Here is a 1,153,433-nt window from a genome sequence, read left to right on the forward strand (position 1 = left end):
TATGAATAAGAGGGAAGTGACGGAACATACGTATTAGACTTTCTTCAGTAAGTTGAGATACTTGCGACAATTAAGTTTTAACTTTCCTTTCCGAGGTCGTTACAGATGACAAATGAAAATTAAGATACTGTGTTCACTATTTTCTCTTATGTATAGTACCCAATAATGACATTCTTACAAATTCTCAAATATTTACATTCTGGATATTCAGTGCTTACTTTATGTTAATTCCACCTTCTGTTTTCCCAACACTGTCCATTTCAATTGATTCACAATTTAAGACTGAGAACGTTCTCTGCAACAACTCTTCCTACTGCCTCATATTGCGGGCTTTGACAACCTATCTTTTCTCTAGTTACGTGCTTAAGCTAGATGTTAAGAAAATGATGACATGAGCAACTATGAAATGCAACTGACTTATGATACGTCATCAAAAGTATCCGGAAACCCCAAAAGACATACGTGTTTCATATTAGGTGCATTGTGCTGCCACCTACTCCCAGCTAATCCATATCAGCGACCTCAATAGTTATTAGACAACGAGAGAGAGCAGATGGGGCGCTCCGTGGAACTCACGTACTTCGGACATGGGCATTATACGTCTGTATGCAAGATTTAAACTCTCTTAAACGTGCCTAGGTCCACAGTTTCCGATGTGATAGTGAAGTGGAAACGTGATGGGACACGTACAGAACCTCGTCTGTTGAATGACAGAGGCCGCCGACAGTTAAGGAGGGTCGTCATGTGTAATAGGTAGACATCTATCTAGACCATCACACAGGAATTCCAATCTGCGTCAGCATCCACTGAAAGTACTATGACCGTTAGCCAGGAGGTGAGAAAACTTGGATTTCATGGTCGATCGGCTGCTCATAAGCCACACATGACGGCGGTAAATGTCAAACGACGCCTCGCTTGATGTAAGGAGCGTAAACATAGGATGACTGAGCAGTGCAAAAGCGTTGTGTGGAATGACGAATCACGGTACACAATGTGGCGATCCGATGGCAGGTTATGGGTATGGGGAATACCCGGTGAACGTCATGTGCCTCCGTGTGTGGTGCCAACAGTAAAATTCGAAGGCAGTGGTGTTATGAAATGGTCATGTTTATCGTGGAGGGCGCTTGCACCCCTTATTGTTTTGGGTGGCAATATCACAGCACAGAGCTACATTGATGTTTTAAGCACCTTGTTGCTTCCTACTGTTGAAGGGCAATTCGGGGTTGCCGATTGCATCTCTCAACACGATCGAGCACCTGTTTGTATTGCACGGCTTATAGCGGAGTGGTTACACGGCAATAACATCCCTGTAATGGACTGGACTGTACAGAGTCCTGGCCCGAATCCTATAGAACAAGTTCGGGATGTTTTGGAACGTCGACTTCGTATGAGGCCTCACCGACACCTCTCCTCAGTGCAGCACTTCTTGAAGAATGGGGTGCCATTCCCCAAGAAACCTTCCAGTACCTCACTGAACGTATGCAAGCGAGAGTGGAAGCTGTCATCAAGGCTAAGGGTGAGCCAACACCATATTGAATTCCAGCATTATCTATGGGGGGCGCCACGAACTTGTAAGTCATTTTCAGCCAGTGGTCCGGATACTTTTGATCACATATTGTATTATCTACTTTCTACTATTCCATCATCCACAATACGTTTATCCGCTAATGTTTCTCTGTACAGATGCGTAAAAATTGTGTTATGAGACATATCTTGTCGACAAATTAAGAATCGTTGCAGGCATTTCAATAATAGTAAAACGTTTCAAACGAACAAAAGAAGGACATAGAGAGAGAGAGAGAGAGAGCGAAAGAAAGACCAATTGGAAGGGAGGTGCCTGTTACTTCCAAGAGTGACGTGCGATATCTGTAAAAAATTGTACAGGATGGTCAGTAACAGGTGTCACAGGGAAATAACTGGCAGGGGAAAAAATCGATTCTTTTGGATACGTTGCGCTTTCTTCAAGTTAATCAGCACTAAAGTAAGGCACGCGGGCCGTTGCGTGGGAAGATTCTAGCAGCCAGCCAGATACAATTAGTGCCAGTTGTTCTCATACTGTGACTGAGAGCGCACGAAACTGCTTAGTCTTTAACTGGGTTTCGATCCTTACTAGTTGCTACCATCATATGCCAAGCTCTGTGTCGCCCTCTAACGAAGAACACGTTTGGTAATACCATCTCTCGGGGCCACTTGAATCTGCACAAAGAACGGCCTGATTGACTAACTTCGATTATAATTAAATCGGAAATGCGCAACGTATCGAATTTTTTTGTCGTAACAGTAATTTCTCAGCACAACGTACCTAGCAACACCCGTACAAGCTTTTGAGACTGTTTCTGATGGCCTTCGATCAGAGATCGCCTATCGCTTGTTCTGGACGCACATCATTATGTTACGCCTCTAGTACTTGTATCAAGCCATTAATGTGATGGAAACACAGTATGAGAGCAGCTGGAGGAAAGGTGTATTATGTGAACCTACAGAAGTAACAAATGCAATCTTAAATTCTATAAGGAAAAAAGAAAACGGAAATATACATATTTTATGTATATCTTCTATGTAATTAAAAAGTTTTTTCATGTTTGAACATCAAATTAAACCTTTCCCCATATTTAAAAATTAAATTTTCGAACCATTTGTTTTGATATACGTTCTGACTGATAATGAAGTCACACTGTCACAAAACTGCGATTGAAAGTATATCCCAGTTATGATGATGATGATGATGATGTTTGTGGGGCGGTCAACTGTGCGATCATCAGCACCCATACAAAGTCCCAATCTTTACATAGTCCATAATTTCTTGCACGATCCAATCTAGCCACTGGCACGAATGATGATGATGACGAAATGATGAAGATAGCACGCACACCCAGCCCACTGGCAGAGAAAATCCCCAACCCGGTTGGAAGTCGAATCTGGGACCCTGTGATCCAGAGGCAGCAACCCTAGCCAGTAGACCGCGAGCTGTGGACGTAAGGCCGTTATGAAATCAGTGCCCAGAACACCGGAAAAATAAAAACCCAATAGAAAATATATATCCCTTTGCTGTATGAAATTAATATCAAACATCATAACAATAATCTATACAAGTTATAAAAACATATACGTGCTTGTTCCCCGTTAGTCCTAAACCACCAGACCGATTTCTACCAAACTTAGTATACATATCATTTAATGTCTGGAAAGAATGGGTATAATGACCACCTACTTTTCAAAGAGTGGGGGTCGGTGTGAAAAGACAGTGTAGCCCACAGCACTAGAATACCCGTACTTCTGTTATCCAATATGGGAATCTGAGGGCGCTTACAGGCTTGCAACAATTTTTACACATAATTTCAGACGTTTACAAAACTTCTTCTCGCTGACGGACCCCATAAAATTCGTGACACCTGTTGCAGACAGTATTCACATGTACCTTTCAATGTACCAGAAAAATTACATCACAGTATACTCTTAGTACAAGATATTCTACGTCATAAATACTGAATCGTTAAAAGCTACAGAATCATGCTAGACGTTTAAATTTATTACTTCATTGCTACCAAAGTCTATTAGCAACACTTCCGTCAGACAGTATCCGTATTTGCCACTAAATGTACCTTCAAAAACATATCGTTGCAGGACAAACAGTTCAGGAGATGTGCCGACCGTACTGGAGCACGAGAAAAAATTACCGTACCATGCATGACGTTTTAATTTACTATTTCTTTGCTACGTACTCTCTTCGCAATATGTCACAGACAGCGTCCACACATGCCACTGCATCTACGTAGAAATATGTATCACTGTACGACGCAAAGTTCGAGAAATATGACATCATAAACATTGAGATGCGCATCATACACGACTTCATTTTATTACGTTTTACTTCTAACTTTATTCACAACACATTTTGCAAACAGGAGGCACATACAGCACTGCATGTACCTCCATAATGTGCTGCACACTGATCAGTACAGGAGATACGAAACATTAAACTGCGTAAGAACAAATTTTAGCGCGAAATTTTCTAGACGCGGAGCTGAAATACGTCTAAAAACATGCGTGAAACACTTTAAATATGTGGGAAGTATATCTGACATTCGTGTATGCGAGAGAAACAACACGTAAAAAGTTCATCCTGTGCACCTGCAACGAAATGTGGTGCACATATTTGTCACACTCTGGGAAAAAATACGGTAGGTGTAAGAACCACCAACCTCCTGTTGGGGAGAGTGTGATAACGTGGAGAGAGAGGAGAAGTCGAGGATATGGACAGACTACGAGGGAAAACGAGGAGACGGGCACAGAAAGGTTGAGGAGGAGATGGACAAAAATAGGGGCAGGGGAAATGCACAGATTTAGTGACGTGCAGAAGATGAACAGTAAAGAGGTGGAGATGGACAGAACCAGGGGAACAAACACACAGATAGGAGAGGAAGAAATCAACCGAGAAAGGGAGGAATTTTAGATTGACAGAGAGAAAGGGGAGATGAGGAAATGGACACAGGAAGGAATGGGAGGCCAATGAGCAAGGGCAGGGAGAGGGGGATATAGAGACAGGGGGTAGGACTAAATAGACAGAGAGAGGGGGCGAACAGATGGAGTTACAGGTGGCATGAGGAGGTGGACAGAGGAACAGATGGACAGACGGAAAGAAGCAGATTGACAGAGAGGAGGAGATAGATGGAGAGGGAGAAGGAGGAGATGGACAGGGACAGAGGGGAAAGAAGGAGACAGAGAGTGGGCGAGAGGAAGAGATGGACAGAGATAGGAGCGAGGAGAAGATGGACTAATAGAAAACTGGCATATACAAGTACCTGGGCAAGGCTGGTTTTCCAAGCTATTAGGCAATATATATTTTCGAAAGACCGCAAATCACCAAAGACTACAATAAACTTTTGAGCTCTATTCTTAAGATCTGTCGCCATTCTGATGAGGAAATCTTGTAAGATTCTCATAGCTTTTCTGTTATTGTACGTAAATCACCTTTACTGTAATGGAACTAAGATGAATGAGCATACTGTAAGAGTAGCGAATAAGATCTTAGATTCTGTGTTTAGTTTTATCGGTCGTCTGCCTGTTTTGCAGCGCTGGGACATACTTATTTGAGGCACGGTAGCTTACTGTTGAATTTTTCTGAGAATGAGAGCTGTTACTGTGAACCTGGAAGAAGTCATTTGGAATACTTTAATTTAAGATGGAAATACATTTAATACTTTCTCGTTATTTCTTCTTCTTCTTCTTGCTTTACGGCCTTTGTAGGACCACGGTAGCCCCTTCGTGGACTGCATTTTCCTCTTCTTCTCCCAGAACCTCTTCATTCTTTCTCTTCTTCTCTCCCGTTCTTCTTCCCAGATCTTCAGTTTCCGTTTCTCCTGTCGGCTGCACTGGTGACGCTCTAATCTTTTCCTGCATTCTTCTCTGTCATTGATCTCCGGCATATTGGTCCGTGTATATATGTTCCTCCAATTTTCCTTTCCTTCGACCTTGATCCCCAATTGCAACCAGTCCTTCCGAAGTTCATCGAGCGTGGTGGCGCAATGGTTAGCACACTGGACTCGCATTCGGGAGGACGACGGTTCAATCCCGCGTCCGGCCATCGTGGTTTAGGTTTTCCGTGATTTCCCTAGATCACTCCAGGCAAATGCCGGGATGGTTCCTTTGAAAGGGCACGACCGCCTTCCTTCCCCATCCTTCCCTAATCCGAGCTTGTGCTCCGTCTCTAATGACCTCGTTGTCGACGAGACGTTAAACACCAATATCCTCCTCCTCCTTGCGAAGTTCAACAACCGACTTGGTCCCTGTCTTTCCCCTTGTAATGCCTGTTGTTTCCCACACTCTCTTCATCATTCTGTCCATACTCATCCTTACTACATGTCCAGCAAACCTTGCCCTTTTGAGTCTGATTTCCCCCGATATTGTTCTCATGTTCCGACACAATTCTTCCCTAGGTCTTTGCATCCACATCTCTCCACCTCTTTTGGGGCCTAGTATCTTTCTCTGTATTTTTCTCTCTCCTTTCTCTAGTTGTTCTGCCCAATTTCTCCCTAGTGTGATCGTCTCAGCAGCATATAATACTATATTCCTCACCGTTGCCTTGTAGTGGCTTATCTTTGCCTCTGTGGATATATTCTTTTTATTGTATATCTCTCTCGTCATGCAGAAGGCTTCCCTCATCTTTATCCTCTCTGTTATTCTCTCCTTGCTCCTGTTCCTTCCTGTTATAAATTCTCCGAGGTATTTAAATTTGTCCACGATTTGCACAGTGCCTTCCGGTTTTTCTCAGTCTGCAGTGGTATTTAATGTCTATATATTGTTATAGGCGATCCTCAGTCCCACCTTTCTGGCTACCTTACTTAAGTTGTCGAGTGGTGTCTTTGCTTCTTCCGTTCCACTTACTATTGCTATGTCATCTGCAAAGGCTAGGCAGTCCACTTGAGCCCTGTTGTCCTTTTTATCCCACATGTGGGTCTTTGGTATTCCCATTTCCTCGTTTATTGCTCTCCACTGCCTGATCACTTCGTCCAGTGCTGTATTGAACAACAATGGTGACAATCCATCTCCCTGTTTAACTCCAGTCTTGATCTCAAATTCTTCTGACAGTGCTCCTCTGAACCTCACCCTTGCTTTTGTGTCTGTCAGAATTTCTTTTATGAGTTCTTGTGTAGCTCCATCAAGACCTCTGTTCTTCAGGATCCTAACAAGAGTCTGTCTGCCGATGGAGTCATATACCTTTCTAAAGTCCACGAAGGTTATTACTGTCTTTTTGTTTTTAAGGCCCTATGTTCTATCAGTTGCTTTAGGATAAATATCTGTTCCAAACAACCTCTCCCCGTCCTGAATCCCGCTTGGTAGTCGCCAACTGTACTTTCTACCTGTTATTCTACTCTCTTGAGCAATAGTTTTGACAGCACCTTCTATCCGACCTCTAGTAGAGATATTCCTCGGTAGTTGTTTGCATCTCTCTTGTCCCCCTTCTCGTTATTTATAATAATAGGGAGGATTTTGAAAGAATTTTGAAGTTTCTAATTTATTGATAAAGAGAGAATTTTGTAATTGTTAGAGTCTTCTGTATTGTGCTGTATTTTCTCTCAGGAGTCAGAGTTTTATTTCTTACAAACGATTATCTTTAAAGAAAAACCTACCTCCACTAGTGATAGTAAAGTTTTGACTTTTCATGGTTTGTGTAAAGCACCTTACACCACTCGAAGCAACAGGCTGTTTGTGAAAAACAGAATTTAGAGTAGATTATTCATCGTTAGCCGCTGCATCTGCTGTTTCATATTTGATTTCGGGAACGTCACCTACTCCAGACACTGAAACAGCATTCTGAGCTGGAGGTAAGTCACTTTTATTTCAAGGCAAATCTCACCTAACATTCAACAGTCTGTAGCCAGGATTGTCATGTGTCGTGGTGACTGCAGACGCTGGATGGGAGAGGCGTCGCGTCTTGTGGTGCCACGGCTTGGAAGGGCAGCGCATCGACAGTAGGAGGGTCGTCATCCTGTGTACACATCCGATGGCGGGAGACATGAGAAGGGGTATGGCGATGTGTCTTCAGTTTCTTCCGCGGCCGTTGCTTGCTACCATGTTGCTCTGTGTCGGATAGCGGACGGCTGTCGTCCGACACTTGGCCAGGCGGCGGAAAATGGCTCTGAGCACTATGGGACTTAACGTCTATGGTCATCAGTCCCCTAGAACTTAGAACTACTTAAACCTAACTAACCTAAGGACAGCACACAACACCCAGCCATCACGAGGCAGAGAAAATCCCTGACCCCGCCGGGAATTGAACCCGGGAACCCGGGCGTGGGAAGCGAGAACGCTACCGCACGATCACGAGATGCGGGCCGAAGGCGGCGGAAAAGCGGAGGCCGGTACAGCTCAATGATCAACAACCATGGGATTGAGGATGGACGGCTTGCGTCTGCTGAGGGCCATCGGTACAGCTTCCGGTGGCAGTAAAGGAGAGACAGGCTAAACTTCAATCGCGTTATCGAAAGGAGTCGACGCCGGTAGCGACTGATTCAGAGGGCGCGCAGCAGGCAGCCCCGCCGCGGACGCGTAAGATGTAACACAGTGGACGCATCGGGAACAGTGACATTTCCGATCGGCGTACGATCCGCCCTACGTCGGAGACGTTTAGAACGGGCATGCCCTCCCCGGCCATGCCTAAACAGGTGCGCAGCTGGGCATCGTACATGACGACACCCGCGCAGCCCAGATAAAGAATTAAGAAGGCACGTGATGCCGCAGTTCAATTTTTATCTCACGGACGCCGTTGAAGACACAGTAGGTTTCGAACGTGTCCATGTTTCAGTAACGGGACTGAGGACGTTGCCACAAGGTTTAAAGGCGGCACCCGAAATGGGAAATCGAAAACACTCAACGTTCGGAGATCAAAACCAGCGTGACAAACCACGACGGGCCCTATATGGACGTTAGAGTATCGGAAATTGTGATCGTTAGCATGGCACCGCACAACGTCAACGCAAAGCTCTTCATTCGCCAGCTTCATGTGCACAGTGTTACTAGGAATCGAACAATGAATTCCGAGAACGTCTTGCGGCTGGGACGCATTTCGTCCCGTAAAAACCGTTCTACTTCATACGCTTTAGGTCGTTTCTGACCAAAGGAAAAGTCAATTTAATAGTGGCTTGCCGATAGGCAAACGCCATGACGTTCGATGAATTCGAACTCGAAGAGAAGCCGCTAAGCAGAACTAAACAAATGTGCGCTCACTCGTCAGTAGCACAACAGGCGAGACGAAAATGAGGTGTGCTCGCCTCAGCACTGCCAAAGGCGGACTGTACCTCAAGAAGATCTGCAGTGTATAGGCACTTGGTGCAAGGAGTGGCAACTGACCCTTAACAAAGACAAATATAATGTATTGGGAATACATAGAAAGAAGGATTCTTTATTGTATGAGTATATGATAGCGGAACAAACATTGGTAGCAGTTACTTCTGTAAAATACCCTGAAGTATGCGTACGGAACGATTTGAAGTGGAATGATAATATAAAATTAATTGTTGGTAAGGCGGGTGCCAGGTGAGATTCATTGGGAAAATCCTTAGAAAATGTAGTCCATCAACAAAATAGATGGCTTAGAAAACACTCGTTCGACCTATACTCGAGTATTGCTCATCAGTGTACGATCCGTACGAGGTCGGGTTGACAGGGGAGATAGAGAAGATCCAAAAAAGAACGGCGCGTTTGCTCACAGGGTTATCTGGTAAGCGTGATAGCCTTACGGAGATGTTTAGCAAACTCAAGTGGCAGACTCTGCAAGAGAGGCGCTCTGCATAGCGGTGTAGCTTGCTGTCTAGGTTTCGAGAAGGTGCGTTTCTGGATGAGGTATCGAATATAGTCCTTCCCCCTACTTATACCTCCCGAGGAGATCACGAATGTAAAATTAGAGAGATTCGAGCGCTCACGGAGGCTTTTCGGCAGTTGTTCTTCCAGCGAACCATATGAGACTGGAACAGGAATGGGAGGTAATGACAGTGGCACGTGAAGTGCACTCCTCCACACACCGTTGGGTGGCTTGCGGAGTATAAATGTAGATGTAGTGGATGTAGTTATGGAAGAGGACATCAGCGCCTCAAAGGAATAGGGAGAAATCCTCATGGCACACCGGCATTGAAGAACATGATTCGGAAGTTCGAATTAACTGATGATCTGAGAATTCTTCCTAGGAGAGGCCGACAACGAACCGCGCCAAAAAGTGCTGAAATGGTTAGTGCTGGATGTAATGAGTGATCTTCAAGCAGTGCACGAACTGAGTCGCGACAGTTAAACATTGCTTGGTCCACCGTTGTTTCGGGTAGCAGTGGAGCAACCTCTAGTGCGATTCGAGATGGCCGTCACATTGGACAACGTTTTGTTACCTGGAACCTAAATATGGTACGCAATTAACAAATGTTCCCCGGTAATGTAAAAATTAAAATATGTCTCTTTCAGTGGTTTATTCGTATTTTCTCTTCCGCGTATCCTTACAAATGTTTGCACAAAATTTCATTGTCCTGCGATCAGTCGTTTTTCAAGGGGGGCTGGGGGGAGGGGGGACTATCATGAAGGAGCGAAAGTTCCACCCTCTTCATTTGTACTCATAAAATTAGCGTGAGGTGCGTGACATTCTACCAGACAATAGAGTTTATTCGCTTTACATGCACGTATGGTGCTCGGGAATAATGACTATTTAAAAGTCTCTGTGCGTCTAATTGATGTGACCTTATCTTTGCTGTTCCTACAGGGGAGCTACGTAGAGGGCTGTTGCACATTCCTAGATCTCTCACATAATACTGGTTTTTGAAATTATGCAAATAGCCTTTGGCGGCACAGTTGACGTCGATCTTCGAGCGTCTGTCAGTCCACGTTTCTAAACGCTTTCGTGGCTCTTTTCCGTGAATCTAGATAGCCCATACCAATTAATAATACTGCCGTTATTGCATTTCACATTCCCAGAAACTGTTATAGCTAAGGTTCGCATCAGTTACCTAGTCCCAGTTACAGCTTACTAAATTGACAGTAAAAGTGTACTACGTTTTTGAATTTTCTAAATTGTACAATTTTACTTACATGGACATTTCAAGCAAGTTGCCTATCTCTTCAGCATTGTGTAGATCTGACTTGGTATTTTCGAAACTTTTTTATCAGATAGTACTTCTTAGTAGATAACTGCATCATCCATAAAATTCTGATAACCTATACGACTGATAAATTATGAAACTGATTAGTTGTGATGAAAGAACTTAACCAGCCTTGTAGTTAAAAATGCCTCTTCCGATGATGGTGACTACTACAGTCGCAGTAAGTCTCCATTCATTAATCCTTTAAGCTGACTCGGTAGGTCTACGAGTCGGAATAGTCGATTAAATGCGACACACATCTACAGATAAGCAACGTTCAAAATATTGCTTCATTTTAGTGTGTCACCAAAGTGAGTAATGGATGTTATTGATGTCGTTAGCGTGAAAGTAGCTTCACCAGTCATCCATGTTTATTGAATAAATCATCGATTAGGAATTACTCATCGGCTAGTTCCCAATAATCGAGCTTCAGGGTCTGCGAGACAGCACAGATTAAAGGGTTACGAGCAAGGTAAGCACATACTTCACCGTATTTTGGTACACAGAACAGAAACACAGTTTTAAATTACTTGTATTATGGAAGTTCCTTAACGAATAAATCTGTCTGCTGGACCGGGAATAGGAGACATGCCCTTGTCTTTGGCGATTAGTGACCTTGAGTTACATCAGTCGACTCTTCCTTTTGGCAATGTTATTTTTCTTATATAATACACGCATTCAAAATCCTTCATTTGGTTGTAGTGTGATTACCTTTCCACTGACTGAGTGGTTGGTATACGCCAGCAGTATTGTATTTAGGGTTCTCACTTTTTTTTTTTAATTTAGTACTGACACTGCCACACATGGTACTCTGAGATTAGAAAGCAGTCTTGATATGCACCAAAGGTATTCAGTTTCCACATTCCATCAATATATCGGCGAATTCATTACATACAAATACGTATCACATTTTCTTGACGTATAACGGCAGAAAGATTGAAACGATAGTCTCCTTCGATTTAGACAACGAAAACGACATACCTCGTCTCTGTGTGTGTCAATCCACAATAATTTTAACACATGTATGATATTCAAAACCCTTCCACATTTAAGAAATTTTAAATAGTCGGAAGACCGAATTAATTTCCATACCCCATATCACTGTAAGATGCATTGGACTCTTTCTTGAACGCATAGTCAGCCAGTGTTGGTGATATTCTCCTATCATTTAGAAATTTATAATTGTTTTTTGTGTGATATATATGTCTTGCTTCACTCAAGACTGAATAAATTTAGAGGAGTATCTTATGACAAAAGTTAGTCAAACATGTAAAAAAACGAGAATGTTTACTTATTTAGAAGCTCAGGTGTATGAAAGTTTTCAAAGGCAAGATAGATACGCAAAGGAATTTTTCGAGGACTACAAGTTTCATTACGTTTGGCTTGTAGCTGTCGTGAGATGGATTACCTGTATCGCTTTCTTAAGCTCAATAAAGTAAGGTGTGTCCTTACCGCTCGTAGCAGCACCTCGCCATGTACTCACTTGCTCCTTATTTAGCTGCTAACGAAAGCAAGGTGAAATAACACTCACATAGGCCCACACTTTTGCAGTCTTTTTTGATGATTCTGTTTATGATTGAAATGTCTAAGAGAAAAAAAAAAAGACTGGGCTACAATATTGTGAGTTCAGTTCACATTATCATCATGAAAAATTAAAATGTCTCGCACATACAAAGCGACAATGATATGTGAAGACACTTATTTTCAGATTCAAACAAATGGCTAAACTGGAAACCCCTACGCACTGGTCCACAAGGTGAAGCATTACGATTACTTCAGTTGTAATATTTATCATTGATCACATTTTCTGAACGATAATACGTGTAAAAATACCTACACTGGTCTTAGCTCTCAAAAGAACCAAAGAAGAAACTCCGTAATAGCTTTTACATAACGTACTCGATCAGCTAAGTAATAACAAAGGCTTCAGACGCAACAAAGGACAGTACCGCACAAACGTGGGTCTCCTGCGAGCTATAACGATACGGTCCTCTAGTAAAAGCTGTTAAAAATAAAGATTCAAGGTGCTCCTGTTTACGTGTCGGACTCTCTTGCGCTGAGGAGAGAGGAAAGCAGTTCATAGCGGTATAAGCTTACAGGTCAAAGCCAAAGCGCGTTTCCTCGGAAGCTGTCCTCAACAGACTGGTATATTTACTAATTTACGGCACGTCTCAGGAAGCCATTATCTCCGCTGGTATAATGAATGAAAAACACCAACTGGATCACTACATTTTTTTTTTTTTAACGATCATCTATTTCTGTCTGATACAAGCAGGGAAGAGGGAAAATCAGACGAGATAATATAGAATATTACGTAAATGTAACACTGTAAATTATATTGACAATGGTAATACAAATAAAATTAAATGTCATGAACTTATTCAATGTTCAGCTTGTCAGTAATGTAACATAAAGTTACGTAAAAATGTACAGAGGACGCAATCAGAAATTCTGCAGGTCAGTCACCTCACAGGGGCACAAGTTAGGGCCAGCACATTGATATAGAGTAAATGAAATTCTGAATAAAACCTCGGTGTACATGGAGCGTTACTTAGAATGAAACACGAGAAAGCTCTACCACTGTCTCCGCCATTGTCATCAGGAGTCAAAATCACTGCTGTTCCGTTTGTACAAGTCGTCCCAGAAGAAATCATCATCATTCATCGATATGACAGAAGCGATCATTCGAAACAGAATATGTCTAGTGAACATGGGATCTAACATAAGTACCTTAAGAAAGATAAGCACTTCTTTATCTTAGATACTGTGAAACAAATCCCTTTTGTTGTAAGCTCTTTACATTCAATCTTTTGGGAGGAGGTACCGGACGGTTACAAATAAAGTGCGACTACTCACACAGGTCCAGTGTGGACTGTAATTATTGTTTAGCAAAAAAACTTGGTAGATATGCTAATGCGCTAATGCAAAATCGAATTTCGAAGAAAAAAATTGGTTCCAAGTTAGACCACCAGGTGCAAATCTGGCGCTGTGAATGCAAGAAAGACGTATAGAAATGTTTCCATGAGTGATGGTTTAGGAATGGGACGTGGACAGAAAAGCTCAAATATGTGAGTTTATCATTAACCACTGCTTACATTATTTGTTCAGTATGAGCACAGGAGACATTGACGGTATACTGCAGCCTTAAAGGAACATAATCAACAGTTGCTCGTAGCAATGCTGGTGGAATCTGACCAACATGTTCCTGTCTACTGACCTTCAGACAGGTAGAGACGGAACGTCTTTCTGGTAAACATGTTCTTTTAGATATCTGCAGTGCCAAAAGTCACATGAATTCGTATCTGCAGATACCACGTTCTTGGGAGGTTCCGTTAAGCAGATCTTTCACAGGGTAGGCGACATGAGGCGTTGCCACATTTTGGATCAAATCAATGATTTCCACACTGCAGTGCTTTTCCGAAGCACGTGCTATGCAAAGAGGTCTCGATAACGTGCAGAGGTCACGGCACACGCGACAGGCTCTCTGGGTGTTTTTCTGCAAACAAGAACGGAATGAAAATTGTAGTGACGTAACAAGACTGTTACGCCACACGGTAGTAGCCAAAAGAAAGGCACGCTAGACTAATGCAGACGGGCGTGAAGTCTGGAACATGAGAACTTATAAATGAATACGAAGAAAAGTATGTAGATGCTTTTTACTTAACTTTTATTTATTCCTTGGAATACATCTCTCTTGAATACTCGTAAGCTATAGGCACTGATACAAATGGCTCCTTGCTAGTTCGTAGCCATTAACTTCTGATGGCTATTCTGTCTCTCGGCTAATGAGAGAGAAAGGCTTCGTACAAATGGGCGATAGCTAGGTTCTCGTACAACTGGGCGGTAGCTTGGTTCTCGTACAACTGGGGCCGAGTCCACTCTCGTATCACGAGACCTGCCTTGGTGGTGGCGCTAGGTCTGCGATCACAGTGGCGACACGCGGGTCCGACATGTACTACATGGACCGCGGCCGATTTAAACTACCACCTAGCAAGTGTGGTGTCTGGCGGTGACACCACATTCCTCCCCCGCAAATCGGCGAACGGTCGTGTAATAAGGCTTCCGCCCGCCGTGGGGAGGACCACATGTTGACGTATGCGATGAGGTGGGGAGCCTAACAACAGGCGAGGCTGTGCCACCCGCACCCGGCCATCCGGTCCGAGGGGAGCTAGGAAACGCCTGCAAAACTAGTCCAGGGTGCACGTCAACATGCGGTGTATGCGCCCGTAAAGAAACATGAGGGGCCGAAGTGTCGACCTCCATTGCGTCGGGGTAGCCGACGCGCGATGACGTCATGTGGTCCGGAGCGGTCGGGAGTTCCATGGCGGAGGACAGCTGGTCACGGGAAGCGATCGGCGGCGCGTGACCCTGGGAGGCGCTTGGCGGCTGCAACGAAGCGTCGAATGCGGGCGCCGGCGGCGGGAGAACAAGCGGCGGCGGCGGCGGCGGCGGCTGCTGCTGCTGCAGCGGTGGCGGCGGCGCGTCGCCATGGGGCAAAACGGAAGGCATCGTCGGTAACACCTGGGGATGAGGCGAGCCAGTAGATGGGTCCCCAGGGCGCTGACCGGACGGCACCGTCGCTGAAAGCAGACGGGGAGCGGCAGAACCCGAGCGACGACAGAGGCGCAGCTGATTGAGATGCCGACGCACCTCACCAGAGGCCCCCAAAACCAAATACATCGCGCGGCCGAGGCAGCGAAGAATGCGCCCTGCGAGCCAACGCCGTGAACCTCGATAGTTGCGATAAAATACAACGTCGCCTGGAGCAAAAGCAGGAGTCTGCCGCTGCACAGGAACCTGATGCGGCGGATGCAGCAAAGACATCAACGTGCGATGAGGACGACCGTGGAGCAACTCAGCCGGCGAGCGACCATCTCGGGGCTGAGAGCGATACGAAGACAAAAAGAGCAACAATGCGTCCTCCCGAGAATGCGACTCTTTCAATTTCAACATCTGCGACTTGAAAGTCCGGACCAATCGTTCAGCGGCACCGTTGGACTGAGGCGAAAACGGCGCGGATGTCAGATGTTGAATACCATTGGCCTGGCAGAATGACTGAAATTCTGCGGACATGAATTGTGGGCCATTGTCGGAAACAATAGTCTGCGGAAGACCTTCAATGCAAAAGATAGCAGACAACGCTTGGATGGTGGCGGAGGACGTCGTGGAAGACATCCGGACAACAAAAGGAAAATTACTGAAGGCGTCGACCAGAACCAACCATCGAGCATTCCAGAATGGACCAGCAAAATCAATGTGCAAGCGTTGCCAAGGGGAAGTGGCTTTTGGCCACGCAAAAACTTTCCGCGGCGGTGCGGACTGTTGTTCGGCACACGCCGGGCACGAAGAACACATATTCGTAATCGCAGCATCGATTCCGAACCAAGTACAGTGCTGACGAGCAAGTTGTTTCGTTCGCACTATACCCCAATGTCCTTGGTGAAGAAGCCGTAAAACAGAGGACTGTAACGAACGTGGGACCACGACTCTGGACTGATCATTATCAGAACGCAACAACAAAACACCACGTCGAACAAAAAGTCTCTCCTTGTGAGCAAAAAATCGGCGAACCAACGGATCCTCGATCCGAGACTTTGACAAAGGCCATTGCGTAGCAACAAAACGTAAAACAGTAGCAAGGACAGGGTCAGCAGCTGTGGCTGTAGCTACACGACGAAAATCAATCGGAAACGATTCGACCACTTCATCGGTTTCCGAATCAATGAACATGCAAGCAAGTTCGGAAGAATCGAATGCTTTATCCTCAGCAACAGGCAAACGGGACAACGCATCGGCGTTTCCGTGCTTAGCAGTGGACCGATACAAGATATCGTAGCGGTACTGCGAGAGGAAAATAGACCAGCGAATGAATTTCTGCGCTGTACGTGGAGGTACAGGCTTGTTCGGATGAAAAAGCGATGTCAAAGGTTTGTGGTCTGTGATGATGGTAAAGTGACGACCATACAAGAAATCATGGAACTTAGTAACACCAAACACGAGAGCCAAAGCTTCTTTCTCTATCTGTGAATAATTTCTTTGCGCAGACGAGAGCAATTTGGACGCAAAGGCAATAGGGCGATCATGTGAGCCAACTTTGTGCGCAAGCACAGCACCGATCCCGAAATCCGATGCATCTACCATCAACAAAAGGGGTTTCTGGGGATCGAATGGCGTAAGGCAAGTATTAGAAAGCAACGCCGATTGCAACTGGCGAAAGGCGCGTACGCATTCCGTCGTCCAGAGAAACGGAACACCTGTACGGCGTAAGCGATGAAGCGGAGCTGAAATGAAAGAGGCATTGCGCACATTCACTCACACCTTGTGATTCTACAGTGTTCAATGTTCTTGCGACCTCCTGACGCAATGCGTGGGGAACATTGCGCGCTCTGAAAAATTTCGGTTGCGCGTTGACCTTCAGTGCTAAATGTGTTTCATAGTTTGTAGCGCAACCTAAGCCCGGTGCAAAAATGTCTGCAAATTCGTCACACAGCCGAGAAACACTGTCTGTAGGCACAGTCTGGTTCACTGAGAGCACCTGATTTACAATAGACATGTTAAACAACTTAAATAAGTCTAGCCCAAACAAGTTCACTGCAGAAGAAGAACGAAGAACGTAAAATGACACAAGTTTTGTTTGTCCCTTGTATGTCGCAAGAAGGCTGCACCGTCCTAACACAGGAATTGTCTGTCCTGAATATGTAGTTAGCTTAACATTTGCGGCACGCAACGGAGGTGCGCCCAGTTGTTTGTATGTGTCGTGATTGAGCAATGAAACTGCAGCTCCGGTATCGAGCTGGAATGGTATCACTTTGCCTTCAAAGTCTAAGTCCACAAAAAGTTTATTGTCCTGCTGACGACAAGAGCGACTGTTTTGTGCAATTGGAACAGACACTGATACAGAATCACTGGCTAATTGACGTGATTTCCGGCGACGTCGACGCACAGTTTTTGTGGGACGATCACAGTTACTGTTAGAGAAAGTGTCACTGGACGAAGTGGAATTAACGACATGAATGTCCATAGGCGAAGGTCCACGAGCCTGAGTGTCCTTGGTTCGATTCCGGCGCGAAGCAAAGGGCCTGGAATGATTGTGATTGTCTGATCTGAGCTTTTTCTGGCAAACACTTTGAACATGTCCTTTCTTATTGCAGAAAAAGCAAATAGCTTGGCGTGACGGGCAATGTTCACGCGAATGTCTAGTAGCACACCGCGGGCATGATTTCACTGTATTTGTGTGCTGGCGCGGCACACCCGGCTTAGCACGCGGCGGTCGCTGTGCGTCCGTGCGCACGGCCCGGTTACCGGGCCGCGGAGCGCGTCCAGCGGGCCGGTTAATGTTACACACGGCTGGCGAAGTTTCAAAAGATTCCTGAGCACAGTCAAGTGTGTCCTGTCTATCCAATATGTCTATCACTTGTTGAAGGGAGGGATTAACTAGTTTCAAAATTTGCTCCCGTATGCGAACATCAGAAACGTTCTGTGCAATTGCATCACGCACCATTGTATCTGAATAAGAAAGACCACAGTCACATTCAAAGGCACAGTCCCTAGTAAGTCCTTGCAATGTTGCTACCCACTCCCTATTAGTTTGACCGGCCGTACGTTTTGTACGAAAAAACGTATACCGTTTTGCAACCACATTAACTGTTTCTTTGAAATAGGCATCTAATGCAGACAAAATTTCCTCGTAGGACAGAGTTGCTACGTCTCGTCGGGGAAACAATTTCACTATCACACGGTATGTGGACACACCGACACAAGAAAGCAAAAACGGCAGCCGCTCATTACCTTGAATTCTGTAGGCAGCAAGGTGGAATGCGAACTGACGAGACCACTCTTGCCAGGTCTCGTGGTTCGGGTCGTAGTGCCTAAAAGGCGGTGCAACGGCCGGTTGTGGCTGCGGTAGCGGTGAAGCGGCCGCGGCCGCATCGGTGTGCAGCGCACGTTGACCCTGGACGAGCTGTCCAAGGGCATCCAGTAACGCCTGCGTCTGCTGATTCTGCAAGCGATAAAATTCGGACAGTACATCTGGAGAATGTGGCGAAGCCATGACACAATTAAATGTAAGCAATCAGAAAGAAGTTTTTACTCGTCGCCAATCTGTAGTGACGTAACAAGACTGTTACGCCACACGGTAGTAGCCAAAAGAAAGGCACGCTAGACTAATGCAGACGGGCGTGAAGTCTGGAACATGAGAACTTATAAATGAATACGAAGAAAAGTATGTAGATGCTTTTTACTTAACTTTTATTTATTCCTTGGAATACATCTCTCTTGAATACTCGTAAGCTATAGGCACTGATACAAATGGCTCCTTGCTAGTTCGTAGCCATTAACTTCTGATGGCTATTCTGTCTCTCGGCTAATGAGAGAGAAAGGCTTCGTACAAATGGGCGATAGCTAGGTTCTCGTACAACTGGGCGGTAGCTTGGTTCTCGTACAACTGGGGCCGAGTCCACTCTCGTATCACGAGACCTGCCTTGGTGGTGGCGCTAGGTCTGCGATCACAGTGGCGACACGCGGGTCCGACATGTACTACATGGACCGCGGCCGATTTAAACTACCACCTAGCAAGTGTGGTGTCTGGCGGTGACACCACAAAAATAATGATCCTTGTGAATGCACACCACACAGTCGCATACGGTGAGTGCGATGCCTCTTCGTGCACAACAAGCAGTTTAACAGTAAGCTAGATTCGTCATTTCTGTGTATTCACTGCGCATATAATGTAAAATGTGCCATGTCATTCCACAAGTCATCAACTTCGTTCGGTGACAGAAACCGAAAAGTAAATTCAGAACGTTGCTGCCCAGAATGAGGTTTCAGGCGCTGTACCATCTGGCTCTTGTACGTGTTCCACTTATCACTATAAAACAGACCGTAAAACTTCCCTTATTGTTGACCATGATATCAACAATTCTCGTGACACTGAAGGACCAGTAGCACTATCTTGGGCTACTGCTGCAAGGTCAGTTGCAGCGTACAGCAGTCCCAGTTATACTTCCACTGGGATAGGACGCCTTCCTCCTCCATGTGCCACACCAAGCTCATTGTGTTTTCAAAATTCATTATGATCTTCTTTAAACCGTTCAGTGACAACGGGACTCTCCTCAGACCTCTCATTCGGTGATGATCTCTCAGTGCAGTTTCTCTCTCCTCGATAGGCATACGTTTCACTTAGATTAAGGCTTGTCAAATAACAGTGTTCTGCGCAAGATTTGTACCAGGTGGTTACAATTGAAACTGAAGTTTTTGCAGCATAAATTGGTACCCCATTAAAGCAGTCGCTTATCTACCAAGTTTCGCTGGCACACGATAATTACATTCCAGTCCATGCTTGGTGGACCTGTTTCTTGTTCTTGTCCATTTTACCACGTCGCAAATTACAGAAAGCAAAGCTCTTGCTGAAGAAGTGATTTGTTTCGTAGCATCGAGCCGCGCGGGATTAGCCGAGCGGTCTAGGGCGCTTGCAGTCATGGACTGTGCGGCGGAGGTTCGAGTCCTCTCTCGGGCATGGGTGTGTGTGTCTGTCCTTAGGATAATTTAGCTTAAGTAGTGTGTAAGCTTAGGGACTGATGACCTTCGCAGTTAAGTCCCATAAGATTTCACACGCATTTGAACTTTTTTTTTTCTTATCATCGAGGACAAAGAAGTTCCCAGCCCATAAGTTATGCATTTTGTAGCCCATGTTTACTATACTCTTTTGCTTCAAATGATAATTTCTGTTGAAGGGGCACATGCGTAGAAAGGCGAGTTGGGCATCTCGCAGCAACCTCGGCCCACTGCTGGACCGATGATATGAGGTGGTCACCATTGTACATAAAACGACGTCAAGCAAGTATCCGACTTTGCTTTCGCTCGATATGCAGACCACGCCCCCATGCCCCAAGAGTGTACCCCCGGGTCTCTGTTCTGGTTTATTTTAATCTCGGTCGCCTCATTTACATTGGATACAATATATGATGATAAAACTCCGCCCGAACAGGCCATGAAGACCCAAAGGTACAGACCCAGCCGCCGTGTCATCATCAGCCCATAGTTAGGCGTCATCGGATGTGGTCAGCACACCGCTCTCCCGGATGTATATGAGTTTCCGAGACCGGAGCTGCTACTTCTCAATCAAGTAGCTCCTCATATTGCCTCACAAGTGCTGAGTGCACCCCGCTTGCCAACAGCACTCGGCAGACTGGATGGTCACCCAACCAAGTGCTAACCCCGCCCGACAGCGCTTAACTTCGGTGATCTGAAGGAACCGGTATTACCACTGCGGCAAGGCCGTTGGCTACAATACAATGATGCATGTGTATTTTCATCTCTGTCGCCTCATTTACATTGGAAATACAATACGATGATGCACACGCCTTGGCTGACATCTTTCCAAATTTTATGTTGCGTTTTCTAGCCAATGCCCAACTGTGACTGACTTCTAAAGTTCCCTTTGTACAGTATGTCATTTGTGCTCAATACAATGCTCAACAATGGGGTGGAAAGATTGACCTGTATAGATACTGCCACATTCGTAGGAGATTACAAACACATGGGGCATTCGAAGAGATGTTGCGTCTTCAACGGTGTTAGCATATATCTTGTGTGTGTGTGGGGGGGGGGGGGGGGGGGGGAGGGCACACCGGAACACTGGTCTCAGTCCACATTTTTGCAGAAAACGCGCTAACTTTCTGCTCGTTGCCCCACGATATGGCAGGAATTCAGCTCGCTGATCCAAGAAGCGTTCCTTGGCGGCAGAACTTGAAAGTGTGTCTCAGGTTGCACTTACTGTAACCATTCTCTCTGAACACGCATATCAAATGCTGTAATTCCGACTGTAGGTGTTCGTCGTCAGAAATACACTGGTGTCCAAAATTAAAGCAACAAACCGCTATTCCCCCGCTTTCGTCTCATTCACTGTCAACAGAAGGCCGTATGATTGTGTTCTGCACGGAGGATGGCGTTCTGGTCATTGGATAACCACGCGAACGATGACGTCATGGCAAGTATCCCGTGTAGTCCCACATCCACAGTCACTGTGTACAAAGTTTCAGACGGTGCAGCATTGCACAGAGAAGACGTCTACCAGACTCTCTGCGGTGTAGAGCCATAGGAACAATGGAAGCAGGATAGTCTCAAACTGATGTGGCCCGGTGGCTTAATGTGAGTCGTTCTGTTGTTTCTCGGATGTGGCGACAGTTTATACAGACCGAAGGTGTATCCTGAAGACCAGGGCAGGGCTGAAAATGTGTGACATCAGAAATAGAGGACGGTTATTTGGATTTAAAGACACGACGGTACCGTATTAGTAGAGCACGGCAACAGGCACCCTACTTCGCAGAATCCACTGGACATAATCTATCGAGAGAAACGATGAACAGAAGGCTTCGGCAGAATTGCGTTTATTGTCGGAGACCTGCTGAATGTGTACGTCCTAAGCGTCTTCATAGAGAGAATGTCTAGAGTAGAGTCGTCAACATGCCACCTGGACGGCCGAATAGTGGGCCAATGTTAGGCTCCAAGAAGCTGTTACCAGGGCAGTTGAGATGCAAAAAGTATATAGATTACGAAATGTGGTGTGAGGTACCTGTGACAGATGTTAGATTCGGTACCATTCACGTGAGAAAGACCGCCTGCATAATGCTACTGCTCTGTGATTGGCTGCTGTGTTCGGAGCAAGGGCGCCGAAACGTTAAAGCATAGTCATTATTTTTAGTTAAACTACTCATTGGAATGACTTCACTTTTTAATAATAATATCTCTCAACAGCTATCAATCAGTCATTTTAGATTTATTAAAAACAATTTAAATCAAAAACAAAAGACCGACGAAATTGCAGACGAAGCACTTCTGAAGCGTTCTGGTCATGCCTTTTCTGGTATGGCGGGCTGTTCGTCACTCTGGATTACGCAGTCGAGAAGAACAGACATGTTGTCTGTAGTAGGATGTGTTTCCAATTTTCATTTAAGTTCCTGTTCATTACTCTGGATTAGGCAGTCGAGATGTACAGTCATCTTGTCTGTGGCACGACGTGTTTGCCAGTATTCAGTATTAAAATATTCACTCCGGTTGCCATGAGGCACAGACACGTGCCGCAAATAGTGTAAAGATACATTTTCGTAAACATTGTGTGTTGATCATGTACTACTTTGCTGTATCAGAAGGTGTTGTATTAAGATCATGTAGTCTTCTCGTGTGGCTATATTAAAATACGCTAGTGGCATCCCAAAGAAGTGATATACTATTTCAGAACAGAACTTCGCTAAAAGTCAGTTTCAGCCTCAAGATACAGAACCAACGACCTGCGTGCTGTTTTCTGCGTTGGGGACATCAACTTGAAGACAGCAGGTTAGTGAACTATCGCAGAAACTTTGTATTCCACACAGTGCAGTGGAAACAACTAGGCGCCTCACGTATACTGCATGCACAGACCAAATGCGCTCAGTGACACGTCATCTGCAGTAATGCAGAGGAGGTAAAGGAGGATGATCGTTATTATCACCAACAATCAGTTCATTCTTCCCTTCTTGCCGTACATGGCATCCCTTGGGGGGAAAGCTTCGATGTTTCAGTGCTTTGGAGATATGAGGCTTGATTATTAGCGAGAACTGTGAACTGTGAAAAATTTTAGCAAAAATTCATAACATCGAAAGTGACGAATTTGCTACTAAATTACGACAGAACTGTCTAGGAACTGTGTCAAATGTCTTCTAACTGTATTAGAACTCTCCTTTGAACTTTAATTGAACTGTAATTATTGATGCCAGAGACAAGTTTCTATTCACTAGAACATAACGTTTGTTGATAGTGAAACTGGATGTGTTGATGTGCAATAGTCAAAAAACCAAATACGTGTGCGCGGTCCATGGGATTACGTTTTTATTTCATCGAGAAGTTTTCGTCGTACTACTAGGCGACACAAAGCAACGCGGGGAGGCAACAGTAGAAGTGTGAGCGGGCGCAGTTCACCGCGGCAGATGCACGCCTTGGCAGCCAGCAGCAGCGCCGAGACACAGCTGTAGCAGCGTTGCTGAACTGCGTGTATCAGCAGTCCGGAAAGCAGTACGTCACGCCAGCTTCAGCAGCGGGAGCAGAGAAGGAACTTCTAGACGGCAGCGCACAGAATAGCATCTAATAATAAGTGTTACTCTGGCACAACAATTTAATCTATGTAACGGACAGTTCAATAGTTGTAAAATCTTAAAGTGTTGTCTAAAATTGACGCATTTAAAAATATTTGGCTAAAATTCATAAATTTTATAAAGTATAAAATGTCTGTCGAAAGGGAAAAGAGATATCTTCTTAGAACTAGGGAAAGAGATCAAGTAAATACTGGTGGCAATGCTCCTTCAGGTCACCCACAAGACTTGCAAATAAATAAAATTGTAGATGATTTAGCAGATCAGTTGCGAACTTCAGATAACAATGAGATTAATAATGTTTCTGAAAATGTTGATTCTATGTTAAACGATTTGCACTGAGAACGTAGATATTGTCGCTCCTGACCACAGTGATGTGGTAAATTTGGATGACGACGTCAGAGACACAGAATCTGACGTCGACATTACAGATGAGCCGACAGTGGAGTCAGGTAGATTAAGTCACAGAACTGATTCTGCTGACACCTTGAGAACTGAGAGTAACAGTCAGGATAAAGGAGTCGATCAAGATGAAAATAAATCTATAATGTCGATGTTGCAATCATTTATAGCAGAGCAAAAATTACTTTTAAAAGAACAAAAGAGGAAATTGTAGCAGGGAAAAAAGAAACTGAAAAGAAAATAGAGAGCGTGCAATCAGAGTTAAAATGCCCCATAGAAGTATTGGAGAGGAAAATAGATAATGGCCAAAAAGAAAGTAAAGAGGAATTAGGAAAGAAAACAGAGAAACCATATGCAGGAATAACTCAAATCAATATCAATTTCAAGGCTTTAGAACAAAAGGTATCAAAACTTGAAGCTAAAACTGAAACTTGTTCCAGTAAAATAGACAGGGAAACAAAATAATGGGGTAAAAAATTAGAATTATGTAATTATGTAAGCTTGAAATAAATCAGAAGTTTAATAGCAAAGTTAAAAAGCTTAGTGATGATTTGGAGGCTCAGGATTGTGTAATATCAACAATAAATAGTAATGTTAGTCAACTAATAAAGGAGCAAGTCAAGGCTGCTAAAGAATGTAGTGATAAACATGACCAGCAGTTAAGTTAGTTAGAAAACATCAAAGAAGGGCAGCAGGTACTTAGTCGTAAGGTTTCACAAATAGGTGCCACAGACGCGATTCAAGGTGAACTGAAAGAAATGAGGGAAGTAGTGATTCGACTTCCAGATAAAAGCAAGGATAAAGTGTGTGCGCATGTTAGTGATGTAACAAATCCTACTATTGTTTACCATCCTTTCTCAAATAGAGGTAACATACATCCATTTGATTTTACTAAACAGTTCGAAGGTACACTTCCAGAAAACCTAACAGAACAACAAAAAATAAAAGATGTGGCAGGCAGATTTTAAGAAGACGTAATATCATGGGAAACAAGGGTCAGTAACACATGTACTAAATACAAGGAATTTGTACAAGCATTCTTAAATCAATATTGGTCTACTAGCACACAAAACAGCGTCAGGAGTGAAATTTTTGAGGGAAGGAGGTTTGCTTGTTGTGGTTGTAATAGCTATAAATAGTTTTTTCAACACTGTTGGGAAAAGAAGCAACAATTAACTTGCCTGTTAAGAGAATCAGACCTTATAGAAATAATCATACTTAAATTTCCAATGTCTGTACCAGAGAAGTTAATCAATGTAAACAAAAGCGATATCAGTAACCTACTGCACGTCCTTGAGCAGTCTGATGCGTTGTCCGGCAATAAGCAAGTGCAGGAGGGCTGGAGAAGGAACAGGTGGCGAGCAGACTGCCGTAATGACCGTGAGTCAAGCCGGAGCAGAGGTACGGACAGAGGTAACGAGCATCGCAATCGAGAGGAAAATAGGCCACCACGTTACAGTCGTAGTCCTTCAAGAAGAGGGAGAGAGGGGTATGTACGGGGGAGGATATAATGCTAGAAATAGAGGATAATAATGGAAGGGATCATGCTCCTGACAGAGACAGGAATCAGGAGGACCCGGAAAACTAGTGGGTGGTTCGGACCTGGTCTAGTCGCGAACGGTAGAATGTAATGGACCATTAGTAAGATTCTTGGGCTATGACGAAAGAGAAGAGACAAAAAATGCACTCATGGACGAAGATTGGTAGGAAATAAAGGAGTTTTACTAACCAGCTATAGAAATTGAAATACTGAACATGAAAACAGTTGCGTTTTTAGATTCTGTTAGTGAGATCAGTGCTGCTTCAAGTAATTTGTATGAAAAGATAAAGAAAGATACTGATGTTCCAGAGTTATCAGTTCAAGTGGTCAAAGTAGTTACTGCGCATGGGTCTAGAAGTAAAGTTATAATGAAACAGATTTTATTAGAGTTTACAATGCAACGTAGGAAGTTTTAAGTGAGTGCAATGGTAGTTCCCAGGCTCTGTGTCAATTTAATTTTGGGAACAGATTGGTTAATTGCTACTAGGGTGATGCTAGATTTTTCAAAACGTGTAATGAGGATAAAAGAAGAACAGGAGGAACAAGAATTTAAGTTCGAGGGAAATGAGGCCACACTGAGTAACTGTAATGACGCTAGACTACAGATTATAAGGGAATATATATTGGAACATAGGACCAGAAGAGAGTATATGTTTGTTTGTGGGAGTGACATCAAATGAAGAGATAGACATAGAGGTCATAATCCGGGAAAAGGTCATAAATATCGAAGGGTTAAACGAAGAAGAGGCATATGAGCTGCAGGAAGTGTTGCTGCAACATCGAGAAGCTTTCTCAAAGAAACCTGGGGGCATGAAAGATTATGAATATGGTTCATAGGTAAAGCCACACTATCCATTCAGATTTAAGCCTTATTCCATTCCACTTGCAAAAAGGGAAGCAGTAGATAAAGAAATGAAGAAAATGTTAGAGTGGAGGATTATTGAGCGCTCTCAAAGTAATTATTGTAGCCCTCTCCTCATTGTCCCAAAGGAAGATAGATCGGTGCGCATAACATTAGATGCCAGAACACTAAATAAAGTTATTTTACCACAGATGGATAGGCCTGAGGTGCTAGAGGAGCTTATACAGAAGTTTTATGGCATCAAGATATTAACGAGCATTGACTTGACTGCCAGCTTTTGGCAGGTTCCACTAGTAGAAAATTGTAGAAAATACACTGCATTTGTTTATGGTTGACGAAGCTACCAATTTAGAGTGTTACCTTTTTGACTAAAAATATCTACTTCTGCTTTTATATGTATGTTAGACAAGGTTCTGGGTGAGCAGTTGTTTGACGAACTTACAGTATACATTGACGACATTTTGATTGCTTCAAAAAGTGGGAAGGAACACAATGACATTTTAAAACAGGTTCTATCGAAATCTGAGAGGAACAATGTAAGTGCAAACCTGTAGAAGTCCGAATTCGGAAAGCGAGAGATCAAAATTGTGGGGTATGTAATATCTGCTGTAGGCATCAAACCAGACCCAGAAAAGATAGAAGCCATCAGAAATTTCCCCAGACCTAAGAACAAGAAGCAAAAGAAAGCTTTTTTCGGTCTCACCGGACTGTATCGCAAATTTGCGAAGAATCAAGCACTTAATGCGAAGGCTCTACTAGAACTGACTAAGAAAAATACCACTTGGATTTGGACAAAAGAGTGTGAGCAAGAATTTAAAACAATCAAGGATGAGTTATGTAACGCTACTGTTTTGTCCCACCCAGATTTAAATGTACCTTTTTGTATTTTCACTGACAGCTCAGAATACGGGCTTGGGGCTCATCTTTGTCAGTTTGTATAAAGTGGGGACACTGTAGAAAGAAAGTCTGTTGGATTGGCTAGTCGTGTACTCAACAAATGGGAGAGAAGATATTCTGTAACGGAAGAAGAGACGCTAGCAGTAGTATGGGCGTTTAAGAAATTCAGATATTACTTCATGGGAAGGAAAGTTAAAGTGTTCACAGACCATAAGGCACTGTCATTTCTAATCAATTGTAGGCTAAGTCATAATCGGCTAACACGATGGAATTTAGCGCTACAAGAGTATGATTTTTCAATAGAATACCTACCAGGGGAAAATAATATGGTAGCAGATTCATAATCCAGATCACCATTGGGTGTAGATAAAGCAGATTTTAATGATTCAGGGCAGAAACAGGTTTCCATACTGTACTTAAAAAAGGCAAAGTATGAAGAAAAAATAAAGGATATTCAGAAAAATTTGATAAGTGAACAGAATAGGGATGACACAATAAAAATGATCAAAGCAGAGTGGAGTAAGAAAACTAATGACAAAGTGAGGAAATACTGATCATACACAAGGGAATATTATACCGTAGCGCTGATCCACAGAAACAACAGTGGAAAATCTGTTGGCCAGAGCATGAGATTGAGAGGCTTGCTTGGTTTATACATTTTGCGTATGCTCATTTTGGTGCTATAAAATGTGCAGACAGAATTAAGGAGAGTTGTTACTTTAATAACTTAGAAAAGGGGGTGTACAAAATTCTTAGATCCTGCAGTGTATGTCAGAAAACTAATGCACCAAATGCTAGTAACAAAACAGAGACGCTTAGTATGATCCCTACAGAGGTGTTAGAAAAGGTATGCGTCGATCTCTATGGAGCCCTCCCCACTTCAAAAGGAGGTTATAAATACTTGTTTGTTGTGTTGGACATGTTATCAAAACACGTAAAACTGTATACACTAAGAAGAGCAACAGGTAAGTCAGTCTCAGACAATATCAGGAATGAATATGTAATAAAGGTGGGAAAACCAGATAGGATAATTAGTGATAATGGCTCACAATTTACATGAGAGTGTTGGAAAAACTTGTTGCGTGATCTCGACATAAAGCCTATCTACATATTCAAATACCATCCCCAATCAAATACGAGTGAACAGATGATGAGGGAAATAAACAGACTGTTTAGAGCGCCAAAACGTTAAAGTATAGTTATTATTATTAGTTAAACTACTCATTGGAATGACTTCACTTTTTAATAATAATATCTCTCAACAGCTATCAATCAGTCATTTTAGAATTATTAAAAATAATTTGAATCAAAAACAAAAGACTGCCGAAATTGCAGACGAGGCACTTCGGAAGCGTTGGGGTCACGCCTTTTCTGGTATGGCGCGCGAAGTGTTTCGGGCTCTTCGTCTCTCTGGATTAGGCAGTCGAGAAGAACAGACATGTAGTCTATCGTACGATGTGTTTCCAGTTTTTATTTAAGTTCCTGTTCGTCACTCTGGATTAGGCAGTCGAGGTGTACAGTCATGTTGTCTGTGGCAGGATGTGTTTGCCAATATGCAGTATTAAAATATTCACTCCGGTAGTCGTGAGGCACAGACACATGCCACAAATAGTGTAAAGATACATTTTCGTAAACATTGTGTTTTATCTTGTACTTTGCTCTATCTGAGGGTGTTGTATTAAGATCATGTAGTCTTCTCGTGTGGCTATATTAAAATACGCTAGTGGCATCCCAAAGAAGTGATACATTATTTCAGAACAGAACTTCGCTGAAAGACAGTTTCAGCATCAAGATACAGAAATTACGACCTGCGTGCTGTTTTCTGCGCTGCGGACATCAAATTGAAGACAGCAGGTTAGTGAACTGTGACAGAAACTTTGTATTCCACACAGTGCAGTGGAAACAACTAGGCGCCTCACGCGTACTGAATGCACAGGAAAAATGTGCTCAGTGACACGTCATCTGCAGCAGTGCAGAGGAGGTAAAGGAGGATGATCGTTATTAACACAAACAATCAATTCATTCTTCCTTTCTAGCCGTAACCTCTTCATGAAATTGTACGGGTAAATCAGCAAGGTTTAACTGTTGTCAAGTAACGTTACGAGATCTTGGGAACTCATGTGCGATTGTTGTTAGGTGCTAGGGGCCCAGACTTTGTACTGATGGACGATAATGACGTTTTATAGCACGGATGGCTCATGTTTTCTTGGGAGCGGACGATACTGCACGCATAGCGTGGCCTGCTCCCTTCTCCGTTTTAAATCCCATATAGCATGTTCTAGGGAGACGGGTTACATCACGTCAGCAACCACCAACCACTCTCTAATTCTTGCGAGCAGATCTGCAGGAAGTATGGAGGTTATTGCCTCAATGTGGGTTTGATGAACTCATTCACAGCATGCCCCATCTTTGTTAGGCCTGTATTGCTGCCAGAGATGGTCACACCCCATACTGAGCACGCTTAAGGGGCTCCGGAACGCCCTATACTTGCAATGTTAAAATAACGCTTATAAATTACATCTTTCCTCACAAAGTATTTGAGGTAGGAAGTTGAACTTTTGACAGATTATTTATTGGAATATGGGCTACAACTTAACACAGAGATTTTACAAAATTTTAGTTCAGTTATTAAAGATCATTTTTTTCAATTGTAATGAAAATTCACAACATTTTTTTGTAATTTTTTATTTACATATTCAAAAATATACAGTTTTTTGGAAAAAGGCTGTGTTCAATTATGCAGAAGGTACTGTGTAACATTTACTGAAAGTGTGAAACAAATATGTTTGGAAGATCCTTAGAAAACATGTAATTAGTATGAGAAAATAAAAGTTTTGGGAATCGAGTGACAAAGATTGGATTAACTTTTTAGTTCATTCCAGGTCCATAGGATGGATTATCTTCATCCTCTGCAAACTCCTCCTCCAGCTTCCTCTTGTTCCTCCTCCTGTTTACTCTTGCTTGTATTTCTAGACTCTTTACAGCCCTGTCTGCAGCCCGAAGGCGTTCCTTGTCTAAAGCAAGCATCGCTCGTTGTTGTGTTCGTAGATTTTGCTACCATTTTCTTCAGTTGCAGTTACTGCAACACTGTTCCAAAAGGTGGTCATGTATGAACACTTATCACATTTCAGTTGTATTTCACTAGCAAGTCCTACGTGCTTTATTATGGAGAGTTCCAGACCAACTTCACTACAATGAATATATCTTACACAGTTTGAAAAATTCCTTTGAGAACCGACATATCAAATATTTCATTCACATCCGATTCGCCCATAAAACATTCATAGTTTTCACTCATTGAACCAAGCTTCTTCTGTGAAGTATTTTCTTTCCCACTTTGACTGCTATGGGCAGGTGTACTTGAGAGGTTAGGTTCACTCACTTGGTTATCGTCCTTATTGTTTACAGTAATAACACATACCTTTGGCTTTCCAAAATTTCTCCTTTTCTTAAAAGCCTTCAGAGGATTTCTAATAACTTTACTTTTACTCATTATGATACTTCAACAAAACAGAGACTCAAGAAACAGAATTAATTACGAATATTTTCGAGATAACGACAGAGTAAATAAACATGAAACTATCGACAATCACACCAGCGATATATATTAAACCATCACAGGTTAGCCACAACACATACTTTATCTCACATCACTAAAATGTACCTGATGAACACGGACGTTAATAATAACACCATTTGACAGCAGTTTAACAGCGCCACAGTGGGTCACGCCCATGTAGAACACATTTCAAAAAAAATTTAAAAATAGTTGTAGTCTTCGGAATTGAATAAATTATATATCTATTAAAAGGTAATAGTCTTCAGATTCAGAAAACGCAAAAAAGTAAAAATTGAACTTTTCATGATTTTGAGACTTTCCGGAGCCCCTTAACCAGTTGTGTGGGCAAATCCGTTAAGTTTGAAAAAAGGAAAAATATTTTTGTCTACCGTTAAGCACGTTGCATTTATTTATGTTTCTGTATTATTCACATTGTTTCTAATTTACTATCATCTGTTTATACCGATTTCTAGCAAAATAAACGCAACATTGGGAAATTTAGATTTGTTGCTTTAATCATGGACAGCAGTCGAATCGTGGATCTTTATACTAATCTCCTCAGGACCACTTTCTTGTGTCCAGGTTAGTGAGAACTACAGGCATTCAAGTAGAGATCAGTGTGCTTTGGTTTCCTAGCCAAGACAGTCTCCTGCCTTCCACTCAACTACAGAGGGAAGAAAAATTTTCTTGCCACCCCTCTTCATTTCGATAGTTAATTTAATGTTGGGAGCAACATTATTCATGTGATTGACGAACCGCTGCAGTGCATTTTTACCATGAAGCTGTATAGGCTGGTTTCATCAACATAATGTGGGAAGCGAGGTAGAAGTAATGTTGCGAAATTCAGAGCCTGCTCCTCGAAGTGTGCCTTGAAGAAGTTCACAATTCCGGAAACGTAAAAGGTCGACACTAACCACTACGTCATTTTGGTGTACCTTTATTTTCTTGAGTGTCTCAGCAAACGTTTTCGAATTAACAGCGTCATTTTCACAGAATGTCAATTCGAGTACTAACAACCCAGCCAGGTGTTTTGCCAGGGTGCAGGTGGACAGACTGACTGCACTAACGATGGACCTAAGAGGAACAGCTGTCTGGTGTAAACGAGGTCCCAATACAATATCAAATACAATGTTGTGAGGGAGAGTGACGAAAAGTAAGATTATGTCTGACGGTGACCATCTGCAGTCTGAAGTTCAGGGTTTGTGATGCTAGTTCAGACTGAATTATTACCTCAAAGGAGATGTTTTCGTGCCACTGATGAAAGTTGACGAGGCCAAGTCGGCTTCATTCCTGTCAGGCAACGAGGAGCGAGTTAGGACTGTTGCTTCAGAGACATGAACTGAGAGCAGTCTTACAGCCCGCCTCCAACATGATTCTACACCACATTAAAGACGACATAGCTCTTCGAGTGCCCATTGCGTATGATATCGCGTGCAGATACACTGGCATCTTTGCAGGTCAAACTATTCACAATACTGCAGCGCATTGCATTGGGAACGAGTGACATATTGAACAAAGGGAGCATGAGAAGTCGTAGATAACTGAGCATAGACGGGAAAAACGACATAAAATACAGTTTTGAAAGACGAGAATCTTGGCTCATGCCTCATCATATTGGGTTTCCAGTAAGAAGGAGAAGGCCGAGATTGAAAGAAACCGCACAACTTTGACCGAGACATCTACATCTGCGTGATTACTCTGCTATTGACAATAAAGTACCTGGCAGAGGGTTCAATAAACCACCTTCAAGCTGCCTCTCTACCGTTCCACTCTCGAACGGCAAGCGGAAAAAATGAGCACTTAAATTTTTCTGTGCGAGCCCTGATTTCTCTTATTTTATCGTGATGATCATTTCTCCCTATGAAGGTGGGTGCCAACAGAATGTTTTCGCAATCGGAGGAGAAAACTGGTGATTGAAATTTCATGAGAAGAACCTGTCGTAGCGAAATACGCCTTTGTTTTAATGCCTGCCACTCCAATTCACGTATCATGTCTGTGACACTATTTCCCTTATTTCGCGATAATACAAAACGAGCTGTCCTTCTTTGTACTTTTTTGATGACATCCGTCAATCCCACGTGATGCGGATCCCACACCGCACAGTGGGGCAAGCGTGGTGTAAGCAGTCTCTTTAGTAGACCTGTTGTACCCTATAAGTGTTCTTCCAATGAATGGCTGTCTTTGCTTTGCTCTACCCACAATACATCGTTCCAATTTAGGTTATTTGTAATTGTAATCCCTAAGTATTTTGTTGAATTTATAGCCTTCAGATTTGTGTGACTTATCGCGTAATCAAAGTTTAGCTGATTTCTTTTAGTACTCATGTGAATAACTTCACACTTTTCCTTATTCAGGGTCAATTGCCATTTTTCAGTCGTTTTGATCATCTGATGACTTTACAAGACGGTGAATGACAGTATCATCTGCAAATAATCTAAGAGGGCTACTCAGATTGTCTCCTATGTCGTTAATGTGGATCAGGAACAATAGAGGGCCTATAACACTTCCTTGGGGAACGTCGGATATTACTTCTGTTTTACTCGATGATTTTCCGTCTATTACTACGAACTGTGACCTTTCTGACAGGAAATCACGAATGCAGTCGCACAACTGAGCCGATACTCCGTAGGCACGCAGTTTGGTTAGAAGTCGCTTGTGAGGAACGGTGTCAAAAGCCTTCTGGATATCTAAAAATATGGAATCAATTTGACATCCCCTGTCGATAGCACTTATTACTTCATGAGTATAAAGAGCTAATTGTGTTTCACAAGAACGCTATTTTCTGAAGCCGTGGTGACTATGTGTCAATAAATTGTTTTCTTCGAGGTTCTTCATAATGTTCAAATACAGTATATGTTCCAAAACCCAACAGCAAATCGACGTTAGTGATATAGGCCTGTAATTCAGCGAACTACTCCTACTTCCGTTTTAGGGTACTGGTGTGACTTGAGCAATTTTCCAGTGTTTAGGTAACGTATCTTTCTGTGAACGACTGGGATATACACGTAGAAGGGCGTGGAGTCGGGTTTTAGATATCGAAGACGGTAAGACGGATGCTTGACACTTGATGAGGTGCAGGAACAGCAGTTGTCATTGTGCCTCGGGACCATTCCGCCACCTGACATCATCGGTCCTGCTGCAGGTCGGAGCTACTACGTGCAACCCAACCAGCCTTTCTGCGCCTAGGTCTGGATGGTTCCAGATTCTGCAGCATACGTATATTAATAGAACCGTCAGTTTTTATTCCTGAGGCAACCGTCGAAAGTTGTAATTTGTTGTCTGAAGTGGCGCTACTTGCAATCCGGGAATATTTTAATCCTGCATTAAACTCTGAGTAAACAAGATCCTGCGACTATAAAATAAAGAGTACCACTAAAATCAAAATACTGTAACCTAGTACCTTCACTGTGTATGATGTGTTCAAGTTAAAAGTAGCAGTAAAAATATCGGAAATAACCTCACAGTAAATGGCACATCACACATTTTCGTGTGTATTTCCACATTTTGTAACATACAATAGCATTATTTGAGTCTTCCATCTTTTGAAACACAAGTTGAAGAACTTCCACTCGCTTAAAAAAGAAAAAAGCTCCCAGTATTCTTAGTTTCACGCAAGATAAAAATGGTGAAAGCAATCTGGTTGCAAAAGCAGCTATAGCTCTTAGCAAATCGTGTCACCACATATTAACAAAAGAGTTGAAAATCAATAGTATGGGTGAACCGCGAATTTACTTTCAACTCTTTTTTTTCTTAAAGAATTTAACTTTATTTACTAGCGATTCATCAAAAATATTAACAAATTTAATCAGACTAGGTGAGCGTGGGAGTAGTTGCCAGGAAGTAACTGATGGAAAATGAAATTACTTTTAACAAATGTGAATTTTATTCCTAAAAGCTTTCTCAGAAACAGATTTAAAATTATAAGCAGAAAAGCACCCTCTAAATATCAAGTTACAATTTTATTTAGAGGCCGAAAGAACAATATTAACAGTAGGAGCCTTCGGGTTGAGAAGCTTGCCTGCTCCCTTTCAACACGGCCGTAGTCATGACCGCTCACAACAACCACTGAAAGAGTACACTGGTGCAAATCTTCAACACACCAGATTGCTTTGAACTAAGAAAGTAAACTATGCACCCCGTAAAAGAGATGGAAATGGTATAACACTCAATTATTTGCCACCGAAAGTGCAATTTGCTTTTTTGTTAAAGGACTCTTACGGTGGAAGGCTGGCAACCTTATAACCTAAAATGACTATTTAAAGAAAACCCTTAAAATGCAAACTTACATAAAATGTACAACATGCTCTACATTACACATATACCACCTCGCAACACGACCGGCAAGATGAAAACTTATTTCAAGAATTCGGCCTTTAAGCAGTAAATTCGTTAACACTGAATCCGACAAACATGACAGAGGCAGCTATTAACATATGGCAGATTGACAAGGGGGGGGGGGTTTACTAAACAACCCGAACCGCAGATTGCTCCAAACCTTCCGAATTCCACAAGGGAAAAACGGACCACCCAGTTCACAAATAAGCACCTTCCCGCGGGTGGGCAAACGTAGAAGAATGGTGGGACGACCCCAAAACAAAGCGGCTGGTGACCTCACCAAGAAAACAAGTAGAATTTAACAAGTAAATGAAACAACATATCTCCAATCAGTTAACTTCTAATAAACTGCGATTTCTGGCGAAGACTTGGCGCAGCATTCCCCAACGCTCTCCCGAACCGTCCGCTGCCGGCCGCTTCAACGGACGCGGGAAGGCGCGCCGATCTCCTGTCTCACGGCGTCGCAGCTCGCACAGGCCAGCCCGATGTCGTGGTTTCGCTCTTGTTGCTCTCGTCTGAACCGCGAAGCCACTACCCCTTTCTATACGGCGCTGCCCACTGGACTCACTTGGGGCCCTCACATTCGCCGACGCTCAAGGCGGACACGTCATCTCGTATCTCAGTGCGCGACTGCCCAACCGACCGATCCAATCGCCAATGACCGTTGCCCGAGCAACTCGAGCAGACTGGTGGCCTAACGAGCAGACTCAGATGCAGGAACTCAGCCCCGACCGGGCGAACGCTAGCTGAGTTCTGTTACTGGCGGAGCGGTAGGGCTCTCATTTTCTGGCTTTAAAGTTTGATCGAAACGACAGACATACTATCACTCCGACGACAGACAGACACTAACTGCCGCACAAAGACAAACGAGAGGCAGACCATCAACTGGTGACGCGAGACTGACCTAGCCTCACTCCGACTGACCAACTCACCAGACTCGTCGAGACTCACAGACTGCTCCATTGGCGAGCTTATAGCGCCCCTTAAATGCACGTCAACAGGCAACTTTTCCCCTTTTCCACCAGAGGGAGACACCAAAGCTGCGACTGCCACAGCGGCGCCACCGCCAGAAACGGAGGGCGACTGCTCCACACTACGCGCTGCAGCGCACTCTTCAAAACAGCAAATTTTGCTACGGCTCAGAGGGGAGACGTAAAGTGGCCGTTAGGTTTTGCCACATTCCACTGCAGGCTGAATGACAAGCGAGGCACTAGAGCAGGCTCATCCAAGAATTGAGCCCGAAGGTCGCCCTACGAGATGTTGAAATGCTGGAAAAATTGATTGAGAGTCCAGTTTGCCACGTTAACTTTCTTATTGTAGTCGCTCAGAGACTGGTACTGGCTTAGTACCATAGAGGTACATCCTCAGGGCTGTTTAAGGTCTATAGTCACATGTTTTCTCCTGGACTCATCGTGTGTGTGCAGTGAGGAGCCCGAAGTGACGCAACCAGCAACGGTAGTCAAATTCAATAAAGGCCACTGTCACTGACAATCTGCGTCCGGAGAGCGCCAGACGTCCATACATATTGATAGTGACTGGGCCAAATACATCACGAAACAAGCATCAAACGAAACAACTACAAAGAACGAAACTCATCTAGCTTGAAGGGGGAAACCAGATGGCACTATGTTTGGCGCTCTAGATGGCACTGGCATAGGTCAAACGGATATCAACTGCGTTTTTTTAAAATAGGAGTCCCCATATTTTTATTACATATTCGTGAAGTACACACAGAAATATGAATGTTTTAATTGTACCACTTTTTTCGCTTTGTGATAGATGGCGCTGTAATAGTCACAAACATATGGCTCCTAGATATTTCACCGTAGATACTGTTTCTAGCATTTTGTCATCAATAATATAGTTGTACAGTAGTGGACTTCCTTTCCTGTGTATATGCAATATGTTTCACGTCTTGATGTTCATGGTCAACTACCAGAGCTTGCAACTTTCATGAACCCTCTGCAAGTCGTTCTGCAAATCGTTATGGTCTTTTGGCGTTGCTACTTTCTTATAGACAATTCATCAACTGCGAAAAGTTTTAAAGAGCTTTCATCACTTTCTACTAGATCATTTATACGTACTAATTGCAGACAGTAACGGTCCTATCACACTTTCTTGGGGTGCTTCAGAAATTATCCTTATATCTGTCAATTATTTTTCGTTAAGAGCGACGTATTGAATTCAGTTGGTAAGGTCGTATTTTTTTCACCAAACGGCAGTGCGTGACCGTGTCAGATACCTTCCTGAAGGCAAGCTAAGGAGCAACAGCGAACGTTTGATTTTATCGTAATTCCGGATCCTAAGTACTAGTAAACAGCGATTCGACAACAAGTGTATCGGTCACTGCTCGTGAATACCATGGCATCACGTGTCCCCCGACTTCGACCACCTGAATATTTTATGTTCTGTTATTTAAACGTTTTGGTGTATTCCACCTCTGTTGATAGTGTCGATGAACTGAGGTAACGCATTGTGGATGGATGTCAATAGAGTCATAACACGCCGGGGATGTCTGTAAAAGGAGGTCCATATTGTCGCTCAAGTTGCCTTTCTCGCCTATCACGACCAAAAGGTGCTTTGACGCATCATGCACGTAACATGTGTCCTATCGTTGCTCGATTACCGAGAGATACTTAACGACTTCTCAAAAGTGGAGGTTATTATCGTTTTCAAGAAGGGTCTTAGGACAGATGAACGTTATAATAGGCCTATATTGTTAAAGTCAATCTGTTGCAGAATTATGGAAAATTTTTTATGCTCTGGAGTTATGACGTTCTTGTTCAACGTAAACCTCCTCTGCAAAAATCAAAATGGATTCCACAAACGGAGGTCCTGCGGTGCACCACTTTGCGCCGGAAACACCTGAGCGCATGAATACCTTCAATCCCCAAGAATCGAAATAGCAGGTATGCACTTGAGGAAAAGTACTTTTCAAGTGTTCCAAATGGCCACCATTCATGTGAAGGCAGATTTCAGCACACTTCCTCATCGACGCCTTTACGTATTCAAAAATCCCCGGCGTGTTATGACTTTATTGACATCCATCCACAATGCGTTACCTCAGTTCATCGACACTCTCAACAGAGATGGAATACACCAATACGTTTAAATAACAGAACATAAAATATTCAGGTTGTCGAAGTCGGGGGACACGTGATGCCATGGTATTCACGAGCAGTGACCGATACACTTGTTGTCGAATCACTGTTTACTAGTACTCAGGCATCCGGAATTACGATAAAATCAAACGATAACAGTTTATTCCATCTTAATTTTGCGCCTCACTTGAGATGGTTCGAAATACCGTAGCATTAGGCATTGAAAGTGTTGTAATATTGGCAAGAGAGCGCTTGTGCCTACATAGCAACGGGAAAACCACTATATTCCGCATCTATGCGATTTAGGATTATTTGCATGTTTCATTGTCCGCTATTCGCCCGTGTAGTTTGTCAAATAACCCGCATTTTCTGGCAGTAGACTTTTCTGCAGAGTTCTGTAGAGCACTGAGAAACAAATGTTTTGGGGCACATATTCACACTGGTTTGATGTTTCTTAACTGAAACAAATATCTTCGCAGCAATCGGACGTGGGTAAGGGATGGTTACGAGGGAACACACGCATCGTACGGAATCTGACCGTATTGCCTAAAGTGAAAACATCACCTTTCTTTACGAATAAAAACGTCTTCATTTTTAAGTGAAAAAGGTCGTTGTCAGTTCGTTGTTAGTTCGTTTGTTAAGTTCGTTAATAATGGATTTCCTAACAATGACTAGACCAAACAGTGCTCATAATGCCAGTTAAATTTAGTTCCACACAGCTTTAATAATGGATTTGTCTAATAAGATGATTAGTTCAGCTATGTGCAACCATTATTTCTCAGTGGCTTCTACAGGCTGTAAAACATCACCTCCTCAAAAAATGTAAATGTAGTTCCGCCTTTACACTGAAATTTTCCGTAGCTTTGTTGCTATTTCAAATTAAACTATAACGCTGTAACGGACCACTATAGCCACAATTGTTAAAATTAATCCCGGCAGTTGATGCCACTGATTAAGAAAGACAACACTTATTTGCCCAGTGAACGCGTCTGTACTCACGCGCTCACTTGGCTAATATGTAGATTAATCACTCACTGTTGTCCTACAATTCAACGGAAAACTTCCAAACCCCTTTTATCAACCATTCGATGCGAAAAATGAAAAATGATGCCCTTTTCGCAGAAGGGCACGTGACCGTTAGCGCTTGGACATTGTTGAATTGAAGTTCAAGATAATGCCACGTGCCTCGAAAGGGGCACATATCTCCGAATGTTGCTGAGAACCGAGGGTACAGCTGAGTACGTCACACCACTAACAATAGTAGTTCAGATTACAGATTAAATTACCGTTATTTATGTACTCACACCCTGAAGTACTACTCCTTGAGAAAAGTCTTCTGCGTTCTTGAGTCGATATAAATGCAATGATAATTTCTTGTCACTGCAGCAACTTGTACCATGCTATTATTCTGTGGTAGCTATATGTATTCTGTGAACTTTAAGATGTTAAAAAGTCATCTACGTAAAATGTTTGTCTTCAGCAGTCGACCAAGTGTTAGTGCTACGTAATTTAAAGTAGTTTATTATGATTTAAAGTAAGAGTATATTTATTTTCTAACTAAAAATGTGGTTATGTTCCCATTTTCATGTAACTGGTTATTACCGCGGTATATATGACGTCTCTGAAGACCAAGATGTGTCGAGTGTCAAGTCACGAGCCGCAGTTCGTCGAAGGCTATCTCTCCTCAGACAAGGGATCGCATGTTGATCTCGGAAGTTCTGTTCGCTATTGAAGCTTCATATCTGTTTTTTATTTTAACGAAGTTATATACTTTCTTGTTTGCTTGTAAATGCAGTTTGTAAAGTTATCGAGCGGATGTCGTGGAGTCATGAGATGTATAAAACTTGACGGTTGGTAACAGGCTGACGATACTTATTTCTGTGAAGCTGTAGATCATCTCAGACGTCGGACAATTTATTAATGTTACGCAGAGTAATTTTTAGAAATCATTTATTTTAATGTTCCATTCCCGCAATGTTAGAGGAAAACGAATACAGTACGTCAACTGTGAGTGATGTTTAACTTGGTGAAGAGTTTGATAATATTTCCACTTTGAGAAGGATATTGCTATAGTGAATATTCGGACGTTTTCAGATATTTACACGTTTTGCTGATCCCTTCTTTCCTCCAACCAGCATTTCTCTCTCATGTTGATGATACGTGGGATTTAGGGAAAGCAGGAAAAGATGTGAACTGGGCCTAATCAGTTACCGTTGGTTGAACAGAAAACACATACAATTTATTTAAGGAAATAATTTTTTAAACATCCATTTTAAAAAAACTGACTGTAACACAAGCTACACTGACGGCTTAAAGCCTTATTAAGAAAGAATTCAAAATTGTTTGTCGGCTGAAGGCCACAAGCAATACTTCAGAACGATTAGCGGCAGAAGGCCTGAATTACAAGTGAGGAAGACAACTACACGTTGAAAATACCAACATAATTTTTAAAACAATGATTTAAAAAAAACTGACTTTAACACAAGCTACACTGACAGCTGAAAGCCTTATTTAGAAAGAATTAAAAATTATTTATCGGATGAAGGCCACAAGCAATACTTCAGAACAATTAACGGTTGAAGGCCTGAATTACAATGAGCAAGACAATTACACATTAAAAATACCAAAATAATTATTTAAACCATCATTTAAAAAATTGACTTTAACACAAGCTACACTGACGGCTGAAGGCCTTATCAAGAACGAATTCAAATTATTTGTCAGCTGAAGGCCAGAAGCAATAGGAATAATTTAAAGAAATATTATTTGTAAACAATTGACACAATCCGACCAAATAAAGAAGGGGGTGCTCCACAGACAGTGCTCCAAGCATCGACCAGATAAAAGCTCCTACAGTTGCGTAAGTGGTGAGAAAGACAGCCAAGTGTTATGGTCACTTAACAGGATGGCAACTAGGGACAGCTTAAAGGCCGACCAGCACACTCGCAAATTCCATCTAAGATGTGATAACCAATACCACGACAGAATGTGGTGTCACCGCCAGACACCACACTTGCTAGGTGGCAGCCTTTAAATCGGCCGCAGTCCGTTAGTATACCTCGGACCCGCGTGTCGCCACTATCAGTGATTGCAGACCGAGCGCCGCCACACGGCAGGTCTAGTCTAGAGAGACTCCCTAGCAATCCTCCCAGATGCACAGCCGACTTTGCTAGCGTTGGCTCACTGACTACATACGCTCTCATTTGCAGAGACGACAGTTTAGCATAGCCTTCAGCTACGTCATTTGCTACGACCTAGCAAGGCGCCATATTCAGTTACTACTTCAAGAATGTATTCTGAACAGATAATATCGTGACTCATGTACCGTCAAGATCGACGTTCATCATTAATGGATTAAAGTTAAGTATCAAACTAATTACGTCCAGTTTCTGAATTCTAATTCCATGTCACGTTCCAGACCTCACGTCAGTATAGTTCTTCCCTCCTCACGCTAGCCTGCGTGAGCTAAGTCACGTGCATTTCGGCCTCCACAAGTAACACGGTGTTGGCTCTTCTGCCAACACAACACAAAATAACAGTTAACACCGTCAAATGACAAGCATTTAATTACCCGAGTTGGCTCCACCAAATCCTAGTACGCAGACAGGGTTAAGATCAAACTTGCTATTCAAAATCTGACTAGATGCACATAGAACCGCAAAAGACAATTCCATAAACAACTCAAACAATGCTAAAACAGTCACTATACAGCAACAAGACGAATTACACGTACACATGAACGTTAAGAAAACAGAAACGGTAGAAAAACCAGATACACGTCGTCCACTGAGACGACCGACCGAACGACCAACCACCGTTCGTTGCCAATCACGACAGGCAAGGGAAACGTCGGAGTATAAAACAGCCAACTGACAGCTTGATAACATGAGGGCACTTCGACGGACGGACACACACACAAGTGAAAGTTGCACTACTCGAATATAATGATCCATTCAACTTAAACTCGCTGAATCCCGACCTCGACGTGGCCGTGCACTCTCGCGACCACATCCTTCCATAGGGCAGTGCATACATCGCCAGCTCCCTCGGCGAGTACTGGTGCTGTCGGACCTCACTGCTGCTCCGTCCCCACTGAACTCCTGACACACGACAACCCAAAGATAGTACCACAGTACTCGCTATCGATAAACGCTCCAACTACCACTCACGGACAGACAAAGCGAGCAAACGTAGTGGCGCCAGTTAACGCACTAAGAAAACGATTGGTTGGTTGTTTGGGGGAGGAGACCAGACAGCGAGGTCATCGGTCTGATTGGATTAAGGAAGGACGGGGAAGGAAGTCGGCCGTGCCCTTTCAAAGGAACCATCCCGGCATTTGCCCGGAACGATTTAGGGAAATCACGGAAAGCCTAAATCAGGATGACCGGATGCGTGATTGAGCCGTCGACCTCGCGAATGCGAGTCCAGTGTACTAGCCACTGCGCCACCTCGCTCGGACACAAAGAAAACGGGAGGTCACAATCCGAATACACGATACCAACCAGTCAACGGCACAAGCGCTAGCCGGAGCGCGGTTCAGTTGATAAAAGAGCCTGCACCTGCATTTTAAAATGAATTCGTAAATCAGTGAAGATAAACGTGGTTTGATAGAAGCAGAGAGTGTGTACATTTGCTGTGCTGAATATCCTTGCTGAGGGAGATTTGCTTTACGTGGGCTAGAAAATACGATCGATCTAAATCCCGAATTAATATTCGACAGTTAAACAATTAAATGAGCGTAGAACGTGAATGTAGCTTCTTTTCGCTAAGTCAAGCCCCGAACAGTGAAAGTACAGTTGTACGGCGCCGTTACCACAGCCTATGCGTGTTGGGTGCACGCGGAAGAAAGTGCTTTATTTCTTAATGTGAAAACGGAGCGATTTATCTGACATTCAAACGAGTGTGACCATTGTCTCTGGAAACATTCCCATCAGTCACTTCTGAAACTTTCGCGGCATATTTCTTCTTCTAATAATTTCCGGATATACAGCCGGATCCCGTCGACATTCTGCTGTTTTAAAGCCTACGGTCTTCTGGCGGTACGTAGATTATACTTTTGTTGTATGGCCTCATGGTAGACAAAAAATGGCTCTGAGCACTATGGGACTCAACTGCTGAGGTTATTAGTCCCCTAGAACTTAGAACTAGTTAAACCGAACTAACCTAAGGACATCACAAACATCCATGCCCGTAGAGATCTTGCGGTTCCAGACTGCAGCGCCTTTAACCGCACGGCCACTTCGGCCGGCTCATGGTAGACAGGAACTGGAGAAATTCCTTCATCACTTAAACTCATTACATGAGAATATCAAATTCACGATGGATATTGAAAAAATGGCACTTTACCATTTCTAGACGTGCTAGTACGCCGTAAAAATGATGGGTCATTAGGACATTCTGTGTACAGGAAACCGACTCACACAGATCTGTATCTCCAGGCGTCAAGCTGCCATCACCCAGCACAAACAACCAGTGTTCTCAGTACCTTAATACATCGAGCGCATGTAATATCAGATGAAAATCTCCATGCAGAATTAGAACACTTGGAGAATGGCTACACTTCACGCCAAATAAGGAAGGCCATGCGCAGCTGTGATAACAAGAAGCAAGGCAGTCAGGACGCTGATGACGACTTTAAATCGACTGCGTTCCATCCATACGCCGGGAATGTGTCGTCGAAAATAGGCCGATTACTGAAGAAAAGTAAAATCAAGGTTATCTTCCGTCCACCAGCAAAGAACCGGGCCCTGGCTGGATCCGTTAAAGACGATTTACAACTGAAGAAAGCAGGCGTCTACAAAATTCCCTGTGAATGTGGCTCTGCATATATTGGCCAGACGACAAGAACTGTCCATGAACGATGTACAGAACATGAAAGATACACCCGTCTGCGGCAACCGTCAAAATCGGCAGTAGCAGAGCACTGTATTTCTTTGGGACATTCAATGGAATACATTGGAACAAAAATTTTAGCTCCGGTTTCCGGATTCCGTAATCAAAGAATCAGTGGAAATACGTCTTGCCGATAATCTTATAAATCGTGACAACGGCTTTCAGCTGGATAAAAATTGGAATCCTGTTATTGAAATTATACAATCACAGCGGAATCGACAGCGTCATTCTATACTCAATGACTAGATGATCTTTTACTTTCACCACTGAGGGCAGCACGTACAACTCGGCTTTGCCGCGCATGTCAACACCTGACGCATGCGCTGTAGGATGCCAGTACATTTCGCATGCGCGAGAATCGGCATAAATACCGCGACTGCACATGGGCTCTTCAGTAGTTGTGTACTCACCTGATGATGGCCGGACGTCTCTGGGCCGAAATGTCGTGACAGAATGTCGACGGGATCCCGCTGCATACCCGGAAATTATTAGAAGATTCCCATCAGTGTTGGGTAAGACATTTCTTAGCGGTATCCTTATCTGCACCTGGATAACTCAGGTGGTGTGGCCGGCCGCGGTTGCTAAGCGGTTCTAGGCGCTGCAGTCCGGAGCCGCGCTGCTGCTACGATCGCAGGTTCGAATCCTGCCTCGGGCATTGATGTGGGTGATGTCCTTAGGTTTAAGTACTTCTAAGTCTAGGGGACTGATGACCTAAGATGTTGAGTCCCATAGCGCTCAGAGCCATTTTTCAGGTGGTGTGACCATCAACAATGAAAGGCAAGCTTACACATAAGAGTCCTCGTTAGGCACAAAGTTTTCATCTCTGGAGATTTTCGCGACACGAACTATTTATAAAAGGAAGAAGGTTTTAGCCTTCTCCTCTACTGCTCCGTTTCTTTCTAGTATTCAAACAAAAAAAATAAAAATATTTCTCCATCGCAGCATTTAATTGAATCACTTCTGAAGAAATTTTCAGTTAACAATTTTTCCTGTTTGTGTTCACATGTGCAGACTTCTTCTTTGTCTAGGTCTTGTCTTGTAAAACCTATATAACATTTTCGGTAATAACAGCAAGCTGTAAAATAGCATTAAGAAGGTAGAAAATTAAAAAGCCTACTGTCATAACAAGAGTGAACGCGATGGGGGTAAGATACTTTCCGATGCAAGCTTACGCCGGGACAGTTTAAGCAAACGTCATGGTAATGAGGAGCAGCCAAATAGCCACTCTGACGAGATTCTCAAAAAGAATAGTTCTAAAGTGTAGTTGCTTGTGTAGGACTAAGCAAATACTTTCGTTAATCTTACTACTAATCACGTAGACACTTTCTGTAAACTCACTCGTTTCACATTACTTCGACAAAAGAATCCTTCGAATTATGTATGGAACGTATAATAAATTCTCAGTACTTAGCCAGCACAGAAGACCCGAATGGCCTTCCTGAGTTACTCATCAATTTCTGGAAGTTAGGTTAGTTAGGTTAGTGTTGTTTAACGTCCCGTCGACAACGAGGTCATTAGAGACGGAGCGCAAGCTCGGGTTAGGGAAGGATGGGGAAGGAAATCGGCCGTACCCTTTCAAAGGAACCATCCCGGCATTTGCCTGAAACGATTTAGGGAAATCACGGAAAACCTAAATCAGAATGGCTGGAGACGGGGTTGAACCGTCGTCCTCCCGAATGCGAGTCCAGTGTGCTAACCACTGCGCCACCTCGCTCGGTAATTTCTGGAAGTGCACAAGGTTTGGTATATAGCACATCTGCAAATGAGAGGTATGATTAATTAATTTAAAGAGATTTGCTTAAGCATTACTAATTATTTATTAAAACCATTTGAATACATAATTAATTACTACCAAAGCAGATGTGTTGAAATTAATTAGCTCTGGAAATGCCTCAACGATCGGCCTTTTATGTATTAGAACTTTTCAGTGTCCTGTAAAACCGAGAAGTTAAGACTCAAGTTCAACGTTGTTTGAAGAATTTATGTTTTAGGAAGTGGAAAAATTATAGCTTGGGGTCCTGTTAACGACGAAGTCATTAAAGACTGAGGACAATTTCGAATTAGCGGAAGGAAGAGGCAGCATTCTGCCGTCTTTTTTTAAAGGAGTTATCCTGTCTTTGCCTTGAACGGTTGAGAGAAACCACGGAGGTACCTCTGTTGTGTCCCTCTGGTGCAGTGGACCAAAAACTTTCACGTAGATGTGGTAGGACAAAATTTAATTAAAATAAATTTTGGTTCAAATGGTTCTGAGCACTATGGGACTTAACTACGGAGGTCATCAGTCTCCTAGAACGTAGAGATACTTAAACCAAACTAATCTAAGGACATCACACACATCCATGCCCGAGGCAGGATTCGAACCTGCGACCGTAGCTGTCGAGCGGCTCCAGACTGTAGCGCCTGGAACCACTCGGCCTCTCCGGCCGGCGGTACGGGTACAGAAATCTAAAAACATGTTCAAGGATTAGGCACCAAAAGTACCAGAAAGTGTTTACATGGATTAAGTATGGGCTGGAACATGCGGAACAGCGGAGGCACTTGTCAGAGGTAATCTGGTTGTACTCGTATTACTTTTTGAGAAAGGAGTAAACAGTAATAAAAAGAAAATATAATCTCAGGTAGTGAAACAGCAGTAATATTATTAGAGAGTGCACTTCTTGGAAGAATTAATAAATATCAGTGTTGTCTGAGAGCTGAAGGCCTTCAGGAAGAAAACAAATACTTTTAAGAAATATCTCAAACTGGTAGATACACAGTGCATTACACCAACCAAATTTCAAGTCCTGATGTGACAGTCCGAAGTTAATGTTGTGTACACTTAGTCACAATGTGGGTTAAAGTCGCAAAAGTGCTGTTCAGTTTCAAAGTTTCAGTATGATGAAGCATAGTCTCGTCAGGGGTAGAAACAAAGACATAAGAGTCTTAAAAGGTAACTAGCTAATCATCAACAAGAAAGAAGGTGTCAGCGTTGAGTGACTCCAATGTGAGTTCGTGACTGAAGGAATGCGACTGCAGTCGGCCCCTGGCCCAGGAAACCCACTGGAGGGTAACTGTTCATCGTGGCATGAGCGCCGACCTAAATACAGCCTGCGCACCAAAATTCCGTAGGCACTACTTCTAGTCACGTGGCCCACAGACGAGAATAGGTCCGTGGGGCCAGCAACTTCTATCAGTGCCTGGGATGCCATCTAGTGACCAGGCAGATCATAGCCGAGTTGTATGTCTCAGTGGGAATGTGTATTACGTAGATGCTTCACTGGGATGTAATGTTGATGGCTGGCTGGTTAGAAGTAAGGCCTCAAATTGCGTGTTCATCAGAACAGGAGCACCGTGTATTGGCCACTGTGCCATTCGGAATAAGCTAGAAACAACTGTGCTCAGAAGTATCTAACCATGCTATGGCTCCTTAACATCTCCGGTAGGCCAGAGAATAAAAGTTGGAAAAATTGTAACATCTGCAAGAATAACAGCAGTTTCATTTACTGTTAACTGAAGTATATCCACGTGACATCAGCACCATTGCCCTCCAATTCACATTTAAATGCGTGACAGAGGGGTCATCAATCCACTTTCAGACTGTTTCACAACCTCTCCACTCTCGAACAACTTGGGCGGAAAACCAATGCTTGGATCTCAATTTAGGTGGGTGTCAAAAAAATATTTTCGTATTCGCAGGAGGAAGTTGGAACCCGATATTTCGAGAAAAGATCTCGCAGGATCGAAATGATTTCCACTCTACTCGTGTGTCATATCCATGACGTCCTCTCCCCTACTTCGCGATAGTACAAAACGCGATACCCATATTTGAACTTATTCAACGTCTTCCGTCAACCCTACACGGTAAGGATCCCATATCAGACAGCAGTACTCTAACAGAGGACGGAGAAGCGTATTGCAGTCAATGTATTTAGGGGATTTATAAACTTGTTGTAACTGGGATTCATCTACTAAACCTTCTGCCAATAAAACGCATGCGATCTTTCCAATTTAACTTGTTCGTAGTTGTAATCCCTGGGTATTTAATTGAATTAACAGCCTTTAGATTTGTGTGATTTATCGAGTAACCGAAATTCAATTCATTTTAGCATTTATGTGGATTAATTCAAACTTATCATTATTCGGTTAATTGACACTTCTCACGCCACACATATATCTTGTCTAGGGCATTTAGCAACTGGTCACCTTCTGATGCCCTTACTAGACGGTAAATGGCAGTCCCATATGCAATCAATCTAAGAGTGATGCACAGATTGTCTCCTAAATCATTTATAAAGATTAATAACACCGGAGGGCCTGTAACACCTCGTTGGGGAACGGGAGATATCGCCTCGACTTCGATGACTTTCATTGAGTTAGTACGAACTCTGTGCTTTATGACAGGAAATCACGAATCTAGTCACACAACAGCGACGAAATTACATGGATATACAATTAGATTAGAAGCCTCCTGTGAGTAACAGTATCAAGTGATTTCGGGAAGTCGAGGAACAGGGAATGTACTTGAAAGCCCTGTCGATAACACTCATTACGGCACGAAAATAAATTACTGAAGTATAAATAACCAAAAGAATGAGGCAGTGTATTATGTACTTCCATCAGGCCGCTGGGCTGAGACGAAGCCACCTTCTGTTTGATATGGATCTATTCCGCATGCCCAAAAATCAGAAAACGTCAGCTCTAGGTGTCAGGCTCCATAATTAAGTGCATTTCTGTGTGTTTATGATGTAATGACGCATAAGTAACTAGTTCAAGTGCTCGGGTCACTTCCTGGTCAAATAAAGCGATGTGTCTATAAATGTGGTTCATACCAAAAGCTAGTCAGTGAAGTTCATCGGGCCGCCGTGATTACTAAAAAGCCCAAAGTTCTTTGTTAGAAGCCAGACAGATGAAACTGCTGACCCTTATGGGTTTATCTTAGCGATTTCCCACTTAATGTGGTAGGCTACGATTACCGTGAAGTCCATTTAGTAAGATAATCACACTAGGATGGTAGTAGTCAAAGTAGGAGGACGAAATACCGGTTGATCAAAAAGTCAGTATAAATTTGAAAACTGAACAAATCACGGAATAATGTAGATAGAGAGGTACAAATTGACACACATGCTTGGAATGTCATGGGGTTTTATTAGAACAAAAAAAAAAATACAAAAGTTCAAAAAATGTCCGACAGAGCCGGCAGGTGTGGCCGTGCTGTTCTAGGCGCTTCAGTCTGGAACCGCGTGACCGCTACGGTCGCAGGTTCGAATCCTGCCTCGGGCATGCATGTGTGTGATGTCCTTAGATTAGTTAGGTTTAAGTATTTCTAAGTTCTAGGGGACTGATGACCACAGATGTTAAGTCCCATAGTGCTCAGAGCCATTTGGACCATTTTTTGTCCGACAGATGGCGCTTCATCTGATCAGTATAGCAATAATTAGCATAAGAAAGTAAGACAAAGCAAAGATGATGTTCTTTACAGGAAATGCTCAATATGTCCACCATCATTCCTCAACAATAGCTGTAGTCAAGGAATAATGTTGTGGACAGCACTGTAAAGCATGTCCGGAGTTATGGTGAGGCATTGGCGTCGGATGTTGTCTTGCAGCATCCCTAGAGATGTCGGTTGATCACGATACACTTGAGACTTCAGGTAACCCCAAAGCCAATAATCGCACGGACTGAGGTCTGGGGACCTAAGAGGCCAAGCATGACGAAAGTGGCGGCTGAGCACATGATCATCACCAAACGACGAGCGTAAGAGATCTTTCACGCATCTAGCAATATGCGGTGGAGCGCCATCCTGCATAAACATCGTACGTTGCAGCAGGCGTTTATCATTCAGGCTGGAGATGATGCGATTCTGTATCATATCGGCGTACCTCTCACCCGCCACGGTAGCAGTTAGAAAAACAGAATCACGCATTTCCTCGAAGAAAAAAGGCCCGATAACGGTAGATGTGGAAAATCCAACCCATACCGTGACTTTCTCGTCGTGCAATGGAGTTTCCACGACAGTTCTAGGATTTTTGGTAGCCCACATTCTGCAGTTGTGTGCGTTGACAGACCCTCGGAGCGTGAAATGAGCTTCGTCGGTCCACAACACGTCACTCAACCAATCGTCATCTTCCGCCATCTTTTGAAACGCCCACACCGTAAATGCCCTCCGCTTCATTAAATCGCCAGGTAACATTTCATGATGCCGATGGATTTTGTACGGATAGCATTGGAGGGTACGCCTCAGTGCCAACCAAACAGTAGTGTATGAAATGCTGGTGCTGCGTCCGACTGCACGAGCGCTGATTTCCCCGTGCATAGACGAACCCGCTGTAGTCTCAATTTCTTCCTGAACCGTCTCAGCAGCACTGCGCATTGTGCTCGGTCGGCCATTACGGGGTCTATCGTCTAAACAACCCGTGGCTTCGAACTTCGAAATCATTCTCGCTACAGCTGTATTTGTCAACGGACCTCTACCCGTTCGAGTCCCCTTCCTATGGTGGTAGGATCGTAGCGCTGAACTAGCACATTCCCCATCTGAAAATACAGCTTCACTAAAAGCGCCTTTTCAGGTAATGTCAACATGCTGCGACTCCTGGTGCATCCCATTCTCTCTCTCATTACAGTTCCTTTTGTACACGATTGCCATGCGCAGTCACTGGCGTTTTGTTGTCCAGCGCCATCTGTCGGACATTTTGTGAACTTTGTTTTTTTTTATTGTCATAAAACATTATGTCATTCCAAGCATGTGTGTCATTTTTTACCTCCCTATCTACATTATTCCGTGGTTTATAAGGTCTTCAAAGTTATACTGACTTTTTGATCATCCGGTACATGTAACGGGGCACTTCGGATGAAAGTTGTGCGAGGAAATTTTTGTGTGGTGGCAGGTAGTAGACGTTCTTGGTTCAGAGGCTAGTACGAGTTGATAATAACTGGTGCTTTAAAATGTGATTTCGCTAATAGTTTATATCACTAGCTACTCGTTTGCTATGACACAAACTAGTGTTACCCTCTGGGGGATTTTGGGTTTTGACCGTATGTTTGTCTAACGGGAAAGGGGTATCAGAAAGTAATTTTGTATACGCATTGCAATTAGTAGAAAAACTAAACCACGTTTGACCCACGCGCCACCTTCCAGCCGGGATACAAAATAAATAATACTACATTTACACTTTCTTATACTCCCATTTAAAGAAATGTGTCAGATTTTTAAGTAACAATTACCTTTCTAATATGAGAAGAATATGGTGGAGGCTCATAAACTTATACCGTCTCACTAGGCAAAAACTATGATTATTTCAGAAGGAAAGTTCAATTCAACCTAAATTAATTCTTAGCTCCACTTGGAATAATTTATTTTTTCATGCTTTAAAGGAAATTACTCAACATTTAGATCGATTAACCTCAAAAGGAGGACAATATTACGGAAATGGAAGAGGATGTAGATGAAGATGAAATGGGAGATGCGATACTGCGTGAAGAGTTTGACAGAGCACAGAAAGACCTGAGTCGAAACAAGGCCCTGGGAGTAGACAACATGCCATTAGAACTACTGACAGCCTTGGGAGAGCCAGTCCTGACAAAACTCTACCATCTGGTGAGCAAGATGTATGAAACAGGCGAAATACACTTAGACTTCTAGAAGAATATAATAATTCCAATCCCAAAGAAAGCAGGTGTTGACAGATGTGAAAATTACCGAACTGTCAGTTTAATAAGTCACGGCTGCAAAATACTAACGCGGATTATTTACAGACGAATGGAAAATCTGGTAGAAGCCGACCTCGAGGAAGATCAGTTTGGATTCCGTAGAAATATTGGAAATGTGAGGCAATATTGACCTTACGATTAATCTTAGAAGAAATATTAAGCAAAGGCAAACCTACGTTTCTAGCATTTGTAGACTTAGAGAAAGCTTTTGACAATGTTAACTGGAATACTCTTTTGAAAATTATGAAGGTAGGAGGTGTAAAATACAGGGAGCGAAAGGCTATTTACAATTTGTACAGAAACCAGATGGCAGTTATAAGAGTCGACGTGTATGAAAAGGAACCAGAGGTTGGGAAGGGAGTGAGACAGGGTTGTAGCCTCTCCCCGATGCTATTCAATCTGTATATTGAGCAAGCGGTAAAGGAAATAAAAGAAAAATTTGGAGTAGGTATCAAAATCCATGGAGAAGAAGTAAAAACCTTGAAGTTCGCTGATGGCATTGTAATTCTGTCACAGACAGCCAAGGACTTGGAAGAGCAGTTGAACGGAATGGACAGTGTCTTGAAAGGAGGATATAAGATGAACATCAACTAAAGCAAAACGAGCATATTGAAATGTAATCGAATTGATTCGGGTGATGCTGAGGGAATTAGATTAGGAAATGAGACAGTTAAAGTAGTAAAGGAGTTTTGCTATTTGGGAAGGAAAATAACTGATGGTGGTCGAAGTAGAGAGGATATAAAATGTAGACTGGCAATGGCAAGGAAATCGTTTCTTATAAAGAGAAATTTGTTAACATAGAGTATAGATTTATGTGTTAGGAAGTCGTTTCCGAAAGTATTTGTATGGAGTGTAGCCATGTATGGAAGTGAAACATGGACGATAAATAACTTGGACAAGAAGAGAATAGAAGCTTTAGAAATGTGGTGCTACAGAAGAATGCTGAAGATTAGATGGGTAGATCACATAACTAATGAGGAGGTATTGAATAGAATTGAGGAGAAGAGCAGCTTGTGGCACAACTTGACAAGAAGGAGGGAACGATTGGTAGGACATGTTCTGAGGCATCAAGGGATCACAAATGTAGCATTGGAGGGCAGCGTGGAGGGTAAACATCGTAGACTGAGAACAAGAGATGAATACACTAAGCAGATTGAGAAGGATGTAGGTTGCAGTAGGTACTGGGATATGAAGAAGCTTACACAGAATAGAGTAGCATGGAGAGCTGCATCAAACCAGTCTCAGGACTGAAGACCACAACAACAACAACAACAACAACAACAACTATCTCAAAAAGTCATTCAAGATAGCAATCAAGGCTAAATTACGTTTCAAATGAGTTTAATTTATGTGCCTTTTTCATCACCTGTGAAGCAGGTATTTTAGACAGTAGCATTTACACACTCTGGCATTGAATTTTTGCACATTTAGCACACAGAAACAAATCACTAGTTGGTTAGAAAGATATTCGGTCTTCTGCACACTTAGGAGGGGATCATGCATTGGTCCATGATTAGGATAAAGTTAGGGTTCATAACACGGGATTATAGCACTTGGATTATTTTTGAACACACTCACACAAATTAACTGTTCCATGCTATAATCCACATCTGTGTGCGTGAAGTTGGTGGAGCAGTGGTGAAGTAGTGGTGGCAAGCGACGTGGCGGCTAACTGTACTCACCGCTCTTGATGCTGAATGATCTTTATAATTTCGTCTTGGCGACGGATTTGCATCGTTTAGAGCCATTCTTTATTGCCAAGAGCATCATGCAATAGCCAAATCCACATCCGAGGGAAAATTCCATACAAAACGGCTTCTAAATGCCTCCGTTGGCACCCTCGATGTATACTGTACAATGGCTAGCCAATGACTACGTACCGTTCCCACCAAGGAGCCACCCAGACCTACCGCTAAAACCACATTTTACGTGCGCCAAGCCACTTCCGTTGCGGAGGGGCTTCCCTACAGCTTTTACATTTCATAAGTTCCCTAAGCATAAACCACTTCCAATATACAATTTTTTCTTTATGAACATACATATATTACAAAATTTCATCATTTTTAAACATCATTTAACTTTTTACGTATACACATCACAGACTTTAACTTTCCTGTCACAAATCAATGACCTCAATTAACAAAGAACAAACACTTCATAATCATAGATACACATTTACATAGTATAAACTTAGTTCCAATCGATATTCACATAGTATACACTTAATTATAATCGATATTGGTGTTACAAGTTCTCTAAGAATTTGAAATAGTTTAAGTCAATATCGTAGAGATTACAGGTGCATCAGCTGGCTAATGTGGGACGTGCGTCTAAGGAATCGCACGTGATTTCTTTTAAGTACTTACTTTTCTTCCTTAAGCAACGTTTACAAATCATCAAATCCATGCAACAACTTCAGCCTCTTCCTGTATAGACAGAGCTCTTCCATTTCTATAGTAGGTCTTCTATGATTTCGTCCATCGTTCGCTTCACGGTTCTTCCAAGTAGACGACTTCCTTCTGGTCTTCTCACCAATTTTTTTTCGTTTATGAGAGCAACAGATGCTGTCCATCAGTTTTATTGTCATCATACTCTCGGGAGTGTTTTGTTGGACATCGGAAAGAGAAAATGTTAACATGATATTAGTAAACTGGCTACAACCATTAAAGTGAACGATAACATAACGCTAAAGTCGTATTGGAATGTAAAGGGTGCCCCTCGTAAGAGCCGTCAGTTATATTTTCTCTGGTGCTTCAGCAGACATCTGCAATTTCGTTTTTGTAGTGTGTAGCTGCTAGAGTCGCCACAAACAGGTACTGTTCATCATGTCTTTCATGCGACGCCCCGTATCGAGGCAAAGCATCGATTTGTTTCCCGTTACGAACAAATGATTTCAAAGCGTAGTTTCACGTGTCCATTCAATAGAGCAGTCTCAAATTAATCTAGTGTGATGTTCGTTTTATCGATACGCATTAACAGGGACTGGGTCAAAATACATTTCACTGTACATCACCAGCTTTATTCGGGAATACCGTGCGGAATGATGCGTTACGCCCGGTTTACTGCCAAACTGTGCGATGATACAGAACCTTTTGTGAATGTAAACCAAGTTTGTCTTTCTATAGACGCTTTAAATCAACCATGTGATTGTAAAAACGCGGCGTATATAACATGTGAAGAATGCCGAGAAAATTAATGCTTCCCCTGGTTTTACTATGGGAATCACCCCAGCACGAGCAAACAATCAACTATACAATAACAAATGTATCTCATTTTATAGATGGAGTTGTGTAGGCCATACAATCTCTCCATGGACAATTATTTTCAATCACAAATTTTGCTTTTCCCCTTCTTTTCACGGCATTTACAAAAATATGGATAAATTCAAAATTTGAGCTTCATTGTCTTTCGGCTGCAGTATAAATGAACTAAAAATCGAAAATAAAAAAAAAAAATTATTTCCGCATAGAAACTCGATCTAACAACCCTTTACTCACAGTTGTGTACACTTCTTGCTAAGCCAGCTGCTGCTTGAAAACTGGTTAACGAAAACTGCTCGTGTCTAGCCCAATTCACGCCGAAACGCTTGCAGCTCTCACTTCTGTCATATTCATATCTGGCCAAACCCTTCATCTATCCCAAAACTGGACGAAATCGGTGATGAGGAACAGGCGCGGTCCTCTTCTCAGTGCAAAATGCTGCCTACGTCTTGAACGAGCGCGCGGGATCCACCTACTAGTCTCCCATTACATGAACAACTTGTTTCATGGGACTCTGGTGCCAATATCAAACGCAATGAGGTGCAAGAAGCGCCGTTCAGAAAATATCACCACACATTTGTAACTGAAATGCGCGTGCTGAAACGGAGAACGCAAAACGACTCTTCTCGCTGTGTTATCGAGGTCAACACTTTTGCATATTGGGTAATGAAGGAGAGAGACAGGTAACTGCGTCAGCCACCAGATGAATCCGAGCGGTTCTAGGCGCTTCAGTCTGGAACCGCGCGACCGCTACGGTTGCAGGTTCAAAACCTGCCTTAGACATGGGTGTGTGTGATGCCCTTAGGTTAGTTAGGTTTAAGTAGTTCTAAGTTCTAGGCGACTGATGACCTCAGATGTTAAGTCCTATAGTGCTCAGAGCCATTTGAGCCAGATGAATCAGCATCCTAATACTGACCCTTAACTTATTCTGAGCTCCGCCGCTTAAGTTAAAGTGTACCCTAAGTTTCCGTCTTCCTTCATGTAGGTGTTACAGTCTTTTAAAATCTGAATAATCTCTTTCAGCCGGCCGCGGTGGTCTAGCGGTTCAGGTGCTCAGTCCGGAACCGCGCGACTACTACGGTCGCAGGTTCGAATCCTGCCTCGGGCATGGATGTGGATGATGTCCTTAGGTTAGTTAGGTTTAAGTAGTTCTAAGTTCTAGGGGACTGATGACCTCATATGTTAAGTTCCATAGTGCTCAGAGCCACTTGAACCATTTGATTTGAATCTCTTTCAGACACATGTTACACTCACCTGATCAAGATGAATGTAATAATGCTTAGCAACGGAACAGCATGCTGCTGCAATGGTGGAGACAATGATGAAAAATTAGTCAGAACTGCATGATGACGGCTCATCACAAACGTACGATTCTCCCGCTACAGCAGAAGCTTCAGTAGGTGGAGTATCAGAATACGCATTTCACGATAGCGCATCAGACGAAAATTTGTAAAATGTAAGCCAAAGAAGTCACTGACCTGTGCCTGCTGACACTGCAGCTGTGCTTAGTAACAGTGAAACGGCAGATGAAAGTATTTGTTGTTAAGAGTAAAAGAACTTGATCGTTTATCTGGTGCGGTTTGTAAGAGATATCCAAGATAACATTTACAAATCGACTCAGACTTCCAACACGGTACGCAAAAGAGATAATAATAATTACCTAAAATAATCTATTGATAAAACCAATGAAAATATTGAACATGCTAATCGAAAAACGGATGAACGGAAACAAAAAATTGGCGTAGAAACCTCAAATCTCAAACAATTCCTGATAAGGTATAATTTATTTAATAATGCTTTATCATATAGTCCAGCAACACAGGAACTTGGGAACTTATGAACTTAAAATTAATTGTTTATGATCTAATTCTGCCCAAGTGGAAAAAAAACGAACGCAAACAGATGAAGCTTGTAGTCCGAACCATAAGCAGAAGGAGTTAATGTTGAAGTGGTCCCGGAGTCATAAAATGAGCTGCATACTGCCGGCCGGAGTGGCCGAGCGGTTCTAGGCGCTACAGTCTGGATCCACGCGACTGCTACGGTCGCAGGTTCGAATCCTGCCTCGGGCATGGCTATGTGTGATGTCCTTAGGTTAGTTAGGTTTAAGTAGTTCTAAGTTTTAGGGGACTGATGACCACAGCAGTTAATTCCCATAGTGCTCAGACCATTTTGAGCTGCATACTGAATTAGCCCCAGTCAGGATCTAATGAAAACACCGGTGACATTTATATGTAATTGAAAGACATTCGCGAGAAATTCAAAAACAAATCAAAACTAATCTTCAGAAAGTAGCTAATTACGCGAATCACTTGAAATAGAAATTAAACAATATATTCAAGTTGGGCTTGCGCAGGAAAGGCACAAACGCAGCATCAGAAACCTGGAAATTCCTGATGATAAGTAATTAAGGGTTTGCGAATTTCACAGCTTCTCGACCAGTAGCAGTTTCGGAGCGTTGTGCAGGCGCAGTGCGACTTTGAGAAATGCATTGGTTCCTTAATAAGTAGACCAGAAAGAGGTAAGTTATAATGGGGGATGAGAACAGGCCCTCAATGTGCCACATAGGCTACTCCTTGAGTATGTCACCGCGACCTTAAATCAGTTCTGGTCGAGCAGTCCATACAACAGAGCGAGACGAAATATTTCAGAGTTCAGTGTTCGTTTTTCCCGTGCACTATTCGAGAGCGGAAAGGCAGACGTTTTCCGACGAACTCTACCAGGCACATAAGTGTAAACTGCAGGGTAGTTATGTCGATGTGTATGCAGATGTATACTAAGACACATCCATCACTAAAAGCCTCACAACGTTCGGATGAAGTCCAATCGTGAATGGACCAATAAAGCTAAATTGTCTAGGATACCGTCCAAGGTAATGTATCAGAGAGGCACTCATGCAGGTACAGGAATGAACAATCAAAAAGCGACCAGTCGAGACGGAGGCAGCGATAACTGAGGGGAACTTAACTACAGAAGTAGAGTCAGGACCGGACACCAGGACATGATCCCAAAACCCTATAACATCACCAAAGAAACAGGTGAAATCAATTACGCTAATCATTGGCTGTGGTGGTTAGTGTAAGCTGAGTTCAAAGCCAATGTTTTTAGACTTTGAATTGCAAGATATTAAGAATGCAGTCAGCGCAGAAGTATTAATCATTAAGTGAAGGAAGCTTTTTCCGAGGAATTTTTAGAAGTTATTTGCAAATGGGGAAGAAGCGTCAGTTTGCTTAACGGGATATACAGTCCCAGAAAAAACAAGCGCAGCGTGAAAATAAGACCTATGATAGGAAATTTTGCATTGGTGGTAGGGGAACGACTAACTCTTTTTAAGCAAAATAACCATTTACCAGCAGGAAAGTCCAAATAACTGAAGCAGTCGAGAAAACAAGTAGCAGTTGCTTGATATCGAGGGCTGGGACGAATAAGAAAAAAACTAATTACAAGAAGTCATAAGAAAAAACACTGATGAGTGAAACATTAAGACTACTTGCTTAAGAGCTTGTTTGTCCGTCTATGGGACGAAATACGTCACTGATTCTGAGTATCAGGGATCCGACAGTTTGTTGGTGGGTTTGTGGAGGTGTGTTGCATCAGATGACTACGCACAAGTCATGTAATTCGCGTAAATAACTGGCCGCTGATTTGCGTACGCGGTAATAACGCCAGATAGCGACCCAGTGGGATTCCATAGGATTTATATGAGGAGAATTTGGTCACCGATACATCAACGTGAGTTCGCTATAATGCCCCTCAAACCAATGTAGCATGGTTCTAGCTCCGAGAATTGTATATTTACACTACTAAAAGATCACATCGCCGTTGGGGAAGACATCTAGGGTGAAGGGAAGCAGGTTGTTCACAACTGTCAGCGTATCTTCGATTACTATCACAGGATCCACGCAAGCTTAGGAGAATGTACTCCGTATCGTAATACTCCTCCACCAGCCTGCGTCCGTGGCACGCTGCACGTTTCCAGCCGCTGTACACCCCGATTACGGAATTTGTTGAGACGACCATCGATCCCGTGTAGCAAAAATATGATTCACCGACACGTTTCCATTGATCGACAGTCGAATCCCGATGGTCGCGTGCCCATTGAAATCGTAACTGAAAATGTTACTTAGTCAACAAGTGAACACGTAGGGATGGTCTGCTGCGGAGCTCCGTGTTCAACAGTACCATGAACGGTATGGTCCGAAACACTGGTACATAGAGCAGCGTAGTGCTCTTTCAGTAGAGGTGTCACACGTCACCATCTGTCGTTCATTACAGAGCAGACAGCCCTCCGAACCCTAAGTTCTGTGAAGAGTCGTTGACGTCCAACCATTTAGCGCCTAACTTTAGTTTCACCTGTCCTTCTACCTCTTCCCGTAGATGGTGACGACATCAGCACGTGAACATTCGACCAGCTCCGCCATTCATTGGCTCTACGTAAAAATTTGCCACAAGACGTATTTAAAATACGCCGTTAGTCTAAAAAAAAGAACTGCGGTCGACAAAGCAATCAGAATAATGCGAGATTACGTTTTAAACGAGAGAGCTCAGTGTGACTATTCTAGCCTATTGTGAGCGCATTCAAGAAAGATGGCTCAGTATGGAAAACTTTAGACCCGTAGTATATCGATAGAATTATTATCTCCGTCAGTGAGAAAAAGATAGTACATGACATTTAAAGGGCAAATTATTGGTGAAAGTTTAAGGTAAGATAGCCATTCAAAAATTATTTATTAATAGTTGATGTAATTTTCACCTGTTGTCAGGGTAGTATTAATAGTATAGACTATTAATCTAGCAATGTGTGATAAGGTCGAGCAAAGGACGCGATTTATTGGAAGAGCATTTAGTAGTTGCAACAGGTTTACTAAGGAGACTGCGTGCACTTCGATTGTCAGTCCTCTTTTGTAATAGTGCTGCACGGTATGGGAATGTTTGGCATCAAAATTTCTATGGTTGCAGTTGACAAAGTTGAAGATACACAAATCCCACCCACTTCTAAACTAGTATTGTCAGATGTCACTTGCTCGTTTATAAATGTTCCTACTGGTGAACCCATAAACATATTAACAGCTCTTTTGCGTAAATCCAACGTAAATCCTGTAGAATTATATGACATAATTGATTCTAAACCAATGTCTGTAAAACATAATTACTTCCGGTTTCAAAATAAGTGTTTTAATCAGTGTGATGGTCTAGGTATGGATTCATATCTTAGTCTTATAGTGTCTGAAACTTTCTTGTACAATTTCCGACAAAGTTTCTTACAGAAAGAACCACTGAATTGTGAAATTAAATACTGGTTCAGATATATCGGCGATGTAATGTGTTGGTGGACCGATGCTACTAGACAGATTGCTACAATATATAAAACCATAACGTAAGAAAATTCAGTTTAAAAAGGAGCTAGTAGGCTCTTGATGAATTTATTGGAGCCGAATATAGACATTAACACAAGAAAATACGCCTTTACAATTTCCAGAAAAAACGTAGCTATTGATACAGTAGTCCTTGTAAGCTCCCAGCATCCATACAGCCTGAAGCACGTAGCTTTCCGCTCAGCGATGTGTCGCCTCACACCTGTTCCATTATCCAGATCTACATCTCAAACAGAAAAAAAAAACGAAAACAAACCGCGTCCAGCAATGATTATAGCTCTACCATGATTGTCAATATCCCACAAAAAAGTAAAATTATCAAAATTACACCACTTCTGCACACTGGTTTCAAAGCGTAGTCCAAGATTCAGTGTACTGACAACATTACAGACAATCTTGCAAAAGAGTTAAATTCTTGCAACTACAGACCTGCATTTTATAATACTAACAGGATATCAAAACTTTAATTCAATTGCAGGGACAAAACGCACACTTTTGGCACAGAGTGGTTTATGTAAAGTCACTTGCAAGCAGTGTGAAGAAATGTATGTTAGTCAGTCAGTCAGGCAGATCGCTGCAGTTAAGCTACCTGAACATAAGAGAATCTGGCGATTAAGGATGAACGATTCGACCTTTGCTGGTCATCTACAGCCGACGCCCAGAAAATCATCCTCATGATATAGAATGTGAATTTTTACATTCCGTCAAGAAAAGCAGAAAGATGACCGTACTGGAAATAGCGGAGATCTACACACAAGATAAAGAATACCAGCGTAGTATTAAATAATTAGACTTAATGTTCATTCCTTTCCCCTTTAGTTACAGATACTAGATTAGACTGTATATCCAATTTTATTTCTCGTCATTTTTTATATGTATCTCCACGTAAAAAACTTTATACAGTTTCACATTTAGTTAACGTAATTGATTTAATATTTTCCTATGTAAACACTATGACATTTTTGTATCTTTCGTGCAGACAATATCTGTTTATCGCGCATTATGTCTATCTCTGTGACATGCAGTTGTTATCTGAAGATGATCTGTGGAGCTAAAAGCTGGTTCGTGACCAAATAAGTATAATTTCGCAGAACATTAGGAAGTGTTTTTCCTGTTTAATATTATTACCACGTTCTGCCAAGCACTGACGAAAAATTCAGTGAAAGTTAAGAAATAGATAATGTCAAGAAATGTTGCACAATAAGCTAAGCAGCTCATGCATCCATGACGCTGACAACAGTAACATAGAGAAGAATGGGAAAGAAAACTGAGTTCTGTTAGATGACGATCAGTTTGGCTTTAAGAGAGGTAAAGGCACCAGAGGGACAGTACTGACGTTGTGGTTGATAATGGAAGCAGGAATGAAGAAAAATAAAAAAACGTTGATAGGATTTGTTGACCTGAAAAAAGCGTTCAACAATGTCAAAAGGTGCAAGATGTTCGAAACTCTGAGAGAAATAGAAGATAGACTGTTAATACAGAACACGCACAAGAACCAAGAGCAAAAGATAAGACTGGAAGACCATAAACTAAGTGTTCGGATTAAGAAGGAGGTAAGGCAGGTATGCAGGCTTTCACTCATACTGTTCAGTCATTATACAGAAATTTTTTTGTCATCACTCTTCTGACTGGTTTGATGTGTCCCGCCACCAATTCCTCTCCTGTGGTAATCTCTTCATCTCAGAGTAGCACTTGCAACCTACGTCCTCAATTATCTGCTGGATGTATTCCAATCTCTGTGTTACTCTACAGTTTTTGCCCTCTGCAGCTCCCTCTAGTACTCTGGCAGTCATTCCCTCATGTCTTAACAGATGTCCTACCATTCTCTCTCTTCTCATTATATATGCTTTCTATAAGTTCCTTTCCTCTCCGATTCTGCACACAACCTCCACAATCCTTACCTTATCAGTCCACCTAATTTTCAACATTCGTTTGTAGCACCACATCTCAAATGTTTCGATTCTCTTCCCCTCCGGGTTCCCCACAGCCCATGTTTCACTACCATACAATGCTGTACTCCAGATGTACATTCTCAGAAATTTCTATCTCAAATTAAGGCCGATATTCGATATCAGTAAATTTTTCTTGGCCAAGAATGCCCTTTTTGCGATTGTTGGTCTACTTTTAATGTCCTCCTTGCTCTGTCCCTCATTCGTTATTTTACTACCTAGGTAGCAGAATTCATTAACTCCATCTACTTCGTGACCGTGAATTCTGATGTTAAGTTTCTCTCTGTTCTCATTTCCACTTCTTCTCATTACCTTCATCTTTCTTTGATTTACTCTCAATCCATACTCTGTACTTATTAGACAGTTCATTCTGTTCAGCAGATCATGTAGTTCTTCTTCACTTTCAATCAAGATAGCAATCTCATAAGCGAAGCATATCATTGATATCCTTTCATCTTTAATTTTAATTCCACACCTGAACCTTTCTTCCATTCCCATCATTTTTTCAATGTACAGATTGAACAGTATAGGCGAAAGGCTAGATCCTTGTCTTAATCCTTTTTACTATAAGCACTTCGTTCTTGGTCGTTGACTCTGTAGCGGCACTACCGTTTGTCTGGAACCGCTCGACCACTACGGTTGCAGGTTTGAATCCTGCCTCCGGCATGGATGTGTGTGATGTCCTTAGGTTAGTTAGGTTTAAGTAGTTCTAAGTTCTAGGGGACTGATGTCCTTAGAAATTAAGTCCCATAGTGCTCAGAGCCATTTGAACCATTTTTGTCATTACCATTTGGGATAGGAAAAGTCAGTTTTGGTGCAATGTTTCTGAGTGCCCAACTTACAGCCAGGTGCGGGCCTGTTTACAGTGACTTGCTCTTACCAGCAGTTGCGAAGTAAAATAGAGGCCACAGGCGCCTAGAACCGCTGGAAAAAGTACACACAGCAGTTTACAAGCCGCAAGTCACAGGCAGAAGGGGCCCACTGGCCAACCTAAGTATGATGAGTACATGACACGGAGAGGTGCGTTTAGCAAAACAGAGGCGTACAGCCGCATATAAATAGGTGCCGGTTCAGTAACAAAGCATTCAAGTATGACAGCACTCCTGGTCGGTGGGGTGTGTCACACCATGGGCTACACGCAGCAGCAAATGGGGCAGACAGCAACAAGTGACATTATTTCAGTAGAAGCAGTTCATCAGTGGCACCTAGCAGTGTTGAACAGGTGCAGACAGCAACAAGTGACATCACTCAGCAGAAACTGTTCCATTAGTGGCACCCAGCATTGTTGAACAGGTGCAGACACCAACAAGTGACATCATTTCAGTAGAAGCAGTCAATCAGTGGCACCCAGTAATGTTGAGCAGGTACACACAGCAACAAGTAACATCACTCAGCAGAAACAGTTCCATTAGTGGCACCCAGCATTGTTGAACAGGTGCAGACACCAACAAGTGACATTATTTCAGTAGAAGCAGTTCCATCTGTGGCACCCAGCAATGTTGAGCAGGTGCAGACACCAACAAGTGACATTATTGAGTAGAATCAGTCCATCAGTGGCACCCAGCAATGTTGAACAGGTGCACACAGCAACAGTGACATTATTTCAGTAGAAGCAGTCCATCAGTTGCACCTAGCAATGATGAGCAGGTCCAGAGAGCAGTCCATAATATTCACTATCACGGATCACACTGTTCATCAGAGTTTATTAGCAGAAATTAAACATGTCCTAGTGGCACCAATCATGCAGAAAAAGTACAAGTAACAGTCCATAATATTCACTATCACTGACCACACTGCTCATCAGAGTTTATAAGCAGAAATTAAACATGTCCTCATGGCACCAATCATGTAGAAAAAGTACAAGTAACAGTCCATAATATTCACTATCACTGATCACACTGCTCATCAGAGTTTATAAGCAGAAATTAAACATGTCCTAGTGGTACCAATCATGTAGAAAAGTACAAGTAACAGTCCATAAAATTCACTATCACTGATCACACTGCTCATCAGAGTTTATAAGCAGAAATTAAACATGTCCTAGTGGCACCAATCATGTAGAAAAAGTACAAGTAACAGTCCATAATATTCACTATCACTAATCTCACAGTTCATCAGCAGAAATTAAACATTTCTAAGTGTCACACATCAATGTTGAACAAGTGCAGGTAACAGTTCATAATATTCACCATCACTAATCAGACAGTTCAGGCATGAACAATAGTTTGAATCCACATACAAATGCTTTTACACTAAACATACAAATCATAACAAACACACAAATGATGTCAGATAATTGTTATATTAACTATTACAAATCCACAAATATCAGTAAACCTATAATATTTATGGGTGTCAGTGCAAGCCACTACAAAGAAATAAAATAATATTTAGGAGATAGGTGGGTAGGATTAGGAAAGGAAAACACACAAAACACACTTACTCATCTTTCATCCACATTAAGTACTACTGTGTAATTGAATAGTGTTAACTGTGTAAATGCAATTCTGTCAAAATTTGATGTTCATCTTGTGTATCAAGTAGTAGTGGCAGCAATGTATAACGGTCAATAATAGTTAGTCAACGTCATAGTCATCATGTCAAGACCAATGTTTGCCAAGCCAGGTCAAAATGTACTGTTGCTGAACAACTGTCAGTGTGCCCAGATATGCAAATACTTCCTCTCTTCAAAAAAAAATATGTACTGCTTATTGACTTAACAAAGTGTGTGTAGACAATCTTCTTTCTACTTGAGTGTTCTAGTCTGCTATCTTCATCCTCCTTGTTCCATATAGACCAACAAAACAATATGCAACTCACTTACTTTACCTCTTATCCACCAAAACTCCAATAATCATCAGCATCACATAATCTCAATACTTCAATAATACCTCTTACGTCGATACATGTAAATCTTATCATTAATAGCATTTACCTTACCTCTTGTCCACCAAAACTCCAATAATCATCAACTTCATATAATCTCAATACCTCAATAATACCTCTTCAATACATCGACACATATAAACCTTATTACCAATATCATTTCACTTCCATAACAACTCTTTCCTCTAGTCAGTCTCCTCGAACAAGTACAGATAAAATCCTAGTGCAAACCTCATCATCCCATACAATCCGAAGACACACTGTCAACACACAACCTCTGCGTAATCCATCTGAGCCAAATCTTCTACTCATTATGAATTATTAACAAAAGAAATGCATACATGACCTCTAACAGACTTAGTTCGAATAACTTCCAGTAAGTAAGTACGATTACGGAGTGTGAATGATCATAATATTTCACAGTGTGTACACCACTTCAAGAATTATGGCAAACAGAAGCAAACATGTGGAGTATTTCTTGTGTCAAGTGTCACTTCCTATTTCAATCGCTCACGAAGAATGCAGTGTAAAAAGTGTCAATGGTCTAACCCTAGTGTTGGTATGTCATGTCGTTAGCTTCCTTCCTATTAGCATAAATTTCTACAGTTTCCATAAAACCTCAGCTCATGTGACTTCTATGAAGTTTCTTGTACTAATGTCGTTCGTCGAATTATAGCAGTTCATTTTCTTATCTTAAAATATAAGGCACTGAGCGTAAGTAAAACATGCAATAGCGAGTAAATATACCAGTAGAGAACGGAATGTCAACAAGTGGATGCAGCACAATTCTTACAACGAGGCTCTGCCAAGCGAACAATCTATAATTAATACAATAGTGTGACATAAACTCTATGTTTGTACACAGTATATCAGCATTTCTATATACCTAATTAAAGAGTAGTTATGACAACAAAACAGAAATGTGTAAATATGCTATCCATAAGCAAGGCAGCAAATATGTTATCTAACATAATAAACAGGTCATTAGCATCATATCAGCATAAGCAAATAAATGTTCATATGTAATCTTAATAAGTAAACATGAAGGCGCAAGCAGATAAATCACAAAGTGTAACCTACATACATAACCATAGTCAGCACAATCAATCAGGTGACAATTATAATTTAAATAAATGAGCACAGCTGGCACATAATAAAAAAATATGACATCAGTGAAAAAGCAGTGCAGCCAAGCGATGCATAATATACACAAGTTACAACCCTGTTCATTAATAATCATTGTCAAAATCAGTTAACGTACGCAAGCACGTCGCTTCACAAGTAATTTCATAGAACATGAAATTTAGCACAAAGTATGAACCACGTAACCGCGAGCAGCAAATTACGTCTAAAGTACGTACCTAAGTGGAAATATGTTACCTGAAAAACGAACTCAATTAATAGTTACCTTTTTTAGTTTATTAGTTTCTTCTTGGAAATAACATTCTTCCTGAAAATTTCTCGATAGCAAGTCGTCTTAACGTCGGAGACACAAAGAATTTAGCTGAAGTTCTTAAATATTTTATAGAACCGTATCCTGAAAAATACTGAATGTTAATAACATAATTCATCAAGTCACTATAGCTTTATACTGAATTTAGTCGGAGAAATTAGACTGTGTATTTGTTTACGGCTGTCAGTGCATTCGCACTGAGCGCTCGATCAGCTGTAGGCACGTGACGTAGGAAGTAATTGTTTGCGGTCAACGACTGCCTTGTGCGGAGCGCAGACTTGACTGTTGCTTTGAGTATGTGCCGCCGCCAAAACACAGCGCTGTATCCTTGTACTCTGCGCATGTTTACGTATAACTGTTGTTTTCTCACAAGTATGTCATTCCACAAAAATTTTAACGTTTGATATGTGATGTATTCCCTTAGAGCGTCGTGATTTAAGAGTTTCTACTTCAACAGTGTTATCATGAATGAATGATTTTGCGAACTCTATATGGACCGTTATAGAGCAGAAAAAATTTGCGACACAATCCCTTTCCTTTGTGAGACAAACGGTGGGACTTAATTAACACCTTCTGACCAACTGACAAGATTTTTAAACGACCAGGATGTTTAGCTGATTTCTCTCTTCTAGCAGCCGCAGATGCAATATTTTGTAGAGCCAGGTTGACAACTTCAGAATGCCGCAGTTTCCGTGAAGGTGGAAAAGGAACGATTTCAGATATGCGATTTGTCGGTGCTTTGTTTTTTAATATCAGTATAGGCGGTAACGAAGTTGAGTCATTAGGAAGTTCATTCAGAATGTTTTGAAGAATATGAAGATACTGATCCCAAGTTCTGTGATTCTGATGACAATAAAGACGACACAATTTATTGATTTCCTTCATCCATCTCTCTGAAGCGTTAGATTGAGGGTGAAAAAGTGAAATGAAAATTGGTTTAATCTTACGACGCCGTAGAGTACGAAGCCAAATTTTAGAACGAAACTGTGGTCCATTATCTGATATAACCTTATCAACATGACCAACTTCTTTAAGAAAATGGTTAATGAAAGCATTAGATATTGAACGAGCTGATACTTTGCGTAACGGTGTAAAAGACACATATTCTTATGTCAACTCCACTGCTACGAAAATGTACGCAAAACCATTAGTAGAACGAACCACTGGACCGAACAATCGACTGCAGCCATCTCCGTTAATTTCGCCGGAATGATAGGAAACAACGGTGCTCTGTGAGAAATTGTTGGCGGCTTAGCCTTTTGACATAATTTGCATTTGGCCAAAACAGATCGAATACGTTTTTCCATATTACTGAAGTAGCAATTTTCCCGTAATTTATGAAAGCATTTTCTGGGACCAAAGTGTGCATAACTGAAATGCGTATACCAAATCAGCTTATTAACACAATCATCAGGAATACAAACTAACCAAACAGAGTTGTCGACCGATTTTCATTTAAAAAGAACTTTCCAGATAGTTCGCAAAAACGAGGTGTTGCCAAATTGTCCAATCTAACAAAGCGTCTAAGAAAATTACAGACACCAAGGAAACTACGAACATCACGTTTTGTGGTAGGAACAGCATAGTTACGAATAGCGTCTAGTTTCTCTGGATCAGGAAGAATACCTTCTGTAGAAATAATGTGACCGAGAAATTGCACCTGAGAACGACCAAATTCAGATTTTTCCAAGTTCTCTGTAATGTCAACTCTTGCAATATACGTAATAATGAATCCAAAATTTTGTTATGCTCACTCCAAGAATGTTTAGCAATAAGAATATCGTCAACATATGAAGTAATATTGTCACGAAGATAAACAGGTAAAATTTCATTTAAGCTACGAATGAATGCTGCTGAAGGTACAGTAAGTCCAAACGGTAATTTCCGAAATCTCTTTTGGGTAAAATAGTCGTATCAGGCTATCGTTTACTTACTGTCTAGATAGATTGATAGTCGAAGAGTTGTTTTGACAGATGCAAAGAATAGGAAAAGAGTAGGCAGCGGTGCAGAAAACTAAAAGGGAAATAGCACCACTACAGCTCGGGGCCCTATGCACGCTACAGCACATATTCACTTAGAGTAGTGAATCCCCTGAGGACTTTAATAGCTGCACATAATTTCTAGTTTGTGACTCAGTGGCAAATTTGGCGGAAGTGCGTACATAAATTGATCTAGCCATGAACATGGATGTATGTCATTCTTAGAATTGCGGAAGATCCTAAATTTCCGAACAGTCAAAAAGTGTTTATAGTCGAATTTTCGCCTCGTGGCGACAAAGACCTACCGCGTCTGTCCCAGTCACAATGACGATTAATTTTAAATTCACGCCCCTAGCGCTCTCTTGTTGCATCCCGTAAATGAAACAAATTATTTTCTTCAAACCCCTCTGGTATCTGTGATTCTAAATTTCTTTTGCTGTCTTTTCCTACGATTTCGCCTTCAATTTGTTTGACTTGCTTTTTTAATGCCTCAAATTCCCTTTTCACGCGTTCCTTAAATTTTCCCTGAATTTCAACATGCTTATTTATGTTCTGGTACTCTTCGGTTTCTGCAAATGGTAATGGAGCTGTATCATCCGAATCTCTGTCCCCATGTAAACTAAGATTTGACAATTTATCTGAAATCTCCTCAACTCTTTCCGATAAGTCAACTATTTTTTCTTTCTGTTTATTTACGTCTTCCGTAAGTGTCGCGACTCGGGTTTCAGTATTAACACATTTAGTAGTTAACTGTTCATACTGTTGTGTTAGGTTATTTAATCTGTCATTTGGTACAGATTCCTCGATTCTCTCAAATATTTCTTCCTTATCTTTTGCACGTTGTAAATTTAACTCTGAAAATTTCTATACTATCACGCGATCTCTTTCTTCCTGTTCTCTATCCTGTTCCCTTTGTCTAATCTCTACTGCAACTAATCTATTATTGTGAGCATTCAAAATCGGTTGTACTTCTTCTCTGATTTCTTTCTTTAACTCATCTTTCATATTTGAAACATGTCCCTGTTCGTGAGCCTAACTGTATTTCCATTGTTCCCATATCAGTTTCTAATTCAGATCGTAACTGTGATCCCACTGCTTTCATCTCGGTTTTAATTGATCCTATTTGTGAGCATAACCGTGTTGTCATTGCTTTCATTTCTGTTTTAATTTCAGATCGTAACCGCTCCATTGTTCCCCTATATGTTTTTAATTCAGATCCCAAATTTAGTATAGCATCCGTCAACTACTCCATTTCTTCTGTCGTTAACCACGCAATCTGAGAATTTTTCGATTGTGAAAAATTTTGAACTGTTTCCGGACTATTTTCCCTACTTATTAAATTGTTTTCCACTACATTATTCATGACACTGTTTTTCTCTGTTGGCGAGTTCGCCATGTTAACAATTTCGTTATTCTGACAATTCATCATTTTTGCCTGTTTCATTGACCGCGTAATCATTTACAAAACATAAAAAATTCGTCACTGTACGAAAATTACACACAATGACTCCTCATCTTCAACAATACTATTCACACGAAATATTTCCCTCAGACACGATTAACGAACAATTGAAATTATTGCACTAAATTGTCAAACCCGTAGTCAAGAAAACAAAATGCAAATTTGAAAAATACCATTAGAAGAATGCCAATTACCAAATATACACATGCAATATAAACTACAAATTACTACAACAATACTACTGTCTACTATTTTTACAATCAGAAGAATTCCAAGGGACGATCCTAAGCAGCGGTCGCCACGTGCATGGGGGCTTCATTATTAAATTTGAAAATAATTTTTAATTTTGGTGGCTGTATTGTCCGATTACGCTGTGTCTCGTAAACGGTTGGCCCTGACTAGTATTATTACGCAATCTGACTGCATAGAACAACAACAAAGAATGAAATGAAAATGTTCGTTAACACAATTAATTAATTAAGTCCCCAGCAACTATAAAACCTACGAAGCCAACAAAGCACAAGTGTAGCTGTTCTGTGTGTGGAAGTGTGATTCAACGTACACATCTGGCACGGTTCTTCCTCACTAAGACAAGAAATTTTAAATATCATTTATACTGACATGATAAAAAAATTAGAAATACTATAATTGCGCAAGAAACCCAGAATTACACTCTAATACAAGAACACACGCCAGATGCTTTGTTGACTGAACCTGTAATGACGCATTATTTAAGACATTGAGATACTAAAAAGAAAAGGAATTTTTTTTTTTTACCTTCATATATTGACGAAAATCACTCTAATCATTACAATATATCTCCACACCGACTCTCTACTACCACATCTCAACAAGAACTTTTCAGTATCACATCTCAGCAAGCACTGCCTCCCACGAGTTCTCAACCGGCACTTTTCACTAGCACATCTCAACAAGCACTGACTACTACGAGTTCTCCCCAAGCACTGCCAGTGGAGGCGGCTGAATAATACTCTTTGGCGCAATCTCTGGCGCTGTGGCTCAGCGTAGCCACCTTTCAAACTCTATGCGCTCCTCCGCCCTCTTTGACAAGGCCGTTGGCAGAATGCCGGAAGTATTCAGCCGCCAATGCTGATTGTTAAACTATATTTAATCAGTGGCGGTAATCGAATCCGGGACCGCAGACATTTTTGTTATCAATCAAAGACGCTACCCCTAGAACACGGGTGTTCAGTCGCAGAATAAGCAACAATAAAAGGAAGGTTCAAGAGTGGGATCAAACTTCTGGGTGGAATGATGTAAACGATAAGATCCGCTGAGGACACTGCTGTCTCAGCGCGATGAATAATAATTACAAGATATGTTGGATTTAATGAATAGTCTAAAGAGTAGAGGAAATTGATTGAGAGTAGCTGAAGAAAGACGAAAGCAAAGAGAGGCAGCACATGTGAGAACAGCGACCAACTTTGCATCAAAATAACTAGCAGAGGCGAAAAGAGTATTCCTGTCCAAAGGAAATGTACTATTATCATACATGAGCGACAACCTGAGAAACAAAACATCTGAGCATGCACGTTTTTAGCACAGAAGTGTATGTTAGTGGATCATGGACTTTGGGAAAACGGAAGCAGAACAGAATCCAGGTGCTTGTAGTCAGGTGCTACAGTGGAGAGTTGAAACTTGGATGGAATAGTCAGGTAACAAATGAGGATTTGCTCCTCCGAATCAGTGAAGTAAGGAACATTCGGAAAACTTATGAAACGTCCCGTTAGAAAAATTAAGAATGGCAGTGCTGGTAAACCTCTTACGTTATTAAATTTTCAAACGGCTGAACAAAACTGAGCGTACTCAACCATTTCTCTCTTTACTTATTCTGATCATCACTAAACTGACACACAATATTTTGTTTTGTTTTTTAGCCCAACGCAATCTGACTTTCAATAATCCCTCCAAAAGAATGGCCCTGACTAACAATAACCTATACCTTTCATGAATCATTTACTTCGCAAAAATCTTCGCTACTCGAACTACTGCATTACAGCGAGCGCCAGTACTGTCAGCTAAATGAAAGATTCTAACTACTGAAGGCACTAACTACTGATAGGCATAGTTAGCAAATGAAAGATTTTGATAGAGACCAAACAATGTATTTACCTTAATAGTGTTCAAAAGTCATTATATATATATATATATATATATATATATATATATATATATATATATATATATATATATATCAGTTTATGACATCCAGTCTCACAAATTTCATTTTTCTGACAGACACACGTCCAGATCGTCCGCTCTCAAAACTCTGCCATCTGTCTCCTCACATCCACCACTGCTGGCGGCTCACCTCCAACTGCGCAACGCTACGAGCTGTTCACATCCAACTGCCCGACACTACAACAACTAATATTCCAACAATGCCAAACAGCCACAGACTGCACACAGCACAGTCAGTGATTTTCATACAGAACGCTACGTGGCGTTACCAACATAAAAACCTAAACAGCCTACTTACATAGTCGTAAAAACCTAAACAGCCTACTTACAAACTCTATCTAGAAAAAGAAAGGTCATGCGTTAAGACAACATTGTATTAGAGGGAGCTGTAGTTGGTAAAACTATAGAGAAAGAGAGATTCTTTAATGTATCCAACGAATTTACCTATGTTCGCAACTAGGATATTCAGCGGCCAGTAATTTAAAATTCGCCTGAAACTTATTTTGCATAATTCGCTACTAATTTTGGTGAATGACGAGAATACCTGGCATAAACTGCAGGAAAGTTATACCATAATTTGAGCACATGAAATTTGCTCTTTTAATTTACATCTGGCAGTGTGATACTACCTGTCGAGGTGGACTTGCTTCTTGATGAAAATTATCGAATACAGTTCTTATTGTGAGAATTTTTTACGTAATATGGTGGGCTGAAAAGAGCAAATTACTTTTGTTGTAATTATGGTATAACTCTCTGCCATTTATGGCGGCTGAGTTTGTGACGGTCATTGGCTAAAGTAATAGAGAATTGTGCAAAATAAATGTCACCTGAACGTTTCACCATTAATTTTAACAATTTTACAACAAATAATTGAGTACCTAGGGTGCAAGTGCTACTCTGAGATGAAGAGTTTAAAGTTCTTACTTTTGTTATGTCTATTATTTAATGAGCATTTTATTAATGTGATTTGGTGTTATTATTAACTTATTTTTATTCGTCCGCAGCTCGTGGTCGTGCGTTAGCGTTCTCGCTTCCCGCGCCCGGGTTCCCGGGTTCGATTCCCGGCGGGGTCAGGGATTTTCCCCACCTCCTGATGACTGGGTGTTGTTAGATGTCCTTAGGTTAGTTAGGTTTAAGTAGTTCTAAGTTCTAGGGGACTGATGACCTCAGGTATTAAGTCCTATAGTGCTCAGAGCCATTTGAACCATTTTTTTGTAAAACTACAGGTTCGCACGATCAATCCACACTACACTTCTGAACGACTTGCGTCTGTATAATCACTGAATATATCTTTTAAAATGATTAAGGGTCATGACCCCTACACACCCGATACTGCTTTCCAGTTTTTATATGTATTTATTTCCTTCAATACCATTAAACATAGATTATTGCCTTAATGGCGGCTTCCAACACACTCTTCTCAATCCGACATAGAACATCTCTCTTCCAGTGTCCAACATGGAATAATTATCTCTTTGCCGTAGCATAATACAGTCTGTATATCTTTGCTATCGAGTTTGCACGTTGATGCTTAAATTGCACAGAGTTTTTGTCTCTCGCGCAGGTATTTTACATTTACCACGGGATGCTACAGGGGTTACGCACGGGAGCGGAATTCGTTGATGGCCACATGAAACCTGTAAAGAAGACTGATGGCTCAGAGAAAAGAGCAGTCGTGAGTTCAAATAAGTAATTAGTACTTACTTAGAGAAACAGTATTCAGTTACAATAAGCCAGTTGTAAGGGACACCAAGCTGCTGCCGTCAGAAGCTTTCTGCAGTAACGATGAGTCAGGGGCAATACTGAGTCGAATGCCGTTGACCTGATTACCAACCGGGTGGCCATCTGCTAATTAGCTTCTAACTGCTGCAGACCACCGAACTTTGGGGACCATGGACCATGCCTGGGCGACCCAGATGTCCACCCACCATTGTGTATGTGGGCAACCATTTCTGATAGAATGACATTTTCACTCTACAGCGGAGTATGCACTGATATGAAACTTCCTGGTAGATTAAAACTGTGTGCCAGACCGAGCCTCGAACTCGGGAACTTTGCCTTCTGTGGGCTAGCGCTTTATCGACTGAGCTACCCAAGCGCGACTCACGACTCGTCCTCATAGCTGTACTTCCTCTAGTACATCGTATCTTTCCTTCCAACATCACTGAAGTTCTCCTGCGAACGTTGCAAGACTAGCAGTCCTGGAAGAAAGAAGCACTAGCTTGGGAAAGGCAAAGGACCCGGGTCCGGCACACAGTTCTAATCTTCCAGGAAACTTCAAACGTTTTTGCTGTACGCTACTGTTTGTGCGGCACCCGTCACCATTGTGAGCCATCACCATTCCCGCTGAGGTCAACAAATAGATTCGGCGTGCTCTGCTGCGTTTGGCACTGAGTTTCATACTTGCACGAACCAGTGCGGCTGCCTCCTCCAGCTACTTCATGCCACTCTGCCTCATGGCCTGAATCAGCGCCACACCGCCGGAGTGCTGACTACGCCACCAACATCCCGGGACGACGCTTCGACTGGTATTGACAAGAGGCCACTCGGTTCCTTTGAGGCCTATAGTCAGTGGGATGAACTCGCCGACTTACTTTTTAGCACGTCATTTATCTGGCAAACTGAGACATGTCGATGGTAAAACAATTACTTTTATAAAAGATTCGAAACATATTTAGAAATTATACGCACACTGAGGATATCTGCGGGTGACATTCTTATTAACTAACTCCCCAGTATCAGATACAATGGAGATCATAAGAGAGAATGTTCTTTCAGATGTTTGTAACTTAATTGAATTATGGTTTCGCTCGAGCTATTTTAAATACAATGGTCAATTCTATGAACAGGCTGACGGCCTTGCTATGGGTTCCCCATTTCGCCAGTTGCAGCTGACGTTTTTATGGAACATTTTGAGCAACCGGCGTTAAGTAGTGCTCCTTTGAAGCCTTCTTTCTGGCTCCGCTACGTGGACGATACATTTGTTATATGGCCACACGGCGAAGAAGAACTTCATGCGTTCCACAATTTCTTGAATGGAAATCACCGCAAAATGAAATTCACCTTGGAGATTGAGAGTGGGGTCGGTCTCCCGTTCCTAGATGTGTTGGTATACAGAAGATCTGAGAACACTCTAGGTCACAGAGTGTACAGAAAGCCGACTAACACAGACAGGTATTTAGATGCCACTTCGCACCACCACACAGCCCACACTCTGTCTTCACTTGCCTTCCGTATCAGCGACGACAACTTATAATCGGAGTTGAACTCTTTAAAGAGGACATTGAAGGCAAATGGGTATGATAGTTATTCAATCGACAGGGCTTTTAGGCGGAATAATTATTCCGCTAATAAGAATGACGAGGAACCGCCTTCTCACTCCGTCAGGTTAGTGTTCGTTTCTGGGGTTACTGACCGTATAAGCAGAAGTTTAGAGAAAAATGGTATTCACACATCTTTCCTTAGCCAAAACAAAATAAAAGACTTTTTCCGACGGAAACGGATGCACCTGATTACCTCCACAATGCAGGCGTCTATCAAGTGTCACGTGGCTGCGGCAAAGTGTATGTAGGTGAAACGGGAAGAACTGTTAAGGAACGCATTAAGAAACAAGAACGGCACATGCGGCTAAATCGAAGTGCAAAATCGGCAGTAAAGGAACATCACAAGAACTGTGGCTCTCACATCGATTTTAATAACGTACGTGTACTGGCTAAAGAAACAAATACTGATAGAAGAAAGGTCCGAGAAGCGGTTGAAATTTCTAAGAATTCATCTAATTTCAATAGAGAGGACGGCTATAGGCTTCCGGCATCGTGGCTCCCCGCCATCAAGGAATTAAATACGCGGCGGTGGTGTGTGAGCGACAACGCGGTGCAAGTCACCTCGGCTGACAATAATATTTTGGGTAAACATTCCCCCTCTCTTGCTCTGTCCGTTTCGAATCTAGCCACTGATGACGACCAACCAATAGCGGTAGCAGGCATTTCAACCAATAACCCTTCGCCAGCATAAGTGTGGAACAGTGCCTTTCTATCCAATGACGATGGCCGCCAATGGTATCCACAGTAGATGAACATCCAACGCCCCTTCTTCTGTATTAGCCTATGACTACGGCCCACCAATGGCAGCCACATGTATTTTAACCAATACTATCACTTCACCAGCACGAACGCCAGAAAATCCCCCCTTTACAAGTGGACGCAACACGCGTCTCTGACAGTGTTCTGGCAGTAGAGGACACCAAAAGATCCTGAGGAAGATCCCAGCTGAGGGGTCGAAACTTCAAAAATTTTAGAAGAAACATGACGCAGCCTAATAACCCAGAAGATTTTAACTTCAGTGACAATGGCCACGAGAGCCTGCAGACTTACATAAGAGGCCATTTCTGATCCAAGCACACTCACCATCTGAGTCCTGCCTGTGTGCTGGAAGCAATGTCCGCCGCCTAACACCATCGCAAATCATGTATTGTGGCATGGAATAGCGGATTATCTTTGCACTCTGTTTTCATAACTGGACATTGGTCATCCACCTGGTACCCACCTACAGCAGCGCTACAACCACGCCCAGGGTGGACAACTGCATGTTCTCCTGACCAGCACCAGACGAGCCCCACCACCCTCGATACAGCTCTCATTCACGCCCAACCTCTACATTTAAACTTCCTGACAAAATTAAACTATTTGCTGGAACCGAACACAAACTTGAGACATTTGCCTTTCTTGTTCAGATGCACTACTGACCGAGTCATCCAAGCAGTACTAACAACCCTGCCCCCTGTCACAACTGTACTGGAAACTAGCCGCGTCTATGCTATTCTGAGACCCTTAACTGACAATAATTTCGTGGGCAGAATCACGATGTTCTGCAACACCATCTTATAAACGCCTTGATATAAAACCTGTCACATAGCTTATTCATCACATTAATTGATCAAAGTTATCCTCCAAAAATGATATTGGAAAGGATTCTCTTGAGTGTGGCTGTTTAATACACTACTGGCCATTAAAATTGCTACACCAAGAAGAAATGCAGATGATAAACGGATATTCATTGGACAAATATAATATGCTAGAACTGACATGCGATTACATTTTCATGCAATTTGGTTGCATAGATCCTGAGAAATCAGTACCCAGAACAACCACCTCTGGCCGTATTATCGGCCTTGATACGCCTGGGCATTGAGTCAAACAGGGCTCACATGGCGTTTACAGGTACAGCTGCCAATGCAGCTTCAACAAGATATCACAGTTCATCAAGAGTAGTGACTGGCGTATTGTGACGAGCCAGTTGCTCGGCCACCATTGACCAGACGGTTTCAGTTGGTGAGAGAGATGCAGAATGTGCTGGCCTGGACAACAGTTGAACATTATCTGTATCCAAAAAGGCCCATACAGAACCAGCAACATGCGGTCGTGCATTTTCCAACTGAAATGTAACGTTTCGCGGGGATCAAATGAAGGGTACAGCCACGTTTCGTAACACAGCTGAAATGTAACGTCCACTGTTCAAAGTGCCGTCAATGCGAACAAGAGGTGATCGAGACGTGTAACCAAAGGCACCCTTACCATCACGCTGGGTGATACGCCAGTATGGCGATGACGAATACACGCTTCCAATGTGCGTTCACCGCGATGTCGCCAAACGCGGATGCGACCATCATGATGCTGTAAACAGAACCTGGATTCATCCGAAAAAATGACGTTTTGCCATTCGTGCACCCAGGTTCGTCGTTGACTACACCATCGCAGGGACTCCTGTCTGTGATGCAGCGTCAAGGGTAACCGCAGCCATGGTCTCCGAGCTGATAGTCCATGCTTTTGCAAACGTCGTCGAACTGTTCGTGCCGATGGTTGTTGTCTTGCAAACGTCCCCATCTGTTGACTCACCGATTCCATATTCTAGTAACAGTCACTGGATCTCGACCAACGCGAGCAGCAATGTCGCGATACGGTAAACCTCAATAGCGATAGGCTACAATCCGACCTATATCAAAGTGGAAACGTGATGGTACGCATTTCTCCTCCTTACACGAGGCATCACAAAAATATTTCACCAGGCAACGCCCGGTCAACTGCTGGTTGTGTATGAGAAATCGGTTGGAAACTTTCCTCATGTCAGCACGTTGTAGGTTCGCCACCGGCGCCAGCCTTGTGTGAATGCTCTGAAAACCGAATCATTTGCATATCACAGCATCTTCTTCCTGTATTACGCGTATGTAGCACGTCATATTCGTGGTATAGCAATTTTAATGGCCAGTAGTGTAGATATATGCCATCCTAAAAATTTACAATTACATTTACTTTCTTTAAGCAGAACACCAAATTAATCATGGGCTGGCACGAGGGACAATCATATACATACATCAAAAAACGTTTTGCGACACCCCGGTTCCCAGAACTCCTAAAGATAGACGTTAACTGTGGATATTGTATCGCATACACAGTCCATTTAACTGCTTAGCTCTTCACCACGAAACCCGCCCAAACGTGTAAACAACCATGCATGAGAAGTGGCTATTAGACGGTCCGACAGCCGATCAGTTCCAATCATTCCACCAGGTAGGAGGTACACGGCTCCTGCTGTCTGTAGTTCAACCATGCTTTGATGGTAAATACGCGGTTCCATCGCGTCCGCATTGTTAATTTGTACCAGGAAGTTCTCTCAACAAGGGAAGTCTCCAGGCGTCTCTGAGTGAACGAAAACGGTTTTGTTCGGACATGGAGGAGATACAGAGAGACAGGAAATGGTGATGACATGCCTCACTCAGTCTGCGCAAGGGCTGCTAGTGCAGTGGATAACCGCTACCTATGGATTATGGCTCGGAGGAGCGCGGACAGCATGGCCACCATGTTGAATAATGCATTTCGTGCAGCCACAGGACGTGCGCAATAGGCTGCATGATGCGCAACTTCAATCCCGACGTCCATGGCGAGGTCCACCTTTGCAACCACGACACCGCCCAGCGCTGTACAGATGGGCCCGACAAGATGCCGAATGGACCTCTCAGGATTGTCATCACGTTCTCTTCACCGATGAATGTCAAATATGCCTTCAACCAGACAATCGTCACAGACGTGTTTGGAGGCAACACGGTCAGGCTGAACGCCTTAGACACACTGTCCAGCGTGTGCAGCAAGGTGGAGGTTCCCTGCTGTTTTGGGTGGGATTATGTGGGGCCGACGTACGCCGCTGGTGGTCATGGAAGGCGCTGTACGATACGAGAGTGCCATCCTCCGACAGACAGTGCAACCTTATCGGCAGCATACTGACGAGGCATTCGTCTTCATAGAAGACAATTCGAGCCCCATCTTGCACACGTTGTGAATGACTTCCTTCAGGATAACGACATCGTTCGACTCGTGTGGCCAGCATGTTCTCCAGACATGAATCCTATCAAATATGGCTGGGATAGATTGAAAAGGGCTGTTTGTGTACGACGTGACCCACCGACCACTCTGAGGGATCTACGCCCAATCGCCGTTGAGGATTGGGACAATATGGACCAACATGCCTTGATGAACTTGTGGATAGTGTGTGTCGACGAATACAGGCAGGCATCAGTGCAAGAGGACGTGCTACTGGGTATTAGAGGTACCGGCGTGTACAGCTATCTGGAACACCACCTCTGAAAGTCTCGTTGAATGGTGGTACAACATGCATTGTGTTGTTTTCATGAGCAATAAAAAGGGCTAAAATGATGTTTATGTTGATCTCTGTACAATTTTCTGTTCAGGTTCCGGAACACTTGGAACCGAAATGATGCAAACCATTTTTTGATGTGTGTGTATTAACGTAAACCAAACGTGTAAATAGTCCTCATGCGACTGAAGTGTTGGCAAGAATCTAGTACAAAGGACACTGCGTGGAATCTACTATCAGAAGGGAGGAAAAGAGAATAGGTGAAATATATATGCAAAAAAGTGGTTAATTGTATGCAGTACCCCGATATTACGTAAGGAGACAAATTAGTTCTACAGACGCAACCGCTAAGTAACCTCTCTTCGAATTCTGGATGGCTGAAAAATCAACTGAATCCCTACAGGCCACAGAGCTGCGTATATGACCTCAAGTACGGCTCAGTGCTGCTACTAGTGGTTGGCTCCGCTGCATCGAGGTGGGCTCCCGCGTAGGAGACCGATCGAAGCGCGGGCGTGAAATAAACTAAGAGTTTCACTGGGTGGCCGGAAAGTAAAACTGAGAATAAAATTACTCTGCAGCCAGGGAGGAAAAGTTCTCGGCCGACTCCTGCGGTGGCCATGAACCAACTCCACCAATACTCGTCCCGCCGTGCCCGGAGAGCGACCATTCTGCTTGTGCCAGAAACTGGCCAATTGTTGCCGATAAACAAAGCTTTCATCAATTACAACCTTACAACCATCTACACTGTATCATACTCCATAAACCTAGGCGCCAACTTCATTTCATCCCGCCAATCCCCGGCGGTGTCTGCAAACGTGTACTGACGTAACAGTCGGGCAGCCTATCACAGCCTCTGCCTGGACACTTGCGCGGGAAGCTTTCTCGCGATGGGCGCCAATGGAATATAACTGGGGTGTTACGTGTGGCGTCGTTTGTCGGCTACCCGGGGAGCGGCAGTTTCTCCAAGGCTTTCCAAACAATGGTACAACCGTTGAGTCCGAACTGGCGCGTTCCTGCCCAAAACATGAGGCTTTCTGGAGAAAACTGCCTCCAGCCATTTTAAAAAATAGCTCAGTCCCCTGAGACCTAGCATCAAAGGAGACAGCCTCTAGCTACTGGCAGGTCGGAACTCTATCAGCAATTTCCAATGACGTGATGTTCTCTCCGCCTTCTGGCTGCTCGCTGGTATTGTGAGTAATTGACCTCCTTAGAGCCCAAAAGTTCCCGCTAGTCTCCAACGTGAAATGAACAGAATTACTATTATATGTGCATACATCCTACTCCCGATTGTGTACAAGCTAGTAAAAGGCATCAGATTACCTATTTTGCGTGACAGTGTAATACAGTGGCGGAATGGCATTGTTACTTGTACCTAAGTTCGGACTTTAGAAATGCAGCGTAGGCTGCTTTGATGGCTCTTAATAAGTGTATCAACAGAACAGAGAGCCTGTAGTCTTGCCCTACTTCTGAAGTACCTCGTCCCATCCTGCAAACTTCGCAGAGATTCTCCTGTATACCTCGTGAAACTAGCATTCCTGGAAGAAGGATGTGCTTCTTTGGCAAGATATGCAGCATAACTGTAAGACGTGGGAGAGGTACTGGCGGAAATGGGGGGGGGGGGGGGGGGGGCGTGGGGTACTTCCCCACCAATGACAAAGACGAAGGTTTAGAAAGTGTCAAATCAGTTCACACTCCACTATGCACTGACATTTCCTTTTCTATTAGATTAAGTGCTTGTTTTGGTTTTTACTTCAGACATTACTAATTACAATGACGAGTACCTAATAAAGGTTAATAACATGTGATTCTAATATTTTGTTAATAGAACCATGTAGGAAATGCTCCCATTCTGGGTTTTTTCAAGTGAGAACTCAGCTCGTGATTCATTCAGAATTGTAAATATCGAAATGAATGAGATACAGATCCACATAATTGCTTGCTACCTGTAGAGTCTCTCATCATTTTTTAAAATTATCCGATTACGTTAGACAACCACTCAGATTTGAAAATATTAAGCAGTGGGATGGCTGGGGGTGGGTGGGGGGAATCTTAAATTTCAGCGGTAATTAGCCAAAATAGTTTACTAGACCAGTCAAACTGTTTCGGTCGTAGACATCAAAACACAAGAGGTTCGGCGGTGGATTTAAAATATTAAAAAAAATCTCTCAGTCTAGCACGTACAAATTGTAGCAAAAAATCTGATATTGCCTCGTAAGGAAACAAGATTTTTCCTTATCACACATTTCACATTACTTTGAAAGGAAAATTCGGTGCCGATCACAGTGGCCGAGCGGTTCTAGGCGCTACAGTCTGGAACCGCGCGACCACTACGGTCGCAGGTTCGAATCCTGCCTCGGGCATGGATGTGTGAGGTGTCCTTAGGTTAGTTAGGTTTAAGTAGTTCAAAGTTCTAGGGGACTGATGACCTCGGATGTTAAATCCCATAGTGCTCAGAGCCATTTGAAACATTTGAAAATTCTGTTTTTCCTGAGTACTGATTAGCTGGGTCGGAAAAAGCACAGACTCCTGAGCAAACGAAACGCAAGCCACACTTCAAGGAAGGCAGTCATAGGATGTGGATATAATATACACGCTTGTGGATCTGGGGAGAATACAGATCATTGTAAACAGGAGTATTCATATTTTCTGTTACATTATTGCATAATTTTCTATGAAGTAATTAATTACACTTCTCAAATAACTCTTTGCACTGTTGGTGAATGGTTTTGGTCATTTCACCACAGGCATAAGCCACTGATACACTTTGTAAAAACAATGTTTTCCTTCTCATTGAGAAACCAATCTCACATATCATCTAGGCCATTCCTGAGTAGCGTTCAGTGTAGCTTGAGAGGTTAGTTAGTTACAAGTGCCATAGACCATATGAACGCTTCTTTTATCGAAATGATCTCGAACGAGTCAGTTTACAGGATGTTTATACACAATTTTTGTTAACAGTAATGAACATATATTTAGTCCTAATCATGCAACTAACGTGCTTTTTTTATGGCTACCAGTTTTTTTCTGGAAATTCGCCAGTGCAATACAAGGAAATGTCGAGGAGAAATGACCTTAAATTAGTTTTAAATCTTGCTTCGCTACCTATCAGACACTTTATGTTATTGGGCAAATGATCAAAAATTTGTTTTGCTACTTACTGATTTCCTTTCTGAGCAACTCACAGCTTTAACAATGTGCAATATAGGTCATTTTCCCTCTATTGTTGTAGGGACGGACATCTGTTCTTCTCAAACCGTGAGGGATGATTAATGAGGAATTTCATTAGCGACTATATGTTTTGTCACGGCACAGCAAAAATGCGTAGCAGCTTCAAGAGGTACCTACATGGTTTCCGTTGGTGTATAGGATATATTATTGTTATTGCTGGTTTTTAATTAGAAAGAAAGTACCGATTGTGCAAAAGCGAGAGGTAAGAGTAATATGTTGTGATCACCACGGGCGTCATGTAGGTACGTGTAAATGGTCTAACAACTTTTGGCACTGAACTCGATATTGGCATAAAAGCCGAAATCTAGATTCTACTGAAGAAAAATACAGTAATATACATCCAAATGGCAGCGAATTCTTCTTTTTTTCTGAATTCTTCTTTTCGTTTTGTTGTATTCATCCACAGTCACGTCGAGATATTTTAGTATTGGCGCTGAAGAAGAAAATATTAGGAGAAAAAAGGCATCAATCTAATAGGAAATTGTAGAATTAAGAAGTAATCTCTAATTGTAAATGATCAGTAATTCCACAATTGTTAACTAGTTACTTAGACAATCATCCGGTCTAACCTTAAGTTTGATTATTTCTTTGTGCTGCCCGTTACCTGGTTCCATTACATGAAAAAACATGAGTAGTGTGTAATTTCAGATCCATACTAAAAATTGTAAGCTGTGCCCCTAAATCCTCACATTTGACAAAAACGAAAAGAAAAACTAAAATATCTTCTACTCTTTAGTAAGAATGTATTACGTGGGTTGGAACTTTAATAGTGGCAACAATTTATTTACAGTTCGTACAAAATAGATACGTGTTTCAAGGTTTTTCTGACCTTCAAAGTAGTCACCAGCATTACGTCTAACCCGTTGCCAGCAATGTGGAAGTCGTAGGATACTCTTAGCAGTGCCAGGTGTGTTGACACTTCTAGCTGCGCGGTCTATTGCCCGAGTGGCCGAGCGGTTCTAGGCGCTTCAGTCTGGAACCGCGCGACTGCTACCGTCGCAGGTTCGAATCCTGCCTCGGGCATGGATGTGTGTGTTGTCCTTAGGTTAGTTAGGTTTAACTAGTTCTAAGTTCTAGGAGACTGATGACCTCAGATGTTACGTCCCATAGTGCTCAGAGCCATTTGAACCCTCTAGTGCCCGACGGATTCGTAGCAATTCTGAAGCGAGTGCCATGAAGTGTTTCCTTCAGTTTAGAAATCGAGTTGAGCTCAGGAGAGCATACATCAGGGGAGTGCAGTAGGTGGTATAGCACTTAGCAGCCCCATCAGTCAAACAAATCAGTAATAGCTTGCACTGTACGTGCTTGAGCATTGTCCTGCAAAATGATGGTCAGGTCCTGAAGAAAGTGTTATCACTTCAGTCTGTACGCTGTTCATTTTTGGAACGCAACCTACAACCAGCTTAGAGGCAGGCGAAAGATTCAGGAGATAGGTATGGTAAATGAAATACATGTACGTTGTCTTGACTGCAGAAAGTGAAGAGAGTCACTCATCGTCATACACACAGATATCAGAAAATCGCATTTTATTGTTGTGGTGATAACTCAGATTCATCAAGGGACATAAATATTTTCAAGCAGTAGATGGCTTTCCCCATTGAGCCTTCAGAGCACGAGAAATTGCCCCGAATCATGGTGCTCCACCAAGAAAATCTACAGTTATCTCTAACAAAATCCATGTAATTCCCTGTAGGTACGTGTTCCAGAAGAAACGTAAGAGGAACTTGAAGACTAGATGCTAGAGTTCATTGATATTTTCGTACTGAACTCCAGTTTATAATTTATTGACGTCAATAACAGGCCAAGTGCTTTGCGTGCGCTTATGACCTCGCTGTTGGGGGAAGGTAAGTTTCAAACACACACACACACACACACACACACACACACACACACACAGAGACACACAAGCACTTTGCCTTTTTGTAAACATTGCTACAGTCGCACCTTTAAGAAATATGTCTGTGTTGAATGTGCAAGATAAATACAAGTGGTCTTCGATAAGGTTTTGAATCAAAACAAACGCGTCTCGAAAATTTTCAGTATTTGATGCCGTTGTAGGAAAAACTAATGGACTGAAAATCAAATTTATGTAGAGGTTCATCCACAACTGTGGCCTGCTCTTTTCCATTGGCCAACCGCAATGCACTAATTCAAAAGAATCACAGAAACATTTTTTGCTGCATCGTCACTTGTCAGTGCTATTAGTAATTGACCCTCCCAATGAATTGTAGCACCCTGCAAATTCTTTTGCTTAAATCTGTTGTTGACATCAGCAAATTTTCTCGCGGAATTTCTCTCAAGGCTCGTGAGTGTACCTCCCGTCGATGGTAAAATGTCGATATCTTTATGTTGCGCTTCGACTGTTTCTACCAGGATGTGAACTGCTTCCATGTGACTGCTTTTACATTTATCAACGAGTTCGCTGTAAGTTCGGCAGTCGCTACTTTTTGATGTCCTCTTTTTTTACTTGTGGTGTCGAATTTTTCTAATAGTATTATCAGTCAGTGTCTCTGGACCTTCCTCGAACTCAAATGATTCTGAGTCGTCGCTAATTGAACTTCATGCCGCCAATTTGGCAATTTTGTCTGAGAAAAAATTAGAAGAAATATCTGAACGACAGAAAATTAGAAGATCGAAAATTAAGTAATATTACCAGCACTGAATGAGCAGTAGATGTTTAATTGTTTGTATTTTCCAATGTATTTATGCTTTAAGTTCATAAATAAATGACTTACTGAAATCTCATATTCGCTTCGCTCTGGCCTCTTCCCTCTTTCCCAAGAAGTTGGAGAGCGATTCCATGCATGATTCCTGGACATCCTTTCAACCATTTCTTTGTCAAAAACTTTTTTTCAAATTGTAATGAGATTAACATGTGCTGTGTCTAAATGACACTAAGATTTTGGAAAAAGTGTTTCTTTTTCCTGATGAACTTCCGACGATCTTTCAGCACTTTTTTTTTTAGTTGCCGCCATTGCTGATTCATAGCTAACTTTGGTATGAAGACTATGAGTTCATGTGTTGGCATTCTTGTTTTTCCCATAGTGTTGTACTTCTTTGACACACTGTTGATTTACGGAACCACAAATTCTTAAAAAAAAATAAATGCTGTCTTGCTTTGAAAATGAAAGACTAGTAGGTTCGTTCAGGTTGATCTTGGCGCGGTTCGCTTTACGCAGTTTCTGGCTATTTTGGAGTCACCGACGCGTCAGCTCACCAAACCAAAGCAATATGTGAAATGAATACACATTCAGCTAACAATACGGTGGTAACAAACTGCGTGTATTTTTTATAGAATTAATTTGTCCTGTATAAGAAATATTTTACGAATTTGATGGTTTTCCTTTTATGGATTTCGGATTTTTAATGTCCAGAGGCACCATTCGCCCTTAGGAAGTCCTAATTTCATACAGTTCGTTTCTACTTCGAATAGTATCAAACTGGAGATGAGCGAGAGAGGAAGGGTAAATAGTCCACGAAAATGTAAAAAAAAAAAGAAAAAATTAAAGTGCCGAATAAGAGATCTATAGTAATAAAATTTCTGTGACTTGTACTACAGTTGGATGTGTGTTTGGAATATAATAGCCAGCCGAAGTGGCCGTGCGGTCAAAGGCGCTGCAGTCTGGAACCGCAAGACCGCTACCGTCGCAGGTTCGAATCCTGCCTCGGGCATAGATGTTTGTGATGTCCTTAGGTTAGTTAGGTTTAACTAGTTCTAAGTTCTAGGGGACTAATGACCTCAGCAGGTGAGTCCCATAATGCTCAGAGCCATTTGAACCATTTTTTGGAATGTAATATCTTAACATGCGTTTGTCAATGAACCCTCAACAACGTATCGCACTTCATGTCCATCTATGAATAACAGAATGTCCGTGTGGCTACTTGAAATGGCCCCTTTGATAGGGAAATTTCTACGAAGGGAGAATCTTGAGGCTAAACAAGATTAAAAAATCCGAATAATTCATTGTTTCATTTCCGTTTTGGTTGTCTGCCGTCACTGTTCAGTGACTCTCGGCCGTGGTAGTTTCATTAAATTACTACACTGAAAAAGAAAGTAGAAATTTAGATATTCGCATTTCGATATTGACGAAGACGGATTCTTGCTCTATTAAGAGAACGATTAACGAAAGAGTCGAAATGAAGGTCCAAACGTCTGGTCATCGAACAGTCCGTATCTAACCTTTTGAAGTCGCCCTCTGAAAATCGTAAGTAATACATGTAATCCTAGGAATGTATTCCAGATAAGGCAATATTTCATGATAATCTGAAATGAAGTATAGCTACGAAATTTAATATTTCCTTATTATGCCATAAACAGTCAGTACACGAGACTTGAATGTAGCTTTTACCACGGTCACACGGTGAAAGATAAGTAAGAACACAAATGACAATTGAAGGTAAAACATGAGCTGGACAATTTGGGGATTGTTATAACTTTAAACATTGTGTCTGCAGAGAAACGTTCAGTCTCATTATTTCGTTTGTGATTAAAAAAGTAACACCGTACACAGTTTTCTCAGATAGAGGCAGCGTTCCAATCTGTTCTGACTTTTGATTTTAACTTCTTTGTTCTTTTTGGTTTCTTTTTCTTCCTATTACTTGCCACTATTCTCTTTACTTCACTGATTCTTTATTGTGGGGTTGAAGCCATCCGTGCACTCACTTGCAAAAATGTCGATGAACAGGCAGATCTCGTTTAATGTTATGTTCCGACCTAAGAGAAATAGTTCAGCTGCGAGTTTCGCCAACGAACAATGAGTCTCTCCGGAATTTGCGATCTTGTTCTTTCCTACCTTTCCACGTTCATTGTTAATATCTGAAAGAGCACATAGCTGCATCCGTCGTGCCCCGGAATCTCAATATTCATACTTCATCGCCACCAAAAGAATAAGAGCGACGCGCTACGAAGGAATTCCGTCCTTTAAAGTCGTTAATTGGATCTTAAAACAGAAATTTCCATGACGATTGTGGCTGCTGAATGTCTCTTCTCTTGTAACTCTGGTTTACATTATCGTCTTATTAAAAATTATTCTGGCGTGAATTAACAGAAACAAAATGATGCGTACAGATACAGAACTGATTTTATCTGTACACGCGTTGCACAAAACGAGTAGGACATCGAGCGCTGCATCGTGTGTATGCCGCGTGCATTCGCAGCTGCCTCTGCCGCGAAGGATAGAAGGTTATATTTAGCTCACGCGAACGTTACATACACCTGAATGTGTTACTGGCCCCTCACATTGAGATTTCAAACACACGTTGTTTGCATGTTCGCTGCAGCACAAACAGTGCATTGCACACTGACATTTCAGACGCAGGTTTCCTGCACGTAAACCACAGTTCTTACTGTCGCTTTCCCTCTGTGATATCAACAGCTTTTCAACACTGCCGGTCCGTGCACGTGCCAATACGTTACAAAAAGCCGGTCGCTAAAATATATTTTTCAAGGGGTCATATCTCAGGTGCTATTGATCCCAGAGTTCAGGGGTCATGCATTTTGTATAGCAAATGGCCTAGTGATCATTTTTATACCTACCGGAAGAATGGGCGTATTCTACTTATACTACATTACATGGTAAAAATTTAAACATTCATGGTAAAAATTTAAACATTTTACGCTTCTTCCAGCCCAAGAAAATTGAACAAATCGGTAGGTTCTTTCGCATTGGATGTGGTCTAGGGTAAGGCTTAGTCGGCTTATAAAAACACCATTTGCTCTTGTGCGGTTCCTGAGAAAATCCGAAAAATCGGTTTTTAGCTGCTTTTTGGACAATAGGTCGCAGTTATGTAAATAACTGACCGTAGCAAGTAGCTCAGATTTTAGCTTTGTGTTCTTCTGACATTTATCTAGAAACGCCATTTTTCCGTTTTCCAAAAGTTCGTCCGTTGTCACACATTCGACAAACAATGAATTTTTGGATCTGAAGAACCAGTTGTGGGTATGGCAACTCCCATCAATTCTATGCATGGCAAATCATCGAAATTTCCATCACATGTTCTTCAGATGATGTTCTCGGCGAACCTTGTAACTTTCTTCGATATTACTATCAGTCCCCGAGGTATATGGGTTTAAATACACGTTCGTAGATCGTGTTCCAAAAATGAACAACACAGAGACACAAGTGACCATCATTTTCCAGGACAATGCTCAAGCACGTACAGTGCAAGCTGTTACTGATTTGTTTCACTGATGGGGCAACAAAGTGCTGTACCACCTACCGCACGCCCCTGACTTAAGCTCTCAGGAGTTCAACGCGATTTCTGAACTGAAGGAAGTACTTCACGGCATTAGCTTCAGAACTGCTACAAATTCGTCGGGCAATAGACCGCTCAGCTCGAACTGTCAACACAACTGGCACTGCTAAAAGTATCCTACGACTTCCACATCGCTGGCAACGGTTTATACACAATGCTGGTGACTACTCTGAAGATCAGTAAAACTTTGAAACACGTACCTATTTTCTACAAGCTGCAAATAAATAGTTGCCACTATTAAAGCTCCAACTCTGTTATTAAACGTAGTGAACACACGGGAAAGGTTCTGGGATCATCGCAATGGTTCTGAGTGTGCTAAACTATATTTTCAGTCATAATTTTTTAATCGTAATTATAGGAGATATTCAAATATGCCCACAGCGATACCGGTATGATACAAAAGCGGCTTTTAACATTCGTGAAAATAACTTAAAATGACTGTCAAATATTTTGTAATACTGCAAAGACTGAAAATACTCCAAATTCAGTAAAATATTTTCGATAAAATTTTCTGTCTTTTAAGTTACAACTCTTAAGCCGGAAGTTTTCGATTAATTGCATACCGACGAGAAAAGTATCCAGAAAAAGTTCAACAGCTTTGTGTTAACCTCACATTATGAGTAGTTATTTGTTACTCATGTGTGTCAAAGTACATAAATGTCTCAAAGTATAAACTGTCGAAACTTTACTGACCTACATAATTGGTTTTATGTAATCAGTGCACCACGCTGTAGCAGGAAGAAGAAGACAACAAGAGGAAAAATGCTCCTCTCTATGCACGAAAAAAGCGTATATGTTCCTCTTTAAAAGACTCTCAGAGAAAAGTGGGGAACCACCTGTCCCAGTCTTCAGTCGGGCTTCCTCATCAAAAATTTTGTCATGCTTACTTATTCGCACTTTTTCGTGGTGAAAGAAAGTAGCAGAGAGACAGTGAGAGTGGAAGAGAGAAGGGACAGTGACAGTGGGAGAAAAGAGAGAGGAGACAATGATGGAGGCAGAGAGAAAATTCCAGTGAAACAGAAAGAGACATGGATGGAGGTAGTAGCAGTGGTATCAAAAGAGCAAGGAAATACTGAGATACTGTCAGTTAGTGGCAGTGGCAGCAAAAGAGATAGAACGGTGGATGCTGGTAGTAGCAGTCGCAGTAAAAGGGAGCGCTGGCAGTAGAAATGTAAATACAGATGAGTGGAGACCATACATAGGTTTGGGGTGCCTGGACCCTCCAAGTACGGCGTACTTTTATTACGTAGGTATAGGAAAGAGCACATTTTGGACCTAAATTTTAAACACGTAGATGTAGGGGATCCCAAGAGTTACTGAGGTGACGAGGTGTGGTGCACATAGTTGCAGTGGAAAAGAAAAACAAAAAGACAAAAAGAGGCGGTGTATGTGGGAGAGGAGAAATTAGCACTTGGATACACCGTAAATACAGAATACAGTGTAAATGGAAGATAGGAGTGTGTGACAGTGGGAGAGAAAGGTAGAAGGAGCCAATGTTGAAGGGGCCATCAAATGAAAATTGAACACTCGTAGTCGCAGCTGTGAAGACGTTATTTTACAGGGGAAACGAGGCAGTTAGTTCCTGTTTCGTAGAACACAGACGGCCACTAACAGATCCACAACCGCATTCACTCTTGCACTTCTTTGTCCGAGTAAAACCGACGTCCACCATGCATGACTTCCTGCAGATCGCCCAAGATACGAAAATTACGCAGTGAATATCCAGGCTTAATGGAGGACGTTGCAGTGCTCTGCGAACAAATTACTGAAACATAGGCTTCGTACGTTTGGCAGTGTGGAAGCAGGCATTATCATGCAACAGGATAATTTCATCCAACAGCTCTCTGACAGCCTAAGGACAAATGGAAAAGCCAACATGCCGCATCACTCCTGCCAAAGAAATCCGAAACTGTTCACACAGGTTCTTGTGAGATCATGATGACTTTCTTCTTCGACTGGAGAGGTCCTCTGCTTGTAGAGTTCCTTTAGTGTGGAGCCACAGTAAATGTGCAGCACTATTAACTCATTTTTCAGAAACTGCCACGCTCCATAAAGTTAAAACGCACAGGAATGCTGTCCGACTAGTCAGGGTGTTGCACTACAATGCCCGTTCCCACACCACCAATCGGCTGAGGGCTACATCATCTATGGAGCCGGGATCTTTCATCATGTGATTTCCACATTTTTGACGACTTGAAGAAAGGCATGCATAGATGTAAGGTACATTCGGGCAAGGAAGTGAAAAAGTGAATGTGGTTGTGCATCAGTCTGCGGTCGACTGCGTTACATGAAACGGGAATTGACGTCTCGTTTCCCAGTGGAATGGAAGAATTCTATGGTAACGTTTTGGCGGGTTTTCGATTTTTATTTGACTGGACTACGTCAGCGTCATGAGAGAAAAATAAAGAAGTGCGGAAAGTGGAAGCGAATAGTTCCTCGAAGTCCGACAGTGGCAATTTGGGGAAGGAGGGGTCTTTGTGAGTTACACCCTGTCGCCCCATATCCATGTGTTAAGAAATTGCCCAATTTTCCGTTCCCACACCCACGTGTAAAAGTTCCACGGTCTAGGCGTCAAAATCCCGAGCGAACTCTTCCCATGGAAATGTGTGGATAGAAGACGGCGTGGTTGATGAGATAGACAGCAATCTGTAAGCGAGGAAGAAAGAGACAGTGACAATAGAAGAAAACAGAATGAGACAAAGACAATGTCAGTGGTATAGAGAGACATGAAAAGTGTCACAGGAGGAGGCAGTGGAAAGGAAGTAGGAGAGAAAGGGACGACGACAGTGATACTGAGCAGCAGGGAGGGTGCCATGGAACCGACATTCGCCTACAGGTGTCGGCAACCCCTCAGACACTGAAGCATCACGGCACTGCATATGTATAAAGCTTTGATACCCTGGATTGCGTCGATCACAGCAAGGACGACAGACGGCAGGACAAGCGCCGCCAGAGACCCTCCGTGACAGGAACCCATTTCCTCCGCCGTGTCATGAGTGCGGAACTGGATCGGCACTAATACCTCCGCGCCCCGTCTATATAGGGCGGCGCAAGCCAACACGTCGGCAGTTCACTCCACCGAAATTCTGGGCCAATTCATCCTCCGGTCTTAGCAGGGTATCAGTCACAGCCCGATCGGTATCCAGCTCAGTGGGACCTACGACTTTCCAGCTAAATCCCGAGACGTACCTGTCGACCAACTACGCCGAACGCTCAACCTGCGTCTTAGGGATTATCAGTGGCATAGTCTTCATGTTCCACTACTTTCATACACTGTGTGTTCCGGTCGTAAATCAGTTAGTGCCTAAGAAGCTGTATTATTTTTTGGTGAGACGAGTTGCTCCTTTCTTATTAAATCTCTCTGCTGTGGTCGTAATAAACCATTATTCCTGTGTCTTATTATTGCTTATCAAGAGTCTCCCCGTGGGAGGTCTAGAAGATCTAGGAGATCATCATTTGTACCTCTGACCGTTCATTTCACCTATCTCAGTAAGCTTCCTGAAGTCTGTCTCCTTCAGTCCGTGTTAGTAGATATCGGTTTAGTGGACAAAAGCATCTTTGAAGAAAATTTGACTAGCTCCTACCATGCAGAGGTCGCACAACTCAAATACGGAAGCAGTACTGCAAGTTAGTAAAATATTGTATGGCGTGTGGGATTCTAAGTAACTTGCGTGAAATGCATCCAGTTCAATTAATTACGCTTTCTTGCTTCCAAAACAAGTGGTAAAGGATTGTAAAATCTGTATTTACTGCCGAAACTATTATCGGTTCAAGTTAATTGCTGTTTTTATCACAATATTTTAACACGACAGCAGCCAGAAATTCATCAGCCTGGTCCCAATTATTTTCAAGTCCTACACATTCGTAGCATTGAAGAAAGGGTTACTCGAGAGTATGGCCTTAGTAGTGGAATGAGAGAGGAGGAATGCTAATTGATCTCTACAATAAATTTCTGCTAGTAATAGAGGATACACTGTTCAAGACTCACAAGAGGAGGACATATATTTGGAAAAGGCTGACATATATGGGAAGATTTCAATTAGATTACATCACGATTAGGCAGCAACTCCGAAATCAGATATTGGACAGTAAGGTATATCCAGGAGCAGGTATAGACTCAGATCACAATTTAGTAATGATGAAGAGTAGGGTGAAATTTGAGACTATGCAGTAAGAATGAATGCGCAAAGACGTGGGTTACGGAAATGCTAATGAATGAAGAGACACATTTGAAATTCATGAAGGCTATAGAAACTGAGGTAGCGAATAGCTCAGCAGACAGTTAAGTTGAAGAGGAATGGACATCTCTAAAAAGAGCACTCACAAAAGTTGCAAAGAAGAACGTAGATACAAGATTGGTAACTGTGAGGAAAACATAGATAACAGAAGAACACATTAACTGGCCAACAAAAGAAGAAATTAAAACACGTTCAGGGAAATTCAGGAATGCAGAAACACGTGTCACATAGGAATGAATTAAACAGGAAGTCCGGGGAAGCTATGGCGAAAGGGCTGCGTAGAAAATGTGAGGAAATCGAAAGAGAAATAATTGCTGGAGAAACTAACTCAGTATATAGAAAAGTCAAACGCGGAAACATTAAGGTTGCAATGGAAATTTAATTGTCAAAGGCTCAGGAGAGAGAGCGGATGTATGGAAGGAGTACACTGCAGGCGTCTGTAAGATTAAGTGACAGAAGAATAAACGGGAATGGATAGGGAAGAGATAATGGGTGCAGTATTAGATTCTGAATAGGAAGACTTAAGGTTAAATGAGGCAGAAGGGATTATTAACATTCCTTCGAAATCTTTAAAATCATTAGGGGAAGTGGGAACAAAACGACTATTCACGTTGATGTGCAGAATGTATGAGACTGGTGATATACCACCACACTTCCGGAAAAATGCCATCCAGACAGTTCCCACGATAGCAATAGCCGACAACTGCGAGTGTTATCGCACAATCAGCTTAAAGTTCATGCATCGAAGTTGCTAACAGGAATAATATACAGCAAAATGGAGAACTGACGCTCTTCTAAATTACTATCAGCTTGGCTTTAAGAAAGGTAAAGACGGCGGAAAGGCAGGCTAGACTTTGCGGCTGACATAGAAACGAAAATAGAAGTAAAATCAAGAGAGGTCCATAGGATTTGTCGACCTGAAAAAATAGCATCAAACTAGTCAGAATACTGTCGACTCAAGAAAAAAGTATATCGCTGACACACAGGTATTCGCTACTTTTTCCATAAATTCATTCAGTGATCTTCGAAAGACGTGCTCGCCATAATGTTTTCAGATATTCACGGAACAACCGAGCTGAGTAGTCGCGCGTTCTAGGGGCCTTGGCACGGTCCGCGCGGCTCCTCCCCGTCGGAGGTTCCAGTCCTGCCTCGGGCATGACTGTTTATGTTGTCCTTAGCGTAAGTTAAAGTTAGATGAAGTAGTGCGTAAGCTTAGGGACCGATGACCTCAGTACTTTGGTCCCATAAGACCTTACCACAAATTTTCAAATATTCTCGAAACAAGCAACGCAGAGTTTTATGTACGACAGGTAAGTTCACAAGCCAATAACTTCCAAACTAAGGTACTTAACAGTTCCAAACGTTTAACTAAGATTGTACTCGCTTCGTAATTACGAAAAACAACCGACGGAGCGTAAGAGTATCCTCGTCTTGAAAAAAATTTGTGTGAGTGGTTCCACATCTACTTGTACCATAAGACAATACCCGAGCGACTTCTAGAGACACAAAAAACTATAGCACAAAACAATACACAATGCGCGCGATGTGCTTATTTCCTTTTGTCTGATCATTTAGGCAACCAGTCAGATATGCTACGGCACCCCAATAATCACGGTAATCAATAACCTATGCAACAGAATTCAGGACATAAATTTATAAAATAAATTCTGAATTTACGAACCCAAATAAACAAAATACGAATTATTCTCAGAAATCAGCTACTAATCGATTCTGCATATATCTTTCCTTCTGGCACCTTTTATACAAAAATTTGCAAATTGCGACGTATATCATACGATTGCTAAATGCAGAAGAACTTTCCCATCCATACATTTTACATACCTTTTAATCAAATAAAACATCCACCGTTTTCACGTGTCCTCTCCTCAACTTTCACGGTAGAAAACCATTCAATAATAATATTTTAAAAGCGGCTACTGTTACATCAGCAAGGTACTGTAATGAAAGAAAGGAAAATTCTAGAAAAAAACTTCTATGAACTGAAACTGTTTTGTTACAGTTTCAGCTGATATTAGAAGTGAATACGTAATAAGCTTTAGCTTTATTTTGTAATACCGGTAAAGTTATTATGATTTTCAGGTAAAACTTTATTTCCAAACCTACTGAAATTAATGAATTGACATTTTTAGGGTACAGGTATAATATCAAAACTAGACTGTATACGGAGTATGAAAAAGATCGAATAAAATTCTTAATTACTTCTTTAGATTCATACTGTGTGTGGTCAATTAATCCATCGGACGCGAGGCCTGCATCATATTGCCACAAAAGCCTCAGCGCGAGCTGCATGTATGTGAGGAGAAAAAATAGCCCATCTCTCTCTCTCTCTCTCTCTCTCTCTCTCTGTCTCTCTCTCCCTCCTCTCCCCTAGCTACATGAGCAGCAGGTTACAAGATCGCACACTTAATTGTAACCTGGGAAGACTCGGAGTAAATTTTTTGTGTACCACGGCTATTACGACACTCCTTTTTTTAACTGAACTAAACACACCCAATTAGACACGGATTATTAACAAAATTTTAGCTACCAAAACGCTTGTTGTAAATGAAATACTATCGAAACAGTACACTTGGTTTTAGTACTGCATCGAATTACTGCTTCGTTGGACTTCATAGCAATATATCGAAACTATTTTACAAAAGTGTTAAGAAAAATGTTTTTTGTACGAAGTTACCACTTTCAATTTCTTTTCAAAAAATGAATGTTCATTAGACAGAATAGAATGTAATTGTTTTTCCTAAGTTTCCTCCATCTTAAATGTCCTCTATTATGCTTCCCATCACAAAATTTCTATCCTACGGAAACATTTCCAGTTCCAAAAATTACATTGGTTTAGTAACATGAGCTATTCACTATACCGCTATGATGAGCATTCGTAATGATTAGAGAACAATACGTCAACTATAATATGAAGAGGCACTGTGGTTGGTTGGCGTCTCACTACTAATTAATACACTATTTACGTACATTAGCTTTCTATAAAAATCGCTACCGTCAGGGTCCATAAAAATCTGTACAACATATATTTTGCGACAAAATAATGTGGGATCCGTTTCTTTTTCTCACTGCTGCACTAAACGCACATTTCACAAAATTCGCTTAACTGTTCATCTATTAAAATTTTTACAACGTTATAACATCGGCTTTATCATGAAGCACACTAGGGATAATCTATTCTTCTCACACTTATACATTATTTACACAAAGGACATTTCATTTTTACACCCTTCAGTCATTTGCTCTCAATCAGGTAACAGTGAGCCTCGTATCGGGTTTACATGAAAGGATCGTACCCGCAAAATAAAGAACGTCAAGCCGAAGAATCACAACATTGCACCCAGTCAAGAAGAAAAGTTACGTTCCTTGTAATTACTCATACTTTTCTTTCCTGTCATACTTGGTATTTTTTCACAATGACAATTACATTTCTCTGAAATCTATTTCAGTAACACCCCAAAAATGTATTGTTCAATATTAATTATTCTTTACTAAAATGTGAATTAAAAGCCACTAATAAAAGGGAAACAGTACACTAGCTGGCACTACTACTACTTGAACCAGCGTCCAAAAAATAAATGCATAGCCATCAAACGTCCTTGAAACTCAAATTATTCTTTAGCAAGTTATAGCTGAAAGCATTCCTTATTTACAAACAATCAGTTTTACTTTTCAGGCACATTTCATCACCTTTTCTTTCAAAGCAAGCAAACACTTTCTTAACTGCAGTAGAATGTAATTCTTACAATTCCTGTTTCTTGCCCGATAACCTTTACTTAGCGTATACAAATCCACAACGATTGCAAGATGATGAAAACATTTACAACAGTTGTTGTTGTTTGCAACAAACATTTAATACTAAACCTTATTTCCCTCATCTCTTTCCCCCCTTTGGGTTTTTTGGCACTGTACATTGACAATCATAACATTATTGCAACTGTTCTTAAACTTACACATAATTATGCAATAGCACATTACTTATCATTACAGATTATCTTTTTTTTGCATTACTTTACAGACTTATTGCAAACCCATGACTCATATATTTGTTAGGAGCTATGATGATTTTTATATAATTACTTCCATAAGCCCTTACTCTCTTTATAGCTCCTGTTTTCGTTTTAATTTATCCACTAAGACCTTCCTGTGACTTATCTACTACCAACACTATATACACTATTGCTAAAAGATATTAAAGTTCTGGATGAAGTAATAGGACGACAATGCAAAAAGAAAACGAAATGATACTCTAACAACTAGAGTTGTTTGGTGTTTGTCAAACACCTCAAGTCATAAAGATCCTGAGTCGCCTCCGACCAGTTAGTTACCATTATCCCCACACACATTACACCAAGCTACGTCTTTTTATTTTGTACAGTATCGGATGGGTATGTCACATTGCGCCCCACTTTGCTTTTTTCCGACAAAAGTTATAGTTAGAAAATTTCCCATCTACTATCGTGACAATTCCGTTATTCCAAACTCCATCTTTGTGTTTTTGTAAAAGATACGCACCAGCAAATATTTCCGCTTGGAAGCTGAAGATGATAAGAAAACTGTGGTAGAGTTGTACAATTTGGGTTCTTTACAGGTAATATAATCTCATATGCAACTACTTTCTTACGTTTCATAACTAAAGCAATGTTTATCCAGGAAACAGGCGTACGAATCACCTCTTTTCAATTAAAGATAGCATCAACAAAATTCTTTGACACCATAAACATCTCCGGACCATCATCACGTGAAACGAGGGACATTTTCATCAAAAACTGCAACCTCAGTTACGGGTTGTAACGTTGTTTTTTCAATAATTTCCGGGCCTGGTTCATCTAATAAATCTTGCACTACTTCTCATCGTTTGAATTCCGTACCTTATTTGTGGCAGCCTCATTTAAACTGTCTATTAGTGATGAGTCGAAGAATTTCCAAAAATTCTCCTGCTCTTATCCTATCAGATTCTGTAACATTTTTTTATGTTATCAAAATTTTCACAATACCCCCAGCTTCCTCTACTTTCTTTACTTCATCTCTATCAGATGAGCTTTTATTTTATAGCTGTCATTGCTTCCTCACTATCTGACAACAATTTTTTTGAGTCATCAGTCTTCTGACTGGTTTGGTGTGATCTGTGTCAACTCTTCATCTCAGAGTAGCACTTGCTACCTATGTTCTCATTTACTTGCTGGCTGTATTCCAGTCTGTATGACTCAACAGTTTTCACCCTCTACAGCTCTCTCTAGTACCATGGAGAACCTCTGTGATAGCTTAAAATGTGTCTACCATCCTGCCTCTTCTGACGAAAATATATCCATCCCTTTTGTCTTATTCGATCATAGCCATCCAAAGACCTTCTAAATTCTGATTCTCATACTGATTCCCCTGTATCTTTTGTATCAACCCCGCTTTTCATCTATGCACTCTCTCCTCTGCATTTAATAGTGGAATTCCGCATGAAGTCCTAGTGTTACCGACGTGGCGTTTAAGTTCACCGATGATTGGTTAGACTTTTCTATATGCTAAATCAGTGCTTCTCATCTATTTCTCGATTTCTTCACATTTTTCAGGGAGTAATTACGCCTCAGCTTCTCTGCACGTGATGATTATTTCATTCCTAAGTGACTTTTCTGCCACCCATGGTCTAGCGGTTTTATTAATAATCATCACCGGCGGCCGAAGACTTCGGGCAGTAAAAGTTACCCTCATTCTGCCAACGGCCGTGTCGAAGAGGGGGAGGAGCTGACAGAGGTTCAGTGCACTCTTTGTCCTACGGGTGGGAAACTGCCCTTAATGGTGGAAGAATCAGCGATATTCAACGGACTGAGGATGCAGAAAGAATGCTAAACCACTGCATTAAAGATATATCATGTCTATTAATAGAACATGTAGCCAGTAATTGATAAAGTGTCATGATCACCTCTCCTTTGACAAAAGATTCCGAAATAGTCAGCCATTCAGATCTCCGGGAGATGGCTGTCAAGGAATAGGTCACTATGAGAAAATGACCGCATAACCAACAAAAGGAAAGTGTTCTACGAGCTGGTGGGTGGAATGTCAGAAGCTTGAACGTTGTAGGGATTCTAGAATATCTGAAAAGGGAAATGGAAACTCTCAATCTAGATATAATAGGGGTCAATGAAGTGAAATGGAAAGAAGACAATGATTTCTGGTCGATGAGTATAGAGTAATATCAACAGCGGTAGGAAATGGTACAATGGGCGTAAGATTAGTTACGAGTAGGAAGGTACTTGGAAAAGGCCTGGTGATAGTGGAAGATTTCAGTTAGACTACAACATGGTCAGACAGAGATTCCGAAATCACATACTGCCTTATAAGGCGTGGCGTACCCAGCAGAGGATATGGACTCCGATTACAATGTATTAGTCATAAAGAGTAGGCTACAGTTTAAGAGGTTAGTCTGGAAGAATCAGTACACAATGAAGTGGGATACGGAAGTACTAAGACGTTATTAGATACACTTGAAGTTCTGTGAGGCTATAGATAAAGCAATAATGAGCAGCTCAGTAGGCAATACAGTTGAAGAGGAATGGAAATCTCTAAAATGGGCCATCACAGAAGTTGGAAAGAAAAACATAGATGCAAAGCAGGCAACTGCGTAGAAACCTTGGGTAAGAGAAGAAATACTTCAGTTGATCGATGAAATAAGGAAGTACGAAATATTCTGGGAAATTCAGGATTAAAGAAATACAGGTGACTGAGGAATGAAATAAACAGAGAGTGCAGGAAAGCTTAGGCGAAATGGCTGCATGAAAACTGTGAACAAATCGAAAAGAAATGATTGTCGGAATGACTGAGTCAGCCAACAGGGAAAAAACAAAAAACAAAACAGGCTTCATTGAAATGAAAGCCAAGAGTAGTATCATTAAGAGCGCAACAGGAATGCCACTGTTAAATTCTGAGGAGGGAGCGGATAGATGAAAGGAATAAACTGAAGACCACTACGAGGGGGGAGATCTGTCTGTTGCGATAGCAGAAGAAACGGGATTCGATTTAGAAGAGATAGGGGATCCAGTATTAGAATCAGAATTTAAGATAACTTTGGAGGACTTAAGATCAAATAAGAGGGAACGGATGATAACACTCAATCAGAATTTCTAAGATTGTAGGGGAAGATGGCAACAAAATGACTTCTCACGTTGATGTGTAGGTTGTATGAGTCTGGCGACATGCCATTAGACTTTCGGAAAACTTTCATCCACAATATTCCGCAGACTGAAAGAGCTGACAAGGCCAAGAATCATTGCACTATCAGGTTAACAGCTCATGCGTCCAAGTTGCTGACAAGAATAATATATAAAAGAATGAGAAAGAAAATTGAGGTTGTGTTAGATGACGATCAGTTCGGCTTTAGGAAAGGTAAATACACCAGAGAGGCTATTCTGACGTTGCGGTTGATAACGGAAACAAGACTAAATAAAAATCAAGACACGTTCATAGGATTTGCGGACCTGAAAAAGCGTTCGACAATGACAAATGGTACAAAATGTTCGAAATTTCGAGAGTCATAGGGCTAAGACCGGTAATGTACAATATGTATAAGAGCCAAGAGGGTAAAAATGAGAGTGGACGACCAAGAATGAAATGCTCGGATTCAAAAGGATTTAAGACAGGTATGTAATCTTCCGCCACTACTGTTCAATCTGTACGTCGAACAAACAATGATGGAAATAAAAGAGAGGTTCAGGATTAGAATTAAAATTCAAGATGAAAGGACATCTATGATATGATTCCCTGATGACCTCGCTATCCTGAGTGAAAGTGAAGAAGAAATACATGATCTGTTTAATGGAGTCAACAGTGTAATGATTACAAAATACTGACTGAGAGTACATCGAAGAAAGATGAGAGTAATGCGAAGTATCGGAAAAGAGAACAGCGAGAAACTTAACATCAGAATTGATGGTCAAGATGTACATGAGGTTAATGCAGCAAAATACTCAACGTCGGACGGAGCAACGGCGACATCAGAAGCCGACTAGCATTGGCAGAAAGGGCGTTCCTGGCCAAGAGAAATCTAATAGTATCAAACATTGGGCTTAATTCGAGGAAGAAATTTCTGAGAATGTTCGTTTCGAGTACAGCATTGCATGCTAGTGAAACATGGACTGTGGAAAAACCGGATCAGGTGAGAATTGAAGCATTTGAGATGTGCTGGTAGAGACGAGTGTTGAAACTTAGGTGGACTCGTAAGGGAAGGAATTGGAAGGTTCTGGGCAGAAACGATGAGGAAAAGAATATGTGGAATGACAAAGAGAAGGGACAGGATTATAGGACATCTGTTAAGACATCCGTGAATGATAAGTATTGTACTAGAGGGTGCTGTGGGGAGAAAATACTGGAATACATCCAACAAATAACTGAGGACATAGTCGCTACTCTGAAATGAAGAGAATGGCACAGGAGAGAAAATTGTGGCGGCCCGCGTCAAACCAGCCAGAAAACTGATTTCCCAAAACAGAAAGAAGTGACTCGCATTTCCGTATTCCTGAATTTCCGTGAACATTATTATACTTTCTTCTTTTATAGATCAACTGAAGTATTTCTTCTAGTACTCATGTTTCTTCGCTGTTACCTTCCCTGTATCCAGTTTTACTTTCCATTTTCTTTGACAGCCCTTTTTAGAGAAGTCCATCCTTCAACTGAATTGCCTACTGAGCTATTACTTATTGCTGTGTCTATAGCCTTAGAGAACGTCAAGCATATCTCTTCATTTGTTAGAATTTTCGTATTCTACGTCTTTGTACCCTGAGTCTTCCTGACTTCAGCTTACTGTTCATCACTACGAAATTGTGGTCTAGGTCCGTATCTGTGGCTGGGTACACCTTACAATCCAGTATCTGATTTTGGAATCTCTGTCGGACCATGATGTAATCTAATTGATATCTTCCCGTATCATCCGGCGTTTTCCAATTATAACTCCTGCTCTAGAGATTCTTGAACAGAATATTCGCTATTACTTGCTGAAATTTATTGCCGAACTGTCATTCTCCTCTTTCCTTCACGCTACCAAACCGATATTTTCTCGTAACCCCCTTTTCTATTCGTTCCCCTACAACTGCATTCCAATACCCCATTACTATTAGAATTTCGTCTCCCTTTACGTACTGACTTACCAGTTCACTACTCTCATATACCTAACTCTTTATCTTAGGCTTGGAACGTCCGCATGTATGCCTGAACTTCCGTTGTCGGTGTTCATTTGCTTCGCTCCTCTTGGGAACAGTTATATCACTGAACGGTTCACAGTATTTCATTGTACCCTACCCTCCTATTCATAATTAAATCTACTCCCGCTATACCATTTTCAGCAGCTATTCCTATTGCCTTCTGATGTCTCGTCTGATGAGAAATCATTGTCTTCTTTTTATTTCACTACACTGACTTCCACTATATGTACTCTGAGGTTTAGCATTTTCCTTTTCAGATTTTGTAGCTTCCCTAGCACGTTCAAACTTCTGGCAATCCACAAACAGACTCTTGGAACATTATCCTTTCGTTGGTTATTCAATGTTTTACTCGTGGTCACCTCTTCCGTGGAAGTCCTCTCCCGGAAATCGGAATGGGGGCTAGTCCGGAATCTTATGCCAATGCAGAGGTCTTCAAGACACGTTTCCATTTACTGGTTACGTGTCCTGTTGATACACAACAATTTGTCATTACTGCAGTGGTTTCCAATGAATTTTGCATCATCATGCCGTTGATCACCTCTGATCCTTCTATTCTTTTTATTCTATAATTTTGTTTGCCAAACATGTATGGTCATCATTACCCCATTGTTCAACATTATTTATGTTTACACGTACTTTATTTATGTCAGCTCGTAGCTGTTTCCCCAGCTGATTGCTACCTTAAGCAAGTTTTCTTTATGAGATTAGTTATCTTACTTTTCACTGTTATGACAATACCATTAAATTGGTTTAGTTAGCCCGTTCAAGCTATAATTAAGTTGTGACACATCAATTTTCTTTGAATCTCTTAGTTTAGATGTTTTACAATCCATTTGCCTTTGTATTTCCTTTCCAAAACTCTTTAATTTGATATTAAATTCTGCTGACTGTTTAATAAACCATTGGTTAAACACAGAATCTAACCCATTCCTTTCACATCCATTCATTTCATTACCCAATCTATTTATATCAGAATCCACTTCATTCTTTTTAGAATCACTTTTGCCCGTTTGTTTCATAAGACTTTGTAACATAATTGCAGCACTGTCTTTCTACTCACAAGCCTCTGACACTGGCTCTCTTTTTGTTTTCTTCACAATAAATGGTGCAAACTTAACATCAGCTTCCACAATATCTTCTTTACTAAGCGATCCATAATTAGCAGACATTGAATTTGGACAGTAATTATTATTGACTTTTGATATTTCAAAACTAAATTCACCTTTCATACTATCATCGGCAGGTACTGACTCATCCAAATTTACCCCTATTTCTCATCACTTAATGCAAAACTCGTGTTGTTTCTTCATGTTCACAAATTTCTTTCCACACTCAACAAACAAAGCGAGGTTAAACGCTACCTAGATTTTTGTCCTCGTTGGCAGCACTGCATCCGTCCGCCAAGCTCCACCAGTTCCAGTATAGAATCTGGGTCTCCGCAGCGCCGTCCATGGTCGCCAACTGCCCCTGCTTCCAGTAAAGTACCCCTCGCCTCTGACAACTGATTCCGGTCTCCCGAGGTAATTCACTACCTCTGAGCCAGCTGAATCTTGACACGTCTCTAATATTGTTCCTCTGTACACGGTATGTGCACAGAGTTTAAATCCCTCACCTGTGTTTAAAGTTCGGAAATATCTGCACCGGTGTGGGTCACTCTTTTTCGTGTGTTTGCACTGATGCTTTTAAAGTTCAACTGACTTCAACTTTACGTTTCCTGGATGCTAAGTGCATCCTATGTGGCGACGCGGTTTTATTCTTTGTACCACTCATAATTCATTGCACCTACCACAGTATGCTTCTTAGTGTCTGTCCACTTCATTCTGCATTGATTCTGTCCAGCCGACAGAAGCAGCTCTGAAGGAAATAATAAATACCTTAGAAGAAAATGCCGCATAACACAAGCTTGGAAGCAGAAATGTTAATATCGGACGTGCAAGACTCTAATTAACTTGAACTGAATTAAGTTCAGTAAACTAGGCTTTATTAGCTCCAAACCACGAGGTAAACTGATATCAAGTACGCATTTACTGCCGAAACTTTTAGTGGTAGAAGTTAATTATTGTTTTTGCTACAAGTTTTTTCACACGAACGCAGTCAAAAGTTCAGCAGTGCCGCTAGAATGATTTTCACGTCCTATACAGTCACGGACCGACAGCTGTTTGTGAGTACCGCATCAACTCTTTCTGTAGTCTTCTTAGAAACACGTCTCGACATGTTTACGAAACACGCCACGAGGAATTCTACGTAAGACAAGAAATTTAACATGCAAATAACTTCCAAACTGAGTTACTTAGAAACTCCAAACTCTCACTAAAACGTTTAAAACTATAACTGCTTCATAATAACGATAAAATCCGGATATAACGTAAGATTTTCTTCACCTTAAGAAAATTTTTCGCGGCACCGTTCCAAATTGGCCTGTTGAGTAACACGGTTCCGGAGAGACTCCTAGAGGCAAAAACTTTAGCGCAAAGAGCTAAGCCAAGCGCGGGAATAAATTAATTCCTGTCGACTGAAGATTTACGCAGCCAATCAGGCAAGTTCGAGGACCACAATACTTACAGTAATCTGTAACTTATCCAACAGAATACCGTCATAAATTTAAAACAGAAATACTGGAATCACGAAACCAAATTTAGTTTAAATAAGACATAAATATGAATTATTCGTAGAAAACAGCTAATAATTGACTTGTGTTCAAAGTTTTCTTCCTGCTGTTTTTATACAATCGCAGGCACACTTGAAAATATGCCATGTGATTACAGATGGGGGAAGAAGTATCCCAGGCAAACATTTTACATAGTTTTTGAATTAAGCAAAATACCACATTTGGCGCATGTCCTCTATTCACTCTTTCAGTCTCTCTGCTCTCCATTCACACCATAAAACATAGTTACGAGGGTGAGTCAAATGAAAACCTTAAGTTTGTAGTAACAAATCGATATTTCGCGCCGTTATCCTGTAAGTTGGTAAGCGTGCTACAAACAGCGTGCACAATGGCCTGTAGGTGGCAGCATAGTATAGATACACACGTACCGTTGCAGTATCAGCATAAAGTTGGCCATCCCACTTGCGACTTGTACCAGGGATGAACAGCGTTCTTTTATTCGGTTTTGGGGTAGTCAAGGTGTGAAACCTATTGAAATTCATCGACGAATGAAGGTTCAGTATGGTGATGCATGCTTGTCACAGCAGCAAGTCTACGAATGGAGTAGGAAGTTCGCAAATGGGGTGACTTCAGTGGAAGATGCTCCTCGTCCAGGTCAGGTACAACGAGTTGTGGCTCCACAGAACATTGCAGCAGTTGAAGCCATAGTGAAGGAAAACCGCCGAGTGACACTGAATGACATTGCGGCATGTTTACAGATTAATCATGGGTCAGCACACCACATTGTGCATGATGTGCTCGAGTTTCACAAAGTGTCTGGAAGATGGGTGGCACGGCAGCTGACTCCTAAAAAGATAGAACGTGTTGATGCTTGCGAAGAACTTCTTCGGCGCTATAAACCAGAAGGTGATGGCTTCCTTGCAAGAATAGTTACAGGGGACGAAACCTGGGCTCACTTCCACCAGCCGGAAACGAAGAGAGCGAGCAAGGAATGGCGCCATTTCCCATCACTAAAATCAAAAAAGTTTCGAACAGAGCCATCAGCAGGGAAGGTTATGCTGCCTCTCTTTTGGGATGGAAAAGGCGTCATTTTGGAGCATTACATCCTAGAGGGACCAATCTCACCAGTGCATCATACCCAGGTCTCCTAAAACAATCATCTGCGGCCTACAAACAAATCAAAGCGACGTGGATTGCTGTCAGCAGGTGTCCTTTTGCAACGTGACAATGCAAGGCCCCACACTGCCCGTACAACAGTTGCAACAATCACAGACCTACATTTTGAGTGTATTTCTCATCCACCATACTCACCAGACCTTGCCCCAAGTGATTTCCATATGTTTGGACCACTGAAGGACGCAATGGGAGAAAAGAAGTTCCGTTCTGACAAAGAGGTACGCCACGCGGTGCATGAGTGGTTGTGCGGACAACAAAAAGAATTTTTTTTTTAATGCACTGGAGGACTTGCATTGGGCGTGAGGGAGAGTATGTTGAAAAGTGATACAGCTTTGTACCACCTCTGCACAATAAATAATATTTTAAAGAAAGTTTAAGGTTTTCATTTGACTCACCCTCATAAATAGTAATTTTCTAAAATTGGTTACTATTACACCAGCAGGCCAATATAAAAAAATTATGGAAAAAGCTAGAAAAACAAATCCTGTGAACTGAATCTTTTTAATTGTAGTTTCAACAGATATTTTAAATTAAGTCGTAATAGGCATTATCTGTCTTTTGTAATACCAGGAAAGTGAAAATGGATTTTGGGTAAAATTTTATATAATTTACACACGTTGTTGGAGCGATATAACGCTGTAATTTGTAATATACTGACGCAAAAAAACAAGACCAAGAAGGAGTTGTGCGATATAAACGAAAATTAGTAGGCTTGTTACTACATCTGAAAGATGATGACTATTCCAGTTTCGCACTGGTCGCATATGAGGAGCACTAGTAGTACCATTACAAGTACATAGATCAGATTTGCTTTAAATACATGTCACTCTACATGATTGTTGGTGGCTGTGGTCACAAGAAGACAGGGCTCCGGAACACCACGTGACACTACCCAATGGGGAGACCATCGTGTATGGCTCTGGCGCATAGTACTGCACCTGCAGGAGCAATTTGAGCAGCAACGGAGCGGCACAACAAACTGTTACATTCTCGTTCACTTACTTCAAGAACAGTTCCGAGCCAGTCGCCCTGTAGCATGTATTCCACTGACCCCAAACAACTGCCAACTTCAGTGGCGTCAAGCGAGGGCTCAGTGTCTGTTGTGGTCTGTTCTGGGTTCTGCTGAAAGCTACCTGTCTACGTCCTACACACATTGGACGTAGACGTTGAGTTACGCGGGGGAGGGGGGGGGGAAGATTTCGTATGGCAGCTGGAGCACTCCCATGGTTACCCCACGCACGCTGACTGCAAATTTTTTCGCCAGTTCTGTTGCGCTGTTACTCATGAATGGCATTCCAGGGTGATTCCAGGGTGTGTTTTCCAACACGATAACGCTCGCCCACATACTGCTGTAGGAACCCAGCATGTACAGAGAGTTAACATATTGCTTAGGTCTGCTCTATCTTCAAAACTGTCTTCCACCGAACACATATGTCACGTCATCGGCGACAACACCAGCGTCGTCCACAAAGAGCTTTTACTGTTCCTGTACGGACCGACGAAGTGCAACAGGCGTGGAACTGCATCCCACAAACTGACATCCGGCGCCGGTACAATACAATGCATGCATGTCTGCATGCTTGCATTCAACATTCTGACGATTATACCGGTTATTAACGAAGGAACATTTCACATTAACAATGGCTTGTATTACGCATAAATTAACCTGTAATCTTGCAGCGTTAATCACTAAAATGCTGCATGTTACCTGGACAAATGTATTCCCGAAATTTCATTACTCTACATTTATGATTTTTTTTTGTTGCGACTTTTTTCCGTCAGTGTAATAGAAGCCACGATCGCTTCATTTGTTATAGTGCATTTCATAACCTGTTGGACAGTAACTAATTATCATCCTCAGATACTCAGATTTCATAGAAATATAATTAGAGTTCTACTTCAGTCTCGTCGACATACTGAGAAAATGCTCCAAATATAATAACACAGCTCCACATTCGTTTCCAAATAAATAAAACTTGCTAAATAAAATGTTCACGCCAAAAATAAAGTGTATAGGAACTGAAGGGGGTACATTACGAAAGATGATGCGACGACGACAACTCAGGAAGACTGTTTCAGTCAAGCGATCTTGGCTTCTAACATTATAAATTAAAATTTTATATCCCCGAATGCACTGGATATAATGAACTAATTTTTTTACGGTGTGGTTGTATTATCAACACTAGTCTGTATATGGAGTATGAAAAAGACCGAACAAAATTCAGTACGACGTCTTTACACTCATAGGGAAAGTGTATAGAGCAAGGCTTCCCAACGTGTGGTCCGCGGACCCCTTAGGGGTCCGCCGGGTCTTTCTAGGGGGTCCGCGGCCACCTTTCACCAAATCGTGTAAAATAATGAGTAAAATTATTGAATAAAAATGTGAAAATCAGATTGATCACTTTTTTTGTGTGAAAAACTTGTGTACATTTACTTCTGGTCGTATTCCCAAACAGCCTTTGCGGTTCCTAAGTGAGAACGCATACACAGTTTAGTGCCGGAGAATGCGTCTTCTCTGATTGTTTCGCAACAATACGGGGGTCGTTTGTGCGCCGTTAGGACGAAATGCAAATCTGGAAAGACGCACGGTGGGGATGAATACAGTGTCACAATAACGTTGACTGGTGAGCATAGCGTGTTCAAAAATTTGGACGTCAGTACAGACTTGCAACATCGTACGTCCCCACGGTATAACACCTGCACCGCCAAACCGATGCTGGGTGTACCCTCACAAGCCCGGTGATGGAAACACATGACTGAACCACGAATATTGTTGAACACAGTTGCTTAGGTTGTCCTGGGAGGCATCATGTTGGATGTTTCCACTGACATCTAAATCTTTCATCACAGTACATCAACCGATCAACGTTCTTGTGATACTGGACTCCTTCTCAGTGTGACTCTTTCCACTGGTGGCTTCAGTTTTATGGATGAGAATGTGCGACAGCATCGGACAGCAAAGAGCACTTGGAGGAGGTTTTGGAACGAGAGGATATAAGGCGATTGGGTCTGGCTGCCTGTTCCTCTGACTTAAATCCCATGGACTGCGCGAGGGACGTTGAAGAGACGTATTGCAGCACTTCCGGATGCAGTAGCGAACATGCAGCAGCTGTAATTATAAGCTTTCTATAAAACTTTAAGGGAAAACTTAATATACAGATTTCGAAAACTTTCACATCACGTGACGTATACTTCAGATATCGTATTCAATTGCTGAGCAAAACTGACTCTTGTACAAATCTTTAACATAATACAGCGCTTCAGCAACCGTGAATTGTTCAGACATTAAGATACTCAGCCTTCAGTTTCAAGGTAAATTTTTTTTAGTTTACCTAGGTTTCGATGCCAATAATGGTATGTTCTTCAGAACCTGTTTTAAATATTTTATTCACTACGCCCAGCGTTGCATTATGTTAAGGATTTGTAAATTTGTACCTGCCGAGGCAAGTAAACAGCTAACACATATATGGACGCATTGCATAAAATACTTAAAACAGGTTCTGGAGAAGATACCATTATTGGCATCGTAAACTAGGTAAACTAAAAACTTTTACCTTACAACTGAAGGTTGTAATTCTTAATGTCTGAACAATTCACGATTGCTGAAGCGCTGCATTATGTTAAAGATTTGTAAATTTCTACCTGCCGAGGCAACTAAAACAGCTAACAGATGTATGGACGCAGGGTATAAAATACTTAAAACAGGTTCTGAAGAAGATATCATTATCGGCATCGAAACCTAGGTAGACTAAAAAATCTTACCTTGCAACTTAACGCTGAAAGTATTAATGTCTGAAAACTGATTCTATTGCGCATGTGAACAATGTGGTAACATAACAATTTGAAACTTCAAGAAAACCAACATTTGAAATAAAGAAAACGAATCTAATTGACTGCCAAAGGAAGTAACTGTGTGCTCAGTGAAAACTACATAACTAAAACTCATTACCGAAGCACATTGCGAACGCTGCGTTAAGTGCTACGTTAGACTAAGAATATCCACAAATATAAGTTATTGATCTACTAGGAAGAAGATAACTGTTTGAAATTACCAATACACTTCATTGAAAATTAATTTTTTTGGTAGTACAGTGCCTGAAAACCCTGGCTACGCACTATTTGTACAACAATGCACGGTTAGATCTGCCCAAAACAAAAGTCACTTTCTTCTTGCTCAGCATGATGTATTTGTATCTGCAGTACTGGTGTTCTCGAAAACAAATACCAATCAGCAGATGCAGGATCTGAAGGTAAATACCCTGGTGATTTTTCTTTTCTTATTATTATTTTTTTTTTTTTTTTTTTTTTTGTCAGAACAGTCTGTTCCTTCGTATGGCGTAAAGTGCAAACCCGCACAATAAAAATTCAAATCTTTACTATAAGCCATGGAGGCAGGTTTTACTTTAGACAAAATTTTTTGTAAGAAATCAGACTCTGCTCGTTGACATAGAAGGAGGTATAATACAGGAAGACTCTAACAATTACAAAATTCTGTCATTACCAAGAAATTGAAAACATACCTCTCAAATTCCTTCAAAATCCTCTCCAGCATTACAAATAACAAGAACATATTATAAATATTTGCGCCTCCATAGTAAAATATTCCAAACAGCTTCTCCCAGATTCACAGAAAACACACCTCATTCTCTGAAACTCTCAACTGCATGTAACTATGCCCCAGATAAGAATGTCCAGAGCTGCACAACAGACTAACTAACGAGTCATTCACAGATAAAATTACACACATAGTCAAGGATCTTATTCACCACCCCTACAGTGTGCTCATTCACCTTTTTCCCAGTACAATGAAGGCGAATTATTTACAATAGCAGAAAACATATGAGAACCTTACAACAGCATCGTTGGTGGAGGAATGGAACACACTATCACAAGAACTCCGTACCAGCATTTTGGACGGCATGGGAGCACGTTGCAGAGCACACAGTGCCTTCTGTGGTTACCACACTGACACAGAGAACTACAAGGAAGTTAGGAAATCTAAACAAAGTCAGAAACAAATCAATATGCAACACAGGAGAGAAAAGCGAGTGGTACAAGACCAGTTAGCACACATAATACAAGAACTACATATTTCAGAGGATACTAACCTTCCGGTACAGGAAGACGTATTTAGAAATGTGGAAAGGTTACAAAGCAATAATACATGGTATTTCTGAGATCTTAAAAGGAGTCGGCAGGATGCACCGAATCTTGAAATGGAACCGACGACACAACTTTAGGATGACAGATTTGCTACTCTGCGTCATGATGACTTTGACTATAAGCTGTTCATCACAACGCGTAAATTCAGATCATTCAAGAATTCTATTAATGATATACACCCACAGGCTTGGCTTCATCAATTTTCTTATTGCTTTCCTCGTAATTGGTTATTAGAGTACAAAAAAATAAACAAAGATTATACCGCTATTCTCGTCTCAAAACTTTTATTGAGAGGTAATTTGCTTTCTGACTTGGTTGTTGCTATCAAATTTTTCACTTTACGTTACTATTACGCTTTGTCTCATTTTGAACTTAACTATTTAATCAAGAACCTTTGAAATTTATTAAGACAGTAATTTTTATGAGTCCACTTTTATTGGGAACAGATTTCACAATACTTGGTTTGTTTGACAGCTACACGATTATACTGCGACGCTACTAACTAGTGACACAATTTTTGTTATTCCTTTTACGCTGTATCTGTTTTATGTCTACACAGTTTTTCTGCATTCTTCTGAGAAGTAAAACATGTTTTGGTAATGACTATTGTGGCATAGCTAAAATGAGACAGATATTTTTCGTAACACAACAATACATTACAGTATAGTACTCTGAAGGTCACTTTGTATATGACAAAGGTAAGTACACTGATTTTTGGAGAACTTTGCTTATGAACGGCGATAACTACGACACTTGGTACATTGTTTACCGTTAGCCAATGACAGAAATTATCTTACAGCAAGAAGCATAGTTTAGCATTAAAGGACTCGCATTTCAGTGGTTAATTTTTGTACTTGGAACATTTTTAGGATATATTTTTGAATTACTACGATACAGAGAAGGTTTTTGGCGATACATTTCATTCTGCAGTTTTAATCTGTAACATCTGAGGGTATAATTACATTATCCCTTATGGGGGTACGCCTACTTTGTGTACCATGCATGTGGCGTTCGCAAGGAGCCCTAGCTAATATGATATTTGCTTATGCAGTTTTACATATCGGTACCAAATTTCTCTAACACAGAATTACACAGCTCTCTGGTCATTGTAATGAGGGAAATGAACATTTACTACATCAGTGACACATGCCTACGTAATTACACAGTTCTATTTCTTTGCATTTAGGAAGTTGTACTTCGTATTTTGTGAATTGTTCACATATATTTTCGGCACCATTGTGATATTGTGAGAGCTTTGAGAGACTTATATTATATGGGATCTTCATTTTTGAAGTACGTTTGAGGTAGATGACACTATTGAATGGAGCAAGAGTATTTTTTTTTAAGGTTTTGAAATTACTGAAGGAAGCTACGACGATCTGAGGTTTCATTCATCTGTTGTTAAGATTTTATTACGACGACATTGTGTATTATGATGTTCAGATATGTTTGTGATCAATAAGGCGATGCTATACACAGAATATTATTATGCAACATGTTTATTATGATGAATTATTGAAGCAGTATTGACGTTTATGTATGTGAATAAGGAGTTGTGATTAGGGACTCTGACTGAGGACAAGATTGTTAGAAACCAAGAATCGTACTTTAATAATAATGAGATGTGAGTACATATGTGAATGTGAGTACCACAATGCTGACAAAAAATTTGGACACTGTTATTTATTTGATTTCATTTCTGTACGGTTCCAATGTAAATTTTCAGCCTGTGAAAATTTTTATTTGTCTCAGACTGTCAATGCAGCGGAAGCTGCTGTCATATGTGACCTTGACGTAATGCTGTACTGTGCTGGGCTGTGCATTAGCCGCTTTGAAATATACCCATTGTTTTAATGCCTTTCAACTTTACTGGTGCCGCCTCAGCCACTTTGAAGCTCGCCACATTCCTGAAAGCGCTTGCAAAGCTGTAGAAAAGAGAGGCTTTGACCTAGCTATTGACGTTTCTTTGGAAAATGCACCACAAACTCGACACACAATTTCTTGGAAACATATTATTACACTTTGCAGCTCGTACTTTGTGCTGTTTACTGAAATGCTTATGAACTGATGAGAAATATTCTTACGTATACACACCTGATTATGACAGGTGTCTTTCCATGAGAGTTGAGAGACTTTTTACTGACGTATGAAATGCCATATGTTTTTGTGCTTTGCTTTGTACGTATTTCCTTATTTGGTTTGGTATCTGGTTTCTAGCTCGGCTGTAGCACTGGTTTTATAAACTAAAAATTAATACATATGATAATGTGAATTTTCTGACAACAGATCCATTAAATAATAATGTTATGGTCCACATTCTTAAAATGGGCACTTGGAAAGGAAAGATCAATAAGAAAGAGCACTTGAAAGGACTAGTAACAGGAATTACATACATAATTTTCTTTTCAGGGACTTGGTAATTTTTTGATAGATTAAGTTGTTGTGGTGCACCACTTTTGTGATAAGATGTGAATAGACGGTTCCCTTATCTGCATTGCTCTCTTTAGTGTAATATTTCTTTTCTGCATGTGCTTTCTCATGTTTAGGTATAAAATACAGCATTTACTGCTGCTATCTGTCAGGCATTGTCTTACTGAATTTTACCTTGTATTACTCTGATAAGCCAGTTTTATCACTGGTTGATTTTTCTTGTTCGCTGCATACTGCCTTATATTAGTTGTAACGTTGCATTTCCTTTACTAATTCAGATATGCTGCTACTTGCTTTACTACTTTGCATTTTTTGTCATTGTGGTTTGTGTTAAATGTTTTGTGCTGCTGCATTGCCTCGTTCTCTAGTTTATGTATATCAGCTCAATAGACTTAAGTTAGTTTGAGAGGGGGAATGCTATATAAGAAAATGAGTTGTGATGAGTTGGGAAGAAATGAGTTGAGAAGCTATAAGAAAAATTTTTGGCCAGATAGTGTTGTGTAATGAGGAACAATTACTTTGTTAGGTACAATTTCTCGGAAACAAATTATGAGATAAGAAATATATGAAAGTATAAATACAGATAGACAGGATTTCTTTGGAAATATGTGTTGAAAAAAATATTAAAAAGAGGTATAAAATACTCATCACAAGTACTGCAGTACCAAATATCACACTGAAAACAGATCCCATCCTTTCCTGTTGTGTTATTCCCCTATATGTTTGTGTGTACCCTTGAGTGCCTGTGTTCTTCCTGTCTCTGAGTGTTTACCTGATAAGATAACTTTGTTATAAGTTTTTTTCTTCTTCTAGTACTAAGCTGCATTCACAATGATGGGGAATACTGTTATCCTCAAATCTAACCTGCATTCTTAATATATTCTTTATTTTGGGAAGATGTTTGGACATTATTTATTGTGTCATGTTTTCTTTAATGCTCATGTGTCAACTTAATAATTCAAAATTTATTCTTATTTTTCCTTTATTTACTTGTGTCATTCCTGTAATACTGATGTATATGTTTATTTCTGTTCCTTTTGTAAGGCCTGTAATACTACAAATGTTACCTGTATTATCATGTTCTTTGCTGTAATGATGTTTTCTTTACATTTGTTATTGAATTTGTATGCTGTAAAATTGAAATTGTATAGACACCAGTTCTCCAAGTTAAGTAAATAATAGGGAATTATTTAACTGCACACATTTTTGTCTGTTGGTTGTAGTATATGTATAAAATGTCAGAGGTTATACGACTGTGTTACTGCTTGCATGCGTGTTGATAATGCAGTAAGGGACTGGTTAACAGCACTGCTGCTTCTAAGGATATAGCACAGAAAACATTAGTGAGTGCACTAATGGTTGTTCATGGACTTGCTACATTGTCATCAAGACTCCTCAGTTGTGATTGTACATCGACACGATCGCAATGGCTATCTCTACAAGGACTACAGTGGGTCTGCACCTTTGGTGGCCCATTGCTACAATGATCTCCATAAGGAATACTGTGGGTCTGCTCTGTGGTGACCTTTCAATTCTGCTAATATTCCTCAAGACTTCGATCGTCCCTGCTGTGGGTCTGTTCTGTTGTGGCCCATTACCAATCTTCATCTTAAGAGTCAGCACTGTGTTTCAGTTGGGAGGACTACACTATGTGTGGGTACCGGTGTGTAGTATCCGTAAGTGGTTGTTCTTTGGAGGGCGACAATGCCCAGTGGAGCAGAGAGCCGCAAGAAGAGGCAATTGTTGAGAGCTGTGGAAGGTGTAGCCTGCGTGAGCCAAAGGCGGTTGTGTAGCGAAGGATTTATCTCTATGTTTAATAGAAGTGGCACACAGTTTCAATAATAGTGTGTTCATCTTGTGCAGTGTGATACAGGTAATAAATTAAATTTTACCACTTCTTAATGCGTCTCCAACAGTTAGTACCACACCATTGCATTTAACAATGAACGACGTCTCGATATACACAGTCAACAACAACAAGAGGATTGTAACATAATAATCATTAAAGAACCCATATAATCTCCAAAGGCGAAGGGAGCTTATAACTACTACATCGCGACTGCATGGAGGTCCACTACTTACATGTGCATTTTCTTTTATTGCTCACACTTTGTGCACAAAACAGTCATAGACTACTTTTCTAGTTAATGATTAAGACACTCTGTAGGAAAGGGGAGGACTATTCCTGGCATCTGATCTATTTGATATTATTAATATTAAATTTTTAACAAATCAGTCTTGGCCACTGCCCAGAACACTTTATAAAATTTTTTGAGAGGAGCAGGGGGCTATGTAAGTAGTCTGTTTACATGTTGGCAGCGCGATAGACTGTATTAATAACATTGACAGCGCTGTGGGCCCTCTGTAAGAGACTCTGTGGCTGGTTGGACTCGCAGTTGGGAGTTAATAGCCAGCAGTGATGGAGGTTGGAAGTTTATAGTCAGCAGAGATGGATGTTAGAGATCTGAAGTGTAAGCGCGAGCCGACAGTCTGGGAGTGTCCATCATTGAGATTTAAAATTATTGACGATTATATAATTTTTTGGAACTTTATGTCACGGTCAACTATATAATTTTTGAACTGGTTGTCACATGATTCAAGTAAAATCTGCTAAATACATTGTTTGCTCTGCAACAAAATCTTTCCTTTGCTAACCACATGCCTATTAGTAGTTAGAGCCTACAATAGTTATAATCTTTTATTTAGCTGGCTGTATTGGTGCTTGCTGTATTGCTGTAGTTCGTTTAATGAAGATTTTCTGTGAGCTAAGTGACTTACGAAATGTATGGGTTATTGTTAGGATTTCTCCTAATTCAGGGCCATTCTTTTTTGTTAACTATTTTCAGTCAGATTGCGTTGTACTTTCATATTATGGCTAACAAATGAATAGGTTTAGCTAGAATATTTCTTGTTAGTGAAAATTCTGTGGGTCAGTGCTAAAATGATAAAAATATAGGAAATTGATAGTATGTTCAATTTCACTCAGCACTTTAAGTAAAAATTTATTATATATGAAGATAGTAACTGGTCTCGAAAGAACAGATACCATTGATGACCGTACACCTTCTCTAGAATAAATGATAATTAATAGAAACCCTCAGCTGCCGACAAGTGTTGTTGATATACCTCGATGGGGACAGATGAAAATGTGTGTCCCCACCGGGAATCAAACCCGGGATCTCCTGCTTGCATGGCAAACGCTCATCTGAGACACCGAGGACACAGATGAATAGCGCGAGGGCACGGACTTATCCCTTGCACGCCTCCCGTGACACCCTCATTCCCAACTGTCCACAATCTACATACGTAAAGTTCCATAGTAAAGTAGACATTCTGCCCATCCACTCATTACTAGCGCACACTAATGTGACGGTTCCCGTAAGAGTTTGGGCAACCTGTGGACATTCGTACAGGCCTTGCTTTGTGATAATTTAGGAATAACAATATTGCAAAAGTTCCGTATGTGTAACGAGCCATGCAGTTTTGTGTGGTGCTAATGTAAAGCAAAGTAGCTGGCAATCAACAACATAAACCGCGACAGTGAGGCTACAATTTACCATCAGCCAAAGAGCGTCCAGTCTCTTCTGTTGCCGAAAATGAAATACAATTTTTAAATTATAGAGTGCAGTGATCAGTCGTCCTTTTTAAATTAAATTGTGCAGATCTAGATTTCGGCTAGAAGCTAGCCATTCACAATGCACTATTACTTTTCCTTTACGCATGTAATGCCTGTTGGTCGGGCTTCATGCATTGGGGAAAAATAATAGGATATGGCCTAAAACGGCTTTGCTAAAGCCTGCAATAACAGAAAAAACGTGTCAATTTGCAGTCTGTAGCACACTTTGATGAATCACTCTAGCAAAGCAAAACTGTGAGGTTCATCTACAATCCAATGCATCTATTTTCTTTATCATTAACGTGCTCGTGGTCTGCCAAAAGCATGGGTATGGCATCTATTCGAGCTCAGAGTTTTAATTTACCAGGAAATTTCGTAACATCCACGGAAAAGTGAAACGTTGTCTTCAAAGTATGTCAGCAGTATAACGTCAGAGGTGACTGGATGCACTGTAAAAGACTTTTGATGCTGCAGTGTTTCGTACTTGTAACGGGGGCAGTTCATTATGCGATCCAGACAAATGTGAAATGATTGTGTAACAACGCTTCTGCTGATTGTGAACCTCGTTGCGCTACTCTAAATGGCAGACGTTTCCAAACGTCTCTTTCTGGCACTCGTTAGTGACGCCTCTGTCACTCTAAGAGGAGAAATGGTATTAATCAGGCTGCTGGACACGAAGCAACTATTACCAGTTACTGCAGAAAACTCAACTGTCAGTACGAACTGCAAAAAATGTAAAATAACGTTTGTGGAAACTGAAGCATCAAGATGGATACATGTGGCTGACGTCTGTGTCATGCAACGGGTTTGTGTGCGACAGTAAAGAAGTTGTGAACATTACAGATATGCACAAACCCATAACTCTATACCTTCATTCCCCCACAAGGGCTATAACCAGAGCCTCTGAAACTTATACCTGCAAAGCTAACCGTATGGTCAGTCTGTCTTCCACACTAACAAACATATTTCGATTTAATTAAAATCAAATCTAGGCTTCAATTTTTGGGCTACTAATTCGCGTGGTTGCTATTTTATGCTAAAGTATTGTATTAATTTAGTGATCTCGTCACCAGTCTATTTACTATAAGGCAATTAAAATTTGCTATACTGTACCAACAATCCTGAAAGAGATATTAGGAACGTAGAGCATACATTTTGATTAACAGACAATGAAACATCAACACGGATAAGTGCGCGTATGGAATCACCACACAGAGACGTAGGCAACATTACAAAATCTAACAGTCAACTGAAAAACTGAGGCAAACCAGTGTTTAGTAGCTGCTCATCCTTCCAGCTGGTATTCACTAGAAGACGGTAACTGTATGGGATCAAAAATTCTTGGATTCACCGAAAAGAGGATTCAGAAAAGCTTGAGGTTTACCGTTCCCCAAAACAGATGATCCTCGTTGGTCGGTCTTCATATGGGCTCCCTTTACATGAGGAGGCGATACTAGTGTTAAATATGAAATACACTGTTCCTCCTAACATTCTACCAGTGAATCGAAGCATTCCGTTTGTTTCACTTACTACAAAGCCTACATTATTTGATCAAAAGTATCCGAATATGCCTGTCAACTGCGGAATGGACCGTGGGGTGTCAGAGAGGTGGACGCGCCGGTACAAAAGGAGGGAGAGTATCGTGTTGTCAGAAGAAAAGCAGGAACAGCGCAGTGTGTTGGACAGGAGAGGTCAGTGATTTCGAAACTTGATTAGTCTTAGGATGTCACCCGAGCGAAAGACCCACCAGGTACACTTCAACTCTTCCTGAGCTGCCCAAGCTGACTCATGGTGAGGAACTTCCACAGTTACACCAAGACTATGCAAGCTTCATGTAGCCTTCCTGACAGGCAACAACTTTCTTGAGTTGCAGAAGTCGTTTGTAAAAGAATCGTATGAAGTCAGAGGAAGGAAGCACTAATGAGTGAAAACGCGACGGTAGTCATATACGCGAGTTACTCGGCAGTCCTACAACAAGACTGGAAACCGTCAAACATCATTTCGCCATTACAGACAGCACTCACAACTGCCGATCCTTGGTTTGAAAGATTGCGTGTTGAAGTATACGCCGAGAAGTGCGAGGCTGCTCTGATTACACGCAAACCGAACCACCTGCACAAACACCAAAACTGTAGGCAAATAACACGTCACACACGCCCAATACGTTTCTGTAAGAGAGACGGATACCTCGATATCTGGTTGGGCCAGAGACGTAAATGGGGGAAATACAGAATACGTAACCAACGGAGCAAAAGCGATGCTCAAACAGCTTTACCCGATGCTCAACAGGCAAAGAACACTGAATAGCAGGATGTAGAGGTCCACGTACACAACACTAATTAGACCACTGATGATGCATACAGCTTCAGGTTGGGAATACGCAGCTGCTGCAGCCTTCGCCGCCTGCAGATCATACAGAACAAAGTGCTACGTCTCATAAGCAGCGCTACACGATAAACGAGCACCACGGACTATCGCCGAGAATACCGCCTTGAAACTCTCACAGAGGTATTAAACACATTGCCACACTAATGCACGAGAAAAGGAGACACTCTAACAATCCTTTCATCCTTAACCTGAGTAACTACACCACTGGCCATTAAAATTGCTACACCACGAAGATGACGCGCTACAGACGCGAAATTCAACCGTCAGGAAGAAGATGCTGTGATATGCAAATGATTAGCTTTTCAGAGCATTCACACAAAGTTGGCGCCGCTGGCGACACCTACAACGTGCTAACACGAGAAAGTTTCCAACCGATTTCTCATACCCAAACAGCAGTTGACCGGCGTTGCCTGGTGAAACGTTGTTGTGATGCCTCGTGTAAGGAAGAGAAATGCGTACAATCACGTTTCCGGCTTTGATAAAGGTCGGATTGTACTCTATTGCGATTGCGGTTTATCGTATCGGGACATTACTGCTCGCGTAGGTCGAGATGCAATGACTGTTAGCAGAATATGGATTCGGTGGTTTCTGGAGGGTAATACGGAACGCCGTGCTGGATCCCAACGGCCTCGTATCACTAGCAGTCGAGATGACAGGCATCCGAATGGCTGTAACGGAACGTGCAGCCACAACTCGATCCCTGATTCAACTGATGGGGACGTTTGCAAGGCAACAACCATCTGCGCGATCAGTTCGACGACGTTTGCAGCAGCATGGACTATCAGCTCGGAGACCATGGGTGCGGTTACCCTTGACGCTGCATCACAGACAGGAGCGCCTGCGATGGTGTACTCAACGAAGAACGTGGGTGTGCGAATGGCAAAACGTCATTTTTTCGGATGTATCCAGGTTCTGTTTACTGCATTATGATGGTCGCATCCTTGTTTGGCGACATCGCGGTGAACGGTCATAGGAAGCGTGTATTCGTGATCGCCATACTGGCGTGTCACCCGGCGTGATGGTATGGGGTGCCATTGGTTACACGTCTCGGTCACCTCTTTTTCGCACTGACGGCACTTTGAACAGTGGACTTTACATTTCAGATGTGTTACGACCCGTGACTCTACCCTTCATTCAATCCCTGTGAAACCCTACATTTCAGCATGATAATGTACGACCGCATGTTGCAGGTCCTGTACGGGCCTTTCTGGATACAAAACATGTTCGACTGCTGCCGTGGCCAGCACATTCTCCAGATCTGTCACCAATCGAAAACGTCTGGTCAATGGTGGCCGAGCAACTGGCTCGTCACAATACGCCAGTCACTACTGTTGATGAGCTGTGGTATCACACGCCGTCCAAGCTCTGTTTGACTCAATGCCCAGGCTTGTCAAGGCCGTTATTACGGCCAGAGGTGGTTGTTCTGGGTACTGATTTCTCAGGATCTATGCACCCAAACTGAGTGAAAATGTAATCACATGTCAGTTCTAGTATAATATATTCATCCAATGAATACCCGTTTATCATCTGCATTTCTTCTTGGTGTAGCAATTTTTCTGGCCAGTAGCGTACGATCGCAGCCGTAGGTGGAGAAACAACCGCCCAAAGACGCTGCTTCTTGTGGACAGCTTACTATCTCCGGATAACATCAAGACACAAATGTGACAATCGCTGATGAACCCCTGAAGCAAATAAAATTAACTGGCTCTGCCAGGTGTAAACTAGCCGACCAACCGGCAACGCAGGGAAGCCGTATTGCACACTAAAAGCAAACAAACCCAGTGATCGGTTAATGAACAATCAACCATTAATATGACAGTCTTGCCGTGTCACTGGTACAGACGGTGCAGCAGGCCCAGGAGACATTGCAGGTGACCAGCTCAGCAGTAAGGAAGGAATGACGCTCTTTGTGACGACGTAAGCTGTGACAACGGTGCTGAGCATTGCACGATACCCAAAACTAACAACGTCCTTACCCTTGCATGATCCGTCGCTGATGGCAAGAAAACAGCTACTGCTCTTACTACCCGAACAGAGTATCGTTGAGGTTTTCTTTCCTTGGCGCTTGCCTTGGCACTTTTTTCCCCTTTGCTCTTGAAACTGATAACCTTTCTTCGCTTTAAGTCCACTATGTGTTATCTCGATGAGACTGTGTTAGTGGGTAATCCTACTCAGACGCACTGACAGCATCGTGGCCTCACATCCTGTGGAGTCCTCTATTAAAATGGAAATTTGTGGTAAGGTTTTGTGGGACCAAACTGCTGAGGTCATTGGTCCCTAAGCTTACGCACTAGTTAATCCAACTTAAACTGACTTACACTAAGGACAACACACAGAACCATGTCCGAGGGAGGAATCGAACCTCCGACGGAGGCAGCCAGTCCCCTATTAATAACTAACAAATACCGGAAGTGACAAAAAATCTTTTGAGATGGTCACCACGTCGTTGTGGGTTTGGAGGGGCCCCACCCCTTATTTTACTAAGGAGCTCCAAAGTGCTATCAGCTGTCTCAGTAAGGAGTTAAAAAGAGTGGAGTGCAATGGTCAAGTAGCTTCTCATAAGCCACACATTTCTGTTGTCAGTGGTACGCGAGAAATTAACTGGCGTAAATAGCAATGCAATAGGACATTGCATTTCTGGAAACGAGATATTTGGAGTGATGCTTACCCTATACGCTGTGGAAGGACGTGGTGAATGGCTAGAGAACGTTATCTGGCATCATGTGTAGCACCCACAGTGAGGTATGGAGGAGGTGTTAACCTATGGGGGTATTTTTCATAATTACGGTGTGACCATCTTATTACACTTACGAAAATGATAAATGCGGAAGGATATGTGTATATTTTACAGCGTTCTGCACTGCGTACAGTAGAGGGATTATTCGGAGATAATTGTTTGTACCAGAATAACAATGCGCCCAGTCATAAAGCAGCATCTGTGAGGCAGTGGTTTGTGGAAAGCAACCTTGCTGGAGTGGACTGGCTAGAGTCCCTACCTGAAACCAATGGAACACCGTTGAGATGAATTAGAACGTCGGCGTTGGTCCAGACCACAGCTTCGAATATCCCTACCTTCCTTGATTTTGGCCCTTGAGGAAGAATGGACTGCCATTCCTCCACAGACATTCGGACACCTCACTGAAACTGTCTCCGGCAGAGTTCAAGCCACCACAAAGGCAAACGGTGGACACTACCCATACTGATATCCACTAATGGGTGTTCATATACTTCTGATCACACACTGCTTGTGGTATTCTAATTCGTATACATTCTATTGATTGCAACTACCAAATAAGAATAAAGAATATGTTTCCAAAATAAATTGTCTCCAAGAGACGGAAATGTTCAAGAATTACAAACTTTAAATTATTTACGTAACTTTCTCTCCTGTAACCCAGTATTTGGCACTTACCTCCATTTTTATGTTCTACTCGTAAATGCGGTTAAAACAGAGAGATAAATTCTCGTCTTAGGAAGTTGTACATAATGGTCCTGCAGCAAAGTCACCGAATATTTCTGTATATTGTCATAAAAACCGATATCGATAATATCTCTTTAATGTAAATAATCAAATACCTTTCATACCATGTGAAGCACTATTTAAATTATTCGCTTGATAAAAAAATATTTATACTAAGCAGAAAATGTAGGTAAGTGGTAACATTATTTATGATTCTATAATCATTAATAATTATTTCCAGGAACACCATTCAGTTACCCTGAAAAGAGAGTACTGTATTATAAAACGGCTCAGTACTATGTACAACACTTACCCTAACTTTCCTTAAATGCTGAGTCACACCATCCGACCTTTTCTGTTTAAATCTATTGTCGAGTGGCTTCATGCCTAGAGCAAGTGATGCCCATTTTTTGCGTCTTTTAAACCATTATGCTTACACATTGCAAGTAAATCAAAATAACATTCCTTACAAGACACTGATATCGATCTGACACGTGCCATTCTCACGTCAGATATCTTAGGATCCATCTTCGTCTTGTTGACGGACTTACCACGAAATTTGATTTGCAGTCAGCAACCGCCAGTCGAGACGAAGAATATGCACCTGCTTCACCTGTTTGAAACCTTGTGGTACCCCTCAAGTAAAACCAATAGTTCGTTTTTTTGTTACAATTTTTTCACAGTTCCAAAGACTGATTTTTTGGATAATTTCCATGATCATGCATGGGAAATCTGAATCACATGCTTTAGCATCACTGCAAGTGCCTAGGTGAACATCAAGAGCAATCCGTTCACAGAGATGCCTGTAGTGTTGGAAGATACCCAAATAAAATTCCCAAGGTTGACGAGATACAATGTTGATTCTTCATTATCTTGAAGGCAAGAAAAGCAGTATCGTCACATTACTGTGTACATGTGAAACGGCCGAAGTGTTTGGCTCTTTGTTAAATACACTAAAAGTTTATATCTGTTCTTCCTATCTTCATCGCTTTTCTCGCTTTTGCGGTGCTACATTCATTCCTCATAGAACCTATATATATTGCTAAATAGAGCTACAATGTCAAGGTGGAACTGTGTCGTAAAAGCGTAGTTAAGATGGTACTTGGACATGTCATCAGTTCCTCATCATCCTTAAAATATTAGAGAAACATCAATGACATGACTCTGTTGTTAGGCTTTCAGGGTAAGTACCTCCTGTATGCTGACAGAAAATGAACTTAAAATATAATGAACTTAAAATGCAATGTCCTACTGAAATAAAAAATTACCTTATGTGCTATGACTCAATCTAGGTGGAAAATATGTTATGCATTATAAAATATATTTCTATTACGCTCTTAAAAGACAGACATAATAATAGTAACAGCAGTAGTAATAATAATTACATTATTTCAGTAGTGATTCTCCAACACAAAGAGGTTACTACTCAATGGTCTGAAGATGACCACAGTAGAAGTCGAAACAGGTCACCTTGATAAATAAATCGTGATCAAGACTGTTTTTAATAGTAAATATTTATAAGACATTGATCACTGCTGTTCCCGTAATGCAATCAAAAGTAATAATTACATTAATCTGTACTACAATATCAAGACAAGTCGTTGTTATCGAGAACCTAAAAAGTTCTTGAATGATTTGCTTCAGACTTTTACATGATACCCTAATAAACATTTGGACAGATATATGCAATTTTTAACTACGTATGTATCACATAACAGGGAGACATTTAAGCAAAATGTTATTTACTTCAAATACTTACATGACACCCTAATAGATGTTCATAGCACCGACCATACACTCTTAAATATACGAGTATACACACAAAATAAAAAATTCTTGAAAATTTCTTGATGGATTTACGCAAGATATTTACACAATGCTCTAAGAAATGTTTGGAGAGATATACGGTACACAAATAATTGTATAATATTTAAAGGGGAATCTTTGTGAAAATCTCGAATATTTCTTGACTGCTTTGCTTCAGATATTTACAAGGTACAACAATAAACATATGTATACGTATAGAGGAGAAAATTATTTGGCTTAAGTCTCGGAAACTTCTTGACCGATTATCTTCAGATATTTACATGACAATGTAATAAATGTTCCGATGAACACGACCTAAAATTTTTTAATATTTGTGGTATACGAATGTGTAGAAGTACTTGAAGGGGAACGTTGTTAGAGTGTCAACAAGTTCTTGACTGACTTACTTCAAAATTTTACATGATACTGCAATAAACGTTCAAACTGTTCTAGGCTATATATTCTTGTAAACAAAAGTTCATATTTTTTTCTGTTAAACCAAACTGCAAGAAAAAATAATGTGCTGTGTTGTGGAAAGGCGTGGTTTCGTTTTCCTACTTGCAGTCTGTATTAACCGTGACAGCAGGGCATTTAAACTAACAGGCAAATTGACGCTCCCATATATATTATTATTAGGATTACTCTTATCACCCTTATTAGTTAGGCTTCCGCCTTCTGTGTGTTTGTATATTGTCTATACCAGTGTGTGTGTCTGTTTGGCTGAGTAGTCGTTTGGGGCATTGGTAAAGTTTATCGATGGTTGTACTGGCTACCTGTGAATTTTAGGCAATGGTTTCAGAGTGGGGGACCCCTCTCTGAAATTATTGCACAAATACGCAAACCTAAGATCCCTTACCAATGCACCAACTTATTATTTAGCCAAATAGACACGCACATTACTATGGCAATGTACAAACACACAGGAAATATAAGCCTGAAGTAGTCAAATAACTTAATAGAAAAAATAAGGAATGGAAACATACCAAACGCAGCAACATTAATTTTATTTGACGTCAACATAACAGGCAAAAGCACCAAAACGAAAATATTGGTGCAGATATGTAGGGGATATAATGTGCTTAACAGATGAATCGTACTCCATTACAAAATAACTTTATCCACCCACAAATACAGTACATCACTGAAACACAAATAGATGAAAAACTGAATCTCTTAGATGTCACCATACACAAGAGGAAAAACAAAGATGAGTTCACCATTTGTAGGAAACCTACAATCATTGGACCGATCCTTCATAACCAATCCAATCGCACTGTAACCCATCAAGCAGCCAGTTTCAAACATTTACTAGGCATACTGAACAGAAGACTTAGGAAGAAATGCGACTACACAGAAGAACTCAAAACAATAAAACAAACCGCACACGAAAATTGGGACAACACCAATACATTACCTAAAATAAACACCAGAATACATGAACAGGTAATCATTTAATCAGGGAACACACGTACACCGAGATAAAGCGCAAATCACAACAAATCAGCTCATAATGACTTACAGATAACAAAGTTACACTGAATGTGGGCAATATACTAAAGAGAATAGACCGAAACATAGCAAACAAAACTTACAAAAATGGTTCAAATGGCTCTGAGCACTATGGTACTTAACTTCTATGGTCATCAGTCCCCTAGAACTTAGACCTACTTAAATCTAACTAACCTAAGGACAGCACACAACATCCAGTCATCACGAGGCTGAGAAAATCCCTGAACCCGCCGGGAATCGAACCCGGGAACCCGGGCGTCGGAAACGAGAACGCTACCGCACGACCACGAGCTGCGGACACAAAACTTACAATACAATACAGTACAGATTAGTTAGATATATCAGCATCACAATTTTAGCGAGCCTAGAACATATCAATTAAATCGCAAATGCTGACAGTCTATATATGTAGGTCAAACAGGAATTTTAGAACCAGGTATTCAGAGCACTGAAAAGTAATGTGTCCCACTCGACACTGCTGATCACCTGGTAGCATAGAATCATCATCCAACTACCACAGAAATTAATTTTAAAGATCCTACAACTACAACGACCACAGAAACTGGTTTAAAAATTCCTGCAACTAATAAAAGCCTATACCAAATATTAAAAATAGAAGAAAGGACCAGACGAATACAGATAACTGTAAAATAAAACCCTCTATGCCATAGCAGAAGAACTATGTAAATAACCCCTCCCCAAAACAGCATGCTGTCACCTTCTAAAATTAAATTCCTTTCCCTATACTGCACACCGTTCACTATACTTGCCTATCCATAACTCCCTTTCTCCCTCCCTCCCTCCCTCTCTCTCTCTCTCTCTCTCTCTCTCTCTCTCTCTTTCTCTTCTTTCGGTCTCCTTCTCTGCTTCTGTCTCTGTCTCTGTCTCTCTCTCTCTCCTCTCTCTATCACTCTCTCTCTCTCTCTCTCCCTCTCCATATCTCGCGCGCGCGAGCACACACACACACACACACACACACACACACACACACATACCTAAGCGAGACATCACAAACGTCAACAGCATTTCCAATTCGCTCACCACATCCCAAACAAACATGCCACGAAATAAAATAACACCACACAGCCACAATAACACGTGAAATAGTGACAGAGACTGTGCCTGGCTAGCAGATAACACAAAATGCGTGTGTGACGACACAGCTGAAGAAATGGCGTGTTAACAGCACACAAGCAAGAGAAAAAAACACTACGACGTCAATAACCGTAAGTAACACGTCAAATAACCCGATATTTAGCGACTACCATTCGGAAATGAACAATAAACAGATAAGAAGCTGCTGACTGTACACTAGATTTAATGCTACCAGTACACACAGCTAATAGCTTCATGTGAAGTAATTAAATAAATGTATGTGTCCACATTATATCCAAACTTTTCATAAAACCAAAATATTTAGACACATCGCCAATGATCAACATGTAATGCTACAACTCAGTGATAAGTGTCTGAGCTCTGTACCGTACTGAAGCTATAGGAAAATATTTGACACATAACAATCGCCTCTTTGCAAATGTCCTAAATTAATGTAACCCTCACAAGACGTTAACATGTAAAACAATTTTTCGAAAAGAAAATGGATCAATAAACGTATTGAAGATATCACAAGAACTGCTGCATCTTGTCTGGGTGAAAACAAAACTATAAAACGGTGTATCGCATAAGGAGGAACTCCTCCACAGTTTAAGAAAGTATTGTAAGTTTTGGGATCAGATGGAGATAACATTCTAGGGAGATCAGTTATTCTTATTGATGATCTATTTTGATGTAGCAAATTTTAATACTTTCTGTATATCTAAATTAAGAGTTGGATGCCAGTATTAGTACCGCAGTGATATTTCGTCTCGCTCTTACTGCATATTACGAACATTTTTGACAGGTAGAAGTGCCTTCTGTATAGCTGCATCATAAGAAGTCCTGGTTACATATCCGACGGGAGCGCATTTTATTTAGCATGTATCAATGTGGTACGGAATGAAAGGCTCTGAAAGAAACACCCAGCTAACTTGATTTTCTCTGTCTATTGGCCGGATGGTATCGTGCGTGAGGGGCTTGAGTTAAGTGTCGCGTTATCGATGTTTCTACACCGCATGCTCATTTCCACGGATCGCATTTAGTTCCAGATAGGTCATAACGGTTAGCCTTAGAAAGGCAGCACTATGCATCACTTTCGATCACCAGGAACAATTCTCTATTTTACGATAAATTTAGCTCAAGACTGGAGATGAATTGCTCGAAAATTCGGAGTAAAACTTGACAAGAACTTCATCTGGCCCTGGCGCTTCATTGAGTGTTTCGATGTAAGTTATGTTTTAATTAAAATATGTATTTCCTATAAATAAAAATAATTGTGTAAGACCTTTTCGGTTAAATGCACATAGGTGGTAATGGCAATTATTGGTTTCAAAGTGTGACAGCTAGCGGTGGAATAAACAGTTACACAAACGAGATGGACCACAGTACGGTACTTTCTTTAAATTGCATGTTAATTGTGGGTGCTGTCATTTGGCGAAGTCGTACCCAGCGGCAGTGCACTCAAAGAGCAACTGCAGTCACGGCCATCGTCCTGAAATAAAGAAAGGAAGGAGCAGCATCGAATCCTAGGAGCAAAGGACATTATAGAAATTCGGCCACAGCAAACAGCATTTTTTATTTACAGAATATTTACAAAAGGAGATTTTACCAATACTGAAACGGGTCTCTGATTATTCTGCATCACAAGAATATGGTGAAACACACACACACGCACACACACACACACACACACACACACACACAGAAAACTATAGATCTATGAGCATAACGCCCGTAATGTTTCATAAATTAAAACAAAAAAAATGTTACGGGTCAGTCTGGCATAGGAAGGCTTTAGACGTGTGTATAGAACAAAACGATTTGGAAGTCGTCTACGGAACTCTAGAACGGTACAGATAATGTGAACTGGATGTCACAAACGTTGAAAAACCTTTTGGCACAGTTTCAGCTAAATTTATTTTGAATCTATGACAGCCCTTGAAAGATACGAAATTCGTTCAACTGTATCGGTATACTCACGAAAATGTACGTGAACTCTGAAGTTGCCATCAGGATAGTGAGATATTTAGAACTGGAGAATGAGTCAGGAAAGAAGATCACTTATAAACGTTTCGTCAACATGTACGCTTTTTCAAGCAGTCCTAGAGGAAGTTTTCAGATCGTTACACTGGGTTAGCGACGGAGACATAAGGATTATTAATCGAAAAGCATAAACAGATCAGCTGTCACTTGATAGGTGTGCATACAGTGGTTATTAATGGTTTGGGGCGATGTTAGGTCGCAGAACTGTAACTTCATACCCCGTAGGTAAGGAAGATGAAGCAGCAGATGCGTAAGTGCAGTTATCGTCACCATATGGCGTCGATTCACACACAAATGATGCTCGCTTCTTCCTTTGGAGTCACCGAGGGCGTACGCTGCAAGAAAACTGTCACACTTAAGAACTGAGCATACACATGAGAGCAAGTTATTAACCACAGTTTAAATGCAACGCCATTTGTAGTTCGATTAAATACAATTTATGTGGCTGTCTTTTCACACTTTAGTAGACAGTTATTGTTGTTAATCGTTGTTATGAGTCAATCTATGCAGGGCACTCTGTGGTGCTGTTGGTACTGCGTAATTTTGGAGAATGATATGAAACTCCAGATCTTTACTACGATTCATTGAAGAGCGACTCTACACAATTCAAGTCACTTTCCAGTAAACTTACAGTCTCTTGCAGCGCTAATACCACTATTTCAGCATAAATTCACTGCTCAGTCGATTGTTGAAGGTAGTCGAGTATGTACCATTTGTTTCTCCACTGAATTTCACCGTAATAAATTACTTACGCGTCACTCTCCGTGCACAAACATATTTAATATTTTATATTTTTTCTGCATATCACTAAAAGTAAAAACGGACGTATTAATCGACCGCCCACACGTTCTATCACAACGTTCGTTAGAAGCGGTCATTTCCATACTTGTTTGGGCATCAGCAATAGTAGTTGACTTAAGCCACAACAAAAGGCTACTTCTATTGCCAGCTCTCGACTCGCCAGAGGACAGAGAAGTATATGGAGCATGATGCAATAACAATTACAACAGAACTAATATAATACATAGAGGATAAATTGAAAAGAAAATAATACACATAAACAATCAAATCATAGTTTTATGCAGAGAGGAGGTGAAGTTGACGATTCATTGGACAGCGAAAGCAATACGAAGGCTATTCGGAAATTAAGGTGAGATTGGTCGCGAAACGGAAACCACTGTATAAATTCGATGAAGGTTGGCATAGGTACGTTGGAAAACGCCTCTAGTATCCCTGTCGATTGCGTCATGTCGCTCTTCTCCGTTGTGATCGCACAGTGAGCGCACAAAAATGCCTAGAAAATAGTGTCTCCGGCTAAGTATGGGGGCCAGTGAGAGATTTCGCCTGATTTCATGTATCCCATATAACTGTTATGCATTTCTTTGTAACAGTGCTCCTCGGCACACTGCAGGGGCAATGAGGACCTTCCTGCAGCTATTTCGATGTGAAGTGTTCGATCACCCTCCATACAGCCAGTCTTAGATCCCTCTGATTTTCGTGTGTGCTCAAGTGAACGGCTGACTTTGAAGACAACACTTTGGCACAGACGACAAGCTATAGATCAGCGTAGAGAATTGGCAGAAAGCACAGGCGGCTGCCTTCTATGCCGAGGAATTCGAAATCTGGTACAATGATGCCACATGTATCTCAATTCGAGAGGCGATTATGTAGCGCAACAGCTGGAAAGTGTAGCTAACTGTTGCAAATAAAATGCTTTCAATATTCACTGTGGTTTCCATTTCGCGACAGATTGAACCTTATTTTCCGAATAGCCCTCGCAAACAGAACAGTCAAAGTATTCTCGAGTGAATATGACAGAAAATTTAGTTTTCGAAACTAAGCTTTCCAAAAGGAAAATATATAGCTAGTGTGTGTGTGTGTGTGTGTGTGTGTGTGTGTGTGTGTGTTTGTGTGTGTTAGCAGTTTTGACTTCCGACAGTGAGACAGGGACGTTCAATTCAAAAACAAGTTAAAATTTAACGGTAGCATACCATTCAGAGGAGACATGCTTGCGGAAAATAACTGGGAGAAAAAGGGATGAAATTTGTTCTACGAATATACTGGAGTCTATAGTCCGAAAACTACTGTAACGTGCAGGGTAAAGGGTAATTCGATTATACCAAGTAATGGGCAATCCTCCAATTCATTTCGCGTACAGATCCTTGGAAAAGTGATTGCTGAAATGCCTATGTTGTCGCTGTCATTATTTTAATTTTTCCTTCGCGGATCGTAAGGGAACTACAGAAAAGAAGTTGCAATGAATTCCTAGATTCCACATTTCGTACCGGCTCTTGAAAATTTGCAAGAAATGTTTGGGTTGGATGTTGGTATCTTCATGTGTCTGACAGTTCAAGTTTTGCAGCATTTGCGTGACGTTATCATCGATCGAAGAAATCATTATCTATTACTGCTGTCCTTCTTCATATACGTTCAAAATCTATTTATCGTCTTCGTTATGGTTTGCACATAATGAAGAAACATTAGAGGATCTATCACATATGTGTATGTGTTTTGTAAGTAATGCTATTATCCCATCCTGCAGAAAATTTATTTTTGGAAAAAGAGCATGAGTCCGTCAATTATCATATATAAGGACTGAGAAGTTGATAGTATTTTGCAGCGAGTACATTCTTTCGCATTTCTTCCGCTCATTTCATCCATTCATACCCATTGGAGTGGCTGTTGCAATATTTTGAGCCAAAATTATTCATGTGAGTTTTTAGTGCCGGTTTGTTAATTTTCGTATTCATTATCATTGAGTACTTTAAATAAACAACGACAAAGATTTTTAAGATAAGATATAATAACAAGACATATGCCTTTCAGTAGGTTATTATTTGTCGTAAAAATAATCAGGTTGTTATTTAGTAAGCTTCTAAGTGAGTTTGTCTATTGTCATATGTACAGACTATCTACATAAAACAAACTATTTTTCATATTTTGTTCTCATAAACTTCACACAACATTCAATATTTCGTTCAAGATCTTATTTATGTCTGTTGCTATTTTGTGCACTGAGTTAAGTACTCGTATTTGTGGTTATTTTTCCTACTTTTACGTATACAGTCTCATGTGCATATGAAGAAAATGTGTGTAACTATTAAACAAAAATATAAAAAATAAAGAAATTTAAAAAATATAAAACAATATAATTAAAGTAATAATAAATGAAAAATATGAAAAAACAGTAAATAAAACAGTAAAAGTAGCAGAGGCATGTGACCTTGATGTGGTGGTGAGGCTTGCCGGACTAATGAGCTCAAGCAATGTGGTAAAAAACACGAAAAAAGAAATCTATACCAGGTCAATCAACAAAAAGTCAATTGTATTAAAGTTGGCACGGAACTGCAAGTTTATATCCACTGTCAATAGCAGTCGTGCGGTACCGGGTGGAGTACACGTTCTGAGCCACACCTCCATGAACCCTGTTCCAAGAGCACCCTCCGCTGCCGCTATATAAAAGGGCCAGCAGCAGTGAGATGACCCAGTCTTGCTCAGAGCCAGTTCGCAATGTGATGCTACGCAGACACCACGGCTTCATCATTCACTCTTTAGTATGGACAGAATTTTCCTTGTCAACATTGTGACAGCTGGATTCTGTTCTTATTCTGCACTGAGTGTTCGTAAATCTTTTGTATGTGTTACTCGTTCACTAATCGTTTCTGCTCCCATCCAACTTTCCTATGAGGACAGTTGCCACATCACTCTGTAGCCCACCTCTTCTTTCTGTTGTGTATGATGTCATACAGGACAGTGTCCTGTATTGCACTAGGGATGTGAAAGAAGACATCTAGCTCTTCCGTAGACCGAAAAATCATCCAAAGTTGCAAATTTCACTCACTTTATTCACTCTGTGACTAGTTTCGGGCTGGGACCGATTTTCTAATCATCGTAATAGATAGTCAAAATAATATTTCCGATAATGCAAAAACCATCTCAAAAATGCTTGCGTATTATGAAGCACAAACGAACAGATATACCGCTGTAACAATCCGTTTGCCAGTGTTTCGAATACGGAACGCAAAAATAAGAAGCAGTGGCGCTAAATTCCGAGCCATCATATCCTCTCACCAAATCGCTCGGTAAAATGCACATAGGCACATGGAGAATCCCTCAAAAACTTTGACTGTCATGTTTTCAGAAACGGTCTATTATCTACAGATAGGCTGAGACACGTGTTCGCTTATTTTGACCCCTTTTTCACTCGGCGAAGTTTATTGGAAATCGGGTTGTGGCACATGAAGTGTTCTCTCCGTGTGTTTCCAATTTCGCTGGTATTCCTTCAAGTGGCGGCATATAGCACTGTAGACAAATGTATAAGGAATTTTCCACAAGTATAGGTGATACTTTCTATTCCACTCCTTTCCAAAGCCTTACCATTTCGCAAACGTTGCCGGATTTAAGATTTCTGGCCACATACAGAGCGATTTTTCCTGACTATGAAATCTTGTACTCTCTTTAGGTGTTGGGTCGAGCACAAGTTAAAGAATAAATGACACCGGTTGTTTTGGTTTTTTTCCATTATTGAATCCACCATGGCAGGATTATAGGCATTGTTTGATGCTACTCGTATTTGTTTAACTTTACCTTCACGGTCTTTTCGCGAGGGTAATAAGTAATATAATTTTGAATCTTTTGGGAAGGTGCAGTCTAGGCATGTCAAAGTAAAACACGTCGTGATGCATACCGCCACTTTTGATCGGTCTGCCACTAGAATTGTAAGAGCATCTCCGCAACGCTTTCACTTTTACCAGAGGAATCTGTAATGAGACGGCTGATCTTATTTGGTTGTTTTCTATTTCCTCTATCAGTCCTGTCTGGTACGGATGCCCGAGTGGCGAGGAACATTCAAGTGTTATTAGAAAGAGGTGTTTATAAACTACATCCTTCGGGAGTGGACATCGCGAGGATTCTGCCAATTAATCGCTCCGTGCGTATACTTGCTTTCAGTAATAGTTCTACAATCGTGTAATCATATACCAGGGTGTGTTTCCTATGTTGAGGCAACGAAATATCTCAAAAATTTCGTGCCGGATTAAAAAAAGGAAAAAAATCCGTGCGCAATATTTTTAAAAATGCTATTCGGCAATGCCAATGATAACTCCCTGCGACACCCATGGGATTGGGCCGAGGATAACTTTGAAATATTGAATAGAACAATCCCATTTTCATTGTAGAATCGAGTTATACGAGAAAAAAAAAACGTAATTATATGTGTAACATTTTTGGCGTTGTGGGACAGATGGCGGTGCAATCGACATAGTTGGGTTCCAAATCGCTATTATCTTGAAAAAATTCATTAGATCAAAAACACAGAAACAGACTACTGTAGCAAACGACTCAATGTTTTGCAATTTCCTGCATGTGGGTCCTTTGGAAACATTCATTCAATCACTCACTCATTATTTGACTGATATTACGTGAACGTCGTTCCTCATTTCTTAAATATGTTCCCTCATAGCTTGACAGCCGTATTGGTTTGAAGGCAAGATATTTTGATGGAAGAGAAAATTAAAATGGGTTGTATTTATGGATATGTTGGCAGGGATATGGATAACGCATTACTCCTTTATGCTCAACGTTTTCCAATCAGGACGAGATCATGTGCTACTTTTTGTCGGGTTTTTCCACATTTCTTCACTGAAGGAACTGTACCACAACGAAAAATAAACCATCAAAAACCAGTTGCTGGAGAGGATAGTGAAACTGTGATATTAGCCGCAGAGAATCTTCCACGTTAGCACTCTGCAGTTAAGTAGTGAATCGGATTTAGACTTCACTTTAGCGAATTTTGAAACGTAGAAAACATAATTCGTTTCATATTTATGTCCCTCAGGAGCTTCACTGCAATGATTTCCACAACCGTGCAACACTTTGGCAGTGGTCTCTTCATGAAATACAGAAATACACCTATTTGTCTGCTAGGGCACTGTTCTCTCACGAGTCGACTTACACGAACCATCGCACAATCAAGCGACACGATATGCATTACTGGAATCTGAAAAACCCACATTGGTTAGAAGAATTTGAATGTCATCGACCGTGGAATGTGAATGTTTGGTGTGGAGTAAGCGGTGATTTTTTTCTTATTTACTGAACACGTCTTATCTTCTGGTTTCGATCATTTGCATTTTTCTCGAGATAAAAACATTTCGAACTCAAGTGGGTTATTCGTCGATTACAGCGCCATGTATCACGCAGCAACAAAAGTGTTACATAGAAACGTTACCAATTTTTCTCCCGTAGAATCAGGATCCACTACAAATATGGTAAGTTCTTCACTATAAGATATCAAAGTGGCTCTCCGCCTCACACAATCGGGTAGCGGGATGGGGTGGGCGGGGGGTGGAAGGGGGGTCAGCGTTGGTATCGCCAGATAGCACGATGCGTAGTTACTGAGATAATTCATTCTCTCAAGATAAAACAACTCACTCTGTATATATTGTGAAAGTTAATTGCCCTACAATATCCCTTAGGGTACGCTCGGAGTTAATTGTACGAGTGCATTTGTTCTGATCGTACACTTGAATTTTGTTCACTACGGGACATTGTGTAACTATATCGAGTTCATTCTGGAATTCAAGGAAACTGTTTGAACGTGGACGCCAGCACCTACTACCATCTAGGTCACGTTGCGAAGAGAGCCAACTGGGTTTCACATTACCTTTGTTTCCGATAACCGTACTGATTCTACAGAGAAGATCTTAGACCCTCAGCGCGGTGGGACTGGTTTCGGCCCTCTCCTTACTGTTATCACATTCACCCAGTTCAGTCCACCTACCTCGACAGGCTTCTTGTCTGCTCGTTATCGCTGCACACTGTGGCAATAGGTACTATCTAAATACCTATTAGATAGAGGCTGGAAACTCTAGTTAATAATCTGTTCCTGAAAGCTCCTGATAAATATCGAAGGTCCGGATACTGCCTTCTTCCAGCAAGATGTTTAAAGTTTTATTGACTATTTATTGCCAATAAGACCATGAAATGGCTATGAAGTCAGTATTTACGTCTGGACTAATACTGCCTCTGCAAATTTACAGTTATAAACACACATAGTCACACGAAAGGAGCCAGAATTTAGCAAGCCCGATCCGAGTATTACTCACAATCTAAACGTCAGTGGGCCACAACTTTATGCGAGTTAAACGTTTGGTCGATTCAGTGGTATTCCCTTACAGAAGTGCTCGCCATAATAATCCGTCACGAATCCGAAACATGCCACGTGGATTTTCCAAGTTCGACCATAATATTTCACGCGCGGTTATCTGTCACACAGAAGCACATAAAAGTACCAAACGTTCACCAAAATGCTTCTGACTCAAGTCGTTTTCTGTTGGCAATAACAGAGTCGAATTTGCGTCTCTAACGCTTCATTTTACTTACAATTCGTGAAAAGCTATCCAACATGATGTGTTCGACGCAGTTCTTCAGAAGCGATTCTGCTAGGTAGTTTCACAATATAGATAGCACATCTCCCCGCGTGGAATAGTCTCAATTCTGATTGGCTGTTAATCTGAATTGCAACATTCTTTTTCGATGATTCTCGCGGCAGAATCCTGTCTTATCCAACCACAATTTAAAAAGTAATTTTAAGTAAGAAACCTTCAATTCATTACATTACATTGGATTACAAAATAGATAAAGTACGAAATAAGTCCAAACTTAAATAACAAACATATTGCTTCACTAATTTCTTTTCTGGCTGTCTTTTAGAAAAGCATGCTCAATCAGACATATGTCACATGACTCGTGGTTCTCCCCAGAAATTTTTCTGACTGTTTCGGATTCATATAGATCTTTACAAAATAAAACATTCAAAATTTTCATATGTCCCTCATTAACACTCTCATCACTCCTACGCACTCACATAACAAAATATAACTAAACATTAATTTTAAAAGGTTATTATGTTACGTCAAATAAAAATTACAAATCTTATAATACGAAAGATTTTAGTTAGTCGATTTTTAGGAAATGAACTTTTCGGAATAGGTCCATATGATGTTGAAAGTTATTCTGTTGTCGTTACTGCATCAATTTTGAAATACCAAGAATGTTTTTTGTGATTTTTAAGTAAAAATTTTGTCTTAAAAACTGTGCCAAATAACGAAATGAAATTAGGACAGAATGGTTTTAGCAAAAACAACAATCAATGCGTAAAGTCGAACAAAATAGGTGAGTCAACTGCGTTCTAACTAAAGAAAGAAAAAACGGCTTCATAGTTTACTGCAACTATGATAACACAGAATAACTTGCCTACGTTGCACAAAGAATTTCTCAACAGGTGAGTGTAAAACGTATTTCAAAATTTTACATATTACTGACGCCAGCAACGTAGTCCCATAATTTCGTGTATCTGTTCAACGACGCTTCTTGTAAACAGACAAAGAGGTCACTACGTTTGTTGTTTTGCTATCTGCACTCCTACTTCTTTTACGTACTGAGATGTCATTCTCTGGAAACCCACTTTCGCCTTATACAATGGACTGTTTAGCGCATTATAGCTCTTCCGAACTGGGGAAGTCGCATTCCTATGCTTCAGTTACAATGTGTGCAATGTCATGCTAAGATGCGCAGAAATTTATTTTCTGAGCCTGCAAATTAATCTATTGCAGAAAATTTGGCATTACTGTACAGGTAGGATGCCTCGTTATATGGCTACCACATGTTTGCTACACGTAATACAAATGATTCAAATAGCTCTGAGCACAAAGGGACTTAACATCTGAGGCCATCAGTCCCCTAGGACTTAGAACTACTTAAACCTAACTAACCTAAGGACATCACACACAGCCATGCCCGAGGCAGGGTTCGAACCTGCGACCGAAGCGGTCACGCGGTTCCAGACTGAAGCGCGTAGAACCGCTCGGCCACAATGGCCGGTCTAAACTTAGTACTCTTCGTGTTAGTGATTTTGCAACAAACACGGCGGACCATGAGTGATGTAGAGAGCAAAAGAAACTTATATACAAGGAAACAGTAGAAGAACTCCTCACTCTCAGGGAACTCATCGTGCGTCAAGGAAAAAATAAGATTGCTAAGATGTTTCGGGAATTACTACAAACACTCTCTAACATCAACATGTGATCATGGTGGGAAGGAAATGGAAGTCAACGTAGTGTAGGAAGCGAAATAGCTCCAAAACCTGCAAAACATAATCATTCACGCGACTAAAAAACTGCCGAAGGAATTCCACCACGTACTAATGTCAACATGTATTATGATCAGAGGAGAGATTTTTTTTTAATTTTCTTCAAATTCTAATGGCTCCAAGCACTATGGGACTTAACATCTTAGGTCATCAGACCCCTAGACTTAGAACTTCTTAAACCGAAGGACATCACACACATCCATGCCCGAGGCAGGATTCGAACCTGCGGCCGTAGCAGCAGCGCGGTTCCGGACTGAAGCGCCGAGAACCGCTCGGCCACAGCGGCCACGGATGGGATTTGATGGGACAGGAATTCTAGTCCACTATATTTGGAAACAGTCAATAATATTAATAAATCCCAATCTGTAGAGGCATTCGCAGCCGAACAGTTATTCATTCTGCTAGGGGTTGATCGTGATGCAGTTAGATAGGAATTCCACAACATACTAATGTCAATATGCATTATGATCAGAGGAGGGGATTTGATGGGCCGGAATCCTAGTCACTATATCTGGAAACAGTTAATAACATTAATAATTCCAAATCTGTCGAGGCGTTCCCAGCCGTATGGGTATTCATTCTGCTTATGGGTTGAGCCTGATGCAGTAAGATAGGTGTAAAGTGGACGGCCTATAGATCCAGAGACAAGCAAGGAAATTCTCTACTCAGTGAGTTCAGAACTAATCGATCACCAGTCTCTCAACAGGAATTCCCAACTCAACTTCACGTGATGCTCAGTACTCCACAGAAACACAGTTTCAACCGGAATAGTCACACGCGAACCTGAATCACAGTTGTAATAATTAAAATCGAGACCTGAAATTACAGGTAATTCTCTGAAGACTATCTAAATCGAAAGACTTGAGAACTTCACGCAATGGTGAATCGGTAAAAATGCAGTTTACTAGCAAAAACAAAAAAAAACAAAAAAAATTACTCTGCACATTGGAAGTATGTGTCAAATAGTGATAGTTCTCAACACTTTACGTGTTCAGCATAATGCATCTGACATAACACTAACACCGAACACATTATTCTGAAAAACATTTAGTACATAAATGCAGCCATTTCGGAATACAACTCTTTATTAACTTGAGGAAAAGCGCGGTAGTTACCTACATTGCAAACGAATATTTAATTTACTGCCGACACCTAAAACACTCGATGCAAGGTGCTCTAAAGTTCACTAATATTCATGGTGGTGTCCAAAGGAAGGGCGCCCAGAAAATTTCTTAAACGGCAGACGTTAATGCCGCGACCTGCCTTTTTTATTGTCGTTACCGGAGTCAGACCACAATACCGGGATGATCGCACTAGCGTTGGCCGTCCAGAATTGTTTGGTGCCGGCCAGTGTGACCGAGCAGTTCTACGCGCTTCAGTCTGGAACCGCGCGTCCGCTACGGTCGCAGGTTGGAATGCTGCCTCGGGCATGGAGGTGTGTGATGTCCTTAGGTTAGTTAGGTTTAAGTAGTTCTAAGTTCTAGGGGACTGATGACCTCAGATGTTAAGTCCCATAGTGCTCAGAGCCATTTGAACCATTTGAATCGTTTGGTTTCGCGGCCGCACCGCGAGGTTCACTGACGCCAAGTGTCTTGGCAACATTTTCTCGTGGCGTATCTTTGGTGGAAAGTGAGTGCTATACCGGTACTCGAACTTGGCACGTATGCCTTTCACTAGCAAGTGCCTTGCGAACTGAGTGATCCGCGTACGACTCACGACCGTTCCTCATAGCTTTACTTCCACCAGTATCTCATCTCCTGCGTTGCAAACGTCAGAGAAATTGGCTTGCATGTTATGCAGGATTTTCACTCCCGTAAGAACGTATGTTGCGGAGACATGGCTTAGCCAGGGTTCTTCTTCCACAATGAATTTTCGCTCTGTAGTAGAGTGTCTGCTGATACGAAATCGTATGCTGGACCAGGACTAGGCGCTGGGACCTTTCTCTTTCGCGAGCAAGTATTGAAGGAAAACTCGTGTGATGTTTGGAAGGTATGAAATGAGGTGTTGATGGAGGTAAAGCTATGAGAAAGGGTCGTGACTCGTGGTCCGGTAGTTATGTTGGATGAGCGAAAGGCAACGTTCCGTGTTTCGAGTTCCGGCCTGGCATACAATTGTTCTATAGTGTTCTCTTGGCTTGTCAGGATAGTCAGGTTATGCTCGCACGCTATTGACGATTCTTTTGGTTTTGAGTTTGCTTTTCACCTCGATTTGCCCTTTCGGCTAAAGGCGCTGCAGTCTGGAACCGCAAGACCGCTACGGTCGCGGGTTCGAATCCTGCCTCGGGCATGGATGTTTGTGATGTCCTTAGGTTAGTTAGGTTTAACTAGTTCTAAGTTCTAGGGGACTGATGACCTCAGCAGTTGAGTCCCATAGTGCTCAGAGCCATTTGAACCATTTGCCCTTTCGGATCGGTGTTTGGCCTGCCATCGTCACCCGATACGTTTTTCTTTACCACTTTCCATTTTCCATGAAACTGTTTGGGTGCACTCAGCACCAGGCTAGTGCGATATTAAATCTTTACCAGCTGAGGCAAGGGTGTTCCAACCAAAGAACTGCTAAAAGAGCCCCCGGGTGCTTAGACCATCAAAAGACATTAATAAATGGCGGGATGACGCGTGCACTACACTACGCTAGGTTACAGGTCATGTTTTCACACGACTCATTGGCCGGCCGCGGTGGTCTCGCGGTTCTAGGCGCGCAGTCCGGAACCGCGCGACTGCTACGGTCGCAGGTTCGAATCCTGCCTCGGGCATGGATGTGTGTGATGTCCTTAGGTTAGTTAGGTTTAAGTAGTTCTGAGTTCTAGGGGACTGATGACCACAGCTGTTAAGTCTCATAGTGCTCAGAGCCATTTGAACGACTCATTGGAAAACTTCCACGGTATTTCAGAGAAAAGAAAGAAACTTCTGATGCACACTCATATATCCATACATTAAAAAACTCGTTACGATGAGGATTAGGAAAAAGAAAAGAGTTTGTTGTTGTGAGACACATATAAAACAAATTGCTGTCAGTAAGGTGGTGGACAAAAACATAGAGACACAAGAAATACGACACATTACCGTGCTTGATATGTTCTAGAAAACCGATGGCGTTCACAATAGTTTCCAGTCATCACGGAAATAATAAATACAGGTCCCGTATGATTTTTACCTGCAAAACAGTGACAAGTCCAGGCATAGATGATGGAGGTGGGTAGGGATCACTCATCCTCCTTTCTAAAGTTGACCACAAAGGCTCAATAATAGTGATTGCGGTGGCCATAGGAGATGAGAAAATTTAACCTCGTGCACACAAAATCAGGCCTGCTCGATGCGAACTATGTTAATAGAGTCTTTGTTGCCTTCAGACACAACATCGTCATTGACGAACAAACGTTGTACCATGGGATGAACATGATCAACCAAAACGATTACATACTTCTTGGGAGAACTACGAACTTGCAGAGAAGCAGGGTAACGAAAGGGTCCATGAATACCGCAATATGGCTGCCCAAATCATCACCAGACCCCAGCCATCTTTCAGTCTTTGGAGGTAAACTCAGACATAAGTTGGAAAAGAGTGTGAAACACGACACATTGGACCAAATGTCTTTCCTCCATCGCTCCATACTCCAGGTTTTAGGGCTTTGGCGTCACGTTTTCATGTTATAGGAACTTGCGTCACTAATTAATGGTTCTGGGTTCTCATGTCTCCCAACAAATCCATGCTATGGAAGGTCGCTTCATCTGCATCTACATCTACACATATACTCCGCAAGCCACCATAAGGTGCATGGCAGAGGATACCCTGTACCAATACTTGTCATTTCCCCCCCCAGTTCCACTCGCAAACAGAACAACGGAAACTGTCTGTACGCCTCCGTATGAGCCCTAATTTCTCGTATCTTATCTTCGTGGTCCTCACGCGCTATGCATAACTGCAGGAGCAGGATCAGTGGGCAGTCAGCCTCAAGTCCCAGTTATCTAAAATTTTCTCTGTAGTATTTTCCGAAAAGAACGCCGCCTTCCCTCCAGGGATTCCCATTTGATTCCCCGAAGCATCTCCGTTACACTTAAGTTTTGTTCTAACCCACCGGTAATTTAGCAGACCTCCTCTGAATTCCTTCGATGTCTTCCTTGAATCTGACATGTTACGGATCCCAGACACTCGAGCAGTACTCATGAACAGGTCGCACCAGCATCCTATGTGCAGTCTCCTTTACATGTGAATCACTCTTACCTAAAATTCTGCCAATAAACCGAAGTCGACCATTTGCCTTCCCTACCACAGTTTTCACATGCTCGTCCCAGCTCATATTGCTTTGCAACATTACACCCTGATATTTAAACGAGTATCAAGCTGGACAACAATAATACTGTATCCTAACATTACAAGTTTTCTCTTCCTACTCATCTGCATTAACTTACATTTTTCCACATTTAGGGCTAGCTGCCATTCACCAATTCAACTGGAAATGTTGTCTAACTTGTCTTGTATCTTCCTACACTCACTCAACATCGACACCTCACCGTACACCACAGCATCAGCAGCAAACAACCGCAGAGTGCTTCCCGCCCTGGCCACCAATCATTTATGTACGTAGAGAACAATAGCGCTCCTATCACACTTCGCTGGGGTACTCCTGACGATATTCTTGTGCTCTGGTGCTGACAGTGTTGACGAGTGCGACATTCAGTTCTACAGTGATTTTTGCAGCTGTTGTTCCCTTATTTTTCCTCACAATGTTCTTCAGTGACCGTCTATCATCATTACTCAACAGTCAGTTACGTTTATCTACTGACTTAGCAAATTACATTTTTGCGCTTCCCTCTTGAAACATAGTACACTTCTGCTACCTTGATTATGGAAGCACCCACCATACTTGTGGCAAGAATTTGTCCATATTGGAATGCAATGAGCTACGACTTGATGCATTCTCACCTACACGGAGCACTTGCAACGTACTGAGGACGTTGCCCAGGTGCCGTTCCTGTTGAGATGCAACAGTGGATTCTGCAGGCTTGGCTGCCGCCTGCTTTTACGTTCAAGCATTCATTTCTCGCCGTGTTTCCATAATTTGGCCGCCAGTACGGTGAAGGATAGCAGAAAACTAAGCTACTAGGCTGATTCCAAAGTAAACAAACTATAATAAATGACATTTATATTAAAGGGGGTTGAAACAGTCCTCTGAGCGTTTCTCCAGTCCCTGGGAATGCTTAGAATTTCTGGTGACGTACGATACCCTGCCGCTAGGTGAACCAGTTCTTTTGCATACTCTCTGCAGAACCGCAAAATGGTTCAAATGGCTCTGAGCACTATGGGACTTAACATCTATGGTCATCAGTCCCCTAGAACTTAGAACTAATTAAACCTAACTAACCTAAGGACAGCACACAACACCCAGCCATCACGAGGCAGAGAAAATCCCTGACCCCGCCGGGAATCGAACCCGGGAATCCGGGCGTGGGAAGCGAGAACGCTACCGCACGACCACGAGATGCGGGCGCAGAACCGCATAGGCATTCCACAAGGATCAGTTGTACTTAATCTGTCAATTTTTTAAAAGTCGATTCCCTATGCAGTGTTGCTAGTATAGTGCTAGAACAATTAGTCTCACTGAAACGGTTCTGGAAAGAGACGTTTAGTGTATTTGCTCTCCCTCTTTCACCCTCCGTTCCCACGCCGTTATGGTATGCACAGATTGCTTTGTCCATTTACTAATTTCACATAAGAAGGTCTTTATTTATCAGAACATATTCATTAAGGTGCTTGTGTTTAATTGCCTATTTCGAAAGTAATAGGATGTACCTAAGTCAAGAAAACTGTGTTTTCTCAAAATTATTTTAGAACTATGCATCACAATAGTCAAGGACTTTTTCCTTTTCTAAATCAGTTTTCTTTATTTTCACGTTCCTATGATGCATTCTTCTTTATTTTATCAGCTCAAAAAATGATTTATCTGCTTTCACTACACGCTCTCTGTCTATCGGATTCAAAGCTTTGACGCAGTTCACTTCGGGCTTAATTCCCATTTTCTCTAAAACATATTTCCTGCTTTGCACACTATCATTAAAACATGAAACTGCATTATAAACACCGACACCCAGTGCATTTCTGCCCACAAAATTGGTTTTTGGCAATCTTTGCCATACACATTTGTAAAAACTATCATTTGGGTTTTGGGTACCACCATGCAGACATTTCTTCAATATGTTTTAATTTGCAAGGTCCCTGAAAATAGGTTTGATGGCTTCCATTACGCATCTGGGAGAGAATTCCTGTGATGATACTCTTCACTTACGTATGACAAAAGAGTGCGTTGCAAATGAGTGTGGTGCTGCATCTTGGTGCACTTCAGACCAAATAACGTGCCTTATAATTTCTTTAATATATATGTTTCGTACTTCAAAGTATTCAGGAAGATGTGGGCTACAAAATAATCATATTTTTGAAAAATTGAATCTTTTTTAAAATTTTTGACGTCCTACTCCTCCCCCCCCTTCCTCCCCTTAAGTCGCCCAACCAGATTTCGAGGACGCCAGGCCGGTGATATAGAAAAGATGAAATAATGATATCCAACACAATTTAGCTCCGTGTTTCCTTGTTCTGAGATTCGCTAGTTTGCATGCATTGTCGTGTTTTACGGTAGGATTTCTTTTGGTATTCTTGATAGGTCAAACACTTTGGAAACGCTTCTTGAGATTATTCAGTCTTCTTAATTTATGGTTGACTTTTCTGGCTACTCATTCACGAGAATGTCGCCATCTCTATGCCAAACGACTGTCGTCATGACATCACCAGCGGAGAGAGCTGCCATGAATTATTTCCTAGTTAGAGCCTGAGGCTGGCACCCCTGCCTTACATCAGCTGTTCCATTAGTGTTCTGTGATTGTCTCTTATTGCTATCGTCAGGTCGTGCCTGTTAAGCATCGTGACCATGCTGTAAACGCGGATGATTATCGTAATGTACAGTTTCGGACTAGCCACTAAAAACTATAGTTTAGCAGTTAAAACTCAATGTTATAGTAAACTGAACTCTCTGTAAATGCTAACATTGTTTGCAGCTGTTTGAAAATTAATTATGCTATCGTTCTCCTTCCGTAGCGTTTAGTGGGAAAAATAGTTGGCCGTTGTGCCAAGAAACAAAGTCTACACTGTTTCCTAGTTTTTTTGTCCTGATAATTCATCTGTGTCACTAAATCGCAGCTATAGCATTCAGCACTGGACCACCAACGAGTGCCAGCTCATTTTGCGAGTTAACCCTGAAAATCATTTATTCTACATTCTAGCACCGGTAGCCAAGACCGGAAGGGATGAACTTGAAACTAGTGTTCGTCCAATTTAGAACAGATAATGATTTTACAATTCCAGCAATGTAATTATAGTTTTTCAACAGAATGAAACTAACAAAGTCTTAAATAACTTTCTTTTCGAACAGTACTAACTTTGCCAAGACAATAAGAAGTTAGTAATTGTCTCCAGACTGAAGAGATTTTAATCAAGAGACTTTTAGTAGTGAATGTAAAAAAAAAAAAACTAAATTTAAACAAGAACCGTAACAAAGCGACCAATCAGACTTCTGTGTTCCAAATTCTTACTTTAATAAACCACACAAACATGGCATTCACTTTTGTTTCTTTGCCATACGATTTTACGGCGAAACTGAAGCAAAGTAGTGTGAGGTACTTTGAATGTAATCTGCTTGAAACTGTTTGTCAGTATATTGACCGAAAAGCACTTTTCAATACAATCCGGGCCAAAGAGCCCGATTTTCCTGTAAAAGAATAATGAAGTTAAATCTCTGTAGCTTGCCTTGTTAGAAGCAGTTAAGTTAGTAATGTGGGGCTGAAATACTTCCCCAAGTCCTGCACCAAACTCCATAACATGTACCTTCGAGCAATATTTTTGAGCTAAGATTGAGCAATTATTGTAACACCATATTTTAATCTGGAGACGTGTTGTACCGTCGGCAACAATTTGCAAAAGATAAAATGCAGAAGAGCTAATAATCGGCTTCTTCCATAATTGGTGCCGATGTTAGCGTAACATTTAATGTCTCACAGTGCGCACCAAAATGTTACGTCACCCTCGCACTCCCAGCTTCTCCCCATACTTCAGTGTGACTGCAGTATACCTCGTAAACTTCGTGGTCTTCAGGTCTCATGGGCTCCTGATTTTTAGCAAATTTTTTGTACTCTGAATTATAATAATTCATAATGTTGTAAGAAATAAGGCAGACTTTACAAATTGGTTTGTTTAAAATATACAGATAGAACACCAAAAATAAATGTGCAGTACGTAATCGAACTACACTGTTGCATTTATATGTTCATACCACTGGCGATACAAGCAGCATTACATAAAAACTAATCAGTCAGTGCATATTTCTACAGCACACTACGGGAATGTAAACTAACTTTATCCCATTATACAGTGACTGCCTTTCTGTTTCTCGCTCAAAGTAATTCACCCACGTGTCGTCAGCTGCAGTGATCAAAGACAGACAGGCCTGTCCATTGGCTCAAAAGTGTTCAAACAGCTCCATTCAGAAAGCATGGCTTTTCTTTGAATATTTTTCTCTATTATGAACATTTTTGAACCCATCCTAAGCACTCTGTTGAATATCACAGGGTCTCACTCGTTGCAGTCGCACTTTCGGTGCTCCCCGATAGCTGCAGAATGCCCTTATCCCACTCCAAACTGTACTCCTATCAACTTATCACCATCATACACCGCACACAAACCTTTATGGATGTTCATAATTGTTTCCTTTTCCGCAATCAGGTCTTCAATTACAACACATTACTCGTAACCAATGTCTGCTTTGAATGCCATTATGATGGTTCAGTACGCGCCTGCCGTGAGTCGGAACTGTTAGAGACTTGGCACACGTTCAGGAGAAACGTCAAAATGGAAGCATCTAGCCGTAAACAGGAAAAAATCATGAAAAATTTTAAAAATTGGGGCATGATTTGTTGAACGACTCATTTATGATTTTAGCTAAATGTTTGATATTATAGACAGAATATTTTTCTTCACTGTCTGATCTTGTAGTTTTCACGTGATATTTGAACAATATTACGCTGAAGTTCAACAGTAAAACTTCAAGGTGTTGTGGAGGGAAGAAAAATTAAGAAATGAATCTCATAAAACACTACCTGTTCCATGGCTCGGATAGCAAACGAGGACAAAAGTGAAAAAAATGAACCAAACAGTGATGGCAAACATGAAATTCCTTACATCAGTTAAAGGATGTAAACTAGAAATTAGAATAAGAAACGAAGATATTAGAAATGAGCTTAAAATGTTTGCAATAAGAAAAAAAATCGACACATGTAAGCAGAAATGGAAGATACATGTACGCAGTATGCAACAACGAAGCTATCCTAAAAAATCTACAGTATATATCCAAAGTGGTAAGGTAAGTAGATCGGCCCACGACGCGATGGAGCTAAGACGCTGAAGCCTCGAATGTAATCTATGAATGTTGTCGACGATCAAATTTCGATGGCACTGATTTCTCTGCTTAGTATTTAACGTACCTACTGCACTATATGGCAAACAATCCAGATGTGAATAAACACCTCGATATTGCAAATACTAGGAAACACGGTATTAGAGATGAAGCAGCCCTTATCTAATTTAGTACAATAAGGGACTATGCTTTCATTTCCCATTTGTGTCAGAGACAACTAATACCCTTCACGCTATCACATGAACCATTCAGTAATCCTTATTGAATACTGTATTATTTTGTGAATTGGTATTTTGCAAGACTATGTGGAACATCAAAATTCTATGATAATTCGAAGTATTCCTACTCTCTATAAGGTTTTCCAAGCATCTTTTAACCATCGTTCACAAATCTAGTAGTTTCCATCAACTGGTTATTGAACTAAAAATTGCATTTAAGAGCGTAACCACTCTATTGCACCCTCAAAATCGACATCGTATCATTAGGAGTCTTACATCGTTCGCTACGGCACGTGGATCTATGTAGCGTTCGATAGTCGCTTACAGTCCTTAATATCTGGACCACACTGGCATAAAATATGTAAATTACTCATTATCAACTTGGTGTAGATTTGTTTGGACGTCAGATGGCATGAAGAACTTGTTGGTTTTGATTATGGATTAAAATCTACCACATATAGAAAATGGTAACTAAGCAGTACTATGGCGTCTGACAGCAAATCGAGAGCAAAACCCACCGTCATTGCTGATTACGGAGAAAGAGACGTGAAATACCTAATTTTTAACCAGACTCTGGTAGAAAGTCTGAAATTGAAGTCACATGACGAAAATGTTTGCGTTTGACATGGACTCCTACCCAGAAACAATTGTCACGGTTAAAGAACAACGAATAATGTTAAATATGATTTGCATCTCAAGTACCAAAGCGTGCGCATGTAAACACGTGAAGAGAAACGAGAACACAAGGAGAGACGTTAAAAATCAATGTAATTTTACCAGTAGTTTGCTGTGAGCATGCTACTGCTTGAAATGACATGAGTAGGATCTGAACTAAGGCTCACTCCTTTCCTGGAGACCTTCAGGATAACCGAGCGAGGTGGCGCAGTTGAGGACACTGGACTAGCATTCGGGAGGACGATCGTTCAAATCCGCTTCCGGCCATCCTGATTTAGGTTCTCCGTGATATCCCTAAATCGCTTCAGGCAAATGCCGGGATGGTTCCTTCCCTGTTCTTCCCTAATCCGAGCCTGTGCTCCGTCTCTAATGACCTCGTAGTCTACGGAACGTTAAACACGAAGCTCCTCCTTCTCCACCTTCCGGAGTAAGGAATGTTGGTGAAACAACGAAATGAACAAACTGTATCGTTCCGAAGGGGTGAACTCTCACGATATAGGAGATACGATTATTGTTTCCATTTCAGCACCATTTTCGACGTCGCAAGTTCAAATAAAATGAAAAACAAGTGCTTTACATTTTCATAGATCCCTAACGTAAGCGTCAGAAAGTTTACAGGCGACAGAGATTCTAATTATCGAGTTCGGAACTAGAAGTTTTCGACGAGACCGTATTGAGCTTATAAATTGTAAATTTATGTTTCATTATGTGAATGTGCCAACGAATCAATTTCAACATTATGTACATACAAAATATATTATATGTGTTTGTCTTAATAAATGTTATATACCTTGAGTGATAACATTCAAGAATGTTACACATACGTAGCAAAAGTACAGTGATGCTAAAATATCGCTTGTGCCTGTAAGAAGGGAGTAGAGTGTAAAAATAATCGTAAGCGAATGACATTTGTGTCATTACATAACGTTCATGTTCACAAGCTCGGCAGTCGAAGATTTTATGCTTTGTATTTCTTCAGTAAAGTATTAGGAACCTTCTAGAACAAGCTAAACATCGAACAACAAACGTTTCTCCTGCCTTTCAAAATGGTTCAAAAAAATTACTTGGAGCACTATGGGACTTAACTTCTGAGGTCATCAGCCCCCTAGAACTTAGAACTACTTAAACCGAACTAACGTAAGGACATCACACACATCCATGCCCGAGGCAGGATTCGAACCTGCGACCGTAGCGGTCACATGGTTCCAGACTGTAGCGTCTAGAACCAGTCGGCCACTTCGGCCGGCTCTCCTGCCTTTATGTTCTCCAAGAGAGGATACTAAGATTTTTGATTTTATTGAAGTTCTGTGATGAATTAATGTTACTGTGAACCTGTTGAAGATTTTACTGTGTGATACACGTACTCTTACTTTGCTGTGTAATTTACGGACTCTTCTAGATTTCTAAAAACATGAAAATGCAGTTACTTTAAAATTTACCCTGCAATGTCTTTTGTTTGGGTTTTAGTGTCTAATGGAAATCTATGATGAATAAGGGAGCAAGAAACTCAAAGTAATCCCAAGTTATATTACAAACAATTCTGTTGGAGTATCACCCGTAACTGAGGATTATACCAGAGGTAGAAAATACCGCTTCAGTTGTACTTTTATTATCACACGACCGGTTTCGGGCTCTTATACGCCCATCCTCAGGTGTAACCTGATGCTGTGGACCCTGAGCGCCGTGGTTGACGTGTGCAAGGCGCGGTGTGCTACCTACGAGCGCAGAACATGGAGTCGATTACATTACGAAATCAAATATTTTCAGGAAACTTTTCTGAGTCTATCCTAAGTATTGTTTGACGCAGCAGTTACCTGAATTATTTGGGCTGTATTTATAATGAACGATTCTTATCTGTTTATGAAATACAGAAGCAGGTTCAATTCAATCAAACGTTCTCCATTATATCAAGCGGCACGTAATTATAAACCAATTTACCTACTGTGTGTTTTACTAGTACCAACTACTTCATAACACGTGAACTCTCCAGCTGCATTCGGTTCTTCAATCTAAGTGGGTAACATAAATCTAATTTCCTATTTATTCGTATCTCAAAATAATGCCGTAAACGGATTTTATACCGTGTAAATTCCTTGATTTTTTTCGCTTTATTACAATTTTGTCTAAAAATATCATAAGCTGCAGTATATTTTGTTTTGAGTCGGGAAGATTCGAACTCACTGACACTGTGTAGAAGTCGTTGCAAAATATGCTGTTTGAAGACAGTAGATCATATGCACTTTTTATAGTTAGTATTGGTTCATGTTTGTTTATTATTAACCACTTCTCTACGAGCATCGCGTTTCTTTCTTCAGAACACAGAACTTTCACCGTTCTATAAAATAACTCTCTCTCATCTGAAATTTAATCAGAATAAAATTCTGATACATAGCGAGGACAGGTAGTTGATTGAAATTTTTTTGAGTTGCATTTCTTATCAAGGCTTCACCGATCTTATGCTGTTACGAGATGACAGCAGTTATTTCATGGAGATTCTCAAGATTACCTTCTACTTACTGACTTCACGCCATGAGCTACACGTATAGACGCAGAAAAATCCTCATTAGGAAGTCAGAGAGATAAACCAGAAGTGGTTTATGTTTATTCGGTCGTTTCTGTCATACAATGAAAAAATCAAAATGGTTTTTCATTTTCATCTCAGAAATTCAGTAAAAATAATTAAACCCTGCAAAACACAGAATATGAGTTATACAATTCGGAGACCGACGACGACTATGAAATTTCCTTAATTTATTCTGCGATTTCAACATAAATGGCTACGCCGGGCGGGCATTTTCTTCATTTATTGGGGCTCCTTTCGCCCCTTTTATTTCCTCTTTAAACACGCCATTATAACGCCTTCGTTGGTTCGAACCATTAGCTTACTTTTGAATGTTTCATCTCGGAAATGTTCCATATAGGCCGTTGCTGAGAAGTAAACCAGCCGAAAACGAATGTATTTTCTGAGGGAAGAAAAACTTGCTAAAGAACTGAAAAAAGCACATTTATTTCTTAATTAAAAATTCTTCTTACAATGAGTCTTTTAGAGAACGCTATAGGTTTATAACTTTTAACAGTCAATCACTGTAGAATACTTGTCGGCAGAAGCGATACATAACATTCCATTGCAATTTCTAAAATCATTGTAGGCCCGGGCCAACAAACTACTGTTCAAGTTGATGTGCACAGTCAATGTGACCAGCTCTCACAGGATTTTTCGACCGGGAAGAAGGCTCCACCATTCTAAAATACTGCAAGATATTCGAAATTATGAGGAAAATAGGAGTAAGCTATATGGAATGACGGTTCATCATCATCAGCCAATTCAGTCATTAAATGATGTGGCCTATTCGAGTCGTGGACTCAGGTAGGCTTTCAGCAGTTTTCTCAAAGTGGGACGGTCTTGGGCAGTTCTCTGCCAGGTGTTACCAGCGATCTTCTTTATGTCTTTGTCCCATCTGTCTGGTGGTCTTCCTCTAGGCCTCCGGTGCTCTCTCGAACTCCACTCCAGTACTAGCTTCGTCCATCTGTTGTCTTTTCTTCTTGCGACGTGGCCAGCCCCTTGCCATTTCAAGGAACCTACTGTCTCTAAGATGTCGTTAACCTTCGTCACAGACCGGATGTCATCTGCCCTTTTCCTATCCTTTCTTGTATATCCTAGCATTGATCTCTCAATGGCTCTCTGTGCTGTCCTAAGTTTCCCTTTTGTAAAGGAGTTCAGTGTCCATGTCTCGCAGCCATACGTCATCACAGGAAGAATGCATTGATTAAATACTGCTTCCTTCAGATTTACTGGCATTTTTGATCTGAATACTGTTGAATTCTTCCCAAATGCTTGCCAGCTAAGCTTGATGCGTCGATGAATTTCTGGTCTTATGTCTCCCTTCATATTTATAATCTGGCCAAGGTAGACATATTTACTGACCTCTTCTAATAGACTGTCCTTGACTTTCACATCTTCAGCTGGTACCCATTTGTTGGACATTACTTTTGTTTTGGAAAGGTTCATGTTCAAGCCAACCAACTGACATTCCGATGAAAAATCTGTAACTAAGTATTGGAGCTCTGCGAAGTCTTTGGCCAGTAAGGCAATATCATGAGCAAATCTCAAGTTGGTAAGCCTTCTTCCATTAATTCTAATTCCCTTACCTTCCCAGCTCAGCTTTGACATAGCCATTTCCAATACAGCAGAGAACAGTTTTGAGGAGATGGGATCGCATTGCTTGACACCCCTCATGATGCGGAATTCTTGAGTTGATTCGCCGATGTTAACATAAGAATTCTAGTAGATTTTCCTGAGCACTTTCAAGAAGGGTCATAAATCAGATGCGAATAATTATAGGCCTATTTCGCTTACGTCAATCTGTTGTAGAATAATGGAACATGTTTTGTGTTCTCGTATTATGACGTTCTTAGATAATACAAATCTCCTTCATCATAACCAACATGGATTCCGCAAACAGAGATCATGTGAAACTCAGCTCGCCCTATTTGCCCAAGAAATTCACAGTGCCGTAGACACTGGCGAGCAGATTGATGCCGTATTCCTGGACTTCAGGAAGGCATTTGATACGGTTCCGCACTTACGTTTAGTGAAAAAAATACGAGCTTACGGAATATTGGACCACGTTTGTGATTGGATTCAGGATTTCCTAGAAGAAAGAACACAACATGTCATTCTTAACGGTTCAAAATCTGCAGATGTAGAGGTAATTTCGGGAGTACCGCAGGGAAGCGTGATAGGACCCTTATTGTTTACAATATACATAAATGACTTAGTTGACAACATCGGTAGCTCCGTGAGGCTATTTGCAGATGACACGGTTGTCTACAAGAAAGTAGCAACATCAGAAGACTCGTACGTACTCCAGGAGGACCTGCAGAGGATTAATGCATGGTGCGACAGCTGGCAGCTTTCCCTAAACGTAGATAAATGTAATATAATGCGCATACATAGGGGCAGAAATCCATTCCAGTACGATTATGCCATAGGTGGTAAATCATTGGAAGCGGTAACGACCGTAAAATACTTAGGAGTTACTATCCGGAGCGATCTGAAGTGGAATGATCACATAAAACAAATAGTGGGAAAAGCAGGCGCCAGGTTGAGATTCATAGGAAGAATTCTAAGAAAATGTGACTCATCGACGAAAGAAGTAGCTTACAAAACGCTTGTTCGTCCGATTCTTGAGTATTGCTCATCAGTATGGGACCCTTACCAGGTTGGATTAATAGAAGAGATAGACATGATCCAGCGAAAAGCAGCGCGATTCGTCATGGGGACATTTAGTCAGCGCGAGAGCGTTACGGAGATGCTGAACAAGCTCCAGTGGCGGACACTTCAAGAAAGGCGTTACGCAATACGGAGAGGTTTATTATCGAAATTACGAGAGAGCACATTCCGGGAAGAGATGGGCAACATATTACTACCGCCCACATATATCTCGCGTAATGATCACAACGAAAAGATCCGAGAAATTAGAGCAAATACGGAGACTTACAAGCAGTCGTTCTTCCCACGCACAATTCGTGAATGGAACAGGGAAGGGGGGATCAGATAGTGGTACAATAAGTACCCTCCGCCACACACCGTAAGGTGGCTCGCGGAGTATAGATGTAGATGTAGATGCTGCTCCCACTCCTTGCTCACTCAAAACTTGGAGGACAGCTACATGGTTAACGGAGTCAAATGCCTTTTCAAAGTCAACAAAGGCAATGCAGAGAGGCAGTTGGTATTCATTCGCTCTGCTTATCACTTCACTAACGGTCAGAATGTGGTCAATAGTGCTAAAATTGCTTCGGAATCCTGCTTGTTCTATAGGTTGGGCTGAGTCTAGGGTGGAACTACTTCGGTTTTACAAGATCGTTGTGAAAAGTTTGTACAAGCTGATAGGACGGTAGTTTTTAATATTGTGAATTCTTCCTTTTTTGTGCATGAAAATAATCTTAGCCTTGTTCCACGATAGTGGGATTGAAGCATAGTGCAGATAGGAAGTAAATACTTTTGCCAAGTGATTTATTGTTACCTCTCCTGCCAGTTTGAGGGTGTCAACACTGAACTCATCATCACCCGGCACTGTTCCCTTCTTCATGCTATCCAGAGCACACTTGACTTCCGATGGGAGTATATCTGTAACACTAGGTACATCATTTAATTTAGACACACTCAACTTTTCCCTTGAATTGCTATACAAATTGCTATAAAAGTCTCCGATGAACTTCAAAACCTCCTACTTCTCAGTGATTCGACTGTCATTTCCATCGAGTGCGATAATCTGCTTTTTGCCGATTGTGAGTTTGCGTTTGGCTGACTTTAAACTTATCTTGTTCTCCAATACTGTTAATATACAATAAATACAAGAACCAAGAGGGAACAGTAAAACTGGAAGACCAAGAACGAAGGGCGCTGACTAAAAAAGGGGTAAAAAAGGGATGCAATATTTCGCCGCTACTGTTCACTCTGTACATCTAAGAAGCAACGACGAATACAAAAGGGAGGATTAAGAGTGTAATTAAATTTATTAAGGGTAAAAGGATGTCAATGAATGCTTATAACTTTTCTACCCTTGGGGAATTTGGAGAAGAATCGCAGGATGAACTGAATGGAATTAACACTATAATAAGTACAAAATATAGGTTGAGAGTGAACCAGAATAAGACAAAACCATGAGAAGAGCGGGAACCTGAACATCAAAATTGCTGACGACGAAGTAGAACAAGTTAAGGAATTCTGCTACCTTGGAGGCAAACTAGCACATGACGAAAGGAGGATATCAAAAGCAGACTAGCATTGGCAAAGAGGGCATAACTAACCAAGAGAAGTCTCAAATATGTTTCTTGATTTGAGAAAGAAGCTTATGAGTATATACCTTTTGGAGTGCAGCTCTGTATGATAGTGAATCATGGACAGCGAGAAAATCGGAACAGTAGACAGTCGAATTGTTTGAGATGTGATACTTCAGAAGACTGTTGAGAATTAGGCTTACTTATAGGTAAGGAATGTGGCGGTTCTTCCGAGAATCGACAAAGAAAGGAACATCTCCAAAACACTCCGTGGTATTAGTGGATGCCGTAAAGGGTGAAAATCATAGGGAAAGACAGAGACTGGAATATACGCAACAGGTAACTGAGAACGTGTGGTGCACGTGCGATGAAAATGTTAGGGCAGAAGATGGATTCGTGGTGGGCCGTATCATACCAGACAGAAGACTGTTCACTCAAAACGTACAGGAGTGTAAGATGTAGCGATCGCGCTGGCCGTGGGACACAACCTTCCCTTCCAATCCAACGATGAGGGCACGTTTTTCAGGTGCTCGTGGGCATTAATATTGAAGGAAGCCGGTTCACCATCGTCTTGAAGCCATATCCCTTGTCTCAAGGGGCACAGCCTCCAAGAATTGTGCCAGTGCATTTCGCTGGAACACCAGGTAACGTGTACTAACTAAATTGGGAAGCAGCGATCATATACGCAGACATAGAGTTGTTGCTGGTGGCCAGAGATATGGGTGGTGTGGGATTTGTCCGCACTCCAGACATGATTGTTGTGGCTCTTTAAAAAACTATCACGGGTGAATGAGGCTGCAGCAAGTACACCACTACAGCACTGCAGTGGATATCCCATTGATAGAAGTGTATGCTTGGCTCAGGACCCGTTCGCACACGTTCCTCATGAGAGTGGTGTAATACCGGTTCCTCCAGTACTCTCCATGCTGTTTCCTTGATGTGTACATTTCACAGGTAATTTCATGACTGCTCGGTAACACGCTCCAGCAGCATCTACTCAAAGTTTGGTTACAGACATATCTTTGGCGGGAACTATGGCCGGCTCTCTGTGGCATGAACGACTTCGTGTCTCCTAATCCATAAACATAAAACATCATCCTCTTAGGATGACGCCTTAACAGCGATCTCGTATGCATTGATTTTATGAAGTAGTGCATTGATAATGGCTAGTCACTAGCCGAAATCTAGATTTGCCCAATAAAAAATGCAAAAAAGGGCGAGAGATTGCTGTGCTCTATTATTTGTAAATCATTTCACAGTCGCTGAATGCACCCATGATTCTAATGGGAGGTAACCTGATACACATAATTTACTATAGACAGTAACACACCTTACCATGGATACATCACAAGATGTCTATGTAATGGACACCTGGTACCAGGGACAGTGGTGTGCACGTGGCACAGGTTAAAGTGCTGGTGCAACGCATGTGGTCGTCACTTGACATTCGTGGTGTGAGATAAGTTGTGTACAGTATGTGTGTTAGATTTTTAGTGGCGCGCGCTGTTTATCAACTGCTGTCTGTTCCACTATGCAAGACACTCAGGTTCTTTGCGACAGTGTGGGAGAGTTACATGGGCTGTTGCAATATATGCATTAAGACTCTGCCTTCATCTTATCAGTGTTTTGAGGATGTTCCTTTCTTCGGCGATTCTCGGAAGAACCTTCTCATTCCGTACCTATCAGTAAGCCGAATTCTCAACAGTCTTCTGAAGTATCACATCTCAAACGATTCGACTATCTTCTGTTCCAGTTTTCTCACTGTCCATGGTTCAAATGGTTCAAATGGCTCTGATCACTATGGGACTTAACATCTATGGTCATCAGTCCCCTAGAACTTAGAACTACTTAAACCTAACTAACCTAAGGACATCACACAACACCCAGCCATCACGAGGCAGAGAAAATCCCTGACCCCGCCGGGAATCGAACGCGGGAACCCGGGCGTGGGAAGCGAGAATGCTACCGCACGCCCACGAGATGCGGGCTCACTGTCTATGATTCCCTATCATACAGAGCTGCTCTCCAAAACATATATACTCAGAAATTTCGTTCTAAAATCAAGACACATCACCACGAACCAAATGACTACAAAGCTTGGTAAGAAGATTGATTTCACCTCCTCCTTCTTAATAGCTACGCCATTTCTACGTCCAGTCAAATACGCCCGGAGATTTGTAATTTTATGTAGAAAAGGTACTACACTAAAACGAAAAAGTCCAGTTTTAGTTGCCGGCCGCGGTGGTCTAGCGGTTCTAGGCGCGCAGTCCGGAACCGCGCGACTGCTACGGTCGCAGGTTCGAATCCTGCTTCGGGCATGGATGTGTGTGATGTCCTTAGGTTAGTTAGGTTTAAGTAGTTCTAAGTTCTAGGGGACTGATGACCACAGATGTTAAGTCCCATAGTACTCAGAGCCATTTGAACCATTTTGAACCCGTTTTAGCTCTCTAATTAACCTGTTCCATCCATTTATCAATTCTTTAATATCAGAACCTCATTTGTTTCGTTGCGGTTAAGCGTTGATACACATAATTGTTGGGTCCAAGGGTGAAGCGGTCTCATTAGTTATCTGCATGTCATATAGTGCCAGAGATAAGAAATGTGAATTTACTACATTTTGGTCCCCAACGTCGGACGATTTCATTGGTAATTTGCATGCGATGTCGTATCACAGACAGTTTTGAAGGACTCACTATAGTACGAATGAGGGAAGCGTAGATACAGTTGACAATCTGACAGACAAGAGGTACTGGCCGGAGTGGCCGTGCGGTTCTAGCCGATACAGTCTGGAGCCGCGTGACCGCTACGGTCGCAGGTTCGAATCCTGCCTCGGGCATGGATGTGTGTGATGTACTTAGGTTAGTTAGGTTTAAGTAGTTCTTTCTAGGGGCTGATGACCTCAGAAGTTAAGTCCCATAGTGCTCAGAGCCATTTGAACCAAGAAGGTAGTTATGATATGCTGAGAAGGGAGCTACGCCGATGATAATATACAATGCTTGAACCTCCCCTTGAATATGGAGTGGTCTCAGATAAGAACTGTGCTACTGAGTAGTTTGTACCACAGTCGTATGGAAAAGAGAGTGGAGAATGACTTAGCGTTGTGTATGACGAAGGTGATGTAGTTATCCGATGTGTCTTACGAAATGTTACACGCATGTAATTCGCAAACATTTGTGGCTACTATGTGTCTTCCAGAATCGTTAATAATTTGCGTTATGTAGTAAAAATTTGTCAACCATGAATTACCACTCACAACCTCTGTAGTAGTGCAAGAAAAATTAATCTTACATCCTACAAAAGTAATAGGCCCCCCACGTAGTTGATGTTGTGCTGTTGGCTTTGGTGTGACGTCAAAGGTGTCAACATTCTTGTAAACGGGTAATCTCATCCTCCTTCTGTATCTTCTGCTGCTGCTGCGGCAAGGCATGGCTGTGTGTACTGTGCGGCTGCGCGCTGATTGGCTGGCGGCGCTCTTACCAGCAGCCAGTGGTTCAAGACCACCTCGATCAAACGCCTGCCAGCAAATAGTTTGTTAGTACAATAAGGTTTAGTACTAAAATTCCACAAAAACAAATTTCCTGCACTATGCGTATTTGAAAACATTCAAGCATTACTAGCTTGGCCAGCAAGTCGCCGAATCTCTCTTGAGAAAGCGTTATGGGCAGGGTCCTCCGACCATCTCGGGATTTTGTCGAAATTCACAAGGTATCCTACAGAAGGACATCCAACAACTCCCTCAGTCAATACCAGCCGAATAACAGACTACCTAAGAGCCAGAGGTGGAGCAACGCGTTACTGATTTGCTCAAGTGATGAATCTATTTCTCTTGAATACATCATCCAATTTGTCTGAAACTGTAATTATTTCTTTGTGTATACATGTACTTCGCACCTACCAATCTGCGTCTCATTCGGATTATTTCTTTGTTCTGCATCGTGTAATTTTTTTCTTTGACTTAGAGAGTATGGTATACATCTTATCAAAAACCGGCGCTGGTGCGTAAATGTATTTAAAAAAAACTATGCTGGCTGCTGCGTTGATGGAGCATGTTTCCTAGTTTTGCTGTTCTTCTCTGCAATGTTTTAATTTAAGTTTTACTTTACGCTGTGTTTTTACCGTGAAGTTAATACTTCAAAAATGTATTAATAAATAATGTCGGAAGAATTTGTCGAAAAAAATTAAACTTGCCTAGCATTCTTTCGGTGAGTTTCACTCCAGATGCCCCCTCATGATCGAGAAATAACTGTGTTTTCACCTTTTGCTGAGTAATGTTGCAAACTCATTTAAAAATTATCTGCAATGAGGGCCAAGTGGCATTAGCAAGCATCGGTTTTCTCCTAGTCTTTTGACCTTGCAAAGTAGGGAACTCTTTTTTTGTATGTGATCTTACAACCTGAAAATTATGGGCCAAGGCAGACGGCCAAGCTTATTATTACTCTGGCAATGACGTTTTGTCGCATTATTCTGTACCAAACCTCTCATGCTTATTCCACAACTCAAATGCCGAATGAGATTTTGCTGACAGTAGTTCTTCGATCTGTGAGCAATGCTGCCTGATATAGTTCTGCTTTTTCCACAGTACAAGGAAATAAACTTGAAACGACGGACGTAGAGATGGCGGCCAAACCACCTCTTCGCCCTTAATTCGCATCATCCACTTCAGGGCAAATGAGTTCGTCTTCATTGCGAACTCGCAACACGTACTCGTTTCATCGCCTCTTTCTCTTGAAATTTCCGTTCGTTTGCAAAGTTCGGCAACTGTTCTTCCACACTGATCCAGTGTGCTAATATCGGCTTACTGCTTTGTTTTCGACCATCCTCTTTATTTTCTTAGCGGCCCTGGTAAGTCGTATGCGAGTGTCGTGTGTACGTATGTAGGCACTGGCACAAAATAAAACTCTGATAATACGTTTTTCTATTTTTTGTGTAGAGGATTGCAACGTATTTCTCTAGACATTTGTTCCGCACTGAGCTACTGGAGCACTATGGACTTGTAGACTTGTACCATACAACTTCCAGGAATGCGCCATACTTCACTGATGTGTTCCTGGATTCTTTCTCCCTTTTTTGTCTATTTCATTCCGTACCCTCAGGCCATGGCATAGTGTTGCAGTATTTGTGTGAAGTGAGCTTATACACAGCAACCTGTGAGTTTACTGTCGGCAACATCTGGAAGAGGATCTCAGTTCAAGGATCCGTCTAGTTAATAATAAAAATTTTTCGAAAACCTTGCTGGAAACTGCGGCATTTGAGGCATTTTTCATTTGGGTTCAGGAATAAATTTGCCTCGAGTGCAAGAATGGTCATCAATTTCTTGCCGCGCGGGGTAACAGTGGGGTCTGTGGCGTCTTGTCACGGTTAGCTTGGCTCCCCCCCCCCCCCCCCCCTTATCGGAGGTTCGAGTACTCCCTCGGGCATGGGGATGTGTGTTGTGTGTGTTGTCCTTAGCGTAAATTAGTCTAAGTAGTGCGTAAGCCTAGGGACCGAAGGCATCAGCACTTTGGTCCCATAGTCCTTACCACAAATTTCCAATTCAAATTCTTTGTATTGTGTCATGATCAATTTCAGGGTTAGCAGTCCCGTCTTCAGATGGTGTTTTTTTAACTTGAGACAACCAAATAACTCGAAAACGACGCGTTGTACGAAAAAAAATTATAGGTGTAAAGTTGAAACTGTGCTGCAACTGCTCACTTCATAAGAACACCTCCTGCGCTGGCGGTGTCATCTTCGTATTTTCAAATGGAAACTCCCCATTTTGCTGCATATTCGGATTCTACACCGAAAAAAAAACATCCGGTTTACCGAAACCACGTTTTCCATTCGCGGTAGATGGTACTGTAATTGGCAAACGTGACATATGCCTGGTTTCGCAATTAATAAAATGTCTCTGAGCACTATGGGACTTATCTTCTGAGGTCATCAGTCCCCTAGAACTTAGAACTACTTCAACATTACTAACCTAAGGACATTACACATACCCATGCCCGAGGCAGGAGTCGAACCTGCGACCGTAGCGGTCGCGCGGTTCCAGACTGTAGCGCCTAGAACCGCACGGCCAACCCCGGCCGGCGCAATTAATAAGCGACACATTTGAGTCTATATTTCGTTTACGATTTAAATAGAAACCTTCGTGTTGTAATGGTTGACGCTGATGTACAAATGTTACCTGAGCGTTGTAAATGTGATTGTACAGTAAAGATAATGTGGTTAGCCTTTAATATTTCTGAGAAATAAGCCACTTTTAAGGTAACGTAATTTTCTGCTCCCTACTGGGCTCGTTGTGGTGATTCCCTTAACCGTTGGAATGCTTAACTTCGGTGACGGCCCTCGAACCTTACTATCAGGGTGACTAAGCTTTCCGGAGTGGCCGGGCGGTTCTAGGCGCTACAGGCTGGAACCGCGCGACCGCTACGCTCGCAGGTTCGAATCCTGCCTCGGGCATGGATGTGTGTGATGTCCTTAGGTTAGTTAGGTTTAAGTAGTTCTAAGTTCTAGGGTGCTGAAACCCTCAAATGTTAAGTCCTATAGTGCTCAGAGCCATTTGAACCACCTGAACCAAGGGTGACTGATCCAACTGCCGTAACTCCTGCACTTGGCCACTGTGTGGCTGACGGCCCGACTGAGCACAAGCCATAACTATTGTAGTAACATAAAAAGCCATGAAGTAACAGTACCAGGCGCACCCCCCACGGATACTCACTGAAATCAAGCAACCTAACGGTGAAAGTTAAGGACACTCACCGAAATCAAGCATCCTGATCGGAAAGAAAACTATTACCTCCATGTCGTTGTTCCTGGATTATGCTGGAGGTATTTTCTTATCAGACAGTGTTACGGCTAACAATACTGTATCGCAAAATCAAATTTGCAACACTAAAGTAAATTTCGAACACAAATATCAACCGTTACAACACATTGGTTTATATGTACGTAGTAGAAAGTTCACAAGCAAATGCATCAAATCTTAATGGCAAAAACAGGCACACTTGACATTTGTCGATGAAGCACCATCTACCTCGAATGGGAAAACATTGGTTTGAGTAAACCATCCGTTTTTTTTTTTTTTTTGCTGTAATACAAATATGCAGTAAAAATGAGAAATTCCCATTTGAAAATACAAAGTCGACACTGACGATGCAGGAGGACTGGTAAGAAGGTGGCCATTTGTAGCACAAACAGATATCCAGTTTAGTATTATTAACTTTTCACTTATGAATTTTCTTCTCTTTATGTGGTGCTTTCGAAGTGTTTAGTTAATTCAAGTTGAAGCAAACATCTCGTATACACACCGTCCGTCCAAAGAGTTCCGTGATTGATCTTGTACCTCGCGTACGTTTCTAGAAAAAATCATCACAGTGGACCTGAATTGATGTTATCAATGCGAACCTACCACAAAAGTACTCGAGGAAATCGCTTGGCGTTTCAACGCTTTGACGACATAGCCGACAATGAAGCTAATCTGATGACTGAGTTGGACGACATTAGAAAGGAGGACTTTCTGACAGCTGCTCACGGTTATATGAACGTCCAGTATGTTGTACTCAAGCGGTGCGAAACTATCTAGAATACCTGAGGGATTAAAAATTACTCGTTAGCCTTTCTCTAATTTTTACTAATCCAGTACTGAAACTGTTTGGACTGATGGGGTACCATTAATCTATATGAATATGTAGTTCCTGCACAATGGCAAGTTTAAATGCATTTCATATACTTCTGGAAGAATGAAATAATATTTGAGAGAGACAGGGAAAGAGGGAGAATGACAGAGACAAAGAAAGATAATAAAACATGTTTTCTTTTTTGCGACATCTAGGGTTGCGTCTCTGGGATCTGACCCTTTACACAGATCAATCATTTTCAAACCACACGAGCTGCTAATGAAGCAAGGCGATGCAGAAGAGGTCATCCACATTAGAAAATTTTGAAACGCGTTTCCAATTTTGGGGTTTGCTTTCTACCAAGGGAAACCTCCCGGGACCATGCTGGGACTGCTGTGTACCTTCCAGAAAATATTCTATTTAAATTGTTCTTCGTTATCTCTCCCAATGGATATAACGGGCTTTCCTAGGTTTGGCTCATTTTAGAACCCAGATGGATGTATGTATATCTGTGTATACAGCACGTCCTCTCCCAAATCACTGGACTGATTTCAACCCAACGTTGTTCACATATCCCTTAGTGTCAGCCAACATTCTCTTTAGGGGTAAGAATCCCTACCTAGCATAGTTCAGGATATATAACGTCATAAACGAGATGCGTGAAAAATTGCAGCATCGTGCATGACGTTTAAGTTTACTTCTTCTGTGCTACGTGCCCCGTTCCCAATAAATTTCACAGTCAGTACTCGTAAATGCCACAAAACGCATCTACAAAGTTATAGCGTGGTATCACACATAGTTCGGGGAATATGAGGTCAAAAACACTGAGATTCATGAAAAACTGCCCTAGTTTTCATGACGTTTGAACTTGTTATTAACTCCATTCTCAACGAATTTTACAGACTGTATCCACATATGTCGCTGAATGTACCTATAAAATTATATCATTTTATGACACGTAGATCATTAGACACGATATCATAAACACTAAGATGGTTGAAAAACTGCCGCATCGTGCGTGGCGTTTAGGGTATTTATTACTTCTTTGGTACCAACTATATTCGCAACATATTTCGTAGGCAGTATCCACATATGCCGTTGAATGTAACTACAAACAATATATCATTCTACAACACATAGCTCGAGTGGTGTGACGCCATAAACACTGAGATGCGTTAAAAATGCCGCATCATGCATGAGGTTTTAATACGTTTATTCTGTAGTACTAGGACACTCCTACAGTCGAGTCAGCTTCAGGAAATACGACACCAGGCAGCGCTTTTGCGATGCGCAAAAGAGCTGTAGACGTAAACAATAGCCGTCTGTAGATATATGAAGGGCATTACCATAGAGACGTTTACAAAATCTCGTTGAATACAAATTAAGCAGCTGTGCCCAGCAAACAAAAACTGCCCGGGAAACTGCGCTTACACACTTGTAAATTATAAATATTTCTTTCTACGACTGTTTCATAATTTCAAAGGCGTTTTCACGAATCCACTACAAACACAGTTCATTTTTGTTTTCGCTTATAACAGAAAATTATCTAAATGAATACCTAAGCAACGCTGGATTTGTAAGCTAGTTTACTATAAGAATTCTCCTCAGACTACGAGGATGATATTTCTTCAAGCAAATTAAATGCCTGCTGTGACCGTTGAAGTTTCACAGCCGCAACTTGGGCTTACTTCTATCACAGACTGATATACCTACAGCTTAAACCCACTGCTGACGTTATGATTACGGAAAATACGAGAATTAAGCCAGGAAACTATAATGGCGGATTTGAGACGATGTTTAATTCCAGCATGGATGTTTACACTTGCTAACAGGCAACTACCGTGGTAGCGAAAATACACTCCTGGAAATGGAAAAAGGAACACATTGACACCGGTATGTCAGACCCACCATACTTGCTCCGGACACTGCGAGAGGGCTGTACAAGCAATGATCACACGCACGGCACAGCGGACACACCAGGAACCACGGTGTTGGCCGTCGAATGGCGCTAGCTGCGCAGCATTTGTGCACCGCCGCCGTCAGTGTCAGCCAGTTTGCCGTGGCATACGGAGCTCCATCGCAGTCTTTAACACTGGTAGCATGCCGCGACAGCGTGGACGTGAACCGAATGTGCAGTTGACGGACTTTGAGCGAGGGCGTATAGTGGGCATGTGGGAGGCCGGGTGGACGTACCGCCGAATTGCTCAACACGTGGGGCGTGAGGTCTCCACAGTACATCGATGTTGTCGCCAGTGGTCGGCGGAAGGTGCACGTGCCCGTCGACCTGGGACCGGACCGCAGCGACGCACGGATGCACGCCAAGACCGTAGGATCCTACGCAGTGCCGTAGGGCACCGCACCGCCAATTCCCAGCAAATTAGGGACACTGTTGCTCCTGGGGTATCGGCGAGGACCATTCGCAACCGTCTCCATGAAGCTGGGCTACGGTCCCGCACACAGTTAGGCCGTCTTCCGCTCACGCCCCAACATCGTGCAGCCCGCCTCCAGTCGTGTCGCGACAGGCGTGAATGGAGGGACGAATGGAAACGTGTCGTCTTCAGCGATGAGAGTCGCTTCTGCCTTGGTGCCAATGATGGTCGTATGCGTGTTTGGCGCCGTGCAGGTGAGCGCCACAATCAGGACTGCATACGACCGAGGCACACAGACAGGGCCAACATCCGGCATCGTGGTGTGGGGAGCGTTCTCCTACACTGGCCGTACACCACTGGTGATCGTCGAGGGGACACTGAATAGTGCACGGTACATCCAAACCGTCATCGAACCCATCGTTCTACCATTCCTAGACCGTCAAGGGAACTTGCTGTTCCGACAGGACAATGCACGTCCGCATGTATCCCGTGCCACCCAACGTGCTCTAGAAGGTGTAAGTCAACTACCCTGGCCAGCAAGATCTCCGGATCTGTCCCCCATTGAGCACGTTTGGGACTGGATGAAGCGTCATCTCACGCGGTCTGCACGTCCAGCACGAACGCTGGTCCAACTGAGGCGCCAGGTGGAAATGGCATGGCAAGCCGTTCCACAGGACTACATCCAGCATCTCTACGATCGTCTCCATGGGAGAATAGCAGCCTGCATTGCTGCGAAAGGTGGATATACACTGTACTAGTGCCGACATTGTGCATGCTCTGTTGCCTGTGTCTATGTGCCTGTGGTTCTGTCAGTGTGATCATGTGATGTATCTGACCCCAGGAATGTGTCAATAAAGTTTCCCCTTCCTGGGGCAATGAATTCACGGTGTTCTTATTTCAATTTCCAGTAGTGTATGTTCTGCTTTGCAGAATTTCGCCATTGATTGTGATGGCGGAAGAGATTGCTAGAATAATGGAAACAGATTAACACAGGCTAACCCTTTCATAAGCGTCGTCTAATAGATTCAGAATAATCAGCACATAATCTTCTGAGTTGGCCAAAAACACATTGTGATAAGCGTCCTTCAGTTTTACTAGTGTAAGATTTCTTTTCTTGGCCCATAGTCGTCTTAGGTCGAATAATCCTGCCACTTATGCGAATGCGTGAATCCGTACTGAAAGCAATGTGTGTGTCTATAAGCAGTTTCCGCTCTCCATTGCAGGAGAGACCTTTAATGGCATCATGCAGCATTCCAAGAATCTTAATCTATGTTTGTAGCTGGCCAATTTATTATAGTACTCTCCAGAATGTAGTTTGCTTAAGAGAGTCGAAGGATTTAAAACGTCTATTAATGCCATATACAATGGCCTGCTTTGTTCTCTGCACATCTGTAGCCCTTGTATGGGACTGAATGTCATGTCGATGGTTGTTTTGTTGCGTGTTAAACCGTACTGTGTTCGTTTATTAAGACTCTAGCGAGAATTTTGCCAGCAATTGAGAGCAAGAGAATTCGACAATAGTTTAATTTCGCTCATCATATTAGATGCTTCAGGAAAGACTGCAACTGTGTCAATCATTTTTACATAATGAAAATTTCACCAGTTACTTATGTTTTCATGCTCAGCACAACGAGTTTCGACAGCTTATTCTCATTCTCAAGAGCATTTATTTACATGAATATGTTTGTTGATGTTTTCATGTGTGATTTTTTGCCTTTCTTGCCTAACTAACAGCAAAAAGACACAAGAAAGGCAGAAAAATCTCACATTCAAACATCACCAGACATGTTCATGTAAACAAATGCGCAAATGCACTTGAAAATGAGAAATTCAAATGTCTCTGAGCACTACGGGACGTAACATCTGAGGTCATCAGTCCCATAGAACTTAGAACTACTTAAACCTAACTAACTAATGACATCACGCAAATCCATGCCCGAGGCAGGATTCGAACCTGCGACCGTAGCGGTCGCGCGGTTCCAGACCGAAGCTCCTTGAATGAAAATCAGAATAAATTCTCGACAAGCGTTGCGCAAAGCATTAAAACATAAGTAACTGGTACTCGTTTTCATTATTTAAATTAAATCGACAGTAGTTACCGCAACGGTATCCCCGTGCTGAAAGAAATCCTGCAGAGACATCCTCTTCAGGATAATGCATCTGTTCTGGACTCCGCCTTAAAGGCACTGCGGCGATCGTGGAGTCGCAAAAAAACCTGAATTGTGTAGTATGGAAGCTCCTAGTGATGAGGCAACTTGTTGGAAGTTTATTCACCTTTTACTAGAGGACTGGGCACAATGCAAATCGTGCGCTCGTGACTGAAAAGGCCCATTAAGGAGCCAGTCTTGCCGCAAAGAATGACGTGAGATTGTAAAAGGTGCCATTAATGTATTAAGTCCATTTTAATCAGACTGGTAGCTCGTGCCCGGAAGTTACACCATCTGCGGTTTAATTAAAAGAGAATGGATATTCTTATTTGGACCCTTCGTACTTTAGTGGACAGTGACACAAACACCCGACCTCAGAGAAGAATAGTAACTGTGACTAGCGAGCTGATGAAATTTTAATGTCTACGTAGCTACAGTGCATGAAACCAGGCGACCGGTGAAGGACAAATCAATGAGCACGTATCCCGGTATACTCGTAAATGGAGGTGGCTTCACTATTCAGAACGAATTAGTTCACACCCGATGTAATCCTTACAAGGGCCCTAAGGAGCGTCGATGATTGCTGGATCCTCATACAAGATCTGTGATGATACTTCATATACACCTGCAACGATGGAACACGGAAAAGACAAGGTTAGTATTAAAAGATTGAACGTCTTCAGGATGGCAGCGTCGAAAATATATTCCATGATATCTTAAAGAAACCGTCGAAGAGCACTGGTCAACTACATTAAACCGGTAGTTCCCGACCGCTATTGTGGTTGCCCTACACCTTTTCGTCGTTGCGAGTATCTATTTATATCTTATGGTTCATTACACTGTCTCTTCATTATTTTCATTTGCTCTACATCTGAGGCGATACTCAACAGCAATTTCATTATTTTATTTTGGCAATATCATAATATTCCTGATAAGAAAAATAACAAGAACTTGTTTTATCTTTTTCTTGTTACAAAAAACCATATTCATTACAAGCAAAGAAAACGCCTTTCTATGCTGGCCATTACGTAAGCGACATGAGAGACTCCTAACTGCCACGATGCTGTATTATGCACTATGTGATGAAAAGTATCAGGACACCCCCAAAAAAATACGTTTTTATATCAGGTGCATTGTGCTGCCACCTACTGCCAGGTACTAAATATCAGGGAACACAGTAGTCATTAGAGATCGTGAGAGAGCAGAATGAGGCGCTCCGCGGAATTCACGGACTTTGAACGTCTTCAGCGTGTTGGGTGTCACTTGTGTCATACATGTGTATTCGAGCTTTCCACACTCCTAAACATTCTTAGGTCCACTGTTTCTGATGTGATAGTGAAGTGGAAACGTGAAGGGACACGTACAGCACAAAAGCATACAGGCTGACCTTGTCTGTTGACTGACAGAGGCTGCTGACAGTTGAAGAGGTTCGTAATAACCAGACATCTGTCCAGACTAACACGCAGGAATTCCAAACGGCAGCAGGATCCACTGCAAGTACTATGAAAGTCAGGCGGGAGGTGAAAACCCTTGGATATCATGGTCGAGCTGCTGCTCATAAGCCACCCAACACACTAGTAAATGCCAAACGACGCCTCGCTTGGTGTAAGGAGCGTAAACATTGGACGATTGAACAGTAGAAAAACGTTATATGGGGTGACGAATCACAGTACAGAATGTGGCGATCCGGTGGCACGGTGTGGGTATGGCGAATGCCCAGTGAACGTCATCTGCCAGCGCGCGTAGTGCCAACAGTAAAATTCGGAGACAGAGGTGGTGTGGCCGTGTTTTTCATGGAGGGGGCTTGCACTCCTTTTTGTGTGGCACTATTACAGCACAGGCTTACATTGATGTTTTAAGCACTTTCTAGCTTTCCACTGTTGAAGAGAAATTCATGGTTGGCGATTGCATCTTTCAACTCGATAAAGCACCTGTTCATACTGCACGGCCTCTGGCGGAGTGGTTGCACGACAACAACATCCCTGTAATGGACTCGCTGCACAGAGTCCTGATCTGAATCCTATAGAACATGTCTGGTATGTTTTGGAACGCCGACTTCGTGCCAGGCCTCACCGACCGACATCGATATCTCTCCTCAGTACAGCAGTCTGTGAAGAATAGGCTCCCATTCCCCAAGAAACACCTGATTGGAGGTATGCCTGAGAGAGTCGAAGCTGTCATCAAGTCTAAGGGTGGGCCAACACCATATAGAATTCCAGCATTACCGATGAAGGACGCGACGAAGTTATAAGTCATTTTCCGCCTTGTGTCCGGGTACTTTTGGTCATATAGTGTAACTCAGAGAGATGTCGCTAAATGAAAAACGAAAATGTGCGTTTGGCGTCATTGGCCGGGAGGCCCATTACCGGGCAGGTCCGGCCGCTTTGGTGCAGGTCTCATTACATTCGACGCCACATTGAGCGACCTGCGCGCCGGATGGGGTTGAAATGATGATGAAGACAACACAACACCCAGTCCTTGAGCGGAGGAAATCCCCGACCCAGCCGGGAATCGAAACCGGGTCCCTTAGGATGGCAGCCCGCCACGCTGTCCATTGAACTATCGGGGCGGACACTCTAAAGGAAAATCACATCCGGTAGGCAGAATGATTTATAATAATAAATTCCTCACTAGGGATAAAATAAAGAAAGAGACATTAGTTTAAACGGTCCGGTCACATCAAAGTGAGCATACCCGACGCCAACGTGCAACAACCACTCACAGACGGCAGGTGGCAGCACCAGCCGTGGAGGACATGTAAATCGTGTCGGGGTGACACTGAAAACAGTGCAGTAGTTCTTTATTGCGGAAACAGTGTAATGTCAGACGTCGAAGAACCTGACAATTTGTTTTCGGGCCAAGGGTGGAGGCAAGTCCGAAACGGCTAAGCATTCAAACTGTTCGCGTGTCACCGGGGTTAAAATATGCCGTACATGGCACTATCCAAAAACGACACCGGTGCAAATGTTGTGCACCACAGGCCTTAGGTGAGAGTGTGAAAGATGGTTGCGAACATGTGTACGGGCGAGTATACGTGCAGCTGTTGAGCAACTGACCGCGCCGACGATTCAAGGGGCCGCAACGACCGTTCACCAAAAATTGCTGCACCTTATTCGTGCATCCGCGCTGCCCGCTGTTCTTCGTCAAGGAACGCTGGAATTTGCACTTCGATAACGCAACTGGATTCATACTGAGTGACGACTGATTGCCTTTTCAGATGAATCAAGTTTTATGCTCCATCTGACTGAACCCAAATATCCTGCAACAATCGTCGGAATGGTCCAGGCTGGAAGAGGGAGCATTACGGCCTCGGGAAAGTTGTCGTGGCATTCTCCGGGTCATCTCGTCGTTCAAGAAGGCAGAATGGATCAATATAAGTATGCGTCTGTCTTGGGAACCTTGTCCACCGCTACATGTAGCTTTTCTTGCATTTCTTTTCCACTTGAATTAACGTATGGTTTTTCCTTCAGATAAACTTCTTTTCTAACGTTTCTCCTCCATTTCCATTCTTCAATCGTTTGCTCGTTTGGTGAAACACAATCGTGAGACACAACCTCCCGAAGATATGAATGCAAAAGGACCGTAACAGCAGTTGCTATTATATTACACTGAAAATATTCAGAGCTTGTAGCTATAAAGTTAGGACGTGTTACTTCTGTGATTAATCAGTAAATGAAGCAGTAACGATTTTATATCAGAGACAAAACATTAGCTTTGCCAATGTATGGGCTTTGTAAATTCATATTTTGCCAAAGTGTAGTTACGATAACATTTCTCTAAACCGGCGATATTATTAGATTCTATTTCTTTCCGTATTTAACTTCCTTGATTTTTGGAAAAAAAGTATTTTGAGTTGTTTTTACAATTCCCACTAAACTTTCGGTGCTAAGTGTAACAATAACTATAGGATAAAGAAACCCACCATTACATTTGCACAAATAAATAGTATACATCTTTTCTAATCATGTCTTTTTTTTAGTTTTTCTTTTTTCGTTGCGATTTGCGTCCAAGACATTCAAAAATGCTAAGTACTGTAAACCGGTACTTTCCAATGGAGAGTTAATACAATATTACGACAGGTGTAGACCTGTGCGCTTAATAAGAGACAATCCGAAATTCTCATTCTCCCAAGAATGTCTGGTTCATTTCAACAGAACGATTTTTGTGGTGGAGGTAAGAACGAACTGGGCGCTTCTGTACCTATTAGTGTGCTTTTAAGCAAAACACAAAGGTATAAAGTGTCTTTGGCTTTGACCAGTTAAATTGATTTGTACTCTATGTGACTGAACCTATAAAATAATAGTACCTACATTATTCGTTTACGAGTGAAAGTCGATTCCATATTCCTCTTTTGTATCGTCTTGACCTTTTTCCTGGTAAGAAAACAAGACATGTGTCCTTTTTCCCATCTTTCTATATTCAAGTGACACCAAAAACTGTGTCCTTTGATTTCATTAAAAGCATTCCTAGAATATCTCTGCGTGGGGGTTCTATTATATCTCCACGCCAATTTGCATTCGGCAGTTTAGCGTCAGATATCACACGTTTTAGACGCTCGCGGTGATAGATTCCTACACATGGTGTAGCACAGTATAATGTGATGCAGTCACTCAACCTCCAAATCCGTACTGTATTCATATTGTAAAGAGTCAGTATAGCTTATTGCAAAGTAAATCATCCTGATGGTTTGATGAAAGTTATCAAGAAATGCTGAGTCAATAGACAACAAGAGAAGAGATTTGAGAATGAATTTTCGCCCTGCAGCGGAGTGAGCGTTGATCTGAATCTTCATGGTAGATATGAAGTGTATGCTGGACCCCGGACTACAACATGGGACCTCGGCCTCTGGCGAGCAAGTGCTCTTCAGAGTTTCTGTCCTTTCCTCTTGTTTCTTCGCCGTATCCCTTTTACATTTCTATGTAGATGTCGCGTAAGGCCTCCCGCAGAGTGTAGCCAGTCCCCTGACCGCGCACCCTGAGATATGTGCCGGCGCCAAGGACGATACCCAAGAGCGACTCACGACCCACCCTCCCAGCTACATCTCTGCCAGTACCTCATCTCCTACCTTCAAAATTTCACAGTGTACCCTCCACTGCAGAGTCGGCCGGAGTGGCAGAGCGGTTCTAGGCGCTACGGTCTGGAACCGCGCGACCGCTGCGGTCGTAGGTTCGAATCCTGTCACGGGCATGGCTGTGTGTGATGTCCTTAGGTTAGTTAGGTTTAAGTAGTTCTAAGTCCTAGGGGACTGATGGCCTCAGGTGTTGAGTCCCATAGTACTCAGAGCCATTTGAACCATTTTTGAAACGTTTCAGTTGTTTGTAAAACAAAATGTGTTTCACGAACACGTTTTATAACAAAAAGGTATAGCTACGTTCCACCTACCGGACAAGCTTGAACTGGAGAAGAACGGGGAACAAAATCGTCTCCGTCCTTGTGGAAGAAAATATCCCGGCGTTCGCCTCCAGGGGACACGAAAGCAATTTTTGTCCCTTTCGTGCCATTGCTATTTCACCCTTTGAAAGGATACACTTTTCAAAAGAACTATAACTAAAAACATTGAAACTTTTACTGAATTTATATATCATGTATATCTGCATCTACAAGTAAAATCAACAGAATTCCTCATATGGATTTGAAGAAAATTTTGTTTCTTTTTTCTTTCACTAATAAAATTTCACATTTTTAAATACATTAATTATTATAAAACAGTTCTGTTGCCTTAATACTTTTCAATTTCATTGTAATAACTTAGTACCACACAGAATACAAACTGACCAAATTTCATATTTCTAAGCCAATTAGTTTAGAAAATAATTATACCTGAAAGTCAAAAAATATAGTTTTGAGAAAAGTTAACTGTACAGTATTGCAATTTTCGTACGGCTATTAACGAGAATTACTTACCACTAATACTTTCCTGCACCATAATGAGCATCATCTTCTTTCCTTCTCTTGATCTTCTTTTCTGTCTAACATCTATTGTGCATTGGAAATTAGTTAAATTAGCAATATCGGTTTTGTGGGTTGTCTCTTATCTGTTTGCACCAAGGATTTTGCAGAATTTCCACAAGATATTAGGCCCACTACTTCCAAAACATCGAGTTTTCTCGTTACACCATCATAAACTCCAAATTTGAAACTGTAATCTGAACAAATACAGTTATTGGTAATCAGGTCCGGAAGACAGAACTCACACATTCATTTAAATTTTACGTTTTCCTATGAAGACATTTCTTAAGCAAAGTATCCCTTGTAAGTAGGCTGTTTATGTTTTCTCTATGTAAGTAGGCTGATTATGTTTTCTCTATGTAAGTAGGCTGTTTATGCTTTCTTATTGGCAACGTTATGTAGCGCTCAATATGAAAATCACTGTCTGTGCTGTGTGCAGTCTGTGGCTGCTTTGCATTGTTGTAATACTCGCCATTGTAGTGTTAGGCAGCTGGCTGTGAACAGCGCGTAGCGTTGCGCAGTTGGAGGTGAGCCACCAGCAGTGGTGGATGTGGGGAGAGAGATGGCGGAGTTTTGAAATTTGTCATGAACTGCTATATTTATATATGATGATATCAAGGTAAATACATTGTTTGTTCTCTATTAATATCTTTCATTTGCTAACTATCCCTATCAGTGGTTAGTGCCTTCCATAGTTTGAATCTTTTATTTAGCTGGCAGTAGTGGCGCTCGCTGTATTGCAGTAGCTTGAGCAGCGAAGATTTTTGTGAGGTAAGTGATTTGTGAAAGGTATAGTTTAATGTTAGTCAGGGCCATTCTTTTGTAGGGAATTTTGAAAGTCAGATTGCGTTACGCTAACAAAATATTGTGTGTCAGTTTAAGCACAGTCTTGTATAATTGTTCAAAGGGGACGTTTCATACGGCGACCCTGCCAGGATTCGAACCTGGAATCTTCTGATTTCGGAATCATTGTGATACTATGAGAGCTTTGAATGATGTATTTGGTATGGATTCATGATTTTTAAAGTACGTTTGAGGTAGATGACATTATTGAAATGAGCAGAGAATTTTTTTTAGGTTTTGAAATTATTGGAGGAAGCTACGATGATTTTGAGAATTGACTGAGATGTTATGATATTATTACGACGACGATGTGTACTATGCTGTTGAGATATGTTTATGATCAATAAGATGATGCTACCGTATATGAGGAATAAGAAGTATGTTGGAAACCAAGAATCGTGCTTTAAGAGTTATGAAATGTGCGTAAATGCGTGACTGTATCACAATGCTGACGAATATTTTATTTGGACACTTATATTTATAGGATTTTCTTTCTACAGATTTGCATCGCTAATTCTTGACCTGTGAAATATTTTTATGTGAGACTGTCACTGTAGCGGAAACTGCTGTCATAAATATTTCTGTAAGAAAGTTAAGTGACCACCTGCACGTAATGCGTCGCGGGCACCCACCTGGGCGACAGCCGCCCGAAAAAAAATCCATTAGCCTTTCAGAGGCACAGGTAGAAATAAAAAAGGGGGAGGCCATTATCCTCGCGTTTTTATGCTTTGGTTTGTGTAATTGCTTATTTCATTTGATACCTGTTTTTCAGCTGTGTTACAACATTAGTTTTATAAAATAAACTTAGATGCATTTGCTAATGTGAACACTTTCTGTCAACAGATCTATTAAATAATAATTTTGTGATCCACATTCTTCAAAAAAGGAGCACTTGGAAAGGAAAGAACAATAAGAAGGGACTAGTAACAGTAACTGCATACATAATATTCTTTTCAAGTACATGGTAATATTTCTTTTACAATAAGTTGTTGTGGTGCACCACTTTAATTACATAGACATTAAGATGTGAATATACATTTCCCTTATCTGCATTGTTGTTTTTACTGTAATATTTTTTCTGCTTGAGCTATGTCATGTTTAGATACAAGCTGCTGTTTGCCAGGCATAGTGCTACTGAACTTTAATTTGTGTTACTCTGCTAAGCCAGATTTATTTTTTTGTTTGCTGTGCATTGCCTCATATTAGTTGTAATGTTGAATTGCTTGGTAATTTAGATTTACTGTAGCTTGCCTTGCGATTTTCCATTTTTTTCATTGCTGTTTATATTAATTGTTTTATGTGCTGCTGCATTGCCTCGTCCCTTAGTTTAGCATCTGAGCTCAGTAAATTTAAGTTAGCTTAAGAGGGGGTAGCCTATAAGAGAATGAGTTGCGATGAATTTGAAGAAATGCACTGAGAGGCTATACGAGAAAAGTACGGGAAGGAGGTATAGATAGGACCTTTTGGGAATAATGATGAATGAAGGGAGATCTCCAAGAAGTAAAGGAAGTTTTGTTCACAAAACACTGCAGTAAAACAAACCCTGTCCTTTCCTTGTATTATTCCGCTATATGTTTGTGTACCCTTGGGTATTTATGTTTTTCCTGTATTTATATGTTTATCTGATAAGACTTATGTTGTAGAATTTTTCTAATACTAAGCTACATTCACTATGATGAGGAATACTGTTATCCTCAAACATAATTTGCATTTATAATATGTTATTTTCTTTGTAAAGATGTTTAGACATTATTTATTCTGTTTTGTTTTAATGCTCATGTTTGAAGTTGATGTTTCAAAAGTTATTCTGATCTTTTATATATTTACTTATATCATAATTCCTGTAACATTGATGTATATGTCTATTTCTATTCTTTTGTAAAGCCTGTTTTACTACAAATGTTATCTGTATTGTTATGTTCTTTAATGATGTATCCTGTACCTTTGTTATTGTATTCTCATGTTATAAAATTGTAATTGACACCAGTTTATCAAACTAAGTAACTTGTAAGCATTCATTTCACTGCACACATTTCCGTTGGTCATAGTATATGGACAATATGTGAGAAGTAGGGACTGATAGTGTTTGCATGTGTGTTAATGATTCATCAAGGGACTGGATAACAGCATTGCTGGATCTAAGGACAATTCCAGAAACTTTGTGAGCGCACAAGTGGTGGTTTATGGACTTGCTATATTGTCCGCAAGACTCTTCGATGGTGATTGTGTACCTGCACATTTGCAACAGATGGCTGCTGGCTATCTCTACAAGGACTACAGTGGGTCTACATCTTTGATGATCCATCAATACCACTTTCTACAAGGACTGCAGTTGGTCTGCACCTCTGGTGGCCCATCAATACCATACACTCTACCAGGACTACAGTGGGTCTGCTCTGTGATGACCTACCTACCAATCTTCTTCAAACCGTCGAATGACTCTGCTGTGGGTTTGCTCTGTTGTGGCCCATTACCTGTCAGCATGTCAAGAGTCAGCACTGTCTTTCCGTTGGAAGGACAACACTACTTCTTCAAGACTGCATGGAAATCCACTACTTCTGTGTGCATTTTCTTTTACTGCTCAGACTTTGAGATAAACACTGCAATTTTACGGTGACGAATGATGAGGACTGTCTTTATGGACTGTGAGAAAATTTTAGCTTTTGACCAACATTGTATCAATAAGTGTGTGCATTTGATTTCTTTGTTATTGTAATTATGAAAAATTTTATCAAATCATTATTGGCCACTGCCCAAAAAAAATTTGTAAAATTTTTTGTGGGGAGCATGGGGGCTATGTAAGTAGGCTGTTTATGTTTTCTCTATGTAAGTAGGCTGTTTATGTTTTCTCTATGTAAGTAGGCTGTTTATGTTTTCTTATTGGCAACGTTACGTAGCGCTCAATATGAAAATCACTGGCTGTGCTGTGTGCAGTCTGTGGCTGCTTTGCATTGTTGTAATACTTGCCATTGTAGTGTTAGGCAGCTGGCTGTGAACAGCGCGTAGCGTTGCGCAGTTGGAGGTGAGCCGCCAGCAGTGGGGAGAGAGATGGCGGAGTTTTGAAATTTGTCATGAACTGCTATATTTATATATGATGATATCAAGGTAAATACATTGTTTGTTCTCTATTAATATCTTTCATTTGCTAACTATCCCTATCAGTAGTTAGCGCCTTCCATAGTTTGAATCTTTTATTTAGCTGGCAGTAGTGGCGCTCGCTGTATTGCAGTAGCTTGAGCAGCGAAGATTTTTGTGAGGTAAGTGATTTGTGAAAGGTATAGTTTAATGTTAGTCAGGGCCATTCTTTTGTAGGGAATTTTGAAAGTCAGATTGCGTTACGCTAACAAAATATTGTGTGTCAGTTTAAGCACAGTCATGTATAACTGTTCAAAGGGGACGTTTCATACTCTACAAAGATCTCTTATATAGGTTTGATATCATTCATTACTGCTGCAAGTAAATAATATTTGCGGTCATATGTTGCACTTCTCTTGTACTTGTACCAGGTGCCAAGATCATTTGGACAAAGACAGTGGTGAGGATTTTCATGTGTGAAAAGCTTATAGAAAAACATAGACTATACACCTTTTTTCATGTTATCTTAAATTCCAACATTTCTTCTTACTGTCAAGCGATAATAATTCTGTAATCTATCTATATCAACATTTGTCAGACAAGCTTTACCTATCTTCTTATCGTCTTCCAGTACTATTTTTGACTCTTCCTTCGATAATTTTTTGAACCAGGAGCCTATTATTTCCTTGACGCGCCCAATGCATTGTAATAAAGAAACAGGACTAAGAAATAAGGTACAAGAAACAAAATAAACCTGTGCACTATCCCAGTGTGGAGCAAAAAGGAAGGCTTTGCATTTAAATGCCAGATCGCACAGAACGTTAGGAAACTATCGTAACTTACGAAAAAATTATAGTATTTATATGAAACGCAAACTGTTTTACGCAGGCAATAGCGGGAATATTAAATACGCAAAAATCTAAAAAATTGACTTTTTTGAGCCCCTTGCCTTCCGTTACTCTCAAGCAACTTGAGAAATCTAAAAATGGGTGACCTACAGGGTTTAGAACACCGTTTTCTAGAAATCGTCTCCGGTATCCTTTCAACGGTCACCTCGTTCGGTTCGTTTTCAAAAATCAGATTCAACTTCAGCTGCATAAACATTTATACACAAAAATTGGGCCTGCATATTTTTGTGCTAGCAAAAATAAAAAATTAAGCTGTCGATTGCTTTGAAATTTTGATACAACGTTGCTGGTAAATACGTGCGCGTCTTATGCACCTACCTTTTTTAAATATAAGGATTGTATATCGAAAAACATTTCATCAGTGTTTACGTCATTTTAAGATTAATGATTGTAGCCATTAGGATTCGTACTTTTTTGGGTTGGTTAGTACGTCCAAGTACATGTGGCAACAGCAAGCCATTGACGTTTATCTATTCCTGGGAAGTAGGAGAGTTGTAGAAGTGCGGACACAACATAGTTAGTCTATATTGACAGGTGCAGTTCACTTAGAGGTGCAGTACGATCATGCAGAAAACATCAGGGAGTAAAGTTTGTGCCGTGTTTGTGAGTAGACTCTTCGACGTAGAGAAGAAATAACCGACACGCAGATGAGTATACATACGAGGGTTGGAACTTTAATGGTGGCAACTATTTATTTACAGCTCGTACAAAATAGATTCGTGTTTCAAAGTTTTACTGACCTTCAAAGTAGTCACCAGCATTGTGTATACCAGCGATGTGGAATTCGTAGGATACTCTTAGCAGTGCGAGTTGTGTTGACAGTTCGAGCGGCGCGGTCTATTGCCCGACGAATTCGTAACAGTTCTGAAGCGAATGCCGTGAAGTGTTTCCTTCAGTTCTTCAGTTTAGAAATCGAGTTGAACTCATGAGGGCTTAAGTCCGGGGAGTGCAGTAGGTGGTATAGCACTTAGCTGCCCCATCGGTCAAACAGATCTGTAGCAGCTTGCATTGTACGTGATTGAGCATTGTCCTGCAAAATGATGGTCAGGTCCTGCAGAAATATTCATCACTTCTTTCTCTATGCTGTTCATTTTTTGAACACGATCTACGACCGGCTTGGAGACAGAAGCGATGACACGTTCCGCTGGACTTGATCATCATTTTGCAGGACAACAGCTACCAATAGAAACGACGTATGTTGTCATCGAAAACGTCGGCGAAGCCTTGCACACATGTGTTGGGCAGCGTCTCTAGTATGCACATAGATAACGTCACGTCGTTCTTCTCAATTCTGAGGGCACAATGGGGATGTAAATATGCCTAGAAAATAATGTCTACCGCTCAGTATGGTTACCTTCCGAAGAGATTTTACCAGATTTATTTCGTCCCCACCTAACGTAGCTGTTATGCAGTTCCTTCCTCACGATGATTCTCGACCGGACACCGCAGGGAAATGAGGATGCTCCTGCAGTGTTTTCGATAGGGAAGTGTTTGATCACGCAGCATACATCCTGGTCTTATCCCCCTCTCATTTGCATCTCTGTTCATAGGAACCGCTGGTAACGAAGGTAACATTTTGGCACAGACAACGAACTGCAATACAGCGCAGAAAATTGTCGGTGGCTGCCTTCTATGACGAGGATATTCGAAAGTTGGTACAATGCTACGACGGTTGTCTAAGTCGAAGCGGCGACTATCTAGAGGGTTAACTGAAAGAGTAGCTACCCATTGCAAACAAAAAAAATTTAGATTTTCACTGTGGTTTCCATTTCGCAACCGAATAGCCATCTTATAAGGCTGGGAGATTCATTAAGCAGTTACTTTGTGCTTGAAATTTTTTTTGTTATCAGTTGGTCTCTTTACATCACTGGGTGAGTTGTTAAGCTATTTCAAGGCTGGATACCTCACTCTCCTCTATTGACAATAAGGGTGAGTGATGAAAATGTAGTTTATTTCTCTTTCTGTTACGATATAAGTGAAATTTTCTATACGATTCAAACTGTGCTTTATTACAGTTCTAGCTCAAGTGTCACAGGCGACAAGGTGCGCCGATCAACAAGTACATTCATGATTTCCGAGTTCTCCATTTTTCTGTTTCTACTTCTACAGCCATATCCTTCCTCTACTTATTTAAATTACAGTGCTTTTGCCATGTCTTTTTCTCGTAAATAACAGAAACATCATTTAGGTTTCGAGGAGGAGAACAATAGCTGCGCAGGTTTTGGTGTCTGATGTGACCAGTAATAACGCGTCAAAAGTGCTGGAACATGCAAGGTATATTAGTCGGCCAAGGATATAGAATATGCGAGTAATACACTGTTGAGACAAACCATTATAACTATCTGCTTAATAGCTTGTTTGTCTGTCTCTCGAACGAAATACACCACTGATCCTGCGTATCAGGGATCCTACAATTTGTTGATAGATTTATGAGGATATGTATCACCCCATGTCCAAGCACAAGTGATTTAATACGCGTAAATAATGGGCCAATGATTTGTGTACGCGGTGAGAGCACCCGATAGTGCCGCATGGGAATTACATCAGGCGAATTTGGTCGTCGACACATCGACGTGAGTTCACTATAGTCAAGCATGAAGGGATGCAGGCGGTTTTCACCTGTCAGAGTGTCTTCGATTACTACCACAGGTCCCATGTAAACGCAGGAGAATGTCTCGCATAGCATAATACTGCTCTCACCATCCTGAGTCCGTAGCGCGCTGCACGCTTCGATCCACCGTTCACCACGATGAAGGCGTTTGTGGAGACAACCATCGACCTAGTGTAGCCAAAATGTGATTTGGACGAAGAGCCGACAGTGCAACCGTAACTGACGGTGTCGGTGTGTCAACATGTGAACATGTAGGTTTGGTCTGCCTCGCAGCTACATGTTCAACAGTGCAATATCAATCACAATTGTGCATGCACAGCTTTGTGCTCTTTCGGCAGAAACGCCACAGATCACCATTCATCCTGCCTTACGTAGCACAAATGCGTCTGAACCCCACGTTCTGTGAAGAGCCGTGAACGTCCAACCATTTAGTGCCTACTGATAGTTTCAGTGTCCTTCTACCTCTTTCCGTGGATGCTCACTACAGTGCAACGTGAAAAATTTAGCCTGCTGCGTCGTTTTCGAAATACTCTTTCACAGGCTCTGCTTTATAAAAACCTGCTCTTTGTCGAAGTCGCTTGGCCGGCCAGTGTGGCGGAGCGGTTCTAGGCGCTTCAGTCTGGAACTGCGCGACCGCTACGGTCGCAGGTTCGAATCCTGCCACGGGCATGGATGTGTGTGATGCCCTTAGCTTAGTTAGGTTTAACTAGTTCTAAGTTCGAGGGGACTGATCACCTCAGAAGTTGAGTCCCATAGTGCTCAGAGCCATTTGAATAATTTTTTGAAGTCGCTTGTCTCAATGGACTTACCCATTTGTAGTCCATACCTTCGCTAAAGTGATGTCCTGCCGTGTCTGCTACGATTACATACTTTTATTACCACGACACGTGCCCGCAAAACCACCTGGTGGTATCCAACGTCGCGATGGTCCGTGGCCTTAATGTTTTGCCTTAGCAGTGTATACGCTACACTGAAACACGACGACTGAAATTCCAGGTTGAGTAGAATAAACCAATTCGATACAGTTGTGTCTTTAACATAACTTACCTATCTTTCAGTTAGAAGTTAAACACCTTGCAATTGATATATTATATTGCCGCATCGGGTCTCGAAATCAAATGTCCAGTTAATAATTTATCATTTACTGCGATAGCTCTCCTTATGAATTTCAAGTTGTTACTTACATTATCGATAGTTAATGTTACAACAGTGCAATCGTACGGGCAGTAACTCAACTAATTTGCACATTTAGGGTGTACTGATGTTCAGTCAGTGTTAGGTGTTGAATGTGTGTGTGTGTGTGTGTGTGTGTGTGTGTGTGTCGGGAGTGAGAGAGAGAGAGAGAGAGAGAGAGAGGGTGGGAGGGAGGGAGGGCGGGAGAAACAGAGAGAGAGAGAAAGCGCGTGCGAGAGACAGAGAGAGAGAGAGAGAGAGAGAGAGAGAGAGAGAGAGAGAGAGAAAGAGAGAGAGAGAGAGAGAGAGAGAGAGGAAGAGAGTCGATACTCCTGCAAATCAGACTACTCTCAAATAATTCGTGCTATACAGGGCGTCGACATGCTGGGCGAATCGAGTCCGCTAGCGAAGTTTATCGCTGCTGTACTGCAGAAGTCGCTGGCAGAACGGAATCTTTTCTACGTCACGCATTACGTGGAAGTACTAGTGTGCACTTTAGTTTTATTACGCACCATTAATTTATCTATTTATTCATTAATTGTTGTAAAAGAGGACACATCTAAATTCTATGTCTATATTCCGTGAACAACCTAAAGAAGAATTTGGCGGGAGGTACTTCTGGTGACACAACCTTTGGCCCCTCACCTGTTCCATGCCTGAAAGGTGCGTGACACAAGGGGCTGATTTCTCTGAGTTTCTCGTTGTGGTCATTTCGCGAGACGCGTGGAGAAAGTAGCATATTCCTCAGTTCTTCTTGGAAGATTGTTCTCTCAGAATTGCAACAGTAAACTTCTCCCTGAAAAACAACTCCTGTCTTGGAGCGACTGTTATTGGATTTCGTCGAACATCTCCGTCGTTATATCTCGTCGACTAACCGTCCCCGTTACGAAATGCGCCGCTCATAATGAATCTTTTCTATCTCTCTATTAACTGGAACTGTTAAGGATCCCAGAATTTTGTGCAATACTCAAGAATCAAAGTTAGAAGTGTTTTGTAACCCATTTCTTTTTAGATGAATTAAATTTCCTTAAGATGTCCACTGAACCTCGATTTGGCATCAGTCATCGGTTCAAAGAATGGTTTGAAGCGGATCTTTATGCTATTCTACCCTGTGAAAGCCTCTTCATCTCCAAATAGATACTGCAACCAACGTCCTTTTGAATCTACTTACTTTATTCGTTTCTTCGTCTCCTTCTACAACTATAACCACCCTCCCATTACCCCCGCACGCACACACTCCCCTCCAATAGTAAATTTGAAATTCTTTGATGTCTTAGAATCTGTCCTGTCAACCGATTTCTTCTTTTATTTGAGTTGTGCTAAAAACATCTTTTTCCCCCAAATCCATTCAGTAGCTCCGCATTAGTTATTACACATCTACCCATCCAACATCTAAACTTCAGTATCCTTCTGTAGCATCACATTTCAAAAACTGCTGTTCTTTTCTTGTCGAAACTGTTTATCATGCACGTTTCACTTCCATACAAGGGTACTTACTAGGGAAATACCTCCAGAAAGGGCTTCCTATCACTTAAATCTATATTCGATATTAACAAATTTCTCTTCTTCAGGAATGCTTTCCTTCCCATTGCCTTATTACATTTTATATCCTTTATGTGCAATGCGTTATAAGGTGAAATACGTTATTTTTCTTTACCTTCAGGTCCAGTTGGCATTGCCTGCTAAAATCAACAATCCCACAGGTTTCTTGTGTTTTCCTACTGTCTTCTGGCCTTTTGTAAGTTTCTACAGATAACTGGATGGTCCGGGACTAACGTTATAGTTGAAATTTGGTGCTTTGTTTTATGTTTAATACTCAAATTTATACGCAGTTATTTGTAATGTGCTTCAGGAGAAAATGTGTACTGAAGAACGTTGTACCTGGAGGATAGTGTACCTAGGAACACCTAATGTTTACTGGTCGGTGTTCCAGTGTAGCACCCGATTTAAAAATGACGTGAAGTAATACGCACTAGAGATTGCTGTAAGCAGTTTCCAGCATCTTCTACAGTTTCTGTTGTTGTCACATACGAGATTGTGTTTTGTACAGCGTTTAAAAAAATTAAAAGTTCTACGTTCTGTAATTGTAAGAGGTCTGACCGCGATCCTAAGGTTGGTTATCGGACTTACTTCGGCCACGATCGCACAGAAAACTCAACTGTAACCTAACGGCACTTGGCGAAATTATTTATTAATAACAAAATTAACCATAAGAGCTCTCAAATGGTTGAAATGGCTCTGAGCATCATGGGACTTAACATCTTAGGTCATCAGTCCCCTAGAACTTAGAACTACTTAAACCTAACTAACCTAAGGACATCACACACATCCATGCCCGAGGCGGGATTCGAACCTGCGACCGTAGGAGTCCTGCGGTTCCGGACTGCAGCGCCTAGAACCGCACGGTAACCATAAGAGCTGCTCAGGTTCTTGTGAAATAGAAAATGGCGTCCTTTAACTTGTTTTATTCATCTTTAAACAATGGAAAACACGTCTTGCTGAACCACACTCATTCCTTTGACGATACTGACAAATTCATGCATTCCAAGAATACCACGAACGATCTTACACTTCCAACGAAACAGTTTCCTTGGTGCGCCACTAAACACTACATAATGCAGCTTTCAGCGTTTCTAGATTACGACTCTTTTATTACAAGTTCACTCGACCAAGTCTCTCGCACTACTGCCTCGTGTTCTCTGTACTGTCTGGCACTGTCGACGGAAAACGACAGTGTCCTGTCTGCCGGAAAAGGCGGGAGACTGCAGAAAGTTCCAGAAGCTAAGGATCGCCGACTACCACCTGCTGCTAAGGAATTTGCTGGCAAGGATATCTTCCGCGGTATCGACGATACTAAAGTGCGGTAATAAAGCTATTTTGAAGGTACTGTTAACACGTCACTAGAGAATTTTATAGTCACTACAATTCGGTATATTTTTTTTTAAACTGCTAGCATACTGCAACGTGTTGACAGTTAAGTCATACTTCATCAGTCGTGCACCTACTTGCACGACGAAATGGAACACATGATACCTGCAAGTTAACTGAGATTCTTTGCCTTAAAATTTTCCTTGTCTTCAGTCTTTAAATTTGTGTTGGTTGTCAATTTTTCCTTTTCAGAAACTACTGACCTTGTAACTCTAACTACGTATGCGTAATCTGATCTCATTTCCTAGTTATAATGTGTGAGAGAGTAGAGATGTAACACACAGACAAATACAGTACTGACAAGATTTTCTCAATTGTAACAATTTAAATTTTGGTGGATTACATGTTCCTAGGCTCATGCCCATTTGCACCACGAAATAATTTTCATCTTAGAGAAAACCGTACTTTACAGCAGTAATTTTGGTAATTTCTAGAAAAGACTGCAGCATTTAAAAAGTGAGTGATATCATTTCAAAATGGTGTAAGAAAGTCTATTATCCTAGTATTAGAGGGCTGGCTAGAGGCGAACGTCAGAAAATTGTTCCACTGTACAGTACTCTGCAGATTGACTGCACGTCTGAGGTGAAGTGGTATGGAACAGATTCTTACGTTGAAAGTTATTACGTGACTGTTTTACAGTAGGGATATCGATAGGTTGGGACAATTTTTCTACGCTCATCATATATCAGATGGAAAAAATGTCGATGTACCAACCCTCGATATATCCACTGAATAAAAGCTTAAAACAATTTAGAAAGTACAGCCGCTGATATTTAAAAAAATTTAATAAAGTGAAAAAGTGCAAAACTGTGGAGAATATTCCGACGTTTCTGTGTAAGTAATATCATATCCGAATTTTAGAATCGCTTTGAAATTTTATGATATACTGCTCATTAAAGACTTTAGTGTTCATAGAACTCGTAATTGGACGGACATTTTTCATTGCCATACATTAACTTTACATTACGTCAGCTCAAAATAATCAAAGCGTTTCTACAAAAGTATCGCTAGAGGTGTGTGTTTATTTCGCGCATAAAACGGTGTCGCACTACTTTAGACTGAAAGAAATACTGCATTTAAAATTAAAAAAATCCATACAGTGCCAACATTTCGATTGACTGTGTGAACTGATACAGATCTATAATTATAGTCAACTCTTCGACGACCTTTCTTTAAAACCGGGCTCCTTCGTTGCCGTAACGAACTGCGATAAACTGCTGAGTGGAGGGGAATAAATTCTTTCCTACAATAGCTGTAAGATCTTACAAGTATCTCATCCGGTCTGATGCCTTTCCTCTGTTGATGAGTTTTAGTTGATTTTCTATTCTACGATCACTAACCCCTAATGTCTGCTATTTCGACGTTCGTGACTGAAAGGCGGATCCGTATTGCGATCTTCCTTGGCGAAACATTCTCAGAAGACCGAATATACTAATTCGGCCTTGTCACTGTCATTACTGTTCCTATACCACTATCAACGCAGAGATGCTGAATAGATTATTCCGATTCACTAACTTTAACGGAGCAAGATGAACGACGATCTACAAGAGCAAGTCAATAAATGAAGACTATTTTATTTCCCGGCCCGTAAGTTGACAGGAAGTTGACAGGACTGTCTCAACAAAGATATGACTCAATCTCACTGTTATTCTTGTGCTGGTTCGGTGAAGTGTCTCATTGGTAGGGATTTCAGAGTGTTTTACTCGTAGTTTGATTGCCCAGTTCTCTTTACGTACCAAGGAACGAATGTGGGGACTGATTCGTTTACTTTATTTTGGAGGTACAGAATTTGCGGATATCATTCGCAGAATGCTACTGCAATATGGTCTTAATGAACGAAATATTGACTAGTGCATATCATTTGCAAAGTGGACGCGTGTGTATCTGCAACGAACAGCGTGCAGCTGGCGAACAATTTTTAAAACCGACAAGAACGTCTAGGCAGTTGTGCAAACGACACCTGATGATCGTCGGGTCAGGAATGATGATATTTTGCGTGATACCAATATTGACCACTATGCAATAACTGCAGTGTCTCAAAGTTTGTGCTTATTGAATGCCATGTCAGTTAAATGATAAACACAGACAAGAACGTTTGAAAATTTCGAAAATGGGCTACAGGCGCTGCGAAGAGGAAGGAGATACATTCTAAGTCGCATACTAACTGCTGATGAGACGTGGGCGAGTTACTACGAACTACAGAGTAAGTGGGAGACTACAACACAAAATCATTTATGCTAAGCTTCTGTAGAACTGTTTATGATGAGAAGTTTTGGGGTATCAAAGGACCACAGGCGATTCGTTGCCCTCCTAAACATCAAACAGGTAATACTGACGGCTTCTATGAGCTATTGCAAGATATGAAACCCAGAATCAAAACAAAGAGGAGGGAGAAGCTTTCTGGGTCTACTAAATTACCTTATGACGATACTCGCTGTCAATCCATTGGAAAAAGTATAAATTTCATTCAAAATGTTTTATTTCAGCCCCCCCCCTCCCCCAGGCCCGTCCCAGTACACTTACGACCTAGCTCCCATTGATTTTCGCCTTTTCTTTCCGTTGAAAGAATACCTACGTCAATCCAAGCTTTCTTCAGTTGACGAGGTATCGACATAGTACTAAATTAGACTCGCACAATGCCACAAAGCTTATCCGGGACTGAATTATGCTTGTCAAGAGATGGAGCAAGTGAACTAGGTTGAGAGAGATTACGTGGAGAAATAATATTACTTTTCAATATTCTCTTCCGAATAAAAAGTGTTTTCTAAAGGCCTTTACTTTTGCACTTACGTCGGTATTTTTCACAAACGTACGGTCATAATCTGCTCAAAACAGGTGGAGAAGAAAACAGATTACAACAGTCCTGGCTACATACGTGGAATCCACTTACGTCACTCATGGTTTGCAAGCGGCAAAGAGACCTCGCAGGCGTTACAAAGATAGGATATTCTTTGAAAACCATTTGCAGGCCAGAGGAAAGTAGCTTATCCTAGCTGACTGTGTTTTCTTCTTTCGTGCCCAGCGCGGATACAAAATATGCAAACGCGGCGCATGCCCGATTTCCCAGTACATTACTAGTTCTGGAAACGCTATGGTGTGGTTTCTATAGTCTCTGATAGGTCATTATTCATTTACTGTCGTGGTAGTCTTGTGCTTCGCTTGACGATATTCCGTGAAATTGACAAATAGCTCACATACCCAGTCCCAGGGAAGAGAATGAGACACGTCTTACGCACGCTGGTCCCAGGTGTTTCTTACACCGAACGTAGCACATACTCCTCCATATCAGGCGTGCGGACTGTGTGGGGCCTTCCAGTGTCTTTCTTCCGAGGTACAAGGGCTCCTGTGTCCGTCACACGCTGGAAATGTCTACGGCATTCTGCGCTATGGAGATTTTTCAGCGTAGAGGGTACAGGCTTGTCAGCTACGTCCATTTGCTTAACACGGTAGATATCATATCCGCCATTTCACTTCTCGAGTACTAGGCTCCCATTGCTATCAAGTGGCGGAAGAGAGAAAATTTAAATGTGCTACACCATTTGTACGTACAAACAGCGTAATACAGCAAACACAAAAGCGAATCAGCGATTGGAAGATGGTAAAACATTATGATACGTATCCAGATTTGACAGTACCGTACAATAAGGCACACGACGGAAACTAAAGAAGCCTACAACACGATTCGAACCACACAACTGACTGCAGACCATCTAATGGTAAGTAGAGTACTGTGAGTAAGACATCACAGTACCCTGCAGACACATATGGCGGATCGCCAATGCTACCGACTAATATCACCAACAAGCGTAGCGCAGCACTTCCTCTAAACGGGTGTTTATCTCGGAAAGTAAGCGTTTCTCTATGTTTATTGGACTTATTTTTCTTGTTTCGTTGAGTACTGCCAGCTCTCAAAGTATTCGACACTATTTTTAACCCCCTGTATACTTCATAGCACTATGAAATATGGCAGCATACGCTTCTTTCTTGTGAATTACAAAGCCCTAAAAACTGTACAAGTGTAGTGAAATGACTTGCATGTCAGGAATCACAACTGCGACATAAAGATAAGCAAGTGGCCTGCGCATGATTGAATGGCGCGCACACACACACACACTCACACACACACACACACACACACACACACACACACACACTTACACACACACACACACCAAACTTCTGCTCTGCACACACACCGTTTACAGTGTGAAGAAAAACGCTGCATTTGAAGATCGGCGTACGACTTCTTATCCAGATTCAAAACTAAATTAAACTAATCAAAATGAGATCGGGTGCATGTTGAAAACACATCTATAAACACGACGAGCTGGCAACCATGTAAGGTGATTGGTTTGGGGAGCGGAATAAACAGCGACGTCACAGGTCTCATGGGGTTAGGGAAGGATGAGAAAGGAAGTCAGCCGCGCCCTTTCAAACGAACCATCCTGGCATTTGCTGGAGCTATTTAGGGAAAACACGGGGGACGTAATTCAGGATTCGAACCGTCGTCCTCCCGAATGCGAGTCCATTGTGCTAACCACTGCGCCACCTCGCTCTGAAGCAACACTATCACCTCGAGCAGTGCATCAGAATTTACATAGGAACGTGTATCATCGCACCAGCCGTCGTAGATCGATGAGTAAGTTCCGCCTTGTGCGTCGAGCGAGCAGGTGGTCCTTATTTCCCCCTGTACCGCAGCTACGCAGTGGTGTCGGACTTCTGTTTACTCAGTCCCGTGTCTTCATCTGCCAGTGCTGCAACTTACTTGGCTAGCGTAGTTTGTTGTTCATCTGTTGTCAGGTGGCAACGTCTCTGCCCACACCGTAATGCCAGTCGATTCTCCCATGAATATTCATCGTTGGGTTGGTTCTCAAGTAATGATTACACATCGTGATGGTTCCGTTTGGCCAATACTTCTTGCAAATACAAGGACCGAGTATATTCCGGTTTGAATCCACCCGAAGTGAAAGATTCATTTCTTAAGGCGGCGTTACATCGTTTTGGAGTCGTTCGTTGTATACGGCGGGAACGCTGGTATGTGCAATATCGCTTGCAGTGTTACAGTGGTATCCGAACCTGAAAATATGTATTCACAACAATATTCCTTCACTCCGGAATGTTTGTGGTTACTAGATACATATTACGTGTGAAGGGCAAGAAAGAACCTAATTCCTTTGTAATGAAAGTGGCCATCTCATGCAGCAGTCCGCTTCGTGTTACAGCTTTAAAGTCATCCTATGAAAAACATTTTCCTCTGACATTAGCTGAATTAGTTTTCCCGCAATCTGCTGAAGGTACTTCTCCAGCTTTAGAGGACGTTGGGGAGGCATTTCCCCCCCCCCCCCCCCCTCACTTCTCGCTACTTTACGCAATTACCGGCACGGTCAGATACGGCCTCTGTTGCTGTTCAGGCGTCGACGCCGGTAGCACAATTAAAAGGCCGGCGGACTCCAGATGGTGCAGATTTTGAAGTCACCCCTTCCCATTCTCACCTCCCCGAGAAGGTTTTGACAGAGGGTGCTTCTTTCCGTGATGATGCTTCGTATACTGACTTTAACAGCGGTGGTTCTGTTGATGTTGGAATGTGTGTTGCATCTGCATCCTCTCCTCCACCCGTAGAAACTTCCATTCCGGTGGCTTCCGATGATTTAATGCAGATAAAGTCTGCTGTTATGCCTTTACAGTGTTCTGGTGCAGTACTATTTCTTCCTAATTGTGATACAGGGAAGCAACAGCTTACTACGGATTCTCTTCTGGGTAGTCAGATAATGCAGATAGCTTCAGATGCAGCATTGCAGTCTCTTTTTTGTCTGATGACGATGTTCATCGCTACCGGTTGTGTTTCTGGCATTGCGTTGAGTGAAATGGGGACGGCTCCAATCCCCTCCCCCTGCTCCCCCTCCCCTCCCTTCTCACAGCGGACCTTGATGACCCCTGTACCCTTTTCGCGTCTAGAAGTTATGTTGTCACTAAGTGGTGTGGAAACAATGTTCTCCACATGACCGTGCAATGGATGAGGAATCGCTTGCTGACCGTCAAGTGCGCCATTTCTGATGCACCCTCTATAGAAGAAAGGAACTAGAAGTATTCAGTATACAATAAAACAGGATGAGGAACAACAATGGAAAGAATGTATTAAACGAATAGTCAATAACCGAAATTCAAATATTTTGGCGAAGTATAAGCTAATAGGATGATGCAATGTAAGAGAAACCAGCACTGGGTGCAATTCAATTTCCCATGAAGATGAGCAGGCCCACAAGTCTAAAAAGTGATGACGAAGGTCAAGGTGGTGATAGCTTGTCTCCTCGATTCCTTCAAGGAAGAGGGTGAAGTAATTCAGTTTCCGGGTCTGACAAGTATGTCTCGCATTCTGCACTCATACGAGGACTACAAGAAACATGGAAGAGCACTTCTGCCAGCCGCGAGATAGCGCTGCCCTTGAGTTCGAGTGGGCCGTTGTAGTCGATTTTGGCAAACCTCACCCATTAACCACGATCCTCATAATCAGCTAGACACTTAATTTACACGAAACACCTGAGGCACAAATATTTCTTTTGTTGCAGTCTCCCCCCAATGCAGTCCAGCAATTGGTTCGTGTCTATAGTTCTCCCTCAAAAATCTATAATAAAAAATAAAATCAAACATTCTTTTCGGAAGTGACTATTCCCTGTCATGATATTAGTAAGCTAATAACCAGTAGATGCTAGTTCCGCTAGAGTTCGCCACCTGTCCCCTTTTAGCAGTTTGCCCGGCCTATGACGTCCGACATCTGTAATTGGGTGTGGCCGCCCAATACCACGACGTCTGGAAGTCACCTTGGTTTCGCCACATGTAGAAGACACTCACCACAGCACTCCTTGAACACCCCACAAGTCGTGCGGTTTCCGAAATGCTCGGGTAGAGGCTCCAGGCCACTACAACCCGCCGTCGGTCAAACTTAGATCGCCCGCCTACCTCATTCGATACACGGACAGCACTCTCACTCATATTGCCGCTCTTCACGAGTATTGACTCGTTTAAGAAATACGGAGAGATCCTCTTTCCGAATCGTGGTAGAACAGTACGATTCGGAAGTTCGAATTAACTGACGATTTGGGAATTGCTCCTGGAAGAGGCCGACGACCCACTGTGCCACAAATTCTTGAAGAAGTTACTGTTGCCATGGCTGAGAATACTGGACGTAATGAGTGATCTTCAGGCAGAGCACGGGCTGTGTCACGACAGCTGAACGTTCCATTGTCCACCACTGGAAATGTGCTGCGAACAATTGTGAAACGGTATCTCCAGTGCTGTTCCATGCTGTCGTGGATCTATATAGTCGTCACACCGAGCAACGTTTGTAAACTGGAGCGCAAATATCATACGTAATCAACAAATGTTACCCTGTCATGTGGAAATGAAAAGGTGTTTCGGTCAACAGTTTATTCGTGTTTTCTCTTCCGCATGTCCTCACAGACATGATTACTCGTTTTACAAGGGTGTCCTTGTGAAGTAACGGAAGTTTAATTACAACCATCGTGTACTAACCACGCCAAGCCATTCTGATAACACATATACAAACTTCTAGGACTTGTAGGAGGAAGTGAGCATATAATGTTTTGAATAAGAACCCATGTGCGGAAACGTAGCGTTTCCGTTCTAAGATGGTTTGAGTTCAAATAAGTAACGCACCCACGTCTGCTGAGAGAAATATGATTACAATGTTTGGTTTGTGCGGCGCTCAACGACACGGTTATCAGCGCCTGAAAAATTCTCAATATTAACGCTGTCCAGTCTTGCTCTCTTCCCGAATGTCAATGAAATGATGAGGAACAACACAAACACAGTCCCCAGGAGGACAAAACCCCCGGCCTGACCGGGAATTGAACGCGGGGCCTCGAAATCCAAAGATAGCAACGCTAACCGCTAGATCATGAGCTGCGGACGTGAGGAGAAAAGTCTCAGAGTTGCTAGGGTAGACCGGACAACGTGTACTATATCAAACGATCGCATATTTGAATGCATAAATACTGTTCTGTATGTAAAAATGTGCTGAATAGTTATTTGTTTTGAAATAATGCAAACATGTGATGGTGAAGTATTACTACAAACAAATTTGCTTAAGTGAAACATGCATGTTTCTTTACGTTTCGTTTCGAACTGTCATATGATAATTGTACTGCGTCATGCCTAATTCCTCAAGCAGAAGTGGATGAGTTAAAGATCTCAAATGAAACCGTCGTGGAATGGAGACTGTACATTTCCGGAAATAGGTTCCTATTCCACATATTTTGTACTCACTCCCCTCTACAAGTCCTAGAAGTTTGTAACGTGAATTTACGAACGCCCTGTATGCCAAACTGTAGTCCAAAAACACACTGCACCCAGGTTGACTGGCGTGGACAACGCGAACACTGCCTCTAATATTCATTAGTCAGCCGTCTCTATCGATCTTGTTATTCGAGGGGGTTTGGAATCCTTGACTGTGAGGCTCGTCGGCACAGCTAAAGGGCTTGCGCAGAGGCCCAGGTGTAATTAGCGAGTGTCCGAACCGCCGACACCAGGAAGTGAACAGAAATACGAAGAGCAAAAGTAACAAGCCGCGGTCAGTTTTTGCGGCGTGGCTGTGGGCGTGAATTTTAGGCCGTTGGCCGCCAGGGATCGTGTGCCGAGTCATCTGCATGGTTGTTGGGATGTAAGGTGCAGTCGGTTGAACGCCTTGTTCCTCATTCCATGGAATTTGATTTCAACTGCATTTACCGGGAATGTGAATGTATTAATTCATCTGAATATGTGTAAGACTAAATAATCGTTTGGTGAGCAGTGTTACTGCTTGTATAGAGTGGTCTTGCAGTTTTTACATACTTGCCGGCGTGTGTTCCAAGTTTATATTGACTGTAATATCTGCAGTAGAGGCTCGTTCCAATGTATGATAGGCAACACTACAATTACGAAGGTCATTCATCCCGCTCCTGACTGTGTTATTGCGGAAGTTGTCAGTGAGGGTGAATGCAACGCAAGACATATGAACAGTGGCCTTTGCGTGTTTGGTGTTTCCTAACTAGCCCCTGAGCGTCAACCTAGGCCAAATTGTTGAGCGAACGTTCTTAGTATTTCTGTTCAGGTTTCATTGTGCTTAAAAACAACAAGTAAAATATATTCTCTTGCATAATTGTGAAGAGCTAGGTGCTTTCGACCTTGATAACATTACACCTATGTATTATGTAACCCCTCATACTGGGCGAATTGATTACAACTCTTTCTTGGCCAGAAAGGTTTATGTGTTTCATAAGTTGTAAAACTGTTCTACAATCTGAACCACGCTGTGGAGTCATTACAATGGCTTGTGCAGGTGTTGAATTCCCGTGTCGTTAAGTAATTTAATTCACAAAAGGGAGATTCCAGTCAAGGGCTGTTAAACTGCCGTTTTTCTTTTGACTTCATTTTGAGTAAACAAGTATATATAAATTTTCTGCGTATCTGGCGGTTTCCGTTCTGATTTTTGAAAAAAAAAAAACCATGAGCAGGTATTTGATCTGAAGTTACCATTTTTTAAAATGTTTGTTATAGATTTTTATTAGCAATGCTGTAGAAACAGAAGGCTTCCTGGAAGCGTGTTGGAATTTTGTTTTCAAGACCATGAGTATTTCGAGGGTTGAATTATTTGTGACTGTTTATACTCAGCCAAGTTCAGTATACAAAGATTTTTTCGTATTTACGTTATCTTAAAAAAAATGGCTCGGAGCTCCATGGGACTTAACATCTGAGCTCATCAGTCCCCTAGAACTCAGAACTACTTAAACCTAACTAACCTAATGACATCACACACATCCATGAACGTGGAAGGATTCGAACCTGCGACCGTTGCGGTCGCGCGGTTCCAGTCTGAAGTGCCTAGAACCGCTCGGCCACACCCCCGGCTACGTTATCTTCCTACTGTGCCATGATTTAAGATTTTAAGATATTTTAGCATTTATTTTAAATAGAGAGGGGGAGTTTGTTGGGGCTACGTTTACTTTTAAAATGTAGTCCTAGGTTTTAGTCAGTTCTAGTAATTGATTTTAACTGCATTTTAACTGCCTTTCCATCCGTGCCTATGGGGCCTGCTGGGTGAGCTGTTATGGCGACGGAATCCTCCGGCTGTGAATCTCACCGGAGATGCCTGTCTAAAGATTCTAAGATTCTCGTTCAAAACTTCATTTCTTATAAATGGTTTGCAATCAACATTTAAGTACGAGGGTAGGAACTTTAATAGTGGCAACAGTGTATGTATAGCTCGTACAAAATAGACACGTGTTTCGAAGTTTTATTGACCTCCAGAGTAGACACCAGCATTGTGTATAAACCGTTGCCAGCGATGTGGAAGTCGTACGATACTCTTAGCAGTGCCAGTTGTGTTGACAGTTCGAGCGGCGTGGTCTATTGCCTGACGAATCTGTAACAGTTCTAAAGTGAATGCCGTGAAGTGTTCCTCCGAGCCATAATCCGTAGGTAACGGTCTTCCACATGGACGGCCTAAGCGGGGTATGTCATCGACAGTTCCTCTCTCTCTGTATCTCTTCCATGTCCGAACAACATTGCTTTGGTTCACTCCAAGACGCCTGGACACTTCCCTTGTTGAGAGCTCTTCCTGGCGGACGCGATCGGACCGCGGTACTGACCGTCTAGGCGTAACTGAACTACAGACAACAAGAGCCGTGTGCATCCTTCCTGGTGGAGTGACTGGAACTGGTCGGCTGTCGGACCCCCTCCGTCTAATAGGCGCTGCTCATGCATGGTTGTTTACATCTTTGGGTGGATGTAGTGAAATCTCTGAACAGTCAAAGGGACTGTGTCTGTGATACAGTATCCACAGTCAACGTCTGTCTTCAGGAGTTCTGTGTACCGGGTTGTGGCAAAACTTTTTTGATGTATGTACAAACGTCCCTCTCCCCGTCACTGCCCCAAAGTGACACACACACCTGTCGATTAGGTCTTGCTGTTTGTCTCCACTTCACGTCAGAGGCACTGACACGTAAGCGTCGCTTCGGAGCACACACACGTCACCTGCTATTTAATCATACAAAAAGCATGGCGGCACAGCATTCGTTTGAAGAACAACGAGATATGGTTTTTGTTTACGGACGAGCTGACGGTAATGCGCATGAAGCTAGACGGTTCTATGAGGAACGGTACCCAGCAAGATGCCACACACACCCGCAAACGATTACTCCAGAAATTCAATGGTGACTTTGAGAAACAGGCTCGGTAGCGTGATATCAGGGTGATGTTGGATGACCTAGAACACGACGGGATGCTGCATTCGAAGAGACATGTACTCGAGCGGTTGGACACGACATGATGGTCACTCCTTGGTTAGTCTGGAACGTTTTGAGGGATGACGGCCAGCGTCCATTTAGTTTCCACCCTGTCCAAGACCTAAATCCTATGGCGGACTGTGAACACAGACTGTATGAGGAACGGTACCCAGCAAGATGCCACCCACACCCGCAAACGATTATTACAGAAATCTAACGGTGACATTGCGAAACAGGCTCGGTAGCGTGATATCACGGTGATGCTGGAAGACCTAGAACACGACGGGATGTTGCATTCGAAGAGACAAGAACTCGAGCGGTTGGACACGACATTCTGGTCACTCCTTGGTTAGTCTGGAACGTTTTGAGGGATGACGGCCAGCGTCCGTTTGGTTTCCACCCCGTCCAAGAACTAAATCCTATGGCGGACTGCGAACTGAGGCTAGGGTTTTGGCGGTGGTTTCTGCGACGTGTTGCACAAGATCGCGACTTCCTCGCCACTGTGTTGTTTACTGACGAGTGAACCCTCCATCGGGATGACCTTTATAACACTCGAAACGTTCATTACTGGGCAAGGGGAAATCCTCCCGTCACGTGCGTGCGCGGACACCGTTTGGGCAGGCATTGTGTGTGACCATCTGATTGGGCCTGTTCGTCTACCTCCTCGAATTACCGGGGCAAATAACCTTCACGTTTTGCAAGAAACTCTACCCCTGCCGGCTACGCATGTGGTTACAGCCTGATGGGGCACCGACACGTAATAGTCGATATTTAAATGAAATTTTCGACGGCCGGTTTATTGGCAGAGGTGCTCTTAAGACATGGCCCCCGCGATCGCCAGACGTCACGACAGCGGACGTTTTCCTGTGGGTATTCTTCACGGTTCTAGTTCACCCAGCCGGACGCGAACTACCGAGAAACGAAAATTAATGGATCGCATACAATATGCCGCCAATTACATCAGGGCAATGCCAGGAATCTTTGAAAGAGTTCGGCCAAAGACAGTTCGACGTTATCAAGCTTGTGTCGCGTCAGGGTGTCGCCCGTTGGAGCACCTGCTTTAAGTAAACAATGTCCTAGCTACAGAAATGTCCATTTTCAGGGCCGACACAATTTGTAAAAGACTTTCTGTACGCGAACTAACAGCTGCTGGTGGGTTTTTTCCCGGTACGTCTTATCATGAAACTACAATGGATGTGTCGAGACCCTGCCGGATTCACCCCCGGCCCTCAGAATGGAAAGGTGGCGCGCTGCCATCGAGCCTGCAGCGCGCCATGGATACATCGCGATCTCCGGCAGGCGAAGCATTCGCGGTCATGGGTCGGCCAGAGCATCCAGCAACGAGGCCAATCGGAGTGCATGGCAGCTATCCAGGGTTAAAATTTCGTGACACATGACACAATTTTTCTCCAACCCAGGATAGCTGATGCCAATAGGAACCAAAATTACTAATGTTGTGTAGGTCGATAACGCACAATTTTTAAGCTATGGAAACTTGGCACCACGCTCTCCGATTGGCCACGGGATTGCCCTGTTTCCGCGCCCTGGACAATGCATCACCGCTAATGCTTTGCCTGCGGGAGATTGCGATGCATCCAAGGCGGCTCGCACTCAAGGTGTTTGCGCGCAGCCTTCCAATCTGGGGTCCTGGAGGCGAATCCGCCGTGGTCCCAACACATCCACTGTAGTTTCTTGATAATGCGTACCGGGAAAAAAACCATCAATATCTGTTAGCTCGCATACAGAAATATATCTCAAGCTACAGTGTAAAACAACGTACGTGTTTCTGTGTGTGTTGTTGTGGTCTTCAGCCCGAAGTCTGGTTTGGTGAGCTCACCATGCTACTCTATCCTGTACAAGCCTCCTAATCTCTGAATAATTATGCAGCTTACAGCCTTCTGAATCTGCTCATGTATTTAACTCTTGGTCTTTATGATTTGTGTCCTTCAATACCAAGTTGGTGATTCCTTGATGTCTCACAATGTGTCCTATCAACCGATCATTTCTTGGAGTCAGGTTGTGCCACTTACTTCTTTTCCCCATAGTTCTGTACAATACTTCCTCAGTAGCTACTTGATCTACAAATGTTCAAATGTGTGTGAAATCTTATGGGACTTAACTGCTAAGGTCATCAGTCCCTAAGCTTACACACTACTGAACCTAAATTATCCCAAGGACAAACACACATACCCATGCCCGAGGGAGGACTCGAACCTCCGCCGGGACCAGCCGCAAAGTCCATGACTGCAGCGCCTCAGACCGCTCGGCTAATCAGTGCTGTGTCAAGTTCTTCTCGCGGTATCATGTTTCACATCTCCTCTTCATCTACGTCCTCTTCCACTTCTATAATGTTGATCAAACCGTCCACGGCCATACTGCCGACTCATAGAGTCCAACGGACACAATATTTCGGCGGACAGGCATGTCACCATCGTCAGGTGCGCTGACGAGCTGAGCTCCTCAGGGTGCGTGGCCGACTAATATCGCCGGACGGGTGGCCGAGCGGTTCTAGGCGCTTCAGTCTGGAACCGCGCGACCGCTACGGTAGCAGGTTCGAATCCTGCCTCGGGCATGGATGTGTGTGATGTACTTAGGTTCAAATGGTTCAAATAGCTCTGAGCACTATGGGACTTAACTTCTAAAGTCATTAGTCCTCTAGAACTACTTAAGCCTAACTTAACCTAAGGACATCACACACATCCATGCCCGAGGCAGGATTCGAACCTGCGATCCGTAGCGGTCACGCGGTTCCTGACTGTAGCACCTAGAACTGCTCGGCCACCCCGGCCGGCCGATAGACTTAGGTCAGTTAGGTTTAAGTAGTTCTAAGTTCTAGGGGACTGACCACCTCAGATGCTAAGTACCATAGTGCTCAGAGCCATTTGAAACATTTTTTTTTTAACCGACTACTATCCGCTGCCCCCGCGAGCAGCTCCGGCAGCGGTCTACGCCAGTGGCCGAGCTTCGGCGTCAGCGGAGACGCTGGATTACGAGCGCACCAGGATCTTGACATACACTTCCAAACACTGGGACAGCGTCGTTAGAGAGGCATTAGACAATAGTACCAGGGAGATCACAATGAGCGAGATTGCGGCTATAATCTTATCAAGTAGTGGGAACCAGCACTGTGTTTAATGAAGCAGACACTCATCAAACACAACGATCTGACGACCAGAGTGGAGAAAGAACTTACGTCAATGCCATCTGAGTAACAGACGCTGGCGTCTCCGCAAACGCCAACGCCGAAGCGCGGCTGCGGGCGCAAGGGATATTAGTCGGCCAAGGGTCCTCGGGAGCTCAGTTCGTCAGCGCACCTGACGAAGTCGACAAGTATGATAGCTGAAATATTGTGCCTGTTGGACACTATGAACCGGCAGTACTGTCGTGGACTGTTCGATCAACAAGTACGCAGGGTGAAACTGATGAATCATATCTATAATTTTGCCTGCAAGAAAAACTCTCTTGTATCGACAGTCTATAAATTCTTTCTACCTTTCAGCTTTCCCTTCTTTGATTAGGACTGGAATATCAGACCATTTGTGTGATTGGATTGAAGGGTTCCTAGATAAGAGAACGCAGCATGTCATTCTCAATAGAAGTCTTCCGAAGTAAGAGTGATTTCAGGTGTGCCGCAGGGGAGTGTCGTAGGACCATTGCTATTCACAATATACATAAATGACCTTGTGGGCAACATCGGAAATTCACTGAGGCTATTTGCGGATGATGCTTAGATATACCGAGAGGTTGTAACAATGGAAAATTGTACCGAAATGCAGGAGGATCTGCAACGAATTGACGCATGGTGCAGGGAATGGCAATGAATCTCAATTTAGACAAGTGTAATATGCTGCGAGTACATAGAAAGAAAGATCCTTTATCATTTAGCTACAATATAGCAGGTCAGCAATCGGAAGCAAATTCCGTAAATTATCTGGGAGTAGGCATTAGGAGTGATTTAAAATGGAATGACCATATAAAATTAATCGTCGGTAAACCAGATGCTAGACTGAGATTCATTGGAAGAATCCTAAGGAAATGCAATCCGAAAACTGCTTGAATATTACTCACCAGTGTGGGATCCGTACCAGATAGGGTTGATAGAAGAGATAGAGAAGATCCAACGGAGAGCAGCGCGCTTCTTTACAGGGTCATTTACTAATCGCGAAATCGTTACGGAGATGATAGATAAACTCCAGTGGAAGACTCTGCAGGAGATACGCTCAGAAGCTCGGTACGGGCTTTTGTTGAAGTTTCGAGAAGATAGCCGGCCGGTGTGGACGAGCGATTCTAGGCACTTCAGCCTGGAAGCGCGTGACCGCTAAGGTCGCTGGTTCGAATCCTGCCTCGGGCATGGATGTGTGTAATGTCCTTAGGTTAGTTAGGTTTAAGTTCTAGGGGACTGATGACCTCAGATGTTAAGTCCCATAGTGATCAGTCCCATTTTTTCGAGAACATACCTTCACCGCGGGCTCAGTCAGTATATTGCTCCCTCCTACGTACACCTCGTGAAGAGACCATGAGGATGAAATCAGAGAGATTAGAGTCCACACAGAGGCATACCGACAATCTTTCTTTCCACGAACAATACGAGACTGGAATAGAATGGAGAACCGATAGAGGTACTCAAAGTACACTCCGCCGCACACCGTCAGGTGGCTTACGGAGTATCCTTTCATCAGTTAAATTCAGTATCTGCTGTGTTATCCAAGGATTTCTCCTAGACCTTGTCTTATTACATATTTTATCCTCTGCTGCCTTACTATTTTATCTTTCAAAGCTATCCATTCCTCTTTCCCCTGTTCTACCCTATAATTGCATAATGCTCCGTCTGAAACTCGCAACGCCCTTATGTTCTTTCATCTTACCCAGGGACCATCTCTTTAATTTCATACGTTTTTCCAATTTCTCTAGTTTTAATCTACGGCTCATAACCAGTAATTCATGGTCAAGTCCCCATCTGTATCTAGGTATATCTTACAATTCAAATCCAAAATATGTAATCAATCTGTTTTTCATTGATTTGTTTGCTTCGTTTGCTTTGCACTATATGAACAGTTGTGCAGGTTAAGGCTCAGATCGTTAGTAATAACAGATGGCAGCATTGAGTACGTTGCTGATGCTATGGTATTGGCGAGCATAATCTTACAGCTCTTTATGGTATGTGATCGATGGACTATCCGATGGGCTAGAATTATAAAAGGTGTGTAATTTATGTCCAATGAAAATATGTGTTCCACTGTTTTACATATTTTCATTTATGTAGCGTATAGAGAGAATCTACCCAGTGATCGATAGAAACTGACATTGATAAATAACGGATATAGGTCGTAGTTGAAAGACATGGAGTGATTTATTATTAATAATAATAATAATGTTGAAACAACTCAATTATCTCAATTATTTTTTTCCAAACCAATTATGAGTGCTAAATTGATTTCCTGATTGTTTATCTGACGGACAAAATTTCAAAGCGAGGTCTTGTACTAATCAGCAACAATATTCAGACTGGTGATGAAGCAAATATATTATTCTAATACGCTTAAAGAAATTCTGTGGTGTGGTTCTATGGAGATAACGAAACATTATCTGCTTGTAATAGTTAACTGAATCTTGCTATATCTAGCTTTGATGGGAAAAGTAAGTATTTTACTATTATATCGTCGTAGTTTTTACCAGACATAGCGATACCGATAATTAAACAATTTCTGCCTCTCCCCTTCGAAGTGCTAATTTATAAGCAAGTACGAAACCCAAACGCAGGCTACATTGTCTTGGCGTTCATAAGCTTTAGGGAGTGTTCTCCTTTCCCTGTAGCTTTTTCCACTTGTGAATAGCGAATCCATAGAGACGGAGGACAAATAATTGGCTACTAATGGAAATGTCAAAGGAAACAGTATTAACGAATTTCCTGGAAAAAGAAACTTTCTGTTTACGTCGATAGTCGCAGAGAAACGACAAAGGTAAAGACACCAGTGGGCGAGCTATTTTCACACGTCATGTTGTCCAGGAACAGCAAACCGTTCATTCACAGGGCAAATTCAATTCTAACTGCGATCGTTGTTAGAACATATTGAAGAAAAATTAAATTTTGCCGCATACTTGAGGCAATATGCCCATTGTGGGCTACTAAATGTGTCATACCTATTTTATATAAGATTACTTCTAGTGGTTTAGAGTGTTGTTTTCGACGCTTTGTGTTTGTGAACATTTGTGATTTAGGAAGTGATAGTGTATTCAGTGTTGTTGAAATGATGAAACTGGGAATGAAAGGGAAAATGGAAGTAGGGAATTTGCCAGACGCGCGTTCTCATGACGATATTAACGAAACCGATAATAATGAAATCGAACACATACCCTCAGTTATCATACCTTTAATATCTGGGCAAGTTGAACCCGAAAACATTGCATTCCGATTTACCTTCAACGTCAGATAATATTGCCGCGAAGGCAGACAGCATTGGAACAGTTATGATAGATATACCTGTAATTGATCCTTTTACGGTATTTCTGAAGAAGCTCGAAGAAAGAGATAAGGAAGTAGATAGAAAACGGGACGAACGTGATAAGAACAAGGATGAATGGAAGAAATAAATCAAAGCAGACCTACGTACTTACAATAGCTCATAAAGATTAACCTGAATCAGTTAATAAATTGAAAGCAAGCCTAAATCTACATGGATACTCTTCAAATCACTTTTAAGCGCCTAGTAAAGGGTTCATCGAACCACTTTCACAATTCCCTATTATTCCAATCTCATGTAACTCGCGGAAAGAAAGAACCCCTATACCTTTCCGTACGGGCTCTGATTTCCCTTATTTTATCATGGTGATCATTTCTGCCTATGTAGGTCTGCGTCAACAAAATATTTTCGCATTCGGAGGACAAAGTTGGTGATTGGAATTTCGTGACCAGATTCCTCCGCAACGGAAAACGCCTCTGTTTTAATTATGTCCATCCCAAATCCTGTATCATTTTAGTGATACTCTCTCTCCTATTCCACGATAATATAAAACGAGCTGCTCTGATCTGACCTTTTTCGATGTACACGCCAATCCTATCTTGTAAGGATTCCACACCGTGCGGCAGTATTCCAGAAGAGGACGGGCAAAGGTAGTGTACGCAGTCTCCTTCTAAGTTGTCCTGCCAATAAAACACAGTCTTTGGTTAGCCTTTCCCAAAACATTTTCTATGTCTTCCTTTCAATTTAAGTTGTTTGTAATTGTAATTCCTAGGTGTTTCGTTGAATTTACGGTCTTTAGATGTGACTGATTTATCGTGTAACCGACGTTTAACGGATATCTTTTAGCACTCACATGGATGACCTCACACTTTTAGTTATTTAGGGTCAATTACCAATTTTCACACCCTACAGATACAGTTCGTAAATAGCTTTGCAATTTTTTTGAACTTCTGATATCTTTTCTAGTCGATAAACGACAGCGACATCTGCAAAGCTCCGAAGACGGCTTCTCAGATTGTCTCCCAAATCGTTTAAATAGATAAGGAACAGCAAAGGGCCTATAACACTATCTTGGGCAACGCCATAATTTGCTACTGTTTTACTAGATGACTTTCCGTCAATTAGCACGAACTGTAATCTCTCTGACAGGAAATCACGAATTGAGTCATATAACTGAGACGCTATTCCATAAGCACGCAACCTCACTACAAGTCACTGTATGTGATTGTTAAGTATGGAACAATTGCGTCAGCATACTCTGAAAGGAACCTAGGTTACCAACTACTGTCTGGACTAGAAGATTTGCTTTTATTAAGAGATTTTAGTTGCTTTACTACTCTATGTTACTCATGTTGGTAGCTTGTCTTGATTCGAATTCTGGAATATTTACCTCTTTTCCTTTTGTGAAGGGATTTCGGAACGCTGTGTTTAGTAACTCTGCATGACAGCTCTATCTTCGGTAGTGTCTCCATTGGTATCACGCAGAGAAGACATTGATTGTGTTGCCGCTAGCATAATTCACATACGACCAGAATTTCTTTGGATTTTCTGCCACGTTTCGAGACAAGGGTTGATTGTGGAAACTATTATAAGCTTTTCGCATTGAATTCTGCGCTGAATTTCTAGTTTCTGTAAGAAATCGCCAATCTTGGAGATTATGCGTCTGTTTATATTTGGCAGGTTTTTTGCTTTGCTTCTGCAACAGTCTTCTGACCCGTTTTGTCTACCAATGAGGATTAGCTCCACCCTTTGTTAATTTATTTGGTACAAATCTCTCAGCTGCTGCCGATACTATTTCTTTGAATTCAAGCCACATCTGGTCTACACTTATATTGTTAATATGGAATGAGTAGAGATCGTCTCTCAGGGAGGCGTCAGGTGAATTTTTATGCTTTTTTAAAATAGATTTTCGTTTATTTTTGGAGGTTTTGGGAGTTACAATATTCAGTATCGCTACGAGAACCTAGTGTTCACTAATCCTTGTATCCGTTTTGATACTCGTTTTTAAGTCAGGATTATTTGTTCCTAAGAGGATTATTCTTTGCTATAACGTAGAAATGACACTAGAAACTTTAGTATTGGGCGTGTAGAAAATTATTACGCGTCTAAACAGTTTAGAAATAGAACAAAAGAATTATATAGACAAGCATTTTGTAACATAGGCGAGGAAAATGGAGGAGAATATCTATACGCGAACAGACTCAAAGGTTAAGCATTTTAACATGGCTGTCAATCGGCGACTGTTGTATAACAAAAAATTTTGAAAAACACAGCCCTCATTAATTTGTGACCTAGGTTTCGGTGTCGCATGGGACACCCTCTTCGGTCAAAATTAAAACTAAATATTACAGCATAACGTACCAAAAAATGCGAAAGCTGCAGTAATACCTGACATCGTCAGATAGTCAGAAATAAAGTAAAATGCAACAGAGGTGCAAGCCACTAGGCGCTGCCATGTGTCCTCTGCTACATTCAACACAAAACTGAAACATCATGTGACTTGAGCGCCACAGCAACTTCAAGACAATACCGCCATCTGGTGGCTAATTGGTAAAACAAGCTATTTTGTAGACATCTCTCGTATCTGCAGAGAGGAAAATAAATAAACACCTGAACGGTGTACATGAAGTAATTACAATAGCGGGATACTGCATAATATAAAATACAACTAATGAATGACTGGCTGCAGTACAGAAATTCCAGAACAAATGCATAAAGAAGTCATATACGAAATAATCCATCAAATGATATTACTGCTTGCTATAATATATTTGTTAAAAAAACCAATTTTGTTTTAAATTTACGTATATGAGCCGTAAAAAGTAGAAAGAAATGGTATCTCTGAATCTGCAAGAAGTAGTTGGCACATCAAAGTGTTAGATCTCGTCAAGCAGCGGCTTTATACCATTGAAATAACTTCTACCGCGCAACTGCATCTGCTCGTGAAGAAAAAGTCCGTCATTCGAAAGTAAATGCTTGATAATTTCAAGCTCCTCCAACATATCAAGTTTACGCCCTTTTTTTCAATATGCAAAATTTCCAATTTCTCAAGCCCTTTAGGAGAGTGCCCTGCGATTAACAGGTGATCTACAAAAGAAGAGTTAGGGGCACACGAACCGTTTTTCCTCAGAAAATGTACTTTACAGCGAATTGAAAAGGCTCGTCGTGTTTGACCAATATAATAGGCACCGCAAGTGTCACATGAAATCTTGTATACCCCAGAATTCTGCAGAGGACTAGTAATTGACTTTAAATTATGGATGACATTTTTTCTCAAGTTGTTATTACTAGAAAAGGCAATATTAAATTTCTATTTATTCCGAAGCAACCTTTGAATCTGGTATGACACTGGACCTAAAAATGGAATTGAGAATAATTTTTTCCCCGATTCTTCTTGGGCGCTTATGAAAGAACCAAGTGTAGTACCCTTCTTGCCAATCTTCTTTCTGAGGATATCATCTACTAACAGAGCTTCGAAACCATTATTGACCATCACAGTTTTAATAAGATTAATCTCATTATTAAAGTTTTCTTTCGAGAGGGGAATGGAAAGTGTTCTGTGACTAGCCGAGAAAAAGAAAGCATTGTTGTGAGAGGATGGATGTGTAGAGGAAGCTGGAACGATTTGATCAGTGAGTCTCTTTACGGAAAATGTTGAAGGAAATTCTAATTAATGACAAAGTAAGATCGAGGAAATTTAATTGACGATTTTCATTTTCTAGTTCACAAGTGAACTTAATATTATCATGAAGATCATTAAACAGATTGAAAATGTGGTTGATCCCATCAGGAGGACCTTTGTAGACTACTAATGTATCGTCAGCGTATCTACAGTAGGACAAAATGCCGAGATCTGTAGCTGAAAACAACGTAAAGAATTTCACCTCTAACGAATTGATAAAAATATCGGCAAGAATTCCGGTTAGCGGGTTCCCTATGGCTAGGCCCTCGTTGGAACAGTTGCTCATTGAAGTGAAAGCAATTATACTTAACTAGAACGGTGATCAAATTCATGAAATCTGTAATTTCTTCATCACAGATATCTTGCTTAAACCTAGGCAGATTTTCCTCCACAATCGTAAGGGTTTCTTGCACGGAAAAATTGGTGTAAAGGTTTTTTATGTCTAATGAAAACAATCTAGTAGCCCGGTCACAGTCTATAGCCTCTACTTTGCGAACTACGGCAGCACTATTTAAGTCAGAATAGCAGTGAGTGAAGACAAAAGACTTTTTCAGCCGATCATGTAAAAATCTAGCAAGTTCATGGTAAGCACTGTTCTGACTGTTCTAAATCGGCCGGATGGGATGGCCGAGCTTATTTATCTTAAATTGCGATCTTAATTTGGGACGTTGCAGATTCATATTAATAAGTGACTTTTTGAGAAATGCCTTAAGCAAGAAATTGGCGTTGTTAACAGCTGATCTGATTTATTTCTGGAGGGAGGGAGTAGGATCGACTTGCAGTTCAGAAATACCATTTTCTTCCAAAAAAGACATGGTTTTTCGAAATATATTCTTCATTATATGCAATTACTAATGAACAGCCCGTATCAGCTTTCGTTATAAGAGCATCATTATCTTTAAGTTTCTTATTAATATTTCTAATCATGGCCTTGTCATCACATGAGGCATTCGGGGAAGCAGCCTGACATTTACTAAAACTATTTCTTACATCGTAAGCAAACCTAGTTTGCACAGCACTATCCATTATTAAGCAAGCTAAGATTTTGTAGACTCAAAGGTAATGAAATTAACAATTGTGTTGATTCAGAACTTAAACCCTCAATTCAACGTGCCACTTCTGAGGCAGATTTTGGAAGTGGTGAATAATCTACTATGATAAAACTGAGTTTCGTGAGTTTCAGCAGATTAAAGGCAGAATAATGTTTGATTTTTCCCAGTGGTGTAATGAGTTGAACACTCGTTGTCGTAAATAGAAAATGAAATGTCTGTAGATAGGAGGTCAGGGCAGAACATTCCTCTTAGTGTGTCTAGGTTTAATAAAGAGCACACAATCCGATACAGAGCCTAGGTACAGAAAAGAATCATTAAATCTTAATACATACGTTGGTACATCGGATAATTCAATGGGGGGAGGGGAGTGTCTACATTAGCCCACTTAACTAAGCATCATCAATTTTAAACTTAAGATAGCACCATATCCTATAATTTTTATAAAACAGTTTAGATACTGGGATGAGTTCTTACCTGACAAAGACGTTGTCAGGATGTTAAAAGCGAAATTATCAACTCACACAAGATATCATTTAATTAATATGCCGGACACTTACTTAGAACACATCATGTCTGTGATAAATTCTTTGGACGTTATACAGGAAGACATAAGCAAACCAATGGTGATGGCAATGGACAACAATTTGTTGCATCAAACCATATCAATAATAACAATAATAGAGATAATTACAATGGTAGAATTTAGAATAATAACAAGAGTGATGGTCATTATTGTAACAGGTATAATGTTAATAGTTATAATGAGGGACAGTCCGCTTCTGAGCATAATAATGCTACATACAATGGAAGCAATAGTCAGAATTTTAATGGAAAGGGTCATTACGACAATCATTCCAGTTAAAATTATCAAAACGATTATAGGAATGCACAAAATAATTGGCAGAGTAATTATCAAGTGCAATGGCGTCCACATTCAGGAAACCCACAAACGCATCATTTAGCGCCGTAGTAGTCGAGCGGTCTGGGGGTTTGGAGTCATGGACTGTGCAGCTTGTCCCAGCGGAGGTTGGAGTCCTTCCTCGGGCACGTGTGTGTGTGTTTTTCCTTAGGATAATTTAGGTTAAGTAGGGTGTAAGCTTAGGGAGTGATGACCTTAGCAGTTAAGTCCCATAAGATTTCACACACATTTGAACATTTTGAAAAGCATGATTTACCTGATAATAACCCAAATAGTAGTCCATTTCAGAGTAATCACGAAGTAAATAATTGGCCACCACAAAATCATGCTGTGAGAATAGTTGAAGTAGGTGATGATAACTCGCCAAGTACTTAACAGCAGGCAAACTAAAAACGACCGCTCTAAGGTTTTCAGGGTCGATCACAGAAGGACAGAGCGAAGGTAGTTGTAGGCTAAAGATGAATACGCTACAGTGTTACGATTGGATCGGAATCAAACAGGAATTGTGTACCAAAGCTAGGCAACGCCAAATAATGTATACTTATCTCGTTCAAGCTGCAATTCAAGGAACTATGAAGAATATTCCTGTCAATATTTTTATTGATACTGGTGCTTCTGTTAATATTATGGGTCAGGATATCTTTGAAAGAATAATTCAAAAGAATAGAATTCTGCTGTTACAAGCACAAAACTGCACAATTACTGGCGCCATAGATGCCAAGTCTCAAAGTATTGGGAACCAGATATACGTGGATGTAACTGTTGGAAAGGAAGGAAAATTTGTGAGGCCAAACGTACTACGCATATCACATGAGGACCGTTTAATGAAGGTAGCCAGGGAATTTTAAATTTAATAGGTAATAAAGTAGCCGAATCGGGATCTTTGGATTTACAGCAACAAAAGAAACTGTCTCTTTTATTGAAGAAGTATATACATGTGCTTGGACAGCACCACATAAGACATTTCACGGAGCTCCATACTGTGCACCTTGAACAAAGAAAGAAGCAATAACAAAACAAAGTTTAAGGTTTGGATATGTATCAACGAATTTATATGAATGTGATAGTAGCTGTCAAGAATTCAATAGTGCAAGTTTTACTTCTATGTGCTTTATGTAGTTATAATAGCATCAACTAAAATACTTTGATGGACAATAGATAATTTTAGAATGAAAAAGAATTTTTGATCAAATAGTAAGAACTGTTGGAACTAAATAAGTGTGCATGATATTAAGGCATATGTGCTAAAGGCACTTTTCAGAGGCTCTAGTAACTGTTGGTAACTGCGTGAAAAAATCTGAGAACCCTATTGAGAATATGCACGATGGATTATCAGGAATCAAAGTTTTACGAAAGTACAAAGTAATAGGTCAGGCCAGAAAATATTGTTTTCTATACGGGATGTTGGTGCATGTGTTATGCAAAGTAAAATTTTGTAGTCAGGGACCGATGTTCGCACTTTTCTAATATGCGAGAACATACATTAGTGTGCACTAAGAATAAAATTAATTTCGTATGCTTGTGATTCCTGATGTGTACTGGAATTTTGAAAAATTAGGTAATAAACATTAATCATATGATCAACGGATGATGATAAACAAGTGTGTTGATGTTGTACGTAAAATCAGAAAGCGAATTAAGAATAGTGTTGCCGAAGCTACGCGATCTTGTCTTGTTCGTGCTGGAAACCTGAATTATGTTGACATGAACTTTGAATGTGAAGTGTGCTAACAGCTAATTACGTTAAATGCATGAAAACCACTAATACTTGAGTCAGCTGAAAATGAAGTGTACAATTCAGAACCTAATGAGTGTAGGAATCGTGTAAGAAAGTGATTCCCTAGGTATGGTGTTCAGAATTGTCACCATCAATGAGGGTATAAATTAAAAATAATGTTCAATAAAAAAAAACCGAAATGGAACGCGGAAAATATTGGGTTTTCTCGGGTTGTTAGAGGGGGGGGGGGGGGGGGGTTAAGAGACCACACTGCGAGGTCCTTGTTCTCATCGGGTTAAGGAAGGACGAGGAAGGATGTCGACCGTGCCCTTTCAAAAGGAACCATTCAGGCATTTGCCTGGAGCTATTTAGGGAAATGCCGGAAAACCTAAATCTGGATGGCCGGACGCGGGATTGAACCGTCGTCCTCCCGAATGCTAGTCCAAGAAAATATTGGTGAACTGTGAAAAACATCTGTGCCATTGTTCTGAGAAGTGCAATACACGCTTGGCCGAAACTCACCTGATTGGTTCTTTAAAAGAGAAGCGTCATTGATGTGGATTCGTGCAGAATACAAGTCAGTGCATGAAATGAATTGTGAAGCACAACCTCCTTGTCAAGGACTTGATGAATATGAAATTGTGAAGCGCACATTCGTAGTGGCAGAAACTACACAAAATGAGACAGTAAATTGCTCTTCTTTTACTGCTAACAAAGCACGTCTTTTGAGATCAGAGTAAACTACTTGTAAAATGACCAGATTATAAGATATTGATAATATGCTGTACGTGTTGCATATTCACATTTCTAATTATGAGGACAACACAAGCACCGACTCATCTCGAGGCAGGTGAAAATCCCTGACCCCGCCGGGAATCTAGCCCGGGACGCCGTGCTCGGGAAGCGAGAAAGCAACCGGGAGACCACGAGCTGTGGAGAAGTTTGATAGGAGCTGTATGTATTATGTGGAAATCTTCTTATTCTAGTATATTTGCCACTCTGTGTATTAATTTATGAGAGTAAGTCATTGTATACGATGAGCTTCTGTTCTCTTTGGTATCGGTACTGTGAACATATTTCAGATCACTGATAATGCCTTACAAACAGTAAACGTTAAACAAAAAAGGCACGTAAGATGTGTTTTACTCAGTTGTGGTCAGACAGTCTCAAAGTAAAAGTTGACGATGTACGATAATATTACACTGAAGTGACAAAGAAACTGGTAGAGACATCTTTATTCAAATACAGAGATTTGTAAACAGGCAGAATCGGCGCTGCCGTTGGCAACGCATGCATAAGACAGCAAGTGTCTGGCACAGTTCTCCGACGGTTACTGCTGCTACAATGGCAGTTTAGTTTAAACGTGGTGCTATAGACGGCGCACGAGAGATGGCGCACAGCATCTCCGAGGTAGTGATGAAGTGGGAATTCTCACGTATGACCGTTTCACGTGTGTACCTTGAATGTCAGGAATCCGGTAAAACATAAAATCTCCGACATCGTTGTGGCCGGAAGAGCATCCTGCAAGAACGGCACCAAAGACGACTGAAAAGAATCGTTCAACGTGACAGAACTGCAATTCCTCCGCAAACTGCTGCAGATTTCAATGCTGGGCCACCAACAAGTGTCAGCGTGCGAATTATTCAAGCAAATACCATCGATATGGGCTTTCAGAGCGGACGGCCCACTCGTGTACACTTGCAGACTATATGACACAAAGCTTTATGCCTCGCCTGGGCCCGTCGGCATCGACACTGGACTGTTAATGACTGGAAACATGTTGCCTGGTTGGACAAGTCTCATTTCAGATTGTATCGAAAGGACGGGCGTGTACGGTTGTGGAGACAGCCTCATGAATCCATGGGCCCTGCATGTCAGCAGGGGACTGTTGAAGTTGGTGGCGGCTCTGTAATGGTGCAGGGCGTGTGCAGGTGGAGTGATATGGGATCCCGGATACGTCTAGATACGACTCTGACATGTGACACGTACCTAGTCATGCTGTCTGATCAGCCGCATCCATTCATGTCCATTGTGCATTCCGACTGAGTTGAGCCATTCCAGCTGGGAAATCCGACACCTCACACGTCCAGAATTGTTATAGAGTGGCTCCAGGAACAGTCTTCTGAGTGTAAACACTTCCGCTGGCCACCAAACTCCCCAGTAATGAACATTATTGAACATAACTGGGATGCCTTGCAAGATGCTGTGCAGAAGAGATCTTCGTCCCCTCGTACTCTTTCTGATTTATGGACAGCACTACTTCAGACTTTAATCGAGTTCATGCCAAGCCGTGTTGTGGCACTTCTACGTGTTTGTGGGGTCGCTACGCGATGTTAGGTCGGTCATTCTGTTTCTTTGACTCTTCAGTGTATATGCAGACAGCTGAAGAGACAGGGCTACAGTTGTGTAAGATGTTAATAGAGGAACAGTTTGGAGTTGGTAACAATGTACCCAGATACCATACAGCATCCCAGTCAGGCATTGGTTTGGCGATATGAACAGTGGTGAAATTGAGTGGGCAGTCCAGATTCCCGTCCTGAAGCTAATGGAACTCTTTTGGGATGACTTAGAACGTCGACTTCACCCCAGGCCTGAGCGTCCAGTGTTACAACTGTCTCTGTTTTCTACTCTTGCGGAAGAAAGAACTGCTATCCTTCATATATGTTGTGACACGTCACTGAAAAGGTCCTCTACAGAGCTGAAGCCTTCAAAAAAGCGAAGGTTGGGGACTACCCATTAATAAGTGTCCAAATACTTTTTATTTTATTTGAGATGGCATGCAAATGTGGAGCATATGGTTCCACTTTTCACTACTTTTGGTTTTAAGAGTATCTAATTTCTAAGATTTATATGAGTCTATCAAACATATGCTGAATGTAAGTAACTGCAATTTAGTTTAAATATGCCTGTGGAGTCACATTTAGTTGATGTGTGCAGAGTGTTCCTAATCACTGTTCGAATTATTTCGGGTACGCAGTAAAACGTTTCATAAGCTGCGACATCGTCGCGAAAAAACACAGTGACCCGTATATGTAAAAAGTTTCCTTTAATTTACGTCTATGGTCACAATCTTTTCTGTTTAACAGAACCGCAAACGGTAATCTGTTAAACAGAAAAGAGTGTGACCATAGACGTAAATTAAAGGAAACTTTGTAAAACTTTTCGCTCTTCATCTCATATATTCGTAAATCATGTCTGATTGTGCCAGTAACTGAGAAAATAGTATACGGTAGTCACCACGTTCTTTTCGTTAGAGACACATACAGCTCATTCACACGCATTCGGCGTTGTTTTGATAGCAAAATCCACAGAGCAGTTGATACATTCATCCTGCTAAAACCTATCAGAGAAGATAGGACGCACTGTGACGAAGCTGTCAGCCGATATCAACGGGTGGCTCCTGGCATCGGCGCCTGACCGCCGTTGTTGGTGCCAGCGTGACCGAAGCCTCGCTGATGTCACTTCCTGCAGCAAAGCAATATGTCTAGGCCGCCAAAGATAACGGAGATGTCCTAATAATTTAATTTTGTAAGCTATACCATCGATATTCTCTGTTACTCTTTTGTGCATTCGGATCAGTGACACTCTTTTTGTACGATTCTATATCTAATTACATGTCATCTTCCTGTTTGAATGTACTATCTTCTTCTTCTGTCATGCTCGTTTTTTGTGGTTTCCCCATGGAACTCTCACCTTTTACCTCTAAAACTAAACTCCGTCCGGACACGTTTTAGAAGGCCAAACGGTAACGACCGGCCGCCGTGTCATCCTCAGCCCACAGGCGTCACTGGATGCGGATATGGAGGGGCATGCGGTAGGCACATCGCTCTTTCGGCCGTATGTCAGTTTACGATACCGGAGCCGCTACTTCTTTAGGAAGTAACTCCTCAGTTTACCTCAAAAGGCTGAGTGCACCCAGCTTCTCAACAGCGCTCGGCAGACCGGATGGTCACCCCTCCAAGTACTAGCCCAGCCCGAAGGCGCTTATCTTTGGTGATCCATCGGGAAACGGTGTTACCACTGCGGCAAGACCGTTGGCACATTTTACGACTATTAACTGGTTTATTTTATTGTATTTTTATTACATCTGAGATCCGATCAACGTCCTGTTTGCTGTTTCCGCTCCTGTTACTTCCAGTTCTGATCGTTGTCCCTTTTGTCTACCATTCTGAACTGGTCTTCTGTGCTTCTAAAAGGTCTTGCTGGTACGTTTTGTGCTGTCCATCACCGCGTACTGCACATCGACCCTTCTTTGTTTTGTCCTCATTACCCTGCGTTTCCGAGTAGTTTTCCTGCTACGTGTTTGTTTCTTCGGTTTTATCTTCCGCCTTCTAACTGGTCTTTGTTACTCTGGTTTCTTGCTCGCCCCGCACTCCTTGCTTCTCTCCCACTAGTTGCTTGTTTAATTCAGCTTACTTGCAAGGCTTGTAACTTTTCTGCGTTGTTGTAGACCCTTCGGTTCTGTTGTGACAGCGCTTATGTTTCATTTCTTGAACTGTTTTCTAGCTAGGGAGAGATCTACTTTCATTTCTGATGTGCTAAGGTGACCCCCGCAACATGGGGAGTAACCGTTGTTTTCGATTTACCTCCTGGTTCAAAATGGCTCTGAGCACTATGGGAATCAACTGCTGAGGTCATCATCCCCTAGAACTTAGAACTACTTAAACCTAACTATCCTAAGGACATCACACACATCCTTTCTCGAGGCAGGATTCGAACCAGCGAACGTAGCGGTCGCGCGGTTCCAGACTGTGGCACCTAGAACCGCTCGGCCACCCCGGCCGGTTTACTTCCTGATTCCCGATAGTGTCGATACTACCCGCGACTATTTTAGGGCATACCGCTTTGAGATAACTTGTTTTTGCACACGCTGCGCAAGTCCTCGGTTGCCAGCCGTAAGTCAATTCTTGAATCCCTGAATAAAAGCATGAGATTAAAAATGAGGCTTGAGATAAATTCTCGTGGCTAGCACTATACGCCACATTTAAATACAGCGTGTCCACATGAAAACTCCCTGATTAAAAAATGCAGTTGATAAAAACTGTGCTTGTACTATAGATACTTGTGGTTTGCACCATGATATAAAGCAAGTCTAAAAGTTTAGTATAGCTGTGTTCCAAACGTTTTCTTTTGTTTTGTTCCAAGTGCTCCATAATTAGCAGAAATGGTTCTACGTCAAGGGAGAGCCCTGCTTACAAAGTTAGAAACTCAAGAAGCATTGAGGGGAGCTACTTGCTCTTCTCCACGATTTGTATTTTGAGGTATTGGACCGGAACGAACAAAACCTCTACGCTTTAAGTGGTTTCGTCTATTCTGACACAGAATCCACTATGTAGGAATGTTTATGTTCACGACATTCGCAACTGGGTTTCGGAAATAAGTGAACATGTCAGAGACAGCGGAAAGGTAAATGTATGGTGCACGGTAATAAAAAACAGCATGGTTGGACGATTTTTCTTCGTGGAGCAAATTGTAACAGAAAGGGTTTTGACCAATTTGCTGTCGTTCATGATCATTCCCTCTAGCCATATGTGATCTTCCAACAGAATAGAGCACCATCGCACTCGAGTTTATATGTTCATAACTTCCGGACGTAACACTGACAAAGTAATGCTCGAACTAAATGGCCACAGCGATTGCTGGATATAAAGCTTCTGAGTGTCTTCGTGTAGAGTTATGTGAAAGGTCTCGTCTCTACCTGCCGTTGGTGATCCCCAGAGAATAACTGTGGATGAAATCGCCTCCATCACCCCACCATGCTTGTGCGCACGTGGTTGAAAGAGTGTCGTTTAGACATTTTACAGGTTACGAAAGCAGCTCATGTACAAATGAATTAATTACTTGTACAGAACTTTGGGTTACTTTAAACGATGCCGCGAAACATCTCACTGCTTTTTCCTTTTTGATTCCATCTAGAAAACAGGAAGGTTTCATGTGGACACCCTGTATCTCATCTTTTGTCAACATTCAGGTTGTTCACTGTGGATCGTCCCGTAATTCGCAAAGGGTCTCGTGATAGTGTCTTTAAAAATTTCACAAGGAAATTATAGAATATTGGCATTCCAAACACAATATCAGCTGCAGGAAACTTTAAGACTTCACCAATTTGTGTCGATAATTGTATTCACCTTTGCAATTCTATATGATCACATCTCAAGTTTCGATATTTCTTACTTCTACATACACAGCATAGATACAAAACTGTGCTTTAAGTACACCACATACTTGTCCCTACAAACCTATGTATATCGATTTCCTGGAATCTCGGTCTAGCTTGGCCTTACGAAAAACTGAACTTGATTATGTTGCTCCTGACGTTGAGATCCATGTTGGAGTTCTGCTTTCCAATCTTGGAAGCCAAACATCTCATGACCGTGTGTTGAAAAAATTTTCTACGACTAAAATAATTTATCCTATGACCCCTTTCAAATATCAAGATTGTATCAATCAAAACACGTGATATTTTATGTAGGAATTATCACCTGGAATTACTGGAGCCGCTAGGAATAGCCACGCGGTCTGGGGCGTCTTGTCACGTTTGGCGCGACTATCCCCGTCGGAGGTTCGCGTGCTGCTTCTAGCATGGGTGTGTGTTTTCTCCTTAGCGTAAGTTACTTTAAGTGAATTTAAGTAGGGTGTAAGCCTAGGGACCGATGACCTCAGCAGTTTGGTCCCATAGAACCTTAGCACAAATTTCCATATATTACTGGAGAATTTGGTGCCCCGACACTCAAAGTCTGTATACAACCGCTCAAGGAACTATGTTTTGCCGGTAACTACTCACTATAACTGCGCAACATATTACTACAATCACAGTATGCGTTATTGGGTATGCTATAAGTCTTCCCTCTTCACGAAATAGAGTTCTCTCGCCGAGTGTGATCACCGTGGTCTCAGGAAATTTTTTGTGGTAGCACATCGCTGACTGCACCCTCGGAGTGGCGATGTGGCAGCATCCAACAGCACATCCCAGTCAGACTCATAAGGGACGATATCTCCTAGAACGTCAATGGAAAACATGGTTCGGGATGACCGATCCCATCCCTCAATCATACGTACTTCTGTTACAAAGTATGTTGAGATGAGCCTACCAACCCACAGTTGTACATCTCTGTCTAACTATATTTTACAACAGTAAACAATATATGAACCCTGTGCTCCCATAAAATCTATCACCCTTTGGAGGGACTTACATAATTTAGACATTCACAGATGCTAGAGAAAACACTATGCATCCACAGTCTTGTACTTCTCGCGTATCGATCATGTGGCCATTCGACACTCAGCAACGTACCGGGCCGTAAAGTCGTGTTAGATTTCCTCCACTCAATTACAGACAAGCTCCTGGTTACTGCATTGCGATGTCTGTGGGGCGAAGTCCTAACGACCACAAGTGCAACGACAGGCGATGTACGAAAAGTGCCCATTCACCTGAGCTACATTCCTCAGCAATCTGATTGCGACAGGCCCACTTCATAATTTCGAGCCCTATACAATTGAAATGTGTGTGAATTCCTAAGGGACCAAGCTGCTGAGGTTATCGGTCCCTAGACTTACACACTACTTAAACTAACTTATGCTAAGAACGATACACATACCCAAGCCCGAGGGAGAAATCGAACCTCCGGCAGGAGGGACCGCGCAATCCAGGTCATTGCGCCTCGAACCGCGCCGTCACTCCGCACGGCCTTATACACTTGAGCTCCACGTGCGACCCCTGAAGGGACGCCTCAGTAACCTCGTTGTTGGCAGTGGCCTGGTGGCTCTCTGTTTGCAGCGGCGGGAGATAACAGCGCCCCCTAGGGACCGAACGAAGCTATTGAATACGGTGAAGCACTGCCCGCATGTATCGCTAACAGGGCACCTAATGAGACACGTGGCAGACCTCGTCACTTGTCCGAACGGCCACCGACAACTCGCGCGCGGGCGCGTGACATGTGGCAGTAAATTTCAGCCTTCTTCGGCCGGTCTGACTGTTTTTTCATCGCTGGTGAAACTTTTATTAAATAATCATTTCTTGTGCTTATTTCCCCTTAGCCTGTCTCTCTCCCAATCTAAGCTTATAACCTTTCCTTGTTTTAGAGTCAGCAGTTTATTGACTTTGTAGCTGTCTTCCATTTTTTCCGAGTTGGTTGGTTAGTTAGGTGCATGTTCCGTCGATTATTTAAACGATTCTTTTATCGAAATGACGAGGAAAGTTTTTTTAGTCCTAATCCTGCAACTATACTAGAAAAAAGGGTCTCATTTAATTGTTTTAATTTTATTTATTTTTTATTGTACCAGTTTTTAAACAGAATTTATCTGTGAAATAGAAGGAACTGTTCAGAAAAATGATTTTAAGTTAGATTTAAAACTTGCTATGAAACCTGTCATCCGTTTTACGATATTGGTAAAGAACGAGAAAAATCACAGCAGTGTGTTGAGTAAGTAACTCTCATGAAATTCAGTCATATGAATTTTTCACCCATTTCTCCATCTCAAATAAATTACTCATTGTCTCAAATATAAAAGCTTATTTGGTTTTGATAGTGTATGGAACAGAGTACTAAAGATTTGTGCTCGTATAATAAGCCAAGTCTTATCTGAAATATGTAATTAGTCACTAACTGAAAGAATTTTTTCAGAGACTGAAATATGCAGTTGTCAAACCCATATTTGAGAAAGGTTGTAGGAGGGATGACAATAACTACCGATCTGTTCCACGACTGACAGCATTTGACAAATTTTTTGAGGAGCTGATCTATTCTGGACCAGTACCTCTCCTTAGGAGCGATAATATCCTCAGAAGATCACAGTCTGGGTTTCAAAACAGTTGCTCTACAGAGAATGCCACTTACAAGTTTACTCACCAAATTTTACGTATATTAAATAACAAAACTGCGCCAGTTGGCATTTTCTGCAATCTGTCTGAGGCTTTCACTGTGTGATCACAGTATTCTCTTAGATGAATAGAAGTTTTATGAGACTGATATGTAATCAATGCATAATGTCATACCTAACCAAAAGAACACGGACAGTTGTACTTTGTAATTCAGCCAGTATAGTCTGGGGACGTAGTTATGACAGGGGAGAAATCAGTTATGGGGTTCCTGAAGCTCAGTTTTAGGTACACTCTTGTCCCTCACATATGTAAACGATATTCGATCTAATGTACAGTGAGCAGAATTAGTTCTGTTTGGAGATGCCTCTAGTATTATAAACAATTTCTAGCATACGTACCAAAACAGAAGAAATGGTAAGCAATTTTCTTAAAAGTATCATTGACTGCTTTCTACAAATGGTATCACTCTCTATTTTAAAACGACACAATATATTCAGTCCTGTACATCTAGAAGTACTACACCAATGGTATATATAACACATGATGAGGAAATGTTAAATACGCTGCTCACTTCGAAATTGTTAGGTGTTCATACTGATGAGAATTTGAACTGCAAAAAACATATTCTGTAATCTCTTAAAAATACATCTCAGCCACATTTTCAGTTAGAAGAACTGAAAATCTGGGGGAGGAGCAGATCAGTTGATTGACATACACTGAAGAGCAAAAGAGACTGGTACAGTCATGCGTATCCTAATACACAATTTGTAAACAGGCAGAACACGGCGCTGCGATCGGCAATGCCTATATAAGACAACAAGCGTCTGACGCAGTTGTTAGGTTGGTTACTGCTGCTACAATGGCAGGTTATCAAGATTTAAGTCAGTTTGAACGTCGTGTTATAGTCGGCGCACGAGCGATGGGACACATTATTTGCGAGGCAGCCATGAAGTGGGGATTTTTCCGTACTACCATTTCACGAGTGTACTGTGAATATCAGGAAACCTGTAAAACATCAAATCCCCGATATCGCTGATGCCGGAAAAATATCCTGCAAGAACAGGACCAACGACGACTGAAGAGAATTATTCAGTGTGACAGAAGTGCACGATTCCGACAATTGCTTCGGATTTCAATGCTAGGCCATTAACAAGTGCCAATTTGCGAAGAGTTCAACGAAACATCATGGATATGGACTTTCCGAGCCAAAGACCCAGTTGTGTATCATTGATAACTTCACGACAGAAAGCCTTACGCCTCGTTTGGGCCTGTCAGCACCGACATTAGACTGTTCATGGCTGGAAACATGTTGCTTGCTCGGACAAGTCTCGTTTCAAATTGTATCAAGCGGATGGACGTGTGCGGGTATGGAGACAGCCTCGGGAATCTATACACCCTGCATGTCAGCAGGGGAATATTCAAGCTGGTCGATGCTCTGTAATGATGTGGGGCGTGTGCAGTTGGAGTGATATGGGACCCCTGATACGTCTAGATACGTCTCTGACTGGTGACACGTACGTAACCATCCTGTCTGATCACCTGCATCCAATCGTGTCCATTGTGCACTCCGACGAACTTGGGCAGTTCCAGCAGGACAATGCGACGGCCACAGATCCGGAATTGCTGCAGAGTGGCTCCAGTATCACTCTGCTGAGTTTAAACACTTCCGCTGGGCACCAAACTCCCCAGACATGAACATTATTCAGCATATCTGGGATGCCTTCAACGAACTGTTCAGAAGAGAGCTCCACCGCTCTTGCTCTTACGAATTTTTGGACAGCCCTGCATGATTCATGGTGTCACCCTCCCTCCAGCACTACTTCAGGCATCAGTCAAGTCCATGCCACGTCGTGTTGCTGCACTTCGACGTGGTCTCTGGGCCGCTACACGATATTAGGCAGGTGTACCAGTTTATTTGGCTCTTCAGTGCATCTTACATATTTCCATTCAAAAATGTCATACGGAATAATGATCTGGGGATAACCCAACTTTATGACAGAAAGACTTATAAGCAGTCCGTTGTTTGTTTTAAGTAGTTTTCTAGGTATTTGTCGAAAGATTCCTCAAGAAATAAATTTAGTGACTAGGCGATAGATATTTAATCCAAACTCTCTATAGCCGATTCAGAATAAGGCACTAAACTTTCACTACATCAAGTGGAATTTTGTTCACTACTTGCTGTGGGCCATTACTTTTCTCTTATTCAGAGAGAAAGAATTTGATTTAACTATGAGCAGTTCCGTAATTGCAATAGTCGCAATGGGTCTGCCAGAACAAACTCGGTCCCAACAACGAAGTGCGCGAGATCCGCACGACCTTACGGAGACGGACTAAGCAACGCATTTATTGATTAGTTAATGTTCTGATGATAAGGGTTAACGGGGTGTTGCAAACTGCTCTTATGTAGGAGGCGAGTTTTACTGAATTGATGAATGCAGATAGACATTAGTATGACACAATCACTCCAAAAACTTACCCACCAGGGTAGCCGAGATCGCTAATGCACTGCTTCCTAAACTCGGGTAGGCGCGCCGGCCCGGATGGAATACTCCCAGCGGATTGCCGATGAGGGCTGGCATGACAGACAGCCTGGTTGGGCTTTTTAGGCCGTTTTCCACATCCAACTAGGTGAATGCTGTGCTGTTACACGACTCGCAGACTTTTTAAAACGTTCGCACTGTTTCATGGCTTACACCAGACACAGACTGCTGTGGTACACTACATACATCCTGGGGGTTTCGGGATGGCGGAAAGGAGGGCATCCTGCTAATCTCTGCAACTAACACAGCCAAATCCGCAATAACACGGCCGACAAACGATATCTAGTATAAATGCAGAGAAAATGAGGTCATTATTTCCGCTCATTCAAGCACTATTTGAGCCGTGCATGGCTTTCGTTTATCCCATTTATTGTATGTCATCTTCTATTACGGTACTGCCGCCTCGTTTTCTTATTCCATTTACTGGTGTCACTAACTTCCTGCCTAACTCGCCCGTGAGCGGCAGCAGCAGCGCGTATCGATAAGTGCACTGTTGTACGATCTCTGGAGCGACCGGTAGTATTTCCGGGTCATGGTGTGTCTGGTAGTCAGTTGGACCAGCAATGCAGTCGGGACGCAGCAGCAATGAAGTCGGGGACGTAGCGCCGATGAGACGCCGACAGCCAGTGCTCGCCGACCGCTGGCGACACACATGACTGTCCAACGGAGGGAGATTGGAGCAGGACGACCGTTGGTTGGCCGTTCGGTTGGCCGTCTCATCGGCCGACGTATACTTGGTCCTCTCACCGTTTTCGGGCCTGGGCAGTCGATCAATTGGCGTTGAGAAGCAAGGAATTCTCCGCGGGATGTACAGGGTGGCGCACGAAATGTGTTACCAATTGTTTCTTTCACAATTTACGACGCACATTAGATATCCCGCTGCGGTCTCTACAGCAGTACCAGCAGAGCTAGGAAAAACAAATGAGTTACGAAATGACGTGTAATTCACGATACTACCGTTAGGAGACTAGTAAGCAGCAATGACTGACAATGGGAGACTGACGACACAGCAACGATCGGCAATTGTGTTACTTTTTCATGAAACGAAAAGCCTTGTTGTGACTCAGAGGCGTTTTCGACAACAGTTTAACACACGTTTGGTCCTTTGCAAGAAGACCATCCACAGGTTGTACGATAAATTTGCACAGGAAGGAACAGTATTGGAAACGAAGCGACCTCGGCCTAAGTCTGTTTGTTCGCCGGATAATATTGAAGCGGTACGAGTTGCTGTACAGAGAAGTCCCGGGAAATCGTGTAGAACGGCAGTGCAACTGGAATATCCAGACGCTCCGTTCATTCTTAAAAGTGACCTCCATATGTACTCATACAAGATGACCTGTGCACAGAAGCTCACTGAAGAACACAAGAAGCAGAGACTACTGTTTGCTCAGTGGGCGGATGATAGGGAAGAAACTCTCAACAATGTTTGGTTTTCAGACGAGGCGCATTTTCATTTAGACGGTTTGGTTAATAAACAAAATGTACGCTTTTGGGTCACTGAAAACCCACAAGTGCTTAATGAATGACAACATTATGCTCCGAGGATTACAGCGTGGGCAGCAGTTTCCAGTCACGGACTTATTGAACCCTTTTTATTTGAAGGAACTGTGAACAGCGTGCGTTATTTGAGCTTGCTTCGCAGTAGCATCATTCCGCAGCTTCTTGCTACTGCCTTGCCCTTCAACGCACAGTGGTTCATGCAAGATGGAGCAAGGCCACATTCTGCAAACACTGTGTTGGAGTTTTTACAGGAGCATTTCGACATGTGGATCATTTCACTCAGGTTTCCATGTCGCTTCAATGACGGACAAAATTGGCCCCCCAGTAGTCCAGACCTCAATCCATGTGACTTTCTCCTTTGGGGGTACCTAAAGGAAAAAATTTTCCCGAAACGTCCACGTGATTTAATGGAGCTCAGAAGCTTGCAGTGAAATTACGGAAGACATGTGCCGTTGGGTAATCACTCACTGCAGTGTTCGTTTGAAGGAAGCTGGAAACGAAATGCAAATGGTGGACATATTGTGCATGTGCTGAGCTAGAACAAATCTCCATGGACGGCTCTTCATAGTAGTATATGTTCCTTTCAGATTGTATTGACAATAAAGTTTATATTCAAAAACAAAATGGTAACACAGTTCATGCGCCATCCTGTAGTTTGGCCGGGGCCGCTGAGGATCTCCACGGGGGTCGGAGTGTGTGAGGCTATTCCGATTGCTACGAGGTCCGTGGCTCACCGATGCTGAACACTAAAGTTGAGTTTTGATCTAATCTACCAGCAAGTCAAGACTGTTCACATTGTGTCGTATGGAGTTTGTTGTCGGCTGTTGCGCGAGCAACAATATGGTTTTCAAGTTCTAAAATTCTAGCCACCCTCTGGTGGAGTTTCACTGAATTTGGTTATTTGAATTGAATCTCCTGCCTTTGTGGCCGGTTACGTTCCGGTTAGCTGCTCTGGCCGTTGACGTAAATTTCAGTCAGTGTAGTTTCCATCGTGTTGTTGCTCTCCAGCACGATGTGTAGTTTTACAGCTCCATATATGGCTGATTGTGGGCGCCAATATCTCCTACGCTGTTCCATTGAACTCCCTGTTGTGCCCTGGTCGGGTGAAGTGGAAGTTATCTTGTCGGTGGGTCCGTTGACTGTCGGTCAGTTGGGTTGTCGTTGGAGCGTGAATGGTTGGCCCGACTACCTGTCTCACCTAAGCGAGCGTTAGTGTTTGAATTCCAGGCAGACCCTCTAACATCTGAGCGCCCTTCGGTGTACTGTCTTTTTTCAAATTGTTCTTGTTTGTACTTGTACGGCTTCTAACCGTTTTTTTTTAAATTAAGGTTATTTTGCCCTGAAGGCGTAAGGTTCTATAGGCCTTCAGCCTAATTTAAAGAACTGTTTTAAGTAATACCTTTGACATTATAAAGGTTTTAATGTTGTAGTATTTTATGTGTTGGGCCATCAGCCGATCTTGAGTTTGAGTTGTTTTGCTCTCAAGGCCTTCGGCCTAAATTAAAGAACTCTTTCGGGTAATGCCTTTTGTGTTAAAAAAAGATAATGTTATGGAGTTTTAACTGTTAGTCCTTCAGCCGATTTGAATTTAACTTATTTGATCTTAAAGTGTCCGATTCTTTGGGCCTTCAGCCTAAATAAAGAACTGTTGTAAGATAAGGCTTGCCTCTTAAATTTCTGATTATGCTTGCGTTTTAAGTTATTGGCCATCAGCCGTTATTTAATTAAAGTGGCTTTCAGCCGGTAATTAAGTGCCAAAGATTAAAGCTGTGTGTTTAATAAATAATAGTTTTGGGGGTTCATTTAATGTTTGGTCAAATAATAAAGTTCTATGATTGAGTGTGACTGACGGCCACTTGTTTTGGCCCCTTTCCACAACTAAACTACCTGTCATGTCCTGCAGGTTTAGCAGGGCGCCTCGCTATTGAACATAACTTTGTGGGAGGAAATAAAGATTGATTCAGCAGTCTGCCTTCTCCACGGTGGCGAAGAACAAAAGGAGTGGTGGGAAGAAGAATAATGGATCTGATCATTGGAACTATGTGCTTACACTACCATTTTTATTTTTTTTTTACAAGAGAATGGAATTACCATCATGCACTGGCCACCCGTAGACTAAGCAGAGTAAGTGATAAAATTCAGGATAAGGAAGTGCCAAACTGGCCTCTCCATCGAAAATCAAGTAACGCACGTCAATATCCGTCATAGCAACACCAGTTTAAGCGAAGAAACAAATCACTGCAAAAGTAAGAAGGTGTTACGGAATTAATAGCATGCAAGACCAACCACTCGTCACGTGGTCGCGTGTTCTAGCACATAGGAACATGAGTCCATATCGCGAAGTTTCGATCTAGAAACTTAACTCTACCCGCGTATCACAAGAAGAAGACTATAAAGAAAAGATGCTGAACGCGATATTGCAGCTTTGAGAAAAAGAATCTTTACCCTGATACGACCCTTAGCTGATCTCGCACTCGAAACGGACAAAGGTCCGTCGCCAAGTGTAACAGTACTCACGAATCATCGAATTTACGAAACAAAATTTATGAGAAACGAAAAGAAAATATTCTCACTGACAAATCTCTACCTCTGTATGTGCATAATAACCAACTAAGCTTGCATTCACTGTGTACACAGATGCTTACCGATATGTCAGCATCGCTAACTCACGCCTCCACCAGCGAGCAGGAAGAGAACTGAACTGACCGAGGTTACACGTCACCAGAGGGTAGCTGGGAACGTTGAGTTGCGAGAATCGGCACGCCTCTAAAAGGCCAATCAAAGGACACGGTATGGGCGCGGAAACACGATGCCATTCGTGCCAGCCGGAAGACGGTCAGAGTTTCGTCAGGGAGGCTACTTTGCAGTGTTAATAGAGAGTGAGAAGCTTCGGGGTTGGAACTACAACTTGTGAAACTAGGAAGGGGGACAACTTTGGCCACTACATAGCATTCAAACTGGTCCCACATGCCCTCTACGGCAACATTCAACGATGGGAGAAGAAGTCATTATGGGCACTCCGGGGAGATAGCTAAATTGGGTTCACAAACAACGAAAAAATGTCCTGCGCCCATCCTCTCTCACTGATCAGTGTAAAACTACCATAGAAAATTGTCTAACCACATAGGCGACCCACTACAACTGTAAAATGATGAAAGAATTGGAAAAAGAGTAAGATATGGAAGCTGTGCATAGTGAATGAGAATGAAATGCACGTCTTTCAGTCTTCATTTCTCAAGAACGTGCTGTAAGAATACTAGGTGGTGCTCACCCGCGATCATATTGTAGACATCTGTTTAAGAAGTTAGGTATTCTAAATATGCTTCACAGTATATTTATTCCCTTATGAGGTTTGTTTTAAATAATCCAGTACATTGGAAAAGGGTCAATAATCTACGTAATTACAATACAGGAATGAAAAATGGCATTCATTACACCACACTGCAGTAGTCTTTAGCGGGAAATGGGTGCAAAATGCTGCAACTAAAATTTTTGATCAATTAGTGATATAAACTGTCTGACAGACAGAAAAGTAAAATTTGAAAACAAAGTGAAGAAGTTTCTCCTTGCCACTCCTTCTGTTCTGTAGAAGAAATTGTATTATTGTAATGTAACACGTGGTGGGTAAGAATTAGTAACACACATTTGTGTATTTGAAGAAAAATAATAAGTTCCTTTAGGATGTATCCATATTTACAGTTTAATTTTTTATGTAAATGTAAACTAACTCGTTCCACATAACAATGATTTTTTGTGTAAAATTTTTGATTGATGAATTACCGAAATAATTATTCCATAAGACGAAATTGAATAGAAATATGCTAAATAATCGTTCCTTCCTAAGATTAGCAATCATATGAAGGACAAAAGTAGCTGCACTTAATTGATTGAAAAGTTCATTAATACTCATCTTCCAGTTCCAGTTTTCATCAATATGTACACACAAAAATTAGGAGAATTTTACCTTATTTACTGACTCCTATTCATGTGCTACTTCAGTTGTTGGTAAGACTCAATTTTTTGTCCAGAACTGAAAATAGTGTGATTTTTCAATGTTTGGGAAGATTCCTTTTTCTAAGAACCACTCTAAAATTCTTTGGAAAATGTGTTTCACAGTTTCTACTTTTGCTTTCTATCTAATGGGATTCATTACGGAAATAGTACTGTCTGCAGAAAATACCAATTATGCTTGTGGGATGTTAAGTAGAAGGTCATTCAGATGTGTGAGAGATAGGAGTGGACACAAAATTCAAACCTGTGGGACTCCCATTCTCATTTCTCTCCAGTCACTAATATCTTAAGCTAACATTCTTTTCTCTACGAAAATAATAAAACCTAATTTTACAAGAAATGACATAGTCTCAACTGGAAGCTTGCGACCTAATAAAATGTTTATAAAATAGTTTAACAATATGAAGAGCACCTAATTCGTTCAGGCCCTCTATTTGAAAAGTACTGTATAAAGAACCGACAGAATTATTTTAGTTTTCAGTTTGTTTTACAATGTAACTGCATGGTGCATATTTAATTATCGTTACACTATTTTCAAAATGTTGAGTTAACAAATAACTAGAATTCACAAAGCGTGACGAAACTGTTTGTAGATTACCTATCACATATGAAGTTGGTAATGCTGTGCTGTAGCCAGTAAATGTGAATCTCTGAAGTAGTTTGCAACCTTGATGCAATAAATTAATATGCTGGCTATTTAGAAAACATGTCACCTATTTCTATAATAGGTAATATTGGCCAAAAGAAAGAGAAAAAAATCCGGTAATGTTATTTCCGAAAACCTATAACTGTTAAGATAGGTGGTCAATCTGTCCTTTCATTTATACTTGTTACGTAGGTGTAGCCACTACAGGCAGCGTGGTATGATGTAATGACCTACACTTTCTGACACATCCTGCAGCCCTTCTTCACAGTGAATCAGACACTCCTTCAATTGCACCTGGCTTCATTCGGACTGCGTCACATGCACGGGTCACGAGCTCCTGTAGCGTCTACTCATTGTCGATGGATTTGGATCAATAGCCTTAAGTGGACCCAAAGCGGGAATTCTAATGGATTCAGGACCTGTGAACGAAAAGATCATGCCACCGGGCCTGCTTGACCAGTTCAATGCCAGTGGAACATTCCAATGAATTGTTGTTGGCGATCCGTAGAAAAGGTAGTTGCTTACCGTCATGCATAAACGACAATCATTGTCTTTCTGTAAGGTTAAAGTTGTCCACTAGCGCTCGCAATTCAGGGCTCAGAAACTGGTGATAGATAATACCTCCTAATCTGCTCGGTACGGTGTATAGCACTATGAGAATGTCACCGTAAATTCCTGCCCATACACTGGTGTAGAAATGAAGCTGGTACCTCACCTGCTCGAAAGTACGAGGGATTTATTCTACCAACTTGTCCGTATTGTCGTAATTTACTATGGCATCTCTTGTGAATAATGCCTACTACACCACATACAACACATCTCAACTAAAATGATGCATATCCCACCATTATTGGTTTCTGCATCAAGAATTATAGAAGTTATTCTTGTAGTTCTGACCAATATTACTTCTTGTAGGAATATGGAACACCTTCCATTAAACACCCTATAGATTGTTTCTACACATTTTAGTCTTTGTCTGTCAAGCTGTTTTTCCCAGGGACTGCTCTTCCCAGCACCAACTTAACAATTCTGCATCTACATCTACATTAATATAGATACTCCGTAAGCCACCGAACGGTGCATGGCGGAGGTTACTCTGTACCACTACCAATCATTTCCTTTCCTGTTCCAATTGCAAACAGAGCGAGGGGGAAAAGACTGTCTGTATGCTTCCGTATGATCTCGCGTCTTATTTTCGTGGCCCTTACGCGCAATGTGTGTCGGCGACAGTAGAATCGTTCGAAGTCAGCTTCAGATGCCGGTTCATAAGACCTCTCTTATTCTCATAAGGACCTTACACAGATCTCTCTCCACGACTGTTACTATTTTATGTACTTGCTCATTTCATAATAATTTAGATGTTCACAGAATGTTAACACTTTCGCTAACACATTACTGGTTCCTGAATGTCGGCAATTAGGCTTTCAGGAGACAGTTGGCATGTATCTTCAGTCGTCAGCCAGTTCAGCCGGTTCAGGAATTTACTAGTACTCTACTCTTTGACCATTCACGTCACCCTTCTTTGTACACATTCAGTAACCACTGTTTGTCTTATTTGGTATATGACTCAGACGCTTGACCAATATCCTAGAATGAACCCCATGAGAGTTTTGTAAGGAATATGCTCTGCAGGCTACTTTTTGTCAGTATCCTTCCAATGGATTGAAGTATGACAGCTCCTTTACACACGACTGAGCCTATGCGATCATTCTGTTTTGTATCCCCTAAAACTGCTGCACACAGGCATCAGTACGAATGCATTTGTGGTAACTGACTTTGTAATCATAGGATACTGAGGATTTTATTCTTGTGAAGTGAACAGTTTTACTTTGCTGAAAATCTAAAAAAGTTTCCATTCTTTGCACCACTCAGAAATCAATACAAGATCTGTATGAATGCAGAGTCTCGCGTGGATAACATTGAATAAAATGTTCTTGGATTTACAACCGCGTCAATTGCTTAAAACTACACCAGCTTTCGGCCAAGCACTCCTTGGCCATCGTCAAGTGATATGACTGAGAGTGGGATGTTGGTGCGCCCTTATATACGCTAGCTGCCGACTCAAAACATGCCCATATATGGCAATGTCACAGGCACCAGTGACGTCACAGCCGGCAGCTAGCGTATATAAGGGCGCACCAACAGCCCACTGGCAGTCATATCACTTGTCAATGGCGAAGGAGTGCTTGGCCGAAATCTCGTGTAGTTTTAAGCAATTGACGGGGTTGGAAGCCCGAGAACATTTTATTCAATACAAGATCTGTCTGCATATCATCGCAACTTTTGCTAGACAATACTTCGGTATAAAGCAGTTTCATCTGTCAGAAGTTTCGGATTACTGTCATTAACATTTACCTTCAAGTCTTCGGAGTGTTTTCTTTATTGTTCTGAACAGATAGGAGTAGACAGTGGTGCTATTTTCCAAATTAGTCTCATAGTGTTCAAAACTAAAGTACTGCTGCTTGTAGATGTCGTCATAAAGTCGGCGTTAGCTGTTCTAGGAAAATATGTAACGTACCGTTTTCCAAGGGTGGCACGATTTTGTTTTGGCAACAAGGTTATCACCAATCCGGTCCATTTAGTCGCTGAGCAGATATGGTATTTGCTCCCTCTGGCGGAATCGGTGGTATCTCGCGAGCCTGGGCAGTGGCAAGGGACTTGCCGTGAGGGGTGGAGAGTGTTGTTGACGACAGAGAGCGGCAACGGGAAGCAGCAGTAGAGGGCAACCAGCTATCCCATTGGTTGGAGTACACACATGATGTCTCGGAACGTGTGGCTAGCTGGTTGGCTGATTTTTCTGACATTTTGGACTTTTATTGGTAGCCCGCAAGGACATGGGTCAGATGTTCTATGAAAGATCGATTTTAGACTAGGCACTGTAAGCTTGTATCTGCTAATTCTGCCCTCGGCTACCTGGAATAACTGAACTGTTCCTGGTAATCGCTTGTTACATGAACTGGCTGTTACATGCTGCAGTTAATGGGAATTTTGTTGCATGTTAAGGGGGTGCTATATTAAATCAGTTCCTAGCAGTCTGTCAGGACCGACTTGCCTTATTACATGCAGCTATTAACAGTACTTCTTGGCAACAGGTTTCTGATCTGTTAATGCTGTTTGGTGTCCCCAGAGAGGTGCATGTTAAATTGATGTTAACCTTTTGTTGTGTTCTGTGTCTAATGCTGAACGGTTTCAAGAAGCTTTGTGATATGGATGACTGATTGTTGGGTCAAAGTTATGATACATGTGTACTGAAACCAGGTAAAAGTTTAAAAGCAGTCAACTAGTACAAGATCTGCTGGAACCTAATCTCGGAAACACTGAACTCCTGGAAGCTGCTTGTTTTGTCAGCTTCTGTAATGATTTTCATGTTCACTGTATGCATTTATTTTACAACTATTAAGCTGCATTTTTAAAAGCTTTGGTTTTTGCAAATTGTTTACAAGTTCATAAGTTTCTTTTGTACACTCTAGTGGTTTAAGTAAATTATCTGTAAGCCTTGTTTTAAATGTAGAGTTTTAAGATATTGATACTGGAACTGAAGATACAAATTTTACAAGTTTTCTTCTTAATTCAATAAATATGTAAAATTTGTAACTTGTAACTCAACCAAGCGGTTCTAACGTTCCAGCCTTCCATGCAGTTCCACCCCACCATTCAAAGAGTTTAATGTTTCGAAATTACGATGATTTGTAGCGACTTGGAAGTACCTGGCCACAGGAGTGGCAATCAAAGCAACGAACAAGTGTTTTCCCTTCCGTTTGCCTGATCTGAGAGTCTCTCAGAACTCATAAAAGACTACCAGCCAAACGAGAATGCCGAATGTTTTAGTAAATCGTATTCGTGTGTGTGGACAGTATAAAATTTCTGTGAGTTCGATCAGATAAAAATTAAACAATAAAATATGTAGGGCAATGTAACGTGGCACAATCTTGAAAGTTCCCGATACGAAGCTCCGACACAAAATAAAAGTTACGCTTACACTTTCTTTTATATCCTTTATTAATTTTTTTATATACAGATAGAACATCAGAGAAGAAATACGGCATCAGCGTCTCATAAATTTGTGGATACGAGTTCGATGAGATAAAAATCAAACAATAAACGAGGTGGGGCAATGTAACATAGCTCAAACTTGAAAGTTCCCGATACGAAGTTCAAACACAAAATAAAATTTACGCTTACACTTCCTTTTATATCCTTTATTAATTCTTTTATATACAGGTAGAACATCAGAGAATTAAGGCGGCATCAGCGCCTCACAAACTTGTGGATACGAGTGCTTCTTTCGTTTACTTTGAAAGGTGGCTACACTGAGTCACAGCGCCAGAGATTGCGCCAAAGAGTTTTATTCCGCCGCCTTCACTGGCAGTGCTTGTTGAGAAGTTCCCGTGGGCAGTGCTTGCGGAGAGGATGTTGATAGCTGTACTATTTGAGGCCATGTCGTGTGCAGTTGTTTTGATGGGCTAGACAGCAGATGTTGTTCAAATGGGGATGTTGTAATGATCAGAGTGTATTTTTCGTCAATATATGAAGGTAAAAAAAACATTTTTTTATTTATTTTTTATTTCCTAACTAACAATGGCTCTTGGTCACATGTTCAGTCAACAAAGCATCTGGCTTGTGTTAATGTATTAGAATGTAATTCTGGTTCCTATGTGCAATCATAGTATTTCTGTTTTTTTAATTACTTCATTGTAAATGGCGTTTAAAGCATCTTGTCGTATTGAGGAAGAACCGTGCAAGATGTGTACGTTGAATCACACTTCCACACACAGAACAGCTACACTTGTGCCTTGTTGTTTCGTAGCTTTCATAGTTGCTGGGGACTTAATTAATTAATTGTGTTAACGGAAATTTCGTTTCATTTTTTGTTGTTATTCTATGCAGTCAGAGTGCGTACTAATGCTAGTCAGGGCCAACCGTTTACGACACTGCGTAACCGGACAGACAGCGACTAAAACTAAAAATATTTGCATTATATTTAATTAAGCCACCATGCACGTGGCGACCGAGCTTCGGATCGTCGCTTGGAATTCTTTTGATAGTAAAAATAGCAGACAGTAGTATTGTTGTAGTAATTTGTAGTTTAGTAATTGTAGTCTATATTGCATGTGTAGATTTGGTAATTGAACATTTGTAGTAGTCTTGTCATTCTTCTAATGGTAGTTTTGCAGAATTTAATTTTTGATGTCTTGTGTAGGGGCTTGACAATTTTGTGCAATTATGAAGATTTCAGTTGTTCGTTAATCGTGTTTGTCGGGAAGCATTTCGTGTGAATGGTATTGTTGGTGATAAAGTGTCATATTGTGTGTAATTTTCGTATAGTGACGAGTTTTGTATGTATTGTAAATGATTACGCGATCGATGAAAAAGGCAAAAATGATGGATAGGGAGAATGACGAAAATTTTAACATGGCGAACTCGCCAACACAGGAGAACAGTATGATGAATAATGAAGTAGAAAACAATTTAGTAAGTCGGGAAAGTAGTCCGGAACCAGTTCAAAATTTTTCACAATGAAAAAATTTTCAGAATACGAGATTAACGACAGAAGATTATGGAATAGTATCGACCACAGATAGCTTTACGGCTATGACGAAGGAAGTTAGTTTTATGGGAAATGTTAGGGGCGAAAAGAATTTTGAACCAGTTAATATGGAGCAGTTGATGGGTGCTATATTAAATTTGGGATCACAGATGGGAACTTTGGCAACACGGTTAGAAACTGATATGGGAACAATGGAAACACGGTTAGACTCACTGGGATCACCGTTAGGATCTGAATTAAAAACAGTGGCAACACAGCTAGACTCACAAATAGGAACAGTTAAAACAGAGATGGAAACAATGGAAACACGGTTAGACTCACTGGGATCACAGTTAGGATCTGAATTAAAAACAGTGGCAACACGGTTAGAAACTGATATGGGAACAATGGAAACACGGTTAGACTCACGAATAGGGACATGTTTCAAAAAGATGAAAGATGAATTAAAGAAAGAAATTAGAGAAGAAGTACAACCGATTTTGAATTCTCACAATAATAGATTAATTGCAATAGAAATTAGACAAAAGGAACAGGATAGAGTACAGGAAGAAAGAGATCGCGTGATAGTACAAAAATTTTCAGAGTTAAATTTACAACGTGCACACGATAAAGAAGAAATATTTGAGAGAATCGAGGAATCTGTACCAAATGATAGAATAAATAACCTAACACAACAATATGAACAGTTAATTACTAAATGTGTCAATACTGAAACACGAGTCGCGACACTTACGGAAGACGTAAATAAACAGAAAGAAAAAAAAGGTGACTTATCGGAAAGAGTTGAGGAGATTTCCGATAAATTGACAAATCTTAGTTTACATGGGGACAGAGATTCAGATGATACAGCTACATTGCCATTTGCAGAAACAGAAGAGTACTAGTGCATAAATAAACATGTTGAAAATCAGGGAAAATTTAATGAACGCGTTAAAAGGGAATTTGAGGCATTACGAAAGCAAGTCAAACAAATTGAAGGCGAAATCGTAAGAAAAGACAGCAGAAGAAATTTAGAATCACAGATAGCAGAGGGCTATGAGGAAAATAATTTCTTTCATTTACGAGATACAAGAAGAGAGCGCCAGGCGCGCGAACTTGACAATAATCGACATTCGGACTGGGACAGACGCGGTAGGTCTTTGTCGCCACGAGGCGAAAACTTTGACTATTGTAATAATTTAAATGATTTTTATCATGCATTTCTATCGGCATATTGGTCCGAAAACAGGCAAGACAGAGTCAAACACAGTCTTATTATGCAGCGTAATTTTAAACAGTCTGAGTTCCGCACGCCAGCAGAATACTTTGAAGACTGATTCGAAAGAATCATTTCCTTTCCAACCCTTATAGCCCGACTGAATTAATTCGCATTTGTTTAACTAAGCTGCTACAATCCATAAGACAAATTGCTTTAGCCGGAAGATGTAAAGACGACATTGAGACTTTTAAGACTTTGCTACAAGAACTTGAGTATGACAACGAAGACGGGACTTCTTGTAATTTTTTCAGTGACGGTAATCACAATAGATTTTCAGAGAGAAGGGATAATGATCGGAACGGACGTTATATGGGTAATTTTGAGAATGACAGACGAAACAGACAGCACAATAGATACCAGCCTTATGACAATAACAGACGTTCTAACAGAAATTACACAGACAATTATAATAACGGAAATTCCTACCGGAATGATCAATCATACGGAAACAGTAATCGGTATCATCAAGACAGAAATTATTCATACAATAATAGAAATTCTTCCTACAGAAATAACCAGGGTAGTAGATATAACAATAATTTCAGAAGTGACAGTCGAAATTACACAAGAAGTAGTCAGGCAGAGAGACAGGAAAATAGAAATTTTAATAACAGACACAATCAAGAATTTACGTCTAACAGACAGGAGGGACCTAATTGGCATCCTCCGCGTGACAAAAATTCCGAGAGACAAGTGCAAATCGTAGAAATTGATCCGCAAACTGACGCGAATAATCAAAGACGTGACGCAAACAATCGACAATGACTTGTAACTTCGGCTTCTGGCAGCCATATAGACGGTTCAGAAAGTAATGACACTACGACTTTACACTACGTACGCCTGGAAGACATGAGAGACATTTTGCTAGACGAAAAGGAAAATAATGTAGACGCATTTTTACATCCTGTTATTGAAGTACGTGTGGGTAAGAATAAGTTCACTGCGGTTTTAGATTCTGGGAGCCCATTGAATGTTATTAGTGAATCAGTTTTTCGTATATGTGTAAGAACTATTGCTTGTCCTGTGTTACCTGTTTCTAAAACTACAATTCGAGGAGCTATTTCTGGAAAAAGTGTGGAAGTCAAACAACAGACCAACCTAAATTTCATTTGTCAAAGATACGAATTTTCTGCTAATTTCATTATTGTTCCATTAATCAGTGCACAAATTATGTTAGGTATGGAGTTTCTTAACACACATAAGGCAATTTTAAACTTTAAAGAAGAAAGTGTGAACTTGACTGTTGCCGGAATGCCGAGATGTTTGAAATTTTTCGAGTGTCTTCAAGAAATCTGAATCGGAGACAAAATGTTTAAGGTTTCTTACTTCTGATGTTTTCGCTGAGTATTATGACGACAATGTGTTCATTCATGACAACAATAGATACAGAGACGGGATGGATGATATAATTAATAGCGAAGAATTAATTAATGAAAAGGTTAAGAAAGCTGAAGTGCCAGATGACTTTGCAAGAGAAGAACTGCACCAAATTTTGACTTCACATGCTACAGTATTTAGTCATCACACAGGGACTATACAAGGCTTACAATATTTATTTAAAGTAAAAGAACACACACAATTTCGAGGAAAAACGTACGCTATTCCTTTGGCTTACAGAGACAAGGTTAAGAGTGAACTTCAATGCATGTTAGATCAAGGCATTATTGAGCCAGCAGTCAGTCCTTATACCAGCCCATTACACGTCGTTCTTAAAAAAAATGGGTCAATTCGTTTGGTTCTGGATTCCAGACAGATAAATAATATCATCATTCCTGAAACTGACCGTCCACAAAATTTAGATGAACTTCTTCAACATTTCTATGGAATGAAAGTTTTATCCACGATTGATATGCACGCAGGTTTTTGGCAAATAGAACTCCACCCTGATTGTAGAAAATACACTGCCTTTTTAACCTTTGGTAACTGTTATCAGTTTCGGAAATTACCATTTGGACTTACTATATCTTCTGCAGCATTCATTAGTAGTTTAAACGAAATTTTACCTGTTAATCTTCGTGACACTATTACTTCATATGTTGAAGATATTCTTATTGCTAAACGTTCTTGGAGCGAGCATTACAAAATTTTTGATTCATTATTACGTATTTTTGCAAGAGTAGGCATTACAGTGAACTTGGAAATATCTGAATTTGGTCGTTCTCAGGTGAAATTTCTTGGTCACATTATTTCTATAGAAGGTATTTTTCCTGATCCAGAGAAATTAGACGCTATTCGTAATTATGCTGTTCCTACTACAAAACGTGATGTTCGTAGTTTCCTTGGTGTATGTAATTTTCTTAGACGCTTTGTTAGATTGAACAATTTGGGCACACCTCGTTTGTGTGAACTATGTGGAAAGAATTATAATTGGTGTTGGGATGAGGAAGCTCAATCAGAATTTGAACAACTTCGTGATGCTTTAGTTGCTGCTCCACTTCTTTCACATCCGGATTTATCTAAAGATTTTTGTTTGGCGACGGACTCATACAAAGGCCTAGGTGCACACTTATTTCAAGAGATAGAAGAAAACGGCGTTGTAGTACAGAAAACTATTGCATTTGGAAGTCGTGCTCTCTCTAAATCAGAAAAGAATTATTCGATTACGGAACTTGAAGCCTTGGCTGTTGTTTGGGTTTTCACAAAATTTCGGACATTTTTGTATGGGAGACATACTAAGGTTTACACCGATCATCGAGCTCTGGAATTTCTTATATCAACAAAATTAACACATGGAAGATTGTCACGATGGGCGCTGTATCTACAGGAATTTGACTTCAGTATTGTTTACATACAGGGTTCTTCAAATATTGTTGCTGATGCTTTATCACGTGCACCTATGGGTTTGAAACAAAGTGCTGAGGAGGACTGCAAAGAAAACAATTATTGTTTGATGTATATTCAAGGTGTTGCGTTTGAAAATTTTATTTCGTCTTCGCTCCAGGAAGTCGCTAAGGAGCAAAACAAGGATCCAATCTGGAAGGACGTTAAGGAGAAGTGGAGGAGAAAGGAAAGCGTAGCGAATAGACAGTCTTATTTAGTTCGCAATGATATTCTTTTTAAACGAAAATCGGTCGACAACTCTGTTTGGTTGGTTTGTATTCCTGATGAGTGGGTTAATAAATTGATTTAGTATACACATTTCAGTTATGCACACTTTGGTCCCAGAAAATGCTTTCATAAACTGCGAGAAAATTGCTACTTCAGTAATATGGAAAAACGTATTCGATCTGTTCTTGTCAAATGCAAATAATGTCAAAAGGCTAGGCCGCCAACTATTTCTCACAGAGCACAGTTGTTTCCTATCATTCCAGCGAAATTAAAGGAGGTGGCTGCAGTTGATTTGTTCGGTCCAGTGGTTCGTTCTGCTAATGGTTTTGCGTACATTTTGGTAGCAGTGGAATTGACTTCAAAATATGTGTGTTTTACACCTTTACGCAAAGCAACAGCTCGTTCAGTATCTAATGCTTTCATCAAACATTTTCTTAAAGAAGTGGGTCATGTTGATAAGGTTATATCAGATAATGGATCACAGTTTCGCTCTAAAATTTGGCTTCGTACTCTACGGCGTCGTAAGATTAAACCAATTTTCATTTCACTTTTCACCCTCAATCTAACGCTTCAGAGAGATGGATGAAGGAAATCAATAAATTGTGTCGACTTTATTGTCATCAGAATCACAGAACGTGGGATCAGTATCTTCATGTTTTTCAAAACATTCTGAATGAACTCCCTAATGATTCAACTTCTTTATCGCCTATATTGATATTGAAAAACAAAGCACCGACAAATCGCATTTCTGAGATCGTTCCTTTTCCGCCTTCACGCAAACTGCGGCATTCTGAAGTTGTCAACCTGGCTCTAAAAAATATTGCGTCTGCGGCTGCTAGAAGAGAGAAATCAGCTAAGCGTCCTGGTCGTTTAAAAACCTTGTCAGTTGGTCAAAAGGTGTTAATTAAGTCTCACCGTTTGTCTCACAAAGGAAAAGGCTTGTGTCCCAAATTTTTTCTGCTTTACAACGGTCCATATAGGGTTCGCAAAAACATTCATGATAACACTGTCGAAGTAGAAACTCTTAAATCTCGACGCTCTAAGGGAATACATCATATATCGAACGTTATATTTTTTGTGGAATGACATACTTTTGAGAAACTAACAGTTTTACTTAAATTCACGGAGAATGCAAGGATACCGCGCCGTGTTCCGGCGGCGGCACATACTCAAAGCAACAGTCAAGTCTGCGCGCCACACAAGGCAGTCGTTGACCGCAAACAATTACTTCCTACGTCACGCGTACCTACAGCTGATCGAGCGCTCAGTGCCAATGCACTGACAGCCGTAAACAAATACACAGTCTAATTTCTCTGATTCAATTAAGTATAAACCTATAGTGACTTGATAAATTATGTTATTAACGTTCAGTATTTTTCAGAATACGGTTGTATAAAATATTTAAGAACTTCAGGTAAATTCTGTGTGTGTCAGACGTTAAGACGACTTGCTATCGAGAAAATTTCAGGAAGAATGTAATTTCGAAGAAGAAACTAATAAACTAAAAAGGTAACTATTACTTGAGTTTATTTTTCAGGTAACATATTTTCACTTAGGTACGTACTTTAGACGTAATTTGCTGCTCGCGATTACGTGATTCATACTTTGTGCTAAATTTCATGTTCTATGGATTTACTTGTGAAGCGACGTGCTTGCGTACATTAACTGATTTTGACAATGATTGATTAATGAACAGGGTTGTTATTTGTGTATATTATGCATTGCATGGCTGCTATGCTTTTTCACTGATGTCACATATTTTTTTTTATTAAGTACCTGCTGTGCTTATTTATTTAAATTATAATTGTCACCTGATTAATTGTGCGGACTGTGGTTATGTATGTAAGTTATACTTTGTGATTTATCTGCTTGCGCCTTCATGTTTACTTAGTAAGATTACATGTGAACATTTATTTGCTTATGCTGATATGATGCGAATGACCTGTTTATTATGTAAGATACATATTTGCTGCTTTGCGTATGGATTGCATATTTATACATTTCTGTTTGTTGTCATAACTACTCTTTAATTTGGTATATGGAAATGCTGATATGTGGTGTATGAACATGGAGTTTAGGTCACACTATGGTATTAATTATAGATTTGTTCGCTTGGCAGAGCCTCGTTATAGGGATTGTGGTACATCCACTTGCTGACATTCAGTTATCTACTGGTACATTTACTCGCAATTGCATGTTTTGCTTACGCTCAGTGCCTTATATTTTAAGATAAGAAAATGAACTGCTATAATTCTACGAACGACATTGGTACAAGAAACTTCATTCAAGTCACATGAGCTGGAGGCTTTATGGAAGCTATATAAATTTATGCTAATAGGAAGGAAGCTATCGACATGACATACCAACACTAGGTTTAGACCATTGACAGTTATTACACTCCACTCTTCGTGAGCAATTGAAGTAGCAAGTGACACTTGACACAAAAAATACTCCACATGTTTGCTTCTGTTTTGCCATGATTCTTAAAGTGGCGTACACACTGTGAATTATTACTATCATTCATTCCCCGTACTTGTACTTACTTACTGAAAGTTATTCGAACTAAAGGCTGTTAGAACTCATGTATGCATTTCTTTTATTTAATGATGCACAAGGTAACTAAAATGTATTTTATAATTCATATTGAGTAGAAGATTTGGGTCAGATGGATTACACAGAGGTTGTGTGTGGACATTGTGTCTTCGGATTGTATGGGATGATGAATTAAAGTTTGCACTAGAATTTTATCTGTACCTGTTCGAGGAGACTGACTAGAAGAAAGAGTTGTTATGGAAGTGAAATGATATTGGTGATAAGGTTTATATGTATCGACGTATTGAAGAGGTATTATTGAGGTATTGAGATTGTGTGAAGTTGATGATTATTGGAGTTTGAGTGGACAAGAAGTAAGGTAAATGATATTGATGATAAGGTTTATATGTATCGACGTAAGAGGTATTACTGAAGTATTAAGATTATGTGATGCTGATGATTATTGGAGTTTTGGTGGATAAGAGGTAAAGTAAGTGAGGAGCATATTTTTTTTGTTGGTTTATATGGAACAAGGAGGATGAAGGTGGCAGACTAGAACACTCAAGTGGAAGGAAGATTGTCTACACACACACTTTGTTAAATCAATAAGCAGTACATACTTTTTTTGGAGAGAGGAAGCATTTGCATATCTTGGCACACTGACAGTTGTTCAGCAACTGTACATTTTGATCTGGCTTGGCAAAAGTTGGTCTTGACATGATGACCATGACGCTGACTAACTATTGTTGACTGTTATACACTGCTGCCACTACTAATTGATACACATGTCGAACATCAAATCTTTGACAGAATTGCATTTACACAGTTAACACTATTCAATTACACAGTACTACTTAATGTGGATGAAAGGTGAGTGAGTGTGTTTTCTGTGTTTTCCTTTCCTAATCCCAAATTATTGGTAGCGACCTATCTCCTAAATATTATTTTACTTGTTTGTTGTGGCTTGCACTGACACCCATAAATATTATAGGATTACTGTTATTTGTGTATTGTAATAGTTAATATGACAATTATCTGACATCATTTGTGTGTTTGTTATAATTTGTATGTTTAGTGTAAGAACATTGAGAATAATTTTGTAAAAGCAATTGTGTGTGCATTCAAACTGTTGTTCATGCCTGCACCTGTTCAACATTACTGGGTGCCACTGACGGAACTGCTTCTACTGACATAATGTCACTTGTTGGTGTCTGCACCTGTTCAACATTACTGGGTGCCACTGATGGAACTGCTTCTACCGAAATAATGTCACTTGTTGCTGTCTGCACCTACTCCACATTGCTGGGTGCCACTGTTGGAACTGCTCAACCAGTGATGAGATGTCACTTGTTGCTGTCTGCACCTGCTCAACATTACTGGGTGTCACTAATGGAACTGCTTCTACTGAAATGATGTTACTTGTTGCTGTTTGCACCGGCTCAACATTGCTGGGTGCCACTGTTGGAAATGTTCAACCAGTGATGAGATGTCACTTGTTGCTGTCTGCACCTGTCAACATTACTGGGTGTCACTAATGGAACTGATTCTACTGAAATGATGTCACTTGTTGCTGTCTGCTCCTGTTCAACATTGCTGGGTGCCATTGATGGAATCGCTTCTCCTGAAATGATGTCACTAGTTAGTGTCTGCACCTGTTCAACATTGCTAGGTGCCACTGTTGGAAATGCTTCTACTGAAATAATGTCACTTGCTGTCTGCACCTGTTCAACATTGCTGGATGCCACTGTTGGAGCTGTTTAAATACTGCTGATGAAATGTTATGAGACTGCTATTTGCACCTGTTGACCATTGCTGGGTGCTACTGTTGGAGCTGTGAACTACTCTGAGGAGTGCTACTTGTTTATTGAACTGTTGAAAGGATTTTATGTGAATATTTCTATAAACTGATTTTTTTGTGTATTTACTGTTTATGAAATGTTATGAGACTCTTACCTACACCTATTCGTCATTGCTGGTGCCATTGATTGAATGATACTTGTGTAAACTATTCTGTAAAATCACATGTATGAAAGCATTTGTATTCCGTATTGTACTTTATATTAGGTTATTGAAGGGTCAGTGCAAAGCCAAAATTTATCTAGTTATGTGATATTTAGTTAACATTATCTTTTATCTTAATATTATCTTTTATTTTTGTCTGTATTTTTTTTACGAATTTGGTGGTATTTTCACCACCAATGCTGGCAAAAATACCATCAAATTCTAGTCCGTGGAGGAGCGGCATACGAAAGGTGGCTACACTGAGTCACAGCGCCAGAGATTGCGCCAAAGAGTTTTATTCTGCCGCCTTCACTGGCAGTGCTTGTTGAGAAGTTCCCGTGGGCAGTGCTTGCGGAGAGGATGTTGATAGCTGTACTATTTGAGGCCATGTCGTGTGCAGTTGTTTTGATGGGCTAAACAGCAGATGTTGTTCGAATGGGGATGTCGTAATGATCAGAGTGTACTTTTCGTCAATATATGAAGGTAAAAAAAACATTTTTTTATTTATTTTTTATTTCCTAACTAACAATGGCTCTTGGTCACATGTTCGGTCAACAAAGCATCTGGCTTGTGTTAATGTACAGGGTGGCCCAAAAAGGATGGTCACATTTTAAATAAATATAACTCCATCAGTTTTACAAATTAATTTTATTCAATTACGTAAGTAAATGCTCCCAGGCACCCAATTACAAGAACTAACCACAAAAAATCATGTACGGAAAATGACTTCCGGAAGATGGTGTCCTTCCTCGGTGATGCATTCCACAAGTCTTTCCTCGAAATTTTCCATCACTTTCACTACTGTTTCTTCTTGAATTGCCATAATTTCCGCACTGATTGCCTCCTTCAGATCAATTAAGTTTCGGGGCTTCTGTACGTAGACTTTTGACTTTAGGTATCCCCAAAGAAAAAAATCACAGGCTGAGAGGTCAGGTGATCTCGCGGGCCAGTGGACATCTCCAAAACGCGAGATGATGTGGTGGGGGAACATCCGCCTTAAAATACACATGGAGTCATTGGCTGTGTGGGCCGTGGCCCTGTCCTGTTGAAACCAAATTCGATCTCGATTTACATGTAACTCTCGCAGTTTCGGCACCAAAAAGCTACGTAGCATGTTAACGTAACGTTTCGAGTTCACTGTGACTGTAGCGTTGTTCTCCTCAAAAAAATAAGGACCAACAATCCCCAATCTTGAAATTCCACACCAGACTGTTACCTTAGCACTATGAAGAGGCTTTTGGTGCAATTCTCTGGGATTATCTGCTGCCCAATACCTGCAGTTTTGTTTATTGACATAGCCGTCTAAATGGAAATGGGCTCCATCTGACATAAGAAGCACAACATCATTATTAGAGTACAAAATGTCAAGCATTGATTCACAAAATCGTCTTCGCTGCTCAAAATCACGATCATACAGCTTTTGCATGATCATAATTTTGTATGGGTGAAACTGTAACTCACGGCTTAAAATACGCTGCAACGAACTACGGCTGAGGCCTAAAGTTTGAGCACGACGCCTAGTGGAACGACGCGGGCTTTGCAGCACTGACGCTCTAACATCATCAATGTTCTGTGGAGTAACTGCCGTACGTGTACGCCCTGTAGATTTACCACTTTTGACAGATCCTGTTGTCCGGAATGCAGTCACCCAACGTGATATGGATCTGCAATCTGGAATGGGTCCATCACGTGCTACACCAAAACGTTGTCGAAACAATCGTTGCACAGTAATAAACGATTCATCATTTCTGAAAAACTGTTCCACAGCAAAAACACGATGCTCGACCGTCCACTGCGCCATCTCGTGGCAAACTGGGTGTAATGGCCGACTTGCAGACGGCCGGCAGTGGTCCCCCCTCCTCACCTTTCAATGGTACTACGCAGTTCAAATCCGACCATCCTTTTTGGGCCACCCAGTATTAGAGTGTAATTCTGATTTCTATGTGCAATCACAGTATTTCTGTTGTTTTTTTTTTAATTACTTCATTGTAAATGGCGTTTAAAGCATCTTGTCGTATTGAGGAAGAACCGTGCCAGATGTGTACGTTGAATCACACTTCCACACACAGAACAGCTACACTTGTGCCTTGTTGTTTCGTAGCTTTCATAGTTGCTGGGTACTTAATTAATTAATTGTGTTAACGGAAATATCGTTTCATTCTTTGTAGTTATTCTATGCAGTCAGATTGCGTACTAATACTAGTCAGGGTCAACCGTTTACGAGACTGCGTAACCGGACAGACAGCGACTAAAACTAAAAATATTTGCATTATATTTAATTAAGCCCCCATGCAACTTCCATTCTTTTAGAGCTTTCTTCCCTCCTGTATCTATTGTATATTAACCGTCATCTTCAATGTGTATAACGATTTTTCTGAGAATTTTAAACATCTTCAGCCACAATAAACTGTCTGCCGCTTTTCCTAAATTGGAATTGGTTAAAATAACCAAAGCTAGAATCTATGACTAGCCTCCATATAGGTAATATGCACTAAACGTGTCTGGGTCATTCAGTTAAAAGTGCGTTAAAATGTGACTTCATCTCGGGAAACGTTAGCACCCAATCTGGGACTGCCTCTCAGATTGTGAACATATGTAGATTACCAGGGACACATTTTCGTCAGGAAAATGCTTGAAGTCTTATTTTGAATAGTGTGACAATTTAAATGAAAGAAACGTGGAAACAAACACAGCGTATTGCTTTGATAACATTATGGTTCTGGAAAGACTATGTCAGACTCCACTATCGCACTGCGACAAATAAGTCCGAGCTGTTTGTTTGTGAAGAAGAATTTTAATATTTTTGTTTTGAATAACTTAATTAGGTGGGACCCCATTTATTGACCTGATTTTAACATTGCAGTAGTATTCCTGAAAGCCACTCCATAAAATAAACTGTCTTTAGAACCAATATTAGCAACCACTACCTATCAACAAGAATCTGCAATGGCGGCATCAACATAGCTTCAGAAGACATGAGGTACGCCTTCTCCCACCAGATTATCTAGGGAAGAATCAAGTGCAGTTTCCTAGAACTTGCTTCAACAGTTCTTCTATTGTAGTTCTCCACATGTAACCCTTCTGCATTTTACAACTCGTGTTGTTAGTAAATACGACGTCGTTGCCTGTAGCAATTTCAAAAATTTGCATCGGTACTCTTGGTATCCCTGATGGAGAAACTCCCATTAGACAGTGATTAATCGGCATGGTACACAAAGGAAACAACAGGGTTAGACAGTAACTAATGGATTTAGTAAATAAATATTTTAAAAAGATATTAGCTATGTAACAATAGTATGTATTTCAAAAGGAAATTAAAGGCGTGAACACTTTCTTATGAAGAATTACTATGAAAAATTCCTATGAATGGCAAATGTGAATAGTATAGCATTTTTGAAGTGGATTAATGACAAAAAAATGGGATCTGTGATGGGTTGAAGAGCAGCATGAACGCTATGTGATTCGACTGATCAATGCTGTAGACAACATACTTCCGACTTAGGCAGGTTTTGTTGACCATCACGCTATTGATGTGATGACGATCTGATGAACTACTGATGACATGTGTATTAGACGGAGCATAACGGCACAGAGTGCACGCATTGGAGGACGCATTCTACTGCCACTGTGGTGCGATTATATTGGAAAATGAACTTGGAATGTTTGGCTTCAGCTCCATGGCAATAAAGGCGTCAACATGGGATTCTGAACGCATTGACTGACGGAGAAGGCGAACCAGCAATCGGACAGCGTCCAGCCAGTTGATCAACTTTTGGTAAGTGTGGCATGACCCTTATGGCAGTGTGTGGCTTGTGCATGACTTCTTAAGAATCTAATGTAAGTGGCACTTACAACATTGTTTAAGAAAAGTACTCTTGCTGTAGTTTTGTGAGATGTAGTCTTGCAGTTTTAGGATTTATGTTTTATGTGCACTATTGCTGCAGGTAATAAGACAAATTCTAACAATGAGAACATGAGGGATGAGATTATAACTCAAGTAAATATTGTTAGTAAGAAAGACAATATTAATGGTTTACTTAACAACGAAGTGACTCTTGACGTTATGAGAAGCACTTGATGGAATTAAGGTGTAGTTATGTGATTGTCATGATGTAAATTATAAAGACTCTTGAGGTAAATGGGGCACAAGACCTAAATGATGGTCTGAGTCATGTTTATAATCTGAAATATCAAGTAGTAATGATGAGATTGGTGGCAGTGCTGCCAAAAATTGATTGTAAGTTGTTATTACACACGATGAAACATATGTCGAAAGGTTTGGTTAGGCAAATTGGAAAACCTAAGGAAAATCTATCAAAATAAGTTTCATAGGCACTTGAAACAGACCAGTAAACAAGCAAAATTAGAAATATATATTAACACGTTTCCATTAGCATCAGAGTATTTGCATACGGAATTCGAACAAACCAGTAAACAAACTAATAATAAGACTGAACAGATCATTAATAGAATCAGTGAGTAAATTGGTAAGGTGATCAGACCTATTTAGTATAGAATAGAGAAATCGAAAATCAATTTGAACTCTGGACAGGGTATTGCAAAGAAACATACTAGACAGGGGCGCATTCGGCTTCTTCGGCAATAGGGTAGGCCCATAAAGCACTCCTCCCTCAAAGCCCACAGCTCTATGCCTTGTTTTCAAGCCACGTTCACGAGTGACATGTGGGCTGTGTTCTAACCAATAATGGCTGTTGTGGAGGTTTAAAATATTTTCACGAGCAAAGCTAGATTCGTCAGTCCATATCAAGTTATTTATACAGTATTCTACTGGGTGCAAAACCTGTCTACAAAAATGTAATCATCAAATTCAGTCTTCTTGCTGCTGGTGTTAATGTGTAATAATGTAGATCGGATAGTTTGCCGAGGTGGTTGGTGAACGTTTTCAAGAATCACGTCGTCTTAAAGCTATCCGATCCTTAAAATTTCAGTATATTCTAACTGTACATTTATCCACTCAGTTCCTTCTACAAAACCTAGATGTCCATAATAGGAACTGCAAAATTTCCTATGCTTTTTAATACATTGCTGTCGGGTTCCACGCCGATTCAATTGGTTATCAGCCTATGAACTCAGCAGTATTGTTTCTGGACACTGTGTGGACTCGTTTTCCCACTGGGTAATCACGCTGTATCTTTCTCTCCAGCTTGTACACCTCCACCTAGGAGGTCAAGAAAACTCTCCAGGAGATTAAATTCTCATTCAGAGTGTTATATGATCTCTTGACTTGCCCTCGTATACTGGACAATACGAGACAGACACTTTCTAACGACTGAACTCTTCTTTTATTTGGACGTTGCGCTTAGCACTGAAAGGAAAAATCAACAAGATGCAAGAGCCGTTCATAGGACACATAGAAAAAACGTTAAGTAGTCTAAAATAGTGCCAGACGACCTAAATACTAAGAAAAGTACGAGTTGGCTGTAGAGAAAGTGACGTAACCGACAACATGTAGAAGAACCAAGACGTGACAATGAGAACGGAAGAGCAAGCACGAACAGTTCGGATTGAAAAGGGAGTAAGACAAAGACCTTACCTATTTTATGTTATCAGTGGTGACGTTCCCCGATGGTTTGCTGTCCTCAGAGAAAGTTAGAAAGAAACGCCGTGCATGCTGAATGGAATGAACTTTCTACTGAGCCCAGAATATAAACTTCGAGTAAAAAAATGAAGAAAGTTGTCGTGTCCTGTCCATTCGTCTAATATAGGGTGCCTAGGAAGCTGTTTTCTCGTACAGCTAAACAACATTCAAGCAAATCTTATTAATGCTGTTTATTACAGTAAATTAAACTAAAAATACTTTGCGTGTTTATAAAGATGGGTCCCAAGCAAATGGCGACATGCAAATGATCAGTGTCCTTCGATATATGCAATTTCCATGCAAGTAATTAATACATATCACAAGTCACGGCTAAAGTGTTTTGATCACAGGTCGCCTTCCAGTGCGGCCCTATTCGTACAGGGATTGCTTCTGTCGTGGTGTCGTCCTAGTCAGCGTACTATTGGCTGACGTCGTTCCACAGCCCTCTCTATTTTAACGTTCCAGGTCGCCTTGCCGCCGCTTTATGTTACGCCGAAACAAAAGTATTGAGGAAATGAGATTATTGGGAAATTTATCATTACAATTGGGGACCAAAGTGAGGGAATTCTGCTTTGACAGACGAAGCAAGGAGGCCATAATATGCCGACCAGCACAGGCATACAAGGTATAACCGCCCACAAGAAGCCTACTAGTATCACAATTACAACCCTGATTCTGTAAGAAATCAAAAAAATGGTTCAAATGGCTCTGAGCACTATGGGACTCAACTTCTGAGGTCATTAGTCCCCTAGAACTTAGAACTAGTTAAACCTAACTAACCTAAGGACATCACACACATCCATGCCCGAGGCAGGATTCGAACCTGCGACCGTAGCGGTCTTGCGGTTCCAGACTGCAGCGCCTTTAACCGCACGGCCACTTCGGCCAGTGTAAGGAATCGTTTTTACATATTTAAAAAAGCTTCAGAGTTATGATTGTTTTACAAATGAGCTAGTGTGTTACAAATTTGATGTTAAGCATGCAAGCGAGAAAAAAATTTAGAAAAGATTTAAAATTGCGTTTATAGTTGGTCAAAAGTCCCGAAGTGGTGTTACTGTCAAACACTGGATGAGTATATTTTGGGTAATTAGTGCTACTTTAATATCATTGTTTATAGCGTCATTTCTCCTCAACCATGAGTCATACAACGGTAGTTTTGGGCACGTACATTCAGTGCTTTATGCACAAAATTTGTTGCAAATACAGTTAGTAGTAAATGTTATAACCAGGCAACACTGAGTCCCTCTGGCCACAACTGTTGGGTTCTCTGACTGCTCTGTGAAAAGGCACATCAGCAAAGAACATATGAAAAACTAGTTCACTTTATTAAATAAGTGAACAAAAGATTTACTTTACTTTGACATACATTTTGCCACAGAAGTAGTGGATAATTTACAACTGCCATTGGCTTAGGTAGCATCGCCTGAGGCACTAAGTAAGAAACTGTTCTCTTGAGGCACAATGTTTGCATTTACAAAGTACAAGTTCATCTGAAATTTTGTCACTGTCCGCCACTATAATGTTGACTGCTACAGCTGACACGAACAGGCGCATAAATCTTCCATACTCGACACAATGTTGACATCAGTGCGAGAGTGCTGCAGAGCTCGATCAGTGGGAGGGGGAACTGGGGGGGGGGGGCGGTGCTTCAGGCGAGATGACGCTTGTGTCTGTGGTATCGATTACCGACCACGGTCAGGAAGTAACAATTTGAAATGTAATCTTTGATGCAGCAGTTTTACTTCATGAACAGCGAAAATGTAGTTCGCGATAAACTTTTTCCTTTCATCATTTTGTGGGTGGTTTCGGTGAGAAAATGTTTCCCAAAGATCTGAAATCATCTGTGAAGTTCGTTGTCGTTATTCTAAAAGACTAGACAAGTATAGTCCGAGTATTTGCGCGATGTGGGCTCCACTGCCTGAAGACGTATATACAGTTTGTAACAGTAATACTTCTGTTACAGAGTATGTTAAGTCAGCATTTTAAATTTTTAAATTCGGACAGTGTTTGTATGAAATATCGAACATAAAATGTTTGTTGTCCCGTAAGCCATTCGACAGGTAACTTGCTGCTTTGTTCAGATTCGTACATCCACGGATGAAATTGAGGACAGTGGGACGTTAGCTGGTATAAATTTATATTAAAAGTGAAGAAATTCCTCGAGCTCTATTTAAGGTGTCGATATTATTTTGCCCAAAATAAAATCGTCACCTTAAATACAGCTGGAGGAATTTCTTCATTTTTATTATAAATATAATAATATGAATCTTCGGCCACTGAGCAAGAAACACCTAAGAATTTACGTTTGGGGCACAGCAGTGTATGATAGTGAATCATGGACTGTTGCAAAACTAGAAACGGAGACGAATGATGTACTTGGCCTCCCATGATAAAGAAAACAGTCGGAAAGTAGGTGGTCCGAGAAGGAGATTCTCCGGAGCATGCATATGCAAAGAAAGGTTACAGTGGAAGAAAGCAAGAGGGAGATTTAACCAGAACGGAGAATAATCTTTCTGTCATTTCATGGGCAGCAGAGAGTGCCCGGCAGGTAGCAGCACCGACCAAGCGGATAGATCTCCCTCTCCCACACACAGTCGGAATGAACGGAGCATTCTTTACCGACTTTGCTGCACCAGATAGCTGATGCACTACACTGCAGAAATGGCAGTGCGCGACATTGGTTGCTCCTTAAACTTTAACAAATTATTTTAAAGGAACTATTTGGTAAACTACTAGTATGGTTCTTCTTATTCGAAGTTTGATGGTAAGTAGCCTGTCTCTCCATTAATCACTATAGTTCAACGAAATTCACTGAGGTCTACGAGCGTTGGTTTGGTGCAGGTTAGCTCATTCGTTACTGCAAGTGAAATATAGCTAACATTGTAGTTTTCTTTAAACTTGGGTGGAGATCTGTATCTGCCTCCAATATCTATAAATTGGGTTGTATACAGGACATTCCGTTCAGCCCTCGCGTACTCTGAGAGATAACGATATTTTCGAAATATCCATTACATCTCATAAGCAGTTCAAGATATCGAAATGAGTTCTTGGGAAATTATAGCCCACAGAGAGGATGGTACTGCACAGTATGGTTAACATGCCGACTTTCTTATATACTGTGATACAAGAATAAATATAAATACAAATCTCTTCGGTGAAGTAATATAATATTTTAATACTCATCAACAGCTTATAAAATTCACTGGTTACGTTACTGAGGAGATGCCTTCGATTTTTACCATGCTGGACCGCATATAAGCACAACGTAACAGAAGATACACGCCGCTTCGACAGTAACTGGGACATGAGAAATTTGCCCTGGTGCCCAATACGGGCTTGTGGAAAAATAAGATTTTGAGAGTGCTACGTAGAACACGCAATTGTTGGGGATAGTCTTTGGGTGATGCAGGAGTGAGGGATGTGTATGTGTTTGTATGCGGGTAAGAGGAGCGGGGGCGGAGTACTGCAATTGCTCTCTTTCCGTTAGGTGTCATGGAAGAATCTCACTTAGATCGAATGAAATTACCGAAAATCAAACATGACACGACTCTAACTCTAAACATTCTGCTTCCAAAGCTGTTGACAATGGGACAAAACGTGTGACGACAAATGGTCTTTCCGTGGTTTGTCCTGGGACAATTGCCTGAATTGAATTAGGTTGACAGAACGTGTTAACTTTCCCAGAATCCCCCTTCCCCTGTTACTCAATTTGCTCCCGATATCATGCTTGCAGCAGTGGAGAGTGAAGAAACGGAGTGGGTCATCAATTCTTAAATCTGCAGCTGATTATCTTATCACTTATCGAACATTAGCTTGATACTGCGAGAAAATTCTCCAGGATGAAATTGACGATAAAAAGATAGTTGCGTCCTTAAACGCCTCCGGTAAACTTCAAAATAAATTTTTGTTTCCAGTGACGACGTGAAAGAATTAAACCGATACGTTATTGAACCTGCTGATTTTTAGTACGGTAAAATGACCTAAAAAATCAAAACTTTGGAATGTGAAATGTACGTGGTAAATTTTGTTAAAGATCCTAAGACCCAGCAACGTGTGCAAGTCAGGGTTCTGGGTTTTCTGCCGAGCAGTTTTTTTTTTCAGTTGTGCATAAAATTAGGACGACGTCCCAGACGTCTCCTTCAGGTGCTGAATTGGATCTCAATAAATTTCGTTCAGTACTATTGCTGGTCTCGATCGCTATTTATAACCGAGTTCGATTTCCAGCACCCACAACGCCATTTGATGCTCTTTTGTTTGACAGAGCTCGCACTGATATTCCGCGAAACGGAATATTGTCAGCGTTTTCCAACCCTGGTGGACGTGTTGGCGGGCGTGAATTTAATAAAATGAGTGCTGCATTCCAAACGTTATTCAATCCACCCGTGTTTATTACATTTTTCCCTCATATTTATTTCGGCAGGATCCAAAATTTGGTTGTCCCAGAAACTTGGCGTTTTCAGTGTGGTTTCATCCTATTTCGTTTCGTGATATATTCGAGCCAGTGCTTGGTGACAGCTCATTTACTCGGTGGTATTAATCCAATGTGTCGCAAACGTTCCTTGCCTATTATATTATGCCAACTTAAATCGACTTTCCCTCATCAGGCTATCTAATAAGACGTATATTTTATAGAATATAATGTATAGATTAACAAACATACCAGGATTGCCGTCCCATATAACTGTATAGCTATGTGTAACTCAAAACTACTGAATGAAATTTTTCAGTACACACTCTCCTGCAGATTCTTATGAAATTTAGCACCAATTAATAGTAAAAGACGTAAATAAAACGCCAAAGTAAGTTTGCCTACTTTTTTCCAGATAACAATGGAAGACTGATAGCCCCAAATACATTGCCACGATTTTCTTTATACGTTAGTGACGACTGAGCCACGTAGCCGCCCACATCTCAAACTGCAGCCCCCTCTCAATATTCTTGATGCCATTAAAATTTTCGTCAATGCATTTAATTGTAGTACGGATAAAAATGTTTGATTTAGGATTTCTACTGGTAAAGCAGTGTTTTCAGATGTAACTGATTTCCTGCTTACTGTTAAGTCAGTGGAAAACGAACGAAAGTTAACTTTCATCTTTGAATGTAATTATGTTAGCAAAAGATCTGTGAAACCGATATCATGAAACAAATTTCTTAATTTCGCACGACAGTGCACCTCCACCGTGCGGGGTGAATACAGATAAACAAGCAGTGCTATAAATGGAACGAGATATCTTTGGTCAGCTGCTTGCTATAGCTTTGAAAACAAAAGTAGAACGCTAAACTTTCACTAGCACCAACACCGCCTGCTCGTATCTGGCGTTCCGGTGGAATGTTAAAAACAGACAGGTCCACATTAGCTGAGACAATGAACCTCAAGTCTACATGGTGTAGGCATCACAAATCGACGTTTAAATAGTAGATGTATTTTACTTCTTCATCCTATTGGTTTCTCTTTGGCACAAACTTTTGACGAAGTTGCTGAATTGGATCTCAATAAATTTCGTTCAATAATGCTGTAGAGGCACTATTATATTTAATAGCTATTTAACGTCTTCAAAAAAGACTCTGAAAGACAAATCGGTATTAGTTTGACAATCCCTGTAAACTTTCATGACCTCTACAACTTAGAATATCCGATTTTTTGAGAATGATCGTTTTAAGGTTTCGGTACAGTTTTATGTAATTACTCGGTGAATGGAAATTGTTTTCAGTTTTGCAAACGAAGAAAGTCTTTATAACCTTTAGGAATAGTGCTACTATTATCGAATACAAACATTTTAGTAAAAGCTTCTTATACTGATATTTTAATAATTTCGCTGGTCAATGTCCATAATGTTTTTGAATCTGAAATTTTGTTGGCAGGTTCATAAATTAAGACAAGAAATAATAAATACCTTAACATCATCAAATGCGTAGAAGCAGCATTGAAGTTAGAATTATCATTACGTCTAAGTTTATAACAATTCCACGCACTTACAGCTTGAAATTAGGATGCTGCCTTCTATAATAAAGAAAAAGTTTATCTTTTCTTTTTTTCAAGAAACGGAACCTATAAAAGAAATTTTGCGTCACAAACACATGATGCCGACCTCTCCATTGACGAAAAGAGTGTGGTGGTTCAAGATTTTACTCCTGTGTATATGGCATAATGCAGTGTACAAGTGTTAGTGACACAAGATTGCACATTTTCCAAACGAATGGCTTATCCCAGAAATAAAATGAGCAGTTTACGAAAAAGATCAGAAGCTTAACTTCAGATATGATTCCATCATCGTTACAACAAAAACTTTATGCTCTATAAAGGCAATTTCAATGAACTTGATTCCACTGATCATTATTATGTAAAACTACGTTCTGAACCTAGCGGATATTAGATGGATGGTTACTTGATGAAATGTTACATGTTACAGGCAAGGAAAATAATGGTGACGATACTTCAGTACAGCATTTCGATATCGCCATCTGCATAACTATAGCATTTGAACTCTTTGTATTTTAAATTGTGTGATAAAATTGAACTGTTTCTATGACAACTAACATATTAATCTGTTTTTAAATTATCGATTTATTATCCTTTATTTACATTCGTTAACATCGTTTTGTAAATAAAATAAGTAAAATTGGAAAAGTAGGTGACTATTATGAATACTTAGGTATGTATGATTACTAGCTTAGGGCCCACTGCTTCGCTTGTGTAGAATATGTGGCCTGGAGGGAGTTTTATTGTATTTATTTAGTCGAACTTTTATATTGGTCACAAAATGCAACATCTTCTCAGCTTTCCACGATAATTAAGGCCACATAAGCATGGTTTTTTCCCAATGTAAGTCGGACCAAAAAGGGATTCTGGCAGCTGGAGTAGACGGATGTTGTTAATTGTACCTTTGCGTTCTTTCATCTCCTAAAAAACATTTCTTTGTATCTAACCGAGAAGCGAAACATCAATTTTCATAAGTTTAGCTTTCAGATTTTTTAATGTAACGTAATATTTTCTTAAAAATTTTCCTTACCTGCTGCACTCCCTTAGGGGTTCAATTTCCAGAAACACTGAAAAATATATTTTTTCTAATTTCTAACCGAGAATTCATATACCAGCTGTCATAGATGTAGCCTTAAAAATCCTTTAGTACATCTCTAGCAATTATTTATTTTCAAAAAAATCTTTCACCTGATATTTTACCCTCTTAGCGGCTGAATTTCCTAAAATGCTGAAATCCGCATTTTTTATTTTCTGATTGATAAATCAAATACTAGTTTTCGTAGTTCTAGCTTCAAAATTGCATTAATGGCGATACTTTTCCAAAAAAAAAAAACCTTCACCTCCTATTTAACCCCCTTAGGGCTGGAATTTCGAATTTTTTTTTCTGAAACAACGCCTAAAATATAAGCTCCACACCTTTTCCAGACTTCACGTTTCTGCCCTTTGCGATTTGGCTGAGCAATGGTGAGCCAGTCAGTGAGTCAGTCAGGACATTGTCTTTCATATATGTGGAGATTATTCTCCTCATATATACAGTGTCACTTATTACATGCTCCAAAACACGAAACACTGAGTTTAGACTTCAAACGCCACAAAACCATTTCTATTTGTATCAATATTCTTCTTCTTCTGCGGTTCGGCGAACTAGGGATCAACTCTATTCAGTTGTCTTTTTCCAAGCTTCAACTGCAACCCAGTGCTCCTGCATTCGTTTGCGCTATTGTTCTTTTCTCTCTTGGGTCCACGCCTTCCATGTCTTCAGATTTCAGTTTCCTGGAAACCTCAGTGTGTTTGTCACTTTTTCGTAAGTGTATCACGCTCCTGGATACGTTTTAGAAGAAATTTCTTGTTCTCGCAAGTCTTTTTGGACTTCTGTGAACCATGACCCTTTGGTTTTCCTATCTTGAAAATAGGTTGATATCCTTTTACATATCTCTCCCAGACTCATTCGTGTCATGGGCCCAAAAAGAGAAACGTTCCTTTTTCGAAACGTTTCACTTATCTTCTACAAGTGTTTTTATATTTCATTGTTGTGACCCTGACTGTGTTCAGTTTCCTTTGAAGGACCATAGATTTTTAACAAAATCATTCTTTCTTTGGTCTAAGTGTCTCCATTAGACCTTTCTTGTTCATTGTAGCAGTCCCTGCCCCATAAAGGGCTTGCAGTTTAATAACTATGCAGTAGCTCCAATTTTCGCGTTTAAGGATAGCGAACTCGTATTGTAGACCCCTTTGGTTAGTTGAGAGGCCATTTCCATTTGATACGAAGACTTCTTCCGTGCAGAGATGATGTTCTATCGAGTCTCCTACGTATTTACATTTACATTTCCGTTTAATTTTTCTTTATTTGACCTTACGTTCCCATGATGCTGATGTTATGTTTATCATAAAGTGCATCTTCTTAAAGGAGCAGCATTCGTTGTCTGTGTTTTCAGTTGGATACGTTGTTTCGCTGCTTTATTTATTAAGTCTGAAAACATCACTAGATCAACCGCAATGACTTAACAGTTGTTAAAACTTTTATTCTGTGGGGTTCCACAGCCTCTAAGTGCTTAATAAAAGAAAACATGGTCCACATGAGGCTATGATGTAAATGATCTTTATTTAAATCGCACAATTAGCCGACTTCGACAACTTACCATTTTTAAGCAACTGTAAGATAAACGTGGAACAGCGTAACGTTATCTGCATACATCTCCATACATCGCCATGTATACATAACACGTTACACAACTCAGAGTAACATATCAGCTTCGCTTGCCTTATTACTACTTATATGTGTGATATTACACATCGTAAGAATAAAATAATTTTTTACTAAGGGGCACAAAAATTAAGCGCTGTATTCCATCCTTATATTCCATTCTGAATCGATCCAGATCAATGTAACAACCTTAAACGTCATATTGGCCACTTGGGGGTGAAGCTGATTCCTGCACGTGGTGCCCCAGCGTAGGTACTTGGAATAGTTTTTCCACTACTGAACCGAGCATCAGCATTCCAGAAGTACAAGCAAAAGATGTCATCTGTTGTACATAGGCCTTTCTTAAGGCCACAGTTAACTATACCGACTTTTAATGTAAAAGGATTGTCATTTCCCAAACAAGAGTTTTTGGGTGAACTCTGCCAAACTAACTGCTGCGAAGTTCTGTGCCTACTAGGAACCCACAGAGATGATCAAATGTGTAGCCCCAAAACATCTGGAATGAGACTTGTTGCTGAAAGACCTAATAAACAATATAGAAATGCATTATTAGTACGAACAGATCTCCACATTATGTCTACATCCACCGCTGAACACAGTGATACTGAAATACTCACAGTAGAACTTAATAACTGCATCGTATCGTCTATCTGCAAACCACCTAATGTAAAGTTCTCTTTTGTAACCCCTGAGTACTTCAACAAACACCAAATCAAGTTTGTAATTGGAGACTTCAACAGCCATAGTACAGTTTGGGAATACTCACAAGATAATGATAACGAGGAAGAAGTGTTGAAATGGTCTGACGTCTTCCAACGAACTCTCATCCACGATAGCAAACTCCCCGCATCTTTCAACACTGGACATTGGAAACGTGGGTCTAACCCAGATCTGTTGTTGTTGTTGTCGTTGTGATCCTCAGTCATGAGACTGGTTTGATGCAGCTCTCCATGCATACAGTAAAGCTGCATGCCCTCGGGAAAAATTACGGACGTAGTTTCCCCTTGCTTTCAGCCGTTCGCAGTACCAGCACAGCAAGGCCATTTTGGTTATTGTTACAAGGCCAGATCAGTCAATCATCCAGACTGTTGCCCTTGCAACTACTGAAAAGGCTGCTGCCCCTCTTCAGGAACCACACGTTTGTCTGGCCTCTCAACAGATACCCCTCCGTTGTGCTTGTACCTACGGTACGGCTATCTGTATCGCTGAGGCACGCAAGCCTCCCCACCAACGGCAAGGTCCATGGTTCATGGGGGGAACCCAGATCTAATCTTCGCAAGTGAGCACGTAGGCCAACAGTGTGCTAAGACAGTTTGCCACCCTGTACCCAATTCTCAAGGCCGCCCTCTGATGTGCCAAGTTACTGCAGTATCCCAACCGATAACCATTCCATTCCGCAGGAGATACAACTTCTGTAAAGCTAACTGGGAGATTTTTAGTTCCAACCTGGATAAAATTGTAACTGATCTCCAGGCAACACCAGAAAACTACGATAAGTTTATGGATGGAGTGAAGAAGGTATCATGGTCATCTATGCCACGGGGCTGCAGAACACAACACCTCTATTGATTAACAACCCAGTCGGCAGCCCTAATGAATAAATACCTGTCGCTGTTTGAACAAGATCCATTCAATGAGCAACCCATCTTAGCTGGTCAAGAACTAATGTCTTCAATAGCAGAAAACAAAAGAGAAAGATGGATTAAACAAATGGAGGAAACAGATCTTTCAATTAGTAGCCAGAAGGCTTGGAAACTGCTAAGAAAACTAAATAACAATCCAACCAAACATGCCATCACGCTTACATCACTCCAAATGAAATGGCTACACAGATTCTTAATAATGCAAAACCAAGATCTCCTATCAAAAAAACGGACTTCAAATTAGAGTATAAGGAACAATCTCAGAATAAAACCTGACTAGACCATTCAGCCTAGGTGAATTAGAAGAAGCAATTCACAAAAGCAAAAATGGCAAGGCAGCAGGATTAGACGACATTTCTGTAGAGCAAATTAAACATTTTGGCACCGCAACCAAAAACTGACTCTAAAACCTGTTTCCCACTGTTTGACTTTTTTCAAGATCCCGAAATTATGGAGCTAGGCAGGCATGTTTGGGATACTAAAACCTGGAAAGTCACCAACGAATCCGAACAACCTCAGACCAATACCTCTTCTTTGCCATCTCTATAAGATCCTAGAGAGAATGATTCACCACTTAACTGCTATAGTTGATCCACTTCTTATCTCGCAGCAAGCTGGCTTTAGACCAGGCACGAACTGCACCTCACAAATGCTTCATCTTTTTCAGTTCATAGAAGACGACTTTAAGCAGAGAAAGATAACAGGTTTACAAGATTTTAAACATGGCTGCAGCAGCAACTGTTAAAATTCTTCACAATAAAGGATGGCAGCCAAAAACAGTTGCAGAATAGAAATTTTTTATTAAAATTCTTGACCAAGGTTTCGGTACATATAAATATACCTTCATCAGAAGTAAAACTTCCTGAATAGAAAGACACATTCATTAGAAAAGCCATATCAACGAAAGTTTTTTTTTTTTTTTTTTTTTTTTTTTTTTTTTTTTTTTTCTTTATTGAATTTCAATTCCCCCCGAAGGGGGCGGGCTGGCAGCAGCTTAGGACGCCGCTCTGCAGCCTACAGGTTTTCTGACAAAGAGCAGGAGAATAAATAATAATAAAAAACAGGCGATAAAATCGGGGACTCATTGAGTAACAAGGTGAAAAGAAAATGGGGAAATGAAAACAAACAACAGAGGGATGATGAAGCGAATAAAAATACATACGGAGCAGACAGGGGAAACAATAGACAATTAAAAAAAAAAAAAACACGACGACAGTCTGGATTCTGTTCGCAAAGTATATAAAACGCACACCCAGCGACAGCATGGTTTCTGTTCGCAACACAACACTGAATAGTCACTAGAACACAGCACGAAAAAGTCGGCAAAGGTGACACCACAGTCGAGAGCAGGTGGGGGGAAACTGAACAGGAGATGGGAAAACAAAAAGGGGGGGAAAGGAGAGTAAAAGCGAAGGGGGGGGGAACCGGGAAAGGAGCTGATGGAGGAGGAGGACCCATAAGAGGGGTGGGGGGCAGACGCGACAGGGAGGGGGGTAGGCAGAGGAGGGGAATACAAAAGGACTGGGGGGGAGAAGGGAGGTAGGGAGAGGTGTAGTGGGGAGGAAACAGGACGGAAGGGGGGGGGGAAGAGGGAGCCCAGGGAAAGGACAGAGGAAAGGAGGGGGAGGGAGGATCAGAGTTGATAGGAAGGATAAATGGAGGGAGAGAGGGCATCATCCGGGAGGGGGAGTTGACGGAAGCCACCTTGGGAAAGGAGATGGAGGGTGTAGAGATGGAGGGTAGGGGGGACACAACGGTGAAGACGGGGCAGGGGGCGAGGATGGGAGAGGAGAGGAGCAACCAGGGGGTGAGGGGGTTCAAGACGGCGGGAGGTGTAGAGGATGCGGATATGTTCGAGGAAGAGGAGCAGATGGGGGAAAGGAATGAGATCATAGAGGAGCCGTGTGGGGGACGGGAGGCGGATACGGAAGGCGAGGCGGAGTGCATGACGCTCAAGGATCTGGAGGGACTGATAGAATTTGGGGGGGGCAGATATCCAGGCAGGACTGGCATAACAGAGGATGGGACGGATTAAGGATTTGTAGGTGTGGAGGATGGTAGAGGGGTGCAACCCCCATGTCCGGCCAGAGAGGAGTTTGAGGAGGCGGAGGCGGTTGTGGGCTTTGGATTGGATGGATCGGAGATGAGGGGTCCAGGTGAGGTGACGGTCAATGGTGAGGCCAAGGTAGGTGAGGGTGGGGGTGAGACGGACAGGACGTGCGCAGACAGTAAGGGAGAAATCCAGGAGCCGGAAGGAGCGAGTGATACGACCTACGATGATTGCCTGGGTCTTGGAAGGATTGAGTTTCAGGAGCCATTGGTTACACCATGCAGCAAAAAGGTCAAGGTGATTCTGGAGAAGGCGTTGGGACCGTTGGAGGGTAGGAGCGAGGGCGAGGAATGCGGTGTCATCAGCATATTGCAAGAGGTGCACTGGAGGGGGGGGTTGGGGCATATCTGCTGTGTACAGGAGGTAGAGGAGAGGGGAGAGGACAGAGCCCTGGGGCACACCGGCAGAGGGGTAGAAGGTGCGGGAATTGGCATGATGGATGGTAACGTAGGAGGGGCGGCGGGAGAGGAAGGAGGCCACCAGACGGATGTAGTTGATAGGAAGGGCGTAGGTTTGGAGTTTAAACAGGAGACCGGGATGCCAGACACGGTCGTAGGCCTTTTCAAGGTCAAGTGAGACAAAAATGGCGGAGCGACGGGAGTTAAGCTGGAGGGAGAGGAGATGAGTGAGGCGGAGGAGTTGGTCATCAGCAGAGAAGGAAGGTCGAAAGCCACATTGGGTGTTTGGGAGGAGGTGGTTTTGGTGGAGGTGGAGATGGATGCGCCGGGAAAGGATGGATTCCAAGAGCTTGCTGAACACCGACGTGAGACAGATAGGACGATAGGAAGAGGCATCAGATGGAGGCTTATTGGGTTTGGAGAACATCAGGATACGGGAGGTTTTCCACAGGTCGGGATAGAAGCCAGTGGCAAGGATGACATTGTAGAGGGCGGCAAGGAGGGAAAGGAAGGAGGGAGGGCAGTGTTTGAGGTGGCGGTAGGTAACGCAGTCGTGGCCGGGAGCAGTGTTGCGTTTAGTGCGGAGTGTGAGGCTGATGTCCTGTGTAGTGATGGGAGTGTTAAGTGCAGATGGTGGGGTGTGGCCCAAGTACTGGAAGCTAGGAGCAAGGGGAGGAACAGAGGTATTCGTACGGTCCATGACATCAGGGAAGAGGGAATAATCAAAGTGGGGATCATCTGGGATGGAAAAAACATCAGAGAGGTGGGAGGCAAAGTGGTTGGCCTTACTGAGGTTGTCAGGAAAGGGACGGTCATTAAGGAGGAGAGGGTACTGGGGGGTGGGGCGGTTCCCAGTAAGGCGGTGGAAAGCAGACCAATACTTGGAAGAGTTGATGGGGAGCGTGGTGTTGAGGTGGGTACATGTCTGGCGCCAGGCTCGGCGTTTCTTCGCAACAAGCAGGTTGCGGATGTGTCGCTGTAATTGCCGGTGGCGGGTAAGTGTATCCCGGTCACGAGTGCGGAGAAAAGAGCGGTAGAGGCGGCGGGACTCCCGAAGGAGAAGGATGGCCTGTGGAGGCAGGGCGGGGCGGTGAGGGTGGACGGCTTTGGTGTGGATATGTGTGGCGACGGCGGCAGACAAGGTCTGGTGCAGGAAGGCAGCAGTGCGAGAGATGTCATCAGGAGACTGGAGGGTAAGGTCGTGGCTGTCAACCTGGGTGTGAATGGAATCCCGGTAGGCATCCCAGTTGGCACGGGAGTAATCATGGACAAGTTTAGGAGGGACGTCAGGGCGAGGAGCGTGGCGGGGATGGCGACCGTTAGAGATAGTGAGGAGGACAGGAGCATGGTCACTGCCAATGAGGTCAAGGACATCCGCGGTGATGCGCCCAAGGAGGTTGGGAGAGGCAAGGACTACATCAGGAGTGGTGTTGGATTCGGGCCGGGTGTGCTGGGGCAGGGGAACCAGGTCTCCCTGGAGAGTGGTGAGAAACTGATGCCACCGCCGGAGGTCGGCAGGATCGCGGCTGTGGATATTGAGGTCGGCGGCAATCACGTAGGTGGAGAAGGTGCGGTCAATGTGGGCCAGGAAATCATACGGGATGGGGGTGCGAGGGCGGACATAAATGGTGGCACAGGTGATGGTAAGGGCGGGGAAGAAGAGGCTGAGGGTGAGATGCTCGGCAGGATTGTTAAGGAGAGGTTGGGGCCGGACAGGGAAGTGCTTGAGGTGGCCTATAGCAACTCCGCCACGTGCCAGAGGGTACGGGTTATCGGTGCGATGTAGGGTGTAAGGGGCAGTGGAGACGGAGAGACGGGGCTGAAGGAAGGTTTCATTGAGGACGAAGGCATCCACGCGGTGCTGACGTAGGGTGTGGAGGAAGAGGAGTTTGTGGGTGGGCAGGGAGCGAATGTTGTGGTACAGGATACGGTACGGTTGTTGTACCATGGGAGTGGAGAGTTAGACGAGGGTGGTGAGGGGGGTGAAGGTGAAGTGGGCCTGGTTGTGGGAGTAAGTGGCATAGGTGGTAAGATGGAAGATGGAACGGGCAGCGAGGGCGATTTGGGAAAGAGTGTGGGAGCGCTGGAAGGGGTGGATGTTTTGGAGCACAATGGTGGTGAAACGGATGATGTCCTCAGCAGTAGGGGGAGGGCGGAGCGAGTTGTTGGGGTGGATGGGGTCATCAACAGGACGGACAGGGACGGTGAGCTCAGGGGTTACTGGTGGAGGTTTCGCTTTACACTTCGAGGAGTAGGTAGGATGTGGTTCATTACAAGTGTTGCAGGAGGGGGGAGAGGTGAGGTTGGGGCAATGCTTGAGGAAGTGGGAGGCTTTGCAGTGGGGACAAGTAGGGGGGTTCTTGCAGGCAGAGGTAACGTGGTCATTGTAGGTGAGACAGCGTTGGCAGCGGTAGGATTGGACAGGGGAACGGGAGGGGTCCACCTTATGGCGCTGATTGTAGATGAGGGCTCCCTCGGTGAGGAGGCGGTCAATGGAGGAGGAGGATTCAGTGAATATCCGCATGAGAAAAGTCGGCCCGGCATCATTGAAGATGCGACGGGCCGAGCGGATTTCGATGTCGGGCCGGGAGTTGAGTTCCGCCAACACCTCAGCCTCCGTGATCACGGGGCTAAGCTTCGTGATCACAGCGGTGAAGGTCGGCGGACGTCGGGGAGGTTGAGGCTGACGGGGAGAGGACGGGGTGTGGTAGGGGGTGAGGGTTGCACGTTGGCCAAATTGGATACGAGGGATGCGGGAGAGGAGGTCGGTGTGGAAGGAAGCATTGGGGGATTTTATGAGGACCGAGTCCTTGCGAGGAATCAGTTGGGAGATGGGAGCATTGGGGCAGTATTTCCGGATGGCGAGAGTGAGGGAGCGGGCATCAAGGAATTGAGGGTCAGGATTGGAGAGGACAAAGGTGTGGGTGGCAGGCGTGGCGGGGGTGGGGGTCGGGACCGCGTCCATGGGAGTGGGTGGGTCACGGGGATTGGGGGTTTTTTTGGAGGAGACTTCGGGGGAAGGGTCAGCATTCGGGCGCTTGGAAGGTTTCGTGGACACCACTGGGTGGGGAGGGGGCAGGGGGACGGGTTGCAGGGGGAGATGGCGGGGGGCAGGACCACCCTGAGCAGCGGAAGAAGCAGACGGTGGGGGCGTGGGTGTCACTGAGACAGTGGAACGTCGAGCAGAGATCCGTGCTGGCTTGAAGCCTGTCGGAGGCGGTGCGGGGAGCGGCGGAAAGTCAGTAGCTGTCGATGAGGCGACAGTGATAGGGGAAGAGGAGTTGGGGGTGGGTACAGCCGAAAGTGGCGCAGGGGTGGGGTGGACAGGGAGAGAAGGAAGGACGGGAAGTGGGGTGGAGGATCAGCTCCATGTGATGGTGGTTGGAGCAGCGGAGGGAGAGGTGAAAATGATAGTGGTAGTGGTGGTGGGTTGGGACATGGTGGCGGCGCGCGAGAAGGGCGGCGGCGGCGGCGACCAGACGGCGGCGGCGGCGACCAGGCGGCGGCGGCGGTGACCAGGCGGCGGCAGGCGGCGGCGGCAGGCGGCAGGCGGCGAGCACCGGCAGGCGGCGACCAGGCGGCGGCGGCGGCGACCAAACGGCGGCGGCGGTGAGGACCGGCAGGCGGCAACCAAACGGCGGCGGCGGCGGCGGCGGCGAGCACCGGCAGGCGGCGACCAGGCGGCGGCGTCGGCGAGCAGTACTGACGACGAGCAGACGGCAAGGCAAGGGTGGGGATCTTCCACGTCGAGGGTGCACCCTGAGAGTAGCCCAGGCAGTGAAACTCTTCGACGAAGAAGTGAGGGAATCCAACCCTCGAATGATCAACGAAAGTTTTTTTTTTTTTTTTTTCTTTATTGTATTTCAATTCCCCATCGGGGCGGGCTGGCAGCAGCATATGCGCTGCGCTTCAGCCGAAAGACATAGAACAAAACAATAGAAGACATTTAAAAACAGCAAAGGAGAGAAGAAGGCGAACATAGATATACAAAAGGGAGAACATCATGGAAGGCAATATACAAAAAAACGGGGTGACTGTAAAATGGAGATAAAAAAAAAAAAACTGTTTAAAAGTAGCACACACAAAAAGCCACACTCTGCGACGATTAAAAGAACACAAGGCACAGTATGACTGGAGCATGAAGGTGTTGACGGATGGCATAGCACACTGACGGCGAACCTCAAGGCAGCACACAATTAAAATCACACCTCTGGACGCACACGAGAAATAGCACGAAACACAACACTGACGTGGCACACTGATGATGATCAATACAGAGGATCTGCCAGGTTCAAGGAGATGAGGGAGACCTGAAGAAGGGAGGGAGGGGAAGAGATGGGGGAGGGGAATGGGGGTCGCTCGGAAGAGGGCCAGGTAGGGAGGGATGTGGGAAGGAGAGAGGCAAGTATGGGGTGCAGGGTCTCAGGGGAGGGGGGGATGGAGGAGAATCCGCTCTGGGGGAAGGAGGAAAGAGGAGAAGGGGGCCCTGGGGAGGGGGGGGGGAACAAGGCCGGGTTATAGTTGGAAGGAAGGGTAGATGTCACGGCGAAGTTCGTCATCTGGGAGGGGGAGGCGTTGGAAATTGCCCTGATGAAGGAGAAGGAGGGTGTGGAGGTGGAGAGAGGGAGGGATACAGCGATAGAGGCGCGGCAACGGGCGAGGGGTGGAGAGGAAGGAGGAAACCAGAGGGTGGGGGGGATCAAGCCTGCGAACAATGTAAAGGATGCGGAGATGTTGGAGGAACAAGAGGAGGTGGGGGAAGGGGATCAGTTCATACAGGAGCCGTGTGGGGGAAGGAAGGCGGATACGGAAGGCAAGGCGGAGCGCATGGCGTTCAAGGATTTGGAGAGCCTTGTAAAAGCGGGTGGGGGCGGAGATCCAGGCGACGCTGGCATAACAGAGGATAGGACGGATGAGGGATTTGTAGGTGTGGAGGATGGTAGAAGGATGCAATCCCCATGTCCGGCCGGACAGGAGTTTCAGCAGGCGGAGGCGGGAATGGGCTTTCTGCTGGATGGTCAGGAGATGAGGGGTCCAGGTGAGGTGTCGGTCAAGGGTGAGGCCAAGGTATTTCAGGGTGGGGGTGAGTTGGATAGGACGACCATAAAGGGTGAGGTAGAAATCTTGGAGGCGAAAGGAGCGAGTGGTACGGCCTATGATGATTGCCTGGGTTTTGGAGGGGTTCAGACGGAGGAGCCACTGGTTACACCAAGTGGTGAACTGGTTAAGGTGGGTTTGGAGGGTACGTTGAGACCGTTGAAGGGTAGGATAGAGAGCCAGGAAGGCGGTGTCATCAGCATATTGGAGAAGGTGAACTGGTGGGGGTGGCTTGGGCATATCAGCTGTATACAAGAGATAAAGGAGAGGGGAGAGGACAGAACCCTGGGGGACGCCAGCCGTGGGATAAAAGAGACGGGAGTTGGTGTTGTGGAGGGTGACATAGGAAGGACGGTGCGAGAGGAAGGAAGCGACCAGACGGACAAAATTGATAGGCAGGGCGTAGGTTTGGAGTTTAAAGAGGAGACCGGGATGCCATACACGGTCATAGGCATTTTGGAGGTCAAGGGAAACAAAAATGGCGGAGCGACGGGAGTTGAGCTGGAGGGACAGAAGGTGAACAAGGTTGAGGAGTTGGTCGTCAGCAGAGAAGGAGGGTCGGAAGCCACACTGGGTAAGGGGGAGGAGGTGGTGTTGAGCAAGGTGCCGATGGATACGGTGGGAGAGGATGGATTCAAGGACCTTACTGAAGACGGAGGTGAGGCAGATGGGACGATAGGAAGAGGCGGCAGAAGGGGGTTTGTTGGGTTTGAGGAAGAGGAGGACGCGGGAGGTCTTCCACAGGTCAGGGTAGAAGCCAGTAGAGAGGATGACATTATAGAGATGGGCGAGGACAGTTAGGAAGGAATAGGGGCTTTCTCGAAGGTGACGGTAGGTGACACAGTCGTGACCAGGGGCCGTGTTGCGTTTGGACTGGAGGAGAAGCTTAATGTCTTGTGCTGTGATGGGAGTGTTGACGTCGGAGGGGGGCAACTGCCCCAAGTACTGGAGACTAGGAGCAAGTGGAGCGACTGAGGTATCAGCACGTTCCATGACGGTGGGGAAAAGAGAATAATCAAAGTGGGGATCATCGGGGATGGAGAAGACCTCGGAAAGGTGGGAAGCGAAGTGGTTGGCCTTACTGAGGTTGTCTGGAAGGGGGCGATCATCATGGAGAAGGGGGTAGTGGGGAGCGGAAAGGGAACCAGTAAGACGATGGAAGGCAGACCAGTACTTGGAGGAGTTGATAGGGAGGGTGGCATTGAGTCGTGTGCAGGTCTGGCGCCAGTCCCGGCGTTTCGTTGCTGTAATAAGGTTCCGTACGTGTCGCTGTATTTGCCGGTGGCGTTGGAGTGTATCCCTGTCACGAGTGCGGAGGAAGGAGCGATAGAGGCGACGGGATTCACGGAGGAGGAGGACAGCCCGCGGAGGGAGAGTGGGACGGTGTGGGTGGATGGTTTTAGTAGGAACATGGGCCTCCACGGCGTCAGTAATTACCGTCTGAAGGAAGGACGAGGCGCGGATGATGTCGTCAGGATGGCGATAGGTAAGAGGGTGGCTTTCGACCTGGGTGGAGATGGAGTCCCGGTAGGCATCCCAGTTGGCACGGCGATAGTCATGGACGACCTTGGGAGGGGGTGCAGGTTGCGGAGCTGGAGGGGGGCGGTTTGCAGACGTTATGGTGAGAAGGACAGGGAGGTGATCGCTACCTGTGGGGTCAAGGACGGCGACAGTGATACGCCCAAGGAGGTTGGCGGAGGCAATGACAACATCGGGGGTGGTGTTACTTTCGGGTCGGGTGTGCTGGGGAATGGGAACAAGGTCACCCTGGATTGTGGAGAGGAACTGATGCCACCGCCGAAGGGCAGCAGGAGTGCGGCTATGGACGTTGAGGTCGGCGGCAATCACATAGGTGGAGAAGGTGTGGTCAATGTGTGAGATGAAGTCATAAGGAAGAGGAGCAGTGGAGCGGACATAGATGGTGGCACAGGTAATGGTGAGGGAGGGGAAGAAGACGCTAAGTATAAGGTGTTCAGTGGGGTCATTGAGGAGAGGTTGTGGCCGGACGGGGATATGCTTAAGGTGGCCAATCGCGACTCCACCCTGCGCACGAGGACCAGGAGCATCAGTGTGGTGGAGGATATAGGGGGAGGTGCGGATAGAATGGTGGGGCTGGAGAAAGGTTTCGTTCAAGAGGAAGGTGTCGACCTGGTGGTGGGAGAGGGTGTGCATGAGGAGGTATTTGTTGGAGCGGAAGGAGCGAATGTTCTGGAAGAGGATGCGAGACTCGTGCCGCGCCATGACGGGAAGGAGGGGGGGGAAGAGAGGGAAGGGAAGAGACTTAAAGTAGGGTGTCGAGGCGGGTGAAGGTGAAGTGGGCTTGGTTGTGGGAGTAAGTGGCGAAGGTGTTCAGGTGGAAAACAGAGCGAGCAGCAAGGGATATTTGTTGGAAGGTGTGCGGGCGCTGGAAAGGGTGAATGTTTTGGAGTACAACGGTAATGAACCGGATGATGTCCTCGGCCGTGGGGGGTGGACGGAGGGAATTGTTAGGATGGACAGGAGGATCGACGGGACGAACTGGGACTGTAAGTTCAGGGGTGGCTGGAGGGGGTTTAGCTTTACACTTGTGGGAGTATGTGGGATGGGGGCCATTGCAGGTATTACAGGAAGGAGGAGCAGCGAGGTTGGGGCAGTTCTTGAGAAAGTGGGAGGCCTTGCAATGGGGACAGGTGGGGGGGTTTTTGCAGTCGGGAGTCAGGTGGTCATTGTACATCAGGCACCGTTGGCAACGGTAGGATTGGGGAGGGGATTTGGAGGATTCAACAGGGTGGCGACGGTGGTATATCAGGGCACCCTGGGTGAGGAGATGGTCTATGGACGGGGCGGACTCTGAGAATACCCGCATGAGGTAGGTGGGACCAGAGGCATTGTGGATACGGCGAGCAGAGCGGATTTCCAAGTCCGGGTGGGAGTTCAGTTCTACCAACACTTCATCCTCTGTGATCACCGGGCTGAGCTTGATGATCACAGCGGTGTAGGTGGGGGGGCGACGGGGAGGCTGGGGCTGACGAGGAGTGGAAGCGGAAAGGAAGGGTGTCAGAGAGGCGTGGGGGCCAAACATAACTCGTGGGAGTTTTCGCAGGAGGTCTGTGTGAAATGATGGGGACGGGGACTTGATAAGGACTGAGTCCCTGCGGGGAATGAGCTGGGAGATGGGAGCACCAGGTAAGTACTTTCGTATTTCCTTGGTGAGGGTACGAGCGTCGAGGAACTTAGGATCGGGAGTGGACAGGACAAAGGTGTGGAGGGTAGGGGCCAAGGTAGGGGTGGCAGGAGGAGGGGTGGTGTCCATGGTGACGGCAGGGGGAGGGGGAGGTGGCGTCGATTTTTTGTGGGAAGTGGCGGGAGCAGAGTCGGTAAGGACGTGCTTTTGGGGTTTTTTGGAGACTGGAGGCTGGGAGGAGGGGAGAGGGACGGGGAGGAGAGGGAGGTGGTGGGTGGCAGATCCCTGTGGCGTAGTGGAGGCACCGGGAGAAGCAGCTGGTTCAGTGGTGGCGATGGTGGCTCGGCGCAACGTGATGCGTGCGGGAGATGCAGAAGACGAAGCGATGGGGTCGGTGAGAGAGGGGAAGCCAACCACCTGAGGGGCGGCAGCAGAGGCGGCAACAGAGGCGTACGTGAGGGCGGGGGTAGTAGTGGGAGCTGTTGAGGGTGTGGAGGCAGGAGGAAGGGTGTAGAGGTGTGGGTATACAGCAGGGGAGGAGATAGGGGGGTGGGTAAGTGGAGGAAGGGAAGGGGAGGTGGAAGGAGGGAGGCCAGAGGCGGCACTCCAGGAAGTGACTGTGGGAGAGGGGGAGGGGGAGGTGTAGATGACGGTGGAGGTGGGAGTACTCATTGCAGACGAACGGCGACGGAGAGACGGACGTGCAGCAGGCGGCGTCGGCGTCGGCGATGGGCAGCGGCGAACAGCAGGCGGCGTCGGCGTCGGCGTCGGCGTCGGCGTCGGCGGCGAACAGACGGACGAACAGCAGGCGGCGGCGGCGGCGGCGGCGGCGGCGGCGGCGGCGGCAGCGGTGACGACGACGGCGATGGACAGCCAGCAGGCGGACGGACGGACGGACGGACGGACGAACGAACAGCGACAGCAGCGGGCAGACAGACAGACAGACACACACAATCTTCGAAGACGGAGATTCCACCCTGAGAGTAGCCCAGGCTTTGCAATCAGACGCATTCGAAGGAGGGGATCCAACCCTCTAGATGCCTCAACGAAAGTGAGAAACAGAAGCTTAAATAACGGTGAAATTGCTAAAGTAATACAGGCACACAATCTTTAGTACTTACTAAAATTACATCATGCACTGGAGAATAATAAAACAATTATGCCAAAAGGCGTCATCAGTAATTAAAATATCATCTCCATTTGTACAACATGTGTAATGGGCACAGGATCAAAGCGAACAGTTTAACAATGTTACTTCGCCTATGAACTGTTGAGACACGAGTGTGAAGGCACTAAGGCAGATTGTTTCGCCGAGAGAGGGCACTTGCATGTGCCAGACTCGCGCATATTACAATCCATAAATACATACATAAACGCAACAAAAATTATTAAAGGTTGTGTTAATTCAAATTTTGTCTTAATAAATAAAGCGTATGACACCAATTAAAGACATTTATGTAAACTAGAAATATAGAACCAAATTTACCTGTGTCCTAGTGTCAAACGGATAAGCTTGCGCTTGGAACATCTAACGAGAGAGGGCACTACTGTAATGCGCGAGAGTCTCGCGTAACGTAGGCAGTGAAATACATACTAGCGAAACAACCAAAATGTTATAACAAAACGAAACCATCTGTCTGTATGAATAAAACATAGTAGTCATTTAACCACACATACACATTGAAATTCATAATTAACAAACATCACATTATGTAGATCCCAACAAGACAGGAAAAGCGCATTTCACCGGCATCAACAAGCAAGAAAATAACTCCTAGTCAGCCAGACTATATTACATTAAGGCAATGAGGGGTTTGAAACTGTCTAAAAAATTTTTGTTTCGAAGTTGCACCTGTTCATTAAGAACAAAACCATCTTTTAGAGACAGATGCTTGAAAATCTCTAATTCTTCGAGCAAGTCTAGTTTGTCACCTTTATCAGCTTCATGAAGCAGCTCTACGTCGTCCAGTTCACTTGGCGTGTGCTGTAAGAGCCATAGATGTTCAGCAAAGGTGGAATTATATACGTTTTCCCCATTTTTACTTAACCTGTGTTCTTTATACCTAACTTTAATGGGTCTACCTGTCTGCCCTATGTAATAGTTTGGGCAGTCGTTACAAGTAATTTTGTATACACCGGACTTAGTGCTGAGTTCTTCTCGTGCTCCAATATTATGAATTACTCTACGTTTGAGGCTATTATTTACGGGAAAAACAACTCTATAACCGTATTGTTTCTGTAAAAGTCTTATAATCTTATATGAAACGTTCCCTAAAAAGGGAATAGAAATAAAGTTATTACTCTCATAGTTTTTTGCCCTGTTATCTCCTAAAGTAGAAACAGTGATTTAAAACAGAGAGGTGGTAACATTATTACTAGTATTAACCGTAAATTAAAAAATAATGAGGCTCTCATCACTAAATCAGACAAAGGAAAATCGCTTGTTGTAGCCTATAAAAGTGAATACATTGCTAAAACTTTGGCTTTTTTCGAAGAAACTGGTATATTTGAAATTGAGCAAGATCATACCCCTACGTTACAAAAGCAAATTAGAGATACGTTAAGAAGAAGTAAACATCTTATGAAAGAGTTTCAAAAGAAAACCTTAATTAACATGAACCCTAGAGCACCTACGCTTAGAAGTCAGTTTAAGGTACACAAAAGTCAACACCCAGTTCGTCCCATTGTTAATGGAATAAAGAGCCCACATCACAAATTAGCGAGATTTTTACACACTAAAATTAAAGAAGCCTTTGTTTTTGAAAACAATTACTCTGTTAAAAGTAGTGCTGAGGGAATAAACAAGCTAAAATCAATAGAGATCACTTCTTCCTCTCGTTTGGTTTCTTTTGACGTCGTACGTTTATACACTAATGTTCCAGTGGATATCACTCTTAAGATTATTGAAGGTAACATTCGACAACATAAAACTTTAAGTGAGCTACAGTTGTCGGAACTTATGTCACTACTGCAGATTGTACTAGATTACAATTACTTTCAGTTTAATGGCAAAATGTATGAGCAACCATTCGGCTTAGCCATGGGTTCCCCGTTAGCTGGCATCTTTGCTGACATCTTTATGAATGCACTACAAGAAAATTTCTTCAAAAACAACCCTACGTTAGGCAATAAGATTTCTTTTTATGCTCGTTATGTTGATGATATACTCATACTATTTCAAGGTTGTGACCAAGATCTACAACAACTGTTTCATGTTTTCAACAGTTTCCACGAGAAAATGAAATTTACAAAAGAGATACAAAATAACGAGAGAGAACTCAATTTTCTTGATTTGAAACTTAAGTTATCGGGTAACACTATTAGCTTCGACATTTTCCGTAAAGAAACTTTTTCTGATAATATTATTCCAGCAGATTCCTGTCATCCTCAAACTCACAAGATCGCCTTTTTTCATTCTGCAGTTCATCGCGCTGTGAGCACACCTTTAGCACAGAATTGTTTTGAAAATGAAATATTTTTATTAAAATCAATAGTTACTAACAATGGATAAGACCCTAAATTAATTGACCAAATTGCTAAGGAAAAAAAAACACAGCTGTAAAATTTTCTACTTTAGGAGATAACAGGGCAAAAAACTATGAGAGTAATAACTTTATTTCTATTCCATTATTAGGGAACGTTTCATATAAGATTATAAGACTTTTACAGAAACAATACGGTTATAGAGTTGCTTTTTCCGTAAATAATAGCCTCAAACGTAGAGTAATTCATAATACTGGAGCACGAGAAGAACTCAGCACTAAGTCCGGTGTATACAAAATTACTTGTAACGACTGCCCAAACTATTACATAGGGCAGACAGGTAGACCCATTAAAGTTAGGTATAAAGAACACAGGTTAAGTAAAAATGGGGAAAACGTATATAATTCCACCTTTGCTGAACATCTATGGCTCTTACAGCACACGCCAAGAGAACTGGACGACGTAGAGCTGCTTCATGAAGCTGATAAAGGTGACAAACTAGACTTGCTCGAAGAATTAGAGATTTTCAAGCATCTGTCTCTAAAAGATGGTTTTGTTCTTAATGAACAGGTGCAGCTTCGAAACAAAAATTTTTTAGACAGTTTCAAACCCCTCATTGCCTTAATGTAATATAGTCTGGCTGACTAGGAGTTATTTTCTTGCTTGTTGGTGCCGGTGAAATGCGCTTTTCCTGTCTTGTTGGGATCTACATAATGTGATGTTTGTTAATTATGAATTTCAATGTGTATGTGTGGTTAAATGACTACTATGTTTTATTCATACAGACAGATGGTTTCGTTTTGTTATAACATTTTGGTTGTTTCGCTAGTATGTATTTCACTGCCTACGTTACGCGAGACTCTCGCGCATTACAGTAGTGCCCTCTCTCGTTAGATGTTCCAAGCGCAAGCTTATCCGTTTGACACTAGGACACAGGTAAATTTGGTTCTATATTTCTAGTTCACATAAATGTCTTTAATTGGCGTGATACGCTTTATTTATTAAGACAAAGTTTGAATTAACACAACCTTTAATAATTTTTGATGCGTTTATGTATGTATTTATGGATTGTAATATGCGCGAGTCTGGCACATGCAAGTGCCCTCTCTCGGCGAAACAATCTGCCTTAGTGCCTTCACACTCGTGTCTCTACAGTTCATAGGCGAAGTAACATTGTTAAACTGTTCGCTTTGATCCTGTGCCCATTACACATGTTGTACAAATGGAGATGATATTTTAATTACTGATGACGCCTTTTGGCATAATTGTTTTATTATTCTCCAGTGCATGATGTAATTTTAGTAAGTACTAAAGATTGTGTGCCTGTATTACTTTAGCAATTTCACCGTTATTTAAGCTTCTGTTTCTCACTTTCGTTGATATGGCTTTTCCAATGAATGTGTCTTTCTATTCAGGAAGTTTTATTTCTGATGAAGGTATGTTTATATGTACCGAAACCTTGGTCAAGAATTTTAATAAAAAAATTCTATCCTGCAACTGTTTTTGGCTGCCATCCTTTATTGTGAATAACAGGTTTAGCTTCTGTTGACCTTTCGGTCGCCTTTGACGCCGTAAAGTACAGAGTGTTGGTTCTTCGGAACCTGGCGGAATCGACCTGTGTACAAATCTAAAAACATTAAGAACAACAGCGCTTGCCTTACGCTTTCTGCAGGAGAGTGTGCTAGCCCAGAGTGGTGCAATTCAGTACATGCAAAGCAGGTTGATGTAACTTAAAGTGACAGCTGTAGGATTGTTGCAGGCTGCCTAAGGCCAATCCTCATGGACAAAGTTCAATGTCTCGCTGGGATTGCTCCATGTGACATCAGAAGAGAGGTCGCCGCTGACGTCGAGAGGTCGAGAGGTATAAATCAAATACAGTGACCTGACATCCATTCTTTGGACATCAACCTCCCAAGCCAAGACTGAAGTCCAGGAAGAGTATCCTAACTTCACAGCCCTTAGAAGGATCAGCTGCGGCTACCCGACTCTCCAAGTGGAATGAAAGATGCCAGAACCGGTCAAACTGGATGAAACCACAAGAATCCCTGCCACCTGGACACATGGGGATGTGAGTCATCTGGAAGTCCTTGAACAGACTACGGACCGGAATCGCAAGATTTTGGGACAAACTCCTTACATGGAACTTCCAACTGCCAACTGCCAACACAACACTCTGCGAATGCGGTGAATTGCAGACAACCCGGCATCTATTCAAGTGTAACTCATGCCCAAACATCTGTAGCATGAACGACTTAACGTCTGCCGCACCCAATGCTACCAAAGTTGCCCAATACTGTATAGTATTTTTTGTGTATATTGTATGTGTTCATTTTAGTGTACCTCTGGCACGAATAAAGAAAAGAAAGATTGGTAACTTTGCTCTTAGTACTACAGCCTTGACAACTAACAGCAGCTTACACGACGTTGTCAAAGATATGCATATATCCCAAGACTGTAGAACTATCGATACCAAATGTCAGAGACACATTATATAAACTTCTGGAGTGCCAGACTTTGTTGATGTGTTGTATATCAGACAATCAGCGACCCTACTACTTACGGGTATACAAAAAGATGAAATAAAATACCTTATACTGAATTTTAAAAATAACGTACGAATTATATTTAAATATCACAAAATATTGGGAGATCTATTAACAGCTTGAGTGCCAGACTTGACGACTGTATTATATCGCAGGTAATCAGTGCCTGAAATCAACTTATAGATCACAGAAACTAACCTACTGACTTTCTTTGACACATGAGAAGTCAACAGACACACAATTTTCATAATATTTTTTAAGAATTGTGTTAGTGCTGAACCTGCGGAATTCTATGTGAGTTGTCCAGAAAATAAGTTCAGAGCGGTCGCGAAATGGAAACCACTAGAAAAATCCAGTAAAGCTTTGCACAGATGTGTTGGGCAGTGTCTCTAGTATGCCCGTCGTTTGTGTGGCGTCGCTCTTTTCAGTTCTGAGTGAGCAGTGAGCACGTAAAGATGCACAGGGAATAGCGTCTCCCGCCAAGTATAAGGGCCTGGTCAGAGATTTCGCCTGTGTCATGCAGCCCACATAACTCAACTGTCGAGCATTTCCTTCTTCATGCCAATTGTCGGCCGCACATTGCGGGAGCAATGAAGACGCTCCTGCAGCGTTTCCGATGAGAAGTGTTTGATCATCCACAATACAGTCCGTAATTAGGTCCCCCTGACATTCATCTCTGCTCACAAGAACCGCTGGCTATGATGACAAAATTTTCCACAGACAACGAGGTGCAGACCACTGCAGATAACTAGCTGAAAGCACAGATGGCTGCTTTCTATGACGAGGATATTGGAAAGTTGATACAACACTACGACAACACTCGAAGTTGGAGTGGCGACTACGTAGAGAAGTAGGTGGAAGTTGTACCTAACTGTTGCAAATAAAACGTTTGTGGTTTTCACTGTGGTTCCCATTAAGCGACCGATCGGAACTTATTTCTGGACAACCCTGGTATTGCCGGCCCGTGTGGCCGAGCGGTTCTAGGCGCTTCAGTCTGGAACCGCGTGACCGCTACCGCCGCAGGTTCGAATTTTGCCTCGGTCCTGGATGTGCGTGATGTCCTTAGGAGTAGTTAAGTTTAAGTAGTTCTAAGTTCTAGGGGACTAATGACCTCAGATGTTAAGTTCCATAGTGCTCAGAGCCATTTGAACAACCCTGGTATTATAGACAAGAAATTATACACATACAAATTAGTCTTTATGTTCCCTATACATTTCGCTAAAATGGGTATGTAGTGATAGCAGGCAACAGTAACGAAAAGGTTCCGTACATGATCGGCACTTATTTCCGTGTGCAGCTCATTGGACATATGAGGATGCCAAAATGATCCTCTCAAAAACATGTATATCATTCTTACGTGAAACAAATACATGGTAACCCATGACATTATTTTAGAGCACCAAGTACTGAAGATAAGAGACCTTACGTAGAAATTATTGCATGACGCACATAAGATAAAAAATAGGAGCTGTTACAGATTCATTACTAAAAGAAAGTAAGTGTTTAAGTGGCGTTCGTTAACTTTTTTAGAAAATACATAGAGCAAACCAGAGATAAGTAAATCTGTGTATCTGTTAATCAACATGCAATACATCAACATCTACATGGATACTCTGCAAATTACATTTAAGCACCTGGCACAGGTAGGACGGCAAACAAGGGCATCTGTGATGAAAATGTAGAAGCTAATATTGGGTACATCATGAAATTCATGATTTACGGTATTAGGTTCTATCACTGTCACATACTTAGAAAATGCAATGGAGAACAACCAGAAACAATAGGTTTTCCTGGAGACTACTCGGAGTACATAGGAGACACCACAGGACGGATTGGGTGTTCGCCGGCAGTGTTACTTGGACTCATGATTTATCACGTAAGCTCATGTGGAGAGACTGTGAGGTTCGGTAAGACACTGATGGGGACCATATATGGTCAGGTGTGTCCCCAAAGGGCAGTGGCCAGAAGCGTCAACGTGGAAGGTTCGATGTGACGTACTACACAGATACTCGTAAAAGGGAGGGGGGGCATAGACCGGAGGATAATTCAGTACAGACAGTGCTCGAGGAGGGAAGCCAGTGTATTCTACGCTCGCGGACTGGACTTCTCTTATCTGTGTTCGGTTATTTCCTGTTAAAGTTCCATACCTCTTTCAAACCTCCAGTTAGCTATCTGCATGTTAGCTGACAGGTCGGGCCCTCTCCAGTCTCATCGAGAATCCAGATCGCTCGCTGGGCACGACAAAGAGAATTAATTTGGTGCTAGGTGTGGGGTTAGGTCATGGAATTAGCATGCATTTATCACGTCACTAGTTATAGGAATGTGTCACCTTTCTTTGGAGTATCGAACGTGCACGCTCGCGGACTGGACTTCTCTTATCTGTGTTCGGTTATTTCCTGTTAAAGTTCCATACCTCTTTCAAACCTCCAGTTAGCTATCTGCATGTTAGCTGACAGGTCGGGCCCTCTCCAGTCTCATCGAGAATCCAGATCGCTCGCTGGGCACGACAAAGAGAATTAATTTGGTGCTAGGTGTGGGGTTAGGTCATGGAATTAGCATGCATTTATCACGTCACTAGTTATAGGAATGTGTCACCTTTCTTTGGAGTATCGAACGTGCACAGCCGACGTCAAATAAAACGAAGCAACGTGTTTGAGAACCCCTTTCGCATTACGTGAATAACTTATACACAGTCCACCTGGCTGGAGGAGGAAAGGAAATTACTAGTAGTGGTACAGGGTACCCTCCTCCAAGCACCATGCGATGGCCTATGGAGTATCTATGTTGATGTAGATCTAGATGTAGAAGCGCTTCACGTGTTGGAAGCCAGGCCATACGTAGCGAGAGAGTCGTGCAGATAAAAGAATAAGGAAGGTGGTGCCAGTTGTATCAAGGAAAGGCACGGAAACTGACCAGTCACGAGTAATGAAGTCCTCACAATGTAATTCGCCAAGTCATAGAGGCCAATGTGTACATCTGAAGTCTCTAATGTGTTTTAAATGCAAACGAAATGGTCATTACACAAGAGGCCGTCCGGAAAGCGTTTACCATGTACAAAACGAGCATAAGAGAAGTAAGAGCCAGGAAAACTAAGATACAGCGTAAGAAAGTGGCTGCCTTACACCTTGCTTGGAAGGATATTACTAGTCAGCTGCGAAAATAAAATTGAGTTTATACAAGTAGAGTGTCAGGAGGGCATTACTAATTCCCTGAAGTTAACCGTGGATAGCAGTGCACAGATAAGTCTAGGTAAGAGAAGAAGTTTGAGAAATGGCAGGGGTGAGAGATTCTTAGGCGCAAAGCGAGAAATATTTGGAAAGGCGAGAGCTAACCGTGATAAACTCATTAACTGCCTGAACGCAACAGAGGCAGGCAACAGGTAATGCTGGAGAGAAGCAAAAAGAGCGCAAACAGTTTGTTTCAGCATTAAAATTAGAACCACGAAAGGAACGTGTACGTCGAATAAAACAGAGGCGAATGGAATGAGAGACGCTATCATTCCGAAACAGGGTGTATATTTACCTGAGGCGTTATTAAAAGCAGAATGAGGAGGATGCCTAATGAGTGAGCTGAACACTACAGATGAGAGTGTGTCAGTAGACTTTCCACGGGTGGTAGCAGAAGCAGAGTCCGGAGCGGACGCCGTTGCGGCAATCGTTCAATGTGAAGCGTATCAGTAAAAATAAGCCAGAGCTGAAATCAAGATTAAAAGTGCACTAAAGGAGATCATCTGCACGAGTCATTTGAATGCGGAAGAAGAGACAGCAAACATAAAGTTGTGCATGTTGTTAGGAAGAATTCCGCTCACAGGTGGTAAAATTGTTGTTTATTAGAACGCGACAGGTTTCGCGGATTTAAACCGCATCGTCAGGTGAACCTACGTAGTAAAAAGCAAAGTAGTGTCAGCACTTTTTTCGGATATTAAAATTAGTAAAGGAATATCTAAAACATACTCACACTGTTAAAAGATCATAGGCATACCCATCGCTCCTAGTCAAAACTTATTATTCAGAGAAGGTCTTCAATGTTATGCCGAGCGAAAGGTAAAGAGTGTCCCATTCATTAAAATTTTCCTGCATCTAAAAAGAGAAATATTTTATAGTGAGCGGACGATACATTTTTTAAAAAAGAGGCCGGATTGGCCATAAAGAATTGTCACTGCTAACATAATTATTTGTGGCACACGCAAATTACAGTCTGGAAAGAATCAGGTGGTAGTGTCTCACCAGTATGACAGCAGGGCAGCGCAGTGCAGGGCAAGCCAAAAGAGAGACTAGCTGGCTGCTGGAACGGAAGCTATCTTTGTGGACAGTGTAACGTCGTATACTAATGAGTAGGAGCCCTGCGTCCCTACCTTTACAGGGAACAATAGCACAGAATTTTATTATCTACTAACATCTGATCATACAAACAATCAAAATTAGCCAGAATGCTATGGTGCTTTAATTCCAACTGGTTATTCAACGTTCACGTTACCATAATCCTATTACACGACCTGATTCAAACTCAATGATTTGCTGATAATGGCGTGTTTACCACCTTAAAGGCATTCTTGACTAACATCAACTCACCAGATCTAATTCCGAAGGTAACTAACGCTCATGACCATTACAGACTCCATTTAAAGCGTACCTGATCTGCAGCCTCATAGTGGCGCTACTAACGCCTCTCTTATACGACTGCCACGAAATGTGAATAGACATCATCTTTCAGATGCACAAACACGCGTGCCAACTTTCGCTTATGTCGTACAGCTCCTTCTTGGTATTGTGAATTTTTCCCGTCTGTCGATAATTATTTAAGAATCTACTCACACATCCTTACCTGCTTCCAACCGGAAACCTTTCATTATTGCCTGGAAAAAGATAGTCAACTGCATATTGCCGTTTTATTAGCAAATTTTTGGTTCTTGCTCGGTGTTAATTTTTTTAAGAAACTGCAAAAGAAAAAGTATCAAGAAATTTTCATTAAATAATTTTCAATTAAAAATAGCTGTGGAGCGCTGTGAGTCGACAACCTTGGCATGTTTTGTTCATTTCTATATTACATTGTAAAAAATATACCTTTTATTAGGAAACTCGGCGAGGGAAATTTGTTTTAGTTCGTGATCTCAGACACACGTAAGACATGCTACATTCGAAATGAATGCGATACGCACCCGGAGACCTAGATCATCTTAAACATTATAAAGAATACTTCTCAACTTAGTTTCTGTAGGAGTCTATCGGTCTTTCCCGATATTGGATCAGCAAAGGGAGATAAGCAACTTTAGGGTTCTCTTCCTCGATCTCATTCACAATCTTTCTCACATTCGTACTTGATTCTGACGCCATGGCCCATTCGATTTTGTCGACCAAAACATCGAGTAGATTTGGAAAACGCCGAGGAAACTTGCGCTTCTCCAAAAATCATTGCGAGTTATGAAACAAAAAAGAGCATCAAATATGTAGTGACGGTCTGGAATCTAATTCAGTTGTAAATAGCGCCACGAGATCAATAACAGCTCGCCGTCTGGTTGGTGTCGAGGCAGCGAGTACACGTAACAGCTGAACTCGCAGCTCCTGAAGAAGACGGATGGATCGGTCGTCAAAGTACGGTGCGTAAACTGAAAAGAGAGTTCGGCAGAACACGGAGAAGTACGTCATTAATTAAATAATTTTTTTTTTTTTTTTGCTATGTAAATAACCTGTTACAAGCGACCCCAATGTCTGTGACAGCCAACAAGGAGTCGAGAATACGATATCGCACTGCCTGTGTTACTTTGAATTACAATGCAAAGTTCTTGGTGGGCATGAATAGATATTCATAGTAACAGGCACTGCGATTGCAAATATGAACAACCATCAGCTGCAGAGTGGATTGACGACAGTGAATTTTTTTGCCGAAGCAGAACTCGAACCCGAATTCCAGCTCATCGCACGTGTCTGCCTTACCTTGCTATTTTTTGTTCTTCTCCTTCATTCTGTTTGTTGGATTTGGTTGTGACGGTGCCACATGACACCTGTTTAAATTTATTGTTGATCACTTCACTCTTTTTTTTTATGACAGAGAGCAGGTAGCCCTCTGACCAAACATACTGGGCTATCGTCCCAGGGGAACATACGGCTATCGCTGCAGGGCTCATGGACAGACTAAAACTTCCGTATGTCATCAGCCACCCATCTACAACCTGTGCTCGTACATCCATTATGTACATTACTGTACAGGAAGACATTTTACTTGGGCCTTGTTAGGAGACCTTGTTCCTAATATGGCCCATAGCCACATCTTGTTCATATTAACATTCCGGGGCATGTAAATTGCAGGAAAACTGTCTGAATACACTGCAAGAGTTGTACTGTAATTTTATTTTAGAAGTAAGTGGAGTAAGATGATGCATAGACTTTTATAAGTACTTGTTTTTATAAACGCTTCAACACAACTGTTGGTAATTACTGCTTATTAACTCTTCAGATTATTAAATTTAATCAGCAATCAAAATTCTTCTGACATATGTAAGTTTCCTTATCGTAACAGGTAGATTAATTCTAATCATTACATTTTCAATTAACGCATGAATAATGATTCGAAAAACTGGTTTGGATCGTTTAAATAACTTTTTTGCAGGTGGGGGCACAGGAAATTTCGCATTTTGTCTTTGGGTGTCAAACCTAATACACATGTTTCATACTTTTTTGCAAAGTCTCATGTTAAATATTCTGTCTTCACAGCACAGGTGACAAAACTAGACAACCTTTCGCAACACTTTCTTAGAGGTGGAGCTGCTGCTTGCTTCAGCGGAGTCTTTATTTTTGCATTTTTTCTTCTGAATATTCTTTGCTGACAGTGAATTTATTTGCGACATGTATATTCCTTAAGCCCAGTGCTTTCGTTGGTACCGTTTTTCTTTTGATGCTGCGTGAACAGTGCCTTATATACTACTTGCGCCTTGTAATTTAATGCCTTCTTCCATTGTGTTCGATTTTTTATCTTCAGCTTCGGGGTTTGCAGAATTTCCGAGAAAGAACAATCGAAATCTTCAGCTGCGTCACTTTCTTCAAGACTGAAGTCACTTGAACTATCCTTTATATGCCTTGCTTTCTGATGAACTGGAATCAATGGAATGGCGTCTCTTTTTACGGGAAGCCTTTGGGACTGATTGAGTTTCTGTCAGTATCTCTGTTTCAGAGGCAATTGTTATGTCCTGTTTTGGGACAGAAGGCTCTGATACGCAAGAGGGAGCATATGCAGTCTCTGGAATCGTTTCTGGGTCAATAGGTTAAATACCTGTTGCATGGAACCCAAGCATGACATTTACTGGGAATGCTGCTTTTGGCGACACATTGCTGAAGATTTTTCCAAGCACACGTCTATTAACTGCTCTGTTTTCTTCCGTTTCATGTGTAGACCAGTACAGCTGAACTCCGTCATCCCATTAAGACTCAAACGGCTTGAATACTGAGTTATCCATGGGTTGCAGCTCATGTGTTGTGTTGCTGGGCAAACAGTAAATTCTGATATTGTGCTCTTCAGCAACGTCGCAAATTTCAGGTGACTATGCTCCATCAAATATCAAAGTAACATCTTTTGCAGGCTTGTATTTGGCAAAATGATGTATCCATTTTATGAATGTTGCTGTATTCATTGAGCCCTTATCTGCCATTTCTACTGCTGTCCCAGGTGGCAAATATTCTTCCCATTCCGGCTTACGTCGCTCTCCTTTGAAAAGTATGATAGGAGGAAAATCCTGTCCAATTGCATTCCCACATGAGACAATGGTAACATTTTCTCCCAGTTCTGGGGTAACAAAGTGCAAGCGTTTCACATCTTTCTTCGCTAAAACTTCAGGAGACTTGTGGAGTGAGAGGCGACATCTCTTTTCATCCATATTGTAGATAAGGTGGAGTTTGTCAAATAACTCCAGTTCGGATAAGACCATTTTCAGTTTCTGAAAATGATCATTTACAATAATTTTGTTTAGCTTTGCAGCTCTTCCTGGATTCATGTGTTATGCTTTCCTTCTTGCAATGTCTGGGTGTCTTTGTAGGAAGCCACTTGCGTCCAGCGAATCTCTTCGTCTTATTTTAAGGACGTCCGGCCCCGGTAGCTGAGTGGCCAGCGTGACGGAATGTCAATCCTAAGGTCCCGGGTTCGATTCCCAGCTGGGTTGGAGGTTTTCTCCACTCAGGGACTGGGTTTTGTGTTGTCCTAATCATCATCATTTCATCCCCATCGACGCGCAGGTCGCCAAAGTGGCGTCGACTTGAAAGACCTGCGCCAGGCGAACGGTCTACTCAACGGGAGGCCCTAGCCACACGACATTTCAGTTTTCATTAAAAGGATTCTGCACACCATTCTTTTCAATATATATAAATACACATTTTCTAAGCACTTTTGCTGTAATTGGATAGCTAGTCGAAAAATTCTTTGGCAAAGTTCTCTTTCCTGAGCTAAGTCCAAACAAGTTTTTCGTCCCAAACTTCTGGTTGTTAGTCCAGAACTTACGTGGTTGCGTAACGTACGTCGAGGAATCCAGTTTATTTACGAAGCGGCTCTGACAGGCATCCCTTCAGCAACAGCTTCCATAGCTCGTTTTAAATTATCTGCATCCCATGCTGCTCTTTTTTTCTGTGGCTCCATCTAAACACAAACATTTGCAGTAAGCCTGACGTTCCTGAATTAGGGCTGTAAACCTGTGATTATATATATTTTTAAAGTACTGCTACTTCGATTACAGCTACTAAAAATTATTGATCTAAATGCAGAACGCTCTGTCTCAAAGATTACCAAAAAGCATTTTGAAATGTTTTCTTTTGACATTTCTTGCAATTACCATCTACTAACTCAGTAATAGCGTAAAAAATTGCTTAGATTTAATTTAGAGATAGGAAATTCGTGTTACATGAGGTTTCCCATGATATTCTATGAGTAAATATTCATTGTCGTTTTGTACAGCTCTATACAGCAAGGTGCCTAATGCCCGCCCGGGCGTTGTTTGGAGCGCCACGTATGGGTCTTATTGGGAACAACCAGTTTAAAAAGCGTGTGCGTTTTTTGTTAAAAAAGAAACTTATTATTAGTAAGATAATGCAACTATCTCAATACAGCATAATTTTCTGCCCATAAATGCATATTCACTAGTAAATATGTTCCATAATCGAAATTTGGCCGGCACGGGAGCGGGTGCGGAAATAGTTGTTGCCTTGGCCACTAGATGTCACAAGCTATCACTACCGAAGACATTTAGCGCCATTTTCAAACTTTCTATGCTACAAAACGAGAGTGGGCTTTATTTAGAATTGAGCCTTATTTGGTTACATGTACATTATGAGTTTTTCTATGCGCGAGTCATGCACGAATAGACAAATGGTAAGGCGATAGCTCGTGATAAGCGGGAAATCCGAGTTCGAGTTCCGGTCTGGCACAGATTCATTTCTGTCATTCCATTCTGCAGCTGAGGGTTGCCCATATTCGCAATTGCGAATACATGAAATGGACTCGAGAAGGTAGTCATAATAACTTACTCGCACAAAACTGCTTCTATGGCTGCAAATTTCTGGATGGTATAGCCAAGGGTACATCTTACGACATACACGAGTGATGGAAAAGGTGTGCTGCCGATACTCAAATGGTTCAAATGGCTCTGAGCACTATGGGGCTTAACTGCTGAAGTCACCAGCCCCCTAGACTTTAGAACTACTTAAACCTAACTAACCTAAGGACATCACACACATCCATGCCCGAGGCAGAATTCGAACCTGCGACCGTAGCGGTCGCGCTGTTCGAGACTGTAGTGCCTAGAACCGCTCGGCCACCCTGGCCGGCGCTGTCGATACTGCCCATTCACAAGTTACGACAATCTAATCCGAACTCCCCTAGTTAATTACATGGTACGAGTATTAATACAGTACATTTTCTTCTGTAGGCAGCTAAAATGACGGTCATAAAACCTAACATAGAACACCTTCACCGCCGCCTCCCAACGCCCCACTCCCGGCGCAACGCCCCTGGATCACCTTTGCCGTTCCACCCCCCACCTGAGAAACGAAAACGCCCCCAAGGGGCGATGAAACCTAGTTTGCTAGCCACTGGTCTATATGGGAAGTATCGTCTATGGACAGACTTGGTATAATGAATGAGAATTATCTTAATGTGTAAGTGTGTGTGTTGGCGACAACTGTGAAATCTGGCATTGCATGGAGTCCTTAATCAACATACAGAATACCAAAAAACATTAGGCAGGGTATGAAATGCATCTTAAGTAAAATTTATGTTGTTCCTGCACATGTTGATATTCGTTCTCCATTTAGAAGCTGATTGTGTGTTTCAAAAACTGTGTCAAAAACGTTTTAAGGATAGAGTGACCTGTTCACTTGCAATTAATTAATTTTTTCTTTTTTGCCAGATACCAGAAGAGGAACATCGTACGCTTTTTGAGGTTCGCAAGGGCAGAGACGTGACAGTTCCGACAGAACGTATTTGTAATGTTTGTCCAAGAGCATTAGACGTTCGTAAATGACAGAGATGGTTCAAATCCAGTAAACGTGATCTTTTCAATCCGTTAGAATCAGGAAGAACAACAACTTTAGACAAAGACATAGTAAGGATGCTATTGCGGGTTTGGTGGATGATTCGCTGTCTCGTTCATTTTGAAGTACTGAAACGCGAATAAACTGTGAAAGCAAACCTTTACTGTGAGCTACTAATTGAAAAGTGCCCAGCGGTAGTCAACAGATATGCAAGAACGTAATGCACACTGAAAGAAATTAACGAACTGCTGTGGGAGGTGTATCCTCCCCAGTCATATTTGCCCGATATTCCGATATCAGATTTCCATTTATTCCAACGCAACAACAATTTCGATCCTGTAAAAAATTTGACAACTGCATGATGTTCAAAATACTATCTTCAGATTTTTGCTCAAAAACCAATTGATTTTCATCGATCCGGTATTGAAAATTTGCGCACTAGATGACTAAAATTTGTTGACAGTAAAAGCGATTAAGTCATTCATTAAAAATAAAAACTTGTTAACAGTTTACCTATTTGAATATAATGAAAACAACGACATTACTTTCCGGTCTTCCTAAATACTTTTCCCAGGCGTTTAATTTAATGCCGATCACGTTTAAAGCAAAATACGAAAAAAATAATTTAAATATTTTTATTTTTTGTAAGAATCTCAGACATAAATCTGGTAACAGTTTCAGTCCCTTTTGGTTCGAGTTCAGTTGTGTCAGAATGTCAATTTCATTAAAATGAAGAATTCACTTGATGATTGTGAAAATATTGTGGTTGATGATGTGCAAATGCAATGAAGCAAAGACCCTACAGAGGGATGCAGACCATGAGGAATAATTCTTCATGAAAGGGTATTTTTATAAGAGACGTCACTATAAGGAAATAATAAGGGTCGTAAATACGGTTAAGAATGTGACAAAGAAGTACCTTGTCATTGTTGATATCCAAAGTATATAAAAATTGGAAGTTTGGATTCAGTTATTGTTTATCATACACTACTAATAATTGTTAACAAACTGCTTTTCAGTTGTTTGTTAGATATATGTAATCGTCAAAAAGTACTTCAAGGTAAGCCAGATTTTAATCACCCATAACCGTTATAATATTCATACATACTTTAACTTTATTAAATATGGAAATTTCTAGTTTGAACGTGTTACTTGCTTCTAATTTGGTGCTTTGTCTGGGTCAATTTTCCAGTTCTAAAATACCTAGACGTTTCACACATTCCCTAGGGAAGGCATTAAACTAAAATTAAATGAAGCAACTCCCATAAAAGTTCTAAATATTCTACATATTTTCTAGGTATTCTGCAACATGCCTTGATTTTACACTTTGCTTGTAACATATACAAAATAATTTCGAGTCTGAAAATAATACCTGTACAATTTTTTCTATAACATTTAGCACTCCCTCAAAATCGTTTCGTGAGTGGTACTCAGGAGTCCTTGTAAACTTTTCACTTGAGTAAACACTATGAAAACTTATGACGGAATGATATTGCATGTTGTACATATTAAGGTGGCTTGCGGATTATAAATGTAGAGCGCTCCAGTTGCGTATATTGGTGAGTGGAGAATGAAAGCCCTCGAAAGCCTAATGGAGTCGGACAAGCACCAATGGCATGCGTGGCGGTTGAATTAGCACAAGTTGTGGTTTTCAGCTAGTAAACAGCTGTCCGCGTGTAAGCAGCAAACACGATGAAATGATGGCTCTCGAATATACAAATCTATATGGAGAGTTTGTCTTAGAGAGCTTTCATCAATGGAAGTGAATTCCTGTAATTAACAAAATAAGTGAAACTGCGAGTTCCATTGAGCTGAAATGTAATGCCTCTCATCCGGGCTCTGATGTCTCACGAGTTCGAGGAAATGTAATTATAAACAGGATAGCGTAACAGGTACATCTCAACCGCCACTGTGCGCGTTGTTCCCATGACTGGTTGGTGGCTGGTGACGGACAGAAACCCTTCTTCAGTCGAAATATTTTACAGTAACAAAATACAAAAAAACGAAATGACGCATGTGGCTTTAAAACTACGAATGGAGAACCTGTTTATACTTTTAAATAAGAGAGAGGCTATTTGGTAAAGCAACTAATAACATAAAGAGATATTAATGGGGATGCTGCGATATACAGAGAAGTGTATGAAAACGGCTATGCTAACGATTAAGAAGAGAGCATGGTTGCTATACTGGAACCCTAATGGTACTATATTTGACGGCGGCTGTTGGGTAGGGACCGAAGAAACGAGGGGATGGCTTAAGAAGATATTACTGACTGTCGCTGGCGCGAGGGAAGTACGTCACCATAGATTTTATGATTGGAATAAGGTACGATAATTCGATCATATGCCGTAAAATATCAAACTGAAGCTTTCTCTTAGTAAGTAATATTCCCCTTACCTAGAAGTGCAGTAAAATCAGTTTCTGTCACTTTCTTGTTCGGTAAGGAAATATAACTGATTAAGTGGAGCGTTGAATAAAGAAAAAAAATTATGACTTTTTCTTTGACCTGTTACTGATGAATTGGCAGCTTGAAATATCTTTGGTGGCGGCGTATACTGGAATGTCCTGGGCCATGTAGTGGGGAAAATTACATACAGTCATACGAGGTAGAATCTCTACGTGAGCGTCCGCCTGCTTAGCTGGGTGGTACCGTGCTTGCCTCCCGTGCAGCGAGCTTGGGTTCGATGCCCGGCCGGTTTGGAGATTTTCTCCGCTCGTTGACTGGGTGTTGTGATCTCATCACTTCATCCTCATCACCGGCACGCAAGTCGCCAAGTGCGGCGTCGACTGAAATAAGACTAGCTCTCGGCGGCCGAACATCCCCGGATGTGACCTCCCAGCCAACAATGCCATACGCTCATTTCATATATGTGAGCTGCTCTTTGTGTAAACTTCAGAATAGCTATCACGTTTTGTCGGTATGTAAATATCTTAGAGGTAGTTCTGAGGGAAAACCGTAAAACGTATACACAGTTATCTTTCGTAAATAATGGGAACGGAAACGATGCACCCTTCCGCCGCTGGAAGCTGAAGAGATATAAGACACATTGCTGTAAAACTCCTCAAATGTTCCACACAAACGAATGTTGTAGTCTTAAATGGTACAATTAAGAAGTATCAAGAAAATAATGCTTATATTTAATAACTATAGGTAAGTACACCGTCCAGTCGCATAAATGTGACCACCGCCAACGTTCGATGTCACAGTAGAACAACCACTCACGAAATGCCGGTGGTACCACTAGCGGTGGAGGTTATATGCTGAAGTGCCAAAGAAACTGGTACACCTGCCCCACAACACGACATGGCACGGACTCGACTAATGTCTGAAGTAGTGCTGGAGGGAACTGACACCGAGAATCCTGAAGGGCTGTCCAAAAACCCGTAAGAGTACGAGGGGGCGGAGATCTCTTCTGAACAGCACGTCGCAAGTTATCTCATATACTCTCAACATTGTTCATATCTGGGGAGTCTGGTGGCCAGCGGTGGTGTTTAAACTCAGGAGAGTGTTCTTGGAGCCACTCTGTAACAATTCTGGACGTGTGTCACATTGTCCTACTGGAATTGGTCAAGTCCGTCGGAATGTACAATGGTCGTGAATGGATGCAGGTGATCAGACACGATGCTTACGTAAGTGTTATCTATCAGAGTAGTATCTGAACGTATCAGGGCTCCCACATTACCCCATTAGCACACGCCCCAGACCATTAAAGAGAATCCACCAGCTTGAAAAGTCCCCTGCTGACATACAGGGTCCATGGATTCATGAGATTGTCTCCATACCTGTACTATTTGAAAGGAGACTCGTCCAACCAGGCAACATGTTTCCAGTCATCAGCAGTCCAATGTCGGTGTTGAAGGGACTAAGCGAGGCATAAAGCTTTATATCGTTCAGTCGTCAAGGGTACACGAGTGGGCCTTCGCCTACGAAAGCCCATATCGACGATGTTTCGTTGGATGGTTCTCACGCTGCCGCTTAATGATGGCATTGAAATCTGCTGCAATTTTTGGAAAGGCAGCATTTCTGTCACCTTGAACGATTCTCTTCAGTCGTCATTGGTTTTGTTCTTCGCAGGATCTTTTTCCGGCCGCAGATCTAATGTTTTACGGGTTTTCTGATATTCATGGTACACTCGTAAAACAGATGATGAGTCCATCGCTCGTGCACCGATTATAACACCACGTTCAAACACATTACATCTTGATAACTTGTCATTGTAGCACCAGTAACCGATCTAATAACTGCGCTAGACACTTGTCTTATATAGGTCTAGCCGATGGCAGGGCCCTATTCTGCCTGTTTACATCCCTCTACAGTTCAGTACTCATACCTATACCAGTTTCTTTGGCGCTTAATGGTCTTGGAGAACTCACAACTATATTCAGTACTCTGCAATAGACAATACTGCTAAATGAAGAATTTTCTCTTACAGCGAAACTCGCGTGCGGTATGTACCGCTACTCTTGTGTTTATCCGGCAACAATAGTGTTTTCAAACAGAATTAACTTGTTGAGTCCCATTCATTTACATTTTACATTTACATACATACTCCGCAATCCACCATACGGTGCGTGGAGGAGGGTACATATTACCACAGCTAACATCTTCTCTCCCTGTTCCACTCCCAAAGAGAACGAGGGAAAAATGACTTCCTATATGCCTCTGTACGAGCCCTAATCTCTCTTATCTTATCTTTGTGGTCTTTCCGCGACATATAAGTTGGCTCAGTAAAATTGTGCTGTTGTCCGCCTCAAATGTTGGTACTCTAAATTTCTTCACTAGCGATTCACGAAAAGAACGCCTCCTTTCCTGCAGAGATTCCCACCCGAGTTCCTGAAGCATTTCCGTAAAACTCGCGTGATGATCAAACCTACCAGTAACAAATCTAGCAGCCCGCCTCTGAATTGCTTCTCTGTCCTCCCTTAATCCGACCTGATAGGGATCCCAAACGCTCGAGCAGTACTCAAGAATAGGTCGTATTAGTGTTTTGTAAGCGGTCTCCTTTACAGATGAACCACATTTTCCCAAAATTCTACCAATGAACCGAAGACGACTATCCGCCTTCCCCACAACTCCATTACATGCTTGTCCCACTTCATATCGCTCTGCAATGTTACGCCCAAATATTTAATCGACATGACTGTGTCAAGCGCTACACTACTAATGGAGTATTCAAACATTACGTGATTCTTTTTCCTATTCATCTGCATTAATTTACATTTATCTATATTTAGAGTTAGCTGCCATTCCTTACACCAATCACAAATCCTGTCCAAGTCATCTTCTATCCTCCTACAGTCACTCAACGACAACGCCTTCCCGTACACCACAGCATCATCAGCAAACAGCCGCACATTGCTATCCACCCTATCCAAAATATCATTTATGTAGATAGAAAACAACAGCGGACCTACCACACTTCGCTGGGGCACTCCAGATGATACCCTTACCTCCGAAGAACTCACACCATCGAGGACAACGTACTGGGTTCTATTACTTAAGAAGTCTTCGAGCCACTCACATATTTGGGAACCAATCCCATATCTTCGTATTTTAGTTAGGAGTCTGCAGTGGGGCAGCGAGTCAAACGCTTTCAGGAAGTCAAGGAATATGGCATCCGTCTGATAGATTTCATCCATGGTGTCTTAAGATATCATGTGAAAAAAGGGCGAGTTGCGTTTCGCAGGAGCGATGCATTCTAAAGCCGTGCTGATGCAGGGACAGCAACTCCTCTGTCTCAAGGAAATTCATTATATTCGAACTGAGAATATGTTCGAGAATGCTGCAACAAACCGATGTTAAGGATATTGGTCAATAATTTCGAGGATCCGTCCTTCTACCCTTCTTATATACAGGCGTCACCTGCGCTTTTTTCCAGTCGCTCGGGACATTACGTTGGTCCAAAAATGGCTCTGAGCACAATGGGACTTAACTTCTGAGGTCATCAGTTCCCTAGAACTCAGAACTACTTAAACCTAACTAACCTAAGGACATCACACACATCCATTCCCGAGGCTGGATTCGAACCTGCGACCGTAGTGGTCGTGGGGTTCCAGACTGTAGCGCCTAGAACCGCTCGGCCACCTCGGCCGGCCTTTACGTTGGGCAAGAGATTCGCGTTAAATGTAAGCTAAGTAAGGGGCCAGTGCAGTAGAGTACTCTGCGTAAAACCAAATTGGAATCCCATCAGGACCTAGTGATTTACTTATTTTCAACCCATTCAGCTGCTTCACAACCCCAGGGATGTCTGTCACTATGTCCTTCGTAAGGGAATCTGTACGAGACCCAAACGGCTGTATGTTTGTACGAACCTCCTGCGTGAAAGATTTCTCAAATGCTAAATTTAAAATTTCAGCTTTCGTTTTGCTGTCTTCCGTTGCCAGGCCAGACTGATCAGTGAGTGACTGGATGGAAGCCTTCGACCCGCTTACCGATTTTACGTAAGACCAGAATTTCCTTGGGTTTTCAGCAAGATCTTTAGCTAAGGTATGACGGTGGTAGTGGTTGAATGATTCGCGCATCGCACTTTTTACAGCAGCACGGATCTCTACTAACTTTTGCCTGTCCTCATTCTCCCGATCTTTCTTGTACCGCGAGTGCAACTGCCTTTGCTTCCTGAACATTCTCCAAATGGCGCTGTTAAACCACGATGGGTCTTTTCCGTCCGTAACCCACTTTTTCGACACATACTTCTCCAATGAGTAATTTACAATGTGTTTAAAATTTGCCCATAATTCTTCCACGTCCATAGTACCGGAAGTAAATGAAGTCGATTCATTTACTAAGTGGGATGCTAACAACTACTTATATGCCCTTTCTCGTAAGAATACTCTCCTAGTTTTCTTGACCGACTTTTTAACTTTCATAACCATAGTCGTAATGACAACATCATGATCGCTTATCCCTGTCTCAACACTGACACCATGAGGTCTGGTCCGTTCGTGGCTACCAGATCTAAAATATTTCCATTACGCGTTGGCTGTCGATTTAGCTGCTCAAGACAGTTTTCGGATAATGTGTTTGAAAGTAATTCACGCGAGGGCTTGTCTGTACCACCTCTAATGAATCCATAGACATCCCAGTCTATACTAGATAGGTTAAAGCCTCCGACTAATATAGCATGATCCGGGTACTTCTGCAATACAGAGTGTAGACTCCCTTTGAATGATTCTAGAACTGTCACGGTGGAACCGAGTGGCCGGTAATAACACCCAACAATTAACGTTATTTCTCATAGCCCTGTTAAACGTGTCCAGATAACTTCACAATCACACTCTACTTCGACCTCTGTAGACACAATATTTTTGTCAACTGCAATGAAGACACCATCTCCTACGATGTCTAATCTGTCTTTCCGATACACGTTCCAACCCTCTCTGCCGGCCGGAGTGGCCGAGCGGTTAAAAGCGCTACAGTCTGGAACCGCACGACCGCTACGGTCGCAGGTTCGAATCCTGCCTCGGGCATGGATGTGTGCGATGTCCTTAGGTTAGTTAGGTGTAAGTAGTTCTAAGTTCTGGGGGACTGATGACCTCAGATGTTAAGTCTCATAGTGCTCAGAGCCATTTGAACCAAGCCAATAATTTGCGCGCCACACGCTTCCTGGAGGGCAGTAAATTAAGGAACTGTATTCCGAACACTCTGAAAATTTACTGCTAATATCTTGATAGCTGAAGTGTCTTTACACTGAGCGCGTCATGGTTTCCCTGCCTGCACGTCAACTGATCAGTGTTCATCAAGACACCTCGCACCACTGCCTAGCCTAAAAAAAAACCATGTGCACGCCACAAGTACTCTGCTACCCGAGTAGCCGCTTCCTTTGTGTAGTGCACCCCTGACCTATCTAGGGGCGTCCTACAATTCCACACCCAATAGCGCAAGTCTAGAAATCTGCAACCAAGACCGTCACAGAGTCGACGAAGCCTCTGGTTGAGACCCTCCACTCGGCTCCAAACCAAAGGACCCCGATCCTCTCTGGGAACGATGCTGCAAATAGAGAGCTCTGCTTGCACCCCGCGTGCGGGGCCAGCGGTCTTCACCAAATCCGCCAGCCGCCTGTACGAACTGATGATCGCCTCAGAACCCAAGCGACAGGCATCATTGGTGCCGACGTGAGCAACTACTTGCAGACGACTGCACCCCGTACGCTCGATAGCCGCTGGCAAGGCCGCCTCCACATCTTGGATGAGGCCCTCCGGCAGACAAACCTAGTGCACGTTGGAATTCTTTCCAGCCCTGTACGCTGTTTCCCTAAGGGGCTCCATCACCCGCCTAACTAACCCGTCCTCAACTAACTTCAGCGCCATAGGCCGCTCTGCTATCAAGCCATGTCAGAATGTGTGTTATTAGATCCTGTTTGATGAAGGAAGACTAAATGAACTGCTGCCATAGCTGCATAGTTCTGATTGATCAGGCATGTGACAGTGGCTCCTACAATACAATAATCTGTGTAGATCACTAGGGGTTAAAAGTCTGGAATCGTTTTCGGGAGGACAGTATAGACCCTCTATATACTCCTTCCACCTTTCTGCTTTCCCTTCTTTGCTTAGTACTGGGTTTCCATCTGTACTCTTGATATTCATGCAAGTCGTCCTCTTTTCTCCAAAGGTCTCTTGAATTTTACTGTGGGCAGTATCTATCTTACCCTTTGCGATATGTGTCTCTACATTCTTACATTTGTCCACTAGCCATCCCTGTTCAGCCATTTTGCACTTCCTGTCGATCTCATTTTTGAGTCGTTTGTATTCCTTTTTCCCTGCTTCATTTACTGCATTTTTGTATTTTCTCCTTCCTCCAATTCAATTCAATATCTGTTCTGTTACCCAAGGATTTCTATTAGCCCTCGTCCTTTTACCTACTTGATCCTCTGCTACCTTCACTATTTTATCCCTCAAAGTTACCCATTCTTCTTCTACTGTATTTCTTTCCCCCATTCTTGTCAACCTTTCCCTAATGCTTTCCCTAAAGCTCTCTAGATAGACGTAGATATTCGAACTGATTATCGAACGAGACAGGAACATACGATTAAAAGTGTCGTGCTACTGATTCAATTTCTTTCTTATATACGAGAATATATGAGAGGCGTTCAGTAAGTAATGCAACACATTTTTTTCTCGGCCAGTTTCGGTTCAAAAAACCTGGCATTTGTTGTGAGACATCGTGGAATATTCTCACTTCAGCCTTTACAGTTCATTAAGTTACTTTACGTGGAGCCGTACGTAGCCTTCAACTCAATTAGTTTGTAGAAGGGTTTGGTTGGGTTGATTTGGTGGAAGAGAGCAAATAACGAGGTCATAGATCTCATCGGATTAGGGAAGGGAGTTGGCCGTGCCCTTTCAAGGGAAGTGATTTAGGAAAATCACGGCAAACCTAAACTACGATGGCGGGAGGCGGGGTTGAACCGTCGCCCTCGCATATGGGAGTCCAGTGTGCTAACCACTGCGCCACCTCGCTCGGTGCAGCCTTCAAAATGGCATCTGTAACGGAGATAGAAAACCAGAGCAGTGCAGATATTCATAGACGCTTGCAGAATTTCTATGGAGACCTAGCAGTGAACAAAAACACGGTGAGTCGTTGGGCGAGGCGTCTGTCATCATTGCAACAAGGTCGCGTTCCGCCCGCTTGGTTCCTCGGTGCTTAACAGATGACCATGAAGAACAACAGATGACCATCTGTGCGGAATTTGTTGTGCGTTACGCAGCTGATCCTGACAATTTGCTGTCGAACATCGTCCCAGGCGATGAAATATGGGTTCATCACTTTGAACCGGAAACAAAGCGCCAATCTGTGCAGTGGCACCACTCCACCTCCTCTCCGAAGACAAAGTTCACAGCCGCACCCAAAGCTGGTAAAGCCATGCCGACGGCCTCATACATTTCTGAAGGGGTTGTTCTGTTTGGCATCCTCCATGATGGTGCAGCGATCAAGTCTGAAGTGTACTGCGCTAGCTTCAGGAAAATTGAAGAAACGACTTCAGCTTGTTCCTTGCCACAAACATGGAAAGGAACCTCTTCTTCTCCATGACAACGCAAGGCCTGACACAAATCTGCACTTCCGAGAGGAAATCGCAAAACTTCATTGGATTGTTCTTGCTTATCCACCGTACATGCCGACATCCAACGAAGCGTGCACTCCACGGAAAGCTGTATGTGGATAATGGGAAAGTTATTCATACAGGAAGACGTTGGTTCCGAAGTCGACCAATAGAGTGGTACCCTGCGAGCACACATGCCCTCCAGTAAGGTGCGTATGTATGTATTGAACTGGGGACCTAGAAACGACGGAGAGGCTTCTTCCCTGCCAGAGCCCTCAGTGGTACGCAACCCCCCACAACAGGCTACAGCAGTTAATTCAACGCCGCGCGGAGTGGCCGCGCGGTTTGAGGCGTCCTGTCACAGACTGTCAGAGTCCTCCCTCCTTCGGGCATGTGTGTCTGTGTTGTTCTTAGGATAATTTAGTTCCAGTCAGTTTAAGTAGTGTGTAAATCTAGGGACCGATGACCTATGAAGTTTGGTCCCTTAGGAATTCACACACATTTTTTTTAGTTCACTCACCCCACCGCCGCCCCACACCGAACCCAGGGTTATTGTGCGGTTCGCCTCCCACCCCCAACCCTTTCCCACCCCCCACAACCCCCAGTGGACAGTAGGTACCACAGTATGGCTACGTGGGGGTGACGTGACACCCTTTAGTCAAACATTTGCGGTCGTCCTCTGTTTACGCGTACTGGAAGGTTGTCTGTGCCAAGCAGAAGTATCACAGTAGGCAATGTAGATCTGTCAGACGAGTTCTTCTGTAACCTCATAAATGCTGCGAATCAGCCGCGTTGCACTGACCATCAAAAATGGCTCTGAGCACTATGGGACTCAACTGCTGAGGTCATTAGTCCCCTAGAACTTAGAACTAGTTAAACCTAACTAACCTAAGGACATCACAAACATCCATGCCCGAGGCAGGATTCGAACCTGCGACCGTAGCGGTCTTGCGGTTCCAGACTGCAGCGCCTTTAACCGCACGGCCACTTCGGCCGGCCACTGACCATCAATCGACGTTCAAAGTAGGTTAAATTCGCGACCTGCTGTTATCTTCACAACACATCGATCTCCAACAGGTTGCTCGTATATCGTTCTCTACACTCGCGCAACATGTCTCGTCCGGCTGCGGGAGACGTTCATATTAGGCAATACTTCCCAGTGTTTTTGGTTATACGCTCAACATATTTTGAAAACAATCTTTGCAAATGTACGTACTCGATGGATCGGATCGAGGAATAAAATGATCCTCTTTCGAAAATCATGCGAATAACATCTCTCGTAGTTTTGTATTCAACTAATTTACTGTTCTAGTATCACAAATCATTAATGTAGTATATTTTTAAAGTTCAAGGAAAGAGACACCATTTACTAAAACGTCCGCTGAATAATAATGCAAACAAAATGAGTGATGGTTTTATAAAATATTCCTGTGAACGTAAGACCCAGGCACAAAGTGACGTCGCCTGTTACTAGGTTATTCTTCACTTTCCACAGGATGATCATAGAAGTTTTGTAATGCCAATATAGCCTCATGATGATGTACCACCTCGAAACATGTGACTAAATACGTAATTTAGCTGTTAACAAAGTTTGTGATTGATACCGGTATTTGAAAACTTTTTCATATTTTTTAAACAATTACAGTCAATTAATTGTCAATATGGTTTTACACGAAAGACATGCCGCAGTAGCGCAGAAAAAAACTAATGCATATACTGACTGCCAACTGATCATCTGGGATATATCAAGTTCCATATATTAAAACATAAATTCTAATATGTTCTAGAAAATGTATCCTTCTAATTAAGGGGTGGTTTACTATCTTTGGCCCGAAAAAAGCATGGTATTTGAGAATTTTTTTCTCGGAATATGTTATAGATATCAATGTTAAATTTGGTCAAAATGTTTACTGATATTTCCTCTACAAACTGGAATTTTTTTTCGACCGGAAACGTCGAAGAGAAAGGGCGTAAGTGGCTTCGGAACGAAACAAAATTTCGATCTAGACCTCCACGTGCGGTATGTCACAGGTCAGCCGGCTCGTCTGACACCAAAATTGAATTGACGTTAGCGAAGTATATAAGATTCTTTAGGAGTTGTACCTCGCTTAAGTTATTTGGATCATAGGAAACAACATGGCGACCATTTGAAAAAAAAGATTTTTTTATCGATTTTTCGACTTATTCGGCCAAGTAAAAATATTTATAATTGATGGATCGGAATAAAAGTGGTACAACTCCTGGACAATATAGTTAGTTTCGTGGGTAACAATCATGCCAATCGGTTCAGTAGATATGAAGATACCTTACCGCGCGATAAAAACGTCATTTCGAGAAAAACGCGTTTGAAGTTTTGACTACATATAAATGCAATATTATGCAACGTACGTTCAATCTGCTATTCCGGGTCCATAAACTAGTCCTTCCTCTTCCTCATAGAGTGCGTTATAGTCGATCTCGGCCATCCTGCGCTGCTCCAGAGCCGCTCGTACGCCCGGTGACAAGCGGTTTTCAACCGCTTGAATCCGGTGGTCGTCCGAATGCTAAGCGGACTGCGTCGAATGGAGTCCCAGGGTGACGGCCATCGTTGTCATGTTCTTCAGATTTGCTGAATATCCTTCGTTGAAACTGCTCACTGTCAGGAAAGTCGCAATCTCCACAGACTTCGCACCACAATGCAAATGCTTGGGGGCTAACTTCCAAACACACGTGTTCAAACTTTCATTTGAATTTAGTGTGTTTCCTCCCAAGCGCAGGTACAGTAATTGGTCCTCCGAAAGAAAAAAAAACTGGTGCTTTGAAAGGGCCGATTTCAGGCATTATTTGTTCAACGGCGAATAACAAACATTTTCGTTCCGTATTCGGGAAACCCGATTCAAGTGTGGATTCTAAAAACTTTTGTGGATCCCAAAATACAATTTAAAAAAATCGATTTTTCAACCAAAAGATAGTGAACCTCCCCTTTATGATTATAACGACACTCGGCTTTTATAGTATTAACTATTTTATGTAGAGTTCCCTCTATTCACTCTTGAAAAAATCAAACGAATATATTAACAGTAAAAGATATTTTGCAAAACTGCAAAAAAGAAATTTTGGGATTCCAAAATATACCATGGTTGAAAGACATTAAGAATTAAGTTTTCACAAAATGGGGGTTGATGCTGCTTCACGTCCGTGGGTGTAAACCTGAAATTTGCCCCACACGTGACCCCTGGATGGTGCTAAGAAGGCAACAAAACTGGTTGCCAGACAGTCTTTCTAGATCTCCTGGCTATTCGAAAAGTACGTAACCGAGCGGAATGACTCATACTCACACAAAAGCCTTTCTCAGGGCCAAGCACATGGGGATCTTGGAAGATGCGTTAAAATATGCCAATTGAACATTGAGAGCATTAGTAAAACCAAATGCCAAATTCTTCGAAAGTTATTGACTAAGCACAACACTGACGTGGTTGCTCTACAGCAAACCCACGCAGATAACGAAGATCTACTATGCTCTAGAGGAAAAATACCATTATACGATATCATTGATACAACATAGCACCATGCCTATGGAGTAGCGACATACGTCAAAAACAAAACAGAGAACGCTCACCTGCTGTCCACTTCCACAAATGACAATATCCACTCTGTGATAATCAAAATAGGTGGACTGGTCATAAGTAACATTTACAAACCACCATGATCCGCATGGCCAGCAGATGTTCTCCAGTCACACCGCCATCCCGCGGTCTTTGTAGGGAACTTACACAGCCACCACACGCAATGCCGATGCAGAACAACAGATGCAAATGGTGAAGCCTTAGCAAACCGGGCAGAAGAAAACAACATCCACCTCATTTTCGATGCTAAAGATCGTAGTTCGTTCAGATCAGTAGCTTGGAAACGAGAGTATGACCCAGACCTAAGCTTTGTCACAGCTGATGAAAATCACCAGCTGGTCAACACAACCCGAAATGTTTTGCCAGATTTCCCTCACAATCAACACCGTCATGTGCTAGCAGAAATCTGCACAAGTATTCCATTGATGACCTCAGCTCCTCGACCCAGATGGAACCTACAAAAAATCGGTTTGGAAAGCTTACTCGGAAGACCTCGATAATTGCCTGGGATAGATCTGTCCTTCTGATGATAGCTATAAATGATTTGTGGGAGCAGTCATCAGCACAGAAAAAAAGCACATACCTAGAGGATACGCAAAGCATACATTCCAGGCTGGGACGATAAATGTGAGGAACTGTTTAACGACTACCAAAGCAGCGGTGGCAGACAAATAGCAGTTGAACTCATACACAGCGTAGATACTGCACGACTACAGAAGTGGATGGAAACTACTGAGGCTATGGACTTTAAAGTATCCAGCAGAAAAGCATGGTCCCTGCTTCGAAAACTAGGAGCAGCCAGCCTATCACTCGAGAAGAAAACCCCACAACGCCCAACAAAATTGCATGGCACATTGTTAAAACGTCTAAAGAGCTACCTACACCAATGAGAGACAACAATAAGCATTTAACTTAGAAAGCTAAAAGCAACAGCCAGTGTTGACACTAAATATTCATGCGACATCACTCCCGAAAGCTAAAAGCAACAGCCAGTGTTGACATTATATATTCATGCGACATTACTCCCGAAGAGATCTCGACAGCAATAAAGGTCACAAAACTAGGTACAGCCCCCGGCTAAGAAGACATCCTCCCAGAGTTTCTTATCAAGTCCGGCAAATATACGAAAATATGGTTAGCAAATTTATTCACATCACTCCTGCAGACAGGAAACATACCCCAAGAACTTAAAAATACCAAGATAATTGCCCTCCTAAAGCTAGGTAAACCGGGAAATATTCCGCAAAAATACTGGCCCATAGCAATGCTTAGCAAGGTGTACAAACTTCTGGAACGAGTACTATTTATCACGATTGGTCAGACAATACTTACGGCCATCCCAGTAGAAAAAGCTGGCTTTCGTCCCAACCGAAGCTGTGCAGACCAAGTCCTGGCCCTTACAACACATATTGAACCGAGATTCCAAAAGAAATTAAAAACAACTATGGCCTTCATTGACTTGTCAGCAGCCCTTGATACCGTGTGGAGACAAGGCCTACTCTATAAAATAATGAAAATAATTCCCTGTCGAAAAGTGACAAAGCTTATTGGTAATATGACTGGTAACAGAGGATTCCAGGTCGTCATGGAAAACAGTCAGTAGCCAGAAATTCCTTCAAAATGACTTACCTCTAGGCTCGGTATTAGCCCCACTGCTTTTCAGTGTGTACATTGCTGACATACCACAAACAGTTTGTACGAAATTTGGCTACGCTGATGACTGGGCCATTGCAAAGAGACACACCGATTTTGATACAGTGGAAGAAACACTGACATCCGATATGTCTGCCATGACATCGTACTTCCGTAAATGGAGGCTTGGGCCTAACGTCACAAAGACAGAAGTTACTTGCTTCCACCTCAGTAACAGAGAAGCCGACAGAGTTCTGGAAGTATAACATGATGACACACGCCTCAATCACAACAAGGAGCCAACTTACCTGGGGATCACATTAAACAGAACCTTGTCATTTAAATCACGCCTTACAAAAGCAGCTGCCAAGGTGAGAACAAGAAACAACCTCATACACAAACTCTGCGGAACCACCTGGGGATCAACGGCAACAACTCTGAGAACGTCTGCGCTGAGCCTGGTATACTCTGTGGCTGAGTGCAGTATGGCTAAACAGTAGTCATGTGAACAAAATCGACGTCGAACTTAACAACAACATGCGCATTATCTCACGAACCGTTAGGTCTACACCTAACATATGACTACCTGTCCTGAGTCATATACCACCCCCAAAAATACGACGAGAAGCAGCCTTGGTCAGGGAATACTAAAAGATCGAAGCAAGCCCTGAATTACCGGTACAAATTGATATACCAGATCTGAGTATCAAGAGGCTTCGTTCAAGACGTCCTCTTCTTGCTCTCAACAGCGTCACTGGAGCCGACATCAACTCTTGGAGAAGAGAATGGCTCCAAAATACCCCAACAACTTGCCACCCAATGACTTGTATTACTGAGGCAGTTCCTGGGTTTGATCACTCCCTCAAGATCTGGTCAACTCTGAACCGACTAAGAACTGGGCATGGAAAATGTGCTGACTGACTCTTCAAATGGGGACTTCTCTCTTCGCCAGCATGTGACTGCGGCGCTCCTAAGCAGACCATTCAAAACATCAGAGAAGAATGCAGCGCCAGAGCGTTCAGTGGGGATTTTGCATTCCTCATGGCGTCCCAAAATTCCATTGAATATATACATGGCTAGATGTTTGTCTGTGAATATATGTAATGTTATGTGATGTAGAATAACGTGACCCAATACTGAAATGTACTTAAATGCAATGAGCGAAATAAATACAAATTTAATAAAATATTTAATTAATTACGAAAAAGTTGGGTGTGGCTTTAGAGCATAATAATAGTTTTTTGTTTAGTGAACAATAAAGTTGCATAAAATATTACGTAAATTAAACTTCCCAAAATATTTGAACCATGTTGAATTTGTCACTAATGTAAAGTAAAACCTACAGGATAATTTTTCTGACCAGAAACCTTTACATTGAAAGATACAAATAAAGTTTCAATATGTTTCCATGTAATTTGGAGAAGTACAGAATTTGAGGCAGTTCCTGGGTTTGATCACTCCCTCAAGATCTGGTCAACTCTGAACCGACTAAGAACTGGGCATGGAAAATGTGCTGTCTGACTCTTCAAATGGGGACTTCTCTCTTCGCCAACATGTGACTGCGGCGCGCCTAAGCAGACCATTCAAAACATCAGAGAAGAATGCAGCGCCAGAGCGTTCAGTGGGGACTTTGAATTCCTCATGGCATCCCAAAATTCCATTGAATATATACATGGCTAGATGTTTGTCTGTGAATATATGTAATGTTATGTAATGTAGAATAACGTGACCCAATACTGAAATGTACTTAAATGCAATGAGCGAAATAAATACAAATTTCATAAAATATTTAATTAATTACGAAAAAGTTGTGTGTGATTTTACAGCATAATAATAGTTTTTTGTTTAGTGAACAATAAAGTTGCATAAAATTTTACGTAAATTATACTTCCCAAAATATTTGAACCATGTTGAATTTGTCACTAATGTAAAGTGAAACCCACAGGATAATTTATCTGACCAGAAACCTTTACATTGAAAGATACAAATAAAGTTTCAATATGTTTCCATGTAATTTGGAGAAGTACAGAATTTTCTAAAATAATTTTATATAATGTGATACTCCAACAGACATGAATCCCGGGCTTTATTAATGCATTTGGAATCAACTTTGCTGAGGAAAGAAATAGGGTCACGCTTCTTGATAAACTGACTATGGCATTGCTAACTACATTTGACATAGACATACTGTCAGCTTGGTTTGTTCCAGAAGGGGTGGATTTAAAGTGAAACTAATGTTGTTCTTTTTTTTTTTTGTTTTTTACTCTTTGGTAAAATTTTAATTTTGGACATAACTGAAGGAAAATATTACTTTCAAACTATAGGAGAAAGGAAGCAAGTTGGAAGAAATCCTTTTTATTAGTGATTTGTGGAAAAAATTTTTACTTTTCGTAGTCAGAGAAATTAGGAGCAGTCTTTAAGCTTAGAGTTGTGGAAATGCAGAGCCAGATTACTGGGGTGAGAATAGTGTACGCGCCGGACAATTATATAAGAAAGACAGCATACACAATCAGATGTTTTCGCGAAAAGAAAAGAGACCAATGGAACTGTGTATTCGTTCGTTTTAGGACTGTATCCATTTTTTACGTAGCGACAATGTACTTCCGGTTGAATATGGCGTTTTAAAATATGGGTTTTTGTAATTCTATGAGGTGCAATACTGTACTGTTATTTACAGAATATATTCAGCTAGGTAAATACCTGGCGTTTCCCAGATATTTATTTATTTCAGATTTTTGTTTGTCTATGTTCTTCTTCCTCTTTTCATTGTCCATCTCCTCCTCCTGCCCCCCACTCTCTCTCCATCTGCTCCTCTCTACTCTCTCTGTGCACCTACTTCTTCCCCTTTCTCAATTCATCTGCTGCTTCCCCTTCTGTCCATCTCATCTTTAACCTCAATCTTATTCTCCCGCCTCTGCATCTTGTTCAACCCCCTAGATCCATCATTTATTCCCCTGTTCCTTTATCCATCTCTTCCTTGCCCCTTTGCCGATCCATCTACACTCCTCTATCTTTCCATCTCCTCCTCCTCCTTCTCCGCCTCCTCCTCCTCCTTATCCCCCTTTTCCCGTCCATCTCCTGCTCATACCATTCTATTTCCCCCTCCCCTCTCTGTCCATCTTCTCTTCCCCTTCTTTCCATCTCCCCCACCATCTCCCTCCATACATCTCCTACCCTTCCCCTTGTCTGTCCATTTCTTCCTCTGTCCATCTCTTCCTTCTTCCTCTCTCTGTCCTTCAATGCCTCTGCTTGTCTCCTCCTCCTCCTGTCTCTGTCCTTCTCCTGTCTCCTCTCCCTGTTCATATTCTCGTCTTTCCTTTATCTGTCCATATCCTCTTCTCCCTGCGTCTGTTCTTCTCCTCTTACTCTTACCTTCATCTGCCCACACTTCTTCTCCACCCCCCACCCCCTTCTTTTTGTCCGTCTGCTCCTCCAATTTGTCTGTAGCTATCTTCTCCTTCTCATTCTCTGTCAATCCATCTTCCCCCTTCTCTCTTCTGATTATCACCCCCAGGCTAATAGAAGGTTGTTCGTTCTTTCCCTGCAGTATTTATTTCCACACAGTGAGTAGTATGTATACAAGTACCAAGTTTGGTTGAAATCGGCCATTGGTTTGGGTGGAGATTTTTACCTGCAAATTTTACCAAGTACGCACTTTACAATCATATTTCACATATATTTAACATACTTCCCTCACCTTTGTATATTTCACCCAGATTTCTAGTGAATTCCGCCCTGCAGTTTCGTTTTCAGACAGCTCAGAATTTATGACATGATATCCCCTGAACTATATGTTGTACAATGATACAATTTTGCCGGCACTTTCAGTGATTTACGTGGATACTGTCTGTGAAATGTGTTGCGAATAGAGTTAGTAGTAAGGAAGTATTAACTAATGCTGCAGTTTTACTATGTGAGCAGCGAAAATACAGTAGGCTAAGCGATAAACGTTTCTCCTTGAGCATATAGTGGGAGGGGGCGGGGGGGGGTGTTAACAGCAAGAAGTTTTCTGCATGTCACTAAGTGCTTTCATTCTCCAAAATTTAGGTGGATATAATTCCCGTATATGAGCGTCGTGAGCTAAGCCCTTTTTTCATCCCACTTCTACCGATTTGAGTAGTATGTGGTTTTTATAACCACAACGGTTCCTTGAAGAGAGTAAATAATGTGTACCAAGTTTTGTTTAAAACGACCCAGTAGCTTCGGAAGAGGTGTAGAACATACATACACATATTTTTGTAATAGGTATGGATTTTCGGATCAGACATCAGTCGCTTCCTTTATTCACGGAAGTAAATCACAAATATTCTAATTTCATTTCCAGTGCAGCGTGAAGCTGGACCCATTATTTACTGTCAATTTTGCTACTTCATATTACTTGGAGCTTAGTAAGGTCCAGAGCCGCGGTACATCACTAACTAAAGTCAGATGCCTATTTCAAGGCCCTAGCCAGGATTTTATGCCGGTGAAAATACGACGAGGTTTTACACAAACGTTTTGGTCAGTGACTCTAGTATGCCCGTCGACCGCATCAAGAGCTCTTTTCAGTTGTGAGCTCACAGTGAGCGAGTACCGCTGCCTAGAACAATTATTTCTCGGCTAATTAGGAGGACCCTCTGAGAGGCTTCGCCTTAATGAATTCAGACCACCTAACACAACTGCCACGCACTTCCTTCAACATGGCAATTTTCAGCCGACTCTGCAGGGGTAGTGAAGATGCTCCTGCAGACGTTTCGATGGGAAGTGTTCGACCAGCACAACACAACACTAATTGGCTCGTCCTGAGTATTATTTCTGTTCACATGAAACGCTGGATACGAAGACAACATTTGGGCGCAAGCTAAGAGCTATAGACCAGCGTAGAGAATTATCGGAAAGCCCGGGTGGCTGCCTTCTATGACGATGGTGTTGGAAATTTGGTATAACGCACCGACAATTGTCGAGGCCGGAGCTGTGACCATGTTGAGAAGTACCTGGAAGGTGTAGCTAAATCTGCAAAGAAAACAGTTTTGATTTTCAATGTGGTTTCCATTTCGTGACCGATCGTTCCTTACTTTCCGAACAACCCTCGTACTCCGAAAGTTGTTCGATCTCGCCTAGTAATACCTACTTGTCATCGTAATTAGGAAAACCAAAAGCTGCAGCGGACCTGGGGATATTGTCGATGCCTCCGGTACTAAAGGATTTTGGAGGAACGAAAATGGCATCCCTTTAAGTTGCAACTCCACTAACAGCTACATGGATACGATTTTCGTTCTGCAGACGTTGGTATATAAAGTAGGCGTAAATCCAGATTTTGCAGGCAGATTTTATGGGAGACGAATGCTGTTCTCCAACGACGCCACAATTTACATTAAAGGGCCCCTGCAAATCTTCACTGCTTCCGACCACATCACATGCAAGCGCACTCCGGTTTTATCGTTTGGTGCGGCGTTCTACGCGACCACATCATTGGACCACTTTGTTTGGCTGCAGGGCGTTCTGATCGGGTGTGTTCGCAGTTCCTGTAGAATGAGCTGAATCTTTGAATCTCTTAGAAGGCATCCCACTTCATTTAGCTGTGATGCACTGGTATCAGCACGATGGTGCACCACTTCATTGTTGTAGAGGGGTTACGGAATATCTCAACAATATGTATGCTGAACGGTGGATAGGTCGTGGTGGTTGCTTTCGACGACCAGTGAGATCGTCTGATTTAACGCCCTTAGCTTTTTTCTTATGTTGACATATATCAAAGACAGCCTTTACGAATCGAAATTGGAAAATGCAGATGTGTTAAAAGAACGTATATGTCACGCTTGCGATTCAGTACCTGCAGAAATGTCAGGAGGTATCCATACTAATACCGAGTGGTTCTTACATAAATGCATCCAACAAGGCATTTGAACATTTGTACTATGAACAATACCATTATAAATATATGTCAGTCTATAACATAGGTTTAAAGGAATTTCATTTGCGATATTATTTATATTCTTTATTGCTTATTGCACTCAACGATATGACAGCATTTATGTAACACTACCAATAGTGATGCATTAATTAATTGGTTCGTTATGTGTTGTTGATGAATTAGCTGTCATATGTTGACATGTCTTGAAACAGGTAATTAATATGCTTTGACCCTTTTGCGTATTGCTTTGGTCAGAGACACACTTTCTTCTACAAAGATGCCTTTCTCGAGCTCAGGAATCGAGCCCGGCACCCCGCCTACAGGAAGCAAGTTTTCTAGCGAGGATCTACAAGACCAGTTACCGCTGTAAAATGTTTGTTTTCAAGCGTTGGTCTTGTGTTTAGCAGGGTGGAGCCGCTTTACTGTTCTGCTTAGGCAAACCTTTCAGCTTCTGTCGTAGCCGGCCGGCAGGAACTAACGTCAACGGAGGGCCGCGTGCGTAGTCCACTTGATGCACACACACACACACACACACACACACACACACACACACACACACACACACATACACACACATGGCCACCTAAACGTCATAGAATCGTTTTCAGACTAACATATGATATATGGGACGTATCCTGTTGGTCTGCAATGGTTTTGACAAATCCGATCACTGGTATACTTGCGGTAGACGAAGTGGTATTTATAGCGTATCAGATTGCTTAATGAGTGTATGGCTCTGAATGGCTCTGAGCACTATGCGACTCAACTTCTGAGGTCATCAGTCGCCTAGAACTTAGAACTAATTAAACCTAACTAACCTAAGGACATCACACACATCCATGCCCGAGGCAGGATTCGAACCTGCGACCGTAGCGGTCACGCGGTTCCAGACTGAAGCGCCTTTAACCGCACGGCCACACCGGCCGAATGAGTGTATGCTCCTTCCTCTAAGATAACGAGAGATATCCACTACCACTAGTTTTAAAGTCACATCAGCAAACAAAAACCAGAAACAATGCAGTAAATCCACATCTAAATTCAACAATATGCTTCACATACATATAATTGTTGAAATGTTTGCATTCATTCACACTAAAAGCTTTCTTTCTCTATGTTTTGTTACATAGTAGTTATTGTTCACAGTTAATAAGAAAATAATCTACGATAAAATTACAACTTCTTTATTGGGTAGATATTCTGATCAATTTTCAACTCTACTGTACGTCTGGGCAATCTGATCTAAGGCGAGCTGGCGAGCTATGCACCGAAGAGTCAAAACATTATGTCCATTGCCTGTCGCGAGGCTGACTGGTATCTGGTGGCGTTGTGGCTATATGAAAGTGTGTAAAAAGAACAGTGAGAAGTGAGAATTTGTTCCCGAGTTGATTCAGGCTGCAATTGGGGAAATCCATTGACATAAACGACTTAGAGATTGTTGTCACCCAAGGCTTGTAAACGAACATTTCGGATACAGCTGCTCGTGTGCTAGTGTTCAGAGATTTAGTGGAAAGTGGTTGAAGAACGGTGGAAACAAAACTGGGTGGGAAGATGTTAGATGTGCGTGTCTCATTACAGAACTTGGAGGTCGCAGGCTTGCCTGCTCTGTTGAACAGTGTGAACAGCGTCTATCTGTGGAAGATCTGAGGACAGAGCACCATGTTACTGGAGGAATAATTGTTTTGGAGCAAACTGTTCAACATAGATTATTGAACATGGAGCTCTGCATTAGTGGCTGTATGAGTTCCCACAATGGCACAACTACATTGTCAATTATTATTGCAGCTGGCTTGGGATTATCAAGATTAGACGTTGGATCAATGAAAACACCTCTTGTTAAACCAGGTCGATCGTTGTGTCCAGCAGCCCAAAATGAGCACTGAGCCACACATGAAAGCCTGTGGAGGCATTATTATTCTACGTGGGACACTCACGAAGGCTACAACTGAAGATGTGGTACTAATCAAAAGCCCTGTTACAGCAGTGGACTTTGGGAGCATTATAGTGGATTGTATGCATCCCTTTTCTTTTGATGTCTTCCCCAACAGTAATGACATTTTCCCCCAAGTCACAAGATTAGTCTCCTGCTATAGTAGATTTAGGAACATGATACTGAGCTCACACTAATTTTCCTGATCTGACAACAGTGGAACACACCTGTGCACCATTTCTGCACCCACAAACCCTCGGATCATATTATAAGGGAATTGAATGACTTCGTGCAAAATATGGCTGGAAACATACCTTACAGGATTAGTGATGAAGCAACATACTATTAAACAGGTGGTCATAATATTTCGTCTGATCGTTACATGTAATTTGAAAATCACTTCACATAGTATTTGTAATGAACTGTTGGCAGCATCATCTGTCACATACATAAAGTAGAGAGCATATATGTATGCCAGTGGTCTCTTCCCAAACCCCAGACAGATTTAAACCAAATTTGGCACAGAAATAGCAAGCCTTTGTATGCCAGTGGTCTCTTCCCAAACCCCAGACAGATTTAAACCAAATTTGGCACAGAAATAGCAAGCATCACGAATATCAGCATTCTGGAGTAACCTCCTGTCCTCAATAAGAGCGAAGATATTGTCAAAAATGTGTTAATTGCAGCCCCTGACGTATAGGCTGCCATGCTCGATAGGCATGTTGTGTGTGGACGTACCAGATTGCAAAATCAAACTGATTGGCAAGGCAGACTACATTTAAGGGGCTAGAAACTGTTTTCCAGGCCCTAACATTTAGGCTTCCCTGCATGAAAGGCTCATTATGGGTGTAGTGTCACACTACTTTATTGAACTGTTATGCGGGGTCTATGTATGCTAATGCACATGGCTGGGAACAGTTTGAGATGGATAGTAGAGCGTATGGGAAGAATGAGGAAAATGAGTAAATGGAGGGGGAGATGCATGAGGCAGTTGCAACGTGTAGAGGAGTACTGAGCAAGTGAAAAAAGAAGAGTTGGGGGTAGAGGTGGAAAGTGAGAAAGAAATGTGGATATGGTCAGAGGACAAGAGGAAATTGTAAGAGAGAGAGCTGGTGGAAATGGACAAAGAGAGTAAGTTAGGAGCAGCAGATAGACAGACGTGTCATCGGTTTGTTCAGAAATTCGTATCACATTAGTGAATATCTTTCTCTTTAGAGCACTGGAGAAATTTTAGCAAGGAATTACGTCATATTTTTCTATGTTGAATTGATTATTGTCCTCCAGTTGGTTAGTCACAAACGCGACTAGTCCTCAATTCCGAGATAATACAATAGACTTACTTAGCTGTGGAAAGGGACAGCAACAAAAAAAAATCTTACAGATATGGACCCTATACCGCAACTAGTCATTTCCTTTCCTGTTCCACGCGCAAATAGAGTGAGGGAATAACAACCATCTACCCTCCATATGAGCCCTAACTCCTCTCGTCTTATATTTATGGCCCTTACGAGAAATTCATGTTGGCGGCAGTAGAATCGTCCTGCAATCAGCTTCAAATGTCGGTCCTCTAAGTTTTTACTTACATTTTTCTACATTTAGAGCCTGTACCAACAAAAAATTTTGTCTAAGTTTTCGTACATCGAACTACAGTCACTCACTGACGGCACATTCCTGTACATCACAGCATCATCAGCTAACAAACGCAGACTGCTGCCTACTCTGTCGGCCAGATCATTTATGTATATGGAAAAGAGCACCGGTCCTATCACACTTCACTGGGACACTACTGACAATACCTTTGCCTCTAATGAACACTCGTCGTCGAGGACAACGTACTAGGTTCTAATTCTAGAGCCACTCATATATCCGGGTACCTATTCCGTATTCCGTATGCTCCTACCATCGTTAACAGTCTGCAGTGGGTCACCATGTCAAACGCTTATCGATGACTCAATTATGTCGTGCCTATGTTGTAGAGTAGTCATGGTAAAACCGATTTGGGATTCCATCCGGACCGTTCCCCTTGTTTCTCCACTCCAGGGATGCCTATTACCATCTCTTTGATGCTCAGTCCAGAAACTCTGAAGAGGTTGCACTAATTGCAAGAGAGTCTCAACTGTGCAGTACTCCAGCAGCAATATATCAAAAAGGAATATCACCGTGCGACAATTGTGTTCCCTAATAAAAGAACCACGAAACCTAGAACATAATAACTTGTATGATATTAAATGCAGTGTTTGACTGTCTGAAGCTGTCAGGTATAGAATACAGGTAGGAAAACGTTACTACCTGCACAAAAAACCTTTTGTAATTGTAAGGGTCCAAGGATATGAAGGAGCAGTAGCAATTGTGTAAAGGACAGTTATAAATAACAGTCTAATTAAAATGAGACATGTGGAAAAAAGTAAGGAAATTATTCGTTATTTCGCTAGTAATCGCCATTGTTGTTAATACATTCATCCAACTATGAGACAAGGTGATTGTGTCCTCATGGAGAAACGTTCGCGGTTGCCTACAGAACCATCGTTACAGCCAGGGGTGCACCTCTTCGTCCTAAGCGAGTCGAAGGTCACGAATGTCTTTGTACAGGGCTCCAAAAAATGGAAATCCCGTAAAGAGAAATCAGGATTGTATGGAGGATGTGTAACTGATTCCCAGCGAAGACTCTGCAGCGTAGTCGAAACAGTCTTGGCAACATGTGGGCGGCCATTATCCTGCAACAGAATGATGCACTCCGCCAACAATCGTGAGCATTTGGACTTGACGATCCGCTTCAATTTTTACAGAATGTCCACGTAGTGCTGTGCATTAAATGTGACGCCGTGTTCCAGAAAGTCAATCAGCAGTAGGCTCTTGCAGTCATCATGACTTTCCTGGAGTCGGAGTGTCTGTTGTTCCGACTATGCTGCAATACAACCCTTACACTTCCTCCATATAGTCCCGACGTCTCCCCATGCAATTTCTATAATTTTGGAGCTCTGAAGAAAGACATATTTGGCCGTCAATTTCCTTGGGAAGAATAGGTGCATCCCTGGGTACAATCATGGTTCCATAGGCAACGGCAAACATTTTATTATTGAAGTACTGTCCGGATTGTTTCACAATGGGATTAATATGTTACTAATTTTGCCGACTAATTTTGAAATAATGAACAGCTTACTTACTTTTTTCCCCATTTATCTCGTTTTCGTTTGACTAATTCTTACACACAGAAAAAGTAGTAACGGAAACCAGGGGGAGGGGAGGGGGTGGGGGAAATTTGGGGGACGAGATTAATTTCATGGGATAAGAAATAATTTTCTTAAGTTGCTGCAATGACTTTGTAATTGTATAACTAAGACCATCTAAGCGGATGTGAAAGTGTCTTGAAATGAGGTTATAAGACGAAAATCAATAACACGAAAGATTGTACAGAGTAAAGATGACTTCAGTCAGGTGATACTGAGATACATTAGTAAATGGAACACTAAAATAATCGTATGAGTTTTGCTATTTGGGCAGTAAAATAATCGACGTTTAGCGGAAGTAGAGAGGATAAACTATGCACTCTGTCAACAACTAGAAAACAGTTACTCAATAAGAGAAATTTGTTAACAGCGGGTCTATATTTATGAAAATGTTCGCAAATTATTTCTGAAGATCTTTTTGTCTGGAGTGTAACCTTGTCCAGAAGTTGAACGTGGCTATAAACACTTCAGACAAGAAGATAATAGGAACTTCGAATTGAGATTTTACAGAATAATGCCAAAGATTAGATAGATAGGTGGGACAGCTGACGAGATCGTGAAGCAAAGAAATGTGTCCGTAACTCGAATGAAAGGTAGGATCGGTGTTGACAGGATGAATCCTGAGCCATTGTCAATTGGGCAATAATCGCAGAGGTTGTAGGTGGCTCGCTACAGTTAAATGATTCAAGTTGATGAAGGTTACTGTAAATATGCAAGCATGAGGAGACTTAGAGGTGTATGTAGTTAGGGATTTTATTTTGTACCGTGACGCGTCAGTTAGAAATTTGGTAACTAGAGAGCATTTATTGTATTAATGATCTAATAGTGTAGGGCTTCACGATGTACAATTATTGCGTAAGTATTCGAAATTCTTTTGCTTGAATTCGTGTAGTATTGAGATAGGGGAGATTTTTTTTAAATTTTCTGATATGTTATGGATACTGTTACCACGTTTGGCGGACATGACGTTGTCTCAGCAACTAAAGATTCCTCAGACACCAACGGCGAAAATGTTAAACAAAGTTTTGTCGTTCGCCCTCCAAGTTCATCTTCAATGGCACTCAATGCCATGCTGACAGCATTACACGCAAAAATTGACAGGACATACAAAAAGGCGTAGAAGCAATAGAAAAAGGCGGATTAGCATGAAGAGGAACAAAGGGTTAGACCGATGCATCAAAACGGAAATGAGCGCTACAAGGCCGCTGACATAAATTTCACAAAGGCAGATGAAAACTTTGAAAAGTTATAAACAATTTTCAAGAAGCGGGGCGGGGGAGAAGTCAAAAAAGAAGGAAGAGACAACGGAATTAGTCAGTGTAGGACTTATCAATAACTGCAAAAAGAAGTCAGTCACGGTAATACAAGAAGTGGGGGAAACAATCATTGAACTAGAATTGCTAGAAATAAGATAAGATGAAACGGAGAAACAGGTAGCTTATGTTAACAAAATAAAGAGGTGTTTGACATGATGAGATGCCACAAAAATCTATAGGTGATTCGTGCACTGGAAGTACAATAAGAGAGTAAAGTAACTGCAAAGAACGGTGTGATGGAGACAGGTATCAAATGAGAAAGTATTAGTGAGAACAAGGAGCAGATCACGAATAGGCAGTTATATCAGCCATACCGAGTCAGGAAAATGATCCACGAAAACATTATGGAAACTGAGGCCACTAGAAGGTGAAAGCGTAAAGGTAGACGACACATTTCGCACCTTAAATTTATTTTCTGTAAATAACCATGTTTATAGCCGTGGAGTAAACTCAGAAGAAGAGAGTAATTACGATGTGGACGACTTTCTGGCGAGGTGTGCGCCCTTGAGATAGCATTGAAATGATCGCCGTAATGATTGCACTGGAAGAGAAGCTGGATTTATTTGCCCGATAAGGAAACCTTGCGTGTTACTATTGATGTTTAAAGCCAGTAGTGGGATACACTGAGTGGTTATCAACAGTAGCCAGACATCATCACAAAAGTTTTCTTGCAGGACACAGAAAAGCGCAGAGCTTCTACATGCGAGTAGCTCCTAGTGTTTAGTAGGGAACAGTAGTTGTGTAACACGTCTCGTCACGTAAAGGTACATGTGTCCAAGGACTCAGGCAATGTATGAAAGTCTATGTGTTGTTTCAATGCGCCATTTGCAGCGGCAGCGGCTACCGTCTGACGGAAGTCAATTTATTAAGGGGGCCCGTACATCAAAGCTAGCAAAATTGGCGACACTTTTTCATTGGCTGTTCACTTACTCAGGGAACTGACATTTCAATTCCTGAATATTACGTTCCATTTCCCTTGCTAAGTGTGATAAAATTAATAACAGCCAAAGGCTTTCACGGGCCCACTCCCCTCTTTTGTTCTGTACATCATCGCTCTATTTACTCCTGCAGCGTTTTCTTTCAGTTCTTTCTTCAGATGCAGCTCATCAAACGGCTGTGGAATAAAATTACAGCCACTGATTTAGTATTATCTGATTATGGTAATTGTTTACAAGTGGTTGAAAAGGTGTAAAGTTTACAAGAGTTGTGTGTAGGTCCATTATTAGAATCTACTGCATACCTCGCTCCAGCAAAATATAATTACTGCACTTCAATAATCTTGGCAGATTACGAACTGTAAAGAGGCTATGATTTCATCCAGGAACTATCATTCTGTCGATGTTGAAGGAAGTCGATTACAGGAGAACTTTTGCAGCCACATTATAGCTACTCAGTTTGAAAATTAGATTAGCCAGAGAAGACAAGCAAAGAAAAGAACGCTTGAGAATAAAGAGGAGTATGCATATGGTTTGCACTACTTCATCCACAGAAGGTAAGTCATTATACACTCCTGGAAATTGAAATAAGAACACCGTGAATTCATTGTCCCAGGAAGGGGAAACTTTATTGACACATTCCTGGGGTCAGATACATCACATGATCACACTGACAGAACCACAGGCACATAGACACAGGCAACAGAGCATGCACAATGTCGGCACTAGTACAGTGTATATCCACCTTTCGCAGCAATGCAGGCTGCTATTCTCCCATGGAGACGATCGTAGAGATGCTGGATGTAGTCCTGTGGAACGGCTTGCCATGCCATTTCCACCTGGCGCCTCAGTTGGACCAGTGTTCGTGCTGGACGTGCAGACCGCGTGAGACGACGCTTCATCCAGTCTCAAACATGCTCAATGGGGGACAGATCCGGAGATCTTGCTGGCCAGGGTAGTTGACTTACACCTTCTAGAGCACGTTGGGTGGCATGGGATACATGCGGACGTGCATTGTCCTGTTGGAACAGCAAGTTCCCTTGCCGGTCTAGGAATGGAAGAACAATGGGTTCGATGACGGTTTGGATGTACCGTGCACTATTCAGTGTCCCCTCGACGATCACCAGTGGTGTACGGCCAGTGTAGGAGATCGCTCCCCACACCATGATGCCGGGTGTTGGCCCTGTGTGCCTCGGTCGTATGCAGTCCTGATTGTGGCGCTCACCTGCACGGCGCCAAACACACATACGACCATCATTGGCACCAAGGCAGAAGCGACTCTCATCGCTGAAGACGACACGTCTCCATTCGTCCCTCCATTCACGCCTGTCGCGACACCACTGGAGGCGGGCTGCACGATGTTGGGGCGTGAGCGGAAGACGGCCTAACGATGTGCGGGACCGTAGCCCAGCTTCATGGAGACGGTTGCGAATGGTCCTCGCCGATACCCCAGGAGCAACAGTGTCCCTAATTTGCTGGGAAGTGGCGGTGCGGTCCCCTACGGCACTGCGTAGGCTCCTACGGTCTTGGCGTGCATCCGTGCGTCGCTGCGGTCCGGTCCCAGGTCGACGGGCACGTGCACCTTCCGCCGACCACTGGCGACAACATCGATGTACTGTGGAGACCTCACGCCCCACATGTTGAGCAATTCGGCGGTACGTCCACCCGGCCTCCCGCATGCCCACTATACGCCCTCGCTCAAAGTCCGTCAACTGCACATACGGTTCACGTCCACGCTGTCGCAGCATGCTACCAGTGTTAAAGACTGCGATGGAGCTCCGTATGCCACGGCAAAGTGGCTGACACTGACGGCGGCGGTGCACAAATGCTGCGCAGCTAGCGCCATTCGACGGCCAACACCGCGGTTCCTGGTGTGTCCGCTGTGCCGTGCGTGTGATCATTGCTTGTACAGCCCTCTCGCAGTGTCCGGAGCAAGTATGGTGGGTCTGACACACCGGTGTCAATGTGTTCTTTTTTCCATTTCCAGGAGTGTACAAACACTGTCAAATAGTAGATTTGGGTCTCTCACAACTTACATTTTGGAAACTTTATGTACCTGTCTCTTAAAAACCACTGACGTTATAGTACTTAATTCTGGCATGCAACTAGTGGTAAAGTATTTTATGGAAGGAATTTTCGTTTAATACAACAGTAACGTACGTATATAAGAGAAAATCCCTAAAATTGGGTGTATTTTTTTGACAGATATTTGGCGAGCTGTAAAAATCAAGCGAATGAAGATATCAAAATTGTATTCCAAAGATATTTCTAATAATGGTAAACCAAGTTTTGTACAAAAGTACATCAATTTCATTGTGATAAGTTTTTCAAAAAAGACAGATTTGTACTCACCTTGTTAAAAATGTTTCAATAGTTTGTAATCAAAAACATATTGCGGCAATAAGCATGGAAACTTATATGCTTATGTATATAACTTTTCTTAACATAACTGTGCCAAATGTAGTTACATTGTATTGAGAAATTTTGACTTTATAAGCCTCCTTTTTCAAATTATTGCAGTTTCGTATATGTACACCGTTGAATCATTTTTAAAGCAATAATACTGTTGTGCACGGCTTTGTACACAGTGGTAAGGAGAGGTGGGCTTCAGAATGATGCAGCAGCTGCTGTCTTAGGAGAGCTGCGCGAGAGCAGATATGATTAGCGAAGAAGTTAACAAGCAGGAGATTTACTTGACTTGTATTTCTCCAAGCAACCGAAGACTCATTACAAATGTTGGAGCCATCACAATGTCAACAAGCATGAAGCTCGCTGTACTATGCATAAACCATGGTGTCGGTGCAACGAGACTCAAAGAGGTAGTGGAGCTGGTGGCTATCACCAGCTGTCCTGTACTGCGGTGGCAGAGGGCGTTCATGGCACAGAGTCGCTGGAGCTCTGTCTTTGCAGGCGTGTACCATTGTGTCTGCCAGATACTGCAGCTTTGGACAGTACAATTAGAAAAAATTATGCTTAGTGGCGTAACTGAACGTATACGTTCGCGAATATTGTACAAACAATGTCTGATTAAAAATGGAATATTTTAAATTCGGAAACAAAGGGAAAAATGAGAGAAAATGTGAGGTGATGACCAACCATGTAATTCAGTAACGATAATCCCATCACCTTCACAGTTACAGATCATAAGGCGCGCAAATAACTGTACAATGAAACTGCATGCTGTTCACCACTATTTGCTGTCCACAAATGGTGACTGTCGCTGCTCATGCATGATTTTATTCTCAAGTCACATTTATACACAATTGAAATAATGTTATATTTAATGGCCTAAGACCCTCAGTTTATAAAATATTGACAATTTTTGAGGACGCAGAGCTGTTAATTGGACTGCATTTCCAAATTTGTTTATGATTAGTAGCTTTTGCAGCGCTCATGAGGCCACGACCCTGCTGTATGCGTTTTGTAAATTGGTAGACGGTTCATAGACAAAAGAGCAAAGGCAACCAGAAAGGTTCAATGCCACAGTACTTGTCCATTGCTTACTTTTGTACGTTTTGTGGACACGGAGCCGTAATTACCGCTGTTGTGTCACACATTCGAATAGAATTGTCTTTCTTGTATGTTTCTTCAAATGAAAAATTCATTATAGGTTAAAGGACAATCACTAGCACTACTGCCACATATTTTGTTTATTAGGATTATCTTTTATTGCGGGAATATCGTTGTACTGCACAATGGTTTTATGTAACATTTCGGCACTATATATCTAATGGTACAACTGTTCAAAGGCAATTACATCCATTATGAGATAAATGAGCACACAAAGAGTAGAGGCTAGAGTTGGGACCTGCAACAGCTGACCCAAATGGCGGCAAGGAATCCTTGAGTCCATGGCACAGGCGGAGACATCCCACTGAGAACCTAGTGTGCAGGGACTCTACATCTGCATGCAGTCGCTCCATGTCCAACAGATTGGGGAGACACATTCTTCTACACATGCCCCAACGAACTAGGCCCTGGTGTGTGTCATGGAGACATCCCAATCTGAGCCTTCTGTATGAGGCTCCCTGTCGACACGCCACCACTCTGTGTCCAGCAGACAGATGATTTACATTTATGTACACATGTGTGTGTGTGAAAGTTCCTGGCATGAGCAGTGGAGATATCTCACTCTGATAGTGCTCTGTAGGAACTCCATGGGTGCATGCTGCCGCTTCACGGCCAACAGATATGGAGAAACATTTTTCTGCTCATGGAGCTGCTCAATCTACAGATCCAGGCCCAAAGGGACAACCCATTCCACTTGAGTCTACACGGCACTCCAAGGAATGAATGGCAATTGGTGCACACTTTGGTTCTACAAAAAAATGGTTCGAATGGCTCTGAGCACTATGGGACTCAACTGCTGTGGTCATCAGTCCCCTAGAACTTAGAACTACTTAAACCTAACTAACCTAAGGACATCACACACATCCATGCCCGAGGCAGGATTCGAACCTGCGACCGTAGCAGTCGCACTCGGTTCTACAAACTGTGAGACAATGCTACAGAGGTCATCAAACTATTAGGTGGGCTTTTAGTTGATCTGATGCATGTAAATATCCAGAGAAACTCTCCATAAACATTGAAGCACCACAAGGTCACACTACACATGTAGTTGTCACGAGAATGTCGATGAATTTGAACTCTCTTGTGTACTTGCATGATGAGTCACGGGAATGAGAGACATGTAGTACACCGCTGTTAACGTCGACATCTTTTTCCGCATGCTTGTGGTGGAGCCAACGTTCTTATATGACACTGACCAAACCATTTTTGAGTCATGGAGACTTTTCCTACTGCTCACGTAACCTATCAAGGATGGTCACATCTTAGATCTAACAGCTCTGAACCCTATGTTGCTCCATTTGTGAGCTAAGAGGACATAGACTAATTATATAAGGACCAGGTTATGGGCTACAATTCTATGCTAATCAGCACATAAACTATACACAATGCTTGTTGAAACATGGGGAACAGACTTTGAAGCTGGAACTCATGTTGCAGGTCCGTGAGTTGATTAGACAGTAACTACGGATATCCAAAAATTTGTTTACCTGTCACGTGTCGAAGGAGTGCAGATACAATCCATTAGATTAACTGGTAGGACCGAGGAACAGTGATGTGATTTTAGCCTTGTGTTTTGTATTTTTCGGTCATGTATACTCAGCACAACTTGTAAAAGGTTGTCTGACTGGCCTTTTAAAAAAATGAGTGAACATATTTTTTCACAAACATACATTATTATCTAATGTTAAAAGTATTCCATCAGCGAAGCAGTATATTACTTATTGCAGATGTTCTATTTTTATTATTAATTCAGTCCTCAAGTGACATTTTTTGTCACACATCATTAGTGACGCCACAATTACTTTTGCGGTCATCATATGTACTCGTATGTACCTTAACCATATACACAATTTTCACAATATTACTTTTGCCTTCTCTCATAATTATTCATATACTAACGTGAACGTCACGCTACACATACAGCTACACAAGCGTTTGCTAATGAGTTGTTGTCGAAAGTAAATTGATTTTCAATTTGTTCTGTGTTTGATTTTTGCTTATTTATTTGTACTTCTACACGAATATACAGTAACACAAGAGTCATAAGAATAATTTTGACATATGCTTTAATAGATCTGAAAATGTTTTCACTAATTGTTATTCGATGGTTTACTATGCATCTGTTTTACTGTCTATTATGCTCTGATCAATGTGCCTCATTACTTGATTACCATTTAACGTAATTCAGTTCATGTTCTCCTGTAAAATCAATCTTTCGTGTGACATTGTGTATTATGTTGTAGGCTACTGTTTAGACTGAATGATTGAGATGAATGTGTAAAGTAGAGGTTTGAATGAGATCATTTAATACAAAATGCATAGAGTAGCTGCGAACGTTGATAAAATGCCATTTCAGTAAATGGTTCAAATGGTTCAAATGGCCCTGAGCACTATGGGACTTAACTGCTGTGGTCATCAGTCCCCTAGAACTTAGAACTACTTAAATCTAACTAACCTAAGGACATGACACACATCCATGCCCGAGGCAGGATTCGAACCTGCGACCGTAGCGGTCGCTCGGTTCCAGACTGTAGCGCTTAGAACCGCTCGGCCACTCCGCCCGGCTTCTGTAAATGCGAGTGTGAATCTCTTATGTCGTTGCCATCAAACAAGAACGTAGTACAAACATCGAGTTGCCAATGTACAATATTACAATTGCTCATGTTCTCTTCTCATTACATGTTCCCCGAAATAAAATCCATTACACCAGTAAATGTATGATTGTGTGTGTGATGGTCTCCATATAAGAATGTTAAAGGAAGGATGTTCCTCTATGCACAAGGTTTAATTGTCACACATGACACAATGGCACATCCCTCATCTAATAAACAACCTGTGGAGGAAAAAAATATAAATAAAAAAGACCTCCCAAACCAGTCTTTGATGAAATTCTTATACGTACGTGTTTTAGCACAATTTCATCTACATCCATTTTGCTTCGCAACAGGGATGTGATGTAACGTGTCCATCTCTCTCTGAAACTGTTCAGTGACATATTTCAGGAGTTGACATGCAAGTTCCGTTAATGAAGTTGTCATTCAGTTACACTGCTTTCTAATTTTAGATCTACTATAGTATTGTAATGGCTATTTTATATTCATACTGCTTTTTCTGCTTCCCTGTATAGTTTGTCGAAAGAAACATGGAATTCTTGGAAAGCTTTTCAGCGAGATAAGAGATCTCTAGGCAGGTTTGGCTCTCCTCAGGTCACGTGGATCTTCGTTACAGCATCTCAGCATAACGTTCAGCTTAAGCTGTCAGAACCTAGCTTTCTGACTCTGTCATATGGTTAATTACGGGAGCAGACACGCTTTTTCGCTGTGCCTATGTGCATAGCGATGGATAGGCTCGTTAAAGAAATGTATCACGGAGTGGGAGAGAATTTCTGCCTTCCTGGACTCCTAACAGCTCTACTAGTTCGGTATAAAGAAAATACACGAGAGAGGGAGACCGTTTAACACCTTCCCTTGAGTTTCACCACTCGCAACCTTTGCCAACATCACTGCTCTGACGAAGAACTACAAAATTCAGAGCGGCCTACAGGAAGACACCTCTTTTTAGGCTTTTGAAGACTAATGATAATGACTTCTATGTAGGCTTGCAGAGAGTTAAGACTTCAGGTTAAAGACAGGAGAGATGACAGATGAGAAGAACCATACTGCCAGTAGAAGGACTATACTGAAGCACTAAGTAGAAAGAGAGGGCGTAACACACATTCTCCAGCTGCTGCTGCCGCTTGCTACGTTACTCATACTCCGCGTGATGTAGTAAGGTGGCCACTCGTCTGCCTGCTTTTGTTGCTCAGACTTCAGGAGCCGATTACGCTATTTCAGAGTCAAGCATACTGCTTGTTGCTCTCATTGTGCATTTTGCCAACCTTACGGTGTTCACTCCCTTCTTTTTGCATATTTATTACTTTTAGCTAACAACATACGTTTTCATTGGTCATGTCTGTGAATCATTAACATAACTGTGTTTTATCCTCCTCACCCATTTATACTTATATGCATTATGCTGTAGAATTATAATCCTTTATCTACCTGTAAATGTTTCTTTATCAATGTCAGTGGGCAGTTTTTTTCTTTACACAGTAAATCTATTTGTTATACAGGCCATTTGTTTCCATTCCTATCTAGAAGGCGCCTTTTGCCATAAACACGTCATGTGAGAGATGTGATACCCATTTTTTCGTGCTTAATTGGGCCGCCCCTATTAATATTCATTTAAATAAGACTTTTCTGTTCTGTGACAGTATTCTTGCTTCAAATTAATTTACGTTGTCGTTTGGGGTGGTTCGCCATTAGGATTAAGTATTGTGCATGCCTGGAATATGCTCCAACCCCAACCCACACCGCACAGTGCGATAGACTAATATAGTGAGCTGTGTCAAATCAGTCATTTGACTGAAGATGTAAACACAGTAGAGCGTTTAGGAAAGCTTTTATAGAACACAGCCAAAATTTAACATCCATGCAATAACATTGTTTGCGGTTAAGGCTGTTGTTTTCGTTTATACAGTTTTCAGAATGTAGTAATTACGATAACGATGGTGTTACTAGATGTTGTTAATCATTGAATTACTATAATATATTCGGAAAATATATTGTTGGAGAGGACGAAAGAAGAAGGACTGAAGGATTCGAAATGTGGTGTCTGCGAAGGATGTTAAAAATTCCATGGACGGCCAGGATGACAAATGAAGAAGTCCTGCAGAGAGCGGAGGAAGTTCCAGTTCTTTGGAAGACGGTCAAGAAGAGGAGAGATATATGGATGGGACACATTCTGAGACACGAAAGTCTTCTCCACACTATAACGGAAGGCCTTGTGGAGGGAAAAAGGGCAAGAGGCAGACCTAGAAGAAAGTACATAAGCCAGATAATGCAGGACCTAGGATGCGGAAGTTTCACGGAATTGAAGAGGCTGGCCGACAATCGCACTGAATGGAGAGCTGCTGCAAATCAATCTTAGGATTGGCAACTTAAGAAGATGATTCGGAAAATCTGTACCTAGGCATTATATTGTTAGCACCATAATTTCTTACATTTTGAGAAGAGAAGGTATTGTTAACAGTTTAAGTTAAATATTTGAAAATTTTTTTACCTTATTTTCTCTTACTGCTACTGAAATGGTTTCCGTCAGGATTAGCTCTCACCTTTGTCAGAGTGGCTACTGAGGTGTATTTTAATTATTTGGATTCCTAACCTTATCGAGTGATATTCATTATGCTGTGTATGAAATCACTAACTTTGGAAGAATGTAACGATTTAACGAACACACTGTATATGCAGATGAAATACAAATATTATATTATGAACTCAACTGCCATGAATGTATGGAATTATTTCAACATTACATAACTTGAAAGTGGATGAATGCCTACCGTTCACCATCGCACTTCCTTTCCCTAGTTGCAGTAAAGGATCACTCTTTCATTTACAAACGTAATGTGAGTGTTGCATTTAGGTACCGAAATATGAAGACATTAGTTACGCTATCATCCACCGTTGGAAAATCATTTATCATCACATTGATCAGCAATAGGCCTTGTTATGTTGTAGCAGTTCCACCGACGTCACACCTTTATAGTTAATACAGAAACTGAATTACCTTTATTCGTGAAAAGATGACATTTCTTGTATTTCAGAACATTTATTAGACTTTTATTCATACAACATTTAGTTATTGATTTACAAAAATACACAGTATATTTACACATTTGTCCCATTTCACATGTCCGAACACTCTGTGAGTTATGTAATACTCATGACATCCTTTGCCTGGAAAGCCAAATCTACGCCACCAATACCACATTGCCTACTTTTTTCTGGAACAGCAGGGCTTGAGAAAGAGTGTGACCCAGAAAGAGGCACAGCAGTGTGTAAACTGTTTGTCCAGTCTTATAGCAATCACAAAATGAGCAATCATTCAATAAACATCCAAGATGACTACATACACTCAAAACAGTCTTGAGATTAATAATAAAACAACAAGGATTTGGTACTTGTAACCAATCACACTGGAATTATTACTCTGGGACGATTTATCAGACTTGAACCGAATGCATAGCAACTGCTTCTATAAAAACATCAAAAATGTATCACATCAATCATCTCAAAGATACATAAATTTGAAGTAGTATTGGGAATTCCCCAAAACATAGCTAGCACTCACATTATGATTAACAACAGCAATTATCCTCTGAGGCGTACTACACACAGCCGTAAATACTTCCTGAAATTCCTAGGAAATAAATTAATGATTCCATTCATATAGAATGCCATTGATTTTGTAGATTTCCTTATGGGTGAAATTTTTAGTACTTAACACTGGTTACAACTGAAAAATTGTAAATTTTCTATTATTCCAAAACGAATATATATATATATATATATATATATATATATATATATATATATATATATATATATATATATCACACATTCATTAATTAATTACACATACAGATGCCTTTTTTTGAAGAGGAACTCAAAATGATCTCACTGAAATTTGGTAGATGTTTGCAAGAAGAGACACTGAGATGACAGAACTATGAATTTGGTGTCAAGTGTATAACATGACTGATGTATTAATCAACTGATTATTTTCTCTTAAGATACCAAACAATTATCAAACGTTTGGACGGTTTTGTGAGAACCTACTAAAGTTGAAGAAATGGCATAAGAACAGTTACAGACAGTAATGAAACCACAAATTTTCTTTCTGAAGTATTCAATATCTCATCTAAGGGCAATGTACAAGAAGTGAAAGTATATTATACTGTCTAAACCACATATATATTTCTTTTCGAAATAAAGAGAGAATACATAATATAAAACTACTGTAAACGCCATTGAGCGTAATAGTCTCTGAAAGAAATCTGTTGTGCTAGAATTAGGAAAACTGTCATGCAGATATTTGATAAGAAACATATTTAGTGTGAATTAGCAACACTGTTTAGGTTTGGGCCAACGGAAAATGTGACTTCTGATATGTTCTACAGTTTCTGTGAATGTATTATGAACAAAATTATACATCACGATTGTAAATATAAAGAGTTCCAAAGAATAATGAAGCAGCGTCGTATTAATTCACCTGTTGCTATACACGTCTGAGAAAACGTAAGAATATGAACCTGTTAACGAAAATAAATATGACATTGAATTAAAAAGCGCCTCACCATCTTGCAATGAGGAAAACACTTGCCCAACGTGTCTTGTGATTGTAGAATTATCACACAGCTACAGAAAATAATAAAAAATGAAACAGTTGGTAAAAAAATTGCTGCTACCTTTTGTTTAATATATGTCATGCTTAATTTTTTTTATTTTAATATCAAATGAGTAAATCAGTGAACCAGCCATAATCATGATCTTTCTGAAATTGCAGGAAGTTTTGTTAACATGTTGAAGGGCTTGTGTTCTTTGTAATTAGAGCTGTAGTTTCTATACAAGTAGGCTATTACTCCATATGAATATTTCTGATGTTTGAAAAAGGCTTCAGGAATTATATAAAATACTTAAGTCACAGTTTTAAAGAAAATATATATTATCGTTATTAGAAACTGTCTGTCGCCTTACAGTCAGTAGTATGTGAAGATGGAGATGCTTGTGTAGACCGTAAGAACCGTTTAATCACTCAGAAAATATGTTATGCATACCAGTACCATGACATTGCAGAATGACTAAAAGGGGGATGCGAATAACCGACATTATTGAATTTCCTGCAGTAAACATCAACACCAACATATATAAATGCTAGTCTTGACACATTCATTGCTGCAGTGTGACTTCAAAGTGAGAAATGAACTGCAGGCCTTAAGAAACTGCGAAAGATGCAAATCAAAATACCACACGATAAACTCTATGATCGTTCTGGAGAGATAAATATGCCTTTCATATGTTTACTAAACACCCAACAATAACACAGATTCTCACAGCTGTTGAACAGCTTACTACGTGATTAATTCTTATCTTTAAGTGTCAGCAGAGAAATTACAGCTATGTACACATAATTATAATCAGCACACAACACGTCAGGTACATCTCAAACACAGCTCTATGAATATGACAACATATGTTCAACTATACACATAAGAATACTTGAGGTAGTACCTACAATGATCCCAGTCTGTGGTAGGTTTTTCTGTCCACAATAGTTTCATTTACCATTAGAATAACTGTTATGTGAATCTATTTAGCCAATAAGCTAGAGCATTACGAAACATACAACTTCTTCTTTCTTTCTTGATGATACATCGTTAAGAAGAGAGACACATCGATACGCCTATCATTTAAAACGAGGAGGAACATGATATTTGAATAAAATTAAATTAAAGAACATTTCCACTGCATGCCACACTCAGGCTAATGATGACGTCTTTGGGAGTGGGTTAGAGTAGATATTGCTTCTGTACATCGTCTTGTAAGTATCAAGGTATTCCTCTGACTGACTGCAGAATCGTTATTTACAGTTTCCAGTAAATGAACTTATCTAAACCAGTCTTTTTCTTTAGAACAAAACACCTATGAGGTAGTGACACACGTCAAAGGTGAATCTGTACGTTAGGATATCCAAGACTTTCCCTTGTCAGTTTGTAACAACCAGTTGCCTAGGCAAACATTTTGTACCCTCGAGCCGAAGTAAACCATTTCCGTCTTTCGTAATGTCATTTTAGGATCCACTCTGTAGGTTATGAGACCCTTAGCATTAATTATAGTGATGTTCATCAATAACAAATTTACCATAGCTTTCATTTTTGTCCCACAGTTTTTTCAGAGAAATGGTCGGGAATAGCAGGAAATGTGCTATTAACCTACATTAAGCTCATGATTTCGTCGAACGTGGTCAATAATAGGGGCTGTACAGTAACAGGAGTCGAGTCTCTTTCACTACACGTCTCGTTGCACACGCTAGCAGTCATTCAAAAGACAACAGCCCTCACAGAAGGGTAGTGTGTCACATTCAGCATCTATCCATTGACAACAGCAGCTTCTCCAATAGCAACATCCGCTACTACTGGAAGCTCAGTAGTAGTGGATAGTTCTCCAATGACAGTTACAGTTTCACCAAATGTAGTGTCCACTTGTAATGATCGTTCCATGGTACAAGCCACGAAACCAATGACATCTGAAGTACCTTTACTGGGGAATTCTGATGGAACTGGGATATCTCCAGAATTCGATGCCTCTCCTCTGACACCTGGAGGATCTCTATGGACACTGTCGACAGCAGTTGGAATGACTCCCAAGTTTGACTCCTCTCCATTGAAGCCCACGGAATTTCCAAAGCACTCAGTAGCCATGGCGCAATTCTCAGTTGAATGCCGACTAGTGCTGTCGTCTGGGGGTGGGGAGATTTCCTCCTGCGCGCCTACTTGGGCCGGACCCTGGCTGTCTGGGCTGTGGTGGCTGTGTTGCTGCTGGAGGTGGTGGTGATGGTGGCGGTGGCGCCGGCGACGGTGCTGCCGTGCGGCGGCCGCCGCCGCGTACTCCAACTCTCAGCAGCGCTCTCGCCGGTTCAGCTCCTCCATATAGGCCGACAGCTCGTCCTCCAGAGCGCCGTGCTCCACGTCACGCAGGCTACTGTTGCTCACATTGTTGCTGTTGTTGCTCAGGCTCACCTGCAAAGTATACATATTTTTTCAGGAATATATCTGTGTGAAATGTACAGGATGTTTAACAATTGCTGTTACAGGCTTCTATGCTTCTGTGGGTTATCGATGGTGCTTAGTATATGGAAGTTTGAGAAGTAACCCATGACTGGAAATATGCCCAGCCGTGCCATTTCCTATAAGTAGCCATTCTTTAGAAGTTATCTATGCTGGATGCCCAGCAGTGTGTTTGGGAGCATCTCCCAAGAGGACAGAACCTGTCGGCCTGTGAAGCTTGAAGGCACTAGCAATCCCCATTTTCGGCCTCACATCTGGAAGAGTCATCCATGGGTGAGCGTGGTGTTTTGTGTCGGTGCCTACCTAAAAGAGAAAGTGGCCGTGTTGTCTGGAGGGTTTCCACCTGTAACATGGGATGGGTTAAGTAGCACGACCGGTCGCAAGCTGTAGTTGGATGCACTGGTACACTGGTAGCGGACCCGTACAGGGCCCACCTAGATTAACCCTGGCCAATGTAAGAAGCGAGTGGATTTGGTGACACCCTTGGGAACATCTGGCCACAACGTTTGTGTGTTCTAGGAAACACGAATGTGAACGCACGAGATTTTATGTCTCCGTCTTCACTTAAAACTTCCGGGCTGATAGGCCGTGGTCGATGTATAAAACTCACTCCTGGCGTTTGTCTCCGACTGCGGGAGACATCCTACAAGGTAAAGCGGCGAACTGCGAAGAGAACTCGAGGAAGCGCTGATTATACAGGCAGTGCAAAGGGCACCACTGTCCATCGCGTGGGGCCGGCTATAAGATTGTCTTTGGTAATGCCAACATTCTCCACTGAAAGTAATCGATCGTCACGCTTGTGGTACAACGCTAACATCCAATTTTATCCAATTTAACACATTCGTCTTTCCTGTTAAAACTATTACGGTGATTAACAATCTTGATAGCCTCTCTATACATGCGTGCATAAAAATGCGAGGTTTCAGATATGACGCTCGTCTCGCTGAATTTTATTTCATGATAACCTTCCTACCGGCAGGTATGGCGGAGCAGTTCTAGCCCCTTCAGTCTCGAAGCGCGCGACCACTGCGGTCGCAGGTTCGAATTCTGCCTCGGGCATGGATGTGTATAATGTCCTTAGGTTAGTTAGGTTTAGTAGTTCTAAGGTCTAGGGGACTGATAACCTCAGGTGTTAAGTCCCGTAGTGCTCAGACCCATTTGAACCATTTGAACCATCACCTTCCTGGTAAATATGTTCCGCTACGGCCGATTTATCCGTGTGACCCAGGCGGCAATTCCTCTTATCTCACATCTCTTTGTGGTACCGGTATAAACCTGTACACAACAACAAGGAATTTTATATATTCCCGGTGTAGCCAAAGGATACCTTGCATCTTTCGCCGATCTTAAATATCCTTTTATTTTCCTGGTGGTTCTGAAAAGTTTCCATCCTGTACTTGCTTAAAACTTTCCCAATGAACGGAAGAAAAGCCTTGCCGTTTGGCGACTGTTGTTCGTCGTTTCTCCTGATTCTCTACCTACAGCGAAGTGCTCGATCTATATCCTTGCTAGCATAGCCATTTTTCACGAAAGTTGACCGTAGATGTTCAATCTCATCATTTAAATAAACAGGTTCACAATTTTTGTAAACCTGTCTACCAAGGTTTGCATTGCACCTCTCTTTTGTCTAGGGTGATGGTTTGAATCTTTATGCAGATAACGATCAGTATGCGTGGCCTTTCTATACGCCTTATGGCCCATCGTTCCGTCCCGTCGTTTAATCACAGACACATCCAGGAAATTCAGTTGTTCATTACTCTCTGTTTCCATACTAAGGTGGATTTTCGGATTAATGCTGTTTAAATGTCTCAGGAAGGTATGCAACTCATCAGCTCCGTGTGTCCATACTATGAACGTGTCATCGACATAGCGATACCATCTGGCTGGTCTCTTACTGGCAGTCTGCTAAACCCGTTGTTCAAAAGTCTCCATAAACGAGTTAGCCACAGCAGGACTAAGAGGATTGCCCATAGCCACCCCGTTAATCTGTTCATAAAAGTCACTATTGTATTGAAAGTAGATTGCGGTTTGGCAGTGTCGGAATAATGCCACAATATCGGTAGGAAAAATATCCGCTATGCGTAAGATAGCTTCGTTTACCTGAATCATGATAAGTAACGACACAATATCACAAGTGACGAGGATATTATCCGGGCCGACGCTCATTTCTTTTTACATGTCAATGAAATGAGCTGAATTTTTAATATGACTGTGGGTCCCACCAACATAAGATTGCAGCAATGAGGCATGGTGTCTAGCTAACTCGTGTGTAGGTTCGCCTATAACCTATCAGGCCGGAAGTTTTAAGCGAAGACAATACCGGACGTGAAAGCCTACACTGAATGATTTTTGGCTTAGCGTTTCAACACGTTTAGACTAGAATTTCCCAGATATTCTTGGCCATCCTTGTGTAACAGCGGAGGTCTGAGAACTGGAAATTTCTGTCGCCTTGTAGGCAGTTAAAATGTTTTAGGAAATAAATTATTTATATCATGCGTAAAGACGAGTTTTAATTTGTTCTTCTTTTATAGGGGATTCTTGTGACTAAGATTTTCGGGTTCGTACCAAAGAGTTAAAGATTATTGTCGCTACTGAAATTCTGAGTTCTGACGGTCTTCGGTAGCCAATTCTTCTTTGTGGCATTCAGAAAGTTCTTGGATCATAACAGGCAATTAACTGCCCTACTTTAACTGTAGATTACTATTTTATTCTTTTTTTAGCCTACATTAAACTCATTTGCTTCCTTATTGGCGTAATTATCACACTGTACAATTCTTTGTGCTACCAGTGTTTCTGGCTGTTTTCATTTTGTCAATCATTTGGGCTCAAGAGTCACCAGAGATATTGCCTGGTAGACACATAACCAGAACCAGTGACCGCGCGAGGACTTAGGCGGAAATTGCGTGGGACGGCACCTCCAGTGCTTGTGGACAGCGCCGACCTGCTGTGCAGTGCCAGCATATTGTAAGGGATCTGGCTGGTTCTTTCAGCGCCTTTGTTTTACTGCATATTTTTGGCTGACATTGGTGTCACTTGGACGTGCCATTAAACCACTGCAGTCCTGGCCTAAGTAAATAAAGGTGAATGATGTTCATTTTACCGCCTGGCATTTCGACTCCTAGCTCTTCCCGACATTCCTTTCGGTACCGTTTGGATGCAAAATAAGTTTCAAAATTGCATTAGTTTCATATCTCTCGCTACACAGTGCAAACAAGTGAGAGACAATCAGCTCTGACTTGTTTCCTCTACAGGAGTCTGCACCATGGGCAACGTTTCGAGCATCCATCGTTGGGTTCTCTTTCACGTGACGTCTTCAAATTCGTCAGTGCGACGCGTTCACCGAGCACCAAGTTCAAACATCCTAGCCGTGAACGTACCAGTTTCTCGCAGCCATTCTTCTACTCTGACGAAAAATAGTACGTGATGTCATAATTATAACAGGGATTAACGACGACGCCCGCTTTTCAGTTGTTGTGCCTACTGCAGCGTCCGCCCCTACAACCTTCGCCATTGGCATCCCGCATGATGAAATAGAAATGCGGGATGCCTTCATCACAGCGAGTGAAACCAAAGCCGATGTTTACGGTGCGACCGAGGACGTTGCCGGAGACCATATCACAGCCTCGTGTCTCAGTAAACGGCCACCTGCGTCCGAGCACCGAGGATCGACCGCAGCGCCAAAGATCACGAGCAACAAGCGAATTATTGCCCTACTCACGTGGTCGAAAATAGTCCCAGAAGATACATCGGTCAACCGGCCTCATAAGCCTGTGCATCTACGATGCCGGCCGCAAAACCTACGCGCTCCTAATGCTGGTAGACCCGGATCTGCAGTAGTAGTAGATTCGCATTGTGACTCAAGAGGGTCGTGTAACGGTGGTCTGGGCTCCCTGGACCGTTCTGTGGCAATATTGTGTCGACCATTCTCTAGCAGTTTTGTTTCTGTCAATCCTTTTGCAGAGTTTCTCGAGCGACAGATTTGTGAGGAAAATATTGTATTTTGTTATTCTTCTGTTGTAATATCCGAAGAGGAACCCATACTTTATTTCTTGCTTGGATCGCGTTTTATTTCGACTACTGTGTTCACATCATCAGTTTTCTTGTATATTCGTTCCTTCCAATGAAAAAGGGTTGAGGAATATCGTTTCGCCCTTTGTCCCTGTAACCACACATATAGCACCTATCGTGACGGGGGAGATTTCAAAGTGATCCATGATAAAACATATTTTGTATCCAGAGGGTACATTTTCTTATCAGAAGTTGATCTACTAAGTCCTCTCCTCAACCACTGGCTGCCTGATATATGAACTGTGAAACACGCTGTATAACAGAAGCTTGTAACACTGTTATGAGGGAATGACAATAATGTACGGTGTATATGCAGCGAAGAAACATACTAGGCTTGTGGAGCAATACATTTCCATCCGTAACATTTATGTATACTGTCGCTGAAATATCATGAATTCAAAGTTATTAACATAATCATCTCATTGAAGAAGAGTACATTTACAGTCTATTAATTCCTACTTTCGGAACCACTGCTCCACGAAAGCTTTTGACATCTAACATTTGTAAAGGATCTTCCAGTTCCTACACTGCTATCCTTTGTCACTGCTTCTTCATGTACAGATAGCACAGTGGGGGAAATTAGGGAAAGATCAGTGTGGATAATTTCTCTTTTGGCTTATCAGTAGTCGGATTTTATGTGAGCCATAACGCATTTGTCTCCTGCGCCAACCTCTTCATCTCGGGATAGTACTTAGTAAGATCCCCTCCTGTGCTAACTTCATCATCTCAGAGTATCATTTAGTAAGATTCTCTACGGACATTGCTATGCTCAGTGAAAGTTGTATTAAAATAGATCAAGCAAATGCGAAAGTAATGAGCAGTAGCAGAAAACTTCAAAATTAGAGACTATGTAGTAACCTAACCGCATGAATTTTGTTCACTTGCAACTAAAGTCAATGGTAAATGGTGGTGTGTTACCCATTTTCGTGGGGGGAGGGAGTAAGAGGGAGAACTGTAGAATGGGGAAACAGAACTTTCAAGGGAACTGACAGCATGGAGGACGCTGGTATCATGTAAGAAAACAAAGCAAGTACATGAAGGCTAAATAAACCCTATAAATTCCTATTAGTTGTATCGAAATTACATGTAATTACACGTACCTTTTTCAAGACCTGCTGCAGTCGCATCATAACATTTAAGATGTCAGATATGTATTAAGCTCGTAAAAGCTATCAGACGTATTTTCTCCGATATTTCAGCAGCTATTTGCTATTTCGTTTCCATTGTACTGTATCCCTATTGCATTATATTCACACTCAGATAATTGAATAATCGTACTTGTGGTAATGTATCTAGAATGAAATTTTCACTCTACAGCGGAGTATGCGCTGATATGAAACTTCCCGGCAGATTAAAACTATGTGCCGGACCGAGACTCGAACTGGAGACCTTTGCCTTTCGCGGGCAAGTGCTCTATCGACTGAGCTACCCAAGCACAACTCACGCCCCGTGGTAATGTGTTTAACGTGTACCCGAAACACTATTCTTTAATGGCCATTTCCTACTTAAAATATGTACAGGACCATATTTTGTTACGTGGTATTTGTCGTGCGCAACGCAAAGGACTTGGAACACCAGCTGAACGATAAAGAGTTTATTGAAAAGAGTCTGTAAAATGATTTGTAAAATGAACACCAATAGTTGTAAGGTAAGAGTAACGGAGAGCAGTAAATTAAAGTCATGTGATTCAGAAGACATTAGACTAGGAAATGAGACACTAAAATTGTAGAACGATTTTGCTGTTTGGGTAACAAAATCACTATCAAAAGCCAAAAGAGAGAGGATACGTAATGCAGGTTGACGATGGGGTAGGAAGGAGTTTTATTAATCGAGAAATATTTAAACGTCCAACCGACGTTTATGTGTCGAAAAGTCTTTCCTTAAACCTTTGTACGGAATGCAGCCTTTTATGGACTTGGCGATAGTTACTGCGGACAAAGAACAGAAAGATTTGACATTTGATACTAAAAATAAATGCTGAAAATCAGATGGGTAGATCGAATAACTAACGATGGGATACAAAATCCAACTGAGGAGAAAGGGAATTACTGGCACAACTCCACTGAAAGATAGGATTGACAGATAGGACATGTTTCGCCACTTTTATGCCATCTTTAGTGCTTACTTTTATTCTGGTCTGTAAAACGAATTATGATTTAGAAATAAATAGTAGAACAGAAAATAGGCCTAAAAATGTTTTTTCTGTTATGACTTATTTCTTTGTTTTATTGAATGTCATGTATTGTACAACCTTCACAACGTTATTAAATAGCAAGCCGTTTTGCAAGTACACGGCACGATCATAAACGTTGTATTTTGTAACGTTCTAAAGTTTATTGGACTCCCTTCCCACATTCTGTGTCATCCCGCGTCATTGGTTGGTGATTAGGAGCAGCTGGACTAAGCAAATGCAGTCCCAAGTGCAGGCTGCTATTAACACAAAAGTACTAACACTGCCTTTGAATTTTTGCCATGATCTGTAAGTATGGACGGCTGATGAATGGCTTCACATTGTGTTCCGCGATGGTTTGCGTTTCTGCACTAGCCCGTAAAACCATAATGGGTTCGAATGCAGGCAACCAGGCGTTAGGTCCTGTTCATCCAATATGTTGGTGAGACAAAGCGGTGTTACCGCTGGCATCATGGTGTGGCAAGACATTGGATTGACCTCTGGTCATAATGGTAATGATTCAGGGAGGTTTGACGGCTCTGCTTTACATCACAAACGTAATGTGCTCCTCTTATGGAACAGTATTGTGGGGCCATTTTTAACAGGATAATGTTCCTCCACATATGGCACATGTCTCTATGATCTGCATGTGCTATGTTGAGGTTCTCCCACGACCAACTAGATCCCTAGATCCTCGATAGAATATGCGTTTGACCAGTTCAGATGTCAAGTATGCCCAGTGCCAATATCTAGGATATCAAGGACAGCTGTGCAAGAGTTGTGCACCAGTTTCCCTTAGGACGGATACAAGTTTTTTCGATCTCATTCCCTATCGAACCGGTGCATGCATCCAAGCCAGAACGGGTGAATACCATACTGATAATTGGGTCCATACTGCCAAGTTCTGTGTAAATTTAAATCAATTTTTTAATCACCAAAATAACATTACACACTTCATCAACCCATGAAGTTTCATTTAGTTTCATCATCCCCTTCTGGGTGCTTCACTTTTTTTAGGACAGTGTAGAATAAATCACGCTTTGAAGCAAAAATCTGCGAATATTTCTTCATTATGTGTAGCTGCATTAACATTAATGAGGGTGGTGCGAACTGACAGCTATTTCATTATCAGTTTTGGGTGATGCATGGTACTGCTCAAGTAGGTAAGTACGTGACTAGTGTAGGAAGCAGCAGCCGGCTGGTGGAGTCTCTTACCGGCAGCATGGTGATGGCCTCTCCATTTGGGCGGCGTGGGCAGACCTGCTCCTTGGACGACTCTGCGGTGATGGGTTCCGGCAGGTAGCAAGTCGGCAGCTGCTCCAGGGACTGCTCTGAGGAAGTGGACAGGCAACGCAGCAGCCGCCAGGGGTCCCGGGACCGCTTTCCTGCACACAACAGCCACACCACACTCACTCACCAGCTCTCTGCAGTATACCGCCATACGGCGAGCTGAGCAGACCCACTGGCAGCCGTAACAGAGCAGCAGTTGTTCAAAAATTGTTCAAATGGCTCTGAGTACTATGGGACCTAACTTCTAAGGTCATCAGTCCCCTATAACGTAGAACTACTTAAACCTAACTAACCTAAGGACATCACACACATCCATGCCCGAGGCAGGATTCGAACCTGCGACCGTAGCGGTCGCGAGTTTCCAGACTGTAGCGCCTAGAACCGCTCGGCTACCCCAGCCGGCAGCAGCAGTTGTCCAGTACAAAGTAGTTTAGTTTAGTTTCTGCTTTTTTTTTCTTTTTCTTTCCCACGTGCTTCTCCAAGGAAGTTGACCATACCTGTATATTTTACTGTATAGAAAATAACTGTAAGTTTTTGTTTTTGCGTAAATATTAGTGCATATCCTTTTGCAAAGTGGCTTCCTAGTGTAATTTTCCCGCCCGCAGACCGCCATGTCACGCAAGTTTAAATATCGTACTGGTACACAGCATACAGTTTAGATCAGTGCATATATAGATTTACAGAAGGCTTTCGACACCGTTCCTCACAAGTGTCTTCTAACCAAACTGCGTGCCTACGCAGTAGTTGTGCGACTGTGCGACTGGATTCGTGATTTCTTGTCAGAAAGGTCACAGTTCGTAGTAATAGACGAAATCTCATCGAGTAAAACAGAAGTAACATCTGGCGTTCCCGAGGGATGTGTTATAGGCCCTCTATTCTTCCTGATCTATAGTAAGGACGTAGGATACAATCTGAGTAGCCGTCTTACATTGTTTACAGACAATGGTGTCGTTAACCGTCTTGCAAAATGATTTAGATAAGATATCTGTATGGTGCGAAAAGTGGCAATTGATCCTGAATAAAGAAAAGTGTGAAGTTTTTCACATGAGTACTAAAAGAAATCAACTAAATTTCGATTACGCGATAAATTCAGCTAAATACTTAGGGATTACAATTACAAATAACATAAATCAGAACGATCACATAGATAATATTGTGGTTAGAGCAAACCAAAGACTGCCATTCATTGGCAGAACACTTAGAAGGTGCAACAGGTCTACTAAAGAGACTGCTTACACCACGCTTGTCCGCCCTATTTTGGAGTATTTCTGTACGGTGTGGGATCCGAATCGGGTAGGACTGGCGGATGACATCGAGAAAGTACAAAGAAGGGCAGTTTGTTTTGTATTATCGCGAAATAGGGGAGATAGTGTCACAGACATGATACACGAATTGGAGTCGCAATCATTAAAACAAAGGCGTTTTTCGTTGCGACGGGATCTTCTCATGAAATTTCAATCTTCAGTTTTCTCCTCCGATTGCGAAAACATTCTGTTGGCACTCACCTACATAGGGAGAAATGATCATCACGATAAAATAAGAGACATCAGTGCTCGCACAGATAAATTTAAGTGCTCGTTTTTCCCGCTCGCTGTTCGAGAGTGGATCGGTAGAGAGACTTCTTGAAGGTGGTTCATTGAATCATCTGCCAGGCACTTTATTCTGAATAGCAGAGTAATCTCGTAGATTTTGATGGAGATGTAGATGTCTAGCCATCTTCAGGTAAGTGTCCGCCAATGGAGACTGCTAGTTTATGGTGTCGGCTTTATAGCAAAAAATGGCGCAGAAACGTATCCGCATTAGCGGCCGGCACAGGAGCGTCCTCTATCGGAAACCACGGTCTCTGCCAATACCGATCCATCTGTGGCGCGAAAGTACACGTGTGAAGGTGAAACTACATGTCAGCCACCGGTCGGAATGCGTGCTCGCGTCGCTAACCACAAACGTCAGACGTCGCCAGACATTCATTAAGAATAAAATGCTTTGTCTCGGAAGACATTAAAGACATCAATGGGTTCCAAGACTTGTCCATTTAAAGTCGCCATCATGATTTATAAGATCTTGCGCTAGACGTATTTCCACAGGTTTTTTAATTAGTGAATCCCAAAAGGATCTCGCCAGGGGCAAGATTTTTGTGGCAGAATAATCCATAGAGTGTGCTGTGGCAATACAATGCTCAGTTACGACCCACTTACTGTGGTCTATGCACCTTTCGTGTACTGTGCATGTCGTCTGAGCTACGTAAGCTTTGCCACAATGGCAAGAAATTTTGTAAATACCGGCCTTCCGCAGAGTCAGATCGTTCTTTACCGAACCGAGAAGGGCTCTAGTATTCGCCGGTGGGCGGAATATTACGTTAACTTGATGTTTTTTGATTCTGGCTACTTTAGACGAAAGCTTTCCGGCGTATGATAGGAAAGCCCTGGACTTGAACAGCTCATTATATTCTTGATGTTGTGGATGGTCACGTGTCTACTCCTTAGCCCTGTAGTAATGTGATGTGGAGAGTAACCATTACCTTTGAGCACCGACTGTAGATGTTTTTGCTTCTTTGTAAGGTTATCTCAAGCAGAAACAATGCACCAACGTTGATATCAGAGGGCAGATAGGACTGCCCATGGCAACACCGTCAGTCTGCTCAAAATATTCGTTGTTAAATACAAATTAGGTTGAGAAAAGCACATGATGGAAAAGTGCTATTGCATCGGCCGTTAACTTATTGCTGGGGAGTGAGAAACTTTGATGCTGAACGAACTCCACCAGCTGACGTTACAAGAGTGGCGTTGTGCATCACCGAGTGATTTACTATTGAAATTTCGAGACAGCACTTTTGAGGATGATTCGGACAGCATACTGCTTTCCCCCAAGTACATCTTTCGTATTGGCCACGAGGAGAAAATTCAAGAGATTAGTCAATACAGAGACTTATCGACAATCACGCACTATTCGCGAGTGGAACATGGCTGGAGGGGCTCAGAGAGTGGTACCGAAAGTGCCCTCCACCACACACCATTAAATGGCTTGCGGAGTATGATGTAGATGTAGATGTAGATGGTGAGGTTTGAGTGTGACTCAGACCCAGCAAGCCATGAAAACAAGTTGTCAACAAGGCACTGTACAAACTGTTGGTCTGTATGGACGTGGAGTGGACTGATCATTGTCTGGAAATGGCTATGTTCGGATACTTGGAGACTATTTAAATGTAATTAATTGACTTGATGTTACCAAACAACGACGGGATTTTTATGGATGGTAATGTGCCATGTCTCTGGGCCACAACTGTTCGCAAATGGTTTGAAGAAAAATCTGGACAATTAGAGCGAATTTGTACACAGTCATCGTTGACACCTCCTAGAAGAGCGCTAAGACAGTGCCATGGAAACCGGACATACATCCCGAAGTAGCATATTACTTACAAAATCTAAAACTCCTCTGTTGAGCATACATATCACTGTAGTATTTGTATGTAGGCTCTTTTAACTCTAAGGGTACATCTACATCTACATCTGCGTGATTACTCAGCTATTCACAATAAAGTGCCTGGCAGAGGGTTCAATGAACCACCTTCAAGCTGTCTCTCTACCGTTCCACTCTCGAACGGCGAGCGGGAAAAACGAGCACTTAAATTTTTCTGTGCGAGCCGTAATTTCTCTTATTTTATCGTGATGATCATGTCTCCCCATGTAGGTTGGTTCCAACAGAAAGTTTTCGCAAACGGAGGAGAAAACTGGTGATTAAAGTTTCATGAGAAGATCACGTCGCAGCGAAAAAGCCTATGTTTTAATGATTACCACTCCAATTCACGTATCATGTCTGTGGCACTATCTCCCGTATTTCGCGATAGTACAAAACGAGCCACCCATCTTTGAACTTTTTCGAAGTCATCCGTCAGTCCCACCTCATGCGGATGTCACACCGCACAGAAATATTTAGCCGAGCGGTCTAGGCGCTGCAGTCATGGACTGTGCGACTGGTCCCGGCGGAGGTTCGAGTCCTCCCTCGGGCATGGGTGTGTGTGTTTGTCCTTAGGATAGTTTAGGTTCAGTAGTGTGTAAACTTAGGGACTGATGACCTTAGCAGTTAAGTGCCATAAGATTTAACACACATTTGAACATTTGAACAGAAATACTCCAGAAAATAGGACGAACAAGCGTGGTGTAAGCAGTGTCTTTAGTAGACCTGTTGCACCTTCTAAGTCTTCTGCCAATGAATCGCAGTCTTTGGTTTGGCTCTGAGCACTATGGGACTCAACTGCCGAGGTCATTAGTCCCCTAGAACTTAGAACTAGTTAAACCTAACTAACCTAAGGACATCACACACATCCATGCCAGAGGCAGGATTCGAACCTGCGACCGTAGCGGTCTCGCGGTTCCAGACTGCAGCGCCAGAACCGCGCGGCCACTTCGGCCGACTAGTCTTTGGTTTGTTCTACCCTCAACATTATCTATGTAATCTTTCCAATTTAGATTATTTGTAATTGTAATCTCTAAGTAAGAGTACGTCTACATTAAACGACAGGAAGGCTAATGTACATTATGAAAATTGTATAAGTTGTGGTGTCACCGCCAGACACCACACTTGCTAGGTGGTAGTTTAAATCGGCCGCGGTCCATGTAGTACATGTCGGACCCGCGTGTCGCCACTGTGATCGCAGACCTAGCGCCACCACCAAGGCAGGTCTCGTGATACGAGAGTGGACTCGACCCCAGTTGTACGAGAACCAAGCTACCGCCCAGTTGTACGCGAACCTAGCTATCGCCCAGTTGTACGAAGCCTTTCTCTCTCATTAGCCGAGAGACAGAATAGCCATCAGCAAAGTTAATGGCTACGAACTAGCACGGAGCCATTTGTATCAGTGCCTATAGCTTACGAGTAATCAAGAGAGATGTATTCCAAGGAATTATTAAAAGTTAAGTAAAAAGCATCTACATACTTTTCTTCTTATTCATTCATAAGTTTTTATGTTCCAGACTTCACGCCCGTATGCTTATTGCCGAGCGTGCACTATCGGCTACAGCTTTAGTTTAGCATTCCTTTTCAGCAATCCACATCACGGTGTCGGTCCAGCTACCGACACTACATAAGTAACACGTACTGTTACCATTCTTAACATCTCTAAGGTGAATCGCACCAAAGCGCTTCTCCTGTATAGAGTTTCCCTGAAAACTGACGTAGCTGGCGGGTAATGACGGTCACAGGACGTATTTTCTCTCTCTCGTCAGAGCTGGAACATTCCAGTGGAAACGTTTGTCATGAGAGTACGTATTAGAGTACGTCTGATATTAACAGTGGTTAAATGATATATATTTTATTACATTAGCCTCGCTTTCATTTAATGTAGACGTAATATTACAGTGAAATAAACCAAAGTACAAATATGACTATGAAATGTACGCATGTCAGAGGATATTTAGAATGTGACGTGTGCTATGTACGGCATGATATTATTGCCATTCTATGAATAATAAAATTTTAATTCCTTGCAACACTGTTTGAATTATTCAGCACAGGTCTCCACGTTGTGTTCCTTAAATATGAGTCAAACCAGTGGTTTGGAAAGCTATTAATTTCATAAAACGTATGTTTTTCTAAGAGTACGTGAACCATGTTGCGGTTTAGATAGTTGTCAATGTAGATAACGTCATCTAAAGTGAACCGAACGACTTCTAGTCCGAGCTGTGGAATATCATTTTAAAGTTTGGTGACAGACATTTCATCTGCGTGGCCTCTACACTTCGGATGTTTACGTACAATGGTATCAACGTAGTTCCAAAAGCCTAACAAAAACAGATTGCTGCAATGTGTATAACTCACGATTGTAGCTAGCAAAGGAAGAGCTGACTGGGACATCGCGCAAAGGAAATAAAATTGTACTTCCATTTGCATTCAGTTACTACGCACAATGCTGCTTTTGAACAACAAACTCCAGATTACCAAACGAGTAGGATATGATGCCCTGATAATACAGTTGCGTGTTCCATTATTTCTGTCAGTTATTTGAGGGGGAGCAAACAAATGCTTGGAAACAATAATAACATTTTAGGGAACAAATCAGAGATCTGTGTACCCATTTTCCAAGTTTCACGGAACGTAGATTGGTAATAACTTTGGAATATGAAAGAGGAAATGTCGTTACACCGAAATATTTGGAAATAGTTGCCAGAAAAAATGCACTTGAAGCTGATTGGCCTGTTCGAATTGCCCACTATAATAACAAGCCCCTCGGCAATATGTACATATCACACACAACAATATCTCCGGCAAAAAAAAAAAAAAAAAAAAAAAAAAAAAAAAAAAAACGGCAACGGAACTCAGTAATAAACGATATCGTGAGAACACCATCCACTATAAGACACTGAGCCGGCTGTGTGACCGAGCGGTTCTAGGCGCTTCAGTCCGGAACGGCGTTGCTGCTACTGTCGCAGGTTCGAATCCTGCCTCGAGCATGGATGTGTGTGATGTCCTTAGGTTAGTTACTTTTAAGTAGTTCTAAGTCTAGTGGACTGATGATCTCAGATGTTAAGTCCCATAGTCCTTAGGGCCATTTTTTTACAAGACACTGAGTAGATAGGTCATTACTTCAGAATCAGTTAGCGGAGCTGAGATACACCTTACTTATGTACTAGTTCTAGCAGAATATTAGGCACTGAACGAAAGGAAATGAGTGATAGACAGTGCATATGGGAGAGCACCGAGAAAGCTTAAATTATACATGAATCAAAAAACGACGAAGCACCTGAGTTACAGCGTAATACTGGCGGTCACCAACAGTCTCTGAGAACCGATCTTTTTTATTAAGAAATAAGTTATTTTTAACCGACAGTTTGACATTTATGACCAGAAACCGGACCTTTAAGCTTTATAAATCACGCAAAACGGCATTTTCGATAGCTATAATAATTATTAAAAGGCAATCCAGTAAAACATTAGATTTCTTATTTATTACTACCTGTTTATTACTTACTATTTTTACTGTTATTACCATTATTAATATTATTTATTACTTAATATGTTTTACTACTTATTTACTGCATCACACTACTCAGACATTCACATAATCAGCGTATTAAAGTTAACATCGCGTTGTATCATACTTTTAAAGGAACTTAAACGTTTAAAGCATAATGGTAACTGTACTTCCCAGAAAAATGAAAAGACTTCTTCAAAGTGTGCGATTACAGTGCCAGCCGGCCAGGGTGGCCGAGCGGTTCTAGGCGCTACAGTCTGTAACTGCGCGACCACTACGGTCGCAAGTTCGAATCCTGCCTCGGGCATGGATGTGTGCGATGTCCTTAGGTTAGTTAGGTTTAAGTAGTTCTAAGTTCTAGGGGACTGATGACATCAGAAGTTAAGTCCCATAGTGCTCAGAGCCATTTGAACCATTACAGAGCCTTATCGGTTTATTAGTTACACATGACAACCACGTGCTATTTTTTACATTTTTACATTTTTTACATTTACATTTTTTACATTTTTTCTTACAGTTATGTTAAATCTCCAGTCAGATAATACGTTTCTCATGTGATAAAATTCTCTCCATGTCAACAGAAGTAAATGAAGCACATGTAAAACACTTAACTGTTTTAAGGTTCATTCCTCTACTGTAATTGAACTATCACGTTGTAGAAGTTTGAATGTTTCTAAGTTTGGCAGAATCAGGGTTTTTCGAAAACACCATTTTACACTTTCCCCTCTCTAATGGATTCCATTTGCCCGTCACTCCCTCTACTCTTTGCAGTGCATCATCCACAATTTTCACTTAATTCGTCAAAAGTAGCCCTGTTTTTTTGAAGCTGGTAGGTCACTTGTGGCAGGAAATCGAACTGTATCACAATGAAAGTTAAGTCAATTCTTGCTTTCGAAGATTTTTCTGCTGTAGTTGAAGGTGCTTCATCATATAGAGCGATGTCCACATTAGTAATACTCGGGATATTTCAAACGTAGTAAATTGTAGCTGAAATCCGCGTCTACCATCTCGTTATGATTGGTTGATGGGGCAGAGTTCTGTCTAGTGCAATGGCTTTAAATATCTGAATCACTGACAGGGCTTCCACAACGATCTACTTAATAATGGATCTACTTAATAATGGAAATCAATTTTTCGGTATCCGGAATAAGCTTCGTGCCTCTTCTGACACCCTGTGAAAGACGCGGACTACGCAGGTCAAGTGACACATGCTTAGAAATGCCACTTTTAACGTTGTCCTAGCCTTTCCCATATACGGTGGAGTGTCTTTAACCGGAAGTAATACACACTGTAGTATTTGATTTCTTCCGATCTTGGTAACTGTAATTAATTGGTAAATAACTACTACACAGATAAATTTAACTTTTTCCCGACACCTTTTTTTAAGCAAGAATGTTTTTATTGATTCATTTTCTGAAGGATCTAACGGTCAAACAACGATTTTGGCAACAAAACGACACGTGGGCTCAGTTGAATTGTCGTTTTAAATCCAGATTTTTAATTACGTTCTTCATCTTTCATGAATTTCATTGAAGAAGCACCAGAACATTGTAGAAAGGGAATATGTTTCCGTATCAATGGGACAGTAGGGCAGAGAGTGAGCTATTACGAACATCTCAGTGGTAGGATTGTTGTAAGTATACATGCCGACGTGGCAAGCAGAAGATGAACAGATGGAGAAATTATATAAGGATTTGGAAAGGGTAATTCAGCATATAAAGGGAGATTGGAACGCGGTTATAGGGAAAGGAACAGAAGGAAGTGCCACACAAGAACATGTGCTTGAAGGTAGGAATGAAAGAGGAGAAGGCTAACTGAGTTCTACAATACATTTCAACTAGGAATAGCTAATTGTTCAAGAATCACAATAGGAGGAGGTATACTAGGTAAAGACCCAGACAAACAGGAAGATTCCAGATGTATTACATCACGGCCAGACAGATATTCCGAAATCGTATGTCGGGTAGTAAGGCGTCCTCAGGTGCAGGTATAAACCCTGATTAAGAGGAAACTAAGAAAATAGTCCGGAAGAATCTATGTGAAAAGAAATGAGACGGTGAAGTACTGAGGAATGATATGACGGGGTTGATGTTCGCTAAGTATGTGGATATTGCGATAGGGGATACCGGAGTAGGCAGTTCAGTTGAAGGGGAGTGGACGTCTCGAAAAAGGGCAATCACAGATCGAGAGGGAACATAGGTGCCATAGATACAAGGAAGGAAATTTTGAAGATATCTCGGGTAAAAGGAGAAAGCCTTCAATTGATCAATGAAAGAACAAAGTACAAAAATGTTCACGGATGGCAGGAATACAGCAATGTGAATTCATTGTTGTTGTTTTGTTGTGATCTTCAGTCCTGAGACTGGTTTCATGCAGCTCTCCATGCTACTCTATCCCGTGTACGCTTCTTCATCTCCCAGTGCCTACTGCAACCTACATCCTTCTGAATCTGCTTAGTGTATTCATCTCTTGGCCTCCCTATACGATTTTTACCCTCCACGTTTCCCTCCAACTCGAAATTGGTGATCCCTTGATGACTCAGAACATGTCCTACCAACGGATCCCTTCTTCTAGTCAAGTTGTGCCACAAACTCCTCTTCTCCCCAATTCTATTCAATACATCCTCATTAGTTATGTGTTCTACCCATCTAATCTTCAGCATTCTTCTGTAGCACTACATTTACCGAGCGAGGTGGCGCAGTGGTTAGCACACTGGACTCGCATTCGGGAGGACGACGGTTCAATCCCGTCTCCGGCCATCCTGATTTAGGTTTTCCGTGATTTCCCTAAATCGTTTCAGGCAAATGCCGGGATGGTTCCTTTGAAAGGGCACGGCCGATTTCCTTCCCAATCCTTCCCTAACCCGAGCTTGCGCTCCGTCTCTAATGACCTCGTTGTCGACGGGACGTTAAACACTAACCACCACCACCAGCACTACATTTAGAAAGCTTCTATTCTCCTCTTGTCCAAACTATTTATCGTCCATGTTTCACTTCAACGCATGGATACACTCCATACAAATACTTTCAGAAACGACTTCCTGACACTTAAATCTACACTCGATGTTAACAAATTTCTCTTGTTCAGAAACCCTTTCCTTGCCATTGCCAGTCTACTTTTTATATCCTCTCTACTTAGACCATCATCAGTTATTTTGCTCCCCAAATAGCAAAAGTCCTTTACTACTTTAAGTGTCTCATTTCCTAATCTAATTCCCTCAGCATCACCCGAATTAATTCGACTACATTCCATTATTCTTGTTTTGCTTTTGTTGATGATCATCTTATATCCACCTTTCAAGACACTGTCCATTCCGTTCAACTGCTCTTCCAAGTCCTTTGCTGTATCTGACAGAATTACAATGTCATCGGCGCACTTCACAGTTTTTTCTTCTCCGTGGATTTTACTACCTACTCCGAATTTTTCTTTTGTTTCCTTTACTGCTTGCTCAATTTCAGATTGAATAACATCGGGGATAAGCTACAACCCTGTCCCACTCCCTTCCCAACCACTGCTTCCCTTTCATGTCCTTCGACTCTTATAACTGCCATCTGGTTTCCGTGCAAATTGTAAACAGCCAATCGCTCCCTATATTTTCGAATTCTGAAGGTAGCAGGGATAAAATACAGGGAGGGAAAGGCCATTACCCCCGCCAGCTTCAGAATTTGAAAGAGAGTATTCCAGTCAACATTGTCAAAAGCTTTCTGTAAGTCTACAAATGCTAGAAACGTAGGTCTGCCTTTCCTTAATCTATCTTCTAAGATAAATCGCGTTGCAACATTTCAAAACTGATCTTCCCCGAGGTCGGCTTCTACCAGTTTTTACATTCGTCTGTAAATAATTTGCGTTAGTATTTTGCACCCTTGACTTATCAAACTAATAGTTTGGTAGTTTTCACATCTGTCAGCACCAGCTTTCTTTGGGACTGGAATTTCGCCTGTCTCATACATCTTGCTCACCAGATGGTAGAGTTTTGTCAGGAATGGCTCTCCCAAGGCTGTCAGTAGTTCTAATGGAATGTTGTCTACTCTCGGGGCCTTGTTTCGACTTAGGTCTTTCAGTGCCAGGAATCAAATAAATAGTGAGTACAGAGCAGCCAAGGTGAAATGGCTGCAGGGAATATGCGGAGAAATGTATTAAGAAATGATTGTAGGCAGGAATTACCCAGCACATAGAAAATCCAAAACAAAAGAAAGTGTGGCAACATTGTAGGTGCAATGTGACTTCCACTGTTAAAAGAGGAGGAGAGGCCAGATGGGTGAAACGAGTACACTCACGGCCCATTGAAGGAGAGGACTGGTCTGTGACATGATAGAAAAAATAAATTGGTGTCAATATGGAAGATATAGTGGATCCAGTATAGGACTGATTATTTAAAAGAGCTCTGGAAGACTTGAGATCAAATAAGGCAGATCAGTTGATAACGTTTCATGGAAATTTCTTAAATCAGTGGGGGAAGTGGCAGTCTATACCATCAGGTTTGCAGAAGAGCATTATCCACACAATTTCAAAGACAGCAATGGAAGGTCAGTTTGATAACTATCGAACAATCAGCTTAACAGCTCGTGCATGCAAGCTGCTGAGAATGATAATTTTCAGAACAATGGAAAGGAAAACTGGGAATCTGTTAGATGACGATCAGATTGGCTTTAGGAATCGTTTCGCTCGGTAATGCAAACAAGACCGGTCAAGCCACTTTCATAGGAGCTGTCGACCTAGAAAAACAGGACAAATGAAGCCACTCTCATAGGTTTTGTCGGCATAGAAAAAGTATTAGATAATCTAAAACGGTGCAAGATGTTCGAAACGCTCAGAAAAATAGAAGTAAACAAGGGGGAAATACGGGAAATACACAATAAATACACGAACAAGAAGAGAATAGTAATATTGGAAAACCAAGAACGAAGTGCTCGAATTAAACAGCATGTAAGAAACGGATGCAGTCTTTTGCCCCTATTGAACATCCAAAGGGAAATGACAGAATTAAAGGAAAAGTTCAGAGCGAAAGGCTGTCAGTGATACGATTCGCTGATGGCGTTGATACGCTTAGTGAAAGCTCTGTTCAGTGGAATGCTCTAATGATTGCAGAACTCGTATTGAGAGTAAACTGTAAAATGACAAAAATAATGAGAAGCAGCAGAAATGAGAATAGCGAGAAGTTTAATACCAAAACTGGTGTAAACTAATATGGCTATAATAGTAGATAAGTTTAAGAAAATATTTCTAACACATGACGGACGAAGCAAGGACAACATAACAATTAGAGCAGCGCAAGTAATGAGGGCACTCCTGGCCAAGAGAAGTCTACTGGTATCAAATATAGGCCTTAAACTCAGAATGAGGTTTCTGAGAATGAACGTTTGGAACAGCACATTGCGTAGTAATAAATCACGAATAGTGGGGAAACCAGAAGAGATGAGAATCGAAGCGTTTGAGATGTGGTGTTGCAGAAGAATGTTGAAAATTGAGTGGACTGATAAGATAAAGAATGAGGAGGTTCTCCGTAGTATCGGCGAAGAAAGGATCAGATGGAAAAGGTTGACGAGAAGAAGGGGCCAAGATGACAGGGTATGTGTTAAGGCAGCAGGAGAAGACACAGATCGGAAAACCGCGAACAAATATTTGATGACGCAGCGTCCGAGTGCTACTTTTGAGATGAAGAGGTCGTGCACAGGTCACATCAAAGCTGTCATAAGACTGGAAAAAAGACATAGAAAGGGAGAGGGGAGAGGGGAGAGAGAGAGAGAGAGAGAGAGAGAGAGAGAGAGAGAGAACAAGATCAAGAGAGGCACCTCTAACTTACCACTTGAGAATGGAAATAGGGCCTAAGACACGTTCATAATATTTGTCAATCTTGGGAAAGCTTATGACAGTGTTAAATGGTGCACATTATTCAGAATCCTCGGAAAAACAGATGAGAGTCGTAGGGAGATATGGGTATTATGAGATGCTTACAAATTAGTCATGCTGAAATAAATTGTAATTGTGTAAAGGACAAATAATTAACAGCAACGATATTGCAGTTCCGTTGTTATACTGATGACGATGCATTATGGTGGCCACAGCCGTTACTAAACACATCAGACGGATTTGCAATTGCGAATAATTACTTCGATCAGGTGTAGAATGGAATGACGACAGTGAAACTTTGTGCCGGACGGGGACTCGTATCCGGAGTTCTTGTTCATCGCGAGCGGTGGCCTCACCATTTTTTATCATACTAATTTATTTATTTTTATTTTTATATTTGTCGAGGTCACATAGGACGCCCTCCAGGCCAAAAATAATGGTGTGTAATTACCATCAACAACAAAATAAAAAGGGAATTATAGAATTTAATGAAAACGCCCTCCTGGCAGAACAGACAAAATGGCATCCGCGTCCCGCCTGCTTGTGGAAAGACGCACAAAGAATCCCAGGGCAGTCAAGCATGTTCCAGGCACGTCTTCACGAAGAATATTGCATTTGCCGGTACATTGGATGTAGTTCTGGTATTACACAATCTCACTGAAATCAACTTGTCATACCTGGGAAGCCCCAGCTGCAGGGGGGATCGAAGAAGGCACTACCCAAAAAGTTGGCATAGTACTGACGGTATCGCGGATGGTGCACGAGGAAAGTAAATCGATCTTGCAGAAACATCCAAAAATCAAGAACACTCATATTACCTTCATGGAACAAATAAGAGATCGAGAGGGCTTTTATCCAGATCACAGCATTGGTCTTCGTACATGGGAAATATGTCTCACCTGGGAACAGAAGTGGTTTCAGTGTAATGGCATGGGGAACCCTACGTAGAATAAAGGGAAGCATCTTCTCAATCAGCTGCCACACCTCTGCAGACGATCCACACATCAATCGATGTTTATCCGTATCAAGCGAGTGACAATGAGGACACAGGAACGAATCTGTCATTTTTATGGCATATAGACGAAGTTGTGTCATGTATTTTCCATTAACGACCAGATACCAGGTCGCACGAGCGCTCGTGTCGAGGACATGGTGCACAGAACGCCAAACCAGGGGCCATGCGATCGTAGGATATCAGCTTTCCACAACATTCCAAGTATGATTTCTCGTCATTAGGCGGTAAACATCACGTGCCGTAGGGTTCCTGGTACTTGGGAAGTCGTCATGGACATAACTGTATTCGATGAAAAAGGTCCTGACTAGTGGGAGCGAGGAAGAAATATGGGCTTCTGCAACAGGTCCACTGGAGATGGAGGGGCCAGTTCGTCAATCAGGCTTCCTGATAATCCGGCTCGGCGGCGGGTCCACGATTCAACCATCGTACTTACATAAAGGGCAGCTGCCCTCGCTTGGACGTTGACAATGCCGAGGCCGCCATCTGGAGGAGGAAGTGTCAGCGTGTCGTAGCGGACTTTGAACATAAGACCCGCGCTTACAAGTCTGTACGTCATTGCCTTTGGCATCAGTAAAATCCGTGCTAAATAGGGTAGTCGCGAGACTAGATGAGTGTTAACAAAATCAACCCTTTGTAACATGTCCAATGCTCTCAGGAGGTAGCCATGAACGTTCGTGAGGTTAGGTTGAAGCAGGCTTTTATAGTTAAATGAGATCGTACGCTGCACATCAAGAGTGATGGTGACCCCAACCATTCGAGCTTGTCCACTGATGGCAGTGGAGCGAAACTCCCTGCTGGAAGACCTCTAGCAACGAACATAGCACTAGATCTCTTCAGGTTCACGCGGCTGCCCCCAGCAGTACCATACTGGTTGATACATGCTAATACCTCTCGTACTTCATCCTCCGATAGAACCAAGAACACCACGTCAACTGCATAGCCGCGGCAGATGAAAGCATTCCTCGTCACTGTTATCCGTGTCAGCCGGCTCCTCAAACCGTGTAACAGTGGCTCCAGGGCGATGGTGAAAAGGAGCATCGACAAACGGACGTCCTTGACGGACCGACCGCATGACATTAACATGGCCCGCCACACGGCCATTAACCAGCACTCGCGACGTGGCAACTCGGAGGAGCCGCAAGACGATGTGTATAAACCCGTGGGGAAAGGTCATCCGACGGAGTACGTTTTCTATAAAGTCACGACTCACTCTATCAAAGGTGTTGTCGAAGTTCACTGTCACTAAGGCACCGCCACTGCGGTAATTCGTGGCCAGGGCTATGACGTCACGGTAACCGCTGAGTGCCGTCTGAATGTTACTGTCACCACCAAAGCACGTTTGATCCAGAGAGATGACTTGAAGGGTGACGCGCCGAAGGCGAGCGGCAAGATTTTGAAGTCGCAATTTAACTTGGCCAACGGCCGTTAACGTCCAACTCCCCGACCTCCCGATGGCTTGGAGACCGGGATAAGCAAGCCTTCTACGAATTCGGGTGTGACGGGAAGGTCAAGGTTCATCAGTTCTTCATACACAACAGTCCAGCGTGAGCCCATGATGTTGTTGAATGTGCAGTAAAACACCAGCGGCAGCCCGTCTGGACCCCGCACCCTTATGAAGAGCATGGGCGACGTAATTGTCGCTGTGAGAATCTCCGCAGTAGCCTCGTCCAGGGTACCTGTCAAGGTACGGAGGACATCAGTCGTTACCGCTATGTTCAGGTCCTCCGCTGCATAGAACTGGTTGTAGTGATGCACAAAGGCTTTTACGATGTCATTCTGCGACGCCAGTCGACGACCATCTGGTTTGTCGAGGGCATTGACCAGCTTTTTCCGACACCGCTGCTTCTCTCTGATAATATGATGCATAGACGGGGGCTCTCCTAGTACACAATCGTGACATTTTGCGCGTACTATTGTGCCTTCAGGGCGGTGACGCATAAGAGAAATTATCTTCGCCTTAATCCGCTCAATTTCAACCTGTCGTCGAACAGAGGGGGCATGGTTTGAGAGTCCCCGGAGAATTGTGAAATTGTATTCCACTGTATGTCGTTGCCATAGCATTTTGTCGCGACCGTAATTCATCATCGAACGGCGTAAGTCAGGCTTGGTGCAGTCGATCCACCACCGGAGTGTTGAAGGATACGCTGGAAGGTGTCTCACACAGTTGTTCCACGTCGTTTTTACGACCTACCTGCATTCCGGATCCTTGAGATTGGCGACATTCAGCTTCCACAGGCCTCGAGCGCGCCACAGCTTCTGCCTCTGGAGAGAAACAGTGCAAATGTAGGCTATATGGTCGGAAAAGGCGCTAGGCCGTAACTCATCGTCAAACGTGGCAGTTACCATTCCTTTGGAAACGTAGACACGGTCAAGACGACTTGCTGAATGGCTGGTGATGTACGTATATCCAGGTAGATCACCATGCACGCGGTCCCATGTATCGGTGATGTTCAGTTCATGCTCGAGCAGCTTGAGTTCCTGGCTTGTGGTTAAATGGGGATGTTGGTCCTTCTGGAATAACATACCATTGAAGTCGCCGTCAAGAATGATATGGTCGTAGCGGCCTACAAACAAAGGAGCGACCTGTTCTGAGTAGAATCGCGACCGTTCCCGTCGCTTGGCCCTGTTCGAGGAAGCGTAAACATTGACGATTCGGACACCGTGGAAAGTCACAGCAATGCCCCTAGCCGATGTTAGGTACATCACGTGGTCTACCACAATGCCTTCTTTTAAAAGAATGGCTGTCCCACTGCAACCGTCAGCACTCGGCGTGAGGTAGGAAACAAAGCCATAGATATTAGGAAGCGTCGCCAGGTGAACTTCCTGCAAAAGTGCAACATCGAGGTCCGACGCCCTCAATATTTCACGGAGAAATTGTAGTTTGACAGGGGTGCCAATGGTGTTGACACTGATGGAGCCAATCCTGTAAACTTGTCCTGCAACTGGGACTACTGGGGCGCTCATGGAGACACGAAGAGCAGCAGCAAACAGAAACGTTGTCCCACTAGGCTGCACATCACCATCTGGTAACCCTGACGATTAGCAGTTCGTGGTTTGGTGCAGCAGCATTCGCTGCACTCTCAACGGTGGATGTTTCGTCGTATACATCGCCAGACCACGCAAACGTGCGTGGATGGTGTGCGTCCTGAGGAGTACCTGTGGAGTCCGAAGGCGGCGTGACATCGGCGGTGGAAGAGTGGTGCTGCCTCAGCTGCTGTTCAACGTCCATAGGTACAGCGCCTGGTGCATGCAAAGATGGTTGTAACTCCGACGGGGAGCAGAATGGTGCTTCCACCACGGAATCGTCCATCGGGGAACACCTTGATAGTTGTGATCCTCATCGTATTGAGACTGCGTCCTGCAGGTGTCAGACGGAGTGATCCGCCGTTTCCGACGTCTCTTTGGCGGCCCTTCTTTGCTCATGTGATCTTCAGTGTCCGAAGGCGCCTTTTCTGGCACAAGAGCATTGGTAGGCACAACTATGGAGTCAAGGGCCATCCCCTGTCCTAGAGATTGCTCACCACTGCACATATCTGGAGGAGGAGGCAAGGGCATCGGTCCGTCCGCAACAGCCTGAGGCATTACCGGAGACGACGATGTGACAGTAGTAGGAGCCAGTGGTGATCGCGGTCGGGGGTCGTTGTAGAGAAAGTGACAAACGTCAGCTGTAGCGCCGTCGGAGTGGTCGTGGCCGGCGGGTCCCCAGACGGTAACTGTGTGATTTTGCGTTGCAGACAGCTGGAACGGACGTGTCCTTCTTTGCAACATCCCGAGCATGTCTTCGGCTGGACATCATAAATAACAACTGCACGCAGCCATCAGTACATAAGTAGAACGGCACATGTTTGGTTAGCTCTATCGGATCTGTCGTACTCCAATGAGAGCCGGGTATGTAGTGAACTGAACCCACTTTTCAGCTGTATGACTAATCACCGTTCCATATGAGTGGAACGCAGATACCACGTCCTTTGAAGGCCCCTCGAAAGGGAGTTCAAATACACGTATCGTCAGCAGTCCAAGTCCCGCATGTTCCACAGTTACGTCACCGATGTGTCCATCAGAGTGACGGAACCTAAGACCACTTCGAGTTGCACTTAGAATTTTGTCACTTATGTCTTCGTTAACCAATTTCACGTATACCACACTGCTCACTATACACAGGTGGATGCCAAGAAGATCGTTGCAATATATCTTGACTTTGATAAACTGTTCGATTTCCAGTGCTTTTGGTCGGTCATATTCAGGTGCAAAAGCTAATCTTCAGTGTCGATTATCTGTGGGCATAAGCCATTCTCTGTCCAAGGAAATGTAGCGCGCTAAGACGGCAGGATCACGTAAACATCTCCGCCAGCGAGCAACGCGGCGAGGATGTAAACAAGACGTCCGTGCCGCTAGCGTGCCGCTAGCGTGCCGTAAGCTGACTGCACCATTTGGCTATCGGTGTACGACTGACGGCCACCCACAAACTTCCATATGTCGTCAACCATACATCTACGATCTGTGTTAGCACATCCATTATGTGTATCCCCGTACGGATCAGACGTTGTGCTTGGAAGTGGCATGCCCGGTATCGGAAGATAAATACGACTTTACAGTGCCGCTGTTATTACAGCGTAGACGTATGGTTGACGACATATCGAAGTCTGGGTCTCGCCGTGAGCCGTGCAAGGATAGCCAAATGGTAAGGCGACCGCTCGCGACAATCGGGAAATCCGGGTTCGAGGCCCGGTCACACACAAATTTTCATTGTGGTTATTCGATTCTACAGTAGTCTTTATTCGCAATTGCGAATTCTGCTGATGAACTTATAGAAATGTTTCATATAGCACCGAACACCGTATATGGCTATGTTTTAATCCCGCCTAACACTATCCGTTCCCGACGTTCCCTGTAGGTGTCACGCGCGAATGTGATATTACAACAGTCGTCATGGTGTCATGTAATGGTGCTGAGTATGTGCGGTGCTGTTTACGGATGAATCCAAATCCGCTACTACAGTTCAGAGACAATTCAGGCTAAATATCTCAAGCAAGCCACCATCTCAATGACAATTTTTATAAATTGGTACAGTCGTTTCACCGAAAGTAGCTCTGTACCAAATAGGACACCAGGCCAGTTTCTGACATCAGTCTGTGGCGCAACAATTGAACAGATTCGGCAGTCTGGGTAAATCAACGACTCGTGCCAGATTAGGATGTGCGTAATGTTACAGTGTGGTAGGTAAGACTGCCGAGCTTGTTCAGTTTCTGCATCCGACATTGCTTGTCGATCTTGACCAATGCGATATGCAGCCAGTTTCAGTGAAACGATTGTACCAATTAATAACAGTTTCATTAGCAGTTTCACTCTGAGATGGTGGCTTGCGACATTTAGGGGGAAAGTTTTGTACTATTACCCAAAAGAGAGAAGTGTGTAATATGACTGTTGGAAAGTGAGCTTTCAGCCAGCAGGGCCCTTGCCGAAAATAGACATCACGCACACAAAAATAGACACTCACTCACACACACACACACACACACACACACACACACACACAAACATACATACATACATACAAACATACATGCAAAAGCAACTCACACACACATGGCCACACTCTCTGACAGCTGAAGCCAGACTCAATTATTCTCGCAGTCTGACTTCAGCTGCCAGACACAACGGTCACGTATCTGTGAGTTGCGTGAATTTGTGTGTGTGTTTTCGACAAAGGCCCCGTCGGTCGAAAGTTCACTTCCCGACAGTCGTTCTGTTGTGCCTATCTGCGACTCACCATCTCCGCTATATGCTGAGTAGCAATTACCCTTCTAATAATATTATTACATTCCATCTTGGATTTTCCATTGTTTGAAGTGTGGTACTACATATATCAAAGTCTCTCACTGATCTCTCGAAAAGACCTGCATTTTCAAAAGAATTAAATGTGAGGAATACGTACAGTGCAGCCTTAATACTTCAATAAGGTAGTTACAGGAGGACTTTCCAGGCGGCTACCAAGACAATACAACGAAAGTACTCAACATGAGAGTTTCAACGTGCCGCACAACTGCGATTTGACGCAGTGTGAATGCACGTGTTCTAACTGCAAACTGTTTCTACGGAAGGAAGAAACCTCCTCAAGGCTTTTGTTCCTCTCCACTAGCTAATGGGGTAACCGTTGAGACTAGTGGTGCCACATATTCTTCTTGCTGCTCTCTTCCCCTCCGAATCGAGTCAAATTTAGCCACTTCGTTTTGTTAATTGAGGGCTCTGTAATTACCGCTCTTATGCATAGTGATTCCCAGTTATCGCCTCAACTGCAACTGCGATTTCGGCACTTTCTTTAAATGACAAAGGAAAGAGGGAGCTTTAGAGCCAAACGCCGGCAGCGATGTTATTAGAGACGTACCGCTAGCTCGTCTGGAGAATAATGGGCAAAGGAAACGGCCGCTGTCTGTGTGCGGAAAATTCTTGATATTCATCTTTACTGATTTAAGGAATAAACCAAGACGTAAGGTGTAGGCTACAGGGAGATGCGGGTAATACACAATATGTAAAAGAATCAAGAGGGAATAATAAGAATGGACGACTAAGAACGAAGTGCTTGAATTAAAAGGTGGGCAAGAAGAGGCTGCAGTCTTTCGCCCCTACTGCTCAATCTGTATGTCGAACGCGCAAGGATGGAAATAAAAGAAAGGTTCAGGTGTGGAATTAAAATTCAAGGTGAAAGGATATCAGTGATACAATTCGCTGATGACGCTGCTTTCCTGAGTGAAAGAGAAGAAAAATTACATGATCCATTGAATGAAATGGACAGCATAGTGAGTACAGAATATAGACTGCTAGTAAATCGAACATAGATGAAAGTAATGAGAAGTAGTAGAAATGAGAACAGCGAGAAACTTTCAACCTTTTAACAAGAGCATTGATGGTCAAGAAGTAGATAAAGTTAAGGAATTCCACTACCTAGGCAGCAAAATAACCAGTGACGGACGAAGCAAAGAGGACAAGAAAAGGACAGTAGCACTGGCAAAAAAGGCATTAGTGACCAAGAGAAGTCAACTACTATAAAACATACGCCTTAATTTGAAGAACATTGCACAGCTTTGTAAGTAGTGAAACATGGACTGTGGAGAAACTGGAAGAGAAGAGCATTAAAGCATCTGAGATGTGGCGCCACAGACCGATGTTGAAAATTATGTGGAATGATAGGGGAAGGAATGAGGAAGTTCTGAGCAAAATAGGAGAGGAAAGGCATATGTGGAAAACACACACACATATATATATACTTGAGGAAAGAGAATATAAATGAAAAGTGAACATAGTGGTAAGATGACGGATGTACCTCGGAAACTGAGCCACTGTCTCCGATAATCTTGTTCCCTTATTTCCCTAATGATAGTTGGATTAGTTGGATATCAGGAGCGCAAAAAAAAAAAAAAAAAAAAAAAAAAAAAAAGAATGCGGATTAGAGGCTAACGAATTAAAATTCCTCAGGAAAATAAAAGGAGACACAAAGTTAGATTATAAAAGATATACGGATATTAGGAAGGAATAGAAAACATTTTGTATAAACGAGAAAGATTTAGGACAATAGGCAAAATTCGATATCCCAGAGAGTCAAGATTACCACTACATATTAGTCAATATACTACGCAAGGTAACACATGCATTGGCAGACCAGAAAAATGATTTTAGTGCCAAATGTAGCTGCAACTGGCCAAGCAAGGCCTAGTGTCACCAAATTCCGCGAACTCTTACTCAAAGATAAGACGGGCTGGCAACTGGCAGACATATGAAGAATATTGCAATCCTGTCATGTTTACATTGCTAAAGATCAAACATCCTGTGATGCTGTGCCCGCTGTGTCGAAGTATCGTCTTGGCGTTATTGCTACTATACGCAGGAAATTTGGCCTAAAACAGTGAAAAAGTTTACCTGTCCTTACAGCAATATCTTTTTTAAAGTATCAGTGTTTTGGCTGGCTTATGCTGCCCATCTTCCACTATTTTCTGGTAATAATTCCATACTTACGTACTTACTACACTTAACACCCTGAACAATTCGCTTTACACCGCCTGATCTTTGTCTTTCTATAGTATTTGGCCCACTGAATGCTCCTTCCAGCGTTATCTCTGTTTAATTACCATAGCAGGTGGGATACTAACCTGTCCTTTCCTTTGTTACGAGCCATCCGTTCGCTTTACAAGTGTCTATTAAATTTTTCACATTCTTTCATAGTATCTCGTTTCAAATGCTTCCCGGTTTTTAATCGGAATTCTAATGGGTTATTTTTCGCGTCAGTTCAGTGCTCTGCACCAGCATTAACTTCCATGAAATTTTTCTTCCTTTTCATGTTAAAACGTTATACGGACGGATGACTTATCAAAAAAAAATTTGCGTTTGGAAACTGTCTCGACCACATTTGTTATTTTTCACACCAATTTTCTTCTCCGGATTCGAAAATATTTTGCTGACGCCGATCTACGTAGGAAGAGTCGATCATCGTAATAAAATAGGAGAAATCAGAGCTCGCACGGAAAGATATAGGCATATTTTTTTGTTTCTTTGTGTTTTTTTTTCGTTGCGCTCTCTTCGCGAATGGTATAATAGAGATTTATTGTGAAAATTGTTCTATGAGTCCTACGCTAGGGACTTAAATGTGATTTGCAAGAGTATCCATGTAGATGTAGATAAAGGCACTAACATTTTTTTATACTAGTCAGATCACACCCGATGCTGACTTAATACGCAGACAACCGACTGGTAATAAATAAAATAAATAGGCGGATGAAAATGCAAAAAAAAAAAAGGTCAAATGGCTCTGAGCAATATGGGACTTAACATCTGAGGTCATCAGTCCCCTAGAACTTAGTACTGCTTAAACCTAACTAACCTATGGACAACACACACATCCATGTCCGAGGCAGGATTCGAACCTGGGACCGTAGCGGTTGCGCGGTTCCAGACTGAAGCACCTAGAACCGCTCGGCCAAACCGTCCGGCCCATGAAAATGCAGTTTCTTTGCATTTAAAACTTAAACATACAACTGTTCTACCGAAAATTGACAGAAGAAAGTATTAATATGGGTTCAATGTCAGTGCTCTTTTATAACTGAAAGTCAGTTTATGGTATAGTCTACGCTGCTGAAAATTTGGTCTGCGTGTGGCCTGTTTCAGGTGATCCGAGAATTTTACCCTCAAACACGGGGTACGCAAGGTGCCAGGTTGGCAATATTTTCTTAACTTCATCAACAGAACACACTTTTCTCACAACGTAACTGCAAATGTAATTGAGACATTATCGGTCTAATACATTTGCTCACCGTAATCGTTGGATGACACGCCTATTGAAAGAAGGGAATGCAGTTTTATCTAGACGAAGTGGACATTTCTGCTTCCAAGAGAAAATATTTTAGAGCCTTACAGTAGCGTTATTCTCTACGAAATCCTGTGATTTGGAAATTATTAACCATCCCCTTTGTCAGAGAAGCAACAGACTGTCGTCTCGTCGAAATAATGGAATCAAATAGATATAAATGATGAAACAGTACCCACTGAGGCGAATTAAAATAGTTCCAAACCCTCAGTTCGACCAAGGTTTTCGTCATCAGGAGTGTTCCGAAACTGACAATCCCTCCCACACACTGCAGTTTGAGATTTTTCCTGCTTCACTCCCAGAGCGATTCCGTTAATTATGTTAAAGTGGTTTACATACATTTTATGTTCCACGCTCTCTTTAGAGACTGGGAACAGGAAATGAGGAGAATAATCTGAAAGTGTATATAGGAAACACTAAAAGTTGGATGGAAGTGAGTGTGCATTATCAGAAATCTGGAGTAGAAGAAACTGGAAGAATTCGAGGTGTGGGGCTAACGAAGAATATCGAAAATTGAATGATTAACTGAAGTTCTCAATGAAGTACTAAAAGGAATAAGAGGGGAAAGAAATATACGGAAACCAATTCCGGCATAAGTGACAGTTAAATGTCACATCTGCTACGACTTACAGGAACAGTTACGTTGAGTCTAGTAGGTACAATTCTAGGTAAGTGTTGCAGCGACAGGCAACGACTACAGTACGAAAAACGGATAATGGAGGATGATGCGTGTATTGATTTCGTAGAGATAAAAAGATTGGCAGAATATAGGAAAAGGTGGACGACAAGTGGAACACTGATAACAAAAAAAAATGATATAGGAATCCATGTAAGAGGACTAGTAGAACTTATATTACTACAGCGTCTGTTTCATTTCATGACGATTGATGTCGTTCCTCCGGTGGGATTCTGGTGTACTGGATGGTCGCGATTGTGATGCAGATGTTCTCGAGAACGTTCCCGGTGGGCGAGACCGCGCACGAGCTGTCGTCGCAAGTAGAGGTCTTTCACTACAAGCGAGCCGAGAAATGTCTGCCCTCACCGTCGACAATGGACGGAAATCTTAAAGCAGCCCTGCTGGAATATAAGCGAATACTCGCGTGGACACGTAGACCACATAAGATAACATGTACACGTGGTTTGCTGTATGAGAAACATAATTTTGCTGAACAAACACGGGTGTAAGAAGGTTTGCTGTATGAGAAACATAATTTTGTTCAACAAAAACGTGTGTAAGAAGATAGGTGAGGCTTTTACTCTAGTTTAGGCGGTGTGTATAGTAAACAAGACAGAAAATAGTTTTCCTTTCGAAGTTTCAAAATTATGCGAAAAATTGGCAAGCAACCGATTATTCAAGTTAGTGTGTAAAATCTATGAGTCTGGGGGTAAACCATCGGACTTTCGTAAAACTACCATTTAAACTTTTAAGAGGATAGCAAGGTCAAGGTAAATACGAAATCCATCATACAATCTGCGTGACAAGTCATGTATCTAAGTTCGAAGGTAATAATACACCGAAGAATGAAAAGGCATCTGAACATATACACTGAAGCGCCAAGGAAACTGGTATAGGCAAGCGTATGGAAACACAGAGAGACGTAAACTGGCAGAATACGCGCTGCGGTCGGCAACGCCTTTACAGAACAAGTGTCTGGCCAGTTGTTAGATCGATTACTGCTGCTACAATAGCAGGTTATCAGGATTTAAGTGAGTTTGAATTTGGTGTTAAAGTCAGCGCACGAGTGATGCGACACAGCATTCATTTCAAGAGTGTACCATGAATATTAGGAATCGGGTAAAATATCAAATCTCCGACATCGTTGCGGCCGGAACCTGCAAGAACGGGACCATCGACGACTTAAGCGAATCGTTCAACGTGACAGAAGCGCAACCCTTCCGAAAATTGCTTCATATTTCAGCGCTGGGCCATCAAAAAGTGTCGTCGTGCGAAACATTCAACGAAACGTCATCCATGTGGGCATTCGGAGCCGAAGGCCCAATCGTGTAACCTTGATGACTCCGCGACACAAGGCTTTACGGGGCCCGTCAGCACTAACGATTGTTGACGATTCGAAACATGTTGCCTGATCGGACAAATCTCGTAGCAAATTGTATCGAGCCCTATGGTGGACGTGTACGGGTATGGAGACCACCTCGTCAATCCATGGACCCAGCATATCAGCAGGGGACTGTTCAAGCTGGTGGACGCTCTGTAAAGGTGTGGGGCGTGTGCAGTTGGAGTGATATGGTTCCCCTGACACATCTAGATACGACTCTGATAGGTGACACGTACGTAAGCATCCTGTCTGATCAACGGCATCCATTCATGTCCCTTCCGACGGACTGGGGAAATACCTGCACGACAATGCAACAACCGACACGTCCAGATGTGCAACGGAATGGCTCTGGGAAACTCTTTTAAGTTAAAACACCTCCGCTGGCCACCAAACTCCCCAGACACGAACATTATTGAGCATATCTGGGACGCATTGCAATGTACTGTTCAGATGATACCTCCACCCCTTCGCACTTTTACGGATTCATGACAGTGCTACAGGGTTCAAAAATGGTTCAAAAGGCTCTGAGCACTATGGTACCGAACTTCTGAGGTCATCAGTCCCCTAGAACTTAGAACTACTTAAACCTAACTAATCTTACGACATCACACACATCCATGCCCGAGGCAGGATTCGAACCTGCGACCGTAGCGGTCGCTCGGTTCCAGATTGTAGCGCCTAGAACCGCTCGGCCACTCTGGTCGGCTACAGGGTTCATGGTGTTAATTCCCTCCACTAATACTTTAGACCTTAGTCAAGTCCACGCCACGTCATGTTGCCTCTTCAGGGTATTAGGTGGTGTTCTGTTTGGTTTACGAAATTTTATGACACTAGACAGACAGTTCTGACATTACGCTAAAGCCTCTATCCCATGGGATTTATACAGCTATCATCACATCCCGTATACATGTCGCCATCAGTTTCTATCTTTCCATGGTTCTTCGTCTCCTATTCTGTATTTCTCATGCCCGCCTGTATCCCATTTAACCAGGACACCTTCGCTCTTCCTCTTCTCCTTCTTTCCGGAGGACGATTGGTCAAGATATTCTTTGGTCACCTGTATCTGTCATTCACACAGAACGTCCACATCAGAAGGACTGTCATTATTCTTTTTTTTATCAGTGATGATTTCTTGGGTCTGAGACGCTCCCTAATAATTGTATATCCTCGCCCAGATATTCTACACGATCTCCTGAGAGAGTCCCTTCCTACAACTCGCAATTGGTTATTATTTTTTTCAGTAATCTCCAAGTACTCACATCCAACGGTGGTTATAGCCTCTACGATAATTCTATAGAGCATCTTCTTCTTTACTTTCCAGCTTTTCTTAGAGGACTAAGATTTATAGCTTTGGGATTGCAGCTTTCCCCTGGGCTACGCGTTTCCGTATTTCACATTAGTTGTTCCACTCTTCTATATTTTTTACATGCTTTGATGTGGTGGCCATTGACTACTATGCTTCCTACCTTCTCTCCACCGCGTAAGTATTCAGTATTTTGAAAACTGACTTTCGATCCCCATTTATCATACCGTTCTAATAATATTCTCAGTACAAAGCAAGTATCACCCTTTTCATTGGCTACCACTACGTAATCAACTACGAAAAACAAGGTGTACAAAAATTGATACTTTGTTATCTAAATGATCATTTCTGTACATATGCTATACCGCAGGAAGTCTATGCATTTTGGATAATATTTTCAACAATGTAGCAGACAAGGAGCATCCTAGTGTTAATCGTTTGTAATTTTTAAAGGCTGCGATGAAATTTTGTTCTCCAGTATGATTACACGTTGTTCAAACTCGTATAGATTAAATATAATCGTAATGTAGGTCTTTTCAAGGTCACCCCCTTCCCCCTCAGAACTTCAAGCAGTTTCTTCATGAGCACTGTGTGGCACCCTTCTCAAGATATGTGAATAATTGCCTACTCAGATTACTTTTCTGTCTCTTGCCATTAGTCTTATAAAAGTGAAAATATTGTTATTGTGAAATCAGTCTTTCCGGAATAAACTTCGCTCTGCAATGTCCATCAACATTTTCTCTGTTTCCAGAACTTTGCGTTGCGTTGCGTTGTTTGGAGGAAGAGACCAAACAGCGAGGTCATCGGCTTCATCGGATTCGGGAAGGACAGGGAAGGAATTCGGCCGTACCCTCTCAAAGGAACTATCCCGGCATTTGCCTGGAGCGATTCAGGGAAATCACGGAAAACCTAAATCAGGATGGCCGGAAGCGGGATTGAACCGTCGTCCTCCCGAATGCGAGTCCAGTGCTCTAACCACTGCGCCACATCGCTCGGTCGAAACTTCAGTTTGTTCATGGGAACTGTGTCATAGGGCTTCTCGAGATATGTGTATAAACGGCTACTCAAATTTTTTTCATTACTCTTCTTAACGTGAAAATGTTATTACTACAAAAAGAACTCCCGAATCCACTTTTCTCTTCAACGTCCATCAACGTACCCTCTATCCTGGTTTTAGGAACCGTACGATTTTATGAAACTGCCAATAGAGTGTGTAGCACTGATTCGACGATAAGTTTCACATACATTCTCGACACCTTTCTTATAAACCGGACATAGATATTCCACATTACATTCCTTAGGCATTTCTTCTCCCTGCAACATACATGCATTAAACGACTTGTTCTGACAATCCCGTAACGCAATTGGGCCATACTTCACTAATCTTGTTCGTATGTTTTCTTGTGCATGAGATTTTCCACTTTCCACTTTCCATTTCCTTCACAGATCTTGCAACTTCTACTATACAGTGCTTCCACTTCCCACATATAATTTATTCACGAAATCCAGCTGTACCACCTTGTATCAAGCAGTGTCTTGAAATTATGACTAAGACCTGAGCGTTCACCGCTCATAAGGGCCGTGGAACAACTAATGTCTTCGGGCGCAGTCTCCAAACTAACTCGCACAATAAGTGCTTGTGCTAATAAATTAGAGCACGTTACCCGATGCAGCCCCCTCCTCCACCCCCCCCCCCCCCCCCCACACATTCACACACACTCTTCCAGCTCTTAACACCATTTTATAGTAACGGTACCTCGGGGAAGTAATTAATCTCCCCAGATAAACTGTTGGCAGCCCCTCTAATTACGTGACTTCAATATTTTAATAATACTAAAGAAACAGCAATACACAATATAAATGCTGATACTAAAAGGATTTTGTGTGTAGTGAGAATGTACAACAGAAACATTGAAATAAGCCAAATGGTTTAGAAGCAACTGCAACTGTCCCTCAGCGCCGTACCTATGAACTTACTGGAATTGCTCGGATAATTTTGATCAGTGACATCTCTAGAGAAGCGTGCAGGCAGTCGTTTTCGCGCTCTCGATTCTTGAATGGGACTGGAAGAAACCTTAAAATATGGCACAATAAAAGTCATTCTCTGCCAGACAGTTCTCACGGATACAAATTATTATAATTTTTTTGTTTAGTCGACTTTGGATACACAATTTTCAGTCATAGATACCTACAAAAAGAGTACTAATCTACGCACGCAATTTCCAAACCTTTAATACCCATTACAGTTTATTATCGACTTTTAAGTCTAGATATTTGCATCATATAAAAATTCGATTATAATGCTATAGGTTTTTATACTGTTTTTATTTAGCAGAGACTTTTCTGACATTGATTGTGGTACTGTATCATTGATGAGAGACGTTCGAAACCTGCTATTCGCTTCCTGATATTTTGGGCACTGTTGTAGGGTATGGTTGTATCTCCCCGAATGGTACCACTACAGCCACAGGCAGGAGTTTGGTTGATATGCAGTCGATATAAGCGATCTGGAAATGTCCTAACGGCCATTTCTATTGTACTTCATGTATATGTCGCTAGTCGCGGTCCATTAACTGTCTCAAACCTAGGTATTTTCGAAATTATTGGTTGTATTCCACATAGTCCCACCCTTTGTGTAGACAGTTCTGCATCTATTCGTATTGCCAGGTGTTGAGTGAAAGAATTGTCGAAATTCCATGTACGGAATCCTGTAATTTCTAGTGGCGTCCCGTTGCTTGCAAGCTCCGTCGCCCATTCATCTTATTTTCACCCGAATAAATGTGATTTGCTTCAACCTTCTTAGACATTCAAAGTACCCAAAACGAATACAGAGTACACAATCCTTCGTGATTTTTGAGACTTTTATACAAGATATAGCTTGCAGCACACAGAGTCTGATAATTTCACAAAAGATGAATACTTATGATTCATGCAACAATGCATCGCCTTTAAGGCTGCAAAGCCTCAGCCAGTAAGAGGTATTTATTTGTAACTTAATTTTTTCCGCGATTTGCAGTTGTGGACTGAATATACCACTTTTTGTTTTGTTTCTCTCAGCTCTGTTGAACCGTCTCCGTATTTGTAAGTTTTCATTTACTCCAATTGTCTTTGCAATGATGTGTACGTCTCCAAGAAATCATATTTTCTTTCTATCGTTTGGAGTGAAGTGTGATCCTTGAGGATGAAATAGTCGTAATGGTAGATCGGCCATTGTATGTTCGAGGTATTACCTCTGCACACACTTGCCAAATAATTATATGTCTAAAGGATATTCATACACCTTTTCCCCCAATCTCCTGGGGGTGGGGGTTAAGGCACAGTCATAGAAACGGATGTACTGGAATTTGTAAACATAATGTTTCCCTGGCAATAGCCGTTCCATGAGCATTTTCCTCCTTATATGAAGGGGAAAATTAAGAATTAATTTACATTCACAGACACCTTACTTCGCAGACGCTATCTTACGGCATTTTTCCTTATTCAGTTCATTCATGGTCGCCTTACAATAATATTATACCATAGTATCCTGTTCCGTCACATTCTCAGTATTCAATCTCTGTCTTGCATTCCCCTTGTGATAAATCAACAAAAAATGTTGCCTGGTACCGTGAAATCAGGTCTAACCTCTTCCTCCACTCATACTACAACATAACAGTACACAACGTTATGTATTTGAGCGGATCTTTATCAAGTTACGCTACAAAATTTATTTCCTGTAACATTGGGACCACACATGGCTTTGTCGAATAATACAAGTAGGCAAATTGATGGTAAAACAGAGAGAGGATAGAGCTTGATACAAATGTTCCTCAGTTCCCATTTTCTGGATTTTCAGAAGTGTTAATGTTGTTATTCTGTTTCCATGGTATTTCTACCACATTCTTTGTTGTCCTTCGTGTGATGTCTAGCTCATATTTCGTTGTTTGATTTTTGGCAAGTGAATTGTCCATGAGTCAGGCAAATATTTAAAAAAGACGCACAGAAATTTACACGGCGTAATCAAACTGAGCGCCAGACCACACGCTTTGAGTACACTACAGCCTCTGTGCCCGCTAAGTAAATTGTCCGCTGTTCTAATTAAGATTGCCTCCTTCATTACACTGTCCCAGAAGCTCTTCGCCTGCACTACGATGCTGATTGCTTCGTATTTCGTTTCGTGCTCACAGCTTAGGCAGCGTTCGACTACAGTTGATTAAATTGGCTGCTTCCGCCGGGTATAAGGCTTCTGCTCTTTACACTCTTGCTCAACAGTTCTGAGTTTGCTGTTCACCCCACTTTCTCTAACGTCGGAATCAAATAGTTACTGTTGCACATTAATTATCGAACAACCAAACCGATGTAACTAAGAAAGGTTTTCGATCATAATTCAACAGATTTTTATCTCATTTCTATCCTTGACTGTTGCAGAAGGTGACTAATTGATATTCTGGCTGTACATCAGTAACAAGGTGTACAGGATGAGTAACAACGTGACGTACAACATTCGTATGGTACTCGAATTCACTCAGTCACAAGCTCAGAACCTTTGATATTATAATTGATAAGATTAATACAATTAGCAATGGAATTCAGTCTGATGACTGGCTTTGTGCAGCGAAAGTCTCTTCCTCTCTGCATCAAAACTGCAACCTATGTTCATTTCTGTAACTGAATCCTGGCCATCTTCTACAATTCCTAAAACGTACACTTCACTTCATTACTTAACAAACGATTCATTGATGCCGCAGAATGTGTCAGTCCCTTCTTGTAGTCAGTTTGTGCCATTAATGTCCAGTACTTTTCTGCAGTACTACAATACAAATGTTTCTATTGTCTTCCTGTCCTTAAGGTTTGCAATCCACTTTTCGCTTCCGCACAATACCTGCAGAAGACACTTCCTAACATGTAAATCCCTACATCGGATATCATCAGCTATTTTGCTGCCGAAATGGACCAAATTCATTCGCTACCTCCAATTTCACATTCCTTTATCCGATCCAGCATCAGCAAAACTCAAATGTTCTGTTTCTTCTTGCTGAACTTCAGTCCTCTTTCCCAATTTATGCTTGCTTTACGTCACAACTTGCTCAATGCATAGTTCGATTAGCACAACTCTGTCTCACTCCTTTCTCAACTACTGCTTCTTTATCCTTCGACTCTTATATCTGCAGCCAGGTTTCTATACCTGTTGTAAAAAACATTTCGGTCTCTATATATCCGCTACCTTCGTAATTTCGACAAGTGTAGTCCAGTCAATATCGCCAAATATTTTTTTCTAAATCATTAAGTGCTATAAACATAGGCCTCCATTTCTGTAACCTGTCTTCTAAGATGACTTGTAGGATCAGAATTCTCTCACATGTCCCACATTTCTCTCAACCCAAAAAGATCTTCCCTGAGGTCGGTTTCTGCCTATTTCTCTTGTCTTCTGTAAATAATTCGTATCAGTGTTTTGACTTATTAAATTGATCATTCAATAGTATTCACAACTACCAGCACCTGCCTTGTTACCAATTGTAATTATTACATTCCTTTTGAAATTAGAAAATCTTTCGCCTGTCTAAAACATAGGGCACATCACACATGTCTCGCCCAAAGATCTCGAGAATTCTGGGGGAACGCCCACTGTCCCTGTGACTTTTTTCGAACAGGTCTTTCAGTTTTCTGTCTAATTCTTCTTGTAATGTCGCATCTCTTATCTTATCTTCAACTACTCTCCCTTCGGTTTCTGCAATACCGTCTTCAAGCTTGTTTCTCTTCTGTAGTAGGTTCTACACAGGGTGTCCCACGACGAATTGTCAACATTCAGGAATATGACAGGAACTATCATTCGAAGCGAAAAAGTCTAGCAAACATGGCCTCTAAAGTTCTTACCGTAAGAGCTGAAAGCACTTTCTCATCTTTACTAATCCGACACATGTAATTCTATTGAAGAAGTGCTCATAGCTCTTAAAGTAAGCCTTTTTTCTTGTATCCATCTATACTGTCTCCTCCCACAGTATGGAAAGGAAAGAGCTTACAATACACGAGTTTGCTTCTCAATACAGGAGACGAAAAAGTGCTCATAGCACTTAAGTTTTGCAATTTAGAGCGAATGTCTATTTCGAATGATCATTCGTGGGATATGCCTCAATTCTGACGATTCCCCCTGATACTCCCTACACCTATCAGTCTTCCTTTCCTTGATGAGACATGGATTGGTGCGTCGCCTCGGAATGCTTTAAGAGGGCCTCTCTTTTACCCAAAGCCGTCTTTAATTTTGCTGTAGGCAGGACCTGTTTCTTCCTACTCATGCATGCTATTTAACTGCTTCGCGTTCCTCGTTCAGTCATTGGCACTTTACCATTTTACATTTTCTGTCGAACGCAATTTTAGTTGTCTGTACTCCATTTCGTCTGCTTTATTTGCTGCATTTTCCTTTATTTTTTTATATATTTTTTAGATTCAGTATCTCATGTGTTAATAGATTTCTGATAGTCCTTGTCTTTTTGCCCTTTTATCCTCTGCTGCATTCGCTATTCCGGCTCTCCATGCTACTCATTAGTCTCTTGTTGCACTCTTTTACCCATTTTCTGTCAGTTGTTGCCAAATGTTCCCCTGAAGCTCTCTACAGCCAGTCAGTCATTCAATTTGTATGACACCCATCTTCTCAATTTCCTAGCCTTCCTTAAATTAATCAGTTTTAATATGCAGGTTATAACCAACAACTTGCGGTCAGCGTCCGCGTCTATTGCTGGAATGGTTTTGCAGTTTAAAATTTAATTTCGGAACATCAGTGTTACCAGTATACACCCTAGCTACAATTTTCCCTGTTTCCACGTCTCCTCCACCTAAAAATATTCTTTCATGATTGTTAAACCAAGATTTGCTAAAAGTTTTTGAAATAATAAATTATAAATAAACGAAGTTAACAACACAATAGACGGTTAACAATAATAAACTACTTCTATAGATAATCATTCTTTTGCTAAGAAATATCAGTGGTCTAAAACAAAGCAGTAGGTGACTGTATGTTAACTGATGACAAAATGGTGAGAAACTTTACAGACAGCAAGGTAGTATCGAGAGAGTCCTTATATAAAAACGAATAGAAGTTAGTATTAAACGTCAGGTACTGAAGGAGAGAAAATCAGTAGAAAAGAAAGAAAGGCGATGTAAACAACAAAAATCAGAAGAAAGAAAAATATAAAATTCTACTGGGTTAGGTGTAAACTGTGGAACAAGAATGGAGAAGTTTTAAGAGCAATCTTGTCTAAGCATCAGAGGAGGCGTGTTGAAAAACTGGTAAAAGGAAGGGGTATAAGGAGAAAATTTGGTTATAGAAGCATTTTTGAGGTACTCAAAGTAAGGTTTCAACAAACGATGAAGGGAAGGAAATAAAGTGAGATACAAGGAGGTTCAAGAAGTTGTTGTAAAGGAAAATGGACAGTGAATGGAAAAGTGGATCTCGGTCAAGAAATAGGCTTGTAAAGAAAATCATCAAAAATGAAAACAGTATAGAATGATCAGAAAATGATGAAGAAAAACGATGTAGAATTTCCAGAAATCCGACGGAGCAATGGAGGTATACATATAGAGGATGTAGATAATGAACCGGAAATTAAAAGCATCTAATATTCTTATAATCTGAAGAGACGCTGTTGATCGTGAAAGGAGAAAAGACAGTGCACTTTAATGAAGTAAGTATGGAAATGATCAGATCAGAAAAAAAGATGGGGACTCAGTTGTTACATTACAGCTACGAAGATCTCTTTTCCTTATTTTTCTTGGGCCTATCCTGTATCTCTAAGGTATTGGCATTGTTATATGGATTCTGGCAATGTTAATGTCAGTTGGTGGCCGGATGCTCTTCCTAATGCCACCACTGTCTGACACAGGGACAGAGTCTGTGAATCCCATCTGTCTGCATCTACAGTAAGTCTCACATAGTGCTAGATTTCACGTATCAAAGTATAAAATGGATGGCAAGAGACCGAAGGGAAGGCAAAAGGATTGATGGCTAAAAGGAGTGGAAGAAAGCATTCGAAAGACAGAAGAAGACTGGTGTAACTTTTCGACCGTAGTCTACGCTTTCGCTCTGGGGAATTTGCAACAGCTGTTTTTTATTGTTTCATTGATATAAGTAGTCTTTGACGTAATCGAGAGAGTTACTTACAGCCACGTATAAAACGTGATGCTGAAACCGGTGAGCCGTTAATTAGCCAATAAGAGAATGCTGGAGTGGCAGGTGGCTGGCATTGAAAAATGGGTTGGCAGAAGCACGCGTGAAACGTTACAGTACAGCCATCACCTCTTCCAAACGGAAACTTGTATGACCATAATAATATCAAGTAGTGTTTTACAGTTATGAGCACACTGTAACGCAAGCATCCGTGAATGTACACAAAGGTGCACGAAGATAAAAGCAAAGCAGCAGGAACGTTACGGATCTTGGAGTCAGTCGAGTAATGGCGCACTTCTGAGATGGACGCAATGGAGTCGAAGGTCAAAACTCAATTGGTACTGACGTCCAACGCCGGGTATTAGTATTGATCAAAATGAGCAACTTTATCGGCGAGGAATTTCATGTTCGAACACGTGAAGTCAGGCAAAGAGTCTTGATGAGTGTTCGAGTGCTAAGTAATACTGCGATTTGCGTAATTCGTGAAATGTAGTGTGATTTATCAAGGAGATTGACTGTCATCAGCACAGGATGCAATTTACAGTGAAGGTGTGGAACAAAGTAGCGCACCCGCCTATCAGCAAAAGTCATCAATTATTCTTATATGAGGAAGATAAAAGGTCTTGTAACAGTGAAACAGACGGTGCACAGTCAGTGGCAAGAAGTATACAAAGTAATGATACCAGTAAAGCATGTCAGAAGGTATTTCTCTACTGTTCCACCCGTCATCTAGTGCAGGACAATTAGCATGTACTCATTAACGGGCACTGAATTCAGGAATAAAAGAAGCAAGAGTTTATGAAATCATGCTAGACATCTCCATCATACCACTTAGTTAATTGGTCACTGCACCAGTTAGCTTACACTTGGCAACACATAAGAGTAATCAAAAGTTACCAGTCACCTTATATTGAACCAGATGAGTAACAGAGAAGTGGTGGGAAGGCTGGAAAAGTCTGAGAGACATGCGTTGCAACCTGACCTGCCAGTGGCGAGAAGATCTACAAGATGATGGTAACGATGGAGGCGATGATTTCGCTGAGAAAACGTGGAACACAGTAGAAACTTATGCCTCACAATACAGCTAAGAGAAGTTTCGTCCTTGCGAATGATTGTTTTATTTGTTCCTACCAAACCTTGTCTCGCCTATCATTCTCAGACATCATGAGTGGTATACAATAGAAAGAAAATTATTTAACTATACATACTTTTTAGGAGATGCCAACGGCCTTGCCACAGTGGTAACACCGGTTCCCGTCAGACCGCCGAAGTTCAGCGCTGTCGGACTGGGCTAGCACTTGGATGGGTGACCATCCAGTCTGCCGAGGGCTGTTGGCGAGCGGGGTGCTCTCAGCCCTTGTGAGGTAAACTGAGGAGTTACTTCATTGAGAAGTAGTGGCTCCGGTATCGACAACTGACATACAGACGGGAGAGCGGTGTGCTCACCACATGTCCCAACATAATTGCATACCGTCACGCCTGTTGGCTGAGGAAGACACGGCGGCCGGTCGATACCGTTCAGCCTTCCAAGGCTTTTTAGGACGGAGTTAAGTTTGTTACGAGATTTATAGTGATTCATGACAGCTCCATTAAATTATCTATCTACTTACGAACATATGCTTGTCTTTCCTTTACATTTAAATTGATTTTCATAGTTTTTTTTATGTATCGGTGTCTTCTTTTGTATATTTATGTGCCCGTAGTACAGCTTTCCTAGTGACGTGTCATAGTCAAACATTTCAGTGCACATCACCTATCTTGTTACACGCTCAACATGACCTTGCTCGTAGCGACAATGGGAGCCGTTGAGGATGAAAATGGATTGGGTAACTGGGGTTAGAATGGACAGACATGGTTCTGACGGGTAAACAATAAAAGAAAGCAAATACTGAAGCTACAGGAAGAGGTGTAAAAATATAGTCAAAGGGTAAGGCGTCCTACTTTTAAATAAGCAGTGAATTAAGGGTGCGAATTGCGATGGTTAATCTGAGGGAAGGTGAAATTCGCGCTCTATAATTTTCATCATATTTCAGAATGCGTATATCCACATCATTGAGAGGAGAATGAAAGGCTAAGGAAGAGTGACCCAGTTGGCAGATGATCCCACAACCTTTCAGTTTCCAGCCGCACCCTCTACTGCTAGATCAACACACCGCTTGCGGCGTTCTGGAGGCACTGCTGCTGTTTCGAGTTACGGTGGCTGTTCGCTAGGTGGCTCACATAATGCAGAGAATTTGTGCGACATATTTATGAAATATGTAGACCAACCTTCCTCGTGAATTAGAGTTTCTATCAGTCAAGACGGGATCAAAGTCCCTGCAGCAGTTGCTGGCATCACTCAGCATATCCACGAAGATATGCAAATATTTTAATACGTTATTCTACAAGTGAAACTGAAGAAATTTTTTTATATAAACGTAGGTTAATGAAGATTTGGCCTGAAATTTAGCAATCCTCGATAATATGAAGCAATGCCATACGAGGTTAAAGTAAAGCACGATTTCATGTTGTTGTTATTGATCCTGTGAATCTAATAAAACATGTCCCAGACGAGTATCTGCAGTAGTTTTCCAAAACATTCAGAGAAGCAAAGAAGTAATTTCGCAAAATTTTTAATTGTTTAACTAGTTGACCTAATTTATTTTTTTTAAATTCCGGACAATCGTACAAGTATGCAATAGAAGTTGTAGAGAATTTAATTTTGGACAATTGATGGTAATAACGTTAGCTGACAGGACCTGTGGTCTAGGGGTAGCGTCTTTGATTCATAATCAAAACGTCTTCGATCCCCGCCGCCGCCTAAATTTTGATAAATAATCAGCATTGGTGGCCGAAGAGTTCCGGCAAAAGAAGTCAGCCTCATTCTGCCAACGGCCTTGTCAAAGAGGGCGGAGGAGCGGATAGAGGTTCTGGACACTCTCTTGTCCTAGGGGTGGGAAATTGCCCCTAAAGGCGGAAGAATCAGCAATGATCAACGACATGAGGATGCAGAAGGCAATGGAAACCACTGCGTTAAAGACACGTAACGTGTAACCACAGGACATGTGGCCTGTAATTGAAGAAGTGTCATGATGATCTCTCCATTGGCAAAAAATTCCGGAATAGTCCCCCATTCGGATCTCCGGGAGGGGACTGCCAAGGAGGAGATTACCATGAGAAAAAGATTGAATAATCAACGAAAGGATAACGTTCTACGAGTCGGGGCGTGGAATGTCAGAAGCTTGAACGGGGTAGGGAAACTAGAAAATCTGAAAAGGCAAATTCAAAGACTCAATCTAGATATAGTAGGGGTCAGTGAAGTGAAGTGGAAGGAAGACAAGGATTTCTGGTCAGATGAGTATCGGGTAATATCAACAGCAGCAGAAAATGGTATAACAGGTGTAGAATTCGTTATGAATAGGAAGGTAGGGCAGAGGGTGTGTTACTGTGAACAGTTCAGTGACCGGGTTGTTCTAATCAGAATCGACAGCAGACCAACACCGACAACGATAGTTGAGGTATACATGCCGACGTCGCAAGCTGAAGATGAACAGATAGAGAAAGTGTATGAGGATATTGAAAGGGTAATGCAGTATGTAAAGGGAGACGAAAATCTAATAGTCATGGGCGACTGGAATGCAGTTGTAGGGGAGGGAGAAGAAGAAAAGGTTACAGGAGAATATGGGCTTGGGACAAGGAATGAAAGAGGAGAAAGACTAATTGAGTTCTGTAACAAGTTTCAGCTAGTAATAGCGAATTCCCTGTTCAAGAATCACAAGAGGAGGAGGTATACTTGGAAAGGGCCGGGAGGTACGGGAAGATTTCAATTAGATTACATCATGGTCAGACAGAGATTCCGAAATCAGATACTGGGTTGTAAGGCGTAATCAGGAGCAGATATAGACTCAGATCACAATATAGTAGTGATGAAGAGTAGGCTGAAGTTCAAGACATTAGTCAGGAAGAATCAAACGCAAAGAAGTGGGATACGGAAGTACTAAGGAATGACGAGATACGTTTAAATTTCTCTAACGCTATAGATACAGCAATAAGGAATAGCGCAGTAGGCAGTACAGTTGATGAGGAATGAACATCTCTAAAAAGGGCCATCACAGAAGTTGGGAAGGAAAACATAGGTACAAAGAAGGTAGCTGCGAAGAAACCATGGGTAACAGAAGAAAGACTTCAGTTGATTGATGAAAGGAGGAAGTACAAACATGTTCCGGGAAAATCAGGAATACAGAAATTCAAGTCGCTGAGGAATGGAATAAATAGGAAGTGCAGGGAAGCTAAGACGAAATGGCTGCAGGAAAAATGTGAAGACATCGAAAAAGATATGATTGTCGGAAGGACAGACTCAGCATACAGGAAAGTCAAAACAACCTTTGGTGACATTAAAAGCAACGGTGGTAACATTAAGAGTTCAACGGGAATTCCACTGTTAAATGCAGAGGAGAGAGCAGATAGGAGGAAAGAATACATTGAAAGCCTCTATAAGGGTGAAGATTTGTCTGATGTGATAGAAGAAGAAACAGGAGTCGATTTAGAAGAGATAGGGGATCCAGTTTGGAATCGGAATTCTAAAGAGCTTTGGAGGACTTACGGTCAAATAAGGCAGAAGGGATAGACAACATTCCATCAGAATTTCTAAAATCATTGGGGGGAGTGGCAACAAAACGACTATTCACGTTGGTGTGTAGAATATATGAGTCTGGCGATATACCATCAGACTTTCGGAAAAGCATCATCCACACAATTCCGAAGACGGCAAGAGCTGACAAGTGCGAGAATTATCGCACAATCAGCTTAACAGCTCATGCATCGAAGCTGCTTACAAGAATAATATACAGAAGAATGGAAAAGAAAATTGAGAATGCGCTGGTGACGATCAATTTGGCTTTAGGAAAAGTAAAGGGACGAGAGAGGCAATTCTGACGTTACAGCTAACAATGGAAGCAAGACTAAAGAAAAATCAAGACACTTTCATAGGATTTGTCGACCTGGAAAAAGCGTTCGACAATATAAAATGGTACAAGTTGTTTGAGATTCTGAAAAAAGTAGGGGTAAGCTATAGGGAGAGACGGGTCATATACAATATGTACAACAACCAAGAGGGAATAATAAGAGTGGACGATCAAGAACGAAGTGCTCGTATTAAGAAGGGTGTAAGACAAGGCTGTAGCCTTTCGCCTCTACTCTTCAATCTGTACATCGAGGAAGCAATGATGGAAATAAAAGAAAGGCTCAGGGGTGGAATTAAAATACAAGGTGAAAGGATATCAATGATACGATTCGCTGATGACATTGCTATCCTGACTGAAAGTGAAGAAGAATTAAATGATCTGCTGAACGGAATGAACAGTCTAATGAGTACACAGTATGGTCTGAGAGTAAATCGGAGAAAGACGAAGGTAATGAGAAGTAGTAGAAATGAGAACAGCGAGAAACTTAACATCAGCATTGATGGTCACGAAGTGAATGCAGTTAAGGAATTCTGCTACCTAGGCAGTAAAATAACCAATGACGGACGGAGCAAGGAGGACATCAAAGCAGACTCGCTATGGCAAAAAAGGCATTTCTGGCCAAGAGAAGTCTACTAATATCAAATACCGGCCGTAATTTGAGGAAGAAATTTCTGAGGATGTACGTCTGGAGTACAGCATTGTATGGTAGTGAAACATGGACTGTGGGAAAACCGGAACAGAAGAGAATCGAAGCATTTGAGATGTGGTGCTATAGACGAATATTGAAAATTAGGTGGACTCATAAGATAAGGAATGAGGAGGTTCTATGCGGAATCGGACAGGAAAGGAATATGTGGAATATACTGATAAGGAGAAGGGACAGGATGATAGGACATCTGCTAAGACATGAGGGAATGACTTCCATGGAACTACAGGGAGCTGTAGAGGGCAAAAACTGTAGAGGAAGACAGAGATTGGAATACATCAAGCAAATAATTGAGGACGTAGGTTGCAAGTGCTACTCTGAGATGAAGAGGTTAGCACAGGAAATTCGTGGCGGGCCGCATCAAACCAGTCAGTAGACTGATGACCAAAAAAAAAAGTTAATTGAAACTGTATGAATGTGTCAGATATTCTGCTTTCATTAATACCATAGCACACGTGAATTCATGTTGAACCGGGAAAGAGAAAGCTCAGTGGTAAGGAAGCTGTACAGTGTACATACAATTTCACAAAACATTCACAAGAAATATTCAAAAATGTCTCCACCGAGTAAAACGCATTTGGTTGCACGCGTGCTCTTAATTTCGTCTAGTGCATTTATAATGCGAGCGAGTAATGCCTCACGTGTATTGGCTTTGTCCTCATAAGCTATGTATTTCATCCATCCCCATACACAAAAATCCATTGGTGTTAAATCGCGTGATCTGGTTGGCCACAGACGTTTAGCACCACGACCAATCCATATCTTGGGAAAATTTTCATTCAATTGTGTAGTAACGGCGTTGGTAAAATGTGGGCCACAACATCATGTTGAAAATACATTCGCAATCGCGTAGCAAGTGGAACATCTTCGAGCAGGCGGGGAATTTCTTCTTGAAGGAATTGTAAGTACGTCTTGCCAGTTAGACGTCCTGGGCAGGTGAATGGTCCAATAAAGTGTGAGTTGATAAACCCACACCACATATTTATGCTAAATCGCTGTCAGTAATTGCGTTGCACTGTTGCATGTGTCTTCAGACAATATGTGGCTCGTTATGTAAATTATTTATGACATCTCGAGTAAACTTCGCCTCATCAGTAAATAAAACCTATTTGTGTAACTGTCGATCAGTATTTAACCAGCTGCACAACTCCAAGTGAATGGCAGGGTCTCCCGGATGTAAATGATGCACTTTTTGTTTATGGCACTGATAGAGATTATTGTACGCCATACCTTAAATTGTGAAATGCCTAATCGTTGAGAAATACGTCGTGTACTGGTACCCGGGCTACTTTCAACAGCGTCCATAAAATCCTCGTCATCGTCTTCACCTATCGAGCGCTCGTACTGTTTACGAATGTTATGTACAGATATTGTCTCCCGTAATATTCGAAATACTCCGCTAACAACTCGTGCATTCGGAATCCTTCGAGTTGGATAACGTACGCGATATCCGTTAACTGCAGCCGTAGCATTACCATCACATTTGCCGTAAATAAACCCTATATCGGCGTATTCCTCTGTCGTAAATTTGAAAGGCATCCGTATTTCATAAATAATCCTGAAACTACAACAGTTACTATGTGGTTTTAATTAAATACACTTTTGTTATTATGTTCTGTCATTGAACAATACAGAAAACTAACTCATTTCAAGATTAGGATACGACTGAAACAACTCACTAAGTGTTGCCAACAATGACATAAACGTAACTACATTCTTAATGGAAAGTAAACAAATTTACTTGTATAATAATCTTTGCTTCTCTGGATGTTCTGGGAAACTACTGCAGATACACGTCTGGGACATGTTTTATTAGACTGAAGAGACCAATAACAAGGAAAGAAATGGAAATCGTGCTTTACTTCAAACTCGTACAGTTTTGCGACGCCTTCATATTAGCGAAGTTGCTAAATTTCAGGCAAAATCTTTTATTATCAGTTACTGTGTAACAAAAGACTTGCTGGCCTGTGTTTATACGAACATTTTTCTATATATTTACTTGTAGAATAACATATTAAAATATTCGGATATCGTCGTGAATCACCCTGTATAGACGGATGTGAGAAAACGACTTCAATCTATACATGATATTAACGCAGAAGTAACTCTGTTACGTTTTCACAACAAACCCGCTGACCTAAATTCGATGGAGTATAGTATGGAGACAGCCTGAACTATGAGGAAGAACATAGACGAGTTTACAGTGTGGAGTACTAGATACTTATTGATATGAAGAATGTTACGTTAATCAGTGAAAATTATTTACTCTTTGAAAAAGCTAGTTACTCCTTTAACTTGGATGTTTATCATGTTTGTGAAATTGTTTTTTGTTGTTGATATGTTTCAAAGTGATAAATCAATGGTTTTACATCTTCAGTGTGTTATAGTGTCCCTCGCGGCTTCGCCTTCGACGCCGCCAACCTGCAACGCATCTACACTTAGCAGGTTATCGCCGCTCGGCGCCTGTATTCAGGCTGGTTTCCGCAGTACCGAGCTCAGCGTCCAGAGGGTCTCCCGGTAACTACCCAGAGGGTGCGGAACATAACAACGGGTGTCGCTACCAACATGCACCTATTGCTGCCTTCTTCGCAAGGCGATAACCAATAGAAAATTTGTAACCATCAGCCATCCGAGCAATTCGGCGCTGAGCCGGCTAGAGCCAGTTCCGTCTTCGCCAGCCAGCAACTGATGTATCATCACCGTTTAGACATCGCCCCGGACCTGACGTCGCCTTGGCCACCCGGACGGCTGCGTTCTCGCGATCTGTGCTCCTCGTGAGACAGAATTTTGCATCAGAAACAGCAGACTGCATCCGAAGTTTACTTGTTCAAGTAAACAAAGTATAATCATCCCTAATTGTGACCTTGTGGAAGTATTCTGAGTGAGGAACACTTCATATTTAACTCCTACTTCCACAGCACTTTTTGCACAATGTACGTGTTGTATAATATATGACTGCTTCAATAGCACTGCGCGTAGATGCATACTCCTGCCCATGCCCTTATGTCTACTCTGCTTGGCAGTGATGCTGCACATACCATTGCATTATACAATGAAGCAGCTTGGGAAGGGGGAGAGCGTAATGCACACCATGAGCTATGCTTAATCCAACAGGCAGACAAGTGGGAGCAGCTGAAACCGCTGCACGTACAGTTGGTTACTTCCTTACTATCACCCATAAAAAAACAAAAAAACCTGAATTTCTAGTGGAGCTGCGGATGATACAGGGGAGGAAAACAAGCACACTTCGTAAAGCAACCATGTGTCGGAAGCCCATACTGCATGAGCACTGAGCGTGTGTTGATAACCCATGAGTGGAGCACATAAGACATTGTATCTAAGAGTGTTACGCCACATGTTCATTTAAGATATGTAGTTTGTTGTGATGTCATATTCTTGGATACCAAATCAGGAAAAAGTGGTTATCACTAGTGCTTGTATGATTTTTGACAGTCAGTGGATTCGCTGTGGAGGACCTGCACGTTGGCCTGCAAGCACCCAGCACCTCACCCCACTACTCTTTCTCTGAAGCTACGTGAAAGCCGAGGTATGTCCTACTCCTGTCGAATCAGAGGTGGAACTGGTGGCAAGAATTCTTGCAGCAGCCAACACACCATTGGTTTCCCCCCAAACATGGGACTCCCTATCACGTCGACACCGGCTCTGCACACAAGTCAGTTGTGCTTATTTTGAGTATTTATTGTAATGTAATACTGATCAGAACAATAGTGCAGTGAAAAACTTTTGACTCAGTGTTATTGTCAATCCTCTTGGGGCTGAAGCTCTTTTCTCCGTGTTTGCTTTAACAATACGTATGTTTTTGGATAGAAAATACATTGTGTGTTGCTAAAGGTGGACCCTATCCAACAACATTTGTGTTATTCTCAATTACACACTACAACGTCCTCCATATAGAGTTCTCCAGCAATATGCGTTTCCGACGCATAGTTGCTTGGCAAAATTTATTTGTTTTTGCCTCCTGTATCAACCCTGTTAGCTTGGGCACTGAATTTGAGAATGAGAGGTGATGCTCACCGTTCCGGTGACTCCTGCGGCGGCCGCTGGCGACGGGCATCGGCGGCGGGGAGGTGGGCAGCGCGGCGGAGGAGCCGCTGGAGAGGAAGGGCCGGCTGCTGGCGCGCGTCGACTGCCGGCTGAGCGCGGGCACCACCACCGCCTCGTAGCCGCCGTGGTGTCGCGCGCTCGCGCTCACCACCACCGAGTAGCCGCCGCAGCTGCCCGAGCCGGACGCCGAGGCCGAGCCGGAGGCGGCGTCGCTGCGCAGCTGCTCGCTGTTGCCCGAGCAGTCGGTGGCCGTCGCGGACTCGCCGCACCGCGCGACGCCTCCGGCGGCGCCGCCGCCGCCTCCGAGGCCGCCCCCGGCGCCGCCCCCGCGCCCTCCGGCTGCCGCCGCAGCGTGCGCTGCCGACGCGTGTCGGGGCGCCGACCGCGACAGGATGGAGTACGCTCTCCGTGCTCGCTGTCCGCGCAGCCCGCAACACCTGCCCAGTGTGTCCTGCAAAGCACCGCCTAGTTTACTTTGTACTTGCACCCGCACTGCTGCACAACATAATCAGCGCGCTCCGTACACCATGAGCACTACTGAATAGTCTGTGCTTGTTTAATTACTTACTATTCTCCAACAAAGTCAGTGTCTTTACAGCGTACATAACTAATAGTGGCGATCAAAAACTTTCCACTTGAGTCAGTGTTGCAGCGTATATGCACAGTAACTCGATTCCGATGCTTGTATACAGGGTGCTGCGCTTAAATCCGGAAAAATGAAACTGTTTTAAAAGCAAATTTGCTTGCTTGCTTTCTCAGGCCTTTGTCCCGCTCCAAAGCGGGGTCGGCTTTGTTATGACGGATTTGGTAGTGTAAATGGCAGAGGGTGGCCAGGTGCCCTTCCTGCCGCCACCCCGAACCTCCCGGGACGGAAGTAGTGTACCCCAGCCGTCTGCGACTAGTGTAAGTCAAGAAATAGTGCGAACGTTTTCAAATGTCTGTGAGTCGTGTAAGTGAGGCGGAACTTGGGGACCAGCCCGGTATTCACCTATCGGGATGTGGAAAACCGCCTAAAAATCACATCAAGGCTGGCCGGCATACTGTCCCTCGTCGTTAATCCGCCGGGCAGATTCGATCCGATGCCGGCGCGCCTACTCTAGTCCAGGAAGCAGCGCATTAGCCCTCGACTACCCTGGCGGGTCTTTTAAAAGCAAATTTATTATAATGAAAATCCTTTTACTTGTTAGCACTAGTATCTTTCAAGAGTAGCGTTTTCGATGTAACCACCGCTATGACCACATCCAATCTTGTCCTGAACCAATCGCACGCACTATTTATAGCAGCTCTGTCGGTATTCGCGAATGCTGCTTCGATAGCTGTGTGTAGAGATTGGACTTCAGGTGCTTCGTCTTCTTGGTCACTCTTTCGACTACGCTCCAAACATAGTACTCGAGGGAGCCAGAACTCCTATGACCAGAACATGTTATCTGAGAGCTAGTTTTGGACTGAATGACTCGTACGAGGACATATTGTCTGTTGAAAGACATATTGTCTCTCTGAGGCCACAGTTACCATCCACAGTTTCACGACATCTGTCAGAACTTGCTGATAAACTTCTAACTGATAAACACCTACGAGTTGAACCCCGACTTTTCCGAAGCATTATACTTGGCCACAGTATCGTAAACACCTGATCTCGGGTACCCGAAGAATCGAACTAAACAGTGGGCGAGCGCCCAGTGCGAAGACTCTATATAACCGCTGCTCTTCGTTTATACTCCGCAATTGAATGTAACATCTCGCCAATTTTGAGGCTCTGGCTATTTACTAGTTGCCTACAGATTTGAAGAGCGCCATTCGCGACCTCCGGCTGAACTGCGACATGACGGGAAATTCAAACAGAAATATTCCTTATTTAAGCGCCGCACCCTGTACATGCACCAACATGTTGGGAAGCGATTAGTCTGGCATTCATATCTTTCCGTCAAGCGTGTGGTAAGTGCGGAAAAACTATGGCTACAGTACTACCAAATGCATCCAAACACGAAAAACCCCGTGTTTTTCTTAGCTGCCGAAGGATAAACACCGGTAGACATCCATCAAAGAATTAACGATATGTGTGGGGCAGCATGGTTTTTCTAATCATGGCTGCGGTATGGTCCGTATGGTCCGCCGAGATCCGTGTTGGCCGCGCTTCGACACGAGACGCCGGTCGATCTGGGATGTCAGTCTCGCCCATTACGGGCCAACTGAAGTAGGAGACACTCGAGCACCCGCCCAGTAGCCCTGATCTCTCCCCAAGCCAATATCATGCCCTCGGCTCCTCAAGAAGGGCCTTGAAGGGTTGACGATTCCTGTCGGAACAGGATGTTCAGCAGGCACTTACGGACTTCCTCACGCTACAGCACTCAGTGTTTTACCAACTGGTATCTTCAACCTGGAGCGTCGATGGGATGATTGCGTCAATGGTGACAGCGACTTTTTCTGACTGGCATATCGATTCTGCCCTGTGTGGCCTTCGAATAGAAACTGTTCGATCGCCCATTATACAACACCAGTACCACATTATGATCTACCTGTATACGCTATCAAAACTACACTACTGACCGTTAACATTGCCACACCACGAAGATGACGTGCTACAGACGCGAAATTTAACCGGCAGGAAAAAGATGCTGTGAAATGCAAATGATTAGCTTCTCAGAGCATTCACACGTGCTGAGATGAGGAAAGTTTCCACCCGATTTCTCATACACAAACAGCAGTTAACCGGCGTTGCCTGGTAAAACGTTGTTGTGATGCTACGTGTAAGAAGGAGAAATGCGTACCATCACGTTTGCGACTTTGATAAAGGTCGGATTGCAGCCCATCGCGAATGCGGTTTATCGTATCCCGACATTGCTGCTCGCATTGGTCGAGATCCAACGACTTTTAGCAGAATATGGAATCGGTGGGCTCAGGAGGGTAATACGGAACGCCGTGCTGGATCCCAACGGCCTCGTATCACTAGCAGTCGAGATGACAGGCATCTTATCCGCATGGCTGTAAAGGATCGTGCAGACACGTCTCGATCCCTGAGTCAACAGATGGGAACGTTTGAAAGACAACAACCATTGCTCGAACAGTTCGACGACGTTTGCAGCAGCATTGACTATCAGCTCGGAGACCATGGCTGCGGTTACCCTTGACGCAGCATCGCAGACAGGAGCACCTGCGATGGTGTACTCATTGACGAACCTGGGTGCACGAATGGTAAAACGTCAGTGTTTCGGATGAATCCAGATTCTGTTTCCAGAGTCATGATGGTCGGATCCGTGTTTGGCGACATCGCGTTGCACGCACATTGGACGCGTGTATTCGTCATCGCCATACTGGCGTATCTCCCGGCGTGATGGTATGGGGTGCCATTGGTTAGGCGTCTCGGTCACCTCTTGTTGGCACTGACAGCACTTTGAACAGTGCACGTTACATTTTAGATGTGTTAAGACCTGTGGCTCTACCCTTCATTCGGTCCCTGCGAAACCCTACATTTCAGCAGGATAAAGCACGACCACATGTTGCAGGTCCTGTACGGGCCTTTCTGGATACAGAAAATGTTCGACTGCTGCCCTGGACAGCACATTTTCCAGATCTCTCACCAATTGAAAACGTTTCGTCAATGTTGGCCGAGCAACTGGCTCGTACAATACGCCAGTCACTACTCTTGATGAACTGTGGTATCGCGTTGAAACTGCATGGGCAGTTGTACCTGTACACACCACCCAAGCTCTGTTTGACTCAATGCCCAGGAGTATCAAGGCCGTTATTACGGCCAGAGGTGGTTGTTCTTGGTACTGATTTATCAGGATCTATGCACCCAAATTGCATGAAAATGTAATCACATATCAGTTCTAGTATATTATATTTCTCCAATAAATACCGGTTTATCATCTGCATTTCTTCTTGGTGGCGCAGTTTTAATGGCGTGTATCTGGATAACCCATTGTAACACAGAGTTAACCACTGGACGTCATGAGAGGTGAGCTCGCAATGAAGAAAGTGCGTGCTGAAAGCTGTGTTGTCATTACAGAAGCGTCCGCCCAGTTAGCTGAATGGTCATCGTGACGGACTGCCGGCCTAAGGGGCCCGGGTTCGATTCCCGACTGGATCGGGGATTTTCTCCGCTCAGGGACTGGGTTTGTCTTCATCATCATTTCATCTCCATCCGGCGCACAGGTCGCCCAATGTGGCCCGCCGTAAGGGGCCTCCCGGCCAATGACGCCAAACGCTCATTTCATTTCATTTCATTACAGACGTAGTAACAGCAGAACGAATCGTTCAACACACGTCAATGACTTACAATGTGTACTAATAATTCGATTTCACCTGAGTAACAAATCCTTCAAGGTTATTTCAACCCCAAGTCGACTGTTGCTGATGTGACAGTGAAGTGGAAGCGCGAAGGAACAACCACTGCCAAACCAAGATCAGGCATGCCTCATGTACTGAACAACAGGGATCATCAAGGGCTACTGATGATGTGTTAAAAGTCGCACGAAATCAGAGGAAGGAATCATTAGTGAGTTTCAAAGTGCTACCATCTGTTCAGGTAGCACAATGACTGTGCTTATAGAGTTGGAAAGAATAAAGTGCAATGGTCGATCAACTCTTCATAAGTCGTAAATTTCTGTAGCCAGTCTAAGCGACGCTTGATGTGGATTGGGTTTCGCAAACATAACCTGCCATATCGTGTAGTGCGAAAAGTAAAGTACGGAGGAGGTGGTGTTGTTTTCGTCGTTAGAATCTGATCGACATGGTGCGCAGAAGAAAACGCAATATATGCAAGATACGAATTCATTTTACACCATTGGGTACTACGTTAAAGTGGAGGAACAGTTCATGGACTATGATTGTGTCAACATGACAATGCTTGTGATATAGCAATATCAGTGAGGCAGAGGTTTGAGGACAATATTATTCTGAAAAGGGTCCCAAATAGCACCACATGAGACATCTTGGGGATAAGTTAAAGCTTATATTTCACTCCAGACTCCTGCGTCCAAGATCACTACCTTCTCCAGTTTCTGCTCCTGAGAAACAGGCGGGTGCCTTTCCACAACGAACATTTAGATACCTCACTGGAAGTGCACCCAGCAGACTTCAAGCCGTCGAAAGGGCGAAGGATGGATCTTTCCGGAAGTAATGTCCGCTAATAGGTGTCCAGATATCATATTGTGTAAAGCCGTGCCACTAGATGCCTGTTGTCAGAGAGGCAACGGACACAGTAAAAGAACAGGGCCCCATGTAATAGCGCTACGTGAGTAGCCATGTCATTGCAACAAATAGTGGCCGTCACATTGCTTGTGTGGTGATGGGCGAATGTTGGCACTTCTGACTATAGCGTCGGCGCCAGGTGACATGCCTGTACGCTATTGTCAACATCCGAACGAGGACTCGGGTGTCGAGACATTACAAAGCGATTGTCGTGCCACAACAAGCTGGAGCCGTAAATATACTATGTGATGAAAAATATCCGGACACCTGCCTGAATATGACTTACAAGTTCAAGGCGCCCACCATCAGTAATGCTGTAATTCAGTATCGTGCAGGACCACCCTTAGCCTTGTTGACAGTTTCCGCTCTCGCAGGCATGCAGGCATACTTTAGTCAGGTACTGGAAGGTTTCTTGGGGAACAGCAGCCCATTCTTAGCGGAGTGCTGCACTGAGGAGAGGTATCGATGTCGGTCGGTGAAGCCTGGCACGAAGTCGGCGTTCCAAAATATTCCAGAGGTGTTCTATAGGATTCCGATCAGGACTCTGTGTAGGCCAGTCCAGTACAGGGATGTTATTGTCGTGTAACCATTCCGCCACAGGCCGTGCACTGTGAACAGGTGCTGGATCGTGTTGAAAGATGCAGTCGCCATCCCCGAATTGCTCTTCAACAGCGGGAAGCAAGAAGGTGCTTAAAAATCAATATAGGCCAGAGCTGTGATAGTGCCACCCAAAACAAAAAAGGAGTGCAAGCTCCCTCCCTGACAAACACGACCGCGCTATAACACCACTGCCTCCGAATTTTACCGTTGGCACTACACACGCGGGCAGGTGACACTCACCGTGTGTTCACCATATCCACACCCTGCCATCGGATCGGCATATTGTGTCCTTTCAACTGCTAATTGTTTTATTTTCAAGTTTCATGTCAGATTACAAATGACAAAAGAAATATTTTTTCGTTGTGTTATAGTTACAAATTACCAATTTGCGTATCTTTTCTTTTACTTGTAATTTGAAACCATACATACTGCCAAATTTCATGCCTGTAGAGCAACGAAAAGTACCCTATATGTTTTGATGAGTGATTTTGCGAGTATCAAAATATGTGACATACACTCCTGGAAATTGAAATAAGAACACCGTGAATTCATTGTCCCAGGAAAGGGAAACTTTATTGACACATTCCTGGGGTCAGATACATCACATGATCACACTGACAGAACCACAGGCACATAGACACAGGCAACAGAGCATGCACAATGTCGGCACTAGTACAGTGTATATCCACCTTTCGCAGCAATGCAGGCTGCTATTCTCCCATGGAGACGATCGTAGAGATGCTGGATGTAGTCCTGTGGAACGGCTTGCCATGCCATTTCCACCTGGCGCCTCAGTTGGACCAGCGTTCGTGCTGGACGTGCAGACCGCGTGAGACGACGCTTCATCCAGTCCCAAACATGCTCAATGGGGGACAGATCCGGAGATCTTGCTGGCCAGGGTAGTTGACTTACACCTTCTAGAGCACGTTGGGTGGCACGGGATACATGCGGACGTGCATTGTCCTGTTGGAACAGCAAGTTCCCTTGCCGGTCTAGGAATGGTAGAACGATGGGTTCGATGACGGTTTGGATGTACCGTGCACTATTCAGTGTCCCCTCGACGATCACCAGTGGTGTACGGCCAGTGTAGGAGATCGCTCCCCACACCTTGATGCCGGGTGTTGGCCCTGTGTGCCTCGGTCGTATGCAGTCCTGATTGTGGCGCTCACCTGCACGGCGCCAAACACGCATACGACCATCATTGGCACCAAGGCAGAAGCGACTCTCATCGCTGAAGACGACACGTCTCCATTCGTCCCTCCATTCACGCCTGTCGCGACACCACTGGAGGCGGGCTGCACAATGTTGGGGCGTGAGCGGAAGATGGCCTAACGGTATGCGGGACCGTAGCCCAGCTTCATGGAGACGGTTACGAATGGTCCTCGCCGATACCCCAGGAGCAACAGTGTCCCTAATTTGCTGGGAAGTGGCGGTGCGGTCCCCTACGGCACTGCGTAGGATCCTACGGTCTTGGCGTGCATCCGTGCGTCGCTGCGGTCCGGTCCCAGGTCGACGGGCACGTGCACCTTCCGCCAACCACTGGCGACAACATCGATGTACTGTGGAGACCTCACGCCCCACGTGTTGAGCAATTCGGCGGTACGTCCACCCGGCCTCCCGCATGCCCACTATACGCCCTCGCTCAAAGTCCGTCAACTGCACATACGGTTCACGTCCACGCTGTCGCGGCATGCTACCAGTGTTAAAGACTGCGATGGAGCTTCGTATGCCACGGCAAACTGGCTGACACTGACGGCGGCGGTGCACAAATGCTGCGCAGCTAGCGCCATTCGACGGCCAACACCGCGGTTCCTGGTGTGTCCGCTGTGCCGTGCGTGTGATCATTGCTTGTACAGCCCTCTCGCAGTGTCCGGAGCAAGTATGGTGGGTCTGACACACCGGTGTGAATGTGTTCTTTTTTCCATTTCCAGGAGTGTACATGGACGTACCGTCGGTCACGTTGACTTAGAAGCTAACTCTTATTGCACCGAGAAGGGACAACAGACTTTGGTACGTGACATAAATTTCAGGTTTATATGTCTTCCCGTTCTCAAGAAAATGAGGTCTTAACAGACGGACGAACAGAGAAGGAGTCTGATAAGAAAGGAGAAAAAAAATTTTCGTGAGACATACGTAAAAAGTTACAGTTATCGTACTTTTTCCTCCGGTTATACTTTGAAACCTTCATTTCCGCCAAATATCATGATTCTAGGCCAACAGGAACTACCCCAAAGATTTCGATGAGTGAGTTTGCTCGTATTAAAATATTTGACATAACGAGTGTTATCTTTTGATTGAAATGACTTAGAAGCTTCAGCTTTTTACATCAACAAGGAACGTTACATCTCATTGTGTGATATAAACTTGATACGTCTATCCGTTCCAGAGAAAAATGGTTTTTAACAGTAGGACAAACGAATAGACAGATGGACAACAAATCGATACTATAAGGGTTCCGTTCATACCGATTGTGGCACGGAACCCTAAAAATTTTAGATTTTAAGAACTCACACTATCGAATTTCTTGATGCCAATACGTATAAAATCGCGCTTCGAGGTGAAACCAAACGCACAGATTAACCGCTGTTGTTCCGGCTCCACATAGCTGGACGCGGTAACATTGCAATGTGGCTGACCACAATCACGAGCTGTGGTCGGGTGCGCCGGGAAAAGACCAGGCAGCAGCTTTTCGGCCAGCTCTATATTACATGCGCAGCTGGCCATAGATTGCGCAACAGTAAAAAATAAGTTTTCATAGGAAGCAAGGACGACAATTGATGAAGGTTTCTCGGGTCTCCAGCCGGGTGGTAGCGTTGATATCTCGCGACGTGTCGGGAAGTCTCATACTACCCATCTTCTGGCGAAGTGTCGAGATTCGCAGAGAGCTGGCTATTTATATGGGCGGTCACCCCCCTCCACTAGACCTCGGGTGGCTGCGGCGGACCAGCGGCGTACGCGCGGTGGTGGGGATGGCGGTCGCCCCAGCGGCCGCGGTAGTTTCTCGGTGTAAGCATTCGGTCTGTGTCGGCGGCGGAGGACGTTGACGGGCGCGCTCCCGACGGATTGCCGCTATTGCAGGGTTCCATGCTGCGCTGAGTTGGTATCCCTCATCTCTGGTCAGATTGTCGTGAATCCTTATTTCTATGGATTCTTTGATAACGCTTTCCCAGAAGCTAGATGCTTGGCACAGTACCTTCGTGTTTTCGAAGTTGAAAGTGTGTTCTTCATTTATGCCGTATTCTGCTATGGCTGATTTTTCTGTGTGACCTAGTCGCACACATCTGATATGTTCTTCGCAGCGTTTAGACACGCAGCGCTGTGTTTGCCCAATGTATTGTTTTCCACATTCCTGGTGTGTTAAGATTCAGCGCATCTTTGGCAGAACCTAGGAGCTCCCTCGTGTTAGGTGGTGGTCGGAGAATGGTTTTGATATTAGATTTGCCCAGAAATCGTGCAATTTTGGCCGAGAGCGGACCCACGTACGGAAGGAATGCGAGTCGTTTGTCTTCTTCTTCTTTTCCATCATCTTCTTCTGGGGTTCTCACTGCTTCCTTCTTCCTTTTAAGCGCCCTGTTGATCTGCGTTTCGCTGTACCCATTTTGGTGGAAGACTTTCCTCAGGTTTTGCAGCTCCGATGGTAGGCTGTCCTTGGCGCAGCCGTCGTGTGCCCTATGTACCAGGGTGGTCAGTACTGTTTGTCTTTGTGCTGGATGGTGGCAGCTTGTTGCATGAAGGTATAGGTCTGTGTGTGTCTTCTTCCTAAGTACTGCATGGCCTAGTGAACCATCTGCCTTCCTCTTCATTAAAACATCAAAGAAGGGGAGGCATCCATTTTCCTCCATTTCCATTGTAAATTTGATGTCCGCATGGATGCTGTTGAGGTGTTCAAGAAACTCATCTAGCGCCTGTTTGCCATAACCTTACACGACAAAAGTATCGTCGACATAGCGGAAGAAGTGCTTTGGTTTCTGTCTGGCAGTTTGAAGGGCCACCTCCACCTACAGTCACATAAGGACGACAATGCTTAGCAGAGACAGAACACACGCATGGATCGGGCGAGGAAATCACCAGTATGCTTCGAAAGGACTCGGCATTTGCCGTAAGGCCAGGTCGTCATTCAAAATGGTCGAAAATTCGATTTTACTGCATTTCTTGAAAGCTATGTATGTCTAGAATGTTGGGAGGAAAAGGTTTTTTAATCCGTGCGTTATAAAAGTTTCTAAAGCCCACTGTTGGAAGCAGTGTCACGGCCGCCGTCGGACGCCCTAGGGCGGAGACGCCCAGCTCAGGTGGAAAACTTGCCGATCCCTTACGCACGTTCACAAAATGATTTATATAGCAGTATGGATGCAAAAATATTCGCCGAAAAAACTACCGAACAACGTGTGCGGGCTGCCGATGGTAGCATATCCAGCTTAGCCAGACCCGTTTTTCTCGCCAAAAAGAACGAGGAAATTGCTTGCCAGGAACAATTCGAGTTAGTGGGAGGTCTGGTATACGGTCCTTGAATTGCAGACTAAACTTAAGTAACGAAAACACTTTTTTTGGTCAAACTTTGGTGAAAATCGGTCAAAACATAATTTTTGGTCTGCTATATAGGAGTAGCCATTTTGAATATTGAAAATGTAACTTCAGAATTGTGTTCAGAGACATCAAAATACATAATAACACGTCATTTTTAAGCAGGGCCTCGATGGGTAGCCGTGTGGTCTAGGGAGTATTGCCACTGTTCGCGCGGCTTCACCCGTCAGAACTTTTGAGTCCTCCCTTGGGCATGGGTGTGTATGTTGTCCTTAGCGTAAGTTAGTTTAAGTTAGATTAAGTATCGTGTAAGCCTAGGGGCCGATGACCTGAGCAGTTTGGTCCCATACAACTTACCACAAATTTCCAATTTCCTTTAAAGATATTTTTCTCGAGAAATGACTTTTCAAAACTGCTTGCAACATAAAACAAACCAGTTCCACCTAGTAACCTTCGCATTTGACCCCCCAAAAAGTAATCACATTTCTTGGGAGCTTATACCTACAATATATGAAATTTTTTAAATTACCTATAATGACGTTCAGAAAAAACAGATCATCTTGAACGACTAGCGATAGGACGTTCATATTCACTTGACATGTACATTAGTATGTTCTGCAGAAATGATTAACATCTGAACCATGTCGGCCCGTGGGTTCAAGATCAACATCGTTACCGCTGCGTAACACCACCGACCGGTAAAATATGCCTGTGGCTCTCGTTGTAGTTATAAACCGAAGATAATGAATCAGTGTGACTTGAGCAGACCTGCAGGTTCCTTGCGGATGTATGCGCGAATCGTAAGGTCAAATCAGAGAGTTTCAAAGAGGGCGCATTATTGGCATAAGAAAATGTAAACTGTCCATCCAAGAAATTGCTACTCGTGTGGGAACAAATATTTCGGCAGTACAAGGGGTGTGTGACGAATGATTCACGGAAGGTCGTAGAACACAACGCGATGGGTCAGGTCGCACCATCCAGACCACCACCCGGAAAGATCGACACCTCACATGAATGACATTACAGGACAGATAAGATCGACACCTCACATGAATGACATTACAGGACAGATAAGATCGACACCTCACATGAATGACATTACAGGACAGATAAGATCGACACCTCACATGAATGACATTACAGGACAGATAAGATCGACACCTCACATGAATGACATTACAGGACAGATAAGATCGACACCTCACATGAATGACATTACAGGACAGATAAGATCGACACCTCACATGAATGACATTACAGGACAGATAAGATCGACACCTCACATGAATGACATTACAGGACAGATAAGATCGACACCTCACATGAATGACATTACAGGACAGATAAGATCGACACCTCACATGAATGACATTACAGGACAGATAAGATCGACACCTCACATGAATGACATTACAGGACAGATAAGATCGACACCTCACATGAATGACATTACAGGACAGATAAGATCGACACCTCACATGAATGACATTACAGGACAGATAAGATCGACACCTCACATGAATGACATTACAGGACATAAGATCGACACCTCACATGAATGACATTACAGGACAGATAAGATCGACACCTCACATGAATGACATTACAGGACAGATAAGATCGACACCTCACATGAATGACATTACAGGACAGATAAGATCGACACCTCACATGAATGACATTACAGGACAGATAAGATCGACACCTCACATGAATGACATTACAGGACAGATAAGATCGACACCTCACATGAATGACATTACAGGACAGATAAGATCGACACCTCACATGAATGACATTACAGGACAGATAAGATCGACACCTCACATGAATGACATTACAGGACAGATAAGATCGACACCTCACATGAATGACATTACAGGACAGATAAGATCGACACCTCACATGAATGACATTACAGGACAGATAAGATCGACACCTCACATGAATGACATTACAGGACAGATAGGTGTCCTCATCTGCTCTGGCGCAACAGTGGAACAGTGGAACACATCGTACACTATTAGGGGTGACAGTCCATCGCCGTTACGTGCACGTCGTCCACTTCTCCGCCTACCTTTGGCGAATGTGCAGAAACATAACTTTAAATTTCAGAGCAAAACCCATGGGAACTGAAACTTTCTTAATGCTAGTGTCATGGTCCCAATGACCCCCTTCCTCCCCCCCCCCCCCCCCCCCCCGAAGTATCAATAGTCTTTGGTTTAGAACTGGGGGTGGGAATGGCATGAGAGAGTTTTTGGACGAATCCAGGTTTTCCTTGTTTGAAAATCATGACCGAATTTTGGTTCCCCAGAGACGGAGGGAGTCACATCACAGTGATTCCATTCGCACAACACATACAGCGTCAACTAAAGGCCTTATGGTGTGGAGTGCTACTGGGACAATAACAAATCACATTTTGTGTGTGTCCAGTTTGCTGTGGCCACTGTGACCTACATGAATGACAGCCTGAGATCCGTAGCCATTCCCTTTGTGCACAACACCCCAGATGCCATTTTTCAGCAAGACAATGCACGACCACATGTTGCTGCACAAACACGTGTCTTCTCGGTGACACAGAACACCGAGACGGATCTGGCCCGCCAGATGACCAAGCTTGTCACAAATCGAAAATATGTGGGATATGGTGAAACTACAGGTGCAGCGCTGAGACCCCAATGCCAACCACTACGGATGAACTTTGGAATCAGGTGAATACAGCGTGGATTGCTATACCACCGGACGCCATTCGCGCCTTATACACGTCGATCCCATAAGGCATGGAACAAGATATCAGGGCCGTAGCGGAATCAGTGCCTACTAGGCAACAGGACACGTGCTGAACCGAGGTGACTGAAATGCTAATAATTTCTGCAGAACATACTAATGTACATATGCTGGGAATATGAACATCCTGTCTCGAGTCTTTCAAGGCGATCTGTTTTTTTCTGAACGTGAGTGTATGTTTCGTAAAGCTATAAAGAGTAAAAAACAACCTAATATCGAACTCAAAGTTCGAGTTAGCGCCATAACGCTATATTTATTTCATTGCGTTTATGTATAAGCTCACATAAATTACTGACTGACTAATGTTATCCATTTTTGAAATCAGTTAACTCCTGAGAGGCTACACTGCATGGAATCTGCGTACTTAAAACTCGTAGGCCCTTCCAGAATGAGATTTTCACTCTCCAGCGGAGTGTGCCGTGATATGAAACATTCTGGCAGATCAAAACTGTGTGCTGGACCGAAACTCGAACTCGGTACCTTTGCCTTTCGCTGGCAAGTGCTCACCATCTGAGCTACCCATGCACGACTCACGCCCCGTCCTCGCAGCTTTACTTCCGCCTGTACCTCGTCTCCTACTTTCCAAACTTCACAGAAGCTTTTCTGTGAACCTTCCAGAACTGCCAATATCGGTGCACAATCCGCAGAAGAGTAAAACTTTCATTCTGTAATCATCCCCCAGGCTGTGCCAAGCCTTGTCTCGGCAATATCCTTTCTTCCAGGAGTGCTAGTTCTGCAGCATCGCAGGAGAGTTTCTGCGAAGTTTGGAAAGTAGGAGACGAGGTACTGGCGGAAGTAAAGGTGTGAAGATGGGGAGTGAGTCGTGCTAGGGTAGCTCAGATAGTAGAGCACTTGCCCGCGAAAGGTAAAGGTCCCGAGTTCGAGTCTCGGTCCGGCACACAGTTTTGATCTACCAGAAAGTTTCGTAGGCCCTTGATCAAACCACAATTATGTACACCATTATTTTCTTGTACTGAAAATCTAAAATAAAGTTAAAAGGATGATCAATCATAATCTCCATACATGTCCTTTGTAAGTCTTATCATTGTCTCAAAAGCAAATTTCGAAAGTTTCCCTATCTTTTGCTCATTTGAATGAGAACCTGGCCTTAAGTGATTTACGAAAAATACGCATAAACTTAAATCTTGATCCTTTGATGGAGATTTCTATCGCCGCCCTCACGAATTCGGATCCAGAGGGTTATCGCTAAGCTACCCCTCTCATTAAATGTGTTTCGCAATGGATTGATGGTACTGTTGTTGAGATATTTGACGGTTCACGAAAATGTCAGGAAATTTGAAGCCATCAACCATTCGGTACATCTAGTTCCGACCATGTCGCTCGCTAGAAGCTGGGACTTTGTAACTGGTGCGTCCTTAGTGACATTTCTGGTCATACTTCCACTTTATATTTAGCCGGGGTAGCTATTTTTGTGGTCTAGATCCCGAGCCGTGTTGGACAGAGGACTTTGAAACTCCACTGGGACAGGCCATTTGTCACCTGAGATATGAGGAACTCGCGCGCGAGAAAAGCAACCTGGCTAATGGCGTAGTAAATTAAGTTGGATTTATTTGTTTTGTATTTTACAAAAAATGATAGCGGATTACGAACACCGAAGAAAAATTCCAACTCAAGAAAATTAATCTCTAAGTAACTGAAATAAATCACACGAAGTGACGCGGCTTAAAAAGGAGAAGATTGTACTGAAGCATGGCACCGTAACAGACTCCAAGCACACATAATCGGTACGCATATAACAGCATGTTTACCTAATATGTTCCAAAATGTCAAGGATCAAAACGGGATTTTCCAGTGCCAATACGTCGTGCTCTGTTGGTGATAAAAGGGTATGGTCAAGTGTTTTGGATAGCGTTAGTGTCATTATCCTACAATATAGGAGGACTCATACACATTTCCTTCTCCTTGAGCCAAAGGAGTAAATCAGTGGATTCTTTTTGCATTTGATGTTTTGATATGGTCCACAGTGGGTTTGATGGAACTTATGGAGGCACCATTAGTTCGTCGGCTATTTTTCGTAATCCCCCAAAAAACTTTTTTTTTACTGTACTTTAACCGTCACAGTCGATCCAAAACCCAGCCGAGGAATCTAAGACGACCATGAACAGTAAATGACTGAAATTTTTACGATATATTCCTAAGATCCCGATCTCGAACAACCTTGTAAATTTTCTTTGAATCTTTACTTTTATACGTAAAATCCGGTATGAGGCGAAATCTAAATAATAAATAAGCACAGCAAATTGCTCAGATTTTCATGGAATATTCTCTGGGCATTTATCCAGAAGATCTATCTCCCTGTTTTCAAAAATCTTTATCCGTTATCGAGAAGCACCACAAAAACCTTTTATTTTGGGGGAGGGGGGGGGGGGGGTACCAAAGCCCAGACGCGGACTGTGAGACGGCTACGCACATAAAATGCCTGTAATTTTAACGATGTGTTGCTATGATCCCGATCTCGAACAGCCTTGGAAATTATCCTCATTCCTACATCCGTTTCCTTGACACAGAGGTTCAAAGTTACCCCACCTGTACAGCTAAAACACTCGTAAAATCCGGTGTGAGACGAAATCTTTCATTTATAAAGTGGCATATCACAGAGAACATGCTGTAAAGAGACTCCGTTGTCATCTGGGAACCCCTTTTGCGTTATTTATGTTTCACTGAAGCAAACTATCTAACTTTTACTGACCAATAATTTCTTTTTATATGCAGCAGGGACAAGTAGAAAACCAGCGGAAAAATTCTCCTATAGGAGCAGAAAAAAATGCGAATATATTCCTGTTTATTTAAACGAATCTGACTGAATACTGAGATACGAGATGCCTCATTGTACCTTCCTTCAAGAGAAAGAGAGTAACACACTGGCAGTGGAACATACCTGAGACCAACAGAATAGTACTACTAAAAGAGAGTAGGATACATTGTCAGGACGGAGGAGGACGGTGGAGAGAATAAGGAGAAAGAGAAAGTGGAGGTGGGAGTTGGTGACAGGCAGCGATAATGAGAGAGTATATGACAACTATAGCGAGGAACAGAGAGATATAACGATAGAGAGAAGAGACACCAGCAGTAGGAAGGAAGAAATGAGATGTTAGCAATAAGAGAGAGCAAGAGGGAGACGCTGACAGTGAGAGCAAACTGTTGTAGTAGGGCCGAACGAAGGGGACTGTGGCCGTGACATTGGAGGCAATGACAAAGAGACACAGACAACGATAATGAGAATCAGTTGAGCTGCATGAACTACTCATAAAGGGTACCTGGGAGTGGATGGGTATGAGCGACTTACAGCGATGGACTAGTTCGTGTGAGTTACAGTTAAGGGAGGTTGTGAGATTCTGAGGTGAGTTGCATGTTAGAAAGAGCGTGAATATATTACTATGGCAACATTTTTGGAGAAATTTTTAAAGGTTCTGCCGAATGAAGAATGTGGTCCAATTTTCAGTAAGAGTCTTTTAAATAAATGGGAACCTGTTCATGTTTCTTGTGCTGAGATGGGAGCATTTTCCGCTTGTTGAAATAATTCTGCAGCCTTATAAAATTACTCGCAGACACTGTCCTGGCTGTAGTTCGACACTGGAACTCGAGTCGAGCAGACAGTCGGAACGAAGTTACCACATAGATGAAATGGGGGATTTACAACCAATTCGAACCAAGGGAGTTTCTCCACGCTGCAGAGCTGACTTACTAATAATGCGTGTCACTGATTGAGAGCGATGATATTAATAAATCACTAAATGACATTCATGACTTTTCGCTTCGTGAATAAGTGAGACCCGCTGTGCACGACTATCCTTCGGTTCCTAAACATAATTCCGCTTTCAATTTCAGGAACGAAAACCAATATAAAGAGTGAATAAGTGGTGACAGCGACTTGTCCAATAATAGGCCAAGGGTAAGACACACAAGCATGAGTTACCATCATGCGATGCGAATCTGCTTAGGCTGGTGCAGTATTCTGTATTCCGCGAGGAACAATTCTGCAGCGAGAGTCTTGTACCCTGTCTGCGCCGACGATGAGGCACCAGGAAATGAGACGCTCATGCCACTGCATCGATCCCCATCGTCCAAGTGGTACAAATAATTGAGAGTGGAATGAGCCCGTAAACGTTTCCACTGCGGGGATGAACGACACATTGTAGCTATTTCCGAGGAGTCGATAGCCAACGTGTCCTACTGTGACGGCAGCTTATGAGTTAGACGCTGTCGTGGTGACTACAATCGCGCAAACTGCCCCGTACATTGAAATACAGGGTAGTTATAATTAAAATTTCGCAATTCGAGAGGGCCTCCCGAGAAAAACGAGTGAGCGAAGGACAAACAAAGTTTGCGGTAACATCTGTAGAGACATTCGGAAGAGAAATAACAAGTAAACCAATCAAAAAATACATTTTAATTTTCACATGAGAGGGTAGCATTTGTTAATTGCGTACCTTGTTTAGGTTCCAGGTTGCAAATGTTGCTCAATGTGACGACCATCTGCATCCACAATAGTCTAGAACGCACTAGAGATCGCACTCCTGCTGCCCGACATACCTCAGATGGGATGTTGGCTACCTCTCCCGCTAGGATCATCCTCAAACATATGTTAAGTGTCCTCCTGATAAATTCTGTGCTCCAGGCAACTTCCACAACCAGCAAACTCAAGGGCTAAAAATAGTGATCCTTATGGTCACATGGCTTGGAACGACTGGCCAATGATTCGGTTTCCTCCAAATGTGTTTCGGAATAACCGGGTGACCTCATGAGCAGAGTCAGGCGTAGCTCCATAGTGCGTCAGAACAGCTGAGACTAAGGTATCTCTCTGCCGTAGAGCATGGCCCACATCTTGGTGAAACAGATTAAAATAGCATCTACCGTTCACGCTACATGTCCTTGCTTCTTGGTATCCGAGTTCCGTACCAGTACGGCAAGTCATTACACTAACACTACTGACCCCCAACGCAAATACTGCACCGCACAGTCTGAAAATCATTCCTATAAAGTTGGGCACCTATAAGGTAAATAGTTTTCCGTTTACGCTGGATGAAGTAGGGAAAGCCTAATTACAATAACCCAGTAGAGCAACGCCATCGGGCGCTACTGCGTATTCGACTTCTCTTTCTGCGGATATACGGCACTCAGAACGTATGCTATTACAAAAGGGTGGTTTCAGTGCCTACGGTACTGACCTTTCTTCAAGCAATTCCACGCGCCATATTTCAACGAGGCAATATCTGGCCGTCCCGACGCCATATTGCAACAAAACAATTTACGACCATATGTGGGCAGGAACGTGCTAGGCTTCGCTGGCCTGCACATTTATCTGACTTGAAACCCAATGAAAGTATCTCAAATACGTCTTGTAGAAAACATGTTCATGACGATCCTCCAGCGACAACTGAAAAAGTTTTAAGGACTCGCTAACACTCTGCTTGCCGGACGATTCTACAGGAAAATATCCAGGTCAGCACTGTTCCGAAACTGTTACGTTCGGAGCTTGTGATTATACAAGGTTCCGGAGTTCTTACAACACTAGATTACTGAAATCATGGGTAATGTATAGCTCCTTCATATTATTAATTCATGTATTGCCCCCTAAGCCTACGGACAGAATTCATGTTATCTGGTCAACTTTCTCTAACGTCAGCTTAGGTACTGAATATAATAACTGCTGACGTTAAATATACTTCCCTTATGGCATTGCTCATTGACAAGCTTAGATTACCATCTACACAATATTTGTGAAAAGACCATGCGGGACCTCAGTCAGATTCTTTAAAATGGCATATAGGCCCCCGTGTCTTATCAAGTGAAATTTAATCTGCACAGATGAGAATATCCATAGCATTGCTAATTATGATGATGTAATCGTACCGCCCACGACCACGCTTAACAGGCCAAAACAGTGTACATTTTCTTTCCACCGATGGTTGACTTTAGACAGCCGCACGGCTATTCGGTGCTAATCTGCATTTTGTCGTTGCGTGCGACAAAGTGGGAATCAAGAATTTGAAGTATCGCTAAGTATTACCGACTGATCTAGTGCCGATGAATATAATTATTTTTTAAATTTTGATTTAAGAGGCTCAACTTAATTAAAATCATCTTCGAACTTTACCCCTGTAAACACAATAACGTGTTTGTTGACCAAGCCTCCGGACATTTACAACAAAAATAAGTGAACACAACTGATTTACTTTGCACTACGAACCGCCGCAATTTAGGTTTGAGAGAAATAACAAATCCGTCTCTGGTAATGGACCCGCGACCTTGCCGAGGTTAGGTAGCTTGTGTGCCTCTACGGCACAGATAGCCGTACCGCAGATGTAAGTACACCGTAGGGTATGAGGACGCCAAACTTGTGGTTCCTGAAGACGGGTAGGCAGCCTTTTCAGTAGTGGTAAAGGCAACAGTCTATATGATTCGTGGTATCGCTGTGTAACAAAGGCAACAGGACATAAATATGTTGGTACAGCGAACGACTGAAAGGAAAGGGAAACTGGAACATAATTCTACTTTAGGGCTTGCGATATGGCATCGTCTTGGGGAAAATATACCGGAGTTCAAATAGCCCCCCACTAGGAACTCCGGGTGGAGACTACTGCGGAGGATGTTTCCATCAGAGCAAACAAAATAGGCGTTTACGCGTCGCAACATGTAATGTATCATCCCTCAACGGCTAGTTGGGTTAGAAGATTTAAAAGAAGAGATGCCTGAAGTTAAATGTGGAGGCAATTAGTGAACTGAGGTGGTAGGAAGAACCAGAATTCTGGTGCGTGTAGTGTTATCAACATAAAATCAAATAGGAGTAACGCAAAAGCTGGAATTGACCCAGTAATGAATAAGAAAACAGAAAGTGACTAACCTGCTATTTACACATAATGAACGCATTAGCTTAGCCATGACTGCTAAAAAGTCAGCATCCACTACAATGGTACAAGTTCATACGCCGACTAGCTCTTCAAAGATTGAATGAACGTATGAAGAAATTAACTAAATTACTCATAAACATAATGGAGACGAAAATTTAATTGTGGTGGAAGACTGAAATTCGACTGTAGAAAGGGGTCGAGAAGGAAAGTAGGATCACATGGACTAGGGCAAAGGAAAGAAAGGGAGAGCGGCATAGTAGAATTTTGCGCAGAGCACAACTTAATCTGCGCTAAAGCGTGGTTCAAAAATCAGAAAATAAAGATATATATGGAACGTTTGAGTTTGATTATATGATGGAAGTAACACATTTCCAAAAGCCGACTGGAAACCGCAAAACCTTTCCAGATACAACCATGATTTATTGCCTATGAACTTCAGATAAAAACTGAAGAGATTGCAGAAAGGTTAGCAATTGAAGAGATGTAAGCAACTTTTTTCTGAGAGGAATAATTAAATACTAATTAACTGAGTTCGGTGAATATTCTAAGTTCAAAAGTTCCTCCAGCTTACAGCATATAGTTAATAAAAAATTAAGCATAATCATAACTGTTAGGGCACAAGACCATTGTCGGAAACAAATACGCTATTAGTCACATAGATGCTTAAATTTTCATGAACTGTATTAGCAAATACAGGCAGGGAACTTAGTGTGCTACCCTATGATTGTGATCACAATATAATGTGCGACAATATTCGACCGCCCTGGTTATTCGGGTGGGCCATCGAGTTTTATATATCAGAGGGTTTCCCCAAATCGTCCAAGGTAAATATAGGGTTAGTTCCTTTGAAAAGGACACGCGCGATTTCGCGTCACGTCTTCCCCCAAAGCAAGTTCCTGCTCCGCTATGAATGACATCGACTTCGACGGGACGTATAAAGCCCAATCGCCCTTTACTTCCTTAAAATTATGCCCACCAAGTGGATGAATATTTTCTATAGAAAATAGTGCAGCTGATAAGAGTGTCCGCTCGTTCTCACAAACGAAATCCCTTTCTCCTTGGAGGTGTTTTGCTGTTTGCATTTCTCCTTGACACATTCTTGCGCGATAGAAGTAGTTTACGTCAATAAAAGCCTCTACTTAGCGCTTAAGAACCGCCATTTACAACATTGCGCACAGCGGTATGTGTTGAAACGCTGCAGAACGCAATCAATCAACATTAGTGAACTTCATCAGACTGACGAATCGAATTTTTGCATTTCAAACTTCTTATATATTCCAAGATTAATTTTATTCTTGCACTTACACTAGCAAGTATTACCTGTGCTTGGTAACGTGTTCTTGACTTCTCCCAGGCTTCGTCTCCATCTGCACGGAATCTTTTGTGTTCTTGCATTTTTGTGTTTTTGAATCCCCTTGGTTTGCGGACACAAGTACATATAGCTTCCAGTTGATTTGCGTCTTGTAAGAAGGGATCTTCGGCCTATCGCTCACTGGACAACTCACGGCGTTCAGCATTGACCCTTACTCTACAATGTCAAGTGTGTAATTTGTTTCTATGTTATACAGTTCCCTTTATGTAAAATTTTAAAGTATGTTCATTATTTTTTAATAACACAACTTCCCAACCAAGCTAATGTGGAAGTTACGAGTTTGCTGTAGTAGGAGTGCCTTCCAAGAACAATATTCATTGCTGAAACACGAGGGTTGTCCGGAAGTAAGGAACGATCGGTCGCGAAATGGAAACCACAGTGAAAATCAAAACTGTTTTCTTTGTACAATTAGCTACACCATCCAGGTACTTCCCTACATAGTCGCCGCTCCGACTTCGACATTTGTCGAAGCGTTATACCAAATTTCCAACACCATAGTCATAGAAGGCAGCCGCTTTTGCTTTCCGATAATTCTCTACGCTGGTCTATAGAGCGTAACCTGCGCCCAAGTGTTGTCTTCGTATCTAGTGTTTCTTGTGAACAGAGATGATACTCAGGACGAGCTAACTAAGACTGTGTTGTGGGTGATCGAACACTTCCCATCGAAAAGGCGGCAGGAGCGTCTTCACTGCCCCTTCAGAGTGCGCCTGAGAATTGCCATGAAGAAGGAAGTGCGTGGCAGTTTTGTTAGGTGGGCTGCATTGATTAAGGCGAAGTCTCTCAGCGGGCCCTCTTACTAGGCAGAAGGCATTGTTGTTCTAGGCACCTTTACTCGCTCACAGTGCGCTCACTGCTGAAAAGAGCGTCTTGATGCGATCGACGGGTATACTAGAGACACTGCCCAAAACGTCTGTGAACGTCCTCGTCGGATTTCGCGACCGATCGTTCCTCACTTTCCGAATAGCCCTCATAAAAATTTGGAACCTGAATCTATTCTGCACACTAATTATCTGAAACGCAGGTGCAGTTTTCTACACACGCTTGCAGCAAAAGAATTCGAATACATCGGTCACTTTTTCATAGTTTAAAGATATTTCAAAAGTGCTCTGCTAACCGAGTTGTTATGCTTCGTACTTTTGAACATCTGTACGCATTTGGAGCTACACCCTCCTGTAGGAACGTACTTATAGCGTCAATTTGAATAATTAGAGGTTATGACAGTGAGAAACGGAAATCAGGTATGAATGGCGTGCTCAAAGATACAGCACATAAATAGTTGCCATCTAAATGAAGTTTATCTCTCATTTGATTAACAACGCCGAAATTTGAAGAACTAGGTAGGAGTTCGCTCCTATTTTAAATCCACCATTTTATTACAAGTTCCCTCCTATTTTAAGTCCACCATTTTATTACAAACTCTTCAATGCAGACAACACAATGATTCACACAATGTTTGGTCACGAACCGGCTTTCGGTTTCTCAGACCATCTTCAGGTGACGACTGAATGTCGCAAAAACAGATAAACATTAAGTGTGACTTAAACAGATTTTATTTTTACAGCAGATACAAAAATGGCAGTGTGTTTACTTAGGGGAACATGAAATTCCTTTGTAACATAGTAATGACTACACTAACTACGCATTTTCGTTTTTCGTAGTAATTACCAAACGGGACAGAACTATGGCTATTGCTGGAAGCGTAAGTTTGATGTCTTTAGTTCCGTTTGAAAGGCTGCTTCAGATAACGGAACGGATATGAGGCGACTCACTGTGAAATGAAAAGCTGGATTTAAACAGTAAAATCATATAATTTGTTATTAGTTATTAAATGTACCTCTACATTTCCACCCCTGTTTTTTTAGTTATTGTAATTATTTCTATGTGACACAAAATGTAATGTTTTCTATGTAAACAATCTGTCATTTTTGTATATTATGTGCAAATAATATCTGTGTAAGTCGCACATCGTGTTTATCTCTGTTGGCGACATTTGGTCGCCACCTAAAGATGGCCTGAAGATTTGAAAGTCGGTTCGTGTGACCAAATAAATATAATTCTGCAGAATATTATGAAGCGTTTTCCTTTTTAATATTATCAGTTTCGGCCAAAAACCGATGGGAAATTTAGTTAATCGAAAATACTGCGATGTATATTAAGGCTGAAGGTCACTCAAATAAAATCCTACAATATCTACCTCAACAATGCGAAAGTACTGTGCCAAGTGAAAGAACTGACCGTATTTTTAAATACTATTCACAGGAAAGGTATGTAAACACATATGATTAAGGATGTTTTACCCGTTTTCTTTTTTAGGCCGTCTACTTTTAGAAAGTGTTGGTATCGCTTGCATCTCTCCCTGTCTTAAGGCAAATCTTTTAACTTTATATGACTAACACTCACAAAGTCTCCTCTGTCTATTATTCTCGTCTGTCTGTTCCTCCAAATTCATATTTTAGCACTATTTCCAGCGCCTGATACTGTTGCACCGTGCTTATGTACATTCCTTGCACCTTTTTACTTTTGATGTTTCTCTACCACTGCGCTTCTGCGTTACCGCGCTTCATAAACAGGAATATTTTCGAGTTATTGTTTTCCCGCGTGTTTGCTATATCCAAAGTTTCGAAAGTCCCTGTTCTCCATCCGAATACTCGCCATCTTTTCGTTTTTGCTTAGTTTATTCTTAATCCTATTACGATAGGAAGTAGAACACAAAAGCGGCAATTAGAGCAATGAGCGACTGGAATGTCATCTTGGGAGAAGGAACGGAGGGAACAATAGTAGCTAGTCATGGAAGGAGAAACGAGGAGGAGAACGGCTTGTTGACTTCATGAGGAGGATCTATACTTGGAAGTGACCTGTGTATAATTACAGAAAGGAAATTGATTTTTAATGTGGGAAGAAAGTTATGGCATGAAGTCAAGAAAGTGGTGAAAGTACCAATTGCAGATATTAACAGTGACCGCAGTTTGCTTATGGGAGAAACAGAAATAACGAGAAAGCTGAAGAAATTTGACATAAGAGGATAAGATCAAGGAGAGGTAGCACATCAGAAATGCTATCAAATGACCTGATAAACGCATTGCGAAAGGAAGGATCACCAATTCGGTAAACGTGTATTGCAGTATACTGAAAGAAGGACATATGAAAGCATAGTAGGAAGGTACGGAATTCGTAAAAAAGAAAAGGAAGCGAAACTCATGTGTTGCACAGGAAATGTTTTCCTAGATGGAATAGAGATGAAAATTCTAATGCAAGAAAAATTAAAATGCAAGAAAGCTGAACCCATGGCTGAATAAAAAACTGGATATAAAACAGAGAAAACTATGAAAAAGGCTGAAAGACGAATGTGATGAAACTGAGGAACTGGAGGGTTCAAAAATGGTTCAAATGGCTCTGAGCACTATGGGACTCAACTGCTGTGGTCATCAGTCCCCTAGAATTTAGAACTACTTAAACCTAACTAACCTAAGGACATCACACACATCCATGCCCGAGGCAGGATTCGAACCTGCGACCGTAGCAGTCGCACCGTTCCGGACTGCGCGCCTAGAACCGCGAGACCACCGCGGCCGGCCAACTGGAGGGGAAGAGAAGATTTACTGTACAAGAGACAAAAGAGTTTAATGTGCCATCATACTAGTTTTAAAAGTGCTGCAATGAGAATGTATGAAGACGGGAATCTAGAGTACAAAGATCGCGAGTGTGTCAGTCTGACTGGAAAGAACTATATGACACATATTACAAACATACAAAGTGCGATCACGTGGATAATGACGAGAGAGGATGACATATCATGAAGGAAGAGGTAACGACTGGAACAGTTACAATGAAACAATGGAAAGCAGCAACTACAGATACGATACGACGAGAAATAAAATGTTTGAATGAAAAAAAGAATAAGAGAATTACTGAGATTGTGCAACTAAATGTACTGGGTGTACCAGAAACGTTGCGACACACTTCTAGAGGAGATGGGGTACATCATAAGAACTGAGAATTGCATACCAACTCATGTCCGCATATGTTGCCGTGGGCCGATAGGTGGTGTTGTACACGAGAGTACTGGAGTGGACCATAAGGATTTCCTTATTCGAGCAATAATCAGGATACGAGGAGCATGTAACGTCATACGAGCTCGCAGATACGGGATTAATGTATTGAACAGCTGCGTGCAACAAACGTACAGCTGGACGCATTTATCGAGAATGATTCCCAGAGAGACTTCAACTGCACCACAGTTTACTTGCACCTTTGCATCGAAACGTGTGCGGGTACGCGTCATTAAGAAGTGGAAGGGCTAGTGATGGCAGGTCACAATCGGCGCTTTCGGTCGTTAGGGACGAAAGTGTGTCGGATGCCGTAGGGACTAAACTAAGCACCAGCATACATGCCGTTGCCTCGGACTTAAGAACGGCCCGTAGCAGTGCCCAGCGTGTTTTGAACGACGACTACTTACACACCTGTCATGTCCAAAGTGTGCAGCTATTGCAAGAGTGCGTTTTTCACGGCCGTTTCTGGTACAAAGTGGCCAAGACGTTCATTTCCCCGCCTACGAGTATGTGTTTTTCGTCCTGAGTCCACATTTACTGGGAATGGCGTATTCAGTTACCACTATGACCATTCGTGGACACCAGAAACACTAAACGGTGTGCGGCACCGTGTGTCACAACATCTCTTCACAGTTAATGTGTGGCCTGGTTTGATCGGCAACTCCTTAGTTAGGCAGTACCTGTCACCATCCTACTTGATCCTTGCGAATTATCAGACCTTTCTGCAACAGGCTCTTCCCGGATTGCATGAAGATGTTCCGTCAAATGTGTGGCGCAGCATGTAGTTCCAACATGATGGGGCGCCTGATCATTTTGGGCTGGCTTTTCGTAGGTATCTGAATGGGTCATTCCAACATCGATGGACTGGGCGTGGTGGACCGGTTCACCAGCCCCCACGCTCACTGTATTTATCGAGATTTGATTTCGGTCTGTGGGGAACCATGGAATTTCTCGTGTATCTTGATTCTGCGGAGTCCGAAATGGATCTCATGACAAAAATCGTTTGCGCAGCTGCTAAAATCAAAAAAATTCCTAATGTGTTCGTGCGTATCCAACATCAATAATCCGTTGATGTCAGACATGTTTGATATCTGGTGGTGCATACTTCAAATGGTTCAAATGGCACTATGGGACTTAACATCTGAGGTCGTCAGTGCCCTAGACGTAGAACTACTTAAACCTAAGGAAATCACACACATCCATGCCCGAGACAGGATTCAAACATGCAACCGTGGCAGCAGCGCGGATCCTGACTGAAGGTGCATACTTCGAGCGTCATGTCGTACGCCACGTGTACTCATTTTGTCGAATAAATGTTTTAAGTGAAACAATATCTTGTTTCCGTTTCACTTACCCTTGACCTTTGCGGTCATGGGATGTTACGCAATTCTCATTCCACCTCCCCTAGACGTGTGTCGCGACATTTGTGGGAGAACCTTGCCGATCTTCGATCTGTGCTACCACTTAGCCCTGACTTTTGCGGTCATGGGTTGTTATGAAATTTTGATGCTTTATGAAGTGCTCCGCCTCCACTAGAGATACGTCACAACTTTACTGGGAGACCCTCTGTAACAGTGGCGAATAGCCAAGGGGTGTTTTGACAATGGTAATGATCCTAATAACAAAGAAACATTTAATCAGGAAATGAAGTGACCACAGGACTATGAGACACATGCAGCCCAAGGTATGTTTAGAACAATGGACGAAAAAGGTAATACAACAGAATCTCGTTTACGTAAAGTTTGGTTTTAGACGGAATACAGGCCCCAGATACAATAGGACTCTCTGATTTTGGGAGAAATGTTTTAAATCTGTAAGAAAAAACTCTAAACTGGTATTTAAGAGTACCTTGGGATAAGTTTACAACTACAAAAAAAGACCGGAAAAGCAGGAAATTTATACACTCATCTTTCGGTCAAAAAGTGGCTGTGAGAATCATAGAAAAAAGAAAAACCAGAACTCAGTTAGGAAGAGCAGTAGGACAAAGTTGTTGCCTCCTACCATTTTTAATCTATTCTTAGATAACATCTTTGGGCACTACCTACTAGATGAGAAGGAGAAAGAAATTAGACTGAGAAGAATAAGTTGTTAAAGGTTTACAGAGGACATGTTCCTTCAAGCAACGGATGGAAATGATTTGCAGAAAAAAGTGGAGGTCATTGAAACAAAGGGAAAGAGCTACGAGATAAAAAGCAATACAGTGAAATGAAAAGTATTAATAGTAGCAGGAAATAGAAGGAAAAAGATAACACTGAATGAACAAACATAACAGCAAGTGCAAAATCCATGGACACTTAGGATGCTGAGCAGAAAATAGCAGGAAGTGCAGCACAGAAAGTAAAATCACCACAGCAATAGTGAAAAAGGCATTTTGCAACAAATGTGGACAACGGTCTGAAAAAAAGAGTGATAAAAATTTTTCGTACGGATTGCCCATTTGTACGGTGCTGAAACTTTGACAGCAAGGAAGAAATGTAGGACAAGGCAGGGGGTTTCCGACATGTGGAAAAGGCTCAGGAGTGAAAGAATAAATTACGTGGAGAAGCTGAAAAATGAGGAGATACTAAAAAGACCAGGAGAGCTGAAACAATTATTGTGCGTTGTAATGTGGAGGAAGAATATCTGTGTTAGGACCTATATTAATAAATAAGGAGAGGATAATAAAAACAATCTTAGAGGCGAGGGAGGAAGAGATTACAGATCCTGGACTATTGGACGATGTACTTGACAGTAGCACATATAATAACATTAGGAACGAAGTGATGGGAAGCCGGAAATGCAGATCCAGAGAACTTGATAACACAGCAGAAGACTGATGACAATGATTCTTAACCCATAACCCATGCTGAATATACTCTCAGTTCACTTAATAGTTTTACGTCCTACTCACATTTTACAAAGTATGCAACCATGAACTTTTACACTGGTATCAATTCTCCTTTTTGCTTTCATTCTTGTTGGAGAATTTTCGTTGTTACTTTAACACATGGACCAGAGACAAGCTTAGATCGTTATCTTCTCTACGCCTTGCTAGTTTTTACAAAATTGGTCCCAACTGTTTAAAGATATGTTACTCGTATTAAGCGTTTAGATGCATGGAGGTACTTCATTTACCAGCACTTTTACAATTTTTATGTTGCAGCTTGATCCTCAACATGATATTCCCATGCTAGCGCACTATGACGCTGATCATAACGTTCCCGGGTTCGATTCCCGGCGGGATCAGGGATTTTCTCTGCCTCGAGATGACTGGGCGTTGTGTGATGTCCTTAGGTTAGTTCGGTTTAAGTAGTTCTAAGTTCTAGGGGACTGATGACCATAGATGTTAAGTTCCATAGTGCTCAGAGCCATTTGAACCATTTGATCATAACGAGATGTTGTTCCCCGTATGATAATGTGCTCTTCCCCTCCACCTTGTCCGTAACACAGTAAGTACCAAGCACGCCCCAATATGAAGAAAATATGCGGAGTTAAAACATGGCGTGTTTACATGTCCGCGTGAAGTTGGGCTGTTTCTGGCCAGAGCGGTCCTAACACGGACGTGTAAACTCACTGCTAATTGGAACCGCGAGAGAGAAGCAGTTGTTTTAACAGGCATGCTGCAAGGGTAACGACCGCGTACCATTTCACACAATGCCCAAATTTTTTATTTTTTCTGTTTCGTTCAAAATGAAAAATACCAGACGAAAAAGTTAAGGAGGTTATCTCTGTGAAAACGTCCAATGAGCTACGCTTCAAATTACGAGGTTGCTGAAGAACTGAATTAAATTTGGTGTACAAAGTGTGGAGAAACATACAACTGAGTATGTACACATTGACTGACGCTCATGAAATTTAACTAGCTATCGAAACTGGTTCAGGGCTTTGTGTTAATTCTGACTGCTTAAAACTTCTAGAACAAATTCGGGGACAGATATAGATTAAATAACTACTGTTCTCTAGAGTGTGGTGTTCTGAAACTTCCTGGTTGACTAAAACCGTTTCTCGTAGACTCTGTGAACCGAGACGTCGCCTTTCTCTTTGATTGGTACGACTGATAACCCAGTCTCGTGCCATCACTTCTCCCTGTACCCCTGAAAACTTCACAGAAGCCGACTTTGCATTTCGTTTGTGAGTCATATTCAATGATCAGTTTACGTCTGCTGTCATGTTGCGTACAGACTGAAGTTGGATTACTCCCATTCACACTTGTTCCATTGTTGTCTAAGTAATGGCAGCCTCGTAAATGTAAGTGTACTCAAATTCGTAAATCCTTCGGTCTGTGTTATTAAAGACAACGCTGTCCTCTCAGTTGATAAGCGCTGATGCAGAGCCTTTCTCTGTGGGTTATTAATCTGATAAAGTGTTTCGTAACAATATTACATAAAGTATTCATATCGTTACATTGCAAATTTAATAGATTCCTTATACTCTGAAGTAACATTTATCTGAGACTCATTGTGTCAGACACCTCTTGAATATGAATAACTGAAACATCTCACTTTACTAACTTAGAACTCAGATATATTTGGTCTGTCGACTGTTTCATTTCTCTTTTCGTACTGCATCAACTTTCATTTTACAACTCAATTGCATCTAATAAAATTAAAAGCAATTTATACTATCATTTGCTGTCATTAATACTTCCATACAAAACACACATTCGTATTATGTCCAATGTAAGTTGTTTAGTCCTATGCAAAAGATGTGCTAAGGTCACTAATCATGTCGGGCAAAGAAATCGAGGAAATAAACTATACATATCTTGAGGTCTATCTCATACAAAAAGGTGCGGCCAGACTTTCAGGAAACATTCCTCACACATAAATAAAGAAAAGATGTTATGTGGACGTGTGTCCGGAAACGCTTAATTTCCATGTTAGAGCTCATTTTAGTTTCGTCCACCTACGCTCAATGGAGCACGTTATCATGATTTCATACGTGATACTCTACCTGTACTGCTAGAACATGTGCCTTTACAAGTACGACACAACATGTGGTTCATGCACGATGGAGCTCCTGCATATTTCAGTCGAAGTGTTCGTGCGCTTCTCAACAACAGATTCGGTGACCGATGGATTGGTAGAGGCGGACCAATTCCATGGCCTCCACGCTCTCCTGACCGCAACCCTCTTGACTTTCATTTATGGGGGCATTTGAAAGCTCTTGTCTACGCAACCCCAGTACCAAATGTAGAGACTCTTCGCGCTAGTATTGTGGACGGATGTAATACAATACGCCATTCTCCAGGGCTGCATCAGCGCATCAGGGATTCCACGCGACGGAGGGTGGATGCATGTATCCTCGCTAACGGAGGACATTTTGAACATTTCCTGTAACAATGTGTTTCAAGTCGCGCTGGTACGTTCTGTTGCTGTGTGTTTCCATTCCATGATGAATGTGATTTGAAGAGAAGTAATAAAATGAGCTCTAACATGGAAAGTAAGCGTTTCCGGACATATGTCCACATAACATATTTTCGATCTTTGCGTGTGAGGAATGTTTGCTGAAAGTTTGGCCGTACCTTTTTGTAACACCCTGTATAAATCTTAGTTTTCGTAAACGTTTCACATGAGCAAATGGCCGAAGACATTTGTTGCGGTACAAGCAATTCAGTATCACATTGGTGGTTTGTACGTTGGAAGGATGATTGTCGATAACACTCCGTATGAGCTCTAGTGCGCCTCCCTAGTAGCCTCTGCCACTGGAGGATCTCCGTAACGCTGTCACGTATAATAAACAAACCTGTTACGAAACGCTCCGCTTTTTGTGGGGTCACATGTACCTCTTTTATTAACCCAAACTGACAAGGGTCCTACACTGACAAGTAATACACAGTAATCGGCCGTATCACAGATTTGCATGTTGCTTTCTCCGGAGATAGTTAATATTTGCTTGAGATACTTTTAGTGAATCTCAGCCTGGCATCTGCATTCCTCTTTAGGTCACTCAGAATGGGTACTCTTACATAATTTGCGACTTTTACTGTACCCAGTAATCCACAATCAATGGCGTAACCAAACATTAATGGATCTATTCGCCTATTTATACGCAGTATCTCCCTATTTTTAATTAGAGAGCCAACTTCCTTATACAAAACGTACTGCATTTCACCACACTCTTCTGGAGTTGAAGCCAAACTATTGTGAAAGGCATCGTCAGCAAAATGCCTCTCCGATCTTCGAGCATTATCAGCAATATCAGTTATATGATATAAATAGGAAAGCCTTTAGTTAACCTTAAGATCATTTGAGGCACTGAGAACGATAAGGGCCTCAAAATCAGACACAAATGTTGAAAAACATAGATGTTTGTGAAAATCAAATTGGTAGACAAACCACCACTCTCACAGTTCTGACTTGTTTTTTAAACCATGTCTCAATATCCTACATTTTCTATGAAGAAATAATGTACAAACTTTACTTACGTAATATTAATTAATTCTTACGATAACATTATTAATGTTAAATCACAAAATATCCATATACAGGCTGGTAACAATATTGTCTTTTGTCAGTTGTAAAGCTTATAATTGACGTGAAACTACAATCAGAACATGCAGGACAGATACTAAACGCACAACACACACAGTTATGACCTATTACAACACTTCATGGTCCTCATTTTCATCACTATCATTAAGTACATTCTGTGGCTCGAGGTTCAGACAAAACTGCTGATATACCCCTGATTGCGAAGTACTAGTACTACGGACCTGATGTGGACACTAAATTATATTGCCAACCCTAAATGACAACTGAGCAGTGCATAGAAACAATATTAACCATTGTGTTCTGGGCCCATGTGGAAATGAATATCCCAAAATTAGGTGAGACAGTTTTTATTGAAATTTCATATATAGCGTGTGGGCCTAAAGATACAGACATAGCAGATTCAGCTTAAAGTCAACAGATGGCAGGAGAGTGCGCACATGCTACAATCTCAAAATCGATGAACTTGTGCTTTAGGCCCTTACGGTTCTTGGCGCCTCATTTGCAGGAACATTTATTATGTAAACAGGAAGCCCCTTGGTGTACACCCTAAATGTCTCTCACAACCGTCTGTTGCGCCTCTTTAAGAGTTACGTGTTTATTTGTGTCTTGCAGGACGTCCAGGATCGTGTTACTGGTCTCCACTGATTTCTGCTACAGTGAATCGTCAGCTAGTGTGAACGCAAAACTAAATGCATTGTTCCCCAGACATTCGATACCTTGTAGCACCTTCTGATGTAGCTTACACACAAAAGGGCCTGTCGTCAGTTTATTTTATTACAAACACACGTCTTTGACCACAAACACATGTCTTTGAAGCTCCATAGAGTATTATAATCGATATTTGAGTGTTATCTTATATTAAGCTTGATGGTACTCTACCAAAATTGATTCACAAGGATGAAGTGAACGTTTTCTCCACAATGAAATATGTTATAATGCGCGCAGAAGCACTTGGACCATTGAGATTTTTTATCAATACAGTGGAATTTATCTCAGACTCATTTTCCAATGTACGTGCTTTATTATTGCTCTAATTCTCCTCCACTCAACATAGAGCTCTATTTCACTGTTTGTACCAGCCAAATACGTTACAACCAGCTACACGATCATTTTAAATTCTTTAGCTTCAATTTTGAATTCATAGTCATTAACGTAAAATGCCTCTGACCCGTAGGTTGTTTTGAACACAACAGTGTATCACTAGGCGTGATTCTAAGGAGATATACGCCGTAGCCTTCCTCCGACCTCTGAACGAACTTCATCAGCCCGTTTGAAGGAAATCTAGAGGTTGATGGGAGCCATAATGAATTTGGGCATTTCTCTGACGTACAAATCAATTTATGAGGTGAAAAAGGCAATAACTGACGAAAAAATCATAGTATTGACTAATTACGACGATTTAATACCGAAATTTCAGATATGTGCTTAAAAACTTTCTCACTATTTCTGGTGAATAGGTACCGCCATTATACTGAAAATATGTAACACCAATAGATCGAGTACAATAATTAACATAAGTGACGTGCATTAGAACGTAATAAAGATTACCTCGTACACAATAGCTTATCGCACATGAAACATTTAATTTGATCAGAGGAAATTAACGCCACATACGATCTGAAACCAAATTTTCTACTAGATTTAACAAAGAAAACAAAATTAGCTGCTAAGGCAATTTTTTGTAAGTTTCTCGTTGCATTTAAGAGAAAAAATTATGTCGCGTTAAGAACAAATGGACAAAGACATTTAGAGGCTGCAATTAAGTTACGATAAAATATTGCAGTCAATTTAGACTTAAACGCCGCTTAATGAAAATACGTAACGGAACTTTATTCAGTAGTTAGGAAGATGGTGAAATGCACAAAGCTTTTCTTCGTTGAAGAAATTAGTCTTTCCGTATTTTCAGCAGGATGATAGTGTCTGACTAGCAAAAGTTTCGTTGACGTACCTCGTCGATATCATCAGGTGCTCCTCTATAGTGACAGCAGTTCAGCGTCGAAGTGCAGACGTAACTATAGGTCTATTATCCACGTAAATGATTTAGGAGATAATCTGAGCAAAGCTTTTAGAGTTTTCGCAGGTGATGGTATCATCTACCGTCCGTTAAAGTCATCAGAAGATCAAAAACAATAACACACATATTTAGACAAGGTATCTGTGTATTGTGAAAAGCGGCGATTCACTCTAAACAATAAAAGTGTGAGATCTTTCACATGAAAATGGTTCAAATGGCTCTGAGCACTATGGGACTTAACTACTGAGGTCGTCAGTCCCCTAGAACTTAGAACTACTTAAACCTAACTAACCTAAGGACATCACACACATCCATGCCCGAGGCAGGATTCGAACCTGCGACCGTAGCGGTCACGCGGTTCCAAACTGACGCGCTTAGAACCGCACGGCCACACCGGCCGGCTCACATGAAAAGGAATCCGTTAAATCTCGGTTACACAATCAATCACCAAAATATTTAGGGATTACAATAACGAACAACTTAAATTTGAGTCATCACACAAAAAATTCTGTGGGGAAGGCGAAACATAGACTGCGCTTTATTAACAGAACACTTAGAAGATGCCACAAATCTACTAATACTGCTTATACTACAAGTGTCGCGTCCTGGCTTTACACGGAACAGGAAAGCCAACACTGATTTGACGAAGTACCAGACCGCCGTCTGTGTTATTCACATACGTTGTACCCTGTTGGAGAATCCCGCCTTATGTTCATGCCTGACATGTTTTGCATTACGAATGAGATTTTCACTCTGCAGCGGAGTGTGCGCTGATATGAAACTTCGTGGCAGATTAAAACTGTGTGCCGGACCGAGACTCGAACTCGGGACCTTTGCCTTTCGCTGGCAAGCACTCTAGGAAGGTAGGACACGAGGTACTGTCAGAAGTTAAGCTGTGAGGACGAGGTGTGAGTCGTGCTTGGGTAGCTTAGTTGGTAGAGCACTTGCCCGCGAAAGGCAAAGGTCCCGAGTTTGAGTCTCGGTCCAGCATACAGTTTTAATCTGCCAGAAAGTTTCATGTTTCACATTGACTCCGCGTAGCGAGAGGACTGGACGTCAAATTCTAACTTGGCTTGTGGACTGTGCGTCACACGACACCCTATTGCGTGCCAGGATATTTCATTTCCACCGCTTATGGTTACCGTCTCCGTTGCAGGGCGTAATACATCTCTTTCGCTATCACCAACGCTGGAGCCGGGAAAGGGTCGCTTTTGTGACTTAGTTTCAAGTAGAAAGGCTCATGGTAGATGAACGGTGCCGGGATGTTTTGTAACGACGGCGCAAGTGCTTTCAGCAGCAAGCTCGTTAGTCTCGTGGGCGGGGATGCTGTAATCGTAAATGTGAACTAACATGCGAGGCCACCACACTATCCTAAAAGTTTACTAGCTCTAGTTCTCCTCTGTCCTTGTGGAGGGCGAGAGATTCATATCGAACTTTGAAAAATGTTCTTGTGCTAAGCCGAGAGTCACCATAAGCTGCACGCCATCGGGTTCTTAACGGGAAGTGTCTGCGCGACGTGTGGGACGTACGACGCCATGTAGTCATTGATGTACCGCAATGAGATTTTCACTCTGCAGTGGTGTGTGCGCTGATATGAAACTTCCTGGCACACTGAAAGTGTGTGCCAGACGGAGACTCAAACTCGGGACCTTTGCCTTTCGCGAGCGTGTGCTCCACTGGCTGCGCTACCAAGTACGTCCTCACAGCTTTACTTCCACCCGTACCTCGTCCCTTCCTTCCTAACTTCACAGAAGCTCTTCTGCGAACGTCGCAGAGGTACTGGCGGAAGTAAAGCTGTGAAGTCGGGTTGTGAGTCGTGCTTGGTTAGCTCAGTCGATAGGGCACTCACCCGCGATCGGCAAAGGTCCTACGTTCGAGTCTCATTCCGGCATGCAGTTTTAATCTGTTAGGAAGTTTCATTGATGTACTGTGCCCTCCGGAGGAGTTCCCAGGCAATAATTTGCCATCTCTGATCTCTAATTTGGTCTAGGAGTGAGGCAGGAACCTGTGATTATGACTCATCATAAGGGATATGTCGTTCGTGAAGTATAAACTGCAGTATTTCATCTGCTTGCTGACCTGTAATGGGGTTAAGTTTTCACTTGGAAATGCCGTTCCGATATGCATGGAAACTAACTTTTTGAGGTTAATGTGTCTACCGAGGCTGCCCCTTACGTCGTGATCCATTTCATGATGTGTCCCACGTCGTGACTGCCATGCAGGAACAGTATCAAGTCGTCCATATGCAGGGTGCATCATAAGGTGGTGGTCAGTCAGTCTACGGCATAGACCTCATATTCAAGATTCTAAGGCCATGGTTTTTAAAATCGTTGGTGATGAGAAACCTTGGAACACTGAGCGGTGAGTGTAGATAGGCGCCATTAACGAGCACACTCGATGATAAAGCTGGCCGTGTATCACATTCTCCGGAGAACTGAATTCAAGAATGAGCGGGCGACTCGGTCAAGCCGGGAATGCCAGTGCACCTGGCATGTGCTGAAGCTTCACCAGCATTACCGTGTCCCTATATCAGCACGGACCTTTGCGTATGTTGTGAGAACCTCCCCGACGAAGCTTGATCCTTGCAATTTACTTACTGTATCATACTTCTGGAATGTCTAGGCATCAATCTGGTGAAGAATCTCATGTCACTATTCAGCCGTGTCAGGAGTCGTTAATCAAGGATATGGGACCCACCATTTGGCGTATGAATAGGCGCTACCAGTCCTTCTCTGAAGGTTATGGGGAATGGAACATCTAAAAACATGAGTTCTTGGCATATCTCTGTCCAACATGGCATCAAGAGCTGCTGGATGACACAGTAAAATTGCAAAGGTGGTCCCGTGTAGACACGTGGCTTTCTTAGCCATTCCTCTGTCAATGGCATTGGACACCTAGTCTTCTGTCATGGCCCCTCGAATCTATGGAGCCATTGATAGTCCAGAGACGTACATACGACTGCCGCCGCCATGTACCGTCGAGCATAATGTATTCCATGGTTCGCTGAGGTGTCTGTTGTCCTCCGTGTCGTTAAAGTGGACCATTGCCTGTAGGCTACATTCTGTGCTCTATGGGTAAGTGATATGCTGAAGACACATCTGTGGGCAGGCTGTCTTGTACGCGTGCATATACTACAGGTATTTCCTAATGGATGTTCGTGAGAGAAGCAATCTTTACTTCGGCGTAGTTGGTTGATGCCTGTCTGTCTGGTACGGGGTGGCTGATCAGAACACTCTCTAAGTCCATTGTATGTCCTGTACCACGCAGCTGCTTCTCTACCATTTGCCAAGAAGATTCTCACCAGTTTTCCACAATCAGTTCATCATTTTAGGGCCGAGGTGTAAAAACCACAACTGCGAACAGACTTATTCCACGTACCTTCCACAGTTACTATGCAGACTGTGGATGTCAAGTGGGCAGTACTGGGCTTCCAATAACTTCGCCGTACCCTGATCGGACTAAGAGCTATGGCATAGATGCAGGCTAAGTGATCCGAAAAGGTTGTAGCCCATATCTCCACATCAGATATCGCCATATTCAGTGAGCAAGCTGAGTCAACTGGGCGGGTGACTGGTGAGGTGAGTATAGTCATGTCAGTCAAAGCAAATGTGGAACCATGTGTCCATCATTTGAAGATGACGGAGGAGTATGTCAGGCTCAGTGCATGAGGAATGGTGCGGGAGCTGCTCCGAAGATGCTTGTGTTTAGTTGAAGTTCCTTCCAATCATCAGGCTATCTAGTCCACCCTGTCAGAGCAGCGCAACATCCTGTGCAAAAATGGCTGGAGCGTTCCCTTCCCTACCCACACATGTTGATGATTCAGACTCACTTCATCAGGAAAACAATGGTCCATACTTTACAGAGAAATCGAACAACATCGGCTAACACGCCAGGTAGGATGGCGACACGTCATATTTGCCTCTCCGGTGCCCTTACCTTTCCTAAAGCCAAACTGATCGTCATCTAACATCTCCTCAGTTTCCTTTTTCATTCTTTTGTATATTATTCTTGTAAGTAACTTTGATGCGTGAGCTGTTGAGCTGATGGTGCGATAATTGTCGCACTTCTCAGCTCTTGCAGTCTTCGGAATTGTGTCGATGATATTTTCCCGAAAGTCAGATGGTATGTCCCCAGATCATACATTCTACACACCGACGTGAATAGTCGCTCTTTGGCCACTTCCCCCAAAGATTTTAGAAATTCTTGTGGAAAGTTATCCATCCCTTGTGCCTTATTTGATCTTAAGCCCTCGAAACCTCTCTTAAATTTAGATTCGAGTACTGGATCCCCTTTCTCTTCTAAATTGACTCCTGTCTCTTCTTCTATCACATCAAACAAATCATCCCCCTGATAGAGGCTTTCAACGCACTCTTTCTACCTATCCGCTCTCTCCTCTTCATTTTACAGTGGTATTCCCATTGCACTCTTAATGTTACCAGCCTTGCTTTCAATTTCACCGAAGGTTGGTTTGACTTTCCAATATTCTGACTCAGTCCTTCCGGCAGCTTCCCTGTCCCATTTATTTCATTCCTCAGCGACTTGTATTTCTGTATTCCTGAATTTCCCTTAACATTTTTGTACGTCCTTCTTTCGTTGGCCAACTGCAGTTTTTCTTGTGTTACCTATGGTTTCTTCGCAGCTACCGTCTTTGTACCTATGTTTTTCTTTGCACCTTCTGAGATTGCCCTTCTAAAATAAATACATTCCTCGTCATCCTCTTCAGTTGTACTGTCTACTGAGCTATTCCTTATTGCTGTATCTATAACCTTTGAGAACTTCAAGCCTATGTCGTCATTCCCTACTACTTCCGTTTCCCATTTCTTTGGGTAGTGATTCTTCCCAACCAATCTCGTAAACTTTAGCTATTCTTCTTCACTACGCCTTACAATGCAGTATCTGATTTCTGGATCTCTACCTGGTCATGACGTAATCTAAATGAAATCTTCCTGTATCACATCCTCTTCTCGTGATTTGTGAACAGAGCGTTCGCTGAAATGTATTAGAGAACTCAATTAGTCTTTTGCTCTCTCATTCCTAGAACTTTGAAAATCGATGGATGATTTATAGCAGCTCTGTAATTCGATTGCTACAAAGCATTTATTAGTGACATGGCAATAGTGACAATTTGAACCCTACTTCCCAGGTGAAAGCGAGGGCTGCGGCCGTTCTTTAAGGTCATTTTATAATGTAACATGTAATAGTAAAGTTACATACGGTTTTTTATTCTTCGCTAAAATACATAACTCACCAAAAGTTTGGAATATCATATAGTTCACTAAAATTAGTTCTTATAGTACACCCACTGAAGTTCCTAGAGTACATTATTAACAAAATCATTTCAAAGCAAAGCAGGATTTCTTCTAAGTGTACATCTTGAAAATAAAAACAGTGAAAATCTTTATCTCAAGATGATAATGGTCAGTATTTAGTAGTGAGTACGTCCTTCCTATATACGAATCATATCTTCCACTCAGCGAGGCATGCTCTGGATGATACCGTAAAGTATATTTTGGAGTATGAGTTCCCAATCCTCAATGGAAGCTACAGAGAGTTTCTGAAAATTATCAGATGGATTCAGATGCTGTGCAATAGCCACCTTCAAAAGAACGCAAGAATGCTCAATTGGAACCGTGTCTGGGGACTGTGCTCGCTTATGCCTTTGGTTGACGTTACACCTTTGAGGATACTGAGACTCTGCTAGAGTACACTGCAACTTGCATTGTCATCGACTAGGATGAAGTTGTCACTGTCTTCACGTCTGTACGGCTTTGCAATGGTTTGTAGGACCTCCTGGACGCATCGGGGAACACTCTTTTGCCGTATATGGGAATTAGGGAGGTCCACCGTCCCATCATTATTGCCGCACAGAACATTACACTTCGACCTGCAAACGGATGGACTTTCCGAACGTATCGGCATTCCTGATGTCGTCTAGCGCTCCTCCAAAGCCTAATGCGACTTGTGCCTGGTCGCAAACCTGTCCTAGTCTCGTCAGCAAACATCACATTACTCCATTCGGCAATGGTCCAATATTGATGTGCAAGAGCTGAGTTCCTTCGATTTTGTCGGTTGCGTTGGTTCATTGCAAAACTTGTCATTCGTCTTCTGGAATGAAGACCACCATAACGCAATCTTTTGCCCTCTGTTTGGCCTAAGATAGGAATCCCTGTTGCCCGGAAGAAATCATTTTCGGTATTTCTGGCAACTGATGTTGGGAGCCTGCGAGCCGACAGTTGGAGGAAACGATATTGCATTGGTGGTGTCATAAGAGAAATACCACTGCGAAGACTGTCGCTCACTTTTCCTGTCTCTCTTTTCTGTCTCCACACCTTAGAGACACCATTTTGAGAGAATTGAAACGAACTGTTAACATCTTGCCCTGTACGACCTGCTAAAAGTAAAGCCACTACGAGTACGTTACTGCAATGCTGAACACAAACAGAATGAAGCTGTTGTTGATACTGGACTCCTCGATGTGTGCCGCTGCAGCAGCGGTATGTTTACATGACTGGGAAACGACCTCAAAGCATCCAGTAGTAAACAACTTATAGAATATGTGCTATAACTAGATAATGCAAGAAGTGTCTAGGTCAGTGAGACCTCTAGTATCGAAGACAACATTTTACAACAATATTCCAAACTTCTGTTGACCATTGAGTTATATCAAAAGTTAGATTATTAAATTCGATAGTCAGCTGATGCTGGCTGATGGGACAACGATGACAAAATGGGAAAAAAAGTTATTTTATTAATATTGTAGCTAACTTTAATGCTTTTATACAATCCGAGGAAGCTTGATAATGCGAAGTGTAGTTCCTTCAATTTTATTTGATACATTTATTTTAATTCAGTAGTGCATGGTTTAATTTACACAATGAATTCACATGAAAGAGTGGTTAGATATTTACGATATGTTTTCGTAGTGCGTACCCAAGACAAACTTCTGCTCCCTGATGTATGGTCGGAGTTACGAGAAGCACCTGTAGCCGCGGAACATTACTGAATGCAGTAGCCCGCTTACTCCCTGCGTCTGCAGAAGCTGGCAAGGTGTGGGCGCCACGCTAGAAGGTTTATAAGCAATGAACATTGTTATAAGCCTTCTAGAGTGACGCCTGCTTCTCGCCAGCTTCAGCAGTACGATGCGAATTATAGGACCTCCCAATACAGATTTCCGTGGATTCTTTTTCTTCCAAGGTGCCTTCTTGCTACGGTTCATCAGAGACAAAACAAATTATTTGAAATATGATATTCTGGATTCGAGGGAAAACTCAATTTTAAATTAGATCAAAGCCTCATTTTTGTGAAATGGATACGCCACTAGCAGCGCAGAATATTACGCCAGGTACACCAATAAGAGTTTCCGAGTAAATGCTCGGAGCAATCCACCGCGTAATAAATACCCATTTCGCTAATAGTGCGTGCAATATGGCGCGTCGCGTGGCGCTACGGAAGCTTCGAGCACGAGTTGGAAGGAAAATTTCAACAGCACACCTGTTTTTTCACCACTAGACCCAGAAGTAGGTCATTTCAGCCCTGGCCGCAACGTCGGATTTGCTCATCATGCGAGAGTTATTTTGTAACATGTTACGGTTCCATACACAGAAAACTTTGTTTATTTAAAATTTTTGGGACATTTTATCTTGTTTCTATTGAAAGTAAGCGGTTCTGCTAATTTTTTATATAATAAAATAGTCCTAACCGCATAAAGATGTTTATTCGTTTACTGGTGACCGGTTTCGACTACTTTTCTGGTCCTCATCAGACCGCTTACTCCCTGGGCGTTTGCTGAAGCTGGCAAGGAGTGGGCGCCACGCTAGAAGGTTTATAAGCAATGAACACTGTTATAAGCCTTCTAGAGTGACGCCTGCTTCTCGCCAGCTTCAGCAGACGCCCATGGAGTAAGCGGTATGATGATGACGAAAACAGTGGTCGAAACCGGGCACAAGTAAACAAATAAACATCTTTATGCGGTTAGGGCTGTTACATAAAAGAATGTTAATTTACTTGATATCTCTTATGATAACTGTACCAATGAAAACAAATACACTGCTGGCCATTACAATTGCTACACCAAGAAGAATTTCACATGATAAACGGGTATTATTTGGACAAATATATTACACTAGAACTGACATGTGATTACATTTTCACGCAATTTGGGTGCATAGATCCTGAGTAATCTGTACCCAGAACAACTATCTCTGGCCGTAATAACGTCTTGGATACGCCTGGGCATTGAGCCAAACACAGCTTGGAAGGTGTGTACAGGTACAGCTGACCATGCAGCTTCAACACGATATCACAGTTCATCAAGTGTAGTGACTAGCGTATTGTGACGAACCAGTTGCTCGGCCACCATTGACCAAACGTTTTCAGTTGGTGAGAGATCTGGAGAATGTGCTGGCCAGGGCAGCAGTCGAACATTTTCTGTTTCCAGAAAGGCTCGTACAGGACCTGCAACATGCAGTCGTGCATTATCCTGCTGAATTGTAGGGTTTCACAGGGATCCAATAGAGGGATGAGCCACGAGTCGTAACACATCTGAAATGTAACGTCCACTGTTCAAAGTGACGTCAAGGCGAACAAGAGGTGACCGAGACGTGTAACCAATGGCACCCCATACCATAACGCCAGGTGATACGCCAGGTTCGTCGTTGAGTACACCATCGCAGGCGATCCTGTCTGTGATGCAGCGTCAAGGGTAACCGCAGCCATGGTCACCGAGCTGAATGTCAATGCTGCTGCAAACGTCGTCGAACTGTTCGTGCAGATGGTTGTTGTCTTGCAAGCGTCCCCATCTGTTGACTCAGGGATCGAGACGTGGCTGCACGATCCGTTACAGCCATGCGGATAAGATGCCTGTCATCTCGACTGCTAGTGATAAAACGAGGCCGTTGGGATCCAGCACGGGGTTCCGTATTACCCTCCTGAACCCACCGATCCCATATTCTGCTAACAATAATTGGATCTCGACCAACGCGAGCATCAATGTTGCGATACGATAAACCGCAATCACAATAGGCTACAATCAGACCTTTATCAAAGTCGGAAACGTGATGGTACACATTTCTCCTCCTTACACGGGGCATCACAACAACGTTTCACCAGGCAACGCCAGTCAACTGCTGTTTGTGTATGAGAAATAGGTTGGAAACTTTCCTCATGTCCGCAAGTTGTAGGAATCGCCAACCCTGTGTGAATGCTCTGAAAAGCTAATCATTTGCATATCACAGCATCTTCTTCCTGTCTGTTAAATTTCGCTCCTGTAGCACGTCATCTTCGTGGTGTAGCAATTTTTATGGCCAGTAGTGTATTTCAAACAGGTAATGAGAAAGTATTTAATTCGAAATGGTTAATAAGTAACTACATTTACACTTTTGACGACGTAGACAACAGAGGGTAGACGCTGGGTGCTGCTGGAGGCGAAATATAAGATTTAATCAAATGTATCCAGACAACGCTACGTATCGCGGTATTGACCACTACTTGTGACGAGTGGTGGGCCATAAAAGGAGGCGAGGAGTATTGTGTTTCAGTAGAGAAGCAGTGACGACAGAAATGGTCGGATAGTTCAGTGACTTCGGACATGGGCCTGTCAGTGGATGTTACCTATGTATCAGATCCATCGTGGAGATTTCAACCTTTCTAAAGCTGCCCGGTTCGAATATCGGTGACGCGATTGCCATGTTGAAACGAGAAGGAACAGCCACAGCCAAACCAAAATCAAGGCAGGCCTCATATACTGGCGGACGGGTACTGCCGAGCACTGCGAAGGATGGATGTCAAAAAATCGCACGAATTCAGCGGTAAAAACCACACGTTTGCTACCCTCAGTCCACTGAGCACAGTGGTTGCGCGTAGGGAGTTAAGAACAATGGGCACAACGGTCGAGTATCTCCTCATAAAGCACACATTTCTGTGGTCAGTGCTAAAGGACACTTCATGTGGTGTAAAGTGCCGCCACACCGAACTGTGGATGACTGGAAACGTCGCCGTATGACGCTTAAGATACTGTGAAATGCAGAAGAGTACGAAAATATTTTACGGCTTTCTGTACTGCGTGCAGGAAAGAGTTCGGAGAGCACGACAGTGAACCTACCATACGGCAGTATAAAGGGTGTAATGGGTACACAGGCAAATATTCTTTATGTGGTACCTTAATATGTACAACCATCAGTATGTTGGCTTATCCACAAACAAGCCACATAATATATTACCTCGAGTTTTTTGAACTGTCATAACTGCAAGTGCACTTGATCATACAATGTAAGCTTTCACGGCCGGTATTGTCTTCACTTAAAACTTCCGGGCTGATAGGCCGTGGTCGAAGTATAAAAGGGCAAAGTTTTTCTTCCGGTCATTAGTAAGGTCACAGACCGCATTGGGAAAGTTTTAGGTAAGTATGGGGTGGAAAGTATTTTCAGACCCACCTGAAAAATAAAAGAATTTTTAAAGTCGGCAAAAGATGCACGAGACCCTTTGGCTACACTGGGGGTATATAAAATTCCTTGTAGTTGTGGACAGGTTTACATCGGTACCACAAAGAGAAGTGTGAACACCCGTCTTGTTGAACATAAGAGGAATCGCCGCCTGGGTCACACGGATAAATCGGCCGTAGCGGAACATGTTTACCAGGAAGGTGATCATGAAATAAAATTCAGCGAGACGAGCGTCATATCAAAAAACCTCGTATTATTATGCACGCTTGTATAGAGAGGCTATCGAGATTGATAAACATCGTAATATTTTTAACAGGAAAGACGAAGGTGTTAAACTGGATAAAATTTGGATGTCAGCGTTGCACCGCAAGCGTGACGATCGATTACTATGAATCGAGAATGTTGGCATCACCAGAGACAATCTCATAGCCGACACCACGTGATCGACTGTGGCGCCCTCTGTACTGCCTATATAATCAGCGCTTCGTCGAGTTCTCTTCGCAGTTCGCCGCTTTACCTCCGAGGATATCTCCCGCAGTCGGAGACGAAACGTCAGGAAAGAGTTTTATACTTCGACCACGGCCTATCAGCCCGGAAGTTTTAAGTGAAGAAGTGCAAGTACACTATTCCTTCACTACAGATTAACCATTTCGCGTCCACACTTCAACACGTGACCTGCTGCCCGGGAAACCTAAAAGTATTCGACATGTATAACTATAATTATGAGTCTGCATGTGAAGTACATACTGACCTCGAAGAGAACGGTCTATTGACACACAGTCAACATGGGTTTAGAAAACATCTTTGTTGTGAAACACAACTAGCTCTATATTCACATGAAGTGCTGAGTGCTGTTGACAAGGGATTTCAAATCGATTCCGTATTTCTGGATTTCCGGAAGGCTTTTGACACTGTACCACACAAGCGGCTCGTAGTGAAATTGCGTGCTTATGGAATATCGTCTCAGTTATGTGACTGGATTTGCGATTTCCTGTCAGACACGTCACAGTTCGTAGTAATTGACGGACAGTCATCGAGTGGAACAGAAGCTATTTCTGGCGTTGCCCAAGGTAGTGTTATAGGCCCTTTGCTTTTCCTTATCTATATTAACGATTTGAGAGACAATGTGAGCAGCCGTCTTCGGTTGTTTGCAGATGACGCTGTCGTTTATCAACTAATAAAGTCATCAGACGACCAAAACAAACTGCAAAACGAGTTAGAGGATACAGCCGAATTGTGCGAAGAGTGGCAGTTGACCTTAAATAACGAAAAGTGTTACATCATCCACATGAGTGCTAAAAGGAACTCGTTAAACCTCGGTTACACGATAAATCAGTCTAATCTAAAAGCCGTAAATTCAACTAAATACCTAGGTATTACAATTACAAACAACTTAAATTGGAAGGAACACATAGAAAATGTTGTGGGGAGGCTAACCAAAGGCTGTGTTTTATTGGCAGGACACTTAGAAAATGTAACAGACCTACTACGGAGACTGCCTACACTACGCTTGTCCGTCCTCTTTTAGAATACTGTTGCGCGGTGTGGGCTCCTTACCAGATAGGACTGACTGAGTACATCGAAAAAGTTCAAAGATAGGCAGCACGTTTTGTATTAACGCGAAATGTCACAGAAATGATACAGGATTTGTGATGGACATCATTAAAAGAAAGGCATTTTTCATGGCGACGGAATCTACTCACAAAATTCCAATCACCAACTTTCTTCTCCGAATGCGAAAATATTTTGTTGACATCGACTTACACAGACAGGAAAGATCACCCAGATAAAATAAGGGAAATCAGAGCTCGTACGGAAAGATATAGGTGTTCACTCTTCCTGCGCGCTATACGAGATTGGAATAATAGAGAATTGTGAAGGTGGTTCGATTAACCCTCTGACAGCCACTTAAATGTGATTTGCAGAGTATCCATGTAGATGTAGATGTAGATGAATGCTGTCCAGCACATTGTCCTCAATCAACAGTAGAAATATCTGAACTTATACCCATGTACCCATTGAATCCTCTGTATGAGGCAACCGTTTATGGACAATAACATTCCTGAACTAGATTAGCCTCTCCAGCGTTGCAGCTTGAACCCAACGGAACACCTTTAGGATGAGTCCAACATCACTACCTTCTCTGCTTCCCTCACAAGAAAGAATTGGCTACTGGCTGCCATTTCTCCAGAGACATTCAGACACTTCATCGGAAATGGCCACAATGGGGGGGGGGGGGCGGGGGGGGGAGGGCGACACACCTCTTATTAATTTCCGCTAACAAGTGTCCGTGTACTTAAGATCAGATAATGCAGGTACGTAGCTCCCGGCGCCGCCAAAATTGTGACACAGTATGCAGACATGGCTGTCTCTCCCTGACTGATGACCCAACCTTCTCATGGCTGCTTCGCAGAACCTTCTGCTCTGTGTAAATGGAACGGTGAGACGGCCGTCTAGCTAAACAGTCTCGGGCAACTGATGATACTCTTCTCGGGCGTGCAGCCGAATAATGTAATCTTGACAAAGTATTTAAACAGACCAACTGGCCGCCATCTTCAGGTGAGTATGCTGATGCACAGTCTCGTCAGAACTGAGTCTCCAACATAGTTGGCGGCTCCTGTGTAGACTGTGGTCGGCCCATCGCGCTTGCGCAAGCTGCAGCTCTGTGAACAAGTAGCCCACGGGTGGAGAAATAGACAAAACGATGCATCCAGAATGAAATTTTCACTCTGCAGCGGAGTGTGCGCTGATATGAAACTTCCTGGCAGGTTAAAATTGTGTGCCAGACCGAGACTCGAACTCAGGGTCTTTGCCAGAGACGAGCTACTAGCGGAAGTAAAGCTGTGAGGACGGGTCGTGAGTCGTACTTTGGAAGCTCAGTTGGTAGAGCACTTGCCCGCGAAACCTGAAGGTCCCGAGTTTGAACCTCGGTCAGCCATACAGTGTTAACCAGCCAGGAAGTTTCAAAACGGTGCGTCACTAGCAGAACACTTACTAACAGAATGCGCCTGTCGATACAGGGACCGTTGTTGTTTAATTTCAGAAATATCCGCATCCATATATTAAATGAAGAGACAAACGCATCCCTATTAATGATACTATCAGCTAAACGAATCTCAATCAATTCCTTTAGAACACATTTCCAGGAGCGGTAATTTGCGTCCTGTTACGCACCATCCTGCGTCCCTCGTTAAGATAGTGTTCTGTCACTGCATATTTGTCAGGAGCGAACGAGTGCGGCGATGGTGTTCCGCACATCGGACTTCATCCACACCCACATCTTTATCTACATCAACAGTCCGTAAGCCACGGTACGGTGCTAGGCGGCCGGTACCCTGTACCACTACTAGCCATTTCCTTTCCTGTTCCACTAATAAATAGAGCGAGGGAAAGCGCCTGTCTATATGCCTCTGTATGAGCCCTACTTTCTCGAATCTTATCTTTGTGGCCCCTACGCACGATGTGTGTTTGCGGCAGTAGAATAGTTCGGCAGTCAGCTTCAGATGCCGGTTCACTAAATTTTCTCAAGCGTATCTAGAAAATAACGTCGGCTTACCTGCATGGTTCCCCAGTTGAGTTCCCGAAGCGTCTCTGTAACACTTAGGTGTTTCCCGAATCTCCCGGTAGCAAATCTAGCAGCCCGCCTCGGAATTGCTTCGACGTCTTCCTTCAATCCGACCTGGTACAGATCCCAAACACTCGAACAGTACTCAAGAATAGGTTCACTAGCGTCCTACATGCGGTCCCCTCTAGAGAGGAACCACTCTTTCCTAAAATTTTGCCGATAAACCGAAATCCGCCATTCGCCTTCGCTACCTCAGTTCTCACATGCTCGTTCCATTCCTAATATGGATAGTTCGGCCAGTATAAGCCATCCAACAATGAGAAGGAATTTTGTATGCTCTAAGTACGCACATCCGAGAAGAGAATCATCAGTCATTAAGCCGTAAAAGTCTACATAACCACAGTTTCGGGTAACTGTTTGGTGATTCATGTCCCGTGTAGTGCGAGCGCACCCTAAGCCAGCGATTTTTTACAGATGCGTACAGTAAAAAAATGGAAACGAGCGTATGGCATCATTGGCCTGGAGGCCCCATGCGGGGAAGTTCGGCTGGCAAGTGCAAGTCTTATTTCCGTCGACCCACAGTGGGCGATTTGCGCGCCGCTGATGAGGATGAAATGATGATGAGGACAACACAAGACCCAGTCCCTGATCGGAGAAAATCTCTAACCCACCAGGGAATTGAACCCTGGCCCGCTTGCATGGGAGGCGAGCACGTAACCATCCAGCTAAGCAGCCGCACTTCTTACAGTAGAAGGTGCGGAACGAGCTTGTACCTACCTTGAAGGCTTCGCGGAACTTGTGCGACATGATCTGGTAGAGTATGGGGTTGATGGTGGTGGAGACGTAGTAGAGGATGCCCGACGTGTAGGTGACGATGGCGTAGATGAGCTCAGACGGTCCGCGCTCGCGCTGCGCGTCCGCCGTCACGTACATGGCGACCAGCCGCTGCGCGTGGAACGGCGCCCAGCAGATGAAGAACGCCACCACCACCGCCACTGCAACACCACCACAAAGGCACCTGGCTCAGACACAGGCACAGCACAGAAACGGCTGCGCCACAGGCGCGACCAGCAGCCGCTGCAATGTGGCCACATAACAGTGTCAACGCGCTGTTACAGCAGCAGTTTTTCAAGCATCGTTAAATACATAGGTAACTTACAGGTAATTCTGCAGTGCATTGTCACCCATGAATCATTTATCACTAGTCTACGTATGTCAAATTAATAACCTTTCCACAGTCTAGTTTCCCACCTTATTTTATTTGGCTATTATTTAGCTACCAGTGTCAGCGTTTTACTACACCATCTTCAGGCAACTGACCGACGTGTAGGAAGATTCTACCTGATCAAAACGGGGGTTAGCAATACTGGTATTGGTAGATTTTTGGTACAGTGGTCAGTTCAACCCATGATGGCAATAGCAAAAGAGATCACTGTAGCAAAAATATACCAATACCATTATTTATGGCCCCTGGTTTGATCAGAACCGAGGTGGAATCTTCCTACACGTTCGCTCATGAAACGAAGACATGACGACTCGTCTTCATGTTTCGAGCGCCCAAGGTCATTTACCCACCGGGGCCCCCGGGGTCAGCATGGCAGCGGTCCCTGTCCCACTGAGATAATTTGTCCTTTTAGGACAATTATCTGAGAAAGCACCCACACCAGCAAAAGGTTGGCACGTGTAAAAGTTTTCGTTTTGGAGTGACAGACATATGAGTATTGATAACTGCAGTTGGTTAGCAATCACTCCAGTATATAAGGGGCATGCTAGTGTCGTCTGTACATTATGTCTTCTGAATCGACTCCGAGAACTTCTATTGTCGCTAACGAGCTGCCAGAAATAGTAAGTACACTTCTATTACAATGGAAACTTTGTACAAACTTGCACGAGTTGCTGTTTGCGGAAGACTGTAAAATGCGTTGGATGTTTTTCGATTAGATTTAGTACAAACTATACGGGAAGATATTCTGTTGGAATTTCGTGTTTCGAAATTTAATTTCATGTTAAATTCGTATAGGTTGCCAGAATGTTATATATTTACAAAAAGTGAGAATGTTCCAATGATTTGTGAGATCGTAAATGATGCATTAGAAGCTTGTGCAAAAATAAGAGCAGGAATTCCAGTTCCATGGGAAACACTTGGTTTAATCACAATGTCTTCTTTTGACATTTGTACATTCTGGTAAAGTAGATTCAAAATTAAAGAATTTTTTTACGAAGTAACTTACAAGCGTTTTGTATATACGATTTGTGAGAACTGTTTATATAAATTATCCGATTCATGGCAAAACGTGCTATTGCAACAACTTCTTATTGAAATGGAAATTAATATGGTAACTAAGACACCATCATTTTCATATGGGGTAACTTGTCCACCACATATTAAACAATATAGTCATTGGTGCATGTTTTGTGCAAATACTCCATTGTTCAGAAGTGTACGTTGTGGTGGCTCGTTAAGCAGTGTATCGGATTCAGAGGAAGATGACGCTGATATATCTGATTTGTTGTTTGCTGATTTGTAATGGAGAATCTGTTGGAAGCCGTCCAGACGATCTTCACTCTTTTGGAAGCAGAAATACCAACACCGTTCTTGAAGGCAATGATATACTTAATGACGAGATTGAATTGCAAGCTGGCACAGGGAGATGGACTCTTAGGCGAATACATCTTTACCATTTTGAACTATTTGACGCAATTCGAAAGTTCTTCATTAGTCTCGTCCTTTGGTTTCCAGAGCTTCTCCGAATATCTGAGATCTCTGAATTATGGTATTACACAGACGTTATTGTCCTCAGAGGAGAGAACGAAGTTGATGTATTCTGTAGACGAATTAATATCATTGCACAAACCTACCCTGGCCAGATTATCATGTGGAAACATGATGGGGACCACATCCACCTCACACACGACTGTATCTACTCATCAAGACGGTGCCGCTGTAGGTTTCGAACTGACGGATTTATTGTCAGTCGAATTAAGAAAACAATAAGACGCACTAGAGCAATCGCAGCCATGTCAGACATCGACTGGCTCAATTTTCTTTTATATCTCTACTTGTAAAAACGGCCAAGTACGGGACAAGTTCGGCTTAGAGGAACCGATAAGCGATTGCCTGGTGAGCTTGAAATTATACAATGGAACAGTTTCGTCGAGCAATCCCTCACAGTATTGGAGGGGCAAGACACTGGAAATGTTAATCAATGTGGAAGCGAACTCGCCAGTGATGCAGCATATAAATGGCCTCATAGCAAGCGCACGCCAATCGTTACAGGGAAAGGGTGCAATGCTGAAAAAACAGCGAAAATGGTACTATCCCTTTTTTTAAGTTATAATTGTATCCCTCCAGAAAATTTAGTCAATGTAATATCATCTGCTCATCCATATTTTATTAATTTGATTGACCCTAAATTCAAACCATTTTTTGATATTGGCTTAGAATTGTATAAAAAAACAATAAAAGAATTGGATTTACGTGGTACAGAAAATTTATTGTGCTCTGGTTCTGAAGATAATATTTTTTATTCTCATTCGACAAATATTTGGGAATATTATTATACTCTTCAAGATTCTCTTTCTTGGCTAAGTAAAATTTTATTATTTCAATGTGAAGATGATACTGACGAGGCTACGAAATTTTTAACAAATCTTGTATCTGTAATTAATAAGAAAGGATTGTATCAATGGCAAGGATTTGAAGGTAAAAATATATATGTACCAAATAAAAAGTTAAACACATTATGTATTATTGGTCCACCAAATAGTGGCAAAAATTGGTTTTTTGATTGTATAATTTCACTTGGTTTAAATGTTGGCCACATTGGACGTTGTAATGATAGAACGAATCAGTTTGCATTGCAAGATGCTGTTAACAGACGTGTCATTGTTGGAAATGAAATTTCTTTAGAGGAGGGTGCAATTGAGGATTTTAAAAAAAGTGTGTGAAGGAATTGCATGTAACATCAGAGTGAAGTACAAAGGAGACGCTATATTAAGACGTACTCCATTACTGTTAATTTCAAATTCACAACCAGTTATTTGTTCTCACCCAGATTTTAAAGATATTTGTGTACATACAATTAGGTGGAGAAAGTTTGACGAATTAAAAAATGTTTGTAAAAAGCCGTATCCTCTGGCTTTCTTTCAATTACTTCACATGTATAATATTGATTATTGAAATGAAACACTGTTCTAATGTAATAATTCATTTATTTACAATTTTGTACACTACAAATGTTTTTTACAATAAACACAAGATATTATATTCAAGCTTGTTTAATTTCATATTGTCCCTTGTACACTGATGATTCCTGATTCCTTTTCACATTTGACGTATAAATCATATCAGATTCCTGAACATTGATACATTTGCTCTGGGATAATGAGTTTCCAAACCATCTGAATAAACAGAACATTCAGCAATAACTTCAAACAACATTTGAGTATCAGTATATTTAACAATATCATTATTTAAACTGCCAGTGCTTAAAGCATATGTAGGGTTTATGCCTACATGAAGACTAGGTTGGACGTTTGTATCATGGAGTCTAATATCGTACCCAGCAGAAGCAATATCTGCCTTTTCTATTAGATCATCATATCCAGAGAAATCATCATTCGTTACTGGAGTAATAGCTTGTACTAATTGTTCCTGAATTTGAGCTGGTTCCAAAGGTGTTTTTGAAAAATTGTCACATGCCATTAACGGATAACAGTGCTTGTCACCAGTAATTGTATACCGTTGAGGTACTCCTTGTGCGGTAGCTGTAATGGGGAATATATCAACATTTGCAACTTTTGGTATTTTGACAAAACCTAATGTTGGTTTATAGTCATAGCTAACAATAACACTGCCAGTACGAGAATCTGCATCTACCTCAGAAACGCCCATTCCATTAGCAGAGGGAGCTGCTGTGCCAGGAAGTGTTTTTCTAGCCTTCTTTGCACCCTTTGCTTCTTGGGTTGGTTGGTTGTTTCGGGGAAGGAGACCAGACAGCGAGGTCATCGGTCTCATAGGATTAGGGAAGGACGGGGAAGGAAGTCGGCCGTGCCCTTTGAAAGGAACCATCCCGGCATTTGCCTTGAGCGATTGAGGGAAATCACGGAAAACCTAAATCAGGATGGCCGGTCGCGGGATTGAACCGTCGTCCTCCCGAATGCGAGTCCAGTGTCTAACGACTGCGCCACCTCGCTCGGTGCTTCTTGGGTCGATGCTGTACGTTTAGCTGTTTCTTCGTTCATAGCACTATTTTCTGTGTCAGAGTCAGAATAAGGAACTAATGGTTGAGCGGGGTTTGGATCCTCTCCGTTGTCGTAAGAATCTTCTACGTCCTCTTCCGAGTCGATTTCAGGAACACTTTCTGAGCTCGGTGCTAATGATGTACCGCCAGATGTTGATGGACGTTCGTGATCTATGGGCAAACCACGACGTACACGTGACGTTAGCCACTGTTCATATGCATAACGTTTCTGGCCTTCATGCATTTCATTCCAATTTGGGCGTTCCCAAGGAGGCCAATCGTACTTCTGCTGAAGGCGAGAAACGTTATTATTAACATTGACATATAATTTATAATCAGTTATTGAATATTCATATGCACGTAAATATACACACCTTCTGGTTTGGCATTTGGTTTTACTGGATATAAAACTTTTCCAATTTTTTTCTTCAACAAACGATTTTAATTTTAGTCCGTATTTTCCTGCAAACGAATGCCAATTGCGTGTATGGCTCCAATCTATGGCAAAGTCTATAATAGCTTTAGCATCCAACTTTTGAACTCGTTCTCGGAATTCTTTTTCAGTAAATGCACGTTCTCTAGCTTCTTTTAACAGGCGATCGTACCCGACGTCGTGTTCCTTGGCAATTGCATCTGCTGCACTTCGCGGTGCGTCTGTATTTATAGGGTTTCCAGGCCCAACATAATCGCTACCTAGCAACGTCAATCCTTTGTTACTTATTCCATCAACTAATTTTTTTGTACCATACGCTATTCCAGCATCGGCCAAAGCAGTGACACCAGCAGCTCCAGCAATTTGCGCTGTTGGTAAAGTCGCGGCAGTTGCGGTACCAGTTCCAGATAACACTGTGGTCAAGGTTGCGCCGTCCACTGCTGTTTCAGCCGTTCCAGATAAAAGCGGTTTATTTTCGTCTGTATCTACATCTATTGCAGTGTGACCTTCCTCGCCGTACTGATATGGATGACGCTGGCGCTGTCCAGTATTAACTTCTTCTGATGGCATTGGCTCCAACTCAATTTCGACGACTTCTTCGTCTGAATCATCATATGCTGGATTTTCTCCGTACCTAATTTCATCTGCGGCATCTTGTCGAAACATTGTCCGTATACTATTATCTATATTAACAATAAAGGTGTTTCCCTGTTCCGCCATTTCAATATCGTCCACTGGTCCTGGATATAAAGTTCCTCTGTCGTACTGAATGCAACTATGTGATCCTGTGCTTAAATACTGATTTAACCACGACATTGTGCTGACTGAATAAAATATAGAAGATTCTGTATTTATATACATATTGAACAAAAAGGGGGCACTGCATGACGCTCGAAAACGAAAACTTTTACACGTGCCAACCTTTTGCTGGCGTGGGTGCTTGCTCAGATAATTGTCCTAAAAGGACAAATTATCTCAGCGGGACAGGGACCGCCGCCATGCTGACCCCGGGGGCCCCGGTGGGTAAATGACCTTGGGCGCTCATGAAACGAAGACATGACGACTCGTCTTCATGTTTCGAGCGCCCAAGGGCCTGAAGATGGCGTAGTTAATTGCCGAAACTGGTAGCCAAATAAAATAAGTTTGGAATCTACACGGCTGAAAGGTATTCAATTTGACGTTATCACTAGACATTGCGAAAACATGTCGGTATATCTGAAATATCGGTACTTTCAAATGGTTCAAATGACTCTGAGCAGTACAGGACTTAACTTCGAAGGTCATCAGCCACCTAGGGCTTAGAACTACTTAAGTCTAACTAACCTAAGGACATCACACACATCCATGCCCGAGGCAGGATTCGAACCTGCGACCGTAGCCGTCGCACGGTTCCAGACTGTAGCGCCTAGAGCCGCTCGGCCACCCCGGCCGGCTAAGCACTTTCAATCAGGCAATGTTCATATTTATACAAAAATACGAGGGGCATTTAATAAGCAATGCAACACGTTGTGTCCGAAAGCACGTTGGTTTTACTCAGGATTCCAATACATCATGTCGTCCCCCATTCTTCTGGATACAAATCCGTATTTCTCAACATCGTCTCAGTTCAGTGCGACTTCCTTATGACATTTTTTTTGGAGGGCCTACTTACGCCATCTTTTTGTGAGGACCGGTACGATGGCATGATGCCTCTCTGCTGATCGAATTCTTCTTGCATCAATAATCTCCCCGTCATCCACGTACTACTTCGCGCAGAATGTATCCTCCACTGAAATAAACAGATGGAAGTCGGAAGGTGCGATATCCAGCTGTAGCCTGCATGAGGAAGAACAGCCCACCGAAGTTTTGTGAGCTCCTGTCGGGTGAGCAGACTTGTGCAAGGCCTTGTGTTCCTTGCAGACGGGAAGTCGATTACATTATTGTGGTGAGGAACAAGCTGAAGTCGTTTCTTCAATTCCCTGAAGAGTACCACAATCCCCTTCGAGATGATCGTGGCATAATGGGAGACGACATTAAACATAATTTCTCTTTTGTTCACTGCCTGGTCTCCGTACACGGTGGCCAAGCGCATACGAATGTCTGCTATGCTCTGACTGTTCGCGAAAGGAATTCAATGGCAGCTCTGAGCTTGGAACCCACCTTCACTACATTCGCTATTTTGAAGGGTACGTATAGCATCTCCGGCAATCAAACTTCATATAACTGTATAATCTGAAGCGGGAGTATTCCACGATTTTCCATAACAAATTCCTCATTTTCCCAACTGAAAGCTATCCCTGAAAAGAAAAAAAAGTGTTGCATTACTTACTGAAGGCCCCTCGTGTTATGATGCCGACATTTCTAAAACACGGTCAAACAAATTTACCAGATAGAATACTCAGTGTGACCACCGCCAATGTTGAACGTCGACTTTCAATAACCACTCACAGACACCAGGTGACTAGTATTGTAGGGTAACTAAAGCGCGTACAAGGAGAAGGGGGCGCGGCAAGGAGAGCAGTCGGCGTAATGAGGAAACGGGGCAATTTATCTGACATTCAAAAGGTCATAATAATAAACATTTGCCGGACGGCTATGTTTGTAAACTGTTCACTTGTTGGTCGCAAAACTGCGCTACCCTAAATCGGCGCCGAAGCAGTTGTGGTGCACCACGGACCATAAATGGCAGCAACAGACGATAGCTCCTTATAAGCACACAATGTGATCAAAAGCTTCCGGACACCTGCCTGAACATAACTTAGAAGTTAATGGCGTCCTCCATTGGTAAAGACGGAATTCAGTGCGGTGTTGGCCCACCCTTAGCCTTGATGACAGCTTACACTCTCGCAGGCATACATTCAATCAGGTGCTGGAAGGTTTCTTGGGGAATGGCAGCCAAAGTTTCTCCGAGTGCTGCACTGACGAGAGGTATCGAAGTCGGTCGGTGACGCCTGGCACGAAGTCGGCGTTCCAAAACATCCCACAGGTGGTCTGTGGGATTGACGTCAGGGCTCTGTGCAGGCCAGTCCATTGCAGGGATGTTATTGTAGTTCAACCACTCCGCCACAGCCGGTGCATTATGAACAGGTGTTCGACCGTGTTGAAAGATACAATCGCCATCATGGAATTGCTCTTCAACAGTGGGAAGCAAGAAGGTGCTTGTAACATCAATATAGGTCTGTACTGTGTTAGTGTTACGCAATACATAAAGGGTGCAAGCCCCCTCCCTGAAAAACGCGACGACGCCATAACACCAACGCCTCCAAATTTTACTGTTGGCACTACACAAGGTGGTGGGTAACGTTCACCGGTAATTCACCATACCCACACCCTACCATTGGATCGCGACATAGTGTACCGTGTTTCGTCACTCACACAACATTTTTCCACTGTTCAGTCGTACAATGTTTACGCTCCTCACACCAAGCGAGACGTCGTTTGGCATTTACCGGCGTGATGCGTGGCTTAAGAGCTGCCGCTCGACCATGAAATCCACGTTATCTCACTCCCGCCTAACTCCCATAGTACTTGCAGTTGATCCAGATCCAGTTTGGAATTCCCGTGTAGTGGTTCAAATGGCTCTAAGCACTATGGGACTTAACATCTGAGGTCATCAGTCCCCTAGCCTTATAACTACTTAAACCTGACTAACCTGAGGACATCACACACATCCATGGCCGAGCAGAATTCGAATCTGCTACTGTAGCAGCAGCGCAGTTCCGGATTGAATCGCTTAGAACTGCTTGGCCGCAGCGGCCGGCCCTGTGTAGTGGTCTGGATAGATGTCTGCCTATTACACATTACGACGCTCTTGAACTGTCGTCGGTCTCTGTCAATCAAGTGACGAGGTCGGCCTGCACGCTTTTGTACTGAACGTGTCCCTTCATGTTTCCACTTCACTATCACATCGGAAACAGTGGACCTAGGGATGTTTAGGAGCACGGAAATCTCGCGTGCAGACGTATGACACAAGTGATACCCAATCACCTGACCACAGCCGATGTCAGCGAGTTCCGCGGTGCGCCCCATTCTGCTCTCTCACGATGTCTAATGACTACCGATGTCGCCGGTATGGAGTACTTGGCAGAAGGTGGCAGCACAAGGCACCTAATATGGAAAACGTATGTTTTTGGGGGTGTCCGGATACTTTTAATCAGATAATGTATCTTCAACCACCCTTGACCGAATGTTGCTGCGAATGGGGCTCCATAGCAGGCGTATATTTTATACCGATGCTGACTGCTGTGCATCGACGACAAAGGGTGGACTTGGCACGCCGATATTGCAAAGAGACGCTACAGATCAATCTTGTTTTATGCCCCATCGGACAGATGGCCTTTGGCGTGTACGGCGTTAAATATCTGAAAGCTAGCAATCTGCAACAATCGGTGGAAGAATCCACGCCGGAGGAAGGTGCACTATGGTCTAGGGCTTGTCTTCACGGCATTCCCTAAGTGATCTCGTCGTTCTGGAAGGCACAAAGGATGAACACACGGCACAATGACATCTACCAGCAGGACAATGTTACGTGTGACGCTGCTCGCAGTGGACATGCGTCGTTCGAAGAGCATCAGGATGAGTTTTCCGGGCTCGCCTGCCCACCAGACTCCGAAAATTTAAACTCACTAGAGGATCCGTGCGAGCACCTGCATCGGGCTCCTCGTGTCACGGAATCTCATCCGAGAAATCTAACGCCGCTGGCTACGGCACTGGATTCGGTATGGGTCCACATTCACGTCGGTACTTTTCAGAAGCTCACTGATACGCTTTCTGCACGTCTCGTAGCAGTTCGTGATGCAAAAGGTGGTTTTTCAGGTTTTTAACGCGTGGTCACATTAACGTGGACGGACAGTGTATAACTTTACCAATTACATTCTTTTACTGGGTGTTCCACGTATATAATGACTGTTCTTCTAATACTTCCTGCCAAATATACTTAAGGAAACTGAATTCCATTATTAAGCGTTACTGGCATCAAACCGAAAAATGACACGTACTAACGAAGATCACAGACAGTGCTAGATTCATAAATCGCCGAGTGAGTATCAGTCCTCGTTTGAGATAACGACAAAAAGTGAGAGGAGTACCCGAAGCAGATACATTGAAAATTAATCTCAACGTGACAAGTCGCAGGAATTTCACATTGTACACGATGGAAACGTTTACAATTTCGCGTAACAGTGTCAGCAACATTTCCATTCTTCACTCTCCAATCGTGGGAAGTATGAACGAGGCACTACTAAAGAACGGATTTTCCATAACTAGTGAGTTTTGCTACAGAATTTCATCACAGCAAATGTGGCAATTCCACTACCAGACTGTCTCCTCCAGTCAGAATTTGCATTATCTCAAATATTAAGTTTGATCACCAGCTTGAAAGCTACTTTTCTTATAGAATCTCACAGAAAGTTTACAGACAGAGAGAATTATCCGGACTGAAGCGCCTAGAACCGCTTGGCCACCGCGGCCGGCAATTTCAGGTAAAAAACATAATCAGAAACAAACCTAAGACAATAATGAAAACATAACCAGATATCTGCGCATCAAGTACTTCTAGTGCTAAATATGTGAACATGTAACATCGCTGATCCACATTCATCCAAGCTGTCAAGAGATGCACATAAACTAACTAATCCAAATTTAAAAATCACATACGTCTTCAAAGAAATTCCAAGTAGCGTCTAAACACAGATTCTTCCAAGCCAGAGAATGGCAGCATCGATAATACACAAAAGGTAAAAACACCAATCGAATGTATAAAACCTTTCTTATTGTAGTTACAGCTTACAATATCAAGACTATCACCTGTTAACGTATTTACAGAAAACCTGACGTTGACAATATGCTAAAATGAGCTCACTCTGATATATGCAACAAAACCCATACAAAGATCGGTGTAACTCGTACGTTGTTTCCATAACAAGGTAAAGTGTTTCTTCATTTGGCGAACCGCCGAAATATATTTGAACGGTGTGTCTGCTTATGCAATGTTATAGGTCATAGACACAGGTACATGCACCCGCACATTTTCTTTCATAGAATGAGTAGAAGAGTACACTTTCGTTTACGACTAATGTTGGTCAGAATCCGCATTTTTGCTGATCCGTGATCAGATTTAGTAAGTCAGTATTTAATTCATCAGGAGGTTTCGCATCCTACATGTTTTTCAAATACGCTTTATGGAGCAGGTATGTATATGACTCTGATAAGGACACTACGTGAATCATGTGACGTTAATCTGATTATTCTGTGTAGAATCCTTGTGCTTTCCGAATGAAATAACAGTTTCAAAGAAAATCTCATGGTTTTTATTGCTGTTTCGTTGCTATCAAGAGTATAATTAAAAATTATTAAATTACTTTTGCAGGACAGTGAGGCTTGCACTAACGTCATCTGCAGAGATAATTACAGCACTAGGATAATGTTTTACTTGCATCGATAGTTCAACTGGAACCACTTCTGCTTCGAGCAGTTTATTCAAATATCAAGCATCTTTCAGCACCAAAAACTTAGTTTCAGACCACGGAAGGCAAGTTTGACTCGAGAGTTGCAAGAAAAAGCTGTTTCGTCGTACGCTTACTATATTCTCTTACAACGTTACATTACTATATCACCATAATCAGTAGTATTTCAATCGTGACACCAAGAGAATCTCTGTTGCGTTATGTATGATGGATTGTTCCTGAGGATAGTCAGATCGCGTAATAATATTGTATCACATTTGTTAAGATGATATCTTTAATCAGAGCGATTTCCAGTGGAACTTAAATGTTTATTGGTGCTAACGAAATCACATATAGTTTAACAGAAACCATGCATCGCCTCCATATATACCATACCTCGCTCGTCTCTTCTAAGTCTTATATATGAGGGCAATTCTGAAAGAAAGGACCGATGAAGCTATGCACTGCTGTGTTGGGCAGTGTATCTAGAATGCCAGTCGACCACATCGCGTGTTTCTTTTCAGTTCAGAGAGCTCAGTAAGCACATGAAGATGCCTAGAAAATAATATCTTCCGCCATGAATGAGGGTCTGCTGGGAGATTCTGCCACTACGCGGGATTAGCCGCGCGGTCTAGGGAGCTGCAGTCATGGACTGTGCGGCTGGTCCCGGCGGAGTTTCGAGTCCTCCCTCGGGCATGGGTGTGTGTGTTTGTCCTTAGGATAATTCAGCTTAAGTAGTGTGTCAGCTTAGGGACTGATGACCTTAGCAGTTAAGTCCCATAAGATTTCACACACATCTGAACACATTTGAGATTCCACCTGATGCCACGCAGCCCTCATAATACAACCGCCAGGCGTTTCCTTCCTCATGACAATTCTCGGCCGCACTCGGCAGGTTTAAATGGTTCAAATGGCTCTGAGGACTATGGCACTTAACTTCTGAGGTCATCAGTCCCCTAGAACTTAGAACTACTTAAGGACATCACACAAATCCATGACCGAGGCAGGATTCGAACCTACTAGCGTAGCGGTCGCGCGGTTCCAGACCGTAGCGCCTAGAACCGCTCGGCCACCCTGGCCGGCCACTCGGCAGGGCCTATGATGATGAAACTGCAGCGTTTTCGATGGGAACTGTTTGATCACCCATAATGCACCCCATAATTGGCTTCCCCTGAGTTCTAGCTCTGCTCACGTGAGCCTCTGGCTATGAAGACAACATTCTGGCACAGAGAACGAGCTACAGACCGAGGTAGAGTACTGGCGGCTATTTCTATGATGAGGGTGATGGAAAGATGGCACAACACTATCTCTAAATCGGAGCGGCGACAATGTACAGAAGAAGCTGGGAGGTATACCTAACCGCTACAGTTAAAGCGTTTTTGATTTTTGAGGTGGTTTTAATTCGCTACCGAGCACTTCTTAGTTTCCGAGTAGCCCTCACATAAAACATTATTTCGTCTTATAAATGAACTCAGATACAAGCAACTACGGTAACAAACCGTAATGTTCTCTATTTAACAGCGCTCGGTGTGGTGTCACCACCAGACACCACACTTGCTAGGTGGTAGCCTTTAAATCGGACCGCGTGTCGCTACTATCAGTGATTGCAGGCCGAGCGCCGCCACACGGCAGGTCTAGAGAGACTTCCTAGCACTCGCCCCAGTTGTGCAGCCGACTTTGCTAGCGATGGTTCACTGATAAAATTACGCTCTCATTTGCCGAGACGATAGTTAGCATAGCCTTCAGCTACGTCATTTGCTACGACCTAGCAAGGCGACAAAATTACGCTCTCATTTGCCGAGACGATAGTTAGCATAGCCTTCAGCTACGTCATTTGCTACGACCTAGCAAGGCGCCATTATCATTTGCTATTTATCTTGTGATGCATGTACCATCAGACCGATGTTCACCAATTATGGATTAAAGTTAAGTATTCCAACAGCTACGACCTTTTTTGCTAAAGTCTAACTTCCTTAAATGTTCCAGACCTCACGCCAGCCTGCGTGAGCTTAACGCGTGCCTTTCGGCTACCAATCATAGTGGCTTGGCTGTCTTGCCAAGTCACAACACTCGGATACACAGTAATCTTAAAAAATGTTTTTCTTTCCAATTTTTTTGTGGATGAGCAGTGGGTGCCATTCAGTAAGGTCCCTTTGTAAGTGTTATCGCGAAATAAAGGCAAGGCAAAACGTCTCTGGCAGTGTTCTGCTGCCGATGAACCGGAACTTGGGGAAAAAAAACTGTATGTTCGTCCTCGGAGCCGTTAGAAGAGTGGAGTGCTGCCGAAGCGGCGTCTACTGCGAAGTCTCGGAGCTGTGGGAGGATTGTTTTGAGGGGTGAAAGGAGGCGAGATTGCCTGTGCAGGGCTCCCCTGCCTCCGATGCCTGGGGAGCGTAATTTTGGCTGACCAAGTACGTGTGTGTGTGTGTGTGTGTTGTGTGTGTGTGTGTGTGTGTGTGTGTGTGTGTGTGTGGCTGTGCGCGTGCGCCAGCGTAGGACGTTATTTGTGGGATCTCTAAGTCTTCTGCTTTTCGACGAAACAGCATCAATTCTTTTCAGCGCTTTGACGATGTGCGCAAAAAATATACTGTTCTATCTGCCAAGATCTCTAAACGGCATTCGTCATCGTCTATCCTAGAGCTCCTACATAACAGGCTGAAACATCCGCCATGTTTTCTCCGTCTCTCACGATTCAACTGTGTTTTCCTTGTGGTTGGTTAACCTGTTCACGCAACTTTTTACGGTATTTCTAATAAAATATTTGATGTTGCATGTATGAAGCGAACGAAACATTTATTAATGATTATAGAGACATTTAGATGTCCTTTTCATATAACCGAAAAATTGAAATTTAAAACTACACGGCTATGGAAACGTAGGCTCGCAACTTGTATAATAGTTTGTAAATATTAAATGTAATGAGTTAAGAACTAGGAACCAGTGTCTTCGCTGGCCGCAGTGGCCGTGCACTTCTAGGCGCTGCAGTCTGGAACCGAGCGACCGCTACGGTCGCAGGTTCGAATCGTGCCTCGGGCATGGAAGTGTGTGATGTCCTTGAGTTAGTTGGGTTTAATTAGTTCTAAGTTCTAGGCGACTGATGACCTCAGAAGGTAAGTCCCATAGTGCTCAGAGCCATTTGAACCAGTGTCTTCAAATATGGCTGTTAAGACCGGTTCCCATTACGGCGCGGGAGGGTGGAGTGCGGCAACGGCAGCGCTAGCGTTTTCCAATTTGATGTTGTAAGTAGGCTGTTTAGGTTTTCTTATTGGTAACGCCACTTAGCGCTCTGTGTGAGAATCACTGGCTGTGCTGTGTGAAGTCTGTGGCTAGTTTGTATTGTTGTCTGCCATTGTAGTGTTGGGCAGCGGCAGCTGGATGTGAACGGCGCGTAGCGTTGCGCATGTCGACCCTTTAGCCGAGGATACCTCACTGGAATCTTCTGATTTTTTTCTTGTAGTTTGTGTAATTAGTGTAGCTATTGTTTATTGCTAGCGCGCAATTGTAGAGAGAATCTCCTTTATAGTTGCAGCCTTTCATTGTTGTACAGTAAAATAGTTGTGGCATGCATGTAGATTTGCACCAAGTATTTCGCTGCTGCGCTTGCAATTAACTATTATTTTCAGTGCTATGTTAATGTGTTCTCTTATTTTTGCTCTTCAAATTGTGCTTTTCTGTGTTATCGTGTGAAATATTGTGACAATAATGGCGTGTGAGAAACGCAACACTAGGCCCCAAAGTAAACTGAGAAATAATAGTGACGACGAGTGTAGCTGACCAGCACCGCTGTGTAATGAATTAACAAACATTCAAAGTAGTAATTTGGTAACTGTGCATAGGGAAATGGAGCGGGCGTCAAATAATGGTGTAGACAGTGAAACAGGTAGTGAACAGGGAAGCATTATCGATCGATCGGTCGGCAACAGCTCGTCTCAGGAAACGGGAAGGACAGAACACAATATTGCAAATACTGCAGACTCAGGTTTTGGGTTCTCACCGTTTTCTCAAATGAGTCAAGACACATTTTCCGCTTGTCAAAATGTGAATGTTGGCGGTGCAACTTCACTGCCGAAAAGCACTATGGAACATGTTTCAGACACCAGTGCATTGTTATTACAGTTAATGCAACAAATGGGACAAAGGCTACAAAAATTAGACACAATGGAACAAAATCTTCAAAAATTAGACACAATGGAACAAAATCTTCAAAGGTTAGACACAATGGAACAAAATCTTCAAAAGATAGACACAATGGAACAAAATCAGAGACAAACACAGCAACAGTCAGACACAATGGAACAAAATCAGAGACAAACACAGCAACAGCTTCAAAAGTTAGACTCATTGGAACAAACTCTTGAACAAACACGTGACGATTTAACTACTGAGTTACGTAATATTGAATCGAAATGTCAAAAAGTCTGTAATGACGTAAAAACTCAAATTTGTGAGCATTTTCAACCTATTTTTTCGCGGCATGAAAATGCATTACAGAATCACGAAGCAGCCATAAAAGAACTGCAAACTATTGTTCATGAAAATCATGAGACCTTGCAAGCTAAATTTGACTCAGTTGCATCTACCGATTTGGTTACGCAACTTGCAAAAACTCAGGAAAACTTAAAGGACACAGTAGATACTCTGAAACTTGGTTCAGAAAAACACACTGAGGAAATAAGTACACTATCGGAGAAAGTAGCCGAACTTTAGGATCAATTAACTAATTTATCTACGAAGGTAGATGATAATCTGAATGACACAAAACCGGTAGTCTTTAATGACACAGAAGAGTGCGAACAAATTAGGAAATTCAATCAAAATCAAATCAATATACGGTACAAAAGAGAAATCCGGGAAGTACAAGATCAGTTGGCACAAGTAATACAAAAATTACAAATTTCAGAGGACACTCGCGCTCCAACACGGGAAGAGGGACTTAGAAATACGGAAAAGCCGCAAAATAATAACACAGGGCATTTCGGAAGAAATTGGCAATGTGCATCGAATTTTGAGATGGAACGGCCGACACGACTTAACAATGACCGATATGCGACTCGCCGACATGATGATTTCGACTATAAGCTGTTCATTACTACACGTAAATTCAAAACAGTTAAGAATTCTGGCAACGACATTCATCTACAAGCATGGCTCCATCAATTCTCTCATTGTTTTCCTCCCAACTGGTCGTTAGAACACAGACTAGTATTTATGTGTGGCTACTTAGAGAATGAACCAGCTGTAAGAATGCGATCGGTCATTCACAATTGCCACAGTGAAGGAGAATTTTACCATGCCTTCCTCTCAGCATATTGGTCTCAAGCCACACAAGACTGAGTAAAACATGGCATCATAATGACGAAACATTTCGAACAATCTGAATTCTCCAGTCTTGTGAAATATTTTGAAGACATGTTGCACAAGAATCAGTACCTGTCAAACCCATACAGCCCCTCAAAACTCATCCGCATTTGCTTAATCAAACTGCCTGAACATTTACGACATATTATTTTAGCAGGACGTTGCAAAGACGACATTGAAGCTTTTCAGGGACTGTTACAAGAACTGGAAATTGACACTGACAACCGCGGAACGCGAAAACAGGAGTGCAACAATTACAGGTCACATCTGTCACAATTCCGCGATGACAGAAATAATAAATGGACACGACAAGGCTATTCTTACAATGTAAATCGTGACCAAAACAGACACCACCCGTATGAGAACCGTTGGCAGAGTAGTAATAATTACAGGGAAAGATCACCTCTCTGCGGTAATGACTATCACAGAGACAATCAGAGAAACAGACAATATGGGAACAAAAACGATTATTATCAAGGGAGACAGAATAACTTCAGACGCAACGGTCCAGCGCACAGTTACGATTCAGGGAGAAATTCTCCATCACTTAACCGACAAGAAAGAAACTACAGGAACTACCGACATGACGACAGACGATGTGATCGTAACGACAGACCTGAATTGCATCAGAACTGGCGGGATTCAAACAGAGCAGGGCCCTCTCGTCACGGTGAATTTGTAGAAGTTAGGTCTCCAAATCCCAATAACGACGCGCGCCAACAAAGAGACAATAGGCGATGACTCACACCGCTGGCAGCCACAAAACATACTTATGAAACTGACGACGCCACTGCTGTAGCTAGTAATTACGTAAAAATGGAAGACATTAGGGACATCTTACTCCAGGAACACGACGTAAAACTTAACAACATTGCATATCCTGTGATTCACATTACTGTAAATGACGTAAAATTTACGGCAGTACTTGACTCTGGCAGTCCCATTTCAGTAATTAGTGAAACAGCTTTTAGCAAATGCAACAAATCGAACTATTGCCCCACTCTTCCGTTACGTAAGATTAAATTACAAGGTGCAATCTTTGGAAAAAGTGTAGATGTACGCCAACAAACCAATTTAGAATTATTTTGCCAAAGCCACAGCTTCTCTATGAACTCTCTTATTGTTCCATTATTGTCGACGAAAATTATATTGGGAGTAGACTTTTTGAATGAATACAAGGCAATCTTAAACTTTCACGATGCGGAAATAAGTTTAGAGAAGGAAGGTAAGTCAATAGCTTTGAAATTTGAAGATTGGCTCTCAAACCATGACGAGGAAATTAATCGGCTTTACCTTCTGTTAGACAACAGTTCGGAATTTTCTACAGAACGAGACACTAATAATCACTCTGCAAGTACTGACAGGGATGATATCAACGGCATATTTGAAATTAATGAGTTAAATCAGAATAAAATTCAAACAATTGAGAATTGTAATGACACTGATAGGCAGGACCTTTTTGAGATTTTACAAGCACATTCCACAGATTTTTCTCATAAAACAGGAACGATCAAGGGATTTCAATACCAATTTCGTGTTCGTGAGCATACAAAATTTTGTGTTAGACCATATGTAATTCTAGCACATTATAGGGACCGTGTTAGAACAGAAATACAATCTATGCTTGACGAGGGCATTATTGAGCCTGCAGTAAGCTCATACAACAATCCATTACATGTTGTTGAGAAGAAAAATGGATCGATCAGGCTTGTCTTAGATTCGAGACAAATCAATACTATCATTATTCCTGAAACAGACAGGCCGCAAACGTTGAAAGAACTTCTCCAAAATTTTAATGGTGTAAAAGTGTTGTCTTCCATTGATCTCAGATCCAGCTTTTATCAGATCGAACTTCATCCAGAATGTAGAAAATACACAGCTTTCCTTTGTTTTGGCGATTGTTATCAGTTTCGGAAACTTCCCTTTGGTTTGAACATTTCTTTAGCCGCATTCATTCGCGGGCTTAAAACGTCACATCACCTTATATGTGGACGATATTATAATAGCAGAAGCTTCATGGGAACAACATAATCGCATCCTCAACAGTTTGTTACGTATTCTTGTAGAATCTGGAATTACAGTTAACTTGGAAAAGTCTGAATTCGGTAGGTCAATGGTGAGGTTTATGGGACATATTATTTCTTCTGAAGGCATTCAGCCGGATCCTGAAAAGTTAGAAGCAATCAGAGCCATTCCAGTTCCATCCACAAAAAAACAAGTCCGCAGTTTTCTAGGTCTCGTAAATTTTTACCGTCGTTTCCTGAATATGCAACTTCTTGTTACACAAAAACTTTGTTCTCTCACTGGAAAAAATACTATTTGGAACTGGGACGAACAAGCACAGTTGGAATTCTATTCTTTGAAAGAATCGCTACTTAACGCGCCAATACTAGCTCATCCAGATCTGTCACAAGATTTCTGCCTTAGCACGGATTCTTCTAAAGTCGGTCTTGGTGCCCATTTATTTCAAGAAGCCACAGAAAATGACACTACTGTTCGGTAAACCATTGCTTTTGCTAGCCGAGTGCTAACAAAATCTGAAAAAAAATTATTCCGTTACTGAATTAGAAGCTTTAGCAATCGTTTGGGCATTTAACAAATTCCGTTTCTTTCTTTCTGGTAAGCACGTAAAAGTATACAGTGATCATCATGCATTACAATTTCTTATGTCTTCAAAATTAAATCATGACCGGTTAAAACGTTGGGCATTGTTTCTGCAAGAATTCCACTTCACAATAGTCTACATTCCCGACAAGGAGAACATTGTTGCGGACGCACTGTCACGCGCACCGGCTGGGCTTGAGAAAAGTAACACAGAAGGCAACCTCGAGAAAAATTTCAGTATTCTTTACATTCAGAAAGTCGCCTTTGAAAACTTCATCACCACATCTTTAAAGAACATTGCTCATGAACAAGATAAAGATCCAATTTGGAAAGACATCTAAAGTAAATGGCATGAAAATACACACACACAGATTCGGCATTATTATCTGGTTAGAAACAAGATACTGTTCAAACGGTGCACTGTTGATGACAAGCTATGGGTACATTGCATTCCTGACGATTTTGTTAATAAGCTCATTTGGTACATTCATTTCAGCTATGCACATTTTGGCCCACGAAAATGTTATCACATTCTTCGAACGACTTGTTATTTTAACAATATGGAAAAGAGAATTCGAAGAGTCTTGTCTATTTGTAAACTTTGTCAAAAGGCGAAACCATCTACTATCTCCCATCGTGCTCCGCTGTTTCCTATCATTCCTTCTAAATTAAAAGAATTTGCTGCTGTTGATCTCTTGGGACCGCTTGTCAGAACATCTAATGGATTTTCGTACGTTCTAGTCACTGTTGAACTTACTTCAAAATTTGTTTCTTTCACACCGTTGCGTAAAGCCACTGGACGGTCTGTATCCAACGCCTTTGTTAAAAATTCCTTACGTGAAGTTGGACACGTTAGCAAAGTCATTTCTGATAACGGACCTCAATTCAGATCTGCTGTTTGGTCATGCATGCTTCGGAATCATAAAATCAAACCTGTTTTTATTTCATTGTACTCACCACATTGTAACCCGTCTGAACGGATTATGAAAGAAATCAATAAGCTTTGCAGACTTTACTGTCACAGAAAGCATCAGCATTGGGACAGATATTTACACTTATTTCAAAATGTGCTGAATGAAATGCCTCATGATTCCACTGCTTTACCACCCACTCTTGTACTAAAGAATGAAGAACCACCGAACAGAATCAGAGAGCTTGTACCTTTCGCGAATACACGTAAACTTCGACACAAAGACATAATTGATTTGGCTCTTAAAAATATAAAATCTGCAGTAGACAAAAGGAGAAAACTACACGGTAAAGCAAATGCAAAGAAATTGTATATTGGTCAGAAAGTCCTCATTAAAGCTCATTCATTGTCACATAAGAAGAAACACTTGAGTCACAAATTCTTTCTAGTTTAAAATGGACCTTATAGAATCCAACATATACCACATGATAATTGCGTTGAAGTTGAAACTCTGCATACTAGGAAGAGTAAAGGTTTACACCACATTTCACATGTAAAACCGTTTATTGAAAGATAATCTGCTTTTTAACTTTGTATTTGCCATATAACTTTTCACTTTCCATTGCTAGTATGCTTTGTCAGACTTAGAATCTCTTAACATACAACAATGTTTGAAGTTAAATATCCAATCAAGAACCTAGGGAACATTTTTAAACAGAAATTACGAATGCATTGTTATAGTGAACAGACGACACACTGTTGTATTTGTACATTCTTGCTTGTTAGTTGCACGATTACATAACGACTATAAGGCTCACATACTTAGAAGATTTACCAGTACTGCTAATGAGATTTTAATGCAACACTTTGGTTTACTTGAAAATACATTCTGAATTAAAGTACTTTCTGTGAGATACCAGATGACACAGTGGTTAGTTTATGTGACAGCTACACGATTTTATCACGACGCTACTAATGAGTGACAATTTACAATGTTGCTTTTGCGGTGTTTCTGTTTTATATCTACACAGTTTTTCTGAATTATTCTGGAAAGTAAAACATGTTTTAGTAATAACTTTTGTGCTACAGCTACAAGGAGACAGCTTTTTCCGTAGGACAACAATATGTTACAGCACAGTACTTTCCTCATCACGGCAATAAGCGTAATAACTAAGATATCTATACGCAAAGCATTTCACTTTTGTTTATCATGAGGTAAGTACATTGACTTCTGCAGAACTTGGCTTTTGGAGGACAATAACTACGACACTTCCACAGAGATTATCTCACAACAAGACGCACAGTTTAGCGCTACAGTACACGTATTTGTGTGATTAATTTTATACTTAAAACATTTATTTTTAAAGATATTTGAAGTACAATGATACAAAGGTTTTCCGTGATACATTTCATTCCATTGCTGTAATCTGTAACACCTGAGGGTATAATTACATTAATCCTCAGGGGAGTACAGGCTTACTTTGTGTACCATGTGTTTGGCAAGCACAAGGAGCCCTAGCTAATATGGTATTTGCTTATACAACTTTACACATCGGTACCATATTTCTCTAACACATAATTACACAGCTATCTGATCATTTAACTGAGAGAGACAAATATTTATTTTATTACATCAGTGACAGATGTTTACGCAATTACACAGTTGGATAACTTCAGACTTATGAAACTTTATTTTGTCTGTACTTTGTCAACTGTTCATATTTTTTTGGAACCATTGTGATACTACAAGAGCTTTGAATGATGTATTTGGTATGGGATCATGATTTTTAGAGTACGTTTGAGGTAGATGACACTATTGAAATGAGCAGAGAGTTTTTTTTTAGGTTTTGAAATTATTGGTGGAAGCTACGACGATTTTGAGAGTTGACTGAGGTGTTATGATGTTATTATTACGATGACTATGAGTATTATACTGTTGCGGTATGTTTATGATCAGTAAGCTGATGCTATATGAGTTATTTGATTATGCTACATATCTGTAATGATGAAATATTGAAGAAGTGTCGACGAATAAGGTAAGGAATAATGAGTAGTGGTTAGGGACTCTGGTTTGTGAAAAAGCTTGTTGGAAGCCAAGAATCGTACTTTAAGAGTTATGAAATGTGTGTATATGTGTGAATGTATCACAATGCTGGCGAAAATTTTTGGACGCTTTTATATTTATAGGATTTTGTTTCTACAGATTTGTAACCCAAATTCTTGACCTGTGAAATATTTTTATATGAGACTGTCACTGTAGCGGAAACTGGTGTCGTAAATATTTCGGTAAGAAAGTTAAGTGACCATCTGCACCTAATGCGTCGTGGGCACCCAGCTGGGCGACAGTCGCCTTAAAAAAAGCCATTAGCCTGTGCCTTCCAGAGGCACAGGTGGAAAAAAAATGGAGGCCATTATCCTCACTATTGGCGTTCCTTTGTAGAAAGCATCGGAAAAACGACACGGTCGAACTTGATAACATATGATTACACTGTGGAGCTCTTAATTTATGATATTTACTGAAATGCCTAATGAAATGACGAGAAATATTTTTATGTCTATACACCTGATTATGACTACTGTCTCTCTAGTTGAGAGATTTTTCTACTAACTTATGAAATGCCTCATGACTACTGAATGATGTTCTTATGCATTACTTTGTACATAGTTGCTTATTTCATTTGATATCTGGTTTCCAGCTGTCTTGCAGCATTGGTTTCATAAAATAAAATTAAATGCATTTACTAATGTGAACACTTTCTGTCAACAGATCTATCAAATAATTATTTTATGACCTACATTCTTCGAAAAAGGAGCTCTTGGAATGGAAAGAACAATAAGAAGGGACTAATAACAGTAACTGCATATATCATTTTCTTTTCAAGTACTTGGTAATTTCTTTTGTGGAAATAGTTGTGGTGCACCACTTTAATTACATAGACATTAAGATGTGAATATACATTTCCCTTGTCTGCATTGTTGTCTTTAGTGTAATATTTTTTTCTGCTTGAGCTTTGTCATGTTTAGATATAATTTATTACCTTTGCTTCTGCTGTTTGCCAGGCATAGTGCTACTGAATTTTAATTTGTGTTACTCTGCTAAGTCAGTTTACTACTGATTTATTTTTCTTGTTTGCTGCTCATTGCCTTATATTAGTTGTAATTTATGCTGTTTGCTTCGCCATTTGTATTTTTCATCATTGCTGTTAGTGTTAATTGTTTTGTGCTGCTGCATTGCCTCGTCCCTTAGTTTAACATCTGAGCTCAGTAGATTTAAGTTAGCTTAAGAAGGGTAGACTATATAAGAAACTGACTATGGAGAATAGGTAAAGAATGCATTGCGAAGTTATATGAAAAAGATTTGGGCCAAAATGAGTATTGTACACTGAGAAATAATTATATTGAAAGAAATATGAATAGAATACAGAAACCAGGTATAGATAGGACTTTTTGGGAATAATGATGAATGAAGGGAGATCTCCAAGAAGTAAAGGAAGTTTTGTTTGCAAAAAACTGCAGTAAAACAAACCCTGTCCTTTCCTTTTGTATTATTCCGCTATATGTGTGTGTACTCTTCTGTATTTGTGTTTTTCCTGTCTTTATGTGTTTAGCTAATACGATTTATGTTGTAGAATTTTTCTAGTACTAAGCTATATTCACTATGAGGAGGAATACTGTTAACCTCAAATGTAAGTTGCATTAATAATATGTTATTTTCTTTGTCAAGTTGTTTACAATTCTGTTCTGTTTCAATGTTCATGTGTGAAATTAATGTATCGAATACTGTTCTCATTATTTTATATATTTACTTATGTCATAATTCCTGTAACACTAATGTATATGTTAGTTCGATTCTGTTGTAAAGCCTGTACTACAAATGTTATCTGTATTGTTATGTTCTTTAATGATGTATTTTGTACCTTTGTAATTGTATTCTTATGTTATAAAATTGTAATTGACACCAGTTCATCATATTATTAACTTGTAAGTTACATTTCACTGCACACATTTCTGTTGGTCATAGTATATGGACAATATGTGAAAAGTAGGGACTGATAGTGTTTGCACGTATGTTAATAATTCAGCAAGGGACTGGATAACAGCATTGCTGGTTCTAAGGACATTTCAAAAAAAATTTTCTGTGCGTGCACAAGTGGTGGTTTATGGACTTGCTATCTTCTCTGCAAGACTCTTCGATGGTGATTGTGCACCTGCACAGTCGCAATAGAGGCTGCTGGCCATCTATACAAAGACTATAATGGGTCTGCATCTTTCATGGCCCACCAATACCATTATTTCTACAAGGACTGTAGTGGGACTGCACCTCTGGTGGCCCACCAATACCGTAGTCTCTACCTGGACTACAGTGGGTCTGCACTGTGATGACCTACCTACCAATATTCTTCAAAACGTCGAATGACTCTGCTGTGGGTTTGCTCTGTTGTAGCCCATTACCTGTGTGCATGTCAAGAGTCAGCACTGTGTTTCCGTTGGAAGGACAACAATACTTCTTCAAGACTGCATGGAAATCCACTACTTCTGTGTGCATTTTCTTCTACTACTCAGACTTTGAGAAAAACACTGCTATTTTACTGTGACGAATGATGAGGACTGTCTTTATGGACTGTGAGAAAATTTTAGCTTTTGACCAACATTGTATCTATAAGTGTGTGCATTTGATTTCTTTGTTATTGTAATTACGATTATGAAAAATTTTAACAAATATGTATTGCCCAGTGCCCAAAACAATTTGTAAAATTTTTTGTGGGGAGCATGGGGGCTATGTAAGTAGGCTGTTTAGGTTTTCTTATTGGTAACGCCACGTGGCGCTCTGTGTGAGAATCACTGGCTGTGCTGTGTGAAGTCTGTGGCTAGTTTGCATTGTTGTCTGCCATTGTAGTGTAAGGCAGCGGCTGCTGGATGTGAACGGCGCGTAGCGTTGCGCAGTTGGAGGTGAGCCGCCAGCAGTGGTGGATGTGGGGAGAGACATGGCGGAGTTTTGTAATTTGTCATGAACTGCTATATATATTATGACTATTAAGGTAAATACATTGTTTGTTCTCTATTAATATCTTTCATATGCTAACTATCCCTATCAGTAGTTAGTGCCCTCCGTAGTTTGAATCTTTTATTTAGCTGGCAGTAGCGGCGCTCGCTGTACTGCAGTAGTTCGAGTAATGAAGATTTTTGTGAGGTAAGTGTTTTCTGAAAGGTATAGTTTAATGTTACTCAGGGTTGCAGGGATCTTTGATAGTCAGATTGCGTTGCGCTAAAAATATTGTGTGTCAGTTTAAGCACAGGCTTGTATAATTGTTCGAAGGGGACGTTTCAATGTGGCGGCTCGCGTAATGGGCGTTCCCTTCAGGAAGCGGCAGACGCCAGGGGTGGCCAATGACTGACCACCACTGGCGTACGGTTTGCGACCCACTGAACCGGCCGGCGTGTTTGATTAACTACATCGTGCACCTACATGATGGAAAGACGAAGTTGGGTGAAGACATACCAATTTTTCATTTTCTGTACAGTGTACTCTTTCACATATTTCATTATTCATGTTTTCTCATTTCACCATAAGCAAATTTCATTACTACCGTTCATGATTTTACTCTGTCTCATAACACATTGAAACAATGTACGATAAAAGAGATTGTTCAGATAGTTAAGAGAGACAAAAATTTAAAATGTGATACGGTAGCAAGTACAGGAAGAGAAAACAATAAGAACACAAAGGCTTTGGGGAAGGAATGAAAGGGAAAGCCACCTCATAGAATTTCGCACAGAGCGTAATGTAATCATCGTCAATACCTTGCTTAAGAATCATGAAAGAGTAATACATATTTGGAATAGAGACATTTGGAATAGAGATTTTGAAACCAGACTAAGTTGTAAGACACTTCCCGGTGCAGATGCAAATCAACAATAATTTATTAGTTACAAGCTGCAGTTTACAACTAAATAGACAGTAAACGGTAGAAAATTAAGGAGATGGAACTTGAATAACTCAAAGCCAACAGTTTTTGATAATCTTAAAGGTACCGTAATTCAACGAAAGACCGAAACAGCGGAAGGAATCGACTACAATACGAATGGATATCTTTGAGAGAAGAAATGGAGAATGTAGCAGAGGACGTGAATGGGAAAAAGGTACCGTAGAAATCGTTCGAAAAAAAGTTGTATATTAAATTTAATGGACAATTGGGGAAAATATAAAAATGCAGCAAATAAAGTAGGCCATGTGGAATAGAAATGTCTAAGACTGACGTTGACAGGGAGCCAAAAATCGCAATGCGATTTTGCACTTGGAAAACATAGGAGAATAAAAATGAAAAAGGAGAAAGAAAACTTTGCTCAGAGGAGAAGCAGCTGTCAAGAGCTGATGTGACAAGCCATACTTAAGCAAATAAGAGAAGGCTAGAAGGTGGAAGGAATATGTAGAGAGGAGAGGGGGAAAGGTTATACAAACCAACATGAGCACAATATTAGATTCCTGTGAAAGGTCTGAGCACGCAAGATAATACTGATCCTGCTACATAGCTAAGTAGACAGACTGAAGAACGGCAAAACTGTGTTTATATCATTTGCATGTTAGAGAAAGGTTTTAACAATCTTAATTGAGAAACATTCTTTGAAGCTCTGGAGAAAAGAAACAAACAAACGTTAATTTTCAGCATATAATTCTTTAGGTTGACAAGATGTACATAAGCAAACGAAACAGGATGAGACATGAGATGAACAAACTGCGATTACGACTTTAAATCAGAGGTTTCGGTAAAATGTCTATCGCTAGCGACAGAAGAAAAATAATACTAGAACAGCTAAATGAAGCAAGAAAGCAGAAATGGATGGACGTGACGTCTAGTTTACATTTCACCCATTCTAGCAGAAAGGTATGGGGATTACTAAGAAAACTTGGCACTGCAAACAACGTCTGCAATCAGCAACCGAAGATTAAGCCATCAGAACTGGCACCACACATAAAATCAAGAGCTGAGAAACTTCCTGTAGACACAACCATAAAAGAAAATGTACCTCTATTTAGTTGTTTGCCTCAAACAATTACACCTGAGTTAATGAGATTCTTAAGTATTTAGGTTAGATTTATTTTGGTCTTCCGAAGTCATGCAATTCGATTCGAAATTGTGTCGTAGTGAAACGGAGTTGATGTTGCAACGACTCTTTCGCCACTCCATTGCGGTGAGCCGATTAAATGTACTCCACTGAAGAAATTGTGCTTTCACACATGTACGTAAACCTGAAAAAAGATTTTATTTTAAGACTGACGTCTGTGATTTTTGGGTACTGATCTTCAGGAATAATTATGAAACTTTGGATTTTTTTTTCTATTTTGGATAGCATCAATGGATCATTTTGTAATATGCAGACTTTTTCTCAATCCTTAAAACAACTATGAAACTCATTACAGATTTCACCAACAGTGGAAGTAAAACTCGAAAATTTTACTTTCGTTTATTCTTGTTTCACTTTGCAGCAACTGGGAAAATAACATAAAAATCCCTTGTTTAGTTGTAATTTAAACAACCTAAGTTTACAACAGAATCTGTTAATTACTTGAACATATCATAAATAGCGTGGCCCCTTCCTTGCAAACGTAAATTCATATTATGTATATGATTTGTAAAATCTGTTAGAAATGTTGATTCTGTTAAAGAAAAAGGAATCATTCAACTCGTCTTCAAATTCAATATTATCTGATTTCACTTCTCAATTCAAAAATTTGAAAAATTATATTCTAAGTATAAAAAAATAGTTAAACCTTTTTCTTGCACCCAGCCAACGAATTTTGGAATGAAGATCTATGTCTCCGTATACCACATTGAGTTCTTCTAAAAACTGTTTAAATTTTCGCTGACGCCTAATGAGTAAAGCAATGAAAAATTGAATTATTCCGTCTGACAAGCGACACCATTTTCGATACCGACGGCAGGTTGTACACCATCGGTACAAACTACGGAGGACTGTTTAGAAACAATTTTGTCAACTCACCTTTTAACTGCATTAAAATATGCAAACCGTTGTTCTGAGAGCATGTAAAATTTCATATAGAAAAAAGGCGGCCTATATTACGCTACAAAAATTAGTAGCTGACTAAGATCCGTTCGATCAGTACTCCCGTCCACACACGAGAAATAGCAATTAAACTGTTCCTTTTTTATGTTATGTATCATATGATGAATTCACAGTGTTAACGTGTCAAAGGAGCTGTTTGATGTAATGTACAGTAGCATCATCTAAACCAAACGTTTTTGCCATTCCTACTGCAGATTACTTCACGAGTAAGCCGTAGCTGACGCATTTCTGAGCTTTATCTAATTTTCATCGTGCGGCATGCATGAGTAAGCCGTAGCTGACACATTTCTGAGCTTTATCTAATTTTCATCGTGCGACAATGCAGTAAAACTCTTTTGTTTAACATTCGATGGTTCGGGCAACTCTTGTACCTCTTTCTATAAGTTATCGACAGAAGGGCATTTTTCGTGATGAGAGTAACGCCTGTGAATTGATTCGTGGAGCGAAGAGAAAGACAAGCAAAATTGTTACCCTTATGTAGATTTATAAATTTCTTAGATATTAAATACGTGTTAAACACTGAGGTTTTTCATCGGAACTGTGTACACAAAAAGTACTTAAGCTTTCACTCCCCAACAAAAACATAGGCACGGTTATAGAAAAGTAATCTCAGAAATAACCAGAATCGAAAATAGGATGATAGCCACATTAATAAACACAATGAACACTTGAGCGCTGGCGCAATATTAAGGAGAGTAAATCTGAACAAAATCACTAGAGAAAGGGGTCTAACGAAACGATGCCTCTTCCATGTCGAAGACGGAGTGGCCGAGGGGTTCTAGGCGCTACAGTCTGGAGCCGCGCGACCGCTACGGTCGCAGGTTCGAATCCTGCCTCGGGCATGGATGTGAGTGTGATGTCCTTAGGTTAGTTAGGTTTAAGTAGTTCTAAGTTCTAGGGGACTGATGACCTGAGAAGTTAAGTACCATAGTGTTCAGAGCAATTTGAATAAAGCGGTTGTGATGATGTACATACCTCTGCTCCAAGATGGCTTTGTGACAAAAACAGACGCGCGGTGTGAGGTGCCATGTCAAGGATTGCACGCCCCCCCCCCCCCCCCCCGTCCGGCGTGAGGTTCGAGTCCTCCCTCGGGCATTTGTGTGTGTGTGTGTGTGTGTGTGTGTGTGTGTGTGGTGTGTGTGTTGTTCTTAGCATAAGCTAGTTTAAGTTAGTTTAACATGTGTGTAGGTCTAGAGACCGATGACCTCAGCAGTTTGGCCCCTTAGGAATTCACACACTTGTGAACATTTGTGACAGAAACCGCTGAAAAAGGTGGTGGCTTAAAATCATCACTTGCAGTTTTTATTCCAGTAATTATTTTGTGAGTAGCAACAACTACTATAACGTCTGTATGGTGCTTTCGTTGGTGGGAAACTACGAAAATTCATTCTCAAAAGTAAATTGCTTAGAAAATACTTAAGAAACACATGCTAGAATATGGTTCACAAGTATTGGAACCACACCAAATATTCTGAGCGAGGTTGCGCAGTGGTTGGCACAATGGACTCGCATTCTGGAGGACGACAGTTCAAACCCGCGTCCGGCGATCGTGATTTAGGTTTTCCGTGATTTCCCTAAATCGCTTCACGCAAATGTCGAGAGGGTTCCTTCGAAACGGCACGGTCGACTTCCTTCCCCACCCATCCCTATTCCGACGAGATCAATGACATCGCCAAATCAATCATCCAACCAATCTTACCAAATAGAACTACCGAACTATTCAAATAAGGGCGCCATGATGGTCACAGGTTTTCTTTATCCACGGGACAGCACGACGGAATTGTGGAAAAACTGAGCTACATGGTTGTGGAGAAAGCAGCAGCCATTAGTATGATTAATCAATAATTCAAGGTCTTAATCGCATTTATTAATGTTGTAATGGCGCCAACCGATGTGAACCCGACGTAGGGGTCATCGTCTGGGCGTTTACACCATTGGTCGACTATAGTTTCCTGCCGTTATGTAGACAGGAGTGACACCACCAGCAGTCGACCATTGGTGTAAACGCCCAGAAGATGATCCCTACGTCGGGTTGAAACCGGTTGGCGGTATTATAACAATAATAAATGCGATTAAGACTGTTCTTGAGTTATTGATAAAACTGATGAACCGGTAATAAAACAAATACGCCACAAAGACTGAAATGCTACGAGGATAATTCAATAATGAAAGAGACAAGTTGGTCTGGGGGAAACTGAGCTAGCCGATCCTCGAAGATTGACATTAAGTGGAGACAGTTTATGAAAGAAGAACGAAGCACTAACTGTGGATGTAAAAACAAAGGTCGAATGTAGATCCGGAGCTATATGCCTCCCCCCTTCCCCCAAATACTTTTTAAGTACGTACTCAAAAAACTTATGACATGAACTTCTCAGGGTCGCCGCATTTAGGGCCACAGCTGGTATTCCCGTGTAATGGCTAATCGTGCTGTCTCTGTAACCGGCGCGGAATTACTTCGTTATCACCCTCTCCGAACGAAGTGGCCAAGAAACGGAAAGACCACTTGCATGTACGCTCTCAAACAATCAGGAGCGTATAATTCCAGCGTGTCTGGGCGCTCCGCCGCGCACTGTAGTAGTGATGGGGAGCTCGCGAATGAGTCATTCAAATGAACGCTTTACTCCAGTGAAGTGTGAACTAACCACTCAATTTCAATGAACTGGTACTTCAAACTCTTCACAGGTAGCACACTCCACACTTTTTTGTAGTTCACTCACTCTCTTCCCCTCTCCCTCTCCCACTACTTCGGCGCTACTGCTTGTCGACGAATCGCGCGGTGTTTGTGGGGAACGATAGGTTTACGAGGGGTTTGCGGAGTGAGGGGCGAGGGGATTGCAGCGTCAGTTGCTTCCTGCAGTGCTGACATCATTACCCGTGACTATTTGTGCAGTTAAACTTCGCGTCTACGGGTAGCCTACCGTTGGCAGCGCTTGCAGACAAATGAATATTAAAGATACAAACGAAGAGGCTAGCTGTGTGTGCACGCACAGCCAACATGAAAATAAAAGGTTTGTTAATAACACTGAAAGAGGGATTTTACCTGAAATCGTACCAATGACTACAGGTGACAGTTTACGTTTTGAATCTGGAGGATTATTATTCTCAACAAAAATAAAATCTACGGGAAAACTTCTGAATAATTACTTAACGTAGGTATATAGGCTTTGTGACAGTGGTAAACATACTCATTATATTTTGGATTAAATTTTAAAAGGAACATAAAATTGGACTGTTTTTCGTTGGTAGCCCTAGTTTTCAGTCCATGAATACAACAAATAATGTTTCATTTGGCAGATAAAGACTTTTTTGGGCGCATCATGAGAAAATGTCGAGCAAGATTAAATGTAATACCTTCTTTATATGTGACAGGCTCCTCTGTTTATCTTTCCTTTGTCCTCTTCGACCGTGCTCTATTTAAGTTAACTCAGACACAGTTAAGAGCGTAAAACGTTGCGTGCACGTTACTGTATAGTTCGGCCATCTGTTGGTAAAATTATGAAGTATTACGAAGTCTTATTGTACGAGCGAGGCGAAGCGAGCGTAGCCGCGGCTGAGCGGCGAACTGGGCAACTTCGCCAGGCTTCCGTACTTCACGAATGAACTACTTCATTTGAACGCTTCACGGCAAAGAGTGAAATGAATGAAGTAGTTCACGGGAATGAACGAGTTCGACCCATCTCTACACTGTAGTATTCCGGAGCGTGAGAGCGTTCGCGTGTTCGCACGGCGGCGACACGACCGTTTCGTCGATGATGGCAGGGCGCAGACGCGCGTCTGTTCTGTCCGGCTTTGAACTGTGTAAACAACGCCGCTGGTGGGCAGCGGGCAGCGCGCCGAGTGCGCATCCTGCCGCGTCTGCCGCCCGAAGCCACTAACTCGCGCCACAACGCGCGCCTTTGTCCGCCGACTACTTTTCTGACACCGCGGCGACGCGCGCCCCTCGCCGCTGCATGCGTACATCACTCCCGGCTGCCAGGCATCACGATTTAGGCGGGGTTCTACCGATACACCAGTTGAAAACGCTCTTACCGATTACACCTTAAGCCGAAACGGGTAAGATTTCGCGAGAAGACTTGTTAGATAATACTCGTCCTTGCCGTGAGACTTCAAGTGAAAGGCTTGATTTGTCTCGGGAACTAATATATAGGGTGTTAGAAACAAGTGTCGGAGGTTTTAAGAGGTGGCAGCGCTCATCGAAGCAAGAAAAATAAGTCCAATAAACATGGATCGGAAAGGCATACTTTCTGAGATAAGTCCTGTATACTTGGGGCTGGAAATGCATGTTGCCGGCCGAAGTGGCCGTGCGGTTAAAGGCGCTGCAGTCTGGAACCGCAAGACCGCTACGGTCGCAGGTTCGAATCCTGCCTCGGGCATGGGTGTTTGTGATGTCCTTAGGTTAGTTAGGTTTAACTAGTTCTAAGTTCTAGGGGACTAATGACCTCAGAAGTTGAGTCCCATAGTGCCCAGAGCCATTCGAACCATTTGAAATGCATGTTGTTGTTGTTGTTGTGGTCTTCAGTCCTGAGACTGGTTTGATGCAGCTCTCCATGCTACTCTATCCTGTACAAGCCTCTTCATCTCCCAGTACCTACCGCAACCTACATACTTCTGAATATGATAGTGTATTCATCTCTTGGTCTCCCTCTACGATTTTTACCCTCCACGCTGCCCTCCAATACTAAATTGCTGATCCCTTGATGCCTCAGAATATGTCCTACCAACCGATCCCTTCCTCGAGTCAAGTTGCGCCACAAACTTCTCTTCTCCCCAATCCTATTCAATACTTCCTCACTAGTTATGTGATCTACCCATCTAATCTTCAGCATTCTTCTATGGCACCACATTTCAAAGGCTTCTATTCTCTTCTTGTCCAAACTACACTCCTAGAAATTGAAATAAGAACACCGTGAATTCATTGTCCCAGGAAGGGGAAACTTTATTGACACATTCCTGGGGTCAGATACATCACATGATCACACTGACAGAACCACAGGCACATAGACACAGGCAACAGAGCATGCACAATGTCGGCACTAGTACAGTGTATATCCACCTTTCGCAGCTATGCAGGCTGCTACTCTCCCATGGAGACGATCGTAGAGATGCTGGATGTAGTCCTGTGGAACGGCTTGCCATGCCATTTCCACCTGGCGCCTCAGTTGGACCAGCGTTCGTGCTGGACGTGCAGACCGCGTGAGACGACGCTTCATCCAGTCCCAAACATGCTCAATGGGGGACAGATCCGGAGATCTTGCTGGCCTGGGTAGTTGACTTACACCTTCTAGAGCACGGGATACATGCGGACGTGCATTGTCCTGTTGGAACAGCAAGTTCCCTTGCCGGTCTAGGAATGGTAGAACGATGGGTTCGATGACGGTTTGGATGTACCGTGCACTATTCAGTGACCCCTCGACGATCACCAGTGGTGTACGGCCAGTGTAGGAGATCGCTCCCCACACCATGATGCCGGGTGTTGGCCCTGTGTGCCTCGGTCGTATGCAGTCCTGATTGTGGCGCTCACCTGCACGGCGCCAAACACGCATACGACCATCATTGGCACCAAGGCAGAAGCGACTCTCATCGCTGAAGACGACACGTCTCCATTCGTCCCTCCATTCACGCCTGTCGCGACACCACTGGAGGCGGGCTGCACGATGTTGGGGCGTGAGCGGAAGACGGCCTAACGGTGTGCGGGACCGTAGCCCAGCTTCATGGAGACGGTTGCGAATGGTCCTCGCCGATACCCCAGGAGCAACAGTGTCCCTAATTTGCTGGGAAGTGGCGGTGCGGTCCCCTACGGCACTGCGTAGGATCCTACGGTCTTGGCGTGCATCCGTGCGTCGCTGCGGTCCGGTCCCAGGTCGACGGGCACGTGCACCTTCCGCCGACCACTGGCGACAACATCGATGTACTGTGGAGACCTCACGCCCCACGTGTTGAGCAATTCGGCGGTACGTCCACCCGGCCTCCCGCATGCCCACTATACGCCCTCGCTCAAAGTCCGTCAACTACACATACGGTTCACGTCCACGCTGTCGCGGCATGCTACCAGTGTTAAAGACTGCGATGGAGCTCCGTATGCCACGGCAAACTGGCTGACACTGACGGCGGCGGTGCACAAATGCTGTGCAGCTAGCGCCATTCGACGGCCAACACCGCTTTTCCTGGTGTGTCCGCTGTGCCGTGCGTGTGATCATTGCTTGTACAGCCCTCTCGCAGTGTCCGGAGCAAGTATGGTGGGTCTGACACACCGGTGTCAATGTGTTCTTTTTTCCATTTCCAGGAGTGTATTTATCGTCCATATTTCACTTCCATACATGGCTACACTCCATACCAATACTTTCAAAAATGACTTCCTTACACTTAATTCTATACTCGATGTAAACAAATTTCTCTTCTTCAGAAACGCTTTCCTTGCCTTTGCTAGTCTACGTTTCATATCCTCTCTACTTCGACCATCATCAGTTATTTTGCTCCACAAATAGCAAAATTCCTTTACTAATTTAAGTGTCTCATTTCCTAATCTAATTCCCTCAGCATCACCAGACTTAATTCGACTACATTCCATTGTCCTCTTTTTGCTTTTGTTGATGTTCATCTTATATCCTCCTTTCAAGACACTATCCATTCCTGGAAATGCTTAAACACGTGTTAACAGGTGGTTCAATTGGCTCTGAGCACTATGGGACTTAACATATGAGGTCATCAGTCCCCTAGACTTAGAACGACTTAAACCGTACTGTCACCTCGTACACAAAGTAAGAGCCTACGGAATATCAGACCAGCTGTGTGGCTGGACTGAAGTGTTTTTAGCAAACAGAACACAGCATGTTGTTCTCAATGGAGAGACGTCTGCAGGCGTTAAAGTAACAAATGGTTCAAATGGCTCTGAGCACTATGGGACTCAACTGCTGAGGTCATTAGTCCCCTAGAACTTAGAACTAGTTAAACCTAACTAACCTAAGGACATCGCAAACATCCATGCCCGAGGCAGGATTCGAACCTGCGACCGTAGCGGTCCTGCGGTTCCAGACTGCAGCGCCTTTAACCGCACGGCCACTTCGGCCGGCGTTAAAGTAACCTCTGGCGTGCCACATGGAAGTGTTATGGGACCATTGCTTTTCACAATATATATAAATGACCTAGTAGATAGTGTCGTAAGTTCCATGCGGCTTTTCGAGGATGATGCTGTAGTATACAGAGAAGTTGCAGCATTAGAAAATTGCAGCGAAATGCTAGAAGATATGCAGCGGATTCGTACTTGGTGCAGGGAGTGGCAACTGACCCTTAACATAGACAAATGTAATGTATTGCGAATACACAGAAAGAAGAATCCTTTATTGCATGATTATGTGATAGCGGAACAAACACTGGTAGCAGTTACTTCTGTAAAATATCTGGGAGAATGCGTGCGAAATGATTTGAAGTGGAATGATCATATAAAAGTAATTGTTGGTGAGGTGGGTGCCAGGTTCAGATTCATTGGGAGAGTCCTTAGAAAATGTAGTCTATCAGCAAAGGAGGTGGCTTACAACCCTCGTTCTTCAGTGTGGGATCCGCACGAGGTCGGGTTGACAGAGGAGATAGAGAAGATCCAAAGAAGAGCGGAGCGTTTCGTTACAGGGTTATGTGGTAAGCGTGATGGCGTTACGGAGATGTATAGCAAGCTCAAGTGGCAGACTCTGCAAGAGAGGCGCTCTGCATCTTGGTGTAGCTTGCTGTCCAGGTTTCGAGAGAGTGCGTTTCTGGATGAGGTATCGAATATATTGTTTCCCCCTACTTATATCTCCCGAGGAGTTCACGAATGAAAAATTAGAGAGATTCCAGCGCGCATGGAGGCTTTCCGGCAGTCGTTCTTCCCGAGAACCATACGCGACTGGAACAGGAAAGGGAGGTAATGATAGTGGAACGTAAAGTGCCCACCGCCACACACCATTGGGTGGCTTGCGGAGTATAAATGTAGATGCAGATGTAGAAACTAAGGACATCCATGCCCGAGGCAGGATTCAAACCTGCGACCGTAGCAGCAGCGCGGTTCCTGACTGAAGCACCTAGAAATACACGGCCACAGCGGCCGGCTTTTACAGGTGCTCTTCAATCTGGCATCCATTCATGACAATGCATCCCTCTGCACTCCGGAAGAAGGAATGACGCACATTTTGAACGATACCGGTCTGTCGATGTACTTGCTGGCATGCATTGAAGACACGTCTCCATAGCGTGTGCACGTCGTTGTTTGGCGTGAAGTAGACCAGTTCCTTCCAATGTCCCCAGAACCTGACGTCCAGTGGACTGACGCCTACGTAAGGAGCAGGCCAAGATGTGCCCCCACCCCTCGCCGACCAATCCAATGGTCCTGAAATGTCTGCATCAGGTCTTGGTGCACATTGTTACGAAAGTATGTTGGTGCGCTGTCATGCCTGAACCACATTTGTCTTCGTTGCTGCAATGGCTCAGCCTCCAGCAAGGTAGGCAATACTTTAATGAGAAAGTCTAGGTAATTCGTCCCAGCTAGCCTTTTTGTGGGCCTATTAATCTATCTTCAAGTACGCCTGCCCATACGTTGATAGAGAATCGGTGTTGAGGCCCTCCTTCCTGAATTGCTTGGGGATTTACATCTACCCGTACATACCGGTTATGGAAATTCACAACGCCATCTCTTGTGAACCCTTCGTCATCGGTTAACAAAATCTCGTTTGTGAACAGAGTATCTGCGGCACTCTTCTGCGACAGTCATTGACAGAACCGCCGTATGCCATGATGATCCTGTAGCGGTAGATGATATGGGTACGGCAACTGTTCACAAAGTACCCCCGGATAAGAGAATGAGACACGGCTTCTGCTGCTGCTAATCGTCGCACAGTGGTCCCGGGTATTTCTTCCACCGAACGTAGAACGTAGCACGCGCTCTTCCATGGAAGGTGTGCAGACTGTGTGAGGCCCTCCACTATCAGTCTTCCGAGGTGCAAGGGCACCTGTGACCCACAGAGGCTGGAAAAATCTGTCGAACAGCTTATTAGAGGTCACTCTGCGTTGTTGATGTTTTTCAGCATGGAGTGTACGGGCTCGCAGCAGGGTACCATATCCACCATTTCCTTGTCAAATAGTAAGCTTACACTGCTAACTGGCCGGCCTGTGTGGCCGAGCGGTTCTAGGCACTTTACTTTGGAACCTCGAGACCGCTACGGTCGCAGGTTCGAATCCTGCCTCGGGCATGGATGTGTGTGATGTCCTTAGGTTAGTTAGGTTTAAGTAGTTCTAAGTTCAAGGGGACTGATGACCACAGCTGTTAAGTCCCATAGTGCTCAGAGCCATTTGAACCATTTTTGACTGGAGCAACGACTGTGCTAATATCCGCAACCAAGCCTCGCGAACTCCTTCCTGTAAACACGTGTTTATCTCGGAAAGTATGCTTTCCCGCAACGATGTTTTTCCTTGCCCTTATTTTTCTAGCTTCGGTGAGTATTACCACGTCTCAATATATTCGACACTATTTTTTAACACCCTCTATATTTCCTGTCAGGATATATCGCCCCTAATAAGATACGTTCAGATTTTTTTTAATGTCGAAGAAAGTACAGCATGTTTATAAACTGATGTCCATAAGTGTAAGGATCTTTTCTCCTGTCATTAAAACATTACTAAGTGTCTGTATGACGATGCAACTGAAAGTTTTTCGTTAGGATGTGCCATGAGTTAATTACACTTAATAATTTACATTTACGAAAAGATTTTCGATACTTGCCCTGAGCCTACGTTCCATTCTTGGCCGTACTCCAGAATTGCTGGAGTGTCTCACATTTGGTCAAATCCGTTTTGAATACAGTTTCCCAGAACATCGAAATTAGGTACAGCTGTTGAACACATCAGGTATTTTAAATGTTCCCAGAGGCAAAACATCCATCGGAATTAAATCTGACGATGCCGCAACCCATGCAATGGATCCCTTTCGACAACTGTATTATCTATAAATTGGTTAAATTGATACCGGCGAACGCTTAAGGAGAGATAGAGCACTAACGCACATAAGCCATGTCCGTTCGTTGATGTCTACAGACACATTATCAAGTAACAAAAGCAGCTGATTTATGAGAAACGTAGGTACTTTTCTCCAATAAGGCGTCGTGGGGAAAAATAGGAAACAACTGGTTGATCATTCAACACACTGAAGCTGAACAAAAGACAGTCAGGCAAAACAAATAAGCCAAGATCACATGCAAGAAAAAACGTACATCTAACTTTCAATGCATAATCAGGAGTCACTAAGAGGAATTCTTTTCGTAACTTGCTAGCGAAAGATTTTTGATTGCATGTTCATACTGACGTTTTGTAATATCTTGGTTGTACTAAGAGATCACTAAATTTATGGAAACCGGCTTACTAATATGCTGTGCAGTTTATTCAGTATGCAAATGTTTGCATTAAGAGGTAGTTTTGTAAATGTAAGTTACAATAAAAATTCCATTTTTACTGTGAAGAGATCTAAGATGGCAAATCTATATTTAATAGCCGATCGGTTGTTGTTGCTATGCATATCATAGTTCATGAAGGATTTTTACAAATGCATTCGTCGTGAGGCAACGGAACTAATGAAGTGCTAATGCCAAAATAGAAGCAGAAGTTGAAACTGAAAATTACTTTTAATATTTAACGATTGCAGTGCTCGCTGTAATGTGTGCCTTTCTCATTTTGTGTGCCTCACGGAGACGAAACTGACGTTAAAAGGCACACAGTCACCTCAGCATGCAGGACATCCATTCATCAGCCGGCCTCGGAAACACAAATGAATGTAGCTTTGATTCAGCTCTCATGGACGAGCGGACCATGCTTTTCCCACCAACGTCTTCTCGCCATCGTGTGAAAACAAAATCGAAAGAGAACGTCCTATTCACTCTGTATCATCCTAAAGGGCCACCATCCACGCAGTAGAGTCACAGTCGGTGGTGTTTCTGGTGTGCTGTCTAAGGATGTTATCAGCACTCAGAGTCTACGCTTCTGCACGCCCAGAAAAGCCGATAGAATTTCTCTGAAATCCCTCGCGTCACTGTGCAACTTTTGCTCGTTAACCTGAGGGCTCTTTGTACGGCCCGCTCGTTAGACTTGGGGATGGACAGTGGGGTTGTGTTTTCAGCACTGCGACTGTGTCCCTGTGTATTGTCCTTTGTCCTGGGGGTCAGCAGTTTAACGCCAACCCGGCAACTGCCCGGCTGTCTGCACGAAACCCTGCTCTTCTGATCCCCCTTGGCCGTGGGTTCAGTGTCCAGCTTGTAAACATACCGCCGCCTGTGTCCCAGTGGAATGATACCAGTAGGGCACTCGATATCCCTAGCGCTTACTTGCCCCTGATGGCACCTTACCTCCCTTCATATCATGCCATCAGAACATGAAAGCACAGCGAGTTAGTACCTCTGCAGCAATCACTTCCATCTCCCTTCTTAAGGTTCAAAGTGCCATTGGCCTCTTTATTGTTAATAGCACATTAATCCATTCCATCACCGCTTACATGGGTGAGATGTGTAATACAGAACGGTTAACCTCTTCGGAACACGTTTGACTGTAATTTATAGCGTAAACTTTTGGTTGTTAGTCCGCTGACGTCTTTCAGATATTGGTAAGCAGCGAAACGGCAAAATTACAAGCAACCAGAGCCCATTAATTAATTCCTTCTGGTAAGTTCATGAGGTCAGAGAATCTAATTGTTTAAGAATGATATTTGTAATTATTCCCGCCATTGCAAATGGTTCAAATGGCTCTGAGCACTATGGGACTTAACTTCTGAGGTCATCAGTCCCCTAGAACTTAGAAGTACTTAAACCTAACTAACCTAAAGACATCACACACACCCATGCCCGAGGCAGGATTCGAACCTGCGACCGTAGCGGTCGTGCGGTTCCAGACTGTAGCGCCTAGAAACGCTCGGCCACCCCGGCCGGCCCTGCCATTGCACTCCTGCAACAGAACAGTTAATTTGAGACAATATTCGAACAATTGAGTGCTGTCAATTTGTTGCAGATGATAAAATCTTTAATTGTCGAAGTATAGGCAGAAATGAGTGTATTACTTTTCAGTCCATTACTCATAATGACATTTCTGTGGTTATTTTGTGCCGACTCACTGGTACTGTGACGCAGAAAATCCTTGTGTGCCCGGCGGGATTAGCCGAGTGGTCTTAGGCGTTGCACCCATGGACTATGCGGCTGGTCCCGGCGGAGATTCGAGTCCTCTCTCGGGCATGGCTGTGTGTGTTTGATCTTAGGATAATTTAGTTAAGTAGTGTGTAAGCTTAGGGACTGATGATCTTAGCAGTTAAGTCCCTTAAGATTTCACACACATTTGAACAATTTTTTTTTTTTTTTTTTTTGAAATCCTTGTGCCCCTAGGCACACTATACAGCGAGTGAGGACCTCATTGGATAGAAGGTATCAATGAAAGCAGAAATTCTTGTCTATCGACACTCAGTCGTGTATGCACTTTAGTCTCGTTATGTGAAAAAGCGAGTGGCATACAGTGAATGCTCTGTGCGGTATATGCAGTACAGAGCGGTCATTGAATACCGCAATTCACGCATGGAGCGTGGATTCATTTGTTTGGATATCCTAGTTTCCAAATCATGTGCACATGTGCGTCAGTACGCTCTGCTGCTGAGTTTAATTTGCCGTCAGTGTTGGCAACCAAGTAACTGCTGTTAAACGTGATTGTTTGGAATTGCCACGAAGTGAATTAGTCTATACCAGCGGTTCCCAACAAAATTTTCTCGAGGACCCCCTTATCGAGCATGATTGGTACCTTGTCATATCACAGTATCAAGTAACTGAAAAAGCCAAATTAAGAGTCTTTTTATACGTTTTCTATTTTTGGTACTTAGAAAAACTTTTTCAATTTAGCCATCATTTTTATTGTTAAATTTTTGATTATTGCTCAAAATCTTTGTCTTCAAATCTGGATATTTAGTATAACAAACTCCTTAAAAAAATAAAAATGAAGTATGAACCGAAAATGACATGAAAAAATTAAAATTGAGTGTATTGGTCTTTCAAGTTTACTACGCTTGAGATTGCATTGAGTAGACATGTGTGAAAAGTGAGAAAACAGTAATTCCATAGAAGATATTATTTATTTGAAAAAAATACAGTTACAACAGAGTACTTCATCAGTAGACAGTTAGTTTTAATTTTCAGTTCTTAATGAGATGAGTTCAATCTGACCTTTGAGTCCATTATCTGCCTTTATATAATTCTTGTTTTGCGCTAGTGTGTGCTAGTGTCAGTTGGCTCTAGGAAGACGCTAGACGCAGAAGTTAGCGTTCGCTAAAGCTCTGCTCATGCAGGAAGCGGCCAAAACAAAAAAAATCTGTTGTTATACGAAATATATTTAATATATTTTTTATTCCAATAGCATCTTGCGGACCCCTCTGGCATAGCTCGCGGACCCCTAGGGGTCCGCGGACCACCTGTTGGGAACCACTGGTCTATACAGTGGGATACATTTGTGGTGCGTAAACTGATCTAAAGTTACTAAACAGAGCAACAAATAACGAGCTAAATAGTGACTTTTTATGCTACAAGCAATCCCACAGAAATCAGAACGGATCTCATAGTAGGTAACTCATTACCATATGTTATGTTTATGAATATCTAGAATATCTTTCAACTTCTTCACGTAAAACCTGATGTGAGCTGATGCTGGAGGAGGTAACATACTACATCTCCACGCTTACTCTCTTTGGCTAGCGGCGTTTTGTGCTTGGAACAAAGCCACTCACGTCTGTGCCGATATCGAGATAGTGGTACCTCTGGCGCCTCCCGCGTGTGCGTTGGTGTCCACTTTCTGATAAGAGAAACAGTCTGTTGGATTTTTCTGGACACAGTCGAGGGCAGTCTTGTATCGGATGAACAGTTAACTCGGGGGCGAAACGTGCGAGTTTAGACCGGTATTCACTTACATTTATGGCTGGTCATTCAGTGGCAAGTAAAGCTATTTGATGTTGTAACTACTCTTAGCGCTGTTGACCTTAAGACCTTAGGAACATAGTGGTAATTGCTTGGCTCAGAATACATCTAGTTGCGAAGATAATTTTCAGAATAGCGACATTTGATTATTAGCCTTATATTGTCATTCATATCGAAAATAGTAACTCCTCAGCAACGTAGAATTAAAGAGCACAGCACACAAAGAAATGGTTCAAATGGCTCTGAGCACTATCCGACTTAACTTCTGAGGTCATCAGTCTCCTAGAACTTAGAAATAATTAAACCTAACTAACGTAAGGACATCACACACATCCATGCCCGAGGCAGGATTCGAACCTGCGACCGTAGCGGTCGCTCGGTTCCAGACTGTAGCGCCTAGAACCGCACGGCCATCCGGCAGGCCACAAAGTAATAACAGTAAAAGATGTACCAGAAAGATGATGATAAATATACAAAAATAAAATAACTATATTATACATCTCTGGTCACAGTTAATCGCAGAACAAACAGTGCAATCTACTTATTAACGGTGAATTTAAAGCATACCAAGCTTTTGTGACTGCAGTTATGTTCTTCTGCAAAATTACTTTTTGATGAATCCAGTGGAATGTGTTTGTATATGGACAGAACTAGAGGCGGACTGTATATTGAAATACAGCGTTTGTGGCACGTAGCGTTTGGGTCTGCTTCGTTCGCGACTCGGTGGCGCCAAGTGGCCATTGTATGCTAATAAAGATACGCAACGCATGCGACTGAGGTGTCACTAGTCTTCATTTGACACAACATTTCATCCTAAGGATAAGTGTCGAGTAAACCCTGCGTGCCATCAACCACATCGATTAATCGAGTCAAAGTGTTCAGCGTCCGGTAACTTCGAAATTACCTGCGTCAAACAGCTTGATGGGAGATCGTTGCAAAAGTGGTATTTTCACTCATACGTGTTTAGCTTCTGGGAGACCGCTGGTCAAGTAATTTCTCGATATTAGCTTGGATTAATTTAGAGAAACCATCGAAATATAAATCAGGTTCGCTGGATCGTATTAGAACCTCCTTTCTCCCGAATAAAAGGCAAGGTTTTTAGCAACAACGGAACCTAATGCTGCTTATCCCTTGTGTACAATACGCTTTCGTTTGTACATTCTGTATAAAAGTTAGTCTACTAAATGTGTTTTGCAGCTGATACCATAATTCTCGGAATTACTTGAAGAAACATATATGCTTTGCACAGGGTGGTCAGAAACAGTCTGAAAAAGTAGTAGGGCCACTCCAGGGTAAGTAGTGCTGAGAAATAACTGTCAAAATCAAGTCGATGCGTTACACCTTTTCCGAGTTAATTAGCGTTGAAGTTATCCAATGAGGCAGTGGTTCTTCTAACACAGACGACAGTGCAAAAGACTGCTTAGCCTTTGGCTCGGGTTCGATACTTACTAACGTGCCACTTGCAAGTTTCTTATCGCTCTCTTGCTCGATTTGGAGACACCGTCTCCGGGGGGCCGCTTGAATTTGCGTTTGCAACGGCCTGATTGGCTAACTTCAATGCTAATTAACTCGGAAACGGCGCAACGCATCGATTTTTCTTTCTTAACAGTTATTTCCCAGCACAATCTACCCTGTAACACCAGTATAAGCTGTTCAGACTGTTTCTGATCATCCTATATATGTAAAACCCAACCAGACCTGCTGATAAAATAAGCCTTTATTCACTCACAGGTGTGGTTAACGAATCATCAGTAGGTATCATAAAATAAGTGACATCAGCCTCCGTGGTGCACTCCACACACATAAACGGATCGTGAATGTGGACAGTAAAATATTATTTAAATTTATTAATGCATTTTGATGTTGACTGTCATGGATCCTGAGAAACTAGTACCCAGAACAACCACCTCTGGCCATAATAACGGCGTTGATACGCCTGGGAATTGAGTCAAACAGAGCTTGGATGGCGTGTACAGGTACAGCTGTCCACGCAGCTTCAACTCGATACCATAGTTTATCAAGTGTAGTGACTGGCGTATTGTGACGAGCCAGTTGATCGGCCACCATTGACCAGACGATTTCAATACGTGAGAGATCTGTAGAATGTGCTGGCCAGGGGAGCAGTCGAACATTTTCCGTATCCAGAATGGCCCGTACAGGACCTGCAACATGCGGTCGTGCATTATCCTGCTGAAATGCAGGGTTTCTCAGGGATCGAATGAAGGGTAGAGCTACGGGTCGTAACACATCCGAAATGTAACGTCCACTGTTAAAAGTGCCGTCAGTGCGAACAAGAGGTGACCGAGGCCTGTAACCAAAGGCACCCCATACCATCACGCCGGGTGATACGCCAGTATGGGAATGACGAATACACGCTTCCAATGTGCGTTCACCGTGATGCCGCCAAACACTGATGCGACCATCATGATGCTGTAAACAGAACCTGGATTCATCCGAAAAAATGACGTTTTGCCATTCGTGTACGCAGCTTCGTCGTTGAGTGCACCATCGCTGGCATTCTTGTCTGTGAGGCAGCGTCAAGGGTAACAGCAGCCATGGTTTCCGAGCTGATAGTCCATGCTGCTGCAAACGTCGTCGAACTGTTCATGCAGATTGTTGTTGTCTTGCAAACGTCCCCATCTGTTGACTCAGGGATCGAGACGTGGCTGCACGATCCATTACAGCCATGCGGATAAGATGCCTGTCATCTGGACTGCTAGTGATACGAGGCCGTTGGAATCCAGCACGGCGTTCCGTATTATCCTCCTGAACCCACGGATCGCATATTCTGCTAACAGTCATTTGATCTCGACCAACGGGAGCAGCAATGTCGCGATATGATAAACCGCAATCGCGATAGGCTACAATCCGACCTTTATCGGAAACGTGATGGTACGCATTTCTCCTCCTTACACGAAGCACCACAACAAAGTTTCACCAAGCAACGCCGGTCAACCGCTGTTTGTGTATGAGAAATCGGTTGGAAACTTTCCTCATGTCAGCATGTTGAATGCTTTGAAAAGCTAATCATTTGCATATCACACCTTCTACTTCCTGTTGGTTAAATTTCGCGTCTGTGGCACGTCATTTCGTGTTGTAGCAATGTTAATGACCAGTAGTGTATAAAAGCTTACGGAAAGGCGCACTTTACCCGGCTCACAAAGTACAGCCGTTGCACTCCATGCGGCTGACACGGCGAACGCAACGGCCACCGCCAAGAGCAAAAGATTCTCATCGTCGCTCAGATGTGCCTACAATCGGAACAACCGGAAATGAAAATGCTTACTGTGGTACGGAACTTAGAGCCTTAGACCTGCGTTCCATACCAGTGTGAGTCAGGCGAGTAGCGAGCGCGGCAATAAAGAACGCTGGCGCGGGGAAACCAGGCGAAGTGGCAGTACGAGGGGCACTCCTGGCTCAAGGCCTCCTGTGTTTCCCTGCGTTGCAGCGAGTTTAGTAGCTGCAAAACACGCACGGGCGGGAGGAAATGTGGGAACGGGAAGTTCCACAGAGCCGTCCGGCGGGCGTTTAGGGAAACCCGCGTAGGCAGTCGTCAGCGAGTTCCAGAAGCGCAGAGAGGCCGACCCGCGGTCACGGCGGCCGTTAAGGCGGCCTGCAGCCTCTGAGGTTCAGGTTCTCGGCCGTCCACGCCCACCGGCGTCGGTGGTCTAGCGGCGGGCGGCAGCTCGTAACAGCGGCTGCTCCGCGGCGTCGCGCCGGCTTCTGGAGCCGCAGCGTCCTTCAGACCCGGCAGCCGCGGCGGCAGTCTTGTGGCCATCAGAGGCAGCTGGGTCCACTTCTGTACGCAGTGCACATATTAATACTACTCTTTACATCACTTTTGCTGCTATCTCGATTCTCTTGAGTCTATCTCGCAGTACCTGCATGACTAGAAACTTACCCGTATTCGTCATGAAAATGATCGTCATCATGAGCAACAGCAGCAGTCATCTGTTTTCCTCTGATAGACCAGAGGTTCCCAACTTGGGGGTACCGTGATACGGCTCTAAAGATTGTAACTCTTTGGACGTTAACTTGATGACATTGTGAAATAAGTCTCATCCGACAAGAAATTAATAAAGAGTTAACTAAAAGCACATGAACAAAGATTTAAAGTGGAGAAAGAAAGAATGATAGGAAGAAAAATGCGGACAAATGAAGAAGTTGACAATATGACAAAGGAATGGAATTAAAAAATTACATTTAAGTCAATTAATTGAATAAAAATGATTATTAAAGTCTTTTCGAAAAAAATTTAAAAATAAAAAGAAATTCATGGCACCTGACGGAATACCAACCCACAACCTCCTGCATGTCAAGCTGTCGTTCTGCCCTTTACACCACGCAAGTAAACTACGTACTGAAACTTTTAACTATATTGAGTGTAACACATAATTCGGATCTTTCTTTTCATCAATTACTCGTGAATCAGGGCCGACCAGGGGGAATGGCTGCAGTGTGTGATGCAAGGGATATTAACCTACATCGAGGCGGATATCGTGTACGGACAGAGACCGTCTGCCTAGAGGTTCAACTGAGTACTGTTAGTTTGGAACTGTCCTTCGAATAGTACATCAACACACACGATTAGTTTTCTTCCGACTTTAGTTCAGAGAACATTATTTAGTTTGTGTTCATGGAATACAGGACTGATAGGCTAATCTTGTATTCTACAGTTGCTGTAAACAGCGTTACCAAATCTGAATAATATATTTTACCATTAGCTATTCTGTGTTACTTTCATTGTGTGTGTCCCGTCATAGATTCCACGTATCTGTCATACCAGGGCACCTTTATTGGTCATTCTCAGCGGTAGGGAGATTCTCATCAAAGTGAGTCCCCCTAGTGCACAAATGATCAAATGTGTGTCAAATCTTATGGGACTTAACTGCTAAGGTCATCAGTCCCTAAGCTTACACACTACTTAACCTAAATTATCCTAAGGGCAAACACACACACACACATGCCCAAGGGAGGACTCGAACCTCCGCCGGGACCAGCCGCACAGCCCCTAGTGCACAACATAAAGAGAGAGGTGAGCCGTTCGTGGCTCCTGTTCGTGTCGTATCTCATTTGACATTCTGTTTTCACTGTACTACCACCACTTTATGTTAATTCCAATTACTGGTGTCACTGAGTTGCCGTCTGGTCTGCCCGTGAGCGGCAGCAGCGGCGCTTATCGATATAATCCCTGGCATAATATCTTTGCTGGCTGCTATTACTTCCCGGTTGTCGTGTGTCATGAGTTAGTTCTGATCTGCCAGTCAGTTGGAACGCACTAGCAGTGGAGTTCGGACTTGGCAGTGTTTGAGTTAGGACGCAGCAGAAGTTCAGTCGGGGCGCGGCTGCAGTGAGGTCCGGTCAGCCATGACTCGCCCGACGGTGGCCGATACATATCACTTGAGTGCAGACCACCTTGGTTGGACGTCGGTCGGTCGTCTGGTCGGACGACTTCTGTGTTGGCCGGCGATCGCTTATGGGCTGGCTGCGTATGCTGACTCGTGATTCGTCCTTGTTATTGCACTGTTACTGCCGTTAGTATTGTCCCGTTCTTCGTGCAAGTGTTCGCGAGACTGTGTGTAGTTTGTATGATTTCGATTGACAAGTTATTTCAAATACTGTCGGCGTGCTATTGTATAGCGAGTCGGTCGGCTGGCGTGGAGCGGCGAGGAAATCTGCGTGGGGTGTGGTTTGGCCAGGCCCGCTGGCGGTCTCTATGCGGTGTCGGAGTGTGTGGGGCTGTTCCCATTGTTATGAGGTCTGTGGCTCACCGACCCTGGACGCGAAAGTTGAGTTTGGATTTAATTTATCAGCAAGTCAAAACTGTTCATATTGTGCAACCTGGTTCTCGTTGGTGGCTGTTGGGACATTTCTGCCTGCAACAACGTGTGTGTTCGAGTTGGCGAAGGTTTAGCCACCATTCGGTGGAGGCGGCGTCCTTTCCTCACCGTGTTGTCGTTGTCTAGCATGGTGTGTAGTTCGACAGCTTAATGTTTGCTTGGTTGTGGGCGTCATGCCTTTTATGTTTGCATTGAACTACCGGTTGTGTGCTGGTCGAGTGGAGCGCAAGTTACCTTGTCGGTGAGTCCCTTGACTGTCCCTTGGTTAGGCTATCGTAGGATCGAGAGTGGTTGGGCCGACTGCCTATCTCACCTAAGGGTTGGGCTGGGTTGTTTGGGGGAGGACACCAGACTCGCTGTCTGTCTCATCGGATTAGGGAAGTACAGGGAAGGACGTCGGCCGTGCCCTTTCAAAGGAACCATCCCGGCATTTGCCTGGAGAGATTTAGGGAAGTCACGGAAAACCCAAATCAGGATGGTCGGAGGCGGGATTGAACCATCGTCCTCCAGAATGCGAGTCCAGTGTGCTAACCACTGCGCCACTTCGCTCGGTGTGTCTCACCTAAGTAAACGTTAGTATTTCAAGTGCTGGCCGACCGCCGAATCCACTGATCGCCGTTAGCTGCATTGCCTTTTCTTATTTTCTGTTGTGTGTATTTGTATGGCCCATAGCTGATGGTTTTGAATTAAGGTTGAGTTGTTTTTAGAGGTGTATTAAGTCGTGGGCCTTAAGGAACTTTAAAATTAAAGTTCCTTGCTTTTCAAGTGTTACATTGATTGGGCCATCAGCCTGATTAATATAATGTTTAAAGATAAAGCCTTAGGTCTTCTGTCTAATAAAAGTTATTTATGTTTTTAAATCAAGGGCCTTCAGCCATTTTAAAATTAAAGTACCTTGCTTGTCAAGTGTTCGGGGCCTTCAGCCTAATTTTAAATAAGGCTTTGTTGTTTTAACTTATTTTACCATGAGTTTTAAGTCATGGGGCCTTCAGCAGTTTTTAAATTAAGAATCTTTGTCTTTCGAGCATCAGACTGTTTGGGGCCTTCAGCCTAATTGAAGGTAAGGCCTCCTGCCCTGTGATTTTTATTTAATTTTACCTTCAGTCTTAAATTATCGGCCTTCAGCCGTCTTTAAATTAAGGTTGTTGTTTTTCAAGTGTTAGACTTTTGGGCCTTCAGCCAATTTATAGAACTTACTTAATGTGAGGCCTTCTGCCTTCTAAATATTCCTTTTGGGGTCTGAATTTTTAGTTAATGGCTTTCAGCCGTTTTTTTCTAAATTAAAGTGGTTGTGCCCTTAAGGCATAAGACAGTGTGGCGTATTCAGCCGAAGACTAAGTTCAAGAATTTGTAATGTAATGTTTAGTCAAATAAATAAACTTATATGTGTTCGAGTGTAACTGATAGCCGCTCGTTTTGGCCCCTTTCCACAATTACAACTACCTGTCCTGTCCTGCGTGTTTAGCAGGGCCTCTCAAGGGAACCCAAGACATTACTGTTGTAGGGCAATAAGAGAACGCATTTCATAGCACTAGCTCCTCATATGGTTAAGACGGAATGAACAGTTAGCGGTAGGGAGCACCAAGAAAACTGCGAGCAGGTAATCCATTTTATGATCATACGAGTAGCCTTCCATTAGGAATGTGGATGCACTCAATGTCTGTGGAACAGTATGATTTTCAAAACGATGGAGCACAGCAATCAGTCGTCCTTTCCTTTCGGGTTTTATTAAGCAGACCTAGATTTCGTCTAGTACCTAGCAATTATCAATGCTAAAAAATACATGCAGTACGTAATCAGGAGATAGTATAAAAAGTTACATTAGATTGCATACCACTATTTCATAGTATCAATGCATGTCCTACTACATCACTCCCCTATTGTTCGGGCTTCTCCGCAAAGCCTAGTTTCATTATACAGAAGTCTTGAAGAAACTGAACTGTGACAGAAGCCCGAACAGCAGAAGACTGACGTACATGCAGTGATACCATGAAATAGTGGCATGTAATCTAGAGTATAAGCGATACAGGTTATGGAACGAGATGTAGCTTTTAATACTATCGCCTATGTACTTCTTGCATTTTTTACCATTGATAATGGCTAGGCACTAAACGAAATCTAGATTTGCTTAATAAAACCTGAAAGGAAAGCACGACTGATTGCCGTGACCAATCATTTTGAAAGTCACACGAGCGCTAGCCAGAGAAAGTAATATCTATAAATGGAAAGTTCATGACGCATTTGAAATAAGAAAAAATTAGTCAATTTTCAACAGGGATAACGGATGTGTGCTTCCGTCATCGCGGCTAACCGCTGTCACTGAAATAAACATACAGGCACTGCGAGCGAGCAACAGTAACCGTTACCAGGAAACAACCGAAGCGCCACAACAACAATAATATTTCGCATTCCCTGCATCTTTCAGTATCTGATTTCAATGTTTACCCAATGACGACGACTGATTGTTCTTACTCTGTAACTCCAGTTGTCGGGAAAAGCGTGAGGAAATGCCCTTTTATAAGTCAAAGCGACGCTGTCTTTCCTGTGTTCAGTTACTGAGTAGAGTAATGAAGCTCACAGAAGAGAGATTCAAACACTAAGCACTGAAGGAGACTGAAGATAAACATTATGCGGTCTGACGTCTCAGAAGTACTACCCACCTCCGAAAGACCTGCATCATGATGATTTCTTACTTCTTAGAGGTAATCTACTATACATTCGCTTCACTAACAACGTTTTTCATCCTTTCGTTGTTGTAGTCACCTACAGTGCTAAACCTAACAAAAGATATGCGTAATCATCGTTTAGTTTTGAACCTCCGACGGCAGCCGAATTTCAAGATACAATTACGGGAATTCAGGTGCGACTATTATACCAGCAACTTCCCATTTTTGTTCAGAAAAATGGTTCAAATGGTTCTGAGCACTTTGGGACTTAACATCTATGGTCATCAGTCCCATAGAACTTAGAACTACTTAAACCTAACTACCCTAAGGACATCACACAACACCCAGTCATCACGAGGCAGAGGAAATCCCTGACCCCGCCGGGAATCGGACCCGGGAACCCGGGCTCTCATTTTTGTTCCGAAACATGTTTCAGTACTTTGATGCCAACATCAGTGGTATTTTTATTCAGTTTCTTTACTTTAAAATAGTGTTCTATAGAAGCATATCGTATAGTTCCATAGCTTTCCATAGTTACGTTTCTTGTCTTCATCTCCGTGCTCAACAGTTGCAGGTAGTTCACAGTTGTGGCGAGCACGTGTGGCCAAGAAAAAAATTTTGCCATGTTTGTGAATGTTTTGCTACAACAGATGGGCTTGCAGCTAAGGACATATGTACCACAATATTAGATTTGACAAGCTGTACTATAAAAGAAAACATATCCCTAACGACCTAAACTCCAAAAGTATTAGACCTCAATAAAAGACTCCACTGATAATGGCACAAAAGCGCTGAAACATGTTTAGGCATGAAAATAAATGGATTGTGTGCGTAGCAGGTGGACCAAATATCCCACAAAATATTTCCATCTCCTTAGGCTCACTATTTCTGCTTACTGCTGTCAACAGCATTTCTCATGGACGAATAGAAATGAGACTTTCGTTCAACGGCTGTAGTTACACCTGTAACAGTGCTGTTAAATGTTACTAAAACAGAAAATGCCCAATCACCTAGGGGTGATCTTTCCTTATCTGCATCTCGAACGCACGCCTGCCCTGCTAGAGAAAGCACAGTGTATCTCGACTGGGAAGGCTGTATTAGGAAGAATCGCACTATCCGTGTCTAAAGGGTGGAACAAATATTTTATAGTTTCAGGATGACTGACGTTTTAAACGATACATAGTTTGTGAGTGAAAACGTCGATATGTTGTCACTTGTTTGATACAAAACACTGCCAAATCGGTGATAATATTAAGTTACAGTTCCGGGACCCACACGCAATCACGGTCACTCGCAATAGCCTGCGTTTGGTATCAAACCGAAACCAATAACAAAATGGATTACACAACGTATTATCTGGGACAAAATGCTAGCTCAGATAGAATTCAACTCGATCCCTTTGAACGCTCATTTCTCGGTCCGAATTTCACTCTACGCCACGCTGATTAGTTAATTAAAAAGTCCCAGTTTACACATAAAAACCAGAATTTCAAGCGTTCGTCTTTCACACACATCCGCGTTCAGTTGTCGCCATTCCAGGGTCAAGTTTAACTCATAATTCCACAAAACTAAGAAAATGGCTCTGAGCACTATGGGACTTAACATCTATGGTCATCAGTCCCCTAGAACTTAGAACTACTTAAACCTAACTAGCCTAAGGACAGCACACAACACCCAGCCATCACGCGACAGAGAAAATGCCTGACCCCGCCGGGACACAAAACTAAGACTCCTAATACACGCGTCGGAACATGATGATATCTGAGTTGCGTCCGGCCGGTGTGGACGAGCGGTTCTAGGCGCTTCAGTCTGGAATCGCGCGACCGCTACGGTCGCAGGTTCGAATCATGCCTCGGGCATGGATGTGTGTCATGTCCTTAGGTTAGTTCGGTTTAAGTAGTTCTAAGTTCTAGGGGACTGATGACCTCAGATGTTAATTCCCATAGTGCTCAGAGCCATTTGAATCATCTGAGTTGCTCTCTTAGACTATATAAAGCAATTCTCTTAGTCCACAAAACAAGCGTGAAACTGCTATCGTCCGATGGGCTGATACAGAATATAGTAAATCCGATATTGGTATTGAACCGCGCCATCCCGCGTTTTTTACATTTGATCAATCAGAACCTAACACGTTTTATGAGCAATTTATTAAGTCAATAAATTTATAAAACCTACAAATATCAAAATAACTACATCTTTAACTAACATAATTAGAGTGAAATGTTTCTTGTTTCCCAGTACCATAAACTGGCTACAGTCACTTCACAAATTTCCTCAGGGAGGATGATTCACTTTTCCTGTACAGCCACAGTTCTAGCGCTAACGTACTAAACACAATAATACACTCCTGGAAATGGAAAAAAGAACACATTGACACCGGTGTGTCAGACCCACCATACTTGCTCCGGACACTGCGAGAGGGCTGTACAAGCAATGATCACACGCACGGCACAGCGGACACACCAGGAACCGCGGTGTTGGCCGTCGAATGGTGCTAGCTGAGCAGCATTTGTGCACCGCCGCCGTCAGTGTCAGCCAGTTTGCCGTGGCATACGGAGCTCCATCGCAGTCTTTAACACTGGTAGCATGCCGCGACAGCGTGGACGTGAACCGTATGTGCAGTTGACGGACTTTGAGCCATGGCGTATAGTGGGCATGCGGGAGGCCGGGTGGACGTACCGCCGAATTGCTCAACACGTGGGGCGTGAGGTCTCCACAGTACATCGATGTTGTCGCCAGTGGTCGGCGGAAGGTGCACGTGCCCGTCGACCTGGGACCGGACCGCAGCGACGCACGGATGCACGCCAAGACCGTAGGATCCTACGCAGTGCCATAGGGGATCGCACCGCCACTTCCCAGCAAATTAGGGACACTGTTGCTCCTGGGGTATCAGCGAGGACCATTCGCAACCGTCTCCATGAAGCTGGGCTACGGTCCCGCACCGTTAGGCCGTCTTCCGCTCACGCCCCAACATCGTGCAGCCCGCCTCCAGTGGTGTCGCGACAGGCGTGAATGGAGGGACGAATGGAGACGTGTCGTCTTCAGCGATGAGAGTCGCTTCTGCCTTGGTGCCAATGATGGTCATATGCGTGTTTGGCGCCGTGCAGGTGAGCGCCACAAGCAGGACTGTATACGACCGAGGCACACAGGGCCAACACCTGGCATCATGGTGTGGGGAGCGATCTCCTACACTGGCCGTACACCACTGGTGATCGTCGAGGGGACACTGAATAGTGCACGGTACATCCAAACCGTCATCGAACCCATCGTTCTACCATTCCTAGACCGGCAAGGGAACTTGCTGTTCCAACAGGACAATGCACGTCCCCATGTATCCCGTGCCACCCAACGTGCTCTAGAAGGTGTAAGTCAACTACCCTGGCCAGCAAGATCTCCGGATCTGTCCCCCATTGAGCATGTTTGGGACTGGATGAAGCGTCGTCTCACGCGGTTTGCACGTCCAGCACGAACGCTGGTCCAACTGAGGCGCCAGGTGGAAATGGCATGGCAAGCCATTCCACAGGACTACATCCAGCATCTCTACGATCGTCTCCATGGGAGAATAGCAGCCTGCATTGCTGCGAAAGGTGGATATACACTGTACTAGTGCCGACATTGTGCATGCTCTGTTGCCTGTGTCTATGTGCCTGTGGTTCTGTCAGTGTGATCATGTGATGTATCTGACCCCAGGAATGTGTCAATAAAGTTTCCCCTTCCTGGAACAATGAATTCACGGTGTTCTTATTTCAATTTCCAGGAGTGCATTCATTCATTGTATTACTCCACATTCAAGCCTCCTTTCACACTACTAACTAATCATATTGAATCGACATAATTAATAAGAGACATAATATTCACGTAAGGTACAGTTTTATTTTCAAAATAAACTGTTTTGACTAAGAATTTCATGGCGTGCAAGATTTCAATCACAGTCGTCACTGTTAAGAACTACTTATGTCACGGTAGAGGCATGACTCATTGTATGAAGCTACCTACTCGCTACCAGCTGACTTACATAGGAGCGATACAAGGTGCCACGGATAACAGTGAAGTGACTGTGATGTATAATAGGCCCATAACTTTATAAAGGTCGGGATATAATGTGACCACCACTGACAGAAATGCATGCTTTCCAACGTGCCTCCAAGCCAGGGAGAAGGATGGTAAGAAGATCTTTTGGAAGGGAATTCCGTTACTCCAAAAGTGTGGTTGACAGCTACTGGATGGTCACTGGTGTATGTGAACATGCTCTAATTCATCTACCCAACGCATTCCACACGTGCTCGACGGGATTTAAATTGAGAGAACGGGTAAGTCAGTCCATTTGGCGAATATCCTCTCGTTCCAAGAGCACCTAAACCTCTGCTGTTCGACGATATGGGGAAGGACTACGATGTGACATTAATTTTGGCCTCTGAGTGTACAGTGTTAAAAAATTTTGAGATCAATATGCCCACGTTACGTTATGCCTGCTGACACCATAGCACCTGGACCACCGAAACAATGTTCGACAATGTTTCTGGGTGAATTGCGAGATCCCACCTCTCGAGTTATGAAGGCGCGGCCACAATTAAATCCAGAGGTATAGATCTAACTCTTTACCGAAGTATTGTTATAATTATTATAAAAAATAACCGAGGGAGGAGGGCCCAATAAAATTGTTAGAAGGAAAGTACTTGCTAATTTAAATCATCAACTATACTAAAAAATGGATATTCTGCACTAATACATTAATTAGGCAGTACTATGCTACCAGGAGAGAAATAATACAGTTGCAAAAGAACACTATTGAAGGCACAATTGTACAGGATCTAAGATGGTAAATTACATCCGAGAGATAGCACCGGACTTATTTGCGGACAGCGAATGTACAGCGGTTGATAATGGAAGAAAGACTAAAGCAAAATGGAGACACGTTCTAGGATTTTCCGACCTGGAAAAAAGCATTCAGCAACGTCAGATGGTGAAAAATGTTCGAAATCCTGACGAATATCGGGGTAAGCTCTAGGGAAGGACGGGTAATAAACAATACGTACAAAGCCAAGAGGGAAGAATAAGAGTGGGAGATTAAAAACGAAGTAATTGGATTAAAAATCGTTTAAGACAGGGATGCAGTCATTCGCCGCTACTGTTCAGTCTATGTATGCATCGAATGAGCTATGATGGAAATAAAAGAAAAGTTCAAGAGTGAAACTAAAATCCAAGGTGAAAGGATATCAATGGTAAGGTTCGTTGATCGCATTGCTATCCTCAGTGAAAGTGAAGAGAATTACAGTCTGCTGAATGGAATGAACAGTCTAATGAGTGTAGAATGTGGATTGAGAGTCAATCGAAAGAACACGAAAGTAATGAGAAGTACTAGAAATGGGAACAGCGAGAAACATGACATCAGGGTTAGTATCATGAAGTTAAGGAATTCTGCTACATAGGGAGCAACATAACGCTTGAGGGACGGAGCAAGAACGACATGAAAAGCAGATTAGCACTCACAAAAGAGCATTCTTGGTGAAGAGGAGAGTACTAAGATCAAACATATGCCCTAATTTTAGGAAGAAATTTCTGAGAAATTACGTTGTTTGGTATTGAAACATGGAATTTGGAAAAATCGGAACAGAAATGAATCGAAGCATTTGAAATGTGGCGCTACAGAAGACTGTTGAAAATTATATGGACTTACAAGGCAAGGGGAATGAGGATGTTCCCCAGAGAATCGGCGAGGAAAACTGACAAGAAGAAGGGGCAGTATCGTCGGGACGTCTGTTAAGATATCACAGAATAACTTCTATGGTACTAAAGAGAGCTGTAGAGTATAAAAACCTGTAGAGGAAGACAGAGATTGGAATACATCCGACCAATAATTGAGAACGTAGGCAGTGAATGCTAAAGATACACAGTGTGATTTTGCTAAATTGTGGCAAACTGCAGGAAACGTTCCATGAGAGAATCAAGAGCAAAAAATATCATGCAGGCATACGGCCTAAAGTGCCTTCCAATCGAGGTACACCCACTGGAAGTTGGGGATCACAGATCTTTGACAGTTTAGATTTCAGTTATTGAAAGCGGAAGTCAGAACACACCATGGGTGCAAGAATGCTGTCTTTACTAGCGTTTTAGTTCCACCCGCATAGTAATGTTGTCCATGACGGCACCGTTGCTGGCACATCAGTACTGTGGGATATTCCATTCAGTGATGTTGCCGACGCACCCTCCTGTGGACGTGTGTTTTGTAGCGCAGCGCAGCGGCAACCGGACAGACAAATACGGTAGCACCGAGCGGGAGGCGGTACGACTGTAGCGGAAAAAGTACTCCATCGCCGCCGGCAGCAGCGACAAAATAAACTCCTTGAAACAGTGTTTCGTCGTATGTGTGAGACAGGCTGGTCGGGTCGTTTTGTACGTATGGTGGCCTTGGAGGAAGAGGTGTTGAGAATACTGTACAGTATGGCCCCAGTATCAGCGGCGGGTGGGTGTCCTGCCAGCAGGGGGAAAACCAGGCGATTGTGTGGAACATACCAATGACAACTGCCTCTAAATTTATCACTTACAAAAATAGCGAGAGAATATAACGTTTAGTATTACTGAGACACGTGTAGCGTCCAGTAATGCTTGCCCTGTTATCGCATCGATTAGTGCTATAGCCATTAATTGGACCTACCACAGAGTAAGTCTTTTACTTTTTCATACGGGTCTCTGCACTTAAATTCTGTAATTTAGAAACACCGTAAACAATTGGGACGGATCTTCTTCACTTACCGGGATCGTAATCCCGTCCTGTCTCGATAAGTGTGATAAGAACACTCTCACTTTTGTGTCTGCCGTTTACATCCTTCTAAAAAGTATTTTGGTGCTTAAAATTATTTCTTTGTGTGATTCTAAGAGCGGCTGTCCTAAGTTCTCTCAGTGCCGGCACTGAAACCGGATAGTGAGCCACTGTTTGCAACAGGCTGCTATTTATATTCGAATTCGTCTCCTGACGCTGTCTTCGTCCTTTCATGTATTTCAGTCCCGCCACCAAAGAAGATACGTCTGTTGCGTCATGCTAAAGGAGAACTAAGTAAAGCGAGTGTAAAGCTATTCGTCGTTTTAACAGGACCAGTTGTATGTGAAACAGCCTATTACAAATGCTCACCAGAACAATCGAAGAGAATTAATGAGCCTTTCGACTAAGCAACTGTTTCCGAACAACGTTGCACTGGAATTAAGTGATGTACGACGACACCACTACTGCAGAAAGTGCTTGGTTTATGAGTCCATCGCCGGCCGGGGTGGTCGAGCGGTTCTAGGCGCTACAGTCTGGAACCGCGCCACCGCTACGGTCGCAGGCTCGAATCCAGCCTCGGGCATGGATGTGTGTGACATCCTTAGGTTAGTTAGGTATAAGTAGTTCTTAGTTCTAGGGGACTGATGACCTTAGAAGTTAAGCCCCATAGTACTCAGAGTCGTTTTTATGAGTCCATCGAAGTACGTTTTCTGAAGAAACAGGAGTAGCATGTTGGTACTTTCAAAAGTGATGCTGTGGCCTGCGACTCCTCTCGGCGGACGTTAATATTTTGATGCGCCAAATATAGGTTTCGACCAGGACGTGGAGAACCGCGAAGAGAGTATGATGCGTGAAGCTACCTGGGATGTGAGGGGGGAGGGAAAAACCTGCGTTTTCCACATTCACTTAATACATTTAGTGTCATATCATTTCAACAAACAGATAAGGCATCAAAACAATAACAAGATATATCAAAATCCAGTTTTTTTATTTACACGTATTTTCTTGTTAAACAACATACAACAAATTTTTTAAAATTTTCGTAATTAGACTTAGGCGATTTATGTACATTTTTGTACAGAGAAAATGTCCCTTTTACGTCACAAGAAGTGATAGATGCACGTTTAAGTGAAGAAATTTCGGACAAAGTGAGATAAAGTTGAACGTCTTTTACATTTCGGTCACAAAATACTCTTTTGGCAGCATCAAAGACTCAAAACACTGCGGCCACAAAATACTCGTTGGCAGCATCATAGAGTTCATATTAGCTTTTACATTTCTCCGTAGGAAGATTGCAAAGATTTTGTCAAACATTCCAGTAATCGCCAGAGATTCCACCAGTTACCTGTCGCTTCCAATACCCTTCCTGCCTGTTTCACTGTAAATCAGGACTTGCTTGAAATCTTGCTTGAATACCACAACCGGCTCTTTAATGCAAGCTGAATTAAAGGCCTCGGAAGTCGAAAGTAGAAGAAAAAAGAAAAATTAGGTGGCAGTAACTTAAGCCATTTCAGTAGAGTGAAGAAAACAGATATTAACTTTTTTATATGGGGGGGGGGGGGATTTTACGGCCTCCTAACGATTTCATCAAAATAATCACAGTACAAGATGGCAGCGCATGTTATGATGCTCCACCTGGTTAAAATAGGTTGTAGTAATTGTAGTAATAAAGCTAAATCTGGAAGTATACCTCCAAATGCGGTAATACGAACCGGTGCTTTCAAGAACACTTTCGATAGGAATTAAAATCAAACCTTTGTATTTTGTGCATCTGTTTATGAAGGATTTCAGCATATTCACATTGTGATATTTTAGACGTAACTGCATCGCCTTACACGTTGGTTACTCTGTACTATCGCAGCAGTGTTTGGTGTGGTGCTAGTTAACTGTTGATTTCTTTTTATGACTAAGAGAGTGTGTGGGATGTGGGTTGTCTTTAAGTGCTATGAAGGAGGGTATACAAACCATCAATAAATGTCTATAAGGAACTCAGCTAATAAGCACCAAATATTTTAGTGTAATTTTTCCCCTTTTTATTTTGGGCTATCTGTCCAGTATCAATCTGAGTCTAAATCCCAACGATGAAAACGCTTTAATTTAATGGAAACTCTGACACAAAGGGTCGAACTTACCAAGGAAAGTTCAAGTATTTAAAAATCTGAGTGGTCATGCAACACATCAATTCTTTCAATGTCAGGAGGAAGTAGGTGATTAGGTCTGCGGTAAAGCTCTGTATGGGAAAGTACGGCCAGCAGCGCAGTGGGCCCAAAATGGCGGCCATTGGCAAGTTGGTCGTACTTCGGACCACAGAGGCGAGTGGTGTAATACAAACGCGTACCAGATGTGTGGACAGTACTCTCAACACCACTGTGGCTAAAGTGCACGTTCGTTTACCTGATTGTGAACGTGTTCAGGCAACGAGTACGTCTGGTACAACACTAATGAGCCAAAACAGTACGGCCAGCTTCTTAGTAGCGCGATGGTCCACCTTTTGAAGGTCATATAGCAGCGATTTTGCGTGATAAAGAATCGACATGTTCTGCGTAGGTTTCCGAACGTATACTGGACTAGGTATCTACGTAATTACCGTAAATTATGGGCCAGTTGTGTGAGTGGGCGTGAAGCTGACGCCCGTTGACGTCCCAGATGTCTTCCATCCGGTTCATATCAGGCTAATTTGAGACGACATTTGTTCGGCATTATCCTCAATAACCACAGTGGCTCGATTCTAGCCCTATGACATGGTAACTGTCCTGCTGGAAGATGGCATCGCCATCTGGAAAGACATCAAACATTCAGGGATGGAAGTCGCTCGTACAAATGTTTATGTATTCCATAGCTGTCATGGTGCCTTCGACTACTACCACACGTCCCACTGAAGCTCAGGTGAATGTCCCTCACAGCACAATACTTCTTTGACAGGCCTGTGTCCGGTGTGAGAGCAGCTGTTCGCCTGTGTAATCGCGTACCCTGACACAACCATTGACGTGATGTAACAACTAACGTAATTTATCCGACCAGCCGACAATTTTCCATTGACGCAGGATCGATGATCCCGAGCCAACTGTAATCGTAACTGACGATGTACTTGGGCGGGCATGAAAACACTTAGGGGTAGCCTGCTGCGGAACCTCATGTCCGACAGTTTTAGCTGAACTGTGTGCTCCGAAAAAACTCTGGCTGCACTATTAGCTATTAACTCTGTCTTCAGACGTGCAAAAGATCGCCGCCTTAGGGATGGGAAAAACGCACCGTTTAAAAGCGATACCGGGATTTCAGTTCTCAATAACCTGTATTTTTCAGTATATGTTTGGTCTCGGTTATCACAAATTTATTTTTTTGCACAGATAACCGAGTAAAAAAAATTTTTGGTTATCCATACAACAATGATACAATTTTTCTTTTTTAAATAAAACTTTTTGGCACAGCACTGCTTACACAATAACTTTTTGCCGTGTGACGGTAGCTTAAGGTACGTCTGTAGTGTACTGTGCACTACTTGCAGCCATCTGATCTACACGTTACTTTCTCGTTGTTGTCATAGGACACAACCCTAATACAGAAATATTTTTACGAAGTGACGTAGTAGCGAAGAAAAATGTTTCATTTGACTTAAAAAATTTAAAGATTTGTCTGCCATTTCTATAAAATAGTAAAATAAGAAGGGAATTATAGTAACAGTAAGAAATTAAAAACTTACCAGTAATTCATTTATAGTATACAATAAAAACAGAAAGTAACTGTTCTGTGGCCTGTGTCAACGTAATATGCACATATCTGCTTGTAGCCGTAGAAAAAACACAAATTAACACAGAATGCTTCAACGTCAGTTTTCACCCTTTAACATTGACTTTCGTAATCGCCAAACAGCGGTATGATCTCTGATTACGACATGATTTCCTACCAAAGGTTCAAAAAAGTAGAATCAATACGAGAATATTAGTAATTCTTCCTAGCCTTCAGACATTCATCACTTTTCGAGAATAGCAGCTAACGGTGAACCAACTTTCTTTTCGGTATTATGCCGCATCATTGCTAAAATCTAACAACAATAATAAGCTAAAACCGACGTTTCGGCCGAATTGCAACGGCCTTCCTCAGGGCACGACTGGTTTTGCATGGGTATAGGTGCTTCTATTTTTTACAGACTATCGAAGTCTGTCGTCACTGTTGTAAAACTTTTAATTGGCCCTCTAATATGATTGGCTAGTCATGACGTAAGGGAAGATGGATGTGCATGCAGTCAACGATTTGCAGCTGTCCGTCAATCAGCGTTCGGCTTCTGGTCGGAAAGCTTTTCCCCTGGTGTGCGCGGAAGTGGACTGACAGTTGCTCCGAGTGGACTGAGCAACTGTCAGTCCACTTCCGCGCACACCAGGAGGAGAGATGAACAATGTTCGGCATTCAAAATATGCTTTCCTCTCAGCAAATCTTCAGCTGAGGCCACCCAAAAGTTACATGAGGCCTTATGGGGAGTCTGGTCTTCCCTACAGTACGGCTCGTAGATGGTTTACATTTCTTACAGAGGGGAGAAACCCAGTTTCAAAGGAATGTAGACCCATCGCTCCAGTTACTCATCTTATGGAAAAAAATATCTACATCGCTGGTGTCATTGTGAGAGAAGAGCGGCGAATAACATTACTAATACTTTCTCCATTTCATTGGGTGCCATCCACACGTTGGTGACAGGAACTTTGCACATGAGACGTGTTTGTGCACGGGGAAGGAGGGAAAGGGAGTTTCAAGACAGTTGAGAGAAAAAAAAAAAGAGGGCTTTCGCTTGCAGGTCTACATGCAGTTGAAGTCGATGTCGGCGGAAGATCCGGAGTGTCTCTCGAAGTTAATTACGGTTGATGACGCTTGAGTACTTCATTTCGATCCTGACAGCAAACAGTAAAATTCGGTAAGTCGTTGCTTCGGCTAGGGAAGTTGTCATCTCATTTTTTGATATTCATTGATAGATTTATCAGCATGTACTGTCTGCACACACACACACACACACACACACACACACACACACACACACACACACACACCAACAACTAGACAGGATCGCCCTGAAAACTCTCACCCTTCCTATTGCCCAGGCATAGCCTGGTGTGACATTTTTCCATTCCACGACCTGAAGAAAAACGTTTTTGGGAGACGTTTTCCTTCACCATGAGCAGTAGGGAAGGCTGCAGAGGCGATTCTGAAGGATATTTTAAAAAATAACCATTTTGCATGTTTTCGCAAACTGGCAGAAAAGCTGAGACAAATGCATAGTATCCAAAGGCTATTTTGAGAAATATCATCAAAATTATAACGCTGAGTAAAGGTATGTTGCTAAGAAAGTTATCGTTATTTATCTATTTTAGAATTTTTATGAACTCGTTTCGTGTTCCAGGGTCGGTCAAAGTAAAAAAAAAAACCAGAGACAATTACTGAAATGAGTGTAATTAGCGTTACGGCACGAGCTTGTTAGCTCACTTTAGTGCTCTTTGGACCTGATATTTCTGTCGTTTAGAGCAAGCACGATCGACTGAGCTGCTGACAAAATAACGCAACACCTCTATCACCAGAATCTTTGAGAATCTGCCATTTGACCCGAAAATGCGTGAATAAGTGGTACTTTTATACTGTATGTTATCTCTGTTGACTGCTATAAAGTTCCTCTAGTGACAGGAAAACGCTGGGACTGAATTCCTTTGTCTTGAAGGTAAGACGACGCGGAAAGTAATAGAAGCTGGGTTCCAGATCGCACCCAACTGCAGTTGTGTAAAGTATTAGCGCAAGACGTAAATCTGGACGCACGGAGCAGGAGTCCCGCCATAATTCTCCTCCATTCTATTTCTCGTTACTGTATACGTGTCATAGCTTTTTTCTTACTGGCGCGTTTCAGGTGCAAAGCGCTGCGTCTTTTTGTCGTCGATTTGTATTTGTGTCGCTACAGGTATTTGCTTTTTGCAGCATACCGTTCACTGTAAAACCAAAGAACGTTTCAGGTGCTCTCTCTCTTTTCTTTCTTCCCCCTTCCCTCCTCTCTCTCTCTCTCCCTCTCTTTTCTCTCTCTCTCTCTCTCTCTCTCTCTCTCTCTCTCTCTCTCTCTCTCTCTCCAAATCCTTACTTTTTATTTTTACTTAGTTTCACACGTTGCACGTAATTTTTCATTTAAGGCAATGTTTCAGACCCTTACCTACAGGCCTTACTTCTGTTGTTCGTGAAATTCAGAAACAAAGAGTGAAACAGAAAGGGTATTCAGAAACGCTATATAGGGTGAGTCAGGAGAAAACGTACATGCTTTGAGGGGTAATAGTATTAGTAATTCTGAACAAAATACTTCATATGGACTTATGTCCTACTCCGAATGGTTTCTAAAATAAAACACATTGAATATCACTTTTGTACGTTTTCCTTTTTTTTTTATAACTCGAAACTCCAACTCTTGAGCGAAAGTGTCGCAGTAGTAAATCAAACAACATTTAATTTCCTACAAGATAGGTTCTATTCATTTTTTTCTGTAGAATTAATAATTTGCTCGAAGAGAGCTCGAGAATATTGAAAATCCCGCATGAAGCCCTTGCGTCATAGCTGAGGCAGTTCTTAAAGGTCAACCTGAGGTAGATTCCAAACTCTTCATAGGCCACAAGTGTCCAATATCAAACTGTTCGATTCTACTTCCTCTACACTACTGGGTTGCGTTGTAAACAATAATAGTGTTTTAATAACACAGAAAATAAGTTACGATCTACATTGCATGTGTTCTCTCTCGGAAACCATTCGAAACAGAAGCTTTTTTGTTCAGAATCGCTAATACTGTTACCCCTCATAGCGTGTATCTTTCCTCCTGAGTCAGCCTGTCGTCTGAGCACTTGTTTCGAGAGAGCCAAAATACATGATGATGTCATAATAAAAAAAAGACTTTGTAGTTGATTGTAAAAGTATGGCTGAAATATCGAAACAGTGTAATACGCCTCATGTAGGATACTGCAATAATGTTTTGCTGCTCAGTTTTTTCGCTAAATAAGGCCCTTAGACGAATACATACACATGAGATCAGTGCTCTTGATATTTGTGCTTATTGAATTACGTTATGGTCACTTTATATTCTTACGAATTGGCAAAATACAGAAAGGTTTCTGTCGCGTAGTAATTACTAACCATAACTGCGTCCACCTGCATATTCAAATACAACGTGTTAAGAAGCAATTTAATTGTGAATTATTTACTTCGACAATGACTGATTTACTTCGACAGTGATCAATCGAAAAGTGAACCGAATCAGTAAGCAATATACTCTGAAGATAACATGGTGAAACACGTAACTTTTACAAATACATAAATTTCGAAAGTGTCAACTTTCGATAATTCATACCTTTGTGAAAAGTTTAGAGAAGAGGATACGCACATTGCGTTTTGGATTATACACTCCTGGAAATGGAAAAAAGAACACATTGACACCGGTGTGTCAGACCCACCATACTTGCTCCGGACACTTCGAGAGGGCTGTACAAGCAATGATCACACGCACGACACAGCGGACACACCAGGAACCACGGTGTTGGCCGTCGAATGGCGTTGGCTGCGCAGCATTTGTGCACCGCCGCCGTCAGTGTCAGCAAGTTTGCCGTGGCATACGGGGTTCCATCGCAGTCTTTAACACTGGTAGCATGCCGCGACAGCGTGGACGTGAACCGTATGTGCAGTTGACGGACTTTGAGCGATGGCGTATAGTGGGCATGCGGGAGGCCGGGTGGACGTACCGCCGAATTGCTCAACACGTGGGGCGTGAGGTCTCCACAGTACATCGATGTTGTCGCCAGTGGTCGGCGGAAGGTGCACGTGCCCGTCGACCTGGGACCGGACCGCAGCGACGCACGGATGCACGCCAAGACCGTAGGATCCTACGCAGTGCCGTAGGGGACCGCACCGCCACTTTCCAGCAAATTAGGGACACTGTTGCTCCTGGGGTATCGGCGAGGACCATTCGCAACCGTCTCCATGAAGCTGGGCTACGGTCCCGCACACCGTTAGGCCGTCTTCCGCTCACGCCCCAACATCGTGCAGCCCGCCTCCAGTGGTGTCGCGACAGGCGTGAATGGAGGGACGAATGGAGACGTGTCGTCTTCAGCGATGAGAGTCGCTTCTGCCTTGGTGCCAATGATGGTCGTATGCGTGTTTGGCGCCGTGCAGGTGAGCGCCACAATCAGGACTGCATACGACCGAGGCACACATGGCCAACACCCTGCATCATGGTGTGGGGAGCGATCTCCTACACTGGCCGTACACCACTGGTGATCGTCGAGGGGACACTGAATAGTGCACGGTACATCCAAACCGTCATCGAACCCATCGTTCTACCTTTCCTAGACCGGCAAGGGAACTTGCTGTTCCAACAGGACAATGCACGTCCGCATGTATCCCGTGCCACCCAACGTGCTCTAGAAGGTGTAAGTCAACTACCCTGGCCAGTAAGATCTCCGGATCTGTCCCCCATTAAGCATGTTTGGGACTGGATGAAGCGTCGTCTCACGCGGTCTGCACGTCCAGCACGAACGCTGGTCCAACTGAGGCGCCAGGTGGAAATGGCATGGCAAGCCGTTCCACAGGACTACATCCAGCATCTCTACGATCGTCTCCATGGGAGAATAGCAGCCTGCATTGCTGCGAAAGGTGGATATACACTGTACTAGTGCCGACATTGTGCATGCTCTGTTGCCTGTGTCTATGTGCCTGTGGTACTGTCAGTGTGATCATGTGATGTATCTGACCCCAGGAATGTGTCAATAAAGTTTCCCCTTCCTGGGACAATGAATTCACGGTGTTCTTATTTCAATTTCCAGGAGTGTATAAAAACAGTTTAGACTGGATGAAATTGAATAGTAAATACGTAAATTGCATCTCAGACCGAATTTTAACCTCTCAATCACACAAAGTACTGGAAAAACTTCAATGTTAGAGTCCGCAGCTCGTGGTCGTGGGGTAGCGTTCTTGCTTCCCACGCCCGGGTTTCCGGGTTCGATTTCCGGCGGGGTCGGGGATTTTCCCTACCTCGTGATTGCTGGGTGTTGTGTGATGTCCTTAGGTTAGTTAAGTTTAAGTAGTTCTAAGTTCTAGGGGACTGATGACCATAGCTGTTAAGTCCCATAGTGCTCAGAGCCATTTGAACCATTTTTCAGTTTTAGATTTTTGTATGGCTCAAAATATATTTAAAACTCGCAGGATCATATCGAGAAAAAAGACAACATCACAATTTAATATTTTCTTTAAGCAGATGATCTACAAAAACGACTCTGAACTATTGGAGATGTAAATGCTGAATTCTATTTATGCAGAAAGTGATTATCGCAAGGAAGTAGTGACATTAATTTAAAGTTATCAACAGTTGTTCGTTAATTAGATTACATTAAAATAAGTATCAGTGACCTGCATTAATAAAGCCAGATACTTTGGAAAAGATGTACGGTATTTTGCACTGAAAAACTGAGAAGACAGCAGCTTTCCGGCCGTTTTCCGAGAAGGTTGTAATTGTTTACTCTGGCGGGCTAGCTCCCATATTGGAACTATAATGTACATGCAGCATAACTGGAGTAAGACGTATCAGTAACCAATAAAGCTACACTTTACTGAGACTGACGACCTCCAATGATTAATACGATTCATTCCACAAAACTTATCGTGTAATGTTTCTGCAGAGATTCTTAGATGAACCTGGACATACAATTTAGCTATTTCCTACTTCACTGAGATGATCGAGAAGATGGATAAGTGCTTGTCGCCAGGCATGACGTCACGTGAAAATTCTGCCGAGATTTCAAAGGACGGTCACAACATTATCGTTTACCACTGAATGATTTAAAAGCCGTCAGTAACGTTTGCCATAAGGCCCATTCTGCACACTGTCATGGAATTGGTCAGTGTGGAGAATCCTACACAGATAAGTTCAAAACACGATCCAGTGACATCTATTTGTAATTCTCCATCTACTATAATTCTGATGTTTTAAGTTATCAATTTCACTGTGTAGCTTGTTCTGCACAAAAATTTGACGGTATTTGTAAAACAAATACGTAACTGTGATAGAAATTCTTTGGATGTAAATAGATGTTGTTTAACATCACTGTACTGCGACTTCTTCTTCCTTTGTACTTCCTGTCGAGTTAGTAGTGGTTGTTGGAGGACGTCTGGAGTGAGTTGTTGTTCTGTCAAGCTGCGTAATGGTAACTGAAGAAATACACTGTTAGCAGTGAGAGTTTGTGAAAATATGAAAGTCCGACACATAAAATGAAGAGATGTAAAATACCAGTTGGAAGAAGCAAAAACCATCAGCGTTCAAACTGAACGACATAATGTTTCAGAGAGCCATGATTTTCAACTAGCCACAGACGCAACATGGAGCAACAAGAAGCAGATATTGAGCGACTTTCGTTCTCGCCTGTTTATTAGCCGCACAAACCTAGCGATGTAAGCTAGAAAAGTATCCTTGCTCTGAACTTTTTTTTTCGATTGTTTTGCACAACAATAAAAATGCTCAGATGAAGAAAATTTTAGTTCTGACGCTCATCATCATCACCAGTCACAACAACATCGTAATCTTCCTGAAAAGAATCAGCTTGGAATTGACCTGCTGTCTGTAATATGAAGGAAATACGCACCTTAAGTTACACAGTGGCCAGAATGGTATTTGAATAATGCTGATCCTGATTACGAAGTCAAAGTCTTAGACGCGCACTTTATCCCTCGGTCACGAAATTCTGTTGTAACACAAAGCACCGGAGAGCTGTTAAAATATCATGCCCGACTTCCTGTGCCGGCGTGGTAGGAATTAAAGAGAATCCGCCTTTGCATTGTTTGTCGAAAACTACCTTGGCTCGTTCTGCCGAGAAGGCTAATGGCTTTCATCTCTATAATCTCGTTAAGACAGGCGGCCTAAAGAAAAGAAGTACCGTGGAAAGGAAGGCAACCGCCGAGAGATAAGACGTCTTGTAAATTTCAGAGTTTATGCCAGTAAAATATGTTCGCCTTCAGCTAAATAAATTTAGAGAAAAATATCAACGAAAGAGGTTAGCTTTGTAAATTTGAAAACATTTCAGCTGTACAGTTTCACCTTCATAGCAATCCACTACTAAGTTAATACTTCAATACATGAGATGATTTGTTACAAAGCAAAATTTAGGCAAGATACCTGTGTGGTGCGAAAAGTGGCAAGTAACATTACGTGTAAGTTGTATTCCAACACAAATATGTAGTGCATTCATTTGGTTACACATATAGAATCATGAATTACTGTTTATCCCAAGGCAGCTCACAGGCGACCAATGTACAATTTGTTTTGATGAAACCATGTAAAAACCGTCTGACGATGAACTGTGAAACATTCGAAACCGGTTACAGTTCTTTTTGAATAAAGTAACCTAAAAGCAATGAATGGCTGGCTGCTGTACAACATCAACAGTTTATTACAAATATAAAGGTGTACATTAATTAAAGACTATAGATAATTATTCCGATCAATTTATACGGAAACAATCACAAAGAAAATGTTGTGGGCAGGCTTACCAGACACGCCGCTTCTTGGCACATGACTTACGAGTATGTAACAAATCTAAATAGACAGCCTATGCTACGCTTGTCCTCCCTTTCCTTGAGCACTAGTGAGCGTTATGGGATCCCAACAAGACAGTATTGACGGAGGACATCGAAAAAGTACATAGAAAGGCACTTGGTTTTTTTATTGTCCCTAAATAGGACAGAAAACATGACGGACATGTCAAGCGACCTGTGATGGCAATCGTTAAATCAAATGCGTTTTTTGACGCAGCGAGATCTTTCCACGAAGCTTCTATCACTAACGTTCCTCTCAGAACGCCCTGTCTGCCAAAAAATTGTGAAGCATGGGCGGATGTCAACGTAACTTACACGAAAACACCATCGGTGGGCATGTAAATGATTACAGAGCTGCACGTCTCTGTAACGGCTACCAGAGGATACTAATACTGTTCATGTTGAGTGCTACTACCAGTTCTGGTAGGTTAGGTTAGGTTGTGAACAGTTATAGATGTTGAGTTATCGCTGTGAAGGACACGCAGATGCGACGTACACGTGCGAGACAACGTGCGAGACAGCGTTATCAGCTCCTGCAGAGCTTGAAAGGTGTCCCATTGTTGGTCTCCGTTTGACCGCCTACTGTAATCGTGAAATATCCAGACTTGTGGTGCATTCAGATGTGACTGTGGCCCGATATAGGCCTACAGTACTTGTCGTGAAGGTTACGGTCGACCAGACCTGATCACGACAAGCGATAATCAATGTACTGTGCACAGCGTAATCCCTTCACATATGCGACTGCCAGCCGGGAGAAGTAATGGACTTCCTACAACATTTGGTGTCATGTCGCACCATTGGTCGGAGACTAGCAACAACCGGACTAGCGAAATACCGTCTGATTCACAGACTAGCATTAACACCACGACACAAACGGCTGCGTGAGGAGCGATTCCATGGTCGGCAAGCACGGACTGCTGCATGTGGGGCGTCGCATATTGTTCAGAGATGAACTGCGGCTCTGTACTGCCACAGATGAACTTCGTCGAATAGTACTGTGGTGACCCTGGGAAATGTCCCATTCTTCCAATGCTTTCGAAAGGCATGGCGATGTTACTCCTGGCGTATGGTCTGGGGAGCCATCTCGAATAACTTCGTGTCGCGGCTGGCAGTTTCTGAGGGAACTCTGACAACACTACTGTTGGTTACTGACACCGTGCGTCCTATGTGTTATCTCCCACGTGTCAGTATTGTGGTGCCATTTTCAACAGAACAGTGCTCGACAGCATATGAGACGTGCCTCTGTGACGTATCTGCGTGATGCTGAGCTACACCCCTGGACAGCAGCAAGATCCCTGATTCTGTCCCGAATAGGACATGTATGAAATCACTTCAGACGTCAACTACGATCCAGTGCCAATATTCAGGTTATGAAGGACCAGTGAAACCAACTCTGGGCCAGCTCGTTTCAGGAGAGGACACAATGGCCTCAGGACGTCCTCCCCAACCGAATCAGTGCATGAATCGTAGCCAGAAGTGGATGCAACGACATAGCGATGAGCGGGCTCTTATTGACAAGTTCTTTGTAAATTTGACTCTATTTTGTAATGGCAAAAATAACATCATACACCCTCTGATGTGTCATTTAGTTCCCTCCTTCCCCTCTGGATGTTTACCTGTTTTGAATCCGACCTGTATAGCAGAAAAGACCATCGTTATAACATAAGAGACATCAGACCTAGACGAAAATAACGTTATTCATTTGTCCCACGTGCTATTCGAGAGCGGAATAGTTGAGAAAAAGTCAGGAAAAGGTTCTATAGGCACTCTACCAAGCACTCAAGTATCAACTGGAGAGTAATCACGAACAAGTAGAGTTACAAGTAGAAGTAACTACTTCATGCTGTAATGCGTTGCAAGCTATCAGCCGTTATTGCGGTTCGTACCCTGAATCATTTTCCACTACGTCTCGTCCTATAACAGGAACGATCTTTTGTGTAAATTTGACTCTGACGGTGGAAATATTCCTCCATTTTCAGAAATACCAGTCGGCAGTACATATTGCGTTTATGGTGATATCGGTGAATCATGATACCTATTACATGGCAAAGCGTATTGGAGACCTGGCCACGGTGGCACCACTGTCGTATTCACAGCCGCGAAACGGGAAGGGTAGGCACTAAAATGCGAACATTCCAGTATTCTTAGAAGTGGAGCGTTGTCATATGCGACACGCCTATATGTCAATCTCCTACATATCACAATAACTAAATTTTGATGTGCACACTGATTTGACAATATCATCACAAACTGTAAATCTGACCACATTTATTGAAAATGGAATCTGTTTAAATCCATGTGTCCTTTGAATAAACCATTGGCCAGTTTAAATTCGATCCTTCATTTTTTTTTCGTAAAAACATACTGCAGCACGTCCTTCTTTAAACTATGTTGTCTTGTTCGCATTCATGTCGACTCGTTTAATCTGTCACTTGAAATCAAATACCACAGCCAGAATAATTTTTCTCGTAAATTAAGTGCTAGCATTGAGGCCTAGCGCTTGCTTACGATACTCGTCAAATTCACGCAATTTAATCATTGTTATCGTAGAAAATCGTTGAATATCGAATTTATCCACATAACTTATAGAATATTCACTGAGTGTAAATTTATACTTTTTCTTAGGGTGAATACATGCACATATCATACCCGTGGTAGTTTCCACATTTTCGAATTACCCATCTTCAACATTTTTCTGGTACATTTACTCACCATTCCCGTCAGCACTGTCAAATCTTCCTCCTTCTCACCTTCGTCTCAAGAACTGAATGGGAAGGGAAGCCCTAATAATTTGTAAAATGGGAGGAATCTTTTGCCATGCACTTAACAATGAGTAGAAGAGTTTGGATGTAGACGTAGACATGTGTAAAATGAAAAGCGAAGTACAGATCAAATAATTTTATGATTCTAACCTTCCCATATGTGCTTCCAGTTTAGTAGTTAGGGTAAAGTATTTTATTTCGAATGAACTGATGGAGGTGCTGCTAGAATCGTAACAGATAGTCCATACGTAAGTATAACAGAAGTGAACGAATAAATTTAGAGCCGGCCTGTGTGATGTGTGTAATGTCCTTAGGTTAGTTAGGTTTAAGTAGTTCTAAGTTCTAGGGGACTAATGACCTCAGATGTTAAGTCCCATAGTGCTCAGAGCCATTTTTTGAATAAATTTAGAGAACCTGCATCCAACGAAGGCTGTGCGACCATTTATACTGAGAACCTCATATATTTTGAGTAGGGATAATGACAGCAACGTTGAGAGGGATAAGAGTGAGTACATAGGAAAACAGGAAGTCATTATTTACAGTAAGCGAATAGGGCAGGAAATCGCTGATACAAAGCATCCCCCACCATGCAACATACAGTGGCCTGCAGAGAACACAGGATGTACCGTAAGTAATGGTGTAAAAGCATATAGCTGAAAGTACACGATAGTATACAAGTAAGTCAGTAAATGTGGGTCCGCAAACAAACCGCTTGCGAGATAATTGCGACTTCGTCGTTAGCAGCCACTAATGACGTGATTCTGTGTAAACACGGCATACCGGTCCGTGGTGTGATCTCTGTTTAAATTCTCGAGACTTGGAGTTGTAAACGGAATGGATACGACGGTTCGGTAAACAGTCAGAGTGACATTCATTTCAGTTGTCTGAAGAGCATCAGCTGTGTGGTATTAGTGTCGGTGGTATCACGGAACTTTAAAGTCAGGGGGAATAAGTAGATATTCATTTCATGAATGGTAGTGCTAACGGCAATGTAGGGGAGGGTAAATACTTGTACCAGAAAGAATACCCTGCCCGAAGGCACCTGGAGTCGAACCCATACAAGGGTGCATCAACGCCTCCCAGATACTGGGAGCTTTGCACGTGCTGCGAGAGCGGGTAGGCCTTCACTAATTACACCTTTGCTTGAAGATGTGGCACTGGAAACAGTCGAACACTCTCCAGGAATCTCGGCAAGGAGACATGCCGCATATATTCTTGCAATGAGCCACATTAGTGGTTGGGGAACAATGCATCAAATGCAGTGTACCTGCAACACCTCCAACGTGGTCAGCGTCTTGGTGAGGCTAACTCAGGTCTTAGACTGTTGTCAGTGGATGCAAAAACAAGCTGTATGCCATCCTACACTTGACAATAATACTTTATTTACAGATGAAACAGGATTCATTCGTGATGATATGTTTAATTACAACACTTCTCACTCACGTTTGGAGTCATCTAGGCCCCAACCCACATACTGTGTATGAGTCCCAACATCAGAAACGTTTCTCTTTGAAAGTGTGATTAGGGGTACTAGCTGATCGTCTTACTGGAATGTACCTGTTGTCAAACAAATACATTGGATGGAATTACATTCGGCTTGTGCAACATCATCTTGCAGGATTAAATGAGTACCTTCCTGTAGAACAACGCAAGAGAACATGGTACATGAATGATGGAGCACCGGCACGATTCGCTGCTCTTGTGAGGCGACATCTAAAGCGCCTACGTGGCAAAAGACGGACTGAGCGAGGAAGACCTGTGCTGTTGCTTCTAAATCATCTGATTATGATACCTACGAATTTCTGCATCTGGGGACACCATAAAGGTGTAGTGTACGCCACTCCAGTTACCACGGTTGAATAATTGGAGAATAGACTTTTCAGTTTCTGTCAAGAATTTCGAAATTATCCAGGTATGTTGAAAGGATTGGAAACGCATTGCGCGGCGATTACAGGCCTGCAGCCGGGCAAAATGTCGATGCTTCGAACACACACGAGTACAGTCATATAACCGTCGCTATGTTCATTCTAAACACCTGTACTTCTACCCAAGCACCTCTAATAACTTTTCTTTATATTGTACGGTAGTGGTACCTTTTCCTAACTGGGATGATGTTTACACAGGATGAAGTCAGTGGTGGCTGGAAAACACAAAGTCGTATTTATCTCACAACCGGTTCTTTTGCAGTCTTAGGTTACTGAAACTTTTTTTTGCTTCAATTTGAATAGCCTACTACTGTAAGGAATTAACTGTGCAGAAATCCGTGACGCATATTGTAGAATTAGTGCTCCGGAGCTATTCAAACGAATAAGCGCAACAGAGAGCTCGTCTCCGACAAAGTCACGGATGTTCTAGAGTATTATTATACTTAATTGACTAATTTCCGATTTACAAGGGTATCATCAGACTGTGACTATCATCGTAAAAGGGGATACAGTACTAGTGAACAACGATGAAAAAGGAGAATGAATAAAGTAAATCTAATCTGTGACAGTATAGCCCTAAAATAATTGCAATGGTTAAGCGTAAGCAATGCAGCAAATAAATGCAAAAGGAACATCGAGATAAAACTGTGTGTGTGTGTGTGTGTGTGTGTGTGTGTGTGTATGTGTGTGTGTGTGTGTGTGTGTGCGTGTGTCTGTAGGTTTGTGTGTTTATCCAAGAACGAGATAGGAGAAGAGGAAGAGAACATGAACATGTGCTAATAATCATACTCAACGGAACAAAAGATGTACATTTGATAAAACAACACCATAGCTTACACAACAACTTAAATATAAGTGGCAAAATTTGAGGCTTGATTGAATAGGTATTACTTTTGGAATGTGTGTTTTCAGCATTGAACACGATGAGAAATACGTAAGCTAAACTGCATATTTGTGAGTATGAAGAATTGCACTAATTAAGCGAAAGATGTATAGAGGGCGACCCACTTAAACATTTCAGCGCTAATATCTGTGGAACGACTACAGATATTGAAAATGGGCTTTCAGGGGTATGAACGTAAGGCAGGACCTCGCGTAAGTAAATACTATGAGAATTCAACACAAACTTATGTTTTTTTAGACACCCAGTATTATTTCATACGCAGTCAGTAACATAAAAAATGCCAAAAAGGAATGGCGCTGACAGCATCGCAATACGTTAATTACATCCTGAAAAACTGCAAAGCGAATATGATGCTTGAAATAAACCAAACCCACCATTATTGCACATCCCGAGATTCCAGTGCGAACCCCGTGTTGCTCAAAATCATGATCTAAAGAAACGCTGCACTTATTGCTGTTTACACTGTTATTAAAAGGATTAGAAACAACACAGATGTCCAGTCACACACAATGAAAGATAAGGAATGGGTTTACTCGTTCGTGCTTTATTGATCTTTGCTACAGTACTCGAAAAGACATAGCGGTAACGAAAAACCGAATATCACCTGCCACATAATTAATTGCTAACCAAGTATCTAACAGATGGGTAAATGGTAGTTGTACGTAGCTGTGTGACGAGACGTCTGTATTGTTTCTAGCCCACTTAATAACAGTGTAAATATCAATGACCACAGCGTTTGTTGCGACGTAGTACGTCAATAACATAGTCTTTACGTACAACTTGGGGTTCATACTTACATCTCGAGATGTGAAATAGCAGCGCGTTTCGTTTATTGGAAGCGTCAAATATGCTTTGCACTTTTCCGGAATATAATTGACATGTTGAGATGCAACCAGTGTTCTTTTTTTGATTTGTCATATTATTGGTTGGGTAAGGAATAATATTGGGTGTGTTTTTTTTTTTTTTTTTTGGTCATCAGTCTACTGACTGGTTTGATGCAGCCCGCCACGAAATCCTTTCCTGTGCTAACCTCCTCATCTCAGAGTAGCACTTGCAACATACGTCCTCAATTATTTGTTTGACGTATTCCAATATCTGTCTTCCTCTACAGTTTTTGCCCTCTGCAGCTCCCTCTAGTTCCATGGAAGTCATTTCCTCATGTCTTAGCAGATGTCCTATCATCCTGTCCCTTCTCCTTATCAGTGTTTTCCATATATTCCTTTCCTCTCCGATTCTGCGTAGAACCTCCTCATTCCTTACCTTATCAGTCCACCTAATTTTCATCATACTCGTGCGAGTCGTTCTTCAATATGTGTTGCTGTTCCACAGATATTTGTGCTGATAGATTGATGTGGACCACTCTGTGTACCATAAAACAACAGAGCATACATCAATTTGGAATATAATGGTAAATGTATAAATAAATACAAGGCTTAATGGAGGAATACAATAGAAAAATTGTAGAAATGTGGGGCTTAAGTGAAGTTTAGGAGAGGGGCAATATCTAGATGACAGTGATTATTTAACATTAGTTGATGACTGTTTGTCAGATGCTTACTGAGCTGCGAAGGTTACATAAGACTCAGCTTTCTGCCTAGATACTCTGGCGAGTAGCTTTATTGTTTTTCATTAACAAATATTAAGCTGCTCTATCAAACTAAACAGTAAACATCATCTAAGACACTTCTGGCAGCTTATAATTTTTTATGCAGTAATAATATCTCTGCAACATGGCGAATGTCCTGTCCGGCTGCATTGTTTACCACGCACTCCGAGAAAACTTGTCGTTTCAAGGAGAAAAATGAACTTCCAGATGTGAAACAGGAAAGACAACCTTGCGTTAGGGTCGTAAAGAGTTCAACGAGCATGAAAAGAAGACGTCATGCACCAAGACTCGCGTTATCGGAAGTGGTAATCATCAAGGCGCACACAAATCCCGCGCAGCAGCTTTTGAGAAACGTACAACGACCTAGAGAGACAACATTGACGAATCTCCTAGGCCAGCCGTCAGACTGCATTTGCTGACGACCGTGCTGTTGAGTCTACACATACTGCAAATTAATGTCCTCTACCGCATTTTTCTGTCTGTAGGTTAAAGCCGTAGAAACCTTTTGATACGGTTGTCATTGATGGATAGACTGACATGAAGGGTTTGTGTGTGTGACTTTTTTTTCGCCACGACAGAGAAGTCGTAGGACTGTAAAGAGAACCCTTTCGAATCCATGGTCGGTTGCAAGCCGTAACATAAATTAAGGAAGGTTCAGATGCACACCTGAAACGACGCAAATGTGAAAGGAGTACAGTATCAGGATATAGTTGAGCAGTGACTATATTGTGATCAAAGATTTGGATTTCAGTACATCCATGAAACATTATACTTCTCTACACCATAACAACTGGACCACCGTAACGATCAAGTGCGATAGTGCGCGTATGTGCATTATGTATCCTCTTAAAGGGAGAGGTGTGAACACATAATGCAGCCAGGAACACCGTCAGACATGATCGTTTTCGTGATCCAGATATTGTGATTTGGGGACGCACAGTGTTGAACGGGCATACTGACCTCCAAATCTCTGAATGTAGTATGCTCAACGTTTCTCTGACACTGTACTGCTTCGTCGTGCACATCTTTTGAGGGATACACTCTGCCCAGACTTCATTTTTGCGGATGGCAGTGCTCGACCGAATCGGACAGCGCAGGCGGAAGAACTCTTGGAACGAGAGGATATTCAGTGAGTGGACTGGCATGCCCCCTACTTTATTCCCGTGGAGCACTTGTGGGATACAGCTGGGAGACATACTGCAACACTTCAGAGCTAGTGGGGGAATGGAACGCCCTACTACATTCCCTTCTCACCAACCTTGTGACCTGCGTAGAAGCACGTTGCAAAGCGTATGCTTTCGTCCATGGCGATCACACACCGTATTAAGAACCATGACCCGTCTTTTGTAGTGTCCAGTGAAGCATCATAAATCTCGGTTGCCTCACTGTAATCCTTTTGTCTTTGAATAAAAGTGTCATTTCTATTCGTCTCATTGCGTATTTCTTTGCGTAGTACCTTCTGTACTATACTGTAGCAGTTCTTCCTGTGTATGGTCCATGATTTTTCCAGTGATGTTACTTGGAACTGACACATCATGCGGAAGCTAGTTTCGCCCTTATGCTTTGCACACCAGTGTGGTAATTAAATCAGTGGCTCTCTATGGAACCGAATAAATAAAGATACCGGAAGAACTGGATAAAAAGAGGGAAGAAAATATTCAATAAATTTTGGGACCAAGAACAAAAAGCAGCGGGATGACGTGGAAGAACGAAGATTTAGGCAGAGAAGTAACAGAAAAATACAGACACAATTACGTAAAGAAGCGTGAAATTTTTCAGACATATTCACAGGATGAACGATAACACATAGACTGACATCACCGAAAAAAACGGAAAAAAACAGTTAAATAGTCACATGGACCAATGCAAAAATCAAGTACACCAAACATAAAGAAGACCATCGTCAAAACAAGCTGGAATTCAAATCTCATCTTTGAGGCCATCGTGCAAGTGGGCTAAGAACTTGCGCTCCTACCCCCGCTCCTTCACTGTCTTTTACCAAAATTCGCTCAACATTTTCGTGGGCAATAGTTTTAACAACGAAAGGAGACCCTGGCAGCAGCAGCTAGTATAATAGACGATCACAGCTATGACAAAGCAGCGTTATTACCGTTGGTAGTAATTTACACTCCATATTTCATATAATCGTGACAGTTATGGCGAACATGGTAATTTCCTAATACAGAAACTGTCGGTGTTTATCGGTTATATGTACAGGCTGTACAAAAGTATATAGTCTACACCATCTTTTAGTATTTAGAGGTGATAGAAACTCTTGTCTATGTAATAAAAATGTCACAGGTGCACCGTGTCCCTGCTGGAGGCCCATGGAGATTTTAATTCTAGTGAAGTTCAGAGACGTACAAACTGCCACATGATGAATATTGTTTTATAGGTATTGCTGAAAACTTTGTCTCTTTACATTAACGTAACCTGGCATCATCTTTGTGTGTTAATGATTGTGTAACATGTTTAAAACTACAAGGTAGGTATTCCACAAACAACGGCTGCAGCTTCATCCATACGGCCAACCAGTTATTCTGAGTAATTATCGGTGTATGGTAGACCAAACGCGTCATCTCCGTCCCCCTCCTACAAAACAAGACCAGAGTCCAATACTTCATGGAGCCCCAGTCGGGGAAAAGCGCACGTGTGATATTTTTGTCTCATAAAAAAGGGTTTATTTTTATTTCCTCTAAAGAGTCAAAATTTTGTGTGCGTAGTCTTTTTACACTCCATATGGAGACGTACTGAATGCTACTACGCTTCGTTGAACACTCAACTCTTCAGTGTATAGTGGAAAAAAACTAGCTTAACCGGAATAAGTAACTAGTTATTGACCATTTGCAGATATCGGAAGAACCTGTATCTTTATTCGGCCGCTATTTTAATTTCAGCATTAATGCACGCCATCTGTTCACTTAAGTGCATACTTTAATCTTCCATCAATATATACACGACGACAATTTATTGTCCTTCACGGAAATAAATAGAAATTTTCATTCAGCTACAAATACTGGATTCCTGTATTCATAGCTCAGCTCTGTACGAGGTGCATTCTAGTTCTAAGGCCTCCGATTTTTTTTTCTAATTAACTACTCACCCGAAATCGATGAAAATGGCATTACTTCTCGACGTAATCGCCCTGCAGACGTACACATTTTTCACAACGCTGACGTCATGATTCCATGGCAGCGGCGAAGGCTTCTTTAGGAGTCTGTTTTGACCACTGGAAAATCGCTGAGGCAATAGCAGCACGGCTAGTGAAAGTGCGGCCACGGAGAGTGTCTTTAATTGTTGGAAAAAACCAAAAGTCACTAGGAGCCAGGTCAGGTGAGTAGGGAGCATGAGGAATCACTTCAAAGTTGTTATCACGAAAAAACTGTTGCGTAACGTTAGCTCGATGTGCGGGTGCGTTGTCTCGGTGAAACAGCACACGCGCAGCCCTTCCCGGACGTTTTTGTTGCAGTGCAGGAATGAATTTGTTCTTCAGAACATTTTCGTAGGATGCACCTGTTACCTTAGTGCCCTTTGGAACGCAATGGGTAAGGATTACGCCCTCGCTGTCCCAGAACATGGACACCATCATTTTTTCAGCACTGGCGGTTACCCGAAATTTTTTTGGTGGCGGTGAATCTGTGGGCTTTCATTGAGCTGACTGGCGCTTTGTTTCTGGATTGAAAAATGGCATCCACGTCTCATCCATTGTCACAACCGACGAAAAGAAAGTCCCATTCATGCTGTCGTTGCGCGTCAACATTGCTCGACAACATGCCACACGGGCAGCCGTGTGGTCGTCAGCATTCGTGGCACCCACATGGATGACACTTTTCACATTTTCAGGTCGTCATGCAGGATTGTGTGCACAGAACCCACAGAAATACCAACTCTGGAGGCGAGCTGTTCAACAGTCATTCGGCGATCCCCCAAAACAGTTCTCTCCACTTTCTCGATCATGTCATCAGACCGGCTTGTGCGAGCCCGAGGTTGTTTCGGTTTGTTGTCACAATGTTCTGCCTTCATTAAACTGTCACACCCATGAACGCACTTTCGACACATCCATAACTCCATCACCACATGTCTCCTTCAACTGTCAATGAATTTCAATTGGTTTCACACCACGCAAATTCAGAAAACGAATGATTGCACGCTGTTCAAGTAAGGAAAACGTCGCCATTTTAAGTATTTAAAACAGTTCTCATTCTCGCCGCTGGCGGTAAAATTCCATCTGCCAGACGGTGCTGCCATCTCTGGGACGTATTGACAATGAACGCGGCCTCATTTTAAAACAATGTGCTTGTTTCTATCTCTTTCCAGTCTGGAGAAAAAAAATCGGAGGCCTTAGAACTTGAATGCACCTCGTAATAATCCACTAACCTGCGTTTACTCTCATGTCTCATCTACGTGGAATGAATCGCTAATCCATTTCGAAATGATCAAAGTTCGGTGATATTGTCGCTGAAGATGAGCATTCATTCCATGCTAAATTGTTATCAAATGGAGGAAAAAATGAGTCTGCTAACATGTTACCTCCATTACTTGCAGAATATATGATATCACAGTGAACCACATCTATCTCAGTAATTTTACAACAGCGGAAAACCTCGAATTTTGAGTATAATTTCTGGATCATCTATTAATTCAAACTCATAAGCGCACTTCTATATAATTTTTAATTTCATATTAATGTGACAGTCTTTCTGTTCTTTTGAAGCATCTTACCACATCTTGGAAATTGAAGTTGTACATTACTTTCGGATAGAAACCACACAAAGAACGTAGACAGTTATTATTATTATTATTATTATCGTATGCATCAATTATAACAACAAATTCAGTACACCTTTAAACGAATCTAAAGAGACATGTGCAACCACAATGCTCACAACAATTAGAGGCAAAAGTATTTGATCTAGCATATAATGTGCGTAGGCCATGATTAAGATGTACACTGCTGCTGTAAGTCCTCCGGTGTGTTTTAATAATGAGTACAATAATCACCATTACTTTTGAAAGCCTTGACTTACTGGCAGTAATCATACAATATGCGGTCAAAAGTATGAGGACCGCCATACGTCTGTAATTCTGGAAATCAGTATGATGTAGGCCCACCCTTAGCGTTGATGACATCTTCCACTCTCGCAGGCATACGTCCAGACAGATGTAAGAGGTATGCGATGTATGCGCTGCCTGCAATAGGCAAGGCATAGGAGTGTATCTGACCAGAGAGCAGTATGTAGTTAGTTGTTCCTTGTCGCTAGTCGGCAGTAGTCTTGAGTAGTCTGCGTGAGTCGGCAGTCTGCCCTGGTCGGGACTGTGGACGATGAGTATTATTGTAGAAGGTAAAGAAGCAGCCTTCCGCATATCTAGTAATGTATGTTAACTGTCATCCAATTTCTTTTTAAGAAATGCCCCAATAATAATTTTTATAATATAAAGTAATTTTCTTTAAAAAAAGGCATTCATTTCAATTTAAAGATTTTATCCAATGTATAATTATTCCTTTCACGAATCACAAAGCATAGGCCAGCATTGCACGAAGATGTGCCGAAATTTTTTTGCGTAAGAGCAGATATATTCGCAGTTTTTATTGAGGTAAGAATTTTTGCTTGTTTATTCAGAATACAGGGCCAAGGCGCAGCGTTGCTGTCGTCGTAAAATTTACCAGGTTACTGAATTTTTTATTTTATTTTTGGTGTTTAAGAATTGAATTTTGTGAGTACATCAAAGGTGAATGCATTTCTGCATTATAAATGGGAACCAATTTTGTTCAGAGGTTACAATATTTAAAATTCATTTAATTAATATTTTTGTGGGGAGGCTACACTTGGCTCATTTTTATAATATTTTTGTTGGGAGGTTACACTTGGCGACATCCGGCCAGGATCGTATTTCTTTGTGAATCTTCTGTTAAGTAGCCATATACCTGCTCTTATTTTCTTAAATGTAGTTTGCATCTGGCGCAACTCATTTACTAATTTGTCACTCTTGCCTTCACAGATCATTGGCAATTTGTTACTCTTTGTTGTAATTGTATTTGTTGCATTTTTGAATTGTCCTTTTTTCATTTGTGCTTAATTTTGTTTTGTGAAAAATGCCGCGAAAAACTGTTAACAGTACATCGCGATATGCAATGAGTGAAATAGCCGACTCGAATAATTTGTCTGATAATATTTGCGACACTCAGTGTAATGATGACAATCCTCCATTTACAGATAGTCAGTGCGTACAGACCACTAGTAATGATTTTGATTCTAATGATGAACAAAAAAATACAATTGTGTCCTCTGTTAATTTAACGACAATTGATGACGCGGGACGTTCTGTTGCAATGAACGCTGCCCAGTTTGACACCCGATTTGCAAAATTTGAATTGTACAGATAATTTTTTCTAACGAAAATGAACACTGTACTCAAAGTACGAAAGATTTATTTGATTCCGAGGTAGTGACTAACAGTGCACATCCGTTTGGCAAGCCCTTTCAAGAATTACAGAATGACCAAATGGTTACAGAAAACGTGACAAATGCACATACACCGTCACACAGCACAGAGAATACAGTAGCTAATTTTGGCATGGATCGAGTCACAGCATTAATGATACAACTTAACGAGAATCTCAAACAACAATTTGGTGAAAATGTTAAACAACTACTTAATGAAAATTCCAAACAACAGAATGAAAGACAAGACAACAATCACAAACAACTTAATGAAAAACTAGACAACAATTACAAACAGTTGAATGAAAAACAAGGGAACCTTAATGAAAAACTAGACAACAATTCCAAACAGTTGAATGAAAAATTAGACAACAATTCCAGACAGCTTAGTGAACAGATTACAGCCGTTGCCGCGCAATGTCATGATACTAAAGAACAATTACGTGAGGAAATTAAGGTTTGTGCTAGGAAAAGTAGTGAAGAAATTAGATCTGTTGCTCAAGAATTAAGGAATACGCAAGCAGCTACAACAGAATCACTTAGATACGAAATTAGTGCAGTCGGTAAACAATGCCCTGAAAACGCAACACAGTTACGCGACGAGTTTAAATTAATGTCAGCAGAACTTTCGCGCACACTGGATGCAAAAGTAGACGCGAAATTTGACCAACAGAACAGTCAAATTGACGAACGTTTTAATCACCACCTACAAAACAGTGAAACGCCTTATCGTAAATTCATACAGGAACAGAATAAAGTAAAGCGACAAGTCATATAACCAATTACCGCACAGAGACAGGAAGATAAACGTAAATTGTTTACGAAAGCAAAAACATACGTAGACAACAATGTTGCTACAGTATCAGACGAAATTAATAGTATCAAACAGTTGTACACCGAATTGCGTGATGAAATTTCCGATCTTAAATCAAAAACAGATACACACACAGTAGACTTTCAGACAGTGACCGACAGACTTGAACAATTAGAACTAATACAGGATTCCGATGTCATCAAAGCAGACGTTAAAAAATTGAACGAAACCACACGTAAAATACAAAAACAAATTAATGCTTGTGACACTAAAAACGATGATCAGGTAAAAACACTGACTGAAAAATATGATGAATTGGCCAGTCGTATTGATGTTATTGAAAGTAATAATGACACCAAATCAGACGACACTTCACCGATTTCGTTTAATCAAACACCTGAATTCCAAAATTTACAGCAGACGATCAGTGAGATTGATTCGTCCAATAATACATTACGTAGAAAATTGTCGACTTTACAGCAAGAGGTGACAGAGATAAAAAATATTTCAGTCAATAACGCGTCACAGCATACGGCACATTCCGAACATTTGTCACACTCACACAGCCAGTGTAACTTAGGTAATTTACAGAGACTACGTGGCTTAGAATACGAAGTGACACAGACAAACAGATTCTCACACAAACCTGAACCTGTTCACTAATTCAGAGACGATAACGTTGATTACAAGCATTTTCTATCCGTAAGAAAATTTAAAGTATTTCAAAATGACAGAGCACAGGTACACGCTTTGAACTGGATACGTCAATTTGTTTTTGTACTTTCAACAGCATTGTCTGTAATGCAGAAACTAAAATTAGCATGGGTACAACATTTTGCTTTTGAATTTTCACCGGCATTGCCTGTAACGCAGAAGCTAACATTTATTTGTAGCGCGTAATGACATCAGGGGATTCATTACGCTTTAATGAATATGTGCCGTAGCGTGCACAGGGCCCCGAGCCGTAGTGGTGCTGTTTCATCTTTAGTTTTCTGCACTGCTGCCTTCTCTTCTACTATCCTTTATATCTATCAAAACAGCTCTTTAACTATCGCTCCATCTAGGATTAAGAATGAGTAAAGAAAACCTGATAAGACAAGTTTTACTGAAAGTGACATTTATCTTTATACGCTCCAGAAATGACAACAACGAGAGCTTTAATACCAGACAGTAATTTAATCATCAGAATGTGTAAAATTATCAGAAACAGCGACCACATTTTTGTAACAATAGAGGTTTTTCCCATCAACAGCAACAAAACCAACCGGCTAGCATACCTAACCAACAACGTAATGTACAAGGTCAACCAAGCTTTACTGTTTAGCCGCCTACACGTATAGCGTCAGCCCCAACAAATAGTAATGCACAGGAACAAAGGAATCAGTACATACAGAAAACACACCATTTCAATTCCTATCGCAATGCACCGTATAGAAATGACTATCATGACAGACGTGAAAGTAATGAGCACAATTTTCAGTGTACGTTTAATAACAGTCGGTCTTATCTGCAACAAAATCATCCGCAGCAACATATTATCATGAATGAACCAGACAGTAGATACCATCCCGAACGTAATACGTCAGGAAGAAATAACAGAACAGTTCAAATAGTCGAAATGCCCCAGCATCCTCCCGCAGATAATAGCACGTCAGATAGAATTTGACTAGATACAGTACAGGTTGCATCTTCCAGCAACGTAAGCAATACTTCAGATACACAGAATCTTGTTCACGAAAATGTCATTTGAAACATGCTTTGTTGAATGCACAACTTTTATCACATCCAGATCTTACTAGAAATTTTTCCATTGCCACCGACACTTCTAACACCGCTTTAGGTGTACACATTTTTCAGGAAATTGAAGAAGATGGCACTACAGTAATTAAAAACATCACCTTTGCAAGTCGCATTCTGTCACCTGCTGAACACAATTATTCTGTTACAGGACTGGAAACATTATGTGTTGTATGGGCATTTACGAGATTTCGGCATTTTCTTTATGGAAGACATACGACCGCTTACACAGATCATAGAGCTATACAGTTTTTACTTTCCGCTAAATTTACACACGACAGATTAAGCAGATGGAAACTTTATTTACAGGAATTTAATTTTACATTTGTTCACATTCCCGGTACACAAAATATTGTAGCAGACGCTCTATCCCGTTCTCTCAGCAACAATCAACAAGACGTCGCAACCAACTTCTGCAAAGCAAATTTCAGCTTCATGTACATTCAACAAGTTGCTTTTGAAAATTTCATTTCGTCGTCATTACAAGACATAGCACAAGAGCAGAGTAAAGACAACGTATGGAAAGAAATTAAACACCTTTGGCAAGATAGGAATAATGTTACCATTAGAAACCATTACACTGTACGCAATAACATTCTGTTTCACCGCTCTCACCCTGACAGCAACAATTGGTTATTGTGCATTCCTGACGAACTTGTTAACAAATTAATCTGCTATACTCATTTAAGTTACGCACATTATGGAGCCAGAAAATATTTTCTTATACTGAGACAGAACTGTTATTTTACCAACATGGAGAAACGTATTCGACGAGTTTTAGCGTCGTGTAAAATCTGCCAGAAAGCTAAGTCAGATACGATTCACATATTCCTCCATTACATCCCATTGTACCTGTTAAATTGAGACACATGGCCGCTGTAGACATTTTTGGTCCGATTCCCAGAACTAACAGAGGTTTTTGCTACATCTTTGTCGCTGTTGAACTCACTTCAAAATTTGTTACCTTCACTCCGTTACGCAAAAGCTACTGCTAAAACTGTTTCTAAACCATTTGTAAAACATTTTCTATTTCATGTAGGGCTTGTATTGTAAGTAATTTCCGACAATGGATCACAGTTTTGATCTGCTATATGGACACGTATGTTACGAGGTAGAAACATTTCTCCGATCTATATATCCAGGTACCATGCTTCTTCGAACCCTTGTGAACGACTAAAGAGATAAATTGGTAAACTGTGCAGAATATACTGCCATAAAAAACATATTGATTGGGACACACACATACTCTCATTCCAGGATGTAATTAATTCCATACCAAATGAATCTACTATGCTATCTCCGTCTGTTATACTGAAAAATGTTGAACCACCTAACAAAATTAAAGAATTAGTAATCTTTCCTACATCTCGTCGACTAAGACACCATGAAATAATTGACATTGCGCTGAACAACATCAAACGTGCCGCAGAGCGCTGGAGAAGACAGCAAAACAGGTTTGTACACGCCGTGACTTTCACATTGGACAGAAGAAATTAGTACACACACATTATTTATCTAATAGAGGAAAAAGTAGATGTAGTAAATTTGAGCTTTTATACGCAGGTCCATATCGAACTCGCAGCATTCCTCACCCCAATGTAGTACACGTCGGAACCCTGAGAACCAGAAAAACGAAAGGGAATCACCATATCTCCACCATCAAACCCTTTATTGAATGAACATACTTTTTGATTTATCACACTGTGATACCATTTCCTGATTTTTGTTATATAACCAATTATGCAATTATATTCACATGAACACTTACTGATCATTATCGTATTTTTTCGTAGCAAGTGCCCGGCAAGGTAAGGTTAGCAGGTCGCTCTTCTTGTCGTTACACATCAGACCGTGCATATTTTACCAGATGAACTTACAATTTTTATGACCACTTATGCAACTATATTTATGTGACTACTTACTGATGATTATCGTATTTTTTGTTGGCAAGTGCCCGGCAAGGTAAGGTTAGCAGGTCGCTTTTCTTGTCGTTACACATCAGACCGTGCACATTTTTCCAGCTAAACTTACACATTTTATGACTCCTTATGCAATTATATTCACATGAACACTTACTGATGATTATCGTATTTTTCTTGGCAAGTGCCCGGCAAGGTAAGGTTAGCAGGTCGCTTTTCTTGACGTTACATATCAGACCGTGCACATTTTTCATGTATGTATGATTGTTTTCCTGTTTTGTTTGTATGCACTATGCAATATTTAAGACATAACAAACACCAGTTGACTTTGACATTTTGCCTTATGATATCTCAACATCGTGACTATTTTACATTTTTTTTTTTTTGCTGCTACATTGTGATACTCTGTGTACTTTTTTGCACATGCACACTGTCTATGTTTTTGACATATTACGTCTTCTGTCATGCTATGCTGTATGCTCAATTATATCACTATAAACCAGCTTTTATTTAATGGGTATATGATTTAAATGCAAGACATTAATCATTGTTCATCATTTTCAGAAAGAAATAACGTGTAAAAGAAATAAATTATGGGAATTTCACCTTCGCAATAAACGGAAGAAGATGCAATACCTCGTCACGAAGAGTAAATGGATCAGAATTAACAAGCATTAACAAGAATATACTATACACATCGTATAATAGCAGTCTTCACTAATTTTTTCTTTCAGAATACGAGGCGATTGGAGCAGGCTGTCAGACAGAGCTACACATTTTAGTTTTAGTGATGAAATATGCTAGAAATAAGGAACCCTATACTATGAATAGTTGTATGATGAAGTGTCTTTTTGCAGATGATAATGAATGGTGATGAATAATGATGAAGAATATAGTGATATGGATAATGAAGTTTTTCTTTGCAGGTGATGATAGTAATGATAATGAAGTTTTTCTTTGCAGATGAGGATAATGTTGAAGTTTATGTATTTATGCTATGTAGTCATTTAAGTATTTGTTGAAGTTCGTCTTGGCAGTATGTCTTATGTCGCATGGTATGATGACTGAAGGTTTTGGAAAGGACAGCTAGAGAACTTATATATTTTATACACATTTCATTACCTGGTAATTCGAAGTTCACTACTTTTCAGCACAATATGCGTTTCTTCTTTCAGCTTAATAATCCATTTTGTATTTTTTGCAGGAGAAATTATTCATGAAATTAATGTGCTATAAGCAGTTGTTCATTAAACCTGTGTCATTCATGAATGTGATCACATATACTCTATTTGTTTCATAACCTTGCTACAGCTGACTCATGACGAATGACGTTACACATCTTCATTTGCAGCAATAAGTCAAATGCAAATATTGTTATGCCCCAGCAATTAATTATCGATCCCAACGCAATGCATTGCTAGCACCAAAAAAAAAATGTATTACCAGTCCCAAATAATACTACCAGTTTAAAGTCCGCCCCCGGTAGCTGAGTGGTCAGCGTAACAGACTGTCAATCCTAAGGGCCCGGGTTCGATTCCCGGCTGAGCCGGAGATTTTCTCCATTCATGGACTGGGTGTTGTGTTGTCCTAATCATCATCATTTCATCCCCATCGACGCGCAGGTCGCCGAAGTGGCGTCAAATCGAAAGAGCTGCACCAGGCGAACGGTCTACCCAAAGGGAGGCCCTAGCCACACGACATTTCCATTTCCACCAGTTTAAAAGAGTTGTGAGTAATACTGAATGATGTTTTCTAATCATAAACTTTGAGTAATAGTTACAGAGTTTTACATTTTTAAATATGTCATATGTCACTTGAATGATGAATTCTGAGTAATAGTGAATGATATTATGTTATAATGCACGCATGCTCTACACTCTTTAACTCCTGTTTTGACTGATGACTTCTGATGATTTGTAACTGGCCAATGAGTGCCAATAATTATTTTTTAAATATGTCATATGTCACTTGAATGATGAAAAATGTTTTGTAATATTCAATACTTTCTGGCCAACGAATGCCACTGTTTCTTATATTTTTGTATTATGTCACTTTGATGCTATATATATGAATACCAGTAGCTTGATGCTACACTCATTAGCTCCTGTTTTGACTGATGACTTCTGATGATTTGTAACTGACCAATGAGTGCCAATAATTATTTTTAAATATGTCATATGTCACTTGAATGATGAAAATCGTTTTGTAATATTCAATAATTGCTGACCAATGAATCCCACTGTTTCTTATATTTTAAATTTGTATTATGTGACTTTCATGCTATATATATGAATAACAGTAGCTTGATGCTACACACATTAGCTCCTGTTTTGACTGATGACTTCTGATGTTTTGTATCTGGCCAATGAGTGCCAATAATTATTTTTAAATATGACATATGTCACTTGAATGATGAAAAATGTTTTGTAATATTCAATACTTGTTAGCCAATGAATGCCACTGTTTCTTATATTTTAAAATTATATTATGTCACTTACATGCTATATATATATGAATACCAGTAGCTTGATGCTACACTCATTAGCTCCTGTTCTGACTGACAACGTCTGATGATTTGTAACTGGTCAATGAGTGCCAATGTTCTCTGTAAACAGATTACTTATGAACATTATTCTGTAATACTTCATACATGGTACAGAAATGTTCAGTAACTGGCGATGAGTGCGACGAATTACTCAAATCAGTTGATAGACTAGTGAAATTATCAATGATGACTAGAATAAGACTTAATGTCCTTCACCTTCTGACCTAATTACCAGAAATTACTACAATATCCGTTTGTCCCGTCTATCCTCAAGATCATGGAGCACTATATTTGTTTTTTGCACTAATTCTACGTTGGTGTACCTTACAAGAACGTGGTGTTGACACGACATGCTGTCCACCACCTTGAGCGATGGAGATGTTATTATGGTCCCATGGTGTACCTAATGTACTACCAAAATGATAACATAGAATATTACTACGACATTTCTGTGTCTTGGCTACACTGATTAATACTTCAGGGAAAAGAACTTCAGATTGTCTCACTTGGTTTTGTGCTTCTGTAGAAAGATATGGACTTTCAGAGCAGCTGCGTGCAACCTAATGTGCTACAGCCATGATATAGTCCTTCCCTTTCCTATCCTAGTTCTTGTAAAATAGTAAAAAAAACTACAGTGCGTGTGCACTTTTGTCATTTGTTAATATGTTTTGTACTCATTGCGTATACATTTTATTATTGCTTGATATGTTCTGTACTCAGTGCATGTGCACTATATTTTATTTCATGATCTGCACTTATATATATGTATATATTCTGTGATTGAAAACTTAGTTAATTAAGAAAAATTTGTTGCTCATGGCAAGTCCAATTGACTCACCATCGCCGCCGAATTTTTGCCCCCCCCCCCCCCCCCCCCCCAGTGGAGGGTTATGTAAGAGGTATGCGATGTATGCGCTGCCTGCAATAGGCAAGGCGTAGGAGAGTCTCTGACCAGAGAGCAGCATGTAGTTAGTTGTTGCTTGTCGCTAGTCGGCAGTAGTCTTGAATAGTCTGCGTGAGTCGGCAGTAGTCGGCTGTAGTCTGCGCGTCTGCGCGTGTCGGCAGTCTGCCCTGGTCAGGACTGTGGACGATGAGTATTATTGTAGAAGGTAAAGAAGCAGCCTTCCGCATATCTAGTAATGTATGTTAACTGTCATCCAATTTCTTTTAAAAAATGCCCCAATAATAATTTTTATAATATAAAGTTATTTTCTTTAAAAAAAGCATTCATTTCAATTTAAAGATTTTATCCAATGTATAATTATTCCTTTCACGAATCACAAAGCATAGGCCAGCATTGCACGAAGCTGTGCCGAAAATTTTTTAGGTAAGAGCAGATATATTCGCAGTTTTTATTGAGGTAAGAATTTTTGCTTGTTTATTCAGAATACAGGGCCGAGGCGCAGCGTTGCTGTCGTCGTAAAATTTACCAGGTTACTGAATTTTTTAAATTATTTTTGGCGTTTAGGAATTGAATTTTGTGAGTACATCAAATGTGAATGCATTTCTGCACGGAGATTATAAATGGAAACCAATTTTGTTCAGAGGTTACAATATTTAAAATTAATTTAATTAATATTTTTGTGGGGAGGTTACACTTGGTTCATTTTAATATTTCTGTGGGGAGGTTACACAGGTGCTGGAAGGTTTTGGGGAATGACAGCCCATTCTTAACGGAGTGCTGCATTGAAGAGAGGTATCGATGTTGGGCGGTGAGGCCAGGCACGAAGTCGACGTCCCAAAACATCCCAAAGGTGTTCTGTAAGATTCAGGTCAGAACTCTGTGCAGGCCAGTCCATTACAGGGATGTTTTTGTCGTGTAACCACTGCGCCAAAGGCCATGCATTATGAACAGGTGCTCGATCGTGTCGAAAAATGGTGTCGCCATCCCCGAATTGCTCTTCAACAATGGGAAGCAATAAGGTGCTTAAAACATCAATGTAGGCCTGCGCTGTGATAGTGCCACACAAAACAAGGGGTGCAAGCCCCCTCCATGAGAAAAAAGGCCACAACATGACACCACCACCTCCGAATTTTACGGTTGGCACTACACACGCTGGCAGCTGACGTTCACCGGACATCCGTCATACCCACACCCTGCCATCGGATCACCACATTATGTTCCGTGATTCGTCACTCCGCACAACGTTTTCCCACTCTTCAATCGTCCAATGTTTACGTTCCTTGCACCAAGTGAGGCGTCGTTTGGCGTTTACCGGCATGATGCGTGGCTTACGTGCAGCTACTCGACCAAGAGATCCAAGTTTTCTCACCTCCCGCCTAATTGTCATAGTAATTGCAGTGGATCCTGATGCAGTTTGGAATTCCTGTGTAATGGTCTGTATAGTCGTCTGTCGCCGTTGGATAAGCAGCTGCAGCAGCAAGTCGTATATTCCTAGCTCACTCATTTGTTACATAGTTTAATTTTAAATTTCTTTGCGTGTTTTTGGTACTTGCATTGTTTAATTCATAAATTTCGGGCGTAATATAGTATTTGAGTGTTGTAGCATCGCGTTTTAGTACCTGAATAGTGTAAATTCGCGTAGTCTCCTTCCGCCGTCGAGCAGTGTGTCAGCAGTGCGCAAGTAGCAGCATTACTGCTTTTACTAGGCGATCTTGTATTTTAATAACCGTTTAAATTTTGTGTCGATTTGTTTGCGCTCTCTGTTGATTAGTTCAGACGTTCTTTGCACAACAGTTTTTAGCATGGATAGGGACTGCAACTGCTGTGTTCGGATGCAGGCTGAGTTGGCATCCCTTCGCTCCCAGGTTCAGGCAGTGTTGGCTTCGGTCACACAGCTTGAGGCTGTTGCCAATGGGCATCACTGTGGGGGTCCAGATGGGGTTTGTCGGGGATGGCCAGCTCGTCCCACGCATCCCCCGATCGGACTACGACTGTGGTTGCCCGGGATACTGCCCGCATTGAGGTTGATCCCTCACCTGTGGTAGAGTGGGAGGTCGTCTCAAGGTGTGGCAGGGCGCGAAAGACATTCCGGGGGGCTGAACGGAAGGCCTCTCCAGTTTGTCTGACGAACCGGTTTCAGGCTCTGTCTCAGGCTGATACTGATCTTCGGCCTGACATGACTGCTTGTCCTGTTCCACAGGTTGCCCCTCAGTCTGCAAGATCTGGGCGGTCGCAGAGGGTGGGCTTACTGGTAGTTGGGAGCTCCAACGTCAGGCGCGTAATGGGGCCCCTTAGGGAAATGGCAGCAAGAGAGGGGAAGAAAACCAATGTGCACTGCGTGTGCATACCGGGGGGAGTCATTCCAGATGTGGAAAGGGTCCTCCCGGATGCCATGAAGGGTACAGGGTGCACCCATCTACAGGTGGTCGCTCATGTCGGCACCAATGATGTGTGTCGCTCTGGATCGGAGGAAATCCTCTCTGGCTTCCGGCGGCTATCTGATTTGGTGAAGACTGCCAGTCTCGCTAGCGGGATGAAAGCAGAGCTCACCATCTGCAGCATCGTCGACAGGACTGACTGCGGACCTTTGGTACAGAGCCAAGTGGAGGGTCTGAATCAGAGGCTGAGACGGTTCTGCGACCGTGTGGGCTGAAGATTCCTCGACTTGCGCCGTAGGGTGGTGGGGTTTCGGGTTCCGCTGGATAGGTCAGGAGTCCACTACACGCAACAAGCGGCTACACGGGTAGCAAGGGTTGTGTGGCGTGGGCTGGGCGGTTTTTTAGGTTAGATGGCCTTGGGAAAGTACAGAAAGGGCAACAGCCTCAACGGGTGCGGGGCAAAGTCAGGACATGCGGGGACCAAGCAGCAATCGGTATTGTAATTGTCAACTGTCGAAGCTGCGTTGTTAAAGTACCGGAACTTCAAGCGCTGATAGAAAGCACCGAAGCTTAAATCGTTATAGGTACAGAAAGCTGGCTGAAGCCATAGATAAATTCTGCCGAAATTTTTACAAAGGTACAGACGGTATTTAGAAAGGATAGATTGCATGCAACCGGTGATGGAGTGTTCGTCGCTGTTAGTAGTAGTTTATCCTGCAGTGAAGTAGAAGTGGATAGTTCCTGTGAATTATTATGGGTGGAGGTTACACTCAACAACCGAGCTAGGTTAATAATTGGCTCCATTTACCGACCTCCCGACTCAGCAGCATTAGTGGCAGAACAACAGAGAAAATTTGGAATACATTTCACATAAATTTTCTCAGCATGTTATAGTCTTAGGTGGAGATTTCAATTTACCAGATATAGACTGGGACACTCAGATGTTTAGGACGGGTGGTAGGGACAGAGCATCGAGTGACATTGTACTGAGTGCACTATCCGAATGTTACCTCGAGCAATTAAACAGAGAACCGACTCGTGGAGATAACATCTTGGACCTACTGATAACAAACAGACCCGAACTTTTCGACTCTGTATGTGCAGAACAGGGAATCAGTGATCATAAGGCCGTTGCAGCATCCCTGAATATGGAAGTTAATAGGAATATAAAAAAAGGGAGGAAGGTTTATCTGATTAGCAAGAGTAATAGAAGGTAGATTTCAGACTACCTAACAGATCAAAACGATACTTTCTGTTCCGACACTGACAATGTTGACTGTTTATGGAAAATGTTCAAGGCAATCGTAAAATGCGTTTTAGACAGGTACGTGCCGAGTAAAACTGTGAGGGACGGGAAAAACCCACCGTGGTACAACAACAAAGTTAGGAAACTACTGCGAAAGCAAAGAGAGCTTCACACCAACTTTAAACGCAGCCAAAACCTCTCAGACAAACAGAAGCTAAACGATGTCAAAGTTAGCGTAAGGAGGACTATGTGTGAAGCGTTCAGTGAATTCGAAAGTAAAATTCTATGTACCGACTTGACAGAAAATCCTAGGAAGTTCTGGTCTTACGTTAAATCAGTAAGTGGCTCGAAACAGCATAACGAGACACTCCGGGATGATGATGGCATTGAAACAGAGGATGACACGCGTAAAGCTGAAATACTAAACACCTTTTACCAAAGCTGTTTCACAAAGGAAGACCGCACTGCAGTTCCTTCTCTAAATCCTCGCACAAACGAAAAAAATGGCTGACATCGAAATAAGTGTCCAAGGAATAGAAAAGCAACTGGAATCACTCAACTGAGGAAAGTCCACTGGACCTGACGGAATACCAATTCAATTCTACACAGAGTACGCGAAAGAACTTGCCCCCCTTCTGTCAGCCGTGTACCGCAAGTCTCTAGAGGAACGGAGGGTTCCAAATGATTGGAAAAGGGCACAGGTAGTCCCGGTCTTCAAGAAGTGTCGTCGAGCAGATGCGCAAAACTATAGACCTATATCTCTGACGTCGATCTGTTGTAGAATTTTAGAACATGTTTCTTGCTCGAGTATCATGTCGTTTTTGGAAATTAAGAATCTACTATGTAGGAATCAACATGGATTCCGGAAACAGCGATCGTGTGAGACCCAACTCGCTTTATTTGTTCATGAGATCCAGAAAATATTAGATACAGGCTCCCAGGTAGATACTATTTTTCTTGACTTCCGGAAGGCGTTCGATACAGTTCCGCACTGTCGCCTGATAAACAAAGTAAGAGCCTACGGAATATCAGGCCAGCTGTGTGGCTGGATTGAAGAGTTTTTAGCAAACAGAACACAGCATGTTGTTATCAATGGAGAGACGTCTACAGACGTTAAAGTAACCTCTGGCGTGCCACAGGGGAGTGTTATGGGACCATTGCTTTTCACAATATATATAAATGACCTAGTAGATAGTGTCGGAAGTCCCATGCGGCTTTTCGCGGATGATGCTGTAGTATACAGAGAAGTTGCAGCATTAGAAAATTGTAGCGAAATGCAGGAAGATCTGCAGTAGATAGGCACTTGGTGCAGGGAGTGGCAACTGACCCTTAACATAGACAAATGTAATGTATTGCCAATACATAGAAAGAAGGATCCTTTATTGTATGATTATATGATAGCGGAACAAACACTGGTAGCAGTTACTTCTGTAAAATATCTGGGAGTATGCGTGCGGAACGATTTGAAGTGGAATGATCATATAAAATTAATTGTTGGTAAGGCGGGTACCAAGTTGAGATACCATGGGAGAGTGCTTAGAAAATGTAGTCCATCAACAAAGGAGGTGGCTTACAAAACACTCGTTCGACCCATACTTGAGTATTGCTCATCAGTGTGGGATCCGTACCAGATCGGGTTGAAGGAGGAGATAGAGAAGATCCAAAGAAGAGCGGCGCGTTTCGTCACAGGGTTATTTGGTAACCGTGATAGCGTTACGGAGATGTTTAATAAACTCAAGTGGCAGAATCTGCAAGAGAGGCGCTCTGCATCGCGGTGTAGCTTGCTCGCCAGGTTTCGAGAGGGTGCGTTTCTGGATGAGGTATCGAATATATTGCTTCCCCCTACTTATACCTCCCGAGGAGATCACGAATGTAAAATTAGAGAGATTCGAGCGCGCACGGAGGCTTTCAGACAGTCGTTCTTCCCGCGAACCATACGCGACTGGAACAGGAAAGGGAGGTAATCACAGGGCACGTAAAGTGCCCTCCGCCAAACACCGTTGGGTGGCTTGCGGAGTATAAATTTAGATGTAGATGTACGACCCGCTTCAACTGTCGGCGGTCTCTGTCAGTCAACAGACGAGGCTGGCCTCTACTATTTTGTGTTGCACGTGTCACTTCACGTTTCCACTTCTCTGTTACAGTGGAAACAGATGACCTAGGGATGTTTAGAAGTGTGGAGACTTCGCGTACAGATATATGACACAAGTGACACCCAATCACCTGACCACGTTCGAAGTCCGTGAGCTCCGCGGAGCGCCTCATTCTGCTCTCTCACGACGTCTAATGAGTACCACACCTTCATAGTATGATGAATGTCTGGAACTTAACAGATAGGTCGTTAATAAGTAAGTGGTTCCTGTCCTTCTTGGCTTGCCGTTCATATTTCCATTTAGCGTCTTGGTTGAACCCATTGGGGAGCTTTTGTCTTTCTTATACTGAAATTCTACATTTGAGACGTTTGCTAGACAGCAGCAGTAGACCTTCATGAGGAGGAATTGATTCCGTTCTAGAAATTTGCAGGCGTGGGTTGTAGAAAATTGTCTTTCGACGAAAGTGAGCTGGACACGGGTTCGATAGTATTGACAACAGCTATCGACTTTACCGTACCACTAATGATTCTAATAACTGCATTCAAATGAACGTCAACTTTCTTCCCATTAGAGCTGCGAAGCCTAAATGGTAATTTGGCTTATCGTAGTTGACACTGCCAAGAGGGCAAAACAGTGGACTCATCGTTGCTGATGCTAGACAGAGAGATTGAAATGACGTACTTCCGTTTTGGAAGCATCAGATATAAGCCGCGTGGTCTTCAAAATGTGCAAAGAGTTTAGTGAGGCTGTTTGTTAGTTGTTCTTTATATTCAAAAATTTCTTCATTCTGATACGAAATTGTAAGATCATGTGAAAACTGGAGTTCCTTGCAGATCAAGTTCAATTACTCTGCTTCGTAGAGACTGAGTAACATTGGAGCATGAACAGAACGTTGAGGTAAGCTATTGTTAAGGACATGCTATCTGCTCTTGTTTACACCATGATGAACTTTAAACCGCCGATTGCTCTACAAGTTGTTAAGAGCTTTCAAAGGTTTTATAAAGTCCTGTTTACATAGATCAAAGTATTAGACCTTCGCGCCACACCGTGACATACGCTGCCCCTAGGTCAATGAAAACTAATCCAGTATTGAGTTTCTTCCAGAAGCCAATTTCGGTATGAGTAGTCAACGAGAACACTTACTCACGGTAGCTTTTATGAGGTCGAAGTCCAGCTTGTTCGGATGGTACCTGCCGCGCGGGATTAGCCGAGCTGTTAAAGGCGCTGCAGTCATGGACTGTGCGGCTGGTCCCGGCGGAGGTTCGAGTCCTGCCTCGGGCACGGGTGTGTGTGTTCGTCCTTAGGATAATTTAGGTGAATTATTGTGTAAGCTTAGGGACTGATGACCTTAGCAGTTAAGTCCCATAAGATTTCACACACATTTCGGATGGTACCACAGAATTAATTTGGTCTTTTATCGGGTTTTAAATGGTCCGAATGGCTCTGAGCACTATGGGACTTAACTTCCCAGGTCATCAGTCCCCTAGAACGTAGAACTACTTAAACCTAACTAACCTAAGGACATCACACACATCCATGCCCGAGGCAGGATTCGAACCTACGACTGTAGCGGTCGCGCGGTTCCAGACTGAAGCGCCTATAGCCACCCAGCCACACTGGACGGCTTATTGAGTTTAAGATCATTTTTTACAAGAGCTTGTAAGCATAGGTAAGCAGAGATATTGGGCGGAAGTGTCCAAATACACAACTGAAGCACCAGTAAAAAGGTTCTGTATAATTTAAAAGTTAGCGTCGTAGCATTTCTCAGCAGATATTCTCGTTAGTTATTTGTACGTCTGAAGATTACTGCATACCAACACAATCCGTCATTGTAACGATGTATTAGATAATAACTGATGACATCCTTGGTAACAGCCAAAAAGGAAAGATACATGAAAAAAGTCCACAGCTCTAAATTACATCGCTAAATAATCCATTAACCTACTTCTGTCTCTGCTGTTTCACCTCTTTTTTCCGTGATAGATGATATTATTGGCCCATAAACGTAACATCGACAACAATGGATCTCGTGCTACAATGAATCGCTCCGAAAAATCGGTCTGGAATGCCATAAGTACAAAATTACGTGTCAAAGTAGTACGGACAAGACTAGCAGCAGAGGCAAAGAACCTGTCGTTACTGTGACTGTGTGTCTTACATGGTGGCTGGCATGAAATTCCAGTGAACTGGCACCAGCTTCTAGATTCAACTGCATAAGCTTCCGTACGGAAGAAATGCAGTTCCTCGAACGGATTATATAAAGTAGTTATGAGTGCCTCATGATGTCATGTAATTCTTCTCTCTGTGCAAGGGTTGTATTATTTAATATGAAAGGTAATTTAACGGTTATTCAGAGTAACTGCAAATTACATCCTGCAAAGCAGCTATGTAATGACGCCTCAAGCAAGTTATTTGTGATGAATTTTCTTTTCTTTTTTTCTACAGCCTCTATATGCTACGAGTATTTGGCCGGAGAAACCTTTTTTAATTGCGTTTTACTAGCTGCCATGTGAATACAGGGTCGCTAATGCGCACAAATTTTCTTATTCAGCTGTTCACTCTATTAAACTATAAAAAGTAGACCTGTCGCTTCATTATAACATATAGAAAATGTCCCGATGCTTCGATTATTTTTTCGCAGATGGTGTTTAGCGGCTTGATAATGTAGCAATGGCAGGTGACTCCAAGAACTACTGAACAATCAGCTTAACAGCTCATTCACCCAAGTTGCTGCCAGCATTACTATACAAACTAATGGGAAATTCGATTTAGGATTTGTTAGTTGACGAACACCTCGGCTTGAGGGAAGATCAGAGAGACATTGTGCCATTGCACTTGATGATAGGGACAAGACTTTAGAAAAATCAAGGCTCTCAAATGATATGTCGACCTAGAAATACATTCGAGGATGTTAAATCGTTTATGGTGTTTCAAACGTCTAGAAAAATAACTGTAAGCTATAGATTAAAAACGGTGTAAGTCAGGGACATATGCTTTCTTCCTTGCCATACAACTGTACATCGAAATAAAGGAATGGTTCACGACTGGGATTGAAATTCAGTATTAAAGGATAATGATTAGGTCCGATGATGACTTTGGTCTCGTCAACAAAAGTGAGGAATGATTACAGAACCTGTTGAGCGGAATGTAGTATCTGTTAAAAATATTGATTAAAAGTGAACTAAAGTATGTGACTATTTAAGTCAATTTAGGGCAACTACGTTTAACAAATTAGAAAGTAAAACGCTGCAACCAATTTTTGAGCAGTGCCAGGAAACGGTAGATATAGACACAAACTACAAACACATTTTAAGAAAGTGTATACAGAAGCCGATGGTGTAGTTACATAAATATGACTTATACGTTAAACGTACCATACAGAGACCTGTTACTGGGTATTAAGAAGAGATGTGCCTACCCTCCGCCTTTATAATGGTTTGAACTCTGCTTGGGACACTTTCAGTGAGGTGTCTCATTGTCTGTGGAGGCAAGTCAGTCCATTCTTCATCAAGAGATGGAACTAGAGAAGGTAGTGATTTCCAACGCTGAGGTGTGGAGAGAAGAAGACATTCTAATTCATCCCAAAGGTGTTCCATCGGCTAGAGGTCGGTGCTGTGGGAAAGTCAGCACATGCCAGGCACGTTATTGCCGACAATCCATTTCCTCGTAGATAACCTTTCGTAATAAGGGGCATTGTCATGGAGATACGAAAAATCATTGCCCTTGAACTGTTACTCTACTGTAACTAGTACACGAGGCTGTAAAATGTGTTCATAACTTTCCGAATTCAGGTTTTTCTTAAGTGGACACACTAACCAAGAAGAAAAACCGTACCGTAAAATCACCTCCCTTGCACTTCACTGTTGGCATTCTCCCAACCCAAACCCTTCGATCAGATTGCGACATGGTATGGTGTGATTCATCGCTCCCAATCATGCACAGGCCACAGGCGTCGCTCTTTACACCTCCTTAAGTATCGCCTAGCATTGAGTACAGAAATGAGTGAGTCATGTGGAGCTGCTCAAGGATTGTACGCTAATCTTTTTGACGCCCTGCGCACAATCGTTGTGCTATCTGAACTGCTGGTACTTCTTATGCCCGTCAGTATACGAGATCTGCCTGTTCTTAATTAGAATTACATATTAATACCTTCAGCTGCTGATGGCCGTTGATATTTATAAACGGGGACAGGTGAAAATGTGTCCCCTACCGGGACTCGAACCCGGGATATCCTGCTTACATGCTAGACGCTCTATCCAGCTGAGCCACCCAGGGCACAGAAGAAAGTGCTACTACATGGTATATCTCGCGCACGCCTCCCGCGAGACCCACATTCTCACCTTATATGTCCACATACTACATACGTAGTGTCCCTACCCAACACACTCATTACTCGTGGAAGACATTCTTAACAAGTCCCGTAAGAGTTCAGATAATATGTGTGGATCCGTACAGAAGAAGTAGGTCATGGCCATATACTTATATGGATATGGAATCTGTTCGTTTGGACATGTCCTAAAGAACAGACACCAATTATAATCTGCAGCCGTCTAGAACGAAATTAGAACTATATATTAATACTTTCAGCTGCTGACATATTACCCGAACTCTTACGGGATTTGGTAAGAATGTCTTCCACGAGTAATGTGTGTGTTGGGTAGGGGCACTACGTGTGTAGTGTGTGGACGTATAAGGTGAGAATGGGGGTCTCGCGGGAGGCGTACGCGAGATATACCCTGTAGTAGCACTTTCCTCTGTGCCCTCGGTGGCTCAGCTGGATAGAGCGTCTGTCATGTAAGCAGGAGATCCCGGTTTCGAGTCCCAGTAGGGGCACACAATTTCACCTGTCCCCGTTGATATATATCAACGCCCGTCAGCAGCTGAAGGTATTAATATGTCATTCTAATTTCGTTCTAGACGGCTGCAGGTCATCAATGGTGTCTGTTCTTTCGGATATGTCCGAAAGAATAGACACCATATCCTTAGAAATACCTGTTCTTTGTCACCTGCGATTGTTTCTTCACGTTCCCACTTCACAATCACACAGAAAACTGTCAACATGGATATCTTTAGAAATGTTCAAATGTCCCTGATGCATTAGTTATTGAGTTAACATCCAGTCACTGATCCACGTTTGAAGTCACTGTGGCCTACTGACAGAATCATTCTGTCGTTATTGCCCCTCTCCTGAGAACACAATACTCCTCGCCTCCTTTTATACGAGTGGGTCCACCTCTCGTGATGTCTACTGGTCAATTCCGCATTACACAGAGGTGTCGCGGTACTTTAGTGTATTACTGCTGTGGGGGATCACACTGCGAAAATATTAAATTTTAATGTGGAATCCGAAGCGTGATACAAATCTGTTTTCTTTACTTTAACAAACATTGCAGATGCAGAGGAAAGGATAATTTAATGAAGTGATAAGTGACTGATGGAAATCCTAGGACTGACCAGGCATCACAGTCGTGTGCTTCCGCATTTTGGCTGTTAACCGTCGTGCCAGAGAACAACACTACACTTTTTCATTGTATATTTTACGCACACTGTGGTTGCAAAATACGGTATGGAATCGAACACTTGAATTGATAAACAAGGAAGCTGACCGCCACTCACGTCTGTCTTGTAAGGACTGGAATGCACTAGTCAGGTTTCTGTCGGCGCCACAGCGTCACACCATGGCCGCGTGATCGCGCGTGGCAATATTTTGTGGCTTGCGGTCGGCCGACAAACAACGGACCGTTGCCATTTAGGACCGGCGACGACGCCGTGACCTCGCGCTGGGGCCCGCCTAAACTTGGAAATAACGCGGCGACGACCGGCAAGCGGTCACCGGGCATGAGCCTGTCTCTCCACCCATGTTACGACTTCATTAGGGGCTATTAACGAGCGGTAGAGCCGAAGGCCATTGGGGAGGTAGCATCTATTTTTGGATTTTACGTTACCTCTTCAGCTCTGCAATTGTTTTATTTTATTTCTCGGGTTCATCAGCTACATCTTAAGTGACTAGAGTAGCGCAAAGTAATAAATTGTATCCATCTTCAAGTAGTAAGCCGGTTAATTGTATTTGGAGTAATCTTTAACGTACAGATTTACAGAACAGCCATGCTTAGGTACTTAAATCATATAACAAGAGATACGAATAAAATGAGAAGTTGTGTAGCTCTAAGTAGAGAACAGGGCAATATCTTGTGACAAACAGAACATTGCAGAATGACAAATCAAACTCTTTTCAGCCGTCTAAATTTCCGAACTGTTATTTTATTGGGCGACCATCTTCGGTGATATATTATGACGTCTTCAGGCCCCCTGACCAACATGTAGGAAGATTCCAACCTCGGTCCGGCCAAAATAGGGACCACCATCCAAAGGTTGTAAGTAGGCTGTTTAGGTTTTTATGTTGGCGACGCCATGTAGCGCTCAGTATTAAAATAGCTGACTGCGCTGTTTGCAGTCTGTGGTTGGTTGGACTCATTGTTGGATTACTCGTTTAGTGTAGTGTTGTGCAGTTGGATGTGAACAGCGCGTAGCGTTGGGCAGTTGGAGGTGAGACGCCAGCTGTGGTGGATGTGGGGCGAGAGATGCCAGAGTTTTGAGATGTTAATATGAGCGTACGATCTGGATGCGTGTCAGTCAGAAAAACGAAATTTGTCAAAATAGATATAAAGAATATATATAATGACTTCTGAACACTATTAAAGTAAATACATTGCTTGTTCTTTATCAAAATCTTTCAATTGCTAACTATATGCCTATCAGTAGTTAGTGCCTTCAGTAGTTAGAATGTTTTATTTAGCTGGCAGTATTAACGCTCACTGTATTGCACTAGTTCGAGTAACGAAGATTTTGTGAGGCAAGTGATTCATGAAGGGTACAGGTTATTGTTAGTCAGGGCTATTCTTTTGTAGGGATTATTAAAAGTCAGATTGCGTTTCCCTAATATATTGTGTCTCAGTTTAGAAATGATCAGAATAAGTAAAGAGAAAACTGTCAGTACGTTCAGTTTTAGGATGCTGGCCACTGTTTTGACCGCAACCGAGGTTGGAATCTTCCTACACTTCGGTGAAGGGGCCTGAAGATGGCATAATATATCGCCTAAACTGTTTGTCCAATAAAATAAGAGTTTGAAAATTTGGACGGCTGAAAGGCGTTTGGTTTGACATTCTTTACTGAAGAACCTAGGTCCTGCAGCCATCTCTGAAAAGATGAACATGTAGAGAACATCGTGTCACACAGGGACTCAGACTTCCATCTCTATATCACGAGCAGTCGCCTCAGCCATTAACGCAGCCTGCAATCTGACGTCGATACAGCAGAGACATAAACTACCAAACTTTTCCGGTCGCGAATACCTCGACAGGAGAAACGGCTATCATAAATATCAATCACATGTCTTACAAGACAAAACACAGCTTCTCATTCTGAAAGGAAAGAAACCACAATACTTAGCGTAGCTTCAGGTGGAGCCAGATGGTGTGCTGTACAAAAATGGGCATTGCTTTGACAACAGAAAACCACTGAAACCTGCCACTCCATTAAACATCAGGAAGTAGGCACACCGAGCGGTTTAAGGTGGAACGGCCTCTTAGAACTTATCATAGAAAAGGCTTCTTTCAGCGTCAGATTCGTTGGAAGAATACTCAGCCACTGTAGTAAAGCCGCGAAGAACGTTTCTTACAAGACTCTCGTTTGATTGGTACTTGAGTATAACTAATCAGTCTAGGATCCTTATGCCTGGTAGACGAAATATACATGACCCAAATAAGAACATATTGGCTCTTCGCATATTCATTTAACGAGCCCGAAAACGTCTGGGAAATTTCATCAAGCTCTGGAGCCAGACGCCTCAGGAGAGCCGTTGTCTGGTTTACTGTTAAAATTCCGAGAGCGTAAAGTCCTACATGAAGCAACTAACATACTGCTTTATGTTTTATATATCTCGCGAAGTAGCCATCAAGGCAAAATTGGAGAGATTCGACATCACACAGAGGCTTATCAACAACTGCTCTTCCGGTACACCATTCGAGACAGGTCCAAGAAAGAGAGAGACGTAACCTTCGACACACTACACAAATTGCCTTGTGGAATATAAATGTAGATGCCAATATGTTTCGATTTAATCGCCACCGTTCCGATTCTTTTTATTTAAGTGGCTTCCATTTAGTCTATAGGCTAATAACAAAAGCTCAGAAATGCTGTGTCTGTATGTTTGTTTGATTGAACACAATAATCTGCACATCTACAAGATGAATTTTTATTGGATTATCTCGTGTGACTTCAGAGTAGCTTAGGGCGACAGAGAGGCTTTATTTCATCAAAATTCGATGACGGAATAAAAAGGAAACGTAATTTAAAATTTAACAAAAAACCGTTGTGTCTGTATGTTTATCTGTTTGAACACGCTAATCTCCTAAACTACCAGACGAATTTTCATGTGGTTATCAAAGATATCTTCAGCGTAGCTTGGGACAACAACCAGGCTCTATTCATTAAAATAGGAACACAGAAAGAATACCGATATTCAAATTTTTATCTAAAATCGTCTGGTGATCTTAGTAGTTCAGATGTTTAATCAGCAAGGTGTAATGAATTTCATTGGTAGGATACACGTATTTACTTATTTCACTTTCATATCGAAAACGTAATGACATCGGTCTGCTTCTTTTGATAATTTTAATTTACATTCTTTGGTAGGAAAATTGAGCTTATTAAATTCGCTTTCTGACTTTGATTCCAACGCATTACGCGTTGATTTCGTTTCTTTCACAATTAGAAGTTCCTAGAAAATAGTCTCCCTTCCTCAATGATACGTTGACCTTCGATGAACTGGACGACGCGTTTTCAGACATTTACATGATGCCCTAATAAGCATTCTGATGGCCGAATGATAATTAGTTAAGTCTGTACACATAATTTCAAAAAATTGAATATTTTTACTGTTGGTGGTGCCGATGAAAACAAGATAAATTAGTCCAATAACGTGCATTTGGAGACACATAAAGTTTGAGATCTCGCTGATCATTGGATAAACAGAAAGAAGTTCAGTTGTGTACATGAACTGTTCGTTGTATTCATTTTCAGTGAACGGAGTGTTTTGATGTGTTTCCATATCACAGTCCCGTCGGTGCACGTAAGTATGAGCATTAGATAGTCAACATCTACATCCGTACTCCGCAAGCCAACTGACGGTGTGTGGCGGAGGGTACTTAGAGTACCTCTGAAGGTTCTCCCTTCTATTCCAGTCTCGTATTGTTCGTGGAAAGAAAGATTGTCGGTATGCCTCTGTGTGGGCTCTAATCTCTCTGATTTTATCCTCATGGTCTCTTCGCAAGATATACGTAGGAGGGAGCAATATACTGCTTGACTCCTCGGTGAAGGTATGTTCTCTAAACTTTAACAAAAGCCCGTACCGACTTACTGAGCGTCTCTCTTGCAGAGTCTTCCACTGGAGTTTATCTATCATCTACGTAACGCTTACGCGATTACTAAATGGTCCTGTAACGAAGCGCGCTGCTGTCCTTTGGATCTTCTCTATCTCTTCTATCAACCCTATCTGGTACGGATCCCACACCGGTGAGCAGTATTCAAGCAGTGGGCGAACAAGTGTACTGTAACCTACTTCCTTTGTTTTGGGATTGCATTTCCTTAGGATTCTTCCAATGAATCTCAGTCTGGCATCTGCTTTACCGACGATTAATTTTTACATATTCATTCCATTTTAAATCACTCCCAATGCCTACTCACAGATCATTTATGGTATTAACTCCTTCCAGTTGCTGACATGCTATATTGTAGCTAAATGACAAAGGATTTTTCTTTCAATGTATTCGCAGCACATTACACTTGTCTACATAGAGATTCAATTGTCATTCCCTGCGCCATGCGTCAATTCGTTGCAGATCCTCCTGCAATTCAGTACAATTTTCCATTGTTACAACCTCTCGATATCCTACAGCATCATCCACAAAAGCCTCAGTGAACTTCCGATATTATCCACAAGGTCATTTATATATATTGTGAATAGCAACGGTCCTACGACACTCCCCTGCGGCACACCTGAAATCACTCTTACTTCGGAAGACTTCTCTCCATTGAGAATGAAATGCTGCGTTCTGTTGTCTAGGAACTCTTCAATCCAATCACATAATTGGTATGATAGTCTATATGCTCTTACTTTGTTCATTAAACGACCTTGGGGAACTGTATTAAACGCCTTGCGGAAGTCAAGAAACACGGCATCTACCTGGAAACCAGTGTTAAATGGTGGACGAATAGCGCGAGCTGGGTTTCACACGATCGTCTTTTTCGAAACCCATGCTGATTCCTACAGAGTAGCTTTCTAGTCTCTGGAAAAGTCATTATACTCGAACATAATACGTGTTAGAAAATTCGACAACTGATCGACGTTAGAGATATAGGTCTATAGTTCTGCACATCTGTTCGACGTCCCTTATTGAAAACGGGGATGGCCTGTGCCCTTTACCAATCATTTGGAACGCTACGTTCTTCTAGAGACCTACGGTACACCGCTGCAAGTTCCTTCGCGTACTCTGTGTAAAGTCGAACTGGTATCCCATCAGGTCCAGCGGCGTTTCCTCTTTTGAGCGTTTTTAATTGTTTTTGTCTGAAGTTGGTTGCTTGGTTTGGGCTATGTGATACCGCAAATTGAGTAGTGTTAGTATGTGTCATTTTAGGGACATCTACTTACAGCCCTGGATCTGTATCTTTTTGCTGTCCAGACTTACACTAATGACTTCACTGTGGTCGTTATTGTTACTGTGCTGCTTTCAAAATATTTGTTTTGTCAGTATCTTTATTACTCTGTGCCGTAAGTAATATGTTGGATTCGATTTTCTGCTATGACTGAATAAACTGAAGTGGTCTGTGAGTACGTGCCGTCTACGCAGAAAAATATTCAAATCGAAGATTACAACCTAAGTCGCTGTTTGTCTGACTTTTATAGCGTCTTAGAGACATGTATACACACAGCGTGTTCCAAGGGGACTCGTCATTATTCAGGGATATGATAAGGACGATTATTCGAAGCAAAAACGTCTATTAATCATCGGCTCTAAAATTTATACCTTACGAGCTTTGAGCACTTCTTTCTCTTCGATGCGGTGAAATAAGTCATTTCTATTGCAGGGTCTTTGCTTTCAACATTTTGACAGTTGGTAGTATGGATCATAACAAGAGAATGGTGTTTAGTAAACAAGGGCTCTAAAGTACATGCCTTATGAGCTATGAGCACTTGTTCATCTTCACTAATGTGAAACACATCTCTTCTATTGAACAAATGCTCATAGCTCCTACGGTACGCATGATTATCGGACAAATTTCACTTGTTTTGGTTCACACGAGTTCCCCCCCAAAACATAGAAAACAATGACCTTGTACTAGAAGAGATTTGTTTCACAGCCTCGAATATGAAGCAGTGCTCATAACTCATAACGTAGCCTATGCCTTTTAGTGCCCATGTGTACTGGACATTTTGGTTCGAATATTCATTCCTCCTGAGACACCCTGTATGCATCGAAACGATCGACTGTAAGCTTGAAAGAAGAGTTTTAGACGTCGTTTTGCTGAATAGTAAATGTCCCACTGACATTTATGTCTACAGCGGCTGAATTCCGCGTAAACTTCTGGCGTTATTTACAGACGAAAAGAACAACCCTGAAGATGTAATTGTGAAAGCCATTCCTCTATGTATTGAGACACTCCGTAAAATAAGTAACTGTGCAACGCGAGGTATTGTATGGTCTTCCATAATTTCATAATATTACGGACACGTATTGAATATAGTATCGATAAGCACTCAGGTATACACGTCGCGACAAAATTATTTGGCCATCTGCTACTACAGAATATTCTGTGGTGAAAGTCCTGTGACCTTCTGTAAGTTTTTATCAGAGACGGCAGGTAATCTGTGCAAGTGGCTGCCGCTTTACAAGTGCTGCTGGAGCGAACACGTCTTCAGAGGGAAATCCGGGCGCGCCTCGCAGCCACTTGCTGGCGTAACGCGTGGCACAGGCGGACTGGTTGCCGGGAAACTCCTGCTGCTGGAGGCCGCTGCATACAGACACCTGTTGCGTCCATCAGACGAGGACGAGTCGGGTTGCGGAATGTCTTCCCTCTCAACCGGTTCCACCGCAGCTCCGGAGTTCCCTGGCTACTTGCTGTGGCGGCGGTCGCTGCACCTAGGCCACTAGTGAGGAAGGCGCTTGGAGATGCAAGGTGCTACTCTCACTTACAAGAAGGGGTCCCCAGCAGTGCGATTGTCTTTTCGAAACTATCAATACGGCGATACGAGTTAAGATGCCAAGTATCACACACTGCAACCATTCACCCCCTAGGGCCTGTGGCGAAATGCATAGGATAACAGCATTACCTACGGGAGATTTTGGATTCGAATCTTATCATGTGCATTAAGCCTTTTTTGTCTTTACATCATTATCGAAATGACTTTGATCATCATTGTTATTCAGTTAATTAATATAAAATGTAATTTTTAAATTATATTCCTTTGTCACAAAATTTTAGTAACAATATCAACTTCTTCATTTGCTCTCATTTTTCTTCCTACCATTCTTTCTCGACTTGAAGTCTTTTTTTATGTGTTTTTAATTAATATACATATTAGTTACGATTTAATTTATTTTGTTTTATCACCCAGTTTTTTCGTCCATACAGTTGCATCCATTGAATCTACTTATCATTTTGCTTGAATTTAATTTTACTTATAAACCTGTTTTTCATTTAAATTTTCATCTGTTATTTTGTCCCTCGTGCAATACATATTTAGGTTATATTTTAAATATTTACACGACAATTACTGTGCAAACAAAATTATACATCTGATAAGAAAAATACATTTTTCAGACCTTTGCACAAACATAGATTATTTCGTCTTTTATTTTTAAACAGATAGATTGGAATATTCAAATAACTGAATATCGTAATAGATAAATATATTTAAATTCATATCCACAAAAATTCTCATTGGTAAAGGAATGATATAAAGAAGAAATGAAACAAATGATAAATTTCATATGGTGATTATAATTATGTGACAAATGAACAGAAATAAAAAATTACATTTGAAACAATTAATTGATTAAAAACAATGATCGAAGTCATTTCGATACAGATTAAATTTTTTTAAAAATCTTACTACCCCTGAAGCGATTCGAATCCACAGTCCACTGCATGTGAAACTGTTATGTCATCTGTTACACCACGCAGCCCGTTTATGCACAATGATCTAATTTTATTCAGTGTCACACAAAATTCGGATCATTTTCATCGTCAATCACTCGTAAAAAGGGCCCACCAGGGTGAGTGGCTGCAGTTTGTGATACCTGGGATCTTAATAATCATCACCGTATAGACAGTTTCAACAACTCGATCGCACCAGTGGGAACCTCTCCTTGTTAGTCAAATTACACCTAAAGCGTTTTTAGAAATTGGATAAGACTATATATCGGGAATCACCTAATCAGTTGTTACTATAACGTACAGTATTTGCAACTTTAATGCACCTATACTTGTTTCTGTAATGTAAGTATATTGATGAGCTATCAACCAAAGAAGAGGCACATATCACGAAAAGACTCCAGTAAGAATGCTGAAACGGTGGACAGTCTTGCGTTGCGAGGATGCCTCGTGTTTTTGTTGCTGGAGAGCTGCACCACACGACGAAATAAAACGATTGTCTTCTTATTATCAATATTCCTACAACGTGATTGAGCTGTCGAGAGGAGAGACGAAGGGAAATTGTTGGTGGAACTTGAAAAGAAGATATGTGAAGAATTGGGAGTGTGATTTGGTGTGTTTTGTATAACCATTTGGCGTCAAGTGTTGTTATGTTTTTAGAAGGAAATCAACTGATTACATATTTAATTTGTGAAGAGAAAAAATTGTCATCAAATTTATGCACGTTAAACAGTAAAAAAAACACAAATGAAAATATTGTGGATGGTGGCAGTTAGGCAGGTTTTCCTGTTTGGAAATAATTGTGATCTTTGCTATTAAAAATAAAGCGGTAATTAACATAACAGTTAACGAGACTTATATTACTTTAATTTTTGCAGATACCTATTATTATCTAAATGAAATTCCTTTACATTATTGATAACATGGAGATAATAATTTCCGATTCTGAAGTTCATGTCCAGGAACATATTGAAAACTATAAACCTACTTAATATTTTTATCATTCACCCAAAGGAAGTATCAATTGAAGAAAATTGGATGATACAAGAATATCAAATTTTTGGGTAGTTGATGTGTGTTGGTTATCAGTTATATTTGCACGTACTATAATGAGTAATTTTTGGTAGTTTTAAACATAAGTTTGACTGAATGAAGTTAGTACACACTTCAGAAAATGCACAGTCACTTACACAAGGCATAATATTTTTTGTGTGGAACGCATATTTCAGAATGGCATACAAAATTGTTATCATCCCCAGGTTGTGTATTAGGGAGATTTACTTTGTTTCTAAGACATGTGCTCGAATTAGACATCCCGTCCCAAATATTCACAATTGGGATTCCTTCTTCCCCACTACCAGTTCGCTCCGCCTTTAAAGACGGAATGAAACGTAGAAAAAATAAAAAATGTAATAGCTCAGTTGTTAAGATTAACTAACAAGGACTAAAAAATGCACTATGCCACTTATAAAGCGCAGTAGCGTTGCCAGTCTCACTAATTCCAGCCATTTGTTCAGAAACATTGCTGGATAACTGTCTGGCAATGCTTACAACTATACGCTTCCTGGTCAGTCCCGAAGTAGATGGAAGTGAGGAAGTGGAAAAGACGTGGCTCTCTTGCATTCTACAGGAAAACATTTTGACAAGAAAAATTCAGATATGTCTTCGTGGTATCGTTTGTTTTAAGCGAAGAAACTCATATCAAAATTTTGATTATTGAGCTTACATACTCACGTACTTATTCCACAATGGTGAAACACTAATCTGAATATGTCATTAAGAGCAATTCGTCCGAAAATTGGTAAGACCAACAGCGGTATGAAAAACTGTATATTAGTTATGATGAGACTTATGACCACTGTAAAATTTTTGGATATGGATGTCACATACAGAAGAATGATTTACATGGTTAAAGTGCATTCTTTACCAATATGCCCTTTGGTAGAAGACGTTAACAACATTTTGGTGGAAGCGTTCAGTGAATTCATTACAGCAGTTCGTAATAACAAAACACTGCTTATGCTGATTCGTTGCTGTTGTTCGCCAGCACCGTGATATATATGTAACTTCCATAGATGCGCTACATGTACGACAAGAATTATGGGAAGTGAAAAGAATGAATGCAAAGATAGTAATGAAAAGGTAACTGGCAAGATGCTGTCCCAGAACACGGTAATGCATGTGATGAAGCTTCAAAAAAGATTAGAAGTCTTAAGAAATTATTTAGAATAAAATTAGGACTTTCTAACGGAGATCTTCAAACACGACTGTAGCAGGTAAAATGTACTTTTTCAGATTATTTAGCATCACATCTTCTGTGTTCCATAGCTCTCGTTGTAGATGTATATATCACATTCATTGTTGTCACGTTTCCCCACTTCTTCATTCCTTTATACAACAAATATCGAACTGAAATGACGTAACACCGTTTCAGCGCTCAGGTTACGTTCAAATGGCTCTGTGCACTATGGGACTTAACTTCTAAGGTCGTCAGTCCCCTAGAACTTAGAACTACTTAAACCTAACTAACCTAAGGACATAACAAACATCCATGCCCGAGGCAGGATCCGAACCTGCGAACGTAGCGGTCGGGCGGTTCAAGACTGTAGCGCCTACAACCGCTTGGCCACCCCGGCCGGATCAGGTTACGTGTCAAGGCACTGGTGGCTGTCGGCGAGATGGAGAGGCAGCAAGGTTGACAGTGGAGGATGCAGAGAGGAGGGGCGTGGGGTCAGCACACCGCTCTCCCGGCCGTTATGATGGTATTGTTGACCGAAGCCGCTACTATTCAGTCGAGTAGCTCCTCAATTGATGTCACGAGGCTGAGTGCACCCCGAAAAATGGCAACAGCGCATGGCGGCCTGGATGGTCACCCATCCAAGTGTCGACCACTCCCGACAGTGCTTAACTTCGGTGATCTCACGGGAACCGGTGTAACCACAGCGGCAAGGCCGTTGCCTATTTGTATGTAGTATTGTGTAATTTTCAAGTAGTCTAATCGTTGTTGTAGTGGCACTTAGAATTGATTTGGACACTGTGCATGAGATCAGTCTGCAGTAACTTTCCGGTAGTCATCTAAGCATTCCCCAGCCGCCTCAATCTTTTGGAATCGAAAGCGTGGGCTTTTCATTCACTGCAGAATACAAACGCATTTCTAGAAATGATTGCCTGTGGTTCTACTAAACTGTATGGTTAGTCCCTTCGGGCATCACATTAGCATGGGAAACTTAATTTCTGTTTGGTTCGTCCTCATAATATTTGCCATATGTTATGTAGTTTGCGTCAGCGGATACTTCACCCACGTTCTACAGCCAAACCAAATATAAGTTTTTGTCGAAAAGTCTTCAAAGTGTTAGGTGTCCCTCGCAGAAAAGGCTGATGGCAGCGACCTTCAGTAGCAACGCACGCCACGCTAGAAAGTAACGAGCGGTTAACAGTAGTAGATAAGAAAAATGAATTTTCCTATTTTCTTGCCGTAAAAAATCCTATATGTAAATAGAAGAAAGTTGCATCTGTCCTGGCGGTAGTTTTTCGGTAAATGGTTCGATTTTTCTTTAAAATTTAAAAAGACTTGTTTCGGATTTGTGTATTTGATTCACTGTATGAGGAGAGTTCAGTAATGCAACACATTTTTGTTCTCACCCAAATTCGATTTAAAAATTGAGGAATTTGTTGCGAGGCATCGTCAAATATTTCCTCCTCAGTTTTATGAAGTTCCAATAGATGTTGGCACAACACGTAGCTTCAAAACTGCGTCTGTAACGGAGGTAAGTTCCAAACAGAGAGTTTCTTTTACTGGAAAACCAGAGCATCGCAGTTATTTATAGGCTCTTGCACGATGTCTACGGACTCATGGCAGTGAACAGAACCACGGTGATTCGATATTCCACGTGCCGGCGGCCTCACACACCTGTAACCCCCGCAGTTTTGGAACGTGTGGACACTCTCTTTCCAGGTGTTCGGCGGATCACAATCAATCATCTCGCTGTTCGTCCCTGTTGCTAGTGTTGTCACACTCGTCTACCAGTAGGGGTACTCAAGGGTGTGTGGCCGCCTAACACACGATCATAAAGAGCAACGAGGGACCACCTGCGCGGAATCTCGTGCGCAAGGCTGATGGTGATAAATTTTTGTTGAAAATCGTGACAGGCAATGTAACAAAGATTATTCACTCAGAACCGGAAACAAAGCGGCAATCCACACGGTGGCACCACACCACCTGTCCTCCGATGAGAAAGTTCAGAGCCACAGCTCAGCTGGTAAAGTAATGGTGACGGTATTCTGGGACTCTCACGGGGCAATTGTGTTTGATGTCCTCCCTCGTGGTGCAACGAGCAACTCTAAAGTGTTTTGCGCTACCGCCAGGAAACTGAAGAGACAACTTCAACGTGTTGGTCGCCACAAGGTGTACACCGGAGAGGAGCTCCACAAAACTTCATTGGACCACTCTTCGTCATTCACCGTACAGCCCGGATCTCGCACCTTCCGACATCCATCTGTTTGGTCCAATGAAGGACGCCCTCTGTAGGAAGCATTACGTGGATAATGGAGCTGTTATTGATGCAGCAAGATGTTGCCAAATTAAGGATGCGCTCTGCAAGAAGCAGTACGTGGATTATGGACAGGCTGCTGATGGAGCAAGATGTTTGCTCCGACGTCGACCAACAGGCCGGCGTACAGGCCCTCCCAGAAGGTAGCGTAAGGCAGTTGCTTCGGACGGAGATTACTTTGAAAAATGGAGTTTTGTAGCCAGAAGAGGGGGGAGGGAGGGGGAAATAACATGGTATACTGGACTCTGAATACGAGCAATCTGCTTTTATAAAAATGTGTTGCATTACTTATTGACACCCCTCGTGTAATACTTTTCACTGCATTCTATGGAAAGTACACACACAAAATTGACTTTTTCCGTATACTGTAGTTTCATATCACAGCTTGATGATGATGGGTCTGTTTTCCATTCCATGAACTGTGGATGAAACCCGACCAACAAGCATTCTATGCACTGAGCGAAAATAATGGTAAATTCAGAATGGCTAGCTTCTAGCTGAAATCTAGATCTGCCAATAAAATTTAAAAAGGACGACTGATCGATGCCATCTATAATTTACAAAACTTAAGTTCCAAGTCAGCAGCAGCATCACATTTGAAGGGTTTGTAGTGAAATATGCAGTCGCTGACTATTTCATGTTTGATTCACTTTAGGTGATACAGTGCTGCATACCAACTATAGATATTGTATCGAAAATGTCTTAAAAGTTAGAACAAACCATGTGTTACTACAATGTGAAGGAAACATTATTCAAAGTATTGTATTTTAGTGTGCTGGAGCCATGTGCAATTTGCCGGAGATCAGTCATGAATAGTTTGTTGAAATGGACGGACGTTTTTCAAATTAGTACTCTTGGTTTATTATTGTTCTTACTACTAGAAAAAATAAGATGATGTAGAAGACACTCTACAACAACAGTAACGAAATACTGTTTAGGCCATGGCTTAACAAAAGATTATTTCCGACACTTATCGGTCATCATTTATTGAACAAAGATAAAGTTTCGAGAGTTCTTCACTTAATATTGCACAGTTTAAGCAAGCGGAAAAAACTGGGGTATGGAATATTTTTAATATCCTGGAAGACGAAAGGCGACTTGTTATACCCATAAAAAATTTCCAGTTCCAACCCTTTTAACACCTAGTAATGCTGGTTTTAAGTCATTTTCTTGAAAAAAAAGAAAAAAATTGACTACACTACATTTTTTCCTATCCCTGAAAGCCTGGTGGGGGGGTTGGGGGCGGCAGCCCTCCCTTGCCCACCGGTATGAACGCCCACGTAAGTTACGTAATATGTGTGAGGCCATTCCTCTCACCAGATTTATTAATTTTCCCCTGCAAGCGGCCTTGAATAACCGTGTTGCAGGAAAACACCATTTCCATAGACAATGGATGGCACTTTTCAATTAAAGATTGATTTATTCGATCCAGTTGTTCACAGTAAAGGTCTGCATACACAGTTTGTTCAAGTTTCCGTACTTAAAAAAAAAAAAACCGAAAAAATTCCACCAAAGCTCTTTTTTGTGGTGTAACCCTGGCTTAGCTTTACTTTTTGGCATTTCTTTCGGAGAAACCCACCGCCTTTTGAGTTTTAGATTATCACACATGACACATTTTTCATCTCCTGTGACCAACCGATCAAAAAACACATCTGTATTGTGCCGCTGAAGCAATAAGTTCCATTCGTGGTGTGGTCAACTTTGTTTTCTTCGGACAAATTATGCTGCAATTGTTCCTGTATGATCAACCAAGGTTGGTTAAGAGTATCTGACAGCTCCTCAGTTGTCTGACACATATTCGCTTCTACTTTCGCCCTTACCATGTCATTGTCTTCCTGGTCTACACATGTCAAAAAGATCACAATCACCGGATTTGAACAAAGAAAACCACCTTTAGCATTTACGAACGTATAATTCACTTGGATAAACATCGCAAATCTTTTTGGTAGCAACTATTGTGTTACTGCCCTTGTGAAACTCAAAAAGCATACAATGTTGGATGTCTTCCGGTTTTGGGCAGGTCATTTCACCGTAAACAGCAAAAACAAAAATTAACCATTTATTTACGAGTAAACAAGTTATTCTAACCTTAAAATATCTTTGGCACGACTTTGAAGTACTAAGTGATCTGATAAATAACAAACTAATATCGACATGCGCAGGAACAATATTACTTTCCCGCTCGCTAACAACTAGTGGAATAACATCTTGTTTGTGTTAGAAGCAAGCATGGAAATAACTTCAAAATGGTTCAAATGGGGGTCATCAGTCCCGTAGACTTAGAACTACTTAACACTAACTAACCTAAGTACATCACACACATCCATGCCTGAGGCAGGATTCGAACCTGCGAATGTAGCAGCAGCGCGGTTCCAGACTGCGGCACGTAGAACCGCTCGGCCACAGTGGCCGGCTGTAAATAACTAATTTCCACATCAGGAACACCCCGTGGGGCTAGACAGTCTATTTTTGTTGAAATGAGACACTTAAGTGGCTTACATGAAGTCTAATTTCTACAAACGTGACGGTTCTTTGTCTCTCCTTCGTGTTGTTTTCCGTTTTGATCATACTGTTGCTTATGTACTTGCTATATATTTCCAAACGCTTAAAGTTGTGGTATACACTAGTTAATTTCCAGTACTTAACACTGGAATATAATTCAAAATATGTTATGTAATACATGACATGTGTGAAAACTGAAATTTTTGCCATAATATTTACCATTTTGATCTAGGTTAGGACCTACATCCTTCCACGCATCGGCCTTCGTCTGAATATTCCTATAAGACGCGTCGCTCATATCGTGCAGTAAGTTTTACTTCCTAACCGCTGGTATAAGTTTTTTTTCCTTTTCCACTATTCCCACTGCGAGGGCTACGCGCTCACTGATACCACAAATATGCCTCCCGCCGCTGCTGCTTCTGCCGTCATTGTGATAACAAAGCGTTAGATGCGTCGGCAGGCGCCCACAGTGGTCGGCTGCGGCGGCTAGTCCGTCATTTTACTCTGTGGTACAGCGTGGCGCTAGCTGCGGCCGTAGGCCGTTGGCCCCTGCTCTCTTTCTGACCAATACGATGCAGTAGCAATCAAATGCTACCGTTCTACAAAGTGTTCACTTCGTTGGAATCCAGCACACGCTACGAAGCATAGGACTATTCAAAAGAAAGGAACGGATTTTGAACATTTATTGCTTCCAGACTACAAAGGGGGAAACACAATACCAACATTACTGCAAAGAGAAATGTTCAGAGTTTAATACATTCAATGTCAGGACCATGCTTTACACGCCAAATATCAAAACCGTGGCTCAGTTTCTGCCACATACGATGCAGCTGGGCTCTCATTATCGAATTAACAGCTTCATCAATGCAATGAGAGGCATAGAGGGGATAAAAAATCGGGGTCTTTCACGTAACCCCACAGATGAAGGTCACAGGGTGTGAGGTCAGGAGACATGGGAGGCCACCGGCGATGAAGTCCATCCTGTGATCCTCCCCTTCCAATCCAACGTCCTGGAATGATGTCATTCGTCGGATGTGCTTGGATAATCCACCCTATGCCTGACGCTGTCGAAAGTCTGCGACATCGCATTACTGAAGCTGTGAATACGATAACGAAAGCGCAGCTGTTTCGTGTGCGGCAGGAAATGAACCACCGTTTTGATGTTTGTCCTGTTATTTGACCTGAAACACATGGTGCTCACAGTGAATGCATTAACATTTGAACCTTTCTATTTCCAAGGATTTTAGAACTGTGTTTCTTTCCTTTGTAGTTTGGAAGCAATACATGTTTAAAATTTATTCTTTCTTTTTGAATAGCCCTGAACTGAAAGATATGGTTTCATTCTGCCCCATCAAAATTAGAAAATTTATATATCAGCCCTTAGAGATACGAAATACATCAGTTTATGATGCAGCAATTTTGGATCAGGAGCTGTTGCAGAACGCCCTTAACCGTAGATCACTAAACTCTCGCAAAACTTACGATTCCAATTTGTACTAATTCACGATTTCCGCCAATCTGCTATTCTGCTATTGTCAGTGCAGAGTGTAAACCAGGACATTTTGTACGTATCTTGTATGTGACGTACCGTTGCAGACCTTATAAATGTAATTAACTAGTGCATAAACTACACATTAGGATTTCCTTTGCCGGCCGCTGTGGCTGAGCGGTTCTAGGCGCTTCTGTCCGAAACTGCAGATTCGAATCGTGCCTCAGGCATGGATGTGTGTACCTCCTTAGGTTAGTTGGGTTTAAGTAGTTCTAAGTCAAAGGGGACTGATGACCTCAGATGTTAAGTTGGGGTTGGGTTGTTTGAGGAAGGAGATCAGACAGCGAGGTCATCGGTCTCATCGGATTACGGAAGGATGGGGAAGGAAGTTGGCCGCGCTCTTTGAAAGGAACCATCCCGGCATTTGCCTGGAGCGATTTAGGGAAATCACGGAAAACCTAAATCAGGATGGCCGGACGTGGGATTGAGCCGTCGCCCTCCCGAAACCGAGTCCAGTGTCTAACCACTGCACCACCTCGCTCGGTCTAAGCCCCTTAGTGCTTAGAGCCATTTGAACCATTCGAACAACTTCCTTTGAGCAAGATGTAGAGTAGTAATATTACAAAGAGTTAGTTGCTACGTAACATTTTCTCCCCTTCAGTGTTCTGTGGTTAAGCAATGCGATACACGCTGTTTATTATTGCCAGTATCTGAACCATTTTCGAACATAAATTTCATTACGTTCACAACTTTTCGATTTTACTTTGTCAAAACAGTTTGCATTTCTGACGAGTTCAGTAAATATTGTTTCATGCTTTCTTTTTGGCAGTTTTACCAAGTTTGCCGATAAGCTGAATTTGAAGCTGTTGCCGTCATTGGTTCTATGAATTACTTCGGTTTTAAATAAAAATGAAATAATATTTTTCTTATCTGCCAAGGGCACTCTACGATAGTTTGTGGTGGTGGTGGGGGGGGGGGGTGAGGGGCGGGAGGGGCGGGGGGGAGACGGCAAGACGTGGGGCTACGGAGTACGAAGACGAAAGGCGACTTGAATTACCCATACAAAAATTCCAATCCCAACCCTGCTAATACCTGCTTAATGACGACTTTTAAATTACTTTGTTGAAGGAAAAATACCTGACTACACGATATTTTTTCCTTTTCCTGATAGCTGGGTGACGAAGGGGGCCAACCATCCCTTGCCATGGGTACGGGCGCACGAAGTTACGTAAACCTGCATGTTAAGGAATTCGGCTTCTAATTACTGTGTTTGGATGATGTCAGACACTAAAATGTAGTTACCAATAGACGTTGCCTAGATGCACAGAGCACTTCAAGTAATCAGGAACACACATGAACTTTTTATGTGAATTTAAGTCTGTTCTTTTGAACGTTGCTGAACTGGAAAATTAGTGAAGTACTGTTCTGTGGACTAAGCGAGAAAATTGTACATTATCTTAGGAAATGTGTAACAAGTCTCTTTTAATTCAACTTCATTTCCTAAGTAAAAGACACTAGTATTAGTTTTTCTCTCGACAAAGACTCATTATCTGTAAATTTAAAACATCGTATTTGGATGATATTACACGTGTGAGTGTATGAATTCAAAAAAAGCAGAGATACAAATTTCTTGGAAAATGAGATGGGTTTCCTGTCATTCACTCTCATCATATTTCCATTAGTTTTCTTTTAATATTGTTTTACTTATCATACTTTAACGTTATCCACACAACCCACACTTGTGACAAAGTCTGACTAATTCTAGATAAGCGGTATTACTGTTCTCTGGTGAGAGCTACACAATTAAGTATTCGAATATGCCCGTTTAATGTATTTCAGGTGCACTCCCGTTTACACAGGGTTTCTTATGACTTTTATTGTGCAGTGATGCTGTTAACCAGTCTTGGTGTTCGAAAGATGTCACAGAATTATCTGCAAGACATTAAAATAAATGCACACCTATACATTCTTAGAGCACCAATAGAACCATTGTCTCTATCATAGTAATTGCCATCTCTCGTACTATACGTACATTCCGGCTAGGTGTATTCAACATAACTCCATCTGCTGAACTTCGTGCTGGGCGGGGAAGAAGCACAGAACACGAATAATGTAATTTCGGGGCAGCAATTGCATCTAAGGAGGAACATTCATCAGAGTGACATCAAGTAACTCTGTGGCAGCAAAACCGTTTGTACCCAAACATCTGAGCGTCCTTTCTACAGAATACCATTACATGAGCAATACAATTAACTACCGGTAATTGATCGTCTAATTTCTCCACACTCCGTCCATGATTCCAACTAGGCAATGTGAATGATAGGTATCATTCAACATTTGTTATCTTCTAAGAAAGAGTGAGTTTTTCTGCCTGACAAACTGATGTAAGTATACAGCACTGCACTTCTCATCTATAAATTACGTAGTTAATCTATATTTATTAGTGAACATAGTTTCAGTGTTCGCAATTTCACTGTATTGAATACAAAGGTAAGTTACACAGTTTTAAGGTAATTCGTGCGACATTATTAAGAAATATTAAATATATACTTTCGTTCGTTTAAACTCCGTGACTTATTTTACCGGACTGTGTGTGAGCATGAAAGTACTAGTATTTCTTTTTCGCTCAGTAACTTGTTTCAAGCCAATCAGGCGCATTTGCATACAGACCAGCTTGACCTATGATTACTGCGTTATTATTGCCGTAATAGATTAAGGAGACCCTTCTCAGGGTGAGCCTAACTAGCTTAAAACCTGTTATAGAGCCGGAGCAATACAAAAATCTAAACATGGCCAATACGGATTTGCTCGTAGCCACATTTTTAAAAAAAGAAAAGAAAGAAATCTGATGTCAAGCAACCATTCGAAAACTGAACATATTAAATTCGATGAAATTGGAGTACCGGACACACACTACGCATTGAGCCCATGACACGTAAAGATGTAAACAACATGATTGCTGTTACGTTAATTTCTTACAGTGATATTGGAATTGACAACGAAACCGTTTTTTCAAGTTCACACCGTAATGTGTATTGAACCAGTTCAGAAATTCATTTTGTAGCACCGCTTAATACAGGATAAGGCATGTCGTGAGTCTAATTCACTCTGCGGAGTTTTGAAACGTAAACCCGTTCTTGACAGGTTGGCTGCCTGACGCATGCGAAGAAGGACTTCTTGGAAGAAATCCAAGGAGATGGTGCAGCGTTAGATACAACTGACTCCCTGTTGGGAGCAGGTTCGTCCAGATCACCAATCGATCATTCACATTTACATTTTCCATGGTTTTATTAAGTCACTAAAACAAATGCTGTGATGGTTCCTGTATAATGAGAATGGCCGATTTACATTCCGCGTTCTCGTCCAGTTAGAGTTTACTGACTGTCTTTGGTAGCCAAGAATTGAACTCTGTTGTACGAAGTATTACGACGAATTGTGGAAGCATCAACTGTAGTTTTGTATGAGACTGAAACGTCAAACCTGAGAAAAACAGATAAGAGGTAACTAGAAACAACACCGGTGATAAGTGGACACAGAATGTACGAAATAGGTAAACAGTAAAACAATAAAGCGGAAAAAAGTCTTACGAAAATATGAGAAACATTAACGAATCGTGTTCAAAGCAACTGGAAATAGTTAAATTGGCCCTAGAAGGAGCTGAAAAAGGGAGAATTTCAGAAATATTACCATATGAGAAATGAATTATCGTGATTTTGGGGTCTGATAAATGTGTGGTCAGACAAATTGCATTTACGGAGACTGAAGGTAATAAAAACAATCTGTATCTCAAAAAAAGGTCCGCATCTCAGGGAGTTCCTACAATTATTCCTGACGTACACAAAATTTACCTCCTAGCCTATAGCCTCAAGAATTCTTGTACTTGTACATTAACTGACATACAGAGGCTTCTGATATTGTTATAAATTCTATCTCTAATGCACTTTGCATCACTGAAATGGAAGTCCCACGTGGCTAGGGCCTCCCGGCGGGTAGACCTTTTGTCTGGTGCAAGTCTTTAGAGTTGACGTCATTTCGGTGACTTGTGTGTCGATGTGGATGAAATTATGGTGACAAAGACAACACAAAACCCAATCCCAGAGCGGAGAAAATCTCCGACCCAGCCGGGAATGAAACCCGGGCCGGTAGGTATGATTTCCGTCGCGCTGACCACTCACCTACCAGGGGCGGACTTTGCACCACTGTAAACATTGTTGTGCGTATAGTAACGTACACTTCGTTTAATGCGCTGTATATCACCCGTGAAATTCAAGGACAAAAATGTTTCGAGAGATGACTTCCAGATGGAAAATTTGTGGCCGTGATTTACAACGATGCATGTCTGTTTATATTGACAGAAACGTCTCGACAGATCACTTGCAGATGCTTTCCAAAGTCTGTCGGTTGGACTTCACCTCACGTGGACCCCATATATCAATGTTAAAGTTTTGCATGGGCGAGTGACCTTAAAGTAATCACTGACTTGTCGCTGTACGTTGCGTCTTCCATGTCGTTTTCTTGTTTTGTGCTTGTGCTTTAATATACCGTTTCGTAATTTCACAAAGGCGTGAGAACTTAGCGGAGACATTTAGCGTGGGGGCATTAACAATTGCTGACATATAAAATTAAGTCGTCAGATTTAAACTTTGTGTCTGACCTTGAGAATGAAGATGTGAGCTCGTCAATAAAAACGATGTAAACAGCAGAAGAAAAAGAGCCTGAAGAGGCCGTATTCAACTGGTTTTTGCGTCCGCGACCACTGCGAAACCTCTCTTTCAGGGCAATTTATTTGCGAAAAAGCAAATACTTTAGCCGAGAGAATGGACAGTTTGTGTTCATTTAAAGCGCGTTATGGCAGACCATGGAATTCAAGGTAAGGCACGGTATTGGTGAGTTGGATTTAAGTGGTGAATAACTGTCAGTAGACGCAAAATCAGTGGAAAATTCTATTGAAAAATTCAGAAATGGATCTTATGACCTTGAATTTTTATTCGTCGCACATGAGACAGGTCTTATTTGGAAGGCTTTGCTCTAACCAACGTTAGCTTCTAGAAGGGAAACAAGTGTTACCGGCCAAGAGGCTAGTAAACATTCTGAGCTGTACTAACTCTAAGGGAAACCACTAAGTTCCAGGAATTAGCCAAAGGCCTTTATGGCAACTACTTTGTTTTTCGAATGGTCGGATTCAAAATTCATACCTAAAATAGAAAAATACGAAAAGGCCATAGGAAAAATAGGCAGTAAGGTGATGTTAATTCTGGACATTGCACCCAAATACCCCACAGAAAGCCTTCTTCATAGAGAATATGGACGTCTCAAATTACTCTTCCTGCAGCCAAACGTAACGAGTATGTAGTAACCAATGGGTCAGTAGGTCGTCGAAACTATTGAGCTACATTACAGATAAGACGACTGTTGAGGAAGCTTTTTATAGAAGATGGAAAGAAGAATATATTGCGCTCATCACAAAAAAATGAATTTAAAACACTGCTCTTCCATGATGGCGGAAATATGGAAACTGGTGAAAACTACCACATTAAATAGTCCCTGTAATAAATTGAAAGACATTTCAACCAAAGACGGCGTACAGAGTGTTAAAGATGAAAAGAAGAACCGTGAAAAGAAATAAGACGTAAGGAAAGTGGAAGAAGACGTAATATCATTTGAGAACGTAAGAAATTCCTTTTAAAATTCGTGAACATTCTGACTTCGATGCAGAGCATATAGGCCAGTGGCTACTGGGTTCCAAATTCTCAGTGTTGATGAAATAATTCATCGTATGTGAGAAGAAAATGATGGCTAGGTGTGCAACATTGTCATTGAAACAGATGGGGGACCGTCTTGACACTTGCACTAACGTTGATGGAGTGGCAGTCTGAGTGTGACCGTATACAGCTGATCAGCGGCAGGAGAGACTTGGGGCCGGCCGGAGTGGCCAAGCGGTTCTAGGCGCTACAGTCCGGAACCGCGCGACCGCTACGGTCGCGGGTTCGAATCCTGCCTCGGGCATGGATGTGTGTGATGTCCTTAGATTAGTTAGGTTTAAGTAGTTCTAAGTTCTAGGAGACTTATGACCTCAGCAGTTGAGTCCCATTGTGCTCAGAGCCATTTGAACCATTTGAGAGACTTGGATTCACGAAAATGGTAAAAGACAGCAAAACAAATAAATCTGGCCGATATGTTCAATAAGTGATACTGTACCTAAGTACATTGCTGTACAAAATCTAAAGAACATAATTTTTTGCCATTGAATTAATATTGTGACACTATGTGTACACAAATTTTGCTTTCTTTTTCTTTAAAAATGACCTGTTTTCATTATTAATCCGATTATTCGCATATTTGATTATTGAGATTGGACTCGGTCCAGAGTCATCGGAACAACTGGAGTTCCTGTAGTTACGATATCCTCATAGCTACTGAACGTGATGTCTGCCACTTCCCCAAACTCATTCGGTTGGTTTCGGCGCCCTGTTAGCACACACACTACTTCTTTTGGTGAAATTTATCTTTTGTGTTCTGTTTATTACGATTGTGATTGGTACACTTTCCCGTGGATACGCAGGGTCGGTATGGTTAATTGGATGTGGCAATGTTAGTTGAAGGGGTTGCCGGATGCCCTTCCTGCCGCTACCCCGGGAAGGAATTAGTGTTCCCCAACCGCCTGCGACTAGTGTAATCCATGGAATAGTGCGAGTGTGTTCAGATGTCTGCGAGCCGTGTAACTGAGGCGGGACGTGGAGACCAGCCCGGTATTTACCTAGGGGGATGTGGAAAACCGCCTAAAAACCACATCCAGGCTGGCCGGCACACTGGCCCTCTTCGTTAGTCCGCCGGGCGGATTCGATCCTGGGCCGGAGCGCCTACCCGAGTCCTGGAAGCACGTTCGGCTAACGTGGCGGGTACTGTGATTGGTATACCTGTCTGCAAATAGTGCAGGACCTTACAGTGTACATGGAGGAGGGTATTTTTGAGTAATTTGTGAGTTTATTTATTTTTTTCCCTCTAAACATACCTCTGATCGCACGTTTCCCAATTTGGGTAGCACAGCGCAAGGGTTAATAACAAACGCTCCCGTATACTGCGACAGAGGCGTTACTCTTTCTCAGCGCTGCGTATATTTTCTTCAGTACGTGATGGTTTTTAAAAGGTGTCTGTCGACTGTTTACCGAAACAAGTAATGGTATTTCGCTTACTTTTGTATTACGACTATTATTTGTTGTTAAACAGACTAGAGCCAGGTGTAAAGGTACCATTCATGTTATCGTTGAAAAAAGGGTGACTTGCAAATAACTGTATCTACTATGATAAAGTTCAGAGACATGCGAATGGTTTCTAAATTCATGTTTTTGATTTACTCACAGGCTGGTAGCGTAGAAAAAATAAGTCTGGATTGAAGGTACAACGGTTCTGGAAGTTGCTGGAATGCAGAGCCATCTGATATTTTCAGTTGCAAAAAGATCGGCGAATGCCGATATAATTTTCATTGTTGACAACCATAGGTTGCCAATACACTTGCTGAGAGCTCACGTCGATTACAGGTTCTCGAAACTGGTGCTGAATTGATTCACATGGCTGTCTGGCAAAGTGAGATATAGGTTCGGACTGCAAAGACCTTTAGTTTTCTTCTGGTTGTTGGAGAGAGGGTGGGGGAGAACCCTGACAGATTGCTTCACCTGCTCAACACTAGTGGTGTCCTTGCGAGACGTTTTAAGTCCCACCCTCGGAGTATTCCAGTCGACAATGCCATACGCGCCTTTCTCTGTCTGTCTGCCTCTCCCTCTCCCTCTCACTCTCCCTCTCGCTCTCTCTCTCTCTCTCTCTCTCTCTCTCTTTCTTGCTTTCTCGCTTCGGCAGCGCAGACCTGTATGCTTACTGATTTTCGAGTATTTCGGTGCGGCAGTTTTGCGCCACTTGGCCGGCTATTACGTTTCTCCTATAAACGGCAGTTTTAAAAATCCTTGTTTAATTAATTGGGAGTGTACAAGGTGCATCACATTTCCAATCGCCAATCGACGACAGAGGTCCTTCTTACCACAGAGACCTAACAGATTCCCTTTGGGGTATAATCGCTTTGCTTTAGAGGTAGGTATTGATGATGGTGTACCTAGGACCTCTGATGATTACTGACTGGTTGGTGTTTCAAACCAGAAATTAATTTTACAGTCAGATGAAGGAATGGGCACTAGGTTCCGCCATAATCTGTTTCCAGCATTTTCTATTGGTTTTGCTGTTGTGAGACGTGAGGTTATGTTTTGTGCAGTATTTGTAAACTAGCTTTTAGTTACATACATTTAAATGCGTTGGAAATACTAGCTGAGTACCCCCGACATTGCACAGGTAAGTATTTATTTCAGTCTTCTACCAGTCCATCTCCACCACCCCCACTCTATGTCCAACTCCTGCACATACCCCCCCCCCCCCCACACACACACAAACTCTCTGTCCATACCCTCCTTGCCCTCTCTCTGTCCAGTTCCTGAACCCCCCTCTCTGTCTGCCAGTCTCCTCCTTGCCCTCTGCCCATCTACTCCTCTTCCCTTTCTCAGTCCACTTTCTCCTCCCAGTCATAATCCCCCCCCCTTTGTCTCAGCCCATCTCCTCCTCTTTCCTTTCTCTCTCTGTGTCCTCCTCTTGCATCTCTCTGCCCATTTCCCTACCTCCTAACTCTGTTGGTGTTCTTCTTTTCCTGTCTGTGCCTATCTTTTCCTTTCACCTCGTCTTCTGTCCATCGCCTCGACCTCCATTATCTCTTCACGGCAACACGCCCACCACAAAAGGAAGCTGGTGGTTGTTACTCCTACAGTATTTCTTTAGAGACTGTAACTAATGCGTGCCATTGAAAACATTGCATGTGTTCAGGATGCGCTTTTTAAACGTGGAAATTTTTTGGAAATTAGCGGCAAGTGCCTATGGGACCAAGCTGCTGCGGTAATCTGTCACGTTTCATGCGGAAGTTTTACTGCACGAACAGCGAAAATGTGGTAAGCGACAAACTTTTTCTTTCATCATTTTCTGGGGTTTTCAGCGAGAAAGTTTGAAAAGTTTGAAATTATACGTGAATTTTGTTGCAAATGCTGGATGAATAACTTCAAATGCATCATGGGCTACGCTGGTGTTTCACCCTAACCCCCACCCTCGTAATATGTATGTGATTCTTATCCCCACAAGGATTCTTTCCAGAGTAAGTGATACGTGTATCAAGTTCGGCTGGAATCAGTCAAGTGATTTAGGAGGAGCTGTGGAACATACACACATACATACATACACACATACATTATATATTCATGTATCCATTATTATAATATGCATGGATATGAAAGTCAACGACGGTTAATGACTGCCCATTGCGTAATTGTTCAGTATCTCATCTTACTTCGTGCAGGGATGCCCATGAAACATTAGGTGTCGACGCGATAAGTGACTGTACATGTAATCGCGAGGACGGCGGTTGAAATCCCCGTGTGCCTATTCAGATTTAGCGTTTTCTTGATTTCCTTACATCACTTAAGGTAAAAGTGGAGGTAGTCCCTTTGAAGTGGATACAGCCGAGATCCATCCACGTCTCTCCAGAGGCCAAGCATGCGCTCAGTCCCAAATGACCTCTTCGTCGACGGAATTTTTTTGTGTTAAGGTCTCTTCGTCGAACGATTCTCGGCCATCGTTGCCCTGCACTCCATGTGATTTACAAAAGAACACTACATTTAAAAATTATAATATGCGGAATGAGTGGGGCATACGCGCTGTCCACTAACAAGCAAATGATTGGTACGGTTTGAACAAGACATATTCCATAAGTAGAACACTTTAGTGAGCTCATAGGTAAAGGTAACGGTGACAGAAGCAATAGTAAGGAAAGCGATCTTCATTCGACAAACGTTTCAGGTCATAATGTTTACCGTCAAAATGATCTGCGAATCGTTATATATGGACGTATTAAAGAAATTAATTCTACAATTTCTAAACTTGTCGCTATCACGCACAGTTGTCCAACACAGGCGAACTCACCACCAATGAAGTGACATAGCTCCGTAAAACACCACAGTTTTAGTTCGTGGATCAGTGGGCAAGAGTCCGTTTTGAAACCGACACGTCACAAGTTCGAACCCCAGACTCTCTCAGCATTTTTTCCGTCGTTCACTAAACTGGTGGTTAGATCAGTTGAAAGATCGGAGGAAGGCAGTCCAATAGGATCAGGCTTAGTGAAGCACCTTCCGGGTTGAGAAGAGCGTTTCTCATCGTTCGAAGGGCCACTAGCAACAGAATCTAATAACTATTGTACGTAACTCAATGCAGACGAAGGTCTTCGCTGAAGAGGTGAACGATGCTTTCAGCCTGAATTTGATTTCCTCCTAGCACACTCTCGACGAGAGATGAACAGTATATAGTCATCACTTATGTGGTACTCCAGGAAAAGTGACAGTTTAGTGTGCTTCATTTAGGGAAAGATGTGGAACTTTGTAGGCTGTTTTCTGTGAACGAAGGGAGTAGATCTCTTATCCAACATAACTTCGTAAAGCGCACAAATAAAGAGTATTTTATTTTGTTTGAGCTGACACACACTGATCACGACTGAATTCGTTCATCACGTCTCCATACTTTCCAATATCTCTTCACTCTCTTGGTTCTACTGGTTCTCCCTGATTCTGGTACTTTAACGTCGATCCTGACACCTGTGTACCTAAGATTTATCACCGTTTTCTTGTAGCTGGATGTATCCTACAATGGTTAGTATGGATTTTTATTCCTTATTCAAATTACGTTACAGTCCTCCACGACTTCTTTCATCTAATTGTTCCCTGTTAAGGGTCTTACATTCCCTAAGTTCTTAGTCAACATTCCGCCGTCCAGCATGCAAAAATTTCAATCGTCTCTTCTGTACCTTGCTCCAATTACGTCCTACAGTCTCATACTACTCATTCCTTAATTTATGCGAATAAACTTTGTTTTTCGTTGTCTAAACGACTCAGAATCTTTCGTTTCTCCATTTTCTACCACATATAGGCTCTTTTGTTCAAGGCAATCGTCTCCGTTGCACATAACACGATATTTCGTGTGCTGACTTTGTAGTGTTGCAATGTGATGTTCTTTGAAATGCTCCACTGCCTGCCGGTTATCTCCTTAATTTATCAATTCTTTATAATGAAAATGTAGCAAGATAAGGTTACGTTTAGCAGAATAACGAAACGGAGCTGTTATTACGTTCGTGTAAGAGGGTTATTTATGAAGGAGAATTTTCAGCACATTGATTTACATCATAATAGTGTCCAACGACTGTACAAGCCTGCAGTGCTTTGTTGGTCGCTGGGAAGGTTCTATAAATCCCTGGGATCGGACCTACGGAGGCTCAGAGTGATGGATGCAGCGAGAGCGGTGAGGGGCGATTCTTCGTGAGATTCTCAGCGCGTCACAAGTGATCGATGACCTGACCAGCAAAAAGAAGTTCCTCTCACCCTGTCACCCAAAGAGCGGACATCTGGGACCGGGCTCAAACACTTATGACTACGCGACTTTTAGATTTTCGGCATTACTTGACTAAATTTGCAAGTCTCAGCGAGACCAACAGCTCCGTGAATTCTTTTTCAACTTGACCCCAGCACCATACGTTGCACTGTTTATTTAAACTAAAAAACGTCATTGTTTTATGTCAGAAATAACGCTGCAGGACTAACCAAACACAATAAGGGCGACTTCAGAGGGCTAATTTCATTATATAAGGTCTAATTCATTGCTTTGATACTTCTAGCCCAAGAGTTTCATCAGTTCCAAAGTTAATTAATATGGAGTAATTGGATGAAATATTGCTATAATCATTTGACCATTTTGCAATTTATGACTCATATTTACGTAGACTCAATTCACTATTTACTAACCATCTGATCTATGATTGTTTTACGTAAACTGTTTCATGCATTCGATGTAATTTTGCTTCATTCTTTTGGTTTATGACTAAAGCAGAAACACAAACTTTACAAACGTGTAACGACCAGAATGGCTATAAACACGGAATTTACTTTTTATACTTTTCTTTGATAGACCGAGGCACAAGCTGTTTAATTTTCTTGGAATATGTCTTGTAAATCTTGGCAAAACATTTATTACAGTTATGGACGTGTTTCAGACATTTTAATTCACATAAGACGACAGTGATAATGTTTCCTTTACAGTCATAAATTGAATGCTAGCAATATGCCTATTGCTAGGCATGTTCAAATTTCGAACAAAAAGCAAATGATTCCAAAAGTTGATACTGAAAACGAGAAAACGTTAGCTTCGGAAGAAGATGATAGCTTCTCGTTGAAAGAGAATAATTTAATACGAGTTTATGCCACAGAAGGAACCGTTACAGCGACTTGCACAAATAACTGTAGAGCCATTTGTTGCGAACTGACTGACTCTTTACTGACCTTAAAGCGTTCTCGTTTCCATGCAAGCAGAACTCGTAACAGGTTAAACGTTACGGAATAACTTGCAGTACTGAAATGGTGTGTTTTTCTCGGACGGACGAGGCTTATAGGAGAAAACATGTGATGTTCATCAGTCACTAGTCCGAAAGTGCATTTGCAGAGAACAAAGTAGTTACTTCAAAATTTCTTTCGTGGAAGGAATAAGTGCGGTGCCATGCTAAATTTAGTACCGTAGCTGCCAATGCAGTGATCCAAAATCGAAGGTAAAATATTATGTTTTATGCATAACTCTCGTTATGAGTACGGATTCAAGAGCTACTGCTTTACATAATCCCTCGGGTCTCAGTGGACCAAAAATGGTACCTGTCAGTGGCACTATCTGAGACCATTACAGCGCATATAATTCATCTCGCCCTGTGACCGCTATGAAATGAGCACTCCATGTTCTCCCCTGCAATGCCTCCAGACTTACACAATTTGGCTCATCTGACTGTTCTGACTGGTTTGACGCTGCCGGCGACGATATCCTCTCCTGTGCCAACCTTTTCGTCTCACGTTAGCATTCACACCCAATATTCTCAATTATTTGATAAATATACTCAAATTTCTATTTTCTGCTAGAATTCTGCTGCCTAACGGTTCGATATAGTATTAAGGAAGTTATTCCCTGATATTTTTACAGAAATCCTTTGGTTAAAAAGCATTCAAAAGGTAAAATCGCACAAAATAGTTTTTTTTTTCAAGAAAACCGGTTTCAAGAGGCTTATCTGTCATCCTCATGTATTGAACACGAAGAAGATGAAGATGACAGCTAAGACTATTGAAACCGGTTGCCTTAAATAAAAAAAAATATTTTGTGGCTTTTGAATGGTTTTTAGCAATTACAACAGATCGCCTTTCAGTATTGTCATAATGAGACAATTCAAAGAAATCCTATTATCCTGTCCCTTCTTATATCTAGTGTGTCCCACATATTCCATCTTCCGCACTTTTCCTGTGAACAACAGCGTCACGTTTCATCATATCACTCCACTAAATTTTCAGCATCCCCCTTTAACACCAAAGCTCATCCGTGCTATTTCTCTTCTGACCTTGTTATGCATGATTCACTTCAGACGTACATTTCGAAAAGCGTTTTTCTGAAATCGATGCTAGTGTTCAATATTAATAGTTATATTGTATCTTCGCCTTTGCTAGTCTGCTACTTACGTCCTGATTGCTTTCTCAGTCAAGTTTTTCATTGTCCCAAAGGTGGCATAATTGATGAAGTTCGTCTACTGCAAATCACAAGGTAGTTGTGTAGCTAATCCCATTCGAAATGATTCCCTTAATTTGCATGATTCTGTGGTTTATTCTTACATATGTGCTGAGTAGACTGTTCATTTCGTTCAACATGTTTCCTAATTCTGCCTCTCTTTTACAGAAATTAGCAAGTGCAACAGCGAATTTCATCATCGGTATCCTTCCACCGCGAATTTTAATTCCACTCATGGGCTTTCTTTGATTGCTTCTTAGATGTACAAGTTTAACACCTATTACGAGCACTTCCGTTTTGCTTTTCTATTCTTATTATTTCTTCTTCATGTTTGTGCAAATGGCATATTACTCATCTTACCTTACGGAGTACACCTTATGTGAAGATTTGAACCATTTTCACCACGTATCTCGACGATCAGACGACCTGGAAATCTGTCAGGAAGCAGTTCCTATCGTCAAGTCACTTGGTCATTCATTACGATTTTGTGGAAGCAGAGAGTACCTCACGATGCCTTTGGAAGCCTCGCGACGCCTTTGGAAGCCTCTGGACCGAAGTTACATAAAAATTTCAATTATCCAAACTAGTAGGACCTCCGGTTAATCTTGGTGTGCAGATAAAGGTTGACAGTAGCATCTGGATCTCTGAAATAGACCATATTGACAGTATTTCATAGAGCAGTAGCATCGTTTAGTAGAGTTCCTGTCACCATGAAGTTCCATAAACAGTGAATCCTATCAAGACCTCTTATGACATCGAACCAACGATTTCTCTAGGATCTGTTCGGCTTTCTCAACTTGTTTCTCATCTTCCCGACAAGGTACCTGCTACTTTAGCAGTAGAATACCTCCATTTCATTCTGTAAAGCAAATACTAACCTTGTGCCGTACATTTGGTTTACCCATATGCTTTCCGAAACTGAAAATTAGCCTAATGAGTTCACAATTCGAATCTGAAGAGCGGAACCGTAATGCTGTGACCACCAAACATTAAGTAAATTACTACAGAAAATTTCTCTGAAGTCATGAAGACATCGAAAAATCGCCAAGCATATCGTCACATTTATCCTTGTTCGAGTAAATCTACAAACAATTACTCCTTTGTCTTAGATTTCTTTCAGCATCTTAATCCCGGAATTTCGGGGCCTCAATGTGCGTGCTTGGAATGAGCAGTACATCTCTAAAGGAAACAGTACGTAAGGTGCTATTTCGAGAAGTATATCTCCAACAGTTAGCGTTCTTTCTAACAAGGGAACCTCCCCATCGCACCCCCATCAGATTAAGTTATAAGTTGGCACAGTGGATAGGCCTTGAAAAACTGAACACAGATCAATTGAGAAAACAGGAAGAAGTTGTGTGGAACTATGAAAAAATAGGCAAAATATACAAACTGAGTAGTTCATGGGAAGATAGGCAACATCTAGGACAGTAGGAACGCAGAAGCGCCGTGGTCTGGTGATAAAGTGAGGAGCTGCAACAAAAGGTCCTTGGTTCAAATCCTCCATCGAGTGAAAAGTTTAATTTTTTATTTTCAGTTTATGTGACAAACTCTTACGTTTTCATCACTTTTTTGGGAGTGATTATCACATCCACAAGAAAATCTAAATCGGGCAAGGTAGAAGAATCTTTTTACCCATTCGCCAAGTGTACAAGTTAGGTGGGTCGACAACATATTCCTGTCATGTGACGCACATGCCGTCACCAGTGTCGTATAGAATATATCAGATGTGTTTTCCTGTGGAGGAATCGGTTGATCTATGACCTTGCGATCAAATGTTTTCGGTTCCTATTGGAGAGGCACGTCCTTTCGTCTACTAATCGCACGGTTTTGCGATGCGGTCGCAAAACACAGACACTAAACTTATTACAGTGAACAGAGACGTCAATGAACTAACGGACAGATAGTAACTATGCAAAAATTAAGAAAGTAAAATTTTCACCCAGGGGAAGACTTGAACCAAGGACCTCTATTTCTACGGCTGCTCACGCTACCACGGGACCACAGCACTCCTGCGCTGACGTCCTCCTTGCTGTTGCTTATGTCACCCATGGACTACTCAGTTTGTATATTTTGCTTATTTTTTCGCAGTTCCACACAACTTCTTCCTGTTTTCTCAATTGATCTGTGTTCAGTTTATCAATGCCTATCAAATGTGCCAAGTTATAACTAAATCTGAGGGGGGTGCGTTGGGGAGGTTCCCTTGTATGTAGACATGACAGCAGATACCGAAGCAACTCAATGATACGCTGCTAATATCGTAACAAGTAGGGCGGGGGGTACTAAATTGTGACAGTTGCTTAAGATAAAATGATTCAAATGGCTCTGAGTACTATGGGACTTAACTTCTGACGTCATCAGTCCCCTAGAATTAGGAACTACTTAAACCAAACTAAGGGCATCACACACATCCATGCCCGAGGCAGGACTCGAACCTGCTACCGTAGCGGTCGCGCGGTTCCGGACTGTAGCACCCAGAACCGCTCGGCCACTCCGGCTGGCTGCTTAAGATACCTGGACGCGATATTTGTTGGGTGAATTTGGAAAAGCGGAAATGAAGAGAGAGTGTGACAATTCTGCGGCGATCCTCATAAATCTCGTGGAGGGATTTTGAAAATACCGTATGACAAATCAGAGTCACTGCAGTGGCATACTGAGTAGGTATCCCAGAAGATTGCCTGCGCGTGGTCGGTAACAGTCGTTCCCCTGTCTGCCTTTCGCCCCGCAGCAACCTGGTCTCTGATACTGGCCGTCCGAGAAACTGTGTCTTGCTAATACTCAAATACTTTGGGTATAATGCCACTTTCCGGGCGCTAAGGAGATGAAATGCCAGTCGCTCTTCGCATTTCAGCAGACATAACAGTCTCACCCGCTAATCTTCTGTTCCCTGAGCTGTGGACAAACCAGTTTCCTTCACCTGCTGCTGGGAATTTTACTGCCTAGAGAAATGACCAATACAATGAAGGGAAAGGGAGGAACTACAGACCACTAACAAGCGCTGAGTTGAAATTAAAGCGAATGTGTTCTAGATATAAACATATAAATGGAGGCACTCACGTTACAATGAATGGCATTTAGTCAGCTCGTAGCTCTGGATCATATGGCGAGTCGCCAGCATGCTGTAGGACAACCTAAATGAACACAAAAAGTATGAAGAATCAGAAGAAAAACGATTACTCTTCCAGTTCCTAGACAGAGTTACAATCAGAAAAAATCTAGATGTATCTTGGTAATTGCGAATAACGAACGAAAACAGTTAGCCACTAGCAGCCGCGTAATACGCAGGCAGTGGCAGCACGCCAAGGCCTACCGCTGTAGTATCGGTGGAGCCATAGCGCTGGTTGCTCGCGATGCAAATCGCGTATCTGCATTTAATGTTGGGCGAAGATGCCACTAGTAATTTGCAGCAAAACATTTGCATTAAATGTACACATGACTGCTTCCAATATGATGAAAGTCAACACACGTATCATGAAATGGTGGAAACTGCAACACTACTCCTAGTCAGGAAGCGAAGCCGACAAAGAACTGCTACGTAATGGGCCCGAGAGAGGCTCACAGCTCACAACAGTGTGCCTCCTCTGGCAGAGAAAGGTCCCTGTAATAAAGCTGAGTAGCAAATCAAATGGTTCCTGCTGCTTTCGGCCGACGGGACAACTGGACCTCTCGCCGGTCAGCTTGATAACGCTGTGGTGTGAGTTCTCAGAATGCATGCAGGATTTGCGTCGTCCTGTGTCCTCACGGTTGCAGCTTGAATTTCAATGTAACCGCTCAGAAATTCTAAGTATTTTCACCATTCCTTTCATTTTCTGAATTAATTAACAGGCAAACATGAAAAATACTTCTCACCTGCCATTCGACAGTCCTCCAATGTGACTGATGGATATAATTGATCTTTTAATTTGATCATTCATATACTCATGATGACAGACTAAAGGCCGAAATACTAAATGTTTTTTTCCAAAGCTCTTTCACAGAGGAAGACTGCACTGTAATTCCTTTTCTAGATTGTCTCACAGATGACAAAATGGTAGGTATCGAAATAGATGACAGAGGGATAGAAAAATAAATAAAATCGCTCAAAAGAGGAAAGGCCTTTGGACCTGATGAGATACGAGTTCGATTCCACACAGAGTACGCGAAGGAACTTGCCCCCTTTTTGCAGCGGTGTACCGTAGGTCCCTAGAAGAGCGTAGCGTTCCAAAGGATTGGAAAAGGGCACAGGTCATCCCCGTTTTGGAGAAGCGATGTCGAACAGATGTGCAGAACTATAGACCTATATCTCTGACGTCGATCAGTTGTAGAGTTTTGGAACACGTATTATTTTCGAGTACAATGACTTTTCTGGAGACTAGAAATCTATTCTGTAGGAATCAGCATGGGTTTCGAAAAAGACGATCGTGTGAAATCCAGCTCGCGCTATTCGTCCACGAGACTCAGAGGACCATTGACACTAGTTCCCAGGTAGATGCCGTGTTTCTTGACTTCTGCAAGGCGTTTGATACAGTTCCCCACAGTCGTTTAATGAACAAAGTAAGAGCATATGGACTATCAGACCAATTGTGAGATTGGATTGAAGAGTTCCTAGATAACGGAACGCAGCATGTCATTCTCAATGGAGAGATGTCTTCCGAAGTAAGAGTGATTTCAGGTGTGCCGCAGGGGAGTGTCGTAGGACCGTTGCTATTCACAGTATACATAAATGACCTTGTGAATAACATCGGAAGTTGACTGAGGCTTTTTGCTGATGATGCTGTAGAATATCGAGTTATTGAAACAATGGAAAATTGTACTGAAATGCTGGAGGATCTGCAACGAATTGGCGCATGGTGCAGGGAATGGTAAATGAATCTCAATGCAGACAAGTGTAATGTGCTGCGAATATATAGAAAGAAAGATCCCTTATCATTTAGCTTCAATATAGCAGGTCAGCAACTGGAAGCAGTTAATTCCATAAATTATCTGCGAGTAGTCATTAGGAGTGATTTAAAATGGAATGACCATATAAAATTAATCTTCGGTAAAGCAGATACCAGACTGAGATTAATTGGAAGAATCCTACGGAAATGCAATCCGAAAACAAAGGAAGTAGGTTACAGTACACTTGTTCGCCCACTGCTTGAGTACTGCTCACCGGAGTGGGATCCGTACCAGATGGGTTTGATAGAAGAGGTAAAGAAGATCCAACGGAGAGCAGCGCGCTTCGTTACAGGACCATTTAATAATCGCGAAAGCGTTACGGAGATGATAGATAAACTCCAGTGGAAGACTCTGCAAGAGAGGCGCTCAGTAACTCGGTACGCGATTTTGTTTCGAGAACATACCTTCACTAAGAAGTCAAGCGGTATATTACTACCTCCTACGTATATCTCACGAAGAGACTACGAGGATAAAATAAGAGAGATTAGAGCCCGCACAGAGGCATACCGACAGTCTTCCTTTCCACGAACAATACGAGACTGGAATAGAAGGGAGAACCGGTATAGGTACTCAAAGTACCCTCCGCCACACACCGTCAGGTGGTTTGTGGAGTATGGATGTAGATGTAGATACCTGCTGTCATGTCTACTACTAGATGTACATGATTTGTATCAGTGAACTCATGGGCACCTAAGCAGTATGAATCTGTTATTAGGACTATGATTTTAGTTTAAATCATCTCTCTTTCTTTGTAATGAGGACTGCACTGGAACGGAAGGTCTCTAGGTTACATGTAGACTTCATTGTCAGCTTTGTTGCGTTGTATTTCGTTGTTCGCATTCAATTAGTGTAGGTATTTAATGGCGGTACACTGACTGATATCAAAACTTTATTCAAAGAAATAACAGTGTATGAAACTTCTTTTTCAGAGGCAATATTGAGAAAATTTAAACCGGCATTTGAGGCTGACAGCATGGTGATTCTGCTGCCGCCGAAGTATATTTCGTGTAAGAGCCACAAGATAAGACAAGAGAAAGCACTCGTACAGAGACACAGAGACAATCGTCTTTCCTCCTCTCCATCTAAGAGTGAAACAGGAACTGAAATGACCAGCAGTGGTACAGAGTACCCTCCGCCTTGCAGCATGTGGTGGCTTTCGGAGTATGTATGTAGATGTAGATGTAAATATGTTTTCTTTTCATCAATCCCGTTTTATCTTATGCACTTACGACTTGTCAGTGGAAGCCTTTCTGTTTCTCATTTACAGCTGCAGATATCGCTTGCTTCTACCCGCCAGGTTAGCCGACAGCGATAACGCGCTGCTTCCTGGACTCGGGTAGGCGCGCCGACCCCGGATCGAATACGCCCGGCGGATTAACGACGGCGGCCGGTGCGCCGGCTAGCCTGGATGTGGTTTTTAGGCGGTTTTCCACATTCCCCTAGGTGAATACTGGGATGGTCCCCTCGTCTCGCCTCAGTTAAACGGCTCGCAGACATCTGAAAACTTTCGCACTATTCCATGGATTACACTGGTCGCAGAATGTTGGGGTACACTAATTCTGTCCCAGGGAGTACGGGGTGGCGGTAGGTAGGTTTCTGGCCACCCCTATCACTAACATTGCCACATCCGATTAACCATGCCAACCCTTCATATCTGCGGGAAGCAAGGCACAAGCAAAAGAAAGAAAGATGTCGCTTGCTTCTACATTTCACAGGAATTTTTCCTTTAACATTGGTTTGTCTTGCTGCATATAGTTTACAGCATTGGGGGAAAACAGTGAAAATACTTGTGAAAAGTGCATACAGTCAGCATATGCTCATTATAAGCAAGAAATAGGCGAGAAGAAACTCCAGTCCCGATGTTTTTACTGAATAAGTAGAAGAGAGAGTCATTACACAGAAAAGTGTATTAGCAACTTTATGCACAATGCCAACATTAAGAAACTATTTGTCTCCCAGCTACTGACACCATGACCACACGAATGAAGAACTGGACACTTACCATTCTCAAAGTATCAGTATACTGGAAAAGTGCTGTGATCTAATATACTCACGATAGTTTCACTTAAACAAGTCAGTCACATTATCTTGAAAGCCGAGAAGACACCGCAGTTTCGATGTTTTAAGTGAATATGTAGAAATGTATGTCGTTATACAAGAAAGTGTATCAGCAGCTGCAAGCACAATGGCAAAATTAAGAAGCTATTTGTCTGGTAGCATCCAACACCATGACTACAGAAATGAAGAATTGGAATGTTATTCTGAAAGGATCAGTACACTGGAAGGGTGTGGTGATTTAATATATTCACGTTGTCTTCATATAAAAAAGACAATTATGCAACGGTGATGCAATAATATTAACAATAATGTTTTCAGACGTGTACTGTTCTGATCCAGAGTACGTCACAATGCACATCCAGCTCGCCACTTTCCTTTTGCTCCCACCTTTCTCATCAATGGAGAGTAAACATTCGTCTTTTACGTAATGCGTGAATAAAATAGGACAGAAACTCAGTATCTTGAATGAATTTCCATCACCCATATGCTGTAAAGTGACTTGTGTAGTGATTGTGTAGATGAAGATGTTTCTAGTTAAGCGTGTACCAAATTAGGTACACTACTTTCTAAATATTCTACCCGTATATAACACTAGCCTGCCGTGAAACAAGCTAACACCCTTTGAGAGGATTTTGAATTTTGACCGCGCCTGTGTCTAATGGATTAAAATGTATCGGACTATAATTTTGAATATGCTCAAATTAACAGAAAAACTAAACGAACTTTAACCCTGTGAGTTAATGAAAGCCGTACAATTCATATTTGACTGAAAAAATGAACGATCGCCAGCCCAATTAGGCACATTAATTTGGAAATATGTGTTTAGGAAAAGTTACTTTCATTAATACCTCCGTTTCAGTAGAACACAGGGTACAAACTGAAACTGGGCGCTCTGAGCTCTGTGCAGCAACAGTTACCAATAACGCTCGCACCAGTAATCAAAGAAAGCAAAGTTGTGCCAAGCTCATACTAATAACAGCTACACTCAAGATCATCACTTAAACCAATACTGAAATAAATTTGGACGTGAGGGGCTTCTATCTTAAGTGACATGTAAAAACACAAACAAAGACCATTACACTGTTTATACTCCTCTCGCAGTAGTAGTTCAATTATCTTTCTAATATGTGAAGAATGTGATGGCGAGACATAAACTAGTATAGTGACATTACTCAAATTTATTTCAGGAAAAAAAACCAATTGAGACAAAACTAATTCCTCCCTTCACTTGGAATGGTTCACATTTCACTAAAAATATGGTCAATAATGAGCTTAATTAACTTCAAAAAAGGAATCATTCTTATAAAAATCAAGACTATATTATGTTTAAAATGTGCTTATTTGCCTTTTTTATCACCTGTGAAGCAGATATTTTACACAGTAACATTTATACCATCTGGCACTGTATTCTTGCATAACTATACTTTGCAATAAACTGAGAGTACTTAACAAAATCCTATCTGACTTCACTTTTGCGGTTTTAGCTTTGACTTTTGCGACTACTTTCACATTCGACAAACAAAAAAGAAACCACTTTGAAGCACTTGAAAGCAATAATTGTTCATTTAAAACAGGTTACTTGTCCTATTAACATTACGACCCTCTTCAACTGTCGGCGGTCTCTTCAGTCAACAGATGAGGTCGGCCTGTACGCTTTTGTGCAGTATGTCTCCCTACACGTTTCCACTTCTCTATCACATCGGAAACTGTGGACCTAGGAATGTTTAGGAGTGTGGAAATCTCGCGTACAGTCGTAAGACTCAAGTGACGCACATTCACCTGACCACATTCGAAGCCCGTGAGTCCCGGGGAGCTCCCTATTCTGCTCTCACACGATGTCTAAAGACTAATGAGGTCGGTGATACGGAGTATCTGGCAGCAGGTGGCAGCACAATGCACCTAATACGAAAAACGTATGTTTTTGGGGGTGTCCGGATACTCTTGATCACATAGTGTATCGCATCAGTCCACCAAATTTTCAACATCTTTCCATGGCACCACGTCTCAAATGCTTCAATTCTCTTATTTTCAAGTTTTCCCAGAGATCATGATTCACTACCATGAAATGTCGAGCTCCATACTTACAATCTCTAAAATTTCTTATTCAGATTATGGCCAATGTTTGACATTGGCAGACGTCTACTGACCAGGAATGTCCTCTTTGCCTCTGATAATCTGCTTCATATGTCTTCCTTGCATCGTGTGACAAGTGTCATTATGCTTAGAAGATAGAAGAATTTCATAAGTCTTCTTCGTGGTTTTGAATTTTGATGCTGAATTTATGGATGATCTTACTTCACTACCCCCTCCTCTTCCCTATTACCCTAGTCTTTCACGGTTTATTCTCAGTCACAGGTGGCAGGTGCCTTAAATGAGTGGGGGTTCACTACTATTTTACCTTATCATATAGTTAAATTTTCTAAATTACTTAAAATATTTCTGTAGCTCGAAATTACATAATGAGTGAGTCAACGTTCATGGGGCTGAATCTCTTGTGGAGGTATATTTATAGAGGAAGTCCATCCTCCATTCCTCTTTCGTGAGGAATCTGACCATGACTTTCTCGTTGAAATCTGCAAGGTTCTGGGTTATATCCTTTTCAATAGATAGCATGGCACGAGCAGACAGTCTATCACCATCTGTGGTCCTTCTAAGAAGCGTTTTGATCTACAACAAAGTGCTTCACACGTTGTTGAGATAGTGGCTACCAATTTTAGCGATTTCATAATGTCACTAAAAAGTTCCTGCAGGCTATTTTCAATTAAAACCTTCTGAAGGGCAATTGTGGTTTTTATTCCTTGAAAAATCATTCCAGAATAAAAGATCTGCAGTTCTGTTTTAACGTACCTTTATTTAAAAATGGAGATGACTGCACAAAAGCAGAAAATTTTTTTCAGGAGTTTACTTTTCAGTGAACACTAGAAGTGCCAATCAAATAGATTAGAAGCCAGTAAGTGGATGGAGAATTTTTTTCTCTGCTGGATTATTATGTCACATACTTCTGTTGCCGCTACATTTCTTCTTTTATACATGTCGTTCCATCTTGTATTAGATACAGTTGCTTATTCATCGATGCTGATATTATCAACGTAGTCTATAATTTTCAAAATTTAATTTTCGAATGATGCTTTGAGACTGGAGCAATGGTGCTCTTTTCGAATGTGCTATAGAGGATATTCACGTATTTGAAAACATATCTCTACCCCAAAGGAAAGTTTTAACTGTTGGAGTTTCAACCTCATATCACGTAAGTGATTCACAGCTGTTGTCTACTTGCTAGTTTCTTCAGTGAGTTAAGGGCCTCTTTATTCTGATGAAACGGTAAGGACGGTTATCGTTTTAAAGTTCCATCTAGAGGTTGATCCATAAGGGACTCTTCGTTTTACTGTTACGTGTAGAACAGCCACTCCGTGAAGAGGAAGAGAGAAAAATGTTCGAACCTCTACAGTTTTAGTGAAAAACAGTTTTACTTGTTTATTTTGACTTGTAGATTGGGCAATAATTACGCTCAGCTGGTGTGCGTAACAGTGCACATAATACGCGAAATGATAATCTTCACTTCTTCACTTATCGGTTGTTTAAACCACGTCATGGTGGCCATGCATAATGCAAGCACAATTACAATTTTGAAATTTTCTTCCTTCTGGTCTTGGACAACATCGGTGAGGGCGTTTTTAATGCAAGCTGCTCAGGTTGTAGCATCATTACCAGATGAATTTGAAAGTGTCCAAAAATTTTCAACATGCTCTCCACTAGATAGTAATATCGAAATACCACAACCAACTGAAATTTAGAAGGTACATCACGAGATTCATCTGCGATCACAGACAGAAAATCTGTCTTAGCTATTGCTGCATTAATTTCCTCATGAGCACACGCGTAACATGCGCTGTAGTAAATCATTTTGTCTACCCTTGAATGTACCACTAAATACAGTAATATAATCCTTGTACTCTTTAATCGTTGCATTTAAATCTGAATTGAGCTTTATTAGCACTCTGAATATTCCAAGATTGTTAAATCACGCTGTTTCATCCACGCAAGGCAAGGTCAAACTCACCGCAAAACTTAATGTGGTCAATTATTTTGGAAAGAGCTTATCGATTTTTTCCATTCGACGTCATTGTGCCTTTCTTTCATCGTGTCTAAAGCAAAGCTAAGCTGTTGCTTAATTTCAGCTTTTCAAAGGACTGATATATCTAAATAACCACTCTTCTGTAGTTTCATTGCTTCCTAATCTTCGGTGTTGGATGACTTAGATGTGGCACGCCAATCTGCGTCCAGCTTATACTTTGAGCCTCAGAAAACAGCAAACATTGAAAACAAAATAGTTTATCTGTAGAAATGCAGCCGCTAATCAATTACTTCGTTTATATCTACTAACAATAAAAGACCTGAAATATGTCTTACCTCGGCTTATTTGAGCTTTTTTAATTCGAGCTGAATCTTCGGCCTACGAAGCTTCTTTCTTTCTAACTCGTCTCCGTTTCGGAAATGCTTCCACCCATGGTTCGAACGTCAATAATCAATCCCTTTTGGACATCAGTTATATAGCTCTCTTTCCCCATTACGACAACAGCTGCACTATTTTCAGCGTCCCCCGTGACACGCTTTATACACCCTCCACTGCTAGTGCTGCCACCTGACGCATGTGAGTGGTTATTGCACGTTTGCGTCGACCATAGGCCGTGGTCACATTAATGTTGATGCACCGTCTACATATTAATGATCTACCAAATAACGGCGGGGGTTCCATGAGCCTTTTCGCAGCTGTTGTAGGCCTATACAGAGAAATCGCGCGGGAAGACCTGCAGAGCAGACACTTGGTGCAGGCAGTGGCAACTGATTGCCAAGATAGACAGGTGTAACATATAGCGAATACACAGACCAAAATATCCGTTACTGTATGAGTACACGATTGCAGAACTATCATTGGAAGCAGTCACTTCCGTAAAATATCTGAGAGTAAGCATACAGGGAAATTTGAAGTGAAATGGTCAGAGAAAATTATTTGCGGGTAAGGCAGATGCCATAGAGATTCATTGGAAGTATCTTTAGGAAATGTTGTCCATAAACAAACAAAGTAGCATACAAACACTCATTCGACCAGTTCATGAATATTGCTCATCAGTATGGGATCCGTACCATGGAACAGATATACGAAATAGAGAAGATCCGAAGAAGAGCAGCGCGTTTCGTAACGAATTCATTTATCAGCACAAAAGCGTCAGAGAGATGATCGACGGAGTCCTGTGGCAGACGGCGTAAGAGTTGCGTTATGCATCAAGTTATTATTTAATCTTAAAATGCCGAAAGAGTACGTTCCTACAAGAGTCAACAAATTCACTGAAAAACCAAGGAAATTGGTTCGCCTGTCTAATATCGTGTAGGGCCCCCGCGATCACGCAGAAGTGCCGCAACACTAATTGGCATGGACTCTACTAATGTCTGAAGTAGTGCTGGAGGGAATTAACACTATGAATCATGCAGGCTGTCCATAAATCCGTATCATTTCGAAGGGATGGAGATCTCTTCTGAATAGCACGTTGCAAGGCATCCCAGAAATGCTCAATAACGTTCATGTCTGGGGACTTCAGTAGCCAGCAGTGTGTTCCTGGAGCCACTCTGTAGTAATTCTAGACGTGTGGGGTGTCGCTTTGTCATGCTGGAATTGCCCAGGGGCGTCATAATGTGCAATTGACATGAATGGATGTAGGTGATCAGACAGAATGCTTACGTACTTGTCAGCTGTCAGGGTCGTATCTAAGCGCATCAGCGGTCCCATATCACTACAACTGCACACATCTCATACCATTATAGAGTCTCCACAACCTTGAAAAGTCCACTGCTAATATGCTGAGTCCATGGATTCATGAGGTTGTCTCCATATCCGTACAAGTCTATCCACTCGATACAATTTGAAACGAGACTCGTCCGACCAGGCAACATATTTCCATCATCAACAGTCCAATGTCGGCGTTGAAGGGCCCAGGCGAGGCTTACACAGTCACACTCGTCCGACCTGGCAACATGTTTTCGTCATCAGCAGTCCTATGTCGGTGTTGACGGGCCCAGGGGAGGATTACACATTCCTTAAGAGTAAACGAGTGGGCCTTCGTTCCGAATGCCCATGTCGACGATGTATAGTTGAAAGGTTCGCACTCTGACACTTGTTGATGGCCCATCGTTGAAACGTGCAGCATTTGCGAAAGGTTTGCTCTTCTGTCACGCTGAACGATTCTCTTCAGTCGTCGTTGGTCCCGTACTTGCAGGACCATTTTCCGGGCGCAGCGATGTCGGATATTTGATGGTTCACTCAATTGCTGGTATTCACGGAACACTCGTAAAGTGGTCGTACGGCAAAGTCCCCACTTCATCGCTACGCTACCTCGGAGGTGCAGAGTCACTACGCTTGTGCGCCAACTATAACACCACGTTCAAACTTACTTAAATCTTGATAACCTGCCATTAAAGCAGCAATAACCGACCTGACGATTGCGCCTGACACTTGCTGTAAAGGCGTCGCCGCCCGCAACGCCATATTCTGCCCGTTTACATATCTCTGTATTTTAATACGCATGCATATGCCAGTGTCTTTGGCGCTTCAGTGTATACTGCTTCCTCCAACGTATATGTCTCGAAAAGACAGCTAAGGTAAAATTAGAGAGATTCGGGTTGACACGGAGGGCAACCGCAATCATTCTTCCCTAAAACTATTCGCTACTGGACAGGAAGATGGGTGGGGGAGGCGCGAGGAAGTAATTGGAGTACACAAAGTATTATCCACCACTCACCGCAATGTGGCCTGCAAAGTATACAGTGGGTCCCAGAAATATTGCACCAAACTTCGATGGTTTGAGCAGGGTGTCTTGAGGATGGGAAACCATGTCCAAGAACATCATGAAATGGTGCTACAGAACGTCGAAGTTATAGGTGTCGGCACTTGCCACCCTTTCGGTAGTAAACGTGACTTTGACGGATCGTAGTCGGAACCTCTCGCATGTAGTTTGTTATTCAGTGGAAATGAGCGTTTGGCGTCATTGACCGGAAGGCGCCTTGCGGGGCAGGTCCGGTCGCCTTGGTGCAGGTCTCATTACATTCGACGCCACATTTGGCGATCTGCGCACCGGATGGGGGTGAAATGATGATGAAGACCACACAATACCCAGTCCCTGAGCGGAGAAAATCTCCAACCCAGCCGGGAATGGAACCCGGGCCCGTAGGACGGCAATCCGTCACGCTGACCACCTTTTTTTTTTTATCGTTGGGTGGTTGGTCGTTGCGGACGTCACATGACATCAGTTAAAGTTCGTTTGTTGATCGTTCCACTCAGTTTTTTATTACAGAGGCCAACCCGCTCTCTGACCGAACACGCTGAGCTACCGTGCCTGCATCCACTCGGCTATCGGGACGGACTGTTAGTCAGTGATCACGACCGATTGCAAGAGTCGCCAGTTGAGAAGAAGGACGTAGGCCCTGGGTAGTTAGAGTACGTGTCATATGAATGCGATTTTCTGTTGCGTCAGTGGATGACTGTTTCAGACACAGACTTCTATCCTAGATTTGTTCCTCTACAACCCCTCGAAGTTTCATGCAAACATATCTGTGACACCCTGTACTTGTAGAAGTAATTTAAATTTTGAAACTCTCCTTCCTACTTGCATCAAATACAACCAGAGAAGTGAGTTTCAGTGTACATAACCGCTGTACTGTGGGACGCTCTGTCAGTGGAAACTTGAGGCTGTCGGTGTATACTGTCAGATTAATGCGTGACCTCTGACAAACGCACAACTTCCTCTGCCCCGTCCTCTCCAGTAATACGCCACGCTGCGAGCTCGTCCCACCCCTTAGTACGACGGCAGCTGGTCTGCGAAATTAACTGGCAGCGCCGCAGTGGACGTCTTAGCAGTAATTAACAGGAAATGGCGGCTGCTCCGGCAACATTCATCCCTTTCCGCGGAGACGGATGAACAGCTCCGCCGTGTGGTCAGAAGACGCGCCTCGCTGGTCGGACCGTAACCACCCTGGCAATCGCGAATCTCCGGCAGCGTTCGGAGTTGCAGGCCGCAGATGTCGCGATTCGGTGAATGCTAGACATAACGGAATTAATTTCGCAAGTTGCTGTCCCAGCCAATCTTGTACAAGTGGTTTTCATGATATATATATACCCATATATATATATATATACACCCATATATATATATATATATATATAGGCCATTAAAATTGCTACTCCACGAAGATGAAATGCTACAGACCGACAGGAAGAAGATGTTGTGATATGCAAATGATTAGCTTTGCAGAGAATCCACACAACGCGACACATACAACTTGCTGACATGAGGAAAGTTTCCAACCGATTTCTCTTACACAAACAGCAGTTGACCGGCGTTGCCTGGTGAAACGTTGTTGTGATGCCTCGTGTAAGGAGAAGAAATGCGTGCCATCACGTTTCCGACTTCGATAATGGTCGGATTGTAGACTATCGCGATTGCAGTTTATCGTATCGTGACATTGCTGCTCGTGTTGGTTGAGATCCAATGACTGTTTGCAGAATATGACATCGGTGGGTTCAGGAGGGTAATACGGAACGCCTTGCTGGTTCCCAGCGGCCTCGTATCAGTAGCAGTCGAGATGACAGGCATCCGCATGGCTGTAACGGATCGTACAGCCACGTCTCGATCCCTGAGCCAACAGATGGGGACGTTTGCAGGAACAGTTCGACGACGTTTGCAGCAGCATGGACTATCAGCTCGAAGATCATGGCTGCGGTTACCCTTGACGCTGCATCACAGACAGGAGCGCCTGAAATGGTGTACTCAACGACGAACCTGGGTGCACGAATGGCAAAACGTCATTTTTTCGGATGAATCCAGGTTCCGTTTACAGCATCATGATGGTCGCATCCGTGTTTGGCGACATCGCGGTGAACGCACATTGGAAGCGTGTATTCGTCATCGCCATACTGGGGTATCACCCGGCGTAAAGGTATGGGGTGCCATTGCTTACACATCTCGGTCATCTATTGTTCGCATTGACGGCACTTTGAACAGTGGACGTTACATTTCAGATGTGTTACGACCCGTGACTCTACCCTTCATTCGATCCCTACGAAACCCTATATTTCAGCAGGATAATGCACGACCGCATGTTGCAGGTCCTGTACGGGCCTAAAATGTTCGACTGCTACCCTGGCCAGCACTTTCTCCAGATCTCTCTACAACTGAAAACGTCGAGTCAACTGGCAACTGGCTTGTCACAATAGCCCAGTCACTACACCTGATGAACTGTGGTATCTTGTTGAAGCTGCATGGGCAGCTGTACCTGTACCTAACATCCAAGCTCTGTCTGACTCAATGCCCAGGAGTATCAAGGCCGTTATTACGGCCAGAGGTGGTTGTTTTGGGTACTGATTTCTCAGGATCTATGCACCAAAACTGCATGAAAATGTAATCACATGTCAGTTCTAGTATATTTTTCCAATGCATTACTTCTTGGTGTAGCAATTGTAATGGCTAGTAGTATTTATATATAGGATGGCAATTATTGAACAGTATGAAATAAAATCGTCATAACTTCTGAACGGCTTGCGTTAGGACTTTCAAACTGTATGGCTCGCCGAGGGGCATGATGGGAATTAGTATATAAAAAAAATGGCTCTGAGCACTATGGGACTCAACTGCTGAGGTCATTAGTCCCCTAGAACTTAGAACTAGTTAAACCTAACTAACCTAAGGACATCACAAACATCCATGCCCGAGGCACGATTCGAACCTGCGACCGTAGCGGTCTCGCGGTTCCAGACTGCAGCGCCTTTAACCGCACGGCCACTTCGGCCGGCTTAGTATATAAAAATTGTTTGGTTTAGTGAGGAATCACTCTCATTTTGATGAGTTCATCAGTAAGCAAAATTGGCGCGTTTTATTGACTTCGCATTTCGCGATCCAGAAGTTTCTTCAGCCTCAACGTCTGATGATGATGATGATGTCTGGTTTGTGGGGCGCTCAACTGAGCGGTTATAAGCTCCCGTATTATCCCAGTTTTTATACAGACCACTTTTTGCACAATCCAATCTAGCCACTGTCACGAATGATAATGATGATGACGAAATGTTGAGGACAACACAAACACCCAGTCCCCGGCCAGAAAAAAACCCCAACACTGCCGGGAATCGAACCTAGGACCCCATGATCCGGAGCCAGTAACACTCGCCACAAAACCACAAGCTGTTGACTCAACGGATTATTGTGTGGTGTCCATTCACGGAATAATCGGTGTGATATTCGTTGATGACACTGTGGCTACCGAACGGTACGTGAAAGTTTTGATAGATTATTTCATCCTCATTGTACAAAGTTGCTCTGATTTCGACAAGATGTGGTCCATGCAAGATGTAATTCTGCTCCATCGAAGCAGGAGAGTGTTTGATGTCCTGGACGAGCACTTTGGGGACCGCATTCTTGCTCTGGCGTACGCAGAGGCCACTGGCATGAACCTCGATTGTCCACAATATTCTGCGGATATGAACAAATGCGATTCCTTTCTGTGGGGCTATATGAAAGACTAGGTGTACAGGAATAACCCCAAAACAATTTCTGAGCTGAAAACATCCACTGAGAAGGTTATCTGCAGCATCGATGTTCCGACACTTCGGCGGGTCATCCATAATTTCCCTTTTCGTCTGCGCCACATCATCGCTAATGATGGTAGGCACATCGAGCCTGTCACAACCTAGCTCCAAATATCTGTAGTTACGTTTAAACTATGAATACAGTATAAGCACGGCGTAGTTTGTAGCTAATTTGTTTTTTCATATAGTTCAATAACTGTCACCTTGTATGTTGAACATCTCCTCGTAGCTATTGGACCGGTTTGAATCAGACTTCGTAAACTTATCACTTACTATCTGGAAAGAATCGCTGTACGGGGGGCGGGGCTAATAACCGTCTACCTATAGAAGTGCTCAGTTTGGTTTTGGGGGTGTAAAAGAAGTGAAGCCCATGACAAGCGAAAGTCCTGGCTTTATTAATCCAATATTTGAGAATGAGAGCACTTAGTGGTCTGAAACAAACTTTCTACATGATTTCAAACATTTATGAAACTTTATCTGACTGACAAACTCCACAGTATGAGGCAAAAAAAAAACCGTTTGTCACTTACGACATTTTCGTTATTCATACTGAAAACTGCACGAAGTTTTAGTATATCACTTGTTTACTATAAACTGTATTGGACACGCATTATGCAGTCAGTATTTACATACACTACTGAATGTGCCTGCAAAATTGAATCATTTTATGACACAAAGGTTCAGGAGATATGAGGATATAAATACTGAGACGTGTGAAAACGAATTTGCACGGTGAAATTCGCTAGCGAAGTAGGTGAAATATGTGTAAACATATGTAAGAAATATATTAAATGTGAGTGAAACATATGTAACATGTGTGTAGGTGGACAAAGCCGTAGGTAAAAAAACTCCTTTTAAGCCCATGGATAGATTTCAACCAAAAGTCGTACACATATTACTATCGGGAAAGAATCAGCATTCTCCTACTGGGTGGAAGGGGGAGGGTGATAATGTGAAGAGAGATTGGGGGAGAAAGAGATGGACAGAGGGGGTTAGGAGGACATGGACACAGACATCAGAATGAAGGAGACGGACAGTTAGAGGGGAGGTGAAATGGACAGAAGAAGGGAAAAGTAGGAGACAGAAGGGAAGAGGAGGAGACAGAAAGCGGGCTAGGAGGAAATGGAAGGACGAAGGGGACGAAATGGACAGTGAAAGGAGAAGGAGAATATAGACTGAGAGAGTAAGAAGAGGGGAGAGAAATGGAGTAGCAGATGGACAGACAGAGGGGAAGTAGCAGATGGACAGGGGGAGGAGCAGAAAGAGTTGGGCAGAGAGAGTGGAGGGGAGAAGGAGCTGGGTCGAGTGGATGGTGGAGGAGATGGAAAGAGAGAAAGAGGAAAGGAAATGAAGGAACTGCGTTGGAATAAATACATAGCCTGTCATCGTCGGGTGCTCAAGTTAGTTCTATAAATACATATGTCTGAACACAACTCTCTGCGAAACCGGGTGCTGATGAGATGTTTCGAACGACTTGCAATATGCTACGTTATGCAGACTGTGAAATAAAAATTCAGGATTCTCCATTCGCGAAGATTTGTTTTGGGCAGAGTGACTTTAATTCGTATAAATTTCGGAGTCAGGTTCTAATAGGGAGCCAATAAACAATTTAAAAGAAAATAACTGGTTGCTCACAAACAGACCAAAATGTGTAGAGAAAGGAAAAAATTATGCGATCAAAAATGAGAGCCGAGAAAGCAACTGTAACGTAACTCTTCCTATCCGGTTACTTCTGAGCAGGATTTGGAAATTCGTTCCCAGACGGAGTGTATTCTAATATAATGAAAGCCGAGTGCTCTATCTTTCTATCTCCATCCTAGCGGAGAAACTTAACTGAATAATTTCTGAGAAGCAACTAATTCGTTTAAAATAGTTCCAGCGGGATAATCTGACTGGAATATTAACTTCTGTATGTTCCTTCAGCCCTGCTTCCTCCACAGCCGCTTCAGAAATTAGGACGAGCAATAAACTCCCTCCCAGGAAATCAACATCGAAATCTCGTGGCACGGAAAAGTCTGCTCGCGTGCATATCGTTTGGAGGAGTTGCCGGATTGTTTTAGCGTCATAAAAGGTCATGAACAACCACAGAACCAGATCACTGACAATGTATGATTAGTGAACAGTTGCCGGCCAAAGTGGCCGTGCGGTTCTAGGCGCTGCAGTCTGGAACCGCGAGGCCGCTACGGTCGCGGGTTCGAATCCTGCCTCGGGCATGGATGTGTGTGATGTCCTTAGGTTAGTTAGGTTTAACTAGTTCTAAGTTCTAGGGGACTAATGACCTCAGAAGTTGAGTCCCATAGTGCTCAGAGCCTTTTGAACCATTTGAAGTGAATAGTTATACAGCAATCAACCTGTGGTCGCCTTAACATATTCATTCTATGAAGATATGGGATTATACTCAAGTGAGGAGGAAATGATCGTTCGTATGGGAAAGGACAATGGGGCAGGCACACCCGAGAGTGATTCTTCTGTGATAACTAGCGACTAGTATTTCAGATGCTGGTGACAGAGTGAGAAAGGAATGCCTCGCGGCAGGAACTGACATTAGGTAATGCTTTTCTTGGTGCCAACGTCATGTAAGACGTATGAATATCCCAACCGTATCGATGTTTTAACTACAAAACTGGTGCTGAAAACTCAAAAGCGACATAAAGCGACCTAATATGGCATTTTCGAGAATATCAGGAGACTTTATCCATTCGTGAAGGCGCACTCACCGCAGTCGTCTGCCTCACAATTCAGCTTCCTAGCCTTTTTTCAGAAAACGGAGCATGGCCGCATGTAGAGGGGTAAGAGCTGACCGGTGGATATAAAGCACACCAACCGAGAGTCGTGTAGGAAACGCGTTTTTTCTGTCTCACTCCCATGCTGCCTTCCTCTCTCAAGTCAAAAACTGGCTCTTTCCACATAGTGATGGGGAGGAATTTTCTTTATAATTCGGACGCGTCAATGGTGGTCACAGGTTTTGTCATCTACCGCGTCAAAAGGCTTCTCTTCTTTAAAGTAACTCAGGTGGTTGGGAGAGGTTTTCGTTAAAGTTTCCCATCTTCCTCATGCAAGACATGTCTTCGTCTCACACAGAAAAACTTAAGGTTTTAAGTGGGAATAATTTCCGTTACAATTCGATAGTCAAACGGTCCTTCCCAGTCTCACTATAATTTTCCCTGCCACCATGATGCGTTAAATTATACTTACCGATACTATCATCGCGTATTATACTCTTTCCGTACAACAGATATCAACGTCGTTCCCACAAACAACGACCATGTGAAAACCAGACCGCTTTGTTCCTCCACGAGACACAGAAGGCACTAAATAATGGCGCTCTAGTTGATGACATGTTCCATGACCTGCGAGACTTTTCGAATGCTCTCCCAAACTGTTGTCTGGTGAGGGAAATATGGGCATACAGAAAACCTAACCAACTCTGTGATTGTATTGAATATAACCTAGCCAACTGAGTTTTGTATGACATTCTTCACAGAGATACATCGTCAGGTATACAGCTAGCTTCAGCTGTACTCAAAAGATCTGATGTAGGACCACTACTGTCTCGGCGAAATTCACTGATCAAATCTTATCGAGATGTGAGCTGATGGCAGTGTCGTCTTGTAACAACATTTCGCTTAGTATACTTCTTGTTATCCTTAGGCGAAGATGAGAGTTGTAATGTTGTACTGTATTGGAACTGAATAGGTCGCTTCAACAAAGTGATACAGCCGATGAAAGATGACTTTATTGCTCAAAATGGTCACTTGGCGCGTTTCGGACTTATTTCCATTAACAGATATATAAAAAGTAAGAGTAGAAAAATTAATATATTAACTATGAAAAAATACAAAATGCGATTCGTAAAAATCCACCCAACTGCTGAGAGGGTCACAGGGTACGATCGTTACTAGATGTATATGTAACGTAAGATGACAGACTACTAGCTGTCGCAGGGAGACGGAGGGGGACAATGCAACCAGAGAGCAGGGGTTACATGGTTGCGCCATGGGCACAACAGCTGACGTTTCGTATACAGCAATGTCAGCCTATTTTCACGGAGGTAACAGAGTGTAGTCTGTAGTAAGTAGAAAATGTACAAATATCAACTGATAAATTCTCGACTGATAAGGTGTATTTCGACTGATAAGGTGTATATTATCGTACACAACCGTCATGTATAGATGCTAGGCTCCATAGACCAAATATGGAGGCGGCGTACAGACGTATCGTATGCAGAAAAAAGTATAGCTTCACATATGTCAAAGACAGCTGTGATTAATTACTAAGTGATACCTCTAAACCCTGCAAGGTAGCTGCTTTACAAAAGTACACGAAAGAGACACATTTTTAGTAACAATGCTTAAATTATGGTTACGTGGCCAGCACATCTGGTATGGATAGAATAACAAAGACAAAATATAATCCACTGAAACGGAACAGCCCGACTAAAAATAGTCTGTGAGAAGTGAAGGTAACAGGGGTCAAAAAAAGACGAATCCTTATACTAATACACCCGTTGCCGAAGCTGTTGGTATCATAAAAGCTAATGTGATCGGGCACAACATGAAAAATCAAGAAGAAATTTCTTATTTTATTGAATTATTTGAGAACCCGCTTCCCTTCGGTCCATTTTAATTTAATGGAAAAATATATTTTCAGCGAGATGCAAATACATTCGTAAATTGCATAGGAACACAGTTCTCTAATAAATAATTATTATAAAAGATACGTCGATGATACTCTTATAATACGCAATGCATATAGAGATGAAATCGATTCAAATAATATGCATAAAAAACTTTTGTTTACTTTTGAACACGAAATCCAAAACAGTATCAGTTTCCTAGGCATTACAACTACAAATTACAATGGCAAACACAAATCTGCAATTTACAGGAAGCCTACAACGACCGACGCAGTTATTAATTCTGATTCATCTCATCCCCTGAAATATAAGGCAACATTATTTCAGAATACAATTCATAGAATTTTGAGCTGCAGTTAGAACCAGGAACGATCCAGAAAGAGGTTAATCTTCTTAATCATATAGCGAAAGTCAATAATTATAAAGCTGACGACATTGATCGATTATTCATAAAGTTACATACATCGTATCAGAATTCACTTCCAGCTAATATTAACAATAACTAGAAACTTAGTAAAATGATATACTTAGATACCTTATCATAATATAAAAAATAATTTAAGAACACATAACAAATTATAGATTTCACAGCAAAAAATGCCTTGCAGTATAGACTCTGACACACCATTGATAACCATTACAATACGCACACAAACTCTGGGGTCTATAAAAAAATCTACGATAAATCTGACAACATCTATTTTAGACAAACAGAATTTTTCAATTAGATTCTGTGAACATACTACAAAGGTGGAAAGCTGTAAATTTGTCTTTGGTCAATAGACATTGAGTAGAATCTGTTTCAAGTAACCTAACACTTCTTCATAATGCCCGCAAGGGCCCTCTCTCAGCACTTTAGAAGAATTAGAAATTTATGTTCTTCATAAAATAAAATCACTATCTTTGCTTAACGAACAGTTAGGTTTCAGAGAAAAATTCTTCTTCGATCTCTTTGGCGACTTACTCTAGGACTCGTTGCCCGTCTATTTTATTCGTTCACAGGTTTGCTACATTACTATGGCAAAAGCTTACTCTGAATATATCCCGGTTTCATCTGATGGTGCTTTTATTAGAGAACATCTGAATCACTTTCTTCACTGACCATTTTTATAACACAAGAATGACGTATATTTAATAAATAACTTTATCACATCAAGGAGTATTATCAGTAACAGACCACTTTTATTACTGCATATTCGCATTTTTGATCTGTAGCTAATTACTGTGTGGATTCAAGTCAAAGTTTTAAAGACTGACAATGCTTATTTATTGTCTGAATATTGACTGGAATATTTAAATACCTTTGGTTACCAATCTTAGCACATGTTTCGCACTGAGGGCGCTGTATATTTCGGAACACTGGTTTCGACAGAATCGACAGAAAGGACAAGATTACTCCTTTTATATTCGATGTAACACTACTTATTTACTCCTTTTATATATTATGTAACACTACTTATATTCATTTTACAAATTAACCAGGACAGAATATCAGGTCATCATTTACTGTAAAATGAGGATACACTAATGTTTCTGTTATTACCACAGTACCATTGCCGCATTATCCTAATCACAGTTACCTTACGTTTGTTTAGGTTCCCTTTGTGGACATTTGATGTTAATGTCAAAGGTTTATTTAAATTTATTTTTATATTTTTCCACTGAGGTTCTTTAATGTTTTAAACGTAATTGTAAACCCTGTGGATAATGAATGGCTCACATCCCATTTTGTACATAGTATTAAGAATAGGAATACATCGACACATCGATATCCATACGATTACCGTGATTACAGGTAATACGTTTCTCGCCATCTATACCTGAGATATGCTACGCACAATGGAAGGGAACTATTGTCTTCTATCTTACAATTTTTGCTCGTATCTCTTTTCAGTGACCAAAGTCCATGTTATTTTTTAATGTAATTGTAACATAAATAATTCCCAATGTATAATAACTACTCAGTTCTCTGATTGGTAGTAGAAGCATATCGATCTTGCTGATAGTACTGTGATTACTAGCGAACCACAGATTGTAACCCAATACTGACGTATCTTTGACGATCTTCAGAACGTTACCACGATTACTGGTAGCGTCCCTGCCGAATATATTTGCCTCATGTTTGTTACACAGAGGTCCCTATAGAAAGCGCCATGTGCATTCCTACACGTTAACAGCTTAATTTCTTTCTTTCTGAACAATTTTAAGTTTTATATTACGGTTTGATAAAGCTTATTTTGATTTTTGATATACATATGGTCTGGACTTAAATACTGTACACAAATAATTGTATTTAGCCTTTATTTAACGTGTTTTACAGCCTTGAATGACACTGACATAATGCCCGATACACAACAAAATTAGTATAAGGTTAGTATCCGATACTATCAAAACAGAAGTTGTTCAGTATCAGCATTATTGTAGTTCTTACACTAAGTTTGAAACACTAGAAAGAAATAAGTTAATCTATAAATTCCCTTGTTCTTTCCAGAAAACAGAGTCAGTGGGAAGATTAAGATGAAGTGATAAACAATACAGCCAGGCGTGATACTTCGTAGATTTTATCACACAGAATAACGCAAGAAATAATCCTTCATTCCTTCTTCCGAACGTCTTTCTTAATGTGTCAGATAGCATAGACGAATAGACGACACAGAACGCAACAGTCAACAAAGGTTTATCTCTGGCTTGGTTGCTGCGAGGTGTCGCTGCACGAAATTCTATAGTACCTGACAGTGGTAAATGGATTGGCTGTATCTACACTTGTACTGTACCGAATGCCGGCCGCGGTGGTCTCGTGGTTCTAGGCGCGCAGTCCGGAACCGTGCGACTGCTACGGTCGCAGGTTCGAATCCTGCCTCGGGCATGGATGTGTGTGATGTCCTTAGGTTAGTTAGGTTTAAGTAGTTCTAAGTTCTAGGGGACTGATGGCCACAGCAGTTGAGTCCCATAGTGCTCAGAGCCATTTGAACCATTTGAACTGCACCGAATACCATGGCTAAAATCTCCAAACCGGATAATGTGGTAAACCATATTACAATGACGTTGTCAACTAATACCTAACTAGTACTTTCTTCTTGTAGTTAGCTTTTATTTACTTTATTCGAAGTCAGACCAGTCACAGACTGCCAATGAAAATGTCTGTAACGCAAAATATACGTAGTTGACAGGTTAAACATTGTTAAGTGTTAATATATACTGTTTTTATTTTGATGTGTATAATCATTGGTTGTTTTGTAATTTGCATTCTAATCATGTTTTTCTGGTCTGTACTACCCAACCTCGATACTACTGTAAATGGCTTCCCATGGCCGTCATTGGAAACACGCGGTGACGTTACTGTGAACAAATGAGTGGTGAGTAACGAAAACTCATAGCATCGTCATTGCTTCCAGGTTGATTCTGAAGTGGTTTGGTGTGTCCTCGTGAAACGTCATCCGTAGTGCAGGTCATTTTTGTTCCTAATCACGGATACCTTTGTGAGTGGAAAACGGAGGAAGAAGATGCGGCGAAAGTGGACACATTCAGGGGAAAAACAGTTTGTATTCAGTGTTGTACAGTTTTGCTAGGAAGAAAAACAGCAGAACCAGGTAACGGCACCGTGCAGAAAACAAACTCCGGGCGACCAATATGATAGGCAAGTTAGAAAGAACAGAAAATAAATTCTGAAAGATTTTAAGAAAATGTAAGAAATCAGGAAAAAATTAAAACTCCTAGAAAACAAAAGGCGCTCTAGAAAACCAGTCTATATAGACAACTGCGATGAAACATTACGGTAAAATACTATGAGGAGAAAAAAAATATCCCAACACTGAGAAAGCTGCTTATATTTTCAAAAACTGACATAACTTTTCGGAGGGGAAGGGAAACATACGGGAAAGTTTATCAAGAGATGTAAGTTTAACTTAAAAAATGTAAAAGTAAGAGAACCATTAAAATCCAACATTCCGATATTGTTCCAAAGCTCGTGGAATACTTGACAGCAATCAGAAATAATTAAAAGGGGACAAATACACCAGTGGAACTCACGGACAAAACGTGGGATCATTCGCATTATACCACGAAAAAGCGCTGGCAGCATGAAGAAATTCCGGACGTAACGACTAATAGCTGTCTAGGACAAAGAGTTACTGTTGTCCTTGCTGGAGGAGCAATGGGTGCCATTCAAGGGACCGAGTCAGTTTTCCATTCGGAATCTAAATTCAAATATTATCACGATGGTATGTATAGGGATAATACGACAAATGGTTATTGCTGTTTTTGATAGCATGCCGTATCATACTATACGGAGAATAAAGGCCCCCACTATTGCAATTCGCAAAAAAAAGGAATAACTAAATGGCTTATTCAAAACAAATTCAGTTTGAATCGAACTGTTACAAATATTGTGTGCTATTATAAACCAAAAACTGTTTTTAAGAAGATGCCGTTTTAAAGTGTAAGTGACAACATGTTCTGAGATTCCCTGAACCGTGCAGGGTAAACTGAAATACAATGAAACAAAAAATAGCAGGAAAACATTTCTTCCGTTAATTTAATGACAGCACCCTAAAACAAACAACTAAAGAATATTTAACTCACATTAGTCAACATGATTGCTTAAAAGCTTCCGAACATGTGAAAAGAATCGAAAATGAACACTGGCGCAGAGATGAATTAATGGAGGAAGTAACAGAGAATATAATAATCAGTGCTGATCGGGAGGGTCAGACGAATATGGAACATTTCACGGAAACTGACACCGCGGATGACATTGGAACCGGCAACAGTGCAACACATAACGCAGATGTAGAACTTGGAGTACACCCTCTTCATGACGTTTATCCACTTCATAACTCTAATCGTCAAGGTTAGTACAGCTGTGGTTGTACTTGCTCCCATCCTCAACCCAGATTTCGAACAGATTCGCGAAAAGTCGACTGAAGCACCCGCCGTCCAATGGTTGGTTGGTTGGTTGGTTGGCTTGGGGCAGGGGACCAAACAGGGATGTCATCGGTCTCGTGGGATTAGGGAAGGATGGGGAAGGAAGTCGGCCGTGCACCTTCAAAGGAACCATCCCGGCAGTTGCCTGAATTAGGGAAATCACGGAAAATCTAAATCTTATTGCCCACATGCGGGTTTGAACCGTCGCCCTCCAGAATGCGAGTCCAGTGTACTAACCACTATGCCATCTCGCTCGGTGCAGTCCCTTGTTAAATACTGTTGTGGTCGACTAGTACACAGGTACATATGAATGGCTACAAAGCTGTAACACCGAAGTACACAAATTAAAAGCAAAATGGGAAATGAATGACAGCCGATGCAGGAAACTGTTTTCTTTCAACACGTTTATCACGGCGTTGATTTTATTGGAGCTACGTACGCCATTATTCGCGCTTTATTTTCAGTTCCCGCACTGATACGCACTGCAGCATTTATACGACCACGTATCGACTGATAGAGAATTCTTGTTTTTGGCTGAACAGTTTCAATAATTCTGATTTTTCAGCATTATTGGAGTAAATTCAGTATATTTATCTGCTCACACATCATATTCACACAAGCACAACATATGAACAGATTTTTCACATGAGTGCTAGGTCGTGTCCTGCTCTTCACACTTTTTTCAGTTCTAGTATTAGGTCATTAGCGCGGGTTAACGCTAGTGCATAAATACAGTAGCGCAGACGACAGGTGACTGCGCTTGTTTTTCACACATGCGTATTACGTGTTACCACTTCGCACTGCGCTATTCAACGCAGCATGTGTGAATTTGCGCAGCTGTGTGTATTATGTCAGCGGGTTCATCAACTCTGCTTAACTGTTTTAATTGGTATTCGCTCCACTGTGCATACGTCAGGTAACGTGTATATGACTTTTTTTTTATTTATTTATTCATCAGTGGTTTCATATGACCCGTCACGCCGTCACGAATTTCTGTCCTGTGCCAAGCTCTTCAGCTCAGAGTACAGAGTAGCACCTGCACCACGCGACCTCCATTATTTGCTGGATATATCTCGATATCTGCCTTTCTCTACATTTTTTTCCCACTGCAGCTCCCTCCTGTACCATGGAAGTCATTCCTTGCTGTCTTAAAAATGTCCTAGCATCCTGTCGCTTCCTCCTGTCGTTGTTTTCCATCCTTTCCTGTCTTCGGCGATTGTAAGAAGAACCTCCTCATTTGCTATCAGGACAAATAATTTTAACAATCTTCTGTAGTACCACGCCTGAACCGCTTCGATTCTCTTCTGTGTCCGGTTTTCTCATTGTCTATGAATCACTACCACAGAGTGCTGTGCGCAGCAAGTACATCCTCAGAAATTTAATCCTCAAATTATGCACAGGAATGTCTTCTTTGTCTGTCTAGTCTATCCTTATTGCTCCTTCCGTCATGAGTTACTTTGCTTCCACGGTACCAAAATTCTCCCACTTCTTCTAGTTCGTGACCAATTTTGATTTAAGTTTCTCACTACAATCATTTCTGATATTTCTCACTTTTGGCTATTTCAGTTAACTTTCAATTCGCATTGGTTACTGATTAGAGTTTTCATTCCATCTACATCTACACCTACATCAACGTAAATACTCTGCAAGCCACGGTACGGTGCATGGCGGAGGGTATCCTGTACCATTACTTGTCGTTTCCCCTCTTAATCCACTCGAAACTAGAGCGAGGGAAAACAATTCCGTATGACACCTAATTTCTCGTGTCTTATCATCCTGGTCGTTGCGCGCGCTGTATGTTGGCGGCAGTAGAAACGTTCGGATCAGCTTCCAACGCCAGTTCTATAATTTTTATCAGGAATGTTTCTCAAAAAGAAAGTCGCCTTCTCTCGAGGAATTACCATTTGAGTTCCCGAAGCATGTCTGTAAAACTTGCGTGTTGTTCGCATCCACCGGTAACAAATCTAGCCGCCCGTCTCTGAACTGCTTCGATGTCTTCCTTCAATCCGACATGGTACGGATCCCAAACACTGGAACAGTACTCAAGAATAGGTCGCACCAGCGTCTTATACGCTGTCTCTGTTAGACGTGAACCACCCTTTCCTAAAATTCCATTCAGCAGGTAATGTAATTCCTCACCTTACTGGGGACAGCGATGTCTTCAGTATATATTATCATGGATATCCTCTCATTCTAAATATTAATCTCACTCTCGAACATTCCGTTTATTTCGGTCACAGCTTATTTCTTCCGTCTTGCTTGCACTATCAAGGGCAATATCTGGACTGCCTCTCCTACCTTTACCTTTCCTAAGTCCAAACTGATCCTCAATAAATCCTCCATTTTCTTTTTCGCTCATCTGTGTAAAACTCTTTTCAGCAGATTGGATGCACGAGCTATTAAGCTAATTGTACTTCTCATTGTGCGCTGTCAATCAGAGAGAGTCTACGCACCAGCCTGAATTGTCGTTTGGTTGTCATTACCTCCAGGTAATGTCTTCCAAAGCACTTTTAAATGCCGACTCTAGCGCTGGATCCCACTTTTCTTTCACATAGATTCCATTTTCTTCTACTATCACATCATCAGACAAGTTCCTTCAGTGTACTTTTTCTACGTATCAGCTCTCTCCTCTGCATTTAACAGTGGAGTTCCCCACCGTTGTCTCAATGTCGCAGCCTTGCTTTCACCGGAGTCAGTATGCTGGATCAGTCCTTCCGACGACCAATTCTTTTTGACTTCATTCTCCGACTCACAAAGTTTTATCCGTTCGTTGATCATTTCATCTTTTTCTCATGATCAACTCCTCATTGTCAGTCCGTCCGAATATACGAATGGGGGCTGGTCTGGTATCTTTTGTTAATGGAGAGATGATCACGACACTTTTTCAGTTACAGGCCACATGCCATGTGGATACACGCTAGCTGTCTTTAAAACAGTGGTTGCCATTGACATCTGCATTCCAATGTCGTTAATCACTGCTGATTCTTCCGCCTTTTAGTGGCAGTTTCCCACCCTAAGGAGAAGAGAGTACCCTGAACTTCTATCCGCACTTCCGCCCTTTTTGACCGGCCGTTGGCACGCCGAGGTTGACTTGATACGCTAAAAAATATTCGGCCGTCTTTGCTGATAATATTTTATTCAAAATTTAAGGAGTGGGGCGCGTCGGACCAAGCACCCAGTACGGTTAGATTACTAATCGAAGACTCTACCACTTGAGTACGGGTTCAACAAAAATTACAAAGTTACAGACCAATAAAGAAATGATGCTTGTGTTACTAATAATTGCATGTCTGACGCAGTATATGACTTGATGTTGATTAGCATTATCGCCAAATAGGCTATTAAAAGTGAGTTGAAGAGGCAGTCATTAAAACATAGTTATTTTTGTCAGACCTTAGTTTCTCCCAGTGTATATAACGCTCAAAAATCTTATGGGAATGCAGCCGAGTAACATCGTCGACAAATTCCAACATTTAAACAGGTGCATAACATGTCATTTTCAAGCCAAAGCTGCACAAAGTAAGCGTTGCGGAACATATATGTATTTACTGTATACGTTAGCACCCTCACAAACCAAAAATGGTGACGTCAGAAGTTACGGGTAGTGAAAATTGATAATCATCGGGTGAGGTAGCATTAAATAATTCCCTGTGTTTTATGACAAGCGAAAGAAAGCACGATTCGCCGCAGAATACAAAGAAAAACCTTCATACCTCAAAAATGGCTCCGAGCACTATGGGACTTAACTTCTCAGGTCATCAGTCCCGTATAACTTAGAACTACTTAAACCAAACTAACCTAAGGACATCACACACATCCATGCCCAAGGCAGGATTCGAACCTGCGACCGTAGCGGTCGCGCGGTTCCAGGCTGTAGTGCCTAGAACCGCTCGGCCTTCATATTTAATTATAAGGTTACTTGCTAGTTTAAATTCAACTGCTTCCTTAAGAACACCATCCTACAGCTGGATGTGCTTGTCAGGAACTCGGTGTTGTTGTGTTCCATAGGATGACCGGTGCCAAGACAATGTTCAGTAATAGCAAATTCGCTCAACTGTTCTAGGCGTATCTGACTCCTATGCTTAGTACTCCAGCCCTCCACAGTCCTCGTAGTCTGACAAATATAAGCCGGCTGGAGTGGCCGTGCGGTTCTAGGCGCTAGAGTCTGGAACAGCGTGACCGCTACGGTCGCAGGTTCGAATCCTGCCTCGAGCATGGATGTGTGTGCTGTCCTTAGTTAGGTTTAATTAGTTCTAAGTTCTAGGGGGCTGATGACCTCAGACGTTAAGTCGCATAGTGCTCAGAGCCATTTGAACCATTTGACCAATATATGACACTCCACAACTGCAAGGGGTACGGTAGACACTCTCCTTATGCAAACCAGCGACAATCCTTTACGGAAGATAAGAGGAAACTAATCTTAGGTGACGGATGAGAAACGTGTTTCACACGTTATTTCCGTAAAACAGACCAATCCCATTGGAAATTCTCCCTTCTTAAGGGAAAAAGGCCGTAGACCTTGGTACCACGTCGGTATTATCACCATTTACCCAACTGCACGATTAATCGATAGGGCAATGCAGGTCTGATCTGTCCTCTGCTATAGCCGCTCTCTCATGGTCCGAGATGCCATGCGTCTTATGTACCAAGGTATGTAGTACCTCTTCGTTCTAAGTTGGATGGTGATAATTAATACTGGTTAAAAACAGTCTTGGTTGCAATTTTAGTATTTTATTTTTTTAACAACGGGTTTTGCCTATTTTAGGCATCTTCATGTTATCTTAATTTGGTGTTTCTTAGAAGACTCCTTTAGTCAGTGTAGCCAAAGGGCATCGTCGAATAGATCAGGCCAGCAGCGCCTTCGTTAAACACAGTAAAAACATTTCTAGATGGACGCGAGTGGACGATAGTTTTTACTGAGTTTAACGAAGGCGATGTTGGCCTGATATATTCGAGGATGCCCTTTGGCTACACTGGCTAAAGGATTGTTCTAAGAAATGACAAATAAATATATCCTGAAGATGCCTAAAAAAGGCGAAACGCGTAGTTAAAAAAAAAACTAAAATTGCAACCAAGACTCTTTTTAACCAGTACTATTAAGCACTGGTTTGCTGTATCCCACATATGGATTGGAAGAATTTCTATGGTGATAATTATTAGCCCATTGTCTACAACATCTCCCGGCTGTATCCCCATAAGTTATTAGAACAAAGGTATTTTTTGTTGTTGCGAGATGTTTTCACGAACTTGCAATCACCAAAATTCTCCTCTGAATGCTAAACTATTTTGTTGAGTCCCTTCCGAGAAATGACCTTCACACTAAAATAAGAGAAATCTCAGTTGGAACCGAAAAATTTAGGTTTTCATTTTGCTCGCGTGGTACTCGAGATGTAGAAACTTTGCGAAATAATCTATAAGAGGCTCTGTGAGCCCTTTCCCAAGCACTTAAGTACGCACTGCAGACTAGTCTTCTTTTAGATGTACAACGTGTTAAGTAAGATCATTGTCGGGTTAACTAGTAGAAAAAATAAACCAAGTCTTCTGTGGAAGAGACCTTGAAGGGTGTCCTATTTGCTTTCCCAGCTGTTTCACAGTGTTTTTCCTTGCAACTTCTTTTTGATGTAAGACCACACATCTTCGATAGGATTGGCGTCAGGTGACTGTGAGGGCCAATCAACCACCTTCACCCCTTTCTCCTTTTTCCAGTCACTGCAAATCAAGCTGTGGAATTTCGGATCATTTTCATACTACAGTATCCAATCTCCATTTCTGCCGATGAACCAACGTTTGACAGTCAGCACGAGACATCTTCGACAAACGCGACGTTTAAGCTGCAACTCACGTCTCTTCTTGTGTATTTCGGTTATGAATTCAAACTAAACTAATGCTTTATGGACATTGCATGAAGGGCACAGGTTCCATCTGTTGTGTTGCGAAAGAAGTAAGACGATATCTTTTACCATGTGTGTTTAACTCCGACCACGCTCTTACTTAGCAGGTTGTACATGTGGGCCCGTGCTCTCGCTCTTTACAGTGAGATGATATTAGCTTTACTTTTATTTTCTCAGTTAATTTATCAATACTATTTTAAAGGAGATACTTTTAAGACTTCAGATTTGTTCCTGATTCACGTTATTTGTGTGAATCATACCACTTAACGGAGGGCTCTGCTAAGGATTTGTGCTCTCACGTGCTTCACGCCACTTTGCAGAAGCACATCCGTAAGCACTCTGCTATTTTTGGCCCAAGGGGTCGTTTCCGAAATGGCTACCTGGAGAACATCGACACACTCTATGCGAGCGCAGAGTGCGTCCGGCAAGCAGATAGCTGCCATTACACACACACCGGCCGCAAACTGTTTCCTATCCTGCAGCTAGGCACGAAGCTACTTCAGGAGACTAGGGAAAACGCGATTTGTACACGAAAACCACTTTCTCCGCACTACAGAAAGTAACTTGGAAATGTAGGTCCAAAACCTGACGCAGTGTTCTTTGAATTAGCACTCAGTCAGTAAGGTGGACTCATTTTAATCCATTATATGGCTTACAATCAAGAAATTTTTAACGTCATTCGTTTTTCTATCTATTGCTATGATACCATTCCACAGCCTAAAACAAATTTTCTCTCTACCTGCTTTTATTACTCAATAACCTCGTCGAAGGCTGTCTAATACAACTAGTAACGTAAATGGTACCGATGTCGTAACACCCGTCCAGCTTTCTTGTATCTTCTTCTCGTAATGCTTTTTTTCACAAGCTTATTTGCTGGCTATTAAATGTATTCGCAGCTGCGAATATGGACAACCATCAGCTGTGTAATGGAGTGACGACAACGATAATTTGTGCCGGACCAGCACTCAGCCTGGATTTCCCGCTTACCTTTTTGGCTATTCGAGCACTGTTCACAGCTAGACCCAAATTTCCATACATCGTCAACCGCATGCCCACAACCTGTGCTCGTACGTCCATTATGTAAATTACCGTAGAGGGCAGGCATTTTTCTTGAGTCACTAGCTCCGTGTCCGCGGATAAATACGATATTGCAGTGCCTGTGTTATTCCGAATTACGATGCAGAATCCTTTTAGAACTACATGCGTGCATGCATGCATGTCCAAAGGAACATTGCATCGTATTTCTCAGTATCACAGGCACTTCAGTATCGTATTTGCTGGTCCACCTACCACCTGTTTATTTCCTACTTATTCTTTACACTTATATTTCAACATATTTCTATAGCACTTCTTTCTTATAAAGACCACGTTCCATTTCTGTGCCTTTAGTGGGGAATTTTACACCCAGTTCACCCTCAAATACCATTGTTTGCTCCAGGTACAGACCCTCTGCTGAGGAACATATTCGCCTGTGCTAATCTACTTCTAAACACTTACAATATATACATCTATAATCAGTACTGCGTTTCTAGTGTGACTACCACCCTCCACTCTCCAGTTCTTGTCCAGAACAGTGCAAGACAAAAAAACTGTATGAACCTTACTTAATCTTATATTCACATCGTCATCCCTTAGCGAAATATATGTGGGAGGGCGTGACGTGCTGGATGGCTCCTCTTCGAACGTAAGCTGTTATAATTTAAGCAGTGAAACTCTCCTGTACGCACTACGCTCCCTTTGCAGCGTCCGCCACTGGTGTCTGATTAGCACCAAATGGCGCTCTCGCGCTTGCTAATAAATCCTTGCTGGAAACTGCTTTGTGTCTATAACATCTATTAATTTCAAATCAACCATCTTATCTCGAAAACTGGGCGAAGCAGTACTTGCAGGCCATTTCTTTCGCGGATGAATTACGTTTTCTTGCCTTCATCAACTTTTTGTCACTTCACAGTTCTGCCTTGTAGCCGAGAATTCTGGCCTTCCAGTTTTACTTTTCTCATACGGACGAAGTTGAAGACCATTCCACTATCTCACATTTTTTACTTAACCTGGTTTACCGAAGTTTTTATCTCTATATGCTTACTGCTATAATGAAGGTGTACTCATTCTTATTCCTTTTACTAAGCCACAATATTTATTTCTTATGAGACCAGACACACTCATGAAGATTTACCGATTTCTACGTGAGAGAAACACTTAAACACGGTGAATGTGAAATTTCAGCAAAACATCAGTTTCTAACCAAAAACTGAATTAGGTGTACTTTGACACCCACACTTGTTTATTCAGCCATTATTAGTTAAGTAATCGCTGAATAAACGTCTTCAACAGGTGTGGGTGTGAAAGTACGTCTAATTCATTTCTTGGTTATAAACTGATGTTTTGCAGAAATTTCATATTGGTATTAAATTCACGGTGTTTACTTGTTTCTCCCAAGTACAAGTCAGGAAATCTTAATGAGTGTGTCTGGTGTCATAAGCAATCAGCGATGTTCCAGGTTTTCAAATGCTGACTAGAGTCATATATACAATAGCAGCCCATCCAATTCGGTAGAAGAAACTCACCAACATATGAGCATGAATGCACAACAGCATGTAAACATTACAAGCATGTGCATATGAGCAGTCTTATCATATGTGACTCAGTGCCATATAGTCAAATGAGAATTTCAATACGTAAGATAAGGAAGGAAACTGATAGCAAGCTGTTGTAGTTTCGTCATGTTAAAAGGCTTTCACCAAGCACGAATCCATAATCAGTTCATTTCTGTTTCATTAAATTTATTGACAGTTAATATTCCTCCCGTAAAAATAATTTTCAGAGGAGTCTGACCTCAAGGCAGCGAGTTCCACAGGTGGAAAATTAAGTACGTACCTCTGAACCAGCAGTGCCAAAGGGATCTTTCATTTTGCTAATGAGGGCAGTGTCTACCGAAAGTGTTTCCAGCTGGAGCCTAAATTCCTTCCTGTAATTAAAGACAGGTACACTGTTTATTTTTGCAAGTCGATACGTCTAAAGCGTGTCTAATGTCTTTGACCTCGAAGGCTCAGGACACCTTCAAATTTCCTTGTCTAATTTTAAGCCCCCTCCCTAATGGAGTAATTATACAAAGCAGCTCAGATCAAAGGCATTGAGATGGTTGCTCTGTTAAGACCTCATTTCTGAGAGGCCAGTAACCTCTTCAGAGGAAACCGATTTACTCGGAATCTTCTAAAAATATGTGGCAGACTACTGAAAATGTGGCGTCTTAAAAACGTAAATGGAGCAAAAGACCAGGAATAGAAAGTTCGTTTGAACTGGCTGCATGGGATGTTTGAGGTTGCTCTGTATATGCATAAATGATATGACAGCAGGTTGACTGGCTATCTGTTTCTAGTTGCTGATGACGCTGTGGTGTTTGCGAAGGTGTAGTCGTTGAGTGAATGTATAAGGATATCAGATGACACAGGTAACGTTTCCACTTAGTGGTCTGGATGGCAGCTTGATCTAAATGCATCAAACTGTAAGTTAATGCAGACAAGTAGGAAAAACACTTCCACAATGTTGGAATACAGCGTTAGTAGTGTATGATTGTCACAGACAGATCGGTTAACCCTTTCAGACTTGAATTTATTCTGGCGGAAGGAAATTTTTTCTTTATGTGGTAATACCCTTGGGTATACAAAAATATGTACCCTTTGTCAAAACATACTTCTTGCACATGGCTCCCTTTTCTGGACTGAAATAATTAATTACGAAATATTCTCTATTGTAACAAACAGTCAAATAATCATTCAGTAATCACTACGCAGGATAACTATAACAACATTCAATTAAACAGTGGAATACAGTGAACCAACAACAACTCCGTACTCTGGTGGTCAAAATATGCTGCGCTTGCTGTAGTGACTTGTTGATGTTTTCATAGTAATGTCCAGCAGTTGGCAGCGCTTGAGCAGGATGAAAAGGTGGAACATTCACAAATGTGTACCTCAGGTTTCCAGTGGCAGAGAAATACTTCTGTAATAGCTAAGACACAGTAGGAGTTAATGTACACAATTCTAGCCTGAGGCTCTAAAAGGGTTAAGTGCCTAGGTGTGACGTCGCAAAGCGATATGAAATTGAACGAGCCCGTAAGAGCGGTAGTTGGGAAGGTGAATGGTCGACTTCGATTTATGGGAAAACTTTGAGAAAGTGTAGGTCTTCTATAAAGAAGTAAAGGAGACCACGTACAAAACACTAGTGCAACCCTTTCTTTACTACTGAACGAGTGTTTCGTATAAAAAAATTTACTAAATTATCAAAACTTATATCAGGAAGGCATCGAAGGCGTGATGCTAGATTCGTTACCTGTAGGTTCTATCAACACGCAAGTATTCCGGAGATGCTTCGTAATCTCAAATGGGAACCCGAGGGGGAAATACGATGTTCTTTTCGTGAAACACTGTTGAGAAAATTCAGAGAACCGGTATTTGATGGTGTCTGCCGCCCACGTACATTACGCTTAAGGACTACGAAGATAACATAACAGAAATTATGGGTCGTACGGAAGAATATTGACAGTTGTCTACTTGTCACTGTCTTTACGGGTGAAAAGGATAGGAAATGACTACTAGTGGTACGAGGTACTCTCCTATATGCGCAATGTGGTAGCTTGCTGAGTATGTACAGAGTGAAAATTATCGAAGTATAAAAAAAAAAAAACTACGGCGTGCACACACTTTATTGAACATGTCAACGTTAGTGCAGGTATTAAGATTTGCGTTGTGACATGTTCTATACGCATGCCGTCATTGGCAATGATGTGGCGCAGACAAATAGTGAAATTCTGCATGTCCCGCTGAACTGTCGGAACATCGATGCTGTCGATGGCCTCCTTAATGGGTTTTTTAGCTCGACAATGGTTTTGGGGTTGCTGTACACCTTGGCTTTAATATGTACCCACAAAAAGTAGTCGCATGTGTTCAGATCCGGCGAATACGGTGGCCAATCGAGGCCCTTGTCAGTGGCCTCAGGGTACCACAGAGCCAGAATGCGGTCACCTAAGTGCTCCTCCAGGACATCAATCACTTTCCTGCTTCGATGGGGTCGAGCTCCCTCTTGCATGAACCAAATCTTGTCGAAATCAGCGCCACTGTGGATAATGAGGATGAAATCATCTTCTAAAACCTTCACGTACCGTCCTGTATTGTGCCAGCAAGGAATATCGCACCGATTATTCCACGACTGGACGTTGCACACCAAACAGTCACCCGTTGAGGATGAAGAGAATTCTCGATCACGAAATGCGTACTGTTGGTCCCCCAAATGCCCCAATTTTGCTTGTTGACGAACGCAACCAAATGAAAGTGCGCTTTGTCGACAAACTAAACAATATTCACATCGTTGTTCTGTTCGTCAGTTCTGTGGACAACGCTGTTGCCGAAACACCACCACTGTCCCATGGCACTGGCTGATGGATTTGAATTTTGTATAGGGTTGCAGGCTTTCATCAATAATTTGTCGCAGTGCCTCCCCTTTGATTCCCACGTGTCGTGCGGCTCGTCTGATGCATTTCCTGGAGCTGTTTTGATGCACATGTTTTAAGGCGTTTTTACCCTTTTTGGACGACCAACATTGCCAACACTGTCATCACGAACATCTCTCAAACCTGCGTATCAAATTCTTGATTGCTAGCACACGTGGAACGATTATCTTCAGCTTGAACTCGGTCGCAAACTTCCTTTGAGCCGTCGTTGGGCTCTTATTTCTCGCAGAGCAGGCCTTTAAAAACGCTATAGGATCAGTTATGCTGTACCATGACATTTTCACGTGCTAATCGCCAACAACAGCAAGGCGCGTGCGGGTGCGCATGCTAATTCCCATTATGCACTGCGAAAACCGTGCAATTTGAACGTCCTAACGCAAACCGTTCAGATGTTATGACGATTTTATTTCATATAGTTCTATAATTGTCATCCTGTATGTAGATGCAGATGTAGATGTAGATGTAGTTACGTAAAGGAGAACTGTAAGAAGCAGTTAGGTGAAAATGAGACAGAAAAAAGTAAGTAAACTGTTAATTATTTCAAAATTAATAGCCATAACTGTTAACACAGTCATCTCTGTGAGAAATGGCTGTCAATACCTTCAGGGACAAACGTTTGCAGGTGACAGGAAACCGTGATCGAACATAGGCGTGCAGCATTTCGACTGTAGCTAATCGACAGCTATGAATATCTTTTCAGGGTTCCAAAAAATGTGGAAATCGAATAGGGTGTGATCGGCACTGGAGGGAGAATACGTAAGGGGTTCCTAGTGAAACTTCTGCAGATTACTTGAAATAACCTTGACAACGTGTCGGTGGACGAAGAGCAAGTGACGAGTATCTGGGTAGGATCATGATTCCGTAGGCAATCGCAAACATTTTTCCTTGAAGGCATTGACCGTCTTAGCTCACTGTGGCATAAATGTATTAACATGTATGGCGATTAATTTTGAAATAATAAACAATAAATTTATTTTTTCTGTGTGTTTCGTGTTAATTTGATTGCCGCTTATAAGAAATTTACTAAATTATCAAAACTTATATCAGTTTTTCAAACGTAAACTGAGCAGAAATGTTAAGAATCCACAGAACTCAACAAATGCACCTTAACTTGTACTACCGTCCCCACAGTGAAACAGGCTTGCGCCGGTCTTGCTATTATGCTGAGTAAAATAACAAAGGACAAAAGATACATTTATTTATGAGAGGCCCACAAGATTGACTAAACGACTGTGTAGAAGACCAGCCCAGATATCTGCGAATGTTACAACGCCGCTTCTGGGACGGGGAGGTGCACCGCCATGGATCGAATCGGCTCAGCGGATTAACTTCCAGAGTCAGTGTGCTGGCCAGCCAGGACGTGACATTTTGGCGGTTTCCCACACCCGACTACAATACTGGGTTAGTACCCACGCGTAAGTTACACATTCACATACATTTAAGGAACTTTCGCTCGGTTTTACGCTAATAATTCTACACTTAGACATATCCCATCCTGACCCTGCGCCGATGCAGAACAACGGTACAAGGTGAAGAAGAAGAATAAGAAGAAGAAGAAGCAGAAGGAGAAGCAGGTGGCAGATATATTTTGTAGTAGGGGATATAGATTAAAACGTTTCTTATTGCGTAATGAACTGAATATAAAAAGTATGTTTTTCAAATAAAGCCACATCCACAAGAAAGCCTGAGTATAGAGATATTTTACAATAAATGATTACAGTACAACAAATAAAAGAACGTAACTCAGTGCTGAATTTAGAGGAACCCCTGAATTTACAGAAACCCTAATATATCAGCATATGAATATCATTAGGAATGTCTAAAATCGAAAGTTTATGCCAATCGAAAAAACTGCCAAAGAAATATATAATAATTAATACCCATAATATAAAACATATCTATTTAAATAAGAAAGTAGTTTAATATACTATAAATGAATAAAATACAAGGTGATTCAGCTATCCCTACCTTTAGATTTTATGCAGCCCAAAAATCCTTCAAAAACCACGCATGAGATTTTCATATTGTCCCGTTTGCTATACACAAACTGTTATTCCTGCAGAAAGAATTCCTGTTCATTTTGTCTGCACAACTATTGGACTGCACATACAGAGTGTGAGAAAATGAAAATCTTGCGTATGGTATCTGAAGGCACTGCGAGATGCATAAAATCCTTAGGTTGGGTATTTGAATCACCTTGTATATCGCTGAAATCCTATCATAACATAAATGAAAGATTAAAAGGCATAGATCGTAGCAACATGAAACATATACAACATACGGAGACATTCTTTTGAAAAAAGAAGACTACTATTATGCACTATTGTTCTTGCACCCTATGATAAATTTTTAATTGGACAGTTTAAAGCACCTTGATATTAACAAAAATGTTAAGCAGGGTTTTAAATTTTGACAGAAAGTTTGGTCTGAGCACTTAAGAATGTGATTAAGAACTGCGATTAATGAAATAAACTGCAAATTCTTTACTGTGTGCTTGCACTGCCTCGTTCTATGAACAATAGTATCATTATAATCAGGTAAGAACACACATCTACCCATCTACGAAAACTGGAACTACGAAAAATTGTACACACCTAGGAAGCATTTCATTAATAAGATACAGGTTGCACAGATGGAAAAAAGCATGTCGAACAAGAACACGTAAGAATAGACTATATACTGAGACTATATACTGAAAGATTCTGTAGGTAAATTGCCAGTTGCCGTGTCTATAAGAAAGTTCTTAAGTTACAGAAATGGCTGCAAAAGATGTAGCTATTGAGATATTTCCTGCTTTAATCAGTGTAAAGGACCAGTTGTCTACGAAAAGGGTCATCCAAAGTAAACCAAAAGTAAATACGAGTGTGTTCCACGTGGCAAATGGATATAAGTGTACTGATTAAACACTTGCGCATCTGTCTTACTATAGCCGACCTATCAGTCTACAGAATCTGCTGATGTTTAGCCAGTGCTGACATTTTGAAGTGAAATTCTACAAACCAGATTAGGTGGAGTCTCCGCCTGTATAGCCGTTCTCGAAATATTTACTAACAGTTACATAAAGAATGTTGTGGAATGTTAGCAATTTGAGGACGTCTCGCGGTGCAAGAGCGCTGTGTGTGTGTGTGTGTGTGTGTGTGTGTGTGTGTGTGTTTGTGCGTGTGCGTGTGTGTTGGAGACAGAGAGAGAGAGAGAGGGAGAGAGAGAGAGAGAGAGTGCACCAAAGTGAAAATTGTGGAAGTCAGACACTGCATGTCGTCTCGAGCTAAAGACGAAAACTTTGTTCCTCGTTTTACTTGTCACAATAACTCTTTTACTCACCAATTACAAGGCGTTGACTGCAAAATAACGAACACATTATGCTAGTGTCAAAGCAGAGGAGACGAGAGATGCTTAAATTAAAATATTTTAGTCTGAAAGAAGAGGCCTCTTCCTTTTTTTCTCATAATATTCGCGACAGTTGCGAAACAGCGTAGAAAGCTACTCTCCAAAGATATGAAATTAATTAGCAGTCTAATTAAAAACGCAGTGGGGGTTCATAAAAAGTAATTTATTCCAAAACAGTATAGACTTTACCACAATATCCTTCTACCAGCCTGCTTCAGAAAGCTCACCTAACGCAGGAAATATTAATAACGCCACGGTCGAGGATCCGTAAAGAGGGCCCATCAAGAATTTACTTTCTTTATCTGAGGATCTGCAGCCGAGACAGAACCGCAACAGTCTGGCTAGAGGATAGTTAATTGGTTTCATGATGTGACTATACATTGCTCGAAACATTTTAAAGAAACAGTGTAAGTGTTGGCCCCCTACCGACTATGAATTCCATTTCGATGTGTAACACTGGAGATGTACTTAGGCATTATTTTGATGAGTCAGCTGCACCTACAGTGTCTAGTTCTTCTCAAACGAATGAATTTAAATACCTTTAGAAAATTAAGTTTAGCACAAGGGTGGTAGATACCGACCGCTTATTTTATAACGTGCTGTATTTTGAATTAGCCTCAATGTTAATTTTTAAATACTTACTTGTGCAACGGATTTTTATATCTGTTCATATTATATGTTAGTGGGACAATCTGTGACTTTCAAACGTTAATCCTGAACGTTGTGATAACAGAGACGTTATCCTGAAACAGTGTTCTGATGCACAGTCTCCTTCGAAGATAAACTCTGCCACAAATGGATATCCTATTCTCTGTGTTACCTTGAAGATGGTGGTGAGCACCGCATGTATGCGTCGATCTTTTCTTGGCATTTATTCGTAGATAAATCGTGGAATGGAGTAACAAACGTACGATAGTTATTTTTTTGGATTTCTAGCATATTATTCACTCTTGGTTTAAGTCAGCAACTAAAAATGGCTCTGAGCACTATGGGTCTTATCATCTGAGGTCGTCACTCCCGCTGTCCTCGGTGGCCGAGCGGTTCTAGGCGCTTGAGTCTGAAACCGCACGACTGCTACGGTCGCAGGTTCGAATCCTGCCTCAGGCTTGGATGTGTCTGATGTCTTTAGGTTAGTTAGGTTTAAGTAGTTCTAAGTTCTAGGGGACTGATGACCTCAGGTGTTAAGTCCCATAGTGCTCAGAGCCATTTGAACCAATTTATTTTCATCAGTCCCCTAGAACTTAGAACTACTTAAACCTAACTAACCTAAGGACAACACACACATCCATGCCCGAAGGAGGATTTGAACTTGCGACCGTAGCAGTAGCGCGGTTCCGGACTGAAGCGCCTAGAACCGCTCGGCCACCACGGCCGGCTAAGTTACCAACTGTTATCATGCAATAATGCTACTGAGTGCACCATATTTTTCACTATATTTAACAGTTTGTTGTTAATAATAATAATAATAATAATAATAATAACAGTTTTCATATTCAATTCTCACACCTACCTTGTGTTCTCAGTATTCTTTCAAAAAATTTTAATTATCTCAGTTTCCACAGCACTCCCACATCATTCGCCGTCGCTCACCGTTACGTCCCCCGCTCTAAGTGTCCTGGGTCGCTGTGTTGTGAAGCTACGAAGCTATATTAATGTCTCGTCCAGTGGCTTAGCATCCGTACTTCTCACGTCACGCTTTTTTATGATTTCACCATAATGTCTGAAGCCATCTGCCGAAGACTTCGGTAGTCTTCCAAACATTTCCCTCAACTTACTGGTGCTCGTATTTATCACCAAACATAAAATGGGGCTGAATTCAGGATGAAATTAATTATTCATTTATCTAACAAGAATTCTTTTCAATTATTTGTCCCTTAGTAACATGTGCGATGACATCGAAGGCTTCACAGTAAACCACAGAGTATTCATATTCACTGCGTTATAGACTTATCATATATAACTTGAGTTTCATGCCATTTTTAATAACGAATGCTTATTAAATGGTTCAAATGGCTCTGAGCACTATAGGACTTAACTTCTGAGGTCATCAGTCCCTTAGAACTTAGAACTACTTAAACCTAACTAACCTAAGGACATCACACACATCCATGCCCGAAGCAGAATTCGAACCTGCGACCGTAGCGGTCGCGCAGTTCCAGACTGTAGCGCCTAGAACCGCTCGGCCACTCCGGCCGGCTGAATGCTTATTAAGTAACACCCAAATACATCCACTGACTTTTAAATCGTTTACTTGTAGTGATGGATTAATGATAGATTTTTGTATGGCAAAGACGAGGTCAATCGAAGCGAAACATTTGTGGAAGATTGAGAAAGGAGTAAGCTGGCCCTCTCTGATGAACAGTCGCGGCATTTACCTTAAGCCGATTACACGGGGGCGAGTGGAAGCGAACACAGGTGGTCAAGAATTTGCAGACTTTACTTAAAAAAATAAATAGACATAATGCTCGATATATTGTATTTATTATGTTTTTATAAAGGTATGAAAGGGAAGATGAATGAAAATTTGGTGGATGAGTTCGGGGCAAAATACAGTGTCGTCGTTAATACTTAATCAAATCTGGGAAACATCCAACCTTGTATAAAAATTTTTGGCTGGTATCACGAAGTCCTATGTGCAAGAGAACACATTTCTTCCGTTAATAGACTCGTGTGGAGAAGAAACAAATCCACAGTTTTACAAAGAGATTTTTCAAGACCCGGAAGGATTCCCATCACGTAGTATTAAAGAGATTTGCTCTTCCCCAATACAAATACTCTCGCTAGTGCAATACCATAACTTCAAAAAAAGAATTCGATCTTAAAGCTTTGGAACTGTTCTTATCTCATCAAAAGAGTTAATGAAATAGCATTCAAAAAAGACTGCGTTACGCGTGATTTGCTTCCACACTGTGCCTTGGGTTAATCTATCTATATTCGTTTCTCTAAAAAAACTTTAAAATCACCATGTAATTGTAAAAATGTGACGTTTACAACGTGTGCAAGATGCCAAGAAAATTACTTCTTTTCCTGTTTTTACGATCAGTATCAACCCGATATGCATACATTATCAACTGTAAAAAGGAGCTATCCAATTTTATAAACGAAGTTCTCATGTACGTCTAACAATCCAATCCTGGAAATTTATTTGAACTCCCAAATTTTCATCGACCTTTCCCTTTCATGCCTTTTATAAAAATGTTAAGAAATACAATATAATGAGTATTATTGCGGTTTATCTGCAGTGTGAGTACCGTAAAAATTGTAAATAAAGGAAGGTTTCTCTATACAGGCTCCACTATACGACCCTTGGATTTCCGTTCCATTCTCTTTCTGCTGCTCAAACTGTTGCCTGGAAACTACGCTAACGTATTAGTGTTATGTCGCCCTATACAGAATGTTGTTGTTGTTGTGGTCTTCAGTCCTGAGACTGGTTTGATGCAGCTCTCCATGCTACTCTATCCTGTGCAAGCTTTTTCATCTCCCAGTAACTACTGCAACCTACATCCTTCTGAATCTGCTTAGTGTATTCATCTCTTGGTCTCCCTCTACGATTTTTACCCTCCACGCTGCCCTCCAATACTAAATTGGTGATCCCTTGACGCCTCAGAACACGTCCTACCAACCGATCCCTTCTTCTGGTCAAGTTGTGCCACAAACTTCTCTTCTCCCCAATCCTATTCAATACCTGCTGATTGGTTACATGATCTACCCATCTAATCTTCAGTATTCTTCTGCTATACAGAATACGAACGCCATTTTTTCCTAAACGCTTGGCATCAGGAGCTCCCACGTACATCATTTCCATTTGTGGTTGCTTGTTTGCTTGATTCGAGGGAGGGGATCAAGCAGCGAGGTCATCGGTCCCATCGGATTAGGAAAAGGATGGGGAAGGAAGTCGGCCGTGTCCTTTCAGAGAATTCATTGCGGCATTTGCCTGAAGTAATTTACGGAAATCACGGGAAACCTAAATCAGGATGGCCGGACGCTGGTTTGAACCGTTGTTCTTCCGAATGCGAGACCAGTGTGCTAACAACTGCGGCAACTCGCTCGGTTTTAATATGTGGCCAAGCTTTCGATGTACTATAAATCTGAACAAAAAAGGCGCGGTCCCCTTGTAAGGAGGCAGGTTACTCAGAGTACAAGGGTTCATTAACAGCACCCAGCTACGAAGGTGAAAATCATAAAAATTAACAATTAAGAAACACACCCTTAAACTATATGAGAGCGGCTTCAAGTTTCCTAATGGCAAGCAATACGAGAGGCAAATGTATGAAGATTACAGAGAGACTGCAATAAATGTCAGCGGATGATGGATTAAGGACTTCATTCCTTTCCACAGTGGTAGCTGGCCACAACCACGCTATTACGATATTATTCTGGGCGCAATGTAATCTCTTTTAATGTACACTTTGTCCTCTGCTTGTAATTTTCCCACCTTTCTCGGCACAAATAATTGAGTGCACAATGAGGCTTGGATGCTCAGTGGCACTAAGTGCTTTCAAGGCCGGTGGTCAGTCTCCTAGTGAAGGAAAAAGTAGTCATCAAGCAGATGTGTGGAGGAATAGGCCATTTGTGAGCAAGTCGCAACATTGCAGCTATCGATCGCTAATAGTACGGAAATCCCATAGCCTGCATTTGACGTGTGACAGTATTCCTGCGTAACTGCGACTCGTTTGCCTTGTTATTGAGCGTGGTTGTGTAGTTTTCAGTTTTGCTTCGCTCACATCTAGTAAGAATTCTACATTATATTTTACAGTTATTCAGGGAGCGCGAAACAGCCTGAGGGGTGAAGCTGAGGCCAGAGTTGCCGCTTGAAATAGTACTAACATAAAAGCACTGTCACGGTAAGATTTTGCAGTAATTAGCATTTTAAACTTGTGCGGTACCATTGGAATTAAAGGAAAGTTCATAATGAGTCACGACAACTGGGCTCTATGTGGAGATTTTAAGTTATTTATGAAACAACCACACGCATTATAGAAGTTTTAACTTATAAACAGAATGACATACTGTAATATTGAGATGATGTTTTAGTTAAAATGCCTACGGCAAACACATTATAGAGCTATATCAAGTCCCTTGTCCTTTCGTAAAACATAACTCTCGCACATGCAGTTTACACTGAGGTGACGAAAATCATGAGACAACCATATGCACGCATGTAGATGGTGATAGTATCACGTACGCAAGATACCAAAGATCAGTGCACTCGTGCAGCGCCATTAGCTCTTAGTTGTTACAAATTAAATGTTTTCGACGTGCTAATGGCCGCACGAAGGGAGTTAACAGACTTTGAACGCGCAATGCTAGCTGAAGCAAGACGCATGGGACATTTCATTTCGGAAATCATTAGGGAATTTAATATTCTGCGATCCACAGTGTCAAGGGCGTGCCTGATTTAAACCATTACCTCTCACCACGCTCAACGCAGTGGCCGACAGCCTTCACTTAACGACCGAGAGCAGCGGCGTTTGCGTAGATTTGTCAGTGCTAACAGACAAGCAACAATACGTGAAATAACAGCAGAAATCGATATGGGACGTACGACTTTCTGAGTCGAATCCACGTCCAGTTGCTTCACTGCGCCAGGCAAAAGGAAGTCGGACACGATATTAGGAGATATCCCATGACTTTGGTCACCTTGGTGTGTAACTAGAGCCATGGAAATCAGCAGCACTGCTACTGACAACATTTCTAAATACACATCAGAATTAGAAATGCATTGTATAAATTCGTGCAGTTAAGCTATAACACCAGTAAATGAAAAAGGAATTGAGGACTAGTAAATGAAAAATGAATTTTATGAGCACACATGAATGATGTACGCTGCCCACTTGGCGTCAACGAGAAATGTACATACACTTCCCAAGAAAAGCGTTTCAAAGCTAGTTCTATAAACATTGGTTCCTTTTTAGTAATTTTTGGCAATTATTCATAAATATAAGGAGATAAACTGGTCGAAACGTAGCAAAAATTCTCGACTCACAGGAGATCCTATTAGTAGTTGAAATTCACAGACGGATCGATCGCGTGTGGCGGTGTTGAAGCGACACACCAATTGCAAGCGATGTCGCTTCTTGTGGGGTTCTTACGTGGTTATCTGAACGAAAATCACGAAAAAATGTTTTACTTGTTTATGTGACTAAGGATTAAGCGTTAAGCTAAGAATTTGGTTTCCGCAACAGGCATGCAGATCAAATCGTCCATAACGGCCCTAGTTGACAATTGTTTTTCTCTAAGTTAAACACTAAAGTATATTCGTTGGTTTCATAATTCACACGAATAAGCATAGAGTCTTAACTAAACAGGGCCGGTTCTAGCCTTCAACAAGCTAGCACTCTATCACGAAGAAGACGACGAAAGTAGAGTGTATGTCGAGAACTTTAATATCTTTCATTCAAGCATCTGAGTAAGATTATAGGCTACGCGTTTCCACAGCTCTTTACAACCAGTTAAAAGACGTCCAGGAAATTAATATGCTACCGTTTCATAGTTGGCGTCAAAGCTATCTCGTGTGGCATCGAGCATCTCATCATCAATTACATCTCAGTTGTTTCATTACTTCATCGACAGTCAGTTTCTTTCCTGTCGAAGATAATTATGGATATTAGGGAAACCTCTGATTGTCAACGCGGCGACTGAACAGAGAACAGCCAGTACAACAAACATGTAACGAAAGACTGTGCGACTATTTCAGTTCACGGTGGTCACTTGCTGGAGTTGCTGAAATGTGAACGGCTACTTGTGGACAAATTGACGCAATTTTGTACATGTTAGAAGTGAGCAATTTTATTTTGCTGGTACAAATATCCTATCGTAATGTACGAAAAGTAGGGTGTTGGAACATAAGAAAGACGAGCACGGTGGTGGATTATTTGCGTTATCCGAAATTGCTGAAGGGAACTTCAGGTATGGTTCATTTCCACAAATTAGTTCAAAAATGTTCAAATGTATACGAAATCTTATAGGACTTAGCTGCTAAGGTCATCAGTCCGTAAGCTTACACACTACTTAACCTAAATTATCCTAAGGACAAACACACACACCTATGCGCGAGGGAGGACTCGAACCTCCGCCGGGACCAGCCGTACAGTCCACGACTGCAGCCCCTAAGACCACTCGGCTAATCCTGCGCGGCCACAAATTAGTACTCATGTGGAAGCTTGTTGGCAGTCTCTCTTTCTACTCACGGTTCACCAAATGAAGTCAGAAAGTGTAGTACCAGAGAATCCTCCGCCACGCATCATAAGGTGACATGTGGGGTATAGACGTGGTTGTGGATGGGTAGGGTACGATCGCTTTCCTTCCTCGTTGTTGTCGTATCTCCCCATTTCGCCAGAGAAAAAGTGGGAAAGAAATGTACCGAGTGGATGTCGCTTTCCAATAATAAACGGTGTAAGTGCACCGAACATTGACTCAGGACGAAAACTGCGCTGCGTCTGTGATTAATGGTAGTTAGCATCGCTTCAGTACTTAATAAATGTTTTCCATTTCGTGTTTAGCAAAATCTTAGCCTGCACTGGATCTGCTCCTAGACGCTAATAGCCTTGCTGTCCGACAATCCCATTAAAATTTACGATAGTATACAATAATGTTTTTTCTCCCTGCATGTATAGCTTTTAATTTACTGACGCTTATAAATATCCCTATTTATGTATTGCCGTTCTAATTTTGCAATGAAAGTGGTTTTAAGCTGCTCGTAGAGAGTAATCTAAAGCCCTGCACCTCTGAAAATGATGATAAAAATTGAGAATTCTTCAGTTTGAAGTGGAATAATATCCCAGTAATTTATAACGATCGGCGGTAGTGGAATAATGATGGCAGGAACCGTTAAGCCGTTAACAAAGACAATATGACAGTAGAGAAAAGAGGCTCGAAAAAGCTGTGCACAGGAAACGTTAAGTGGTCAAGACACAGGATAACCACACTTAAGTACAACCAAGAAAAGAGGCAAAAAAAGCAGAAGAGGTGGACTATCAATTGCTAATTATCGTGACGATTTACATAAAATTCGTATGTTTCCATTTGCAGAGGAACACTCTAATTACTAAATGTAAGAGCCAAATAAATCCAAAAGCCGTACGTTATTTCTGATTCTAAATTTCAAACGGTACAAGCAATAGCATCTTTCTGAAATACAAATAAAAATAGAAACTATTGAAGTATTCTTACTATTTAAAGGCGTGATCCCAGGATCACACTTTTCATAGTTATTTCTGGCCCTATAGTGTCTACATTTTGAAAATCTACGTTTCCATAAATCTATAACTTCTCTGTAAATCTGTCCAGCCACAGGGTTTTGAAGAAAACGGCATTTTATTCTAATGATAATCGACGATGGCGGGGCCGGCCGGTGTGGCCGAGCGGTTCTAGGCGCTGAAGTCTGGAACCGCGCGACCGCTACGGTCGCAAGTTCGAATCCTGCCTCGGGCATGGATGTGTGTTGTGTCCTTAGGTTAGTTAGGTTTAAGTAGTTCTAAGTTCTAGGGGACTGATGACCTCAGGAGCTAAGTCCCATAGTGCTCAGTGCTATTTTTTTGAACGATGGCCGAGACAAATGACAATTAAATGCTACTGTGGAATCGTCAAGCATTTACACGTCTACACAATGCATGCTACTGGTAGAGTGTTTCGTTAATGTTAGTGAGTCATAATTAATGTACCGTTATTTGTTTAATAGACCGCTTGTGTTGCTTGCTTCAAGTATACTGGCGGATATCTGTACCCAAAGGACGGTGAAATTTGGCGCGGCTTGAGTGGTACACACGTCACCAGACGTATACAAACCGTAGATGGTCGACAGCCATAAACCGCAAGAACAAGCCAAAGCGACACCAAATCCACTGTGACCATCGTGATTTGTCAATATTAAAAATGAACTGTTACCGAACTTATGTATGATTCCAAAATTATTGTATTCAGTCTCGTTTCGAGTGATGTACTGTTCTGTCATTTATTTTGTGAATTCTGCTCTTGTCAGTTTAGTAGTTCGCAGTTCGTTTCAATTCACAACGAACCCAAATATGCACATACAAATTACGGGGAATAAATAGTGTTCAGGAGTTTTATTGAATACTGAATAGCTGGTTTATGTCATTTTATTCCCATTCCTGAAAAACAACAAGTTTTATTTGGTATGATCAATTGGAGAATGATATTTGCTCCATCACCAAATTAACTATTTCTTGATGCCTCAAAATGTTTCGCATGTACTTACAAGTTCTCATCAGCAGTGAACTCGTTTCTCGTGGATTAGATACAGCACTTCATATACTTCTATTCTCTTCATGCCCTTAACGTTTGTCGTCAGAGTTTCACTTTCGTACAAGCCTACACTTCAGACAGTTTCGTAAATATAAGTCTTGGTTCAGACGTCTAACAGCGATGTTGCCTCTACAGTATACAAGGTTCAATTAATAAAGCGTTCCGGGCTATTTTCCCGTGGTCGAATGGATTTCACATTTAAACCCAACGTTTCGTCCCCGTCTACGGAGGACATTTTCAAGACGATCCGTTTCACACTTTGGGTGTTATCGTCCGCTTTTGCTACCACCCCATTGTGGAAGCCTAGTACACAAATTCTTCAGCACCACTATCCAAATGTTAATCAAATCCACGCCATCCTCCTTCCTACTGAAATTCCAAAGGTAATTTACAGTCGCTATGGCCTCTCCATATTGCCTTTCAAGGTATCCTCTTGTGGCTGTGAATACTTAAGTCCTACAAAAATGACTGTAGTGGTCTCCTGGCTGCAAACCACACTCACCATCAGGTGATCTATGTCCTCCCTCTTCTACAACTGCACTCGTGCTCTTCTAGTCGCTTCTTGACAGCCTTTTTGTAGTATCCACATGCACCTTCCCACATCTACAGGGAATCCTACAAATTATAGCTTTTTGCAAAAGTTTGCAAGTATCCTCTGCCAATTTCAGGCCATCCTATATCTTCCGGGTGGGTTTATAGATTACAATGGTGTTCTATTTTTCCAAAATTTTTCCTAAGCGGTCAGTAACGTCCTTAATGAAAGGCAGGAAAACTTTCGATTTCACAGGTGGCTGGGCATCACGCGGTTACTCCGCGGACGTCTTAGCACTCTTTTTAGCTCAACGGACGAACAACCAACCTTGAGCAATGCATGTCTAAATTCTGATGAAGGCACACATAGAAATGTTGAAGACTGGTTAATAAGACTAAAAAATTTTGAGTGAGGGCTCATTTGTTTCAATTTCAATTTATAAACGGTCACTGAATCAAGTAGCCATGTTCTATACTTGAGAAATGAATTGGTGAGGTGTTTCAAATCCGCGTCAAGTATCTCTGGTTCGCAGATGATCCTTGCTGCATTCCCCAACGTTTTTATGATGCCTAGCTTTTGTTGTATGTGGTGGTTCGAATCCCTGTGTAGGTAATTGTCTGCGTTGGTTTTCGGCAAACTGTGTGGCCTAAACCACCATCTCCTTCTTAACAACTAGTAACATCAAGAAAATTTAATCTTCTGCCAGCCATTTTCTCTACGGTAAGTTGAATCTTCGGATGAATCCCGTTACGGTTCTTATGAAAATCTACCTGCTCTCTGCCACATCGCCACAAAACAAACGTATCATCCACATAGCGGAACAAATTCTCTGTTTTTTGCTGGCTATTTCTTATGCCTGCTTCTTGAACTTTTCCATAAAGGAATTCGCTAAGGATTCCCCTTAGCCACGCCATCCGTATGTTCATACACCCCATCGTTCAGTTTGAAATAAGTGGTCTGAGGTAATATTTAAATAGCTCTGCAACACTGCCGAATTGGTGCAGCTTGTTCCACGACGAACCTGGGTGCACGAAAGGCAAAACATAATTTTTTCGGATGAATCCAGATTCTATTTACAGCATCATGATGGTCGCATCCGTGTTTGGCGACATCGCTGTGAACGCACATTGGAAGCGTCTATTCGTCATCGCCATACTAGCGTATCACTCGGCGTGATGGTATGGGGTGCCATTGGTTACACGTCTCGGTCACCTCTTGTTCGCATTGACGGCACTTTGAACAGTGGACGTTACGTTTCAGCTGTGTTACGACCCGTGTCTCTACCCTTCATTCGATCCCTGCGAAACCCTACATTTCAGCAGGATAATGCACGACCGCATGTTGCAGGTTCTGTACGGGCCTTTCTGGTTACAGAAAGTTTTCGACTGCTGCACTGGCCAGCACACTCTCCAGATCTCTCACCAATGGGGACTGATGACCTTAGAAGTTACGTCCCATAGTGCTCAGAGCCATTTGAGCCTCTCACCAATTGAAAACGTCTGGTCAATGGTGACCGAGCAACTGGCTCGTCACAATACGCCAGTCACAACTCTTGATGAACTATGGTATCGTGTTGAAGCTGCATGGGCAGCTGTACCTGTACACGCCATCCAAGCTCTGTTGGACTCAATGCTCATGCGTATAAGGCCGTTATTACGGGCAGAGGTGGTTGTTAAGGGTACTGATTTCTCAGGATCTACGCACCCAAATTGCGTGAAAATGTATTCACATGTCAGTTCTAGTATAATATATTTGTCCAATTAATACCAGTTTATCATCTTAATTTCTTCTTGGTGTAACAATTCTAATGGCCAGTAGTGCATGTACGAGTTGCATTCAGTAAGGGAAGCAACACCATATCTTTATCAAAAAAATGTCTCTGAGCACTATGCGACTTAACTTATGAGGTCATCAGTCGCCTAGAATATAGAACTAATTAAACCTAACTAACGTAAGGACATCATGCACATCCATGCCCGTGGCTGGATTCGAACCTGAGACCGTAGCGGTCGGTCGGTTCCAGAGTGTAGATCCTAGTACCGCACGGCCAATCCGGAAGGCTTTTTCTTTTTTTCTTTTTTTTTTTTTGCTTCAACCAGTTTAGGTTGAAAAGGCGGAATTCGTTGTTGAACAATGTGGACTAAACCCGCTTCAGCCCTTGTAATTTCATGGAGTTTCGACTGGTAGCGGCGCTATACGTGGAATGGCGTCTGAAACGGAGGTGCGTTCCAAGCAGAGCGCTGTGAGTAAATTTCTTTTAGCGGAAAGTGAGAGCATCGAAGATATTCACAGGTGCTTGCGGAATGTCCACGGAGACTTGGGAGGGAATAAATCCGCAGTGAATTGTTGGCGAGGCATCTGACCTCATCGCAACAAGGTCTCACAGACCTGTCCCATTTCCCGCTGTCGGCCGAACGCACATTTCTGTAAATCCTACAGTGTTGGAACGCACGGACACACTTATTTGAGATGATCTATGGATCACAGTCAAACATCTCGCTTCGCAACTATACTTCTCTGTTGGTATTGTTGACACTTACGGTCGCAGGTTCGAATCCTGCCTCGGGCATGGATGTGTGTGATGTCTTTAGGTTAGTTAGGTTTACGTAGTTCTAAGTTCTAGGGGACTGATGACCACAGAAGTTAAGTCCCATAGTGCTCAGAGCCATTTGAACCATTTTTGACACACTCGTCCATCGCTTGGAGTACTCAAAGGTGTGTACCAACTGGTTTCCTCGCCGTCTGACAGAACACTGTAAAGAGCAACGAAGGACCGTCTGTGAGGAACTGCCTGTGCGTTACGAGGCTGATCCTGATAATTTTTTGTGGAGTATCGACAGAGGCGATGAAACATGGGTTCATCACTAGACTCGGAAATAAAACGGCAATCCATGGAGTGGCGCCACACGACCTCTTCTCCGTATGAAAAGTTCAAAGTCACACGCTCAGCCGGGACGGTCTCCTGAGGCTCCGGACGTGTGTTTCATTTGATTCAACGATCAACTCAGAAGTGCATGGCGCTTCCCTTAGGAAACTGAACAAACGACTTCAACGTGTCCGTCGCCACAAAAATCCAAAGGAAGTACGAAATTTTTCTCTATGACAATGCAAGGCTTCGCACAATACGCAACGGGGAGGAGTTCATAAAACTTCATTCGACTGTTCTTCCTCATCCATCCTACAGCCCGGATCTCGCACATTCCCACTTCCATCTGTTTGGCCCAATGAAGGCTGCACTCCGCGGGGAGCAGTATGTGTGTGATGGGGAGGCTACCGATGCAGCAAGACGCTGGCTCCGACGTAGAACGCCACGCGGGGTAGCCGCGCGGTCTAAGGCGTCTTGCCAGGGTTCGCGCGGCTCTCCCCGTCGGAGGCTCGAGTTCTCCTTCCGGCCTGGGTGTGTGTGTGTTGTCATTAGCGAAAGTTAGTTTCAGTAGTGCGCAAACATAGGGATCGATGACCTCAGCAGTTTGGTCCCATAGTAACTTACAACAAATGTTTCAAATGGCTCTGAGCACTATGGAACTTAACATCTACGGTCATCAGTCCCCTAGAACTTAGAACTACTTAAACCTAACTAACCTAAGGATATCACACAACACCCAGTCATGACGAGGCAGAGAAAATCCCTGACCCCGCCGGGAATCGAACCCGGGAACCCGGGCAACCTACAACAAATTTCTAATTTCCGACGAAGTCCACTTGAGTGGTACTATGCGGACACACAGGCCCTCCCGATAAGGTGGCGGAAGACTGTCAGATTGAACGGATATTTTTTTGAAAAGTAGGGCTTTGTAGCCAGTGGGGAATAATAAAGTCTATTGGAATCACGAATAAATCTTACCCGCTTCCAGAAAAAATGTGCTGCATATACCACACCTCTTACAATACTGATGCAGTGGATGCTCCAGACAATCGCTGCTTTTCGATGTATTGACTTCTGTAGCCCAGGTCGTTATGTACAGGGCGATGGAATGTCACGTACGCATCCAAAGAAATATGTAACTCAGAAATTGTTTGTGCTGAAGATAATTAGCAAAAAAATGATACAGAAGGCAATGATAAATTTATTTGTAACAGATGATGGTGGTAAAGCATGGTTATAAGTAAGCGTTGTAACATCTAAATTTACATTCGACGTTGACATAGGCTATTTTTCTTTTTCATAAAGTTCTTCCTTGTAACTGCTTTTCGGCACTCTGTATCCTCCTTTCTTTGCCAGTAGTCAGCTATTTTGCTGTCCAATCAGCAGCACTCGTCTTCATATTTACAGTTTAATTCCCTCACCATCACCTGACATAATTGGACTATACTTCATAACCATGGTCTTAGTTTTACTAACTTCCATCACATGACCTCTTTTCAGAATACTTCATATTTCGTTCAAACGACGTTCCAGGGTCAACGGGAAATCCTTAGTTTTCTATTTCTGCTTTGAATCTTTTTTCAAATGTTTCATTCATTCCCTACAACACCTGCTCTACACCCCCACCGACTAACGAGGGGGAGTCGACTCGCTGCTCTCCACTTACCGTCTCTCATTCATGTACATTGACTGTCATAGCTACAGTCTGGTTTGTGTACAAGCTGTAGATACTTTCCGCAATTTGTACTATATCTCTCGTACACAGCACAGATAGTCCCAGTCTTCAAGAAGGGTCGTCGAGCAGATGCGCAAAACTATAGACCTATATCTCTTACGTCGATCTCTTGTAGAATTTTAGAACATGTTTTTTGCTCGCGTATCATGTCATTTCTGGAAACCCAGAATCTACTATGTAGGAATCAACATTGATTCCGGAAACAGCGATCGTGTGAGACCCAACTCGCCCTATTTGTTCATGAGACCCAGAAAATATTAGATACAGGCTCCCAGGTAGATGCTATTTTTCTTGACTTCCGGAAGGCGTTCGATACAGTTCCGCACTGTCGCCTGATAAACAAAGTAAGAGCCTACGGAATATCAGACCAGCTGTGTGGCTGGATTGAAGAGTTTTTAGCAAACAGAACACAGCATGTTGTTATCAATGGAGAGACGTCTACAGACGTTAAAGTAACCTCTGGCGTGCCACAGGGGAGTGTTATGGGACTATTGCTTTTCGCAATATATATATAAATGACTTAGTAGATAGTGTCGGAAGTTCCATGCGGCTTTTCGCGGATGATGCTGTAGTATACAGAGAAGTTGCAGCATTAGAAAATTGTAGCGAAATGCAGGAAGATCTGCAGCGGATAGGCACTTGGTGCAGGGAGTGGCAACTGACCCTTAACATAGACAAATGTAATGTATTGTGAATACATAGAAAGAAGGATCCTTTATTGTATGATTATATGATAGCGGAACAAACACTGGTAGCAGTTACTTCTGTAAAATATCTGGGAGTATGCGTGCGGAACGATTTGAAGTGGAATGATCATATAAAATTAATTGTTGGTAAGGCGGGTACCAGGTTGAGATTCATTGGGAGAGTGCTTAGAAAAGGTAGTCCATCAACAAAGGAGGTGGCTTACAAAACACTCGTTCGACCTATACTTGAGTATTGCTCATCAGTGTGGGATCCGTACCAGGTCGGGTTGACGGAAGAGATAGAGAAGATCCAAAGAAGAGCGGCGCGTTTCGTTACCGGGTTATTTGGTAACCGTGATAGCGTTACGGAGATGTTTAATAAACTCAAGTGGCAGACTCTGCAAGAGAGGCGCTCTGCATCGCGGTGTAACTTGCTCGCCAGGTTTCGAGAGGGTGCGTTTCTGGATGAGGTATCGAATATATTGCTTCCCCCTACTTATACCTCCCGAGGAGATCACGAATGTAAAATTAGAGAGATTAGAGCGCGCACGGAGGCTTTCAGACAGTCGTTCTTCCCGCGAACCATACGCGACTGGAACAGGAAAGGGAGGTAATGACAGTGGCACGTAAAGTGCCCTCCGCCACACACCGTTGGGTGGCTTGCGGAGTGTCAATGTAGATGTAGATGTAGATATAATAGATTTCCTGTAGAAATGATTGCACCTAACTTTGACAACAAACGGTGGTGATTCTCAAAGACGAATAATGCTAATGATGTCCAGGTTAAATAGTTAGTGCTGAAAAGCTTGTCCAGAAGACGACACCGCAGCTGTGGAAACTTCCATTGACCATGACCGAAAGCGTATCCACGGGTGCGTGACTCGCTACACAGTTTAACCACCGAGGAACTGCTTAGAGGTAGCCCTGCGTAACGTTTGCATGTCGTAGTGGATAACGATGTACGCATTACGCCACGCTGAATAACGGCATTATAGTTTCAGCGGGAGGCGGCACAGGTTCACAGAGCCAGGTCGCATGAAATTGCGTGGAGGCACCAACTAAGAAGTACCTGGAATGAGGTAGTTCTATAAATACAGCAGCGACAAGACAACTGGCGAATGGGATGCGGAAGTTAGTAAAAATAAGGCGAAATGTTACTAAGGCGAAATGTTCCAAGGAAACGGGGGTAGGATGGAATATTAAAAAATGCTGAGTTAAGCAAATCCAGTCTTGGGGAGTATGTGAAGAATGAAAGGAAGACAACAATAAAGACGAGACAGTAGGACTAGAGATTTCCTGTGAAAAGCAATAAATGAAGAACATCGTCAGCGGGCCTGATTGGATGATAGTTACCATAGGAAGATTGGGACCGTCAAGAAGTGTTACTAACCTCGTTAAAATACTGCAACATAACGACCCAGTCAAAGAACGGACAGGGCATACTAACTGACTAAACTCATCTGTAACAGGAAGATCATTAGTACAGGGACAATGTTGTAATATCAGCCGGTCTGTATACTTTGGAGGCACTGCCCGTGAATCGCAAAAGGACGACGCGGCTAGTAACTTAAAGTATAACGCACGACACTACGAAATATCTTTGGCAGCAGTTGAGTTGAAGGACAGGTACGTCTGAAATACAGACAAAATGTATACAGCAGAATGGAACCAATAACAACAATGTGGTGTCACCGCCAGACACCACACTTGCTAGGTGGTAGCTTTAAATCGGCCGCGGTCCATTAGTACATGTCGGACCCGCGTGTCGCCACTGTGTGATCGCAGACCGAGCGCCACCACAAGGCAGGTCTCGAGATACGGAATAGCACTCGCCCCAGTTGTACGGGCGACGTAGCTAGCGATTACACTGACGAAGCCTCGCTCCTTTGCCGAGCCAATATTTAGAATAGCCTTCAGCTAAGTCAATGGCTACGACCAAGCAAGGCGCCATTAGTAACATTGCATGTATCTAAAGAGTCTCACTTGTATCGCCACCATCTCCAGATGTACCAAAAGAATGGATTAAAGTTAAGTATTCCAGAAGCTACGTACATTTCTTTATATCATTCATTACTTCTCCTGTTTCAGACCTCATGCATCCAGCTTTAGCTTAGCGCGTGCTTTTCGGCTTCCTCTCATTGTGTCTAGGCTGTATTGTCTAGACACAACAAACAACATGTTCTGTGGACAAATCTCCATGTATGGATATCGGCCATCTCACGAAGATAATGTGGAATTTTCTAGAACTGAGCTCTTCTTAATTACGGTGTCTGCAAGAGGGTGAGAGAGATCCACGAGATCGCGGAAGATTGCCGGAGATCAAATGTGTGAGAGGGATAGTTTTAGAATAATAGTGAAAGCTAACAAGTTGTGTAAATGAAATTCCAGTAAATCATGCGCGAAATATGCCCCGGGAACATGCAGCCAAGATTTTTTCATAATGCGGGACAACAGTCATAATGTATTTCTTTAAAGTCAGTACCGCCATTGGACTGTTGTTTGTTTGCAGTGTTACATTTACACTTACACGATCATGATTTCGGCTTCAAAGTGCCATTATCATTGGCACTTTGAAGCCGAAATCATGATGCAGCCAAGAGTGTAAAACCTTTCGGCAGTAACATTCCGTCCTTTGCGGCACATCACACACAGAGACGATTATGCCTAAGTCCCACACTGCCATCACCACACCCCTCCCCATATCCCGTCCACAGTAAATACTGGGTGTCACCCATCCGACACGTAGCACACTGCCCCATCGCCGAGTCGCCATCAGCACTAGACAGCAACTCACAGGTCGTGCCGTCGCTAAATTTTCTTCCTCGCCGCTTCGCTTGCCCCCTATCAGGACGTCGCGTAATCCGTCACGTAGCGACACAGTTAGCAAGATCTCTGGCCGCAATCGCAGCTCATCGATACTAGCCGGTACACGGCTCCCGTCAGTAGCAAAAATCAAATGTTGAAATGTGTGTGAAATCTTATGGGACTGCCGGCCGAAGTGGCCGTGCGGTTAAAGGCGCTGCAGTCTGGAACCGCAAGACCGCTAGGGTCGCAGGTTCGAATCCTGCCTCGGGCATGGATGTTTGTGATGTCCTTAGGTTAGTTAGGTTTAACTGGTTCTAAGTTCAAGGGACTAATGACCTCAGCAGTTGAGTCCCATAGTGCTCAGAGCCATTTGAACCATTTTTTCTTATTGGACTTAACTGCTAAGGTCATCAGTCCCTAAGATTACACACTACTTAACCCAAATTATCCAAAGGACAACCACACACACCCATGCCTGAGGGAGGACTCGAACCTCCGCCGGAACCAGCAGCACAGTCCATGACTGCAGCTCCTGAGACCGCTCGGCTAATTCCGCGCGGCCACGTCAGTAGCCTCTTTTGCGACTGTAATATTAATCTTGTTTAGCCTATAAGCGTCTCACTACATTGTAAAACATCTTCAGTGTTCACTATAACAATATCGTTTCCCTTATAAATCTGTTTGCCTATATTGTAAAAAATCATCTTGTTTTAAATTACCACTATTATTCAGTAATAAATTAGGAGAGATGTTTAATAAGTAACGAAACAGCTTTTCCTCGGCAAGTTTCGGTCGAAAAATGAGGAAATTGTTTTGTGACATAGTGCAATATTCGTTCTTCAGCCCTGATAGTTTGATGAAGTTCCGATACTTGTGTGTGTAGCCTTCAAAATGACGTCTGTAACGGAGCTGCGTTCCAAGCAGAGAGCTCTCATTAAGTTTCATTTAGCGGGAAACAAGAGCATGCAGGTTTTCATAGACACTTGCAGCTTCTCTACAAACGCACTGTGAGTCGCTGGGCGAGGTGTATACCATCATCGCAACAAGGTCGCTCAAACCTGTTTGAGCCGGCCGTTGTGGCCGTGCGGTTCTAGGCGCTTCAGCCCGGAACCGCGCTTCTGCTACGGTCGCAGGTTCGAATCCTGCATCAGGCATGGATGTGTATGCTGTCCTTAGGTTAGTTGGGTTCTAAGTTTAGTTGACCGATGACTCCAGATGTTAAGTCCCATAGTGCTCAGAGCCAAACCTGTTCGAACTCACACGTGCCGGCCGGCCACATACATTTGTGACTCCTACAGTGTTGAAGCGTCAGGACACTCTCATTCAAGGAGATCGACGGATCACTGTCAAATGCATTGCTGCCCAAGGGGACGTCTCTGTTGATAGCGCACACTCATCCACCTGTTGCGGTGGTAGAAGGCGTGTACGCGCTAGGTTCTAGGTTCCTCGCTTTCTTACGGAAGACCACAAAGGACAACGAAGGACCATCTGTGCAGAGCTGTTTGCTCTTTATGAGGCTGAGCGTGTCATTTTTTTTTATCGAACATGGTCACAGGTGGTGAAACATGCGTTCATCACTACGAACCAGAAATACAATGGCAATCAATGAAGTGACGTCGTACCACCACTTCTCCAAATAAAATGTTCAAAGCCTTACCCTCAGCTGGTAAAGTCATAAGAACAATTCTGGGTCTCTGAAGGGGCTATTCTGTATGATGTCCTCCCTCACGGTGCTACGATCACTCAGAAGTGTATTGTGCTACCCTCAGGTAACTGAAGAAACAACTTCAGCGTTCGACCAATAGAGGGGTACCATGCTGGCGTACAGACACTTCCAGTAAGGTGGAATAAAGGCAGTTGCGTTGAACGGAGATTATGTTGGAAAATGGAGTTCTGCAGCCGAAAGAGAGAAGGATAAGATACTGAATAGGAATCTGCTTAAAAAAAAAGTTTTGCATTGATGAATGAGCGTCCCTCGTAAAACTGTAACGATATTTTGTTTTCTTTTTCATTCCTAATATTCTTATGCAGGTATATGTTAGCAGAACATCAGAAATAGAGTAGGAAACAAAAACCGTAAGCAACAATTGTAATTTGTTACTGTTTAATAGTAGTAATTTAAAACATGGGAAGCGTTACCGCCTTGGCAAACATAACGGGTGTTCTCCACAATTTGTCCGACTGTCAGTACCTCCACGTCTCAGTAACCCGCAGCACTTTTACAATAATCTCACTTCTTCAAGATGTGGCAAAATCTCTCTTGTCTCACTCGCGTGCGATTGAGTCTAGACCAATAGTAAGGTGGAAGATCAGCCCTTGCACCATTCATCGTTGGGTTTCGAACTAGAGAGGCGTTCTGGGGCAGATGGTAACTGCAGCGTCCTTCCAACTTCTCGGTGACATTGAAAGCGTCTGTGACCCTGCAGATCGACCCGAGGTGGCTTGTCTATCTTCAGACGTGTAGCTGCTGAATCCTGGAAAGCGCTAAATGGAAATGAGTTCCAGTATGGCTCTATATTCTTGAGAATTTGCACCTTGCCAGCTTTCCTTCTGAGACTGGGAGTGGAAATATTTGGCAGAACAGGTAACCAATGAATGGGGGAAGATCTGATAGTGCCAGTAATGGTCTTATGGCCTCATTGAGGGAAACATCTTTCTTAGTTATGTGTCCGTCGATAACTAAAGCAAGTACAGAACATTCAGCAGATGAGTGAAATTTCAGCACTGCGTAGCTAATCTGCTTTTACAACCCGGCTGTTTCCAGCAACTTGTGGAGTACATTTAGCCTTAAGTTGAACTTCTTTGAAATGTTCGTGCTGTTCTGCTTAAATGACAGTGTTCGATCGAGAGGGACGCCCAGATGTTAAGGATGTATTTATATGAAACTTGGACCCTGCCAAATATTACGCGTGATTCCAGTGCGCCTCTTTACTATGGTGCTGGAGCTGAGTGACATATCTCATAACTGAATTTGGTTGTGGTCTCCAATTGCAAAAATACTCATTTAGTGTGATGAGGTCACTTAAGATCATACATTCCCAACGTCTGATATCTTTATTCTAAATACACTACTGGCCATTAAAATTCCTACACCAAAATGAAATGCAGATGATAAACGGGTATTCATTGGACAAATATATAATAGTAGAACTGACATGTTATTACATTTTCACGCAATTTGGGTGCATAGATCCTGAGAAATCAGTACCCAGAACAATCGCCTCTGGCCGTGATACGCCTGGGCATTGAGTCAAACAGAGCTTGGATGGCGTGTACAGGTACAGGTGCCAATGCAACTTCAACACGATACCACAGTTCATCAAGAGTAGTGACTGGCGTATTGTGACGAGCCAGTTGCTCGGCCACTACCCAACAAACGTTTTCAATTGGTGAGAGATCTGGAGAATGTGCTGGCCAGGGCAACAGTCGAACATTTTCTGTATCCAGAAAGACCGCTACAGGACCTGCAACATGCGGCCGTGCGTTATCCTGCTGATATGTGGGGTTTCGCAGGGATCGAATGAAGGGTAGAGACACGGGTCTTAATACATCTGAAATGTAACGTCTACTGTTCAAAGTGCAGTCAATGCGAACAAGAGGTGACCGACACGTGTAACCAATGGCACACCACACCATCACGCCGGGTGATACGCCAGTATGACGATGACGAATACACGCTTCCAATGTGCGTTCACCACAATGTCGCCAAAAACGGATGCGACCATCATGATGTTGTAAACAGAACCTGGCTTCGTCCGAAAAACTGACGTTTTGCTATTCGTGCACCCAGGTTCGTCGTTGAGTACACCATCTCAGGCGCTCCTGTCTGTGATGCAGCGTCAAGGGTAACCGCAGCCGTGGTCTCCGGGCTTGATAGTCCATGCTGCTGCACACGTCGTCGAACTGTTCATGAAGATTGTTGTTGTCCTGCTAACGACACCATCTGTTGACTCAGGGATCGAGGCGTGGCTGCACGATCCGTTACAGCCATGCGGATAAGATGCCTGTCATCTCGACTGCTAGCGATACGAGGCCGATGGGATCCAGCACGGCGTTCCGTATTACCCTGCTGAACCCACCGACTCCATATTCTGCTAACAGTCATCGGATATCGACCAATGCGAGCAGCAATGTCGCGAAACGATAAACCGCAATCGCGATAGGCTACAATCCGACCTTTATCAAAGTCGGATACGTGATGGTATGCATTTCTCCTCATTACACGAGGCATCGCAACAACGTTTCACCAGGCAACGACGGTCAACTGCTGTTTATGTATGAGAAATCGGTTGGAAAATTTCCTCATGTCAGCACTTTGTAGGTGTCGCCACCGGCGCCAGCGGAGTGTGAATGCTCTGAAAAGCTAGTCATTTGCATATGACAGCATCTTCTTCCTGTCCGTTAAATTTCGCGTCTGTAGCACATCATCTTCGTGGTGTAGCAATTTTAATGGCCAATAGTGTATTAAAGCGAGGTCATGTGCATACTGAATTTCCTTATAGTTAATAGTCGGATATTCCGTTACCTGCAATACTAGAGCAAACGAAAGAATAGCTAGGTATTACTTCGTTTGATACGTAAAAGCTGCAGCAACTGTATTCCAGAATCAGCCCTCCCCACCTACCATGGTCCGATCCTACAAACGCTAAACAAAGAAATTCTAGCTAGCGCGGACTGACTAAGAGACAACAATATTAACTCTGCAATTAAAAAGAGTCTCATCTACGCATCTGCCTCTGGAAACACGCTCTCTGTAGATAATATTACAAAAAAACTGTCACCTCTCATCATATAGATACATTACAACATTCCTGATAATTTCCTAGCACTCAATATTTCATTGAAGAGTTATGGAGGCATTGTTTCGTTCGGGGGGCCTACAGCTTTGAAGAACTCCGAATCACTCCACAAAGTCCAACCGTTTTAGTAGTACTCAAAGAGCCCAGAGCTAAGTTGAGTTCTCGCATGCGAAATTCAGGCGTCTGCTATAGGTTAGGTTCCAAGGAATAGTAGTTTGCTTGTAGCAATTACTTCTTAATCGTTTTATACGTCTGAACTGTTATTACTCCGTCATTATTTGTACTCCCGTTTACGAGTGCGTTTCTTCTTGGTATATATGGGTCTGTTCCAGGATTTATGGCTGTTAAATTCATTCCGTCAGTGGTCTTGTGGCCTTTGCCTCTTCTGTCATGATCGAAAATCTTCAGTAGGTATTCATCTTTTATGTCACCATGTGGTTGCTGATACCGTGTGTTCAATTTGTCACATTCTCTCGTCCATCTAGGTACGTGCAAAAAGTCAAAATCCAGGTCACATTATGTTTTAAAGCACCTATAAATCTGTCTAATTGCGTGAGGTTGGAGAGGTACACTGAACTGTGTCACCAACTCCATTCTTAAACTGATCCCAGTCGTCAAGTTGTAAGTTCAAGTGAAGTTGCAGGACTGAGGAAACAAATGGATTTTTCGTATGGTACTGGTTGGTGAATGGTGTGACTTGAGAATTTCCCTTTGTGACAAACTTTCTTTGTCGGATATTAGTGAGGATAAAGTAATGAGTTTAGGAAAATAGTCCTTTTGCCATCTGCCAAATCTAAATGTACTTGGATCGTTAGCCCTGTATATATGGTAGACGTTCTCCGCTACCGGTTCCTGACAGCGGCTCTCCATCTTTCCGCTTTGGCTTTTAAAATCCTCAACGCATGCTAGAGACTAACTGAACGAGCGTATTGGGGTGGAGGGGAACTATCAGACTCTTACGCGTTCTGTAGACATCAACCACCATGAAGTTGGAAAGCTGCACTGCTAAGACAAATGTACCTACTGATTTGACTGCATGAGTTGAATTTACATCGGTATGCTGTGACTTGATACAATAGCTTTTCTATAATGCTCATTATTAATTTACACAGTAACTGTATAACTATATATTATATTCTCTCCTGTACATATTTGCATCGTTCCTAGCGTCTCTCTTTTGTATTTCTATTGCACCTACACCTGGTAAGGAGGTGAAATGCTTTCACTTGTCGATGGGAGACTTACAAGCTACTGAGACACACATCGGCTAGGTCTTTTTTACTAGTTCACTAAATGTTCATATATACTAAATTTCATATCACCTATTTGCTGCACGAATGTCGATATATTTCGTTAAGGGAATAAATCGTAGAGTACCAGTACTATGATATATTGGTGGTCACTGAAATTAAATTTTTCGCGGGAGGTGAAATAAATAAAATGCGCCCAACTTCAACAGCGATACTCATTAATGCGCGTGTGCAACACGTGGAAACATTTTCGATTAACTGTTGAAGAACTTATGACAAAAATTTTAATTTTTACGTCGAAGCACATAACTGCATTTGAAGAAAGTGAATGTAGTTTCCTGAAATTTAGAGCCTGATAGTTTCCGATTATATAGTACGTCGATTCTTCTTTACAGTGTCATTAATTGAAAGCGAGCGACTGCCTTCGCATCCATTAAAGTGTCGCAGATGCGGGTAGAGCTCTTAATTAACGAGATTAGAATACTCAACGATGTACAGTACTTAAACTTCGCAGACAATCGCTGTTCTTTCTCTTTTAACTGAAAATAGATCCAGTAATAGGTTTTTCTTCAATTATTGCAGTTCCCGTTGGCCAAATGACAAAAATTATAATCTAAAAAAATACCTGAAGAAAAACGACCAAATGTTTTGTAAAATGATGTTTCTGAATGTAAGTAATAAGACAGATTAGAGAAACGTATGATACGCCTTTGAATAGTACTCGAAATACTGTACAGCAGCTGAGATGCTCATACGTGCAATTCCACCAGACAAATATCCTCCAGTATTATTTAAAATTCTATGTTAAACTTTGGACTTTAATTTTTCAAACGGCGTCTCATTTGCTGTATATGATTTCGAGCCTCATTCAAAGGCGCGTCAAATGTTCCTGTACTATATTTTATTCCTTATAAAAGCACAAATCATTTCATAAAACACGTCACTGTTCTTTCAGCTTTTATTTTGTTTTCAGGTTTTGTTCAGAAAGCATGAAATACTTAAAATATTTATCGGTATTACTTTATTATGAGTAACAGATCAAGAGAAGAGAGAGTAGTTTCAGTTTATGCTGGGATTTGATATTTTTTGACATTTCATTTATATACCTAGCAGCAGTTGTCAGAAAAATATTTCAACTTTCTCTTAAACAACTAATTAATTTTTTAATGCCCTAATCATTTTCAAGTAACTAAATCTGTTTTGCAAAACTAGGCCCCATTTGTCCACTTTCTTGTGTCCATTTGGTTATAAAAATTCGAGCAAAAATCCACTGTGTAATTTCAAGGTCATCTTGTTCAAATATTTGATCAAAAATAGTCGTATAGAAAGGGCCAAAGCTTTCATTAACGACAACGATGAGGTTAGGAGATCAAGGGTTAAGACGAAAAATGAACGTTTTCTTGTCATCTGTGGTACACCTTTTATAACAATGTTAATGTTAAATAGCTACAGATGTGTACTACTTACGTTAAAAATTGTACAACGACTTTTAAATTTCACTCTTTAAACGCCAAACGATGTTATAGTGTCTCATCATAGCTGAGAAGTGTAGTCTGCCAAGGAGCGTGTTATTAATCAAATACCGTAAAAATCCGAAAATAGCAGACACCTGTGTGACGAATACATTTTTGTTTTCTTTCTACATAAGTTACTGAAATGAAATCAAGAATACCAGTAACGGTTTTAATACAGTATTTGTACTGCAGGAAAGGAAGAATTGTGGACATTACGTGTTACGTAAAATTGGAAATATTTATTTGAGTTGCTTTTTTACTGTGTATCTATAATGTCTCACTGTCTGCGTACAAATATCCTAAAGCGACTTACCAACAAAGTTAAATGAGTAGCTTGCCGAGAAACGGAGTATTCAGTCTGTTAAGGGGAAGGTGACTGTGGAAGAAATTGTAGTGTTGCTCTCGCTAATTACCTAACGATTTCCTTGTACCTCATTAACCTGTATCACTTTCAGTCCTGTAACCTACGATTTAATGGCGCCTGAAGTGATTCTACTGTTTCTTAGTCCGCGAAATTCGTTCTAACACGACATTTTGTAACTTGTAACTAGTTACCAATCGCTACGGAGCCATCTAATTTCGTGTCTACCAATTAATTTCCAAAGGCATGAATATCCTCTGTCAGCTATTAGCGGTGAGATGAACATCGATAAATGATTCAGGATAAAGAAGAACAGATACTCTACGTAACAAATAGGTTTCTGTGTAACAGTTTCTTGGTAGCAGTACTGCAAACTTTTACAAACTTTTTGCAGGATTGCGCAAGCAAGGAAGACTGTCCATATGAAAATATGTACTAAAATCTTTAATACTGCTTCTTGTACGGTTATTCGTAGCTCAATGGTCGGCCTGTATGGCTGCTGCGCGGGCGACACAGTTTCGAATCCCACTGGTGCCAGGCATTTTTCTTCGGTAGGGCCGGCCGGAGTGGCCGTGCGGTTCTAGGCGCTACAGTCTGGAACCGCGAGACCGCTACGGTCGCAGGTTCGAATCCTGCCTCGGGCAAGGATGTGTGTGATGTCCTTAGGTTAGTTAGGTTTAAGTAGTTCAAAGTTCTAGGGGACTTCTGACCTCAGGAGTTGAGTCCCATAGTGCTCAGAGCCAATTGAACCATCTTCGGTGGGAGGACTGGAAGGGGGTGCATTCAGCCATTTCAAGGTCAAGGAAGCCGACAAGGCATGGAGAGCGGTTTGTTGACACCACGTACTTTCGTACCGCATCCAATGACCCGGTCTCTGAGGACGACATGGCGGTCGGTCGGTCCCATCTGACACATCAAGGCCAGAACGCGGAGCTTTGCTTGGTTGCTCGCTCGCAAATAAGAAAAGCGTAATATTCTCCAATAGATCTTCTACTGGCCTCTGCACACGTGTTCACTTGTTACAGTAAGGAGTGAAAAGAAGTGATGTCTGTATTGGCTATAAAATTGTTTGTGTCTTTCCTTCGTAGCCGAGTACGGCAACGCACGCCTGTGCGATGGTGCTCGATTTGGAGGTAAGCCGGGTCAGATCCATGTGGTAGCTAAATTTTTTACTGCGTTTGACCGGTAACGGGAGGAGACGTGGTGGCGTAAGGTTCATCATTATCAGTCTTTGCTCTGCTGTTCTGAATTCCAAACTGCGCAGCAGTGTCTCATGAAGTGAGGGGTGTAATCCCACTTCTTCGGACGAGAAATAAAAAAATCAAAATTAGCTCCCAATAGCCCAAAGATTTTCCCCAAGTCCCAAATTCCCAGGAAAGTGAATAAGCGAACGAAGTTCCATTTATCACTATTATTAGGACAATAACAAGTAATTAAATCAGGAATCTAAGACTTGACAATTTAGCAATCTACGAAAGAAAGATTAAATTTCAGTAAAAATAAAATTAAAATCATAATAAATCGCAAAATTACCATAAATTAACATTCGCAAAATAGAACCAACGATTCCAAAGATTACTCCTTGTGAGTACTCTTTGGGAATCGTGAGTAATGACTAAGTATAATTCAATGCATTGTCACTACGTTACGAGAGTTAGCCGAAGCAGGTCATATACTTGAATGGTCGTACGTGTAGACGCGCTTAGATTGTTTTTGAGATTGAATAATTGCGATCTATTATGACGCAGTAATACGATCTTCTGACTTCAAATATCACGGCATTAGAATTGGAACGGAGGACTTTTACTTACTTGAATAAAGTGAACTTTTAACTAGATAATTGACCTAAACATTGCTTAGACAGTGATTTAGGCAATGAACACTGATAAATTTCATTCATAATAGCCAGTGGTTTATGTAACTTCAGTGATAGGTCCGAAGCATATAATTAAAATCCCCCAAACACCTGGGAAAGTTTTCTTCTCAAGGCTCGGTTAGGAAGTGACTGATAAACACCTTCACGTGCCAAGTCGTGCATTTGTGATTTAAAATTCTATCAAATTATTGACATGGAACTCCCGAGTAATAATTACGCTCAGCGATAATATTGGACTGTAGCTCTCGGCGCTTGTGTAGAATCTTTGACTCAAATAACAAGCCCACTGTTACGATTTCTTAGATACTGGAAATTACGACCAGCTTGTAGGGAATTTGTTGTGGATGTGACTGTATTGGTTTTATCATTAATATTTCATCATTAATCAGTTAAACATCGATTACGAACGATTAATTACGATTCTTAGTTAAGTAAATATCTCACGCACGTCGACTTTTCGGTTCAGTACTGTTATTTTGTGTAACGTCGTCTTCGTAACTTGATAACGGTCTCAACACTCTACCGACTGTCGCCGAGTGTTAGCCGAGGCCAAGTTCAAATCACACCAAATCATCAAGAATAAGAGCCGTTATAGCGGGTGTAACACTGTTCATGGTCATGCGTCCGGCGGACGGATACGTTAAGCTCGGTGGCCCCATTGGTGCTGTTTGAGAGAAATAGGCTGTGCGCGGTCACAGAGTTTCTCCCTCTCCCTTCTCTCATAGTCGTCGTCGTCGTCGTCGTCCTCGTTGTCATCATCATCGTCATCATCATCATCATCATGGGCATCATACAACACAAACGTGGCACTACACTATACAAACACTCATTAAACTCAGCTATACTGTACAAATTCACATACGACACATCCGCAAGGAAAGAGGTCATTGTGGGTGGAGGAAGAACACCTTCTCCGACAGGCAGCTGTAACCACACCTTAAGATTTTGCTGTGTCGTCCGAACAAGACACAGTCAGGGCTAAAACCACCACAGGCGCAAAGATACGAGCTGGTGCCAGTGTCATAGAGACTCGCTACTTGCGCGAGTTCCACCTGCGCCACGGGCAGCGCTGAGGACGAAAATATAGGATTCACCTCGACCAATTTCCGGCCGAGTACAATCCGCCAATGATCTGACGACAACGGACAGAATCCTGCTCGGAAGATAGAAGAGCAGCTCTCACCCACTTGGTTATACATCATCGTCCAGGGCTGACAGAGAGGGAACGTTGTTTGTTGACGTTTTAGAAGCGAACATACAACTGTTTTAAACTGTGTTTGTTATGTACACCGAAGTTTCCCTACGATTATTTCCACTTAGCGATTGAGGGCCTTTTTTGAGTTACATTACATGTTGTGTTGCAGACTTAATCATTCAACAAGACGCAAATATAAGTAAAACTGCTCAAATAACTTACAGGTTTGCTGCCGGGTGACGTCGTCGAACACCGCCGATATTTCGACAGGAGCACAGCCACACTGACTTGTATCTGCGAGCTGATAGTTGTCACCATCCAGTTCAGCGTGAAGGAGTACTTCGCACCTTGGTTCACAGGGCCCACGTTATCTCAGTCCCTGAAAGTTTGGCAGCTGAGCTAGCACATCTCGAAGTCACCTTCCGTCAAAATGGTTATAGTGAGAGGCAGATCGAACGTGCGTTGCGCCATCGGCCTTCTGTGCAACGGGTGAGTGACGATAGCAACGAAGTGGCACCTAAGTCTACGGCCTTTTTGCCTTACGCAGGAAGCATTTCCAACAGCATTGGCTGTATTTTGCGGATATATGATGTGAAATGTGTTTTTCGACTACCTTCTAAGATTAAGGCCCTGTTGGCGTCCGTAAAAGTTTATCTTGGTTTGCGTAAGTCTGGCGTCTATCGTATTCCTTGCAGTTGTGGCATGTCATATATTGGTCAGACAATCAGGATTGTGGAAGACCGGTGTATTGAACATAAGCGTCACACACGCTTACAACAGCCGAGCAAATCCGCTATTGCAGAACATTGCCTTGACACCGGTCATCCTATGGAATACAACAACACAGAGATTCTGGCTTGCACGTCCAGCTATTGGGATAGTGTTATTAAGTAAGCTGTTGAAATCAGACTATCAAGCAACCTTATTAACAGAGATGGTGGATTTTGTTTAAATGCTGCTTGGAATCCAGCTCTGTCTCTCATCAAAAAACAGAGGGACAGAATTAGTGCTACCTCACCTGTTGATTAATAGTAACCATCGATATTTCTGGTGTTGGTTATCGTTGGTTGTGTTGACATTTGTTTTGTGTGTGGTGTCTTCTCCTCTGTGAACCGAGGCATTAAATTTGCCTGCACATTTTTTCTTCCTTGCATTTGTGCCTTGAGAATGGCAGGGTGTGCTTCTGTCGAAATATTGGCGGTGTTCGATGACGTCATCCGGCAGCAAACCCGTAAGTTATTTGAACATTCGATTCGCCGGGAAAAGTTAAGGTCTCGTAAGTAAACCTTTTTCACTCGTTTGTTACTAATTTGTTGGAGTGTTGTAGAACCTTCGTTCTCGCAATCTGTTACCTGACCCTGGGGCGTAGCTGTGTAGTAGTGGCAGGAAGAAACACTTAGCGGTGCACTGCACCAGAAGCCGTTTCGCGATCTCACGAGCTCGTCCTCCTGTACAGTGGCAACTCGACCTCCACAACAGTAGCGACGAGACCTTTACAAAACTGGGGACGAGACTTCACAAAAGATATCCCAAGTAAAAATGCCTTTTTTGTGCAATGAAACAGCCAACAGCATTTGTACCGGCTGTCTGGAAATCAGAATGTCACCAGCGTGTTGTCAATGCTTACGAGCGTAGAGCTAGTATTATTTCATTCTGATTTGGAAATAAATACCAAATGTTGCGTGCACGAGTAATTGTACTGTTCTACAAAGATACTGACACGTGATATAAAGTTCATTTCAATCAAATAAATCCTGTTTCCTTATTGCCGTACATATTCTGAATAAATAGCAGCATGACTCTTGCTGTGTTGTTTAAGAAACACGTGAAAGTCTATCGAGCAATATGCTACGTTTCCAGACTCAGTACTTTAATACAATTTTTAAAAATATGAAGAGGTGTCACTCCTACCACCTGTCAAGATCTTTTACCTGTAAAACGTTGGCCGGCCTCGGTGGCCGAGCGGTTCTAGGCGCTTCAGTCCAGAACCGCGCGACAGCTACGGTCACCGGTTCGAATCCTGCCTCGGGCATGGATGTGTGTGTTGTCCTTAGGTTAGTTAGGTTTTGTAGTTCTAAGTACTGAGCAAAGAAGCCACTTGATAGGAACGGTCTCACAATAGTTGTAAATGAAACAGTATTTGGAAAAAAGAACATTTTCGAGAAATAGTATATGATAACACATGCATTACTTACAGAGTCCTATTTCCCACAACAGAATTGTTCTGTTGTCTGTTTTTCCATCTTCCCCCCACCGAAGTGCTAATTTGGAGTATCAGTGATATGTTTGTAACACAGTAAAGTGGCACAATCTGCACACTTGGCATGTGGAGTATATGGTCATGGCACATTCTCAGGTATCCGCACTGCACATGTTGGCTGAATATCTAAAGCGACAGCGATGTGAAACTAATATCAGCATCATAACAACATCTCTGCGATGCCTTTATTATCCCAGCTCAATAACTCTTTGCAGAAAGATGCTTTTAGACCGACTGAAAAGATAATATAAAACATGGACCACATGACGCTACCTAAGGTTTGCGGATTTGCAAGTGCATAATTTCAACAGGACTGTGCCACAGGCTGTGTAAGCTCTAAAAATACATTCGGCAGTATTTAGTTGCTTAAATACCTGTAGCTCTGACGGTATATCGTTTTTGTAAAAACAGTCAAACATTGGTTTCACACTAATGGAGAGTTTTACATCAAAAACCAAAGCGGTACTGGTTATTCATTGTACGCTGATTAGCCCGAATTACAGGGAGTCCCTACCTTCTCTAACCCCAAATTGGACAAATATAAACTTGTCTCCTTCCCCAAAGAGTCTCATATTAATAACAGATGAAAATCTAAATGGGATGGAGCGCTTAAGTGCATTGTTCAAGAAGGCATCAGCATGTCTCCATGCCCTACAAAAATACAAAAACCTATTCCCTCTTGACTTGAAAAAGGAACTTGTACAAACACTTATAATTCTAGCTATTTTTCTCTGCCTCGTGATGACTGGGTGTTGTGTGATGTCCTTAGGTTAGTTAGGTTTAAGTAGTTCTAAGTTCTAGGGGACTGATGACCATAGATGTTAAGTCCCATAGTGCTCAGAGCCATTTGAACCATTTTGAACTTCTAGTTATTGATTACAGGGATGTTATGCTGCAAGGCTTTTCTCAAAAAAGTTTACGGCGCCTGGACCTGATTGAGTGATTGTGTTCGTCATATTTGTTATGTTAGACTGCTTAATGATGTTTCCCCCTAATATGCACAGATATCCTGGCTAGCAGTGAGTGCAGACAAGCGCAGAGTTTTCCATACCGTCTGTCTTTTCAACTGTCTTCACAACATACGCTCTAACTCATATCTCTCCACGAACTTGACGCTCTTCTCTGAAGAACGCGGCAGAAACACCCCATGATAGCAAAGTCCTTTCTGTCCCACTCCACTGTTCAGCTATTTTCTTGAAGCCCTTTACATTAGCAGGAACCTCCCGCAGGGTGTCAGAGAACGAATTAACATCTCCAGCTTCAGAAGACAGTTAGTGGTATATCTACTAAAGCAATAATAGTGATTACCATTGAATCAGTACGGACCCCTTATCCTTGTGCATCCTTCTTTCCAACCAGATCTTCCTCTTTTCCCAGTATTCTTCACTGGTGCTGCTTCCCCCCGGGTCCGCCTTCTTAGCTGAGTGGTAACGTGTTGCCTACCATGCAGCGTTCCCGGGTTCGATTCCAGGCAGAGGGGGAGATTTTCTCCGCTCTTTGACTGGGTGTTGTTAGTATCATCACTTTATCATTACCGACGCTCAAGTCGTCCAGGGTGGTGTCACTTCAAATAAGACTAGCAACACGGCGGCCGAACTTTCCCGCCGACAATACTACACGATCATTTCATTTTTGTTCCTTTCCCTGTATCATTACACATCCATTTTCGACACCTATAAATTCTTTTTACGTCTGCCATTATCATTATTGTTATAATTATTATGATAATTATCACTATTAGTGGCAGAAGCAGCAGCGAAGTACAAGTACTGAGAATATTAACTTCATTAGATCATAGCATTAACTTTCTTAGTACATAGTCAGTATTATTTACTCACATTGTCATTGCAGACGCTGAAATCATTTTAATACTATTTACCATATTAAAATTGTAATTTATTAGATAACTGCGATGTTAAGAAGGTACTGTATATGTGAAACCCTGGTCCGATGTAAGAGAGGATCTGATGGCCACAGACAGTTCACGTTATATAAACAAAAAAAACATAATTTGTAAAACAGATTCAGCAGCTATTTACCTTGTTAACGAACATGATCTCCGAAGTTTCGTAACACAATTTTCAACGACGATAACTCAAAAAATAATGCTAACAGATATGTCATTGCGGCGAACACGAGACTGGCCTTTCCCTTATATCCTCCTTCCGTCGGAGGACGCATCAGTTCAGACGGTCCAGTTACATAAATATTATTCCACCGAGGTTGTTGATCTTGTAGTGCAGCATTCCAAAATGGCAAAGGTGTCACTGTGCATAACAGGATTCAAGGTAACTTACATGAGTACACAACGTTATGTAAGATAAGGCCATGGTTTTGTGTTTTGTTTACGTTGTGGCCGTCTCGCTTCTCGGTGAACAAGTGGAATTAATTAGTATAATAGTGTATGTGAGACAAGAATGTTAATCTGATTCCGTGACTTCCGCGGACATTGTGTTACATCTCTGCATTACCGGAGCTAGCATATTACCAGATCATGAGTAATAACTAACAGCTCTGTCAACGCTTGTTATCAATTTCTCTCGGTATAAGAACCTGTTCGCATGGAGCTAATGTCACAAACATATTGGTCTGTGAAGGATTGCATTAATTAGTTACTGAATAGTAACTTGCCTGCACATTCAAAGCTACGACTTATGAAAATCACCTACGATTACAAAATTACTGTTGGCTCCGTGACACTTGACATATGTTCTCTGATACCTACCTTTAGCACTTTGCAAGGCATTTTGTATGCAGATATCATACTTAAAATCCACCAAAGATGAATGTCAGTAGTTCTGGAAATGCCAGGAGATTTGTTACTCCTCTCACTTAAAAGTAACTGCTCACACCGATATGTACTTCACAACATGGATTTGATTTCGTATGCGAATTTTCTGGTACTTTCAAACGTGGCTGGTAAATACTTGTAATATACACAGCTCATCCACTTCAAAGAAATTTGCTATTACATTGGAATCGCCGAGATCTCAATTATATCCACTTTTATTTGAGCATGCTCTCATTCAATATCCGTTAAAAAAAAAATCTGAAAGACAAAGAGATAATGCTTCCTAAGTTTTAAAATCTACAAATTTTGTTTCAGATTCAGTTCTCAGACTTACGCAGCTCATTAACACCAACAGTTGTGCTTCAACTCGAACTGTTCATACTGCACACTGGAAAGTGCATCAGTTCATCTTTCTTCAAATGCCGTCTCAAAGACTACTGAACTGGCTCACAGATGTTTGTAAGAATAAATGTTTTTCTATAAATGTAAATACTTAAACTGAAGGCGAAACCAGCAATTCTTTGCGCAGTGGTATTTGCAAACAAATAGATTATCTAAAAACCTATACATTCACAGTAAAAATAATCTTTGAAATTTTAATTACGTATTACTTCGAAAGTTTAACTGTCAACTTGTACGACACATAGCTGGCACACACCGCTCCATAACTGTCTTTTGAAAGATCAGTCAACAAGAATCTCCCCGACTTCCGGTATTTCCATTTTTCTTGTCTCATTTATCTTTCGTGCTTGTGACATTTTGATTTGTGTTTTTCTTGGTGAGGGTTAATGTTACATAATTTCGGCTGAAAACCGGTGCTGGCACATTGTCTACTACTCTCGTATGGCAGTAAGCGGACTCTGAGCCTAATATGCCCATTCCCCGGACGGATTATCACTAATGGCGTCACATCCCCTTACTGTGTAGAAGTTGGGAATTAAATTCAGCATATAGATGAAATTACTTGTGATCAGGAACTGCACTCCACCACCTCTGCCGTCCACTGTGGCCAAGCGGTTCTAGGCGCTTCAGTCCGGAACCGCGCAGCTGCTACGGTCGCAGATTCGAATCCTGCCTCGGGCATGGATGTGTGTGCTGTACTTAGGTTGGTTAGGTTCAAGTAGTTCTAAGTTCTAGGGGACTGATGACCTCAGCAGTTAAGTCCCGTAGTGCTCAGAGTCATTTGTGGGAACGGCTGCGACGACTTGAATGAAATACACTGTCCAGTGATATTAATATGGCCACCAGTAGGATGTCTGAATACGGGCCTTTGGGAGACGTGCAGGAAGAGAGTATATAAGGTTTTGGAAGATACAGAGAGTCCTGTAGAGCCATGACGACTCCAGTGACGTAGCCAGCTGCGCTACGTTTCTCGGTTGAGGATCCATGACACGAACAGCCGGATCGATGTGGTTTCACAGATTCTCGACTGGTTTTACATACGGGGGTTCTGCTGAGCACAGGAATGCGTGACATGTTGCATTGTCCTGCTGGCAGATGCCATCGTGCCGAGGCAATAACAGACTACGTGTAGGAGTGGACATGGTTCCCAAGAAAAGATGCGTATTTGTATTGATCCATTGTACCATTCAGTATGACGAGATCACGCAGGGAATGACACGAAAACACTTCCCAGACCACAAAGATCCCTCTCTGACCTGGACCCCTTGGACGATTGTCACAGGACTGTACAAGCCAAGGACCCCGTGTCAGATGGAGCACAAGCGTGATTCATCTTGAGAGGCCTCCTTTCGCCACTAGGCAGATGTCCAGTTGCTGTATTGGAGGGTTATTTCCAGCTTTCGTCGCCGACGAACAGCAGTTAGGATGGGTACGTGAACCAGACCAGCTGCGGAGGCCCACACGCAGCAACGTTCGCTAAATAGTCGTTGAGGAAAGACAGTTGGTCGCTCCTTGGTTCATATGGGTGTTCAGATGCTGAACAGCTGAACATCTATTCGCCCCTACACATCTCCTCATCCGTCGTTCACCCCTAAGGCCCGTCGGGCGCCACAGTTGCCTCGACGCCAGTCTTCGATAGAACCATTTAGCTATGGACGATGTACTTTAACTATGGCGAAAATGAACCGTGTTCAAAACGCAGACTTTTCTTCTGGAAAAATTCGCAATGGGTGACGATAACGGGGTTGTCAACACGAAGCTACCATGAAACGACAAACAGCGGAAATACACATGAAACCATAATGCTCTGATGACACAGTCGACATTAAGGACAATGTGAGACGCGAATGATGCTTGGGGGTGCAGGGATGAGCGGTTCTTCTGCGGGGTGGCGGGGGGGGGGGGGGAGGGAGGGGTTCTATCGTTGGACATCTGAAGCATTAAAACCATAATCTTAGCGCTTATTTAATTTATGAGCAAAGTATCGAAATATGTTGGACTGACAGGGTATGTTCCCAACACTCTCTTCTTCCAAGATGGCAACAGCAGTGTATACAGAACTACGCGCTTACTGCACTACTGGCCGTTAAAATTGCTACACCAAGAGGAAATGTAGAAGATAAACGGGTATTCATTGGACAAATATATTATACTAGAAGTGACATGTGATTACATTTTCACGCAATTTGGGTGCGTAGATCCTGAGAAATCAGTACCCAGAACAACAACCTCTGGCCGTAATAACGGCCTTGATACGCTTGGGTATTGAGTCAAACAGAGCTTGGATGGTGTGTACAGGTACAGCTGCCCATGGAGCTTCAACACGATACCACTGTTCATCAAGAGTAGTAACTGGCTTATTGTTCCGAGCCAGTTGCTCGGCCACCACTGACCAGACGTTTTCAATTGCTGAGAGAACTGGAGAATGTGCTGGCCAGGGCAGCAGTCGAACATTTTCTGTATCCAGAAAGGCCCGTACAGGACCTACACATGCGGTCGTGCATTATCCTGCTGAAATATACGGTTTCGCAGAGATCGAATGAAGGGTAGAGCCACGGGTCGTAACACATCTGAAATGTAACGTCCACTGTTCAAAGTGCCGTCAATGGGAACAAGAGGTGACCGAGACGTGTAACCAATGGTACCCCATACCATCACGCCAGGTGATACGCCAGTATGGCGATGACGAATACACGCTTCCAATGTGCGTTCACCGCTATGTCGCCAAACACGGATGCGACCATCATGATGCTGTAAACAGAACTTGGATTCATCCGAAAATATGACGTTTTGCCATTCGTGCACGCAGATTCGTCGTTAAGTACACCATCGCAGGCGCTCCTGTCTGTGATGTAGCGTCAAGAGTAAGCCCAGCCATGGTCTCTGAGCTGAAAGTGCATGCTGCTGCTAACATCGTCGAACTGTTCGTGCAGATGGTTGTTGTCTTGGAAACGCGTCCATCTGTTGACTCAGGGATCGAGACTAGGCTGCGCGAACCGTTACAGCCATGCGAATAAGATGCCTGTCATCGCGACTGCTAGTGATACGAGGCCGTTGGGAACCAGCACGGCGTTCCGTATAACCCTCCTGAACCCACCGATTCCATATCCTGCTAACAGTCATTGGATCTCGACGAACGCGAGCAGCATTCTCGCTATACGATAAACCTCAATCGCCATAGGCTAGAATCCGACCTTTATCAAAGCCGGAAACGTGATGGTACGCATTTCTCCTCCTTACACGAGGCATCACAACAACGTTTCACCAGTCAACGCTGGCCAACTGCTGTTTGTGTATGAGAAATCGGTTTGAAACTTTCCTCATGTCAGTACGTTGTAGGTGACGCCACCGGCGCCAACCTTGCATGAATGCTCTGAAGAGTTATTCATTTGCATATGACAGCACCTTCTTCCTGTCGGTCAAATTTCGCGTCTGTAGCACGTGATCTTCGTGGTGTAGCAGTTTTAATGGCCAGTAGAGTATTTTGAACTGATGAACACTCATCCTTGCACATCTCGGGTGGCGCGCTCAATCAATCGATGTTCACCACACAGAAAAGTCTAGTATTGTTTTGAACAGCGGGAGAAACATTGGAAACAGCTTCTAGGTAACTTGATAGCTCTACGGGATGTAATTATCAGAAGGTGGCTTCAGCTAGTTATACCAAACCCCCATCCTCTCCGAAACGGGACTACACACGATGTTACATGGTACTAACGTGAAATTACTTATAGGTGACTATTTTCGTCCAGTGTGATGACATGATTTTTTGAGTAAATACCAAAGACTAGTTTTCGATAAGCTAAAATAGCCTGCGCGTGTCATGCATTGGCTGTAGTTTTGACATAATCTTCGATTAATATTACACCGCTGTGACTATTTATTTACACTGGCTGGATGAACTTTGGAAGTGCGGTGAAGGACGGAAAAATCCCAGGGCACCCACGTCTCTGTCAAGCGAGCGGGCTTTAACGAAGCGAGACAGTGTGGCACTGTCGCATCTCGTTTCGCTCTGGCCCGCCATTAATCACTCGAAGGGAGGAGGGAGGGAGTGGGTGGAAGAAGTCGTGAGCAATACACAATTTCACCACCACTGCACCCGCCGCACCCAATGGCCCAGAGCAGCAAACATCCCAGTCCGTCTGTCGAGAAAAACAGACCAAAGCATCGGTTATCTGTCAGTGTCCGCTTATTCGCAAAACCATGCAGTCGCCAACATCACTGGTGATCAGCAGACATGATGCTTCATATTTGGCTTTCGGGCGGTTAACTGAAGTACATTACAAACCAACTGGTTCCATATCTGACATTGCTGTATTGTTATTGTTGTAATCTCGAGGTCAAAGATTGCTTTGAAGAAATTCTCCATGCAAGTCTGTCCTGTGGTTGTGTCTTAGTTTTTAAGTGACTAACGTTCACTAAATGCAACAGAAACTGGTGAGTTTAGTTTCAATCGTCTGCCTCTGCCATGTTTATGCCCCATATAAATTGTACTATTCTTTGACACCTCAAGCCGTGTGCTCTCAGTGAGACCCGATGTTTTAGCAAATTGCGCCGTTAAATTTGTTTCTCCCAGATTAGATTCCGTACCTCCTCATTATCCATGCAGGGAATTCTGAAATAAAGTTATGCATATTATGCAACAACGGCGGTTTCATACAGACATTTCTGCTGCGGTACGGATAGCAGGTGCACCACAGCGTGCGGTCGAAATGGCGTGGCATATGGAAACTTACTCGAAAGTCAAAGGGTGCGAGACAGTACGATTCATGCGGACAGTCGTCTAAATTACACACAGATTCACCGTGAAATTCAGGCTGAGTACTGACCAAACGAAGTGTCGTGATCAGCCGTAGCGAAATGGTGACAACAATTTGACCGCAGGCGCACAGGCGTGAGTGACGTTGATCGGTAATTTCAGATCTTGCACTGTCTGATTTCAATCTTTATGACAAAATGAGAGAACACCTTGGAGAAAGTTATTTTCCAACTCAGAGGTCGTTCACACAGCGGTTCTTGAATGACGGATTTCTGTCGTCGAAGAATTGAACCACTGGTAGGACGCTCCTGCTGTTTGTTGTCTATAGACACTTGGCAACTATGCAAGAAAGTAGTGTCTTGCAACCGTATCACTTCGACGTATAGTGAAGCATTCAATAAAAGTTACTTGGCGTGCCTTAGTAATGCGTAACTTACTTTTTGAAGTCCTGTCGTACGTACCCAACTAATCTTCAGTATCTTTCCAAAAGCTTGTTTTCTATACTTAACTGTACCGGTATATGCTTAACTGTACCGGTACGCATGTTGCACTTCCAAGTAGGGATAGCCTCCAGGCACTTACTGTCGGAAAAGAATTTTTAACACGTTTAATTGTCATAGTAATAATTTTCCATCGCTTCCTGGTAGAACAACATAATAACAAATAAAAAGCACTATAATGCGTATATTCTACAAGATTAATTCATTCAGGTTAACCGGTTTTAGGCTTAGAAGGCCGCCATCAGACGTTAACTGGCAACGCCGTGTGAAAGGAGTTACAATGTTTTAAACAATGATACTCATATAGACCTAGGCAGAAACACATGAATGTTATCATTGGCATTGCAATCATAATACAGTTTAAAAGGTGAAACGTAGACCAGTAAAGAAATATCAAGGGAGCGAACCAGGAGAAAGAATAACACTAAACGCTAAAAGCACTGCTTACATAACACTTTACATTAAATAAACAAATTCAGTAATAGAAAACAAAACTACTACTTGACAAGAATATTGCAGGAGGTATTACACATGGAAAGTGCTACAGAAACCAAATAAAGGAAAGAATTTACAATTGTAACAACAGAGTATATGGGAAACACAAGCAATCACAAAGTAAAAAACAGAAAAAAGGAAACGAATACATATCAAAGAATAGAGGAATTTGAAGGAAATGATAGGATTATGTGAAGTTTAGAAGATGAAAGTATTAAGCTGTGTTCTGTCACTTGATATTAAATTGTCATGATGGCTTTTGATTTTTACGGCTGTGGCTGTTAGTTGTGTCTGTCACTCAGTACGTTCTCCACAGATGTGGAGTCATAATTCTGCACCTTCCAGCTGCGTTCATTTGCTGTGTCTTTGCCTGATCAATAGCACGATGAGTTTTCTGTACCATACTGCTAGCTAGTAACTGGGTCACATCTTTCCTATTGAAACTACGCTGGACAGTAGTTTAATAGGGAAACCCATAGTGAAATCCTATAGTGGCATTATTTCAGTGTTTTTGCTACACTGTGTCGTAGCTGTCCTATCTGAAAACAGTGGAAGCGACAGCAGATGGAACGTTGAGGGGCGTGGAGAGGGGGGGGGGGATAACTTTCAGTTTTTTTCTTCTATGCAAGATGTGCACAATCAGGTCAAAAACACCACAGCCCAGTATATTGCATTGCTTTTCGTTTTCTTTTATGTATATTCAATGATACATATTTTTTCTTCTTCCTAAAATATTTTCTTGCTATTGCCGGTGTAAATTTAGCAATCTTCTTCGCTTCGCCCATCTTCAGTTATTTTTCTACCCAAATAGCAAAACACGTAGACTAAGATTAGCATATCATTTCCTATAGTACTTCCATAAGCATTACCTGAATTTATTGGACTACACATCTTTTCCTGTTATTGGTGTAATACTCTTGAAGAGATTATCCACTTCGTTCCGCTGCTCTCCCAGTGTTTACTCTCCACGTCTTTTGACGGAATTAACTCCGAACGGCCAGACATTATGGGACGATACTGTGGTACGAGTCACTCGCCGGCTGCTGATGTCCAGTCGCTGTACAGTACTGGTAGAAATTGTATCGTGAGGCTACTCGTTCAAATCGGCGGCGATTTCAGTCGAAGTAAACCACCGATCGCCTAGAATTTCTCTATAGGAGAAGGAAGACTGGAGGTTAACGTCACGCCGACGTCATGGTCGTTAGAGCCGAGGCGACGTCCACTCGTGACACACTTGAGGTCGTCCTCTGCGGTCGTTTCCGCTTGTGGAAACGCCTCTTCCGTAGTACAGACTGTTGGCCTCGGAAATCCGAACTCCCGTTTCTTTTTTTCTTTTTTTTTTTAAAAAAAAAATCTTATGGGATTTAATTGCTAAGGTCATCAGTCCCTAAGCTTACACACTACTTAACCTAAATTATCCTAAGAAGAAACATACACACCCGTGCCCGAGGGAGGACTCGAACCTCCGCCAGGACCAGCCGCACAGTCCATGACTGCAGCGCCCCTGACCGCTCGGCTAATCCCGCGCGGCCCCGAATTCCTGTGTGATCTCAGATATGATATGAAGCATGCGTGTAGCACAGTTTATAATCCCACCCTCAGTCCGTTAACTCATGACCTCCTGCAACGTTCACAGCACATCTGTTCGTAGCAGACTGTCCAAATAATAGTGTCTATACCGCGATATACGCCACATCTAACCTTGACATTCGGGCATAGTTCACGCCATATCTTTCATATCTTTAAATGAGAAAGAAATTTATCCGACGTTTAGTCATTTAGTTTATATCACTATCAAACCAAAAAATTTTATATCTTCGCTCTGAATTTACGTTCTGGATTCTTCCTTACTCTAGGTCTTATAACTGTTTAGTATTACCTGTCCGCTTTCGCTCAGCCGGGTCAGAAATCAGGCATGGACTCCTGCTCGTCTGCCTTTTGCCCACCCCTGTCAATCTTTGCCCGGGCTACAAGCAACCCACCGGCGAGTAGACGAGTTGAAGTAACCTCTATCTATAGTGTTCACATGTAACATTAGGGGGTAAAGATGAATAACATTATATACACACAGACAGGGTGCTTCTTTTATTGTTTACTAGGCTTTCCCAGCGGCTTTGCCCGTGTATGTGTTCGATACTTACATTAAACATACCTCCTCCTCCACCTCTCAGTGCCTACCTCTTCCTTGCCTTCCTCGCTCTTTCTGTCTTCCTCCCACATCTAACAGTCTCTACCATCCTTCCCACTCTTTCTCTCCGTCACCTTCTATCCCTCTCTTTGCCCATTCGTCCACTACATATCTCTGATCATATCTTTCTCCCCATGCCTCAGACCATATTCTCGTCCCCCCTCTCTCTCTCCATCTTCATCTCCCATTCTTCCTTTTCCACCTGCATGTCACCCCCCCCCCCTCCCCCTACATCGTCCTATACCTAGCTCCGGCAATACTGGTAAATAAAGCAGACTCCACAACGTGCCTGTCATGCAGTGCAGGATCGCTCAAGATGGTCATATACCCCAATATTGATCATGTGTAGGTAGTAAAGCAAGTAGGCTTGTCTTTGTATATATGCAGTGTGTCTCAGGAGGAATATTCAGTGATGTAACAAGATGCTCATTTGAAGCAAAAGACATCATGAGTATATGCCATATTCCGAATGGTTCGAGAGAGTGTTGAAAAGTAATGCATCCGATTTTTTTTTCTGTTAAAACTCTTAAGGGTTCATAAATAAAACATTCTACATCTTTATCCTTCACGTATTTGCAACCATTTGCGTGTAACGTGGCGCGATGTAACTATGTTGGTGCGTAAGAGACAGCGTGCTGTAATCGAGTTCCGAATTTGATGGCTCCGTCCACACGAAGGACACTCTCTCCTTCAAAGTGAAAATACCACACCACATATGACATTTGTAACTGTCCTTGACCTCATTGTCATCGACATGCCCCCTCCTCCCTCCCCCCCCCCCTAGGTTTTAACCGATTCCAAAACTTAAAGCACACCTTCGAGATTTTCAGTCTGTTAGTGATGAAGTCGTGCAAGTAGAGCTGAGGTCGTAGCTCCATCAAAAAGTCAGACGTTCTACAGTGACGGTCTCAATGAAATGGCCTCTCGTTTGGAGAGATGTGTTCGTCGCTAGGGTAACTGTTGAGAACAAAATTTTTACACATGAAAAGTAATGATACAGAATGTTAATGAGGTTTGTTTTATTTAAAAAGCTTTAAGAGTTTTCGTATAAAAAATACAGTCATTACTTTTCATTACGCCCCCGTACGTGTATGTAACATTTCAGATGTCATTTTCGGCAAGCTTACAGCTTTCAAAGACCACTTACCCAAAATGTTCTTGGTACTTCATCGACCTTACGCCGTTACATGTTTGTTTATCCGGTAGGATGAAGTCTGGGCTGTTCAAACGAAACATAAAATTAACTGCTTTGTCGCATCATGGACGCCCTGCCGTCAGGGAATGTGCAGCGACACGCAGACAGGCAACACAACATGTTTTCCCCAGAATTTACACATACGCTGAAGTTGACTGTGGGATATTCGAACATCTAATTTGAACCCTACAACAGCTGTAATTTGTCAAATACGATGATGCTTACAGATGAGTGTGTTAAAAACACTCCTTTTTCAACTGATACATTGTTGAACGAATGTGTAATGTTGTCATGTTTAATAAATGATGCATATGTATACATGTGTAAATCTAAGAATGTACTGAACGATACTGAAAATAAATACCACTATACATTAAATGTGTTCTATCTCGGAAACCATTCTGAGCAGGTCATACGTCGATATGAAGTTTCCTGGTTCAAGTGATGGTTCCTGTCATACCCCTGAATATTGACCAATGCTCCCGAAACACCCTGCTTATACGCCATGTCATTCATTATCTTCATGCACGCTGCAGGTAACCGTGACTACAAGATAAAGGTTTGCTCCAGGAGAAGAAATCCAGGACACAGAAGAATCATAGCATCCGTGTTTTTGGTGGCGGATGGTGGGATCCTAGTTGATTTCCTTGGACGTGGAAAAACAGTCACTTCAGTTCAATATAAACAGTGTAGGAAATTTTGCTATAGTGACTAACAATGTTACAAAACGAAATGTGTAATATTTTCGTGTAGGATGACAATAGCAGGCCACATCTCACTGGCTAACACTGAAGAACTTCAGAGACTGGAACTGTTAACATACAAATTTCAAACGATGACGTATTACTTTCCATTCAGCCCTCGAACGTGACCTGTCCGGTAAATTTCTGACAACTTTTAGCAGCGTCGTATTTCAGACATAGGCAGCACCTTGTAATTTGTCAGTTACTTAACGTTACCCGCCACGGCAAAGTTCCTGGTTCTCGTTTGAGTGCGATTCAAGTTTAACGTTCCCAGGGACGTTCGCCTTAGAGTGTGTTCCACTGCTGTGAATGTTTCACTCCATTAATGAATGGCCCACGTCAAAAATTTTGCGCCACGTCTCTTATCAATAAGTGTCGCTCGACTGAAACGAATTACTGTATGTCACAGTTTCATCTGGTCATTTACTGTTAACGAAACGCCGAAGCATTTCTAACAGCAGTATGAACATCGCAAGCTCGTAATTTCACTTACATAAAAAATCGACTTTCTTGCTGTATAAAAATTCCACTTTGTTGTTCTAACAAGTATATTAATTAACATATTCACTACTACAAAACTTAATGTCTCAGTGAATACGAGTGTAATGAAATTCCATTAAGGTTTAGTTTCTCGCAGAAATATCTTGCTATATTTGACCTCTGTTAAATAGTTTCTGATGGGAATATTCAGCTTTGTTCCCTCTATGTTGTCATCGTTTTTCAAATCCACAAAATACCAAATTTAGAGTCCAGTACGAGTCTCTTGAAGATTCTCTGCATATCAACTAAACATCAGCATTAGGTTGGGTCTGCAGTTTGTTCCTATTCAATCAAAATCTTACGGAGAAACCCTACATTATAGAAATATTTTTTACCTCTACATGTCCATCACAAGCATTATTCACTGTAATATTTTATAAATACTATCAACTTGGTTTGCAAATGTAATTTTTCCCTCATTGGTCCTTCTGTTAGTGAATCAATTACCGCTGAGTGAACCAGATGAACCAGTTGCAGCCCCATAAACTATTCCTTCTGCTCGTGCACATTTTTCCTATATCTATTTACCACTTTATTCTCCCCAGTATTTTGTCCTTTTGTGATTTATCTCTGCAACGTCCTTACGTAGTATCACATTTCTGATGCGTCTGTGTTCTACATGCTGGCGGTCCATTTACATAGTGTTCCCAACAGAAATATCTCACTCAACTGCCCTTGGCTACGCCAATGTGCTTCTTTTGTCTCTCTTATTGGCCTTGGTAAAATTAATTTATCATTCCTCCCACTCTGCCTTTACCAAAATACGGTGTTCAGAAATTCGTTACTCAATATAATTCTTTTTTCTTAGCCTAGATCGCAAATTTATGCAATGATATGAGATGCTAAGATTCTGCTGGAAATCATCTTCATATCGTAAAATATCCTAACGTGTGCGATTAGTCACATGTAAAATGAAGTACTCAGTCGGTAAGTTTTGATGGAACAAGAATCCTGCCACACACCCATTTCAAAATGAATTCGACTGTCATTATTTCGGACCTATATACATCAGGAAAAATTTTCCGTGGTTTCTGGCATCTTGTTTCTGTTTACGTAGAAGATTTCATTCACCCACAAAACATCCTTATAAGTGACCACCACGTTAAGAAGTTCAAATATTTGTAGCTTTGTACAGCTAATAACCTTTCATGCACTTTTTCTACGTCTTCGTCCCATTACCTCAAGATGGCCGACGTTATCTGTCCGTCCCTTTAACACCATCCGACGCATCTGAATACAACGTGGGCATCAGATATGAAGTTCGTTTCACTGCAAAACAGCAGATTTTACACAGCCATGAATGTCACCTACAGCTTCAGTAGCGTAAGCTGTATGAAAAGATAGTGTTCGCTAAAAAAGTTTCTTTGCTCTTTTGTGCGTCCTTTGAAAGAACACATCCCACTAGTTCCTGCCTCAACATTCACACTCCCGCAAAACATACAGACTCACTCCACATAAATGCCTCTGACGACAGAAATGCTTTCCAAAAATGTTATTATTTTTTCTGTAAAGTAACCTGTTCTCAGCGTACATGAATACAATCGAAACATCGACATACGTACTGTTAACTACCAAAATCAACTGTCTTCAACAAGAATACGTGTATTACATATGTACTCATGCAAATTTTTCACCTTTAGTACCTACAAATTAAGATTAATAAATAATTATTATACTCGTGCGAGTGAAATCCTTTCGTCCACAGTTTTCAGTAGTATGTCCATGTTTCTAGGGAAATTTTAATCTTGTAGCCTCATTTGTTTCACACTTTTTTTTCACAATATAAAAAAAAAATTATGTGTTTTCATTGCATGTAGTTTCCAAACAGAATCAGTAGCTGTACTACAACATATATTCCCCTTGCTATGCGTCTAAATCTATCATTTAGGCTGACGATGATGATTATGATAACAATTATGACGAAGATGATGATAATGGTTGAGACATATTTGTCAGTTAATTATAGGCCGGTAGTATTATAGTCTCAAGTTTAACACGAAATCACTAATTTCTGTGTGGAACGATTTTCCGTAGGAAAACAACATGAAAATACTAGCGAAGGTTACATGATAACTATGCAGATGCAGAGAAAGGGCAGTACGATTCAGAAGTTTGCAGACTTAACTGAGGTTTCTTTTACGTATCAATGCTCGTGCTCTCACGACCGATGTCAATGATACGAATGATGAATTCAGTCAGCGATGTATTCTAGAGACGATAAGATAAAATTTTCGCAGGTTGCTTTGCTACAAAACTCTTTTCAGCTCCGAACCGTCAACAACTGTTTCATGAATTTTGAACGCTTTTTGGTACCCTTTATAGTAAGCTACGGATGATAAACCTGCAATTACTCATTTTCTTCTCATGTCTCTCCAACAAATATTTATCCGGCCTCAGCGTCTATAGAAGGATTGAACCACCGGTTATCAAGCTTTTGATAAACATCCGCAACACCCCAGATCTCGTTTTGCGGAAGCAGAAGTTACGTTTGCCTACGCAAAATAATGCTATCGGACCGTCAGTTTTCCAAACCTTTATGGACTTTCTGCAAGTTGATCTAAAAACAGATCAGTTGATAAGACAAAACGAAAATTGCTCTGCCAAGAAGATGACGTCAATATCAATGAAATCTCGTTTCAGTTGTTGTGATAAATTTCAGCACTAATTGAAGTAAAGTGTATGTTTTCTCTACAGACTACTGTCGTCCTTACTGAATTCTGATGCAGTTGTGTTGTTCGTGTATCGGAAAACTGGAAGGGAGTGCCGTCAAATATTGCCTTTCCTGGACCACTTACCTCTAATGCAAATGCATACAGATCAGATGAAGTTTTATTAAGTTTTTACTCCATTAATTTCGTAAAGTTTAGCTGAATTAAACTTGGCAAAATGTAATTTTACAGTCATCATATACTGAGCTGACAAACGCCGTGGGGTGGCGATATGTACATATACAAATGGTGGTGTGTCGTGTACACAATGTCTAAAAGGGCAGTACACTGGCCGAGGTGTCATTTGCAATCAGGTGATTTGAAAAGGTTTCAGACGCGATGATGTCCGCACGACAGGAAGTAAATACTTTTAACGCGGAATGATGGCTCGAGCTAGACACATGGGACATTCCATTTCGGAAATCGTTAGGGAATTTAATATTGCGGGATCCACAGTGTCAAGAGTGTGCCGAGAATACAAAATTTTACGCATTATCTCTAACCACGGACAACGCAGTGACCCAAAGCTTTCACTTAATGACCAACTGCAGCGGCGTTTGCGTGGCCACTGCCAACAGAGAAGCAGAACTGATTCAAATAAGCGTAGAAATCAATGTGGGACGCACGACGAACTATTCGTTAGAACAGTGCAGTGAAATTTGGGGTTAATGCGCTACGGAAGCAGACGACCGATGCGAGCGCCTTTGCTAACAGCACGACGTTGGCTGCAGTGCCTCTGCTGGGCTCATTATCGTATAGGTTGGATCCTAGACGACTGGAAATAAGTGGCCTTTCTAGATGAGTCACGATTTCAGTTTGTAGGAAGTGATGGTAGGGTTCGAGTGTGACACAAACCCCACGAAACCAAGTACAGAAGTTGTCAACAAGGCATTCTGCAAGCTGGTGGTGACTCCATGATGGTGTGAACTGTTTACGCAGAATGGATTGAGTCCTCTGGTCAAATTTAACCCATCATTGGCCGTAAGTGGTTATGGTTCAAATGGTTCAAATGGTTCAAATGGCGCTGAGCACTATGGGACTTAACTGCTACGGTCATCAGTCCCCTAGAACTTAGAACTACTTAAACCTAACTAACCTAAGGACAGCACACAACACCCAGCCATCACGAGGCAGAGAAAATCCCTGACCCCGCCGGGAATCGAACCCGGGAACCCGGGCGTGGGAAGCGAGAACGCTACCGCACGACCACGAGATGCGGGCGTAAGTGGTTATGTTTAGCTACTTGTGTGTATGTGTGTGTGTGTGTGTGTGTGTGTGTGTGTGTGTGTTTGAGAGGAGAGAGAGAGAGAGAGAGAGAGAGAGAGAGAGAGAGAGAGAGAGAGAGAAGGAGAGAGCTCCTTTAGCTTTTTGTGTTGCCTTTTCTGTAAAGTTGCTTTAATGTTTCAAATAGTGAAACTTCGGGGAGTGTAGTGTTTTTATTTAAACTTGTTTGCCCTCTGCTATTGCCTTCCGTATGTGGAAGTTCTCTGGTTTTGTCAGTTTGTCGTAGAGAATGTGGCTCGAATTCAGTATTTTTAAATCTGTAGCTATTTTGATTGGATGGTAGCTATGGGCTATTTGGTGGTCGACATATATGCTATGGGTGCTGTTACTTTTTACTGCTGTGAGGTGTTCCCGTATGTTTGTCACATGTATGTTACTGACAAGTGTTGCATGTCAGTTTATATATTCCTGATCTGTTCAATTTTTCTGTGGGTGTCTGCTGTGTTGTGAGTATTTTCTGTGTTGTGTTGGCAGTCCTGCATCCTGTTTGCAGTACCTGTTTCTCCAATATGTTGCCTATTCTGTGGACAATTTCGTTAGTTGAGGTGAGTAATTGCCAGTTTGTCTTGGTGTGTGGTGTTATTGTAATGTTCTATCTTGCATGTGGTCACTGTTTATATGTTGTGTTGATATGTATTGTGTAAGGTTTTGTGTGTGTGTTGTGCTTTCGTTCGTTTTGTGTTTACAGTTTCGTTGGTTTAATTTCTCTATCACGTGGGGTTTGTGACCATTTTCCTCTGCTATCTGTTTTATTGTGTGTATTTCTGTTTGTTTACAGGTGTTCTGTTCAATACGTGGAACACGAATCTGAAGGTTGTGTGCCGCCGGGTGGTTTGACAGATTGTGAATGGTCGTGCTCGTGGTTGTCGGTTTCCTGCATATTGTGAAATCATTGGTGTGGTTCGTTTTTCGTATGGCGAGGTCCAGCAAATTTAGTGTGTTTTTATTCATTTTCAATCGTGACGTCAATTTTTGTATGAAAGTTTTTTATTTGTGTGTGTGTGTGTGTGTGTGTGTGTGTGTGTGTGTGTGTGTGTGTGTGTGTGTGGGTGGGTGGGTGGGTGGGTGGTGGTGGGGGGGTTGTAGTTCGTCAATCAGGCATATTAATTCATCGACGTTTTTGTCTTTGTATTTTTTTGGTGTTATTATGTGTGTGATGATCATGTTTTCTAGATTGTTCATGACTTTGTTGGCTAGGAGGACACTAATAGGTGATGCCATTGGCTGACCTTCATGGTGGGAATAAAATTGTTTGTTGAATGTAAAGTAATTTTGTGCTGGTATAGTCTTGAGTATGGTTGCTGTTTCATTAATGTGTGAGACTGGCGCCGTTCCTTGTTGTTTTAGTTTTTCTATGGTGGGTGCTTTTTGTTTCATTTAATGGAATACCAGTGTACGTTGATGTGACATCAAATGATATGAGGTTTGCTGTATCTATTATGTCTATGTTCTTTTTGAATCTCTCTACTAGCTGCATTGAGTTTTCTGAGTTTCTGTAGCTTTCAAAAGTGTGTGTGTTCTACAGTAATGTGTATGTGTATGTTGGGTTAGGTGGTATGATGTCTGGCTTGAAAGGGGGTATGTTCTCTGTGCACCTTTGGTTGGGATTTTACAGTGGGTGCCTTTGGAGTTTTTCGTGTCATTGGTTTCATCTGGTTGTCTCTCTGATATTTTCCTGTTGGGTCACTGGTCAGTTTGGTGATGTTGTAGGCCTTCAGAAACACAAATGTTTTATTGTAGCTTGTTGGCTGTGGTTTGTTCTGGTGTTTAAATTTAAATTCGATATTTCTCTATTTCAAAAATGATTTTCTTGACATTGCAGTGTTTGTTACGTGTAACTTGAAAATGAAAGTGAAATATTTTTGATCATAGGAAATCGATATCTTGCCATGCGGATTACCGTTTTGTACATTTTCCGCTGTGCCGACCGCTGCCTTCTTCCCCAAACATAAAACACGCATTCCTTGCCCGAATCACGTGGAAAATGCTACTTATTTTGGAACGCTTGATCATCTGTTGCTCTCGCTTTTGTCACTTTGATATCTGGCAAACCCTGCGTGTACTATAAATATGGACGGAACTGGTGATGACGAGTAGTTTCGGTATCCTTGTAAGTATACAAGCACATTACCCACCACGTTAGACAATACCAGATTATCTGTCAGCTAATAAATAGAACTGACAGCATCTTCACAACATAGAGAAAGAAACAAGTTGGATACGATTATATTAGAGATGAACATCTGGAACATGACATATCATATAAAATTTTAGAGGTATGTCTAAGATCAATAAAATTTAAATTCGTTAGTTGGTAATTCGAATGAAAGACTTATCTGTTAGAAGGGTTCTGGGAAAGTGAGGTGCGTCTGTAAAAGAGATCACTGCGAGAAACTCATTCGATCAATTCTAGAGAACTGTTCCAGCGCTTGTGTCTCTTAACAAGTGGAAATTACTGCAAAAAAATCTAGCGAATCAGTGTTGCATTGGCAGGGTCAGTATAGCCTCTAAGAACACACAACAGGTGCGTTGGAGAGATTGTGGCGTGCGTGTAAGCATATAGCAATACGCGATTGTAATAGGTCCAGAACCGTACTGGACAAAGCACCTTCCGCAACAGTGGTTTCAGGGCTATGTATGCAGATGTATAGGCAGAATATCCTAATCGGGTCTGCAGTTATTTTCACATTGGTTTCTTTTAGATTACCGGTGATCATAGTGGAATCATTTCCACTGCACAAAGGCAGCCCGTAAAAGCGCTACGTTTACGGAACTGTAGAGTCTTCAGAGAACATCAACACAACCACTCTCACGCGATAAAAGTGTCACAGGTCTACCGTTTTCCCGGTAGGGTTCCGTGACGTTTTTGACGCAAGTGATGTTTAGGTACGGCCTTCGAACTGCTGTGTGCTGAATACTGCTTTAGAGATATTTTTTTTTTTTTTTTTTTTGCTTCCTATGTGAGGCGGCGTAGACGGCGGGTTTGGCTGAAGACGCAGCGATTATTCGTTGTATACCTTGTTGCACACTGCTAAACTGATGTCAGTTGTACTTTAATGCAGAAAGACGATATTTTCCGCAACATCTCGAAACCTATATTCATCACACGGTAATTCCATCACCGTCTCTGAACATCACTTACGTCAAAACTTTCGTGAACACGAGCGCGCAAATGGTGCACCTGAGAATTCTGGTGACATAAAAAAGGGTTTCTTCTTATCTCATCTAAACATTCAAAAATTTTATATTTGGTTTTATTACCGTCGGCACAAGCAGTCTTCAGACAAGCCATTTCGACATAGTTCGATGTACAGTGTAGGAAGGCGGACATGGTGTTCAAGCTACGTACAAGACGCGTTGCTGGAACGGAAATAATGGTCTTCGAGCAACACACGTGACATCTCCTGGAACAGAAACCATGAGAGAATTTGTTCTTGAACTTTTATAATGATAGCTGCTGTTGTACGAGGGTCGTAAGGTTCTCCCATCTTCCTTATTTCTTTGGTAGCGAACCCGTTGACCGGGCACCTTCTGCTTGTCTGTCGCTAAGCACCAAGCGATCGTAAATCTCCTGTGGACCACAGTTCAGCGCTCTGAGCGATGTAGCAAGGACCGACTGAACTCGGACGCTCGCTACACCGAGAAGGGTGAATACACGGCCATTTCACAGTACTTGTACATAGACGAGGCCATCAGTCATTTCCTCATATTAGGCAATGAGAAACAGATCAACAGAAGTGGTCAGAGGAGGAAGTACCCCCCCCCCCCCCCCCCCAAAGCTATCGCACTCCACAAAGCTGTTAAGTGTCTTTCCTAAAGCTAATAGAGTTGTGGCACTCGTTTCTAGATCGCAGGTCTTCGTAAAGGGAAACAGGCAAGAGAAACAAGCCTCCCCCAGGGAACAGCACCACATGGAAGAGAACAAGAGCATCACCACGCACTCAGTTGCTGATGGTATTTACTACCCGTTGCACTGGACAGTGTTCTCTTTTCTGCAACGTAATTAGAACTGTTTTTGCACTGAATTTACACATTACTACTTCAATCTCTCCAAAACTCAGGCTGCAATTAAAGGAGGAACAACACGCACCTTACGCCTCCATGACTCCTACTCCTCATTTGCAATGGTCCCATCCCGTTAACTAATAAACTAAAATATCTTGGATTAATCCATGAGCGGCAGCTAACATACAGAGATCACCTACTATCAGTCCCTCCAAATCCTTGAACGTCATCCACTCCACCTTGCTTTATGCATCCGTTTACTTTATCACACGTGCATCCTCTACTATCTCATCCAATTACCATTCCTTCTCACCAGTACTGAACAGCTCCACATTTCGCACACTGTTCGCAATTTGCAATTCAATAATCTCACTGTTTACCCTCTGATCATCAATCCTAGTATGCTGTCGGACTTTTACCAAGGGATCCCAAAAACTCCAGCAGTACTCAAGAATACGTCGCACCAGCGTCCTATATGCGGCATCCTTCACAGGTGAATCACTTTTTTAAATAATTCTCCCAAAAAGCCGGAGTCGACCATCCATCTTCCCTACCAAATTTCTCGCATACCCGTTCCATTTCATACCGCTTTGCAACGTTACGCCCAGACATTTAAATGATTTGACTGAGTCAAACAGGATACTAGTAATACTGAATCAGAACACTGCAGGTTTGTTCTCCCTACTCATCCGCGCTAACTTCATTTCTCTTCACTTACACCTACCTGCCATTCATCACACCGACTAGAAATTTTGTCTAGGTCGTCCTGAATCTTCCTACAGTACCTCAACTTCAACACCTTGCCATACACTGCAGCATCATCAGCAAACAACCCCAGATTGCTGCCCACCCATCCGCAAAATCATTTATGTATACAGAGAACAACAGTGGTCCTATCACACTCCCTGGCGCACTCTGGAAATGGCTCTGAACACTATGGGACTTAACATCAATGGTCATCAGTCCCCTAGAACTTAGAACTACTTAAATCTAACTAACCTAAGGACATCACACAACACCCAGTCATCACGAGGCAGAGAAAATCCCAGACCCCACCGGGAATCGAACCCGGGAACCTGGGCGTGGGAAGCGAGAACGCTACCGCACGACCACGAGCTGCGGACGGCGCACTCTGACTATACCCCTCTATGTGATGAACACCCGCCGTCGAGGATAACGTATTGTGTTCTATAACTTAAAAAGACTGCGGGTCACTCACACATCTCTGAACTTTCGCCATAGGCTCGTAACTTCGTTGACAATCTGCAAAGGGGCAGCCGGCCGGAGTGGCCGAGCGGTTCTAGGGGCTGCAGTCTGAAGCCGCGCGACCGCTACGGTACGCTTTTAAAAGTGTACTTGTGAACTAAATGACAATAAATTACAATTGTGAAACGAATCCGAAAGCAACTCCCTTAGCAATTTCCACAATCCTAATAACTTGTTATCCCTGGGTGGTTCAGCGGGCCTTTCACTGGTATTGTCGGATTTTTCTTGAGACTGTGGATCTCGGAATATTGAATTCCCTAACGATTTCCGAAATGGAACGTCCCATATGCCTAGCTCCAACTACCATTTCTCGTTCAAAGTCTGTGAATTCTCGTCGTGCAGTCATAATCACGTCGGAAACACTTTCACATGACTCACCTGAGTACAAATGACAGCTTCGCCAACGTACTGTCTATACCTCGTGTACGCTGCACTATCGCCATTTGTACGTATATGGACATATCGGTATCCCATGACTTTTGTCACCTTAGTGTATTTCTTAACTGATAACAACGATTCGGCTACTGCCATCACCACGTCAAAACTTAGAAGCTGAAATCCAATGTTCACTGTCATTTGTATTGTATTGTATGATAACCGGCGGCCTAGAAACGACGGAGAGCCTCCGTCCCCGCCGCAGCCGCAGAGGTCCCCATCCCCACGACGACTACCGCAGTCCACTTCACCCCCTCGCCGTCCCACACCGAACCACTCTTTCTCGGTTATTGTGCATTTCGGCCCCCGGTGAACCCCCCTCCAGGGAATGTCTCACACCAGACGAGTGTAACCCCTATGTTTCCGTTGAGAGTAATGGTGGTGTACGCGTACGTGGAGAACTTAACTGCGCAGCAATCGCCGACATAGTGTAGCTGAGACGGAATAAGGGGAACCAGCCCGCATTCTCCGTGGCAGATGGAAAACCGCCTAAAAACCATCCACAGACTGGCCGGCTCACCGGACCTCGACACAAGTCCGCCGGGAGGATTAGTGCCGGGAACGAGGCGCTTCTTCCCAATCTAGAAAGCAGCGCGTTAGATCGACGGCTAACCGGGCGGTCTTCAGAGTAAATTACTTCGATAAAACTTATGCACATGCGGGATGTTGACACACTCGCAAGAGGATGGATAACAGTTTGACTATTGCTCGGATATTGCTCGTGAGTACGTTTGATCGTTTGTGATAGGTAATGAGAACTTAGATCCAGAACGTTATTGTGAGTGTATACATATAAAATATAAGGGGCGATCAAAAAATTCTCGTTTGGGAACGTTGCGAATATGTAATGTAGTTCGACTCCGATGAGATTATACGAGCACTGACATATAGACAAGGGATCAGTGTGGCCTTCGATTATTTCTGACGACCGTGCGGTGAATGTGGAATCGTAAACTATGGCGATGTTACTGCCAAATACGTCTAAACAGGACGGTCGTGCTGTTATTATTTTCTTAACTACCGAAGAACAAACCCCAGTACACATCCACTGGGGAAAGAAGAATGTGCGTTTGGCAGCGTGTCTTTTGAGAACCACCGCTGTGGACAAGGGGTGATGCTGCGTCTTGAAAACGCACGTTCCCTTATCGCAAATGTCATAGCGCAAACGTTACGGCAACTCAAGCAGGAGACACTAGAGCAACCGCGTTACAGTCTTGATATCTTCTCATGTGTTTTTCACGCTTTCGGTCCCTTAAAAAAAAACCTTGAATGGTCGATGTTATGCGTCGGACCAGGACTTGCAGCAGACACTTACGGACTTGTGTCCTGGGAGTCTTTCGCAACAGCATACATCAATAAAACGTTCTCGGTTTTCAAGCCGCGTCGATTCGAATAAAATCCTCGAGCTTTCGATGACCATCTCCACCATCGTCGTCAGGAGTTCACTGACTGCCGGGACTGGTACGGTTTCTCACATATATAGGATATTGGATGTTTTGATTGAGCGGAAGGCAGGAGGCCAGCTTGGTCATTCCATGTACCAGAAACCCACACACACTAATCGGTACCTGAACGCCAATAGTTTCCACCACCCTGTATACAAGAAAGCGGTCCTGAACACGTTGGTTCATAGAGCCAAGATTATCTCTGAGGACGACCACCTACAGTCTGAATTGCAGAACTTAAAACATGTTTTCGGGGAAAATGGATATAGCAAAAAAGACATGGCAAACGCTGTCAAGGGCCGCCGACGAAAGGCACCTGGTGAATCAGTAGAAGAGGCCCAACGGACTACGTTCCTGCCATACTGTGGAGCAACTAGAAGCTAGTTAGGACGTCTGCTGCAGAAACATGGGCTATGACTGGTGATCCGGCCCGCTCCCAAGATACGAGATATGTTGCGCCCTGTAGAAGACGACATTGCTCTTCGAGTGTCCGGTGTGTATGGTGTACCCTGTGAATGTGGCAGCATGTACATCGAACAAACAATTCGCACGGTTGCGGAGCGTTGTACTGAGCACAAGCGCCATATAAAACAAAGGGAGCTTTACAAGTCGGCCGTAGCGGAGCATAAAATACAGTTCGAAAATACAGAAGTGTGGGCTCATGCTTCAACATACTGGTACCCCGTTATAAAGGAACCGGCAGAGATTCGTTTAAACAACAACAATTTCAACAAACACCAGAGGTACACACTCAGCAGGGCATGAGGGCGGGCGTTGGACATCTAAAGCAATTAAAGACAGATGCGCAATAGCGCGCGACACATCGGGTCTATCTGATTGGCTGCTGATGGTGTCATCATGCCTATATACGCGAGAAACCGTAGCAGCCCCTGCAGTCAGTGAACTGACGACGACGGTGGAGATGGTCATCGAAAGCTCAAGAAATTTATTCGAAATGACTCGGCTTGAAAACCGAGAACGTTTTGTTCACTAACGGACTACTTCACGCAGCAGTACCCCATGATTTACCAGGCGGGCAAATTCAACCTGGTGCTTCGGTGGGATGATTAACTCAACGCTCACGGCGATCTTGTATGATTGGCCATCGAATGAAAACTTTTTGATGGCCCCTTGTAAAATCAAGCCTTTCTTTTGAAAATAAAAGCTTCATAATCCTATTCGTAAGCCGAAATTCATACGAAGTTTCTGTCGTCATTTATGAAGAAACACCTTCTGCAAAGAACAGAAACAGAGGGAGATACAGTGGGGATTATGACGCAGGATGAGTCAGGAGGAAAGTATTAGTGATTCTGACAAAATAAAATCATGTGAACGTATGTTCTAAACACCAGCGTCAGCTGCAATGCGTTTTGAAGCTATCTACAACAGCTGCAACGTGCATTGCCCTTTATTTGAGCACTCGGATGTAAAATACGATCGAGAAGTTCCTTCTTTGCGTCCACTCTGCTCTTGTAGACTTTGCTCTTAAGCCAGCATCACAAACTGTAATCTAATGGAGTAAGGACGGATGACACCGGTGGCCAAGATGTTACCCCTCGGCGCCCATTTCAGCGCGCAAGATACGTTTCAGTGAGGTAATGTGTCACTGGCCGTACGCAATGTGCAGGAGCCCCCTCGTACTGAAAGTAAATACTACGTTGTGTTCCCAAAGGATTATCCTCGAAGTATTCTCGTAACACATTTTGAAGGAATTCAAAACTCCTAATTACTTTAAGGCGGTTATCTAAAACAACTGGACCGATGAGTTGGTCATCAATATTAACGCACCACACATTCACTGAGAAGCATGCGGAAAAATTGTTTCCAAGGTAGAGTGTACATTTTCATCTGCCCAGTCTTAAACGTTGACTCATTAGTGAATAAAATACGTCGAATACAGCGCTGACTGGCAATGATCCATTGCCAGAATGGCTTTTATTTGGTATCATCTCCTACATGCAGATGTTGCACGCTATGCCGATGATACAGACGCAGATTTGCTCGCGTACTGCACACATCACTCGTGTTTGTGCAATGTCGAGTTGTGCGGCAGTTCTTTTAGAGTTGGCAGGTGGGCTTAGTTCTACCGCATCAAGAATAAAATTGAAGTCTTTTGTTTCAGATCACCAATTCTATTACGTGTCAAAGCAGGTACCTGTCCTGACTCATCCTGTATGTCGGAGGAACGTACTGGCAGTTGTCATAACTGAGACTACCTCAACCTACAACTTCCGGTAAAAAGTCCTTCAGTCTCTTCAACGGTCATTAAAACAGCATGTTGCAACATAATTCCTGTTTTAGGTCAAAACTGCTGCTACTTAGGACACAAAGGAAGGCTGTTTCTCATATAGGGACACATTTATAGGCGTTTCGTAATTTAAGGACGACTTACAAAAAATATAATTACGAAACTTCCTGGCAGATTAAAACTGTGTGCCCGACCGAGACTCGAACTCGGGACCTTTGCCTTTCGCGGGCAAGTGCTCTACCATCTGAGCTACCGAAGCACGACTCACGCCCGGTACTCACAGCTTTAATTCTGCCAGTACCTCGTCTCCTACTTTCCAAACTTTACAGAAGCTCTCCTGCGAACCTTGCAGAACTAGCACTCCTGAAAGAAAGGAGAGCTTCTGTAAAGTTTGGAAGGTAGGAGACGAAGTACTGGCAGAATTAAAGCTGTGAGTACCGGGCGTGAGTCGTGCTTCGGTAGCTCAGATGGTAGAGCACTTGCCCGCGAAAGGCAAAGGTCCCGAGTTTGAGTCTCGGTCGGGCACACAGTTTTAATCTGCCAGGAAGTTTCATATCAGCGCACACTCCGCTGCTGAGTGAAAATCTCATTCTGAATATAATTACGGTTTGCAATAAAATCATATTCCTCCTCAACGTTGTCGCAAGAAAGCAATGTAGGTGGCTGCGGTGGCCGAGCGTTTCTAGGTGCGCCAGTCCGAAACCGCGCCACTGCTGCTTAACCCTGCGCGCACGATCACGTTGAATATCTTGTGCTACTGATACTTTATAGGGCCTTAGCCCAAGCAGCTTAGCACCTCTTTCTAGGAGGTTCACAATATTTGTGTTTGCTGCGAAAGACGTTTAAGACACTTCTTAGGGGAATTTTCCAGGCGGTATGCAATGTCATCCCGCCTTGGGCAGGGATGTGTGTGATGTCCTTAGGTTAGTTAGGTTTAAGTATTTCTAAGTTCTAGGGGACTGTTGATCTCAGACGTTAAGTCCCATAGTGCTCACAGCCATTTGAACCATTTGAACCAACCAAAGCAATAACCCCAACGTAAGTACTAAACAATAATAGATCTGTACCCAATAAACATGTATTATAGCTGTTGTAAAAGTTAAGAAGAATTTTTTAATGCTTTCAAAGACCTACGTCTGTATTCTTCTACAAAATTAAAATTACGAACAAAATATGAATCGTACCAAAGAGACTGCTTTCTATAAACCTTCCGAGATTTTATCAGTTTTGCACCGAAAATATAAGTTCTTCAGTTTCCTATACATACACTCTACAGACAAAAAAGCAACGCACCACAAAGTAATTATCCGAATAGGGCAGAAATCGGTAGATGTAAAGTACACGTACAGACAAACTAATGATAACCATTTCAGAAAATATGTACGATTTATACAAGAGAAAGAGCTTCATAAATCGAGCGAATTAATAACACGTTGATCCACCTCTGGTCCTTATGCAAGCAGTTACTCGGCTTGGCGCTGATTAATAGAGATGCTGGATGTCCTCCTGAGAGACATCGTGCCATATTCTGTTTAATGGCGCGTTGGATCGTCAAAATCCCAATCTGGCTGGAGGGCACTGCTCATAATGGTCGGGCTATCCTGATTTAGGTTTTCCGTGATTTCCCTAAATCACTCCAGGCAAATACCAGGATGGTTCCTTTGAAAGGGGACGGCCGACTTCCTTCCCCATCCTTCCCTAATCCGATGAGACTGGTGTGTCTGGCCTCCTCCCCCAGACTACACAACCTAACCCATAGTGGTCAATATATTCTCAACTTGGGAGAGATCTGACGACTTGGCTGGCTAAGGTAGGGTTTGACAAAGACATGCAGCAGAAACTCTTACCGCATGCTGAGGGCATTATCTTGTTGAAATGTGAGTCCAGGGTGGTTTGCCATGAATAGAAACAAAATTCGGCGAAATATCTTCAACATACAACAAATGCAGCCTAACGGATGAAAAATGGCGTCGCTCGCATTACCATGACCCCATATATTTCGCATGGTCGATAGCGAATTTTCCGCATCATTACGTCCTCTGGCAGCTATAAATCAAATGCTGATCAAATCTTAAGCCAGGCGGAATTTGTTATTGCCACACTCATTCTAACGGAACAGTTGACGCTACTATGCATCCGAGAATTAAATAGTACCGCTAATCGTCTTTCGCATGCCATCTTCCTCTAATATTGAACTGTAACACATAATTCTGCAATACTTGCTATGTAATTAAGCAATTAAGCAAAAGGAAAAATTGTTCCTTCAACTGTTTCGATTAGATTCATTTCCTCAACGAGTCATTTTACAAAAGAACGACAAGAGTGTATTACCGATCATGCTGCCCTCTACTGCAAAACGGGAGTCACGTGCATATAATGTAGAAAAGAATGTAAACACAAAACGAAAGGAAAGAATCAAAAGACACTCTTACTGTCCTAAAATGTTTTATTGTCTTTTCTTTCATAAATTTTGCGTGGAGAGATGATGTATCTGAAGAAAAACCACTCAGTTTTCCATCAAAGTGTAAGTCTTATTGTCACGTGCTTCCCGAAAGGACTGGTGTTCCTAATACACAACGCGTATCAGATTCAAGGCAGGTGTAAAAGCGACTTGTGACGTGCATCTGAACGAGCTTTTGAATAGCTCGCCATATATGCCAGACGTGAACTAAAATGAAGCCAGAGACTCCTGTGCACCATGTGGAATAGCAATAGAGGAAGGACAAAGGCTGGATCATAAAACGTATCCTAGAGGGAGAAAGGCTGATTAGCATTTACACACGTGGTTCGCCCTTTGCTACCGGGCAACGCCAGTGATTGACTTACAGCTTCATTAACGCACTGTATTTGGGACAACAGTCACGGGCAACGCTGCCTAACATAGCGATCCCTTACGCTGCTCTTCCTGCGTCATTATTCAATTCATAAAGCGGTCACGTTTATAGCTCCATTCCTACATTATATTTTATACTTCACACGTAGCAGAGGTTGACGAACTGGATTTGTGGAGGATTATTTAAAGAGTTTATGGCATAAGATGAAGTGTTTTGCACTGTGGCAAAAGACGGCCTTAAAGTCTACGATTACGTCAGCATAAATACAGCGAAACGGTGATATACGGAAATCAGCATTTGTCGAACATGAAATGAACAAGAGCGATACTGAATGGATAAGATGGAATGAACTGCGCAGATACGCTTCTCAGGAAATCACCGCACTTCGTAAGCTATCCCATTGCTCAATAATAACTTCTCTCAGACAATCTACGTTGGTTTACGGAAATAACTTCGTGATGAGAATGTGAAAGATAACTGTTCTATTTGCTATGATAATTCATGCCATGGGCCACAAATATGACTTAATTTGTAAGTTTAATATATGTGCTTAGTTCTTGTAATATTGCTTTAACATTATCTTTATAGCTATACTCTTTGGAACTACGTTCGAGACCAGAAATGTTGGTCAGAGAGGTTAGCTTTACTTCGTCAGAGTGAAGTCAGAGTGTGCTTATAGAAGCAACTGTTTAGTAATGTGCTTGATCTGAAATGGACGGAAGCTGGCCTGCCATGGAATGGAGGTAGCATTATTTGGAGCAATTTTCTGTAATATGTTTAAAGAGAGGTATTAAGCAGAAGGGTTGTAATGCTCTATGATTGAGAAAAGTTAACATTTAAAGGTGAAGTGATTTGTTATATTTGTAATAATTTTGTATGCCAATTCTTATGACTCTGTTTATGGTTTAGATTTTCTGTGAGGTTTTTTGTAATGAAGTTATATTGTTCTGTCTTTCCCTGCAGTGCCGGCCGGAGTGGCCGAGCGGTTAAAGGCGCTACGGTCTGGAACCGCACGACCACTACGGTCGCATGTTCGAATCCTGCCTCGGGCATGGATGTGTGTGATGTCCTTAGGTTAGTTAGGTTTAAGTAGTTCTAAGTTCTAGGGGACTTGTGACCACAGCAGTTGAGTCCCATAGTGCTCAGAGCCATTTGAACCATTTTTTTCCCTGCAGTGATGAATGCTAAAGAGGCACTCTGCATTTTGCCACTAAGTCCATGTGTGAGAAGTGTGAAAAGTTGTATTGTTACTATGACAATGAACCTCAGTTAAAACTTAAAGTGCCGACTCAGCTGTTTCTTTGTCGATGGGATTAGTACTCAGTTTTTCATCTGAATTCATGTTTTATTTGACTGCTCACTCGCGCTGTACATCGCGAGTAAGGTGAATGAAACAGAATTTTGATACTCAGATAATCGTATATAAAATAGGGTTGCAGAGCAGTTGAGCTGTCCCCTGTGACAGGTAAGCCATAAATTTCATTATCATTGTAGTCCACAGTCAGAGTCAGGCACAGTGATTGCTGGAGTTGTTTACAAGAATAACGTCATTATAAGTTCAAGGCTTTCTTGGGAGAGAAATATTTTATGAAAATGATATATTGAGATCTAAACAAGATTTAACAGATAAAGTCAGACGCGATTTATTCAGTGATCATTTGTTGTGTAAATAAGATAATAGCTCTGGTACAGCAATGGTTTCAGTCACAAACTTCAGGCTAACATTTAACATAGAGTCATTTTATCACAGAGTCATATAGCGTACGCATATTTTATTGAGAACAGATTTCATTGTTACAGTCGTATGCTTGGTCGACTGCGTACTCTGGATGTCATATAGACTATGTGATCAAAAGTATCCGGCCTCCTGGCTGAAAATGACTTACAAGTTCGTGGCGCCACCCATCAGTGATGCTGGAATTCAATATGGTGTTGGCCCACCCTTAGCCTTGATGACAGATTATACTCTCGAAGGCATACGTTCCTTCAGGTGCTGGAAGGTTTCTCGGGGAACGGCAGCCTATTCTTCACGGAGTGCTGCACTGAGGAGAGATATCGATGTCGGTCGGTGAGGCCTCGCGCGAAGACGGCGTTCCAAAACATCCCAGAAGTGTTCTGGATTCAGTTCAGGACGCAGTGCAGGCCAGTCCATTACCGGGATGTTATTGTCGTGTAAACACTCGGCCACAGGCCGTGCATCATGATCATGCTCGATCTTGTAGAAAGATGCAATCGCCATCCCCAAATTACTCTTCATCACTGGGAAGCCAGAAGGTGCTTAAAACATCAATGTAGGCCTGTGCTGTGATAGTGGCTCACAAAACAATAAGGAGTGCAAGCCCCCTCCACGAAAAACATGACCACACCATAAAACCACCGCCTCCGAACTTTACTGCTGGCACTACATACGCTGGCAGATGACGATCACCGGGCATTCGCCATACCACACCATGCCATCGGACCACTACATTGTGTACCGTGATTCGTCACTCCACACAACGTTTTTTCATTGTTCAATCGTCCAATGTTTACGCTCCTTACACCAAGCAAGGCGTCGTTTGGCATTTACCGGCGTGATGTGTGGCTTATGAGAAGCCGCTCGACTATGAAATCTAAGTTTTATCACCTCCCGCCTAACTGTTGTAGCACTTGCAGTGGATTTGACGCAGTTTGCAATTCCTGTGTGACGGTCTGGATCGATGTCTGCCAATTACACATTACGACTTTCAACTGTCGGTGGTCTCTGTCAGTCAACAGACGAGGTCGGGCTGTACGCTTTTGTGCTGTACGTGTCCCTTCACAATTCCACTTCACTATCACATCGGAAACAGTGGACCTATGGATGTTTAGAGGTGTGAAAATCTCATGTACAGACGTATGACACAAGTAGACACCCAATTGCCTGACCACTTTCGAAGTCCGTTAGTTCAGCGGAGCGCCCCATTCTGCTTTCTCACGATGTCTAATGACTACTGATGTCGCTGATATGAAGTATCTGGCAGTGGGTGGCAGTGTAATGCACCTAGTATGAAAAACGTATGTTTTTGTGGGTGTCCGAATACTTTTGACTATATAGTGTAGTGTAGCGTGGAGATTCACCTGTTTTCATCCCAAATAAGCTTCAGAATTTTCAGTCAACATTTCTGAATTACTTAGCTTTGCATATTTTACTATCTGATTTTGCAGTTATGTGGGTATAAAATCATTTTAGAGATCGTCTGATTTCACAGCTATACGAGTATAAAAACATGTTAGAAGATACTTTGAAACTAAGTGTCGCTTAATAACTAACAAGACCATAGCATTCCTGGTACGTGAAGTTCAGAACTCAGATATCATTCTTCCAAGGCCGGTCGATGGAAATTCGAAAACTTCTTGAGAACGTTGACTTTGAAGTTTTCATAGCGTCTGTAATACCACAAAACCAAAGCGACTATTCGTAAGAGTCTTCTTGACTCTGTGATAGAGTGTTCGTTTGCTACCTATGAGACTACGTTTCATTTCCCAGTGATGATAAACGTTTAAACAAAAATGCGTGTTCTACATGCATTTCTGTGAACTGCCCTTCATTAAAGATTAGTAATTACGACTTTATACATGCGTTCAGAATTGGATTTTTGTATGTGAGGTGTAATTACAATAAAAAGACGTCCATATTTCACAAAACTGACAAATAGATATGTGGTAATTAGCATACATTTGTTCAATTTTATACTTAAATGACGTAGTGTTTGAACTGAAAGGAAAACACCAAAAAATAATTGAAATGAGGTAGGACCGAGCGCTCCATAGATTACGAAGTTTTCCTCATCTTTATGTATGTTGCATTTAACCGAAACGCTCGTAGAGCATCCACCTATGTTTAAAAAATTGCATCGTACGGAAATGAAGCCGCGACCACTGGCGCAGAAGCTGAGCATTCTAACAAAGAACGACCGCGACTGTCGAAAAATCTACCATATTTCAGGGTATTATAAAGTTCAAAGTCGATTTTCTTGAGACTTTTTGAGAGATCACGCGAACTACTTTGGGCGGCTAATTTTGGAGTTCTGAACATCACGTATCATAAATATAACAAGATGCAAAAATCCGATTGTGGTCTCCTCATAACATATGATCATAAGGAGTGGCATCAAATGTAAAGGGTGTTTCAAAAAACTGGAACATCACGGCCAATACATTGACCTGCAAATCGGTCACTGATAAAATCCCCGACGTCAGCTAGGTAGTGGGGTGGTGCACCATCTTACACGAAGTAAATATTTCGTTCTTGGTTATCCTCATCGATCTGTGGTATCGAAAATTGTTTTAACATATCCAGATACACTATCCCGTTGATGGTTCTCCCACAGAAAAAAGGGTCCATACACTTTGTTCTTCCTCAATGCACAAAAAACGTTCAGTTTAGGGATATCACGAACGTGTTACAATGTTTGATGTGGAATTTCACTGCCTCAAGACCTACAGTTATGTGTGTTAACCTTGCCACTTTAGTGAAAAGTTGACTGGTCAGACAAGATGATTTCGTCCAAGAAATATTCATCGATTTAACGTATCCGCACAGAAGTTCTTGCGAGCAGTTTTATCAGTGTCTTTTAATGCTTGTACGATCGTATGTCTGTACGGTTTCAAATACAAACGGTTTTTCAACACTCGCCAAACGGTCCTGTGTGGGATTTGAAGTTCGCGAGTTGCACGCAGGGTTAATTTCGTAGGGCTGTTGACAAAATGTTGTCTCACTCGCTCAGTGACGTCGTCAGATGTGCTTGGATGACTTGATGATTTCCCATGTCTTACTGTGTACCCTCTTTTCACAAAACATCTATGCCACTCATAAACTGTAGGCCTACTAAGAGGATCTTTTGCGTACTTGGTACGGAATTTACGCTGAATTGTTGTCGACGACTTCGATTCTTCAAACCAAAACATAGCTAGCACGCTCGGGTCCAGTGAAGGCAGCCATCATTAACGGAACTGCCACTAGCGCTCATTCCGGGGTGATTCGGCACTAGCGAGCTACGAGAGACAAATCGTGATGTATTTCCCTACAAATTGATACTACAATCACCTCTGTAGGTACTATGAATTAATTAATATGAATTTTCAAAGTCGTAATGTCCTTTTTGAAACATCCTGTGTATGACGCGAACAATGTGTGGCAAATGGAACCCATTTCGTTACTGTGGACAACGAATCATATTAGTATTTGTTGTGGTATCTTTATCTTGTAGGATCGGTAGTTCACATCATATTCGCCATGGACTGTCCTGTTTATTACATTTTTCCAAAACGTTTTACGAGAATGTGATCCCACAGCAAAGGCAGTTGTGAAAAGTAGCACCCAACCCAGTGTGGGATACATGCTACAGTAGCAAAAGAAGAAAAATTAACTGCTTAAGGCAGTAACTGAGTAACTAACAAGAAAATGTACGAATACAGGCAAACAAACCATAAAAAAATGAAGACAATAAGATGCGGAAAGCAAAGAAAGCTAAAATGTCTAAGGGTAGAAACGCATATTGAATTAACTGTGTTGTTCTAATGGTAACATTCTGTCACCCTGACTGGCATTGAAATAGTTAGTATATAAAACCAAGGGAAATGTTTGATTGTATCATGCGTTTATTGCATGTCAAACCTTTGTGTTTCATTTAACAGGTCAACTGACAACGGTAATATCAATTACAAATTACTTTTTGCATAGATATTCACCAATAAGAGTTACACAGAAACCCAAAATTTCGATCGTTGCGCAAGTGAAGTTAATCAGAAGCCTGTGCATCTTTTTTAAATCAACATCTTCCACAACAGTGGGCCTGTAGTACGAGATATGGCGACTCTGTGTTCTGCTTTTGGAAATTTTGATCTCCAGACCTGCCACCAACTGATTTCCTTTTATGAGATTATGTGAAAAACTGTGTGTAAGTGCCTCCTTTCTCGAAAACATTTCAAGACGCATGTGTCCAATACGCTCGCGATGGTGACCCCCACATATGCTCGGAAAATGTCGAGGGAAATTGGCTATCGCTTAAATATTGATCTTGTGACCAAGGGGAGTAAAATAGAGAAAAGAAAGTTCGAACGTTCTTTAAAATCCTATTTATTATTTAGCGATGTAGTGCTATACATTAGTCATAGCCCTATGTAGCCGCTATATTCCATTTAAAATGTTCTGCATTTCATACAAGATCAACTACATTCCATTTACCCCTATGTAATTCGATAAATCCTTTATATTTTCACTCTGATGTTTTGTAATTTGTAACTCCTATTTTTTATGCATTTCATGATCAACAAATTTCTTGTTAGTACTTTGTATTTTAGCTTTATTACAACTGAAATTGCCCAGCAGTGAGTGCAATATAAAGGGACATTTTAATCCATACAAGGACACCCAGCGTAAAAGAATGTTACAATTCAAAGAATTTACAGTGGGTGTTGACCTCATGAAAACTAAAACACTGCAGACTGCATGATTGTTCTGGAACTGATATTGCACGCAGGAGGTCTAGAAGTATTTCCGGGCAGGAGTTCTCGACGTGAGTCAATATCAGGCAGGAGGGCAGATGGGACGCAGCTAACGAGCACAGATCAAAGGGCGCACGCAAAGGGAGAGCTTATATTGGACAGCTGTGTGTGAGGAGGGTATTACCTAGCAACGAGACGGAAACTGGTAAAAGTGAGGGGCGGAAACTGCTATTCCGCGAGACTGTACGGCGAGTGAAAGAAGAGAACTGTGGATTAAAATTACCGTTGTGACGAGGAGGTGTCCCAGAGGTAATCGGCTTATAAGACACTGTCGTTCTAGGTGAAATTAGACTTGAAGAAGTACAGTAATGGTTACGCAGAGCGAATGTTCTACATCCCTCATGACGTAGGGATTTTTTTTTTCAGTCAGCAGTCATTCCTACCCTTTGATAATATTTTCAGCCCTACATAAATATTATATCCACCATCCTCTACAGTCTGTTTTCCATATTCTTGTATTGGCAGTCTCAGTTACGCTATTTAGCACTCTTTCATTTACTTTTTAATATTCTTCGATGATACCAAGTGTCAAATGTCCCTGATTCCTCTAACTTTCCGACGTCCCTCGCTTCATGCCCACACAGTGCTCTGCTCCAGATTTACACTTTCAGGAATCTGTTCCTCAGTTGATATTTCGTTCCGATATATATCCATTTCAGCATTCAACTTCAGTTTGTAGACGCAGCACATTACTCGTCTGCCACTGCACAACAGAATCACAGTTCTAAGGATTGTTAACATTGCATTCAAAACGTTAAGTAAAATTCCATTTTCCACCGTCTGTCATATAATCACTGTTATTTACACTGCAATCAGCTGATTTCGGTCGTCAGCCAATTTAAGATGCGTACTCCTATATAAGTATGCGTGAGATCGCCGTATTATATGCTCGTGCACGCTTTAAGGGGGTTACATAACAAATTTCTTCTTTTCTACTCCTTATAGTCTTAAGAACGCGCGATAAAAAGTATTCGGTCGGGAAATTTCTTTATACCTGACGATCACGTTTCATTAGAAGCGGCCACTCTTGCCGCTATCGGATTTCACTTCCCTATAGTGCAATGAAGTGCCGCGTGTCTTGTGCACGAGCGTAGTTTTGTTTACGTCAAGGCTGTCAGTTGGCTTTCCGTGCCAGCCGTCAGGGGCGCTGCAATCTCCATTGAATATTTCACAGCCGCCACGGAGCGTCCATGTTGTTTTGAGATATAATGGTTCTGTTGTTGTTTCTTGTCAATTATTATTTCTTGTAGTTACGCGTAGTAAAAGTAACGTTCTTCTCGGAGATAAATTTACCTATGTGTGATTGTGTATTTATCCGGTCTGTATTCGCTAATTCTTTTGCGCCGCCTGATTCCTTCGGCACACGCAAAGAAAGTTCCGTTCTGCAAGTCCACAGTGATAACTTCTTGCGCCCTCAGACCATTGACAAACCGGTCGTCGTTAATACCTCAGTAGCGGCAAAAGGCCGTTCGCGACTCTGATCGATGTCTCTTTCTCTGTAAAGTTATTGTAACATGCTAGGTCGAAGAAAATATCGATGAAGTTGAAGTATGTTCCCTCCAGATGTCCAAAGTATGAACTTCCGACGGCAGTGAGATGAAAAGTCGGTTATGGCGTCACTTTATCCCAGGAGTTCAAAGAATGTCAATCCGCAGTACGATTACTGTTCTGAAAGTTGATGTGAATGGGAGCAAGCTGATATGAACGGGACACTGGATGATTTTGATCATAAACCATCACTGAAAGTTACAAATGTCTGTTTTATAAAATTCAGAGAGGCATCCAGTTGTATAGAGCAGATTTCGTAATCATACGAAGCAGTTTACAAAACGTTGTCTCGCGAAATACATATTTAATGTTTTGTGTTCGATTTTCGCGTGGATAGCCTTAAAACTTTTCAGCTTACCATTAATCTGATAGTCCTGGGCCATACAGTATCTTCCTCTTCTTGGGAGGTCTCATTTTGTAAATTGCGAATCTCTCCAGACGCAATTCTAGCTTCGACGCTGCTCTGGAGCGAGCGCCGGGTCGAACACTTGAGGAGTTTTTGTCCCTTTTCGTGGCAAATGAGCAAGACTGTGGTGCTGATAACGACACCCATGACTTTCATGTTATGCAACACAACCTCAGAACTGTAGTCAAAAATGGCACACGCCCAAATGTGAGCAATCTGGACAACTTTTAGACTTGTAAACACGTGTTTTGGAGCAGAAATCCAAATTTATGAAATCCGTGGTTCATTGTTGTTCTGCGTGTAGACTCCGAGGCTCCCTCGAGCACACTTTCGTCGGTCAGATGTTCGCACAGGTGTACTTAAAAAAAACAGATATTCCCTAATGTTTGTTATTTATAAACATTTAAAGGCAAAAAAGGCAGGTCGATTTTCAGTACCTACGTTATCTAGTGGCCGCAATTTGGAATGCACCCCAGGAAATTTGATTTTTGAGTTTCACGCCATGGGAAATCTAATTCTGATAATGTACATATGTTTAGTTTTAATTGCAGACTGCACTTCCTCAATCGTGCGAAACGTTTAGTTGCGCTATCAGAGCAGAGGTGTAAGTTCACCATTTTGTGCTGCATACGCTCATCAGTTTACCGGACGAAAATTATCTACGTAGTATTTAAGATGTGCGCTGTTGTTTGTTAATAAAGATTTGAATGAAGGAATAATTATTTCCAAAGAAGTTGAAGATGAGCATAAAATAACGCTCAGTAACTGGAAAGCCCCATTAAAATAACTGCTACCGTAGAGGAATACAGACATGAAAATGAAACTCATCCCACTACCCACACAAAACATTGTCCTACACGATTTGATTCGGCACTGTTCAGTTTATGTTAAACTGTTGTTCAAACATGAACGACAAATAGCCACCATCGGTCGATATGTGACGAGAAAATGATGCCTCATTATCCTTTGTCACCGTGTTTAAAATTATTATTATATGCGTATTCCATCATGCACACATAAACATGTAAGTGCGTGGGTCATGTTATATACAAGGTGACAGTTATTGAACTATATGAAATAAATCGTCAAAACTGCGTTAGGACGTTGAAACTGCACGGCTGGCCAGGAGGGGGGGGGGGGGGGGGGGATGGGCTGATGGGAATTAGCATGCGCATGCATCGTTTGGTTTAGCGACCAAGACCACTTTCATCTGGATGGGTTCGTCAACAAGCAAAATTGGCGCATCTGAAGGACTGAGAATCTGTATTTCGTGGTCGAAATGTCTCTTCACGCTCAATGCAGTACTTTGTGGTGTGTGTCCAGTCGGTGCGATATTCCTTTATGGCACGGTACTACGAAATGGTTCGTGAGGATTTTGGAAGATGATTTCATCCCCATTATCCAAAGTAACCCTGATTTCGACAAGATGTGGTTCATGCAAGACGGAGATCGACCCCATAGAAGCAGGAGAGTTGTTGCTGTCCTGGAATAGCACTTTGGAGCCCCCTTCTGGGGTACCCAGAGCTCGGTGGCATAGGCCTTGATTAGTCGGCATATTCTCCGGATCTGATCACCTGTGATTCCTTCTCGTGGGTCTATATTAGAGACACAGCGACAGCAATAACCACAAAACCACTGCTGAGCTAAAAACAGCCATTCCGGAGGTCATCGACAGCATTGATGTTCCGACACTTCAGCGGGTTCAGCAGCATTTCGCTGTTCGTCTGCGCCTCATCATTGGTAATGGTGGCAGGTATATCGAACATATCATAACCTAAATCCGAATATCTGTAGTGACGTTTACATGTTGAATAAAGTGTGTGCACGCCGTAGTTTGTAACTACTTTACGTTTTTCTTTCCCATGGTTCAATAATTGTTACCTTGTAAGTCACTCTATAAATTATGAAGGGATCCAGAAATTTAGTTTATAGGCGACTGCCCATTAGGAGTGCTGTTTCAAGGCAAAGAATGTTTACTTTTGACATATGCAGCTCTCGTCAAGATACGAATGACAGGAGTCCGCATATGTACATTCGGAGCAAAGTCACGAATGAAGGTGAAACGTGAATAGATATAAACGTTGGACAAACAACGGAAATATTCTGAAAAGCGTTCCTGCAAAAGAACGGTAAACCTAAATGGTACTTATAAAGTGCTTTGTTGAAGTATAGTTGGCATACAACTCTCGTGTTTGGGCTAGGATATCCAGCATTAACTATGTGAAACATGAAGATATCAACACAAAGAAAGACAAGAAAATTAATCATTATTAAAAATTATGGATAACATAGTGCACAGGATTCACGCTGAGATGAAAAGTTTCGCGTTGGATAAGAAGAAATTGTTTATTATGTTATACTGCCCTACTTGTAGGAGAATACAATGGAGATATTAAATAGCGGTCAACGAAAAATTAAAGAAAACAAATTACTAGTACTTTGCATGGAGACGTAATTTAAGATTTACGTCTCCACATGAAATACCCTAGAACTTGATGTCTGCAGCGGCACTTCGCAGTGAAAAGTGAACAAATTTACAAATTTCTCTAATCTTTACGTCGATTCTTGATCTGCCGAATAAGACGTCTGGCCTAGAAGGTACTAAAGACTTAACCATCGTTTATTAGAGACATCTCAATTAAATACCCAGTGCCAGACAACATGAATTAACCCTTTTCCTAATTTCAGAACGTAGCTTTCAGACTGAGTGTCCTACATTAACTTTAAATATTCCTAATAGCCTACCCAACGAATTTCAGCTTTAAATTTTTCAAAGAAAATCTTATGAGAAAATTCGTTGAAGTGATTGCCTAGAAAAACATCTTAACTACACAAGAAGAGAAAGATACCGAGAGCTTCCACATAATCCAGCAGCGCTAGCTAGAATGAATGGAATTTTCCACTGTAAGATACAGTGTTACGTATTAATAAATTAATTTAACAGCTATATTTCAAACAGATACACAGAACAGACACGTAAAATTAAATAAATACTGGATTTGCAAACTACTCGTTTTAATTTCGGATACAAGCAAAGTATGTGAAACACAGCAAATAGAATTTTTGTCAATGATATAAAATGAAATTTATTAAATGCAAATGAATGAAAAAAGTGATTTGTAACAGCTGAATTTAATAACTGTGATTTTAATTACATTTCTACCAGACCTTTTAACGGATTCATGCAAAAACAGATAACGAAACCTTTGCCAGTTTATTACGCTTGTGGAAACATAACAGCAGCTGTTATGTAGCCTTATATGATATTTGCCTTCACATCCGCATCTGTATCACCTACATCATCCTCCGCAAGCTAGTTAACGGTATGGCGGACGGTACCAGTGGTACCACTAACTGATTTGCCCCCCCTCCCCCATCCTCCTCCTCCTCCTCTACCCTGTTCCACTCGTAAATTGAAACTGGCGCAAGTGAAGAATGATTCACGGTAAGCCTCTCTGTTAGCACTAATTTGTCAAATTCTCGTCGCGGTCATTTCACGAGATGTATGTCAGAGGAATCAATTTGTTGTCAGACTCTTCCAGGGAAATGCTCTCTCGAAATTCAAAAATTAATTTCTCTGGGATTCCCAATGCCTCTCCTATAACATGCTGTGCATCTCCGTGACGGTCAGATTCAGACTAAAAGATCCCATGGCAAAACACGCCACTCTTAACTACATCTTCTCTGTTTGTATGTCCTATCTTGTAAGCATCTCGTAATCATGAACAATAAACAGGTATCGATCGAACAGGCGACCAATATGCGAATTCCTTCGTGGTTCTTCAGATTCTTCCTATGAATTATAGTCTGGAAACTATTTTTCCTAGCATCTACACTCCTGGAAATGGAAAAAAGAACACATTGACACCGGTGTGTCAGACCCACCATACTTGCTCCGGACACTGCGAGAGGGCTGTACAAGCAATGATCACACGCACGGCACAGCGGACACACCAGGAACCGCGGTGTTGGCCGTCGAATGGCGCTAGCTGCGCAGCATTTGTGCACCGCCGCCGTCAGTGTCAGCCAGTTTGCCGTGGCATACGGAGCTCCATCGCAGTCTTTAACACTGGTAGCATGCCGCGACAGCGTGGACGTGAACCGTATGTGCAGTTGACGGACTTTGAGCGAGGGCGTATAGTGGGCATGCGGGAGGCCGGGTGGACGTACCGCCGAATTGCTCAACACGTGGGGCGTGAGGTCTCCACAGTACATCGATGTTGTCGCCAGTGGTCGGCGGAAGGTGCACGTGCCCGTCGACCTGGGACCGGACCGCAGCGACGCACGGATGCACACCAAGACCGTAGGATCCTACGCAGTGCCGCAGGTGACCGCACCGCCACTTCCCAGCAAATTAGGGACACTGTTGCTCCTGGGGTATCGGCGAGGACCATTCGCAACCGTCTCCATGAAGCTGGGCTACGGTCCCGCACACCGTTAGGCCGTCTTCCGCTCACGCCCCAACATCGTGCAGCCCGCCTCCAGTGGTGTCGCGACAGGCGTGAATGGAGGGACGAATGGAGACGTGTCGTCTTCAGCGATGAGAGTCGCTTCTGCCTTGGTGCCAATGATGGTCGTATGCGTGTTTGGCGCCGTGCAGGTGAGCGCCACAATCAGGACTGCATACGACCGAGGCACACAGGGCCAACACCCGGCATCATGGTGTGGGGAGCGATCTCCTACACAGGCTGTACACCACTGGTGATCGTCGAGGGGACACTGAATAGTGCATGGTACATCCAAACCGTCATCGAACCCATCGTTCTACCATTCCTAGACCGGCAAGGGAACTTGCTGTTCCAACAGGACAATGCACGTCCGCATGTATCCCGTGCCACCCAACGTGCTCTAGAAGGTGTAAGTCAACTACCCTGGCCAGCAAGATCTCCGGATCTGTCCCCCATTGAGCATGTTTGGGACTGGATGAAGCGTCGTCTCACGCGGTCTGCACGTCCAGCACGAACGCTGGTCCAACTGAGGCGCCAGGTGGAAATGGCATGGCAAGCCGTTCCACAGGACTACATCCAGCATCTCTACGATCGTCTCCATGGGAGAATAGCAGCCTGCATTGCTGCGAAAGGTGGATATACACTGTACTAGTGCCGACATTGTGCATGCTCTGTTGCCTGTGTCTATGTGCCTGTGGTTCTGTCAGTGTGATCATGTGATGTATCTGACCCCAGGAATGTGTCAATAAAGTTTCCCCTTCCTGGGACAATGAATTCACGGTGTTCTTATTTCAATTTCCAGGAGTGTATTTTATGTGGTCATCCCTTTTAAGGTCACTCTGGCTAGTTATTCCTAGATATTTTACGGGATACTGTTTCCAGCATTTTTTCATCAATAATATAGTTTAATCGCTGATTGCTGAAACAACACTTGTCCAATTATTGGTTAAATTGAGTTAAGAGCTTATTTCCATGTTATGGCGCTCCCTCTACCGAATGAATGCAGAAACAACATTTGTCCATAATTCTTAATGGGACAAACAAGATCCCGACGTTATGAGTGGGAGGAGAAAGAACACTTGTGTTGTGTAATATCATCTCTGTGTTCGCACGGTTTTTCTTTGTGAAGCACAGCAATGTTGAACAGGGAAGGTATGAATGTACATGATGATGGTGAAAGTAGAAAGAGGAAAAAAGGTGTAAAGAATGTGGAGTATATGCGTGAAATCATAAAAAGGTCGCAAATTAAATGTTTAGAGTACAGAAACTACAGGGGAAAGTTAGTTTCGAAGAAAAGCATTGGTGTGGACTGCAAGTAAGTAATGTTCTAATACGGTAGGTTATACGTCAGTAAAATAGTAAACTAATGATTTATTGCGTGACTGAAACATCTGTGTAATTTTGTAGATGTCGTAGAAACTGCTTTGGAAGAATTCCTGAAGGGGAAAGAAAATAAGTATTTTCACTTTTCTACAACATGACATCAAAGGACGCACAAGATTCTTATCTCCAAGGGCTGATTACTGTAGGTAATATTTCCAGAAGACGAAGAAGAGAACCAGAAGGAGGTAACTGCAAAGTTTTTTCAGTATTTTATTAATTCCAGCATGGACAATCAGATGTATGCAAGAAAGCTTTCTTAAGTATCCCTGGTGTCACAAACGAAAGGGTAAGGAGGATAAGCAATCTGCTTGCTTGTGGAACGTCGCCTAGTGACCAGAGGGGTAAAAATGCACCGGGAAAACAATGAACAGCAAAGTGCTCACAAGGAATGAGAAACAATCCTTCACCGTTTCAGAATTCATGGAATTTGAATATAACAGTGAGTGTAGTGGGAACGTCGTTGCAGAACCATACATTGGGAGCGTGGTGACGCACACTTTTCGTTTACTTCTTGATTTAAAAACAACAGTAACACTACCGACGGCTGCAGCATACGAAAAATGTGTACCACTACGTGAGAAGAAAATAGCTGACCTCAAGAAATTGGAGCCGTACATCCCTGAAGAGCACCTATCCTTTTACAGATCTCTCTACAACTGGCCTTCAGTAGACAGCAGAGGGCCTGACAGTGAATAATAGACACGGGTACAAGCAATATGTCACTAAGCTTGCTATTTATCTGATTGTAATTTGTAGTTAAAAGTAGTTGTTCAGAATCTGTTATGTACACATAAAATAAGAATTTTGGTAATGCGAAATAATACAGCTGACCTTCAGAAACTGTAATGTGGCCTAATGATAACAATTTTTGTGTTGAACATAGCAAATTTACAAGTAACTGCTGAATAACACAGACTTACATTTCTGGCAACCAACTGATTTCAGGAACAGCACATATCTACGAACTTTCCGTATTTAAATCATTATATAATCTAATCATTACATCACTAAAAACAGTGTCAGGACATCACCAGAAACTGTGCCGTTCAAAGTAAAATAGAGCTGTAAAAGAAAATAGAATACTCAGGTACGCAAACTTATTTTTCCGTTTTTCTCAAAATCAACATACAAGGACTAATGCTGATTCTGCAATCAGTGATTTAGTTGTACGATTGTGGATTTATTTTACTATCTATGCGCAATATGCTACATTTATTGACATTCTGGGTCAACTGCCTGCACCATTCATCAATCCATTGCGGGTCATTTTGCAAAATTTTCTAGAGTTGCTACTTTCTTATGTTCAAACGCATCAGCTTCGAACAGTCTTAAGGAGATTCCGATGCTTTCTAGCACATCATTTATGTACAGTGTGAACAGTAACACTTCTGTCACGTTTCCTTGGGATATTAGGGAAATTAGGTTTACATCTGTCGAATTTGTTCCGCAAGAGCGACGTGATGAGTTCTGACTGCAAGGAAATCTTGAAATAAGTCGCAGATCTGGTCCAGTACTCGATAAGATCGTATTCTTTTCCACTAACCGACTTTCCCTGATGGTGTCAAATATCTGAGCGCTATTTTATACAGCGCTATGTACCTCGCGGAGAAACAGTGTGAGCTGAATTTCGCAAGATCTCTGTCTGCGGAATCCGTGTTGATTTTCGCAGAGGAGATTTTCGTTGTCCAAAAACGTCATAATTCTTGAGCACAAAACATGTTCCATATTTCTACAGGTAACTGACGTCAGTGATATGAGCCTATAACACTGTACATCAGTCCTGCGGATCTGCTTAAAAACGGGAATAACCTTCAGTCTTTTTCAGTCATTAGGTACACTTCGTTTCTCCAGCGGTCTACGATAAACTGCTGTTAGACAGGGAGCAAGATCATTTGCATAGGCCACTACTTCACAGTAAGAACGATTATAGTCCACAATGTCTAAGGTTAAATACATTACGCTAATGCTGTTTGCAATTTTATTTTGCTTTAAATACACAAATACAGTGGTCGATATCCTTCTGCACTTCAGGAGTTAAGAAGCTGTCAATTCCTGGTTCATTCTCCAACACCATGCCGTTTCTTTGTATTCCACTCAGGTACTAGATGATGTTGCATCATTTTCTATTCTTCTTCTTCTTTTTCTCCTCCTTCTTCTTCCACGCAAAAGACTTGGAGAAGTGACCCATCAAAGTAAAAAAGAGGAACTGTTTTCTCCACTTCATTTGATTGATCATCCCATTTTCCTGATAGGTGATCAGAATGCTTGCACCAGCTGCCTCTCATCAGGCAGTCTTAATTAGAATCATGTACTTCACTACTCTCATATTCTGCTAGAGTACTTGCTGAACTAAGTGGTTCACAAATGTCAACACTGATAGCCAGCTCTTAAATTTACACCTAATACAAATTTATTCCGCGCTTTTCATCTATCACTTTTGCATTTTTAACACGAATATTTGTAATGTTAGAATTGACTTTCTTTATTTTTACGCCGTATTATCTTTTTATGCAGCAGTTTATTCTGTTTCTCTTTTGTGAGTTTTTCTCTAAAATACTCGTGTCGTAGTTCCAGATACATGAAGGAGTTTTCTTTTTCTACTATGTAGTCATTCGTAACAATCTTAGCTCTTTTATTGTGTTTTCCTTCTAAGTTCGATGTTTTATTTTATGGAAGTTCCATATTGTAACTTTCAATACTCTTTTTTCTTAGTTTTGTTTCATATTCTTTTAGATCCTCTTCTGATGCACACAGTAGTTGCTTACCTATCATTTCACTGTTCACTTCCAGTAGATCTGCATCTGTAGTGTTTTATTTCGTAACTTTCGTTACTTTCTTTATCAAGTTCGTGTTGCATAGTGTCACGGCCGTGTCGCCCTGTAGAGTGCAATACACCACTTGTTTTCACATTTTCATTCGTACTCAGCTCTCGTATCCGTGCAGTACTGCCGCCATTGCTAAGCTCTATAGAATGTTACCACTGTGACCTTTACGGATTCCTTCATTAGTCTACACTTTTTGTACCACGTTTCTACTAAACTTGCGTTATAGTCGCGATGCACGCTTACGTCCTACACCACAGGGCATAGATGGCAGTGGTGCAAGACGCCTGGGGATGTTAGTGGCGAAAGGACGTACGTCTGCTGAGCAACGATTTCAGCGCCAGTTTCAGTGAACGTTGCTGCATATGGCCCTGGCTCACGCATCCATGCTGCCAACTGATCATCGGCCACGATGGCTGGAATTTGCACGCCATTACCGCAACTGGAAGTCCACTGACGGCAGCAGCATTTCCAGATGAATTACGTTTCGTGCTCTATCGAGTGTGAAGCGTCTGAATACAAACACCCTCCAACAACGGTCGGAAGGGGCCAGGTCGGAAGAGGGGGCAGTACGGTCTGCGGAGTGTTTTTGTGGAATTTCTTAGGCGACACCGTACTCCTCTGACCACCACACTCTTCACGTTTAATAACAACCAAGAATCTGTGTGACAGCCTCGATCGCACTGTTCGTGCCATGAATCCTTAACCCAGAAACCTATCGCAGCTGGCCACAACACTGGTATCGGCATGGCCCCACTTCCACTTCGGTACCTTCCAGAATCTCATTTACTGTCTTCCTGCACGTCTGGCAGAGGTCGAGCTGCGAAAGGTGATTATTGAGGCTTCTGACAGGTGGAGGCTTCTGACAAGTCGTCACATTAATGTGACGGGACACTGTATAAGCTTAGCGACGGACAATCACCGAGGAGGACGGAGACAAGAAATGAGAGGACGACAGCTACAAAAGTTACCGTAGAGCCTAAAGTCACACTCGCCCGAACTCTGTAACAACCAAAACGTAGGTGAAGGGAGCTTCAGAAGCTAGAAATCTCGTGGCGAGCTGGAATTCCAAAACCACTCGTCAGTAATGCAAATGTTCGTAACAGTTAAACGTCGTTCGTAAGCCATAACACTTGGCTTACGAAGAAACAGAAGAATGTCATTTCGTCGGATTATTAATGTATCACACAGCTTCCAACTTTCGGCAGGGCTTACGTGCCAAGAAGCCGGCCGCAGTGGCCGAGCGGTTCTAGGCGTTTCAGTCCGAAACCGAGCGACTGCTACGGATGTAGGTTCGAATCCTGCCTCGGGCATGGATGTGCGTGATGTCCTTAGGCTAGTTAGGTTTGAAGTAGTTCTAAGTTCTAGGGGACTGATGACCTTAGATTTTAAGTTCCGTGGTGCTCAGAGCCATTTGCACCATTTTTTGAACTTGCCAAGAGAGAAACATGGCGGGAGCTTCAGAGATGATTTGGGCACCGATATCGTCGTATTCCTTGGGCCCCACGAGTACTCTGTAATTTGTATTGCTACGAATATTATGTGACCATTTTGGCTGGTCAGGTTCATCCCATGCTACAAAGTTTGTTGCAAAATGATGGAGCTGTGTTCCAAGATGATGTGGCCTCTGCTTACACAGATATAATCATCCAGGGCTGATATTGTGAGCACGAGGATGAATTATCGCATCGCTACAGTCATCAGATCTCAATATTGTTGAGACTTTGGGGTCTACTTTAGAGAACAGGGTGCGTGAACCCTATTCACCTCCAGCATTGTTGCCTGAAATTGCCACTATTTTGCAGGAAGGATTGTATAGGATTCTCTTGAAAAACATTCCTAGGGGACTGAAAGATAATTTGAATGCCAATGTCAAGGACTGCTACCGCGTTGTGTTTTAGGTGTTTCCATATTTCTCGTCCCACCATATTCATACCTTTATCCACCCCTTGTACAATGTAATGTGGTTAGCCAGGAGATGTCGGGTCGAGTGGAAAAGGTGGCCATAGAGGTCAAAATTGCTGTTGGGATTTTGGGTGCTATAAGGTGTTGGGATGGTGCTTGAAATGCTTTAACTAATTTTCCTTGGAGGGGCAAGTCACAAGACGAAATCTGACCTACTTGTTGTGCCGCTCCGCAGAGTTGTAACTTTTCTTTTTGTTTTTTTTTTTTATTTTGGTTATCCTGATGTTAGGGGTCAGTTTCTCTAACCCTTGGATAACGCGTTGTGGTTAGACAGGAGATGTTTGGAAGAGCCGGGAAAAGTGGCTATTGGAGTCCTTGGGGTTGTATGATGTTGGCATGGTGTGGGGAATGCTTTAACTAATTCTCTATCGAGGGACCAGTCACCCCATGAAGTGTAACTTGCTTGCTGTGCCGCTCTTCAGTGTTATAACAAATTTTGTGGAATTTAGTTTTCTGATGTGAGTGGTCAGTTTGTGTATTTATTGTGAAGAGGGCATGTGTCGTGTTTTTAATTACATTTTATTGAAATTGTCGTATCTTGAATCCATAATCCTAATTTATTTATTGAAATTTCGATATTTGTATTAAAGAGTATACAGCAGTAGTGACGTCAATGCAGGCAATGTGAGCATCTCAGCGGTGGATTCTGGGCACTTTATTTATTTATGAATTTATTTTACCTGGCAAGATTAGGGCCTTCAGGCACTCTCTTACACCTAACCAGTCATACTCAGATTGAACAAATTTCAGTTTGTACAGAACATTATGGACATTCCACGTGTTTTACAGTATTAATGTTAAAGAAAAAAATAGAGATTAAAACAGTAGTACAAGGATAATTATAACAATAAAAAATAATTATAACAATCACGAATAATAATAATAATAATAATAATAATAGTAATGGCTATGTATATGAAAGTAAACATATTTTTCTTTTACAAATATCAATCCTATTGCTAGTTGGGAATTTTCTCATTATGTTTTTGCAGCTTGTGAGTTATTCACATCGAGCAGAGACATAAGACGATAGAATGGGGTGAAAGAGATGTAGAAGTTGTAGCTAGGTTAGAAGAAGATAAATAGAATGGTAAAATTCGAAGCTATGATGGAGAGGAGAAAGAAAGAGAGGGGCACAACAATGGTGACGATACCATCCCTAATATGTAAGTTTTGAGTTCCCTCTTGAATGTTGAGTGGTTCTGGATAAGACGCAGATCACAGGGCAGCGCGTTACACTGTCGTGTGGCTGAGATGGAGAATGACACGTAGAAATATTTTGTGTTATGTAAAGGTACAGCCAAGATGCTAGACGTATCCGATCTGGTATTGGGGTTGTGGAATGATGATAGGCGTTTAGTGTGAGAAGATAAGTATTGGGCGCACCAGTGACTAAGAAATCGATGACGTAAGCACTTCGTGTGGAGATCGCGTACCTTATGTGGGCGTATCCAATCTAGCTGGGAGTATGAAGGACTGATACGATCATACAACCGTATATTGCACACGTATCTAACGCAAGCATTCATCACTGGCTCGAGGCATCTCGAATTTTCACTATTTGTGCCGTGTTGAACTACATCACAGTAGTAAAGATTAGGCAAGACTAGTGTTTGGAATAATTTTAGATTAAAATGGGTTGGAAATATTTTTCTGAATTTTTGGATTGCATGTAGGGAGGAGAGCGATTTCTGGCAAGCGGTGACTGTTTGTTCTCCCCAGTTTAGGTGTTCAACCAAGATTATTCCAAGGTCTTTTACTGTTTTTTTGTATGGTAGTTGGGTACCATTGAGGAGTGTTTGAGGGACTGTTTCGCGAAAGTACCCGCTAATTAACTTTGGATGAGATATAAGAATGACCTGGGATTTCTTGGGGTTTAGTTTCAGACCTAGGTTCTGTGCCCATCGAGAAACACAGCAAAGATCTGCGTTCATACTCGCTAGTGCGTGAGCAATGTTCTTGGGGCTTGTACAGTTGGATGTCGTCGGCATATAGATGGTAGCTGCAGGAGTGAACCACTGAAGAAATATCATTAATGTACAGTGAGAAGAGTAACGGACCAATGACGGAGCCTTGGGGAACTCCAGAGCACACGTTTTCCCATGATGACTTCTCCGACCCACAAATGACTTGTTGTCTTCTGTTTTTGAGGTAGTTGTCGAACCAGTGTATTGCACTGTTTGAGAAATTCAGCCGTTTCATTTTAATTAGTAATATGTCAAAGTCAACTGTATCAAAAGCCGTGCTAAAGTCAAGCAGTGTTAGAATGGTAGCTCCACATCTGTCCACAGCATGTTTAATCTCATCAGTTACTTTGATTACTGCAGTTGCTTTACTATGGTGCTTTCGGAAGCCTGACTGATATTTATCGTGGGTGTTATGGAAGGAAAAAGTATCAGCAGCGGTCGAAAGAGTGGCTCCGTGGCGATACTTAAATCCAGACTTGAGTCATTAGAAGAGGCATACAAAGAGAAGAAACAGTAAGTAAAAAAGGAGAAAAAACCGGAAGCATCCGCTACGGTCGCAGGTTCGAATCCTGCCTTATCTTAGTTAGGTTTAAGTAGTTCTAAGTTCTAGGGGACTGATGACCTCAGCAGTTAAGTCCCATAAAGCTGAGAGCCATTTTTGAACCGGAAGCATCTGAAGAGTAGAAGGGAGAATCCATAAGAGTGCAAAGATCTGTAAACCCAACCCTAAAAGAGCTCTTTCTGACGAGACCGATGAGACGCGACAAGAACAGTGGATTTAGTGTTGATTCTTCTCCATCTGAGCATACGACCTCTATTCAGGAGTTGAGGAAGAAAGTTTGAATTTTATTTGTGAAACGTTTTCCGGTCGCTGTGGCCGTGCGGTTCTAGGCGCTTCAGCCCGGAACTGCACTGCTGCTACGGTCACGGGTTCGAATCCTGCCTCGGGCATGGATGTTTCTGATGTCCTTAGGTTAGTTAGGTTTAAGTAGTTCTAAGTCCTAGGGGGCTGATGACCTCAGATGTTAAGTCTCATAGTGCGTAGAGCCATTTGAACGATTTGTGAAAAGTTTAATTAATTTATTTCGAATCGGGTTTTACCAGAAAATATGTTTAGTTCCTTGCTAAAAATATTTTTATCCCTTGCTATTGAGGTTAAAATTAAGTGACCACATTGCCCGCTTATGCCGGGCAAAATGGCCATTTTGTCACTTTGTGAAAATTGAATAATGTAACCCACTTAATCTGGTCCTGGGATATTTAAACAATTCAGTATTTTAGTTCAGTAATTGTACACTATCCACACCATTTTCTGCCTCAGCTTACAAAGTAGGAATACCTTAGCGTGGCCACCTTGCCCGGCTGACCCCAGCTGAGGAAACCGTTACCACAAGCAGATGGGGCATAAAAAATTCCCAGTTTTCAATTATTTATACAATAGAAAGAATCCAGAATAAAACTGTCTCTCCATAGTGGAATAAGTACTTTTTTGAAACTTCTTCGCAGATTAGAAAGATTCGTCGTGTCGGGACTCGAACCTGGAATCCTGCCTAAAGTGGGTACCGCTCTTATCGACTGAACTAGCGAGCCACGACTCTGGATCCGCCGTCGCACTTTACGCCTGTCGGTAGTAGTAAACTAAAGTATGCTATCTGGAGCGTGTTCGTGGTTTCAATGAACAAATGCAACAGGTATGAATAATTTATCTATCCTGCAATTCGGGTGTAAAATACCCACGACACTGCTGCTCAAAATATACATACAGTAAGGGTGAGTTGTAAGTCGTTTCGAAGTAATGACTTGTTTCATTGCTTCACAATGATGACGTGTTGCTGCAGAAGGTATGGCTGGCTGGCTCTGAGAACTATGGGACTCAACTGCTGAGGTCATTAGTCCCCTAGAACTTAGAACTAGTTAAACCTAACTAACCTAAGGACATCACAAACATCCATGCCCGAGGCAGGATTCGAACCTGCGACCTTAGCGGTCTTGCGGTTCCAGACTGCAGCGCCTTTAACCGCACGGCCGCTTCGGCCGGCGAAGGTATGGCATCTACATCGTACGTGATGGGGAAATATGAGCAGAGGGAGCTGTGTCCGTGATGGATACCACGCTTGGAAGCCGAAGATAGCAGCAGGCCGTTTTGTGGGTGGTCAAGGGTAGGGCATAAAGCAGCACGCAGGAGCCGTTTATCAAAACTCCTGACGGCCTGTTTAGCTTCGCGCCAGCCGCTGTTTGGAAGGGCCTGCGAAATGTTCTCTGCTGTCTCGAAGCAATAAAGGCGCTCCCACACAGCATTTATTTTGCAGTCTCGCTGTTGAGCGTAGTCATCTCTCTCAAAATGGTTCAAATGGCTCTGAGCACTATTGGACTTAACTGCTATGGACATGAGTCCCCTAGAACTTAGAACTACTTAAACCTAACTAACCTAAGGACATTACACACATCCATGCCCGAGGCAGGATTCGAACCTGCGACCGTAGCGGTCACGCGGTTCCAGACTGAAGCGCCTTTAACCGCACGGCCACACCGGCCGGCATCTCTCTCATAAGTCAGGCTTTTCGCCCTCTTAAAATCTCCACACCTAGTTAATCGTACTATATATTTGCCCACAACAATTATCTTAAGTGAGCTTCATGTCCAGATGGAAGGCGTCTCAGGTGTAATATGCAAACATTTAAATCGAGGGAAGACTTGTCAGCCAGTGAGGCAATTCATTCGAGTAGATACCTGATAGCCAAATTTCAAAGCGTTTAGAAGACCCTAACAATGACTGAGAAGTTATGTACAACATGCACAGAAACTTTACTGCCGTTGCAAGAGTCAGCGTATATAACAGTAAAGCCATTGTTGTTAAGGGAGTGACGCAGGACTGTACATTATCCCCAGTGTTATTCAGTCTGTACATTCCTGGGCAAGACAAGTCTAGTGGTATCACACACAGGCCTTAATCAGGGGAAGAAATTTTTAAGAAAGTACGTTTGCAGCGTAACAATGTTTCGTAGTGAAGCCGGACTGTGAGAAAACGAGAACAGAAGAAAATAAAAGTATTTCAGATGGGGTGCTCAAACATGTTGCACATCGGGTGAACTGGAAAGGCAAGGCAAGAGGAAGGAACAGGATGATAGGATATCTGTTAAGACATCAGAGATTCTCTTCCGGAGGAAGGTCTGGAGAAAGACAGAGATAGAGAAACGTCCAGCACATAACGGAGGAAGAAGACGGAAAAAAATCGATCAAGCTGCGAAAGAAACCAGTTAGAAAACAGGATGAAGAAGTAAACATCAGAAAGCAAAAATTTTAAACCTCGAGCTCTCCAGATTACGTTCTAACCCCATCGCAAAGCTCAAAAAGACTTGGTAGAGCACGATACGATATTGCAGTGCCTATGTTGTTAAGAACTAGGATACAATGTTCCTTCGGACATGAATGCGTATCTCAGGCAACGTTTCCTCGTACTTCTTAACAACATAGACACTGCAGTATCGTATTTGTCCCGTCACACCATGCAGCGACTTTAAGTGTCCTCCCCTGTACGGGAATTACGTAATGTGAACAAGTGCAGGTCACGACGCATGAACGACGACATACGGAAATTTGAGTCAGCCGTAAGTCGTGCACAGATACGCAAAGCGGGAAATTCGGGTTCGAGTCGCGATCGGGCACAAATGTCCATTTCCTTACTTCCATTACACAACTGATGGTTGTCTCTATTCTCAGCTGCGAATACCTTTCATGTACTTGGAAGATCAGTTGAATGGAATGGATAGCATCTTGAAAATACATTATAAGCTGAACGTCAACAATAGTGGAATAGGGTTAAATGGCATGAAACCAAATGCGTGTTGCTGAGTAATTAGTTAGGATTATATCTAAAATTCTCGTGTCACGGTGTTTATTGCCATACTCCTCCAAAACGGCTCGAACGATTCTGATGAAATTTTGCATGTATATTCGATACGTCTCAGAATCGGTCGTAATCTATTTTTCATACCCCTAAGTGACAAGAGTGGTCCACCACAGAAATTTTTTTCTTATTTTTTGGAAACAACTTTTAATTTTTATTTCTTATGATGTGGCATTACAAAATACTCTAAATTTTCACCCTATTTTTAATAGCGATTTTAGTCATTGAATAATTTTCAACTCCGGTCGATAACTGATCAATTGCCACTTGATCAGTTGTCCCCGCCAGGTGTCTACCGGTGATAGTCTTTCACTGTTCGATAGATAGGTAACTGAAGAAATCGTACCAAAAGCAATGACTCGAATATCCCTCTCTGAATCGACGTAACTTGACCGGCCATCGCAACTTTTCTCCCTCTGTGTTCGTGTCGGTGCTGCTTCCCGAAATAGCCGACACAACAATATCTATTTAATAAAGCAGTTAAAATTCCCTTGACACCCTCTTAAGAGACAGTCTTCACTTCTCCCAGTCTGACTATATAGGTGTAGACCAGACAACGTTTAAACTCAAAAAAATTGTACCGACGGCAAATGAAAGATGTATACCAAATTCACTAATGACAGAAAGTACCGATTCCTCCAGCAAATGGCTTTGCCGCAGTGATAACATTGGTTTCTATCACCGAGCTTGAGCGCTGTCGGCCTTTACCACTTGAATTGTTCCGCTGAGCACTGTTGGCAAGTGGGGTGCACTTAGCTCTTGTGAGGCAGATTGAGGAGCTACCTGGTTCAAAAATAGCAGCTTAGGTCACGGAAGGTGACAACGGCCGGGAAAGCGGTCTGCTGACCATATTCTCTCCATATCCGTATCCAGCGACGCCTATCGACTGAGAATGGCACGGCGGTCGATCAGTACCGTTTAGGCCCCCGAGGCCTATTGGGACAGAGTTTAGTTTAGATTAGGTACTGCTGCCCCAATAGTAAAAAAAACAGGTCAGAACACTGTTTCAGAAGAAATTTTAAAAGTACGTAAAATTTAAAGAATGCAAGATCTTTAAGACTGACATACACTCCTGGAAATGGAAAAAAGAACACATTGACACCGGTGTGTCAGACCCACCATACTTGCTCCGGACACTGCGAGAGGGCTGTACAAGCAATGATCACACGCACGGCACAGCGGACACACCAGGAACCGCGGTGTTGGCCGTCGAATGGCGCTAGCTGCGCAGCATTTGTGCACCGCCGCCGTCAGTGTCAGCCAGTTTGCCGTGGCATACGGAGCTCCATCGCAGTCTTTAACACTGGTAGCATGCCGCGACAGCGTGGACGTGAACCGTATGTGCAGTTGACGGACTTTGAGCGAGGGCGTATAGTGGGCATGCGGGAGGCCGGGTGGACGTACCGCCGAATTGCTCAACACGTGGGGCGTGAGGTCTCCACAGTACATCGATGTTGTCGCCAGTGGTCGGCGGAAGGTGCACGTGCCCGTCGACCTGGGACCGGACCGCAGCGACGCACGGATGCACGCCAAGACCGTAGGATCCTACGCAGTGCCGTAGGGGACCGCACCGCCACTTCCCAGCAAATTAGGGACACTGTTGCTCCTGGGGTATCGGCGAGGACCATTCGCAACCGTCTCCATGAAGCTGGGCTACGGTCCCGCACACCGTTAGGCCGTCTTCCGCTCACGCCCCAACATCGTGCAGCCCGCCTCCAGTGGTGTCGCGACAGGCGTGAAAGGAGGGACGAATGGAGACGTGTCGTCTTCAGCGATGAGAGTCGCTTCTGCCTTGGTGCCAATGATGGTCGTACGCGTGTTTGGCGCCGTGCAGGTGAGCCCCACAATCAGGACTGCATACGACCGAAGCCAACACCCGGCATCATGGTGTGGGGAGCGATCTCCTACACTGGCTGTACACCACTGGTGATCGTCGAGGGGACACTGAATAGTGCACGGTACATCCAAACCGTCATCGAACCCATCGTTCTACCATTCCTAGACCGGCAAGGGAACTTGCTGTTCCAACAGGACAATGCACGTCCGCATGTATCCCGTGCCACCCAACATGCTCTAGAAGGTGTAAGTCAACTACCCTGGCCAGCAAGATCTCCGGATCTGTCCCCCATTGAGCATGTTTGGGACTGGATGAAGCGTCGTCTCACGCGGTCTGCACGTCCAGCACGAACGCTGGTCCAACTGAGGCGCCAGGTGGAAATGGCATGGCAAGCCGTTCCACAGGACTACATCCAGCATCTCTACGATCGTCTCCATGGGAGAATAGCAGCCTCCATTGCTGCGAACGGTGGATATACACTGTACTAGTGCCGACATTGTGCATGCTCTGTTGCCTGTGTCTATGTGCCTGTGGTTCTGTCGGTGTGATCATGTGATGTATCTGACCCCAGGAATGTGTCAATAAAGTTTCCCCTTCCTGGGACAATGAATTCACGGTGTTCTTATTTCAATTTCCAGGAGTGTAGTTCTAAAAAACGTTCGACATATAGACGGATCTCCATTACTAGATGCTCTTAATTGTTTCCACAACGAGACTCTGCCTAAATCTGGCAGAAAATGCAAAGACTTACTGGTCATATGCAAAATACACCAGAGACAAGCAATCAATACCTTCACTGCACAATGGCAATGGTAATGGTACAGGTAATAGAGCCACAAAAGAAGAGTTAGTAAATTCGGTTTCTCTTAACCAGAAAAAAAAAGTTCAAATGTGTGTGAAATCTTATGGGACTTAACTGCTAAGGTTTTCAGTCCCTAAGCTTACACACTACTTAACCTAAATTATCCTAAACACAAACACACACACCCATGCCCAAGGGAGGACTCGAACCTCCGCCGGGGCCAGCGGCACAGCCTTCACCAAAGAAGACGAACTATATATTCCATAATTCGAATGAGGAACACATTCCAACATGAGTAACTTAGACGTAGTTATTCTCGGTGTAGCGAAGCAGCTTAATAAAGGTAAGTCTTCGGTTCCAGACTGTATACTCAGTGGGTTGCGTTCAGAGTATGTTGACACAACATCTCAGTACTGCGCAATTATATACAACCGTTCGCTCGTCGTCTAGTAAGACTGGAAAGTTGCACTGGTCACACCAATACTCAAGGTAGGAAATAGCAGTAATCCGCCGAGTACAGGCCCCTATCACCAACGTCGATCTGAATTACGATTCTGGAACATATACTGAGTTCGAACTTTTTAAATTATGTCGAAAAAACTTATTTGTCGACAAATACCCGCAAGGATTCAGAAAATTTGCTCTTGTGAAACACAACAAGCACTTTATTCTGACGAGGTAATGAGTGTTACCGAAACAGCATGTCAAATTAATTCTACATTTTTAGATTTTTTCCGTACCTCACAACCGATTTCTAATCAAATCGAGTACTCAACTGTGGGACTGAATTCTTGATTTCCTGCCGGAAAGGTCACAGTTCATAGTAATTAACGGACAAGTCGTCGAATAGTACTGTTTACCGTTCCCCAAGGAAGTTTTATAAGCTCTCTGCACGATTTAGTAGACAACACGAGCAGCCTTCTTCGGTTGATTGCAGATATTGCTGTCATTTACCACCTTGCAAGGTCATCAGATGATCAATTGCCAAATTATTCAGACAAGGTATTTGTGTTCTACGAAAAATGCGGACTGACTCTGAATAATGATAGTATGAAGAAAGACATACATTAAAATTCGGTTACAAAACAAATCACACGAATGTAATGGCTATGAATTCAACTAAGCACTTACGGATTACAATTATCAATAAATTACATTGGAATGATGTTTTAGATAATGTTGTGAAAGGTAAGTATAGAATGCGATTTATTTGCAGCACACTTAGATAAGGAAAGAGATCCACTAAAAAGACTGTTTACACTACGCTTTACCCTTATTTTCTGAGGTACTGGTGCGCGCTATGGGATCCCCATCAAAAGGAATTGACGGAGGACATCGAAAAAATTCAAAGTAGGGCAGCTCGTTTTTCATTATCGCGAAATAAGTGAGACTGTGCCACGCATATGATACGCGAATTGGGTTCAAATGGTTCAAATAGCTCTGAGCACTATGAGACTTAACATCTCAGGTCATCAGTCCCCTAGAACGTAGAACTACTTAAACCTAACTAACCTAAGGACATCACACACATCCGTGCCCGAGGCAGGATTCGAACCTGCGACCGTAGCGGTCGCGCTGTTCCAGACTGAAGCGCCTAGAACCGTGAATTGGGGTAGTAATCATCGAAACTAAGGCGTATTTCGTTGCGACAGAATCTTCTCGTGAAATTTCCGTCTTTCTCCTTGAAACGTCAACATATTTTTTTGGCGCCCACCTGTACAGGGGGAAATGATCATCGTAATGAATCAAGAGAAATCAGAGCACTCAACGATAGACGTAAGTGTTCGTTTTACTAGCGCGCTCTTCGAGGTTGGCTTTAAGGTGGTTCTATGAACCCTCTGCCAGGCACTAAAGGGTGAACTGCAGAGTAATCATGTAGATGTAGATGTAGATGAGGCTGTTCGCTTCCATGTGAGTATTCGTGCCCGTGGTGATAATCTATCCCACCGGTGTTGCTGTCGGGTGTAGGCTCCGAGTGGTACGAAAATTCAATTATTTAATACCCGTTATGTGATGAAGATACCCACAAACTTTGATACGTATGGCACTGGTGCTTCATCGGTAACACACTTCATCTCCGTCAGCGTAATTATGAGAATTAAAACTAAATGGGGATGGGCGAAATATGCAGCAAAAAAATGGTTCAAATGGCTCTGAGCACTATGGGACTCAACTGCTGTGGTCATAAGTCCCCTAGAACTTAGAACTACTTAAACCTAACTAACCTAAGGACATCACACACATCCATGCCCGAGGCAGGATTCGAACCTGCGACCGTAATGGTCGTGCGGTTGCAGACTGTAGCGCCTTTAACCGCTCGGCCACTCCGGCCGGCCGAAATATGCAGCCACACAAATGAAATGTAGATGGAGCAAACAAGTTCTTTTTTCAGAGTCGTACGAAATGAACATTGGTTAGAAATGCTTGCACAACATCAACATTCACGATGCCGACTTTTTCCACCCTTGAGGGGAAATGTGGCTGTCACTCGCAGCACTGTCCCCACAGAATTTTTAAGTCGTTCTTTGCTTTCTCCGTGCGAAGCAAATTACTAATTAGTGAGTTTCAACTAAAATTGTAAACACTGCAAATATTCGTGTGTTCTTCTTGTTTTCATAATTACTTAGTACTGGGGTACACAGGCTATATGACATTATTAAGCGCCGCCATTTTTCGTTTATTAGGGTGTATTTGTTATACTATAGGTCATACATCTGACCTTATTTTTTCAGCCGATATCACCACTTTCAAGTTATTCTACGGAAATATTTACTGATAACAAGCCGACATACAAATTTTTGTTGATATTGTTGTAACATCACTCGATAATTATAGACTTTTTATAAATAACGACTAATGAAAGGAAAACTAACGTTAGTTAATAGCTTTATTTTAATAATTTACTATTTTTGATCTATTGTAATTACTTGGAGTAATGGAAGAATTTCTGTTGCGATACTGAAACCGTTAACCTTGAGTAGCCCTGTGACATTTGATGCATTAATAAAAACTTTCATGGGTACAATATGAACAAAGAAGACATGAGACCATCGTTGTAGCTCCAGTTCAGCTGTAATGTGACTGAGAAAAAATACGCTCCACTAAATGAAAAATTATGAGATTTTCGCAAAATGAAGCTTCTACTTCCACTAGACAGCAAGGAAGGATATCATTTTGAACGAAGCGATAGGAGCAAAGTTTTCAAGGATTTATGAACATATAACGATGTGCTCTGCGTTGCCGTGATTCTAACAATCTGAGCTGAAAATACATAGAGAGAAACAGAGAATTCATATGAGCCCAAATTGTTTTCTTAGAGGGGCCATTTAATTAAAACATCGACCGGTTTTTTCAGTAATCATATATCTTGTGTATTAATAAATGTTAGCGATGGAAATTCCGAGAAACGAGTGAATTTGCCTGTTTAATAAGTAATCCTGTATCGTATGAAAACCTGACTTTGCTCTTAGAATTCTGGATTATCCGCACGAACCAGTGCTTGATACTGAAAATGCAACACCAAGCTTTGCTGCACTACGTTTTAAATTACAATCAAAGCTATTTATAACTGTGGTGATGCGAAACATGTAATAGAATCCAATATGAATTTATCTACCGGCAACCGTACCACCGATAAAACGCACAGGAAGAGTTGCGTTTTAATAGTGTGGTTCTTAACTTGGAACTTTGTAAATTAACAGTGATCGACTGTCTTTGCATATAAAAATAGTTAAACGTGTTAGGGTTGAAAAGGAATTGTGGTATCCGTTTTGTAAGGGTTTCCGTTAAGTGCGCTTCGCACCATAGCATGCTAGCAGTGGCTAGTCTATCTGCTGTTTCATTCTGCTATAGCGACGCGTAGCCTCTGAGTTTATTTATTATACCTTTCACAATATATTTAGTGATGCGGGATGGAAGTCAATTTTTGCGCGGCTCAACGGAAATCTGCACGGCTAGCTGAGCCCAGGATGGTCGCTATCAGACAAGGAAACTGGATGCTGAACACTTTCCTTTGAACTGCTGCTACAAAGGAAGTCAGTTGGTTTCGTCTAAAGTGAAGTTCCAGTTAATTTCTTCTGAGAGCTTGGGGAAATGTTTCACAATACATTATTATTAATTTTCTTGCGTTAATTCGCATGGGAAATGCAGTATTATGTGGTGATCTTTTTCTGCATTTCCCATTTACCTTCACACTGCTTCAACATGTATTCTGTATCAAAATTTTCTTCTTATCGACTTGATATCTGATGCATTCTGCATTTGACATCCCTTAAGAAATCAACATTAGCTTTCGCCAGCCTCTCACTAGCTGTGGAACGTGCCACCCTAATAATACATTCTGCGGCCTTGCACGTATCTACTGAACCCACAAGCCTTCGTTGTGATTACTGATATTCTCCGCTAGGTGGCAACGGTATTCGATGAGTGCTAAATACTTTCGCATATGAGACATTCGGTATGGTCTCATCTATGGAGCCAAAGACGAGGAGCTTAAGGTTTCATTTTGAGAGTTTTGGCTAAAGACGGAATCTTTGGCAACTTATGAACTACAGAACTCACTTCCCCAAATCAATTTAAACGGCAGACAACAGCTCGAAGAAAGACGAATTAACTATGTAGCTCAAAAAAATCCTCAAACAAACAGTTCAACAATTAACCGAAAATTAACCACGGTTAGCGAAATAAAACCAATCTTTCGCCGCCTTGGAATACATAAAGTGCCACAACCGGAAAAAACCACCAACCAAAAATTTCAGAAAATACGGTGCAAGACATTGGTCTTCTTAATCCGTTTATACAGCCATGTATACAATAGTTTCCTTCTAAATGTATATTTTCCACAACAGATCGTCTAGCAGAAATTATTGTTCCAAACCCTGACAAAGATCAATCAGGACAAGAAAACTACCTATCGATTAAGTTTTTGAGGACACTGGGTAAAGTCTTCGAACGTATCATCGTGTGCAGAACCGAAGAAGTTCTACCCACAGGCAACGCCATTAGGCCTGGGCAAACGGGATTCCAAAAGAAATTATCTGCCGAAATACAAGTGCAATGAGTCATTGACCACATCACCAGAAACTTCATCGTTTCAAAATCTACTGTAGCAGTATTCCTTAATATTAAAAAAGCTTTCTGAAAAGTTTGGAGAGAGAACTTCAAGCTAAGTTCCCAAACTATACTTCCAGACTGTTAGATTAATCTAATCGCTTTATATCTCTAATATCGAAGAATACGAGTTAAAAATAGACAGACAAAGATCAGCTACAGCCGACCGGTGTGGCCGAGCGGTTCTGGGCGCTACAGTCTGGAACCGCGCGACCGCTACGGTCGCAGGTTCGAATCCTGCCTCGGGCATGGATGTAAGTGATGTCCTTAGGTTAGTTAGGTTTAAGTAGTTCTAAGTTCTAGAGGACTGATGACCTCAGCAGTTAGGTCCCATAGTGCTCAGAGCCATTTGAACCATCAGCTACAAAAACAACTTCACGAATCCAACGAGATTCTGTGTTGCCTCCTTCTATTCAACATATAAGTGAACGACATGCCGACTGAAAAACACATTGCAACGGCATATTATGCCTATCATACTGTTTCCTCATGAGCGGAACATACAACAACGTAAACAAAAATCCAGAGTTCACAGAAACGACTCAAGGTGATGGAGATTAAGTGCATAACCATTAACTCGCAACTAAGTGCGCAGAAGTGCGCAGCTGTCTATTTCTTTCCAAAACATCCGAACCCTCCGATTCATGTATACCTCCATGGGCACCTCAACACGTAATCCCAAACCCTTAATTATCTCGCCATCATTTATGACAAAAATTTAACGTTCAGAGAGCACTTACGACGGAAGTGGATAAAATGAGGAAGAGTGACAAAATCTCTTATTCCCTTCTTGCTGAGGCAGGAATTAGGCTCGAGTACCAGGGTATGCATATGTAAATCCACTGTTTCATCGATTATCTTATACCGCTACTCGTTGGAGTCACGAACGATGGCGGTTGAATTTAGCTTGTTCCGTGTACCTACGTGACATATTCTCCGACAGCCAGTGAGCGCTCAGCAGTGTACGGAGCACTCTGCTGCGAATCCTGTGGCTAAAGCGAGCATTAAATGTGATTGTAGCGACTTGTTTATTCATTTTCGATTCCATTTGTTGCGAGTTTCATCGTTGATCGTGGTGGCGACTGCTAAATTCTACATAACCACTTGAGAGACATAATTTGCAGGATATACGCTTTGTTCAAGCGGAGAGCACGCGCATGCGCGTATCGCAACTGTAGACTGGGACCTTCAGCATTGCAATCCTAGTCCGTGCCTCGATATGGGCGAACCGCCATCGTTCGTGCATCGGACTATAGTGAGCAACCGCCTCCACCAACGAGTCCATGTTGTGTTAAACAGATGTTTACGAAGGATAAGTAGAGCACTAAGACATACAAGAAATATCAAAAAATATGAACATCCGCAATCAACTGCAGAAAAAGCCACTATTCGATGAAGTTAGACGAAGATCCAGGAAACATCACGAAAAGTTAGACAATGTGGATCACACTTCAAGACGGTCAACGATGATAACATTAAAATTCGTCACCCAGGACAAAATCATAATGTACCTGATTCAGTATTCAACTAAAACAATAAAATCTCTACCCAGGTCATTATACTAGATAAAGAGACCAGTAGTAGACCAATAATGATGACGTAAGCTTGAAAAAGACGCAGTTGTAACTGGGACACAAAAATACAACAATGAAAAACAAAGAAAAGCAAAGTAACAACTGTCTACGTAATAATTAATGGCGCGACACTGCATTGAGGATAAAAGAATGAAAACAATTGATATTAAACATTAACGTCATTCCAGCTAGATTCAGCATTTCCATAATCAACACTTGGTTTTTAAAAAAATTCCCACTATGACAAAGAAGTTGCTGTAATATGTTTGGACATTAAAGAAGAACAGCTGTCGTTGTGGCAAGCGGACCTGAAATTCCCTCAGTCAGTAATTCAATTTTTCAAATAGCAGACTGTAATTATAAATTTTACGAACGTTTATTTCAAATAAAATTCTTCTGTAAATAGCGTTAAAAACGATAGTATTAAATAACGTTATTGGCTAATAGGTTTCCGCCTAAGCTTCATATTAATGAGACCGTAGTATCTTCGTAACTTCGACGTCTTAACACGTTGTAGTCAATACTAAACGATGCCAGAACATTGAGCCAGTTTTCCAACATGGAGGCTCGATCCTGTTTCCAAGCTACTGTAATTCCCAAAATAGCTTTTCCCGCTGCTGCTTGTCATCGTAAAAGACACGTTTAGAGCGACCTAGAGATTAGTAAAACAGCCTTTGAAGCTTCATCCTCCCCGATGAGATTTGGAAAAAGCAGCCAAAATGCGTGCACCTACTCTTTGAAAGGTTGAAGTAGTTTTACCAACTGAAGTGTCAAGATTTTGAGTGGATGCCACTGGGAATTTGATGCTAGGCATTGCGACGTGAATACAGGCACAGTTTTTATTACCTATTCACTGAAAAATTCAGATCATTAAGCACATATAAAATAATTATGTCTAGGTATTTTACGTTATATTGGGGCTCGCTCCACGGCATTAAGATGCAGATATTACTTTGCTTTAAATTTTTGTGCAACAGATTTCTTTGTGGTGCGTGTCCCTAGTCACAACCTAGATAGTTCGCGCATAGTAAATGTAACCTGCTACTTGATGACGCCAATATAATGTTCAATGTGAGCTAACACAAGGTAAGTAGAAATATTATATTTTCCACTTGTCGTTTAGTTTGTTCCGGCATTGCATTGATAACAATGAAATAGTGCTAAGCTAAACGCATTATTGTTGTGAATGATGGCCCTCTGGGCAGTACGTTGCCCCACTTTCCAATTGTACCAATAAAATGTATTGTTGAAATGTGCACCTATTACCAATGTCATTAGTTAATCTTGTTGTAGTACTGACAGAGAGTCATTCTAAAATCATTTTAACAGAAACTGACCTACACTTCTTCCAATAATAATAATTTTGGTAGTTAAAAATGCAATTATTTTAATAGTAAGTATGAAAATTGTACTTAATTTTGTGTGATAGTATATACACTACATATCAAAAGTATCCCGACACCCCTGTATAATAATTCGGAATTGACCATCAGATGAACTAGGGGAGGTCCCACCATCACAAAACCAGGTGTCTTGTGTTGTCAGTACAGAAGCAGCAACAGCAGAATGGTCCATTACGAGAGATCAGTGGTTTTGAACGTGGACTAGTCACTGACTGTCACCCGAATAACAGATCAGATCCACCAGGTACATTTCAACCCTTCTAAAGCTTCCCATGTAAATTCTGCGATGTCAATAATTGAATACTCAAAGGAACAGCCTCAGCTAAACTGAGACCAGAGAGACCTCATGCACTGACGTACATGGGCCTTAGAGCATTGTGAAATGTGGCTATAAAAATTCTCATGGAATCACAAGATGGAATCACTCTCCAGGTCCCAAGTTCTACCAGCCATCCAGCTAGGACAATAAGTGTGCGTAGAGACTTAACCTTACCTCACGATGTGACTCTTCAGTAACGAGATGGGTTTTCTAGTACCCAAATGTTGATATGAATATTTAAGTCGGAAATGGTTTTCAGTTTCCAGTTTATATTGTATGACATTTACAATTATTTAAATAATTATTTTAAATGTTCCTTGTTTATTTTATTGTATTAAATAAAGCCTACAGTATTTTACTATTTACCACACAAAATCACATACACTACCGGCCATTAAAATTGCTACACCAAGAAGAAATGTAGATGATAAACGGGTATTCATGGGACAAATATATTATACTAGAACTGACATGTGATTACATTTTCACGCAATTTGGGTGAATAGATCCTGAGAAATCAGTACCCAGAACAACGGCCTCTGGCCGTAATAACGGCCTGATACGACTGGGCACTGAGTCAAACAGAGCTTGGATGGCGTGTACAGGTACAGCTGCCCATGCAGCTTCAACACGATACCACAGTTCGTCAATAGTAGTGACTAGCTTATTGTGACGAGCCAGTTGCTCGGCCACCATTGACCAGATGTTTTCAATTGGTGAGAGATATGGAGATTCTGCTGACCAGGGCAGCAGTTGAACATTATCTGTATCCAGAAAGTCCCGTACAGGACTTGTAACATGCGGTCGTGCATTATCCAGCTGAAATGTAGGGTTTCGCAGAGATCGAATGAAGGGTAGAGCCACGGGTCGTAACACATCGTAAATGTAACGTCCACTGTTCAAAGTGCCGTCAGTGCGAACAAGAGGTGACCGACACGTGTAACCAATGGCACCCCATACCATCACGCCGGGTGATACGCCAGTATGGTGATGACGAATACACGCTTCCAATGTGGTTCACCGAGATGTCGCCAAACACGGATGCGGCCATTATGATGCTGTAAACAGAACCTGGATTCATCCGAAGAAAATGACGTTTTGCCATTCGTGCACCCAAATTCGTCGTTTAGTACACCATCGCAGGCGCTCCTGTCTGTGATGCAGCGTCAAGGGTAACCACAGCCATGGACTCAGAGCTGATAGTCCATGCTGGTACAAACGTCGTCGAACTGTTCGTGCAGATCGTTTTTGTCTTGCAAATGTCCCCGTCCGATGATTCAGAGATCGAGAAGTGGCTGCACGTTCCGTTACAGCCATGCGGATAAGATGCCTATCATCTCGACTGCTAGTGATACGAGGCCGTTGGAATCCAGCACGGCGTTCCGTATTACCCTCCTGAACCCACCGATTCCATATTCTGCTAACAGTCATTGGATCTCGACCAACGCGAGCAGCAATGTCGCGATACGATAAACCGCAATCGGTGTAGGCTACAATCCGACCTTTATGAAAATCGGAAACGTGATGCTACACATTTCTCCTCCTTACACGAGGCATCACAACAACGTTTCACCAGGCAACGCCGGTGAACTGCTGTTTGTGTATGAGAAATCGGTTGGAAACGTTCCTCATGTCGGCACATTGTATGTGTCACCACCGGCGCCAACCTTGTGTGAATGCTCTGAAAAGCTAATCATTTGCATATCACAGCATCTTCTTCCTATCGATTAAATTTCGCGTCTGTAGCACGTCATCTTCGTGGTGTAGCAATTGTAATGGCCAGTAGTGTACTTTTGTGTGGTATTTGGAATAGTCTATGTAAATGGACCGTTAAAGAACAGAATCTCAGAAAAATTATACTATCTGTATGGAGTTAAATTTTCGCGTGATACTAAATTCCAGGATTAAAATTGCGCATAAAAATTCCACTCGAAGGGCGGAAAAATTGACATTCATTGCTGCGGTCTATTTTCTTATCACCATTCAGAATATTTTAGATTTATAACCAACAGTTTAAGTATGTAATTGGCGAAACAGACAGATATCCATCACAACTATCCTGCAGTTCTTCCTCTGAATGATGCTCTTGTTTGATAGCATATCTGTGATCCCTGGCAAATGTAAAATTGTCATGTTGTTCGTCTACTTCTTGATCTATATCACTGACCCTTTACTCCATCCAGCGATTAACAATTTCATCAAAGTTGGGAAAGCTAAAAGTGGCACCTTCCTGTGAACACGTTTTGTACCACACGGTACCATACTGAAGAAAACAGGTACGTAGTTCACAAGACACGCGTCCAGGTGACCCTAACACTTGTCATTAACAAGTGTTGACAACAAATAAAGAAGGCGATAAGGGAACCGACAGCAAAAGATTGTAGGGTTGGCAGTTTAACGAGAGTACGGCGAGTATAGATGCATTCCGCCACAACTGACCTTGGAGTGCGATTTCGGAAATTATCGCGAGGTCTAAGAGATCGCAAGTTAACGGCTAATTGGCTACATTGGCCAAGCAGCTCCTCATTTCTGTAGCCATTGCTACCTGACGCATGAGGGGCGTAAAGAGCGACGCCAGTGTAACGTGGATCTACATCTACATCTACATCACTCCGCAAGCCAGCTAATGGTGGGTGGCGGAGGGTACTTTCAGTACCACTATCTGATCCCTCCAACCCTGTTCCACTGGCGAACAGAGAGTGGAAAGAATGACTGTCTGTAAGCCGCTGTATTGGCTCTAATTTCTCGTCGTCAGTACGTGAGATGTATGTGGGGGGAAGTAATAGGTTGTCCGTCTCCTCCTGAAAAGTGCTGTCCAGAAATTTCATCAGTAAATCTCTCCTAAATGCACAACGCCTCGCTTGTAACGTCTGGCAGTGGAGTGTGTTTAGCATCTCCGTTACGCTCTCTCGCCAGCTAAACGATCCCGCGACGAAACGCGCCGCTCTTCGTTGCATCTTCTCCTCAATCAGTCCTACCTGATAGGGCGAACTAGCGCCTCATAATCCACTCCTCTGGTGGTTGAGTTACATTTACTTAAGATTCTCCTGATGAATCTGAGTGTGGTGCCTGCTTTTCCTACTATCTTTTATGTGGTCATTCCACTTAAGGTTACGCCTAGATATTTTACGGCAGGCACTGTCTCTAGCTGTTTGTCACCAACAGTGTAGCTGTACAGTAGTGAATTTTTTTACCTACGTATGCGCAATATGTACAATTCCTTTACCTTCAGGGTCAATTACCAGAGACTGCACTATTCATCAATTCTCTGCAGATCGTTCTGCAAATTCCTTTTGGTATGCAAAAACTGAATCCACGCAACCTACACGAACGTGTACTACATATATTGAACTGGTAAAATTTTTTATTAATTTTACAAAGTAAAACCTCGAAGTCCACATGTGTGTACTCACAGACTGAAGAGGTTGTAGACTGCGGCTGCGTCGGCGTCATTGCTTGATATTTCTCAGCGTGTTGGGCTTCTCTTGTAGCGCGAACGTCCATAACGCTGTAACTGGCGGCTGAAGACAGCACACGCCTTGGGCCGTTTCGGCACTGCCCATCGACACACGATTTCAGTTACCATTCGCTCGGTACCATCCGGCTCGCCATCACATCGCATCGCACTGCGCTCAGTGTAAATGTAATCTGATTTTCGCCAATCTCCCACTTAAAAAACAGTTCTGCGGCGTTTTCCAATGGCTATAGCTGCACATCTTGCTTAAGACTGATTCATCATTCATGTTTTTGGTTAAGGCAGTAGTAATCTTCATGTGCAGAGCAGAAGTAAACTAATAAAAGTATAGAAGCAAGGTATCAGTGCTTTGGAAGCAATTACTTTCGGCTTAGGAAGAGAAATACAACAAAGCAGCTTTGTGCAAAGCCTCTTAGGAAGACGACATTTTCCGCTGTTATCACAGAACAAATTATAATTAAAAGTTATGAGAAAAGTTTGTGTGCTGCCATCTTCCAGATTTACGCATCTTGTTGCCTGCTTGCCGAACTCCCATCAGTAAGAGAATCCTCAACTTTTGACGGTATATTTATGAACTGGAAATGTGCCTCCGCGGTCCGTACTACTCCCATTTCTTCTTCAGTCGCGCTCTTGGTAAAGCAAACTGTTGTTGTCCTACGTAAAAAAAACAATGATTTATAATCTAAAGCATGTAATGGTCAATTAAAAGTAAATTTCATTACGCATATAGTCTGATTGAAGCTTTTTGTTTAGCCATATATGTGATAATTCTCTGAATGTTACTGAAGCGGTGGGCAATCATTTCCGGAACATCTCCCACTTTCATTCAAGACCTACATCCCCAGCTTGGAATGATTTGCTTTTTCGTTGGTTTGTATACTTCACACAGAGTACATTGCTATAGTGTATAGGGCACACGTAGTTTCTAGAAACATAGAGCAATACACGGCCATTAGTCTTTTCTTTCGATTAGTTTTAAAAGTGATATTGCACAACTACTTTACCATTGTTGAGGTCATCAACGCTAAAACTGGTCTGATGCAGTTCTGCATTACCGTCGCGACCCTGCGATCTCGTGAATTACGTGTCACAGGCATAGTGCTCAGAGCCAATTAAGTGTCACATAATGAACTGAGTGAAACGTTTCTTTTTTTTCCTCTCGTGTATCAACCTCTTCATTTTAGAATAGCACAATTTCGGCCTGTGGGCGATTTTCAGGTGGTACTGCAAAGATTTTCCTTCAGTACGTGCCAAACATTTTCCATCGGCACACGTGTATATGGAATCGTCAGAGCTGGGCCTTGACGATGACATGTCTACATATCGAAGGATTTTAAAGTCTGACATGGGCTGAAGCAAAATCTTTTGCAGTGATATTTGAAAATGTCCCAAAGGCCGAAACTGGAGTTATGAAATAAATATTTCTACAGTCAACGGCGAATATGATGTCCTTTAAAAAATCTACATTACTGTGAAACCCGACCATAAGACGTTAATTATTTGTTGGATGTATTCCAATCCCGTACTTCAAAGCTTTTACCCCCTACAGCTCCGACGAATACCATGGAAGTTTATTCTTGGTAATTTAACACATGTCCAATCATACTGTCCTTCCTTCTTTTCAGCGTGTGCCAAATGTTCCTCCTCTCACCTATTCTGCAGAGAACTTCCTCAGTTCTTATGTTATCTGTCCACCTAAATTTTCAGCATCTTTGTCTAGCATAAAATCTCAGTCGCGTCGATTATCTTCTTTACCAGTCTTCCAATAGTACATAATTCTCTATCGTAAGACACTGTGCTCCGAACGTGCATACTATAGTAAGTAAATACTATGACACCATATTTATGCCAGATATTCTCTTTAAAAACCATTTTCATTGCATTGTCATTCATAACAAAAATTGTCTTATGAAAAATATGCTGCCATACCTCTTCTTGTATACGCATCTACGCTTGCACCATCAGCTTTGTTCCTTTAGTGACGGTGTTTCATGCTATGATCATCACTAAATTTTCATTTAGAATGTGCTACTAGTAAATCTCTAGCACTTCAGTAACACCATGCCCGAGTTCGGTGTCGCCTGCATTCCAGAACTGGCTTTACTGTCAAACATAAGCCACAAAAGAGACGTGGACAACCCAGACTCTATAATGACACAAATAACTGAAACAAATAGTGGATTGTTTTAAATGTATATGTTGATAGCTGACTAGAGGAGATAAAATCCAAAGCGTGATAGTACAGACCCACATTTCTGGACAATACTACGAATGCGGATCAAATTCAGGACACTTATATAAACTTCTGGACCGTATAAACTCCCCCATACATTCCGGAAAGAATATGGAGAGGGATTGAGAAATCAAACGTAATTATCTGGAAACTCACGCATGTAACAATGGGATGCTTTGTCGTCGAACAAATATTCTTTCTTGTGTAATCATCATCATTCCCTAATTATGAAACTCTTGTGAGTACAGTTCGAACGTTACGATAATCTGATATGCGTTACATTCGGACTAGAGACCTTGTAATCCAGTGGCAGCCGCATATTAAAACTATAGGCCTTATTTTGGCATGCTCACGCAATAAATACATAATATTTTAGAACTTTGAATAGCGGTCGTTGATCACAGAGAAGCGTAGAGAGCTAATTCTGTTTTCTCAAAGTGATCCATTACAGTGCCGAGCCTGATAACCAGATACAATCACTTTGGCACACAGCTTTCAGTCGAAAATAATGCCATTTAGGAATACGGGGGTAGGGGGGGAGAGGGGGGGTAGGGGGGGGGGAAGTAAAACGGTTACTCGATGCAGAATTGTGGGAAGGTCGAGGAAGTATGGCAAAAGTGCATCAGATTGTTATTTGACTGTTACTTGTGACGTTCAGTCGTCATGCCACTGTAGTTCGGGTAAGGAAGAAACAGTTAACATTGTATCTATGCATTTTAGACTGCACGCTACCGACAATCTACAGATAAATGACTCACATCACAAAATGTACATGTGTGTCTTCACCTACGTGCGTACTCCTAAAGACAGCTTATGTTGCAAGGTCGTGGGTGCTTTTTACTACCGCTAGTCATACCCTTTGCTGTTCAACTCGTAATGAGAGCACAGGGAAAGAAACTGCTACTTCTTTTTCGCGGCTCGTAAGCGAGATGAATGTTGGTGGCAGAGGAAGGTTCTGCAGTCTTGTGCATATACCGGTTATCTAAACGTTCTCAGTAGTGTTTCGCGAAAAGAACGAGCTGTACCCTCCAAGGATTTCCATTTGAGCTCATGTAGCATTTCCATAACACTTGTGCGTTAATCGGAACTACCGGTAACAAAACCAGCGCGTGAATTGCTTCGATGTCTTCCTCTAATTTGAACTTACAGAGAACCGAAACACTCAAATAGTACTCAAGAATAGATCGCGCAAGTGTTTTGTACCAGATCTCCTTTATAGATGAGCTACACATTCCTAGAATTACCTCAATAAATAGGTTTGATGTGTTTGTACCGTTTCATGTCACTTTGCAACGTTACGCCTGGACGTTTAATCGACATGAATATGTCAAGCAGCACACCACTATACTCGAATAATAAAAGATTAGTTCTCTTACTCATCTGAATTAATTCACACTTTTCCACATTTAGAAGGCTCTGCCGCTCTCCACATTAAATAAAAATTCTGTCCAACTGATCCTATATCCTCCTGCAGTCATTCAAATATAAAAATTTCGCGTAGACTACAGCGTCGTCACAAATCGCTGCTCACCCCGCCCGTCATTTCGCTCTTGTACTCGTATATAATGAACAAGATGGGTCATGTCATACATCCCTGGGGCATTCCTAGCGATATCTGTCTCTCAAAAACTTTCGCTACTCAGGACAGCGTACTGAGATCTATTTTCCGAAAACAATCACATATCTGAGGCCCGTTCAGCTAATACGAATATGCATTCGCTGCTGTGTAATCTTTTTTCTACAAATGTCTCAAATGTTATGCGCATATAGCAAATACTTTAACAGATTAGGAGAGTAAGTAAAACTTATTATCGTAATCTACAAATGTTTTTTATCCCAAAAGCATAGTGGCTCAAGTTAGAACCAAACAAAAAGCTGAGATAGCACAGCGCCATATTCAGGACGGCTTTTAAATATCACAAATAAACATATTGTAATGTGCATAAATAGCCCATATCACCCGACGAACTGTAGTTTGTGCGATCGGCTGCAAGTAAAAGCGATCAAAGATGTAGAAGTATTTATTCGTGAAATTCAGCTGTAAACACACACAGAAATCTAGCCGTGGCGAAGGCAGTTACAGTTTTAACTCACACATGCAAAAGGTCGATTAGAAAACCTTGATTTGAGCGTCTCTCGAATTACTCTGGGACCACTGTCAAATTGGAGAAGTAGAAGAGACAGAACAGATTCAAAGAAGAATTGCACGTGTCATGACGGTTTCGTTTAGTCATCGTTGAGGGTGTCACATGAATGTTATAGCTATAAGGAACGTGTTGTACGTCTCCAAGAGCCTTACTCACCTCTTAGAGCTTAAGTTCCACATTTATTTAAGAAACATACAGTTTCCACCTATTTACATCTCGCGAAATGACCCCGACCGTAAAATCAGAGATATTCGGAATTATGACTTTGGGTCACAGGGTCTCGTGCAAGTACAGAAATGGCTTGAGTTTCAAAGAGAGTAGGACACACATACGACGAAGATAGACCTACTGTTGTTGTAAGTGGTCCTAGCTGTGTTTGGAAAGAACCAGATCACCAAGCATTTATCGAAATCTTAGAAGCTAATACTGGTGTAGGTGCTGATAGCTGACTAAAGCCGGAGATAAGGTCAGCCGAAATTTTTATAAACGACCTAATGGTGTTCAGAATGGATAGATTAAATGCAGTTAGTGGTAACGTGTTGGTTACTGTTAGTAGTAGTTTATCATGTAATTAATGTAAAGTAGATACTCCCTGTGAGTTAGAATGCATGGAGATTATACTTGATACATGGAAAAAATTAATAACTGGTTCCTTTCACCGAAATCCCGACTCGCATGATACAGCTGGAAAACAGTTCAAAGAAAACTGGAATATCATCTCAAATAGGCACCAATGCTTACAGTTATAGTTGGTGAAATTACTTGTTCATAGCCGGTGGTGGTATAAACATCGTCAGAAATTATACTAAACGCTTTCTCGCAAAATTATTTTGAGCAATGATTTCAGGAGCTCACTTTACGTGTAAAAGATTACGGAAACTTACTTGACATCTTACCAACAAACAGTCCAAAGCAATCAAGACAGATAAAGGAATTAATGCCCATAAGATCGTTGTAGAGGGATGAATATCGTAACATCCAAATCTACGAAACATAAATACAAGTTATATCTGTTTAAAAAATAAGGTTAAAAATTAGCTTGACGGCGTCCTAAGAGACACTCTGCTCTTCTTCCCAACTACGTAAGCCTAGTCTTTATGTGCCTGTAATTGAAAGACATAGTATTGACGGCAGTTGAGAGATTTATACAAAAGAATTAACTAAAGTTGGAAATGACCCTATTGGTACACAAAAAAGTTCAGAAAACTGTAAAGACGCAACACAAAAGCATGCTAGATCAAAACAACGCTAAATCTGCAAGTTTGGTGACGCTTTACAGCAGCTCGAAACTTAGTACGGACCATAGTGCGAGATGCTTTTAATAGGTTCCACAATGAAACTGTTTCGAAATCTGGCAGAAAATACGTTGAGATTGTGGAAAGTACAGCAGTAGCTAGACGCAAACAATATCTCCACTGCAAGGTAGAAAAGGTATTGTTACCGATGAATGTGCCACTAAAATAGAGATACTAAACATGGTTTCCCGAAATTCCTTCACCAATGAACACGAAATAAGTATTCCAGCATTCGAATGTGGAATAGCTGCAAACATGAGTAACTTACAAGTGTAGCGAAGTGGCGTAAATCACACAATAAAGCCAAAGGTTTTGGTCCAGTCTGTATACCAGGTGGGTTCCTTTCACAGTACTCTTATACAATAACTCCTTGCTTATCAGTCAGATACAATCGCTCTCTCGACGGAAGAGTCATACCTAAAGACTGGAAAGTAGTACAGGTCACTCCCGTAATCAAGAAAGTAGCTAGGAGTAATCACCTGAAATACAGGTTCATTTCACTAACGTCGATTTGCAGTTGTATCTTGGAACGTACATTGTGTTTCAATATCATGATTTACCTCGAAGAAAACGATCCATTGACAAACAACACGGATTCAGGAAATATCGTTCCTGTTAAATACAACTAGCTTTCTATTGAACACAAGGTAATGAGTGCTATCGACAGGGGATCTCAAACTGACTCCATATTTCTAGATTTACAGAAACCTTTTGACCTTCAAAAGCGACTTCTCTTCACAGTGCAGTTGTGTGACTGAACTCATGATTTCCTTTCAGAAACATCAAATTTCACAGCAACTGACGGAAGGTCATCGAGCAAAAAAGAAATATCTGGCGTTCCTCACGGAAGTGTTACAGGTCCTCGTTTCTCCTAATCTGTATAAACCTTTTATAAGACAATCTGAACATCCCTCTTACATTTTTTGCTGATGATACTGTTATTTAGCGTCTAGTAAAGTCATCAGAGTATCAAAACCAGTTACACAAGAATACAAAAAGATATCTCTACGGTGAGAGAAGTGGTAACTGAATCTAAATCATGAAAAACGTGAGGTCATCTTGATGAATACTGAAAGGTATCCGTTATATTTTGGTTGCAAGTGGAAACATATAGTTTCAAAGCCTGTCACTCCAGTTAAATATCTACGGATAACAACTAGGGACCAACTTCAGCTGCAAAGCTCCCGCCCTGAAATAACGCCGGGAAGCGATCCAAAGTATGTGATTTATTGCCAGGTCATTTAGGAGAAGCAACAGGCCCACTAAAGAGACTGCGTACAATACGCTTGCCCGTCCTCTAATAGAGTAATGCTGTGCGATGTGGGGTCCTTAACAGATAGCATTGACAGAGCACATCGAAAAATTCAAAGAAGGGCAGCACGTTTCGTACTAGTATTATCGCGAAATAGAGGAGAAAGTGTCACAATTGGGATGGCAATCATTAAAACACAAGGAGTATGTCGTTGCAGCGACGTCTTTCCATGTAGTTTTAATCAAAAACTCTCTCCCTCGAAGGCAAATTTATGTTGTTGACGTCCACAGGTATTGGAAGAAATGACTATAATAATAAAACAAGAGAAATGATAGCTAGCACTGAAAGATTTATGTGTTTTTTTCCCATAGGCTGTTAGAGAGAGGAGCAGTATTTTCATCTAACTCTTAGTTTGCGTGCTACGACGTTTCGGCTGAGCAGCAATTCTCAAGTGCCTGCGTGCATAGCAGAGAAACGTAATCACAACACAAATCACAAAACAATGGTTACATGCAGCAGAACAAAAGCGAAATAAAAAGAGCACATACGACGTTGAACTCATTATCTATGTATCTTCAGGGATTACAGTCATTCTCATCCACATTTCATGACCTGATGTGCAATAAATTACATAGATTTTAAATATCATGTAAGTATAAATAACAGTATTAAGTAGACAATACTTCAGTGTGCCAAATAACAAAATTGTTAATTACATTGTCGGGCTAGAAAGCTATAGCTATGGTACTGGGTAAAGCACGCAAACAGGTGCTCAAGCAGCACACCATGGTTAGCCTAGACACAGAAGAACCCAAACTCGGATGTATGACGCAACAAAACGTAGATACCACTCCAGAAAAAAAATCTTTCTAGAAAGTAAGCAACACACTAAGTAAGGAAATACATAATGTGACTGAGACCTAGAGAGAAATAACATTAGTTGTAATATAGTATAAAGCTGAACATCAACAAGCTTATGAGCGTTCCTGGGAAGCTTTCAGAATCATTCATAATAACCAATTCTTGACAGCTATTATTATTTACGAGGAGGAGGATGCACTTAATTTCTACTGACAATTAAAGAACAATAATTAAGTTTGCATATTATGAAGTCAGTGCAGTGTCAGATTAATAAACTACTGTATCCACGCTTTGCAATCAAGAGCATTAGCGATACGCACGAAAGGTTAATGCTAGCAAAAGATGTAAGTACCCACACAAGACTCTCGCAAACAGGTGTGAGTGTGTGTGGGTACAATGTACACTCACGAAGAGAAGGTAGAAATGCCACTCACCTATGGAATATAATGAATGTTCATCTGAAAACAGTTGAATCCCCAGTGCTCATTTTCCTTGTGTTTGTTCATTGTCAACCGTAGCAAGTGGAAGAGTTACGTTACGCCGGATAAGTGTAGCGTGTGCTAATACAGAACAGTAAACGCCATTTTTGTGTCGGGTTTTCATAACGTCATGTTTACGTGAACGGTACGCCGTGATATGTCTTTCCACTGGTCGTGAGAGGAGACAGCAGATGACCGGATAAGAAATATGAGATTTTTAAAAACTACTGCTGTTAATAGCATGGCAAAGAACAAAGTCACAAGGCTGGTTGACGTTCCCCTGGTGACTAAACATTTGCGTAATATATTTTTTGTTTTCCTTCTGGTAGAGATAAATGTGAAACGTCGAATGCTAGATAGATTTCGCCGGCAGAATCTCTACGAGAAATTTAACATTCTGTTTACTTCTACACTGTAACATGAGTTTTCGACCCTCTTCTGTGAACGTATGACCCACGTGATATCTACGAATATAAGCCGAGGAGTCATATGACCTCACTTATTAGCACACTTCAGAGTCGCCCTCAGATTCTTACGCTTATCGCCACTCACCCCCTCTGCCCCCTTTCCGTAAGACCTTCTTTCCTCTAAATCAAGCCCGCATCTCGTGGTCGTGCGGTAGCGTTCTCGCTTCCCACGCCCGGGTTCCCGGGTTCGATTCCCGGCGGGGTCAGGGATTTTCTCTGCCTCGTGATGGCTGGGTGTTGTGTGCTGTCCTTAGGTTAGTTAGGTTTAAGTAGTTCTGAGTTCTAGGGGACTGATGACCATAGATGTTAAGTCCCGTAGTGCTCAGAGCCATTTGAACCATTTTTTTTCCTCTAAATCAAAAGCACGTCCCGATTTTTGAGGCTCAAATGGCTCTGAGCACTATGGGACTCAACTGCTGAGGTCATTAGTCCCCTAGAACTTAGAACTAGTTAAACCTAACTAACCTAAGGACATCACAAACATCCATGCCCGAGGCAGGATTCGAACCTGCGACCGTAGCGGTATTGCGGTTCCAGACTGCAGCGCCTTTAACCGCACGGCCACTTCGGCCGGCTCGATTTTTGAGGGTTAAGGCGCCTTCCGAGTAGGCAGCCACCCATGAGCGCCGTAACGACGTGCCATCATTTTGATCTGCGGCCATCACAGACGATGTTTTGCGGCACGTACTTCATTCCTGAAACCACGTCTAGAAGGGCTTGTGCAATTCTATTTTATTTTCTTCGATAATCGAAATTGTCTTTCGCTTTTTTCATAACAGGCTACTTCCCTCTCCTTCTCTGATGGTTTTCCTCGGCAGAATGCACTGCAGTACATTTTTCGTATGTGTTCCCTTGTAAGTTACCTTACGTAGCTTCTTAACATGAGTTTCTGCATTCCCCTTTTTTTCTTCTTCTCGTTGTTAACAAAACACTCACAGATGTGACCAACACTGTGTTTTGCCATCAGAACGCATTGCACGGCAGTCTCTGGGATACGCATAAAGCTCGATAAAATGTCGTCAGAAAGAGATGAGTTGCAGAACTGTAGAAACGCTTAAAGTAAGAGAAAAAATCACACTGACTATAATGGCTAACACAAAATGCCCTATACTGATGTCAGAAGACTGCGTTTTATTGTCAGAACACTCGAAAGAGGTCTAAAAATGGAAGTTCGTTTTTTACTATAATAACATAGAGGGAAGTGTGTCACGGATATGATAAACGAGTTGTGGTGGCAAACATGAAACCGAAGCGTTTTCCGCTGCCATGAGATGTTTTCCCGCAATGTCAATCTCCAATTTTCAGGTCCGAATGCGACAATATTTTGTTCACGCCCATCTACATAAGGAGAAATTGTCCTCGTAGTAAAATAAGAGACTTCAGAGATCGCACGGCGATATTTAAGCCTTCGCTTTTTCCGCCCTGTGTTCGAGAGTGGAACGGTACTGGAATAGTGTGAAAGTGGTTCCCTACTCCTCTACCAAGCACTTACGTGTGATCTAAATAGTAGTCATGTGGATGTTGATGTATACCACCAGCAAGCTAAAACAGTGTTGGTATATCTACGACATCTACGACATTGTTCGTTGTAGGAGGCGTAAGTCCATATCTGGGCATGTACTGGATATTCAACAGATTGATGCTGAGACTGCTGCAATATGATACCAGTGGGCAGTTTTCTTGCTGGTGCGGAGGCCATCAGGCCTGAAAGGATACCATTCGGCATAAATAACAATGAAAATCTATTTGTAGTTATCTGAAACGGTTATTACTTCTTTAGCAGAGTTTTCCGTGTTTGTTCCAAATCTGGAAACCATTTTGCTCTGTTGCGTTTGCTTTTCTACATACCGTAAAAGTATCCTTTTGATCGAACCATTCATCGTAACCTTTTTATACTGGCTTTCATTATTTTGCATTCAAAGCCGCAAATTAGTCCACCCTCTCCGAACACCAGTTACGTCGAACTATGCGATTTTAAAACACGTTGAAATATTTTGCAAATGGTATTACCGTCAACCGGTAAAATATTGCCGACAAATGTAGCTGTGCTCACTCGTTACGGAGATTTGACTGCCAACAACAGTAACTAAAATGACCGCGAGGGTCGTTGTAATATCGCCAGCGGAACTTTTTCTTTGGTTCAAATGGCTCTGAGCACTATGGGACTGAACATGTGAGGTCATCGGTCCCCAAGAACTTAGAACTACTTAAACCTAACTAACCTAAGGACATCACACACATCCATTCCCGAGGCAGGATTCGAACCTGCAACCGTAGCAGTCGCGCGGTTCTGGACTGAGCGCCTAGAACCGCTACACCACCGCGGCCGGCGAACTTTTTTTTTGATATTGGCCTACTAATCTGAAGGTAACGTCAGAGAGCATGTCGCCACGTCTTGAAAATATACGAAATCGCACAAACAGTTTGCGTGTATTTAATGATACAGAAGTCTTGAAAATTCGTACCGATTAATCCTACATCCAACTGTTATTGTTTACTTACGAGCGGCATTGCAGTGATAGATACGCTGAAGCGCCAAAGGAACTGGTATAGGCACGCGTACTCAAATAGAGAGATATGTAATCAGGCAGAATACGGCGCTGCGGTCGTCAACACCTATCTAAGACAACAAGTGTCTGGTGCAGTTGTTAGATTGGTTACTGCTGCTAGAATTGCAGGTTATCAAGATGTAAGTAAGTTTGAACGTGGTGTTATATTCGGCGCACAAGCGATGAGACACAACAACTCCGAGGCAGCGATGAAGTGGGGATTTTCCCGCACGACCACTTCACTACTGTACCGTGAATATCAGGAATCCGGTAAAATCCTGCAAGAACGGGATCAACGACGACTGAAGAGAATCGTTCAACGAGACAGAAATGAAACCCTTCCGCAAATTGCTGCAGATTTCAATGCTGGGCCATGAACAAGTGTCAGAGTGTGAACCGCTCAACGAAAATCGGTATGGGGTTTCGGAGCCGAAGGTCTACTTGTGTATCCTTGATGACTGCAAGACATACAGCTTTACGTCTCGCCTGGGCCCGTCAACACCGACATTTGACTATTGATTATTGGAAACGTGTTGCCTGGTCGGACGAGTCTCGTTTCAAATTGTACCGAACGGAAGGACTTGCACGGGTGTGGAGACATCCTCATGAATCCATGGACCCTGAATGGCAGCAGGGGACCGTTCAAGTTGGTGGAGGTTCTGTAACGGTGAGAGTTGAAAAATGGTTAAAATGGCTCTGAGCACTATGGGACTTAACATCTGAGGTCATCTGTCCCCTAGACTTAGAACGACATAAACCTAACTAACCTAATGACATCGCACACATCCGTGCCCGAGGCAGAATTCGAACCTGCGACCGTAGCCGCAGCGCGGTTCCGCATTGGAGCGCCTAGAACCGCTCGGTCACAACGGCCGGCAACGGTGAGGGAATTGTGTAGTTGGAGTGATATGGAACCCTTGACACGTCTAGATATAACTCTGACAGGTGACATGTACGTAAGCATCCTGCCTGATTACCTGCATTCATTCATGTACATTGTGCATTGTGACGGACTTGGGCAATTCCAGCACTACAATGCGACACCCCACACGTCCATAATTGCTGCATAATGGCTTGAGGAATACTCTCCTGAGTTTAAACACTTCCGCTGTTCAACAAACTCCCCAGACATGAAGATTATTGAGAATATCTGGGATGCCTTACAACGTGCTGTTCAGAAGAGGCCTCCACCCCCTCGTCCTCTTACGGATTTATGGTCAGCCCTTCAGAATTATGGTGTCAATTCCCTCCAGCACTACTTCATACAATATTCGAGTCCATGCCATGTCGTATTGCGGCACTTCTGCATACTAGCGGGGGCCCTACACGATATTAGGCAGGTGTACCAGTTTCTTTGGCTTTACAGTGTTGTGTCACTACACAATGAAGAAACAGTGGGTCAGAGATACATTGTAGGCAGCTAGTATAAACGTCGATCGTGTGCCTCACGTTGACTCAACGACGTTATGACACCAACACTTCTTATAAATCTATCGCTCATGAAGAATGTAGTAGAGGCGTTAGATAAAGACTGGTAAGTAGATACCTATGCAACGAGTTTCCGGAGTGGAGTTATACTAAACTGAAAAAAGGTGTGTTTGTACATCCATATAAAAAGGCAGATGATTGCTGTCAGCCATCACCTAGTCCTCGTATCAAGTATCTGCAGTTACCATCATGACTGCTTACTCCAGGCGAGTACTTTCGGTTCTTCAGCCTTCCAGTTGTGGTTTCCCTACCACCATTGTAATCTCTGCGTACTGTGACCATTATTGAGCAGACGTATTCAAATACACCAGAGTTAGAAGATGCTTCTGGAATGTACAGCTGCTCTCTAGTTTTCGCTGTCAATCACTGAAAATAAGTAAATGACTGATGCGATGAGCAAGTGCAAATTGTGCTGTGTCTAAAATTATTTATTTGTGCACAAGTATTATAGTATTTATGATAAGGATCATTACATGATTGTATCCCAACATGCGTGCGGAAATTAAAAAAAAACATTACTTGCATAGTCTTTATTTCTTTAATGTTCCCTTTCCCACAAATGAAGTGCGATGAAATTTTTGGAGTCTTGCCTCGAAAACGCAGAATTTTAAGCATATGGTCAGAGAAAGCAATGGTGCTAACTGTTGTGACTTGAATGTTGGTTATCATCGTAAACAACATCAGGGAGTAAACCCTCCTTGACTTGTTCCGCCCTCAACTAGTTTTCTCTGTATATCCTTTCTTCGGCCCCCTTCTGTTATTCTTAGCTATTTTTGACTTATCCTTCAGAACTGACATTGGTGTTCTGTTTCTTTGTGGTCTTGTTTCATGATCTTTCAAATCTTCCTGAATTTCCCTCTTTCTTCATTGAAATTTAATATGTACACTTCTTTCCAGCTGTCTTCCTGTCAGCTAGCCAGACACTGCTCTCAAAGATCTCAACTCGTTTTCTGTCTTTCGGTTTAATGTCTAGAAAGAAGCCAACGTTCGGATCTACAAAACAACGCTGGTAGTGCCACAACTTTATAATGTTTATTTATTGATTGATTTAAGCATTTACGTAACCTGGCAAGATTAGGGCCTTCATGGTCTCTCTTATATCTAACTATACATCCTTAGTTAGTCACCATTTCAAAATTCATACTACAGGGTGTTTTTAATTCCGCTGCTTGAGAGGTCCCTTATGAAAAACGAGTGATCGCAGCACAATGAAGCTTTGTGGAAACATTTGCAAGGACATGCGGAAGAGAAAGAACGAACAGACCGTTGAAAGAAACACATTGTAATTTCAACATTAGTTACTGCGTATCATATTTATGTTCCAGGTTACAAACCACGAAAGCCGTAACCATACTAGAGATTGCTCTACTGGTGCCCGAAAAATCTTGGGTGCCATATTGGCTACCTGTCTCGCTATGCACATCTTCAACCACCAACGTGTGTTAAATGTCACGCTGGTAAATCATGTACTTCAGGTAACCCTCAACTAGAAATCACATCGGTTAAAAATCTTGTGAGCTTGGTGGCCACGTAGTTTGGAACCATCAGCCTGTGATTCAGTTTCAAAATGGTTCAAATGGCTCTGAGCACTATGGGACTTAACTACTGTGGTCATCAGTCCCCTAGAACTTAGAACTACTTAAACCTAACGAACCTAAGGATATCACACATATCCGTGCCCGAGGCAGGATTCGAACCTGCGACCGTAGCAGTCGCGCGGTTCCGGACTGCGCGCCTAGAACCGCTAGACCACCGCGGCCGGCGTGATTCCGTTTCTGCAGTTGTGTGACTGAGTACACGAGTGACCTCAAAAGCAATGTGAAATGGAGCGCCATCGTACATCAAGACAGTTGTGTCCAAAGCTCCTCTCTCCCGTAGACCAGATCCCATGTTGACGAAGCAGATCACAGTGGCCCGCGGCTGTGGCCGAGCGGTTCCAGGCGCATCAGTCCGGAACCGCGCTGCTACTACGGTCCCAGGTTCGAATCTTGCCTCGGGCATGGATGTGTGTGATGTCGTTAGGTTAGTTAGGTTTAAGTAGTTCTCAGTCTAGGGGACTGATGACCTCAGATGTTAAGTCCCATAGTGCTTAGAGCCATTTGAACCATTTGAAGATCACAGTGACATGCGCCGTTCACGCTGCATGTCCTTACTCCTTAGGGTCTGAGTTCCTCCTCCGTTGCCGTACCAGTATCTGTAGGTCATGACGCTGATACTACAGAAAACGCAAATCTTGTAGTGCACTGCCTGAAAATCAGCCCTATTAACATGTTGTGAACCCATGCGGTTAATAGTCTTTCGTCTATATCGGCTCAGTTAGCGAAAGATAATGATAACCACCTTATACATGAGCAGCACATCATGAAAGTAGAAATGCAATAATAATAATAACAATGAACACATGAAATTTACGAAATGTCGCTCATACGATGTTAAGAAATTTCCTCATTACATTCTTGTCTAGTGTGAGTAACTAAATCTAACAAAAATACATGAAACCAGTAAATAACGAATCAAATGTGGAGAAGATGGCTTATAAGAGGAAGAATCAGAAATACTAGGCAGGATTAGCACACGAGGTGGAAATAAGAAAGAAATGGTTACGAATGTGAAACTCTTGGACAGTGTTTACAAAGTGACAGAGATTCTGGTTCGTTGTTGGACAGAAGAAGAGTAGCTGTGATATGCTAAGGGAGAAGCTACTCACAGTGATAACAGATCGAGCTTAATCAGCTCTTGGATGCAAAGTAGTTTTGGGTAAGACACAGGTTGGAGCGTAGTTCCTTCCAGAGTTGTACACGCAATATGAAGAACAGGATGGAGAAAGATTTAATGTTATGCATTGTAGCAGCCACGTTGTATCCGATATGGTAGTGCTGTTACGGAATGATGTTAGATATTTGATACGTAAGGAGGAATATTGAGGACTCCAGCGACTACGAAACTGACAATGAAAGAAGGCATATGCAATACACATTGCTCAACCTGTAGCATGTACTAAAATCGAATGTAGGGAAGGCTGACGTGATCACAGAACCAAACGATGTAAAATGTAGACTTTCACGGACGGAAATGTCACAATTAATAAAATGTTCCGAGCTATTATGTCGTGGTCGAATGCATTTCACCTTAAACCCCAACGTTTCGTCCCCATCTACGGAGGACATTTTGAAGGGGGATTGTTGCTTGTTTGAAGGTCCGATTCACACCCTGGCTCGCTACTGACTACATAAAAATTCCGCTACCACTCCCTCCCGCGCAGTGGCGTGACGTCGCATGTTTTGAATAAGCGATAGAAATTGGCTGTTGTTGACTGCGGTCGTCCGATGTTGCTATCATCGCATGGTGCAAGACCGGTACACAGCTTCTTCTACACCGTAATCCAAATGTCATTCAGTTTTGCCCCCTCCTCTTTGCTACTGAAATCCCTCACGTTTTACAATCTCTATGGCGTCTCTGTTTAGCCTTTCATGGTATCCGTTTGTGGCTGCCCTGTCAAAATGAATGTGGTGGTCTCCTGGCTCCAAAGCATGTTCCGCCTACAGATGATCTGTCAGTATCCCCTCTTCTAAAATTTCTCTTGTGCTTCTGTAGTACCCACGTACACCTTCCCACAACTACACGGTATCCCGTAAATTCCCACTTTTTCCAGTGGTTGATGAGCATCCCTAGCCAGTTTTAGGTGATCTTGTGTCATCAGTCGGTGTGTGTAGATTATCGCAATGTTCCGCTTCCTCAAGATTTTTCCTATGCGGTCAGTAACGTCCATAATGAATGGCATGAAAACTTTCGATTTCACTGGCGCCTGTGCTCCCTCGGATTTCTACGCGGTGGTCTTAAGGCTCCTTTCACCTCAGCGAACGAATAACTATTCTAGAGCAATCCATTGATGAGATGTTTTAATTTGCAGTTTCTCCTTGCTCTGTCTGGCAACTTTTCTGCGTTGGCTTTTGTTGTGGGTGGTGGTTTGATTTTCGGTGTAAGTAATGGCATGGGTGCATGGGTTTTCGGTAAACCGTGTGACACAAGCTACCATCTCCTTTCTTGAAAACTAACACACCAAGAAAATTTAATCTTCTGCATTCCACGTCCTCCATGATAAACTCTACGTTAAATCCCGGAGGCTAGCCAGTGGAACACAGGGAAACTCTTCTAGTACACTCGAGTGCAAAATTTCTACGTAATTCTACAGAGAGCAAAAGACAAAGTGGGAGGGAGAGAGCGGCAACGAAACAGAGAGGAGCTGAATTTCTGACATCCCTTCTCACTAAACTCGAGTGGAAAATTTCTATGTAAGGCTGCAGAGAGCAAAACAGGAAGTACGAGGGAGACAGAGCGTGTTTGCGCAACCAGGTCCCTGACACCGGTCTGGCTGAGAATTTTAGAACCTTTCAGAAAATATTCTATTGTTAGGCTTGTGTCGGAACCCACAAAGAATTTCTCCCTTTCATTATTTGACCCAACACCCGAGCTGGTAATAAGAAGAGTTATTCGTTCTGCCTGCCCTCCTCTACAGGCACCAGAGAATTACGCAGCGTCTATTGTTAGAGCATAGCGAGGGGCTTAACTTCACATCAGGCGTCCCGCCATGGTGACACTAGCCAGCTAGCCCTTCCCCGCTCCCGCCCCCAACTAAAGTAATTCTCTCTGTACCTCCTACATAGGACGCGCCCTTTCGGTTATTGTCATGGAGAGACTTCCGTGGAGCGTCACAGCCGGAACGGTTTACAGATCTTCGCGTAGGCAGGAAAGCGTCTTGTGTGACGAACGGGTTCGCCCTACATCGAGTGGCTCACCACCTGTTTCCTAACTCTGGGGTGAGGCCACGAACTGAACTTACGTTACTGGTTAAGAATTTAATGTCTTATACTAGTCGATAAGAACTGCTCATACTCTGCCAATATTACGAGAGTCCGCATCTCGTTGTCTAGTGGCTGACGTTGCTGCTTGTGGCTCACTGGATCCCGGGTTCGATTCACGGTCGTGTTGGGGATTTTCTCTGCCTGAGAACTGGGTTTATGTATTGCCCTCATAATCATCATCATCATTCGTGACAGTGGCTAGATTGGACTGTGTAAAAATTGGTACTTTGTACGAGTGCTGATGACGGCGTAGTTGAGCGCCCCACAAACCAAACATTATCAGTACTACAAGATGTAATGTGCTTTACAATTGTAAGTTGAGATAGAGGATTTCCTACTTACTACTCTTTGGCAGTTGCTTTTTGGTATAGGTTAATGCCTTGCTCACTCGCATTCTAGGCTAATAGAGGAGGTCGAAATCAAGTAATCGGCGCAGGTAGACATTGACAGTAAGCAAACACTCCAACCAACAATTGGCGGAGACCGTTTCGACAACACAACACAAACAACGTAACAACACCTCCGCCGGTATTCAGTTTCAGCATTACATATCGGATTCCACAGGGTATAGCGTTATTCATTGAACATGTAGTACTGGTACTTTTCGCAGATGACACCAGTGATATAATAAACTCCATCAGAGAAAAAGCAACGGAAGAGTGGCAAATGATATTTTCCAAAAGATTATGAATTGGTTCCCTAAAAATCGACTCTTCCTGAATTTTGGAAAACACACACCGCTTTCAGTTCAGTACAACAAGTAGAGTCATACCAACAACGGACGTAGCGCATGGGCGGGAGTAAGTAAATAGCGTAGAATGCTCCAAATCTTTGAGTATACATATTGATGAAAACTTGAACTGGATGAAGTGTATTACTGAGCTTTTCAAACAGTACGTTCACGTACTATTGCTGTGCGTGAAACTGCTAATCTTGGAAACGAACATATCAACCTCTTGACATATATTGCATATTTACACTCGATAATGCCGTACGGAATATGTTTCTGGAGCATCCCATCACTTAGAAAGAAAGTACACATTGTACAAAAGCGAGCAATAAAAATGATATGTGGTGTTCACCGATGGACATCATGTAGGTATCTCTTCAAGGAGGTAGCATTTTAACTGTGTTGTCACAGTACATACATTTACTCGTGAAATTCATCGTAAAGAACACATCACAATTTGGGAAAAACAGTGACATATACACCCACAACATTAGAAGGAAAAATGACATGTATTTCCCATTGTTAAGGCTGTCAGTGGCTCAGAAAGGGGTTGGAAATGCAGCACCGAAACATTTGATCATTTTTCCTATAACATAAAATGTCTGACAGGTAGCCAACCACGTGTTAAATATAATGTAAAACATTTATCCTGGACATCTCCTATTCCATTGACGAATTTCTGCTTGAAAACTGGTAGCTAGTAACACAAAAATGTGTAGTGGTTCGAGTTTTTCTAGAAATAATAGTGTGTTCATTAATGTTAACACTAATCATGTGTACATATCCTATCAACTGACTCATTCCACACCATTTCTATTAAAGAATCGTTCAAATGAGCTATGGAACATGTAACTAACTAACTAGCTTATCTCTCCAAGTCATTCGTTTTCAGTCATCTACTGTCCAGAGACGTTTCTCTTTACGTCGACTCTAGCGTCACTTAGCAGTGACTACAGAAATATGTCACCTATGTGTGTCTGCCGCACCACTGTACGTCATTATTTCTTACTCCCTACGCACAGTCATTGTGACTGATGTACTGCTGATGGCACTTTGAAACTCACGACTGATTCTTCCCGCTGATATCATGCGATCATTTGCAATCACCATCAGCAGTGCTAGATCGCCCCTTTCCGTCAGTACATTATGTGTGGCTGGACTTGGTTTAGCTGCAGCTGTTCCTTCGCGTTTCCACTTCACACTCACATCTCGATAGCTTTAGAATGGTTGAAATATCACTGAGGGATTTGTTACACAGGTGAGACCCAATGACTATCCCATGATCCATATCACTGAGCTCTCCTGCCCGACTCATTCTGCTCTCACTGCTTCTCTGCTGACTATCATGATGAAAAGACTGCTTTAGCTCCATGATAAATATTTATTTATGACCCAGCTAGTTTCATGGCGTCAGAGCAACATCTTCAGGGTTGCATCTGTATACAATCAATAGCAAAACGTATGCAGATGGTGTTTCGGTTATGGCTGATGTATGCTTTGTGGGGCTCTCAACTGCGCGGACATCAGCGCCCATACAAAGTCCCAATTTTTACCCAATCCAATTTTTTTTACTCAGTCCAACGTAGCCACTGTCACGAGTGATGATAATGATTATGATGATGAAATAATGAGGACAACACAAACACCCAGTCTCGGGGCAGAGAAAATCCCCAAGCCGGCCGGGAATCGAATCCGGGACGCCGTGATCCACAGGCAGCAACGTCAGTCACTACACCACTAGCTGCGGACCCTATTCCGGTTAAAATGTATTTGCATTGAATACGAAACTATATGAGAAAACTACGTACTGACATTTATTTCGTAACTTAGTTCAAGCGATAACAAGTAGGCGATCCAACATTCTCTATCCAGCTGTATTAAAAATGTTCATCATCAGGAGGCCGGTTGTCAAGTTACAGTGCGGCAGAATGCAGGGAACATCTTTCCGACGAAGGGAACGTAGAATAAGGTTAAAGCACTATACCCGATGGATATAGAAGCTTAAAACAAATTATATGTGTGGTGAAGAAAACCTATGTTAACCTTCAGGATAAAACAGGCCTTAAAAACAGAGCTTGCGTAAGTGTCCAATAGGTAAAGAAGGTCAAGCTCTGTTTTTGAGATCTATTGTATCTTTTCAGGTTAACGCCTGATTTCATGGCCTACACATATCATTTCTTTTATACTTCTACGTCTAGTTCGTCTACCGTTTTTTCCTTATACTGTGTTTCCTTCACCGGAATAATGATCCCGGCATTTTGCCGTATTTCAACTTGACTGTCGTCTTTTTGAAGGTTGAACATTTTTATTGCAACTGCCGGTCGGAGTGCCTGAGCGGTTCTAGGCGCTTCAGTCTGGAACCGCGCAACCGCTACGGTCGCAGGTTCGAATCCTGCCCCGGGCACGGATGTGTGTGATGTCATTAGATTAGTTAGGTTTAAGTGGGTCTAAGTTTTAGGGGACTGATGACCTCCGCTGTTAAGTCCCATAGTGCTCAGAGCCATTTTATTGCAACTGCGTCGTCTGCTGGTTATCGCTTCAAAACAGCTGCGCACTAAATGATGTTTGAGCATATGATATTCTTTTATAGCTTCATCTGCAGTTCAACAACACCAGTACCTTTACACATTTTACTTTTGTTTGTATACAAATGCCTGAAGATGTGACTCTGGCGCTATGAAACTAAATTGTTCAGAAATAAACCTTATCACACAATTGAAGCAGTCTTTTTCATCACAATGCGGATGCCCGCAACACAAAATTTTCTGCATCCTCTACTGACAATCAGTACTCCCCACCTTCTTTTACACTAACAGGACCTCCTCTAGTGTCATCTATTGGTCAATTCCGCGTTACGTAGGCCTGCCTGTGTACTTTTTAGTACAGAGTGTGTAGAGTATTGCATGTGTCGCATTAGAGCAGACTACACCTGAACCTCCACTACCGGCAGGACGTAAATGTTACCACCCATTAAGTGGTCCGCGGCTTCTGATGGGTAGCGTGTAAACTCAGCGGTTGCTACCAGCGGTTTTCCCGGGCTAGTGCCTGTTGCAATGGAGTATGTGGCATAAAGGAGCCGATATGACTGAAAATCAAAGCCCATTCATTATTTAACGACCGTCGATTGAGTACTACTAAAGTTGCATAATAGTGAAAGGTGGCTACACTGAGCCACTGCGCCAGAGATTGCGCCAAAGAGTATTATTAAGCCGCCTCCACAGTGCTTGTCGAGAGCTCGTGGAAGTCAGTGCGACGGCAGAGCTCGTAGAAGTCAGTGCTTGTCGAGAGCTCGTAGTAGTCAGTGCGTGGGCAGAGCTCATAGAAGACAGTTCGTGTTGAGATGTGCGAGTGGGCAAGGCTTGTCGAGATGTTGTAGTTAGGAGTGCTTGTTCCATGTTTTATCCAGTTATTTGATAGGAGAGATAGCAGATGTTATTCTAATGAAGATATTGTAACGATCAGAGTGCTTTTCGTCAATATATATAAAGGTAAAATATTGCGTGTTTTTTCATTATTTCCATGTTTTAAATAATGCGTCATGACAGGTTCAGTCAACAAAGCATCTGGCTTGTGTTCTTGTATTAGAGTGTAATTCTGGTTTTCTTGCGTAATTATGGTATTTTTATTTCCTTTAGTTACTTCAGTATAAATGGTATTTAAAATTTCTTGTCTTGTTGAAGAAGAACCGTGCCAGATGTGTACGTTGAGTCACACTCCCACACACAGAACCGTTACTCTTGTGCTTATTGGTTTCGTAGGTTTTATAGTTGCTGGGGACTTAACTAATTAATTGTGTTAACGAAAATTTTCATTTCATTCTTTGTTGTTGTTCTTTGCAGTCAGATAGCGTAATAATACTAGTCAGGGCCAACCGTTTAAGAGAGTTGCGTAATCGGACATACAGCTACTAAAAACTAAAAAAATATTTCAATCATATTTAATTAAGCCCCCATGCACGTGGCGACCGCTGCTTCGGATCGTCCCTTGGAATTTTTCTGATTGTAAAAATAGTAGACAGTAGTATTGTTGTAGTAATTTGTAGTCTAGTAATTGTAGTCTATATTGCATGTGTAGATTTGGTAATTGTCATTCTTCTAATGGTATTTTTTTCTCAGAATTTGATTTGTTGTCTTGTTTACGCGTTTGACAATCTAGTGCAATTATGTCAATTGTTTGTTAATCTTGTTTGAGGGAAACATTTCATGTGAATGGTGTTGTTGGAGATAAGGAGTCCTTGTGTGTAATTTTCGTACAGTGACAAATTTTTTGTATGTTTTGTAAATGATTACACGATCAATGAAAAAGGCAAAAATGATGAATAGTGAGAATGACGAAATTGTTAACATGGCGAACTCGCCAACAGAGGAAAACAGTGCGATGAATAATGAAGTGGAAAACAATGTAATAAGTCGGGAAAATAGTCCGGAACCATTTCAAAATTTTTCTCAATCAGAAAATTCACAGAATACGAGATTAACGATAGAAGATTCTGAAATAGTATAGAACACAGATAGCTTTACAGCTATGACGAAGGAAACTGGTTTTGCGGGAAATGTTAGGGGCGAAAGGAGTTTCGAATCAGTTACTATGGGGCAGTTGATGAGTGCTATATTAAAAATGGAAACGCGGTTTGGATCTGAATTAAAAACACAGATGGGAACAATGGAAACACGGATGGGAACAATGGAATCACGGTTAGACTCATTGGGATCACAGTTAGGATCTGAATGAAAAACAGAGATAGGGACAATTAAAACTGAGATGGGAACAATGGAAACACGGTTAGACTCACGAATAGGGCCATGTTTCAGACACATGAAAGATGAATTAAAGAAAGAAATCAGAGAAGAAATACAACCAATTTTGAATGCTCACAATAATAGATTAATTGCAGTAGAAATCAGACAAAGGGAACAGGATAGAGAACAGGAAGAAAGAGATCGCGTGATAGTACAGAAATTTTCAGAGTTTAATTTACAATGTGCAAAAGATAAGGAAGAAATATTTGAGAGAATCGAAGAATCCGTACCAAATGACAGATTAAGTAATCTAACACAACAATATGAACAGTTAACTACCAAATGTGTCAATACTGAAAGCCGAGTCGCGACACTTACAGAAGACGTATATAAACAGAAAGAACAAATAGGTGACTTATCGGAAAGAGTTGAGGAGATTTCAGATAAATTGACAAATCTTAGTTTACATGGGGACAGAGATTCAGATGATACAGCACCATTGCCATTTGCAGAAACCGAAGAGTATCAGAACATAAATAAGCATGTTGAAAATCAGGGAAAATTTAATGAACGCTTTAAAAGGGAAGTTGAGGCATTACGAAAGCAAGTCAAACAGATCGAAGGCGAAATTGTAGGAAAAGACAGCAAAAGAAATTTGGAATCACAGATATCAGAGGGGTTTGAAGAAAATAATTTGTTTCATTTACGGGATGCGACAAGAGAGCGCCAGGCGCGCGAACTTGACAATAATCGTCATTAGGACTGGGACAGACGCGGTAGGTCTTTGTCGCCACGAGGCGAAAACTTCGACTATAAACACTTTTTGACTGTTCGGAAATTTAAGATCTTCCGCAATTCTAAGAATGACATACATCCATGTTCATGGCTAGATCAATTAATGTACTCACTTCCGCCAAAGTTGCCATTAAGTCACAAGCTGGAAATTATGTGCGGCTATTAAAGTCCTCAGGGGATTCACTACTCTTAAGTGAATATGTGCCGTAGCGAACATAGGGCCCCGAGCTGTAGTGGTGCTATTTCTCTTTTAGTTTTCTGTACCGCTGCCTACTCTTTTACTATTCTTTGCATCTGTCAAAACAACTCTTCTACTATCAATCTATCTAGAGAGTAAGTAAACAATAACCGGATTTGACTAATTTACCCAAAAGTGATTTCGGAAATTATCATTTGGACTTACTGTACCTTCAGCAGCATTCATTCCTAGCTTAAACGAAATTTTACCTGTTTATCTTCGTAACAATATCACTTCATATGTTGCCGATATTCTTATTGCTAAACGTTCTTGGAGTGAGCAAAACAAAATTTTGGATTCATTATTACGTATCTTTGTGAGAGTTGGCATTACAGAGAATTTGGAAAAATCTGAATTTGGTCGTTCACAGGTGAAATTTCTCGGTCACATTATTTCTACAGAAGGTATTCTTCCTGATCCCAAAAAAATTAGACGCTATTCGTAATTATGCTGTTCCTACCACAAAACGTGATGTTCGTAGTGTTCTTGGTGTCTGTAATTTTCTTAAACGCTTTGTTAGATTGGACGATTTGGCCACACCTCGTTTTTGCGATCTATCTGGAAAGTTCTTTTTAAACGAAAATCGCTCGACAACTGTGTTGGTTAGTTTGTATTCCTGATGAGTGGGTTAATAAGCTGATTTGGTATACGCATTTCAGCTATGCACACTTTGGTCCCAGAAAATGCTTTCATAAATTACGGGAAAATTGCTACTTCAGTAATATGGAAAAACGTATTCGATCTGTTCTGGCCAAATGCAAATTATGTTAAAAGGCTAAGCCGCCAACAGTTTCTCACACAGCACCGTTGTTTCCTATCATTCCAGCGAAATTAAAGGAGATGGCTGCAGTCGATTTGTTCGGTCCAGTGGTTCGTTCTACTAATGGTTTTGCGTACATTTTCGTAGCAGTGGAGTTGACGTCAAAATATGTGTGTTTTACACCTTTACGCAAAGCAACAGCTCGTTCAGTATCTAACGCTTTTATCAAACATTTTCTTAAAGAAGTTGGTCATGTTGATAAGGTTATATCAGATAATGGATCACAGTTTCGTTCTAAAATTTGGCTTCGTACTCTACAGCGTCGTAAAATTAAACCAATTTTCATTTTACTTTTTCACCCTCAATCTAACGCTTCAGAGAGATGGATGAAGGAAATCAATAAATTGTGTCGACTTTATTGTCATCAGAATCACAGAACGTGGGATCAGTATCTTCATATTTTTCAAAACATTCTGAATGAACTCTCTAATGATTCAACTTCTTTACCGCCTATACTGGTATTAAAAAATAAAGCACCGACAAATCGCATATCTGAAATCGTTCCTTTTCCGCCTTCACGGGAACTGCGGCATTCTGAAGTTGTCAACCTGGCTCTGCAAAATATTGCATCTGCGGCTGCTAGAAGAGAGAAATCAGCTAAACGTCCTGGTCGTTTAAAAATCTTGTCAGTTGGTCAGAAGGTGTTAATTAAGTCTCATCGCTTATCGCACAAAGGAAAAGGCTTGTGTCGCAAATTTTTTCTGCTTTATAACGGTCCATATAGAATTCGTAAAATTATACATGATAACACTGTCGAAGTAGAAACTCTTAAATCTCGACGCTCTAAAGGAATACATCATATCTAACGTAAAAATTTTTGTGGAATGATATACTTTTAAAAAAATTTTGTGGAATGACATACTTGTGAAAAACTAACAGCTACATGTAAACACGCAGAGAATACAAGGATACCGCGCTTTGTTTTGGCGGCGGCACATGCTCAAAGCAACAGTGAAGTCTGCGCGCCGCACAAGGCAGTCGTTGACCGCGAACAATTGCTTCCTACGTCACGCGCCTACAGCTGATCGAGCGCTCAGTGCGAATGCACTGACAGCCGTAAACAAATACACAGTTTAATTTCTCCGACTAAATTCAGTATAAAGCTATAGTGACTTGATGAATTATGTTATTAACATTCAGTATTTTTCAGGATACGGTTGTATAAAATATTTAAGAACTTCAGGTAAATTCTGTGTGTCTCCGACGTTAAGAGGACTTGCTATCGAGAAATTTTCAGAAAGAATGTAATTTCGAAGAAGAAACTGATAAACTAAGAAAAGGTAACTATTAATTGAGTTCATTTTTCAGGTAACATATTTCCACTTAGGTACGTACCTTAGACGTGGTTTGCTGCTCGCGATTACGTGATTCATACTTTGTGCTAAATTTTATGTTCTATGAAATTACTTGTGAAGCGACGTGCTTGCGTACGTTAACTGATTTTGACAATGATTATTAATGAACTGGGTTGTAACTTGTATATATTATGTATCGCTTAGCTGCACTGCTTTTCCACTGATGTCATACGTTTTAATTATGTGCCTGCTGTGCTTATTTATTTAAATTATAATTGTAACCTGATTAATTGTGCTGACTGTGATTATGTATGTAAGTTATACTTTGTGATTTATCTGCTTGCGCCTTCATGTTTACTTATTAAGGTTACATATGAACATTTATTTGCTTATGCTGATATGATGCTAATGACCTGTTTATTACGTAAGAGATGTTTTCTGCTTTGCGTATGGATTGCATATTTATACATATCTGTTGTTGTCATAACTACTCTTTAATTTGGTGTATAGAAATGTTGATATAAGGTGTACAAACATAGAGTTTAGGTCACACTATTGCATTAATTATAGATTGTTCGGTTGGCAGAGCCTCGTTGTAGGAATTGTGCTGCATCCACTTGTTGACATTCTGTTCTCTACTGGTATATTTACTCGCTATTGCTTGTTTTGCTTACGCTCAGTGCCTTATATTTTTAAGATAAGAAAATGAACTGCTATAATTTGACGAACGACATTAGTACAAGAAACTTCATAGAAGTCACATGAGCTGAGGTTTTATGGAAGCTATATAACTTTATGCTAATAGGAAGGAAGCTAACGACATGACATACCAACACTAGGTTTAGACCATTGACAGTTATTACACTGCATTTTTCGTGAGCAATTGAAATAGTAAGTGACACTTGACACAAGAAATACTCCACATGTTTGCTTCTGTCATAATTCTTGAAGTGATGTACACACTGTGAAATATTATGATCATTCACATTCCGTAATCGTACTTAATTACTGGGAGTTATTCGAACTAAGTCTGTTAGAGGTCATGTATGCATTTCTTTTGTTTATAATTCATAATGAGCAGAAGATTTGGCTCAGATGGATTACACAGAGGTTGTGTGTTGACAATGTGTCTTCGGATTGTATGGGATGATGAGGTTTGCATTAGGATTTTATCTGTACTTGTTCGAGGAGACTGACTAGAGGAAAGAGTTGTTATGGAAGTGAAATGATATTGATAATAAGGTTTATATGTATCGACGCATTGAAGAGGTATTATTGAGATTGTGTGAAGTTGATATTGGCAATAAGGTTTATATGTATCGACGTATTGAAGAGGTATTATTGAGGTATTATTGAGATTATGTGATGCTGATGTTTATTGGAGTTTTGGTGGATAAGAGGTAAAGTAAGTGAGATGCATATTTTTTTTGTTGGTCTTATGGAACAAGGAGGATGAAGATAGCAGACTAGAACACTAAAGTAGAAGGAAGATAGTCTATACACACACTTTGTTAAATCACTAAGCAGTATATACTTTTTTTGAAGAGAGGAAGTATTTGCATATCTTGGCTCACTGACAGTTGTTCAACAACAGTACATTTGATCTGGCTTGGCAAACATTGGTCTTGACATGATGACTATGACGTTGACCTAACTATTATTGACTGTTATACATTGCTGCCACTACTACTTGATACACATGATGAACATCAGATTTTGACAGAATTACATTTACGCAGTTAACACTATTCAGTTACACAGTAGTACTTAATGTGGATGAAAGATGAATGAGTGTGTTTTGTGTGTTTTCCTTTCCTAATCCTACCCACCTATCTCCTGAATATTGTTTTATTTGTTTGTAGTGGCTTGCACTGACACCCATAAATATTATAGGTTTACTGATATTTGAGTATTTGTAATAGTTAATATGACAATTATCTGACATCCTTTGTGTGTTTATTAGAATTTGTATGTTTAGTGTAAGAGCATTGTAAAAGCATTTGTATGTGTATTCAAACTATTGTTCATGCCTGAACTGTCTGATTAGTGAAGGTAAATATTATGGACTGTTACCTGCACTTTTGAACGTAATGTGTGACACTTAGGAATGATTAATTTCTGCTGATGAACTGTGTGATCAGTGATAGTGAATATTATGGACTGTTGTACTTTTTGTACATGATTGGTGCCACTAGGACATGTTTAATTTCTGCTGATGAACTGTGTGATCAGTGATAGTGAATATCATGGACTGCTCTCTGGACCTGCTCATCATTGCTAGGTGCAACTGGTGGACTACTTGTATGGAAATGAAGTCACTTGTTGCTGTCTGCACCTGATCAACATTACTGGGTGCACAGATGAAGCTACTTCTTTGGAAATGATGTTACTTGTTGGTGTCTGCACCTACTCAACATTGCTGGGTCCAACTGATGGACTGCTTCTACTGAAATGATGTCACTTGTTGCTGTCTGCACCTGCTCAACATTACTGGGTGCACAGATGAAGCTACTTCTTTGGAAATGAAGTCACTTGTTGGTGTCTGCACCTGCCCAACTTTACTGGGTGCCACTGATGGACTGCTTCTACTGAACTAATGTGACTTGTTGCTGTGTGTACCTCTTCAACATTGTTAAGTGCTACTGATGAACTGTTTCTACTGAAGTGAAGTCACTTGTTGCTGTCTGCACCTACTCAACATTACTGGCTGCCTCTGATGGATTGCTTCTACTCAACTAATGTGACTTGTTGCTGGGTGTACCTGCTAAACATTACTGGGTGCCACTGATGGACTGCTTCTACTGAAAAGATGTTACCTGTTGGTGTCTCTTTTTTGTATAAACTAATCATTGAAAGCATTTTATGTGAACATTTGTATAAACTGATTTTTTGTCTATTGTGTAAACTATTATGTAAAGCCACATGTATGAAAGAATTTGTATTGCTTACTGTATTATATGTATTAGGTTATTGAAAGGTCAGTGCAAAGCCAAAATTTTAACTAATTATGTGATATTTAGGTATTAATATTATCTTTTATTTTTGTCTGTATGTTTCTGGACGAATTCGGTGGTATTTTCACCACCAATGCTGGCAAAAATACCATCAAATTCTGGCCTGTGGAGGAGGGGCATATGATTCTTCAGTGCTTGTCGAGAGCTCGTAGTAGTCAGTGCGAGGGCAGAGCTCGTAGAAGACAGTTCGTGTTGAGATGTGCGAGTGGGCAAGGCTTGTCGAGATGTTGTAGTTAGGAGTGCTTGTTCCATGTTTTATCCAGTTATTTGATGAGAAAGATAGCAGATGTTATTCTAATGAAGATATTGTAACGATCAGAGTGCTTTTCGTTAATATATATGAAGGTAAAATATTGCGTGTTTTTTCATTATTTCCATGTTTTAAATAATGCGTCATGACAGGTTCAGTCGACCAAGCATCTGGCTTGTGTTCTTTTATTAGAGTGTAATTCTGGTTTTCTTGAGTAAATATGGTATTTTTATTTCCTTTAGTTACTTCAGTATAAATGGTATTTAAAATATCTTGTCTTGTTGAAGATGAACCGTGCCAGATGTGTACGTTGAGTCACACTCCCACACACAGAACAGTTACTCTTGTGCTTATTGGTTTCGTAGGTTTTATAGTTGCTGGGGACTTAATTAATTGTGTTAACGAAAATTTTCATTTCATTCTTTGTTGTTCTTTGCAGTCAGATAGCGTAATAATACTGGTCAGGGCCAACCGTTTACGAGAGTTGCGTAATCGGACATACAGCTACTAAAAACTAAAAAAATATTTCAATAATATTTAATTAAGCCCCCATGCAATAGGCAGTGGCACCGTACGAAAGAGAAAAACGAGACGCAGATGCCCATTTAAGGTCGAACACTTCAGCTGGATACTATGGACGACGAAGATGCACGAATTAAAAATTTGTAGCACCAAAGCTCCTTAAGTGATAAAAACAACCAAAGTGTCCACTGACAGCGCTTGAACAGCATTATCGGTATTACGTTTGCTACAAAAACAGTAAAATGCTTTAGAGCGTAAAGAAATTGAAAAACAATAAATACTGTGACAATATGGGGTAATAAATCAGAATCCCTTAACTATTTGCAGGTGTATAATTCTCCTGAACCTTAAACAGTTAATAATGAATAATTGCTAATTTGATTATGATGAGATGCAAATAACTCACAAACTAAGCAAGTGAAAAGAAGTTATCAATTTGAATCTGGTTACACCCTAACAACATTACATTTGTTTCACTTATCAAAACCAGTCTAGATGGAGTATTTCAATACGTCAAAGGTATCAGCCTGAAGAATTGTTAATAAGTACAAAAAAAAATTGCTCTGAGCACTATGGGACTTAGCACCGGAGGTCATCAGTCCTCTATAACTTAGAACTACTTAAAACTAACTAAACTAAGGATATCACACACATCCATGGTCGAGGCAGGCTTCGAACCTGCGACCGTAGCACTCGCGCGGTTCCGGACTGAAGCGCCTAGAACCTAGTAAGTACAGTTTTAACAAGAACGTGTATAGTACATTCAATTGTGTGAGTTTTAGAACGACAGATGGAAGGCTGCCATAGTGCTCAGTGTCGGGTAGGTTGTACGATCTAGTAGAGCCAAGACATGTGCCGATGTGCGGTAACCAGAAGCTGTTGAATTTTTCATGAGACTGGCCAACGAACTTGAAAAATTTCTGCATAGGTTTGTGGATTTAGAAAAGTATCCCACAGCCGTTTTGGTGTACCTTTATTCTAAAGAGAAGCGTTGTTGAAAGGATTTGTCAAATTTTTGTACAGGAGCGTGGAAAAGTTTTCCACGAAACATGTTTTTTAGGCTTCATAACAGCAGCGTGGTGTTCAAGGCTGGGTGAATTCTTAAGATAGCTCATGGATGACTCTGTCCTTGCACTAACACCGTTGAAGTATTGTGAAACAGACGTATTTAGTTGCTAAATGTTACTCACTGTAGGTTGGGGACGTTTTACTGCGGCAACCACATCCTGCCCGCACTTTTAGTATGTTGTCTGGAAGTTATCCGGCAGTGTGTTTGGTGTGTGGCCATATCTGACACTCCTACGTATCTAAAAAGGCTTTATACTGATTGCATACTTAATTAAGCCCTTTTACCCAAATTTGGAAAGGAAACAGAGACAGAATTATAAGGTCACACTTACTACGTCAAGCTCGTTGCACATGAAAAAATATGTGTTTACACCAGTGCACATACTGACTGGCATAACGAAGCAGTGTATGAGAGTCTTGCTGAAACATGGAGAATGTTTGTAACAGTTGTGCCTATATCAGAAGCGAAATCGTTTTCTGTTCCTACCATTCGAGAAATGATGTTTGATTTAAACACTGAATAAAAACTTTAAAGGCGTCTGATGTTGATGACTTTCATGTCACGCATTCGTAAGTGTGTTGCTAAGCTCCAGTATGACTCCAAGTCCCTCTACTGAATATTTCTGTCTGCTAGCGTAGTCGTATCTTTGATTGGGAAATGCAAGGGATGTCTCTAGCCACAAATTCCAACTCTGAGTCTGCGTCAATAACCGTATTGGTTGGCGCGTAAGCTGGAGCCTGTTAAGGCTGCGTGCACTGCTGCACAATAACACTCTCTGATCTTTCGCCAGCAGCCGCGAACACCCCTCTTCACTTTCTGCCGTGACTGTACTGACTTCTAAACTGCAGATGCTCTGTCTTGCAATATTGAGATGAGCACTTGAAGATGGTTACTGGATCGTGCTGCAGGTGCATAACTACACTCCTGGAAATTGAAATAAGAACTCCGTGAATTCATTGTCCCAGGAAGGGGAAACTTTATTGACACATTCCTGGGGTCAGATACATCACATGATCACACTGACAGAACCACAGGCACATAGACACAGGCAACAGAGCATGCACAATGTCGGCACTAGTACAGTGTATATCCACCTTTCGCAGCAATGCAGGCTGCTAGTCTCTCATGGAGACGATCGTAGAGATGCTGGATGTAGTCCTGTGGAACGGCTTGCCAAGCCATTTCCACCTGGCGCCTCAGTTGGACCAGCGTTCGTGCTGGACGTGCAGACCGCGTGAGACGACGCTTCATCCAGTCCCAAACATGCGCAATGGGGGACAGATCCGGAGATCTTGCTGGCCAGGGTAGTTGACTTACACCTTCTAGAGCACGTTGGGTGGCACGGGATACATGCGGACGTGCATTGTCCTGTTGGAACAGCAAGTTCCCTTGCCGGTCTAGGAATGGTAGAACGATGGGTTCGATGACGGTTTGGATGTACCGTGCGCTATTCAGTGTCCCCTCGACCAGTGGTGTACGGCCAGTGTAGGAGATCGCTCCCCATACCATGATGCCGGGTGTTGGCCCTGTGTGCCTCGGTCGTATGCAGTCCTGATTGTGGCGCTCACCTGCACGGCGCCAAACACGCATACGACCATCATTGGCACTAAGGCAGAAGCGACTCTCATCGCTGAAGACGACACGTCTCCATTCGTCCCTCCATTCACGCCTGTCGCGACACCACTGGAGGCGGGCTGCACGATGTTGGGGCGTGAGCGGAAGACGGCCTAACGGTGTGCGGGACCGTAGCCCAGCTTCATGGAGACGGTTGCGAATGGTCCTCGCCGATACCCCAGGAGCAACAGTGTCCCTAATTTGCTGGGAAGTGGCGGTGCGGTCCCCTACGGCACTGCGTAGGATCCTACGGTCTTGGCGTGCATCCGTGCGTCGCTGCGGTTCGGTCCCAGGTCGACGGGCACGTGCACCTTCCGCCGACCACTGGCGACAACATCGATGTACTGTGGAGACCTCACGCCCCACGTGTTGAGCAATTCGGCGGTACGTCCACCCGGCCTCCCGCATGCCCACTATACGCCCTCGCTCAAACTCCGTCAACTGCACATACGGTTCACGTCCACGCTGTCGTGGCATGCTACCAGTGTTAAAGACTGCGATGGAGCTCCGTATGCCACGGCAAACTGGCTGACACTGACGGCGGCGGTGCACAAATGCTGCGCAGCTAGCGCCATTCGACGGCGAACACCGCGGTTCCTGGTGTGTCTGCTGTGCCGTGCGTGTGATCATTGCTTGTACAGCCCTCTCGCAGTGTCCGGAGCAAGTATGGTGGGTCTGACACACCGGTATCAATGTGTTCTCTTTTCCATTTCCAGGAGTGTATATGCTACTTGGTTTCTCAGGTTTACTTGCGTGAAGTATTTTGCAGTTCTATTTGATGTGAGCAATGCTAGTTAGTTGTTCGAACTGGCGTTCCAGTTAGAAAATGTGGGGCTGATACTAATTTTTCTTTATCATCCTAGTATATAACTCCCTTATCTTATTATCTTTCCACTCATTAAATAATCTGCATAACTGTATCAGTATGGTATTGTGTTTCTCTGCTTTGTAAATTTATGGGTGTGTAAGGAAACGTGGTCGGTTTGAAGAACATTTGTATGTACTATTCTTGAGCCTTTTCCACTTCCGGTACAATACGGTAAAGTTACCGTACTTTCGTCTTAGTTTCAACTGGTCTGTTGCATCATTTGTTGTACGAGGGTTGCCCAGAAAGTAATGTTTGATGAACATAATGAGATTGTTGAACATAATGAGAATTAGACAAACGAAAGAATGGTTTTATCTACGCACCCCATTTTTCCACTTAACCTCCATCCCGTTCTATGGCCTTCCTCCAGTGCGAAAGAAAGGCGTGTATGCCCTTTCGGTATCAATCCTTCTCCTGGTGGCGGAGCCAGTGCTTCACTGTGTGAATCACCTCCTCATGGTCCTGAAAATCTCTTGCACGAGTGGCATCCTTTGATGGTCCAAACAGGTCGGAGGGTGCTAGGTCAGGTGTGACAACCATGGGTGATCTCCCCGACCGCTGCAAATCGTGGAGCTCCGCCGAACCACCATCTGATGACCTCACCTTCCGTGCCAGTGACTAAGTGTAGTTCTGTCAGCAGCAGATGCTCCATAGACTTTGGACAGGTGTTTGTGAATATTTCCCACAGTTTCTTTTTCTGCAGCCAGAAATTGAATGACGGCACGTTGCTTGTAGCGTACGTCACCAACAGACGCCATTTTGAAACTGTCTTGCAGCTACGCTATCTGTCGGGAGCGGCGGAAACTTGGCTGGCTCACTCAGGAGACTTCAAATAATACATACGTAACGTTTCGCATTCGTAGCATTGTTTTCGGCTGAGAAAAAAATGCGCTACATTACTTTCTAACAACCATCGTTAATCTTTTGATCCTAATGTCTGATCTTTATGCTTATTCATTCATGAAAGAACAATGCTCAAATGCAGTACGTTCAGTCATCTGAGACATGAACTGCCGACAGAAGAAACACCATTTCTTATTTTTAAATGAACTGTTCAGCTAAATAATGTGAGTGTGAGTTGCGTTTAACCTCCAAGAAATAAATTCTAGAACGAGAAAGGCTTCCAGACTTTGTCTTTAAGTGAGTCATTTTCAATTGGTTATGTGTTATGGAATACAACGCGCAAGTCCACCTGCTATACATGTATTATAGGAATAATAACCCTATGGTGCGCGTGCCCACTGCAGTGAAAAGCTGTTAATAGTCGCTTCTTTCGCGTTTCAAATCAGTCTTGATGCTTCTAATGGAAGAAGGGCACAGCACTGATAGGGTATATCCACTGGAGTGCTCTGTGAGCATTTACAGATTATTGGAAATGCCAAAGAAGCGACCGTTAACAGCTGTCTACTGCAGTGAGCATGTGCGCAACACGCATAAAAAGTGAAATACCAGCAATGATACCTTGCGTTAGATGAGTTGAAGATTTTGATTGCACTTTATCTGCACAGTTTATTATTTCGTTGCGCTATGAGACAGTTAGCTCACTGCAGCATATTCATTCCTAATAGTCAGATCGCGTTATTCTTCATTTATAGGTAAAACTTAATTCAAAGTGAAATGTTTTCATTGCATTGAAAACGGAGTTATAACGTGGTACTCAGAGGTTGATGTCCAAATGTTCAATAAGTAATACAGCACATTTTTATTTTTGGAATCAGTGTGGTTTCATTCAGGGTACCAATTCACTGTACTATTCGCCACTCTTTCGACTAAAAAACACTATTTTTCAACATAATCCCCATTCTATGCGACGGCTTTACGCGACCTTACTTGGAGGGCCTGCAGGCGCGCATGGTATCGCACTACAGGTCGACGTCGGAACCAAAGTCTTGCTCCGTCAATAACCTCCCCAGCATCCACCTACTCCTTGCCGCGATGTGAATCCTTTATTAGGCCAAACAGATGGAAGTCAGAAGGTGCGAGATCCGGGTTGTAGAGTTCACGAGGAAGAACAGTCCATTGAAGTTTTGTGGGCTCCTTTCAAGTGCGCAGACTTGTGGTAAGCCTTGCGTTTTCATGGAGAAGGGGAAGTTCGTCTTAATTTACGGCGACGAACACGCTGATGTCGTTACTTCAGTTTCCTGAGGGTAGCCCAATACAGTTCAGAGTTGAAACTTCCTGGCAGATTAAAACTATGTGACGGACCGAGACTCGAGCTCGGGACCTTTGCTTTTCGCGGGCAAGTGCTTTACCATCTGAGCTACTCACGGACGACTCGCGCTCCGTCCTCACAGCTTTACTTCTGCCAGCACCTCGTCTCCTACCTTCCAAACTTTAGAGAAGCTCTCCTGCGGACCTTGCAGAACTCATTCTGGAAACAACCCCCAGACTGTGGCTAAGCCATGTCTCCTCAATAGCCTTTCTTTCAGGAGTGCTAGTTCTTCAAGGTTCGGAGGAGAGCTTCTGTAAAGTTTGGAAAGTAGGAGACGAGGTACTGGCAGAAATAAAGTTGTGAGAACGGAGCGTATGTCGTGCTTGGGTAGCTCAGATGGTAAAGCACTTGCCGGTGAAAGGCAAATGTCCCGAATTCGAGTCTCGGTCCGGTACACAGTTTTAATCTGCCAGGAAGTTTCATATCAGCGCACATTCTGCTGCAGAGTGAAAATCTCATTCTGGAAACAGTTTAAAGTTGATCGATGCAGCTTCAAACAGAATAACTCCTTCAGAGTCCCTGAAGACCGTCACCATTACTTTACCGGCTGCGGGTGCGTCTTTGAAGGTCTTCGCAGGAGAGGTGGTGTAGCGCCTGTCCATGGATTGCCGTTTTGTTCCCGGTTCGAAGTGATGGACCCATGTCTCATCGCCTGTAACGATGTTTGGCACAAAATTGTCAGGATCAGTCTCGTAAGGCGCAAACAGTTCGTCAAAGACAGTCATCCTTTTCTCTTTACGCTCTTATGTTAGGCGGCGATGAACCCCGCGGGCACACACCTTTCATTACCACGACTAGTAGATGAGTGTGTCAACACTACCAACAGAGATCTTTGATTTTCATCCGTCAATCATCTCGAATGAGAGAGTGCGCACGTTCCAACATTGCAGCCGTGTGTGGACGGCTGGTATGTAGTAGATGGGACAGGTTTACATGACCTTGTTGCGATGATGGCAGACGCCTCGCCCAACGACTCAACTGCCACGTCCTCGCAGACATTCTAGAAGCGCCTGGGTTTCCACCGAAAAAATCGCAGTGACAGCCCTCTGCTTGGAACACACCTCCGTTACAGACTCCATTTTGAAGGCTACGTATTTCGCCACCACCCACTGGTACATCATGACATTAAGGAGCAAGAAGCGGGAATATTCCAGTGATGTTCGACAACAAATTTCGCTTTCTTAAACTGAAGCTGACCCACAAAAAATGTGCAGCATTATTTACTGAACGCCCCTTGTATTAACGGTTTTTTTCCGAAGTGACCAATGAGGTTTTTACTGATTTCTTAGAGAAACAATAGGACACACGTTACATTTCTGTTGTAACCTACATACCAGCGAAGTTCAAGGAATTTTTTTCACTAAAAGCTTTGGTGTTCTCAATGAGGAACAAAGTAAGTGTGTTCTTCAAGGCATTCAAGACATGAAGAAACTGTCATGGCCGCTGGAATATCATGGCCGCATGGATACCCTCATGTTGGTGACATGATCGAGAAGAAAAATAATAATACTTCAGTATAATACTTCAAGGGCAACAAGGGCAGAAAATAAAATGAATGGCTACGTAATTTCTATGTAACGCAGATGTGATTTCATGTTTATGCTTCAATAAAATGTTCGTACCGACAGGGAAATTATATTACTTTTCATTTCGGTTCATGTGTTTTGATACTTCACTTGCTTATAACGATGTTAGAGTGTGACAAAACAAAGTGATAGGAAAAAAGTACTTCAGATTTGGTCCGGAGCAGAACAAAACAGTCCCAACCAAAAAGAATCAAACATATTTTTCCGTTATCCTGCGTTATTCTTGGATTTCAGATGGCTGGGATAGAGATACTGAAATGGCAGATACGTTCATGTAAAAATAGCCGACCAACAAATGACGCAGTTTCTCTGTCTTACAAAGGTAATGCATGCTAATTCAGTTCACATGATGTAAAAGATTTAATTGCGCTTCAGCCACGACATCCCAGCAGCCGTTATTTGCTGCAAGGTCATACTTATCTGCACAGATTTCATGAAACTCCCGCGTGTTTACTCACACGAATGTGTCCTATATTGTTTACCTGAAAAGCAAAATGTACGTCGAGAAACTACGACTATTTACAATCTAGTTTCAATGTAATTTCTTGGTAGACTTCCATTATCGAGAGAAGCGTGCAGCACTAGCAATATTATTTATTGCTGAAGTATGATCTGTTCATGCTGTTTTGCATTAGCCGTCGCTGAGTACCGAGTGTGGGTCACTGAGAAGCAGGGGGAATTTCCACTGCAATTGTTTACCGTCGCGCAGATTAATGCGGTGCATAACATCCTCATTAGGTGTGACGTGTTGCATTCGCCTTTCTGAGTATGCCATAACGAACTGTCATTAATGTACGCACTGATATTTCTGTCCTCCTATATTGCGCAATTAGTGTTAGCTAAACAAAGCGCGAAGTTAATGAGGTTCTTGATGTTTCGAAGACTAATTGCAGATTTCAAAACTTAAATTTCATAAAGTAAGGCAGTGCAGCAGGCATCACACGCAGATAACATTGTTTGCGACTACGGGATAAAATTTTTCCGGTAGATGAGCAATATTTGTTTTTCTTCTCCCTTAAAAAAAGCGTTATACTGACATTGGCAGCGAATTGTCGAACGGATAGCAGAAAAATTCACTTAAATTTCGTGTTTCCTCTCTTCCGTTATTAAATAAATACAAAGAATAACAACGAAGTAGTGAAGGCGGCAGGCAAAACTCGCTTCTGACCTACTATAGATGAATGATTTGCAAAGAAGCTGTTCGGCTTACACAAAACACAAGACTTTCACTCCATAAGATGGCGTAGTGAAACACATGTTTGGAAATCATAGCTTGTTTCCGCTGGATTGCATAGCCTTCGGCAAATCTTGCACATGATGAAACTAGTTCTTGTCCTAACTACATTGCCTTATTGTTAAGTTAGTCAATTAGTTTGTCTCAACTCGTCTAGGCCATTTTGAAATGGCACCTACAAAATAACATATACGAATTATAAAATACATATTAGTAGCAATTTATACTACACAGAACTGCATCGAAAATAAAAAAGTGAAAATTCTGCTGGTAGTCTAGACTCCAACCACAAAGGCTGCAGCTAGCACAAGTTACTGTTTCACATGCATGCCAGCAATTATATATGTCATCCATCGTGGGAATCGAGAATCTCAACGATATTTGCCTGTTCTCAGTACAGATTCTGGTAAGATATCGGATTCGGGAATTCCAAGACTATTTCAAAATCTCTACGGCAGTTTCTCAGACTAGCCGGGACATACAAAAAGAAGTGAACAGGAGACTTCATTTTCTGTATGTAGATATAGAAAATTAAAATGAGATATTTCTATTTGTTTAGTAAAACATGACTGCAACTTACATGCTACATTTGCATGCAGTAATGTTTGTCTATGATGCTTTTGTGGGATGATGAATTCAATGTATATTATAATGGCAAAGTATCTTCTTTACGTAATACAATAACAGCTTAACAATTTTGCAGCTATTTTTCCTTACACGTACGGTGAAATCTTGCTTCTTGCCAAATTTCATGATCCTAAGTCAACGGTAAGTACCCCATACATTACATGTGTGAGTTTTCGAGTATCAAAATATGTGACACAACTGCCCGTATCTTTTGATTCCATTGAATTTGAAACTTAACATTTTTACACCGGCTAGGGACCATAGCCCATAGCAAATGATATAAATTTGAATTTTATACACCAACCCGTTCCCGAAGAAAAAGGTGGCTTAACACCGGACAGAAAAGACTTCCTGACACTTAAATCTACACTCGATGTTAACAAATTTCTCTTCTTCAGAAACGCTTTCCTTGCCATTGCCAGTGTGCATAGTATATCCTCGCTGCTTCGACCATCATCAGTTATTTTGCTTCACAAACAGCAAAGCTCATTTACTACCTTAAGTGTCTGATTTCCTAATCTAGTTCCCCAGCATCACCTGATTTAATTTAACTACACTCCATTATCATCGTTTTGCTGTTGTTGATGTTCATCTTATATCCTTCTTTCAAGACACTGTCCGTTACGTTCAACTGCTCTTCTAGGTCATTCGCTGTCTCCAAAATAATTACAATGTCATCGGCAAACCGCAGAGTTTTTATTTCTTATCCATGGGTTTTAATTCCTACTCCAAATATTTCTTTTGTTTCCATTAGTGCTTGATCAGCATACAGATCGAATAACATCGGGGATAGGCTACAACCCTGTCTCACACCCTTCCCAACCACTGCTTCCCTTTCATGCCCCTTGACTCTTATAACTGCCATACATATTTTACAGAATGCCTTGATAGTAATCAATTCATTCTGATAGTGAAGTTGATCCAAAAACATGCCCCAGAACGCTTTTTTCTCCCGAACTCGATGCCATACCCCTTTCCTTTACTTAGTTATCTTATCTACCCAACTGATTTTCAACATACTTCTGTAGACTCACATTTGCTTCTATTCTCTTTACGTCTGAAATGTTCACTTCCTTATACGTAGGGCCGGTTCTAGAGCGCTTTTCCACACAAGGCGCTTATTATTTAGTGCCCCCCATCCCCAACTTTCCCCTCGTACACTTTCTCTCTGCGACAATGTTCGCTACTAATTTCGATACGCTCTTGTATAAATGTTGCCCGTGGTCGACCCTCCCAGTTAAGAAGTCAAAGCAGCAGTTACTAATTCTGATACGCACTGTACTGAAATCTTAAGGTTTTGGGCCTCTAGCACTCCGCTTGGCGCCCCAAGCGGTGACTTGTGTCCCTTGGGTCTTAAACCGGCCTTACATACAGGGTATAAAAAAAGTGTATGGTACAAACTGCAGGACACATTTCTCACATGTCGAAGAAGAAATTATGTTACATGTACATAAGTCTGTAAACCCTTTGTTCCCATATTACAACACACCAGCATAGCCACGTGCAACTCTTTCTCACAGGAGAAATTCAAAATGCTCCCCGTGGGCACTGGTACATGCATCAACCCGCCGTCACAGTGAATTTCGGATGCGCTGATGAATTTCTGGAGTATCGTTTTTGGTTTAATATCCTTCCATAATAGGGGCACGGAGACTCTGAACATCATGTCCTGGGATTCCACACACAAGAGCTTTCAAATTCCACACTCTGTATAGGGCTACACTCTAGACAAATACCCTCACGAAAGGCTGTCTAACACACTGACTGAAGTGTTCGGCGGAACTCAGTGATAACCCTCAGTTTAGTAAGGATCTGTTTCATCCAGTTGTTTCTTGTGTTTTCGTATACACCATAACACGTTCTACGCGTGCCGCTAGAAACCACTGTCTACCATATTAAATGCTCATTCTTATTGTGTCGGTAGCCTTGTCATTAAATTTAGTCAAATACACTGCGGAATAGGATTAATGCTTCACTTGTTCGAAAGCGTGAGATTTCCCCCACTGCGACGCATAGGTGTGAAACTGGGCGAGAAAGCGCCTATAACATTCTTCCGTAATGGTGAAAATCGTGACTACTGTGACGTAACTCTCCGGCTCGACGACGTTTCAAATAGTTAGGTGTCAACACGTGCGAGAAAAACGCAAGCGGCCGGCATTCGGCCCTTGTGAGGCAAATTGAGGAGCTACTTGATTGAGAAGTAGCGGCTCCGGTCTCGTAAACTGACATACGGCTGAGAGAGCGGTGTGCTGACCACATGCCCCTCCATATCCGCATCCAGTGACGCCTGTAGGCTGAGGATGACACGACGGCCGGTCGGTACCGTTGGGCCTTCCAAGGCCTGTGCGAACGGATTTTAGTTTGGTTTTTATCACAATCATACCCAACGCCACGTGTCACACGATGGGAACATCATCACACCTCCTCTTACCTACATTTCACCCCTTGTTTCAAGGCCTCTGCGATGGAGGTCAAACCGCGATTCGCGACACAGAAATCACGAGATTTTCTTGTGGGTGGAAGAGGGAAAACAATCCAGACACACCACCGTTCAAAGTGAAAACGAAAAGTCATCAGAGGGTGACATAAAGGGCTCCAATGAAACCACCCCTTCCCTGACACCATGCCTTTGCGAGTATCTGGCGGTCAGACACGACAATTGAAAGTTGGCATTCCTTACAACTTTGGCTGTACCTCCTGGACGATTCACTACTGTGGTGCTGTAATTACACTGTACGTCATTAGACCCCATTAGAGTATAGCGCGACTGCAACTTTTGCTCTGGTATTCAAAGTGGAGCGCTAAGGACCATTCAGAACCAATCCACGAAATTTGAAGGTGATCTCAAGCAGCAAAGTGTTTTTATGCTTCATCTGTCATCCTCTTTTGCGCCATTCTGTTAAGTGATCATAGGGAGGGGTAGCACTGACGTCCCACTAAGATTCCTCCACAGTTCAGCAAAACTGTCAGCGCTACCCACGCTTTAAAAATGTATCTTACAGATACAAATGTCGATCGATTCCTGCAGGCCGGCAAACGAAATCCTACACCTTGGTGGAATTACACTGCTGCTCTAGCGACCGCTTGCGAGCACGAAGTATCTGATGGTGCTGAAGAAGTTCCTTGCCCATAGGCGCTTAGGAATCGGTCAAGGGTTGTCTGTGAACAGGTACATTCTCAAACCGCTCAGTAAACTTTCTTGGGTGACACAGAGGGTGTTGCTGGACTTTAGCGACGTAAAGGGACCTTTGCCATTTTATTCATGCACATGTTAATGTCGCACCTCACGATCATCACATCGCAGGAAAGCGTGAAACAGGAGGTCTAAAAAGGCAGGAACACCCTCTGCTGCTTCGGACCACCTTCATATTTCGTCGAATGGCTCTGAACAGTCCCTAGAGGTTCCACACAGTACACCAGAGCAAACTTGGTGTTTGCATCAGACTCAGGGGGTTGCAGTCCAACGATGCCCGTAGACAAGTGCTGAAAAGTTCGGGGTGGGTCATGAATGTCGAATGTTTTCAAGAAAGCAGTCCTGTAGCGCATCGCACTGTAAACAGTCGTTTTCAACCGAGAAATGAGTGGTAATCTACCCATCAAGGGCAGGATTTGTTTCATTGACGTCCTTTATACCATTTCCTTTCGTGTTGATTCTGAGCGTCGGTGTATTTGAAATATTTTCTTCGGCGACCCATAAGAAAAATACGTGACTTCATCGCTGACAGTTGCGAATCTGAGCTCTACCACCGTGGCGTCACATAAAGGGGTGAAATGTAATTGGCGGTGTCACGTTCTTCCCATCAAGTGACACGTCAGAGGTACCTCTGAGCACTACTGGGATAAAACTAGTTGACAATGTCACATCATTAATCCACCACACAGCTCATATGAACATCTGAACTTTGGACTTTTTTTTCACATGTGATTACATTCTGCTATTAGAAACATCGTGGAACTCGAGGATGAGGTTTCAGGGCTCCATGATTTTGCACCATTACAAGGGGAGGTTGTAGGAAAGTGTAAGACAAATTTCTAACTTCGTCGCATCAAGGAAAATATGACGGGGCTTCCGAAAAGTAGTATTTTAATTCATTTGCACGGTGTAGTTTGGTGGGTTTGTTGCTTTGGGAGAGGGAACCAAACAGCGAACTCATCGATCCCATCAAATTAAGGAAGGATGGGGAAGGAAGTCAGCCGTGCCCTTTCAAAGGAACCGTTCTGGCATTTGCCTGAAGCGATTTAGGGAACTCATGATAAACCTAAATCGGGACGGCGGGTTTAAACCGACGTCCTCCCGAGTGCGAGTCTAGCGTGCTAACCACTGCGCCACCTCGCTCGGTCGGTGTACTTAAAATGCAGCAACACAAAGTATGGTCTTTTGGGTTAGATCTTTTTGCGCCGACAGCTACAGTTTCTATTAAATGTTAACCAATTTCTAATTTTTCATACAGCTGCGAGTCTATTTTATATCCTGTCTTATTCGATTATTTCTTGGTGCCGAAATAGCAGCATTCGTCGTCTATTTTTAGTGTTTCATTTCGAAAATTAATTTTCTGATTGTCGCCTGACTTAAATTTACTGCTTCCATTTATCCTTGTTTTACTCAGCAGTAAGCCGTAATTATTTTACTTCTTGTCCTGGAACAAAACTACCGTACATGTACATAGTTGTTGTATGTTAAAAACAAATATATTAATAGATTGCTTATATTAAGAGAATATCGCCCACATCTCCTGTGGGACATTTTCAATATTCGAGCCCCACTAGATCTCTCGTTTTCGAAGATATGCACTATCGTCATGATGGTACTGGAAGAGTCCTCCGTGTTTCTTTCATACCGTACATCAGACCCATCGCTATAAAGAGGAACAGAGGAGGAGACTGTGCTACCTTTGCTACCAGTTCCTCATATATTGCAAGTGTAAATCACACTCAAGATGATGGCACTCGACTGATAGTAAGTCATACCATTTATATACAGAGACACACACATCGGGCCCAGTAGTCAATCAGATCTTTAATAAAAGTCGAGTTCTAACATAGAACTTGATGCGACCTAAATACAAAGAATCTTGTGTCCCCAGGATAGCTAGAAAACACAACGATGCAGTCTGCCGAAGTATGGAACCAGGAGAAAACGAAGTTTCAAAGCAGCACATATTGTTCTACCCAAAAACAGCAAGAGGCCTTGCGCTTTCCAAATGAGTATGCAGCACATTCTAAAAGCATTTGTATAAAATTAGAGTCGAAATCAAACAAAATCTCCATCGTGTTCATTAGATAGCATACGAAACGGAAAGTATTGTTCAGCACTTTGACTTTCACGTGACGTAAATTATTATCTCTGCGGCGTAGTTGATGGTAAGCTGATTAAACCTTCCTGGCATCAACGAGAGCTTAGTGGGAAAAAAGCGCAGCCAGAATTACGGCGTGGATCCTACCGTTAGCCGTAGAATAATAGGTACATTTTTTACTGGGCTGTGAAATATAATGGCTGATAATTCTGTCCTTAGCATCACGGTAAAAACAAAAAGCTTCGTTCAGACCGTATTAAATCAGGCCTCACACAGGTAATCTCTCAGATTTTCTAAATGAAAAATTTGACATAAAAAAAACTGATAGCCTGATAATTTAATGCAAGGGCAGATTTAGCGCACATCTGTACTGACAACACAGTTTCTTACATTCAAAGCTCGCCTAAATAGTTCTTTCAACCTACCGCTCTCGACTGGATAGTCATTCTCTATAATTCTATAGTAATTAATACAGAACTGTATATTAAATACACACAGTTTGTTACATTCAAAGCTCGCCTAGGTAATTGTTTTAACCTAACGCTCTCGACTGGACAGACATTATCTATATACAAATAAAAATTAATATAGACCTGTATAACAAACACACACAGGATCGTATTTCATAGATACAATACGCAAATGCGTTACTGCAGAACAGGATTCTTCATTTTTTGTGACCATATTCTCCGCAGTTGCTTATAATTATTGACGGTAATTTAAGTCGGTTTCTCCAGCTACTTTCAGGTGCAAACACGAACTTAAAATAGTGTCCACAAGTGCAGGACTTTTGAAAAGGAAACATTAATCCTATTTCATAAGTCTACATCTTATATACGAGTGCTTATAGGAGCTTGGAATGAATTTCACTTGCCCGTCGAAGGTAAAAGCTTACCTAGGTACCAGTTGTGAGTTTCTCACTCATATTGTTGCCGGTTCATTCGTTAATTTTTTGCTCCAGCAGTCTTCTGACTGGTGTGATGCGGCCCATCACTAAGTTCTTTCCTGTCACAACCTCTTCATGTCAGAGCAGCGGTTTCAGCCCAAGTCTTCAACTATTTGCTCGATGTATTCCAGTCTCTGTCTTCCTCTACAGTTTTTACACTCAACAGCTCCATCTAGTACGTTAGTAGTTATTCCCTGATGTCTTAACAGGTGTCCTATCAACCTGTCCCTTCTTCTTGTCAGTGTTTTCCTCACCGTTCCTATGCAGAATCTCCTCGTTATTTACTTTATCAGTACACTTAATTTTCAACATTCGCCTGTAGCACCACATCTGAAATGCTTCGATTCTCTTCTATTCAGATTGTCCCACAATCCATGTTTCACTACCATACAATGCTTCCTCCAATTAAGGCCTATGCTTGATGCTAGTAGACTTCTCTTGGCCAGGAATGCCATTTTTGGCAGTGCTACTCTGCTTTTTATGCCATCCCTGCTCCATCCGTCATGAATTATTTTGAAACCTAGATAGCACAATTCTTTGACTTCGTCTACTTCGTGATTCCTTATTCTGATGTTAAGTTTCTCGCCGTTTTCGCTTCTGCTACTTCTCATTAATTTCGTTTTTCTTCGGTTCACTCTCATTACATATTTTGCACTCATTAGATAGTTCAGTGAATCCAACAGTTCCATAATACTTCTTGACTTTCACTGAGGATAACGAATTCTGTCATTGATACCCTTTCAACCTGAATTTTAATCTGACATTACTTTTATCCATCAAAATGGTTGGTAAAAGTCTGTAACAACAATTATCTCTTAAAGAAAATAACTTATTCTGCTACGAGTTACGATTTTTTTAAATTTTGTTTTGCACTATTCGTTTCGGGTATTGAATCCAGTTTTGAAGTACAGTTTTCGTGTATTAAGCTATTTATTCGTGAGGTGCTGCACTGTTCTCTTGGATTTACTGTAATACACAGGGGGACGAGAACTCAATCAACAAACTTTCAGACTTGGTAGTACGGATCAAACCAAAAGAAAATGTCGGAACATGGACTTTAAAATACATACCTCAATAGCTAAGAGCACTTGTTCATCTTCGCTGCTGGGAAACACATCTGTGCGTTCCACATTTTGCAGCAGGGCAGTATGGGCAAAAGGAAGGAAAAAAAGTACAATAAACATGGGCTCTGAAAAGCATATCTCAGGAGCTGTGAGCACTTGTTGTTCTTCGCTGCTGTGAAACACATATCTTCCACTGCAGGCTCTTTGCTTTTCATATTTTGCAGAAAGTTAGTATGGACAAAACGAAGGAAAAAATACCGTAAACACGCGCTCTAAAATGCGTATCTTAAGAGATATGAACACTTCTTCATCTTAGGTTCTGCGGAACACCTGTCTTCTGCTGCAAGTTGTTTGCTTTCCATAGTTTTGGAGGAGGTATTATGAACAACAAGAAAAAAAGTCCAGTACACATGGACTCTACAGAGCACACCTGAAGGGCCATGAGAACTTATAGAAGAGCAGCGAAGATGAGGAAGTGCTCAAATTCGACGAATGTTTCTCCTGACATATGATCGTGCTTCGCTCAGCGTCTCTGCACACCGACTAAGGAAAAATGTAACAGCATGATATCGATTTTCAGGGCTGAAACCCGTTATCATAAAAATAAAGTATTTAAAAATATTTCTGAGATCACGACTGATTGTTTTATGTTGTACATCAGTGTCGTACTTTTCACAAAGCAAAACCAAAGTATATATTTTGATGCACATTATTTTATTAAATTATTGTTCTTGTTTCTCATGTGTTTTCACATTTACTCTGTTTCAGATACATTTCCGTGTGATACGACAATGGTAAGGGTGCATTTAGGCTACTACCCTATAGCCACGCGACTCTGTAACTGGAGGTTTAATTACTGTTACATTTATGTTGGGCACCCAGTACGATAGGACTTGCCAAAACCATTGAGGCTTAACACACTTTATGCAGAAGACGTAGTATCAAACTTGAGCACCTTTTGTTGCTTAAGTAGTGATGATATCCTTGACTGATTCCCTAGTCTCCCTCCAACTCAAAGTCATCTTTTACTCAAATATGGAATAGAAAATCATTTTTCAGTTCTCAGGTCCAACAAGCACGTCTACTTTGGATCTCACATTGATGAAGAATAACAAATAAAGCCAGCGTTAGATGTAATATTCACCACTATGAGCCAGTTACTTCCACTAACACTGCCCATGATGCCGCGAATGCAAGGACCCAGACCACATTTTCAAGAAGTAATATTGTTGTCAATCCTAGTGTCGTTGATATAAAATGACTTCCGGTCATGTTCTCTTAATTTCCTTACTTATATCAAGTATTTGAATGACCAGTCAATTACATCAGTCCGCTCTACCGAAATATTTCTTTTATTTATAGATCCCTTCAATGGATAACGCAATTAACGCAATGTCTTGCGCATAACAACTTTCTGCCAAGGAAAACGTTTTATTCTTATTATTGTTAGAGTAAGTAATTTGTAATTTACTTAATTTTAACACTATTTTCTGAGTGATTAAAAATTATTCCGTAGTCAGCCGAATTACCGATTTTTTTAACTTTCTGCAAGGATGGGGTTTCCTCGCTCTTTCTTGGCGATTGGAGTAAACCATGTGGTTCATTTTCGCGTTCCTCTCTGACGTGACCTAACTGTGCCAAGGCTGGCTCCTGTATAAAATGCAGCCCTTTGTTTTGAACTTGCAACATCAGCCAACACTTCTTTTGTCTTTGAATTCTATGACGCAACCTGAATTTACGTTACAAAAGACAGAACGCACTTTACTTCGAAAATACCTGTTCTTCGTAGTGAGTACATTTCCTTTCAGTATAGTAGGCACATACATCACTTCTGAATAACTAATTACGTCACAAAATATACAAACTGAATTGATTTCTGCTATGAACTAAAATGGCATAAACAGTGTGGTGTCACCGCCAGACACCACACTTGCTAGATGGTAGCCTTTAAATCGGCCGCGGTCCGTTAGTATACGTCGGACCCGCGTGTCGCCACTGTCAGTGATTGCAGACCGAGCGCCGCCACACAGCAGGTCTAGAGAGACTTCCTAGCACTCGCCCCAGTTGTACAGCGGACTTTGCTAGCGATGGTTCACTGACAAATTACGCTCTCATTTGCCGAGACGATAGTTAGCATAGCCTTCAGCTACGTCATTTGCTACGACCTAGCAACATTTGTTATTTATCTTGTGATGCATGTACCGTCAGACCGATGTTCACCAATTATGAATTAAAGTTAAGTATTCCAATAGTTACTTACGTTCTTTGCTACTATAAATTCCCTTAACTGTTCCAGACCTCACGCCAGCCTGCGTGAGCTTAAACGCGTGCCTTTCGGCTACCTCCCAGTGGCTTGGCTGTCTGGCCAAGTCACAACAAACAGAATCAACGTAAATCGCTGATGCGCAACACTTACTAGCAGGAAACGGGAAATTGATTGTGGGTGTGCCTGTAGGGCAGTTCCAGGGTTCTTCTGTTACAAATATTCACTGTGTATCTGGACACTTATTCCATAACTCTGAATTGCTCGACAGATATAATGTACTCTGAGACTGCTGATACTACTAACTCCCCATCAAAGGCTTTCTTTAATTTGTAAGTAGTTCTTGGGAATAATAATAAGGTTTCTGTATATATCTGAGTTTCATTTGACATACTGATACATAAATATCAGCTTTTTGGACATAACTTACGATGTAAACGCTGGAGAATCCGTAATGACCAAACGTTGACGTTCGTCCGCACTAGCGCAACAATTCGAACTCGCGAAGCTAATCACTACATTTTTGGATCATTAACCTAATAAATTACCCCCAGGGAAACTTCAAAACAAAAAGGTCAAAGTTTCCGAATTCTTATAATACGGGACGCAATTGTTATTATATAGTACAAATAAGCGATGATGTATAACTTTTGTTTAAGAATTCGATAAGGAAATACTGAAGTTTCTACACTACCTAATTAAACGTCACCTTTAACTCCTAATGACCTTTTGTGCCTCAGAAACGGGTGAGCGTACGCAACTGACCATCGCCTAATGATGTTAACCTTTGTTATACAGGGTGTTACAAAAAGGTACGGCCAAACTTTCAGGAAACATTCCTCACACACAAATAAAGAAAAGATGTTATGTGGACATGTGTCCGGAAACGCTTGATTTCCATGCTAGAGCTCATTTTAGTTTCGTCAGTATGTACTGTACTTCCTCGATTCACCGCCAGTTGGCCCAATTGAAGGAAGGTAATGTTGACTTCGGTGCTTGTGTTGACATGCGACTCATTTCTGTGGACGTTTGGGCAGGCATTGTTGGTGATGCCTTGATTGGGCCCCATGTTCTTCTACCTACGCTCAATGGAGCACGTTATCATGATATCATACTTGCTGCTGCTAGAACATGTGCCTTTACAAGTACGACACAATATGTGGTTCATGCACGACGGAGCTCCTGCACATTTCAGTCGAAGTGTTCGTACGTTTCTCAACAACAGATTCGGTGACCGATGGATTGGTAGAGGTGGACCAATTCCATGGCCTCCACGCTCTCCTGACCTCAACCCTCTTGACTTTCATTTATGGGGGCATTTGAAAGCTCTTGTCTACGCAACCCCGGTACCAAATGTAGAGACTCTTCGTGCTCGTATTGTGGACGGCTGTGATACAATACGCCATTCTCCAGGGCTGCATCAGCGCATCAGGGATTCCATGCGACAGAGGGTGGATGCATGTATCCTCGCTAACGGAGGACATTTTGAACATTTCCTGTAACAAAGAATTTGAAGTCATGCTGGTACGTTCTATTGCTGTGTGTTTCCATTCCATGATTAATGTGATGTGAGGAGAAGTAATAAAATGAGCTCTAAAATGGAAAATAAGCGTTTCCGGACACATGTCCACATAACATATTTTCTTTATTTTTGTGTGAGGAATGTTTCCTGGAAGTTTGGCCGTACCTTTTTGTAACACCCTGTATATTGATACGTAACATCATATATATATACACTCCTGGAAATGGAAAAAAGAACACATTGACACCGGTGTGTCAGACCCACCATACTTGCTCCGGACACTGCGAGAGGGCTGTACAAGCAATGATCACACGCACGGCACAGCGGACACACCAGGAACCGCGGTGTTGGCCGTCGAATGGCGCTAGCTGCGCAGCATTTGTGCACCGCCGCCGTCAGTGTCAGCCAGTTTGCCGTGGCATACGGAGCTCCATCGCAGTCTTTAACACTGGTAGCATGCCACGACAGCGTGGACGTGAACCGTATGTGCAGTTGACGGACTTTGAGCGAGGGCGTATAGTAGGCATGCGGGAGGCCGGGTGGACGTACCGCCGAATTGCTCAACACGTGGGGCGTGAGGTCTCCACAGTACATCGATATTGTCGCCAGTGGTCGGCGGAAGGTGCACGTGCCCGTCGACCTGGGACCGGACCGCAGCGACGCACGGATGCACGCCAAGGCCGTAGGATCCTACGCAGTGCCGTAGGGGACCGCACCGCCACTTCCCAGCAAATTAGGGACACTGTTGCCCCTGGGGTATCGGCGAGGACCATTCGCAACCGTCTCCATGAAGCTGGGCTACGGTCCCGCACACCGTTAGGCCGTCTTCCGCTCACGCCCCAACATCGTGCAGCCCGCCTCCAGTGGTGTCGCGACAGGCGTGAATGGAGGGACGAATGGAGACGTGTCGTCTTCAGCGATGAGAGTCGCTTCTGCCTTGGTGCCAATGATGGTCGTATGCGTGTTTGGCGCCGTGCAGGTGAGCGCCACAATCAGGACTGCATACGACCGAGGCACACAGGGCCAACACCCGGCATCATGGTGTGGGGAGTGATCTCCTACACTGGCCGTACACCACTGGTGATCATCGAGGGGACACTAAATAGTGCACGATACACCCAAACCGTCATCGAACCCATCGTTCTACCATTCCTAGACCGGCAAGGGAACTTGCTGTTCCAACAGGACAATGCACGTCCGCATGTATCCCGTGCCACCCAACGTGCTCTAGAAGGTGTAAGTCAACTACCCTGGCCAGCAAGATCTCCGGATCTGTCCCCCATTGAGCATGTTTGGGACTGGATGAAGCGTCGTCTCACGCGGTCTACACGTCCAGCACGAACGCTGGTCCAACTGAGGCGCCAGGTGGAAATGGCATGGCAAGCCGTTCCACAGGACTACATCCAGCATCTCTACGATCGTCTCCATGGGAGAATAGCAGCCTGCATTGCTGCGAAAGGTGGATATACACTGTACTAGTGCCGACATTGTGCATGCTCTGTTGCCTGTGTCTATGTGCCTTTGGTTCTGTCAGTGTGATCATGTGATGTATCTGACCCCAGGAATGTGTCAATAAAGTTTCCCCTTCCTGGGACAATGAATTCACGGTGTTCTTATTTCAATTTCCAGGAGTGTATATATATATATATATATATATATATATATATATATATATATATATATATATGTGTGTGTGTGTGTGTGTGTGTGTGTGTGTGTGTGTGTGTGTGTGTGTGCTTCTGATTGGTTGACACATTCGGGTGTTAGGCCCCAAAATGCCTAATTTCTGTTATTAAATACTTATGTACTTTTCATTGTATTTACCCAGTTTTCAGTATGACCATCTTTCATGGTTACCCTACGAGTGTACCGTTTTTGTTTATTAAATATCACTAGTTAAGAACAACATAAGAGTAATGATATCACATGAAGTGCTTCGGACACCTTCGGGCCGCTTTGGCGCGCCTGGAGTACTTCGACTGCGCTAGTCATTGTGTTTCGGGTGTTCTTCTCAGCCGGACGTGTATCTCTGTTTCTGACGGACATGTCGTACTGTATATCGGAAGTTGTCAGAAAAGTAATCATACTAAAGCTATGTCGAGTGTTGACAGTGTAAAAAGTGATATTTTAAAATGTGAACAAACAGGACACGTTAATGAGAGGTGTCGCCTACCATCATTGTCAGTACTACAGATCTTGCCCTCCGTAGATACAGAGACTAACCTGGGCAAGTGGCTTCCCACAAAAAAGCACAGACACAGGTTCAAGTTCGAGATGACAGCACAGCAGCCTCCGCTGAAGAAGATCCCACTACCGATGAGTTGTCCTCTGCGCTGGGGACACTACTTTAGAAGACAACAGGTTGGTGGGAGGAACGGTTAGGAACTCTTATTCAATCTGTGTAGATCTCTCCAGCTTCCAGATCTGACTTACAACCTGACAACTTATAATTTTGTAATTAGTCTCACTAAAACTCAAATAATAGCTAAACTAATTTCAATGATTCTTTCTTTGTTGCGTTCGTTATTGTTAATTCAATGCTTGTATGATAGAAAAGTTTGGAAAAGTTGCCTAGGGAATTGGAAAATTTCGGAAATACTGAAAGACCAGTTTCTATAGAATTTTCACGATTTTCGTTATTTAATTGAAACGATTGATACGAATAATTCTTTTTTGTTGTTTTGTTCATTACTGTCTTGGACTTTTTTAAGCATCCAGTTCTGCGTTTATCAACACGATGCGGCCATACTCGCATTGTAGTCGGCGACACATTGCGGCTTCATTACTTTCTCGCGAGCTTTCGTGTTTGTCTTTCACGTGTCACGCATTTCGGTACTGTTACAGGTAGTCAACATTATACTTCTCCATTTTCGCACCACGTTATGGCAAGCATTGTGTCAGCTAACATAAATTCAGCTTCTACTCGTTTCAGCTTCTTCTGTAGCTTCGGCACATTGCTCCTGCTGGCACGTACAGTGCCGCATGCTGCGGTGCTATGGTTGTGAAGCCAGAAGATGAAGTCTGGACTTGTATACCAGTTGTCGACGTACTGTGTATGTCCACGTTCACAGTATGGCTTCATTAGTGTTGCCACTACACCGCCGGATTTTCCCAAATTATGGACTCCAGTTTCTGTAGTTCTGCCTCTGTATGCAATCAAATCCGAGACGTATCCAGTTTTCCAGTTTTGTAGTTGGGCAACACGAATGTCTTGTTTCGAAATCTACTTCTTTTTGAAGGAGTTAACTGTTTAAGAAATAAGCGACCTATGAATAATGATAGGCTTTCATCGGCACAGAGATTTTTGTGTGTATTAAACGCACTGCGGAGCGCCATACCAACTGTACCAATTAGTTTTCCTAATTTTAAACAAACTGTGATCACACGATCGGCAGAGTTGTAACGAAATGCAACATTCTCAAAAGAAACAACAACCTGTCAAGGGACATAACGTTTCCGAAAACTGGAGTGTTCAGAAGTACATCTCTGGACCAATATTCTCTTATTCTCAACTTTTTAACCACGGGCCGCGAGAAGCCAAATACCAATGAATCAAGACAGTGCCTCAAAAGCAGTATCTTCCCAGGTGGACAGTCGAGAATGAAGCGATCCCGACGTATTTGCCAGGGTGCAATTATAAAACCGGTTCGTTTCAAGTGCTATAAATTTCATCAGATTTTCTGACTGAAATGGCACGAAAAAGGATAGACCAATTGAATCAGGCGCTAGCTGGCAATTGTGCCATGAAGATGAGTTATCAAACGCATGCAGTGTTGGACTGAAATCGAGATTTTGCCAATCAAATTTGTTATTAAGGCGTGGCCTATTACGGATCGATTCGTCTTCACTTTCAGAATCTTAAGAAGAACTATCCTCCTGGGTTCTATCAGGTGAAGTACATGGACGCATATTACTAAGAGATTCTTCTGAAGAATCATCATCATCCCCATTGTCATTGAGGATGACACCCTCACCGTCACCCCTTGTGCATATCTCCAATATCTCTTCGTCACTGCAACCACGCCGACGTGGCATTTGTTTGTGGACTCAAAAGTGACATCTCTCTAAAAATCCTCATGAATGGGCAGGAAGCTAAACGACACCACAGAAGCAGAATGCAGATTGTCACATGAACAATTTAGCATGAGTTTCGAACAGCAACTCTGAAATCCGCTAAGTGGCTATAAATGTCCGCAGAACCACGGGTAGCCGAACCGGCTGACCTTAAAAGCCGTTATAGGACTCGCGTACCGGCCAGGTAGCGACGGTGAATGCCGTCTGCAGCGCACATGGGAAACACCACTGCAGCGGCTAACAATGTCCGCAGCCCCTGCAGGATATCACGCCTGCAGTGCTCAAAGGATTAAAAAGTACAATGATACAGGTTTAGCACATTAAAACAACTATTACAGCGTTTATGTCTTGAGAAAGCATACCTCTAGATAAGCAAATATCTAGACTTAAGCATCCGGTATCTGAGGATGTCAGCATTGTGACTTACAACAAACTGAACAAAATTTCAAACTCTTACAAAACTTTCTCGCGCTTAAACCACCCACGTTGTTTCCTCATTTGATTTAGTGTTAGCTCTTGTGAGTGATATGCATCTTCTGAAAATGTATACCAAAAGGGTTTCAGAAAAATCCCCTATCTATATTATGAAGACATAAGAAAGAATAGTTAACTAAGAAAGAATTTCAGTTTTATTTAATTAACCTTGAATCATTCATTTTGTACTCCTAGGAGATTAGGGGAGACTATCAGCCTAGCATCTTTGATAGCTTCAGAAATGAAGCATTGAAATCATTTTTGATACGTAAAAGTTGTTTTAAAATATAACCGAAGAATATTTCAGTTTGCAAGGCCCAAAACTATGAAACCAGTTAAAGAAAGACTTTTTTATCTGTAATTAATTTCTATCAGAGAAGTAAATCAACGACATTTTGTTCTCGATAAAAGTAAAATGTATTTAACCTGGATAGTGGATAGTTTTGTCTTCTTCCACGTCCGTCAGTTACACTGGTGTGCTTCATAGCAAAATCTACTGCCGGATCTTTACAAGGAAGAAGCCACGTAACAACATCGAACTTTTAATACGGCCATCAATAAAAAACAAAATAGCTAGGAGAACACCAGATTAAATACAGAGTTAAATTCTTTAATGCAGTCTCACTGATGAATTCGTCAGTAAGAGTGGTAACTTAGATCGGTGACCCGACGAACATTCACAAATCTTTCTGCTGGCACGTTTTCAAAAACGTTTCTCTGTAAATGTGTGGTTTGGTATGACAAACAATCAGTAGACTGGGTCTGTTGTGTTCGTCTTAACAGTGCTCCGTTATCTCGAATTACTGAAAGAGGTTCCATTGGCTACGAGGATTCTTCCAGAAACACGCGACCACCTCACAGTCTAGTCATCAGCTGACACACTTTCGGCCGGCCGCGGTGGTCTCGCGGTTCGAGGCGCCCAGTCTGGAACCGCGCGACTGCTACGGTCGCAGGTTCGAATCCTGCCTCGGGCATGGATGTGTGTGATGTCCTTAGGTTGGTTAGGTTTAAGTAGTTCTACGTTCTAGGGGACTGATGACCACAGATGTTAAATCCCATAGTGCTCAGAGCCATTTGTTTTTTTTGACACACCTTCTCAACCTAATTTCCCAATCAGATGGATCAGAATCAATGGTCACGTCTGTTGGTCCTAGGATCTTACGGCTTTTTTCTTCCATCTGGGGCGTGCTGAAAGTCTGAGACTGCAAAGGTATAGTACGGCAACAGATGAATTGACTGTTTCTGTTATGAGCAGTGCTGCCCCCATGAAAGAACGCCAAGACGAGGTCAGGAGAACTACACGACGTATCGTCAAAAGGATTCGAAAGTGATCTGAAGTCAGAGCTGGAATTTCTGAAAACCAGGAATAAAAATTTGACACAAGTTGCACGGAATGTTTTATTTGAAAAGGTCTACACTCTTACCTCGTCTTGAAACACCCTGTATGTAATTATTTTACGAAGTGATTTTCCATGTGTCTCCCAAATATCGTGTTGTGTTTTGTCGAACTATGGATAAGCGTTATTAAAATCATTCCTAAATAGGCTAATACGATGCTTCAAATAGCCGCATTTGTGGGTGTTATTAATACAGATATTCGACGAGGGCAATTACTCGTCGACGGAAATCAGACAGGCTAACAGCTCCTCTCTCGTTCACACAGCATCGAAAATCGCTTACACGTTCGTATTCACGCCCACTGTGAAAACAGCCAATACCACTAATCACTTACGTTCGTACAAATCCTGTTTGAAGCTCTCTATACAAATTCCCTGACCAGCAGCACTAATTGTATACCTATTAGGTAGACTGTTGGTATTAATTTTCCAAAATGCTTCCAAAATTAATGATTCCGTTGTTTACCTGTGACCCAGCAACAAGAAAGACTTGATGGAAATTGAGAGCACTTTCCACTATCATTGTAACGCTCTCAGAGTAACGAGGTATTTAACCTCAGTACGAATGCACCAATAAAAATAATCTGCCTTAATGGACGAAAAGAAGCACAGCATAAATCGGAATAGCATACTTCAGCTCACCATTTTTGTACTCATAACCCATCCATACAAATATACATTGTTTGTTTCAACTTTAGAAATCTAAATATCTCGAAATCGACGCATCGTTCGACAAAAATATTCTAGGTGATAAGTTAATATTAGTGAAGATGACATGTCTGGGCTACAACTAGCGATTTTCTGACAACCCCTCTTACACCGGTGGTTCAGTTTTGTGTTTGGAAATGGGAATCACCCATTCTTATTGCATATTCATATTCTACGCCAAAAGATACGTACGGTTTACTGAAACCATTGTTTTCCATACGTGGTAGATCGCGCTGCAATTGGCAAATATGAAATGTGTCTGGTTTTGCAATTAAGAAACAACGTATTTCATTCTGTGTTTCATTTGCAATGTAAGTGTAAACCTTTGTTTTCTAACGGATGCTATTTATGTTCCAAATTTATTTTAGTATTGCAAATTTGACTGTTAGGTATAATATGCTTAGTCGACTCAATGCCTTGTCAGAAACAAAGCGTTTCGGACCCTGTACAACCTGGGTGTAATGGTTTTCTGTTCCCAAACTGCTGCTTGATATCGATCAGTCCCCTTGCTTCTCACCGTAGTGGTGCTTGATTTCGATGGGTCCTCTTACCTTTCACAGCTGGGGGTGCTCTATTACGGTGAGTATCTATGGCAGGTGCGCATGCCACTACCACTTCATGGATATTTTTAACTCATTATAACGGGTTTCTTTTATATTCTGCCGGTAGCTACATAGCGGCCAGAGCGAAAGTTGCGGCGGTTGGGTGGAAACACACAATGGAATCAGTTACCCTGATTACAGGTTTCGAGGGCGGCCACCGAAATCAAGCGTTCTGATGGTTTGGGGACTCACTACAATCAACCCTGTAGTGATCAGGAAACTACATACTACCATACACGTAGCTTATTTCCCATCAAGTTAAGTATCTAGAGGGTGTTTCAAAAATGACCGGTATATTTGAAACGGCAATAAAAACTAAACGAGCAGCGATAGAAATACACCGTGTGTTGCAATATGCTTGGGACAACAGTACATTTTCAGGCAGACAAACTTTCGAAATAACAGTAGTTACAATTTTCAACAACAGATAACGCTGCGGTCTGGGAAACTCTATAGTACGATATTTTCCACATATCCACCATGCGTAGCAATAATATGGCGTAGTCTCTGAATGAAATTACCCGAAACCTTTGACAACGTGTCTGGCGGAATGGCTTCACATGCAAATGAGATGTACTGCTTCAGCTGTTCAATTGTTTCTGGATTCTGGCGGTACACTTGGTCTTTCAAGTGTCCCCACAGAAAGAAGTCACAGGCGTTCATGTCTGGCGAATAGGGAGGCCAATCCACGCGCGCCTCCTGTATGTTTCGGATAGCCCAAAGCAATCACACGATCATCGAAATATTCATTCAGGAAATTAAAGACGTCGGCCGTGCGATGTGGCCGGACACCATCTAGCATAAACCACGAGGTGTTCGCAGTGTCGTCTAAGGCAGTTTGTACCGCCACAAATTCACGAAGAATGTCCAGATAGCGTGATGCAGTAATCGTCTCGGATCTGAAAAATGGGCCAATGATTCCTTTGGAAGAAATGGCTGCCCAGACCAGTACTTTTTGAGGATGCAGGGACGATGGGACTGCAACATGGGGCTTTTCGGTTCCCCATATGCGCCAGTTCTGTTTATTGACGAAGCCGTCCAGGTAAAAATAAGCTTCGTCAGTAAACCAAATGCTGCCCACATGCATATCGCCGTCATCAATCCTGTGCACTATATCGTTAGCGAATGTCTCTCGTGCAGCAATGGTAGCGGCGCTGAGGGGTTGCCGCGTTTGAATTTTGTATGGATAGAGGTGTAAACTCTGGCGCATGAGACGATACGTGGACGTTGGCGTCATTTGGACCGCAGCTGCAACACGGCGAACGGAAACCCGAGGCCGCTGTTGGATCACCTGCTGCACTAGCTGCGCGCGCGTTGCCCTCTGTGGTTGCTGTACGCGGTCGCCCTACCTTTCCAGCACGTTCATCCGTCACGTTCCCAGTCCGTTGAAATTTTTCAAACAGATCCTTTATTGTATCGCTTTTCGGTCCTTTGGTTACATTAAACCTCCGTTGAAAACTTCGTCTTGTTGCAACAACACTGTGTTCTAGGCGGTGGAATTCCAACACCAGAAAAATCCTCTGTTCTAAGGAATAAACCATGTTGTCTACAGCACACTTGCACGTTGTGAACAGCACACGCTTACAGCAGCAAGACGACGTACAGAATGGCGCACCCACAGACTGCGTTGTCTTCTATATCGTTCACATCACTTGCAGCGCCATCTGTTGTTGAAAATTGTAACTACTGTAATTTCGAAAGTTTGTCCACCTGAAAATGTACTGTTGTCCCAAGCATATTGCAACAAACGGTGTATTTCTATCGCTGCTCGTTTAGTTTTCATTGCCGTTTCAAATATACCGGTCATTTTTGAAACACCCTGTAGCATATTATTTGTACTGTGCAATCACATTTGCAACACTGAAGTAACATTTGAAGATCATTAGTAACCATTAGAACGAAAGGGTTTACATTTACATCGTAAATTCAGCGTAGAATCCAATGCATCGTTTCTTAACCCTTTCGTGACCCTCGGGAAACATGCTTCCCACTACAATGAACTCGCTCCTAGTCGCGTGGGATTCACAGTTCCAACCTCTGTACGGTGCTTCCACCTAGTGAACAGTATAGGGTACTACTTCCAATCGGAAGTTCCCGCCGGTTTTGCTGTACCTTCGCGCAGAGGCATTGAATAGCTGAGTGTTGCTCTGTAGACGAGCCTTTCAGTGCTGTTTTAGTGACATTTTATGATTTTTTCCTCAAAGCTATAGTATAAGGTAAATACTTTTGATTTACCCAAATTTATGAAGGAAAACGTAAAATTGGAATGAGGAGAGTTCCATTTTGAAACAAAAGGAGCCATTTCTGCAGTAAAATGGGTGGATAACATCCAGTCACTTTCCTGTCCTCAATTCATGACCCATGAGAAAAGCCACAGTGAAAAGGAAAAACAAGGATGGTATTAGTACAGAGATTTCTTGTCCTGAAATTGTGGCAGACTACAACAAAATAATGGGTGGTGTCGATAAGTTTTATCAGTTACGAGAAAGGTATGCTATAGGCAGACGTACTGTAAAATGATGGCACGGAATATTTTATTTCCTGGTGGACGTTGCTGCAGTGAACAGTTTTATCCTGTGGAAAATAAGTAAAAGAGAAAGTGGACAGCATGATCAGCTCATATACAGGATCCATCTAGCCAGACAATTGATCGCTGGCTTCTCGTCCCAAAAGAAGCGTGGACAAAAACCTGTCTTTCTGGCAAAAAGGGGTAAAGTAGCTGAAGATTTTCGTCATGTGGCTGTAGGGGAGCATCAATCCATATTAGGAGAAACCTACTGGACGTGCCGTCATTGTAGTACCAAAGCTGCGGAAAAGAGCACTCGCTGTGTTTGTACATTATGTCAAATACCACTTTGCATAGACCCATGTTACAGAAAATTTCATGGCAAATAATTGTGAACAATAATTGTAACAAGAGAAGTATATTTATCAAATAAATATGACATATATTTAAAAAAAGTTGTTTTTGTCATTTAACTCCAAGGAAGGGCAGTGGGAAGAATACTTCCCACCTAGTTGTGTGACCTCACTTTCACAGTTGGAGCAAATTTGATGTTCTGTATGAAAAATATACCTATCTGTTAACTACTATCTGCTCGCCATTCATTAAAAAAAACTGCTCAATAATTTTGCCCACGAAAGGGTTAATTGCAAAAACAGGCACACATAATATTTGTAGATTACAGTGTCATCTACAACGAATGGAAACAGTGGTTTGAGTAAACAGTAGTTGTTTCTTGGCGTACAATCCGAATGCAATAAGAATGGGCGGGTTCCCATTTGAAGCAACAAAGCTGATGCCGCCTACGCAGGAGAGGTGGCTGTGAAATGGCAAATTGTAGCCTAGACTGATGTCTCCTCCACTAATACCAATTTTCAATCTAGAACTTCATTTTTCGTACTATGTGTCGTTTTTGAGATAGTTAATTCTCTCACTCTGGAGCTTCCTGCTGCGTAGAAACGCATTGTCTCCTCTGAATGCAATGCTCTTTTGCCGTGGTGAATGACGGTTTCGGACAAGGATTTACATCTGCAGTTTATTTTTCTCCTGTATACCGAAAAACTTTGGAGATTTTAGAAGGTTCCAGGAGAAAAATTAACTGTGGATGGGAACCCATGCCCGAAACGTTCATCCACCGAGGCAACAGAGCATCGCATTCGACAAGGGCTATCTTCGCAGGATATAGCTACATCTTCTCCACTGGCGATCGTGACAACCAGTCTACACCTACAGTCCGTCAGCATGCAAAGTCACGTTCGCTATAAAAGAGGCGTCCTAATGGCAGGCGCCGACGCCTAGTTGGATGAGATTTCCGGACGCGGGACCCCATCCTCAACTCGTTCGTCAAAAGAAATGTTCAAATGTGTGTGAAATCTTATGGGATTTAACTGCTAAGGTCATTAGTTCCTAAACTTACACACAACCGAAATTATCCTAAGGACAAACACACACACTCATGCCCGACGGAGGACTCGAACCTCCGCCGGGACCAGCCGCACAGTCCGTGACTGCAGCGCCTTAGACCACTCGGTTAATCTCGCGCGGCTCGTTCCTCAAGAGACCATTTACAACCCCTCCAACTTTCTCTGTATCGTTTTGTTAACACCCTGTACACTTGTCAAAACACACTGAATACCAATGTTGCGTTATCATACCACAACAGAAAACCAAAGTAAATGTGTCTTTTTTTTTTTTTGGTTGGTCAGAGTGGAAAAATTTGACAATGAGTTTCTGAGAAGATAATGACGCATTAGGAATGACAAACGACAGAATTCTTGATTTAAAACTTACACTGATGAAAAAGAAAAACATATACAAAATTGGCACAGTTTGCAAGTCATGCACTTCATACAGAAATGAACGAAGATGAATTAAAATACAAATTAGAGGTTCGTAGCCATAGTCTCAGTGAGCAATATGTCGTGTCACTGTGCGATAATGATATTTCACCGGGTGTCGGTTTTTTGTCGCGCTGACGTCTGGCCAAGAGGCAGCGACACGCCAGTCGGTTGTGTAAAGGTTCACCATGCAATTCGTGGGTTCCGCCTTACGTCCGAGGGATTGGTTTACCGAAATGGTCCACTTGTCATTGTGTTCCGGACGTGTGTTCTTCCAGTATGAGGACTGAACCGTGACCGCTTGATTGTGTGCCGCTTCTGCACGGGTTAATGTGCTTCATTTGGCAGGTTTGCTATATTTTATACTAAAATTGTTGAAATCAGAGTTGGTTCTATAGAGTGTTGGCAAATTATAGTGTCCCAAATATACATATGGTTAGAAGGAACAGGAACACGTGATGACCGAGATTACTGAGATTACTCTGCATGGGTTTATGTACTTCATTTGGCAGGTTTGCTATATTTTACACTAGTATAGTTTAAATCAAAGGTGGTGTTCCGGAGTTGTTGGAAAGTTCAAATGTCCCAAATATGCTCATTGATCGAAGAAACTGGAACACGTGATTACCGAGATTATTGGAAAAAGGTCTTCTTCATTTTCATGGTAACCTGAATCGATTATTCCAATTAATGCCACGAATACGAGAACCCCTGCCCCCTCCAAAGGGGCCTGAAATACAGTGTCTGCGGCTTAGACATCTCATCGGGCCGTTGGAGCACTCGACACTTCGCAACATTTAAAAAGCCAAATCGCGACTGATCTGACCACACTACACACCTTCACTCAGCTACTCTTCGCTTTGTGTGTGGTTTAGCGCATAGAAGACATACACTTTTATGAACTGGTGTGAGAAATAACCATTTTGTGGGGTGGGGGTCGCGGCACGTTAACACACCGGGCACGTTGGGGCAGAGCGCTTTCCTCAGAATCATTTTTCCAGAACGCTACCGGCAATGGAAGATCAGTAGTGCAGTGAGGGCTATCACAAACGCCAGTAAAGTGAACGTCATAGAGTGACGAACATACTTGAGTTTTTGTGCAAGGCCGAGCGGGATTAGCCGCGCGGTCTAAGGTGCTGCAGTCATGGACTGTGTGGCTGGTCCCCGCGGAGGTTCGAGTCCTCCCTCGGGCATGGGTGTGTGTGTTTGTTCTTAGGATAATTTCGGTTAAGTGGTGTGTAAGCTTAGGGACTGATGACCTTAGCAGTTAAGTCCCATAAGATTTCACACACATTTGAACATTTTGTGCAAGGTGAGTAAATTTTGCTACTCAAATGTCAAAACTCCTAGGGAGCATACCTTTTACAATTGAGAATAGATAAATACGTGTTCGTTCACAGGAATTATTCTAGTTTACAACGTACGTTTGTGTAATCTGAGAGCTTGAAAAGTGTTGCTGTAGCTTCGAAACTAATTCAAACATGACAATGGGGCTTTGCAAAGTTTATGCTGTTGTGTTGCAGCACATTTACGCATTATTTTGCATTCCAACCCTAACTGATAAATGAGAACTCTCCACTCTTACCTGTCTTCACCAAATCATTTCAAATCTGCCTAATTTCCGCTTCCCTTTCTGTCGCCTATCATTTTGTTTCTCCTCCTTCCTCTCATCTCACAAGCTGGTCCGTCCAGTGCGTTTGTTAACAAGGACTCCCGTCTCAACGAATGTCCCCTCCACTTCTTCTTCCGTTCTCTTACATCCAGCAACAGTCTGATGAAGGGGATGAACATTGGCTTTGTATTTCGTGCTTGAAACGACAAAACTAATCAAAAAGAAACAGAGAATGGGGCCTCCGCCTTGGATGTAAAAGGCTGTCTCACGACGATTGTGATACAGGAAACACACTCTTTGCGTGCATCAGTCGCAACTCTGACAAAAATAATAAAATGGTCTTTAAATATCATTCAAACTTCTATGTAGGTCATGTCATGCTGACAGGTGGAAGTTCACCAAAACGTTTCTTTGCCACAAGTAAACTTTTAGTGTTTTACCATTTTAAGTGGTGTATGTAAACTTGAAATTGTGTTTAAAGCCAATAAAGCATATTTAGAAAATTTTGCTAGTGTGTTTCGTTGACAGTCAAGCTGAGCCTGTAAAAAATTATTTTACATTCTTGAGTAAAGGTATACATACCAAGAAGTTATACTTTAGTAACCATGTTGTAAGACTAGACAACTTTAAACAGATAATTCAACCAAAAAATTTACAGAATTCCGAAAAGAAATCGCCGTAAATATGCCCCGATCTCCCATCTATCCCTACCGATTCCAGATGTCCATTTCATGTAGCACCGTTCGCAAAGGTTTGAACAGAAAATAACTGAAACTGGTTGAGATCGACCTAAGCACTGACAAACACCAATTCCCGTGTGTTTGAAACCCATTGTCATCGTTAATGTGTGACACTTGTTTCTTGTCGTTGTCTGTATCTCTCATGACCATTGTTTTTACTCCGAGTAACATGGCTGTCAATGGTACACTGTACATTGCACACACTGGCCTGCCCGGATCGACGCACCAACAAATAGTAAACTTCATACGCGGTGTAGTTATAGACGTGTCCAACACTAAAGCTCCTTTCTGCTATTCTTACACTTCACCACGTCGGCGTATCTTCCTGCGTTGATACCATACGAACGATTGGCTCTTGGACACCACCCGACAGCCGTAACTCTCGCCAGCGTTCGAAGGTCACGTGACCATCTAGTGCTAACTGTACATTTACAGCACCCCAAAGCGATGTGTATGCTGTTTCAAAGGGGTGACTCAAACTTTGTTCATGGATCTTACTGGCCATGTGCAGAGTAATACCTATAGAACATTAATAGAAGTAATGCCTTCGTAATCAAGGTATTCAACGTATGCTATGAATAAGAAACACAATATATACGGTCAGTGGTATTGCGCGACGTAAAATTAAATAATACACACTGAAAGCATTACTCCGTGTTACATGACTGCGACCACCTTGTAGACACGTTGCCCTGCCCAGATTGAGGCACCAGCAAATCGGCAACTTCCTACACTGAAGGGTGTCCGTTCATTTGCATTTTCACTTCTTGTTCTCTCTTCGGGTGTTGGAGGACGACATCAACAAACTTGGAGGAGTTGTAGAGGGTGTCTTGAATAACAAGAATAGGAACCCGTAGCCAGAAACGTTATGCAACGACGCTATACAGCGTCGAAGTTAATAGCCGCTGGCGCCAACTGATACACCACCACTTCAGCAGAAAAGCCTCTAAAATCTCCAATGTACAGGAGAAAAACAAACTACGGACTGAAACCCATGTCTGAAATCAACATCCACCGAGACAACGGAGCATCCAGTTCAGAAGAGACAAGGCTTGTCCACGCAGCAGATAGTTCCATCTTCTCCACTGGCGATCGTACCAACCAGCCGCGCTCACTGAGTAACCAACAACACCATCTACTGCGAGACGTTTTCGCTGCGGCCCGTCAGCGTACTAAGTCAAGTTTGCTGCCGAAATGGTAGCCTAGTCGCAGCCGCCGGCGCCTGTAACATCGATGCTGTGGCGTCACTGAATGGCGTTTCTGTATACGGGTTCCTTTCAGTTTGTTGCTCTACAACCCCTCGAACTATGTCAGTGAACTGTTGCTTTTTTGAATAGCTAATAGAATATGCCCCAATCTTTTACTTGTAAGAAAGATAAATGTAAAAACTATGTCAGTTAATCTGTACAAGAAGTAAATACGATCCAGGGAACGAACAGACTGGTGAGGATAAGAAAAAAGGGACTCATTTACTTGTGAGTGTTTTTATAAATGAAGATTGCGACGTGAACTGGTTGACAATGGTCGCAATATAACGCTCAAGCGTTACATGAAGCGAACAATTTATATGCCAATCTCACCGATGTGAACTGCACGCCAGCCAACGCAATTAGAAGTCCTCTGCTCAAGACTTGTCTTAAGTGTGTACACGCACGTTGACACATGTATCCGAACTTATAGAAGATATTATTTTATTGGCGAGATTATGGACAAGTAAGAAATTGCCTCCTCAATAAGTAAACACAGTGTGAAACCGTGCCTAATTGTCGCTGCACAAACACATTGCGATTACACTCTGGGTGAAATTGTTTTTATGTAACAATTCTGAGCAGTGACTCTGCAGAGACGTTCTTGTAATGCCTGTGGTGAACACTAAAAAGCATAAACGAGGACTGTTTGTTAAGTCAGCACTCAAGAACTCGATTCACTCACTTTGAAAATACGCCGTGATCTGTAGACAGTGGTGCCAACTACAAACTAGTGATAAATAAAGTTCCCTAAAGATAGACTTGGATCGCAAAAACAATACACATGCAAGGCAATAATGAAAGTGAAATCCACTGTACTAATCAAACTTTTCTCTAGGGCTGCTCTGCGATATAGTACTAAATTCTGTAGAGCTGATACTACTTTGCTTTGATTCGCATGTATCAACGGTCGCAGCCGGTCGTCACGTGTGTGGAGCAAGCAGGTGCGGGGGCGTGGCCAGCCGCCAGAGCCGTTTGTATGCGTTCCGGCTACGATGGGCATCTAGCTGAGCAGCGAGTTTCCTGGAATCGTCACCAGAGGTCACCGCAGGAGCCGACGGACCAGCCTCCTCAATAGAGCGCGCCAAATCGAGAAAGTGTTATGATGTGTCAATCGGAGGCGCCGCGCGTGTTTCGTAGTTGCAAACAAGTGCGTCAAGGTTCTTACTAAAAAAATCAGCAATAATGAAATAGAGATAACAAACTCAGACAGAACTTATTTCTGTAGTACTTTATTTATGTATATTTACTAAAAGTTATGAACATTTTCTAATAGACAAATGTATTTGAAAAAATTTTAAGAAACAGGTATCCAAAGACAGTAAAGAACAGTCAAATAGAAAGTGTATTTTGTTAATGATTCTGTTGGAATATGATATTTATTTATTCCTCTGTAACACAATGCATACTAATCCTACCATAGCTGAACCCTTTTTTTGTATTTATAGAGATAAAATAAGAAAAAGTGTTCAAGGGGGCAATGAAATGTTGCTTCTTTGAATTATTAATACAATATACCCCAATCCTTTAATTAAGCCTAAAATACCTTGAAAATTAATTTTCCCCGCTGAAATAAATCTGCAAAGTAAGGAAAAAAGGTCACAATTTAATGTAAGGAATGTATTTTTTTTGCTGTTCCGCTAAAGAATTTTCTACAGAAATGTTTGTGTATCGAAACTGTAAAGCAAGTTGAAGGCAGTCGCCGTAATTTGTTTTTGGGTTATATAAAAGCAGTAGCTGTGAGCTCCGTCTCTCTCTCGTTTGTTTTCGATGGCTGTTTCGTAAAGGTGTCGCTCGGTAACGTTTTGCAAATAATTACGCTAATTTAATTTCAAAAGCCGTGCTTTAATTAAGACTGCACTTTCCTTTTTCATCAGTTCCGCATATCAAATTACTGTGCTTCATTTTAGAAAATTTTCTGGCTGCAGCGAGGGAGAGTTGCGGACGAATTGGTTGTTGTCCACAGCCAAACGCTTCAAGTGTTCAAACGGCTATTGCTTTATCAAATGATTCAAATGGCTCAGAGCACTATGGGACTTAACTTCTGAGGTCATCAGTCCCCTAGAACTTAGAACTACTTAAATGTAACTAACCTAAGGACATCACACACATCCATGCCCTAGGCAGGATTCGAACCTGCGACCGTAGCGGTCATGCGGTACAAGACTGTAGCGCCTAGCACAGCTCGGCTTGGTTTATCAAAATTTTATTTCAGCGTCCCTGAGATATCTTTTACCGACCTTTTCTATCAGTATCCGGCAATCCAACTACGCGAACTGCTTAATTTTTAGATTGGTCACTGGCCTCTCAACAATGCCGTCGTTCAACGTTCTCGTCGGTCTGATGGGAATCTGATGCTGGTTGGCGGAATATATAATTTCCTCATCAACATGCAAAAATTTTCTATGCACCATTTTACCATTTCGGAAGCACTGCCACAGCAAAAGCAATAAATTTAGTATTACATTTTTTTTTAATGTCAGTAATATTAAATCAGGATCGTACTGTAGTTTTGTCTTTGTTAAATCACATTATATATGCAGAGCATTCCTTTTTTCTACTTTCCACCTTCAATTAGTCGAAATAAACTCTTTGAGCAATCTCTTTGTGTGTCCACTGAGGTATTTCACATATCAGGAGGTGGGTTTTAGCCATCAGCGAATGAGAAGCTTTCGCAGTTTTGGGACCACGTCTAGTGGTGTTCTCCTTTAATTGAGAAAAAGGCTGACCCTGTATGGTGTTGGCCTGATCGAGTTCGGAATTTCTACAACCATGAAGAAATTGAGTTATGTCTTTACACTTACTTGCCGTGGTGACTAATAGGCAAATGTTGGTGTTATTTCAGAAATGTGTTCAATACTTCTGTATGCTTAACTTGTGTTCAGAGTCCCGAGGATAATCCTCCATATTGCGAAATGGAACCGTACATATTGCTCATTCTTTGATAAATTGAAGCTGATTATAGAAACGAACGTTATCTTTTTCATCCCGTCGCGTTGCTGTTTGAAACTGGTTATCCTGTTGTTAGAAACTTAACGGATACGTTCATCTACGTGCCATATTGATTTTTACGAATATTCCACGCACTGTTGCCTGTCTGTTAGAACGTACAAGTCGACGCAAACACTCGGTCATTCAATGAAGGCCACCGGCCACTGTGTCGTCCATAGTGAGAGGTAATGCCTGAATTTTGGTATTCTCGGCACACTCTTGACACAGTGGACCTCGGAATACTGAATACTCTAAGGATTTCCGAAACGGAATGGAATGTCCAGCTCCAACTACAATTCCTCGTCCAAAGCCTGTTAATTTCCGGCGTGCGTTCGTAATCACATCGGAACCCTTTTCACTTGAATCATCTGAGCACAAATGACAGCTCCGCCATTCACTGCCCTTTTATACCTTGCGTACGCGATGCTACCGTCATCGGGTGTATAATAACGAAAGCATATCATTTGATGAACTTTGCTGGTCTAAAGTGATAATAGCGCAAATAAATCATATTTATGAGCTGACAGCTGTAGCTATTCCTCGTTCTTTTCTCCTCTTGTCCTTCTATCTTTTATTTTGGCTAATTTTTCTTCGTCTCCTTTTCTTATAAATTTACTTATCCCTTCTTAACAGTTTTGTCACTGTCCCACTGCTTCCATTCTCATAACCTTCCCTGTCCCACCTGTCAATTCTGCTTGTACTGCCACTGCTTCTACACTATTCAGTTTAAAGTACAGCTGCAAAGCTTGAGTAAGTATAAATATTCAGTACTCTGAATTTAGCCAGAACTTCCCAAACCGTGCTGTCGCTGTAATTATCTGAATTATTATTATTATAAGAAAGATAACGAAACACGAGCATACATACACGTCACATTATACAAACAGCAAAGCGTTTGTATAAATACAATTCAGTAGTTGTTAATAAGCTATCCGAGATGAGAGAAACGTAACTTCTTCTTTCATATTAACCACAGTGACGTAAATGAGGTGGCTTACCGACTAGCTTCAAGGAACCGCCGTCGCTGCCCGAATTTCATAACTGTCGATCGGTCTGGTCTAAAGGAATTAGATTTACTTTCGAACAGGAATCACATATTTGCTATGTACTGCATTACTCCGTTTCTGTATCTACGAAGTTTCTTGCCAGAAGCAATTTTAAATGTCTAAAACTCTTTTAATAGGCAAATGTTCAGTTATATTGAACACAGTAGTAAGTAATAATACGACTGGTAATGGAAATTCTTTTAATTTTGTAATTCCATAATTTTCTGCAACGAAGATAAAAATATAGAGTATAGTCATTGTCTTTGAAGCAATGTATCACCTACTCGGTAATAGAAGTCTTTTAACCTCATTCTAGAAAACGTGCGGGATGACGGTCTGTGAAGTACAGAAAACAGGTACCCCTTTAAGAGGTAACAGCTGGCCGTCTATCTGTGTCGAAAATGAATAATAAGATCACTTTTAATAGTAGTTTGTTTGGCATTAACACTAATAGTCTGGCGATTGAACTTAGTCCAGTTGTAGCTCTGATCAGCTGTATTAACAATCTACTGGTATCGCATTTCGTGTTAGCTATTACTGTAAAAGCTTACAAGCAAGAAAGAACGTTATGACTAATCTTGTGTGGTAAAATAAATAACTTACAAATAAAGCAAAGGGATACAACGTAAGAGGATTGTACCTCGTCTATGCCATCGCGTAGTCCTTACATTAAAGATATTTCAGCCTTAAGCGGCCGCTTAATTCCAAAACTAATTAATTTTGTAATAACGGACTGGCTTTACCAAGTGAAACTAACTCCTAACTGAAATTCCTCCCGCAGAGAATGTCCCTACTAAAGGCCATGGTATTGAATATCTGCTTTAGATAATGCACAGTCTTCATAACCAGTAAAATTCTGTCACGCTGTGGTAGTCGAACTATTGAGTTTCATTATATACTACAAAGCGTTTACACTACCAAGTAACCCTTCCAAGGTTCACAGAAGAAATATACGTTTACTTACAACATTTGCTGTGTTTATGGAACGTAACAAACCTTTCATGATATGAGATATAATTAAGGTATTAGTTCGTGAAGAGAAGAATACATGTTATATTTGCGAAGCGAAAGGCTACTACATTTCTCCGAAATCCAAACTGATCTTCCCAGAGGTCGGCTTCTACCAGTTTTCGGTTTCCAGGCACGCGCTTTACCCCAATGCTCGACTAGCTGAAAGGTAAGATTCGTGAAAATTTATCATAATGAGGAAGGAAACCGAACGGAGAATGGTGATCCCGCGTCTTGATGTATGCTTACAGAAACGGACTAGTCAAAGTAGAGGACCAACCTGTCAGAAGTTACATGCTTAATGAAAAGCATCAATTTGTGTTTAAGAACATTAGTAGGGTAAATCCTAGCACCGAAAAATGAATAAAATTGAAGTTTTCTTGTACATTCTCGGAAATTCAGATGTACCCTTCGTTTGAAACGCTAATATTAAAAAAAGTAATTGAGCTGGCAAAAAAATCAGCTTCCTCTTAATTTGAGTTCTAGTTTGTGCTTTCTTCTCCCGTTAGTATGGAAACACGAATCTTACTGGAGCCGGAGTACCATTTTTTCACTTTTACTTCAGTTTTTTTCCTGATGTCACCTTGACCAGAAAAACTTTCGTTAAATCGTTGTCTCAATTTTTCAGAATTTTTCTTAAGTCCCTCGAATCGCTAATTTTGTAGCCCAGACTGTAAATCTGCCATTATTTTGGGGGAGGGAGAGGGTACTGCTGGAAAGTGGGGTACATAAGTTGAGGCTGAAGGTGGAAGGAGCAGGAGTGGATCACGAGGCTAAGAAAGAACTGGAAGTTTGATGTAAGGAAATGATATGGGCGTTAAGGCAATACCTGGTAGGCTATATTTGCATCTCGCACTATTCTGGTTGGGACTGATACGGTGAATCACTTCAGTTCTACGAAATTGGGCAATTTCATTTGCGAAACGGAGCGTTTTGAAGCAGTCTCCATTCGCTGATCTCCCATCGCTGCTACGTCCTGAGAGATCCTTAATTTCATTTTCGTTGGACAAATTATTTTTATATCACTCCTTTTTAATATCTTACCCTGTTGTCTCTCCTCCCCTGACTCTCATACAGCTGCGTTGTTATTTCTTTGTCTGTGTAGTCTATTGCCACATTCTTCCTCTTCCTCAGTTTGTCCCAGTTAACGTTATCGAATGCTTTCTATATGCTATGACGAGACGAAACTGCTATCGTACAACTGTAACTGTGGTTTCAAATGGTTCAAATGGCTCTGAGCACTATGGGACTTAACTACTGAGGTCATCAGTCCCCTAGAACTCAGAACTACTTAAACCTAACTAACCTAAGGACATCACACACATCCATGCCCGAGGCAGGATTCGAACCTGCGACCGTAGCGGTCACGCGGTTCCAAACTGACGCGCTTAGAACCGCACGGCCACACCGGCCGGCAACTGTGGTTTCTTTGATAGCACTGACAGACGACTCATTGTAACTATAACATATGAAGTATTAGTTCACATTATTACATGAATGTTAAAAAGATACAGGAGTGTTTCATAGTTTACAACTGTCACTGACTATTTGAGTATCACCTGATGCACTAATTAACAGACTGTTCTCTTGAAGTACAATGTTCAACATTTACAAAAGTACATATCCATCTGAGCCTTGAATAATTCCGTAGTCCTACTCGATGATGTGTATTACGTCCAGCCTTGTCGTAAAGTATTATATCACATCCTCGTCGCCTAGTATTATGTCTCCATTCACATCGTCAAATATGGGTGCCTAGGAAGCATGCCTATGCGGATCGCTACACAAAATTGAAAGAAATCGTGTTAAAGAGTTTTATTACAATTAGGAAAAGAAACAATACTTTGCAACTACACAGGTGTGTCGCAAGCAAAGGGAGAAATACGAAATAATCAAACTTCTTCAGTATAGACAATTCCTAGTCTGAGCTACATAGAGAAAACAAGCGAAGTAACTAGTGTTCACACGTCTATCATTGTTGCTAGCCTTGAAACTACACTCATGCTCATAAATTAAGGATAATGCTGATACATGGTGAAACAACGCTCTGGTTGGCGGTTTGCGGATTTAAATCACCTCGGGGTATGACCTTGCGGTGCATTTGACCTGCGGTCGTCCACATCAGCAGAGGTATGTTGGTGCATGTTAGAGTACGGTGCAACGAGGTAGTGTGCAGACGTTTTTAGACGTGCTAATGGGGGCTGTGTGTTGAAAATGACTCAGAGAACAAGTATGAGGGGTAGAATAATGGGGCGAATTGCGGCTGGTCACACACAGCAGGTCGTAGCACGGGCCCTCCGTGTGCCACAAAGTGTGGTTTCAAGATTATGGCAACGATTCCAACAGACAGGAAACGTGTCCAGGCTCTACAGAACGGGACGTCCACAGTGTACAACACGGCAAGAATGCCGATATCTCACCATCAGTGCCCGCACACGACCACGGAATGCTGCAGGTAGCCTTACTCGGGACCTTACTGCAGCCACTGTTGTCTCCAGACACACAGTCTACAGGCAACTGAACAGACATAGTTTATTCGCCCAGAGACCTGCAAGGTACATTCCACTGACCCCTAGTCACAGGAGAGCCCGTAAACTCTGGTGTCAAGGAAACATTACATGGTTATTCGAACAGTGGTCCCAGGTTATGTTCACGGAAGAATCCAGTTACAGTCCGAGCAGTGATTCTCACCGGGTTTTCATCAGGCGTGAACCAAGAAACAGATACCTTAATGTCCTTGAAAGGGACCTGTGTGGAGGTCGTGGTTTGATTGTGTGGGGTGGAACTATGATTGGTGCACGTATACCGCTGCATGTCTTTGATAGAGGAACTGTAACAGGTCAGGTGTATCGGGACGTTATTTTGCACCAATATGTCCGCTCTTTCAGGGGTTCAGTGCATCCCACCTTATTACTGATGGATGATAACGCACGGCCCCACCGAGTTGCCATCGTGGAGGAGTATCTTGAAACAGTAGATATGAGGCGAATGGAGTGGCCTGCCTGTTCTCCAGACCTAAACCCCATCGAGCACGTCATGGATGATCGCGGTCGACGTGTCGCTGCACGTCTTCAAACCCCTACGACACTTCAGGAGCTCCGACAGGCACTGGTGCAAGAATGGGAGGCTACACCACAGTAGCTGCTCGACCACCTGATCCAGAGTATGCCAACCCGTTGTGCGTCCTGTGAACGTGTGCATGGTGATCATATCACATACTGACGTCGGGCTACATGCGCTGGAAACAGTGGCAGTTTGTAGCCCATGTGTTTCGGGATGGTCTTCTCAACTTATCACCAATACCGTGGATTTACAGGTCTGTGTCGTGTGTGTTCCCTATGTGCGTATGCTATTAACGCCTGTTTCGTGTAGTGCCACATTGTGTGGTACCACATTCTGCAATTATCCTTCATCTGTGAGCATGAGTGCAGTATTCAACTGGCCGTCGCCAGTCGGCTGCGGCGCTTATGTCTTCACACAGGGGCCGCTGCTGTCTCGTTGTCGCCCTGGAGAGGGGACGGTCAGCGTGCGATTGGCTGACGTCTTCTCACAGCCATCTTTTCTCTATCGTTCCGGACTGGCGTGCCGGCGCTTGACGTTACGCCGTAACAATGTGAACTGTTTCAGCCGAGGTCATGAACTGGGGCAGAGCTCTTCCGTGCTCAGCTATATACTGATCACCGTGAGAGTGCACTGCGCTGCTGAGACAGAGACGTGGTCTTCAGAAGCCCCTCCCATTCGTCGTTACAGATTGCTGCAAGGCTTTGCTATTGCCTCTGATGTTGATGCTTATTGCTGTCTTTGGTGTGGCACGTGATCTTTGGACGATACCACATTCTGTGTCTGTCAGTGTGAAAAAATGAGTGGATTGAGCCTAATGGATTTCTTCGATAACCTGTTCTTGCCATTTATAAACATCCTTCTCCCTCCTGCTGCAGCTCCATTTTCCAACTAGCAATGGTCGCCTTAGAGCAGAGCGATCTGTTTCTGTTTGCAACAGACAGTCGCGCAGAGTTTCTGGAAGGGTTAACCTCGTGGTTAGTATCACCACGCAGAGCTTACCGGCAAGCCTACTGGATGGGTTAAGCTCTCGGCAAGTGGCGACAAACGCTGCAGCTACTGGCAAACGGCCGGAAATTCCCGTCGACGTGGACGTGTCGGTCAAGGATGTCGCGTACCGCAGCCTGCCTTCATTATCGTCGAAGGACAATAGCACGCCCGATTCTCACGTGTCGCTGCCCCCTCTCTTTGTCGCTGGCCGTTTTCACGTCGTCCCCCACGCATGTGTACCAGTCAGCACGGCTTTGTAAGACATCAGGTACAGGAAAAAGAGAGACAGACGGAGGCACTTATGTAAAACAGACATTGTCATTCGGCCAGTACGTAATTGTTGACATATTCTCTATACGAGAAGAATATCCATCCAAATATTACGTGCCAACTTTTAATTAAGACTATGTCGTAACGGAAACAGCTTTTGCCCAGTTTCACCATCAGCTGAAAAGAATTTACAGGAGTTGTTTTTCCTGAATTAAGGTAGGAGGGTGGTGGGAGGAGAAAGACAAAGTTTACCGACCAGTCTCCAGTGACGATCTGGAGGCTGAAAAGGATCGTTAACACACGCACCGAAAAATTAATACGAATCCTGAACTAAACCCTTGGACCTTACGGGAATACCAGTTTAATAACTGTCGTATGACGTACGGGACTCACAGTAGACCCATCATAGTAAGACTGATTCAGGATCGTCATTATTCTTTCTTTGGAATGATGAGAAGATCATAAATTATGTTGTTTTGTCTCTTGTTTTCTCTTGACTGGCACTATGTGTAGCTTTTACGTCTTAACTTTCTTTGATAGATGCACTTCAAGCAATTCTCCTCTCTTCTTTCACTGAGCCTGTGTGTTTATAGCTCCTTCCCAGTTGTTCAGTTGCTACCCTTACGTTATTGGCACATCTTATTATTTATTTATTATATTTATTTCTTATTTACAAAGTTCTGTAGGATCATGGGAGCCAAAGCTACTTCGTCATCGACAGATACAGTAGAAAGTGTACATAATGCTAATTAGAAAACATACAAACATAGGAGGAATTAATAAATCATAAAATATAGGTATAGGAATAAATTACATATTACAGAGAAAAAGCTTCTACGAGGAACTCCTGTAAAGCATGAAAGGAGTGTGTCGAAAAGAGACCTTTCAGTTTAGATTGAAATACGTGGGTTAATCACTCAGTTCTTTCTATTTTAATGGAAGCCTGTTTGGTATCAAACCTTCTGCATATGCGGTTTACTCTCAGTCGATAATCTGTACCCTTTACACTGTTCATTCCATTAAACAGATCCCATAATCGTTGTTCACTTTCATTGTGCATAGCAATTTCATCAGCGAGTGTCATCGCTGATATTCTTTCACCCTTAATTTTAATTCCACTCTCCAACATTTGCTTTATTTCCGTTATTCCTTCTTAGTTGTGTACAGTGAACAATATCGCCGAAAACAGCATCCTTATTTTACTCTTCTTTCTTGGACTTACAGTCGATTTTCCCTGTTGCTTCTCGCAGATATTGCACATTAAGCGTCTTTCCTTTCAGCTTCGTCCTGTTTTTCTTAGAATTTCAGATATCTCTCACCACTTTACGCTGTCGAACTCTTTTTTCTAGACCGACATACCCTGTAAGCCTATTTTGATTATCGTTGTCTTGCTTCATTATCAAACGCAAAATCAGAATTCTCTCTCTGCTATTATTACCGTTTCTACTGCCTAACTGCTAGTCATCTAACAGACCCACAATTTTATTTTCCACCCTTCTGTACATTGTTCTTGACAACAGCTTCGTTGGACGAGATGTTTAGCTGGTTGTTTGATAGTTTCCGCCGGCCGCAGTGGCCGAGCGATTCTAGGCGCTTCAGTCCGGAACAGTGCGACTGCTACGGTCGCAGGTTCGAATCCTGCCTCGGGCATGGATATGTGTGTGCTGCCCTTAGGTTAGTTAGGCTTAAGTAGTTCTAAGTTGTAGGGGATTGATGACCTCAGATGTTAAGACCCATAATGCTGAGAGCCATTTCAACCATTTTTGATAGTTTCCGCACATATCTCCCCTTACTCTCTTCGAAATTATGTGGCTCATATTTCTCCGAAAATGTGATGAAATGTCACCAGTTTCATAGATCTACTCACCAACATCAATAGTCGTTCTATCGCAGTTTCTCCCAACGATTTTAGAAATTTCGATGGAATCTTATGCATCAATCTGCCTTATTTGTTCTAGGGTATTCCAAAGCTGTTTTAAATTCTGACTCTAATAATGGATCCCCTATGTCTTCCAAATCGACTCAATTTCTTCTGTCACGACATTGGTCAATTCCTTCCCCTGATGAAGGTCATCAAAGTGGTCTTTCCTACCCGCTTTTTCCTTTGCGTTTAAGAGTGAAATTCCCATTGCACTCTTTACGTTACCACTTCTGATTTTAATTTCACCGAAGGCTGTTTCGACTTTTCTGCATACTAAGTCCTTCCGACGATCATTTCTTTTTCGATTTCTTTACACTAGTCCTGCAGCCATTTCACCTTTCCTGGTGTGCCTTTCCTTATTATTTCATTCCTAAGTGATTTATGTTATTGTATTTTTGTCTTTCCATGAACGTTTTTATTCTTCTTCCGTTCCTCGATCAGTTGAAACATTTGTTCCGTTTCCCAAGGCGTCTTCGGAAGTACCTTCCTTGTACCAGTGTCTGATTGTCCAACATCTGTGACTATCCGTTTTAGAGATATCTTTATCTTCAATTGAACTACCTATTGTGATATATATGAGCGCTGTATCCACATTCTTCGCGAACTTCAAAGTCGTTTTACCACTTCCCATTACTTCTGTATCCCACTTCCATCCACACTGATTCTTCCGGACGAGTCTCTTATACTTCTCTACTCTTCATCGTTACCAAAATATGATCTGAATCTGTGGATATATTCGTAAAAAAAATCTGTATAAATTTTGTAGAGGATAATGTTCTTACCACTTGAAATTATGTGTCGGCCATTTACGCCAGTGCCGCAGCACTTAACGCCTTCTAGTGTCAACAAGCTCTCATATGTGGGACGGTGCGGCAACCACAGCACTCGGCTGTAAGCATCACACGTGTTAGGTCACCAAGCTATTCGCTGAGTGGACTAGTCGCATAATATGATTAAAATTGTGGTCGTGAGACAATGGCAAATTTGCGAAAATGGAATTTTATTGTTAATGACTATAAGGCAGCCCTCCATATTTGGTGTTCTAATTAAATAAGACAAATACATTGTGCTGATTGACTTAACGGTTGCCGGCTGCTGTGGACGGTTGTAGGCGCATCAGTCCGGAAACTCGTTGCTGCTACGGTCGCAGGTTAGAATCTTGCCTAAGGCATGGGTGTGTGTGATGTCCTTAGGTTAGTTAGTTTTAAGTAGTTCTATGTCTAGGGGACTGATAACATCAGATGTTAAGTCCCATAGTGCTTAGAGCCATTTCAACCATTTTTTGAACTTAACGGTTAAAGTGCCTCATATTAACTTTCCAGTTACCTATCTTTTATCATCCTGGACATTCCTGAATATATCGATCAGGAGTATACTTTCAAATGATGTTCAACAGCTCACATCGTAAACAGAAAAGACAATGTACTATTTCGTCAGCCTAAGGGAATCCATAGTACCGAACAAAAGATAATTATGAATATAATGACTTGCGTGCATTTGTTTATTATGTACTGGACACTCTCTCATACAGTTAGGTGACGAAAATTAGTTCTTTTACGATAAGTTTGTAGAAAAACTGACTTTTTTTTGTTGTATCTTACCATATTTAGATAGCTGAATGAGTGAATTTTCTTTATTATATTTCATTTTTTTCTTATTTAGGATATCAATGGTGCTGGGTCCTATTTTGTTATCTGAGGAGTATACTTCAATCAAAGGCAGTTTTCATATGAGGCTGCTTTAACGTCAGTTGGCTACAGGGATAATGTCTGACAATGGAGTAACAGACGTTGGTGTTTATGTTGCTGTATCGTGTCTTTCTGTTGAAGCCTGTTATGTGAACCGGAAATACCTAAGTATTCCGTTACAGTGTGCTTTAAATTAATTCAAATGAAGTGAAAATGATGAGTAACCAAAAAAAAAGGAAAAGAAAACAAATTAACAATAATATCGTAGAACTAAATGATGTATTTCTGTATATGGGACAGCTGGTCTGATGAAGAAGTTTACGGAGGAGTAAATAATTATTGAAAAAAAATTTAATGTTACACTTTCTACAATGAGACAAAAGGCGTTCCCTACTGTTAGCACAATACAGATTCCTAATCCGATACATATGGTCCTGAAAATTTCTGCTTGTAAATCTTTAATTATTATGGCAATGCTTGTGAGGCTAATTACAACAATTTACAGGTCCAATGAAAAGCTCACCTCACAACTGTTATCTATTGCACGTATCGCATGTTTTTCATTAGACACATAACATGTATTGTCATAACCATTAAAAATTTAGAAGCACCAATTATCAGGACTATCTCTACATGATTAGGACTAACCATCGGACTAGGAGAAGTTATGTCACACTATGTAAATAATTCTTCTATTCTTCCTAGTCTTGGTTTTATGAAATTTCTAAATTTATTATAAACATTTTGGTGAGATATTGTTTTCAAATAATTATTTATATATGTACCATCTTTTTATCCATACTTCACCCGAATATATGTATGTCACATATATTGCACATATCTGTTCCTCCCACAGTTTATGTCCCCATTACCCCTCCCCCTCCTTAGTTGTGCCCGTTTGCTCCCATACTTCCCAGAATGCATTCCAATAATACCAGCACTTCGTGCCAGTCTTGCAGGGCAGCTGAGATGTCAGGGTTTGTGAAACTTCTTCACCCTCACACCCACCCCTACTGAGCAGACTGGCAACCAAGCGAGTTAATACTGCTTGTCACCCAGTTAAGTGCTATGATTAAAATTCAAAGTCCAAGGACATTGGGAATTTAATTTAAATGCAACTGCAAAATTTGTACTGAACAGGCAGACAGAAATGAAGAAGATATAATAAAACGTCTTAAAATCGACCAGAATTCTTTTGACAAGCTAACCTTTCGATGTGACAGAAATGGTTTGTTTACAGTGAATACGAATTTGATGTTTTCACTAATGGCAGTGAAACTTTACTAGAGAAACTGTTCAAATCTGAGCGTTACTCAGCGATGCATATTGGTTATTGCTGCAAGAGATGGTGGAAGTGACGCTAAGAGGGGGTTTCGAGAGTCATGTTTGGATGTTCATTCAGTAAGAGCATGGCCCATCAAATGGAAAGTTCCATGTTCGAATCCCAGATCAAGACACACTTTTAATATCTAGGAAGCTTCTGATTTGTGTCTCATTCGCTATTACTGCGTTATCGACCAGACTTCTCCTTGTGCTGAGGCAGGCGGTACAGTGAACACCCCATATTGTTGTTTTCTGACAACATTCCCCTACTATGTCCCAGCGTGCTGCACAACGATAAAAAAAATTTCTCCAACAACATGTAAGATATGAATGTTCTAAATCTAATAATTAAAATTCCATTTTAAAAACTATACTGGCACACGCATTCCATTCTTACACTTTTACGAAGCTCGCAGTTATGAAAGTGTGTCATTAAACTTTGTCTCTAACCTCTTGTTAACCGGAAACATTTAGACCCTATTCATTTCTACAACTTTCAGATGTTTTCTTCTGCTTATTTACAAAGAAATCAATGAAGAATGATAACAAAACAGAGCATCTCACACCCAGTAAAGGGCATCGTAGACAAGCTAGCATCAAGTAGAGAAATTCTTCTTGGTTTTCTTTATAATTAGCTTTCTTTCTGTGAATCCGTTCAGACAACACAATTTATTGTTCTCCTGGCTGTTTTCTTCTTTAAACCAAGTTTAAAATGCGTTTTTCATTCGCACGAGTAGAACGGGTGTCCGTTGAAATCTATATCATATCCGCGTTGTACGCGGAATAGCCGAGCCCTTTAATAGCAAAGCGTGAAATATCGGCTATCAATCAATGCTGCGGTCATGGAGCCGAATTTCAATGATATCACACTGCATCCGATATGAGAGAATTTGATGGACTCGTGTTATAAGCAGGATAGGCGATTAGTTTATAGCTCACACGAGTTTCTGTGCACGTATCAATATTATCTGTGAGACGATTAATAATGATACCGATTCCCCCGGTGTGTTCGGAAGCAAACCATCTTTTTTTCATGAAACTGCTATCGAAGTGTGTTAAACCACGAAAAAATGTTAGAGCTGAATTGGTCGATTGAACTGTTTGGCGCCAGTATGTTGCAAAAAAAAAAAAAAAAAAGAGCAAGCGGCACTATTTAGGCGTTGCAGTACGTACAGCATGTGGGTCATCGAATAATTACAAATTTAATGATAAAAATTGCTTTCACTCATTTTCATACAAATCAAGTGTCTTCATCTGTGCTGATAAATATAAATATGTTTACGGAGTTGTTTCTATCTAGCTTTTGTTTCCTTTATTTAGGAGGCATAGATAAAGAATTTTTGACTTACCCCAGATCAACGTCATGTTCTCGTGTCCTGACTCAGGATAGGGGGAATACAGGAGGTTACAGCTAGACTCACAGTTCCCGAGCGCTTAGGAGCAATTGCGGCAAGACAAGCTTCCCGTGATGGCAGGTTGATTGTTTGCAGTAGCGGCAAGCACCATCACAGAGGACCTAAGAAAGGCATGGATTTTCATACTCGATAGAATGTTCGGTTCGCAGCAGGAGGCTCATCCGTACTTAGAGGCCTGATTAGTGCTATTTATTTTCAATCAGACTAGCTGCTACACTGAAGGCTACTGCTAAACATTGGAAAAAGCAAAGGGAGCAAGTGGTTGCACAACAGAAGTCAGTGGCCGTGTCAGTGGGGTGAGAGCTAACAGAAGAAGCCATCACTGGCAGAATTATAAAGTACGTATTTTATAGATGCACTCCAAGTGGCAAAAACCGACTTGTCGGAGCTTATCAGAGGCTGACAACGAGCGTCACTGAGTTGGTGCCCCAACGATCTGTCTGAGAACTCTGTCTGAATACAGAAGCGTGGTATTTTAAACTTGTTTGGCTGGTCACTGTTTCTTCCTTCATATAGTCGGTCCACCAATCCACCGGCCCTTTATAGGCTTCTGCCAATCTCCCCTTTACGTTAACAGACTCAAAATTTGGTAGCAACAGTATTCAGCTGAAATCTAATCGTCGCTACCATTCGTATTATGGCTAGGAACAACAGTATTTTACGCTACTTGACCCCGCGCAGATCCACTCGTGAGTGGAGACCGCTATAGTAGTACTCTAACATGCTTAAACCCATGGAAGTTGCTGTCCTGAGGGACAAGTATCAAGCTTTCTCCCTCTGCCAAGATGCACCTTTTTGTGTCCATCTTGTACTGATACGCCTGACAATAACGTCTGCGTGATGAATGGACTTAGTAGTTAATTCTCTGAAGTGAAACTTCTTTCGTTATTGTTTATCTGTGGTAACCTAAACGCTGCCACTTATGCTCTCTGCTGCCTGCGTTGTGTCTCTGATTTCCAATCTTGGAGTGTCCTTGCTGGCTTCAAACAGCCTGATGGTTAACGGTATGCAAATCATTACATCGTCAATATATAACAATGTAGAAGTTTCTACTAACACCGCCTGTTTTAATAATACATTTATGTGTATATCCTGAAGGAAGAAAGATTAGGGTTTAATGTCCCGTCGCAAAGGGATCATTATAGACGGAATCTTCCCGGCATTTGCCTGGAGCGATTTAAGGAAATCACGGTAAACCTAAATCTGGATAGTGGGAGCCGTGGGAGCCATCGTCCTCAAGAGTGCGAGTCCACTGTGCTAACGACAGTGCCACCTAACTCGGTCTTTGCATCCTGGGTTCGATTCCGTTGTATGGTAGGGTGCCGGAGGGGTCACACAATCCCCCCGTCCCCACAGCGACAGATGAAAAGATGTACCAAGGTGGAGATTCGAAACTAGGTCTCCCGCCCACTAGGCAATTGCGCTAACCACTACGCCACTCTGGCACAGTAGCTTCGCCACAAGCTACTCTACCACGCCTCCCTCCGCTACCTAAATTCCCATTCATGCTTCAGCACACTTGGTATTCACCCTAAACGCGAAAAAATTGCAGATGTTCTCCCACTGTGTTCTGAATAATAATTCTGGATGTTCAACAGAAGTGTCTACCGTTAATGTAGACAGCTACAGATTCCTCATATGTGCGCTATCCATTTTCTGTTTTAGAGACGATGTATCGGGAAATCCTACGTACATTTTTCGAGAGCCATCTGACCGGTCACGAATCGCGTCTTGCTATTTCAGCACCGTAGTCCGAACAGGGCCTGCATCTTTAAAAAGGAAGTCGACTGAGTTGTACTACCACTGTTTAAGGTGGAAATTAAAGTAAGACTTTTTACGGAGAATTTTCTTACCGAACCATGGTACGTCCAACAGCCTCAGCGTCCTAATATACTCAACAAGCAGTAAACGATAGCGGTTTCATTTTTCTTACAGGAATTTATTTAATAGTCAGCGAGATAATAATTATTTACTGAAGTTTCGATGTAAATCCAATACTTCATGCTATCTCCTCTGTGATTCCTCACGACGGCAAACCGTTAATTCTTGCACTGCACACTGTTGAGCAGATTAATTTCTTTTTTATCATTTCCATGTTTTCTCAATGCTGCTCGACTAAGTATACATTACACCGGCTGTGAGAACCGAATTCCATGATCAATATTGCAGTGTCGGGGAAATCTGTTTACGAAATCTGGTTCTGGGAACCCCATGTAAACGCAGTGTTAGCGGAGGTTGTTTGTCTTCCTTTACTCATCTTTCTACAGTTTGGAGAATCTACTTGTGGACTCATGACATGTGTCGGATATGCTGTTGACAGCAGGTGCGCTTAGCCTGCGAAACGACGTCTTAATCTGACTGAGACGTTTTCTCCAGGGTTCCAGGGCAAGACCACCCACTGAGGCACGTTCTCGGATAAGCAACTGAAAAGTGTCCCATGTTGAATGGATGTGTGAAAACTGCGACCTGTGAGACACAGCCTACTAGTAATCGGAAGGTTCCCCCGACAGTGTTGTAATACAACACTGCGGATACAAGAATTGCAGCTACATGTAAAGCAGCGTAGCCGGCGACTCTTGTCTAGCAATGTTTATGGCAAAACATGAGCAGGCCGGCAGTGTTTGCAGGATCCACGCTATGGCCGCGAAATGAATGAAGGCGACACAGTGAAAGCGAAAGCGGTTCACCAACATTTTCATTCCACAGGGGAGGAAATCAGCTAGAGAAAGAGAAATCGGGCTTCGTGTATGTGTTCTTTTTTTAAGGAAGCGAAGTACTTCCGAAGCTTTAATTCGTGAACCGCTTCTGGATGCATACCTTTTACAGAACGCTGAAATACTATTTTGAATATATCGATTACTACTAATTCGTCCGAGAACTGGTAAGACCAAAAGCAATATGAAAGGCTGTATATGACATGAAGCTCCTCAGTGTGGCTTGTGGTGATCCATACGGAAATTTTACCTCTTTAAAGTGCTGTTCTCATCGATATATTTCTTGGTACGAGATGTTTACAACGTTCTGGTGGCACGACTCATAAATTTCATTTCAGCTGTTTCAAATAACAATCAAGTGTTTATGTTAACATTTTATAGAAGTTCATTAATATGCTGGGTGGGCTAATAACTTCATAAATGTGATACATCGGCGATCCGAGTTATGGGGCGTAAAGACTACTGTAAACTAGCACCGCAATAAAAACAAGGTCGGCAAGTTACTACCCAGCAGCGCATGTGAGGAACCACACATATCGGTTTTCCCGGCTTATGTGTTCTCCAGACGAAACGAATTTTAACACCAGACGCGTCGCGCTCTTATATTAAATGTAGCTTCTGTCATAATTCGTGTTATTCTCTCTTATTTGCATAGTCTGCAAAAAAGGGAATAGCAGTGGGTTTCACAACATGCAAACAAGAGGGAAAAAATACCGACGACCACACAAAAAGTTTTATGGAATACAACGAAACGCGTATGGTCTAAAATACTTTTTAATGTTAGTTACCTTAAGAAGGAAAACTCAATAACTATAACGACTGCTGTGGAATTAGGCCCTGAAAACAAACTTACAGGTGATGAAACTTTTAGACCTCATCAGAACCCATATAGAATAAGATTATGCTTCGCTACTGTAAATCAACTAACAAAGAGATCAACCAGCATTTTGTAATTATTTATATTTATGGTACCTGAATTTCGGAACACACAAATCCATCTTCCAATGCCAATTAACACGTATCTAATCACCATTTTTAAAGAAACACGCCCGTCTTCTTCTTTCTCATTACATTCGTTAACATAACAAATTCTCAGTTACAGTTATTTTGTAAAAGAGTGTTAATAAATCTTGTTTGAATAAAAGAATGTTGCAAATCTATCACAATATTTTATGAAATATCGTTAGAATATATAGTTCAAACGAAAAATGCAAAATGTAGTTAGAAACAAGACAATCATTATTCATAAAAATGTTGATAAGGTTAGTGTTAATTACCGCGTGTTTAACAAGTTTTATATTTAAATGCTGTAAGTATTCGAGTTCAAAGGCAAAAATAAAATTTAAAAAGCTAGCAGCATTCGAAGCATCGGCCCACTATATATTTGACTACCGTTCTCCGTTACCGATAGAGCCATTCGGTCCTTCCTCAATAGTTTTAATGTTAGTGAACTATTCACTTTCGGTGAATAAAAGGCGATGAAAAGAACTTTGTACCTCCAACTGATCATTATAGAAGTTATTTCAATGAATAAAGTAATTATGAAAAGAACTTCGTATCTTCAACCATGTATTCGCAGGATCTTCGATTACCAAAAATCGGATATGCGGCGAGAAAGGAAATATTTGCGCACTAATTATTTACTTCCTCTCAAAACGGCTTACCAGTGTGCTTCAGCGGTATGCCACACTCTTACTGCAGTTTCTGTGCATGCTTCTTGGACAAATAAAAATGATTAATAACAACGCGGGAACAAAGGTATTCCATTCTATTTTATACTTTTTGTAACTGGCTTCTAGAATAAATTGGTTTTTGGTTATCATTATTTAAAGCGGTCGATAAAAGTAGCAAGGTAACCTTTCACCTTAATCACACGTACCATTTGGGGTGTATACTCGTAAATTTGAGTTCAAATTGAAAATGTTATGTGTATTTAGTTAGAATAGTGGACACAGTTGACAAATAATTACATATCTATATTGCCGACCGAAGTGGCCGTGCGGTTAAAGGCGCTGCAGTCTGGAACCGCAAGACCGCTACGGTCGGAGGTTCGAATCCTGCCTCGGGCATGGATGTTTGTGATGTCCTTAGGTTAGTTAGGTTTAACTAGTTCTAAGTTCTAGGGGACTGATGACCTCAGCAGTTGAGTCCCATAGTGCTCAGAGCCATTTGAACCATTTGAACATATCTATATTGATGCAGTTAACTGAGTTCATGAATTAAGTTCAACAGCCACCATTCCCTTTGGATTTCAGTTGTGCAACAAACATGACTATGCCATCTTATGCACTCCTGACTGTATCTCCAAGAGCTGGTGTTGTGCAAAGCGACATACATGACAGAGTCTCGAAAGCATCTTTAAACATTTGACCCTGCCTTTCTCATACCGATTGGACTAAAACGCGATGTGACTTACATAATCAATTGTTACTTCGTCACACTGATAGTAGGGTGTTTCCAACGCGCCTATTTACGTATGTAGCTCAATATTCTAACATAAATTCTCTACAAACGAATGGAAAAAATGCTATAAGGCGACCTCGGAGAAGATCAATTTGGATTTCGTAATGTTGGAACACGTGAGCCTATACTGACCCTACGATTTATCTTAGAAGATAGATTAAAGAAAGGCGAACCCACATTCCTAGCATCTGTAGGCTTAGAGAAAGGTTTTGACAATGTTGACTAGAATTTTTTTTTTTTTTTTTTGGTCATCAGTCTACTGACTGGTTTGATGCGGCCCGCCACGAATTCCTTTCCTGTGCTAACCTCTTCATCTCAGAGTAGCACTTGCAACCTACGTCCTCAATTATTTGCTTGAGGTATTCCAATCTCTGTCTTCCTCTACAGTTTTTGCCCTCTACAGCTCCCTCTAGTACCATGGAAGTCATTCCCTCATGTCTTAGCAGATGTCCTATCATCCTGTCCCTTCTCCTTATCAGTGTTTTCCACATATTCCTTTCCTCTCCGATTCTGCGTAGAACCTCCTCATTCGTTCCCTTATCAGTCCACCTAATTTTCAACATTCGTCTATAGCACCACATCTCAAATGCTTCGATTCTCTTCTGTTCCGGTTTTCCCACAGTCCATGTTTCACTACCATACAATGCTGTACTCCAGACGTACATCCTCAGAATTATCTTCCTCAAATTAAGGCCGGTATTTGATATTAGTAGACTTCTCTTGGCCAGAAATGCTTTTTTTGCCATAGCGAGTCTGCTTTTGATGTCCTCCTTGCTCCGTCCGTCATTGGTTATTTTATTGCCTAGGTAGCAGAATTCCTTAACATCATTGACTTCGTGACCATCAATCCTGATGTTAAGTTTCTCGCTGTTCTCATTTCTACTACTTCTCATTACCTTCGTCTTTCTCCGATTTACTCTCAAACCATACTGTGTACTCATTAGACTGTTCATTCCGTTCAGCAAAGCATTTAATTCTTCATCACTTTCACTCAGGATAGCAATGTCATCAGCGAATCGTATCATTGATATCCTTTCACCTTGTATTTTAATTCCACTCGAGAACTTTTTTTTAATTTCCATCATTGCTTCCTCGATGTTCAGATTGAAGAGTAGGCGCGAAAGGCTACAGCCTTGTCTTACACCCTTCTTAATACGAGCACTTCGTTCTTGATCGTCCACTCTTATTATTTCCTCTTGGTTATTGTACATATTGTATATCACACGTCTTTCCCTATAGCTTACCCCTACTTTTTTCAGAATCTCGAACAGCTTGCACCATTTTATATTGTCGAACGCTTTTTCCAGGTCGACAAATCTTATGAAAGTGTCTTGATTTTTCTTTAGCCTTGCTTCCATTATTAGCCGTAACGTCAGAATTGCCTCTCTCGTCCCTTTACTTTCCCTAAAGCCAAACTGATCGTCACCTATCGCATTCTCAATTTTCTTTTCCATTCTTCTGGATATTATTCTTGTAAGCAGCTTCGATGCATGTTAAGCTGATTGTGCAATAATTCTCGCACTTGTCAGCTCTTGCCGTCTTCGGAATTGTGAGGATGATGCTTTTCCGAAAGTCAGATGATATATCGCCAGACTCATGTATTCTACACACCAACGTGAATAGTCGTTTTGTTGCCACTTCCCCCAATGATTTTAGAAATTCGGATGGAATGTTATCTATCCCTTCTGCCTTATTTGACCGTAAGTCCTCCAAAGCTCTTTTAAATTCCGATTCTAATACTGGATCCCCTATCACTTCTAAATCGACTCCTGTTTCTTCTTCTATCACATCAGACAAATCTTCACCCTCATAGAGGCTTTCAATGTATTCTTTCCACCTATCTGCTCTCTCCTCTGCATTTAACAGTGGAATTCCCGTTGCACTCTTAATGTTACCACCGTTGCTTTTAATGTCACCAAAGGTTGTTTTGACTTTCCTGTATGCTGAGTCTGTCCTTCCGACAATCATACCTTTTTCGATGTCTTCACATTTTTCCTGCAGCCATTTCGTTTTAGCTTCCCTGCACTTCCTATTTATTTCATTCCTCAGCGACTTGTATTTCTGTATTCCTGATTTTCCCGGAACATGTTTGTACTTCCTCCTTTCATCAATCAACTGAAGTATTTCTTCTGTTACCCATGGTTTCTTCGCAGCTACCTTCTTTGTACCTATGTTTTCCTTCCCTACTACTGCGATGGCCCTTTTTAGAGATGTCCATACCTCTTCAACTGTACTGCCTGCTGCGGTATTCCTTATTGCTCTATCTATAGCGTTAGAGAACTTCAAACGTATCTCGTCATTCCTTAGTACTTCCGTATCCCACTTCTTTGCGTATTGATTCTTCCTGACTAATGTCCTGAACTTCAAGCTATATTGTGATCTGAGTCTATATCTGCTCCTGGGTACGCCTTACATTCCAGTATCTGATTTCGGAATCTCTGTCTGACCATGGTGTAATCTAATGGAAATCTTCCCGTATCTCCCGGCCTTTTCCAAGTATACCTCCTCCTCTTGTGATTCTTGAACAGGGTATTCGCTATTACTAGCTGAAACTTGATACAGAAGTCAATTAGTCTTTCTCCTCTTTCATTCCTTGTCCCAAGCCCATATTCTCCTGTAACCTTTTCTTCTACTCCTTCCCCTACAACTGCATTCCAGTCGCCCATGACTATTAGATTTTCGTCCCCCTTTACATACTGCATTACCCTTTCAATATCCTCATACACGTTCTCTATCTGTTCATCTTCAGCTTGCGATGTCGGCATGTATACCTGAACTATCGTTGTCGGTGTTGGTCTGCAGTCGATTCTGATTAGAACAACCCGGTCACTGAACTGTTCACAGTTGACTAGAATACCATCTTTCAAATTCTGAAGGTGGCAGGGAGCAAAATCCTTTTTACAGTTTGTACAGAAACCAGATGGCAGTTATAAGAGTCGTGGGGCATCAAAGTGAAGCAGGGGTTGGGAATGGTGTCAGACATGGTTGTAGCCTATCCCAGATGTTATTAAATCTATATACTGAGCAAGCAGTAAAGGAAACAAAAGAAAAATTTGAAGTAGGAATTAAAATCCACGGAAAAGATATAAAAACTTTGAGATTTGCCGATGACAATGTATTTCTGTCAGAGACATCAAAGGACCTGGAAGAGCAGTTGAAAGGAATGGACAGTGTCTTGAAAGGAGGATATAAGATGAACAACAACAAAAGCAAAACGAGGACAATGGAACGATGTCGAATTAAATTGGGTGATTCTGAGGGAATTAGATGAGGAAATGAGACACTTAAAGTAGTAGATGAGTCCTCTTACTCGGGGAGCAAAATAACTGATGATGGTCGAAGTAAAGAGGATATGAAATGTTGACTGGCAATGGCAAGGAAACCGTCTCTGGAAAAGAGAAATTTGTTAACGTCGTGTGTACATTTAAGTGTCAGGAAGTCTTTTCTGAAAGTATTTCTATGGAGTGTAGCCCTGTATGGAAGTGAAACATGGACGATAAATAGTTTAGACAAGAAGAGAATTAAAGCTTTCATAATGTGGTGCTAATGAAGAATGCTCAAGATTAAATGGGTAGATCACGTAACTAATGAAGAGGTACTGGACAGAACTGGGGAGAAGAGGAATTTGTGGCACAATTTGACTAGAAGAAGGGATCGGTTGGTAGGGCATGTTCTGAGGCATCAAGGGATCACCAATTTAGTATTGGAGGGCAGCGTGGAAGGTAAAAATCGTAGAGGGAGACCAAGATATGAATACACTAAGCAGATTCAGAAGGATGTAGGCTGCAGTAGGTACTGAAGAAGCTTGCACAGGATAGAGTAGCATGGAGAGGTGAATCAAACCAGGCTGTGGACTGAAGACCACAACAGCAACAACAGATCAATAATTGAGGCCCATTCTCACGACAGACCCGTTAATTTTCATTCAATGATTGGAATTTATAAACCATGGCTGTCTTCGTGTGAATAGCTGTATACCTGCAAAACTTTTACCTCTTAACTTTCGTTCATTTTTTTCTGCCATAAAAGAATCGTTTTATTTTCAAGAGGCACCTGTGTGTGAGCGTTTTATGTTCATATATCTTCCACTACTAAATGCACCTCTCGCTACTCTACTTTGTCATTGTATTTAATGTGGGAATGAAACTTAATCCATAGAAAATCTATAATTTGACCAATCTTTCTTTTATTGATGATACTGATTTACTAGGTCGAGGGTGTATTTACTATTTATTTTGTTCCAGTGTCTGTAACTGATTTCAGAATGTTTTGTGAGTCATTGCCTATTACTGACTTGAGTATTCTGAGGGATCTTGCGTATTATATCGCCTACAAAACTGCGAGTGTTTCAGGTAAAATACTTGAAGCATCGCCTGGCAACTGTAATTTCTCCCTTTCGCAGCTTCTGGGCAGAAAGATAAGCGGATATTGTATGATTTTGCGTATCCCTGTAAACCAGTGTCTGACGCGTTAATAATTCACATGTTGGAACAACAAAAAGAAGCGTAAATACACGGTTAAAAGAACACAGAAGTCTTTGCCGATTAGGAAAAACAGATAAATCGGCTGTAGCAGAACACGCTTTCCAGCCAGGAAATCATCAAGTGAAGTTTTCCGAAACAAAAATTTTATCTACGACGACGAACTATTACCCACGGCTTTGTAGAGAAGCAATTGAAATATATAAACATAGGGATAATTTTAATCGGAAAGAAGAGACCATGAAACTTAGTGATATTTGGACAGTAGCACTACAGAATTGCTAGACAGTTTTATCCGTGACAAGATTACGATCGATAGTTAAGTTTTATCTCTGACAAAGGTTATCTCTGCATATCACGTGTAACTCTGGTCACGCCCACTTTCTACGATACATAAGTCGCTCTCAGACGTCCGACCCGTCAGTCGGCAAGACTCACCGGAGGAGAAACACCCCTCTGAAGATGTCCAGCGAAGCACTGGACGAAACGTCAGGAGCTGAAGAGTTTCATGGACCACGACCTTACATCCCGCAAGGTTTACCAGAAGACATGTCATCCGGTCGTGAAAGCCTTCATACTATGAATAATTCACATTGTTTAGCTAATCTTCTCAAGAGTTAAAATGAGATCAGCGTGTGTTGAAAATTAATGCACACGAACTTTTTATTCTCTTCTCAACATTGGTTGAGGTACTACATGTAACACATATTACTTGGTCGACTTTCTGTTTCGCTGAAGCAAATTGCAGCCCTCTGCCGGTAGAGGGCTCCAAATTGTAGGGAGTATCATGGCGGCGTGTTACGTAACTGTGTCGATGCGAGAGAAACAGAAAGCACAGTTTGGAAGATGTTCGCTCAGACATGGAGCATGCTTTCCCTCAGCATGAAAATGCCAGACACACACGAGCGCTGCACCATCCACTACAAACCGACACCTTAGGTTCACCGTGATCGATCATCATCCATAGCATCCCAATTTGGTCCATTAAATTTTTTGTTTCCAAAACTTAAAGAACACCATCGCGGACTTCACTTTTATAGTGATGAAGCGGTGCAAGCAGATGTGACATAGTGGCTCCAAAAAGTCAAAGACTGTACAGTGACGGTATCAACAAACTGGTCTCCCGCTGAGAGAAATGTGTTCGTCGCCGAGGTGACTATGTTGAGAAACAAACGTGTAGATATCAAGCATAAAGATTTAGAATGTTATTTAAAGAGCTTTGAGTGATTTTGCTCTAAAAAATCTGAGGCATTACTTTTCAGCACGCCCTCGTACATAACTGAATCGGTCCTAACTCACTACCTCGGCACAGGCTATTTCTGTTTCAACCTAAGATGTGTTTACATGTAAGTAGCCGAATTCTGCATCCTGCTCGTACTAATACTCAGACCAGAAAACGCAGTACTGAACGCGAAACAGTCTCGCAGCGGCAAAGCACAAACAGTAGGCATTGGACTCGCATCAGTAATTTAATGTTTACAGTGGGTCGTCAGAGATCAATCTCTGAGCAAAACTTGGATAAACTCACATTAAATATAGTCACGGGTACAACACTACATTAACAGAATACTCGGCAATGCAGTATTCAGAACCCCCGCCGCTAGACGAGCGAGGGGGACCAAGGTGGGGCGACAGCAGTGTAATCCACGCAGACAACCCCTAATTCTCCAGCAACAACAGGTGGCTTAAACAGCTCAGACAATGTCTCGTGTAGCCCTTCAGGTACACGTGCTGTCAGAGAATTTATGTCTTCCAGTGCATACTTGTCTCCGTGAGAAGTACTTCTGTGTTGGGGAGTGGAGGGTCGGCAGTTTCAATGTCCTGTTTCCTGTTCATCCTCAGGACATACAACACATTGTCACAGCTTAGTGGTAGTTACATTGTTCCCTCTTCTGTCTGAGAAACCGGTAAATAGTCACCTGTTTTCTCTTGCGCGGTTGCTAGAGTTTTTGGTTAGCTGTTGACTTTTCCGTTCACCCTATATTTAGATGCTGTTAGTTACTGCTTCTTCCGTTTCATTTTTGCTACCGAAATTACCTTTTGAGTTGCCAACACTTTCTCGCCCTTTATTACAGCTCTCTGAAGCACATACGCTTTTTATATTCATTTTATGTCACGTGGACTATTTCTCATTTCAACATACTGAGAATCCTATCCAATAATAGTTCTTTGTCCCACTTTTCATTAGTATATGTTCGTGTCTACTACCTGATAACAGGTTATCTTCCGCGATCTTTACTTACAAATGTCCTTCTTAATAACATACGTTATACGACTTATATTACCAGCTTATATATGACTGCTAACCATGTAAAATTTTTATGGATTTCGGGGTTTTATGTATATTTAGCCTTTTTTAATATTGTTGTTTTTTTTCTGTTTTCTTCTATTTTTTACTTGGAACAGATCTAGTAATGGGAGTTAGCCGATACCGGTAGTACAAGTTGTATCGGACAGCAAAACAGACACATATAAAGAAAGTGCCAAACATGAGCTCGGGCTCTTTTACAGATTTCGTGCCTTCAAAGGATAAATACTGAGTTTTTGGGCTACCCCTACTACTCGTCGATAAGGTTCTAATTCAATCTGAAACGTCCCCTTTGAACAATTTATATATGAGACTGTGCTTATACTGACACACAATATTTTGTTAGCGCAACGCAATCTGACTTTCAAAATTCCCTACAAAAGAATGGCCCTGACTAACATTAAACTATACCTATCACAAATCACTTACCTCACAAAAATCTTCGCTGCTCAAACTACTGCAATACAGCGAGCGCCACTACTGCCAGCTAAATAGAAGATTCAAACTATGGAAGGCACTAACTACTGATAGGGATAGTTAGCAAATGAAAGATATTAATAGAGAACGAACAATGTATTTACCTTGATATCATCATATATAAATATAGCAGTTCATGACAAATTACAAATCTCCGCCATCTCTCTCCCCACATCCACCACTGCTGGCGGCTCACCTCCAACTGCGCAACGCTACGCGCTGTTCACAGCCAGCTGCCTAACACTACAATGGCGAGTATTACAACAATGCAAAGCAGCCACAGACTGCACACAGCACAGCCAGTGATTTTCATACAGAGGTGGCGTTACCAATAAAAACCTAAACAGCCTACTTACATAAAGAAAACATAAACAGCCTACTTACATAGCCCCCATGCTCCCCACAAAAAATTTTTACAAATGGTGTTGGGCACTGGCCAATACAGATTTGACAAAAATTTTTCATAATTACAATAACAAAGAAATCAAATGCACACACTTATTGATACAATGTTGGTCAAAAGCTCAAATTTTCTCACAGTCCATAAAGACAGTCCTGATTCATCACAGTAAAATGACAGTGTTTTTCCTTTTTTTTCAAAGTCTGAACAGTAAAAGAAAATGCACACAGAAGTAGTGGATTTCCATGCTGTCTTGAAGAAGTAGTGTTGTCCTCCCAACGGAAAGACAGTGCTGACTCTTGACATGCATACAGATAATGGGCCACAACAGAGCAAACCCACAGCAGAGTCAGTCGTAGTTTGGAAGAATATTGGTAGGTAGGTCATCACAGAACAGACCCACTGTAGTCCTGGTAGAGATTACGGTATTGGTGGGCCACCAGAGGTGCAGACCCACTGCAGTCCTTGTAGAAAGTGTGGACAGGCCCACTGTAGTCCTGGTAGAGATGACCAGCAGCCATCTGTTGTGATTGTGCAGGTACACAATCACCAGTGAAGAGTCTTGCAGTTAATATAGCAAGTCCATAACCACCACCTGTGCACTCACAAAGTTTTTTGAAATTGTCCTTAGAACGAGCAATGCTGTTATCCAGTCCCTTGCTGAATTATTAACACACGTGCAAACACTATCAGTCCCTACTTCTCACATATTGTCCATATACTATGACCAACAGAAATGTGTGCAGTGAAATGTAACTTACAAGTTAATAATATGATGAATGGCAACAATTACAATTTTATAACACAAGAATACAATTACAAAGATACAGAAAACATCATTAAAAACATAATAATACAGATAACATTTGTAGTAATACAGGCTTTACAAAAGAATAGATGTTTGTTGAAAAGAAAAATGGATCGATCAGACTTGTCTTAGATTCGAGACAAATCAATACTATCATTATTCCTGAAACAGACAGGCCGCAGACGATGGAAGAACTTCTTCAAAATTTTAATGGTGTAAAAGTGTTGTCTTCCATTGATCTCAGATCCAGCTTTTATCAGATCGAACTTCATCCAGAATGCAGAAAATACACAGCTTTCCTTTGTTTCGGCGTTTGTTATCAGTTTCGGAAACTTCCCTTTGGTTTGAACATTTCTTCAGCAGCATTTATTCGCGGGCTAAATTCCATATTACCTGAGTTCTTAAAACGTCACATCACCTTATATGTGGACGATATTCTAATAGCGGAAGCTTCATGGGAACAACATAATCGCATCCTCAACAGTCTGTTACGTATTTTTGCAGAATCTGGAATTACAGTTAACTTGGAAAAGTCTGAATTCGGTAGGTCAAAGGTGAGGTTTTTGGGACATATTATTTCTTCTGAAGGCATTCAGCCGGATCCTGAAAAGTTAGAAGCAATCAGAGCCATTCCAGTTCCATCCACAAAAAGACAAGTCCGCAGTTTTCTAGGTCTCGTAAATTTTTACCGTCGTTTTCTGAATATGCAAATTCTAGTTACACCAAAACTTTGTTCTCTCACTGGAAAAAATACTATTTGGAACTGGGACGAACAAGCACAGTTGGAATTCAATTCTTTGAAAGAATCGCTACTTAACGCGCCAATACTAGCACATCCAGATCTGTCACAAGATTTCTGCCTTAGCACGGATTCTTCTAAAGTCGGTCTTGGTGCCCATTTATTTCAAGAAGCCATAGAAAATGACACTACCGTTCAGAAAACCATTGCTTTTGCTAGCCGAGTGCTAACAAAATCTGAAAAAAATTATTCCGTTACTGAATTAGAAGCTTTAGCTATCGTTTGGGCATTTAACAAATTCCGTTTCTTTCTTTCTGGTAAGCACGTAAAAGTATACAGTGATTTTCATACAGAGGTGGCGTTACCAATAAAAACCTAAACAGCCTACTTACATAAAGAAAACATAAACAGCCTACTTACAAATCACTTCTTCTTATCTTCTTGCACGCCCTTCTCCTGCACTAATAATTACACTCCTATGTCAATCTTCAAATAGCAAGAAGCATTCCCATGTGGTCAGTTCACTACTTGAAATCATATGGTGGGAATTCGTGCTACAGGAGAGTTGCAACGGGAAACGAACTTTGCATATGAATTTTGTGTATTTACCCTTGTTTGATTCTAACCTTCTTCCTAGCTGTTCATCCCTTCAAATCTCCATGCATGGTATAGATTATACAAAGTGACCCAAAACGATACCGATAAAATTCGGCGGGTGTAGAGGATGTCGTTTCGAACAAACTGAGGACAAGAAACCGCGTAGGGAAACGTCACACAATGACGCTACAGAGCGTCGAAGTTAAAGACGCTGGTGCCTTCCACTAGACCACCCTCTCTGCAGCAAACGTGATTTTGAACGTTGACGAACCGTAGGCGGAACGTTTCGCAAAGCTGTTTGTTACTCAGTGATCGTGACTGCTTACCACGATCGCCAATGGAGGAGATGGAGCGAGGTGCTGCAGACGCAGGCCTTGTCTCTTATGAATGGGAGTGCCTGTATTTCCGGTGGATGACGGATTCGGACAGAGGTTTCTACCTGCAGTTTATTTTTCTCCTGAGTAACAAAAAATACTGGAGATTTTAGAGGATTCCAGGAGAAAAACAAACAGCGGACGGAAACCATCATCCACCAATGCAACACAGCGTCACATTCGCTTTCTATGCAGCACCTAGCTCAGTCTTCTCCAGTGACAATCGTGGTCATCAGTCTCGATCACTGAACAACAAATGACATTGCCAGGCGGTTCCGCCATCAGTCCGTCAGCGTACAAAGTCACGTTAACTGCCCAAGGGGTGACCTAGCACCAGGCGCCAGCGCCTTTAACTTCGAGACAAACTGTACGACGTTTCTGGGCACGGGTTCCTATCTTCAGTTTGTTCCTCAGGACACCCTCTGCAACCCCTCGAAGATTGCCAGCATCTTCCCAGGACGTGTACGTTTCTTATTAAACGGAGCTACATTGTGCAAGTGTAATCTTGCAATTCACTTTCAGTAGTAATATTTAAGATACCATTATTAGAAGCTGCTAAATGTGTCACTTGTGCTGTCAAAATACTCGTGGTTAATTCTCCTGAAATAAAGGCTCATCTGAGGGAACATTTGTTCCATGTTATACCCGGTCTATCCATGGAGTCCAGATAACTGTGAGACAGTCACAGTTTGTAAAAACATGAAGCAAGAGGACCACATGGGCTCAGTTTTAGGTAAGGTTAAATGTCGGGCTATCATACTGGGTAACTGACATTAATGCACAAAGGAGATTGCATACGTACAATGTAGACCTGGCTGCTGCTCAAGTGTGGGGAACCATAGGCATCTGCAAGCTCCCCTCCACCACCCACTTACTTCTGGAATCCGAAATGCAGAGCTTTTATACAAATATAACCATTAATTATCTTAGGTATAATAGCCTCTAAATGTTACCTTTATTTGATAGGACATCACATTCCTCGAAACTGAGGAACACATTTGGGACAAAAGAAAAGTTTTGCCCCACCCCCTCCCCACTCACCCCTCTGGAAATATCCGTAGAGATATCTTTATCTGGGATACAGGAAGCTTTTCGTGTCACCTGTGAAATTTACTTGTTATGGCATAATACTTTTCGAAACTGAACGACTCATTTGTGTCACAGACGGCAGTGGCAATTACAGATCGCCACCTGCCACCCCCACCTGAAAGATTTCTAAGGACTCCTATGTGTGTGTGTGTGTGTGTGTGTGTGTGTGTGTGTTCGTGTGGGTACACATGCTGGGTGCGATGACGAAATTCAAAATGGTGCGAATGGCTCTGAGCACTATGGGACTTAACTTCTGAGGTCATCAGTCCCCTAGAACTTAGAACTACTTAAACCTAACTAACCTAAGGACATTACACACATCCTTGCCCGAGGCAGGGTTGGAACTTGCGACCGTAGTGGTCGCGCGGTTCCAGATTGTAGCCCCTAGAACCGCTCGGCCACTCCGGCCGGCCATGACGAAGTCTTGCTAATGATTTACACAATTAGGAATTAATAGGAGGCACATACCAGCTCTGCCATACGCCTTACACCCAAGGGAGACCTCCCGAAAACCTTGGTCTGAACCGGGGTATTGGAACCATGCTAATATATTTCTCGGGCAACTTCGATAAGAACATTGTCCAGCAAACATTAAGATGTTGTAGGTTTGTAACGTGTGTATGTGTTGTATAGGTGTGAATGTGTTACTGAACGAGATAAATTTTGATGTCAGTCGATAAGCGCTGGTATTGCTTCCATCTATATTGTAAGTCATTGGTGGTGCGACTGCACGAGGAAACGGAATGACGTGCAAAATGCAAATGAATTGTGGTAGGGCACAGCACAGACTTCACCAGCGAGTGGGGGGAGATGAGTCGGGGCACTTGCTCCTCCCCCTCCCCCCCAAGGAAGCTGGAGTACAGAGCTTTTATCCGGGAAATGATTGGATAATTATCAATTCTCTGGGATATAGTCAGGTTTTAATGTCAAATCTAAAATTTTGTTGTTATCACGTGACATGGCTGGAGACTGAACAACCAATTTGTTAAAAAAAGGCAATTGCAAAGTCTAGCCACCACCCGCTCTTGCCATTCATAGAAAAATTTATACTTTCACCCATGCATGGGAGCCCCAATAAGGTGTACCCACAGGAGACATCGAGTATACGTCAGTTAGGGCTCAGTGAACAGACACATACTCATTCGTGTGGCGAGTGGGAGAAAAAAATCCATTCTTGCAGACACCCGAAGGAATACGTCAAACATTTCCCGATTCTGTGAATCATCTTTGCGAGTAGAGGCTCTGAATATTCCTCACTTCTTCGGTGATTTCCGGTAGAGATCGAGCAGGTAAAACTAGACAAATAACAGCTCGCACTCGCTCTTTCTGTTCTCCATCCATAAATGGAACGAGGCTCCACATCGATTTACGGGTAAAAAATGTCCTTTGTTACTCTTAGAGTATAGATGTAGACGCAGCTTTTCAAACGCTGACTGACTCTAGGGCCTACTTGTTAACGAGTAGTTTTCAAAAGGAGGTCGCTGATACTGACACAAATGAAGCATTGGCGGGAGGGGAGGCGAGTGGAGGGGGCTGCGAGTCATGAGTCATGCCTGGATAGCTCATTCGATAAGGGATTATGGGTTCGCCTTCAGATCCGCCACATACTTTTAAAGTGTCACTAAGTTTCAAAATAGCGCCAGAGTGACGGATTCGATATGGAAAGAATACCGTCATTTGTCGCCACTATCCTTCCTTCCGGTATTGTACAGCAGAGATTATGCAGATCAGAAGATACAGGTGGAAAGCCGGCCGAAGTGGCCGTGCGGTTAAAGGCGCTGCAGTCTGGACCCGCAAGACCGCTACGGTCGCAGGTTCGAATCCTGCCTCGGGCATGGACGTTTGTGATGTCCTTAGGTTAGTTAGGTTTAACTAGTTCTAAGTTCTAGGGGACTAATGACCTCAGCAGTTGAGTCCCATAGTGCTCAGAGCCATTTGAACCATTTGAACAGGTGGAAGTGAGATTGGTTCAAAAATTGTTCAAATGGTTCTGAGCACTATGGGACTTAACTACTGGGGTCATCAGTCCCCTAGAACTTAAACCAAACTAACCTAAGGACATCACACACATCCATGCCCGAGGCAGACTTCGAACCTGCGACCGTAGCGGTCGCGCGGTTCCAGACTGCAGCGCCTAAAACCGCTCGGCCACTCCGGCCGGCTAATGAGATTGATTGAAGTTTGGAAAACAGCAGATACTGGCGGAAGTAAAGCTTTGAGTCACACCTGGATACACGTGGAAGTCCAGGGCCTGGGTTCGAACTCTGGTTCAGAACGCAGTTTTGATACGCCACGAAGTCTCAGACTAAAAGAATAATTTCTTACCATTCTGTATTATCCTAGTTCTACGTGCTAGGTTGTACACCATTTCAGATGTCTTATTCATATCGTTGCCCAAAATAATCAAATGATGAATAAATATTGGTCTTTACTAACGAAGTATCAGGCGTACAGTGGTGCTCATGGCACGCTGTTCGAATATGAGTCGCGTCTGCTCATACCAATGGCCTTTCTTTCGATGTTATTAACGGTTCAGAAACTCCTCCCAAGGGAGTATGGCCTGTCCGCTTGTGGAGACAGGAGACGCTAGCCGCCCGGTTATATTCAGTCTGTTTTCGGCTTCGCATTGGAGCGTTTGGAATAGCCAACCCTGGCCGAGCGCGGCTTCCTGTAGCGGTTCCGAACTTCAACAGTAAGTCGGCCCATTGCCTGGAGCCTTTCCGGCTGTAATAAGCAGTGAGCTAAGTGGCACGATGGGTCACATGCAGAAATTGGATGTATTGGCGTTCAGGCTGCGGAAGAATGCGTGGTCCACCTTGTTTAACCCTGGTCAATATAAGGAGTAAGTGAATTTGGTGAGCATCCTCCTGAACATTTGGCCACAACATTTGTGTGTTCTAAGAAGCACGCCTATAGCCTCGCAATTTTATTTGGCTCCTTGTGGCAGCAAGTTTAGGCGAGATGGTTGCACGTATTTTCTGATCTCCTCGTGTGATTGTGCAAACGTAAGAACTGGAATTTTCTGTGAGCTTGTTTGCCTTTTAAAGATTTTAGAAGTTAAATTACTTATTTATAGAGTTTCGTGCCTCATTCGGTAAAAACTTAACCCTTACAGGATCGCTTTGTTTTCCGTCGGTCTTTTTGTCTGTCCGCCTGTCCAAAGCCTTTTTCTCAGGAACGGGTAGAAGCATCAATTTGAAATTTAAGTCACGGACTCAAGTCTATGGTCCCTTGCTGGTACAAAAAACTAAAGCTTTAAAATCAAAGCAATGAAAAGTACGGGCATTTATGTCACATATTTTAATACTTGCAAACTCAGTCATCAAAGCCAAGGTACTTTCCATTGGCTTAGAATAATGAAATTTGGTATAATGGAAGGTTTCACAACACAATCAAAGGAAAAAGTTCGAAAACAGAAAAAAATGTAATTGTATCATAGGAAATTATTTTTTCTGTCATCTCTTATCTGACGCTCTGTCTTTTCGTTCACCTGCTAAGACCCCATTTTATCAGGAGGGGGGGAAGATCAAGCTACAATATATCACATACTAAGGACTATACGCCCTTGACGATGTAATAAATGTAAGCTTCTAAGTCAATGCAACTAAGAACTAAGGCCATTTACGTCACACATTTTAATACTCGTAAGCTCACTCATGAAAAACTAAAGCGTACTTCCCGCAGACGTACAGTGATGGAATTTGGCCAGAAGTAAGGTTTCACAGTACGAGTGCAAGAAAATAGTGCATCTGTAATAACATTACACGAAAAATTTTTTTGTTATTTATTATACGATATCAAATTTGATATTAAAAGAATCAATAGTTCTGCATTCAAGCTGACTGGATCGCAATAACAGAAGTCAAACATCAAGCAAGGAGTGACTTTATCGCTTATCTGGCGCGTTTCAGAATTTATCCATCATCAGATATTCAGGAGCGATAACTGCACATAAACATGGCGTTTCAGCTTACATGTGAATGAAATATTTGCAGGGTAATATCAATGTCGATAGTAGGCCAAAATCCTCAAGATTTTCGATTCCCGAATGGATGAACTGTCTGTATACATAATTAAATATGTATGGAACTCTCGCGAGTGAGCCCTTCTCGCAGCTGACCAATTTTTATGTTTCGAGATACCTTTTCAATTTATTCTACCCTATGTTGTGAATTATTATGACTAAGGTTGTCGGGTCCCCTATGTTGTGAATTATTATGACTAAGGTTGTCGGGTCCCCATCCTAGACATTAAGATTCTGGTTGTTAATTAAATTCTGAGCCCTGAGGATCTTTGCTAGCTTATTATTCTGTCTTTAAATTAAAACTACTTTATGTCTTACACAAGTTTCTCGGAGCGTTACAAACAACTAGTTGCCGTAATTAAACTGTAGACTACCAACTTATCCACTTTAATACCCTTTTTTAAGCTCATTTGTTTCCTTCTTAATGCTGTAATTGTCACATTGTAGACTTCTTTGTGTTGCCAGTATTTGCTGCTGTTTATACAGTTTTTTGTTAATCGTTGGTGGTTAAGAATCACCAGAGAAATTGCTCTTGCTCTCACGTAAAAGTATTACACGTTATTCAATGATGGCCTTTTCTCGATATTGTAGTATGGCCAGTGGCTGCGCGAACTTCAGTCGCAAGTTGTGTACGGCGCCACTTCCAGTTCTGGTCGCCGATGCCGACTTCTTGCTCGGCGCAAAAGCAGCTTATTATAAAGGAACTGACTGGTTCTTTCATCTCATTTGTGCGTTTCTGGCCGTTATTTGTAATATTTTGATCTTTAATTAAATCAATGAAGTCCTGGCCAAAGTAACAAAAAAATTACGATCGTTATTTGAATGATGTTTATTGGCTGTTCGCCCCCTGCCTTTCAGAAAACTTTCCGTAAATGTATGAGAATGTGGCCTGACTGAAATGTAATTTGTGTCCAATTGTACTTACTCGTTCTAGTATACAATTCATAAGCGACTTTAAACATATAATGCTTACTACCGAAAATAACCATTTGTGACCTCTCGATCCTCAAAGTTTAACGCTGAGAGCCTGACACTCGCTACAGAGTGACCATACAAAACGCCTGAAGACGAATGCACATTTTCTAGCGCACGAGGTTCACGGCTGTGTAGTGATTCATGCGCTCTGGATTGTATACATAGCGGAGTTGATGCCGTGACACAAAGCGGGGGCAAACATTTACTTAGTAATTACGTAGCGTGCCTTAACGACCCATAACAGCCTGGAGGCAATTCCTCTTTGTTAGATACTGCACCGTCGCATTAGTTATTACCACAGATTATAGCCCAGAATAATTCATGAAGAGGCTAGGATGAACGTGGACTTGTTGCTTACTTTAGTTTTATAACGTTATTCGAAATAGAAACTAAAAAACTTATTATTATTTCTCTCCTCTGCTAATCTTCACGGGTAGCCAGGACCACTGACGCGCGCATTTACATAGCTGAAGACGAAAAAGCAGTCCGTTTAAAACTTGCTCATAGATGATATTTAGTTGTTGCTGTTGTGATCTTCAGTCCAGAGACTGGTTTGATGCAGCTCTCCATGCTATTCTATCCTGTGCAAGCTTCGTCATCTCCCAGTACTTACTGCTACATACATCCTTCTGTATCTGTCTAGTGTATTCATCTTTTGGTCTCCCTCTACGACTTTAACACTCCACGCTGCCCTCCAATGCTAAATTTGTGATCATTTGATGCCTCGGAACATGGCGTACCGACCGGTCCCTTCTTCTTGTCAAGTTGTGCCACAAACTCCGCTGCTCCCCAATTCTATTCAGTACCTCTTCATTAGTTATGTGATCTACCCATCTGATCTAGAGCATTCTTTTGTATCACCACATTTCAAAAGCTTCAGTTCACTTCTTGTCCAAACTATTTATCGTCCATCTTTCACTTCCATACATGGCTACACTCCATACAAATACTTTCAGAAACGACTTCCTGACACTTAAATCTATACTCGATGTTAACAAATTCCTTTTCTTCACAAACGCTTTTCTTGCCATTGCCAGTCTACATTTTATATCTTCTCTATTTCGACCATCATCATCTATTTTGCTCCCCAAATAGCAAAACTCATTTACTACTTTAAGTATCTCGTTTCCTAATCTAATTCCCGCAGCATCACCCGACTTAATTCGACTACATTACATTATTTTCGTTTTGCTTTTGTTGATGTTCATCTTATATCCTGGTTTCAAGTCACTGTCCATTCCGTTCAGCCGCTCTTCCAAGTTCTTTGCTGTCTCTGACAGAATTACAATGTCATCGGCGAACCTCAAAGTTTTTATTTCTTCTCCCTGGATTTTAATACCTACTCCGAATTTTTCTTTTGTTTCCTTTACTTCTTGCTCAATATACAGATTGAATAACATCGGGGAGAGGTTACACCCTGTCTCACTCCCTTCCCAACCACTGCTTCCCATTCATGCCCCTCGACTCTTATAACTGCCATCTGCTTTCTGTACAAATTGTAAATAGCCTCTCGCTCCCTGTATTTTACCCCAGCCACCTTCAGAATTTGAAAGAGAGTATTACAGTCAACATTATCAAAAGCTTTCTCTGAAGAAGCTTGCACAGGTTAGAGTAGCATGGAGAGCTGCATCAAACCAGTCTCAGGGCTGAAGACCACAACAACAACAACAACAACGGTTCTATTTCACTTAGCTGTGGTACACACATTTAATATTTGTTTTTCAAAAACCACAAATTGACGAAAAACATGCATTTTATACCATTCACACACTAATTTTAAGAATCTGCGAGGTTCCATTAGTGGCAAAGCGAAAACTATTATTCATAGAGAAAGAATGAATAGCAACACCTTCTTCATAGGAAATTTAATATAGTTAAATTTTGTGCCGTGGATAATTTTCGCTATTTCGTAAGACATGGTTTTCGAGGTATTGAAGGAAAAAAAATCAAAAAGTGGTCTTTAAAAGTCTCTCCCCCCCCCCAATCCCTCATACCATTTCTCACATTCCACCGGCCAACTTGTTTCGGCGTCGCAATATACCATCTTCAAGCCTCTCTATGACCCCGGATAATCACGTTGCTACTGTTATCATAAATATTTTCTGCAGTAGGTGCATCATAACGGTGTCCATTTAACTGAAGCTTCTTATCGCGTGTGGTGCCTTCGGTAGCAGTACATTAACTTAACAAAAACCCGTTGCGTATGAATAAAACCAGTAAAGACAGCTGATGCTGCTATTCTTACTAGATATAAGATGCAACAACAATACGCAGCAGTAGATGGATGTACGAAGATCGAACTGTTTCTCTCATACATTGTTGCTGTTGTGGTCATTATTCGAACTCTGGTTTGATGCATCCCTTCACGCAAGTCTGGCCTGTGCAAGCCTCTTTACCTTTGCATAACTGCTTCACCCTATATCCATTTGAAACTGCTCGCTGTAGTAAATGATTTCTCTCCATCTACGATATTACCTTGCACTCCTCTCGCACACTGTTCTCTGTAACGAAGCTGACGATTCGTTGGTGCCTCAAATGAGTCAAGTGTCAACAGACCCCTTCTTCTAGTCGAGTTATTCCACAAATATCTTTGTTTTTCAGTTTGAGTCTGTTTCTCCTCACTAATTAGTCTATTTACTCATTTAATTTTCGGTATTCTTCTATATGACACCGAGGTAGGTGGCGCACTGGTCAGAACAGTGGACTGGTATTCATGAGAACGACGTTTGAAATCCGCATCCTACCATCCATATCCAGGTTTCCTATGATCGATAAACATGAATGTCGACACGTTTTCTTCGAAAGAGCACAGGTGGTTTCCTTCCACTTTTCCCCACAAGCCGAGCTTGTACTCCTCCTCTAGTGTCCTCTATGTCCACGGGATGTTAAAACATAATCTTCTTCCCTTTCCTCCTATATCACAACATTTCAAAAGTTTCTATGCACTTCTGGCCAGAACTCCTTATCGTCCACAGTTAACTTACTTACAAGGCTACATTCCAAACAAATACCCCCAGTAAAATTTACATTCGACGTTTCCCTTTTCCAGAAACGCTCTTCTTGCTATTGCCAGTCTGCATTTTATATTGCTGCTTTGGACATCGTCACCTATTTTGCTCTCCAAATAGCAAAACTCGTTGCATACTTTTAGTGTTTCAGTATCTATTCTATGCTACCACCGCTAACACAACTGATTCGACTACACTCCAATTACAAACAACCAGCAAGGATACAGAGAACATCGATCCTGCGAAACCCCACACCCACTTTTCTCACAAGATGTACTCAAACCCATCGAATCAAGACAGTCAGGTAATTTCTTTATTTCCGAAAACATATGACTCAGTACCACGTTTACACTTAATGTCAAAAGTACGATCGCATGAGGTATCTATTGAAATATGTGGGAGCCCCAGCGAAGTGTGTCGGGACTCTTTCTGTTCGTGCTGTATATTAATGACGTCACGAACACTATAAATAATAACCGCAAACTGTTTGCAGACGATGCAGTTATCTACTATGAAATACTATCTGGAAGAAGCTCTATAAATAGTCTGATTTCGATAAGATTTGAAAGTGATGCAAAGACTGGCAACTTGCTTTAAAAATTCAGAAATGAAAAAATGTGCACTTCAGAAAACGAAAAAAAGTAATATCCTGTGACTGTAAGATCATTGAGTCCCAGTTGGAGTCGGCCAACGCATACAAATGCCTGGACGTAACACTTTTAGGGATATGAAATGGAATGATCACATAGCCTCAGTGGTAAACCAGGTGGTAGACATCTGTTTGTTGATGGAATGTTGAGAGACTGCAATCATTCTACAAAGGAGATTGCTTACAAATCACTCGTGCGACTCATTATAGAATATTGCTCAAGTGCATCAAATAGTATTACCAGTAATAGTACTACTAATAGTACGTAGAGTAGGGCAGCATGAATTGTCACAGGTCTGTTTGGCCCATAGGGGAATGTCACAGAGATTCAAAAGAAACTTAACTGGTAGACTTTTGAAGATGGACGTAAATTATGCTGAGAAAGCCTAAATGCAAAATTTCAAGAACCGGCTTTAAATGATGATTCTAGGATTATATCTTAACCCCCTCATATGGGGATCGTGAGGACAATATTACATTAATTACTACACGCACAAAAGCATTTAAACTATCGTTCATCCTGCTCTCCGCACATGAAAGTGTCTGGAAGAAACCTTAATAGCTGCCACAATGGGACGTACTCTCTGCCACTTCACGGTGGTTTTGCAGGCTACAGACGTAGATTACTGTTTTGTTTTTGTTGTTATTTATCATGTCCGTCTATTCAATAACTCAACTGTCTTCTAAGTCCATTGCCGTAGTTATGTGAATTAAGATAGTTAACAGTTACAAAAAAATATTGTAGTAGTTATGAAAAGAGGAAAGAAATTTATAAGTTTGTACTGGACAATGTGGCTCCCTCCTAATCTCTCTGTGCGAATAGACATTCAATTACAACTGAAGCTTACAATCTACTAACAAGTTTATAATGATGTTCTAAGATTTTGTATTCCATAATCCGAGGATACGAATAATACTTCCCTCCTTTTGAAAGTATCGTATCCAATTCAGTTTTTTTACATGTTATAATTTAAAAAGACGTTTATTATTTTTAATGAGTTCTTCTACCAGATTCCATGTATGTTTTAAATTTTGCAGTTAAACTGAAGTCAAAAATTTAAGTCTCTCTAGGAGAAGTCAATTTCTCCAGTGAATGTCGTATTCCGTATTACACATATCTTTTTAAAAATTGTGTTAAGAGGGAAAGTCAACAACAATGAACAATATATGCATATTTTATGTTTTGTTTTGCAGTTGTCTTAAAGGGCAATACACGGTACCGAAAATGCGTTGACATTGCTAAGATTATGTAAAGGTATTTTCAGATTCTGGAGCCTGATTACACATCAGTACCTTTATAATTCAACAGCACGTAACGAATTTTGTTATTTTTTCAATTTTTTTCAGGTCGAGCACAACGTCCTCCCCTTCCCCTCCCCCTTGGTAATGCGCGTTGTGGAAACTGCCTTGGTAGTGCTAGGCTTAATCTCTTGCACAAACTGACTGATGATAAATCAGCTTTTGAAATTAAGAAATGTCTGATCCCTACCTCGAAAAGTGACCGGGCACTTATCGCGATGGGAGTTTATGACGAATGTGAAGGACCGTCCACCGTATGTACGAGTACAAGCGACAAACAATGACCTCGTATCAGGAGCAGGTAGTTTCACTGTGTTCAAAAGTTCCGGAATCATCGTAGGCACATTAAGCACATTGTGGCATACAGCGTATACGATATTAGACACAAGTAGAATGCCCAGACAGTATCCTTTAACATTGAGCCGCGTCGGAGATCTTGTTCCAAGTACGACCGCAAGACGATTTAACACTCATCTGTATGCCTGTGATTACTCGATGGGTATGTATCTGTATAATGTGTGTGTGTGTGTGTGTGTGATTTTTTTTTTTTGTGCGTAGGACATAAAGGTAGATAGAAAGGAAAGAAGATATACTTGCATTGAGAGTATTTACTGTGTCGCAATAGTTGTAAGTTTCCCAATAATTCCATTTTTCCTCTTTTACAGGTTTGCGGTGTCGTGAATCTTGCATCCATAAGGAGCTGTAAAATTAAAGTGCTCACCATATCGATGCTATCGTATGAAAAGTGATCATAATTTTGCTGGCTTGTGTAAGGCGTCTACAGTGGCATACTGGTAACTGGGTCCCGTAATGTTACGTATTTAAATATTCTTTTCCTTCCATCCTACGTATGTGAAAAGTGTAATGTTCGTGAATTATGTTATCAGAATCAATATATTTGATTTATGTTTTTACAAATTTTTAGCTTTGTACCACATATTACTACTTATCATTGCTTTTTTAGGCTTCTTCATATTAGTCCACACTCTCAGCAAGGCGCTCCCTTTGAAATATACCCGAATCCGACATACCATAAAAGCTGAAGACAGAGAGTAAATTATTTTAAAAAAATCACTTTCTTGTGCAGTAAAACGTGGCAGACTGCACTTTGGGTTAGATTTAATATGAAAGATATGCTTCTCTTTAATTTTCCAAGATTCATAATTTAACTTCTCAAAAGCAAAACCACATTCAGTAGCAACACGATGGATATCATTGTAGTAGCGATTATTGTGTGTAGTAAAGGTTTCTGTGTGCTGCTAAGATTGACAGTGAGGCAAACAAAAGATTAGCGTCCCGGTGTTTTTCGACTGCTAGCGACAACTAATGACTGAGAACTAACGAGTACATCTGAAAAAGTTTTCCAAATAGTACTTTTCTAGGGACAACGGCTCTTTGTGTTCGTGACGCCTGATTTAAATTAAAATCTTGTGTTATGCTGGACGACACTTTCGATACTATTGGAGAGATTTTTCTATTCAAATTGTGTGATACCACAATCGGTGTGTTCTATGATGTCCCAACTTCAGTAAAATACATGTAGTGATGGGCACACAAAGAATAAAGCACAGCGGTGGTCTAGAAAGCAAATGATATGGACGCCGATGGAAAAGACCCCATACTCCATAAACAAATTTTTTCGTAGTACCACACTATGATTTTTGCGAAGATTCTACGATACAAGACTGAAGTGCCTGAATATTTTACGTATCTACAAAAGCATTAGAGCGGCCAAATACCTGATGAATCGTCATTAAGGAAAAACTATTAGGATTTTTTGGTCAGGAGGCTCTGTAAACTGTGGAGCCAGTTAACCACCACACAGATATGGCCGTTTCGTCGCCAATATTGCTCTTCACAAACTCGACGCAGAAGAAGCCTTAAGGCCATTAATGTTCTGCTGCAAAGTGTTCTAACGCACAAATCATTTAACAGTAGTTCGTTTTGTGAATGACAGTGCTGCAGTGCTGTGGCTGAGGAAATTCAATACGAAAAAATTCTTTTTTAATATTATTCCTATGATTTCGTATGCTACAGTCTACATGCTGAAAGCGGCAATTTCCCTACGGGCGTTATTTACCGAGGAAGAAGCGCGCGTCACGTACCCAGCAGTAAGTGGAACAATGTCGCACACCAAGAAGGTGTTTCTCAAAGCGCCGCATCTTGTGTCGCTCCATGGAGAACTCCCGCGGAGTCTAGCATTTTCGGCTGAGCCCGTCCTAACGAGGTGCGGTTCATGGATTGAAGCTGCCGACATTTCCAGGCAAAGTCGAAAATGCTCTATAATACATCCAAAGCAAAATCGGTTTCCTTAGCAGGACCAGAGATTAGCCAGTATTGTGATGTACTTGCGGAAATGTCAGACATTGCTGAGAGTGTTAAATGCAAGCTGAGTGACATTGTAAGTAACACTGGGCTGAGAATTTAAATAAGTGCGACACTGTTCTCACAAGAAATCTATAATATTCGACTTTCGTTGCTGTGTCCAGTATCGTCAATGGGGGAGAAGAAGATGCTCCAGAGGAACTCCCTCCAGAAATATTTCGTCTCCTAAAATTCGCACCATCAATATCCTGTCATGTGGTGGGGTCATATGCATCTACGTCCACATCCACTCTGCTTTTCATACTTATTCCTGACAAAGGCTTCCTCGATCGAAAACCGCGTTTTTTTATGATTGCCACCATAGCTCTGTTTATCCTTTCTGAACACCACTAAGTCCTTTGTAAAGATTTAGGCTTCACCCCTCTCCTGCTTTAGCCAGATTTCGCCACCTATAACGATATGAGCATCAGAGCTTTCTGTTAGTGCTTGGAGTTCTGGTTCTTTCGCTACGTAGCAGCAGGGTGCGGAAAGAAAGGGATTTGGAGCCATCATCCGCTAAAAACCAAACAGAACATCGCGTATACTCATTCCAGTCACTGACGATAATCATAGATGTTAAACAGTACATAGCGACTACTTGAACCCCAGTATTGTGCCCTGTACCCCCTATAAAAAATTTTCCGTGTTATTGCAGTACGTAAGAAACTGTAAATCGTCTGAGTGTTGACGTCGATGCCAGGCAGACGATAGAATGACTCTCTCTCCGAGTGTGCAGAAGCATTTAAACCTTTACAGTGAGTCTCACAAATGTCTCCTGAGACTTTAAAACGCAGTAAATATTGGTATCTCCGCTCGCAATTTGCTGAAATAAATAAGCGATGGTTTCGTCTTACAGTGGCTACGCAAGCGATGAATCATATGTTACAGTAGCTCGATATCAATAAAACTCGTCTGACAGAGACCTATGAAGCAGCACACTAAACACAGGTAATATTTTTAAGGAAAGAAAAGGAAAAATTACTTTAAAATCAATATTTGCACTCCTTCGTCGGCCGCTCTTTTTGGCTATTTACTTCAGCGAGATTAAAATGTTATCAAACGTATAAAGCCGCTGCTTGCGAAAAATAAAGAACAATGAGGGAATTATCGGACAGGAATGCAGTTTTAATGCGTTTGTTGGCATTTACTTCCGTATGAAGGAATTAAGTGTTGTACGTCATTTATTAAATATGGTAGGAAGGAGAAATAGAATGTTGTTATCATTATTTATTACAGCCTCATAGTGTATGAAACACACTACATTGATGGCATGGACATCAGCATCCTGCGTCCTAGATGCTATTACAGACGGTAAATTTTTTACGTTTAAATTGTTAAAAGAAAATTATTTTTTAATGTTTTCTGTTTAACTGTATCAATTTATGAACAACTGGTTTCTCCTGGGACTCAGGTAATGCCGTAATATTTACTTATTTACTGTTTTCTCAGAACCTTCCCTTCTGCGTGTCTCAAGCTGATCATGCAATACTTCAGGAGACCATAAGATTTCTATATAACAGTACTTTTTTGTTGCTAACAATGCAACAATAAAGAACAATATAGATATCCATTTATACAATTTAACATAACAAAATGTATACGTAAAAATTCTCATTTAATTGGTAATGGCCTGACGTAAAAAAAAATTTAAAACAAAGAAAATGACATTATATCTGTTGAAACTTCCTGGCACATTAAAACTGTGTGCCGGACCGAGACTCGAAATCGGGACCTTTGCCTTTCGGAGGGAAGTGCTCTACCAACTTTTTTTAATTTTTTTATTTATTTAGCTATCAATGTGCGAACAGTCATAGTTAATCAAGCCTGGAAAACTATAACAGAATGAAGATGCCATCGAAGATAGTAAACATAAATAACATGAAAGTAAAGCCACTACTTCGTAGTTAGGCTTCCCAGCTACTGCGGCCACTGATAAAGGCAGTTCAATATATGATCGTTTGCAGTTCGTTCTGACCTCACCTACCACTGCCTGGAACATTCCAGCTACACGGCGGGCTGTGAAGGGCACTCCATAGGTAGTTTGCGAAGCATTGTCGATATCTGGTACGTCCGGAAATAGCATGATGTCTTTCTTGCAAATAGAGCCAGAAGTCAAGGAAATTCTTATGTCCGTCACGATAGAGGTAATGGACCGCATGTCCACGTATCCAAGTGACGGAGTTGGTCCGAGTGTTGGGGTAACATGTCTCATCCGGAAACTATAACGTGCGTGCGGGTATATGCTCCGGCCTAAATCAAAATATAAAAACCAGTATCTGCCACATCAGGTGCCAAACTGGTTCCGCCTCACCACAGCTGAGGCGGTGCTCGTCAGAATCTACTGTATTACAACCCACACAATTCGGAGACTCTGCCATGTGGATATTGTAGAGACGTTCTTGTGTCACCAGCTTCCCATTAACGACTACGTACCATTGGGAAACAACATCGGAATCAAGCACGGCATCGTGTACAGTCTTCCACACCACGCGCAACCGTACATCAGGCTATTTTAGTTCGACCACATTTAGGGGGCGGCGTTGCAGCATGTCGTGATGTAGGCGTCGAGTTGTGAACATTCGTGGTGTCGTGAGCGCTACACTGGAATGACTTTGTTCTAAATAGAAACGTCCTATATAAAAGAAGGGCGCTGGGATGTCCTGTAGTGGAACAGGCGCTCTTAGTGAAGGAGGTCGTGGTGCCGTCAGAAGCAAACTCGTGAGGCTTGTAGGACAACGGCGCAGCAGACACAAATGTGAGCTAACACAGAGGGCAATGGCCCTATCACGGACGTTAACTAGGCCGAGACTACCTTATTCCTTCGGGGGGTGGGGGGAGGGGGGGGGGTAAGAGATACGTATCTGACCTTCAATAACATACCAGCGGTGACGAAGTATTCTAGCGCTGCCATAATGCTACGCGCCGCCAAGGGAACTGAGCTACCCAACCACGACTAACGAGCCGTCCTCACAGCCGTACTTCTGCCACAATCTAGTCTCCTACCTTCCAAACTTTACAGAAGCTCTCCTGAGAACCCTGCAGAACTAGCACTCTTGAAGGAAAGGATATTGCGGAGACATGGCTTAGCCACAGCCTGTGGGATGTTTCCAGAGTGAGATTTTCACTCTGCAGCGGAGTGTGAGGTGATATGAAACTTCCTGGGAGGAGTGCTAGTTCTGCAGGGTTCGCAGGAGAGCTTCTGTAAAGTTTAGAAGGTAGGAGGTGAGATATTGGCACAAGTAAACCTGTGAGGAGGGGGCGTGGGTCGTGCTTGGCTAGCTCAGTTGGCAGAGCGCTTGCCTGCGAAATGCAAAGGTCCCGAGTTCGAGTCTCGGACCGGAACACAGTTTTAATCTGACAGGAAGTTTCACATCAGCACACACTCCGCTGCAGAGTGAAAATCTCATTCTAGATAGATCTGTTGAATTGCCTGTAGTATTATTAACTACGTGAATTTCTCCTGCTCCTTTTACTGTATGGCTACCATAAAATGTCTACAAGGTTATCCTGCTGCGAAAGGGAATGTCATCGAAACATAGAGCCAGTTCTGTATTATCTGTAAAATAAATGCCTCATTTTGAGTATCCACTGGAGACTTCTTATCTAGTAGCAGTAAGCACAGTAGAACAACGCAACTTGGCCGTTATGATTTATTGGTGAGGCGATCGCTGCCTTGTGTTACGAAGTTTCACACGTTGTAATGCAGCCATTGAATGTGTCCCTGAGGACTGGCATTCAGGGCAGCTCAGGAACAATTTCTGATGGACCAGTCAAATGGTATTATGACTATTCGCCGAAATTTCAGATGACCTTAGCGAGAGATAGTTCACCAGGTTCGGGCAGGGAAGAAATGATGTCCAGCAGGCTGAGAATAAGGCTAGAACATTCCATCTAACATCGAGTTGATCATTTTCCTAATGTAACACAAACGCTAGAAGCCACTGATGAAAGTGTACTAATTTCGTTACGTGAAGCTAACCTCGCTATTGAGGAACTGCACTTTGCAGGCATTTCATGTTTTGGTAACTGGGATTTCGGTCTATTTCCTGACAGTAACATTTGCATTTACCAGCCTGTAGTGTATGTATCGCTTTCAATTTACAAAGCGTTTATGTCACTCTTGCAGATGTTCACCATAAATATGAACCTATGATTCTCTCGTATGTTGTTCAGAGGATTAAAAAGGTAAATTCCATCTTCATTTTCGGAGACACTCGACGTTGTTCCAGAGGGAAGGAATACGTTGCCTTATGTATTATCAACAAGCAAAATACGTACATATTTATGTAATGAAATGGGTAAAATAAGCAAAAAAACTATGTAAGGCCACTAAAATATGTTATTAAATATTTACTACGAAACAGTAATTTCAGTTGAAATTAACTTCTGTATTACACCCTGGTCATTATCTTAAGTTGCACTTAATGTACCAGAAACACGAAAAGCAAATCAAGAAATTACATTTTACATCATTTAATTTTTTATTCTAAACGTCTTTACTACCTGATAAATGAAAAATATTTCTAGTTACTTAAAAACTAAAAAGTCCATCGTCATTGAAATTATTTAGGTACCTTAATTTACCTTTCATTTTGAAGCGCAATGAACAAGCAGCTGCTTCTTCAAATTCTCTGGGTCATAGTGTCACCGACCACAAAGAATATTATTGTAGGAGAAGATCACAGCAATTTGTCTGTGCATTATTTTTACGAGTCTCTCACTAGAGGTGGCTTATTTTGCAAGTCCCTGTGTGTTTTATTTTTTAAGTATTCAAATTGCTTGCTGGTTTGTTCATTTAGTAGGCATAGTCGCACATTTTAAATAATTGTGCATTGTATGGTACCGCCGACTTCAGTAAGGACAGGGACTTTGACTCCTGCGTTTGGATGCAGGCTGAACTGCTGAGTCTTCGCTCAAAGCTCCAAGTGGTGCCAATGGGTAACACAGAGAGGAGGGAAGAGGGAACGTACATTGCTATTGAAGGGACGTCCCGACCGGTTCATTACGCTGGCGGCCCTGCTTACTGACCACACCGAGGTCGCGTGTTCGAGTAGGCAGTCGTTTCGTGTGGCAAGCAGCGAATGACTCCCAAGAGGCTGATCGAAAGGCCTCCCTGGTTCGTCCGACAAACAGGTTACAACCGCTGTCTCTCGGTGGTACGAATCTTGAGAAAGATGCAGTCGTTTGTTTAAGAGGAAGCCTCTCGGCCTGCAACATCTGGGCAGCCACTGAAGGTCGGATTCCAGGTAGTCTGGAGCTCCAATGTTAGGTACGTGATGGGGCCCATTAGGGATATGGCTAGCAGGGAGGGGAGAGGGATGTCGGTACCAACGATGTGTATCGCTTTGTATCAGAAGAGATTCTCTCTGGTTTTGGGGAGCTATGGCAACCGGTAAGGATTATCTGTCTTGCTTGCGAGATGAAGGCACAGTTCACCATCTGTAGCATCGTCCACAACACCGACTGCGAACCTTTGATACAGAGTAAATCGGCGGGTCTGAATCAGACACTCAAACGTTTATGCAACAGTGTAGAATGCATATTTCTCGAATAGCAAAATAGAGTGGGGGGTTTCGGGGTTCCGCTTAAGACGTCAGGGGTCCATTGAATACAGGGTCGGCTACGTGGACAGCGCAGGCTATGTAGCGTGGAACGACCGGTTCTCTGAGTTAGAGAGCCTCAGGAAAGTACAGAGAGTGCTTCAGTTTGAATGGGTACAGGGCAAACACAGGACGAGAGACGACCCAACAACAAGCGCTGTTGTAGTTGTATTCTGTCATAGCTGCGTAGCGAAAGAACCAGAACTCTAAGCACTAAGAGAAAGCACCTCATATCGTTATAAGTGGCGAAATCTGGCTAAAGCAGGAGAGGGGTTAAGCCTAAATCTTTACAAAGGACTTACTGGTGTTCAGAAAGGATAAACAGAGCTATGGTGGCAATCATAAAAAAACGCGGTTTTCGATCGAGGAAGCCTTGGTCAGGAATAAGTGTGAAAAGCAGAGTGGATGTGGACGTAGATGCATATAACCCCACCACATCACAGGATATTGATGGTGCGAATTTTAGGAGACGAAATATTTCTGGAGGGAGTTTCTCTGGAGCATCTTCTTCTCCCCATTGACGATACTGGAAATAGCAACGAAAGTCGAAAATTATACAATGGTACTGTAACGGCTATACATAAATAACGACTAATTTATGTATTATCTTGCGCATATCTACATTTGACGTAACTAGACTGAAGCGCCAAAGAACCTGCATGCGTATTCAGAAGCCGAGATACATAAACAGGTAGAATACGGTGCTACGGTCGACAACGCCTCTATAATACAAGTGTCTGGCACAGTTGTTAGATCGGTTAGTGCAGCTAAAATAACAGGCTATCAAGATTTAAGTGAGTTTGAGCGGCGTGGTTGTTCGGCGCACGAGCGTTGGGACACAGCATCTCCGAGGTAGTGATGAAGTGGAGATTTTACCGTACGACCATTTCACGAGTGTACCGTGAATATCAGGAATCCGCTAAAACATCAACTCTCCTACATCGCTGCTACCGTGAAATGATCCTGCAAGAACGGGACCAAAGACGCCTGAAAATAGTCGTTCAACGTGACAGAAGTGCAACCCTTCCGTAAACTGCTACAGGCTTCAATGCTGGGTCATCAACAAGTGGCAGCGTGCGAAGCATTTTACGAAACACCATCGATATGGGCCTACAGAGCCGAAGGCGCACTCTTGTACCCTTGATGACTACACGACATAAAGCTTTACGCCTCACCTGGGACCGTCAACACCGACATTGGACTGTCGATGACTGGAGACATGTTGCCAGATCGGACGAGTCTCGTTTCAAATTGCATCGAGCAGATTGACGCGTACAGGTATGGAGAGAACCTCATGAATCCATGAGTCCTCCATATCAGCAAGGGACTGTTCAAGCTGGTGGAGGCGCTGTAATGGTATGGGGAGTTGGTGTGACATGAGACCCTAAATACGACTCTGATAGGTGACACGTACGTAAGCATCATGTCTAAGCACCTGCACCCATTCATGTCCATTGTGCATTTCGACGGACTTGGGCAATTGCAGCAGGACAATGCGACATCCCACACGTCCAGAATTGCTACAGAGTGACTCCAGGTACACTCTTTTGAGTTTAACCACTTCCACTGGCCAACAAACTCCCCAGAGATGAACATTGTTGAGTATATCTGGTATGCCTTGCAACACGCTGTTCGAAGAGATCTCCACCTTCTCGAACTCTTACGAATTTATGGACAGCCCTGCCGGTTTCTCGGTGTCAGTTCCATCCAACACTACTTCAGACGTTAGCCGAGTCCATGGCACATCGTGTCGCGGGACTTCTGCGTGCTCGCGGGAGCCCTACACGATATTAGGCAGATGTACCAGTTTCTCGGTGTAACAGTGATCTTATTTCATATTGGTTTTAAGAGAAGGAAAAAAAACTGACTATATTGCTCTGTGCTTGTCCCAAAGTCCCTTACTTCGCTCTTAGCGTCCCCAATCGCCATATACGAGGGTGGCAGCAGAATTAGTCCACAGTCTTCCTTGAATACGGGTTCTTTTAATGTAACTGGCAGAGTTTTGCAACAAGCAAGTTTCATCTCCCCTATCGAATGCCACTTGAGTTTGCTGGCCACCTCTTTTGAATTCATATACACCGTCTGTCTAAAAAGTTCCGAGCCTAAATTTATACCTACAGTATGAGCGACGTCAGGGCAGTAATTAGAGAGGCGGCTTGAAGTAATAACTGTAAACAATGTGCATTCGACCAGTCAGTTGTGAGCAGGCAATGTTAAGCAGAGGAAGGGCTGCGTTACTGTGTGAATGTCGTCCTGTCACAAAAGACAATGTAGTAACAGCTCCTCATCAAGAGTTCATGACGATCTCCAGAATGTTTCGAAGAAGAGAAAAGTGTATGCAATGCTTGTCCCGCACACTTTCCCTCCAGAACAAAGACAACTGCCCGTGGGTGCCTGATGCGACTAAGTTCAATTGCTAAACGCGGACAGTTCACGCGTACGAACAGTAGCTAGTGCACAGTTGCGGTACTGAATTGGCATTGGGGTGCCTCGCTGGCGAAAATTTTAACCGTGCCATGCTCTGACGGTCTTACGATTTCGGTATGGAGTGATTAATATGGTGTTGTGGCACGTGCGATCTTGATAAAAGTGAGCGTAGTTAAATTGGTTTTGAAATGATTAATCACTCTGGCAGTAGAGTGTGCAGTGTGTGATCTATCATTAACTGTTATCAGTCGAGCGTTTCACTGTCCGCTGCCAAAAAGTTACAAAAGAAGTAACTTCATATGGTAAAGATGAGAGAGGCAGCAGCTTTTTGTGACTCAGGAGCAAGTCGTTTTGTACCAAGCTCTTGAAATGTGATGCTACAGAGGACTGCAGTAGGTTAGGTGGGCACAAGGGGCAACTCAAGGGACAACTACTAAAGAAGTACTTCATCGATCTGTGGGGTGGTGGGGGGCGTGACACGGGTGGGGAGGGGTGGGGGACGGGGTGGGAACGTTATGGCATAACTTGACCAATGAAGTTGACTGGACACATCTGAACATCGGAGCCATAAAGGAAGACCTGCGATAGGCAGGTTCAGATGGGTTACGATACAGTAGTTATGAAGAGGTTTGCACAGACCACACTACTGGGGAGACCTGCATCAGACCAGTCTTCCCACGTAAGAGCACAACAAGATGGTTCTTGCAGGATACGCTCTGTTACACTATAATTTTCGTTCTGACCCTTTCCATATGTGTCTTGGTAGAAGAATCTGCACTTAACCTTAGCTGTCTCATGGTTTATTTTGGCTTAAGACCCGCCTCCGTAACCGAGGCTCCTGCTTGTCCAGTTGCGCTCGATTCGGAGGTAAGCCGATTCGCATCCTCGTTACGTAGAGTTTTCACTGCCAGCATTACGTCTGCAATGGGAGGAGAAGTGGTGGTGTGACGTTGCTGATTACCAGTCTTTGTGCTAATGCACTGGATTAAATTCCACAACTCCCCGCAGTCTCGCTGAGTAAGGGAATCTCACGCTGTCGACGGTGATCCGTCTTTCGGATGGGGACATTAAAATCGGTTGTTTACTTGGTGCTAAGCTACGACCTGCACCGGGTTTCATCCCGTTTCAATCGCTTTAAAAAAAATCTCTTTCAGTCATGCACACGCCGTAGATACACGCTTGACACTTCATAACAGGTCAGGCCTTCCCTATAACAGCGTCCTGCATCTGGTTCCCTAAGCGCGTTCCCTGTTCATGGGACTATGTGACTTTCATGTTTCTTTCGGACGTACTGAATACGTTTCGAAATAATATGGTCAAGATGGCCATCGTTTGGACTTTCACTGTCTAAGAGAATTGCATGTTCAAATCTTATTCGTGTAATTGGCAAGTGACACGAGGTGTCTCCTCGGAAGATTCTTTCGGCTGTACCACAGTATCTTTGATATGGCTCGTGGGACACAATTAAAATTATTTTTGCTCCCGTGATATTTGTTGATACCGGTGCAGGTAAATAATTTTCACTGAAATGTGGAGAAATTTGGGCTACTTAAACCGGTAAACAAAGTGGTTTTCCTTCACTGATGCTGTCTCTTGCTGGGATACCACCACTTCGTGATAATGAATTCGTCAGTGTCCACTCAACCACCTTAAACTTTATAACTGATTTCACCACGTCATAAATGCCGCCATTTTTACTAGACTTCCACTTTCCGCCCTCACAACGCCTCAGTCTCATCTTAAGAGACTGTATGAATAAGCGATTTGCTGCAGTTTTGAGTATCAGACAATAATGTTTCATTTCTTGCAGTTATCTCTTAAGTTTCGTTATTGGCAGACCCTAAATCATTTTGCTCACTAATAACGAAGGGCATTGATCTGCAGCACTCCAAAATATTTCGGATCCGTCGGTACACGTATGGCAGAAATATGCCTCCCTGCTTTTTACGTCAGTACAGCCTCATGGGCAACCTGAATTAGGGACGGCTCGTGTGCTGGAAAAGCGCTCCTGTCCTCCCGACGAACACAACAGCTCAGAATGTCACAAGAGCTGACGTCGTCACCTGTTGCGCTGTCTGGCAACGTTGCTGTCAAGGGCAAGACGGAGAAGGCAATGACATCGTCGTATTCGATTGTGTCCAGAGCGTAAGTGGCTGACGAATGGGACAGCCTGAGCAAATGTAATTTATCGCTATCATTGGTTATCCGAAACTGCTGCGTTACCAACCGATGAGAAATACTCGCTGGCACGTGGTTGCAGATTATAGTCGACACGGGCAGCATCCAAACGAAGAAAGAATGATAGAAAGAAAAATGAGAGCTAATAAAAAATCAGTACTGTGACGCAGCAAAGTATTAGAAAAAAAAACATGAAACCAAGTAAGTGAATAAAAATTAGACTGAAACTGTTTCGATTAGATTCAGAAATTTTAAAAAATCGGTATATTTGTTGAGATTCGAAGCTACGAAATAGTAGAAGCCAGATTTGTTAACCATTGGGCTACGCCATACTCTGTGTTATATTTATGACTGTGGTGACCCAACTGCAGCGATAAATTGCAGCCTTCAAAAATTCGGCTTCACACAATGTCGTATTTAATGTAAGCCGATCCAGGATATTATGATAAATGTATATGTGACACTGAATCGCGTCTTGTAGGGGAGCATCAAATGGTTCAAATGGCTCTAAGCACTATGGGACTTAACATCTGAGGTCATCAGTCCCCTAGAACTTAGAACTACTTAAACCTAACTAGCCTAAGGACATCACACACACCCATGCCCGAGGCTGGATTCGAACCTGCGACCGTAGCGGTCGCGCGGTTCCAGACTGTAGCGCCTAGAACCGCTCGGCCAAGGGAAGCATCTACAAGTGTTTGATTAGGGCAGTGTATTAAAAGTTCATATTTCGTTAGCATCATTTTGTGTGTATGTGTGTGTGTGTGTTGGGGGGGGGGGATGGGTTTGTTTTGGGAGTGGTTATCATGTGTGATGTCAACGACCTTGGCGCAGTGGTAACAGCGGTTCCCGTCAGATCACCAAAGTTAAGCGCTGTCGGTCTGGGCTACCACTTAAATGGGTGACCATCCACTCTGCCACGCGCTGTTGGCAAGCGGGGAGTAGGCTCATCATTTGAGAGGCAAACTGAGGAGCTACTAGGTGAGAAGTAGCGGCTCCGGTTTCGTAAACTGTCATAAGGCCAGCAGAACGGTGTGCTGACCATATGCCCCTCCATATCCGCATCCAGTTACACCTGTGGGCTGCGGATGACACGGCGGCCGATCGGCACAGTTGGGTTTCATGGCCTATTCACGCGGAGTTTAGTTTTTCTCATGTGTGATGAAACGCGAAATAGAAGTGCCAGACGCATTATTCGGGATCGAAACACATGAAGAAAGAAAGCCAGACAAGGAATTGATTTGACCATTTGTTGTGGCACTTTGGCAACGATGAACGGTTCGGGAGCGACGTTGACCGCTTTGATTGGAGGAACACCACCTCCATCGCATGAAGCGTCAACTATCAGGAAATTTGAATCACACTACAGACAATATGTGCTTGGTACTCGATTTTATTTTGCTTCTGGACGAAAAGTTACGTGTAGATGTAAAGGCAAATAGGATAGCCCGCATTCTTGACTGCGCGAGCAGCTAAATTTAGACAACCACCGTAACGACATTGTACACTCTGGCATCGTCATTATTTTGATGATTGTGTAGGACATGTAATGCCACTCAGTTTGCCGTTGCTCGGGCGCTTCGGCTCACAAGACAATGAGCTGGAGGACGCTTCCTGCCCGAAAGGCAGTACACGTGGGAACGCCACCGCCACCCATTGTGGCTGGTTCGCCGTGTGTCCCAAACACCGTGACCTTACTCGTCATTTGTTCCCGTGCACTGGCGATCGTATCTATAGCTGCTACTTTGTAAGACGACAACACCGAGGCGTGTTACGTAATGAGTACGCTTCCACTGTCGGCATACCGCAAAGGTCAGATCGCAAGAGGTCGTGTACGATTTCTATCTCCGCTTCTTTCGGAACTAGTGTGTAAGTAGATAAAAAGTGCTCATCGACCCCTTATAATGGACGGCAATTCTTACTAGAAGTAAATGCTTTAGCGACAGTTGCGTGAAACGGATTTGTTATGGTACTTCGTGTCACCTTTAACTGCGTTAGTCAGATTTCGATCGACACTTTTTACCTTCGGCTCTTGTGTCTCAGAAAACCAATAATCAGACTTCTTCACCGCCCATATGAGTGGTTTAGTAGAACTGTGGCGTTTATTAGGTTGTTTCATTTATAACCACCGCCACATGTCGCTTAAGCAATGATTTAAATCACTACACTTAAACTCTCATCTTATGTAAGCAACAGAGCTTATATCTTACGTTTTGCGAAACAACTCAAATCACTTAATAAAGGCAAGTCTTCCGGTCCAGGTGGTATTCCGATCAATTTCCTTTCAGAGTATGCAGACACAGTATCGCCTTTCTTAGCAATCATATACAACCGCTCACTTGACGAAAGGTACGTTCCTAAAGACTGGAAAGTAGCACAGGTCACACCAATATTCAAGAAAGGAAATAGGAGTAACCAATTGAATTACAGACCCATATCACTGACCTCAATTTGCAGTAGGAGTTTGGAGAATATACTGTACTCTTACATTATGAATCACCACGAAGAAACTTGCTTATTGACACATAACCAACACTGATTCAGAAAATATTCTTGTGCAATACAGATAGCTCTTTATCCCCATGAAGTAATGAGTGCTGTCGACAAGGGATCTCAGATCAATTCCATATTCCTAGATTTCCAGAAGGCTTTTGATACCGTTCCTCACAAGCGACTATTAATCAATTTGCGTGCATATGGAGTATCGTCTGAGTTGTGTGACTGGATTCGTGATTTCCTTTCAGAGAGGTCACATTTCGTAGTGACAGACGGTAAATCATCGAGTAGAACATAAGTGATATCTGGTGTTCCGCAAGGTAGTGTCATAGGCCCTCTGCTGATCATGATTTACATAAATGTTCTAGGTGATAATCTGAGCAGCCCTCTTCGATTGTTTGCAGATGACGCTGTAATTTACCGTCTAGTTAAATCATCAGACGATCAATTCCAGATAAAAAATGATGTAGAGAGAATTACTGTATGGTGCGAAAAGTGGCAATTAACACTAAACAAAGGAAAGTGCGAGGTCATCCACATGGGTACTAAAAGAAATCCGATAAATTTTCGGTATACGATAAATCGCACAAATCTACGGGCTGTCAGTTCGACTAAATGCCTAGGAATTACAATTACGAGCAACTTAAATTGGAAAAACCACATAGATAATATTGTGGGGAAGGCGAAAGAAAGACTGCGCTTTGTTGGCAGAACACTTAGAAGATACGAAAAAACCACTAAAGAGGCAGCCTACATTACATTTGTCCGTCCTCTGCTGGAATATTGCTGCGCGGTATGGGATCCTTACCAGGTAGGGTTGACGGACGACATCGAAAAAGTGCAAAGAAGCGCACCTGGTTACGTGTTATCGCGCAATAGGGGTGAGAGTGTCACTGATATGTTACGCGAGTTGGGGTGGCAGTCACTGAAACAAAGGCGGTTTTCTTTGCGGCGAGATCTATTTACGAAATTTTCTCTTCCGAATGCGAAAATATTTTGTTGACACCCACCTACTTAGGGAGAAATAATCATCATAATAAAATAAAAGAAAGATTTAGGTGTTCCTTTTTCCCACGCGCCACTCGAGAGTGGAATGGTAGGGAAGTAGTATGAAAATGGTTCGATGAACGCTCTGCCAGGCACTTAAGTGTGAAATGCAGAGTAACGATGTAGACGTAGATGTAGATGTAGCTTTTAACATCATACGTCAGATTTTCATTCAGCTGAAATTGCTAGCCCCTGAAACCCACATGACTCTCTCTTTGTCTCTCGACTGCTACTCGAACCCAGCGCGAAGCTACGAGGGCAGTTCAATAAGTAATGCAACACATTTTTTTTCTGAAACAGGGGTTGTTTTATTCAGCATTGAAATACACCAGGTTATTCCCCAATCTTTTAGCTACACAACACTATTTTTCAACGTAATCTCCATTCAATGCTACGGCCTTACGCCACCTTGAAATGAGGGCCTGTATGCCTGCACGGTAACATTCCACTGGTCGATGTCGGAGTCAACGTCGTACTGCATCAATAACTTCTTCATCATCCGCGTAGTGCCTCCCACGGATTGCGTCCTTCATTGGGCCAAACATATGGAAATCCGACGGTGCGAGATCGGGGCTGTAGGGTGCATGAGGAAGAACAGTCCACTGATGATTTGTGAGCTCCTCTCGGGTGCGAAGACTTGTGTGAGGTCTTGCGTTGTCATGAAGAAGGAGAAGTTCGTTCAGATTTTTGTGCCTACGAACACGCTGAAGTCGTTTCTTCAATTTTTGAGGAGTAGCACAATACACTTCAGAGTTGATCGTTTGACCATGGGGAAGGACATCGAACAGAATAACCCCTTCAGCGTCCCAGAAGACTGTAACCATGACTTTACCGGCTGAGGGTATGGCTCTAAACTTTTTCTTGATAGGGGAGTGGGTGTGGCGCCACTCCATTGATTGCCGTTTTGTTTCAGGTTCGAAGTGATGAACCCATGTTTCATCGCCTGTAACAATCTTGACAAGAAATTGTCACCCTCAGCCACATGACGAGCAAGCAATTCCGCACAGATGGTTCTCCTTTGCTCTTTATGGTGTTCGGTTAGACAACGAGGGACCCAGCGGGAACAAACCTTTGAATATCCCAACTGGTGAACAATTGTGACGGCACTACCAACAGAGATGTCAAGTTGAGCACTGAGTTGTTTGATGGTGATCCGTCGATCATCTCGAACGAGTGTGTTCGCACACTCCGCCATTGCAGGAGTCACAGCTGTGCACGGCCGGCCCGCACGCGGGAGATCAGACAGTCTTGCTTGACCTTGCGGCGATGATGACACACGCTTTGCCCAACGACTCACCGTGCTTTTGTCCACTGCCAGATCACCGTAGACATTCTGCAAGCGCCTATGAATATCTGAGATGCCCTGGTTTTCCGCCAAAAGAAACTCTATCACTGCCTGTTGTTTGCAACGCACATCCGTTACAGACGCCATTTTAACAGCTCCGTACAGCGCTGCCACCTGTCGGAAGTCAATGAAACTATACGAGACGAAGCGGGAATGTTTGAAAATATTCCACAAGAAATTTCCGGTTTTTTCAACCAAAATTGGCCGAGAAAAAAAATGTGTTGCATTACTTATTGATCTGCCCTCGTAAATTTTGTACTTTGCTTTCCGTTAAGAGAAACATCAGAATCTAGTGGCTAGAGTATTTCAACTCTGTGCTTTTACAAGCAATTTCGTACAGGTCATGTGATGCTGCTGGAAATGTGTTGAAACATGAAGAAGCCGGCCGGTGTGGCCGAGCGGTTCTAGGCGCTTCAGTCTGGAACCGCGCGACCGCTACGGTCGCAGGTTCGAATCCTGCCTCGGGAGTGGATGTGTGTGACCTCCTTAGGTTAGTTAGGTTGAAGTAGTTCTAAGTTCTAGGGGACTGATGACCTCAGATGTTAAGTCCCATAGTGCACAGAGCCATTTGAACCATTTGAAACATGAAGAAATATTTAAGTTAGTTTTATTCAAATGGACTTCTAAAACCCCAGAATGTAGTTCTATGTATTAATATAAAACCATAAGCTGTCGCTTTTATAGTCGTGTTTACCGAAAGTGTATCGAAACAGTCAATTCAATTGCTACCAGGGAGGTTTCAGTAATATCAATGCACACCTCTGCTTAAAATTTTATTTCTGTTCGCCTATGATGGAGAGACAGTAAGCATGAAGATAACAGGAAGAGGAATTGCAGATGTTCATATATTAATGTGACAAACTGAGAAAATCCTGAATAACCACCTTTGGCACCACGGACAACTGTGAAACATGTAGGTAGACTCATTGCAGTTCAGGAAGGTACTATCTGGGATATGGAGATATGCTGACACCATTGCCGTAGCCAGCTGCCCTTGGTTTCTCGGTTGAAGCCAACAGCACGATCGAAGTGATATCAGAGATTCTCGAGTTCATTTAAGTCCGGGGTATTTGTTGGCCACATGACTACGGTAAAATCATCCTGTCGATTTTCGAATCACGCACGTACACTGTGAGCTGTGTGACACGCTGCATCGTTCTGCTAGTAGACGCTATCCGAACAAAAACAAACCACATGTAGGGGTGGATGTGGTTCCCAAGGATAGATGCATACTTGTGCTCATTCACTGTGCCTTCCAGTGTGACAATATCATTCTCCAAACTACACTCCTGGAAATTGAAATAAGAACACCGTGAAATCATTGTCCCAGGAAGGGGAAACTTCATTGACACATTCCTGGGGTCAGATACATCACATGATAACACTGACAGAACCACAGGCACATAGACACAAGCAACAGAGCATGCACAATGTCGGCACTAGTACAGTGTATATCCACCTTTCGCAGCAATGCAGGCTGCTATTCTCCCATGGAGACGATCGTAGAGATGCTGGATGTAGTCCTGTGGAACGGCTTACCATGCCATTTCCACCTGGCGCCTCAGTTGGACCAGCGTTCGTGCTGGACGTGCAGACCGCGTGAGACGACGCTTCATCCAGTCCCAAACATGCTCAATGGGGGACAGATCCGGAGATCTTGCTGGCCAGGGTAGTTGACTTACACCTTCTAGAGCACGTTTGGTGGCACGGGATACATGCGGGCGTGCATTGTCCTGTTGGAACAGCAAGTTCCCTTGCCGGTCTAGGAATGGTAGAACGATGGGTTCGATGACGGTTTGGATGTACCGTGCACTATTCAGTGTCGCCTCGACGATCACCAGTGGTGTACGGCCAGTGTAGGAGATCGCTCCCCACACCATGATGCCGGGTGTTGGCCCTGTGTGCCTCGGTCGTATGCAGTCCCGATTGTGGCGCTCACCTGCACGGCGCCAAACACGCATACGACCATCATTGGCACCAAGGCAGAAGCGACTCTCATCGCTGAAGACGACACGTCTCCATTCGTCCCTCCACTCACGCCTGTCGCGACACCACTGGAGGCGGGCTGCACGATGTTGGGGCGTGAGCGGAAGACGGCCTAACGGTGTGCGGGACCGTAGCCCAGCTTCATGGAGACGGTTGCGAATGGTCCTCGCCGATACCCCAGGAGCAACAGTGTCCCTAATTTGCTGGGAAGTGGCGGTGCGGTCCCCTACGGCACTGCGTAGGATCCTACGGTCTTGGCGTGCATCCGTGCGTCGCTGCGGTCCGCTCCCAGGTCGACGGGCACGTGCACCTTCCGCCGACCACTGGCGACAACATCGATGTACTGTGGAGACCTCACGCCCCACGTGTTGAGCAATTCGGCGGTACGTCCACCCGGCCTCCCGCATGCCCACTATACGCCCTCGCTCAAAGTCCGTCAACTGCACATACGGTTCACGTCCACGCTGTCGCGGCATGCTACCAGTGTTAAAGACTGCGATGGAGCTCCGTATGCCACGGCAAACTGGCTGACACTGACGACGGCGGTGCACAAATGCTGCGCAGCTAGCGCCATTCGACGGCCAACACCGCGGTTCCTGGTGTGTCCGCTGTGCCGTGCGTGTGATCATTGCTTGTACAGCCCTCTCGCAGTGTCCGGAGCAAGTATGGTGGGTCTGACACACCGGTGTCAATGTGTTCTTTTTTCCATTTCCAGATGTGTATAACGCTCCCTCCTTCGGGCAGGAACCTTCAGACGATTGTTGCAGCGTGTTTTGCTACACGCTTTTCACACTGTACACACCAAATATTTGTTCTCAGAATGAGATTTTCACTCTGCAGCGGAGTGTGCGCTGATATGAAACTTCCTGGCAGATTAAAACTGTGTGCCCGACCGAGACTCGAACTCGGTCGGGCACACAGTTTTAATCTTCCAGGAAGTTTCAAATATTTGTTGTCTGTCAGATGGAGAATAGAACGTGAGTTGTCTGTAAAGGCAATTTGTCGCTACTCAGTGGGTACGCGCTTACGTTACTCGCGTGGAAAATCCGGCCTTCGTTGCCAATGAACAGCAGTGAGCATGGGTGCACCAACCAGGCGCCTGCCACGGAGGCCCTTTAGCAGCAGCTTTCGCTGAACGGGCGTTGGGAAGACACACTTGTAGCCCTGGTACATCTGGCTGTCATTTTCTCGACAGTGGCAACCCTGCTCACCCGTACATATCTGCGCAGCCGTCGTTCGCCACTTTCATCTATGGCCAATATGGCCCCTGCTGTATCACAGTTCCCTCGGGGCCAGTTATGTATTGCGCCGTTTTGCCAAGGACGATGTACTTTAACCACGGCGGCACGCCAGCTGTTTAGAAATTTAACCGTTTCAAAAACGGTTCCACCCTTGGCCTGGAAACCAATTATCATGCCCTTTTGGACATCAGATAAATCGATCAGTTTCCGCATTACGACGACAATTGCACTGTTTTCTGCGTCCCCTCCTGGGATGCGGTTTGTATGTGTCCTTGTGTATTCCAAATGCAATAATACAGTTTAGGTAAATAAGGTTCAAATGTCTCTAACCACTATGGGACTTAACATCTCCTAGACGTAGAACTACCTAAACCTAACTAACCTAAGGGCACCACACACGTCTATGCCTGAGGCAGGATTCGAACCTGCGACCGTAGCAGTCGCGCAGTTCCGGACTGAATCGCCTAGAACCGCTCGGCCACACCGGCCGGCCACTAAAATCTCCATCCTAGGTTTGTGCTTGGATCAGATCTTTTGAACACAAATATCGGCTAGGCAGGGTTGGTTTCCTTTTGCCTGCATCTTCTAACCCACTCTGTACCTTTAAAATGACTAAGATCTTGCGACCCCACTTGACAGATGATGATGTGTCAGTAATCCCTTACGGATGTTGCACTAATAATTTGTATCATTCGCTTGTTGATGTACCATCCCCATGTAATCTTGTACAGTTGAAAAGTTTGACATCTTGTTATCATTAAAAATTAATTAGCATTTTATTGTACATTTTTAAATGTAATAAATGCCGAAATACTTCGGTAGATAGTTTAGTCCCTCTCCTTTTATACTAATAATATCGACAATAGCACTAGAAATGGGATGTATCTCACCCTATTCAGATTATTCATACTGCCTAAGTGATGTTACAAATGCATAAAAAAATTCCAAGATAGTCTCTCTCTCTCTCTCTCTCCCTCTCTCTCTCTCTCTCTCTCTCTCTCTCTCTCTATATATATATATATATATATATATATATATATATATATATACAGTATATAAGTGTAGCTTCCCCATAAGTAAAACACTTACAGCGTAACTAGTGTCGAGTGAAAAGCAACTCACCGTAAAGTCATCAGAAGGTGGATTCGTACACATATGCGCCCAATCTCTCAGGCTAATAGGCCCTCTTCTCCCTCGCCCTCCTCCCTCATTTCCCCCACCATAATCACCAGCCGTGGCGTGATGGTACATAAAAAAGGGCCTTTAATCAGTTACAGTTGTCCGCGCTCTATGCGTGTTAAGATAAATGTGTATCAAGATCCAACGGGGAGCGGCGTATCTCCTCTGGGCTTCTCGGAAATGGTCATTAAACTCAAGCGACAGCATCGTGCGTCACTGAGAAGTTGAATAATCAAGTACGACAACGTAAGTTTCAGGAACAGGCAAGCAACATATTAACACCTCCCAAACGTATCTCACGAAGTGATTAGTATGGAAAAAAAGAAGATAAATTTGCGCTCATGCGAAGATTTATCAACAAACGTTCTTCCCTGTGGGTTTGCGACTGGAACAGGTGGATATCAGGAATGACAAAGCTCCCCCAGAATCAAAGTGGAAAGGGATATGGTAAGCACTGACTAAAATAACGAACGGAACGATAGAAAATTTGGTATGGGTCCATGCCATAATTTTCATCATAATGGAGAGATACGTAGGAAGGAATACTGTAGAAAAAGACAATGTAATGTCAATGAAATTTTCGCTCTACAGCAGAGTGTGCGCTGAGAACACACTTCCTGGCAGATTAAAACTGTTTGTTGGACCAAGATTCGAAGGCGGGACCTTTGTCTTGCGTGAGTAACTGCTGTACAATGGAACATGTCTAACAAATAATTGAGGACATACTGTTCTTCCTAGGAGCCGGACTTACTCTACTGGATCAAAGCGAATACCAGCATGATTACTGTAGTGTAAGCAATAGCATCTGAAAGATTCTTGAGAAGTGTGGAAGTCGGTGTTTGACGTTATGCACGGGAGGTTTATTTCACTGTAACTTATATACAGGATTTAGACCCTGCATTGAATTTCATATAAAATTTAATGGAGTTAGCTTATTCCTTATTAATCTCTCAACAAGCAATTTTGAGTAAATGAAATAATGTTCTAAAAGGAAATTGTAAAGATAAATCCTACTTAAACAGTAAATAGTTACATCTTACTTTTTCGTTATTTTTAAACAATAGGAATGGAATAATCCGTCTGGAAACAAGAAATATTTAATGAATACTTTCTCTACCATTACACTGAAATTCTTGGGAGTATATAGTTCATTAGAATTAAGAGGCTGGTCACACTGTAATACGTGGAAAATCGATCTAAAATAATTGTTATGAAACAATAAATTGAAAATTATTTATCTTCTATCAGTAGTACTGTTACATTAGTAGTTTAAACGAGAATAATAAATATTATATTGAGTCTCTCGTTAGCCTTGATGCTGTCACTGCCTGGTACATATATGTAAAGCGGTAATTCTTAGGCAGATTATTATGTTAGAAGTTCCAGTTTAGAGCTCCTTGTAAAAACTGCTTCTGTAGGTCTTCTGAAGAGCCGATTTGTTTGAACTAAAAATAAAAATCCCTTCAAATACACGAGGCTGTAATGAATGTTATGCAAGTGATGACAGCGAAGTGGAATATGTATGAAATGGAAGCTATACACAAATGGAACTTTGATTTTCAGCACTCTAACGAGAACCCAACTCTTTGAGTTTTAGTAGTTCTTCCAAAGCTCTTGGGACCAAGAAGATAAGCTTGTCATAGGTTGTGTTCCAAAAATGAACAGTATAGAGGCAGAAGTGATGACGCTTTCTGCAGGACCTGACCATCATTTTGCAGAACAATGCTCAAGCACGTTCAGTGCAAGCTATTACTGATTTGTTTGACTGATGGGGCTACTAAGTGCTATATAGTACATACTGCACTCCTCTGACTTAAGCCCTCGTGAGCTCAACCGGATCTCTAAACTGAAGGAAACACTTCACGGCATTCTCTTCACAGCTGCTACAAATTTGTCGGGCAATAGATCGCGCCGTTCAAACTGTAAACACAACAGGCATTGCTAAGAGTATCCTACGACTTACACATCGCTGGCAACGGATTATACACAAAGCTGGTGATTTCTTTGAAGGCCAATGAAACTTAGAAACACGTATCTATTTTATGCGAGCTGTAAATAAATAGTTGCCACTATTGTAGTTCCAACCCTTCTACATACATTTACAGGCGCCGACGCTTACAACTTTGACGCTCTCTAGCGTTGTTGGATGACTTTTTAGGATATTGGATCCTACATAAAACTTGGTTACTAAGTCCCTTCTACAGCCTTTAGATGTGTGCAACATGAATTATGAAACACTCTCATTATAGTATGGTATCGGATGCCAATGCATTGAGTGGATACGCCGCCCATATGGGCACAAGACTCACATCCATTCATAAAACAGTTCTGACTTCAATCAAAAAGCAAAAAACGGAAGAATTTACCGAGAACGGCGACGACATCACGAGTGATAGCACTGGTCCAAAGTGAGTGTATCAATGTGTAATAGTAGCCATGCCCTAACTCAGAAGCAATCCGGTTGAGCTCACGAGGTCTTAAGTCAGAGGAGTGCAGTATGTAGTATAGCACTTAGTAGCCCCATCAGTAAAACAAATCGGTAACAGCAATGGCTGGAATTTCACTGGGGAGCGTAGGCAGAACGTACCGAAGGCAGGAGGAAAAACTGTATACACCGACCCGGTGTATTTAACTACCATAAATCGAACGCTTCCACCAAAGCGTCTGATTGGTGGAATATACACAAAGAGCACAGTGCGAGAAATGTCTCCCGACCGGATACTGCAAGGCCAAAGACCTACGCAAGGTATTACTGTGACCCCAGTTCGTGTTCGCTCTGAAAAGTTGGTTACAGGTTGCAAAAGTATACGAGCCTCTGAAGCAGACAAAGTAGGGCATCTTAACGTTGTAATGAAATCGACGAAAAAAGCTGACCCACTTCATGCTTCACGAGATTTGCGATTTAAAGACTTAATCTGGAAATTCGTGTTTATTGCCTGCGCAATTTTTGGTGGAAAGCAAAGGCAAGTTCCGCTATCCAATTTCAAGCAGAACAAGCGATTCCTCTCTAATGACCTAGATTGATCAGCAGTAGGTGACGATACTGAGGTAGTTTGACGAAATTTGCGATGCCATTCTTTTCTCAACTACGTTTTACTTAATATTGTTAAGTCAGAACCACAAGAGGGAAGCCTTAGGATCAGTGTATTGTGGGGAAATATTTATTTAAATATCATACTTTTCCAAGATTTTCTGTAATACTTTGGAACATTATTTCTATTTTTGATTTTAAGAGGAGTTAGCTATCCCATAAATTCCATTTGTTTTATTTGACTTTAAGTGGCACGTATTTCGCATTTTACAATATTTTGGTTATGAAATTTCTCAGAACATTTTACTGTCGAATAAATCAAGAGCTGTTACAAGTTTTCAAGAGCAAACTTAATTTTCCAAAAAAGAAGTCATATGAGAGAATATGTAAAATGCTTATTATTTTGGCGATGCGGCATACGACTTAATTTTTACTTAACTCTACTTCCAAAGAGTGTACAGTAATATACAAATATTTTTATTTTTGTAAAATTTACAGTTCTCGGGAGGAGTATTTTCTTCGTAACTCTTCACGGATGTTATCAGAAAACTGTGTATGAAAATTAATTTCGCAAGTCGCCTGTTTTGGAACAATCTACAGCACCATGCTGTAATGCATCGTTTATCATACGCGCCAAAAGCAGATGGTCTTTGTCTCGGGTTCTTGTAGGACAGTCTTTGTCTAGAAGTGAACTTGCAAGTTAATCTTTGTGCTTCGGACAGTGTGTGCACCAAATACGACTTTTTATGTTCGAAATTGTAATTTTTACTGAAAATGCTTTTGGAATGTTCTGCGAATTTGTTGACCGAGGGCAGTAGGGGAGCTCTGTATACTCGAAAGAAGACTCACTTTAGCGATGTGCGGAAATCTGACATATAATTTCATTCGTCTTCATGGGTAGGAAACAAAAGCAAATGTGATGAAATTTTAATATAAGAACTCTGGATCACAAATACAATCACGAAATGAGTCTTAATATTTTTGCTCACTTCATCATTCAATTTGCAACTGTTTTAAATATAGCTCTTTGTCGAACTATTTAACTACGCGTTTACACAGCTATGCGACTAGCTGAAAAATGGGATTAATTATCATCAAATTAAATGAACAAAGAGAGCAGCAGTGGTAGAATAGGACGTTAAACATCAATCTTCCTTCCTTCGGCTTCATGCTCTTGTCGGCTAGTGAGCGAACAGTTCGCGAAATGAGCTTAATTCTTTTGTCATACGTTCTCCTTCATCCATAGCGTCATCAAACATATTTCACGTATGCGGCGCGGTGGAGGTAACTCTGTTGAAATCATCTTGTGGAGAAGACGAGCAGTGCAGTAAGCCTTGTCATTGAGCTCAGCGGGGAATGGAAGGGAGAGTTCGTAAGCTGCTGCATAGTTGGCTGTCACTCAAGGAGCGAAGCACCTACACATGAAAGAGAGAGGCAGAACGTTTCACATCAGTAAAGAGGCTTACCTTGAGCGAAACGACAGTTCATGGATGACATAGGGACAACATAATCGTGTGTCACACCACAACGTAAAAACTGTGTTAGACATTTTTTCAAATATTTCTGGATCATTATTTTAGCACTTGTTATTTACTTTTCGATGATGGTTTCATTTTAGTTCTCTTTTTCAATACATTAAAATCATAAGCCAGTGAAAAATGTTTGGCATCACCTGCAAATTTTCGACGTTTCTGAGCTTAGATTCAAGAAACTCACAGAATTAATGAATAAGCATTATTAAACAATAAAATTCTACATTAATGTGAAACAAACACGAAACAACTAAAAATGTGAGTATTCTTTTCGAAGGTGTTATTTACACATTTGTGATATCAAAATGTGGTGCTGTGTTACATCCACTTTATGTTCTTCATCCTCTCCAAGGCAAATCGCATGGTTTCTCATAGGCACCCTGTTCAAAACGTAGTTGACGCACTACTGCTCGATCCTCGACTACTTTTCGCCGGTGGCCCTATCGAGACCCTCTGTGCTAGGGCGGTTCCTGCGAAGAAGCATATCGTATCTGAGCTGGACACTACCAAGTGCTCAGTCAGGTTGATGTCAACATTTACGGCAGAACAAACCATTTACTTGACACCGGCTTCCTGGAGGAGGTTGTTCACTAGGTGAGCGCTGTGTGCTCTAAAATCGGATCCGTCACTGAAACTTCGAATGGGAGGGCTGCACAACAGGTTGTAGCTTCCTGCAGCGATACAAGAAAGCTCTCAAATTACCATCGACTCTCAAGAGAAGTCATCAACATATGTATATGAAACCTTACTGAACCAACGAGACTGCATCCTGGAGACGTGTACTGGTCTGTTACTTCCTCGAAATCTGCTAGCCACAAGAAAACTGCCGTACAAGTCAATGGAGAGAACGCGATGCTGCTGATCCGTGCTTAACCGCAGATCACCTGCTAGGCAGGCTATTTATTACACATACATTCTACGCATGCGCTAACCACATGGCCAATCCTTTCCACGTGATTCGGCCGGTAAAGAACTATCACAAAGGCTCAAGCCCGGCTTTCTGACTGCACACCATCAGGCGCTTTTTGCCCGCTCCTGTCAACATGGTTCAAATGGCTCTGAGCACTATGGGACTTAACATCTGTGGTCATCAGTCCCCTAGAACTTAGAACTACTTAAACCTAACTAACCTAAGGACATCACACACATCCATGCCCGAGGCAAGATTCGAACCTGCGACCGTAGCAGTCGCGCGGCCGCTCCTGTCCATCTGTGCCATTGGGCACACGCTGCCCTCCAGTTGGTGTGCAAGCTACATGACCTAGGGGTTTCCATGAGCCATAAATTGTAGGTAGTGCTGATCAGTTGGTATTGTTGACTGCCATTGACCAATACGACGGTGATCTTCAACGGTTTGTATCTCACAGTAATGGAGTTGATGTGGAACATTACGGGTGACAAATTATTGAAACGTATGAAATAAAATAGCCATACCTTCTGAACGGTTTTGCGGTAGGACGTTCAGACTGCACGGCTAGCCGCGGGACATGACGGGAATGGGTATGATTTGGTTTAGCGACAAAGGCCACTTTCATTTGGATGGCTTCATCAATAAACCAAATTTGAGCATTTGAGCTACTGAGAATCTGCATTTGGGCCATCGACAAGTCTCTTCACATTCAGCGGGTGACTGTGTGGTATGCAGTGTCCAGTCACGGAATAATCGGTGTGATATTCCTTGATGGCACAGTGACTACCGAAACTGTAAGTGAAGTTTTGGATTATTATTTCATCCCCATTATTCAAACTGACACTGATTTCAAGAAGACGAGGATCATGCAAGACGGAGCTCGACCCCATCGAAGCAGGAGAGTGTTTGATGTCCTGGAGAATCACTTTGGGGACCGCATTATGGCTCTGGGGTACCCGGAGGCCACTGGCATGGGCCTCGATTGGCCACCATGTTTTTCGGATCTGAACATGCGCGACTCCTTTTTGTGGGGCTATGTTAAAGACAGGGCGTACAGGAATAACTTGGTTCAAATAGTTCAAATGGCTCTGAGTAGTATGGGACTTAACATCTACGGTCATCAGTCCCCTAGAACTTAGAACTACTTCAACGTAACTATCCTAAGGACAGCACACAACACCCAGTCATCACGAGGCAGAGAAAATCCCTAACCCCGCTGGGAATCGAACCCGGGAACCCGGGCGTGGGAAGTGAGAACGCTGCCGCACGACCACGAGCCAGGAATAACTCCAAAACCTTGGCTGAGCTGAAAACAGCAATTCAGGAGGTCATCTACAGCATCGGTATTCCGACACTTCAGCGGGTGATGCAGAATTTCGCTATTCGTCTGCGCCACATCGTCTTCAATGATGGCAGGCACATCGAATTTGTCATAACCTAGATCCGAATATCTGCAGTGACGTTTACATGTTGAATAAAGTGTGTGCACGCCGTAGTTTGTAGCTCATTTACGTTTTTCCTCGTATAGTTCAACAACTGTCACCCTTTATTTTGGCCACGATCGTCTTGTGATGGCAACTCTTCACGTCATTAAGAGACGACTTGCCTTCTAAGCTTTAAATGATCCTCGCAGGCATCTCGACAGAGCGAGCAGATAACATTGTTTTTATATAACTCATTGTTAGCCATAATGAGTCAATAATTATTTCGAACGCACTTCTGTTAAATGAATGACGTTCTGTTGCTGTGCGCATGTTTTGTACTTAACAGCTTGTCCATACTAATACTATAAATGCAATAGTAATTGTACCTGTTACGTCCTCACGACTGAAAAGATATTGGAGAACTTGGTATGAAGACAGCTTAAATTTTGAGGAAGAAGGATACTTAAGAAAGTAGAAAAACAAAACCACCCACAAGAGGGTGAAAAAGTAAAGAATGAATTTTTTTACAACGGTGAATATAAACCATGTTAAATTCATTAACTTTGAAACTTTCTGGCAAATTAAAACTGTAAGCCAGACCAGGACTCGAACTCACGACCTTTGCTTTTTGCGGGCAAATGCTCTACAGAGCTAGCCAAGCAAGACTCACGTCCCACCCCCACAGCTTCAATTCTGCCAGTACATCGTCTCCTACCTCCTCTCTTTCTGGTATATTAACTTTGTTTCATAACATACATGTTGAATAACGTATAGGTGTTTCAGTAGCAGAATGCATTGATGTGTGCTCCTGCCCACGCCCTTCCACGTGCATCGCTCGGTAGCGTGACTGAGTGCCATTCCATCATACTTTGTGGCAGATTGGACTCAATTCTGCGACGCAGTTGCACGTAGCCCGAACAGGATGATGTTATTGCAGCTACTTACTCATTATCATTCATCATAACAAAATTACTGATACTTGAGTGCAGCGGTGGGCAACAGTTAGTTATATTTTACATCACTGTAGAATTTTATTGTTTAATAATGCTTATTCTTTAATTCTGTGCCTTTATTGAATCTAAGGTCACAAACGTCGAAAATTTGCAGTGGTGCCAAACTTTTTCAATGGCTTATGATTTTAATGTATTGAAAAAGGGAAATAAAATGAAGCTGTCATCGAAAATTAAACAACAAGGGTTAAAATAATGATTCAGAAATATTTGAAAAAATGTGTAACACAATTTTTACCCTTTTAGTATACGTAATTAATTTTATAAATACTACTTTCTGTCGTACTCCCATGGAAAGAGAATATTCTAAAGAAATGAATGTGGTCTTCAACCACTAAAATACGGTAACTACTATACCTTTTCCTCTGCTGCCTTTTCTATGGCCAAGAGGTGGCCAAGCGGTTCTAGGCGCTACAGTCTGGAACCGCGCGACCGCTACGGTCGCAGGTTCAAATCCTGCCTCGGGCATGGATGCGTGTGTATTTCTGAGTTCTAGGGTACTGATGACCTCAGAAGTTAAGTCTCATAGTGCTCAGAGCCGTTCTATGGAAGTTTGAAGCAATGTGTGAGAATGTTGCAGTAACAGCCTGAGGACAGATAACGATTTTACCTGTCGATGTTAATTTATCTGCAAGATCACCCGAGCTGCCTCCTGAGGGCCTCCACGCACTGCCCATCCACCTGAGGCAATTGTATGTGAAACACTGAAGGTCACACTTCCACCAAACCCCCCTGCCCCTGCCCCCTCCTTTCCATCACCCTGCTCTCTGGGCCAATAGGCATCACACTCCCCCACCCAATCCTCTGGCTTTTATTACTAGAGCAGTTGCATGGACATTGTTATTCGGGGGCTGAGCATCACCAGAAACAAAGTTATTCTACTTAAAATGGCTGTAAACATTTACGTAATTTACGACATAACACACCTTCACATTATATTACGTGACTGAATTAGTGTACGTTAATGACATCGTGGCATATTCTGCAAAACTGGCGCAAAATATTAGTTCTATAGGTGAACTGTGTGACAGGGTACTCTCCTTAAAATCATAACTAATATTACCGTAATTAATTATCAAAAGTGGCTAAATTTAAGTTTTCATTTTAATTAACACAAACAGCAGCAAAGAATTCGGCATTTTCGTCATATTCAGCAAAATGACTGTTAATATTAATGCAATTTAAGACATAAGATAAGCTGGCATTACATTGTGTAGTTGAATATTATAACTTAATAACATCATTACATAACCTACAAAAGTGGTGGAAAATAATAGTCATCTAGGTGAACTGGGCGACAGGAAGCGCTACTTAAAAATGGTCGCCAATATTAGCATAATTAATGGTGCAAAACGACTACCTTCAATTTTCATACCTTAATTAACACGAGAAGCAGCAAAGTAAAGTATTGGGCATTTTCTATAAGCACTTACCATTGTACTTCATTTGTTCAGTTTTTCCTACTGTTGAAACAACCACTTCTCCATCCTAAGATATATGTATTACAGTTTCATTGTATATATACAAAAGCTATTTTCTTTTTCAAAATCCGATCGTTCTTGAAACTAAAGCCACGGTGAAAATCCGATAAAGCTTTGCGCCTTTGTGTTGCGCAGTGCCTTCATCGACGAATGAGTGATGTGTACAATAAAACTTCCATCAGTGACAGAAAAGTGCGGCAACGGTGCAAGAACTCTGAAGCAAGACATACAGACGTTCATGACGCTGGGAGCTAGAGACTTCTCTGCGGCTTAAAGGCAAGGATTTTGACATTCGGTTTGCAATAGGCAAGGCATAGGAGAGTCTCTGACGAGAGACCAGTATGTAGTTAGTTGTTGCTTGTCGCTAGTCGGCATTAGTCTTCTGTAGTCTTGAGTAGTCTGCGTGAGTCGGCAGTAGTCGGCGGTAGTCGGCGCGTGTCGGCAGTCTCCTCTGGTCGGGACTCTGGAGGATGAGTATTATTGTAGAAGGTAAAGAAGCAGCCTTGCGCATATCTAGTAATGTTTGTTAACTGTCATCCAATTTCTTTATAAAAAATGCCCCACTAATAATTTTTATAATATAAAGTAATTTTTTTTTAAAAAAAAGCATTCATTTCAATTTAAAGATTTTATTCAATGGATTATCTTTCCTTTCATGAATCACAAAGCATAGGCCAGCATTGCACGGAGCTGTGCCGAAATTTTTTTTTGGTAAGAGCACATATATTCGCAGTTTTTATTGAGGTAAGAGTTTTTTGCTTTTTTTATTCAGAATACAGGGCCGAGGCGCAGCGCTGCTGTCGTCATAAAATTTACCAGGTTACTGAATTTTTTTATTATTTTGGTGTTTAGGAATTTTTCTGTTTCGAACTTAACATTAAATGAGGAAAGAATTTTGTGGGAACATTAAATGTGAATGCATTTCTGCACAGAGATTATGAATGGGAACTAATTTTGTTCAGAGGTTACAATATTTAAAATTCATTTAAATCTTATTTCCGTGGGAGGTTACACTTGGTTCATATTTCATTTAATTATTTTTGTGGGGAGGTTACAGGTTTTATAATTAAAACTGTTATAGAATAGACAGCCACGGCAGGGCCTGTATAGTGATGCTTGTGAAATAACGCAATGATTATTTTACATTAATTTGTGTTGGCATTACTGTTAGATCTATTTGGTACGGGCTCCAGACACTTGAGCAGTATTGGTATGTGCCCCAGTATTCTAAGACAGACAGACTACTGATTTACATGTAGCCTCCTCATTAAGCTGAGTTTCTTAGGTGTGATGTACGCTATACCAGGTATTGAATTGGATGGGCCGACATTACAATCCAGAAGGACTGTTTAATTCGACAGTGTTGTAGTGTACTTCGTTTCGAGCTTCTGGCTAAAAGTTTCATCTTATAAATTTAAAGTATGTGCATCATAGGGCAATCGCAGCTTCAGTAGGCTGCAGCTACAACGAAGCGTATTTCGAGCTCGTACCTTCCAGCAGTATAATTGGTTCACTTACGAAGATGCCATCAACGGTAATGCCGAGTTTAAGCATCGCCAAGCGTAGTCAATACTTGGTTGGGTGACCGTTGGGGGTACGCAGCATGTTGTTGACAATTTTCCTTTGCCTTAGCGAAGAGGGGACAGGAGTGGCGGTGGCATAAAGACGACGATAACCAGTCTTTGTGTCAATGTCCTGCATTCGATTCACAGCAGTGTCTCATGAACTGGGGCCACACGACACTGGTGATCCGTCTGTCAGATGGAGACATTAAGCTTGCTGGTTTGCTTGGTGCTCTTCGAGGGGAGTAAGCTACGTGTCGACTCCGGGTTTCACGGTCCTCCTTCTCTCATCGTTTCCAACACGAACAGGTTCCTACATCGCACACACGCCCATTACAGACACCTACATGTGACATACACACTTACATAACAGCTCTCATACGTCAGGAAGGAAATGTTAAAGGATAGGCAAAACCTTTCCAATTAGGCAGATGAACCTTCCCTTCGGGCCTCCCAGCCATTCATGCCTTTCAACTTTACTTTAATTTTATCGAGAGTTCGACTGGAAATGCATGGTACTATCTGGACTCTTTTCAAGGACTCTCCGAAGCAATTAGAGTAGGCGCTGTTAGGAATTTTGTAAATTAATAAACACGAAAAATTTGTTGAAGACTAAAACAAAACTGACCCTTTCTAGCTCTTATCTAAGACTCTCATTGTCGTTACTACGTTACAGAAAGCAGTAGTGTTCAAGTTCCTTCTGTGAACTGAAGTGAGAACATTCCGTTGCATTGAAGTTAAATGTTACTCTATACGCCACCGTAGAGCAGTTCGTGCTGCGTGCCACCATCTCCAGTAGTCAGCTAGGAGTAACGGTCTCAGGATGATGAAACTATGACCGAAACCTGACACATTTTTTAAAAAAATTATTGTAAGTGTCTAGACTGTTTTTATTGTATTTTTAAATAAATGTGCTGAAGTATTTCATGCTTCTTTTTCGTTTGTCTGTGCCTTTGTCCCACATCTGCACAGGGTGAAAAATGGTTCTGAGCACTATGGGACTTAACATCTGAGGTCATCAGTACCGTAGAACTTAGAACTACTTAAACCTAACTAACCTAAGGACGTCACACACATCCATGCCCGAAGCAGGATTCGTACCTGCGACCGTAGCGGCCGCGCGGTTCCAGACTGAAGCGCCTGGATCCGCTCGGCAACATCGGCCGGCGGGCACAGGGTCGGCATGTTTATTAACCGATTTGGCATGTTTAATTTAACTGGTGGACGGATGCCTTCATCACACCGTCCCCCCCCCCCCCCACCCCGCTCCCTCTCCCCTTCCCCCCCCCCCCTGCTATCAATCGGGATAGAATACGTGTAAGATAACTAGATAACTACGCGTAGTGTTATTCATGTGAAAGTGAGCTGAAGTCTTTCTAAATGTTTGCGAATCGGGTAACTGAGGCAGAATTTGGGCCCAGTATTCACCTAGTGGGATGTGGGGAACCGCTTAAGAAGCCCACCCATTTTAGCCGACACACCACCCGTCGTCGTTAATCCGCGGAGAATATTTGAATATTTGACCCGCGATCGGTGCACGCATTCCGTCCCGGAAGCGGCGCAGTACCCTTGGTAAAACCTGTTGAAATATTTGAGGGAATCGAAGTTCGTGCTACGAGGCGTTTACTCCAGGCCCTGTTTCCGGTCATCGATCTTGGTCTTGCTAAGTAAATTATAAAAGAACTTCTAGGTCAGCACAAGGTGCAGGCGAAGTACACTGAGACACTCACAGTGGTAAATTACTGTGCTAGTGACTGTTCTAATGACGATATACCTTATCACGTATTTACTATGTATTCTTTTCATGTTAATTAGATTGTAATCCATTTGATCCCGTTGTGCGTAGTGATCGTTGCATGCAGACAATGAAGAAAAGAATAGCAATCGATCACCGAATCTGGGGTTTTACTACCGCAGATCTAGATTTCAACTATTGCAAAGTAATCTTCAGTATTTGAGAAACAGGAGAATCAGGAAATAATATAGGGCAGTTAAAATGTACGGAAATACAGACGTAAGCACCACACAGTTATGTACCGTACACTGAGGTAATGAAAGAGATGGAATACCTCCTGATATAATGTCGGACCTCCCTTTGCCCGGCGTAGTGCACCAACTCTTTTGTATCCCGCATGGAAGACGGCGCGTGGGTAGGAGCAGGTGCGGGAAAAGTCGGTACTGCAAGAAAGTGGTTTACTGGTGCAAAAACAAGGTCATAAACGATTACATAACTTTGTACGTAGGTGCGATGCGGAAGCGAAGTCTCCTGGCTGGTTGCACCTGATCAAATGGGCTGAAGCAGTTGCGGAGCTCGTAGACCTCGACAGCACCCTCTAGAGGGCGCTGTCGTCTGTGTCTCTCGTAGTGCCAACTTGAGAAACTGTTCCGTGGCATCGTTACTATCGGTACCACAAACTCGACGTGGTGGGAACTGAGCAAGTCTTTGAAAGTCCCCTGCAGAAATATTGAGCGTTGCTGCCTCTACAGCCGTCTGTAATTGCGAAAGTGTTGCCGGTGCAGGATTTTATGCACTCGATTATTATGTACCGTAGATGTTCGATGGGATTCATGTCGGGTGATCTGAGCCCTCCAACCATACGCTCCAAATGTCCAGAGTGTTCTTCAAACCAATCGGGAACAACTGTGGGCTGGAGACATGGCGCATTGTCATCCATAAAAATTAAACATTCCATCGTTGTTTGGGAACATGTAGTTCATCAATGGATGAAACGGTCTCCAAGTAGCCGCCCATAACCATTTACAGTCAATGATCGGTTCAGTTGGTCCAGAGGAGCTCGATCATTCCACGTAAGAACAGTTCACACAGTTATGGAGCCACCACCGGCATGCACTGTGCCTTGGTCCATAACTTCGTGGGGTCTGCGCCACACTGGAACCCTACCATCAGCTCTTACCAACTGAAGTTTGGACTTATCTGTACAAGGCGATGATTTTCCAGTCATCTAGGGTCCAACTGACATAGTTAGGGGCCCAGGAGACGCGCTACAGGCGATGACGTGATGTTCGGAACTTACCCTAACAGATAAGTTCGTTGTACGTCCCACAACGATTTCTGCTGTTTGATTACGAAGACTTTCCCGGCGTAATAATTGATAATATTCTTCTCGGTTGTGCAGCCGGATCATAACGTCATCTTGACACAATATTTCAGCGGTCCAACAGGCCGCCCTCTTCAGGTGAGAGTGCTGGTACACGATCTCGCCGGAAATGACTTCTCACCGCAAGCGGTGGCCCCTATATAGGCCGCAGAAGGCCCACAACTCGTGCGCGAGAAGGTACGGTAACTGTCCTCTAGCGCAAGTTAAACATACCGTGCCGCCAGTAGTGGAAACATGCGAAATCGAGATACCTCTATCAAAAATTAAAAATTATTCCGACGATCGGAACACAGACCGTTGTTTTTTAATGTCTGATAACACCGGGTTCCAAGTCTCACTTAAGAGGTAACCCTTGTCTCTACTAATAAGATTATCAGATAAACGAAACTCTATGGATTCTTTTAAAACACAGTTCAAATAGCGAGAGGCAGGGCAACTATTTGTGTCTCGTCATACAGCATTCTATGTCCCTCTCTATGTCGTGTGGCTAGGGCCTCCCGTCGGGTAGACCGTTGAGACAGTGGTCAGACAATCCGGACCGTTCAGTACCGATGTGTTGAGCCCCAGCGGCACACACGGATGCTTCAGCCTGAGAAATCTGCAGTGACTGAGCACTGTCTCATCGAGGGACATAGAACGATGTATGACGAGACACAAATGGCTACCCCTGCATCTCGCTATTGGGACTGTGTATTAAAAGAAGCCATAGAGATTCGTTTATTTGATAATCTTATTAACATAGACAACGGTTACCTTTTAGGTAAGACTTGGAACCTGGTGTTATCAGACATTAAAAAACAACGGTCTGTGTTCCGATCGTCGGAATATTTTTTAATTTTTGATAGCGGTATCTCGATTTCGCATGTTTCCACCACTGGCGACGCGGTATGTTTAACTTGGGCTAGAGGGCAGTTACCGTACCTTCTCGCGCACACGTTGTGGGCCTTCTGCGGCCTATATAGGGGCCGCCGCTTGCGCTGAGAAGTCATTTACAGCGAGATCGTGTACCAGCACTCTCACCTGAAGATGGCGGCCAGTTAGACCGCTGAAATATTGTGTTAAGATGACGTTATGATCCGGCTGCACACCCGAGATGAATATTATCGATATCTGCGGTTGTTTTACGCAGTGTTGGTAGTCTGTTAGCTCTGACAACTTTACGCAAATGCTGCTGCTCTCGGCCATTAAGTCCGTCGGCCACTGCATTGTCTTTGGCGAGAGGCAGTGCCTGAAATCTGCTATTCTAGACACATTCTTGACACTGTGGAGGTCGGAATATTGAATTCGCTAAAGATTTCCGAAACGGAATGTCCTTTTTTCTAGCTCCAACCACCATTCCGCGTTCAAAGTCTGTTAACACCTGCTGTGTGGAAACCTTTTCGCAGGAATCCCCTGTGTACAATTGAAATCTCCGTCAGTGCACTGCTCTTTTATACCGTGTCTATGCGAAAGAAGGATGTTGGGTGGATGTCCCGTAGACATTGCGGTCATTAGGACAGGAGCACAAGCTCGGAACGTGCCAAGGATGGGGAAGGGAATCTTCGGTACCCTCTCAAAGTAACTGACCCGCCATTTGTCTCGAGCTATTTTGAGAAATCACGGGAAACCTAAATCTGGAAGGCAGGACGCAGATTGTAACCGTCGTCCTCCCTAATGCGAGTTGAGTGTGCTAACCACTGCGCCACCCTGCTCGGTGTGCGTACGCGATACTAGCGCTATCGGTATGAGTGCATATCGACATCCCATCACTTTGTCATCTCAGCGGAGCTATCCCACGACTTTTCTCATCACAGTGTATAACAGTAGGTCACATTAGTCCTAAGTGTCCGTAGTAAACAATATTGGTCAATTTAGAGCATATAGGAGTAGCATCAACCGATCCAGTTTCTTACTGGTTGAACAGGGCTCTGGCACTGAGCACTATGAACTACATACTTAAACCTAACTAACCTAAGGACAGCACACAACACCCAGCCATCACGAGGCAGAGAAAATCCCTGACGCCGCCGGGAATCGAACCCGGGAGATTGAACAGGGAAATAATGTGAAGGCACCGTTCACGTAGTCATAAGAACCATCACAATTTGGAGCAATCACTTATTGCTATAACTACACGTCCTTCTTCTCCTTCCTGGTGTAAACTGGTATTTTCACGGGGTCGTCACGTTAATGTGGATACAGCACTGTTAGTGGTAGAGAGTGACATGGTGCCCTTAATTCGATGTTATTGAGAGAGAGCCCACAGTGAAACATCCTGAAGCAAACTAAGCTTCATTACAGATAGAAGGGTGTGGTGTTACATGTTATTGATACCATACCAGGCAGAACGCATACGGAGATTAGCAATAATCTGTGTGGCGGCTCCACCAATCAGCGGTCGATTTGAAGCCACATATTCTGCTGTACACGGATTGGCAGAACTACGAGACGCATTGTGCCTGGTGTGCTATCGATAATGTCCTCTTTTTTCTTCTTCTTTTCTTTTAAACCTCGGAAACGTACTTTCAACCGACGTCTTTAATTATCTGTTGGTGTATAGCTGTCAGTGTGCCCTCGTCAGCCTTTACCCTCGGTAGCTCCCTCTAGTACCATGAAAGTCGTCCCCTAACGTCTTAACAGAGATCGTACCATCATGTCACTTCTTCTTGACAGCGTTTTCCACATATTCCTTTCCCTCCGATTCTGCGAAAAACCTCCTCATTCTTTGCCTAATTAGTCCACCTACTTGTCAACATTTGTCTGTAGCATCACATCTAAAATGCTTCTCTTATCGTCTGTTTCCGTTTTCCCACACTCCATGTTTCACTGCCGTACGATGCTGTGCTACAAATGTACATTCACGTAAATTTCTTCCTCAACTTGAGTCCTGCGTTTGATACTAGTAGACTTGTCTTGACCAGGAATGCCTCTTATGCCAGGGCTAGCCTGCTTCTTGCTTCGTTCGTCATCGTTTATTTTGTTGTCTAGTTAGCAGAACTCCTTAACTTCATCTACTTCGTAATCACCCATCCTGACATTAAGGCTCTCGCTGTTGTAATGTCTGATACTTCTCATCACTTTCGTCTTACTTCGATTTACTCGCAAATCGTATTCCGTACTCATTACACTGTTCATTCCATTCAGAAGATCTTGTAACACTTATTTACTTTCACTGTCGTTAGCGAATTTTATCGTTCATATCCTTTGATCTTTGAATTCCAGTCATGACTCTTTCTTCTGTTTCCACATTGCCTCTTCGATGTATAGATTGAACAGTAGAAGCGAAAGACTACATCCCTGTCTCACTCCCTTTTTACTCAGAGCAATTCGTTCTTGGTCGTCCACTCTCATTATTCCCTCTTGGCTCTAGTACATGTTGTATGTTACCCGTCTCTCCCTGTAGGTTACCGCTCTTTTTCTCAGAATTTCGAACATCTTGCACCATTTTACATTGTCGAACGCTTATTCCAGGTCTATAAATCGTACGAAATCTCTTGATCTTTCTTTAGTCTTGCTGCCGTTGTCAACCACATCGTCAGAATTGCCTATCCTGTTGCTTTATCTTCCCTAAAGCTAAAATGATCGTTATCTAACACAACCTCAATTTTTTTCCCTTCTTCTATATGTTATTCTTGTCGGCAACTTCGATGCAAGAGTTGTGAAGTTGATTGTCGACTCTTGCAATCTTCGGCATTGTGTGGACGATATTTTTCCGAAAGCCAAATGGTATATCGCCAGATTCATAAATTGTGTATAGCAACGTGAACAGTCGTTTTGTTGCCTGTAAGTCTTCCAGAACTCTTTTAAATTTTGATTTTTAGACTGGATCCACTATCTCTTCTATATCAGTTCCTGTTTTTTCTTCTGTCATGATATCAGACAAGCTCTCCCCTCATGGAGGCCTTCAATATATTCTTTGCACATATCCACCCTCTCCTCTGCGTTTAACAGTGAAATTGTCATTGCACTCTTAATTTTAATGTCTTTGATATCAGTTTCAGCGAAGGTTGTTTTGACTTATCTATATGCTGAGTCAGTCCCTTAGACAGTCATTTCCCTTTCGATTTCTTCACATTTTTCATGGTGCCATTTGGCTTTGGATTCCCTGCACTTCCCATTTATTTCATTTCTATGTGACTTGAATTTCTATATTTCTGAATTGCCATGAACATTTTCGTACTTTCTCCTTTCACCTTAAGTATTTCTTCAGTTATCCATGGCTTCTTCGCAGTTACCTTCTCTGTACTGATGGTTTTCTGTGATTGCCCCTTTTAGAGGTGCCCTTTCTCCTCAGGTGAACTGCATACTGAGCTTTTCTTTATTGAAGAACTTCGTGCATAAGTCTTCATTACTTAGTATTTCCGTATCCCACTTCTTTGCTTATTGATTCTTCCTGACTAATCTCTTAAATTTCAGCCTGCTCTCCATCACCACTAAATTGTGATCTGACTCTATATCTGTTTCTGAGTACGCCTTACAATCCAGTATCTGATTTCGGAATCTCTGTCTGACAGTGATGTAATCTAACTCATATCTTCCCGTATCTCCCGGCATTTTCCTAGTATACTGCTTCCTCTCGTGATTCTTGAACAGAAAGTCCGCTATTACTAGGTGAAATTTATTTCAGAACTCAATTAATCTTTCTCCTGTCTCATTCCTAGTACCAAGTCAATACTCTCCCATAAAAATTTTTTCTATTCCTTCCTTACAACTGCATTCAAATCGTATATAACTATAAGATTTCCATTCTTTACCTCTTTGTCTTCGGCTTGCGACGTCAGCATGTACAGCTGAACTACGTCGTCGGTGTTAGATTTCTCTCTGTTCTGATGAGGACCACCCTATCACTGAACTGTTCACAGCAACTCAACGTATCATCTACCTTCCTATTCATAACGAATCCTATTCCCGTTATACCATTTTCTGTTGCTGTTGGTAATACCCTGTACTCATCTGAGCAGAAATCCTTGTTTTCTTTCCATTGCACTTCGCTGACTCCCACTATATCTAGATTGAGCATTAGCATTTCCCTTTTCAGATTTTCTAGCTTCTGACTTTGCACATCCCAAATCGTAACACGTTATCCTCGTTGATTATGCAGTCTTTTTCTCATTATCACCTCCCCCTTAACAGTCGCCTCCCACAGATCCGAATGGGGGACTTTGCCAGGATCTTTTTCAACTGGAGAGAACATCATGACACTTACAGGGCACATTCCCTTCGGATACACATTATTAGTCTGTATGCAGTGTCTTCCATTGTCTTCTGCATCCTCACGCAGTTAATCATTGCTGCATCTTCCGCCTTTAGGGTCAGTTACCTACCCCAAGGGCAGGAGACTGCCCTGCACCTTGCCCTTCCCTTGCCATCTTTGACAGTACCGTTGGCTGAATGAAGGGTGACTTCTTATGCCGGAAGTCTTCGAGCGCCACTGATGATGATTATTGTTCAAAATGTAAGCGGTAACGGGGCTCGAAACCGGGACCCAGGATGTTTTGATCAGTAAACGAAGACGCTATCCCTTTTTTTATCTCATTTTGTTCGCTTTTGTTCGTTCTATGTGCTCGGCGCGAACGTCGTAAGACATCTGTTTAAGTTCGTTGTTGATCGATTTACTCAGTTTTTTATTACAGAGGGCAGCTAACGCTCTGACCGAACACGCTGAGCTACCGTGCCGGCTTCCCCAAGATTACCGATAACGCGTGACACCCCAAAGGGATGTAGTTTGCTGTAGTTTTGGAGAGATGGAGAAGATTCCTCAGTACAGTTTAGCATTGAGCACTTTCTCAAACGATCTTTGGGCTGAAGTAGACGACACTGACGACAGCATCATCATCATCATCATCAACAACAACAATAGAAACTGAGTTATTGATGTGTACCACACACGGAAAAGATTATTTTTTGAAAGGTTTATTATTTGTAACAGCATTGGAACAGAGATCGGTTACGGTTCTTAACATCTACCACTAATCGTTATTATGCGGAAGTTCGTTAATGTTACGAAACAGCTGAGAAGACCCCTAGCGCTTATCTCTGATTCGCTCCGGTAGATTATAAAAAATACAGCCTGTACAATGAATAGCTGTTGGCAACAGCAACCTTCAACAGGATTCATAATGTCCATTAGGTGGTGTAGTGCGTTCCCTGGCTACCGTTAAGAATTCACTCTCCTGTCATTTGCGGCGGAAGTAACTGTATTAGTTTATCGTCCTTCGCTTCTTCAGATTTATATTGAAGGGAATAAGGAAATGCTTTCGGTACGGATTGGGCAAAACATTATATGTTACACTACACAAAGTTTTCGTAAGCCTTGGTTTTTGGCAATAGAAAAACACAGATTCGACTCGGTTATTCAGTAAAATATGTAAAATTTAGATGCGAGTTACGTTTTTAATAATTTAATGTAGGAGGATAAAATTGCGGCATATATTTATATGTAAAACCATTTTCTTGCGATGTTAACGGTTAAATGAAAGCTACTTTGTGATGTTGCACACTTCCTCTGAAAAAATTAGGCGTTTAGACGCAAACAATCCATCCTGAAATATACTAACCACAAGAGCAGCAACAGCAAATGAGTAGCTTTACAATCTATGTTACTCTCGTCAGGACCAGTGACTGTTCTGTAGGGAGAACAACGAATGGAATGATGGCAGGGCACAAAAGAAACAGCCCTCTGCCTACGAGCTGAAACATAGTAAGAAGAAACACTTTTAGTATAGTGGCATCTATAACAAAAGTGAACCACGATCTGGTGTATGTCCGGATAGATTTTACATTCAATACAGTACGGAATTAGCCCCTTTCCTCACATTTAGCGAAAAATTCCTAACCCAGTGAATATACCGGGTGATCAAAAAGTCAGTAGAAATTTCAAAACTGAATAAATCACGGAATAATATAGATAGAGAACTACAAATTGACACACATGCTTGGAATGACATGGAGTTTTATTAGAACCAATAAAATACGAATGTTCCGACAGATGGCGCTTCATCTGATCAGAATATCAAGAATTAGCATAACAAAGTAAGACAAAGCAAAGATGAAGTTCTTTACAGGAAATGTTCAATATGTCCACCATCATTCCTCAACAATAGCTGTAGTCGAGGAATAATGTTGTGAACAGCACTGTAAAGCATGTCCGGAGTTATGGTGAGGCATTGGTGTCGGATGTTGTCTTTCAGCATCCCTAGAGATGTCGGTCGATCACGATACACCTGCGACTTCATGTAACACCAAAGCCAATAATCGCACGGACTGAGGTCTGGGGACCTGGGAGGCCAAGCATGAAAGTGGCGGCTCAGCACACGATCATCACCAAACGACGCGCGCAAGAGATCTTTCACGCGTCTAGCAATATGGGATGTTTTTTTGGTTCTAATAAAACCCTATGTCATTCCAAGCATGTGTGTCAATTTTTACCTCTCTATCTACATTACTCCGTGGTTTATTATGTTTTCAAATTCATACTGACTATTTGATCACCCGGTACGTGTGACTGCAAAAGGGCGCAAGATTACAAAGCATGTGGCAGATAGGATCCTCGCAGCTATAGGCCAATACTGCCGGCGTAGTGTAAGGTATCGAGGTCTGGTCTCTACGGGCCAATAAGTACCGACCAACCGCCGTGTCACCCTCTGCCGATTTAGTCACCGTATCAGGTACAGAAACGTGCTGGGTCAGCATACCACTCCTCGGCCGTTGTTGGCATCTTGATTCTCATTCAAGTGGTTCCTCAGTTGGTCTCACGAGGCTAATTGCACCCTAGTCCATTTCTCACACCAAGGAAAAATCCCTGTCCGTACTGAGAAACGAACCATTGTTCTCCGCGTAACCAGCCAGACGCGGTGACCACTGACAAGGAGAGCTCCATGTAACTAAATAAAAATAATGATCAGTCATTTAGATAAACATTTAAAAATTAAAAATTTCGAAGCACCTGATCAGATTCGAATCCACAACTTTTAGCGTATGAACATATGTCATAACACCAGCAAACTGTACAGCATTTTTTTTTATTTATTTTCTGATGCGACATCGGTTTTCCATACACGTTGCGAAAATAGTTTTGCTTGTTTAGATGAATTGGCCTCAGAGTTTCCGAGAAGAAAATTCATTCCTTATTTGCCCGAAGCAACAGAAGACATCGGTTTTGCATACAGGAACCTATTTGCTTGTTTTATTTTCCAGATTTTAAGATCTATGTGTTTGAAAAACAATACCTATTAACTGTACATCTTCCATTTTCATTTTACGTATTAATATCACCTAGTATGATGACGGTAAATTTCATTTAGATCCTGCATCCTGATATACTTTCATTTTGTTGTGATTATGTGTTGCTATGTCGGTTATTATATCGTAGTTCGTGAACTTTTAGATTTAAATTTCTTTGAAATTGTCTGAAACTGGACAAGTCATGTTTTGGAAGCGAACCCGCCGGTTGTGCAGGCGTACAGCACATTTAAAGACGAAAAATTCTGTTTAGATTATTCAAGGGATTGTACACATCAAGTTTCCCACGAAGGACAAGTGAATGCGCAGCAATTACTACACTTATGCCATTTATAGTACCAACTGAAACAATTAGAAATGTTATTCGACCAAGTACATTAGCAGTACGACTAGCAGCAAATATAATAACTCGACTATTATTATTAACCTTATTAGGAAATACAGGCCCATCTATAGCAATAAATTAAATTTCATTATTAATTATTAGACAAATACTTTCATCAATCCTAGAATCAGCAGTAGCCATATCCAGGCTTACGTTTTCTCAATTTTACGGACTTTATATTCTAGAGAAGTATACTAAACTTATATTAACAGCTCACTCAAGCCACCCATGAGTATATACTACCGCACCTCGGTACTATTTCTTTCGGCAGTAGCGGTGATGATTTTTTTTTGTGTGTGTGTGTGTGTGTGTGTGTGTGTGTGTGTGTGTGTGTGTGTGTGCGTGTGTTTGTTTCTTTTCATCATATGTAATTAGTCGTCTACAGCTACTTCTTTAGTGTATGTGCGTATGTGTATTGAACTGGGGACCTAGGAACAACTGAGAGGCTTCGTCCCGCCGTAGCCCTCAGTGGTTCACAAACCCACAACAGGCCACAGCAGTCCACCCACCGCACCGCCGCCCCACACCGAAACCAGGGTTATCGTGCTGTTCGGACCCCAGTGGAACCCCCCCCCCCCCCCCCTTCCTGGGAACGTCTCATACCAGAAGAGTGTAACGCCAATGTTTACGTGGTAGAGTAATTATGGTGTACGCAAACGTGGAGACAGTTTTCGCGCAGCATAATGGCTGGCTCTGAGCACTATGGGACTTAACATCTATGGCCATCAGTCCCCTAGAACTTAGAACTACTTAAACCTAACTATCCTAAGGACAGCACACAACACCCAGTCATCACGAGGCAGAGAAAATCGCGCAGCACTCGCCGATGTAGTGTAACTGAGGCGAAATAAGGGGAACCAGCCCGCATTCGCCGAGGCGGATGGCAAACCGCCTTAAAAACCATCCACAGGCTGGCCGGCAGTCCGGACCTTGCAACTAATCCGCTGGGCGGATTCGTACCGGGAGCCGGGACGCCTTCCCGCTCGGGAAGCAGCGCCTTAGACCGCGCGGCTAGCCGGGGGGCGGGGCATTACTTCTACAATAGTTATCTTCCGCCCGAAAAAAAATCATAGATGATTGGTCTTCCTTGGATTCTAGTGGTAACACTTTAGCTTTAGTATCCGGAAACACACGTTTAACTATTTTAAAGTAATGTAATGTGGTGTGCTGCCTTATAATGACTAGACCTGTGTGTGGGTTTCTCTTATTCTTTCTGGTTATGCAAGTTAGTTTCTCTGAAAGTACGAGATTTTACACTTGATGTGCTTATGGCAATTTTTATATTCTGATACATAACAGATTCTTCTGAGAAACATGGTGTGTTCTTACAACAGCATCCTTTTAACAAATATTTGCCTGAAAATGTCCTAGCCCGCGAAATTAAATAACTAACTAGGTATGGAATATGTACTTGTTTCATATAAAAACACATGCTGATGCAAGTATAAAGCTATACTCAAGTGATATTTGCGTAATTACGCTTGCAAAGTAATTTGCCCTTGATGGTGTTTTTATATGCATTTATAACGCCACTGACGTGATGTGACCGGTTTCATGTACGATTATGGAAAGTTCGCCCCGACGTTTTCCGTCCTCCGTCATAAACAGTAGATTAAACTGTGCAGAAGGTGATAATTCCCTTAAATGCCAATTTAATTAAACGTATTAATTTGTAATTAGGACCTCGATAACGACCTGAATTTGTTCACCTGCCCTGTTACTTGAATCATTTATAATGTTGAAATATAAATACATCCAGAGGAATGGCAATGACTTTAGTGCTTGTTCCATGTTTTCATGAAAGGACGTACTCCCTACTACTTTTCTAGTTAATTTTTTGCAGCGCTGAGACACCCGTGGTAGCTTATGACATTTAAATTTCTCCTCTGTAGTTAAAGCCACACTCTGGCTGTCGTGAAAGTGCAAATAGCAGGTGTGTCATCGTGGAGGAGGAGGAGGAGGAGATTAGTGTTTAACGTCCCGTCGACAACGAGGTCATTAGAGACGGAGCGCAAGCTCGGGTGAGGGAAGGATGGGAAAGGAAATCGGCCGTGCCCTTTCAAAGGAACCATCCCGGCATTTGCCTGAAGCGATTTAGGGAAATCACGGAAAACCTAAATCAGGATGGCCGGAGACGGGATTGAACCGTCGTCCTCCCGAATGCGAGTCCAGTGTGCTAACCACTGCGCCACCTCGCTCGGTAAAGTGTCATCGTGGAAAGTGAATAAGTATGGGGGTGAGGAAAGGAGAACGATTGGTTGGAAGGAGGAAGTCAAAGGGGAAGGGGCGGTTGATGGATACACAGTGCGTCATCATGGGAGTACAGAGAATTGCAGTGCCGTTACCTTACTTCATTAGCGATTAAAATACACTCCTGGAAATTGAAATAAGAACACCGTGAATTCATTGTCCCAGGAAGGGGAAACTTTATTGACACATTCCTGGGGTCAGATACATCGCATGATCACACTGACAGAACCACAGGCACATAGACACAGGCAACAGAGCATGCACAATGTCGGCACTAGTACAGTGTATATCCACCTTTCGCAGCAATGCAGGCTACTATTCTCCCATGGAGACAATCGTAGAGATGCTGGATGTAGTCCTGTGGAACGGCTTGCCATGCCATTTCCACCTGGCGCCTCAGTTGGACCAGCGTTCGTGCTGGACGTTCAGACCGCGTGAGACGACGCTTCATCCAGTCCCAAACATGCTCAATGGGGGACAGATCCGGAGATCTTGCTGGCCAGGGTAGTTGACTTACACCTTCTAGAGCACGTTGGGTGGCACGGGATACATGCGGACGTGCATTGTCCTGTTGGAACAGCAAGTTCCCTTGTCGGTCTAGGAATGGTAGAACGATGGGTTCGATGACGGTTTGGATGTACCGTGCACTATTCAGTGTCCCCTCGACGATCACCAGTGGTGTACGGCCAGTGTAGGAGATCGCTCCCCACACCATGATGCCGGGTGTTGGCCCTGTGTGCCTCGGTCGTATGCAGTCCTGATTGTGGCGCTCACCTGCACGGCGCCAAACACGCATACGACCATCATTGGCACCAAGGCAGAAGCGACTCTCATCGCTGAAGACGACACGTCTCCATTCGTCCCTCCATTCACGCCTGTCGCGACACCACTGGAGGCGGGCTGCACGATGTTGGGGCGTGAGCGGAAGACGGCCTAACGGTGTGCGGGACCGTAGCCCAGCTTCATGGAGACGGTTGCGAATGGTCCTCGCCGATACCCCAGGAGCAACAGTGTCCCTAATTTGCTGGGAAGTGGCGGTGCGGTCCCCTACGGCACTGCGTAGGATCCTACGGTCTTGGCGTGCATCCGTGCGTCGCTGCGGTCCGGTCCCAGGTCGACGGGCACGTGCACCTTCCGCCGACCACTGGCGACAACATCGATGTACTGTGGAGACCTCACGCCCCACGTGTTGAGCAATTCGGCGGTACGTCCACCCGGCCTCCCGCATGCCCACTATACGCCCTCGCTCAAAGTCCGTCAACTGCACATACGGTTCACGTCCACGCTGTCGCGGCTTGCTACCAGTGTTAAAGACTGCGATGGAGCTCCGTATGCCACGGCAAACTGGCTGACACTGACGGCGGCGGTGCACAAATGCTGCGCAGCTAGCGCCATTCGACGGCCAACACCGCGGTTCCTGGTGTGTCCGCTGTGCCGTGCGTGTGATCATTGCTTGTTCAACCCTCTCGCAGTGTCCGGAGCAAGTATGGTGGGTCTGACACACCGGTGTCAATGTGTTTTTTTTCCATTTCCAGGAGTGTATTTACCTGAAATCCTGTTAACAGTCCTAAATAACAAGACACATAACACAGGTGCTTCTAAAATCTTAAGTCTGGAGCTGAATATTTAATGTGTTATCAAAGATTTCTGCATTTAAACAGAGCAGTCCCATCATTAACTCCAGAAGCGCCAACGAGGTGCCAAAATGCGTGAATTTGGTCGGGCAGTAAGAAACAGGGAAATGCCAAACCTCTGATTATTATAGGATACAGGTAACATCCATCGAAATGTCTTCCTTACAAAAGAATTGAGATCCAATAATCAATTTAATGAAGCGTGTAACTAAATATCACGACCGGGATATACGCACTCATTAAGTGTCATATTTATTTCTGCACGTAATTACTCACAAAAAATTCTAATTGTAGCATACCAAAGAAAGGTTGAAAGGCAGTACTGTGTTGTTCGATTTGCCTTTTCTCTCAATACTTTTGTGCAGATCGTTAAAAAACGACTGTTTAGACAAAGTCACATGATAATTGGTCAGGGGTGTATTTTGTTAGTAAGGCAACAATTCGAGGCAAAGCAGGGAGGGCTAAGCAAATTCATCTTACTTGGTGTGTAACCAGAGGATTGCGAATCTCAGTTCATGTCGCGTTGGGAAGAATGCTGATTTTTCGATCTCACAATCGCGTAGCATGAAAGCAAAGTCACTGAAGAAGTCACAGCACGCGCGGAGGAAAGGAAATGTTATTTGCAAGCCACGCTTCTGGATGGAAAAAGGAATGCCTCTCAATATTTCTGGCTCTCCTTGACTTTTGTGTCACACCACAAAAGTTCCTGAAGTGTGAATGTTCAACTATATTTGCAAGAATAGATCGCTCTGAATCAGTACAATTCCTTGTCAGAAATTCGTACACCAAAGTCAACTTATAATTTTGTGTTACGAACATATGAAGAAATTAAATTGTGCCATATTTACTAGGTACTTACCACTCTAGATACGCGTGGAAGGACAAATAAATAACGCTCTTCTGACAGCAGCGATTATTATTAGTTTTTAAACAGCTGTGTGAGTGAAATGTTTTGAGTTGCAGGTATTCATTAGGATCTCACTAAAGACTGGTACACCGTCATGTAAGTAGATATGCCCAGAATATTTAAAGTTTATCTTGTGCGTTTTCTTAAACCATGTTTCTTGGAGTTTCTCCCGATCTCCCTATCTGCTCGATATCCATCGCGATCAATGCAACTTTTGATTTACATATGGGCTCAGCAAACCATGGTACAGTGGGTGGAAGAGGGTAGTTCTGGTCAATATTAGAGGCGATCTGCTCCACTACACTCACCTGTGGAGTGTGGGGAGAATGCCTACACCATTCGGTAGTCAGCATAATTTCTAAATGCGACAAAATCGTGAATAAAAACAGTGGCCCAGGAAGTATAAAATTACTTTATTTTAAGTCAACGATTACAAAAATACTGTCATCAATAGGTTTCGTTTCATAACCACCATCGTCAGATCTGATTAAAACCAAGAAGCCACTTTGGTATCATATTAGGACAAAATAAGTCTTTGTTTTAATCGGATCTGAAGAAGGTTGTTATGGACCGCAATCAATTGTCTGATGACAATTTGCTATTGATCTTTGACTGGAACTAATGAAACAAATTCTACACAGTGCAAAATCACTTTATTCTAGAGCGCTCCGTGCATCTTCGAGTCATAGTGCTTCGCAATATTTTACTGCGGGAACCGGAATTAATTCGGAATAATTAGTCTTTTCTAATAATCAGCAATCGTTTTCTTTCATTCCCATTTAAAGAGAACTGATTCAGTCAAAAATCCAGTGATAATACTTCCCTGCAGACGATAACTTCATCACTGAACACTCTCAGGACGGTATGGGTCTACCTAATGAGGGGAAATGTCGTACCTCGGATATCAGTCAATAACATGATACAGTGCACATAGTCTTGTGCAACATGTATTCTGTGTCTACTGTTTGAAAGATATCACGAGCGAAACCAGTGAGTTGTCTCTCTCAAGAGTATACCGGGTGGTTATAATTAAAGTTTCGCTATTTAACACTTTATAGCACGGAAACTAATTACCGTACAAGAGCCAAACTTGTTAGCATTAATGTCCAGAGTATGGGGTGCATGATTTACATGCGTCACAGCGCCACTGTCCAGTTCCAACAATGGCTACCCCGTGCCGTGATCAGTCATCGTGCTTCACAGTCTCACTCACCAGACCGGTCGCAATGCACTTGTTAACGTTTCAACATGAGCTTGGACAAAAGCAGCAGGGCATTATTGGTGAAACTCTAATATCAAAACAAAAGTAATGCTGCAGCTGCACTTCGAGAATATCGCCGGCTGAAAGTTTTACAGAAGAATCCTCTTTCTCCACCTGCTGTGCGGAGCATGATGAAGAAATTCGAATCAACTGGAGAACTGGGCATCGCTCCAGGAAGAGGCCGACGACCGGTTGCACCACATGTGGTTGATGAAATAGCTGTTGCTCTGAGAGACAACGCTGCGCGCAATTCCCGATCATCAGGCACCGTGTTCCACTGTACGGAGTGTGCTTCGAACCATTCTCAAATGGTATCCGTAAGAGATCCATATCGCACAACAGCTTGCACCCTAGGACGCACAACGACGTGTTGACTTCGCTCTCCATAGGACGCCCAACGACGAGTTAACTTCGATCTCCACCTTCTAGCAAGGATTGAAGTTGACGGGTGCTGGCTCAGGACAATCCTATGGGCAGACACAGCTCATTTTTCTCTGACGGGTGAGGTGAATACAACAGAATGAATACACAGAGCAGCCGAGCATGTGGATCATCACCTCCAATCACTGTGCATGAAGTTCCTCTGTATGGTGAACATGTCACTGTAACTGTTTTGAAAAGGTTGGCGCTCAAGGACCAAAGACGTGAATGTGACTGGTCAGCGTTGCTGTGATATACTTCGCCAGCATGTCATATTCGCCCTACAGGAAATAGACACATTGAACTCAACAGTTTTCAGGCAAGAACGGGCCCTACGCACATCGCTCACCTGCTTCTCCGAAACACATTGAAAACGATCGAATTATCAGCCGATCGTTTCCAAATGCATGGCCTGCGCGATCACCTGATCCCTGTGATTTCTGCTTGTGGGGCTAGCTGAAGAACAGGGTTTACCAGGAGAACATCCAGATATGTGCTGATCTGAAGCGCAGCATATCAAGAGAGGTAGCCAGCATGAATACGGATATGCTTCGATCTGCTGTGCAGAATACAATCCTTTCAGATTCTTCTCGACACTGATGGGTGCCGTATTGAGCCCCTTTTGTAGCAGTAATGGTACTGATATGTAATAATATGATGTACCGCAGCAGCACGTTAAAAGTGCTTCAGTTGAACCGGTTCTGCGTTATTTCTCCTCGCCATATCCTTGACATTAATGCTACCAAGTTTGGTCCTCTTCCGGTAAATATTTTCCATGTTATAATGTGTTAAACAGGGAAAGTTTAATTACAACCACTAGGTGTTTTTCCTGAATCTCTATCGATTCTTTAGGATGAGTATTTTCCAAATACGCCGTGTCTTCGGTCTTGGTTGTGGTCTACATCCTAGACTCTAGTATCTTGCAACAGACACACATTAGCGATCTGTGAATTAACCTTTTTGAAGTCTGAAGCGATCTACTACACTGTGCAATCACGTGAGACTATTGTTGTGAGAGAGACCGACGATAAACAGGATCTAGCAAAACGATTAATTTTCCAGTGTGTTCAATGTAAATCATAAAAGCAGTTGGAAAAATTATTGAAATGTTTGAGTGCTTCTTGGAACGGTCTACCACCTCACAATTACTGGCATTATCTGAGCACTATGGGACCTAATATCTGAGGTCATCAGTACCCCAGAACTTAGAACTACTTAAACCTAGCTAATCTAAGGTTACCACACACATCCCTGCCCGAGGCAGGATTCGAACCTGCGACCGTAGCAGCAGCGCGGTTCCAGACTGAAGCGCCTAGACCCGCTCGGCCACCATTATCCGGCCTATACGAGCTCTCTGTCATTTCCGTATTTTTTTATATAGTCAGTCACATCAGCTTTCATCAGTGCTGTCCCAGGTTGCGACCAGCCAGTGGTCTTCAGCAGATTAAAGGTAAACAGTACTACAGCAACCAATTACGAATGTGAAAAATACTTGGTAATAATGTATCTGCTCCAACAGTCAGCGGCGATCCCGGAACAGAAAGATAGGTTGGTGTACTGGTTGGTAACAAAACTAAGTTTGAAACATTAGCTTACCAGGGATGTTTCTACATTTGAAAGATGACGACTATTTAAATTTTGTGCCAGTTGCATAAGATCGTGAGCCTTTATTACCTTTGAGATGCGACATAGCGAGTTCATGTGAGCCAAGTATGCCTTTAAGGCAACACAGACGCCATTACCAATACATCACTGAGTATGAACGAGATCGTGTAATTGGGCTCGAGAAGCTGGATGTTCCTTCTGCGATAATGCAGAAAGATTTGGCATGAATGTAGCCACTGCACATGATTGCCGACAGCGGTGGTCAAAAGAATTTATGAGCGGAAGAAGAGTGGTCTCCGGAAGACCACGTGACACTAACAAGACAAAAGACCATCGTGTTCGGCGTATGGCTCTGGTGAATCGTACTCCATCTGCACCGAGCGGGGTGGCGCAGTGGTTAGCACACTGGACTCGCATTCGGGACCCGTCTCCAGCCGTCCTGATTTAGGTTTTCCGTGATTTCCCTAAATCGTTTCAGGAAAATGCTGGGATAGTTCCTTTGAAAGGTCACGGCCGATTTCCTTCCCAATTATTCACTAATCCGAGCTTGTACTCCACCTCTAATGACCTCTTCGTCGACGGGATGTTTAACACTAATCTCGTCCCTCCTTCATCTGCAACAACAATTTGAGCGCCAGTTGACACAACATTGACACAACGAACTGTGACAAGTCGGTTACTTAAAGGACGGTTCCGAGGCAGACGGCCTATAGCTTCTATTCCGCTGACCCCCAAACCACCGCCGTTTGCGACTTCGGTGGTGTCAAGCAAGAGCTCACCGGAGAGCAGGGAGGAGGTCTGTTGCGTTTTCTGATGAAAGCCGGTTCTGCCTCGGTGGGAGTGATGGCCATGTGGTGATTAGAAGGAGGCCAGGTGAGCGCCTGCAACCAATTTGTCTGTGCGTTACACACATTGGACCTATGTTTGACTTTTGAATAACAGCAGGAGCACTCTCGTGGTTATCCCACGCACACTGGCTGTAAATTTGTAATCTGTAATTCGTGATCGACCTGTTGTGCTGCCATTCATGAACAGCATTCATGAGGGTATTTTCCAACAGGATAACGCTCGCCCACATTTCCCAACATGCTCTACAGAGTGTCGACATGTAGCCTTGGCCTCCCTCGTCACCAGAGCTGTCTCCATTCTACTACATATGGAACATCATCGGAAGATAACTCCAGCGTGATCCATGACGAACACTAACCGCCCCTGCATGACTGGCAAAGAGCAATAGGCATGGTACTCCACCCCACAAACTGAAATCGAACACATGCACGACTCATGCAGATTTGCTGCTTGCGTTCAACATTCTGACAGTTAAACTGATTATTAATGTACCACCATTTCGCATCAGTTAAACTGATTATTAATGTATCAGTGTTTCGCATTTGCAATGGCTTATCTCGAACATACATTTATTAGAGTACCAGCATTTCGCATTTGCAGTGGCTTATTTATGACATACATTAATTTGTGATCTTGCAATGTTAATCACTTAAATACGTTACCTAGACAGCGGTATTCTCGAAATTGCAATACTCTACATTAAGTAATGAAATGAGTGTATGGCATTGCTGGCCGGGAGGTCCCGCCCGGGGAATTCCGGTCGCCAAGTGAAAGTCTTATTGCAGTCGACACCACATTGGGCGAATTGCATGCTGGTGACGAGGATAAAAGGATGATTAGGACAACACATCACCCACTCCACGAGCGGAGAAAATCTCCAAGTCGGCCGGGAATTGAACCCGGGCATCTGCTCGGGGCGGACGTTGTAAGACATCCATTTAAGTTCATTGTTGATCTGTTAACTCAGCTTTTTTTTATTACAGAGGACACATTACCCTCTGACCGAACACGCTGAGCTACCATGCCGGCCCGCTAACCGGTCGGCCTCTACATTATGTATTTTTTGGTGATGCGATTTTTTTCCGTCAGTGTACTATGAGCAAATTGAAGAACTGACTATGGAAAACACTCTTTCCCCCATAGTCGCCAGTCTTTTTATGGAAGACATTGAAGAAATGGCGCTCTTGATTTCAATTCTTTTTGTAAAATGTTGATGATATTTCATGGTTTGGCCTCATGGAGCTGATGCTTTGAATAGTTTTTTAGACCACTGCAGTTGTCTCCATTCTAGTATCAGAGTTACTATGGAGGTTGAAAGGATGGCAAACTTCCTTTGCTTGATTTTTTTGTTGACAGAAATGACGATGGGAGTTAGTGCGTGTCACAAAGCCACCCATTTCGATCACCATGCGACCAGCAGTCATCCACCACACCGGCGCCTTTGGTCTTCCGAGCTTTGGTGAAACGAGCTTATGCCATTTACATTGCAAAAAACTGAATACAGGAAACGAATCATCCTCAAGTTGTTTTCCGGCAGAATTGTCATAATGGCCAACGAATATGTCGTGCTCCTCAGTTCGGACAGCCGGGTGAACGTTTAGAGGAAACTTGTAAATCTGTTGCTTTTGTTTCATTTGCTGGTAGTATATTCTCGAAAATTTCTAAAATTTTAAGACGATATGACATTAACAGTGTATTTATGCCACTGGTAAAGATTGGGGCCCTTCTTGGCTCAGTAAAGGATGATTTGCGACTGAGAAAACCCGGAATATACAAAATGTGGGATGGCTTATATTGGCCAGATTATACGTACTAAGAACCAGTGTGTAGAACACCATCGTCACATTCGTTTGTTCCAGCCAGAGAAATTAGCAGTGGCATAACGCTGTCTTAATGATGGACGTAAGATGTTGTGTAATAAGCCGCTCCTGCTTCTAGCGCCTGGAAATGTGTTCTAAGAGAATCTTTCGATTGTCTGACAATGTTGTTAATACGGATAATGATTTCCCTTTAAGTAAGACGGGCAGTCTGAGTTTAACAATAATGGTCTTTATTTCGACCATAGAATTATTTTTAGTTTTCTGCTAGCGATATACCATTTTGCCTGTTTCTTCCACCTGTGCGCTATTAATCCACTTGTGCCTGAAGGAGCCGCTGATTGTGTTCGAAACTCAGTTGCGGTGAGATGTTGCAGCAGCATACTCACCTGAAAATGGCGTCTAGTTGTTCAGCTGAAACCCTGTGTCAATATGACTGCATGTCCGAGAAGAGCATCATTTATCCACTGGAGTACTTATTGTGTGCATTTTGCTACTTTTTCTTTGAGATAGGTACTTCAACTTCACTGCTGTCGGCATCGTGTGCCTCCTGAAATTGGCACACAATCACACACAATCAGGTTTAACACTGTGCTCAGGCTACTTCCTCCTCCTCCTCATCATCAATAAATATGAGGACGCCAACATCGGATCGCAGCAAGTATTTTCTGCTATCGCTTCTCGTTCTTGCATAGCGAGATAACACCGCCTCTACTTTTAACTTCTATGCGGCCGTACCTAGTCATGTGAGCAATTTATTTCTCTTTATGCTGGGTCTACCAGAAGAACGCAGTCTAAACGCTAAGGACAGTGTACCTCGCAAGTGGTATACATCTGCAGAGACACGAGAGAAAACTAAAACTGTTTTCCAGACAATCATAAGCATAGTTTATATGGAAAAGTCAAAAGTTCATTAATATTCAGGCTAAACTTAACGATGAAACCACTATGCCAAACTTTTAGGACTGAACCGTTAACTTACGCGATATTTACATTTGCAGTCATAGTTCCCTTTCGCTTTCGCTTACAGAAATATATCAAAATACATCAAATAAATTCGCAATTGCGAATAAGGACTACCAGCAGCTGTAGAATGGAACGACGGCAATGCAAACCTATGCCGAACCGCGACACGAACCCGAATTTCCCGCTTATAACGAGCGGTCGCCTCACCATTAGGCTATCGGCCCACGACTCACGGCCAAACCCAAACCTCCATGTGTCGTCAACCATGCGTCGTATAAATTAAACTCTTCTCACGGATAAGGAGATATTTTATCTCGTTATCGCACGGTTGTAGCCGTCACAAACTCGCTTCTGGGATGAGTTCTGTCGTCGAATCCTTGAGAAGCAACAACCTGCTGAAGTTACTAAGCACAAAAATACCATCGTTTGTGGTTACCGCGAGACGCTTCGTGCTACAGGCAACGCGAATTCTCCGTCACTATTAGTCGCAAATTGTCACAGGTGCCTTCTGTAAACACGTGAGTCACCCCCTTTCGTCACATATAGCAAATATAAACACAGGTTTATTGAGACACTGGGCACTAACACCGACGCAAACGCGAATCTTTTTTGTTTCGAGAATATCTATCGAATAGCGACTAGAAACTGCACACACGCCAATGCGGCTCAAAACGCCTACGACGTCAATAATTTTTGTGTTAAATTCTTATTGAAAGGTACCGATATTTGTTCTTTCTGAATACAGAAACACGAAGAACCGAATTCACAGACTGCATGTTGCTTGCAAGGGGAGAGAGCTTCAAAAGCTGTGTGCTGAAGCAAGGAATCGATAGTCGCTATTAGGTCATTACCAATCTGTCAGGCCACAGACTACAACGGACCAAGAGAATGGAACGAACTTCGTGTTCCCTTACTCCCAAGGGTATATACATCTGTGCCGTATGGGAAAACTTTCCCGCCTTAGGTCCCACAGACCTGTGTGAGGAGATGATCTCCAGTTGCAATGTCAGCCCTTCCCGTGGCGGAAGCATGCAAAGAGAGGTGGAACTCCAGCAAAGGCTGTGCTCATTTCCATTACCGATAGTCCTGAAAGGCTGCAATTTGTTTTTTTCCCGTAGTATTTGTAATGTGGAACTTCGTTTGCTAAATGACAAATAAAAAAGGTCGGCTGCTTACCAGGCTAAACAGAGTCGATTGTAGAAGATCGTTTCTAGCATATGTGTCGCTGAGAATTCGTGATATTGCGCAGCTACAACGTGTGAAGTTTTATACGCTTCACATCTTAGGACTAAAACGTACTACCATCCAACAACATAATCTACAATGAATTTTCCAATTACTCTTATCTGTAACAGGCAACTGGCGGGGCTTACTCCATTAACTACCATCGATTTGCTGAAGGAATGAATCCCAACTATTCCAGAAAGACGACCAGTACTAATGAATCTGTTTAAAGCAGTATTTCTGAGTAAATCCTTCATAGGTAATCTGATGTTCCTTAAGATTCTTGTAAAAAATTACAGTCCACAGTCTACCCTTCCGAAAAGTAATTTTATCTCGTACTTTCACGCAGGAAGCATTCTCTTAGATGGACCGCATTACGCAACCCTAGACCGCTCCGTTCCTATTGTATTTCTGACGTGAGTGCATTAGTTGAGAAAACAAGATAACATACTTGCAAAACTATCAACTTTTGGGTCGTAGCTGTGGTTGCCGTGAAGTATTGGGTAAGACTGAGTGCCTCTTCGACTACGTTTGACTTTCAGTTTTGCATCTCAGACCCACAAGCCACAATACAAATTGTTGTTTTACAACAGTACACCGAGCGCCACTTACCTGTCTCTGGTCTAGTGATGGTAAACATGATACGTGGCAACGCTGGTTCACAAAATTTACTGTGAGCATAGGCCAAGCTGAACGTCTTCTTTCCTTGGTCTGTGAGCCGTGCGGTGTTTGCGGAATTAATACATTCTTCATAAAGAGGACACAACGCATTACTGAAAGTGCAACAAGTATGTCGAATGGATGTGGAACTTTAAAGTTACAAAAAGATAAGCTTCTTTAGGAAAGTAACCTCAAAACTACTCCAAAAAGACCGAAACAAAACGACAAAAGCTTTTCGCCCGTTCTTTAGGTGGAATATACATCTTGAAGCACGGTCATTCGAACCAAAGATCCTTCTCTGAAAGAAAACAACAATAGCAATGATTTAATCTCAAGGTTAGCAGTGGGTAAGGAAACTGTTTGTAACGAAGAAGGGAACTGTAGATCTGGCAGTAGCCACGTTGAGAATGATGAAAGGCAAACAAACGTAAATGAAGACACACCACAGCAGAAGGCGTTTAGTATTGATATACAAAATAACTTTCCTGAACCAGACAGAAATCGGTTATTGAAAGAGAGGCCTCAAAGGGAACCGAAACCAACACAGGGAGACTACAAAAAAATGCTGCATCCAAAAAAAGGGCTCTTCTGGAAAATGTCTTCAAAGAAGATAAAGAGTTCCTAAATTACCTCTGCCCCTGCAAATGTCTGGAAGAAGTAGGACAGGGCAATGCTAGATAAGAATTCGATAAATTCTGTAGTGTTTAACCTCATGATGCCAGTGTTTTGATTTACTCAGTGGTTTCTAAATTTGAAACAAAACGAAGAAAGGGAAAGTTTAGTAGGTTATACAAACAGTGTGATGTGGATATATGTAAAACTTCTTTTTTAGAGACCTTGCGGATAACAAGTTGAAAAGTGATTGACGCTTTGCAAGGCAAGAAACGCCCTGAAGGGGCTCATGATTTCGCGGAGTAGATGGTGGAAACAATAAAGCTGATGATACTCATGCCAGTCATTGAACACATTAGGAAATTCCCCAAATTTAAATCTATATTGCTATTTGCATTGTTGGAAATATTTTGTGTTTCATAACAATAAAAGATACGTACGTATATGCTACAGAAAGTACAGTTTTGTTAACTTCAGAATGTTTTTCAAAAATGTTTAGCTTCCAAAACCTAAACTGGATTTTATTTAAGCTTCGTTTCCAATAAAGTGACCTCAACAAGTTGTTCTAGATTATGAAAGACAAGGGGTTTACTAATGCCCTATTGTTCTATTAGGCCTAACGCAATGTTCAGTCATGCATAATGTGATCAAAGATCTTTCAAGTCTGTAAGTCTACTGATGCATAACAAAAGCTCACAAGTGACAATCAAGCATAAGTAGACTAGCGATCATTTTCGTTATTTTTGTGTTGTTTGGAATTTAGTTACGTCGATGTCCCACTGCTAAGTGAAACATTAACAGCCGTACTTCGATACAAAAAAAGGGAATATTCAACAACAAATATATTTTTAAAGGAATGGAAACTTGAGGCTCCATTATCTCACTCATATTTTGGCGCTTGGTCTGGTGTCGCGTAACACTGTCTAGATATATAATGGTCTTGACTGTTTCCGTTAATTCGTCGATGATCTTGCTATGAAACAGTTATGTGTTTTCCTCCTATTTATGCACAGTATAATAAATTTCTTTATGTCGTGGTCCAGCTTCTGGAGAAATCATCGTACCGCAAATCTTCCTGAATATCGCTAATTTTCTGACGTTTCGACTTTTCAGTATGCAACAGCATCGTCTATAAACAGCCTCACAGAACTTCCATTGCTATCCAACAGGTCACACAAGTTTATCTTGAAATGAGAAGATACTATAACTCTGAATTGCTACTTGCACATACAATGAATTCGTCGCGTTAAGAAAAAAAAAGTGTGTGGAAACCGTGAATCCATGACAAAACTGACTATCTTGGCCCTGTTGCATGATACTCCCTACTAACAAGTAACAAACTTCTGCAGTAAAATTTGTTGACACTGCCAAGTAGAAGAGACGCTATCTGTTGTAATTTTTTTTATTTACGTTACGGATTGGAAACCTGTGGAATCAAGATCACTCATGAAATCTTGTTTATCGTCTTTTGTATCCGTAAATACAGTATTCCGTATACATTCAACAATTAATTTATATTTATTCCTACAGTAGTACATGTGGAAAATCGTTACTTCGGCTAACAAGTTTTACATTGATAACCTGACAGGAGCGCTTTAATCGTTCAGGCACAAAATAAAGTTCGAAAGAATAATATAATGAAGTGTTATTCGTTTTACAATGGAATATGCATTTACACTCGGAAGAAGACAAGCGGATGTCGAAACGTATCTATGAGTTTTAAGAAGAAGACTTTTCTAGAATCGAAGTTCATTTAGCGAACTTGCCTAAATAGAAAAAGTTCTTTAGGATCCATGAAAGTAACGGAAGAAAAACAAATGATAGGAATGAATGAATTGTAGTGTTTAATGAAAGACATACTCCATGAATGTCGTGGAAGAAAGTATGCTAAAACATCTCTGGCCAAGTAAGAGAAGGAAACAGTATTTTGACTTTTAAGAATTTGTGTTTCCCTGAAACACACACTAATCGACTAACTCTTATTTGAAGCAAAAGCAGCTGTATTCGTAAACGTAGATAAGTAATTCTAATTTTTCATAGAATTTTGGTCAGTTAGATGTTACCTTCGGCATGCATCAAGTTAGTTCTTCATGTGTTTGTTTTACTATTCGTATCTACTGTGAACAACCTCAACAATTGCACATACAAACATAAATTGAACTAATACTGCATGTAGCATTAGCCATTCACGGAAGATGCCATGTGGTGCTAAAACATCTCACATCTAAAACAAAATGGGAGTGAAAATGAAAAAAAAAATGTTAAGATCTCTAGTAGTCAGGAAACTATACGAAGATGACAAAACCGCGTGAAAAACACGTGCAGTCAAGGCGATGTCTCATACTAACAGTTTTTATTCCGGTTCTCCAGATCATTCCAAGTTGGACGTATTTCCCAGTTTCGCAACTATTGCTCAGCTTAGCTTGCATATCCTGCAGTGAGGCAACAGCGCTGCAACACCCTGGATAATTTCTTACGTCTCGCTGCATGCCTGAGACATTAATTCATATTTGCTGGCGTGGTAATGCAGTAATTGGCACCCCGCACTATCGCGAAGCAATATTTGTCCTCCCAATCTCGGGAACTGCTACGGCGCTGAGCGGCGTATTGATGAACTTTCAGAGCTAAGCGCCAGACTCTCTTCGTCTTTGGCGGCGGGCGATTAAAGTTCCTGGCGTGACCTTCCGCTGCCGCCAGGGATTGGCTTTACTGTCGGGTCGTTGGCGGGCCTGCGGAACAGCTGGCAGTCTTATCCCCTCCAACAGGGCGGCTGGTTTTTTCTTGCGGCATGCCTAAGCCGGCCACAGCCTAAGCAGCAGGATTACCCGCGGCGGCGTTAATGCGCAATACGCCACTTTTTATACACACCTGCAGGAGCGGCCTTCAGGAGCCAGTAGCCTCCAGTGCTCACCAAGGAGGGGCCGCCGTCTCCGTCTGGATGAAGGCAACCCTCTTCATAACACGCTGACGGAAGTGGAAGGTGTTAGGTCATCAACACCTTGACCGAGAGCTGCCAACTGATTCTGCAGCCACCAGGTACAAATCTAACTCTGAGATACAAGAAGTATAGAAAAGTTTCCGTTTGTAATGGATTATGAGTGGGACACGGGCAGAAAGGGAAAAACAAGTAAGAAAGGCATAATGTCGATGTTACTGTTAACCGACACTTACCACAGTTTGTTCAATTAAGCACCGAAGGCGTGGACTACATGCTGTATAGAGCCAGATTTGCACCTGGTGGGCAGAATTGGAACAAATTATTTTTCAGTGTAAATCGGTTCCGCCTTAACGCACCAGAATATCTACAAAGTTTCGCTGCCATACGACAATTGCAGCTTACACTGGGCCACTGTGAGCAACTCCGGTACATGGATAGACATACAATACGAACAAAGATATTGATAACAATTCCAGGACGTAGATAGAGTTTTGATGCAGCTTCGTAAGGACGAGCTCCAGGATTTAAATCACAATTTAAGGTAAAGAGACTTCAGGAGAATAATCTATCGCAGTGCAAACCGACTATTCGCATTTTGAACACTGTCGCCTTTACTATGAGCTTTCCGTCGCCAGTGACTTCATGGAGGTAGAAGCGAACACATGAATCGCAAAATGGCGGCTACTACCGTCCGCATGTTAGTCACGAATTAAAGCCTACCAAATACACTACTGGACATTAAAATTGCTACAGCAAGAAGAAACGCAGATGATAAACGGGTATTCATTGGACAAATATATTATACTAGAACTGACATGTGATTACATTTACACGCAATTTGGGCGCATAGATCCTTAGAGCAACCACCGGTGGCGATAATAACGGTCTTGATATGTCTGGGCATTGAGTCAAACAGAGCTTGGATGGCGTGTACAGAGTAGTGACTGGCGTATTGTGACGAGCCAGTTGCTCGGCCACCATTGACCAGACGATTTCAATTGGTGAGAGATCTGGAGAATGTGCTGGCCAGGGCAGCAGTCGAACATTTTCTGTATCCAGAAAGGCCCGTACAGGACCTGCAACATGTGGTCGTGCATTATCCTGCTGAAATGTAGGGTTTCGCAGGGATAGAATGAAGGGCCGAGCCACGGGTCGTAACACATCTGAATGAAATGTAACGTCCACTGTTCAAAGTGCCGTCAATGCGAACAAGAGATGACCGAGATGTGTAACCAATGGCACCCCATACCACACCCCAGGTGATAAGCCAGTATGGCGATGACGAATAGACTCTTCCAATGTGCGTTCACCGTGATGTCGCCAAAGACGGATGCGACCATCATAATGCTGCAAACAGAAGCTGGATTCATTCGAAAAAATAACGTTTTGCCATTCGTGCACCTAGTTTCGCCGTTGAGTACACCATCGCAGGCGCTCCTGTCTGTGATGCAGCGTCAAGGGTAACCGCAGCCATAGTCTCCGAGCTGATAGTCCATGCTGCTGCAAACGTCGTCCGACTGTTCGTGCAGACGGTTGTTGTCTTGCAAACGTCCCCATCTGTTGACTCAGGGATCGAGACGTGGCTGCACGATCCGTTACTGCCATGCGGATAAGATGCCTGTCATCTCGACTGCTAGTGAGCTAGTGATACGAGGCCGTTGGGATGCAGCACAGCGTTCCGTATTACCCTCCTGAACCCACCGATTCCACATTCTGCTAACACTGATTGGACCTCGACCAACGCGAGCAGCAATGTCGCGATACGATAAACCGCAATCGCGATAGGCTACAATCTGCCCTTTATCAAAGTCGGAAACGTGATGGTACGCATTTCTCCTCCTTACACGAGGCATCACAACAACATTGTTCTAGGCGCTTCAGTCTTGAACCGCGCGACCGCTACGGTCGCATGTTCGAATCCTGCCTCGGGCATGGATGTCTGTGATGTCCTTAGGTTAGTTAGGTTTAAGTAGTTCTAAGTTCTAGGGGACTGATGACCTGAGAAGTTAAGTCCCATAGCGCTGAGAGCCATTTGAACCATTTTTGTAATCATTTGTTTGTTCGTACACGTACATCGCATGTTCCGATTTCCGTTCCATTTTAATAATTCCTTCATGGTGCGTAGTTTTTTTGGACTTAGATTGTATACAAGCGTCCAAAACTGATGATTAGAACAGCAGTTTTAATTTTATTTTACTCTCTCTTCGTATTGAAATTTGGCGGGACCGCTATAGAGACTTCGACTGAACGTATCTGGAATGTTTCTGTCTTACAACCTGCTGATTAAATGTTTATCCGTGTGCGACCTTATTTCCAGAGTTTTCAGCACAGAAAAAAGCCATTCCTAGACAGGAAACCTAGTGCGAGTACGTGGTATGGCTGTGTATAATCTTACTTGTACTTTTTAAGTGAGGATCAACGCAGGATATCCATAGGACGTACACATATATCTTATCACCATCATTGCGACTCGCATTCGGGAGGACGACGGTTCAATCCCGCGTCCGGCCACCCTGAAATGGCACGGCCGAATTCCTTCCCCATCCATCCCTAATCCGATGAGACTGATGACCTCGCAGTTTGGTCTCCTCCCCCCCCCCCCCCCCCCAAATCAACCACCAACCACCATCATTGCGGGCTTTTAGAACGATCGAATTATTGACAAGAGGGAGGTGGGAGCAATGTCTGGAGAATGAGTGACTACAGACGCACTCGCTGCAATTTTTTGGCAAGAAAAGTATGCATGGTTTCTTCCAGAAGGACTACATTATGAGAAGATCGTAGGACTGTTTGACGAACAGAGGATTAGAGCAGCTGAAAGCCGGTTATAGGTTGGAGGCAGAGTCACGAACCGTCAGGAACAGGTAAACAAAGTTGAGTTTTCCTCGATTTGCCACATGTCGTTTACCGCTGACTTCCTACCACGGAAAACAGACGGGTGGTGTGGAGACAGATTCAGCTTGGATATTGAAAGGTATTCTGTGGTGTTCAGCGGTCAGATAGACGCCAACGAATTCGTAAAATACTCGGTGATATGACACAGGAAGCAGCGATTCTCGAGGTCCATTCTTCTCCACCTCTTTGAATAGTGGTGCGAATTCGATATGAGAAAAGAATTGGTTTGGTAGTTGATCGAAGGAGACTGGACGCCCGTGACTAAACCTGATTCTCATACCCCACATGCCCAGAGTAGCAGATGTCATGTTCACAACAAGAAAATGAAATACCCCACACTGCAACTTACAGCACCGACTCCTTTATGAATGTATTGCTCCTAGTCTAGACTGCCTGATCAGATGATTTGTCACTCACCCAGTGTATCTGAGATGCGAAGGATATACGCACGCTTTCATATCAACCTCCGCCCAGCAAACATTCGGATGCTGTTTGCTTCCATGCTACGAGGATTACAAGGTTCCCGAATAACCATTTCATGATGGATATCTCCACAACTATTGATAAATATCGCACAGATACTTAATGGGATGTTTCCGTTGCCACCAGCGTATTACACATAAGAGCGAGTAAGAGAATCTCAGATTGGGAAGTGTCGTACGCAAGGCATCCAGTTTTAGATGATGCCATACGGCACGGGAAATGTAGTCACCGGCAGCCGGAAAATCAGTGCTGTACCTCTCCTAGCGAATGCAACTCGCAAAGTCATGTTTCAAACCAGGCTCAGCGGATACTAAAGGCGTCTTAAAGATTAATATTATGACCTGGAAGCTTTCAGTTAAAACCACCATCTCACTGCTGTTACTGACGTGTAGTGTCCTTGAATCACATCACAGGAATACCAGTGTGGTTAACAGAGCAGGTCAGTGGCTGTTAGCTTCTCAATTCCTACTCCACCTGAGTTACGAGGGCTGTCCAGAAAGTAAGTTACGATTGATCGCGAAATGAAAATCACAGTGAAAATCAGAAATGTTTCATTTGTAACAGTTAGCTACACCTTTCAGCTACTTCTCAACGCAGTCGCCGTTCTGACTCAGACATTCGTCGAAGCGTTGTACCAAATTTCCAATACCCTCATCATAGAAGGCAGCCGCCAGTGCTTTCCGCCAATTCTCTACGCTGGCCTAAAGCTCGTTGGCTGTGCCAAAATGTTGTCTTCATAGCCAGCGGTTCGTTTGAGCAGAGATGAAACTCAGTGGGAGACAATTACGGGCTGTATTGTGGGTAACCAAACATTTCCAATTGAAACGATGCAGGAACATCTTCATTGCCCCTGCGGAATGAGGCTGAGAATTGTCTTGAAGAAGAAACCGCACGACAGTTATGTAATGTTGGATGCATAGCTTCAGGGGAAAATTCTCACCAGGCCCTCGTACTTGGCGGGAGACACTATTTTCTATAACATCTTTACGCGCTCACTAAGAGCTCAGGAATGAAAAGAGCGACATAATTCTACCTAGAGTCGTAGTAAAGACACTGCCCAACACATCTTTGCAAAGCTTTATCGGATTTTCATAGTCGTTTCCATTTCGCGACCGATCGTAACTTACTTTCTGGACAGCCCTCGTACAACACTCTTTAATAACTGGATATAAAAATTTAGTCACCATGAATAGGAGCGCTGCAAAGACGGTTGATTTGTCGATTATATTGTTCTTTTACAATTTTGTAATAATGTAGCTTAACAGTTATGAAGATTTTACTTAAATCGACACTGGGTGTGAAAGCCAAAGGACTTACAAATGGCTCTGAGCACTATGGGACTTAACATCTGTGGTCATCAGTCTCCTAGAACTTAGAACTACTTAAACCTAACTAACCTAAGGACATCACACACATCCATGCCCGAGGCAGGATTCGAACCTGCGACCGTAGCGATCACGCGGTTCCAGACTGAAGCGTCTTTAACCGCACGGCCACACCGGCCGGCCAAGGACTTACAGGATCTTAAATTTTTGCTTCCTTCTGAAACAGACTGCAAATATACTGACCTACGTCACACAACGCTTCTAAAATTGATACAAAGAAAAAAAGCAAGCAAAAATTTTATTATTTCTTACAGGTTATAATTGGGTGTCAGACTGGGTCTCCATTTCGTTTCTCTGCAGTTTACGAGAAATCCGCTACCACTCGCATTGTCCATGTTGTCTCGTGAACCGACTGAAACCGGCAGTTAGGAGAAGGACTTGACGGCAGCCTCAGTTGTGTCACTGGAGAGAAATTTTTGTTCTTGACCAAATTGCAAAGATGATGGGAAATTAGCTTCGGATAGCGCTAACAGAAAACAAAACCTGGAAAAATAAAAGAAATTTCTAGTAAATAATGTGCCTCTATGGATTGTTCAGGAAGGGATCAGAAATATTATTTCTGTGTTTCCATTTCTGTCTGTAATTCGCAAGCCGCATTACGACGCATGGCGGAGGGTACTCCAATAGCACGGGTCGCTTCTCCTCAATCCTGTTGCAGACTTGAACGATGCACAGGATGAACGACTGTTGGTAAGCATCCATGTGCGGTCTCGAATCTCTGCTTATACCGGCGATATCTACCTCTATATCGAAGTCATATTCCACACGCCACATATCATCGTGTGGCCGACGGTACTTCTGATACTACCTTCCCTATTCCATTAGCGAATGGCGCGAGGGACCAGTGGTTGTCGATAAGCCTCTTTATTAACTATAATCTCTCGAATGTCCTCGTCGTTCTTTCGCGAAATGTTTGTTGGAGGTAGTAACACGTGGTGCGATTCCTCCCGGAAAGTGCTCTTTCGAAATTTCGACAGTAAACCTCTTCGTGATGCGCAGTGCCAGTCTAGTAGCATCTGACAATGGAACTTGTTGGGCGTCTCTGTAACGCTCTCGCCCGGCTAAACGATCCCGTGACGAACACCACCGCTCTTCGTTGGCCCTTCTCTATTCTATCGGTCCCACCCAGCAGGCATCCCATATGCAGGGTGAGTCACCCTACATTACCGCTGGCTATATTTCGTAAACCACATCAAGTACTGACGAATCGATTCCACAGACAGAACGTGAGGAGAGGGGCTAGTGTAATTGCTTAATACAAAGCATAGAAAAATGCACGGAAGTATGTTTTTTAACACAAACCTACGTTTTTTTAAATGGAACTCCGTTAGTTTTGTTAGCACATCTGAACATAAACAAATACGTAATCAGTGCCGTTTGTTGCATTGTAAAATGTTAATTACATCCGGAGATATTGTACCCTAAAGTTGACGCTTGAGTACCACTCCTCCGCTGTTCGATCGTGTGTATCGGAGAGCACCGAATTACGTAGGGATCCAGAGGGAACGGTAATGGACCTTAGGTACAGAAGAGACTGGAACAGCACATTGCGTCCACATGCTAACACATTTTTATTGGTCTTTTTCACTGACGCACATGTACATTACCATGAGGGGTGAGGTACACGTGGTTTCCGTTTTCAATTACGGAGTGGAATAGAGTGTGTCCCGACATGTCAGGCCAATAGATGTTCAATGTGGTGGCCATCATTTGCTGCACACAATTGCAAATCTCAGGCGTAATGAATGTCGTACACGCCGCAGTACATCTGGTGTAACGTCGCCGCAGGCTGTCACAATACGTTGTTTCATATCCTCTGGGGTTGTAGGCATATCACGGTACACATTCTCCTTTAACGTACCCCACAGAAAGAAGTCCAGAGGTGTATGATCAGGAGAACGGGCTGGCCAATTTATGCGTCCTCCACGTCCTATGAAACGCCCGTCGAACATCCTGTCAAGGGTCAGCCTAGTGTTAATTGCGGAATGTGCAGGTGCACCATCATGTTGATACCACATACGTCGACGCTTTTCCAGTGGGACATTTTCGAGCAACGTTGGCAGATCATTCTGTAGAAACACGAAGTATATTGTAGCTGTTTGGGCGCGTGCAATGAAGTGAGGACCAATGACGTGGTCGCCAACGATTCCGCACCATACATTTACAGTCCACGGTCGCTGTCGCTCTACCTGTCTGAGCCAGCGAGGATTGTCGACAGACCAGTAATGCATGTTCCGTAGATTCACTGCCCCGTGGTTTGTGAAACCCGCTTCATCGGTAAACAGGTAGAACGCATTCTCTATTAATGCCCATTGACAGAATTGCACTCGATGATTAAAGTCATCACCATGTAATTGCTGATGTAGCAACACATGAAACGGGTGAAAGCGGTGACGATGTAGTATGCGCTTGACACTACTTTGACTCAGTCCACCGGCTCTCGCAATGTCCCGTGTACCCATGTGTGGGTTCATGGCAACAGCAGCTAACACACCAACTGCACCCGCTTCTCCTGACGGGCCTGTTACGGACCCGTTTGCGTGCTACGACCATACCTGTTGCATACAGTTGGCGGTAGATGTTTTGCAATGTGCGGCACGTTGGATGCTCTCTGTCCGGGTACCGTTCTGCCTACACCCTGCAGGCTTCAGCTGCATTTCGCCGACACTCGCCATAGACGAGTATCATCTCCGCCTTTTCAGATCGTCTGCAGATGCTGCTCGCCGACCGTGGCCCGTGTTTGTTACAACTCGCAACTGAACGTCGGAGGTTTCAAGCGTTAACTTTAGGTTACAATATCTCCGGGTGTAATTAACATTTTACAATGCAACAAACGGCACTGATTAAGTATTTGTTTATCACGTATTTGATGTCGTTTACGAAATAGATCCAGCGGTAACGTTAGGTTACTCACCCTGTATAATCGCGGAGGTGACGGAATATATTGGTTGCCTCTTTTAACAGTGAACACGCTCGGGATTTGAACGGAACAAGGGGTAGTCATAAAACATTAATTATCACCTCGAAAAAATAACATAATCAATTTTTCTGTTTTATTTAATTCTCCATGTTTTCGTGGCTGTTGTCACTGAAGATGAAACCTTCTTGATATTTAAGCTGCGTCATATTTCTGTAATACGATCGACATTTCGACCCCTCTGCTGGGATCTTCTTCAGAATCTTGTAGACCCTGAAGAGTATCACAGCAGAGAGGTAGAAACGTTGATCGTATAGCAGAAATATGACCCGATCTAACAACACAGAAGACTTTACCTTTTATTTCTAGTTTGTTCACCAGTAGGCCTACATGTTTGCAGGCCTGGTAAAAACAGAATTTTCCGCGCCACATTATGGCAGCACGCCACTAAAAGAGTCCAAACAACACAGAGCAGCTTACATAAAAGTGGAGAAGCAGTACGCCATTTTGATTTGGCAGTTCTAGCGGTATGCTACGGCACTCTACGCCAGAGATTTGATTTTACACCAGTGTTGCATGATTCTCTAAACAAAGAAATAATTGATTACGTATTTTATTTGTTCGAAGTGTTAACTAAATCTCTGTTACCGTCCGTTATAAGGCAATACCGTTATGCAGAATGCATCTGTTGTAGCATTTACCACTGCAGCTGAATAACCGTCTCCCTGAACGTACCGCGTTTACTACACAAACTTGTGACCGAACGCGCTGCCCTTATCTGGACCAGCTGTATCATTTTCCTCTATCAAGTAGGCCTACCAGACTGAGCAGAAATACTCAGCTTTCAGTGAGAAGAGAGGTCTGCTATCAAGTCTTCGAGTGAAGAGCTTGTGAAACGATTTAAATTCGCGAAACACAGGAAAATATTGCACTATATGCCATTATTTGAGAGATGCATATGGGGCCTGAATATGGCATAGCGAAATGTCGAAACTGATTATCGGCAAAATAAAATAATTTATCAGCTACATGGCTGTTGGAGAATTCCATGAATAGTGACAATTACTTAACTAGCTGACGTCGCCGGTCCATGATTGATCAACAGAGACATCCTAGACGTGTTCGATGTTCTGGCGTCTGTGCAAGTCAAGAAAGCAGTGGCACCCGTCATTCTTCGAAGAAGTCTTGCCCATTCCTATCTAGATGTGGCCGGGTATTGTCCTGTGGCATGTGAAATAGCGTGCATGAGAGGCGGTGCCTAGGGCTGTATACCCGCTCTAATGAAGTGGTTGCTATTCAGATTGCCCTCATTGCACGGGAGACGAGATCGCATGTTGTAGCCAACAGCACCCCATATCATCAGACATGGCGTTTGTCCATTGTGACGCTCAGCGATGCAGTCTGCCGAATTGCTTCTCCGTATTAGCGTCTAACACGTAAGCGACCATTGCTCTAGACAAATTTGAAGCGAGACACGTCCGAAAACACCACTTTTGCCACTCAGCAGGCCTATGACGGCGCTCACATGCACATTCAAGACTGAAGCGTTGTTGAATTATCAAGGGAAGCCTACGCAGTAGCATGTGTGCCACCAGTCTAGTCCTCAGCGATAGCGTTGAACCGTCGACACAAATGTGTCTACACAAGTTGCAGTGCCTCAACGTTGAGCCAACACTGTGGGCGATGCTGTTCACAGTAACAGCCATGTGGACAAGACGGTGGACATCCCTCCCTGTGATAGTACTGTATGATCCAGTATCTGCTCATCGTTGTGCATGACTCTCTTCTATCCAGTGGTTCCAAATACACAGTATAACGGAGATTTCCTCCACGATAAATAAAATACCATCTGTTTCAAAGGTAAAGGACGTTTCAGATAATATTGTATATGTAATTTCAACTTTATCAACTTTTTATATTTTTAAGTTTAAACAATTTCATTGTATTTTGCAAATAATTTTTCATGTTCTGTGCGTGTTAGTGACTGCTGGAACATCGACGTGTAAAGACGAACATGAGGGACCTGTCGCTTACTTAGCGGAAAAGAGTGATAGTTTTGCAGAAAGGCGACGATTTACTTTGTGGAAATAGTCAGAGGGAGTAAAGTGAAATGAGACGTGATGGTGGAAGCGGTCTGAGCATGCGGAAATATTCAGAACGCAGAATGTACCACAGGCTTATTGTAGCAGCTTTATTGCTGTGAAATACTGAATCCAGAGAAAGAGTTTAGGATTTACAGCAAAGAAGATGAGACGCAAGAGAGGAAGATTGTTAGAAAGAAAAGCAAGAACGAGCCTCAATATTCAGCAGAAGACCGACACAGACAAGTAAAGAAGAGATAAGAAAGTATAAAATGGGAACATCATAATCAAAGAACGCGAGTACATGCAGCTCTAACAGAAACTGCACAAAATAGTCAAAAGTATTATTTCGTCTGAGAGAAAGAGTGAAATTCTGAAACATAACAGTCACCAGACGGTGTTATAAAAATGACAGCTCTCGACCATTTATTATTCGATAGGGTGAACTATGTACAAATTAGGCATTGTTGAAAGGAACGTAATGCGAGCGCCAATGAACGCGTAATTTGACAAGCGAATTATTAATAAAGTAGACATTGCTACTACTAACAGTTGACGTCCACTGTTGCACTTTAAAATACCACTTTGGTATATCATCCCAGCACATCCCAGCCCAATTTTATTCGTAAAAGAGATTTAAAATATCTGCAAAGTGAAACTCACATGATAAGACGGCACGCTCTACCGACAGTGGCAATTATTTCCATTTTATGAGAGAATTTACTAATTAACAAGCTAGACTGTCACCATGTTTACATCTTCCCACGGAGAGACGAGCATCTAACTCTGTACAGCTCCACCGACTGTCAACTACTAGAACTGCAGTGTCTCAGGTAAGCCAGCGCCAGAGATCACATCTCTGGCTGTGGACGATGTTTCCGATATATCAGTAAACAGTTTCTCAAAGCGAACTTTACGTACAGAAATTAAGTAGAGGTAGAGTGCTGCAGTTATACAGAATAATAAGAGCGATAAACCGAAAATAATTGCATTTCACATTTCTGCACAGAATTCTCTCACAGTCAGTTGATTTGCCACACTAATAAGCTGACAGCGAAATCATATTTGACTGCACTGTGCTAAACAGATTTTCATTCATTTATATTAAAAGCAGTTAATATTGTTGCGATAAACAATTGTGTTGTAAAAGGCGTCAATTTGTACCAGTTCATGTCCACATGTATCAAAAACAGAGGTACGCCGATACGATTCCGTAACTACAACATAAATCTTACCGATCCTTAAGATTACTGCCATCTTCTGATCTTTTACTTTGCACGAAAATGCTCATTATTTTCAGCCATTCAAAACAGTTTGTGCATCTCTAAATCTACGTCTTAACAGTGTAATCAACACGGAATGTGGACTGAAAGTAAACTGGAAAAAGACAAAAGTAACGAGAGGTAGTAGAAGTGAATATAGCGAGAAAAGTAACATAAAAAATGGTGAATCACAATGTGGACAAAGTTAAGGAATTCTGCTATCTTGGAAGCAAAATAACATAAAGCAGGTTTGACATTAAATGCGAAATGGCGCAGGCTAAAATAGAATTTCTGACAAGTAGAATTCTGCTTGTAGTAAACCTGTACCTTAATTTGAGCAACAGATTTCTGAGAACGTACGCTTGGAATACAGCATTGTCTGGTAGTCAATCGTGGGCAGTGGAAAACCAGAACAGAGATGTGGTGCTACGGAAGAATGTAGAAAAAAGGTAGACTGATAAAAGGATGAGGAAATTCTCCGCAGAATCGGGGTCGTGAGGAAAATGTGAAAAACACTGACAGGAAGAAGGGACAGGATGATAAGACATGTGCTAAATGGTTCAAATGGCTCTGAGCACTATGGGACTTAACATCTGAGGTCATCAGTCCCCTAGAACTTAGAACTACTTAAACCTAACCAACCTAAGGACATCACACACATCCACGCCCGAGGCAGGATTCGAACCTGAGACCGTAGCGGTCTCGCAGTTCCAGACTGAAGCGCCTAGAACCGCTCGGCCACATCGGCCGGCCATGTGTTAAGATACCGGAGAATAACCTCCATGGTAGTAGAGGGAACTGTATAGGGCAAAAACTATAGGGAAGGACTGTGTTTGAGTGGAATACATCCAAGAAGTAACTGTGGATGTAGGGTGCAGGTTGCAAGTGCTGCTATGAGATGAAGAGGCTGACGCAGGAGAGGATTTCGCGGCATGCTGCATCAAACTAGTAAGAAGACTGAAGAGGAAAAAAAACGTTGATATTGCTCAATAAATGTTAATAAAAAGCATTGTTTCATACCTTCTTAGTTGTATACAGCAAAAAACATACTAATTATACTGGTAGACAACAGTTCATTCCAAACTATTTGCCTGTCTGAGCAATTATATAAATGTCATTAAGATTTCTAATTTGCACCTGTTTTTATGTTAGAGCGAATGTATGCATGTGCGAGTGTGTGTGTGTGTGTGTGTGTGTGTGTGTGTGTGTGTGTGTGTGTGTGTGTGTGTGTGTGTGTATGTGTATGTGTTTGTGTGTTTGAGGTTGGGAGCACTACCTGCGTATACTTTTAACACAAGCATACGTCTAGGACTAAAGTTCTTCCACTTCGTCTGACGTTTCTGCACCGACTGGGCGTGGCGTGACACCGACCTGTCTGGTTACATAAAAGAGGACGCTGTTGGGCCTACGTGCATGACATCTCTCCTCAGTATTAATAATTTGCCATGATCCCACTGTTTTTCCAATTTCGGAATGATTCTGACCATTCCTACGGCGTGCAGCAGTTATTATAAACAGTATTGTCTCTATGCACCGCGCAGTCAGAACATTATAACCACCTACCTAATAGCCGGTATGTCCATCTTTGGCACGCATAACAGCGGCGACGCGTCATTGCACGGAAGCTGTGGGGCCTCGGTAGGTCGATGGAGGGAGTTGGCACCACACCTGCGAGCACAAGTTCCCGTATATTCCGGGGGCGGGGATGACCTCTGACGCCACGTTTAGTCACTTCTCAAATGTGTTCCACTGGGATTAGATCTGACGATCTGACGAGCTAGGGGCCCAGCACATCATTTGGAACTCGCCAGTGTGTTCCTCGAACCACCCGCATCACACTCCTGGCCTTGTGACATGGCGCATTATCTTGCTGAAGAATGCCACTGCCGTCGAGAAACATCACCGTCGAGTGTGCTCCTTGGCCGTCGTGGTGCCTTGCACGAGCTTCACTGGACCCATACATGCCCTCGTGAATTTATCGAATAGCATAATGGAGCCGCCACCAGCTTGTCTCCGTCCCGCAGTACAGGCGTAAAGGAGCTGTTCCCCTGGAAGACGACAGATTCATGCCCTCCCATCGGGATGATAAAGAAGGTGTCGGGTTTCATCAGGACATGCATCGCTCTTCCACCGTACCGACCTCCACTGCCGACGAGCGCTGATGTTCACGTGCCCATTTCAATCGTAGGTGCCGATTTCGTGGTGTTAACATTGGCACATTCATAAGTCTCCCCTCTATCTGTCTATATTCTCCTCCTCCTCTCAACCGATCTCTTCCTCCTCTGTCTCAGCCCACCTTCTCCGGTTTCCCTTCTACGTCCATCTCCTGCGTCTCCTCTCTTTGTCCTATTCCCCTCCCCCTTTCTCTGTCCGTCACCACTCCTATCTCTTCCTTGCCCCTCGCTGTACGTCTATCTCTTCCGCCCTTTTCTCTCTCCGCGTTATCATGCTCGCCCCAATAGAAGTCCGGTGGTTCTTAACCCACGCGCTATTTCTTCCTAGGTCGTAAGCAATATGTGTATCTAATTGGGATCAAATCATTCCAGGAACTTAGGATGAGCCTTTTACCCTTAGTTTTGACGGCGCACACATATCACTAGGAACTTCGCCCTGCAATTTCTTTTTCAATCATATAACTGTTTATGACGTCATACCTCCTCAACTATCGTGTGCTGCGAATAAAGATAGTAGAAAAGAAGTAATACACAAAAATGTCGTTCATGATCCGTCATTTTCACCGTGTCTCAGTATTTGTCATCATATCTCCACAACTAAATGCTGTTCAATGAAATAATTTTGCAGATGCATCCATTGGCATATATGGCTGTTCTCTACTGAAAGTGTTGCGAACAGAGTTATTAGTTAAACAGTAACATATTAAAATGTCGTTCACGATGGGTCAGTTTTCCAGCATCTCACTGTTCGACGTCACATCTCTTGAACTATGTGTCGTACAAAGATCCATTTTTGTGGGTATATTCAGCGGTACGTGTGAGTCCTGTCTGCAAAATGTGTCAGGAATACTTGCTGAGGCACTTCTACTGCATGAAAGAAGAAAACATAGTAAATGATAGACTTTTTTCCTTTAATCATTTTGTGGTGGTCTTCAGAGAGTAAGGCTTCGTAAAGTTTTGAGAGTATGTATCAAGTTTGTTGAAAGTCTCTAAGTGCTCTCATTCTTAAACCCTGGATGACTAAATTATGGACACTTGCGCGTCGTGGATTACGCTGCTTTTCACCCCCACGTTTAAGAAACGGCAACAGTTAAAGGAAGGAATGTTGCCTTCAGAATTATTACTTGACTCTAAACCTACTATAAGCTGAAACAATACTTCGTTTGGTCATTAGAGATTGGTATGATTTAACATGCGGGTTACAAATGAGCATTTTGATCTCTGCTCATATTAATTGTGATAACGAGTAAGAAGTGTTACCGGCTTCCAATCAGCTTAAAAACATTCAAATGAAAGTAGGAAGATAATTAATTACGAATGAAAAGTCTAATATAAGAAGAAAATCATACTAAAGTATCCGTAATTGCGATCGCCAGGACTAGCATCCTAAAATGTTGTTGTTGTTGTGGTCTTCAGTCCTGAGACTGGTTTGATGCAGCCCTCCATACTAATCTATCCTGTGCAAGCTCTTTCATCTCCCACTACCTACTGCAACCAACATCCTTCTTAATCTGCTTAGTGTATTCATCTCTTGGTCTCCCTCTACGATTTTTACCCTCCACGCTGCCCACCAATGCTAAATTTGTGATCCCTTGATGCCTCAGGACATGTCCTACCAACCGATCCCTTCTTCTAGTCAATTGTGCCACAAACTTCTCTTCTCCCCAATCCTATTCAATGCCTCCTCATTAGTTACGTGATCTACCCACCAAATCTTCAACATTCTCCTGTAGCGCCACATTTCGAAAGCGTCTATCCTCTTCTTGTCCAAACTATTTATTGTCCATGTTTCACTTCCATACATGGCTACACTCCATACAAATACTTTCAGAAACGACTTCCAGACACATAAATCTATACTCGATGTTGACAAGTTTCTCTTCTTCAGAAACGCTTTCCTTGCCATTGCCAGTCTACATTTTAAATCCTCTCTACTTCGACCATCATCAGTTATTTTTCTCCCCAAATAGCAAAACTCCTTTAGTATTTTAAGTGTCTCATTTCCTAATCTAATTCCCTCGGCATCACCAGACTTAATTCGACTACATTCCATTATCCTCGTTTTGATTTTGTTGATGTTCATCTTATATCCTCCTTTCAAGACACTGTCCATTCCGTTCAACTGCTCTTCCAAGTCCTTTGCTGTCTCTGACAGAATTACAATGTCATCAGCGAACCTCAAAGTTTTTATTTCTTCTCCCGGGATTTTAATACATACTCCGAATTTTTCTTTTGTTTCCTTTACGGCTTGCTCAATATACAGATTGAATAACATCGGGGAGAGGCTACAACCCTGTCTCACTCCCTTCCCAATCGATGCTTCCCTTTCATGTCCCTCGACTCTTATAACTGCCATCTGGATTCTGTACAAATTGTAAACAGCCATTCGCTCCCTGTATTTTACCCCAGCCACCTTTAGAATTGGAAAGAGAGTATTCCAGTCAACATTGTCAAAAGCTTTCTCTAAGTCTACAAATGCTAGATACGTAGGTTTGCTTTTCCTTAATCTTTCTTGTAAGATAAGTCGTAAGGACAGTATTGCCTCACGTGTTCCAACATTTCTACGGAATCCAAACTGATCTTCCCCGAGGTCGGCTTCTACCAGTTTTTCCATTCGTCTGTAAATAATTCGCGTTAGTATTTTGCAGCTGTGACTTATTAAACTGATAGTTCGGTAATTTTCACATCTGTCAACCCCTGCTTTCTTTGGGATTGGAATTATTATATTCTTCTTGATGTCTGAGGGTATTTCGCTTGTTTCGTACATCTTGCTCACCAGATGGTAGAGCTTTGTCAGGACTGGCTCTCCCAAGGCTGTCAGTACTTCTAAAGGAATGTTGTCTACTCCGGGGGCCTTGTTTCGACTCAGGTCTTTCAGTGCTCTGTCAAACTCTTCACGCAGTATCGTATCTCCCATTTCATCTTCATCTACATCCTCTTCCATTTCCATAATATTGTCCTCAAGTACATCGCCCTTGTATAGACCCTCTATATACTCCTTCCACCTTTCTGCTTTCCCCTCTTTGCTTAGTACTGGGTTTCCATCTGAGCTCTTGATATTCATACAAGTGGCTCTCTTTTCTCCAAAGGTCTCTTTAATTTTCCTGTAGGCTGTATCTATCTTACCCCAAGTGAAATATGCCTCTACATCCTTACATTTGTCCTCTAGCCATGCCTGCTAAGCCATTTTGCACTTCCTGTCGATCTCATTTTTGAGACGTTTGTATTCCTTTTGGCCTGCTTCATTTACTGCATTTTTTATTTTCTCCTTTCATCAAGTAAATTCAATATTTCTTCTGTTACCCAAGGATTTCTACTGGCCCTCGTCTTTTTACCTACTTGATCCTCTGCTGCCTTCACTACTTCATCCCTCAGAGCTACCCATTCGTCTTCTACTGTATTTCTTTCCCCCATTCCTGTCAATTGTTCCCTTATGCTCTCCCTGAAACTCTGTACAACCTCTGGTTTAGTCAGTTTATCCAGGTCCCATCTCCTTAAATTCCCACCTTTTTGCAATTTCTTCAGTTTCAATCTACAGTTCATTACCAATAGATTGTGATCAGAGTCCACATTTGCCCCTGGAAATGTCCTAAAATTTAAAACCTGGTTCCTAAATCTCTGTCTTACCATTATATAATGTGTCTGATACCTTTTAGTATCTCCAGGATTCTTCCATGTATACAACCTTCTTTTATGGTTCTTGAACCAAGTGTCAGCTATGATTAAGTTATGCTCTGTGCAAAATTCTACCAGCCGGCTTCCTCTTTCACTTCTTAGCCCCAATCCATATTCACCTACTATGTTTCCTTCTCTCCCTTTTCCTACTGTCGAATTTCAGTCACCCATGACTATTAAATTTTCGTCTTCCTTCACTACGTGAATGAAATGTCAAGAAGATAACAAGAGATAAGGTACTGTAGTGCTTGGATAGGCACTGCCGTACATTTACTCCCTGACACCAGGCAAGCGACTTACAATTAAAATGTCTCCCTTGTACGGGAATACACATAAAGAATGTACAAGTGCATGTGGCAAGCACTGGGTTGGCGGCATATGGATATTTGGATGTGGCCGTGATCGGATATCCTAATGGTTGGCAGCACGGTAGCTCAGCGTGTTCCGTCAGAGGATTAGCTGCCCTCTGTAATAAAAAAATTGAGTGAATTGGTGAAACACGTGTGGCGGCGATGGCGAGGCATTGCAGAGTCTCTGACCAGAGAGCTTTTTATCGTGGCTAGTCTGCGCTTGACCGCGCGAGTGTTGCGAGCAGTACTCAGTCAGTAGTAGTCGTGCAGTACAGTTGTGAGCAGTGTCAGTGGACTGTCTGTCGGTAGTAGCAGCACAGTGCAGTTGTGTGATGTAGTCGGTCCGCAGTAGTAGTCGAGTACAGTTGTGTGTGAGGAGTCGGCGGGCGTCGACATGACACTCTGGTCAAGATTCAGGATGAGGTTTTCAAAGCAATTTTTTAACAAAGAATTCTTTAATGAAAGAAATATTCCCTTGAAATTCCTTAAAGAAAACCTTCCCTTAAATTCAAAATTTTTGCAATCAATTTCCTCCAAGCTATGGCAAAAATAAATAAGAGCAGATGCTGCTTTACTAAGGTAAGAATTTCAGTTTAATTAATGAACAGGGCCTAAGATCGACATTTCGATCTGTTCGTGTTTTCATTGTCACTGAGATTTTATTATCACTGAATTGACTTTCATTTTTTGTGAGGAACTTGTACTTGGGTCAGATGGCTAATTTTTGTTTAATTGTCATTGTCATTGAATTTATTTGCTGGGAGGTTACGTTAGGTTGTATTCTTGTTAACATTCAACTATTGTGTTTCAAAATTTCTCTGGGGAGCTTACACTTAGCACAATGTCCATTAGCATTTAAAATAAAATTTCTTAAAATTTTCGGTGGGGAGGTTACACTTGGCGACACCCAGTCCGGAATCGTATTTCGTAGAGAATCTTTTGAAAAACAGTCAGAAATCTGCTCTTATTTGCTTAGATATAATTAGGATTTGGCGCAACACTTTTACTAATCTTGTGACTTTCTTTCTACAGGTCAACGGCAATTCGTTGCTCTGTTGTATTTGTGTGTTGCTTTTGCATTGTGCTTATTTATTTTGTGAATAATTTTGACTATTGTAAAAATGCCGCGAAAGACTGTGAATAGTGTATCGCGAGGTATTATGAACGAAATAAGCGAATTAGGTAACTTCACCAGTAGTACTAGTGACACGCAGTGTAATGATGACAATCCCGCGTTCACTGACAATCAATGCGTTCCAACCGCTAATGATGACTTTTGTCTTAATGATGAACAAACGAACTCGGTTATGACCTCTGTTGATTTGACGACAATCGATGACGCGGGACGCTCTATTGTAATGAGCGCTGCCCAGCCTAACACAACCGGTTTACTAAATTTACGTGATGAACACACAAATTTGTCTAACGAAAATGAACAGGATACACAAAGTACGACGGATTTATTTAATTTCGAAATAGTGTCTGACAGTGTACATCCGACTGATAATCCTTTTTGTAAATTGCAGAATGACCAAATGGTCACACAAAGCGCGACAATTGCGGGTACACCACTAAACAGCACGGAGAATAGACATGCTAATTTTGGCTCGGATCAAATTATGGCACTATTGCTGCAACGAGTTAACCAAATTATTTAAAAACAAGACAACCTTAGTGAGGGTAACAAACAACTTAATGAAAAATTAGATGACAATACCAGACAGCTTAGTGAGCAAATTAGAGCCGTTGCCGCGCAGTGCTATGACACTAAGGAACAGTTGCGCGTGGAAATTGAGGCTTGTTCAAAAAAAAAGTAGCGAAGAAATTAGGTCTGTTGCTCAGGAATTAAGGGAAATGCAAACAGCCGCAACAGAAACACTTAGAGACGAAATTAACGGAGTCGCTAAACAATGCTCTGAAAATGCTACACAATTACGCGACGAGTTTAAAGCAATGACAGCAGAACTTTCGCGCACAATGGATGAAAAGATTGACGCGAAATTTGAACAGCAGAACACTCAAATTGACGAGCGATTTAGTCACCACATACAAAACAGTGATTCGCGTTTCCGCAAATTTATTCAGGATCAAAATAAAGTAAAACGTCAAGTCATGGAAACAATCACTGCTCAGAGACAAGAAGACAAACGTAAAACGTTCGCGAAAGCGAAGACATATGTAGACAACAATATTGCTACAGTGTCCGACGAAATTAATTCCATCAAACAGTCGAACACAGAATTACGTGACGAAATTTCTGACCTTAAATCGAAAACAGACACATACACAACCGATTTTCAAACAGTGACCGACAGACTCGAACAATTAGAACTAACACAGGATTCAGATGTCGTCAAAACTGACGTTAAAAAAACTGAATGAAACTACGCGTAAATTGCAAAAACAGATTGATGCCTCTGACACTAAGTCTGATGAGCAGGTAAAAATACTGACTGAAAAATGTGATGAATTGGACAGTCGTATTGATGTTATCGAAAGTACTAATGACAATAAGTCAGACGATACTGCACCGGTTTCATTTAATCAAACACCAGAATTCCAAAATTTACAGCAAACAATTAATGAGATAGATTCATCTAATAACACGTTGCGTAGAAAATTGTCAAGCTTACAGCAAGAAGTAACAGAGATGAAAAATATTTCAGTTAATAACACATCACAGCAAACGCCACTTTTCGAACATTTGTCAGACTCGCGCAGCGCGTATAATTTGGGTAATCTACAGAGGGTACGGGACTTAGATTCCGAACTACCACAGTTCAACAGATTCTCTTACAATCCTGAACCTGTTACATCACACAGAGACGATAATTTTGATGACAAACGTTTTCTGTCAGTGAGAAAGTTTAAAGTGTTTAAAAACGACAGAACACAGATTCACCCGCTAGATTGGATTCAACAATTTAGCTTTGCTTTTCCACCGACTTGGCCCGTAACGCACAAACTGGAATTTATTTGCAGCTTTTTGAAAGGCGAACCAGCAACTCGTATGAGGCCGATCGCGAGACAATGTTATTCAGTAGAGGAATTTCAGAATGCTTTTCTGTCAGCGTACTGGTCGAAGACGACACAGCGCGGAATTAAAGATCAGTTAATTAGTTTGCCAAATTACGAGAACTCAAATTTTCCCAGTGTGACGCAATTTTTTGAGCACATGGTGCAACAAAACCAGTACCTAAGTGAACCGTACAGTGAATCCGCACTCACTCAATTATGTATCTCTAAATTACCACGATCATTAAGAGTGTCACTTTTAACAGGTCAACAAAAAGAAAATATTTCAGCATTCAGAGATCTGTTACAGCTCTTGGAAGTACAACAATCTGATTATTCTTTTATAAACAAAAATTTTTCATATAATAACCATGGCCAACAAACTTACAGTAATTACGATCAGTCACGTAATTTCAATAGGAAAAGTAACAGTCGCTTTAGAAACGACAACTACCAGAACTTTGGTAACAGACAAAATTCTAACTATCGGTATCGTCAAAATTATGAGCGACGGGAACCATATTTTAGTAATAATAGAAATTTTTTACAACAACAGCAACAAAACCAGCCGGTTAGCACACCTAACCAACAATGTAATACACAAGGTCAACCCAACTTCAATGTTTCGCCGCGTGCACGTATAGTCCCTGATCCAACAAATAGTAACGCACGGCAGCAAGGAAACAACTATGTACAAAGAAGACAGTATTTCAATTCCCATCGCAATACACCGTATAGGAATGACTATTACGACAGACGTAAAAATAATGAGGACAATTTTCAGCGTACATCTAACAACAGTCGGTCATACCAACAGCAAAATTAATCACAAGAACATATTCTCATGAATGAACCCGACAGTAGATACCATCCAGAGCGTAATACGTCTGGAAGAAGTAATAGAACAGTTCAAATAGTAGAAATGCCACAGAACCCTCCTGATAATAATAACACGTCAGATAGAATCTGACTAGATACTGTACAGATCGCATCTTCCAGTAAAACAAGCACTACCTTAGACACGCAAAATGTTGTTCACGAAAATGTAATTACTTTTCACGATATCAGAGACACCCTTTTGCAGGAAAGACCATTTGTTCAGAAAACTATTTCACATCCTGTTATCGAAATTAAAATTGGTTCATCGAAATTTTCAGCAGTAATCGATTCCGGATCACCTATATCAGTAATAAATGAAGAAACTTTTAACGAATGTAACAAAGAGAATACTTATCCGACATTACCTTTAGGCAAAACAAAAGTGAAAGGAGCAGTATCGAGTAAAGGAGTAGACGTTAAATTACAGACGCATTTATCATTTTGTATTGGAGGTCATACTTTCCACTCAAATTTTTGGATTGTTCCTTTATTGTCAACAGACGTTGTTTTAGGTACGAATTTTCTGGTGCAACACGACGCAGTTATTGATTTTCAGAATTCTTATTTAATGTTGAAGGATGAAAATATACAATTTGCTATAGAATTTCAGCACTCACTATCTGCGGAAGAGCAAACAATTAATCGCACAGAGGTCATTTCCGTGTCACGTAACATAGACTGTAATCCCACATTGTTCACGGATGCGTATGTACACAACTATAACACTCCAGACGAAGCTGACTACGACGTAATACAGATGATTTCTGATAAGGTTAAAGAGAGCAGTGCAAATACAGACGACGAACGCACGCAGTTACACAAAATTCTTTTACAGCAAGCTCCAGTTTTTGACAATGTTCCTGGTACTATGTCCGGCTTTATGTATGAATTTCAAGTCAAACAGCACGACACATTTAAAGCCAAGCATTATCCCATTCCATATATTCATAGAGAACAGGTTAAGAAAGAGTTGCAGGATATGCTTGATCAAGGAATTATAGAACCGGCAGTTAGTCCGTACATAAACCGCTACATATTGTTAAGAAAAAAGATGGCTCACTTCGCCTTGTACTTGATTCACGTCACATTAATGACATTATTATTAATGAAACTGATCGACCACAGACATTAGAGGAACTTCTACAGAAATTTCATGGTACGGCTATTTATTCTACACTAGATTTGAAATCGGGATTTTGGCAAATTCAACTTCATCCGAATTGCAGAAAATACACAGCATTTCTTTGTTTTGGCGACTGTTATCAATTTTGCAAATTACCATTCGGCTTAACTATTTCTTCAGCAGCCTTTATTCGCGGTTTGAACACTATACTTCCGACAGAACTTAAAGACAGAATCACGACGTACGTAGACGACATTCTTATCGCAGAAGCTAACTGGTCTGAACACAATATGATTCTAGAACGACTGTTACAAACTTTTCATGCACAAGGACTCACAGTTAACCTCAGTAAATCGCATTTTGGTAAAACTTCTATAAAATTTCTTGGACACGTAATTTCAGCAGAAGGCATTGCACCTGATCCGGAAAAACTTCAAGCTCTACGTGATATTACTATTCCTACAACGAAAAAGCAACTACGCAGTTTTTTGGGCTTAATTAACTTTTTTCGTAAATTTATTCATCACTCTGCTTTAGACACACCCAGATTATGCCATTTAACAGGTAAAAACAGTATTTGGCCTTGGGATAAGCAAGCACATTCTGAATTTGTGAACCTGAAACATGCTTTGTTGAATGCTCCGCTTTTGTCGCAACCAGATCTTACTAGAAATTTTTTCATTGCCACTGACAGTTCCAATACCGCTTTAGGCGTACACATTTTCCAGGAAATAGAAGAAGATGGCTCTACAGTAATTAAAAACATCGCATTTGCAAGCCGCATTCTGTCACCTGCTGAACGAAATTATTCCGTTACAGAATTGGAAACATTATGTGTTGTATGGGCTTTTACGAGATTTCGTCACTTTCTTTATGACAGACATACCACCGTCTACACAGACCACAGAGCGATACAATTTTTACTTTCGGCTAAATTCACTCACGACAGCTTAAGCAGATGGAAACTTTATTTACAGGAATTTAATTTTACGATTGTTCACATTCCCGGCACGCAAAATGTTATAGCAGACGCACTATCGCGTTCTCGGAGCAACAATCAGCAAGAAGTAGCAACCAACTTCTGCAAAGCAAATTTCAGTGTCATGTACATTCAACAAGTTGCATTTGAAAACTTTATTTCGTCGTCATTACAGGACATAGCAAAAGAGCAAAATAAAGACAACGTGTGGAAAGAAATTAAACACCTTTGGCAAGATAGGAATAATGTTACAATTAGGAACCACTACACTGTACACAATGACATTCTGTTTCGCCGCTCTCATCCAGACAGCAACAATTGGTTATTATGCATTCCTGACGAACTTGTCAACAAATTAATCTGGTACACTCATTTAAGCCACGCACATTACGGAGCCAGAAAATGTTTTCTTATACTGAGACAGATTTGTTATTTTACAAACATGGAAAAACGTATACGACGAGTTTTAGCGTCATGTAAAATTTGCCAGAAAGCTAAGTCAGACACAATTTCACATAGTCCTCCGTTATATCCCATTGTACCTGTTAAATTAAGACATATGGCCGCAGTAGACATTTTTGGTCCGATTCTGAGAACTAACAGAGGTTTTTGCTACATATTTGTCGCTGTTGAGCTCACTTCAAAATTTGTTACTTTCACTCCGTTACGCAAAGCTACAGCTAAAACTGTTTCGAAAGCATTTGTAAAACATTTTCTATTTCATGTAGGGCATGTGTTGAAAGTAATTTCCGATAATGGATCACAATTTCGTTCTGCTACATGGACACGTATGTTACGAGCTAGAAACATTTCTCCGATCTATACATCCAAGTACCATGCTTCTTCGAACCCCTGTGAACGATTAATGAAAGAAATTGGTAAACTGTGTAGAATATACTGCCACAAAAGACATATTGATTGGGACACACACATATTCTCATTCCAAGATGTAATTAATTCCATTCCAAATGAATCCACTATGCTATCTCCGTCTGTTATACTGAAAAACGTTGAACCACCAAACAAAATTAAAGAATTAGTAAACTTCCCTACCTGTCGTCGACTAAGACACCACGAAATAATTGACATTGCGCTGAACAACATCAAACGTGCCGCAGAGCGCCGGAGAAGACAGCAAAAACAGGTTTGTACACGCCGCGACTTTCACATTGGACAGAAAATATTAGTACGTACACACTATTTATCCAGCAGAATAAAAGGTACGTGCAGTAAATTTGAACTTCAATACGCAGGTCCATATCGGATTCGCAGCATCCCTCACCCCAATGTTGTACACGTCGAAACTTTGAGAACCAGAAAGTCGAAAGGCAACCACCATTGGTCAAATATTAAACCCTTTATTGAATGAAGACAATTTACGATTTAACACACTATGATGCCATTTACTAATTTTTTATGGCCACTTATGCAATTATATTCACATGACTAATTACTGATGATTATCGTATTTTTTCTTGGCAAGTGCCCGGCAAGGTAAGGTTAGCAGGTCGCTCTTCTTGTCGTTACACATCAGACCGTGCATATTTTTCCTGATGAACTTACGTATTTTATGAATAATTATGCAATTCTATGTAATGACGTAGTAATTTTATCAAATTCTCTCTCCATTAAAGTCTTTAATTCTCGCCTCTATTAACTACACTACATACAAGCTGAACACAACGAACGTCACATTTTGTCTTTTATGTACGATTGTTTTCATGTTTTGTTTGTATGCACTGTGAAATAGTTAAGGTATAACACACACCAGTTGACTTTGACATTTTTTGCCCTATGATATCTCAACATCGTGACTGTTTTACATTTTTTTTTTTTTTTGCTGCATTGTGATATTCTCTGTACATTTTGCCTTTGAACACTGTCTATGCTTTTGACATATTACGTTTTCTGTCATGTTATGCTGTATGGTTAATTATGTTACCATAAACCAGTCATTATTTAATGAGTATATGATTTAAATGTAAGACATTAATCTCTGTTCATCAATTTCAGAAAGAAATGATGCGTGTAAGAAATAAATTCAACAGAAATGGGAATTTCACCTACGGACTGATCGAAAGAAGATGCAATAGCGTTATGAGGAAGAGTAAATGGATCAGGATTAACAAGCATTAACAAGAATATACTCTACTCATCGTAGAATAGCAATCTTAACTAATTTTTCTTTCAGAATACAAGGTGATTGATGCAGGCTGTCAGACAGAACTACACATCTTAGTTTTAGTGATGAAATATGCTAGAGATAAGGAATAGTTGTGTAATGAGTAATGAAGTGATTTTTATACACATTTCACTACCTGTTAATTCGAAGTTCACTACTTTTCAGCATAAAATGCATTTCTCTTTTCAGCTTAATAATCCATTTTTTAATGTATGTTTTGCAGGAGACATTATTTATGAGATTAATGTGCTTTAAACAGTTGTTCATTAAATCTATGAATGGGATTACATATACTCTACATGTTTCATAATCTTGCCACAGCTGACTTATGACGAATGACGTTACACATTTTCATTTATACCAATCACCCAGAAGCAAATTCTTCTCTCTTGCTTTCCCCTGTAATTACCTAACGCAATGCATGGCTAACAAAAAAATAAAAAAGGAAAGAAAAATGTATTACCAGTCCCAAATAATGATACCAGTTTAAGAGAGCTCTGAGTAATGCTGATCAGCAATGAATAATATGTCACTTGGAAAATGATTAATTAATTATGCTATACTTTGTAATTGGAAAAGAATGCGATTGTTTAATAATGCTTTGTAATTAGAAGAAGGCTAATGATTCTTAATTATGCTTTGTAACTGGAAAAGAATGTGATTGTTTAATAATGCTTTGTAATTAGGAGAAGGCTAATGATTAATACTGTATTGGATTGACAAATGATTAATTAACTATGCTATACTTTGTAACTGGAAAAGAGTGTGATTGTATAATAATGCTTTGTAATTAGGAGAAGGCTAATGATTATTACTATATTGGAATGACAAATGATTAATTAACTATGCTATACTTTGTAACTGGAAAAGAATGTGATTGTCTAATAATGCTTTGTAATTAGGGGAAGGCTAATGATTATTACTGTATTGGAATGACAAATGATTAATTAACTATGCCATACTTTGTAACTGGAAAAGAATGCGATTGTTTCATAATGCTTTGTAATTAGGAGAAGGCTAATGATTAATACTATATTGGAATGACAAATGATTAATTAACTATGCTATACTTTGTAACTGGAAAAGAATGCGATTATTTAATAATGCTTTCTAACTAGGAAAAGAAGGCTACTGATTCTATGTAAAACAATTAATGAACATTTTTCTGTAATACTACATACATGGTACAGAAATGTTCAATAACTGGGCTATGAATGCCGCAAACTACTACTGTAATTCTCAGTGAAGGCTATTATGTGACTTAATGTCCTTCACCTTATGAGCTAACTACCCTGAATTACTGCAATGTTCATTTGTCCTGTCTATCCTAGTGATCATGGAGCACTATTTGGTTTTGCACTAATTCTACGTTGGTGTGCCTTGTAAGAGCGTGGTGTTGACACGACATGCTGTCCACCACCGTGAGCGATGGAGACGTTATTATGGTCCCACTGTTTGGTGTACCTAATGTACTGCCAAAATGAAAACATGGAATATTACTACGACAGTTCAGTGTCTTGGCTACGCTGATAAATTCTGATGGGAAAAGAACTTCAATTTGTGTCACTTGGTGTTGTACTTCTGTGGAAAGATATGGACTTTCAGAGCAGCTATGTGCAATCTAAAGTGCTACAACCATGATGCAATCCTTCCCTTTCCTATCCTAATTCTTGTCACATAGTGAAGATCATTTTTTGCTAACATCATTTATATTCATGACCTATACATTTTTTGATTTGATGATATGTTCTAAACTACAGTACATGTGCACTTATGTTATGTGTTAATATGTTTTCTACTGAACTTCAGTGCCTGTGCACTTTTCTCATTTTTCAATATGATTTGTACTCATTTTGTATGTTCAATACTTCAGTGTGTATGCACTTATGTCATTTGTTACTCATTGTATATACATTTCCTCATTTGCTGATATGTTCTGAACTGCAGTGCATGTGCACTTATGTCACTTGTTGACATGATTTTTTTCCCATTCTGTTTATTTGTTCTGAAAATGCTAAAGAATTTTTGCAGTGCGTGTGCACTTTGTTATCTGTCAAATAATTTGTATATACAGTTTTCTGATTTGCTACTATGTTTTGTACTCACATTTTGTCTTTGTCTGAAATGTTTTGTACTCGGTGCATGTGCACAACATTTAATTCATGTATCTAAATATTCTGTAAATTGTACAAGTTGATTAATTAAAGAAAAATTTTGCCGCGCTTGGCAAGTCCATATGACTCACCATCGCTGCCAAATTTTTGCCCCCCCCCCAGTGGAGGGCTATGAAACACGTATGTTGTGTGGCGGCGATGGCGAGGCATTGCAGAGTCTCTGACCAGAGAGCTTTTTATCGTGGCTAGTCTGCGCTTGACCGCGCGAGTGTTGCGAGCAGTACTCAGTCAGTAGTAGTCGTGCAGTACAGTTGCGAGCAGTGTCAGTGGACTGTCTGTCGGTAGTAGCAGCACAGTGCAGTTGTGTGATGTAGTCGGTCCGCAGTAGTAGTCGAGTACAGTTGTGTGTGAGGAGTCGGCGGGCGTCGAAATGGCACTCTGGTCAAGATTCAGGATGAGGTATATTATTTTTAAATGCGCTCAGCTAATAATGTAAATTAACTGTAACTAATTTGTGCAATAATCGCCCCAATAATAATTTTGGTTTTCAAAGCAATTTTTTAACAAAGAATTCTTTAATGAAAGAAATATTCCCTTGAAATTCCTTAAAGAAAACCTTCCCTTAAATTCAAAATTTTTGCAATCAATTTCCTCGAAGCTATGGCAAAAATAAATAAGAGCAGATGCAGCTTTACTAAGGTAAGAATTTCAGTTTAATTAATGAACAGGGCCTAAGATCGACATTTCGATCTGTTCGTGTTTTCATTGTCACTGAGATTTTAGTATCACTGAATTGACTTTCATTTTTTGTGAGGAACTTATACTTGGGTCAGATGGCTAATTTTTGCTTAATTGTCATTGTCATTGAATTTATTTGCTGGGAGGTTACGTTAGGTTGTATTCTTGTTAACATTCAACTATTGTGTTTCAAAATTTCTCTGGGGAGCTTACACTTAGCACAATGTCCATTAGCATTTAAAATAAAATTTCTTAAAATTTTCGGTGGGGAGGTTACACTGGTCAACAATGAACTTGATTGTGTGTCAGAGAACGTCTGCTCGGAAGTAATGCAAAGAACAATAACGAACAAAATGAGGTTTAAAAAACAAAGGTGACCGCTCGCTATAAGCAGGAGATCCGGGTTCGAATACCCCTCCGCCACAAACTGCTGTCATTCCTATACACAGCTTATGGTTGTCCACGTTCGCAACAGTGAATACTTTTCATAAACACCAACAGATATCGCCAGATCGTAGGACAAATGAAAGCTCCGATGAGTACCAACAGACGTCACTAGACTGCAGGACCAGCGAATGCTTGGAAGAAAATTAAGTAGGAACTCAATGCCCAGCAAACGAGATAAATGAGCTGCAGATGGGACTGTATGAATAAATTACAGATAGTACCAATAGAGATTGGTAGATCTCTGATCAAGAGAAATTTCAAGAATTAGACTGAATGAGTGTCTTTGATATTTTACTTCTACATCGATAAACCTCCGCTACCTTAAAAACCGATCTCCCAAGTATAAAACTGCTTCAAACGTGTAATTACTTTACAAGTGTGTTAATGTTCTAAATACGTAACGTTAAGCATTCAATAGAGAAAAAGTTTGGAAAAGGTTTGAAATTATATTCAAAATTTGTTGGAAATCACGAATTGTTTTTATTTTCAAATATTTAATGAATATAGTATGCGTAATTTGTGAATAGTAAGTTATGCTACGTCTTAACGAGTAATTATGACAGCGTTTTTACAATAAAAAAATGGTTTCATAAATAGATGTATTACTGAAAACCAGATTTTCGTTGCCCCTTAAAGCCGCTAGATAAGCAGCCTACAAATGGTGCTTTGCACCAAGAACCATGACCGGCTTAGTGGTTTAGTAATATACCGGGTGATCAAAAAGACAGTATAAATTTGAAAACTTAATAAACCACAGAATAATGTGGATAGAGAGGTAAAAATTGACACACATGCTTGGAATGACATGAGGTTTTATTAGAACCGAAAAAAAACAAAGTTTACAAAATGTCCGACAGATGGCGCTGGACAGCAAAACGTCAGTAACTGATACCGTGACGGGTGAGAGGTATGCCGATATGTTACAGTATCGCATCATCCCCAGCCTGGCTGATAAACACCTGCTGGAACGTACGATATTTATGCAGGATGGCGCTCCACCCCATATTGTTAGACGCGTGAAAGACCTCTTGCACGCGTCGTTTGGTGATGATCGTGTGCTCAGCCACCACTTTCGTCATGATTGGCCTCCCAGGTCCCCAGACCTCAGTCAGTGCGATTATTGGCTTTGGGGTTACCTGAAGTCGCAAGTCTACCGTGATCGACCGACATCTCTAGAGATGCTGAAAGACAACATCCGACGCCAATGCCTCATCATAACTCCGGACATGCTTTACAGTGCTGTTCACAACGTTATTACTCGACTGCAGCTGTTGTTGAGGAATGATGGTGGACATATTGAGCATTTTCTGTACAGAACATCTTCTTTGCTTTGTCTTACTTTGTTATGCTAATTATTGCTATTCTGATCAGATGAAGCGCCATCTGTCGGACATTTTGTGAACTTTGCATTTTTTTGGTTCTAATAAAACCCCATCTCATTCCAAGCACTTGTGACAATTTGTACCTCTCTATCTACATTATTCCGTGATTTATTCAGTTTTCAAATTTATACTGACTTTTTGATCACCTGGTAGTTTAGTTTTGCTTTCTACGTAATATGTCCTATACCCTTGAACAGTGGTTCCCAACCTGGGGGTAATTAACCTCCTGACGGTTAAAAAGAGGTTTTATAAGGGGTAGAAAACCAAAGAGGTTGATTATGTTTGTCATGAAACTAAATTACTTTTAAAACAAATGATCAAATGTGTGTGTTCTTAAGAAACCAAACTGCAGAGGTCATCGGTCCCTAGACTTCCACACTACTTAAACTAATTTAAACTAACCTATGCTAAGAATAACACACCCACACAAGCCCGACGGAGGACTCGAACCTCCGGCGGGAGGGGCCGCGCAGTCAGTGCATGGCGCCTCTAACCGAGCGGCCACTCCGCGCGGCCTTTTCAAATATCATTACTATTATTGAAATTTTGTAGGATTAAGTATTGAGTATATAAGTTATCAGTAATTACTTTTTCTCAATCACTAGCATTTAACGCATGATGCCATGCGGTGTAGGTCACAGGCATCTTACATAGACCACCGACTTCACACGTACATTCTACTTTTAACTGTACATCTATGAAAGTAAAAGTAAGACATATGCAACAAACACTACATATCTCATGAAAATGTCTTTTGCAAGTGTAGATAATTCCTGCAGTAGACCAGAAATGGGTTCATTAATTACTTTGAAACGGATATATGAACTACTTGGCATCGCAATACTATATAGTGCTGTACAGAGAATTATCATCATTATTGTTGTTATTAGAATGGTCAGACACAGAGCGTTAACAGCCAGAAGGCTTGCAATGTCTGCCGCTCCAGCAGTGAAATGATACAGAAACAGTGCCTGTAGTGCAGACATTTTAAATAGGTGGGTTTTAAATGTGGATGCATGGTGTGGGTGAAGCAAATGCCGCTAGAGAGACGAGTAGTGTAGAGAAAGCACTTTTTTGTAACAAGTACGGTTCACCCTCACTGCGGATGGTTATCTCTCTTGACTGAGTCGTGCGTAGCACTCGCTTCATTACCCATCACAGCGCGCGAGTGCGCTCACACACAAATGCACTTGTACAAATTAAATATCATTCATCTTTCAACATTCTTTTCAAATAAAATTCTTTTTCATGCTTAAGTTTATTTTGGCTTTAGAGCTGATGATGGCGGGGAAGGCGGTTGAGGATAAGGAGTGGTGTAGGGGGGAGGGGGAGCAGGGGAGGGCGTATTGGTCTTAGGTAATATCTGATTGCACTCTAGGGATATTGTAAGTAAGAAAGGTTGGGAACCACTGACCTAGAATATATTGCAGTCCCTGTTTCCCAGCTCTTCCTCTTCTTATTATTACTGTTATTGTTATTACTGTCACTGTTACTGTTATTGTTGTTATAAGATTCACAGTACATTATTAAAACTGTTACTTTGCTTTACTGTACACCGCCGGAAACACAAGTGATCGTGGGCGTATGTTACAGCGCTAACACATACGTCGTGGAAGTAGTACCAACAGAAGCCGCTAGATGGCAGGGCGATCGAAGGCTCACGCTGCTTGCGAGATATCCTGAACCGAACAGTTCGAGTCGTGCTCTTTGACAGAGCAACAGCCACCAATCAACAACCAGATAGCGATACACGTTATTGTGAGATTTTAAATAAGTAAATCTCCCCCACCACCAGACATTCCCATTTCGGCGTGATTATTCAACGAAATTCGTTTCCTGGGAGACCGTATTAATGCACTCCGTCTTCAGGCCACAAGTGGCCCATCGGGACCATACGACCGCCGTGTCATCCTCAGTTGAGGATGCGGATAGGAGGGGCGTGTGGGGAAGACCGTATAAGATGTGATAAATTAATGGGTTGGAAAGTATCTGAACTAGAATCTCCGTCGATTACATAATTTTTAAAAAACGCAAAACTTTTAGTGCATCGTATATGCCTTTAAAGACCAGGAAGAAATTCATGCCTTTCAAATGAAGTAGGCGTACAGAAATATACGGACAAGCTTGTAGGGATGTGTTCCAGGGTAGTTTGTGCTGAGTAGCAATTGTTAAGAAAAAAAAATTCGATACGGTTCACCGTTTCCGAGTTAGTTAGCTCTTAGATTAGCCCATCAGACTGCTGCGAGCGCAAAATTCAGGCGGCCGGCCAGATACAGTTAGTGTTAGTTGTTCTCATACCATAGATAACAGCGCACGAAATTATTCAGACTTTGGCTCGGGTTCGATCCATACTGCCGTCTCATGTCCAATATTTGTATCGCTGTTTTTTGGTTTTATGAGACAAAACGAAAAATCCGTTAGGCGACACTATCCCTGGTGGTCTACCTGAATTAGTGCGTGCTATGAGCTGTTTGGCAAACTCCAGTTCTCTTTATTTCTCAGCACAAACTACCCTGCAACATCCTTGCAAGGTTTTGAAACTGTTTCTGACCACTCCGTATAATCGGTAGATATTATCAAACAACGTACCAAACAACTTTGCTTTTATACAGGTCGTTTCTATGACGATATAAAAAAATTTCAGGCACGATCAACAAGAGTAAATGTGTTAATTTGAGGTAATGTACTCTGGTCCGAAGATGACAGAGTCGAAAATTACGAGCGAAAGTTGTCTGATACCCCTGACAATGGAATACATGTACTGGTGCTTTTGTTACTAAGATTGTAAGGTAGGCAACGTTCAGAGGTGGTAGAACGGATCAAAAGAAGAATAAATTACCAATGAACCCCGGCTCTGACATGCACGCCTTAAGAGGTATGGACACTTCTTCTATGTAAGAGTTGTGTTTCACAATAGCGAAAATAGAGAATTGGTTATAACTCTTAAGGTATAGATTACAGAGCCCATTTTACCGGACACTGTTTTCTTGTTTTTGTCAATACTACCTCCTCCAAAAGTATGGAAACCAATGAGCTTGCAGTGGAAGAGATATGTTTCACACAATCGAAGATGAACATAGTGCTCATTGCTCTTAAGGTACGCATTTTAGACTCAATTTTTACTATATTTTTTCTTGTTTCCATTCATTTTACCACCTCTGCAAGTTACATTGCCTATAATCTAAGCATCAACAATATCGGTACGTGTATGCCACTGTCAGAGGTGTTAAAACGATTTTAGCTTACAACTTTCAACTTGGTTGTCTCCGAACTCTGTCTCCTTACCTCAGTTTAATACATTTATCCTTGTCCATCATCCCTGAAAGTTTGTTACTTTACCACGGAATCGCCCTGTACACGCTATCGTTCCATCCTAAAATTATCTGCTTGAGTGGAAGTGGGTCGTTATGCTAAATCCCGTACACTAACAATCCGAATTAAAAATAATTGTACAGGGAATGTATTCACAGCTACGAGTATGAAACAGCTTCGGCTGTAAGTTATTTTGGATGAAAACGTTTGCCCCTCTGGGAGTCGAGATGGTTTTCTTGCCTTACGCGAGCGGTGTGCTTAACTTCTTCGACCATCCGAACACGATTCACGGCCAGACCAAAAATTTCATTTGACATCGTCCTTGTGTGACAATCGGCACCCGTACTTTACACGTATTCCTGTCCAGGAAGGACATATTTACTGAGAGTGGAGGGACTGGTAATAGCAAATAAATATGAAATATCAGAAGAAACATCACATCGTACTTCTTAATAACAAAGACACTCCTATTTCGTAAAAGTAATAGGTTTGATAAGTAGCTGAGGTTTAAGCAGTTCTAAGTTCTAGGGGACTGATGACGTCAGATGTTAAGTCCCATATTGCTCAGAGCCATTTGAACCATTTTGATAAGTAGCTGTCTTTAGGCCACGTATCACCTGTTAGGCTCGTCACAATATTAAATAGGTGTGAAACGCACTTCATCATCAGATTATTGTAATATTAATTAATTTGAAAAACAAATGAGTTAAGAGTCGTTATCAATGCAGCTGGTGGTGACGAAGTTCTCCTACAGCTTTGCTGCATATAGACAAAAACAATGCAGGCTCCAATATTTATAGACGTTAGTAATACCGAATAGTACCATGAATAAATGATAAAGAGTTAACAAACGTGTGTGTGGGGGGGGAGAGGGGGGGGGGGGGGAGGGAGAGGGTTTACGGTGGTCGTGCGACAACATGATCATGCATCCTTATAAGTTTGCTTTAATCCTCGCGATGTGTGATTTTTGAATAAGAGAGTAAGTGTATAATATACAGGAAAATAGAAAAGACTGTTGAGGATGTATTAGATGACGATCAGTTTGGGTCTAGGAAAAATAATTGCACCATAGTGTAAATTCCGTCCTATGACTGACAATGAAATCAAGACTAAATAAAAATCAAGACATATTCATAGGATTACTCGAACCGGAAAAAGCATTCGACAATGTGAAATGGTGCAAGATATTCGAAATTTTGAGGAAAATAGTGGTAAACTAAAGGGAGAGGGGTAATGTACAAGAACAAAAGCCAAGAGGAAATGATAAAAGTGGAAGACCCAGAACGAAGTACTCGGGTAAGACAGGAATGTAGTCTTTCGGCCATACTGTTCGATCTATACATCGACGAAGCAATTTTGGAAATAATGGAAAGCTTCAGGATTGTAACTAAATTCATAATGAAAGGATATCAATGATACGATTCGCTGATGACAGTGAAAGTGAAGAAGAATTACATGACCTGCTGAATGGAATTAACAGATTAATGAGTACAGATTATAGATTGAGAGTAAATCGAAGAAATACGAAAGTAATCAGAAGTACCAGAAATGAGAACAGTGATAAACTTCATCATGATCGACTGTCACGAAGTAGATGAAGTTAAAGAGTATTACTACATAGGCCACAAACTAACCACTGGCGGACGGAACGAGGAGGACATCAAAAGAGACTACCACTGGCGAAAAGGGCATTCCTGGCCAAGAGAAGTCCACTAGTATCACACAAAAGACCTAATTTGAGAAAGCAGTTTCTGAGAGTGTACGTTTGGAGCATAGCATTGTATGGTATGAAATATGAACTCTGGAAAAACTGGAAGAAACGAGAATAGAAGTAATTGAGATGTGGTGCTACAGACGAATGTTGAAAGTCAGGCGGACTGATTAGGTAAGGAATGAAGAAGTTCTGCACAGAATCGGAGAGGGAAGGAATATCTGGAAAACACTGACAAGAAGAAGGGACGAGTTGATAGGACATCTGTTAAGACATCAGGGTTATATTCCATGGTACTAGAGGGAGCTGTAGAGGGTAAAAACTGTAGAGTAAGACAGAGCCTGCAATACACCCAGTAAATAATTGAGGACGTGGGTTGCAAGTGCAACTCTGAGATGAAGAGGTTAGCACAGGAGAGGAATTCGTGGCAGGTCACATCAAATCAATTAAGAGGCTGATGACTGAGAAAAAAAATCGCGTGATTCATAATCCTTGGTGCTAGATTCCTTTGTCTGCAACGAAACCACAGGCAGCTATTTAGATAAAAGATATTTACATTTTAATGAATATTCTGATATGGGTGTTTAGATATGAATATGAATCAGTACCTCGTAACAGGGTAACAGAAATTTCGTCAGTTAAGTCGCTGACTACTGAGTTAGTAATCAGCTTTTCTGGAATCCATCTGTATCGCTACAACTTCACCGCTGTGAAGAAATCTGAGAGCTTGATCATTCGCTTCTCTCCCAAGGGACTGGTCTGGCGTCGCTGTGTTAAAGCGGCAGTTGCTGTTAACTCGGATAAACACGATACGCCACCACGATTTTCCCTTTCATATTATTCGACTGCAGCTAGCACGCTTTTGATTTTAGTGATGGTGTAAATAAAGACGAAAAGCGTCATCGCGAAACGGATTTGTTACTTGTGCAGTAGTTAATCCTATGGGATCGACTTTCTCCTTTCAGAATGGCTACGCACTCACTGCGCTAGGAATGACTGAAACTCGATGCAAACCAGCAATCGGAAACGATGTGGGTTGATTGGAATTTGTAAAACTGACTGAATTGCTTTTTCCCACTTAACATTTGATCGATCGCAGTGGGCAACGAAAGTGTATTGTTCTTCACTAACACAATGACACAGTATTCCTTAGAACAAAAAGTTCAGAGAGGCACTTGCCAAACATTATCCTTTTACTGTTCAATTGATTGACTAAACGCAGATAATCCTAACATTTTAGGTCGTGCAAATCTGTTCGCTCGGTTCTTGACCTCCAATGTAAATAAACCCACATCAGTTATAGCAACGAGTTTGGAATTAATTTTAAACATCGAAAGGAACCATTCAGGAATAAATGGGATTACTAACTGGTAGTGAAACTACGAGGCGTATTCCGAAAGTAAGGTCCGATAGGCCGTGAAATGGAAGCGACAGTGAATATCTGATTTATCTTTGCATAGATGTGTTGGACTGTGTCTCCAATATGCCTACTGGTCGCGACACATCTGTCTTTTCATTTCTGAGCGCATTGTGAGTACGTAAAGATGCCTAGAAAACAATGTTTCCAGCCAAATATGAGTGCATGTGAGAGATGTAGCCAGATTTGATGCAGCCCACACAACATAACTGTCACGCATTTCCATCTTCATGATAGTTCACGGCGGCACTGTACAGAGAGAATGAGGACGCTTCTGCAGCGTTTGTGATGGGGAGAGTTTGATCGCTCTCCAAACAGCACGGACCGCTCCCTCTGATTTTTATCACTGCTGACATGAACTGCTGGCTATGGACTTAACGCTTTGGCACAGAAAAAGAACTTCCCATCAGTGTAGAGAATCGGCGAAAATTGCAGGAGGCTGCCTTCTATGAAGCTCACGATATTTCCTGATTATTCGTTACTTCTTAAAAACATAAGAAGAATTATGCGTTCGACAGAAACTGAATAATTATCCGAACCATTCTGTCGTCCACAGATGTTCACTGAGTTCCATGCCTACACGATCTGATCAAAAATGTCTGGCCCCTCTGTTAGCGGACATTAACATGGGGCCGGAAGATGTGGCCGAGCGGTTCTAGGCGCTTCAGTCTGGCACCGTGTGACTGCTACGGTCGCAGGTTCGAATCCTGCCGCGGGCATGGATGTGTGTGCTTTCCTTAGGTTAGTTACGTTTAAGTAGTTCTAAGTTCTCGGGGAGTGATGACCTCAGATATTAAGTCCCATAGTACTCAGAGCCATTTGAACCATTTTTGATTAACATGGGGTATGTCCATCCTTCGCTTTTATCACCGCTTAAAGTCTTCTGAGGACACTATCTATAAGATGTCTGAATGTCTGCGGAGGAATGACAACCCATTCTTCGGCAAAAACCCCAAAAACAGAGAGGCTAGGGATGTTGGATGATGGGGTAGGAACAAAGTCGTCATCCTAACTCGTCTCAAAGATGTTCCACTGGGTTCAAGTTGAGACTCTGGGCAGGTCAGTTCATTTCAGGACTGTTATTGTCCACAAAACATTGGCTTGCTGCTTTATAACGGGGTGTATTGCCGTGTTGGTACACACATTGCAATAAGTACACAGTGCTATAAAACCGATCGGCCACAACGGCCGGCAATATCTTTCCCCAGTTATCGTTTTGTTAAGCGCAACAAAGGGACTACGTCCTCACCACAAACACTCCCCCCCCCTCCCCCCCATACCATAACACCATTTTCTCTGTATCGCACTTACGATGCTACAAATTATGACAGTAAACGTCTCGAGGCATTTGTGAGACCAAAATCCTTCCATCAGATAGGCACAGAGTACAGCTTCCTGCGTCATTCCAGATCACTTGTTTCCACTCATCCATTGTCCTGTAACGTTGCTCTTTACACAATCTAATAAGTCAACTCCACAAGCACAGTCATTGAACTAGTTGGACTACAGGTAGCACTTTGTGTTTCACGAGTGATTCCTTCAGCTGATTTCAAGCGATTTTTTACAACCACCGTACGCAATACTCGACGTTGCCTGTCCGGCAGTAGATGAAGTCTGTATGGTCTTAGTTTACTTGTGATTCTTCCTTGTAGTTACCGTTTTAACACCGCATCACCAGAAGTCTACTTCGACAGCTATAAAAGCGTTGAAATGGTCTACATCTACATCTACATTGATACTCCGCAAGCCACCCAACGGTGTGTGGCGGAGGGCACTTTACGTGCCACTGTCATTACCTCCCTTTCCTGTTCCAGTCGCGTATGGTTCGCGGGAAGAACGACTGTCTGAAAGCCTCCGTGCGCGCTCTAATCTCTCTAATTTTACATTCGTGATCTCCTCGGGAAGTATAAGTAGGGGGAAGCAATATATTCGATACCTCATCCAGAAACGCACCCTCTCGAAACCTGGCGAGCAAGCTACACCGCGATGCAGAGCGCCTCTCTTGCAGAGTCTGCCACTTGAGTTTATTAAACATCTCCGTAACGCTATCACGGTTACCAAATAACCCAGTGACGAAACGCGCCGCTCTTCTTTGGATCTTCTCTATCTCCTCCGTCAACCCGACCTGGTACGGATCCCACACTGATGAGCAATACTCAAGTATAGGTCGAACGAGTGTTTTGTAAGCCACCTCCTTTGTTGATGGACTACATTTTCTAAGCACTCTCCCAATGAATCTGAACCTGGTACCCGCCTTACCAACAATTAGTTTTATATGATCATTCCACTTCAAATCGTTCCGTACGCATACTCCCAGATATTTTACAGAAGTAACTGCTACCAGTGTTTGTTCCGCTATCATATAATCATACAATAAAGGATCCTTCTTTCTATGTATTCGCAATACATTACATTTGTCTATGTTAAGGGTCAGTTGCCACTCCCTGCACCAAGTGCCTATCCGCTGCAGATCTTCCTGTATTTCGCTACAATTTTCTAATGCAGCAACTTCTCTGTATACTACAGCATCATCCGCGAAAAGCCGCATGGAACTTCCGACACTATCTACTAAGTCATTTATATATATTGTGAAAAGCAATGGTCCCATAACACTCCCCTGTGGCACGCCAGAGGTTACTTTAACGTCTGTAGACGTCTCTCCATTGATAACAACATGCTGTGTTCTGTTTGCTAAAAACTCTTCAATCCAGCCACACAGCTGGTCTGATATTCCGTAGGCTCTTACTTTGTTTATCAGGCGACAGTGCGGAACTGTATCGAACGCCTTCCGGAAGTCAAGAAAAATAGCATCTACCTGGGAGCCTGTATCTAATATTTTCTGGGTCTCATGAACAAATAAGGCGAGTTGGGTCTCACACGATCGCTGTTTCCGGAATCCATGTTGATTCCTACATAGTAGATTCTGGGTTTCCAGAAATGACATGATACGCGAGCAAAAAACATGTTCTAAAATTCTACAAGAGATCGACGTAAGAGATATAGGTCTATAGTTTTGCGCATCTGCTCGACGACCCTTCTTGAAGACTGGGACTATCTGTGCTCTTTTCCAATCATTTGGAACCCTCCGTTCCTCTAGAGACTTGCGGTACACGGCTGTTAGAAGGGGGGCTAGTTCTTTCGCGTACTCTGTGTAGAATCGAATTCGTATCCCGTCAGGTCCAGTGGACTTTCCTCTATTGAGTGATTCCAGTTGCTTTTCTATTCCTTGGACACTTATTTCGATGTCAGCCATTTTTTCGTTTGTGCGAGGATTTAGAGAAGGAACTGCAGTGCGGTCTTCCTCTGTGAAACAGCTTTGGAAAAAGGTGTTTAGTATTTCAGCTTTACGCGAGTCATCCTCTGTTTCAATGCCATCATCATCCCGTAGTGTCTGGATATGCTGTTTCGAGCCACTTACTGATTTAACGCAAGACCAGAACTTCCTAGGATTTTCTGTCAAGTCGGTACATAGAATTTTACTTTCGAATTCAATGAACGCTTCACGCATAGCCCTCCTTACACTAACTTTGACATCGTTTAGCTTCTGTTTGTCTGAGAGGTTTTGGCTGCGTTTAAACTTGGAGTGGAGCTCTCTTTGCTTTCGCAGTAGTTTCCTAACTTTGTTGTTGTACCACGGTGGGTTTTTCCCGTCCCTCACAGTTTTACTCGGCACGTACCTGTCTAAAACGCATTTTACGATTGCCTTGAACTTTTTCCATAAACACTCAACATTGTCAGTGTCGGAACAGAAATTTTCGTTTTGATCTGTTAGGTAGTCTGAAATCTGCCTTCTATTACTCTTGCTAAACAGATAAACCTTCCTCCCTTTTTTTGTATTCCTATTAACTTCCATATTCAGGGATGCTGCAACGGCCTTATGATCACTGATTCCCTGCTCTGTACATACAGATTCGAAAAGTTCGGGTCTGTTTGTTATCAGTAGGTCCAATATGTTATCTCCACGAGTCGGTTCTCTGTTTAATTGCTCGAGGTAATTTTCGGATAGTGCACTCAGTATAATGTCACTCGATGCTCTGTCCCTACCACCCGTCCTAAACATCTGAGTGTCCCAGTCTATATCTGGTAAATTGAAATCTCCACCTAAGACTATAACATGCTGAGAAAATTTATGTGAAATGTATTCCAAATTTTCTCTCAGTTGTTCTGCCACTAATGCTGCTGAGTCGGGAGGTCGGTAAAAGGAGCCAATTATAAACCTAGTTCGGTTGTTTAGTGTAACCTCCACCCATAATAATTCACAGGAACTATCCACTTCTACTTCACTACAGGATAAACTACTACTAACAGCGATGAACACTCCACCACCGGTTGCATGCAATCTATCCTTTCTAAACACCGTCTGTACCTTTGTAAAAATTTCGGCAGAATTTATCTCTGGCTTAAGCCAGCTTTCTGTACCTATAACGATATATCTGTTAGCCAGGTGACAATCAGAGATTAATATACAGGGTGACTCACTAACTACAGCCACCAAGGATGACTCCGAAAGTATAATAGGAGCTGAAATGTTGGTGGGACAAAAGTTGCATGGACAACGGGGGCCATAATATAACCTTGGTCTTTTGTTTCTAGCTGGGGTTGTTTCAGAGATATGAAGGTGAACTTTGTTTCTTTAAATGGGGTGCTATAGTTTGATAGTTTGGTACTTATTTTCTGATAGCGGCTATCGAGACGAATCCAATGATGTACAACAGTAAGGTCTTTGAAGGTCAACGAAGGTCAAAAAGGTGGCATGAACTTCCACTTTCAGAAGGTTCGAAGTGATGACCACGCACATCAATGCAGTTCTGCAGTCTTCCTATCATGGATTGAGTGGTATTCCTTATTACATCGGCACTTATCGAAGCACATGCTCTAACAATTCTGTCTTGTGTATCTTCAGGTGTAGCTGGAACGTCTCTGTAAACAATATCTTTTACGAATACTCACAAGAAAAAGTTCCAGAGGTATCAAGTTTGATGAACGAGCCGGCCACGACCCATCTCCTCCACGTCCAATCCAACGATTTGGGAATTGTTTCTGCAACTCATTTCTAGCCATCAGCGAAAACTGTGCCGGACATCCATCGTATTCATACGACATTCTGTTCCTTCTTCCTAAAGGTATTTCTTCCAATAACAGACCTAATGTTTCATGCTGGAATGTGGTGTGCTTTCTGCCGTTAAAATTTCCTTCGACGTAATAAGGGGCCTATTATTCTGTCCTCCAGAATTCCACACCATACATTCACCGACCACGGTTTAGGTGTGTAACTTCCCGCAGCCAACATGGATTTGCAGTGACCCAATAATGGAAGTTACAAAAAATTTACATTTCCTTGGTTCGTGAATGTAGCCTCGTCAGTAAATAAATCAAATTAATAAAGGTGTCATCCCTTTGAATCTCAAGTAGAGCGAATCTGCAGAGTTCAGTGCGACGCATACAATCCGTACCAGTTAATTCTTAGTGGAGACTGATATGGTGAAGATGATATTTATGGCGATGCAGAACACGAACAACACTACTCTGGCTCATGCCAGATATCCTTAGGATTTGACGCGAACCACAGTGGCAAGAGTACTAATTTCCGTTTCCTGGTTAGCAACTTCCCTGTGCCGGATATGTTACCGATGCGTTAAAGATCCACTTTAAAGGTCCACTTTATCATACACACATTTAAATGTACGATGTGTAGGGTGAGTACGTTGAGGATATCTTTCAGCGTATAAATCTCTAGCTCTCACTGAGTTTCGTTAACATTCTCCGTAAACGAGAAGCGTATTGACTTGTTCTGATAGGGAATACATCATTCAAACCCGCTTGATTTGACGATACTAGTGTTACCGTTCCTATTATTGTTGTATTGCGAAACCGTCGAATGGTGTTTACATGTTAATGGCACATTAAAGGGATACGCCGTATTTGGCGAATGTTTACCTTTTGCACGATATACAAGAGAGAATTGAAAGAGCATGTGCTTCGATAAGTACCGAAGTGATAAGGAATACCACTCAATCTGTGATGAGACGATTGCAGCACTGCATTAATACCAATGATCATCATCTGTAAATGGACGTTCATGCCACTTTTTTGACCTTCGTTGGCCTTCAAACACCTTACTGTTACATATCACTGGATTCTTCTCGATAGCCGCTATCAGAAAATCAGTACCAAACTATAGCAACCCATTAAAAAAAAAGAAAAAAAAGTTGACCTTCATATCTCTGACGCGAAACCACCTAGCAACAAAAAACCAACGTCGTATTATGGCCCCCGTTGTCCCATGCAACGTTCGTCCCACAAACTTTTCAGCTACTATCAAACTTTCGCAGTTATTCTAGGTGGTAATAGTAAGTGACTCGCCTTGTATATTCGAAGTCACTGAACTCTACAATTCGTCCCATTCTGGCATTACTGCTTCTCTACTGACAACACAATACACCACGTTTCCCATGACTTCTAGAGGTCAGTTCTGTATTACGTAGTGGTCTGCGGATACTTTTCATCAGACAATGTAAGCACTGGTTGTTGACTACGATACTCTTCATTTACAATCTTGTTTCCAGACGAAGAAAACTGGTTTGTGTAAATCGTACTTCGTTGACATTTTAACGAGTTATGACCCAGTCGACTTCGCTGGCTCGGTGAAATACCCCGTTTTCCGAGCATGAGTGATCAATTGTGTATGTATATTGACTGTTCGATTTTTTTCTCCACAATTAATTTAGGTTGTGGCGGCTCCCAAACTCATAAGTGAAATGAGGTTTGAACTTCAGTAAGTGTATCTTTAGCTTGCCTCCAGCCGCGCGGTAGGAAGTTTGGTAAAAAATGAAGCTATTACAATTTGTCTGTCGTGAACCACTACTACTAAGGGCCTAAAATAAAAATCTCCCGGAAAACTTAATTTCGTCAATATAAAAGTCGTTATTGGGTCCTAAGAATTCGCATCTGATTGCCTTCAATAATATTCCGCCACTTCGGACGCCTCTAGCTACGAAATAAGTACAAAATGACAAAACGAACGAAAAGAATAATTTCGTCAGCTTTACGCAGTAATTACAAATACTACTGCACACCGAACCAAATTATGGAAAACAATTACGTCGGTGGCGCTATCAACAGTCACATATTAGTAACGTGTAGCTCTCGGCTACATAATTTATGAAGATTCTCGCATTTATTGACTGAAACATGTCAAAATAAAGAAGAGACAAACGTGATTTTTGACTGGTCTGTGCCTTCTAACAGTCGCTGTTATCCTGCAGGCAATACCAGCGTTCGCTAGAATATCCTTATTTAATTCATTCTGTAAAATTAAAACGTTGTTCACCGAATCAAAAACAAAATAATTGTTTTTTTTTATTTACATTATATGCACTGCACTTCGTACTAATAACTTACTAACAGTCTTTAAAAACAAATTAATTATAGGTACAACAGTTCTGACGCAAACACTTATCCGTCAGTCTAGGAACAATAAGAAGCAATGGCTGATTACACAGTTTCATTATTTCCTTGTTTCTGCGATACAAAAGCGAACTGTGGACCACGTGCCTCTTAGACCAATGTCCGTAACAGATATTTCACTACGAAATTAATGTTTCCCTAGCTTTACATTTCCAACTACAATCTTAGTGGCGAATAAAAAGCGTTCACCACCTGTCCAAAGAGTTCCTAGACTCATTTTGTTCCTGGCATTTAAGCGACGTCAATGTGGTAACTACGGGGGAAGCCTAAATTAACAACTGTGAACAAAAGACGTGTAGCGGAGCCGCGCGGGGTAGCCATTCGGTCCGGGGCGTCTTGTCACGGTTCGCACGGCTGCCCCGGTTGGAGGTGCGAGTCCTGCCTGGCGCATGGGTGTGTGTGTTGTCCTTAGCGTAATTAAGTTTAAGTTAGATTAAGTAGTGCGTGAGCCTAGGGACCGTTGCCTCAGCAGTTTGGTCCCATAGGGACTTACCACAATCTTTTTGTGCAATCGACCATCAGTTGTGAGCAGGCATTGTTAAGTAGTGGACGTGGGCGCTTAAGTGCGACTGATGTTCTGTCACAAACCGCTGTGTAGCAACATCTCTAGATCAAGAAATTCTTCTGAATGTTCTGAAGAAGAGAAAAATGTCTGTTCCGCACATATCGACTCCCGAACGAAAACAACGACGAGGGGGGGGGGGGGGGGGGCTTTCGCGTGTTGTGTTGAATGAAACGAGAACCCGGAAACTCTTTTCCGGAGAAAATCATCACGGGTGACGAACTTACCACAAAACGGCAAACTGCAGAAATTCATATGAACGGTCCACGATCTGACGGCCTAACAGACATAGAAGCCAGTGTGACGCGCAAGTTGCACAACGTCTCAAGGCAGTTTTCTGACAGTTTCACGTGGTTGTAAGAACGCTCTGTGCGTTTTATCAAGTGTGGACTATGTAGAGCGCTTGAAGCATTAAATCTTCCAGATCAACACTGCTCTTTCTTTTTAAAAGCGAGGATGTGGACTACGTAGAACGCTTGAAGCATTAAATCTACATCAACATTTCTCTTTCTTTTTAAAATCCAGGATCGAAAGTTTTTGGACTGATGGCGTGTATAACTGAACGGTTACCATGTTAGCAGGGCTTTCGCAATATTTTCAGTAAAAACTGAATATAATTTCACTTCGTATGTCAGTAAACACGACAGGAGGAAAAGACTGAAAAGGAGCAGCCCTTACGGAGGCTTAGACACTGACCATGCATTGTATTTTTCAAGTTCAATACGTACACTAACATACAGGGTAATTCTTATTAAATGGTGAACATGTGACGTCACTAGGTGACGGGAAAGACAGGCCGTGGAGCGTACGTCACAGCACGTGACTCTGCACGTATTATGAGTGCCAGCAGCCGCCTCCGGTAGGTAGCGAGTAACTATTTCATACAATTTTAATGATTCTTCGCTGCGCGATTAAATACATGCAAGTTCTCGATAGAACACGACAAAAGTAAGACTTTTAGACGATACCTTCTCAATTAAATATCGATTTTATGTCGGTTCTGCACGGAACCGAGCGTTCCCGAAGTGTGGTGGACAGGTCCACTAGTGTGACGTCACATGTCCGTTGCCGAAGCCCACGAGAAGGACGGGCTGCGGCGCGTACGTCACGAAGGTAGTCCTAAACTCGCTCGCTCGCTCAGCTCAGCAGACAAAATGCGTTTATAAACCTGTTAACTCGCAGCTGGGAGTGTAAGTACTAACGAGAATTGCATCTTACACTGGAATCTACTATTATGAAGTCTTACTGATTATCAGTACTACAGCAAAATTGAATTTAAGATCAGTACTCGATGTAAATGGTATAACGGCTTGTTTATAGCATTTAGCCTCTTCTGCTTAACGGTACTCATTACATGCTTATTCAACTGATATTATTTTATTGTACGCCAGTACAGCCGTAACAATTTATAAATAGGCCCATGAACTTCCCAATATTATAGGCCTAATAACAGTAAGATTCCATAATAGCGGATTCCAGTAGAAGATTCAGTTTTCGTTTTTATGGACACGCCTTGTTACGAGTTAACAGTTTGTCTGCTGATTTGAGTGAGCGAGCGAGCGCAGGACTACCTTCGTGATGTACGTGCCGCGTCCTGTCTGTAGGACTCGTCAGTTGCAGGACCCGTACATCTCCTTGGCCCCGATGACCTATCTCACCACACGTGCAGCGGTCGGGCTTGTCGATCGTACGCTCGCCGGTAGTGGACAATTCCACACAATGCTCCAATGCGGTATACCGTTCAAAATGGCTCTGAGCACTATGGGACTTAACATCTGAGGTCATCAGTTCCCTAGACTTACAACTACTTAAACCTAACTAACGTAAGAACATCACACATCCATGCCCGAGGCAGGATTCGAGCCTGCGACTGTAGCAGCAGCTCGATTCCGGACTGAAGCGCCTAGAACCGCTCAGCCACAGTGGCCGGCACAATATTCTGTATTCCTTCTTGCGGTATCCGATGTGGTAAGATAGTGTTCACTGTAATAGTAATACAAAACTACTATGAATCGGTTTACATTAACGAAAACAGGGTAGCCTAGTGGAGCGATGTGTACCACTATCCTCTACCAACGAGAAATGTATCGTCAAGCCCAATCGCTGCACGTGCAGCGAGGGACATCAACTGATGACATTTCTTGTCCATTTTTGGGGTTATTTGTTCAAATGGCTCTGAGCACTATGGGACTCAACTGCTGAGGTCATCAGTCCCCTAGAACTTAGAACTACTTAAACCTAACTAACCTAAGGACATCACACACATCCATGCCCGAGGCAGGATTCGAACCTGCGACCGTAGCGGTCGCTCGGTTCCAGACTGTAGCGTCTAGAACCGCTAGGCCACTTCGGCCGGCTTGGGGTTATTAGTAGCCCATTGTGTCTGATACAGGGATTCGGAAATTCCCTTTACGAACTTCTAGGACTTCTAGAGGGGAGTGAGTACTTAATATTTTAAATAGGAACCTATGTCCGGAAACGTACCGTTTCCGTTCTACGACGCTTCCAGATTATATGTGTAACACGTCAACATCTGCTGAGCGAAAGTGAAAAGTCTCAGAGCTGCTTGTCCTGGTATGAAGTAGGGTAGACAGGCTGACGTGTACAATGCGTGTGACAACGTTGCTGGTCGCTACATGGAGCCGCTGTTGTACTGTATCAGTCCTGTTCTGTACTACAGTACGATAGATTCCTTTTTGTTTTCGAATAATGTAAGCATGTAATGTTTAAGTGTTAACACAAACAAATGTGCTTGAACGATAAATACATGTTTCGTTATGTTTCCTTTCGAAATATAACCTGAATAAGTGTACAGCGTTAATTTCTTAAGCAGAAGTGGACGACTTAAACAGTTAATCGTCTGAATTTAAACGAACGTGGGTTCCTATTCAACATATTATGTACTGTCTCCCCTCCACAAGTCCTAGAAATCTGTAACGGTTATTTCCGAACATACTATATTAAATTACTTGGGTAGCGTCATCTGCTTTGCGGAGGTTTCTAAACGTTTGTGTGTGTTGCTTGAGGCTTTCCCGACAGAACCTGTTGGTTTACCGTCCGGCAAGTGGCGTAGCTGTCTGTCTCAGTACCGATCAGGATATCTATGCTATTGGTCACCAAATATGGCACATTGACGGCTGCGCGGTCTCTTATTCGACTGTCATAAACCCCGACGCCTTCGGTAACAAGCGGAGTGGCCGTGCGGTTAAAGGAGTTATGCCACGGATTGCACGGCCTCTACCGCCGCTGGTTCGAGTCCTCCCTCGGGCGCGAGTGTGTGTTGTTCCTAGCATAAGTTAGGTTAAATAGTGTGTAAGTCTAGGTAGGGACCGATGACCTCAGCAGTTTGGTCCCTTAGGAATTCACACACATTTGAACTTTTTTTTTTTGTTTTTTTTTTTTTTTTTTTTTGTTTTTTTCGGTAACAGCTGTGCGTTCTCCACACCTGAACATTTCGGTCAGTTGCACCGATGGAATACTGTGGAAATTTTACAGACATTCGACGTCTCTTCCGAAACCATATCTACAACATATATTAATGTGTTGTATATATTTGTACGGTGTCAAAGCTCGCATAATGACAGCATTTTACGTAAGGACAACCCTTGTATGGTAGCTCTTTGCGCGCGGTACCTGTCGTGGTTGTGCGGATCTCTATTTACGGACGTCATTACACGTTGCTTTTTCCTATACTGCTCTGTACATTTTAGTATGTAATAAGCATAAATGTTTTTGTAGTGATGGGGCGTAATACTGCAGCAGGTGGCGAAGTTAGCTCATTATTTGTAACGTAATAATGTATTTATATGTCCAAATAAAATAAAATAATCTGCAGGAAAACAACTTCTTCTAATAAATTTACACTGGATGTGGCCACTTACGTAAGAAATGGTTTAGCTAAAAGTTGGGATTACTCGCCGAATGGAAATAACTGTTTTAAAGGTGGTTATTGGTCACACGGGCTTCGAATGCTGCAGATTTAAAGACGTTACCTTCGCATTTAGTTTGCAGAGTTTAGTTTTTCAATCACTCAGAATTATTTGTCACGAAGACGATGTTTCTTCTGCTGGTAATTAAAGTCTTGGAACTGTCTGTTGAAATAATCTTTCAGGGTTGCAAAGTTATTTTCTGTATTTAACTTCAATTTATTGCTTGTTAATTCTTTTGTCTCAGTTTCTGTTTCCACGTACCTTATTATTCGCATTCAGTCATCCGAGTTTGCTGCACAGGGAAATTTTAATAATAAATAAGCTTTCTCTCCATCCTATAGATTTCAAGTGCTTATAAAAGCATGTCGACGTGTGCTGTAGTGTTGAGTACTGTTTGTGAAATACTGTGCAGTCTCTCTCTTCACTACTATGTTATGTAAGAAGGTGAGTCAGGATTGAAGTGCTTACTTAGTTGATTAATTTTTTGCATAAGAAATCAATGTTTACACAACAGAGGAGACAGCTTCATTGCACTGGTGAGTGCTATAAGCAGGAGACTAACGCATGTTGAGATGCTTACTTAGCTGATTAATATTTTTGCATATCAATGTTTACACAATACATGAGACAGCCTCATTGCACAGACGAATGCTGTAAGCGGACGGCTAAGGCATGATTAATGTGGTGCAATGCTTTTACGAACCATTACTCTCATTTGGAAATGATAAGTACTAAAAATGCAGCTCTGGCCAACCGCCCATTCCTTTTCGTTGCACTGAATTTATGATATTATATGGATTGCGTGACTATTGTCCATTTAGTTTAAGAGTCAGATGGCTTCACCAAAGTTGTTCTCTGGGGCATTAGAATAATTCATTCTGCGTGTATTGAAATTATCAGAGCTTGAATATCATTACTTATGGGAATAGTTAATCAGTGACAGATGATATTTTGGTATTTTGGGGGGAAAAATGTCACAGTTGTATTGATTTTACGTATGTACAATCTTTTAAAATAGGGATTTAGCCGGTGTTGCAGAAACCCACACACACACACACACACACACACATATATATATATATATATATATATATATATATAACACACACAAACACAAACAAAGCTTTCAAAATCACCATCAGAGTACTTTCCTCACACACACCGACAGACACACACACCGACAGACACACACACACACACACACACACACACACACACACACACACACACACGCACACACACACACACACATATATATATATATATATATATATATATATATATATATATATATATATATATACAACACACACAAACACAAAGCTTTCAAAATCACCATCAGAGTACTTTCTTCGGTAGTACAGGGGATCGAACTCAGGATTTCCGTGGTGGCGTCAGAATCATTAGTCTTGTGACAGGTTTGATACAGTCAACCCAAATTCCTGTTTTGCTCGATCTTCAATTACTTGAGGGATGTATTCCACTCTCTGTCTTCCGCTTACAGTCTTTATCCTCTACAGTTTCCTCTAGTGCCATGGAAGTTATTCCAGGATGAAATAAAAGCCATATCATCTAGTAACTTCCTCTTGTCATTGTTTACCATATGTGCTTTTCTTCGACGATTCAGAGGAAAAGATCCTCATTCCGTATCATATCAGACTACGTAATTTTCAACATTCTTTTGTAGCACCACATCTCAACCTCACTAAGAAGCTATGCTGTGATGTTCATGCACATTCTCAGAAATTTCTTCCTCGAGTTAAGGCCTATGTTTGATAATAGTATACCTCTCTTAGACAGAAATGTCGTCTTCGCCTGTCCTAAACTACTTTTGTGTCCTCCTGTCTTAGTCAGTCGTGAATTATTTTGCTTCCAAGATAGCAGAATCCCTTAACTTCGCCTACATTTTAAATTGCTCTCTATTCTCATTTTTGCTACTTTTCATTGTTGTTGTCATTTTTGGGTTTACTCTCAGTCCACTTTATGTGCTCATTGGACTGTTCATTTCATTGAACAGATCCTGTACTTCTTCGGCACTTTCACAGAACATACCAATGTCATCAGCGAATCTTACAATTAATGATCTTCGAACCTGTATTTTGATTCCACCCTCCTTTATCTCCGTCATTACCTCCTTGTTGTGTATATTGAACAATAGAGGCGAAAGAATTTATCCCTGTCTTACACCCTCTCTAATTCGAGGACTACGTCCTTGGTCTTCGATCTTCGTTATTGTACATATTGCAAGTTACCCGTCAGTTCCTACAGATTACTCCTATTTCTCTCAGAATTTCGAACACCGTACACCACTTTACATCGTCGAACGCTTTTTCTAGGTCTACAAATTCTATGAGCGTGTCTTGATTTTTCTTCATACTTTCATTATCAAGTGCAGGCCTGGCCAACCAGCTCTCCACGTGAGCGAGCGCTTTGGCCGCAGCGGCGAGTGAGGCTGGGGGGCGAGGATAAAAACGATACTGAAGGCTTCAAGCGGACGCCACTAGTGCGAGGAAGTCGGCTTGTAACAGTTCGCTAACAATTCCAATCGTGTTGATGTATACGAACGTTCTGAGTTAGGAATAACATGGCATCTATACACGAGTGAAAAAAAAAAAAGAGTGGAGAAGCCACGTTATTAAACGTTCAATGGGAACCGCTTTACTATTCGTATAGTTTGAAGTCCATTATACGCCATCGCATTATTATGAGCTAGATATAACATTCATTGGAACATCATTACAATACCAGCCACAAAGACGACATTATGCACTTAACCTCTTGACGAACAAGAGTCAATGCTGGCTGAACCAATGGTGGTCATTAGGAAAAAAACTGAATTAATGGTAAGTAATGCAGTGACAAAATTTCTTATGGTGGACATCACAAATGATCTGATTTCTTTAAGTCTTTTAATGCAAAGCGGGAGCATTTTGCGCGAGATATGTCAAAAAAAAACTGATGCTATCAAACAAAAATTAGACATTAATTCTGTGGGAAAATCAGATTCATAATCATGATGTGGAACATTTCCTGGATCTCAAGGCAATCATTTATCGGCCAGATATGGTTGACTACAATTCAGTAACTGAACCAATTCATCAGGAGCTCTCCAAGAGAATGCAAGACCTTGAACACTGATTTAGAATTACTTGTCATACCGTTCTCGACTGTGTCGTCTGATGTACTAGCTCATCACCTCAAACGTGAGGTAACAGACACACAGTACAGCACCCAGCTCAATTATCTGTTCGCCTAATCCAGCAATCTACAAGACTCTTATAAAATATTAACCCAAAAGTAATATCCTTGACTGTACAGACAAACAGCTAAAGTTATTTCAACTTTTGGTTCAACGTACGTGCACGAACGGTTTTCTATTACGAAATTGAGAAAGTCCTGCCAACTATCGGATTTTAATCACCATTAAACCGTGTCTTCGTGTGGTGTCACCGCCAGACACCACACTTGCTAGGTGGTAGCCTTTAAATCGGCCGCGGTCCGTTAGTATACGTCGGACCCGCGTGTCACCACTATCAGTGATTGCAGACCGAGCGCCGCCACACGGCAGGTCTAGTCGAGACTCCCTAGCACTCGCCCCAGTTGAACAGCCGAATTTGCTAGCGATGGTTCACTGTCTACATACGCTCTCATTTGCCGAAACGACAGTTTAGCATAGCCTTCAGTTACGTCATTTGCTACGACCTAGCAAGGCGCCATATTCAGTTACTATTCAGATAAGATTGTGAATCATGTACCGTCAAGAGCGACGTTCATCATAAATGGATTAGAGTTAAGTATGAAACTAAATACGTCCGCTTTCTGAATTCTCATTCCTTGTCATGTTCCAGACCTCACGTCAGTATAGTTCTTCCCTCCTCACGCCACCAAGCGCGAGCTAAAACCCGTGCATTTCGGCCTCCTCTAGTAACACGGTGTTGGCTCTTCTGCCAACACAACACTCTGTATTACCAATCATAATTTCAGATACCCCAGTGAGTGACAGTAATGTGACCAACGCCTACGTTCGACGTTAACGTGCAATAAACGCTCACACAAGGCAGGTGGGAGCATTAGCATTGTAGGGTGTATCGTATAAAACGTTGCTTGGGGGCGTGGGAAAAAGTGCCGTCATTACTGTAATGGGGAAACGGAGCCGTTTATCTGGCCCCGAAAAGGGCATGAACATTGGATTTTGCTCCAAGGGTGAGAGAATTTCCGAAATGGCTAAGTTTGTAAACTGTTTGCATGCCGGCGTGGTTAAGGTATACCATTCATGATAAAATGGTGCTATCCAAACTGGCGCCAAGGCAACTGTGTTGCACCACGGTACGTAGCTGACAGGGATAAACGCCAGCTGCTGAGATGTGTACGTGCAACTGTTGAGCAACTGACTGCCCATATTAGCCAAGGGGCTGCCAACGGTGTATCCTCAACGACCGTTCAGCGAATCGTTACTGCAGATGGACCTCTGCAGCAGGCACCCGGTTCTTGCACCCATGCAGCCTGCTGTCCAATGACAATGAAGGCTGGAATTTGCACGCCAGTACCGTAACTGAACGTCTACTGAGTGGCGACAGGTAGTCTCTTCAGATGGCAGATGCCCGTTGGCGTGTACGATGTGAACCGTCTGTAAGCAAACATCATACAAGAATTGTCGGGTGAGTCCAGATCGGAAGACGGAGCGTTGTTGTCTGGGAAATGTTTTTGCTACAATCCCTCGGTGACCTCTTCATTCTGGAAGGCACAATGGATCAACAGAAGGATGGCATCTATCAGCAGGACAATGCAACGTTTGGTGCAGCTCACAGCGTACGTGCGCCGTTCAAAGAGCACTGGGCTGAGTTTACCGTACTCACTCGGCTACCAGATTCACCGGACTAAAATACAGTAGAGACTCTGTGGGACCAACTCGATCGGGCTGTTCGCTCCACGGCTCCTAAACAGAGAAACCTAAGGCAGCTAGTGTCAGAACCTTCTCGAAACTCACTGACTCTGTTTCTTCACGTCTCGCAACGGTCTGCTCTGCGGAAGATGATTATTCAGCTTTCTGACAGGAGGTGACATTAATGTGACTGGATAGTGCATACTACATATTCTAAAAAAGAAATGTTTATAAATTTTAAACGTCTCACCTCTGTGTTATATTCCTGTGTGCAAAGCTCAGCCGGCCGGAGTGCCCGAGCTGGTCTAGGCGCTACAGTCTGGAACCGCGCGACCACTACGGTCGCAGGTTTGAATCCTTCCTCGGGCATCGATGTGTGTGATGTCCTTAGGTTGGTTAGGTTTAAGTAGGGGACTGATGACCTCAGCACGTAAGTCCCATAGCGCTCAGAGCCATTTTTTTGCAAAGCTCACTGTTTTAGCACTATCTAATGTACTTATTGAATTAAACTATAAATACCTGGCTCTATATGAGAAATAAACTTTGAAATTAAACACCAGTAATAAAATCTTCCTTATAAAAGTGAGCTGCAATATAAGCCAGTGAGAAAAAGTTGCATTGTGTTGCAAGCACATCTTGCTAAGTTTCTTGCATCTGCAGTCTTAGGCGTATAACAGCGCAGTGGTGGGGTAAGCCGGAGCGCTTGGATAAATCTCGGCCAGGCGTGGCCTAGAGAGATCCTTACAAGTGGTGTTGAATTTAAGTCTCCGAGCCACGACATTGTGGATTATTTTTTATAGAGACATCTTTGATATCGTGCAGTGATTGCAACGCGAGTCGATATCATATTAGCGAGTAGCGAGGGGTTGATGCGGTCAGCAAGGGCGTATGGGAGGTACTCTAGGAGACCACGCCTCCGTCTCGGCATAGGAGGGCCCTCACGCTGTCAATACAGTATTGAGACAGCAAGAGCTCTGCCAAGTTCGTGACCTAATCTGAAGGAGTCAGCATCATAGAATAGGGCGGACGTTAGTTAAAGTTCCTGAGAGGCTTGTGTATTTACAAATGGAACGTTGTACTGCAAGAAATTGAAAATTGTGGTAAGGTATTATGAGACCAAAGTGCTGAGATCACCGGTCCTTAAGGTTACGCACTACTTAAACTAAAACTAACTTAGGCTAAGGAAAACACACACACACACACACACACACACACACACACACACACACACCGATGCCCGAGGGAGGACTCGAACCTGGGACGGGAGGGGGGGGGGGGATGACGCGGACCGTGACAAGGCGCATCAGAGGGCGAGGCTACACCATGCGGCGTACTGCAAGACAATAGTCTGTTAATGTGTGCATCAAATGATGCTTTAATACTCAGTAACAGTTGTAACTTACCAAGAAATCCTATGGAAACGAACTGTGTCAAAGTTAAGTAAATCTTTTCTTCATTTATGTAATAAAGTAAACTAATATTTCATGTATGCGAAATCAACGAGCAATCACGGTTGGTTCAAATGGCTCTGATGACTATGGGACTTAACATCTATAGTCATCAGTACCCTAGAACTTAGAACTACTTAAACCTAAGAACATCACACACATCCATGCCAGAGGCAGGATTCGAACCTCCGACCGTAGCGGTCACGCGGTTTCAGACTGAAGCGCCTAGAACCGCACGGCCACACCGGCCGGCTAGCAATCAAGGAACCAACAATTGTGACTGGACGAAAGTAGTTTCGCCTAGTCACAATAACATCATATAAATGGCCATCGTATTGTAATTGTTAAAATATTCATAGCGACACTAGACCTATGTTTGAAAATGAAATATTACTTTTATTCATGTAAAGTTTTATTACAACTGGTTCAGCACTAGTCTATCCATGACTTAACAAACCTTGTGACTGCATACAAATGCGCTCGCACACACACCCGCACGCGTGCACGCACGCACGCACACAAACACACACACACGCACGCACACACACACACACACACACACACACACACACACACGCACACAGATATATCACTTCTACTTTATATATTCGTATTGATACAGAATACAAACAGTACCTCACAGATTCAGTTTGTAGTGTCTTTAGCAATAACATATCATCTACTTAATTTATTGATTGCTCAACTCCCTTACTTTTTATCAAGTCTTTGAACGAGTTCCCGGAATTTAATCGCTCTAATCTTTATCTCTCACTCAGATAATATTTTGTTTAAATTATTGAATCAAAGAGAAAATATTTTAGTGTCTCTTTAAAACCTTTCTTACCTTGACATTTGAGCCGGGGTAAAAAATTGCTGTTTTGAAGAGCGCGCCGCAGCGCGTAGTGTGAAGCAGTCGCCCTCCGTTTCTGGCTGTGGCGCCGCTGTGGAAATCGCAGCTTTGGTGTCTCCCTCTGGTGCGAAAGGGGAAAGGTTGCCTGTTCACGTGCATTTAATGGGGCTAGGAACTCGCCAGAGGTGGTGAGTCAGTCGGAGGGAGTCTGTCAGTCTGGGTGAGTCTGGTCAGTTGGTCAGCCGGATCAGTGTGGGACAGTTAGTGTCTGCCTGTTGTCCGGAGTGGTAGTATGTGTTAGGCCGCCAGTCTGCTCGAGCTGTTCAGGGCGATGGTCATTGGCGGTTGGATCGATCGGTTGGTCGGTCGGCACTGGGACACTGGATGACTTGTCCGTCTTGAGCGTCGGCGCATCTGAGGTTGCCACGTCAGTCCAGTGGGCCACGACGTATAGCGAGGGGTAGTGGCTTCGCGGCCGACACGAGAGCTACAGGAGTCAACCCACGACATCGGTCTGGCCGGTGCGAGCTGCGACGTCGTGAGACGGCAGATCTGCACGCCTTCCTGCGTCCGTTGAAGCGGCTGGCAGCGGACGGTTCGGGAGAGCGTTTTGGGCGTGCTGCGCCAGGTCTTCGCCAGACATCGTAGTTTATTAAAAGTTGAGTGTCGTGATACGTTGGTTCCTTTACTTGCTAAATTCTACTTGTGTTCTTGGTCAGTCTCTCGTCCCCAGCTTGCTCGTCTGTCTTTCGTCCGCATTTGTTAGGCAGTTAGTGTCTGTCTGTCTGTCTGTCTGAAGGTCGGTCTGCCGTACGTTAGTAGCTGCCTCTGTCATGTTTGTCGGATCCGGTGTTAACGAATTTATTGCTTAAGGTGTAAAGGCCGAATTTCTCAAATACGTTTTTATCTTGCCTATCATCTTGCGAGGTGGTATATGTGTAATGTAGAGTATGTTGGTACATCTTATGTAAAACTGCATTTAATGGATTTTATTTAAATGGTCTTTTTAGTATATAAAGTTGCCACCCTTCCGCCGTAAGAGTTCTTTTAAAAACAAGTTGTACTTTCGGTGGCAAATTATTTTTAATGTGAGTGTTTTGTATGTGTTTGTGTGAGTTGTTAAAATTTTTAGTTTAAAGTAATCAGGTCTGTTGCAGATTTGCACCGGTGTAGTCTCTCAGAGGTTGTTGTGAGCGGTCGTGATAAAAAAAAAAAAAAAAATTCTGCTTCTGAATAAATTGTAACTTGATATTTACAGGGTGCTTTCTGATTAAAATTTTTAAATCTGTTTAAAAAAAGGCTTTTAGGAATAAAATTTCCATTTATTAAAACAATTTTTAATTTGTGTCATCTGTTACCCATTGGCAAGTACCTCCAAGCTCATAGAGAGTGATTAAATGTGTTAAAGCTCCTGATGAATTGCTAGTAAATAAAGTAAATTCCTTACGAAAAGACTGTGAAAGTAAATTAGCGGTTCAACATTGGTAATTTCAATTCTGAGTTGTTCAACATCAAACTGTTCTTTCTATCGTTTCCATAGTAGCCATTTTTGGTATCATACATTGACAGTACCCCACATGCGTCAAAGTTGGCAACGGAATTGCAGGTTACTGTCAGACGCGGATACCAGCCCTGCGGGATGCGGCAGACTCAATTGACAATGCACTCTGATCTACGCCTGCAGTGGCTCCTTACCATGACCGCCGTCTGCCTCCGCGATATAGGATGGTCAGCAGTAGCCACACCCCCACTCGCACTGGGAGCCACTTCGCTATAGTGACGCTATACCGACGCAGCCAACTTGCGGCTCCAACACCATTATTCATGCTTAGTTAATGGAGCCTCATCCTTGTTGCTGTTCTTTCGGCTGTCTCTTGCTGCATTATTTGTAATGAGTCTTGGTACACTTGGAGAAGTACGATATACGTAAATCTTCTCTTTACTCTGTTAACTTGTTCGCTAATCATTTCTGCTCCTGCCCAGCTTTCCTACGACGACAGTTGCCGCACCACCCTGTAACCCACCACTGCTTACCGTTGTGTAAAAATTACATGGGCAAATGCTAGCGTACGATCCTTCCTCATCGCTATGTTCTACGTATGTTTGTGATATCTGTATAATTGTGACAATCCATTGGACACTGTAGTTACGTCTGAGATGGAACCGTGGACAATGGCAGCTAGGTTTCTGATGAACTGTATTCCACAACTTCAGCTACCCATGGTGACCAAATACTTCTACTATGGAGATTCTAAACTACGTAGATCATGCGCTGCGGCGCAAACACTCGTTGGCAGATTAGTTCCTACAAAGGTTGTTTTATCATATCTCATATCTAGTAAAGTATTACACTGATAGAAATGAACATCAGATTTACAGCTTCATTGTTCCTCCGCTATGTACACTTCTTGGTGAAACTGAAATGTTCCTACACATTTATGTTTATAGCCGCCCGCGGTGGCCGAACGTTTCTAGGTGCTTCAGTCCGGAACCGGGCGACTGCTACGGTCGCAGGTTCGAATCCTGCCTCGGGCATGGATGTGTGTGATGCCCTTAGGTAAGTTATGTTTAAGTAGTTCAAAGTTCAAGGGGACTGATGACCGCAGATGTTAAGTCTCATAGTGCTCAGAGGGATTTTAATCATTTTATGTTCATAAACAACAATAAATCGCAAGATCTGACTCGTCACAGACGGTGTAACGCCGATAAATCTGCCTACTAGAGGGTTTCTTCTACAGCACCAAACCGTTAAAGGAGAACAGCATGCCACTTCAAAGTACGAGTGCGTGCAATATTACATGGTTCCCCCCTGCCTTGACGCAGGGCTAAGGTAGTGAACAACAGTAGTGGTTGAGGCTCCCTTGCGTATGGGAGAGCGTGGCAGGGGAGGTGTCGCTCTACAGCTGAAACCTTCACTCAAACGCCAGTCATGTGGAACTTTTATGCTGCAGCTGATGGGTGGTATTTGTATATTAAGGCAGTACGATCAATAATTCGACAAGTCAGCTCTTTATTATTAATAACACAATGAGTATAGGAATACGCTGGAATTGCAACAGCATGACCGATTTATTTTCTTTTGTTCTCATGTGAAAGGGGCGTTCAAAAAGAAACGAGCCGGAGACATAATTACAGAAACCAGTACCTGTACGTTAGAAGTATTGACCCTGGCTGTTCAGACACATTTGCCCCACTGTGACACAGGGCGGTGAATGGCTGTCTCATAAAATTCAGCACGCACAGCTGGATGTCGTCGTCCGAGGTGAAAAGTTTGCTCCTGAGAGCCTTTTTAAGAGCACCAAACATGGTGTAACCACATGGAGAGTGGTCCGGCTGTATGGAGGGTGGCTGAGATCCTCCCATTTGAATTTCTGCAGAAGTGCCGCGACTGTGTTGGTCATGTGAGGCTTTGAACTGTCGTGCAGCAGAATGACTCCACGGGTGAGATTGCCTGCTCGTTTTGATTTGATCGCTTGGCGAAGGATGGTCAAAGTTTGCGAGTATCTCTGGGCTTTCACAGTTGTCTCGTGCTGCAGGAAGTGAATCAGAAGGGGACCATCTTGATCAAAGAAGAATGCCAGCATAACCTTTCCCGCACTACCGTTGGACGATTGATGCATGCTGTTGCTAGCTCTGTATAGTCACGTGACGTGCACGCAAGCCGTCTAGCGGCGAGCTAGAGTTTCCACGCTCTTGTCGGAACCACACCTCGTTACATACACCACAATATTACCTCCTGTCACCAGTTTGCGCGTTCCCGACTCCGGCTCGTTTCTTTTCGAACGTCCCTTAGAAAATGAGCTCAACAAAGTGGAGTTTACAAATTTCACCTCAGTAACATCTTAATGCAGCTGCAATTCCGACAGAATAGGATATTATACTGATTTCTGGAAATTGTCGTAAATTATTAATTATGTAATTTCATGCTTCTACCATGCTGTGTGTCCTCTTGAATTTCTGTATTCTTTTATAAAAACGAAAATGAAATATCAAATAATTTGGAAGACGGCTAAAACGCTCCATTCGAATCATGTAACGCCTGTGACATCACTGGCTAGCTCGCTGTTCCTACTGTCATGATGTTAATTCACAGTGATCTCTTGTTTTGGAATTTACATCAGAAAATTTGTTATAAATGGTGTGTACTAACATAATGTGCAAATACATCTATGAAAACTCCTGAAAAGTTGTTTCTGAGTGTTCCAGAGAATGAGAATGTACGTAAAATATGGTTGCACTGTACCGACAAATTGCTGGTACGTCGACGCTTACGTTCACTAACTTAATTAAAAATGTGTTGCACTGTGAAGTTAACATTAATTTACGTCTCAAATATTCTTTTTCATTGTCACAAGGAAAGAGAATGTCATTCAACAACATTAAACTCCTCATGAAAATTGTCGTTTTACACACCTACACCTGAATTATTCGCTAGCATAGTTGTTAGATCGGTAGGCCGTCGAATTTAAGATGATGTCCATAGATTGCCGGTTCAAATCTAACCCGAACGAACATTTTAATTTATTTTTGAAACAAATCGACTGTCATCTCATATAAAATCAAAATCACAATTACAAAACTTTACCTCACCGATCAGAAAGACAATATTATTGTGTTTTCCTTGCTGTTTGAATGCGCTTACATTTGCAATCGCTGTTCACACACGTTACGTTCAGAAAGATATTTTCTAGTTTATGTGACCACACACTTTTTAGTTTATTGGAAACAATGTTTTTATCTCGGTAATGTCTGGCTAGGATCCTTATTGTTTAAACTTTTGTAGTTTCATCATCCTACGTAAAGATGAAGTAAGTTTGCTTCAGATGGTAACGTTAGGTTACACTCACAAATATCACAGCACCCATATAACCTCATCGTCCTACATCTCACTGTACTATGGGCGTATGCTGATATATTCACTACTGGCAATGCTTTCCAAAACAGTGAATTGTTTGTTTGCAAAGTAAATGCATTTGTCCTCTGTTGTCCATTTCTCAGATTAAGACTAATGGGACGCTATTTATAATGCAGCCCACAATCGAAACAACTGCTACGATCAGTTCTTGCTAACGCTACGTTCGTATTTCGTGTAAAACTTTTAAACATATGCCTCTCTTGCAGGACTCGAAGACCTGACCTCTTATTCTGTAATCGCTTGCGCAAGTCGTTGCGCCACCGAACACATGCTACGTAAAAAGTCTCTGCTGAGTGTCTTCTAGAAAGGAAATCACCACTAAGTTTGGACAAGATTAATTTTATTGTGGTTTGGGTCGCAGATCATGAATGATAATCGACAATCTAGTTATAATATACGGACCCACTTACAAACAGTTCTACAATTCCTTAGTTTTGAACGAGTTTAATGATGTTGCAGGGAACAGGGAAAAGAATGTCCGTCGTTGCACGTATCGCAGCTCTAAATGGGAGGATCATAAACGCATCAGCTTTCGCAAGACTTCCATTACCACTGTCCACAAGATTCTTTTCTATTGTTACTTCAAAGATGTAATTACGTTTTCCATCACTAAATAGCTGACCTGTTTGCAGGAAAAGTACGTAAAAAATCTCGTTACTTCTGCTAAATTCCTGTAACACACGTATCGCTTCGTCTTACTCATAGCCTGTTACGTCACCAGAGCATTAACCAATAACAGAGCGTTTTCGATCAAGTGGCAAGATCTTGACATTTAAGGATATTTAAGCTTTAATTACATAAAAATAACAGATATATTGTAAGAATATTGACCATAAATGCTATTTAAGTGTTACAGCGAATCAGAATAACGACAATCTGAACCATATTTTCACCACTGGAAAATAGCCTGTTCTGAAACTACACTATTGGCCATTAAAATTGCTACACCACGAAGATGACGTGCTACAGACGAGAAATTTAACCGACAGGAAGAAGATGCTGCGATATCCAAATGATTAGCTTGTCAGAGCATTCACAAAAGGTTGGAGCCGGTGGCGACACCTACAACGTGCTGACATGAGGAAAGTTTACAACCGATTTCTCATACACAAACAGCAGTTCACCGGCGTTGCCTGGTGAAACGTTGTTGTGATGCCTCGTGTAAGGAGGAGAAATGCGTACCATCACGTTTCCGACTTTGACAAAGGTCGCATTGTAGCCTATCGCGATTGATGTTTATCGTATGGCGACTTGCTGCTCGCGTTGGTCGAGATCCAATGACTGTTAGCAGAATATGGAATCGGTGGGTTCAGGAGGGTAATACGGAACGCCGTGCTGAATCCCAACGGCCTCGTATCACTAGCAGTCGAGATGAGAGACATCTTATCCACATGGCTGTAACGGATCGTGCAGCCACGTCTCGATCCCTGAGTCAACAGATGCGGACGTTCGCAAGAAAACAACCATCTGCACGAACAGTTCGACGACGTTTGCAGCAGCATGGGCTATCACCTCGGAGACCATGGCTGCGGTTACCCTTGACGCTGCATGACAGACAGGAGCGCCTGCGATGGTGTACTCAACGACGAACCTGGGTGCACGGATGGGAAAACGTCATTTTTTCGGATAAATCCATGTTCTGTTTACAGCATCATGATGGTCGCATCCGTGTTTGGCGAAATCGCGGTGAACATACATTGGAAGCGTGTATTCGTCATCACCGTACTGGTGTATCACCCGGCGTGATGGTATGGGGTGTCATTGGTTACACGTCTCGGTCAGCTCTTGCTCGCATTGACGGAACTTTGGACAGTGGACATTACATTTCAGATGTGTTACGACCCGTGGCTCTAGCCGTCATTCGATCCCTGCGAAACCCTACATTTCAGCAGGATAATGCACGACCGCATGTTGCAGGTCCTGTACGGGCCTTACTGGATACAGAAAATGTTCGACTGCTGCCTTGGCCAGCACATTTTCAGATCTCTCACAACTGAAAACGTGTGGTCAATAGTGGCCGAGCAACTGGCTCGTCAAAATACGCCAGTCACTACTCTTGATGAACTGTGGTATCGTGTTGAAGCTGCATGGGCAGCTGTACCGGTTCACGCCATCAAAGCTCTGTTTGACTCAATGCCCAGGCGTATCAAGGTCGTTATTACTGCCAGAGGTGGATGTCCTGCGTACTGATTTCTCAGGACCTATGGACCCAAATAGCTTGAAAATGTAATCACATGTCAGTTCTAGTATAATATATTTGTCCAATGAATACCCGTTTATCATCTGCATTTCTTCTTGGTGTAGCAATTTTAATGGCCAGTAGTGTATCTACTATTAATCAAACAATGAAAGACAACTAAGATCAATAGCTTATGAACAGCTCGTGCTCAGTATAAAAACAAAAGTATGATTTCTTCACTAATGTTGTTAAAAACCAATATCAATTTTCATTTCACCAGTTATCAATGGTTATAAAAGAAATTAAGAGGAGTGTTCAATTAGTAACGTAACATTTTTTCCCGGATAATTTACGTTAAAAGTATTTGGAATTTGCTGTGGGACATCGTTGAATATTCCCGCTTAAGCTCCAATAGATTCATGAGATTCCGATAGGTCGCGGCGCTATACGTAGTCTTCAAAATGGCTTCTGTAACGGAGGTGCATTCCCAGCAGAGAGATATGATTGACTTTCTTTTGCCGGAAAACCAGAGAAACGTGGGTATTCATAGCCACTTGCAGATTGTCTACAGAGGTCTGGCAGTGAACAAAAGCACGGGCAGTCATTGGGCGAGGCGTTTGCCGTCATCGCCACAAGGACGTGCAAACCCGTCCATCTCTCCCGCACGCCAACCGGCCGCACACGGATATGACTCCCTTCAGTGTTGGATAGTGCGGACACTCTCATTCGAGGTGATCGATGGATCGCAGACTCTTGTTGTGGCCGTGAGTTTCTAGGCGGTTCTAGGCGCTTCAGTCCGGAACCGCGCTGCTGCGACGGTCGCAGGTTCGAATCCTGCCTCGGGCATGGATGTGTGTGACGTCCTTAGATTAGTTGGTTTAAGCAGGGGACTGATGACCTCAGATGTTAAGTCCGATGGCGCTTAGAGCCATTTTTGAACTCTTCGGTGCATAGCTGGACGTCTCTGTAGTGCTGACGTAGTGGTCCGAGAATTGGGGTACTCAAAGATGTGTGCTTGTAAGGATCCTCCATGCGTAACAGAAGACCATAAACAGCAACGAAGGGCCACCTTTCCGGAATTGCTTGCGTGTTATGTAGCTGATCGTGACAATATTTTATAGAACAGTAGTATCATGCAGGTGTACAAGCCCTACAAGTAGGGTAGCGTAAGGCAGTCGCCCTTGAATGGAGATTATGTTGAAAATAATGTTTTGTAGCCAAAAGGGTACAATAATATGGTGCATTGGAATCCTCAATGAGAACAACTTCCATTCACAAACAAAAAAAGAGTTGCATTACTTTTTGAACGCCAATCCTACATTATTTCACTGAAAATATCGGTAGTCAGTAGTATATCCATGTAGATAGGAAAGTTTTCCATTTCAACTATGTGGCAACATACTCTCCACTTTGCACCCTATTGTTGGCGCTACGGTCTGGAACCGCGCGACCACTACGGTAGCAGGTTCAAATTCTGCCTCGGGCATGGATGTGTGTGATTTCCGTAGGTTGGTTAGGTTTAACTAGTTGTAAGTTCTAGGGGACGATGACCACAGAAGTTAAATCCCATAGTGCTCAGAGCCAGAGCCTATCGTTGGCAAAATTTAATATCGTTATATCGAAACGTGTATGAGATATGAGGGATGACATGAATATTTCACTTGCACTCACGCAAACCATCTGAAGTGAGTGCATTACATACAATTCATTTTCTCGGATAGGCGATAGATGTAAATAACGCCTCCAGTTTAAAGAAAAATTCAATGTGTTAGCAGCATTTCGTACTCAGCATTATGTGGTCTAACACTGTCGAACCAAAAACCTCCCTTAATGTAAACTGAAGAGCCAGAAGAAATAGAAATGAGCATATGGCATCGTCGGTCGGGAGGCCCCGTATGGGGAAGTACGGTCGCCAAGTGCAAGTCTTAATTTAGTCGACGCCACATTGGGCGACTTGCGCGCAAGTGATGAGGATGCAGTGATGATAAGAACAACACAACACCCAGTCCCCCAGCGGAGGAAAATCTCCAACACGGACGGGAATCGAACCCGGGTCCGCTTGCATGGGAGGCGCTCACGTTACCACAAGCCAAGCAGTGGACGAAGAGCCAGAAAAACTGCCTAATTCGTGTAGAGCCTCCGCGAGCTGGCAGAAGTGCCGCAACACTACAATGCATGGACTCGAATAATGTCTGAAGTAGTGCTGGAAGGAACTGACACCACGAATGCTGCAGGGCTGTCCATAAATGCGTAAGAGTACGCGGGGGTGGAGATCTCTTCTGAACAGCACTTTGCAAGTCATTCCGGATATGCTCAATAATGTTCATATCTACGGAGTTTGGTAGCCAGCGGAAGTGTTTAAACAATAAAAGAGTATTCATGGAGCAACTCCGTACTAATTTTAGATGTGCGGGATGTCGCATTGTCCTGCTGGAATTGCCCAAGTCTGTCGGAATGCACAATGGACATGCACTGATGCATCAGACAAGTTGCTTACGTACGTGTCACATGTCAGAATCGTATCTAGACGTATCATGGATCCCATATTACTCTAACTGCACACGCCTCACACTATTACAGCGCCTTCACCAGTTTGAACAATACCCTAGTGATGCTGACATGCAGAGTCCATGGACTCATGGGGTTTTCTCCATACTCGTATACGTACATGCAATTTGTAACGAGACTCGTGACACCAGGCAACATTTTTCCAGTCATCAACAGTCCAATGTCGGTGTTGGCGGGCCCAGGCGAGGCGTAAGATTTTGGGTCGTGCAGTCATCAAGGATACAAGATTGGGCCTTCGGCTCTGAAAGCCCATGTCTATTATGTTTCTTGGAATTTGATGATTGATCAGCACTGAAATCTGCAGCAATTTGCAGAAGGGTTGCACTTCTGTCACGTTGAACGATTCTCTTCAGTCGTCGTTGATCCCGTTTTTGTAGGATCTTTTTCCAGCAGCAGCGACGCCGGAGATTTGCTGTCTTACCGGACTCCTGATATTCAGGGTACACTCGTGAAATTATCGTAATGAAAAATCCCCTCTTCATCGCTATCTTGGAGATGCTGTGTCCCATCGCTCGTGCGCCGACTACAACACCGCGTTTAAACTCACTTAAATCTTGACAACCCGCCACTGTAGCAGCAGTAATAGATCTAGACAACTGCCCAGACACTTGTTACCTTATATTGGCGTTGTCGACCGCAGCGCCGTATTTTGCCTGTTTACATATCTCTGTATTTGAATACGCATTCCTATACCAGTTCATTTGGCGCTTCAGTGTAGAAACATCACACTAATTAAGACTGTTAAAGAAATGATAGGCAGTTCATTGCGAAGCTGACGAATGAGACCACGAGATGCGCGAGGATAAAATATTTTTACGGAATAGCTTCTTTAATATGGTTTGAGAAAGGTTGCAGTGCAGCCGGCGTGTGTACGCAGCCGTTTATGCAGTGTAGCCGAGGGGGGCGGAGGAGAAATCGACACAACAGACGAAGGTCGCAGCTCAGTAGGCAAATGAGGCAGCTGTCCCTTCGAGACAGAGGGGGTGACTCGCCCGGCGCTGAGAATGTGCTTCGGAGCATGGGCCAAGTTATCTTCCATGACCTCTAACTCGTTTTACCCTGCTTAGTTTGGAAGTAACTCGTTTTCTTGGTGCTATAACTGCAGTGGTAATTCTAACCATTTATGTCCCATTCTCTGAAGATTCTGTGTAAATAGAACTTACGTACTAACAAAATATACCAGTCTTTATTTTTGTTTATTTATTTCTGTATTTGTATATACTTTTACAATGTATTCGTTATATGCTGCAGTTGTATGTGACAATATCCCAAAGAATAAGTGAGACTTAAAATCAAGCCTTTGCTACGCTTAACACTAGGAACTCAGTCCAAGATTATTTAGTATTGGGAATCATGTCAGATTTTGTTGAAATTACTGCTTCTCTGTTCCTAACTTCAGTTACATATTCGTGTACGACCTTAATTATTGCATGCATGGCTTTGCTTGGTGCAGAACCGTCTTGCACTTCTGTGTACATAGAGAACTTAGAGATCACGTTTCTATGTACGTTTTCCGAGATTGTCTGTGTCACTCTTCGGGTAAGCAGTGTTACTTGTGACATACATTTCGCAAATTATATTTATCCTTAAATTTACCTTTTACTTCAAGATGTCGATACACTGATTAAATAATGGAATTATAAGAGACGATCAAAAAGACTTCGTACAATCCAGAATCGGTACAGTACTCAGGCAAAATCACCGTGAACGTTGAGGCAATCATCTCTCCGACGCACCTGGCTGAAGACACCCATTTCGTAAAGTGTGTAACTGCCTGCTACACGTCCTCTTCAGACAGTAATGGACGTCCCTTCAAGGTCTCTTTTAAGGGACTGAAGGCGTGAGAGTCGCACAGGGAGATATGAGGACTATAGGGCGGGTGCTCGAGGGTCTCCGTAGTGATCCGTAATGGACGAGGTGGGCCGCCCAGATCGACCGGCCAGATCGGACCCAGCACACCATTCCACGACGGTGGTTTTCCAGAGATACTGGACCCTACACAGAATCCTAATTTTCCGATGGCTGTCTACCGGTGTGTGTCGTTCGGCAGCCCAGAAAACAGTAACATTGCGTTGGTCCTGTTCGGACACATTTGCTAATAACGTCGACATAGTTCACGTTAACGCAGTTACTGCTGACACGATGGAAAGAGACAAATGCCACACTAATCCCATAGCGTACATAACGGCGCTTGTATACCCGAATCGAAGTGACGCAAAGTTGCATTTATTCTGGAGAAATCCCCTCAAACGTACATTATTTGATCGCCCCTTTTGTTAGAGGCTTATCACGCTTTACCATGGTGTGAGATTTGTTATAAACACATAAACACCAGTCAAATACTGTATTTTTCTTAAAGATTATCCTTCTTTATGTAGATGCAATACAGAATATTTCTAACCCAGTTGCTAATGACATTTATGCTATCAGAGTACTACGATTTTCCCGCAGCAGCATCTTCAACGATCAAGAAATTGTTGTACGTGACGTTGAAGTCATTATTGATGACTTCATCCCACTTGTGGCTGGAAAGTTAAGAGATATGCTCCCTCACATCTAAAGGGATGTTTGGCTCATGCTCATTTCTGTAGCAGCTGTATGTTGTGCAAATAATAAAACAATGGCTACACAGTGCCTTCGTTATTTCGTAATTTTTTTTTTTGAGTAGTTTCAGTCTTAGGCCATTCACAAACAGTACAAACTTTAGAAAATCAGAATTGCGAAATGTTGTGTGAGTATAGGTTATACAGTACTGAAGAGGAAATAACAGCAGAATTTAATACCCTGCTGACGGCGAGGTTATTTTGCACTGGTACTGTGATCACTTGCATGTTCATTACATAGCCAACAAAGTCAGTAAAAATACACTGAAACGGCTTTTGATTTGTCATTTAATTACTTCCATGCTGTGTCCGGATGCCCTCGCTCCCGGTACCACGGGTTTCCATGAACCTATGGTACAGCGCGACAGATTGCCAACCGAAGCGGCCTGGATTAGCTCCCTGGCTGGGTCGGAGATTTTCTCCACTCTGGTACTGGGTGTTGTATTGTCCTTACATTCGTATCATCATAACCGACATTACGCTAGTGAAATGGCTGAATGGGTACGGCTCGAAAGCCAATAAAACGAAGAAAGCTATGGTATGAAATTCGTGTGTGTCATTTGTCTGTGAATCGTATGTATATGGACGCGAATATTCCGCGTTGTAGCCAACACTCAAAAGATATGTCTACAAGGATGAAGCCAGTTACATTTTTAAAAAAAATAATTTATCCTTCTAACGGAATTTGAAAGGACGTGAAAACAGTATTTATGTCGCTTTTGAAGTCATGGATGTTTACAGTAGTCCGCCCCCGGTCGCTGAGTGGTGCCGGCACGGTAGCTCAGCGTGTTCGGTCAGAGGGTTAGCTGCCCTCTGTAATAAAAAAAAAAACTGAGTTAATCGATCAACAACGAACTTAAACCGATGTCTTACGATGTCCGCCCCGAACAGACGCAACGAACAAAAGAGAACAAAATGAGATGTTAAAAAAAAAGTGGTCAGCACGACAGACTGTCAATCTTAAGGGCCCGGGTCCGATTCCCGGCTGGGTCGGAGATTTTCTCTGCTCCGAGACTTGTGTTGTCCTGATCATCATCATTTCATCCCCATCGACGCGCTAGTCGCCGAAGTGGCGTCAAATCGAAAGACTTGCACCAGGCGAGCGGTCTACCCGACGGGTGGTCCTTGTCACATGACATTATTATTATTTACAGTAAAACATCCCAGAAAAAAGAGAATATGCTGGAAGCCGAAGTCATTGAATGCAAAGTCAATGTACATATTATTTCCAGCGGTTAGAGAAGCTGTCAGGGCAACAAAAATTTTTAGTCCAACTGAGGTCTGAAACCTGTAAGTTTCGAATTTCTGTCTGACATGTACTCACGCTATTACCGACCCACACATGCAATTATGTTTGAATAACTATAATACGCAGTTGATTATGGCACGGTATAATTTCTAACCCGAATGAGTGAGAAACGTTTGATAACTCTGAGTGAAAACAGAAACCTCCACTCCCCACACTTTCTCGCCGCCCAATGTCTACAGACTAAATGAGGAGGCTGGAGCCACTATAAGCGAGAGTGACTTTCAGGAAATGTGGATAATCGCTCTGCTCACCCGCACAGAGATTTCAAACTGGAGTTTTGGCAGGCTGGTTCTGTGGATAAGGGACCAACTACAAATACGAAAGTCTGAGTTCAAAACTCAGATAGCCCAGGTCTTAATTATATTTATCGCTTATTCCATCTCTGTCAGTAATTCGATAATACGAAAAACTCGAAGTTTTACCTGGGTCGGAACCTCATTAATCTGTAACCTCCCCTGTAAATGACTAGGTAAGTCAGTCCAGAACTCGGAGGGAGACAAGGAAACGTCACTTCCAATAAGACCACACGAGTTGAAGCACTGAGGGTCAGCCAAAAGGGCTGAAGTTGTCTTTATTTTGTATTGGTCTAAAATTATTGACATACATTTACAATTTCGGATAAGTTCTAAATACGTGGGTGGATACATTGTTTGATTTCTTTGCGAACATTCTTTACTTTATATACGTCTATAACTATTGCTTTAAATTTATAAATTTTATTTAGTAATAAGCGTGGATAATGGTTTGATTACTTCGCAAACATTGTTTAGTCTGTTTTTCTTGTCTTTTGAAGCCCCATAAATGAGAGATGTGGCTGCTACATCGGAGTTGCGGAATACCTCCATAAGCGGGAGAAGTGATATCTGAACATCAGCAAGTAGGACACTGAGTAAGTGAAGGATCTCTAGAAAGCCGAAAAAAGAAAATCGTTCCCTGTACCTTGTACCCTGAACTATCGCAACATAGCCACTGTACGTTTCCCTGTGGCGTCGGCTTCAAAGCAACGAAGAGCCTAAGTCTGTAGAGCCATCTCCACTTATTATACCTCCACGGTTTAGCAGAGCCTCAGCCATTTCTAGATATTAGTGCGAATCCTGTAACGAACGAGGCGGCCATACCGAAACTCCTGAGGTAGAAGAACGTGGTCCCTCGTGGATATCCCCGTCGTTGCACTAGCGTCCCTCGCACTAACTAGTACCGAAAAGTTATTACGTTGGGCTCCTCGGCCATCATTCTCCAGGCGGATAAGTTTTAAAAGAGCTACCAGCCATCAAATTGATATCATTTGTTTGAAGCAAGTTTCTTGCCTTAAATGGTTCAGAACATTGCTTTCATCAACAGATGGCAGATTGCAAAAACATTTTCCTAAAGTACAGTCAATTAGCTGTTGAATGTTTCGAGTGTCATGGAGATCCACAGTATTAAATAGAGAAACACTGGAAATGGAAAATTAAATAGCGACTAACTCAAATTAAAAACTACAAAGTAAGTATATGGAACATGCAGGTACAATGACGGTGTCCCAGTTTCTACCGAAAAGGGAGCTTTTGGGGATTTAGTGGGAAAGGTTCTGGGTTCGAGTCAAGATCCAGCATAGAACTTCAACCTTCCAAGAATTTTCAGTTGGTTAATTGGTCGGCCTGTAAATTAAGTGCCGCCATTTGACGACGAACAGAATATTATAAACCGAAACGACGAGAAAAAATTAGCTGTCTTAAGATATGCAACAGCTTTACTTTTTTTTAGCAGTAAAAGACTGATACAAATTCTATAACCATGATTAACTTTAATCTTTACTGTGACCACAAGAATTGCACTTAGCAGCATAATGGATACGTATCGTAGCGCAAGCTCAGTGTATGAATATACAAGGTGTCAGAAACAGTCTGAGAAGCTTGTAAGGGTAGTGTAGGGCAGGTTGTGTCATGAAATAACTGTTGAGAAAAAAATTCGATACGGTGAGCCGTTTCTGAGTTCATAAGAACTGAAGTTAGTGAAATACGTCATTGCGCGCGCAAATTCATGCTGCCCGCCAACTGTAGTTATTAGTCAAAAGTTTTTTTATTCCAGTCTTTGATCATAATATAAAATCCTTCGACGATGAGCGGTTTCAGTCAGTAATGACCATCTTCATCTTATTAGTGTCAGTTGTTCTGACAGTAGATGAAAGCGCGTGAGACTATTCAGCCTTTGGTTCGAGTGCGGTCTTCACTACCGCCCCATGGCCAATTTATGTATCGCTCTCCTGATCGATTTTAGGAAGCCAAACCAAGAACACGTTTGGCGACGCCGTCTCTAGCGTTCCGCTTGAATTTGTGGGCCTACAGTTTGATACGGTAACGTCACTGTTAATTAACTCGGAAACGGTACAACGTATCGATTTTTTAATAATTATTTCTCAGCACAACCTACTATGTAAAATCTTTACGATCTTTTCAGTCTGTTTCTGACCGATCTCTACATTAATGTTGTATCAACGGGATGATCCGTAGTACAGCCCGAAAGTTAGTTGTTTTGAAGCGTTCCTTTCGTCTCATGTCGTAACGGTCATGGCGTCGTATAAAGTGCTACCCGCGGTAGGGGCACATTTACAGATGTGGGACAATTTACTCCACGTGTCGCTCGGTAGATTTACTCGTTAACGTTTATTCTCCTCAACGAGGTGCAACAGTTGCTGCGACGACCTTTTAGCTAACCGGATCTGAAGATACATAATACTGTTATCTAGACTGGTTACTTAGACGCTAAGACATAGGTCTCCGTTCCATACATGTATTGTAATAGATTTTGACAGAGTCAAACGATAGTAAAACTTCCTGGCAGATTAAAACTGTGTGCCGGACCGAGACTCTAACTCGGGAGCTTTGCCTTTCGCGGGCAAGTGCTCTACCGACTAAGCTACCGAAGCACGACTCAGGCCCCGTCCTCACAGCTCTAATTCCGCCAGTACCTCGTCTCCTACCTTCCAAACTTCACAGCAGTTCTCCTGTGAAACTTGCAGAACTAGCACTCCTGGAACAAAAGAATATTGCGGAGACGTGGCTTGGCCACAGCCTTGGGGTTGTTTCTAGAATGAAATTTTCACTCTACAGTGGAGTGTGCGCTGATATGAAACTTCCTGGCAGATTAAAACTGTGTGCCGGACCGAGACTCGAACTCGGGACCTTTGCCTTTCGCGGGCAAGTACTCTACCGATTGAGCTACCCAAGCACGACTCACGCCCCGTCCTCACAGCTTTAATTCCGCCAGTACCTCGTCTCCTACCTTTCAAACTTCACAGAAGTTCTCCTGCGAACCTTGCAGAACTAGCACTCCTGGAAGAAAGGATATGCGGAACATGGCTTAGCCACAGCCTTGGGGTTGTTTCTAGAATGAAATTTTCACTCTACAATGGAGTGTGCGCTGATATGAAACTTCCTGGCAGATTAAAACTGTGTGCCAGACCGAGACTCGAACTCGGGACCTCTGCCTTTCGCGGGTTAAGTGCTTTAAACGATAGTTCTTATATTGTACGATACTCTTTATTTTGAGTTGCTGGCTATTGGCTCCTCACAAATATGATAACAAACTTACTCGCTTCCCATCCTCCCACATTTTAAGGCTTCACAAGTCTCCGAAATAATTATGTTTCGCTTACGAGATTTTCTGTGACACTTTTAGAGTAAGCGTAAGTAGTAATATCTTTGACCAAATATGTGTTTCTTATTGTAACAACTTTTGTTTTATCTTTGAAGTTAAAGTCGTGCTGTTAAGTTTGTTGACAAGCTATCAGCTCGATATTAAGACGATAACGTCGCCTTATGTAGTCATCTAAATTATGTTAACGAAATGAAAAACTTTTTTAGGAATGTTTCACATGTTTTATTATTAGCGTACGACCGAGGTTTCGGCTTATTAGACTGATTTCTAATACAAAACTGATCTCAAAGAAGGGAATCAGTGAATGATGAATACTTCAACTTTTTAATGTATCGATTCTTGAATTTTGTTATAAAAGAACTCATCTGTTAGGTAACCATTTTACAGAATTTATTAGGACAGCAATTACCTCTATGAATAAGCATATATTGGAGTAGAGCTATGTGCACAGGAATGCGAGTTTGTGTCATTATCTATTTATGAATGAAGGCCCGAAGATTCTTCTCCTACGTACAGACTGTAACATTCTCTAAAATCAGTGAATAATTGAACTTAGTTTGCTCGTTCAATAGTATATGTGTGGATTCACAAAGTAATTCTGAGTTTCTATTATTTGCAACTGTGTGAGCTTGGCACTCTTTCCCTTTTTGTGTAGGAATTCAACATTTATTATGAATTTCTGGTTTTCTTTTAAGCAGTGTTCGGCAAAGGATAAACCTGGCTCTTTAAAGCTGAACTTTCTGTGTAGTTCCCTGAGTGCAGTACAAATTGACCCCAGAGTCTGTCCAGTACAGCAGGACCGTTTCACTTACGTTTCTTTAATTTGTTGAACGCTGGCTCGGTGTCTACACCGCATTAAACTCGCATTCTTATGCTTTTACATACAGGCCTCACGTCTGAGATAGTGACCCGTAAAGCCATTCGAGGCTATTACCACATGAAAATCATATTTTTTAAAAAGTTTTTATTGCGAATCATGTTAAGCAGCGATGTATATACATGTTGTGCCCGTAACTACTGTGGTTGTGAGAAACATTTATTAGGGATGCTATGAGCTTTTTCGCTCTCCAAATAGACATGTGGAATACTTGTTTCTAACGAAATTAATATAGATGTGTAAAATTTTATGCCTGTGTACGAGGGCCTGCTGAAAATTAATCCCTCTGAATGTTTATGCGAAAACTCTTAAAACTTTCTAATTAAAACGCCTTTTTTAAATTCTAAGATATTTATCGGGATGTCTTACATGTTGATGACCTCTGAGGCTAGAGAACTCAGAACTGTATCGTGTAACATGGCGGTGGGTAACATAACTACGTCAGTGCACGAGAAACAGAGTGGTGTAAACAAGTTTCGAATTAGAAAAGCCTGTCCACACACGGAACACCCTGCCCTTCAGCATGACAATGCCTGACCACACACGAGCGCCGCGACGTCTGCAGTAATCCGACGCCTTGGGTTCATCTCATCGATCATCCTCCATACAGTCCAGACTTCCCCACTCCCTATTTTCATCTGCTTCCAAAACTTAAAGAATACTTTCGAGGACTTCACTTTCATAGTGCTGAAGTGTTGGAAGCAGAGGTTAGGTTCCGGCTTCGTAAACGAATTCAAACATTCTGCAGTGAAATATCCAAATCCAAATGGCTCTGAGCACTGTGGGACTTAACATCTGAGGTCATCAGTCCCATAGAACTTACAACTACTTGTACCTAACTAACCTACGTACATCACACACATTCATGCCCAAGGCAGGATTCGAACGTGCGACCATAGCGGTCGCGCGGTTCCAAATTAAAGCGCCTAGAACCGCTCGGCCACATCGGCAGGCAGTTAAATATCAACGAATTGGTCGTTGGTAGAAATGTCACCAGGGTGACTATGTTGAGAAATAAATATGTAGACAAAAACAACAAAGATGTCAAATTTTAACAACACCTTTTATGTATAAAACACCTTGAGAGTTTTCGCATTAAAATTTAGAGGCATTACTTTTCAGCACATCCTCGTACTTGTGGTTCTCGTTAAACCAATATTCGGAGGAGGACGAATCTGGCTTCTTTTATCTCCAGCTTCTATGGTGTCTCTGGGCCTTGTAAATATTGATCTGCCAGTCTGTCCCTGTATTAGGACTGTTATACTCATGTATTTTAAATTATTGTACACTGGCAAAGTGACTAAACCCAAATAACTGTCGCATTATTCTCCATTTACGTAAGTACTTCACGTCTAAGATAATAATCTGTAGCGTCAGTTGACGGCAGTATCACCTCAAATTCATAGTTTTACGTTTTTAGTGCAAATCATACTGCATAATCATGTATACATATATTGTGAATGTGACTAGTGTGATTGTGAGAAACCTTTACTAAGAATATATGGAATGTATGATGCTACTTGCTTACAGTTTTTGGAATTAACAAAGGTGTGTAAAATTTTATGTGTTTCGGGTCGTTAAAATGAAACTGCAGCTACTCACGGACGTTCTGTGGGGGCTATAACTACCGTATGGTGGCGAAACTTGGTTGATACGCTAATATGTCAATACGGAACCGATTTAAGACGGAAAAAAGATATTTCCAGTTAACAGTTCCAGTTTCGGCCATCAGGTGCTAATCTGGCGCCGTACTGGATACTGTTGACGTATCCATTGCACGTATGGAAGAAATTGTATAAGTGACTGGTTAATAACAAGATCAACATTGTGTCTTTCTTATTCATTTAACGTTTTATGTCCATATCCCATTGCTAATCCACAGGGAAACATTTCAATAAAGTCTTTCTTGCATTCACAGTACCAGATTTGCAACTGGTGGCCGAAATGGAAAATAATTTAAATAATTTTATTTCCAGCCTAAATCGGTTCTACATTAACGCATTAGAATATCTCCCAAGTTTCGCTGCCATACGATAGTTACAGTACACACTGGACATCTGTGAGTCGGTAAGTAGCTGTACTTTTTTTTACTGCTGTAGCATTTATTACCAGGTAGTTTCAAAAAGCCTAAGGATCAATAACTAAATTACAAACCAAAGTGATTATTTCGAAATAAAACAGGTTAAACGGGAAAAATGAGACTTCTGAAAAATAATAACTCCAATACAGGATTAAAGTTCACAGCGAGGTCGTCAGCCGTTGAGCTAGCTCGGCGCGCTACGCGCAGCTTCATGTAGCGGAGTGATGTCCGCTGGTGTACCTTGCGACGGACATTGCTTGACACCAGAGGATTTTGCCAACGCAGTCTGCGTCTGCCGCGATCTGTAGCGCTGTGCAAAAATTCTGTTGGAAGCTGTCTCTTTTCGATATATCGTATACTGGTCGTATCGATATCCTTAAACTACGATAGACAGTAACACCACGAGGTGCAGCATTGGTCGATGAAGCAGAAATCTTTATCTCTGTTGGAAATCGATTTCAGTCACTGCGTGACCATTATCAGTGCTAGTATTAAAGCCCCGTGGTCTCATAAATACAAGTAGTAAAATAACATCTGCACGTTCCAGTGAAGACTACACACGTCCGCTCTCACACGTACCTCCATCGATATTTGCAGATATTGCAATTTTATTGCTTGTGCTTATGAGTCCACAGGTCTTTAATACTCCGGTGTGACTAGTACTCTTTAATGGTATGTTCAGATATTGCAGTTTTACTGCGTGTATTTATGAATCCACTGGGTTTTAATACTACGGGTGATGATGATCACGCAGTGATTGAAACCTATCCGCAACAGAAATAAACATTTCTACTTCAACGACCAATGCTGACCCTACTTTTCTTATTAAACCTCGAACGGGAGCGCCTATGTATAAAGTGCGCCAACGACAAATAATATTGACTTGTGCTGCTCCATTGTTGTTTTACAACCCTATACCTATTCCTTCATTATTACTTCATCTAACACAGCTGGTGCGTCCCAGTGAAAAACAGTAACATGAAATAAACAACGAGCTAGGTGGGAAATAAATTACGACCAGTGCAAGCAAGTGACCCAGAGGCCGAGCTAGCAGCACATTACCACAATGAGGCAGTTTTCTACTAGCTAATGAATTATCGGGTAAGATTTTGGTTGGGATGTGATACATAACTGCGGTGTTGAATGCTTCGAGTGCGTCATTACTCCGTAACAACAGTTGTACCCGGCAATAGAGTGATATAATGGAAGTTCACTTTATTATTATCTTATTAAACAGTGATTCAGCTCGTTTAACAGTAGTTTATTTTCCTTTAATTTACGTCTATGGTCACAATCTTTTTGTTTAACACATTACCGGTTTCAGTCTTTAATGACCATCATCAGACCTGTTTCATAAAAACAAAGTCCTAATGTACTGCAGCCATAGTGGCATCGTCAAACACATATAAATCGCATCACATGCTGGTGCTGATTCCGCATTTAACATTTGACCATGCCACTATGGCTGCAGTACATTAGGAATTTGTTTCTATGAAACAGATCTAATGATGGTCATTAAAGACCGAAGCCGGTAATCTGTTAAACAATAAGATTGTGACCATAGACGTAAATGAAAGGAAACTTGTTACATGTACGGATCACTGCGTTTTTTCGCGACGATGTCGTAACTTGTGAAAGTAGTTTATTTTATCACAACTGAATCAAACTAAGATTAAACTGTGATTTTTGATCATACACGTTTACCTTGACAATATCTACATCTGCATCTACATACATACTCCGCAATCCACCATACGGTGCGTGGCGGAGGGTACCTCGTACCACAACTAGCATCTTCTCTCCCTGTTCCACTTCCAAACAGAACGAGGGAAAAATGACTGCCTATATGCTTCTGTACGAGCCCTAATCTCTCTTATCTTATCTTTGTAGTCTTTCCGCCAAATGTAAGTTGGCGGAAGTAAAATTGTACTGCAGTCAGCCTCAAATGCTGGTTCTCTAAATGTCCACAACAGCGATTCACGGAAAGAACGCCTCCTTTCCTCCAGAGACCCACACCCGAGTTCCTGAAGCAATTCCGTAACACTCGCGTGATGATCAAACCTACGAGCAACAAATCTAGCAGCCCGCCTCTGAATTGCTTCTATGTCCTCCTTCAATCCGACCCGATAGGGATTCAAAACGCTCGAGCAGTACTCAAGAATAGGTCGTATTAGTGTTTTATAAGCGGTCTCCTTTACAGATGAACCACATTTTCCCAAAATTCTACCTATGAACCGAAGACGACTATCCGCCTTCCCCACAACTGCCATTACATGCTTGTCCCAATTCATACGCTCTGCAATCTTACGCTCAAATATTTAATCGACTTGACTGTGTCAAGCGCTACACTACTAATCGAGTATTCAAACATTACATTATCTTTAATATCCCATCAGACATTAAATTGGTCTCTTTTGCACGAACAACTGCCCCAGAACTTACGCTTTTTTCTTCTTTTTCCTGACCTTTCTCGCGTATCTTCAGGTGGTCGGTATGTTAATTATTGAGACAGCTGCCATTATTTACACCAATCACAAATCCTGTTCACGTCATCTTGTATCCTCCTACAGTCACTCAACGACGACACCTTCCCGTACACCACAGCATCATTAGCAAACAGACGCACATTGCTATCCACCCTATCCAAAAGATCATTTATGTAAGATAGAAAACAACAGCGGAGCACACTTCCGTGGTGCACTCCAGATGATACCCTCACCTCCGATGAACACTCACCATAGAGTACGACGTACTGGTTTCTATTACTTAAGAAGTCTTCGAGAGACTCACATACTTGGGAAGCAATCCCATATGCTCGTAACTTAGTTAGGAGCCTGCGGTGGGGCACCGAGTCAAACGCTTTCCGGAAGTCAAGGAATATGGCATCCGTCTAGGTGTTCTGTGATTGTGTACAAAGTGCGCCCCATGCCCTCTCCTGTTATGAAACACGAACAGCCGCTAGCATGAGTTTCTTAGAAGTAGATACCTTAGCGGTTGCGAAGCAACTCAAATCGCTTGATACGGGCAAGTCTTCAGGTCCAGATTGTATACCGATTAGGTCCCTTTCAGATTACGCTGATACAATAGCTCCCTACTTAGCAATCATATACAACCGCTCGCTCACCGATAGATCTGTACCTACAGATTGGAAAATTGCGCAGGTCGCACCAGTGTTTAAGAAGGGTAGTAGGAGTAATTTATCGAAGTACAGACCTATATCATTGACGTCGGTTTGCAGTAGGGTTTTGGACCATATACTGTATTCAAACCTTATGAATCACCTCGACGGGAACGATCTATTGATACGTAATCAGCATGGTTTCAGAAAACATCGTTCTTGTGCAACGAAGTAATGGCCGCTATCGACAGGCGATCTCAAGTTGATTCCGTATTTCTAGATTTCCGGAAAGCTTTTGACACCGTTCGTCACAAGCGACTTCTAATCAAGCTGCGGGCCTATGGGGTATCGTCTCAGTTGTGCGACTGGATTCGTGATTTCCTGTCAGGAAGGTCGCAATTCGTAGTAATAGACGGCAAATCATCGAGTAAAACTGAAGTGATATCAGGTGTTCCCCAGGGAAGCGTCCTGGGACCTCTGCTGTTCCTGATCTATATAAACGACCTGTGTGACAATCTGAGCAGTTCTCTTAGGTTTTTCGCAGTTGATGCTGTGATTTACCGTCTAGTAAGGTCATCCGAAGACCAGTATCAGTTGCAAAGCGATTTAGAAAAGATTGCTGTATTGTGTGGCAGGTGGCATTTGACTCTAAATAAAGAAAAGTGTGAGGTGATGCACATGAGATCCAAAAGAAATCCGTTGGAATTCGATTACTCGATAAATAGTACAATTCTCAAGGCTGTCAATTCAACTAAGTACCTGGGTGTTAAAATTACGAGCAACTTCAGTTGGAAAGACCACACAGATAATATTGTGGGGAAGGCGAGCCAAAGGTTGCGTTTCATTGGCAGGACACTTAGAAGATGCAACAAGTCCACTAAAGAGACAATTTACACTACACTCGTTCGTCCTCTGTTAGAATATTGCTGCGCGGTGTGGGATCCTTACCAGGTGGGATTGACGGAGGACATCGAAAGGGTGCAAAAAAGGGCATCTCGTTTTGTATTATCACGTAATAGGGGAGAGAGTGTGGCAGATATGATACGCGAGTTGGGATGGAAGTCATTAAAGCAAAGACTTTTTCATCGCGGCGAGATCTATTTACGAAATTTCAGTCACCAGCTTTCTCTTCCGAGTGCGAAAATATTTTGTGGAGCCCAACCTACGTAGGTAGGAATGATCATAAAAATAAAATAAGAGAGAAACTTCATGGCAGATTAAAACTGTGTGCCGGACCGAGACTGGAACTCGGGACCTTTGCCTTTCGCGGGGAAGATCCCAACCCGCCCGCCCGCAAGTGCTCTACCCGCCCGCGAAAAGCAAAGGTCCCGATTTCGAGCCTCGGTCCGGCACACAGTTTTAATCTGCCAGGAAGTTTCATATCAGCGCACACTCCGCTGCAGAGTGAAAATCTCATTCTGAAAATAAGAGAGAGCTCGAACACAAAGGTTTAGGTGTTCGTTTTTCCCGCGCGCTGTTCGGGAGTCTAATGGTAGAGAGATAATATGATTGTGGTTCGATGAACCCTCTGCCAAGTACTTAAATGTGAATTGCAGAGTAATCAAGTAGGTGTAGATCGTGCCTGCTCGAGGGTTAATGCTGGTGTGGCGGCCGTGATGAACGCAACTCCTGATGGGGTCATGATGGTACAGTATTACATGCTGACAGAGTAGGTCACTACTCACCGAGCATCTTGAGGACGCGCCGCGACTGCGAAGAATGGCTGGCCCTGCCGGCGGCGTGGTGGTGGCGCGGCGTCTGCACGCCGGACAGCTGCAGCTGCGCCTGACTGCCGGCCGTCGAGGCCAGCGACGCCGACGCCGAGTGGGCGCCGTCCTTGTCGGCCGCTGTCGCGACGCAGCCGTAGTGCTGGTGGCCGGTGCCGGCGCCGTTGCGATGGCCATAGGGCCCGGCGTCGCGCTTCATGGCGCTCGAGCGCCGCAGCCGCAGCCCGATGAGCGCGTACAGTATGGTGATGAGCGTCATGGGCGCCACGAAGAAGATGAACGTCGAGATCTCGAAAAGGTGGTGCACCGTCTCCTCGCGGAACATGCAGCGCGTCATGTCGGGCGGCCCGACGATCTGCAGGTGCAGCGCCTGCGGCACGGCGCACGCCACCGACAGCAGCCACACGGCCACGATCAGCTTGACGGCGCGCGACAGCTTCGACATGGTGTGCGACAGGAACGGGTGGCAGATGGCCACGTACCGCTCCACCGTGAACGCTGTGATGGTCAGCACCGTCGCGTTCGACGACGTCTCGGCGGCGAGGCCGCGCAGCCGGCAGAAGGTCAGCCCGAAGATGTAGGGGTAGTGCTTCCACACCTGGTACACCTCGGGCGGCAGCCCGGACACCAGCAGCAGCAGGTCGGACACGGCCAGGCTGAACAAGTAGTAGTTGGTGGTGGTGTGCATGTGCTTGTTGCGGTAGATGACGATGCACGTCGTCATGTTGCCCAGCACGCCGGTGAAGAAGATGATGGCATAGAGGACCGTCATGGGCACCACCACGTACAGCGGGTGCCGCACCGCCACCACCTCCAGCGCCGCCGCGGCCGCCGACGCAGCCGTAGAGTTGGACGCCGCCGCCTTTCCATGGGCGCCGTCATCCGACGCGTTCACCGGCAGCGCCGTCGCCAACGACAGAATTTCAGCCGCGTCGATCGCGTCCTCTGCCGCCCCCACCGCCGGCCGTACCGTGTCCTGATCCGCCAAAAACTGCATTATGCCCTCGGTCGCTGCCGTCGCAGCAACGCCCTCTATGCTAAACGATTCACCCATCGCCAACCTCAGAGTGACCTGTTTTCACACTAATACACTCCTCTGCCCTGTCAGCATAGATTTTGCGTCCCTACTCGGTCCTCTACCTTTCAGTGGAGTGGAGAACATTTTACACTTACGAGCCTGTCAGACATCGTCTTTCGCACACGAAGGACAGTAAAGTATAACTTTTACTGCTCACTATTCCACTATTTAAGGCACACCACTTGGTACTAGAGGGTAACTTGTTGACGAGAGTGGTGCAGCTATCACCACACGTAAGACACAGAGTGCGCAGTTCATATCTTGCGACACTGGTCTTTGTTTAGTTCATTTCGAATAATCCACCCTCCTGCAATATTCACTCCTTTATTTCAGCGTGATCGGATGCAGCAACTTTTTATTTTTTGACTCTTAACACATACATTTGGACCCAAATATTAGGTGTCACCTTGTCACTCGTTGCGACCGTACCTGAAAACTGGGTAGTTTTAAAATTACTGGCTATTATTAAGACTTTTGTGACACCGATCGATAGGAAATCACGTTAATATCACCTTAACACTTATTTCATTTAGAATGCCAGTTGACGTGTCTATTACAAAAGTTGACAACGACGCAACGTCGCATGGATCTACACTGGTTGTAGAGCGACGACACCCACGGTGCAGACCACCTGTTACCCTCGCGGCACTGTACTTTGCACGCGCTCGCCCCGTCTCGTCGCCACTACGCCGCTGCCACTGCTGCTGCGGCAGCCACTCGCGACTCGAATCGGCCGCGAACTGGCGCGCTCCACAAGACGAGCCTCTGCCTCCGGCGACGCCTGCCCCCACCACCACCCACCGGCGGGCGCGCGCCTGCGCGTTGGTACCTGTCCTCCGCGGATCGGCTAGTGTCGCTGCCGGTAGCCAGCGACCGGCGCAAAGAGCGGCCGCGCCAGCAGACTCGCCGCTGCCAAGGACGCTGGGTCCGCCGCCTCCACCGCAAGCGGAGGACGCTCCGTCCGCGGCCAGGTCGCCGGTCGCCGACGCGTCGTCATCACAGCCGTGACTAATGACCGCTTCTTGAGTAATGCGGCTGCATATACGCGCCCACTCGGCAATTAATGGTTTGACATCTGTAAGCGTACCATAACCGCAGAGGAAAGTCCTACAGCTGTTTAGTAGACACTTGTTGATCACTGTAGTGTCGACCTCCCAAGTTTTATTATGTTCCTTTTTTTCCTTTCTTTTTCCCATTCGTTGACGCTTCCGTCCCTTGGTAATATTTCAGTCGTTTGATTTGGGTGTAGTCAGTCACAATTTTTCAGCTGCTCACTGCGTTTTTACTTGCGACAGTAATCAATACGAAATATGACTACGGTCAGAGAAACATGGTGATAAGAATATTAATCAGCAGTAAGGATAGAGACATTATACACTGAGGCGACACAAGTCATGGGATACCTTCTAATAGTGTGTATGACTTACAAGGGGAAGGCCTCAGACACGGCCAACCGATTCAGCTCAAATTTGGCAGGTCGCTTGTGTACAACCTAACACGAAGAAATCTAAGATATTTAGGATCAACACCTGCGCGTTTTTGAGGAAATCACCCCCAAAGGTTATGACGAGCAGTCGACTCAAAATTGGCGGGTTCGATAGATAATTATAAATAGAGCATCTTTCATCATCAGGTATGGGATCCGAAAACGCATACTTTCCCAGAAATCGAGGTAAGTCACTTTTACAACTGCCCCTTCTGTACCTACATGGTAAAAGCTTTTTTTGACGACAGCACTGATAGCGCATCGGACAAGGCAACTGGCTGGCAATCGGAGAACCCGGGTTCGAACTTCGAAGAAACCTAGCGGATGTTCTTCTTTTCGTTTATATTCGTCCATATCTCAATTGATAGAGATAGGAGGGCACATAAAGTAAGTAAATCAATAAGGAATGATAATAATAAGGTAGAAAAATAAATTTTTCTAACCTCTTGGGATAGTCAACAACTAAAATGTTACTCCATGTCTCTTTACAATGGCTCTTCCAGTCACTGTTACGTGTCCTCACTTTTCTTCAAACAATGGCTGGTACTTGTCAAATAAACATTCGAAACAAATATACTCACGGCACCAAGAACGTCTAATGAATGCAATCTTTCGACAGACACACTGTTCCTTCCGAAGAGTCGGCGGAAAACAAACTTGGTTTATATTTAAAAATGTCTTTTTCGGGAATCAATTTTGATGCATACCACGCATTCGATATCATTGCCTTGAGAAATCTGTGCTGAAAGTTTGATATGAATTATTCTGTGAAAAGTTGTTGCAATTCCTGCTGGGTTTCCAGAAGCACACTACAATTCTGAAGCCTGGAAATAGTTTTTAACCTGGCGATAGAAATAAACATCACACGGCTGGCACACAGGTGTGAAGTTTGGCGGGATTACGCTGACCCTCGCCATATACAAACTTTGTCTCATATATTGGAGGATTAATTTGTCCACTCCAGGAAACCAATATTAGACAAAACTTAATATCAGAAACGTATGGTTTTAAAACATTCTCAAGAAATGTTATGTAAATCGCTTTCGTCAGTTTCCCGGATTTGGAGCAGGTAACGTAAGCATTTTTCAACGAGAGGGATAAACCATTGACCTCCTCTATAACCCGAAGACCAAATGTAATATTCGTTTCTTGTACACAGGAAAACCTTAGGCAACACTTTTCCAGAGGCTGTGTAGGAATGTGTTAAGCGTTTACCATGTAGGTACAGAACCGACAGTTGTAAAAGTTTCTTTCCTCGATTTCTGGAAAAGTTTGCGTTTGCGGACTCCATACCTGGTGATGAAAAATGCTCTATTTACAATTGTCTATCGATCCCTTTAGTTTTGAGTCGATTGCTCGTCATAACTTTTAGGGGTGATTTTCTCAAAAACGCAGAGATGTTGACCAAAAATATCTTAGAGTCCTTCGTTTTAGGTTGTACACAAGCGAGCTGCCAAATTTGAGCCGAATCGGTTGGCCGTGTCTGAAGCCTTCCCCCTGCGGCGTAGTGCATCAGATCAACGCGGCATAGGTTCAACACGTCATTGGAACTTCCCTGCAGAAATATTGATCCATGTTGCCTCTACAGCCGTCCACAACTGCGAAAGTGTTGCCGGTCAAGCACTTTGTGCACGAACTGACCTCTCGATTATATCCCATAAATATTCGATAGGATTCATGTCGGGCGATTCGAGTGGGCAAATCATTCGCTCAAATTGTGCAGATTTTTCTTCAAACCAATCGCACACACCTGCGGTCCGATGACATGCCGCATTGTCATCTGTCATTGCTTGGGAACATGAAGTACATGAATTGGAGAAAATGGTGTCTAAGTAACCGAATATAACCATTTTCTGTCAATGATCGATACAGTTGGAGGAGAGGACCCGGAACCTGCCCATTTCATGTAAACACAATCCACATCATAAAGGAGCTTGCACAGTGCTTCGCTGACCACTTGGGTCCATGGCTCCCTGTGTTCTATGCCATACGAACCATAACATCAGCTCTTACCAACTGAAATCGGAACTTATCTGATAACGCTACGGTTTTAAAGTTGTCTAAGGTCCAACAAATATGGTAACGAGCCCAGGAGAGGCTATGCAGGCGATGTCGTGCTGTTAGCAAAGGCACTCGCATCGGTTGTCTGCTGCCGTGGCACGTTAACGCCCAATTTTGCAGAACTGTCCTAAAGGATACGTTCGTCGTACGTCCCACATTGATTTCTGTGGTTATTCCACGCAGTGCTGTTGTCTGTTAGCACTCACAATCATCCGCAAACGCCGCCGCTGTGGATCGGTAAATGAAGTTGTCCGTGGGGAGAGGTAATTCCTGAAACCTGGTCGGCACACTATTGACTGTCGATCTCAGTATAGTGAATTCCGTAACAGTTTCCGAAATGAAATATCCCATTCATCTAGCTGCAACTATCATTCCGCGTTCTAAGTCTGGTAATTCTCCTTGTGCAATCATAATCACTCCGGAAACCTTATCACATGCATCATCTGAGTACATACAACAGTTCCGCCAATGTGATGTATACGCGAAACTACAGCCATCTGTGTACGTGAATATGGCTGTCCCGTGACTTATGTCATCTCAGTGGAAATCGGGAACAGACCAGATGTCCAACGGTAAAAAAACCTTGGGTGGTCTTCCTACAGGCAAAGTAAAAGATGCATCTGATCCTACTGTCCCAGCCAAAGAACTGAACCGGTACGTCCCATTACCTACAACCACAAACAAACCGCAAACGAAACAGAGACTCGTAGATTATGTCATGGGGATAGTCGACTGTAGCCACAAAAAATTTTAAAGCATGTTACTTGTAATACCGTCGAAAAAGCCATCATGCATATCAGATCAGAACTAGTAAAGATAATGTGTAGAGCTGTTGTGTATTTTGGATGCAAACTGTTCATCATTTTACAAGGCAGATCTTCAGAGCAAGGTTCCGAGGTTGTAAAATTGTAACTTGACTCGAAATTCACTACATCTCCCATGTAGTGGCCCAGTCACACCATACTGTGGCTGTCAGTGACAGGAAGTACCGTGGCGCCAATCAGTGGCAGCGCCAGTGGTCCTGTGCTGCAGCTTGATAATTTTCTAAATCCACCGAGCGCATCAAATAAGCTGGTGGCTGAGGTGAGAGACAAAGTGGCTTAACGAAGACACTAATAGTCAAGTCGATCATGTGTTGTGGCCTTGTGGGCATCTTCTATAGGTCCGTGGGTTGACGGGGCGTGCTTCGTTGGCGGTTGAGGAGGGCAACATAAAAGGAGTGAATTTGGGTCGTCCGGTCAGCAGGAAGACATCCGCCGTTAGTATGCGGAATTCTTCCGTGTGATGTCGTTCTGGGAAGCAGTTTAATTGCTAGCAAATTGGAGCAAGTTTGTCTTCTGCAAACTTCTCCGTCTCACCTTTCTGCATTGCGTGGGGTGAGAAACTTCGAGAACATTTTTCCTTGTAACTGTTCATGTTCTGCGTTAAGCCGTTGATACGGTACCGTTGGACACAAGAGTCTATTTCTTCGCAAAAGGGTGTTTGCGGTACCATCACCACTGCCTATCTTCTGTTTAATTTTCAGACTGTTGATTCCGTGTGACACAGAGTTTGAGAATAGTAACACTAACCGTCGAATTGCAATAACTGCTCATCCTTTCTAATTTGAAGTGGTTCTGAGGTATATATGTACAAAGTGTTAGTTACAGAGTTTCCTTTTCTCAAAAAGAGGAATCTTTGACACGTCGATTGTGTATTTTGCCCCATTGTTTGACCTAAGGAGATGTTTCCTGTGTACCTTAAGCTTTGTGAGATTCTGGTGGTAATTAAACACTAAATAGTCAAAAAACTGGTACTCCTTCCTAATATCGTGTAGGGCGCCGAGAGCATACAGAAATGCCGCAACACGACGTGGCATGGACTCGACTAATGCCTGAAGTAGTACTGGAGGGAATTGACTCCATGAATCCTGCAGAGCTGGCCATAAATCCGTAAGAGTATGAGGATGTGGAGATCTTTTCTGAGCAACACGTTGCAAGGCATTCCAGATATGCCCAATAACTTTCATGTCTGAGCAGTTGGCCAGGGGAAGTTCCTGGAACCATTCTGTAGCAATTCTCGAAGTGTGGGGTGTCGCATTGGCCTCCTGAAATTGCCCAAGTCCATCAGATTGCGCAGTGGACACGAATGGATTTAGGTGATCAGACAGGTTGCTTACGTACGTGTCACCTGTCAGAGTCGTATCTAGACGTATCAGGGGCCCAATATCGCTCTAACTGCATTCGGCCCACACCATTACGGAGCCTCCGCCTGCTTGAACAGTTCCCTGCTGACAAGCAGGGTCTTTGGATTCATCAGGTTTTCTCCATATCCGTACACGTCCATCCGCTCCATACAATCTGAAGCGAGATTCGTCCGACAAGGCAACATGTTTCCAGTCATCAACAGTCCGATGTCCGTGTTAACAGAACCAGGCGAGGCGTAGAGCTTTATGTCATGCAGTCATCAAGGTTACACGAGTTGCCCTTCGCCTCCGAAAGCCCATATCGATGATGTTTCGTTGAATGGTTCGCAGGCTGACACTGATGGCCCAGCACTGAAAACTGCAACAGTTTGTGGAAGGGCTGCACTTCTATCAAGTTTAAGGGTTCTCTTCAGTCGTCGTTGGTCTCGTTCTTGCAGGATCCTTCTCCGGCTGCAGCGATCTCGAACAATCGATGTTTTCACGGATTCCTGATATTCACGGTACACTCATGAAATGGTCGTACGGGAAAATCCCCGCTTCATCGCTACCTCGGGGTTGCTGTGTTCCATCGCTCATACTTCGACTATAGCACCACGTTCAAACTCACTTAAATCTTGATAACCTGCCATTTTAGAAGTAGTAACCGGTCTAACAACTGCGCCAGACACTTGTTGTCTTATATAGGCATGGCGGACCGCTGCGCCGTATTCTGCCTGTTTGCATATCTCTGTATTTTAATACGCATGCCTATACCAGTTACTCTGGCGCTTCATTGTATTGTGGTAACGGTTCCACAAACATGGTTTGATCTTAATTGCGGGTTGCATGTGGTTACGTGAGTTATGTGCGCTCGTACCAGAGACCATGTTTTGTAACTGTTTGGTTGTCACGCAAGCCACCTTGTGCGAATTTGTACCATGTAGTTAGCAGATGGTTTAAGCCTTCGACTGAACCATTTTCTTGTTGGCTATCCAGAACTTGAGTCACTATTTAAGATCGTAAACTTTGTCAAGTATTAATAACGGTTTCTGGCCTATAGTGCAATTCTCAGCTGTAAGAATTGTGAACGAGCTGCTCCTACCCCAGGCCTAAGTTAATTATTAATGACGTTAGCTCACCCTTTGGAAGCATGTGGCGCCGATTTTCAAGATGTGCTTTGTTTAATGTGTTAAAAATTTTTTAAATAGTTATCATTCTGTTTTGCCTTTCATCATATGCAGGTATTATGTAACTTCGGTCATTGCAGGATCCCGTAATGTTTAGGACTTGCCGATGTAAATATCATCGGGTCACTTACCTAGGTCGTTTCAAGTGGTTCAAATGGCTCTGAGCACTATGGGAGTTAACTTCTGAGGTCATCAGTCCCCTAGGACTTAGAACTACTTAAACCTAACTAACCTAAGGACATCACTCCCATCCATGCTCGAGGCAGCATTCGAGCCTGCCACCGTAGCTGTCGCGCGGTTCCAGACTGTAGCGCCTAGAACCGCTCGGCCACTCCGGTCGGCAACTAGGTTGGAAATAATTGTTTTGTGCCGGTTTGTATCTCGAAAAAACTTGTCGACGTTTAGCTGCAATTGACTGTTGTCATTTAATGCTAACTGAACCCCGGAACTGGTCCTACAATGTTTGTAAATGTTCTTGTATGTGATCGACTGGTATTTATATTTTAGAGAGGGTGATGAAAGACGTCCCGAAAGTCTGGGCGACGTCGGAACATATTATTATTCACTGAGTGGCTTACTTGCAAATATAATTTACTTATGTGTATATTTTTCCTATTCTTGGTATGTGCTTTGGTAAGTTCTATAACTTGTTTTGACCTGTAATGTTTTCAGTGATATTACTTAAGCAGTGTCAAGAACGCTACTTGAAACTCAAGTGTTAACTTTTTGACTAATTTTACTTAAATAATTATTTAAAACAAAGCATTAATTTTGCAATTCAACTTGAAACACATTATCATTCTGTATTACAGATCAGAATTGTCAATCCTTTAATCATTGGGGAGGAAAGCCTATTGTTTTAACTGATTTATTTAATGTACGCTCAGTTAATGAATTTTAAGACTGAAGCTTCCTGGCAGATTAAAACTGTGTGTGAGACCGAGACTCGAACTCGGTATCTTTGCCTTTCGCGGGCAAGTGCTCTACCAACTGATCTACTCAAGCACTACTCACTACCCGTCTTCACAGCTTATTCCGCCAGTACCTCGTCTCCTACCTTCCAAACTTCACAGTAGCTCTTCTGCATACCTTGCAGAATTAGCACTCCTGGAAGAAAGGATATTGCGGAGACATGGCTTAGCCTCAGCCTTGGGGGATGTTTCCAGACTGAAATTTTTACTCTGCAGCGGAGTGTGCGCTGGTATGAAACAAAAGCTCTTCTGCGAAGTTTGGAAGGTAGGAGAGGAGGTACTCGAGGAATTAAAGCTGTGAAGATGGGTCGTGAATCGTGCTTTGGTACCTCAGTTGCTGGTAGACCGCTTTTGGCTGGGGTTTTTCTCTTTGCTCGGGCCAGTATGCTTCTTAAATCCTCATTGTTCAGTCCAAAATGGGTTATTTGACTTCTAAGGTAGCACAATTTCCTCACTCTGTATAGAACGTTATCGCTAATGTTGATGTTGAGTTTGTCGCTAATGCCATCAGGAGGGACAGGCCTCAGAGCCGAGGATGCACTCGACACAAAGTTGCGGCGGAAAGCCATCAACTAAACAGAGTTTGAAGCATTGTGGGACACAAGCTAGGAAAGAAGATTCTACGCACCAAGAGATGTAGCCATGCCTAAGTATGGAAACTAAGCGGATATTTTTGATGATATTACGCTGATGCCTTTTGGACTGTATGTGTTACTAGCTGTTGTAAAAGTGGCGGTGGTGTCGCAACGAAATTAGACGGAGGACAGCGTCATAGAAGTCTCTGTACAAGAAAGACTAGAAAAACATCGCCAGCTAAATGGCAACGGAATTCATGTAATGAAAATGTGCAAGCTGTATCTTTTCTAATATTGGTATAAGAGACAATAAATAAATTCAAATTTAAAAAAAAAGTTGGTAGAGCACTTGCCCGCGAAAGGCAAAGGTCCCGAGTTCGGGTCTCGGTCCGGCATACAGTTTTAATCTGCCAGGAAGTTTCATACCAGCGCACACTCCGCTGCAGAGTGAAAATTTCGTTCTATTTTAAAACTTCTTGGTGCCATGAATGATGGTCAATACCCACTCGGACCAGTCCTTTTGTCTCCAAGGCAACCAGGCTTGCCATGTATCATCACCTTCTTTGGGATACATTTTACGTGGGTAACCAATGATTTATTTTCTACCATTCTCTTCTGAACAAAGTAATTCCTCACTATTCTAATTCCCCTTCTGGCCAATGACGCAGCATCACTCCAGCATTGTTGTGCTTCTTGTCACTCTGGAAAAAAATTAGATAAACCAATGTCCACAGTTCTTGTATCATTAACCAAAGTTTCTTGTAAGACATTTGTTCGGTTGTGTCTCATGGTTTTCAAAGTCCTTGGGCTCTCTTTTCACTTGCAAGATAGCAATATCCAGCGTCCATCCCAAAAGTCGGCTTGCTCTCTTCGGTTGACAATAGTGCTTTCCTCCTCAAATTCCTCCTCATTCCATCTCGTAAAATCATCACCACAAGGGGCCGCGAATGTTGTCCATCTGCATGGCGGCGCTGTGAAGTGTCACAAAATTGCATGCTTGGCCTGTCCGTGGCAATGACTGCCTCCCCTCACTGCGGCCTTCTAAGAAGGACACAGCACGTCCTTAATTGTCCCTACGCTCAGCTCTGCGCCCACGTTGCCAAGTGTGATACCAAAAGATTCCCGTATTTCCAACCAGCATGCAAATCTGCTTTAAGTTATTTCTGAAACAGACAATCACTGACACATTTAACATCATTTCTTTTATCCAATTTAATTAATAATTCTGATGGAGGGTGGGTCTCTACTAAGCATTTACGTGAATTTACGTATTTTAAGTAACCGTTCCGAAAAGCTACCCCGTAACAGGCACCACATTTGTGTTGATGACCTCCAGTTCTATATGAGTGCAAAACAGTAAACATTAGTTCAACTATCGAGACTTTCAGTACTGACCTGTGTGCGCTATTGAAATGGGCACAGAATACAGGTTGAAGCTCAACCCATCCGAAACACAAGTAGTACTAGTTGGTTATTCTAGACACATTAGCCTGGAGTATTGGGAATTACTAGCGTTTTTAACCTTTAAGGGGACAGATATCAATTTCTGTCTCGCAGAAAAGAGTCTATGGCATAAAATTATAAATGAAAATCTAAATTTGACTAAGCGCCACGCGGGGTTAGCCGAGCAGTCTTAGGTGCTGCAGTCACGGACTGTGCGGCTGGTCTCGGCGGAGGTTCGAGTCTACTTCGGGTATGGGTGTGTGTGTTTGTCTTTAGGATAATTTAGGTTAAGTACTGTGTAAGCTTAGGGACTGATGACCTTTGTAGTTAAGTCCCATAAGATAAAAAAAAACGAAACATGTAACCACAGTTTGCAAGAAGGCATGTCTCCATGTTCTACAGAAGTATAAAACGCTCATCACACTTGACCCGAAAAAAATGTGAATAATCACTTGCACTTCCAGTTACTAATTACAGCGATGTTATCCTCCAAGGCTCTACTCAGGAAAGCTCGCGGTGCCTGTAACTGGTTATGAATGCTTGTTTCTTACGACCGCGATATTTGACTCTTTGGCCAGATTTTACCATCACATGCACAGCCATCCTGGTTGCGAGCTGAGATTTCTATACATTTTGTCTCCTCTATCTTATCGACTTACGCTTTGATATCTCTCATCGAGCTTGACGCCGTTGTCCGAAAAACATGGCAGAAATTGCAGCCATTACAGCAATATAATTTCTGCAGCGCTTCATTGCTCAGCCACTTTGTCGAAGTCATCTTACCTTTTTACCTCTATATCTGTCGATTTCTATCGTATTCCATGAAAGTATGCACAGAGGGAAAAATGGCTTTCCATATTCCTCGGTATATGGGGAATTCAAGATTAAGTTACACATTTCGTCGCAGACCAGAACCATTCCCCAACAAGAGTGGGACATTGATACATGAGAGTACTAGTGCCGGGTTTCCTGCAGGCACTGTCTCTGCAGTACAGATGACAAGTGCTTCATAGTGGGAGGTGAAATGGACTGGGGAACTTGAAATTACTCCAGAACTGTAACATGTGGAACAGTGTTTCTTCTGGGAAAATCATCTAAACCGGTGCATAGATAACCTTCATATTCTGGCGGTATATGGACCTAATACAACAGCACATTCAAAGCAGAGAAATTGCGCCAAAGCCCACTATGCAAAAGAAGTATTTTTAAATACATTAGTTTCCAATTTTCGCATGGAATTTTCGGAAAATAAAATAGTTTGAAAACTAAGTCTCGAAAATGGCGAGGCATTCGAGAATTTACTAGCTGTGTTTTTTTTAACACGGGAATCAGAACAGTTTTCAGTTGCTCTTGAGGAAGGGCTTACACCCTGACCTAGAACATTCCAACCATGGGAGGGAACCAGTTCACAGACTGGACATGTCTGCTGCCAACAACAAAACCGGAAACAGTGAACTACAGAAAGTTCTGTAAGCCAAGGTTGAAAAGGAGGGATCCTTCACTAGGGAGAAAAAAATAAAATTTCTCGGACGTAAGCGGAAACAATAGCCTTTCACTCATTTATATGACCGTATAGCCTTCATCTGCAGACCAATGTTCAGTCTTAGTACTTAGCGAAATACCGAAAACTGAGAGTGCACACTTCAGTTCTGTATTATGTAAATCACGACGTTATCAAAGTCATGAATTAGTAGCAACTATACTTCTTAATATACATCGAAAAAACGACGAAAAACAAAATTCTTATTAATACAATATGGGGTCCAAAGTTGATAAAGCTAGACCTGAAATAAATGCTTGTAGCTCTCTCATAAGTTGCACTCAGAAATATTCTTTTTTATTTCTTGATGGTGACTAGTTGCGGACACCTGTGTCCATGTTCAGACCACACGTATCGTAAGTGTGACAATATAGGCTATAGCCTATGTACAAAAGCTGCCCTTGCAGTGATGGTCAGAGCGGTAGTATGACCGACTCAGAAACAGTAAATACACCATATAGGATGGACGTCGCCTGTATTGTCACACGGTACGGATGGTCGGAAAATGGATACAGATGTCCGAAACTAGTCACCATTTATTTCAGTTACAAAACAAGTTGCGGACCTATTTTTCGCCTGCAGCATGCCGTTAAGTTCACAAAGTTAGAGTTACTAACGTTTCGTTTGTTTTCATACTCTGTCTTGAGTACCAGTCATTCTATGTGTCTAGCAGAGCGAGGTCGACTGTCGAGCAGCCAGGTATTAGAGTATCAAATTGCTGCTCCGTTTTCCATTCTTGGTCTTGGCTTTTCTTCATTCGATACTTTTTCGGTGTATCTGATATTTAGTGAAATTGAGAATACTTTCCTTTCCTTTTATGAAGTAAATCTTCGGAAGGTGTGATTCATAATCAAATAATAATATATAATGTACTGACAGTTACTTCTATCGTGCTACATGAGGCGCTACGATAAGAATTTCGTAGATGATGCTCAGCCGACCTGTACCGTGAGAGTAATACTACCCAAACGTACCAAATCTCCTTGTCAACTTTGCGACGTTTACTTCTTCAGATAGCTAAAGAATTTTGTAGCATGAGTGCAAAATCATGCGACGTCACAGTAGAGCAGAGAATTCCAATACGAGGTGCATTCAAGTTCTAAGGCCTCCGATTTTTTTTTCTAATTAACTACTCACCCGAAATCGATTAAACTGGCGTTACTTCTCGACGTAATCGCCCTGCAGACGTACACATTTTTCACAACGCTGACGCCATTATTCCATGGCAGCGGCGAAGGCTTCTTTAGGAGTCTGTTTTGACCACTGGAAAATCGCTGAGGCAATAGCAGCATGGCTGGTGAATGTGCGGCCACGGAGAGTGTCTTTCATTGTTGGAAAAAGCCAAAAGTCACTAGGAGCCAGGTCAGGTGAGTAGGGAGCATGAGGAATCACTTCAAAGTTGTTATCACGAAGAAACTGTTGCGTAACGTTAGCTCGATGTGCGGGTGCGTTGTCTTGGTGAAACAGCACACGCGCAGCCCTTCCCGGACGTTTTTGTTGCAGTGCAGGAAGGAATTTGTTCTTCAAAACATTTTCATAGGATGCACCTGTTACCGTACTGCCCTTTGGAACGCACTGGGTAAGGATTACGCCCTCGCTGTCCCAGAACATTGACACCATCATTTTTTCAGCACTGGCGGTTACCCGAAATTTTTTGGTGGCGGTGAAGCTGTGTGCTTCCATTGAGCTGGCTGGCGCTTTGTTTCTGGATTGAAAAATGGCATCCACGTCTCATCCATTGTCACAACCGACGAAAAGAAAGTCCCATTCATGCTGTCGTTGCGCGTCAGCATTGCTTGGCAACATGCCACACGGGCAGCCGTGTGGTCGTCCGTCAGCATTCGTGGCACCCACCTGGATAACACTTTACGCATTTTCAGGTCGTCATGCAGGATTGTGTGCACAGAACCCACAGAAATGCCAACTCTGGAGGCGATCTGTTCAACAGTCATTCGGCGATCCCCTTTCTCGATCATGTCGTCAGACCGGCTTGTGCGAGCCCGAGGTTGTTTCGGTTTGTTGTCACACGATGTTCTGCCTTCATTAAACTGTCGCACCCACGAACGCACTTTCGACACATCCATAACTCCATCACCACATGTCTCCTTCAACTGTCGATGAATTGCAATTGGTTTCACACCACGCAAATTCAGAAAACGAATGATTGCACGCTGTTCAAGTAAGGAAAACGTCGCCATTTTAAGTATTTAAAACAGTTCTCATTCTCGCCGCTGGGGGTAAAATTCCATCTGCCGTACAGTGCTGCCATCTCTGGTACGTACTGACATTGAACGCGGCCTCATTTTAAAACAATGCGCATGTTTCTATCTCTTTCCAGTCCGGAGAAAAAAAATCGGATGCCTTAGAACCTCGTATAGAGAGGATTCCATCAATATTGTTGCATTGCTCTACAACCAGCTGTCGATGCCTGTCTCTAAACGTATTATTTTATAAGCTTTGAATGGACCCAAATTGATATGTGATAGACCTGTTTTCAGCAGCGTGAGCAATGTATGCCATGAAGAGTGTCCCGAACAGATGTCAGTGAGGAGATTTCGTTCGTGTATTGCGCATGGTGTGAGAAGTAATTGTTGTCCAACTGATTCCAAGAACGCTCACGGAAAGACGATCAGTTAGGAATATGCAATAATATATTTTACGTATGTTTTTGTACTATCACGATGACAGTAGCTGTCAGTACTTTTTATATACCTATTTGATTATTAATCGCACCTTCCGATGTTTTACTTTAAATAAGGAAAGAAAGGTATTCCCATTACCACAATATTACCAGATACACCAAATAAATGTCGAATGTAAGAATGTATGGCTTTGGAAAGACCTATTTGTCATTAACTTTAACCTTGATAATGAGGTACATGCGTTTTTCTGAGGCTGTATGTTTCTGAATTGTGATTTCATGGACGTTAAGCTAAACCAATGTACTATTCGCCGATGTAAACAAATTATCAACATTACTATTATCTGCTATGACTATAGGAAAGTACTTTGAATTTTTCATTATAATTAAACAATTTATTGTTATATTATTACATTTTTTGTATTTTATCGTCATTATTACTCTTATTTGTGTCACATGATTAACAGGTTTGGCGGCAAGTTAAATATGAGGGAAGGGGTGGAGCAGAGAGTGACAAACTGTAACCACCAGAACCGAACCTGGCTTCCTTGTAACCCTTAGTTACAACTGTAAATCTAGAGGGTGGATTCCTTTGAAAGGTACTGGAGTGTTTCAGGTTGGCTATGGCTATGCGGTGATTATACTTCACCTATTGCACCAAACACTTAAGTAAGTTGCCACCCGACCACTCCTTTTATATACAATGAATGCTGCTTACTGCCTATTCGGTCTCCGTTAAGTATTATTAATCAGGGTACAGCTAGTCTGTGCCCTGAATCTGTGTGCCTTCTTCTTCCAACTTGGCTCAGATTTCGCCTCCTTACGGACCGCAAATGAAGGTGCTGAATATTAACTTCTCATTCACTTCACCATACAAATAAGAAGTGAGATTCAATCCACATTGTTATATTGTCTTCAAAATGACAACTCGATACATCATAAATGAGGACAGCTACCAACTCGTATAGTTGCTCTCTGTACTATGTACGGAACAGATCTTATACTCAGATTGATAATTAACAATTACGTTCATTATCTTTGACATTTCGCATTCTTAGAGTTCATGGAGCCCTTTCTTCCTCACCTCCCACTGCATGGAACTTCTATCTCCACCTTAGTAGGCAGGGTTGTCTGACTGCCACTCACTTACATACAGCTACTAGATCGTTAGCTTTGGTATCAGCACTTACGATTTAAAACACCTCCCAACAGTGGGGTGCTCACCAGTTAGTGACTGCTGTCACGAACATCATATCTCTGACACATGTATTAAAGAAAGTGATCTCTCTCACTTAAGAAATGGGATCTATCACTACCGTATTCAGCTGATTTCCTTCCCTATTTCTCTCATTCCCAGTTTGCGCTCTTTATCAAATGACGGTCGACGGGATAGTAATCTTCCTTCCTCTGTTACAAAATAACATTTGTTCAGTATGTCTCCCGTTTGAGCCAGTAATGCTTCATGTGAGACGCCGCCATCCGTTTTGTATCAAACCAAGGAAACCACCAAACTGATTGCAACGTAGGGAATATTCCACTGACGTCATGGGATTTCCTGACTAATAGTTAAGCCCTGGTGTCTATATACAGCGAAAGCAGACAGTACATCTCCAGCGAATTCCAAGTGAGCGGTGCCCTTTGTTCTGCATTCCTCGTGGTGTCTGTTGAAGTGCTCGCAGACACCGGTAGCGTAAAGAGAATCTCTCCACAGCTGACGAGCACTCCATCTATTGCTCCAACAATTAAAGATCAGACTATCTAGGAAATTCCTGCATGGCTAATGTAGAAGCTGTGGATACAGTTCATGGCCCAGATTACTACCTGTAAAGCCAGTACTACCTGTAAAGCCAGCTACAGTTCTGTTACACAGAAATTTTCGCGTCACTGTCCCACAAAATATATTGTAATCGTTACAAAAATGGAATGTAGCTAGAGGACATGATATAGAAATGTAGAAGCAGATATCTCTGTAAAGGCGAAAGGTAATTACGACAACAATGCGCCTGTTTAGCCTACATGGGCGTTGACTTCACGTGGGCAACAAACTGACGCGATAACTGACCTTCAGACGAGCAACAGCCATTACTTAGGGACGCAGCTGCTGTGGTTTGTGCAGCAGTTTATTAAACCAGCAGAGCCAGTGCACCAGCGAATGCACTTCACGAGGTTGATTGCCCCATTAGGCAAGTGCTAGAGCGAACTCAGCTATACATTACGACCACCGCAGTTACACAGCGCTTCAAGGGTAATGAGCCCAACTACTTTGGTAGGCCGTTCTAAGCTTTAGATATGTACATTTTCTTCAGGAAGCTATTAACAGCATAGATAGACGTAGAAAAAGGCGTGATGAAGACAGTGTTGTGCTTTAAATCATTCAGTCAACAAATGCTTCCGGTATTACATCATCTTCGCAGTGCTGCACATAAGAGCGACACAAAAGGAAAGCCATGATCTTCGGAAACAAAACACCGGTTCCAAGAAAAACGCAAGTCAGAACTTCAGATACTTCCGAAAAACTTTTTGTATAGTTCCAGCATCACATGACATTCCTGACTTTGTATATAAATGAACTTACTCGACGTTCATTTCTCAAAGTCGTAAAGAATAATGGGCCTATAAGTTCACTATTGGTCAGTCAGCATCTTTCGTTGGAGATACATAAATGGATTTTTTTGTGTCTTGAGGTGTTTTTCATGATTTGTGAGCTTTTATTACACGTATTATACATTTTGGGCTTGCCGCAGTGGATACACCGGTTCCCGTCAGATCACCTAAATTAAGCACTGTTGGGCGTGGCCGGCATTTGGATGGGTGACCATCCGGGCCGCCATGTGCTGTTGCCATTTTTCGGGGTACACTCAGCCTCGTTATGCCAATTGAGGAGCTACTCGACCGAATAGTAGCGGCTCCGGTCAAAGAACACCATCATAACAACCGGGAGAGCGGTGTGCTGACCACACGACCCTCCTACCCGCATCTTCAGCTGAGGATGATGCGGCGCTCGGATGGTCCTGATGGGCCACTTGTGGCCTGAAGACTTAGTGCTTTTTTTATACATTTTGTCGTAGGTCCTTACAAATTTGTTCTTCACAATTATGGTATAAATCCCGGCCCATTTCACCTTCGCACCCTTTGTATTTCAATTTTATCATGTCATTCTCATTTTAATAAGCTACTTGCTGGTGCATGCATTATATATGGTATGACACTGACATGGCACTTAATATTGGCGTGTCCTCCTATATGGTACTAATGCAGTTTCTGCTCACATTAACCTACTGAAGACTATAAGACTACTTCGGCGAATTTTTGTATTTTTCTGCAAAGGCTTTTAATTTGTACATTTTCCTGGCCTCGTCTCACAGCGTTTTCATGATGCTTCGGGGTGTATTGTACAACGTATATTTTGGTTTCGTGTTTGACGGACACAATGTGATGTTATATGAATGCTGATTCGTTTGGCAGGTTGGGTCTTAGGTTTCTAGTTGAGTATATGGACTAGGTATGTTCAACATGATTAATGTTTAATAATCTTGTGATGTTTCCAGGATAGTCTTCCTGGTATCTGTAGGTACATAAGGAGACAGTATCATCTATGTACGTAATCTTGTATATTTGTTAAAGCGTTTACTAACGATCCTGTCAACAGTTGCAGCATTTATATCAGGTGACTGGTTTCGAACATTACAGGTTCTTTTTCAAGCTTGGACTACTGAGACTGTACTGACGGTCCCTCATCTTAATAATAAACATCAAAGTGACAACACATGCTTTATACATATTTGCAGAATGAATGGCACACGTGAATGACACGTGCCTCTTAGGAAGTTAAGAACTGTTTTATGTCATGCTGCTATAAGCAAATGACAATCTGTGTTTACATCTCGCAGCATTTCAGACACGGAGGATGCCATTACCTATGCAACATTTGCCGTGACGCTCTCCGCCTTAGTTGATAGGAGAAGGGCAGGATGACGACTACGCAATGTCAGGAGTAAGAATTGTGTTCGGCCCTAGGTGGGAAGAAGGGGTGAAGGCAGTGATATATACCCCTTGTTAATGAAGGAGTTGTGGCTCGAAGATCCGCAGGAATTCAGGAACTTCGTCAGAATGGATGTGCCTTGCTTGTTGTCCATAAAGTGATTCGTGCAAGTGACACAGTAATGAGGGAATAGTACGACGGCAGAGATGCAAAACGGCTTATACCCGCTGGTCTCAGATGCCGCAACTGCTCTGGCTCTTGAGGGTGTTCTCTCAACAGCGCCCCTCCTGCCATGCTGAAATAATGCAGAAAGTTGTAATCAAATGAAACACATCGGGTACTTTCATTAGTTAAGGTGATATGTACACATATAGAAAGTAAAATTACATGAACATGCAAATAAATCATATAAACTCAGAATTAAACATTTTAGACGATCTTATGGAACAGCGTGTCTAGAGGATAATACAGTCACTTTCCCTACTTCCTTTGTTTCATTCCAATTCTACAATAAGTTACCTCTAGATATACAGGGTTTTTCAACAGCGCTACAAGGAAGAGAATTTCCATTTGCTTTAGTACTGTAGTTATAAAAAGCTACTCACTGAAAAATGTGTAGAATAACTCGCACAATTGCCAGACGAGTCCTGAAGAGTTCACAAGCAGAAAGCCCGCTGGAAATACTGCGTTCTGCGCAGTTCCACTTCTTCTTCTATTGCACATGCGCGGATCCCCAGCAGAATAGAGTGGTTCCTATTTCTCCTCGACCGATGAATCGTCTGCTGAAATCACAGCTTCACCCACTCTGCCACTAGGTGGCAGGGCGCCTACACATGATTTGTACATGTTGGGTGTGTTGTGCGCGAAGTTGCTCTGACCTATTCTTTAAAGCTTGTAGTGGGAGAGAGTTCGCTCTGTTTCTTTAATTTAGCATTACGAATGGAGAAGTGTCTAATTTCAGTCGATCTTCTCTTCTGTCAAAATTGTTTTTGTGCTTTTGAATTTCTATGGCCTCTCTGTACATCCTAGCCTGATGATGTCACGAAATTATCGTTGCTTGGATACATATTCAGTTCATCTTACTGCGCTTGTTTGAGCCTGTAAAAGTTTTCTGAGTCGCTAAAACTCTGGTTGAAATGGCTCTGAGCACTATGGGACTTAACTTCTGAGGTCATCAGTCCCCTAGAACATAGAACTACTTAAACCTAACTAACCTAAGGACAACACACACATCCATGCCCGAGGCAGGATTCGAACCTGCGACAGTAGCGGTCGCGCGGTTCCAGACTGTAGCGCTTAGAACCGCTCGGCCACTCCGGCCGGCACTAAAGCTCTGATGAAGTCTTCAGCAGTGGAAGGCGAAACGTGAGGCCTTGTGCTTATAAATCAAATATTAACAGTATCCCAAACACCGGCCGTGAAGTCTTACGTTGTATTCCCCGTTGCACCCATCGTGCAGTTCCGATTGAGGTATCTCTGGCATAGAAGCCCACAACTACGCCTGAACGACAGAAGACGTTTAACCGGACACTCTGGAAGCTCACACGTGATGAAACGGTGGCGTACTGGTACGTGCTTGTACTGTGTGATTGGAATGACATGGACAGAAATAGAACGATACTAAAGCGAGAGGAAGTCCTTAAGTCTAGTGCACTTTTATTGAATCTTATTTAATAAACTCCGCGAATGTATTGTGAAACTTTCAAGCGTTTTAATCATGTGTGCTAAATGTTGACAACCTGATGATGAGAGAATTGTCTCTCGAAATGTAGAAAAGTGGTGACTATGATTAATGTGGTTGAATACTACCAATTATTTTCGATAAAATGTCGCAACTACGACGTTATACCTGAAAAAAGAATATTATATTTCACTATCATCATTCACGTTTCTAATGACGCTATTTTGGAAGTTACAGCAAAAAACAGAATTCAATTTTTGTGAATCTCCTAAAAAATAGTCAATATTTTGTGTTTTGGAGAACGTTCGAATTTAATTATACAGAATAATTTTTGAAAGTTAACGAACTTAATTTTGTCCGTCTTTAGGAAAGGAACAGTTGCTTTTTTATCTCTCCATATAAAGAATTATTAATAGTCAGTCTATGAGTGTTGTTTGTCAGAAGGAATACCATATCTTATTTATGTACGTAAACCAAGAATCATCTTGAGCCTGTAACCGGAAAAAGCGTTGCAGGAGGCGCAGAAATGATCTAGCTGAATAATGAGTGACTTCTATGAGACTTAAAGTTAACCCATTTACAGTTACGTCGTGAACTAAAGCAGAGCGATAATTTCCGCTTGACCTGTGAACACAAATTCAGTCGATTCATTTGTGTAGCAGCGAGAAATCAAATATTTCACTGAATACAAAACAAAAGTTCCAGCCATCGGCCGTTGAGGACGCAGAAATAAAACTCATCTAGTGCCGAAGAAAGGAGTGAGAGTTAAATAAACGGCGCAAAGCCTCTCTGCATGCACTTCAGAAAAGAAGGGCAAGGGTGAGATTATACAAAGCATTTTCCCAATTTCGAATATCAGAAAGTCCATTTGGGAAAATATAAATAACTACAGAGATTCATAGTAAGCAGAATACAATAGCGTCACCCATTCACTTTTCATGAATAAGAGGATTGTCCTTCATAAGTATTTCACAGGAGGTAGGAACTTACTTCACTTAAAATAAATGAAAGGTATAATACTCTAGCGCATTCAATAGAATAATTCACGATCGCTACTTGTACTCTCTTCCTGCTAATGTAAGATATCTACGAACCTTCTGATGGTTCTCTTGTACGTAATACAGATGTAAGCACGAAAATAAATTGACGCAATCTATCCATATGTGTAGAAGTGTGTGCTCTCTCTTTCAGTCTTGAGTCAATAATATAAGTAATTCACCACGACCATGATCATGGCATGATAAAGGATGACCAGAATCTCATTTAAACTAAAATATTCATGTGTACCAATCACAAGAACTTTGTGTGTTTGTCATTCTTAAGACACACACTGTAGCACTATGACATGATAATGAATACGTGATTGTACAGCATATAGATTTGTTATCATCATCGTGATTGTAGTCGTGATCATGACTGTCACAGTCAACAATATTTCTACCGTAGGAACACATGTAACGCGAAACGAACTTCATTCTTTCCTCTTCATCATCATTCCTTATGACGAATAAATTCAAATGCATTCTGTTCTCTGGTGTCTGCCATTCTATGTTCTTCCTTTCAGTCCTCAGATTAGGATCCTTTAGAATACCTTCATAGTGAATAGTCTGTTCTCGGCTAATGTTCCAGCCAACTCCGACCATAGATACTAGTAGACTGGCCTTGCTGTGCAGAAACTAAAGGGCTGGTGTGGCTCCAACATAAATCACGTAACTGTTGGCAAAACGTGGCGGGATTTCAAATCAGCGGTCTACCATCCTATGTCTGTATCGCATTTTACCCACATCTCTCAATTGACTGCCAAACGCTTCCAACAAAAATTACTTTTTTATTTGCGAAAAATTATGTCAGAACTACATTTGACCTGGATTTGTTCACAGTACCATTTATAAAATCTAACAAATACATCGAACGCCCCTCTGGTGGGCAGCGGGACGAAATTACTATAAACTATCAATTAAAGTAAAATGTCGTTAAAATTCTTTTAAACAGTAAGAGTGGGCTCTTGTCAAAACTATATACATTGGATTAACCGCGTTTTGAGCTCTAGTCACTTATAAAAGAAAATGGGATATGGGAATTATATCAACTATAGGTGCCAAAATTGTCGACTTTAGGAGCAGGTCCATTTTAGAGTACCAGTTTTAGGTGCACTTCAAAGGTTCAGTTCCTACTATATTTACAAGGTTTAAACTATCAGTTTAAAAAAAATGATATTTTAGATGAAAGGTGAGACTTTGAAGTTTCAGAAAATAATTTTGGAGCCTACATTTATTTAATAGTATTAGAAAAATGGTTCAAATGGCTCTGAGCACTATGGGACTTAACATCTATGGTCATCAGTCCCCTAGAACTTAGAACTACTTAAACCTAACTAAGCTAAGGACATCACACAACACCCAGTCATCACGATGCAGAGTATTAGAAAAAAATTCTCTTCATGTGTCGACTGTAGGTGATCTTACCTTATTATAATCCCACTTGCATATACAAAAATACGCGTATGTGCAGATGGCTTAAAGTTTCTCCGTTTTAGGGCCTGTATCCAAAGCTGCCTTCGGTTTTCATCCTTAGGGAACCTATGAGTAGAAACGAGAAACGGTTATACTTACTTCTGTAACCGAATTATCACAGATACTTTCCAAAATGTAATATGAGTCTGACTTTACAGGCATCACTTTCAACACTTTAATTTACGTGGTACTCTATTTCAAGTGTAAAAAACATATAAAAGTCACGTCAGCAGATTTCAATAAACGCATCTGCACTATCATAGAAACACTTACACGTGAAATGTAATGCCATTTCCCCCGACAAAACGCTGAGTACAGCCATAAGCGCAACACGAAAGAACCATGTTTTGCTAACATTCACGTGACTTTAGCCCAGAGATGTTGGAGCCACGAAAATGACGTCAGGGCCAGTCTATTATAATTATGGTCGAAGCCAGCCAGCCACTTTTCATACTCTTTGACTTCTTGGTAACTGCCTTTCCCCCATTCGTTTATTAATACTTTTTCCTTTATTGTATATGTCTAACTGCTTCCGTCTTTCTCCAGGCTCACATTTCACGAATTTCTACTTGATGCTCATCGCATCTTCGCAGTGTCCTCATTTCAGCACCATATATGTCTAAGACTGCTCTCGATACGAAACATATCTCTGAACATTATTTTCCTTCACCGTTAAAATTCTAATTTTAACATATTTCTAGCATACCATATTCATGTTTTCGAGGAACCTCGGAACTTATATATAGTGAGGCGACGCAGAGATTCGTGAACTCTTACTTGGGAAGCTAATGGCTTACGTCCCTGACTGGTGATCTTAATTCAAGTTTTCCGTGACTACCACAAATATCTTAAGGATAATGCCGGGATGGTTCCTGTGAAACTTCATGACCAGCTCCCATCTGTGTCTTTCTCCTGTTCGAGCTAGTGCCCAGTCTCTAATGACCTCGTTGTCAGTGGGACGTAAAACACAAATCTTCGATCCCTTTCCAAGGTCTTCTGCCGTTTCTCTTGTAATTCTCGCGTTTGTATTTAATTTTGCTCCTGTTAAACAAAACAGCGTGCATGTTTAAAAACGACTAACTTTGTGTTCTTCGCAGCCCTTAAATTCTTTGAGACTGCTACGAACTATTCTCTCATCCGCAGCTCTGGTCTAGTGACTAACGTTGCTGCCTCTGGATCACGGGGTCCCGGGTTCAATTCCCTGTCGGGTTGGGGATTTTCTCTACCTTGAGACTGGGTGTTGGTGTTATCCTCATCCTTTCATCACCAGTGGCTAGACTGGACTGTTAAAAAATTGAACCGTATAAAAATTGGGACTTTATACGGGCGCTGATGACCGCATAGTTGAGCGCCCCACAAAGCAAACAACAACATCGTCATCATAATCATTAACTATTACATCGTCTAAAATTGCCACACCACCAGCAGACAGTGTACGTCTGTCTTTGTTTACCGTGCTGGCTCGCCTCAATTCGTCTTTCGACCTGCTGGCGCGACCTCTCGCGTTTGGGCACGCGAGGTGAGGCGCTTCGGCTTTTGACGAGCAGCCTTAGCGACAGAGAGGGAGACTTGGCGTGCATGCTATCTCCTGTTTGGGAACAGTTAGTAGATTAATCGGCTGCGTGCCTTTCGATGGCTATTTCGCGCATCGCTCATGTGACCTGTTCTTGCTGGCTTGCTTGTATCGCCGATGCATGACTTTGGTTGGTAAGCCCTTTGGCTACTGGTCTGTGGGCCTGCTTGCGCTACGTAATCGAGTATTGCTCCGGCCTCCATTGTTCTCAGTTGGTTTCCTGACTTGTTAGAGGCTTACAGCGTAATTTTGCTAGTGCCTCATGAATGTGTACTTGATATTTGTAAAACTGTTTAGAGCGCAACGTAGATTTCAGGCTGTGTTGTGGAAGAGCTTGCTCATATTACGTATTTGTTTAAGTACCCTATTCGTTTAAACTGTTCCTCTAGTTATGTTTATAAGGTTACCTCCTTAAATTCTGTGTTTATTATGGTTATTACCTGTTTATTCAAATGGTTAAAATGGCTCCGAGCACTATGGGACTTAACAGCTGAGGTCATCAGTCCCCTAGAACTTAGAATTACTTAAACCTAACTAACCTAAGGACATCACACACATCCATGTCCGAGGCAGGATTCGAACCTGCGACCGTAGAGGTCACGCGGTTCCAGACTGAAGCGCCTAGAACCGCTCGGCCACTCCGGCCGGCATTACCCGTTTATAATATGTTATTGAACTATGTTTTAGATGTTCTGGTGCGCACCTGCAAAGAACATTCATTCACTTCTCAATGAAGTTCGGGTACTCGTATTATTAAAGGTAAGCTCGACGGTGTTGACTTCCTGCCCGCTGTCCTTCCGGTCTTCTGTTAAAATATTCTTATTCGAATTCAAAAGCGTGAGGCACATCCTTACGTAGATATAATAAGCTTATTTGGGCTATTTATTGTATTTTTTGTTATTTCTCTATAGAAGCTCTGGCAATTTGATGCCACTAGGGGTTGCACATAATCAGGGGTCTTTCATTAGGGTATTTGGGTTGCACCCTCCTGTTATTAAATGTCTATGTTTTTGGAGCAAGTGATTTCATTTATGTACCTTCGACACTTTTTGTTCTTCAGGTTGAACTCATTGTTGCTTCCTGTCCCTTGTGGCGGTGCTGGCCGTTGTGTACTTGGGCGAGGCGGGCGAAGGGAGCCAGCGATAGTGAAGTGAAGTTTGTATTGACTCGCTGAGGCATGGCCCCGGCGCGTGTTATTGGGGCCAGTGTGGCGGTTTGATTCCAGCCTCCCTTCCCTCCCCAATTTGCGGCCGAGATATCTAAGTTGAGTTCCTTGCCTTATACGAATCTAAACTGATGATCGTTAAATTATTTTATGTGCCATCCTTTTTTTATTTAATTCGGGACGGGGAGCGCCTCTTCTGTACAGTTCTGTAAGTGCCAACAGAGCATGGTTGGCTTTTAGGGGAGAATGTTTTATGCTTACGTTTTTAAAAGGTTCTTATTTTGGTTACATTCTAGTTGTTTTTTTATTGTCACCCAGGTTAACCGAGAAACTTACTGTAATTGACTGTGCTAGCTGGTCAGTTCTTTCATTGTCAGGATAAACTGAATTATTCACTTCAGTTCTCGTAACTGTCAGTAATTGCTATTTTGACCTTAAACAAACTAACTACACTACTGGCTATTAAAATTGCTTCACCACGAAGATGACGTGCCACGGACGCGAAATTTAACCGACGGGAAGAAGATGCTGCGATATGCAAATGATTAGCTTTTCAGAGCATTCACACAAGGTTGGCGCCGGTGGCGACACCTACAACGTGCTGACATGAGAAAAGTTTCCAACCGATTTCTCATACACAAGCCGGCCGGTGTGGCCGTGTGGTTCTAGGCGCTTCAGTCTGGAACCGCTTGACCGCTACGGTCGCAGGTTCGAATCCTGCCTCGGGCATGGATGTGTGTGATGTCCTTAGGTTAGTTATCTTTAATTAGTTCTACGTTCTAGGCGACTGATGACCTCAGAATTTAAGTCGCATAGTGCTCACAACCATTTAAACCAGCCATTTCTCATACACAAACAGCAGTTGACCGGCGTTGCCTGGTGAAACGTTGTTGTGATGCCTCGAGTAAGGAGGAGAAATTCGTACCAACACGTTTCCGACTTTGATGAAGGTCGGATTGTAGCCTATTGCGATTGCGGTTTAGCGTATCTCTACATTGCTGCTAGCGTTGGTCGAGATCCAGTGTCTGTTTGCAGAACATGGAATCGGTGGGCTCAGGAGGGTAATACGGAACGCCGTGCTGGATCCCAACAGCCTCGTATCACTAGCAGTCGATATGACAGGCATCTTATCCGCATGGCTGTAACGGATCGTGCAGCCACGTCTCGATCCCTGAGTCAACAGATGGGGACGTTTGCAAGACAACAACCATCTGCACGAACAGTTCGACGACGTTTGCAGCAGCATGGACTATCGGAGACCATGGCTGCAGTTACCCTTGACGCTGCATCACGGACAGGAGCGCCTGTGATGGTGTACTAAACGAAGAACCTGGGTGCACGAATGGAAAAACGTCACTTTTTCGGATGAATCCAGGTTCTGTTTACATCATGATGGTCGCATCCGTGTTTGGCGACATCGCGGTGAACGCACATAGGAAGTGTGTATTAACCATCGCCATACTGGCGTATCACCTGGCTTGATGGTATGGCGTGCCATTGGTTACACGTCTCGGTCATCTCTTGTTCGCCATGACGGTACTTTGAACAGTGGACGTTACATTTCAGATGTGTTACGACCCGTGACTCTACCCTTCATTCGATCCCTGCTGAACCGTGCACTTCAGCAGAATAATGCACAACCCTATGTTGCAGGTCGTGTACGGACATTTCTGGACACAAAAAATGTCCGACTGCTGCCCTGGCCAACACATTCTCCAGATATCTCACCATTTGAAAATTTCTGGTCATTGGTGGGCGAGCCACTGGCTCGTCACAATACGCCAGTCACTACTCTTGATGAACTGTGGTATCGTGTTGAAGCTGCATGGGCAGCTGTACCTGTACACGCCATCCAAGCTCTGTTTGATTCTATGCCCAGGCGTATCAAGGCCGTTATTACGGCCAGAGGTGGTTGTTGTGGGTACTGATTTCTCAGGATCTATCCACCCAAATTGCGTGAAAATATAATCACATGTCAGTTCTAGTATAATATATTTGTCCAATGGATACCCGGTTTTCATCTGCATTTCTTCTTGGTGTAGCAATTTTAATGGCCAGTAGTGTAGTATTAAACGAAAACATTGCTTACATCTGTTTGCTTCTCTTCCCGTTGTTCTAGAAGTTCTACATTTGTAACTATATTGCTTGCAACAAGTTTTATACATTGTGTTTGCCAGCCGCGTGGGATAGGTGCGTGGTCTATAGCATCCTGTCACGGTCCGCGCGGCTCCCCTCGGGCATGGCTGTGTGTGTCATTCTTAGCGTACGTTAGTTTAAGCAATGTGTAAGCGTAGGGACCGATGACCTCAGCAGTTTGCTCCCGTAAGTCCTTACCACAGCGGGCCGAAGTGGCCGTGCGGTTCTGGCGCTGCAGTCTGGAACCGCGAGACCGCTATGGTCGCAGGTTCGAATCCTGCCTCGGGCATGGATGTGTGTGACGTCCTTAGGTTAGTTAGGTTTAACTATTTCTAAGTTCTAGGGGACTAATGACCTCAGAAGTTTAGTCCCATTGTGCTCAGAGCCATTTGAACCATTTGAATCCTTACCACAAATTTATTTCCCCCACTCTGAATATCATACACGCATCAACTCATCAACTCTGAGTGAGCACCTAGACAAGCATCTAATTAAGTGGTCTAACCAGGAACCAGTTAGTGTGGAAGTACCTGCCAAAGCGAAGAGGCTCTAAAGTTTAAGAATGCCCACCGTCAGGAGCCCTGTACTTCATTGCATACATGGATTTCGAATGTTTCCTATGTCCATTGCCACTCTATGCAAGTGAGACCGCTGCCTCTCATACTATCTTCACTGAATGACATATGCCATATGGGGTGGTGTATGTTTGTATCACTCCAGCCTCAATCATTTTTACTGATACGACAGGGATATTCCTGTGAGTTGATTGCTCTCTCACCTCGAAAAACATGTGCGGCGTATTGATGCGATTTATAGCAATAACATTCTGATGAATAACTTGCAGAAGAATGATGTCTTATATGAGCAGGCAGCAGTCTCATATTTGTGGGCAGCCGTTGGATAGGAAAGCAGAAGAGGTCATTTTCATCTGTTGTGGAAGTTCTGTGGAGCAGCTCACAACGGATGTAACCTGAAATACTATCTTCTAAGACACAAACCCATTTTATCCCATAATATGAGTGAATATGACGCGCATTTTCTTGTTGAGTACTTGGGTGGTTTCGGATTGGAACAATCTCACCAAGTATAACACTCTGTCTATTGGATTCGTTATGTTTTATGCACATGCATTTCTCCAGATTATGCAAGGTTTCAACTTTATTGAAGAAGTTGCTCCTTCCTCATCAATAACTCGATTCGAAAAAGAGACTCAGTTAAACCACAACGCCTGGCAGAGCCGCGATAACCAGTAAATTTACAGTCACTGCCATAATGGGTGTTGACTATGGTCGTGTGGAATATGTTTAGCATCCACAATTTTAGATCATACATGAACACAGATGTACACCTACTCACAGATATTTTTGAGAAATTCTGGGATGTAGGCTTGGACGTATACATTCTGTATGCTACCTTGTACTACAAGGTGCCAGGGATTTCAAGGAATGCAATGCTAAACAACTGTCAGCATCTAACTGTTGACTGATGTTGACATGTTGCCATGTTTCGAAATAGGATTCGTGGGGGAATTAACCAGTATTTCCGTGGTACACCAAGTCATATAACCTGCGAATGAGTGAGGAGGAGTACAAGGCATCTGACGATTTGAGTTATATCCTTTACTTGGGTGAAAAGCACTTATTTGGGTATGCAATGCAACAATCTCTGCCCACTGGGGGGCTCCAATGCCTGTTAGATGAAGAAATCGCGTAACTGGATGAGTTCCAAAATGTGGTCGCAGAACCTGGCAAAGGACGTGTCGCATAGGCAGATGTGGCATATCCTACTGATTTGCATGACTTGCACAGTGACTTGGGCAGCGTCTTGGGCAGCGGCTTGGGCAGCGGCTTGGGCAGCGGAGTGGGTAGCTGCTTGGACCTTTGGAGCAACTCATCCTGTGCAACAGTTCCTTCCCCAAGCTGATGATGAAGCTGTGGAAGAAAGAAAGATACAGTTTCAGTACAGAAACCTGCAGTAAGAACTCAATTAGGGGATGAAACTCGTCTGAGTCAAACACTAATCTTGACTGAAGGAGCATAAAGGTATAAATACTGTAAAGAGGGCTCGAGACATATCATTCAAAAGGATTTTTTAAAATTAATGAATAATTAATATTTTGGGAAAATCGTGGAAAATGTTAGAAACCATGCGAAATTAATGACGCACAGAATTACATCGCAAGGCCAAATTTTAAGTAGGTCACTAACCTTCATCAAGGATCACTCTCTCTGGCAGAGGCTAAGTTTTTGGTGCAGTTCATAAAGCTTGTTCATGTAAGTAGGCGTATATTGTACTTTTGAAAACTCTCCATGTACCAATTCCACTAAGTATTTGCGAAGCCAAATGCAGCTTATACAGACTTACATGGAGTATATAGTTTGTGTGTACTTTGTGCACATCTTTGTGCAGGTGTGTGCTGTTCTTCACCTGCTGCTAGACCAGTTTCCCATGTACTGAATATACGGAATAAGAGTATAAAAGCTTTATATAAAAGTATATGGTTTCTGTAAGAAAAATGAAATTTAATTGTATAAAAACTCCAATCAGAGAAATGAGGGTGTTTAAATTGCAAATGTAGTACATAGATTCTTCTTCTTCTGCAGTAGGATTAATTTAAATAAAGAGTTTCCTTGTATCTGGTGATATTAGTTTTAAAATATATAAAAGTCATATCTCAAGAGGGAAAAGTTGGTTGTAAAATATTGTAAATAAACCATCAATAAAGAAAAAGATCCCCAAATAAATTTGGAAAAATTTTAAAAGATTAGTAGGGAAATGAATTGAAAAAATTAATTTATTGTTCAGAAACAGTAGGTTATCTGTTATATCCATGTCCCTATTTAAAAAAGAACCTAAATCTCTGAGTATAAGTTACACTTGACTAGGCTTATGCAAGTGCTCTAAAGATAAAATGAGGAAAATTATTGTTAATAAGCCAGAAATTAATTGATTATAATTATTTATTACAAATACGCAAGAAACCTGATCCTCTAAGTGTGGTGAACAGACTCCAAATACTAAACTAGTGGCAAAAGGAGGAGGAGTAGGAGGAAGAGGAGGAGAAGGAGGAGGAGGTGGAGGAAGAGGAGGGGAAAGATATTACGCACCATTACAATGTGCTACTATTACTCAAAAGATAGGTAGGCATGGGGAAAGTGAACTAAATTTCCCACCAATTTTATCACTCATTACCCAAGATGAATGGGTGACATATCAGGTTAAATACTGAGATTGAATATATCATATACAAGGTTTCCTAGGTGCATGGTAGGGCAGGAGTTATCTGGATGATGGGGTGTTGATGGAGGTTACCTGGGGTAGCCGTTAATATACCTCACACAACTGTCTCAGGTGTAACCTGATACCTCAGCAGTCTTATGCTATCTCATGAGTGATCTTGCAAAAAGCACTCATACCCGACCTGCAACAATACTTTCATCAGTTTTAGTCTCACAGGCAACTGTTGAGTAATATCAGAAACTGTGCAATCTTCATAATCTTGGCAAACAGTCATAGAATCTGCCTACCTAGTATCCTTGCTGCCAAATATCTTGGCTATAATATTTTTGGTAGAACACAATGTTTGATCCCAGTAGATACTGGGAGAGGACAAGTTACTCTCGCACCTATTTTTCGTATACAGGAAGTTATTAAAGGTTTTGCTTACAACCTTATGCACCGTGAGTGAGACATATCCTGAGCAGACGTTCATGGATCCTGGTAGGGTGCTAAAAGCATGAGGTATTTTTATGATTCTTGGTTTGTAGAATCAGCATGTTGGAAGTTGAAAGAAATTGGCGGTGAGCCCATCCCTCAGTAAATCTTGCCAGACTCGCCCTAGCCATACAGGGCAGACAGAGCAACCCCTAGTCGAGACAGGTCTTCAGCAGGACAATGCCGCTATACCTGCACTGGCGCCAGCCGGAGGCTGGGCTGGAGGGGATGGACTGAAGGGATGTGCCTGCAAAGTGGAGTTGTAAACCAGGCATTGTGTGCAGAGCCACGCGTAATAAAAATTCAGAAGTTTTCGTGTTCACCGATACTGCAAATAGCCTGTAACCCCCTTCCATTGGCTGCCTCGGGTGTATAAAAAACTCCGCCGTCCGAGAAACGTTAGAGATAGAATCTTTATTACACCTCATAGCTAGGACTAACGTGATCCAAGGCACAGGTGATTTAGATAACCATCTTTAAGATTGTTTCTGTTCACTTATTTCAGTGGGAAGCGACGCGAGTTCTGAGGTAAATGTATTCTCCCTCCGCAAAAACTTAAAAAAGAAAATAATTGGCGGTTTCTTTTTTTTTTCAGAGATGCAGGTTTCTTAACTCTTGTGCTGGTTCGACATGAATTTGTGCTGTCGTGTAGGAGGGGAGATTTAGGGCGTCTAAAGCCCTGTGATTGGCTCAAGTCGGGCTGAAGGCGGTGTCGTTCGTGCACTTTGCGGAAAAACGGATTTTATTTATTTATTTATGTTTTCCAGGAGAGGTGCCAGGCACTCGGGTCTGGAAGTGATCTTCTGGTCAAGGCTCTGGCCAGTGGGGTTAGTGTTTGGGACCTGTCCTGAGACTGACTTGCTGGTAGTTACACTGGCGAGCCTGTGGTGAATTTCTTACTGTACTGACAGTGTCTCTTCAAAAGTCTCGGACTACTCGTTTCCCGAGGGGACACTTATTCGTTTTTGGTTTACCAGTCTTGACGTTTGGTATCCTTGTGCACTCTTTTGTATAAGTGAGCCAAATTGGTCCTTGGTACAACCAGCGAACGGGTGTGTCATACACTGAAATCTATCGTGATTTCAGGGCTCTGGTAGAGAATAAATTGCGACCCGTTCGCCAGATCGCTAGTCCATGAGATTCTGCATTTCTTTCGTGGCGGCGATCGATTCACAGTTGCCGCCTTACTCCTCGCCTCAACCGTACCCATCTCGCCTGCTGCAAGTTACATCGCTGCACGAAGCAAACAGGGTAACGTACTGCTGCTCTGGCCTTGTCGGGGCATACAGATCTCAATCACCACTTGCTCTCAGCTGCAGCTATATAGACTTCTGTAGATTATCAATCAAAGTCTGCTCAGCGTCATATAAATTCAGCTTACCTTATCCACACTTTTAGGGCCAGAGTACTTGACTCACTTCTGCCACCCAGGATCCTGGTCGGTTGTTCTCTTACCCCAACTGTTAGTTGTTTACTGTTTTCAATGAATAACTACAATTTATGTCAGTTTTTCTTGTAAAAAATAAATGTTGTTAGTAAATTTTACTACATTCTCAATCATTTCATATAGTTAGCACCACGGTTAACTTTCATTGTGGCGTCCCATGCTAGGATAACTTTCAATATCATTACACAATTTGAATATAAATTAAAAATCAGAAGCAGATGCGAATTGCGTACGAAGCACTGAAGTTAAACTAGTGGCACAGATTGTCGTAAGTAGCTTACTACCTCCGTCTTACACTGAAATTAATTCCATTATGAATGCAGAATGTGTGAAAGTGAATATGAACTTGGTCAAAGCAATGCTACTGGGTTTTAATTCTGCTTATTACAGAAATTACCTGCCCTATCTTAAGAAGAACGGTAAAAATAACGCATTTCACACTTTATTTGTCGTTTTAGAACGTTCATGGAAAAAATGGACTTTGGTGCGCTTCATGTTTTTGCAATTCTGCTATGTTACACTCCATGCGTATTTGTGTTGTACCTGATTCTACTATACGACGGGAACCTGGCATACGGTGTGCCATACCCAAGGTCTTTGTGAAATCGCGAGTAAACGCCGCATCGCAGAACATCAATTTACACATCTTCCGTTAATGAAGCCTGCACTTTTGGTGTGGGACTTTACCACCTCTTTATGTCTCAATGAATCTCCGGATGCAACTGATGCTTCCACTTTACCAGATCCTCTTGAAACGTGAAACTGTGCTCATTATACCGACACTCATCGATAGCACCAAACCCAACTCCGTTTATATGATTATTGTGATCCTGCAGTAGATTTTCGTTATTCAGATACGCTGCCTGTAACCCAGCCTGCTGCACCGAACAGCGCTTGCCGGTGTCTGACGACCGGGCGCGTGCGTCTTCCTACAGTTATGCCGTGGAGATCGAGCTCTTCCAGCCTCCACAGCCGTCGCTGCAGGCGTCGCGACGCCCCTCGCCGGTAGCAGTGACGTCAGTCACGGACATGGAGCCTGCATCAGCTGTAAAGCCTTCTGCATCCGCAGCAGTGCTGTACCCTGCTGTGCCGTTGGATGGACATCCTATCGTCGATCTTTCGGGACACGTTCTCTGTGCTTCTCAAGACAAATGTTGGATCGCAGCCTGGTTGGCGCCTCCTGCCATCGTGTTACAGTAAACCCCACCAGCAGCAGCACGGCACAGACCTCCACCACGTCACACGCACCCTCACTGAGCGACGACAGTGCGATTTTTGTTTGAGAGGGGGGGGGGGGGGCATGCTATATCAAAGGCATTGTCGTCCACCGCACATGGCACTTCTCTTGTCGCTCTCAGCTACGTGATAGACGGAACTTACAATTTACGCCGCCTGGCGAGCTCATTCTTTGAGCACCTACACTCACCACTGATTCACGCCACCAGTGGATGCTACTTGGACGTGACGTCACTGTTTGCGGCTCATCTTTTTAAACAGCCGCATATAGTTCTTCGCCCCTCAGATTCCGCGCGAGTATCAACATCAGCACAGAAGACTGCAGTGAGGACGTTACATCAGTGCAGCACGATGCTACTAAACATTACCAACATTCACTGCATTATTGAAGTGTATCAGCATTCAAGACATTTACAATCAAGAATTTAAGTTTCATTCTATATAAACCAGCAATAAAGGAGTTATGTATACCTCAATTATTAAGTGTACTACCTAGTGTAAAGAAACCTGTTAATGTATTTTTTTTTTGTACATGTCTGTCTTTATTAGCGAAATCTGCTACCTGCCTGTGCTAGGCTGCTTTTTATGTCCTCCTTGCTTCGTCCATAATGGGTTATTTTGTTTCGAAAGTAGCATAATTCCTCAACTTCGCCAACTTTGTGATCAACGATTTTCATGTTAAGTTTCTCGCTAGTCTTACTTCTGCTACTTCTCATTATATTTATTTATCTGCGTTTTATTCTCAATCCATAACCTGTGTTCGTCAGACCATTCCAGTCAACAGATACTTTAATTCTTCTTCACTTTCCGTGAGGATAGCAATGTCATCATCAATTCTTATCACTGATATCCCTTCACCTTGATTTTAATTCCTCCCTTGATCCTTTCTTATACTTCCGTCATTGCTTCTTTGATATACACCGGGTGATCAAAAAGGCAGTATAAATTTGAAAACTAAATAATACACGGAATAATGTAGATAGAGAGGTAAAAATTGACACACATACTTGGAATGACATGGGGTTTTATTAGAACAAAAAAAGTTCAAAACATGGCAGACAGATGGCGCTGGACAGCAAAACGTCAGTAACTGCTACCGTGACGGGTGAGAGGTACGCCGATATGTTACAGAATCGTATCATCACAAGCCTGGCTGATAAACACCTGCTGGAACGTACAATATTTATGCAGGATTGCACTCCACCCCATATTGATAGACGAATGAAGATCTCTTGCAAGCGTCGTTTGGTGATGATCGTGTGCTCAGCCTACACTTTCGTCATGCTTGACCTCCCAGGTTCCCAGACCGCAATCCGTGCGATTGTTGGCTTTGGGGTTACCTGAAGTCGCAAGTGTATCGTGATCGATTTGTGGTGTCACCGCCAGACACCACATTTGCTAGGTGGTAGCTTAAATCGGCCGCGGGCCATTTAGTACATGTCGGACCCGCGTGTCGCCACTGTGTAATCGCAGACCTAGCGCCACCACCAAGGCAGGTCTCGTGATACGAGAGAGCACTCGCCCCAGTTGTACGAGAACCTAGCTACCGCCCAGTTGTACGAGAACCTAGCTACCGCCCAGTTGTACGAGAACCTAGCTACCGACCAGATGTACGAAGCCTTTCTCTCTCATTAGCCGAGAGACAGAATAGCCATCAGCTAAGTTAATGGCTACGAACTAGCAAGGCGCCATTAGCCATACAGTGATTGTACTTAAAGTCTTCTGTGTATCGTCAAGATCGATGTACCACAAGGAATGAGTAAAGTTAAGTATTAAACCTGCTCCGTACTTTTCTTCCTAACATTAATTACGTATCCTGTTCCAGTACTTCACGCCCGTCTTCATTAGTCTAGCGTGCCTTTTTCAGCCATCTCAACTTCACGGTGTCGGCCCAGCTACCGACACAACATTGGCGACGAGGGAAAAGAGTTCTTTCTGATTGCTTACATTTAATTGTGTCATGGCTTCGCCACATTCTCCAGATGTCCTGTCCGAATTTTATCGCTTGCAGAATCAGCAGACGCAGGCGTTACTGGATGCCCTTGGACAGCTCGTCCAGGGTCAACGTGCGCTGCACACCGATGCGGCCGCCGCCGCTTCTTCGCTACCGCTGCCACTAAACGCTGTTGCACCTCCCTTTCGACCATACGTGGCAGCCGATGAGACCTGGCACGAGTGGTCTCGCCAGTTCAACTTTCATCTAGCAGCCTACAGAATTCACGGTAATGAGCGGCAGCCGTTTTTGCTTTCTTGTGTCGGTGTGTCCACATACCGTGTGATAGTGAAATTGTTTCCCCGACGCGACGTAGCAACTCTGTCCTACGAGGAAATTTTGTCTGCATTAGATGCCTATTTCAAAGAAACAGTTAATGTGGTTGCAAAACGGTATACGTTCTTTCGTACAAAACGTACGGCCGGTCAAACTAATAGGGAGTGGGTAGCAACATTGCAAGGACTTACTAGGGACTGTGCCTTTGAATGTGACTGTGGTCTTTCTTATTCAGATACAATGGTGCGTGATGCAATTGCACAGAACGTTTCTGATGTTCGCATACGGGAGCAAATTTTGAAACTAGTTAATCCCTCCCTTCAACAAGTGATAGACATATTGGATAGACAGGACACACTTGACTGTGCTCAGGAATCTTTTGAAACTTCGCCAGCCGTGTGTAACATTAACCGGCCCGCTGGACGCGCTGCGCGGCCCGGTAACCGGGCCTCGCGCACGTCCGCACGGCTGCAGCCGCGCGCTAAGCCACGTGTGCCGCGCCAGCCCACAAATGTAGTGAAATCGTGCCCGCGGTGTGCTACTAGACATTCGCGTGAACATTGCCCGTCACGCCAAGCTATTTGCTTTTTCTGCAATAAGAAAGGACATGTTCAAAGTGTTTGCCAGAAAAAGCTCAGATCAGACAATCACAATCATTCCAGGCCCTTTGCTTCGCGCCGGAATCGAACCAAGGACACTCAGGCTCATGGACCTTCGCCTATGGACATTCATGTCGTTAATTCCGCTTCGTCCAGTGACACTTTCTCTAACAGTGACTGTGACCGTCCCACAAAAACTGTGCGTCGACGTCGCCGGAAATCACGTCAATTAGCAAGTGATTCTGTACCAGTGTCTGTTCCAATTGCACAAAACAGTCGCTCTTGTCGTCAGCAGGACAATAAACTTTTTGTGGACTTAGACTTTGAAGGCAAAGTGATACCATTCCAGCTCGATACCGGAGCTGCAGTTTCATTGCTCAATCACGACACGTACAAACAACTGGGCAAACCTCCGTTGCGTTCCGCAAATGTTAAGCTAACTACATATTCCGGACAGAAACTTTCTGTGTTAGGACAGTGCAGCCTTCTTGCGACATACAAGGGACAAACAAAACTTGTGTCATTTTACGTTCTTCGTTCTTCTTCTGCAGTGAACTTGTTTGGTCTAGATTTATTTAAGTTGTTTAACATGTCTATTGTAAATCAGGTCCTATCAGTGAATCAGACTGTGCCTACAGACAGTGTTTCTCGGCTGTGTGACGAATTTGCAGACATTTTTGCACCGGGCTTAGGTTGCGCTAAAAACTATGAAGCACATTTAGAACTGAAGGTAAACGCGCAACCGAAATTTTTCAGGGCGCGCAATGTTCCCCACGCATTGCGTGATGAGGTCGCAAGAACGTTACACGATCTCGAATCACAGGGTGTAATTGAACGTGTGCAAGCTTCTCTCTGGGCCTCACCCTTAGTAATTTTGCCAAAACCTTCCGGAAAATTGAGACTTTGCGTGGACTTCAAGGCCACAGTGAATCCACAGCTAGTGACTGCTACTTTTCCTTTGCCCCGCCCGGAAGATCTTTTTGCTAAACTGTGCCCGGGAAAATATTTTTCAAAGTTGGACCTAGCCGATGCGTACTTGCAAATACCGGTGGACGACGACTCCCAGCGCGTATTGGTGGTTAACACGCATCTTGGATTGTACCGCTTCAAAAGACTGCCATTCGGGTGTGCATCCGCCCCTGCCTTGTTTCAGCAATATTTACAAACTATTTGTGCGTCGGTCCCTACTGCAGCAAACTATCTGGACGATATAGTGATCTCCGGACAGACAGAAGAAGATCATCTTGCGAATTTACGAGCATTATTTCAGGTCTTGCGGCAAAATGGTCTTCGCTTGAGGAAGGACAAATGTGTGTTTTTTGCTCGTGACTTACCATACCTGGGACATATCATTAATGCCCAAGGCATACATCCGAGTCCAGAGCACCTCCGTGCCATACAAGAATTGCCTTCCCCTCAAAATGTGAAACAGCTACAGAGTGTGTTGGGTAAAATTAATTATTACAATAAATATGTGCGCAATGCCTCTTCCATTTCAGCTCCGCTTCATCGCTTACGCCGTAAAGGTGTTCCGTTCGTCTGGACGACGGAATGTGAACGCGCCTTTTCGCCAGTTGAAATCGGCGTTGCTTTCTAATACTTGCCTTACGCCATTCGATCCCCAGAAACCCCTTTTGTTGATGGTAGATGCATCGGATTTCGGGATCGGTGCTGTGCTTGCGCACAAAGTTGGCTCCCATGATCGCCCTATTGCCTTTGCGTCCAAATTGCTCTCGTCTGCGCAAAGAAATTATTCACAGATAGAGAAAGAAGCTTTGGCTCTCGTGTTTGGTGTTAATAAGTTCCATGATTTCTTGTATGGTCGTCACTTTACCATCATCACAGACCACAAACCTTTGACATCGCTTTTTCATCCGACCAAGCCTGTACCTCCACGTACAGCGCAGAAATTCATTCGCTGGTCTATTTTCCTCTCGCAGTACCGCTACGATATCTTGTATCGGTCCACTGCTAAGCACGGAAACGCCGAAGCGTTGTCCCGTTTGCCTGTTGCTGAGGATCAAGCATTCGATTCTTCCGAACTTGCTTGTATGTTCCTTGATTCGGAAACCGATGAAGTGGTCGAATCGTTTCCGATTGATTTTCGTCATGTCGCTACAGCCACAGCTGCTGACCCTGTCCTTGCTACTGTTTTACGTTTTGTTGCTACGCAATGGCCTTTGTCAAAGTCTCGGATCGAGGATCCGTTGGTTCGCCGATTTTTTGCTCACAAGGAGAGACTTTTTGTTCGACGTGGTGTTTTGTTGTTGCGTTCTGATAATGATCAGTCCAGAATCGTGGTCCCACGTTCGTTACAGTCCTCTGTTTTACGGCTTCTTCACCAAGGACATTGGAGTATAGTGCGAACGAAACAACTTGCTCGTCAGCACTGTACTTGGTTCGGAATCGATGCTGCGATTACGAATATGTGTTCTTCGTGCCCGGCGTGTGCCGAACAACAGTCCGCACCGCCGCGGAAAGTCTTTGCGTGGCCAAAAGCCACTTCCCCTTGGCAACGCTTGCACATTGATTTTGCTGGTCCATTCTGGAATGCTCGATGGTTGGTTCTGGTCGACGCCTTCAGTAATTTTCCTTTTGTTGTCCGGATGTCTTCCACGACGTCCTCCGCCACCATCCAAGCGTTGTCTGCTATCTTTTGCATTGAAGGTCTTCCGCAGACTATTGTTTCCGACAATGGCCCACAATTCATGTCCGCAGAATTTCAGTCATTCTGCCAGGCCAATGGTATTCAACATCTGACATCCGCGCCGTTTTCGCCTCAGTCCAACGGTGCCGCTGAACGATTGGTCCGGACTTTCAAGTCACAGATGTTGAAATTGAAAGAGTCGTATTCTCGGGAGGACGCATTGTTGCTCTTTTTGTCTTCGTATCGCTCTCAGCCCCGAGATGGTCGCTCGCCGGCTGAGTTGCTCCACGGTCGTCCTCATCGCACCTTGATGTCTTTGCTGCATCCGCCGCATCAGGTTCCTGTGCAGCGGCAGACTCCTGCTTTTGCTCCAGGCGACGTTGTATTTTATCGCAACTATCGAGGTTCACGGCGTTGGCTCGCAGGGCGCATTCTTCGCTGCCTCGGCCGCGCGATGTATTTGGTTTTGGGGGCCTCTGGTGAGGTGCGTCGGCATCTCAATCAGCTGCGCCTCTGTCGTCGCTCGGGTTCTGCCGCTCCCCGTCTGCTTTCAGCGACGGTGCCGTCCGGTCAGCGCCCTGGGGACCCATCTACTGGCTCGCCTCATCCCCAGGTGTTACCGACGATGCCTTCCATTTTGCCCCATGGCGACGCGCCGCCGCAGCAGCAGCAGCCGCCGCCGCCGCCGCCTGTTCTCCCGCCGGCGTCGCCCGCCTTAGACGCTTCGCTGCAGCCGCCAAGCGCCTCCCAGGGTCACGCGCCGCCGATCGCTTCCCGTGACCAGCTGTCCTCCGCCATGGAACTCCCGCCCGCTCCGGACCACATGACGTCATCGCGCGTCGGCTACCCGACGCAATGGAGGTCGACCCTTCGGTACCTCCTGTCTCTTTACGGGCGCATACACCGCATGTTGACGTGCACCCTGGACTAGTTTTTCAGGCGTTTCCTAGCTCCCCTCGGACCGGATGGCCGGGTGCGGGTGGCACAGCCTCGCCTGTTGTTAGGCTCCCCACCTCATCGCATACGTCAACATGTGGTCCTCCCCACGGCGGGCGGAAGCCTTATCACACGACCGTTCGCCGATTTGCGGGGGAGGAATGTGGTGTCACCGCCAGACACCACACTTGCTAGGTGGTAGCTTAAATCGGCCGCGGGCCATTTAGTACATGTCGGACCCGCGTGTCGCCACTGTGTAATCGCAGACCTAGCGCCACCACCAAGGCAGGTCTCGTGATACGAGAGAGCACTCGCCCCAGTTGTACGAGAACCTAGCTACCGCCCAGTTGTACGAGAACCTAGCTACCGCCCAGTTGTACGAGAACCTAGCTACCGACCAGATGTACGAAGCCTTTCTCTCTCATTAGCCGAGAGACAGAATAGCCATCAGCTAAGTTAATGGCTACGAACTAGCAAGGCGCCATTAGCCATACAGTGATTGTACTTAAAGTCTTCTGTGTATCGTCAAGATCGATGTACCACAAGGAATGAGTAAAGTTAAGTATTAAACCTGCTCCGTACTTTTCTTCCTAACATTAATTACGTATCCTGTTCCAGTACTTCACGCCCGTCTGCATTAGTCTAGCGTGCCTTTTTCAGCCATCTCAACTTCACGGTGTCGGCCCAGCTACCGACACAACACGATTGACTTCTCTAGGGATGCTGGAAGACAACATCCAACGCCAATGTCTCACTATAACTCCGGGCATGCTTTACAGTGCTGTTCACAACATTATTCCTCGACTACAGCTATTGTTGAGGAGTGATGGTGGACATATTGAGCATATCCTGTGAAGAACATCATCTTTGCTTTGTCTTACTTTGTTATGCTAATTATTGCTATTCTGATCAGATGAAGCGCCATCTGTCGGAAGTTTATTAACTTTTATATATTTTTGGTTCTAAGAAAATCCCTTGTTATTCCAAGCATGTGTGTCAATTTGTACCTCTCTATCTACATTATTCCGTGACTTATTCAGTTTTCAAATTTATACTGACTTTTTGATCACCCGGTACATTGCTTCTTTGGTACATAGAATGAATACTTCCGGTGAAAGACTACATCCCCGTCTTACAACCTTTTTACTCCAAGCACTTATTGTTCCCTCTTAGTTCTTGTAGGTATTGTATACTGGTTGGGGTACCCGGCTACGGTCAGTGAGCTGATATGAGATTTTATGGTAGTTTTGGAATAAAAATGAATTAAGCATAAAATGTAAAAAAATTATTGAAAACATATTCTATCGATTCACGGTATTTGTCTGTAAACAACGTTTCTCTTTTTGTTTGGATTGTTTGGGGGAGGAGACCAGACAGCGAGGTCATCAGTCTCATCGGATTAGGGAAGGAAGCCGGCCGTGCCCTTTCATAGTAACCATCCCGGCATTTGCCTGGAGCGATTTAGGGAAATCACGGAAAACCTACATCAGGATGGCCGGACGCGGGATTGAACCGTCGTCCTCCCGAATGCGAGTCCAGTGTGCTAGCCACTGCGCCACCTCGCTCGGTTTTTCCCTTTTTGTTATCCAGGGTACTTACAGGGTGTTTCACTAAATGTGTTTGTCTCTGTAAGTTAGGAAATAACAGGAGACGGAAGCATTTATAGTGTTTGGTCACCATAAGAAACGTTACACTGTCTACGGAGCTATGAACATAGTTTATTCTCTTATCCAAAGAGTTACAGCAGAAAGATACATTTTTAAATGGAACGATGGTTTTTTCTATCACGCACTGGAATCTATAACACCAGCTGTCTATACATAAATTTAAATTACACTCCTATCACTTTTAGTTTGGGAGCTACAACCCTTCAAAGTTTCAGGGGCAGATACCACACACGCTGCGCATAACGCAATGCGCCTTCTAAATGTGGTGCGGCCGAGTTGTAACGTCGCCTGTGTCACGGAGCGAGAAGCTTCCTCGATGCGCTGTTAGACTGCCGACTGTCGCCGAACACGGCCGTATATCTGACAGTTCGAGCCACGTCCGCAGCTCGTGGTCTAGTGGCTAGCGTTGCGGCCTCTGGATCACGGGGTCCCGAGTGCGATTCCCGGCCGGGTTGGTGATTTTCACTGCCCGGGGACTGGGTGTTTGAGTTGTCCTCATCATTTCATCATCATCATTCGTGACTGTTGCTTGATTGGACTGAGTTAAAAATTTGACCGTGTAAAAATTGGGATTTCGTACGGGCGCTGATAACCGCGCAGTTGAGCGCCCACCAAACTAAAACATCATCATCAGTTAGAGCCACACAAACGAACGGGGCTCAATATGAAGATTGCATACACGAACAAGGAGTAAGTTGACATGCTGCTGATGTTCGGCGAGTGCCGACACGATGCCACTGAAGCAGCCATGGCGTAGGGCATGAGCTATCGTAGGCGAAGAGCTCCATCAGCCATTGCATTCTTATGTGCAGAACAACGACTTCGGGAAACAGGCAGCTTGGTAATGCGCCGCAGTAACAGACGAAGAACCGCAAGATTTGAGGAGATGGGGGTGTTTGTTTCAGCTGCAATACACCACGATCCTCATGTCAGATTACGAGCCGTTGTTGCAGTCGCTGATGTCAGTCTCACATCTGTGTGGCGTTTAGCACACGGCTACAGGTTTCACCCGTACCGCCTGTCACTGACCCAGGAGCTGCATGGGAACGATTTCCATGCGAGAGTTACATTCTGTGAATGGGCTATGCGTAATTTCACGCTGGAGTATTTACAAGGTGTTATGCTGTCTGATGAGTCCATGTTCACAAATTAGGTGCAGTGATTCGCCATAACGTGCACTACTGGGCCGCAGACAACCCTCGGTGGGTACGACCTGTCGACCGTCAACGTAGGTGGTCTGTTAATGTAGGGCGTGGAATCTTTGGGGATGAAATCATCGGTCCACACTACTTCCCAGGTACACTGAATGGTGAGTTATATCGAGCGTTTATAGTCGACAGTTTGCATGGTCTCCTTGAACATGTGTGACTACACACGAGAGTCCATATGTGGATGCAGCACAATGGTCACCCAGCCCATTCTGTGGGTGCTGCTGTGGAAGAACTAAATAACAGGTTTGAAAATGGCTCTGAGCACTATGGGACTTAACATCCGAGGTATTCATGGCCCGCAAGGTCGACCAATTTAACACCATTAGATTTCTTTTTGTGGGGATATCTAAAGAACTGTGTTTATGTCACTGAGCCCACATCCCGAGATGATCTAAAACGGCGCATCGTGGACGCTTGTTGCTCCGGCGATGTTACATCTCGTCCGCAGATCCTTTAGAAATCGGAGGGCATTGTGCATTCAGGAACATGGACACACATTTGAAAATCTCATTTAATTCAACTTCTCACCGCCAGAACATCCATCACCCACCACATAGCCATATATTTGTACAGCTTATGGTATCTACCCCTGAAATTTTGAAGGGTTTTAGCTCCCAAACTAAAACTGATACGAATGTAATTTAAACTGATTTATACACATCTGGTGTTACTGATTCCAGTCCATGATAGAAACAACTATTGTTCCATTTAAATAATTATATCTTTTTGCTGTAACTCTTTGGATAATAACACAATAAACTATGTTAATAGCTCCGCAGACAGTGTAACGTGTCGTATGGTGACCTGCCGCAATAAATATTTCCGTCGTCTAATAGTTCGTAACTTACAGAGGCAAACACATTTAGTGAAACACCCTGTATGTACAAATTTTTCCAATTTTCTACTCGTAAGCAACCTACGTATATCTGACCATGAGAGAAGCAGCAGTCTTTGAGGTCGATGCCGCAATATTTTAAACTTTGTTCCTGGGCTTTGTTAACTGTAAAACTGTAGACTAATTTGACTGGAAATTGCGTCTTTTTATATTGGAATGACACTTCAGTCGAGATCAGTGATATTCTGGGAAGAAATAGAATGTGTACTTTGTACTTTCCAGTCATAAGTTCGGCTTCGATGATGTTATTCGATAACTGTTTGACGATCATCCTTGTTCGGTTATATAATTTTGGTGAGTTGAGATCACTGAGTATTACGATCAGAGATCCAATTTCAAGTCAAATGCAGTGTAATGGTATTCTTCGTAGTACCAAAGACTTTAGAAATTGTTTAGGAAGTTCACACTTCCGTCAACGTTTACCATCGTGTCGACGATTTCACCGGAAATTTTGTTTTGCATTTTTCAGCTGATGTCGTCGACAGTATTACTTTTAGTTACCAAATTGCCATTTCAAATAACCAGTCCGGGGTCATATAGTTGTGAACAATCTTTGGATAAATTTGGTCGATGATTTCGTTTTCAGCAGAGCCTATGTTGCAGGAATCACTGAGTTTAATGAAGCTGGTTGTCTGGGCAGTAGGATATGTGCGTTCGCCTATTTGTAAAAGTTGTTGAGCAGAGTGCGCTGTTGTTTCGTCTTTCGATAGTTCAAATCTCGTATATTTTATTAGTCGCAGTATTTGTATGTGTGGCCAGAAATGTGACTTTTTTAAAGCATGCATCGATCTCCTCTGCTGGTTCTGACATGGATTAATTGGAAGTGTTTGACGAAAATCTCCTGAAAACATGTGTAGAGCTCCTCCCATCACTTGCTCTTGACATTTTACATTCCGGGAATTGTTTTTAGGCTATATTCAGCGGTAGCTGCAGGGTGGAGGGGGCAGTTCGTACTCGTTCCATAAGTGTGGCTGCAATGTCGGATGATGCCAGTGCAAGTGCAAGCACGTATTTCCGCCAGCAACTGATTTATTGGAAACGCTTTCCCGGTGCCGCCTGGTGCGTCCATTTAAATAATCCTTCCAGTGTTGTTCTCGTTTCGGACCATGATAACGTTGTAAATTTCCTTTTGATTGTCACTGAGGGATAGTTTGCTAGGAGCAATGTATTGAAGTAGTTCGCTGATGTTGCAGCTTTTTTCTTTTGTAATTTCAAAGTTAAGCACACTGATGTAATCTTTTCGTGATACTTGCATCCCAGGTTGAACTGAGGTCTCGTTGTTTATTGCTAAACGTTTGTCTTCTAGGCGATTGTTTCATTGAAGGTGTCCTCTTTGAATTCGATGGTCACTCAGAATGAGCTTGTCGGATGTGGTGCAGTATGTCAGCACTCATATTCTCTTTGAAGGAGTCTCATAGCTGTTTTGGATCCGATGGGTTACATGCTGTTGGAATTATGACGAATGAGTCCCTCATTTTTTCAGCTGAGGCTGTGAGTGATGCTGCATGCAGTGTTAATTCCCAGTGGTTGTCGTTTTGCAGTACACCTAAGCGTTGTGACTGTGACGTAGCAATGGAGTAGAGGTGCTGGGTTTTACAGGTATTCGTAATAACATTGCAATGAAAAAAGTTTCATTCGAGAGAAAGTCAGTGTTGGCCGTTATATTGGTGATTTATTGACATCAAAATCGCTTTTCATTCACATAGTGATCATCTTCAGCGCTGAAAGTTAAAAATTTCACATAGCTATCAGTGAATAAAAAACAAAAGACCACAAATACACTGAGTAAATACCAATTATTGGAAGGAACATACCTGTGGTGTACAAATTAATCTCCTAGGCACTGGTGTAAAGTTATTATCTGTAACCAAAGCTTATGTAACCATCAAAATAACTGAAGCCGCTGTTTACATCCACCTATACAACACACCTCGGAGTGACAGGGTCTTGAAACGCCCTGTATGTGACGTGTGTCACGTGAAAAATTAATAACACTTTATTTGGCAAGAGATCAAGACAAAATACCAAACTGCACTTGTAAATCACCAATTGAATATTTCAAGTTTAAAATTGTACGGTATAAAAGAAAGGAGGAAATGCAGTCCTTGCCAACATACAATGGCGTGTTATTTTCATGCAACTTAAAGAAAAATGTAAGAATAAAAGGCAACAGGTAAAATCATATGGTGTCAGATTACAGGACTAGTAAGGAAGAAAAATATACAAATAACGTGACATCAAATATAACAGAATTTGTTACAGCACAGTAACCGCCATCTGGCGTAGGAAGTCAGAGATAAGAAGTTCTTAATTTACGCAAAATATTAAGTTGAAACCAAGAGGTCAAATACATAAATAGTGGTAATTATACAATATACTACGTAAATTACGTAAATTAAGAATTTTGTATCTCTGACTTCCTACGCCAGATGGCGGTTACTGTGCTATAACGAATTCTGTTATATTTGATGTCATGTTATTTGTATATGCCGCAATATCGGAGCAGCGCAGTAATGCTATATGAACCAGTTGTTTTCAATTGGCTAGCAGGAGCAAACAAGCCCGCAAGGCCAGTGACTTCTTGGGTCCGCACTCTGCCGCCCGCTGGCCTGGTCAGCGTTCTTTAGTGTGGATCTATCATCTGCACATATGGTCCCTTTCAATTAGGCTGCATACGTACCGCAGGTGTGAGAGGGGTAGCAGACCAATCCGGCGAAAGCCCCATACACAACATCCTGAACCTGCGTCTTGTTAGCAGCATCTGGCACTGGCAGATGCTCAATGGCTCGGTGCTGGGGGACTATCAGTTCGACCCTCGGTGCATAACTGCACGGCTGAGCCCCTGGGAGTCAGTGCTGCCACGATTAAAGGCGAGAGGTAGTGACCTCACTGTGGGAGGACACACCAGGCCGCAAGCTGACTTAATGACTTGCCGATTCGACGTCTGGCCTGTCAGGACAGCCTGTTTGTATACGTGTAAAAAGGTGTTTGTTGGCTACACCGCATGTCGCTGGGTCTCTGGTTACGGTAGGATCACTTTGTTACCGGCTGGATAGGTGGCTTGCGGTGCCCAAGCAGGCACATGGAATTATGATACAGATGTGTGTTGGGATACGTAGCTCTCTTTTGGCAACGAACCTTGACTTTCGCTCATACCATAATAGGAAGGACGAAATATAATTTATTTATACTCTGTGCAGTGTTCAAATTAACACTGAAAAGCGCCCATATTACCAGCTGCTCTGTGGTAAAGAGATCAGTAAATGCTACCACAGCTATCAGTGACTGAACTTTGGCATCGTGAATTTGTTAATGTACGTAGTTTTGAATGAAATTCTTCAACATTAAAAATTTTATTCAGTTTGATTTATCCGAGTGCACTGCACAACAATTATGAATAACATTTTGTAGCGGTCGCGCGGTTCCAGACTGAAGCGCCTAGAACCGCTCGCCACTACGGCTGGCTTACGCATTAAGGTACTTATCTACTGGTGCTTGTGTTTTGTTATTGTATTTTTTATCACGTTAAATGTTATATATGTCTAATTAATAGTTCTGGTCGCCTTCTGGTGCAAATATAGCAGTGTAGTGTTCGGTGGATGCTAAGGGTTGTGTTGCAAGTTTACCATCATATTATTTCACCGTGTTGGTGCTTAGTTGCTTGTTTCTTAATTACTCTTTGCAATTGTATTTGCTGTTTTACAGCAGGTTTCTAAATTTTTTACATTATTGCCGTTCTTGGTGTGTAAGGCCTTCAGCCGTAATTGTGTTCATTTGCCTTAAAATTCTAATCTGGTATTTGTATTTACGCATGAAGTTTTTGAAACCCTCTTTATTGCCATTGCTGATGTCTGGTACCTTCTGCTGTGTTAGTGGCGACTTGCCTTTAATATTTCAATACCTGTAATTTGTAAGTTGCAGCGAGTTTTAAACAATTCTTAATGTAGTGCCATTTCTGGCGGATAAGGCATTCTGCCCAGAACACAGTGGCTTGCTTTTAAAACATTATCTGCTATATCTGTATTTAATGGTGATTTTCTAAACTGCAATTCACTGAAAACACTATTATTTACACAGTTGTTTATTCCTTCATTAGTAACGTATGCTATTTTTATTTATTTTTGAGTCTGGAATTACTAGTTCAAAATAAATTGTGTGTAACCGTAAAGTAAATGATCACGGCCCGTCCACAATAGTAACCGAATCCTGCCTTCCCTTGACTACCAGGTTTCAAGCATACAAACAAACTCGCAATTTCCAGATGACCTATATACAAATTCTATGTTGCACATTCGCCCTCTGTTGGTTGGACAGCAGAACACTGATCTCAAGTTACGATTTATTTCACGCGATTTATCAATTACGGAGAACCCCAGTGAAGTTGTAATTTGAGGCTGCTACGGGATTAAGCATTTGCAGCCGACAGAGTTGCAACTGTATTGCTTCTTCTGTGACAGATCTACATCAGGTATCCGAATAAATGTATTGAGACCCAAGCAAGGGACAATTAGTGATGTGCCTCTGAGTTACAGAGCAGCAGCTGCAGCGGTGGTAGCAGTGCCGCCGTTGTGTGTGGGAGCACATTGGTGTGTCAGCACGTAGCGGGATAAGCGACACTGCGGTGGGTATACGTAGACTAAGCGCCGGCATGTAATTTATGCTACGATCTTAGAGTCACAAGTTTAGTGGCACCACTTGTTCACGTCTCACTCTTCACAGGGTTACCACGCCTGTGTCTCTACCGTCGTGCTGCAGTTGTCACACGCTGCCCCTTTCTCGCCACCACCAGTTCATGCCGCAGTTTTTTGATGGGCTACTGCATCTTTGTCTCTACCTGTCCATGTTCATTTGTTACAGGACTGCCGCATTCACGCAGAAGACAGCCTGTGTCACAGTTTTCAATGAACTTCTGTACCCATGCTGCCACTTGTCCACGCTACAGTTTTGCAGCACCGCCGAATTCTTTCAGGTGTCTGTCCAAGCTGCAGTTTCGTTCCGCGTTTATGCCTGTCCAGGCCACTGCTTGACCCCACCACAGTCGTGGCAGCGCTTCCGTGACAATAGTGACGTCAGCGCTTGGATGTTGCATCGTTTATGTGTCACAAGTTTCGCGCCACAGCGCCACCGTGTTGCTTGCCTCTGTGCCACGTCGTCTCCACGCCGCCGAGTTGTATGGCATCCATGCTGCTACTTCCAAGCTGCTGCATCCGTGATTCGTTATGTCTGTGATGCCGACTCCACGCCACAGCGTCTCCATGCTACCTCCTCTGAGCCACATTGTTTCCACGTTTCTACCGGTTTACGTAGCTGCAAGTCATCCTTGACCGTTCTTAATAGTACACACGGTTTTCTAGCTGGTCGGATAACACATTTAACGTTACATTGAGCCTAGATTTTTCAAAATTTAGAAGGTAGCAGGCATAATGTACACATAATGGTAGATTGCTTATCTTAATGGCAGGTTGTTTATCTATCTAACTGGGCATAAAGAATGTAGCTATAAAAACTGATGGGCGGGAAGGGAATTCTGTAGTTAAGATGGGAAAGAGAAGGGTAGCCTAACCCCGAATATCTTCTCCCCGTACATTGAGCAAAAAGTAAGGGAAGCAAAGGAGAAATTTGGAAAAGCAATTAGACTTCAGGGAGAAGAACCAGTAACTTTGGAATTTTCTCTGACATTTTAGTTCTGTCAGACGCGGCAAAAGATATGAAAGAGCTACTGATCGGAATGAATAGCGTCTCATAACGAGACCAAAAGATGAACGCAACGAAAGTGTAAGGGGAATTCATGAAGTTATGCAACACTTTTTCTTCTCGGTCAATTCCAGCTGAAAAGAACGCAGATTTTATTATAGGTCATAGGCGAATATTCCTGCTTCAAGCCCTATAGTTTCATGAAGTTCCGATAGGTGGCAGCGCACTATGTAGCCTTCAAAACGGCTCTAGTAACAGAGGTGCGTTCCAAGCAGAGAGATGTGTTTCTTTTGGCTGGAAAGCAGAGCATTCCCCGCGAGCCAGCCAGACACGCACAGCTTTGACTCCTGCAGTGTTGAAACGTGCGAACGGTCTTATTCGAAGTGATCGACGGATCGCACTCAAACACCTCTGCTGCTCAACTGGACGTCTCTGCTGATAGTGCCGACACACTCGTCCACCAGTTGGGGTACTCAAAGGTTTGTTTCCGCTGGTCTCCTCGTCGCCTAACAGATGACCGTGAAGAATAAACGGTTCTAATGGCTCAGAGCACTATGGGACTTAACTTCTGAGGTCATCGGTCCGCTAGAACTTAGAACTACTTAAACCTAACTAACCTAAGGACATCACATACATCGATGCCCGAGGCAGTATTCGAACCTGCGACGGCAGCGTTCGCGCGGGTCCAGACTGTAGCGCATAGAACCGCTCGGCCACCCGGCCGGCCGTGAAGAACAACGAAGGACATTCAGTGAAGAGTTAATAGCGAGTTACGTGACTGATCAGGACATTTCTTTGTTGAACATCGTCACAGGCGATGAAACATGGATTCATTGTTTCGAACCGGAAACAAAACGGCAATCGATGGAGCGACGCCACACCACCTCTCCTCCGAAGAAAAAGTCCAAAGTCGCAGTCTCAGCTGGTGAAGTTATGGCGACTGTCTTCGGGGACCCTCTATATGATGTCCTACCTCATGGTGCAACAACCAACTCTGGAGTGAATGGTGCTGCCCCCAGGAAATTGAAGAAACTGCTTCAGCGTGTCCGTCGCGACAAAAATGCAAACGAACTCGCTCTCCATGACAATGAAAGGCCCCACACAAGTCTGCCCAGCCGAGAGGAATTCATAAAACTTCTTTAGACGGTTCTTCGTCATTCTCCCTATAGGCCGGATCTCCCACTTTCTGCATTCCATCTGTTTGACCCAGTGAAGGATGTGCTCCATTGGAAGCAGTAAGTTGATGATTGGCAAGTTGCTGACACAGCGAGAGGCTGGGTCCGACGTCGACCAGTAGTGTGGTACCATGAGGGCATACAGGGCTTCTTGATGAGGTGGCGTAAGTCCGTCGCACTGAACGAAGATGTTGTTGAGAAATAGGAATTTGTAAACAGAAGAGTGAATAATAACATGGTGTATTGAAATCATGCACAAATTCAAGCTACTATAATAAAAAAAAGTCTTGCCTTACTTAGTGAAGGCTCCTCGTGAAACAAGGAAAATAATATAGCTGAATTATGGCTCAAATGGCTCTGAGCACTATGGGACTTAACATCTGTGGTCATCAGTCCCCTAGAACGTAGAACTACTTAAACCTAACCAACCTAAGGACATCACACACATCCATGCCCGAGGCATGATTTGAACCTGCGACCGTAGCAGTCGCACGGTTCCGGACTGAGCGCCTAGAACCGCTAGACCACCGCGGCCGGCACAGCTGAATTAAAAGAGGCCATGCTGTTGGGATTAGGTTATGACATCTACATCTATATCTAATTCTACATACTAAAATCCCTGTATTTTCTCCTAATTGTTTGTCGGAGGGTACATGTGAACCACTGTCATTTACTTCTTTCTGTGCTCCAGTCGTGAACGATGCGTGGGTAGAACGATTTCTGATAAAACTCGGTATGAATCGCTCTAATATCTTTGATAAACTACGTGGTATGGGCCCAGGAACTTTCTTGTCGTACTCATTCGACGTAAAAGTAAACCTGCCATGGTGCATCGGAAACTACTTCGTGACTCCCAGGAAAGGTTCCAAGCACAAACAGTTTGAAGCTTTACTCTCCTGGACAGAAGTACGCATGGGGCCTGTTGTATTCAATCGCGATGCAAATTCATCGTCAATGGGAAGGTACAATGGTAGTAAATCTGCAGTGGTGCATTGAAAACTATTACTGAATCCCCAGGAAAGGTTGAAATTACAGGCCGTTTGAAGAGTTACTCCCCTAGACAGAAGTCGGCATGTTGCCTGTTGTATTCAATCCCGATGTAATTTCTGAGTTTTATCTTCAATGTGAGCGTAATATGGTTACTGTATACCGGCCGTGTTGCATTGGAAACTACTACATGTCTCAAAGGAAAGGTCCAAGCACAGACAGTTTGAAGCAGTACTCGCCTAGACAGGGGTAGCCATGCTGAATGTTGTATTCAATACCGACGCAAATTGAGTGTTTCATCGTCATTGTGAAGGTGCAATCGTTAAAGTAAAAATACAGTGGAGCATCAACAACTACTACTGAACTCCCAGCAAACGTTCCAAGCATAGACCGCTTGAAGCTTTAATCGCCTGGACAGATGTCGTCATCGTGCCTTTAGTATTCAATCCCTATGCAATTAATGTGTTTCATCGTCAATGAGAAGGCCCAAGGGTTACAGTAAACCGGAAGTGCTTCATCGGAAACTATTACTGGACTCCCAGGAAAGGTTCCAAGTACAGACCGTTTGGAGCGTTACTCGCCACGATAGAAGTCGGCATGGTGATTGTTATCTTCATTCCCGATGCTATTTCTGTGTTTCATCGTCAATGGGAAGCTCCATGGGTTACAGTTACCCTGGAGTGGCTTTTCGGAAACTTCTACCGCATTCCCAGCAAAGGTTCCAATTACAGACCGTCTGAAGAGTTATCCGGCTGCACAGAAGGGTGCATCGTGCCCGTTGCATTCATTCCCGATGCAATTTCTGTGTCTCATCTTCAATGTGAACATCCTATGGTAACTGTTAATCAGTCTTGCTGCATCGGAAACTACTACTTGTCTCAAAGGAAAAGTGCCAAGCACAGACAGTTTGAAGCCGTACACCCCTGGACAGAAGTCACCATGGTGACATCTGTATCCAATTCCGATGCAATTTCTGTGTTTCTTCGTCAATGTGAAGGCTAAGGGTTACAGGAAGGCTTAATTAGAGCATTGGAAACAACTATTGGACTCCCATGAAAGGTTCCAATCACATACGCATCGAAACATTACTCGCTTGGACAGAAGTAGGCATGGTGCATGTTGTATTCAATCCCTGTGCAATTTCTGTGTTTCACCGTCAATGTGAAGCTCCATGGTTAACAGTAAGCCTGCAGTTGTGCATCCGATTGCATTCCGATGAAATTCCTGTTGTTCATCGTCAATATGAAGGTCCAAGTGTTACAGTAAACCTGCAGTCATGCTTTGGAAACTTTTACTGGAAACTCAGGAAAGCTTCCAAGCACAGACCATTTGATGCGATACTCCCCCGGTCAGACGTCGGCTCAATCCCGACGCAATTTTTTGTGACTCATCGTCACTTTGAAGGTCCAAGGGTTACAGTATACCTGCAGTGGTGCATCGTAGATTATTACTGGACTCCCAGGAAAGGTTCCATTCACAAACGGTTTGACGCGTTACTCGCCTGAACAGAAGTGGGCATGGTGCCTGTTGTATTCTTTCCCGATGCGACTTCAGTGTTTCATCGTAAGTGTGAAGGTTCAAGGGTTACAGTAAACCCGCAGTGGTGTTTCAGAACTACTACTGGTCTCCTAGGAAATGTTCCAAGAACAGACCTTTGATGCGTTACTCAACTGGTCAGAAGTCGGCTCACCCCCAATGCAATTTTTTGTGTCTCATCGTCTATCTGAAGGTCCAAGGTTTACAGTATACCTGCAGTGGTGCGTCGGGAACTTTTACTGGACTCACAGAAAAGGTTCCAAGTACGGACCTTTTGGAGCGATACCCGCCTGGAAGAAATGTCGGCACGGTTTCTGTTGGGATCAAACCCGATGCAATTCCTGTGTTCCATTGTCAATGTGGAGGTCCAAGGATTTCAGAAAACTGGCAGTGTTTGCATCGGAAACTGTTACTAAACTCGCAGGAAAGTTTCCATCACAGACCGTTTGACGCGATACTCGCCTGCACAGAAGTGGTCATGGTGCCTGTTGTACTTATTCCAGGTGCCATTTTTGTGTTTCAATGTGAAGGTCCATGGGTAACAGTAAAGCGGCAATTGTGCATCGGAAACTAATAGGGAAACAATGTATTGATAAGTTATATGAAAAAGATTTGGGCAAAAACGAGTATTGTACAATGACAAATATTTGAATATTTATTTTGAAAGAGGATACGAACAAGACAGTAGGGTTTAGGGACAACAGGGTTAGATAGGACTTTTTTTTCCGGGGGCAAATGTTGAAATAAGAGGGAAGATCTGTGGAATTAAGTTTTGGGTTGGACTGCTGTACCATACGTCTCACTGAAAACAAACCCTGTCCTTTCCTTTTGCGTTATTTCGCTATGTGTTTGTGTACCGTTGTGTACTTGTGTTTTTCCTGTCTTTATGTGTTTAGCTAATAAGATTTACGCTGTAGAATTTTTCTAGTACTAAGCTACATTCACTATGATGAGGAATACTGTTATCCTCAAATATAATTTACGTTAATAATATGTTATTTACTTTGTAAGGTGTTTATACATTATTTTCGAAAACTATTCTGCTCTTTTATGTATTTACTTATGTCATAATTCCGGTTACACTGATGTGTAAGTTTATTTTTATTCTTTTGTAAAGCCTGTGTTACTACAAATGTTGTCTGTACTATTACGTTCTTTAATGATGTATTTTGTACCTTTGTAATTGTATTCCTATGTTGTAAATTTATAATTGTATAGACACCAGCTCTTCAAATTAAGTTACATTTCACTGCACACGTTTCTGTTGGCCATAATATATGCACAGTATGTGAGAAGTTGGGACTGTTAGTGCTTGCACGTGTGTTAAAAATTCAGCAAGGGACTGGATAACAGCTTTCCTGGTTCTAAAGACAGTTACAAAAACTTTGTGAGTGCACAAGTGATGGTTTATGGACTTGTTATATTGTCAACAAGACTCTTCGATAGTGATTGTGCACCTTCACAGTCGCAACAGATGGCTGCTGGCCGTCTCTAAAAGGACTACACTAGGATGGCCCACCAGTACCATTATTTCTACAAGGACTGCAGTGGGTGAGCACCTCTGGTGGCCCACCAATACCATAATCTCTACCAGGACTACAGTGGGTCTGCTCTGTGATGACCTACCTACCAATATTCTTCAACTTCGACTGACTCTGCTGTGGGTTTGCTCTGTTGTGCCCATTACATGTCTGCATGTCAAGAGTTAGCACGGTCTTTCTGTTGGAAGAACTACACGACTTCTTCAAAACTGCATGGAAATCCACTACTTCCAAGTGCATTTTCTTTTACTGCTCAAACTTTGAGACAAACACCGCAATTTTACTGTGATGAACGATCAGGACTGTCTTTATCGACTATTAAAAATCTTTGCTTCAGACCAACAGTATATCAATAATTTGATTTCTTTGTTACTGTAATTATAAAAATTTTTTCAAATCTGTATTGGCCACAGCCAAAAAGAATTTGTAAAATTTTTTTTATGGGGAGCATGGGGGCTATGTAAGTAAGCTGTTTAGGTTTTTATGTTGGTAACGCCACGTAGCGCTCTGTATGAAAATCATTGACTGTGCTGTGTGCAGTCTTTGGCTGATTTGCATTGTTGGAACATTGTTATTGTTGTGTTGGGCAGTTGTATGTGAACAGCGCGTAGCGTTGCGCAGTTGGAGGTGAGTCGCAGCAGTGGTGGATGTGGGGACAGAAATGGCGGAGTTTTGAGAGAAGATGATCTGGACTTGTGTCCATCAAAAGAGTAAATTTGTAATACTGGATGTCATGAACTGATATATATATATATATATATATATATATATATATATATATATATATATATATATATATGTCTTATGACTTTTGAACACTATTAAGGTAAATACATTGTTTGTTCTCTGTAAAAATCCTTCATTTGCTAACTATGCCTATCAGTAGTTAGTGCCTTCAGTAGTTAGATTCTTTTATTTAGATGGCAGTATTGGCGCTCGCTATATTGTAGTACTTCGAGTAACGAAGATTTTTGTGAGTTAAATGATTAATGAAAGGCATAGGTTATTGTTAGTCAGGGCCACTATCTTGTAGGATTTTTGAAAGTCAGATTGCATTGCGCTAAAAAATATTGTTTGTCAGTTTAGTGTTAATCAGAATAAGTAAAAAGAGAAATGTCTGTGTACGTTCAGTATTGCTCATCTGTTTGAAAATCTAATAGAGTAAGAGGTTTATCAGCACAGTAATCATTAATTTTTCTAAGGGGACGTTTCATACATGGTTAACAGTAAGCCTGCAGTTGTGCATCGAAAACTACTACTGGACTCAAAGGGAAGGCTCCAAGTACAGAACATTAAGAGCGTTACTCGCCATGATACAAGCAGGCATGGTACCTGTTATGTTCATTCCCTATGCAACGTCAGTGTTTCAACCTCAATTTCAAAGTCCAAGGGTCACAGTAAACCGGCAGTTGTGCAAGGGAAAAAATTGCTGTATTCCCAGGACAGGCTGCAAGTACAGACCATTTGGAACGTTACTCGCCTGGATAGAAGTCGGCATGGTGCCTGTTTTATTCATTCCCGATGCAATTTCTGTGTTTGATCGAAAATGTGAAGGTCCATGGGCAACAGTAAACCGGCAGTTGTGCATCGAAAACTATTACTGGACTCCCAGTGAAGGCTCCAAGTTCATACCGCTTGCAGAGTTACTCACCTGGATAGAAGTCGGCATGGTGCCTGTTGTGTTCATTAACGATGCAATGTTTGTGTTTCATAGTCAATGTGAAGGTTTATGCGTAACAGTAAACCGGCAGCTGTGCATCGGAAAGTATTACTGGACTCCCAGATAGGGCTCCAAGTACAGACCCACTGGAGCGTTACTCGCCTGGATAGAAGTCGGCATGGTGCCTGTTGCATTCATTCCTGATGGAACGTCTGTGTTTCATTGTCAATTAGAAGGTCCAAGGGTTACAGTAAACTGGCAGTTCTCCATCGGAAACTATTACTGGACTGCCAAGAAAGGCTCCCAATACAGAACCTTTGGAGCGCTACTCGCCTTAATAAAAGTATTCATGCTGCCTGTTGTATTCATTCCTGATGCAATTTCAGTGTTTCATCGTCAATGTGAAGTAGCATGGGTAACAGTAAACCGGCAGTTGCGCATCAATCTATTATAGGACTCCCTGGGAAGGCTCCAAGTACAGACCCCTTGGACCGTTCCTCGCCTGGATAGAAGTCGGCATGGTGCCTGTTGTATTCATTCCCGATCCAATGTCTGTGTTTCATCGTCAATTGGAATGTCCAAGGGGTACAGTAAACCGGCAGTTGTGTATCGGAAACTATTACTCGACTCCCAGGAAAGGATAAAACTACAGATCGAGCGTTACTTGCCTCGATAGAAGTTGACATGGTGCCTGTTGTGTGCATTCCCGATGCAATGTCTGTGTTTCATCGTCAATATGATTGTCCACGGGTAACAGTAAACCGGCAGTTGTGCATCGGAAACTATTACTGGACAATTAGGGAAGGCTCCAAGTACTGACCATTTTGAGCGTTACTCAACTGGATAGAAGTCGGCTTGGTGCCTGTTGTACACATTCCCGATGTTATATCGGTGTTTCATCATTAAATTGAAGGTCCAAGTGTTACAGTATATTGGCAGTTGTGCATCGGAAAGTATTACTGTAATCCCAGGAAAGGATCCAAGTACCGACCCCTTGGAGCCTTACTCACCTGAACAGAAGTCGGCATGATGATTGTTGTATTCATTCCCAATGCAATTTCTGTGTTTCGTCGTCAATGTGAAGGTCCATGGGTAACAGACCATTTGGAGCGTTACTCGCCTTAATAAAAGTCTTCATGTTGCCTGTTGTATTCATTCCTGATTCAGTTTCTGTGTTTCATCGTCAATGTGAAGGTCCATGGGTAACAGTAAACCGGAAATTGTGCATCGGAAAATATTACTGGACTCCCAGAAAAGGCTCCTAGTACAGGACATTTGGAGCGTTACTCGCCTGCATAGAAGTAGGGATGGTGCCTGTTGTATTCATTCCCGATCAATTTCTGTGTTTCATCGTCAATGTGTAGATGCATGGTTAACAGTATACCGGCAGTTATGCATAGGAAACTATTGCTGAACTCCCAGGAAAGGTTCCAAGTGCAGTACGGTTGGAGCGTTAATTGACTGGACAGAAGTGGGCAATGGTGCCTGTTACATTCACACCCGATGCAATGTCTCTGTTTCATCAACAATGTGAAGGTCCATGGTTAACAGTAAGCCTGCAGTTTAGTACATCAGAACTAGTACTGGACTACCAGGAAAGGCACCAAGTACACAACCTTTGGAGCGTTACTCGGCTCTATAGAAGTTTGCAGGGTGCTTGTTGTATTCATTCCCGATGCATGTTCTGTGTTTCATCTTCAATGTGAAGGTCCATGGGTAACAGTAAACCGGAAGGTGTGCATCGGATACTATTCCTGGGGTCCCAGGAAGGCTCAAGTACAGACCATTTGGAGAGTTACTCCCCTGAATGGAACTCAGCATTGTGCCTGTTGTATTCATTCCCGATGCAATGTCGTTGTTTCGTCGTCAGTTTGAAGGTCTAAGAGTTACAGTAAACCGGCTGTTGTGCATTGGACACTTTTACTGGACTCTCAGGAAAGGCTCCAATTACATATCAAATGGAGCGTCACTCGCCTGGGTAGAAGTCGATATAGTGCCTGTTGTATTCATTCCCGATGCAATTCCTGTGTTTCATCGTCAACGTGAATGTCCATGGGTAACAGTAAACCGGCAGCTGTGCATCGAAAACTGTTACTGGATTGCCAGGGAAGGCTCCAAGTTCAGATCCCTTGGAGCGTTATTCTCCTAGACTGAAGTGGTCATGGCATCTGTTGTATTCACTCCCGATGCAATGCCTCTAACTCAACACCAATGTGAAGGTCCATGGTTAAGAGTAAGTATGCAGTTTAGTACATCAGAACTTGACTCCCAGGAAAGGCTCCAAGTACACACCCTTTGGAGCAATGATCCGCTGGATAGAAATAGGCATGGTGCTTGTTGTATTCATTCCCGATGCCATTCCTGTGTTTCATCGTCAATTTGAAAGTGCAATAGCTATAGTAAACCTGCCGTGGAGCATCAAAACTACGATTGGGCTCCAGAAACGTTCCAAACACAGACGGTTTGATGCGTTACGCGCTGGACAAATGTGGCATTCATTCCCTAAAAAATATCTCTCCTTCATCTTCAATTTAAGGGTGATATGATTACTGTAAAACTGCTGTGTTTCATCAGAAACTACTACTTGTCTTAAAGGAAAGGTGCCAAGCACAGAGCGATTGAAGCGTACTCGCCTGGACAGAAGTCATCATGGGGCATGCTGCATTCAATCCCGATGCATTTTCTGTGTTTCATCGTCAATGTGAAGGTCCAAGAATTATAGGAAACCTGCAGTGCTGCATTGGAAACTATTACTGTATTCCCTGAAAAGGCTCCAAGTACAGACCCTTTGGAGCGTTACTCGCCCGAATAGAAGGCTGTATGGTGCATGGTGTACTCATTCCCGATGCAATTTCTGTGTTTCATCATCTATGTGAAGCACCATGGGTAACAGGAAACAGGCAGTTGAGCATCAGAAACTATTACTGGCCACCCAGGAAAGGCTTCAAGTACAGATCCTTTGGAGCGTTACTCTCCTGGATAGATGTCGGCATGGTGCCTGTTCTATTCATTGCCGATCCAATTTCTGCGTTTCATCATCAATTTGAAGGTGCATGGGTAACCGTAAACCGGCAATTGCGCATCGGAAACTATTACTGGACTGACAGGGTAGCCTCCAAGTACAGAAACTTTGGAGCGTTACTCGCCTGGATAGAAGTCTACATGCTGCCTGTTGTATTTATTCCCGATTCCATTTCTGTGTTTCATCCTCAAAGCACCATGGGTAGCAGTAAATCGTCAGTTGTGTATCGGAAACTGTATTTGGAATTTTTCCTGGGAATGTAGCAATAGGTTCCTAAGCAAATTGCCGGTATTCTGTAACCCTTGGACCTTCAGATTGATGTTGAAACAGAGTCAGTGCATCGGGAATGAATGCAACAGGCACCATGCCTACTTATATCATGGCGAGCAACGATGCAAAGGGTCTGTACTTCGAGCCTTTGCTGGGAGTCCGGTAATAATTTCCGATTCCCAACTGCCGGATTTCTGTTACCTATGGACGTGCACATTGACGATGAAACACAAAAATTGCGTCGGGATTGAATACAACAGGCACCATGGCCGCTACTGTCGCGGCGAGGAGCGCTCCAAACGGTCTGTACCTGGAACCATCCGTGGGAGTCCAGTAATAGTTTCCGATGTACCACTGCGGGTTTCCTGTAACCCTTGGACATTCACATTGGCGATGAAACACAGAAAATACACCGGGATTGAATACAGCATGCACCATGGTGACTTCTGTCCAGTGGAGTACGCTTCAAACGGTCTGTGCTGGCACATTTCCTTTGACACAATTAGTAGTTTCTGATGAAACACGGCACTTTTACCGTAATCATAGGACCCTTACATTGAAGATGAATCACAGAAATTGGTCTGGGAATGATTACAATAGGCACAATGCCCTCTTCTGTCCAGCGCGTAACGCATATAAACTGTATGTGTTTGGAACGTTTTTGGGAGCCACGTAGTAGTTTTTGATGCTCCAAAGCAGGTTTACTGTAACTATTGCACCTTCTCATCGATGATGACACACAGAAATTGCATCAGAAACGAATACAACAGGCACCATCCCTACTGTTATGCAGGCGAGTAACGCTCCAAATGTTCTGTACTTGGAGCCATTCCTGGGAGTCCAGTAATACACTCCTGGAAATTGAAATAAGAACACCGTGAATTCATTGTCCCAGGAAGGGGAAACCTTATTGACACATTCCTGGGGTCAGATACATCACATGATCACACTGACAGAACCACAGGCACATAGACACAGGCAACAGAGCATGCACAATGTCGGCACTAGTACAGTGTATATCCACCTTTCGCAGCAATGCAGGCTGCTATTCTCCCATGGAGACGATCGTAGAGATGCTGGATGTAGTCCTGTGGAACGGCTTGCCATGCCATTTCCACCTGGCGCCTCAGTTGGACCAGCGTTCGTGCTGGACGTGCAGACCGCGTGAGACGACGCTTCATCCAGTCCCAAACATGCTCAATGGGGGACAGATCCGGAGATCTTGCTGGCCAGGGTAGTTGACTTACACCTTCTAGAGCACGTTGGGTGGCACGGGATACATGCGGACGTGCATTGTCCTGTTGGAACAGCAAATTCCCTTGCCGGTCTAGGAATGGTAGAACGATGGGTTCGATGACGGTTTGGATGTACTGTGCACTATTCAGTGTCCCCTCGACGATCACCAGTGGTGTACGGCCAGTGTTGGAGATCGCTCCCCACACCATGATGCTGGGTGTTGGCCCTGTGTGCCTCGATCGTATGCAGTCCTGATTGTGGCGCTCACCTGCACGGCGCCAAACACGCATACGACCATCATTGGCACCAAGGCAGAAGCGACTCTCATCGCTGAAGACGACACGTCTCCATTCGTCCCTCCATTCACGCCTGTCGCGACACCACTGGAGGCGGGCTGCACGATGTTGGGGCGTGAGCGGAAGAAGGCCTAACGGTGTGCGGGACCGTAGCCCAGCTTCATGGAGACGGTTGCGAATCGTCCTCGCCGATACCCCAGGAGCAATAGTGTCCCTAATTTGCTGGGAAGTGGCGGTGCGGTCCCCTACGGCACTGCGTAGGATCCTACGGTCTTGGCGTGCATCCGTGCGTCGCTGCGGTCCGGTGCCAGGTCGACGGGCACGTGCATCTTCCGCCGACAACTGGCGACAACATCGATGTACTGTGGAGACCTCACGCCCCACGTGTTGAGCAATTCGGCGGTACGTCCACCCGGCCTCCCGCATGCCCACTATACGCCCTCGCTCAAAGTCCGTCAACTGCACATACGGTTCACGTCCACGCTGTCGCGGCATGCTACCAGTGTTAAAAGACTGCGATGGAGCTCCGTATGCTACGGCAAACTGGCTGACACTGACGGCGGCGGTGCACAAATGCTGCGCAGCTAGCGCCATTCGACGGCCAACACCGCGGTTCCTGGTGTGTCTGCTGCGCCGTGCGTGTGATCATTGCTTGTACAGCCCTCTCGCAGTGTCCGGAGCAAGTATGGTGGGTCTGACACACCGGTGTCAATGTGTTATTTTTTCCATTTCCAGGAGTGTAGTTTCCAATGCACAACTGCCGGTGTACTGTTACCCATGGACCTTCACATTGACGATGAAACACAGAAATTGCATCGGGAATGAATACAACAGGCAACATGCCGACTTGTATGCAGGCAAATAACAGGAAACCGGCACTTGTGCATCGGAAATAATGACAGGACTCCCACGAACGGCTCCAAGGACAGTGCCTTGTACCGTTACACGCCTGGAGAGAAGTCTGCATGGTGCCTGTTGTATTCATTCCCGTCTCAATTTCAGTGTTTGATCGTCAAAGTGACGGTCCATGGATAACTGTAACCCGGTAGATGTGCATCGAAAACTATTACTGGACTGCCACGAAGGCTGGAAGTACAGACTCTTTGAAGCGTTGCTCGCCTGGATAGAATTAGAGATGATGCCTTTTGTACTCACTTCTTTCCTACTTCTCTGTTTCATCGTCTTTGTGAAGGTCCATGGGTAACAGTCAAATGGAAGTTGTGCATCGGAAATTGTTACAGGACTCCCAGGAACCGCTCCAAGTACAGAGCCTTGTAGCGTTACTCGACAAGCGAGAATGGTGCATGGTGTTGTATTCAATCGCGATGCAATTTCTGTGTCTCATCAACAATGTGAAGGTCCATGGTTATCAATTTGAAGGTCCAAGTGGTGCAGTAAACCGGCAGTTGTGGATCGGAAACTATTACTGTATCCCGAGGAAAGGCTCGAAATACAGACCCTTTGGAGCGTTTTCGACTCGATAGAAGTCTGTGTGGTGCCTGTCGTATTCATTCCCAATGCAATTTCTGTATTTCGCCGTCAATGTGAAGGTCCATGGGTAACAGTGAACCGGAAGTTGTGCATCGGAAACTATTACTCGACTCCCAGTAAAGGTCAAGGTACAGATCCTCTGGAGTGTTACTCCCCTGGATAGCAGTCCCCATGGTGCCTGTTGTATTCATTCCCGATGCAATATCCGTGTTTCATCGTCGAATTGAAACTCCATGGGTAACAGTAAACCGGAATGCCAGGAAAGACTCAAGTACAGACACTTTGGAGTGTTACTTCTCTGGATGAAGTGGGTATGGGAAGTGTTGTAATCATTGCCGAAGCTATTTCTGTATTTCATCGCCAAAGTTAAGGTCCATGGGTAATAGTAAATAGGGCAGTTGTGCATCGGAAACTAATACTGGGCTCCCAGGAAAGGCCCCAAGTAGAGACAATTTGAAGTGCTAGTCGGCTGGATAGATGTTGGCATCGTGCATGTTGTATTCATTCTCGATTCAATGTCTGTGTTTCATCGTCATTGTGAAGGCCACGGGTAACAGAAAACCAGCGGTTGGGCATCGGAAACTATTACTGGACACCCAGGTACGGCTCCAAGTACAGATCCTTTGGAGCGTTACTCATCTGCATAGAAGTCGGCGTGGTGCCTGTTGTATTCATTCCCGATGCAATTTCTGTGTTTCATCGTCAACTTGAAGGTCCAGTGACAACAGGAATCCTACGGTTGTGCTTCGGAAATTATGACAGGCCTCCCAGGAAAGGCTCCAAGTACAGAGCCTTGTTGCGTTACTCGCCCAGAGAGATGTCTGCATGGTACCTGTTGTATTTATTCCTGATCAATTTCTGTGTTTCATCGTCAAAGGGAAGGTCCATGGGTAACTGTAAATCGGAAGTTGTGCATTGCTAACTATAACTGGACTACCAGGAAAGGCTCCAAGAGCAGAGCTTTGTAGCGTTACTCGCCTGGTGAGAAGTCTGCATGGTGCCTGTTGTATTCTTTGCCGATGCAATTTCTGTGTTTCATCAACTATGTGAAGCTACGTGGTTGACAGTAAGCCTGCAATTGTGCATCGGAAACTAATATTGGACTCCCAGGAAAGGCTCCAAGTACAGACACTTTGGAGCGTTACTCGGCTGCATAGAAGTAGGCATGGTGCCTGTTGTATTAATTCCTGATGCAATTTCCGTATTTCATCTTCAACGTGAAGGTCCATGGGTAAAAGGAAACCGGCAGTTGTGCATCGGAAATTATGACAGGACTCCCAGGAAAGGCTCCAATTACAGACCCCTTGCTTCGTTACTCGACTGGATAGAAGTAGGAATGACGCCTGTTGTATTCATTCCTGAAGTAATTTATGTGTTTCATCATCAGTTTGAAGGACCATGTGTAACAGTAAACTGGCAATAGTGCATCGGAACCTATTACTGGACTCCCAAGAAGGCACAAAGTCACACCTCTTGCAGCGTAACTCGCCTGGAGAGAAGTTTGCAAGGCTTCAGTTGTATTCATTCCCGATGCAATTTCGTCGTTTGATCGTCAAAGTGAAGGTCCATCTGTAACAGTAAACCGGCAGTTGTGCAACGGAAACTGTTACTGGACTCCCAGGTAAGGCTCCAAGTACAGACCCTTTGTAGCGTTACTTGCCTGGATAGTATTTGGGATGGTGCCTGTTGTATTCATTCCTGAAGCAATTTCTGCGTTTCATCATCATTCTGAAGGTCCGTGGGTAACAGTAAACCGGCAGATTTCATCGGAAGCTAATACTGGAATCCCCGGAAAGGCTCCATGTACAGACTCTTTGGAGCGTTACTCGCGTGGATTCAAGTAGGTATGGAACCTTTCGTATTCATTCCCGACGTAATTTCGGTTTTTCTTCGACAATATGAAGATCCATTGGGGACAGTAAAATGGCAGTTGTGCACTGCAAATTAATACGGGACTCCCGGGGACGGATCCCAATGCAGACCCTTTGGAGGGTTAGTCGTCTGGATTGATGTAGGTATGATGCCTGTTGTGTCCTTTCCCGATGCTATTTCTGTGTTTCATCGTCATTGTGAAGGTCCATGATTAAGAGTAAGCCTGCAGTTGTGCTTCGGAAACTGCTACAGGACGCCCAGCAAAGGCTCCAAGAACAGTCCCTTTCGAGCGTTGCTCGCCATGATATTAGTAGGCATGGTGCCTGTTGTATTCAGTACCGATGCAGTGACTCTGTTTCAACGTCAATCTGAAGGTCCAAGTGGTACACTAATCCGGCAGTTATGCATTGGTAACTATTACTGAATTCCCAGGAAAGCCTCCTACTACAGCCCCTTTGGAGCGATGCTCGACACGATACAAATCTGTATTGTGCCTGTTATATTCATTCCCGATGCAATTTCTGTGTTTCATCGTCAATGTGAAGGTCTATGTTTAACAGAAAACCGGCAGTTGGGCATCGGGAAATAATACTGGACACCCAGGAATGGCTCGAAGTACACACCCTTTGGAGCTTTACTCACCTGGCGGTAAGTCAGGATGGTGCCTGTTGTATTCATTCCTGATTGCAATTTCTGTGTTTCAACAACAATGTGAAGGTCCATGGTTAACAGTAAGCCTGCTGTAATGCATCGGAAACTGCTACTAGACTCCCAGAGGAATCCAAGCACAGGCCCTTTGGAGCGTTACTGGGCTGGATAGAAGTAGGCATGGTGCTGTCGTATCATTCCCTATGCGATTTCTATGTTACATCGTCAAAGTGAAGCACCATGGGTAACAGTAAAACTGACGTTGTGCATCGAAAAATATTACTGGACTGCCACGAAAAGCTCCAAGAACAGACCCTTTGGAGGGTTACTCCTCTGGATATAATTAGGAATGGGGCCTGTTGTATTCATTCCCGATGAAATTACTGTGTTTCATCGTCATTGTGAAGGTCCATGGGTCACAGAAACCCGGCGGTTGTGCATTGGAAACTAATAATGGACTCCCAGGAATGTCTCCAAGTATACACCCTTTGGAGCGCTACTCGCCTGGATAGTAGTCGTCATGCTGCCAATTACATTCATTCCCGATGCAATGTCTGTATTTCAACGCCAATATGAAGATCCATGGGGATCAGTGAACCGGCAGTTGTGCATCGGAAAGTATTACTGGACTGCCATGAAGGCACCAAGTACACACATCTTGGAGCGTTACTCGCCTGGGTAGAAATCGGCATGGTGCCAATTATAATCATACCCGTTGCAATGTCTGTATTTCAACAACAATACGAAGGTTAACGGGGATCAGTAAGACTGCAGTTGTGCATCGGAATCTAATAACGGACTCGCAGGAAGAGCTCCAAGTACAGACCTTTTGTAGCGTTGCTCGACTCGATAGAAGTCTGTATGGTGCCAGTTGTATTCATTCTCGTTGGAATTTCAGTTTTTCCCCGTCAATGTGAATTTCAATGGGTATCAGAAAACCGGTTGTTGGGCATCGGAAACTATAACAAAACACCCAGGAAATGCTCCAAGTACAGACCCTTTGGAGCGTTACTCGGCTGGATGGAAGAGGCATGGTGCCAGTACTATTCATTCCCGATGCAATGTCTCTGTTTCATCATCAATGTGAAGGTCCATGTGTAACAGTAAGCATGCAGATGTGCATCAGAAACTATTAATGGACTCCGAGGAAAGGCTGAAAATACAGACCCTTTGGAGCGTTACTCAGTTTGATGGAAGCTGGCATGGTGCCTGTCGTATTCATTACCGATGCAATTTCTGTGTCTCATCGTCGATGTGAAGGTCCATGGCTAACAGTAAGCCTGCAGTTGTGCATCAGAAACTAATAATGGTCTCCCAGGAAAGACTACAAGCAACTACCCTTTTTGAGCGTTACTCGACTGGAGGAAGCAGGCATGGTGCCCGTTGTCTTCGTTCCCGATACAATTTCTGTGTTTCATGGTCAATGTGAAGGTCCATTGGTAACAGTAAAGCTGTAGTTGTGCATCGGAAACTAATAATGGATTCCCAGGAAAGGCTTAAAGGACAGACCCTTTGGAGCGTTACCTTTCTGGATGGAAGCAGGAATGGTGCCTGCCGTATTTATTCCCGATGCAGTTTCTGTGTTTCATCGTCAATGTGAAGTTCCATGGGTAACAGTAAACCGGAAGTTGTCTATCGGAAACTATTACTCAACTCCCTAGATATGTCAAGGTACAGACCCTTTGGAGTGCTACTGCCTGGATAGAAGTTGGCATGGTGCGTGTTGTATTCATTCCCGATGCAAATTCAGTGTTTCATCGTCAATGTGAAGTTCCATTGTCAACAGTTAGCCTGCAGTTGTGCATCGGAAACTAATAATGCACTCCCAGGAAACGCTCAAAGTACAGACCCTTGACTGTTACTCGGACTTAATAGAAATAGGCATGGTGCATGTCTTATTCATTCCCGATGCAATTTCTCTGTTTCATCCTCAATGTGAAATTCCATATGTAACAGTTAACCGGATGTTGTTTATCGGAAACTATTACTCAACTCCCTAGATATGTCAAGGTACAGAGCCCTTGGAGTGCTACTGCCCTGGATAGAAGATGGCATGGTGCGTGTTGTATTCATTCCCGATGCAATTTCAGTGTTTCATCGTCAATGTGAAGTTCCATGGTCAACAGTTAGCCTGCAGTTGTGCATCGGAACTAATAATGCACTCCCAGGAAAGCCTCAAAGTACAGACCCTTGACCGTTACTCGTACTTAATAGAAATAGGCTTGGTGCATGTCTTATTCATTCCCGGGGCAATTTCTCTTTTCATCGTCAATGTGAAGTTCCATGGGTGACAGTAAACTGGAAGTTTACTATTACTATTACTCGACTACCAGGATAGGTCAAGGTACAGACCCTTTGGAGTGTTTCGGGCCTGGATAGAAGTCGGCATGGTGCATGTTGTATCCATACCCGATGCAATTTCTGAGTTCATCGTCAGTGTGCGCGTCCATGGGTAACAGTACGTCTGCAGTTCTTGTAACGGAAACTAATAATGGACTCCCAGGAAAGGCTCCAAGTACAGACCCTTTGGAGCGTTACTCGGCTGGATCAAATCAGGCATGGTGGGTGTTGTATTCATTCCCGATGCAATTTCTCTGTTTCATCGTTAATGTGAAGGTCCATGGGCAACAGTAAGCCTGCTGTTGTGCATCGGATACTAATTATGGACTCCCAGGAAAGGCTCCTAGTACACAACCTACTGAGCGTTACTCGGCTGGATAGAAGCAGGCATAGTGCCTGTCGTATTCATCCCCTATGGAATTTATGTGTTTCATCGTGAATGTGATTGTCCATGGGTAACAGTAAACCTGAAGTTGTGCATGGGAAACTATTAATTGACTCCCAGAAGAGAACAAGTTACAGACCCTTTGGAGTGTTACTTCCCTGGATAGATGTCGGCATGGTGCGTGTTATATTCATGCCCGTTGCACTTTCTGTGTTTCATCGTCAATGTGAAGGTTCATGGTTCACAGTAAGCCTTCATTTGTGAAACGGAAACTAATAATGAACTCATAGGAAAGGCTCTAAATACTCATTGTGACCGTCGTATTCATTCCCGATGCAATTTTTGTCTTTCATTATCAATGTGTATATCCATGGGTAACAGTAAGTCTGCAGTAGTGCATCGGAAACTAGTAATGGACTCAAAAGAAAGGCTCCAAGTACAGACCCTCTGGAGGGTTCCTCGGCTGCAAGGAAGCGGCATAATGCCTGTCGTATTCATTCCCGATGCAATTTCTCTGTTTCATTGTCAATGTGAAGGTCTATGGGTTACAGTAAACCTGCAGTTGTTCATCGAAAACAAATAATGGACTCCCAGAAAGTGCTCCAAATACAAACCCTTTGGAGCGTAACTCGGCTGGATGGAAGCAGGCATGGTGGGCATTGTATTCATTCCCGATGTAATTTCTCTCTTTCATCATCAAAGTGAAGGTCGATGGGTAACAGTAAGCCTGCAGTGGTGCATTGGAAACTAATAATGGACTCCCAAGAAAGGCTTTCAATACAGTCCCTTTGGAGCGTTACTCGGCTGGATGGAATCAGGCATCGTGCCTGTCGTATTCGTTCCCGATGTAATTTCTCTGTTTCACCGTCAATGTGAAGATCCAGGGGTAACCGTAAGCCTGCAGTTGTGCGCCGGAAACTAATAATGGACTCCCAGGGAAGATGCAAAGTGTAGACACTTTGGAGCGTTACTCGGTCGGATGGAAGGAGGCATGGTGCCTGTCGTACAGATTCCCGATGCAATTTGTCTGTTTCATTGTCGATATGAAGGCCCATGGGAAACAGTAAGCGTGCAGTTGTGCATCGGAAACTTACATTGGACTCCCAGGAAAGGTTCCAAGTACAGACCCTTAGGAGCGTTGCTCGGCTGGGTGGAGGCATTCATGGTGCCAGTCGTATTCATTCCCGATGAAAATTCCGTGTTACATCGACAATGTGAAGGAGCATGGGTACCAGTAAGCCAGCAGTAGTGCATCGGATACCAATAATGGACTCCCAGGAAAGGCTCGAAATAAATACACTTTTGAGCTTTACTCGGCTGGATGGAAGCAGGCATGGTGCCTGTCGTATTCATTCCCCATGCAATTTCTCTGTTTCATCGTCAATGTGATGGTTCATGGGAAGCAGTAGGCCTGCAGTAGTGCATCGGAAACTAAATATGGACTGCCAGCAAAGGCTCCAGGTAAAGACCCTTTGGAGCGTTACTCGTTTGGATGTATGCAGGCATGATGTCTGTCGTATTCATTACTGACGTAATTTCTGTGTTACATCGTCAATATGAAGGTCCATAGGTAACAGTAAGCCTGCTGTTGTTCATCGGAAACCAATAAGGGACTCACTGGAAAGGCTCAAGATACATAGCCTTTGGAGCGTTACTCGTCTCGATGGAATCAGGAATGCTGCCTGTCTTAATCATTCCCGTTGCAATTAATGTGTTTCATCGTCAATGTGAAGGCCAATGGGTAACAGTAAGCCTGCAGTTGTGCATCAGAAACAAATAATGGAGTCTCAGGAAAGGCTCCAAATGCAAACTCTCTGGAGCGTTACTCGGCTGGCTAGAAGCAGGCATGGTGGAAGTCGTATTCATTCCCGATGCAATTTCTGTGTTACATCGTCAATGTGAATATCCATGGGTAACAGTAAGCCTGCAGTTGTGTATCTGAATCTAATAATGGACTCAGAGGAAAGGCTCCAAGTACAGAGCCTTTGGAGCGTTACTCGGATGGATGGAAGCAGGCATGGTGCCACTGGCATTCACTCGCGGTGCAATTTCTATTTCATAGTGAATTCGAAGGTCCATGGGTAACAGTAAGCCTGCAGTTGTCCATCGGAATCTAATATTGGACTCCCAGGAAAGACTCAATGTGTAGACACTTTGGAGCGTTACACGGTCGGATGTAAGGAGATGGATACGGATTCCCAATGCAATTTCTCTGATTCATCGTCAGTGTGAACGTGCATAGTTTGCAGTAAGCCTGCAGTCTTGCATCGGAAAATACTAATGAACTCCCAGTAAAGGCTACAAATACAGTCCTTTAGAGCGTTACTCGACTGGATGGAAGCAGGCATTGTGCCTGTTGTATTCATTCCCGATGCAGTTTCTCTGCTTCTTCTGTAAATGTGAAGGTTCAGGGGTAACAGTAAGCCTGCAAGTGTGCATCGGAAACTAGTATTGGACTCCCAGGAAAGGCTCCAAGTACAGACCCATTGGAGCGTTACTCGGCTTCATGGAAGCAGGCATCGTGCCTGTCGTATTCATTACTGATGCAATTTCCGTGTTACATCGTCAATGTGAAGGTACATGGGTAGCAGTAAGCCTGCAGTTGATCATCGGAAATAAATATGGATTCCCAGGAAAGGCTCCAAGTACAAACTATTTGGAGAGTTACTCGGCTGGATGGAAGTAGGCATAGAGCCTGTCGTATTCTCTCCCAATGCAAAATCAGTGCTACATCATCAATGTGAAGGTCCATGAGTAACAGTAAGCCTGCAGTTGTGCATCCCGAAACTAATAATGGACTCCCAGGAAAGTCTCATAATACAGGCACTTTTGAGCTTTACTCAGCTGGATGGAAGCGGGAATGGTGCCTGTCGCATTCGTTCCTGATGTAATTTCTGTGTTACATGGTCAATGTGAATGTCTATAGTTAACAGTAAGCCTGCAGTTGTGCATCGAAACTAGTAGTGGACTCCCTGGAAAGGCTTCAAGTACAGACCCATTAGAGCGTTACTCGGCTTCATGGAAGCAGGCATCGTGCCTGTCATATTCATTACTGATGCAATTTCCGTGTTACATCGTCAATGTGAAGGTACATGGGTAGCAGTAAGCCTGCAGTTGATCATCGGAAATAAATATGGATTCCCAGGAAAGGCTCCAAGTACAAACTATTTGGAGAGTTACTCGGCTGGATGGAAGTAGGCATAGAACCTGTCGTATTCTCTCCCGATGCAAAATCAGTGCTACATCATCAATGTGAAGGTCCATGAGTAACAGTAAGCCTGCAGTTGTGCATCGGAAACTAATAATGGACTCCCAGGAAAGTCTCATAATACAGGTACTTTTGAGTGTTACTCAGCTGGATGGAAGCAGGAATGGTGCCTGTCGCATTCGTTCCTGATGTAATTTCTGTATTACATGGTCAATGTGAATGTCTATAGTTAACAGTAAGCCTGCAGTTGTGCATCGAAACTAGTAGTGGACTCCCTGGAAAGGCTTCAAGTACAGACCCTTTGGAGCGTTACTCGTCTCGGTGGAAGCAGGCACGGTGCCGGTCGTATTCATTCCCGATACAATTTATGTGTTTCATCGTCAATGTGAAGTTTAATGGGCAACAAACTAATAGTGGCCTCCCAGGAAAGCCTTCAAGTACAGACCCTTTGGAGCGTTACGCGTCTCCATGGAAGCAGGCATGGTGCCGGTCGTATTCATTATCGATACAATTTATGTGTTTCATCGTTAATGTGAAGGTCAATGGGCAACAGAAAGACTGCAGATGTGCATCAGAAACTAATGATGGCCCCTCAGGGAAGGCTCCAATTGCATATCCTTTGGAGCGTTACTCGGCTGGATGGAAGCAGGCATGGGGCCTGTCGTATTTATTCCCGATGCAATTTCTGTGCTTCATCGTCAATGTGAAGGTCCTTGGTTAACAGTAAGTCTGTAGTTGTGCATAGGAGAATAATAATGCACTCGTAGGTAAGGCTTTAAGTACAGATCTTTGGAGCGTTAGTCGTGTGGATGGATGCAGGCATGGTGCGTGTCGTATTCATTGCCGATCTAATTTCACTGTATCATTCTCAATGTGAAGGTCCATGGGTAAATATATGCTTGCAGTTGCGCAACGGAAACTGTTACACTTTTTCCAGGAAATGTCGTGGTGCAGACCCTTTGGGGTGTTCCTGCCCTGGATTGAAGTCGGCATGGTGCGTGGTGTATTCGTGCCCGTTACACTTTATGTGTCTCATCGTCAATGTGAAGGTTCATCGTTAACACTAAGCCTGCCCTTGTGCATCGGAAACTAATAATGAACTCGGAGGAAAGGCTTTGTATACAGACATTTTGGAGCGTTACTCTGGTGGATGAAGGCAAGGATGTTGACTTACGTATTTATTCCCTATATAATTTTCGTTTTTCATCGTCAATGTGTAGGTCCATGGGCAACAGTAAGCCTGCAGCTGTGCATCTGATATTAATAATGGACTCCCAGGAAAGGCTCCAAGTACGGACCCTTTGGAGAGTTACTCGGCTGAATATAAGCAGCCATGGTACCAGTGGTAATCACTCGCGATGCAATTTCTGTTTCATCGTCAATGTGAAGGTCCATGGGTAACAGAAAGCCTGCAGTTGTGCATCGGAAACTAATAATGGGCTCCCAAGAAAGGCTCCAAGTACAGACCCTTTGGAACGTTACTCGGTTGGATGGCATCAGCCATGGAGGGTGTTGTATTCATTCCCGAAGCAGTTTTTCTGTTTCATCGTCATTTTGAAGGTCCATGGGTAACAGTAAGTCTCCAGTTGTGCATCGGAACTAATAGTGGACTCCATGGTAAGGCTCCAAGTACAGATCCTTTGGAACGTTACTCGTCTAAATCGAAGCATGCATGGTGACTGTCACATTCATTACCGATCAATTTCTCTGATTCGTCGTCAATGTCAAGATCCATGGGTAACAGAAAGCCTGCATTGGTGCATCGGAAGCTAATAATGGACTTCCAGGAAAGGCTAAGAGTACAGACACTTTGGAGCACGCATGGTGCCTCTCTTATAGATTCCCGATGCAATTTCTCTGTTTCATCGTCAATGAGAAGGTCCATGTGTGGCAGTAAGCCTGCAGTTGTGCATCGGAAACTATTACACTACTCCCAGGAAATGTCAAGGTACAGACCATTTTCAATGTTACAGCCCTGGACAGAAGTCGGCATGGTGTGTGTTGTATACATGCCCGTTGCTCTTTCTGTGTTTCATCGTCAATGAGAAGGTTCATGGTTAACAGTAAGCCTGCAGTTGTTCATCGAAAGCAATTAATGGACTCCCACGAAAGGCTCAAAGTACAGACACTTTGGAGCGTTACTCGGCTGGATGCAAGGAGGCATGGTTCCTGTCGTATTCAATCCTGTTGCAAATTCTGTATTACATAGTCAATGTGAAGACCCATGTGTAACAGCATGCCTGCAGTTGTGCATCGGAAACTAATAATGGGCTCCCAGGAAAGGCTCCAAGTACAGACCGTTTGGAGCGTACTTTGCTGGGTGGAAGCGGGCATGGAGCCGGTCGCAGTCATTCCCCATGCAGTTTCTGTGCTACATCGACAATGTGAAGGTCCGTGGGTTACAGTAAGCCCGCAGTTGTGCATCGGAAACTAATAATGGACTCCCAGAAAAGCCTCCAAATACAGTCCCTTTGGAGCGTTACTCGGCTAGATGGAAGCTGGCGTGGTGCCTGTCGTATTCATTCCCGATGCAAGTTACTCTGCTTCATCGTCTATGTGAAGGTCCATGGGTAAGAGTAAGCCAGCAGTTGTGCATCGGAAACTAGTATTGGACTCCGAGGAAAGGCTCCAAGTACTGACCCTTTGGAACGTTACTCGGCTGGATGGAAGCAGGCATAGTACCTGTCGTATCAATTCCCGATGCAATTTCTGTGTTACATCGTCAGTGTGAAGGTCCGTGGGTAGCAGTAAGCCTGCAGTTGTGCATCGCAAACTAATAATGGACTCCCATAAAAGGCTCCAAATACAGTTCCTTTGGAGCGTTACTCGGTTGGATGGAAGCTGGCGTGGTGCCTGTCGTATTCATTCCCGATGCAGTTTCTCTGATTCTTCGTCAATGTGAAGGTTCATGGGTAACAGAAAGTCTGCAGTTGTGTATCGAAAACTCGTATTGGACTGCCAGGAATGGCACCAAGTACAGACCGTTTGGAGCGTTACTCGGCTGAATGGAAGCAAGCATGGTGCCTCTCGTATTCGTTCCCGATTCAACTTATGTGTTTCATCGTCAATGTGAGAGATCATGGTTATCAGTAAGCCTGCCGTTGTGCATCGGAAACTAATAATGAACGCGCAGGAAATGCTTTGAATATAGCCTTTTTGGAGCGTTACTCGTGTGGATGAAGCAGGCATGGTGGCTGATGTATTTATCCACGATGAAATTTCTGTGTTTCATCGTCAATGTAAAGGTCCATGGTAAACAGTAATTCAGCAGATGTGCATCGGAAACTAGTATTGGGCTCCCAGGAAAGGCTTCAAGTACAGAGACTCTGGAGCGTTACTCGGCTGGATGGATGCAGGAATGGTGGGTGTTGTGTTCATTCCCGGCGCAATTTCTCTGTTTCATCGTCAATGTGAAGGTCAATGGGTAACAGTAAGCCTGCAGTTATGCAATGGAAACTAATAATAGGCTCTCAGGAAAGGCTCCAAGTACAGACACTTTGGAGCGTTACTGACCTGGTTGGAATCAGACACGCTGCCTGTCGTATTCATTCCCGATGCAATTTGTGTGCTTCATCGTCAATGTGAAGGTCCATGGTTAACAGTAAGTCTGTAGTTTTGCATCGGAGGCTAATAATGCACTCGCAGGAAAGACTCCAATTACAGACCCTTTGGAGCGTTAGTTGGCTGGATGGATGCAGGCATGGTGCGTGTTGTATTCATTACCGATGCAATTCCTCTATTTCGTCGTCAATGAGAAGGTCCATGGGGAACAGTAAGCCTGCAGTTGTGCATCGGAAACTATTACCCTACTCCCAGGAAATTTCAAGGTACTGACCCTTTGGAGTGTTACTGCCCTGGATAGAGGTCGGCATGGTGCGTGTTGTAATCATGCCCGTTGCACTTTCTCTGTTTCATTGCCAATGTGAAGGTTCATTGTTAACAGTAAGCCTGCAAGCTGTACATCGAAAACAAATAATGGACTCCTAGGAAAGACTCCAAAAACGGGCCCTTTGCTGCGTTACTCGGTTGGATGGAATCAGGCATGGTGCTTGTTGTATTCATTCCCGAAGCAGATTTTCTGTTTCACCGTCATTTTGAAGGTCCATGGATAGCAGTAATTCTGCAGTTGTGCAACGGAAACTAATAGTGGACTCCATGGTAAGTTTCCAAGTACAGACCCTTTGCATCGTTACTCGTCTGGATGGATTCGTCGTCAATGTGAAGATTCATGGGTTACAGTAAGTCTGCAGTTGTGCATCGGAAACTGATAATGGACTCCCAGGAAAGGCCAAAATACAGATTCTTTGGAGCGATAGAGGGCTGGATGGAGGCATTCATGGTGTCTGTCGTATTCATTCCCGATACATTCTCCGTGTTACATCGTGAATGCGAAGGTGCGTGGGTAGCAGTAACCCTGCAGTAGTGCATCTGAAACTAAATATGGATTCCCAGGAAAGGGTCAAAGTACAGACCATTTGGAGAGTTACTCGGCTGGATGGAAGTAGGCATGGTACCTGTCTTTTATATTCCCGATGCAATTTCTGTGTAACATCATCAATGTAAAGGTTAATGGGTAACAGTAAGCCTGTAGTTGTGCATCGGAAACTAATAATGGACTCTCAGCAAAGCCTCCAAGTACAGTCCCTTTGGAGCGTACTCATCTGGATGAAAGCAGGCGTGGTGCCTGCTTATTCATTCCCGATGCAATTTCTGTGTTACATCGTCAATGTGAAGGTCCGTGGGTAACAGTAAGCCCACGGTTGCGCATCGGAAACTAATAATGGACTCCCAGAAAAGGCTCCAAATACAGCCCCTTTGGAGCGTTACTTGGATGGATGGAAGCTGGCGTGGTGCCTGTCGTATTCATTCCCGTTGCAGTTTCCCTGATTCATCGTCAGTGAGAACATCCATGGGTAACAGTAAGTCTGCAGGTGTGCATCGGAAACTAGTATTGGACTCTCAGGTAAGGCTCCAAGTACAGACCCATCGGAGCGGTACTCGGCTGGATGTAAGCGAGCATTATGCCTGTCGTATTCATTCCCGATGCAATTTCCGTGTTTCATCGTCAATGTGAAGGTCCTTTGGGAACAGTAAGCCTGCAGTTGTGCATCGGAGACTAATAATGGACTCTTAGGAAAGGCTCATTGTACAGACCCTTTGGGGCGTTACTCGGCTGGATGGAAGCATGCATGATGCCTGTCGTATATATTCCCGTTGAAATATCTGTGTTACATCGTAAATGTGATGGTCCATGTCTAAGAGTGAGCCAGCGGTTGTGCATCGGAAAGTAATAATGGACCCAAAGGAAAGCCTCCAAGTGCAAACCCTTTGGAGCATTACTCAGCTGGATATAAGCAGGCATGGTGACTGTCGTATTTATTCCCGATGCAATTTCTGTGTTAGATCGTAAAGATATAGGTTCATGGGTAACAGTAAGCCTGCAGTTGTGCGTCGTAAAGTAATAACGGACTCCCAGTAAAGGCACCAAATACATATCTTTTGGAGCATTACTCGGCTGGATAGATGCAGGCATGATGCCTTCCGTATTCATTCCCGATGCAATTTCTGTGTTACATCTTCAATGTGAAGGTCAATGGGTAACAGTACGATAGCATGTCTGCATCGGAAACTTATAATGCACTCCGAGGAATGGCTCCAAGTACAGACCCTTTGGAGCAATACTCGGCTGGATGGAAGCATGCATGGTGCCTGTCCTATTCATTCGCGAAGCAATTTTTGTGTTACATCGTGAATGTGAAGGCCCATGGTTAACAGTAAGCCTGCAGTTGTGCATCGGAAACTAATAATGATGACCCAGGAAAGTCCTCAAGTACATACCATTTGAAGCGATATTCGTCTGGATGGAAGCAGGCATGGTGCCTGTCGTATTCATTCCCGATGCAATTTATGTGTTTCATCGTAAATGTGAAGGTCCATGGGTGACAGTAAGCCTGCAGTTGTGATTCGGAAACTAATAATGGTGTCCCAGTAAATGCTCTAATTACAGATACTTTGCATCGTTACTCGCCTGGATGGAAGCAGGCATGGTGCCGGTCGTATTCCTTCCCGATGCAATTTTTGTGTTTGGTATTGAGTGACAAGGTCCATGGGTATCAGTAAAGCCTGCAGTTGTGCATCGGAAACTAATAATTGGGGCCCAGGATACGGTGCAAGGACTCACCCTTTAGAGCGCTACTCGGCTGGATGGAAACACTCATGGTGCCTGTCTTATTCATTCCCGATCCTAACTCTGTGTTTCATCGTCAATGTGAAGGTCCATGGGTAGCAGTAAGCCTGCAGTTGTTCGTCGGAAACCAAACAGGGACTCCCAGGAAAGGCTCCAAGTACAGACCCTTTGGAGAGTTACTCGTATGGATGGAACCTGGCATGGTGCCTGTCTTATTCATTCCCGATGCAATCTTTGTGCTACATTGTCAATGTGAAGGCCCATAGGTAATAGCACGCCTGCAGTTGTGCATCGGGAACTAATAATAGACTCCCAGGAAAGGTTCCAAGTACAGACCATATGGAGCGTTCCTCGCCTGGATTGAAGCAAAAGTGAAGCCTGTCGAATTCTTTCCCGATGCAATTTAGGTGTTACATCGTCAATGCGAAGCTCCATGTGTAACAGTAAGGCTTCAGTTGTGCGTCGGAAACTAATAATGAACTCCCAGGAAATTTTCCAAGTGCACACCCTTAGGATCGTTACTCGGCTGGATGGAAGCATGCTTGGTGCCTGTCGTATTCATTCGCGATGCAATTTCGGTGTTTCATCGGCAATGTGAAGATCCATGGGTAACAGTAAGCCTGCATTAGTGCATCGGAAGCTAATAATGGACTTCAAGGAAAGGCTAAGAGTACAGACACTTTGGAGCGTTACGCGGTCTGATGGAAGCATGCATGGTGCCTCTCTTATAGATTCCCGATACAGTATCTCTGTTTCATCGACAATGTGAAGGTCCATGTGTAAGTGTAAGCCTGCAGTTGTGTATCGGAAACTAATAATGAACCCAAAGGAAAGCCTCCAAGTATGACCATTTGAAGCGTTACTCGCCTGTATGGAAGCAGGCATGATGCCTGTCGTATGCATTCCGATGGATCATCTGTGTTACATCGTCAATGTGAAGGTCAGTGTGTAAGAGTAAGCCAGCAGTGTTGCATCGGAAACTAATAATGGACACCCAGGAAAGCCTCCAAGTACAGATCCTTTGGAGCGTTACTCGCCTGGATGGAAGCAGGCATGATGCTTGTTGTATTCATTCTCGATGCAATATCTGTGTTACGTCGTCAAAGTGTGGGTCCATGGGTCATAGTAAGCCTGCAGTCGTGCATCGGAAACTAATAATGGACTCGCAGGAAAAGCTCCACGTACAGACCCTTTGGAGCGTTACAGGGCTTGATGGAAGCACTCATGGTGCGTGTCGTATTCATTCAGATCCAATTTCTGTGTTACATAGTCGATGTGAAGGTCCATGGGTAACACTAAGCCTGCTGCTGTGCATCGGAAACTAATAATGGACTCCCAGGGAAGACTCCAGGTACAGACCTTTTGGAGCGTTAGTCGGTCGGATTGAAGTAGGCACGGTGCCTGTCGTTTTCATTCCCGATACATTTTCTCTGTTTCTTAATAAACGTGAAGGTCCATGGGATCAGTAAGCCTGCAGTTGTGCATCGGAAACTAATAAAGGACTCCCAGCAAAGGCATCAGGTACAGACCCTTTAGAGCATTACTTGGCTGGATGGAAGGAGGCACGATGCCTGTCGTATTCATTCGCGATGCAATTTCTCCGTTTCATAGTCAATGTGGAAGTCAATGAGTAACAGTAATCCTACAGTCGTGCGTCGGAAACTAATAATGGACTCCCAGTTAAGGTTTGAAGTACAGAGCCTTTGGAGCGATACTCGGCTGGTTGGAAGCAGGCGCGACGCCTGTCGTATTCAGTCCCGATGCAATTTCTGTGTAACATCGTCAAAATGACGGTCCATGAGTAACAGTAAGCCTGCAGTTGTGTATCGGAAACAAATAATTGACTCCCAGGAAAGGCTCCAAGTATACAACTTAAGGAGCGTTACTCGGCTGGATGGAAGCACACACGGTGCCTGTCGTATTCATTTTCGATGCAATTTCTGTGTTACATCGTCGAAGTCAAGGTACATGAGTAACAGTAAGCCCGCAGTTGTGCATCGGAAACTAATAATGGACTCCCGGGAAAGGCTCCAAATACAGACCCTTTGGAGCGAACCTGCCTGGATGGAAGCAGCGATATTGCCTGTCGTATTCATTTCCGATGCAATTTCTGTGTCTACCCGTCAATGTGAAGGTCGATGGGTAGCGGTAAGCCTGCAGTTGTGCATCCGAAACTAATAATAGACTCCCAGGACAGGCTCCAATTACACAATCTATGGAGCGTTACTCGGCTGGATGGAAGCAGACATAGTGCATGTCGTATTCATTCCCAGCAATTTCTGTTGTACATCGTCATTGTCAAATCCATGGGTAACAGTAAGCGTACAGTTGTACATTGGAAACTCATAATGGACTCCCAGGAATTGATCCAAGTAGAGACCCTTTGGAGCGTTACTCGATTTAATGGAAGCAGGCATGGTACCTGACGTATTCAGTCCCGATACAATTGCTGTGTTACATCATCAAATTGAAGGTCCTTGAGTAACAGTACGCCTGCAGTGTGCATCGGAAACCAGTAATGGTCTCCCAAGACAGGCTCTGAGTGCATGACCTTTGGACCGTTACTCGGCTGGATGGAAGCAGGCATGATAACTGCCGTATTCATTCCCGATGCATTTTTGGGTTACATCGTCAATATGAAGGAGCATGGGTAACAGTAAGCCTCCATTTGTGCAGCGGAAACTAAGAATGGACTCCCTGGGAAGGCCCAAGTACACAACTTATGGAGCGTTACTCGGCTGGATGGAAGCATTGCATACTGCCTGTCGTATTCATTCCCGATGCAATTTCTGTGTTACATCGGCAATGTGAAGGTACATGGGTAACATTAAGGCTGCAGTTGTGCATCGGAAACTAATAATAATGGACTCCCAGGAAAGGCTCCAAGTACAGTCCATCTGGAGCGTTGCTCGTCCTCTTGGAAGCAGGCATGGTGCCTATCGTATTCATTCCCGATGCTATTTCCCTGACTCATCGTCAATGTGTATGCCATTGGGTAGCACTAAGCACGCAGTTTTGCATCGGAAACTAATAATGGACTGCCAGTAAAGGCTCCAAATGCAGACCCTTTGGAGCGTTACTCGGCTGGATGGAAGCAGGCATTGTGCGTGTCGTATTCATTCCTGATGCAATTTCTGTGTTTCACCGTTAATGTGAAGGGCCATCGCTAACAGTCAGCCTGCAGTTAAGCATCGGAAACTAATAATGGACTCCCAGGAAAGGCTACAAGTACACACACTTTGGAGCGTTACTCGGCTGGATGTAAGCAGGCATTGTGTCTTTCGTATTCTTTCCCGATGCAATTTCTGTGTTATATCGTCAATGTGATTTTCAATAGGTAACAGTAAGGCTGCGATTGGCCATCGTAAACTAATAATGGACTCCCACAAAAGGCTCCAAGTACAAAACATATGGAGCGTTACTCGGCTGGATGTAAGCCGGCATACTGCCTGTCGTATTCAATTGGGATGCAAATTCTCTGTTGCATCGTCAATGTGAAGGACCGTGGGTAACAGTAAGCCTGCAGTTGTGCATTGGAAACTAAAAATTGACTCCCAGGATAGGCTACAAATACAGTCCGTTTGGAGCGATACCCGGCTTAATGTAAGCAGGCATGGCGCCAATTGTATTGATTCCCGATGCAATTTTTGTGTTACATCGTCAATTTGACGGTCCATGTGTAACAGTAAGCCTACTGTTGTGCGTCCGATGCTAATAATTGACTCCCAAGATAGGCTCCAAATACAGACCCTCTTCAGAGTTTCTCGCCTGGACGGAAGCAGGTAGGGCGCCTGTCGTATTCATTCGCGATGCAAATTCTGTGTTACATCGTCAATGTGACGGTCCATGTTTAACAGTAAGCCTACAGTTGTGCATCGGATACTAATAATGGACTCCCAGTAAAGGCTCTAAGTGCCATAACTGTTGGAGGGTTACTCTCCTGGATAGAAGCAGGCATGGTGCATGTCGTATTCATTCCGGATTCAATCTGTCTGTACAATCGTCAATGGGATGGTCCATGGGTAACAAGAAGACTGCAGTTGTGTATCGGATACTAATAATGGACTCCCAGGAAAGGCTCCGAGTACTGTCCCTTTGGTGCGTTACTCGGCTTGATGGAAGCAGGCAAGGTGAATGTCGTATTCATTCCCAATGCAATTTCTGTGTTACACCGTCAATGTGTAGCTCCATGGGTAACAGCAAGCCTGCAATTGTGCATCGGAAAATAATAAAAGACTCCCAGGAAGCGCTTCAATTGCAGACACTTCGGAGCGTTACTCGGCTGGATGGAAGCAGCCATCGTGGCTGTCGTATTCATTCTCTATGCAATTTCTCTGTTACATCGTCAATGTGAAGATCCATGGGTAACAGCAAGCCTGCAGTTGTGCATCGGAAACAATAATGGAATCCCAGGAACGGCTCCAAGTACAAACCCGCTGGAGCGTTTCTCGGCTGAATGGTAGCAGGCATGGTGCCTGTCAAATTCATTGACGATGCAATTTCCCTGTTTCATCGTCAATGTGATGGTCCATGGGTAACAGTAAACCAGCAGTTGTGCATCGGAAACCAATAATGGACTCTCAGATATGGCTCCAACTACAGACCCCTTGGAGCGTTACTTGGCTGGATAGAGGCAGGCATTGTGGCTGTCGAATTCATTCGCGATGCAATTTCTCCGTTCCATCGTCAATGTGATGGTCCATGGGTAACAGTGCGCCGGCAGTTGTGCGTCGGAAACTAATTATATACTCCCAAAAAAGGCACCAAGCACAGCCCCTTTGGAGCGTTACTCGGCTGGATGGAAGCAGGCATGGTACTTCTCGTATTCATTCCCTATGCAATTTCTGTGTTACATCGTCAATGTGAAGGTCCGTGGGTAACATAAAGGCTGTGTTTGTGCATCGGAAACTAATTATGGACTCCCAGAAAAGGTTCGTAGTAGCAAACCTATGTAGCGTTAGACGGCAGGATGGAGCGGGTATGGTGCCTGTCGTAATCATTCCCGATGCAATATCTGTGTTACATCGTCAATGTGAAGGTCCGTGGGTAACGGTAAGCCTGCAGTTGTGCATCGGAAACTAATAATGGACTCTAGGGACTGGCTCCTAGTACAGACCGTTTGGAGCGTTACTCGGCTGCATGGAAGCAGCCTTCGTCTCTGTCGTATTCATTTCTGATGTAATTTCTGCGTTACATCGTCAATGCGAAGGTCCATGGGTAACGGAAAGGCTGCAGTTGTGCATCGGAAACTAATAATGGACTCCTAGGAACGGCTCCTAGTACAGAAATTTGGCAGCGTAACAATGCTGGATGGAAGCAGGCATGGTGCATGTCGTGTTCAATACCGATGTAATTTCTCTGTTTCATCGTCAATGTGAAGGGCCATATTTATCAGAAAACCAGCAGCTGTGCATCGGAAACTAATTGACTCACAGGAAAGGCTCCAAGTACAGACACTTTGGAGCGTTACTCGGCTTGATGGCAATCGGCATGGTGATTTTTTGTATTCATTCCCGATGCAATTTCTGTGTTAGATCGTCAATATGAAGTTCCATGGGTAACAATAAACCTGTAGTTGTGCATCGGTAACTAATAATGGACTCCCAGGAAAAGCTGCAGGTATAGACCCTTTGGAGCGTTACTCGGCTTGATGGAAACAGGCATGGTGAATGTTGTAATCATGCCCGTTGCAACTTATGTTTTATATCGTCAATGTGAAGCTCATGAGTAACAGTAAGCCGGCAGTTGTGGATGAGAAACTAATAATGGACTCACAGCAAATACTCTAAATACAGACCGTTTGGAGCGATACTCGGCTGGATGGAAGCAGGCATTGTGAATGTCGTATTCATTCCCGATGCAATTTCTGTGTTACATCGTGAATATGAAGGTCCATGCGTAGCAGTAGTCCTGCAGGTGTGCATCGGAAACTACTTATGGACTCTCAGGAAAGGCTCCAAGTACAGATACGATGGAGCTTTACTTGGATGGTTGTAACCAGGCATGGTGCATGTTGTATTCATTCCCGATGCAGTTTCTGTGTTACATTGTCAATGTGATGTTCCATGGGTAACAATAAACCTTCAGTTGTGCGTCGGAAACTAATAATGGACTCCAGGAAGGGCTCCAAGTACAGACCCTTTGGAGCGTTACTCAACTTGATGGGAACGGGCATGGTGAATGTTGTATTCATGCCCGTTGCAACTTCTGTTTTACATCGCCAATGTGAAGGCCATGGGTAACAATAAGCCTGCAGTTGTGGATCAGAAACTAATAATGGTCTCCCAGGAAAGGCTTTAAGTACTGACCTTTTTAGCGTAACAATGCTGGATGGAAGCAGGGATGGTGCATGTCGTATTCATTCCCGATGCAATTTCTGTGTTGCATCGTGAATGTGACGGTCCATGGTTAACAGTAAGACTGCACTTGTGCATCGGATACTTATAATGGACTCCCAGGAAGGGCTCGAAGTACACAACTTTTGGAGCGTTACTAGGCTGGATGGAAGCAAGCATGGTGCCTGACGTATTCATTACGGATGCAATATCTCTGTCTCATCGTCAATGTGATGGTCCATGGGTAACAGTAGACCGGAAGTTGTGCATAGGAAACTATTACTCAATTCCCCGGAAAGGTCAAGGTACAGACCCTTTGGAGTGTTACTGCCCTGGATAGAAGTCGGAATGGTACGTGTTGTATTCATTCCCGATGCTATTTCTGTGTTGCATCGTGAATGTGACGGTCCATGGTTAACAGTAAGCCTGCAGTTGTTCATGGGAAACTAATATTGACTCCTAGGAAAGGCTCCAAGTACACAACCTTTGGTGCGTTGCTCGAGTGGCCGGAAGCAGACATGGTGCCTGTCGTATTCATTTCGGATGAAATTTCTCTGTTTCATCGTCAATGTGAAGGTCCATGAGTAACAGTAAACCGAAAGTTCTGCATGGGAAACTCTTGCTCGACTCGGAGGGAAGGTCAAGGTACAGACTCTTTGGGGTGTTACTGCCCTGGATAGAGGTCGGCATGGTGCGTGTTGTATTCATTCCCGATGCAATTTCTGTCTTTCATCGTGAATGTCCATGTCCATGGTTAACAGTAAGCCTGCAGTTGTGCATCGGAAACTAATAATGGACTCCTAGGAATGGCTCCAAACACAGACACTTTGGAGCGTTACTCGCCTGGACAGTAGTCGCCATGGTGCCTGTTTTATTATATCCAGATGCATTTTTGTGTTTCATCGTGAATGTGAAAGTCGAAAGGTTACAGTAAACCTGCAGTTGTGAATCGGAAACTAATACTTGAACCCCAGGAAAGGCTCTCAATACAGACCTTGCGGAGCGCTACTTGCCTCGATAGAAATCGGCTTGGTGACTGTTGTATTCATTTGCGATGCAATTTCGGTTTTTCTTCGGCAATATGAAGGTCCGTGGGGACAGTAAACCAGAAGTTGTGCGTCGGAAACTATTACTCGACTGCCAGAAAAGGTCAAGGTACAAACCCTTGGGAGTGTTACTCCACTGGATAGAAGTCGTAATGGTGCCTGTTGTATTCAATCCCGATACATTTTCTTGTTCTTCGTCAATTCTGATGGTCGAAGGGTTACAGTAAACCTGCAGTGGTGCATCGGAAACTATTACTGGACACGTAAGAAAGGCTCCTAGTACAGACGCTTTGGAGCCTTTTCGTCATGATAGAAGTAGGCAGGGTGCCTGTTGTATTCGTTACCGATGCATTGTCTGACTTTCAACCTCAATTTGAAGTTCCGTGGGTTATAGTAAACCAGCAGTGGTGCAACGGAAACTATTACTGGATTCCCAGGAATCGTTCAAATTACAGACCATTTGAGCGTTACTCGTCTGGACAGGAGTGGGCATGGTGGCTGTTGTATTCATTCCCGACGCAATTTCTGTGCTTGATCTTCAATGTGAGGGTACTATTGATACTGTGAACTTTCCGTGTTTCATCAGAAAGGTTCAAAGCACAGACCATTTGAAGCGTTTCTCCTTTGGACAGAAATCACCATGGTGCCTGTTGTATTCAATCCCGATGCAATTTCTGTTTCATCGTCTAACTGAAGTTCCATGGGTAACAGTAAACCGGCAATTGTGCATCGGAAATTAGTACTGCACTCCTAGGAAAGGCTCCAAGTACAGACCCTTTGGAGCGTTACTCGCCTGGATGGAAGTAGGGTGGTGACTGTTGTATTGAATCCAGATGCAATTTTAGTGTTTCAGCGTCATCTTAAACTGTTACTGAACTCCCAGGAAAGGTTCCAAGCACAGACCGTTTGAAGAGTTACTCGCCCGGACAGAAGTAGGCATAGTGCCTGTTGTATAAAATCCCGATGTAATTTATGAGTGTCGTCGTCAATGTGAAGGTACATGGGTTACAGTGAACCTGCAGTGGTGCTTCGCAAACTACTACTGGACTCCTAGAAATGGTTTCAAGTACACACCGTTTGTAGCGTTACTCGCGTGGACAGAAGTCGCCATGGTGTCTGTTGTATTTAATCCCGATGCAATTTCTATGTTTCATCGTCAATGTTAAGGTCGAAGGATTACAGCAAACCTGCAGTGGTGCATCGGAAACTACTACTGGACATCCAGGAAAGGTTCCAAGCAAAGACCGCTTGAAGACCTACTCACCTGCACAGAAGTCACTGTGGTGCCAGCTGTATACAACACCGATGTAAATTCTGTGCTTCATGGACAATGTGAAGGTGCAATAGTTACAGTAAACCTGCAGTGGATCATCAAAAACTACTACTGTACTCCTAGGAAGGTTCCGATCACAGACCGTTTGATGCGTTAGTCGCCTGGACAGAAGTGGGCATGGCGCCTTCTATATTTATTATCGACGCAATTTCTGTGTTTCAGCGTCAATTTGAAGGTCCAAGGGTTACAATAATTTTGCAGTGGCGTATCTTAAACTATTACTGGACTCCCAGGAAAAGTTAACAGTACAGACCGTTTGGAGCGTCAATCGCCTGGATAGAAGTATGCATGAGCCTGTTGTGTGCATTCCCGATGAAATTTCTGTGCTTCAACTTCAATGTGAGGTTCCTATTGACTCCCTGGAACGTTTCCAAGTACAGACCGATCCCCGATGCAATATCTGTGTTTCATCTGCATGTGAGGGTCCCAGGGTTACAGCAAACCTGCAGCGGTTTATCGGGAAATACTACTGGACTCCCAACAAGGTTCCAAGAACAGACCGTTTGAAGCGTTACTCGTTTGGACAGAAATCAGCATGGTGTCTCTTGATTTCAATTCCGATGACATTTCTGTGTTTCGTCGTAAATATGAAGACCCAAGGATTACACTAAATCTGCAGTGGTGCATTGGAAGCAACTACTGGACTCGCAGGAACGATTCCAATCGCAGACCGATTGACGCGTTACTCGCCTGGACAGAAGTGGGCATAGTGCTTCTTATTTTCAATCCCGATGCAATTTCTGTGTTTCAGCGTCAATGCGAAGGTCCTGTGGTTACTGTAAACATGCATTGTGCTCCGGAAACTACTACTTGTGTATGCTCCAAGCAGAGATCGTTTTAAGGCAATACTCCCCTGGACATATATCTGCCTGGAGCCTGCTGAATTCAATATCGGTGGAATATCTGTGTTTCATCGACAATGTGAAGGTGAAACAGTAACATTAATCCATCAGTGGTGCATTGGAATTAACTACTGGACTCTCAGGTAAGGTTCCAAGCACAGAACGTTTGAAGCATTACTCGTCAGGAGAGAAGTCGGCATGGTGCCTGTTGTATTCATTCCCGATTTAATTTCTGTTTTTCATCGTCAATGGGAAGGTCCTACTGTTACTGTAAACCTGCCGTGTCGCATCGCAAACTACTACTTGTCTGTTAGGAAAGGTTCCAAGCACAGACCGTTTGAAGTGTTACTCACCAGGACAGAAATCTGCATGGTACATGATGTATTCAATCCAAATGCAATTTCTGTGTCATCGTAATTGTGAAGGAACAGGGGTGACAGTAAACCTGCAGTGTTGCATTGGAAACTACTACCGGACTTCCAGGAAAGGTTCCAAGCACAGACCGTTCGAAGCGTTACTCCCCTGGACGTCACCATTCTGCCTACTGTATTCAATCTCGATGGAATTTCTGTATTTAATCTTCAATGGGAAGGTCCTACGGTTACTGTAAACCTGCCGTGTTGCATCGGAAACTACTCCTTGTCTCCCAGGAAAGGTTCCAAGCACAGACTGTTTGAAACGTTACTCACCAGGACAGAAGTCTCCATGGGCCCCGTTGTGTTCAAACCTGATGCAAATTCAGTGTTTCATCGTCAACGTGACGGTGCAATAGAACAGTAAACCTGCAGTGGTGCATTGGAAACAGCTACTGGACTCCCAGGTAAGTTTCCAATCACAGATAGTTTGAAGCGTTACTCGCCTGTACAGAGGTAGGCATGGAGACTGATGTTTTCAATCCGATGCTATTTCTGTTTCATCGTCAATGTGAAATTCCAAGGGTTACAGTAAACCTGCAGGGCTGCTTCGGAAACTACTACTGGACTCCCACTAAAGGTTCCTAAAACAGACCGTTTGAAGCGTTACTCGTCTGGACTGAAATCGGCATGGTGCATGTTGAATTCAATCCCGATGACTTTTTTGTGTTTCATCGTCAATTCGAAGGCCAAGGATTGCATTTAATCTGCAGTGGTGCATTGGAAACAACTACTGGACTCCCAGGAACGGTTCCAATCGCAGACCGATTGACGCGTTACTCGCCTGGACAGAAGTGGGCATAGTGCCTGTTATATTCGATTCAGATGCAATATAATCGTCAATGTGGTCCAATAGTTACAGTAAACCTGCTGTGGTGCATCGGAAACAACTACTGGACTCCTAGGACAGTTCCCAAGCACAGACCGTTTGAAGTGGTACTCGCCTCGAAGAGAAGTCGCATGGAGCCTGTTGTATTCGATTCCGTTGCATCTTGATACTTCTTGGAAAAAGCTGTTAATGCTATGTTCTGAGATGGTTCACTTGCAGGTTTTCTGCCGGTGTCTGTCCATTTTCCATAAGAACTGCTAGATGTTGCACTGTGGGTTCGCGTTCGTGTGTGGGAAAACCGAAAATCCGCCATTCTGCTTCGTTACTGTTCATATATTTTCCTATCTGGTACATGAAGGTCTCGTCGTTTCTGTTGTGTGGTTCGGTATTTTCGGCTATTTGAAATACCGCCATGTCACTTCCTTTTTTCACATATGGGATGCATTTCAGTTAATTGAAGTATTCTACGTTTATGAGTGCCTGGAACATTTCGAAAAGTTTGATGTTATGTGGTCCTACCCACTGCTTATCTATTATCAGTTTGTCGCTGCCTCGTTCTATTTTTGCTGTACAGCCACCGTTTTTGGTCATCTTTTGTATTTCAGGTAGCCATCAACTAAGGTTTGTGTGTCGTCCAAGTGCGGTTATGGGTATCTATTCTGTACGTTTTCCGTCACTCATACATGGCGAATTGGTGTTTAATGGCCCCAGTGTCCATGAGTCATGTTTTTCACTGTTATATAGTGCAGTTCCGGATCTTCTTGTGGACTGAGAAATTCAGCTTGGATGATTCTGTCGATATCCGTAGAATGAATTCCATCGTACAGCTGCATGAGATTGTGTGAATGAGGCTGTCCTCGTTTTAGCCATTCAATAGTGTATACCCAACATGTAATGGTTCCAAAGATGTATTTTGTGACGACTTCAGTAAATGTCATTTGTTTTTGTCAGAAAACTCGGACTATTTTGTCGTGTCGATGCATGAGTGCTTGCCGTATCTTAGCTGTTATTTGATTACTGGCCATGACGAGTTGCATATCAATACAAGGAAGAGGTCGGGTGGTTCATATTTTCATACGTAGATAATGGCATCTTCAGCACATTTGTCATGTGCCTCAACCTTTTTATGATTGATAAGGTTTAGATTAACATTCTTCCAATGTCGTCAACGTTCCTGTCATTTATGATTGTGTGTCGAGGGTGAATATATTTTTCTGTGCGTAGTTTATTCTGATTCAGTCTTGTGTAAAGCATTCGTAACGCCTCTATTTTTGCACACAAACTACCAAGAATTGTTGGAATAACCGTCGTGTGTTGTGAATGCGATTGTATGTTTGATTGTCCCTGATCATTAAGCGGTAAGCACAGAACTCCTTGGAAGTGATTCTTTGTTTCTATGCATGTTTCAGGTTGGATTTGTTGCCACTAAAGTGATACCCGTATTCACCGTGCAAAAATACGAGGGCCATTCGGAATGCAAGGTCCGATCGGTCGCGAAAATGAAACAACTGTGAAAATCAAAAACGTTTTATCTACAACGGTCAGCTACATTCCCATCGAAAACACTATAGGAGAGTCCTCAATACCCTTGCAGACTGCGGCCGAGAATTGCCTTGAAGAACGAAATGCATGACAGTTATGCTACGTGGGCTGCACGACAGTAGGTGAAATCTCCCACCGGTCTCTTACACTTGGTTGGAGACACTACTTTCTAGACATGTTTACTTGCTCACTGTGCGCTCAGAATCGAAAAGAGCGATGTGGCGCTATCGAAGGGAATGCTAGGGGCACTCCTGCACACAACCGTGCAAAGCCTCAGCGGATTTTCACTACGGTTTCCATTTCGCGCCAGATAAGACGTTATTTTTCCAAATAGCCCTCGTATTAAAGGATACTGGAGAGCATCATGTGAACGTTGTGTCTCTGCAATGCGTTGTAGTCCTTCTCTTCTTCGTTGTACAATTGATATGGCTTGTGTTTTCATTGCCCACATTTACGATGGCGACTTCATCTATCTGAGGTGCATTAAATCGACTTTCGTGTTCTCTGGCTCTGTTTGAATATGTGAATTAGCTGCTTGTATTTGAGTAACATCCTCTGTACCATTGTTGGTCACTTCCTGTTTCTTCGTTTCCTGTGATGTATGTTCGCAGAAATGTATGGTCTTCATTGGGTAGCGTTAATAATGATGCAATTTAGTGATAGATTTGTCCTTGGATGGAAAAAAATATAATCATTTTCTTTTCTGTTAGTGTTGATCGAAGGGATACCGAAAGAAGTCATTTGGAGGAAGGCGTTGTACGCTTTGTAGTTTGAAGAAAGTGTTTTGGTTCTTTAGCTTCTTCGGTCTTGTAGCGTAAAAATGCCTGCGGCGCTGCTACCAGGGGCTGTAATCGAATTTTTCTATTTATGCAACAGTATCCTTGTGTTTCTCCGCTGAATTTTTTTCGCGTTGCAAAATTGGCAGGTGTTATACACTTTTCCTATCACGACGTGTTTGTAACACTCTGTCGAAGGGTCGTAATGGAATACTTCATTTGTTAGGTTGTACTGTTTACTTGTCCTAGTCCGCGCTTCTCGTAGGGTCACATTTTCTGGGCTGGCTTGAGTTAGCAGTCTTTTATTGTAAGATTTTGTCGCAATTCTTGATTCTTCAGTCCATTCTTTTCGTTGTTCTTCGGTTTCTCTGCTCCTCACGGTGTTCATTCTCGTTCGTTGGGAACTGAAATGTCCTTCGCGCTTTTCGTCTGCTTAGTTTCTTCGCTGCCCTTTTTTGTTTTCTCAGTTTTGCTTCACAACTCGCAAGATCTCCTCCTCTTTCAGGTTCGGCTATTGTCTAAAATATAAGTCAAAACGACTTTTTACTAACAAATACGCTAAGTCCACTTTTTAAACTTTTCGCACTTTGTTTTTTTTCAGTCACTGTATCGTTTTGAATACTCACACTTCACTGTTTGTTGTTATTCACTCAGCAGTACTTTTTCTGTTTCTCCTCTCGTCACTGGTAAGAAACTAACATTCGAACCCACTAAGGGTGTTGCTTTATATGCCTACCAATGGGCAACTCCACCATTGGCGGGTTCCAGAACATATCAAATAGGCTTGGAAAGGCATTCCAAAACATTAGTTCTGAAATTTTCCGTAATGATCTGGGATGGTCCGAGAGTTTTCAAAACATTTTGGAGTCTTCCTGAATGTTCCAGTGATTCCGGAACATTCCAGATCATTGTGGAACATTCTGGAATGTTGTGGAATGCTCTCGAATATTCTAGAATGTTCTGGAACACTCTAGAGTACTCTCGAATGTCCTAGAAACTTCTAGAGTGCGAAACATTCCAGCCCTTATGTCTTGAAACGCTCGCCCTTCAGATAAGAACGGGAACCTTCTTCATGGATGTGGAATAGAAAGCTACCACGCCATATAACTCCCTTGTTCACACCGGGACTTGTTTTGAGTTTTAGCGGCAAACACGTTGCATACTTACTTTCATAAACTGTATTGATTATCCATCTTTCCCTATAGCTGGCCCCTGTATTCATCAGAATGCCATACATATTGCGCCATTTTACATTGTAGATTGCTCCTTCCAGGGCGATAAATCCTATGAACGTGTCTTGATTTTTTTTTGTTTTGTTTTGCTTCAGTTATCAATAGCAGTGTCAGAACTGTCTCTGGTGCCTTTATCTTCCCTAAAGCCAAACTGATGGCCGTGTAATAGGTTTTTAGTTGTTAGTAACTTGGATGCATGTTAAGTTATTTTTGCGGTATTTCTCTCATTTCTGTAATTCTGTGGATGATATTTTTCTGAAAGTCTGAGTCCCACCTAGTGAACAAAATACTGGAGTACGGAATATCACAGCAGCTTTGCAATGGGACTGAAGAGTTTGTAGCAAACGGAAGGCAACCTGTCTTTCTCAATGGAGAAAAATGTTCCGATGGAATTACGGAACTTCGGACACAGCCCAAGAGTGTGTTAATGGAGCACTACTTATAACATCATACAAGTGACCTGGTGGATAACGTTCTACGTTCCACAAGGTAATTTCACGGAAGGTTATGTCGCATAGACAACTAGCAACGCCAGAAAATTTTGTCGACATGCTGGAAGGATTGCAGATGATCGACGGATGGTGCAGTGATTGACAACTGACCACTAATACACGCAAACATAAAGTATTTCGCAGATGTAGGTGGAAAGTGGCATTATTGTATGGTTACAGGACTAAACAACATTCATTGGAAGCAGATACATCCATAAAGCGGTTTACAGTGGAAAACGAAAATGTCGTCCACCCAAAAAGGAAGTAGCTTACAAAACCGTCGTTCGACAAAAATCTGAATACTGGTCGACAGTCTATGGTCAGTACAAGATAGAGAAAATACAAGGAAGAACAGCGCGTTTCTTTACATGTTCATTTAGTGTCCATCACCAGTTGAAGACTCTGCAAGAGACACGTTCTGCACCACTCTGAGGTTTACTGTTAAATTTCTGAGAGTGTACATTCCGTAGAATAGTCAGTCCACGTATACATACCTAGATGTCGTCGTAACTGTGCATAACGCTAAAGTACATAGTAGCAGTGTATTGCAAAAAAAAAGATGTCACCTTTCGACATGAGTGGCCAGAAGAACGGTAGGAAGGGAGAAGCATTCTGCAATTCTGCAAGAAAAGTAAAAGAGGTGTGGGACACAAAGAGCAAACGTGAAGTGAAGGCTTTGGAGAAACAGGAAGAAGCATAGAGGCGTGTAGGGACGTCACCGCAATATAGGGTGGGCCAATAGATGATTTTGTTGAGTCCATTTTCACCCAAGGGAAAGGAAAGAAAGTTTCTGGGCCCGTACCACATAGTTCATGAAAGAGATTAGAGGGATTCACACGGAGACTTATCAGAAATCGTTCTGCCCACGAATCTTTCACTACTGGAACACAGAAAGATTTAAATGACAATGGTCTACAAGTACCCTCCGACACACAAAATGGAGAAAATACAAGGATTGTAGACTTAGATATAGATGTAGATGTCATAACCTAAATCCAAAAGCATAGCCTATTTTAATACAGCTACATTATTTTCCTCGTTTTACGAGGAGAATTCATTAAGCAAGACAACACAGTTTTTTGTTATAGTTGCGTGATTTTATTCAGGATTTCAATATTCCATGTATTTACCCACTCTTCTGTCTACAAATCCCTGTTTCTCAACACCATCTTCGTTCAGTGCTACGGCCTTACGCCACCTCATTAAGAAGCCCTGTATGGCCTCATGATACCACACTACTGGTCGACGTCGGACCCAGCTTCTCGCTGTGTCAACAACCTGCCAATCATCAACTTACTGCTTCCGGTGGAGTGCATCCTTCACTGGGTCCAACAGGTGAAATGCGGAAAGTGGAAGATCCGGCCTGTAGGGTGAATGTGGAAGAACCGTCCAAAGAAGTTTTATGAATTCCTCTCGGCTAGCAAACTTGTGTGGGGCCTTGCATTGTCATGGAGAGGGAGTTCGTTTGCTTTTTTGTCGCGGCGAACCAGCTGAAATAGTTTCTTCAATTTCCTGGGGGCAGCACAATAGACTCAAAAGTTGATTGTTGCACCATGAGGTAGGACATCAAATAGAGGGTCCCAGAAGACAATCGGCATAACTTCACCAGCTAAGAGGGCGACTTCGACATTTTTCTTCGGAGGGGAGGTGGTGTGATGTCGCTCCATCGATTGCCGTTTTGTTTCCGGTTCGAAACGATGAACCCATGACTCGTCGCCTGTGACGATGTTCACCAAAACATGTGTCGATCAGCCACGCAACGCGCAAGTAGCTCCACACTGAATGTCCTTCGTTGTTCTTCACGGTCGTCTGTTAGGCGACGTGGAACCCAACGGGAACACACATTTCAGTACCCCAACTGGCGGACGAGTGTTTCGGCACTACCAGCAGAGACGTCCAGTTGAGCAGCGAGGTGTTTGAGTGACATCTGTCGATCACTTCGAATAAGACCGTTCGCACGTTTCGTCACTGCAGGAGTTAAAGCTGTACGTGGCTGGTCAGCACACGGGAGATCGGACAGGTTTGTGCAATCTTGCCGTGATGCCAGACGCCTCACCCAACGTGTCACCGTGCTTTTGTTCCCCGTGGTGTCCCCACATACAGTGCGATAGCGGCTATGAATATCTGCGACGCTCTGGTTTCCCGCCAAAAGAAACACAGCTCACTGCTTGGAACGCACCTCTATTACGAGAGCCGTTGTGAAGGCTACATATTGAGCTGCCACCTATCGGAACTTCATGAAACTATAGGGCCTGAAGCAGGAATATTCCACTATGTCCTATAATAAAATATGCTTTCTTTCAACTGAAGCTGACTGAGAAGAGAAAGTGTTGCACAACTTGCTGAACTCCCGTTATACTTTTGTTGCGTTGATCTTTTGATCTCGTTACGACACGCTATTCATTCCATTCAGTAGCCCTTTCATATCTTTCGCCGTCTCTGAAAGAATTAAAATGTCAGTGAAAATTCCAAAGTTACTGGTTCTTCTCCCTGAAGTCTAATTCCCTTTCCCAATTTCTCCTTTGCCCCCCGTACTTTTTGCTCAATGTACGGGGAGAACATATTAAGGGATAGGCTAAAACCCTTCTCTTTCCCTTCTTAACTACAGAATTCCCTTCCCACCCATCAATTTTATAGCCACATTGTGTATGCAGAGTTAGATAGATAAACAACCTGCCATTATGATAAAAAACCAGCTATTATGTGTATTTTATACCTGCTACCTTCTAAATTTTAAAAAATCTAGGCTCAATGTAACGTTAAATTTGTTTTCTGTCCACCTACAAAACGTGTGTTCTATTAAGAACGGTGAAGGGTGACTTGAGGCTACGTAAACCGGTAGCAACGTGGAAACAACGTGGCTCAGAGGAGGTAGCAGGGAGACGCTGTGGCAGCATGGATACCATACAAATCAGCGGCGTGGAGACGACGTGGCACAGAGGCAAGCAACACGGTGGCGCTGTGGCGCGAAAGTTGAGACACATAAACGATGCTGACGTCACTGTTGTCAGGGCAGCGCTGCAATGGCTGCGGTTGGGTCAGGCAGTGGTCTGGACAGGCATAAACGCGGAACTAAACTGCAGCATGGACAGACACCTTAATTAACTGGGCGGTGCTGCAAAAACTGTAGCGTGGGCAAGTGGCAGCATGGGCACGGAAGCCCACTGAAAACTGTGACACAGGCAGGCTTCTGCGTGAATGCGGCAGTCCTGTAACAAGTGAACATGGACAGGCAGAGACAAAGATGCAGTAGCCCATCAAAAAACTGTGGCACGAGCTGGTGGTGGCGAGGAAGGGGCAGCGTATGACAACTGCAGCACGACGGTAGAGACACAGGCGTGGGAACCCTGTGAAGACTGAGGCGCGAACATGTGGTGGCACAAAACTTGTCACTCAGAGATCGTGGCATAATAACATGCCGGCGCTTAGTCTACGTATACCCACCGCAGTGTCGCTTATCCCGCTACGTGCTGACACATCAAATGTGCTCCAACACACAACGGCGGCACTGCTACCACCGTTGCAGCTACTGCTCTGTCTGTAACTCAAGGCACCTCACTAATTGACCCTTGCTAGGGTCTCAAAACATTTATTCGGATGCCTGATGCAGATCTGTCACAGAAGAAGCAATACAGTTGCTACTCTGTCGGCTGCAAACGCTTAATCCCGGAGGACCCTCAAATAGCAACTTCACTGGGGTTCTCCGTAATTGATAAATCGCGTGAAACAATTAGTAGTAACTTCAGATCAATTTTCTGCTGTCTAACCAACAGAGGGTGAATGCGCAACATAGAATTTGTACGTAGGTCATCTGGAAATTGCGGGTTTGTTTGTATGCTTGAAACCGGGTAGTCAAGGGAAGGCAGGATTCGGTTACTATTGTGGACGCTGCCGTAATCAGTTACTTTACAGTTACACAGAATTTATTTTAAACCAGTAATTCTGGACTCAACAATAAATAAAAACACCACACGTTATTAATGAAGGAATAAACTGTGTAAATAATAGTGTTTTCAGTGAGTTACAATTTGGCAAATCACCATTAAATACAGATATTGCAGATAATGTTTTAAAAGCAGGCCACTGTGATCTGGGCAGAAGGTCTTACGGGCCAAGAATGGCAATAAATTAAGAATTGTTTAAAAATCGCTGCAACTTAAAAATTACAGGTATTGATATATTAAAGGCAAGTCGCCACAAACACGGCAGAAGGTATCAGATGCCAGCAATGGCAGTATATAGGGCTTTAAAAACTTAATGCGTAAATACAAATACCAGATTAGAATTTTAAGGCTAGTGACAACAATCCCCGTTGAATGCCTTACACGCCCAGAACGGCAATAATATTAAAAAAATTAGAGACCTGCTGTAAAACGGCAAATACAGTAGCAAAGATTAGCCGGCCGGAGTGGCCGAGCGGTTAAAGGCGCTACAGTCTGAAACCGCACGACCGCTACGGTCGCAGGTTCGAATCCTGCCTCGGGCATGGATGTGTGTGATGTCCTTAGGTTAGTTAGGTTTAAGTAGTTCTAAGTTCTGGGGGACTTATGACCGCAGCAGTTGAGTCTCATAGTGCTCAGAGCCATTTGAACCATTTGAGTAGCAAAGATTGATTAAAAAACAAGCAACTGAGCACCATCCCGGTGAAATAAGATGATGGTAAACTTTGTAGCACAACCCTTAACATCCACCGAACACTACGCTGCTAGATTAACTTCAGAAGGCGACCAGAACTGTTAACTAGACATATATAGCCCTTAATGTAGGCAAGAAAATGGTTCAAATGGCACTGAGCACTATGGGACTTAACGTATGAGGTCATCAGCCCCTAGAACTTAGAACTACTTAAACCTAACTAACCTAAGGACATCACACACATCCATGCCCGAGGCAGGATTCGAACCTGCGACCGTAGCGGTCGCGCGGTTCCAGACAGTAGCGCCTAGAACCGCTCGGCCATCCCGGCCGGCTAATGTAGGCATTACAAGGTATTGTAATAAATAATACAATAATAAAACACAAGGACCAGTCCATAAGTTCCTTAAAGGGTACTGAGGCATATTATACCCGCAGAAGGCGTGGTCTGAAGGAGCGTTACCATAAACTACCGGCCATCAGGCATCCTTTTAGAATACACATGTCTTACAAGAACCAAGGGGCCACAGACGGTGCTCCAGGAATCGACCTCTGAGTAGGTCTGGCAACAAACACTTTCGAGGGGGTTGGGATAGGCAGTCAAGAGTTGCATTCACTTCACAAGATGGTAACTCAAACTAGTGGCAGTCTAGCGAATGACTACTGATAATCTTGCTGAAGCTACCTGACGTCCGATAAACCAAATGCAACGATGGAACAATACGCCAAAGCCGGAAGCGGCGGTCTGCACTACGTCCACAGAATACTGTGTTTAGAGGGCCCAGAACGAGAAAGGAAACACTACCACCAGGCTAGAAGAATCACCAACTGGCCCACAATCAAGAAAGCTGTCAAAACTACACGCCTTACCGGACAGCAAAGGGAAGGCCAGAAAACGTACACTGCCGTTACATACACTAACCCCCGGGGCAAATAACTAAGGCGTTAGCGGTCACCAGGCCAGAAAAATTACCGCTGGTTGAACTTAACAAATTCTGACAAGTTGAACGCAGTAAATAGTAATAAGTCGAGGGAAGCTAATCAGTTCCGCCTTCCCCAAGCACTCCACTCGCTGCTCTTCGCCTCGGCGACATTACAAGCAGTAACACGAACCCAAATCACTGGAGAGTCGCGAGATATCACAATGGTGGAGTTTTCTCTACTTGGATTGAAATGCACTCATCTTAAAGCTTGCTGGATCCGGTTTACGACTCGGTCGTGCACCCTCGTGACCACAGCCATTCCATCGAGCACTCCATACATTCTGCCAGCGGACCTGGCTCCTCCTGAGTCCCCAACCGAACTGGCCCACTCACACGACCCGGAAAACAAAGACGACGCCCCTTAGATAGGGCAACAGTTACTACATATCGATAACCGCCACTGCTGCCACTAGCGGACAGGCAACGCTTGCGAAACTGAGTGACGCCAGTTAACATGAGAAGAAGGCCAACAACCGCAACCGTTCCAACTAAACGACACCGTCTGGCCTTCAACAAAAGGCGGAAATTAACAAACAGCACCAACGTGAGCCGCAGCACGGCACAATGCTGTTGCTTTGAGCCCTTAGAGAAGTTTGGCATACCTAGCGTAAAATCAGTGAATGTTTGAACAGACTATTAAACAGACGTAACTTGCCTCGAATGGTGTCCTTACACAGACTAGTACTTGAATACAGTATGCAATTAGAAATCAGTTAAATGTTGTAGCATGACTAGCAGAGCATTCACAAACAAAAACTGATGTTATTCAAAATTGTTGTGCTGCGCACTCAGATAAATCAAACTGAACAAAATTTTTAGAGTTCAAGAATTTCATCCAAAACTACGTACAATGACAAATTCACGATGCCAAAGTTCAGTCACTGATAGCTGTGGTGGCATTTACTGATCTCTTTACACTGAACAGCTGGTAATATTGACACTATTCTGTGTAAAGAGAAACGTAAATTTGAACACAGCACAGAGTATAAAGAAATTCTACTCCCCCCTTCCTATTATGGTTGAGTGAAAGTCAAGGTTCGTTGCCGCAAGAGAGCTACGTATCCCAACACACTGCTGTAGCATAATGCTATGTGCCTGCTTGGGCACCATAACCCACCTACCCAGCCGGTAACAAAATGATCCTACAGTAACCAGAGACGCCGCGACATATGGCGTACACAACAAACACCTTAGACACGTATACAAACTCGCTGTCCTGTCAGGTTAGACGTCGAATCGGCAAGTCATTGAGTAAGCTTGCGGCCTAGTGTGGCCTCCTACAGTGAGGTCACCACCACTAAGCATTAATCGTGGCAGCACAAAGAGTCGAACTGATTGTCTCCCAGCACCGAGCCACTGAGCACCTGCCACTGAGCAAACCAGACGCAGGTTCAGGATGTTGTGCATAGGGCTTTCGCCCGACTGGTCTGCTACTCTCCTTACACCTGCGGTATGTGTGCAGCCTAAATTAGAAGGCACCATATGGGCAGATGATAGATCCACAATAAAGCACGCTGACCAGGCAAGCAGGCGGCAGAGTGCGGACTACAAGAGGTCACTGGCCTTGCGGGCTTGTTTGGTTCTGCTAGCCAATTGAAAACAACTGATTCATATAGCATTACTGCGCTGCTCGGATATTGCTGCAGGCACTGGGCCACCCCTACAAGACTTCCATTGTGCCTCTGGACCAGGTGCTAACTGCACTCCCAGTTCTTCAATGAAACTCTGTTTGGACACTTCTCAACCCCCGACGTCGTTCCGTGTGACAGTTGGAATGCCTAGGAAAGAAAACTGTGGAAAGCATCACTGAAGGCTTCCTACAGAGCTCTGTTTGTGGGTGAGAATTCTGGGATGTTGGCGTAGAACCATTACCGAACTAACTTAAAAATATAACTAGCACTCCGTCCTCAGGCCACAAGTGGCACCATCGGGACCATCCGACCACCGTGTCATCCTCATTTGAGGATGAAAATAGGAGGGGCGTGTGGTCAGCACAACGCTCTCCCGGTCGTTATGATAGTTTTCTTTGGCCGAAGCCGCTGCTGTTCGGCCAAGTAACTCCTCCATTGGCATCACGAGGTTGAGTGCAACCCGAAAAATGGCAACAGCGCATGGCGGCTCGGATGGTCACCAATCCAAGTGCCGGCCACGCCAGACAGTGCTTTACTTCGGTGATCTGACGGAAACCGGTGCATCCACTGTGGAAAGGCAGTTGCTACAATATAACTAATTATTTTAAAATTATATTTTTGTGCGGATCCGCTCCCTCAGCTTCCTTTGAAAATGAAAACGTGTCCAGGTAGGCTGCATTCTTTTTATCAGTACGATATAGGCCAGATTCAATCTTTCATCTATTTCAAGCTTTCAGCTTCATTTCACAGTATAATACCAACGATATATTACAATGTAAAATAAAGGTGGACGCTTAAGGTATGTGCTTGAAAATGACCAAAGGCTGAAATTAGCCAATCGCAAAGATAATAAAAAGAATACAGTCTATCTGAAACATGCTTAATGGACTGTGCGGCTGGTCCCGGCGGAGGTTCGAGTCCTCCCTCGGGCATGGGCGTGTATGTTTGTCCTTAGGATAATTTAGGTTAAGTAGTGTATAAGCTTGGGGACTGATGACCTTCGCAGTTAAGTCCCATAAGATTTCACACACTACTGAACATTTTTGGAACATGATTGTACTCCTGAAATGTAGAAAATATCAGAAGCGGCGTAGTCTATGCAGATGCCTGTCAAATAAATTGTAGTATCTGCCAGCACAAGGGCAAAGTGCGAGGAAAATATTGTGAAGTTCTAGAAACAGACTAATTGGTGTGCAGAAAATAAACTGAAGATAGCAGCACACATAAAAGCTTATGTGTTACTGAAAGGAGCGTTATCAAGATCGATAAAACCCAAAATCAGAATAAATGACCAATCTGTTAAGAGAAAAATACACTCCTGGAAATGGAAAAAAGAACACATTGACACCGGTGTGTCAGACCCACCATACTTGCTCCGGACACTGCGAGAGGGCTGTACAAGCAATGATCACACGCACGGCACAGTGGACACACCAGGAACCGCGGTGTTGGCCGTCGAATGGCGCTAGCTGCGCAGCATTTGTGCACCGCCGCCGTCAGTGTCAGCCAGTTTGCCGTGGCATACGGAGCTCCATCGCAGTCTTTAACACTGGTAGCATGCCGCGACAGCGTGGACGTGAACCGTATGTGCAGTTGACGGACTTTGAGCGAGGGCGTATAGTGGGCATGCGGGAGGCCGGGTGGACGTACCGCCGAATTGCTCAACACGTGGGGCGTGAGGTCTCCACAGTACATCGATGTTGTCGCCAGTGGTCGGCGGAAGGTGCACGTGCCCGTCGACCTGGGACCGGACCGCAGCGACGCACGGATGCACGCCAAGACCGTAGGATCCTACGCAGTGCCGTAGGGGACCGCACCGCCACTTCCCAGCAAATTAGGGACACTGTTGCTCCTGGGGTATCGGCGAGGACCATTCGCAACCGTCTCCATGAAGCTGGGCTACGGTCCCGCACACCGTTAGGCCGTCTTCCGCTCACGCCCCAACATCGTGCAGCCCGCCTCCAGTGGTGTCGCGACAGGCGTGAATGGAGGGACGAATGGAGACGTGTCGTCTTCAGCGATGAGAGTCGCTTCTGCCTTGGTGCCAATGATGGTCGTATGCGTGTTTGGCGCCGTGCAGGTGAGCGCCACAATCAGGACTGCATACGACCGAGGCACACAGGGCCAACACCCGGCATCATGGTGTGGGGAGCGATCTCCTACACTGGCCGTACACCACTGGTGATCGTCGAGGGGACACTGAATAGTGCACGGTACATCCAAACCGTCATCGAACCCATCGTTCTACCATTCCTAGACCGGCAAGGGAACTTGCTGTTCCAACAGGACAATGCACGTCCGCATGTATCCCGTGCCACCCAACGTGCTCTAGAAGGTGTAAGTCAACTACCCTGGCCAGCAAGATCTCCGGATCTGTCCCCCATTGAGCATGTTTGGGACTGGATGAAGCGTCTTCTCACGCGGTCTGCACGTCGAGCACGAACGCTGGTCCAACTGAGGCGCCAAGTGGAAATGGCATGGCAAGCCGTTCCACAGGACTACATCCACCATCTCTACGATCGTCTCCATGGGAGAATAGCAGCCTGCATTGCTGCGAAAGGTGGATATACACTGTACTAGTGCCGACATTGTGCATGCTCTGTTGCCTGTGTCTATGTGCCTGTGGTTCTGTCAGTGCGATCGTGTGATGTATCTGACCCCAGGAATGTGTCAATAAAGTTTCCCCTTCCTGGGACAATGAATTCACGGTGTTCTTATTTCAATTTCCATGAGTGTACATACGTACCTTTGGTATAAACAAGAGCGAAAAATCAAAACTTTCGTCCACGCAAGGAAATCGTTTGCCAAAGAGGCATCAAAGTTCTGCATGAAATGCAGCAATTGGCGGAAGAAGCTTTAAGCTACCTATAAGTGCAATAATAACGCATCCAACGCATTGCAATTCGTTATCGTGGGCAACAGGCCGAGTGTATGAGCTCATATAGTCCGTGCCGGAAAGGTAAAGACAGCACAGGCTCTTCGGTGAGAACAAGTAGTGCTGTGCATTACAGGCGCGTACAGAACTAGGCTTATTACCCGTGAACCTAGCCATAAGAAAGAGAAAAGCACAACATTAATTCACAAAGGGCGGTTAATATAACGTAGAGCAGATACTGGACACAAGAGCCATGTCGGAAAAGGAAGTAATTCAGTAAAGGCATGTATTGATAGAAGATGGCAAAAAATCTGAAACAGGTCAGAAAGAAGGAGGAGAACCTATTAGTTCCTTCTTGACAGAATAGGAAGGCCGAGGACATCATATTTCTTTCCAATCAAGGAATACATAAATTACCTGTTGCGATATGATCCATATTCCACCTATAAACTGAAAATACACCAATGGCCCACAAACGGTTGTGAATGTGGAACATTCGGCACCCCGGACCACATCGTTCGGGAGTTTGTGGTTAAACATGATGTCGCAGACCATAATAGGGATGTCTTTGGTAATAAACCGGTCTACAACATAATAAGGAAAGAGGAACAGTGACACTAGCTGAACTTAATGACAGTCAAAATATCAACTTATGTACTGCAAGACTATACGTCGCGGAGATAACCAAGAAGAAGCCGTACATTAGTATAATATGCACCAAGACAGATCATCTAACTACATAACCTTTCGGAATCAGTGAGAAATTAGCGTCAGGGAGCACCACGCTAGATTTCCTGAGACCTTGACAGCCAGCTACCATCTCTACATCAAGAATGGCATGACAGCACTGACCTCACGAGAGGTGCCTCGGGGTGCCAGGAACTATGCAACCAGACGAAGTGAAGAAATGTGGTGTTGTGCAATAGACCAGTAGCATTAACCTTGAGGATCCAGATGAACCCATATCTGTGCACCATATGGAAAAAGGGTGGTATGCATATTTTTTAAGAATGTTTAAGGTTCTATGCCTCAACCGGTAAAAGCGAGAACCTTATACGATCACTGTGTTGTATGTCTGTCCAACTGTTCAAATTATCTTTGGAACGGGTAGACGTATCAAGTTGAAATTTCGGTCGCATATTCAAAAATTGAAGCTTCTAAGTCAATGCGATCAAAAGAAACGGCCATTTATGTCACATATTCTGATACTCAGAAAATCAGTCATCAAAGCCTACAGCGTACTTCCCGAGAAGCAGGGTAGAACTTCACCAGAAAACGAAGAAAACCGAAAATTGTGAGTTCGTAATTACATCAAACGGAAAAAAGTTGTCGTTTGTTATCCGTCTGTCAGTTCGTCTGTCAGGCATTCTTTTTTTCAGGAACGGGTACATGTAGCAAGTTGAAATTTATGCCACGTACTAAGATATATATCTGTAGTCACGGACGAAACCCAGATGATGAATAAAAACCTTAGTTTTATCTCTCACCATCGGGCCCAAAGTGTAGCTGTACTTAGCCCAGTTAGCCTCGTATCTGCAAGTGCTACTTTCAGGAAAGAGTTTCTTCATATGGCTTAGTTTCACGTTTGATAACGTAGTAAACTATTTCATTATATGATGCTATCTACTATCTATTTGGAACTGTTTTGAACTGTAATTGTATTTTATTCCGCACCATGCCACCCAAATGCTTTTTAAGCAATGATGACCAATATACTGTTTGAGTGTAGCCCGTAAATTTCCGTTTGATGGGTTATACCAAGCGTTTTCTTTTATTTTACTTTAACTGCAGTTTGCCCCTAAGGTAACTAATTTTATATATGTACTTAAAGCATGTTACATCTGGTTACAGTTAAGACATTTGAAAATGGCTGCAAAACCAAAACTGTGTAGTGCTGAGAAATAAAGAGTTATTTTAATCAGAATTACGACAGTCAGTGCAGTGAAAGGTCACTCAAGAACGGAAGAGTCGAAGAGCTTCTGGAAGGAAAATATGACGAAACCGCAGTTATGAAGGGACTGTTGCTGGTACTACATAGGTCGTAACGAGATAAGAACAACTTGAAGCAGAAGAGCAGACCATTCACTCACAAACATCGTATTCGGCAACACAAAGGTAAATAACTGCTAGGCCGTGTACACTGGGCACTAACATCAAACCTCCTGTGTTAGAAGAAATATACGAGTTAAGGAACAGGGTGGGAGCTTGACAACGTTCAAAGCATCACTGCCACCAAATAGCGATTGTAATCTTAATTAATGTGTTATTAAAAACGTTTGCCGCTGTGGGAGTTATCATAAGACGTATCAGTAGAGCGTATGAGCGGTAGCTGGATGTGCCCTGTTTTCTACATTTCAGGCACAATCACAAATATAGTGGTTCCTTAAACATTTATGTGGTGAATGTGATGATGTGATTAAACAGAACACAAAAACTGTTTGCCATTATCTCCAATCCAAATTCTTTCTCGTGTGTTCCACATGACTCATCGTACTCCAGTGATAGAAATTACGAGAGTGGCAATGTGCGTATCAGAAGTATTTACTGTTAAAATTACGAAAATGCATGTTCCTAAAAGATGGCTCTGAGCACTATCGGACTTAACTTCTGAGGTCATCTGTCCCCTAGAACTTAGAACTACTTAAACCTATCTAACCTAAGGACATCAAACATATCCATGCCCGAGGCAGGATTCGAACCTGCGACGGTAGCGGTCGCGTGGTTCCAGACTGTAGTGCCTAGAGCCGCTCGGCCACTGCGGCCGGCTGTTCCTAAAAATTGGAAATTTGTGATAAGGACTATGGGAGCAAACTGCTGAGGTCATCGGTCCCAGGGCTTACATACTACTTAATCTAACTTGAACTAACTTACGCTAAGGACCAACACACACACCCATGCCCGAGGGAGGCCTCGAACCTCTGACGGGGGCGTATGTTCCTTTTCCTAGATAACTTTTATTACTTTTCCTAGATAAGTCTCATGAAATGACCATGAGGGTGAAATTAAAGAGACTCGAGCTCATAAACAGACTTACCAACTGTCGTAGTCTCTGCGCATTGCTTATCCCCTTACTCTATGGCCCACGCAGTTAACTTTCGTCGCGGCCGGTACTTTGGCCTCAAAAGTGGTGGAAAAAACCGTCCAGTTATAATCGATGCCGATCCTGAATAACCAACATTTTTCGGTATCTTTGTCTGGCCTCGGTTACAAGAGACGGTTTTATTTACTAAGAATAACCGGGTAAAGAGACCGAAATATCAGTTACCCACAGCAACATTGCTAAAATTTTTGATTTTTAAATAAATCTTTTTTAAACAACGAGTAATTTTTATTTGTAAAATTTCCATTGCTATGAAATATTGCTTTATAATAGAACACGGGAAAAGCAACCAGTGCTGTTTAATGAGAATGACAACAGAAACGAGCAACAAACACATGGCGTAAGAATTGCTGCAGCGTTGCGGAGACAGTAATGTGCATATCACAACGTGTTGCCTACTGGATGGTACACGTGCACATGCAGTGTGCACGACGTGCCACATCTCTGTTTGGTAGTTTCTCACTGTCTTACAAGGACATAAGTTTTATTATAGAAAGGCACTATCTTTAGTCGGGACGTATTTTACGAAGTGCTGTATCAGTGAAGTATAATGCACTATTTGCTTTAAAGGACTGAAAATGGGAGGAACCGCAACGAACTTGCGACATCATATGAGGAGAAAATTTAAACCTTAACAATTAATCAATAGTTTACGATAAAAATCGAAAGTAGCTAATCTGCTTCCTGTTTCTACATACTATGTCTTCATCTCCTACTAGCCCTTGGAAATTGACAAATTCATACGAAAAAGGGAGTTCTCCAATCTCAGTTTCCACCCTTTGGCATTGACTGTTTATAATGCCCAACTGGTGGTATTATGAATCGCGGTTACACGATTCTTGACCAGTGTTTCAAAACATTAGCATCAATTGGAGAATACTGGAAATTCAGTGTAGTTACAAGTCAGTAATGGAAGTACTAGGTGATTATTTCACCCGTTTCATGCTCGACCGTTTCGGCATCCCTTTACCGCCAAGCACGAGCAGAAACAATTTTTTTTCTGACCGTGCTGCCTCCCTTCACCTACAAACGAGTCCGTTTCTTCGCCCTAGTTTTGCCTTACGTCATAAGTTAAATATCTCATCTCTTCATAGTTTCCACTTTTTACCTTAGTGTTAGGGGCGACGTACAAACGCTACCCAGCGATCTCGGCCCGCCCCATACTAACAGGATTCCTGTGTAATGATTTCAATTTAATATTTCTACGTGGTTCTGCAGGAAATGAACGTTGTCCCAGTTATTCCTATCGGACGGTTTTATTCTATGTCTATTCATGTATGTTGCCGTGGCAGGAACGCAATTGCTCACGGTCTCACCAAGCGCTAACGTCTACTATGTTTCTGAACGGCAGTACAATGAGCGAAGACTCTATTTTATTCTGGACATTAAATTAGTTACTCTTCTAGGTTCCCTGTTTTGATGTAGTTGCTCTGGAATAAAGTTGCCATTACTTTCGTCAAAACCATCCTTAAGTTTCATTTCTACGCCTGTGGGATCATGCCGACTAACGTTCGTGGCCTTTTCATGGTATTTCGTTATTATTTGATTCATCTATTTGTTTAAATCTGTGTACGCTTAGAAGCGTTTTTACAGTGCTAGGACACGAAATCGATTTGCGTAGTACTAGTTACTAAGTATAAAGAAGGAAAATAAAGTTATTGCTTCAGCACCATTCACGACTGGGAGAGCAAAAGTTCAATGTGACTGTGTTATCGAAACACCCTCTGCCAAATGCAGGAACGTGACTTGGGTAGACGTTGACGCAAAATATTTCCGGGATCGGAGCAACACACTGAATCCCTCTTCTTAACACAGGGCGAATCTGTCACTACTGACAACATTTCGGAGAATGTTCAGGAATATTTTCTACTTGTTGTGTCCTCGCCAATGGACGCAACCGGAGGTGGCTCACTGAGACAGTAACCGACTGGCACCACAGGCGCGGCCCAATCAACAATCAGCCGCTGCCAAAGATATGGACTTCCACGTTGTGATAAACGGCAGCCACACGCAGCAACTGGTGGTTCATGTTCGGCGTTGATGTACGACAGTTCTAGTACGGTGTTCCAGGGTTGGTATTTGTATCTACACTTCGTAGTGCGGATCATCCTGTGAGACTTAATCTACACGTGGAGTCGCCTATAGCCCTCGTTTAGAGACAAGTGTATATTAGAAGGATTGGCAGTGTGGCCCCCAGAACAGACAATGTCTCGTTCACACTGCATTCAGTAACGCATAGCTTGACAGACCACTGCTTAGTTGTATCTGTCCACAAGCACGCCCAACGTGCTGCTGTCCGACGTTAGTTAAGTATCGCAACGCAATAAAGTGAATGTCTGTCTGTGAGTAATTTGTTTGCACTGTCACAGCTTCTCCGTCCACCTTGGAGTGGCTAAACCTAATACACCACGTGCAAGCCGATCTACACAACAATCCGAACACGTGACTTAGCCCCCCGTGGTAACGTAAGATCGTTTGATTTTTTGTGTACCTTTACCTTAACAACAGTTATAATGTCGACGATAAGCGTTATGACTTGTTTGGAAACGAACTTCTTGCGTTCAATCTTGATGCTGACAACAGCAGTGCCCGCTTTACATTTAGCATTCAAGCCTGCATTCAAGTTGGCCGAAATGCATCTCGTGTACGAGTTCACTGAGAGCGTTGGAAGTAAGCTACCATGATACTATGCTGAATTACCTATTACAGTTCTCTTTCATGACACAGTTTTACGTGTACAATTCAGATTTTCCCTTATAATAAAAAGAGAATTGCATAGTCTATAGGCTTACAATGTTGATGATTCTGGAAATATCGTTTTTGTGTTGCTACATTCTCTTGTCACTTTGTTCGTTATCCGCTCTCCTCCTGGCTTCTGTCTGTACGGATGCGTGTAATATTGTTTCTTTCTGTTTTCGACAGTAATAAGTACGGCCAAGTAGACACACTGAACTGTGCTTATTCACTTTCCTGAAACTAATAGTATATTTCTATTTCAGCCTATAGTTAGGAAATGTCGGTGATATTGTTTCATTATCACAATAAGACAGCTTGGGCGTCAGGTGTTTAGTAGTCATGACGGCTATCACATTGACATTTTCACTAAATCTATTTACTTATCTACTAAATTTCGTAATTACATAGAACCTGCTCGTTGGCTTCTTTAACAAAATCCGATGCACCAGAGCAAACAAGACTCGCTCACGGAAAATACAGGGTGTCCCAGAACTCTTTCCCTGACTACAAACATAAATAATGCGGAAAATAGCACGTATCTTTCATCCTGAAGGGTAGGTAACATTTTTGTGTACACACACACACACACACACAAACACAATAAAACACAATAAATTTCGACTTTTGCTACTTCTGTTGCCCGAAGAATATCCAGCGATATTCCAATTCCACTCATGTGTTGTTCAACATTTCCTAAGGGACGGATGTAGTAACGTCAGTAATTTTGTCCAATAATGTTGCGACGTCGTTCACTGGTGTTTGGAAAAACACCTTGACGTAACCCCAGAAAGAGAAATCCAGCGGTGTTTCGTCCGGTGATCGCGGAGGCCCGTTGACGACACCGCCACTCCCGATCCATCTTTCTGGAAATTTCATAGCCAAATACGCACGAATTTGTAACCGCTAATGATGTGGTGCACCATCTTGTTAGAAAATGCCCTGAATATGTGGCACAACAAGTAATTCATTGGCTGTGATCTTACCGTGCGTAAGACAGCAACACAAGTTCGGCTCTGACGATCTCGAGCACAGCGTGGAGATTATCGGAACCAGCGTGGAGATTCTCGGAACCCCAGATTCTAGGACTGAGTTGGCTGACAAGACGGTTCAAATGAAATGTGGCCACATCTGAGAAAAGGGCACGTTTCAGATAGTCACCATCGTACTCAGTTTCAGCCAGCAAGCAACAGAAAATTCAAAACGAGTACCGTAATCCGTTGGTAGGAGGGACTGCACGATCTGGAATTTGTGCGCACCGAAAAGAAGTCGCTCGTGTAGGATACGGTGCACTGATGTCTTCGGAATCTGCAGCTCAAGTTGCGGACTGACTTCTTACCACTTCCAACGGAGGCGCCTCTCATTGTCTGATATGTCTGCGCACTATGCCCAGGCTTGCCTGTTTTATGGAGATAAGCTTCCTGTTTCCTTAAACTTACGGTACCACAGCTTGATACTTTTACAATCTCGCGGCTGTTTTTGGTATGCCACCTGATATTTCCTCTGGTTTGTTTTTGGCGACTCTGTTTTGTGATGCCACAGGACACATTGGGCATTCTTCTGGTTTGAGTACGTGTGTTCGCAAATGTTGTCGGATTCCGCTGGTGTTACATCACTGTACACATTAACAAAGAGAATGTAAGTATATATGTCCACAAAAACATGAATATGTCACATGCAATAAAAGAAGAAAAGTATTTGTGTGTGTGTGTGCGTCGAATTTATGCCGTATTAATGTTTGTATTCAGGAAAAGACTTCTAGGACACCCACCACTTAAAATTCACGATCACAGAATAAGTGACCAATCCAGCTACTTCTAAAACCAAATATTTCGTGTTTTTCATTTAACACTTCATGTGGGTCATGAATGTAACAATTACTTTACAAAGCTTTTGGACTGATTCGAAATTATTTTCACAGAAATTACGACTCCATTATACCAAAATATTCACGGGTTACGTCCGAACAAATTTCGAAGGCTATTCCGTGGATTCGGTTTCACCCTATTTATAAGTGAGTTAATTCCAGTCTTATGATGTAGTTCCTTGGGTCCATATTAAGTCAATAACACACTGAGTTCCTTGTCACCGTAATTACTATCTTCTTCAGAAGTGCGGCTGCATTCCCGTCCTTTTCAAATATAGTTTAGTTTCTCATCCATTGCATTGACCTTTATTAGTCGTGAAACGTAGATCACGTGTACAATAAAGCAGTATTGAATCTTCCCTGCTGTCATCCTTAATTATCTCCTAGAAGTATGAAGTCTATTTGGAAATTAAGCTCAAAATGTTCAAATGTGTGTGAAATCTTATGGGACTTAACTGCTAAGGTCATCAGTCCCTAAGTTTACACACCACTTAACCTAAATTATCCTAAGAACAAACACACACACCCGTGCCCGAGGGAGGACTCGAACCTCCGCCGGGACCAACCGCTCAGTCCATGACTGCAGCGCCCCAGACCGCTCGGCTAATCCCGCATGGCTGAAAAGTTAATGCCCGATCGAACGCGAAATGGAAATGACAACTAAAATTCGATAAAGCCTTGCATAGATGTGATGGATAGCGTCTCTAGTATTCTCGTCGGTCGTGTCTCGTCGCTCTTTATAGTTATGAGCCCACAGTGAGCCCTTAATGATGCCTAAAAATAATGTCTTCCACAAAGTATGAATGCCTGTGACAGATTTCGCCTGATTTCATGAAGCCCACACAACATAGCTGTCAGGGATTTCCTTCTTCATGACAGTCCCCGGCCGCACACTGCAATGGCAATGAGGATGCTCATGCAGCGTATTCTATGGGATTTATTTGTACACACACAATATACAGTCCGGACTTGGCCCCCTCCGATTTTCCTCGATCCTTCGTAAACTGCAGGCTATGAAGAGGGAATTTTGGCACAGATAACAAGCTGCAAATCAGCGTAGAGAACTGGTAGAAAGCGCAGGCGGCTGCCTTCTGTGACGAGGGTATTAGAAAATTGGTACAATGCTACGACAAATGCCTTAGTCGCAGCAGCAACAATATAGAGAAGTAGGATGTCAAATCAAACACCTTTCATCCGTCTAATTTAAAAACTTATTTTATGTGGCTACCAGTTTCAGCAATTTACTACTCCATCATCATAAACATGTTCATCTAACAGTCGGCGTATGATGGTTGAAGTGATCGCTATAGCAAGCAGAAATCTACTAATACCAGTATTGGTGGCGGCCCTTGTTTTGAGTAGAACCGAGGTGGAATCTTGCTACACGCCGGTTAGTTTCCTGAAACATATTTATCTAACAGTCGGCATATGATGGTTGAAGTGATCGCTATAGCAAGCAGAAATCTACTAATAGTAGTATTGCTGACCCCTGTTTTGACCAGAACCGGGGTGTGGAATCTTTCTACACGTCGGTCACGGCCCTGAAGATGGCGAAGTAAATTGCTAAAACTAATAGCCAAATAAAATTTAAGTTTGATTTGACCTCCTATGCCGAACAGCCAAGTCCAGCAACAATCTCTGAAAAGATGGACATACAGAGACTGGATGTAGAGAAGTCGGTGTAGCGTGCAGATAACTGTTGAAAATAAAACATTTTTGATACACGCTGTGCTTTCCGGATAGTCCTCGTATATTACGGAATCGATTTATTACCTTATACTTCCAGGCAACAGTTTCCCAAGCTCAGTCTAGACATAGCGAGTCAGTAAAGTGAAATCTAAAGAAGAAAATGATTTCTGGTCCGATGAATCTGGAGTAATAGCAAAAATAGCAGAAAATGGTATACCGGAATTACGATTCGTTATGAATAAGAAGATAGGGTAGAGAGTGTGTTACTGTCAACTATCCAATGACAGAGTTGTTCTCGTCAGCACTTACTGCAGACCAACACCGACAACAATGGCCAAGTGTACATGCCGACGTCGCTAGCAGACGATGAAGAGATAAAGAACGTATATGAGGATCTTGAAGGGGTAATTTAGTACTTAAAGACAAATGAAAGTCTAAGAGTCGTGGGGGTCTGAAATGCTGTTGTAGGGAAAGGAGTAGAAGGAAGGGTTACTAGAGAATAAGGGCTTGACAGAAGGAATGAGAGAGGAGAAAGTCTAATTCAGTTCTGTAATAACTTTCACCAAGTAGTGGCGAATAGTCTGTTCAAGATCATAAGGGAAAGAGGTGCACTTGGGAAAGGCCGGGATATACGGGATGATTCCAGCTAGATTACATCGTGGTCAGGCAGAGATTCCGAAACCAGATATTGGACTGTAAGGCACCCCGAGGAGCAGATGCAGTCTCAAATCATAATATAATAATGATGGAGAGTGGTCCAAACTTCAAGAGACTATTCATGAAGAATCAATGTGCAAAAAGGGGAGTACGGAAATCGTAAGGAATGAAGATGTGTGCTCGAAGCTCTCTGAGACTATAGATACTACGATAATGAATACCTCAGCCGGTAGTTTAGTTGAAGAGAAATGGACATATCTAAGAATAGCAGTCACGGAAGTTGGGAAGATATCTCTGAGTATAATATGGGTAACAGAGGATCAGTTGATCTACGAGAGAAGGAAGTACAGAAATGCGCAGAGAAATTACGGAATAATACAGAAATAAATAATTAGGTAATTCAGTAAAGCTAAGGCGAAATGGCTGCATGAAAAAGGTGAAGAAATCGAAAATGAAGTGATTGTCGAAAAAACTGACTTAACATCTAGAAAATACTGGCTAGTAAAATTGCTACACCACGAAGATGATACAGACGCGAAATTTAACCGACAGCAAGAAGACGCTGTGATATGCAGATGTTTAGCTTTTCAGAGCATTCACACAGAGTGTGCGCCGGTGGCGACACCTACAACGTGCTGACATGAGGAAAGTTTACAACCGATTTCTCATACACAAACAGCAGTTGACCGGCGTTGCCTGATGAAACGTTGTTGTGATGCCTCGTGTAAGGAGGAGAAATGCGTACCATCACGTTTACGACTTCGATAAAGGTCGGACTGTAGCCTATCGAGATTGCGGTTTATCGTATCGCGAAATTGCTGCTGGCGTTGTTCGAGATCCAATGACTGTTAGCAGAATATGGAATCGGTGGGTTCGGGATGGTAATACGGAACGCCGTGCTGGATCCCAACGGCCTCGTATCACTAGCAGTCGAGATGACAGGCATATTATCCGCATGATGTAGCGGATCGTGCAGCCACGTCTCGATCCCTGAGTCAACAGATGGGGACGTTTGCAAGACGACAACCATCTGCACGAACAGTTCGACGCCGTTTGCAGCAGCATGGACTATCAGCTCGGAGACCATGGCTGCGGTTACCCTTGACGCTGTATCACAGACAGGAGCCCCTGTGGTGGTGTACTCAACGACGAACCTGGGCGCACGAATGGCAAAACGTCATTTTTTCGGATGAATCCAGGATCTTTTTACAGCATCATGATGGTCGCATCCGTTTTTGGCGACATCGCGGTGAACTCACATTGGAAGCGTGTATTCGTCATCGCCATACTGGCGTATCACCCGGCGTGATGGTATGGGGTGTCATTGGTTACACGTCTCGGTCACCTCTTGTTCGCATTGACTGCACTTTGAAATGTGAACATTACATTTCAGATGTGTTACGACTCGTGGCTCTACCGTTCGTTCTATCCCAGCGAAACCCTACATTTCAGCAGGATAATGCACGACCGCATGTTGCATGCCCTGTACGGGCCTTTCTAGATACAGAAAATGTTCGACTGCTGCCCTGGTCAGCACATTCTCCAGATCTCTCACAAAGTGAAAAGTCTGGTCAATGGTGCCGAGGAACTGGCTCGTCACAATACGCCTGTCACTACTCTTGATGAACTGTGGTACTGCGTTGAAGCTGCATGGGCAGCTGTACCTGTACATGCCATCCAAGCTCTGTTTGACCCAATGCCCAGGTGTAGCTCTGTTTGACTCAATGCCCAGGCATATCAAGGCCGTTATTACGGACAGAGGTTCTGGGTACTGATTTCTCAGGATCTATGCATCCAAATTGCGTGAAAATGTAATCACATGTCAGTTCCAGCAAAATAAATATGTCCAATGAATATCCGTTTATCATCTGCATTTCTTATTGGTGTAACAATTTTAATGGCCAGTAGTGTAATAATACTAAGAGAGCAATAGAAACTCCACTGTCAAATGCAGAGGAGAGAGCGGATAGATTGAAAGAGTACTGAAGGCCTCTATGAGGGGGAGCACTAATCAGATGACGTGACTGAAGAAGGAAAAGGAGTCGATAGGTCAGAGATACTAGATTCAGCATTACAATCGGAATTTAAAAGAGCTTTTGGAGACTTGAGATTAAATAAGGCAGAAGGGATACATAACATTCCATTGGAATTCATTAAATCACTGTGGGTGTGAGGGGGGGGGGGAAGGGGGAAGCACCAACAAAACGACTACTGCACTTGTTGTGTAGCGTATATACGATCAGAATTTCGGAGAAATGGCATCCTCATAATTCAAATGATTACAAGGACTGAAAGTGCGAGAAGTACTGCACAGTCAGTTTAACATCTCATGGAGCCAAATTGATGACAAGAATAATATACAGAATATCTTCTGGTAAACCCTTACATCCCGGAAGGTTTACCAGAAGATATGTCATCCGGTCGTGAAAGCTTTCATACTATGAATATACAGAATAATGGATAATACAGCTGAGGAACTGTTAGATGACTATCAGTTTTGCTGTAGGAAAAGTAAAGAGGCGTTAGAGAGGCAGTAGTGACATGGGGATTTATAATGCAAGCAAGACCGAAAAACATCAAGCCACGTTCATAGGATGTGTCAACTTGAAAAAGGCATTCAACGATGTCAAATGGTACATATTGTTTGATATTCTGAGAAGAGTAGGGGTAAGTTATAGGGAAAAGCTGGTGTAGTGGGGTGTAGGACAAGGATGGAAACTGTCAGGATACGACGTATTAAAACTCGTCCAAGTTTCCCAAGTGATTTATTGTTTCGCGCTACAGTGCCCCTGTTCCCCTCGGTCTCAATCACCGGGTCCTGCAATGCTGAGAACACCACTTCACTGTCTTCGAAACCACTTGGCGCGGAATGGCTGCCCCAACAAACCGTGCAGTGCACTGCTGTGTGTCGGCGTTGTATGGCCGAGGAGTTGTGACGTCAGGATGCGCTAGCAGTCAACTCAGCGGTCCCTGTCCCTGCCCCCTCAGCGCCTCCCACTGGGAGTGGCTCGCAGCTACCTTGTCGGTGTGGCTAAGATCGCGGCGACAACAAGTGCCCACGATACAGCGTCTGTATCTGCGGCCCTCGCCTCGGAATGTCTCCGGTGTGTGTTGGGGGCCAACAAGACTGCCCACAGTAGCGAGCTGGGGCGTGGCCTGCCACTGGCTGGCTGCGGACCCCGCGTTGGCCTCAGAGCATCGAATCAGCGACCTGCCACAGCCTGGAACGCTGGCGTCCCATCTGCTGCTGCGTGTAGCCGGTGGTGTGACATGCCCCGCCATACAGGAGGGCTGCCACACTGGAATACTTTGTTAGTGGACCAGCGCCTATATATATGCGGCTGTGCACCTCTGTTTTGCACACACACTCCTCCAACCCATGTATTCATAACCCCTGGGTTGGGCCAGTAGGTCCCTTCTGCCTGTAACTTGCGCCACGCAAAAGCTGCGTTTACGCTTTTCAGCGGGTCTACGGCCCTGTGGATTCCATTCTACTTCGCAACCGATGGTAGTGTAACTTACTGTCAACAGGCCCCTGATTGGCTGTAACTTGTGCGCTCCGAAATATTGCACCAAGCTAACCTTTTCCCATTTTAAACGGTGGTGCAGCTACACTACACTACGTTCAAGAGCCAAGAAGGAACAATGAAAGTGGTAGAGGAAGAACGAAGTGCTCGGATTAAAAAGGGTGTAAGATAGGAATGTAGTTTTTCGCCTCGACTTTTCAGTCTGTACTATGAAGAAGCAATGACGAAAACGAAAGCAAGTTTTAGGAATGAGATTAAAATTAGAGGTTAAAGGATGTCGACGGTGATATTCTTTGATGACAATGTTATCTTCAGTGAAAGTGAAGAAGAAATATAGGATCTGACGAAATAAATCTCCGGTGAACAGCCTGGTATGAGTGTGCATAGGACAATATATCGGCAATCGACCACGTTGCCATCATCAGGTGCACTGATGTACATCAACGCACCTCATGATGGCAACGTGGTAGATTGCCGAAATATTGTGTCCTATGCACATTCACCCGAAATTTATTTCGTCATGAAATACGCCTGGAGAAATTGAAGAATCACATTATAGGATCTGTTGAGCGGAATGAGTAAAGAATATCGACTGATAGTAAATCGAAGAAGGATGAAAGTAATGAGAAGTAGCAGAAATGAGAATACCGATAACTTAACATCAGAATCAGTGATCACGAAGCAGATGAGCTAAAGGAAATCTGCTTCCTAGGCAGCAAAATAACCTATGACGTAAAGAGCAAAAGAGATGCAAAAAGCATACCAACGCAGCCAAAATGCGCGTTCCTGGACAAGAGAACCCTACTGCTATCAAACATATGCATTTCTGAGGATGTAACTTTGGAGTACACCGTTGTATGGTAGTCAAACATGGACGGTGAGAAAACCGGAACACAGGCGACATGAAGCATTTGCTATGTGGTGCTACAGAAGAATGCCGAAAGTCAGGTGGGATGTTGAGGTAAGGAGCACGCCAAAAGAAGACTGGACAGGATGATAGGATATTTGTTAAGACATCAGGAAATAACTTCCATTATACTAGAGGGAGCTGTAGAGGGTGAAAACTGTAGAGAAAGATAGAGATTAGAATACATCCAGCAAATAATTGAGGACATAGGTTGCAGGTGCTACTCTGAGATGAAAAGATTTGTACAGGACAGAGCTTCGCGGTGAGCCGCATCATCCAGTTAGGAGATAGATGACTCAAAATGCATAAATAAATATATAAAAGCTATTACTAATATAATCTCCTGTATACGGACACTGGAGTTAAACGTTAGAGATACAGGCAGCATAGGAGATTTTGGAACCAGGTGTTAAAGAAGAATCCTGAAGACATCATGCGTCAATCATGACCAATGAATAAGTGTTGAATTAAGCCAAGTAGAAAACGTAATATGATTACAAGAAGGTATAGATTGGTAGGACGCGCACTTGACATGCCATGGGCCACTCTGAATTATGAGACAGAACTTCGAATCTATGGTGTCAAGCCAACTCACTGTGCCAGCACTCGGACTCACCACTGACACACCACCAGTGGATATTTCATTTCCGAATTCGCTAGGGAATTGAGTATTCCGAGAACCACAGTGTCCAGAGTGCGCCGAGAATGCGAAATATCGGGCCTTACCTCAGACCACGGACAACTCAGTGGCCGACGTCCTTCACTTACGACCGATTGCACGGGCGTTGGCTTAGAGTTATCAGTACTAACAGACAAACAACAGTGCGTGAAATAACCGCAGAAACCAATGTGGTACTTAGGGCGAATGTAACCGTTACGACAGTGTTGTGGAATTTTGCGTTAATTGGCTCTGGCAGCAGACGACCGACGCGAGTGCCTTTGCTAACAGCACTACTTTGTCTGCAGCGACTCTCCTGGGGCGTGATTATGTCACCGTCACCAGGCCCGATCAGAGGAGCCCCGAATTCAATTCGCAAGAGCTGGTTGTAGGGTTAGAGTTTGGCGCAGAGCCCTAAGAGACCATGGGTCCAAGTTGTCAACAAGGCGCTGTGAAAGCTCGTGTTGGCTACATAATGGTTATGTGGAACTGACTGGGTCCTCTGGTTCAACTGAGCTGATCAGTGACTGGAACTGGTTATGTTCGGCTACTTGGAGACAATCTGCAGCCATTCATGAACTTCAGGTTCCCCTACAATGATGTAATGTTGCCAGGCCACAGTTGTTGTCGACTGGTTTGAAGAACATTCTGGACAATTCGGATCGTCCGATATGAAACCCATAGAACATCTATGGGACTTAATCGAGAGGTCACTTCGTGCACAACATCCTGAGCCAGCAGCACTTTGGCCATTGTGGACGGCTATAGAGGCAGCTTGGCTCAATATTTCTGCTGGGGACTTCACTGACTTGTTGAGTCCATGCCATGAGGTACTGCTGCACTACGGGGAGGTCCGACACGATCTTAGGGGGTATCCCATGATTTTGGTACTCGTGAGAAGTAAGTGTTAATCTGTGTGCGTGGGGCGGAGGGGAGGGGGGGGGAGGGAGTGTGGTGGAGGCGGAGGCACGCGTGAACTTGTAGAGAGTGGCTGAGTTTCGGCTGTAGTACACAGCTTCAAATGGATTTATCCTTCAGTAGTTATACAAACATAAAAGAACTAATAAAGGACAGATTAGCACGGAGAGGTGCATCAAAGAAGTCTTCAGAATCAAGGCCACAGCTTCATCATGCTCAAAAACAATATTTCCAACTTTCAGTCCCGTGATTCTGCTCTGCCATCTCGGATTTCCTCCCTAGATCTTCCCTTTCTTTTCTTCTGAATTCCGTTGTTATTTCAACTGCCCTTCCGTTGTAAGAAGGATGGTTCGTTCTTACATTTATCTCCAGTTTGACTTGCCTTGCTAGTTTCTTCTGGTCCTCCACATGTTCTTACCACTCCTCATAGTCTGTATCTCTAGTTTCTCTATTTATTCCATGTGCATGCAGTAACCCCATCCTTACATACTACGTTTTTTCTTCTTACATTCCATATAACTCCTATGTTAACCCTTGATTGTACTCATGTTCCACGTATTTATCCTTACGTAAGCCAATGTTCCATTTATTTGTTCTGTCTCCGTACCCGTTTTATGTCGTTATTTCAGAGAGTTGCTGGTTCTCAGTATCATCATTGGAGAAAGGAACACTCGTGTTCTTTATCTATCACATATGACTTTGTAATCAGCAAATGCTTGGCTGAAAATCATTACGGACCTCACAACAAAACTATTTTCTGAATTAATTGCTGCTAAAACGTAAATAATATTTTTAGTCGTTTGTAATACCTAGCGTATCTTCCTTGAATATCTGAGAACCCAGGAATGTCGTTCACTCTGAGTTATTGCCAAATAGACCGTTAATTGCTGCCGCTGTATCAACAGAACACATTTATCAGACGGTAGTATGGATAAACAATGGGAAATAGAGAGACACATCACGCGTAAATGCACTCAGCGGCTCGTCTTGTCTGACCTCTTTGCCAGTCGGCGGAAATGAATCGACGGAGCAGATACCATCTGGCGTAAATGCAGGTGGAGGCCCCAAGTTCTGTGATAAAGCCCGTGCATAATAGCTAATAGAGAGACAGAAATACACACAATTTACAAAAATTTATCGAAAACAAATTTATGTCTGATGTGAGTAATTATTTTTCTCTAATCTGTTATTGTCTCCAGAGCTGCACGCTAAACTCAGATTCATTGTACATCATAATTATAACAGAATACTCGAGCTAGTAGTGTCAATCAGGGACATGTGCACGTCGTCTGAATATCAGTGTATTACCCATGAGTATTTAAAGAATCCAACTCCCACGTGTAAAACAGCTTAGAAAGATTTATTACCCTACAAACGAGTTAATGTGTTAAATACCTGACTATAAGCACCTAAGCGAGAGAAAGTTTATAAAACGTTGGAGTTAGGTGTAAAGTCTGTTGGAAGTCGTTGAATGTTGTCACTGATATCAGACTGGGGAAAACCGACAAGTTGAAACCAATGCCGGTGTTTTAGTGCTAAAGAACTGTTTTTTTTTTATTTGCTTGGTGTTGGATATTACAGGTCTTTTTTGTTATTTACTGATAAAAGGGTGAAGGAAACGAAATATCAATGAGTATTAGCAACAGTTGTATAACATTTGCTTTTTAAATCAACCTTTGTAAAAGGCGAGTAGTTTTTATTCACAAAATTTCCATCCATTTGAAATATTGCGTTATTACAGAAAACCTACCTTAATAACAATGCTGACAGGAACGAACGTCAAACACATGGCATAAGAATTGCTACCGTGCTATAGCGTCCCCAGTGTTATATTACGAAAAGACTTAAAAAACAATATTTATAAAGAAGAGACATTTACAAATTGAATAATATATTTTTATCATGTAGCCGTAAAATAATAATTTCTCTGTCGAGAAATGCAAAGAAATGCAATGCAAAGAAATATAACAAAGTGATCTAAAGAGACGACAAGATACGCTCTTTTGTTAATTTTTTTTGTCGTCTTCACTTCTTCTCTTGTCTTGATTGTGTATAGACGGACATCTTGCGAGTGCTGGCATATGTAGGCATATTTGTATGAGTTAAGCATATAATATACTGTTTTAATATTATTGTGCACTTTTAATTTGTAAGAGGTGATCCCGATTTCATGTCCGCCTTCCTTGAATTAACCGGCATTCAAGTAATTTACAGTTCAACAATCGCAGCGGCCGATGCAGCCAACGACGCCATTACGTGGCGAAATTAACTTATGAAAAATTAGCGGAAGCGAAATACTCGCCCGCTGTTAACATAATATTAATTTTTCTCCACAGCCGCACGAAGTTGCAGAAATACGTAGCTTTAAGATTCTTATTTTCAGTACCATAACCGAGAGCCAGAGCCAGGACTCCGACTACGTGGCAATGATTAACGGAGGTATGGAAAATACTCTCTCGCGTATGTGGGCTGCAAATAAAGATTTCTTGCTTTAAAGTGAACTGACTAGCCGAGGAAATTAATATGCAAAGTTTATTACATTGTTCAACTTATATGCTCATGTTTTAAGATTCAGCGAGTCTAACATTCATTAACGTAACAAATAATTTGAGATTAATATTGTTAAAAAGGAGAACTTCAGGAAAGCATTTAATCGTAAATCAAAATTAAATGAAATATCATTTTTATTAAGGCCCACCACGTAAGTCGGCAACAATCAAAAAATAATAATAATAATATATTAAATTACGACGGCCGACGGGCGCGAGATTGGCGCCGCAACTTTGGGGCCCGATTAATATGATTCTATTGTACTGAATGTAATTATGTATGTGTCTAATTGTTGTAAAATATTAATGCTTATATGAATTCTTTTACATGTACAACAACAAAACCACACCCCGAAGAGATCTGGAGAAGAAAAAGTGTAGAAAAGAAAAAGGATTGCGGGAAAGGAAAATAAGTAAAGTAAGGCCTATTGTGCAAGCATCCTGTGTAGCTCTGTGCGGAATATCGAACCCATGTGCACATGAGATACCTTCGGTGTTTTGTGTATTTATGTGTTTATTTTTGGAGGGGATAATTAATCGTGTGTGTATCAGTGTTAAAGATTCGTCAGTGGCTTAAAGTGAATTTATTATGGGTAAGATAGGACAAGCTAAAGCATCCGTACCAGACGAACAAAATTTTGTTAATATGGAAACTGAGGGTCATTTGCAATACGCAAACGAATCCCAAGCCACCGCCTCGGATAACATAATTTCCGGAGCGGGGAGCGAGGATCAGTGGTCTGTGAATTACGCTGCACAGCAGAATGGGAATAGAATAACAACAACTCCACTGCCTGGGCAGGGGGGCCAATCGAGTGCTAGATTAAGCGGGGCACCAGTATGCTCACCGATTGCAGACCCATTTGCAGCATTTCTGCGCAGGTTAGAAGCAAGAGATAGGGAAAAAGAAAGAATGTCAGAACAGAGGGAAAAACAAAGAGACGAAGAACTGGCTCAGATGCTCTATGAGCAAGAGCAACAAAGAGAACATAAAGAAAGGGAAAAAGAAAGGATGTCAGAACAGAGGGAAATACAAAGAGACGAAAAACTTGCTCAGATGCTGCATGAGCAGGAGAAAAAATTAACGCAAAGGCTCATTGAGCAAGAGCAGCGCAGTGAAGCGAAGCTAGATAGTATCCAAAGCGAACTTGCCGAGATGCGGGACGCTTGCAAAGAAATCCCCGATCTTGTGCAAAGCTTAGCCGGTGAGGAAAATTACAGGTATCGCAGGCTAGGCTTGAAGACAATGTCCAGGCTTTAACCAACCGCGTGGATAATGTGGAGATAGATGCACGGAAAAGTATTGACGCATATTTGAGTGCAAGCTCAAAAAGTAGAAAAAGAATTAAATGAATGGTTAGAAGTAAGGGATCGCGAGATATCTGCAAAGATTGAACGCGACGTTAAAACAGCTGTAGAACAAGCGACTGCTGCCGCGAGTGTAAATATTGACGCTAGCGCTGCCGCACTACATGCCGAATTAACACAGATCAAATCCCGTGTGACAGCGGAGTTGCCAAATTGGCAACAGGAGGTCACGCGGAGACTGTCTGTGCTGGAAAGCAATGTAAACAGTGGCGGACAGATAATGAATCCAACTCCGCGTACTGATTACAATAATAACACAGACTGTATGCAGGGTGCGAGTGCGCAACCGCAACCTAATGTGAATTATGAGCATGAACAACATGCGATACCGTGCAGCGCACATCACGAAGTAATGAAGGCCACAGAATGTAGCAATCAGATGTGCAAAAAGGAGGACAATGTAATAAAACACAGGACATTCCAACCCTTCAATAGCGAAAAACGAAATGTCCACCCTGTTGTATTTATTAAGAGCTTCAGGAATGTGTTTCCCAGGACATGGACGGAAAGACAAAGAATACAGTTCGTGGTCTCCTTTATTCAAGGTGACGCGGCACTGTGGGCCACCGACGTGTCCGAAAAATGTCTAACGATGCAACAGTGGCATTCTTGCAAAAATTCCGGTCAGATAGCGTCCATGAAAGACTACGCAAGGAGTTGTACAATCCAGAAATGTACAATCCTAAGATGGGAACGTTACGCAAATATTTTGAAAAGTATATAAACAAAACCAGGTACTGGGACGAGCCAATGTCCGATCGTGACATTGGGAGGCACCCACATGCCTTGCTCATACTGTGGCATCAAGCAGTCAGGCCTGCAAGATGAGTGGTCTGCCAAGCGAGTGGATTCATTCTTACTTATCGAGTAACATGAACTCTAGTACTCACACTTAAGTTACAAGTTTTCCTCCTACATGATTAATACGCAACGGAAACACGCATCTGACTATCAATAATTTACAGAACTCTGACTGTACACTACGCACTGTCAATACCACATTTTCCTTTTAGTCTTTTATTTAACTGCTTTTGTCAACACGTGGCCACCGCACTGAATATGAATGGCGCACACATTATAAATTCGGGACATTATGACAACATACAATTCGAAGTAAAAGTCCACCAATCTTTTTCTTTTCGCTATCTTATTTATTCCGACAAATTCTCTAACCTAAACACACAAATTCTATAACCTACAACAATAACACATGAGAAATTTCGCCCAGTGGGCATGGCTTTACAATGGTGAATCTCTATGTTATGGTCTCGTAATTATTTTAACGCTACTGTGCACTTTCTGGATAGGATGGTGGATCTTTTATTATACTTCACACTTCGACTCTCACAATCATCACCACGAAACTTTCCTCCCGACCGAGCGGTACCGAAGGAACAAGCAGAACCCAATAATCTTTTGAAACTACCTCGCTACTCTCCCATGCGAACCACACATACCCAAATTACATCACATACACCACACTACAACATGAAATACTACACAGAGAATGGTCACAACATTATCACTTTCAGCTTTCCCACTTCAATTAATATTTATCCCAGTTTCACACGACACTGCCCCACTTTGTAATTCTACTTTCCTACTATGAACTCTGGAGATATTTGCACGTCTTCCTGTGCAATGCAAGGCAAGTGGCGTTGCTGGATAGACGGCCGACTCACCTTGCTTCTCTCTCAGAGTTTGAATCAAGCGTCACACGGAATCATATCACGCAAAGTAATATTAAGAACATCACACACGCGGGTCCTCAACTGATACCATGGACGAGTACTTCTCTTTATCCTTTGTCTCATACACAGATTGAGACTCACACAGTACTCACCACGTGGAAGTACTCGTCTCTAATTTCAAGTCCTGCACACGCCATTTCTTAAATATTTCAACTTATGGTACACACGCTGTTTCTTAAATATTTCAACTTATTGTACACACGCTAGTAATTCAGCTTAACTTAAGCACACAGAAGTATTTCAACTTATTGCTACATATGGTTTCATTGTGACCGTTGGTCACTTCCGAAGATTCCTACAATCCCATGAATATTACCTGCCTGACATTTAATTCTCCCCACAAAAGTTCCTGAAATAGAGAAATTAATATTTCAAACTACTCTTAAATATTCCACATGCATACCATGTCTCCACTCTTTCGTCATTACGGAGCACAACTAAAACAGGTCTTAACAGCACAAGATCCAGTGGCAGAGTGCTGAAATATGGCCGTTCTCGAGGTGCTCTCGCACCTCTGTCGAAGTGGGGGGAGCACCTTTCTACCGCATTGGTCAGCCACATTTCAGGCGCTCAAAGCTCAGGCAAATTTCATCTCTTTGGTCCCACCAAAGGTGGCCAAAGGATCGACTCAAAGATGATCATATATTCACATTCACTATCTGCCGTTAGCAGACGACCATACATTCATTCATTTCACAGATCTCACCAAACTGGATGTAGGGATTTACTTTGTGGGAGTGCACATGTGATCAATTAAATAAATAAATTGTCATTGTTTCCCACACTGGTTTCCGGCTTCGCTGTATTAATTGAAATTGAGTCATTTTACAAAAAAAAAAAAAAAATGTGTTCTTCCGACAAAAATAATGAAGTATGTTGTACCTATTTTCAATGTCGGGTGGTACTGTACCCTTCCACCACCGGCTACCCTTGCAGAAAAAAATGGCACGGTACTATCCTTGCAATGCGAGGGTAGTTCCGGACAATTTTTTAAGAAAACTGTATTCAAACAAACGTAGCAAGTCATCAAAATAACCAGGAGGAGACCTTAGCCCCTGGTGACCTCAAATAGACGACCAAATGCTGTTACTTTACCAAAGTATTGACACAATTGTTCCATTATTGTACTCTCCACAATCCGGAGTAACGTACACATACAACTTTGCAACAATCCACATGACAAATAAAACATTACATCACACAAATAAGAAATAATGTTGAGTTAAAAATTTGCTTAGTTACTGGGATCTTCGTTATTTTTATGAGTAATCCAAACTTCACTAATTCTATGACAAATAAAAATAAAAAAAATCCAATTGTACTCATGAAATTTTAAGTAGCTCACCGTCCAAACACAGAACAAGTAACCTGACATTCATAAATTGCGTTGTAATAATCTTTACACGGCAATGTCTAAATACAAAACAAAATCAACAAAAGAAAAAAATTTCGTACACTAGTTACACGTAGAAGTCAGGCTCCATATCAATACACGCAATAAATAGTTAGCAATAAGTGCTTGAATCCACCAGTAGCTCTCGTATCTTACTCTACTGCTCATTTCTCTATTGTTACGTATTTAGACGACAAGAATTTGCATTTCGACTAGCCTTCGTTACACTTTAATGTGAAATATCACCACTGTGATAATGAAAATAAGTGGCTTCAGTCAACAAACCAACAAGATCATTACTGTCCACGACATCAAAATGCATCAGTTAATTCCGATATTTGTTGTGCAATGCAAACTCTTGTCCCCTGTGACAATCTTACTGATCAATGCTACAAGGGCCGCTACGTTAGTATTACGCCACTGGCTAATAATTAAAGCATCATTGTACCAAATATTCTAATAAACATGCTACGTGAACTTGATAACCCAGAACAAACAAAAAACAAACTCTAACTATTCTAAACACAAATGTTAATGAAATACAATTACACTTGCTGTCCCTTCAGGAATGAAACATCTAAAAAAAACATTTACACAATTACAAATACATTATTCCCTATCTTGCGAGTCACACGGAAACATTTCATTCTGAGATTTTCTTGAGGTCAAAAAGTTGCTGATAGTTTTCCTAGAAACACTGTCTCGATGTCAAAGCTCTCCCATTGTTTCCCGGACGAAAGTCTTTAAGTCACTCAAATCGGCATTTTTGAATACGCACTGAACAGTAAACTGTATCTCACATTAAACACAAATGTCATAGTCACTCTCAGCGTACCATCCACACGAATCTGGTCGTCCAGAAATGGCCCTACAACTGCTATTACCCATGGTTCTGTCCTTTCAGTTCATCGTGTAATTAAAAGTCGTAAGTTCCAACAAACAGCACTTATTCCCACACCAATTAAAGAAATGTCTCCTACTACAGACGCAAATGTCAATGTCCCACTCTAGTTTCTTGCGTTCATACAATAATTTGTCACCAAACGACAACTGTCCTCTTCAAGAATACCAAGCGTCCCACATGCAATTCACAAAGCACACTTAACAAGTCACTGCCAAAAGTTTATGGATCCCACTGTCCAGTGGTCAAGACAAAACAAAACAATCGTCCTGTCTGCTAAAGACAAAATCTTTTCCACCACTCACAACGTAGAAACACCAGTCCTTAACTTTCCACCTTATGGAAAGTCGCAGTCATCTTGTTTCACGGCTCCACAGTCCGGTACTAGTTAATAGTTGCTGGTAACAAATGCCCGCCGGGCTCTGCCGCGCGTCGTCCTTTCTGCCGTGGCGCCGCTGCGCGCGCCGTTGAGCAGAAGAAGCCACCCGCTGTTGCCTCCGCGGGATACTTTCCCCAGTTGTAAGGGTGTCGGAACTTATGAATGGCCAGTGGTACGTGCGTGTCGCCCCAGGCCGTTGACCTGCTGTAGCGGGTGCGTGGAGTGTACCTCGACCGGCAGTGGAGTGGGGAGTGCCGCGGCTCTGTCGCCCGTCGCCGTGGCAATGTCAGCTCGGCCCGCTAGCAGTATGGGCGTTACGACACCCAATCAGTCAGACCCTTCCATGCATCTCGCAACATTACAGACAAAAGGATATTCTTACATTATTTAAATACTCATTGATTACATGTATGATCTATTAGATACATTGGTAATAAAAGAATCTTTGTTCTAAAAAACATAAAATTATACACCCTAGTTTTCTACACATACATCAATATTTATCCCTTTTCTATATACAGCCCACACTTGTGCTATTCATTGTACCTGTCGTCCCTCATACAAAACATGAAAGTGTAAAAAAAAAAAACAAAAAGAAGTAATAAGCAACCTATACAACTCATAATTACAATATAAAATAGTAGACTACTCTAACATCCTATCAAAGTGAAAATATTAGAAACTGTTGATTCTAAAGCTACAATATACAGTGAACCTTTGTGCTTGTGACAGACTGAAATTAATACCCCTTGAAAGTGTTCTAACAAAAAAATAAGAAATAATCTACACAGCTCACAACTACCTACCACATGTTATTAACTAGTAAACTACTTTAACATCCTAACACAATAAACGTTTTAAAAACTGGTGACTCTAAATCTACAACATACAATGCACCTTTGTGCTTGTGACGGACTGAAATTAGTATCTCTTTACATATTTTACGTTCTATTATATATAATAACATTTCTAGGACACGTGTGTACCATCCACATGTCAGATCCTGACCTGCCATCGAGGTTCATCCAAATCAAACAATAACACAATAGTGTTCTAGTTATGGATCGATAGCATCACTTTACCGGAGTGTGCGCATTGATCACACTAAATTCTACGACTCTCACTCACCAGACATCACATTTTCCTTCTCATTCAATCCACTAATACACTAACAGAATAGGTCTAGAAGTCAGTTAACCTTAACACCACCACACTCACGACAACATACCATACCTTTGCTCCCTTATACTCATAACACCATCACACTCACGACAACATACCCTACCTTTGCTTCCTTATACTCATAACACCACCACACTGACGACAACATACCATACCTTTGCTCCCTTATACTCAACCACATAACACACGAAGCTGTTTCGGAGATAGCATTCCAGTCTCCGAATTCGTCCTTTCACTCTGGCACCTCTCTCCATCGGCTTACCTCTGCATTCGCTTTACCGACTATTCCTCCTGCTGAATATCACTTTAGAATTGCGACATTTCATCTAAGAACAAAAAAATACACAAATTATTCCTCCTGCAAAATAACTGTACACATTATTGGTACCTTTTTGATTAGTTATACTGGTACCAGGCTTCAACAACAACAAAAAATATTATTTTGCCATATCGCAAATGTTATGCTAAGAATTAGATCTACACTTATACTACATCTTACGTCAGTATTCCACAACTTTCACCATCTGGATCTCATACTCCCTTTATGTCCTTTCACATTGTGCAGTTGTCCTCATCTCTTCATTCGTATTTCGGCTCTCCATCCGTCCATTACTCCATCATTTCCTGGTCTTCCTTCGCCATTGGCATCAATCTCTATTGCAGCATACACAGGTCTCTCAGTAACATACATCTAAGACATCTCCACATTATTAATTCTACTCACCTTTATTTACCACTGTTTCATCACGTTGAATCTTTCTTTATTAATCACACTGCTTCACGTCGCTTCTCTCCTTAAATATCACCTTTATCCACTACTATTTATCACGTCGCTTCTCTATCTACCATCTTTATCCACTCATTAATCATCACGTCGTTTCTGCTTGATCCTTATTCATATGACAAAAAATACGTACATACACCACTCTGTCGACTCCTGTTCATGACTCATTCGACCAGTCTATTCCGTCATACTTCCTGACATCCCGCCTGAAAATTCTTATGTTCGATTTTGACCCTGCACAACGTTACACACCATAAATAAATACACTGACTATCTACCATAAATTGCCTACTTTAGATCTATCCTTAACTTTTCCATAATTTGATGTTAGAACTGTGATGAAGCCCACAGGATTGTTTTCCCTTGATCGTCTCAATCAGTACAGCTTTTACATGGACAATCTGCCTCACTCTGAATGGTCCACTATACACAGTAAAGAATTTGCTAGTTAGGAATCTAAGCTTACATGAAAATTAAATGTGTGCAGAGAATATACAAGCTGGGAGAGATGGGCAGCCCAAGTGTTAGTAACTTTGGTGCTAGTGGCCTCTTTCCCTAACACCAGATTCCGAACAACCATACACAGCACCTCATTATAACTGTCACCACGACTATGACATACTATAGATCAGATGGCATCTAATTTAAAAACTTCGATCACATGTTGACTTTTTACATTACGTGTTAAGTACCTGCAATAGTCAAAGCGCACTAATTAAACTGGACTTATTGGCATTATTACATAACATTTTAGCAACTGGTTTCTTTGAGGAAACAGTCTTTTTACTTTACTGTTCCAAATAAAAATTTTCAAATTTTTCTCTGAGAGACCAGCCTAACAGATGCCATTACTGGTGTTTTATTCCCTGATCAGAAGTATGTTATTTGCATTCCTACATATCAGTAGAGTATGTCTGCTACATAGACAATTTCCAGTGCCAGCTGCATGTGTTTTAACGCAAGATATTAAGGGCTGATATGTTGGATTAGTTTCTCCTATCCATCAATCTATTACGACAAGAAAGAAATGCCAGGATTCCATGCTCTCCTGTAATTCTGATAGTTTCTGCCGTTCCTATCCTCGACACTATGTGACCTATGAGTCGTGTCTCCGTTCACAGTGTTGCTCTCATTACCCAGTTCCTGTAACAAGTGTTGAAATGACGCAGCATCGTCTAAGCCTCTGCCTGCTATCACTATATCTCTGCGCAATTTCACTGGCAACTTCGCTATACAGATCCTTATGAACTCCCAAGGTTCGTATGGCACATCCAAATACCTATTTAGTCTCAGCATTTCCTGATAGCACGACACTGGATCTCTTATACCACCTTCGTTACAATTTGGCATCATCAATATGCTTTGCGTAACCTGGTCCTCCTTACTTTTCGAGCAGAATTCATTTAAAAACTTGTCACAAAATATCTTGTAGCTACTACAGTCGTTAATAACTTCCTGCACTTTCGCTCTCGCCTCGTCCCTCAAATGGTTACACACAAACTTCATTTTGAGGGGCAGTCCCCACGATGAAGGTAATGAATCTTGAAATTGAGACAGCCTTGGACTATACCCAGTTGGGTTTGCCACCTGTTTTATCTGACACAACCGTTCTTCTGACTCTCTGAATTCGTCTTCCTCTTTCTTCCTATTTTCGCTTTTTGAGTTTATCTCACTCTCCCTCTGCAGTCTACCTGGTGGTGTTTCACCTTCGCTTCTGCACGCTAATTGCAACTGTGCTAGTTCTTCCCTATGTTTCCTATTTGTTTCTAATTGTGCCTCTTTAAGTTGTAATAGTGATTGTACCTCCTCCTGGTCGGCATAAACCTCTCGCTGCGTACTGTCAGAGCCTGTCTCGCCTCTTATACTGATCTTTTCTACATCTGCACTAATCGTATTCATTCTGTCCACTACCTCTTTGATTCGCTCATCCGGCAACACGTCCCTACGCTCAGTAATATCGCTCTCTATTGCACTTATTCGTACCTCCAAATTATTGGCTTTTTCTTTCACAGCATCCTGTACTTGCTTCGACGCACCCAGATTCTTCTCCCCCTCATCTAACCGACTATTAACTGCGGGCAGACGCTCATCGATAACTGTGTGTAGCTTCCTCATTGCCTCTCTATTTCCCTTATCCAATGCCTCCATACTTTCCTTACTACCTTTATCCATCGCTTCCCATCTTTCCATAAACTCCCTATGTCTCTCCTACGCCTCCCTATCTCTCTCCTTAGCCTCCCCATCCATCTTCTGTAAAAACTGCAGTATCACATTGTCATTTGCTACTTTCGACGCGCTCACCTCGTTCGCCTGAGGAACCGTAGCCTCGCCAAGGGTAGCTTCACTTTCACTGCATACCTGACCTAGTCCCGGCTCGCCCACGTCGTCGGGAAAGGCCCGCGTTTGTGGACAAAGCCCGCCGCATAAAAGATCACCCAGCAGCGGTCCACTGAACAATTCAGCCCCTTCCGACTGTTTGTCTTTCTCGCTCATTAACCCATGGTCAACAGCTACTTCCTGCTGCACTCCTACATTCACCCCAGAATCGCTATTCTCCATTGTGGCTATACTATTCGACTGCAACCTAGTTACTACGGACATTACGCAAAAAAAATTAAAACGATCTTCCAGCCATGGACGATATAGCAATTAATTTCATAAAAAAATAAAAGATCCTCACCAATCCAGAAAGAAATTGCAAACAGAAAAAATTTTACTTCTTATCGCTATCACAGTACATTCCATAAAAAAAATCTTAACAGCAAACCCTAACACCAAAATATCCTGGAAGAATATCCTGGCAAAATATACCCTGGCCAAATTATCCTGGCAACAAAAAAATCCTGGCAGGGTCGAAATTATGAGAGGCACCCACATGCCTTGCTCATACTGTGGCATCAAGCAGTCAGGCCTGCAAGATGAGTGGTCTGCCAAGTGAGTGGATTCATTCTTACTTACTGAGTAACATGAACTCTGGTACTCACACTTAAGTTACAAGTTATCCTCCTATATGATTAATACGCAACGGAAACACGCATCTGACTATCAATAATTTACAGAACTCTGACTGTACACTACGCACTGGCAATACCACATTTTCTTTTTAGTCTTTTATTTAACGGCTTTTGTCAACACGTGGCCACCGCACTGAATATGAATGGCGCACACATTATAAATTCGGGACATTATGACAACATACAATTCGAAGTAAAAGTCCACCAATCTTTTTCTTTTCGCTATCTTATTTATTCCGACAAATTCTCTAACCTAAACACACAAATTCTATAACCTACAACAATAACACATGAGAAATTCCGCCCAGTGGGCATGGCTTTACAATGGTGAATCTCTATGTTATGGTCTCGTAATTATTTTAACGCTACTGTGCACTTTCTGGATAGGATGGTGGATCTTTTATTATACTTCACACTTCGACTCTCACAATCATCACCACGAAACTTTCCTCCCGACCGAGCGGTACCGAAGGAACAAGCACAACCCACTAATCTTTTGAAACTACCTCGCTACTCTCCCATGCGAACCACACATACCCAAATTACATCACATACACCACACTACAACATGAAATACTACACAGAGAATGGTCACAACATTATCACTTTCAGCTTTCCCACTTCAATTAATATTTATCCCAGTTTCACACGACACTGCCCCACTTTGTAATTCTACTTTCCTACTATGAACTCTGGAGATATTTGCACGTCTTCCTGTGCAATGCAAGGCAAGTGGCGTTGCTGGATAGACGGCCGACTCACCTTGCTTCTCTCTCAGAGTTTGAATCAAGCGTCACACGGAATCATATCACGCAAAGTAATATTAAGAACATCACACACGCGGGTCCTCAACTGATACCATGGACGAGTACTTCTCTTTATCCTTTGTCTCATACACAGATTGAGACTCACACAGTACTCACCACGTGGAAGTACTCGTCTCTAATTTCAAGTCCTGCACACGCCATTTCTTAAATATTTCAACTTATGGTACACACGCTGTTTCTTAAATATTTCAACTTATTGTACACACGCTAGTAATTCAGCTTAACTTAAGCACACAGAAGTATTTCAACTTATTGCTACATGTGGTTTCATTGTGACCGTTGGTCACTTCCGAAGATTCCTACAATCCCATGAATATTACCTGCCTGACATTTAATTCTCCCCACAAAAGTTCCTGAAATAGAGAAATTAATATTTCAAACTACTCTTAAATATTCCACATGCATACCATGTCTCCACTCTTTCGTCATTACGGAGCACAACTAAAACAGGTCTTAACAGCACAAGATCCCTGGCAGAGTGCTGAAATATGGCCGTTCTCGAGGTGCTCTCCCACCTCTGTCGAAGTGGGGGGAGCACCTTTCTACCGCATTGGTCAGCCACATTTCAGGCGCTCAAAGCTCAGGCAAATTTCATCTCTTTGGTCCCACCAAAGGTGGCCAAAGGATCGACTCAAAGATGATCATATATTCACATTCACTATCTGCCGTTAGCAGACGACCATACATTCATTCATTTCACAGATCTCACCAAACTGGATATAGGGATTTACTTTGTGGGAGTGCACATGTGATCAATTAAATAAATAAATTGTCATTCTTTCCCACACTGGTATCCGGCTTCGCTGTATTAATTGAAATTGAGTTATTTTACAAAAAAAATGTGTTCTTCTGACAAAAATAATGAAGTATGTTGTACCTATTTTCAATGTCGGGTGGTACTGTACCCTTTCAACATAATCAGATTAATAAAAATGAAGTTGCCCAGTGAAATTAAAAGACATTTCATCAATGTGCCAGAATACGATAAAGAACAATTCATGGAAATAGTGGATTCCGTTGACTTCTTGATCGAAGATATGAAAACCGAAAACAAGTGGAACCATGCAAGCTGTAATCAACAAAAAGCCGATTACAATAGCAGCCACAGTAACGGTAGTAACTTAGTACCAGATGGTAACGGGAATAGGCAAGAGCACCAGCAACAGAATCGAGGCACAAACAATGGCAATGGTTATAACGGCAACGGTTTTTTTTTTTTTTTTTTTTTTTTTTGGTCATCAGTCTACTGACTGGTTTGATGCGGCCCGCCACGAATTCCTTTCCTGTGCTAACCTCTTCATCTCAGAGTAGCACTTGCAACCTACGACCTCAATTTTTTGCTTGACGTATTCCAAACTCTGTCTTCCTCTACAGTTTTTGCCCTCTACAGCTCCCTCCAGTACCATGGAAGTCATTCCCTCATGTCTTAGCAGATGTCCTATCATCCTGTCCCTTCTCCTTATAAGTGTTTTCCACATATTCCTTTCCTCTCCGATTCTGCGTAGAACCTCCTCATTCCTTACCTTATCAGTCCACCTAACTTTCAACATTCGTCTATAGCACCACATCTCAAATGCTTCGATTCTCTTCTGTTCCGGTTTTCCCACAGTCCATGTTTCACTACCATACAATGCTGTACTCCAGACATACATCCTCAGAAATTTCTTCCTCAAATTAAGGCCGGTATTTGATATTAGTAGACTTCTCTTGGCCAGAAATGCCTTTTTTGCCATAGCGAGTCTGCTTTTGATGTCCTCCTTGCTCCGACCGTCATTGGTTATGTTACTGCCTAGGTAGCAGAATTCCTTAACGTCAATGACTTCGTGACCATCAATCCTGATGTTAAGTTTCTCACTGTTCTCTTTTCTACTACTTCTCATTACCTTCGTCTTTCTCCTATTTACTCTCAAACCATACTGTGTACTCATTAGACTGTTCATTCCGTTCAGCAGATCATAGAATTCATCTTCACTTTCACTCAGGATAGCAATGTCATCAGCGAATCGTATCATTGATATCCAAGGCTACAGCCTTGTCTTACACCCTTCTGAATACGAGCACTTCGTTCTTGATCGTCCACTCTTATTATTCTCTCTTGGTTGTTGTACATATTGGATATGACCCGTCTCTCCCTATAGCTTACCCCTACTTTTTTCAGAATCTCGAACAGCTTGCACCATTTTATATTGTAGAACGCTTTCTCCAGGTCGACAAATCCTATGAAAGTGTCTTGATTTTTCTTTAGCCTTGCTTCCATTATTAGCCGTAACGTCAGAATTGCCTCTCTCGCCCCTTTACTTTTCCTAAAGCCAAACTGATCTTCACCTAGCGCATGCTCAATTTTCTTTTCCATTCTTCTGTATATTATTCTTGTAAGCAGCTTTGATGCATGAGCTGTTAAGCTGATTGTGCGATAATTCTCGCACTTGTCAGCTCTTGCCGTCTTCGAAGTTGTGTGGATGATGCTTTTCCGAAAGTCAGATGGTATATCGCCAGACTCATATATTCTACACACCAACGTGAATAGTCGTTTTGTTGCCACTTCCCTCAATGATTTTAGAAATTCTGATGGAATGTTATCTATGCCTTCTGCCTTATTTGACCGTAAGTCCTCCAAAGCTCTTTTAAATTCCGATTCTAAAACTGGATCCCCTATCTCTTCCAAATCGACTCCTGTTTCTTCTTCTATCACATCAGACAAATCTTCACCCTCATAGAGACTTTCAATGTATTCTTTCCACCTTCCTGCTCTCTCCTCTGCATTTAACAGTGGAACTTCCGTTGCACTCTTAATGTTACCACCGTTGCTTTTAATGTCACCAAAGGTTGTTTTGACTTTCCTGTCTGCTGAGTCTGTCCTTCCGACAATCATATCTTTTTCGATGTCTTCACATTTCTCCTGCAGGCATTTCGTCTTAGCTTCCCTGCACTTCCTATTTATTTCATTCCTCAGCAACTTGTATTTCTGTATTCCTGATTTTCCCGGAACAAGTTTGTACTTCCTCCTTTCATCAATCAACTGAAGTATTTCTTCTGTTACCCATGGTTTCTTCGCAACTACCTTCTGTGTACCTATGTTTTCCTTCCCAACTTCTGTGATGGCCCTTTTTAGAGATGTCCATTCCTCTTCAACTGTACTGCCTACTGCGCTATTCCTTATTGCTGTATCTATAGCGTTAGAGAACTTCAAACGTATCTCGTCATTCCTTAGTACTTCCGTATCCGACTTCTTTGCGTATTGATACTTCCTGACTAATGTCTTGAACTTCAGCCTACTCTTCATCACTACTATATTGTGATCTGAGTCTATATCTGCTCCTGGGTACGCCTTACAATCCGGTATCTGATTTCGGAATCTCTGTCTGACCATGATGTAATCTAATTGAAATCTTCCTGTATCTCCCGGCCTTTTCCAAGTATACCTCCTCCTCTTGTGATTCTTGAACTGGGTATTCACTATTACTAGCTGAAACTTGTTACAGAACTCAATTAGTCTTTCTCCTCTTTCATTCCTTGTCCCAAGCCCATTTTCTCCTGTAACCTTTTCTTCTACTCCTTCCCCTACAACTGCATTCCAGTCGCCCATGACTATTAGATTTTCGTCCCCCTTTACATACTGCATTACCCTTTCAATATCCTCATACACTTTCTCTATCTGTTCATCTTCAGCTTGCGACGACGGCATGTATACCTGAACTATCGTTGTCGGTGTTGGTCTGCTGTCGATTCTGATTAGAACAACCCGGTCACGGAACTGTTCACAGTAACACACCCTCTACCCTACCTTCCTATTCATAACGAATCCTACACCTGTTATACGATTTTCTGCTGCTGTTAATATTACCCGATACTCATCTGACCATAAATCCTTGTCTTCCTTCCACTTCACTTCACTGACCCCTACTATATCTAGATTGAGCCTTTTCATTTCCCTTTTCAAATTTTCTAGTTTCCCTACCACGTTCAAGCTTCTGACATTCCACGCCCCGACTCGTAGAACGTTATCCTTTCGTTGATTATTCAATCTCTTTCTCATGGTAACCTCCCCTTTGGCAGTCCCCTCCGGGAGATCCGAATGGCGGACTATTCCGGAATCTTTTGCCAATGGAGAGATCATCATGACACTTCTTCAATTACAGGCCACATGTCCTGTGGATACACGTTACGTGTCTTTAATGCAGTGGTTTCCATTGCCTTCTGCATCCTCATGTCGTTGATCATTGCTGATTCTTCCGCCTTTAGGGCAATTTCCCACCCCTAGGACAAGAGAGTGCCCTGAATCTCTATCCGCTCCTCCGCCCTCTTTGTCAAGGCCGTTGGCAGAATGAGGCTGACTTCTTATGCCGGAAGTCTTCGTCCGCCAATGCTGATTATTTATCAAAATTTACGCAGTGGCGGGGATCGAACCCGGGACCGAAGACGTTTTGATTATGAATCAATGACGCTACCCCTAGATCACGGGTACAATGGCAACGGTTATAATCGTCAAAATCGAAAGAAATATCATGATGGACGCATGAGTAATGGATATAATGGTAACGGCAATCCGCAATGGCGGAACAACCGAAACCAGTGGCGTGGTTGTAATGAACCGACACCACAGTGGCAACAAAACACAGCGCCACAATGGAACGCCAACCTAGGTCCGTCACAGAATAGGTCAGGAAGTTACAACCGACCACCGCAAAACCAGGGCCATACACAGTATCAAAATACGCCATCGGGGAGGCAGGGCGGCCAACCCAACAGTAGCAACAACAACAACCAGAACCACAATGTGAGGTTAGTGGAAGTGACAGACAACTGTCAACCCACTAATGCTCATCCGTTAAACTAAAGACAGCCACAATACGCTGCCCGTTGTTGGCTGCAGGATGGTGTAGTGAGGGCACATTCACGAATGACAGCCATAAACTTTGTATGCTGAGATACAATGAGGGAACAAAAATAGAAAAGGAACTTGTAGACATACCGCAGAAATGTAACCGAACCGACAAAAGTGTTGTGCAGGCTATATTGCAAGCGGATATGTACGGAGCACCAATACAGATAATAGTCGATACCGGTGCGTCAACCAGTGTCATTAGTGCTAATTTTTACAAGTACTTGAGTCAAAATAATAGAATACCAGTATTGCCAGTGAAGAATTGTCGTGTAACAGGTGCAATAAGTGCACAATCTCATATCATAAAGCACCAGGTGCAAGTCGAGTTTACGGTAGGAAATGAAGCAATGAAAAGCTCGTTCCTAGTAGTTAAAGGATTAGGTGTTGCTTGCATCCTGGGGATGGAATTTTTATGCCAGAGGGACGCCAAAATCGACCTCTTGTGCGGGGAAGTAAGCCTTATGAATGAGGGAAGACGGGTAATTTTGCCGTAGTTGAGGACACGGGAAGTGCACGGTAAATATTGCCGGAGCTTTCAGTCGAGATTCGAAGGAATGCAGGTAATGAATTTATATTCTGACTGAAGTACAAGACAAGCATGTTATAAAGAGTTTATTACTGAAGACAGAGAGGAAAAAAGGAAACTGATAGGCATGAAAGTCAGGGAGTCAGAACATTTGACTGAAGCACAACAAAACGAATTGACACAGCTACTTACAGATTATGAGAATGTGTCTTCGGAAAAACCCGGTGTTATCGAGGGCTACACCTATAACATCGAAGTGGTACCTCACGATACTTTCTGTCACGCAAACTACACCATCCCGTGGTCAAAGAAGGAGGCAGTTACGAAGAAAATAAGAAAAATGGTTGATTGGGGGATAATTGAACCATCTCTATCCCCGTACAGAAGTCCGCTCGTGGCCGTAGCGAAAGCGGACGGCAGTATACGTCTCGTGCTTGATGCGTGCGATATTAACTAAATAATTGTACCTGTCAGAACGCGACCAGAAAACCTGGATGAACAGATACAGAAGTTTTATGGAGTTAAATATCTGACCTCTGTCGATATGCGTTCGTCGTATTGGCAAATCCCACTAACTAAATCATCAAGAAAGTACACTGCCTTTGTGTTTGCCGGCAGAAGTTACCAATTTAAAGTTTTACCATTTGGATTAAATGTTAGTGCAGGTGTTTTCATTGCAGCACTCGATACAGTATTAGGACCAGATTTGTTGGACCGAGTAACGTTGTATGTCGATGACTTATTAATAGCTACTCCCGATTGGGAAAGCCACATGGACACGCTGAGATGCGTGCTAAAAAGATTTTCTGAGGTAGGCGTAACAGCAAGCCTCGCAAAATCCAAATTTGGCAGGGAGAGAATAAAATTTCTTGGTCATGTAATATCACCTACAGGTATTGTGCCCGATCCGAAGAAAATAGAGCAATTGGGAACTTCCCTCCTCCTAGAACCACGAAACAGTTAAAGGCATTTCTGGGTCTAGTGTCATTTTTCAGACGATTCATACATGACCAGCTTTTAAATGATAATACCCTGTTAAACTTGTTGAGAAAGAATGCACCCTGGATATGGAATGAACTGTGCCAGCAGTCATTTGAGCAAATACGACAGGCCCTTCTAAATGCTAATCCACTGTCACATCCCGACATGTCAAAGGAATTTTGCCTTGTTACAGACGCTTCCACTATCGGACTAGGCGCTTGTTTATTCCAAATCGATGAGGAAGGTGGAAACAAGAACGTTAAGAATAATCGGTTTCGCAAGCCGAGTGTTGTCAAGTTGTGAACGATCATATACAGTCACCGAACTCGAAACACTAGCAGTAGTATGGGCCATGAAGAAGTTCAGATATTATGTGTACGGAAAAAATGTAAAAATTTTCTGTGATCATCAAGCCATAAGTTTTTTGCTGACATGCAAGTTAATGCACGACGGGTTGACTAGGTGGGTGCTTGCTCTGCAGGAATATCAATTTCAAATAATGCATATAAAAGGTTGTGACAACGTAGTACCTGATGCTTTGTCACGGTTGCTGCAAGGTCTGCCTGAGCTAACAACAATACTAGAACAGGCAACAGAGTACAAAATTTTAGTTATGAAAGAACCTACTTGTCGAAAAAAGTTTCTGGAGGCGTGCAAGCAACTGCCTAGTTTACAGGATGAAGATCCCGCCTTGGGAGAAGTCAAACAAGAATTCCCATCTTCGGGTGGAAATCAGATAGGTAGCCATTATTCTGTGCAAAATGGGGTATTATGTTACCGGAAGGATGTTAACAAGGACTTGTGGTGTATCTGTGTACCGGAAGTATGTATCAGTGATTTAATCTGGCACGTGCACCTTTTGTGGGGACACGTGGGTATTGAAAAATGTAGAGCACTTCTCGCAAGACAATGTCATTTTAAGAATATGAAAAGAATAATTCAGAATGTTGTAAGGACATGTGTAGTTTGTCAAAGGACGAAACCTACAAATCTGGCCACTGTGAGTGAATTGCACCCTGTTGTTCCTAACAAACCATTACGACTAGTTTCTGTTGACATTCTAGGGCCACTACCCACTGGCAGAGGTGGTGTGAAATAAGTATTTGCTGTATATGATGCCTTTTCCAAATTTCTAAAATTGTATCCTGTAAAAGCTTCAACGGCCACACCCCTCATTCAGAAATTACGAACAGATTGTTTTGTTAATGGTGGCAAACCACAAATCATATTAGCCGATAATGCCACCTATTTTACTGGTCTCAAATGGAAGACTTTTCTACAAGAGCAAGGTATTAAACACATTTTTGTAGATCGATTTCACCCGGAGAGCAGTCTCGTAGAGCGTACCTTTAAAGAGTTGAACAGGTTCATCAGTACTTACATTCCGAATCGCCACACCAAGTGGGCAGAATACGTTTCGACTTTTGAAGAACTCCACAATAGATTGCCACATTCAGCCGCCGGTTATACTCCACTAGAAGTCATGTTTGGAAAGAATGAAACCGACAGCTGGCTGTCACCATTATCAACTGTACCACGACAAGTTGTACCTCACGAACAAATTATAGCTGAGACTTTAAATAACTTAACGAGTGTAACATTTAAAGACAATGAAGTACACAAGATTAGTGCGATTCAGTTTTGTAGATGTTAAGGAATAACAGTATTTTTAAGCAATTGCATTTTGAAAGAAAAAAAATGAACGTAGGTTTAAGAATATTTTACAAATTTCATGTTTAAAAATGCTTTAAAAAATATTTAAAAAATTCAACAGCATTTAATGATGAAAGAATTTTTCATTAGTGTGTCATGAGTATTTTTGAACTATATTAGTAATGAAACTTATGAAATTCAATATTATAGAGTATATGTTGTTCCATGTATTTATGTCTATACCGATCTTGAAATATGCTCAATCATAATTTACTAAACAACATGAGTGCAGGGTGTACATCACCCTAGGTACCTCATGTGTTGTGGACAAGGTACAAAGCAAATCAGTAAACGCAACTACCCCTAAGCACTGTTAAAATATATTGCCATCTGCTAAGACAGAGATTTGCACGAATTTATCGTGTAAACAAAAGTCACAAATCTAACACTAATCTAGGAACTTGCACGCTAGGCCTAGATTACAAAATGTGTACAGTAATGCGAGAGGCAAAGTTTTGTAAAGTCGAGCCTGGCTCTGGAGGGCAGGTAAGCAATGAGTGGGCAGACATGACATGGGGACTTACCTCAGATGAGACGGAAATACAATTGTATAGTCAAAAAATCTGAAGGCAAGTACGACTCTAAGTGGAAAATGAAAAGAGATAATTAGTGCGAGAGACTGGTAAAATCCAGCACGAGCCAAAATCCAGTTCACACTGAATGAAATACATTAGTGTTGTGAACTAATCGAAACAATTACTTTAAGCAGTGTGAAAAACTGTGAAGGTGAAACTGTGATACGGACAGTGAAGTGCTAGTATTGAACGTTCAACAGCGGTGAGGACGCCAAACGCCAATATTACGCACGAAAAACTGAGAATTTGCTTATAAATGTGAACTGTTAACGTGCAGTGAACCCACAGTCAATATTTTTGGGACAGACTGTAGTTTCAGTGAGCACAATAATTCGAGATTGGAATGCGATGCGTGGACTGTTGCAAAACAGCGACCGCAGAAACGGCGAATGTTTGTGCTAAGCTCGTACTGGGACACTCACCAGTGTCTGCGAGTGCGGCGAAAACATAAATAATTTTATCAAGACACAAACTGACGTGTAATGGAAACAGTGGCGCATCAAAACTTAATTCACGGGAGAAGATCCATGTCATGTATTCTGCAGGACAGTGCTGGCTTGACACTCGGAAACTGGCGAAAACTTAACAACAACTGCCGCACTAATAAATGCTTCTTTCCCACTAGCGTAATCATCTGCAGCGGGAAACAAATATTACGTTGGTTGTGTGTATGTTTACTACGTCGCAGATGCGTAGCAGAGCTGACTCCTGCCAACAAGCGCGGGGGGCGAATATCATCCCACTCCGTCACGCCCGGGCGAGACAGAAGCGCATCGCCAACCGTGCAGCCGATCAGCTGATTCTGACGTTCCGCGACGGCGAGAGACACGCTGACGTCGAGCGGGCGTTGACCTCTCCGCAGCCGCCACGAACGCCGAGCACCGAATACACCAACCGACGCCGTCGCGAGCTAAACGTCGCGGCGTAGATCATCAACGACACCTCAATCAGTTGTTATAATGACCCCATTTCTTTGCATAGTGCAATAAAAAAATATTTGTAATGTATGCACATCCTGTACTCCAATGACATCCCAGAAACCATTAAGTGAAAGTGACCAAAGCAGATAGTCTGTCGCTCCGCCGAGGTTTTCCCCAGGGTTTCCCTACGGCCGCGCCAAATGGGGAGCGAACAATTGACACCCCTGGGACTTCAAGTTTACGGACTAACTCGTGATTGTATACCTTTGAACACTGCAAAAGTTGCAACCCTAAAAAGAAGCAGCCAAAATGAAACTAATTATATTTTATGTCCTTTTCTTTTGTACATGACTGTATACGTAACCAATTGTGTATTATATTGTTATGTCGATAACTTCATCTGTATTACACTTTGTGTGCAACACACCTCAGTAATTACAACGGTTTAAGTATACAATGTGACATATGTAGACTGTGAAAGAAAAATCTGCGTGTGGACACTGTGGACATGGAAGAGGAAATATTTATGTCAAAAAACACGAACATTTTTTATGACATAAACATTTCGGGGGGCAATATAGTGTCCCCAGTGCTATATTACGAAAAGACTTAAAAAACAGTATTTATAAGGAAGAGACATTTACAAATTGAATAATATATTTTTATTTGTAGCCGTAAAACAATAATTACTCTGTCGAGAAATGCAAAGAAATGCAATGAAAGAAATATAACAAAGTGATCTAAAGAGACGACATTTTGTTAATTTTTTTTAGTCGTCTTCACTTCTTCTCTTGTCTTGATTGTGTATATCGGACATCTTGCGAGTGCTGGCAAATGTAAGCATATTTGTATGAGTTAAGCATATAATATACTGATTTAATATTATTGTGCACTTTTAATTTGTAAGAGGTGATCCCGATTTCATGTCCGCCTTCCTTGAATTAACCAGCATTCAAGTAATTTACAGTTCAACAATCGCAGCGGCCGATGCAGCCAACGACGCCATTACATGGCGAAATTAACTTATGAAAAATTAGCGGAAACGAAATACTCGCCCGCTATTAACATAATATTAATTTTTCTCCACAGCCGCACGAAGCTGCAGAAATACGTGGCTTTAAGATTCTTATGTTCAGTACCATAGCCGAGAGCCAGAGCTAGGACTCCGACTACGTGGCAATGATTAACGGAGGTAAGGAAAATACTCTCGCGCGTGTGTGGGCCTCAATTGTAATTAATAACTAAAGATTTCTTGCTTTAAAGTGAACTGACTAGCCGAGGAAATTAATATGAGAAGTTTATTACATTGTTCAACTTATATGCTAATGTTTTAAGATTCAGCGAGTCTAACATTCATTAACGTAACAAATAATTTGAGATGAATATTGTTAGAAAGGAGAACTTCAGGAAAGCATTTAATCGTAAATCAAAATTAAATGAAATATCATTTTTATTAAGGCCCACCACGTAAGTCGGCAACAATCAAAAAATAGTAACAACAATAATAATATATTAAATTACGACGGCCGAAAAGCTACCTTAATAACAATGCTGACAGGAACGAACCTCAAACACATGGCATAAGAATTGGTACCGTGCTTATAACACACGATCTTCCTGTTACAATGAGGCGAGGGCTATTAGACGGTAAGCATGTACAAGGAAGGTGTGATGGTGGTTTAAAAGATGAAGAACGGAGGAGCCACAAGAAACTTGCTATATCAATTAAGTGATCCTAAAAATTAACAATTCATACATATTTTCCAGCAAAAAGAGAATCCAACTAACCTGCTGCCTGTGTCTGCATAATACGCGTTTATCCACTTGCAGCCCGTGAAAACGGACAAATTTACACCAAACAGAGAGTTCTCGAACCTCATTTTTCACACTTTAGTATTGACTGTTCGTAATGGGTAATGACCAATTAGTGGTAGGATCCTCGATTACAATATGATTTTTGAACAGAGTTTTAAAAAATTTGCATCACTAGATGAATACTGGTGATTTTTTGTAGTGTTCTACCACTTTATCACTTTCCGAGAAAAGTAGCGAACGGTGGAAGGACTAAATTTTCTTATATTCGACTATTTATTTTAAAATTTTTATTCTATGTATCTCGAAACTGAGGAAGTCAAAATTTTGCAGTCTTTGTTCGATTCTACGTTTATTACAGGATACAAGAAAATATAAGAACGTGAAAATCTGTTAACTGAGAAACCGGTTATTTTGAGCAATTCTGTCACTCACGTTAAACTGACATTTTAAAAAAATGTAACTGAAAACCGGTTGTTTCAGCCACCCCTATATCAAACTCCAGATGAGGACGGTCGGAATAATTAGCACACCGTTTGAAACAAAAGCAAATTTTTCTAGTATCTTAATATTTATGGTGACATACCTCCACAACCATATGCGGTACAACAATACAATTTTGGGGCTACATTCAGTGCTATATGTGGATACTGTATTCAACCTCTACTGCGAATAGAGTTAGAAGTAATAAATTAAAACGTCATATCTGATGTTACAGTTTTACTGTGTCAGCCGCGAAAATGTGGTACATTTTTTACGTTTCATCATTTTGTGGGGAAGAGTTTCGTAAAGGTTTTTTTAATTTATGTTTAATGTTTGCAGGAAGTCACTAAGTCCTGTCATTCTAAAACACTGGCTGAATATATTCGGGGTAATTTCAGCGCCTGAGATAAGGCCCCATCAAGACATACACATATAGCTCTAACTGCAATATTTTTCTTTCGTGTTAAAACTTTAACGTAAGGTTGCATTACTTAATGAATATCGTAAAATAGGGTGGAGATGAACACTGGGATGAATAGAAACAAAGAAAGTGTTCTATGTTATCATGTGAGAAGACAAATAGGAGTATCATTCTAATATTTATCATTGATACTTCTAATGTCTGCATTTATTCAGTGCCTGTATCATCTTAATACAATGATTAAGACATGCATGCATGTCTGAAGGAACACACATTGTCAATGACGATTATATCTGCATTAAACGTTACGAAATATATTTGTATTCTGCTACCATGAACTGAACACGTCTCTTTGCGACACGTGAAAATTTTTGCCGGACGGATATTCGAAAATATAGAACACGAACAATGTAGCCATCAATGATGTATCCATACCTCGACGGACTAGAATGACGATTTAATATTTGTCTCCCTGTGCGCGAATCATGAATTTTGTGCGAGCATAGGGGTTGTGAATACGTGCACTTCGAAATTTGGATCGGTCCAGAAGGTGTGCTCGGGTAACCGAAATGGTTAAGGCGACTGCTCGCGAAAGGGGAAAATCCGGGTTCGAGTTCCGGTTCGGCACACACTTTCATGTGTCGCAAACAGCTGACGTCAAAACGTAGTTTCGGAATGGGAATCGTAATTCAGTTGTTGGTCTGGGTCGGTAGTTTGCTAATCTAACAGCAAAGTTATGAATTTTAAAGTTTTCGACATCGTCAGTAGATGTTTTGTTCACGCCCTGACGAACGTCGGGAGTGGTGCTGAATTTGCTTACTTCGAACTTTACTTGTAAGTACCAATCTAAATTTTGAATTTGAGTAGATGCTAAGCAAATCTGTAACGCCATTTCATTAAAGGGAAGCTCTGTTTTGTTGTATACTTTCATGTTACTTGTGTTTCTACTGACTAAAAATGTAGTGTTGTGTTTTCGGAATTTGTAGGGTGAACAGAAACTGCAATCGTCTGTCTTAATTCTGAATTTGACGGAAATTAAGAACCACTTGGCACTGTTTTCAAACCAGGAGATTGAGCTATGATTAAAGTATATGGAAGAAGCAAGTAGTCATTCAGGCGGTATGCATGCAATTTTTATGTTTAGAAGGCAAAGGTTATGCTGATGTTTCAATGAAAAAAAAACGAGGCCTGTTAATCTCGTTTATTTTAAGAAATTAGGATTCAGTTTTTACCCAAGGAGATGTTTTTCGAAAGCTCTTCGTCACTTCCGGGATTATGGGAAAGCTAGGTAAAGTGGTCCCCTTTAAGGAGAATGTTCCTTTTCTCTGACATCATGTCATAGACATGTATACATTCTGTACTTGTAAAAATGTTCTGTTATTATTCAAATCTTCCTCTTCTAGTAGAAAAGAGAGCTTCAGTGAAAGTCCTCAAAATGACCATTTTGCCTGGTAGGTAGAGGAAAGTCGCCACCGACAGAAAAAAGCAAAAATAAGACTCATACGTGGTATAATCTGCTTTTGTGACTCTTACGTTTGGGTTTCTGTTCCTAAAATCCTTGTATACTATCTTTTTCTCTGATGAATGAATATGATCGATTAGTGCTCTCAGCAAGCTGAAATGCCAAGTAACATAAATGAATTACTGATGTAAAATATATTCCTTGCATTCCAAACGTATGTTAAGGGAGTTCTTAGTCTTGCTCTTGATTGAATATACATCTGAAGACCCTACAGGCGAAATACCCTCAGACTTCAAGAAGAATATAATAATTCCAATCCCAAAGAAAGCAGGTGTTGACAGATGTGAAAATTACCGAACTATCAGCTTAATAAGTCATAGCTGCAAAATACTAACACGAATTCTTTACAGACGAATGGAAAAACTAGTAGAAGCCAACCTCGGGGAAGATCAGTTTGGATTCCGTAGAAACACTGGAACACGTGAGGCAATACTGACCTTACGACTTATCTTAGAAGAAAGATTAAGGAAAGGCAAACCTACGTTTCTAGCATTTGTAGACTTAGAGAAAGCTTTTGACAATGTTGACTGGAATACTCTCTTTCAAATTCTAAAGGTGGCAGGGGTAAAATACAGGGAGCGAAAGGCTATTTACAATTAGTACAGAAACCAGATGGCAGTTATAAGAGTCGAGGGACATGAAAGGGAAGCAGTGGTTGGGAAGGGAGTGAGACAGGGTTGTAGCCTCTCCCCGATGTTGTTCAATCTGTATATTGAGCAAGCAGTAAAGGAAACAAAAGAAAAATTCGGGGTAGGTTTTAAAATTCATGGAGAAGAAATAAAAACTTTGTGGTTCGCCGATGACATTGTAATTCTGTCAGAGACAGCAAAGGACTTGGAAGAGCAGTTGAATGGAAAGGACAGTGTCTTGAAAGGAGGATATATGATGAACATCAACAAAAGCAAAACAAGGATAATGGAATGTAGTCTAATTAAGTCGGGTGATGCTGAGGGAATTAGATTAGGAAATGAGGCACTTAAAGTAGTAAAGGAGTTTTGCTTTTTGGGGAGCAAAATAACTGATGATGGTCGAAGTAGAGAGGATATAAAATGTAGGCTGGCAATGGCAAGGAAAGCGTTTCTGAAGAAGAGAAATATGTTAACATCCAGTATTGATTTAAGTGTCAGGAAGTCATTTCTGAAAGTATTCGTATGGAGTGTAGCGATGTATGGAAGCGAAACATGGACGATAAATAGTTTGGACAAGAAGAGAATAGAAGCTTTCGAAATGTGGTGCTACAGAAGAATGCTGAAGATTAGATGGGTAGATCACATAACTAATGAGGAGGTATTGAATAGGATTGGGGAGGAGAGAAGTTTGTGGCACAACTTGACCAGAAGAAGGGATCGGTTGGTAGGACATGTTCTGAGGCATCAAGGGATCACCAATTTAGTATTGGAGGGCAGCGTGGAGGGTAAAAATCGTAGAGGGAGACCAAGAGATGAATACACTAAGCAGATTCAGAAGGATGTAGGTTGCAGTAGGTACTGGAAGATGAAAAAGCTTGCACAGGATAGAGTAGCATGGAGAGCTGCATCAAACCAGTCTCAGGACTGAAGACCACGACAACAACATCCTAGGACTCTAACTGTCTTTAGTACAATCAGACTTTTTTTTTTAAGAACTCTTCCTCTGAACGCTTGTCTTTAAGCATTGAACAGTCTGGCTGTTGTAGCAAATGGCGTGTTCTTTTTTCTTACACCATCCAATGCCGGCTGCATAGCTTAGGAACCCTATGACTGTTGTTGTGATTTTCTTAATTCAGTGGCATTTCAGCATACGTTTGCATTGGGAGAACGTATGTTTTTACAATGCTGTTGATACACTAATGCCTTAGTATACCTATTTTATGAAATATTCCTGTCTTGAAGAAGGATATACTACAAAATATATTTTCGGGGCCACTGCCGATTATGCCCGACTGAACGGCATTACGTTGAATGCTGTATTAATATGAAATTATATAGACCATGCATTCACAAACAAGTGGTTTCGATGGAAACAATATAACGTTTTACCATATCTGTAGCAATTTACCGTTATTACAATTTTTTTTTTCCCCATGCAGATAAACACTGGCCTCAGGTCACACGAAGAGAAAACGCAAAACATTTCACTATAGAGGTTCGTGCGTAGCAATCGCCACGAAAATTGCTGCCAAAACCAAACCAATCCCTTTGAATAGTTTTAAACGTTCGTCAGTAGGCTGCAGTAATCTCCAAGAGAATAACACGAGGTGTCCACCTTACGTGCCCTAGTCCTTATAGCTGCTCTTAAGTAACGACTTGTAGATTCAAATACATCTTTTTTAAACATGTTGTCAGTGACTTTCTAGAATAAGGAAATCAGAGATATAACAATCATTAGTTAGAGAACAGATTAAAAATCACAATTCACGCAATACTTTCAGTTTTTGTATTGAACAAACTTCATTGGACCCAATAAATTTTCTTTCGTATTCTCCTGGATCCAAATCAGATTTTGACATGTCCGCATTCATCGCAAGATCCAATAAAAAGAAGAAATTAATGAGAAGAACATTGCTGTTCCTATTTAGCCCTCTTTGTAGTGTGAATGGAAAGAACAATTTTTGTGCTATTACTACAGGAGCTAGGTCCCAAATTAACTATGAGTATAAAGTTAGACACGAGACCTACAATCCCATATAATAGTAATATTGATTTTCCTATTTCTTTTTAAAATTATCAGCTATTTCTTTTATACCTGGAGCTGTTTCTTTGTATCTCATTTTACGATATGTTAATATAGTAATTTAAATATTTAAATCCGGAAAATCAAATTTTTTTTTGGTCTTAGAAGCCGTTACACAGGCAACCAGGAACTGTGACTGTGTCCAGGTGGCCACATATATAAATGAAAATTAAATGCCATACGTATGTCAGATCGTCATATGAGAACGGCTTGAACTATTTGGCTGATTGTTTGTTGTTTTTGTGTACGTAGTTGTCAAGATAAGGTTTGTATGAAAGAAAGTTTTTGGGAAATTCACAGGAAAAGTCGGAAATTTAGATGGTATTTTTGTAAGAGAATCTCAATGAGATGTGACGTTCGGTTAGACAGTTCTGCTGTCGCATGTTTTCATAACAATTCCCCCATTCAGTATTGATATTTTGAGATAAAAAGATATAATTGTAAGCGATATATCAGTGTTTTACGTCGAGGACGATGACATACTGCAACGCCGCATATTGTTTCATCAGTTCGCCGTTGATATGTATGCCAAAATCGAAACGGAACGTCTGACACATACATGTTTGAATCAGCAAAAATTGGGTACGAGAGATACATTTATCTACGTTATACCATGTACGTAGATGTAAATGCAAACTGCGTCGGCCGGCTTACCAATTTGCCAGCCCATATGGTCGACCAGACTTATTCATCACTTTTACTTGCAACCCAAAATGGATCGAATCACACATCTGCTGCTCCCAGTCAAACATGGAGCGGTCTCCACGACACTACAAGACGAGTATTGAAGCGAAACTCTAGGCGATCATTGACTTCATTACGAAGTATCATGTCTTCGGAGGCATCCGATGTTGGATGAAGTCGCAGAATAGAGGACTACCTCCTGCACATATTCTTCTGTGAATGTTTCAGTAAGTAAGACCGGATGAAACTTACACAATCATTTGCCTTTGCTTAGAAATTCCTCATCCCGAAATACATCCAGAGTTTTGTGAAATAATACGGTCGAATATGGTTTATGGACAGTGTGGCGATCACAAGCGGGAATCACTGTGCATTATTGAAAACCAAACTTTATTTGCGTGATTTGTTGGCAGACGTACTGTCGTCGATCTGCACAGGATACCGGCGTAACGGTAAAGTTGAAATTCAACAAAAACGACGTCGTAGTCGACAACAAATGGATTGGCCGGTATTCGTCAATGCTTTACTAAGCATTCAAAGGGCATTTGCGGTGTTGAGTACTGCAGTTCTGTCGAGTCCATCAAATACGTTTGCAAGTACGTAACGAAAGAAAGTGACATGGCTGTATTTGGTACTGCAGCTTCTAGTGCCATCGGCGAAGTCTCGCAATATCAGATGGGACGATGTGTCAGCATTAATGAGGTGGTTTGGGAAATCTTTTCATTCTCCACACTTGAACGTCATGTCACTGTAGTCCATTTAGCTGTGCAGCTGGAGAATGAGCAACGAGTTTATTTCAGGACAGCAAACGTAGCACAGAGAGCTGAAGGAGCACCAGCGACAGCGCTGACAAGTTTCTTTACGACATGCGCGAGTGATCCATCTATCGAGAAGACTGCATTACTCGGAGATGCCGAGATATTTCACATGGAACGCAGCGACAAAAAATTTCCATTGTCGGAAACACGGTAAGCCTGTTCCTTTATACGTGAATGCACATGAAACCGATACAATGGTGCGCATTTATAGAGTTCATCTGAGCAACGTCAAGTGTATTTGCCTGCGTTTGCTACTGGTTAATGTTCAGGGGCCGACTTCATTTGAATTTATGCCTACTGTCGATGTTGAGCTCTGCGCAACATATCTAGAAGCTTGTCGCTGTTTAGAGGTCCTCGAGGATGACATTCAGTGGGATCATACACTGATGCTGCAATTTCGTCTACTACGAATCGCTTCGATCACTTTTGACATAATTATTTCAATGTGTTTTCCGTCGAACCCACTTCATTTGTAGAAATAATACAAAGACTGTATGGCTGAAATCTGCGTCGATTGCGTAGAACAACATCGAATACCGAACTTGAATTCATCATAACGTGGCACTGATTTCTACAGAGGATGTCCGACAAGATGTTGCACGGATTTGCAGCTCCAGCGTCGAATCGTACCATGCCCGATGCTTTCAATCGAGAAATTGAACGAGAACGGGAATACGATCGAGATGCTTTGAGTCAGTAAATACGAACACCTTTCCCATTTTTGAATCCACAGCAGAAAACTGAGTACGACACGTTGATTGACAACTGTCAACAACAGATACGGATGAATCTTCTTCCTTGACGCACCTGGCGAAACTGGCAAAATGTGCGTGATTTCAATGACTTTACCTTCTATTCGCGCACAAAGTCAAATAGCGTTTGCCGTAGTTTCAGCTGGGATCGCTGCCATATAGAAGGATGAACACCAAATTCTGCTCTCAAATTGCTTCTGAATTTACAAATGATAGATGAACTGACCTGCAACATATTTAAAAATTCATCAATGGCTAAAGAGCTACAGAATATCAAAATAATCATTTGGGATGAGTGAACGATGGCGCAAAAACGAGAATTGCGGGCACTCGAATGAACATTGAGAGATTTGCGCAATAATGTGAACCGTTTTGGACATACTATCTCTGCTAGCGGGTGATTTTCGCCAAACGCTAAAGGTTATTCCGAGATGAACAGCTGCTGATTAAATAAACGCTTGCTTGAAATCATCGACTTTGTGGAGATACGTGAAAACTCTCAAGTTAACAACGAATATGTTTGTCCCGTTACAAAATTTCTTGTCGGTGGAAGTATTTTCCAAGCAATTATTAGCCATTGACAATGGAAAAATCTCAGTTGACTGCTTCCAATGGCCTCACTTGGTTTCCACCCAATTTCTGTCAGTTCACAACATCGAAAGAAGACAAGACACAAGGAATTAATGGGAATAGCTACCAGTGGGCATTTATTTAAATCAGTGCAGAAAACTGAAAATTTTTGGCAGCCTGGCCTTTCGAAAGTGACTGCCTTGCTCACTACGCAGAGGAGCTGACCACTGCGCCATCTGTACACAGTACTTATCGCAGCTGCCTGGACTACTCTAGGATGCCTCTCGTCAGACCCAAATTGTCATCGTACCCACACACTATTGATGTAGTGCCCCTTGCCCATCGTCCCAATTACTTGCGGAATTTCGCCAATTCCCGTAACAGTTAGCGGGTAGTGAGCATGCGCATTGAAATGATCATTGCATAAATCAATAGTATACGGATAAGTGGAGAATCTGGGTATGACGGGAGACGCGCTAGGGAAATCTGTGTGATTGCGCTGACCACTCTGTCCAACTTGGGCAGTGGTCAGCATTTGTTCCAGTTAAGCAGGAGATTCGGGTTCGAATCCAGATTTGATGCAGATTTTCACTTTTCCCCAATTATTTAAATGAGTACCCACTAGTAGATATTGTAGTCAATTCATCTTGTCTTGGCTGTAGGTTCGAAATTGTGTCCGTGTGCAAGGTCGATGTTCGGAAGGAATAATGGTAGGGGAAAACTTTTTAAAATTCTTATTACCTGTCTTCCAGCTTAAGTTAACGTAGACGGCCTGCTCGGAGCTGGCCTGTCCTGGCTAAGTAACACGAACACGCCATGAGCTGTTCAGGTGGATACCACTCAGCTAACAAAATGCTGAATGCGTGGGGCCGCTACTTCAGCTGGGGGTGTATGACGTAAGGCCCTGAGACCATCAGCTAAGAGACGAAACCACGAAGGCGACCCTCTGCTGGCTCCCGAACCGAACAGACGCACTTACCCTTGTCTCCCTGATGACTCGCTCTCAGTCCCACAGTTTCAACACCTCTGAACTGGCGGCGTCCTCTCGGTGACGCTGTATACCGAGCCTGAATAAATTTTCATTACGGTTTAACTTGAAATTTTGATTCGACACCAAGGGAGTCCCCATCCTGAACTTCTGTTGTTTCGCATATGTCCGAAACTACAGACACCACATGCACTCATGTCCAGCAAAAAAAAGAACACCTTGAACGACTAGAGATAGAACGCTCATATTCACTGGACATGTACATCAATATGTTCTGCAGAAACGATTAGTATCTGAGGCATGTCGGCTAGCGGGTTCAAGGTCAACACTGATATCGCGTTGCAAAAACAGACATAATGTCTTATGGGATAACAGCAGTCAGTGATTTTACAATGTTACTTAAAATCCGTCTTTATTGGAATTTTTTTTTTACTCCTGTTACTGAAATATCAGATCTGGAGATGGTTCTGAATGAACCGAAACCGGTCATATGAATAAAAAAAAATTGCAATCAAGACGGATTTTAAGTAACATTATGATATCGCGTTGCGCACCACCTACCAGTACAATACGCGTGTGGCTATCGTGGTCCTATAAAACGAAGATAATGAAACACTGTGATACGAGCAGACGTGCAGCATACCTCACAGACGTATGCGCGAGCCGTACCATCAAATCATGAGTTTCAAAGACAGCACAGTAGATTGTGAAGCATCCATCCGGAAAACTGCTGCTCGTGCGGTACTGAGTGTTTCGACAGTTCAACTGGTGTGTGTAGAATGCTTCACGGAATGTTGTAGAACACGGCGAGATGGGTTAGGTCTCATAACCCAGACACCCCCCCCCCTCCCCCTCTCCCCATTCCCCCGCCCCTGCCCCGCTCGCACGAGAAGATTGACGCCTCTTCCGAATGGTATTACAGGAGAGACCTGTGCCCTCGGCTTTCGCGCAACAGTGGAGCAGTGTAACGCATCCTGCACTATCAGCGCTGATAGTCCTTTGCAGTTTGTTACGGCATGGGTTACGTGCGCGCACGTGGTCCACTTCTCCGCCTACGTTTTGCGAATATCTATAAAAGAAGGTAGTTGTGTATGGGAGGACGTCACTGGGGACAGGAATGGCATTCAGACGAGTCCAGGTTCTGTTCGTTTGGAAACGTTCGCAGCATTTTAGTTCTCCGAAGACAGGAGAAGGGGCATCACCATGACAGCATTCGTACAAGATGTACAGCGCCAACTCAAGGCCTTATGGTTTGGGATGCTCTTGGATGCTGCCAAAAATCGAACTTGTTACGTGTCCAGGGCAATGTGACGAGTGTGGCCACCGAGCGGGCTAGCCGTGCGGTCTCAGGCGCCTTGTCACGGCCCGCGTGGCTCCATCCGTCGGAGGTTCGAGCCCTCCTTCGGGCATGGTTGTGTGTGTTGTCCTTAGTGTAAGTTAGTTTAAGTTAGATTAAGTAGTGTGTAGGCGTAGGGTCCGATGGCCTCAGTAATTTGATCCCATAAGACCTTACCATAAATTAAAAAGAAAAACCTGTGTGACCTATGTGAATGACATCCTGCGATCCTGCGACCAGTAGCCAGTGCACACCACCTCAGACGCCATTTTCCAACAATACAATGCACGACCGCATGTTGCTGCACGAAACCATGCCTTCTTGGTGTCACAGGATGTCAACCTTTCAACGTGGCCCGTCTGACCACCAAACTTGTTGCCAATCGAAAATGTGTAGGGATATAGTGAAACAACGGATACCGAGGTGACTGAAATACTGATCACTTCTGTAGAACATACTAATGTACATGTCCTGTGAATATAAAGGTCCTGTCTCTAGTCATTCAAGATGCTCTGTTTTCTTTGGATATGGGTGTACATAATTAAGATGAGGACGACCAACTGAACACTTTAGTGCGATGCACACCACTCTCGACCGCTTGTGGGAATCGAAGAAATGCCGCGAGTAATGTGGATAGTGGTAGACAAAAGATGGGAGGAGGAGGAGAGATAGAGAGAAGCGTAGAAGGAGTTTAGGACGTATGTCCAATTCCTACACATATTTAGCAACAGCGATGCATTGCTGGGTCTGTTAGCTTAGTAATATGAGTAATGGTGCACAGCATTTGACACATAAGAAGAGTTCTGATAGCACAATCATTACGAAATTTAAACTGTAAAATGCACGTGTAAAACAGTAAAAATCAATGAGGGAAAGCGCTTTTTGGTGTTCCTGCCGGCACGATACCTCGATAATGAACAGTCTAGGCATGGATCGAAGAGAAAACATGAGTACTGGTAACTTCATCTACTGAGAGAATATTTCGTTTGGAGGCGAAATTCAGAATGCGATTCTTGATAGGAAAACGAACAAGAAATTTCGTATAAACATTTTTTCTGAAATGAACAGTAAAGGTAATTGTACATCTTCTTTATAACAGACATTACACGGTATTATTTTTTTATTTAATGAATGTACTTTAGCACAGAAATTTTTCCTGTGTTTCAGCTAAGTCGAAGAACTACAGTCCGTTTTACTTTCCAGGAGCAAGCCGAGATGATTAAGGTTTCCGGTCTAGCAAGTGCAAGCGGTAGACATGCGACAACGGGTTTACCGGCCCCTCACTCTCACAGACAGTTCTAGTTATTTCACAGAACCTTTGCATTATGTTTTCGGCTCTTGTAAGAGCCTGTGTTCATTAACTGAGATGAACAATATGGCTCTGGAGCTACCGTTTCTACCCCAGCAGAAGCTCCAGCAACATGGACAGACAGCACGGCCTAAGCTACAGGACTGGGTTGTGTTTATCACAGTCTACACTTTTCGTATCACCAGCAAAACGTGGAGGGATTACTGGCAGTGAAATATCCTCCATGAGAAGGATTTTTTTTCTCTGCTTCACGCAACAGACCATCGTAGTTATGGGATTTCTGTCTTCACCTATAGTGGCAGCATAAATCTACACCATCTCTAGGAGTGGTCCTACTGTAAGAACTGCATTTACAGGGTGTTTAAAAAATGACCGGTATATTTGAAACGGTAATAAAAACTAAACGAGCAGCGATAGAAATACACCGTTTGTTGCAATATGCTTCGGACAACAGTACATTTTCAGGCAGACAAACTTTCGAAATTACAGTAGTTACAATTGTCAACAACAGATGGCGCTGCGGTCTGGAAAACTCTATAGTACGATATTTTCCACATATCCACCATGCGTAGCAATAATATGGCGTTGTCTCTGAATGAAATTACCCAAAACCTTTGACAACGTGTCTAGCGGAGTGGCTTCACATGCAGATGAGATGTATTGCTTCAGCTGTTCAATTGTTTCTGGATTCTGGCGGTACACCTGGTCTTTCAAGTGTCCCCACAGAAAGACGTCACAGGGGTTCATGTCTGGCGAATACGGAGGCCAATCCACGCCGCCTCCTGTATGTTTCGGATAGCCCAAAGCAATCACACGATCATCGAAATATTCATTCAGGAAATTAAAGACGTCGGCCGTGCGATGTGGCCGGGCACCATCTTTCATAAACCACAAGGTGTTCGCAGTGTCGTCTAAGGCAGTTTGTACCGCCACAAATTCACGAAGAATGTCCAGATAGCGTGATGCAGTAATCGTTTCGGATCTGAAAAATGGGCCAATGATTCCTTTGGAAGAAATGGCGACCCAGACCAGTACTTTTTGAGGATGCAGGGACGATGGGACTGCAACATGGGGCTTTTTGGTTCCCCATATGCGCCAGTTCTGTTTATTGACGAAGCCATCCAGGTAAAAATAAGCTTCGTCAGTAAACCAAATGCTGCCCACATGTATATCGTCGTCATCAGTCCTGTGCACTATATCGTTAGCGAATGTCTCTCGTGCAGCAATGGTAGCGGCGCTGAGGGGTTGCCGCGTTTGAATTTTGTATGGATAGAGGTGTAAACTCTGGCGCATGAGACGATACGTGGACGTTGGCGTCATTTGGACCGCAGCTGCAACACGGCGAAAGGAAACCCGAGGCCGCTGTTGGATCACCTGCTGCACTAGCTGCACGTTGCCTTCTGTGGTTGCCGTACGCGGTCGCCCTACCTTTCCAGCATGTTCATCCGTCACGTTCCCAGTCCGTTGAAATTTTTCAAACAGATCCTTTATTGTATCGCTTTTCGGTTCTTTGGTTACATTAAACCTCCGTTGAAAACTTCGTCTTGTTGCAACAACACTGTGTTCTAGGCGGTGGAATTCCAACACCAGAAAAATCCTCTGTTCTAAGGAATAAACCATGTTGTCCACAGCACACTTACACGTTGTGAACAGCACACGCTTACAGCAGAAAGACGACGTACAGAATGGCGCACCCACAGACTGCGTTGTCTTCTATATCTTTCACATCACTTGCAGCGCCATCTGTTGTTGAAAATTGTAACTACTGTAATTTCGAAAGTTTGTCCACCTGAAAATGTACTGTTGTCCCAAGCATATTGCAACAAACGGTATATGTCTATCGCTGCTCGTTTAGTTTTTATTGCCGTTTCAAATATACCGGTCATTTTTGAAACACCCTGTACTTTTGGGCATAGTTTGTTTACTACCACCTACTTAGACCATTTTCTTTGCCACAGTGCCTTAATTGACACACTTATCTGCAATTCCAGAAGAGCACTCTACATATATTGATGGAAACTGTGCGTTTAGTAATACAATAACATGATTTTGCATGATGGACCACCAGCACACTTCAATGTAGTTGTTCGTCAACACTTCAACGACGAGACTCTTGTGTCTGGTCACGTCGTTCATCGGAATTACACGCCTTCGATTTTTGTTCGTGGTGCCATGTAAGTAGTGCTGTGTATGCTGAAACAATTGCTGCCGAGCAGATCCTTGAACGGTGTAATCGTGTGATATGCGGCTGCCGCCTGCGACATTTGAAAAAACGAGGCAATCCATTATGCACGTTCGCATTTCATCTCATGGCTGCCGCTTTGATCATATTTCGTGAAATGGAAGAGATTAATTTGTTGTAATGTGTAAAGGAATTTACATTACTAATTAATTTACTGCAAACTCAACGTGTATTTCTGCCAATACGTTGATATTAATTTGTTTTCATTTATTTCTCTTTCCTTTGAATAATTACAACCTGAAGTCAGTCCCCTTTGTTGATATTCATCCTTTAGATCAGTCTTTGCAAATCTAGGTGGATGTTCAAAAAGCTCTCAATTCCCTTTTCTTTATGCCACAATCCTGCCATTTCGTAAACGGTCCAAGAGGAGATAGGACGCCTTTACATTAAGCGAAATATCACTTTCTTATAATCAAACGACGAGATATGGTTCATGGTTTATCTTGCCAATTATCCCCTCGACATTTCAAGAATAGTCTTATCCGTTACCCGTAACAGTTTTCTAAGAGCGTTTGCAATGAAATTACTTTGCAGCACTCCTGCGATGCACTAAGACTCACTACCTAAGTCGATAACGCTGCTTGTATCTTCGTTTACTCCACCTGAACCAGCAGTGTAACCTAGTAAGGGTCTCGACGTGCGAACAGCACTCAAGAACAAGTAATACAACTGTGAGAAATACCTTTATCGGAAGAATCTGCTTTACTTACGAGTCTGCCAACGAATCTTGCTCTCTGGAAGTGATGTCCCTAAATTCCTATGTCGCAGGCTGATTACCTCCCATCTACCACCCCATATGTCCTCTTATCTGAGCTTGTATAACAACAATAACATTAGAGGTCCATCAGAAATGTTTCTCAAAGTAGTAACTAGCACTTGGGTCATCGTCCATAGGATAAACTTATTGTGACATGCAGGGTGCTTACTGTCCTTCATTTCAAATTTTGCGAAGGGCCAAAGCCATCGATTAAAAATATGAAAATGGGATATAATACACTAATTAAATTCTTTATGCTGTCGCATCTACCTCATTTATATGATTTCATTGCAAATACTACAGTTAAGCGCAATGTTTATCACCAATGAATGTGTAAAATAAATCTATCACCATGAGATTATTTACTCAAAGTACATCTAAAAAATTAGGCACTACAGAATGTCCTTTAATTGTAAAAGATATCGAATTGCCTTATTCATTGTCGTCATCGTCATTTGACGACTACAGTGTTGCAATTTACAGTTATACGGTGCCAAAATGACAAAATACATTTTCAGTTTCGAGTTGTGTTACCTTTAGTTTGATGGAAACTTGCCACTGAGGAGAAAAATTTCTTAATTCGTGGTATATACCAAGAAACGCTCAACTCAAGTCGATGTGTGAAAATTTCAGATCCAGAGACACGATGCTTCGTGGAGTGGGATCCAAATGCACAACCGAAACAAGTAGAAAAGTGCAAACAACAAATTGACGATATGTTTAAATGTGTTACTAGGCAGAAATTTCTAGTGTATTGCCCACAATAAAAATATATTCCTACTTTCTGAAAACTTAACACGTTTTGTTGGACGGCACTGAATTTCATAGCTAACAAAGTATCCCTATAAAAATTGTTCTGTTTATCGCACTACCTATATCCATTACATACAAATTTGTTTTTAAAATGTGATAGAGTAAACGACTTTTGAAGAGTGAATGAAAGACAACAGCTGCTAAAACGAATTTAGATTTTTAAAAGAGTGTCAGATGGAACGTGCTTCCAGACACATTTCGCTGTGTATAGATGTTGCTAAAGTGACAATGTGAGAATAGTACTGGCAAGAAAACGGAAAAGAAAAAAAAATTGTCAGCGTTTAATCATTGTACATGGAGATGCTATCATGGCTTCCGTGGGTAACTTCTCATATATGCCCCAAGAAGCCAAACTTTGGACAGCCGTTCAGAAACGGACAGCAAAAATTAAAAAAAAGTAATACGTAGAAACTTAGCATGTAGATGGCGTATATCTCTTAATCCTTCATATCATAACGAACAGCAGAGTAACCACATTCCACTAGTTGACTAAAAAGCTGGCAGTCACATTGCGAACCAGATGTAACGAAAGCTCACCTGTTGCCTTTAGTTAAGGAGCACCCACTTTCACCTATCTATGTCCCTTACAAGATTTTGCGAGAAAATGGGTTTTTTTTTCTCTCTGATTGCGCTCTACTGTCCAGAGAACCTGGTCCGGAATCTTGCAAACAATGAGATTCGCAGCTGTGGTATGTCGAACACCTCAATCTAGGAACATAAGAAAGAAAAATAGCTGATGCATGTCGTTTCTTTTGTTTCTATGCACGTAATAGAGGTTGTGTAAGTCTTTTGCAATTGCAATAAAAGTCTTACTTAAACGAAACGCCTATCGCTTTATTTCAGTGACCACCACTGTAACAACTTGGTTTTTCTTACAAATCTCTTTGCCAATATCGTAAACAGTTTCCATGTTTTAAATTACTGGTAATAGACAGAATTAAATCACGAGGTGTAAGAGTGTTAGTGCATCTACACAATATGGAAACGTGAATATATCCATTGTTACTGAAGTGTAGTGGTCTGAAATTCGAGGAAATGTGGTTGGATGAACATTAGGACAGCAGCAGGAAGCAAAAAATTTTAAGCAACAATTGTAATTTAGTAATATGTAATAGTAGTAACGAAAAACACGAGATCTGCTTACGACCTTCACAAACAGATTTGTAAGAAAAACCAAGTTGCTGTAGTGACCCCTGATGATGACCTGAAGTAAAGCGAAACGCATACTGTCCCAGTAAGACCCTTTTTGCTCTCGGAAAGTATGTCATATAACCTGTATTACTTGCTTAACAGCTGATGTCTGCGTCTCAGCGTTATTATGAAACTGGAGAAAAACGGCATGTGGTGTTAAAACCGTGGGTGATAACTAGGGAGGAGAGGTGCTTTTGCGGACGAAGGAACTGAAAATATATCAGTTTGCATGGATTCGATAGACTGGAACAGCAGACAGCGAATCGATGGACACACCTCTGTAATGGTACCGAAGTCGTGGTGAACATTAGTTCTCCGAATACCGTCAGTGAATCGTCCTGCGCAGCTGAGGTGAAATGAAGATACTGTACCGCCTGTTTCAGTTCATTACTTGGGAAACCAATTAGTGATTTCTGTTCCGCTACCAGTAACCTGGTCGTCACTATGCAATAACATTCATGTACTGATGTGTACCATGCGACTTCGCTCCACTGGAGTGTTTCCAGTTACTACCACCTCTCTGTGTACATAACGACGGTACTACCACCAGTGCCAGCCCCTCAATTAGATTTTCCAAGTAATGTATATCTGCTAAAGTGCTGCTTGTTATTGAACATGGTCTCCATATTTCAAGTGTTGCGCAAGAATTTTTGTCTTTCTCCATTTTACGGGTGACATATTTATTTATCATATGCGAACATTTGTTTGTACCATATTTTTGTTAATGTACTTACATATTTGCTTTAACATTTTTTAAACGCGGCCGATAGAAACATCGTATCGACAGTAGCAGCGACTGGATACATTGCACTATACTTATGAAAAAATAAAATATAAGAAACAAAATCAAATAAAAAATAAACGTCCATAGAGTCAGAAACAGAAAATTTTAAACTCGTTCCAGTGAAAAGGTGAAAACTTTGTTACTATTTCACACTGTATGTCATTATATTTTATCACTACAGCTAAATTTAAAGAATTAACAGCTGTAGTTCTATTCAGTCCTACGCCAAAAACAAACCATAGTTTACTTTTGATTTGTACCAATTAAACACAAATCCAAATTTGCTTCATTTACTCCACTGTGGAAAGCAACCACAAAGTTGACATCTGCAGCCTTCTTTAGATATTTCTTAAAGGAAGCTGGCCATGTTGATGAGGTAATGTTTGATATTGGACCTCTGTTTTGGTTATGTCATTGGTTATGCACCTCATGTTAAGATTCGATCAATTATTATCTTATTTAACACTCCAACTCAAATCGCTTCAGTCACATCACAAAAGAGCTAGGCCAACTCTGCAGTTGTAACAGTTCTATTTTATTTTGTTACAAGTTTCGGTTCTGAACCATCAATGGCAGCTGTGCAGCACACAAAACTGATTGGACATTGTGACAATGCCAAACCAAATAAGAAGAACAAGATAATGTAAACTCGATCAAAATTCTCACCAAAATTTTCGCAGATGTATCACATGTCATACAGGCTTTAACATAGTTTACCACATAAACCGATAACTACCAAGATAATATAAAATAAAAAATTGTAACAAGATAAAAATATTGTAGGTCAGAAATCAAATCCATGTACACTTAGAGACATTTATTGTACTTGGATTAACATCAGAAGTAAAACTCTTATAAAAAAAGCAAAAAAAAGGAATAAACATCAAACCAGAGAAATCAGCTACTCATCCAAAGAACAAACAATGCACTTCACTGTTCAGTCTCTTGTTCCCACATAGCCTCCCCTCTACCCCCCCCCCCTCCCCGCAATATTATTCCGCATTAACACAAGGACAACAAATGATGTATAACAAGTCGAAGAACTTCAAGGCCAAAAATGACAGTCTGGACCAAATCCTAAGTAGTAGCTATTAAAGAATAATAAGTTAATCAAATTAAAAAATTCAAGTATTAAAAGTTCTACTCTTGACTGAAATATAAAGTAACATATAAGTAAGAAAGAAGAACATAAAAATATAAAATACTCTACAATGCATTTGAAACATGAAAGCATGTGAAATACAGACTACAGATCAATCCATTAAATGAAATGCAGGCAAGCCTTATCAGACAAAAATACATATTAAATTAAATTAATATTAAGATAACTAAATTTTTATGAATGAATAAAATAGGAAGGAAGGTAGAATATGTAGGTGCTAAACATCTAAAATTTTATACAAATGATAGAATCTAACCAAAAATTTTTATGAGTAAACATGGTATTCATCTATACTTTTACACATTGTTTAAAAAAATAATCACCTGAGTGACTACAGAATCACAAAGTGAAAAAAAAATTCCATTTATCATCTACAACTAAACTGATAAAAAGATGTGGGGTGAACTTTCACATTAAGGCACTGTTAAAAGTATTTCATCAACATTACAACATTTTAAAGCATAATCGAAGGAAACCATTTACCATACAGGTACAAATTAATAAAGGAAGACAATACTGAAATATAAAATCAAAATACAGGGAAATGATTATATCATATGGCAACTTTTTTTAAATTTTAATGTTGTTTTAGAAATCTCAGTCAAGTGTAGAGTTGTTAATACTTTGATTTTGTAATTTGATTATCACACAATTATTTAATAACAAATTCTTTGAATTTGGTCAAGACTGTCATCTTTACCCCTGAACATTATTGACTTGTACTGCTGTACATCAGGTGTAGTCATTGTGTCAACGTGTATTTTTAACTTGTTGGAATTTTTGATTTTATATTGTCTTGGAAATTATGGTTTCATGTGGTAACTTACATTAAAGCACGTATGACATGTGATGTAACTGCAATAATTTTAGTGACTATTTTGATCGAGTTTACGTTTTTTATGTTTTTTTTTTAATTTCATGTGGCATTGTCATGTTGTGCGCTTTTCTATGATGTACAACTGCCACTGATGATAGTTCAGAACTGAAACTGGTAGCAAAATAAAGTAACATTAGTTCAGACAACACACGGTTACTCGTTTTTTAAAATTTTTACATACTGTTGACCATACCTAAGCAAGATATTCACAAAACTTGACTGTTACCGACAATATAAAACTTGGGATAAACATTTAAGCATGTTACAGGACGCAGTAGATGAACTGACTAATGATTCTACATCTTTATCTTTACTTGTGGTACAGACAACAAACAACCATCTGAGCCTGTAAGGAAGTAGTGCTTTTACCATCACAGTCAGAGGTGTATCACAGTGATGCAACTGATTTAGCTCTTACTAATATCAAAGCCACGGAGAAGAAAAGAGAGAGATTGCATTGATGATGAATAAATGTGGAGGAATTATATGTAGGATACAAAGTACTGGTTGAATCTCACCATTTATCACATGAAAGGAAATTACTCAATCATAAACTTTTCTTATTATACATTTGTAGATTTGCACATGCAGATGCAGGAGAGGTTTGTACTTTAAGAAATTGTAAGGTGCGAGATCTCCACAATCTGTCTACCACAAAACCATTCACTGCATGATCCAAAGTAGAATTGTAAATAACTGAGAAAAATAGCAACTTAGAATCAGTAAGTGAAAGGGTCATGTTGAAGAAGAGTATAGTGTCTAGCAATACTGCTAATCTGTAGAGAGAGAAGACATGTTTTGTAAAGAAGGGGTTGGTATTGATCAGTACTTTTGTTATTTAGTGGCTTTTATATTTTCTTATGGTAATGTTCATCAACACTGTGGTATGTCCCTAGCTGCGCAGGATTAGCCGAGTGGTCTAGGGCGCTGCAGTCATGGCCTGTGCGGCTGGTCCCAGTGGAGGTTCGAGTCCTCCCTCAGGCATGGGTGTGTGTGCTTGTGCTTAGGATAATTTAGGTTAAGTAGTGCGTAAGCTTAGGGACTGATGACCTTAGCAGTTAAGTCCGATAAGATCTCACATACATTTGGTATGTCTATGAGGCAATATTTTCCTTATCAGATAATTTGCTAATTTTTGGTATTATTATATAAGATTTCTTAACTTGTTGTATATTATACTTGTGTTTGGAATTTATGCTATACTTTGGCTACAGTTTAAGAAAAGAATTTGTTGATTACATACACTGTCCAATTAATGTTACATATCAGTCTGCTAGTTTCTTGTCACAACGCTAAGGATATAAGGATATTGGATTTTTAATTCTTTTGGCTGTACTCTGATGGTACTGAAATGAAACATGAAAGGATGGTCGAAAGAGAGACGCAATACAGCATGTTTGAAGGTGTGAAAAGAAATATAAGTATGATGCTCAATGTATAAGATTAAGATAATTTTGAGAGGGAAGACTTTTGGTAGAGAAGTAATGAGATAAGAGATTCTGGGACATTTGTAAATCGCAAAAGATAAGGCACATATCATGAATTACATCAAAGTGAACGATGCAGTATGTATTATGAATTAGAGTATGTATTATGAAATGAAGAACAGCAATGAAAACATATGTCATGAAGTCTGAGTATAAGGTACGATTATTACAGTTTTCGTGTGGTAGGATATTGGAAACGATAAAGAGCACAAGATATGTAGAAGTTTGGAGAGAGGGATAATTGTGATTAATAAAAATTCCAGGGGAATGGTCATGTTAGCCACAAAGAATGTAATAAAAAATTGTCGTAAATGCTATGGAGACAGTGCTAAAATTGTGATGCATGATATTGTAGCTTTCTTATTTTGGTCCATATGTATAAGCAAATTTCCCAAAAAGAGGCTAATAGTCAAACTGCCATTGAACAGATGGCCATTCTGCTGTCACACAGTATAAGGATACACAGTTTACAGCGTCCCATAACTTATGGTAAGGTGGAACTACATTTGAGCAGTAAGATAATATTAATTTTGGAATAAGATTGTGCTTGTGACTGACGACTGGCTGACTTTTTTTTCAATATGGTATTAATTTTGTTCTGATGATGTATACAAAGTTACCAAAGTCAGGGTGATCGCCTTTTTCTTTTTCATAACCTTGTGTCACATGAGATGCAGTTTGATGTCGTTCAGAATCTCCTTGTCAGTAGATGCACTGAATAGAGTGGTACCATGATGACTGTTCTGCTCCATTCCTTTTGTATGACTATTTACCAATTGAAAACCCAAGTTAAAGTAAATAGTAAGGTAGCCTACAGGTACACAAATTTCACATAACTTTGTAAATCTATTGTATAACTTCGATGCAGTCTACAGATGTCACTGTATAAGATACATTTCATTGCACACAGATACTATGTTTCTACTTTTGTGATATGTAGGAACTCCTAGGTATTATAAATATATTTATTCCATGAGACATCTTATTCAAAGTACACTTAACTACATCGTACTAATCCGTTTTTACAGCTTGGAAAGTGAACATACCTAATGCCTAATATTTGTTCACTTACGTTGCATGCATAATGGACAAGGATGGGAGCCACTCATTACTGCAGAAAGGAAATCTCATGGGTGGTATTAAGACTGATATGTTCGCTTCTGCTTCATTTACTGGACGATCAAAGATGTTAGGCTGGGCACCGTGTCAAGTGTACCACTATACACACTTTATGACAGTGTGGGATCACCACTGTATCACTGGCTGGCTTTTCATGAAATATGACCTAAATGCAGCATAGCTGACAGTAGATGATGCGAGTGCCATTCTGACTGCTGTGAATGTTTGGGCTCACAGTGGAGGAAATGCAGATTCAAATGCAAATACTGTGAACTTGTGAAACCAAAGTTTGCTACTTGTGACATTGGCCATGGGTCAGATATTTTTCATTTCCCAGTGCATCACATTGTTCCACATGTATTATATATCTCCAGTATATGTATCTTACTTGCTTCTAAGGAAATTTACGTTTTTGTGTCAACATTATAACGTCAGTTGGAGTTTATTTAGTTCATTCCTTATTCCCAATGCATAATACTGTTTTCATTATTTTACATTCTGTATTCATGTTATTGTGCATACTAGACGTTCATTTAAGACTGTTCATTCTTGAAGTTTGTCCTAAGGTGTTACTATACACAAACATTGTGTTCTGAGAGACGTTTGCAATATTTTGCTTTCCATGTGACATTAAACTACTTTCATTTATCATCTCTGTTTCAGACGTTTGCTGTTTCAACCTACAATACTTTCGATTCCATTTCATAATCTTTAGAACCACAGCTCAATGTATTTTTGGATACTTTCGTATTTCAGATGTTCATTCACGAACACTGATACTTCTTGTATGTTAACGAATTTTTCGAATATCCCTTGTTATTACCAAGAAAGATACTGCATTGTTGTTGTTTGCTGGGGGACGGGGGGGGGGGAGGAGGGGTTGAAGAATGTACATATTAGGAGAAATTGTATTAAAGATTCATTTGTTCAAGAGATGTGTCACTTTCCATACATGTTGGGTGAAACAGTTATGTGGGATGTAGATATCATGAGGAGAAGTGTCAGGTTTCGTATGTGTTAGGAGAAATAGTTATGTAGGATGTAGATATCATGAGAAATATCAGTCCGGAATATTTAATACTTTGATGATATTTGCATGACGAACACATGAGACATACCTGTTCCTTGGTTATCAGAGGCTGTAGTACTACTGAGCACAACTCTGGCAAGTAAAGAAGTCTGAAGCAGCTGTCAGCCAGAGAAGCGGAGAATATTGTGTCTCGCCAGACTGAGGAACTTGAATGGTGGATGTGCTGCACGGATGCTATTATTTGAAATGTTCCAAGAAGCGAATTTGTGGACAGAGGATGATTTGAAATGATTGTACAGAGATATATCTTATTTAAATGGAAAGATAATTTGCATTAAGTTTATTGTACTGCAAGTGCCAGTTTAGTAATGAATGTAGTATCCAGATTTCAGCAAGTTTAACAATACCTACATGTTGGTATTCAGGAAGAATTATGTCATGTTTTCAGCATTCTAACTAGTTCCCCTCGTCACAGTTAATTTAAAGGTACACTGTCGGAGAATAAAATTATTATGCCATTTCAGTAGCTTCCAGTACACTCCAGATTTGTTGATGCAAACAATGGGAATGTTGTTCATGAAATGATAACATTTACAGGTCAATAACACAACCGGCTCTGAGGTACCAGGTGTCTACCCTTACAGAAACAACGTTATTAGTACGTGGTGTAGCCTCCACAGGCGGCGCTGCTAGCGCTGATCCTGGCATCCAGTTTCTTGTACAGATGGCGAGTACTACCCTTGCGTACGTTACGCGTTACCTGCTCCACTTGTTTATGTAGTTCTGGAGTATTTGTTGGCTGACGAGTCGCACCAGTCACTTCTTGTCCCATCATAACCACCGGGGCGTGATTTTAGACAAGTCCAGAGATCATGCTGGCTAGGGAATTTGCTGCTCGTATCGCAGAACACGCTGAGTTTCACGGATAGTGCATGCAACAACACATCACCGTACTGTTGTAAGAATGGAAAAAGAATGGGCCTAACAACATTCAGCATGTACCGAGCGCTGTTTAGTGTCTTCACCAGGAAAACAAGAGAGAACGAGAGTCTTAGCTTATTGCAACCAAGTCTATAATAGCCTGAGGTAGGGCCAGTGGGTCTTGGACGAATGCACCGTACGATACAAAGCTCACCAGGTCTACGTCGTACGCGCAATCCACCATAGCTTGCGTGCAGGCAGAATCTGCTTTTATCGCTGAAAAAGATGGCACGCCATTCCATCTACCAAGTGATCCTCTGCCAGCACCATTCGAGAGGCGCACGTCGATGATGTAACGTGAGTAGAAGTCGGGCTAGAGGTCTGCGTGCGCATAGTCTCACTGCTAAAAACCTGTTCTCAACAATTCGTGTTGACAGTTACGGCTTCACAATACCTCTTATCTATGCCGTTGTAGCTTTACGATTAACCGCTGCTGCCCTTATAATGCGACGAATGTCTGTGCTGTATAGGCGTCCAGAATCTCGTCTAAGGGTGTTAGAACGTTCACAGACCACTGATTCCAACATCGCTACACAACTGATGCGGCATGTTCAACTTGTGTGGCAGTCACCCGATAGGACCATTCTGCCACTCGGATGGCCACAGTTTGACCCCTTTCAAACTCGCTCAGTTGGCTGTGGGAAGCACGAGTGCCTCTCTGTGGCATGGTTGCCCACTTGCTTCACACATCTGCACCGCACTAAGCCTTCTCGCTGTGAGCCTTCCCTATTAAACGACAGACAAAGATGGCACTCTTATAGCTACGCCACTAGGTTACCTATTGGCGGACGAAGTTGAGATGAATATCGGTTTGTCTACTATCCCCATGTGGCATAAACCATCATAGGATAAAAATCTACGTCGTCTTTCCAGGTGTACCAATTTTTTTCCGGCTGTATACTACGTCAGAAAAGTAAAAGTGTAAATTTTACAAGATTTTTTGTTTAAAAAAGGCTATTAAAGGTTTTTAATATTCTGTGTGACAGTGCTGAGAAAGATAACGATGAGAACGAGTAATAGTTCATATTAATTCGAGTTTTTTCTGTGTTATTAAAAAGTTTCAGTCTAACTGCAATGCATCCTCTTATTAATGTACGAAACAGTTCACTGCAGCACATCCTCACCGAATAAATGAAAATGTGTTTGGCGAAAAGTTGTACTTTCACAACTTACACTATTGCGTGAACGATGATTATCGTTTTGAAATAAGGACAAAAATATTCATTTTGCTAATGCAACCGTTTAAAAGGATTAAAAAGGCAAACTGTTCTGCAGTTATTTGTTTCAGCTTACAATTTTTGCAGTGCAGATGGAGCGGAATCAAGTTATCCATTGCCAAGGTAATAATCTGTTGTTGGGCCTAAACAACGTTTGTGAGTGTATTAGATAAGGATATTAGACAAAGTTTTGATTTAAAAAATTTCACGTGAAGTCAGTAGGTGTGTTTTTGTAACAGGGCACAATTTTTTGTTACTCTGCGATTAGCCATTGTGTGTGACTGTTTCGATATGAAGTCTTTCTAAGTATTATGGATAATCATACTTTACATTCTATTACAGGAACTCAGATGCAGTTTAGAATGGTTGGTATTGCATATATCAAAAGTAATTTGCACAGTTATGTTCGTGTTTAAAAGTAGGATAGCAAAGGCGAGTCTAGATCAGACATTGTAGTCAGAATTTAAAAGTACTTCCTTTGGTATTACTAGCCTTGAGTTTTGTTTCTCACAGTTTCCAGCTGACTAGTTTAATCTTCTTAGTCAGTTTCAAGAGTTACGTTTGTGAAATGTCAACATAGGTTGCAACTGAAAGGAAGTATCCACAGCTTGGCAAAGGTTGCATAAAAGATCTGGAGTGAACCAGTTACAATCAGCATGCAGTTGAGGAAGGAACTAAGTTCACAGAAGCTGCAAAGTGACTGCTAATGGTTAGTCAAAATATAGGGAAGAACAAGAGAAAGAATCATGAATGAACCTACCACCTACATTGAGTCCATGTTCGATACGCAACTGCTAATTAGCATACCTGAAACAATATGAATGTCCTGATGTTAATCTGAAGTCTTCAGGAGCTTCACACAGATCCATTTACGAATGCTGATGTTGGTCACCATGTATATTATATGTTAACTGGGAACCTAGAAACGACAGAGAGGCTCTGTCGCCACCGCAGCTGCAGTGGTCCACAACCCTACGACAGCTACTGCAGTCCGCTTCATCCCTTTGCCGCCCCACGCTGAACCCAGGGTTATTGTGCGGTTTGGCCCCCAGTAGACCCCCTCCTCCCCCCCTCCTCCGAGATCGTCTCACACCAGACGAGTGTAGCCCCTATGTTTGCGTGATAGAGTAATGGTGGTGTACGCGTATGTGGAGAACTCCTATGCCCAGCAATTGCCGACATAATGTAGCTGAGGCGGAATAAGGGGAACCAGCCCGAATTCGCCGAGGCAGGAACGGCCTGAAAACCATCCACAGACAGGTCGGCTCGCCGGACCTTGACACAAGTCTGCCGGGTGGATTTGTGCCGGAGACCAGGCGCTCCTTCTAGCTCAGGAAAGCCGTGCATTAGACCACTCGACAAACTGGGCGGGCTTTGCTCACCATACTAAGAGTTAGTGGTGCCCACAAGTGGCTGCTGTGGTGGATGCTGAACTCCTTCAACAACGGTTGCTAACCCTCTGATTTATTTTGTTAGTTCAAATGGTTCAAATGGCTCTGAGCACTACGGGACTTAACATCTGAGGTCATCAGTCCCCTAGAACTTAGAACTACTTAAACCTAGCTAACCTAAGGACATCACAAATATCCATGCCCGAGGCAGGATTCGAACCTGCGACCTAGCGGATGCGTGGTTCCAGACGGAGCGTCTAGAACCGCTCGGCCACACCGGCCGGCTATTTTGTTAGTGTCACCTTTGTTCATGACTTCGATCGCTAGTGGCTGTGGTTCTTGTTAGTGCCGACGAACCAGAAAAGTGAGCAGTGCCCCTTCCATGTTCAGTTTTAACAATATTACCCCATAAAGTGGAATTTTTAGTATTGGAGTTCAGAAAGAGCCAGCATCTAACGTCCACTACCTGTCATACTTAGTGTTCCTGCCAATAAGACCTGCACGATGTACCCACACGCGAGCTCCATTCTCTTACTCCGCAACTAATTGATGTTAACTAATGGTCTGTATTCTTGCAGTATCTTAGCAGATATCAACAATCTCACTAGCATGATGACGGCTGGTGCCGTGTTCCCAAATACGCAGAATGACTACTTCCAGTCTCTTAGAATATATCTTTAAAGGTCACTTGCTGAACATTTCCCAGAAGATGGGACACCTGTAGACTCACTTTTCTACAGTTCTCCACGTCCTGTCGCTGCTAGCTTGTGGGGAAACGTTGCATAGGCCTCTGCCACTGGGAGTCACACCATCTTCAAAAGGTGCCCTTTATTACTAAGTACTCCATCGTTTAGGGCCCAAGCACTAATGTCATCCAAGAAAGCACAGACGGCGCTTGTCTGGTGGGTGTACCGATCACGAACAATAGGATGGGCCTAGCAGCTTCATAGCTGGTGTTCGCATCCGTCATCCATGTTGGCACAAGCACTTTGCAAAGGACCCGAAGTTCCTTAACAGTTATGGCTTGTTCTTGGCAATTCCGTGCCTGCTCTGTGAGGCTTCATACCACGTGCAGTCAGCAGGACTCTCAGCTACTCATTAAGTAATTATCCAGAAGAACAAATTAATCTGGAAATTTAAGGCTTCGATCTGGCAATCACCAACGTTATTTTATCACTGCTCCAACTTCCGTTTTTCAACAGAGATTTAGATTAGCTGGGTTTATCAATTTCATTGTGTTTGATTGCGGTTCACGGCAGTTTCGACAAAACGGTCGCAAGTCAAGTCGTTTTGCTTTCTTAATGTTCAGATGGCCATGGATCGTGGTGTCTTCAGTTTAATTATTGCCTTTAAATGAAATTGTTGTTTCTATTCATCTCATTATGTAGATCTTTCGGTAACTTTTTATACCACACTGTAGCATCTCTTTATATCTGTGCTCCCAGTTTCATTGAGGTATGTTACTTGGCAGTGACACATCACACAAAAATTACTTTCATCCTGAAGTTTTGGTCACCAGTGTATCACCGGCTCTACCATTTAGATGAGACAAAACCTTACCCTGTTTCACTGTAATTTCTTGAAAGTCTCAGATCAAAAGCAACAAACTGAAGACCTACATGTTACCTATGTATAGGAAAAACGTCACCGCACGAAGGCGACAGGTTGGTGCAACTGTTAGAACTCCAGTGTCTTATTCCAGTATGGCAAGATACTAGTCGCTTTCCATGTTCTGCTACTCCATTACAAACGGAGACAGTAATGTTCAGTCTGTGGTAACACAGAGACGATAATAGCGCACTATTTCTCTACCTTTCTGCTGTTTTAATTTTGACGTACGTGGAACTTCTTGAGGAGAAGGGATATTCAATTTGATTACGCTGCACATGGTGCCACTTGTGAGGAAAGATTTGCTTATTTATTTCGCTCTAACTGTTTAGGCAGTAAGTCGAAGTCGGTTTATTCAGCGGTGATCACATGGAACTCTACCTACTGGCTAACGAACGAATGCATCTGTTTCTTCGCCTACTGCACTCTCCCCCGTCTCCACTCTTCTACCAACAACCACCCGTGCGACAAGTCGTTTGCTGAAGATAACACATCATTTAATCGCCATCGCCCTTATGGTCTAGGGGTAGCTCCATCACTTCACTACAGATTAATTTACATGTACACTACGTGATAAAAAGTATACGTACACTCCCAAAAACATACGTTCTTCATATTAGGAGCATTGTGCTGCCACCTATGCCAGGTACTCTATAACAGCAACCTCAGTACTCATTAGACATCGTGAGGGAGCAACATGGGGCGCTCCACGGAACTTACGGACTTCTAACGTGGTCAGGTGATTGGATGTAACTTGTGCCACACGTCTGTACGCGAGATAGTGAAGTGGAAACATCAAGGGGCACCTACATAACAAAAGTGTACAGGCCGACCTCGTCTGTTGACTGACAGAAACAGCCGACAGTTGAAGAGGGTCATAATGTGTAATAGGCAGACATCTATCCAGATCGTCATACAGGAATTCCAGACTGCATCAGGATCCACCGCAAGTACTATGACAGTTAGGCGGGAGGCGGGAAAACTTGGATATCATGGTCGTGCAGCTGTTCATAAACCACTCATCACCCGGTAACTCCCAAACGCCGCTTCGCTTGGTGTAAGGAGCGTGAACACTGGAGGACTGAACAGTGGAGAAACGCTGTGTGGAGTGACGAATCACGGTACACAATTTGGCGATCTGATGGCTGAGTGTGGGTATGGCGGGTGCCCGGTGAACGTCATCTGCCAGCTTGTGTAGTGTCATCACTAAAATTCGGAGGTGGTGCTGTTATGGTGTGGTCGTGTTTTTCATGCAGAGGACTTCCACCCGTTGTTGTTTTGCTTGGCACTATCACAGCACAGGCCTATATTGATGGTTTAAGCACCTTCTTGATTCCCATTGTTGAAGAACAATATGGGGATGACGATTGAGCTCCTGTTCATAATGCATAGCCTGTGGCGCAGTGGTTACACGACAATGATATCCCTGAAATGGAATGGCGTGAACAGAGGCCTGCCCTGAATCCTATGGAGCACCTTTGGGATGTTTTGGAACGCCGACTTCGTGCCAGGCCTCACCGACCGACATCGATAACTCTCCTCAGCGCGGCACTCCCTGAAGAATGGGCTGTCATTCCCCAAGAAACCTTCCAGCACTTGCCTGCGAGAGTGGAAGCTGTCATCAGTGCTAAGGGTGGATCAACACCGTATTGAATTCCAGCATTACCGATGGAGGGAGCCACGAACGTGTAAGTCATTTTTAGCCAGGTGTCTGGATACTTCACATTGCCTTTGTGACAAGTTTTGTGTTACCTCCTAAATGAAAAAGTGTTTCAGATTTATTTTACGAGGGTTGTTTGAAATGTTCTCGGAACGGAATAGAAAAAAGCACTTACATCACAGACACTTTTTTTAATTTTTCGATGTAGTGTCCTTGTAGATTAATTGAACTTGGCCCAACGATGTTGCAGTGCCTTAATCCCATCTCGAAAATGAGTTTCCTTCAGGCCTGCAAAATAATTGACAACTCCGGCTATCAGTTCTTCACTCAAGTGAATCTTCGTCGACCAAGAAAACTTTTCAGTTTTGGTAGTCTGACGCAGCCATATCAGGTGAATAAGGCAAGTATGACAACGTTTCATTCCTTAGTTTTGGTAATTTTGCCATGGCGATGGCACTTGTTTTTGATCTAGCGTCAAGAGTCGCAGCACCCATCTTGCAGATAATTTTTTGATTTCTAATTATTCAGTTAAAATGTGATATACCCTTTCAGATGACATCTGGCAAGCGTGAGCAATTTTACGCACTTTCGATCGGCGATCCTCCATGACCACTTTGTGCACTTTTGCAATGATTTATGGGCTAGTGACACATCTTGGTCAACCACTACGTGGCTCATCACCTAAGCTCTCAAGAACAAATTTAAATTCATTTGTCCACTTGGCAACAGTGGAATATGAAGGAGCCGAGTTGCTCAGTGTATTTTAAAATCTTCATGAATGTTCTTTGCTTTGATACCTTTCTTTACGAAGTACTTAATCATTGCTCGATTCTCGACTTTTTTATCCATCTTCGTAAATCACTACACGGAAACAACAACAGAGCCACGTCACCGCCGCGGCTCTGTTCCAAGAGCACCGACGCGGCACGTGTTTACATGCAACAGTCCAATGAATATCACGTGAACAACTCGTAGCGCTAGCGCTGACCTCTCGTGGTGATTCCAAGAACTTTTCAAACCACCCTCGTATTTACTGTGCATCCATGAGCAACACTTCGCATGGGAAGTATTAGTATACCTCATTTTTTGCATATATTTATTATGTAATCTCGTTTTATGAAATGTTCTACATCTTTGAGGACCCGCTCACTATGGATAAAAGAAAAGAAAAGTAAATCTAATCTACTGTAATCTTATCTTCAAGGTGGTAGCGTAGCCGCTCAAGCCTCGTTAGTCCTAGAGAACCTATTTGCGACACTTCAATTGATCGACGAACGAAGGAACTACAAAAATGCTCAGGAAGAAACAGGAATACAGAAATACAAGTCAGTTAGGAAATAAATATTTAAGAAGTAACGGGAAGTCAAGGCGAAATAGCTACAGAAAAATTTGAAGAAACATGAAAGAACCTGGGCATCTGAAGGAATGGTTGAACACAGAGAAAAGTCTTTGATGACAGTGAAAGCAAGGACGCTAACATTAAGGATGCAATGAGAATTTTACTGTTAAATGCAGTGGAGACAGCGGATAGTTCGAAAGAGAGCACTGAATGTCTCTGTGAGAGGCAATAACTGTCAGCTTACTTGACACAAGTCGAATTTGAAGTCGATTTGGAAGATATAGAGGATATAGTAATACAGAATTTGACAGAAGTTGCGATCAAATAAAGGAGAATACAGATAACATTCCTTCAGTATTTCCAAAATCGCTGGGGGAGATGACGACTAAAAACCACTATTCATGTTGGTATCTAGATTCTATGAGACTGCAGACATACTCTTCGACTTTTTCGAAAGTGTCGTCCACGCAACTGAAAATATAGCAGAGGCAAATTAATTGCAAGAATCAGCATACAATCCTCTTAAAACTCGTACAGCCGAGTTACTGACAAGAATAGTATATACAATTGCTGCAACGAAAATTGGGGAGGCATGTGCTGATGTTGAGTTCGGCTTTAGGTAAGGTAAAGACGCCGGAGAGTTGTTTCGGACTATTCGATTGATAAAGGAAGCAAGACTACAGAAAAATAAAGAAAGCTTCACAGAATATATCGACAGAGCACAATCGTTCGCCAATGTGACGTGGAGTACGCTGTGATAAATTCTCAGAAAAACAGTTGCTAAATATTCGGATAGACAAATAATATGCGAAACCTAACATGATGAAAGACTGATCCTCATCAACAAAAGAGTGCATCATATCATCAAGTTGGCTATGCTACCTCCAGCAAGTAATTTATATGGCTGAAAGACTCCTTACGACTGCGAGAGACAGATTATCTCTGACTAGTGATATAAAGATTCTGTGGACATGAGGGTTGCCCAGAAAGTAACGCAACACAAGAAGAAAACAATGCTTCGTAAGCGAAACGTTACTACGCATTATTTGAAGTTTCCTGAGTGAGTGCGCCAAGTTTCCGTCACTTCTGACCGATAGCGTAGCTGCAGGACAACTCCAAAATGCCGTTTTTGTGTGATGTACGTTAAAAGCAACGTGTCGTCAATGTATTTCTCACTGCAGGGAAAGAAACTGTGGGGAATATTTACAAACGCTTGTCCGAAGCAAATGTAGCATTTGCTGTCGACAGAAGTACAGTTAGTCGGCGGGCAAGTAGGGTGAGGTCATCAGAATGCTATTCGGCGGAGCTCCCCTATCTGCAGCGGTCGGGGATACCATCCACGGCTGTCACGCCTGACATGTAGCAGCGAGCGTATGCTGTCATTCGCAAGGACAGACATATTACGACTCGGCAGTTAGCGCTGGATCTGTCAATCAGCAAAGGAAGTGTGGATGCAATTGACCGCACTTTTGGATATTCAAAAATGATTGCAAGATGAGTCTCGCGGTGTCTGACGGCGGATAAAAAATCGCGCAGAAAAACATTCGTTTTGATATTTTGCAACGTTTTGAAGCTATGGGAGATCTTCTTGTCCTGGATTGCGACAGACGATGAAACCTGGGTTCACCATTTTTAGCCCAAAGAAAAACGATAGTCGATGGAATAGCGACATTCCAACTCCCCACAGAAGAAAAAATTCAAAACAGTTTCTTCTGCCGGTAAGGTCATGATTACGGTGTTCTAGGACTATGAAGGTGTGATTCTCATTGATGTGGTGCCAAGAGGCAATGCAATTAATTCAGAATTGTATGTCAACACATTAACAAAACTCGAGATGGGCTTCCGGCGACTTCGGCGCCACAGCAACACAGGAAATGTTCTGCTGCGACACGATAACGCTCGGCCCCATACAAGTTTGAGGACTACTGAACACATCGCAAAACAGGGTTGGACAGTGTTACCCCATCCACCCTACAGCCCTGACCTAGCCCCCTCAGACTTCAACGTTTGGACCATTAAAGGATGGCATTCGTGAAAGACATTTTGAGGACGATGACGTGGTGATTCACACATTTGAAGCACTGACTCCGCCACCTGGACAAGGATTGGTGCCGACGGGGCATACCCGCTCTTGTTCAACACTGGAGGAAGGCCATAGAACAGGCTAGAGATTACGTGGAAAAATACGATGAGTAAATAAAACACCATTCTTTTGTATGCGTAATTCTCATTATGTTCAATAAAGAACTGTTGAAGAAAAAATTACTTTCTGCGCAACCATCGTATAATGTGGACCATTACGTGTACAATGGTCTTACTACTACGGATTTACAATTGCGGAGAGCTCGATCGCAGTGGAACTGTAAATAGTGGCATTGTTGCAAGCTGCCATATTGGATACGGAATGAAATTTGATGAATTGTGGTAATATTTCATTCATACAAGAGGATGATGTATACTAGAATTTAGCTAGAAAAGTCGTTTATGGGAAATTATAATTTCCTGAACGGAAAAGATACGTTCTAATCTTTGGTTATTTTAACTTCTCCCTTGTTTGCGGCTTGGAACATTATTTGATGTGTCGTAACTAGTAAGGAACTTGGTATGCTGGATAATCAGTAGAGCCTACACCAAGGTCATTTATGCTCTACCTTAAGAGATTAAATTCTGGACTTTATCGAAATTGATACACAACTTAGACGCTGATTCCAATGTTGCAAAGTGAGTATGTCATAGCACCCAAGACAGCTTCCCCACGGCGTACGATTGTGCCTCTGGTTATTTTAGGAATTTTCGGAGTCGACGATCGCCGGAATTCTGCAGAGCCACAGGGATTTTATTACAGGTTCTAAAGAGAGTAATACAAAGTATGATTATGAACTGTAACTTCTACTCATTTTGTTGTCTAGACTTAAGATTTCAAAATTGTAGCAAAATTTCTGCCTCTAAGTGTGCGAGATATTTGTTTAAAAATATTGCGGAAGTGACTTTTCTGTCCCAAAAGCTTCCTTCAAGTAAGTACATATTATTCAGTCATAATAATTTAACTTCAATATCATGGGGAGAGAAGTTGAATATAACTGTGGCTGAAAGATTCACTGACTACACTGCTATCCTCAGTGAAAGTGAGGAAGATGTAAAGTCATACTGAATGCAATAAACAGTCAACTGGACACATGACGTGACTGTAAACCGAAAAGAGACAAAAGCAATGAAGAGCACGAAAAATGGATGAGAAACGTAACAACAAAACTGAGCCCACTGTGCAGTCAAAGTGAAGCAATATTCTTACATTGCAGCGAAATTAACATATGGCCCACGAAACAAAAGGACTGAAAAGCAGATTAGCACAATCAAGGGCGAGCATTCTTGGCTAAAAGAAGTGTACAAACATTATTTGTCGGTCTTCACTTGAGAAACAGATATGTGGAAAACACTGGTAATTAAAAGGAACAGGGTGACACAGCAGCTGTTAAGGCTTTAGGAAATAATTTGCATGATAATACACGAAGCTGTAGTGGGTAAAAGCTGTATAGGCAGACAGAGGTCGGAATATATCCCACAAATAATACGGGACGCTGGGTGTGGGTGTTACTCTTAGACGAACGCGTGCTGCGTCGAATCTAGTGGATGGCGGTATTTTTGGAGTGGATAAGGTAGGGCTGTAGGGGAGGTAGGAGGCCCATAAAAAAAGAAGAAGAAGAAAGGTGGCATCAGTAACTTGTCGGATTCCACGCGTTCCGGGGAGAGGGGTTTCTGGGAAGAGGAAACAATTCAACCACCTATACAGGATGACAATTATTTAATTATACGAAAAAAACCTAAATTAGTTTCAAACTACGACGTGCACGCACTTATTCAACATGTAAACGTCACTGCAGATATTCGGATTTAGATTAAGACATTTTCAATATGCCTGTCGCCATTGGCGATGACGTTGCACAGACGAATAGCGAAATTCTGCATGACCCGCTGAAGTGTCAGAACATCGACGCGCTCTGTGACCTCCTGAATGACAGTTTTCAGCTCACCAATGGTTTTGGGGTTATGGCCCCACAAAAAGGAGCCGCATGTGTTCAGATCCGGAGCATATGGCGGCCAATCGAGGGCTGAGTCAGTGGTCTCTGCGCACCCCAGAGCCAGAATGCGGCCCCCAAAATGCTCTTCCAGGATATCGAATGCTTCGATGGTATCGAGCACCGTCTTGTCGAAATCAGGGTCAGTTCGGATAATAGTGATGAAATCATCTCCCAAAACCTTCACACACCGTTCGGTAGTCACCGTGCCATCAAGCAATATCTTATCGATTATTCCGTTACTGCACACAGGACACCATACAATTACCGGTTGAGAGTGAAGAGACTTCTCGATCTCTAAATGCGAATTCTCAGTCCCACAAATACGCTAATTTTGCTCATTGAAGAACCCATCCAAATGAAAGTGGACTTTGTAACTAAACCAAACCACACAGCGCATACTAATTTCCATCATGCCCCGCAGCCAACCGCGCAGCTTGAACGTCCTAACGCAAATCGTTCAGAAGTTATGATGATTTTATTTCATATAGTCCAGTAACTGTTGCCCTGTATTTTTGAGCACAGCACAATATAATGACTTAACCACGCAAAATGCTTTTGTTACTGCGTTAATATTAATTACAAAGTATCATAAAACAATAATTCTGATACTGTGATGATGCTCTCCAATGCCATAAGAGTTATGTATATGTTCTGAAGTGGATATTTAGCTTATTGTTGTATTCATGCAATGCGCTGTATTTAAGAGAACTGTTGGTAACGGCAAAGGGGGATTAGTGACTATATGTATAGTGGAGAAGTTGTTAGAAAGCCAACGTTTCTGTCAACAACTCCCTGGAGGTGTCCCCAGGATATGGTTCTCATGACAAGCAGTATACTGAAGTAGTAAACGTGTATTCTGCATTTCCTCTAAAAATAATTTACTGAGTCATTAATGAGTGAATATATGGAGAATAAACTCATGTCTTCCCAGTTTAAACGATTTATAGTAAAATAATGTAGACTGCCGACATAGCTGGAATAGGATCTTTACTAAGGTGTAGCTTTTCCGATTAAACTTGTATCTGCAGTACTCTGAAAGCTAATATTGTCTTCTCCTTATGCTTTATTGTGTGGAGGGACTTTTTGTATAATATGAAGTGCACAGAATTCAATGAACTGTGTAATTTCAGACTTTTATTATTATCCACTTTTCTTGAACCATCTGTTGTCAAATATTTAATTATCTACCTTATCAGTAAGAAGACAGTTATTACTTCTCATTCCTGTAGTTGTATCGTCTGAAACGTGAGGACGTATTGCATATGGTAACCTTAACCTGGTGGTAACATTAAACCAGATTATAAGCTCATTACCTTTCCGATTTTGTTAATTATATCGTTGTACAAAAAAGGGCACATTTAGTGAATCCCTCCATGTTGTCACAGTTACTTTATAATACTGATGTTGCTTTGTCAACTTTTGAGCTGAACACGCAATGTGTGAAGCCGTGAGCTCTTTTTTCATCATTGATTGTACAAAACTTTGATCTTTGACTTCATATAAAAATGGAAATCTTGCTGTGGGATGTCACTGTGTCCGTTTTAGGTTCTTTTCAGGGTACCTACTAGGTTCCCAGAGTAAGAATATCCCATCATATTTAAGTTACATTCGTTATGTCGTTGATAATTAAGTAACTGTTGGATACAAAAAGCAACAACAGAACAAATCAGAGTGAATCGTACAAAACTCCTGAACTATATGACTGAAATGTTCAGTCACCTTAACGATTAGTAATATTAGTGTATTCAGTTGCTTAATGGAAACACTTAATGTGATAGATAAGGAAAAGTTCTGTTTTCGCAACTGAATTTTCTATTTGCTTGTACCTAACGTGTTTCGCCTCCTTCATGCCACCAACTTCAGTAGTCTGTGGAAAACCAAGAAAATAATTTTGTTGTACATATTTAGATAAGTGTTCTGTAGTCATTCTTGTTAACTCATTTTATTATTTAACCATTATAGCCACATGGTTGTGTTTGTCACACTTACATTCAGTTTATGTTGTATCCATGTGGTTTTTTGTGTGTCCTAGATCCGTACACTACTGGTTTCATGGGTCACATTTAAAGACAAATGACTCGCCAATATGCTGACGATATGGCTGCACTATCTGTCGGATGATGGCATTCACGTATCGTACAGCCGTTACGGCGCCTTCCATGACCACCAGCGGCGTAGGTCGGCCTCACATAATGCCACCTTGAAAGGTGGCTACACTGTGCCACTGCGCCAGAGATTGCGCCAAAGAGTACTATTAAGCCGCCTCCACAGTGCGTGTTAAGATCTCATGGCAGTCAGTGGTTGTTGAGAGTTCGTGGCAGTCAGTGCTAGTAGAGAGCACAGTGTGTGTTAAGAGCTCGTGATTGTCGTGAAGTCGGAGTGAGATGTGGTAGTAAAGAGTGTTGCTCCTTGTTTTATGCAGTTATTTGATGGGAGAGATAGCAGATGTTATTGTAATGAGTGCATTTCGTCAATATATATGAAGGTAAAATTTATAATGTTTTTTTTTTATTAATTGTCTATCTGAAATAATGTGTCACTACAGGTTCAGTCAACAAAGCATCTGGCTTGTGTTCTTGGATTAGAGTGGAATTCTGGTTTTCTTGCGTAATTATAGTTTTCTAATTTTCTTTTGTCACGTCTGTATAGTGGGTATTTAAAAATTCTTGTCTTGTTGGAAAAGAACCGTGCCAGATGCATACGTTGAGTCACACTCCCACATACAGAACAGTTACATTTGTGCTTGGATTTTGTAGGTTTTTTAGTTGCTGGGGACTTAATTAATTAACTGTGTTTACGAAAATTTTCTAACATTGTTTGTTGCAGTCAGATAGCGTAATAATACTAGTCAGGGCCAACCGATTACGAGACACTGCGTAATCGGACATACAGCAACGAAAAATAAAAAAAAACATTTTCAATTATATATATTTAAGAAAGCCCCCATGCACGTGGCGACCGCTGCTTCGGATCGTCCCTTGGATTCTTCTGATTGTGAAAATTGTAGACTGTAGTATTGTTGTAGTAATTTGTAGTTAGTAATTGTAGTCTATTTTGCATGTGTAGATTTGGTAATTGTCATTCTTCTAATGGTATTTTTTTTCTCTCAGAATTAAATTTGTTGTCTTGTCAACGGTTTGACAATTTAGTGCAATTATTTCAATTGTTCGATTGATCGTGTTTGAGGGAAACATCTAGTGTGAATAGTGTTGTTGGAGATAAAGAGTCACGGTGTGTAATTTTCGTACAGTGACGAATCTTTCGTATATTTTGTAAATGATTACGCGATCGATGAAAAAGACAAAAATGATGAATAGTGAGAACGAAATTGTTGACATGGCGAACTCGCCAACACAGGACAACTGTATGATGAATAATGGAGTTGAAAATAATTTAATAAGTCGGGAAGACAGTCCGGAACCATTTCAAAATTTTTCTCAATCGGAAAATTCAGAGAATCTGAGATTAACGACAGAAGATTCTGAAATAGTATCGAACACAGATAGCCTTACAGCTGTGACGAAGGAAGTTAGTTTTGCGGGAGATGTTAGGGGCGAAAAGAATTCTGAACAATTTAATATGGAGCAGTTGATGAGTGTACTATTAAATTTTCAATCTGAATTAAAAACTGATATGGGAACAAAGTTAGACTCACTGGGATCACAGATGCGAACAATTAAAACTGAGATGGGAACTTTACGGGCTGAATTAAAAACTGATATGGGAACAATGGAAACTCGGTTAGGATCTGAATTTAAAACAGAGATGGGAACTTTGGAAACGCGGATAGATTCACGAATAGGGACATGTTTCAAAAATATGAAAGATGAATTAAAGAAAGAAATCAGGGAAGAAGTACAACCGATTCTGAATTCTCACAATAATAGATTAATTGCAGTGGAAATCAGACAAAGGGAACAGGATAGAGAACAGGAAGAAAGAGATCGCGTGATAGTACAGAATTTTTCAGAGTTAAATTTACAACGTGCAAAGGATAAGGAAGAAATATTTGAAAGAATCGAGGAATCCGTACCAAATGACAGAATAAATAATCTAACACGACAATATGAACAGTTAACTACCAAATGTGTCAATACTGAAACCCGAGTCGCGACACTTACGGAAGATGTAAACAAACAGAAAGAAAAAATAGGTGACTTATCGGAAAGAGTTGAGGAAATTTCAGATAAATTGACAAATCTTAGTTTACATGGGGACAGAGATTCGGATGATACAGCCCCATTACCATTTGCAGAAACCGAAGAGTATCAGAACATAAATAAGCATGTTGAGAATCAGGGAAAATTTAATGAACGCGTGAAAAGGGAATTTGAGGCATTACGGAAGCAAGTCAAGCAGATGGAAGGCGAAATTGTAGGAAAAGATAGCAGAAGAAATTTAGAATCACAGGTAGCAGAGGGGTTTGAAGAAAATAATTTGTTTCATTTACGGGATGCAACAAGAGAGCGCCAGGCGCGCGAACTTTACAATAATCGACATTCGGACCGAGACAGACGCGGTAGGTCTTTGTCGCCACGAGGCGAAAACTTTGATTATAAACACTTTTTGACTGTCCGGAAATTTAAGATCTTCCGCAATTCTAAGAATGACATACATCCATGTGCATGGTTAGATCAATTTATGTACGCACTTCCACCAAATTGGCCACTAAGTCACAAACTAGAATTCATGTGTGGATATTTAGAAAACGAACCGGCGACGCGGATGCGCGCACTCATTAGAGATTGCAATAATTTAAATGATTTTTATCATGCATTTCTATCGGCATATTGGTCCGAAAACACGCAGGACAGAGTTAAACACAGTCTTATTATGCAGCGTAATTTCAAACAGTCTGAGTTCCGCACGCCGGCAGAGTACTTTGAAGACATGATTCGAAAGAATCAGTTCCTGTCCAACCCTTATAGCCCGACTGAATTAATTCGCATTTGTTTAACTAAGCTGCCACAATCCATAAGACAAATTGCTTTGGCCGGAAGATGTAAAGACGACATTGAGACTTTTAAGACTTTGTTGCAAGAACTTGAGTATGACAACGACGACGGGACCTCTTGTAACTTTTTCAGTAACAGTATTTACAATAGATTTCCAGAGAAAAGAGATAGTGATCGGAACGGGCGTTATATGGGTAATTTTGAGAATGACAGACGTAGCAGACACGACAATAGATACCAGCCCTATGACAATAACAGACGTTCTAACAGAAATTACACAGACAATAGCGGTAATTCGTACCGGAATGATCAATCATACGGAAACAGTAATCGGTATCATCAGGACAGAAATTATTCATACAGTAATAGAAATTCTTTCTACAGAAACAATCAGGGTAGTAGATACAACAATAATTTCAGAAGTGACAGTCGAAATTACACAAGGAGTAGTTATGCAGACAGACAGGAGAACAGAAATTTTAATAACAGACACAGCCAAGAATTTGCATCCAACAGACAGGAGGGACCTAATTGGCATCCTCCACGTGACAGAACTTCAGAGAGACAAGTGCAAATCGTAGAAATTGATCCGCGAAATGACGCGAATACTCAAAGACGTGACGCAAACAATCGACAATGACTTGCAGCTTCGGCTTCTGGCAGCAATATAGACGGCTCAGAAAGTAATGACACTACGACTTTACACTACGTACGCCTGGAAGACATGAGAGACATTTTATTAGACGAAAAGGAAAATAATGTAGACGCATTTTTACATCCTGTTATTGAAGTATGCGTGGGTAAGAATAAGTTCACTGCAGTATTAGATTCTGGGAGCCCATTGAATGTCATTAGTGAATCAGTTTTTCGTATATGTGAAAGAACTATTGCCTGTCCTGTGTTACCTATTTCTAAAACTACAATTCGAGGTGCTATTTCTGGAAAAAGTGTGGAAGTCAAACAACAGACCAACTTAAATTTCATTTGTCAAGGATACGAATTTTCTGCTAATTTTATTATTGTTCCATTACTCAGTACACAAATTATATTAGGTATGGAGTTTCTTAACGCACATAAGGCAATTTTGAACTTTAAAGAAGGAAGTGTAAATTTGACTGTTGCTGGAATGCCGAAATGTTTAAAATTTTTCGAGTGTTTAACAAGATCTGAACCAGATGCTAAATGTTTAAGGTTTCTTACTTCTGATGTTTTCGTTGAGCATTATGACGACAATGTGTTTATTCATGATAATGACAATAGATACAGAGACGCGATGGATGATATAATTAATAGCGAAGAATTAATTAATGAAAAGGTTAAGAAAGCTGAAGTGCCAGATGACGTTGCAAGAGAAGAGCTGCACCACATTTTGACTTCACATGCTACAGTGTTTAGTCATCACACAGGAACTATAAAAGGCTTACAATATTCATTTAAAGTAAAAGAACACACACCATTTCGCGGGAAAACGTACGCTATTCCTTTGGCTTACAGAGACAAGGTTAAGAATGAACTTCAGTACATGTTAGATCAGGGCATTATTGAGCCTGCAGTCAGTCCTTATACTAGCCCATTACACGTTGTTCTTAAAAAGGATGGATCAATTCGTCTGGTTCTGGATTCCAGACAGATAAATAACATCATCATTCCTGAAACTGACCGCCCACAAAATTTAGATGAACTTCTTCAACATTTCCATGGAATTAAAGTTTTATCTACGATTGATATGCGCGCAAGTTTTTGGCAAATAGAACTCCACCCCGACTGTAGAAAATACACCGCCTTTTTAGCCTTTGGTAACTGTTACCAATTTCGGAAATTACCGTTTGGACTTACAGTATCTTCAGCAGCATTCATTCGTAGCTTAAATGAAATTTTACCTGTTTGTCTTCGTGACAATATTACTTCTTATGTTGACGACATTCTTATCGCTAAACGTTCTTGGAGTGAACACAACAAAATTTTGGACTCATTATTACGTATCTTTGCAAAAGTTGGCATGACAGTGAACTTGGAAAAATCTGAATTTGGTCGTTCTCAGGTGAAATTTCTCGGTCACATTATATCTACAGAAGGTATTCTTCCTGATCCAGAGAAACTAGATGCTATTCGTAATTATGCTGTTCCTACCACAAAACGTGATGTTCGTAGTTTCCTTGGTGTCTGTAATTTTCTTAGACGCTTTGTTAGATTGGACGATTTGGCCACACCTCGTTTATGTGAACTATCCGGAAAGAAATCTAATTGGTGTTGGGATGAGGAAGCTCAGTCAGAATTTGAACAACTTCGTGATGCTTTAGTTGCTGCTCCACTTCTTTCACATCCGGATTTATCTAAAGAATTTTGTTTGGCGACGGACTCATCATACAAAGGCCTAGGTACACATTTATTTCAAGAGATAGAAGAAAACGGCGTTGTAGTACAGAAAACTATTGCATTTGGAAGTCGTGTTCTCTCTAAATCAGAAAAGAATTATTCGATTACGGAACTTGAAGCTTTGGCTGTTGTTTGGGCTTTTACAAAATTTCGCACATTTTTGTTTGGCAGACATACTAAGGTTTACACCGATCATCGAGCTCTGGAATTTCTTATGTCAACAAAATTAACTCATGGCAGATTGTCACGATGGGCGTTGTACCTACAGGAATTTGACTTTAGTATTGTTTACATACAGGGTTCTTCAAATATTGTTGCCGATGCTTTATCACGTGCACCTATGGGTTTGAAACAAAGTGCTGAAGAGGACTGCAACGAAAACAATTTTTGTTTGATGTATATTCAAGGTGTTGCGTTTGAGAACTTTATTTCGTCTTCGCTCCAGGACATCGCTAAGGAGCAAAATAAGGATCCAATCTGGAAGGACATTAAGGAGAAGTGGAGGAGAAAGAAAAGCGTGGCGATTAGACAGCATTATTTAGTCCGCAATGACATTCTTTTTAAACGAAAATCGGTCGACAGCTCCGTTTGGTTAGTTTGTATTCCTGATGAGTGGGTCAATAAATTGATTTGGTATACGCATTTCAGTTATGCACACTTTGGTCCCCGAAAATGCTTTCACAAATTACGAGAAAATTGTTACTTCAGTAATATGGAAAAACGTATTCGATCTGTTCTTGCCAAATGTAAATTATGTCAAATGGCTAAGCCTCCAACGATTTCTCACAGAGCACCGTTGTTTCCCATCATTCCAGCGAAATTAAAGGAGATGGCTGCAGTCGATTTGTTCGGTCCAGTGGTTCGTTCTACTAATGGTTTTGCGTACATTTTCGTAGCAGTGGAATTGACATCAAAATATGTGTGTTTTACACCTTTACGCAAAGCAACAGCTCGTTCAGTATCTAACGCTTTTATCAAACATTTTCTTAAAGAAGTTGGTCATGTTAACAAGGTTATATCAGATAATGGATCACAGTTTCGTTCTAAAATTTGGCTTCGTACTCTACAGCGTCGTAAAATTAAACCAATCTTCATTTCACTTTTTCACCCTCAATCTAACGCTTCAGAGAGATGGATGAAGGAAATCAATAAATTGTGCCGTCTTTATTGTCATCAGAATCACAGAACTTGGGATCAGTATCTTCATATTTTTCAAAACATTCTGAATGAACTTCCTAATGATTCAACTTCTTTACCACCTCTATTGGTATTAAAAAATAAAGTACCAACAAATCGCATTTCTGAAATCGTTCCTTTTCCGCCTTCACGGAAACTGCGGCATTCTGAAGTTGTCAACATGGCTCTACGAAATATTGCATCTGCGGCTGCTAGAAGAGAGAAATCAGCGAAACGTCCTGGTCGTTCAAAAATCTTGTCAGTTGGTCAAAAGGTATTAATTAAGTCCCACCGTTTGTCTCATAAAGGAAAAGGCTTGTGTCGCAAATTTTTTCTGCTTTATAACGGTCCATATAGAATTCGCAAAATTATTCATGATAACACTGTCGAAGTAGAAACTCTTAAATCACGACGCTCTAAAGGAATACATCATATATCAAACGTAAAGATTTTTGTGGAATGACATACTTGTGAGAAACTAACAGCTAGATGTAAACATGCGGAGAGTACAAGGATACCGCGCTGTGTTTTGGCGGCGGCACATACTCAAAGCAACAGTGAAGTCTGCGCGCCGCACAAGGCAGTCGTTGACCGCGAACAATAGCTTCCTACGTCATGCGCCCACAGCTGATCGAGCGCTCAGTGCGAATGCACTGACAGACATAAACAAATACACAGTTTAATTTCTCCGACTAAATTCAGTATAAAGCTATAGTGACTTGATGAATTGTGTTATTAACATTCAGTATTTTTCAGGATACGGTTGTATAAAATATTTAAGAACTACAGGTAAATTCTGTGTGTCTCCGACGTTAAGACGACTTGCTATCGAGAAAATTTCAGAAAGAATGTAATTTCGAAGAAGAAACTAATAAACTAAAAAAGGTAACTGTTAATTGAGTTCATTTTTCAGGTAACATGTTTCCACTTAGGTACGTACTTTAGACGTAATTTGCTGCTCGCGATTACGTGATTCATGCCTTGTGCTAAATTTTATGTTCTATGAAATTACTTGTGAAGCGACGTGCTTGCGTACGTTAACTGATTTTGACAATGATTATTAATGAACTGGGTTGTGACTTGTATATATTATACATCGCTTGGCTACAATGCTTTTTCACTGATGTCATTTTTTTTTTTAATTATGTGCCTGCTGTGCTTATTTATTTGAATTATAATTGTAACCTGATTTATTGTGCTGATGTGTTTAGGTATGTAAGTTATACTTTGTGATTTATCTGCTTGCGCCTTCATGTTTATTTATTAGGATGACATATGAACATTTATTTGCTTATGCTGATATGATGCTAATGACTTGTTTATTACGTAAGATATATGTTTGCTGCTTTTTGCATGGATTACATATTTACACATTTCTGTTTTGTTGCCATAACTGCTCTTTAATTTGGTATATAGAAATGCTGATATACTGTGTATGAACATAGAGTTTAGGTCACATTACTGTATTAATTATAGATTGTTCGCTTGGCAGAGCCTCGTTGTAGGAATTGTGCTGCATCCACTTGTTGACATTCTGTTCTTTACTGGTCTATTTACTCGCTATTGCTTGTTTTGCTTACGCTCAGTGCCTTATATTTTTAAGATAAGAAAATTCACTGCTATAATTCGACGAACGACATTAGTACAAGAAAGTCATTGAAGTCACATGAGCTGAGGTTTTATGGAAGCTGTATAAATTTATGCAAATAGGAAGGAGGCTAACGACATGACAGACCGAAACTAGGTTTAGACCATTAACAATTATTAGACTGCATTTTTCGTAAGCAATTGAAATAGGAAGTGACACTTGACACAAAAAATACTCCACATGTTTGCTTCTGCTATGATTCTTGAAGTGGTGTACACACTGTGAAATATTATGATCATTCACACTCCGTAATCGTACTTAATTACTGAGAGTTATTCGAACTAAGTCTGTTAGAGGTCAGGTATGCATTTCTTTTATTTAATGATGGACAAGGAACCAAAATGTATCTTATAATTTATAATGAGTAGAAAATTTGGGTCAGATGGATTACACAGAGGTTGTGTGTTGACAATGTGTCTTCGGATTGTATGAGATGATGAGGTTTGCATTAGGATTTTATCTGTACTTGTTCAAGGAGACTGACTAGAGGAAAGAGTTGTTATGGAAGTGAAATGATATTGGTGCTGAGGTTTATATGTAGCGACGTATTATTGAGGTATTGAGAGTATATTAAGTTGTTGATTATTGGAGTTTTTGTGGACAAGAGGTAAGGTAAATGATATTGATGATAAGACGTATTGAAGAGGTATTATTGAGGTATTATTGAGATTGTGTGAAGCTGATGATTATTGGAGTTTTGGTGTATAAGAGGTAAAGTAAGTGAGGAGCATATATTTTTTTTTTGTTGGTCTTATGGAACAAGGAGGATGAAGATAGCAGACTAGAACACTAAAATAGAAGGAAGATTGTCTATACACACTTTGTTAAATCAATAAGCAGTATATACTTTTTTTTGGAGAGAGGAAGTAATTGCATATCTTGGCTCACTGACAGTTGTTCAACAACAGTACATTTTGATCTGGCTTGGCAAACATTGGTCTTGACATGATGACTATGACGTTGACTTAACTATTATTGACTGTTATACATTGCTGCCAGTACTACTTGATACACATGATGAACATCAGATTTAGACAGAATTTCATTTACACAATTAACACTATTCAATTACACAGTAGTATTTAATGTGGATGAGAGATGCGTGAGTGTGTTTTGTGTGTTTTCCTTTCCTAATCCTACCCACCTATCTCCTAAATATTATTTTATTTGTTGGTAGTGGCTTGCACTGAGACCCATGAATATTATAGGTTTACTGGTATTTGTGTATTGTAATAGTTAATAGGACAATTATCTGACATCATTTGTGTGTTTGTTATGATTTGTATGTTACTGTAAAAGCATTTGTATGTGCATTCAAACTATAGTTCATGCCTGAACTGTCTGATTAGTGAAGATAAATATTCTGAACTGTTACCTGCACTTTTCAACATGATGTGTGACATTTAGTCATGTTCAATTTCTGCTGATGAACTGTGTGATCAGTGATTGTAAAAAAAAATTATGGACTGTTACTTGTACCTTTCCTTCATGATTGGTGCCACTAGGACATGTTTAATTTCTGCTCATAAACTCTGATGAACAGTGTGATCAGTGCTAGTGAATTTTATCGAACTGCTTCTGCTGAGAGAGGTGACTTTTTGCTGTCTGCACCTACTCAACATTGCTGGGTGCCTCTGATGGACTGCTTCTACTGAATAATGTCACTTGTTGCTGTCTGCACCTGCTCAACATTGCTGGGTGCAACTGATGGACTACTCCTACTGAAATGGTGTCACTTGTTGGTGTCTGCACCTGCACTCAACATTGCTGGGTGCAACTGATGAACTGTTTCTACTGAAATGAAGTCACTTGTTGCTGTTTGCACCTGCTCAACATTGCTGGGTGCAACTGATGAACTGTTTTTACTGAAATGAAGTCACTTGTTGCTGTCTGCACCTACTCAACATTGCTGGGTGCCTCTCATGGACTGCTTCTACTGAACTAATGTGACTTGTTGCTGTGTGTACCTCTTGAACTTTACTGAGTGCCACTGTTAGAACTGTTTCTACTGAAATGATGTTACTTTTTGCTGTCTGCACCTACTCAACATTGCTGGGTGCCACAGATGGACTGTTTTTACTGAAATGGTATTACTTGTTGGTGTCTGCACCTGCTCTCAACATTGCTGGGTGCAACTGGTGAACTGCTTTTACTGAAATGAAGTCACTTGTTGCTGTCTGCACCAACTCAACATTGCTGGGTGCCACTGATGAACTGCTTCTACTGAACTAATGTGACTTGTTGCTGGGTGTACCTGCTAAACTTTACTGGGTGCAACTGATGGACTGCTTCTACTGAAAAGATGTCACCTGTTAGTATCTTTTTTTTTGTATAATTAATCATTGAGAGCATTTTATGTGAACATTTGTATAAACTGATTTTTTGTATATTGTGTAAACTATTATGTAAAGCCACATGCATGAAAAGAAGTTGTATTGCTTACTGTATTTCATATATTAGGTTAGTAAAAGGTCAGTGCAAAGCCAAAATTTTAACTAATTATGTGATATTTAGGTATTAATATTATCTTTTATTTTTGTCTGTATTTTTCTGGACGAATTTGGTGGTATTTTCACCACCAATGCTGGCAAAAATACCATCAAATTCTGGCCTGTGGAGGAGGGGCATATGAAAGGTGGCTACACTGTGCCACTGCGCCAGAGATTGCGCCAAAGAGTACTATTAAGCCGCCTCCACAGTGCGTGTTAAGATGTCATGGCAGTCAGTGGTTGTTGAGAGTTCGTGGCAGTCAGTGCTAGTAGAGAGCACAGTGTGTGTTAAGAGCTCGTGATTGTCGTGAAGTCGGAGTGAGATGTGGTAGTAAAGAGTGTTGCTCCTTGTTTTATGCAGTTATTTGATGGGAGAGATAGCAGATGTTATTGTAATGAGTGCATTTCGTCAATATATATGAAGGTAAAATTTATAATGTTTTTTTTTATTAATTGTCTATCTGAAATAATGTGTCACTACAGGTTCAGTCAACAAAGCATCTGGCTTGTGTTCTTGGATTAGAGTGGAATTCTGGTTTTCTTGCGTAATTATAGTTTTCTAATTTTCTTTTGTCACGTCTGTATAGTGGGTATTTAAAAATTCTTGTCTTGTTGGAAAAGAACCGTGCCAGATGCATACGTTGAGTCACACTCCCACATACAGAACAGTTACATTTGTGCTTGGATTTTGTAGGTTTTTTAGTTGCTGGGGACTTAATTAATTAACTGTGTTTACGAAAATTTTCTTACATTGTTTGTTGCAGTCAGATAGCGTAATAATACTAGTCAGGGCCAACCGATTACGAGACACTGCGTAATCGGACATACAGCTACAGCTACTAAAAATATTTTCTATCAGTCATATTTAATTAAGCCCCCATGCAACCTCAAAACAGCTGGGAATCTCCACCTTGCTGCACTCGCTGGACAATGTGTCTAAGGCGTTCAGACTGACGGGGTTGCCTCCAAACACGTCTCCGACGACTGTCTGGTTGAAGGCATATGCGACGCTCATCGGTGAAGAGAACGTGACGCCAATGTTGAGCGGTCTCTTCGGCATATTGTTGGGCCCATCTGTACCACGCCGCACGGTGTCGTGATTGCAAAGATGGACCTCTCCATGGACGTCTGGAGTAAATTTGCGCATTATGTAGCCTATTGCGCACAGTTTGAGTCGTAACACGACGTCCTGTGGCTGCACGAAGAGCATTATTCAACAGGGTGGCGTTGCTCTCAGGGTCCCTCCGAGCCATAATCTGTAGGTAGCGGTCATCCACTGCAGTAGTAGCCCTTGGGCGGCTTGAGTGAGGCATGTCATCGACAGTTCCTGTCTCTCTGTATCTCCTCTATGTCTGAATAAGATCGCTTTGGTTCACTCCGAGAGGCCTGGACACTCCTCTTGTTGAGAGCCCTTCCAAGGGCAAAGTACCAATGCGGACGCGATCGGACGGCGGTATTGATCGTCTAGGCATGGTTGAACTACAGACAACATGAGTCGTGTACGTGCTTCCTGGTGGAATGACTGGAACTAATCGGCTGTCGGACCCCCTCCGTCTAATAGGTGCTACTCATGCCTGATTGTTTACATCTTTGGGCGGGCTTAGTGACATCTCTGAACAATTAAAGGGATCGTGTCTGTGATACAATATGCGCAGTCAACGTCTATTTTCAGGAGTTTTTTTTTTATGTGTATGTGTTGGGTTGGTGCATTAGGTCGTAGCGTTTTACCATAACTAGTAAACACCTCTACTTTAAAAAAATATGGTTCTGAGCACTATGGGGCTTAACATCTGACGTCATCAGTCCCCTAGAACTTAGAACTACTTAAACCGAACTAACCTAAGGACATCACACACATCCATGCCCGAGGCAGCATTCGAACCTGCGACCGTAGCACCTCTAGTTTATCCGGCACAGTAGCTCAGCGTCTTCGGTCACAGGATTAGCTGCCCTCTGTCATAAAAGAACTGAGTAATTGAATGAACGATGAATTTGAACGGGTGTCATGGGACGTCTGCCCTGAACTGATGCAACGAACAAAAAGAGAGGAAAAAAAGGAGATGGGTAGCTTCTTTGATTAGCAATCAAAACGTACTTGTTCCTGGGTTTTGGAAACCGCCACCTCTTAAACTTTAATTAATAATCAGCATTGGCGGCGAAAGACTTCCGGTATATGAAGTCACCCCATTCTGCCAACGGCCTTGTCAAAGAGGGCGGAGGTGCGGACAGAGGTTCAGGGCAATGTTGTGAAGTAGCATTCGTTGTTCTTGAAGTGCGTCTGCAAAACGTTTCAGTTGTTGAAGCAATTCACAGTACACCACACCGCCCAGTTCCACCATATACGTGACGTTACATTTTGGGGATGTGCGCAGGTTGTTTTATGGTGACAGTTCACTTTTACCACCTTCCAGTGGCAACAGATAAGCAACAGTCCATCTGCATGTACATACATTTTTCTTTAAAAACTATTTTTCAGACCTGTGTCAGAGCATAGGAGTGAGTCACATATATCATACCTACAAGGAATGCAGCGTCGCGTCTAGTAGATATTTCCACCACGCGGGGTGAATTGTATATTTACTACTTCGTGTTCATGGACTCCTCTCTCGGGCATGGGTATATGTGTTTGTTCTTAGGATAATTTAGGTTAAACAGTGCAAGAAATGAAAGTAATAAACTTATGAAAGGGAAGAGAAGGGTAATCACCCTCAAAAACCTGGAAGAACAGTCCTCTAAATCCCAATAAATCCTCCTAAGTAAGTTCCACGCAATTGAAGATGGTGATTTGGCGGAAATGACTGTTTCAAGTGCACAAGAAGTCGGTGGCCTATGCCAAAAAAATAAACAACCAAAGAAATTCAGTGCCAAAACTGAAACCCTTTTACAACAGAGGAGAGAAATGAAAATCCAAACCGATCGTGACATGGTAGCGTATTCCGAACTGTGTAAGGCAGTGCGAAGAGAAATGAAAACTGACATACAGAAATTCACTGAAGACACCTTACGAGCAAGCTTGCAAAACAAGACAAGTTTAAAGTCAGCCAAACACAAACTCACAATCGGTAAAAAGCAGATTATCGCACTCGATGGAAATGACAGTCGAATCACTGATAAGGAGGAGTTTTAGAAGTTCATCAGAGACTTTTATAGCAATTTGTATAGCAATCCAAGGAAAAATTTGAGTGTATCTAAATCAAATGATGTACCTAGTGTTCCAGATATACTCCCATCGGAAGTCAAGTGTGCTCTAGATAGCATGAAGAAGGGAACAGTACTGGGTGATGATGAGTTCAGTGTTGACATCCTCAAACTGGCAGGAGAGGTAACAATAAATCACTTGGCAAAAGTATTTACTTCCTGCTTGCACTATGCTTCAATCCCACTATCGTAGAACAAGGCTAAGATTATTTTGATACACAAGAAAGGAAGTATTCACAATATTAGAAACTACCGTCCTATCAGCTTGCTCTCAATTTTGTACAAACTTTTCACAAAAATCTTGTTAAACCAAATTAGTTCCACCCTAGACTCAGCCCAACCTATAGAACAAGCAGGATTCCGAAGTAATTTTAGCACTATTGACCACATTCTGACCGTTAGTGAAGTGATAAGCAGAGCGAATGAATAGCAACTGCCTCTCTGCATTGCCTTTGTTGACTCTGAAAAGGCATTTGACTCTGTTGGCCATGTAGCCTTCCACCAAGCTTAGAGTGAGCAAGGAGCGGGAGCAGCATACAATGAAGTTCTCAGGAAAATCTACGAGAATTCTTCAGCTTATATTAACATCGGCGAATCAACTCAAGAATTCCGCATCATGAGGGGTGTCAAGCAAGGCGATCCCGTCTCCCAAAAACTGTTCTCTACTGTATTTGAAATGGCTATGCCAAAGCTGAGCTGGGAAGATAACGGAGTTATAATTAATGGAAGAAGGCTTACAAACTTGAAATTTGCTGATGATATTGGCTTACTGGTCAAAGACTTCGCAGAGCTCCAAAACTTAGTTACAAATCTTGCATCGGAATGTCAGCTGGTTCGCTTGAACATGAACCTCTCAAAACAAAAGTAATCGCCAACAAATGGGTCCCAGCTGGAGATATGAAAGTCAAGGACAGTCTACTAGAAGAGGTCAGTGAATATGTCTACCTTGGCCAGATTATAAATATGAAGGGAGACAAAAGGCCAGAAATCTATCGACGCATCAAGCTTGACTGGCAAGCATTTGGGAAGAATTCAACAGTATTCAGATCAAAAATGCCAGTAAATCTGAAGAAAGCAGTACTTGATCAATGAATTCTTTCTGTGATGACGTATGGCTGTGAGACATGGACACTGAACTCATTTACAAAAGAGAAACATGACAGCACAGAGAGCCATGGAGAGATCAATGCTGGACTATACAAGAAAGGACAGGAAAAGGGCAGATGACATCCGGTCTGTGACGAAGGTTAATGACATCTTAGAGACAGTAGGTTCCTTGAAACGGCAGTGGGCTGGCCACTTCGCAACAAGAAAAGACAACAGATGGACGAAGCTAGTACTGGAGCGGAGTCCGAGAGAGCACCGGAGGCCTAGAGGAAGACCACCACACATTTGGGACAAAGACATCAAGAAGATCGCTGGTAACACCTGGCAGGGAACTGCCCAAGACTGTCCCACTTGGAGAAGACTGCTGAAAGCCTACCTGAATCCACAACTCGAAGAGGCCACGTCATTTAATGACTGAATTGATGATGATGATGACTGTGTAAGCTTAGGGACTGATGACCTTAGCAGTTAAGTCCCATAAGATTTCACACACATTTGAACATTTTGAACTACTTCGTGTTCTAAGGAATAGGTGACAGCGCATTTCACACAAATAGGTCGCATTTTGGGAGGCGGAGAAGGAAATACGTAGTTAAGGCAGCATGCAGCACTCAGCATATATATATATATATATATATATATATATATATATATATATATATATATATATATATATATACATATGGAATTGGAGTTAGCGGATAGGACGATAAAAAACATGAAATGTGCAAGCAGCATGTACAATATAATATTTTAAATTTAATGTTTCTGTCCAGTCCAAATGTGTCACACGTTTACATTATTCTCCTAGATCAACTCAGGTGTTTTTCTTGGAGTGAAAGTAATTTCAATCTTTTGAATACTTTTGAGCAAAATATTTATTCTACAAATATCGTCAAATAATTGCTGTAGTCACTTAATGACATTCGGTAATCTCAATCAGAATCATTTTCTGTATCACGGCATATTCATCTAATTAGGATTGCTTATCATAGTTAATGCCATTTCTGCTATTCCTGTCATATTCATATAATTGTAATTGATCATCAGCATTATTATCATTTTCGCCATCCTGGTTTGTTCATCTAGTTACAAATGCGTATCCGAATTCCCTCCCTTTTTCCAAATACTGGCAATATCATCTAATTATAATTGGTTACTGGAATCACTACCTTTTTCTAATATCCTGGCAGGTGTATTTAATTACTACTCCTTCTTAGAATTACTACCAGCTAATCAGAACCACTGCAGTGTTTACTATCCTGGGACTCTTACAGTTTGCTTCCTACCACCTGCCCTGCGAGGATCACCCTGGGTGTGTGTAGAAGTGTCCACGTTCTGGCTCTGCCTGGTAGAGAGCATGAATTGTGGAACTGGTTAGGCATCAGAAGTATGCTATTTGAAGATTCCTCAAAGAGATTCTTTACCATGCAATTTGATGTAATGAGAGTAAGTAGCCTACTTTTAGGACAATCAACTTTTTTTGTACTATTCTACTGTTTACTATCATGTTTATTACGAAATGTATCAGGACAGAAATGGTTTAGTGAAAATTATATTTAAAAAAGGATATGAGTATCAGACAGTAATAGATGGTAAATCTTTGCTACCTGATAAGTTAAAACAAGCAAATAAGGACAGAACTAAACTCTGCTGAACACCACATTTTGGAGAGAGACAGCACTTTCTTGTCTGCAAATTGCATCTATATAGCTACCTGTCCCCTCTCTGTGAAGAACATTGCCTCCCCCAAAATAGCGAAACTGCTATGTACAGGAATTGTTTCTTCGAGTCTCTAAACGTTACCTTCAGTCGCGCCCCTATCGTGTTCATCTTGTGAATGTCTTCCTTCAGAATAACGACATCGCTCGACAAGAGTGGTCAGCATGTTCTCCAGACATGAACCCTGTAGAACATGCCTGGGATAGATCGAAAAGGTGTGTTTATGGACTACGTGACCAACCAACCACTCTGAGGGATCTACGCCGAATCGCCGTTGAGGAGTGAGACAATCTGGACCAAGAGTGCCTCTAGGAGCTTGTGGATATTATGCCACGACGAATACAGGCATATATCAATGCAAGAGGACGTGCTACTGGGTATTAGAGGTACCGGTGTTTACAGGTTCCGGAACTCTCGGAACCGAGGTGATGGAAAACTTTTTTTGGTGTGTACATTGTATACGACGAGAAACGAGTAACATGTCTGGTACAAACAACATAACATTCAGTTGCTAAAGATAGAATTTTCCTTATCTATACCTATAATCCGTTATAGAGCTAGAAAAGGAGGAGAAGTGCCTCTATATAAAAAAAATAAAAATGAGCAGGTTGGTGTGCAAAATGATAACATTTCAAATTGTCGTAATTAGAGATAAGAAAGAGCGATCTGTAATTGCTTTCGGGAAAACTTAGTAGCCAAGATCGCATTCAGTACTATTTATTCGTAATTACTAGTTTCGACAGTTAAGAGTGTCATCTTCTGATTTATAAAAAACCTGTTGTTCACGCATTGTTAGTGGCAGAGGTTGGAGGTTGCCCATATACTCTTCTCAACGCCACCCCTCCTTTCCTCACACGCTCCCCGGAAATGTCGTTCCTCCCCCCCCCCCCCCCGCCCCACTTCCCCAGAACTGCCAGCATCTAGTGTTATCCTAAGTGAAATCTGCGAGAACATTTTACAGATGTTTGTGAATCGTATAACTGAGGTGGAACTTCGGTATTAGTTCTGGTATTCACATTGTTGGATGTAGGAAGCCGCCTAAAAACCACATTCAGGCTGGTCAGCACACCAGCGCTTTTCGTTAATCCATAGGTCTGAATCCTGGGAGTGGCACGCTGACGCAGGCAGCTATACAGGTGAGCTCTCTTCCAGATCAGCATAGCCAGTGATTGTTCCAGCAACTCCAAACTGTCATTTTTTATCTCCCAAGAAATGTCCAACTACCCAGACAGGAGGCTCCACATCTTCGACTAACTATGTCTACAAGCTTTC

At 42.4% G+C, this 1,153,433-nt stretch overlaps 1 protein-coding gene across 1 annotated transcript; it reads right to left on the minus strand.

Annotated features, from left to right (window-relative positions):
* Window positions 1-325,151: 325,151 nt before the first annotated feature.
* Window positions 325,152-955,008, minus strand: LOC124776039 (alpha-1D adrenergic receptor-like). The gene is made up of 6 exons (XM_047250879.1): window positions 953,294-955,008; window positions 953,173-953,245; window positions 428,968-429,185; window positions 380,276-380,756; window positions 335,830-335,999; window positions 325,152-328,328 (listed from the first exon to the last, which is right to left on the minus strand). Exons 1-6 carry the CDS (start codon window positions 954,266-954,268, stop codon window positions 328,206-328,208), a joined length of 2,040 nt encoding a protein of 679 aa, XP_047106835.1. The 5' UTR covers window positions 954,269-955,008; the 3' UTR covers window positions 325,152-328,205.
* Between the last annotated feature and the right edge of the window lie 198,425 nt (window positions 955,009-1,153,433).

The sequence above is a fragment of the Schistocerca piceifrons genome, chromosome 2 (assembly GCF_021461385.2).
Source record: "Schistocerca piceifrons isolate TAMUIC-IGC-003096 chromosome 2, iqSchPice1.1, whole genome shotgun sequence".
NCBI classification, from domain to species: domain Eukaryota; kingdom Metazoa; phylum Arthropoda; class Insecta; order Orthoptera; family Acrididae; genus Schistocerca; species Schistocerca piceifrons.

Bases quoted from the DNA above. Each gene is read 5' to 3' on its own strand.
- LOC124776039 (XM_047250879.1), bottom strand. From the start codon at position 954,268: ATGGGTGAATCGTTTAGCATAGAGGGCGTTGCTGCGACGGCAGCGACC. The intron at 429,186-953,172 runs GTGAGTAGTGAC...GTGGTGTTGCAG, and splicing joins GCGCGTCCTCAAGATGCTCG to TGGCGGTGGTGGTGGCGTTC. The intron at 328,329-335,829 runs GTAAGAGACTCC...TATACTTTGCAG, and splicing joins AGGCCATCACCATGCTGCCG to GTGAGCCTGAGCAACAACAG.